The 990,236-nt window shown below is 38.8% G+C and overlaps 8 protein-coding genes, 1 non-coding gene and 3 pseudogenes across 101 annotated transcripts; 9 read left to right on the top strand and 3 right to left on the bottom strand.

The window, feature by feature from the left end:
* The first annotated feature begins 177,497 nt into the window (after nt 1-177,497).
* NAP1L1 (nucleosome assembly protein 1 like 1) lies at nt 177,498-213,176 on the top strand. 9 transcript variants are annotated; one of them, NM_001444674.1, is made up of 16 exons: nt 177,498-177,654; nt 186,187-186,223; nt 191,108-191,193; nt 192,598-192,700; nt 199,569-199,710; nt 200,303-200,383; nt 201,196-201,324; nt 202,333-202,404; nt 203,778-203,917; nt 204,359-204,504; nt 204,595-204,614; nt 206,342-206,464; nt 207,164-207,193; nt 207,706-207,756; nt 209,240-209,283; nt 209,999-213,176. In NM_001444674.1, the coding sequence occupies exons 2-15, from the start codon at nt 186,207-186,209 to the stop codon at nt 209,273-209,275; spliced, it is 1,176 nt and encodes a 391-aa protein (NP_001431603.1). In that variant the 5' UTR covers nt 177,498-177,654; nt 186,187-186,206; the 3' UTR covers nt 209,276-209,283; nt 209,999-213,176. The 9 variants fall into 9 exon arrangements, 5 of the variants coding, with proteins under 5 accessions (NP_001431603.1, NP_001231245.1, NP_001231246.1 ...); NM_001244316.2 differs by having other exon boundaries at nt 209,240-209,312; XR_014845295.1 differs by having other exon boundaries at nt 177,557-177,654; nt 207,430-207,756; nt 209,999-211,577.
* A 12,266-nt stretch (nt 213,177-225,442) lies between these two features.
* PHLDA1 (pleckstrin homology like domain family A member 1) lies at nt 225,443-227,463 on the top strand. Its single transcript, XM_021092050.2, has 2 exons — nt 225,443-226,641; nt 227,089-227,463. Exon 1 carries the CDS (start codon nt 225,449-225,451, stop codon nt 226,613-226,615), a length of 1,167 nt encoding a protein of 388 aa, XP_020947709.1. The 5' UTR covers nt 225,443-225,448; the 3' UTR covers nt 226,616-226,641; nt 227,089-227,463.
* On the top strand, nt 227,176-708,853 carry LOC146403340 (uncharacterized). Of its 22 annotated transcripts, XR_014845436.1 has the most exons (9): nt 231,710-231,868; nt 242,728-242,838; nt 243,452-243,534; nt 244,765-244,897; nt 246,264-246,350; nt 419,989-420,104; nt 424,567-424,734; nt 701,752-701,840; nt 706,898-708,853. XR_014845436.1 is itself a non-coding variant. In XM_085025113.1 (5 exons), exons 2-5 carry the CDS (start codon nt 231,851-231,853, stop codon nt 244,829-244,831), a joined length of 279 nt encoding a protein of 92 aa, XP_084881239.1. In that variant the 5' UTR covers nt 227,176-227,337; nt 231,768-231,850; the 3' UTR covers nt 244,832-249,749. The 22 variants fall into 22 exon arrangements, 5 of the variants coding, with proteins under 5 accessions (XP_084881239.1, XP_084881236.1, XP_084881235.1 ...); XR_014845428.1 differs by lacking the exons at nt 231,710-231,868; nt 419,989-420,104; nt 701,752-701,840; nt 706,898-708,853 and adding an exon at nt 227,176-227,337 and having other exon boundaries at nt 424,567-426,805; XR_014845435.1 differs by lacking the exons at nt 246,264-246,350; nt 419,989-420,104; nt 424,567-424,734; nt 701,752-701,840; nt 706,898-708,853 and adding exons at nt 227,176-227,337; nt 279,307-282,773 and having other exon boundaries at nt 231,768-231,868.
* LOC146403342 (small ubiquitin-related modifier 2 pseudogene) lies at nt 345,730-346,077 on the top strand (annotated as a pseudogene).
* On the top strand, nt 703,409-703,511 carry LOC146403341 (U6 spliceosomal RNA). The gene has a single exon (XR_014804726.1). It is a non-coding gene; the product is annotated as a U6 spliceosomal RNA (small nuclear RNA).
* A 10,624-nt stretch (nt 708,854-719,477) lies between the features above and the next one.
* On the top strand, nt 719,478-731,294 carry KRR1 (KRR1 small subunit processome component homolog). The gene is made up of 10 exons (XM_003126388.5): nt 719,478-719,558; nt 721,471-721,643; nt 722,999-723,133; nt 723,305-723,430; nt 723,518-723,601; nt 724,146-724,202; nt 725,291-725,461; nt 727,718-727,795; nt 727,897-727,990; nt 729,450-731,294. Exons 1-10 carry the CDS (start codon nt 719,492-719,494, stop codon nt 729,590-729,592), a joined length of 1,128 nt encoding a protein of 375 aa, XP_003126436.2. The 5' UTR covers nt 719,478-719,491; the 3' UTR covers nt 729,593-731,294.
* GLIPR1 (GLI pathogenesis related 1) lies at nt 727,301-783,288 on the bottom strand. 14 transcript variants are annotated; one of them, XM_021092047.2, is made up of 10 exons: nt 782,932-783,288; nt 782,554-782,691; nt 774,221-774,495; nt 760,157-760,244; nt 746,352-746,638; nt 745,026-745,271; nt 736,297-736,409; nt 734,013-734,098; nt 730,982-731,008; nt 727,301-730,882 (listed from the first exon to the last, which is right to left on the bottom strand). In XM_021092047.2, exons 5-10 carry the CDS (start codon nt 746,541-746,543, stop codon nt 730,737-730,739), a joined length of 810 nt encoding a protein of 269 aa, XP_020947706.2. In that variant the 5' UTR covers nt 746,544-746,638; nt 760,157-760,244; nt 774,221-774,495; nt 782,554-782,691; nt 782,932-783,288; the 3' UTR covers nt 727,301-730,736. The 14 variants fall into 14 exon arrangements, with proteins under 14 accessions (XP_020947706.2, XP_020947707.2, XP_005664057.2 ...); XM_021092048.2 differs by lacking the exon at nt 760,157-760,244; XM_005664000.4 differs by lacking the exon at nt 774,221-774,495.
* Nucleotides 783,289-803,297: 20,009 nt separating this feature from the next.
* Nucleotides 803,298-860,846, bottom strand: GLIPR1L2 (GLIPR1 like 2). Of its 3 annotated transcripts, XM_085025092.1 has the most exons (6): nt 860,608-860,834; nt 852,687-852,932; nt 850,209-850,312; nt 831,115-831,200; nt 805,761-805,787; nt 803,298-805,678 (listed from the first exon to the last, which is right to left on the bottom strand). In XM_085025092.1, exons 1-6 carry the CDS (start codon nt 860,824-860,826, stop codon nt 805,365-805,367), a joined length of 996 nt encoding a protein of 331 aa, XP_084881218.1. In that variant the 5' UTR covers nt 860,827-860,834; the 3' UTR covers nt 803,298-805,364. The 3 variants fall into 3 exon arrangements, with proteins under 3 accessions (XP_084881218.1, XP_020948782.2, XP_084881219.1); XM_021093123.2 differs by lacking the exons at nt 803,298-805,678; nt 805,761-805,787 and having other exon boundaries at nt 829,984-831,200; nt 860,608-860,846; XM_085025093.1 differs by lacking the exons at nt 803,298-805,678; nt 805,761-805,787; nt 860,608-860,834 and adding an exon at nt 860,065-860,272 and having other exon boundaries at nt 829,984-831,200.
* On the top strand, nt 833,131-835,540 carry LOC102164670 (large ribosomal subunit protein eL13 pseudogene; annotated as a pseudogene).
* A 15,788-nt stretch (nt 860,847-876,634) lies between the features above and the next one.
* GLIPR1L1 (GLIPR1 like 1) lies at nt 876,635-909,912 on the bottom strand. 2 transcript variants are annotated; one of them, XM_085025095.1, is made up of 6 exons: nt 909,597-909,912; nt 898,983-899,228; nt 894,204-894,304; nt 889,924-890,012; nt 876,940-876,966; nt 876,635-876,851 (listed from the first exon to the last, which is right to left on the bottom strand). In XM_085025095.1, the coding sequence occupies exons 1-6, from the start codon at nt 909,771-909,773 to the stop codon at nt 876,760-876,762; spliced, it is 732 nt and encodes a 243-aa protein (XP_084881221.1). In that variant the 5' UTR covers nt 909,774-909,912; the 3' UTR covers nt 876,635-876,759. The 2 variants fall into 2 exon arrangements, 1 of the variants encoding a protein (XP_084881221.1); XR_014845421.1 differs by lacking the exon at nt 894,204-894,304.
* Nucleotides 909,913-916,609: 6,697 nt separating this feature from the next.
* On the top strand, nt 916,610-964,416 carry CAPS2 (calcyphosine 2). Of its 48 annotated transcripts, none has more exons than XM_021092028.2 (17): nt 916,610-916,693; nt 920,881-921,001; nt 923,483-923,528; nt 925,364-925,409; nt 927,088-927,264; nt 931,205-931,327; nt 933,172-933,239; nt 936,592-936,711; nt 942,807-942,881; nt 944,554-944,649; nt 944,738-944,831; nt 949,232-949,350; nt 950,305-950,378; nt 951,940-952,094; nt 956,815-956,934; nt 959,205-959,301; nt 962,109-964,416. In XM_021092028.2, the coding sequence occupies exons 2-17, from the start codon at nt 920,974-920,976 to the stop codon at nt 962,282-962,284; spliced, it is 1,614 nt and encodes a 537-aa protein (XP_020947687.2). In that variant the 5' UTR covers nt 916,610-916,693; nt 920,881-920,973; the 3' UTR covers nt 962,285-964,416. The 48 variants fall into 48 exon arrangements, 37 of the variants coding, with proteins under 37 accessions (XP_020947687.2, XP_020947681.2, XP_084881211.1 ...); XM_021092022.2 differs by having other exon boundaries at nt 923,479-923,528; XM_085025085.1 differs by having other exon boundaries at nt 923,479-923,528; nt 931,205-931,338.
* Nucleotides 964,417-976,069: 11,653 nt separating this feature from the next.
* LOC110260581 (cyclin-G2 pseudogene) lies at nt 976,070-976,868 on the top strand (annotated as a pseudogene).
* Nucleotides 976,869-990,236: the final 13,368 nt, after the last annotated feature.

Below are 990,236 nucleotides of genomic sequence, written 5' to 3'. Positions count from 1 at the left end.
GAGATTTTAACGGGAATTCTCTCTGTATAGTCTGATCCTCTACACAGAATCTACAGACTGGTTTAAATAGAATTGAAATTTAAATAACTGAATTTGAGAAACTTCCTTCCAAATATGACTTATAAATTGTCGTCAAGCTAAAATTATTCTTCTATTTTCATATAGTCCCCTAACCCAATTCATCATCCAATACAACATCCATCTAAATTTTCACGTTTCCCTATTAATTTTAACTAGGGAAGTTTATCTAGCACATTAGGAAACCCTATCACAAGCCTTTGGCCTCCCCACCTTGAGATGCATGTGCATGAGTACTATCTCAGAAACTAGGGTTTCTGTAGGAGGAGGAAATAGGTTTATGATTTCAAAACTGGATAACACAGAACATTTGACTATGGACTTGTAGGTCCAATTAGGAAAGGTTGAAAATTATGATGAAAAAACTTAAAAACCAGCATATTTGTTATGTGGCCCCCATCTGCCTCTTGGACACATTGTACTTCTATTTGGATATTTCATCCTGGCTTTTTGCATCAAGAAGCAAGATGCACACTTTTGGTTTGGTAAGCAATCAAGAAATAACAATACTCATGATCTGGTGGGATTGCTTCTTGGAGGTTATGGTAAATTTATTTACTCCTTATTGGAGAAAAATATGGTCAAATAAGGCAGGTTGAACAGCTCACAAGCAAATGGAATATCAATCTTCTGAATATCTTCCCCTCTCATAACTGTGGGAGAGGTGGAGACAAGAGCTGAGAGTCAGTGATTGCAAAGTCAAAGACAAAGGAAGTTTCATTTCAGGCCCAGGTAATGGAGCACCAGGTAAAATTCTAGATCAAGGATCTGAACACTGAAAGGAGTTGCACGGGTCTACCCCATTAATTTTTCTTTCATCTTGGTCTGAAATGGCCCTCTAGGGTTTAAATACCAAAGCTGATATTGTACTATTAATGCACTCTCTAGTTCATATATACTAAGTTCATTCTCTCATTCATCATTCATGTATATACTAAGCATACACCAGTTGTCATCGTAGTGTCCCTAAGCCCTCTAGTCTATATGGTTGCTTTCATATTTACTATTTATACAAAAATGGCTTGAGTACCTATCATAACACTATGGAGACTTCAGTGCCTTTCCCAAGATTTCTGCAGACCCCAAGGGGCTTGATTGCTGTGCTTGTTTCTTACCCAGATTTCCTAGTCCTGCTGAACTCTCAATCCGCCTTATAGTCCACTTCCTACAGTTCTTGACCTTTCTCCATCCATTGTCGCCTTACAAGGGAAAACATATACTTTTTTCTCTGATTTCCCCACTGATGCAACAAGTTCGTGTGTAACAAATATTTACAGAAGTTTGAAACAACTTTTGAAATAGTTTTATTATGCCAGACAGTACAGCAAATAGTTTAAAATAAAGCATGCCTCCTCTTAAACCGCTTTGGAAGAAAATAGATGAAGTAAACGTGGCAAAAAGTTGATAGTCTAAAATTAGATGGATACATAGGGTTAATTTTTCCATTTTTGCTATTTTTTTATCTGTTATAAAGTTTTTATAATAAGAGTTTTTAAAAATAGGATGTTCCCGTTGTGGCTCAGCGGTAACAAACCCAACTAATATCCGTGAGGATGTGGGTTTGAACCCTGGCCTCACTCAGTGGGTTAAGGATCCTGCATTGCCATGAGCTATACTGCAGGTTGCAGGCATGGCTCAGATCTGGCATTGCTGAGGCTGTGGCATAGGCCAACAGCTGCAGCTCCAATTCAACCCCTAGCCTGGGAATTTCCATATGCTGCAGATGTGACCCTAAAAAACAGAAACAAAAAACCAAAAAACAAAACACTAGTCATGTTACTATGGAAGATGTTTTGCTGTCTGTGTTGGTTAGGATAAAGGCTGAGCTGCCATATCAGAGTCTCTAAAATACAGAAGCTGATGGTGCAACCTCACATAACAGATGATGCCTCACAGTCCTGCAGAGTTCTAAGTTCTTCTCGTTTCCCTGACTCCCCCTAGGTCTTGTCCTTGACTGCACAGTCAAAGCTGGGCTGCAGACAAGTCTGCATTACCACTCACAGAAGACAAAGAGTACAAATGTAGGGCAATCACATTCTTTCTAAGCATGGGAACAAAAGCTGCATATATAGGAATAGTCTAAATGTCCACTGATGGATGAATAGATAAAGAGAATGTGGTATAGACATACAATGGAATATTATTTATTTATTTTAATGATTTTTATTTTTTTCCATTATAGCTGGTTTACGTATTCTGTCAATTTTCTACTGTACAGCATAAAAAACAAACAAACAAACAAAAACAAAAGACAACTCACAGAATGAGAGAAAATAGTTTCAAATGATGCAACTGGGATATTGTTTAAAAAGAAGGAAATTCTACCATTTGCAACAAACAAATCCAGGTTCATTTGAATGAAACTGGAAGAGCTCATACTAAGTGAAATAAACCAGTCACAGAAAGAGTCAGGGCCTTGGAGGTCTCGTGGTGGCTCAGCAGTAACAAACCCAACAGGTTCGATCCCTGACCTTGCTCAGTGGGTTAAGGATCTGGCATTGCCATGAGCTGCAGCACAGGTAGGTCACAGATGCAGCTTGATGTGAATCTAGTGTTGCTATGGCTGTGGCTGTAGCAGGCAACTGCATATCCCATTCAACCTAGCCTGGAAACTTCCATATGCCACAAGTGCTGTCCTTTAAAAAAAAAAGGGGGGGTCAGGGTAATTAAGTTAAAATTAGGTCATTAAAGTAGGCCCTAACCCAATATTACCAGTGTATTTATAAGAAGAGAAAGTTAGGACAGACACACACAAAGGAAAGACCTGTGTTGACAGAGGAAGAAAACGGCCATCTATAAGCCAAAGAGATAGGCTTCACAAGGAACCATCCTGCTGGCACCTTGATCTTGAACTCCCAGCCTTTAGAACTGTATGAAATTTAATTTCTGTTGTTTAAGCCACCCAGTCTGTTTTTACTCTGTTACGCAGCCCTAGAAAACTAAACATTCCTCTTTTTAATGTAGGACAGTTTTATTCTCCACTGCTCTGAACCCACGAAATCTTCCTTTGGTAAATCCTTAACCTCATTAAGGCTCTCTGCTAAACAAAAGGTCATTCTTTCAGGATATCTGCCTATTAGTAGCACAGAGTACCCATAGAAACTGGGAAATTAGCCTTTCTTTAATAAGATCAAACTCTTTGGCACATCAGTCTCCTTAAGTTGAAAGGGACAGTATAAAAGCCTATTCTTCCTCCATGAGAAATACACTACCTCATAAGAATCTAAAAGCATGTACAGCCAGATTTCCTTCTGTTTGCTTGAAATGGCCATTTACCCCTTTCCACTACAGTCACATGCACTCATTCACCTATTCACTTAAGTTTAGTGAAAGCCTCCAGGGTATAGGCTCTATGTCTAATCTGTGGGGCCCAAATGAGGCAGACCAGCTCCAGCTCTCTTGGGGCTCACATGCCATTGCAGATACAGACATTAAAAGAGTAAACAGACCAATAAAATATAAATGGCTAATTATGATGGACTGTAATGAAAGACTCAGGTGCAATGACAGAGACTAAGGCAAGCAGGTTTAAACCAAGAAATGAGGTGCCATGTCTAGGTAAGCACAGGGAATATAGCAGTAGAGGAAAGCTCTGTTCATGAAGCTTATGGTCTGAGATTGGAAAGTGATTAAAAAGCCAAATAAATAAGTAAACATATAATGTGACAGACGATGGAGTGATGGTAAGTGCTATGAAGGAAGAAAAAAAGAATAATAGAAAGGAGTAAAGGGATAAAGAGAATTTGCTGTTTTGTCAGAGGGGGAGAGAGAAAGCTTTCTCTAATGAAATGACATTTGAATTTTTTATTTTTTAATCCGTTTTTTTTTTTAAGAAATTGGGAGATATGTTATTTCAGAGAGATTTGAAGGGAGCTATGCTGTCCCCGAGGAAGCACATTCAAAAGGCAGGGAGCAGCAAGTGCCAGGCCTGCCTGGACACTGCAAGGAGGTCAGGGGGCTGGAAAGTGGCAGGAAGTGATGTCAGAGGAGCCAGGAGTGGTTACATGCCCATGTGAACGGAGGTTGAGCATCTGGGTTTGATCAGGGAGATGACATGACACTGGAGGGTTAGGGGCAAAAGAAAATGTGATTTCACAAGGGTCATTCCAGCTGCTGTGTGAAAAAATGGTCTGTGAGGGGCAAGAATAGAGGCTGGGAGGGCAATTCAGAGGCTGATGCAATAATCCAGGGCAGAGATACTGGTGGATGGGTGTGAGGCTATTGCAGAGGTGGTGAAAAACCGTCAGTTTCCACACATATTTTGTTGGTGAAGCCAAAAGTACTTGCCAGAGGGATACGTGAAGGATGTGAGAGGGAGAGAGGGATTCATAATGACTTCAAGGTTTGACCTGAGCAACCAAAATGATGGAGTTACCATTAATGGAGCTGAACAAGGCTGTGGGTCTCGGCGCATTCTTCTATGTGGAATTCAGTGCTGCTCTGCTAATAAGGTGTCCTCATCTCTATCACAGCAAAAGAAAAAGGAACTAACATTTATTGAAGGTTTAATATTTACCAGCCACTCTGTCTGGTACTTTATTATGCATTATCTCATTTCTTCTCTACCAAAAAAAACCTACTAATTTTTTTTTTTAATTTAGAAAAAAAAGTGGGAGTAATGAAACTGAAACCAAGTGGGATTAAGAAATTCTCCCCACATCCACCAAGTTGAAAGTGGCCAAGCCTCTCCAAACTCAGGAGGTTGATTTGGCTCTTAGGTGTATATTCATCCTATTTTTGATAAAGGTCCATGGGACAGATGCTGGAAAAACAAACAGGACTGGGACTGAAAGGAACATTAGGGGAAATGGGGGAAAAATCTCAAGTAAATCAGAAAATTCTTTAAAATCAGTTCTTTTCAGGTTCAGTATCTGGTCTGAGGCACATTCTTTGCCCATCTCCACACTTCAGTTCTCTGTGCCTCCAGTGCCACAGCCCAGCCTCTCCCCTCCTACCCACAAATCATTCTGAGACATCCACAAAGGGACAGTCCCAGATATGGAGAGAGGCAGCTTTACTCCAAAGACACCACTGACTCTTCATCTCTAAACCCTTCCACTCCCCAATACCTCCACCTAATTCTTAATTCAGTCATCAGGTTAAACTTCAAGTTTAGAACTTGTCAACTGTAAAGTAGCTCCTCTTCCCCTATTTCCCATTTCTACCATGGCACTATGTTTTCCTCGTCAGTTGAGCTTGATGCTTAGAAGTCTTTTGTCTCACACCCTTGCAGGTCTAAGATCTACCTCCTCAGTGTCTTTCACAGCCTTCCCCATAATCGAAGGTCGTGGCCATTTGCTCTGCCACACCCTCCATGACCTCCTGGCTGGATTTCAGCAATAACCTCCTGTTTCCCATCTCATCTCAATTACTTTCTCCTCCTATCCATCCCATATCTCTCTGCCAGACTGATTTTTTCTAAAGCTTAGCTCTGATCATGTCACATATCTCCTTAAAAACTGTCAATAGAAGTTCCCTTTGTGGCTCAGTGGGTTAAGAACTCAACATAGTGTCTTTAAGAATGAGGGATCAATCCCTGGCCTTGCTCAGTGGGTTAAGGACCCAGTGTTGCCATGAGCAGTGGTGTAGTTTGCAGATGCGGCTCAGATCCCGCTTTGCTGTGGTTGTGGTGTAGGCTGGTGGCCATAGCTCTGATTAGACCTCTAGCCTGAGGACTTCCATATGCTGCAGGTGTGGCCCTGAAAAGAAGAGAAGAGAAGAGAAGAGAAGAGAAGAGAAGAGAAGAGAAAAGAAAAGAAAAGAAAAGAAAAGAAGGGAAGGGAAGGGAAGGGAAGGAAAGGGAAAGGAAGAGAAGAGAAGAGAAGAGAAAAGAAAAGAAAAGAAAAGAAAAGAAAAGAAAAGAAAAGAAAAGAAAAAAACTGTCAATGTTTCCCTGTTGTTGCCAAAATAAATACAAATCCTCAGATTCCCATTCAAGCCCCACCCAATTCCATTCCTCATCCCTGATCTCCCTATGTAGTGTCTTCTATGGCTAACTGCAGAAAAGTGCTTTTATTCACTGTTCCCCTGACTTTTCCATCTCCAGTCATTTGCTGACACTAGAATGCCTTCATCCCTCTGCTCCTGCTGCCATTGGAATCCTACATCATCCAAGGCTTATCTCAGTTCCTACCTCCTCCATAAAGTGATTTGCTGGTGAGCCTTTCCTTGAATGTTTTCTTCTTCTCAACCTCTTAACATATACCTCTCTTGTGGAATTTATCAAGACATTTATAGAGTGGTTTTTTTTTTTCTTATACTGTGGATATGAATTTACAACTCCAAATATTGATGGTCAATAAATGTCAATTCAAAGATCATATTATATCTGACTCTAAGTCCCAATACCTCCACATTAGTGAACTCAATCTTCTCCAGGGGTGAAAGAGAATTTAAGAAGCCTACATGGGAGTTCCTATTGTGTGGCTCAGAGGGTTAAGAACCCAACATAGGATGAGTGTTGGATCCCTGGCCTTGTTCAGTGGGTTAAAGAATCAGCGTTGCTGCAAGCCACAGCATAGGTCACAGTAGTGGCTCAGAACCTGCATTGCTGTGGCTGTGGTGTAGGCCGGCAGCTGCAGCTCAAATTCAATCCCTGGCCCAGGAACTTCCATATGCCTTGGGTGCAGCCCTAAAAAGAAAAAAAGAAGAAGCCTACAGGGTTTCCCACTGAGCCCATCGTTTTTTTTTCATTATCCAGGTCTTCTTTGTTTTTGAATGGAGCCCCCTGGCTGGGACATACCCTCTCTCATGGTCTGCTCTTGTCCTCTAAGCTCTGTCTGTATACAGTGCTGTTGGAAGGAGGCAGAGGCTCCTGCTACATATGGACCCAGCTGAATTCTGTTATTTTCCATTTGAGGGAAATTTTCCTCCTCTTTTGACCCTCAAAGATACTCCTTTTTTTCTGCCTCTCCTTAATGGATACCTAATATTTTCACAAGTCATACAATCTTTTATAAAAGAAAAAAGGAGAAATTGTCTTCCTCTATTTCTGCTTTCTTCCCTGAAACATGAACTTCCCTGAGGCAAAGGAGCAATCTTCTCAGCCTGGGCAAGGCTGCAAAGTCAGGGAGAACAAACAAGTTCTTGTCTCAATCAGGAATCCAGCCATACTTGTCCAAGTTTTCTGGTGACAGCAGTGGTCTTACTCATGTTTCTATCCTCTGTAGCCTATACATATTGAAAAGGTATCTATCTGGTTTGATAAATGGACAGCACAGCCACAGCAACATGGGATCTGAGCCACGTCTGCGACTCATGGCAACACCAGATCCTTAACCCACTGAACAAGGCCAGGGATTGAACCTGCAACCTCATGGTTCCTAGTCGGATTCATTAACCAATTCACCACGACAGGAGCTCCAGTGGTCTTACTCATGCTTCTATCCTCTGTAGCCTATACGTATTGCAAAGGTATCTATCTGGTTTAATAAATAGATAGGACTCAAGAGGATTCAATCTGGAAATGTCTATTTTTGTGTGTGTCTTATTTTTCTTCTATTACTCCCATCAAACATCCTGTTGATTCTCCTTTCTCACTGCAGCTACAACAATGCTCGATGCTTTAATCCACTGAATCAGGCTGGAGATGGAACCCAGCGACCAGAGCCGCTGCAGTCAGTCTTAACCCACTGCACCACAGTGGGCACTCCCTAGAACACTCTTATTTCAGTAATTAGGAAATCCAGACCAAGCTAATGTCAAACTTCTACTCTCATCTAATTCAAAGCTTCTTTCCTTCCCCCTACTCACACCTAACCTATGCTCAGAATCCTGGCTTGGGGGCAGTGGGGAGGGGACTGTGGTCTGTCTTTACTCCATGCTCTTATACTCCATGCTCCCCATCCCCAGGTTGGTATTGATTTCTCCACATTTAGAGCAAAGAGTGCAGGGGAGGAAGGATGATAGGAAAAGGGGCAAAATACTGTTTAACTAGTGTTGTTTATCTCTCTGGCTGTTGAATGCCTTCTCTCAAGAGAAAAAGCTCAAATGCTGTCTCGGTTTTGGTGAAGAACATTTGTGGGTTCTTTGAAGGACACTCCCCACGCTCACTTCCATAATTTTGTTCAGCTCTATTCCCTGATGCGTGTAATGCACCCGTTGGGTAATTCCCAGTCAGCTCTTCTCTCAGCTTCTTTTCCTAGCATCCACTTGGCCCTCTAGAAAACAACATGCAGTCTTGCCTCTCTTATCCCCCGCCCCCTCATTTCCACTGAAACCTGGAAGATCAAGCCACTGTCCTTGCCCTGACATCTGGGGCCTTCAGGGGAAGCCTTTGTCTTCATCAGGCACACACCCCAACTCCAGTGGTCACAGGTAGGTTCCCTGCTTGGTGGGAGAACTGGGGCACCTCAATTGAGCATCTAGCTGAGGGCCAGGTAGCTGTCCCTTTCCCTTTGTGGCAGACATCACACTGTTGGCTCTGAAAGGTTCTTTGCTTCCTTCACCTGACTGGAGGTAGAGGAACATTCCAGAGCCCCCCTTCCTAACTGACAGGTCTTTTCAAAGAAAGTATCTTTCCTCCACCAAACCCTTAGCCTTCTCCTAGACAAGCCGGAGGTGGGCAATAGGCCAAGGGGCACATCATCACATTTGGCCACTCTTAACAAATCCGGAATAGCTGTGTCCAACATCACTCTTTTTAGAACTTGTACCCCTTAGCTATTGTTCTCAGCTTTAGATTTCAGCTGAAATTCTGAAACAAAAGAAATACCTGTTGAGGAGTTCCTGTCGTGGCTCAGCAGAAACAAATCTGACTAGCATCCATGAGGACGTAGGTTCGATCCCTGGCCTTACTCAGTGGATTAAGGATCTGGTGTTGCTATGAACTGTGGTGTAGGTTGTAGACGAGGCTCAGATCACTTGTTGCTGTGGCTGTGGCATAGGCCAGTGGCTACAGCTCCAATTAGACCCCTGGCTTTGGACCCTCCATGTGTGCAACCCTAAAAAGATTAAAAGAAAAAAAAAAGAAAGAAATACCTGTTGAACTAAATAACCTTCAGACCCATTCATTTCTTTGGGCATATAAATGGGAACAATTAATAAAGAAAATGACTTGACAAAAAAAAGGAAATGGGCTTCATCCTTCTAAACACATTCTGAGCACCAGTTGGATTAGGCAGGGTGTCTGTCTCCCATCCAGTTAGGATTGAAAAAGAGGCCATTTAGGTGGCCTGCAGACTCTTCAATAGCCTTTCTATATCAATTACGGCAGAACTTTTCTTTATTATTTTAATTTACTGTGTAGAAAATGTTGGTATAAGTAATTACATTTCAACTGCTTGGGGAAAGTATTTTTTTAAATGCTTTCTAAAAGTTGCAGTGCTTACACAAAAATTAAGCTGCTTCTTAAATTTAATTACCAGTCAACTGTTTTCTTCCTTTCTGAATCTAGAAAAATGACAATTATATTCACTGATTTCCTACCCCTCCATGGAAAAAAAGTTACACAATGTTCTAGAAAAATGGTTTTCATTAGTGAAAATAATCTTTAGATTCAGACAAAGTCTTCCTTACCATCCAAAAGCAGCTTGTGGTCTTGGGGAGCCCATAAAAGGAGAGGGTCAGACCTCAGGTCACAGAAAAAAGTGGAGAGTTGGGGTGGGACCCAGAGATGGGCTCTGAAGGGGCCTGGAATTTTTTAACCTTGCGACCTGGAGGAAGTGCTTGTGTTTGCATTTGTAACATGTTTTTCTTTTAATCATTAAAAAAGAATCTTGACTTTATCTGAATTTCCCAGAGTGTGGCCCATGGACCATCTGTATCAGAATCAGCCAGAAAGCATGTTTAAATGCAGATGCCTGGGCCCTGGATAAGACTACAAATCAAAACAGCTTTAGGACCCTGGAATTTACATTTTCGATAAGACACCCACCTCTCAAATTTGAGACTCCCTGTAGGCTCTGCTCTGCCCGTTGACACAGACACTCTAAAGAGGTGTCAAACTCAAGGCTATTTCATCTTTTTAAATAAAACCACCAAAGCCCCCAATCTCAACTTCCTGTCCTTCCTGACAACCTGTCTTCCCAAAATATAGATATGCTTTGTCCCCTACTAGTCTGTGATTCTTTTTCCTTCATTTTCTTTTGTCTTCTACTTTCCTACTTCTTACTCATTGAGATACAGTTTTGTTTTTATTTTTGTTTCTGCTTTTTTTTATTTTTAGGGCTGCACCTGTGGCATACAGAAGTTCCCAGGCTAGGAGTCAAATCTGAATTGCGGCTCCCGGCCTTTGCCACAGCCACAACAACGCAGGCTCTGAGCTGCTCTGTGACCTACACCACAGCTCACAGCAACACTGGACCCTTGACCCACTGAGCGAGGCCAGGGATCGAACCTGAATCCTCATGGATACTGGTCAGATTCATTTCTGATGTGCTGCAACGGGAACTCCCTGAGATCATTGTTTTATTCAGTTAACCAGAGTCCTTAAATTTCCATTTGTAGGGAAATTTTGCAATTTGACTTTCATATCTTTCTCCAAATGAGTCGCACTGTGGCCAAGGTTGTTATAAGATGTACTACGCAACTCAGATATTTTCTCTACAAGATTTAAGAATTTTTTTGAATCCAAATCTGAGATATAATTTCCGAGTCTCGCAATGTCCTCTGGGAAACGTGGTCCCTTTATTTCTATGATTCCCTCCCTATCATCTGGTTAGGTAGACTTTCCTCTGCCTTCCTTCTTTCCTCAGTATAGCATTATCATGGAAGAGCAAAATTAGTGGGTAGCCTTCCCCAAGTGTGTATGGGGCCCTTGTCCATATAAAAAAATTGGAGCCTTCCCAAATCATCTTGTCAGCATCTTTCTGGTGGACCAATCTCATGTGACCCATGAAAGAAGTCTTTGCTCACCAAGCTGCCCGTCTGGTGAGAGCATTCCAGGATGTTCCTATAGACATGAGTAAGACTGCCCAGATGGCATTGGCTTTTTTTTTTTTTTTTCTTTTTTTGCTATTTCTTTGGGCCGCTCCTGCGGCATATGGAGGTTCCCAGGCTAGGGGTCTAATCGGAGCTGTAGCCACCGGCCTACACCAGAGCCACAGCAACGCGGGATCTGAGCCGCGTCCGCAGCCTACACCACAGCTCACGGCAACGCCGGATCCTTAACCCACTGAGCAAGGGCAGGGACCGAACCCGCAACCTCATCGTTCCTAGTCAGATTCATTAACCACTGCGCCATGACGGGAACTCCCCAGATGGCATTGTACTTCAGTCTTCACTAGCTGATACCCTGCAGGGCAAAGGAACCCAGAGACCCTAGACTGGGTATGGTCATCATTCTAATATTACAGTTTGCTCCTTCTATTCTAATGCTAGATACTAGAGAAATTATGTCTCTTCCCTTCCCTTCTCCTTTCTTCTTTCTGTTTCTGCCTTCATCTCTCACACACACTTGGTTTCTGTTGTTTTCCAGCAAGCTGCTTCAGTCAGTTGCAAACTTATTCACTCTTCTCTTTCACACACACCCTCACACTTATTTTGTGCTAGGTTTCATGAAGGGAGGAAAGACGGGAAAATGTGACAGAATTAAAACCGTACGAGCAGAGTTCCCTTCGTGACTCAGTGGTTAATGAACCTGACCTATATCCATGAGGACATGGGTTTGATCCTTGGACTTGCTCAGTGGGATAAGGATCTGGCATTGCCACGAGCTGTGTAGTGTAGGTCGCAGACGTGCCTGGGATACCACATTGCTGTGGCTGTGGTGTAGGCAGGCAGCTGCAGCTCTGATTCAACCCAAACCTGGGACTGTCCATAGCTGCCGGTACGGCCCTCAGAAGACAAAAGAGAACCCAAGGGTGTGAGCTAAGTGTAGTGAACTTGGGGAAACAGCCAGGCCTGTTTGTTCAGATTCTGCTTAGTGTCTTAGTGATAAGGATATTCCTTTCCTCTGGGTTTAAGGAGGGCACCTTTCATGTAGGGTTTTATGTCCTGCATTAGGGCAAAGTCAGAAAATCTATCTTGCAGTTTCCATATCTCAAATTCCTTCAGCTTAAAAATATTTGATATGTCAAGGTGTTATATGTTGGAGCAGTATATCCTGAACCCTGTCACAAGGAAAGAGGGAGTTTGTTAGGGCCTTACTTAGGCTGTGAAAGACAAAGCGAGAGTTTATGGTAATCAGAGCTTCCTTGATAGAGAATTATATAGAATTTATTTATTTTTGAAAAATTATTTTAAAAGAGGGCACTTAAATAAGAGGCAGTTGTTCCATCAGGAACTGTAGATGCTGATACAGGAGTCATGGTGGTGGGGGTGTTGCCAGTTGTGTGGGGTGAGTTGGAGGACAAGATCATTCTGGTTTTCTATAGAAAGACCCACAGAATGGGGTATGCAGATTACAATATTATGCAAAGACATAGTTCATCAGCTATATCATTCCATATAATAACCAAAACCATCTGGACACAATCCAGGTATTCCTGAACATGCACTCTTGGAGCAGAGACAATATTCATGAGTCTTCTAATGGCTGACCCTACTTAAGGTACAAGTGAAATTATTAACAGTGGAGAAGCATAGAGGAGTTCTCTAGTGGTTTAAGGATCTGGCATTGTCACTGCTATGATTCTGGTTACTATGTGGTGTGGGTTTGATCCCTGGCCTGAGAACTTCCGCAGCTGAAAAAGAAAAAGGAGGAGAGAAAGAAAAAGAGAGAGAGAGAAAGAAAGAAGGAAATAAAGAAAGAAAGGCAGGCATATATTACAGTTCCCAGAGAATATTTTCTTCTGAAGGGAATCTCTGATAGCACATCAGTTTCTGATATCAGAGGCATGGAATTATGCCTCTACAGAGTTGCAGGACTTTTGAGTTAGTAGATAGTGGAACACTTATCTCGTCCTCCGTGTGATGCTCTTACACTTTTTCATATTCTTTTCAGCAAAATATATCTGTATTATGAGGAAGTACCTTTCAGTTTTCCTGCTTTCCTTTTATTTACTTTTATAGTAACCCTCTGTACCAGATCTTTCTGACCCTATTTAGGAATGATTCTTTTTATCTTCAGTAAGCAAAAAAGTATCTTTGCCAGGGGAAGATATTCCAACAAAAGTGGGGTGCCCTAGTCTTGGACTCCTAAGTCAAAAGGCCAGGTTTCAGATCTCCCCTCCTTCAAATACAGTTTGTGAGAAAAGTACATTAATCTTATTTCCGGTATAGATAAGATGGGGAATATAATGGTTGATTTTATGTGTCAGCTTAATTGGGCCACAGGTGCTCAGATATTTGGCCAAACATTCTGAGAATTTCTGTGAGGAAGTTTTGGGTGAGATTAACATTTGAGTCAGTAGACTGAGTAAGGCAGACTGCCCTCGCTAATGTGGGTGGGCCTTGTCCAATCCGTTGAAGGCCTGAACAGAAAGAAAAAGCTGACGCTCTCCTGGGAGAGAGAATTCTTCGTGGCTGATGTCATTTGAGCTGAGACATTGGCTTTTTTCTGCCTTCAGAGTCCAACTGAAACACTAGATCTTCTTAGATCTCTAGTCTACTGGACATTGGATTATAATTACTCCACTGACTCCTCTGGGTCTCCAGCTTGCCAACTCACCTGCAGATCTTGAGGCTTTTCACCCTCTGTGATCACATGAGTCAGTTCCTTATCATATATATATATTAACATATGTATATAAAACAATTTACACTTTCATACCTCATTTTATTGTGCTTCACAGATAATGCATGTTTTACAAATTAAAGGTTTGTGGCAACACTGAGTCAAGCAAGTCTATCAGCACCATTTTTCCAACAGCATTCGCTCACTTCACTTCTCTGTGTCACATTTTGGTAATTAGCACATTTCAAACGTTTTCATTGCTATTATATTTATTATGTTGATCTATGATCAATGATCTTTAATGTTATGACCATGATTCTGAAGGCTCAGATGATGGTTAACATTTTTTAGCAATAAAGTATTTTTTTTTATTTTTTATTTTTTTGTCTTTTTGCCTTTTCTGGGGCTGCATATGGAAGTTCCTAGGCTAGGGGTCTAATTGGAGCTGTAGCAACCGGCCTATGCCAGAGCCACAGCAACGAGGAATCTGAGCTGCGTCTGCAACCTACACCACAGCTCACGGAAACGCCGGATTGTTAACCCACTGAGCAAAGCCAGGGACCAAACCTGCAACCTCATGGTTCCTAGTCGGATTCGTTAACCACTGCACCATGAAGAGAACTCCGTTAAAGTATTTTTAAATTAAGGTATGTACCTTGTTTGTTTAGACATAATGGTATTGCACACTTAATAGACTACAGTATAATGTAAACATAAATTTTGTATGCATTGGGAAACCAACAAATTTATGCATCTCACTTAATTGCAATATTTGCTTTATTTATTTAGTGGTCTGGAACCAATCCCCAATATCTCCAAGATGTACCTATATGTACATAAGTTTGACTGTTGGTCAGTTTCTCTGGAGAACACTAACAATGAGGATAATAATAATTGCCTTCTTAGGCTGCTGTGAGATTAAAATCCATTTATGGTACTTAGTGTACATAGTAGGTACTCTATAATTGTTAGTTAAAAAAAGCAGTCCCCTGATTTACACTCCTGATTTTAGCAAACAATTCCCACAAAAACCCAAGGCAAAAAAAAATCTAAGAAAAACTCCACTTATTATCCCAAGCAGAATTCTCTAGCTTACCCTGCAGGTGATCTAGTCTATCCTACCATAGTCACATGAGGAAACTCAAGAGCAAAGAGCTGAACGTCTTGCCCTAGGACTAAAACCTGGTGTATTCCTGGCTACAGTTCACTTCCTTTCAAAATAGAATCTCCTACCACCAGTACCCCAACTGACAGAATTAAGTATTTCTATTCCCTTTCTTCTGTTACTTGAATATATACCTACCCTGTGGCCATTGCATTTAATTTGCAGTTGTTCACTTGCATGTCCATCTTCCTATGACATTGTTACTTAAAGAGAAGGACCAGATCTTTTCTTCTTAGTTCCCCTTAGAGTCCAGCAAAATTCTCTGTATGTAGTAGGTTCTTGGTAGCCAAACAGAATGAATATGTGAATGAATGAGCAGTTTGAATTCTTTAGGTCTGTAGCACTGAATCAGGCTACCTGGAGTAACTCTTCTCTAGGTTCCACCTTTTCCTGACCCTGCAGACCTCAGGACAGCACACTGACTTTCACTGACAGAAGAGACAGACGTGCTCCAAAACAAAACCACCAAGACACACCACAGAATACTTGAGAATGTGTTCCTCTAAAATGTAAGTGGATCTTATCTGAGTTCTCTCTTATCAAGCCTCTCTATGACCTGTTCCTTTAGATAGACATAGAGGGGGGAAGAGAGAGAGAGAAGAAAAGTCAAAAGAAAGAGGAAAGTTATCTTTAATTCTGCTTCTGCTTTCACATTTTTACACACAGCAAGAACAATTAAAAACTGCCTGCGGAGCAAGAGGTCCTATTTCCTAGTGCATCAGAAAGAGGAACTGTGATTTAAAAATCAGGTATTAGTGGAGCTCAGAGAGCAAAAGAACCTTTTTGCTTATTCTAAATGTCTTGGGAGATTGCCTAGGATGGAGGAAAGATCCTGAGGGGATGTGCTGGCAAGAAATCTCATTCCATTCTTTGTTTATATCTGCTAGAGTAGTGATTTTTTTTTTTTTTTTAATCTGAGGGTCCGAGATCCTTCTAAGAATCTAACAAAAGGAACAGACTGTTTCTAGAAAATACGCATTGGTATATGAACACATGCATGACACACATGTGAAATGTAATTTTGTTTTGGGATTTTTTTTGTTTGTTTTTTTTTGCTTTTTTTAGGGCCATGCTGTGGCATATGGAGGTTCCCAGGCTAGAGGTCTAATCAGAGTTACAGCTGCCGGCCTATGCCACAGCCACAACAACGCCAGATCCGAGCCATGTCTGCCACAGCTCATGGCAACACCACATCCTTAACCCTCTGAGCGAGGTCAGGGATCAAACCCACAACCTCATGGTTCCCAGTTGAATTCGTTTCCTCTGTGCCACAACGGGAACTTCTGAAATGTAATTTTGAATTCAATGACCCCTAGAAGTAAGAATCAGTCTTCCACATGGGTGCACCCATTTATACTGACCCTCTTTCTGATGTCTTGCCGTTCTTCTTAGCCCTGGCCTGACTGGAACAACCTCAGGCCTATGTGACATAACAGCTGAGGAAAGCAGGAGCAAAAGAGGAATGACAGAAAATCTGTTCTTCTCATCCCAAGGTGAATTACTGAAAACAGTTTTCAATTGAAATATATTCTATCTGTGGATCACTTTCTGGATTATCATTAGGTCCATATTTCTGGTACCTTGTGAATTAACAGATTGTGAGCTTACATGGGGCCAGAAACCACTCATCTTGTTTCTCTGGGAAAATGTGTTTAATCTGTTCCAACCAAACAACCTCTGAATGAAGCTTTGGAACTTCTAAGTTGGATACTTAGTAAGTTGGGGACAAACTGTGCTCCATTTGTGAAGGTGGAAAAAATATCCTATTAGCCATGTAGTTAAGCCCAAAGACTTAAAAGGTTGCATATTATGGGAAAGCACTATTTTTGCTAAAAAAAATTCAAATATATACCCCACGACATCAGGACTCTGTGTTTTCAAGCCCTTCGTGTCCTCTGTGACCTAATGCATCACCTTCATGGTGTTGGTAAGGATAGGGAAGGCTGTACTCCTTCCAGCTAGTAAGAATTTTTACATAGACATAGATCTTTTTTAAAAATCTTTTTGCAAGGCTGAATAACCATCTATTTTAATGATCCGAAACCACCTAAGACTTTAGTACTTTGGATTCAATTTTGATGCATAGTGTTCTATAAAAGCACAAGCAAAAATGAATAATTCATGAATGATGTGGTACATTCATGATTTATTTACAGCCCAGAACTCATGGTAACTTAGAGAACATCAAACACCCTACACCCTGGCCTGCCATTTAAAGCAGCATTTAGAGAAACAAGGACAAGACAGAACACAGGAGATGTACTAGTAACTTTATATAAGACAATGGGTGAAGAGCCTAAATATTTGCTAAGAAATAAATTGAACAATGATGAAAATGAAACATGGCTTTGAGAAAAAAAATGATCAGAAGACTGACTCTTGATTCCAGCAGGGGACTTGTATATGTTATTATTTGTCACGGCCTTCTCTTTGTGCCTGTTCCTAATTAATTATTCATGGTATCTTGTGATTGTTTTCTGTCTTCCTGAGTATTCCTATTTCCTAATACAATTTTAAATTTTAAAATCTCTACGATGATCAGGAGAGGGACATAATTTTGTCAGTTTTCTAGCATACTTAGTAGTTCATTGTTTTGTAAACATGTGTTAAATATCACAGGTCCCTGACTCCTCTTACCAGCCGTGGTCATCATCCTTAGCCCACAGATCCTCGGCTAGGAGGCTGTTTGTGGCATGATTCCTTACTGGGTGGTGAGTTAACGTTATCACTCTACTGGTAATCAAACAAAGAGTTGGGGGTTGGGTAGGTGGGAATAAGGATGACAGATTGTCTTCTTTTGGTAAAATTATATTTTCCTCTACACAAAAAGTTATTAAATCAATTAATTGGGGAAATGGTTAATAAAAAATAAAAACCTATTTTTAAATCCTTCATGAATTTTCATAAACTGTAACTCCATGTGCCCTGGAGTCCTCAAGGTTAAAGAACTCTCTCCACCAGGACCCCAGGCTCAGGGGACTTCGTATGTTCCATGAGCCAGGGCAGGGATCAGACGGGAGGCCTAGCTACCCAGGCCTGGGCTGACCCTGTGGTCAGTTGAGGTGAATTCTCAGTGATGAGCAAGCTTTTGGTGAAACATGAGTGGTTGTGAGGGTTCATTTCTCTCGGAGTGAGCAAATTCTGCCTTCTCCACAAACCCTCCCCAGTTACAGTGTCTTTATTAAAGGCAATACCCCAACTTTAACAAATTCCCATTCTTGGGGTGGGTAGGGGGTGATTCTCACCATGTAGTGCCTCCTTCCACCTTTGTATAGATGGAATAGATGGAAGAAATCACTCTCCCTGGGAGAGACACTTTGGCAAGTGATCCTTAGCATGGATTTTTACCTTTTTCCTTCACTTCAAATATAACTAGTTCTTGTGGCTTGTTTGTATGGTTAGCTCAGGCTGCTATAAAAATTACCACAGACTAAGTGGCTTATAAATGACAACAGACATTTATTTCTCACCATTCTGGAGCCTGGGAAGCCCAAGATGGTGCTTCCAGCAGGTTCAGTGTTTCATGAGGGCACTTCTTCTTCCTTGCAAATGGTGGTCCTCATGTGGCGGAAAGAGAGATCATCTCTCTTGTGTCTCTTCTTATAAGAGCACTAATCCCATCCATGGGGGCTCCACCCACATGACCTTAATACCTCCCAAAGGCCCCACCTCCAATTACTACCATATGGAGGATTAAGGCTTCAGCATATACATGGGGAATGTGTGTGTGCAAACATTCAACCCATTCAGAACTTTGAAGAGACAAAAGACAGTCAGTGGGTTAAGGCCATGGGGGAATGGGGGTTCATGAGGTCCTGGCTCCCAGCTGCAATGCATTTGATCACCCTACACATTCCCTCTCAAACCTGCTGTGTTGTTAGCTGTGGTTGCCCTAGGGACCTAATAGTTTTAAAGCTTTGCAGGAGACATGTTAACCCACCTAGGAAATCAGAGCAGCCTTTAGGCTGACATGTGAAGCAGGACTCCTTTTTCATGTTCAGTTTTGCTGTTTCCAAGCCTATTTTTAGGGCACAATATCCACAGGGATGAGGTGTGATATCCACCACAACAGGGAGCAGGCTGAAGGCCTCTCAGAAGGGTCATAAATGAAGACAAAGTAGCTCCATTAAGTATGTTGTAAAATAAATTGTTCTTCTCCTACTTCCCCTCCCTTGGGTTTTTTAGTTAGTCTGTGTGATATTATTAGCATCTGTCTTACTTTCTCCTTTAGAACAAAGAATAAAGTCAGTTGCTTTAGGAGAAAGTACACATCTTGCCAAACAAAGAGGAAAATTGGGCTCTTTGGAATGTGCAGGCCCCAGTTAAGTAGGCAAAAGGGAAGAAGGCCCCATGTCACAGAATAGAATAGAATAGTTATAGAATAGAATAAATTTTTCATTGAGGAGATCTTGGACTCTGTATAGACACTATAGCATAAACATCTCCAACAAACCACACATAACCATATGTGAAATCCAATGGGCAGTCTATATTATGAATGCTTCTAGGGAGACTGAATCTAAATACACAACATTAACAAGGACCTATGTGCTTTCACAGTGGGGCCTGTGTTCAGTCCCTGGTCTGGGAACTGAGATCCCACATGAAGCTGCTACATGCCATGGCCAAAAAAAAAATAAACAAAAGACACTTATTAATAGACTGAATCCTGTGGACCAGCTGTGCTGTGAGCGAGTCTATCTAAAACACCAGGATCAGCAGAGCCTGATGGGAGAATTTCTAAGAAATCTGCTTTTACTAAGATGAGGTCTTCATATGAACCTCTCTCTAAAGCAAACCACCAGGATAAGAATCAGTCTCCTGCCATCACCGTGGTGACCTGTGGGGCAACTAAAATGGGTTGAGCCTAGAGCCTAGCAGCTTCTGAGGTAACCCAGAGTGTCGGCCAGAGGGAGACAGCTGTAATAGGCTGTTTATTTCAGAATACTCAAATTCCCCTGTAAGCCTGGGGGATTCAGCCAGGGCTTGACTTGATCAGACCTAAGTTGCACACAATGGCAAATAGATTTTAACGGACACATGAAGCCCTTCTGGCTTATAGTTTGTCTCTGGAGTGTTGTGTTGAGGAGGATCCTGAGGCAGAATCTAAGCTCAGCAGGAGAGAGGACCATGATCAGTGGCAATATTTACCATGGACCAGAAATGGAAGGATAATGGCCACCTGCCATACATGTACCATCTCTGAACTACACACTGACAGTGAAAGCTCTGGGCCTAGAGATGCAGGTTGGAATCTGGTCATGGAAAGCTTCGAATATCAGGCTGAAGAGTCTGGCCTTTATTTTTTGGAATTTTGTGGGTTTTTTTTTTTTTTTTTTTTCGGTCTTTTTGCCTTTTCTCTAGGGCTGCTCCCACGGTATATGGAGGTTCCCAGGCTAGGGGTCTAATCGGAGCTATTGCTGCCGGCCTACGCCTCAGCCACAGCAATGCAGAATCAGAGCCGTACCGGAGACCTACACCACAGCTACCGGCAATGCTGGATCCTTAACCCACTGAACAAGGCCAGGTATCGAACCTGCAACCTCACGGTTCCCAGTCGGATTCGTTAACCACTGAGCCACGATGGGAACTCCTGGAATTTTGTGGTTTGCTTGATCTGAACAGTAGTTCTAATGTGGAATTTAGATGTCTTTAACATGATTCATTCTCTATATTTGCCAGCAGGCCTCCACAGCTCCTTGTCATAAACGTTTAGTCACATCTTACACTTAGATCACTTAAAGGTATTTGAGTGTGCAGCCCTTTTGCAGGAACTAGAGAATCATTGACGGATTATGAGCTGAAAAATGACACACTCAGAACATATTTTAGGAAGATTATTCTTGCAAAGATATAAAAAATGGATAGGAGAGAGGAAGAGTAGAAGCTGCAATAGCAGTTAAGAAGCTCCTGAAACACTTCACATAAATTACACACACCTTAACTAGAGCAATGGGAATAAGAAAAGTGAGTTAAAAATGAAGAACAATGAGATCCTGCTGTATAGCATCAGGAACTATATCTAGTCAGTTATGATGGAGTATGATAATGTGAGGGAAAAAACAAAACGTATACATGTATGTGTGACTGGGTCACCTTGCCATACAGTAGAAAATTGACAGAACACTGTAAGCCAGCCATAATGGAAAAAAAATAAAAATCATGATTAAATTGAAAAAAAATTTTAAAGTATAAAAAAGAAGAGGGAGCTAAGAGATGTGCAGAAATAATATCAAGGAATAGATTGAGGGTAGAAGGTGGAAAGAAGAGAGACTTCAAAATAGAGACTTCCAAATAATGTTGAAATTTCAACCTTTGGGCCTGGGTAGAGACTGGTGATCCCATTAATAGATACAGAGAATTCAAATAGAGGAAAAAGTTTAGGCCGGGATGTGGGAAGGAAGGCATTAGTGGATGAATTTTTGAACCCAGTTATTTTGCTGATAATGCCGCTATTATATAGACTCACTCACAACCTAGAATTTTCCTGAGAAAACGTGTGAGTTGGATATGGTCTCTTGTCCTATCTTTTCTGAGTCTAATGGAGGGAGTCCAATTTGGACAGCTGGCTGGGGCTAAAGGTTTAGCCTGTGGCCATGAAATAGAGCCAAATTAACTGGGATGGAATCTGTGCCTTTGACCAGAGGAACAAAGGACTAACTGGTAATCAGCTTCAGCCATTTCTATTATAACATCTAATCAGGTATTGGCTTCCTGTCCTCAGCCTCTCGCCAGCTGGATGGTCATCTTGCCTTCCTGCCTGGCACGGCTATGGGTAGATGTCACACTGAACTAGTTTGCTGCCTCATCTCTCTTGGTCAATGTAGGATTGATGGGGTAAGCATGATATGGAGTGGGAGAATATGGCTAGGTCAACAACAAGTGTGGGTGTAGTCTTGTCGGTTGCCTACTATTGCACCCTGTTTGCCTGTTGAGTCTCTGAGCCCTGCCACATGTGGGGTTTGCTAATAATACTTGCTACACATCCCTTACCCAACATCTTGTCATTGATGCTTGATACCAAAACCCATTCTCATTTGTTGAGCACTGGTTCAGTTGTCAGTTAGCTTAGTGGCTTAGTATAAACTTTCTGTTGTTTTTCATGATTGTATAGACTGGCTGGGGCTCAGGTGAATGTCTTACAGGACCTTAACACACCTATAGATGAGGCTAGAACATCCAAGATGCTTCATTCATATATCTGGTTCCTTGGCAGGGATAGCTGGAAGTTGGACTCAGCTGGGTTACTGATGGCTGGGTCTCTTGTTCTCACAATATAGTCTCAGGCCGCTCCATTTTTCATATGGCCTGCTTACATGGTCTCTCCAACAGGAAGCTGAACATCTCACACAGTGCCCTAGGATTTGCAAATCACAAAAGCAGCAGCTTTTATATTCTTTGATGACCTAGGCTCAGAACAGGCACATTTCTGCCTTGTGGTGTTGGTTAAACTAAGTCGTACATCCAGCCTGCATTTAAAGTGGGAAGGGATTTCTTAAGGATATGAATATTGGGAGGTGCAATTCGCTGGGGAGTGATGGGGATGATATCTGATGACTTCACATCTCTCTCAGAATAAAATCCTCTGAGGACCTCTGTGAACTGCACCACACACCCTCTCACCTCAATTCCATCCTTCTTCCCTCCCTTACCCACTTCTCTCCATCTACACTGGCTCCCTTGCTTCCCCTCAGCCTGGGAGAAGTGGGGTAAAAGGAAACATACAGAGAGGTGGTGGTGGGAGCCTGAGTCTTGCCAGACAGGTAGGAATCCTTTAGGAAGATAATTAATTCCTTGGGTAAAGGAATCCCAAGAAAGGGTAGAGCATTTAAGAGCACTGAGGATTTTGAAAATTGCTAGTCATGTGGTTAGAATAGAGTAGCTATTGGGGTATTACAGAAGATGAGGCTAAAAAAGACAAGGAGGGGACAGATTATGAAGGAAATGACGTGCCAAGCCCAAAAATTTCAGTTTGGTTCCCTAGATATTGAAGTGTTGTAAGCAGGAAATACTTGATTGGATTTGTATTTTAAAAAGAGAACATTTCGGCAGTTTAGTTTGAAAGATGTATTAAAAGGTGTCGATATTTTAAAAACAACAACAGTAACAACAACAACAGACCAGAGAGATAAATTGGGAAATTATTACAAAATATCAAGCAAGACAGGGTGAGGGACTTTCCCCAGAATGTAAGTCTGTAGGCAAATTGCTCTTGGAGTTCCTGTCTATATGAAAATTAATTAATTAATTTGCTTTTTAGGGCTGCACGTGCAGCATATGGAGATCCAGGCTAGGGGTTGAATTGGAGCTACAGCTGCTGGCCTACACCACAGCTCACAGCAATGCCGGATTCCTAACCCACTGAGTGAGACCAGGGATCAAATCCTCATTCTCATGGATACTAGTTGGGTTTGTTTCCACTGCACTGCAATGGGAACTCCTTATATGAAAAATTTGATTTAAAATATATTACAAGGAGTTCCCATTGTGGCGCAGCGGAAACGAATCCAACTAGGAACCATGAGGTTGCGGGTTTGATTCCTGGCCTTGTTCAGTGGGTTGAGGATCTGGCGTTGCCGTGAGCTGTGGTGTAGGTCACAGACTCGGCTCCGATCCTGCGTTGCTGTGGCTGTGGCATAGGCCAGCAGCAATAGCTCCGATTAGACTGGGAACTTCCATATGCCACAGGTGCGGCGCTAAAAAGGCAAAAGACAAAAATAAATAAATTAAAAAAAATAAAATAAAATAAAATGTGTTACAAAATTCATGTACCCATGAAAGATGATTAACTGATGATTTAGAAAGTGGGTGGAATAGAGATATTTATAATTGTGTGCTATCCAATCAGTGAGTGAAATCTTTTTTTGTAGTATCCAGGCTCCATTTGTTCCATTCAGGTCCAGGAACTATCTCCTTATGCTCTTTCTTTTTAAATATGCTGTTCCCAGCTTAATATATATCTTCCACTACAAAAAAGAGGTTGTAAAACAGTTATTACTCAAATGTTACAGCTTTTCGCAAGCTATTTGTATAAAAACAACATAGATCTTTTTGATCCTGCAGTTCCTTAAAATCAGTTATTTCATGCTGTTTGCATCATACTTCTGATGGAGCATCATCCATCATGCTGCCTGTGATACTGGCTTCCAGTGATCCTCTCCAAGGTTGTTATTCTCTCAGAGATCATTATCATTGATGATGACCACCAATGCAAGTCTTGCCCAGGAAACTTGCCCAGTAATTCATTTTCTGCTCACGTTAAATTTATTGTTCAGAATTTTATACCTTAAATATGAAATAGCACATATTCCAACCATGCCTTCTCTTGAACTCTTAGGCCATAATCACTGCATTCCTAAAATGTCATCTCTTTTGATATTGAACACACTCTGGACTTCCATACCACCACCTACAATAAGGATGGAAGAGGAGCCCATGGACCTAGTGGAAAGAACACAGGTCCATTTACTCAGGGAATATCCATCCCTGTCTGGAAGGCCTTAAGATCTACCTGGGAGAACATAATGTCACCCTATCAATCAGAGGAAAGAAAGGACATTGATCTGAAGGCCTGTTGCTGTGATACAGCAATGATCTCAAAGGCCCTTGGAGGAGATGGGCCTGGTCACTCCTGAGGACTTGCTGATATGTGGTACATCACCTGCAAAAGGAGTAGGATGACTGCCCTGGGTGCCAGCAGCAAGGGTTAGAGGTAAGGGATTCTAGCTACCACTGTCAGTACACTTGGGTGCTTGAGATGAGAGATGGCACTGCAGTTGGAGCATGGAACTCAAGAGCCAGTTCACAGGCCCACACACAGCTCAAGTCCAAAGATGGGCAGTGGACTGTCAATTGTCCAGAATCCTGATTTTTTTCTCGTGAGTTTTGTTAGTGTCAGTAACCCCAAATCAGAATGTCACCAACTACTCTGGCAACCTGATCTTCAAGTGTCTTGTGAAGGAGATAACACATTTGCCAGTAGAAACAATCTGCCTATCAGGCTACATGCCTGGAACTGGGGCTTGGCCATGTGATCCCAGAAACACCCTATAGAAGCAAGTGCCAGAGTTTCTTGGGGCAACTGGTCAACCACTCATACCAGATCGAGTTTCAGAGAGCAGTCTAAAGAGAAGAAGCAGGGATCAGGAAAAACTTGCCGGCCAGAAGTGCCTTGTCTGAATGGCACTGCTGGACCCATCCAGTCCCAGGCATAGGAGGGGACTTAAGGATGGTGCTCAGAGTTTAAGGGGCACTGTATTGAAGAGCTGGGGGTTCATTTGAGAAACTCTTAGACGATGCTAAGGGAAATGATCCGTAATAATGATTTCCAAACTCTTCTTCCTCCTCCCCTTCTCTTGAACATACATATTTTTTCAAACAAATCTCACAAGGAACACCAATATATAATCAGATACCAGCCCAGATTATAGTGGTTGAAGTGGGTCATAAGGACTCAGAATTTAGCTAATGGCCCTAGAAACACCTCTGTCTCCCTTGATCCCCACCTAGGAAGAGGCTCCAAGGAATACAACTTGAAAACCATGCATCTAAAAATGTGGACACAGGCCATAGACATTACGGCTGAATTGCTGCTTACTCCACTGTTAGTATTCCAGCCATCGATTTGTGTTTCCCAGATGGCGTTTTCCAATCTGCTTTGGAAGTTTGTTGAACTTAAGCCACTTTATTTAACTTTTACAGTTTCCCTTTTTCCTCAGGAATCCAATTCAAATCTTTCTTAAAACTTGTAGTTCTCCCCTGCTCCCAACCGCCCTCCATGAGACAATAAAGAAATTTTAGAGAAAGGAGTTGATGTTATTTATAGATAATTTATAATGACCCCTCCCCCCAAAGGAAATACCGAAAGAGTCAAATAGTCTACCCAAATCCTTACAATCAAATGAATTGGAGTAAAACATGCCGGTGAGTATCCACAGCTGTGCTTCATTCTGTGTTAAGGACGGTGTCCCTGCAATTTCATTTAAGGTCCACTTGGGAATGATTTATTTTCACTGGAAAGGCGTGCAATACAATTTTTCCCCCCAAAATCCCTTTACCAAATGGCTCCAGGAGGGTTTCACATGTTGTCAGGAGAACAGTAAAGCTATTGTGCCTTAAACTGGAATGATTGACAGCAAGGGAGGCTAACCTCAGTGCCCTCGCACCACAGATAAAAGGGCTTCTTTGAAATTCTTGCCTTCCAGTTGACAGTCTTTTCATTATTTTTGGAAGCCTAACACTGGAAACCTTTTAAAGGAGCAAGACTTTGTGTAAGATAGCTGAAATAATACACATTCTACCTGTCTCCAAACTTCCAGAGGCTAAAGGCTGATGACCTACAAAAGTGCTTACTTCACTAAAGATGTAGAAACAAAACCCAAATGGGTTGTAATGATATCAGATCAAACCTGACCCATGAAGAAAATGGGGAACAACCTAGAGGAATCTCTGTTTTGGTGGCCTGTAAGCAAAAGCCTGGTTAGAAAACGGGTGGAAGTTTGCAGAAAGTAGGAGCCAGAACAGAGACAGGCTCATTCCACTGGTGGATGGAGTAAAGTTAATGAAAGAGGGACTGCCTTTTGATCACGTTTCTCTGAGAGCTTGCAGACTGAGCCCTGATGTTTTAGTCCCATGTCTTACCGATCCTTGAAAAAGTATCACAGGAGTTCCCGTTGTGGAGCAGCGGAAACAAATCTGACTAGGAACCAAGAGGTTGTGGATTCAATCCCTGGCCTCGCTCAGCAGGTTAAGGATTCAGCGTTGCCGTGAGCTGTGGTGTAGGTCGCAGGCACGGCTTGGATCTGGTGTTGCTGTGGCTCTGGCGTATGTTGGCAGCAACAGCTCTGATAGACCCTTAGCCTAGGAACCTCCATATGCAGTTGGTGTGGCCCTAAAAAGACAAAACAAACAAACAAACAAAAAAAGAGTACCACTATCAGAAAATTACACAAGCTGGCTCCTATTATCCTTTCACCTTGTCCATCAACAGTGCCACCTGCAAGGCGCCTTCCATGGGGAGGGACACATTACCATTTGATCATCCATTGGGGCACAGCTCAGCAGTCACCTCCTCTGAATTCTCCTTGTTCCTTTCATTCAGAATTAAGCTCTGCTACCACCACAAGCTTTATACCTTGGATCTATACATTATGCCTTGCATTTTATTACATTGTGCATTTTAATGAGGTAACCCCTGTAGGCATGGATCCTGTCTTATTTACACTTGATTCTCTGACAGCATCCACACTGCATTTGACCTTCCTGGATTTTCAACTCTTTGGACCTAACTGAAAATTCCACATGCTTGGCAGATTTAAAAACAAACATCTGTTTATTGGCCTTTGTGATGACACTTTTGAAGTACCTTCTATGCCTTTTCCTCACTTCTCTATTTAGTCACCTGGCTTTTTCATATTGATTTGTAGGGTTCTTTAGGTATTCTGGATAAGAATCCTTTGTACGTATTGTAAATATCTTCTCCCACTCTGTGACTTCCTTTTTCACTCTCTTAATGGTGTCTTTTTGGGGAAAAGAAATTCCTCATATTATGTAGTCAATTCATCATTCTATTTATAGCTAATGTGTCTTAAGCAATCTTTGCCTAGTTCCAAATCATAAGAGTAGTCTCCTAAGCTTTCTTCTAGCATTATTTTCCTTTTTATGTTTAGAAGTCAATCAAATGTGATCACCTTTTTCTAGACATAGGGGTAAATACCCGTGGCTCTGAAGGTCACCATTGCTCAACCTAGTTTTATTTACAAGTGCATAATAATGCCTTGTGTAAGTTCTCAAACATTTACCTCTAATACCTTAAAAGAGAATACTAGTCAAGTTGGTATAGTTTTCTATATTTATTTCACTAGGGCCCTTTGAACAGAGAGCTAGACTAAGAGAAGCAGAAAAGATGGCATGTCAACAAAAATCTTTGATGTTAAACAATGCCAAATTTAAATTCCAGTGCAATTGTTTAGCTGTTTGTCACCTTGGGTGAGTTACTTAATTACTTTCAGCCTTGATTACCTGATCTGGGAGATGGTGACATTAATAGCTAAGATATTGGAAAGTTTGCAGTGTGCCATACTCCATGCCAAATGCTTCACCTGTCTGATCTCATATAAGCTGCACAGCAACTCTGAGAGTTGTGTACAGTTAATATCATTTGGTGTCCTTCTTACAGATGAACAAAGAGCTACACAGCAAGTCAGTGGTGGATCCAGGATTTAAATCCAGGCAGGTTGACCTCAGGGCTCACATATGTAAACACCGGGCATACTCCCATACTAAAAATCAAAAGCCCTATTGTGACAATAAAATGAAATAAGCCATGTAAAGTGCTTAACTCAGTGTCTGGACCCTGTTAACTGCTTAATAAATATTAGAGTTTGTGAATACATTGATAATCAAAGAACTAATTTGTATTATCTCCATTCCCAGGAACTTTGAAAATTAGAGCTAGAATCCTCATCTGCTTCAAGAAATGACATAAAGATAGATATCTTTCAAGTTATAGCTAAAAAAAGTTATGATTGGGGTTGGAAATACTCATTGCCTAACCAGCATCATAACCTTAATGAATTGCTTTGTTCTCCTCCATTCTGTCCTTCCTTCCTTTATTCTGTCCCTTAGCAAATAATTATTGAGTATTTAGTATGTGCCAGCCCCATTCTAAGAGCCAGTACTATAGCAGCGAACACAACAGTCAAATTCTCTGCCCCATGAGCTTACATTCTGATTAGGGAAGATAGACAATAAATAAATAAATTGGTAGCCATATAACATTTAATAAGTGCTATGAATGTACATAATGCAGATTAATAGAGAGTGAAGAGGTAGGGGGCAAAAGGGATTTATGAAAAGAAAGTCCAGGGAAGTCTGTTTTCTTGAGGTAACATTTGAATACACACCAAAAAAAGTGAGGAGAAGAGCCATAAGGCTACTTGAGGACAGAATTGCAAGGCGGCCAGTGTACTTTGGAGTAGAGTGAGGCTGGCAGTAAATGAAAGCTGCGTTGGGCCAGGTAATGGAAGGCCTCAGGGCTTTGGTAAGGGAGGGTGTTAGTGAGAGGTAGTTTTATATAATGGTTGAGAACATAGTTTCTGTCAGCAAATTCTCTAAGTTCAAATGCTAGCTTTGCTATTTATATGACCTTGAACACTTTATGGCACCTGTTTGTGTCTCATCTATACAGTTTCCTCATCTGAAAAATGAGTTTAATAATATCAAATTAAGCATGAACAAAGTCTAGCAATTTTTTGGCATCTAGATAAAGAGCCGAAATTAAAGCATGTCTCTTTGAACTTGTAATTTGTGGAAAATAGTAAGACTTTAATTACATAAATACCAAAAATGGATTTTGTATTAATGCTATAGAGAGTGGTGTCTCAGTCTACCACCATGAGATAACTGACAAAAGAGTATAAGTGGTAGTATTTCGCTCATTGGTGATGGTAGTAATCATTAATTACAGTGGCTAATCAGTGATAGTATTTCAATCAACAAATGACTGCATATTACCAGTAAGTTTCCAGTGAGACTTGAGAATAGATGTGAACCTGAATGCCTGTCGGACTACACAGCAGAATGAACTTTCTCCTGGACTTATTCAGAGTCTTTCATCAAAGTGGCTCAAGTAATGTGTATGGAAATGAATCTAGGCCATAAGGATATAGCCCATACAGGAAGATAGAGTTGTTAGTGTTCTAATATGCAGTATAATTAGATTTCCAGTCTAGACTCTTCTGAAAACAACTCAAGCAGCCAAGTACATCAGGTCAAGATTTTAATTCAGAAAGTGGGATGAGAATAAATATCTTGTAGGGCTGTTCTTTCTTAATAAAGTGTGACCTCTACTACAGAGTATGTGTTGAGATCTGATATATATTTGGCAATGCATCTTCAGTGTCTTTGATTCACTTCCCAAAGTGAAGAGAGAAACACAAATGGGGAGGAATTTGGAATTTATTTGGATTCCTTGCTTCCAAATACAACATCTGCTGCATTTACTTCTCTTACTGCCTCAGCTGTTAGCCCAAGATTATTTTTTTTTTTCCTGCAGTGTGGTAAGTAAGCAAATGGCTTGAGCAGCAACCTCTATGCTAATTCTAGGGTAGAGCATGATTGTGCTTATGAGAAATCTTATTCTGTTTTCATTCGGTCAACCATAATTTTGTAAAACATCCACCATGCTGGCCATGAGAATCTCAGAGTTCTGCCATCACTGATACTTTTTCTCCTCCCTCAAGATCAAGATCAAGGGCAAGAAGAGTGACTGAGACAGGTGTCTTGAAGGTAGTCTTGTTGAAAAGGGTTTTAATTAGTCAGTTTGGGGGAAAATGTTCTGCTGACATTGATTTTTTGGGTGCTTTTCATCCTACAAGGCCAGTTAAGTCTATGGGATTAAACAGGTCAGAGAATAAAAATTAAGGGTACTATTGACCAGGAGATACTTATAGCTCCTCTCACTCCCCTGACACCCCCTCATTTCACCCCCAACAGGAAAGAGTTCGTCCATGATGTAGGCTCTGGATATCTTTTTCTTGATAGAACCAGAGCCTAAGACAAAAGGCCTAAGAGCTCAGACTAGTCTGGGCAAAATACATTTACCAGGTTGTCTGTACTCCACTCTAGGCCATGAGGCTATGCACTTGGGCTTGGGCTAGAGCCCAACTAAATATAGCATTTCACTCTAGAACAGAATTAAGTTATTTCACTCTAGATCAGAATTCAGGTATGCAATCTCTCCATCTCCCTGTATTCTTAACAGGTAGTATAGATTTGGTGAACCAAGAAAGCATATTCCCTGGGGACCAGCAATTGGGGGAGTAGAAGCATAGAGAATAAGGGAAACCTCTGTAGGATTTAATATTAGCAGAAAAAGGGATTCCTTTTGAATGCCAGCTTGGCCAGAACTTAACTTGCTGGACCAGCAAAGAACTGAAAGAGCCAAGGCCAGCTTATCAGCCAACTCTGCCCAGAGTCTGGATCTGGAAGCTCTGACTTCCACAGCTCTGGAAGCTCAGCCGAGGAAGTCAAGCCAGGAGGATGAAATCACTGTCGCCTTGTTAATGTCCCATATGTAACAAGAGTGGGTGGCAGGGAGAGTTCTCTTTCCAGAGAACACTCTGTCTTGTTGCTTAGTCAAACAAGGACAATACGTTTTAAAATGTGTGACATTTCTTTAGGAGGCAGGTATAGGTTCACGGTCTTTCCTCTGCCATTACAAAATCCAAAAAGCTCTGAAAACAAACCTTTTTTATAAGTGCAGGGACAAAACTCATTTGGTGGCAAAGACAGTTCTGATTAGTTGTGTCTAGGAGCTCTGAGCCATCACTATCGCATCTACTGTGTGCATTTTTGTTATTTTGAAATTTGGGTTTAATTTCACTTTTTGAAAGGTGTTGAAGCTGTCTGTGTAGGTAACAGGGAAGAGAAGAAAAGGAAGTACTTGTTGTAATCAGTAATATAGGAAGAAAAATTATTACAGGAGACAGAACATGGTGGTATCTATCTTAACGAAAAATAGAATATTGGAATCAAAACAATGCATGACTGGAAAGTGAATGGCATGTTGTCAAAAGTTTCCTATGCAGTGATGAGCAAGAACTAATTGCAAAGGTCGAACAAGGCATGTCATGACCATGTGTTCATAAAGTGGATTTGGCAGTGCCAAAGTGAACATGTACTTCTAATTAGTCGGTCATGAAGCAAGCTACTATAATATACTATAAAACTGAGCATTGAAATCAATATGAATATTCAGAAGGCTGCTGTATTAGTCAGGGTTCTCCAGAGAAACAAAAAAAAAATAGGATATTACTTTGTTGTCCATTTGAAATATATATATACATATGTATATATATATATATATGTGATTTATTTTAAGGAATTGGTTCACATGACTGTGTGGACTGACAATTCTAAAATCACCATTTTTTTTTCACTGAGGCCTTCAACTGCTTGGATGAAGCCCACAGACAATATTGAGGGTAATCTTAAAGTCAACTGGTTGTAGATATTAATCACATCTACAAAATACCTTCACAACAACATGTAGACTAGTGTTTGACCAAATACTAGTCAGACTTGGTTTGACCAATCCAAGCTGACACGTAAAATTTAACCGTCATAGCTGCCTACAGAGTTTAAGAGCATCGTAATGTAAAATATCTAAAAAATCTGTAATGAAAGCATTCCTACTGAGGTTGAAGCAACTAAAATTTTGGTAAATTTGTTAAAATAGTGTCTAATGTAAACCTAGCCCTGAAAATATTTATAATTTTGATAATAAAGCTTCATATAGGTACTAATGTTCCCCCTCACACCTGCTATAAAAGAAAAATCAAGAGTTCCTTTATGGCACAACAGGTTAAGGAGCTGGTGTTGTCAATACCATGTCTTGGGTTGCGGGTTTGATTGCTGGCCCAGGAACTTCTGCATACTGCAGGTGCAGCAAAAATAGGTAAATAAAATAAACAAAAGAGGAAAAGAAAAATTGGCTGAGGAGGGAACACCTACAGGTTTTGACAACACTAAATGCAGGTGGACTGTTGTTACGTATTCAGAACTGTAGGAACACACAAGATAAATTTGATAATGTTTGGGTGGGATAAATTAGGAATTAGGGACTAACATATACACACTACTATATAAACTAGATAATCACCAAGACCCACTGTATAGCACAGGGAATGCTACTCAATAGTCTTTAATAACCTATATGGGAAAATAATCTGAAAAATAATAGATTATATATTTGTATAACTGAATCACTTTTTATACACATGAAACTAACACAACATTGTAAATCAACTATACTCCAATATAAAATAAAAATTGATTTTAAAAAACTTAGTAGTGCCTGAGAAAAGCCTACATCAAGAAATTTATTTATTTATTTATTTTTGTTTGTTTGCCAGACTAGTCTGGGCAAAATACATTTACCAGGTTGTCTGTACTCCACTCTAGGCCATGAGGCTATGCACATGGGCTTGGGCTAGAACCCAACTAAATATAACATTTCACTCTAGAACAGAATTAAGTTATTTCACTCTAGATCAGAATTCAGGTATGCAATCTCTCCATCTCCCTGTATTCTTAACAGGTAGTATAGATTTGTTTGCCATTTCTTGGGCCGCTCCAGCGGCATATGGATGTTCCCAGGCTAGGGGTCGAATTGGAGCTGTAGCTGCCGGCCTACACCAAAGCCACAGCAACTTGGGATCCGAGCTGCATCTGCAACCTACACCATAGCTCACGGCAATGCCAGATCATTAACCCACTGAGCAAGGGCAGGGACCAAACCCGCAACCTCATGGTTCCTAGTTGGATTTGTTAACCACTGTGCCACAACAGGAACTCCAAGAAATTTAAAAGGTATATGCAATTTAATTGTACAATAGTATGAAATAAGAAAGTATATGTGATACCTTACTGAAGAATATTTATAGAGTAGAGAAATATTTTATGATGATTTAATAGCTACTTTGTACCAGCAATGTAGGCCCCTTTCAGGAAAACTGATGAAACTAAAATTATGTTACTCCTGGACCATGGCTTTGCATACCTTACTCTTAAACTTTTTGCACAATAAAAATGTATTTCTCTTCTTCTAAAGATTACATCAGTACTACAACCTTGGGACTGAAGAATTTTATACACTATGAAGGGCAAGTATAAACACTTTTTCTAAACTGTATGTTTGCTTCAGTGGTGTTTACTTCAACCTATTGTAGGCAAAGTTGAGATCCCCATATTATGGTGGTCTTAGGATTCCAAGATGCTGAAAGTGAAAAGCCTTTTAAAACATAGCCTCAGAATATAGCATCCCTTCCACCATGTTCTGTTGGTCAAAGCAAGTCTTTAAGTCCAACCAGAATTCAAGGGGGTGGAGAAAGAGATTCCACCATGTGATAGGAGGAGAAACAGTGTTACATTGTGAAAAGCCATTAGAGGAATTATGGTTGTATTTGCAAGCAATTTACCACAATGACCTCATTTCCAGGACTCCTCATTCCCTTATGTAGATCCAAGTTTCTATCTGCCACCACTTTTCTTCTTTCTGAAGAACTTCAAATTGTTTGTGGTTCAGCTCCTCTGGGGATAAATTCTCACAGACTTTCTCTAAAAGTGTCTTTATTTTGTCTTCTTTTCTTTTGAAGGATATTTTTACTGCTTATAAAATTCTAGGTTGACATTTTTTTCTTTAAAAATGTCATTTCATTACTGTCTGCCTAGCAGTTTCTGACAGGAGGTCTATAGTAATTCTTGTTACTCTCTTTTTGATGTATCCTTTTTTTTTCTGACTCCTTCTAAGATTTTCTCTTTATCATTTGTTTTCAGAAATTTGATTATGCTATGCCTTGGTGAGGTGCGTGTATCTATTCTGCTTGGGATTCATCAAGCTCCTTGGATTCTCATAGTACAGTAGAAAGGGTTCCCAGATGGCTCCCAAGATTCCTATCCCCTGGTGTAGACATCCCCTATAATCACCTTCTCTTCAGGTGTGAATCATGAGTATGATGGAATAGTCACTTCTATGATTAGATTACAAAACAGTTATCTTTAACAAGCAGAGATCATCTTTGGTTGGCCTGACCTAATCAGATAAGCCCTTAAAAGGAGAGGCTCAGTCCTGATGAGAGAAATTTGAAGTGTGAGAGGGATTCCATGCAAGGGGGATTTTCTGTTCCTGGCTTTGAAGATGGAGGGGGCCACATGGCAAAGATCTTCAAGCAGTCTGTAGAAGCTGAAAACTGTTCCTCACCAAAAGTCAGAAAGAAAATGGTGACTTCAGTCCTGTAATCTCAATGAACTGAATGCTTCCAACCTAAATGAGCTTGGAAGAAGATCATTCCCCAAGAGCTCCCAGCTTAGAATATACCCCAGTCAACCATCTTGAATGAGAGATGCTAAGCCAGCTAATCCATGCTTGGATTTCTGGCCTATAGAAATTGTGAGATAATAAATTGATAGTATTTGAAGCCTTGGAAAATTATTATACTGTGATAGAAAATTAATACACATAGATTTACAATTTTTATTTATTTTGGAAATTTGTATTACTATTTCTGTAAGTTCAATGGTATTCTCCTCTGTGCATCTAATCTTTTTTCAGCCCCATCCAGTGAATTTTTCATGTCTTTCTTTGCCCTCCTAATTATATTGATGATTTCTGTTAAATCCTTGAACAAATTGAAAAAAGCTACTTTAGTGTGCTATATGTTATTTCCCTTATCTCTGTCATTTCTAGATCTGTTTCTATTGATTCATTTTTTTTTCCTGGGTGTGAGTCCTATTCTCTGCTTCTTCAAATGTCTAGTAACTTTTAGTGGCTCTTGGAATATAAAATTGCTCATTTTATTTCATTGGACTTAGTCTTTAAAGAGTGTTTGATGTTGTTACTGCAGGCTTGATTATTTCAAGGCTTGAATGTTTCAAGGCTGATTTTTTAAAGCCTTGTTAGGTTGGATTTAAGAATAGTCCTTACTTCAGGGCTAGTTTAGTCTTTCTGCTAGTGTAAGGTCCTTTAGGGTGTCTACTGAATGCCCCGGATGTCCAATAAGGACTCTTCACTCTGAATGATCAGAACTGGAAAGTCTCCCAGCTCTGTGTTCATTCTGGGAATTGTTCAGCTTACAGCTCACTGGTCTTTCAACATATGAATTTTAGAGGGACACATTCAGTACATAGTATCTGCAGGCTCTGGTGTATTGTATAAAATATGGTACATGAATCCATAGCCTTTCTAAAAGTCTTTAAAATTCTAAATTATGAAACATCCAGCCGCAAAGGTTTCTGATAAGAGCTTGTTAACCTACCTGAAAATATCCTATGATTTCATTCCTTAAAAGAGTAGAGATTATAGAACTATTAATCAACAAAATAATAAAATTTTATGAAAATAAAAGGATATTTCATAGCTTTTTTCTCCCTCTGAGCTTCCTTCTTTCAAAAGAAGATTGGAGCTATTAGGATCTCAGTGAAAGGGAGAGCTAGACATCTCGTCTGTGTTTGCATTTCAGCCTCAGCCTACTCTGACTTCCTATAAAGTCAGGCACTTCCTCAGAGTCTCCACTGACTAGTCAGGAATAAGGCAGGCCAATAGGTTCCTGTCACGACCTTCTGGGTAGCACTCCTTTCTACTCTAGCTCTGCCACTTTCTAGTGGTGTGTTCCTGGGTGATCCTCATCTCCACAATGACGGTGCTTACCTCAAAGGCTACTTTGAGGACTCGATGTAATGATCCCTGAAAAGTACTGAGTTTAGCATTTAGTTTAGCACCTGCCACAGAGAAAGCTCTCAATGGATGTCTAGCTATTGCTACCACTGCTTCTGTTATTCCTATTAAATGTGGAAAAGAGGAGAAACTACTTTGATGGTTTCCATTAAGGTGAAAGTGGCTCTGAGAAGAAGGAACTCTCTCAACAAGTGTACCCCCTCTCCGCCCTCCCCCCGCCCCCCTCCCCGCAGCTGCTTGGCACCACCTGTGGACCTCTGCTTGTGCCTCTCAGAGGTCAATGAGCACTTTCTCCTTCCAGCTTCTCCTGCACCTGCAGAGCTCAAGGGACTTCACATTCACCAACTTCTAGGAAGGAAAGCAGGGGGATAAAGAACAACACTTGGCAGAGGTGGCTTTTTAGAACATTGCTTTTCTGATCATGATGATCCTTCTCTCCTTTCCTAGAGATGATGCCTAAAGAACCCCCAAATATTCACCACCTACCCCATCACCTGACCCCAAAATGACACCCCTTCCCTGTGCTCCTTCATTGTTTTCCTAAAGCTAAACCATTCACAAGGACTCCCTGAGTTAGTGTTCACCTTACAGAGTTTTAAGCTGGATTAAATAGAAGAGGCTGTAGTAGGGAAACACAATATTAAAATTAATTTCACTGGTTTCTTTTTGCTTGTTTTAATGTGGCTACTAGAAACTTTAAAATTATAGGATTTTAAATTATTGTGGCTCAACAGTAACAAACCTGAACAGTATCCATGAGGACGTGGTTTCAATCCCTGGCCCGCTTCAGTGGGTTAAGGATCCAGCGTTGCAGTGAGCTTTGGTGTAGGTCGCAGATGAGGATTGGATCTGGCATTGCTGTGGCTGTGACTGACAACTGCAGCTCTGATTCGACCCCTAGGGTGAGAACTTCCCTATGCCGAGGTTTCTGTCCTAAAAAGACTAAAAAAAAAAAAGTAGAAACTTTAAAATTACGTATGTGGGTCACACTCCATTTCAATTGGACAGAGATGCCTTAGATAATCTTAGTTTTTGTTTTTTGGGTTTTTTTTTTAATGAAATTTATATGCATAATTTAAAAATACTTATATTTAGAGGGTTGGGATGGAGAGTTTACCAACAACCTGCATGCTTTCCCCTAAGCCTCAAGTTCTCTTGTAAGTGGCTTAAATCACCTTTTCATTTACTGAAGACTAAAACTCAAATGTTTTTAAAGAGAACAAAAGAGGGTCAGAGAAAGGGAGAGGGTCCCTGTTGCCAGTGTCCCTGTCATATGCTGGAAAGTGAGTTGGCCAAATGTACTTATAGTTTGACATGTGAAATGATAGAAAATGAGCCACTCTTAATCTTAATGCCCTAATATCTCTTGTCTAATCTCTCTCCAGCCTCTGACTTCTGGGAGATTGGAGACTCTGGGCTGGGAAGACTTTAGCCTGGGAAGTTAAGTGGCCTTCAGCAAGCATTGCAATGGGGTCTGAGGAAACTGGCTCTTTAGAATAAACAGGTAAAGATAAAAACAGTTCAGTAGAGAGGAAGCATTTGCTCATACTCAGTGGCCAGCATGGTAGGAGCTAGCAGTCTCAGTCTGAGTCAGTGAGATCCAGAGAATGCCAGGTAGTGAGAAGGAACCTCCATATACAGAGAGCAAAGGGCAAGCAGATGACCACAACAGTCTTCTGATGGATGATAAACAGGCTCTCCCCTAAGACTTGTCCTCAGTGGCAAAGTTACAGTGTCAAAGTTATTCTCCTTGAAGCAGTGAATCTTCAGTTTTCTCTCTTGCTGTTCACATGTTGTCATTTTGCCATTAAGAAGTAAATGATGTGTAAAGCACAGACTACAGACAATCTCCTTGTCCTCCCCTGGATAACATGCAAATAACAACATCTAAAAATGTATCACTCACTCATTTCTACAGGTGCAATAATATTCTAAGTACTATACCAATGACATTTCGGGAGTTACTATTACTGTTTATGTTAAGGGTTTTTCCTAGATAAACTGTCTTACATACACTGGAACATTTTGGAGGTGGTGGAAAATTTAAATGTCTTGCTCTGAATATTGGTTCTGTGCTTTACCATTGATTTATCTAAGCACAACATAAATGTGGAGTCAGAAATCAAAAGAAAATTTCTAGAATATTTTAATTTACTGAAGAGACTATTGAAAAGTTATTATATTAAGATTTAAGACTATATTATTTCCCTGGCATCTGACTTACTCTCTCTTTCTTTAGTTTATATTACCTTAGGGTAAGAAAATTGTGGAGTTTTTTAATTAATTAATTAATTGATTTGTTTATTTATTTATTTTCCCATCGTAGCTGGTTTCCAGTATTCTGTCAGTTTTCTACTGTAAATTGTGGAGTCATTTTCCTGACACCAACCAATTTCAATTCTCTGACACCAACTCGGTGTCCAGCAATTTGATTCAATACTGACACTAACTCCCCAGAGTTAACACAGACCCCACAGGGTAAGGGCTCAGTCCCACAGACGGCTCCCACTTCAGATGTAGCTACAAACAAGGTCCCCAGGCCTCCCACACTTCTTCCTGGCAGGGTGCCAATTTGGAAATTCCCACAGTGCCAGCCCTCAGATTCAAGAATGACCTACAGAATTCAGGAAAGGGCTTTACTTACCATTACCGGTTTATTGTAAAAGGTAGAATTCAGGAACCTCCAAATAGAAGAGATGCACAAGGCAGGCTGTGGAGAGGGGGTGTGTGGTGCTTCTGTGCCCTCTCCTAGCACATCACTGTCCCAGCACCTTGATGTGTTCACCAACCAGGAAGTTCTCTAAATCTCATCATTTAGAGGTTTTACTTTTTTTTATGTAGGCATACTTGATTAAATCAATAGTCATTAGTGATTACATTCAATTTCCAGTTCCTTTCCCCTCCTGGAGGTAGGCGTGCAGGTGAGGCTAAATATTCTAACCCTCTAAGCACACAGATGTTTTTGGTGGCAGCCAGCCCCCATCCAGAAGCCATTAGGGCCCCTCCATGAGTCATCTCATTAGCATACAAATGACAGCAAATTCCGAGAGTTTTAGGAGCTCTGTGCCAGGAGTCAGGGACAAAGACCTGCTTTATTATATGAAAGTGATTGTGATAAGTAATATCAATCATTCATATTTGTTGAATGTCAGTGCTCTGAGAGCTACACAGGTATTTGCTCATTGCTGGGTGGTGGGTGCTGACAGGGGTAAAGGTGGGGAGAATGTGTAACCCTCAGAGATGCTGATATAGTATATAGAATGTGGGGCACAGGAATCAGTGTTTTTAACTAACACTCTGGGTGATCTAGTTCAGGTGGTCCACAGGTGGTCCACAGACCCTTTAAATGCAGCTTTGATACATTTCTACTTTAGTCCAGTGCTGCAATAAGAGCAAAAGGAGTGTTTGTATTCAGATTAAGAAACATCTAATTTACATTCTCTAAGGCTGGTATAGCTAATGTTTGCCAAAGATTTTATTCTAATGTAATTTGGTGTCATGAAACTCAATAGCACTTAGGCTAATGTGGTTTCTGTAACAGAGAGCAAAGAATTGCTTGAAAATCTCTAGTACCCCAAAGACTTCATCAAGAGTTACACATTAGCAACAGATCAAATAGTAAAAGTTCTCATTAATATTGACATTGGGGCTGGATAATTCTTTGTAGGGAACTATCTGTGCATTGTAGGATGTTTAGCAGCATCTCTGGCCTCTCCTTACTAGATGCCAGCAGCATTCACCCCTTCCCTCCCTCCAGATGTGAAAAACAAAAACGTCTCCAGATATTGCCAAATATTCTCTGAGGAGCAAAATCCACTCCAGTTTGAGAATCAGTGAAAAGTGTCCTGTGATAACCTCCCTCTTTTTGCTCCTCCCTCTTTAATTCAATGGGTTATTTATTTATTTATTTATCTTTTGTCTTTTTAGGTCACATCTGCGGCATATGGAAGTTCCCAGGCTATGGGTCGAATAGGAGCTGCAGCCACTGGCCTACACTACAGTCACAGCAATGCCAGATCTGAGCTGTGTCTGTGACCTACACCAAAGCTCATGGCAATGCCAGATCCTTAACCCACTGAGCCAGGCCAGGGATCGAACATATGTCCTCATGGATACTAGTCAGATTCAGATTCGTTTCCACTGAGCCATGATGGGAACTCCCTCAATGGTTTCATATTGTGGGGAAATGTTCAAGACAGCAAAGGTAAATGAGAATGAATGCTGGACCCTCCTCTGGCCCACCAGGTGCCTTCTGGATCTCAGTAAGAGTACCAGTGGGATGGGGCAGGGTGAGAAATCTTTGCTGGCTGCACTTTTGTCCCAGCATTTAATGAGATGGGGAAATGCAGACTGACTCATTCTCACTTGCTTTCACCACAACTGAAACACCCCAAATTGGATCTTTGAGAACATCTTCTTGTCAACGGGAACATTTCCATGAGGAGATGTTAGGCATTATGAATGCTCATGTGCTTCCACATATTCCAGAGAAGCAGAACCTGGGATTTCAGGGACCTCATGGGGGCTCTGAGGTGAGAGTAGTGACAGCCTAGGAGATGTTGCCAATGTTATTAAAAGTTTGCCTCAGGGTGTTGAGGTTGGTCCAAGCAGTTCTATCTTTGCAGGATAAATCCAAGTGGCCAGTCCACTTGGAGAGAGATAAATAACTGATCATCAATTTTTCTGTAGATTTAGGAACTTTATGTGTAACAAGAAGGGAAACAAAAAAATGAAATCCTCTCTTCACTTCTGCTGTCCAGAAAATTGAACCTGTCCTCTTAGAATCTATTTGGATGAATCAGTTTCCACAGGATGGTATAACTAAGAAAACATTTTTTAGTTTTTCAGTGTAAAATAAAAAGGCTCTTTCTGAAACTGTGGTCTTAAGGAACTATACAGGGACGCTCTTCCTCGACTGAGCCTGGGCACATATAGTTGGAGTAAGTGGTCTGTGATGAGGAGTAAGTGGTCCAGGATGAAGGCTACCAGAAAGACTTCTTCGCCAAGAGTTCCCAGTCATCCCACTCTTGTCTGAAATTATAAAAGCACTGAGAGTTTACAGCCATCCACACCTCTTTAAAAATTCAACATCCTTGGGAAAAGTAATAGTTAAGATGACATCAGTCATTCACACTTTAGTATGAATCCGTTTATTATCTGGCACAAAAATGAGGAATTAGCACAGACATTGAGACTTTAAGGGAGCTTTCTGAAGGAGATGGGAAAAGAAGGATTGTTTGGAAGAGACCAGATCATCTGGAAAGAAGACTCTCAGCAAAAATTAAGTGCTAACAATTTCTTTTTCTTTATTGTCTTTGATTTAAACTCTAAAACTAAAATATGCTAAATCGAACAATACAGAAGCATATAAAATAAAGATGTATAGTCTTCTCCCCCACACATGTGGTTCCACTAGCATGTGAATCAGTGTTAATGTTTGGTTTTGGGGTATCTGTTCATTGGGCTTATAGGGCATTTTTTCCATGTTTATATAAACTTACATATGCATGTATGGTATACATACAGGGTTTTTAAAGGTTTTTTTGAGGAAAAGTTGAATAGATTTTTATTAAAGTATAGTTTATTTACAATGTTGTGTTAGTTTTAAGTGTATAGCAAACTGATTCAAAGTGTACAAACACACACATATGTATTCTTTTTCAGATTCTTGTCCATTACTTTATAAGGTACTGAGTATAGTGTCCTGTGCTATGTGCTATGCAGTAGGTTCTTTTTTCTTTTTTTTTTTTCATTCTTTCTTTATTTAATTATTATTATTATTATTATTATTATTATTTTTTGGCTGCCCCCATGACATATGGAAGTTCCCAGGCCAGGAACTGAACCAACACCATAGCAGTGCCCTGAGCCCCTGCAGTGACAAGGCCAGATCCTTAACCCTCTACACCACAAGAGAACTTCTGTGTTATCTATTTTATATATAGTAGTATGTATATGTTAATCCCCAAACCCTAATTTATCATCTCTTCTTTGAGTTTTTTTAACAAAAACAAGATTATTCTTTATGCTTAGCAATTTACCATGAACATCTTTCCAAATGAATGCCTTTTTCTTATAAGGTATAATAGCTGCATATATCCTATGATATAGATGCATCATTTTTTTTTTTTTTTTTTTTTTTGTCTTTTGTCTTTTTAGGGCCACACCCTCAGGCTAGGGGTCTAATCAGAGCTGTAGCTGCTGGCCTACGTCACAGCAACTCGGGATCTGATTAGACCCCTGGCCTGGGACATTTCCGAGATCCGAGCCTATCCGAACCAGATCCGAGCCGCGTCTGCGACCTACACCGCAGCTCACAGCAACACCAGATCCTTAATCCACTGAGCTAGGCCAGGGATAGAACCCGCAACCTCATGGTTCCTAGTTGGATTCGTTTCTGCTGCGCCACGACAAGAACTCCAGAAAAGTTTTTCTTTCTTTTTTTTTTTTTTTCTTGGGTTGCTCCCGAAGCATATGGAGGTTCCCAGGCTAGGGGTCGAATTGGAGCTGTAGCCACTAGCCTATGCCAGAGCACAGCAACACAGGACCCGAGCCACGTCTGCAACCTACACCACAGCTCACAGCAACACCAGATCCTTAACCCACTGAGCAAGGCCAGGGATTGAATCCACAACCTCATGGTTCCTAGTCGGATTTGTTAACCACTGAGCCACGACGGGAACTCCCAGGAAAGTTTTTCTCAATGGTCTGAAAGTTTGGACAGTTTATCCACCACAAAGAGATACAAAACAAAAATAATTAAGATTAAGCAAGTCTGTGACCTTAAATTTTAAAATCAAGGGCTGACCCAATTTTTATGTGGTATTGATATCAAGGATGGAAATGTGCAGTGCAAGAGACATGAGTGGGTGTGCAGACACACGATCCAGTCCTGTCTCCCTGTCTGACACTCTTCTCTTGAAAGTACCCTATCCGTTCATAAATGGGCTTCAACAGCCTAGCAGGTCCAGGAGTTCCCATCGTGGCTCAGTGGAAACTGACTATTTCTGACTAGTATCCATGAGTATGCACGTACCATCCCTGGCCTAGCTCAGTGGGTTAATGATCCATTGCTCTGAGCTGTGGGGTAGGTTGCCGACTTGGATCTGGCTTGCTGTGGCTGTGGTGCAGGCCAGTGACTACAGCTCCAATTTGACCCTTAGCCTGGAAACTTCCGTATGCCATGGGAGCAGCCCTAAAAAGACAAAAAAAAAAAAAAAAAAAAAAAAAAAAAAACCGCCCCAGCAGGTTCAAGACTGGTGGCCTTGAGGTGGTCACTCTAGGAAACTCCCTTGGGTGCAATTAATACCTTACTCAGTCCCTCCCTTCCTCCTTTCCTTCCTTCCTCCCTATTGAAATACAGTTGACACAAAATATTGTGTAAGTTTATAGTGTACAACTACATTGAGATTTGCTACATTCATATATTGCAATTTGATTACCTTAGCATAGCTAATGCCTCCATAGTTACATAATTAACATAATACAGTAAGAACATTTAAGATCTAGTCTCTTAACAACTTTGAAATATATAATACAGTATTGCTGACTCAAATAAAATGCTGCTAGATCTCAAGAATTCATTCATTTTCTAATTGCAAATTTGTCCCCTTAAACAACATCTCACCATTTCCCCCAGTCTCAGACCCTGGTAACCTCCCTTCTACTCTCTGTTTCTATGAATTTGGCTCTTTAAAATTCCATATATAGGAATTCTCTGGTGGTACAGTAGGTTAAGGATCTGGTTTTGTTGCTGCTGTGTCTCAGTAGCGGCTGTGGCTCAGTCACTGCTGTGGCATGGTTTGATTCCTGGCCGGGAATCTGTATGTTGTGGGCAAGGCAAAAAAATAAGATTCTATGTGTAAGTAATATCATACAGTATTTGTCTTTTAATTACCTTACTTAGCATAATGCCAACAAGGTCAATCCATGTTGTTTAAAATGACAGAATTTCCTTTTTTGTCATAGCTGAATAATATATATATATTTAATATATATATATATATACCACATCTTCATCCATTCATCCGTTGACAAACTCTTAGGTTGTTTCCATATCTTGCTTATTGTGAATAACGCTGCAAATTTGCATGAAGTACAAATATCTTTCAATATCCTGTTTTTATTTCCTTTGAATATATACCCAAAAGTGTGATTGCTGGATCATATGGTAGTTCTATGAGGAGCCTCAATACTGCCTTTCAAGTGGCTGAATGAATTCACATTTCCCATCAGTAGTGCCCAAAGTTTTCATTTTCTCCATATCCTTTTTAATTGCTTACCTTCTTGACAGTAGCCATTCTGACAGCTCTAAAGTGATATCTCATTGCAGTTATGATCTGCATTTCCATGATGATTAGTAATGTTGGGTATCCTTCTATGTACCTGTTAGCCATTTAGATGTTGTCTTCAACATCAATTTTTCTGCCCATTTTAAATCAAATTCTTTAGTTGTTACTAAGTTGTGTTAGTTCTTTATATATTTTGAATATTAATCCCTTATCAGATATACGTTTTGCATATCTTTTCTCCTACTGTTTAGATTGTCTTTTCATTTTGTTGATTTTTTTCCTTTGCTGTGTGGAAGCTTTTTAGTTGAGTGTAGTTCCACTTGATTTTTGCTTTTGTTGCCTGTGCTTTTGGTGTTAGGGAGTTTCTTCAATATATATTTAGAGGTGTTCCTATTGTGGCTCAGTGGACTAAGAACCTGACTAGTATCCATGAGGATGTGGGTTTGATCCCTAGCCTCGATCACTAGCCTTGCTCAGTGGGTTGAAGATCCGGTTAAAGTGGGTTACATTGCCACAAGCTGCAGTGTAGGTTGAATAAGCAGCTTGGATCTGGCATAGCTGTGGCTGTGCTGTAGACTGGCAGCTGCAGCTCTGATTCAACCCCTAGCTTGGGAACTTCCATATGCCTCAGGTATGGCCCTAAAAATAGAAAAAAAAAAGAAAAAAGAAAAAAATATACATACATTTAGAAAACTTCTCATCTCATCCACTTTGTCAGAATTACCGCCTTAAGGTAAGTTATCTTCAACATTATCCAGTTGCAGAACTCACAAATTGAAGCCACTCTCTAAACATCTACTGAGAGGAAACGGGGGTGGGGAGGCACAGGGGACAATGAGGAGACCACTAAGCTGAATATTACCTATAGACCCCAAGTTCTGGGGAAGACATCTTTGCATCTCCCTGGCCTATTGCCTTGCCATCCTTAAAACTTTCTTCCATGTTATTTGTAAATAACAAAAATGGATCAGGTATCTTTTTTTCTTTGTTCCCATAGCTCACTATTTCAGAATTTATCACATTCTAAGGTTTTTTTTTAATTGAAGTATAATGATTTACAACGTTGTATTAGTTTATGGTGTACAGCAAAACGATCGGTTTCATATATATATTCATATAATATATATACATATTGCATATATATTCATTTTCAGATTCTTTTCCATTATAGGTTATTATAAAACATTGAGCATAGCTCTCTGTGCTACATGGTAGGTCCTTGTTGGTTATCTATTTTATAGATAGAGTGTATATATTAATCCCATACTCCTAATTTATCTCTCCCCCTCTATTTCTCCTTTAATAACCATAAGTTTTCTATATCTGTGGATCTATTTATGTTTTATATAGAAGTTCATTTGCATCTTTTTTTAGATTCCACATATAATCAATATCATGTGATGTTTATTTTTCCCTATCTGGCTTGTTTCACACTATGATAACCTATGTCCATCTATGTTGCTGCAAGTGACATTATCTCATTTTTTATGGCTGAGTAATATTCTACTGTATAAATATAACACATTTTCTTTATTCATTCATTTGTCGATGGATATTTAGGTTGCTTCATTGTCTTGGCTATTGTAAATATTGTAAATTTAAATGAAAGTATTTATGAAGCCACATTCCAATTGATACTAAGACTCTGTAGGCCTTTAATCCTCCCATTCAAAGCCAAATTTACTATATACATTCTCACTGAAGCAGGGGCAGTGTGATTCTGCCCCAAAGTATATGCCAGTCTTTAGCTACTAGACAAATAATTTTCAAACTACATAGCTGGACAATTCTATTTCCCCATGAAACTCAAGTAGGATGTCCCACTCAAGGTTGGAAATCCCATACATATTTCTATCCCAGTGTTGTAACAGAATGCACACAGGTCAGTCTCAGCCTACTAGATTACTAATTTCTAGGACTCAGGGACTCTGTTTTATTCATCTTTCTACTTTTAGCTCCCAGTAGAGTGCTTGGCACATAGTAGGCACTCAACAAATATTTGTCAAATAGTCGTTCAATTTTTTTTTTTTACTTTTTAGGGCTTCACCCCCAGCATATGGAGGTTCCCAGGCTAGGGGTCCAATTGGAGCTACAGCTGCTGGCCTACACCACAGCCACAGCAACATCAGATCCCAGCCGCGTTTGGGATCCACACCACAGCCCACGGCAATGCCAGATCCTTAACCTACTGAGCAAGGCCAGGAATCGAACCCGAAACCTCATGGTTCCTAGTCTGATTTATTTCCACTGAGCAGGATGGAAACTCCAAAATAGTTTTTAAATTTAAAAATGAAACAGAAGGAAACCAATATTTATTGAGCACCACTGTTGGGCTAAGTGCTTTGCAGCACTTTTTGTGTTATTTGGTATGTGTTAGTTTTCTATATTGTGTGTGGCTCCAGGAATTATACTAGGACTAATGAAGTCTATAGGAATATACATTAACTTCAATATTAAGAACTTTCTATTGTTCATAGCTGACTAAAGATGGAATTGGCTGCCTCTGGGATGTTGAATTCCCTAGGAATATATGTGGATTCAAGATGTTATGAGGACCCAAGCATCAGGTGGGGTGGAGGCTGTCAGCTACATCAGGCTCACACACTCAGGTGCCTATGGAGGCCAAGCAAAAAGAAGGAGGCAAGTGTAAGAAGGACCTCGCTTCTCCCTTACATCCAAGATAAATTGCTACAGCATTGTGACAAACACTGGTGGGCTTTTGGCCCCTAAATTGGAGATATAATAGGGAGTAATGAGTTCTGTTCATATTCCTTCTAAAGAGCACAATCAGGAGTTCCCATAGTGGCTCAGTGGTTAATGAACCCAACCTACCATGAGGTTGCAGGTTCGATCCCTGGCCTCGCTCCTTGGGTTAAGGATCTGGCATTGCCGCGAGCTATGGTGTCGGTCGCAGATGTGGATTGGATCCTGCGGTGCTGTGGCTCTGGCATAGGCTGGCAGCTACAGCTCCAATTGAACCCCTAACCTGGGAACCTCCATATGTCGTGAGTGAGGCCCTAGAAAAGACAAAAAAAAAAAAAAAAAGAGCACAATCAATTGTGATTCAGCACCAATCCTTTCCATAAAGAAATTTGGGTCCTATATTGAAAGATTCTTTTCTATTATGAGAGAAGCTGGGAATTCTCATTTGTATGACTTTCCGATTCTGATATGTGCTACCAAATTCCATTGGGAAAACAATCAGACAAAACCCACTGTGGGACACACAGCATGTCTGCACATTTGACCCATGGTTATTTTATTATCTCTACAACTAATAATGTTCAAGATAACTTTAAAGCTGAGATTCTTGAAATATTTGCCTTGTAGAATGGTTATAGTCCAATGTTTGGTTATAAATGATAAATCCTAATATTTAATGACAGTTCACAGTAAAACTAGAATGCTAAATTCACAATCTCTCTAGCTTTAACTTTTACACTCAGGGATTAATTTGTGCTGGCCCTATTTTATTTCACTGCTTTTTTGTCATCATCATCATTGCATCAGAGGCTTATCCGATTATTTTATGTAACTTCATCAACCATGACATTGATTGATAACACTGGGACTGAGACAGGCAGGTAATCTTATCATGACTTGAGCAGAGAGCTCAGCTCCCAGGGAGCACAGGCTGACTCCAATGAATTAAAACCTTGTCCAAATTGATGCACACTTTGGCGGTGATGTTTTGACAGTCTCAGTTTTGAATTATCTTTCCAGATGTTCTCTCAGCAAAATTAGAGAAACCCCATTTCCAGTGAAAGTCCTTTGACCATAAGGTAAAAAATGACTTAGAATAGAAGCTTTTACCCTTCTACAAAAACTGACTTTCTTCCCTTCTTGATTTGGTCTGATGGAAGCTATTATCTGGAATTCAAGAAAAGCAGTACAGAAACCATAAATGTCTTCTCCTGGGATGATAGATTACTGATCACCGTGTCGTAGAAGATTATAATTGTTGCTTTCTAGGAAATGACCTGCAGTGGCTTAGATCAGCTCTGCTCTGGGCAATAAGAAAAAAACAAGGTCCATTCCTTCCTTTTCTTTCTTAATGTCTTAGTCCATTCAGGCATCTCTAAGAAAACACCATAAACAAGATGGCTTAAAAATAACAACATTTGTTTCTCACAGTTCTGGAGACTGTGTAGTCTTAAGATTAAGGCATTGGCATATTCATTGTCTGCTGAGAGCTCATGGTAACCTCACATGGAAGGGACAAGGTAGCTCTCTGGGGTCTTTTTTTAAAACAGCACTAGTCCCAGTAATATGGGCTCAGCCCTCATGACCCACCTCTCAAAGGCCTCACCAAATACCATCACCTTCAAGAGTTAGGTTTTCAATGTAAGGAATTTAGAGGGGATACAAATATTCAGACCATAGCCCTTGGGCTTTTGTTTGTTTGTTTTTGGCTGCACCCATAGTACCAAAAGTTCCCAGGCCAGGGCTCGAACCCAAGCCACAGCAGCGACAATGCCAGACCCTTAACCCGCTGAGCCAGCAGGGAAGTCCCTGACAATAGCACTTGAGTTAAGCTCCTTTTTTTTTTTTTTTTTTTTTTTTTGCTTTTTAGGGGGCCACCTGTGGCATATGGCTAGGGGTTGAATCAGCTGCAGGTGCCAGCCTACACAACAGTAAGCAACAAGCCACAGTAATGCAAGATCCAAGCCGCATCTGCAACCTATACCACAGGTCGAGACAACACTGGATCCTTAACCTACTGAGTAAGGTCAGGGATCAAACCTGCATCCTCATGGATACTAGTCGGGTTCATACCCTGCTAAGCCATAGCAGGAAATCCCAAGCTGCTGCTTCTTCTTCTTCTTCTTCTTTTTTTTTAATCTTTTGTTTTTTGTCATTTTGAGGGCTGCACCCGAAGCATGTGGGGGTTCCCAGGCTAGAGGTCTGCTGGCCTACGCCACAGCCACAGCAACACCAGATCTGAGCTGGTCTGTGACCTACACCACAGCTAACAGCAATGCCAGATCCTTAACCCACTGAGCAAGGCAGGGGATTGAACCTGCAACCTCATGATTCCTTGTTCGGTTTGTTAACCACTGAGCCACAATGGGAACTCCCCCAAGCTTCTTTTTTTATTCCAACTGAATGGTCCTATTTGCCATACTTACAATTTTGACATAATCCTAAAGGAGGGGTATCAAGGAGCTGCTTGGCCAACTTCTAACATTGTAAGACTTAGAGGTATCTTCTCCAGAAAAAAAGGAAACCCTGAGGTTCCATGTGGTCCATTCTCTTCACCAGGAAACAGTTAAGGGTAAACCTATGGTGATGAATAGAGTGAATTTTCCAGGACCATGCCTACTGCTTATATCTTTCCTAATAGCACTCAAAGTAAGCAGTGTTGGGAAACAATTCTCTTGGAGTCTTTCCATCTCTGCAGGTATTGAAAGTTAGATACTGACTGCCCTTTGCTCCAAACTATCTTATCATATTTGTTTTTATAGTAAATGGCCTTGGAAGATATAATCTTTGCTTCCAAAGCAAACATCTAACTTTCTTATAACTTTGGAAAATAGAGGTAATGTCTCCTTCCAGATCGAAGAATGTGGTTGGTGCTCATTATAAAAAATTTGGATTGGAGTTCCCGATGTGGTGCAGTGGGTTAAGAACCTGACTGCAGGAGTTCCCATTGTGGCTCAGTGGGTTATGAACATGGCTAGTATCCATGTAGGATGCAGGATCGATCCCTGGCCTTGCTGTTGTGTAGGTTGCTCATTGCTGTTGTGTGGCTGTGGCATAGAGTGGCAGCTGAAGCTCTGATTAGACCCCTAGCCTGAGAGCTTCCATGTGTCACAGGTGCAGCTCTAAAAAGGGGGGAAAAAAAAGAACCCAACTGCAGTGGCTTGGGTCACTTGGAGGCTTGGGTTCTATCCCTGGCTTGGTCCAGTGGGTTAAAGGATCCAGCATTGCCACAGCTGTGGCATAGATCACAGCTGCAGCTCAGATTCAGTCCCTGGCCCAGGAACTTCCATATGCTGAGGGACAGCCATAAAAAAAAAAAAAATAAATAAATAAATAAAATAAAAATTAGAAATTTAAAAAATTTGGATCACCTAGTCTCAAGGTTTATCTCCTATAATAAAATCTACTTGGTGCGCAAGTCCTTTATGTTGCTCTGTGGGAACTGGAATTTAGGGAATTAGTAAAAACAAAAACAAAACTCATATCCTGGCTACTGCTATTGTTGTAAATAATAAACAGGTCTTTGTGGCTGATCCAGAAAACTTGTGTCTTCTAGTATCCACAAGACTGTATTGGGCTAGTTATTTTGTAAATAAAGTTTCAGACACTTAATTCTTGACTAGTCAGTGATTAAGTTTTCAAGAATCTTAGATCAGTTGGCAAAGAAGAGGTTCCCAAAGTGGCTGGATGATAGATCCTGATTCTCAAGGAGTAAATGGGTTGTTGCTGGGTAGTAGAGTAGAGAGAACTGTGTCTGGAACCTCCGGGGGCAGGGGGATGAGAATTTGTTCAATAGAACAAGTTAATGGAAAACAGTAGCAACCAAATAAGGAAAGAACAATTCAGGAGTCAGAGTTTTGACAGTAAGTGTTTGGACCATTTCACTAGGTAAAACTATGGAACAAAGAGTGGAATAAGGAATTTGTGGATATCAAATATGGATCTTAAGCAAGTACAGAAATAAAGACCATGGAAGTTCTGCATATTTTCTTCCTAGCTAATTTCTTTTTTTCATTTCCTCTCCTTTCCCATTCTTGGTTAATTTTAAAATTTAGTTTTTATGTTATCCAGCATCAGTATCCAAAGATGGATACTGTGATCATTTGCCATAAATGGATATCATGACTCGTGGAACTTGGCATTTTTATATTTGGGAGGAGAGTGTTACAGCATCTTCATTTGTACAAGGGATAGTTGCATATTGTCAGGCAGAAGCATAAAGAAGCACATGCTGAGATGCGGATGTTCAAGTATGTAGAGTGTGTGCACATGTTGAGTGAGGAGGTAGAGCTTGCTGTGAATGCTAACTAGTCAAAGGGATAGATGGCGCTGGTAATTGAGCTATCACTGAGCTCCAAACCCACCCTTCTTTACCAGCTGGCTTCCCTTTGGGTTCTGCCAAAGGAAGATAATAGAAAAAGGCAGGAAGAGGGGAAAGGGAATTTCTTCTTTCTGTTTCTTTGAAACAGCACTTGGTCCCATCAGGGACAGTTGTTTACAATCCCCAGCTTCTTTCTGGCACACTTAAAACCAATCACATTTTACTGCTTTTGAGGTGTCAGCACCGGCCGGGCAGCAGCCCTCACTGACCACTTCTCCAAACTTCCATATTCTAGTGACCCCAACTTTCCTCTTGTTTTCCCCAGACATAGGTGTGGGAGCTGTTTCTAGCACTTCTTATCTCTGTGTCACCTCACTGATCTTTTGTGCTTTCCTCTCTCCAACACTGTGTAACCAATTTCTTACATTAACTTCTCTCTGTTGAAGTATTTTGTGCAATTTATGTTTTTTTGACTGGACCCTGACACAACTGACTTTAAGACATATTCATTCTCTCTCTCTACTTTTTTTTAGGGCCGCATCTGCGGCATATGGAGGTTCCCAGGCTGGGGGTGGAATCGGAGTTGTAGCCGCCGGCCTACACCACAGCCACAGTAATGCGGGATCCGAGTCACGTCTTCGACCTACACCACAGCTCACGGCAACCCCAGATCCTTAACCCACTGAGCAAGGCCAGGGATCGAACCCACATCCTCATGGATACTAGTCGGGTTCATTAACCACTGAGCCATGGTGGGAACTCCCCATTCTCTATATTTCTACCAGAAAATTGTATTATAGATAAATATTTGTGACAATTAAAGCTATCAGTTTGACTTTTAAATTTCACTTGAGACAAGTCCAATAGAGGAGAGACATTAAAATTATGAACAAATGTGTATTTTGAGATAACATGAATTCCAGTGATGATCCTGTTTCCTTTTTGTCATTGTGTTTCAAGTGTTTCTTATAAGTGGCATTTAGGGCAGTTTTATTTTTTTGAGCTGAATCTTCTGACTTTAATGGGCAAATTTAGTCTATTCACAATCAGCATACAAACTGATATACTTGATTTTAATTCTTCCATTTTGCTCTAATTTTTTTTCCTTTAATTACTTCCTTTTCCTATATTTCCAGGCTTGGTCATCCTAATTTTCATCTCTATTACCCTGAGTAATCAAAAGTTAACTATATAACTATAGCAGAGTGTTTTCTTTTTTCCCCTCCTCCCTCCCTTCTTCCCTCCCTCTCTCTTCTTCTTTCTATTTCTTTCTCTCTCCCTCCCTCTGTCCCTCTTCCTTTCTTTCTTTCTTTCCTTCTTTCTTTCTTTCTTCCTCCCTTCCTTCTTTCCTTAGAAAGACCAGAGTTTTAAAATGATATTTTTCTGATGGCCATGATCTCATTCATATAGTTCTGACAGGGAATCTTTTAGGGACACTAGACTGGCAGAATAGATTCAGAAGATGTCATCCTGGGTGCTGTAGACTCCACAGTGGTGAGATGGCTTTGGCTATTGCTGAGGCTCAGGGTAGCCCATCCCAAAATAGACTTTGAGGTATATTGATTATTTTGAATTAAAGTTACGTAAGAAACAGCTGATGACCCTCCCCCTTTTGTCTCCCTGAAATCAGGACATAAATCCCTCATGTGAAAAGCACATTCCCTGCATCTGGAGGTAGGATACCCTTATAGACAGAGACAGGGAATTGGGTTTGAAAAGTGTATATAAACAAAACTTGTTGCCTTTTTAAAAAAATATTGTGATTTTTTTTTTCTTTTGGCTTATATTCCCACCAACAATGTAGGTGTGTTCCCTTTTCCCCACACCCTCTCCAGCAGTTATTGGCAGACTTTTTTTTTTTTTTTTTTTTTTTTTAGTGCCGCACCCACGGCATATGGAGGTTCCCAGGCTAGGGGTCCAATTGGAGCTACAGCTGCCAGCCTACACCACAGCCACAGCAATGTCTGTGACCTACGCCACAGCTCACAGCAACCCTGGATCCTTAACCTACTGAGAGAGGCCAGGGATAGAACCTGTGTCCTCATGGATATTAGTCAGATTTGTTTCACTGAGCCTTGACTCGAACTACCCTCACTATAGTTTGGAATTTGAATTTCTCTAATAATTACTGATGTTGCAAATCTTGTTATGTGCTTTTTGGCCATCTTGTCTCTTTAATTTACCTCCCAAGCCCAAACTCTGTTCAGAGTCTTTACTGAGCACCCAAAGCCTAAGTGTCCTTGTCTTGTCAATTCCTTACCATTGTATTGTTTCGTTGTCTAAAAAGGATAAAATTTGTCTGCTTTGGCCATTTCTTAGGTCTCATTTCTATGAGACCTCCCTGCACACGAATTAAAATTTGTTTCTTTTCTCTTGTTAATCTCTCTTGTCAATTTTATTATTAATCCCTGTTACAAGGGCCCAAGAGGGGCAGAGGAGAAATTTCCCCCACCCCAACTCCACCCCATACACCTAACATAAAGACAAGTATATTAAAAGAAAGAATCTCCAAATCAGAAAATTTCTATGAGTTCCCTGATGGTTCAGCAGGTTAAGGATCTAGCATTATCCCTGTTGTGGCTTGGGTTCAACCTCTGACCCAGCACCTTCTTCATGGCCATAAAAGAGAAAAATCTGCTATAAAAATACCTTATTAACTGAATTGATATGAGAGTTGTTCATGCCTTTATGCACTGGTTTGCTTTTTCCTCTCTCAAGAAAGCACAGTTCACACTGGCAAACTTCTCTTCATCCTTTAAGAAGAAGCTCAAGGGTCTTTCTGTAAACTTTCCCTGACCATCCTTTCCAAACTTTCTTCCTTCTTAGTTTCCCATTCCCCGCCTTCTGCATGCCTCCATTACAGCCCCTATACAATTGCCTTGCAGTTATGGTCCTCTGCTCTAGGCAGCACGCTGTTTGAAGGCAGAAACTGGTTAATTTACCTTATCTCCAGTACTGAGCATCAGTGTTTAATAAATACATGTTGAGTGAATGATTGTTTCACCAATGGAAACTGGTTTATTTACAGCAGCATAGTTCTGGCATCTCTTCCATTTTTGCTTTTTTAAAGCAAGAGGAAAAAGCAGTTTCAGAGTTAATGTTGGCTCTAATAAACATAAAGAGTTGCTTCACTAGTCCTAGCAATGTACTCCCCTCATATTTTGAGAATTTGAGGCTTTCTATACCCATGTGCCTCTCTGCTCCTCAAAGGTTATTTGGCAGGTTTCTACGTGGATACGGATGACTAAACATACGAAGGCAATTTCAGCCTTCTTGCTCAAGGGAGCAGACATTGGGCACAAGCCTCACTGTAATCCCCATGGGCTAAATTCATTTCCAATGAGATTTCCTTAGGAATAATCCATTTTGAGGTAGTTTTGAAACCGTACTGAGATTTAAACCCATGGGCTAGGACTCAGACTTGGCCAAAGCCCAGACTGGGAATTGAACCTGTTGCAGGAAGGGGGTCCAGGGTCTAAGAATGGGCTCTTGTCTAACACTCAGAAATGAATCATCCACGGAGACACACATGCTGTCAAAGCAAAAGACTTTATTGGGAAGGGGCGCCAGGCAGAAAGCAGCAGGGCAAGGGAATCCAGAAGAACTGCTCTGCCATACAGTCTCTTGTTTTACTGGAATGGCTTTAGTTTCCAGGTTGTCCCTGGCCAATTGTCTTCCTTGGCCCGTACTAGGTCTGGATCAGGGCCCTTCTTGGTGGCGGATGCACCTCTCAGCCAAGATGGATTCCTCCCAAGGATCCTGGGAGGTTTGCGGTCCCCTCCCTCCTACCGGCCCCTCCCAAATCCTTCCAGTTTGTCACGAGGGCAGCACCAAGTTTCTTATCAGGACCTCCTGATGTGAGTCAACTCATGCAGAGCAGCTTTTGTGGTGCTTGGCCAAGGTGGGCAGTTTCAGTCAATGGCACCCTAATAAACGCACTGGTTTTGTTTTGTCTTGTTTTGTCTTTTTGCCTTTTCTAGGGCCGCTCTCTCAGCATATGGAGGTTCCCAGGCTAGGGGTCTAATCAGAGCTACCACCATCGGCCTACGCCACAGCCTCAGCAACGCGGGATCTGAGCCGCATCTTTGACCTACACCACAGCTCATGGCAATGTTGGATCCTTAACCCACTGAGCAAGGCCAGGGATGGAACCCACAACCTCATGGTTCTTAGTCGGATTCATTAACTACTGAGTCACAACAGGAACTCCCGCACTGTTTTTTTAAATTAAAATCACACACCTGCTCCCAGGATTTACTGAAGTTCAGGTAGCCCACATCTCAGAAGGTGACAGGTGAGAGGGCTCTGAAGTATGGGGTGATGAGTTTTGGGGCTTTTGTCTTTTTCAGCCCCCTCCTCAGCATATAGAAGTTCCTGGGCATGAGATCATACCCCAGCTGGAGCTGTGACATGACCTATGCTACAGCTGTAGCAACACAAGAGCCATAACCAGCTGAGCCAGGCCAGGGCTCAAACCAGTGCCTCCACAGAGACAAGCTGGATCATTAACCCACTGTGCCCCAGCGGGAACTCCGGGGTGGCGAGTTTTTAATGGGAAATTTCATAGGCTAATGAGTGGGAGAATTATTCCAGCTATTTCCAGGAAGGGACAGGGATTTCTAGTAAAAATTTTTTGGCCTTATCTGGTTGGCTGGAGAACTGTCCTGGTGCCTGTGGGCTTCTCATTTAGCTAATGCGTTACAGTGAGTGTGTAATGAAGGTCAGGGTCCACTGCAAGTCGAATCATCCACCATCTTGGACCTAGTAGGTTCTAAACAGTTGTCATATCCTCAAGAACTACATCATTCTTTTAAGAATCGTATGCTGCCTCCATCCCTCCTGTTTCAGTCTGCAGCTTTTTTTTTTTTAGAGATGCCCTCTTGAACCCCAGTCTTTTAACCTAAAGTCATCTTTTTAAACCTCTCTTTTCCCAGGTTAAGGCCTTTATTCAGCATGATAGAGGCTGAGGTTTTCCCAACTCTGACGGACATTCAACTTGATTATAAGTTCAGTCAATACCTAAAATCAATGCCAAAAAAGGTAAAGTCAGAAGGTTTGAAATATAAATCCATTAAGGCCTGACATTCTGGAAATTTTAGTGAATAGCACACTCTCTGCTCCAATTATAAAAATAACACTATGAGTTTAAACTAAAATGAGTAACTTGGATCTCCTTTGTAAGAAATTCGTCATTTTAAAAATGCAGAGAAACCATTAGGAAGGAATTTCCATAAATTCAAGGTCTCCTCATTACAAGAGTGAAGATAGTTTATTTTCATTTTCTTATCTGTCACAGAGGGAAGCAATAGGCAGGAAATATTCCCCAAACTGGCCAAGCATATCTCTCATATTGCCTGTGTCTGAGCGTTCCTACTGCATCTTACCCAGTCCATTCCCACCACCACAAATGCTCTCTTTCCTCTTAGTCCAGGCACTTAAATCTCATCTCTCTCGCTCTCTCTTTTTTTTAACGGCACCCTCAGCATGTGGAAGTTCCTGGCCAGGTATCAAACCCCATCCACAGCAGTGACCCAAGCTGCTGCAGTGACAACTCCAGATCCTTAGCCCACTGTGCCACAAGAGAATTCCTTATCTTATTTTTTATACAAGACCAAGCTGAAGCCCTGCATTCTGGACCAAGATAATTGTTTTCTAGTAATATTATAACTTCAAAATCCTATTCGCCCATTTTAGAATCAACTAAAAACCCCTAGATCTTTTTAATGTGAACTGCTCTCAAGTCACCTCAGAATATACCACTTTGGTATAGTGATTATTTTGAGCTATAAGTACTTAAAAAAGTAAATTTAAGAAGAGGGTTTCTCTGAATTCCCCTTATCTGCTTAAAGACAGAACTCCAAAAGGGACTCAGTTGTCACAGATTTCCCCTCCCCAGGAGTTTTATCAACCAGGGAAGATTGACTGTTACCACAGACAATGTTAGAAGTCAACACCACACCCAAACTTTGTCACCAACTATCATACCTCCTGTCTATTCTTCCAAGGACCCATTTATCTTTCCTAAAAGTCATTCTCCCCTCAGAGGCCAACACTCCTCTTCCCCTTTCTCTATTAAAATGGTATTTAAGCCTGAATTCTAAGCCACTCATTTTTTCCCGGGTATGAAGTATACATATTAAAAACTTCTTTGGTTTTTCTCTTATTAGTCTATCTAATAATATCCAGGGGTCTCAGCTAAAAACTTCTCCCCTATAATAGTTAGAATGATACGTGGAACAAATAGGATACAAAATTGTTTTTCCTAAATCATCTTAGATTCATCTAGAAAAGTGAGAGAACATTTGCCAAAATTTTAAAAATTGAGAGAATAAGTTCACTGAAAATGTATTTCCCTTCACCTAGATTCAATACTGCCCCATACTTTGGAGATCTCTTTGTTCCTCCAGCCTTGCTCCTCCCCAAGAGATGAGGGGTGTTCTAGGCTAAGAGGTCCACCCAAATGAAGCTCATCTCCTACCCCCAACCCCTCCCTATGCCTCAGGTATCCTAGACCCTGCAATTCCTGCTACATTCATCTATGTTGGGGGATCTGAATTCCTGAGGTTAGATCACACCCACTGTATTACCCCTTGGCCCAAAAGTGGCCAAGAAACAGTTGGTTTGGGAAATGAGGGCTATGAGTGTGGATGTGTAGGGAAGGAAAAAATAATATATCTCTACCTTTCTAAGTTCTTGGCTACAACCCCCATAACTGAAGACAGATCAAGAAGAGAGAGAAAAATAAGACAGAAGTTTATTAATATGTATACTTCATGTATACATGTGAGATACCCAGGGGAAAATGATAATTCAAAGCTTTAGTTAGAATTTGAATTTATACAGTATCTTAGCAAAGGAACAATATATTTTTATGGAAGTGATGAGACAATGGAAAAGGACCTTGAGTCTTTAGGGGCAGCAAATAGTGGGAAGGCAAATATATAGGAAACTAAAGGTAGATAAAACTGGTTAGTAAGGTCTGTTATATATAGTCCTCTGGTGTCATCTCCAGGTATATAGGATCTAAAGTTATATCTAGTGATTAACTTCTGTTCTTCCTGGGAGAGGGGAGAGGAGGGACACCTTTGAAAATTTATGTTCTGCTTTTAGGCAAATAGAGGAAGGGTAGGGAGCTTTTCTTGTATCGCCTTCTTCTCAGTTGCCTTCAGTTCAAAGTAATCTTTATGCCAAAGTGGCATATTTTGCCACTTCACAGATGGTCCTTGAATGCATCAACTAAGGTGTCACACATACATATGCATAAGGTCCCTTATGGTGCAAGGTGGACCCTTGGGGAGGGGGGACAGAGGCAAAGAGAGGGGACTGGTTGCAGGCCAGGACACTAGGGTCTGGCTCTACTTCCCTTACCATGTTCTAGTACAAAACTTGTAGGTGTTAGTGAAGTCTAAATTTGAACTTGGCTTCTTGGTCATTATGGAGATATATTGGTAAAGCAAAAGAGAGAACATATTTTATTACTTTGAGAATTTGCCTTAAAACTTTAAATATTTGGGCACATGGTATAGGAGTCTTCCTCTGCATCCAGGCCTTGCAGGGATAGAAACAGATCAGCATAAATATACCCATTATCAACATTTTGGCACAATCACTTCCCATCCTCCATCCTTCCCTCCTTCCTTCCTTCCTCCCTCCCTCTGTCACTCCTTCTCTCCTTTCTTCCTTCCTTTCCATCTGTCTTTTTCTTTTTTTTTTCTTTTTTCTTTTTTTTGCTTTCTATGGCCAAAAGTGTGGCATATGGAAGTTCCCAGGCTAGGGGTTGAAACTCCACCCTCAGATCATGCTAAGCACCTCCATTTTGAATATGCATAAATAGGTAACCCATATGCACCAACACAGAACACCTGTTCCCCTACCTCTGATCACCTTTCCCCATGCCTAGGACCACCCTGCTTATCCCCAAAATATCCCAACCCCTTCCCTCAGGGAGGCAGATCTGAGACTTGTTCTTCCACCTCCTCTCTTGGCTGCCTTGTGAATAAACTCTTTCTTTGCCACAAACTTCATCATCTCAGCATTTGGCTTGCTTCATATCAGGCAAAGGGACCTGGTCTGGTAACACACTTGAAAGTATGTTGTAGACATTACGACACTTCATCTCTAAACACTTCACCATGTGTTTTCTAAGAACAAGGACATTATCCTATATAACCATAATATTATATCACATGAAAGATGTTTAATGTTGATAAAATTATCTAATACATAGCCTATATTCAAAGTTTCTACATTGTCTTAAAAATGCTCTATTGATAAAACTATAAATGTAATAAAATTCATTTAGTAATTAAAATAAAATAAAATAAATTATAAAGAAAAAACAAAACAAAACAAAAGCTCTATTGAGGCATTATACATACCTTTTAATTCCATTTGTCTAGCTGTTCTTTTTTGTTGTAGTTTATAAAAGTGTGAGTTCATGATGGATTGGGAAAAGCAAAATTGGTTCTTCTCCTCAGATGGTTTGAGAAGCACTGTCCTGAAAAAGGTGTTTGACAGGCGTATGTGTATAACACAGGTGAAGGTGTCATGTTGGAGGGGAAGACATTTTCCTCTACCTTTCTAGGTTTTTCTGGCTGGTATAAGAATTAAATTAACATAAGATAGATTAACGGAAGAAAATCAAAGTTTAGCAACATATACTTGAGAGAGACCCAGGAAAACTGAGTAACTCCCTGAAATGGCTAAAGCCCTCACCTTAAATACCATCCTCAGCTAAAGGCAAAAGAGGATGTTCGGCAAGAGAAGAGTCAGTTACCAGGAAGTTATCAGGAAAAGCAAAGTGAACAAGAATGATTACCTTTTCCTTTTTGATAAGAGTGTTTCTAGAGCTTTACTCTTCCAGGTACAAAGAAGGAGACACACTTGTTACAGCAGGCAGATAGCCAAGTATGAGCAGATAAGGGGGGCATGGGGCCAGGTGGCAGGAAACCACGCAAACCCTGGTCCACTGGCAAACAAATAAAAGCAGGAACCTCTAGGCTGACAGGAAACCACAAATTTGGGGGTAGATAGTGCCCTGGAGGCAGACAAAGGTGAAAAAGGTCACCAATCTCCAGCATCCAGATGTAACCTGTTGCCCATTATGCCCTTATAATACAATTAGCTATGCAGATAAGAAATACCCATCATGCACTGGTGCTGTGATACTTCCTATCGTAGCTTAATAAGAAAAAAAATCTTTCCTCCCTTTGGGAAGGTGGAGCTGGAATGAAAATGAAGGAATATGACCCCAGACCCCTCCTTCCCAGAGAACATTCCACCCATGCAATTGGATGTCCCTTACAACAAGAGTGCTGGAAAACCTCAGGACAGCTACTCGCCTCTCTGCCTGCCTCTCTTTAAGAGGTGTATTTCTCACCTAAATAAACCCTCACTTTTCTTTCTCAATTTCCATCTCTTTTCTGAATTTCTTCTGGGAGGAGGCAATATCTTTCCTTTGGGAAAACACAAAGGGAGATGTATCTTACAAATGTAAATGTTTCTTATAAAAGGGCCACTTCTACTTGGTTTCCTTCCCACATCTGCTATTTCTCAGAAAATAACCATCTTAAAACAGTATGCCAAAGAGATATATTAACAAATTCTGTTCCCCTACAAAGGAAAAAAGTGAAAGAGAAATTCAGCAGTCTTTTTTGTTTTTGGTTTTTTCCTAACCTAGGATCCAATCAAGAATCACCCTGTTCACTGAAAACAAATGCACCACATAAAAGCTGGGAATTATGTTTTTATTTGGCAGAATTTCTGAGGAAGCCAGCTTCTCAGCTCTGAGGTCTGCTCTGAAGAGATAAGGATATATAGGATTTTTGCAACAAAAACCACGTAGTGAGAATATCAAAAGATGACTGTTAATTAAAGAAAATGAGGGGGGAGTTCCCGTCGTGGCGCAGTGGTTAACAAATCTGACTAGGAACTATGAAGTTGCCCGTTCGATCCCTGGCCTTTCTCAGTGGGTTAAGGATCCGGCGTTGCCGTGAGCTGTAGTGTAGGTCGCAGATGTGGCTCAGATTCCTCGTTGCTGTGGCTCTGGCGTAGGCCGGCTACAGCTCTGATTGGACCCCTAGCCTGGGAACCTCCATATGCTATGGGAGCGGCCATAGAAAAGGCAAAAAGCCAACAAAAAAAAAAAAAAAAGAGAGAGAGAGAGAGAGAGAAAATGAGGGGGTTTCCATCTTGCCTCAGTGGTAACTGGACTAGTATCTATGAGCATGCGCATTTGATCCCTGGCTTCACTCAGTGGGTTAAGGATCCAGCTTTGCCATGAGCTGCAGTATAGGTTGAAGACTCGGCTCAGATCTGGTGTTGCTGTGGCTGTGATGTAGGTCGGCTTAGACCTCTACCCTGGGAACTTCCATATGCTGTGGATACGACCCTAAAAAGACAAAGAAAGAAAGACAGACCGACTTCTCAAGTTAATGAATTCAGTGCTTTCCTTTGTATGGCAAGATGCAGGAGTCTGGACTCATTGAAATCATTCCTTTGATATGCACCTTAGCTATCTGGGGCCAGTATCCTGTTTTTCTCCATCCTGAATCCCCTCAGGGTGCACAGTTCTTAGGCGGCTGTAGCTGAGGGCTTGATGGACTTAACATCCTTTGTTTACTGGTATGGCAGGCGACATTCCGCAACTCATAACATTTGTTTTTCATGTTGTATAGTAATAAAGTTATGAAAGCACCAGGAAAGCCTTCCTGTTAAATAGAGGTTGAATTAGATTGCTCGGTGTAATTGGTGGAAATGTTAAAACACTAAACACATTTTTCTGGAAATAGAATGCACAGTCTTCAGAATTTTAAGAGAGTAAGGGGAGAATAAATGCAAAAAGCCTTCAAGCTTTAATTTCAGTTTTTTCCAAGGCCGTTATTCCTTAACGATATGCACCTGCATTTCCTTCTGTAGGCTTCTGCTATGATTTTATATTTATCCTAAAATTTAGAAGGAATAAAGGCAATGTCAGATGAGGAATGCTTAAAATAAATAAAACTTTAAGCCAGTTGTGCTCATATGTTTTTAATAAACAAATTTGCACTTTGCATATTTACAAGTCCTTGCACTGTTAAACACCGGTTTCCTCAACTCTTTTTTGGGCATTCTTCTTTTTTTTTTTTTTTTTTTTTTTTTTTAATTTTATGGCTGCACCCACAGCATTTGGAAGTTCCCGGGCCAGAGACTGACTCCAAGCCACTGCTGCCACCTACACCACAGCTTTAGCAATGCCAGATTCTTTACCTGATGCACCACAGTGGGAACTCCTGGGCATACTTCTTTTTCCATGTCTTCATGTGCAGCAGTAAAACATCGATGTTTGTGAAATGAAGTCATTTACTGACAGCTCATTCTTTTTTGTGGCGTCAAACAGTAATATTATAAGTATCTACCCTACAAAATTTCACTCAAAAATAAAAACGTTCTTAAGAAATATAAGCAGATAGTGTAAGGCATCACCAGGTTACCAAACTCAGGTTTGGCTGCTCACAGTTTGAAAGCCAGTACTCAAAAGACAACCGGAGTTCGAGGTGGCTCAGTAGGTTAAGGATCCAGCATTGTCACCACTATGGCTTAGGTCACTGCTGTTGCATACATTTGATTCTTGGCCTGGGAACTGCCCTATGCTGTGGGGTGCCTCCCCCCAAAAAAAAGGAGAAGAGGTGTTGGCTGCAAAGGAAAGTTTGCTTTATTGCGAAGGCCAGCAACCTGGGAAGAAGGTGGACTCACATCTAAGAAATAATTCTTAAGATTCTGATTGATCATGAGAATTTTTAAAGGGAGAAAGTGGAAGTTAATCACAGTTAATCATTTGGGAAGGGGGTCAGAGTCTGTTATCTTCCACTGTAAGCACTTGCTTCTGATTGGTTGGTGGTGAGGAAGCAAGATCCAGAACACCTGTACTCAGCCTGAAGTTACCATCCTCCACCGGGGCAGTTGGGGCCTTAGTTCTTGGAGAAAATCTCAAAGATACCGTCATGTATGCCCCTTGAGGAGAAAACAGGACCCTGATTTATCACTGCACTATTGTTTCCTGATTGCTCCTCCTTTGCCTCTGCATTACCTCACTTCTAATTAGCAGCTGTTTGAATCTGCCCTTTGATATTCAGGGAAGGCCTAGGAGACTGAAGCCTCTTCCCTACAAAGAAATGGAGTGGGTTGAGGTGGGGGGCACAGAAAGAATTTGTACCCAGAAGGGCTTCACAAGGTCCTGCTTAGTTTCACCCAGAGAAAAAGAACCAGGCATTGTTTTCTTGACAGAAGAGAAGCCATTTATGGCCTAAACCATTCTGTGGCCTTGCCACAGTGCTCACCCTTGAACAGGTCTTAGTATTTTGCAGAAACAAATGAAAAGCAGTCAACTAATAATACTTCAGCTTTAAAACAGACTCCTAGCTCCTCCTTAAGAGATATACAGAATAATCTGGCAATAATCTGATACATATCTTTAAATTCTACAGAAACTAAGGCCCGCTATCCAGGTGGAGAATGATAAGTACATACTGAAACCCCAAACTGGTCAGAACCTAAGGAATGAGGATGTTGGCCTTTTCTGACCTTTTCTGACTTTGATCAACTAAAGCTTGAACTCTGGCAATGTTTGTTTTGATTCTATGCTAATTCTTTTCTCAAGTTCCTTCAGGAATATGCATACACCCCCCCAATCCCTTTCATGGATACACATGTACCCTTAGCTTAAAACTTCCCTGATTCTGCTATTTTGTTGCAGGTAGAGGGACCCCTTCCAGGGCCTTGAATGGGCTCTTGTGTAACACTCAGGAATGAATTGTCTGAGGAGACACGTGCTCTCAAAGCAAGAGACTTTATTGGAAAGGGGCACTGGGTGGAGTGCAGCAGGGTAAGAGAACCCAGGAGAGCTGCTCTGTCATGTGGCTCTGGTTTTATGGGAGTGTGGTTAGTTTCTGGGTTGTCTCTGGCCAGTCATCTTCTTTTTTTTTTGTCTTTTTTTGTCTTTTTAGGACCACACCCTTAACATAGGGGTGGAATCCAAGCTACAGTTGCTGGCCTACACCATGGCCTCAGCAACACCAGGCTGAGCCTTGTCTATGACCTCCACCACAGCTCATGGCAATGCCGGATCTTTAACCCACTGAGCAAGGCCAGGGATTGAACTTGAAACCTAGCTGGATTTGTTTCCACTGTGCCAGGAACTCTTTTTTTTTAAATGATTTTTATGTTTTCCATTATAGTTGATTTACAGTGTTCTGTCAATTTCTACTGTGCAGCAAAGTGACCTAGTCATATATATATATATATATATATATATATTCTTTTTCTTGCACTGAGAACTGTATCTAGTCACTTATGATGGAGCATGATAATGTAAGAAAAAAGAATGTATACGTGTGTGTGAATGGGTCACCTTGCTATATAGTAGAAAATTGGCAGAACACTGTAAACCATTATAATGGAAAAAATAAAATCATTATTAAACATATATAAATATATTCTTTTTCTCACATTATCCTCAATCATGTTCCACCACAAATAACCGGATATAGTTCCCTATGCTATACAGCATGGCCGGTAGTCTTGATGGGTCCGTACCAGGTTTATCTCACGGTCCTTTCTAGTGGTACATATACCTCAGCCAAGTTGGATTCCTGTGCCAAAGATTCTGTAAAGTTGGTTGTATCCTTACTCCTACTGGCCCTTCCCAAATCCTCCTGGTTAGTGTCCAGAGCAGTACCATGTTCCTTATCCTGGCCTCCTGCTCTGAGACAACTCATGCAAGCGGCTATTATCATGTCTGGCTAACATGGGGCGGTTTCAGTCCATGGCCCCCTAACAGTTTGCTTTAGGAAAGATCTCTGATGTTCTCCTTACTTGCTGCAAGTAATAAATCCTTCCTGGAGTTCCCTCTGGAGTATCGTGGGTTAATCATCTGGTGTTGCTGGAGCTGTGGTATAGGTTGCATCTGCAGCTCAGATTTGATCCCTGACCTGGGAATGTCCAGCTACCATGGATGTGGCCAAAAAAAAAAAAAAAATGATTTGCTTTATTTTAAAGGTATAAGTAATTGAGGATCCAAAATATAATGTTGTCTATGTAGTATGATGTGTATGTAGAGAAATAATAAATGCCTGTGTAGATGGCAGTGCACTACATAGATGAATCTCAATGATATTAAAATGTGGGCCTTGGGCAGTTACCAGACAGCAAAGTACTTGTTACCATTTGTTGAAATAAATTTCTAGACCCAAGATGGAGTCTTTCCCGCCTTGGATACCACATCAAATCAAAACTTAGATGACTGTCATGTCCTTATAAACACTCTCTTAATCAGAAACTCAGAATATCCAAAACTTAGATAACTTTCATAATCAGAAACTCAAAATATCCAGTCAGCCAACTCCAATCCAGCCAACACTGGGATTTAGACAAATTTCCTTATTCCTTCTCACCCTAAACAAGGTTAACTGTGTAGCTCCAGCCAATCAGATATTTTCTAATTTTCTCTTCCTTGTTCTCTATTCCTTATCTTCTAAAAGCATTCTGTCTTTCACCCTATTTTGCAGTTCTCTGAGTGGAGACTGCTTCATGAAATGTTAGGTAAATGTACTTTGTATTACCTAAACTGTCTTCTTTAATCACTTTTAAGCACAGTCCATAAGGAAATAAATATTGCATTTAGAGTGAGCATTTAGAAACTTTTAAAGCAACATGTCATATATGTTGGATCTAAGAATAGAAAACGTGCCTTGTATTTTATGTGTCTTCTTATTCCATTTAATTAGGTATTATTTTTGTTGTGGTTTATAAAAAGTATGAGTTCATGATGACTTGGGAAAAGAAAAATTGATTCTTCATCTCAGCTGGTTTGAGAAACACTGTCCTGAAAGTGGTGTTTGGCAGGAGTATGGGGTGTTTGTGCATGTGTGCATGCATGTGTGTGTGTGCGTGTGCGTGTGCATGTGGGTGAGAGAGAGAGAGAGTGTGTGTGCATAAGAGTAAAGGGAAAGAGAAGTGAAGCAGAAAATCATTAGTTCAAATAAAGTATTATTGTAAAAGAGGACTTATTTTTAACAATAAAAAAACCAGGCATTTTTCTTACTATTTCCCAAAATGATGCAAATGAAGGGGTTTGGAACAAGTCCTCTCAAAATATGCCACGTTTGACATGAGGATTAATTTGAGCTGAGAGCAATAAAGACCTAGCAGACTCAGGAAAAACTCTTTTTTTTTTCCCTTAACTGCCTAAAAGGAATATGAATTTCTCCATTTGTGGGGGTGGGGAGGGAGGGATCTGCCATCATAAAGGAAATTTACTTGGAAAAGGGCCTGCACAGGAGCTACTACCTAAGAAACATCTCTGCATAACAGCACAACCTTTGTTTACCAAACATCTCCTCTCACCTTCCTGTGAATTGCTTTCCTGTCCTTTGAAGCCCAGACTCTTATCCCTCTCCTGGCTCAGGATGCCAAGCTTTAATTGCCTGGCTGCCTTTTGAGCTTCAAATCTTTGTAGGGCCCTTATATATATATATATATATATATATTTAATTAAATTTATTTTTCTCCTGTTACTCTGTCTTATGTCATTTTATTTATTAGACCAGAAACTAAAAATTTCCTCCTTTACACAAATTCATAAACCAGCAAGTGGGTTAGCTAATATGTCATTATTTGAAACCATTTTTAGGAAATAAGTGAAACAACAAAAGATGTGGCAGGTCACAGCACTTTTGGGGACAGCATAGATTTTTTGGTATTTTTCTCTATATATTTTATTATTTTTCCTTTCCACTCACTTTTCCCTTATAGCATTTGTTATGGTCTGTGTGCACCAGTCAGAAAGAATTTTCTGGATTCAAAGCAAGGTGAAGAAAAGACAAGTTTAGTGAGTCAAGAGATGCTGTTAACATAGTGGGCTGACTTCCTGATAATCAGGGAGAGCTGACCCTGGGTGCATGGTCATGTCTCTTTTTATAGCCCAGGGAGGGGAGAGGCTGAGATACACCTGCTGACCTGCTGATTGGTTGGGGAAAGAGGGATCTTAGGATATACTTGCTGTTTGGTTGACAGAGTATAAGGCCCTATAGGGGTGAGGTGAGGAGTGAGCCACATATTTTTCCTAGTAGGGAAGGAGTAGGCCAGGTTACTCAAGGTGAGGGAAAGGGCATTATAATTAGATGGGTGGGGTGATGATAAGGGTCTGGTAGTTCTTGTCCTGGCCAGAGACTTTGAATTCAGTCTCCTTGTGAGGGCCTTGAAGTACAACAGCATTCACACTATTCAGAAATGGATTCCTATATTACTAATGTAGGGAAAGGAAAAATAATTTTCCTCCTAGCCTTCTAACTATTTAGCTGGGAACCATGTAACAAAAGACAAATGAATAAGAGAAAAACAAAGAGGGGAGTTCCTGTTGTGGTGTAGTATCCATGAGGATGCGGATTCAATCCCTGGCCTTGCTCAGTGGGTTAAGTATCTGGCATTGCTGTGGCTGTAGTATAGACTGGCAGCTACAGCTCTGATTCAACCCCTAGCCTGGGAACTCCTGTAGGCCTGGAGTGATGCCCTAAAAAACCAAAAAAAAAAAAAAAAAGAGAGAGAGAGAGATTGAAGTTGACTAACATGTATACCTCATGTATATATGGGAGATGCCCAGCGAAAAATGAGTTAACTCATAGATTTTTGTGGAGGGAGGTGGGGAGCCACACCCAAGGCATGAGATCAAACCTGCATCACATCAGTGACCTGAGCCACAGCAGTGACAGTGCTGGGTCCTTGACCTGCTGAGCCACCAGGGAACTCCAGAGGTGGTTTAGAATTCAGGCTTAAATGCCATCTTCAGCTAAAGACAACAGTGAAAGGTGTGAAAGAAATCAGTAATGAGGAAAATTGTGGTAAGACTTGTTATGCAGATTTATGTTGGTGCCTTCTCCATGGATAAGAGTTTCTTGTGATTTAGTCATTTTCTCTTCCTAGTACAGAGAGGGAGATGAGATACAAATGAAGATCTTCTTACAAATGAAGATCTCCTTATAAATGAAACTTTCCCTTATAAAAAGTTAATTTCTTTTGTGTTTTCAGGGCTGCTTCTGTATCTGCTACTTCTCAAAATAATCCTTTTGCCAAAGCAGGATATTTTGTGGTGGCATGCTCTGTCCCCCTTCACTACTCAGAGTTGGTATTCACATTCACTTTACCTTTGCCTCAAATTCCCCCATCAGGATGAGTGTGAACACCTACCTCAAATGTTCTTTATTGGTCCATTTCTTGAACTCCTCCAAAAAGGCCTTTTTCTTTCATTACCTTTGCTCTTTCTTCCTGCCTCACAGCAGTTCCCGAAACCCCATTTTCTCTGAAAGACTTCCTCGCGTTAACACCATCCCACTCAGACCACCCCCTTAGATGAGGTAAATGTTTATATATACTTGGTATGATTTAAAATTTCATTCAATAGCTTGAAATTGTTCTCAAGCCATGCCCCCTGCCAAATACCCACTTCTGCAACACAGTTCCTTTGGATTCTAAATTCCTGCATAATTGGAGTAGCTACTTTTGTTCTAGAGCTGCACTGCCCAAGTAGCCATTTAAGTTCAACTATTTAAATGTCAAATTAACATTAAATTATAATAAGTTAAATTAACATAAAATAAAATATTCAGTTCCTGAGTTGCATTAGCCAAATTTCAAGAGCTCAGCGGCCACAGCAACAATGGCTAGTTGCTGTCATACTGGCCACTGTATATATAGAATATTTCTGTGATTGAAGAATGTTCTTTTGGACAGTAGTATTTCCTATAGCACTTATCATGCTGTTTACAGAAGACAGTAAAAAATGAATATGTAACAAAAATTAGAGAACACATAGTATTACTGCTACAGGAGTGGGGACCCTTTCCAGGGCCTGAGAATGAGAATGGGCTCTTGTCTAACACTTGCAAATGAATTGTCTGAGAAGACATACATGCTGTCAAAGCAAGAGACTTTATCTGCTTGGTGGAGTGCAGCAGGGTAAGGGAACCCAGGAGAACTGTTCGCCGTGTGGCTTACAGTCTCTGGTTTTATGGGAATGGGGTTAGTTTCCAGGTTGTCTCTGGCCAGTCATCTGGCTTGGTCTGTACTTGGTCTGGCCCAGGGTCCTTCTTGGTGGCACACGCACCTCTCAGCCAAGATGGATTCTTGCATCGAGGATCCTAGAAATTTGGTCATCTCCTCTCTCTTATTGAAGTCGAAAACACCTCTAACTCGAACCCAGCCAAAACCCAGCCTGGGACTTGAACCTATGATTTTTTAAATTAGAATCACTCACCTGGTGTCTGGACTTACTGAAGCTCAGGTTCTTTGTGTCTCATCTCAGAAGGAATTCAGTGAGAGACAAAGTGGTAGGAAAGAAATAGATTTATTAAGATACGATTCTTGTAAGAGATACAAGTAGGCAGGCAAGGAAGCTCTGCCCTGAGGATTAAGTGGGATACATTTCTATAATCCAAGGCAAGTGGGGAGGGGGAAAAACTGCCCTTTTCCTCATTCTTCAAGTAAATGTCAGACTTACATCATTAGCTCCTCCTTTCTACTGGTGTGAGAGTATTTGACCCTGTGAGGTCAAACTAGGATTGTCATGATGCTTATTCACATTAACAGAAGGGTGGTAACACATGCTAAAATACATTGAATCATCTCAGGTTTCTGTATAATGAGGGTCTCCTACTTTGGAAATGTTATTTTTCCCTTAAATTCCTCCCCTTGGTCCTAAGGATCATTATCTTGCTGAACTTGAATGCAGGCCTCATTTTATCTTTCGCTTAATAACCTGAGGCATTATCTTGTGCTTTTACTTATGGTTTCATAGTTAAGCAAGGCTGCCTTATTCCGTGATTTTTTTTTTTTTTTTTTTTTGGCTTTTTAGAGCCACGCCTGCGTCATATGGAGTTTCCCAGGCGAGGGGTGGAAACAGAGCTACAGCTGCCAGCCTGCACCACAGCCACAGCAATGTGGGATCCGAGCTGCATCTGTGACCTATACCACAGTTTACAGCAGCATTGGATCCCCACCCTCTTGCAAGGCCAGGGATCGAACCCACCTCCTCATGGATACTAGTTGGATTCTTTCTGCTGCTCCACAACGGGAACTCCATTCCATGATGTTCTGATGGCTTTCTTGAGTGATTATTAACTTACAGTGATCTCCCAAAGTTCCCTAGGTTTCACTCTCTGTCTGGGTCTACTGGGACTTCTACAACTACCTGTGTAACTATCTGCTTTGTCCCTATCATTACTGGCCCCTCCCATGCTCTCTGGGTTAGTCTTATTAGGGACTCCTGTTGTGAGACAACACATGCAAGTGGCTATTTTTGTGCCTGGCCAAGGTGGGCACTTTCAGTCAACGGTGCCCTAACATTACTAATAAGAGTACTACTAGTAAGATCAAGAAAAGCCACATTTATGGAGTTCCCATTGTGGCTTAGCAGGTTAAGAACCTGACATAGTGTCCATGAGGATGCGGGTTTGATCCCTGGCCTTGCTCAGTGGGTTATGGATCCGGTGTTGCTGTGAGCTGTGGTTTAAGCCACAGATGCAGCTCTGATTTGACCTGTAGCAAGGAACTTCCATATGCTGCAGGGGCAGCCCCGAAAAACAAAAAGAAAAGTTACATTTATGATGTAGCATTAAAAAATTCAAGGGTTGAAATGGAGAGAGCCATTGAGAGGCCTTTTAAAAAGCTCACACCAATAATACAAATAGAGTGCCCGCCCTACCTATTTTCACAGTTGTGTGTGTGTGAGAGAGAGAAAGAGTCTTGTGAGAACAAAAATGAGAACCTCCATGAATTACAAAGCCTTAGACAAGTGCAAGGTATTGTTAGCAAAAATCATAACAACATAAACAACAATTTCACTGTTATTTCTGGTTTTGAGACAAGAAGAGATGGGATAGTGATTTGAAATTGTTTGAGATGCACTGGACCCTTTCCTGAATTATTTTTTCTCACTATATTTTCACAGAGAGTTGGCAGATTGCATCTCAACAGGGGAGCTGAGTACAAAGGAAACACGGAAGGTGGCTGCTTTCAGGAGCACCAACATGTACCACGGAACAAAAGTTTGAGACTTGCAACTGGCTGAGCTTGTGGACAGGGTCCTTCTTCATCTGGTGAGCAGCATCCTTGGGTTCCGAACCTCATTTCTAGTTAGGAAACTAGTGGTCTCAGGCAGAGAGGCCGCAGACTCTCCAGGGCCTCTATCCCTTGGGACTCCTGCTTGACAGCTGCCTTCCTACTCTCCAGCACAGACATCAGACTGCCACTGGTTTTTCTTTATTCCTTCCCTGAGGCATATGGAAGTTCTCAGGCCAGGGACTGAATCTAAGCCATAGCTGTGGCCTATGCCACAGCTGCATCAATGCCAGATCCTTAGCCATTGCACCAGGCAGGGGATTGAAACTGCCTTGCCACAGAGACCACACTTGCTACACTGCAGGAGGATTTCCTATTACTTTTTCTTTTAAACTGAGTGCAGGAATTACAAAATAACAGCTTCTGGAGGACAAACAAAATGATTTTACTCAATAGAATGTAAGGAACATTTATAGGAAAATGTTGATTTTTCATGTATAAGTGGATAAAAACATAATGAATTATCTTTATTAGTGTAACTGTAAGCAGTATAAAAGATTCTCAGAATTGAAAGAAGCATTACAAATCATTTTACCCAAAGATGAGGAAATCCCTGCCCAGAAGCAGTCCCCAGCCTTTGCTACACAAGTACACCTATGTCAGTCAGTGAGTGTCCTAGCAGGAAAAAGATGGCACACTCCACCAGTGATGATTGCCAAAACTGTGGGCAGGCTTCATGGAAACCAGTGAGGAATAGTACAGTGCTTCCAAACCAGCAAAATCAGGGGGCCCCTACCTTCCCTGTGCCTGAGGGGGCAACAGAGGCCATGGTTCTTGGAACTCTGAGAAAAGAGTTGTCTGGGGCTCCTATAACAAAAATACCATAGATGTTGGGGAGGGGTGCTAAACAACAGACATTTGCTTCCCCAAGTTCTGGATGCCAGCAAGTCCAAGATCAAGGTGCAGGCACATTGAGAGCTTACTCCCTGGCTTGCAGACTTCTCACTGTGTCCTCACATGGCAGAGAGAGAGGAGGCTCTGGTCTCTTCTTGGAAAGAAGCTAATCCTATCAAGGGTGCTCCACCCTCATGACCTCATCAAAATATACTTTACTCCCTGAAGGCCCCACTTCCAATACTATCACTTTGGGGGTTATGGCTTCAACATATGAATTTAGGGGGGGGGGACAAATATTTAGTCCTTTTAAAATAGCAGCATATGGGGAGTGCTGCCTGATAGGAGTTATTGCCTTCAGTAGAGGGATGAAGACAATCTCTGGCAGTGTGACATAAAGGGAGCCAGGGAAATAAGGAGCCCAATCTCATTTTCCACAGCTCTCCTCTTGGCCAAACCCACCAAGAAGAGGGAGGGTAAGGTGGCTAGTTGATCTGGTTCATGTCATCAGCCTCTCTTACTGTAGAGCAAGGAGGGTGAGGATCTAGAGGCAAATAAAAAATATACAGTCAGCCTCTGACTGTTTATTTTTCCAGAATGACTAAATGTATAAGGCTTTTCATGTAGTGACTACAATGCTATAGAAACTTAATAAATGCTAGTGTGCTGGGTATAAAATTTATAGTCCCAGACTTATTACTCAGTTGTGTACTCACACATATTCAGGTTTTCAAAAAAATGCTTAAAAACTGAGTTTGGATCTATAGCCTCCAATTTCATTTTCTTTTTCTTTTTTGTCTTTTTAGGGCTGCAATCTTGCACTTTTTTGCCTTTAGGGGAACTTTATTTTTATTTATTTATTTATTTATTTATTTTGTCTTTTTGCCTTTTCTAGGGCTGCTTCCACGGCAGATAGAAGTTCCCAGGCTAGGGGTCTAATCCGAGCTGTAGCCACCGGCCTACACCAGAGCCACAGCAACGCAGGATCTGAGCTGCGTCTGCAACACAGCTCGCGGCAACGCCGGATCCCCATCCCACTGAGCAAGGCCAGGGATCGAACCTGCAACCTCATGGTTCCTAGTTGGATTCGTTAACCACTGTGCCACGATGGGAACTCCTTGCCTTTAGGGGAACTTTAGATGGAAGTTTCCAGGCTAGGGGTTGAATCAGAGCTGTAGCTGCTGGCCTATACCACAGCCACAGCAATGCCAGATCCGAGCTTTGTCTGTGACCTACACCATAGCTCATGGCAATGCCGATCCTTAACCCACTGAGCAGGGCCAGGGATCAACCCACGTCCTCGTGAATACTAGTCCAGTGCATTAACTGCTGAGCCATGCTTTGCCCCTAATTTCTGTTTAGCAGGTTGCAGAAAACATAGTCTTATGAAATCATAACCCAGACTTGTTTGAAAAATTCATTTTCTTTAGGTAAATTGCCATATTCAGGGTTTTCTTTTCCTCTTTCTTCTTCATTTCTTCCATTCTCCCCAGGCCTGATCTAAATTTCTAGGAGGGTCTTATAAATGATCCAGGTATTGATAGTGTATGGCTCACTGACATCCTACGCCTTTTTGTGCTGTTATTATCTGTTCTTCGATTCTGTGGTTTATGCTACGTACTTATGCTCTAAGTCTTCCAGGCTTTATCCTTAATACAGGCACACGTTGAAGAATTGTAGGTTTGGGTCCAGACCATCACAATAAAGCAAATATTGCAATAAAGTTCATAGTCCAAAACCCACACAGTCTTTTTGGTATCCCAGGGCATAGAAGAGTTATGTTTACACTATGCTATAGCTTCTTAAGTGTGCAATGACAAGAAGTCTAAACAATGTGCATACCTTAATTAAAAAATTTTTATTTTGATTGTGCCCATGGCATGTGGAAGCTCCTGGGCCAGGGATCAAACCCAGGCTGTGCAGTGACTATGCCAGATCCTTAACCAACTGCACCACAAGGGAACTCCTATACCTTGATTTTAAAATACTTCATTGCTTAAAAAAAGCTAATCATTATCTGAAGAACGAGTCAGTCTTTTTGTAATATTAACATCAAAGATCACTGATCACAGATCATCAAAACAAATACTACAGTAATAAAAAAGTTTGAAATGTTGTGAAAATTACCAAAATGTGATACTGAGACATGAAGTGAGCAAATCCTATTGGAAAAATGGTACCCAACAGACCTGCTTGATGCAGGGTTGTCACAAACTTTCAATTTGTAAAAATCACAATATCTGCAAAGTAAAACAAAATGAGGTATGTCTGTACTTACAGTAAAGCTTTAGAATTAATAATAAACAAAACCAAATATCTTTCAGCCTCACTTGCCATCTTAACTAGATAATCATATGCAGTGAATTTTCTGTGCAACCACACTCAGCAGTCTCCATAACATGGCATTAAAGTGTGTTATTAAGAGAAAGATGTTATAGAATTTGATCTGAAGCAATTAAATATCAGAGGTAATATTTAAGAAAGGCAGTCACCTATGATCCTATTTAATTATAAAAATGATTTTTGGGGTGCTTCTTATTTATTATGGAGTGAATAAGACTGACCACCCTATAACCACACATCAGTGGTGTTTGACTTGCCTTGTCAGTAAAGTCTTTAATTTTCATTGATGTGTAAGTTTGAAGCTTGGCTTTCCATTGAGTTTCTACTTCCAGGTAATAAATCTTTGTTCAGGCTCACTGATGTGAAAATGGGAGTAAGTTTGCTGATGGAATCTCTGGGGTTTAGTTTGGTAAGATGGCTCGAGGAGACAGAAGAATAAAACTAACTATAATTTGACTTTTTAATGTATTATGGAAGGACATTTGCACAGCTCCAAATGCTCTGAATGCTGGAATTTTGACGTTTTGAATTAAGATTAATATGGTCTGCAGGTTGTGCCAATATCCAAACTGGGAAGGTACAGTGCCAATTCTAGGCTCGAAGGTCATCACCCACATCCAACTAATGACCAAAGAATGTGGAACCATGGCAATCTAGAGGTTTTAGTTAACCAACCTCAGCCCTTTGTGGTTTGGCTCTTTGTAGTTATCTCTGAACAGGTGAGAGCCTAAAGTTTAATTCCTTTGTCATTGTTACCATGTGTGCACCAAAAAGAAAAATAAGAATAATGAACGTTCTGCACTCCATATATACAGCTAGAGAGACCGGTAGTAATTACTACAAGATCCTAACTTTCTCAGAGCTTTTTTAAATTAAATAAAAGACCAAGTATTTACATGTATCTTTATTGCTGGACACAGTGTATTCTCAATGTATTACTATTGTTACCTCTTTTTTTTTTTTTTTTTGGTCTTTTTTGCCATTTCTTGGGCCACCTCTGTGGCATATGGAGGTTCCCAGGCTAGGGGTCTAATCGGAGCTGTAGCCTCTGGCCTATGCCAGAGCCACAGCAACTCAGGATCCGAGCCTCGTCTGTAATCTACACCACAGCTCATGGCAACGCCGGATCCTTAACCGACTGAGCAACCTCAGGGACCGAACCCGCAACCTCATGGTTCCTAGTCGGATTCGTTAACCACTGAGCCACTACGGGAACTCCTATTGTTACCTCTTGAGGGGTAGTGTTTGAGTGTTCGTTGAGTGAGTAACAAAAGAAGAATCAATATAAATGGTAGATTATAAGAGCATCACTTATTTGGTGCTTTCTCTGTGCCAGGCTCTGGGATAAGCACTTTTCATATATTAATTAATTCTCCCAGTAACCCTATGATGTAGTTACTCTTCCTATCATTTCCATTTTACTGATAACGAAACTGAGGCAGAGTTTATTTATTCGACTAATATTTATTGAATGTCGATTCTGTATCTGATACTGGCTTAAGAATTAGGAATAGGAGTTCCTGCTGTGGCACAATGGGATCGGTGATTTCTCTGGAGTGCTGGGACACAGGTTCAATCCCTGGCACTGTGGATTAAGGATCTTGTGCTGCTGCAGCATAGGTGGAAACTGTGGCTCCCTCTCAATCCCTGGCCTGGAAACTCCATATGCTGTGGGGCAACCAAAAAAAAAAAAAGGAAAAAAGAAAAAGAAAAAAAATTACTTGGAGTTCTCATTGCAGCTCAGCAGATTAAGAATACAACATAGTCTCCATAAGGATGTGAGTTCAATCCCTATCCTCACTCGGTGCATCAAGGATCTAGTGTTGCTGTAGCGGTGGTGTAGGCTGGTAGTTGCAACTCAGATTCTACCCCTAGCCTGGAAACTTCCATATGCCACAGGTGCAGCCTTAAAGAAAGGAAAGAAGGAAGGAAAAAAGGAAGGAAGGAAGAGGTAAGTGAACCAAAAAAAGTAAAGTTTTAAAGAAGGAAAGCGTTGGGAATTCCCTGGTGGTCTAGTGGTTAAGGACTCAGTGCTTTCACCACTGTGGCCTGGGTTTGATCCTATTTTTTGAACTGAGATCCCACATCAAGCTGCTGCATACCATGGCCAAAAAGAAGGCGGGTGGTGATGGTAAGCCCCTGGGAAAAGATCATGCCACAAAGAGTAAATTCCAAGTGCAAAAGCCTGGGATGTAGCAGACAAAGAAGGGAGGCCCCTGTGGGTAGAGTGAAGCAAGTATATATAGGTGAAATAGAAGAGGTCAGAAAAATAGCCGTATCTCGTGATCTTTGCAGGCATTAACTTTTTTGGAGCTGAGAAGCCTTTGGAAGGTTTTGAGCAGAGAAATTATATGATCTGACTTGTGTTGTAAAAATATCATCTGGATGTTATATTAAGAATAGCCTGTGTGTGGGCAGGCAGTGGATGGGGCACTGGTAGGTTAGGGCAGGGAACAGAGAGATGAGTTAGGAGGCTATTATAATAGTCTGAGGATTCTGGAGAATATTAATAATAACCTGGAGAGTGATGAGAGTGGGTTGCACCAGTGTAGTTGCACTGGAGGTGTTGAGAATCATCACATTATGAGAACATTTTGAAGATGGAGTCTCTAGGATTTGCTAATAGGTTGGATATGATTTAGAGAAGAGTAAGAATTATTCCAGACTTTTCGGCCTGACTTACTAGAAGTGCAAGTTTGGCATTGACTAAAGTTGGGGAAGGCTTATAGAGGAGCAGGAATGCTAAGATCATGAGTTCGGTTTTGATGTGTTAGATTTGGTAAGACAGGACAGGACAGTGGCTCTCCAAAGGAGCCATCCAGATCTTAATCCCCTGGATCCTGTGAATATGGCTACATGGCAAAGAGGAATTAAGGTAGCAGGTGCAATTAAGTTTGCTAACTAGCTGACTTTGAGCTAGTATGATCCAGGTGGACGCAATGTAATCACAAGTCTTTAAATGCGGAAGGGGGAGACAGAGGATTCAGTGTCAGAGTGATGCAATGTGAAGAGGGTTTGACTGGCCATTATTGGCTTTGAAATGGCAGTGGCCGCAAGCAAAGGAATGCAAGCAGTCTCTAAAAGCTGGAAAATAATGAATTCTCCTCTATAGCCTCTAGAAGGAAATGCTACCTTGCTGACACCTTGCCTTTAGATAAATGAGACCTATTTTGGACTTTTGACCTCCAAAAATGTAAGGTAATAAATTTGTATTGTTTTAAGCCACTAGGTTTGGGGTAATTTATTGCAGCAACAATAGAAAAATGTAACATCCAAGTGGAGGTTTCTGGTAGACAGCTGGATATAAATGTCTGGATTTGGGGTAGAGGTAGAGGATGGAGCTATCATCATAAACTTAAAACTAGCATGATACTTAAAACTAGGAGACCTGATGGGATTGAGTCAGTACAGACAGAGAAAAGGAGAGAAGAGGGAAGGGGAGAGTTGGGGAGGAGAGGGAAAATGCAAAGCCTGAGCTCAAAGGCACTGTGACATTAAGAGATCAGGAACAGGGAGTTCCTGTTGTAGCTCAGCAGAAACCTATCTGACTAGCATCCATGAGGATGCAGGTTCAATCCCTGGCTTCGTTCAGTGGGTTAAGGATCAGGCGTTGCCATGAGCTGTGGTGTAGGTCGCAGACACAGTGGCTCAGGTCTGGTGTTGCTGTGACTATGATGCAGGCTAGCAGCTGTAGCTCTGATTCCACCCCTAGCCTGGGAACCTCCATATCCTGCAGGTGTGGCCCTAAAAAGAAAAAAAAAAAAAAAAAAAAAGAGAGAGAGAGATCAGGAACATGATGGAAGTTCCCCTTGTGGCTCAGTGGTAACAAACCTGATAGTATCCATGAGGATGTGGGTTCCATCCCTGGCCTTGCTCAATGCGTTAAGGATCCCAAGTTGCCGTGGCTGCAGTATAAGCAGGAAGCTGTAGCTCCAATTGGACCCCTAGCTTAGGAACTTCCATATGCCTTGGGTGTGGCACTAAACATTATATAAAACAAAGGAGATCCAGAAGAAGCTAGTGAGGTCAGAGGACAACCAGGTGGGTGTGCTCCCTGGAAGCTGGTGAAGGAAATGTTTCAAGGAGAAGGGGTGATGAAACACATCAAATGCTGCTGATAGGTCCACTAAGATGGGGGTGAGGAATGGCCCATTGGATTGAGCAATGTAAAGGTTACTGGTGACCTTGACAAGATTAGAGTGATGTGGGCTAAAACCTTTTGGAGTAGATTTTAGCAAGAACAGGAAGAATGGAGTTGAAGACAGTGAGTATGGATTTCTTTTTGAGTTTTGTTGTAAAAATGCATAGAGGGGAGTTCCCATTGTAGCTCAGCAGGTTGAGAACTGACTAGTATCCATAAGGATTCGGGTTCTATCCCGAGCATTGTTCAGTGGGTTAAAGGATCTAATGTTGCCATGAGCTGTGGTGTAGGTCATAGATGTGGCTTGGATCTGGCATTGTGGTGGCTGTGATTGCTGCAGGCCAGCAGCTGCAGTTCCAATTCAACTTCTAGCCTGGGAAGTTCCATATGCCCCGGGTGTGGTCCTGAAAAAAAGAAAAAAGGGGAAAAAAAAAAGCGGAGAGTGAGATAGGTGGAAAAAAAGTGGACTTTTGGGGTATGAGTGTAAGCAATAATAACGTTTGTACATTAATGAGAAGGATCCAGCAGAGGGGATCAGAGAGGTTAGGTCACTGGCTGAAGGTTATATGACTGTGTAGAGCAGAGATGAACTCTCTTAGCTGAGGTCATGCTAGAGAAACCCACTCCTAACCCAGGAGCTGACCACACACTCATGAGTGAGCCCATCTAAATAATGCTTGCTTTTGGAGTCCTTTTATGGCGCAGTGGGTAAAGGGTCTGGCATGGTTGCTGCTGTGGTGTGGGTTCAATCCCTACCCTGGGAACTTCATATACTACAGGCACAGCCAAAAAAAATGCTTGCTGTTTTAATCTACTAAGTTTATGGGTGGCTGTTATGTAAAAAACAAACAAAAACAAAGGCTGGTATTGGGTCAAATTAGTTAAAAGTGTTTGGGGAACCAGTGACCACCTAAGTACAGGATCGTACTAATATATGCAAGGGGCATTATTAGTTTCATTATAATGAGATCATAAGAGACCTTTTGCTCTTGTAGATCTTCCAGATACAATAATGTATAGCTTATGCTAAATTTCTAGTTTCGTTTTTCACCAAAAAAATAATAAAACAGGAATGCAATCACCTTCAGCAACTTATTTACATCATGAAAATTGATATATCTTTCTCTCAATAGGTGGCAAAATAAGAATAAATAACATTCTAAGTGCTTGTCTAGACAACATCAAATAAGTGCTTTTTCTTATCCTAATATGCCAGAATTTAAATTTTCTACACTTTGCTTTCATTTCTTTTGTAAAAACATGATGGAATAGTTTACAATTCAAATATATTTTATTTGGGAGTTCCTGCTGTGGGACAATGGGTTAAGAACCTGACTACAGCTAGATTTACTACTGGCAGTCAAGCTAGGTCCATGTTACCTTAATGTGTTTACTTTTTTTATTGAAGTATAGTTGTACAATATTATACTAGTTTGAGGTATACAGCATAGTGATTCAGTATTTTTACAGTTTATATACCATTAAAAGTTATTACAAAATAATGGCTATAATTCCCTGTGATGTACGATATATCCTTGTTGCTTATCTATTTTATAGATAATAGTTTGTATCTCTTAATCTCATACCCCTCATTTGCCCCTCTCCTTTCTCTTTCCCTTTGGTAACCACTAGTGTGTTTTCTCTATCTGTGAATCTATTTCTGTTTTACAGATATACTCATTTGTTACATTTTTAAGAGTCTACATATAAGTGATATCATAGAGCATTCATCTTTATATGACTTCTTTAAGCATAATATTCTTTAGGTCCATCTATGTTGCTGCAAATGGCAGAATTTCATTTTTTTTAAGGTTGAGCAATATTCCATTTTTTGTATGTGTGTGTATGTACACACACACCCACATCTTCTTTATCCCCTCACCTATCAATGGACATTTAGGTTGTTTCCATGTCTTGACTATTGTGAATAGTGCTATAGTCATAACAAAGGAGTGCATATATCTCTTGGAATTAGTTTTGTCTAGATATATGCCCAGGAGTGGGATTGCTGAGTCATGTGGCACCTCTATTTTTAGTTTTTTGAGGTTCTATGCTGTTCTCCATAGTGGGTGCACCAATTTATTGCCACCAACAGTGTATCAGGATTTCCTTTTCTCCACATCCTCACCAATATTTGTTATTTGCAGACTTTTTGATGATAACCATTCTGATAGGTGTGAGTGATATTTCATTGTTGTTTCAGTTTGCAGTCTCTAATAAATAGTGATGTTGAATATCTTTTCATGTGCCTGTTAGCCATCTGTATGTCTTCTGAAAAATGTCAAGTATTCTGCCCATTTTTTGATTAGATTGTTTAATTTTTCTGACATTGAGTTATATGAAATGTTTATATATTTTGAATATTAACCCCTAATCAGTCATTATCATTTGCAATTGTTTTCTTCCATTCTGTAGTTTGTCTTTTCATTTTGTTGATGGTTTCTTTTGCTGTGCAAAAGCCTTTAAGTTTAATTAGAGCCCATTAGTTTATTTTTTGTTTTACCCCTTTTGCCTTAGGAGACATATTCAAAAAAATATTGCTATGATTTACAACAAAGAGTGTTCTGCCTATGTTCTTTTCTAGGAGTTTCATGGTTTCAGATCTCATAAATAGATCTTCAATCCATCTGAGTTTATATTTGTATATATTGTGTGGTAATGCTCCAATCTTATTACTGTTTTACATATAGCTGTCCAGTTTTCCCAGCACCACTTGTTGAAAAGACTGTCTTTTCTCCATTGTATATTCTTGCCTCCTTTGTCATAGATTAATTGACTATGGGTGTAGGAATTTATTTCTGAGCTCTGTATTCTATTCCATTGAACTATGTGTCTGTTTTGTGCCAGTACCATACTCTTTTAACTACTGTTGTTTACATTTTAATGTTTGTATAACACAGTTTTGTTATATGCAGACTTGGAGTATATACATGGAAGAGATAAGTAATAACCAGAGTAGGTGCAGTTAAAGACCTCTAATTTCATCCTTCCTTAGGGTGCTTAAAAAATGCTAAATGATGACTATTGTCTCAATTACCTGCATCACATGTCAGGAAATGAGTTTTTTATTTTATTTTATTTTTTAATGATTTTTATTTTTTCCATTATAGCTGGTTTACAGTGTTCTGTCAATTTTCTAATGTACAGCAAGGTGACCCAGTTACACATACATGCATACATTCTTTTTTCTCACATTATCACGCTCCGTCATAAGTGACTAGATATAGTTTCCAGCACTAGACAGCAAGATCTCATTGCTTATCCATTCCAAAGGCAATAGTTTGCAGCTATTAACCCCAAATTCCCAAAGGAAATGAGCTTTTTAAAAGAGTTGACATCAGGCCCAAACTCTGCATGGCATCATAAAAGCTGGGTTCTTCCCACAGATAGGGAATGAAGAAAGTTCTTCTTCCAGCTTTATGGTTGTTATTATTATTATTATTATTGGTCTTTTTGTCTTTTTTAGGGCCACACCTGTGGCATATGGAGGTTCCTAGGCTAGGGGTCTAATCAGAGCTGTAGCCACTGGCCTACCCCAGAGCCACAGCAACGTGGGATCTGAGCCATGTCTTCGACCTACACCACAGCTCACGGCAACACTGGATCCTTAACTCACTGATCAAGGCCAGGAACTGAACCTGAGTCCTCACGAATGCTAGTCAGGTTCATTAACTGCTAAGCCATGATGGAAACTCCCCAGTTTTGTGGTTATTGTATTTCATCAGTCAAATGTTTGTGTCCAGGAACCAAATCACGCATTTTTACAGGAAGTTATGTATAAGACCACATTCTTGGTGTTATCTCCTTGAGAAAGATTTTTGGGTGGAATAGCCCTTTGGATGATTTCTACAAACCCATCTACTACTGAAACTCCCAAGGCTTTTTTCTCTGACTGCCCTGCTTATCCCGGCTGCTAACTCTCTGTGATTCAGGTCTGTATTGAATGGGCCTCGTTCTCGTCTTCCATTTGTTCCCCTGCCCCAGGGCTAGCTCTCCTAGGGAGCAGCCAGTTAAAGGGAGAGGTTGGAGCAAGATATTAACATTGCAGCTTAATTTTTTCTACCTAGTACATAGAAGAGTATAACACAAGAAGATACATAATAAATGTTTTTGGATGAAAGCAGTCTGCTGTTAGCACAGTTTCCAGGCTCAGAATAGAATGGGGTTGTTTTTGCTTTTCATAGATAATACTGAATTTAGGCATTTATTTTAAAAAGTTCTTTAGCATTATGAAGTATTCCAAAGGCAAAAATAAGCTCTGATAGATGCAAAGGATCTGAGCACATTGTAGTGAAAAGGAAATGGGGTTTGGAACTAGAGATTTATTTATCCATCCATTCACTTAACAGATATTTATGGAGAGTGTTCATGTAATAGTGAACAAAACTGACAAAAAAATCCTACCATATTAGAACTTGGATTTTAGTAATATGCCATGTGTCAAAAATGAAGTGAGGAAGGCGTGAGAGACAACTGCAAGTGGCGGTGCATTTTCAATAGGAGGGTTAGGGAAGGCTTCACTGAGAAGGTGATATTTGAACCTGTGAAATACGTGGTGGAGGTGAGGGAGGGAGGCACATGGATAAGAGGGCAGAGTGTTCAGGCAGAGGGAACAACTAGGACAAAAGTCCCGAAGTGGCCACAGTAGCAAGCCAATATGGCTAGAGAGGAGACTTGAGTGCAAATCTATTCCCACTTAGTAAGCCACCCAACCTCCCTAAACTTCAGCTCCCTTCTCTGAAAAAGCAGAAATGAAAATGCCTAGGAGTTTCTGTTGTGTCTCAGTGGAAACGAATCTGACTAGCATCCATGAGGACATAGGTTCAATCCCTGGCCTTGCTGAGTGAGTTAAGGATCTGGCATTGCTGTGAGCTGCGGTGTAGGTCACAGACATGGCTTGAATCCTGCATTGCTGTGGCTGTGGCATAGGCCAGTGGCTACAGCTTTGATTCAACCCCTAGCCTGGGAACCTTCATATGCTGCGGATAGAGCCCTAAAAAGACCAAAAAAAACAAAACAAAAACAAAAACAAAAACAAAAACAAAACCCTAGATGGCTTGCTGGGCTGTAGCAAAGACCAAATGAAATAGTAAAGGGAAAGAACCAGCACAATGTCGGGTAGCCAAATAAGAGCTTTAAAATAAGAGCTTTAACTAAAATGTAAAGGAGGTTTCATAGCACCGTCACTGCTTCTGTCTTCTTCCTGGGAAATGACATTATATTGTAGGTTTCTCATGAGAAGTAAAGGGTGGCAGAATACAGCATCCCAAAATATGCCTTTTTGGCATAAGGATTATTTTGAGAAAAAGCATACAGACAAGCTCTGAAAACACAGAAGTTACTCTTTTATGAGGAAAATTTACACTTATGAGGAAACACCCATTTGTAAGGTTTTTCTCCCTCTCCAAACTGGAAGAGAAAAATGTCTAAGTCACGAAAACTCATCAGTGTGGAAAGCATCAGTTTAAATCTGCATAGCAAACCTTACATTTTTTACTATACTTTTCCTTGTCATCTCCCCATAAAGGCCTCCTCCACACCATTTTTTTTTTTTTTTTTTTTTTTTTGTCTTAAGCTGAAGAGGTTTTTTTGGTTTTGTTTTTGTTTTTTGCTTTTTGCTTTTTAGGGCCACACCTGCAGCATATGAAGGTTTCCAGGCTAGGGATCAAATCAGAGCTGCAGGCACTGGCCTACGCCTCAGCCACAGCAACGTGGGATCCGAGCCTTGTCTTTATCCTACACCACAGCTCATGGCAAAACCAGAGCCTTAACCCACTAAGCGAGGCCAGGGATGAAACCCACATCCTCATGGATCATTGTCAGGTTTGTTAACCACTGAGCCATGAAGAGAACTCCCGAAGAGGGTTTTTAAGCCGGAATTTTAAACCACCTCTGAGAGTTACTAATTTTTTCTTGGGTATCTCCAATGTGTACTCAAAGTACATATGTTAATAAACTTCTGTGTGTTTTTCTCTTGTTAATCTGTCTTTTGCTACAATGTTCCAAGGAGAAAACTTAGAAGAGTAAAGAGAAAATTATTTTTCTCCCCTATGGGAGTAAACGCAATAATACATGTAAAGTACTTAGACCAGAGCCTGACACACAGTAGATGCATAACCTATGGCAGTTCTCATTATCAGACGCTTCAATAAAGCATTTGTTAGTATTGACATACATAAAATTGGGAGAGCTACACCGAACCACAAACCAACAGGGCTAGGAGTGCGGGGAGCCAAAAAAAATGCAGGAACTCAAAGAAGGGACCTTGCCTGACGGCAGAAAAACCCAAAGGCAGGTTCCTAACCAAGGAAGGGAGCTCACCTGAACAGTGCAAGCCGAAGGTGGGCTTCTGGTCAGGATAGAAGCCTGTTTGTACAGTGAAAAACTGAGGGCAGGCTGAGGCCTGCCTGTACGGTGCAATCCGAGGGCAGGCCTCAGGTCACACGGATTGGGGCTTTCATGGGAAAACAATTTCCATGTTTGCACTGGAAAGCATGGATTGTTTCTCAGGTGACCTGGTCTTTCCTGTTGTTTTATTTGTTATTCAGTTTTCCTCAGTCTTTCCTGATTATTTGCTTATTATTCTTATTTCCCATTCTTATTTTCCTGTGGTGATTTGTGATTTAACAAAATTACAACAATAATATAATAAGAATTTCAACCTAAAGGACTTTCCCCTATTTAAATCCAACTTAATTAAAACATAGTGTTTATCTGCTAACTAGTTATACAGTAAACTTTAGAGTTAAGATTTTAATGAGGTTTATAGAAGTTACACACATATTATTCATGATCAAAAGAAACCCAGCTGTGAGTTTTGTCCTTGATTTTAGAAACTTTTAGTTGATTTGTATTTTCTCATACTGTTTCCCTGCCAAGGACACTTTGAAGATAGACACTAGTCTGAAGATGAGATTTTTTGTGTCTGTAACTTCTTCAGCTTTTGGAAATTGGCTGGCCACGAGATGGTTTGTGCTGGGTCTCCTCTTTCCCACATGATATGCTGTGCCTGTTTGTCCTTGAATTGTACTTACTAAATTTAGTTAGGCTGAAGATTTTAAAACATGACATATTGCTACTGTATACCATGTGATCAAAAAACAAAGCCTAATAGTTAACCAATGTACTTTTAACACTATGATGTAATCTGTAGTGAAAAACTGTCTATATAATCAACCACTTATGCCAATAAAATTTGAGCAGTCCAGTGCCCTGAAAGAAGGGACAAAGAGGCTGTCTCCGTGTACATACGCCGACGCCATTTATCTCCTTCAGGGAAAGTGCACTCCTTGGCCACCGGAGCTGGACTCCGGCATAGGAGGAAAACAGGAACTAGGTCCAGGGCCCAAAGGAACTAGGAAATATAAGAGCAATGCATCTGGCAGTCAGGGCAAAGTGAGGATCAAGTCCATCAAGGTTTTAACTCAAAGCCAGAGCAGGTGTGGTGCATATTATGATTTATTTGAAGGGGCTGGAGAGAGAGCAGAGCAGAGGCAAAAACTGGGTAAATTTAAGGCTTCTATATATGGAATGAAATATACCTAAAAGGTATCATAAAGTTGAGCAAGCAGAATCATCATAAGCAGACTTGGCCAGAGTTCCCACTGTGGCACAGTGGAAATGAATCAAACTAGTATCCATGAGGATACAGGTTTGATCCCTGGCCTTGATCAGTGGGTGGGGGATCCAGAGTTGCTATGACTATGGAGTAGGCCGGCAGCTGCAGCTCTGATTTGGCGTCTAGCCTGGGAACTTCCATATGCTGGGGGTGTGGCCCTAAAAACAAACAAACAAAAAAAAACAAAAAAAAAAAGGCAGACTTGGCCATAAATGGGTGTAACTTGTCAAAGGAAACAGGCTAGGATGGAGCAGAGAGAGATTAATGCAGTATATCAAGATACCCACATATGTGGAAGCCTATAACTGTTAGGTGGGAGTACAGTGGAGAACATTTGGATAAGGATAAAAGTAGAGAGAAAGCAAAAATTACATAGTTGTGGGAGGATACTAAAGACAGTTTCATAAGAAGTAGGAAATAGAAGTTGTATTTCAGAATCAGACAGCAAATGCTGGCCAGGCTATCCAGAAAATTGCTAGATTCTAGGTTTGATTAAGAACAATGCATCAAATAAATCCTTAAATGTCAAAGTATTGTGGTAGTTAACTTAATGGACCATAAAGGTGGATAGATTTAATTTCAGATGTATTGTGTGACATTTGGTAACTTAACCTCTATTAGCCTTGATTTTCTAGCATGTAAAATAAAAATAATAAAATTCTTTTGAGGGCAATGGATGAGAAGTCTTTTGAAAATGGTTAAACATTTTCCTAGAATTTCCTGTTCCCACTAATATGTGACAAAGGGGATTTCTATTTTGGATTTAATTTGATCAACAATGAAGAAGCTATGAGCTGAGTTGGGAACTTGAGAAGAAGGGGAAGAAAACAGTTACCTACCTACATGGAGTCCTGCATAGAGGAGAACTCAAGGCATGAAGCTGGGATCAGGTCATTTCTTTCCATTCCTTCAAGAGTTTCCCAAAGCACAACTTGACAAGAACTTTGTTTTTCCTCTTTCAACTGGACCACCCAGATGGCCACACATTTCGCATTTCTTTCAAGTGTTCCTTTTCCTTTGTCTTTCTGTGATATTTTTCTGCAAACATTAATTATTTTTCCCCTAAGTAGTTTTGAAAATGCCAAAGTCAGAGTCAGTAGTACTCAACCTCTCTCTTTTCTGTCCTTTGTCTTGTCACTTATTGTACAAAATTTATTGTTTCTTTTCTAAAATGCCATGTAAGCACAAGTTTTAACCTCTCCTTTGAGTTACTCACTTCTGAGTGCTCCCCTGTGTATGCATGATACGTATGTTAAGAAACTTCTGTTTGGAGTTCCCGTTGTGGCTCAGTGGTTAACGAATCCAACCAGGAACCATGAGGTTGCGGGTTCGGTCCCTGCCCTTGCTCAGTGGGTTAACGATCCGGCGTTGCCGTGAGCTGTGGTGTAGGTTGCAGACATGGCTCGGATCCCGTGTTGCTGTGGCTCTGGTGTAGGCCGGTGGCTACAGCTCCGATTTGACCCCTAGCCTGGGAACCTCCAAATGCCATGGGAGCGGCCCAAGAAAATGGCAAAAAGACAAAAAAAAAAGAAAAAAGAAACTTCTGTTTTTCTCTTGTTAATCTGTTTTTTGTCAGACAAAGGGCTTCCTGCTCAGGTGAAGATAATGAAGGAGGATAGAAGGAAAGAGAATTTTTTCCTCCTCTGTAATAGCTATTCAGTGACACAGCATTCTGAAAAGCATAAGCTGCCAGGCTTTTCAGGACTTAGGTCCTGGGTAGGCACAGCATCACCACTACCACATTCTTGTGGTTAAAGCAGTTCCAGGGCAAGACCAAATTTGAGACTGTGGAAAATAAATACCACTTCCTGGTGTGAGGAGTGACAAAGATTGGGTGGTCATTTTAAATCTGCCATACTCACACTGAAATACTCTAGCCCTTCAGGTAGACCTGGAAGCACTCTGATTGGGGCTGGTAGTTAGGAAGATATCTGTCCTAGTTGTAGCCTATTAGCTCTCATCCCAAACTGCCAGATTCTTCTCAGTTGCTTCTGGTCACTTTATTACCAAATCTTCCCAAACAGGCCCATGGCTGTACCTTCCTTCTCTAAGGTAGCACTGTCACAAGGGTGGCAATGCGGACCCAAGAGAGGGGAAGTCAGACATTGACACACCCATTCCTCCAGTTTTCAGCCTCCACTCCTGAAACCGAAAACACCTCTAACTCGAACCCAGTCTGAACCCAAATTGGAACTTGAACACCCAGTGTTTTAATTAGAATCACTCACCTGTGTCTGGACTGAGGCTCAGGTTCTTTGTGTCTCAGCGCAGAAGGAATTTAGTGAAAGACAAAATGATAGGCAAGAAATAGATTTACTGGAAGTTCCCACTGTGGCTCAGAGGTAACAAGCCTGACTAAATATCTATGAGGATTCAGGTTCAGTTCCTGGCCTTGATCAGTGGGTTAAGGATCCAGCGTTGTTGTGTGCTGTGGTGTAGGTCACAGATGTGGCTTGGATCCCGCATTGCTGTGGCTGTGGTGTAAGCCAGCAGCTGCAGCTCTAATTCGACCCCTAGCCTAGAACTTACATATGCCATGGGCATGGCCCTAAAAAACAAACAAACAAAAAGATTTATTAAGATAGCATGCTTGTGAGAGATGTAATTGGGCGGTTGAGAAGGCTCTGCCCCGGGGATTAAGTGGGCTTCGTTCTTATAATCCAAGGAAAGTGGGAGGGGGAAAAGATTGACTTTTTCCTCATTCTTCAAGTGGGCATCAGGCCTACATCATTAGCTCCTCCTACCTACTGGATAGGACACAATGTGACCCTGTGAGGTCAAACTAGGACTGTCATAGTGCTTATTAACATTAACAGAAGGGAGGTAACATATGCTAAAATATGTTGAGTCATCTCAGGTTTCTGTGTAATGAGGGTCTCCTACTTTGGAAATGTCATCTTTCCATTACGTTCCTGCCCTTGGTCCTAAGGATCATTATCTTGCTTAACTTGAATGCAGGCCTCATTTTATCTTTCACCTAATGACCTGAGGCATATCTTGTGCTTTTATTTATGGTTTTATTTTACTTTTTATTTTTCTTGATTTTTAGACATGGCCTTTCTGCTCTGCCAGAGCTGTCTACTGGCCTTGAGGAGTATAAGGGTTGTAGCAGTAGGAAGGCAAAGAAGGAAGGGAAACCAATATTCAATTTAGGGCCATATCTACAGCATATGGAGGTTCCCAGGCTAGGAGTCTAATTGAAGTTGTAGCTGCCAGCCTACGCCATGGCCACAGCAATACCAGATCTGATCCACATCTGCAGGCTACACCGCAGCTCACAGCAAGGCTGGATTCTTAACTCACTGAGCGAGGACAGATATTGAACCCATGTCTTCATGGATCCTAGTCAGAATCTTTTCCCATAGTGCCACAACAAGAACTCCCTTATGGTTTTATTTTTATTTTTATTATTTTTTTTTTATTTATGGTTTTATAATTAAGCAAGCCTGCCTCATTCCGTGACATTCTGATGGCTTTCTTGAGCGAGTATGAACTTACAGTGGTCTTCCAAATTTCCCTAGGTTTCCCTCTCTATCTATGGTCCCCTACTGGAAATTCTACAGTTACCTCTTAACTATGCTACTTTATCCCTGTCATTCCCACAGGGACTGCCCAGAAGCAGCCATCTGCCTCCCCCAGGCTCATTCTCCTGCCAGCTTGTTGAAGATTGTCCTAACTCTCCAGTTTCCTTTCATTTCCTCTCTTACACACATTTTACTTTTTATGTCTCTCCAGAGGAGGCCAGAAGCCATTTTCCATTAGGAAAATCTTCTTACCCCAGAGAGAAGCATGTTGACTTTTTCATATTGAACTTTATCCCAGCCTCCCCACACCAGAGTACTGACCCCGGACCTTGTCTTTCACACCTAAAAGCCTATTAATGTGTAACATGGAAGTATGAGGAATTGATTTTATGCTTCTTCTTATTAATATAATAACTTTTCTCTTTCATGATTTTTAGACGTGGCCTTTCTGCTCTGCCAGAGCTGTCTACCGGCCTTGAGGAGTATAAGGGTTGTAGCAGTAGGAAGGCAAAGAAGGAGGGGAAACCAATATTCAGCTTGACTTCCAGAGCTGTCTGAAACAAAATAATGGTTAGGATCTTTGTCAAGAGAGGAAATGATTTCTAAATTCCATAGGCCATCATTAACATATCAAGAGCAGAGTCCAGTGGGCTAAAATGAAAGTATTGTTCCAAGCAGAGAGAACTGAGGGTGAGAAAGATACCTGCTTCAAAGAAGTAAGAGAACTGAGAGGTGATGACATGGGAAGTCCACCTCCTGACCTGGAGGAATTATGGTAAGAAGAAGGGAGATAAATGTTATGGAACAGGTGATGAAAGGAAGCTGTGAGACACTTGTGTCCTCTCCAGGCTGAAGTCCTAGAGGAGGGAGGTCATCAAATGAGTAAGAAAGAGCAGATAGGAAAAGGGATTTTGTCCTTGGCTTATTTAGAACTCTGGATGGAAACTGCCATGCAGGATGGTACTCACTTCCCTGAGGGTGGATGCTATGGGATGCCCAAGGGTTTTGCAGGACAGGGAGATGTGCAAAGAGACAGCTGAGATAGAGAACTTGACTCCTTGGGGTCTGTATATGGCTTATGAGGAATCTGGAAGTCCTCAAATGCCCTCAGGGAGCTGCTGAATGTAGATAAGAGTCAGGCTGTAGAACTTGCCACAAGATGTCACATGTGGGGTTGAGGCAAAGAAACCCTGAGGCTGGTAACTCAAGTGGGATGGGGAACAATTCAAGGTGACTAGACTTCCAGTGGCTGTACAATAAGTAGCAGAGGGGTGAGGTGCCAAGGGTGACCTTAACCAAGCTAAGAGAAAAGACAAAGATGAGTTCCTTGGTTGCAGACATTAGTAGCCACCACCTGCAGGATGCACAGAAGGACCAGACTCACTCCCATCTTAGTGGGTACCAACCAGCCAGCACACACCCAAGGATAGGACTGGATGGCCTGAATGGAGACAGCACACAGACAGGCACCACACCAGCTTTGGTCCCATCTCCCCAGTGCCAAAAAGATCCTCCACACGGAGAGCCATGTTAGGGAAAAAGAGAAAGAAGCAATCCACCTCTGATAGGGAGTTAAACTTAATAGAATGTTTAGTCCTCACAGGATATTTTCAGTCAAATGTAGCATAATGTGCTCTCCCCACCCCCAGACTGGCTGCTGCCCAGTAGGACGGGAGCTCATGATGATTAGGTCAGTGACAGAAGTTACCTGGTCTTTGTCCAGTTGAGTTTTAGTTGTTCAGTTTGCAACTTCATTCCTTGTATATTTCTCAATAAATGACTAGGTTTCCTACCGAGATGAATGCTGCAGCTCCCCCAGGATGCAGACGCAAAAATAGCTGTAATTAATTTTTAAAGCAAGTATTTCTTCCCACTTCATCAGAAACCATCATCCTTTCTAAACTCCTGGTTTCTCATGTTTTATTTACATAAACGGAGAAGTGAGAAAACACAAAACTCAGATCACAAAGCAATTTCTGGACCTTACCCTCTGAAGAACTCAACTTCCAGTAGCTCCAGCCACCTTTCCATGTGGTTTGCTGCTTGTCTGGAGGGAGCTGTCAGAAGCTCTGGGTGTGGAATGGCCTGGGTGTGTTGGGAGCCACATCCCAGCTGACCTAATTCTGTGATCTTTTCTCAATTCCCATCTGTCTCAGCCTCAGATAACTGTCCCTCTGAATTACCAAAATAAAATAAAATTCCTCTTCTTAGTTTGAGATAACGCTGGAATTTTTCAAAAGTTATTTTTAGTTAGAAACTAAGGGATAATTTTAAAAAAGCTGCTAAAATATAAAAACCAAGGATTTTGTGGATTATAGATTTATTATAGTAAATGGGGGAGGGAGGATGCCCAGGCAAAGATGGTCTCAGGTACACAGCTTTCAGGGCATTCAGCCATGGCTTCCTTCTCCTCTACATCCTGCCAGGGGACTCTTGTCCCAGATTCAGAAATACTTCTTGTGATTCTCTTCTTCCTTTAAGCAATGGTTTTCACTTGGGGTGAGGGGTGGGGGGTGGGTCAATTTTAGTCCCCAGGGGACATTTGGCAATGTCTGGAGACACTTGGTTGTCACAACTTAGGGAGGGTGAGCTCTTGCCATCTAGTGGGTGGAGGCCAGGAAAGCTGTTAAACATCCTACAATGCACAGGACAGTCCCCCACAACAAAGAATTAGCCTGCCCAAAATGTCGATTTTGCTGAGGTTGAGAGAACTGCTTTAAAGAGAGACATGTAGAACAACTCCATTTCAAGAGTTATATTCTGTATCACAGTCAGCTGCTGTGATCAAAGGCTAGTTGTCATTGGGAAAGAAACAAAATCACAATTCTATATTAATCAATCATTCAATCCATTCATGTATCAAAAAAAATTGCTTTTTTTGAACCATTATTGAAAGTACACTCGCTGTAGAGATTAAAGTTAAGGAAGGTATTTGTTTTAGATAAGGTAAGAAATGCATATAAAAACTGGTAAATTAATTTAGTATTACCCTTTAAATAATTTTTTTTTTTTTGTCTTTTGTCTTTTGTCTTTTCAAGGCCGCACCCATGGCATATGGAGGTTCCCAGGCTAAGGGTCTAATTGGAGCCACAGCTGCCGGCCTATACCACAGCCACTGCAAACCAGATCCTTAACCCACTGAGCAAGGCCAGGGATCGAAACCACAACCTCATGGTTCCTAGTTGGATTTATTTCAGCTGTGCCATGATGGGAACTCCTAAATAAATTTTATTTAATCTATTTTATTCATAGCCTGGGTCATAGATCATGATAATAGAACCACATTTTTTTTTTTTTTGGTCTTTTTTTTTTTTCTTAGGGCTGCACCTGTTGCATATGGAGTTTCCCAGGCTAGGGGTCACATCAGAGCTACAGCTACCAGCCTACACCACAGCCACAGAAATGCAGGATCCTAGCTATGTCTGTGACCTACACCACAGCTCATGGCAATGCCGGATCCTTAACCCACTGAGCGAGGCCAGGGGTAGAACCTGCACCCTCATGGACACTAGGTAGGTTCCTTAACCACTGAGCCATGATGGAAACTCCTCAAAAAACTGTTTTGATATCTACTGTGTGCATGGCATTGCTAAGCAATGAATAAGACAGCTTCCTCCTTTGCAGAACTTATGGGCAAATGCAAAAGAGAGTCATTAAATTAAACATAAAATTGTACAAACATTATTGTAATTGTGACGGTTCCATAAACAAAAAATATGGGCAGATAGAAGCATACATTTTCTGAAGGGGAAACTAGTTTTTTTTGTTTGTTTTTTAAATCAATAAAACATTGTTATATTTTCTAAAAATTAAAAAATTCAATGGAAAAAATCTTAATGTTTTATTCTCTTGAATTTTCATCATGACTATTTTCCAGGACAGTCTCCTTAGTCTTCCTTGGTTTTCTGAAGGAGCACCATGGCTCTCCTTGTTTTCAAAATGTCCATTTAAATCTCTTTTTCAAAACATAATAGCTTTTTGAAGCTTGTTTGCTGCTAACAGAAGCCCTACTTTCCTTGTGAATACCAAGGTGATTCTGGGAAGGGCTGAGGTTGGAGGGCAACCTTTGGTTATTAATCTAAGAGCTGTGACTAACGTGATAGCCTCCAGTTTCCAGCTGGTGGTCAGTTCTCTTGCCTGTGCAATGGTACTCAGTAAGCAACAAGACCTGTATTTCCCAATGTGAGTCTACTGGGAACTCACAATAGTCTATGGTCTTTTCCCAGGGGTATTGACCTGAAAAGTCTTCCCCAAGGAAAAGAATAGTTGAGACCTGAAGGATGAATTAGATAAAATTGAGGGAGGTGTAGGGAAGCATTCCAAGAATGTGAAGGTCTCTAGGAGTAGCTTGGCATATCAAAGCAATCTTAATCACAGAAGAAGTACTCACTATGATCTCTTCCTTCCTTGTGGTTCAGAGAGGTCAAAAGCTCACTTTTACCCTTGATCCTGGCCCTGTAGTCCTACTTAGGGGGAAGGGAGTGGTGGCAGAATTTTTTTAACAGTGACTCACTGATGATAAGCCCATCCAGCTATCTTGCAAATTTATGACAACAAAAGTATGACAAATGCATATAAAAACAAAGCAGTGGATTTTCTCTACTGAGAATTCAGAAGGCTACAATAAAGCCAGTGTAGACCCGGCTGAGGGCCACACCAGGGCAGGCTCATTTCCTTTTTGAGATCAAAAGATTCCATGGAGAAGCTGAAGGAAGACTAAGGAATTCTCTCCTGAAAAAGACACAGAGACATATATATCCAAACGTGTACATGCAGTTCATGGGGTTTCCAATTCTAAATCTCTTCCATCTCAAGTTAACACAGCTGCTCTCAAACTATAACAATGGATATGAACACGCTCGTAGTGGGAAGTATTGTGTCCTGTCCTGGTTGTAATGAGTTTGAGGTGCGTGTGGCAGGATATTCAGGTGGAAATGTCCCAGGAGGAGTTTAAAATGCTTCCTGGTTTTGTATGATTTTCTAAGTATGTTTAAATTGAGAGGAAGTGGGTGGGTATGTATCAGTACAATGGGCCCCATCCGAAGAGTGCAGATTCTCCTCTGTCCATATTTAGAAATATTTTTTTCTTAGAAAAATGTTCTTTGTAGAAAATTTTCCTGGGATTCTGACTATTTAAAATACGATCCACCCTTTGCTTTTTTATTTATTTACTTATTTTTGCTTTTAGGGCCCTACCTGAGGCATATGGAAGTTCCTAGGTGAGGGGTCGAATCTTAGCTACAGTTGCTGGCCTACATCACAGCCACAGCAACGCCAGATCTGAGCCGCATCTGTGACCTATGCTGCAACTCATGGCAATGCTGGATCCTTAACCCACTGATTGAGGCTGGGGATCAAACCTGCATCCTCATGGATACCAGTGGGGTTCATTTCCACTGAGCCACAAAGGGAACTCCAGACCCTTTGCATTTTTAAGGACCTTTCCTCCTGTGGCACAGTGGGTTAAGGATCTGGTACTGCTGCAGCTGTGGTATAGATCACAGCTTCAGCTTAGATTCAGTCCCTGGCCTGGGAACTTCCATATGCCCCAGGCGTGGCCATTTAAAAAAATAAAGAAAAAAAGTTATTTTCATAATCACTCTCTACTGCAGACCCTGATTAAAGAAAAGGCCAGCCTTGTGGATGTCTGAGGAGATACTTTATGAGGAGGGGCTGAAACGTTAAATGTGGTTGAAAGAAATGCTGGATAAATCTTCTGCTCCCCACCCCATCACCCTGTTCAAGGAGCTAGCTAAACTGCCCTCAGAGGAAGCTGAGTCTACGAGTTGCCCTGCTGTTTTTTGTTGTTGGGTATAAAGTCTGGGGGCTGTAAAGTGCTGAAACATGGGACTATTACCTTATACAGCCTTTGGCTTTATAGGGCCCAAAAGGCTCTTTGCAAAATGATTAAGGATTTTGAGATAAGGACATCATCCTGGGTTATCTGCATGGATCCTGAAGGCCATCACATAGATCCTTACAAGAGGGAGGCAGAGTAGATCTGATGTGTAGAAGAGGGGAAGACGCAGGCCATGTGACTACAAAGGCAGGGGTTGCAGTGATGTGACCACAAGTCAAGGAACACTGGCAGCCACCAGAGCTGAGAGAGTCATGGAACAGGTTCTCCCCTAGAACCTCTGAAGGGAGCACAGCCCTAGCAACATCTTGATTTCTGCCCAGTGATATTCATTTCAGACTTCTGGCCTTTTGAACCAGAAGAGGAGGAATTCCTGTTTTACATCTCCAAGTTTGTGGTAGTTTGTTACAGCAGCCATGGAGTATAACTAGGGGCTAAACTAGTCAGTAGAAGAGGGGACAATGTGGTACAGATCTCAGGCTATTTGTCTCAGGTTTTTCATGAAGGTTTCTGGTTTCCCTTCCATTTTCAACTCCAAATATTTCTTTCTGAATCCAAGTAAACATTCTCTCACCTTGACACTTGTAAATTTCCACTGTCCTATACAGACTGAGTAACTAATGTTGGTTTATTAGTACAAAATTCTGTTTGGTGGAGTTCCCATTGTGGCATAGCGGAAAAGAATCGGACTAGGAACCATGAGGTTGCAGGTTTGATCCCTGGCCTTGCTCAGAGGGTTAAGGACCTGGCGTTGCTGTGAGCTGTGGTGTAGGTTGCAGACATGGCTCAGATCTGGCATTGCTGTGGCTGCGGCATAGGCCTGAAGCTACAGCTTGGATTAGACCCCTAGCCTGGGAACCTCCATATGCTGTGGGTGCAGCCCTAAAATGAAAAAAAAAAAAATTCTGTTTGGTTTGTTTTGCCTCCTTCCACCTCAGCTTATATTTCCTGCCTGCAAATAATCATTTATTGTTTTGGAAGGATCAGTCTCTCTCTGTCTCTCTCCCCTTCCCTCTCCCCTCCTATTGTGCTTGATCTTAAAATAAAAGTTACATACAGTAAACAGCCTCTTCTTTCTTTTCTTGTGATTTCCTTCATTTGGCAGTGCGGAGCTGTGAGGCTTCTTGTCCCCAATGGTTTGAAGCCACCCACGCACTCTGAAAGCACAGTCTCCAGCAGCTGACAACACAGCACAATCAAATGACGGTGACAAATGCCTCCATCGTTAGTTTCACAAATCCACTATGATAATGGGTCCATAGGATATAAGAGAAAAGGGAAAATTATATTCCATGACTGAAATTTTTAAAATTGAAAAGTGGGAAATAAATTGGGCCAGATGATTATTTTCAAATAACCAGTGGTGAAAGTGGGAGCTAAAAGCAAATCTCTGTCAGAGAATCTGGGGAATCAAAACAAGCCACCTGAAGTCTTTTTTGCATGAAAACCTCCTAGTGCTTCTGGGAGAAATGGTATAGAGAGGACTCTAGGAGAACAGCCAAAAGATGGGGCACCAGGATTTCAGGTGAGAGCATCATAAAGCAGGGGTCGGTAAACAATGGCATAGGCCAAATCTGGCCCACCATCTACTTTTGTGAATAAAGTTTTATTGGAACACATTTATGTCCCTTCATTTACATACTGTCTATGGCTACTTTTGCACTGCAATGGCAGAGCTGAGTAGCTATGACAGGACTGCAGGGCACATAAAGCCTGAAATATTTACTATTTTGCCCTTTTCAGAAAAAAATAATGCCAACCCCTGTTAAATGAAATTGCGGCAGCAGTTCTGGGTGTAGAAAGTAAGCTCTAAGAAGGAGAACTAACAGGTGTATTTGTTTCTTAGAGCTGCTATAATAAATTATTACAAACACTTAAACAATAGAAATTTGTCCCTTCAGGAGCCCCAAAGTCCAATATCAAGGTGTAGGCTAGGCTGGTTCTTCTGGAGTTTCTGAAGGAAAACGGATTCTGTGTCTCTCTCCTAGCTTCTGGTGGCTGCCAGCGGTCCTTGTCATTCCTTGGCTTGTAGGCATGTGATTTCAGTCTCTGCCTTCAGCTTTACATGGTCTTCTCCCTATGTCTCTCTGTGTTTTCCCCATTTCTATCTCTTATGAGGACACATCATTGAATTTAGGGCCCACCCTTAATCCAGGATGACCTCATCTTGAGGTCCATAATTACATCTGCAAATACCTTTTTCCCAGATAAAGTTGCATTCCCAGATACAGTGGGTTAGGGCTTAGACATAACATTTGTTGGGGAGTAGAGACACACATTCAATTTACTGCACCACCAAAAATATGTCAGCCACATTGGAGGAAAAGGAGGCAGCTTGAGGGTCTTGAAGATGGCTGTGAATATCATCTTCCCACTCTTGAATGTGGTCTTAGGAGAAATGATTAACTAAATATTCTATTAATTTTGACAAAATATATTTACTTTTTAAGGAACATATTGAATCCATAGACAACCCTGAACTTTCACCTTATAATTTGGTTTTTACTGTCTTTCCTTACTCACTTCTGTGCCACTCAGTTTTACAGTCTACATATGGAAAATGTGGAGAATTCAATCTATTGTGGCCCTAAAAGTAGCAAAATGAACAAAGGACAGACACTAAGAAGAGGAGAAGCAGCTTAGGACTGGGAAAACTGGCTCCTGCCACCTCCACTGTTGAGAAGTGTTACCTTGGGAAGTTGTAGGATAGTAGCAGAAAGCGAGTCCAATAAGTCAGTTCAAGTCTGCAGGATTCTCTTTTGTCAGAGAGGGTTGTTGGTTTTTTTTGGTTTTTGTTTTGTTTTGTTTTGTTTTTGCTTTTTAGGGCTGCACCCACAGCATGTGGAGGTTCCCAGGCTAGGGGTCAAATTAGAACTGTAGCTGCTGGCCTACGCCACCGCCACAGCAACTTGGGATCTGAGCCACATCTGGGATCTATGCCACGGTTAAAGGCAACGCTGGATCCTTAACCCACTGAGCGAGGCCAGGGATCGAACATGCATCCTCATGGATACTAGTTGGGTTCGTTAACCACTGAGCCACAGTGGGAACTCCTGTTTTTTTTTTTAATCTGTGACTTGAAAACAAGGACATATGACTGCACTCTGTGAGTCTCATCTTGTCCTTTGTTTTATTCTCTTTACCAGATTTCAAGCTAACATTTAGCAGACAAAACTTGGGGGTGGGGAAGGAATGCAGCCCATATTTCTGCTACGATTCCTTCTTTTTACCCCCTTCAAAATATGTACCACCCTGACCAGAATTCACAAGGGGTTGGAAAGAGGGTGGTGAAATCCAGAGTCAGATTGGTATTCTTTTGAGAAACATCTGAGTAGAAGTGACAGTTTTCTCTCAGGGATTGTCCTTGACTGGCACTAAAACCAAGCTGGAGAGAAAGAATCAGGGAAATCAGGACTCCTCTCCCAAGAATGGGAAATGACAGTACCTTGAGGATGTACCTGGGGAGCTCCAGGGCAGGAGGAAGGGGACAGTCTCAGTAGGTGCCAAACTAGGAATGCCCTGTGCTAATGTTTTTCTACTTGAAGTACCTAGAATCACCTCCTTTTTCCTGTGTGAACTTTGTCTATTAATCTCCAGGAGCTGGGACAAATCAAGGATCCACAATCTCTTGAAATTTTTAGATGTTTTCTAAGGATTTATACCCTTGTCACCTCGATTTCTTTGTTCTTTGCTTGCTTGTGGCAAAGTTTCCTGCATTCATTAAATGTGATTTGTGGTTTCTAAGCTGCGCAAGCCTAGTTAAAAAGACATCCATAATGATGTCTTAAAAAAACCAACAAAAAGCAAAAACAAGGAATTCCCATGTTAGTGCAGTGGAAATGATTCCGAATAGTATCTGTGGAGATCCAGGTTTGATCCCTGGGGTTGCTCAGTAGGTCAGGGACCCGGCATCTGCTGTGAGCTATGGTATAGTTCACAGATGCAGTTCGGATCCAGAGTTGGTATACCGGTGGTGTAGGCTGGCAGCTGTAGTTCCCATTCGACCCCTAGCCTGGGAACTTCCATTTGGCCTGGGTGCGGTCCTAAAAAGCAAAAGAAACAAACAAATCAACAAATTCTTCTCTGAAAGCACTGGAGAGGAGATACCATTTTAGAGTTTCTGGCTGGGGCTGACATTGACAGATATAAAAGGAGAAAAGCATACAAACTTTATTTACATGTAAATGGGAGCCCTCACAAGAAAAACTAAGACCCAAACAAGTGACTAGGTCTAAATGTTTACATATTAGGCTGAGCAAAGAATAACAATTGTGGAAAAGTTACTAAAATATGAGAAATTTACCGTAGTAGAAATTAAGCATTTCCCTGGTGGCTCAGTTGGTTAAGGATCTGGTGTTGTCACTGCTACGTCTCAAGTTTGATCCCTGGCCCAGTAACTTCTTCATGCCTTTGGCATGGCCAAAAAGAAGAAGAAAAAGAAAGAAAGAAAATAAATTTAAACTGAGAGTTTTAAAAATGTTTATTAAATCACTTTAAAACAACAATGAGAAAGCCATTACATATTAACATCAATGCACTTTTATGCAAGATAACTATATATTTCAAAACTTTTTTTTTTGCTTTTTAGGGCCCCACCTGCTGCATATGGAAGTTTCCAGGCTAGGGGTTGAATCAGAGCTACAGCACAGCTACAGCAACGCCAGATCTGAGCCGCGTCTGCAACCTACACCACAGCTCACTGCAACACCAGATCCTTAACCCACTGAGCAAGGCTGGGGATCCAACCTGCAACCTCATGGTTACTAGTCGGATTTGTTTCTGCTGAGCCACGATGGGAACTCCAAAACTTTTTAAAACGAAGGAAAGAAAGTCCTGCTAACAAGCCAGAGAAGCAGAGTTATGTGCTTCTAACATTATCAACCTCAATGGGCTCCTGTCAGCCCTACTCTCTTCTCCAAACAGAGGAAACATAAATGAATATTTTAATTAATTCTATTCATGGCCTTTTCCACCAGTCAGAAACACAGGGTCTTACTTACCTAAAGCTAGAGGAAGCTTCATCAATTTCCAAATAAATAAGCAAAAATATTTGAGGAGAATTAAAGGGTTATTTTAACCAGGTCTGTTTGCGGAGTTTTCTCTCAGCCTTGACACCATCTCTGCTGATAAGAGTGTTTTTTCCTGCTGGCACACGGAGGGCATCTTTCACATGGAGATTTTATCTCTTGCTTTTAGGGGAAAAAAAAGGAAGGTCAGGTTTTGGCATCTGCTGTTTTTCAAGTGCCTTTAGCTCAGAATAATTACTATGCCAAAGCAGCATATTTTGGGGTGGCATGTCCTTAACTCCTTCAGTACCACTTATTGCTCCTCTCAAATTTCTTTCGTCAAAGTTCAGTGCATTGTAATTCACAGGCTGATGAACAGGCTTGGGAGTCAAAGAGACCTGGGTTTAGATTTCAGTTCCACCACTTGTAAGCGAAGTCGTCATAGTTGGCACAAGGACAACGTAGAGGTTTGGAGCACCAACCCCCATGGGGCTGAAAATTCAAATATAACTTTGCAGTCAGGTCTCTACATCCATGGTTCCTCATCCTTGGATTCAATCAACCTCTGATTGTTTGGTGCTGTAGTACCCATTTATTGGAAAGAAAAAAAATCAGTATATAAGTGGACCTGTGCATTTCAAAACCTATATTTTTCAAGGATCATTTGTAGCAGTTTTCTTTTAACTGAGCCTCTTTTTTTTTTTTTTTTTTTTTGTCTTTTGTCTTTTTGAGGGCCGCACCCAAGGCATAGGGAGGTTCCCAGGCTAGGGGTCTAATCAGAGCTGTAGCTGCTGGCCTACGCCACAGCCACAGCAACACCAGATCCGAGCCGAGTCTGCGACCTACACCGTGACCTACACCACAGCTCACGGCAACGCCAGATCCTTAACCCACTGAGCAAGGTCAGGGATCGAATCTGCAACCTCATGATTCGTTTCCTCTGCGCCATGACGGGAACTCCGAGCCTCTTTTCTTTTAACATGTAACATGGGGATAAAAACATACCTACTGTGCAGAAAGGTGTCAGAGCAGGCCTGGGGCTACTATCCTCAGAAAGGCTTGATTGTAGGATTGGCTCTTGGCTAGTGTCAGGTAATATGGATTTGGGGAGGGTTCCCATCATTTCCTAAATGATAATAATGGTTCACTGGGCTTAAATTGTTTGTAAAACAACGTGGTTTATGCTGAACACTTCTTTTCCTTTTGGAAACCTGGAATTTTGGTACATGATTGCCAGAGAGTGCCTATGTGACCATCCCTGGTAAAAATCCTGGGCACTGAGTCTCTAATGACCTTCCCTGGTGGACACCCTACTTCTGTGTTGTCACTAGTAGCTGGAATAATTAAGCACATCCCGTGTGATTTAGGACTCTTAGAAGCTTGCACCTGGTTTTCTCCAGACTCTGCTCCATGTGCCTTTTCTCTTTGCTGATTTTGCTTTGTATCCTTTTCCTGTAATAAATCTTAGCCTTAAGTAAGAATGTATCCTGGGTCCTGAGTGTCCTCCTAGTGATCTTTGAAACAGAGTGGTGGGGAGAGGGACGGTTTTTTTTTTTTTTTTTTTTTTTTTGTCTTTTTGCCATTTCTTGGGCCGCTCCCATGGCACATGGAGGTTCCCAGGCCAGGGGTCCAACCTGAGCCGCAGCTGCCAGCCTACACCAGAGCCACAGCAAAGCAGGATCCGAGCTACATCTGCGACCTACACCACAGCTCACGGCAACGCTGGATCCCCAACCCACTGAGCAAGGCCAGGGATCGAACCTGCAACCTCATAGTTCCTAGTCGGATTCGTTAATCACTGCGCCACAACGGGAACTCCGAGAGGGACAGTTTTAAGGATTCCTGTCTCAGTCTCTTATGGCTGCTGTAACAAAATACCACAGATTAGGTTGTTTATCAACAACAGAAATTTATTTCTTGCAGCTCTAGAGTTGAGAAGTCAAAGATCAAGCTTGCTGCAGAGTGACCTTCTGAAGTCCCTCTTGCTGGTTCATGGCTAGTACCTTATTTGTCCTCACATCGTGGAAGGGGCAAGGGATCTCTGTAGGTCTTTTTTTTTTTAATTTAAACTCAATAAATTTTATTATATTTATAGTTGTACAGTAATCATCACAATTTTATAGCATTTCCATCCCAACCCCCCAGCTCATCCCTCCCTCCTCAACCTGTCTCCTTTAGTAACTATTGAGTTTTTCAACAGATATCTGTGAGTCAGTATCTGTTCTGAAAAGAAGCTTATGGTATCCTTTTCTTAGATTCCACATGTAAGTGATAGCATGTTTGTGTTTCACTGTCTGACTAACTTCACTTAGTATGACAATTTCTGCGTCCATCCATGTTGCTGCAAATGCCATTATTTCATTCCTTTTTATGGCTGAGTAATACTCCATTGTATATATGTACCACAACTTCTTTATTCATTTTTCTGTCGATGGACATTTAGGTTGCTTCCATGTCTTGCCTATTGTGTATAGTGCTGCAGTGAACAATGGAGTATATGTATCTTTTTGAGTCATAGTTTTCTCTGGCTAGATGCCTGGGAGTAGGATTGCTGGATGAAATGGTAATTCTATTTTTAGTTTTTTGAGGAATCTCCATACTGTTTTCCAATAGTGGTTTCACCAATTTACATGCCGACCAACGGTGTAAGAGGTTACCTTGTCTCCACACCCTCTCCAGCATTTATTGTTTGCAGACTTCTTGTTGATGGCCATTCTGGCTGTTGTAAGGTGGTACCTCATAGTAGTTTTGATTTGCATTTCTCTAATAATTAGTGATGTTGAACATCTTTTCATGTGTTTTTTTTTTTGCCATCTGTATGTCTTCTTAGGAGAATTGTCTGTTTAGATTTTCTGCCCACTTTTTGACTGGGTTCTGTAGGTCTTATCTAGAGCAATAATCCCATTCATGGGAGTTCCTTCATTATGTAAGCACTTTCCAAAGGCCCCGTGTACTAATACTATCACCTTTAGGATTTCATTTTAGCAAACCCTCAGGAAAGCTCCTCCCTGGGTTCCTATTTCCCTTCTTCTTTCTCTCTTTAGCTCTCTGTTCTTCATCAGAAAGTTCTAGGACCCACCTGGGGGGAGGGGCAGGCAGCCAAATTGGTCAGGTCAGAATTCTCTTGGGCACATGAGGAAAAGGAAATGACAGGGAAACTCCAGATGGGAATTGTTTTTGTTCTGACACACAGCTGAATTAGTGTTGTTCATTTCAAAGTAGTCACCTTTAGAGTCTCCACCCTTTATTATCAATGCTCCAAACATTTTAGGATATTTATTTTTGTAACTAGCTTACAAACCACTGTAAAAAAAATCCACTGCATTCTTTTGTGGTGATACTCCATGGAATACAGCTCCCACCAGGCACCCCTGCAACTTTTAGGACTTACCTCTTTAATTGTCACAGCCCCCCATTGTTCTGAGCTGAGAGAGGACTGGCTTAGAGCCTCTCAGAAGCCACTAGGGCCTAGGGAGGCCTGGCCTTGACATAGTAGGTATAGGAGAAGGTAAAAGAGGAAGAAAGAAAATGAAATGTATATATAGAAGAGCAAAACAACATGAGTAAAAAGGAGAAGGCAAAATAGAAGAGAGGAAGGAATTTAAAAAATGAGATACTTTTGAAAGCAGAGGAACAGTTTATGACTCAGATTCTCCAGCCTCTGAATGTAGTTAAGTCTGTTACTCTGGTTTAGAGCTGGTTCTCAGACACCTGGTGAAAGGGGTGGGGTTGAGGTGGGGGATGTGGGAGGGTATGACGAGAGGATGCTCAGAGACACTAGTTTGGGGTTTTATTATCCACTAAGAAGTTTCTCTCTTGGTGATTAAACTTTGCTCAAAGAAAGTAGAGCTATGAAGCAAACTACCAATCTATCAATAAAGAAATCAACGTGTCCTTTATTTTCAAAGTTCTGAAGCCATTATCTATGGTGTGGCAGTTGACTACAATACAATTAATGGTCATATCACACATGGTGGATTAAGGGATGAATGAGTGAACTAAGTGGGTGGACAGGCCTTACTGAAAATGCAGTTTGATTAATAGAAGGAAAGGCTGGGGAATAACAGCAACCAAAAAACCAAAAGGAAATGACATTTTTTTAAAAAAAAGAGGGAGAAAAATTGATGTAAAGAACTTTAAAAATACTTTATAGTTTGTAAACAATATACATAATGATATACAAGGGAAAAACAAATCTGGGCTCCTTTCCTACCCGACCCCACTTCTAAATTTCACTGATGGAATAGGCAAAAATCACTCCTACATGTGGCTGGTGTGTGTGTGTGTGTGTATAAAAACTATTTAAATTACCTGAGTTATTATCTATAGATCTGGTAAATTTGCCTCCAGAGTGTAAAATAAGTTAGATGACTAATAATGGACCTAGAAATTACTATTGAATAATTTTTACCTTTAGCTTAGTAAAAGTCTTTAAAACAAAAACTTAAAGGGAACCTGTATAAAATCTTGTTGGAATTTTTGTCATCTTTCTTTTTCCATAACTGACATCCAGAAACAAACTACTTGAGGAATTAATCTGAATGTTTTGTCATCCTGCACATTATTATTTTATTTTTATAAGACAGCTTTTGCTATTGAATTAGGGATGTTGAAGTCCTTAAGAAAAATCAAGAGATTATTATTATTAACAAATGTGTCTTATTATTCTATTCAACATTTTAATGTAGGAAATTTGTTTTAATTGACTAGTTTGAAAGCAGGTTCACTTGGCAAAAACTGATTTTATAGAAAAGTAGAAATCAGTGATGTACTCTAATGATAATTAAAAAAATATTTTTCTCAGGTATTTTATTTATGTATGTATGTAGGTAGGTAGGTAGGTAGGTATTTGCTTTTTAGTGCCACACCTGTGGCATATGGAAGTTCTCAGGCCAGGGGTCTAATAAGAGCTAGAGCTGATGGCCTATGCCATAGCCACAGCAGGATCCAAGCTGCATCTGTGACCTACAGCTCAGGGCAACGCCGGATCCCTGACCCACTGAGTGACACAAGGAATCAAACCCACATCCCCACGGATACCAGTTGGATTAGTTTTCCTTGAGCCATGATGGGAACTCCCAGGCAGTTCTTTTATTAATCAATTGGATATCTTAGGCACACAAAAGATTGCAAAAGGCATACATTAAAATGTTTATCTTTGGCTTTCATTTCATAGCATGAAAATTCCTACTAAAACTTTCATAGGAGTATAAAATTTTGATACCCTTGTTATCACTTTGCTACTTGGTTTGTTATGATGATCAAAAGTAGTTGACAACCCTCACAGCATGCTAGAATTATCTGGGGAATTTTTTTAAAAATCCTGATGCTGGGAGTTCCTGTCGTGGCTCAGTGGTTAACGAATCAGACTAGGAACCATGAGGTTGCGGGTTCAATCCCTGGCCTTGCTCAGCGGGCTAAGGATTCGGCGTTGCCGTGAACTGTGGTGTAGGTTGCAGACGCGGCTCGGATCGCACGTTGCTGTGGCTCTGGCATAGGCCGGCGGCTATGGCTCTGATTCGACCCCTAGCCTGGGAACCTCTATATGCCATGAGAGCAGCCCAAGAAATGGCAAAAAGACAAAAATAAAATAAAATAAAAATCCTGATACCCAGGCAGCAGCCCAGACCAATAAATCATAATCCCTTGGTGGGACATGGGATGTTGTTAAAGCTTCCAGGTGGTTGCAGTGGTCCATCAACGCTTTGATCCCTGATTTAAGTAGTCCCTAATCAAGCTTGTCTTTAATCATCACTTCTGCTCCAATTATTCTCTCCTCAGCACTGAGAGCACATAGCAAACTGTATCTTTGCACATTAGATAGGTCTCTGTTTCATTGTTTTTACAACTTCAGTACCTGGTAGGTGCTCAATAATGTAGTGACTGAATGAACATGCCTATTTCCAACCAAGGCCATGGAGGAAAGCTGCCACCATTTTCAAGATAGCAGATTCCTCTCGAGCCTATAGAGACAATGTGACTCATTCAGTTACATTACATGGCTCTGAGTCACCTGGCACTTGGCCAGTCAAAAGTTTCAGAACCTGATGTTTCAGATTCTTATCCAATGGACATTTTTATCCCGGGAGTGGGGCCTGAGGATGCAGCTGACTGAATCAGTTCAGGGTTTCTCTTCAGGAAGCGGTGGGAAGCTGCTGCTGCTCCCTGCTTATGTAACCATACGATATATAAGCATGACCCATGGAGTGTGATCCAAACATTATTTTCATCTCCCTCCAGCACTTTAAACTCAATTTAGTGGGAAAAATTTCTCTTGTCTGCTGATTAAAGTCTTACATCACTCAGTGTTATTTACTGAGAGTTATAAAACAGTCTCATTTTAGAAACTTAATATATTCAGTCTCACATAATAATCAAAAATCCAAACCCGAAGTCAGGGTTAAACTATCTCCCTGTCTCCCATCTCAGCCTGCTTCACAGCCCTGGGATGGGGAAGGAGTTGGTGGGCCTTCTGTTTTCTCCCTTCTCCCAGCTCCGATGTGCTACCTATTTCTATGGCTGGGATCAAAGGTGGGAAAGTGCAGAAAAAGGGAAAATGACTTTGTTGCTTGGCTGAACCTGGCCTTGGTTAAAGCTGGAATTCCTGGATGGGATGGGCAGATGGTCGCAATAAATTCTCTCCTTGTGGGGGCTTTTTGGGTTCTTCAGTGGTTTTTTGTTGAGTTCATTGTTGTGGTTCCCTGGAGTGATTGATTTCTGTTCTTGTGGCCATCTGTGACACCGAGGGAGAACATGTCCAGCTAGAGACTTGCTTTAGTCTGATCCCAGAGGGAAAACACTGCAGACAAACTGCATCACAAAGACAGTCGCATCTTGAGGCAAGGAGTTCATCTTATATCTTCTTGCTGGTTGGGCTAAGGTTTGCTGGGGTGATCTGGGTGGGGGGTTTGTAGCCTACAGGTATTGGCTGGCTGAGGGCAATTTTCCAGAGAAGGGGACAGCTGAATATAGTTTTGGGTGGGGAAGGGGTGGGCTAGTTGGTCAAGGGGATCTGGTGGGGCATTAGCAACATCCATTATACCTATCCCACTCCCTGTCTCTAAACATACTTTTTCTCCTTAGTCTCATCTTGATCTCTTTGGAGCAGTTCAAGGACTATGGAACAGATTCTCAGAGACATTTCCTTTTAATGAGGTGAGGGAGTATCTATCTCACTCACTTTGGGATCTTACATCTTTTATTTTGCCCGTTGATTTAAACAGAGGGAGGAAGAGTTCCATTCTAAGATCCTTTGGCTCTGGGGAGTGTTCAGGTGTTTCTTTTACACCAGTGACCACAGAGCCTAATGGCTAATCTCACAGGTCAGGGACCTGAATGGCGAGTGAACTCTGAGTCAGGTCTAGTGGCTTCCTTGGTGGCTTTGATGGACCTGTGCTCTTCATGCTCTCCCCTCAACAGACCCCACTTGATTTCACTTTTTTTTTTTTTAGTCTTTTTTATGAAGTTCCCAGGCTAGGGGTTGAATTGAAACTGTAGCTGCTAGCCTGTGCTACAGCTCATGGCAACGCCGGCTCCTTAACCCACTGAGCAAGGCCGAGGATTAAACCCACGTCCTCATGGATACTAGTCAGGTTCATTAGTACTGAGCCACAACAGGAACTCCAGCAACAGACCCCAGTTGAGACACTGCCCGTGAGATAGGACAAACTCTTGGCTTTCTCATTTAAAAAAAAAGCATGCACATTAAGCAAACTGAATTAACAAGCCACAAAGAATGACTTTTCAAGTATCCATGATCAAGCTGGGGCTAGAAGAGCTTTTTGGAAATCTTACATTCAGGATGCAGCATTCATGATCTGTGAGAGAGCAGAGAGCTCTTCTAGCCCCAGCTTCTAGCCTCAGCTTGATCATGGAGATGATGTGGGACAGCAGGGAGCTGTGTAAGAGCAGAGAGGAGAGGCAGTGCCCTGGCACAGCAGCAACCTGGTACCCACATCCTGAAGAGACCCAGGGGTGGGGAGCCCACATTCAGAGAAGCCACAGAAGGGCTGGAGTTGATGAGGGGTGAAGAGGAACCCAGGAAGCTGACAGAATCCTCTGGTTTCCCATGTCTATTTCCTCCTTTTCCTCCCCTGTTAGGCAATTTCCTGATTCGTACTGAAAAGATAGAAAATAGTCCATGACTCTTTCCTTTTCAGAGTTCTCTCTTCACAGATTCAGCAGGATGTAGGAGCTGGAAGGAAACCTAGGCTTTATCTAGAAAAGCTTCCTTCTCTCACAAATGAGGAACTGTGGCTCAGAGAGGTTATTATGAAGCACTTGTAGACTGGTAACTCACAGGCCAAACTTGGCTTGCCCAGTCTTGTTTGGAATATGCATTCCTTGTAAAGATTAAAAAGCCCAGAGACTCTTCTCTCTCGCCCTCTCTGTCTCTCTCTCTCTCTGTCTCTCTCTCTGTCTATCTCTCTGTCTCTGTCTCTGTCTCTGTCTCTGTCTCTCTCTCTCTCACACACACACACACACACACACACACACACACAGACTTTTTGGAAAACTGGAGACCCAGCCACAAGATGCTTGTAGTCTAGCATGGCAATAACCACACAGTCTAGTGTACCGTGCCCCATACCCAGCAAGTTTAATCTACCTTACTTGCCTGATCCCTGTAGGTAACTGAGTTTATGGCTTCTCAGTGACAGTGTTTATCCAGAGTCACACAGCTAATGGCAGACTTGGGTAGGGGCCAGGTCAAAGCTGAAACTCAGTAGGCACTGGCAGGAAAAGTATAGACGGGCCAGGACCTACAAGTGCCTCGGACCTACAAGTGCCCCCTGGTCTGGATGTGATATTGGCTGTTGAGTCAATGAGCATTCATCCACAATGGCAAAACCAGCTCTGGTGAGTGTGATGAAGAAATAGGAGGAGGGTGGTAGTCCAGACGGGTCAGCCAGACCTGGAGGTTCAGGAAATTGAAGAGGACACAATGACACAGAGTCTTGTGGAAAAACCACTGGTTGACACTGGGAAAAATTTGGCAATGAATTAGCAAGGCCCCAGCCACAGGGCAGGCAGTCCCAGTTTGGAGGAATGGTCAGAACAAGCCAGAACTCAATCTTGTAAGAAGAGCTGTAAGATCAGAAGAGATCTCGGGTTAGATGAATAACCCAAGGACTCAGTTACATGGATAGAGATGGAATGGGAGGTCAAAGCCAAGCTTGGAGGTGGCTGGCTTTTTTCAGAGCCAGGAGGGCTCTGTGAGTTCCTCCTCACTGTGGTCCTAGAGCCTGCAGTGGGGGCCGAAGGGATTAATTAGCTGAGACCTCAGCATGGAGAAAGGAATGGCTTAGGATCAAGCAATCAAGCCAGGGACCCTTCCTGGTCAGACTCCTTGGCCAGACACCGCGCCCCCCCCCCCCGCCCCGCCACAATTTCTCATTTGCCTTCAAACCCAACGTTGCCATAATTAAAGGACTGACTTTGCCTTGAATCTTCACTATGACTCTTTTCATATTTATAAATACCAATGCTGGAACAAAACAAAGGGAGAATTCTGAGAATTCTTCAGCTTGGCAGCAGGTGGAAAAATGAGCCTACGATGCTGTCAGGTAGCATGTGAAGCAACAATGGCGGCTGTCAGCTGCTCTTTCAGTGGGCATTAAGTTTGATGAAATAACCCAATTGTACAAAAGGGGAAAAAATAAGTGACAGTTAAGGAGACAGATGATAAAAAGACTTGTTCCTGCACCTACAGATAAAAAGTTTTACTGAAATACCTTTAAAGGTGACCTTGCTAGATAATTGTGCCTCACCATGAAGTAACTCTAGTTTCTAGGGCATGTTTCTTTATGTTAAATTGTAGAAAGGAAAAACTTAATCTAGGCAAAAAATAAATTCCAGTAAGGTCAGCCAGGCTAAATACATAATCATTACCAATATTTTCTGGGTCCCTGCTCAGGGCTAGGTGCCACACTAGCTGCTTTATGTCCCCTTTAATTCTCACAACAAGCCTAAGAGGTAAGCACTATTTGTATCTCTTTGCATATGAGCCTTAGAAAAGTGAAGTAAGTTACTTAAGTACACAGCACAGAAGAGAAATAGAGTAAGATTCAGAGCAGCTCAGCCTGTCCCAGAGGCAAAGTGTGGAAGTCCTCTCCTGTGGCACAAGCCCTGATGTGGCCATGTGCCAGCTGACTGCCCAGCCTCTCTTTCTCTCTGTCCTCCTTAGCAAGAGAACCCCATATTTGTTCAGGATGGCAAAACCAAACAAGTCCCATCCAGCAGTACAGTTGAAATGCTGCATTGATGGCCCCAATGAATGACTTCCCATGTGCTTGTGCCCTTTGTAATGAGACTTGTATTAATACCCATGAGGTCCATCTAACTTCTCTTCCTCTTTTGGACCAGCCTGGTCCTCACTCCCCTCTGTTCCCTCTAGGACTTGGCTGATGAAGGCACTGGCCATGCCTGACCTTTCCCCACTTGCTCCACAGCCCTCTCTTTGGGTTTATTGCAGAACCAGAAACACAGAGTATGGCTCCTGGAGCTTTAATTATCTGTCTCAGCCCCCAAGGCATACCTGAATTTGGAGAATCTCACAAGGAAACCCAGGAGCACCTCCTGCCTAGGCTAAGGAGGTCTTATCTTTGAGAGGTTTAAGTCCTGTTTGCAATCATTTTATATCTTATTTATTTAGTGGAGTAAATGTTTTATTCTATATATGAGCAATCTGGGTATAATGTTAACTCTATTAGCATAATATAGCTAACATTTAGCCAGCGCTTATTAGGTGCTGTTCTAAGCCCTTTATGTGGACTCTGGCATTTATTTGATTATTCAGTTACTTGCTTATTAAGAAATTGTTATATAGAATATATTTTTTATGTAAACTATATTTCATTTATATGCACATGTGTATAAAAGTATATATTATACAAAGCTGAAATTTCCAGCTGATCCTTTAAAGCACTATTGAATCCATAAATGAAACCAATGTGCTAGTTTCAATTTGAGTTCCTGTGAATAAAGAGTCATTTGATAAAGCCAAATGAATAGAGTCATTTTGAATAAAGCCAAAGAGAATATTTTATGCTGGGCAACTTTGAAATAGGTGAACTGGGGTGTCTTCCCAGTCTTATCATCCCTCTCTGTGTCTCAGCATTCTCCTCTGGTACCCGCCTCCCCACCACACCCAGTGTTTTCCTGTGGCCCAAACCAGGCAGTCAGATACTCCATAGGGTTTAGCAAACACCTCCCGTGTACCTTGTGATTCAAAATTTGCCTTGCTTAGGGTAGGAACTTCAAATATCTCTTCAGAGGAGTCTAATGTCTAATGAGGGGCTTGGCAAGAGATGCAGAGAAGTCTAAGCAGTTGGGAGTCAGGGGGCATATTATCCTGAAATGAGCATCCTATAGGGAATCAGCTCAGGAGATGGCTTCTTCTGCCTCCCCCTTGGCCTCCCTGCTGACCACAGCTCTTCCCTGTCTCCTCCTGAGTCCCAGAGTCTCTAAATCCCTCACTTTTCTAAGGCACAGTTTCTATAGTAGTATCATTGTAAACTTAGGAGATAGGAAGCTGTAATTGTTCTTCTCATTTACAACTTAGTTCATCTGATATGTAGTGAAAAAGCATGAAATGCCTTAAACATTTGTAAGGTTTGACCCAGCAATTCCACATTCAGGAGTTTGTCTTTAAGCAGTAAGTGAATAAGCACAGAAGAATTTTTGTCAAAGCACTTTTTAAAATATGGGAAATAGGCAACAACCTAATTTAAAAATTAGATTTGAAATAAACAGTCATAACATAACAACTTTAAAAACAAAGACTGAATTTCCTTACTTTAATTCTGACATTTTCTGTGACCACTCTGTTTTTCATTTGTATTTAAATTTTAAATAGTGATAAAGAGTGCAAAATGCAAGATGTGATATTTTTGTTCATTACGTGCAAATTTTAGCTCATGCATGAAATAGTTTACTGATTTTATTTTAGCATTCTCCTCAGTGTTTTTCAAAACAACTTTTTATTGAAGAATAGATGATTTACAAGGTTGTGTAATAATTTACTGATTTTAAAGAAGTATTTTTAAAACTGGAATTTATTCTTTTTAGAAAACCATTGTTTATTTTAAACCTAAAGAAAAAAAACAGGAAAAGAATTAACATTCCAGATTATTACATAACTACTACTAAAAATAATGTTGTTTTCTACAACAAGAGGGTGCTAAAAAACTGATCTGCTCCAGGTGTTAAGAACCTTCGGTGTGCCATTGGTGGGAGAAAAACTTAATAAGAAGCCAAGTGTTAAACTAAGATTTCCCTGAGACTTGTAAAAATTGTTGGTGGGAAAGCAGTTTGCCTCTGCATGTGTTAATTCTTCAGGAAAAGAATGCCAGGGCATGTGGATACGTAATGATAAACTCTTTCCTCCACGTGGACAATTTGTCACCAGTAGCCAGCTGTGGCTTCCATCTACCATCATAGAGGAGTTCCCGTTGTGTCACAGCAGAAACAAATCCAATTAGTTACCATGAGGTTGCAGGTTTGATCCCCGGTCTTGCTCAGTGGGTTAAGGATCCAGCGTTGCCATGAGCTGTGGTGTAGGTCACAGATATGGGTTGGATCCCAAGTTGCTGTGGTCGTGGTATAGGCTGGCAGCTGTAGCTCTGATTTAACCCCTAACCTGGGACCCTCCATATGCCATAGTTGTGGCCCTAAAAAGCAAAAATAAATAAATTAATACATAAATAAATAATACCGTCATGGAAGGTAGCAGAATTCATGAGCAATTTTCAAAACTCTCAGAAGTAACCAATGCTTCAGAAGTTGGGTTGTTAATTTATGGACAGCAAAAGCATTGAGGGAGACATCTAACATCTACCTTATCAATGAGCAAATAGGACTATAGGACTATAAGCAAACTACTGAGGTGGTAATATGGCATCCTGAAAGAGCACAGATTTTGGAGAAGACTTGGACTTTGGTTGTGGCCCTACTAAAAGGATTTGCTGTTTATTCATTCAAAATATTTGTTGATACTCTACTGCATAGGATCTGGGAGTACAATGATATACAAGATAGATATGGCCCCTGCCGCAAAGAACAGGAACTCCCATCCACTAGAAGAAAAGTAAACAGACAAATGGATGAAACACTTTTTTGTCATTTTATAAGTACCTGAAGGAAACAAATGGCTTCCGTTTGCTCCTAGATAAACACCAAAATTCTTAACATGATCCCCACCATCCTCTCTACTGCATATAACACTTCTCCCTTGCTAGGTCAATCTGCTCCAGCCACAGCCTTCTTTTAGTTCCTCAAAGGCAGTAAAGTCTTCCTGTTAGAGTGCCTTGACATATTTTGGCTACCTCTACCCTGACTTCCTAATTTCTAATATATCCTTCATATCTCAGGACAAACATATTGGAAGAAAAGACTTCCCTGATGTCCATCTATTTCCACATTCACTCCACATCTCGCATTCCCAATGTACATACAATTGATGGCTGCTAGTTCGTATATCCCCATAGCACTCCGGGGTTTTTCTTCAGAATGCTGTAATTATTGATTCTCCTGCGTAGTCATTTGTTTAATATCTGCTTTTTCTCCTACCACCATCTCCTGCTGCTAGACCATGAGCTTCATGGAGGCTAAGCTTTTCTCTATTTGACTCACACCATTGACTTCCAAGGTTGGTACAGTAAATATTTGTAGAATGAATGAATGGAGGTAGGCATAGCTGAATAGGTAACCAAAGTAAAAAAACCTGCCACCAGGGATGGGCCTCAAGAGAATTCTTATGTAAGAAAAGCCTTGCTGTCCAAAGAACTTCCTCATTCCTACTTTCCCTTGACTGGCTGGCCAGCTTGTTGTTTTGAGTTTTGTTGTTATGAGTTCCCTTTTTTGTTATCTTCTTCTATGTCTTAAATTACACTTACCTTAATTTTTTCTTCTTTTTATCATTTTTCTTTAGCTCCAATTTAATTGTATAGCTTTCCATTTCAAAGCTTTCATTTCTCAGTTCACTAGCCCTCTGTCTTTTCAAAAATTATAAATATTTTATTCTATTTTTATTATTTCTTAATGTTAATTTGGAATCTTTGGCTCTAGTCTTAACTCCCTTTTTTGTCTTGCTGCTTTTGATTTTTCCCATATCCCATTTTAAAATAGCTGTCATTCTCCCATACTTTATTATTAATTTGTTAACTTGCTTATTTTAAATTTAATTGACAGATTTAAGCATTATTTTAAATTTAATTGACAGCCTCTCTTATTTGGTGTTTTAGCCCATTAGCTCTCACATCCCTCCTCCTCTCCCTCCCTCTTCTTTACCTCACCACTCCCCTTATGCCCAGCTCCCCACTCCCACTTTCCACTTGTGTTTGCAGTGACCAGAAAGCTGGAAGCCAGAGGAACATAAACAGTGGAGAAAGTTTGCTTTCTCAACATAAAAGTGTGAAAGCTCTTTTTTTCTTACCAGTTTTCCCTGCATCAGCCTCTTAAGCCTCCTTCATCAAGTTATTCCTCAGACCTATAAGGATGATCCTTCAGAGAACCTCATTGCAAAAGATTTGGTGAATTCAGTCAGTTTTCTTCAGGAGAATAGGCCCCATTCTGTATTTATATTTTATTTTCTGGAACAGTGTTGATTATTAATATCCCTTGCCAACTGGGCCTTAGATGAGGGATTTGGGGAAAGCAGTGCCAGCTCCTTGCCCAGAAGGAGATCCTTGAAGGGACCTTCCAGGCCTGATCCTGGTGAGATGCTGACAGGCCTCTTGTTAATACAGGATGTTCCAGAGTAATCTGTGGCCAGTGTCTTGGCACTACTTTAAACCAGCTGTAGTCATCATTCTTCCAAGGATGTTTCCCTTCCCTTCTTGGCAGGTGAGAAGAGGGTTTTTCAGGCAGTGACTGGCCTTAACCCTATTTCTTGTCCTGAAGGCTAGTAGAAACTGAAGAGTATGGGAGTTCCGTTGTGGCTCGACTGTAACCTGACTAGTAACCATGAAGATGCAGGTTCTATCCCTGGCCTCGCTCAGTGGGCTAAGGATCTGGCATTGCCATGAGCTGCAGTCACAGACACAGCTCAGATCTGGCATTGCTGTGGATGTGGCATAGGACGGCAGCTACAGCTCTGATTTGACCACTAGCCTGGGAACTTCCATATACTGTGGGTGCAGCCCTAAAAAGCAAAAAATAAAACAGCAAAAAAAAAAAAAAATAATAATAATAATAATAATAAACAAACAAAAACAAGACAAAGCAAAATTAATGAGCACCTTTTTTCTCCTCAGGGATATCGCATCTATTTGCTCTTATTCTTAAGAATGCTCGAATATTTGAATGCTCGTCATTCTTAAGATTCTTCCTTTAAAAAACACTCTTTGACCATCTCACCAGCTAGCCCCATTCCAGCACCATTGGGTGATCATAACTGCAAATTCACCTTAGTTTCATCACCTGTAAAATGAGGATAATAACATCTCTTGAGGAGTGTAAGATACATTTATATGAAGCGGTTGGTATGTGTATATATACCAGTATTTGGCATGTATGAGAGGTGGTTAATAAAAGTAGCTATTTTTATTGGATTTATCCTCATTTTTCCTTTTAGAAATAGATATGATTCATCAGATCCATAGAACTGTAGTTTCTGGCACAAGAAAATGTGTTCAACACACACAGATCTAGAATCTTCCCAGGAGGCCAAACCCTTTCTCATGTTTAAAATAATTTTGGTGGGAGTTCCTGTCATGGCTCAACGGTTAACAAACCTGACTAGCATCCATGAGAACACGGGTTTGATTCCATCCCTGGCCTCACTCAGTGGGTTAAGGATATGGCATTGCCGTGAGCTATGGTGTAGGTTGCAGACATGGCTTGGATCCTGAGTTGCTATGGCTGTGGTGTAGGCCAGTGGCTATAGCTCTGATTCAACCCCTAGTCTGGGAACCTCCCTCTGTATGCTGCGGGTGCAGCCCTAAAAAGACTAAAATAAAATAAAATAAAATAAAACAAAATAATTTGGATGGGGGGAAGCTAGTCCTGTGTTTTTTTTATTATTTGAATTTTAATTCCAGTTTGAATTTGAATTCCATTTTGTCTTTCACTTCCCACTGCTTAAGCCTAGCAGTGGTATGGTGGTGTCTTCTGGCTCTGAGGCAACCCTGATATTATGGTGGGTCTTGGATAAATAAGTTATTCCCTATATTTTGAGCATGTTTATGTATGCAAAATAGCCACTATCTGATTCATCCCAGAGGATACCCTCAGTTTTTTCCTCAACCTAAAACCAGCTTGGGCTTTGCACATACACACATGCACACAAAGGTACATATTGGATTATTATGTTTATGAAAACCTTCCAAAACAGGGAGAAATATGACCTGATATTAGAAGTATACATAATGATTACATTTGTGAGGGAGGGTAATAACTAGAAAGGAATCCAAGAGGGGCTTCTAGGGCTCTAGGATCACTGTTTTTTGATCCAGGTGTTGGTTACATGGGTGCCTTTGTTTTATAAAAACTCATCAAGCTGTATACTTGATCTGTGTGTGAACTTTTCTATATATATGGCAACTGTAATACAAACTTGACTAAGAAAACACACAGTCCAATGAGCACGGTCATGGTGAGTGGTTGCCCTGTGGTCTAAGGAATGGAGAGAATCAAAATATGTCTAGACATACACATTGACAGCAAAACAAAATACAAAGGGAGTTCCTATTGTGGCTCACTCTGATCTTGTTCAAGATCAGATAGTATCCATGATAACATGGGTTCAATCTCTGACCTTGCTCAGTGGGTTAGGGATCCGGAGTTGCTGCAAGCTGTGGTGTAGGTCGCAGATGTAGCTCAGATCCTTTGTTGCTGTGGTTGTGGTGTAGGTGAGCAGCTGTACATCCAGTTTGACCCCTAGCCTGGGAACTTCCATATGCCACGGGTGCAGCCCTAATAAGAAAACACACACACACACACACACACACACACACACACACACACACACACAAAGATATTCACTAAATATCAACAGAGGTTATCACTGGATCGGGAATAAGTTCCATCTCTCCTTCTCTTTTTTTTTTTTTTTTTTTTTTTTTTAAGCGCTTTCCAAATCCTCTTCAAGGAATCTGTATTAGTCTTGCCATCTGGCCCAATGGGATGAGCATAATCCTAGAAGACATAGTTTTATCCTTAAGGCACTGGATCAGACAGTCTAGAGTCATCTCAGACTTCCTCGTTGCAAGAAGTGTGGATTTCTTTTCAGGTCTCTACAGCCCTTCCAGGATAGTTAGGTAGATAGTTCAGAGTTAACTGCATTTGGAGTTATATCCCTTTGGAGGATTGTAGGGAATAAATAGATACTAACCTCCAAAGAAGTAGTATAGGAAAATCAGGAAAGCCTTCCTGAGGGAGATGACATTTGATCTAGGTGTCAAGGGATGAGAGGAATTGGGGAGATGTAGTGGGAAGAAGAGGCTGAAGGACAGGAGGGTCACAGTAGACCAAGGGGATAGCACATGCAAGGCATGGAAAAGAAGGAAATATTCATGAGCCAGGAAGAAGCTTGACATCATTTGGGAAGAATGGAGGGAAAGGAGGCTTGGAAAGGAATCAACACCTCAACATTTGTGACTTCTGATCTATACACTGTGTTTGTAGATACAGTTGTTAACAAATGCCAAGCGTGCACTGCATCAGACTATGAAAATGCACAATTCAAGTCTTAAAATTTTAAATTGTTTTTAAAAATATGTTTTACAGCAACAGCTTAATAAAAAAAAGTTCTTGTGCCTATATTAGCATTTATATTGGAAGCCCTGAAGTAATCAGCTGGAATAAAACCAATCTTGGTAAAACACCCTCAAACTTAAATTATTTAAGTTGATCAAAATCCAAGCATGGATATAGCAGCTGTTGTGTCAACTGCAGAGGACCCTCAAAACCTCTTCCCCTGGAATTATAGAATAACTTAGTACCAACATAAGCATCCTCACATGAAATGAATATTCAAAGAGATGATGTTACATTGAGGGATATTGATATTGTAAGGATGCCTATTATTATGATAAATAGCTGCAGACACAGTGTCTGTAGCCTGTCCTGGAACAGCTCTCTGGTTTGCCAAAAAACCACTTAAAAATGTTTAAATGCACTCTCTGTGCTAATGGAACAGACTTCAGTGTTTTCCAAAGAGAAGAGAGGAGGTTCAGAGAGAGGATGGCTCTTGCTTCACTTCCAATGCTTCCCCATCAATATAACCCAGTGGGAAAAGGGAGCATGTTCCCTGGGCAGCACCAAGCAAGGAGGGGAGATGCAGACTACCATCCAGTCTTCATTCTTACATCTAAATTACACCATGACAGTGTAGGCCATGAGGCATGTGTTCAAACACATCAGCATGCGATTGGCTCTGGAGATGGACTCAGCAATATAGAGAGTGGTTGTGTCTGGTTGGTTACCACAGCCCCCAGCCTGACCACTGGCTGGTGTGAATACTGAGGCCACTGGAGATGCTGCAATGGAACAGGCAGTCTCTGCTTTTACATTCAGTTCCTGTCAAGAAAGTTGCAGAATGAATCACCTTGGGGCAGATTCCTGACTGCCTAAAAGCTATAAATTGAATGGTACAACACTTTGTTGCTTTCACTGCCTCTGACATTTGCAGAAACAGCTGAGTAATCAGACAAAAGGCAGTGAAAAGGGGAAAATGGAAGAGAATTCATATTGAACATCAGCTCTGTGCCAGGCATAGACTGGGCGTCTTCACATGTGCTGTGGAGGTAGCATGGTGCTGGTTCTGATTCTGCATCTACTTCTTGCTGGCTGTGTGAACTTGAACAAGCCCCCCCCTAGTCTCTGGGAACCTCAGTTTTACCTTATAAGGCTGTGCAGGAAGGAAAAGAGAATCCATGTTCAAGGCACACTGTCAGTGTTCTGAAAAAGTAAGCATTTTTTGTCTCATTACTATTGTTATCATTTTATCCCCATATCAGTATGGTTACCCATTTTACAGATGTAGACATTAAGGCTTGGAGAGATAAAAGGCTTATCCAGGGAATATAACCTTGGTACTGTGATACCAACCCAATTTCACAACTTACCACCATCTACTCCTTTAGACCTAACAGCTTTTATGGTCTGTTTTGAATAACCAGATTACAGAAATGAGAAGCAGCAAAAATGGTGTGGTATATCAGTCAGGGTTCTCCAGATAAAAAGAGCCAACATATTTCCCTCCCTCTCTCCCTCTTTCTCTCACTCTCTCCTATTAAGATCTTAAGAAATTGGTTCATATAGGTGTAGGGGCTGGCAAGCCTGAAATCTTCAGAGTGGGCAGGCTGGAGACCAGAGGTAGAGTTGATGTTGCAGTCGTTGAGTCCAAAGGCAGCCTGGAGGTAGAATTCATTCTTTCTTTGGCAACCTCAGCCTTTAATCTCTTCAGGCCTTCAACTGATTGGATAAGGCTCACCCACATAGTAGAGGGTGATCTGCTTTACTCAACTGATTTAAATGGTAATCTCATCTAAAAAATACCTTCATATCTAAATATAAACTAGTGTTTAACCAAATATCTGAGTACTGTGATCTAACCAGGTTGGCACATAAAATCAACTGTTACAGGTAGAGAACAGGGATCTCTGGCAAATAGGAAGCCCAAACCAAAATATTTGAACTGAACACTCTCTTAAATTGACTTTAGCTATCAGCCTACTTAGGTTTTTACTGGGTTTTGTTTTCTTTTTCTTTTTTTTTTTTTTTTTAAGATATGTAAAATCCATACAAACATTTATTCTGTCCCTATCTTGGGGTCTGAGAAAGGGGGTCTGGGAAATGGGTTTTGTTTTCTTCTTCCTTCCTTCTTTTCCCTTTTCTCTCTCTCTCTCTCTTTCTTTCATTGGCCACACCCAGGGCATATGGAAGTTCCCAGGCCAGGGTTTGAATCTGAGCAGCAGCTGCAACTTAGGCCACAATTGTGGCAATGCTGGAACCCTTAACCCACTGTGCTGGGCTAGGGAGCAAACCTCACAGCAACCTGAGCTACTGAAGTTGGATTCTTAACCCAGTGCGCAAGAATGGGAACTCCTTGTTTCTAATTTCTTAGAACCCACATCCCTCTTAGGCATTTTTGACTAGTCAGATGGACTAAGACTATTAAAAACCAAATCAATACCATAGTGAGAAATGTAGCCTGTGAGTTTTTAGCAGCAAAGATAAAAACAGAGCTTTGGGAAGTGAAGTCCTATTGTCCAAATGACTATTTTACCTAACCCAAGCTCCAGGGTAAGCTATTATTTTTAAAATAAAGAAACAGCTTTATATTCCTCCCCTCTGTTTCCTGTCGCTAAGCTGTGGAACTTATTCATAGCAAGAACAGAGTTATTTTATTTTTATTTATTTATTGTCTTTTCTAGGGCCACATTCGTGGCATATGGAGGTTCCCAGGCTAGGGGTCTAATCAGAGCTATAGCCACTGGCCTACACCACAGCAATGCCAAATCTGAGCCGCGTCTGCAACCTACACCACAGCTCACAGCAACGCTGAATCCTTAACCCACTGAGTGAGTCGAGGGATGGAAAGAGCAACCTCATGGTTCCACGATAGGAGCTCCAGATCTTTATTTCTTTCTTTTCTTTTTTTTTTTTTAATGTGCATTTTTTCTATTACTCATTGAATTTCTTACATTTCTTTACATTTATAGTTGTACAGTGATCATCACAATCCAGTTTTATAGGATTTCCATCCCACAACCCCAGCACATCCCCCCATCCCCCCAAGCTGTCTCCTTTGGAAACCAAAAGTTTTTTTAAAGTCTGTGAGTCAGTATCTGTTCTGCAAAGAAGTTCATTCTGTCCTTTTTTCAGGTTCCACATGTCAGTGAAAGCATTTGATGTTGGTGTCTCATTGTGTGACTGATTTCACTTAGCATGATAATTTCTAGGTCCATCCATGTTGCTAAAAATGCCATTATTTCTTTCCTTTTAATGGCTGAGTCATATTCCATTGAGTCATATTCCATGTACCACTTCTTCTTGATCCACTCCTCTGTTGATGGACATTCAGGTTGTTTCCATGTCTTGGCTATTGAAAATAGTGCTGCAATGAACACTGGAGTACATGTGTCTTTGGGAGTCATAGTTTTCTCTGGATAGACGCCCAGGAGTGGGATTGCTGGATCAAATGGTAGTTCTATGTTTAGTTTTCTGAGGCATCTCCATACTGTTTTCCACAGTGGGTGCACCAATTTACAATCCCACCAACAGTGGAACAGGGTTCCTTTTTCTCCACATCCTCTCCAGTACTTACTGTTTGTAGATTTTTTTGATGCTGGCCATTCTGGCTGGTGTAAGGTGGTACTTCATAGTGGTTTTGATTTGTCTTTCTCTAATAATGAGTGATGTTGAACATCTTTTCATGGGCTTTTTGGCCATCTGTATGTCTTCTTTGGAGAACTGTCTGTTTATATCTTCTGCCCATTTTTGGATGGGGTTGTTTGTTTTTTTTTTTTTTTTTTTGTATTGAGCAGTAGGAGGTGTTTATAAATTTTGGAGATGAATCCCTTGTCAGTTAATTCATTTGCAAAGATTTTCTCCCATTCTGTGGGTTGTCTTTTCATTTTGTTTGGGGTTTCCTTTGCTGTGCAGACACTTTTACATTCGATTAGGTCCCATTTGTTTATTTTTGTTTTTACTGTCATTACTCTAAGGGTGGATCTGAGAAGATGTTGCTGTCGTTTTATGTCAGAGAGGGTTTGGCCTATGTTTTCCTCTAAGGGTTTTATAGTATCTGGTCTTATATCTCGGTCTTTAATCCATTTGGAGTTTCTTTTTGTGTATGGTGTTAGGGAGTGTTCTAATTTCATTCTTCTACATGTGGCTGTCCAGTTTTCCCAGCACCACTTATTGAACAGGCTGTCTTTTCTCCATTGTATATTCTTGCCTCCTTTGTCATAGACTAGTTGGCTGTAGGTGTGTGGGTTTAATTCTGGACTTTCCATCCTGTTCCACTGATCTCTATTTCTGTCTTTGTGCCAGTACCATACAGTTTTGATGTTTGTTGCTTTGTAGTATAAGGAGGGAATTCAGGGAGGCTGATTCCTCTAGCTCCATTTTTCTTTTTCAGGATGTCTTTAGCTCTTCTGGGTCTTTTGTGCTCCCAAACAAACTTGAAAATATTCTGTTCGAGTGGTGTGAAAAATGTCCTTGGTAATTTGACAGGGATTGCGTTGACTCTGTAGATTGCCTTGGGTAGTACAGTCATTTTGATAATATTGACTCTTCCAATCCAAGAGCATGGTATGTCTTTCCATCTATTTGTGTCATCTTTGATTTCTTTCATCAGTGTCTTATAGTTTTCAGAGTACAGGTCTTTTGTCTCTTTAGGTAGGTTTACTCCTAGGTATTTGATTCTTTTGGATGCGATGGGAAATGGGATTGCTTCCCTCATTTCTCTTTCTGATCTTTCATTGTTAGTGTATAGCAATGCCATCAGTTTCTGTGTGTTAATTTTGTATCCTGCAACTTTGCCAAATTCATGGATCAGCTCTAACCGTTTTCTGGTAGAGTCCTTAGGATTCTCTAGGTATAGTATCGTGTCATCTACACATAGTGATAGTTTTACTTCTTCCTTTCCAGTTTGGATTCCTTTTATCTCTTTTACTTCTCTGATTGCTATGGCTAGGACTTCCGAAACTATGTTGAATAGTAGTGGCGAGAGCAGACATCCTTGTCTTGTTCCTGATCTCAGAGGGAATTCTTTCAGCTTTTCACCATTGAGAATGAAATGTGGGTTAGTCATATATGGCCTTTATTGTGTTGAGGTAGGTTTCCTCTATACCCACTTTCTGAAGGGTTTTTATCAGAAATGGGTGTTGGATTTTGTCAAAGGCTTTTTCTGCATCTATTGAGACAGATCTTTGTTTCATACAGCATAATTTAGTTCTTACTAAATTGCCAGCCCAGGTGGTGATCAAAGCAGTAAGATTCCTTAATATGCCTCTTTGAAGGGTAATAGACCACAGACTCAATATAATTTTAAAATTCTATATAAATTTAAAATGATTGGAGGGAGTTCCCATTGCAGCTCAGCAGAAATGAATCCCACTAGTATCCATGAGGATGTAGATTTGATCCCTGGCCTTGCTCAGTGGGTTAAGGATCCAGCGTTGCCATGAGCTGTGGTTTAGGCCACCGATGCAGCTCAGATCCCACATTACTGTGGTTGTGGTGTAGGCTGGCTGCTGTAATTGTGATCAACCCTTAGCCTGGGAACTTCCATATGCAGTGGGTGCAGCTCTAAAAAAAAAAAAAAAAAAAAAGGGATTTGATATATGGGACAATTTAAGTAACACAAAGAAAGAAAGTTATTGGTCCTTACTACCTTTAGCCATAAAATAAGAAGCTATTAAAATAGGAAAAGTATTTTAAAAGTTCCTAATCTAACTTTCTGCCTCAATATCTATTTCACAGATGAGGAAACAGAGGCCCAGAGTTTAATCCAGTTAAGATGTGCAATAACTGGGCCTGAATCTGAACACAAATCTCCCAACACCAGCCCATTACCCCATAATTCTTTCCAATTCTCATCTACAACTGGAGACATAATCTGACATAACTTGGATGTTTTATGTAATCATGAAAGAAACTAGAAACCATTGCACACACCAGAGACATGTTAAGTCTAAACAGCGTTTTGCCTACCTTATAACCTAGCTATGTCCAATTTACTGATAGAATACTCTGAGCTTACACCACAGTGCTCATCCCACATTGAGCATCACAGAACAGTCTCTCCCCATGACCTAAGCCTTCAGATGGCCCACTTTTGGCTTTTAGTGCCAATTCCTGTTAGCTGGAGGCAAATGATCTACAGGCCTAGCAAAGAAAGGGTCCATTTGGCAACTATTCATCCTTGTCAGATTTGAAGCTGTTCTGTGAAGGCATTTTAATTAGGCAGTGGGAGAGCTGCCACATTTAGAAGCAGCTTCTAAATGGGAAGCAGTGAATTTCAGGACCAACTGAAGTTCTTGGTGCTTGTGTTGTTTACCGTTTAAAAGACAACCCCAGTGATTTATTCTCCAGTATGCCTTTCATAAGTACTCCAGGCTTTGGAAGATTTCACATGGCTCATTCCTGAGTTCTTATTGCACTTCTGCATGGTTTACAGACAGAATGCAGGCCCTTTGATCATGGTTTAATTAACTCAAGCTATGTACCATACAAATGGTGACTGTTTTAATTATTACCTTTAGTTCTTCCTAAAGTGTTGAGATGATTCATTTTAGTGGAGCTTTTATAATGCCTGAATAGTAAATGGTTTTTGTACAATCAAAGCAATAAACCGTTCTATATTAGCTATCTGCTTGCTTATAAAAAGCTGAGCAGTAACACAGTTATTGAGCATCATTATCTCTATTTTACAATGAAGAAACTCAGCTCATGAAAAACAGGGTAAGAACTTGAAGCCAGAACCTAGATCACATCATAGCAGTTGTTCAAATGACGGACAACAATTTTCATCTTTTGATCTGTGTCAACACTTTGACAATATTTACATTATCACGTGAATGGGCATCTATTAAAGGAAGTTAGTTGGGGAGTTCCTGCTGTGGTTTAGGACCTGACATAATGTCTGTGAGGATGCAGGTTCTATTCCTGGCCTTGCTTGGTGGCTTAAGTATCCAGTGTTGCTGTGGCTGCAGTGTAGGTCACAGATGTGGCTTAGATTTGACCTCTAGCCTGGGAATGTCCATACACTGCAGGTGTGGCCATTGGAAAAAAAAAAAAAAGGTTGGGATTGAGAGTTCCCTGGTAGTCTTGATCCATGTAACTGTAAATTCCCTTTCAAGGCTATGTTTTTCCATTTATTTCTCTCTCCTAGGCTTTTTCAAAACTGGGGGATATGGAAAATTCAGGCAATACTCTGTTATTTGCCTGTCACTCAAACTTTGCTTTGTCTTAGAAAACACCAAGCAAAGCTGAAATTTATTGCATTTCAGAAAAGGAAATTTTTCTTCTGTCCCCATCAGGGGCCTGTACCAAGCAGGCTATTTAGAAAAGTGGGGAGTATTTCCTAAAACCCATAATCCACAAAACATGTTCATGGGTGAGGAGGGGATGGGGAGAAAAGGTCTTAGTACAACCTGATTGTCCCTCATTCTAAACAAGGAAACTGAAAAATAGGGCCAAGTTGCACTGACATCCAGACTAATTAGAGTTACCATTCTCCTCAGACTAAAGGATTCCCAGACATTGTCACATGGAGCATGGGCTCACTTTGTGACAGTTGCCCAGAGTTTTGTCTCACTTTCTGTCTCTTATCCAGGGATTGGGTCTTGGCTAAATGTCCTTTCTTCCAGTCACCAAGTTTGCCTCTTCACAAAATCATGCACACATATATGCATTTTTCTTGAGGTGACATTGATTTATAACACTATATGTCTCACATGTCCAATATTATACTTCTGTATACCCTACAATGTGCTGCCCACCAAAAATTTAGTTTCCATTCATCCCCATATAGCTTGCTCTTTACTCTTTTCACCCTACCTCCCATCTCACCCCCTCTGGTAACCACTACTCTGTTCTCTGTATCTGTTTTCATTTGACTTGGTTTGGACCTTGAGGGTATAATGCTAAGCAAAATAAGTCAAACAAAGACAAATACTTTATGATTTCACTCATATATGGAATTTTAAAAACTGATGAACAAGGGAATTCCCATTGTGGCTCAGTGGAAACAAATCTGACTAGTATCCATGAGAATGTGGGTTTGATTCCTGGCCTCACTCAGTGGGTTAAGGATCTGGCATTGCCATGAGCTGTGGTGTAGGTCGCAGACATGGCTGAGATCTGTGACATAGGCTGGCAGCTGCAAGTCCCATCTGACCCCTGGTCTGGGGACTTCCATATGCCTCGGGTGTGATCCTAAAAAGCAAAAAATTTTTTAAAAATTAAAAAAACTAAAAAATGATAAACGAAAACAAGACAAAACAAAATAAATGAGCACATTTTTTCTCCTCAGGGATGTCACATCTATTTGTTCTCATGAGAAGGAAGGGTGACTGTCACCTTTTAGCCCGTGGTGGCATTACGGAAGGATAAAGGCTCACTTGACCATCTTGAGGAGCCTGCTCTGATAGAGCTCAGGGAGCCTTTCCTCAGCTACCCATAATCACCACACTGCCATCCCTGTGAGACTGCTCTGCATGGCAGCTGGTTCTACAGGTAACTGAAAACTAAAATGGTGAAAAAAAGTAGGGGTTTGTATTGCTGAATGAGATTTTTTTGGATTTTCCTGACTTGCAAAATCTGTCTTCCATCAGGACATACAGCTAAAACAAAATATAAACTCCAGCCATTAAACCATATGGCAGATGCCTTATCTACTTTTTCCATGTTGAGCTCTTCACAAACTAGGCACTCGTAGTAGATTGCAAAAAATGGCCACCATTTTTCCCCACCCCTGGAGGCACAGCCCTTCAGTGTGAATTTGAAGTTCCTCCCAATAAGAAGGGAGTGTGTTTCACCACACCTTGAGTCTGGGCTTGGATATGTAACTTGATTTGGACAATGAGAGTAACAAATATGAAGCAGGCAGAGACTAGCACATTAGGCCTTGTTATCTTTTATAAGATCCAAGCTGCGTCTGCAATCTACAAACACAGGTCACGGCAATGCTGGATCCTTAATCCACTGAGTGAGACCAGGGATCGAACCTGTATCCTCATGGATACTAGTCAGATTCATTTCCACTGAGCCACAAGAGGAATTCCAGCCTTGTTATCTTTTACCATGGTTGGAACCCTGAGGTCACCAAGCTGGCCTGATAAAAATGAGAGAGTACAATGAGGACATTTGAGCTCAGCTGGGTTGCAGACAAAAAAAAAAAAAAAAATCATAATAATAAATAAATAAGTGCTTGTTTTTTTCAATCAGGTAAGCTGCAGCAAGAGCTAAATGATGTAGCACCTAACAAATAATTACTAATTCAGAAGTCTAATGAGAGTATGAGAATGAAAAGATAATTATGTATTTTTTTCTTTTTTCTTTTTTTTTTTTTTTTTGTCTTTTTGTCTTTTTAGGGCCACACTCACAGCATATGGAGGTTCTCAGGCTAGGGGTCTAATGGAGCTATAGCTGCTGGCTAAGCCACAGCCACAGCAATGCCAGATCTGAGCCGAGTCTGTGACCTACACCACAGCTCATGGCAACACCAGATCTGTAACCCACTGAGTGAGGCCAGGGATCGAATCAGCAATGTCATGGTTCCCAGTCGGATTCTTTTCCGCTGCGCCACTTACAGGAGCTCCTAATATATATTTAGAACAAGACAAAGAGAAAATTGCTAAGTGGAACAGAAACTGGGAGACATGAGCAAATAGGCTGATTTTTCTCCGTCCCTGAATTAAATTTTTTTTTTTAAATAAAAAAGCAGCAGAGGAGTTCCAGCAGGTTATGAATCTTACTAGTACCCATGAGGATGTGGGTTCGATCCCCAGTCTTGCTCAGTGTGTTAAGGATCCAGTGTTGCCGCAAGCTGCAGTGTAGGTTGGTTGCAGATGTGGCTTGGATCCTGTGTTGCTGTGGCTGAAGTGTAGGCAGGCAGCTACAGCTTGGTTTCAACCCCTGGCCCGGAATTTCCATGTGCGGCAGGAGCAGTCCTAAAAAGAAATAAAAGAAAACGCGGTAGAAAAAAATGTGTATCCCAACTTTTGATTCACCTTCCATTCTGACCTACTCTCTTATAGGTCATGATGAGTTCATGCTGAGCCTCTGCCAAACAAAAAATACTGACCCACTGCCTCCCACTTCCCCATGCCAGTGTGAAAACTAATACACTCTGTGCAGAAAGAATCCAGTGCCCCTTGGACAACATAGGAAGGACAAAGCATTATTGCGGACACAGAAGCGTATCAATGGTCTCTGCATTAATATATAGCTAGAAAGAAACCTTTTTAGGAAAGGGATATGCTGGGTCTGCAGCCACAGAGAGAAGCTGGAAAAAGTTGTGGGTGGCTGCAGGAAGTCTGCAGAGCAGTATGAGTGTGCAAATTTCAAACATGCTCCTATTTTTAATGTTGGCTAAGCAATATCTATACTTTAGTCTGTTTAAGGAGTATACCTTCTCAGGAAATGGTGAGGATATAAACCTAGGTATAGAGTTTGCATTCCAAATTGCAAACTATGGTTTTTTAAGAAAAAAAAAATGTTTTTCTGCTCAAATTAGATTTTAGTGTTCATTGTCCCTCTAGTGTGTCCCAGTGGATCCCCAAATCTTTGATTGTCAGAGTTCCTAAAGTCTTTTCAAAAACTAAAAGACCTTGGTCTTACTCCTTCTCTGCTTCTTCCTTCTGAAAGTTTCCTGGCTGATGTGTGTGTTGTTCCTCTGTGCTCCCACAGTTTCCCTGGCCAGGGTATCCTGTTCTGAAAATTTACTCTATTTTATTTCATTTATTTATTTATTGTCTTTTTTTTTTTTTTTTTTTTTTTGGGTCACACACAAAACATACGGAAGTTTCCAGGCTAGGGGTCGAATTGGAGGTACAGCTGCCGGCCAATGCCATATCCCCAGTAGTGCAGGATCCAAGCCACACCACAGCTCACGGCAACACTGGATCCTTAACTCACTGAGTGAGGCCAGGGATTGAACCTGTATCCTTATGGATACTAGTTAGTTTGTTACTGCTGAGCCATGATGGGAACTCCCCAAATTTGCTCTATTTTAGAAGTTGATATTATACACCACATGGCTGCAGATAAAAGTTCATCCATTTCTTAATTGGCTTTAGCAGTCCTAACTGAAGTATTTTGGCCTCTACCAGACTTAGGCAGGGAAAAAGAGTGTTAGGTATGGGACTGTCTTCAAACGTACCAACATGTCCCTGTGAAATCACTATTTTTATTATTTCCATCTTAAAGATGAGTAAAATAAAAATCAATAGCTAAATTCCTTGTCCAAGGCCACTTGAGTCATACTTACCCTGAGTCTTGAGCAATGCATTGATTCCTTTTTTTTTGGTCTTTTTAGGGCTGTACACAAGGCATATGGAGGTTCCCAGGCTATGGGTCTAATAGGAGCTGTAGCTGACAGCCTATGCCACAGCCACAGCAATGGGGGATCCAAGATGTGTCTGTGACCTATACTACAGCTCACGGCAACGTCGGATCCTTAACCCACTGAGTGAGACCAGGAATCTAACCCATGTCCTCATGGATGCTAGTCGGGTTTGTTACCCGCAGAGCCACAATGGGACTCCAATCTGTTGATTCTTAACAATATACTTGAAAAAAGATTACATTGGACTTAATAATGTATCCATATTGACTCATTAACTGTAACAAATACACCACATTAATGTTAGACGGTAATAATAGGAGAAACTGGGTGCAGGGTATATGGAAGTTCTCTCTATCATCACAATTTTTGGAAAAATCTGAAACTGTTCAGGTATTCCTGTTGTGGCTCAGTGCAAAGAAACCTAACTAGTATCCGTGAAGATACAGGTTGTATCCCTGGCCTTGCTCAGTGGGTTAAGTTTCTGGCATTGCCATGAGCTGTAAATTGCAGATGTGGCTTGGATCCTGCATTGCTGTGGCTGTGTCTTAGGCTGGCAGCTGTGGCTCTATTTTGACCCATAGCCTGTGAACTTCCATATATTGCAGGTGTGGCCCTAAAAAGCAAAAAATAAAACAAAACAAAACAAAACAAAAACCTGTTCAAAAAATAAGGTTAATTTTTTAAAAGATTATGAAATGAATGGCATCATAAGAAAGGATACTGTTTCTGTTTTTCTGGCTGCTAAATAAGAACGATAAAACTTCTAGTTTGAGTGTATCTTGATTGCCTAACTTCCAGGTCTGGCAGAGTGCAGCAGTTAAGAAAGCTCTAGAAGCAGACTTTGATTTGAATCACAGCTCTGTGACTTGCTGCTGGTTACTTAACCTCTCTGAGTTTCAGCTTCCTCAAATAATAGGGACCAATACCTGACGAATGAGATGGCTATATGAGTCAAATAATATATTAGTGGCTGTTTTAATAATAGTGCTTAAAATAAGGAGTGCCTAGAACAAGGCTTGGCGTAGACTAAGCACCTCATCCTCTGCTTCCCCATTGCCATTCTTCTTCTTTTTTTAAATTTATTTTTTCTTTCTTTTTTTAATTAATTTTTTTATTACTCAAATGAATTTATCACATCTGTAGTTGTATAATGATCATAACAATCTGATTTCACAGGATTTCCATCCCACAGCCCATCCCCATTGCCATTCTAAGTGTACCTGGTGTGGAGCTAAGAGTCAGCTTTTTAAATACTCCTGAGGTGATTTTAATGGTTTGGGAACCATTCATGAAGGTGACCTCACCTGTAGGTGCAGTACTTCACCTGACTTCCTGGACTATCAGAAATAGCCTCACTGATTGGATTTCAAAGCTCACTTCCCCCTTGAGGCTTTTCTCCCGAGTTCCTTTGTGTGGTCCTCGTCTGGCACTGTTTCCTTTACAAACCAGGGATGCTGGCTAATCCTGAGATCAAAGCAAGAGTCTGCTTACTTTCTTATTTACCTCTCTGTTCTCTTTCAACTCTGGTTCCTGAAGAATTCCAAAGAGTGAGGAATTCTTTCCAATGTACTAGAATTACATCCTTGCCACATATCTAATTTCATTATTATAATCATATAACCATTAATTCCTAGTGAATGCATGGAGAACCATACCATCAGAAAACAATAATAGATGTTCTAAATACACCAGTTTTCTCCTGCCTTGAATTATGCCAACATCGTGTGGCTTTTCCTGGCTGTGAGGTGCTTAAGAGTCTATCATTTCATAGCAACTTCCACTGAAATGACTACATACCTGTTATCTTTTCTTGCTGATAGCTTTTTTTTTTTTTTTTTAAGTAAGCCTTGCAAGAATATATGGAGATACAAGGAGTGAAGGCAAGAAGGGGTTAAAACAGGAAGCAATGTATGGTTCAAGGAAAAAGAATTCTTTTAGCTGCCTCTAAAAATATTTAAGATTTGTTTGGAAAGACACTTTAAAAAAAATCTTCCTGGAGTTCCCGTCGTGGCGCAGTGGTTAACGAATCCGACTAGGAACCATGAGGTTGCGGGTTTGGTCCCTGCCCTTGCTCAGTGGGTTAAGGATCCGGCGTTGCCATGAGCTGTGGTGTAGGTTGCAGACGCGGCTCGGATCCCGCGTTGCTGTGGCTCTGGCGTAGGCCGGTGGCTACAGCTCCGATTAGACCCCTAGCCTGGGAATCTCCATATGCCGCGGAAGCGGCCCAAGAAATAGCAAAAAAAAGACAAAAAAAAAAAGAAAATCTTCCTACTAGAGTAGTATAAGTAGAAATAAATACAAAGGTAAAACAAAACAGGAGATGCTGAGAAACTTCAAAAAAATTCATTATGCAGTGGACATAGTTAGCTATGTATTGATGGTATATTGATGCACTTTCTCTTTAAGAGAAGATTAATTATCATAAAATAGATGTCTAGGTAATGCCATTATAAAGTGCCTTCTACCACATTGTGGATCAAACTCTATTCTTTAGGTACTTGTGGTACATAAAGCTTTTTTGCATCATTGCTGTCCTTATTCTCAGGACATTCGGGGGTTTTGTGAATGTCTACACAGCATCCATGTCCTATTTTGCTTGTGGTAACATTCTAATTCTCTTAGAGAGCCACTCCCTCCCACGTGTGATGGTTGAGACACCTCACCTGCTGCAGGGGTGGCAGGTGTCCTAGGCTTAGCCAATCAGAGTATTGCTCTATTCTAGCCCATGGGTTGGTTCCATGGTGGGTACATGATTCATTCAGAAGCAGTGAGACTCAAATTTGGGACTTTCAAGAGAATCCTAAGGAGAAGGTTTCTATCTTCTCAATGAAAATCCAAGCCTGACAGTAACTACTACATGGAGAGGTCAGCCTGATGCCAAATCCAGCAGAAGACAGTGGAGCTGAGAGAGATTCTTTTTATTTATTTATTGCTTTTTAGGGCCGCACTTGCCGAACATGCAAGTTCCCAGGCTAGGGGTTGAATCAGAACTGCCAGTCTACACCACAGCCACAACAACGTAGGATCCGAGCAAAGACTGCAACCTACGCCATAGCTCACGGCAACGCTAGATCCTTAACCCACTGAGCAAGGCCAGGTATCGAACCTGCATCCTCGTAGATACTAGTCAGATTTGTTTCCACTGTGCCACGACAGGAACTCCAAGAAAGAAATTCTTGATAATTTTATGTCATGGCCCTCACATTTTCACTTACTTGGACAAATTCCCTTTTCTATTTAAGACTGTTTAAGTCGAAGGCTTTTGTCACATGCAACCAGAAGAGTCCTGACTAATCTAGAGTGTGACAATAATGATATGTCTATAATGTAACATTTTTAAGAAAAAAGTATTTCTTTTTTTGATAGTGTGAACATCTTTGAAAAGAACTCTTCCAATGTCACAGAATTGGATCAAAGAATATTTCACATTTAGGCTAATAATAATGATGTCTATTATTGAACCCCTGCCATGCTCCAGACACATTCTTAAGGCTGAGCTTAGAGTCTTTGATTCCATCTTTACAACAAGTATCTCCATGTTGTGGATGAGGAAACTGAGGCTAAGAGCTGGCATTTGAACCCCAGTCTGTTTCAGTTCAAAGTCCATGTCCTCATTTGGTTATAGTGATGATTGTTGTATACCTATAAATGTAACAAAATTCATTAAGTAATAAAAAAAATTAAAAAAACAAAATAAAACAAAGTCCATGTCTTCAATTACCTCTCCTCTTGGATATTTTCAGATTAGAAGCATACTTAGTTTAGATATCAGTTTAAGAGTAACTTTCTTTTTTTAATTAAAGTATAGTTGATTTACAATGTTGTACCAATTTCTGCTGTACAGCAAACTGACCCAGTTATACATGTATATACATTCTTTTCTCATATTATCTTCTATCATGTTCTATCCCAAGAGACCAGATATAGGTCCCTGAGCTATACAGTAGGACCTTATTGCTTATCTATTCTAAATGTAATGGTTTGCAGAGTTTCCGTTGTGGCTCAGTGGTAACAAACTAGTATCCATGAGGGTGTGGGTTTGATCCCTAGCCTTGCTCAGTGGGTTAAGGATCTGGTGTTGCCATGAGCTGCAGTGTAGGTTTCAGATGCACCTCAGATTCTGCTTTACTATGGCTGTGGTGTAGGCTGGCAGCTGCAGCTCCGATTTGACTCCTAGCCTGGGAACTTCCATATGCGGCTCTAAAAAAAGCCAAAAAAAAAAAAGTGATAGTTTGCATCTACTAACCCCAAACTTCCTGTCCATTCCACTCCCTCCCCCAAGAGTAACATTTTAAATACATGGGTCATGCATTCTAAAACTTAAGCAGAGATATCCAAAATGATTTTTCTTCTCTGTGAATATTAATATCAATGTTCTCAAATAAGCTCAGTTCTCAGCCCACCCAACTCCAGTTCCTGTCTGTACTACTGACTTCTCAGAGTTGCTCACCCCACTTGTGGGCACACACCCCTCCCCCTCCCTCTCCGCTCAACCAGGCACTGGGCACCCTCATTCAGGCTTGTTGTATAGCAAGATATTACAGCGCATGAATTTTAGCTACTATAATTCTTTAATTTTTTCAACCTGGGAAGTGCTCATGCGTCATCTTGCCTTAGGCTGGTCCTTATCAGCAATCTGGGACCTTTCTCTTATCTCTCCTCAAGTCCCAAGGCTCCCAAGCCTTCTGTCCCTTAGGCTGTGCTGAGAACTATCTCAATATTGGAATAAGCAATGCAGTTTAGACCTCCTATATCCATCTTTCCCATTCGGATTAACTCAGGATCCTACCAAAAAAAATCCATATTTTCTTTTTATTTTATTTTAAATTTTTTAAAAAATTTTCTCCATTTTTTTAAATACTTCTACAGGGTTTCTACCCTTATACAGAGATCAAGAAGAAACTTGATTATTTTTTATTAAAAAAAAAGCTATCTTATTTTTTATTTTTTTTAGGGGAGCCTTTTTTTTTTTTTTTTTTTTTTTTTTTTTGGTCTTTTGTCATTTTAGGGCCTCACTCTCAGCATATGGAGGTTCCCAGGCTAGGGGTCTAATTGGAACTGTAGCCACTGGCCACAGCCACAGCCACAGCAATGCCAGATCCTTAACCCATTCAGCAAGGCCAGGGATCGAACCTGCAACCTCATGGTTCCCAGTTGGATTTGTTTCCGCTGCACCACAATGGGAACTCCCTATCTTATTTTACAATTGCAATTGTGTAAAGGTAAGTAATAGAGTTTCCTTCCATTTTTCTTAGTACATGTTGTGATCTAGAACATACAGTAAGAAGTGAATAAATGTTTGCTCATGTAGTGTCCCACTGAACAACCAACCTCCTTTTTCCTTCTGATATGGTTAAATAGACCTAACTTCTCTGGAAATTGCTCTCTGGGGTATATTGCTTGGAGGATAGCTACATTGAGTTCAACATTATAACATATTTCAAGTTCCAAGAGATTTAAGCTTAGTGTCCCAAGGAATACTGTGAACTTGAGCCAACCCAAACATGAGAACCCCATAGACCAAAGGATAAGCTCAGCCTCATCTTGACAAGGCAGGTGCAGGCCATGCTTCTTTGTTTCCACCCTCTCTGAACACATGATTGGATAATGGGTGATGCCTGGGCATTCATATTTTGTAAAGCTTCCTTCGAAAATATCCTGATTATCACTGATTTTTTCAAACAGCATTTTAGGGGTTCAAAATGTTGATAAAGCGTGGTATACAAGGGCCTTGATTTCTCTATGTTGGAACTGGACACGCTTTAGTGTCTTCTATCTGTTCAGTCAGGCATTCTAAGAAGGAACTTGAATTTGACTGCTTAATGCTTTGAGATCATTTTTAGAGATGATTATTAATAATTCATAAATGAGAAAACTTTACCAGATAAAAGAAATTCAATATTTTTGTTTGCCACTTACCTTTAAATGTTATCAGTGCCTTTAAATTGCTTGCCTACCATGAATCACTTTGAACGATTGTTTTAAATGATTAATGGCAGCCCAGTAGCCATGTGACGAGCGATTGATGGATGTACCCCTGCCCCACGTCAGACCTCCTTTGGAGGATTATGATTGATATAGAATAACTCTTTTAACAAACCATACTAGTGTGTTGGCTTGGGGATGTGTACCCTTGCATTTAACATCCTTTTTTTCTTTAATTTAGATTATTGTATCTGAAGATGGGAGAAAGAATGATGTTAGCCTACAGCTTCTTTGTGATGGTGATGGAAATTCAGAAAGAACAAGGTGTTTTTCTCTGCTGTTGATGGCAAAGTCCCTTGCCTCAGAATCTGAAGGAATGACAAATGAAGGTATTCTCTCCCTCCCCTCTGAGATTTGCAAATCAGAAGTGACATTCCTTTCCTGGAGTGTGATGCTCTGGTAAATGTGATTTTACACTTTCTGAAAGCTATGGATTCTTGATCCAATAGTGTATTTGGGGAGGTCAGAATTGTCTGGAGGAAATTTTTCAAATACGTATATGTACACACACCCCTACACATTCATACTCCACACCTACCTTTTAATATGCAAAGCTGAGTTAGAGGATAAATTTTTTTTTTTTTTTTTTAGTAGAATGGAACATTTTTATTTAGGAGACATTAGTATTTCCAGCTCTGGAAAAACTTTTTCACAACTTAGGTATATTTTTCTATTTGCTTATTGTTATATTTCTCATGGATTTGGGAAATTCTTTTTTTTTTTTTTTTGTTTTCCCACTGTACAGCAAGGGGATCAAGTTATCCAGTTATCCTTACATGTATACATTTGATTTTAAAAATGACCATGTAGACAACATTACTTTGGAAAGTTCGTGGAAGGTAGATAGTGATTATTAGTTTCTCTGCCTCTGTTTTGTGATTAGCATGAATCTTAGAAAAGGCAAAGGAGGAGTCAGGTTAGACTTGCTGTGGGCAAGAGTTTAAGTGAAAAAGAAAAATATTGACTGTTATATTATCTTTATTTTCAGTCTGCTGCTCCTGCATAAGTATGGTGCATCCTTTCATCAGCATCACTGAAGATGCATATTAACTCATGACATTGCTTTTTTGAACCATTATTGAAAGTATACTCACTGTAGAGATTAAAGTTAAGGAAGACATTTGTTTTAGATAAGGTAAGAAATACATATAAAAACTGGTAAATTAATTTAGTATTACCCTTTAAATAAATTTTATTTAATCTCTCCATTTTATTCTTAGCCTGGGTCATAAATCGTGATAATAGAACCACATTTGGGGGGGTCTTTTTTATTTTAGGGCTGCACCTGTGGCATTTGGAAGCTCCCAGACTAGGGGTCTAATCAGAGCTACAGCTGCCAGCCTACACCACAGCCACAGCAACACAGGATCCAAGCTGCATCTGGAACCTATACCACAGCTCATGGCAATGCCAGATCCTTCCCATTGAGCAGGGCCAGGGACTGAACCCTCACCCTCATGGATACTAGTTGGGTTCGTTACCACTAAGTCACGATGGACCCTTCCTAGAACCACACTTTAAAACACTTAAATGATTAATTCCTTGCCAAAGGAAAATTAGCTCAAAATTAAGCATAACCTGTACTAATTTATTTTTAAAAAGCCAATAGCCTACAAAGGTGTAATTTTTAGCAAAATTACATTTTAAGAATATATTCAGCTTGAAATATTGTTTCAGAATCAACTGGGTTGAATTTATAAAATAAGATTTATATCATCTTGAATTTCAAATTAATACTATGAAAGTACAAACCCAAGGAACTTCTGCATAGTAGCACAACAGCTGCATGATACTGATTTTAAATACTATGTATGAAACCAGACAAGTCTATTTGAGGAATTTGGTGGGTGGGCCACAGATCAAAGGGTAGCCATATTAAATAATACTACCCTTTGCTCAGTTTGAAAATTAGACATTTTTTTGTAAAACTGCTTGTCACTGATATCTCTGCTCATAAGAATTAGTCATTTATGCTTCAGATCCCTCCTAATACAGCTTTGAACTCCACCTGAGGGATATCAAGTCTCAGCAACTTTTAGTCCAAGACACTATGTTCAAAAATGCCAACTAAACTAAAAGTATATTTGCATATTAAATCTCCCTGTATTCATGAAGCCACATAAAGTTACCTAGAGTGTACTTACCCAGACACAAATGTAATGGTGACACACTTCTTAGAAACCTCTCAGGAAAGTCCATGATCTGCCCCACTCCTTCCTATATGCATCTTATTCAACTTCTCCTTTTCCCAACATACCATGTTTAATTTATGCCTCTGCCATAATTTTACTACTTTTATTTATTTATTTTTTCTTTTTTCTTTTTTTGCCCTGGATACACTTCTCTTTCTCGACATGATAAGCTATTTTTTATTCTTTAAAACATGGCTCGGCATTCCCGTTGTGGCTCAGCGGAAACAAATCTGACTAGCATCCAGGAGATGCAGGTTTGATCCCTGGCATCACTCAGTGAATTAAGGATCCAACATTGCTGTGAGATATGGTGTAGATGCAGCTCAGATCCCGTGTGGCTGTGGCATAGGCCATTGGCTACAGCTCTGATTTGACCCCTAGCCCGGGAACCTCCATATGCTATATGATTAGTTGTACTGTATCACTTTCTGTAGGAAAAGTAGAAAAATAGTCTTGTTTTGGCATGTTTTTCTTCATCTAACCACATCCTTCCAGTGCCCTTCCAGAGCATGTACTTATTGTGAGAGATTTCTGGCTTTGTGACTTTTTAATGGTGTTGATAAATTAGGATAATGGGCAAGTAGATTAGTTCTGGAAGTTCTTTCTACAGCAGAAAGTCTAGCCGTAGCTTACCTACACACAGAAGTGATGAGACTTGTAAAAATGTATCCTAAACAGCTTGTATTTCCAATTGTACGTTCCTTACTCAAGTCCCCCAAATACCTGTGGCCACTGCAATAAACCAATTAGACATAAAAGAAAGTGTGACAAGAGAACTTGGGATGGAAAGAGAAAATGGTCTTAGCTATGTATGGTGGAAATATCTAACTTTTACAAATTTTACACAATCCATTTGACCATGTGAATACATCAGTAGGGCCACTCCCATTGCCTTGGAAAGGGCCTATTCAGGATAAGAGCCCCAAGACTAAAATCTGCCTCTTACCTAATGCAAATGAAAGAGAAAAGTCACTTATTCCCCTATCCTCAAATGGAAATGAGAATAACAAAGGCTCCTAGCAAAGAATATAGTCAGAACTAAAAGGTGCATTTTGTAGGAGTTCCCGTCGTGGCTCAGTGGTTAACGAATCCGACTAGGAACCATGAGGTCGCGGGTTCGATCCCTGTCCTTGCTCACTGGGTTAAGGATCCGGCGTTGCTGTGAGCTGTGGTGTAGGTTGCAGACATGGCTCAGATCCCACGTTGCTGTGGCTCTGGTGTAGGCCGGTGGCTACAGCTCCGATTGGACCCCTAGCCTGGGAACCTCCATATGCCGTGGGAGCAGCCCAAGAAATGGCAAAAAGACACACACACACACACACACACAAAGAAAGAAAAAAGTGCATTTTGTATTATTAAGAAAATAGGCCTGTCTAATTCCCAGTAGATGTGAAGAGGAAGGGGTAGGTAATGGAAACAACACTGCTTTGCACAAAAACAATTTCCAAGACTTAGGGATTCTGAAGAGGAAGATCACTTGTAAATTAGGAAATGGCTGGAAAAATATTTTCTCTTTCCTATATTTAACCTGAAAGCACGTTGTATTTGCTCCTCAAAGTATCTTCAGTTAAAAAAAAAAAAAAAAATGGGAGTTGTGACTAGTATCCATTAGGATACATGTTCCATTCCTGGCTCTGCTCAGTGGGTTGAGGATCCAGCATTGCTGTAAGATGTAGATCGCAGATGTGCCTGGGATCTGGTGTTGTTGTGGCTGTGATATAGGCCAGCGGCTACCTCTCTCATTCAACCCCTAGCCTGGGAACCTCCTTATGCTGAGGGTATGGAGCTTTTTTTAAAGGTAAGGGGAGATTCACACAGGGAAACTTAGAAAGAAGAAAGATGAAAATCTGAAGATGAAAGGAGCAATTTAGGATTTCCTGCTGTGCTGTAATTGGATTGGAGCCCTGGGATGCAAGTTTGATCCCTGGCCTGGCACAGTGGGTTAAGGATCGGGCGTAGGCTGCAGATGTAGTGTAGGCCAAAAGTGCGGCTCATGTCTGATCCCTGACCTGGGAACTCCATATGCCACTGGGTGGCCAAAAAAGAAAAAAAAAAAAAAAAAAAAAGAGCAATTTAGAAGGGTGGGAAAATCCAAACAGGATCATGTGAATATTTAAAATGATCCCATTGGAGTTCCCATTGTGACTCGAGAAATGAATCTGACTAGTATCCATGAGGATGCAGGTTCAATCCCTGGCCTCACTCAGTGGGTTAAGGATCTGGTGCTGCCCTGAGCTGTGGTATAAGTTGCAGACAAGGCTTGGATCTGGTATTGCTGTGGCTGTGACATAAGCCAGTGGCTACAGTTCTGATTTAATCTCTAGCCTGCACCATATGCCATGGGTGCAGCCCTAAAAAGACAAAAACAAACAAAAAAACCCATCCTTTCCTTTGGGACTTTTTAAGAGCCATTTTAAGTCCACGGCTTCAAGTATCCCCCTCCTAGTGTGTAATCCTCTTCAGTTAACATGTGTGAAGGAAACCATGGAAATCCATTGTCTTATATAGTGGTGCTGAGGATGCTATATGTACAGGGCAACGAAGGAGGAAGGTAGACCTAACCCATCTGCAGATTCACTAGCATCTGCAGAGGAAGAAAAGCATCCAAGGGAAGAACCACGCCCAGAGTGCTGGGTTTGACCAGCAGGAAGGTGAGTAGTACCCACAGCAAATCTGAGAGCACTGGGGAGGACAATTCTTCTGATTTTGTTTTGTTTTGTTTTGTTTGTTTTTTAGGGCCGCACCTGCAGCATATGGAGGTTCCCAGGCTGCGAGTCCAGTTGGAGCTACATCTGCCAGCCTACATCACAGCCACAGCAACTCGGGCTCTGAGCCACATCTGCGACCTACACCACAGCTCGCAGCAACACCAGATCCTTAACCCACTGAGCGAGGCCAAGGATCTAACCCCTCAACCTCATGGTTCCTAGTCAGATTTGTTTCCACTGTGCCCCAACAGGAACTCCGTGATTTTTTTTTCTTTTTCTTTTTTTTTTTTTTTTTTTTTTAAGTTCATTGCAAGGATGCCACATTGAAAGGCTTGAAATCCCAGTTCCTGGCACAAAGAAAGTATCTAAAAAATTTAGCCATCCTTGCCATTTGTATTATTTTTTAAAAAATCTGCTTCCCTGCTACTTATGGCTCAGGATAGACATTATACATTGGCAGCTGAAAAGCTACAACTGGTCCTTTTGTTGGAAAATTTATTAGTCTGTCCCATTTCCCATAGACCATACTCTTCCCTGTTGCTTTACATCTGAATGGTACCCTTTTTGTATATCACCTTTAGAGGCTATTGAACCTTGACCTCTATTAGGCTAAACAACTAATGGAAAGGAAAGAAAAAGTTACACTGAGACTGGATTCTGATATATTTTGAAAGAGAAGTAAGTGTTTACAGGACTTGAGGGTAGGGAATACTCCAAAGGGGGAACAGCCTGTGAGAAAGCTTTGTTTAGAAGGAATGTGGGAGTTGGTTTGTAGAGGTGAGAAGGAGCAGAAAGTGAAGAGTGGGAGTGAGAAGAGAGTCTGGGAATCCCAATGCTGGCTGTGTGATCTTAGCTGATCAAGTGCCCTCTCCAAATCTCATTTTTCTTATATGCAAAACTGTTACTGTAACTGTTATAATCATACAGCCAGAATCAAATGAGATACACACGTGGAAGTTCCCAGGCTAGGGGTTGAATCAGAGCTGTAGCCACCAGCCTACACCACAACCATAGCAACTCAGGATCAGAGCTGTGTCTGCGACCTACACCACCGCTCATGGCAATGCTGGATCCTTAACCCGCTGAGCGAGGCCAGGGATCGAACCTTCATCCTCAGGTTCCTAGTCCAATCTGTTTCTGGTGCGCCACAGTGAGAACGCCTAAATTTTTAATTTATCTGTACTTTCTTATTTTTCTAAATGCGTATGTATCATCTAATTTTTATTAGTACAGGAAATTTTTTATATTTTTATTTTTTCTATTAAATAGCTGATTTACAGAGTTCCTGTCCTGGCTCAGCATTGCTGTGAGCTGTGGTGTAGGTCGAAGACATGGCTTGGATCCTGAGTTGCTGTGGCTGTGTTGAAGGCTGACAGCTACAGCTCTGATTCAACCCCTAGCCTGCAAACCTCCATGTGCCATGAGTATGGCCCTAAAAAGAGGGGGAAAAAAAAGTTGATTTACAATGTTCTGTCAATTTCTGCTGTACACAAAGTGACCCAGTCAAACATATATATATACATTCGTTTTCTCACTTTTTTCTCCTTCATGTATCACAAGTGACTAGATATAGTTCCCTGTGCTATACAGCAGGATCTCATTGCTTATCCACTCTAAATGCAATAGTTTGCCGTACAAGAAATTTTTAAAAGATGAAGATTTTAATTGAAAAGATGACTTTAAAAAATAGATGAGGAACTCCCTGGTGGTGCAGCAGGTTAAGGATCTGATATTGCCACTGCTCTGGCATGGATTTGATCACTGGCCTGGGAACTTCTGCATGCCTTAGGTGTGGCCAAGAAAAGAAAAAAATAGACATACAAATTGGCCATCACCAAGGTATTGGAAAAATGTATAGAAGTAAAATTTTTCTTACTTTTGGAAAAATATTAAAGAAAAGATCTTGGGTTTTAAAAATTGATACAGAAAAAAATTTTGCAAAGAAAAGGACAGTTAGGAGTTCCCATGTGGTACAGTGGGTTAAGGATCCCACATTTTCACTGCAGCAGCTTGGGTCACGCTGTGGAGCAGCTTCAGTCCCTGGCCTGGGAACTTCCATATGCTGCAAGTGCAGCCAAAAAAAAAAAAAAGGACAATTAGATACAATTGGATATAACTATATCAACCGAAGAGGCATTTAAAAGCCTGTTTATGAAAATAATTATGTCTTTAAATCATTTATATTTGTAAATATTTCTTTTTAAATGTTTGCAACTTATAAGGAAATGGCTACAGATGGTAAATTTATGAATTAACACACACAAATTCACAAATTAAAAATAGAAGTGATTGTGGACTCCAGGTTCATATATATGTATTTTAAGATCAAATACCATATTATCTCACATGTAGAATCTAAAGAGCATATGAAATGAACAAACTTAACAAAACAAACAGACTCATGGACACAGAGAATAAACTAATGGTTGCCAGATGGAGGGGAGTGAGGGAATGGGCAAAATAGGTGAAGGGGATTAAGGAGTATAAACTTCCAGGTAGAAAATAAAAAAGTCACAGGGATATAATGTAGAGCATAGGGAATATAGTCAATTACATTATTATAACTTTGCGTGGTGACTGATGATAAGTAGACTTATTGTGATGCACATCCATATATTTCATAAAAAGTGTTATCCTAACTTTTAGCATTATCCTGTCTTTCAGTCAATGTAGTTATTAAAGAGAGAACACAGGAATTATTACTCAGAGATGAGTAATTGTTCAGGGAAATGAATCTCTCTGAAGGAATGTTTAGAAGGCAATTGCTTAGGATGAGAATTTTAAGTTGCTGAAAGTCCACTGGCCAGGCATTGTTTCATTTCACCATGTGATTACCTTTAATCCATGATACAACACATTTTTTAGAATAAGCATCCATTCTAAGATGCAGTGTACAGCATTAACTACTGCACTTGCTCATCAAGGAGGAAAAAAATATCTTCTACTCCTTTTTTTTTTTTTTTTTTTAAGGGCCGCACTCTCGGCCTATGGAGATTCCCAGACTAGGGGTTGAATCAGAGCTGTAGCTGCTGGCCTACGCCACAGCAACGTGGGATCCAAATCCCGTCTGCAACCTACACCACAGCTCACAGCAACCCCGGATCCTTAACCCACTGAGCGAGGCCAGGGATCGAATTGAGCAACCTCATGGTTCCTAGTCGGATTCGTTAACCACTGACCCACGATGGGAACTCAAGGAGGAAAAAAATGTGAAGTCCAAGAGAAGCTCTTGGATCCAGGGAGAGATGACTCAGTCAGGTAAAAAGATGGTTAACAATATCTGTGGCCGGAGTTCCCATTGTGGTGCAGCGGAAATGAATCTGACTGGTATCCATGAGGTTGCAGTTTTGATCCCTGGCCTCGATCAGTGGTCAGGGATCTGACATTGCCGTGAGCTGTGGTGTAGGTCGCAGACATGCCTTGGATCCCACATTGCTGTGGCTGTAGCATAGGTGGACATCTGCCGCTCCCATTCGACCCCTAGCCTGGGAACCTATGCTGCAGGTTCAGCCCTAAAAAGAAAAAGAACTAAAAACAAAAAACAATGTCTGTGGTATCATCTGAGCCAGAAATGAGTGGACCAGGTAGTTAAGACTCCAGAAAGAAGGATCTGGAAGTGGATTTTATGTATGACATGGGCTTGACTTGGGCCTTGAAGGAAGAATTGTCACAAGGTCACAGATTAAGAGGGGAAAATTTTTGAAGCCATAACCAGCAAGAGTAAAATTAACTGTAGACTGCATTGGGAAGGCTGAGTTGTAAGTGCAAGAACTCTTTGTAATAGCAAATCCAATCATACAAGTTGGTAACTCTATGATCACAGTTATGACCATGTAAAAATATTAGACCACGATTCAGAAGACTTTAATCTGACCCAGCCTGGGGTTTTAGATAAACTTCTTTCTCCTTTCTATATTTTATGTAAGTTCTTTGCACACATATATATCCTGTTGCTCTGAGTTTTGGTCAGGAATGCCCAGAACTGGCCTGCAGACCAGTCACACTTTGGCACAGTGCCCCCAGAACACACAAGAAAGTTCTATGGTGGGATATTTAAATTTTCTGCCTTTTATGTTTGCAAATATAATATGTTGGACTACAAATATAGCCTCTGTTGGTGTGCATACAAAATTATCCAGCAATTTGAATACTCCCTGCCTATAGTTTGTTGTCTTTGGGCTAGGTGGGGGGCTGGGGATGGGGGGTGAGTGTTGCATGAGGAAAGAGTTTGGTTGCTTTTCTCATATATCTGCAAGGGAAGGAAAGGGACTATTAATTGAGCACATGTTATTTATTCTCCACAATTGCCTCGAGAGGTTTGTGTTTCTTTTCTTTTTTTTTTTTTTTTTTTTTTTTTTTGTCTTTTTGCTATTTCTTGGGCCGCTCCCACGGCATATGGAGGTTCCCAGGCTAGGGGTCCAATCGGAGCTGTAGCCACCAGCCTATGCCAGAGCCACAGCAACGCGGGATCCGAGCCATGTCTGCAACCTATACCACAGCTCACGGCAACGCCGGATCCTTAACCCAGTGAGCAAGGCCAGGGATCGAACCCGCGACCTCATGGTTCCTAGTCGGACTCGTTAACCACTGCGCCACAACGGGAACTCCCAGGTTTGTGTTTCTCATCCCAGCATTTTGTAGTTGAGGATCATGAAGTTCAGAGAAAGTCAGTATATCACTTAAGGTTCCCCAGGGCAGTGCTAGAGTTGCTGTAAAAACCAGTGCTCTTTTTAAAATTTATTTTATTTTTTATTTTTGTTGCTTTTTTTAAGGCCATACTCAGGGCATATAGAAGTTCCCAAGCTAGGCATCAAATAAGAGCTGCATCCCTTGGCCTATGCCACAGTCACAGCAACATGGGATCCAAACATCTGTGACCTACACTGCAGCTCATGGCAAGGCCCAATCCTTATCCCACTGAGAGAGGCCAAGTGGATACTAGTCATGGATACTAGTCAGGTTTGTTTCTGCTGAGCCACAGTGGGAACTCCCAACCAGTGCTCTTCTCTAAGCTAAAAGCTCAGTTTCAGAAACTGTTATACCTAAATACCATAGTAGTAAGCACTTTAATTTAATACACTTTTAAAATGTAAAGTGTTTATTTAGAAAGAAAACTATACTACCACTATAAATGGAATCTAGTATCAATAGTCATGAATAGAAGGTATAAAAATCTCCATGGCTCATACTGAACCTATTTATTTCCACCTCATTGTGATTTTAAAATTTCTTTCTGTCTTTGGTGGAGGTCTTGGTCACCCTCTACCTCCCACCCAGCTCAGTCCTTCTCTCTGAGAACTGAAGGCTACATATAGAATATTAATGTGAAGGCCATACATCTACAATCTTGGGCTGAGAGGCCTCCCAGGTCCACCTCCAGGGCTGTAATACTCATCTTTTTGTGTATAGCCGACAAGTATGCATACTTCAGGAAACTGAAACAAACTGCTTCCTATCCTTTCCTTCTAAGAAAAAATACTAAACCCAAATACTGCTGAGGAATCAAAATATAAATAAAAACTGCAGGTCTAAGACATACAAATTGCCCCAGTCATTCAGTAATGGCTTTGGAAAAACACAAAGGGCTAATGTATCCTTTTTAGTAGATAACATTTCTCTTCTAAAGCTCTCCTTGGTGACATTTATTTATTTTTAGAGTTCTGTGGCTAGCAAACTAGGCTGAGACATGATTGATCTCTTCTTTTATGTGCTCTTTAGTGTTGAAGTCAATTGTTACCATTGAATCAATTCTGTCATGAACCAAACTGGTAGTTATGGCCACTAACACAAATGGGCTAGTGGTGCCTTGGGCTTTTAGTTTGTAAGCAGTTATCATCACTCTCTTGTTCATTCAAATTCTGAGAGGGAAAATTCTTTGTAGCTGTAGTGAGTGAATTTTCCTAGGAACATAAATAGTAAATATTGATTCTCTGAAAACTTCTTTGAGTGATAACTTTTTTTTTGGGGGGGGGGCGTCTTTCGTCTCTTTATGGCTGTACCCACGGCACATGGAGGTTCCCAGTGTAGGGATTTTTTTTTTTTTTGTCTTTTTGTCTTTTTGCCATTTCTTGAGCTGCTCCCACGGCATATGGAGGTTCCCAGGCTAGGGGTCTAATCGGAGCTGTAGCTGCCAGCTTATGCCAGAGCCACAGCAATGCGGGATCTGAGCCGCGTCTGCAACCTACACCACAGCTCACGGCAACGCCGGATCGTTAACCCACTGAGCAAGGGCAGGGATCGAACCCGCAACCTCATGGTTCCTAGTCGGATTCGTTAACCACTGCGCCACGACGGGAAGTCCCCAGTGTAGAGATTGAATTAGAGCTGTATTGCTGGCCTACACCACAACCATAGCAACATGGGATCTGAGGTGTGTCTGCAACCTGCACCACAGCTCACAGCAGTGCTGTGTCTTTAACCCACTGAGCAAGGCCAGGGGGATCGAACCTGCATCCTTATGGATACTAGTCGGGTTTGTTAACCACTGAGCCACGACGGAAACTCCAAGTGATGACATTTTGGTTGCTTGGTATAGTCAATTCCATTTAGATATGCAGGCCCCTAATTCCTGTTCTCTGTGTAACTATGTGCCCTTATTAAAGTATTTGTATCCCACAGGACTCTACCCTTCAGGAGAGCTACCTTTCCAAGTTTCTGTCACTTTGCATAGCATTTTTTCTTTGTTTTCCTTATGTGGAATCTTGTTAGATTAAACAAAAAGATTTTTGGGGAGTTCCCTGGTGGCTCGGTGGGTTAGGGTCTGGCATTCTCACTGCTGTAGCAGGGTTTGATCCCCAGTCCCAGAAGTTCTGCATGCTGCTGGCCTAGTTAAAAAAAAAAAAAATGATCCTTTGCAATTGAAAAAAACTAAACAAAAGCAGGAAAGAAGGGAGAACAAGACTCTAAGTAAAATAAACCTCCAACATACAGGGAGCCCTCAACCTACATATGTAATCCATTCCCAAAGTCTAGACATTGATTGTTTGGAAAACAAATCTCTTTCCCTCAACCTCCCTGGGTTTTCTGGCTAGAGCCCCGAACATTAGACCAATTAACAAGAGGAGAACTTGCAAATATATTTAATATAAGTTTTGCATGACATGGTAACCTCCATAAGGAAACGAAGACCTAGAGGGAGTTCCCATCATAGCGCAGTGGAAACGAATCCGACGAGGAACTATGAGGTTTCCAGTTCCATCCCTAGCCTTGCTCAGTGGGTTAAGGATCCAGCATTGCCGTGAGCATCTACAGCTCCAATTAGACCCCTAGCCTGGGAACCTCCATATACCTCGAGTGCAGCCCTAAAAAAGACAAGGGGGAAAAAAAGGAAATGAAGAGACCTAGAGAAACAGTTAATCTGAGTGGGGTTTTTTGTTTTGTTTTTTGTTTTTTTCTTTTCAAAGCTGCGCTTGTGGCATATGGCAGTTCCTGGGCTAGGGGTTGAATCTGATCTGCATCTGCCGGCCTACGCCACAGCCACAGCAATGCCAGACCCGAGCCACATCTGCGACCTATGATGCAGCTTGTGGCAACACCAGATCCTTAGCCCACTGAGCAAAGCCAGGGATTGAACCCATATCCTCACGGACACTGTGTTGGGTTCTTAACCCAGTGAGCCACAACAAGAACTCCTAATCTGAGTGTTTTTAAACTAGGTCTAAATGAAGAGTGGAAAGTCATGGGAAAATGTGATAGGACAAAAGGGTGTGAGCTAAGGGTAGGAAACTGGGGAAACAGCAAGGCCTGTTCACTTGTATTCCTCTGTCCATCTCAGAGATAGGGATACTGTTTTCCTCTGGGTGTAGGAAGGGTACCTCTCACAGGAGGGTCTGTGACCTGCTTCAGAGGAAGGTCAGAGAGTTCTTCCTGTACCTGCTGTTTCTCAAGTTTTTCAGCTTAAAATATTCAAAATGCCAAGGTGCCATTCTGGGGGGTAGCATGTTCTAAACCTCACCAATGCTGAACACTTTTTTGCCTAAACAATGCTTCATTGAGGACTTACTGTCCTCAAAACATCTTTTCCATTGAAACAATAGAGTAAGTACTGTTTGGGTTCCAGGACCAGCTCACTGAGGCCTTTTCACCTAACAGAGAATGAAACTGTACCATGAATTGTGCAAGTCAGATCTCTGAGCCCTGGCAACAGCAGGCCATGTGATAAGAAGGGAGGATGGGGGAGAAGGAGAAAGAATGGCACTTTCTGCTGTAGGAACTGACTAGCCCTAGGACCAATGATTAGGAAATACCTATTATTCTCATATTATTAGGGGCCAGGCACTGTTCTTAATGCTTTATGTAAAATAATTCATTTAAACAGATATGTTTTGGTTTGTACTGTCACCCACTTTCCTTCTGCACCCCTTCTCTGCTCTGCAAACACCTCTCTCCACATGACCAGGGCACAGGTGGTTGTCCTGTGCTCTCTGCTCTGGCTCCTGACCTGGCCAGATGGACACTGCAAGGTGCTCCATGCTCTAAAATCCTCTCTCCTCTAACTCCTGCTCATCAAAATGACCAGTAGTTCAGTGCAGCTGATCTTAGGTGCTAAGAAGAAACTTTGCAGAGATGCTTTTATTTGCAAAGAGGGTACCTCACAAATCAAATGCATTTCTGTTTGTATTTCAGGCAGGTGGGTCTGGCAGTGAGGAGCAGACTGTATAGATACCAGGTTACTGAGTGGAAGGGTTGGCCCTTCTGAGGAGACAGTTTGTAGAGGCCACACCTCAGAGTTGTTTTTATAGCATCTTTCCTTCTGAACATGAGAAAAGCACAGAGGAAAAGTACCAGTAAAGATAAATTAGCATGCACAGCTTCTCTTAAATTCTATACAACATACCAAGGCAGAGGCAGCGAAGGCAATGCTGTGAAAAAAAATGGACGTCTTCTTTGGGTTCAGGTTTTCTATTGTTAATGTGCTAACACCTGTGTCTGGAGTTCATTAGCTGACCCATGTGAAAATTAATTTATGCTTATCCTTTTCAGGCAAGCTCTAAGCAGAAAAGAGAGTCTTAAAATTAACTTTGAGAACTCTGAGCCCATAATGATATTTTTTACATCTCAATTCTTGATGATGATGGCTGACTAAAGCCTTCAAAGGCAGGAGATGCTGGTTTTCCTTAGTCATCTTTTGGGTATAACTTTCTGAAGTAAGAATTAATTATTTCACAGAGGCATGATCTTTTCTTGCTTCTAAGGCATGATGTTTGCTTCTAAACAGAAGGTTAAGACCCTATTTGTCTTCTCCAAATTAATAATGCAGAGGTTAAAAACAATGACATCGGGAGTTCCCGTCGTGGCGCAGTGGTTAACGAATCTGACTAGGAACCATGAGGTTGCGGGTTCCATCCCTGGCCTTGCTCACTGGGTTAAGGATCCGGCGTTGCCGTGAGCTGTGGTGTAGGTCACAGACGCGGCTCAGATCCTGCGTTGCTGTGGCTCTGGCATAGGCTGGCAGCTACAGCTCCGATTAGACCCCTAGCTGGGAACCTCCATATGCCGAGGGAGTGGCCCAAGAAATGGCAAAAAGACAAAAACAAAACAACAACAACAACAACAACAACAAAAAACAATGACATCGTTTCAACTCAATTTCCATTTTTATTATAGTAAAACTGTTTTATATATTTTCCAGAGGAAATTTTAAAACTGCAGTTCTCCTGCGCCATGACGGGAACTCTGAGCCTCTTTTCTTTTAACATGTAACATAGGGATAAAAACATACCTACTGTTTGGAGTTCTGGTCATGGCACAGTGGAAATGAATCTGATTAGGAACTATGAGGTTGCAGGTTTGATCCCTGGCCTTGCTCAGTGGGTTAAGGATCCAGCATTGCCGTGAGCTGTGGTGTAGATTGCAGACACAGCTCTGATCCCGCGTTGCTGTGGCTCTGGTGTAGGCCATGGCTATGGCTCTGATTAGACCCCTAACCCGGGAATCTCCATATGCCACGGGAGCAGCCCTAGAAAAGGCAAAAAGACCAAAAAATAAATAAATAAATAAAACACTAAGCATGTGATGGAAGAGCATTGTGATAGTTCAGCAATGAATCTGGCCAAGTTTCTTGACAGTTAAGACCCAAATGGAAGAGTTCCTGTAGTGGCTCAGTGGTAACCAACCTGACTATTATCCATGAGGATGTGGGTTAGATCCCTGGCCTTGTTCAGTGGGTTAACGATCCGGTGTTGCCGTGAGCTGTGGTGTAGGTTGAAGACGTTTCTGTGGCTGTGGTGTAGGTGGCAGCTCTGATTCAACGCTTAGCCTGGGAACTTCCATATACCCTAAAAAGACAAAACAACAACAACAACAACAACAAAGACCCAAGTGAAAACATATTGGGCTTTTGTTCTATCTGAAAATAACATGCACATGAAGTTCAGTTTTTCTTTAAACTGAACTCAAAGACACCAAGTGACAGAAATGACCACATCTGTGGTTTTACAGAGCAACCAAATGCTATTGTAATGAATTATTTTATGGATGCTCCCTAAAAATTTACATTACATATTTTTCTTTTGACTGTGCCCATACTAGTCAGAAGTTCCAGGTCAGGTATTGAACCCATACCACAGCAGTGACAATGCTTCATCCTTAACCTGCTGAGCTGTGAGAGAACTCCCAAAATGTTTTTGGTGATAACAGATTACACAGCCCAGTTACACTGATATCAGTTAATCAAGACGGAGTATAGTTTGGAGTGTAATTGCTCAGACTTTGCAGTCAGAAGGATCTGTGTGTGCAGGCTGGTTGTACCCCTACAAGTTTTGTTGTTTGGCTGATATACTCCCTCTGAGCCTTGGTTTCCATATTGTAAAATGTAACATGAATCCCACTCATAAATTTGTTGTGTGAATTAGATAACTTGTGTAATCCTTCTGACAACAAGTAAATGCTCAATAAATGAGAGCAATATGATTACCTAACAATACTGAAGCAAAACCAAATGAATCTAAAATAATGAACAGTGGTCATAATAAAACAATTTCTTCCACTCTCAAGTATTAGAAAGTGACATATCTCAATTCTTGAGTGAATTTTTCTAGTAAGTGTGGGAAATGAAGATATTTTATGTGGTTGGCTAAAGCGAGAGTCATATTTTTGGTACCAAGTAATGGGGAGCAAATTTGTTTTGCGAGAAAGAAAAGATCCCAAGCTTGGTATTCTGAACCAGACAGAATTTCCACTCCATTGATAAGAGGTGTAGATGGCAAGGGTGGTAAATATAATCAAACTCTTTCATCAAAAATTTAATTAAGTACTTGATTGCGGTCCCCAAATTATTTACCACATGGAAAACAAGGGCAGCAGAACATTATGCCCTCCAGGACTGCAGATGAGTCAGGCAAAAGTGGCACCTCCCAAGCTGCTAAATGAGCTTAGGTACCTTTGGGGTCTGCCTAACAGTGCTGTTAAAATGTTGCAAGCTGACTATGGATACAACTCTTTGTGCTCAGGGATAAAATTCACTGAGAACTTTGACAACTGCCAATTGGTCTGATGGTTTCTCAGGATGACATTTTCTGCATGAAAGAGAGGAATGTCAACAACATAGAGGAGTCCTCACCTCCCTGCTATTTTCTAGAGCAGGAAAGCATTTATTCTAATCACCTGTTTTAGGTGGGTTTTTTTGTTGTTGTTGTTGTTGTTTGTTTTTTTTTTTTTTTTTTGTCATGCCCACAGAATGTGAAATTCCTAGGCCAGTAACCAAACCGGAGCCAAAGCAGTGACAATGCTGAGTCCTTAACCCACTGAGCCATCAGGGAACTCCTCCAATCACCTTAATCATCAAAATAAATTGGATCTGTGACATAGCTCTTATTTCTAGCTGTAGTCCCAAGATGATGGTATAAAGCATTATAGTGATAATATAAGAGTAAATGTTTATGAAACTTGTAAACAGATTACGGAGGAAAGCTGCATAGTTCAAAACTAATTGATCTACAATTTAGGGGTGAGCACAGATCATACCTTGATTCCATTTAGGCTATTCCTGTGTGGTTCATTAAATAGTTAAGCCATTTTATTTCCCATCCTGCATTTGGGAGAGGAAAGAGAAAGTTATGATGTCTACAGATTTTTCTAGGGTGTTTTCTTCAGATATAAATAATTGTTTGGATCATCTAGAGTTATGCTGTGTAGTGTAGTAGTCACCAGCCACATGTGGCTATCTAATTAGGAGCTCCCATTTGGGTCAGCAGGTTAAGACCTGATAGAGTATCTGAGAAGATGTGGATTCGATTCCTGGCCTTGCTCGGTGGGTTAAGGATCTAGTGTTGCAGTCTGCAATGTAGGTCAAAGATGTGCCTGGGATCTGGCATTGCCATGGCTTTGGCATAAGCCATCAGCTGCAGCTCCAATTCAACCCCTAGCCTGGGACTTCCATATGCTGTAGGTGTGGCTGTAAAAAGAAAAAAATGAAAAAATTTTAAAAATTAAATCAAATAAAGTGAAAATATCAGTTCCACGATCACTGAAACCACACTTCAAGTGCTCAAGAGCGAAAATGTGGCTAGGGACTACCATATAGAACACAGCAGATACCGAATGCTTCAATCATCGCAGAAAGTTTTATTGAACAGTACTGTCCTGGAATGATTAAAATTACAGGCTGCCAATTTGGTTCCTAGAACCTTATGAAATACCAAGATCAGGGAGTTAGTGTCATGGCTCAGTGGTTAATGAACCTGACTAGTGTCCATGGGGACTTGGGTTCAATCCCTGGCCTTGCTCAGTGGGTTAAGGATCCAGCATTGCTGTAAGCTGTGGTGTAGGTCGAAGATGCGGCTCGGATCTGGTGTTGCTGCGTTGTAGGCTGCAGATGGGGCTCTGATCCTGTGTTGCTGTGGCTGTGGTGTAGGCTGGCAGCTGCAGCTCTGATTTGACCCCTAGCCTGGGAATGCTCCTGCAGCACTAAAAAGACAAAAGACAAAAAAAGATCATTCTAAGGTGGCAGAGTTGAGGGAAGAAATTTGTCCAACCATCTGTGGAAATGTATGCTTTTGTCACTCCTCTTATAAACGTCATGCCCTAAGTTATTCTGTCCTAACAGCTGAGAAGGATTTCACATTCCAACAATAAGGCTGTGTTACCAAGTTGCTACTAAGCACGGGTTTTCTTATTAAATCTACACGATAGTTCTGGGGGGAAGGTATTGTTATTTTCACAATGCAAATGGAGAAAGTAAAGTTCAGAGTGATGAATTTACTTTTCCCAAATCATGCAGCTGTTAAGAGGACCAAAGGAATTTAAACACTCTACTGTCTAATTACAAAGCCCTATTCACCACACTCTCCAGTTTCTCTATCAAGGAAGATTGTAACAGTGCTTCCTATATATGAGCCCCTTTAGATCTTTAGATTCTTTTTTTTTTTTTTTTTGCTAGGAGTCTAATCAGAGCTACAGCTGCCGGCCTGCACCACAGCCACAGCAACACAGGATCTGGGCTGTGTCTGCAACCTACACTACAGCTCACGGCAACACCAGATCTTTTAACCACTGAGCAAGGCCAGGGATCGAACCTGCATCCTCATGGATGCTAGTCAGATTCATTGACAGATAAGCCACGACGAGAACTTTAGTATAACATTTCTATGTCTCAGTTTCCTTATCTGGAAAATGGGAATGGTAACAGTAGTTACTTCAGAAGGTTGTGAAAGTGGGGTAGGCATCTGTGAAATCTTTGGAACAGTTACTCCACTGGTAAGAGCTCAGTAACTATTTGCTGTTATTGTCTAATTCAGTGTTGTATATATTTTTAAAGAAGATTGAGAAAGAGCTTTTGGTAGTTTCAATTGCTAATTATTTATAGGTCTGAAAAACTCTTTTTAAACAGCATGTTTTTCAAGATATGAAACAAAAAGATTGGAGGATCAGCCCACCCCTAAAAGTTGGCTAACTGCGGCCCAGTCTACTGAGGGATTAGTAGCAGCTTCACCAAAAAGCCTGAGAACAACAGCAAAAAATCTTCAGAGTGTAGGAGGTTTATCCAAAGGGTTTTTCACTTACCCGCCTCCTCTTCCTCCTCCTCCCTCTCCTCCCCTCCCCCTCCTCCTCCCCTTCCCCTTCCTCTCCCCCTCCTACTGTAAGAACTGGACGCAGGATTGGGAGCTTTCATGGAAAGAATATTCTCAGAAAGGGGCCATATAAAGATTGTCATCAAATGCAGCCCTTACTCAGGGTTATTCATTTTGAAATCCTGAATCTCAGAAGACTCTGAGAGAGCCGTTCTCACTGGCTCCGGGGAGGTAGGATTCAGAGTTCATAACTGCAGAAAACCTGATGAGTTTTCTAAGGCAATATTTTTCATGAACTGGGGCAGAAAAACAGAATGTCAAAGCTGAGTAGCCCTTTACCATCTGGGACAGAGGACTCTGAGTTTTATGCCTAGAAAGAAGGTTGGAAAAAACTGCGCCTGCTAGCACAAAGTTGTAACATTGATGGCCACACACACTCCACACGCTCCACGTACACAGGCAGTAGCAACAGTCCCAGCCCCAGAGAAGAGGGTTCTGAACCATTTAACTAGAAATAGGAAGCAAATCATGTTCCAATGGCAGGAAAACAAACACACACACACAAAACCCCCCAAAACACACACAACAAAATAAATATCCAGGCCTCTTCCTTTCCTTCTCCTTAGAAGTATTATAGTTGTGACCATCTGGAGTCAATTACATTGTCCAACTTTTAGAGTAATTCTGGGCAAAGGGGATGGTGGTGGATTTCAGGCCTGCGGTAGAAATGGAATAGCCCCTCACAGTAGGCTAGCAGAGGAGAGAGAGGACTTCAGAAAGTGGGAATCTTTTGGCAAATCTAAAGCAGCATTTCAGGAGTTCCCCTGGTGACTCAGTGGAAATGAACCTGACTAGGATTCATGAGGATGCAGATTCTATCCCTGGCCTCACTCAGTGGTTTAGGTATCCAGCATTGCCATGAGCTGTGGTATAGGTCGCAGACTCAGCTTGGATCCCTCATTGCTGTGGCTGTGGTGTAGGCCAGGAGCTACAGCTCTGATGGGACCCCCTAGCCTTGGAACCTCCATATGCCATGGGTGCAGCCCTAAAAAGCAAAACAAACAGACAAACAAACAAACAAACAAAAAAAAAGAAAAGCAAAAAGCAGCCTTTCATTTTCAAGTAGGGCTCATTCTCATCATGCCATCCCTTCTGTATACCTAGGTGTTATAGGCAGGAGAATGGGAAGGCAGGATCAAAAGCATGAGCCAAAAGCAAAAGAATGATTTGTTATTACACAGCCTCGCTCTATTAGGTCAGAATCTAGGAACAAAAAACAAATTATATTTCCTTCTTATTGCTCTTCCAGTTTTCTCCAAAACTCCTATTATTTAGAAAAATTAAGATCATTTATACATCTTTCTCTCTAAATTGACCAGTATTTTGTTTATAAAAGAAAACAAGGAGTTCCCGTCTTGGCGCAGTGGAAGTGAATCCAACTAGGAACTCTGAGGTTGCAGGTTCTATCCTTGGCCTTGCTCAACGGGTTAAGGATCCGGCGTTGCTGTGAGCTGTGGTGTAGATTGCAGATGCAGCTTGGATCTGGTGTTGCTGTGGCTCTGGCATAGGCCAGCAGCAACAGCTCTGATTAGACCCCTAGCCTGGGAACCTCCATATGCTGCAGGCACGACCCTAAAAAAAAAAAAAGACAAAAAAAAAAAAGAAAGAAAAGAAAAGATAACAATAAGAAGCTTCTATATGCTTGACAGGTGCCAGGCACTTCAACATGATTTCATCTTATCTTTACAAACCTCAAGTAGAATTGCTAGAGTGGTAGTACCAGGATTACAAACCTACATTTCTCCACCCTTTAACCAGGACGCTGTTCTGTCCTGTGTAGTGTGTGATTAGCAAAGAGTACAATTCACCCATCACCCCACTACCAGACATAGAACAGAAACTTTATTTTTGAAGGTTTTCCTTTTGTGCTGTTTGTCAGCATGAGGTCCCACCTTATCATTTCCAGTTCAAACAGGACACACACACACACACACACACACACACACACCCTGATGTTGGTCTCCACCTAAAATTCTTTGAAAGGGTAGAGCTGTCCTTACACAAATGCCTGCCTGCAGAAGGATGAATGCGGATTGGGGACCCAGTCTCACATTTTCTATTTTCTTCACTTTATTTTCCCCAACATCCCAGTGAAGCCTATATAATTGTTTCAGGCTTTCCATGAAGCTGGGGTTACTAATAGTAATGATAAGGTTCATGGGAAAATAATTTTCAGCTGAATGTTAATTACAACTTTTCCCATAGTTTAGACCATAGAGTGGCAAAACTTTTCTCTAAACGGCCGTATAGTAAATAAGTTCAAGCTTTGAATTGTTTGTCTCTTTTGCAGCAGTGTAACTCTGCCATTATGGGGAAAACAGCCATATGTGATATGCAAACAAATATACTTGTTTCTGTCCCAATAAAACTTTTTTTTTTGGTCTTTTTTTTGTCTTTTTGTCTTTTCAGGGCCGCACCTGAGGCATATGGAGGTTCCCAGTCTAGGGATCTAATCGGAGCTGTTGCTGCCAGACTACACCAGAGCCACAGCAACACCAGATCCGAGTCACGTCTGTGATCTACACCACAGCTCACGGCAACGCTGCATCCTTAACCCACTGAGCGAGGCCAGGGACCAAACCTGCAACCTCATAGTTCCTAGTCAGATTCATTTCCACTTTGCCACGACCGGAACTCCTGTTCCAACAAAACTTTATTTACAAAAATAGGCATAGGGCTGGGTTTGAGCTTTGGGTTAAAGTTTGCTGATCCCTAGTCTTGTCCAGTGCTGTCGACAGAAATGTAATACAAGTCAACAAATGTGATTTTAATGTTTTAAGTAGCCACATTTAAAAAAATGTAAAAAGAAATGGGTGAAATTAATTTTAGTAATATATTTAACCCAATATATCCAAATATTTTCATTTCAACATGAAATTAACATTAAAGGTTATCCGATTTCCTGCTCTGGCACAGTGGGTTAAGAATCCGACTGCAGTGGCTCAGGTCAATGGGGAGGCATGGGTTCGATCCCCAGCCCAGCACAGTGGGTTAAAGGAACCGACATTGCTGCAGCTGTGACGTGGGAACTTCCACATGCTGCAGGTACAGCCATAAAAAAAAAAAAAAAGAAAAGAAAAAGAAAGAAAAATAAATTGTTAATGAAATATCTCAAATTTTTTCTTTGTTCTGTCTTTGGAATTTGAGGTGTATTTTATAATTACAGCATCTTATTTCAGACCAGCCACGTTTCAGTGCTTAATAGCTACATGTGGGCAGTGGCTACTGCATTGAACAAGAGCATTCTAGGTTCTTGGCAGGTATCTCTAGGTCCTCATCTCCTTTTCTTCTTAGGTCTATCCATCTGCTTACTCATCCTCTACCCCCAGGGCCTGTACCAGGATCCTTTCTCTTTCCCCTGAGTCTGAGTTATTCAGTACAGAACAGCATTCAGGGATGCTGTTAATGGTGACTTTCATCACTCCAAGTCCCATGGAACAGTGCGTATGTAGGTGGGTGGGATGGCATTGGTGGCTATCTGTCTTAGTTCATTTAGGTTTGATAGAAAAAATATACCATATATTGTATGGCTTAAACAACAAACATTTCTTTCTTACAGTTCTGGAGAGACTGAGTCCAAGATAAGGGGTCTACAGATTTGGCGTTTGCTGAGAACAAGCTTCCCCATTCAGGGACTGCCATCTTCTTGCTGTGTCCTCACTTGGCACAGGAGTCCAGGGAGCCTCTGGGGGTCTCTTTCATAAGGGCACTAATCCCACTGGTGAGGGCTCCATTCTTCATGACCTGCTCACCCCCAAAGGCCTTCACTACCAAATACCATCAAATTGGGGTTAGATGTCAATGCATGGATTTCAGGAGGACACAAACATTGTCTATGGTGGTGTCCCAGGAGAATCACCCAGCAATGCAAGTTCTGAAGGGCAGCCAAAGTATGTGTACATACTCCAGTGTGACACCTTTTGAGGTTTCTCCACCAGAATGAGTTTTGGACTCTATTTTTTTGTCCAGCAACCTATATAGTAATGATTAGATCTGGAGTCTTTTCTCTCTCTTCTCCCTCTCTCTGTCTCTTTTTCTCTCTCTGTCTTGGTCTCACTGTGTCTCTCTGTCTCTCTCTTTCTCTCTCTCTCACACAGACACACACACATACACTCACACACACAAATAATGCTGGGTCCCCACTCCAAACACACAAGAGAAGGGAAAATATTAGTTCTTTTTTGTTGTTTTGCTTTTTTAGGGCTACACCGCAGCCTATGGAAGTTCCCACCCAGGCTAGGGGTTGAGTCGGAGCTGCAGCTTCTGGTTACACCGCAACCACGGCAACATGGGATGTGAGCTCTATCTGTGACCTAAACCACATCTCATGGCAACGCTGGATCCTTAACCCACTGAGGAAGGCCAGGGATCAAACCCACGTCCACAGGGTTACTAGTTGGGTTCTTTATCACTGAGCCACAATAGGAACTCTGGAATTATTAGTTCTTGAAGCTTATACCATCTAGTAAGTTTGCAAGGCAGAAAGGAACACATTTTTCCCTTTATTGTCCCATAATTTGCAAATCTGCCTCATTTACATTGGAATAAATGTTTCTCAATAGCTTAAAGTAGTATTTGTTCCTTTCCTTCATCCATCGACCTCCTGGTTTTGTTTTATCTGCCTAGGCCTGTCAGAAATAAATTGACATATCACTGAGCCACTTACTTCTTGTGATCATATTCCTAGTTACACAAAGACACGTGTGAAAGCTTTAAGCCCAGCTGAATTCTTTTAGTGGCTTGGATGAGACCAAATCGCTGTAACATTGACCCAACATGACAGCAGCTTGAAGAGCATGGAGCTTATTTCTCTTTCATGTAACCATTAGGAAGAGGGTGGTCCTGGTCAGCCAGGCAGGTGTTAGGTTTCTCCATCTCCCCATGGGGTGTGTCCTCATCGCGCTGCTGAAGACCCTTAGCCACCAAACTAGGCTTTATAGCTAGAAAGTCGATGAGAATATGGAGAGGGCAATCCAAGGTCTTAAAACCCAAGCTTAAAAGCAGCACATGCCGTTTCTGTTCCTGTTCTACTGGCAAGAACTCGGTAGCACAGCCACACCTCATTGCACAGGAGGCTGAGGAATTTAGTCTAGGAAGGCAGCCATGTACCCAGGAAGGAAAGAAGATTGGATTTTAGTGGGTCAAGTCTCCACTAAGGGGTACTCTTCCTGGGCAGACTGGGCTGTGAAAGTGGAAATCATTCTTCTAATTTCAACTTCATTATCTTATATAATGATTGTTACAGTCCTATGGGATGAAAATTATTTCCATTTTACAAATAAGAAAATTGAGACATTGGGTTATGTAACTTTCATAGAATATTATTCCTTGTTAAGTACACTTTTTCTTTTATATTCATTTGGGATATATCCTCAACTAGATCATAAAATCGTGTCCTCAGTGTTACCAAATTCAACATCTAAACATAGCAATTGCTTAATAAAACTTTATAAGTGAATGACTGAATTAAGTATTAACATATATTTATGTGCTGATTATTGAAACTAAGAGAAGCAGACTTCTTGCCACATAGGTAAATTATTTTGATTAAAAAAGAATGTTTTAAAATTCATATACTCAAGACAACGATTAAGGGTGTTAAAGATGGCTGCTAATTTCCTCTCCAATGCTGAGTCATGGACTCATGTTTATTTAATTAGTTTATTTAATCCAGCATTAAAAAAATTAGTTGGAGTTCCCTGGTGGCTCAGCAGGTTAAGGATCTGGCCTTGTCACTGCTGTGGCCTGTGTTCAACCCTGTACCCAGAATTTCCACATGTGTGTTGCCAAAGCTTGGCCTCTGTCCACTGGTGCTGAATAGAAAAGCAGAGGCATACAATCTTCCAAGACAAAACCAAGATGAAATAGAAAAGATAAATGGATCAATCCCAAGAACTGAAATTGAAACTGTGATTAAAAAACTTCCAACAAACAAAAGTCCAGGACCAGATGGCTTCACAGGCAAGTTCTATCAAACATTTAGAGAAGAGCTAACACCTCTCCTTCTGAAACTATTCCAAAAAATTGCAGAGGAAGGGATACTCCCAAACTCATTTTATGAGGCCACCATCACCCTGATACCAAAACCAGACAAAGATACCACAAAAAAAGAAAACTACAGGCCAATTTCACTGATGAACATCAATGCAAAATCCTCAACAAAATAAAAGCAAACTGCATCCAACAATACATTAAAAGGATTGTACATCATGATCAAGTGGGATTTATCCCAGGGATGCAAGTGTTCTTTAATATCCGCAAATCCATCAGTGTGATACACCACAGTAACAAACTGAAGAGTAAAAAACCATATGATCCTCTCAATAGACATGGAAAAAGCCTTTGACAAAATCTAACACCCATTTCTGATAAAAACTCTTCAGAAAGTGGGTATAGAGGAAACCTACCTCAACACAATAAAGGCCATATATGACTAACCCACATTTCATTCTCAATGGTGAAAAGCTGAAAGAATTCCCTCTGAGATCAGGAACAAGACAAGGATGTCTGCTCTCGCCACTACTATTCAACATAGTTTCGGAAGTCCTAGCCACAGCAATCAGAGAAGTAAAAGAGATAAAAGGAATCCAAACTGGAAAGGAAGAAGTAAAACTATCACTATGTGTAGATGACACGATACTATACCTAGAGAATCCTAAGGACTCTACCAGAAAACGGTTAGAGCTGATCCATGAATTTGGCAAAGTTGCAGGATACAAAATTAACACACAGAAACTGATGGCATTGCTATACACTAACAATGAAAGATCAGAAAGAGAAATGAGGGAAGCAATCCCATTTCCCATCGCATCCAAAAGAATCAAATACCTAGGAGTAAACCTACCTAAAGAGACAAAAGACCTGTACTCTGAAAACTATAAGACACTGATGAAAGAAATCAAAGATGACACAAATAGATGGAAAGACATACCATGCTCTTGGATTGGAAGAGTCAATATTATCAAAATGACTGTACTACCCAAGGCAATCTACAGAGTCAATGCAATCCCTGTCAAATTACCAAGGACATTTTTCACACCACTCGAACAGAATATTTTCAAGTTTGTTTGGGAGCACAAAAGACCCAGAAGAGCTAAAGACATCCTGAAAAAGAAAAATGGAGCTAGAGGAATCAGCCTCCCTGAATTCCCTCCTTATACTACAAAGCAACAAACATCAAAACTGTATGGTACTGGCACAAAGACAGAAATAGAGATCAGTGGAACAGGATGGAAAGTCCAGAATTAAACCCACACACCTACAGCCAACTAGTCTATGACAAAGGAGGCAAGAATATACAATGGAGAAAAGACAGCCTGTTCAATAAGTGGTGCTGGGAAAACTGGACAGCCACATGTAGAAGAATGAAATTAGAACACTCCCTAACACCATACACAAAAAGAAACTCCAAATGGATTAAAGACCGAGATATAAGACCAGATACTATAAAACCCTTAGAGGAAAACATAGGCCAAACCCTCTCTGACATAAAACGACAGCAACATCTTCTCAGATCCACCCTTAGAGTAATGACAGTAAAAACAAAAATAAACAAATGGGACCTAATCGAATGTAAAAGTGTCTGCACAGCAAAGGAAACCCCAAACAAAATGAAAAGACAACCCACAGAATGGGAGAAAATCTTTGCAAATGAATTAACTGACAAGGGATTCATCTCCAAAATTTATAAACACCTCCTGCGATCAATACCATAAAAACAAACAACCCCATCCAAAAATGGGCAGAAGAGTCTAAACAGACAGTTCTCCAAAGAAGACACAGATGGCCAAAAAGCCCATGAAAAGATTTTCAACATCACTCATTATTAGACAAAGGCAAATCAAAACCATCAAAACCACCTTACACCAGCCAGAATGGTCATCATCAAGAAGACTACAAACAATAAATGCTAGAGAGGGTGTGGAGAAAAAGGAATCCTATTCCACTGTTGGTGGGACTGTAAATTGGTGCACCCACTGTGGAAAACAGCATGGAGATTCCTCAGAAAACTAAAAATAGAACTACCATTTGATCCCACTCCTGGGTATCTATCCAGAGAAAACCATGACTCCCAAAGACACATGTACTCCGATGTTCATTGCAGCAGTATTTTCAATAGCCAAGACACGGAAACAACCTGAATGTCCATCAACAGAGGAGTGGATCAAGAAGAAGTGGTACATATACACAATGGAATATGACTCAGCCATTAAAAGGAAAGAAATAACGGCATATTTAGCAATATGGATGGACCTAGAAATTATCATGCTAAGTGAAATCAGTCACACAATGAGACACCAACATCAAATGCTTTCACTGACATGTGGAACCTGAAAAAAGGACAGAATGAATTTCTTTGCAGAACAGATACTGACTCACAGACTTTGAAAAACTTATGGTCTCCAAAGGAGACAGTTTGGGGGGATGGGGGGATGTGCTGGGGTTGTGGGATGGAAATCCTATAAAATTGGATGATCATTGTACAACTACAAATGTAATAAATTCACTAAAAAAAAAGAAAGAAAGAAACGCAGAGTCAGAGTTTTGGGTGAAGGAGAATAAAATAGCTTTTATTGCTTTGCCAGGCCAAGTAGGTCACTAACGCCCTAACAGCTGTGCCCTCCTTTGGGAGAGAATAGGAGGTGGTCTTTTAGTTTTGGAGTGGAAAATAGGACCACAGACAAGGATCAGGGTAGATGCAAGCTTTCATTCTTCTTCAGAGTTGGTGTTTAGTGGACCCAGGACTGTTTCTGGTGGTTCTCCTTTCTCCACTGCAGTTGGATCCTTAACCCTTTGCACCACAGTAGGAACTCCTGGTGCTAATTTTTGATACAAGAAAGTCTAACCCAGTTGGGTTATGGGACTTTATTTTTTATTAGATTTTTTTAGGGCTGCACCTGTGGCATATGGAATGTCCCAGGCTAGGGGTGGAATTGGAGCCACAGCCACCAGCCTGCACCACAGCAATGCCAGATTTGAGTCACATCTTTGACCTATGCCACTGCTTGTAGCAACACAGGATCCTTAACCCACTGAGTGAGGCCAGAGATTGAACCCACATCCTCACAGATACTAGTTGGGTTCTTATGCCTCTGAGTCACAATGGGAACTCCATCCAGTTGGGCTTTAAATAATTATTCTTTGAATTTGTAATATTTCTTCTAACTGAGATCTGGGAATCAGACCCAGAGACACCCAAGGGAATCAGTACATCAACTGACTCTCCCTCTTCTGCCAACTCTTTATTTTTTATTTTTTGGCCACACCCATAGCACACAGAAGTTCCTGGGCCAGGGATTGAATCCAAGCTGCAACTGCAACCTACGTACGCTACAGCTGTGACACCAGATCCTTTAACCCACTGTGCCAGGCTGGGAATCAAACCCTCATCTCCACAGAGACCTGAGCCACTATAGTCAGATTATTATTATTTTTTTCCTGCTTTTTACCTGAAGCATATGGAAGTTCCCAAGCTAGGGGTTGAATTGGACCTATAGTGGCCAGCCTACACCACAACCACAGCAACATAGGATCCATCTGCGACCTATACCACAGCTCATAGCAACACCGGATCCTTAACCCACTGGGCTGTGCCAGGGATTGAACCCACGTCTTTATGGATGTTAGGTTCATTTCCGCTGCGCCACGATGGGAACTCCCTGCTGTCAAATTCTTAATCTGCTGCACCATGGTGGGAACTCCCTGCCAACACTTTAAATGCTAGCATTCCTGGTCCTCTTATTTTCTTATTACCTCTTCTGTGGGCATCCTCATCTATACTCCTTGCATTGAAGATTCTAAATCTGTTCTTGCTACTCAAGTTATCCACTTGAACTGTGTGTACATTCAGAATTCTGTTTGAAGCATCACAACTAGCTTACATGCAGCATGTCCAGAACTGAGCTTATTTTGTGTACTCCTTTTCCCAATATTGGAAGATTTCGTAAAAGACAGCTTCTCTTGAAAAATTGGAAAATCTAATAGTACTGAGGCTGTGTGATGAGAGCTGGCTGGAGCTGGGGATAGCTGCTCCCTTTAAATAAGGCCAGTGGTCTCCTGTTGTTCACAGTCCCAACCTCTCTCTTTGTCCTCCACCTAGCTGGCTTCGCAAAATATGGTCTTGGCCACACAACTGTAGATGTATGAGTTTGTGACCATGATCTAGACCGAACTACACTTGAGTTAAGAGAACCAAATAGCATCAGTCTTTTCCATTCAGGCTGGAATTACCTGATTTTATTGAATCCTGATTCTGCCAGTTACTAAGCTAACGGCAAATTTGCATCGCTTACTTAACCTCTCTGTATTTTAGTGACCTCATTTATAAAATAGTGATAGTAATAGTAGCTCCCTCACAGGGTGGTTGTGAGAGTTAAATGAGATAAAACATATAGGCAACTTAGAATAATGCCCAGGAATTCCCATCGTGGCTCAGCTGAAACGAATCTGACCAGCATGCATGAGGACTCAGTTTCCATACTGGCCTTGGTCAGTGGGTTAAGGAACTAGCATTGCCATGAGCTGTGGTGTAGGTTGCAGATGTTGCTTGGATCCCTCACTGCTATGGCTGTGGTGTAGGCTGGCAGCTGTCGCTCAGCTTTGACCCCCTAGCCTGGGAAACTCTCTCTGTATATATATATGCCACTGGTGCGGCCCTAAAAAAATAACAATACCCAGCACATGGTAAACTATAGTGTTTGCTGCTCAGCCCTGTTTTTGTTTTTTTGTTTGTTTGTTTGTTTGTTTTTGTTTTTGTTTTTCCTTCTCTCTCTCTCTTTTTTTTTTTTTTTTTAAATGGCCCCACCTGCAGCATATGGAAGTTCCCAGGCTAAGGGTCAGATAGGAGCTGCAGCTGTAGGCCTATGCCACAGCCACAGCAACAAGGATCCAAGCTGACCTATGACGCAGCTTGGGGCAATGCCAGATCCTTACTCCTCTGAGAGAGGCCAGGGATTGAATCCTCATCCTCATGGACACCATGCCAGGTTCATAACCTGATGAGCCACAATGGGAACTCCTGTACCATATTTTTCAAAACAATTTGTAAAAGAGATGGCTTCATAAAATTTTGAAAGATTGATTTAAATTGATTTAAATCAAATTTAAACCTTTGACTGTGTGAAACTATGTAAGTGCATTTTTTATTACTAAAAAATCACATTTCTAGAGTTAAATTAGAGATTCAGCTTGACAACTGAAAGTAGGTCCGAAGTGATAGGCCCAAATTCAATTAACAAACATTTGATACCAATACATTTCATGCCTTGATGAGGGTTTTTCTGTATACAAAACGTGTGCACAGCCAAAGACGGAAGTTATTGTTTGAATGGTTTTGTATTCCACACTGTATTTCCTGTGAGTCCTTGAACAACTAGACCCAAGCTTCTTCCATATGGCTATTCTCTTGCCAGGAGTGCTGTCCTGCTTTTATCACACAGTAGGTTCTTACTTCTTCTTCAAGATTTGTTTTCCGTGTCACTTCTGTGTTCTCTTTTCTGATACTCTTTTCTCTGACATTGAATCACTACTGTTTACATGCCTGTTTCTCTTAGAGTGAATTCTTTGAATTCTAAGATATCATACATTTCACTAGAAAGGATGATGACTGATACAGGCTTTGGTGCCAGGCTGCCTAGATTCAAATCCTGCCTCTGACATGTATGGGGCTGTATGGCCTAGGGACAGGTCCTGCATCTCTTGGAATGTCAGTTTCATCATCCACAGTAACTCATAGCATTCTTGTGAGGATTAAATGAGCTAATGTTTGTAAAATTCTGTAGAACAATGTCTGGAACATGGAAGACATTTGATAAATGTTAGTCATTATTATTGTTGTTGCTGTTGATTTTTCTTTCTTTTTTTTTTTTTTTTTTGTCTTTTTGTCTTTTTGCTATTTCTTTGGGCCGCTCCCTCGGCATATGGAGGTTCCCAGGCTAGGGGTCGAATCAGTGCTGTAGCCACCAGCCTACACCAGAGCCACAGCAACGCGGGATCCGAGCCGCGTCTGCAACCTACACCACAGCTCACGACAACGCCGGATCGTTAACCCACTGAGCAAGGGCAGGGACCAAACCCGCAACCTCATGGTTCCTAGTCGGATTCGTTAACCACTGCGCCACGACGGGAACTCCTGATTTTTCTTTCTATATTTTATCTCTAGTTTCCTCCTATTGTTCAAATTTCCTCTGCTACAAGGGATACAAATCTGATTTTACTGCTCTTTACTTCTGCTAGCTTTAAGAAATAACCTTCCAAACTATGAACCACAACTTGGTCCTGCAGATGCAGAATATTGAGGAATGAAAGATATTGAATGTCTAGTATTGGCAAAAGGTGCAGAGCCACATTCCACTCCTTCATTGCTGTTGTTTAACTTATCCTGTAACTCCTCCCTGCTCCCCGACAATACCTTTCTATGTTAATAAATTGATTCCCTTTCATTTCTGTACTCCACTTTCATTCCCTTCTATCCCTATTATAATGTGGTTAGTACATATATGTTTGCATTTAATTAATGCAGTGTACTAATTAAATGGAGATGCTAATTCCTGCCCCATCACATCAGGGACTACTTGATATTAACATGACTGATAACTGATGATGTTAACCTTGATCATCTTAGTTAAAATACTGTTTGCCCGGTGTCTCCACTATGAAGTTAACATTTTTCCCTTTCCATACTCTTCTTTGGAGGGGAGTCCCATTAAGTTCAGTCCACAACTAAGGGAGAGGGGTGGTGAGAGAAACATTCTCTGAAATTCTTCTATAAGGAAGATTTGTCACCTTTCCACTATGTATGTATGCATGTATTCAATAATTTTGTATCATTATGGATTTGTGGAGATTTATTTTATTCTTTGGTGTATAATACAATACTATCATTATTTTGCTGCAGAAAAGTGTTTCAGCTTTGGCCATTGGGCCCTCTTTCAGATTGGCTCCTGTCCTTTTTTTTTAATTTTAATTTTTATCTTTATTTATTTATTTATTTATTTTTGTCTTTTGTCTTTATAGGGCAGTGCCTGCAGCATATAGAGGTTCCCAGGCTAGGGGTCTAATTGGAGCTGCAGCCACTGGCCTATGCCAGTGGCTCCTGTCTTTTCGACATGCTTCCATCACTTTTATTTTATCTTTTTTCAGACTTCCTTTCTTTCTGGCATTATAACATGCTCAAGACTCATCTTGTATTTTTCCTTCCCCAGTTCTAGGATCAGCCATTTCTCCTTTTCTTGGAAAATGGTATTTAGAAATCAAAATCTGTGTGCTGGTTTTCCTTATTGCTACTGCCATGTCACTGCTTCTAGGCCCAATCAATGGATAGAGCTAGGAAATATATGTATACATACAAACCTATGTATACAAACAACTCTATCTATCTATCTCTATCATCTATCTATAAACATGAATTTCTATTGATATTTTGGCCCTAATCCAGCACCACAGGTCTCATTTTAGCCTTCTTGCCTTGCTTGCTTATGAAATTTTCTCTGATAATGAGAGACCCAGCTCCCATTATCTACAGTTATTTATTTATTTATTGGAGCCTAGAATTATGAGCTAAATTGTGTTCTCCCAAGGCTCATATGTGTAGTCCTAGCCTCCAGTACCTCATAATGTGACCTTTGGATATAGTCTTTACAGAGGTAAGAGATAAGCAAGTTAAAATGAGATCATTAGCCTGAGCCCTAATCCAGTATGACTAGTGTCCTTAAAAATAGGGAAAGTTTGGTCACAGACACATACCTAGATGAAAGAAGATGTAAAGACACAGGGAGAAGATGAACATCTATAAGCCAGAGAGGAAGGCTGGACAAGACCTTCCTTCATAGCTCTTAGCAGGGACCGATTCTGAGAATACCTTGATTTCCAACTGTAAGTATCCAGAAATATCAGCTATAAATTTCTGTTGCTTAAGCCACCCAGTTTGGTACTTTGTTATGGCAGCCCTAGAAAACTAATATAGATTTCCTAGTGCACAGGTATATTCGTTTTTAAATTCCTAATACCACTATGAGAAACAGATTTACCAAAGTTTATGTAACACTCTTTTTGCCTTAGGCTTATAATATCTAGTCAAAAAATTGTTTTCCAAAATCAGTTCCTTTTCTATCTGCCTCTTCAATGAAGTTATATATTTGTAATAAAGTTAATTTGTCACAGCCTACATTCCATCCCGGGATTCCTCATCATCCTGGTTGATTTTTTAAAAATTTGAATACAGCAAATGTACTTTGACAAATGTATAAAGCCTATAGTTATCCACTAAATGTAGAGCATAGAAGTGTCCCTGCCCTTAAAAATCCCCTCCCTCTATAGTGCCTTCAGAGATAACCTTTGACCCCGCCTGAATCTCTGGCAACCACTGATGTTTTTCCATCCCTATAATTTTGCCTTTGCCACATGTCATGTAAGTGGAATTATATAACATACAGCCTTTTGAATCTGGCTTCTTTCACTTAGCAAAAATACATTCGAGATTCGGCCATGCTCTTGAGTGAATTAGTAGCTTGTTCCTTTTTATTTTTGAGCAGTATTCCATTGTACCACTATTTGTCCATTCGCTTATGGAAAAACATCTTTTGTTGCTTCTGGTTTTGGGCAGTTAGGAATGAAGTTGCTATAAATACTCACCTCTAAGTGTGTGTGCATGTGTACATGCAAGCAAACAAGGCTCTCAATTCACTGGGGCAAATACCCAGGTATGAGATTGATGGGATTTATGGTAAGCATATATTTAACTTTATAGTAAGTTGTTAAACTGACTTCATGACAGAGTTCCCTTCGTGGCTTGGTGGTTAACGAACCCGACTAGGATCCATGATGATGAGGGTTCAATCCCTGGCCTCACTCAGTGGGTTAAGGATCCTGCATTGCTGTGAACTGTGGTGTAGGTTGCAGACGCTCCTTGGATCCTGCGTTGCTGTGGCTGTTGCTGTGGCAGTGGCTGTGGCGTAGACCTGTGGCTACAGTTCCAATTCGACTCCTAGCCTGGGAACTTCCATATGCCACAGGTGTGGCCTTAAAATAGCAAAAACAAAAATAAAAACAACAACATCAAAAAAACCCAAAACAAACAAACAAAAAAAAGTGACTTAATGACTATACTATCCTTCATTCATACCAGGAACGAATGTGTTCTATTGTTCCACAGCTATACCAGCATTTTATACCATCAGTTTTTTTTTTTAATTTGAACAATTCTAATAGGTGTATAACAATATTAAATTGTGGTTTTGGAGTTCTCTTGTGGGTTAAGGATCTGGGGTTGTCACTGCAGTGTCTTGGATCACTGCTGTGGAGCAGATTCAATTTCTGGCCCAGGAATTCCACATACCATGCAGGGCAGCCCACCCAAAATTGTCGTTTTATTTTGCATTTTACAGATTTATCCCCTTTGGTCACATTACATTCCATGTCCTGCTGCATAATTCTCTATGATGTACATTTCACCATCAATTATCCCAATAACAGACACTTCCATTGTCTCCAAATAATAACATGAAATATATTGTCTTTCTTCATTATGATCTCAGAGATTTCAATATTTCTTCACTTTCTTTTCATCATCAAGTTATTTCTTGCATCAGGGAAAATAATGTCCAAATATTCAAACAATATTCACATCATATCCAAACATCTTGCATAGATGAGATTGTCACATTTTCTCACATAGACTCTATGATAAATGTAGAATTGATGCAATTGTCTTCAAAAAAAGGATGATTTAATAAAGTATTATGACCTCTAGTTTGTTTTCAGTGACTTCTTTACTTTCTCTCTCCTTCTTTTGCTTTCTTTCTTGCTTCTTTCCTTCCATTTCATCTCTTAAAAAAATATTTATTGAAGGCTCTGCCTGCAGTATAGCAGTCATTGTTCAAGCCAGGGGTATATACAAAACAAGGACCCAGCCCTGTAGCAGCTGACAATCTTGTGTAGTGTATGTTGAGGGAGAAGAAAACATGAGAACATACATACAGACATATAGGAAAGAACTGTCTGAAAACAAGCAGGAGTGTGCAGCCAGACCTGCCTTGGTGAATTAGGGAAAGTTCCCCAGAGGAGATAAAAATTTGAATTAGATGTTGAAGAATTAGTAGAAGGGGAGAGCAGAGGACATAAAAACATGTTGGGGGGTCTGGTAAATAGTTCAAAATCATAAAGTATGGGGTTTGTGAAAGTGGGTAGTGAGAGGTATGGCTAGAAAAATAGGATGGATTCTAATTGGGATGGGCTTTGTAGGTCTTCTTTTGTCATGTAGACATCAAAGAGCCTTTTATTACAAAGTAGGTGTTTTTTTGTTTGTTCGTTTTGTGTCTTGTGTCTTTTGTCCTTTTAGGGCCACACCTGCAGCATATGGAGGTTCCCAGGCTAGGGGTCTAATCCGAGCTATTGCTGCTGACCTACAACAGAGCCTCAGCAATGCCAGATCTGAGCCGCGTCTGCAACCTACACCACAGCTCGTGGCAATGCCAGATCCCCAACCCAACTGAGTGAGGCCAGGGATTGAACCCACGTCGTTATGGATACTATTAGGATTCGTTTCTGCTGTGCTACAACAGGAACTCCATAGACTTGTATTTTAGAGCCAAAACTTTGGCATGTAGACCAGCGAGGGATGAGATTGGTAATAGGGAAAGCCAATTGCAAGGCTAATACAAATAGTTCAGGTGGAAATGTTGAACAAAGGAATAGCCTGTGTTCTCCCTAAGTCATCTATTTGTGAGAAACAAGAAAAAAAAAAGTAAAACCTTTATTGGGCATGTAAGTTAGAAAAGAAAGAAAACAACTTTAAAAGGGAGACTTGTGTTGACAGAACTTTTCTATATCTTGCCTGTGTTAAGATTGTATAGAACTAAACACACAAACCCACACAAGTGGATCATAGTAAAACTGGAGAAATCTGAATAAGATTGTTATTACCATTGTGGTAAACTGGGTGAAGTTTACCCAGATCTCTGTGTTATTTTGTAAAATTGTGTGCAAATCTGTAATCATTTCAATACAAATTTCAGTTAAAAATGAAAGTAAAACTAGGATTTCCCTTGTGGTGCAGTGAATTAAGGATCTGTCATTGTTGCTGCTGTGGCTCAGGTTGCTGTGTGGCATGGGTTTGATCCCTGGCCTGGGAACTTCCACATCCTGTTGGTGCAGCAAATTTTTTTTTTTTTTTTTGCTTTTTTGCTTTTTAGGGATGCACTCTTGGCATATGGAGGTTCCCAGGCTAGGGGTTGAATCGGAACTGCTGTTGCTGGCCTACACCATAGCTGAAGCAACGCCAGATCCAAGCCACATCTGTGACCTACACCACAACTCACAGCAATACCAGATCCTTAACCCACTGACCAAGGCCAGAGATTGAACCTACATCCTCATGGATGTTAGTCAGATTTGTTTCTGCTGAGCCATGATGGGAACTCCAAAGTTAAAATATTTTCAAATCAAAAAATCTGTTAATTCTCTTTTGGATATAGAGGGAGAGATTTAAGGCAACTCGTCTACAATTCCTCACTGGAATTTTGATTGATTTTATGTATTAATTTGGAAAAAATGGGGGAAAAAACCCAACCAGATTCAAAACTAAGATTGAGTATTTAAATGTATTGTGTTTGGATGATCATTATTCTTGGTGCCATTAGATATTTTACTTACTGATTAATTGTGAGGGGAGAAAATAAACATTTATCGGGTACTTAAATGTAATCAGTGCTCTGGGGTCTTACATACAACTCTCTATATCATGCTGATGAAGAGGCAAATTTTATTAGAATTATTAATGTACATTCTGAAGGGGGAAGCCTAACAGTGTGTAAGTACTTTTGCAAGATCGCAATGTTAAGACAAAGCTAAATATGTCTAACCTTCAAGCTATGTATTTTCCTACTACTTAGGGAAGTTACAGACACAAGCATATTTAAGATAGCATCTCTATCACTGACTTGTATGGTTGATTTCTACAGTGTCAGTGCCCAATATTTAGAATGTGGAATATAGTACTTTTGTGGTTACCAGTGTGGGTTATTTCAGCTCAGGAAAATTTGTTTTCAAATTTGTGAGAAGATAGCTTTGATAAAATATTTTGCATCAGTTCCCATTGTGGCTCAGGGTGTTAATAGCCTGATATAGTATTCATGAGGATATAGTTTCGATCTCTGGCCTCTCTCAGTGGGTTAGGGATCCAGAGTTGCTGCAAGCTGTGGTGTAAGATGTAGATCTGGCATTGCTGTAGTTTGTGGCATAGGCCTGCAGATGCAGTTCTGATTCAACTCCTAGCCTGGGAATTTTGATATGCCACAGAATCGGTCATAAAAAGAAAAAAATATTGGAGTTCCTGTTGTGGCTCAGCAGAAACGAATCCATGAGGACACTGGTTCAATTCCTGGCCTCCCTTGCTCAGTGGGCTAAGGATCTGATTTTGCTGTGAGCTCTGGTGTAGGTTGTAGACGTGGCTTGGATCCTGTGTTGCTTTGGCTGTGGTGTAGGCCAGCGGCTACAGCTCTAATTTGACACTTAGCCTGGGAAACTCCATATGCCTCAGGTGTGGCCCCAAAAAGACAAATTTTTTTGTTTTTTTTTTGCAAAGAATAGAGTCAGATATGAGTAGACTTCATCATTAAAACAAAACTAAAAACAAAACCTCAGTAAGGGGTTTAACTTATTTTTTTTTTTTTTTTTTTTTCCCTTTAGGGCCACACCCTTGGCATATGGAGTTTGCCAGGCTAGAGGTCTAATCCGAGCTACAGTTGCTGGCCTACACCACAGCCACAGCAACACAGGATCCAAGCCACATCTGTGACCTACACCACAGCTCACAGCAACGCCAGATCTTTAACTTACTGAGCGAGGCCAGGGATCAAACCTAAAACCTCATGGTTCCTAGTTGGATTCATTTCTGCTGCACCACAATGGGAACTCCCAAAATTTAACTTTCATTTAGTGTTTACTATCTGTCAGGTAGCATGTTAAGCAACTTACATGCTGTTTGTTTATTTATTTATTTTGGTCATGCCCATGGTATGTGGAAGCCAGGATGGAACCCTTACAACAGTAGCTACACAAGCCACTACAGTGACAATGTCAGCTCCTTAACCCGCTATGCAGGGGAACTCCTTACATGCTGCTTAAAATTTTACAATAGAATAAGGATGAAACAAAGCCACGATTTTTTTTTTTTTCAGAGCTACACTTCTAAACCACTGGACTACAGTGCTATAAACATCTACCAAATAAAAATAATGGGGATGAAGAAAAAAGGATGTTAATGAAAACTTTAGCTTGGTCCAAGATCTGTGACTATGTTGTGTGATTAGACCCTAAGAGGGTCTAAGCCATGTGAAAAGCTCAATGGTATCTTCAGGTCAGTTACCTTCTACCCTCCCCCCCTTTTTTTCATTTTATTTTCTCTACAGTTCTTTTACTTATTAACATCTAAAATTATTTCAGGAGTTCCCGTCGTGGTGCAGTGGTTAACGAATCCGACTAGGAACCATGAGCTTGAGGGTTCGATCCCCGGCCTTGTTCAGTGGGTTAATGATCCGGCATTGCCGTGAGCTGTGGTGTAGGTTGCAGACGCGGCTCGGATCCCACTTTGCTGTGGCTCTGGCGTAGACTGGTGGCTACAGCTGTGATTCGACCCCTAGCCTGGGAACCTCCATATGCCGTGAGAGCGGCCCTAGAAAAGGCAAAAAAGACAAAAAAAAAAAAAAAAAATTAAAAATAAATACATAAAATTATTTCATTGCTTGTCTATCACTTACCCCACCTCACCAGAATGGAAGTTCAATTAAATGAAGAAACTTATCTTTCTTGTTCAATGCGGTATTTCCAGTGTCTCAAGTTGTTTCTAACATATAAATATTTGTTGAATTAATGCACAAATGATTGCTTTTCCCTAGGCTAAATAGTAGAGATTTAGATTTACAAATTGTGGTTCAAAAGATCACATTAAAAGGCAAGCATTATTAGCAATGTATTAGTGTTTCATTTCTTCTATTGGCTAGGATAACTGAACGAAAGGGAGGAAAAAGTTGGAGAAGAGGAAAAAGAGAGAATATAAACTGGTAATGATAAGTAAGCCCTTAAATATGGGGGTGGGGGTGTCAGAAATTAGGAGCCTTAAGTCAATGCCTGAAATTGGGGTTCCCTAGAGTGGGATAGAAACCATGATGCCATCTAACTTCTCAATTTGGTCTTAGTGATTCAAAACTCAAACGTTTATGAAAAGGAGGTCAAAGTTATTTAGCTTTGATTAGATTGCAGCGCTTTTGAGGCCTCCATTGAAATTTTTGCCAAGCGTACTGACATACTCTATATTGGTCTACCTAGTTTGTGTATTGTAGCTTCTTTATGAGGAGTCATTACTGATGTTATTAGAGTTCTTAGTCTTACATCATTGTCGAGTAGGATGTATATGAAGAAAGTTGAGAAAAAAAAAAGGATCACATGAAGAATCAAAACAAATAGATAGGAGTTCCCGTCGTGGCGCAGTGGTTAATGAATCCGACTAGGAACCATGAGGTTGCGGGTTCGGTCCCTGCCCTTGCTCAGTGGGTTAACGATCCGGCATTGCCGTGAGCTGTGGTGTAGGTTGCAGACGCGGCTCGGATCCCGCGTTGCTATGGCTCTGGCGTAGGCCGGTGGCTACAGCTCCGATTCAACCCCTAGCCTGGGAACCTCCATATGCCGCGGGAGCGGCCCAAGAAATAGCAACAACAACAACAAAAAAGACAAAAGACAAAAAAAAACCCAAAATCAAATAGATAAACTGAGGCATCTGTAGCACAGAGTAGGAAGGGCAACTAATTTCAATGAGGTTAGGGAGCACCTAGGAAAAGAACTGTATCTTCTAAAATGGAATAGAGGTAATTGCTAACTGTGAGGATTATAATAGATGACTGTAGGCAGTCTGAAGTTTCAAGGAATACAACAGAGAAGAGTTCTCAGACTTCTTAATCTCAGGACTCCTTTACCTTCTTAAAAATGATGGACCCCAAAGAACTTTTATGTGCAGTATAGATACTTATATTCTCATCTTCAAAATTAAAATTAAGAAATTATGATATGGTACATATATATAATGGAATACTACTCAGCCATAAAAAGAACAAATAATGCCATTCACAATAATATGAATGCAACTAAAGATTCTCATATTGAATGAAGCAGGTCAGAAAGACAAATACCATGTGGTATCACCTGTACTTGGAATCTATAATATGACACAGATGAATCTGTCTACAAAACAAATTAACTCATGGACAAGGAGAATGGATTTGTGATTGCTGAGGGAGAGGGAGAGGGGTTGGGGTAGGAATGAAGTGCGAGGTTGGGGTTAGGCACATGTAAGCTATTATACATGGAGGGGATAATCAACAAGGTCCCACTGTATAGCACAGAGGACTATAGTCAATTTCCTATGATAAACCATAATGGAAAAGGAACATTGAAAAAAGTGTGTGTGTATATATATATAAAACTGAATATATATATATAAAACATATACACACATATATATAAAAAACTGAATCACCCGGCTGTACAGCAGAAATTAACACAATACTGTAAATCAATACCTCAAAAAATTAAGAAATTTTAAGAGTATTCATTATGTCATTTTAAACAACAAACTGATTAAATATTAACATAAACAATCTTTTATATGAAAAGTAACTACTTTTCTAAACAAAAAAATGAGTAGAATGGCATTGTTTGGCTTTCGCAAATCTCTTTAATGTCTAGTTGAACAGCAGACGACTAGATTCTAATATTTGCTTCTTTTTTCAACGTTTCCATATCACATGTCATGTAGCCTCTGGAAAACTCCAGTGTACACTTATGAGAGAACGCGAGTGCCAAGTGAAGTTAACATTTTAGTATTATTGTGGAAATACCTTTGACTTCCCCTTTGAAAGAGTCTGGAAACCCTAGGACCACACTTCGAGAACCACTGTTTTAAGAGTTAATATTAGTCTATCCAGCTTCAGCTGAAAAATAGCCATGAGGTTTCAGAGGCCTTGAGGATTTACATTGGATTTATTTTTTCAAAAAGATGAAACAGCAGCGTCCTTATTACAAAGCATCCAGACAATACACAAATATGCCCTTTTCATCCATCAAAAGAACTTAAAGCAGAAATGAGGTATTGCAAGTCTGGTAAAAGGATGAAGAGAGATACGCATGCGAACATCCTTGGAAGCCATGGAGACCCACTGAGTTAGAGGCAAAACCGGCAGCAGACGCCACTGAGGTGGTCAGGAGGAAAGAAATGTTGTTCCAAGGGTTAAAAATGGAAATGGTTACCGGGGACCCGGGAATTGCAGGAATTAGGCCGGGACAGGGATGGGAACTTCGGCGTGCTCACAGTCAGGATGCGGCAGGCTGGACCTGCTAGCTAGTCCCCGCCCTCGCCCTTCCGGGTACCATGCCATGGGGGGCGAGGTGGGCCGAGGACTAGGCGTGCAGAAGAGGGACTTTCCCAGGAACTAAAGGGGTTGAAAGTTCCTTTCCAGCAAAGCAGGGCGAAAAGAGACTGCTGGAGGCGTGTAGGGGGCGGAGGCGGGAACTGGAGGAACCCAAGCCTAGCGCAGAGGGTTTGTTTGGAGGTTGCCTTAGGGGAGAAGGACGGTTCTGTTGCTAGGCAACTCACCCTGGGCCCGCCTCCCGCTCGCGTTGCTAGGAGACAGCGAGGCCAGGGGGAGGGCGGCGGAGCGGGTCCTACGTGGTGACGCTAATTGTATATGAGCGCAAGCGGCGGGCTCTTGGGTCTTTTTTAGCGCCATCTGCTCACGGCGCCGCCTCCCGCCGCCGCCCTGAGTCACTGCCTGCGCAGCTCCGGCCGCCTGGCTCCCCGTGCTAGCCATCGGTAACGGACGAGGGCCCGAAAGGGAAGGGGGAACGTAGAACCGGCCGGGTGGACTTTGCGGAGGGAAGGGGTGGAGGGACGAGGGATCGCGATCCAGGGCCGCTAGCCGCCTGGGGCCTCCTGGGGTGTCTTGTGAGGCCAGAGCCTGAGCCGTCCGCGGATCTTCGACCCCACAGCGGGAGAGGGCCCGCGGCATCGGTCGGCGATATTTTCGGGACCACATCGGGAGAGGCGCGGAAGTCGAGCGGACTGGGAGGGTTGGGGTGGGGGAGTCGTGCTGATCTGTGTGGAGGATCCCTGAGCTCCACCGGCTTCCCCGCGCGGGTGAGTGCGAGGCCGCGGCGACGCCCGGGGCCCTGGAGGAGGCGGCGGCCGCCCCGCCAGGGACCGGGAGGAGCCTCGGGCACGGGCCGGGCCCTTGTGTGTAGCCCACCGCTGTCTCCACGCCCCCGCTTACGCAAAAATAATCCCCGGAGGGAGGCCGCTGGGGGATGGAAAGAGCTGCAGAGGCTGCGAATTCCGATGGGAGGGAGGGGCTGTGAGGGGACCAGGCCCCGGGGCGGGGAGGCGGCGGGGCTCCTGGGCTCCACGCCCACTGGAGGCGGCAACGGGCCGGGGAGGGGAAAACCCCCGGCGGGTTCCCTCGACACGTGGCCGTGGCCGTGGCCTGGCCAGATTGGAAACCTCTTTCTGGTTGTCCATAAAGTTGTGGAGATGGTGGGATGTAAAAATGAATAGTGAGCCAATAAGTCCACCTCTTGGGTTTCAGACTCTTTCTTACTTCCCTTTGGTCTTAACCTTTATTGGTAGCAAAGTGTGAATGTTACCTGATGGATGAGGCTGGGCCTGGACTGCTACGATTTTAAAGAATTAATAAAGAATTAATGCATGTAAAGCGCTTACGTTAGCTGTTATTGACAAAAGATTCTTTTGTATATCTCAAGTACAAGTTAGAATTTGAACCAGGGTTTTTTATTTGAGGAGTTGATCCTAATCAGTCTAATCCTGAGCATTTCTAAATGGAAGTAAAAAACTTGGCCTTCAAAGTTTTTAATTCTTCTAGGACTTCTGTTGCTTTCCTACAAATTAGTTCATTTATTGAAGTTCCCATTATAAGAGTGTTTTTAAGGTGAGTAGGATTATGGTGGAGGCTGGAATGAGGTGTTAGTATAAATGTTGAGCCATGTTTGTAGCCTGCTGCCTTGTCAGTGCCCCCTCTTTGACCTCAAAAAAGGAGGCAGGGGAGGAAGGCGGGGGAATAAGTTCCTATAGGGCAGGGCTGGGTTTTTGGAGTATGAGAAGAAAGTGCAGGACACAGGACGTCTTCAAGGGGCCCCAGTTTTTTTCTCTGATTACTTAATTCTGTAAGGACTGCACTTGAAAGCTTGTAACTTAACACTGCTTGCCTGATTTCAGGAGAGCTGAACTGCAAAACGAAATTGGCCATTTATGAAAATAGGTAGCATCGAAAATACATTTTCAAATCACCTTTTAGGTCCTATTTTTTTGTTGGCTTTAATTAATACTACTTACATAATTTTACTTAGGAAGTAATATATCTAACCTTTTATTGAATAAAGGGGAAAACCGTATATTTAGAATAAATTCTTTAAAGCTGACTGACAGGAGGTAAATGAGGTTTACAGTGATTTTTCTGGGACTGAAGCCTCACACTTGTTTCAGAGTTGTTTGAATTCACATTAATGGCCCAAATCTACAATGTGCTGTTTACTTTTATTTTTGCCACACTCACAGCATATGGAAGTTCCTGGGTCAGGGATCAAATCTGTTTCACAGCAGTGACAATTCCAGGTCCTTAACCCATTGTGCCACCAGGGAACTCCCTAGTTATTCTCTTTATTTTTGTGCAGTGAGTAGCAGCTTGATGTGAGATCTCAGTTCCTAGACCCAGGGATTGAACCCAGGCCTTGGGGGTGAAAGTGCTAAGTCCTAACTACTACACCACCAGGGAACTCCTAAAATGTGCCGTTTATTTTTTTCTTTTCCTTTCTTTTTTGCTTGTTATGGCCGCATTCATGGCATATGAAGTTCCCGGGTTAGGGGTTGAATCAGAGCTGGAGCTGCTGGCCTATGCCACAGCAACAGCAACGAAGGATCCAAGCTGCATCTGGAACCTACACTGCAGCACACATGGCAATGCCAGATCCTTAACCCACTGAGCAAGGCCAGGGATCGAACCCACATCATCATGGATACTAGTCAGGTTCGTTACCGCTGAACCACAATGGGAGCTCCTATGCCATTTACTTGACTAGTCCTTTTATACCAGCTTGAAAATTTTTATGAAGGTTCTTATCTGTTGCAAAGTACCTACCTACTTTTGACATTAGATCTATTGACAGGGAAAATTATTAAGCTAATGCTAAATGACACATGATGATCCTTGTCCTCTAGAGAATAAAAACAAAAACACAATCTAACACATATCAGAACTAATTTATTCAACCTGCCCATATTGCCTCCAGATGACTGGTTCTAAACCCCCCAAAATGTATTCAATACATTGTCCTTTTGTAGGAAAAGAGGCTAAAAATGCTTGACTTCAAGTTGTGAAGATGTTAAAATACTGCTTTGCTCCTTTTCTGCTTGAATAGAATTTGAAATTTGAAAGCAGGAATGAATCTGGTCAGTTCAGAAAACTAATAATCTATCCATCCTTAAGTCTAATCAAACCTGTAATTACTTTTGTTATTAGTTGATTCTTTGAAGAAATACGTGTCTATTTGGACACATACCTTCTTGAGCCAGACAGGCACTTTATATCTGTTGTGGTGAGTGCTCTGAAGGAAAAGAAAGTGGGGCAAGTGGGAGATGGAGTAGTGTGTGTGTGTGTGTGTGTGTGTGTGTGTGTGTGTGTGTATAAACCATCTATACAGGAAGGGGTTTGATTAAATGGTAGTATATTAAGTCCCTCTTCATTCTAATTTCATTTGAATAAATTCTCTCCTTTGGGGGCAGAGTAGGGGTTAGGAGGTAAGCAGTGTTGCTTTCATTCATTCTTGTAAGAAAGTTGCTAAGTATTGACTTCAGACCATGGGGTCACATTACTGGGCTTGCTAGTGGCTTCTAGTCTTCTGGTTACCAACTCTCCCTTTTACTGCTTCATAGTTTGATATATTTTTACTTGTTCAGAAGTTTTGTGCTTTTTGATATTTATTGGACAAGGGGGCTATAATTTTGAAGAGTTTATTAACTACTTTGCATTTTCTAAGGTAAAGGGTACAGAAACAGCACCGTAGGCATAAAATAATAGTTAGCACTTAATGCGTGGTTAATTCAGGCAATATTTTAAATTCTACATATATTACATACATAACTCATTTAATGTTCCTAGAGATAGACAGTATCAACATTTTATTTAATAAAGAAACTGAGATATAGAGCAGTTAAGAACTTATCCAAGGTTACATAACTGAGCAATGATGATTTATAATAAGGATTTTATATTGATATAAAGGGAGTTCCCTTATTTAAGCTGTTATGCTATGTATTTGCTTGAAATTTAAAAGTACTCTTGCTTGGTTTCCCTGTGCTTCAAGGAAAAGCTACAGCCCTTAAAATCATGACGTTTTATTCCAACATATGTCTAATATGTGAATAAATTGTTTCAGTTTGTTAACGCTGAGTGAATTTTCACTAAATATTAGTCCAGGTTTTGTTTCTCTTCTGTTGGGTCAGATGATGCTTTAAATAATGAAATCCCTAGGACAGAAGATAGTGTTCTCAAATAGTTCTTTTGGCTTGAGACTCTTAATACAAGTCATTTCTAAGTTGACTTTTGGTATCTCTGAAGTGAAAAAGTGAGTATAAAGAATGAGATGTACTAATTGTGAGGTTGTGTTAGAGTCAAGTAAAGTCATGAGCCTCTGGACCACTGAAATTATTAATAGAATAGCAGTGTCCCAAATAAAGATTTGTTTAAAATGCATTTGGGGAGTTCCTGTCGTGGCTCAGTGGTTAACGAATCCGACTAGGAACCATGAGGTTGCGGGTTCGACCCCTGGCCTTGCTCAGTGGGTTAATGATCTGGTGTTGCCGTGAGCTGTAGGTCACAGACGTGGCTTGAATCCCGCGTTGCTGTGGCTCTGGTGTAGGCCGGTGGCTACAGCTCCGATTTGACCCCTAGCCTGGGAACCTCCGTATGCCGAGGGAACGGCCCAAGAAATGGCAATAAATAAATAAATAAATAAATAAATATTAAATAAAATGCATTTGGAATGAGATATGATGTCTGAGATAAAGGGAAGTCTTATCCTTGGGATATTATTACTGGGTACCTTGAACTCTTTTACTTTAAAACATTTGTAGATTTTAATGATTGGCTGTTTCACCATGAAGTAGTTATTTTCTGTAAAGGAATATAACTAGGTTACTGTATAGTGTATGCGGCAGTAGGCTGATAGCCGAGGTGCCTTGGCTTTTGTAATAATGGACTGGGCATAGGTAGTGGAAGTCAGATTTTAATTCTGTTTTTTCGCTTTGTTGCAGAGCAAGTTGCTTAATATTTTTATCTGCAGATAAGAGGAAAGCATTTAATAGTCTTTTATAGAATAGGCTCTGTAAGTGCTAGCTTTCTTTCCTTCTCATTGAAAGTAAGAAGAACTTACTCAAAATCAGGTTTACTGGAATGGTAGGTTACTGGATAGCACATGTCTGGACATCTAGCTATTACAAGACCACAAAATAATCAGATGATGGTCTGATTAAATCACTCCCCCCCTTTTTTTTTTTCCAGTGGAGGATTTTCTTCCTGTTCAAGTTCTTAGGTTAAGATTTGCCTTCATTTATGTTGTCATGAACCATGTCTTTCCACTGAGATCTTGTAAAACCTGCATCGGGTAGTGAGTTGAACATTTTATTTCAAATTTTTAATCTCTAGAAATGTTTTTCCTCAAAGTCTTTTTTTCCCAATGTAAATACAGCGATACCATCTTTTGATTAAAGATTGTATTTTACTTTGAAATTCTTGCTATTCTTATGTTATAGATGTGTTTCTTCTATGTGGGAAATATTTGAATTTTCTCAAATCTAATCTGATAGTTTTAAAAGAGCTTTTAGTTGGTTTACGTTTAGGTGTAAATCTGATTTGTGTGTGTGAGCTTTATGTTTGTCCAACTTGTTTTTTCTTGTAGGTTGATGTAAAATATGTATATTTTATCTGATTTTTCTTCTACTTTGGAAGTTCCATCCTGAAATTTTGGAGTTATCCTAGAAATTACAACATGCTTAATTAAGAACATTAGAATAATCCATTTCCCCCTTATCTTCACCACTGACTTAATGTTATGGTAGTTTAAATTTCACACACAAGCCAGTGGTGATATTATTTCTTTTAAAAATATTTATTTAGTTCTATGCTGATATTCATATTCTTATTGCTCCTCATTTATTGTATCTTTATCCTTTTTTTTTTTTTAAATGGCTGCACTTGCAGCACATGGAGTTCCTGGGCCAGGAATTGAATCTGAGCTGTAGCTGTGGCAACACTAGATCCATTAACGCACTACCCTGGGCTGGGGATCGAACCTGCACCTCTATGTGGACTCGAACCACTGCAGTCAGATCCTTAACCCACTGTGCCATGGTGGAAACTCTGTATCTTTATTTAGACTTTCCATTTGGGATCACTTGCCTTCTGCCTGAGACTATTCTTACAGAATTTATTAACGAGAGTGCTGGAGATATTTTTGCCTGGAAGTATTTGTTTCATCTTCATTCTTAAAGAAAGTTTTGGTTGGCTCTAATATTCTAAGATCCTTATTTTCAACCCATTCTGTTGTCTGTTGGTGTCTTATATTGAAGAGAAAACAGCTATTAGTCTTTTGTGCCTTTGAAGTTAATCTAAGTCTGTGTGCTTTTGAGGTCCTGTCTCTATTGTCTTGCTTTTCACTGGGATATCTGTGTGGGTTTTTTATTCATCCTGATTGGGATTTGTAGGGCTGTGTTCCATTAGTTCTGGGAATTTTTTTTTTTCTTGGCTGCACCTGCAGCATGCTGAAGTTCCTGGGTCAGGGATCAAACCTGTGCCACAGCAGCACCTGAGCTGCTGCAGTGACAATGCCAGATCCCACTGAACCACAACGGAACTCCAAATTCTTAGCTATTAATTTCTTCAGATATTCTGCCCATTCGTTCCTCTACTTCTAGAACTTGTATTAAGTCTTTTATTACACTTTTGTATCCTAAAACATCCTTTCAGTATTTTTCACCCTTTAGTCTCTGCCATACTTGGGAAGCTTGCTTCCAACTCAATTCTCTCTCTAGCTGTGTATGGCCTATTGTTAAACTGACCCATTTAGTTTGATTTCTGCTATTTTTATTTCTTTAAGTTCTGTTTAGTTCTTTTCCAGATTTGCTTAATCACCTTTAATAAATGACTGGTTCTTGTAGATAATGCTGCAGACACTATAATTTCAAACTTAAAAAGCATGTTTTTTTTTTTTTTCCTATGTTTACAGTTATGTTTGTGGTCTTTTCGACAACATTTAAGTCTTTGATAGGATAGGTTTCTGTTGTGTTCTTTTCTGTTGCCCCTGTTGTTCTTAAAAATATGAATTATTTAAGGTCTAGGATGAAGGCACCTTTCATTTACATTTGGATATGCTGGTGCCTAGAAACCCTGTCAAAGACTCCTTTAACTCATAGCTTAAGGTTTAGGGGGCAACACTGATGAGGTAAATTTGGGCTTTTGTTCAGGAGAACTTGTTTATTATCTCTGAGAACATAGCACTTTAGAGGTTCCTGCTTAATTTGGGAAGTTTGCTATAAAGATTCCCTATCTTGGATAAGTCCAGGGCTTTGGTTTCACCTCACAGTAGTTTAAATTTGAAATTGGCAGTTGCCCTCAGTTGCCTTAAGTGGCTTCCTTCCACTTAACCCTTTTGCTTCCTGTTTTGCCTTCATTTGGGGGTAATTTGTTCCTATCTTATTAGCATTGTCTGGGCTTTTAAGATCTGAACAAATATTTTACTCCGTACTTTTAATTATTTTTCATTGGTAGAGTTGGTCTGCATGATCTAGTTTGTCACTAGAAGGAATGGAAATTCTTCAGCTCATGGAAAGTAATTTTGTGTCTGATAAATAAAATTCTTTTTGACATTACCTAATGTTGACTGCAGTAAAAAAAATTAATGTAGGTGTTAACCTCAGATGTGTTTCTCTATGTGATCTGATTGAGACCACCTGCCTGAGAAGCTGGATTTCTTGTTTGTAATGCAGATTTTTGGGTCTACTCTCAGGACTGTTGGTTTTGGAGTGTAGGTATGGGAATCGCTTCTTTATATATATATATGTATATATATAAAAACGCACTTCTCAGCTGTGGAGGCAGAATAACTTAGGGCATGACATTTACAAGAGGAGTGACAAAAGCATACAATTCCACAGATTGTTGGACAAATTTCTTCCCTCAACTCTGCCACCTTAGAATGGAATCATGGGGTTTTTTGGTTTGTTTGTTTTTGTCTTTTGTCTTTTGTCTTTTTTCCCAGGCTAGGGGTCGAATCAGAGCTGCAGCTACCAGCCTACACCACAGCCACAGCAACACCAGATCCAAGCGATTCTGTGACCTACACCCTAGCTCATGGCAACGCTGGATTCATAACCCACTGAGTGAGGCAAGGGATCAAACCTGAATCCTCAAGGTTACTCGTTGGGTTCATTACCGCTGAGCCATGACAGGAACTCTCTAACAAGAATTATTAAACTCAAGAGATATTATTAGAGGGAGCATAATGAGTACAGCATGTGGCAGATTTTTGCTTTTTATCATGAATTTGATAAATGAATACTGTTAAAAATCAAGTGGTTGATCCCTGGCTCAGAAACTTTCCACGTGCCTTCGGCATGGCAAAAAAAAAAAAAAAAAAAATCAAGTGGGTTTTCCCTGTGAGGTACTAAGTAGCCCAAAAATTTAAACAAAAATTGACCATTTTATGGTTGTTAAAGGAATTTGAATAAAGACTCTGTATTTCTTTACTGTGCTTTTAGCATAAGTCATGTTCTTTTACACAGTGCTTTGTGAAAAATCCTTGTCTGATTCTTTTTTGCTTTTTAGGGCCGCATCTGTGGCATACCGAAGTTCCCAGACTAGGGTTCAAATTGGAGCTACAGGTGCTGGTCTACACCATAGCCACAGCAATGCAAGCTCTGATCCACATCAGTATCCATGAGGATGCGGGTTTGATCTCTGGCCTCCCTCAGTGGGTTGGGGATCCTCATGGATATTAGTTGGATTTGATTCTGCTGGGCCACAGTGGGAACTCTTCCCTAATAGATTCTTAAAGCCACGTACTAACTTGTTTTAAACAGCATCCTCTGAAAATTTGCTTCAGTGGCTAGTGTGAAAGTCTGTTATGTTTGATGATTTTTCTTGCCTTTTTTAATGGGATTATATATTTTTTTTCTTGGAATAGTTTTTAATGTGGTATTGATTTAAAGGGTTTCAACTTAAATGTTTTTATTGTTTTTTTAAAAACATATACTTCTTAACATTGATATTTCTCTCCATAGAGACTTGGCATTCGTACAACATGGCAGACATCGACAAGTAAGTGGCAAATAATTGGTTCGTTTTTCAGAGATTTAGCATCACTTTGTACTGTGTGATGTAGTTAATAGCAGTACTAATTATGTATTATGAAAAGGTGTGATAATGACTAATGTTTAGTACCTACTATTTTAAAAGTTGGATACAGTGTATCCAAGACAAAATATAGTATACATAATCACTGTCATAAATATAGTAAACCATTTGTCAGTATTTATTCTTAGGAAAGTGCTGAGCACAATAATGAGTCATAAATATTTGGGGAATTTTACAATTTCTCAAAGATTTTACTACTTGCCTTGTAAAGTATCATACATACAAGATAAAACATATGTACAATGTATGTAGAGTTTAAAAAAATAACAGGAGACTTGTGTACAAGCTTTTAAAAATGGAACATTACTGCTAGAAGCCATGTGTGCCCCTTCTCAGTTGCATCCTCCATTCCTCTACAGAGGTGTCAGTACACTCTGGGCTTTTGTCTAATTCACTTCTTTGTTTTTCTTTAGAGTTTACCTCCTACTTATTCTTAATCAGTGCTTAGTTTTGAACAGTGGTCACAAACTTAGCTGTGTTAAGGGAAAAAAAGCAATGTTATCAATATTAGTTGAAGGATGTAAGGTAGGAAAATAAAAAGCAAAAGAGACTGTCTGGATCATGGTCTGACTTCAGCTTTCCTTGGGGGGGGCGCTGGGGCTGCCTTCTTTTTTTTTTTTTTTGGCCATGCTGGTGGCATGTGGAAGTTCCCAGGCCAGGGATTGAACATTAGACCTGTGCCATAGCAGTGACGGTGCCAGATCCTTAACCTGCTGGGCTACCAGGGAACTCCTGCTTTCCTGAGTCTTTATAAGGGCATATTTTGGAGAAGTCACTGGGCAAGGTCGTGCATCCTGGGAACACTGGTTTATTGAAGTTGGCATCTGGCAGGGCCTAGTGTGGATGGATGTCTTGCAGAAGTGTGGTCAGGGAGAATGGGATAAGCTATCCTATTTGTTGGTGTTTGTAATTTCACAGTAGCCTGCCAACTCAGAGGAGTAGGTGAAAGAGACACATCAGGGTGGAGGGGTTAAGATGCGCTATCCCAAGCTGTTGTGGGCAGCAGAACATGGAGGTGGGAGGGCAGGAAACTTTATCACAAGGGCAACACATTTAAGTACTAGTAAGAATCTGGCTATCCCTCCCATGCATACTTTCTTCAGCATAAAGGGTGGCAGCAGGTGTTTTAGTGGTAATGGCTCACAGAGTGATTGTGTCCTGAATCACGCTGCTCCAGTGTGGATCTCTTAACCTTGGTTACACAGTTGTCGTTGTGGATTAATTTTATTATCTTCCTGGGGTTTCCTTTTGTTTATTCTCTTTGTGTTTGCTGTTTGCTATATCCTATGTTGTTTTCTTTCTTTCTTTCTTTCTTCCTTTCTTTCTTTCTTTCTTTCTTTCTTTCTTTCTTTCTTTCTTTCGATTCTTTGGTTTAGTACTTTCTTGGAAGAGTACAAAGGGGGTAAATTATTTTGAGATGCCATGACTAAAAATGACTTTTTTACCCTTGTGCTTGCTAGTTTGGGTGTAGAATTGTAGTTTGGGAATAATTTTTCTTCAGAATTTTGAAGGCATTTCTCTTCTAGTGTTGCTGTGTTGAAGTTCAAAGTTATAATTCTTGATCATTTGTAAGTGACACTTTTATTAAAAAAACATCTATTTCTGGAAGCTCTTCTGCCTTCAGAGTTCAGAAATTTTTACATTGGAGGGTCTTTTTTTTGTATCTCTTCTGTTAGGCGTAGGGTGGTGTATCCTTTCAGTCTGACAACTTGATAGCTCTAGGGAATATTCTTGACTTTGTTGATTGTCTTATTCCCGATTTCTGTTTCCAGAGCTTCTGTTATGTTATGTTGGACTGGTTCTTCTAATTACCTTTTGTCATAGTTTCCATCTTTGTCTCTTTGCTCTTCTTTTTGGGCAAAGCTGAAGAAACTTTTACCTTTCAACTCCTGTACTGCATTTCTAAATCTCTATTATTTTAGCTTTGAAGCATTCCTTTGCTCTCTGTTCCTATTTTTATAGCATCTTTTTCTTATTTCATCAATTGTAATATCTTTTCTCTCTCTGTTCTTTCCCTTGTATAGTCTGGTCTTAAATTTTTCTTTCCTCTATTTTGGACTCAATGTAGGAGGCTTTCTTCAACTAGGAGGTAATACTTAGTTGTCTGCTCATTAGGATTGGTTGGGGAGGAATACATAGTTGAATGGCCTTTTTTTTTTTTTTTTTTCCTAAGTTAATGGAGGATTTCAGTGTTGGAGGGATGGGCTTGTCAATTTAGAATTTACTGTGGGCTCATCAGGGTGGGCATTTGTTGTGAGAATCCCCAGTGTCAAGAATGGTATTTTCTGAGCTGGTCAGATACCCCAGTAAAGAGTGTTTGGATAAAGATCTGGGTTCCAGTGTTTTGGGAGTTAACTTGGGAAAAGGCAGCTAGGGAGGGTGTCTGCCTTTAGCTTTCTAGTGTGTACACTGTCCTGTGGTCCTCAAATCTAAGGCCTCATTTTCCTTTCCAGAGAAGAAATTGTTAACACTTCTGCTAGAATGAGGGGAGAGAATCTAAGGATTTAACTGTTGATCAATTTTTGTTTGGTCCTCCATATTTTATCCACCTTCATCCCAAGCCCTTAGTTGTAGAACTGTCCTTTTTAAGATTCTGTGTTTTAGGCTGGTTCTGAGCTTTACCAATGCTAACTTACATTTCACTTCTCAGTGAAATTGCTGCTCTTGTTTCCTTGTCCTTCAGTGTTTATTTAAAAACCCCTTTATCATACATTTATGGGGATTTTGGAAGAATTAAGATCAGATGGAGTATATGCAGCCTGCCTTCTAGCCCTCATTTTGTCTTGAACTTAAAAGAATAAATGGGTTGTGAAAGTGTGATTCTGCTCTACTCCTCCTACTGCATTATTTACTATTGGAACAAGGGTAGAAGAGGAAGATCCTTGTTCTTTAAAGCAGGAGTCAGCAAACTTTATCTGTAAAGGACCTGATCATAAGCATTTGAGGCATTTTGGACAATGTGGTCTCTGTTCAGCCCTGCTATTGTAGTCTTAAAGAAGCCGTAGACAGTAAATAAATTAATGCGGCTATGTCCCAATAAACCTTTATCTACAAAAATAGTTATGAGCTGTATTTGGCCAGGTGACATAGTTTGTAGAATCCTGTTTTAAAGCTTTAAGTTTTTTTTTTTGTTTTGTTTTGTTTTTGTCTTTTGTCCTTTTAGGGCTGCACTCTTGGCATATGGAGGTTCCCAGGCTAGGGGTCTAATTGGAGCTGCAGCTGCCGGCCTATGCCAGAGACACAGCAACATGGGATCCGAGCTGAGTCTGCAACCTACATCACAGCTCACAGCAATGCCGGATCCTTAACCCACTGAGCAAGGCCAGGGATCCAACCCGCAACCTCATGGACACTAGTCAGATTTGTTAAGCACTGGGCCATGATGGGAACTCCAAAACTTTAAGATTTAGATGTTCAACAAATGATTGAAGTGATACTGGAGGAAGAGCTATTCCATATTACCTTTAGTTATAGACCCTTAATTCTTAAGTGTATTTACCCTTTTTCGTGATTTTTTTTAAAAATGATTTTTATTTTTTCCATTGTAGTTGGTTTGCAGTGTTCTGAGAGTTTTCTACAGCAGAGTGACCCAGTCACTCACACACACACACATTTATACTAAGTAAAAGATATTGCCAACATAATCTGCATTGTTTCTGATGTGAAGGCTGGTTGTTTTTTTTCCTTAGTTGAGAGAAACAAATTTTTCTACCGGATACAGTTGACCTTTTCTGTACTTGTTCCTTTGTGAAAATTAGATAGTTTTTGTTCCTAAATGAAAAGTAATTTTTCAAATATTGTTTCTAGATATGAAAGGAACTAATTTTCTAAACCAAATATTAAAATGTAAAATTACACAAGGAATTAAATGATGATCTATATATTGACTTAGATATACTAATTTCCCATTTTAATGTGATTGAAATCCAGTGTTCAAAAACTAGATTTTTAAGATGAAGGGGGAGGAATATTATTACCTTTTACCTTCTCTTTCAATGGTGCCGTCCTCTTGTCTTTACTCTAAGCATGAAGTTGAGTCAGGTTTTCTTCAGTCTTCTTTCCCATCTCCACTGTGAAATGAAGAAAAAGGTAGAAAGTCCAAAGATAGTAAGTACAGGCTGATAAGAGTTGTTTAACAGGATCCCTCAGTTTTTTCAGGTACCTTTATTTATTCTTAGCTGGTGATTTACATTCTAGGATGCCTCTGGTCCAACATGGCTGCTGAAGCGCTAGCCATCATATCCCTGTTAAGGCCTCTAGCTGTTTACTATCCCATTAAAGAGGCTATATGTGTGTGTGTGTGTGTGTGTGTGTGTGTATAAGTTCTACACTACTACTTTTTTATCTCACTGCCAAAATACAGTTCTATAGCCACATCTAGCTAAAAGGTAGGCTGGGATATGTAGACTTTTTAGTTTGGTGTGTTACTATCTCATATAAAATCAGAATGCTGTTACTAGAAAGACTGAAATCAATAGATAGTAGGTGGAAAACACATACTTCCTGACATTACATTCTCGGAGTCAAAATCTCTCAAACCACATATTTAAAACTTGAAATATAAACTTTATATTTGACCATATGCTTTTAAATGAAATCTTAAGTACTTCCAGTTTGTACTTGTTTTACATAAGAAGATAGAAGGAAAACTGAATTACCTTTTGGATTTCTTATTTCATATTTTTGAAAGAGTCATATTAACCTAGAAAATGAAGTTTTTCTGTAATTTTTTTTTTTTTTTTTGTAATTGGTGCATTTGAACCTTGGTGTAATACTATGATATTATAGCAAAGAACAGTCTGAACTTGATCAAGATTTGGATGATGTTGAAGAAGTAGAAGAAGAAGAAACTGGTGAAGAAACAAAAATCAAAGGTATTATTTTAAATTTCTTCAGGAGCCAGTGATAGCTGACACATGTCTTGTAGAGAGTAGTAATAAATGCTGTTCTCATTTTGGATACTTGTCTACTTTACCAACTGGCCTATACCTGCAGGAACAGTTTTATGTGTGAATGTATGTTTGGGGTGGGGAGGGTGAGGGAGGGAAGAAAAAAAGGAGGGGAAGAGAGAGATGGAGTGGTAGTAAGGAATGAAGGTGTGGATACAGTGACCCATCAGAAGTCACTGTGTATGTACCCTCTACTGCTGGAGTGACATGGCATCATTTGTTAACAACTGCCTGTGAGTTTTGTCTGAATTTAGAAATGTTACATGTAGGGGTTGTTTTTAGTGGTGCTTCTTCTAAACAAACAACACTTAGACTTGAAAATATGTGCTGTGTATGTCAGTCTTTTTTAATCCATTCCAACCAATCAAAAAGACACATTAAATGTAGACAGAACCATTCAAAATTTTCTTTAGCAAATTATTTTTAAAGGGGGCATTAACGGTGATGGGGAATCAATGCTGCTTTAGGGTACCTTGTAGATTGGGGCCAAGATTATCAAGGTACTGGATGACTTAACTTCTGATTTTTAAGCCAGAATGAGGTTAATTGTGGAAAGAATACTGAACTTGCACCTTCAGCTTTCATCTTGCAGTGTTTTCTTAGAAGATACAGGACTGTATCTTTAGTCACCAATATTGATATTTCTAAAAGCATGTAGGTCGTCACAACTATGCATCGTCCAATAGTCAAATTACCATTAGAAGTAAATTAGCCTTTAAAAATATAATTGGGGAAATTAATGACAGTTTTTGTAATGCCTGTGTTGTTGAGGAAGATAAGATAGCAGAATAATTTCTAGCTTATTTTTGGATTGAGGATAATTTTTAGATGCCAGTAATAACCAAATTTTGTTTGGCTTTAGTTATACCCTTTGACAATCTCAACTTTTCTATTCAGATACAAGTACATTATACAAAGAAACATTCAGGTCGTTTTGTTTGACCATCTTTCTCCCAGGCTAGAAACTGTCACTGTATTTGCAGTTTTCTTATATGTGTTGTCTGCCTTCAAAGGGTTATCAAGGATCATAGATAGGCATCTGGATGAAGCCTTAAGCTTCCCAAAACACAAGGTGGGTAAAACACAAGATAGTGGGAAGAGAGGATATTGTTCATTGTAGTTACGAGAAACGGTGTGCATTAAAACATCATTAGAAATCTGAACTTTTCCTGTTTGGATTCCTAGAGTGAATTTTCTTTAGCTGGTTGCCTCTGTACTCATACCAGTGATTTGTGGGATAGTCAGGAAAACTTCATGATTGGGTTGTCCTATTGAAATAGCATAATACATTTTCATAAAATCCTTCTTTTGATGCCCTTTTTTTTAAAGCGCGTCAGCTGACTGTTCAGATGATGCAAAATCCTCAGATTCTTGCAGCCCTTCAAGAAAGACTTGATGGTCTGGTAGAAACACCAACAGGATACATTGAAAGGTACAAGTTCTTTTTCATAGTCCTTATTTATCTTTCTATAATCAACATTGCAGGTGTATCTGTTTTTAAGGCCATCTAGGACTATGTATGTCACAGTTGAAAGCAAATGTTCATTAGTATCTAGGACTATTGGGAGTTTAAAATTTTGCTAAGTAGCAATTCGGAGCTGGTCTTAAAGTTTGTTTTGGTTCATTTCTGTAGGAATTAATACTGATCTTAATCATTTCTGAGATTTGCTTAGAGATTTGTTAGAAATGCACAGAATTGGAAGAAACACAGAGTTCTTATTTCATTGGTGATATAAATCATTAGTAATAGCCCAAATATCTTATTCTGCTTATAATTTTTTATGCAACTTTATGATTTTAAGATCTATCCACATTGCTCTCTATATGTATCTCTATAGTCAGTAGTTTTCTAGCTTCTGTGTGTTGCTTGGTTTTCTGTGATGTGTCCATCATGCTTTATTATATGCCTTTCCTTTGACGGACACATGGATTGTGTCCAGACTCCATCCACACAAACTCCATTGTAATGGTCGTTCTTGTTCATGTCCTCTTAAGAAACCATAAGGACTTCTTTGGGATGTGTCCTTAGCAGTAGATTTGAAAGTTATGGGGTATGCACATCTTAAGTACTTTGAGGTGCTTTCTGCAATAATTGTGTTGAGTATGTGAAGGATGCTTTACCCTTGTGTCCTTGCCAATAATTGGCATCATTCAGCTTTATATTTTTTCTATCTTTACCAGTCTAAGATATGCAGGCTCGTTTTGTTTTATTTATACTTTCTGATTTCTAATGAGTTTAGAGCTTCTTTTCATGATGATTGTAAGCCTTTTAGATTGCTTATTTGTACCCATTTGTCCATTCACATTTTGGGGTTTGCTGTCTTTTTCTTGTTTTGTAGGAGTTCTTAGTATTCTAGGTTTTAATCCCTTATAGTTTTAGACTTTGTAAATAATCTCTTGGGTCATTTCTATTTGTCTATAGTGCCCTCCATTAAACAAATCCTTAATTTTTAAGTAGTTAAATTTTTCGACCTATAGTTTGTTCTTTTGAAGATGTCAGTCCTAGTTCCTTCTACATTTCCTATTGACTAGTTTTACCTTGCACCTTTAGATCTTTAATCCCTATAGAGATCACCTTTGTGTTTTGTATTAAATAGGCCTCCAGTTCCCGTTTCTTTCCTTCTTTTTTGATGAGCTAGATGCATTCTTTCCCCATTTATTTGCGTTAACACATTTATTACATACCAGATTCTTCATGAACACCTTTGTCACTTAGCAGCACTCTTCTTTGGTCTTTTTGTCTTTTCTCTTTTTGTCATTGACCTACTTAATAGCTTTACATAATATGTCAATATCTGGTGGAGTGAGTTGCTTTCTCCTACTGCCTCTCACCCACCATGGAACACACTCTTAAGGTTGACCTTACCATCTGTAGCCCTGTGTCCCACATATGGTTGAGAGTAAGTTTATCAGAGTTCACTTGAAAAAAATAAAATACTAACAAAAAACCCCCAAACCTAAAATTTTGATAGGAATTCCAATTTTTTTGGCATTAAATTGTCTCATTTGTATCTTTGTGTTTATTCAGATCATATTCTGTGTCTTTTCTTACAAAGATTTCTTCTTGAATAATTCTTCTGTATTTCTGTTGCTGTTGTGAATAGTATTTTTTTACTGTATTTTCTGGTTGGCTGTTTTTGATAAAGGAGTGCTATTTATTATTATTATTTCTTTTTTAGGGCTGCATATGGAGCTTCCCAGGCTAGCAGTCTGATTGGCGGTACGGCTGCCAGCCTATGCCACAGCCACAGTAACGCCAGATCCGAGCTGCGAGTTGTGACTACAACTCATGGCAATGTCAGGTCCTTAACCCACTAGTAAGGCCATGAATCGAACCTGCAACCTCATGGTTCCTAGTCAGATTTGTTTCTGCTGCGCCATAATGGGAACTCCTGATTATTATTTTTTTAAGTTGATCTTCTGTCCAAAAACCTTGCCATACTTATTATATATAGTAATTTGTAACTTTTTTTTCCTCCCATAGTCCAAAGGATCTTATCTACAAATAAGGGCAGTTTTATATCTCTACTCCTGCACACCGCATGTTTATTTTTCTTTCTAATACTGACCAGGATTTTGGTACTATGTTAAGCATTAGCATTAAAAGTGGGCATCTTTGTCTCATTTCTTATCTTAACCAGGAATGAATATATAATTTTTTATTAATTTGGTATCTGATTTTTATGATCTTTTTTCCTTTATCAATAGTCTTGACTTTTTTTCACTGAATCTATTAAGTGTATATTTTAAATACATACTTTTTAAAATCTTTGGAAATGTGTGTTGAGTAGTTTTATTTAGGGACCTTATTCATTAGTGAGAAGAACTTGTGTGTGCATATACATGTTTGTGTGTGTTTATATATGTATGTGCAATAAAAAAAAACTTCAGGGATAATAACTCTATCCTCCGGTGTTAGAGTCGAGATTTCAACTGCCTAGAAGTGAACAGAGCTGCATTTACTTTTTCCTGTTTTCTGGACCAAATTGTATAAGATAGAAAATCCTTGAACAATTGGTAGAACTCCTCAAAGAATTGACTTGGGCTTTTGGGATTTGGGGACTAGAGGTCCTGGGGAATTTGTCTTTTTTCTTTAAACATACTAATTGACCTCTTCAAGTTTTCTTGTGCCAATTGTGGAGTTTTATATTTTCCTAAAAATGTATGCATTTTATCTGGGTTTTAGATAGATTGGTGTATAATTCATATTTTTAAAAATCTGATTTTTCCCTTTCATATTCTGTATTTTACATCTTCATTACTTTTGCCTGTTGTCTCAATCTTTTTTTTGTCTCAAATGTTTTTAGAGCAGCCCTTGATTTTCCATTTGCATATTTTTTTTGTTATTGTTGCTCTTTTTTCTGACTTTAGTGTTACTTTATTTGGGTTCAGTCTGTTCCTCTTTCCACTTTCTTAATTGAATGCTTAGTTTATTTAATTAAAAAATTAATCTATATGTTTTGTGGCCAAAATACTCTGTTTTTCTAAATTTTATATGAATGTTAAGTGTGAAGATCTAGATGCTGAAATCAGTAGCTCAGGCAAATTAATTTGTATTTCAGATTTTCTTTATCTCTACTTAATGGTTAACTGCTTAATCTAACAGTTTCTGGGAAGGATCTTCATTATCTTTCTCTTGTATGTCAGTTGTGGATTGTATCATAAATTCTGTTTTGTCTCATACTTAGTTGTTCCAGCTTTCTTTTGGTTTTTATTTATCTGGCATGACTTTCCATCCTTGCATCTTAAACTAGTATGATTGTTTGCTTCTTTATTAGTAATTTCAAACCCTTTACATGTCTTAGAAGTGGTGTTGTTTTTGAACCTAATTGCTGTTCTCTTTTCTTATTTTTTTATTTATGGTACTTTTTTCTCCTTTTTCTGTTTTCCATTGAGTAGATCAAGTTGTCTTCTGCTAGTTTCAAAGTTAATGCCTTCTGTTTTTTGTTATTATGGTAAAGTGGCTCATTACCTAATACCTAATTTTATTTATCTCCACTGGTCTCTTAAATTTACCAATAATATACTTCCTCTGGGCCTCTTTTTTTTTTCCCATCAAGGCAACAGTAAAATTTACCAAGATTATTTTTGACTCACCTATACCTTATATGGCATTTCCTGGATTTTTTTTTTTTTTTACTTCCTCAAAATTATTTTTCATCAATTTAGTGATCTGTGGCATACTTCCTGAAGCCTCAAATACCTAATACAATTTTTATTTTGCCTTCATATCTGAAATAGTTTGACTAAAAAATCTAAGTTTAAAGTTCTTAAGTATCTTAAAAAGTCAGTTAATTTTTTTCTTGTATACAGTGTTCTCTGTGAAGCCTCATGTCACTCTGACTCCTTTTCCTTTGCAGGTTACTTGCTTTTTCATTGAATATCTCTAGAATTTTCTTTTATCTTTGATAGTCATGAATCTCACTAATAGGTCTATTGGTTTGAGCAAAGATTTTTATATTGCTTTAACTCTGAAAAACTTACCATCCATATTTCTTCAGATATCCATTTCTCTTCTCTTTTTCAGCTATTGTTACATTTGTCATCTGTGTCTCCATATCTCATAGCTTTTCTTTTTTTTTTTGATCTTTTTACCTTTCCTAGGGCTGCTCCTCTGGCATATGGAGGTTCCCAGGCTAGGGGTTGAAGTGGAGCTGTTGCTGCTGGCCCGCACCTGAGCCACAGCACTGTAGGATCCAAGCCTCATCTGCGACCTACACCACAGCTCACAGCAACACCGGATTCTTAACCCACTGAGCAAGGCCAGGGATTGAACCCGTAACCTCATGGTTCCTAGTTGGATTCGTTAACCACTGCACCATGACGGGAACTCCTCTCATAGCTTTTATATCTGTCTTTTCTTCTGCCTTTCTGGAGAGCTTTTCAACCTCATGGATTTTTCTCTTCAGTTGAAGCTATCTTCTATCCTGTTTATCCTATTTGTTGGTAATTTTAGTTACTGTATTTTTCATACTTAATAATATTCCCACCTTGTTTTAGATTTCTTGGTCTCGTTTCATAGTATCCCTTTAGTACTTTCCTTCATCTCTTTAAATTTATTTACATGCCTGTTGAAATTTCTTAGTTTTTCTAATAATGCTTCAGATGTTAAATATTAGTACTCCTCAAGTGCCCAGTTATTTTGGCCTTATAGTTCAGGCACACTGGGTGACATTAGTTACTCCCATAATGAGTATTGAGGGAAGAGTGAAAATTAGACTTTGGTTTCTGACAGTCTAAGGGCATTTAAAGAGAAAGGACATGGGAGAGCTCCAGTCACTTGTGACTTACAGTTGACTGACAGTTCCAGGCAGTTTTCTTGGCTTTTAGGGAGGAGGCATTTTGGTTGTAATCCATTGTTCCTGGATTGGAGTGAGTAGAAGAGTGAGTGCTCACTGGCTCTGAGGCAGTCCAGCTTTTATCAACTCCTCATGTTATCCTGAGAACACTGGCACTGGGCTCTGTGAAGGGTGAAGGTGACAGGCAGTGAGTGTTGAAGTCTGCAGGTTTTCTTGCAGAAAGCTTTCTTCCAACTCGTCCTCACCCTGGTTACCCCCTACCGCATTTCTGCCTTGCTCACTCTGCTTGTACCAATTAAAGACAGCCTTAGCCCTCAGTTTTAATCAGAAGCCGCTCATGGGGTTGTGAATGTGAAATAATAGTTGTTTCCTTCTTGGTTCTAAAGTGTCTAAAGCATTGTGGGTTTTTTGTTTTGTTTTGTTTTGTTTTTTTAGATGTGGAGTTGGGGGAGGCTGATTGACCAAGCTCGTTGATCACCTTGACAGAACATTTTACTTTTAATTATGAGAAATAAAAGTTGATATTTTAGGGTTTTTTGTTTCATTTTGTTTTGTTTGTTTACTTCTGATACCTTAACTAAAATAGCGGTTAAATAAGAGAATTATTTAATTTACAATAATCTATCTGGTAGGAAGTTCTAACCTGGATTTAGGATCTGTTGTACAGTTTCTCTGAATTTAGAGATCTTGAGTGTGAAATACTTTCTGGGTGGTAGAGGGATTTATAAGTTTAATTATTTTTTAAGGGGCTCATAAACTAGGTGTGTATAACCTGAGTAACCATGGTGAATTGTATATGAATTATATCTCAGTAAAGTTGTTATTTGAAAAATCCACATCCTTTATAAAACATTACATATTTATTTAATGTAGTTTCAAATTCCAAATTAAACACATAGACTAAAATAGAAAATAGTGATGTTGGATACCATTCCTTTTCCTTAATAGGAAAAGATACACAGTTGACCCCTAGAACAACAAAGGAGTTAATCTGCATATAAGTTCTAGTCAGCCCTTGTATCTTCACTTCCTCTGCATCCATGGATTCAACCAACCAAAGACTGTGCAGTACTGTATATTTATTATTGAAAAATATCTGCATATAGGTGAACTTATGTAGTCCAAACCTGTGTTGTTCAAGGGTCACCTATACATATTTTAAAAATTAATTCAGGGGGTTCCCGCTGTGGCACAAAGGGATTGGCAGTCTCTGGAGCATGGGACACAAGCTCAATTCCTGGCCCAGCACAGTATATTAAAAATCCAGCATAGGTTGCAACTATAGCTCATATCTGATCCCTGGCCTGAGAACTCCATATGCAATGGAGGTGGCTAAAAAAGAAAAAAAAATTTTTTTAATTTAGTTTGTCATTGTTATTCTTAGAGTTAGGATAATTAGTCTGTGACTTTTTAACTATACTGCATTTTACACCTAAGATGCCAGCACTGACAAGTCCAGTGCTAAACTTGATTACAGTGAAAGATTTAGGGTTGGTGATAGGATTTACAATTTCTTTTTTCTTTTTTTGTTTTTTAGGGCCATACCTGTGGCATATGGAAGTTCCCAGGCTAGGGGTCGAATTGGAGCTGCAACTGCCAGCCTACACAAGCCATAGCAGCACTGGATCCAAACTGCATCTGTGACCTACACCATAGTTCATGGCAATGCTAGTTCTTTAAACCCACTGAGTGAGGCCAGGGATTGAACTCTCATCCTCATGGATCCTAGGTGGGTTTGTTTCTGCTGAGCTACAGAAGAAGTTCAATGATTTGTAATTTCTTACCAATTTATTGTACTTGGTTTAATTTCCACCTTTGAAACATTTTATGGTCAGGACAGGTCTGTGTATCTATATCTCTTGAATTTTAATAACTTTGAATTTCCTTTTGCTTCAAATAGGAAACCTATCACTCACTAACTTTTATGTTTCAGTGTGATAAAAGAAATGTGACTTGTGTTTTACTGTGATGCTGTATAACTGGTGCTTTCTAACCTTTCAGCTTGCCTAGGGTAGTAAAAAGACGAGTGAATGCTCTCAAAAACCTTCAAGTTAAATGTGCACAGATAGAAGCCAAATTCTATGAGGAAGTTCATGATCTTGAACGAAAATATGCTGTTCTCTATCAGCCTCTATTTGATAAGGTAATGCTTTCTCATACTTTATCTAAAATTTAAGAAGATACGGTGTTCCTGCTGTGGTACAGCAGGTTAAATATCCAGGTTAAATATCCAGTGTTGAAGTAGCTATGGTGTAGGCCAGCAGCTGCAGTTTGGATAGCGATTCTTGGCCTGGGAACTTCCATATGCCATAGGTGCAGCCAAAAAAAATTCAAGAATATAATAAAGCTTTGTAAATGTAAACAAACTTTTTTCATTACATCTCTCAACAAAATGACTATTAGAGGTATTTAGAAGGACTGTCAGTAACAGCAGTTCAAGTTGTGGTATACATTAATTAAATCTATAAGCATTCTTAGAGTTCCCACCATGGTGCAGTGGGTTGGGGCGGCTTGGGTCACTGCCGAGGCGCAGGTTCAATCTCCAGCCTGGCTTAGTGGGATAAAGGATCTAGCATTGTTTCAGCTGTGACTCAGATTCAGTCCCTGGCCTGGGAACTTATATATGCTGTGGGTGTGGCCTTAAAAAAAAAAAAATGAACATTTTGAATGAGAAATGGCTAGTTTTAGCTTGTATGCCAGTGTTTTTATGCAGTTTTTTTTTCTAATGATTTTAGCGATTTGAGATCATTAATGCCATTTATGAACCTACGGAAGAAGAATGTGAATGGAAACCAGATGAGGAAGATGAAATTTCGGTTGGTACTAACTTTAATTTAGTGTGTTTTTATATCTTGGAAATATTTTCTTTATTGTAAGATGGTTAGTGAGTGCAGATGAGCCACTGTTAAGCTTACCACCATCTATGCCCAAATTCCCTTTTTCCTTGCATTTTTATAGTAAAGTTCACAGGCATATAAACTCTGCCTTTGAACTTCATAATGACATACCAGAGGATCATTCCCATCTGTCAAGTGGAAACAGAGGCTTCTAAGTGACCTACCCAAAACTTAGAGATGGCAGAACTGTGACACAGATCCAGTGCTCTGTTATATATGGCCTGTTTCTCCAGCATTGATATTTTAATGCTGTTTTTTTAAGAGAATAGAATATTTAAGAACACCGAGGGAGTGAGGCAGTGGACAAGTCTTATATTTCATTTGCTTTTCCTGTTTACTCTGCTTAAGTCTTTTTTTTTTTTTCCCCATGAAGCTAAAACTTTTCCCTATAGCTCATGGTCCTAGTGACTTTCTTTTTGGAGTATGATGGTAGAAGTATTTATATAGAAGTAAGGTTTAGGGTGTTCCCTTGTGATGTAGTGGGTTAAGGATCCAGTGTTGTCACCGCAATGCTCGGGTCACTTCTGTGGCATGCTAAGGAGTAAAGTTTGGTATGGATAATAGCAGTGTTTACACAATTAGACTCAACTTCTTTGGCTAAAAGTTAAAATTAGTTATTAAGGGTTTGTTGGTTTCTGAACTTTATCAATGCCTGTATGTTAAGGGCATGTAAAAAATCTTTCAAGATGTCTAATCTAGGTATTCATTACTGAATGCTCTATTTTATTAAGGAGGAGCTAAAAGAAAAGGCGAAGATTGAAGATGAGAAAAAAGATGAAGAAAAAGAAGACCCCAAGGGAATTCCTGAATTTTGGTTGACTGTTTTTAAGAATGTTGACTTGCTCAGTGATATGGTTCAGGTAATTCTACTCATAAAAACACAAGTTTACCTCGAAGGGTAAAACCTTTGAAATTTAAATGGCTGTGATGACTAGTCTCTTTATCGTAGACATTTATAGAATGATTGCTTTCTTCTGAAAGAACTCTTACTGGTAGAAGGAAAATTGCAGCTTTGATTAATGTAACCAGATAAATTATAATTCCATTTTCAAAAATTAGATAATGAAACAGTCCCTTTGGTAATTGCTTATTATTGTCTGATGCTTTCTCATACAGCCTGTGCCTTCTATATGGAGTATGGAGGGAAGTGTTTCATTTGTCCTACCCCAGAGACTTTTAGTCTGAAACAGCTATTCCAAGGGACATTTGCATTTTAAAAGAATACTGTAAACATCTTTAACTCTTGAACAGTTGTCACTTTCTCTGGGAAACCAACACTGATGTCACCTTCTGGGAAAATTTGCTTCTCTAATCTGAAGTAATCAGTATTACTATCTGCATTGTAATACTTATTGCCTTGTGTTGTGATTGTAGGAAGGTAATCTCAAGGAAGAGAAACTATCTCAAAATGATAACTGTTTATTACATTTTTTCTTTAGCAAAGTAGGAAAGGAACATGAAGTAGCTGGGAAAGGCAGCAATTATGATTGGGAAACATTTTAAAGCAAACATCTAAATTTTACTTAGACTTAGTTTTGAACTTTTCAGGCTTTCAGTCTGTAATGATGTAGTTCTCTGTTGAGTCACCTTTTTTATAGCTGATAGAGGTAGAAGTAGGTAGAACTAAGTAAACTAGCTTCGGTATAAGGCACAACCTGGAGAGTAAGTCTTAGGGTTCGTAATTGTACACAAAACTTAACGTGAAATGTCTCAGCTAAGACTTACTGTACTTATAATAACAATATTATAATATATATTATGTATATTATAATGACAATATTATAGCAATAATATTCTATTCTAAAAACAGAACACTAGGCTTTAAATGCCATTTATATACTCATTTTAATTTTTTTGTTCATTTGAAGGAACATGATGAACCTATTCTGAAGCACTTGAAGGATATTAAAGTGAAATTCTCAGATGCTGGTCAGCCTATGGTAAAAAGAATTTTGAAATATTTTCAATTTCATAGCATTAGATGTTTATAGATAAGATAAATGGAACTTTCTAAAGAGAGGTGACATTCAAGGGTTAGACATGGGATTGAGAAGAAATCAAAACTGATACTTGATACTTTTATGGTGGGGGGCATGCCTGCAGCATATGGAAGTTCCCAGGCTAGGGGTTGAATCAGAGCTGCAGCTTCTGGCCTGTACCACAGCCACAGCAATGCCAGATTCAAGCTGAGCTCCGTCTGTGACCTATACCACAGTTCACAGCAATACCAGATCCTTAACCCAGTGATCAAGGATGGGGATCGAACCTGCATCTTCATGGATGGTAATTGGTTTCGTTTCTGCTGAGCCCACAAGGGGAACTCCCTGATGATTGATACTTTTAATTATTGGTAGGAAAGAAATGTTTGGATGTCGATAATTGTGATGCAATGTTTATTCCTTTTCCTCCCTCTGAACATAAACTATTTTTGAAATATAGTCAGTGTTTTATCATGGATTAAAAATGTGTTAAAGATAATAGCAAAAGAACTTGAATAAGAAAATACTCGGAGTTCCCGTCGTAGCACAGTGGTTAACGAATCTGACTAGGAACCATGAGGTTGCGGGTTCAATCCCTGCCCTTACTCAGTGGGTTAACGATCCGGCGTTGCCGTGAGTTGTGGTGTAGGGTGCAGACGCGGTTCAGATCCCACGTTGCTGTGGCTTTGGTGTAGGCCGGTGGCTACAGCTCCGATTCGACCCCTAGCCTGGGAACCTCCATATGCCGTGGGAGCGGCCCAAGAAATGGCAAAAAGACAAAAAAGAAAAAAAAAAAAGAAAAGAAAATACTTATTATGTACTAAAAGGCATGTGTCTAGGAATTAAATAAAATAGAAGATGTTAGAGGGCTCCCAGTTCTCCATTATGAAAGATTAACTAATAGCTTCTCCCCAAAACTGTCAATATTATGTAAAGCATGAGTAAAGATTCTATAGCCTGTAGATTCTTATGCTACCTATGATCAAGTTGAGCTTTTTCTCTGTCAAGCTCAGATTCTAGTCTGAGATTTAAAGTCTTCTCTAGAGATGGAGGGAGGAAGGGGGGTCTTGGTCAGTTTTTTAAACTGTACCTAAAATATTTCATAAATGTGTTACTAAATTGCAGCATAAGCTGAATTAATTTTCACATTATTTTGTGCCACATTTTGCTTTTAACACAATTTGGGATTATTTTTTTCCTTTCTCAGAGTAGGAAAAACATTTTTATCGCTTAAAGTTATGTTTATAAAAATCACAGATTAAGCTTTACTTACTAATGCATTGAAATTTATCATATAGGAATTTAATTACTATTTATGCTTTTTTTCTTTTAAGAGTTTTGTCTTAGAATTTCACTTTGAACCCAATGAATATTTCACAAACGAAGTGTTGACAAAGACATATAGGATGAGGTCAGAACCTGATGATTCTGATCCCTTTTCTTTTGATGGACCAGAAATTATGGGTTGTACAGGGTAAGTTTAATTTTACTACTTTAACAGAATATTGTATCTTTTTAATTTTACTTATGATTTGTGATATTTGGTATTTTCTAGTGTAACTGCTTGTTACACACATACGTACAAGTTTATCTCCAAACATTTCAGTACAATGTTTTCTGAGAAGAGCTTATGCAGTTTTCTAGAATTCTCTATAGACTATTACAGATATTTTCCCAAAGGAGTGCATGCTTAAATTTACTATTTTGAGTTTGTGTTAATTGTAAATATGTTTATTGAAAAAAATTTGTTTAGAAATAACAGTTATCTTCTTTGTACTGCTATAGAAAGCATTTAAATCAATTTTCCCCTCTAAAATTTGAAATTAAATATTTGATTAGAACAATTTCAGCTCTCCTAGCAATTGAAAGTAATGTGTTAATTGTGATAGGTAATTTTTCCCTTTTGTTTTGGCAGGTGCCAGATAGATTGGAAAAAAGGGAAGAATGTCACTTTGAAAACCATTAAGAAGAAGCAGAAACACAAGGGACGCGGAACTGTTCGTACTGTGACCAAAACAGTTTCCAATGACTCTTTCTTTAATTTTTTTGCCCCTCCTGAAGGTAAATAGTATTTTATTTTGGGTATTTATGGTTGTTTGATTAAAAGCTTTAAGTTTTTATTCATTCGAATTTCTCTTCTCTGTTTTGCAGTTCCTGAGAGTGGAGATCTGGTAAGCTGGATTGTTACTTATTTGTTGTATTGTTTACTACATATGCAGTCAAAAGACTGGTTCTTAAGTGTTGGGGAGTGGGATAGTTGCCACTAGCACTTTGTTGTGAGGCTTGTAGTGCATGGAGGAAGGACTTTACGTGTCTGAAAATTTATTCCATTAAAAAAATTCTGGAGTTCCCATCATGGCACAGTGGTTAACAAATCCAACTAGGAACCGTGAGGTTGCGGGTTCAATCCCTGCCCTTGCTCAGTGTGTTAAGGATCCAGCGTTGCCGTGAGCTGTGGTGTAGGTTGCAGACGCCACTCAGATCCCGTGTTGCTGTGGCTCTGGCTAGGGTAGTGGCTACAGCTCCAATTAGACCCCTAGCCTGGGAACCTCCATATGCCGAGGGAGCAGCCCTAGAAATGGCAAAAAGACAAAAAAAAAAAAAAAATTGTGTGTCCACTGAGAAATGATGAAAGGCTAAAGATTTTCCTTTGTCTTCAGACTGGCAAATACTTTGTCAGGGATTCAAATGTTCAGTCAGTTTTCAAAATAGTTTTCTTCCTTGTTGAAACTATAATATATTAAGTCATTTATTTATACAGTACTATACTAAACTCTAGCCACATTCTGGTTAGGATTCTTTTTGTGGTTATTATTCCAGGGGAAATTTGGTTTTTTTATATGTGCTTGGCAAATAGCTTAGAATAAGGAACAACCTTAAAGAAGAAAGCTACACAGGCAGGGTAGGCTAGATATGTTTTGAATTTGGTTTAAGTCTTTCACCAAATAATGATGATAGTAGCAAAACAGTCTTGAACAGTTATAGATAAAATACCCCTGCCTGTGATTAGACCTCTTTCCTTCAAAGTCTGTTCCTCTCACTGTTTTATTGTTATTAGAGTGGATTATGTTGATGAATCAGAATACACATTCAGAAATTCACAGAATATTTACTCATTGTTTAGTATTACAGAACTTAAATGAGATAATTTTAATTTTTTTTTTTTTTTCCTTTTTCTGCTGCATCTGTGGTGTATGGAGGTTCCTGGGCCAGAGATCAAGTCCAGGCTGCGGCTGTGACTTAAGCCACAGCTGTGGCAACTCTGGATCATTAACCCGCTGTGTCACAGTGGGAATGCTGAGATAATTTTAATTTTGAATAGTGTTAGCAGCATTTCTGGACTGTACTTTGCCATTAAATAGAAATCCTAGGCTGACTTAACCTTTATCAGTAGGACTACATCTCACTTGGCATTACATAGCTGCTTGGATCTTGTCTTTGAGGAACTGTGAAGTGATCCTGTGTTCTTTTTTTATGTCATGTATGCATGATGTTGTTTATAAAAGCCTGAGATTCTTTCTTATTGTTCCATTTGGTGTTTTCAATAATGATTTTAAAAAGAAAATTAGTCATAAAACAAAGTTGTTTTTGTATCTTTTAAGCTAGAAAAAACTAAATGTTAACCAGTTCTAGCTTTTATTTCACACAATTTCTCGAGTAAGTACACTGGCCTGCTAACTTATTTTCTTCATGTCAAAAGCCTATAAGCCTTGGGTATATGTAGATGACATTTGGTCATGAACATGTAAGCTAATTTTAAAAATTTAAAGTTAAAAATGAAGTTGGAAATTTCTGCATGTTATTTAAACCCAACAGTCCCACATATACCAAATTAAATAACTAAGTTGGGTTTTGTGTTGTTTTTACGTGTGTGTAAGCTTTTATTTTTCTTTAACAGGATGATGATGCTGAAGCCATCCTTGCTGCAGACTTTGAAATTGGTCACTTTTTACGTGAGCGTATAATCCCTAGATCAGTGTTATACTTTACCGGAGAAGCTATTGAAGATGATGATGATGATGTAAGTGAGTCTGAGTCATGCAGTGAAGTCATTTTGGTGAGGGTATGATAGTCAGTGTAGGTGAGAGTTTTAATGAATGGATGCAGTTTTTATAAAGATACAATAATTCAAAATTAGGCTGATTACATAACTTTCCTGAATTGTCTTAAAGAGGCCCTCCTAGGATTTGGGGGTTCATTTATTATAGTTTTTGTTTTCCTCCTAGTAGGAAGGCTACTCTGAAATAGTAAAACTTTACTATGTTGGGTTAGTGTTGTAAATCCAGTACATGTCTTTGACCAAACAAAACAACCTAGGACATTTTTCAGATAAAAATCTTCATTAGGAAGCATGGAATCTTTATTCATAGGAATAGTAAGTAACAATTAAGGTAAAAATTAGGCTGCTGTCAAATGTTTTGAATATTTTTGTTGTTAAATGGCCATCATTCAAATAGGCTTCAGGTCTTTTATGTGTGATGTGTTCCACAAAGTACAGGCAAGAAGTATTACCGACATAGTTATCTGATCACACTTTATTGAAGATTATACTGAGTTCTTAAAATTGGTAGGTTTAGATAATGGCACTGAGCTTAGTGATTCCTACAGGTATTGTCCTTGTTTTAATTTATTATCAGTCACCTTAGGGATGATAGCTAAATGCAGCTTTCAGATGTTTGTTAGCGTCATTCAAATGTCATTCTTTTTTTCCCTTTTTTAGTATGATGAAGAAGGTGAAGAAGCGGATGAGGTAATGTTTACCAAATGAGCAAATAATTCTCTGTTTAACACATTGAGAAGCAAATTGAGTGATATGTATTCCTTTGCTATAATCATTAATTCTGTGATACGGGATAAAAACATTTTTGAAAAAAAAATATGATTTTAGAATTCTACAGCCAAAAACAATGTATGTATGAGGTTTCAATAAATAAATTGCACAACTCAGAACTTTTTTTTATTTCAAATAATTCTGTTCTGCTGCAGGGTTATCAGCTCTTTGAAGAAGTCAAAAGCTGCAGTAAACTTTTTCAACGTTGGCTGCAGTAAATCTTTTCAATAAAACCTGTCTGGATGTCTCAAGTTGTGTTGGGAAATTTTTCATATTAGAAGCTTTCAAATTAAATTGCATTGTCTCCAAACTCTGTAATCATGAAAATCTGTTGACTTATAGAGTAACTTGTATTAAATTCTCCCTACATTATGAGCCATTTCTTCCTACTATGTACCTACTTCATGGATGCATTTTGAACTTTAATATAGGAAGGGGAAGAAGAAGGAGATGAGGAAAATGATCCAGACTATGACCCAAAGGTGAGCAAATTAGTGCTGTTTTCTATTAAATTTAAGGCAGGTTAAATATGAGTTGGTGATTCTGAATATAAAGTTAAATATAAAATTTATTTTTGTCTGTTAAAAGTCTTTAATAAATCTCTCCTCACTGGCATTTCAACAGTACATGTAATTTCAGTGCACCTTTCCTAAGAAACTTTTATTTTGGATTCTGACAAATTTTTCAGAGCTTCAGGCTAAATAACCCTAGGATTCTATTTTAATGACACATTATCTTGGACACTTTCTTTTGTAAAAAAAAAAAAAGGGGTTTTTTAAGAGGAATTTTTAATTAGATATTGTGTTCTTAGGTTGTTTTCTCCCCAAAGGAAAGCTTATAAACAAAGTTTAGTTTATAAATCATCTGAATGCCAGCATGCTCAGGGATAGGGAAGCAGAGTTCCTGTTGTGGCTCAACAGAAATAAATCCGAGTAGTATCCATGAGGTCGCAGGTTCGATCCCTGGCCTTGCTCATTGGGTTAAGGATCCAGCGTTGCTGTGGCTGTTGGTGTAGGCCAGCCACTACAGCTCCAATTAGACCCCTACCCTGGGAACCTCCAAATGCCACGAGTGTGGCCCTAAAAAAATACACACACAGACACAAAAAAAGGAATGGGGAGCAATATTATTGTTAGGGTTTCCCAATCACCTTTATTCTCCATATCTGAAAAGTCCCAGTCTCTTAATCCTGGGAAGTTGTCACGTCAGGGTTAGGAAAGGCCTTTATCTCCCACAAAATTCCTTTAGTATGTTACGTGGCTTTATCTGAAACTTCTGGTTTCTCTTTAACATATTCATTCATTTGCTTATGCTGTAAAATATCCAGAAGATACCTAGTAAGCAGATAAGAGAAGGTAGTTAAAAAATCAAATATCCTAACAGGTATGAATTGGCCTTAACTGCTAAATTAGGAGTGGAATTTTTTTTTTGTCTTTTTAGGGCCATACATGTGGCATATGGGAATTGCTGGGCTAGGGGTCAAATTAGAGCTGCAGCTGGAGCCTACATCACAGCCAAAGCAATGCTGGATCCTTAACCCACTGAGTGAGTCTAGGGATCGAACCTTCATCCTCATGGATACTAGTTGGGTTTGTTACCACTGAGCCACAGTGGGAACTCCCAGTATTTTTGAATAACTGATCTATTAAAAGGCAAAAATATTTGGTAATAGGACAACATATATTGCTTGGCTATTTTATTTGGGGATTATGGCTTAATGTGTAATGTGTTTGATTTTATGGAATTCGTTTTACAGTGTAAAATTTCAGGGAGTTTCATTTTAGCATTTTCCTGACTTGGTAATGGTTGAATTTATAATTTACAATCATTCCTATATCATTTCTTTAATTTGCCAGAAATTTTGACATAACAGTGAGATAATGTGATAATTAAGATAATTATTATTGAAAAATTAACTGAAGCAGGTAGAAACAGATAGATTGACTTCTTGTTTTCCTTTAACAGAAGGATCAAAACCCAGCAGAGTGCAAGCAGCAGTGAAGCAGGATGTATGTGGCCTTGAGGATAAACCTGCACTGTAATAGCCTAAACACAACTATTATTTACTTACAGCCTTATGTTTTTGTAGATTGAGAAGTTTTTTTTTTTTTTTTTAAAGGAAAGGAACTGATATTTTAAAAGACCAATTTGTTCTACTTAGCATTTTAACTAATTTTTCTGCCAGATATATTGAACGCACAAATTCTCTCATGCATGTTCATTCATTGCTACATAGTTTGGTTCTTCTTGGAGTAAGTAGACATGTAATTACTAGATTACAGTTATGAACATGAACAGAACTGTGAAATGAAACATACTTTTTTGTTTGCTGATTTCTTTCCTGAAGAACCAAAGTATTTTTTTCAGCTGATGGTTGAATGGGTTTAAGTTTGCTTGCACTAGCCAGTGCCTTTCATTGCTTTGTTACAGAAATAGAGTGACTTATACCAAGATAATTAATCATTTAAGAAACAAACCTTGTCAAAACAAGTATATGGTTAAGAATTTCCAGTAAGACCACACCTGATAACTTAGATTGTTAATCAGTTTTTGTATTTCAGGTGAGATAGCTACTATAAAAGACACCTTATTAACTCATAGTATGGTTATTGGTTACCACAGGGAAGTGAATAAAACTTAGTATTTTCTGAAGTAAAGCCTCATTATTTTAACTGTACTTTTAAATTTAACTTCTATTAACTAAGAATCTTTTCTTTGTGGTAGGGTCTACCTTCTGCTTCCCTGGAAAGGATGAATTTACATCATTTGACAAGCCTATTTCAAGTTTTTTGTTTGTTTGTTTGCTTGTTTTTGTTTTTACAGCCTAAAATAAAAATGTCAAATATAATTTTAGTTCTCAGAAGATAATGTCTTAATTTTGTACTAATTCAGGTAGCACAGGCCTAGCTTGAATTAAGTTATGTACCCAGTTTGCCATATTATTGAAGAAAAAGGTTTCCAACTTTGAAAGAGGTACTACATCTACTAATAAAGTGTGAAAAAAAAAGAGAGAATCTTAAATGATTTAATGTTTTTAATAAAAATTAAAAAGGTTAAATTTCATTTCCTTTGGTTATAACCATAGAGAAGGTCCCAGGCCTTCTACAATGAATTTCTAAATCTTAGAGCTTAAAGTACGAATATGTCATTTACTTACCCATGCCTTTTACTTTACTATGTATTAAAATGGGTAGTACTGTTTACTTAACTACCTCACACATGTGTTAAGGCATATTAAGTTAAATTTTATGAAATGTTTCTCAATTTCATTAAAAGCTCAAAAATTTGGACTTATTTTTACCACAAGTATGTGATATTCAGCATTTTATTTATGCCAAGGTTTGATAATTAAACTGGAAAACAAAGGTTACATACCTTTATTCTGGATCTGCTCCAGCAACACTTGCAGATCTTTGTGTAGCTCCTATTTCAGTAGAAGTGGATTCATGAACAACAACTGTTTCACAGAAGTCCAAGGATTTTCTTTCCAGCTATTTTAATTATGACCATATTAAATACTACAGACATTATGGGACTAAGACCATTTTTAGCAGAGGGAAATGCCATTAATTAGAGCTATAGAGCCACATTTAAAATACCTCAGGCTAATTACTGTTACTTTTGGGGATGAACTTTTGACTGTGAGGGTGGACTAACAATTGTAGTTTTAGGAAGACCTAGAGTTCCTGCTCTTAATGAAATTACATTGGGTTAATTTTTAGAGGTATACAGCTTAAGGTCTTGGAATATAAAAGTATATAGTACTATCCATTTTTTTATTTGTATAGTACTATCCATTCCTCTCCTGAGATTTTAACTTACTACTGGAAATCCTTAACCAATTGCAGTAGTTTGTAGGGAAAAAATGTCATGAGAATATCTCTTTTTCCTCTTTACTTTCAAAATGATTTTGGTTGTTTTGATTAGACATTCTTGCTGGTTTTTGTTTTTGTACCCATAGCTCATCTGAACACAGCTTTTTATGAACTTAAAAATTTTAATCTAAAGATAGAATCCCATTTTTGATGAACTTTAAAAAAGTAGCAGAATCACTACTTTCCCCCCAACCCCATTCCTTTAGGAAATAGCTATTGCCAAAGTGAAGAGGTAGATATTGTTTCATCTTGTTGTAAAAGGGGGAATGGTTTGCAGAGGAGTCATTTCTTAATAAAGTTGGAGTTTCAAGGGATATCAGTGTTCATCTTTGCCATCTCTTTAGTTTCAAAATGGTTCTATTCCATTCTAAAAATCTGAACTGTGTAATTTGAAATCCTTAATAAAATTTGCATTTAATTTTATAAAATGTACTGGTGATATTTCGGGTTTTTTTTTTTTAAACAATATATATACTTTTTTTTGAAGAGTGGAGAGATGTTTTGAGTAGAATATTCTATCCTTGGCCATGATGGCCTGTAAATTTGTGTATTAAGAGCAACCTCCGCAAACCTGCTAAATAGTTTGTTATTGAAAGATTTAGAAAGGAAGGAATTCTACAGTTCTACAGATTATACTGAGTAAACCACAGATTTTTTGAGACTCTTTGAATTTTGTCTTTACATTTTCAGTTTATGGTTTTCTCTAGCCCAAGCAGTGACTACCAAGAAGTTCTCTCATTTTTTCTCTCTCGAAATGGTAAAATCCCATATGATCCAGTTATAAAGTAATACTTTGAAAATTTTTTACTGTCTTTTTATTATTATTCAAATATGCTAATAAGACAGCAACAGTTCTATAAATTGATTGGTTTTTAATAGATCTCAGAGTTCTTTTATCTTGTCCACTGAAGCACTACTAGTGTTTATATGATATAAAAATGTCTTAATTGTATGGATTGGCTTACAGAGTAGTACTTTAAAAAATGGGATTCTACCTCTTTCCTTTTTAACTCATTTAGTAACATGTAAACCTGAAAAGGAGACATTAGCTTTGATAGAAATATTTTCATCTCTGAACAGGTTAATGGTATTGATTGGTGTATGATAAGGCCCTTAAGACAATGGAATTGACTTGTTTATATTACTGCTGCTTGTGAGACAGTATGAATCTGGGTTATCTGAGTTGTAGGCCATTCCCATTATTGAGAATAAAAATAAAGCTTGAATTTATTGTTTGTGAAAACCTCATCATACCATGCAGAAATATTAAACTTTAATATTTAAATATTCTTTGAATGCTTGGTTTTAGGGCTTGGTTTAGAATTTGAGTCCATTTTTAACGGGTTAGTCTTATAAAAAATTTTAGCCTTTATATTTTTTACTATTTAAATCTAGCCAAATGTTATTTTAGATGTACAGAATTAATGGGTAGTTTAGAAAAAGCATATGTTCTTTATAGGAACCTTAGGAAAGAGAAATATATGCTAATGTAGTTTTTAATCTTCTGCACTGTATATATACTTGGTAATTGTGAAATGGATTTTGTTTTGAAGACACATATTTATAATTTAGGTGATTTACTACTTAAAGCACCCAGTCTCTAATAGCTGAAAAGTAAATGTAAATGATGGTGAAATTAACTGAGATTAACTTATTGATATATATAGTGGTGATTTTGTATACTGGTTTAAAAATCTGGATATTTATGGATAAAAACCAGGTTCTTAGACTGATTAATAAGGATTACTTACTGATTTCAGAGAAATGGAAACATTGACTGGAGTGTGGAATTTATTTAAGGATAAATGTTTATCAAGTAGAAAACAATGTATTCAGTTAATTACATTTTCAAAAAGTACAATATTCTGTATCTTGTGTTTCTTCCATTTGACATTATACTGTACATCTAGGTTTTTAAGTTAAAAAAATTAAGGTATTGACTAATTTTCCTAAGTATAAAATAAGTGAGTAATGGAGCATAACAATTTAGAAATAATAAATTGCCAGGAGGAAATAAGTTGTTAATTCAGTTACTTAATTTTCATATTGAAAGTTGAGAGTTTATAACTTTCGTAGAGCTCTTATTTTGAGTCTTATCTTGAAACTCAGGAGAAAATGTTACTTAAAAACAGTACCTTTTAGTTCCTGTGTGATTTTTTTCGTTGGGTTTTAATGAGAAGTCTGTCTTTATTGGCCAGCAGGCTACTTCAGGGAAATGAAGCGGGAGGAGTGGGTGGCGCCACCTTGGGCTTGAAGGTGCTTCACAGGGCTAGTAGGTGATTGAGAACTCAATTTAGTGGCAGATTATCTCAGGCTTGATTTACACCTGCTAGAAGTCCTACCGTTGCGGCTGCCCACCATGTTTTTCCCATCACAGGCCCAGGTGTGTGGCTATTGCCGTAGGCTTCTCTGGGCGGCACCGTCTCTGCTTGGCCTCTCGCAGGCGCTTCAGCAATGAGTGCCGCTTCGCCCGCCTCCCACAGACGGCGCTGCTTCGTACAGCTGCGTCCGCTGTTAATAGGACACGTCCTGCAGCTCTGGTCCAGGTCCAGGCCGAGGTAGGTGAACTTGAAGAACGTCCGCTGCTTCCGTACCACTTCCGCTGTCTTGTGGGGTGTTACTTTTTTTTTTTTTTTTCAAGGCTAGTTCTTCAGGTATTTTAAAAAGAAAGAACCGGGGGTGAGTGATGAAAAATGCCAAGTGCTGGAAGTTGACAGAACTCATCAAAACAATGTTATTCATAGTTTTTCATCCACTATGAAGCTAGGCAATTGTGGCTCAAGTTTTTCATGAAGTGATTTCTTACAACACTCAAACCTTGTGTGAGAGCTTTTAGCTGGGATTTCATGGAAGAGTGGGAATTTGTATAGTGAGGGATGGAGCTGCTCAACAGAGCAGTTCAGGTGAAGGTCATTAAGTGGGATGGCCCATTCAAGGCAGTGAAAGAATGGAAGGCTTAGCTGTAGAAGTCCTTTTAAAGGGTTTAAGACACTGAGCACCTAGTTATAGAGTATTTCACGTGATGATGATCTTTCCATAAAGATAATTTCAAAAAGTCAAATTCTAGGCTTTTTGCAGGGGAGCAGTCCTTATTGATTGCAAATTTTCTCTATTTTAGTTGAAAAATTCCTGTATATTCTTTGCTCAAATCACCATTTACTGATTTTGCTGCATAATTCTATAGTCATGCATATATCTTTTTTTCTAAGCTACTTTACAAAGTTGAAGGCATTGTGCTGCTTTTTTTTTTTTTTTTTTTTTTTTTTGTCTTTTTAGGGCCTTGCTGGTGGCATATGAGGGTCCCAGGGGTTGAATCTGAGCTGTAGCCCCTGGCCTACGCCACAGCACAGCAATGCCAGATCCAAGCCACTTCTGCAACCTACACCACAGTTCACGGCAAGGCGGGATCCTTAACCCATTGATCAAGGCCAGGGATGGAACATGTGTCAACGTCAATTTGTTCAGCTCAAACAAATTTTCCGGGCTTCTTAGTCTGCTTTGTCCCAGCTCTGAAACTGGCTATTTCCCCAAGGATCCCTGGTTCCCTTTAATGGGAAGCGGTACTTAGATAAGTCCACATGATGGGTTTGCATTTTTCTAGGTTGTTTGTATTTCTAGGCCTTTTCATGTGATAGATTTAGGAAATACATTAAGAACTAAGTACAGGAGTTCCCCGTTGTGGTTCAGAGGAAATGAACCTGACTAGTATCTGAAGATGTGTGTTTGATCCCTGGACTCGCTCAGTGGGCTTTTTTAACTAACTTCAAGAACATTAGATTAGTAGTAGCTCATCCAGTTGGGTGTTATAGGTGAGGTTGCACTATAGGAATAAAAAAAATCATGAATAAAAGTGGAAAAGATTTTGTACTAAAAACCTCATGGAGCCCTCAACAAATTACCATAACCATCTTGTAATGACTATATTGATAAAACGTTAGTAGAATGGTTAAACATAAGCGTTGGAGTTCATCTTCCACCTGTTCATTCAGCCTCATTGTTTTGATGTCTTGTGAGATGGTGGTGAGCAGAAACCAGGGAACACATTAGTTCTTGGAGTGGTTAGAGAGTACTCAGAACCTGATGTATGTACAATATGAGCAGTTAATGAACATGCTTCCTAAACATAAGAAAACCAAGAATTTGTGATTGGGAATCACCTTTTGTAATTGATTTTGGCAGTTAAGGGTTTTTCTTTTTTTGTTTGTTTTGTTTTTGCTTTTGGTTCTAAAGGCAAAATGGCTCTTGGCTTAGAAGTATCCCTACTTGGTGTATGAAAGAACCCTGAGACTAAGACTGGATAATAAATATAAACCCATGCCCCTATTTTGAAGGGTTTTGATATTTGTTAAGAAAAATAGAATGATAATTTGTTACCCTTACCTAAAGTCAAGTTTTTTTTTTCTTTTTTACAAAATCTCATTTAAAAAATGCATGTTTATTTTCTTTTGTTAAATCCAGAGAAATCATCTAGGATAAAACTAAGTGAAATCTGATTATATTTAGATAGCTCATGCTCCAAAACACCCAAGTTGTCATTACTCAGCCCATCCATTTCCATCCCCAACATTTATTTACCTGGATCCTTGCACATTATTGGACAGTCTAGGAATGGAGAGAGAGACAAACGTGTCAGTCTTTAGACCACTTGTGATTTTAGACAAATGGCTTGGAGTGTGGACCTAGAACCTTTAGAGCAACTTGGACATCAACAACACCTGTCTAGCCTGCAATTGGACTCTTTCAATCATGCCTGGCTGTCTTTTCTTTCACTTCCTTCTTTCCACCGGGTCTTTCATGCATATATCTTACTAGCTCAACATAGGTTCTTTTTCTTTAAATTAATACCTGCTTTCTTTGATTCTTCAGTTCTGATCTGGTTTTGCCAGTTCAAGAAGTACTTTAGGAATACTCATTCATTACTGTATTCCCTTAACTTCCAGTGCTAGTCCAGGAAGGTGGTAGGTATACAACAAGTTTTTGTAGGTGTCACATTTCTACTTGCTGAGCTGCTTATATTGAGAAAACCAGTAAAACAACAAAGCTGGATTATATTATGTAAACTCAGTGGGACCATCAGAATGTGGAGAGTTGTATTGGTGACTTGCAGTTACCTAGTACTGCATAACAAAACCATTCCCAAAACTTGAAATATCAACAAGATTTATTTTACTGACTGTGCTTAGATAGTTCATTTCTGCACTACTGAGCCTCACTGGAAGCAGCTTTAAAGAATAGGGACTAGAATCATCTGAATGCTCTTCATGCACCGGTGTTCTATGCTGGATAAGGCTTCAGGTGAGATATGTCCAGAACTTTACCCAGACTTCACAGAGTGGTGGCTGGAGTCCAAGAGTTGGGCCAAGTTTTATCCTTTTAGGACTTGCCCTGGGAAGTCATCACTTCTGTATTCTGTTGGTTTAATGGGAGAGCACTCTACATCTTCCTGGAGGAATAAGATTTGAGGAAGGTGAGAAGAACTGATATCTTTTAAGGGCTGCAATTTATATATGGAAATTTAGTTTCAGTGGGACTTTGCATTATAAATTTTAATCATCATTTTTAAAAATTCAACCATTTAAGATAATAGAAATAGGAGTTCCCATTGTGGCTCAGAGGAAACGAATCTGACTAGTATCCATGAGGATGCAGTTTTGATCCCTGGCCTCCCTCAGTGGGATCTGGCATTGCTGTGTGCTGTTGTGTAGGTCAAGCCAAGGCTTGGACCTGGGGTTGCTATGGCTGTGGGGTAGGCCAGCAGCTATAGCTCCGATTTGACCCCTAGCCTGGGAACCTCCATATGCGGTGCTTGTGGCCCTAAAAAGACTGGGAGAAAAAAAAAAGATAATGGAAAGAATACTTTATTCTTAGAGTTATTTGAGGATGGTAATTCTATATGTAAGGATAGAAGTTAAATAACAGGAGTTGCTGTGTAGCTCAGCGGATTAAGACCCCAACATTGGTGTCCATGAGAATGTGGGTTTGATCCCTGGCCTGCCTCAATGGGTTAAGGATCCAGTGTTGCTGCAAGCTGTAGCATAGGTTGCAGCTGTGGCTGCAGATCTGGCATTCCTGTGGCGTAGGCCAGCAGCTGCAGCTCTCATTAAACCCCTAGCCCAGAAACAACAATATGCTGCAAGTACAGCCCTAAAAAGAAAAAAAAAAGTTAACTGCTGCACATTTGATGTCAACTTTTTTGGCCTCTGCCTGTACTCCCCCCTGTTCCAGCTTTATGCTCTGCTTTGCTGTCCATGCCAGATGGTTTCCATCTTTAAAATTGCTTTATTGTCTGAAGTGGCTGTTGCCACTCTTAGCTATCAAGGCAAAAGACTCCTGGCATCCAGCCATCTTTAGAGATGAACCTATGATTTGTGCTTAAAGCATCAAAGGGAGGCTGGTAAATATAATAGACCTGGGCATCTAAGGCTGAAGCTAAGATTGTTACGAATTGGAAGATCAGAGGCTGGGAAGACAGCCACATCAGCCTTACAGGCTTAAGAGCTTCAGGTTGAGAAAAGGGATGGAGGATATCCTGGAACAACGTGAGGCAAACAGCTGGACTTTAGAAATAGGTAAACTGGTTTCAGAAAGCTAACTTACAGATACAGCCCGAAGGATGAGTTCTAACTGGAGTCTTAACCCATGGTCCAGGGCCTTTTGCTTTATCTTACATATCTTAACTGCATGCACGAGTGAGGTCGAGACAGTAACTTAAGCAGAAGCGTAAATGGAATCTCATTAGAAACAAAAATGGCTGAATGTTATAATTTCTGACTGTTAAAGGACAGTGATTATTAGTTTGTAGTCATGAGTTGTATGGTGATTTTGATTTTGTCTCTAACTTGGGGATTTTCTTTTCCTAATTTAGGTTTAGAGGCAGTGTGGAAGCTTGCCATAAAAAGGCTTCCCCAGTTCTGTCTTTGATAAAAAGCCTTCTTCCACCTTTCTGGACCCGGCTACCCTACAGAATTTTTTAAATTCCATTTCTTTTGCTCTTTGGTTTTCTTGTCAGTTACCCTGTGACACACCCATCGTGCTCCAATCCTTGTTATACAAACCTGAGTTCCACTTCTAAAGTAACCTTGCCATTTCCTGCAGCCCCCAAGCAAGTTTATACCATTTGTTTCCCTTCGTTTTAACTTTTGGAAAGAATTATCTACACTCCCTACTTTTATTTTTTCCTCTAATGCCGAAAAAAGGCCTTTGCTCTTTCACTGATTTACTCACTTAAAAAATATATCATGGAGATCCCGTCGTGGCGCAGTGGTTAACGAATCCGACTAGGAACCATGAGGTTGCGGGTTCGGTCCCTGCCCTTGCTCAGTGGGTTAAGGATCCGGCGTTGCCGTGAGCTGTGGTGTAGGTTGCAGACGCGGCTCGGATCCCGCGTTGCTGTGGCTCTGGCCCGTGAGCTGTGGTGTAGGTTGCAGACGCGGCTCGGATCCCGCGTTGCTGTGGCTCTGGCGTAGGCCGGTGGCTACAGCTCCGATTCGACCCCTAGCCTGGGAACCTTCATATGCCACGGGAGCGGCCCAAAAAAATAGCAAAAAGGCAAAAACAAACAAACAAAAAAAATTGCCAAAAAAAAAATATATCAATAATGATCAAACCGAAGTCTGTTCTTTCAGACTATGTGCTATGTTGTGATTGAAGACTGGAAGAGGGAGTTGCCCCTGTAATCCAGTCCCTGAAGTGAAGAGATTTGCCCACTGGCTATCCATCAGAAACTCCAGTTGCAAACAACAGGAGCATTATTCCTAGTTTGAGTAGAAGTGGATTTAGGCTAAAAGGTGCTTGTGGGCTCTTAATGGAGGGCAGAGGCTGAGATGCTGATCTGCTAGGGCAGTGCTCAAAGTTCAGGGCTTCCACTGTCACTGTGAGAATGCCTGGTGTTTCTCTGCTGCCACCCTTGATGATGACTCAGAAGTCAGTGTCAATATAATATTGCTTGCTTGCATACAGTGTCTCATGTTCTGAATTTAGTGCTTTTAATGTACCACCAGATTCTCCTGAACCCAGTTAACTTGCTGACCATTTTTAGCAAAATGTCTTTAGTGTGCCTCCCCTGTTTTGAAGGTCAGTGTATTTTCAGACAGAACTGACATTTAGCCTTCAGTTTAAGCACTCAGTTAGCAATCAGCAATCAGCATCATTACTAACATTACTAACATCATTACTAGGTACTAACATTACTAGGTACTAACATTACTAGATACTAACATTACTAACATCATTACTAGGTACAATGATGAAAACACTTAACTCCTGATCCATTTGGAAGTAGTGCAATATGATTTGGAATTACTCAGCCAAAAGAAAGCTAAGAGGTGGAATTTAAGGTGGACTTTGAAAAATGAAAGGTTACAGAGGTCTTGGAAAAGCTAAGACGGCACAAGTAGGTAAGTGATAGAGCTCACTTAGGGTTGAGCAGAAGGAAAGTCTAAATTGTAAAGGCAAGTCGAGCTTTATTATTCTGTGGAGGGTTTTCCATGCCAGATTAAGGAGTTAGAATATGCAGTAGGAGGAGACTGAAATTTTTCTGTCACATTTTAGGAATAGAAGTAGCAAGGCAGTGTGTTGGGTGGTATGGACTCAAGTGGTTGGACTGTTACAAAAGTGTGAATGACAGAAAAGAGAACATAAATTAGGCTATTGGCAGAATAGAAAGGACAGACAGCTGATTGGCAGTGCTTGATCTAGGGTTGTATTAACAGTTTTTTAAACATTTCGATAGAGCACCTAAGACCCTTTACTATTCTGAATTGCTCTAAGCTGTGTTATACAAATTGATCACTAGGAGGCACAGTTGATCAACATAAGGTGAAAAGGAAGGCAGCTAAAAGGACACATGTGAAACCTGGATAGTTCTGTATTCAGTTCAAGAGAGTTAACTTTTTCAACTAGGCATTTTGGAAATAAGCTCTTTAAAAAAGTATTTTTACTAAGTAGTATTTTAGGAAATGAAGAGTTGAATGGTGAAGAACATTGCAGTCTGGATGGACCTTTATGCACTGTTGAGGGTGACCTGACTTGTATTTTCATGGATTATTGGGCTTTTAACTGTTTCTTTTAGATATTTGAACTTTATCCAAATCTTTCAAGATGGTCTTTTTTCATGAGTTCCTACTGTATATTGCAAATTATGATGTTTATAGGTTAAGCAATTTATAATCTTATAATCAAGTCGTAAATGAAAGTGAACACAATAACTTTCTAAATTCTGTTAAATGTCTTTAAGCCAGTGTTGATTAATGGACTTCTAAGCAAATATCTGACTAACTGCCAACTAAGAGAAACTGCTAGCAATTCAGTTCCATGTGTAGTTTCTTATTTTTTAAAAAATTACTCTTACAAGCAAGCAATGGGATGATACTTAAATACCTATTGTATGTTGCTCAGAAAAAGAAAGGTTTATAGCACTTATTTTACATAGCATTTATAAAATATAATAGCGTTTAAAGTTCAGAGAGGTCTAACATATATAGTAGTTAATCCATTTTTTAAAGTATACCAAATATAAATAATAAGACAAGTTTCAGAAGTTTTTTTTTTTATGAAGTCCTGTTATAGTTTGAAAAAAATTTAAAGTAGGATGCATGATGAAAAATCTGTTAAAAGTATTCAAAGACATTTGATTTTTTTTTTTTTTAATGACAGATTCAGGCTTTTGAGTCCATTTAAAATTTCTACATATGTTAGGCTCCTACTCTGTGCTAGGAAATTTATTAGGTGTTTGGGATACAACAAAACAGTGATCTTTGCCATCTTAAAAGAGCTTGCATTCTACAAGAGTGGAAACAGAAATATAAGCAAAAGGCATTATAAATTATTCGGTATGTTAGGAGGTAATACATGCTATGGGAAAAGTTAAGGGAAATTGGATGGTTGCAATTTTAGACTGATTAGCAAAGGTCTCATTGAGCAAAGACTTGAAGAAAGTGATTGAGATGACAAAGAGATTGTAATATAGATGGTAAGACAACAAGGATAGAGTCGAGGCAAAGCCCTTGCAGTAATTCAGGGGAGAGATGAGGTGATTTGGATCAGGGCGGTAATGAAGGAAGTTGAGAGAAATGGACAGAATATAGATATAGTTTGAAGACATAACTGATGGGATTTCTTGACTCAACTGGCAAGTGAGTAAAGGATTATTGTAAGGTAGGCGTCCTTCTAAACATTTGTAGTTCTGGGGCAAGAGTACAATGGAGACACCAATGATTAAATATTTTAAAGCCTTGTGAAATGAAAATGCACCCAACACTACTCTCTTGACAAATAAATCTTCATAAGTGCCTGGAACAGGTTTGATTTCAGATCCTTAAAAGTCCTATGCCAGAAACTTCTTGTGAGAAAGCTGATCCTTTGCCCATGTCTCACCTTCCTTCTCTTCCCATCCTTGCCTCTGAATTAAATGGCAAGAGGCCTTCTGCACATTTGTGTGGACATCCTAGCCTATATGTTCAAAATCAGTGGTGATATAACACACTTTGAAATAGCCAAAATTATTTAGGCAGGGTATTTGGAATCCTGAATAACTGAAATGTAGTCTAGAAAGAGTATGAGTTCCAGATAGACACGTAGTATTGGTTCTTCTAAAGCTCGTGGCCTCCACAGGCTTGTTTTTGGTTTTTGGTTTTTAGTTTTGGCTGCACCCATGGTATTTGTAAGTTCCCGAACTAGGGATGCAACTGCACCACTGCAGTGACAATGCTGGGTCCTTAACCAGGAAACCTCTCTCTCTCTCTCTCTCTTTTTTTTTTTTTTTTTTTTTTTTTGCTTTTTAGGGCTGAATCTGCAGCATATGGGAGGTCCCAGGCTAAGGGTTGAATTGGAGCTGCAGCTGCCAGCCTACACCACAGCCACAGCAACATAGGATCAGGAGCTGCATCTGTGACCTACACCACAACTCACAGTAGTGCCTGATCCTTAACCCACTGAACTAGGCCAGGGATGGAACCTGCATCCTCATGGATACCAGTTGGACCCGTAACCCCATCAGCCATAACGGGAACTCCCTTGGCTTGTTTTAAGAGCAGTACCACTCCAAGAATTTTGGTTTTGGCCTGAGCAGCTGTACAGATAAAATTGCTACCAACTGAGAGGCTGCAGGTAGGTAGAACAGGTCAGGGTGAGGAGGTAAATTTGGGAGTGCATATATTTGAGTTCTCTGTCAGATACCCAAATAGTACTGTAGGGAAAGGGTAAAGGAGACAATTCAATTTACAGTAACAAGTGACCTGGAATATATAACAACTGAAGGCTGTTTTTTTTACTGCAGCCGTTCTAACCATGATCTTTGCCTCCAGATCCTTACTGAACCACTTCTATCTAGGAATTTGTTTCAACCAATCTTATATAAGCCTATGGACTCCATCCTATTGGCATGCTTTCTTTAAATTTTTTATTTAAGCAAAAGTTCTATGAACCCTGTTTTCTATGAAAAACCCCTCAGATTTTCTCCTCTAGTGAACTACTCAGCAGTATATGTGCCCTTGCCTGGCATGTTAATATTATTATTTTTTAACTTTGGTGGTCTTTGTTTTATTCTTTGACAACAAGCAGTTGGATAAATTTGGGAGTCTTGGGCATATAGCTGTTATTGAAAAGGATAAGACTGGATGCAATCAAGGATAAGACTGGATGCGATCAACAAAGGAGTGAGTGTAGATAAGAAGAGAACCAAGGACTCAAAGATTAAAAGGTTGAGAAGAGGAGGAACCTGTAGAGGAGAGAGACTGACCAGGAAAGTGGAAGGAAAACTAGGTGATACCTTGAAGTCAGTGAAGAACTGTATCCAAGAGATGATCAGCCATGTCAGATGCTCCCAACAGACATCTTTATCTGGCAGGCCCTACCTAATAGGCTTTCCAGACTTTTTTCCAAAGCAATGATTTGTTAGTGAATTTTCTAAACTTTAGTAATTTTTAAGTGACGTTTGTAGGTTTTCAGTATATACAACTGAAGTTGTGGGGTTTTTTTAGGGAAACAGTTATTTCCTGCAATTTGCTTTCTGTGGATTTATTTGTCTTTAAAAAATGGTAGTGTGGTCATTTTTGTGAGTTGGTGGTGACTGGTGAAATTGAGAACAAAATTGTCATCAATCTACAAGATTCCTGCGCTGAGATCTCTAATAATCAATTCCATTATGGTCTGGGAAGGCAAATTGTACACTGAGCCATTTATAAAGTCACTAAGTCCTGAAATACCCAACTGGATATTCTGAGTTTTAAAGTCTAGTTATAAAAAAATAAGTGCTCTTGAAAATCGTGCTGGTTGTTCAGACAGTGTGAAGTAATTTAGATAGAATGCACTTGTTACATCCTGATAAACTGCAGAAGGTGAGCAAACACCAAACCGTGTGTATCTCTTAAGAAAATGGCTTGGACTTCCAGAATACATCATATTTTTACCCACTCAAGCTTGTATTGTATCATTTTCCCATATGAAATGTTTTTCCAACTACACCTGCCCTGAGAGACTCTGAATTACCCATTTAAAAGAAGTATCCTTTCTAAATGAGCTGAAGAATTGCATTCTGTTAAAAAGAGGAACAGCTGGTCATGTAGAAATTCTCAGGAATGCTCACTTGTCCTATAAAGGTAGAGAAAAAACTGAGATGTTAGGTGTAGGGTTGGTCATTGGTGTATAGATTTTTTTTTTAAATGTGGACTTACTAGAAATTAAAATTACATAATTTTAATAATTGCTATTCTCTTAAAAGAGTGCTAATTCATTAACAATGTGAAGGCCCTGAGAACCTGCTAAGTACAATTTAGGTCTCAGGATTGTGCTTGAATTGTCCCATTTGCTGGAAAGTTGTTCTTTAGATTAAAATTCAGGACCTTCCTGTGTTTAAAAGTTACCCTTTGTTCTTGATTACCTTGGGATTAACTTCGAATTTCTTAAGCACGACACACAAAGAATTTGACTCTTGCTCAGCTCTGCAAGCTCATCTGTCTCCCTTTTGAATTCTTTGTTCCAGCCAGATGAAACTACAGATGAGCCAAGCTTTCCCTTTGTCCTTGTGCTCAAGGAGCAGCCTTTCCTCTTACCTGGGCCACTCTGACTTGTCCACCCCGATTTCTTTTTTATTGGTTTGTTTTTGGCATTTTTTTCTTTATTATGTTAAAACACTATCCCCAACACTTAGAACAGGGTCATGAACAAATAAGTGTTCAATAAGTACTTATCAAACACTACCTATCTGAGGTATGTTTAAGACATTTGTTCCTATTTATTTTTTAATTTGTGTAGTTCTTCATATTTTTAAGATCGTTACCTAGTTGGGGTTCTCTGTGTACTTAATACATTTCCCCAAGAGCTTTGGTCTCAGTTTATGCTCTTTATTCTGCTATGTTTCCCAGAATTTATAGAAATTGTTTAAACGGAGTAGAAGGGAGCTAGGGGCGAGTGCAGCATTTCCTTCCCCACATTACTGGTAAATGAGGTCACAAGTGATCTAAACCGTTGGGCGTTTGCAAAGAGGGGCCCGCAGGGCCAACCTGCAGGTTTTGGAGGGCTCGACCGCCTTGAAATATGCGGGTCATTTCCTGGGTTTGTAAGACGAGTTACAAATTCACATTCAAATATGTGTGAGATACTGTAGGCTGTACGGATGGGTTAAGAAGGAATTTAGAGAGCTTGCGAACGGGTGAAGAGAGGCTCCTGCCTGAGCTCCTGGCCCGAGTAAAGGAAGGTGAGGTCTCAAGTGGGTCTCTTTCCCCTACCTCTTCCAAACGGGACAGACGGTAGCGCTATTGCCTCAAGTATCGCCACTCAGCTCCAAGAAGGGCTAGTTAGTGACCGTAAGCGAATGAGCGTGAAGACACCCTGTCCTCACTGCCTTTGTGCGCTGAGATTTTTACGGAAGGGGGGCACTCTTTCTCGGCTCGCGAGCCTCACCCTCAGCCTCCCAACTCGCCTGGGCCAGGACGCGGGCTCTACGGGATCTTGGAGCCCAGCGCGAATCCCCAGGGCTGGTTCCCAAGGGCAGAGGATTGGCATACTAGACAGTGTCTGGTAGTTGTACCCACCCTCGTAGTCCCAACATTTTCTGAAGCTGTTAGCAGAGCGCCCCACCGGGAGGAGAGGAGGGAGGGCTGGGGATGGCCTCTTAGCACCCTCTGCGCGTCGGCATTCTTCGCCGGGCGGCTGTGGCCCCAGGCGGAGGAGAGGAGTTTCCGGGGCTCAGGGCCCTGCAGCGATCCCGGCCAAGGAGCGCGGAAGCCAGTGGGCGGCGAGAGGCGGAGCGAGGGATGCGGGGGGGCGTGGACGCGGCCGGCTTTGGAAAGGCCCCAAGTTAATGAGGCGTACGCCGGCGGCAGAGCGCCTTTCAGAGCTGGGCTTTCCCCCGCGGCGCGGGCGCCAGGAGCCGCCTTTTCCGCTGGGTGTCACTCGGGGGTGGGGGGGATGGTCCATTCAAAAGCGCCGCGAGGGGGCCCGGCCAGTGCCCTTCAGTGAGCGCTTGCAGGAGGAAGGCAGAGGCCCGGCGGCTCGCAGCTCTGGGACCTTGTGGCGCATCAGGACGCGGCTACCTTGCTGCCCCGACCCCGAGCCGCCGCCGCCACAGCCTCTCTGCTTCCTGCGCGTTAGCCTCTTTTGCGCGCTCCGGGCGGGTGGCCGCGGGAGCCGCTGGGGCGAGGACGGCGCGCGGCTGCTGCTGCTGCCCCCGGCCAGGGCAGCTGGAAGTAGAGAGGCCGAGCCGATCGGCGGCTCGCCCTATGCCGGGAGGATGTTGGAAAGCAGCGGCTGCAAGGCGCTGAAGGAGGGTGTGTTGGAAAAGCGCAGCGACGGGTTGCTGCAGCTCTGGAAGAAAAAGTGCTGCATTCTCACCGAGGAGGGGCTGCTGCTCATCCCGCCCAAGCAGCTGCAACACCAGCAGCAGCAGCAGCAGCAGCAACAACCCGGTCAGGGGTCGGTTGAGCCGTCCCAATCCGGGGGCCCCGCTGTGGCCAGCCTTGAGCCGCCAGTCAAGCTCAAGGAATTGCACTTTTCCAACATGAAGACCGTGGACTGCGTAGAGCGCAAGGGCAAGTATATGTACTTCACTGTGGTGATGGCTGAGGGCAAGGAGATCGACTTTCGGTGCCCGCAAGACCAGGGGTGGAACGCCGAAATCACGCTGCAGATGGTGCAGTACAAGAATCGACAGGCCATCCTGGCGGTCAAGTCCACGCGGCAGAAGCAGCAGCACCTGGTCCAGCAGCAGCCCCCGCAGCCGCAGCTTCAACCCCAAGCCCAACCCCAGCCTCAGCCCCAGCCTCAGCCCCAGTCCCAAGCCCAGCCACAGCTCCAACCCAGGCCCCAGCCACAACCCAAGCCTCAGCCGCAGCAGATCCACCCTCATCCGCATCCGCACCCGCACCCGTATCCGCATCCACACTCGCATCCGCATCCACACGCACACCAACAACCGCTTTCGCAGCCGCACGGTCACCGGCTTCTCCGCAGCACCTCCAACTCTGCCTGAAGAGGGCAGCACCTGGGCCAGACAAGGTGAGGTTCTGGCAACTTGGGTACTAAGGACCCTTCGGAGGGGTGGGTCTGGGGAGTTGAGGGTGTTAGGAGTAGGAAACCTGTTCACAGGTTTGGCTCTTGAGTGGAAAAATGAGAAATCAATCCAGCTTTCTGTGAGGTGGAAAGAAGGGAAGCAAGCTGGAGCCAGGAGAGGAGAGGGCAGAGAGGGGAGGGTGGCGGGATTCCGGCCAGGCAGAGACTTCGGGATCGCCTCCCGCCCACGCTGACACGCATGTTCTGTGGTGTGCACCCAGCGTCGCTGCTGACTCTCTCCTTGTCACCAGCACCACTGGACTGTGTCTCAGCACTCAAGGGAGCGATCCCGATGTCTTTCTGAGCGTGCTTTGTCCGCCGGCCAGGCCTGAAGAGAACTGGGTCTTGGAGGAGTCTGAGCCACTCACTTAAATCCGTGTCATTTCTTTTCAGGTTTTGAGGACTTGAGGAAGTGGGACAAGCACCTTTCTATTGTCTTCACTTGGATCGAAAGCAAAACAGTCTCCCAGTCCGCAGCAGATCAAGTAGTTTGGACATAACCCGACTGATAACTTGTGATTTCACTTAGTTTTCTGCATACTCTTCATCACAATGCAAGAAATGATCTCGAGTCCAGAAGGCTTTATTTATGAACCTTTGAAAAGGATCTTCCAGTATGATGGACCTTCTAGGAGCGATGATGTACTGTAATTTTATTTTAATGTATTTTGATTTATGATTATTTATTAGGTTTTTTTTTAAAATGCTTGTTCTAAGACATTTCTGAATGTAGGCCATTTTTCAAAAAAGAAACTTTATTTTCAAAAACCTGCTCCCTAGTAAGTTCTAATCTTGGGAAAGAAGAAAGTAAAAGGGTGGTGGAGGGGACACGTTGAGAGTCCATTATTCCTAGGGCATTTTCAGAAGGTCTGACACTTCATTGTTATACCAGGTAGTTGAAATTAAACTCTCTGATGTTACTTTTTTTTTTTTTTGGGAAGTTTTTTTTTTTTCTTCGACATATATTTTGTGTAGAATAGAAATTTAAAGAAGCTAAATGTTCAGAATTGTATAATTATAAAATCTACTTGTTTTTCTAAAAGGAATCAGTAGTAATGTCTAATTCAAAATATTTAAACCATAACCCCAACTGATGGCAGGATGATCATATCCTGAAAATATGAGAGAGCTGGGTTTGCTATAGGAAAAGCCTTGCTTAGATCATCTATACGTGAAGGTTTTAATAAGGAGTTTTCTATGATTTCTGAGTATGAATGCATTAGATGTTTCATTTCAAAAAACATAGTGGGGAAAAATAATTATTTCACTTGATGGAGAGCACATTTGTGTTCTTATCCACAGTAGAGATTACCCTTCTCTAAGAGCTTTGCACACTTACATGAATCACATTTTTTGGCCTTTTTCCTTTGTTCTAAAAGCATATTCTAATATCTCATAGTTTGAAATACAGTTTGTAAATATTTCAAAGGACTAGTCATAGCTTTTTGTTTGCATTCTGAGAATAATGTTGATCAGAGACACCAACTGTTTTGCTTTTTATTGCTCTGTGAGAAATCCGAGGGTTATATGTTTTGTTGTTAGGTTAGCTAAACTCAGAAATTGAAAAAGGAAGGACTGGATAAACACTGGATTTGCAGTAAGAAAACAACCCCAGTCTTGTTTTAGCAGCAGCTTGTTCAAGATTCTGAGGGAGGAGCGTGTTGGGGGGATGGAAGAAGAGGATGTGCTTTTAAAGGTAGAACAAACCCTCTTCTGTGTTAAATCAAAAGGATGGTCAAAATCCACAAGGGCAGATGCTACTTAAGTTTAAAAAGAGCCATAGATGCTCCCAAATTCTCTTGGGGAAAATCACTTCCTATCTGCATGGCTTTACTAACAGGTCTCTGTATTCCATTATCTTTTTCACAAAGTCTTGATCAGTATTTTTCCAGCTACCAAATTGGAGTGGTCAGTATTAAGCCGCTGCTAAGTTCTATAGGTGAGAAATAGCAATAGAATTTCATAAAATGAATAAATATCTTTATTCTCCTCCATCTAAAAAGCAGTTTCAAGGTCAAATTATTTCTCAGTGCAATATGTAAATGATGAAGATTTGAGATCATAATGCTAATCCAGAAAGTGCCAGGGGGAAATACAATTCAAGCAAATGGCAAGCAAAACTTAAGTGGATTCCCACTTCAAGAGGCTAAGTTGCAGTTGTGAAAAAATCCATACATAATAGGAGGCTCAGAGAGCAGATCTCAAGAGTTCTTAAGTCAAGCTGGGTTTGACTTCTTTGAAACTACTGCTGTTATGTTTTAATAATGCCTCATTGTACTATCGTTTTAATACATGCAGATCCTCTAACCCCAATTAAACCACAGCCTTTTTTCCAGGTTAGGATTGTTCTTTCAAATTCTTATTCAATTAAAAAAAGTAAAATCCAGACCAAATACTTTAAAAGTTAAGATTCATGTAGGTTTTTAAGGCATTTGTATCTTGTTAGCTTACTTATAGGCTAGGTAGGGTTGTCAAAACAAACAAACAAACAAAAAAAACCTCAGGCTCCCTCCTGACTGCTAGAATTTTTTCTTTCCTGCAGTAGTTGTGGTTCTTAACATGCCCACCAGAATCATGGCTCCTTGTCTTATTTTTACACAGCTCTTAGTCCTTGCTCTGCTGTGACATTTATATTGAGTTGACTCTCTTAGTGATTCTCTAGTCTGAACCCCTCTTAGTGTTTAACTGTGAAACCTCAGAAATTAGGAGAGGAGTAGGATGATTTTTGTTGCGTAACACTTACTATGGCTTAATAATTTTTCCAAATAAACAACAACAACAAATGAGCATGCTTAACAATACTCAACAAAAGAAAATACAAATGCAAATTATTTAATGTGTTGGTGGCTCTATTTTATCTGCAAGAGAACGATGCAAACCACCTAGGAGATTATGAGGCCGGACAAATCACCTTCATGGAGAAAGGTAAAGATACTTCTTTCATCCCACAAAAAGGAAGAAGGATAGGACAGGTCCACTAGAAAACCCACCCCTTAAACAAACATAAAATGTAAAAGATTGGAAAATTTAAAGGAATGTCCTATCTGGAAACTGGACTTTTTGTCTTTGAAATTGTGTTGGCATCAAGCCTCATACACAGTGATCTCAATAACTATTTGTTGGGACAAATGAATGAAAGAAGGAAAAAATATGTAACCCCAGCACCCAGAAGGTAGTTTCTCTTGCTTCACACAGTGCTTCTTTTACTTGCTCTCATGCCGGTCCCTGAGAATGACTAGCACTGATATGAAACCCCTTGGATATACTTTCTTAGTGGAAGTCCACATAGATCTGCGTATGCCCTACAGGGAGTGCTGAGGTCAGAGTAAATGGCTATAAAGGGCCCTTTCAAAATGAACATTTCCCTCCTAGAGGAAGGTTGATTCTCTCATCATGGAGAAATCAAACTAATTTTATAATTTCACTTCACATATTTTTCCAGTGGAGGTTAAAAAAAAAAAACAAAAAAAAAACAAAGCCCAATTTGTTGCTTAAAAAAGTTCCTCTAACACTGTTATGAAGTCTGGTTTAAGTTAAAAAGCTTGTTTTAACTTTTTTTGCTGTCATATACCAAACACTATTTCTCTTAAAGACTTCTTCATTTTAAATCTGCCACTATACGAGTTTGTTGCCAGTGTGTGAGTTTCTAACACATCCCATTTTTCCTGTTCCCAAGGAAGGTGACTTGGCTTTAGCTTGGCTCCAAGTGTTTACAGTGTCCTGTTCCATGGTAGGTTTAGAAGAGGGATCTAAGACTTGAATGAAACTGAAGCGATCTCATAGAAAATAAAAATTGTAGGATGAGGATGGGCCTATAAATATGTGAGTTTCAGATTTTTTTGTAAATATCAAACTAATTGGTTTTTGCTTTACCAATAAAATGGTCTTAGCAGAATAAAATTTAAATTTGGGAATTATAGAGCTCAATATTAAACTTAGCCATGATTCAAGAGAAATGCACTTCTTTACCTAAGATGCATTAATTGTAGAATTGTATTGGTTGGGTTTTTAAGAACTATTTTCCAAATTCTTGACATGGTTTAAAGGGTGCAGTGCTGAATAGCCAATCTCGATTTACATGAGATTGGATGGCAAAGTGATCTGTGACTTTGTGGGCGGGACATCTGCCAAATGGAGTACACAGGATCCAACAGGATTTCTTAGACGAGATTGGGCGAGTTCAGGGTGGTATGTCCTAGACCAACAGGGTTTCTTAGAAAGGGCATTATTGTCCAGTGACGGAAGCAGAAGGACCCTGGACCTTTAGAAGCAGCTACATAAAAGCTGCATAAAAACTCTTACCTGGGGATTTCCTGCTGTGGTGCAGTTGGTTAAGGATCTGGCATTGTCAAAGCTATGGCATAGGTCCCAGCTGTGGCTCAGATTTGACCTTGGGCCAGGAACTTCCATATGTTTCAGGTGGGGCCAAAAAAGAAAAGGAAAGGAAACAAAACAAAAAAAATCTTAACCTGTTTTGAAGCTGGCCTGCTGGTGATCGGCTGGGTGGTGGGGAAGCAGATTTTAACAACAGGTGATCCTTCCAGATCACTATATTTATTTTGAGAAGAAAGAAAAAACTATTCTGTTACATTCCCCATCAGCCTTCTGCTTAAAATTTCAGAGTAATGCACAAGCCAGCTTTGAAAAGCAAGCATCGCCATGTATCATATGCTTTACAAACTATCTCTTTTGTGAGCTTAATGAAGTGGTCATAATTTGTGTAAACATGTCTCTGAAATGATTTTGGAGAGATGTGATTTATTTTTCTTATTTTTAAAATGCATTCCATTTCAAATAAAGTATCTGTTGAGATGACCGGCCTGTGGACCTTTTGAAGGTCTTACTCATCTGGCATATACACTGTATTCCTATGGGAGGAAAGAGCTAAAGGGCTTGGCCATTGTAAAGGCCATGACCATTCTGGGGAGAGGGAGCATTTATGGAGATTTTAAAATCGTTTTAAAAAGTACGTGGACACTTCGAATATAGGATATAAAACTTCACTCAGATTTGTTGGTGATATAATTATTGTGTTTAGAATGCTAATGCATTTGCGTTGACTCTTTCCATAGTGCCCAGAGAATACGAAATGATCCCTAGTGAATGAGCTTGGAGGCAGTTCCCTCTTGGGTCCCAGAGAGATTTGAGTCCTCTCATGTCCCTCCTGAAGAAGGTAAAGCCTTGACTCTGAGAGAGTCATCTTTTAAATAGGTGTATAAAGCTTCCCGTGTTGTATAGAGAGCAGAAAACAGACTTGATTCTTTAATGGAAAGTAGCATAACTTATGGTCTTGATTGGCATCTAAAAGTCTTTAAATCTCAAAAAGACTTTAAAATAGGAAATTTGAAGCCCATTTTTATCTCTTAGCATAGTCTTACATTGAGAGATTTATTATGCTACTGTTTTTATTTTGTTTGTTTTAAAGAAGAAATTAAATCTGAGAAGACAAATCACTGCCACTGTGAATTAACTTCAGGGGTACATGTGAAATAAATGTATGAAGTAGGTGGTAAAGCAGGGTTGGTAAGAGCCAGGATTTGTGAGTCATATACAAGGGTTCAAGTCTCATGTCCACCACTTAAATGCTCTGTAGATCTTGAATTACTTAACCTCTTGGAAACTCAATTTCCTTCTCTGCAAAAGGGAGTTAATAAAGGTCTCTGCTTTCTGGTTATTGAGAAGGTTTAATAAGTTAGTGCTTAGGTTTAATAAGTTAGTACCTAGCATTGCTATGAAGGGAAGCTTCTTGCTTTTTAGGCAAATAAGCAGGTTTGGGGATCATTATAACCATATAAATAAATAATATATGGTGTTTTAAAGATATGAATTTTATTACCTGAGACCTCAGCACTTCTTTTAAATGAGAACGGTATGATGACAACACCTTTGTTTTCAACTTTAACAAAAAGAAAAAAGCCATTATGTATAGTACTGCTATTTTCATTTGCTTATCACTTTCCAGTCTTGGTTCACATGTGTATGTATTTTAAGTGAGTCACAATGAAACAATCAAAATATTCATGTGTGTCTGTAGAGGCTTCTGTGGTACCCCACCTACATTGCCACCTCAGGACAGAGAGGGTACTTGGTTCCCAGGTATGAGACTGTTGGCATCTGTCATGCTGTCAATGAGTCCTTTCCCTGGAATCGTCCTCTGCCTTGTATCAGGGAGCCATCTCATCCTAGGACACTTCCCTCCTGTGGGGAGTGGGTAAAGACTAGGACTGGTGGTCTTCAGTCAGGACAAATGGAAAGGGGCATTTCAGCTCCCCTGCTCCCTGTAGAAGTGGCTGAGGCCTATCTCAACAAAGAGTTGGCTTTGTAGTTCAACTCTCCCTCGGCTCAACCTTGTTCCCCTTGCTTATTCACAGGTGAGGTACCTAAGAATCCTCTCCCCTCCCCTCAAAACCTCATATTGTCAAATCTCAGAGTCTTGGAAACTGTTTCTCAGGGAATCTTGTCTGTGACTCTGTGTGTGTGTGTGTGTGTGTGTGTGTGTGTGTGTGAATGAATATATATATTTCCACCCCCATGTTTGTGTAGGAAGGCTGGTGGTATTGGAAAGGGAGCACAATGATTAAGCTTATGCTTTAGAGTAGTTACTCTCAACCTGGAGTGATTTTTCTCCCCCAGGAGACATTTGACAATGTGTGGAAACATTTTTAGTTTTCACAAATGGTGGTAGAGGGCAGGGATGCTTTTAAGTATCCTACAGTGCACAGGACAGTCCTCTACAACAAAGAATTGTCCAGCCTCAAATGTCAATAGTGCCAAGGTTGAGAAAATCTGCTGTAGAGTTAAAAAGTCTGGATCTCATTAGCTGAGTTCCCTTGGGCAAGAGATTTAATTTATTTTAGCCTCAGGTTTTTTTTTCATTTTTTTTTATTACTCATGAATGTAGTACATTTATAGTTGTACAATGATCATCACAGCATTTCCATCCCAAACCCCCAGCGCATCCCCCCACCCCCCACAACCTGTCTCCTTTGGAAACCATAAGTTTTTCAAAGTTTGCAAGTCCATATCTGTTCTGCAAAGAAGTTCATTTTGTCCTTTTTTCAGGTTCTACATGTCAGTGATAGCATTTGATGTTGGTGTCTCATTGTGTGACTGATTTCACTTAGCATGATAATTTCTAGGTCCATCCATGTTGCTAAAAATGCCATTATTTCTTTCCTTTTAATGGCTGAGTCATATTCCATTGTATATATACCACATCTTCTTGGTCCACTCCTCTGTCGATGGACATTTAGGTTGTTTCCATGTCTTGGCTATTGAAAATAGTGCTGCAATGAACATCGGAGTACATGTGTCTTTGCGAGTCATGATTCTGGATAGATGCCCAGGAGTGAGATTGCTGAATCAAATAGTAGTTCTATTTTTAGTTTTCTGAGGCATCTCCATACTGTTTTCCACAGTGGGTGCACCAATTTACAGTCCCACAAACAGTGGAATAGGATTCCTTTTTCTCCACACCCTCTCTAGCATTTATTGTTTGTAGTCTTCTTGATGATGACCATTCTGGCTGGTGTAAGGTGGTTTTGATGGTTTTGATTTGCCTTTGTCTAATAATGAGTGATGTTGAAAATCTTTTCATGGGCTTTTTGGCCATCTGTATGTCTTCTTTGGAGAACTGTCTGTTTAGACTCTTCTGCCCATTTTTGGATGGGGTTGTTTGTTTTTATGGTATTGATCGCAGGAGGTGTTTATAAATTTTGGAGATGAATCCCTTGTCAGTTGATTCATTTGCAAAGATTTTCTCCCATTCTGTGGGTTGTCTTTTCATTTTGTTTGGGGTTTCCTTTGCTGTGCAGACACTTTTACATTCGATTAGGTCCCATTTGTTTATTTTTGTTTTTACTGTCATTACTCTAAGGGTGGATCTGAGAAGATGTTGCTGTCGTTTTATGTCAGAGAGGGTTTGGCCTATGTTTTCCTCTAAGGGTTTTATAGTATCTGGTCTTATATCTCGGTCTTTAATCCATTTGGAGTTTCTTTTTGTGTATGGTGTTAGGGAGTGTTCTAATTTCATTCTTCTACATGTGGCTGTCCAGTTTTCCCAGCACCACTTATTGAACAGGCTGTCTTTTCTCCATTGTATATTCTTGCCTCCTTTGTCATAGACTAGTTGGCTGTAGGTGTGTGGGTTTAATTCTGGACTTTCCATCCTGTTCCACTGATCTCTATTTCTGTCTTTGTGCCAGTACCATACAGTTTTGATGTTTGTTGCTTTGTAGTATAAGGAGGGAATTCAGGGAGGCTGATTCCTCTAGCTCCATTTTTCTTTTTCAGGATGTCTTTAGCTCTTCTGGGTCTTTTGTGCTCCCAAACAAACTTGAAAATATTCTGTTCGAGTGGTGTGAAAAATGTCCTTGGTAATTTGACAGGGATTGCATTGACTCTGTAGATTGCCTTGGGTAGTACAGTCATTTTGATAATATTGACTCTTCCAATCCAAGAGCATGGTATGTCTTTCCATCTATTTGTGTCATCTTTGATTTCTTTCATCAGTGTCTTATAGTTTTCAGAGTACAGGTCTTTTGTCTCTTTAGGTAGGTTTACTCCTAGGTATTTGATTCTTTTGGATGCGATGGGAAATGGGGTTGCTTCCCTCATTTCTAGCCTCAGTTTTCATGTGTAAAATGCAGACAGTGATTGTACCTGTTTCATAGTTATGAACCCAAAATTAGATAGTTTACATGATGAGCTGTCACTGTTCCTGTCACAACACAAAGTAAGCAGTAAATCCATGGAAGCTCTCACCCTCATTATTATTATTTAAAGTGGTAGTTTTAGAGTTCCTACCATGGCGCAGTGGGTTAAGAATCTGACTGCAGAGGCTGAGGTTGCTGTGGAGGCATGGGTTTGATCCTAGCCTAGTGCAGTGGGTTAAAAGGATCCAGCATTGTCATGGCTGTGCTGTAGGTCGCCAGTGCATCTCAGACCCACTCCCCAGCCCAGGAATTTCCATATGCCATGAGTGTGGCCATATAAGAAAAAAAAATGTGGTAATTTTTTGGGGGGCTTATACCCATGGCATGCAGAAGTTCCCAGTCCAAGGGCTGAACCAGAACCACAGCACTAACCTGAGCCATGCAGTGACAACACCAGATCCTTAATCACTAAGCCACCAGGGAACCTAAAATGGTAATTTTAATGACAGTATAATATCCCATTGAGTTGATGTATTATTTCATTCATTTGCCTGTTGTCATCTATTGTTTGTTTTCATGCTGCTATCAACACTCCTGCAGTACATATCTTCATGCATACATCATATCGAAAAGAGCATGGACTTCAATTCTAGTTCTTTTTTTAAATTTAATTTATTTTTTATTAAAAATTTTTTTAATGATTTTTATTTTTTCCATGGATTCTAGTTCTAACTCTGCTTAGTCTTATGACACTAGGCAGCTCGCTTAATCTCTGAGTCCTAGTCTACTCATTTGTAAGTAGAAATAATAGCCCTGCCCTCAAGGAGCTATTATGGATGTACAATGAAGTGGCAATGAAATCCACATGATTTCAAGTGCACCATTTACATACTTTACTCACAGAGAAGCATTACGTAAATGAAAACATTGTTATTTTCTGGGTGCCATTTTAAGAGGGATTAGATATTACATCTGTGTACTTATTATACCTGTATATCTATATATGGACATAGAAAACATATGTGTATTCCAATTCCAATAATTTGGATTTAAGAAATAGAGTGTTGGAATTTCTGTATGGCTTAGCAGGTTAAGAATCCAACTGGTGGAGTTTCTGTCGTGGCTCAGTGGTTAACGAATCTGACTAGGAACCATGAGGTTGCAGGTTCCATCCCTGGCCTTGCTTAGTGGGTTAGGGATCTGGAGTTGCTGTGAGCTGTGGTGTAGGTTGCAGACTCAGCTCGGATCCAGCGTTGCTGTGACTCTGGTATAGGCTGGCAGCTATAGCTCCGATTAGACCCCTAGCCTGGGAACCTCCATATGCCGTAGAAGTGGCCCTAGAAATGGCAAAAAAGACAAAAAAAAAAAAAAAATCCAGCTGGTATCCGTAAGGATGCAGGTTTGATCCCTGGCCTTGCTCAGTGGATTAAGGATCCAATGTTGCTGTGAGCTGTGGCGTAGGTCGCAGATACAGCTTGGATCCTGTGTTACTGTGGCTGTGGCATAGGCAGGCAGGACAGTTCCAATTTGACCCCAAGCCTGGGAACTTCCAAATGCTGTAGGTGTGGCCCTTAAAAGACAAAAAGAAAAGAGAAGTTATCAAAACTAGAAAAATAGCATCAGGTAATCCCTCATTTTTTGTAGTACTTGAGCCAAATTTATATTTATATTCAAATGGAAGGAATCAAATGAATATAACATTGCAACTGTCTGGAATTATTGACACAGAAGAACCTGAGTAATAAACTCACTGGCCATATAAATCCATTTAGTGAGGTGTTCTTCCTTTCTTTGTTTTGTTCCAAAGACCTAGTTGGAAACCTTCACAACAGAGAAAGGCAATGAGTGCCATGATGTGTGTGCCCTACCCCTGGCCACATTTCCCTGCAAAGTGAGTCAGGTTATCAAAGATGGCATAGGTTGGGGCGGGATGTCTTTGGAGATTTAGATGATCTCAGGAGGGCTGTTGATGGAGGCAAGTCTCCCTAGTCTGAGGGTTATTTTAAATCTGGTTTTATTTTTGGAGTTCCTATTGTGGTGCAGTGGAAACAAACCCGACTAGGACCATGAGGTTGCAGGTTCAATCCCTGGCATCTCTCAGTGGGTTAAGGATCCAGCGTTGCCGTGAGCTGTGGTGTAGGTCGCAGACTCGGCTTAGATCTGGCATTGCTGTGGCTCTGGCGTCAGCCGGCAGCAACAGCTTTGATTAGATCCCTAGCCGGGGATCCTCCATGTGCCGCAAGTGCGGCCGTAAAAAGACGAAAAAAAAAAAAAAGACCTAAATCTGATTTTATTTTGAAGGGATTGCTAGGACCCAAGGACAAAGAGGATGACTTTGATACCCTTTGATGAGATGCTCTGAGGTGGGGTCCATGTGGAAGTGACTTGCTCCCTGCCAGGGTGTTCACCTGATGCATTGGATGATTAGTTAATGCCAGAAATGAAAACTTGAAGAAGTAGTCAATGTGGTTACATTGCATACCCTCAATGCCAGAAGTCATTTTTAACAGAGCAAGGAAACCCCTCCACAGTCCTTTAAGACCAGACATCCTGGGCTTTCGAAGCAACTGATAAAGGAGTATTCAGCTACCTTACAGAAACAGGAAATGACTCTTGAGGATTTTAAAAGTTTTAATTATGTCACTGTCCTCCACTGGCTTTCTCTTGAAGCTGATAGTTCATACAGTTCAGTTCCTACTGAAGCTGTCGGTTTAGTTATTTTGCAAGTATTTTGAACTTTGCTGTAGCAAATTCTCCTGAGTGGTGTGGCTTACTCTGTCAAGACTGACTCATCACCTCCAAAGAGCAGACCAGCTTTGTGAATCATCACAGTCAAAGAGGCCAAACTTGCAACAGTTGGAGGCATATTCTCTTTCTAGTTTCTAGCTGCTGGAGAGATGTTCACTTCTACAAATCTTGTCTGCAGTTTTTAAACACATACCTGCCTTTAATGAGCCTTCCAAGTAAATCCCAGTATGCATAACATTTGTGTGTGTGTATGTGTATATATATAATGTATACATATATATGCACACATTTATCATTTGTGTATGTACATCTGTGTGTATATATATGTGTGTGTGTGTGTGTGTGTGTGTGTGTGTGTATACACACACACTTTTCTTCCTGGTAACTTTAATGTTCCATGAAGGTGGACTGGGCAGTTTTTTTGGTTGTGGAACTAGACATCTGAAGGATTTGAAATGGCACTGAGCACAGCTGGCTTCCTCAAAGCTTTGAGCACCCTGCTTTGAGGGCCAGCTCCACCCTACCTAAACCTCTATTACAAAGCTTTGGTTTGTGGTAGTGTCAGATCCCCTGTGTAATTTCCTGTTGCCATGATTCAACACCGCCACTGGACAGAATGACTCTGGTCTCCATGGGAGAACAACTCAGTAATTTTTCTTGCTTCTGACAGCAAAGGAGACTCTAAAGGTAGGTAACAGTGTATGAGTTGTGTTTGCAGGCACGAGAGTGAATCTGATCCTCGCCACAATGTACTGGCTCTCTATAGGATAATTGTAATTATTGCCTGGGGTTCTAATCAACATCCATGTAGCCTATAAATAGTGCCCTGTAGCTGCTGGAAGATCTGAGCCGCATGGCTGTCTCAACAGCATGTGGACCCTGCTGTGTATTTGCTTTCTATACAATCAGAGACCATAATACCTCTTCTCTACCTGAATGGTGAGTTGAAATCAGAGCTGAAAGTAGAATTTTTGGAGTTCAAACAAAGTCTCATTCATCCCTCCCCTTTCCGCAGAGGAAAACAATGAAGCTAGGAAGGCCAGTGACCTACCCCTGGTTGTACAGCCAATTAAAGTCAAAGACAGGATTTTAACTCAAATCTAGCTCCCTCGATCCTTAATTAATGCTCTTTCCACTGTGACTCTCCTTTGTAAGGCTTGGAAGATAATTTATATAAATTCAAAATGTCATTCTTGCAAATCATCCCTTGAAGTATTTAAACATCACATCTCTCCCCTCCCCCCCCCCAAAACCCATACATTTTTACTTAAAATTTTTCTGTTTTTGGCCACACTCATGGCATGTAGAAATTCTCCAGCCAGGGATCAAACCTATATCGTAGTTGTGACCTGTGCCATAGCTGTGGCAATGCTGGATCCTTAACCTGCTGAGCCACAAGGGAACCTAAAAATTTTACTTATAGAAACTGTCTTAAGGCATTTATAGACATTGAAAACAAACTATTTAATTCTGCTGTTTTAAAAGGTGACTTATGGGAGTTCACACTGGCTCAGTGGTAATGAACCCGACTAGTATTCATGAGAATGCAGGTTCGATCCCTGGCCCTGCTCAGTGGGTTAAGGATCTGGTGTTGCTGTGAGCTGTGATCTCAGGATCACAGACGTGGCTTGGATCCTGAGTTGTTGTGGTGAAGTTAGGCATCTGCAGCTCCCATTGGACCCCTAGCTTGGAAACCTCCATATGCTATGGGTACAGCCTTAAAAAATAAAAAAAATAAGAAAATAAATATATAAAAAGTGATTTGTGACTGAGATTTTCCAGGTATAATCCATGTGGGTTAATATAAACCTTAAGCAAGAAGAAAATTCATGAAAGAAGGAAGATGTATATTTTGAAATGGACATATATAAAAATAGGGTTGTTAGAATATATTCTTCTTCAAAAATTTATTGGAAATCATTCATTTAGAAACTGGGTTAAAAAGCTGCTTGGGGTTTATCACCTGACTCCTAAACTATTCACAGAATGTTTCCAGCTGAAAAATGTTGAAGCTGAAAAATGTTGAAGTGATTTCAATGTTTATATATAGGTTACTTGACTGACTAAATTTTCTAGCCTCTCCTGTGTAGGAGAAATATTCCCCAGAAAAGGTTTGTGGAGGGTAATCAATCCATAGGCATGTATGAAATGCTAATAGGTGGGGAGTAAAGCCTGTTGATGCCCTTCCAGAGATGAATTAGGTGAATGTAATTCACATAGCCCTAAATTGAATGACCTACCCAGGACACAAAATATCCCAAACCAGACAGTTTGGAGAAGATTTCAGAATATGTAACTGTTAATGAGGGGAGCAAAAAGGAGAGGGATCCCTAATAAGTATATGTGCTCTAGCATCCTGTAAACCAGTTTTTAATGCAAAATTATGTGCCCCGGATGACACCATTATTTCCTCTTACATAAAATGACCTTTTACAGGGCTTCATTCAGAGCCCTTGGCTCCGGAGTCAGAGCATGTGTCACAAGGCCCGCGGGTTGCCTGCTTGTTCTTATGCAAGTGATGACTGGGAGGGCTTGATAGGGAGTGATTCTGACAGCCTGTGTCTGACAGCAGATTGTCAGCATTCCTGACCCGGGCAATCCGAGAGCCTGGGAAAACACTTTGATTTCAATGTGGCTTTCAAAAACAATAACCACTGGAAGCAAATGACTGAAAAATAGGTCCACAGAGCAGCTTTTGTGGGATTCGCTGGTTCTTGGTGCCCCTAAACACATTCTTGACGATGTTGGTGTCATAATCAGGGTACTCTTTTATTGCTGTGCATTTAACTTGACATATAAAATCAAAATTCTTCCAACGTATTGCATATTGCACAGAAATTGAAATATAGAACAGGGATGAAAGACAAAAGAGTGTGAATTCAAAATATGGAAAGAATCAGGTCTGAAATGGAAGAGAGTGAGCTATAAAGGTGGGCAAGGGGATTCCACCCTCCTGATGGACAAGGCAGGGGGATCCAGGCCTGGGAAGTGAAGAGATCTTGCAAGAAAATGGAGGAGAAGGAAAGGTATTTTTCTTTCTATTTTATTTTATTGTCTTTTTAGGGCCACACCCGAGGCATATGGAGATTCCCAAGCTAGGGGTCAGTTCGGAACTACAGCTGCCAGTCTACACCACAGCCACAGAAATGCCAGATCCGAGCTGTCTCTGTGACCTACACCACAGCTCATGGCAACGCCAGATCTTTAGCGAGGCCAGGAATTGAACCTGTGTCTTCAAGGATACTCGTCAGATTTGTTTCTGCTGAGCCATGACAGGAACTCCTCTATTTTATTTTTTAAATATAAGTATAGTTGATTTACAATGTTGGTCCAATTTCTGCTGTACAGCAAAGTAGGAAGGAATTTTTCTAGAGACTTCAATTCATGCTTTCCCCAAGTACCAGGGAGTTTCCTGTTCTCTCAGGATGTAAAGTTCCTAGGAACCTTTAAGGCTGTGGTTTGTTTCTAACAAGTGATTAGAAATGGAAATTATTTAAGAGCAAAAGGGGAGTGGAGAATTAAGCTTTTTTTCTCTCTTCTGAAGACTTTCTTTCTCCTCTAAATGAATCTCTGTAAAGGGAAATTAACAGAATAAAGTGAAACCTCTGTGAGTTTTCTATAAGCTCAAATCTCTTAAGAAACATTTTCTCTCATTTGACTTGAGTTGGAAAAGCTAACATTCATTCGACTATTTCCTCCTAGATCCTAACCCTGAAATACAGAGTGTAAGGTATATAGGTAATCATAACCTCTTCCACAGGATTGATAATTAACAATTACTTCAGGCAAGGTACATCAGGGGCTTCGCCTAGTGCCAAGTTCATAGCAAGTGCTCCAGAGAAGATAGCTACAATAATAATAGTGAGCCAGCTATTAGAATGCGTTGGGGCATGGAAGATAGTTTTTTGGTCCAGAGTCCAGAGTTTCCATGTATTCTTCACTTTTTTTTTTTGTAAAAAAAAAAAAAAGAAAGAAGATAATGTTTTATTAATAATACACCTTAAGAGGACTGGTTGCTAATTCAAATATAAATAAAATGGTACATACTTTAAAATAAGAGTTAGTAAATACAGACACCTATGTAAACATTGAAACTATTTCTTTAGGTTTTATCAATTGTTAATAAGCCTGATTTCACTCAGCAGATCTAACTGTAAAATAAACTTAAAACTACTTTTTCTGTAAGTAGATGATGCTTAAAAAAAACTATGTCCAGGGCACGGTGGCAGGCCTACAGGGATACAAATAAGAGTAAAATGTAAGGTTTGCTTTCTAGGAACTTAGATCTGAAGTATGGGGAAGATAAGACATAATTCTATTGATGGTGTAGTACTAATCATAGTACTTCATGGAGTATTAGTAATAGTAGTGGTAGCAACTAACATTTTTTGAAAACTTAGTAAATGCCAGGTTTTATACCACATGTTTTATGCGGATTATTTTATTTACTTATTATAAAGTTTAGCATTAGGTTTAACTGTTATAACAGATAATTCCAAATAAGTGTATTACAATAAAAACTTTACTTCTCTTTTATGTAAAAGAAGTCCAGAGGTGGGTAGTCCAGAGCTGGTAGGGTGGTGACTTTTTGGGCCCAGGCTCCTTTCATCTTTTTCTTCCCTTTCTACAGGGCTTATATCCTCACGATCCAAGACGGCACCTGGAGTTCCAGACCCTGTATCTGAATTCTAAACTGGGAAGAGGAAGAATTGGGAGGAGAGCAAAAGGGAACACTTTCCAGGTAAGTAATTCTTTTTAGAGAAATTTTGGAACGCCTATGTGATGACTTCCATTTACAGCTCATCCAAAGTTGCAAGGAAGACCAGAAATGTATTCCTTCAGCTGGCACACTGCCATTCCAGATAAAATAGGGTTCTCTTAGCAAAGAAGAGGAGAATGGTCGCCTGGAAGGAAACTAGCAGTCTCTGCCATAGTTCTTTTTACCTTCCATTAGTAGATGAGAAATTGAGGGTTAAGAGTTGAAGAAACTTGCCAGCAAATGATGGGTACAGGATTGCCCTCCAGCAATTTAACTCCACTGCCTTTAGGTTTGACCCCCATGCAAACAATGCCTGAGTGCTGGCATGGAAGCCTCTCATAGTGATGGGAAGATGCTTAGAAACATCAGCTTAGAGTCTTTTATGTATTCGCATGGTTTTTACTAAGGTCTTAACATTTTCCTTTCAAATATGGTACTGTTGTAATTACGCTCAGTGGGTCCTTCCTTTCTTCTTGCCTTCCTGCCTTTCTTTCTCCCTTTTTCAGTTGGTTTTTTCTTACATTTGAACAATTTAAATAGAGCACAACTAATTTTTAAAACAGAAATATGTAGGAATTCTCCTGTGTCACAGCAGGTTAAGGATCCAGAGTTGTTACTGCGGTGGCTTGGATCGCTGCTGTGTCGAGGATTTGGTCCCTGGCCTGGGAACTTCCACAGGTATGGCCTAAAAACCCAAAATAAAACAAAAACAAACAAACAAAGCCCAGAAATATGTATTTGCTTTCCATGCCTTCATGTCAGAGTCATATTGACATCGGAGAGAGAAAAGAATGATCTAAGGTTCTCAGAGGAATTTGGAGCACTGAAGCTGGTCTCCATCAGGGATGCTTTGTGCTTTTACAGCAGCCAGCCCTTTTAGAGCCCTCATACCCATCACCATTTATAGATTCTATGACAAGATCCAAATCAGGGAAATAGGAGAAGAAGTGAATGCTTTTTATTCATACTCATAGGAGGGAGCACCTTAGTATTTATTTCTACCCCAAGAGCTTCTGATTCTTTAGGGTATTCCTTCAAGGGTCAGCAAGGAGTAGTAGAAAGAATCCTGGACTCTAGACTTGGCTTTGCTGCTAACAAGCTGTGAGAGCCTCTCTGGACTTCCATTTCCTCATCTTTTAAGTAAAGATATGTCTTCAATTGCTCCCTTTCAACTGTAATATTTTACAATTATTAGTAATTTCTAACCTCCATTGCCTTCTTTGGAAAGAGTTCAGATTTTGCATTTGGAGGACATGGGTTCAACTCTTAGCCCATCATAAGCTGTATGACTTGGCACAAGTCACCTCACATTTTTGCACTTCAGCTTCCTCACCTGTAAACTGGGAATAATGAAATCTGTGCCATAGAGCTATCATGAGGATTGAGATAAATTAGATGCATGAAAGCACAGTAGCAGATAATCACTAAATGTGATAAGTATGTCTTTAACCATTCCTAGCTCTTCCTTTTTATTGCTTCACACTTAATATCTACTTTATACCAGAATAAGGGAGAGGAAGAGACAGAGTTTTTATGCCCTGTCTGCACTGGGAGAGATGAGAAAGGAAGGTTTTTACAGTTTATACCCCAAGATCAAAAAATGGTGTCTTCAGTTTACCTGGTGATTTTAGATTCAACACCAAAGACCTCTGTCCCTGCCGGGAAGCCTGCATCTATTCAGACAAAACATCTCTAAGAGGTTGTCTAGATGCTAAGGGGCATTCCCACCTCCCGACCTCTTCATTTCAATCCACTGGAGCCACAGATGGCAAAAATCTCCCTCACCTCACAAAGCCATCTGTTTTTATTCTCTGCTTTCCCGTCCTCCTTCCTTTAGGAAAAAGAAGAAAACTTCAGCAGGGCAGGCTACTTCACGGGGTTTTGTTTTTGTTTTTGTCATTTTGACAGCTCAATATGCCTTCAACTCAAACTCCTCCAGCTCCTATCCAATGAAAAACCAGTGGTGCAAGTGTGATCTACTGAACAAAGTGATGACAGATGCTAAATGATCCAACACCTGATTACTTGCTAAGCTTGGAAGGTATTCTCACATGATCTAGAATTATTTTCTACACCATGGCCTGAAATGAAAATGGTGCTTCTGAAAGACTTGAGGTAGGCAGGAAATGTATTTAAGCTGATCCTCTAATAGCTTGAACACACTAATGAGCTGTGTTTTACTGCAATAATGTCACCAGGGAGAATAACAATTGAGGAAATGATACACATTGAACAATAATAGTGATTATTTTCCAAGCATGTACTTTATGACAGGTTCTTTATCATAACGGTGCCATGAGATAGGTATTATCTCACTTTTACTGATAAGAAAACAGAAGCTGACGGAAGTTAAATTAAGTCCCCTAAACAGTTATGTGGGTCTGGGAGACTTCAGAGGCCCTGCTCCTTCCGCAACTTCCAGAGTTAGAGGAAGGGGGAGTGTAAGCGAGGCTGGGCTTACCTTTCTTTGGAAAAAGGGGGCTGACAGAGGGCAGCTGCCTGGCCCGTGTGACTTTCCAGAGGAGAATGCCTTGTCACAGGCCATCCCACAGCTTGTAGATTCTCTCCCTAGACCACCCTGAAAAGCAGTCTATGTGCTTTGAAGGTATCATTTTATTTATGGAATGATGAGGTTATGGATCAAGGGGAAAAAACATAAAGACTGGTTTCATTTAGCATTTATTCAAGAAAAATACACGCCTTTATAAGGAAAGGAATGGAGACTTGTCTTCCAACTCCAGCAACAAGCGTCATTTCCTGGGGAATTAGTGAGAACATCTTGTCATCCCAGAGGCCCCCCACCTTGCCAAGGCTCAACCCTGGACCTTTTCTGAGGAAAACACATGAATCACCAAGAATGGAGAGGTGGGTGGAGGACTGTCCAGCCAGTGGGGGGAGGACACCTGCACAGAACCCAAGCAGAAAGGAGCTAAAATCAAGGCAGGGGAATGAGGTCTCAAGAGCTGGTCTACTCACCACTCAGCTTTCACCTAGTTCTTACCGTCTTTTGATTTTATTAGATTTTTTTGGCAGTAATTTATCAGTCTCTTCTGGCTCTCTTGCTTCTCCCTTTTTAAGAAACTCTGCATCCTGAGGGTCTTTATGGCATCATGGGAGTGATGCTGTCCTGTAGCCCCTCCTCTGGTGCTCACTGCATGCCACCCATGAGTGCAATGACACCATAATGAAGATTTGAATGCTCTGGTGGCAATGATGTCACTTTGAGGCCCCTGAAGGCAGTTTCTTCCAGCTCCTTTCTCATTCCTGGGCATTACTGGGTTCAGACCTAATCCCCAGGGCCCAGGGAAGGTGAAGGCAGTGCTGCTAGCCAGATAGCAGGGGTGCTGAGGCTTAGTGTGGGAGCACAGACCCATCTTCTCATAGCTTTGTGTCTCCTTTGCCTTTAGAGACTCTACAGAGCTTTGGGTCAGAGCTGCCTCTCAGACTGCAGGCTGAAGGCTTAGGAAAGGCTTGGAATCCAGGTTGCTCCTCAGGTATGAGAATCACCTGCTTGTCATAAAGGACTCCCCTCCCCCAACCTTCCATTGGGAGGAGGTATGGAAAAAGCGGAGCTGACAGAGGGCAGCTGCCTGTCCCGTGTGACTTTCCAGAGGAGAATGCCTTGTCACAGGCCATCCCACAGCTTGTAGATTCTCTCCCCAGACCACCCACATTGTCCTAGGAGGGAGAGTTTTCTAAGGTATGTAGAAGTTATCAAAAGGGTGGAGAAGTAAGAAGCAAGACAGACTTTGCCAGGAAGGAAAAAGTGGAGAGATTTTGAGTGCAGAGGCAAACCCCAGCTCTCATAGAGAAGATTAAGGGAGAATAGCCTAGAAGCGGAATGAGGAAATGTTCACATTTTTACCTGGTTCTACCCATGCTTTCTAGAGTAGGTGATGGTGTTGCCCACCAGTGAGCAGCTTTCCGAGAGCTGTGTTTCTGTACCCCAACCCCACCCCTAACTTGGTCAGCCAGCAGCCTCATCTCTCCCTTGACATGTGGACAGTCCATCTACAATGTGGACAGGGACCTTCATCTCTGACTTCTTTCCACAGTCTGTGCAACACCCCACCCCCCACCCCCGTGTGATGCCGCACCACTAGCTCTCAGTGCAAGTCTGACCGGTCACTTAACATGAGGGAGCTCAGGGCACTTTGCAGAAGGAGGCTTCTCCTATGGAATGCCTGGGGCCTGAGTCCAGGAATGGAGCAGCTCCAGTTCCCCTGGTGGTGAGCATGTAGGTCAGTGTGGGATAGCACATCACCGGCAGAGGAAAGAAGTTGGCTATGGAAATGAGGTTCAATGGAGAATCAGAGTCACAGATGGCTGAGAAAAGGCTTTGGCCTGCTGGGGAACTGCAGGTGGGGGTCAGCACGGGTGGCAGAAAGGAGAAAGTTGTTCCGATCTAGTCCTCCTGAGTGCCATGGTACTGTTACCAAATCTGAACATCCCCAGAGTCCCCGACTGTGGAGGTAACTTTGGCTTGGGTGACAGTGGTGTTTGGCTTGGCCCCCCACCCACTCACCTTTTCCTCCTTGCCTCCTTTCGCAGAAGGTCTAGAAAGCTCATTGGATGCTTGGTGTCGACCATTCAGGCAAATCTATGACCAACAAGACTCTGTTGCAGCCATTTCAGTTTGTCCCAGTGGACGCTAGGGCCTTTTGAGATCCTGGAGTTGAGTCATTCACTGAGAAAGGCTTCCCTGGGCTGGGGCTGGATGTCATTTGAGATCCCAGTATGTGTAATATTCAGGTGTCTTTGTAGGTTCCCCAACAGGCCCTGCCCTGAGCTGCCTTCCCCCTGAGCGATCTGTGACTATCATCTTTCTTACCTCCTTCTCTGCTCCTCCAGGAAATCAGGGCCACCTTTGCCTCCCTTCTTCGCTCAGGAGGCTTAGTCCTGGTCTCCCAAATATCTGACTGTCATGACTAAAGACCCTTTGCTGTTTCTTCTGGGAGGTTTAAGGGTTCTTGAAAAAGATGGAAGAATCCTGGTAGCCTGTCCCATTTCTCAGAGTTTCTGAAATAAGCATACAGATTAATATCCTACAGTGACATATAATTTAAAAAGTAAGCAGCAAAATACTTTAAGGAGTTCCCCTTGTGGCTCAATGGTTAACGAGTCTGACTGGCATCCATGAGGATGCAGGTTTGATCACTGGCCTTGCTAGTGGGTTAAGTATCTGGCACTGCTGTGGCTGTGGTGTAGGCCAGCAGTTACAGCTCCGATTCAACCCCTAGCCTGGGAACCTCCATGTGCTGCGGGTGCAGCCCTAAAAAAAAAAAAACTTCTTTCAAGAGTGACATGTAGCGACCAGGCCAGACTTGTGTTTTTAAGCAAAAAACCTTTTAGTGAGATCTCATAGGCCCTGAGCTATTTTTAAGGCTGAGTGCTGGGAATCCTTTTGACTAACACAAGGCAGAGTCCCTCTGGGCACATTGGACCACCCCCAGAGTTACAAAGTGGATTGCAGAGGCATTCCAAAGAGAGGCTGGGAAAAACCTGACAGGAAGTATTCCCAGAACACGCTACTCCCAAAGTCCCTGTTGGCTAATGATTCGGGCATAACTGTAAACAAAGCAGAACTTCAAAGAAGATCAGTCTACACACAGCAAACAGAAAAATGCCCTCCTGGCTTTTGCAACACCTAGCACCCCTTATGCCAGGGCAACCCAACTTTAACCAAGCAAATGATTGTGTCCTATTGCCCAAGGCCTTGTCTAAACCCCACCTCCGGCCTCCCAAACACCCCTCACTAGTGTGATCCATCTCTCCACCAGATTTCCCTGGGGCTGGAAAGAAGAGAGGAGGCAAACATGAGGAAAAAGAATGGAGGCCAAGACGCTGGATCACTGGATCCCCTCTGATGTCCACCCAGGGCAGAATCTGGTGGCCACGATCCAGTCTCACAGAGCAAGGCATGCATGGGCTTTGGAATTAGACAGTCCTAGAACTAATACTTAGCTCTACCCCTCAGTAGATTTGATATAGTACTGAAACTGTTTTCTCATCTGTAAAATGAGAGTGATCATTCCTGATTCATGGTTAGGTCCTATTTCAGTTTTGTTGTTTTGGTTTGGTTTTTCAGCCGTGGTGAGCAGTGACTTGATGTGGGATCTCAGTTCCCAGACCAGGGATTGAACCTAGGTTGCAGCAGTGAAAGCGCCAAGTCCTAACCACTAGAGCACCAGGGAACTCCCCAGATAGGCCCTATTTTAATATAAATGTACAAAAATGAATATATTTTAGTGCCTGGCACATAGGAGATAGATGCTACTATTTTATATTACCATTTCTAATACTTCTGTAAGTACTATAAAATAGCAGCTGGTTAGTGAGTGCTTACCATATGCTGGATATTGGGTTAAATTTAAAATTACTGTGAATACATACATTTTGTGGTCACCACATCTATGATAAAGCTTTTTTTTTTTTTTAAAAAAAAAGCCCCAATAATTCTTAACACAGTGAAGTGCCACTATCTATCAATTTAGTTAAATAAGAATATTTCCAGGGAAGGGAGGTCTGAATAGATGGACATTTCTGTTTGCACTTGCTTACCTGAAATTTATTCATTATATTTCACGAGCAATCTGTACTTGAGCCAAGAAACAATATCGTATTTCAGCAGGTGTTAATCCTGTTTCCAAACCTTTATATGGATATTAAGAATTGAGACAGTTGGTGCCATGGACTAGATTAAAAGCCTAGGGGTTAAAAGGTAAAGAAACAAAGCAAAACAGAACAAACACTACTTTCATGTAAACATTCAAGTAATTAAAACCCAATTATTAGTATCAACTGTTTAGATTATTTTACTATCTGATGTAATCTTTCTTGACTCTGCATCCACGTAGATACAATTCTTTTATGGTACCTTACATTAAACAAAATATCGGGGCATTTTAACAAGCAGAAAGGAGGAGTTCCTATTGTGGCTTGATGGTAACGAATCCTACCAATAGTATCCATGAGGATATGGGTTCAGTCCCTGGCCTTGTTCATTTGGTTAAGGATCCAGCGTTGCCTTGAGCTACAGTGTAATTTGCAGACACTGCTTGGATCCAGTGTTGCTGTGGCTGTGGCCTAGCTGCAGTTCAGATTCGACCCCTAGCCTGGTAACTTCCATATGCCACAGGTGTAGCCCTAAAAAGAAAAAAAAGAGAAAGAAGGGAAGAAGGAGAGAGGGAGGGAGGTAAGGAAAGAAGGAAGGGAGGAAGAAAGAAACAGAGAGGTCAAGAAACTTGCCTGAATCACATAGTGCCACAATCAGGATTCAAACCAGGGTTTTTCCCACATTCACTCTGCTCTCCCAGATAATCGGCACATTCAGAATAACTGGTGCATCATCAGTAAAACATTTACTTTGTTGTTAGATTTCATGGATTTTAGTCCCAGCTTCCCTGTTGTATGACTATGGGCAGTTCAATGCCTCGAAGATTCAGTTTCTCATCTGTAAAACAAGACAACAGGAATTCTCTTGTGGTGCAGTGGGTTAAGGGTCCAGTGTTGTCACTGTCATGGCTTGGGTTGCTGTTGTGGCATGGGTTTGATCCCTGGCCCAGGAACTTCCATATGCCTGGGCATAGCCAAAAAATTGGATAACAATAAATAATAATAATAATAACACCACCTACCTCAAAAAGATGTTGGGAGAATACAAGAATGTGTACATAAAACCTAGCATTTAGCAATGGCTTAAAACCTACTGCCTGTCACTCTTGTATTGTTATTTATGTGGACCATCATTAGTGTGATTGTGAAGGCTACCACAACATCTCTGTTAATTACACTGGTTTTTCACAACATCTTGTTAGAGACTCCACTACCAGAGGTGAGGATAAGAGAGAAGGTAGCAGAATTTAATTTAAGATGAAGGAAGTAAGGACTAGGAAAATTTTCACTTTTTAACTGCAGGAAAAACACAGAATCTATACCTGAGTGTCTTGAGTAACAGGAGAGCTGGAGCTAACTTGAGGCTCAGGGAGATGCAGAAAAAAGCCCTCTCCCGCCCCTATCAGGGAGGGCAGGAGATGGGAGAGTTCTTCATCTGGCTGCCTCTGAAAGAATTTAGTGACAAGGACTGGTGGCTCTTGTCACCACTTACCCTGAGCAGTGGTATCTTGTAGTTATTCCAGAGTTAGTCCTTAGGAAACTATGTATGTGGTTTGGTGGTATGTGTGAGATGTATGTGTGTGTGCACGTATGTGTGTGCATGTGTGTGTTTGAGAGTACATGAGAGTCAGAAAACCACTGTTGTGTGGTTCTAGTCTATCATGTCTTTCCCCTTTTACTTAGTCATTTTTCATATATTAATTGAATACAGATTGAACACATATTATTCAATATTTCATTGTGTTGCTTATTCAACAAACATTTATTGACTCTTTCCTACTGGCCAGGAACTTTGAGAAGGTCTGTGCTAACAACCTGAGTGAATAAAAACTGAATGAACTCACTGACAAATAAGCAAATAAAGGTCCCTGGAAGGGTCTGATAGAGACCTGTTGGAAGACTACATGGAATTGAGGTTAGGGCAAACCGTGGATTTTGCCCCCAAATCAGAGATAAATAAACACCTTATAAAATACAAGTGTTTTTGAAGTATTGGGTTGAAATGCATTTGGTTACTGTGTACTCAATCAATGTGACTGAAAATCTAGGACACGGGGTGGGGCTGTAGGTGGAGAGTGACGACTGTAGGAGATGAGGTGCAAGTGTAGAAAAGAGACTTGCGTAGCAGACAGACCTCCCATTGGTGCCTTGTACTAAATCTGTCTGTCCTTAGAAGGGGAGCTATTGGGTGACATTTTTATCCTGCCTGGCTACAATATCCTTTTGTGTTGCTGGCAGTGAATTTCTTTCAAATTAAAAGAAAAAACCCACACAATTTACTATAAAGTAGTTACTAAAGGATTTATTAATCAACCCACCACTCTATTAATCCATTGCCCAAGGAAGCCCCTTGACTCAATCACAGCCATCCTCATAAGGAGAAGGCTGAAAGAAGCCTCAGATCCTCTCAGGAAAAATGTGAATCAGAAGGGATTTGCACAGATTGGAGAAATTCAAGCTTGTTATTTAGTTTGCCGAAAAGCAGTATTGAGTCTAATGAAAGATGGAGAGATAGATTAACCCGCTGAATAATTAGCTCTGACAGTAAAGTGTAAATAAAGCCTTGCCTCTAGCCTCTTTAGTTCTCAAGATACCAGGCTGATTTCCTGAGTTCTAGACTCTGGGGGGAAAAGGCAGAGTGAGAGGACACAGGCTTCAGAAGTTCCTGGGTGCCAAGCACAGTGTCTCCAATTTGATGGCAGTGTGTCCTTGAATCTACTTTGGTTTTCTCAGTCTCAGACTTCTCACCTGCAAAATGGGGGAAGGTAATACCTACTTCAGGGAGCTAGTTGATGGACGAACCAAATGAGATCTTTGTGATCCTGAGCAAGTTATTTAGATACTTTATCCCTCAGTTGATCTATCTATGAAAAATAGATAATGTGGATAATAGTAGTTAACGTCTGTCTAAGAGTGTTCAGAGAATTAAGTTAATATGCATAATATACATAAAGTGCTTAGAAGAGTTACTGGCACACATTAAACATTGTATTAGTTATTACTATTGTATGAAGAATTTACCAGGAACTCAAATGGTAGTTCTTATTTTATTATTCTTTCTTTGATCCAAAGTATATTATTTCTTTCAAGCACTGATTTATTTCATCATGCACTTCTCTAAGTAGATTAGCTGGGAGTGTTACCTTAAACCATGGTCACAAAAAGACCTAAGTGTATCAATACAACAAAATGAAATTGTATTGTAACAGTCCAGGATGCTTCCAGATTGAAGATGGGGCTCAGCTTTACCAAGTCATTGAGAGTTCTGGCATCTCTGACACTTAACTTTCAAGGTTCCCCTGGGAGTATCATCCAAGTCAACTGGAAGAGAAAAAGTGCAAGAAAGAATATGTATAAAAGCTTTTATGGAGTTCCTGTTGTGGCTCAGAAGATTAAGAACCCAACATAGTGTCCATGAGGATGCAAGTTTGATCCCTGGACTTGCTCAGTGGGTTAAGGATCCATCGTTGCTTTGCCACAGCAGTATAGGTTACAGATGTGTCCAGATCTGTTGTTGGTATGGCTGTGGCATAGGCCACAGCTCTGATTTGACCCCTGGGCCAGAAACTTTCACATGCCACACATGCACCGAAACAAGGAAAAAAAAAAAAGCTTTTTGTGGGCTAGGTCTTGAAGTGGAGCACATCATTTCCACCCATCTTTTGTTGGCTGGTTCTCCATTGCATGGCCACACCTAGCTGCAAGGGAGTCTGGGAAAGTGGTCTACCTGTGTCCAGGGGGATGAGGAGACCATGAAGTTGAAAGAAGAGCTGGCAGCCTCTTCCATACCAGCTCAGACTCAACAGTGAGTTTGCTGACTTCATGATCAACTACAGACTCTTCCACCTGGCTCCATAACCACTATTGCCCTTGAACCTCAGGGCATAGCCCAACACAAATCCTTTTTATATCTTTAGCCCAGCCTCCTTGCTGCCAAATACAGTTGTCCTTGTCACAGACTCAGGTTCTTCCCTACCAGACTCTTCATATATTTGCTTCAGGTTCAAATTCAACTGGTTCTGCTGTCTGCCAAGCACTTTTACACTTGGAACCCTATGCAGTGAGCATTGTTATATCCATTTTATGAGTGAGGAATCTGAATTCAGAGAGATGAAGTCATAATTTCCCACTGCTCTTCTCCTTCTGAAGTGATTAGATTCTTTACCAAATCAATTGGTACTCAATCCTCCCTGATTTCATAAGAACACATCTTGCTTCCCCAATCAAAGTGGAATTGAGCTTTATCACTTAGGTGTTAGCCTTCATTCAGGCCAAATCCAAGATTGTTCAGACCCTGAGTACCTTCTTTTTCTTCCCCTTGGTGCATGTTGACATACTGTGTCTTAAAGCATCATTTATGTGCTTTGCCCAAATCTTTCCCAGCTCCTCTCCCTTAGTCCTCCCGTTATATGGTACATTAGTTTTGCTCTTGTAAAATGAACCTTAAGCAGAAATTCCCAGCTGTGATTTTCTTCTCCAACTTCCCGTGTTTGACATGAGGTGTGCAGACTGCAAATGCTAGCCCCTTGACTGCTGAAAGGTACTTGCTATCGCCCCTTTGTGATCCTGTTAGCTGCTGAAAGATTCCACGTCCTCAAGCCAGAGGCTCAAGAAAGAAAACCAGCTGGGATTCTTATGTCACTGACCCCAGGTGACTGGTCAAGAGCAAAGAAATGGCTGTAGTGCATTTGATTGCATTTGTTATGCTTTATCCTCCAGGGATTGGATTTTACTATGATTATTTAAGCATATTTGTAATAAAATAAACACTTAGAAATGTGAGTGGGATCATGTTGCACTGGGGTTCTCTTTGGCTCTCTCTCTCTCACAGCTGCAAGTGTTGCCTCCTACATGTTATTAATTTAGAGGTAATCAGGTTTGCATCTGCAGCTGTGCAGCATATGTTTTTGTAAAACAGTCATGGCCACAGGCACCAGAACAATTAAGACTGGAAAAAATGCCAGGATTTTTTTTTTTCCCTCTTCTGATGATCTGATAATATTTTTCATTTATTTCTTGGTTTTGTATGGTTTTATCATTAGAGAACAGCAAACATTTTTTGAGCACCTACTATATATCTGAGATAGTTGCTTTTCATAAATGTTATCCCATCTAGATATACCATCTTGGTTCTTTAAAATGGTTCTAATTTTATTAGTGGAAAGAGAGGCTTAGGTCTGAAATGCTGCATGGCGGGAGGCAGTAATAAAAGTCAGACAGGCAGGATACATCTAACTCTATAGATGTTACATCCAGGAAAATGCTGATTAGATGTTGCCAGTTGGAAGTTGTTATTTCTTTTTCCAAGTACAATTGTGTTTGAAATCCTTCCGAGGTTACTTTGATAGAGAAGCCCATATTGCTGTAATCTGATTTCTGGCATGAACACAAAAACTGTCTTAACTTTTTTTATAATCTTGTAGAACTGAACAGGTGATAGATTTCTTAGAAATAGATTTTGGCTGGATTATGGTGTAGAGATGATAGATAAACCAGGAACAAGGCTTGCATCCTCAACGACAGGATGCTCTTTTGGTGTCTTAAGTACCCCTGTTTTTTAACTCAGTCACTGCAACCTGTTTGTTCTCTTGCATTTAGTAAGATTATCAATACAATTAAAATTCACTTGAAGATTCATCTAGCTAAATTAACCACCAGAGGAAAATGTACTTATTTGGTAAATATGCAATTTAATTCCATTTTAAAAAACATTTTTATGGAGTTCCCATCATGGCTCAGCAGAAATGAATCTGACTAGCATCCATGAGGACACAGGTTCTATCCTTGACCTCACTCAGGATCCGGTGTTCTCATGAGCTGTGGTGTAGGTTGCAGATGAGGCATGGATCCTGCATTCCTAAGGCTGTGGTGTAGGCCAGCAGCTACAGCTCCAGTTCAGCCCCTAGCCTGGGAACCTCCATATGCTGTGAGTGCAGCCCTAAAAAAGAGAGACATTTTTATTAGCTATTTTTTAGCTTTCTGAACATTAGTAAGCATGCTGAAATGCTGAAAGATGACCAAGCTCAGGGTCGGCAGGGTACAGTGCTTGAAGAAATCCTGCCACCATCTGTTCTTTCACTGACTTGGTGTCTATGGCTGCTTCTATGTTAGGGTGATAGAGACAGATCCAGTCATCCCATCCCTTGGCATCTGCAGAGACTGATTCCAGGATCCATGGATACCCAAAGCCATGGATGCCCAAGTATTATAGTTGGCCCTCCATATCTTGGATGCCACATCCTCAGATTCATCTGACCACAGAACTTGTAATACTGTAGTATGTATTTATTGAAAAAAAAATCCATGTATAAGTGGACTGGGAAGTTTAAACCCATGTTGTTCAAAGGTCAGCTGTATTTGCAGAGTTGAATAGCTCTGAGGGATAGGGCTAGCATCATGGGCAAGCAACTTGAACAGCTGTAGAGAGTCCCAGGTAGAAGTGTTGGTTCTTGGTTGAATATTCTGCTATAGCCATCTTAAAGCTATTAATAATTTTTGAACAAGGGACTCTGCATTTTCATTTTCCCCTGTGCCCCACAAGTCATGCAGCTGGTTCAAGAGATAGAGACTGTGTGGCTCCAAAAGCCCTCTTTACAGAAAAAGTTTGCCAGTCTCTGAGTTAGCTGGTCATGTTTTCTTATATTTGTAATTATTTAAATCACTTAATGTGTATAAGAACTATACTGGAGAGTATGTTTAAAATAGGAAGAGCTGGGCCCAGACTCAGAGATTCTGGTTCTACAGAGGTCTCCCTATGGCCCAGATATCTATGTTTAAAAAAAGCCTAATGCTGGTTCTGTTGTGGCTGCTCCTTGGGCCACACCTGGAGATAACCTGGTGGGCCTTTTCTACAATGTGTTTGGGCTTTCTCATTAGATAAAGGTTTACTGATTCACCTGCCACTAAACTTTCCCTTTTCCAATCCATTCTTTATACTGTGGTTAAGTTAATCTCCCCCAGATACTGCTTTCAATATCTTACCACCTTGCTCAAGATCTTTTAATAGTTATCTGAGCCTGTAAAATAAGCACTCTAACTCATCTGTTTGGCATTCAAGAGCCTCCCACATTGACTTCCCCAAAGCCTCTTTCCAGATGTCTCTCTCCCGAGTCCTATCTGGAAGCAGCAAATGACAGAGTCAAAAGAAAATTCCAGTTTTCCCATTTGAGTTTTACTACTTACCAACTGTATACTCAGTTAGGGTCCTCAGAATCTTTACCTTGAAAATGGAGACAATAACTTGATGTGAAGCACTAAGAAGGACACAACAGCAAATGCAACACCATTTCTCTAGCACACTTGCCGAGTTTCTTATAAATTAACCTACATTTAACATAAAATATGGCATTCCCACTCCCAGATATTTACACAAGAGAAATGATGGCGTATGTCCACAAAAGAACCTATATGTGAATGTTTTCTAAACACCTTTATTCAAAATCAGCCCCAAAGTGGACACAACCCAGATGTCTATCCACTAATGAATAGATAAACAAATTGGAGCATGCTCATGCTACTTAAAAAAGAATGGACCACCAATCCATGCAACAACATGGATGAATCCCAAATGTGTTACGTTAACAGAAGCCAGACTCAAAAGGTATCTTATATGATTCCTTTAATGCAACTCTTGGGGAAAGCAAAACTATAGTGACAGACCAGGATCAGGGAGATTAGCTATAAATTTTGTAGCATAACAATCTCTCTCTCTCTTTCTCTCTCTCTATATATATACATATATATATACACATATATACATATATATATATATATATATATATATATATATATATATATATCTTTGTCTTTTTGCCTTTTCTAGGGCCGCTCCCGAGGCACATGGAGGTTCCCAGGCTAGGGGTACAATCAGAGCTGTAGCCGCCAACCTACACCATAGCCACAGCAACTCCGGATCCGAGCAGCATCTGTGACCTACACCACAGCTCATGGCAATGCCAGATTCTTAACCCACTGAGTGAGGCCAGGGATTGAACCCACAACCTCATGGTTCCTAGTCAGATTCGTTAACTGCTGAGTCATGATGGGAACTCCACAATCTCTATGCAACTTGCCACGATTGTTCAAGTTCATAGAAATGTATATTTAATAAAGTCAATTTTTACTGTATAGTTTGATTGACCTAACTTTAAAAATGTGTTAGCCATTTAATACTTCAAATAATTGGCCACTCAATTTACACTGTTGCTCTCAGAAATAGCTGGATTAAGCAGGAGAACCTAATATGTAAGTAGATCTTGGTTTTCCCTGGACAGTCCAAATCAATGCTTGTTTTCCAGTGACCCAATTGGTGAACCATTCGTCTCAGACAATAGAGACTTGGTGGATGACAGATTGTGTAGTCATGTTAGGGTTAGGTGATGTTCTCATGGTGCTTTAGATAAACTCCTGAGATACCAGGCCATTAAGCAAAGTGTTTGAGTATATTAGACCAGTGCTCACCTTTCTTCTAAGGAAAAGTATAAATTAGAGCACATTCTCAGTCTATGGCTTAGTCTGACTGATAAAATATGTGGCACAGACTTTGGAGTCCAGTAGCTTTAGGACTAAAAACTAGGGCAATTCCCAAGGAAGTGGGCGTGTGTATTTAATCTAAATAACCTCATTTTAATACCTGACTTGCAGAGGTGTTGTAAAGGAAAAATGACTTAGTAAATTGGTGCAAATTCAATGCTCATCGGTTGCTATGATCACTGTTGTCACTTGTTGTCACGATCATCCTTCCCTGTGAGTAAAGAGAACTTTTCCATTTATGATGAGCTGCCTCACCACACTGAGGACAAATAGATTATGCCATGGAAACACACACAGTTTCCATTCACTTCAGTCCTATGTGCTTTGGCCTTTGCTGCCTCTTTTCTTGCCCAAGAAGTGGTCTTGTTGAAGACTTGGTCCTCACTTAAAACTGGGTCCCTCCCTGCAGAATTGCTGGTATTTCTAAGGACCTCCTGTCTCCCTGGCTGTCCATTTGCTGGTTGTTTGTCTGGTGTTTTCAAGACAGGGTGAAATCCATTTAAATCATTTCAGAAATGCAGCACACTCAAGATGTAAGACAGCCAGAAACATGCTTCACCTGTGCCCTCGCTTGGTCACTCTGTGTGTGATCAGATCACTAGTTAGATATCCAAGTTAGTGAGTCAGGATATTCAAAAGAAAGTGTGAAATTCAAATATGATTCATTTGAACCTATAGAGAGATTGTTGATTAATGTTTTATTAAGAGTCCACAATGTGAGCCACCATAATCCCCAGGCAATAAAACAAATAAGTATTTTCTTTGGAGCAATAAATGAGTGCTGTGTTAAGGTATAGATAGGGAATAAAAAGAAATATAAATCTAGAACCAGAGTTGAAGGAGTTTACACTGTAGCTGGGATGACAAAATGAAAACACACAAATCAAGGGAATAATAATACAGTATAGAATTAAGTGTTACATGTCATGGAAAGCCCAGTAGTAATAATATAATAACAATAACAATAATAATAATAATTGTCAGTTAAAGGAGCGAGACAATATAATTGAGAAGTGGTCAGGACAGCTGTTTAAAACCTCCCCTTTATATGACTTAAGTGTTTTTTTACAGGTGGGTTAAGAAATTAAGTTCCATCACCAACTGAAATTTCAGTTAACATCCTAGTCCTGTACTGAAGCTGAGCAACGGCAGTCAGTGTAGCTAGGATTTAAAATAAAATGCAGTTGGTTGGCAGATGCCAGATTGATCAGAGTGGGAGACACTGATGCAAGGAAATAGAATACTTTCCAAGTTTTCCAAAGGTCTATGTGTGAATTTTAATTGTAAGGTACTATGAAAACTTCCAATTTTGTTGTCGTTTTAATAAATTATGGGAATTCTACTTTGCTGTGAGGGAGATGAGAAGCAGAGGTTGTGAAGAAGAAGCTTCAAAGGGCAAATGAAGCCTTTCCTTTGATAGTTTGTCTTGGATAAAGTTGTTTTCTAATGAAAAAAAAAAAAAAAAGGAGGAGGAGGAGGAAGAGGAGAAGAAGAAAAAACCCAAAGACCAAAGAAAACTGCCTGCAAGAGTATATGCTACAGGAGTGTTTGATGCTGACACACCCTGAGCCCCTTCAAGCCCAACGTTTGGTATGTACTACGAGAGAACCAAAGTTCTCAAAAAGGCTCAGGATCAGTGGTAAAGTTTTGCTTTTACCATCTAGAGTGAAATTAAATAGTGACTGAAAACAGCAAAATGTCAATGTGTAAATCCTACACTTATATTTCTTTTTTTTTTTTTTTTGTCTTTTTAGGGCCACACCTGTGGCATATGGAATTTCCCAGGCTAGGGGTTGAATTGGAGCTGCAGCTACTGGCCTCTGTCACAGGCACAGTAATGCCAGATCCAAGCCAAGTCTGCAACCTACACCACAGCTCAAGGCAACGCCGTATCCTTAACCCACTGAGGGAGGCCAGGGATCGAACCCGCATCCTCATGGATACTAGTTGTATTTGATACCACTGAGCCACTATGGGAACTCCTTATATTTCTTTATATTTTGCTATACTTTAAAAATATATATGTATGCTGGTGGGAAAGTAAAATGATACCACCACTGTGGAAAATAGTATCATAATTCCTTAAACAGGATTATCATATGACCCAGGAGTTCCACTTCTGGGTGTATACATGGAAGAATTGAAAGCAGGGACTTGAATAGATACACTCATGTTCATAGCAACATCATTTATAGCAGAAAAAGGTGGAAACAACCCAAATGTTCACTGATGGATAGTGAATAAATAAAATATGGTATATATATATATGATGGAATCTTATTCATCCTTAAGAAGGAAGGAGATTCTGCTGCATGCTACAATATGGATGAACCTTAACGACATTATGCTAAGTGAAAAAAACCAGTACACCGAAGGACAAATATTGTATGATTCCACTTATACGAGATCTTTAGAATAGTCAAATTCATAAGACAGAAAGTAGAATGGGAGGAATGGGGAGTTATTGATTAATGGGTAGTTTCTGTTTAGGAAGACAAAGAAGTTCTGGAGTTGGCGGTAATGGTTGCACAATAATGTGATTGTACTTAATGCCCCAGAACTGTACTCTAAGAAATGCTTAAAATGGTAAATTTTATGTTTTGTGTATCTTAGCAGAATAAAAACCCCCAGACATTTCACATAAAAAAATACATGCATATGCAATGATTTTTTTCCTTGAGTTAATAGCTCCTTTCCTCATAATGCATAGCTGAGAATAAAAAGTGTTTTGTCCAATTCAGTCAAGCATTCCTGTGGGAATCCTAGTTAATTAGATTACAATGCCAAGCCAGGCGATGGTTACTATGATGGGGGATAAAGGAGCCTTGGGAATTTTGCAAACTCAGACCTAGAATTGATAAGGTATAGAGTGCAGTACCTTTATTGGTATTTGTTTATGGGTTCACTTGTGCATTGAGGATATTCCAGGTGCGTGGAAAACATTAAGTAGAGGCATATGGGCTGGAATAAGTATGAGGTGGGGGAGGGGAAGTGAAGGGGGTTAGAGGGTTGATAGAAGGGGCAGTAAAGAAACCATCCTGATTGGAGGGACGATTATATAAAAGCCACTGGTGAGTCAAAAGTGTGTGTTGTGTGAGGTTAGGCTACAGACTGAGTTCAGGTTTGGGTATAATTAATAGGCATCTGTGGCAATTTCTTATTCTGGTTTTTGGGTGCAGCATATATCAAAATAGAAGTCCTTTCCAATGGTGAGATTGCATTCTTCTGAAAAGAGGGAAAGAAATGCCCTTCAGCCTTCAGAATACTTCATTCCTTTTTTAAGGGCTCTGCTACGTGCCAAGATTCTTTAAAATGCACAGCCTCCGTGCATGGAAAAATGAAGCCATTGCAAAGAAGGCAAATTATATTTGCACAGCGCACAATGACTGCACTCCAGTAATCTTAGTAAATGACAAAACTGATAACTGGGTTCTTGAAATCCATTCCTGTGACAAACTCAATGCCATTTCTGGTTATCTGATTTGCTTTCTTTAAAGACTGAAAGGAAGGTCATGATGCATTGACTTGTGGCATAAATATAAATGTTTCCTTCACTTTTTTCTTCTGACATCATCTACGAGTTGGAGAACATGGAGGCTTTTTGTTTGATTTGGAGAAGGCAGCATATTTACCAATGGCTGAAGGGCGATTAGGAAATAATGTAACTTCAAAGAGCATATGAAGAGAGGCCTAGATAAAGATTGCCTGGATCTCTTCTAGATATTATGGGAAGTTGACTTAGGTTAAATTTGAACAAGTCCTGTTGGATAGGTCATTGAAAGTAAAGAATAAGCTTGAGTGTTCTGGGTGTTGTAAAAACATTGTCGACAATAGTCATCCCTTGCACTGTGTAAGAGGCTGACTGTTGTTAGGATCTTGTGATGAAATTTTGAATCCCAGTATTTGAAAAATGCTTGCTCCTACTTCATAGGTGTTTTTGAAACATTTTTCAAATGCTGCAGTTAAAGGTAGAGTGAATCATTTGAGTGTAATCAATAAATATTACTAACAGAGCGAAAAAAGGTCTTCAAACAAGCGTCTACAGGGACAGGCTATATGTTGGTGAAAACTGGTATTAATTTTCTGGGATTACTGAGAGCCAGGCTCAATCAGATTTCTTCTTTTCGGCGAATAAAAAGCGACCATGAATTAGAATAGTGCAGAAAGGACCAAAGTATAGTTTCCAATTCCAATAAAAATATTTAAAGGTTAGGAAGTGCTCAGCATGTGTCATCTGTCCTGAAGCCTAAATTTTAGTACAGCTAATGGTATTTTGCCAAAAAGTAAAGACCAGAAGAGAAAAATCTTCAGTTTAATTTTTAGGCTGCTATGTTGGTAAAGACCTACCATTTCCAACATGGTAGCTACATATACCCACATGGGGCTATTGAGCCCTTGATGTGTGCCAGGTCTGCACTGAAAAGTGCTATGCATATAAAATATACACTGGAGTCTACATTTTTTAGTACAATAAAGGAGGATATTTTATTGATGATTTTTGAAATATTGATTTCATTGAAATATTTTTGTTATATTGGGTGAATGCTAAGTAAATCATTAAAATTAATATCAACCGTTCACTTTTTGTTTGTTTGTTTGTTTGTTTTTGGCTGTGTCCGTGGCATATTGAAGTTCCCAGGCCAGGGATCCAACCCACAGCAGTATAGTTACAGCGCCAGCTCCTTAACCTACTGTGCTGCAAGAGAACTACCTTGGTTTACTTTTTAATACATTTACTAGGAAGCTCAAATTACAGAAGGCGCTTGCATTATAGTTCCATTGGATAGCCCTGGTATGGATGGTACTGTATTGACTATAAGCAGTGTATAACATTGGTGCATTGATGCATTTCATTCTGCCAGTGTAGACATGATAAATTGAAACTCAGTTACAAAATAGGAATCAGGCTTTTTAACCCCTATATTATCATTTTAATAAATGAACTCTTTTATCTTACAGAGGATTAAAAACTACCCAATGTGGCAGTTATGCTTCATCCAGTTTATTCTGCATTTGTTTAATGATTTTTTTTCAGTGTGCTGTCATCATGATAACTTCCTATTCTTTGGAAGAATTAGATCAGATGATTAAATCCCCTTCTGAGCATTTAGAAGGGAGCAGCCAAAGAAAGCTGATTTGAATACAGGGAATAAACAGTAATTAAACTGTAAATGTTGATTTTCTTTTTAAGTCCACTGGCTATTTGGTGTGAATAAAGAGCACATTGTCGTTCTTCTTTCTGCTGCCACAGTTATGGCACATGAGCATCTGAGAATCGTTGAAAGGCTGTGTTAAATTGGGGAGTTTCCCAGGGCTACTGAACTGAAACTGCCTTTGTTTATATTAAAGCCTGTATAATTTTTTCCCCCCTCAAACAGTACACATTGATTTTAGATAAAATCTGAGAGCTTTTTTTTTTTCTTTCTCCTCTTCAAACTCCTCTACTTCACTATAGTCTGGAGAGGAGCTCTGAAAACCTGGAAACATGGCTTCTCACCCCAAACCAAAAAAAGTTTATTTCACTGTGCATTTTTGGGAAACTTTAAAAAATTTTAAAAACCTTGGCTGTTTTTTGGACACACCTGGGGGATTTTTTAAAACTCCCGGGGTCCAAGCTACACCCTGATCAGTTATATTGGACACTCTGAGATAGGATCTGGGGATCTGTTAAATAATTGTTAACACTCCTCAAATACCTCAAGTTATTCCAGAGTGTAGGGAGGCTGCAAAACACTGCTGCCTTAACAGCCTACGGTAAACACCTGTGTTCACCAGCTTTTTCCAGAAGGACTCTGGGAGCCTGGCCTGAAGAATGTAAGTTTCTAAGTGGTTTTTTTCCTCCAGTTGAAAATTAGAGAGGCTGTACTTTGTTCACCCTGAAGCACATAGCAATGCATACTTTTCTTATGCTCTAAAATAAACACTGAAGAGACTTTGATGATTATAAAACTGTTACACATTCCATAATTAATTTGGCTCACTTTATTCAGAGCTATTGGTCTCTTAAAACCACACACACAACACACACACATATACACACACAATGTCAGGCTTTATCCATCACAAATATATTTTCACAGGTTATCACAGTATTCACAGTTTCTGCTGGTTTCTAAAGAGGACATTTTTAACAGAGTGAGCATGACAGGAATTATACTAAATTATTTTGGGTTGGGTTGGGTATTACTGTCTTTGCAAAAGTAATTATTATGACGGAAACCACATTTTTCTATTGTCAAACTCTTTGATTCTCTCAGTATTGGTTCTACTGCTTTTGAAAGACATTTGTGTGGTGAAGGTATTTTGCAAACTGTGGAGCACTAAGCAAGGTAAGTGAATGTAAGCATTCTGTATGTTTTATGAAGTTTAGCATATTCATATTTAAAATCAATATTAAACGAGGCAATTCCTGTTGTGGGGAGCCATGAAAAATGATTTATTCTGGGGTTGCTCACTTGGGAGTGAGGTGAGCTTCTTTTAGGTATTTCAAAATGGATGGGGTGTAGAGTATAAAAATCCTTGAGTCAGTGGCAGTTTGGCGTGGGCCATTTTATTATCCACAGCTTTGAGAGTTTTCATTCATTTGTTCATTCATTCATTCACTCAGTAAATATTCAGTGATGGTCTACTAGGTGTCAGGTAATATTCTAGGTGCTAGCAATGAACAAAGCAGAACAAAAACAAACCAACCCTGCCATCATGGAGTTTATGTTTTAGTTGGCTGAGACCAACAATGCATAAGCATATTCTAGAGAAAATGAAAGAGAAGACAGGGGATAGGAAGAGCCAGATTATAATTTTTCATGTGACTAGTGCCAGTCTCCCCAAGGTGATATTTGAGCAAAAAATTGCAGTAGGTGTGGGAGTGAGTCACACAAATACGAGAGGAAGGGTATCCAGGCAACAAGGACAAGGACTACAAAGGGCTCGAGGTGGAAGCACACCTGGGCTTCCCAAAGAAAATATGGGAAATATGAATTTCACATAAATAATGCAGAATTTTAAAATACAAATATGTGCCATGAAATGGAGGGGCATGCTTCTACTAAAAAAATAGTGTCCTGTATGTTTATTTCCTAAATCTGGCAACTTAACACTACCTCATATATTCAAAAGAGTGAAAGGAGGCCAATGTTTGGAGGGGAGTGAGGAAAAGGGAAAGTAGAAATAGACCAAGTAAGAGAGGCTCTGGGGCCAGAATGTGTGGGGCTTTGTTGGCCACTGTAGGACTTTACCTTTTACTCCAACTGAGACTGGACATCCTTGCATCTTTGGAAGGTCTGAGCACAGAGATGCAATGACCTTTCTTAAAGTTTAAAAGAACCAGTTGGCCTGCAGTGTTACATGGGGGCAGAAAGGGGCAGAGGCACAGAGGTCAGTTTGGAGGCTATTGCAAAAATCTAGGTGTGAGGTTGTAGAGGTGGTGAGAATCTGGGTCTATTCTGGTGGGAAACCAACAGTGTCTGCAGAGGGACTGCATGTGGGGTACAAGGAAAAGAGAAGGGACTGAGTTAAATGAAAAGGGGAGACTTCAGGTGGAGTAGGAGGGGAGGATCATGAGTTTTTTTTTTTTGTCTTTTCTAGGGCCACACCTGCGGCATATGGAGGTTCCCAGGCTAGGGGTCTAATTGGAGCTGTAGCCACCGGCCTACTCCAGAGCCATAGCAATGTGGGATCCAAGCTGTGTCTGTTACCTACACCACAGTTCATGGCAACGCTGGATCCTTAACCTACTGGGCAAGGCCAGGGATCGAACCTGCAACCTCATGGTTCCTAGTCCGATTGTTAACCACTGAGCCACGATGGGAACTCCAAGTTTTTTTGTTTTTTTTTTTGTTTTTTTTTTTGTTTTTTTTTTTTTGCCACACTTTTTTTGGCCTACGAAATTTCCAGGGCCAGAGATCAAATCTGAGTTGCAGCTATGACCCACACCACAGCTGGTGGCAACTGCTATATCCTTAACCCACTGTGCCACAGCGGGAACTTCCATGAGCTCATTTTTGATGAGCTCTGTTGGCTATGTCTATTAGTTTTCCGAGTGGAAATGTCAGGTCAGCAGTTAGACATGCCTTTCAAATAGCAAAGTCTGGAATGGTACCCTTTCACCTCAGTGAGAAAGGGAAATGAAAGCAAGGGTAAGGAATGGGTGAGAAGGCTGCTCAGAAGAAATAGATGTTCTTTGCTATGCTTTGGGGGACTTTACTGAGGAGTGCGGTTGTCCTAGGGAGCTGATAACTAGGGGCAGCTGCCAGTGTATGGCAGTCTCCTGAATGCCAGGGGAAGATAGGCCAGTGGAGCTCTCGGATGGCAGATGCAGAAGCTGAGCTGGATGTCAGGTCTCCATGCTTTGAGCTGCCAAGGTCCAGTTGATGGGGTGAATGCCACCACCACCTCAGGCTCCTGCAGCCTGGCCAGGTCAGCCCCTCCTGCCACGTCCCCTCAGAACAGAGTAGTTGTGAGAAAAATGTATGGGAGTTACTCTCCCTGTAGATTACCTCATAAGAAAAAAATCTCCATGGATCTTGTAGTCTCTGCGTTTTTTTTTCTTTTTGTCTTCTTAGGGCTGTACCCCTGGTATATGAAGGTTCCCAGGCTAAGGGTTGAATAGGAGCTGTAGCTGCTGGTCTACACCACAGCCACAGCAATGCCAGATCCTAGCCGTGTCTGCGACCTACACCAGAGCTCACAGCACCCGATCCTTACCCCCCTGAGTGGGGCCAGGGATCAAACCTGCATCCACATGGATACTAGTCAGATTCATTTCCGCTGATCCATGACAAGAACTTCTCTCTCAATTTTATTTCATGTTTATTGTTGTTATTATTATTCACAGCCATTGTCCTCAGTCCAGTGCTCTGGGATGACTGAGGCTCTCCCTACCTTCAACTCACACAGCACAGTTCCATTTGGGCTCCAGGAGCCCTGTCCTTCCTTCAGGGTTGTAAGAAGGCCCTGATTCTTCCTGTCAGAGCTGAGGCGGCCAGCAGATGTTATCATTTCATCTCTCCCACCCACTAAAACTTGGCTCCTCCTCAAGGCACTTTTGCGTTTTCCCACAGTTTCCTTCTTGAATCTTTTTTCTCTCAGTCACTGTGCTTTCTCCTCCCATTCTCTGTAGATTCTGTGAGAACTTGGCAGTTTTCTCTTTGGCTCATTTTGTTACTTTCCCTCCACCCTCTCCCGCTCCCCGATTTCATTTCTCATGGCTTGTTATATACTGCAATTTGGTTTGCATTTTTTGTTTTGACTCTCATCAATAAGGCTCAGAATGGAGCCTTTTGTTTTCAACCTTCCTTATGTTACTTGTGGATTTTTCAGTTTCCTTCAGAAATCAATTATAAGTCCCTCATGAGGAGACTTCATTTGGGCAAGTTTTGGTGATTCTCCCCATGCCAAGTCTGTGATGGGGCTGCCAGCTGGGATAAAATATATAACAATTGTTGTTAATATTTTCTTTCAAGATTATCAAACTACACTCCAAAGTTTCCCACCGGCTTTACATGGGGAAGAAATTATTTGATCCAGAGATCTGGGTGTAGGAGATCTACATGGTTCAAGTCACTTGGTTAATGTTGTTTAATGACTCGGGCTTAACTAGAACTCAGACTCTAGTTCCACATGGTTCTTGGGCTCCCTTTGTTTGACCCTCTCTTTCTGCCAATTAGCCGGCTTTGAATTCAAAAGCCTTTTTCTTTGACGCCAGTGATTGTCGGTTATCTTAGCAAATTCCCCCTCTAGAGCTTAGAGAAGGGGCGAATTCTCAGTCTGTAGCCACTGGTGTCCTCTTTCAGGTCCGTGGGAATGTGATATGGGTGAACTTTTCTTGGAAGGAAGTGCCTCAGTAATCACTAAGGCCACTGTGGATGGGTCCTAAAGAGACTTTTCCTACAGCAAAATCTGTTCTGTAGCCAATATTTTTGTGGTCAATTTTTATTGTTCTGCATAGGCCATCCTGTCTTTGGCATCTACAGTTTTCAAACTGGTTAACTATAAAAAGAATGTGGACTCCCTCCCTCCTTCCTTCCTCTTCGCTCTCACTTCCTTCCTCCCTCCCTTCCTTCCCTTCTTCCTTCCTTCCCTTTCTCTTTGTGCCAGACACTGTGCTAGACTTTTTACATAGAAGATGCATTTAGTTCTCACAACCCATTTTATAGATGGAGACTGATCCATACAGAGATAACTAACTTGCCTGAGTTAGAGCTGGTTAGCATGGGAAACCAGAGTTTGAACCAGATCTGTCTGACTCTAAAACCATTGTTCGTAAGGACCAAACTTCTGATACAATTTGGGGTCTACACCAGATCAGAAGAGGATCAAGACAATTTCTTTTTTTCTTCCAAAGGTTTTAGTTTCCTTAGAATATTTCCAACTATTGTGATACTCATTTGAAATCCAAAACTTGGGTTGTCCTTGTAATATTCTTTCTCTAGTCCCAAAGTCAGAACCCTGATTAGCCACAAGAAATCCTAAACCTCTAAGCTGCTAATTAAACAAAAATATTGTTTTGAACATAATGAGTTCCTAAATCAGAAACCAACTGTATTGTACATCAGCAATAGACTAAATAGCTACTAAATGCCAAGCTATGGGGAACAGGTACTCATTAAAGACAGACTGTCTAATTCTTCCATGATTGCTACACAGTGATTTTTATCATCTTAACACATATGCCAGATGTGAGGACATTGTTGAAATGTCAGCTCCGGTTAAACATGGAGGTAGAAGGTGAGAGAGTCATTTGTCTTCTCTTTACTGTTGCTCCCAGCAGAAGGTCAGTAGATGAATTCCAAATGAGAAGCTGAACTTACTTGGCCCCTTTCAACGTGTGCTTGATGAGGTGTTTCTGATGGGGTTTTTATTGGTTAAGCTTGAAAGATCATCTTTTCAGAAAGGTCAAATTCTCCATTATCAAGGAATAGGGAAATCAGGCTAGAAACTGCTATGACTTCTGCTGCCAGTTTTCTTCCTTTCTCATTTCTTACACATAAGCAAGAAATATAAAAGGCATACAGGTAACAGGTGGGATGTCCACATGGAAATAAGACTATATTATGTTTCCCTTCTTCTGCCTGCTATGATTATACACCTGAATGTAAGGAAAAGTTGAGCAAAATTAATGGGGCCAGGAATACAATTCACTTTTTTCTTCTTCTACCCCAGCTGCCTAGGATCCTTAGTGTGATGGTAAAGAGCTCAGATTCTGTAGTTGACAAGCTCTGGGCTTAAATCCTGGCTATTTCCCTACTTGATTTTGGGCAAGTGACACAATTTCTAAATTTGGAGTTTCCCATTTATAAAGTAGGGATGAAAATAGAACCTGTTATAATATGGTTACTATGAAGATTAAAAGGATTAATATCCCCAGACATTAATCCTTTAGCATGGGAAGTATTGACTAGATAGGTGGTAGCCATTTTAAAAATGTATTATTATTATCACAGAAAAAATACGTATTCATTAGTTGAAGATACTGTTGGAAATAGGGATAGGAGCTCGTAAAGGTTTGCATCTACTAAACCCTAATGCCCTGTCCATCCAATTCCCTCCCTCTTGGCAACCACAAGTCTGTCTCCATGTCTGTGAGTCTGTTTCTGTTCTGTAGATAGGTTCATTTGTGCCCTATTTTAGATTCCACATATAAGTGATATCATATAGTATTTGTGTTTCTCTTTCTAACTTACTTGACTTAGTATGAGAATCTCTAGAATGAATAAGAAATGAGGTCCTGCTATATAGCACAGGGAACTATATCCAATCACTTGTGGTAGAACAGGATGGAATATAACATGAGAAAAAAATGTATATATGTATAATTGGGCCACTTTGCAGTACAGCAGAAATTGACAGAACACTGTAAATCAACTATACTTTAATTTAAAAACATGGAAAGAAAAGTTCATAAAGAGAGTGGGAAGATAATACTGGGACACCCTGATACCAATTGTATGTAAATCACTTAGCAGTATGCAGAGTAGTGTTTTCAAAATCCTGTGCTCTGAGACAAGACTGAATCACTTCTATTTCCATCAGTAAATGCTGAAGGCAGTAACAGGATGTGGACCCAGAGGTCCTGCCTGTCTACCTAGAAATGACTAATCTCCTTTCTCTAATTTAATAAAGGAGGATAACATTGGAGTGGGTAAGAAGAGAGAATATGAAAGTGAGGAAAGTGGCTAGAATGGGAGGTGGGGATGGAAGGAAGAGGAAAGGTTCTAGACCCCAATCAGTTCCTGAGCTGTGACTGGAACATCATTTGCTATCCCATGTCCTCTATCAACTTGAGTTACCAAGCACAAATCAGAGCTCTGCATTAAGCTGTGTGACATACAAGTGCCTAATTCCCACCCTCCCAACTAGCCAGGGAAGGGGTTTCTTAGCCTAGTTCATCCAGAAGGCAAGGGCTTGGGTAATGTGGCGGGGGGGGGGGGGGTGTTGGTTGGTTTTTTTGTTTTGCCAAACCCACAGACAGCATGCAGAAGTTCTTAGGCCAGGAACTGAACCTGCACCATGGCAGTGACCCTAGCCACAGCAGTCACAACACCAGATCCTTAACCTGCTGAGCCACAGGGAAATCCTTGGGTGATGTCTTTTGAGGGCTGGTATATTCTTTTATAATAAGGAAATATAGAAATATATATTTCTATATATATATTATTTCTTAATATAGAAATATAGAAAGCTTTTGTAGGCCCATATGGGGGAGAGACCACCATTAGAAAGCTCACCCTGGCATGGAGGGAAATGCCTTTGAACTCTACATCCCAGCAGGATGAGCAGAGAACTGGGAGATCAGCTCACCTCCATGGACTATCCCCACATGAAGTTGTATTCAGTAATATAGGCAATTAAAGAGTTTCCTTCTTTTCCCCTAGGTTTCCTTCTTCTACTCTGTGCATGTTTTTGGATGAACTATATTTAGCTTTTAGGTGAATGTTTTGAAGGCATCCTGATTTTGTTGAAAACTGAAATCATCCCCCTGGAGTACTGGGTTGTATTAGGACAGCCTCTGCCAATCTTTGTAAACCCTTTGCTTTTCTGAATACAGACATTGGACTCACATCTTCTTAAATGTAAATGATTCCATCAAATTCATTCCAACTTTCGTACATGTATGAGTTTGGTCTACTTCTAAGCAAGCCAAGCAAATTCTTCAAATTCCAAACCCAGTTACTGATGGAAGGAGTTCCTATGATTGCCTAAAACAGCAGGATTCTGCCAAATTGTCCTCAATGCCAGTTCAACAGCTAGGGTTTTTTGGTATCATAAAATCAGTGCTTATCCTGATTCTCACCCCCTGAGCTGTGTTATCCAGACCTCTGCCAATAGATCTGCATCATTGTTGTGTGCCTTGTTTGACTGCCCTGTCTCCAGCTCTGTTGAGACTGTCTGTGGGTGGCTTCCCTGTGCCGGGATGACAAGGGCAAAGGTCAGAAGCTTCCATGATTCATTTCCTTTTTGCTGCACGCAGTGGATGGTTTTCTGGGTGAGTCACTCAGATGCCAAACACAGGAGGGATTTTCTTCACAGAGAGGCCCTGAGGCTCTGCTATGCCCTGAACTGGAAGAACTGAGTTCTTAATATCTTTTTAAAAATTTTTGTATTTATCTCGATGATTTCATAACCCCCTTTGTATCCCCTGTCTTTGTGTCTGATGACTGCTTTGTGAACACTGCCAAACCTTTGTAGAACTTTCTGGTATCTTGTGGAGCCCCATTGAATTCTGACTCGAATAATTGGACTCTTAAATATATACTCCCAACACACTCCAGTACTAAAAAAAATCTCTGGTATGCCATCTATACTGGAGCTTTAACAGTAGTCTACTCATGGCTCCTCAAAAATCCACCCTCTTTTTCTCCCAGAATAACAATCTATGGAAGGAACCTAGATATCAACAGAGAAAGATGTTTAAATAACTAGAGCTAAGCTCTGCAGTAAAGTGTTTTTTCCTCAATAAAGGGAGGGTTATTATTTTCTTTCCTTTTTTAACCTTTTGAAAATTATGAAATAGAATATACAAATAGAAAACATAAATATATAGCATAATGTATACTTACAAAGTGAACACCCCTCAATCAAGAAAGGGAACATTGCCAGCCCAGATACCCCTCCTTTGTTGACCTTCTAGACCACACCCCCTCCCTCCCTCCTAGAAGTAACCACTATCCTAACTTTGGTGATGATCACTTCCTTGCTTTTCTGACCACCTCTGGTTGCAAGGTTATTATTTTCTAAAACAGTATCGCTTCTATCTTCTACTGGTGGCACAATATCTTTCATTTGTATTAAGCAATGACCACAGGATGACATTGGGCTGGAGTTATGTATATGCACTGTTTTCTTCCTCACCCCCAAATTCCAAAGAACTGCTTATCTATGTTTTCTGTGTCATGAACTAACAACATTCCTGGTACGACACATGTTTAAAATAATGACAGAGAAGAGGTAAAATAAGCACGAAACTTTCTGCGGCCTACCTCTTGCATTCTGGGTTTTCTGAGCTGCAAGTAGAGTGGTGGATGATAGGAACCCTCCTCTCCTTCCTATGACATCCTCATTCTTTAATTTCCCTGGGAAGTAGCCCAGAAAGTTCTAAAATATGTAGAACCTGGGCATGAAAAGTACCTATTTACTTGTTCTTGGACTACTCATCCCCCTCACCTTTGCCTCCAACTGTGAGAACAGTCATGTCATTTCAATTATATCATCACACTATTCATTGCAACTCACCCCAGGGATTCTTTGACCTTCTTTGGTCTGATACATTCTCTACTGAGCTAGGAATAAAGATATATGGGAATAGGACTTAAAGCCTCATTCTTCACATTTTTGTTACCTCATCTTCCTCTACTTCCTTGACTGGCTCAGGCAACCGTTGGCAACCACGTTTTAAAGTGCTTCCATTTCTATGAAAATGAAAAGCTTGGATTTATTAGTAGTAATGGATTCAAGATCCTAGGCATTTTTCTTCTTAAGAGCCTGGCTTAGACTTGGGAACCTACAAGATAACAGGCCTCAGATTTTGGTAGCTCCATTAGGGTTGGAGGGAGGATGGTCAGTCTTTGAAGCTCTCTTTTGATTCAAGGCCACATTCTGTGTTTCCTGCCAGCACAGGTCTGGTGATCTCTGTGACCTCGTGCCCAGAGCTTGTAGATAGCTTTATAAGCTTAATGGGAGAAAAGTCAATTATAAGACATCAAAGGTGATGTGGGTGGGATTGCCCTGGAAACACCCACTGGACTATAATGCTGCTCACTGTGGAATACCATTTGGTGAAATGCCTCTCCATCCTGGGCTTTATCCAAGATGTGGTCACTGAATCCCCACAAGGCCTTTATGTTCCCCACTGTGGTCCTCATAGCCAGAGTTTCCCCATGAGTAGGTTAGATACTTGTGTAAAACAGTTTGGTTAGTGGAGGAGCAGGTATTGGAAAAACAAACAAGACAGGGATTTAATTTTGGAGTAAGTCTGGAGGTGGTATTAACGGAGGAAGTTAAAGTTATTTTCAGAGGTGCTTGTGAATTGTCCAGATCCATGTCCTTAACCTTGGGATGGGGTAGCATCTGAGTCACACTAAATGCGGAACCTGAACAGGGCTCCGAGCCTGTCACAGGGGCCAGGATCTTGGGCAGGTGGCTTTCATTCACCACATGAGTTTTGGGGCCCAGTGTTAAAGGTCCCAAAACCTTTTTATTTTATTTTTTTTTCAGAGGAGGAAGTTGGAGAGAAACAGAGGTGGCAGCTCCCACGTTAACATACCTCTTGGACTTTTTCACCCGTGTGAGATGAGGAACCCTTTTTCATCCTCTCCCTGACCCAGGCTCTGCTCTCCAACTCCTCCAAAGCGATTCATTGTTATCCTCTTACAAAATGCTTTCCCACCTTTTCTAATATGTAGTTTGAATGATTTGTTTATTCTTGATTTGCTCATTTGATCAACACAGTTTTTGAGCTCACACAAATTGCCAGGCACTGCCTCAGACCCTAGGGATGCACAAGTGAATGACACAGATGAACAACACCATTTATTTACTTTTAAAATTTTTTCATTTTTTTTCAATGAAATTTTTTACTTATTTATTTTTTGTGGCCACACCCACGATATATGGAAGTTCCTGGGCCAGGGATTGACTCTGAGCTGCAGCTGCAAACTTTGCCACAGCTGTGGCCATACTGGATCCTTTAACTCACTGTCCCAGGCCTGGGAATGAACCCATACCTCTGTAGGAACCTGAGCCACTGCAGTTGGATTCTTAACCTATTGTGCCACAGTGGAAACTCTTCAATGAACTTGTAACACACAATGGTGCAATTATAAATGCTATGAAAAAGTTGCTTATGTCAGTTATCATAGGAATGTTAGGAAATAATGCCATACACCCAGATCAGTGTCACACACCAGGGAAATAATAAGGATTTTGCCAAGAGATGGAGCCTGAGCCTGACAAGGAAATAGCGCATGTGTCATTTTCCTTGTTATCTTCCATGCTCTTTCTATATTGGCAGCAAAGTCTTGGATTTTGTTTCTGTGAATTTTTGTGGATTTTGTTTGTGATTTTCAATTTGTGATGTCATTGTAGGAGCATTGTTATCATTTTCATTTTACAGATGAGAAAACAAATTAGAGAAGCCAAGTCGATGGTTCCCTTACTAGTGATAAAAACTAGATTACATCGAACAATAAAATAAGTAATAACAGCATTGGATCAAAACTCAGAATAGGATTAATATCCATGAGCCATGCTATCAGTAAATAATTGAATAAATAAATAAATTGAGGAGAAGGAACAGTTAGTTAATTACAGAAGAATTCCAGTTAGTAACTGTAGAAGGGATGAAGGAAACGGAAGATCACAATTAGAACACCACAGTAATCATTGTTGCAAATATCAGCGCATGAAAGTTTGAGGACCAACAATGTTTGCAGCTTCCCAAAGTATCTCTCTCAAGGTATTTACTAATTTAAAAAGGAAGAATGGTAACTTTACTATTAATAATGTTAATAGTAATCCAGTAGATACCACCCCAACTAAGTGAACAAGTTTACCACCATCATAAGATATAGTGATGTCTTGTACCCTTGATATGATGCACTAGAAGGAAACTTTGCTTTTGTGGTATTCTTGCTAAATATCAGTTTCATATCATATAACATCTCATACAATATCAATTTCATCATAAGAAAATCTCTGACAAAAACAAATTAAGCAACATTCTACAGTTATCTACCACTGCTCTCACAAGTGTCAAGGTCATGAAAGTCAAGGAAAGTTTGAGTAGCTTTCACAGTTTGCAGGAGACTAAGGGGACATTGCTCAATGCAATGTGGAATCCTGGAAAAGAAAGAGGATGTCAGTGGAAACACTGGTGGAAACCAATAAGTATAGTGTCATTTTAATTTCTTTATTTTGATAATAGTGTTATGGTCACACAAAATGTTAACATTAGGAGAAACTGGGTAAAGGATATACTCAGTTTCTGGAAATTCTCTGGATCATTTTTGCAACTTTTTGGTAGTCTAAAATTATTTCTAAATTGAAAGTTAGGAAGTAGATTATAGAGTAGATTGCTAGATCCCATCTCAGACTTACTAAATTGGACATTTTCAGGTTGTATGACTCAGAAATCTCTAGTGGAGAACCCCTGTGTACAAAGCCATACATAGAGGAAGTGGTAGGACCTGTATTTGAACCCAGGTCTGCCTGATTTCAAAGCTTCTGCTCTTTACAGACTTGAAGTCAATGGAGATTCAGATTGAAAATATAATTGGTATTAAGATAAAAACGCTCAGTGCAAATACTGTGTTTTTATATCCTGTTCTTTTGAATATATAGCCATACATGCATTTAATGAACGGAATAGATCGAAAACTAAATCATTCTTCCTGACATAGGCAGCATATTTATCCCAACCAAATGCTGTATGTGCAAGTTATAATGCCAACGTCTGCTCCATTGTTGGTAGAGAGGAACTCACAACTATGATTGTAAAAGTCACTTTTGTAAAATATAGTCAAATCATAAGATTTTAATGATACACACACACACACACACACACACACACACACACACACTCACACATGCATTTTGGACTATGTAAAAAGAGCTAAATCAAAATGTGATTACCCAAGAGTGGTAAAAAGTTGATGGCTATTTTAATATGTCTTCTCTCCTATTGGGCACAGCTCATCTCTCAGATTACTTCAGGGTCTGGCACGTAGAAGTTCCTAGCAGACTGGAATTACCCACACTGGGATGGGGGATTGGTTGCCAAAGAGATGTGGTGAGAAGTTGTCAAAAGGGTCTGTGTCTTCTTCCTTGTCACTAAATTTATACCCTGCACTGTATTAGTCCCTAGAGATATAAAGATGACTACGGCAGAGTCCCAGCCTTTAAGGAACTCCTGGCTTGGTTTGGGTGAGGAACATATAGTAGATGCATGGGTCAGACTGGGGAATGGGCAAATGAAGGCAAAAAGAAGGAAAACATTGCTACTGGGGGAACAAAAATGGTGTCACTATTTTCACACAGTAGAATGTTAATATAATTTATCCCGGTCTGATGGCTCTTTTCTTAGAAGTTGGATTTGAACCCCTCCTTTGTGAATAGTGGTCCTCCTCTCTGCCACGGGTGGGGCCATGGTCTGGGAAGGAGAGGATGAGATTTGGAGAGAGCCTTTTGCTCTGCACAATGTAGCGGCAGGAATTGGGGACTGTCACTAATAACTCAAAGGCAGCTGGAAACACACAGGCATGTGGCAGCAGGGGGCGGGGGGCAGCCCATGCCCTACATTTTCCCATATGTATTAGAGAAACAAGGACCTTGGAAGGGGTGGGGTGGCAGACACTTGGGCACCTTTGGAATTAGAGAAGTGGGGTACTAACACTGTAAGTTGGCGGAGTCAAGTGCTGATTATGGTGGGACCACAGAAGAGAGGATCTGCCACTTTGACGGGGCGGGGGTGGGGGCCAGGGGCCTGTAAACTTCACAGAGTACATGATATGTGCGGTGAATCCTAAAATAGGAGTAGGAGTTCATTAAATGTCTGAAAGAAAAGAGTTTTCCAGAAAAGGGGCTTATATACATCAGTGGGTTCTAGTCCCACCCCCAGTACCCTTTGAGCTTTTCTTTGCGTGAGCTATTCTATCTGCACAGGGCTCCTGCCAAAATACAACCAAGTTCCCTGGGAGGGTATTATGATCTTGTAGCAGCAGTTTCAGAGGAACATGCCAAGTGAGTTTTGTTAAAGGAAGAGAAAAAAACAAAACAAAACAGGGCATTCAGCTCTGGGAGGTCAAATCCCATCCATACTTTACCCTCATCTGGGGGTTAAGTGGAGGTCCTGGGTACCAGGAGGGAAACTGAAGAATAGTGGTGCTTGGTAGGGGAAGAGTAAAGTGTGTTTGTTGAGGGGGACAGGGTCCAAAACAGACTCTGAAGATGAACATTACCTCCTGAGCCATGCTGGTTTTGACAAAACTGCTTGGCCCTAGTTTAGATGGCAGATGACTAATAATTTGACCATTCCAAACCATGACTGTGTTTGAAATGAACAACATGCAGAACAAACATATGATAGTAATAATAAATTTGCTTGTAGTCATTGGGAACTCATTGGGTACTTTATATGCAATTTCTCATTTCAAACTTCTTGCAAACTGGTGAAACAGATACTATCATTAGCATCTCTATGTTTCAGGGGAAGGAACACAAAAAAAGTGAACTGACTTGGTAGTGGTCATAGAGCCTATAGCAACAGATCCTGGATCTCAGTCCAGGCTTTTAACTGCTGGCCATGCTGTCTTTCTGCTGCTGGAAGATTCAAGCCAAGATTTGAGCATTATCTTAGTGATTGCATAAGCACTAAAGGTCTTGTGTGAGTTTGTTTTGGGTGAGACATTTCTTTACTATGATGGGTTGTCCTGTACAGTAGCACCTACAAGTCCTCCTCACCAACTACCCCCTGACCATGAACCATGAACCATACCTATCCACACCCACTGCCCCGTGCTCCACAGGCTGAGAGCCATGGTGGGCTCATGAAGCAGAACCTGAGCCAAACAAACCTGGAAATCGACCCCAGGCAAGAGCTTGGGGCAAAAGCTTGTGACGCTGGGCAAGTTTATAAGTTCTCCAAGAATCAGTTCCTCTCATCTGGATAGTGAGATTTGTTCTCCAGATCTCATAGGATTGTGGTGAGGAGCCAGCAGTGCTTCAGAGTAAAGTAGAATTTTGTGCAAAGTAAAAAGACTAATAAAAGTCGCTGTTCAAGGAACTCAGAGTTTAGCAAAGTGAGTGAAGCCTTCAACTGACCCTTGTGCACAATGAAATGATGTAGAGTTTTGCTGTGTGTGATCTGTGGCCAAGAATATCACCATCAAATATAGACTCTTAGGCCATTTCAGCCCTACTGATTAAGAATATGTATCATGACAGGATCTCCAGGCCATTTGGATGTACGGAGTTTTTTTTTTTTTTTTTTTTAATTTGTCTTTTATTGACGTATAGTTGATGTACAATATTTTTTGGGGGGTGGGGGGTGGCTTGGCCATGCCTGCAGCATGTGGAAGTTCCCGGGCTAGGGACTGAACTTGTGGCACAGCAATGACCTGAGCCATGGCAGTAACAATGCCAGATCCTTAACTGCTAGGCCACCAGGGAATTCCAACGTACAATATATGGATGCACATAAATTTTGACAATCTCTGGTTGTAGAGCACTCGGGAGGAAACAACTAAGTCTGTTTGTTGCAGTAGCTGAGGCCATCTTCTTCCAGAAAAGGGAACACTAGACTTTGAAAAAACAAGCTTTTAAGAAAGCTTAAGAGGGAGTTCCCATTGTGGCGCAGCAGAAGCGAATCTGACTAGGAACCATGAGGTTGCGGGTTCAATCCCTGGCCTTGCTCAGTGGGTTAAGGATCTGGCGTTGCCGTGAGCTGTGGTGTAGGTTGCAGCTGCGGCTCGGATCTGGTGTTGCTGTGGCTGTGGCATAGGTTGGCGGCAATAGCTCTGATTAGACCCCTAGTCTGGGAACCGCTACCAGTGCGGCCCTAAAAAAACAAAAAAGAAAGCTCAAGAGAAAAAAGTATGAGTCTGCTAGGTAGGAGCATAGAGTTTCTGTTCTTGGAATTATTTCTTAGTTTGAGACATTTCAGCTCCATAAATGGTGAACATAAAAAAAAAAAAATCAGGAAACAGGAAGGTCTTTGAGTATCCAGGTTTATGTCTGATAATAGTTTTAATTTAGTTGAACAAACATTATTGGACACAAATTACTGATTGTTATTCCATATGTGTGTTCCAGGAATGAAGGGTGAACAAAACAGGTGTGTCCTTTCCCTGAGTTCTGAACCCAGAAGAGCTCAGGTTGGAGTTCTGGGAAAACTATACACCAGCTGTCTAAAGGTGGGACGTTTTTATGCCTCTCCATTCCTCAGTTTCCACATCTGTAAATGGGATCATAGTGGTACCCATCTCATTGGCTTTGTGTGAAACTTGCATGAGTAATACACTTAGAGCACTGAGAATAGGAACAGGCACATAGAGAAGTTTATCGGGCACTTTCTATAATTAGTTGTTAGTGTGGGCAGATTAATTGGAAATTTTGGAATAGGTTAAACATTTCTGAAGGCTTTTCAAGATTCCCTGGATGGCCAAATTACTTGTGTTGCTTGCTACTTGACTGCAGAGAGAGCATTAAACAAGAGGGTAGATAATATTTAATATTCACCATGGTACCTAGTTATGAGCCTGTCGAAAGATTTTTCCTCTTTAGCAGTTTAGTCCTGGCTCATTCCTTGCTAATTGTGTGACCATGAGCCAGTTACTTAACTCCCTGGGCCTCAGTTTCCTCATATGTATAAAGATGATAATCATTGTACCTGCACATAAGGTTGTTATCAGGATTAAATGAATTCCTCTACGTAAAGGGCTTAGAACACTGCCTGACCCATATTAAGAGATTGATAACTCTTAGCAGTTATCTTCATCCTCATACTTCTTCTTTTTATAATTTCCCTTAGTTTAAAGAGCTGTCTGAAAATTAGGCCCCATATAGGGCATCACTCACATGTCAAGTCAGGCCTGGTTCTGACAGTATAGTATCTTTTATGCTCCAACCCTCAGTTGTTCCTCCCCTCTGGCTCGATAGGACCTTGGCTTGGTTGGCTATTAGGCTACATAGAGTCCTCTGTGCCCACTCCTGCCATGTGAGCAAAAAGGAAAATGGTGTGTAACTCCTCAAAATAGTCTGTTAAGAATTCCCTTGCCATCACCACCCTCCAAACTCTGCCATACACAGTCTTCTTCCACTTCGTGAATTTGGACATACGTCTAAAATTTTTACATCCTTAGCATTGACAATGTCTTTAAAGGGAACAGATAGACTGAGTGCATCTACAAAGATGTAGACCTACCCTTGAAAATACGGCAGCTGTTCTGAAACTGCCTATCAGACCAGTCTCATACTTTCTCTCCTGCTAGGTTGGGTATTCCATTGTCTTACCCTTTTCGTTCCCCTTTCGTTGCTACACAATGTACTATTTCACTAGGAGAAAATAGAACACCTGCTGTAAATCTTTGAGGATTTTGTTCTGTGTTTTCTTGTAAAGCCAAACCAGAAATCCCCAGTGGTGAAACCAGCTGTGTCTCATAGTTAAACACAAACTATAAAGTATCAGGGGAAAGAAAAAGTGACTTAGCCAATGAAAACTGTACATAGGGGGGCCAGAATCTGTTTTCAAGATTTATGAGCTGAAAGCAAGTTACGCTTTAATGAGTATTAAATGAAACCCATCTTATTTGAGGAAGACAGGCTGTATTTTTTTACAGACGTGTACATGGAATGCCTCTTTTCTGAAACTTGAGTTGTCTCCTCAAAATGATATCCATGTCAGCACATGATAATAAATCTTATTTTTTTTAAATTGTAGTTGATTTATAATGTTCTGTCAATTACTGCTGTCATACATATGTATACATTCCTTTTTGCATAGTATCTTCTTCTTCTTCTTCTTTCTTTTTTTTTGTCTTTTGAGGGCCACACCCACGGCATACGGAGGTTCCCAGGCTAGGGGTTGAATTGGAGCTGTAGCTGCCGGCCTACGCCACAGCCACAGCGACACCAGATCCGAACCATGTCTGCGACCTGCACCATGGCTCACATGGCAACACTGGATCCTTAACCCACTGAACAAGGTCAGGGATCGAACCTGCAACTTCATGGTTCCTAGTCAGACTCATTTCCGCTGTGCCACGACGGGAACTCCATAAATCTTTTGAAAACTAGTAAATATATGACGATTTGGTAGTATAGAAATTATATATTTTTTCCCCAAAATATGTCAGATTTTTATCTACAGGGATATGATATGAGTGAAGGGTGGGAAAAGAAAGCAGGGTCTTACATTTCAACTACTTTACTCTTGGTTTTCAGGGACTCGTGATTTTGGAAATAAGGCCCAAATTTGAACAGGGTGTTAGACATGGGCAATGTCTGTCTCCAGCACTTTCAGTACTTTTTTCCTATGTTCCCAATTCTCCTTCAGTCCTGGCTGCCACAAGGAAATCCACCCCCTCTTTCTTACAGCTCCTACCACCAAATGTCACCAGAAACAGATTGACTCTTAGTGTGACCATGACCTTTTAGAAGAGCATTTGCATTTGAAATGTTCTCACTGAGTATAGAAAGAAAGGCTGGTACTTTGGGAGCATGGAAGGCATTAACAGTATTTTGTGGAGGAGTTTCCCATCTCAGGGCATCTGTCAGATCATATTCTCCATTCCGAGCAACAAGCAGCGCAGAGGCCCCAGAGAAGGAGGTGGTAGAGTTAGCTTCTCTGTGGTTCTAAATCACAGCAAATACTAACTTGGAGCCTACCTGTCTGGACCAGCTGTGTATGGACGAGACAGATACAGAAACAATGCCAGAAGTGCGGCCAAGCCGGCTTGACAAGGAAGTGGACTGTAGCATCTGTTAGAAATGCCTTCCCCCAGGCAGGATAGAACTGGGTGCTGGAAAAAGGAGTGTGGGGGACTGTGTATGGAAGACACAGGCCTCTGTGAGAGTCCAGTTGAGTAGGACTGGAATTTAGAGATCTCAGCCTTCTAGGGTGGCACTTCCAGAAGAACAGTCTGAATTTTCCAGAACTATGTAGAAGTAGGGCAATAATTTGGTGCATGAGGCTATAGCCTCCAGTTGAGTCAGCTTATGTGTCTTTTTCCAGGTTAGGACATACATACTATATTTCGTTGGGATGACTGGTGTCTAATTTGGGAGACGATGCATTTAGTGGTTAAGAAAGAGAATTTGGGGGTTCTCTTTTGGTGCAGTGGGTTAAGGATCCAGTCTTGTCACTCCAGTGGGCTGGGGTGGCTGCTGTGGCGTGTGTTTGATCCTAGGCCTAGGAACCTCCACATGCTGTGGGTGCAGCCAAAAAAAAAGGAACAGAGCTTGCTGTGAGATGAAAGACAAAAATCCCTCTAGGGCAAGAGTGGCACCCATCCTGTTTGTTCTGTTTATTGATGTACCAATACCTGGCTCTGTTCCTGGCAGAGTATATACTCAGTAATTCCTTGTTGAATGTTGAGGGAGTGAATAGATGGGTGTATGAATGAATGAACCAACCTGTTTGAAATCCCAGAGCTGCTGTATTTTACCTTTATGGTCCTGGGCAGGCTACCCAAGCTCTCTGAGTCTCAATGTTCTTTTTTGCAAAATTGGAAAAAATAATACTTACTTTACATTTGGAAGAAATAAAACAATCTAATGTATCTATAGCCTTAGCACATTGCTTCAATAAAGATTCATTATCATCACAGTAGGAGCAGCAGTATTAACATTAATTGCTCCCGTGCTTACAGTGTGGGCTTGTTTGTCATTGCGGGAGGTAGTAAAATAAGGGATATAGATTCTTGTAGCAGCCACTGAGGGGGTCGACAGTGGGGAGTCGACCACAGAGGTCCTGGAGGAACACCCCACAGAGGTGTTTTAAGAGGTTTAGATGAGAGACCGTACATGCTTTGGCCTTGGCAAATGTAGAAAGGCTGGGGATGGGGCATGTCTTAGAAAAATTGGGTCAGTTTGAACAGGAAATTGGCCTTTGGGAAGTCACAGACGTGTTTGGCCTCAAAGCTCAGGCCATTTCTACCATCCTGTGCCACATATGCCTACCTATATGAAGAGAGTGTGTGCACACGTGCATATAAGAGTATTAAAGACTGGGGAAGGCATTGCCTGGATGGCAATAGAGAAAGAAATTCATGGGGGTGGGGGGAGGTAATGGGAGAAAGGGAGGGTGTGTTTATTAAAGTGAATTCCTGCTCTTTTTCCATCCTGGCTGGCGCCAGCCTCGCCCATGGCCTTGCCTATGGGAAGCATGGCTGATATGTTGACACACTGGGTTTTCTCACTCTGATGTGTACTCATTCTTCTGGTGGAAAGCGATGTTTGCTGTCATGTGATCTTATCCTGTGTTTGGAGCCAGTTTTCACAGCCAGTACCATTTACAAATCATTTGCTAAAAGGGAATATATAAAATGCATGAAGGGAGAATCAATAGAGAAAGTGGACGCCACCAATGTATCTTTTTCAGCCACAGTAAATCAGGTGTTGGGCTGGGCATTTAACATACATTATGTCTAATTTTCACAATGCCTCTCTCCACTGTATAGATGGGAAAACTGAGACTTAGATGGGTGAATTTGGTTGGTGTGTTGTGAAGTCAGGATTCAAACTTGTGGGTCTTCTTGAATTCCAAACCAGTGCTTTTTTCAGCCGTCTGTATTCATGGGCGGATTCAAAGCCCAGCCAGCCCCGCCCTCCTTTTGTCTTCTTCCCCCCATAGTGACATGGATGGCTAGTTCAGTGATGGGATTGGCTATTGATGGAAAATATTCACTTGCTGCTCCAGGAACCATGGCTGAGTCTCAACTCATTAAGAGCAGTGAACGTGGAGTTCTTAATCTGTGCCGCTCACATCCACGATCACATTTAATCCTCACCACAAGCCCATGAGCTAAGCACTCCATGGGCAGAGGGCTGGGTTTAGCACAATGCCTTCCCAATGCGCTGCCAGGCTTCGCCTGGGTGCGGTCCCCTCCGCTGGCTTCCAGGACGGATATAGTAAGAAAATTACACTCTGGTTACTTACTGGGTTCACAGCATTCTCCGCCAGACCACAGACAGCTGGTGTAGGCTCTTTCCTCCCCCAGAAACAAGTGAGTTATGAGTGCAGATGCAGTTCATTGCCAGTCAATGAGACCCACAAGCTGGGTGGGACAGTGGTTTTGGTGGAGGCACATCCCACCTTATTACCTCCGCCCCTGCCGAAGCAGAGAGAACATTAGCTCATATTTGTTGAGCCGTTGCTAAGTGCCAGGCCCTGTTCTAATTGTTGGACATGAATTTGCTAATTTAACCTTCACACCAACTCTCTGAGGGTGGAAGTGAGACAGAAAGGTCAGGGCCACTTGCCCAATGTCTCACAGGAAGCAAATGGAAGCCTTTGGATTCAAACGCAAGGCTATTTGTTTTTAGAGGCCACATGCCCAAAAAGGAAGTCTAGAGTTGATAATCTCACCCAGACTGTAACTTCTTTGAGGAGTATTGGTGTTTTGGGCCCTTTTATAACCCCCATATGTACATAGTAGGGACACCGTAATTCCTGTTGCTCAGTGGGGCTGTGGAAGGGTGGTAGCCTCAAAGGACTGGCAATGGCATGGAGCATAATGTATATGCTAAGTGCTTCTTAACAGACTTGGGTTGGGGCCAGGGTTATCTTCCTGTTCTAGATCTGACCTCCATGTGCTCCCTTTGGCCAGTTGGCTACACTTATTAGGGTTTTCCCACCTACTTTCCCGACAGAGCTTAAGGCCTTAGCATTCTGCTCATATTTCACTTTTTTGTTGTTTTAAACAAAAAACACTTTTATTTTATTTTATTTTTTACATTTTAAAAAATTAAAGTATGGTTGATTGACAATGTTGTGCAAATTTCTGCAATTCAGCAAAGTGACTCAGTCATACATGTATAGACATTCTTCTTATATTATCTTCCAACATTTCACTATTAACTAAGCCTCTCACCTGTGTGAATAAGGTTGAATTTCTACACAGAGCCTTTTCCAGTCAAACTTCCATACTTGCTGCTTTCTGAGCTGTGATCTGACCTGGGTGGAGGAGGTGTTATTTTTCAGGCAAGGCCAGGGCTTTAAATTGTTCATTCATCCCTGGGCCCTGCGCTCTCCCATTGGTTCAGCTGTCAGTTGGCTGCACTTCATTAGCAGGACCCTGAGCTGGTTCTTGGGAGTTTCCTGTCGGCCAGCTGCTGCGGCCGCCCGCCAGGTTGGCAGGTACCAGGTGTGGCCAGCAAACATACCTGCCTCAGAGGCCATTGCCCTTTGAAGTGCCGCAAGAATGTCACACTTCAAAGAAAGCTCCCTGCAGCTGTCACCTGGCTATCTAGTGGAGGTCAGAGAGTTAATATGCAACCACAAAACCCAGGCCTCCCACCTCCAACCTACACCTGGGAAGCTGAAACACGTTTTCCTCTGGTGCAGAGGATTTGAAAGTATTGTTCCTGATTTATCTCAGCATTGTTCCTGATTTATCTCAGCCAGAGCTCTGTGCCCTGTGTCTTTAGATAAAGATCCATTGTACATAACCATCCGACAATAAAATAAGTAAATGAGTTGCATTTTTCTTTTCTGAATAGGAATTATTTAGTAATGGAGTAGGTATTTGCAATTACTATTAGCAGGAATTTAATTATGGGACTAATTTGTGAAAAAAATCAGCGAGGCTTTGTACAAATGTGGCACCTTTTATCTGAGGATCACAATGCATTATATGCAAATTATTGAACTCTCCTGTGCCTGATATGCACTCAATTACTGCTTTAAAATTTCCTTGGGCAGCCAGCACTCTGGGGCTAGGGTGGGAGGCCAAAGTTTATTTATAAATTTCAGTAAGATGGATGTAGATTAGATCTAAAAATGGACTTCCTGGTCATGATGTTATTAAATGAGGGACTGAATTACTGTGTCAGTTTTTAAAGACTTTCATGATGAGGTCTTCCTGCCACTTTGAAGGAGCACTTCTCACCACCAAACCATCATCTTCCTGCAGTAGAGCAAGCCGAGTATTCAGACTTAAACACAAGCAGTAAACTATCAAGAGAAAGAAAAAGAGAATCGGGAGTAAGTGATCTAGGAAAACCCAAATTCTGGATGATATTTCTTTAAGACTCTGGACTCTAGGAAGACCAGGGCAGCAGTAAGCTGTTGGTGCCTCAATTAACATCATAAAGAACAAATTTTTCACATGCCTTTGATGCTGTTTCTATTCACAATTTCAGACTTCAGCTCCCTTCCCTCCCACCCTCACCTACATATTCCAGTAAAGGTTATATGCTTCGTGTGTCTAAAAGGCAGGAGAGACAGCTGTCTGTACACATGTGCTTGGAGGTGGAGTTTCATTTCAGATACCTGTCTAGTGCCAACTGATCCATCAGCCCCAATGTCCTAATATTCCTTCCACAGTTGGCTTTTATGGGCTTCAAGTTTCTTTCACCTGTTCCTCCTTGGGCAGGGAGAGGAAAGATTTTGCAACACAGCAGGTTTCTTGCAAACTGTCCTCAATGTCTTGGATGGTGAAAACTTACTCACCTTTCGCTGTCTTTCCCCTGATCTTCAGGGAAAGCTTATTAGAACCACCAAAATTTCTGTAGCTTTGGTGCTAAACTATGCAGTTAGTTTTCTTCCACCCTTAGGAGTCACTGCTGGACTCACATCCAGCTGCAGTACAGTGAATGGAAAGTCAGAGGAGCTAATACAAGGATTTCTGAAATTGGTTGCTTAGTTCAAAATCTGGCCCTACCATGTACCAGGCATCTGCCTCAGTTTTCTCATCTGTCACATGGGGAAGTACACATCCCTACCTTATCAAAAAATGTGAGGGTTTGCATGTAAAACACTTAATAAGCACATAGTAAGCACTAAAGAATATGCTGGTAATACTAATTGTTACTGTTAATTAATCAGATTCAAAAAAATATAAGGGTGGGTCTTCTGGGGGATGAGTTGGGCTTATATCTCTTCCTAGGTCCAGAACACCTTCAATTATTATGTGTTTCTCAAATTGTTGGCTGGATCTTATTAATGTTTTATGAAATCAGTTTACCTGGGTCTCAACTAGGCTAAGGAAAAAGGAGAAATGGCAGTGCCTATGGCAAATATTAAGGGTGGTATTGTTTTACAAAACTTTTGTTTCTATGGTATATGTTGTATATTGTATATTGTATATTGTATATTTACTTATATACTTACATATGCATATTAACATACTCCAAGAAGTTATCTTGAATCACAATGTAAAATATCTTATTTCAATGGCATTTAAAAAAAATGAAAAACATGAGACTAAAAATACAAGCTGAAAGGAATTGCTTGTTGCAACTCTGAGACTCCTCTCCATCACTGATTATACACTGAACTCTTTCAAAATCTATGTTTTTTTCTTTTCCTTTTTAGGGCCGCTACTGTGGCATAAGGATGTTCCCAGCTTATGGGTCGAATAGGAGCTGCACCACAGCCTACCTGACAGACACAGTAACACAGGATCCAAGCTGCATCTATGACCTACACCACAGCTCACAGCAATGCAAATCCTTAACCCACTGAGCAAGGCCAGGGATTGAACCCACATCCTCATGGATACTAGTTGGTTTCTTAACCTCCTGAGCCAAAATAGGAGCTCCATCAAAATATATATATATTTGGAATATGGTTAGGAAAAGTCATAAATGCAGCCAACAGAGGAAGAAAGAAATCATTTAAATGAGTTACAGGGCAGGAATTCACATAGTGGCTCAGTGGTAACCAACCCGACCAGTATCCATGAAGATGCCGGTTTGATCCCTGGACTCCGCTCAGTGGGTTAAGGATCTAGCGTTGCTGCAAGCTGGTATGTAGGTAGCAGATGTGGCTTGGATCCTTTGTTGCTGTGGCTGTGGTGTAGGCTGGCAGCTGCAGCTTGGATTCTACCCTTAGCCCAGGAACTTCCATGTGCCAAGGATGCAGCCCTAAAATGAAAAAAAAGAAGATAAATGACTTACAGAGCAAGGTGTCTATAATATGTAAATTATTAAAACTCTGCAAAGTAGATACATCAAAGGGTTAATATCCTTACTGTATAAAGAACACTTACAAAGCATATAAATAGTTAATTCATAAAACAGATGAATAGCAAACACACATATAAAAATATTTTCAGGGGAGTTTCCGTTGTGGCTCAGTGGTTAACGAATCTGACTAGGAACCATGAGGTTTCGAGTTCCATCCCTGCCCTTGCTCAGTGGGTTAAGGATCCAGCACTGCTGTGGGCTGTGGTGTAGCTTGCAGATGAGGCTTGGATCCCGCGTTGCTGTGGCTCTGGTGTAGGCCGGTGGCTACAGCTCCGATTGGACCCCTAGCCTGGGAACCTCCATATGCCACAGGAGCGGCCCAAGAAATGGCAAAAAGGCAAAAAAAAAAAAAATTTTCAGGGAGTTCCCTTGTGGTACAGTGGGTTAAGGATCCGGTGTTGTCACTGTGGCAGTTTGGGTTACTGCTGTAGCATAGGTTTGATACCTGACCCAGAAACTTCCACATGTGGCAGGCAAGGCAAAAAGATAAAAAAATAAAAATGAAAAATATATATCTTCAGCTTCATTAGTAATAGAGGAATCCAGAGGAAAACTGAAATTATTTTTTCACACATCAAATTAACAATTTTGTTTTATGATAATACCCAATGTAGAGAATGTTATAGGGTATTAAATAGCTCCATGCAAGACTAGTGAGAAAAAAGATGGGTTCACCTTTTCTGAGGAGCAGTCTGGTAATTTGGTTGCAAAAGTTATTCATAAGAATGTATATACCCTTTGAATCAACAATTCTGCTTGAAAGAATTTGTCCTGCGGTTATAAAAAAGGCAAGTAAATGAACTTTAGCAGTCAGATGTTCATTGCAGGAATGTTAAGGTGAAAAATTTGAAGGTCATATTTTTTTCAAAAAAAGACGATTGATAAAATTTATTTTGGTGCATTGATACAATGGAATAAGAGATAGTCATTAAAAATGATGTTGTATGGAGTTCCCATTGTGGCTCAATGGAAATGAACACAACTAGTATCCATGAGTATTCAATCTCTGGCCTGACTCAGTGGGTTAAGGATCCAGTGTTGCCATGAGCTGTGGTGTGGATCTCAGATGCAGATTGGATCCCAAATTGCTGTGGCTGTGGTGTAGGCTGGCAGCTGCAGCTCTGTTTCAACCCCTAGCCTGGGAACCTCCATATGCTGCAGGTGCTGCACTAAAATAAAACAAAATAATACAAAAAAAAAAATGAAGTTGGGGTGGTTCCTGGGACAATTCCCCTTTGTGGGGGCCTGGTGCCCACAAGCAAATCCCACCTTGAAAGGAAGCTTACTTTTTTTGGGTGCTAGACATCTTTTAAATTGTTTAAAGATTTAGACCTTAAGTTTTGCAACTTTGCCAAAGTACAGCTAATTGAATTTAGGCATAAGTGCTAAATTGAATAATAAGAATATGATTGGCTTTTAGTAACATATAATGTAGAAGAAATTGTAGGTTACTTATGCGTCGGCCAAGTAGCCCATACCCGCCCTACTCTTCTCTCCCTGAGAGCCCTGACTACACCCAGATAGAGCTTGGCCTTCCTCCCAGGTGAAACCTGATGCAAGGGTCAAGCATTCCAGACTGTGTGTTGTTGTTACACCCACTGATTGAACTGCTGTCCCTCCTCTGCCTGGGCCAGGTGGACTCAGTGCTATGAACCAGGCTGGAGGTACTTCCAGCCACCAGGATGCTGCCTACCTGCGAGCACCCTTTCGTCTCTGGGAACTGTGGTGGGGGCAGGGCTTACTCTCTCCTGGACAGCAGCCCAGGGGTGGGATGGCCTGGGACTCCATTCACTTTTCCTTTTTCTCTTCCTCATATCTGTTGAGTATAACTCATAGAATTTTTAAAAAATGTGTTTACTCCTGCTTTTGAAATGAGGAAATCTGTCTTTACTCAGACAGTAACATGGAAATATGGCTAACAATGGAAGTGAAAAAAGCAGCCATCATACAATATTATATACATTTTAGTATTACTTTGGGAAAAATAGAATGTACTTATGGATTCATACACATTGAAAATAGATTGAAAAGGAGAATATATAGCCCATAAAGTAAGCAGGAGTTTTTTTTTTTTTTTTTTTCTGATTAGTAGAATTCAAGTGATTTCTTCTTTCAGTTTATCTCCGTTTCGTAGTTTTTCTTTAATAAGTGCATATTTAATAAGGAAGACAAAAGGTTTTTGTCATTGCTATTGTCCTGTTCACTGCTGCCCAGGTCCTAGGATGATATCTAGTGCACAGTAGCCTTTCAATATATATATTTTTTTAAATTTTTAAATGTTATGGCTGTACCCATGGTATGTGGAAGTTCTGGGGCCAGGGACTGAATCCAAGCTACAGCTGGGACCTATGCCACAGGTGTAGCAATGCTGGATCCTTTAACCCACTGCATCGGGTTGGGTATTGAACCTGCACCTTCGGAGCAACCTGAGCCACTGTAGTTGGATTCTTAACCCACAGCACCATAGGGGGAACTCCTCAATAAATATCTGTTTGGTGAATGAATGAGTGAATGTTGAAGGTCATTGCTTCCATGAGGAAGAGAAAGCAGTAAAAAAAGACTTTTTGTTTTGTTTTTTGTTTTTTTTTAAAATTTTTATCTTTAAAAAAATTTTCATTATAGTTGATTTATAATTTTCTGTCAATTTCTGCTGTACAGCAAAGTGACCCAGTCATACATATATATATATACACATTCTTTTTCTCATATTGTCTTCCATCATGTTCCATCACATATGATTGGATATAGTTCCCTGTTCTATACAGCATCATCTTATTGTTTACCCACTCTAAATGCAAAAGTTTGCATCTACTAACCCCCAAATCCCAGTCCATTCTGCTCCCTTCCCCTCCCCCTCAGCAACCACAAGTCTGTTCTCTATGTTCCTGAGTTTCTCTTCTGTAGATGGGTTTATTTGTGCCATACTTTAGTTTTCATGTGTAAGTGATATCATATGATATTTGGCTTTCTCTTTCTGACTTTCTTCACCTAGTATGAGAGTCTCTAGTTCCATCCATGTTGCTGCAAATGGCATTATTTTGTTCTATTTTATGGCTAAGTACTATTCCATTGTGTATATATACTACATCTTCTTAATCCATTCATCTGTCAATGGACATTTAGGTTGTTTCCATGTCTCATCTATTGTGAATAGTACTGCAATGAACATACAGGTGCATGTATCTTTTTTTTTCTTTTCCTTTTTGTTTTTTAGGGGTACACCTGCAGCATATGTAAGTTCCCAGGCTAGGGATCAAATCAGAGCTATGGCTGATGGCCTATGCCATAGCCACAGCAATGCATTATTCAAGCTGTGTCTGTGACCTACATCACAGTTCACTGCAACACCGGATCCTTAACCTACTGAGTGAGGCCAGGGATCAAATCCACATCCTATAGATAAGAGTCGGACTCATTTCCACTGTAACACAACTGGAACTCCCATGTACCTTTTTGAATGAAATTTTGTCCAGATATATGCCCAAGAGTGGGATTGCTGGTAGTTCTACGTTTAGTTTTCTGAAGTGCCTCCATACTGTTTTCCAAAATGGCTGTACCAATTTACATTTCCACCAGCAATATAGGAGGGTTTCTTTTTCTCCACACCCTGTCTAGCATTTGTTATTTGTAGACTTTGTATCATTTATAAATTTGTATCATTTATAAATGATAGCTATTCTGACTGGTGTGAGGTGGTACCTCATTGTAGTTTTGATTTGCATTTCTCTAATAATTAGTGATGTTGAGCATTTTTTCATGTGCCTTTTGACCATTTGTATGTCTTCTTTGGTGAAATCTCTGTTTAGTTCTTCCGCTTATTTTTCTGTTGAGTGTTTTTTTGTGTGTGTGTTTTTTTGTTTGTTTTTTGCTATTGAGTTGTTTGTATATTTTGGAGATTAAGTTCTCGTCAGTTGCATAGATTGCAATTATTTTCTCCCATTCCATAGGTTGTTTTTTTGGTGTTTTTAATCATTTCCTTTGCTATGCAAAAGCTTCTAAGCTTGATTAGGTCCCATTTGTTTATTTTTGTCTTTATTTCTATTGCCTTGGGAGACTGACCAAAGAAAATATTTGTACAATTGATGTCAGAGGATGTTTTGCCTATGTTCTTTTCTAGGAGTTTTATGGTATCCTATCTTATGTTTAAGTCTTTAAGCCATATTGAGTTTATTTTTGTGCATGGTGTGAGGGTGTGTTGTTGTTTTGCTGATTTACATCCAGCTGTCCAGTTTTCCCAGAACCGCTTATGGAAGAGAATGTCTTTTCCCCATTTTATATTCTTGCCTCCTTTGTTGAAGATTAATTGACTATAGGTGTCTTGGTTTGTTTCTGGGTTCTCAGTTCTGTTCCATTGGTCTGTATATCTGTTTTGGTACCAGTACCACCCTGTCTTGATTACTGTAGCTTTGTAATATTTTCTGAAATTTGGGAGAGTTATGCCTCCTGCTTGGTTTTTGTTCCTCAGGATTGCTTTGGCAATTCTGGGTCTTTTATGGTTCTATACAAATTTTTGGATTGTTCTAGTTCTGTGAAAAATGTCATGGGTAATTTGATAGGAATTGCATTGAATCTGTAGATTGCTTTGGGTAGCATGGCCATTTTAACAATATTAATTCTTCCAATTCAGGAGCATGGAATATATTTCCATTTCTTTGTATTCTCTTTAATTTCCTTGATTAATGTTTTATAGTTCTCAGCATATAAGTCTTTCACCTCCTTCATCAGGTTTATTCCTAAGTATTTAATTCTTTTTGGTGTAATTTCATTTATTTATTTGTCTTTTTAGGACTGCACCAGCAGCATATGGAATTTCTGTTGGCTAGGGGATGAATCAGAGCTGCAGCTGTTGGCTTACACCCAGCCACAGCAACATGGGATTCGAGCTGCATCTGTGACCTACACCACAGTTCATGGCCCTGCTTAACCCACTGAGCGGGGCCATGGATTGAACCCACATCCTCCTGGATACTACTCAGATTTGTTACTGCTGAGCCCTTGGGTGCAATTTTGAAAGGTATTGTATTTTTATATTCCTTTTCTGATATTTTATTGTTAGTATACAGAAATGCCACCAATTTCTGAATGTTAATCTTGTATCCTGCTACTTTGCTGAATTTGTTGATCAGTAGTTTTCATGTGGAGTCCTTTGGGTTTTCTATATATAGTATCATGTCATCTGCATAGAGTGACAATTTTACCTCTTCTCTTCCAATTTGGATACATTTTATTTCTTTTGTTTGCCTGATTGCTGTGGCTAGGACTTCCAATATTATGTTGAATAAAAGTGGTGAGAGTGAGCATCGTTATCTTGTTCCAGATTTTAGCGGAAAGGCTTTCAGCTTTTCTCTCTTTTCTCAGCTTTTCTCTGTTGGCTGTGAGTTTGTTATAAGTAGCTTTTATTTTGTTATGTTCCCTCCATACCCACTTTGATAAGAGTTTTATCATGAATGGGTGTTGGATTTTGTCAAATGCTTTTTCTGCATCTATCGATATGATCATGTGTTTTTAAACTTTTGTTAATGCGGTGTATGATGTTGATTGATTTGTGTATGTTGAACCCTCCTTGTGAACTTGGGATGAATCCCACTTGGTCATGGTGTATAATCTTTTTTATGTGTTGTTGGATTCAGTTGGCTAAAATTTTGTTGATAATTTCTGCATCTATATTCATCAAAGATATTGGCCTATAATTTTCTTTTTTGGTAGCATCTTTGTCTGGTTTTGGTATGAGGGTGATGGTGGCTGCATAGAATGTCTTTAGGAGTGTTCCTTCTTCAATCTTTTGGAAAAGTTTAAGAAAGATGGGTATAAGTTCTTTGTATGTTTGGTAGAATTCACCTGTGAAGCCATCTGGTCCTGGACTTTTGTTTGTAATGAGTATTTTTATTATGTATTCAATTTCATTTCTAGTGATGGGCCTATTCAAATGACCTATTTCTTCTTGATTCAGTTTTGGTGGGTTGTATAGCTCTAGGAAGTTGTTCATCTCCTCTAGGCTGTCAAATTTGTTAGCATATAATTTTTCATGGTATTCTATTTTTTTATATTTCTGCAGTATCCATTGTAATTTCTCCTTTTTCATTTCTTATTTTTTTCATTTGGGTTCTTTCTTCTTCTTGGTGAGTTTTGATTTCTTCCTATGTTTGAATCTCTATTTTATTGATTTCCTCTCTGATCTTTATGATTTCCTTCCTTTTGCTGACTTTAGATTTTGTTTGTTCTTTTTTTTTCTAATTCTTTTAGGTGGTAGATTCAGTTGTTGATTTGAGATTTTTCTTCTTTTTTTGAGGAAGGCCTGTATTGCTATGAACTTCCCTCTAAGAACTGCTTTTGTGGCATCCCATAGATTTTGAATGGTTGTATTTTCTTTTTTTTTTTTTCTTTTCCCCCACTTTTTAGGGCCTCACTCATGGCATATGGAGATTCCCAGGTGAGGGGTCGAATTGGAGCTGTAGCTGCTGGCCTACACCGCAGCCACAGCAATTCTGGATCCAAGCCTCATCTGAGACCTACACCACAGCTCATGGCAAAACCAGATCCTTAACTCGCTGAGCAAGGCCAGGTATCAAACCTGAAGCCTCATGGTTCCTAGTTGGATTTATTTTCCCTGAGCCATGATGGGAACTCCAGAATGGTTGTATTTTCATTGTCATTTTTCTCTAGGTATTTTCTCATTTCCTTTTTAATTTCCTTGTTGACCCATTGGGCTTTTTTTTAGTAGCATGTTGTTTAGTCTCCATGTAGTCAGTTTTTTTTCCTCATTTCTTTTGCTGTGGTTGATTTCTAGTTTGATGCCATCATGGTCAGAGAAGATGCTTGAGATAATTTCTATACTCTTAAATTTGTTGAGGTTAGTTTTGTGCCCCAGGATGTGGTCAATTCTTGAGAATGTTCCATGTGCACTTGAAAAGAATATATAATCTGGGTTTTTTGGATGTAATGTCCTGAAAATATCAATTAAGTCTAACTGTTCTATTGTGTCATTTAGAATCTCTGTTGCCTTATTGATTTTCTGTTTAGAGGATCTGTCCACTGATGTGTGTGGGGTGTTAAAGTCTCCGGATATTATTATATTCCCATCAATTTCTCCTTTTATGTCTGTTAGTATTGGTTATACGTATTTGGGTGCTCCTATATTTGGGGCATATATATTGATGAGTATATCCTCTTATTGAATTGATCCTTTTATCATTAAATAAGGTTCTTTGTCTTTCTTTATGGCCTTTGTTTTAAAGTCTGTCTTGCTTGGTACGAGTATTGAAACTCCCACTTTCCTGTCTTTTCCATTCACATGAAATATTTTTTTCCATCCCCTCACTTTCAATTTATGTGTCCTTCACCCTGAGGTGAGTCTCTTGTAGGCAGCATATTGTAGGTTCTTGTTTTCATATCCAGTCTGCCATTCTATGTCTTTGATTGGAGCTTTCAGTCCATTGACATTTAAGGTAATTATTGATAAATATGTATTTATTGCCATTTTATTTTATTGCCATTTTAAACCTTGTTTTCCAGTTGATTCTATGCATCTCCTTTCTTCCTTTCTTTTCTTTTTCTTTTTTTTTTTTTTGGTTGGATGATATCTTTTTATTTTATGCTTGTGTCCTCTTCTTTTTAGTTCCTGTGAATGCATTGTCTGGTGTTGATTTGTGGTTATCCTCTTTCAATTATGTTAACCCTTTGCTGTATCTGCTTGCTTTAGCCTGATAGTCATATAGACTCAAACACATTCTAAAAAAAAAGAGTCTAGATTTTCTTACTTTCCTTCCCCACATTTTATTTATTTTTTTTTAGGGCTGCACCTACAGCATATGGAGTCCCCAGGCTAGGGGTTGAATTTGAGTTGTAGTCACCAGCCTGCACCACAGCCATAGCAATGCAGGATCTGAGCCACATCTGCAACCTACTCCACAGCTCACAGCAATGCCAGATCCCCCACCCACTGAGCGAAGGCCAGTTGGATTTGTTTCCACTGCACCACAATGGAAACTCCCCATTTTATAATTTTGATGTCCTTTAAAAAAGACTTTTGATTCACTATTCCCATCAAATTCTTCCAATAATCTTGGCTTGTCAGGTTCAAGGTTAGAGCTTTGAGGTATATGTTAAAAAGCACAGTTAATGTCTTTTTCAAAATCACTCATGGTTTTGAGCCCCCTGCTGTGTGCTCTCTTTCCTCCAGTACAGATTGTTTCTGTCTGTTCACCCAAGGGGCTGACCATACCACATCAGCCTTTCCTAAGGGTTAAGTACCATGCATGTGACCAAAAACTTGGTCCTTCTTGTTCAGCCTGAGTCTGGCCAGAAGAGAGAGAAAGAACAATCTCTTCCTAGACTATAGCTATCTATGTATTCAGTGCCCTTAGATACAAGGGGAGGGGGAGGGGGAGGCAGGAGGGATTGGGGGGGGGTAGGGGAGGAGGTGGGACTCACCCACCATTCATCCTCCAAGAAAGCTGAATAGCCCTTCATACGTTCTGTGTACTTTGAGGTGAACTTCTGTCCTTACTGTTGAGCCTGTGATGGGAGTCAAGTGCAAAGAAAGAATTACATCTGGTTTTATTCAATTTATATAATTAATTCTGAACAGTCATTGGGTTCCAGATTTTAAGCATGGCCTGGATTTGTCAATTGAATTAAAAGAGAGGAAAGGGATTGATGGTTGCAGGATCCTTGTTCCCTGTCCTTCTTCACCGGGTTGTTCTGAAGAATAATTTAGCTGAGGTACCAGGTGCAGAGTTAGGAATGAAGTTCTTGATGAGTAAATGGAAGTTCCTTTGTCCTCTGCCCTCTGTCCCTTTACATCCTCTACAGTGCAGGCTTTCCTTTGGAGGTTGTGGTAGCTAATTATTTCAAGCTGGTGTGGGAATTTAGCCCCAGAGATTGACTGGTTGATCAAAATTTGGATTGTTGTGACCCAAAGAAGCATGGCTCTATGCCTCATTAAATGGCATTTTGTCTTTCTCTCTCCTTCAGGCTACTCTTCTATTCATATGCCTCTCCGAGGTTGCCACTGATGAATCTGAGGTTTTCAAAGTACCGTGCAGTTTGTGGGAACTGAATAAATTTCTTCAAGATCTAACATAGAAATAAGTCTGGGTCCAAGACCCAAAGAAGTCACTGGGAACCCAATCAGAGCTGGGCAGCAAGCCCAGACCCAGGCTAATGAGACGTTTACATTCTAGGCCTTTTCTTTCAATTTGGTCTTCATGGGACCCATGTATGCAGAAGCCCAGGCAGAGACCAGTGCTTCCACTCGTGCCCTGGTTCCTGAGGCAGGAGCATTATTAAAACACCCCAAACCCAACACATTCAGCAAATAACAAATCCTCAGCCCCAAGCAATTACTTGTTTTGCTCCTTTGTTTTTTGCAATTACTTGTTTTTCATTTAAATCCTCTTCTGAGCCTTTGCATCTTTTACCTTTGTTCAGTCTATTTACTACTAGCGTCTAACTTTTTACTCTGAGAGGAGGTGAAAATAAACAAAGGAAATGTAATCTTGTTTGTTTCAATATCTGTAGGAGTACTTTATCCTTAGTTCGAGATCTGTTGGAATTTTAGGAAAGCATTTTAATCTATTGGGTTCAGGAAAACTGAAAAGGGGAAAAAAAAAAAAAAGAATTTAGAGTTGGAAAGTCCGGCCTAGGAGGACCTTAAAGGGATGGTGATCATTTGTTTGGAGAATAGTATTGACATTTCAGTAAAAACAGAGTGATTACTAAGAAAGGTAGTTGGCTGGCCAACATAGAAAGGACAAGAGGGTGAGGACTTATGTTCACTTAAATGAAGTATTTTTCTCTTAGGTGAAAGTTGTTGGATATTAGTGTGGCAGAATGTGGTATTTCTTCTAAAAATAGGAAAGTAATTTGTATAATATGTGCTAGTGTGTGGAGGGGAGAACCAGATGGCTTTGCCAGGAAACTTTCAGGTCTTTACAGGATAGGGAGAGATAAAAGGGAGGCAAACATAATGTTTCATGAATGGAGAATCATTTTTTTAAATCAGGGGTGAGAGGAAGCAAATTGAAATTTCATTTCCAAAAATTTTTGTATTCCCAGATTTTGGAATTATTTTTCTTTTCTTTCTTCTGTCTTTTTTCTTTTTTTCCAGCCTCACCGATAGCATGCAGAATTTCCCAGAGCAGGGATCAAACCTGAGCCACAGAAATAACCAGAGCTACACCAGGGAGCACCAGAAATTACTTTGCAATAATGGCTCTTAATAATGTAATATTAGAATCTCACTTTTATTTGTTTTCAGCACGATTTCAGAGGTGGCAAGGAAAATAATCCCATTCTTGGAAATAAGGGAAAAAGTGGAGAACAATTTCCCATCAAGGTCATATTGGGGGAATGTTTAAAAGCCCACCAAGGATTATGTAATTAACCAAGAAAAGTTTCCTTTTGTTTGACACACTGTTTGCTACCAGCAATGCCTAGACTCTGTGGGGTTATATGTTAATTTGTAGATTTATGTCTGGTAGGAAAGATAACTTCAAAGATCACCCAATTGGACATTAACCAGTTTTGTATTTAATGTAGCAATTTTGTTCAGACATTCTCTTTTATAAATTTCTATAAATACCCAGGTCTCCAGATGCCCTGGGAACCACCACAACTATTCTGCTGGCTCCCCCATCAATGAGTTGAATTTGAGTTAACATGTGTTCAATCTATTTTTGTATGAGTTATATTTTAACTATTTAAAAATTATTCTTTGACAGTGGAATTTGATCTCTTACTGTTTACTAAGATCTCTCATAACTTCTCTTCTGCTCTTTGATGAATGCTGAATGGAGTCATGATTTTACTAACATTTATTTTGGTGGAGGCTTTATGTGTAATGCCACCTGTATTCTTCAAAACATTTGTAAGCCACCAACGAAACTGTTTCCTGATGTAAATCAGTGTGCAAAATCTGTCCTTGTTCTTAAAGGAAGTTAGAGTGAATGAGCTTTCATCACAGCAACCTAGGAATTTTATCTAAATGGGAAAAAAATCAGGGTTTAATGTATTTCAATACTGATTGACAAAGAGCAGATCTTGTTATACGTACGGTTTTTGCTGGCTTTTGTGTTAAAAGTTTTATCTACCCATCTAAATGGTTTGTAGAATAAAAGACTAAATTGGTTTGAAAGAAAAATAAGTTCCTTAATAAGAAAATAATCTGAACCATAGACAGTTGAATTCCTTCAGAATTGTTTGTTTGTTGCCTGAATTAATTTGCCCCCTTGTCTTTAAATAATGAGTCACTTGAATTTAGCTACTTTTTGGTGTGATACAGTTGCATCTTTGAAATTTAGGGGATGCAGAATGACCTCAAATAATCTTAGCTGCTTATACAGAAAAACAGACGTGAGAAACTGCCAGTTTGAATGCAGTAGAAGCACATACCTGGGACCTTAGCCATTCTCTTTCTCTTCCATTCAGATAGGTAAACTGGCCCCACTCAGTGGGTTAACAATCCGGCATTGCCATGTGGCATAGGTCACAGATGCAGCTCAGATCCCACCTTGCTGTGGCTGTAGTGTAGGCTGGCAGTGTAGGCTGGCAGTGTAGGCTGTAGTGTAGGCTCTGATTAGACCTCTAGCCTGGGAACAGCTCCGTGTGCTGTGGGTGCTGCCCTAGAAAGACAAAAGACAAAAGACAAAAAAAAAAAAAAAAAAAAAAAAGTACCTGGTAACCCCAGAAAGGAAATAAATACATTTGTACTTGTTTTAAGAAACTGTCTGGAAGCTAGAAATAAAGCTCATGACAAATGTGCTTTGGATGTTTATCTTAATGTTTCAGTATTTAAAATCAGAACAGGAGTTCCCGTCGTGGCGCAGTGGTTAACGAATCCGACTAGGAACCATGAGGTTGCGGGTTCGGTCCCTGCCCTTGCTCAGTGGGTTAACGATCCGGCGTTGCCGTGAGCTGTGGTGTAGGTTGCAGATGCGGCTCGGATCCCGCGTTGCTGTGGCTCTGGCGTAGGCCGGTGGCTACAGCTCCGATTAAACCCCTAGCCTGGGAACCTCCATATGCCGCGGGAGCAGCCCAAGAAATAGCAACAACAACAACAACAACAACGAAATAAATAAATAAATAAATAAATAAAATCAGAACAATTTTTATAAACAGAGAAATATTTTTCTTTAGAAAACTCATTTGTAGTTAAATTTTTGCTTAGGAGTTCACATAAATGGACTGCCAAGGAAGTTTTTTCTTATTGAAGGCAATGAATAATGACTGGAAATAACAAGTGGGTTGTGTTTTATTTATTTGTTTATTTGTTTATTAAATTAAAGTACAGTTGATTTACAATGTTTTGCCAATTTTCAGCAAAGTGACCTGGACATCCATATATATATATATGTATATATATATATATACACACACACACACGCGTTCCCTTTCTTATCCTCCATTGGGGTCTATCCCAAGAGGTTGGATATAGTTCCCTGTGCTATACAGTCAGAACTCATTGTGGGTTGTGTTTATTTAGAAAGTAGTATTCATCACTTTTGCTCTCTAATCTATGTTGTGTATATGGAGTGGTCTTTGTCTGAAGTTGGGGCAAGCATTATACCCCTCATTGTATTGGTTCCTTTAGCAACTTATTTCCAATGGAGTATCAACCAATATTTGACAGAAGAGGGGATGTATATATTAAAAATCTAAGCGCAAGCAGGAAATTCTTTACTACGGTGATTGACAAATTAAGAGTTGGTTAAAAAATAAAAAGATAGAATTGGGATAAAATTTTTTGAACACAATTTTACTAACCAATACGGCAATTAATGGTATTTTTAAGGCCGACATGCCTGGTATTAGTTTTCAGGCATCTAAATGATAACAATTTTAAATGGATAATCAGATTTACAAAACTATTTTAAACAGTTGTCAAATCTCCCTAAACATAAAGAAGTTTACTATTTGTTTCCTTTTTGACTAGTAAGCAATTATAAATAAGTATAATGAAATATCTTTGGCCTTAATAAAATGTCTTCAAATTTTAAAAAATTGGGGTTTGAAATTGTTGAATCCAGTTTCTAGAATCACTCCTACCCCCTAGGCTATTAGTGTTTTCTTGGTCTTTAGAATATAGGCTTTATAAAACCAATTGATAATGGTTTTTCTGCCTGCCTTTAGAGCTGCTTATCTCTAAAGAAAGTTCTGCAGGAGTTATTTAATGTTAGCTGAGAGGTATGGTTATCTTAAACATGCAATGTTTACATAGTTCTTTGCTGAGGCTTCTCATCCAGCATTCATCTATTTGGGAAAAATAGACATGATGATCTGAGAGCTATTGACTTTTTAGACTCAGAGAGTTGGTCAGGTTTTTTGGTTTTGTTTTGTTTTGACAACCTAATATTTGAAAAAAAAATTTTTTAATGCAATATATATTCCTAGCTGAATATACAGAAAAGAATAAAGACTCATAAAAGCTTGCAGTTCATTCACAAGGCTAGATTCTACCACCAGCCAAAGAGGCCCTATTTCTCTTTTGTTCAGCAATATCGAGGAGATTTCTACTACTTGCAGGCAAAACTAAGCTGCTAAGTACACTTAAAACCTTTCCTGGAGTTCCCATGGTGGTGCAGTGGTTAACGAATCTGACTAGGAACCATGAGGTTGCAGTTCAGTCCCTAGCCTTGCTCAGTGGGTTAGGGATCTGGCGTTGGCGCAAGCTGTGGTGTAGGTTGAAGATGTGGCTCGGCTCCTGCATTGCTGTGGCCCTGGTGTAGGCCGGCAGCTGCAGCTCCTATTTGACCCCTAGCCTGGGAACCTCCATATGCTGCAGGAGAGGGCCTAGAAAAGGCAAAAAGACCAAAAAAAAACTTTTCTTCCAATTATGTTTTCTAATTAATAAAATGACACTAAGTTCTAAATAGAAAAATAACAAGGAGTTCTCTGATGGCTCAGCGAGTTAAAAACCTGGTGTCGTCACTGCTATGGCACAGGTTTGATCCCTGACTCCAGAGCTTCTTTATGCCGTGACATAGCCAAAAAAAAAAAAAAAAAAAAAAAAAAAGACTTAATTAAACGAAAGAAAAATAATGACAGAGATAAATTATAGTTTTCATTCCTTTAGACATTTCAGCATTTTGTTCATGTTATGACATATGGCCCACAACTGGTACCTTTAAAAAAAAATCAGCTTGGCTCAGTTTTCCTGTGGTAGGTGGATAAATCCTCAACTTAAAGCACTTTTTACTAGAGAAAAAAAAAAAAACTTTTTTTTTACTTAAAATTTTTTTTCATGTTGATTTACAATGTTCTGTCAATTTATTTTTTTTTTTATTTTTATTTTTTTTTGTTGTTGTTGCTATTTCTTGGGCCGCTCCCGCGGCATATGGAGGTTCCCAGGCTAGGGGTTGAATCGGAGCTGTAGCCACCGGCCTACGCCAGAGCCACAGCAACGCGGGATCCGAGCCGCATCTGCAACCTACACCACAGCTCACGGCAACGCCGGATCGTTAACCCACTGAGCAAGGGCAGGGACCGAACCCGCAACCTCATGGTTCCTAGTCGGATTCGTTAACCACTGCGCCACGACGGGAACTCCTGTTCTGTCAATTTAACCTTTTTAAAAATAACATTTTCTTTTCTTTTTTTTTTTTAGGGCTGCACGTGCTCGTATGTTCCTGGGCTAGGGGTTGAATTGGAGCTGTAGCTACAGGCTTATGCCACAGCCACAACAATGCTGGATCCAAGGCACATCTGCTACCTGCACCAGAGCTTGTAGCAATGCTGGATCCCTAACCCACTAAGTGAGACCAGGGATTGAACCCTCATCTTCAGGGATGCTACGCTGGGTTCTTAACTCCTACAACATTTGCTTGAAGTCTTTTTTTTTTTTTTTTTTTTTTTTGCCACCTCCTTGGCATACGGAAGTTCCTGGACCAGGGATTGAACCCAAGCTGCAGCTGCATGAGCCATCCATTCTCTTTGCTTGCCCCAGCAGTAAGCTTTTCTCTGCTCCAAACTCTGATATTTTGGTTTATTTGGCCTCACAGGGCATTGTGCAGGGAATTTGGTTTGATAACACTTGGATATTATGTCCTCTGAGAAAATCCCCTTCCCTCTTTGAACTCCCATAGGAACCTGTTCTCCTACCCCACAACGACAGCACTGAGCATGCTGCATTGGAACCAACAATCTCTTCCATCCAACCCCAGATGCCTGAGAACAGAGAAACTCTCTATTTTGCCTATTATTGTAACCTTGGTACCTAGCACAGTGCTTAGTACATAGTAGGTGCTCAATAAAATTTTGTTGTATTATGTATTAAGACCTCTTGGGTGCTGGTGGCTCTTGTTAGCTTTGCATGTTAGTTAATGTGGACACTGGAGGAATTGGGTGAATCTAAGGCTTTTTGGGACATATTTTCATGTGCAGGGTTTCCAGGAAGGATGAGTTGGGGCTCTGGAATTCCAAGGCAATGGGGATGTGCTTCAGTTTCTACTCACTTTGCTTCAATCCTCAAATTGAATCTTTAACCCTAAAGAAAATGAATCATCCCTGATAAATATATTGCAGGGGTGGAACAAGACCTATAGTAGGCATTGAGATGGGAAAGAGGCCAGTGCCTTTCCTGTTTACTTTTGTGCCATCATAGAACACAATAATATTTGTTTTTCAGTTGGTAGGTCAAGGCCCTGTGCAGAGCCCTCATCTATATATGAATGGGTGGCTGTTTCCTATTCCTTTTTCTGGTATTAGGCTACTCTGAGACTTCCTCCAGAGGTTTATGAGTATCTTCCCTGTAGTGGACAGCTGGGAGGTTAAACTTCTTTCTGGAGGAGATAAACCTTCCCTGAGTCATTCAAAGGCTTCTTGTTATTCAGATTCCTTTCTAAGTGTCAGGTTAACCGGCTGGACCTGTGGCCTCTCTTCTATCATCTCATCTGCCTCTTGATCTTTCTTGTTCATTTGTCTCTGCAGAATGAGGATAGTAACTGGTCAGGCTGTGTGTACAGCATATGCAAAATGATGTTGCTGTTTTGTCCAAGGAGGAGCCCTTTACCTTCTTGCTACTTGAATGAGAAGAAAAGGTCTATTAAGAAGGTTTGTGCTGGGTAATGATTATGTGACTCTATCTCTTTTAATTCCTGCTTTAAAAAGGAAGTGACTCATAGATAAACTGGACTTGAAAGAATGTCTGGCTTATGCAAAGCTCTTATTTACATACTAGCCTCTTTCATTCACAGGGAAATAGGGACTCAAGGACTTTGCGGCAGGAGTTCCTCCCTTTTTACTTCTGTTCTTTGATAGACTGTGGCCTAAATGATCTCTGGAAGGTTTTTTTTTTTTTTTTTTTTCTCTGCCCTTAGCAGGCCCCCCCCACCCACATCACCAGCTTTCCCCTTCTCTCTTGAAAATAGATATTGCATGAATGTAAGAGCACAGACCAGAGAGATGCTATCAAATGTTTTCTGTCTTACATTCCTAACTCCTCAAAGTCTCAGGCCCTTTACCACTAGTAGCTGACATCTGTCTAGATGGTGCTTCATTTACTCCTTGCCTATTCCTTCCCAGGGTTTAGTAAAGTAGTTTTGAGTACAGTTTAGAAGCATGTGCTTTAGAGTCAGCTATACTTGGCCTGGTTTGTCTCCTATTACCTGGTAGTCTTAGAAAAGTCATTTAACCTCTTAGCCTGTTTTCTCACCTGTAAGTAGGAATCATAGTAATACTTAGATTACAGGACTGCTTTGATGGTGACATGAGAATTTATGTAAAGCACATGACCTAGTATCTGGCCAGTGGTAAACTCATTCAGTATTCGAGATGATCGTTGGTAAGCATTTTATTTGTAAGCTGATTTAGCCTTCCATTCTTTTTTCATTTTAGGTTTCTTTTTTATTTTTATTTATTTATAATTTTTTAATGGCTGCAAATGGGAATTCCCAGGCCAGGGACTGAATCTGAACTGCAGCTATGGCAATGCCAGATCTTTTAACCTACTGCGCCAGGCCAAGCATCAAACCTATAATACCACAGCAACTTGAGCCATTGCAGTCAGGTTCTTCACCTATTGGGCACAGTGAGAACTCCTAGATTTATTTTTAAAATGTCTTTTCTTTCTTTCTTTTCTTTTTCTTTTTTTTTTTTTTTTTTTTTTTTTTGTCTTTTTGCTATCTCTTGGGCCGCTCCCGCGGCATATGGAGGTTCCCAGGCTAGGGGTCGAATAGGACTGCTGCTGCTGGCCTACACCAGAGCTACAGCAATGCCAGATCTGAGATGTGTCTGTGACCTACACCACAGCTCAGGACAACACTGGATCCTTAACCCACTGAGCAAGGCCAGGAATCAAACCCGCAACCTCATGGTTCCTAATCGGATTCATTTCTGCCACACTGCGATGGGAGCTCCCTTCTAAATCATATTTATTTATTTATTTATTGTCTTTTTAGGGCCATGCCTGAAGCATATGAAAGTTCCCAGGCTAGGGGTCCATTCAGAGCTATAACTGCCAGCCTACGCCACACCCACGGCAACACAGGTTCTGAGCCGCGTCTGTAACCTTTGCAACGCCAGATCATCAACCCATTGAGTGAGGCCAGGTATCAAACCTTAATCCTCATGGATACTAGTCAGATTCTTTTCTGCTAAGCCACAACTGGAACTCACCATTTCTTCAATTTAAACCACTATTTTACTTCTCACTATTTGTGAATAAATCAATCAATAATAATTGAATGGCGCTGGTTTGTGATTCCAATTATAAGTACCATCCATATCTCAAAAATTCTAATTTGTTTCTGAGCTTGCAGGGCAGGCAGATCAGTTGCAGGATGAGGTGTTTATACTACTTGATTACAAAGTTAAAGGGGTTCCTAAAGGCCAGATTCTTTGCCCTGCCCACTGGCTTCTGAACCGGAGATGACCTCAGGCTGGTGTGATCCAGAGTAACTTCCACTTAAGCCTGGTCCCAGTTACACAGCAGCCGGGCGGGGCCCTAGACAAACAATCCTTTCTTGTTTTCCCCTCCATTAAAATATCCCTTTGTACACTCATAGACAGTTATTAACTTAGCCATAGCACATATATTAGTTCAGGTAAAAATTACTAAAACAGGAGTGAACTCCTTTGAGTTTTCCTTATAGGTTCCCATTTTTATACCTTTAATATTTCTTTTGCTCTATGAATCCTGCTTTGGTGCACATTCATTCATCTGTTTTCTCCACCCCTTTCTCCCGCTCCCAACTAACCAGCTAACCAGTGGCGAATAGAATTGTGAAGGCTTTAAGTTAAAGAGTTAATGACATAGTCCTTCTATCCATGCATTCAACAACTATTTGGGGGCATCTTCTCTGGGTGAGGCACTGTCCTTTATGTTGAGTGTATATTAATTTTTTTTTTTTTTTAAAGAGAGACATAGTCTTGTCTTTATAGAACTTATAACAGTCTCATCTTTCTGGGAGGTTTTAGAGTTCTTCTAGGATCCATCAGCACCCAACCTCCCAATTTCATAACTGTCTTAGTTCTGTTTGCCTTTCACCTCCATCCCACTTCAGCCATCCTTTTACATAGGCACTTCATAGGCATTTACAATTACACTTGACCTTGTCATCGTCCAGAGCTGAAATCTGAAACTCCATAGACTGGATTGCTAACCACAGGCTCCCAGTTCTTCAGCTTTTTCACCTCCATTTTTCCAGCCATGCATTTTCTTTAAGACCTCCAGTTCCTTTTTGTTCCTACTATATCAGTCACTTCCATATTTTCATATCCTTCCTATCCTGCCTAGATTGGATGATGGCTTAATGCTTCACTTTTTCTCTAGTCAGTACCATCATATCCTTTACACCTTCTTCTGCCATCACATCTTTCAAGATCCTTACCCTGTACCAATGCGCCTTCTTCACTTTTATATCAAGCCTCTAATATCTGCTAGGAAAAAAAAAAGACTGAACTTTGTCATAACACATTGTGTTCAACTTTAGTCAGGCTTAAACAATTGCTGCATAGTAATCTTCCTATATGTCTTTGGTTATTCTTTTTCATTCCCTATGATTGCCTTATTTTTCTTCTGGCTTTACACACACACACACACACACACACACACACACACACACTTGGTATATATATATATTTGGTTTTAAAAATTATATTATGGAAAATTTCAGAAATCATGTTCTAAACCTCCACCTATCTATTACTGAGCTCATAACCAGTCTTTTTTCATGTATGGTCTCTATCCCACCCCTAAATTATTTTAAACCAAATCCTTGACATCATATTATTTCATCTGTGGATACTCTATGCAATCTAAAAGAAACGAACACTTAAAAAAACCCACAGTAACAGTATCTCAATAAAATCGTTAATAGTCACTTTCTAATACCACTAGCCACACAGGCAGTTTTCATATTTCCTTGCAGCCTTTGGACTTTTTAAAAAAATTTTTTTGAATCAGGATCTAAATAAAGTCAGTATCTTGTCTGGTAAGTCTCTTTTAATGTAAATTTCTTCCTCATTTTCTCTCTCTCTCTCTTTTTTTTTTTTGCAATATACATCTGTAGTTTTTCTTTGAAGAAACCAGGTCCTATGATTGCTTTTGAAAGCATTGCCATATTACTATGACCTCTTTCATTCCTGTCGGCTGATCAGGATTTATAGAAAGAGCCTCTTAACTAGCTTCCTTAGTTACCCATGATCTTATTAACATTTGCTTCCACCATTCCCTCCTGTGCTAGCCTCTGAGGAGAGCTTCCCTTCTCCTTCCTATCTAAGGTTAAGTCTCCTATCAGTGCCCTTGGTCCCTCTCCATCAGGCTCTTAGGGAATGCCCTCCATTTTTTTATCCTCCCTCTCCTGGATATTTAGCCTCTCCCCTGACTCTTTTGCTCTCAGAATATAAACATTGAAGGGCTCTCTCAAGTGTACAAACCAACCAACCAAATAACACACACACATCCCCCAAAACTTCTCTTGGTCTTGTGTATATTTGGATTTTGGTCCCATCTCACATTGTTTTTATTTTATTTTAATTACTCAATGAATTTTATTATGTTTATATATTGTACAACAATCATCACAACTGCCAGTTTTATAGCATTTCCATCCCAAACCCCCAGAGCATCCCCCTGTTTTTATTTGATTATTATTGTTATTACTTGTCTTTTTAGGGCTGCACCTGTGGCATATGGAAGTCCCCAGCCTAGGGGTCGAATTGGAGCTGCAGCTGCCTGCCCACAGAAATGCCAGATACAAGCTGCATCTGTGCCGTACACCACAGCTCATGGCAATGCTGGATCCTTAACCCACTGAGCAAGGCCAGGGATCGAATTTGCGTCCTCATGGATACCAGTTGGGTTCATTACCATTGAGCCACAATGGGAACTCCTCACATTATTTTTAAAACTAAACTTCTGAAAAAAAAACCCTGCATTTATTTTTTTCCATACTTTCAACTTCCATTTACTCCCTAACCCACTGCCTGGCTTTAGTTCCTATCACTCCTCAAAAAGTGCTATATTCTCCAAGGGTACTAAAACCTCCTGGCTAAATGGTCTGAGTATGTCATTTGATGTCTCTAGCATTTCCCAGGGTTGGCCACTCCATGCTTCTTGAAACATTCTTCAGCTTCCATGAATTGTTTTCTCTTGATTTTCCTTCTGCTTCTCTGATTGCAACTTTTCAATTCTTCCGAAGGTTTTTCTTCTTTATCTGCCCTTAAATTTAAGCCTTTCATGAGTTCTGTATACTTTCTCCAGTTGATCTCATCTATTCCTATGAATTTAACCATCATCCTTATGAGGACTCCCAAATAGATATCTCTGACTCTGAAATCTCTCTCCTATGTCCTGGATCTGTGTAACTAATTATTATTGGACAGACACTTTGATCTCCATTAGACAATTCAGACTCAATTTAGCTTAATTCATCCATTATTTTCCCATTTAAACTTCTACTTTCTGCATTGTCTCGCTTTGAGAATAGTATGACCTGGGTGCTTAAGCCAGAAATTTGGTAATTACCTTTGACACCTTCTTCCTCCCTGCTCTTTCCTCCTATTTCTAACAGATCCTCAACTGATATTAATATTAATGACACACTTCTCATGTTCTCTGAAGCTCCTCACATTTTACTTAGATTACTTCAATAGCCATGAGTCATTCTGCCTCCTGTCTAGGACAGTCCAATCCACTTCCCACACTGCTGCCTGAGTAATCATATGAAATCCTTCAATGGCTTTCCATTCCTCCAAGAAGAGAAGGAAGCTTGGTAACACAGTGTATAAAGTCCGGTGTGGCTTGCTTAGGTCTTCACCCCTTCAGCCTCCTCTTCTGTCTTTTCCCCTCTAATACCCTAGACTCCACCTGTTTGTGTTTCCAAGATGGGCCCATTTTCTCACCTCTAGGCCTGCTCCCCATCCTGCCATGCTGATTTAAACGCCCCTTCTGCTCTCTGTTTAACTCAACATTTGTGCCTCAGGTCAGGGGTCATTTCTTCTGGGAAGTCTTCTCTGACCTGTATCCGAGGTTAGAAACTCTTCTTATCTGCCTGCCTTGAGAAATCCCTCCAGAGAGGCTCATAGCTCCATCCCAAACATCCTCCTTCACCTACTCATCTGGCCAATGCTCCCACACGTAGCTCCCTAAGTCATGAGCCAGCCTGGCTGAAAAAGATCTCCTCCTCATTTTGCAGATAAAGACTTGCTCAGTCATAAAAAAGGACAAAATAGTGCCACTTGCAGAAACATGGATGCAACTAGAGATTCTCATATTAAGTGAAGTAAGTCAGAAAGAGAAAGACAAATACCATGTATCACTTATATGTAGGATCTAAAATATGAAACAAATGAACCTATCTACAGAACAGAAACATACTCACAGACATGGAGACAGATTTGTGGTTGCCCAGGAGGTGGGGGGAGGGAATAGGATGAACAGGGAGTTTGGGTTTAGTAGATGCAAACTATTGCATTTAGAGTGGATAAGCAATGAGGTCCTACTGTACAGCACAGGAAACTATATCCAATCTCTAGGGATAGACCATGATAGAAGATAATATGAGAAAAAGAATATATGTATATGTGTGGTTGGGTCACTGCTGTACAGCGGAAATTAGCACAACATTGTAAATCAACTATACTTTAACAAAAAAAAAGACTTTTCTGTTTGCAACTTGCTGTCCTTAAGAAGGGAAGTTTTGAACAATTCAAAAACCATTTACCAAGGACCTACCATGGGCAGAGGTCTGTGTTAGACATTTTCAGGGTATAAAGAGGGAAACCCTTTCCTCAGGTTGTTTAGTGAGGGAGAGGAGATGAAATATCCACATTAAAAAAAAGAATACAGCCAATAAAGAGGTTCAGCTACAATGTTGTGAGACTTCAGAAGAGGGTGTGATAAAGGGCTCTGAGGTCACAAGGGGGCCAAGGAAAGCCCTGTTGGGGGCTAATGTTTAAGCTGAGCCTTGAAAGTGGATGGATCAGGTAAGCTGAGCCTTGAAAGTGGAGGAAGAGCATTTGGGGCAGAGGGGCCTGTGAGAGGAAAGGCAGAGGCTAATTTGAATTTTAAACTAGAGCATAATTTGCTAAGTGCCTGAGAGTTAGCAAGACTTTTCATGCTCCTCCACTCCCCCTTTCCCCTTTCCTTTTAAATTACAAAAACTGTAGAATCTGATCATGGATCTTCTGCAATTTGGAAAATATCTATATAGAATAGATATATTATCCTGTATCATCATGTTACTTTGGTTATCTGCTTTTTCCTAAAGTTCAGAAAGGCAGAAACTTGGTAACATTGATTTATTTATTCAATAAAGAGTTATTGATCTTTGCTAAGAGCTGGGTGTAATGGCATTTGCAAAGATAAAACAATCACTACTTCCAAGAAATCCCAGTGTTCTGAATGTGGTAAGAGGTTATCAGGTGGTTAGAAAACAATAAGGTAGTAAATACTGTGACACAGGTATGAGAAAGTTGCTATAGGAACTAAACCAACTCAGGAGCCCCTGTCTCTGGTGGGTAGGAGGAACCAAAGAAGATATGAGGAAGTTCCCATGTGGCACAAATGGTTAAGGATCCAGTGTTGCTGCAGCTGTGGTACAGGTTTGATCCCTGGCCCAGGATCCACATGCTATGGGTGCAGCCAAAAAAAAAAAAAAGATGAAATTTGTCAAGAATGCAAGGGTGGAAAAGTGTCCCAGAGAGAGCCACAGTTTATGAGAAGGGAAATGGGAAGTGAAAGATGGGAGCAGGGTGGGCAGCTTTTTGTACTTCTACAGATTTACAAAAGGGCTTTGGTCATATTTCTTCCCTGATGTATATGGTAAAAAAGAAGAGAAATAGATTAAGTAAGAAGAGAAAAAGAATAAGGCAGAGTAGAAAGGAGAGGGCAGATCTGACTCTGCAATTCATGTGCTATGCAACTGAGGAAAGTTGCCTAATATCTCTGGGCATCTACCTGTGGGGACGCCAGCCCAGTGATCTTTAAAGGCTCACCCCAGCTTTAGTGATCTGGAACCCTGATTTCCATGACTCTGATGACAAAGCTGGACATACATCTATACATACATATGGACATACATATATCATATTGATGGATCAGGATCTTTGGCTCCTTATTTGCTGAGAAACAATGAAACCTGTTTACTATTTCTCCCCCATGACTGAGCAGTGTTAAGCTTTTACCCATCAGCAGTGGTTGATTTTCCTTGGAGGGAGGGAAGCATCAAAATTTTTTTTTTTTTTAATTCTGACACCTTTCCTTGCTGCAATATCAGTACTGCCCCTGAACTACATAATAGGGTGATAAGAACTGAAATTACTCATTGACTTTATCATGGGGCTATTTTGAAAACATTATCTCATGTTCTTTTCCTAGAATATCATCAAGTCTCTACAACATCAGTTCCTTAAAAGAACATGTCCTTTTTTTTTTTTTTTTTCCAACTGAAGCCAAAATATCTTCCTGAATTGTGTCTTCAGTACTGCTAACTTCCTTTCCTGATACTGTGGCCAAAAGCATAGCCCTGAGCAAACTCTTTGCCCCAGCAGAATCTGATAGTGTTGGCCAAATTTGAAATTAGCTGTTTTTTTTTTTTTTTTCCAGTAACTTGTTTATCTTTACTCTTTATGTAGGTTATCTGCACTGTAGATTACTTATGGCATCTTTCTTTTTTTTTTTTTTTTGCTATTTTAGGGGGCTGCGCCTGTGGCATATGGAAGTTCCCAGGCTAGGGGTCGAATTGGAGCTGCACCTGCTGGCCTATACCATAGCCACAGCAACACAGGATCTGACCGTAGTCTGCAACCAATACCACAGCTCATGGCAACACCGGATCTCTGACCCGCTGAGTGAGGCCAGGGATCAAATCTTTATCCTCATGGATACTAGTTGGATTTGTTCTGCTAGGCCACAATGGGAACTCCTACTTATGGCATATTTCAAATCCTGGCCTCAACTTCTACCATCATTCCCTGTGGTTTTGTCATTTCTTTCCTCATCACTGCTCTCCAGCCAGTCACCCTGTTTTCAGGCAAAGAGAACAAATTAATCCTAATGTGAGATCAAGCAGCATTTCACAGCTGAATTCACCATAAATTGATATTTTACATATTCTCAAAGGTAGAAAAAGAGCTTTCATGTTATCTGAGAGTTTAGTTTGACTTGTTTCCATTAGTGTGAGAAATTGTTGTCTAATTCTAAAACACTTCTCTTGTCTGACTTTGAATCCTTATTCATGAGATCAGATGAAGTGAGCATTCATCAGTGTTTCTCTGGAAGGATGCTTTTAAAACTTCCTCATGAGCTCCAGTTTTCTTTGCCTTTTTTGATTTATTGATTGATTCGTGCATTCACTTTTCCAAAAACATTTAATTCATTTTTTTATATTGCTCTCTAAACTACTTACATATAAAGCTAATTTTAGGCAGCATCCTTAAATAAGGTTAAAGCAGTATTAGTTAAGGGAGAAGAGAGTCAGCCTTGTTTTATGATAGCCAAAGGCAGGGACACACAAGGTAAGATAATTTGAAGCTTCTGGGAAGCCCAAGGGCTTGATGGCTTAGATTTCAGTTCTTAGAACTTGTTTCAGCAATAGTCTGGCCTCTCCTACAGGAGTCATAAACATTAGAATAGGCAATACCTTCAGCCAGATGCCCTGGAAAAAAGTTTGTTAAAATGGAAGAAAAACAAGTTAGCTCTATCACATACATTGGTATGACTCCCAGGACTGAGTCCTTTAGGTCTGCTAATTACTTTTTGGGTGAATAAATGCATATGAGGAAACACAGGTAAAGATTTTGCTGGAGCATCATTAGGCAGTGAGCAGAATTCCATGCAAAGCGGATTGAAACTGAGACCAGATAACTAAGGAATTGACATAAAGGATCACTTAGGATGCCGCTACACAGAGAATTTAGCAATAAATAGTTCTGCCAACTCTTGACCTTTTCAGCTGTAGCCTTTAAGATTTTGCAAGTTCTTTAATATAACACTTTTTTTCTTTAAAAAATATCTTTGTATATCAAGCAGTGCATTTAAAGCTTATATAAGGATAATGCCTTGGAAGTAGCATTTCTCTGTTATTTTTCAGATCGTCCTTCTGGATAGAAGAATAATGTAATGAAAGTTGGATGAATGCAGAGATTTTTATTGAATACCACCTTATTTTATATAGTTTTTAATATTTGATGACTCGTGTCTGCTAATTTAGGAGGAAAAAGTACTCTTTGAAACCTTCTTTTGCGTAGGTTATTTTACTTGCTATTTTCTGGATCTGGAGGGTACAGAAATGATGTATAAAATAGTAAATGTTAATGCTTTTAGTTGCGCAGGAACTAGATGTCCTCCTGGTCTTTAGCCAGCCCCTCAGAAAACCTGCTATTCTCTTGAACAGTAACTCCAGGGCTGGTAGATGAGTGAGGTATTCAGTGAATGTGTCAAGAGTATGGGAAGGACCAAGGTAGAAAGTCAGCTAGAAGCTGACAGTGCTAGTTACAGAAAAGAGGACTTTGAAAAAGAGTGAGAATGAATGGATAAAAATGGTTGACTCTAGGTGGGAGGTTGGTGGATGATGAACCAAAAAGTGTGGCCACTCTGAGGCTGAGGATCAAATTAAGCAAAGAACAAACATGTACTCTGACCAGGGGCTGGGCCGTCTGCATGGTGAGTGAGGCCATTCCATTTACTGGGTGTGCATTCATGGAGCACAGGTGTGTGTGTGTGTGTGTGTGTGTGTGTGTGGTGTGTAGGTGGCTGGAAATTGAGTTAGACTAGAGGTAGACTAGATTAGACTCTATCCCATCATCTGCTCTATCCTTAGCTCCAGCCAATTGTTGCCATGTCAACCCATGGCAACAATTGGCTGCAGCTAAGGATAGAGCACAATGGGATCCATGGCATCTTGGGAGCATTGGGACATAGGTTCAATCCCCGGCCTGTCACAACACTAAGGATCTTGTGTTGCTGCATGGGGTGTAGGTCACAGCTATAGCTCAGATCTGATCACTGGCCCAGGATCTCCACATGCTGCAGGGGAGCCAAAAAAAGAAAAAGAAAAAGAAATGGGAAATCTGATATCTTAGAGGGAATAATCAAATGTAACACTGCATTATGAAAAAATTTTTTAAGATTTATTTATTTTTTGGCTGTACCCATGGCATATGGAAGTTCCCAGGCTAGGGACTGAACCTATGCCTCAGCAGTGAACTGATCCATGGCAGTGACAATGCTGGATCCTTAACCCACTGCACCACAAGAGAACTCCAAAAAAAAAAAAAAAAAGAAAAAAAAGAAAAAAAATTACTTGAGCCAATCTGACCATGTCTATGGGCTGATAGGATCCTCTGGGGACCAGCTGGCCATCTTTATTCTTTTTTTTTTTTTTTGTCTTTTGTCCTTTTTTTTAGGGCCACACCTGAGGCATATGGAGGTTCCCAGGTTAGGGGTCTAATTGGAACTATTGTTGCCGGCCTATGCTGGAGCCATAGCAATGCCAGATCCAAGCCACTGTGACCTATACCACAGCTCATGGCAATGCCAGATCCTTAACCCACTGAGCAAGGCCAGGGATTGAACCCACGACCTTATGGTTCCTAGTTGGATTCGTTTCCACTGGGCCACGACAGGAACTCCTGGTCATCTTTATTCTAAGCCGACTTCAGAATTACATGCTACCTGTTGAGACTTGTGCTACTTATTATGGGTAATCTCAATACCTCCATCTAAAGAGTGGCTTTAAGAAGATTTAGTCCATAGAGTTGTTTAATTCAAAGAATTTATGATATCCTTCAGTGGGAAGTATGTTGCCTCCTATCTCTGAGAGCCCCTGCACTATTAATAGTCCCTACTCATGGGAACATCTTAGAGTCATGTCCTAAATTATGATTTTGGAAGTCTAAAAGGATCCCTAAAGGAATTCCCTGGTGACTCAGTGGGTTGAGGATCCGGCATTTTTGTCACTGCTGTGGCATGGGTTCTATCCCTGGTCTAGGAACTTCTGCATGCTGTGGGCACAGCCAAAAAAAAAGTGATCCTCCTGGTCAAAGGAAGATCTTATAGAGGCTTTATTAGCTACAGTGAGTGTATGTGTGTGTATGTTGGGGGGGCAGTTGAGAGGGAGAAGAGCTGGGGGAAAGAATCCTGGAAAGTAATCACAGACCTCAAGAGCAGTCCGTGCTGTTAACAGTTGCTTTAGTGGCTGAATGGAGTTTCCTCTCCTGATTGTGAGCCTCCCAAGTTTTACTAGCTGATTACTAGATTTAAAGATCTCCTTAAGGATCGTGGAGTTGGGTTAGAAAGAAACAGGTGAGTCAGGAGTTCCCGTCGTGGCGCAGTGGTTAACGAATCCGACTAGGAACCATGAGGTTGCGGGTTCCATCCCTGCCCTTGCTCAGTGGGTTAAGGATCCGGCGTTGCCGTGAGCTGTGGTGTAGGTTGCAGACGCGGCTCGGATCCTGCGTTGCTGTGGCTCTGGTGTAGGCCGGTGGCTACGGCTCCGATTAGACCCCTAGCCTGGGAATCTCCACATGCCGTGGGAGCGGCCCAAGAAATAGCAACAACAACAACAAAAGACAAAAAGAAAAAAAAAAAAAAAAGAAAGAAACAGGTGAGTCAAACATCCTAGAGATCAAATGGTAGTACCCTTCTTTTATGGAAACATGGATGTCACTTGTAACTTTTCTTTATCATCTAGCTAATTTCCACTACAGAGAATGTTTTTACTTCTGGGGAAGTGGCTTCATTTTGACCCTGAGCTGAAGGTTTTAATGAGCTTCTAACACACACACACACACACACACACACACACGTATATATATTCCCCCCCCCCATCTAGCTTGCTGACATAAAGGAATTCTGAATGTGATCTTGTGTAAATTCAGGTTCCTGCTGGGAGAAGAAAATTCAATAAAATGGGCCCTGGTGATAAAGTTTTATCTGCGTGATCGAAATGGATATGAGCGCAAACACTTATCTTAGGCTCATCTCAAGCACTTTTCTCATGATCGGCTTGAAAACCTTGCCTGCCTGGTGCTGAGAGTGTGCTGACATGTAAGTTGGCAACAGAAACCGAGCAGGCAATCAGCTGAAGTGAGATCTTCAAGAGCATCAAGATGTCATTAAGAGAAAATTGGAAGGCCTTTGAATTAAATGGAGAGAGGTTGAGTTCACTTTATTGTTAATTCTTTAGAAAATATTTGTAGTCTTTGCTTGCCATCTTTGCTAAATTATTGTTTTCCTGGCTGCCTTCTCACTCTCCCCAGCCCTCCCTCAGACATTGTAGAGTAGTTTTGGAAAAGACTGATGTTAGCTGCGGGTGTTTTTGGATTGATTGAGAGAAGAGACAGAAACTGAGCCAATGGGGTGGAGTGATCTACAAAATGATTTAAGAAGTAGGAAATGCATAGGGCCTATTTTAGACAAAATGGTAATGGTTGGGTGGCCTCGACCTTTACTGATTATTCTTTCTCACTTCTAGAAAGGCATTGAAGATGCATTTTATACTTTAGTATGAATTACATTAGTTTCACTTTGCATTTTAAAAAAGAAATAGCTAAGACTCCAAATATTTTTTGTCCCATGTGGCCTTGAAGGACCATTGTAAAGATACAAGAAAAAATTTTTCTGGGTTTAATCGAATTATCATCTGATTAGATCTTAGCTTTAGTATTTTCCCTCCTCTGCCTTCATTCATTTGTTTGTCTGTTCATGCCTTTTCCTTCCTTTTCTTCTGCTCCTCCTTATTCCTTTCCTCTCCATTCCCTCCCTCCTTTCCTTCTTTCCTATCAAGAGAGGAAATGCAGAAGTTCCCTGGTGGCCTAGTGGTTAACTGGTTTTGTCATTGCTCTGGCATGGATTCCATCCCTGGCCCAGAACTTCCACATGCAATGAGTAGTGTGGCAAAAAAAAAAAAAAAAAAGAGAGAGAGAGACAGAAAGAGGAAATGGAAAGAGAAAGGTGGGGCTGGGAAATGTGCTTTTATAAATGCTTTATTCCTGCCAGGATATGAAATAAGTTACAATTCATCAATAAGAATATTTAGACTCTTGAATATAAACAACTTCCTTTCTCTGCCTTTTGTCAGAGGAGTAACTAGTGCTTGGCCAGAGAAATTTCATGGTGCTTCAGGCTGGACCTCCATCCTAGGGGTCCCTCCTCGCTGCCTGTGAAAGGCAAAGGGAGGAGAGCTCAAGCCTCCCTGAAGTGCCCTGTGTGATGCTGGGCACTCCTGAGCATCCTCTGCGAGCAGAGAGGCAGCCCCGGCCTGGGTGCTTCCTTCCGCTCCCAGCTGTGTGTGGTGTGTCTGTGTGAGATGGTGAATATACAGATAGCAAAAGGTCCTGTTGCTTCTCTCTCTTATCTCCCCCACCATGAGCCTCCTGTAGGACCTGGTCCATGGGAGAAACTCAGAATCTTTTGGTTGAGCAAAGCATTATAAGGCAAATTTTGCAGTGTTTTGGAGCCATTTTCTCAATCTCTCTGAAAGTTTTCATTTGGTACTTTCTAATTTTTACTTTTTTTTTTTTTTTTTTGTCTTTTTCTTTTTTTGGCCGCACTCAAGGCATATGGAAGTTCCTGGGCCATGGATTGAATCTGAGCTGCAGCTGCGACCTACTTAACCACAGCTGCTTAACCCACGGTGCCACAGCAGAGGGCTCCAGTTTGTACTATTTAAAAAAAAATCCTCCCCATCCCTTACGAATTCTTTTATCCTAAAAACATAACAATGCATTTCTGATAATATATGGCTATTTATACTTATAGACAGAGGGCATCAGATATTAGAGAAGTAGAAAGGAGAGTTTTAACAGCTTTGAATGTAATTTAAAGCAGGATTTAAAAAAATGCTAGGCTTAACCCAGTAGTGGGTCATCAGTTCAGTATGGTTGAGTTTCAACTTGTAGCAACATTTTCTGAAAAAGGAAAAATTGAAAAGAAAATAGCCAGGGTGAGCTCTGTTTCATGAAACTTCTGTTTCAGGCACACACCTGTGTGAGGGCGTGACCTGGGTGTGATGTAAGTGTGTTTCTTACAGTGGGTCCCTGAAATTTGAACCTATTGATTTAAGGCATTCATGCTTACTTGGTTCAATTTAAAGTAGTAAACGTTGTCTAAGATCTTTTATCATTCGGTTGACCACTGAGCTTACATTTCCAGAGAAACTATTGCACCTGACCAGAAGTAAAACCTTGATTACAGAGATAAGTCATTTAAATATCTACTTGTACCAGCTGTACTAACACTCAGCCAGTGGCTTAGGCAATCAGCTCCCTACTGCTCCAAATTAGCTATTAGTGGATTACATTTTGTAAAAAGATCATCTGCTTATTAAAAAAAAAAAAAAAATCTTTGTGGAGTTCCCTTTGTGGTTCAGTGTGTTAAGAACCTGACACAGTGTCTGTAAGGATGGGGGTTCAATCCCTGGCCTTGCTCAGTGGATTAAGGGTCTTGCATTGTGTCAGTGGCATAGGCCTCAGATACAGCTCTGATTCTACCCCAGCCTGGTAACTTCCATATGCTGCAGGCGCAGCTGTAGAAGGAAAAAAAAAAATCCTTTTGTAGTAATGTTGGGAAGGTGTGAGAACATACTAAAATGGTCGTCAGTGGAGTTGAAAGGTTGTTTTTTTTTTGTTTTTTACTTACCCTAGAGAGGACTGGAACAAACACTTTTATCTGAATCAGGGGATTCAGTTTCATTGGATACATGTGGTCAAAGGCAGAACAGAATTTAAGAGTACAAGAGTAAACCTGGCAGAAGAGAATTTAAGAATAAAAGAATGAACCTCCCAGTGACATCCTCTGTTCCTTTCACAGCCACTTGGCTGACTCGTTTGCCGTCATGATGGGTGACCCCTGACATGCTTATCTGGTCAGCCAGTTATCTGAACAGAGTCTGTCCACAGCTCCTAGGTCTGGAGTGAGGTTGTGTCATAGGAAATGCATGCCTGGCTGGTGTTCACAGCTAGAGAAGGCAGCAGAGGTGTGCCTGGCTAGGCTTGCTTCTGAGGAACCATCCAGCCCTGGGATGGTTGGAAAGGCTATAAGGTACCACACAGGGCTGCCCCTTTTGGATGTGCGGGATGCAGGCCTGAGCTGCTCTTCAGTCTGACAAAGATGGAAGGTTCCCCTCCCACCCCCTTTAGGCAACCTGTCCTGTATTGTTCAGGGCAAGGCACAAAGAAACCAATTGATTTATAGAATCCTTTTAAGGAAAATAAAAGAAGACACAAAAAACCCCTCACAAAACCTAGGGTCTGTGTTTCCATCTGAACCTGGTTTTTGTCTTTCCTGGAAATAATGCTTCTTGGATGGATTCACAGCTTTGGAAATTCCTCATGTTGTGGAAGTGCTCGTATTTATTTATTTATTTATTTATTTTTGCTTTTTAGGGCTGCACCCACGGCATATGGAAGTTCCAGGCTAGGGGTCGAATCAGAGCTATAGCCGCTGGCCTTATGCTACAGCTACAGCTACAGCTACTTGGGATCAAGCAGCATCTGAGACCTACATCATAGCTCATGGCAGGGCTCGTCTTTAGACAGGCCAGTGGGTATTACTTTTTAGTCTGTCCAAGAACTAACTCACTTTTCCCTCTCAGACAATATAATGTTCCCTAGACTGAGGAATCGGCAGATGGCTCAGGACAATATATTGTTCCATTTAGAAACTGACCTTTTAATTTCGTCCTTGTTCTCCCACCCCCTTCTGTTATTTGAGAGGTCAGGGAGGGACAGAGCCCTGCAGGAGGAAGGCTGTGATTTGCTGGTAATCTCCCCCACCTCCAACAAGCCACAGGGCATCACCCGTTGCTGCATCTGGACCCCTTGAATATGCTGTCTGCCAGTTGAACTCTTTTTTAAGTGCCGATCTGAAAAGAAGAAAAAAAGTAAGCTGACATCTCATAATGAGAGGAATTCACCTCAAGCGTGGACATCAGAGACAAGGCTTTGATGGAAAAATGCCTCCTGTCTTCTTTCCCCGGGAATCCCAGCCTTTATTCCAGGACCTTTGAACTCATTGTTACTGAACAATGGTTGGTGAGAAAATGGGAAAAGGAGGCACATTAAATCTGTGGATGGGCCCATAGTACTTTTCATTCAGTGGAGAAAAGTGGACACTCTTGAGGGCACAGGGATTGGGTCACTTAGGTTTCAATTGTTAAGTTGCTGGAATATCTAGGCCTCTTGTTCTCTTTTCACCCTGTTATTTGGTCATTAACCCAACTGCCCAGGGATTGAGTGCTGGAAGGATGAAGGGATAAAACTAAAACAAGGGCCGGCCAAAATGGGTGAAGGTGGTCAAAATGTACAAACCCCCAAGCATAAGATAGAGGAATCCTGGGGATATAATGTGCAACCTGGTGATTAGAAAAAAAAAAAAAAAGAAAGAAATGGAGTTCCCATTGTGGCCCAGTGGGTTAAGAACCTGACTAGTGTCCATGAGGATGTGGGTTCTACCCCTGGCCTCCCTCAGTGGGTTAAGTATCTGGCATTGCTGGAAGCTGCAGTGTAGTTCCCAGATGTGGTGTGGATCTGGTGTTGCTGGGGCTGTGGTGTAGGCTGGCAGCTGCAGCTCTGATTGGACCCCTAGCCTGGAACTTCCATATGCTGCACATGTGGCCCTAAAAAAAAGAGAAAGAAAAAGAAAAAAGGAATCCCAAACCTAAATGCGCATTTCCATTAGAGAATAGACAAATCCTGATTCTACTTGATAAAGAGTTTAGCTCAGTCTTTGGCACTCAGGTAGTTCAGGAGGGCATCGCCTTAGTCTGTTCTCTCCTTTGCAGCGACAGACTTCTAGTCATCTGATTTTGCAGGGTGTTTGCCTCGTTAAGCAGTTCCTGACTCCAGTTACTGAGGCTAACTGAAAGTTAATTGGATGTCTGCTCATTATATTGCTTACTTCCTAGGCTAAAAGTAAGAGCAGTGCTCACACGTCAAACTTCGGTCAGGAAGTAGTGTATGATTCAAAGTGTGAGGAAGGCTTTCTCCCATTATCTTTTCCCAGGCACCTGAAATTAGAATTATTCATTTGGGCTAAAATTTAGCTTTAGTTTTCTGAGGGAAAGGTAATGACATTCATATTTTAAAACATTTTTCTACATTTTTGAAATGGATATGCATTGCAAGTGATGAATATATTAGAGTGTTTTTTTTGCCCAGCCATATTTAATTTATAATGCATTTTCAGTGGTTGGGACTTGGAATGCTATAAATACGGTATATTAAGCAGCTATTATATCTAAGTATATAATATCTCAGTATGAATTATATCAGAATTTTTGTTTCTGTAAAGTTACCTGAGAAAAATGCTTTGTGGAATTAAGGATGCTAATATATTTTTTTTTGTTATTGATTTTTAAAAGTTTTATCGAAGTATAGTTTTTTTCTTGAAAATAATTCTTTTTAAAATTTATTTTTATTATTTTTAAATTTTTTGCCTTTTAGTTCCACACCTATGGAAGTTCCCAGGCTAGGGGACAAATAGGAGTTGCAGCTGCTGGCCTACGCCACAGTCACAGCAGTGATCCTTAATCCACTGAGCAAGGCCAGGGATTGAACCCACATCCTCATGGATACTAGTCAGGTTTGTAACCCGCTGAACCACAACAGGAACCCCTAAGAATTTTTTTTTTTAAAGTTTTATTGAAGTATAGTTGATTTACAAGGTTATTATAATTTCTGCTGTACAACAAAGTGGTTTAGTTATACATGTACACACATCCAATCTCTTTCAGATTCTTTTCCCTCACAGATCATCATAGAATATTGGGTGGAGTTCTCTGTGCTATACAGCATGTCCCTGTTGGCCAATCATTCCATATACCTCTGTGTATATGCCAGTCTCAAACCCCTAGTCCATCCCTCCTCATTCCCCAACCTGTCACCTTTGGTAAACACAAGGTTTTCAGAGTCTATGACTCTGTTTCTACTCTACAAATAAGTTCACTTTTATCCTTTTTTAGATTCCACATGTAAGTGATATATTTTGATTTTGCCTTTCACTAACTTCACTTAGTATGATAATTTCTAGGTCCATCCATGTTGCTACAAATGGAATTATTTCATTGTTTTTATATGGTTGAGTAATATTCCGTTGTATATATGCACCATATCTTCTTTATCCATTTCTTTGTCAATGGACATTTCAGTTGCTTCCATGTCTTGGCTATTGTAAAGAGTACTGCAGTGAACATTGGGGTGCTCTTTTCAAATTATGGTTTTCTCCAGATAGATGCCCAGGAGTGGGATTTCTAGATCATATGGTAGTTCTATTTTTAGGTTTTTTTTTTTTTTTGTCTTTTTTTTGGGCAGTACCCATGGCATGTGGAAGTTCCCAGGCTAAAGGTCCAATTGGAGATGTAGCTGCTGGCCTATGTCACAGTCACAGCAACACATGATCCGAGTCATGACTGTTACCTACACCCCAGCTCACATCAATGCTGGATCCTTAACCCACTGAGCGAGGCCACGGGTTGAACCCATGTCCTCATGTCCTCAAGTCTCTAACCACTGAGCCACAATGAGAACTCCTATTTTTAGTTTTTTAGGAATGCTAATATATTTCTTAAATAAATATCTATTGAGCACCTTGCAATGTTCTAGGCTCTGCTTTTATTGACATGATCTCACTTGATCTTTAAGACAATCCTATCAGGCAGGGATTATCTTTTATTATTACTCTTATTATTATAGAATTTTGGCTCAAATAATTTGAGTGAATTTCATTTATTTATGTAACAAGTATTTATTGAGAATTACTAAGTATTCAGGCATCCTTTTTAGTCCTAAGGATTTAGAGATGAAAAGATAGGTACGTCTCTGATCTCTGGAAGCTGTGATAAACAAGCAAACCAATAAATGAGATAATTTCAAATATTAAGTGCTATGAGGAAAATAAAATGCATTGCATCTGGGAATCACCGATTGTGTGTGTGTGTGTGTGTGTGTCGGCGGGGGGGTCACCATTATATAGGTGGAGGGAACAGCAGGTGTAAAGCAATAAGGATTTGCTTAAGGCTTGGTGACCTTTCAAGGTCACCCAATGAGTAAGGACCTCTGCGTTTTAATCCATTTCTGGGATAGGAAGCCACAGTGGCATGCATGAAAATTTTGCTTCTTTAAGGTGAAGCCCTGAGAGTTATTGGAGCATGTTGAAATGATTTTTGCAGAACTGGAATGGTGCCAGGACACCTGGGCTGCGAGGTCCACCCCCTCTTCTCAGAGCATTAGGGACTTCAGAGGAAGTATTTGTTTTCATCATTTCTGGAAATGGGATTGTCCTTTGATGTTTTCTCATTCTGTTTGCCTGACGACCATACCAGAACCAGACTTTTTTCAAGGCCTCTCCTGCCTAATGAACTAGAGGCTTTGGAAAAATCTGCCAAATAATAGAAATATTTCTCTTTCAGCTTAACTGCTGACCCAGACTAGTCAGAGAAACAGCCTTTCAAAGGATAAATCTATGAAATTCCATTTCTGGGGGCAAGCGCCTTGATTTGCATTGAGCATTGTTGTAAATGTCAACTGTCCAGCCCCCACTGCCAGCTTGAATGGCCATCAGTGTTTATCCTCCCAAGAAAATTGCACCAACTTATTCAGCCCATAGTTGGAGGTTGTGAGGCTGTACTGTTTCTTGTTAATCACAATTGTGCCCCTCTTATCTGTCCTTCTTCCTTTTTCTCCTATGAGCCACTTCCAAATTTTCCAAAGTCATGATGAAATACTGACTTCAGTCAGCTGGGCTGTTGGTTTTCCTGGGCTGCTCTGCTGAGCCACATCCCCGGGACCCATCCTGTGGAAGCCTGGGAGGATGGCAAAATGTGAGCTGGTGGGAGGATATGAGCTGGTTGAAGACTGTGAACAAAGGAACAAGCTGCAGCAGCTTCTTCCTTCCCTTGACACTGGAAGTAGATGTGAAGAGCCCAAGGCAGAGAAGGATTCCAAATAAAAAAACACCAGAATATAGGAAGTTCCCACTGTGGCTCAGCAGTAATAAGCCCAACTAGTATCCATGAGGATGCAGGTTCTATTCCTGGCCTTGCTCAGTGGGTTAAGGATCCGGTGTTGCTGTGAGCTGTGGTGTAGGCCGCAGAGGTGGCTCGGATCTGGTGTAGGCCTGCAGCTGTAGCTCTGATTCTACCCCTAGCCGGGAAACTAGGCCACAATCGCAGCCCTAAAAAAACCCAACAATGCCCCCCTCAAAAAAACCCTCCCAGAATATAATGTGCTCTCTTGTTTACCACTGTATCTCTAAGACCTAGAACGTGGCAGATGTTGAATAAACACTTATGAATGACTCTCATGGCAAGTTGTCTTCACAAGCTTACCCATACCCTCCCTGGCCTCTTCTGTCCCTTTCTCACTGACTGCTGCTGGGCTTTGGCCAGTTGTTTGCTCTTGAGGAAGAGATTGAGACTAGAAAGGTGGGGGTGGTGGGGAGGGCCGGTCCTATTGGCAGGCTTGATTGGCTGCTGTGATCGTGACTCTTTCCAGCTGCAGAGCACTTGTGTGTGATAAATGATACAGAAACATGACCCGGGCAGCCAACTGGCCCCTCACCAGTTCTTTGTAAATATCAGCCAGAGGTAGCTCTGGGCTCTGGCCAGGCTAGAGACAACCAGAGCCAATCTTGCAGGTTCCTTGTCCTCACAGGGGTCTCATCATACTGCTGCAGCTCTTGTCTCAGCTCCAGATACTGGTTGAGGAATTATTGGTAATTTTTCTTCAGAGAATCAATGAAGGCAATGCCATTCTGCCACTTCTCTCTGCCTGGCTCTGCTTGCTTTGGCAGGGAATGGCTTTGTGATCTTCTCTCCTGCACTCTCATCTCTTTGATTCCAAACTATCTCTCCTGCTGGTTACTTGTTCTTAGAGGGATAAAACCCAAGCATGGCTTTGATGGAAGTGACAGGAGGATGTGTTAGGTCACTTGAGGGGTCTGTGTCTTGAAATTTATTTTATTGGTGCTTCCAAGTTGCATGACACTGAGCCAGTCTGGGAAGGAGCATGATAGAAATGACATCTTTAGTCCAATGATTAAGGGGCTACGGTGCTGTGTTTTGTGTTTTTTGAGATTCAGATATTTTTACTCTTTAGCACTTCAGAATTGGGGAGGTTTCTTCCTTCCTTCCTTCCTTCCCTCCCTCCTTCCTTCTCTCTCTCTCTCTTTCTTTCTTGTCTTTTTAGGGCCATGCCCTCAACATGTGGAGGTTCTCAGGCTAGAGGTCAAGTCAGAGGTATAGCTGCTGGCTTATGCCACAGCCACAGCAATGTGGGATCCTTAAATCACTGAGTGAGGCAAGGGATTGAATCCACATCCTCATGGATGCTAGTTGTGTTCATTAACCACTGAGCCACGATGGGAACTCTGGGAGGTATCTTTCTTATAATGTATGTTACACATTAATTGGCAATGTTTCTTTTTTCTTCTTTTTCAGTGGTGGATAAAATAATGGTGTCTCTCACAACAGATGAAATCTTAGACTTGATAAAATAAAGCAGTAATTCTGCCCAGAAATGTCTTACTGTTTTTTTCTTTTTTGGCGACACTTGTGGCATATGGACATTCCTGGGCCAGGGATCGAACCTGAGCTGCAGCTGCAACTATGCCCCAGCTGTGGCAATGCCAGATCCTTAACCCTTTGCACTGGGCAGGGGATCGAACCAGCAATACCACAGAGACAAGCCAGATAATTAACCCACTGTGCCACATTGAAAACTCTGTCTCAATTTTTTTTTTCAAATAAGACTTTACTTTTTTAAAAGCAGCTTTAGGTTCACAGCAAAATTGAGGGGAAGGTACAGAGATTCCCTCTGTACTCTTTTCCTCCACACATGCATAGCCTCCCTTGTTATCAACATCACTCAGCAAAATGGAACTTTTTTTTTTTTTAACCAAGGATGTACCTACACTGACACATCATAATCACTCAAAGTCCGTAGTTTACCTTAGGATTCACTTTTGGTGTTATACACTCTATGGGTTTAAATACATGTATAAGGACTTATAGTCATCAATATAATATCATATGGAGTAATTTTACTACCTTATTCATCATCCCCACTCCCCACCCTGCCCTAGGAGCAACCACTGATTGTTTTTATTTTCTCTGTAGTTATGCCTTTTTCAGAATGTCATTTAATTGGAATCATACAGCATATTGCCTCTTCAGATTGCCTTCTTTCACTTAGTAATATGCATTTAAGTTTCCTTCATGTCTTTTCATAGCTTGATAGCTCATTTCTTCTTAGCACTGAATAAAATTCTATTGTCTGGATTTATTACAGTTTAGCCACTCACCTACAGAAAGGACATCTGGTTGCATCCAGATCTGCTTTAGCAATTATGAATAAAGCTGCTATAAACATCCATGGGCAGGCTTTTGTGTGGACATAAATCTCCACCTCCTTTGGGTAAATACCTAGGAGCATGACTGCTATATCATCTGGTAAAAGCATGATTTTGTAAAAGAAAAAACAAAAAACAAAAATGCCAGACCAACTTCCAAAGTGGCTGTACCCTTTTGCATGCCACAAGCAATGACTGAGAGTTCCTTTTGTCCAACATGCTCACCAGCATTTGGTGTCATCCCTGTTCTGGATTTTGGGCATTCTGAAGCTGGGGAGTGGTACCTCACTATTGTTTTATTTGGCTTTTCCCTGACAAGTGATGTGGAGCATCTTTCCATATGTTTATTTGCTATCTGTATACTTCTTTGATGTCTGTTAAGGTCTTTGGTCTATGTTTGAAGCATGTTGCTCATTTTCTTATTGTTGAGTTTTAAGAGTTCTCTGTATATTTCAATAATACTCCTTTATCACTTATCTCTTGCAGTGAGGCGCAGTGAGTCTGGTTAATATCTCAGACTGAGGGTATGTTCTAGTGACTTGTGAAAACGTGTCATGCTAGATCAAATGAGCAAAATAATCCTATAATGTGAGTGTAAAGAAGAGTAAATAGTTATTGAGCACAGAGTGCTGTGCGCTCTGCTATCTGCTGATTATAGGTTGAATTGTATCTTCCCTCAAAATGTTAAACCTCTAGACCTTAGTACTGATAGATATGACCTTATGTGGAAATAGAATCTTTGCAGATGATCAAGTTAAGATGAGGTCATTGGAGTGGGCTGCAATCCAATGGAAATTTGGACACAGGTACCAACACACCCACAGGGAGAAGGCCATTGAAGGTGAAGGTCGAGACTAGGGTGCTATCTACAAGTCAAGGAACCCCAGTGATGGCCAGGAAACCACTAGAAGTTAGGAGAGAGGCCTGCTGCAGACTCTCCCTCATGGCTCCCAGGGAGAACCAATCCAGCCAATGCCTTGGACTCCTAGGTTCTAGAACTATGAAACAATACATTTCTGTTGTTTTAGCTACCCAGTTGGTGGTACTTTGCTATGGTAGCCTAGGAAATTAATACATCGCTATGGATACGTTGAGTCATTGATCATCATAGTCGTCTAGTTCCTTTATTCTCAAGGTCCTAGAGCTAAAGCAGAGAACAAAATGAAAAAAATCCTGCTCCTGTGGGGCTTACATTCTAGTGAGAGAGGCCAGATGAAAAACAATTAAGTATGTCATATATTGGATGATGACACATGGAACAGAAAAGAGTTGGGCATGAAAAGGAGACAGAGAGTGGGTGTGGAGGAGGGCTGAGGGGGGTTACTGTATTATATAGGGGAGTCTGCAAATATTGTGTGGAAGGGGTCCTGAAGCTACCCAGCATCCATCAGGAAGGCAGACTCCTGGCACACTGTCCAAGCTAGTGTCTTTATAAGTCTAAGGTGACAGGAAGCTTAGACACATGGAAATACTTGCCCAAGCTTATATAGACAGCAAGTGGAGGAGTAGAGATTTGAACCCAGGAACTCTAACTGCAAGAGCTCACCCTCTCAATTATCACAAAGGCCTTTTTGTCACTCTTATCTGTATTGATTTCACTGTGATTTTATGTTCTCTTCAGTCAGATTCTAGTTCCAGAATTACTGCAGTTATGCAGGTCAAATATTTACTTGACCATCTTCCCAAAAGTAGTTTCCGATCATCTGGCATGAGTGTGAGGGGTGTATTCAAGTGATCTTAGTACCTTTAGAGTTGTTGATATCTTGAAAGACATTGAGAATATGCTGATTTAGCCTGTAGGTGATGCAACATGAAACAGACCAATGCAATATTAGTCAATAGGAGTACAATCCTAGACAAGCAGGATAAAAGACAAATTATACAAGGGTGAGAGTAGAACTTGGGAAACCAAAACTATAAAAATCATTACAGGATTGACTAGCCGCAGTCATTATTTTAAAAGAGCTGTGGGTCAGAGGTGATTATTATATGACTCAGCAACATCATGGTCCTATGGGACTAGAACTGAGATGAATGCAGTACTTCCTCTGTGCTCTGAGGACCTCAGACACTTACCAGTGTATCATAAATAACATTGCCTGCCCCCTCCCCCCGTAACTGGTAAAAGAGATTCAAGCATTAGTATTTTAGTTTAACCAATAAAATTGGAAAAGTTGAAAAATAAGAATGTTAGTCATTGTCTGAAAAAAAAAAAAGGGACATTTCACACACTCCTGATGGGATTCTGAAGGATACCACTCTTCTACAGGACTATTTGGTGACATGTATTAAAAGACTTCAACTGTGAATATTCTTGGAGCAATTCTAATTTAAGGATTTTTTTCACCCTAAAGAAATTATTGAAACTGGATGAAAAGAGAGTTCCCTTCATGGCTCAGTGGTTAATGAACCTGACTAGGATCCATGAGGATGTGGATTCAATCCCTGGCCTTGCTCAGTGGGTTAAGGATCCAGCATTGCCCTGAGCTGTGGTGTAGGCCAGCAGCTGTAGCTCTGATTTGACCCCTAGCCTGGGAACTTCCATATGCCGTGGATGCATCTCCCCCAAAAAAAAGCAAAAAAAAAAAAAAAAAAGAAAAAGATTTTAGTTATAAATGCTTTCTGGCTGTCAATATAATTTTTAATAGCAAGATTAGTTTGTATGGTGTAACATTATATGACCATTAAAAATCCTATTGCTAAATGAGAATTTTTAATTGTTTTTAGGTCGTACACCATTTGGGGAATATGAGGAAAGCTGCCACTCCCTTTTTGGAAAGAAAGCACATATGCACCTCCATAAAAATTTTTATATAATTTTCCAGAATTCATGAAGCCCATGCACAGACTTGGGTTGAAGATTACAATTCTATAGTGAAGAGTAATAATTGAGGATATGGGAAAACAGTCCAAAAGGCACATATGTGCTTTGGCATAGGAGATTACAAAAAGATATATATCAAAACAGCTTTGAGAAATATGATGTTGCAGTTTTAAAAAAATTTCTTCTTTGGGCTTTTCAGTATTTCTCTAATTTACCACCATATTCTCTAATTAACCATATTAAATTGAAATAATTAAAACACATTATTTCAATATGATTTTTAAAAGTTATTTTATTATGGGGTAAAAAAAAAAAATACTTAGAGAAGTCCCCAGGAATATACCAAAAATGAAAAATGGGAAGTTCCCATCTTGGCTCGGTGGTAATGAGCCCGACTAATATCCATGAGGATGCAGGTTCAATCACTGGCCTCCATCAGTGGGTTAAGGATCTGGCATTGCCCTGAGTTGTGGTGTAGGTCACAGACATGGCTTGGATCTGTCGTTGCTGTGGCTGTGGCGTAGGCTGGCAGCTGCAGCTCTGATTCGACCCCTAGCCTGGAAACTTCCACATGCTGCATGTGTGCCCTAAAAAGAAAAAAAAAATTAGAAAAAGTAAAGTGCAGGAGTTCCCGTCGTGGCGCAGTGGTTAACGAATACGACTAGGAACCATGAGGTTGCGGGTTCGGTCCCTGCCCCTTGCTCAGTGGATTAAGATCCGGAGTTGCCCTGAGCTGTGGTGTAGGTTGCAGACACGGCTCGGATCCCGCGTTGCTGTGGCTCTGGTGTAGGCCGGCGGCTATAAGCTCCGATTCAACCCCTAGCCTGGGAACCTCCATATGCCGCGGGAGCAGCCCAAGAAATAGCAACAACAACAACAACAACAACAACAAAAAGACAAAAGACAAAAAAAAAAAAAAAAAAAAAAAAAAGAAAAGAAAAAGTAAAGTGCAAAGGAATAAGAATAATATCATGTTGCCCATGGCAATAGGCACTTCCCAGAGGAGGGCACAAAGCAGTTCTCTGACCTCATGGAACATTCAAGGGAAATAGCTTTAATTTAAACCAAAGGTTATGCTTGGGCAGAAAAAAGAATTTCTTTTCTGTCGTGTGTAAAATACTTAGATGGGTCACTCAAGGACAAGGTGAAACTTCTGTCCATGGAAATACAAAAGGTGTAGCAAAAAATTATCGATCTGGTTGTTTAAGCAGCCGTCTCCCTGAAGTCATGGAATGGAATCAGGTGGTTCATCTAGCGGCCTTCTGTTCAATCAGTTTCTATTTTTGAAATAGTATGCTGGTACACAGAGGAAGCAGCACTGCCAGTACTCGGCAATTTGCTCCATCCCTGCATAGTGACGCCCCTTCTCTCACACCCATCAGCTGGTGGGGGTGGGTGATGAGTGCTGCTTCTCTAATAAGGTGACTCGGATATCCTATTAATAAATGTTGGCTACAAGGGAAATTGGTGATCTAATTTCAACAAAGCTGAATTCATTTTTTGTGGCTCCGTCTGATGCACATCACTCAAATGAAGTATGGTGTAAAAAGTCTGGTCAAGTAAAATTATTCTTCATGCTCATGATTATTAATGGTCATGATTTCTCGGGAGGAAAGCATTCTATTTATCAGGCAGATTGAGTCCTCTGGAGACTTGCTGAATCTGTAGTGGAATTTCTCTAATCTACTCTGCAGGCTTGGCAATCCTTTGACCTTGGTATTTCTTATTTCTTATCGTACTTACATTCTTTTTATGACCTTGAAGTGTTGCTGCTAAAAACATATTCCTTAGGATAATGCAGATTCTATGACAGAATGCATCCTTGAATATCATTATAGTACACACACACACACACACACACACACACACGCGCGCGCATACAGAAACATGTATACACACAAACTACATGTATAAATGTAGAAATATGCAATATAGTGTCATGGTTAAGAGCATGAGCTCTGTAGACAAAGTTTCTGAGTTGAGTTCCTAATACCCCTATAGCTTTGTGAACTTGGGCTATTTATTTATTTATTTATTGTCTTTTTGAGGGCCACATCTGCAGCATATGGAAGTTCCCAGACTCGGGGTATAATCAGAGTTGTAGCCACTAGCCTACGCCACAGCCACAGCAATGCCAGATCCAAGCCATGTCTGCAACCTAAACCACAGCTCATGGCAATACCAGATCCTTAATCCACTGAGCAAGGCCAGGGATTGAACCTGCAACCTCATGGTTCCTAGTAGGATTGGCTTCTGCTGCGCCATGACGGGAACTCCTTGGCAATTTATTTAACCTTGATAAAATTTAGTTTATCAAAATGGGGATAATAATGGTTACCTTTCTGATAGGGTAGTTATGAACATTGAGTGCATTAATACACATACAATGATTATAAGATTGCCTGTACTACAGTGCATGCTTGCTAGTAGTAGCAACAGTTTCTGAGTATCAGAAGGTTTGAGAGAGACTGATTTATTATTTCTTCCAGCTCCAGATCATGGAAGTCTTGCTTGTTCCTAAGGCCACAGGAACCAGGATCTCCTTTGGCTGTTTTACCTTTTCTAGCACTAGCTTCTCTAGGGCAGATGCTCCCAGTTGCCCCTATTGGTGCTAGGTCATTATGAGGGCAGGATTACTCAGGGGGATCATGAGGTAGATAGAGCTCTCCAAGCTTGGGCACCCATGGGAGTGGAGTCCTGTTAGTTATTCCTAAGTTAACCTACTAGCCAAAGCTACCTGTGGAAGAGGGTCCATCTTAGTCCCTTGTATTTTTACTGGTCTTCCAGCCTGAGTACCACAGACTGTCTTGAGCGTATTGAGTGTCTCCCCTGGTCCATAGCTTCATAGTCCAGTTGATTATTTCTTTATGTATTCTATGCCCTCCAATAGGATACCTGAATCCTTCTTGGGATTCTTGTTTCTGGGGATCCCAGATTTTGACTTTTCTGGATGAGCCAGATGAACTGATTATATTGAGATGTTGGCAAAGACAGCACACTTTGGATGGGTACATCTTCCTTAACTCAGAGGTAATCATGGATGGGTACATCTTCCTTCATACAGAGGTAAAATTTCTAAAGTTGTATGTAAACCAAAATTCTGTAACTTGCTGAAACAGTTTTGTTCTTTTTCTTTTTGGTAAAAATTCTGCCATATTATCAAATAATGCATCAAATAAACACAGGTAATAACATCCTCTATTGTATAAAGCACTATAAGAGATCTTGAGAGGAAGTTATCAAAGAAGCATAAATTATATTTGTCTCCACAGAGTCTGTGTTTTAACAGAGAGTCATGGAAAAAGACATATATATGTACTTTTTTTTTTTTTTTTAACTGCATATGACCCTGTTTGATTGCTCTGTAGTTGTGGGGAGTAGAAATAGTCCCCACTGAAATCTACTATTAGAACTTCAGAGGTAAATATGAAGGATTTTTTTTTTTTTTTTTTGCTTTTTAGGGCTGTGCTCACAGCATATGGAAGTTGATTTGGAGCTGCAGCTGCTGGCCTACACCACAGCCACGGCAACTTGGGATCCGAGCCAAGTCTGCCACCTACACTACAGTTCACAGCGACACCAGATCCTTAACCCACTGAGCGAGGCCAGGGATCACACCCCCATCCTCATGGATACTAGTTGGATTCATTTCTACTGAGCCATGACAGGAACATCCTGAAATATTTTTAACATTTTGATTTCTTAAACATTGCATATTCTGGATTTACTTCTTGTTATTTCATTCTGTTCAGTTAAAGTGATTTAGTAAATCCACAAACAGTGCAACTAAATTACTTAACCTTCCACAACATTTTATATAAATCAAATAACAACAATAAACCTTTGCTGGACTTCAAGTTCTGATATTTGGTTCTGAAAATGGAGTATTTTGGGCTTGAGCCCTTTTGGTTTCAGAGGCTTCTCAAAAGTGTCATTTAGGAAGAGAGGCCAGAGTAGGTGGGGTCCCATGAGGTGAGGACAATGCCTTACTATTCCTACAGGCACCTTGCCTTTGGCAGAGTTCTTTTGTGGTGCATTGTGACCTCTGTACCATGATTGTTGGCCTGGCAGCTTTTCCTTCTGTCAGAGAGGACCAAGAACAAAGTTTGAGTGATTGTTTATCCTTGGCTCCTGAATCCCCCTCTTGGCTTCCCACAGCTGCTCCATTGTCCTCTGCGGTTAGCTTCTCCACCTGGGATGCTTAGAAAACTGGATAGTCCAGGGATGGAGCGAGTCATTATTGAATGTCTGCTTCCTTGTCAAAGGAAGGCTCTGGACAGTCTCTGTTCTTTTTTCTTTTAAAGGAAATTAGAGGACATTGCTGGGCTTTGTGTCATGAGGTAGGTCTGGCCTGTAGCATCCTAGTTGTCTCATATGAGAAGTGGAGAATTCATTGTTCATCATTTTTGTGTCTCTGGACTGAAAGTTCTTTAGCTGGTTTTGTCCTTGAGCTAGAAAAGTAAATGTTACCCATGAGACTCAAAGGAATTTTCCTGCTTAGGATTTAATAGTGCAAATAATAACTTTAATACCCTACAGAAAGAACACTTTGATGGCTGAAAGAAAACCTTTTGGGCCAACCTGATCCCTGAAGTTAGACGAGGAGAGGAGATGGGGTAGGTCAAGTGTTTTTAATCTCTCCAGATGAGAGTTGCAGTTTTGCAAACTATCTTATGGTTCATAAACTGCTCTAAACATTTTAGAAAACTTTGCGGAAAACATTCTCTGATTGGCTTCAGAGTCATCTTGAAATACTTTCCATTAATTAGATATAATGGATTGTCTGATGGATTCTTTTTGGCCTGGCAGAGGTAATTAGTCATGAACAAAGGTACTTGGCCATTTTTTATTATACAAGTATGAGAATTACGCTTTTACTTTTTTTTTTTATAGTTGCCATTTGATGAAACAAAAGAATTTACTCAAGTGAACATTGGATTTTTTTTTTTCCTTTCAGAATCCCTATTTAAAATAAGAACACCTTCCTTTGCAGTCTGTCCCCCTTCCAACTCCCCAGCACTCACTGGCTGTAAGAGCCTGACAAATCACTCACACTAAGTATGTTTTTTCAGCTATAAAAGATATTAATAATACTCTCAAAATAAATTGAAATAGTATCATGATTGCTTTAATAAATAATGCTATGTTATGTTGTCTATAAAAAGTAATGACACTTGGAGCTCCTGCTGTGGTGCAGTGGGTTGAGAATCTGACTGCAGTGGCTTGGGTCCCTGTGGAAGTGCAGGTTCCACCCCTGGCCTGGTGCAGGGGGTTAAAGGATCTGGTGTTGCTGCAGCTGTGATGTGGGTCACAGCTGTACCTTGGATTTGATCCCTGGTCCAGGAGCTTCCGTGTGCTATGAGCGCGACCATTAAGGAAAAAAAGAGAGAGAGAGAGAGAGGGAAAGAGAGAGAGGGAGAGAGAGGCTTGCCAGAGGCTGGAATAAGCAGTGTTTTTCAAATACTGGTTTGCAACCCATTACTAGGTCCTGAAATCAACTTGCTGGGTTGAGATGAGTAGTTAAAAAAAGAAGTGAAATAGAATAGGATAGAAAACATGCGCATGCTCACAGGTAGTAAGGTAATAAGTGTTGTTTCACAGAAGGTTGTGAAGTATGCATAAAGTTGTGATGTTTAATATATTTTTTACTGAGGGTCAAGGACACTGATGTTTGAGAGCTGCTGGAGAAGGTGTGCCTTACACAATGGAAGCAGCATCAATTTTTGAGCAATTTTATCCACTAAAATTTTTCTTAAAACTTTTCTAGCTGCCTTCCTCTGAGTTTGTATTGAAGACGAAACAGTCTTTTGAAGTCTTAGACCCACAGAATCTTCTTATCTATCTCGCTATCTCTCTATCTATTTACTGCTTTTTAGGGATACACCTGTGGCATATGGAAGTTCCCAGGCTAGGGGTCAAATCGGAGCTGCAGAAGCTGGCCTATGCCACAGCCACAGCAATGCCCAAAATCCTTAACCGACTGAGCCAGGCCAGGGATCGAACCTGCATCCTCATGGTACTACTCAGACTCATAACCTGCTGAACTATAACGGAAACTCCTAGACTGACAGAATCTTAATCAGAGGCATTAAATAACAATTTTGAAAGCACAGTATTTTCTCTCTTTGAGCAGACACTGTTACCCACATAATTGCCAACTACCTGTATCTCTTCCCTGTTGTTGCTACCTCTGGAGCTCTCACAAAAAACTCAGGGAATACAGGCCCTATCTTCAGTTCCAGGGATAAATCCTGACAGGTCTAAGCCTACCATAATGGTTTCATTTCCCTTGATGGTAATTAGTATGGATATAATTCCGGCCTACAAGATGTGAAGGCCACTTCTGAGAATGGTTTCCTTGCTGATAAAAACAGGTCACAAGAAAAGGTTTCACCTTCTCCTTCTTCCACTAGATGTGTCATTTAATAATGCCTGGATCTGTGATAGACATTTTTTCTCTCTAGAGGAAACTCCTGAGGACATCTCAGTGACTGGCAGAGCTGAAAGAAGGAAATAACCAGTTCTTTGATAATGGTATTGAGTCCTAAATTTCACCCATCCTGAAGCTCTTCTGCCTCTACCTCTGGCTTCTTTCTGAGTAAAGAACATATTTTTGTGGTTTAAGACATTTTATGACAGGGTTTTCTGTTGTTTGCAGCTCTAAGTATAATTGCTAATATATCCAGAATAACATCTTGATAATGTTCCTGAGAAATGTAACCCATGTCACTGCATATCCTTAGACTATATTGAGCTGTACCACATGGTTGTGTCCAATTGGAGAGCCAGATGTGAGTCAGAAGGTTCTATATCATCTTCTTCTAAATCATCATGCCTCACGCTCATTGGAGTCACCTCCCTAGAGAAGCTGTTTGTGTAAGTGTATGAAGAAAAGTGATTCTTAATGCCTTGTGTAGTTTGTGTTTTGTGAGACAATTTTACACCTATTTTTATTGAGGATTCATTAATTAAAAATTATTTATGGAACACTGACAAGTGCCAGAGTGTTATGTATTGGTGATACAGTGGTAAGTATGATCAACAGAGTTCATCTTTACTGTGAGCCTAAAATCAAGTTATTCTCAGTAACTTTGTAAAGTATGGCAGCTATTGCTAAATTTATTGTGTATTTAGTCATGAATTGACCATGTTTCAATATTCTGCTGTGGACTGTGCAAAAGAATGCAGTGGTAAGCAAAACAGACCCAACTCTTATCTACTCCACTTGGAGTTTAAAATCAAGCTCTTCATAATCATCTTACAAGATAGTAAATATTATTCCTTCACTCACTGAACAAATAACTATAAACACTTTATTTTAAACATTTTTTATTTTTTATTTTTTTGGTTTTTAGGGCCATACTCCCATGGCATATGGAGGTTTCCAGGCTAGGGGTCGAATGGAACCTACACCACAGCCACAGCAATGCAGGATCCAGGCTGCATCTGAGACCTACACCTCAGCTCACAGCAATGCTGGATCCTTAACCCACTGAGTGAGGTCAGGGATGGAACCTGCATCCTCATGGTTTCTAGTCAGATTCGTTTCTGCTGAGCCATGATGGGAACTCCTAAAACACTTTGTATGTGCTAAGTACAGATGAGAAAACTGAAGCCAGAGAGATGAAATGACTTAATCAACACAATAAGTTTTCATTGAGAAAGTATGATCTAGAACAAAGGAATCTTCTGTGATTCAAGTGATTTTCTCAACGTGATCACATTGTCATTTAAAAAAAAACAACAAAAAACTTATCAATTTAATACATTTTTAAAAATCAGGACTTGAAGTGATATTAAGGGTCTATGGGGGTATAAATTGGTTTGGTCTTTCTGGAAGGCAATCTGACACTATGTACAAAAGTTTCAGGAGTTCCCGTCGTGGCTCAGTGGTTAATGAATCCAACTAGGAACCATGAGGTTTTGGGTTTGATCCCTGGCCTTGCTCAGTGGGTCAAGGATCACGGCGTTGCCATGAGCTGTGGTGTAGGTTGCAGACGCAGCTCGATCCCTCGTTGCTGTGGCTCTGGTGTAGGCCGGCAGCTACAGCTCCAATTAGACCCCTAGCCTGGGAACCTCCATATGCCGCAGGAGCGGCCCAAGAAATGGCAAAAAGACAAAAAAAAAAAAAAAAAAAAAAAAATTTTAAAGTGCATACACCACACTTCGACTCTCAGAATTTCATAAGGAAATTGCAATACAAATATACAATTATATATATGCATTTATGTTCACTGTGGCCTTACTTATCATGTAAAACATTGACAGTAACATAACCAATATAGAGATAAGTTAATAAATTTTAAGACAAGTAGTCTCAACTCCTGTGATCACATTCTTTTTAAATTTTTTTAAAGTGTGGTTTATTTATAATGTTGTCAATTTCTGCTGTACAGAAGAGTGACCCAGTCATACATATATATATACCTTCCTTTTCTCATACTATCTTCTATCAAGTTCTATCACAAGAGATTTTATATAGTTCCCTGTGCCATACAGCAGGAACATTGTCTTTTAAATGATGTGAAGGACAGTGAAAATGACTTCCGAAGCACACCTTGCTAAGTTTGTAAAAAAATCAGCATCCACACTGTTCTCTCAAACAAACATATCCTTTCTTTTCTCATATAAAGTGAAGCTGGAAAATTTCTCTGAACTTTAAATGTAACATTTACTTTTATATCCCAGGGTACAAAACTAGCCCAAATATAGCCCAAATAGCTCAAAAGGCTGGAGCGCCATCAAAATGTAAGTTTTGAATGAATAAATAGGATGATTAGGGTGCTTAGAGAAAAGCAAAAATTCGAGAATTTATGGAGAGAACATAGGTCAATGCCTTTATAGCTATTCACTTCAAGTAGATGTATCTATATGACATTTCCACAGAGTCCATGTATCTTATCTGTGCTGTTGGAGTTCCTGTGATTGTCTTGTTGTTTGTACATTCTCTTCAAACCTCTCTATAGATTCCTCACTTTTTCTAAATTCATTCTTGACCTTACTCAATTGATCCAAAATCATTGACTCAGGATCTCCTTCAGAAGGACAAGAAAGGATGCTTTAAGGCCATCAAATATATAGCTCTTAATGCTTAAGGGACTATAAGTTTCTAAATATAGTAGTCCTCCTTATCTGCGGTTTACTTTCTGCCATTTCAGTTACTGTGTTCAGTCATGGTCTAAAAATATTAAATGGAAAATTCCAGAAAGAAGCAATTCATAAGTTTTAAATTGCAGTGCCATACCGAGTAGTGTGATGAAATCTCACACCATCCCTCTCTGTTCCGCCCAGGATGCCCAATCGATGACATTATCTGCTCCTGACATCTAACCATCAATGATCCAGGATCATCCAAAGCAGAAACTCTCCCTTCTGACATGTTGTCCAAAGATCAATAGTAGCCTAAAGCTCTGTTAGAGTGCCTGTGTCATTAATCTCACTTCATTACCTCATGCAGGCATTTTATCATCTCACATCATCACAAAAAGAAGGAGTACAGTAAAATAAGATAGAGATATAGAGAGTCCATATTCATGTAACTTTTAGTACAGTATGTGGTTGTAATTGTTCTTATTTATTTATTTATTTTTAGGGCCATATCCGCGGCATATGAAGTTCCCAGGCTAGGGGTTGAATCAGAGCTGCAGCTGCTGGCCTATGCCACAGCCACAGCAACACAGGATCTGAGCCCTGTCTGTGACCTACAGCACAGCTCTTGGCCACCCCGATCCCCAATCCACTGAGTGAGGCCAGGGATCATACTCACATCTTCATGGATACTATTCGAATTAGTTTCCGCTGTGCCACAATGAGAACTCCTAATTGTTCTATTTTATTGTTAGCTATTGTTAACCTCTTACCGCACCTAATTTAAACTTCAATCTCTTACACTGTTGAGACAAATGTTATAAACTTTATCATAGGTATGTATTTATAGGAAAGAATACAGATAAATAGGATGTTACTATCCATGCTTTCAGACATCCACTGGGGTTCATGGAACATGTCCTCCGTGGGTAAGAGAGAATGACTATAGCATAAATGCTCATAAGTTGGAAACAGAGTTGTAAAACACCACTCTCTGAAATATTAACAAGCATTAAGATAATATGACTTTAGTCATCTAGTGGAAATATTACTTGGAAATAGCATTCCTTAAGAGAAGAAGAACAATGATGTTGACTAAAAATATTGACTACATCGAAGAAAGAATGAAGCTGGGAAAAGAGGTAGAGGATTTGTGGGAATATGGAAAAAGAAGGTCACCTTTGTACCCTGAAATGAGTTGTCCCAGGAAATAACAGTGGCCCCAGGAGGTCCTGCCTGTCTCATTGGCCCATGGGTTGGAGGTGGCTTGGGGAATGAGTGAGCCCTTAGGAGAGAGTTGACAGGGAGGCTTCCTGTCAGATGCCGGTTTCTCTTGGAGTCATTTTTCCTGCTCAGAACACATACAGGATTTTGTCCCTCCATCCTGCCTTAGAATGTAGCTACAAATTGAGTGAATGGACTTCCTGGACTCATTTATTTTTTCTTTTTTTCTTTTTTTTTCTTTAGGGTCATACCCATGGCATATGGAGGTTCCCAGGCTAATAAGAGCTGTAGCCGCCCGCCTATGCCAGAGCCACAGCAATGCCAGATCCAAGCCACATCTGTGACCTACACCACAGCTCATGGCAATGCCAGATCCTTAACCCACTGAGCGAGGCCAAGGATTGAACCTGCAACCTCATGTTTCCTAGTCAGATTCGTTTCTGCCGTGCCACGACGGGAACTCCCTTGGACTCTTTTAGTTTGTACTCTAAAAGGATTGGTTCATTCTTAGTTCTATTCATGCATTTACATCTCCAAACATAACTCCTGGACAGGTAGAGAGTCAATGTATGTTCTTGAACTTTTAATCAATGAAATGGAACATGGGTGTGAGTGTGAATATAACTCAAGTATAGAGGTAAAGAGTTGAAATGCATCACTCTATTTTTATTGCCTTTAACTTCCTTAGTAGTTGTTGCTTCCATTGTGTTTTTTGGCACCTTTCAATTTAGCAAATAACCAAATAGTGCCAAACTAGTTTCCTAATGGAGTGAGAGAAAGGTGAAAGCAACAGGTTAATGACAAAACAATCATCAAAGGAAATGTCATTAATGGAAACTCACTCTGGTCCATGTGTCTTGCTTGGGGAGGAGCTTATGTGGGCAGACTAGGCAGCAGGAAGGGGTTTTATTATTTTTGTTTGAGTTAATTTATTGTTCTTTTCATTAAAGTTATCATAGATTTCTTGGTTGTGTCCCTGGTCAAATATAAGCCAGAGTATAAATATACATTTCAGTTTGTACCTAGTTAGAAATATGCCTGTTTTCATAGAATATAAAATCAATATCAAAGTCACATATAATTTTCTGGTCAAAAACAGTGGCACCAGTGTATTATTACATAGCTGAGTTCTCAACTAGTTGTGTGGAAACAAAGGGTATGGCCTCTGGAACCAGAATGCCTGAGCTTGAATCTCAGCTCCGCCCCTAACTAGCTCTGTGATAAATCGCTTAACCTCTCTGTGTCTAGTTTCCTCTTGTTTAAGTTTTATATCTTTTTATTTTTTATTTATTTTTTGTCCTTTTGCCTTTTCAAGGGCCGCTTCCCATGGCATATGGAGGTTCCCAGGCTAGGGGTCCAATCGGAGCTGTAGCCACTGGCCTACGCCAGAGCCACAGCAACGTGGGATCCGAGCCGCGTCTGCAACCTACACCACAGCTCACGGCAACGCCGGATCATTAACCCACTGAGCAAGGGCAGGGACCGAACCCGCAACCTCATGGTTCCTAGTCGGATTCGTTAACCACTGCGCCACGACGGGAACTCCTAAGTTTTATATCTTGTATCTCTTTGGTCAGTGTTTCCTGTAAGTTATTCATCTTTGCCTCTAGTTTATTTCCAATGTCTTGCATCATCTTCAGCATTAACAGTCTAAAGTCTGTTTCCTGGAGGCTGAGAGTCTCCTCATCACTTAGCTGATTTTCTGGAGTTTTTCCTTTTACCCTCATCTGAGTTATAGTTCTCTGTCTTTCCATTTTTATAGGTTTTTGGTGTGGTGACTTTTTACAGATTCAAGAGTTGTAGCCTCTTACCTCTGCCCCCCTTGTGGCTGAAGTCTATATGGGGGCTTGCTGTAGGCTTCCTGATGGGAGGGGCTGATGCCTGCCCACTGGTGGGTGGAGCAGATTCTAATCTCCCTGGTGGGTGGGGCTTAGTCTCTGGATGGGATTAGAGGCATCTGTGTGCCTGAGGGGTCTTTAGGTAGCCTGCTTACTGAGGGGCAGGGCTGTGATCCCACCTGGATTATTGTTTGCCCTGGAGCTTCTCAGAGATGACTGATGGATGGGGCCAGGTTTTCCAAAAATGGCCACCTCCAGAGAAAGGCAGCTGCTGTATATTCCTGAGAGCTTTGCCTTCAGTGTCCTTCCCTCACAACAAGCCACATTCACCCCTGTTTTCCCAGAATGACTTCCAAGAACTACAGTCAGGTTTGACCCAGATTCCTATGGAGACCTTGCTCTGCCCTGGGATCCAGTGCACGTGAAAGTCCGTGTGCACCTTTTAAGAATGGGGTCTCTGTTTCCCCCAGTGCTGTGGAGCTCCTGCGCACAAGCCCCACTGACCTTTCAATGCCAGATGCTCCAGGGGCTCTTTCTCCCAGTTCCAGATCCCAGCACGTGAGGGTTTGATGTGGAGCTCAGAACTCTCACTCCTGTAGGTGAGTCTCTGTGAACCAGTTAGTTTTCAGTCTGTGGAGCCTCCCACCCGGGAGTTATGGGGTTGTTTATATTGAGAAATCGCCCCTCCTTCCTCTTGATGTGTCCTCTTTTTCTTCTGGAGTAGGGTATCTTTTTTAAGGTTTCTGGTCCATTCTGGTGGAGATTGCTCAGCTTTTAGTTGTGAATTTTGTTGTTTTTAGGAGAGAAGTTGAGCTCCAGTCCTTCTATTCTGCCATCTTAATCCTCTCTCCTAGATGGGGTGTTTTAAAATAAAACACAACATGCTTCACTCAGGCATTTGATGGAGAAACTCTGGGGGCTGAGGTTGGGGCTTGGCTTTTGTGAGGCCCCATCTTCCTCTGTAGAAGGTCCCACTCCAGGGGAAGATGCTGCCCAGTTCTTAGTTTCCTAATATATAAATTGGAAATGATAATAGTGCTGCATTATAGGGTCATTGTGAGGATTTAATGAGTTCATATGTGTTAGGTTGTTAGAAGAGTGCCTGATACTTAATAAATGTTGGATATTATTGTTAATAATCAAATATTACTAATAATATCAATGTCAAGATTTAATAAAATATTAATTCTAGCATGTTAAAAATTTAGAATCCCTACATAGTGTAATATTTCAAGAAAGTGTGCAATGATAACTTTTACAAATTGTCATGCTTTTAAATAAACTTAAATTTTATTAATATCATTTATACCTACATTTGAAATAGCAATACTGAATATTTGTGAATATTCATGGATATATCTGTGTCCCCTGAGGCATCCATAGTATGAGCAGCCCTCAGTTTGGGAAACACTGGCTTCTTAAACTTAAATGCTTACTCTATATATTAGTCATAGAAATTAGTACAGATCCTTTCTCGAAAGAAATTTCATTGACTCTGAAAGAAAATAGGCTGCAGTTAAGAATCGAATACACTTAAATATTTAAAAATAACCACAGAACTGGTATAGTATCTCCCTTAGGCTAGTGGGGTTCACTCCATGTGACCAGGGATCTCAAATCTGACAGAAAGAAGTGAAGAGAGAAGCAGGGGCAATTTTGTGAATGGAGGTAGAGAGCAGAGTGGTTAAAAGCCCATGGCAATCCTTTGAGGAAGGTGGTAATAATGTCCTCTTTCACAGATAAGAAAACAGAGCAGGTTCAGCCACTGGCTGGAAGTCTTTGAATAAGAGCTGAGATTCAAATCTAAGACTGGTTGATGCTGGAGCACCGTACTTTTAGGCTATAGTTCTTCCAAAAATGACTCTCATTTTAAGATACCCTGAGGGTTGTGTAGAGTTTTTTGTTTTTTTGTTTTTTGATAGATTTTTATTTTGCTTAATCCCCAGAACACACCAAATAGATGTAATGCTGATAGAGACAAGAAAAGAATAAATATAGCTATTTGTCATGGCAGCCAGCAGTGAGGAAAGGCCTGAGATCTTCCATGAAGTTCCTTACAAGCCAGAGACTAAAATCTAGGTTCCTTAGCTGGTCAGTAAAGATTGGGCCTCAAGAATAAGTCTGTTTAAATGCCTGTGGGCAGGGGGATCAAAAAGGCAGGATGGAGCTAAGTCTCCACTGCAAAGGTAGTGGTGATGATGCAGTGGTAAGAAAGAGGCCATTCTCAGTGATAGGTTATCTTTCAAAGGAGGGAGTAATGGTGGATAAGGAAAGACCCTATCAAGGTCGAGGAATGCATGTCTAAAGGATTACAGAGAAGGGGAAGAAAGCAGTCTCCACAAGACACAAGGAAAGTCAGGAGGCAGAGGCTGATAGCCCTGGGGAGAACTGTGATGTAGGGAGGAGTTGGGGAGGAGGGTGGCCCATTAGGGTCCATTCTTTAGCTGCTTTCTGCTCTGGGGTGGTATTTGGATGTCTGGTCTTAGGCCATTACTCTCTATTTCCGTCTTATAATTGGCAGCTGGCTGAGGATTTCTCTCTCTTCTGCTATTCTTTGCTCTCCCCTGACTGTTTCAGGGTTTTCTTGCTTTGAGGATTCCAGTGGTCACTGTCCTTTCACCTTATTTTGTCGAATGTTATTTCTGTGAATGAGATTTGCTAAGCCTCTTCGCTTTGTCTCCAGTCCCCAGGCTGGACTCCTGATGACCCTGTTAAGAAGCAACAATAAGGGAAGATGAACGGTTATTCATTGAGCATCTACTATATGTAAGGCCCTCATAAAACCGTGATCAATGTAACATAGTCCTTAAGGAGGTGATGTTCCTTTATGGAGGTGACCTTTTAAGAGGAGAAAACACAATTACAAAAATGTACATAATACAGTGTAAGAATATACCATGAAGAATAAGCACAATGCTGACTGTGAACTGCCTATAATTCCATCTTAGAGGAATTATACCTGCCTAAGAGGTCAGTGTATGTCACTACCTGGCAGCAGGGTAGGGGTCAGAACAGAAGGATGGAGATTGAGGGGATGAGTCAAGACGGTGAAGTGACACCACCTCTTCTGTGAACAGAGGAGTGTGCTGGTCCAGAGTTGGCCTTTAAGTCTCCCTGAGCAGCCCATTAGCTTTATGCAAGTGCAGAAGAAACACAAGTTACAACATATGAGATAATTATGCTTTCCCCTTGTAACAAGAGCATTTCTTGATGCCATCTCCTATTCTTCCTCTCCTTATTTAGGTTAAAATTGGGGGGTGGAGTTAGTCTGTAAAACTTTTTTGAAGGTGGTTTAAGAAGAAACTGGATGAAAACCTGTCTGGACACTAGTTTGATTATTTTGATGAGATGATTGTTCTTAGCCCCCAGTCATGATGCTCAAGGAAGCATCTGAGAATAATGAACAGTGGGGATGGAGGAGACACTCACCACAGGGCCCATCTGCTCCGAAGTATTGCCTGGAGTGCCTGGACCCTCCCCACCCCAGGAATAGTTGAGAAAAAGATGCTTTTGCAAACAGGAGGACCCAAAACTTGGCACCAACCTTTGGAAATTCAGGTTAACTGATGCCAAGCGGTAAAGATGAGAATGCTTCAGGATAAGAACTTGCTAAATAATGGAGAGAATCATATTACCTTTGGGAAACCTGTCAAGATATCATATATTAGAGTATTTCCATGCATTGCAAGGTTAAAGGAGGGATGTTAAAATACTGTGCAGCTTCTGCTGCTGCTCCTGGTGCTGCTTGTGTCTTTGTTCAGTGCAGACCTTGTACCTCTTTTGCTGAGGAGACTCCGGCACTCGCCATGGCCGGCAAAAAGCCCAAGGAAGGAGTCAAGACTGAGAACAATGATCATATTAATTTGAAGGTTGTGGGGGCAGGATGGTTCTGTGGTGCAGTTTAACATTAAAAGGCATACACCACTTAGTAAACTAATGAAAGCCTGTTGTGAATGACAGGGTTTGTCAATGAGGCAGATCAGATTCTGATTTGACGGGCAGCCAATCAATGAAACAGACACACCTGCACAGTTGGAAATGGAGGCTGAAGATACAATTGATGTGTTCCAGCAGCAGACAGGAGGTGACTACTAAAAAGGGAACCTGATACTTTACTCCAGAATTCTGTTCCTTGAGAACAAGAAGACATTCTCAATTAGAAAACTGCAATTTGGTTCTATCACATCCTGACTACTATAGTATAGTTTTCTCTATTCTTTCCTTTTCTCCTTCCCCATTCCTTTATTGTGCATTAACTAGTGTATGTGCATACGCATATTACATTTTTTTTAACTAAATGGCCAATGGTTTGTTTTGATTGACATCAAATAGAGATGGGATGGGGAAAAATACTGGTTTTGTGAAAATACCCCCTTTCTCCACTAATGGTATGCTCATTCATTACTTTATAGTCCAGTAAGTTATTTTGCTCTCACTGTTTAACAAAAAAAAAAAAAAAAAAAAAAAAAGAACACTGTAAAAATCCTTGTATATCTTTTTCAATTGGAGAATTTTAATGTTTTTCATGTATCATTATAAAACCAAGGACAATTTTATAACTTTTTTGTACATAGCTGTTACATGTAAGGCAATCTGTCTTTAAGTAGGGATAAATTACTCTTAAAAAAATGAATCCTAGATATTTTTCCCTTTAAGTCAAGTGTCTTGTTGTTTAAAGAAACTTCTTGTTTACAAATAAAATACTGTGCAGATATATTCCTGTTTAGAGAAGGATGCTGATATGAAAAATTACCAAACATCAGCAGAAAAGACATAGCATAGAGTTGCTCTTGTGGCTCAGTGGGTTGAAAACCTAACATAGTGTTCATGAGGGTGTGGGTTTGATCCCTGGCCTCGATCATTGGGTTAAGGATCCTGCGTTGCCTCAAGCGGCAGTGTAGGTCACACATGCAGCTTGGATCCGGATCTGGCGTTGCCCTGGCTGTAGCGTAGGCCTGAAACTGCAGCTCCCATTCATCCCTTAGCCTAGGAATGTCCATATGCTGCAGGTTCATCCATAAAAAGAAAAAAGAAAGAAAAAAGATATAGTTAAGAAGATGTTGGGTTTTCTTTTCCTTTAGCTATTCTTTTTCTTTTCTGGAAGAGAGAACTTCAAATAGAAACAGGATTTCTTGAAATGGGAACTTGCTAAAGTCTCTGTACTCCCCAAGGAAGAGAGTTGACTCAAGATCCAGAAATAGCAGAGAAAGGAAAGTGGCTTCAGAAAGCCCTTGGCCCACTTTTATATGGATGGGAGCATTGCTTCTGGGCTGTCTTAGTAAGAGAAGCTATATAAAATATGAATCAGCAAAGATACAACCAGCTGGAACTGTTTCTTTGCTTGTTTGCCTAAACGGAACTAGAAGAAATTGCAATTTAAAATTTTTGGTTGGTGGAGTTCCCAGAGTTGTGAAAGGTGTCATTTCAAGTCAATAGATACTTTTTGAGTATCTTGTCCTCTGTTGGCGCTGTGGAGGTACACTGAAACTCAAAGATAGGACTTGCATTTTTTGGCCAGAGCTGGGATCTGATTTGTGAGTGGGATGAAAATGTGTTGGGATTTTTGAATAAATAAAAAAATACACCCTCTGAGACAGCATGATCATAATATTATTCACAGATAATTGATAACTGATCTGACTTTTTGAGAATCCAGAACTTGCTTCGTAGCAGACAACATATCTAAAGCTCTCAAACTCAATCTCTGAGATGTTATGTAGTTTTCTCCCTACTGTTTCTCTAGTAGTGACTGGAATTTAAGGATGGGGTAAGGAAGGGGGTGAACTCAAAGCCATGTTTTAGGAAGAGAAGCCATTTGCAGATTGAGATATCTTTTTGCTGAATATCTGGCTTGTAATTGAGAGTAATTAATCCAAAGCGAAATTGGTGGATTTCACAGATGTATTTATTCCTCTATAATTAAAAGATCAATCGCTTACGTTTCTTTAAAGATTATTCTACAATGTGAATAAACCATTCTCCGAAATGATAGCTTCTCTCTTCTGAAAGCGTTCGTCTCTTCCACAGCTGACTAAAAGGGCTGCTCATGGTCTTTCTCAGCTACTTATAAGGAATAAAAAGCAAACCAGTGCTACAGAAAGAGATGAATAAAGATTCCTTTGTTCCTGATCACGTGCTGAAGAGAGAACACCACTGCCCTTGAGGCACTCTCTTGAGTGGGTTCAGGATCTTCCCCCTTCCTGTAGCGGGTCCCTGCCTTCTCTATCAGCACCGCATGAAAAAGCCGTTCTGTTCCCTTGGTGGCCATGCCCCCACCATCAGAGCCGCCACTGCCACCTCCATCCCCGCTTTCCCAGACAACAGAGAGGTTCTGCCAATAGCACAGTATGTTTATGTATTCCATCTTCTCAGTGGAAACTGTTTCCAAGAAAGTAACAGGAATTACATGACCTTAGAAATTTCAAAAAATGGAAATATATTTAAAACACAATTTGGCTGCATTTATAGGAATGGAAACAGGGTCTGTTGGTGGAGGTTGAGAAGGAATGGATCAGCATATTTGTCAGGGAGGGGAGGAAGCAGAGGAAGAGAGATCCTTGTATCTTCTCTCTTTGTGAAGCACCATGTGACTTTAGTTTGCACATCACGTCAGAGTCACTTGCCCAATCATTGTGATATGTTTGTTCTGATTTCCTAAGCTTTATGAATTTCCTAGAATATTAGGGTCTCTGGTCTTTGTAATCTTAAGATTCTGATTTCTGTCATTTCTCACTCTTAAAAATCTTTACTATCAATTTCCAGGGGGACCCTTTATGATTTTTGGTATGCTGATGATTTATTATTGTTTGTAGCCTTGACCACTATGCAGAGCCTTGCATATGCTAAATGCTCAGTAAATGTTTCCCAAAGAAATGAGTGAATAGAAAAATGAAGAGGTCAAAATATTAAACTGTTGAAAGAAAATCTGATGAGCAAGGCTTTCTCCTTAGGAATATTCTGGCCTTGATATTAGCCTCAAATATTACTCATCTGAAAAGGGGCTTATTTCCCTTGGGCTCTTACTGAGCTGGACCCCTGGAACATAAACTTTTGGAAACCATTCAGTAAAATGGCCATTGGGGGTAAGATTAGGAGAAAGATGGCCAGAGTAAATTTGGCCCTATTTTTCCTCAGGAAAATCTTTGGCTGTTTAACTGCCTACCTGGGATTTACTAGGCTGGTAGTGTATCTTTGAATATAAAGAAGAAAATAAAGGGAAACACTGAAAGTCTAGTTTAAGCTACTGAATAATGTGCTTCTTTTCCTGTGAAAGACTCCAATCTATCCTCCTGTATGAGTGGGACCAGCTTGATGGGGAAGGTGGTGAATACCAAGTCAGCCCTCAGAGTTGTGTATGTGCTAGGATGGGGCTCACTTACACCTGTCTCCTCCTCCTAGTATCGATGGGGATGGATGGTTGAGCAGCAATATCATTCTCCCCTCCAAAGTCATAACCAGGAGAGGGGTCGGTATAGGTTTTCTAGGGCTTCTATAACAAAGTTATACAGACTGAGTGGATTAAACAACAAAAAAATTTGTTTTCTCACAGTCATAAAAGCTAGAAGTCAAGATGGTGGCAGGGTTGGTGTCTTCTGAGGCTCTCTCCTTGGCATATAGATGGCCATCTTCTCCCTGTGTCTTTACATGGTCTTCCCTCTGTGTGTATCTGTGTCCAAATTTCCTCTTCTTGTTCTTTTTTTTTTTTTTTTTTTTGTCTTTTTATATCCACACCTGCAGCCTATGGAAGTTCCTAGGCTAGGGGTCAAATTGGAACTGTAACCACCTGTGTACACAGCAGCTGCAGCAACACTGCATCCTTAACCCACGGAGTGAGGCCAGGGAGTGAACCCAGGTCCTCATGGATATTAATCAGGTTCATTACCTCTGAGCCACAATGGGAACTCCCCAAATTTCCTCTCCTTATAAGTATACCAGTCATATTGAATAGGACCCACCCTAATGACCTCATTTAACCTTATTTATCCTTTTAAATACCCTATCTTGAAATGGAGGGGGGGCTAGAGTTTCAATATAAGAATTTTGGGGGGATATAATTCAGTTTATAACAGGGCAATAGCAGCTAGATCCTTGTTCCTCCATTGGTTAGAAGTTATTTTACCTCTGGAGGAAAACAAAGCTATGAAAATGCAGAACAGTTTACTACTAATTATAAGCAAAAGTAACCAGGAAATGTTGGAGATGTTGAAATAAAGCTGACCAGAGGCAATAATATAGCTGAGTGTTTATTAATTAAAAAAAAAAAACCCAAAGCAACCACATTTCCCTACATTGGGATGAAAAAGAGATGCCTAGCATGTAGGAAGAACAAGGGAATTTTCCACTCAAACGGTAAAAATCAAGCTTCCATCTTACTGTGCCACTTAAGGCTTTTAAGAAATGAGAAATCTGAAGGGTGATGGAAATCATAAAAGTATAGGAAGCAAACTATGGAGAAAATATGAGAAGAATCAAAATTGTTTAGTTCAATGAAAGTTGAGAGATGAAAGAAGAAGCTTCCATGATTTTTGAAATGGTGGGTGTCAGCTTGGGCTGCTGTAACAAATGGTCCTAGACAGGGTGGCTTGAATTAGTCAGGTTCATTACCGCTGAGCCACAATGGGCGCCTGGAGGCTGAGTAGACCAAGATCTGGTGGACAGATCTGGTGTCTGGTGAAGACCTGCTTCCTGGTTTTCAGATGGTTATTGTCTCCTTGTATCCTTACAGGGGAAGGAGGAGAGGGAAAGGGGGGGAGGGAGAGAGAAAAGAAGGGAAGGGGAGAGAGAGGGAGAACACTCCTTTGTCTTGTCTTTTAAGGGTACTGATCCCATTTATGAGGGTTCCACCATCATGACCTAATTACCTGTTAAATGTCCCACCTCTTAATACCATCATCACATTAATGGTTAGGATTTCAACAAATGAGTTTGGGGGTGGGGACATTTATACATTAAATTCCTAGCAACAGAGTTATACTAGGGGTTACTGGGTAGTGTGGGCAAAGAGTCCATTTTCACTGATGTCAAAAGTTCCTCTTAAGGTGTTCCCACAATGATGCACCAGGACCAGCAGCATGACTACAGTGCCAGGAGGGAAGTTCGATCCCAGGCTGGAACAGTGGGTTAAAGGATCCATGTTGCTGCAGCTGTGATATAGGGTGCAGCTGTGATGTAGGATGCAACTGTAGCTCAGATCTGATCCCTGGCCCAGGAGCTCCATAGGCTGTGGGATGGCCAAAAAAGGGGGAAAAAAAGAACAGGAAATCATTGACTATTAGGGCTGAAAGAGACCTGTGATCTTTGACCAATTTCTGCCTTTTCGAGGACCTTACAGAGGTTTAGATTCCAAGGTCACTCTGCTTGTATGCAAAGTTGCTATTGCACGCCTCATTTTTGCTCTTTTGCTACTTAAATGATCTTAGGCAAGTTACTCAAACACATCACGTTACATACAGCTAGGGTAGTATATGCATTACAGGAGGTGTAATGAGAATTTAATGATTTAAAATATGAGTCCTCTGTGATTGAAAATGTATAAGTCCCATGAGGCTCAAAAATCCTAGCTTTTTAAAAAGGTAATTAAAGTGAAAATGTGACCATGTGGCACTTAATTTAACATCCTTTTTGTGGAGCCAGAACTCAAGGGAAAAATCTGTGATTTGACTGCTCAGAGCACCCCATGAAATTGTGCTTTTATTGCAGCTATCTAATTTTCTAGCATGGAACAGAAACCATAGGGTTATTTATTGTAAAACACCTCCTTTTGTTTCCTATTTCTTTTCCTTCCTAGATAGCTTTGTTTTCCCATTTTGAGATAGTTTAATGGTAAGAAAAAAACCTACATTTTTTTCAAGCAGAAGTCCAGTATTTAAGTGCTAGAAACTTTTATGCCATAAAACATTGCCTGTTTTAATAATTCATCTTGTCTTTCTTCTCCTCCTCAAATCTTATTGAATGGCAGGATTGTGCACTATGATCTACTGGATCTTAAAAATATAAAGAACTTTTATTGGTATGGAATTTGACAATATATAAAAACGTACTTATCCAATTAAACTTTTGAATCATAAATTTAAAAGTAAGTTTAATAACTTAGATGTAAGAGATGTTTTTGAAAGATGTATACTGAATTCATTCAGTATTTGCTAAGATTTGATAGTGGTTCAAATTTTCCCACCTTAGAAAATATAGAATAAATCAAATTAAATCTTTAAGAATGGTACCCTGATTTTGGCAAAGCATAGTCTGTTTAACACACATATAACATGTTTAAAAAAAAAGTCCTTCTTGAGAGTTCCTGTTGTGGTGCAGTGGAAATGAATCTGACTAGCTTCCATGAGGATGAAGTTTCGATCCCTAGCCTAGTTCAGTGGGTTAAGGATCCAGTGATGCTGTGAGCTGTGGCGTAAGTTGCAGATTCAGTTCAGATCTGGTGTTGCTGTGGTGTGGGCTGGCAGCTGCAGCTCCAATTCAACCCCTGGGAACTTCCATATGTCCTAGGTACAGCCCTAAAAAGCGAAAAAAAAAAAATCCTTCTTAGCATCTAGGAGTTTATTTTTCATTTGTAAGTGGTTAGATTCTGAAGATTTCATCTTTTTTTCTTTCAACCGGAAGGTGACTATACCTTCTTAGCATCTTTAGTTACTTAATGAGGAAGATGGTGCTTCATTTTTCTATCGAGGAAGTAGAGCATCTGAAATTCTGAGCTTGGTGTTCACTGAGTTGTTGCTTCCTGAATTTGGAGATGAGTGAGTGTGAGGTTAAGTCAGAGTTTACTTTTTAAAAAATTCTGTCTTCTGGGAGTTCCTGTTGTGGCTCAGTGGAAACAAACCTGACTGGTATCCATGAGAATGTGGGTTTGATCCCTGGCTTCACTCAGTGGGTAAAGGATCTGGTGTTGCGTTGCTGTGAGCTGTGGTGTAGGTCACAGACAAGGCTCAGATTCTAAGTTGCTGTGGCTGTGGTGCAGGCCAGCAACTGCAGCTCTGGTTCAACCCCTAGCCTGGGAACTTCCGCATGCTGTGGGTGTGGCCCTTAAAAAAAAAAAAAATCTATCCTCTCATTTGCATAATGAGGTTCCCACAGCATATGGAAGTTCCCAGGTTAGGGGTCGAATCAGATCCACAGCTACCGGCCTGCACCACAGCCACAGCCACTTGGGATCTGAGCTGTGTCTGTGACCTACACCACAGCTCACAAAAACGCCAGGTCCTTAACTCACTGAGTGAGGCCAGGGATCCTAGTCTGGTTCATTAACCGCTGAGCCACGAAGGGAACTTCTCATCAGGCATCTTATCACAAAAACCTGCTGGTTGGCCTGGGAGAGAAGAGAAAGAGGATGGTGACTGAAATTTGTGCAGCAGGAAAGTGGGGTTAAGACTCAAACAATGAGCTCCCTTAGCTTCTTGGCAAGTTTCCTTTAAAGGCAAGGAATTCAGCCAGAGAAATCTGAGAAACCTGGACTGCCTTCTAGGATAATGGTTTACCATCTTTGAGAGTAACTCTCCACATTGTGGCAACCCAGAAGATGTTGGTCCCATTTTTTTTTTTTTTGCAATAGAGGGAGAAAAACCAGGAGAGAGAGGCTACCCTTTTGAAAGCCTTAAAAGAATCATACTCTTGATGGTAGAGGGGTCTCTTCCACCCTAGGGATGTTCATTTGTTTATTCATTCATTCATTCATTCATTCACACATGAAGCTATATGGCAGTACTGAGATGCTAGAAAGCTTAGCAGAACAGAACTTCAGCCCTCATAGAGCTTGCATTCTGATATGGGAGGTAGAAAATCAATGTGTATCACATGGAAGAAGGATTACAGATCAAGAGGGAGCACAAGGAAGGGCTAGGAAGCGTGGTAGTGGGCAGTGGGTGGAATTGTGTAATCTTGGAGCTCAAGGCAGACATCTCTATAAGGTGACTTGAAGCAGTGTGGGAATGAGCTACACAGACACATAGGGAAGGGCATTGCGGGGAGTGAGACCAGGTATGCACTTGATGTATGCAAGGGGCCATAAGCAATCCAGGTCTGCTGAATCATAATGTCTGTGGGTGGTGATGGTGTAGGAGATGATAAAAGATAGGTGGAGCTGTGGAGCAGATTATGGAGGATTTTGTAGATTCTTGAAAGGAATTCTGCTTTGACTCTGAGATGGGAAGCCATTTGAGAATTTTGATGAGAAGATGACATTCATGAACTAAATATGACTTTTAAAAGGACCATTCTGATGACAGAGTGAGAGAATAAACTCTAGAGGGCTTAGAGTGGAAGTAGGAAGCCCAGCTGGGAGATAATTGCAATAATCCAACATGACTTGATGGCAGCTTAGACCTGGGTAGAAATGGTGTGGGTGGGAGAAGTGGGGGAGTTTGGATCCCTCTGATAATAGAGTAAAAAGATAATTCGATGGGTTGGATGACTGGTGGGAGAGGAAGAGAGGAGGCAAGAATGGCTATAAAGTTTGGGACCTGCCATTGTTGAGGTAGGGAAACTGGGAAGAACAGGATTGGATTGGTTTTAGAAAACATAGTCTGATATGACTGTTAGATACCTAAGTGGTGATGCTGACAAGACAGTTATGGAGGGAGAAGTTGAAGCCAGAAATCTTAATTTGGGAGTTGTCAGTAGATAGGTGGACTTTAAAGGCAAGGGCAGTGATGAGAGGAACAACAGGGCATTTGGCAATGGCAAGGAAGTAGCAGCTTGGCGCAGGACCAAAAACTGCTATGGATTAAGGCTTTTGACAGCAGGTGAGGGGAACACAGTCAGTAGCTGCAGAAGAAAAATGATGATGACTGTCAAGGAGACCAGGTGACCTTGAGAAGGGAAGGCAAGCTGGTCAGTTTGGGAGAGTAGGGGGCCAAGGACACAGCTTGGTGAAGGCACATATCCAAAGATCCTTTTTGTTGAAATTGTGATTTTTATCCAAAACACATTCCTGTTTTGCCAGGCAGGTGTGGCTTGGTGGAAGTAATAGGTACATCTTCCCAGGCCTTAAATTACAAAGCTCCTCGAGTTTTGGATAATTAGCTTCAAGTCTTCTATTTCCAGATTGATTGTAAATTTCTTAAGAGAAAAATACCATGTTCTCATTTGTTTTTATAATCTACATGGAGGTTAGATGCTTAGAACATAAGACTCTATATGTAGGTGTTCACCAAATATTCGTCGAATGAATTAATTAGAAAATTCTCGAAAGTTTCAGAAATCTTCTAAAGATGCTTGGACAAAGCACAATCATCATGAGGCTTAGCTGTGCTGGACTCTCCTGAGCAAATATCCTGCTCTGTTGGGGAATGCCCTGAGCATTTGCATCTAGAATTGTGAGACTCATGAAAGCAATTACTCTGGGGGTGGTTTCTTAGGTAGGACCTTTATAAGACTAAAATGATTAGTTGTTTGGCTGCTTGTTTAAAAGTATTTGTCCCAAGTAAAAGTTCTGCTGTGTTATTGGCAGAATGACTCAAAAAATATATGCTTAAATTGAGATTTCCAAGTAGGCTCTTGTAAAAACAGGCAATTACTTGCTCAAGGCAGTTAATTGCACACACAGATGGGTGCTTGTGTTACCAATTACTCATTTGCACTTGTGATTACCATTTGCATTAATTCATGAAATCTGAGGAAATTCTTAGGTACTAAGAAAGGTTTCAGGCATTTAAAAAACATATTAGTACCATAAGAGGGGGTAGGAGGGGGGGAAGCTAAATATAAAACCCTATTCCCTATGGCTATATTTAAAGAACAGTTTTTGAAGCTCAAGGTGGCTGGAAGTAAGATGTTTCCTTGACTATGTTGCCTCAATTGTTTCCATTGACTCTATCAGCTTAAAAAAAAGTGGGTGGGTGGGGAAGAAATGGAAACAGTCTTTCAGTAATTTTCATTTTATTTTGTTCTTGTAGCTTTCTGCTAATGGCAGTCTCTGTCAAACTGTTTCTGCTTTGATGGGTTTTGGTTTGCAAGAAATATGCACTCAACTTAAAATTCTTTGAAATACTTTGAAATCATAGATCTGGGGGAAAATTGTGTAAATATCCCATATCCTCCATGGTTGTGGTGAAATGTCAAGGAGACTTGCTGTCTGAGGTGGTTATCATGGCAACCCAGTGCTGTGATAAGTGGACAGTGAATATAAGCAGAAAATGAAAGGTGTTCCCCTCTCCAGCAAAATATGAGCATGAGCTTTAAGAAAGTTTTTTTCACAATAATTACTGCATATTCCGCTGTGAATAGCCCAAAATGAATGCTTTGTAAGGTAAAATATCCTACTCCAAGATGTTCTCATGTGATACATCAATTTTGAGTACTGAAAAGAGAATTAACTTGTCAAACTCTCTACCCTGTGGAATCTGCAAAGAACTTTTACTGAAAAGTTTCTCCAGGTATATTGCAGGACTTATTTTTTGTTTTTCTTTTTTCTGGTAGTTGAGTCTATTATCCAAAACATTTTGGGTGAAAGAAGACAGGGAGTAAACACACCCCAAGGAAGCAGTTTAATTAGTGGGACAATGGGTTGAAAGACTAGAATGTCCCTTTGGCTTAAGAGAACTGCTCAGGGGACTCACAGATAGAACAAACTAGTGGTTACCTCAGGGTGGGGGGAAGAGGGAGGGGTAAGGAATTAAGAAGTACAAACTATTAGGTATAAAAAACAAGGATACATTGTACACCATGGGGAATTAGTTATATATATATATATATATGTATACACACACACACCCAATATCTTATAATAACTATTAAATGAAGTATTGCTACCAAACACAAGTTCTTGTGTTTGAGGCACAGTGAGGCCAAGCAAACTGAAACATCAGAGTTTGGAGCAGAGCAGGGTTAATTGCAGGGCTGTGCAAGGAAAACAGGTGACTCATGGGCCCCAAACCCTGAACTCCCCAAAGGATTTCAGCAAGGCATTTTTAAAGGCCAAGTGAGCGAGGGGCATCCCAGGGTTATATGATCAGCTCAGGCACAATTCTCTGATTGGTTGATGTTGGGTAAGAGGGTTACCTTACCAATCCTTAGGCACCAGAAGATCTGGAGGCTATGTGCTCGTAATCATCAGATAGTTAATCTCTTCCATTTGGTGGTAGTTTTTAGCATCTGGAAAACTCGGGTAATAGGTATGAGATACTATTATCTGGGTTCTTCAGAGAGCTATAGCAAGGGACATGGGGGAGGGGTCTGTCCTGGAAAGATCCCATATGGTCCTACTTGATACAGTATACCCTTTAAAAATTGCAAATTACTATATTGTACAGTTGTAACTTATACTGTACATTAACTGTACTTCAATTAAAAAAAACCAGAAAAATAAAAAGAGTACTGCTTAGGGGGATGTGGGGTTGAAGAGTAAGGGTAATCAACTTGGAACCTCTCTGAGAATTCTAGCATAATCCTTGATTTGGAGGATCTCCAGTGATGATTAGGCTGGTTCTTGGAGTCTCTTATTGCACTCCACTCTCACATACTCCTCCTGACCTGAGGAAATCTAACTCTACGGAGCACAGTATCAGGATAGGCAAAGCAATGCTGAAGTGAAAAACAAGCCCCAAATCTCAGCAGCCTAAAGCAACAAAGGTTTACTTCTCTTTTGTCTATATGGCACATTTTCATTGTGTGTTCATCAGAGTTACTCTGGGACCCAGACAGATGAAGTGGTCTCCATCACTAATGCTTCTGGTCACTGTGTCAGAGGGATAAGAGAAGTCTCAAAGGTCTTGCATTGTCAACTAAATGCTCCTTCTTGGAAGTAATTTTTTTCTCTTCGTTAACAAGTTATTGACCGTTACTAGTCACACAGCTCCACACACCATAAGGGAGCCAGAAAAGGCAATCCTATCCTGTGTCTGGGCAATAGAGTGAAACAGAGATATTAGGCAAACAGTACTAACAACTCTCCCAAGTGACTTTAGATTTAAATGGACCTCATAGGCTGTTCTTTAATTGGTTCCAGGAGCCACAGAAATCTGTAGCCAGACCGGTGTCCACATACTACCTTCTTTTTAGATGATTTTTTTTTTTTTTTAACCACATACTCTCCTATGAGGATGACTATGCTATGGTACTGAATGCTACATGGTGCACATTTTTTTAAAACTCTCATAAAGATGATGGGTTTTAAATATCTACAGGATCATTCCTTAGGAATTTTTGAGACATTGGGAAGAAATCCAATTGTATTTATTTGTGGTTGTATATAAGATTATCAGAATTCTAAAGCACTGCATTAAAGCATTCAAAATTATCTGAACTTGAATATCCACAGTTTCTTTTTGGCAGGAGGCATCTATCTTTTCACACTCTATCCTAGTTTTGAGGCATTTGGGCTTTGTGTTTTGGGAAATGTCAAGAGATCAAAAATTGTGCTGAATCTGAAAACTCAGAGAAAAACTGTGTTCTCAATTTGTTAGCCAAACCAGCTCACAAAATGGAAAAATTAAGGGGAAAACAGATGAGAAGAAAAGGAAGGATAGATCGTTTATAGTGTCTTGATTTTTAGAAAACTGGCTTCTAGCCTTTACATCAATGTTTATTAAACAAGGTAGATGAATAATGATATAAAAAAAGATTTGTGTGACTTGCATTATTGATCTCTGGTTCCTTCTCTTTCTCTCTCCTTTTTTTTTTTTTTTTTTGGTCTTTCATTAGCGCCCCCCCCCCCCCGCCCCCGCGCGTGCCCCACATATAGAAATCCCCAGGCTAGGGGTCGAATCAGAGATGTAACTGCTGGCCTACACCACAGCCAATGCGATGCCAGATCCAAGCCTACTCTGCAACCTACACCAAAGGTCATGGCAACACCAGATCCTTAACTCACTGAGCAAGGCCAGGGATCGAACCCATGTCCTTTTTTTTTTTTTTTTTTTTTTTTGTCTTTTTGTTGATGCTATTTCTTGGGCTGCTCCTGCGGCATATGGAGGTTCCCAGGCTAGGGGTTGAATCAGAGCTGTAGCCACCGGCCTACGCCAGAGCCACAGCAACGCGGGACCCGAGCCGCGTCTGCAACCTACACCACAGCTCACGGCAACGCCGGATCGTTAACCCACTGAGCAAGGGCAGGGACCGAACCCGCAACCTCATGGTTCCTAGTCAGATTCGTTAACCACTGCGCCACGACGGGAACTCCCGAACCCATGTCCTCATGGATACTAGTCAGGTTCGTTAACTGCTGAGCTATGAAGGGAACGCCCTCTGATTCCTTCTCAAAGAGGACCTAGTGATAATACTAACTGGTATGTCAAAGGTAATATAGTCCTTTTTATTTCTTGTAGTCTGGTCTAAGAGATTATCTTCTTGCCTAATGGTCTTTATTCCTAAATTTTAGTCTTTGCTCAAGTATTTCTCAAAGTGCATTTTGAATGCTGGGTTTCTATCAATTAACATCAGTGAAAGCCTTTACTTTCTTTCTGTGTGAACTGCATATTCTGCGTATTGATATACAATGTTGTTCCTTGTTTTCTCACTTTGAACTCTTATTTCTGTCTCTACTTCCGCTGCTGCTTGCTCTTTGGAATTCATAGTCTATGTTCTTTGGGACCATTTTTCTTTTCTATGCCTATGGTTATGGGTGGTAGGTATTTAGACTCTGTTTCTGGAAAGAGTCACTTCCCACCTGAATTGGATGCTGCAGTCTGGTTACTTATTTTCATAAATCCAAGATACTTTCCTGTCTGGAGACAATGGTTTCAAACGAGATTAATTGCTTGTTGACTGGTTTGTGTTAAAACAGCATTCTTGAATTTGTTGTCTGTTTTCATTTCTGCCTCTGCTACTTGATAGCTATACCACATGGAAGGAATTATCCAGATTTCTTTTTCAAAATCTGCAAAATTTGGTTCCAGGAACCACAGAACTGTCATCTGTAGACACACTGGTATCCCTGTACTACCTCCTTTTTAGGTGATTTTTCTTTCACCACATACTCTCTGGGTAGGACGACTATACTATGGTACTTAATATACGTGGTGCATATATATATATGTGTAATATATGTGTATATTATATAATATAGAGTATAAAACATTCATACTATATATTATATATGTATATTGCATATATAATATATGTGTGCATATATTACAGAATACATATATGTATTTTATATATATATTTTTTTTCTCCCTTTTTTGGCTGTCCTGCAGCATATAGAATTCTCAGGCCAGGGATCAGATCTTTTTTTCTTTTTTTAATATATAATGATTTTTATTTTTTTCCATTATAGCTGGTTTACAGTGTTCCATTAATTTTCTACTGTGCAGCATGGTGACCCAGTTACACATACATGCATACATTCTTTTTTCTCACATTTTGCTCCATCATAAGTGACCATAGTTCCCAGTGCTACACAGCAGGATCTCATTGCTAATCCATTCCAAAGGCAATAGTCTGCATCTATTAACCCCAATAACCCCATCCACCCCTCTCTCTTCCCTTCCCTCTTGGCAACCACAAGTCTATTCTCCAAGTCCATGAGTTTCTTTTCTATGGAAAGGTTCATTTGTGCCATATATTAGATTCCAGATATAAGTGATATCATATGGTGTTCGTCTTTGTCTTTCTGACTTACTTTACTCAGTATGAGATTCTCTAGTTCCATCCATGTTGCTGCAAATGGCATTATATCATTCTTTTTTGTGGCTGAGTAGTATTCCATTGTGTATATCTATACCACATCTTCCTAATCCAATCATCTGTGGATGGACAATTGGGTTGTTTCCATGTCCTGGCTATTGTGAGTAGTGCTACAATGAACATGCAGGTGCATGTGTCTCTTTTAAGTAGAGTTTTGTCCGAATATATGCCCAAGAGTGGGATTGTGGGGTCACATGGAAGTTCTACGTATAGATTTCTAAGGTATCTCCAAACTGTTTTCCATAGTGGCTGTACCAGTTTACATTCCCACCAACAGTGCAGGAGGGTTCCCTTTTCTCAACACCCCCTCCAGCATGTGTTATTTGTGGACCTATTAATGATGGCCATTCATGTGAGGTGGTATCTCATGGTGGTTTTGATTTGCATTATTCTAATAATCAGTGATGTTGACCATTGTTTCATGTGTTTTTTGGCCATCTGTATATCTTCCTTGGAGAAATGTCTACTCAGGTCTTTTGCCCATTTTTCCCTTGGGTTGTTGGCTTTTTTGCTGTTGAGTTGTATAAGCTGTTTGTATATTAGGGATCAGATCTTAATCACAGTTGCTACTTATGCCACAGCTGGGGTAATGCTGGATTCTTTAACCTACTCTGTGGCCTGGGAATGGAACCTGCATCCCAAAGCTCCAGAGATGCCACGAATCTTGTTGTGACACAGTGGGAACTCTTTTTTTCCTTTTAAAACTCTCATGAGGATGATAGGAACTTAAAACTGAAAATGGGCCCTGTCAACTTTGCCCATGCTAATAAGTAACCCACGTGGCGTTGTGCATAATGAATGTTTAGTAAATTCATGTTTTTGATGGTGAAGGTAATTACACTGACAAAAATCATCATGCATGAACCAGTTGCCTATTTTGTATGTGGTCTTCTTTAATAAACACAGGCACTATAGGAAACTGAAGCTATGTATCATCAGAGAGAAGAACTGTAGAATCATGGAAAGTGAGAATTGGGTAAGACAGATTTTTTTTCAAACTTAAAAAGCTGTGGAACCCTTTCTCCAAGGAAAATCAAATGTGGGAATCTAATTTATAGACAGGTAAGAGTTGACTTGTGGTTAAAGTATGGTGGTGGGATTGGGGTTCCAGAGACCTGCGTTTTCTTCTCCAGTCTCTACACCCCAAAGTTTCATGGTGCACAATTTGAAAACCTCTGATGCTTGGCCCCCTTTCTATAGACAGAAAACCTGAGCCTGGGGAAGGACTGCGGCTTGCCTAGGACTGTGGCAGAGCCAGTACCATACCAAGGTCCTCTCATTTGCCTGCTTTTGCCTTTTTCCATTAAGATGTGTCTCTTAGCAGTTGGAGAGTGTTTTGTATAAATAAGAAGGGAACAGACCCTTTGCATTATTATTATTGCTACTGAAAGAAAAACGTGTGAAAAGAATCTTTTGAAATCATTAAATGAAGGTTTTGTACCAAAAGTTATCTCCATCCTGAAAAGGAAGAAAGTGGATTTCAGCTAAGGCCCTGTAAAAGCAAAAAGAGAGAGCTTTTTGTGCAATTAGCCTCAACTCTCCCCCTCTCCCAGCAGTTATGGGTATGTCTTTCTTCTGACTGTGAGTGACCCAGTGTGAAATTGAGCAAGAATTTGTCAGAGCAAGTCAGTGGAGATTTCTTGCTCAGAGAAGGCTTATCTCAATTCTTGGGGGTGGAGTTGTGGGGTGGGGGGAGGAAAATTTTAAAATACAGAGGAAAACAACCACCATCCCCATTGTTGTCATATTGAAACAGGAAACCCTAATCTGTTCAAGCATTTCAGCAATTCCCAGACTAGAGCAAATAATGTGTATTCCAATTTAAGCAGAAATCAATAGTTGTCTGCTGTGATTGAACTATACACTAGAGAACTGTTCTGTAATTATATTCAGGGCAGGCATCAAGGACAAATACCCTGCGTTTTGAGTAGGTGTGAGACAGGAAAAAATTACCAGCCCCGTCAGAGAAGATTAAAAAAATAAAAATATTCACAAAGCTTTTCTTTCAGAACGGTGGGTTTAATTACATATTCCTCATCTAACAAATAACAGTTCTCTGATCCTTGCTAAAATCATTGCACTTAAAAAATACATGTCTGGGGGAAACAATACTGTAAAATGGTTTTATCCACATCTCTGTGGATTTCCAGTTGTTTTACCTGCTCCTAGTTAGGATTGGATGTTTTTTCTGTTTCTTAAAATTGATAAAATGTGGGAACCAGATTTAAAATCATCACTGTTTTCTCTTCCTTCTATTATAATAATTTAAAGAGGAAAAATAAAGTCTGTAATTCTGACATTGCAAATTAGGCCTCTGCCTTAAAGTGTTAAATTTCATGTCACAGTTTCCTAGGAATGTTCTGAGGCCTCTAATTTATGATTGGACTGGGAATCTTTCCCTTTTGGTGCTGTCTGATAGAAAAACTGATTCTGCTTTTGTCCAACAATGAGTCAGGCACATAGTAGGTCAATTCTAATAATACAAAAGTGGATTAGATATAGTCCCTGCTTTTGAGAAACTTGGTCTACTGAATGATTTGGGTAAAAATTCACCCCTCAATTCTTAGCTCAAATTGTGTTCTTTATATACAGATAGGCTGCCCTACTCCCTCCTTCTCTGGTAGTCACAGAATTCTCTTTTCTGTCCTTGCCATTGGTGAGAATTTCTCTACCACTCTCCATGTTCTCCATTCCTCCCACTGCAGACCCTCTAAAGTACAGTGAACCTCACTAGGTGGGGGGGAGGCTGGGTTCTCCACTTACTCTGCCCAGCAAGTTGAGCAATGTAAGGAATGTGTTCATACAGGTGTTGAGTTTTAAAATGAGAATGTCAAGTACACTAGGGCCTAGTTTTTTTATTAAAAAAATTTTTTTTAATGGCCACATCCATGGCATATGGAAGTTTCTGGACCAGGGACTGAATCCAAGCCACAGCCATGACCTACACTGTAGTTACAGTAATGCCGGATCCCTTAACCCACTGCATATGGATTCTTAACCCACTGTACTACAGTGGGAACACTGGGCCTAGGTTTTTTTTTTTGTTTTTTTTTTTGGCTGCACCCACGCATGTGAAAATTCCCAGGCCAGGGATCAAACCCGAGCCACAGCAGTGACAATGCTGAATACAGGGAACTCAAGGGCCTAGCTCTCTGACCTACACAAAGAAGGTGTAGTGAAGACTGTTTTCTATGGGAAAGGAATTCAACAGAAGATGAACAAGGGCAGTTTAACTTTTCTGGTTTGCTCTTTTCAGAGTTGGGTTTAATTTTCACCAGTCTGTAAACAGAGGTTGAAATCCAGCTGAGTGTGGCTAGAAGCTGTTTTGTTTGGCTCACAGCATATGGTGGTGGTGGTTTTTAATTTGAGTTAGAAGCTTTTTTTTTTTTTTTTTTTTTTTTTTTTTTTTTTTTTTTTTAAATCATTGAGGGATTTCTCAAAAGTCTGGCTTTTCTTGAAAATCAGAAGGTCTGATCGTCTGGCATTGCAAAAGTCAGCTGGTTGCAGCTGCCTGATGGAAGGACCATTTTTTTCCATTTTGCAGCTAGGGCCCAGGTGATTTGCATTGCCTTCATGATACCTGAGGGCTTTTCAGAGTCATTCTTTGTGGGTGGTGGTGTGGCTTCCATTCTAGTCAATAGTCAATGGGGAAATTTGGTTGGTCCTGGAACCGACCTCTTCTGAGAAGTGTTCACTGGCCCATAGCATGTATGGTTCTGCTTGGGTGCTCATATTTCTTTGTAAAGCTGCTACGGTTTGTTCTCCCTAACAGAGCCTCAGAGCCATTGAGAGGGATCGCATATAAGCCAAAGCACCCTCATCTTCCCACCCAATGCCCCTTGGTCTCAGCTTCTTTTCTATTCTCATGGTCTGAAATGTCCACTAGAAAAAGAATATTATGCTTGGCAAGATGGGAGTTTAAAAGTGGAAGAATTGTCCTTTTACAATAGCAAGGATAACTGGAAGATTTTTTTTGACATTTTTTTCAGGCAACTCCTATTTACTGAGCCTTTACTTGGTGCTAGACTCTGAAGATGGAACAGCGAATAAAAGGGATAAAAATATCTGCGTCCTCCTACCTGCTGTGTTTTCAAAGAGTCATATGATAAACATTGTGTTAGATTATATAATTATAGTGAGGGATTGTGTATAGTGTTGAAGAGGGTAGGAGATTAAGGTAGAAAAGTAGAAAAAGTGTATTGGGAGTGGGGAGTTGCAATCTTGGATGAAGTTTTCAGGGAAGGTCATATTCAGAAAGTACTGTGTGGGTAAGACTGGAAAACAGTGAAGGAATGTGCCAGGCAGATATCTGGGCAAAGAGGATGCAGACAGCATTCAAAGTACAAAGTCCCGACGAAGGAGCAGGTCTGGTGGTTGGAAGACTAGAAGGTTCATGAAGGTCTTTATAATGTACTTATTGTCTGAATGGGGGCTTTTTCTCTGAGAAGTTGCATGGCTGTGGCAATGGTTAAGTAGAGGAAGATGTCTTCTAACTTAAGTGGTTCATTGGTGTCACTCTGGCTGCTGTGCTGGATGGAGAGTGAAGGGGTAAGAGTGGGGGAAGTGAAATCAGGCGTTGCTGCAATGATTCAGATGAGGGATGAGAATAAGTAGGACCAGGGTAGGGCATATTTGGGGATATATTTCGAGAGTAGTGCTGACAAGATTTGTGGGCAGATTGAATGTGAAGGGTAAGAAGAAAGAAACCAAGAGGACCTCAAGGTTTTGACCCAAGCAGTGAAGAAAACGGGATTGCCATTAACTTAGCTGGGAAAGACTGTAGGAAGAACAGAGTAAGGAAGGGTGAATATTAGTAGGAGTTTGGGGATATGTTAAATGCGAGATATGTATTAGGCATCTGATTAGATGCTGAGAAGGCAGTAAATGATGGCTGCTTCCATTATGCTGCAACTTCAAGTCTGTGCCTTACAAATGTGCTATAGAAAATCTAAATAATAATTAAGTGTAATTTTATTCTCATGCAATTAAGGAAAGATATGGTAAAAGAAAAAAAAGGTCTTTTCAACATTCAGTTACCTTGAAAGGAGGCCAATTTTAATAACCTTCAATTTAACGTTAGATTCCTCTATTATTAATGCAAGATTTAAAAAATCATCATAAAAACTAAATAGTCATTAGAAATCACCTTGGGCTGAGAGCTGGGAGAATAAGTTTTTACTTCAATAGACCTAAAATAAATATTTCATGCTGATAATAGAGACACATAGAAAGTCAGTGGGAAATATGCATGACTCACAAGGGAGGCATCGAGGGTTTTTTAATCAAATTGAGACCTTCTATAATAAAAGTTCTTTGAATTTTCATATGACTTTTTTGAAGTCAAAGGGTTTCCTAGAAATAATCTCATTAAGCTCTAATGAGACTAGCCAGGAAACATAATATTATTTCTAATTTATAGATCTGGCTTTGGAGGAAGACAAGCTGCACAATGGGGTCAGTATATTCTTGGCGACTCAATGGCTGAACAAGTTTTGGAGCCTGCATTTGTTTCCTTTCACATCAGTTATTTTCCAGCTTAACTAAATTGTTTTCTTTGTTTTCTTTTCTACATAAACAAACAAACAAATCCTGTTTTGCCCTCCTCAATAGCTTATACCATTTCAGCTCTAAGGAGTCATGTGCAAAAAGGTTTTTCAGGATAAAGGAAAGATTTCAGCTCTAAGGAGTCATGTGCAAAAAGGTTTTTCAGGATAAAGGAAAGATTATAGCTTAGTTTTCAGTCTCTGGGTTTCAAGATGTGGACAGACTTGGGAGTTCCCATTATGACTCAGCAGGTTACTAACTTGACTAGTATCCATGAGGATGTGGGTTTGATCCCTGGCCTCACTTAGTGGGTTAAGGATCCAGTGTTGTCATGAGCTATGGTGTAGGTTGCAGGCGTAGCTCAGATCCTGAGTTGCTGTGGCTGTGGTGTAGGCCAGCAGCTGCAACTCCAATTTGACCCTTATCTGAGAACTTCCATATGCCACAGGTGCAGCCCTACAAAGAAAAAAAAAATGTGGACCGACTCATATATGCTCCCCTCAAACTGTGAAGCTGTTTGTGAAGGATGGTTCTTTCCTGCAAAAGTTCAAATAACCAAAGTGAACCCATCCCTTCTGTCAAATTGTAGCAAGATGTGTCATATCATCGAGTGTGGCCAGAGATAGGATTTGTTTGTACTCAATTTCCAGTATTTCCTTTAGAGATTAGGCGCATCTAAACATGAGAGAGTCATTCAACAAACATTTGTTGAGCATTTGCTAAATAGATAACTCCAATCAGACAATGGGCTTTGATAGAAGGAAGCCCAGTGTATTCTAAGAGTATATCAGGATTCTTTAGTTAGAATTTAGTGGAGAATGTGAATATAAATAATGCCTGTGCCATATCCTTCTATTTCCATGACCCCAGAAATAAGACACCTTCCCTGCTAGCCCCAGTTAGAACAACCCAAGGCAAGGATTCTTATTGGCTAAGCTTGGGTCAATCTCCACTCTTTGGACCAACTACTGTCCTCAGGACCATGGATTATTATAATATTTTGGATCTAGGTAATGTGGCTGGAGGGTAAAACATCATGATTGCAGACACTGTAGACTCATATAGAATGAGTATTGGGAAAGGAGCCATTTCTCATGGGAGAGAGGGGTGAAGTGAAGATATTAAGGGTAGAGATACTGAGAGAGGGAGCCACAGCAATAGGTGTTAGTTAATAAGTGACCAGAGGCAGGACACTGAAGAGAGGAGTCAGGTGTCAGGTGTCAGGGGTGGTTTCCTGCAGGAAGCATTGCCTGACCTGAGTCATTTAAAAAATGTGAGCTAAGTATGAAGAAAGAGTAGGCATTCTCCAGGTGTTTATGTGTATTTGCAGACATAGGAGAGGTTAGGGTGGTCCAGGAAGAGGGAGCTGGGAATATACAGGTACAAAGGTGGAAAAAAAGAAAATGACCTAGGGGTGTATACTCAGGAGACTGGTGGAGGTTGAGGTGGGAGATGAAAGGTATATACAGAAAAGAGGCTGGAGGATGGACTCCCCAGCAAGTGAGAGAAGATTCCCCATCAGAGAATGAGAATGAGTGGTCAGTCACAGAGGAGGAGGAACCAGAGAATGTATTCTCAATATTTCACATTTTGTAGGGGCATCATCAGCATGTATGGTTTTCTGATTTTTCTCCAGCAGTGCAGAACAGCCTGGCTCTAAATGTGGGGAAGTAGGTAGCCCATGTGATAGATCCACCATTTGGGTTTGGCCAGGTAAACATGGCTGATTGTAGGCAAGGGAGCTGAGGATAGTGACAAGAGATGCTGCGTGATGGACCTGAAGTTTTGGCAGGTAGGCCAGGAAGTGAGTACAGAAAGGGCTTAATTAAAAGAAGTTGGTCAAGGTAGGAGGTCTTGATGTGACTCAAGAGAGGGCTGTGGTGGGTGTAAAGGACTCAGCGAGCTAAAGAAATGGGAAGTTGTAGTCAGAATGGAGTGCTGAATTTCAGGTCAAGAGATAAGGTCTAATGGTGTGATCATGGATCATGAGCGTGAGTGACAGAAATGCACGGGATGTATACTAGTTGGAGTTCTCCAGAAAAACAGAACCAATAGAATGTATATATCTTGGATATTGTATGTATCCCATACTCCATTTTTATATGTCTGTCTCTGTTCCTCCAAAGACATTTTGTAAGGAATTGGCTCATGTGATTATGGAAGTGGGCAAGTTCCAAGATCTGCAGAGTGAGTCAGCAAGCTGGAGACTCAGGAAAACTGATGGCTTAGTTTCATCTAAGTCCAATGGCATGAAAACCAGGAGAACCCCTGGTATAGTTCTAGTCCTAAGGCTGGTAAGCTTGAGGTCCAGGAAAAGCCAGTGTTTCAGTTCAACTATGAAGGTGGGAGAATTCTCTTCTGTAAAGTCCCCCTCTTAAGAGGATCAGTATTTTTGCTCTGTTTAGTCCTTCAGTTGATTGGATGATGCCCATCCACATTAGGGAAGGCCATCTGCTTTACTCTGTATACTGTTTTAAATATCAATCTCATTCAACAACAGCCTCACAGAAACACCCAGAATAATGTTTGACCAAATATCTGGGCACTCTCTGGCCCAGTCAAGTTGACGCATAAAATTAACTGTCATAGAAAGTGATCCATTTACCCCAAATCCTCTGTACTTGCTCTGGTCTGTCTGGTCTTGACTTTCTGGCTTCAGGTTCCCATTTCAGTTCTTGCCTTTGACCATGGATCCCCCCCCACCCCAAAGCTGAGTATGCTCATTAGAACTTTGATGGGAAGTTTTTGTGAGATCTAGGAGCTGGGACTGAGTTTTTGACCTTGCTGTACACAAAGATTGATTGCTGGGAGCATCCTGTTATTAAGAGAGCTATGACTGCAACTGTCTAATCTGTGTTCAATACACAATTCCTGTGGAAAAAATTGATTTCTTAGAGTATTTGTGGACCAAAGAAGATATTGCAGGTGTCTTACTATGTGCCACCCTTTAGGTGAGCTTGAATGGAACAGATAACAAGTGCTGGCTATATCCAGCTATGAACGAATTGCCCTCACTGCAGGCTGAGGATTGTTGGAACACAAGTTCACCTCAAGGGACAACCAGTGGAGAGATTATGATTTGGCATCTTGTTTCCTGAGCAGAGCAGTATTAATGGAAATAACAGCAATTCTAATAAGCTGGCGGCTTCTGGAGAGCGAATGAAGCATAAGGAAAAGACCTGCTTTTGTTGAGTGATTTTTGTTATTCCCAAATGTAACATTATTATAATAAGTAAGCCATCCCTTTTAGCTCATAAGGTATTAAAAAGTGTACCTCAGAGTGCCTGTTGTGGCTCAGCGGAAAGGAATCTGACTAGTATCCATGAGGATGAGGGTTTAATCCCTGGCCTTGCTTAGTGGGTTGGGGATCTGGCATTGCCATGAGCTGTGGTGTATGATGCAGACACGGCTCGGATCCCGAGTTGCTGTGGCTGTGATGTATACCAGCGACTGCAGCTCCGATTCAACCCCTAGCCTGGGAACTTGCATATGCCTCAGGTGTGGCCCTAAATAAAAAGCAAAAAAAAAAAAAAAAAAAAAAAAAAAATTCTCTGAGCCTCCAAGGTCTGGTGTTATAGAAGCAACCCATAACAGAAAGTCTGAAAAATTGAACAGCTTCTTTGGAATAGCCCTTGGGAGAGGCAAATAATATTATCATTCTGCACTCTCATTACTTTCCTCATTGTGTTCCAGATCAGTTGTACTCCCACCCATACCTTCCACATGGGACAGTATCCTCTGTTTGAACTTCAGAGAACGGAAAGTCCTACCTGCATTCCATACTGCATTAATTCCAAAAGAACCTAATGCCAAAAGAAACTTCAAAGGTGTTCACATTTCTCTGTTTATTAAATAGCTGTTAAATGATTGGCTTGGATTTTTACCTTTTCATGTGTTTGGGATTGAATCTAGACCCCGTCTTTTACATAATGTGCAATCTTGGGAAAGCCATTTAACTTCTATGGATATCAGTTTCCTTATCTATAAAAGTGTGATAGTAGGATCTACCTTCTGTGTTACCATGGGGATTCAATAAGATATTCTATATACAGCTGACCCTTGAAACACTCTGGGGTTTGAGATGCTGACCCATGACACAGCCAAAATCTGCCTACTGCCATCTCTGCCTCAAAAACAAAGGAACTGATAAGTGATCCAAGGGCAGGAAGCTGAAATGGCTTGGATAGAATCAGGGCTCCAATGTTACCTAGAGTCCACATATTGAGCTCTCTAATTGAATACAAACTTTTCCACATAGTTCAAGGGTCAACTGTAGTTACTACAATGCTTGGCAAGCAGCAACTGCTCAATAGACATTAATTCTAATTTTTATTTGTTATTCTGTACCTCAAATTCTTTCAAATTGTTTTTATAGGTATATAGCTGATCTGTGTGTATTGATTCACTAACAAAAGGATGTTTACCTAACTATGACTCATGCTTTATTTACTATAGGTGACTTTTTAATATATTTTTAAAAATTTTTTCCCGCTGTACAGCATGGGGTCAAGTTATTCTTACATATATACATTTTTCTCCCCACCCTTTGTTCTGTTGCAATATGAGTATCTAGACATTGTTTTCAATGCTACTCAGCAGGATCTCCTTGTAAATCTATTCTAAGTTGTATCTGATAACCCCAAGCTCCTGATCCCTCCCATTCCTTCCATCTCCCATTGGGCAGCCACAAGTCTATTCTCCAAGCCCATGAGTTTCTTTTTTGTGGAGATGTTCATTTGTGCTGGATATTAGATTCCAGTTATAAGTGATATTATATGGTATTTGTCTTTGTCTTTCTGGCTCATTTCACTCAGTATGAGATTCTCTAGTTCCATCCATGTTGCTGCAAATGGCATTATTTTGTTCTTTTTTATGGCTGAGTAGTATTCCATTGTGTATATCTACACCACATCTTCCTAATCCAATCATCTGTGGATGGACAATTGGGTTGTTTCCATGTCCTGGCTATTGTGAGTAGTGCTACAATGAACATGCGGGTGCATGTGTCTCTTTTAAGTAGAGTTGTGTCTGGGTATATACCCAAGAGTGGGATTGTGGGATCATATGGTAGTTCTATGTATAGATTTCTAAGGTATCTCCAAACTGTTTTCCATAGTGGCTGTACCAGTTTACATTGCCACCAACAGTGCAGGAGGGTTCCCTTTTCTCCACACCCCCTCCAGTATGTGTTATTTATGGACTTATTAATGGTGGCCATTCTGACTGGTGTGAAGTGGTATCTCATGGTAGTTTTGATGTGCATTTCTCTAATAATCAGTGATGTTGAGCATTGTTTCCAGTGCTTGTTTGCCATTTGTATATCATCCTTGGAGAAATGTCTATTCAGGTCTTTTGCCCATTTTTCCATTGATTGACTGATTGGCTTTTTTGTTATGGAATTGTATAAGTTGCTTATATATTCTAGAGATTAAGCTCTTGTCTGTTGCATCATTTGACACTATTTTCTCCCATTCTGTAAGTTGTCTTTTTGTTTTCTTTTGGGTTTCCTTTGCTGTGCAAAATCTTGTCAGTTTGATTAGGTCGCATGGGTTTGTTTTTGCTTTTATTTCTGTTGCTTTGGGAGACTGACTTGAGAAACTATTCATGATGTTGATGTCAGAGAATGTTTTGCCTATGTTCTCTTCTAGGAGTTTGATGGTGTCCTGTCTTATATTTAAGTCTTTAAGCCATTCTGAGTTTATTTTTGTGCATGGTGTGAGGGTGTGTTCTAGCTTCATTGATTTGCGTGTAGCTGTCCAGGTTTCCCAGCAATGCTTGTTGAATAGACTTTCTTTTTCCCATTTTATGTTCTTGCCTCCCTTGTCAACGATTAATTGACCATAGGTGTCTGGGTTTATTTCTGGGTTCTCTATTCTGTTCCATTGGTCTGTCTGTCTGTTTTGATACCAGTGCCACACTGTTTTGATGACTATGGCTTTGTAATATTTCTTGAAGTCTGGGAGAGTTATGCCTCCCGCTTGGTTTTTGTTTCTCAGGATTGCTTTGGAAATTCTGGGTCTTTTGTGGTTCCATATAAATTTTTGGATTGTTTGCTCTAGCTCTCTGAAAAATGTCGTGGGTAATTTGATAGGCATTGCATTGAATCTGTAGATTGCTTTGGATAGTATGGCCATTTTTACAATATTGATTTTTCCTATACATGAACATGGAATATCTTTTCATCTTCTTTGATTTCTTTGATTGAAGTTTTATAGTTCTCAGCACATAAGTCCTTTACCTCCTTGGTCAGGTGTATTCCCAGGTATTTGATTTTTTGAGGGGCAATTTTAAAAGGTATTGTATTTTTGTATTTCTTTTCTAATATTTCTTGCTGGTATACAGAAATGTGATTGACTTCTGAATGTTAATCTTATATCCTGCAACTTTGCTGAATTAATCAGTTCAAGGAGTTTTTGGGTTGAGTCCTTAGGGTTTTCTATGTATAGTATCATGTTGTCTGCATATAGTGACAGTTTTATCTCTTCTCTTCCTATATTGATGCCTTTTATTTCTTTTGTTTGTCTAATTGCTGTGGCTAGGGCTTCCAAAACTATGTTGAATAGCAGTGGTGAGAGTGGGCATCCCTGTCTTGTTCCAGATTTGAGTGAGAAGGCTTTCAGTTTTTCTCCATTGAGTATTATATTTGCTATGAGTTTGTCATAAATGGCTTTGATTATGTTCAGGAATGTTCCCTCTATACCCACTTTGGTGAGGGTCTTGATCATGAATGGATGTTGGACTTTGTCAAATGCTTTTTCTGCGTCTATTGAGATGATCATATGATTTTTGACTTTTCTTTTGTTAATGACGTTGATTGATTTGCATATGTTGAACCATCCTTGTGAACCTGGGATGAACCCTACCTGGTCATGGTGTATAAATTTTTTGACATGTTATTGGATTCGGTTGGCTAAGATTTTGTTGAGAATTTTTGTGTCTATATTCATCAAAGATATTGGCCAATAGTTTTCTTTTTGGTGGTGTCTTTGTCTGGTTTTGGAATTAGGGTGGATGGTGGCATCATAGAATGTCTTTGGGAGTGTTCCTTCTTCGACCTTTTGAAAAAGTTTAAGGAGGATGGGCACCAATTCCTCTTTATATGTTTGATAGAATTCACCTGTGAAGCCATCTGGTCCTGGAGTTTTATTTGTAGGGAGTGTTTTTATGACTTCTTCAATTTCATTTCTAGTGATCGGTCTGTTCAGTTGGTCTGTTTCTGCTTGATTCAGTTTTGGCAGGCTGTAAGATTCTAGAAAATTGTCCATTTCTTCCAGATTGTCAAACTTGTTGGCATATAGTTGTTCATAGTATTCTCTTATGGTTTTTTGTATTTCTGCAGTATCTGTTGTGATTTCTCCTTTTTCATTTATAATTTTGTTTATTTGAGTTCTTTCTCTCCTCTTTTTAGTGAGTCTGGCCAGGGGTTTTTCAATTTTGTTTACCTTTTCAAAGAACCAGCTCTTAGTTTTATTAATTTTCTCTATTATTTTTTGAATCTCTAATTTATTGATTTCTTCTTTGATCTTTATAATTTCCTTCCTTCTGCTGGCTTTAGGTCTTTTTTGTTCTTCTTTTTCTAATTCCTTTAGGTGGAGGGTTAAGTTGTAAATTTGGGATCTTTCTTCTTTTTTGAGAAAGGCCTGTATCACTATAAATTTCCCTCTGAGCACTGCTTTCACAGCATTCCATAGATTTTGAGAGATTGTGTCATCATTATCATTTGTTTCAAGGTAGTTTTTAATTTCCTTTTTGATTTCCTCATTGACCCATTGGTTTTTTAGTAGCATGTTGTTTAGTCTCCATGGAGTAGGTTTTTTCTCTTTCTTTTCCCATGGTTGATTTCTAATTTCATGGCATTGTGGTCAGAGAAGATACTTGAGATAATTTCTATGCTCCTAAATTTGTTGAGGTTAGCTTTGTGTCCCAACATGTGGTCGATTCTTGAGAATGTTCCATGTGCACTTGAGAAGAATGTGTATTCTGCTTTTTTTGGATGTAGTGTCCTGAAGAAATCAATTAAGTCTAACTTTTCTATTGTTTCCTTTAGGATCTCTGTTGCTTTATTGGTTTTCTGTCTAGAGGATCTGTCCATTGGTGTGAGGGGGGTATTAAAGTCTCCTACTATGATTGTATTCCCATCAATTTCTCCCTTTATGTCTGTAAATATTTGTTGTATGTATCTGGGTACTCCTGTATTTGGAGCATATATGTTGACGATGGTAACATCCTCCCCTTGGATGGATCTCTTAATCATTAAATAGTGTCCTTCTTTGTCTGTCTTTATGTCTTTTGTTTTAAAGTCTATTTCATCTGATATGAGTATTGCAATTCCTGCTTTCCTGTCATGTCTATTGGCATGAAATATTTTTTCCCACCCCTTCACTTTCAATCTATATGTATCCTTTGTCCTAAGGTGAGTTTCGTGTAGGCAGCATATTGAAGGTTTTTGCCTTTTTATCCACTTAGCAACTCTGTGTCTTTTGATTGGAGCTTTCAGTCCATTGAAATTTAAGGTGATAATTGATAGATGATTATTTATTGCCGTTTTGAACCTCATATTCCAGTTGATTCTATGGTTCTCCATTCTTCCTTTCTTTTTTGGGTTGGATGGTCTCTGGTTATTATCTGCTTAGGTGTTTTTTTTTTTTTTTTTTTTTTTCATTTTTTGCGAATGCAATGTTTGGTTTTGATTTGTGGTTGCCCTGTTTTTTTAAGTATGCTAACCCCTTCCTATAATTGTGTGTTTTAGCCTGATGGTCCTGTAGGTTCAAACACTTCATTACTATATTAAAATTAAGAAAACAAACAAACAAAAGGGTCTATTTATTTCCTAACATCCCTTGCCCACATTTTATGATTTTGATGACTCTTTTTTTTTCTTTTTAATTTTATTTTGTTTGAAACATGTTCATGATTAAATCTGTATGCTGGCTTGTTTGAGTGACTGCTCACTGGTTGTGGTTTCCTCAATCCTAGTTCTTCCTCTTCTTTTTTTTTTTTTTTCTTTTCCCTCCCTTTCTTTCCTTCCTTTCTTTTTGGTTTAGAGAAGCCCTTTCAGTATTTCTTTTCTGGGTTTTGTATTGCTGTATTCTTTTTAGCTTTTGTTTGTTGGAAAAAATTTTATTTCTCCTTCTATTTTAAATGATGACTTTTTTATATTTAAAATTGGACATAAGAAAATCTTTCTTTTTATAGCCTGCCTGAATACCAAAATTGTGCTTGATTGGGTGCATTTAAGGGGAGTGAAGTGAAGGAAGGAATATTTGGGTGGTAAATCTCAATTCCAAAAACCCATTTCAAACTTTGAACTGTCCAGGAAACCAGTGATTACATTTCTGACACTGATGACTTTTTGCTCCTGACTCATCTCAGGTGATGCCATAAGGAAACCATGGCTTTGGTAAATGGACGTATAATTTGTTTCTTGGATTTAATAGTGTATGAGTTGGAATTCTCTGAGTATTAATCTCCCTAACAAGGACAATTTGTGGCACAAATTATTTAGTCTATATACAATTTGGAAACTTGGGAATGTTTAGATATTCAGTATTTCACAAGCCAGTCTATTGAGAATGTCTGCCATATCCTCTGATTTGGTTCAAATAACATACAAGCTTATGCAACTCTTGTAGAAGGTACTGAACAAAGCAATGAATCACATGGCTTGGTCAGTTCTGCCTTAGGTTGTTCAGTTTTTTGTTTTTTTTTTCTTTCTTTCTGGCAGTGCCTGTTGCATGTGGAAGTTCCCAGGCCAGGTATTGTACCTGCGCTACAGCAGTGACACAAGATGCTGCGGTGACAACACTGGATCCTTAAACTGTTGCACCACAAGAGAACTCCTATTCAGTCATTCTTCCAACATGTGTACTCCACACAAATAAATGTGGTACCCTTTCTGTTTTCTGGGGGCTCCATGGCAGATAGTACTTTCATCAGAAAAATATGGTGGCTACAGCAGGAAACAACCATTTATCCATCAATTCAATAAATATTAATGAAGTGTTTATGGGAGCTAGGCACCAAGCTAGGTATTAGCGATTCAACAATGGTAATACAGATGCTTTCTGTCCTCCTAGGCCTGTTAAAACTCATGGTTAGATATAAAGAATTAAATACAAATTTATAGTACCTTGTGATAGATGCAAGATAAGGGAACTATTTATAGCCTATTGTGACACATGTGATACAAGGAAAGAAGTTAAGAGTAATCAAAATTAAATGCACAGTTCAGAAGTGATTTTTTTCTCTTTTCTTTCCCCCCCCCCTTTTTTTCTTTCTTCTTGACACTTGAAAGATTGGACATCGTGAGCAGATACAGTGCAATTCAAAAGAGGTCACAGGGGAGGATTGTACCTTTAGAAGTTTCTCTGATTATATGAGTTTGTACAAAAGCAATTAAGAGTACAGATAGAAATAGTGATAGTAATATAGCTGATGTCTTATGTGGAAGAAAACCTGTATGTTAGGCAATAACTTCAACTTGAGTAATTGTAGACACAAAAAGCTAAGAGTTTTTTATGATGAGCATATTAGCACTGACAGCAGAAAATAGCCCAAAACGACCTACTGGATATATAGACCATGATGAAAGAAGATGCAGAGTAAGACTCAGGTGAGGACAGGGCCTTTCCTCTAAGTGGTCCTCATTAAGGGCTTCACCAGTGTCCTAGAGGGCATTTATACTTGCAATTAGTTGCTTTATCATAATTTATATAATATAAATATTTGTATATATTTGTGCTTAAGATAACCATAAAATTTTAGGGAGTTCCTGTTGTGGTGCAGTGGAAATGAATCTGACTAATATTAGTGAGGATGCAGGTTGTATCCCTGACCTCATTCAGTGGGTTGGGGATCTTGTGTTGCTGCAATGTGGTGTAGTGTAGGTCACAGACATGGCTCAGGCCTCTGAGCTGCTATGGCTGTGGCACATGTCGGCAGCTGCAGCTCTGGATTTGACCCCTAGCTTAGGAACCTCCATATGCCAAAGGTATGGCCCTAAAAAGCAAAAAAATAAAAAAAGATAGCTATAAAATTTTATGTAGTTCCTTTCATCATCGAAAGTTATATTTCCTTAAACAACATCTCATTTTCTTCATCAGGTTCTAAGCTGCAATTTTTTGCTTTACTTGTTGGGAAGTACTTGAATCAGATGGAAATAACCAACTCTATTGTCCTAGTCCCCCAAGCAAGTAGCTGAGTAAAAAGCCCTCTCTTGTTTTTGGTACTTGGCCCTAAACACTGAGGGTATCTGCAATGTCTGAAGTTCCCAAGTCTCCTTTTACATCAGAAATACCTGGGGAGCTTTAAAAAAATAGAGGTAATTGGAGTTCCCACTGTGGTGCAGTGTGTTAAGAATCTGACTGCAGCATCTCAGATTGCTGTAGAGGTGTGGGTTCGATCCCTGGTCTGGCACAGTAGATTAAAGGATCTGACATTGCTGCAGTTGTGGCACAGGTCACAGCTGTAGCTTGGATTTGGTCCCTGGCCCTGGAACTTCCATATGGTGCAGGTGTGGCCATAAGAAAGTGAAACAGAGAGAGAGAACCTGTCCCAGTACAGGAGATTCTGATTTAGGAGGTCTGAGATAGATAGCTGGGAATGTTTTTTTGTTTTATTTTGTTTTGGTCTTTTTAGGGCCTCACCTACAGCATATGGAAGTTCTCACACTAGGAGTTAAATCGGAGTTGCAGCTACTGGCCTACACCATAGCTCACTACAACACCGGATCCTTAACCCACTGAGTGAGGCCAGGGATCTAACACGCATTCTCATGGATACTGGTCAGGTTCATTACTGCTGTGCCATTACAGGAACCCCAGGAATGTATTTTTGAAAAGACTTCTCAGGTGATTCTGACGTACCAAGTCTGCCATGGGTTGCCGTTTCCGAAGCATTTTACCATGTTAGTGATAGATTTTTCATTTATTTCCATTTTCAGATGGATCACGCATATTAAAATTTAGACATAGATTTACATCAATGGCAATTTAAAATTCTTATTCCTTTTGTGTTCTGATCTTCATTTCTTTCATCTCTTCCACATTTTTCACTGAATCCTAAAATGTGTAAATATATCGTGATCACCTTGTCTAAACTCTGCTTTGAGAGAAGAGAGGATAAATAAATAAACCTTTTAGAGAAATCCCTTACTTATTTAGCTCAATGAATTTTCCTGGAAGAATCTCAGAATCAGGTAACAATTCACAAGTAGAACTGCTTTTACGATAAATGCAATGCAGTTAAAAAAAGTTGTAGGGCAGCACTTGACAGTCTGCTGAAATCAACACATTGTGCAACTGGCTTTTTCAAACCTGGCTTCTTGCTCTGGTTAAACTCTTTCAGTGTGTTCCTCCCTATCTCATGGTTCACGACTCAGCTTCTATGACCTGGCAAACTTCTCACTGTGGCCTTTTGATCATTTGGTGATGGCTTTCCTTCCAGGGTTGGGGCTCGTCTGAGTCATATCCTGCCAACTTGGATTTAGCCTACAGTCTCCTGGTCCTCTCCTGGCCCCCAGGTACCTAGGCCTCTTCCTGAGGCAAATGGTCTTTTGGAGTCACAGTCCCCCAAAAGACTTTTTTTTTCCAGTGCTTTACCAGCTTCATAGCAAAATAAATCTCCCTTATGTTCAGCTGAAATCTCTTTTGGCATAACATTACCATTATCTCCTTATCTGGTCTTGTGAGGATCAAAATCCTCATAGGACCTAATTTCTGTTCCTTTAATATTCTCTCTTACTCATCTCTAAGCTTTCATGCTTTTTTCTTATATGAATTAATAAGTATAAAGCACTTTGAACAGTGCCTGATACAGAGTAAACATATGTAGGTGTTATTCCTATTATTATTTTTGCTTTTTAGGTCCTCACCTGTGGCATATGGGAGTTCCCAGGCTAGGGGTCCAATTGGAGCTACAGCTGCTGGCCTACACCACAGCCACAGCAATACAGGATCTGAGCCATGTCTGTGACCTGACCTACACCACAGCTCACAGCAACCCTGATCCTTAACCACTGAGTGAGGCCAGGGATCGAACCTGCATCCTCATGGATACTAGTTAGTTTTGTTACTGCTGAGCCACAACAGGAACTCCCAGGAACTCCTCTATTCTTCTTCTTCTTTATTTATTTATTTATTTATTTATTTTTTGCGCCTCCTTCTAATGGTACGTGGACAGAGGCAGACTTCTTTCTCCAATAAGTAAGTGATTGGAGAAAGAAGGACGGGGGTATGAATAAGGATCAGAGTAAGAAGGACAGGGCTATGATTTTTGTCACGTTCCTTGAAGTTCACTACACTCTGACTTCTGCTCTCTTCCTTCATATTCCCCAACTTTCAGCCTCACATCACTCAGCTAAATTGCTAACTTTAAATTTGTTTTCAAGGACAAGGACCTCCATGTTTGGGGTTTTGGTTTTTATTTTTTTCTCTTTTATTTGTCACTGATGAGTACTTTTCCCTCTTGTTAAATTATGTATGTTTTGGCAATAATTTGTGATAAGAGGCATACAGATGTAGTTTCTATTTTCATTTTCTATAAAAATTTCTTAGTGCCATAATTTGTTTATGATAGGAAGTTATGGTCAAATAAACTCTTATATACATTTACATTGCCCAGAAGCATTGTTTATAGAACAGCAGACATTTTCAGTTTCATTACCTGTAGGTCTTTTTTCAGTTTGAGGTAAAAATCTTCCTTCCTAAAATTCATCACATAAATAAAATGTAATCAGTGAAGTTTCTTTGAAATAATTTTTGACATGTGATATGGAACATTTTATGTTGGCAAGAGCCCGCTTACTCTAAGCCTTGGTTTGCCTATGAAGACAGAGGGCCTGCTGTAATTTTGGCAAGTGTCAAGGTAAGGACCAGAGGTTATTTGGTTGATAAAGTCTGATGAATCTGGGACTTGAAATAAAGATATGTAGATTAGATATCTACATATCTTAAACTTTTTAAACTTAAAATGAATGGATTATGTTTTCCAACTTTTCTTTGCTATGAGTTCATTGTTTGGAGTTCCATGTCCTCATTCTTATATAAACCACTCTTGTCATGCATCATTAACCACATCCAGTTTCAATTTCTTTAAAATGGAGCAAGATCTCAAAAACACTTGTAAACTGACTGTAGTCTCTGTCTAGACTAGTGTGTTCATATATTTTTCTTCCTATCTTTGATGGTTGCCTTACCCACACCTATGTGGAGAGAAATTTCTAAGGTGACTCATTTTTGAGTGTTCTGAGACATTCAACTAAGTTTTTCCAGAAACCTTTTCTTTTTACATTTCTATTTTATCAGTTTACTTAATATTAGCTACAATTACATAATTCTGATAAATACAATGGGCATAGCATGTCTGGGAATAAAGACAAGTGCTTCTTTATTATTAAACTGTGGTTGCAGAAGTGCAGGGGTTGCTGGAAAACAGTCTGTGCTTGGCCATTGGTCAGTGGGTTTAAAGAAGAACAGAGATTATTTGGTGTAACCACATGTCCTGGTTTGTGCCTATTGTCCTGGCTTAACTATTAAGAGCACCCTTTTCATTCTTCCAGAGGTCCCGGTTATAAGTTACATGGTCATCTCTAGCGTTGGTTAACCCAGTTTGTCTGGTTAAGTGGAGGTAAAAGTTGATTATGAGAGCTTCTACTGAATTTGGTTGAAGTTTCATCATAGCTGACTTGACTATGCCCGTAGATCTTTGCCAACTGGTTAGGAGAATTGGCGTTACCAAAAAGGTGGAGTTCTTGATTTAGAATGGGAATGGGGTTGGAGACACTAAGCAGTCCAGATGGCTGCTGAATCTGTGCTGAGGGCTTTCCAGTAATGCTGCTACGGTGGGTCTTTGCTTGCTGCTTGTAGGACAGCTCATCCAGGCAGGCAAGAATTAGAAGCAGGTGATGATTACAAACATCAAAGATGGCTTTCATCGACATGGGGATGGAAAGTACACCAATTTTCTCTGTGGGTGTGTGTTTTAAGCATTGGTAAACGTGGTTAACTGAAAATGTTATTAAATGCCTCTCTTTTTATTCTCTGGCAGTGTTTCTGGGGCTGGATCTCCCTAGCCTCCTCCATTTCCCCATCTTTGTGGTTGCCTTTTTGCTTTCTTCCTTCCTCAGTCTCTCTTTCTCTTGTTTTGCTCCCAACACCACCTCTTCCTTATCTGGTTCAGGATCCTAGAAAGGATGCTCATCGGCAGTGTGTTTTATCCTGTGGAGAGCCAAGCCCACTCCACCCAACAGGCTGATTCCAGGGGACCACTGCCCAGTACCTCCCTGTCTTCAGTCTCCCCTCCTTTTACACATTTTTTTTGGTCACGTGGACCTCTATGCTGGTTTCTATGTCTGCAGGACAACTCCAAAGCTCCAGTCCTCAGAATGGATTAAGCCATTGGAGTTGGCTCTGGACTCTGGCATCTGGACGATCTGACCCTCAGCTATATAATCTGTGTGGTCTGTAACTGAGTGTGGAGTGTGGCTGGGGGCAGGGGGTCATTGTAGAAACATTCATGGGGCCTGATTCTGCTACTGCTTTAATGCTTCTTAACACTTTGACTCAGTTTCAGATCAGCTGATAATTGGGTATTTGCTGTATACTAGTTCAGTGCTAGTTACTTTTATAAATACTATCATATTTGATCCTCATAACAATCCTTTGAGATAATATTACACACATACATACAGATGCATGCACACACATTATTTTTAAACAAATGAAGACATAAAGATCAGAAGGTGTAAAGAAATGTGCTCCTGGTCACCCAGATGCAACTGCAGACCTCTATTTGAACCCGATGCTTTTGAGCATTTTCTTCCCAGTAGACCTTAAGTTTCCTCTTCTGTAAAAGGTTGTTCAGAGAAAATTGCTATTTTTACACCATAATTAAAGAGATAAATGCTATGGTTTTCAGACTTTCAAAATAAAATAATAAAACCTCTTTTTTTTCATTTTGCTTTTTAGGGCTACATCTGCAGCGCATGGAGGTACCCAGACTAGAGGTCCATTTGAAGCTGTAGCTGCCAGGCTATGCCACAGGCACAGCAATGCCGGATCTGTGGTGTACGTCTGCGACCTACACCACAGTTCACAGCAATGCCGGATCCTTAACCCACTGAGTGAGGCCAGGGATCAAACCTGAGTCCTCATGGGTGCTAGTCAGATTTGTTTCTGCTGAGCCACTTAAATAAAGCTATTATTTAAGTGAAGTCTTATAAGGGAGCTCAATGTATAAAACAGCTGAAGTATAGAGTGAGTCTAAGCAGGTGGCAGATGTCTGTGGTCATCTCCATTACTTCCCTTTCTGCTATCTCTGTAGCCCCTCAAAGCCAAATGAGGAGAACAGCCCAACCGCAGTGGATTAATGTAATTGTGCACATGTATCCATTTAATTCAGACCCTGAAATGACATGCAGTGGGAGATCACCTTCCTTCCCCTGGCAGCCAGCACTGAGTTCCCTCTCTGGAAGCAATGAGACTGCACTTCCCTGTTCACCTCCTGGTCATTCCTTATCTGTGTATGAGCAAATGCATGTCTATGCTTTTTTTTTTTTTTTAAATACTTTCGGTGAACAGATTGATCTAATTTGCACTTATGATCTTTTTCACTTTCCCAATCATCCTCTGGAATCTCAAAGGCCAAAACAACATTTTGGTAACAACTATGACAAGTGATGGCTGTGCAATAGGATGATCAACCAACCCTGTTTGCCTGGGACTGAGGAATTTCCTGGGACACTAAGGTTTCAGTGCTAAAACTGCAACTGTCCCAGGAAAACTGGACCAAGTTGGCCGGGAAGCCATGAGGTCACAAAGAGTGGCCCTCAGGGCCAGTCTCCAGGGTACTCCAAAACCACTACTCCTATGACCTGGCCATTTGGTTCCTGGTCTCTGTGATAAGGTGAACTGCAGATAGTTTGAGACTAGTTAACACTGCTCCTTTATTCCTGGCCCTGAATTACATCTGAAAATAAGTGACCAAGAAAGCCATTTCGAGGAGTTTAAAAAGGAACCCTTTTTTTTTTTTTTTTCTTTCCTTTTCATTTTATGGTGGCATATGCAAGTTCCCAGGGTAGGGAGCTAGGGGTTGAATTGGAGCAGCAGCTGCCAGCCACAGCCACAGCCACAGCCATGCTGGATCCCAGCCACGTCTGTGACTTATATAGATCCTTCACCCACTGAGCAAGGTCAGAGATCGAACTGAAATCCTCATGGACACTCTTAGGTTCTTAACACACTGAGCCACAGCAGGAACTCCTGTTTGTTGTTGTTGTTTGTTTTTTTGCTTTTTAGGACTGAACCTGTGGCATATGGAAGTTCCCAGGCTAGGGATGGAATTGGAGCTACAGCTATAGGGCACCGCCACAGCAACGTTGGATCCAAGCCACGTCTGCAACCTATAGTTACATGGCAACAGCAGATCCCCCACCCACGGATCAAGGCCAGGGATCGAACCCACATCCTCATGAATACTAGTCAGATTTGTTTTTGCTGTGCCACAACAGGAACACCCTCAAGCTATCTTTAAGGTCAATTAATAGCTAGAGCTATTTTTAAAGTTACCTAATAGAGAAGTGTTTTTTAAACTTTTATTTTTTATGGATTTCATTTATCCTTTACATTTTTCTTTATTGGGCATAAATAAAAGTTTGCTAAAACAAACAAACCAACAAACAACCCCCCACCTCTCGTTAGTGCAAAGTATAGTAAGCTGTATTAACTGGCAGTGTGATTAAATTAAAAACAAAAGGCTTCTGAATTGCTTAGGGACTACAAGACATTGGAAAAGTCCCTAAAACTCAGCCTAACAGGATTAGCATATTTCCAAGTGTTTGGCAAATTGCATTTGCTTGATATGTATTAGTTTCTTTTCTCCCTGACATGGTCATTTCTGCTTAATCAGATTTTTCTCTTTAGTAGAAAGTTATCAGTATGTAAAAAGTAAGGTATGCATACTATTAAAAATGCACCAAACAGGCATACAAGCATGAGGGAACTTTATGGGTGATGGAAATATTCTGTATTTTTATCTGGATAATGGTAACATAAGGGTTTGCCAGGGTATATACTTATATATTTTATTGCATGTAAATTAATATTCCATTTTAAAAAGTACTCCAAACATAATGTTTGTATTGATCTACATGATTCTTTTAAAGCAGGAAAGGTGTCGTAATAATAGAAATTCATTGATACTTTATTCTTAGTAGGGCAGAAATATCATTATTTAGAGGGTTTAGTAATTAAAATATTTGCTAATCCTGATATTATAATTCATACTAATATGTATGTATAGATAGATAGATATACACATATTTATGTTTAACATTTATAGAGTAATGAATTCTACTGTATTCCATGTGCAATGGGGAGAAATGATGCTCATTCAAGGTCTAAATCCATTGCATTTTGTATTCTCCATGGAATATACGGTAAAATATTGCTTTTCTGCATCATGTTTTTTTGGCTCTCCTGGGGTCCTCAGCTAACCAAACTTTTGCAACAGTTTAGTTATTATCCAATATTTGGATTTGAGGAAGGTGGCCAGTCTGCACTCTGTGGAACAATGGCTGATAAATGATTTTGGAAAAAAGCTTTGGGTACTGGAACTATGCAGAACTCACTAACAGATCCCTGTGGCAACACTTAGTACAAAGCAATTGGTTTAAAAAAGAAAAACACTGGCATTTTGCAATTAATTTTTACATTGCACCATTTATTATACTCTCTTGCTCTCTTTGTGGCATCCTGTATTTAGGGAAATAATGTTATCTATTTCCAGAAAGGGTTTGGATAACAACTTCTTGGAAACCCTTCCCACGCATTTGTATTTTGGTAGCTCTCCATTATTTCCCACTCAGACAGACTGACCACAGGGACACAGGGAGACTCTCTGGCTCTGGAATGCACCAGCCTCCTACTTTCACATGCCAGAGACACACATGGGATCATCTAGAAAACGAAGGAGGAGTCACGATATGGAAAGGCAGCTAAAGATAGCATTTAGCTCAATGGAGGGAAAATGTAACCATCACCACCTGGTATCACAGGGAGAGGGGGAGGTTCAATCAAGCTGCCTGGGATCATCTCATGGTGGTTCCTGTGAACAGTGTCCAGTTCTCTGGTTGGTGGTGACAGGTGATCTCCAGATGGTGTTGGGCAGCAAGCCCAAGGAGCAGTCACTGTATGTTGGAAGAGAAGAGTGGAAGCTCTGGGGAGGCAAGGATGTCTCTAAGAAAATATAAAACAGAGAGGTGTGTTCAATCTATTAAAAGTAGATGATATTTTTTTCTTTTGGGGTAGAATTTGCAGATGAATTAGAGATTACTGAAAAACTAAGTGAGGGGATAAAACGATGACTAATTCTAAGAAAAACACAAAGTTTATAAGAAAATATAGAAAACATGATGCAGCTGAGAATAAATATTACATAATAATGATAATATCCCAATTACTGATTTAACTGAAAAAACTATATGGGGAAATGAGTGTAAAGGCAAGTGTGTGTGTGTGTGTGTGCGCGTGCACTTGTGCGTGCATGGATGTTGAATTAGATGAAAGCTAATTTCTGATTTTCAGTGGTATGGTGTCCATAGATGATAGCTAACTTGAAAAATGAAGAACTGCCATGTAAGCATACTATTGAGAAATATGGAGGTAGGAAAGAATTGTAAGAATTGAAAGCAACTGCTCTCAGGTAATAGGGCATAAGGGTGTAAGTTTGATCACTGAAATTAAGTTAAAGGGAGTTCCCCTTGTGGCGCAGTGGAAACGAATCCAACTAGGAACCATGAGGTTTCGGTTCGATCCCTGGCCTTGCTAATTGGATTAAGGATCCGGCGTTGCTGTGGCTGTGGTGTAGGCTAGCAGCAACAGCTTCAATTAGACTCCTAGCCTGGGAACCTCCATATGCTGCAGATGCGGGCCTATAAAGACAAAAGACAAAAAAAAAAAAAAAAAGAAATTAAGTTAAAAATAATCCCCATATTTGTCTTAAATCATTTCAGCTAATTCACCTTTTAAAATTAAAGCCTTTCCTGAACATGTTAAGGTAAGCGGAGAAGCAGTGCAGCTACCAAGCAAGAATTTTCACTAAAAGTGGAAAACAGATCCCAGAGTTCCTATATCTTTAATGAAAGCCATTGGTGTAGAGGCATCTGAAAATGGACTCTAGTAAGAATAGGAAGCACTGGGAAGTGACTTTTGCAACAGGTTACTTTTCTTCTGGAGGCTGTTCAAAATTTAATATCCAAAAAAGTATCTCACCAAATCCTGAGAGCTGGAGAATATAGTCCTAGTGCAACATAGTTGCCAAAACATTTACTCTATGGATTTGATCCTACCTTTAAACTACTCTCTTCCCGCCCCCGATTGTGGAGTGAACTGTAGTGGATTATAATTCCACATATTTTCCCAAATTCTGGATTGTTTCAAGACCCAACCCCATCTATGCTGTGGTTTCTTTGGCCAATGTAGAATCATGCCTGCTCCCTTCTGTGATTGCCTTCCATCATAGGGCTAGAAACCTGGGAACTACATTTGCAGAATTCTTTGCCCTAGGGTCTCAGTTATATTCTGTCACTGGGAGGCACTTGGGAGAGATCTGGAGGCAGAGGTGATCCATATTGTTCCTGTAGCTGGTGGAGGTTAGATGTAAAGGATTTATTGGATATGAGATTTTACAGCAACCTCCACATAACACCCTGGGGATTATCTGTTGTGGTTTCACATGCAGCCGTAATCACTTGTGGGAGGTAGGTGGGATTCAAGCAGCTTGACTCAGAAAGCAAGGACAAACTTAAGAGCTAGGGGTGTTTCTATCTAAACTTTAGATTCACAAAGACCTAGATTCAAATCCTGACCCCTCCTTTTTAAAACTGCATAACCCTGAAATAGTTTTTTGTTTTTTTTTTTTTTAATCTTGATTTGTTTTCAACTGTAGAATATGGATAACACCGTTTATCTCATAGATGATGAGGAATAAATATATGTAAAAATGCCCAGCAGAAGACCTGTCCCTGGAGTAAGTAGTCAATAAATGGCAGCTATTGTTATTTTTATCCTCTATTTGCCACCTGCCATTATTGTTATTTATGCTATAGCTGCTATGCAATCACCAGGCAAGAGACCTATGTGCAGGGTGTTTCCCAGGATAGCTCACCCACTCCTGCTTCCATAAGCTTCTCCTTTTACATAAAGCTAGAATGTCCACATTTTTCCTTCTCCCTGCCTCAGTGCATTAGCCTGAACCTAGCAGATACCCAGACCTGTCTGTGTGTAGGAAACCAGGACGGATCAAGTCATCTGTGAACTTGACAGGTGCATTTTGCTTTTTTTTTCCCCTGGTTTTTTCTTCCAATAACCCCAGGAATGTGGTGGCCCCTACCTTTTTCTCCTTGTGATGAGCTAACATTTGATTGACATCCTTGGCTGTGCTGCTTTTGGGGGGCCAATCACTCCCTCCTACTATTCTGAGGTCTCCATGCTTGACCTAGACTCATTCTTACAATTTGAGGGCTTTAACAACAAATCTAGTTGCAAGGCGGAACCCTCTCTAGGCAAAGTTATGGAATTCCCAACTTGGAGAATTTCTTCCCAACCCCCTTTTTATATGTGAAACACCAGATGTTCCAGCTGATGAGCCCTATAAGTGATTTTTCCCCTCATTGATTTAAAAAATTGTACCCTTTTGCTATACTGCACATGATCAAGCACTTTAAAATATATAATTAATTAAAGTGTTTACTGAAACTGACAAGCAGGCAAAATAAATGCAAATGAAGTAGGAAATCTATAGAAATAGCCTGAGAACAGCCAACTCTGTATGGGCTGTCTGAACCCAGAACTCTAAGAAACAGAGGTCTTTACATACTGGGGAGGTAGCCAGTCCAGACATGGAAGTCACCACACTTAGTGTGCAGTTTCCATTTCCTGCTTATAAGTACAAATTCCTAAAAGAAATTTCTAGCCTCTCTCAAGAAATGTGGACAAAACAGAAAAAAAAAAAAAAAAAAAAGAATTTTTAGAGTTAAATTTGCCCTATCATGATCTGTTCCATTTTCCCCACCATTTTTCTCTTTCTTTCTTTCTTTCTTGCTTTCTTGCTTTGTCTTTTCAGGCACAAGAAGTTCCAGGCCAGGAATCGAATCTGAGCTGTAGCTGTAGGCCTATGCCATAGCCACAGCAAGGCAGGATCCTTAACCCACTGAGCGAGGCCAGGGATCGAACCTGAATCCTCATGGACGCCAATAGGTTTCGTCGCTGCTGAGCCACAACAGGAACTCCCTCCCCCACCATTTCCAATTTCTTCTCTCTCTTCTACTTTTCCAAAAGGCTCACAGGAGACAGGTCCTAGGGAAAGGAAAGATGCTATGGGAGAACAGGGCATGGTACAAGTCTCTTTGTCCTTTATCAGAGACCTTAGCACTAGGATGATGGCCTGTGATGTTATGATAAACAGGGTCTGCTTTTTTTCCACCTAGCAGTTTGATTTACCTTTATTAAAAGTTATGTTTTTTTTCTATAATGAAAAGTATAAAATGTCCCTTACTTGAAAAGTCAAGATTTCAGCATGAAACTTAAATTAAAACCCCAAATAATCAAGCAGATACTTCTTTTCCCTCTTGTGATAAGAGGCAAAAAAGGGACAGAATGAAGGAAGAAGATAAGTGTAGGGTTGTTGTGCTGTGTTGATCAAATTCGTCTCTTTGACAGTTCACTTTAGCTATTAATTTTGGATGTGGTTTGCAGCTCTGCAGTAATTAACCATTGTTCCCAGATCTTCTGTGACTTTAAAAACCTCCCATGATCCTCAGGCAGGGCATCAAAACAGCAGACTGGGATAAGAGGGGATGTCTCCTTCTTCTTCTTCTTTTTTTTTTTTTTTGTCAGGGACAGAAGTTGTGAGGGAGGCACACTATAGTCCCTGGGCCAAATCTAGCCTGCCACCTGTTTTTGTAGATAAAGTTTTATTGGAACCCAGCCATGTCTATTTGTTTACATATGGCTCCTTTTCTGCAACAATGGCAAGTTGCATAGTTATGACAAAGATCATCTGACGCACAAAGCCAAACACATTTCCTATCTGACCCTTTACAGAAAAAGTTTTCCAATCTCTGGTCCAGGATGAAGTGTTGTTATAGCTAGAGTCCCATGGATGAGTGTGGATGATTGTGGCAGACTGGGTGAAATGAAGCCAAGAGCTAAATTTGACTCTTGAAGTGCTTTACAACATTACATTTACAACATTTCATTAGTAACTGCAAACAGCTTGGGACTGTTGTATTCTTGGTTTCATGCAGATAAAATCATTCAGTTATTTAATCACTCATGGCTTAAGCAAATGTTTACATATGCATGGGTTTGATGAAGAGTGGGCTTCTAATATTGTTGAAATGAATGAATTACCCTTGCTAGCACCTAGATAGCAAGCGAATGAATCTGAAAATTGAGCTTTTTCCCTCTGGGATGCGATGGAAATATTTTAAGAAGGCTTGATGGATGAAGCACCGTTAAGATTTGCCTAATTAGGCAAATTTACATTATAAAATAAAAATACTCTTTTTAAAAACATCTTCCTGCCCATGTCTGTCCAGTTCTTCCCTTAAGGATAGACATGATAAAATAGTGAATAGGTGAAGGATCTGGTGCCAGACACATTTAGGTTTGAATTCTGTCTCTGTCATTGCTAACTGTGTGACCTTGGGCAAATCACTTTACCTCTCTTAACCTTCTCATGTATGTTTCCTTACTTTTAAGGTGGGAATGATAATACTGCCTACCTCAGGAGGTAGTTAGGAGGATTGATTGAAATGTGGCAGGCCAAGACTTAGCCGACTTGCCACTACTATAATTACGGCCCCCTCTCAGAAAACTCAACCAACTCTACTAGAATCTTAATTTCTTATGCTTGTTTCTCAAAATCCCCCCCTCCCCAACCCATTAATTTGCCTGAGATGTCAAAGACAGAGCTGTTCAGCGGTGTCATTTGAAAACCCTCCTCTGATTAGGGGAAGATGTGATCTCTACGGAAACGAGAGCCCGGGTGGCAGGCAGTACCCTGCAATTATTTGAGCTAGCTCTCATATCCTGGCAGTCAGTCTTTCTGGGAGAGAACTGTGTGAATCACAGAGGGAATGGGACCATCTCTGTGTTACTGAACCATGACCAGTGGCTTGCTAATTACAAGAATGGGCTCTATCTTTGTTCAATACAAGTTTTTACCTGTTTAATTGTTCTTCTGACTCGGACCTGTCTTTATTTCCTGCATCTGGAAAAATCTCTGACAAGAGGAGTTATTAAGCTGCTCTCTTAGTTGGCATGAGGTTAATTCCATCAGACTTGGGATATTTTGCTGTAACTGTTCATGTGTGAGGCTGTGCCCACTGGTTCTTTTGCATCTGTGCTTCCATCATCTTCAAGTCTTTCTTGGGTTCCATTTTATTACCCTCTTTTACTAAAAGCACAGATGTTAGGATTCAAAAGAGCTTAGCCAGGTGGATCTGAATCATTGCTCTTGGTGGAGAAAACTCCCCAGCAGGCTCTTGGGTGGTAGTGGATTCACCATCCATCTATCCTTCAATCCATTCATCTCCTATGAAATTGTGAAATAAGATTGAATTTGACTTTTGATTTTACCTAAAATTCTCCTGTTAGCTATTCTCATCTCCTCTTTCAACCTCTTTTCTTATCTATTAAATGGGAATAAAAAAGATTAATTGAATTATCTTTGTCTCTGTGGACTCATTTCTCACCTCCACCCACCCTTCCCACAGTCTCTTTCACACCATACACACATATTAGGATAAAGTGAAGTACTCTGCAGTCCTTCGATCATTGCAGGTTTGCTGTTAAGTTCATGTCAGGTGGCATATATGAAAACACTTACTACATGTCTGGTATAGCACAGGTGTTTCTTGGATCCCTGTAATCTAAATTCTAAGTCCTGCTATATGTCATAGACATGGAATCGTGTTTTAGAACACCGTGGTTGAGTCCTAGCTCTGTCATTTAACAGCTGTGGCACTTGGAACCCATTATTTCATTTACTTCCCTAAACTTCAGTTTTTCATTAATAACATGAGGAAAACTGTGTTACATTATTAGGGAGGCCAAATGAAAATATATGAAAAGTGCTTTTTAAACTGGAAAGAATGATGCAAATGTATGGCATTATATTGACAGATGTGACAATTGCAGCAGCTTTCAATTGAAAATGATAATAAAAAGTTAAATTTGGAGTTCCCATTGTGGCACAGTGGTTAGCGAATCTGACTAGGAACCATGAGGTTGCTGGTTCAATCCCTGGCCTTGCTAGTGGCTTAAGGATCCAGCATTGCTGTGAGCTGTGGTGTAGGTTGCAGACGCGGCTTGGATTCCGCATGGCTGTGGCTCTGGCGTAGGCTGATAGCTGTAGCTCCGATTAGACCCCTAGCCTGGAAACCTCCATATGCTGCAGAAGCGGCCCTAGAAAAGGCAAAAAGACCAAAAAAAAAAAAAAAAAAGTTACATTTAATGATCTTTTTGGGGCTTTAATTCAGCTTTGCTCAGTGGCCCTGGTGAATGTATACGTTCACCTAAGTATTAATCAAAGAGGTGTGCTCTTGACCTTGCTTCATCATCAAAGCAAATACACATAGGAGCCTATCACATCTGTCAAAGGCACTCCCTGCTTTCAGACTTCCTCTGGGAGAAGTGGGTGTGGCAGCCACAGCAGGTAAGAATAAGAGCCAGTCTTCCCCCACCTCCACCCCCCTGGGGCGAAGTGATGATGATGAGAAGGGAAGACAGGGCAGCAGTTTAACCCAGAGGAGAGAGGTTATTTAAGTGCCTGACCTGGCCAGTCTTTCCTTGTTGCCTCAATTTAAAAAGGGTTAATTACTCAAATTACCCAGCTGTTTGCCCTAAGTCTCTGATTCACTTTGCAGTGGGTGGGCGGGGGAGGAGGTGGGTGGTCTGCTGCCTGGACTCCTCTTCCTCCTCCAATCCAGGGAAATTGGAAGGCAGTGTGAGTCATGTAAGAGACATTTGCTCTCTCTGGGGCTTGCTTTCCCTGAGCATAGGAGAGACACTTCAGTGTCATGAACCCTGTAGAAAATAAATGAATCAATGTCATCCTCAGCTAATGCATTGCACTGATTTGACCAAAATGAGGCCATGGTTTGGAGGCCTGAGGTCAGCACAGGACTTGACAGAGAGAGAAGAGAAGACAGACAACTCTTATCTTAGAGGATGTAGTATAGTAACAAGAGTACCTGTCTGGGCAGGCTATGTGTCTTAGAAGTAAGAAGACTCTCTTGAAGGTAGGTACCTTGTAATTTTGGCAAGGTCAAGCTTTGTGTGGGGCCAGTGAAACAGCTGAGTGTCATGGATTCATACAAGAAATGGGGCGGAAAAAAAAAAAGTCACTCTGGATATCAGTTTCAAAGATACAGTAGATGGCAGGGAAAAGCATCTAGGACATTTTAAGATACTGTTGAGGGTACTTTACATACGTAATTTTACTTAATCCCCATAGAAATATTATGAGAAAAGTTGTGGATGAATGAACAGATTCTGAGGAGCCTAAAACTATTAGCTTAAATGGTGAAGGTTGATTTGGTTTCAAAGTCCATGTTCTTTCTTTGGTTTCCTGGACAGAAAGTCAAGTGAAATCATGTCCCCTCTGGGTAGGGCTTTGGTCCCTCTAAATCCATGGGACTTCACCACCACTGCAGCTTCGGTTGTGGTGAGAAGTTTGTTATCCTTAATCCAAAGCACCTCGGTAGCAAATGGTCCTGCTCACTGATATTCTAGTTCTTTTCCTACCACATAGGTTTGTACTGACCCACTCTAGAAGATAGCCATGGCCAGGTGACCTATTTTGAGCATGAGTGAAAGTGACTTATGTTGCTTCTAGGTAGAAGTGTGTAAGAGCCGGTGAGAAATTCACCCTGTTTTCTTCTAATTGCCACAGAAACTGTTAACCCTCAAGTTGGTAAATTATCTGAGACTAGGGAGGAAATGTAGAGTGGAACTCCTGTTCATATAGTGTAAGAAATAATAAAATGTAATTGTTAAAAACCCCTAAGATTTTAGGATTTTTTTTTTCTTTCTTTCTTTTTTTTTTTTTACTGCAGCATATCCTAACCTATCCTGACTGATTCAAATGGGAAATAATTTTCCCATCATTCATGATTTCAAAAGGTGTGTTCTTGTGGAAGAGAAAGAATGGAGAAATGGGCTGACTAGAGTAAGAAAAACATGTGAAAATTAAGTTATCGCTTTCGTTTGTATTTGTAATCCGTGAACACATTTTAATTGTGTGGATTTATTTAACACATTAACACACTTAACACATTTAACACACTTAACATTTTAAGTGGTGGATAATTTCTGGAGAACAGAGATAATAACTATTAGTTTGCGTGGGCTGCCATAACAAAGTATCATAGTCTGGGTAGCTTAAACAGCAGAAATTTATTTTCTTAATGTTCTGGAGGTTAGTAGTCCAAGATCAAGCTGTCGGCAGGGTTGGTTTCTTCTGAAGACGTTCCTCTTTGTTTGTAGACAGCCGTCTTCACATTGTCTCCCCTCTGCACATGTCTTTGTCTTAATGTCCTTTTTATAAGGACCCTAGTTAGATGAGGGCCCATCCCTATGATGGGCATTTAACCTTAAACGCTTCTTTAAAGAACATGTAAATGTAATCAATCCAAATGTAATCAGATCCTAAGGTACTGGGGTTTAGGACTTCAACATATGGATCTAGAGGGGGAACAATTCAGACCATAACAACTACGGAATGGTACATGCTACATAATATATATTCAAAGAATGTCTTGGATGCCTTTTGCCTCCACCAAACATTTCCTATACATTTCTCTCTGTCAGGAATGAATTGGAGGCTCTGGCCAGCTGCCCTTAACAGGCTATACTTCAGAGCAACTGCAGTGTCTCATTGATTTTCAATGATCTCTTAACTCCATACCAAAATGATCCTGGATGGGAAAGAACTCTAAAGGAATTGTGAGGAGGGTGTTCCTCTTCCCATTTTAATAGCCAAGGAAACTAGAACTCAGAGATGTTAAGTGACTTATCCTAGGTCACACAGCCAGTTTATGTCTGTGTATTCTGAGCATCTGGGATTGTCTTTCCATTAGGTCAGTGCTGATGCGCCTTACAATAATAGAGCCTAAGCTTTAAATTAACGACAGTGTGTGAGAAGTTCTCAGAGAAGATTTGCAGTATGAGCAAAGAGATCATTCACTTGAGTGTAGTGACATGAGCAAAGGTAGAATCAGAAAGGGTACAGGGCCTCCTTATTTTTAGCCAACGTCTGTCCACTCGATGATCTGTAAGATGGTACATATGAGGATTCTCACTGAGTTTTCCTGTTCAGGTTGGGCTGACAGTGTGCCTCTAGAAAGTTCAGGAAATAATGAGATCTTAGATGTGTCATTGATTTATTTGCTGGCTCATTGGGAAAGCCATAATGAGTATTCATCAACCACTTTATATTTGTAAGATCGTTTGCCATCCTTTTGATTGGATTTTTCTCTAGCAAACTAGTTCATAGTGGTCACTGAAAGTTACTCAGCTCACCAAGGACATTTTAAAGACAAAAGATGTAAAATAAATTCGCTCAGGGTGACTAAGAGCAAGAGCCAGGATTAGAAATTGGAAACTTCAGAGACCTCCTCCGTTTCTGTCTCCAGGGTCGGCTTTTTCTACAAACAGGCTTCTGGGAAACAGAATGATGAGGGGATTCCATGAGGAGCATGGCATTTTCTATAACCATTTATTAAAAATGCAAGTCATCAGATTAGAAGAAAGGCATACCAGCGAAGCGGGGAGGCCCACACTCCGGGCCAGGGTTTCAGAGCAAGGGTCCTGGACTTGGTTCCCTGTAACATAAGCGTATTGATGACCATGAAAGGATTCAGCATCTTGAATGAGACAGCTGCTTGTACAGAGGCGTTTTTTATTAGCTGACAAGTTAGCCAGGAACAAAGCATGTTTGTAGGAAGTAAATCGTTGCCAGTTTTAATCTGAGCTTTTCATTCAGCTGTGGCCAGAGACAATTGAATTTTTAAATGTTCCGAGTGAAGTTCCTCGTTTCAGATTTTGGTCAGAATGAGGCCCGGGATTTAGTTTGGCTTAGGTGCTCCATTTTCAAAATGTCACTGAAATCAATGAAAACAAAAGCAATGCTCGCTGTTTTCATTTTCTGCTGATCATAACTTTTCCAGGGGACAGGGTCTGGACAAACAAAGCTGCCTCCATGAAGGATGTTTATATTTTTTGTTCCAAGACTAAGCTTAAAGAGGGGTGATAAACAGTTGACATGTTATAATGCAAAAATGATTTAAAGTCCACACTGAGATGAGAATAAGCTCAGGTCCTGGGGGTGGGGAACGCATTGGGGTCTTTGGGGAGTTGGCAGAAATTGCTATGAGTCACCCTGATGTGAGTAAAGAATTGCCTCTGATCTAGCTTCTTTGGGAGGGATGTTTTTCTCAAGAGAAATTTCCAGATAACTGAAAAAAATTTTAAAAAAGCACTTTTGTTGAAATTATTTAACAATGTGGCTCAATGATAACGAACCTGACTAGTATCCATGAGGATGTAGATTTGATCCCTGGCCTCGCTCAGTGGGTTAAGGATCCAGGATTGCCCTGAGCTGTGCTGTAGGTTGCGTACGTGGTTCTGGCATTGCTGTGGCTGGGGTGTTGGCTGGAAGCTGCAGCTCTAATTCGACCCCTAGCCTGGGAACTTCCATATGCTGCAGGTGCAGCCCTAAAAAAGACAAAACAAAACAAAAAATAATGTATTATACACTAACTTGCCTAATCAGCCAGAGTGGAGACCATAACAGGCCCTGTTCTTGGTGATTCAGCCTACTAATGGCCTCCAGCCACTCTACTGTGGGGCTCCTGAGCTGTTTATCACTTCCCCAAGTCACTGGGGACCTGAAGATTGGCTTGATGGTTAGGTATCCCTGGAAATTTGTATTTTTCTCCCAGACCATGAATGGAATTTTCATTAGCATCTTAAAATAAAGGCAGTATCTGAGAATACCCAATTCCTAGTATGGGGGAAGGGTAACTATTTACTAAGCCAATTAAATTAGCATTTCAATAAGTCAACCAGATTGGTTTGACCAGCAGTATCTTCTCATTAGATAGTTGATCCTGGACCTCAGTTTCCTGTTACCTGATGTTTTTCACTTTTTGTCTCATGTAGCAGGGGCCTTAAAAACTACTGCTGTGTGTGAATAATGTCTACTTATTATAAGACGGCTCAATTCAGGACAACTCAGATTCTAACAAATCGAACGTTGCTGCTTTTCAGTTTATGCATTGAATAATTATTTGTCTCTTTAAAATTGTCTTCAAATTTCATGCCATCTCCTTTGGGATTCTACATTCTGAAGAATGAACCTTCCACCTCCTTAGGGATTTTACCCACCCTTCCTGAGCACACAGGCAATAACCCCAGTGGCTGAGTCATTCTCTGGTGATGCTGGGATCTGGTCAGCCTGTGGTCTACCTGACCTTACTTTTCTTAACACTTCAGTAAAGAGAGTGAATACTTATTTCCATCTGTAGTTTTTGGAGGGGAAAAATTCACTTTTTAGCTAAATACCACTAAGCAAACTTTCCTCCCCTAGAAAAAAAAATAACTTTAATTCATGGTCTTTCTAGCAATTCTACTTTTAATTTTTTTTTGCTTTTTTTTTTTTTTTTTTTTAAAGGCTTCACTTGCAGTATGTGAAAGTTCCTAGGCCAGAATCCAAGCCATAGATATAACCTATGCCACAACTGTGTCAACTCCACTATTCTGGGCTGGGGATTGAATCTGAACCTCAGTAGTAACCCAAGCTGCTGCAGTTGGACCCTTAACTTACTGTGTCACAGTGGGAAGTCCTCTACTTTTGATCTTGTGGCACATAATACAAAATAATACCAATATTTTTGACTTATTTCAAACTATTTTTTTCCCGATAGTTAATCCTTTTGGCAATTTTTTATTGATTCTACTGGTAGATTGTGGTATCTAGTTTGTGTTGTGTTCTGATTCTCTTCTATTTGTTGGATTTTTGGGTAAGGAATTCCTGGATGAGAGAAAGAATATCTTCATAATTTTAATTGATTTTGTTTGTTATAGCTTTTTTAAATCAAAGGACTTTAACCTAAAGGTGTGGTAGGCTGAACACAAACCCCAATCCTTTGAACCAGTAAATTTTACTTTACATGGAAAAAGAATCTTTTTAGATGTGAATAAGTTAAGGGTTTTGAGATGGGGAAGTTACCCTGGATTAGTTGGGTGGACTTTAAATCAGTGACAGGTGTTTTTATAGAGTGAGGTGAAGGAGATTTGACACAGAAGAGAAGGTATTCTTGCCTAAAAAAAAAGAAAAGAAAAAAAAGAAGAGAAGATAATATGACAATAGCAACAGAGCTTGGATTATGTGGTCGCAAGCCAAGGACTGCTGACAGTCACCAGAAGCCTTAAGGGGCAAGAAACAAATTCTCCCCTGGAGTCTCCAGAGGGAGCACGACCCTTTTTGACACCTTGGTTTTAGCCCAGGGATATTGATTTCAGACTTCTGGCCACCACAGCTAAGAAAGAGAACATTGTGGTTGTTTTAAGTCACCAAGTTTGTGGTAATTTGTTACAGGCCATAGGAAACCAATGCAAAGGGTAAATGAACTACTCTTAAGTTTGGTTTGGAAAGATGCAGTCATTTGCAATGCATTCTTAAAATGTACTGAGTTCTATGTTGTACCACATAGAAGGCAGAGGAAAATATGTAGTTGTTTCCTTCAAGAGCTTTGTGGCCTAGCTGGGGAGAGGAGGTGGCAGTCACAAAACAAGAGCAGGTGCTACAGGGAAGTGTCATTAAATGCTACACTACTTTTACAGGCTCATAAGAGCTGATGAGGTTCAGAGGAGAGGTTGATGAATCAATCAGTAAAATAGAGGAAAGGTTTCCCAGGAGAGGAAGGATGGGGAGAATTTGCAGTCAGAGAGCAAGAAGGTGGGCATTCCTGTAGAGGAGAGTTGGAATGAGGCAGAAGTGGAACCACACCTTTGATAAGCACTGTGAGGCCAGGGACCACGATCACATCATTCACTATTGATCCTCACCACCTACTATAGGGCCTGCACAGAAAAGGTACTCTTTAGAAATTTGGTAAATAAACAGATGATATCTTTATGAGGTAGCACTGGTCTAGGGCAGCTGGCCTGTAAGAACAAAGGACACACTTGGGGAAAAATTAGTTTGGGTTTGTAGGATGGGGTCAATCCCAAATAGCCTTGGAAGCCAGGAGAAAAAGTCAAAGTATCAGAGTACTGACATAGTAAAGAAAAATTATTCCTTTAGAGGGTCTGGAAAGGCATTTCTTTCTTTTTTTTTTCTTTTTTCTTTTTTTTAAGTAAGAAAGAAAATTAAAAATCGTCTCCAGATCTCCTGTCTCCCTGTGACACCTGAACCTGATTTGATAATCTCTTCACCTGTTTGCATTGTCTTAGTTTCAGTGGAGATAGTGAAAAAAGTAGAGATATTGATGGACTTTTCAGAATCCAGTGCCAGCCACCTACCAGATAATTGTGTCCCACACATCATGACTTCTAAATGCTAGAGACTCTGTGGCTCTATCTCACTCCCGCTCTCCTTTCCTGAGCTGAGCTGGACAACAAATGCTGGCACTTGTGCCAGGACAGTTGGACAAATGCTGGCTGGTTTATTTTTGTGGTACACGGAAGCCATTAACCAGCTTCCAAATGATAAGAAAGTTAGGGACTCTGAATGCCAAATCAGAGTAGAAGGGGGTTTCCATTCTTTTGAAAGGCAGGGTGCTAGCTGCCTGTTTTGACAGTGTTCTCTTTCCACAGTGACAGTCCCTATTGTCATATCACAGACAACAGGAACTCTTGTTTTCAAGAATGGAATTATTTGGGTTGCTAGTAGGGCCTCTTTTACATCCGTCTCCCATTGGAATGGCCTCTTTATTAAATAAGATGAAGATAGAATGGATCATACAGCTATCACTTCCAGTGAATCAATTAATTCTTAATTATACTTTTTCTTTCTCTGATGATTATTTATCAAAATCAAGGATACTAAAATCCAACAAAATTATTGTTTTACTGCCCTACATGCAACTTCATAACTCTTGCTATTGATTGTTACACTATCTTCCTGTCAGCCAGTAATAAGGCTTACTTTTTCAAAATCCGAAAACAAACACATTCTTTCTCAATTTCTCTAACCTGTCATATAACCATTGTACTTTTCTCATTTTGTCATTACCAAACTTCATGAAAGCATGGGATTCAGAAGGTCTTAGACCATTAGGCAGTGAGCTGGCTTCTGCCTGCCAACGTGTTTTGCTGGCTCATACCATGTCCTTCCCCTGACCCCCACCCCCCAACATTTAAAAATTGGGAGATTGGCATGAAAATTTGTATTCCTCTTTCTCTTAACACTTTGGGGAACTGGCAACACCAGGTCCATATTTGCACATGACAAAGGTCTCTTAGAATTGAATTTACGTTTCTGTCTTTAGACAGGGTATGCCTTCTCTAGTTAACCACAGACCCTACCTCTCCCTGTTGTCTTCAACTCTGAGATGAAATGTTGGTTACCATTTACCATTGCCTTGCTGTCTTGTTTTCCTTAGATACAGAAATATTTATCTGTACTAATGCTTCTGTCAGATATGGGAAGTAGAAGGTAGATCCGGAAGGCTGCATAAGCTTCTTGTACTCAGCCTTTTTTACTTTTGTGTATAATCTGCCTGGCTTCTTTAGTGTCTGGGTTTTACAACCCCTGACCTGTATCACCCTTTGTCAGTCAACTCTTTATTAGGTGGCTCTTTCTTTTTACCTACTCTCACCCATCTTAACAGTCACTTCTCTCTTGTAGATCAGATGGCTTTTTGTTGGTTCTCTTTTTCAATGCCCTGTCTGAACTACCCTTTCCCCTCACTTTTTGCTTTATCCTCAGGTGCCTTTCTCATTGTCTTCATTAATACTACCTGAAGTCCCCTGAGTCATCTTCTTAGCTCCAACAATGTTTCTTTCCCTTTTTCCCATTTATTTATTTATTTTTAAAATTGAAGTATGATTGATTTACAGTGTTGTGTTAGTTTCAGGTATACAGCAGTGATTCAGTTATATATATATGTATATATACACACACACACGTATACATATATTCTTTTTCAGCTTCTTTTCTCTTATGAGTTATTATAAAATATTGAGTATAGTAGGTCCTTGTTGGTTATATATTTTATACGTAGTAGTGTGTATATGTTAATCCCAAAAGCCAGCTTTATCCCTCCCACCTCCCTTTCCCCTTTGGTAACCATAGGTTTGTTTTTGATGTCCCTGGATCTATTTCTGTTTTGCATATAAGTTCATGTGTATCATTTTTCAAGTTTCTATATTCAAGTGGTATCATATGATACTCGTCGTTGTCTGTTTTCCTTCATTTAGTATGATAATCTCTAGATCCATCCATGTTGCTGAAAATGGCATTGTTTCATTCTTTTTTATAGCTGAGTAATATTCCATTGTATAACTACCACATCTTCTCTATCCATTCATATGTCAGTAGACATTAGCATTGCTCCCATGTCTTGCCTATTGTAAATGCAATGAACATTAGAGTGCACATATCTTTTCAAATTGTGCTTTTTTCCCAGTATATGCCCAGGAGTTGGATTGCAGTATCATATGGTAGCTCTATTTTCAGTTTTTTAAGGAAACTCTATGCTGTTTTCCATAGTGGTTGTACTAATTTACACTCCTACCAACAATGTAGGAGGGTTCCCTTTTCTCCATACCCTCTCCAGGATTTATTGTTTGTAGACTCTTTGAAGATGGCCATTCTGACCAGTGTGAGGTAATACCTCACTGTAGTTTTAACTTGCATTTCTCTTATGATTAGTGATGTTGAACATCTTTTCATGTGTCTTTTGGCCATCTGAACACAGCATATGGAAGTTTCCAGGCCAGGGATCAAATCTGAACTGCAGCTGCAACTTACGCCTCAGTTGCAGCAACATCAAATCCTTAACCCTCTGTGCCACAGTAGGAACTCCGTAAACACTTGTTTCTTAATGTAACTTCTAATATCCTTTTATTTTTATATACTTGGTCTGGGTGATTTCCTTCATGTCATGGTTTTGATGATTTCCTCTATGTGGATAACTCCCAGTTCTCTCCTTTCCTCTGACCTTCTTTCTGAGTTCTCATCCTGTAGAGCAGCTCCATGGAGAGGGGGGATCCTGACGGTTCCCGAATCTCCTACCCATACACCTACCATATTTATTTATTTCATTGCTTCTTTCTCTGAATGACATGATTGTCTTTCCAGTTTCTCAGGTACATGACATTATTCCATATCTGATCAGTCTCTGTGTTTGTTCTTTCTTTTCTCTCCCAAAGTCACTGTCCTTTTAAGTCCCTGTTACCTCTTTTTAAAAAGTATTGGTTTCATTATTTTAATCTTTCTCTCCTTCAATCTATTATATGTACTACTGCTTGACTAACCTTAAAAATTCATTCACTGACTGACATTAATTCATACAGTGACTATTTATTTATTTATTTTACAGTGATTACTTAATGCAAGTAAAATGCGCTTTTTTTTTTCTTCCTTAAAAGGTCATGTGTTGCTCTGTACTGCTAACAGAGTTAAGGTCAGGCTACTTACTCTGGATTGGGAGCCCTTTGCTCTCTGCCCCCAGCCTCTCTTCCTGGCTTCATTCCCTGCTACTCCCAGGTACAAATCTTTGCTCCTTGAGTTAGTGTCTGGGGGCACAGAAGCATAAAGCCCTAGAGTCTGCCTTGATTAAATCTCGGCTCTGCCACTTGATGGCTGTGAGACCTTGAGCAAGTCACTTAATTTCTAAGCCTCATTTTCTTTATTTGCTTAAAAATAGGGGTATTTGAAGATGTAAAATAAAATAATAATCCATGCAGTTCAATGCCAGGTGATAATAACAGCACAAGAAAAGTTAGATATCAAGATCCAGCCAAATTGCAGTTTGCCATACATTCTCATGTTATTTTTTCATCCTGGAAAACCTGCCTCTAACTCTCTCTGCTTATCTAAATCCTAGTCACCTTTAGGGCCCAAGTCAGAGATAGTATGTCCTCCTGTGAAGGCTCTTCTGATCCCAATAGATAGAAATATTCTTTTCTTGCATCCTTAGTAGGGACATTAGGCTAGGGGTCAATTCAGAGCTGCAGCTGCCAGCCTATACCACAGCCACAGCAATACTAGATCAGAGGCACATCTGCAACCTATGTGGCAGTTTATGGAAACCCTGGATCCTTAATGCACTGCACTGAATCCTCATGGATACTAGTTGGGTTCATTGCCACAGAGCCACAATGGGAACTCCAACATTAACACTTTATAATTTGCAGGATCATATTTATATCCCAGTCTCATCTAACCTACAAGACAGTAAGCTCTTGGATTCCTGGGATCTTAATTATGTCTTTGTTGCCCATGTCACCCGAGGTACTTTGTGCAAAAGAGATGCTCAATAACTATTTGCCAAATGAATAAACATTCATCTGAGTGGGTTTTCCTTACACTTTTCTATTTTTATTTATTCAAAAACATGAAGTATCAGTCATTAGATGTGAGAAGTGTAGCATATGTTGCAGTTAATAGTTTCCTTCTTACTCCTATGCTATATGTGAAGCACAGGTGTCTTTTGAGAAACTTAGGTATCTATTGATTTATTCAAAATGTATACCCCACCTTCTTTTAAAAGGATTTGAAACAGCATGCACATTAAACCTAATGTGAAATAGGACAATTATGGCTAAAAAGAGAACAGAGACCATCTCAAAGAAACAGGAAGCAGATGTTACCAGGCACCTGGGATGAGTTAATTACTATACTTGGTAACTAGATTTGGCTCTGAGTTTCTTGGCAGCTAAAGCTGAAAGGAAACACATTGGGTTATTCATTCAGCAAACATTTGTCGAATATCTTTGATAAATGGTGCACTGTGCTAACGGTGGACATGCTAAAATGAATAAGCCTGGGTCCCTGGTTCTAGTACATCCCTTGGCCTTGAATTAAGTGATTGGAAGTAGACACAAGGGGCAACAGGGCTTTTGGAAAAGGGCACCAATGATGTTTGTAAGGGGGAGAGTCAGGAGCAGCTCCCGGAAGGGAAGGGGAGAGGCTTTCACCAGATGGTTCACGGGGGTGATGCCTTCTTGGTATAACAGAGCATATGGGGGGATTGTGAGGCCTCCAAGGACATGCTTGCTGAGTGAATCAGAGGCTGCAGGAGAGGCGGAAGGTGAGGTGGGAGAAGTTGGTAGAAGCCAGAACAGGCTGGATTTCACATGTGATGTGAAAGAGTTTGAATGCAATTTTCTTGGCCACTGTTTGCCAATGTGACTGCATATGGGAATCACAGGGGAGCTTTGAGAACCTATGCATATGGACTTACTGAAGCCAATTCTCCTAAGGTGAAGCCTGAGATTCTGTATTTTTATAGTGCTCCTTAGCTGACTTTCCCCAGCCTTGACACTGTCACTGCATCAGGTTTGTGAATCACCATGGTGCAGGGGAGAAAGAATACTTGAGAGATGTGGATTTTTAAAAACTACTATGGTGTGGAAAAGGCAGGGTAAACAAGGGTGGACATGAGATTGGAAGAAAGAACCAGATGTGGGTTCACCTTGCTCTGATAGTATGAGTGCTCATCACAATGTCTGGCATGCAGTGGAACTCAAAAAGTGTAGCTGTTAAACATAAAAGCTGATTTTACTTACTGTGGTGTGAGATTTCTGGGCCATAGCGTGTGGCTGAATTTGGACGCTTGAGCAGGAATGATATAGTTGAAAGATCTATGGAGTCAAGTAGTTCCAGGTGCAGATTTCAGTTTCATCCCAGGGTAGTTGTTTTAAATTCCTCAGAGTTTCAGTTTTCTTGCCTAAGAGTTGGGGATAATCATCCAAGGCGTCTGTGTGGATTTGCAGTAACACCTGAAGTGTGGGGCAGCGGAAACTAGTCCTCTTTCTCCTTCTCATTACATTCCTTAAAAACAGTCAAGGATGCTTTCTCTATCTCATTGATTCTGTTCTGGTTGTTTGCTGCTGTGTAATAGATCACACCAACCTTAGAAGTATAAAACAGCCATTTTATTCCGTCCATAGAGTCTGTGGGTCAGGAATTCAGACAGAGCAGAGTAATAATGACTTTGTCTCTGCCCTGCAATGTCTGGGGCCTCGGCTGGGAAGACAGGAACGACTGGGAATGGCTGGAAGGACTGGGAACTTGAACTATCTAGATGTTCTTCACTCACGTGTCTGGTGTCCAGGCAGGGATGACTTGAAGGCTGGGTTCTGGCAGGACTGTCAGCTCTAGAACCTGCTTATAGCCCCTACAGGTAGCTTGGGGTTCCGCACAGCATGGAGGCTTCAGATCCTTTAGACACTTTTTCCCCGCTTTTTAGGGCCGCACCTGAGACATATGGAAGCTCCTGGACTAGGGGTGGAATCAGAGCTGCAGCTTCAGACCTATGCCATAGCCACAGCAATGCAGGATCCTAGCTGCGTCTGTGACCTACGCCACAGCTCGCAGCAATGCCGGATCCTTACCCCACTGAGCAAGGTCAGGGGTTGAACCTGTATCCTCATGGACACTATGTCGGGTTCTTAACTCACTGAGCCGGGAACTCCTCTTTTAGAATACTTACAAGGTGGGACGGGGCTTCAAGAATAAGTGAGCCTACAAATAAGGTATATGCTACCTGGCCTTTTATAATCTGGACTCCCAAATCATCTACCATCATTTTTTCATACTCTATTAGTTGAAGCAAAACAAGCCCACCCATCTTCAAGGTGACAGCACATAGACCTTACCTCTCAACAGAAGAAATATTTAAGACTCTGCTGCCATGTTTTAAAAGCACTATCCATTTATCTTAACTTTTTAAAATTTATTTTTAAATTTTTTTATTTTAAAGGCTGCAGCTGCAGCATATAGAAGTTCCTAGGGTAGGGGTCCAATTAGAGCTGCAACTGTCAGCATATATTATAGCCACAGCAACGCCAGATCCAAGCTGCATCTGTGACCTACACTGCAGTTCATGGCAATGACGGATCCTTAACCCACTGAGCAGGGTCAGGGATCAAGCTCGCAACCTCATGGATACTAGTCAGGTTGGTTACACTGTGCCATAATAGGAACTCCCTACTGTGAGTTTTTTTTTTTTTTTTTTTTTTTAAGTGCACCTAATTTTCAATGCTTATGTAATTGTCCTTGTAAATAAGAAGAGTATGATTCTTTCTTGATTGTGTTCTCTGTTGTTATACTGCTGTCCTCCCAAAGTAGTTGGCCTAGCTCACGCTTATTTTTCTACTTTTCTCATGTATATTTAATTCAAGCCCATCTTTATGTTGTACTAGGCATATTTACAAACTCTTAAACTCCTTCTGGGATCCTCTCCTATGAAGAGAATGTTAAACATGTTTTAAAAAGAACAAACTCACAGTTCCACGGTGGTTCAGTGGGTTAAGGATCTGGCATCATCCTCACTGCTATGGCTTGGGTTGGATTCCTGGCCTGGGAACTTCCAAATGTCATGGGCATAGGCAAAAACAACCCCACCTTCACCCCCAAACCCCAAAAACCTCACTAAAGGGAAAGTAAATGAATGGGACCCTTTCTTGGGTTGGGCAGGGACCATCAGTTTCCCCAAGTGCTGGAGAGAGAGATGTTGAGATAAAATGGGAAGATCATTGTGCCTACTTAGAGCTCATCACAGAAGAGTGATGCATAGTTAATGACCTTTTGTGACAACCTTATTCTTACTATCTAGTGGCACCATATGTGCCCTGCAGTGACAGATGGTCCCAATCTGCTGTTGCCAGATAATGGCTTATTTAGAGGCTTGGGGTGACTATGTGACAAGTCCAGGCTTGGCCAGCTGTTTCCCCTGCAACTAAAGCGTGGTCTGGTTGAATGAGTGCAGACAACAGAGTTTAAAAGACATGCTTCTACTGCATGGAGGTATCCATAATTTCTCTGGCAAGAGAACTGGTTAATGTATTTCTTCAAACACAGGTACAGCATTCTTCTCCCACACCCTCCCCAAAAAAGAACAGGTCTATGGGCCAAAGCACCTAGATTTTAATCTCATGCCACTGTTAACTGGGCTGTGTAACCATGGATACATCACATAAATTCTCTGAGGTCCTATTTTCTAAAATGGATCTGAGTTAGATCATCTTTGAGATCTTCTAAACTTTTGCTTTTTTGAATCTTTGAAACCAAATTGTGGCCATAAGCTCTCTGCTGAGCCCATATGAATATCACTTTTTTAAAACAATCACAGTGGCCCTAGGTGGCCATTAGCATTATTATTCATCATTTCAAAGATGGGAAAACTAAGTAACAGAGAGCCAAGTCATTTGCCTCCAGTCAAATGACTGAGATAAGGCAAAGCTAGAATTTGTCCCGGCCCAAGTCCTTTATCTCTGTACTGGACTGCACATCTGTGTGAGGTGAAAAAGTAGGCCAGGCAAGATAGAACCAAGATGGAAACAAATCAACAAATGGATTTTGTGGCATCTCTTTCCTCTCCTTGCATATTATTGTCAGTATTTTTTTTTTTTTTTTTTTTAGAGCTCTACCTGCTGCATATGGAAGTTCCCAGGCTAGGGGTCCCATCGGAGCTGCAGCTGCCGACCTACACCAGACCGACCACAGCCGCACCAGATCCAGGCTGTGTCTGTAATCTATACCACAGCTCATGGTAATGCCAGATCCTTAACCCACTGAGCAGGGCCAGGGATTGAACCCACATCCTTATGGATACTAGTTGGGTTTGTACCCCACTGAGCCACAACAGGAATACCAGTATTCCTATATTTGTGATAACTTGGGGTATGAGCCTTAATCCATTTCAGGACCCCACCATCTAGGTACTTGCTTCCCCTGTGGCACCAAGAAAGTCCTGAGGAACCAGACTGTTGGGGTTCCCATGTTGTGTGTTTAGAAGTGCCCCATTCATGTGCGACACTGGGGGCACCTAGGTATGGGGTAGGGCTGAGGATGAGAGAATGCCTTTTCCTGGAAAAAAAGCAAAAAATCCACAGTATGCTTGCTGTTAATATATCTTTGTGTGCTTAATTCACATGTACGGATTTGTCATTTCTTAAGTCCACTTTATTGTAGTTCACATTTCTGAAACCTCTCATTATATTAACCTCGTGTTTCCTGGTCATACGAATTTTGAGAGAGTGATTCCTTTCTGTGAAGAATGACCTCATTCTCCTCATAGAAAAATTACTTTGGCATTTGAGCAAATAAGAATTAAATGGAAACCCAAGCTGTTTCTCTGATTGTGGTAAGCTTCTCTGCTTAGGAGTTGTCTTGCTGTGGACACTGAGTTATATTTTTTTTCTTTAAGCTCAGGTTTATTTTAAGAATATAATATAAATATTGTTTAAATAAGCCCTTCCCCACCAATTCCAGGATAAAAGCCTTGGTCATCATGCTGTGGAAAGAAGGCTAGATATTTAGCTGACTTTGAAGTTAGAGAATAGACTCTTTACTAAACTTTAGTCAGATCAATTTTTATGTATTTATTTATTTATTTTTACGGCTGCATTTGAGGCATATGGAAGTTCTCGGGTCAGGGATTGAATCTGAGCCACAGCTGTGACTGACCTAAGTAACAGCTATGGCAACACTGGATTCTTTAACCTACTAGTTGGGCTGAGGATTGAATTAGTGCCTCTGCAATAATCTGAGCCTCTGCAGTTGGATTCTTAACTCTTTGCTCCACAGTAGGAACTCCAGATCAGCTCGATTTTTAACTGGGATTTTTTTTTTTTTTTCAAGAGGCTTTTTTTTTTTTTTTTAAGACACTTTGTGGGTACTGCCAAGTATAGCCACTGGTGGGTCCTGGAAAGAAGGAGGTATTACAGCTCCTGTAAGATGCTGCCAAGCCTTTTGTGTATTAGTTGTTCATTTTACCTTGGTCATTTGTCCTCTCCTCTGGCATTATTAGGTTTAGTCCCCCCTGTGTCTGGCATGGGGAGGATAGCACCCTTCTTAGAGGGCTGTGGAGAGGAATGGTGATATTTGATTGGTCACAAAATCTTTAGTACTGTGGTCAAAAAAAGCCAGTCCTGGGGCGTGTAGGTAATAACAGAAGATGATCTGAATTAGAAAAGAGAAAACTGGGTCCACAAGGCAAGGCTGGTACCTCCAATTCATGAGGTTTGAGGGAAGCTGGACTAGAATGAGATGTATTAAATCGACATTTTAAATTTAGAAAATGATTTTCTGTGGACATCAGCTAGCACAGTCAGCTGTATAGATTAGTGAAGTACATCATGGCTTGTGTCTCACACCTGGAGTTCATAGCAGTCCAGTGATTACATTATAGATCAGTTACATTGGCAGATCCGGCCAGGTCAATAAAGATACTATACCACATGCACTGCCTGTGGAATATTCTGTTCAGGTTGGTGCTCTCGGCCCTTCCATCCTGACATTCGGGTTTCTCAATTTCAAACACTCTTGACTTGGGGGTCAATAAATTGTCCATTGTGGAGGAGGCTGCTCTGTGCATTATGGAATGTTAAGCAGCCTCCTTGGCCTCTGACAACTAGATGCCAGTTGCATCCTCCAATACGACAACAAAAAATGTCTCTTGATGTTGCCACATGTCCCCTGGGTGACTAAATTGCCATCCTCCCTAATTGGGAACCACTGTATCAGATTTATATTGGATTAAAAGATTATATAGGATTATAGATGCATATAGGATTAAAAATGTATGTGAGTCTATACATATACCTATGTACACACAGGCACACACATAAACATACCCTTCTTTCTTTTTCTAAGGCATGGAATTAATAGCAATCTGTTACATATAACAAACTTTGAATACATGGATAATAATAACTTTTTAAAAAATGTTAATGTAGTTTAGTTTATTTAGTGTTGTGTTAGTTTCAGGTGTATAGCAAAGTGAATCAGTTATACATACATATGTATATATTTACACACGCATATACATACATGTATATGTATATTCATTCTTTTTCATATTCTTTTCCCACATAAGTTATTACAGAATATTGGGGAGTGTTCCCTGTGCTCTACAGGAGGTCCTTGTTGAATATCTATTTTATATATAGTGGTGTGTATATGTTAATCCCAAACTCCTAATGTTTCCCCTTTGGTAACCATAAGTTTGATTTTGATATCCATGGGTCTATTCCTGTTTTTTAAATAAGTTCATTTGTATCTTTTTTTTTTTTTTTTGGCTTTTGTCTTTTGAGAGCTGCACCTGCGGCACATGGAAGTTTCCAGGCTGGGGGTCTAATCAGAGCTGTGGCCACCGGCCTACACCACAGCCACAGCAACCCCAGATCTGAGCTGCCTCTGTGACCTACACCACAGCTCTTGGCAACTCTGGATCCTTAACCCACTGAGCGAGGCCAGGGATTGAACCTGCAACCTCATGGTTCCTAGTCAGATTCGTTTCTGGTGCGCCACATATAAGTGATATCATATGATATTTGTCTTTCTCTGTCTGACTTACCTCACTTAGTATGATAATCTCTAGGTCCATCCATTTTGCTGCAAATGGCATTATTTCATTCTTTTACATGGCTGAGTATTATTCCATTGTATATATATGTACTACATCTTCTTCATCCATTCCTCTGTTGATGGACATTTAGGTTGCTTCTGTGTCTTGGCTATTGCAAATAGTGCTGCAATGAACACTGGGGTGCATGTATCTTTTCAAATTATGGTTTTCTTAAGCAATAATTCATTTAATAAAGTTATGCTACCTCCTCTCCACTTGAAAAGCTGATTCATCTCAAAGAGTAATGTGAAACCAGGAATGATCTATGGAAGATTATAATTAGAGCTGAAGAGAGGTTGTTAAACCAGACCAGCAAGGCCTTCTTCTATTGAGGTAATTCATGGAGTGAAATCTGAGGAAACAACATAAACACTTGGTTCTACCAAGGCATTCCTATGGCACTTAGAAGAATCATTGCCGAATTTTTGGAAAACCTAGAGATACATTTAATGGATTGCACTATTTAATTTTAATTTAATTTAATTTAATTTAATTTTCCTTCAGGTAAAATCACTACTTGTTTTTGAATTAGTTGGGGAAGACAGCACAGCAAAAAGAGCCCTAAGGGAAGCTTCTGGCACAAGTGAAAGAGGAAGTATTTAAAGCTTGGGGCAAGTCGTCAAAATCATAGAACCCAAAGATGGGAAAAGACTTTAGGAGCCCAATGGCCTTTGTCCCCCATCTTTGATGCAATAGTTCACATCAGGGTCATGGGGACTATGTATGTATTGACAAACCCATGGCCACTTATCTGCCCTCTTCTTACACTGAAGCACTTGACACAATTGACTGTGTCCTCCTCAAAATACGATCTTGTTTAGGGCTCCTTATAATCATAGGCAAAGAGACCTTCCATTCGCCTCTTTTTCAGGCTCTCCTCTACAAGCCTGTGAATATTGGAGTTTCCCAGAACTGTTTCTTTTCTTTCTTCTCTCTTGAACTCATTTTACCAGGTCTGACATATGTATTCCTAGCTCCACATTCTTCCTTAAGTCTAATTCATATGTTCATTTGTCCTCTTGACATTCCTCTTGGTTACCTGATGGGCACCTCAAATTTTATATGGCCCCAAACTGGGTGGTCCCCCCACACTCCAGTCCACACCTCTCAAGTCTTCCCATGGTGGTCAGTAGCTCCATTCATTATTCAGACTGCTCAATTAGGATTCACCTTTAATTTCTCTTTTCCTCACACTCACACCTAATCTGTCAGAATCTCACATCTGTACCACCTCTTATAACTTGAATCATATCACTTTGAATCAACTCTATGCTTCAAGCTCTGATCCAAGATACCAGTTGATCTTGCCTTCACTCTGCCCACCTTCAATCAATGCTTTTCACACCACCAAGAGTTTCCTGGTCAAACCCGTCAATGCCTTCCCATTATACCAATAATAAATTTGAAACTCTTCACCTTGTCCCCAAGTCTTATAAGATCCAGTTCCTGGCTCCCTCTCTGGACTTATCACTCTGCATTACCTCTCATTCCTGTCTCTCTAGCCAAGGTTGGCCTTTTTTTCACTCCTTGAATAGACACCAAACACATGCTCATCTTAAGACTAAATATTTCCTTCTGCCTGGATTGCTCTTCCCCAGATTTTCATACTGCTGCCAACTTTTCATGCAGATCTCACCTAAGGGCCCCTCCTTATCATAAAACCCATTCCTTTTCCTCATAGTCCTTACCAGTATCATAAACCATTTCGTTTGCTTCCATACTTATTGTCCATTTCTCCATCACAAAAAGGGAGGCTCCTGGAGAGGCTCCATCTGTTTTCCCACTGCCTGGCAAATAGCAGGTGTTTAATAAATACATGTGCATTGCCTGGCTCACATTTCACCATGTGGTGAGATGCAGCCACACTCTGACTATAGGCTCAGCCATTAATGGGAAGTAGCAAAGGGGAAGTTGGCTGGTTCGGAAAAGATTTCTTCATATGTCTCATGGCTTGTAGACAGGGAGACAATTGCCTGAATCTTTGTTGTCCTTTTAGAAACTTTGCCTTTAACATTTGAGGGCAAGAGATATCCCCTAAGTTGGGCTGACATTGAATAGAGTTTTCAAGCATCTGTATACCTTGCCCTAAGATTTTTCATTTCATTATTTCCAGTTAGTGTAAGTGGAAGAGTAAATCTAGGTTTCCAGAACAGACCCACTGTACCCCCATTTTTACATAGAAAACCCCCCAACTCAAATTGTGTTTCCAATCATCACATTCCTACAGATGGACAGGAAGGTCATTCCAGGCCCTAGAAAGTCAGGTCTTTGAAGAGATGCTTCCAGCTTCCCTCAGCCTCTTTATTCACCCTCACCAGAGCAGGACTTAGCTAATTGATCAGCTTGAGAAGAAGAACTGAGCATGCTCAGCCCAGCTGCTGCATGTCTCTCTTACCTCATCTATCTGTCCACTGAAAGGTGCAGTCTCATCTGCTGTCTGCCACCAGGTAAGCTGTCTGCTCTGGCATGGCCTGTGGATAGTGAATGATGCCAGTGACTAAGGGAATATAAGGCTGTTTAATGGGGCAGCACATAAGGAGTCAAACACCCCCTTTGGTCCCACTATATCAGTCAAGTTGTGCATTGTGATCTTTACAGGCAGGCTTGTGTCTGTCTCTCTGTTGATTCTGAGCTTGCACAGAGCAGAATATTGTCATTTTTCCCCTCTTAAATTCTAAGTAAAAGGACCAATTTCAGTCTCAAAAACTTGAATTTGAATGGTGTTATAATAGATTATAATACAATGTAAAAAAAGAATATATATATATATATATGTATGTATAATTGGGTCACTTTTCTATACAGCAGAAATTGACAACATTGTAAATCAACTATAATAAAAAAATTTTTCAAATAGATGGTGAATATAAAAGTTTTTCTGCATCCTGACAGCCATAACTTTTAACCATTGGAAAGTTCCAATTTCCAGATCATTTTGTAAAATGACGACTGATATTCCATGAAGGTGCAGAATGTTGGTGAAAATATCATACTTTTTGAAATCAATAGGATATGATACCCATTCTCAGCTTAACCCCTTACAAATAGCTTTGGATAATTCACTCAATAGCTTAATGCTTGTTTTTCTCATTTGACAAGTTAACCTAACAGCATCTACACTTCCCAGGGCTGGTGGAAGGTTTAAATGAGATTTTGTACATAAACAGCTTCCGGAGTGCCTGGCCCTGAGTTCTTGCTCTATAGAGCCTAGTTCCTATCTATCTTCCCCATGCCCCATGGCTGGAAGTTAGCCACGGTGTTAGGTCTTGCATGTTCTTTCTGAGCCTGGATGTCTCATCTGTGAAATGGTGATAACATTATTAACTACTTCCTATGGTTGTTGATGTACATAAAATGCTTACCTGGCAAGTGGTAAGCACTTGATAAATGGTGTCTGTTATTACACTTATCATTTGATTCAGGAAAAAGCCATTATATTTATGTTGACTTCGCATAGAATAAAATGACCATTCTCATATTCTTTCAATATTGATGCCAGAGATGTGCCTAAAAGGGCATACATATTTGAGCCCCAATTCTAGATAACATGAGAGAGGAAAATCCTTAAATTTTATTGATGAAAGTTTGAAAGAGGATGTCCTTGTGGCACAGCAGGTCAAGGATCTGTGGCACAGGTTTGATCCCTGGCTGGCCCCATAGGCATGGTAAAAAAATAAAATAAAAAAGAAAGATTGAAAGAAATATGTTATCTGATTTCTTCTTGCCCTCACCCTTCCTCTTTCTTTTATTACTCAAGGCAGGTAATATTAAAATGTAGGGTTTCTGATATCTTACCCAAAACAGTTATTCTGTGTTTCTGATGTATCTGAGAGAGTTAATCTCAGTGTGTTGTTTTTTTTTTGTTTTGTTTTGTTTTTTCTGACCTTTGGGATCTACTTGACCCTTGCTAAATTCTTTTCATCCATGGACAGTGACATGTTTAATTGCAACATGAAAACACCTGGGAGTCTTAGAGAATCCTAACTCAGGAGGGTTGTTCTTTGAAGGTGACTTGATCCGCAGGAGCAAGCTTGGTCCACAGGCTGGGTGGCTTTTCAGGGCTTCTCTTCTCTGAGGTCCTGAAGCTACTCTAGACCTTTATGAAATGAAGCTTCTTGTCAATCGTATTCACATATTTATCATTGTATTTCTTTCTTTTTTTTTTTTTCAAATTGCCTTAATAAAGCAGATATTCAGGTATTGGAGATGTATGTATATGCTCTAGAAGAAATTCCAGGGAATTTTACTGATTTCATGTTGTTTAATAGCCAAGGAATGAAAAGACAGACTCAAATAAGAATACTGAAAAAAAAGAAGACTAGGATTGCCTTGTTATGCTTTTTCTGGAAATAGGGATTCAGAAAAGTCAGTGGCCTAGAGTGAACTAAGCTCAGTGTTTTATCTTACTTCCTACTTGATAAAAGTTCACATCTCCAAAGCCCAGCTTGGAGAACAGGGCTCAATCGGAATTTAGAAAATCTACAATGTGAGTTGGTATGCCAACTATATCACATTTCTCCTCTTTGGAGAGAAAATGCTGGGCTGCCAATAGCAAAAGTATTTAGCGTGAGTGGGGCCAAAAGAGAGAGCACTTGAGGAGAAAGTTGAAGACTGAACTATGCATTGATAGAGAGGACTATTTAACCTTCTCTCAGGCCCCTAATTTAAATCCTCTTCTTTATTTCCTGGGCTTGCCTGATGATACCCTTGATATGAAATACAAAAAACTGGATTGCATACATGAATGTGGTTAAGAAATATGTTTGCCCAATAAAAGCATTTATATTTTCATCACTGCATATTTTAACCCATTATTTTAAATTTTAATATCAAATGTTGCTCTTTTTACTTATATAATTTTCAATATTGTTAACAAAACTAAAGCCGCACCAGAGGCAATAAAGTTTGATTTACAAAAAAATTAGGTATTTTGGCAATTATTGTGCAGTTTGTCAGCTACTGGAATAGCAGAAAAATGCCTGTCTTATTTTATTGTATGCCATATCACATTGTTTACACTGACTGACAGTGAACTTATAAAATATATGATACTTTTAGGTGTGAGGCTTAATGAAATTTTATTTTTATCTTTTGCTTTTTAGGGCTGCACCCGTGCCATATGTAATTTCTTAGGCTAGGGGTCAAATTGGAGCTAAAGCTGTGGCCTACACCAGAGCCACATCGACTTGGGATTGGAGCCACATCTGCAACCTATATCACAGCTCATGGCAACGCCAGATCCCCAACCCACTGAGCAAGGCCAGGGATCAAACTCATATCCTCATGGACACTAATTGGATTTGTTTCTGTTGTGCCACAACAGGAACTCCTGAAATTTTATTTTTATTATTATTATGATTGCTGTCAATGACATTTACTAATTTCTTTCAATTTCCAATGAATAATCATTGTTTTTGCTTATTCAAAGATATTTAACCATATGCTCCAAATATGCTGAAACTAAGTTCTGCAAATAACTAAAGTCAGTGAAAATAGAGATCAGTAAAAATATCTTACAAATCAGGAACTAGATGTATCTTCTATAGGATTAAAACACTTGAACTTTGTAACTTAAGATTTGTTTTGGGAATTCCCGTCATGGCTCACTGGAAACAAATCTGACTAGCATCCATGAGGACTCAGGTTAGATCCCTGGTCTTGCTCAGTGGGTTAAGGATCCGGTATTACCATGAGCTGTGGTGTAGGTCCCAGACGCGGCTTGGATCTGGCCTTGCTGTGGCTGTGATGTAGGTTGGCAGATTCAGCTCTGATTCAACTCCTAGTCTGGGAACTTCCATATGCCGAGTGTGCCCCCCCCCCAAAGATTTATTTTAGAATTTAGCTCATAATTTGCACATTGAAAATTTATCTTAAGTTAATTGCCTCATGGCAGCAGAGAGACTAATTTTTTAAAAATTTTGATTTAAGTATAGTTGATTTACAGTGCTGTGTTAATTTCTGCTGTATAGCAAAGTGATTCAGTTATATACATATATATATAGAATGTGGTTCCCTATGCTCTAGAGTAGGACTTTGTTGTTAAGACTGCTTTATTTTAAACCCGTCTATTTAGTGGGAGGAGCAAGAATGTGTGGGCATAAAAACTCTCATATATAAGATAGGTACCTTAGATGAGGCAAAATATGCATTCTTATTAAAAACTCAAACTTCAGCTTTGGAATTAGACAAGCTTCATTTCAAGTTCAGCACTACCACTTACTGTGTTGAAATATACAAGTTATTTGATCTCCCTCAACTTCAGATTCTTCTATAAAAATGAACATAAAACTCCTCATATGGCTTTTATAGGAATAAAATGCTTAACAGACTGCTTAATAATGATAATAATGAAATAACTAATAGCTTTTTTGATGTTATTTTGGATGAAGAGATTTAAGTATTTGAAGGAACAGCAAAAATCTCATGAATCAATTCAAAGATTACTATATGTTATAAAGAAAGATTATGTCTTCAACAAAGGAAAATTTTGCTCTGCTTATAGTGTCTGCAGATTTTTCTAAAGCCAGAAATATAATCAAAAATTTGTATTTTTGTATAAATAAAATGTATTTGTATCTGTAAACACATTGTATTTGTCAGGTCATAACAGGATAAGCTGTTAGACTTTTCTCTATTTTTATTTATGAGAATAACTAAAAATAAAAAGGTTAATATTTAGGGAAGTTAACTCTATTTTCCTGGTTTTTCCTTTTCCTTTTAAGTTTGGTATTTAAAGAAAGTCATTCAAAGGCAGGATGAGTTGGTAACTGTAAAACTGTCATAACCACAGAAATTGCAAAATATTCATTGTATCTGTTTATAGAAAATGTGTGATATCAGTCCATTTGGAATGAGAGAGTAAAAATAGCAGCAGTAAATTAAACACATGGTAGCTAAAACAAAAAACAATATTTCTTTTTTTAAAAACAAAAGAAAAATTGCCTTTCATTTTCTTTGGTTTTGGTATAAATGAAGGCAGCTATGCTCACCACTATACTACCAATGCTACTGGTTTTGGTATTATGATAATGCTGGCTTCATGGAACAAATTAGGAAGTATTCCTTTCTTTTCAATTTTCTGGAAGGTGTTGTGTAGAATTAGTATTATTTCTTTCTTATGTGTGTGGAAGAATTCACCAGAGAAGCTATTAGGGCCTGGAGCTTTCTTGGTGGGAAGGTTTTGAACAATAAATTCAACTTCTTTTAGTAGGTATATGGCTATACAGGTTATCTATTTTTAAGTTAGCTTTGGTCGGTTTTATCATCAAGGAATTTTTCCATTTCATTTATATTGTCAAAATTATGGGTATAAATTTCTTGGTAACATACTAATTTTGAAAAAAATCTGTAGAACTGATAATGGTGTCACATCTCTTATTCCTGAGATTAGCAATTTATGTCTTCTCATTGTTGATGTTGCTGATGTTCTATTTCTTTTCCTTCTCCTTCTTTAGTCTGTATAGATGTTCATCAATTTCATCGTTCTTCTCAAGAGCCTTTTTAAAATTTCATTGATTTTCTTTGTTTTCTCTTTTCTATTTAATTGATTTCCCCCTGATCTTTATCATTTCCTTTCTTCTAGTTATTTTGGGTATATATTTCACTTCTTTAGTTTCTTAAGGTTGAAGCTAAAGTTTGTTTGTTTTTTTTTTCCTTTTCTTGGGCCACTCCCATGGCATATGGAGTTTCCCAGGCTAGGGATCTAATTGGAGCTGTAGCCACCGGCCTACGCCAGGGCCACAGCAACATGGGATCCGAGCCATGTCTGCAACCTACACCACAGCTCACGGCAACGCCAGATTCTTAACCCACTGAGCAAGGGCAGGGATCAAACCTGCAACCTCATGGTTCCTAGTCGAATTCGTTAACCACTGCGCCACGACAGGAACTCCGGAAGTTAAAGTTTTTGAGTCGAGATTTTCTCTTCTAATGTAAAAGATTAATGACGTAGATTCCCTCCAAGGTAAGGTTTTGGTACAATTCCACAAATGTTGATATGCTGTGTTTTCATTTTCATTTAGTTCAAAACACTTTATAATTTCTTTTTCAGTTTTTTCCTTGACAAACATGTTGTAGAAAAGGATAGGAGGATGTGAGTTAGAGGATTAGTTCGAGATAAAAGTTTGAGATACTGTCTTTGGAATGGGTAGAAAGGAGGCAAGAGAAGATGCTGATGAAGATACAGTTGTGTGAGTGGAAGGAGGAGAGGCACTGGAAGGTGAAGTAATCCCTACCTGATCCTTCTGTGTCCTTGGTGAAGACAGAGGTAAGAGAATCTGCTGGGAGTAAGAGTTTAGGTCACTGACTATGGTAAAGAGTTGAAGCAATTTTTGTGGAGAGTGGTAGTGAGAGAGAACTATGAGCATATAGAAAAATAGTGAAGCAATAGCTAAGGATGGAGAGTTCCCATTGTGGCTCAGTGGTTAACAAATCCGACTAGGAACCATGAAGGTTGTGGGTTCGATCCCTGGGCTTGCTCAGTGGGTTAAGGATCCAGTGTTGCCATGAACTGTGGTGTAGATTATAGATGTGGCTCAGATCCCACGTTGCTGTGGCTCTGGTGGAAGCCAGTGGCTACAGATCTGATTAGACCCCCAGCCTGGGAACCTCCATATGCCATGGGAGCGACCCTAGAAAAAGGCAAAAAGGAAAAGAGACAGAAGAAAAAAATATTAGCTAAGGATGAAGACCATGGATCTGTAGAAGGATGCTGTCCAGTTTTTCTTCTGCTTTGCCTGGATGCCTGAGTATAGGTTCAAACTCAGGACTTTAGAGAAAGCACAATAGAGTGACCAAATTGAAGTTATTGATAAGAAAATGTTTGAAGAGTTTATTTAGGCTGAAAAAGGAAGGGAAGTAAGGACAGAAAGGAACTGATTGATGAGAGAAAATGGTGCATGGGGAAGTGGGTCAAAGGACTCACTTTTTTTTTTTTTTTTAATGGAGTTGAAAAACAAGTTTAAAGGAATTGACAGAGAGCAGGAAGTTTAAGTAGGTTGTGTGGTCAGGCTGTGGGATATTAGAGATTAAGTTTTCATCAGTGAAGCAATTCTGTGGGTCAAGTTTCAGGGTGTGGTTATATATGCAGGTGATAGAAGTAGAGTAGAATTGAAGGTTATTGGATTGAGAAGGCCTAGAAGTTGTGAGGAAAGGCATTTATGGGTCCTGCACATAGATTGCAAAACCACCACAGGTGATGGTAAAGCTAGAGGTGGAGAGGAGAGTGTGAATCAGAGGCTGTTTCATGTTTGAGGATGAATGTGAGGGGGTTGGTTAATGACAATAAGAAAAAGGCATTTAGGACTGTGTGTTAGAAGACACAAGCCTGCAAAGATTGTTGGTTCATCTCCAAGCCTCATATCAAATGACGCTTGGGAGACCAAAAGCCATCCCTAATGAGAGCTGTAGAAGAGGAGAATGTCCAGGGAGAGGTCCAGGTTTGAGTTCAGCAAAGATGTGGTGAAAGATTCCCTTTTGGAGGGTGAAAACACACTGGACTTTGACAATGAGGAAATGGGGTTCTAGAGGAGACAGCAGAAAAATTGAGGAGTGAACAGGAGATGTGTGTATTTGGTGATCCCTGATCCAAATATTTAGTTTGGCTTTGGTCTAAAGGGTTAAGGGAAGGATAGATGATTTTGGGACAGTGGTTGAAGGTGTCAGGGATGTGAGTCATGGTGTTGTTCAGGGACCTCAAGTTTCCAGAGGGAATCGTGATGGGAGGTTGCTTTGATGTTGAAACTAATGTTCCAAATGATACCAGAAACAATTTATGAACTTGCCTACTTAACACCTCTTTCAGCTTAGGGGAACTATAATAGTATTCCATGTCAAATATCCATGTATAAAGTATTTTTACTTCCTGATGACTGAGTTGTCTTTAGAGATTGTTCCCACGCTTCCTACAAAAGCAAGGACAGTCCACATGGCCCGTTATAAGGCCTGTGTAGAAAGCATTGATTCAGGGAAATGTGAGCAATCAAAGGGCTCTCTCTGAACTCCTTTGGCAACTGCCTGTGGAAGCCCTGTGTCTCATGGTTGTGCATCTTTCTGTCCCATTATCCATCTTTCTACCAAACTATCTGCCAAAGTCACTCTTGGATGAGAGGTCACGATATTGAGTATATGAGGGGTGGTTTTTATTTCTTCCTTCCTTTGAGTTGATCATTAGAAACATTTTCTTTCTTCACTGATGATACTTATCTGAATTGAGTTTATTGTTTTCCAGAAGGGTGAAGATTTCAAATTATATACCTATGATTCTCATCTCTTCTCATGTAAGTGAAAATAAGCAGATGCAGTGGCAATCCCAGGGTTGTTGATTACCTGCCAGGAAGATCTCAGGTCAGTTGCTTTGCCTGCTTTTGCTTCAATCTCCTCTTCAGTGAGACACAGTTAATAACACAGGATGTATCCTCTATAGTTGATGTGATCTCTATAGTTGATGTGCATGAAATTTTTGGTCCAGAGCCTGGTATATAGCAAGTATTTAACAAATGGTGTCTGTTGCTTTTATCCATAACATCATGCCAGAATCATACAGAGGTTTAACACAAGTAAACTCACTGCATCTTCACAACAAGTTTGTGAAATGACTATTAATGTGACAGTTGATAGATGAGGGAATTGAAGTTCAGTGTGACTGTCAATGTCAAAGGTGAAAGCCTAGTAAGTTGCAGAGCTCAGATGTGACTTCAGTTCTGTTTTATTCTAAATCCAGTGTTCCTCCAAGTACTCTTAGATCGTCCTAGGAAAATTATTTTGAATTCGAGGAAGAACATTTCAAAACGTTCTATTGTTTCCATGGCTTATTGTCATTCCTACTCTCAGGTAATTTTTGGGGGTCAGTTTTAAGACTCTTTTGGAAGAACTGTGAGCTCTTTTCATCTTACTCGGTTTTCAGGGATACGGATATATATATATATATATATATATATATATATATATATATATAGAGAGAGAGAGAGAGAGAGAGAGAGAGAGAGATATGAAATCTAATTTCCTAGATAAGAAGAATCTTACTCAGAGCAGTTGGGTGGTTTCTCACGGAGAGCTCAGCAATTAGGCTCAAATTAGATCATCAAAGCTGAGCTGAGGGAAACTGTAGTTGATTTGAAATATCAAGGGTAGAGTAGGAACACTAAAAGTCAGAAATATCATACAATCACATTTTTCCTGATCCAAGCACATCAGAATTCATTTAGTTAGCAGTGAACAGAGGCAGCCCACTGGGTTCCTTAATTATAACATCAGAGCACTCTATAAAAACATGAGAGGAATGCCATTTCTGGCAATTTATAAATCATGTGATTTCACTTCCCCTCAGGGGTGGACATTTTAATGCAGACCAGGGTAGGGTTTTGCTGGACATGCAAACTCCCTCCATTTGCTTCATCCTCAAACATGACAAGCTTCACAATGCCTGGGGGTGACTTTTAATAATCTGAAGTCCTTCAGTATTTAGCACTTTTTCCCATCCCAACCCTGAAGTATTGCTATGTCTCTAACATTACCCTGTGGAGACACAGCTCTGAACTGCAGTTTTAGACATCTTGGAGAACATGGATTTCCACCCCTTTGCAATATAAATGAATAAACCAGAGCCTCAAGAAATTTACAGACTTTTTGATACTACATGGCCAAATAATAGATTAAAATTGTAGCCCATCATCTTGATGAGGCAAACCAGTGTCATGAAACAGGGCAGACTTTGGAGACAGAGACATGACAATTTGTTTTTTTTTTTTTTGGATGTGGGGAGGAGAAATTAACTTTTTTCAGCTTCCTTGTCCTGTCTGTAATGTGCCTTAGTATCTGCCTGGTGGGGTGACTGGATAACTGAATAAAGTCATGAGCTTAACGGAATGTCTGGTATGTGTGCTGTATTAATTAAATCATAGGTTTTACAAATCTGCCTTTGAATTCTACATTATCGTATTTAAAATAAAAGATATGTTTGTTTCACTTTCTTTGTATTTCCAGCTGAACTCATTGCCCTTTGCTCACCAACACAACCAAACAAGTTTTGGAATCACTCTAGATTACAGTCATAAGCATTTGCAGCTCCTTGCACAGTAAATTTAGATAGGCTGGAGAGAGCTTTGCTCTCATCGTCTTGTCTGCCTCATAAGGATGCTCTTTCCTTCAGTTTGCACCTTACTCACCCCTGCCCTACTTTATTCTTTTATGCCATGCTTAAGAGATTGATGCACTAAACTTTGTGCCTCATTCTCCTCTGAGTTTCCTGTTCCCACCAGTATTCCTGTCCATCTCTCACCTCAGCATCTTTGGCTGGAGCCATAATTTGATTGCGTTGCAACCTGTGTTTCTCTCCAGTCTCAGCGAGGTCTAGCTGGAATGTTACTGATTAGCTCTAGCCAATCCTAGTCATCCCAAATGTACCCTCAGGTGCCCACAAATTTTTCTACATCTCTTCCAGGTTCAGGTAGAACTAGGTATCTAGTAATGTATAATGCTAGAGGGATGTGGAATTTCATGATCACAATTGGCCTATAGACTGCCATAAGAAGTTCTCTGTTCTGTGCAAGGATGTAAAGGGGCCAGGCTCCTTTCTATCTAGATCATCTGGGCACCTGACACTCATTTATGATCTAGGGATTGATGTCCAGGGGGAATCTCTTGAAATCATTTCAGACAATTTGGCTGGGATCTGCTCCTGTTCCTATATTCTCAGTCCTAGACATAAGTAGACATAGAGTAAGGGTTAACATGGGGTCTTGCCTCTCTTAGCAGCTGGCTTTAACAGAGAATCCAGACCACCCACATCTGGTGATTGACATTCACTGTACCTTTATGGGGTGGTTATAGGGCACATAGCTTGACTCCCAAAATGAGATCATCTCTTAATCCCACATGTGGTTTCAACTTGAAGGAATGAACTGATTTGGTGCCCTTCCCACTCACTCTTTTGGACTTGATCTTAGGCAGTCAGCTGCTGAAGTTTGAAAAGAAAGATTATTTTCATACTATCAGTTTGGAGATTTGACAACAATTTTATAAGACCACAAGCATCCAATATAAAAAGCTTCCATGGTTTGGGCTCAAAATATATATACAAGGCATTAAATGCCATAAACCATTAAAAACTACCTACTTTGCTTGTATGAAAAAAATAAAAATGTTTACATTTAAAAATTTTTCTTTCATTCAAAATGGCCATCATTTGAATGAGTCCCATAGTGGGGGGTTATTGGAAGTTGAAAATACCTACTTTGCTGAATTTAAAAAAGTCAATAAGAAAATGTACCTTGCTCTTCAACCACTAATGTTAATCTCCAGGCATATTTGAGAAGTAGCAACATGAAACTGCTCTCTTAGCTTTCACTGATTCTAGCTTTTGGGCTGAATCACTTGAATCCTAACGATTAGGGTTGCTTATCACTGCAGGAGACTCTTGTCTTTTCCCATCTTGCTCTCTCTTGTTAGGATTGTGGGGAAGACTGGTGCTGCTTTGCTGAAATGCCAATGAGGTGATATCTTACAAAAATGATCATGGCAGATATAAGACTGATTAGTAAAAGGGCAGAGTTAGTTTTTTTTTGTTTGTTTTTTTTTGTTGTTTTTTTTTTAACCACTGCAATTCTTTAGTGCTGGTCTCCCCTCCCCCTCTCCCTTCTTCTCCTTCTCCTTCTTCTTCTTTTCCAGTTTTGGGGAGTATTGAGACTATCTTTGTCTTGGGTAGCCAGGAAGGCAGTAAGATGCAGCTTTTCTACAGGGTGGCCAAAAACATAAGGGTAAAAGACCAGCTGTGTCTTTTCCTTGTTTTGATTGGTTTACAATTACTCCAGATTCATGAGCACATTGTTCAAACTTGCTTTTCCAAAGCCCCATTAATGTTTGGTATTGGTTCATCTCCTCCTTCCAAACATGACCTCACCCCCATGTTCTGCCCAGTGGTTAGCAACTCTAAAGCATATTCTTTTCTCAATCCAAGAGAATCAGGATGGAAGATTGCTGAGTTGATGCTTGTTTAGGAGCTTTTGAAAGTGAATCATTAGAGTGTGCGGATTTGGAGTGGATGACTGGCCGAGTAATTATCTAGTGTCAGAACTCAGATCTTTGCATGGAATTCAAGCCCAGGCCCTGGCACAAAAGCCTGTCATTTGGGAGTGATCAAAATGATGTCGCCTTGTTCCCTTTTCTTAATCCCTTGGAATGTCTCTCACTCCAGCTACCCTTCCCTGTTATTCCAAAAGTGATTTGAGGGTAAGATTGAAAGCCATTAGCTGAGGACTGACTACAGAGCTGGGGTCTGAACGCCCATCTTTATTCTCTTTTCTCTCAAATGACAAGAAAATTGAGCTTGTTAGCCCCGAGGTTAAGTGATTTGTCCAAATGGCCCCATGAGTCACTTTCAGACCATGAACTATAAGTTCTATCTCAACACAAGTCTGTAAAGATTGAGCGTCGTTTTTTTTTGTTTGTTTGTTTTTTAAGGAGTGTTACCTTTAGTTTTATGATGTCTTTTTTTTTTTTTTTTTTCATTTTTAGCAGATGCCACAGTTAATTGAGTCCTTGGTGAGTTCAAGCTGTTACCCCTGCTAGGCTGGTGGCAGTGCATTGTGGGCAATAACTTTCTTGTCTAGTCTCAGAGAACAAAACCAGGGCATTTCTCTCAAATGTTATGACAAAGAAGAGAGGAGAGCAATAAATACATACTTTATCTGGAAGTGAGTTTAGCTGAGGAAGGGAAAAATCAATAGAAGGAAAATTGCCGGGGAAACTGGTAATTTACCCTGTGATTTGAGTTTTCTTGCTTTATTTATGTATGGTTGTACTTTTTCAGGTATGCCAGAGGGAAATGAAAATAAGCAAAAGAAATCCCTCTTACCTGAAGGATAAGAACAGAGGACCAAGGCCAAACATTTTTCTTTCTTCATCTCCCAATCACGAGGGGAGTGCTGGATACCTTAGTTTGAAGAATAGTCACTAATGCTTCTCTAACACTTTTTAGGTAAGTGTGCTAAATGCTTTACATGTCTCATAATCCTCTCTGCATTCCCGTGAGGAAAATGGATTAATATCTCCATTTTGAAGACACCAAAGCTAAGGTTAATAGAAGTGAAATTGACCAAGGTATCATGGCCAAGGAAATGCTAAGCTTCAAACTCATTTTGCCCGATTCCAGCCTCTGTGCTTTTAAGAGCATCCAATGCTGTCTACAGCATCCTTGGCAAAGGATGTCAGTCCTGTGCTCCTTCGGAGTCCAGTGCCCTTCCAGTGACTGTAAGGGGACAAGTTAGCTCTGGGTTAGCAAGGAGACAGGGGCATGCCCCTGTAATTGGTCATTCACCAGGCCAGTCTGCTTTTACTAGGGTGTAGGAAACTTACATTTTTCTCCCAATGCTTTTTGCACAGGGTTGAAGAAAAATTAGCATAACTAAGAGTATAGTAGAGAACATTTTAGCATTTGAATACCAGTCAGTTGATCAGTAAGTATCTCCTAATATCACATTCTTCTTACTATTGCATAAGGTGCATGGAGTTGGAGTGGTGTTTCAATGGCAAATCTAGGCCCTTGACAAAGGACTGCTAATCTCCATAAGATGACATGAGACTATTAAGTATCCAGAGTCATATGATTAAATACTAAGTGCTTTGATTGTGAGCATTAAGGGTGCTCAGGGAAGGGGATGGTTTGTGTGTGTCTTTTTTTTTAATCTATTTTTTAAAGTTTTAGTGAAGTATAGTTGATTTACAATGTGGTGATTATGTGCAGGCCTTTAATATGCTATTTTGAAGAATGTAGATCTGTGATGTCTTAGCAAATTGAAGGAATTTAGACAACATAAGGAAATGAGGCACTGAAGAGAAAAGTTCTTGTGATTATTTATTACAAGCTGATTATAACCCCAGTGGTGAACAAGGTATGAGAGGAGGGGACTGCTGGGCACATCAGGGCCGGCTTTTACTGCCTCTAACAACTTGTGCTGAATCATTATCTTCATGTCACTATCAGGAAGATGGATGGAGTGCATAATATTTAGTTTTATGTGTTGTCTGCCAAATGTTTTTTTATTAGAGTATAGTTGATTTACAATGTCATCAATTTCTGCTGTACAGCAAACTGACCTAGACATACATATATTCTTTTTATCATACTATCTTCCATCATGTTCTATCCCAAGAGATTGGATAGAGTCCCCTGTGCTGTACAGTAGGACCTCATTGCTTATCCATTCTAAATGTATAGTTTGCATCTAGTTTGATTTCTTAGAAAGGAATGTCTGGTGTGTTAAGCCACTGTGTTATCATGCACCAATTTTATTAACTGACACTTCTGATACAAAATATGGGTTTCTTTTTTCTCATACCAACTAATTCTCCACTGTTTGGATACTAACAGGTATACAATTCAATTCATTTCTGACACAAACTCCCCAGAGTTAGCACATACCCCGCAGGTTAAGGACTCAGTCCCACAAGACTATTCTCATTTCAGATGCTAATCTCAAGTCTCAGACCTCCTGTACTTTTGAGCAAATGACTATAAATTGGGGGGGGGTCTCGGGTTGATAATTTGCTGTAATGTCTCACAGCACTCAGGGAAACAGTTTACTTACTATTACAAATGAACAGCTAGAGAAAGAGGTTTGTAGGGTGAAGTCTGGAAGAATCCTTAGCACTGGAGCTTCTGTTCCTGTGGAGTTGGGGTGCACCACCCATCTGGCATATGGGAGTGTTCACTGACTCAGAAGCACCCAAACCCTGTCATTTGGGAAGTCTTATGGAGACCCCACAATGATAATTAAATCATTGGCCACGGGCGATTGAACTTGGTCTCTAGACCCTCTTCCCTCTCCAGAGGTCCGGTGTGGGACTGGAAGTTCCAAGCTCCTCAAGACTTGGTCTTTCCGGGAGTTCTCACTGTGATGCATCTTGGGAGCACTGGGACACAGGTTTGATCCCCAGCTCGGCACAGTGGGTTAAGGATCCAGTGTTGCCCACAGCTGTGGCTCAGATCTGATTCCTGGCATGGGAACTCCATATGTCACGAGTCGCCAAAAAAGAAAAAAAGAAAAAAAGATTTGGCCTTTCTGGTAGCTAGTCTCCATTCTGAAGATATTAGGAACCCCTCAGCCAAGATTCATCTTATTGGTATACCAAAGGCACCCAGCATTCAGGGAATTCCAACGGTTTTAGAAGCTCTGTGTCAGGAACCAGGAGCAGAGACCAAATATTATAATAGAAGATGCTTATATCACCCTCATCACTCAGGAAATTCCAAGGATTTTAAAAGTTCTGTGTGTCAGGAACTTGGGAAAAAAAAACCCAAATATATATTTCATATTATATCACAATATCACCATTATCAAGGCAGTTAACTAAGTTTTCTTGAACAAAACACAAATACAGATTATATCTGTGGAAAGGTCAGGCAGGAGTCTGCTTGTTCAACAAGGTCATGTAAGTCTGTGGCAACCTCCCCCTTGGTTGAGGTGACAAATAAGGGGTTCCAGGAATCTCTTAGTGAAGCTCTACTCAGACAGGCTAATTCTTCTCGCATCAGTGTGCTTGTACTGCATTTTATGCATAACAGCTTCTTATCTTCTAAGCGAACATTCCAAGAGACAAGGTAAAATTGCCATACCTTTTATTACCTAGCCTTAGAAGTCACACAGCATCTCTTTCATGGTAGTATAGTGATCAAGGCAGCTAAAGGTCAGCATAGGTTCCATGGGAAAAAGACAGTCTATTCAGCAAGAATTGCTGGGAAACCTGGATAGCCATATATAAATCAATGAAACTAGAACACACCCTCACACCATGCACGAAAATAAACTCAGAATGGCTGAAAGACCTAAATATAAGACAAAACACTATCAAACTCCTGGAAGAGAATACAGGCAAAACATTCTCTGACATCAACCTTATGAATGTTTTCTCAGGTCGGTCTCCCAAAGCAACAGAAATAAAAGCAAAAATAAACCCATGGGACCTAATCAAACTGACAAGCTTTTGCACAGCAGAGGAAACCAAAAAGGAAACAAAAAGACAACTTACAGAATGGGAGAAAATAGTTTCAAATGATCTGTTTGAATGGACAAGGGCTTAATTTCTAGACTATACAAGCAACTTATACAACTCAACAGCAAAAAAACCAACAACCCAATGGAAAGATGGGCAAAAGACCTGAATAGACATTTCTCCAAGGAAGATATACAGATGGCCAGCAAGCATATGAAAAAATGCTCAACATCCCTGATTATTAGAGAAATGCAAATCAAAACTACCATAAGATACCACCTCACACCAGTCAGAATGGCCATCATGAATAAATCCACAAATAACACGTGCTGGAGGGGGTGTGGAGAAAAGGGAACCCTCCTGCACTGTTGGTGGCAATGTAAGCTGGTACGACCACTATGGAGAACAGTATGGAGGTACCTTAGAAGTCTATATATAGAACTAGCATATGACCCAGCAATCCCACTCTTGGGCATATATCCAGACACAACTCTTCTTAAAAAAGACACATGCACCCGCATGTTCACTGTAGCACTATTCACAATAGCCAAGACATGGAATCAACCCAAATGTCCATTGACAGATGATTGGATTGGGAAGATGTGGTGTAGATATACACAATGGAATACTACTCAGCCATAAAAAGAACAAAATTATGCCATTTGCAGCAACATGGATGGAACTAGAGACTCTGATACTGAGTGAAGTAAGTCAGAAAGAGAAAGGCAAATACCATATGATACCACTTATATCTGGAATCTAATATACAGCACAAATGAACCTTTCCATAGAAAAGAAACTCATGGACTTGGAGAATAGACTTTTGGTTGCCAAGGGGGAGGGGGAGGGAGTGGGAGGGATTGGGAGCTTGGGGTTAACAGATGCAAACTATTGCTTTTGGAATGGATTAACAATGAGATCCTGCTGTGTAGCACTGAGAACTATGTCTAGATACTTAAAACAGCATGGCAATGGAAGAAAAAATTATATATACATGTATGTGTAAATGGGTCCCCATGCTGTACAGTGGGAAAAAAAAAGTGTGTTAGGGGAAATAACAATAAAAAATAAATAAATAAAAAGAAAGCGCTAAAAAAAACAAACAAAAAAGCAAAAGAAAAATACATCTATTGATGGAGAATTTTAACGTTACATTTTAAGAAGAGCATATTGGATAGAAAATATATCCACTTGGCCATATTTAGAAAATGCAGTCTACTCTGATATGGAAAGCATGTAACCACAGAAAGTGTTCACAGACATTAGCTATGATTAAATAAATGTCTTCATAAGAGTGAATCAGTACATCATCCTTTGGCTAGAACTTTATACTGTAATTAAATAATTCTTTACTTGTTTTCAGTTTGAACTTCAGTTTCAGTTTGAACTTCTCTTGTTTGTATCTACCTCCTATCTGCGTGGATCCTTTGATAGTGAAGAATTTTTAAATTTTATTTTTATTTTGAAATCAATGCAAACTTAAAGGACGTCTTAGAAATGATACAAAGAACTAATTCACCCATCTGGATTTACCTATTCTAACACTTTGCCTCCATTCACTTCTACTTGCTTTCTCTGTGTGTGTGTCTACCTTTCTTTCTCTACTATTTTAGTTTCAGACATCACATCCCTTTATCCCTTACAGACCCATAGTACCATCATCAAATTCAGGAACTTTAACATTGATACAATGCTGCTATTTAGTATATAGACCATATTCAAATTTCAGCAATTGTCTTAATAATGTTTTTAAAGCAGTTTATTTTCTGTCTAAATTAGGATCCAACTCAGGATCCCGGATTGCATTTTAATCTCCTTTAATTGAAACAGTTCCTCAGCTTTGTCTTTTATAACATAGTATTTTTGAAGGCTATAGGCCACATGTTTGGGTAGAAAGCTTCTTCCATCCTATTTGTTTGAATTAACAGATTCTTAATTTTGTTACAGAACTGTCAGTTCCCATATTTCACATTGTCCCAGATTTAGCCATTGGGTTCCCTTAAAGCTGGCTCCTGGAATTCCCGTCATAGCTCAGCAGTAATGAACCTGACTAGCATCCGTGAGGACGTGGATTCAATCCCAGGCCTTGCTCAGTGGGTTAAGGATCCAATGTCGCTGTGAGCTATGGTGTAGTTTGCAGATGCAGCTTGGATCCCTAGTTGATGTGGCTATGGTATAGGCCAGCAGCTGCGGCTCTGATTCAACCCCTAGCCTGAGAACTTTCATATGCCATAGGTGTGGCCCTAAAAAGACCAAAAAAAAAAAGAAAGATAAAACCTGGCTCCTGAGTCTTCTTGGTATATCTCCTGTATTAGTCCGTTTGGACCACCATTATAAAATACTATAGACTAGATGGTTAAACAGCAAAAATTTATTTCTCACAGTTCTGGAGGCTGAGAAGTCCAGGATCAAGGTGCCAGCCAATTTGGTTCCTGGTGAGATCTTTCTTCTTGGCTTGCGGATGGCCACCTTCTCTCCGAATTCTCACTTAGTGGAAAGAGAACTCTACTATCTCTTCTTATCAGGTCACCAGCCCTAATCTTTATCAAATAAATGCTCATAGGCCCTATCTTCAAATAAAATTACATTGGGGATTAGAACTTTAACATGATATAAAAAAAATTTTTTTTAGGGCTGAACCCTCGGCATATGGAAGTTCCCAGGCTAAGGGTTGAATCAGATCTGTAGCTGCCAGCCTATACACCACAGCCACTGCAACTTGGGATCCAAGCTGCATCTGCAACCTACACTATAGCCCAGGGCTCCTTAACCACTGAGTGAAGCCAGGGATCTAACCAACTTCCTCATGGATGCTTGTTGGATTGTTTCCTCTGCATCACAATAGGAACTCCCAACACAATTTTTGAGGGGACACATTCAGTCCATGACACTTCCGGTTTTTTTTTTTTTTTTTTTTTTTTAGCACTTCCTTACTTTCTTTTAAGTATAACAAAATATTCTAGATCCTTCTTTTATTTCTTTGCTCCAGCCCTCCTTACTCTAAGCTCTGGTTCATTTTAGCAAGGAATGATACTTAGAAACAAGATCTACAAGGAAGCATTTGTGTAGTTCATCTAATGTTGAAGATATTTAGGTAGAAACTAGTTAAATAGCTAATCCATGAAAGGATTAGAAAATTTTCCTTGAATTAAAACGTGTAAAGACATTAGAGTACTTCTTGACCCTTGTCTAAAATGTTCTATATATGGGGTTCCCATTGTGGCTCAGAGGAAATGAATCTGACTAGCATCCATGAGGACACAGTTCTATCCCTGGCTTCGCTCCCTCAGCTGTCCTGAGCTGTGGTGTAGGTCACAGACACGGCTTGGATCTAGCATTGCTATCTATGGCTGTGGCGTAGGCTGGCAGCTACAGCTCTGATTGGACCCCTAGCCTGTGAACCTCCGTATGCAATGGGTGCAGCCCTAAAATAAAAAAAGACAAAAAAAAATAATAAAGTGTTCTGTATAAAATTGGCATTTCCTGGTGGCTCAGTGGGTTAAAGATCCAACAATGTCACTGCAGTGGCTCCGGTCACTGCTTTGGTATGTGTTCGATCCCTGGCCCAGGAACATCCCTATAACATGGGTATAGCCAAAATTTTTTTTTAAAAGTTCTATATTCAGGGAACTATATCTAGTCACTTATGATGGAGCATGATAATGTGAGAAAGAGAATGTATACATGTATGTGTGACTGGGTCACCTTGCTGTATGGTAGAACACTGTAAACCACCTATAATGGAAAAAATAAAAATCATTAAAAAAGTTCTATATTCAATGTTATTTTAAATCCAGTAATTGCAAAGCAATAGTATGAGAGCCGTATGCCTAGGCTTAATGGAAGTGAGGATCTATCAAACACTGAGTCAAGGGAGTAGAGAAATCAAGAGATAAAAAGAGGTGAGGAAGCCAGAAAAAGGGACAGCACTTGTGGGGTACCCCCTTTTCAGAAAACTGGTCAGATAGCCTCATTTTGAAATAGTGACTGTTTGTACCATCTGGACCTAACCAATCAGAAAGCTCAGTTGATAGTCCAAAGCTAATAGGATCTTAGAGACCATTTGTAGTTTTTGACTCAAGCTCCATTTCAAAGATCCAGCCCTTATGCATAGATCAATTTCCCTGCCTTGCTCTGAACTTGGATATCTTTGCCCATCAAAAATCTTTAGATTACTTAGCTTGCAGATTATTGAGAAAGAAAGACATGGATAGGGTGGGGGTGGGGGAGGGCAGAAGGAGCCCTGGCCCTGGTACTTAGCTTGCAGATTATTGAGAAAGAAAGACATGGATAGGGTGGGGGTGGGGGAGGGCAGAAGGAGCCCTGGCCCTGGTACTTACTAATTATACATCTTTTGATGAGTAATTGACTTACTGTGTAAACCTAAGTCTCTTCTCCTTTCTGGTCCTCGGTATCCTTAAATGTAGAATGAGAGGCTGAGGCTAAATTAGCTCTCAGTTCTTTTCTAGCTTTCAAGTTCTATGAAAACTTCCCTGCCTAAAATCTTTCAAGTGTGAATTAAACTCACAGATCATGATATATTACCAGAGGAGCTGGGTGCATTATAGAATTAAAGTCTTCAGAGCCCCAGCAAGCCTGCTTTTTGGAGCATGCTTTCTTTTTACAGCTGTGAGGAGAGGAATCAGCACCCTAGCTATAACTTCATATGACTAATGGTAACCATGGCGACCACTAAATATTCCTTCTAGACCTTGCATCTGCACAGCTCACTGAAGCAGAGAAAATAAACGTTGCTGCTTTGAAAAATGATAAAAATAATCTGAACCCAGTGACAGGCTTGGAAAGAAAGGAAGGATCTCACATCTGAAGGTCAAGCCATTTCATCTCATTATCTCTCAGGCCTTTGTTTAATCTCAGGAGGTATCTGATGCCAACTGAATGGGTAGGTCACAAGCCTGAGGGAGTTAGCATGAGACTTCTGAGGCACTTAACTAATTTTTAAAGAAACTGCTGGGATTCTGACAATATTTGCTAGGCTGGTGTGATGACCCTTATATTGAAAGGCAAAAGGCAAACATTGGAACACTAAAAGAGGACCCCTGGGCTTCCAGTTGTTCTTGATATCAGGTCATCTTAGTGGTTTAAGGACAGAGTGACTAGAAACCTGGCCAAGGTCAGGTCACTTCAGAGAACAGGAGAACTAGGCCTCATGAAGCCTGTAAATTTTTAGACAAAGAGAATGGTTAATAGGGCAACATCAACTTGGTAAAACTTGGGGGCAATCACCAGGAAGACTAATTCTTATGGTGCAGCCCAGGAGAGTCACCTAGGAAATGCAAATGCGTGGGTCAGTGGAGAGGGAGTGGGGTCTGTGAGAAGCGGGAGAGCGCATGTCCTGGCTCAAGAGGACAGCCTCTGGATCTGGGAGACTGCAGATCCAGAGCTCCCATTTTTCAAGAGAGTCTGTAAGTCTGGACTTTTAAAAATATGAAACTACAAAAAAAAAAATAAAATAAAAATAAAAATAAAAATATGAAACTTCTTAATTATGTAGTGTTGACATGGCATGTGCTGCCATTTTGCATCCTTTGAAATTATAGTTACCTTTTGAGAACAAAAATAGGCAATGCCAGAGGTATGGGATTCTGTATAATGACCTGCAGAATGACCATGAACACTGAAAATTCAGTCAAGTTGGCCTGAGTCTGTAATGTTAGGGAGGAACAACTGCGTGTGATGATCTTAGATGTAGTTGGTATTTCCGTAATGACATTATGCTTGATTTGAAGAAAAAATGTCAGTTTTGATAGATGATCTGCATGGTAGGTTTAAAAGGGGTCCAGTATGGAGTTCCCATCGTGGCGCAGTGGTTAATGAATCCGACTAGGAACCATGAGATTGCAGGTTTGGTCCCTGCCCTTGCTCAGTGGGTTAACGATCCGGCGTTGCTGTGAGCTGTGGTGTAGGTTGCAGACATGACTCGGATCCCGTGTTGCTGTGGCTCTGGCGTAGGCCGGTGGCTACAGCTCCAATTCGACCCCTAGCCTGGGAACCTCCATATGCTGTGGGAGCGGCCCAAGAAATAGCAAAAAAGACAAAAAAAAAAAAAAAAAAAAAAAAAAAAAGCGTCCAGTCTGTCTCCAGTACCAGAGACTGGGAGCACCTTTACAAGTGGCTAGTGAGTCTTCCTGAAGCCATTTCCCACAGCTCCCCTCCCCCCACTATTTTCACCTGAATTTCAGTAGAGACACAAGCACAATGAACCCAGCCCTGAACCAGTCCTATGCTTAAACTACTCTGGGGTCCGCACATAAGTCATAAACACCTGACTAGGGTGGAGAATGAGGAGACAGACAGAGCAAGTAGACAGTCTCTGAGAGAGAAGAGATGCCAACACACATAAAATTGACCACCATCCTATCCACTGTGTGATTCCACTGGGGACCAGTCTGTGTATTGCCTAATAAAACTTGGTACCTGGGCTTCAATAGGGAGCAGTGGGTCATTCTATTCTTTCGAAAAGCAGAATTAGTTTCCAGATTACAGAATTATTATTATAGGAATATTTGAAAACTGGGAAAAAAAAGAAATTGTAATCATATCATGAAACAGAGATTAAGAGATAACTCACAGAAAAAAAGGGACCAGCCAGTAAAACATTGTCTTGTGGGAAATCACTCTGATGCAGTGGTAGCCTCTAAGTACCATCCATACAGGTTATCATGAAGTTATGGAACAGAAGGCTCACAGAAAAAATTAATATACTGGAATCACGGAGTTCATTGACTCAGTGTAAAACACAGAGTAAGAAACAATCAGAAGAAACAATACACTCAGGGCAGGTGCATGTGGGCAGAAAGATCACACCATCTGAATCCTGTGCTACATTGTGTTTTTACATTCTGAGTCTTCCTTCCTGGCCATATGGGTATGAGGACTAGAATTGAAGGGAAGCAAGGACATTCAAGTAGATGGAAGATGCTTGGAACTAGCACAGAGGTCCTATCTGGGAGAGATGCGAGGGCAGGTATACTGAACACAGCTGCAGTTCTCTGATTAATCTGATGAGCACTTGTATATTTGATGTACATTTTCTGGGCAGAGGATATGGGGGCCAAAATGGAATCACAATGGGTGTCACCAGTTTGTGGATGATTTGGGAATGACATACCCATCAGTCTAGAAGTGACGTTTGTGCCTTACTAATACTTGAAGTTTACTTATGCAGCTTTTGAGCCATTGACACATGGTGGTGCTAGTGGTGAGTGTCCTGTCCAGATTTTGGAGATGCCCCAACCCTTTACCTGACAGGAAATGACAGATGGAAACATAGTCACTGCTGCCTTTCTGTGAAGAGAGTGTGATGCTTTTTCCTGAAATTTGGAATGGGCTTATATAGAAAAATAACCAGGATCAGAAAGGGTCTGATATGAGTTTCCCTTTAAAAGGTAAACCAGCACCATTTTCATAGGGACCTTTAGGTCTGTGAATGCCCCAGACCTGCAAACAAGAGTATCCACAGTGCATCTTAACTTTTATGGAGTAAGATGTGTGGAGGATGGAAGTGGAGGGGAGACCAGTATTTAAAGGGAAGGTGGAGAAAAGGGGAATGCATGAAGGAAATGGAGCAGGAAGAGTCCAAGAACTTGAAGGACCAAGAGATGATGCTTTCGCAGAAACCAGGGTATTCCATAAATCCTGTTGAAGTTAAAGGGGCTGGTTGTGAACTAAAGACAAGAATGTCTTGGTGAGTACACTGATTTAGAACCATCTAGAAGGGAAAGAGGAGAGAGCCAAAAAGAGGCAGATTCAGCCATGCAGTGTAGAAGGTAAGGGAGAGACTGCTTAATCCTGAGTGTTTCGTACTGAGCAGGGGGAAGAGTGCTGGCAGTGTCAGGAAATCAAAGTGCCATTTTGGGTTCCTCTTCTTGAAATCACATCACTCCACAGTGGAGTTTGTGACATCCCGCTACCTGCCCCTTTCTTTCATTCTGCACTTCTAAGGGGTTTGCCTATGTGCACATTCTTTTTCAGATGTCTAATTCTGACTCAGAAAATTGCTGGTTTCAACTCTTTTGCCAGATGGCTGAGGAAAGAGCAATTGACTGTTAGTGCTAAATGCCTGTGTCAGAGCCCAAAGCAGCCGATTCCAATTAACATAAAAAGCAGAACAGATCTCCTAACGTGCAAGTGTAAAACGATGGGATGATGAAACTTAATCCTGGCTGAGAAAGGAAAACACAGCTTCTTCTCTCCTCTCAGAGTCTGGCCACACCACTGGGTTGAGAGGGGAATGGATTTAGAATGAATGAGAGGAGACTACAGATGAGAAACCCCAGAACAAGCCCCCTTGGTTCTTTTCTGTTCAGCAGGATGGGAGGGTCCTCAAAATCTCGTGTCTGACATCTTTGCTTTATTTGTTTGGGTGGCTGGAGCACAGGATTGTTATTTTCAACAACAACTTCCTGTCTTCACAAATGAAACTTGTTTCATGGAAGTGAGTGGTACTAATCTTTAAGTTTATGATATAGATAAAGAGCTCTTGACTGTATTGTTCACATTTTCTTTAAAAAATGTATCCTTTCGAGGATCAATTTAGAGAAGCCCAAATAAAAATGAAATAAAAAGATCTAAATTGAAATATTTTGTATCCACCCCATTTCCCATTTCCATCTACTCTCTTTCTTTCTGCCCTTAATAACTAGTCATTTTATTATTCTCTTGCTCATATTTCCAGTATTTCTTTATGCCTACGAAAGCATATGTATTTATGTGTATTTATATATATGTGCATTATTTTCCCCATAAAAATGGCATATTATGTAAACTGTGTTGTGTCTTATTTTTGTTACTAAATAATATATTTGGAGATCTTTCCATATTAATACAGAGAGCTTCTTCTTTTTTTTAATTTTACTTCTACATCATATTCCACTGTATGGCTCTACCATTGTTCATTTAACCAGACCCTACTTTTGGACACTTCGATTGCTTCTAGTTTTTTTGCTATACCATACAGTTCTCAGTGGATAGTCTTGTATGTATATCCTGTGATATACGTATAAGAGTAACTATAGGAGAAAGTCTCACAAGCAGTGTTGTAGCTCAAATGCCTCTGTAATTTGGATAGATACTGCCAGGTGTCCTTCCATGGAGTTTAACCATTTTGCATCCTCTCTGGTACAGTATGAAGTGTGCTTATTCCCTGCAGCTTAAGTAACTGTTGCCAAAATTCTGCTTTTGTTTGTTTTTGTTTGTTTTGATTCATTTTTACTAGTTAACAGGTAATGAAATGGTAGTGCAAGGTAGTTTTAATTGGTCTTTCTCTTCTTATTCTTTCTTCAGATTCTTATTTTTCTTTGTTTTTGTATCTCTCAGAGAAGGATTATGGCATAATGATGCAGAGAAAAATTTTCCAGGTCCTTCGTTCTTGAGCTGTAGGACATCATAAGTGTCTGGGCTCTCTGCTGTGTCTTTGTATGTTGGTTTATTACTTCATGTTTTCTTGATAGTTAGTAATTATAATAACCAAAATTTATTGAGTATTTACTATATACCAGGCATGATCCTAAGAACTCTATGTATTAACTCATTTACTCTCCCAAACAAACAAAAAACATTGTTATGAAAGATGTATAATCTCTGTACTCAGATGTGGAAACTGAGGCACAGAAAGGTTAGTAACATGCCCAAGGTCACAAAGACATCTGTCCTAGGGTGAACAACTGCCCCATTTTTTTCCAGGGACCATACCGGTTTAGCACTGCAAGTCCCATGTCTAGAAACCCCTCATTCCTGGTACAGTTAGTCACCATCATCTGGCCCAAGTCTTTGCTTATTACTATTAAACTCCTCTTAAGACCATAGGGGTCTGTGTGCTTGTAACTAGAGGAATGGGGGAGGTGATGTTCCCATAGCATCATGTGTGAGATTTAACTTGCAGGTTCTTAGTTTTATTCAACCTGCCTGCTTCCAAGGAAACAGAAAAAAAGAGAGTGGGGCTGTTCCCTCGAATCCAGTAGCAGCAGAAATGGCCATAAGGAGAGGGCAGTGAATTCAACTACTGTCATGAAAAACCCAAGTGGAGATTTAGTAAAAAAAATAATCATCTTGTCAGTGTGGCAAGTGAAAAATGTTCATGTATTATCTCAATTACTTCTCAGAGGAGCCCTGTGAGATGGGTATTAATATCACTCCCTTTACAGAAGAGAGGTTAAAAAAATCCTGGAAGCAAGGTTGATTAACACTTAAGCTGTCTGCCTGCAATGCTCATGCTTTAAGCATTATTTTTACACATATCTGATTTCTAACTGGACCCTGAATGACTGTCAGCAGGAAAGACTCTCAGACAAGGAAAGTCGGAATCTTTGGGCTTGGCTGCAAGAGATACTGGCTAGTGCTTGAATAGAGTAAACAACTCAGCGATTAGAGAAATGCCTGTGAGGGAGTTCCCGTTGTGGCTCAGTTCCTGTTGTGGTAATGAATCCGACTAGTATCCATGAGGACTTGGGTTCAATCCCTGGCCTTGCTCAGTGAGTTAATGATCTGGTGTTGCTATGAGCTGTGGTGTAGGTCACAGACGTGGTTCAGATCCCTCATTGCTCTGGCTGTGGTGTAGGCTGGCGGCTACAGCTCAGATTCAACTCCTAGCCTGGGAACTTCCATATGCCATGGGTGTGGCCCTAAAAAGACATGCCTACGAGGATCTCTGGCAGCTCTGGGGAATATCTGTAAACGTGATGATGCCGGGAAGAACAGCCAGAAAGTTCTGCTCCCTTTCTGTCACCTGGAGCCCTGTGAAACTGAGTATGTCTCACTTCATCTCTTTGGATTTAGGCACCTTCAGGATAAAATGGAGATAAATGTTTCTTACTTGCCTTAGAGATCATCTTTTGAACACCCTTGTAGTTCTAAAATTCATGACAATCCATATAGCCCTGATTTCTAACGCTACATTATCCTTGAGGAAAATCGAGGCCTCATTATAGAAAAATTTATAGCAAGTGCATTGTGTATATAAATTGGTGTAACTCAAAGATGAATTTGGTCACAGTCCTGTGGCAGACAGACTTTCTAAAATGCCCCCTCAAAGATGCCTCATCTTGTCCTCAGCCTGGTGAATGTGACAAGATTTCTCTGATTGTGTTATGGTATATTGCACAATTGATATTAAAATCAGGAAAGTGTCCTGGATTATCTGGTAGGCCCATTGTGGTCACATGAGCCCTTACAAGCAAAGAGCTTTCTCTGGCTGCTGGCAGATGAGGCCAAAGAAGGAGAAAGGGTAATGGGAGAGATTTGAAACATAAGGGGCATTGTTGGCTTCAAGGATGGAAGGATACTTGTGCCAAGGAATGTGGGCAGCTGAGAACAGTTCCTGGCTGACAGCTGGTAAGGGACTCAGACTTCAGTTCTACAAGTGCAAGGAAATGAATTCAGCCAATAGCCTGAAAGAAAAAGTAAATTCTTCCCTGGAGCCACCAGTTATCCTCTTAGACTGAACAGATTTTGATTTCAGTCTCTCCCCAAACTGCACTCAGAGAACCAGTGAAGCCCCCTTGGATTTCTAACCTGTGAAACTGTGAGATAATAAATGGAGGATGTTTTAAGTTGCTAAATTTGTGGTATTTTGTCGTATATTAGCAGATAACCAATATACATCCCCCATCCATATTTCCTAGAATCCTCATTTTCTGGCTCATTCCTCTCTGGCCCTTTGTGTGCATCCTAGACTTAGGAAATATTCCCAACATCTCTTCTCTCTTCATTTCCAGAAGCTGCATAACATTGGGAGTTTCCTATCATAATGTCCTTTCTAATCAAACTCCTGGAAGAAAACTTGCTTATTGCTGGTGGTCACATTTCTATCCCTCACACTAGCATTGTTCCAGGCCATGGTTTTGCTTCCTGAGCAGATCCTTGGTACCACGCCTCTTCTGCTCTCTCATGCTATTGGCTTAAGCCAACTTCTTCCAGCTCCTTCTTAATTAAATCAAAGGAAACCTTCTCTTGAACCTTAAGGCACTTTTATCTCTGTTCTGACAGCCCAGTCTATTTGTCCTGATTTCTCCCCATGCAGATGTGTAAAGTTAGAGCCCAGCATGACCTGGGCTTACTTATGGGGTATCCCACTTATGTGCTGTCTTAACACCTGACCATGTTGCATTTTAGTGTCTTTGACTCTTTACTACTTGTCTCTTCTACTGTGTTATAAAGGCATAAGGATACCTGTGTGTCTTGGTCATTGTTGAAACGTCCATGTGGCCTGATATATAGTGAGTACACAACCCAAATTTGAATGAAAAGGAGCTATTGGAGTTCCCGTCATGGTGCAGTGGTTAACGAATCCGACTAGGAACCATGAGGTTGCAGGTTCGGTCCCTGCCCTTGCTCAGTGGGTTGACGATCCGGCGTTGCCGTGAGCTGTGGTGCAGGTTGCAGACATGGCTCGGATCCCGCGTTGCTGTGGCTCTGGTGTAGGTTGGTGGCTACGGCTCTGATTAGACCCCTAGCCTGGGAACCTCCATATGCTGCGGGAGCGGCCCAAGAAATAGCAAAAAGACCAAAAAAAAAAAAAAAAAAAAAGGAGCTATTAACCCATTTCCAACATGGTAGTTAGGCAGCATTTTCCATGGATACTTTTTTGGTATGTGGATTATGGCAGAGACTTTTAATGACTTTTCTTAAAAAAAAAAAAAATCCAAAACATTGCCATCAAGGAAAACCATTGGCTGAAATGTTAAAATAGCTCTGACTACCTCTTTAGCAAGCAGAGAATTTTATGATGTTTTGATCCATTAATATTTTCCTCAAAGCACTTCAGGAAGCACAATAATAGCTAAAACCAACTAAAAATCAACCTGCTGTACTAGCATAACTATATAATTTTTTTTGGGAGCAGCCATTCTTAACAGTTTCTATTTTCTTCAAAGCAATGAATTCAGCTATATTTTCTGGTTCTGAATAACCCCCAGTTTTTTGACTCCATTTTTAAGTTTCAAAAACATTTTAAAAATATCTGTATTAGATGAAAGGAGAATATAGGAGTCATGAAAAACCCAGATCCTTTTTTGTTGACCTAGTGTTGCTGGGAAGACATGTGGACAGAGTTGAAGCAATAGAAGTGGAGTCCGAAGTGACATGAGACTAAGGTTAGAACTGGAATAACTGCTGTGAGCAGTCAAAATTATACCAGATGCTGGAGTTGAAAGAGTGAAGTAGAAATGGGGAAAGAAATATCAAGGTCAATAGCTAAAAATAGAGCAGGATTAAGACTCAGAATGGTATATTGGGCTTGCTATGTATTGCAAGATGTGAGTATTTTGTCGGTCTGGACAAGAGTTTATTAGCTATGTCCTTAGGAAGTTCAAGTCCTAAACATTTATTAGATGGTACTAAAGCACCCTCTGTGTGTATTTGTGTGTTTATGGAGAGTTTAGACAATTCATGGCAAAGTATCCATACAAGATGGAGCTGATTGGGAAATCATTTTTGAATCAAAAAACAAATCGTGCATGGATACATGTTGAGTCCTTTGTATAGTAAGTTTTACTGCTTTTATATAAACAAATTACTCTTTACAAACTTGGTGGCTGGGAGAAAGAATGTTCTTTGTATGAAGTATTATTTTAGCTGTGAAAAACAGAAAAAGTCCTTAGTAAAACTAGCAATGTAACCCTTGGGTCCAATTCATGAAAATGTGTACCACAGCAACATAGCCCTCTCTAGCTGTTAATCTGCATCCAGCACCTGCTCAGTCAGTGTTTCAGAGTATTCTGTTACCCATCCCAGTAGGATTTTACAGTGCTTTCAGAGCTGACGTTGGAAAATGCTTGAGGTTATCTCTGTAAATAATAAAGTCCCCATCCTGTAGGTTGCACCTCAGTATGTGCTATGTCTGGTTGGAAAATTTATTGTCTTTACAGAACTTTCTTCTCTCCTTTTGGGTTTCCTCCCATGCTAAATCCAGCTCATTTCTCATAAAACATAAATTGGAAGAAAGTGAGTTTAGCTTTACTGCTAAAATTGGTGCCTTGGTGGGTAAACTTCACCAAAGTTATTGATCAGATAAAATTGTTATATGGACCTCAAAAGAATTTAAATTCCATTAGGATCACAATAGCCAAGACGTGGAAACAACCTAAATGTCCATTTACAGATGAATGAATTAAGAAGATGTGGTATATATACACAATGGAATATTGCTCAGCCATAAAAAAGAACAAAATAATGCCATTTGCAGCAAGCATGGATGGAACTAGACTCTCATACTAAGAGATGTAAGTCATAAACAGAAAGAAAAATACCATGTGATATTACTTAAATCTTGAATCTAATCTACAGCACAAATGAACCTTTCCACAAAAAGAAAATCATGGACATGGAGAACAGACTTGCAGTTGCCAAGCGGGAGGGGGAGGGTGTGGGATGGACTGGGAATTTGGGGCTAATAGATGCAAACTATTGCCTTTGGACTGGATAAGCAATGAGTTGCTATATAGCAACTGCTATATAGCACCGGGAACTATGTCTAGTCACTTATGATGGAGCAGGATCATGTGAGAAAAAGAATGTGACTGGGTCACCTTGCTGTATAGTAGAAAATTGACAGAACACTGTAAACCAGCTATAATGGAAAAAAAATCATTAAAAAGGAAAAAATAAACAAATTCTCTTAGGAGCCTGTATCTTGAATGTTTTAATTAGAACTTTGAATTTTCTTAGGCCCTAGGAATAGGTTTAGAAAGTAAAACATTGGTCTTTTTCTCCATTCAGGGACTGTTTTTTTATTTGGGCAAAAAAGTTGTTCTTCAGTCTTTTTTTTTTTTTAAGGGCTGCACCTGTGGCATATGGAGGTTTCCAGGCTAGGGGGTTGAATGAGAGCTACAGCTGCTGGTCTGAACCATAGCCACATAGTATCTGAGTCATGTCTGTGACCTATACTACAGCTCATACAATGCTAGATCCTTAACCCACTGAGCGAGGCCAGGGATTGAACCTGCATCCTCATGGAGGCTAGTCAGAGTCATCTCTATTGAGCCATGATGGGAACTCCAGTTCTTCAGTCTTTTAAAATCATGTAGTCGTGCTTCAATTACAGTAAAAGCTTCACTGGCTTTAATTATTGATGGAGGTGGTGATGGTGATGTAATCTCATGAGACCAGGCGGCCTTAACTGGTTTCAAGTTTGGCTCCTCATTCCTATTCATCCCAGCATGACTTTCTCCTGGTACTTTACATGTTATCCAGGTCTTGGATCATTAAAGAGAAATGCACATTAAAAAAAAATCTCCCCAGAAAGTGTAAAGTATCTTCATTCATAAAGCAACTATTGTTCTTAGTGATCCTGGGACACCATAGTTTATCTGATCAGACATTTTCACTGGAAACAAGTTTGTGAGATGTAATTAGTGTCTACATAGTTGGAAATTGAAAGAATTGTTAGACAATCTTGCTTGATTTTGGGTTATGATCAACTGTAATATGTAAAACGTAACCACTTCCAGGTCTGATCTTCTAAAAGGAATACACAGGGAGTATCATTCATTTCTTCTTTCTTTTACTGATTTATTTAGTCAATAAATATTAATTCAATATCCACCATTTGCCAGATGGTGTGGCTAGATGCTGAAAATACGTCAGTAAAGAAAAAAAACTCTCATGACACTTCTATTTTAATCAGAAATACAGATGGTAATTATATAAAGCAAGAGATAAATACTATTGGAGTTCCCGCTATGGTACAATGGGATCTGCCATGTTTCTGGAGCGCTGGGATACAGGTTCAATCCTTGGCCTGGCACAGTGGGTTAAGGATCTCAATTTGCCACAGCTGCAGTGTAGCTTGAAACTATGGCTTGGATCTGATCCCTGGCCTGGGAACACCATATGCCATGGGGAATCCAAAAGAAAAAAAAGGTAGGTATTCTTAAGATAAAAAAGAGTATACTGTAGAGGAGAGGGTTAGTCAGTAAAGTAATATGAATCCCTAAGAAGATGGAGAGTAATATATCTATAACAGCCATAATAAAACAAAGCACAGTAGTATTTTATATGGCTAGTGACCATCTGGTAACTGCTACTTACTGCAATGACTTTCTTTTTCTTGAGCTTTTGATTTTGATTTTTTTTCTTTTTTTTTTAGGTTTCCTGTTTTATAAAATATTAAGGTGAGGGGGCGAGGAGATCCAATTGCAGAACTTTTGATCTAATATTTATCTTAGAGTTGATCTAATCTAATTTCCTTCACTTTGTAGGTGATGAAATTGAGGCTTAGAGAAGTTACCTGACTTAATCTGAGTTTCACAGCTAGTTACAGCTAATTATCAGTACCTAGTGCTCACCCATATGGATTTTCAATGAGTGGTGCATCTCTGGGTGTTTAATTTATAAAACCCCAAATCTGGATTTTCATGGTCTTGCCCATGATCAACCTTGAGATAACCCAAGTTCTCAGGTTCCAGGGGTCACCTTCTATTTAACACCTAATAACAATTTATAAGCCTCATTTCCACTCCCAAACTGGCAAGAAGTCTAGCCGTTAATGGGCACTCATGGGCTTCCTCTCTGCCTGGCTTAATGTTCTAAGCTTTTCTGTGGGTGGACTCGGGAAGTTTCACAACTGCTTCTTCAGGCTTCTGGAAATCCTCTCAGTGTGGGCACAGTTGATTTTCTAAACACTTCTAAAACCAGGCTGTCTAGTTTATAAAACTTTACCAGTGGTTTGGGGATAACAGAAGAGAATTACTCTGTAGAAAAGGAACAGTAACATGAATGCTATCTCCCACTAGAATTCATTGGTCAAGCACTCAGGAGAGGTCCCTTCGAGTTCCTGTTGTGGCTCCATAGGAACCATGAGGTTTCAGGTTTGATTCCTGGCCTCACTCAGTGGGTTAAGGATCCGCAGTTGCTGTGAGCTGTGGTGTAGGTTGCAGACAAGGCTTGGATCTGGTGTTGCTGTGGCTCTGGCATAGGCTGGTGGCTACAGATCTGATTAGACCCCTAGCTGGGAACCTTCACATGCCATGGGTGTGGCCCTAAAAAAGACAAAAAAAAAAAAAAAAAAGATGTCCTTTACTCTTTCAACCTTCCTCTAAGCCTAGTCCTGCCACCCTATTGCAGGATCCAGTTTAACACTTCATGGCCTTTGACAATATCCTTCCTCCCTGGAGCCCAGGTCTTTAGGTTTTTTTTTTTTTTTTTTTTTTTTTTTAGGGCCACACCCATGGCATATGGAAGTTCCTAGGCTAGGGGTTGAATCAGAGGTTTAGCCACTGGCCTATGCCACAGCCACAGCAATGAAGGATCCCAGCCACATCTGCAACCTACACTAAGCTCACGGCAACACTGGATCCTTAACCCACTGAGCGAGGCCAGGGATTGAACCCGCAACCTCACAGATGCTAGTCATATTCACTCTACTGAGCCCCAGTGAAAACTCCAGGCCATTAGGTTTTCACTGACTCTAGCAAGTTAAGAATTCCGTTCTTCTCCCAGGGAGGCGTTCCAGTCCACACTGATGATGACTTTGACAAAATCATACAGAGCAGCTTAGTTTTCATGGTCTCACACTTTCCATTCCAGATTTGAATTTGGGCTTTCTTTTTACATAATCAAAATGCTGTAAGTAAGAATTTTTTCCCAAGACAAAAGAGTAACCCTCCCCACTATGCCTCCACTTCCAGCTAAATTTTGAAAATACAAAACAAACAGGAAAAACCTATTGGCAGCTTTGAAATAACTATCTCACTTAAGAGCCAGCTATCAAAATTTCAGTCTTATTGGATTAAGTTTCAAATGGTTTCCTCCATGATTTGTAGAAATTCTCCACTCTTTCTTGGCTAGTTGCCTTCCACCACCATCTTCAGAGCTTGTTTCAAAACCTAACTTTTTCAGAAGCCTGGTTGGCTTTATGTCCTTCTAATCAACACTTTATTCAGTTTATGTGATACCCTTTGGCCATATTTCAGCATTTGTACATGTGTATTCTCTTCCCAATGAGAATGAACATAAACACTTTAAAGATACTTTGTTTTCAGAACCCCTCACTCCCTGTTTGACAACAATGCCAGTTTAGTACTCAACAAAGATAACCTAATCTTGTCAGACTGAAATCTATTGTTTACCCTCCCAAACACTGCCAAAGGCCTTGGACTTACTGCATTGCTCTATCTTGATAATGTCTTTCATTTCACTATCTTACTGAATTTGCCCCAAGTTCTGCTTGTCATGTGCATATGGGCATGCCATCCTAGTGAAATTCCTGTTCGAGAGCATTTTTTAATTTCATTTTACATGAGAACTTAAGTTTCATACTATGATGTTCTATTGCATAACCCAATGGGAAAATAGTATGTTGAGTTGCCAGAGACTGAACTGAAGCCAGGGTGTCACATCGGCATTGCTCTATCTCAGAAGGGGATGCTGGTAATCTTAACTGGGCAGAGGGAACTGTAATTAGAGCCTGAAAATCTGGTGGAGGGGAGAATATGAGCAAAGAGAACTACTAATGGGTCTTCTTGAGAGCAGGAAGAGAAATTGAGAAGCCTGGGCCACTGTGGCCTGAAAACACTCAGGCCCAAGTGTGGCCTGAAAACATACAACAATGAGAAGGAGGTGGGAAGATAGCATCAAGGAGTGAGAACTAAATTTTGCAGGTCCACACTGAGATGTAGAAGTAGCTGAACTCGGTATCTGTGTTAGTTAAATGTTTAGGTCAATAAAATAAAACAGTTAACATGTAATAAATGTCATTGCCCACCCCTGTGCCAAGCCCCACCCCATTTTATTTTAATATTTAGTATAATGCGAAAATTCAGGGAAGTTTGATTTTCTGGTGTTTGAATTCAGAAATATGTTCAAAAGTATTATTTGATAGTTTGGTTACTTGTTTATTTTTTCCTTATAGAAAGGAAATATATCTCTGACTGAGATTAAACAAAATTAATTCATGATAGAAATCTAAAACCTACACATCTGCAATTTTTTTTGTTGTCGTTTTTTTGTTTGTTTTTTTGGTTGAACCCATGGCATACAGAACTTCCCTAGGGATCGAACCTACACCACAGCAGTGCCAACACCACATCCTTAATCCACTGAGCCCCAGGGAACTCCCTGAAATGGTTTTAATATTAAGCAAGCTACTTCTCTGGGTGCCAAACATGTACGCCTTTGATGAAATTGACATACAGCTAACAGAAGCCAGAGTGGACCTATTTAGAACCAAATATCTTAGGTTACAACACCACCTCTACTCTTAATTAACTTGCTGATCTGAGCGAGTTACTTAGCCTCTTCAAGTCTCGTTTTCCCATCTGTTAAATGAGGCTGGGAATAATAGTATTTTATCTTGTAGAGATGTTGAGAGTTTAAAATAAGTCAATATGTGTAAAGTTTGGCATACAGTGCCAAAGTAGTGTTAGCTGTTATTAGGACTATATTCCTAAAGTCTACTTTTGTAGTGAATTCATGTTTAAGGTAGTTGAAGGTGAAGATTTCATTGTTAATCAGTTTTATACATATTAAAAGTTGAGTTTTCTTTTTCTTCTTCCGAAGACTGTGTATGTGACCTACATATATATATGCACATGCATGTGTATTTGTGCCTGTGTATATAGTGGTTTTAAGTGTGTGTTTGTTTATTTCCATAATACTCGATAATGTATTGAATTTTCTTTTTCAGTAATTCTGAAAATATTCTATGTATGGGCAAGTTCTTTCTCATCTTAATCACCAGGGATGGATGGAATGTAGTTCATATATGGGAGCAATTTCAGTGAAGATGTGAGCCCACAGAGTTCCCTGTGTATTACAGCCAAAGGAACAGTTTAATTTTCTCTTTGTTTCAAACACATCTCAGGCCGTAGTGGGAATATCACTGTAAAATAAAGGGGCTCTTGCAATTCAGCACCTCCTACACAGAGCTAATTAAATAGAATGAGAGGCAAGGAGCAGACAAGAATCAAGCTCATAAATATTACATATTTTTATTAGTAACATACAAATGATCTTAATTAAACCTGCATTTTCCATGAGTAATAATCTCACACACCGTTTGTTCCCTTATCCAGAAGCTCAGCAGGGGGTGGAAGTGTCTTGGAATTTTAACATGAAGAGACTCCCTCTTGATTGAACAGACTTCTTTATTCTCTGTTTTACAGACTTTCAGAAAAACTGTAGTTTTTCCCCAGTTTCTAGGACTTAAGTGACTAAATGACTCACTTTTCCTCCGAGCTTAAGATGAGCCTGGGATCCTTGAGATAAGTCTTGCCATTTAAAAAAGATTTCAAACCAAGCCCATCTAATCCACAAAGGTCTAGGTTAGGTCTCCTTACGTCATCTATTCTCATTGCCCCCTGCCTTGTACTCACTCACATCTGTGATTATATGTTTTCCTGTGATTATTTTTTAAAAGTCTGTCTCCCTCTCTAGCTAGAAGCTCCTGAGATCAGGGATCTATCTTGTTCACATTCCATTTCCAGTGCTAAGCTTGCCTCTGATCTATGGCTGGTTCTTTGTGATTTGGGGTGTGTGTGTATGTGTGTGTGTGTGTGTGTGTGTGTGTATGTTGGGGGGAAGCTAAAGCCAGGGATTTTCTAACTGCTTCTTCTTTTTCAAATTGCAAAATAATTTGCATACAATGCAATTTACACTTTAAAGAGTATACTTTCACATGTTTTGACATATATATGGAGTCATGTACTTTTACCATAATCGAGATAAAGAGCAGTTATATCACTCCCCAAAGTTCCCTCCTTACCCCTTTGCAATCAATCCCCTGCTTCGCTTTCAGCCCCAGCTCCTGGCAACCACCAATCTGTTTTCTGTTTCTCTAGTGTTGCTTTTTCTAGAATATCATATAAATGGCCTCATACAGTGGGTAGTCTTTTGTGTCTGGCTTCTTTCATTTAGTATAATGCTTTTGAAATCCATCCATGTTGTTTTGTATATTAGTAATTTGTTTCTTTTTAAAACTGAGAAGAAATAGAGTAGATTCCTAATAATTGTTTGTTGAATATATAAAAAGAAATACAGACCTAAAAGAACATCTACTAATGGATTAATTGAGAAAATGTAAACATCTTTATCCATAAATATTTGCTCATTGCCTGGATAGTATGTTGATTATCCTTTGATGGTATAATTATAAATTTTAATATCAGGTCTTGTTTTTATCATCAGATTTTTTTAAAGGAGTGGTTTTCTAGGAGAATTGGGTTATTTAAGTACTACCTTTATAGTGGAAATGAAGTCATTCTTTGTTTCTGTGATACCTGGTTGTTAGCATCTGGATTATCCTATGAAAATTCACTGGAGACCTTGACATAAATTTGAGAGGAGGCTGATATTTTCAGCATAGATTATCCTCACTGGCACAGTGGGCACTCCACTTCTCAAGGAATAACTTCATGTTTCTGCTAAAATGGTGTGAAAAATGACCTTATTTGGATATTAAAAAGGAGAATTTGAAATACATCACTTGCAGAGTTCCTGTTGTGGCTTAGCGGTTTAAGAACCCAGCTAGCGTCTGTGAGGATGTAGATTTGATCCTTGGCCTTGCTCAGTGGGTTAAGGATCCAGCATTCACAGACGTGACTCAGATCTGGTGTTGCTATGGCTGTGGTGTAGGCCAGCAGCTGCAGATCCCATTTGACCACTAGTCTGGGAACTTCCACATACCACAGATGTGGCTGTAAAAAGGAAAAAAAAAAGAAAGAAAGAAAGAAAGAAAGAAAGAAAGAAAGAAAGGAAGAAAGAAAGGAAGGAAGGAAGGAAGGAAGGAAGGAAGGAAGGAAGGAAGGAAGAAAGAAAGATATCACTTGCTCAACCTTAGCCTTAGAGAAATAAAAATAAACATTGGATGCTTCCTAAAAGTTTTATCTTGGGTCCTTGAAGAATACTTTCCTCAGTGTTTACTCAGACCTCAGTAAGGAGGACTTTGATATTTTTGAAGAGTGCTAACATGAAGTTACTGAGATGAAAGGAAATTCAGGTCTGTCTTTTCTGTGATAACAAAATATCAAGGAGAGACAAACTATACAAGAAAATAAGACTAGATTAAGAATGAGATGTGGAATCTATGTATTAGCCAAGTAATTTCACCTCTTGTGACAGTGGTATTTGCTGATATTATCGGGATAAGTAATTAAATCCTATCTCTCGGGTTGCTTTTTTTTTTTTAATTTTCAAATGTTACTGCAAATGCAACTAGCAATTACATTCTCTTTGGATTTCTGGTTGTTTTCCTAGAGACAGTCCTGTATGATATTTGAACATAATTGCCCTCTCCCCTAATTTATCAGGGGAGATCACTATGGGGAAATTCTTCATTTCCTCCTTTGCAATAAATATCTCCATAAGCACACAGGAATCTTGCTTAAAAAAAAAAAGGAAGAAGGAGTCCTTAGCTTTTAACTCAAAAAGTACATATGACAATGTACAAGATAGTTTGTAGAATTCTTCGCATTTACTATGGAAAATTAGCAAATGCACAGCAGTTTTCCTAATACCTTTCTTATTGACTTACTGACCAGGCATTGTGCTAAGAGTGTGGACCTGTATTATCTCATTTAACTTTACAACCCTTCTCTAAGGTAGGTAAAGTATTGGCCATATTTGATAGAGCAGGAAACTGGGATTTCATTTTCTTGTTGGCTTTGTGTCTGGTTGTTCTAGTTGTAGCTGTATTGTGAGTCTGTTGGATTTCAAAGCTACTCCAGAGCTGTGGAAGGTGGAATAGGAGTAGGGCAAGTTAAAACACTACAAATCTTGCTATTCTTATCAAGATCCAGTCTTTTGTTGTTGTTGAATAAATACTCTCCAGATTGTTGTAAGCCTTTGGCTAATTTCAAGAATTCTGAAAAAGTTAACTTTGAAAAAATTTTCCCCTGTTTTCACTAGGACAGATTTTAGGGGTTCTTATTTTACCATTCCAACTGATATCCTAGGGAGTGAAAATTTTTAGCATGAAAGGTGATGGCTTATCTGAGTCATGCCTTTGTAAAAAAAATCTCTCATCAATATAGCACAAATACAGCAATACAGGTGTTCCCACTGTGGCTCAGCAGGTTAAGAACCTGAATAGTGTCTGTGAGGATGCGGGTTCGATTTCTGGCCTCACCATGGGTTAAGGATCTGGCTTTTCCACAAGCTGTGGAATAGGTTGCAGATGTGGCTCAGATCTGGTGGTGCTGTGACTGCAGCTATAGCTCCTATTTGACCACTAGTCTGGGAAATTCCATATGCTGCAGGTGCGGCCCTAAAATGAAAAAAGAATTTAAAAAAAATACATTTTGAACAAGGCTGAATTTATCAAAATATAATTGAGGACATTCTCCATCAAAATCACCCAGTAATTCATTAAAGATGTGAATTATTGAACCACCTCAGCCCTATTTTTTTTTTTAATTTTATTTTCCCACTGTACAGCAAGGGGATCAAGTTATCCTTACATGTATACATTACATTTACATTTTCCCCCCCACCCTTTGTTCTGTTGCAACATGAGTATCTAGACATAGTTCTCAATGCTACTCAGCAGGATCTCCTTATAAATCTATTCTAAATTGTGTCTGATAATCCCAAGCTCCTGATCCCTCCCAATCCCTCCCTCTCCCATCAGGCAGCCACAAGTCTGTTTTCCAAGTCCATGATTTTCTTTTCTGTGGAGATGTTCATTTGTGCTGGATATTAGATTCCAGTTATAAATGATATCATATGGTATTTGTCTTTGTCTTTCTGACGCATTTCACTCAGTATGAGATTCTCTAGTTCCATCCATGTTGCTGCAAATGGCATTATATCATTCTTTTTTATGGCTAAGTAGTATTCCATTGTGTATATCTATACCACATCTTCCTAATCCAATCATCTGTGGATGGACAATTGGGTTGATTCCATGTCCTGGCTATTGTGAATAGTGCTGCAATGAACATGTGGGTGTATGTGTCTCTTTTAAGTAGAGTTGTGTCTGGATATATGCCCAAGAGTGGGATTGCGAGGTCACATGGAAGTTCTACGTATAGATTTCTAAGGTATCTCCAAACTGTTTTCCATAGTGGCTGTACCAGTTTACATTCCCACCAACAAGGCAGGAGGGTTCCCTTTTCTCCACAACCACTCCAGCACTTGTTATTTGTGGATTTATTAATGATCAACCCTATTTTTTTTGGTCTTTTTTTGCCTTTTCTAGGGCTGTTCCTGCGGCATATGGAGGTTCCCAAGCTAGGGGTTTAATTGGAGCTGTAGCCACCAGCCTACGCCAGAGCCATAGCAGCGTGGGATCCTAGCCGCGTCTGCCACCTACACCACAGCTCACAGCAATGCTGGATCCTTTAGCCACTAGCAAGGCCAGGGATTGAACCGGCAACTTCATGGTTCCTAGTCAGATTCGTTAACCACTGTGCCACGACAGGAACTCTACCACCTCAATCCTATTAAACAAACTTCTTTAGAGAACCCTTGAACCTTATATTTACAAACTCCCAGGTGACTGAGTATACATACAAACTAAAATTTTAAAACTCACTTCCATATGATATTCTACAATTGACATAATTTAGTGCTTACATACTAGATATTGGGCCGGAAGATTGATTTCGAGCATCTTAAATTCCAGTGACAGGAATTTTGGAGGACAAGCACTTTCCTTCAGGTTTACATTTGTCAATGATTTTCAACATTGCCTCTACATAAGTATATCATGAAAATACCTAAGAGTTGGGTTATTAAGTACCTAACATCTGCTAGGAGCTTAAGAGCTTTCACTATATCATTTAATCCTCAAAGGTCTGGCTTTTTATCCCTATTTTAAGGGTGAAGAATCTGTCCAGGGTCATGTGGCTAACAAATGGAAGAATTGGGATTTAAAAGAAGTATCTGTGACCCTAAATCGCATGCTTTTTCTGCTTTATTTTCCTGGTTCTCTTAAGCTACAACCCTATTACGCATTTCTCACTTGAACATAATGATTATTTTGCCAATAAGTTCCCAACACTTAATCATTTCATTTCCTTTGTAAAAACTTCAGGACATTAAATGTCTTTCTTATCTCTTTGGAATGCAGTCCAACATGTCTTTGTCTGAAAGTTATAGAATAATTGGCAAATAAAGAGACTTGCATAGCGTAGGCATGAAATGTGGTATGTGTGAGCAAGGAGGTAAGATGATTTGGCACTTCTGTGTGGGCTGAGGGCTGAATTTCACAGCGGCTCTAAAATGAAGGTAAAAGAGAAGAACTGAGGCCCTAAAGCTAACCAAAGCAAATTAGTTCAAAGGAAAGGAAATGACTTTCCAGATTAATAGAGATGAGCTGGCATGCGCATGCTGAAAACCCTCATATTTTTCAGTGACTCTATGTCATTTTCTCAAGGCTGTGGGCAACGGGTGTATAGCTTAAAGCATGATTTCAGACGAACAAATTTTCTCAATGAGCTGGCCAGCATTTCCTGATGCCATGGTATTTTCTCAGAATTCTGGATCTGGTTCATCACTTGTCAAAAAGAGAGAACATGGCACAGAGGGGTGCCCTGTAGCCCCACAGGGGACCTAGAAAATTGGCTGACCTGACTTTTAGAACTGGCAGCTTATTTTTGATCTCACTCTTTCTGTGTTTGTGCATAATTCCTCAGGTCATTTATGTAGCACAGAGGACTCTAGCTGGGTTGAATTAATTTTGTATTCTGAATTTTATCAGATTGGTTCATGTATGGTCTATAATTTTCAGTTAAATATTCATTTTCAGATGAGACTAGACTCAGACCTCTTGGAGAACAGGGACTGTTTCTCATTCAGCCTTGTACTCTCAAAACCTAACACAGTACTCTTGCACTTAGTAGGCACTCGGGGTCTTTGAGGAATGAATGAAGAGTTGCAAGCTACCAGAAAGAAACAGATCAGTAAATTATGTTTGTCTCACCTGTTCTCAACATGTGGATTTATTTGAAAGTAGATTAAAAATAATAAGATTAAATAGATTAAAAATAATTCAGTAAATATAAGGACAAAGAATAACAATAAAATAAAAATCCACTTGTCCACCTAGTGTAAGAAAAAAGTATTGTAATTAACTTTGAAGTCTTCAAACTTTTTTTTTTTTCTTCACTGTATGCCCCACCTCCAGGGGTGATTATGGTCCTAAACTTCTAGTTTTCACTCAGTCTGATGCTTTTACATTGGAAATAAGTATGCCTGGAAGTTCCCGTCATGGCTTTTTGGAAATAAGTCTGACTAAGTGTCCATGCAGACGCAGGTTCAATCCCTGGCCTCGCTCAGTGTGTTAAGGATCTGGCATTGCCCTGAGCTGTGGTGTAGGTGGCAGATGTGGCTTGATCCCATGTTGCTGTGGCTGTGATGTAGACTGGCAGCTACAGCTCCGATTCGACTCCTAGCCTGGGAACCTCCATATGCCATGGGTGTGGCCCTAAAAAGACAAACAAACAAACAAAAAGAAGTAGGTGTTTCTGTTGTCATTATTAAAACGTTGTTCTTTTTATTATAGAAAAGATAATATTAATTTTGGCTTAAAGCACCAGTAATCCTTATTGATGGGATAAATTTCCATAAGGGGATGTGATGTAAAGGTCAAACAGTCTCGTCCACTCAAAATATATTCAGATCTTAATAAGAATTTTCATAGTCTTTCCTCAAAGGAATAAATAATATGGGAAGGTCAGGTTCCTATGTGGAATGAGAGAAGGAGAGATTTTTGGCAGGGGGCTGTTTTTAGTGTCCTTGTATATCCCCACTGGGTCTCTCACCTGTGCCTGCTGTTGACAGGCCTCTTCAGTGGCTGAGGTCGCGTTGCCGCAGAAAAGCTCAGTCCTGTGTGTGGAGAAACACGGCCACAGTTCCTGTCATTTAAATTTCTACTCCTTGTGGATTCACTGATTATAACAGCATCTTTACCACCTTGTAGATTTAAAAGGCACGAGCCATGTTAAAAGCCAGGCTTGAGCAATCAAAGCTTTTTTCCTCCAGAAGAAGATGAAAAAAGTGATTTATAGTTTGTTTACAGCAAAAAGTTGGTGTGAGGCCACAGGAGAGAAAGGTCTGTCTTCTAAGAACCTGATTGACTTCTCTGGGGACTTTCTAGAAGAAGGAAGATTTACTTTTGTTTTTCTTTCCTATGGGGCTGGATTTTCTACTTTTTCACAGCTCTTTTTCTCTGAGGAAGCCAAGGTTTTTTGTTTTTCGTTTTTTGTTTTTTTCCTTATCAAGGGGGAGCAAAGGTACTCTTTGAAATACCCTCAAAAGTGAACCTGAACCTGTCTGTTTTGTTTGCCATTGAATGAACATGTTTCAATTTTCCAATACCTTGATATTGGAGATGGTGTGTCAGTGTTCTGGTATTATATTGACCTCATTTGTACATTTGCCTTATTCACAAAGCCCATGTAATACATCTCTGAACACTTACTATGTGCTAGCTGTGGGAAGCAAGCAATGTATAGAACAGATGTAGCCTCTGCCTTCAAGCAGTTTCTAGTCTATTGTGAGAGGCATACATTAATTCCAGTTCAATAAATGCCATGAAAAAAAAAGTGTACTTCATTTTGCTCAGTGTTATGGAGATGAACCTTCTTTCCACCTGCTTCTTCATTTCGTTGTAGAGGGACATCGGTTAATGTGGTGCTCCTGACTTCTTTGACCTGGGCTTATCTGGCTTAGTCCTTCTCTCCTTTCTGCTTTTGGGATAAGTCTGTCTGCTCTGAGCCTCTGCCTCCCAGTGGGAGGTGGGGTAAGTTTGGAGCCTTCCAGATTTCCAGCACTGCTATGACTGCTCATGTCTGTCTAAGTCTGCAGTTTAGATTAAGCGACCCAGTGCTGCTGTGTTCCTCTCTTACCTTCTCCAACCCAGCCTGATAGTATTATGCTATTATGCATAAATAAATAGCATAGAGATTCTTGTTATGGCTCAGCAGTAATGAACCTAGTTGGTATCCATGAGGATGTGGGTTCGATCCCTGGCCTTGCTCAGTGGGTTAAGGATCCAGCGTTGCCATGAGCAGTGGTGTAGGTCGCAGATGCAGCTCGGATCCTGCGTTGCTGTGACTGTGGTGTAGGCTGGCAGCTGTTCGACTCCTACCTAGCTGAGAACTTCCATATGCCCCAGGTGTGGCCCCCCAAAAACCACAAAATATTTATATGGCATAAATAGTATTACGTTAATACTTGGTTCTCCTCTGCTTAGCTCCATTGTCTAGAAATTAATTCAGAATTTGAGTGGGAGAGAAGATGCTATAATTGGTTTCTTCAAACCTTAATACTAAGTACCAAACTTGATGCTTATACTAGAATGTCTATAATGATAAAGACTAATTTCTGGACCAGGGGTTTGAAAGTTCTGCCTCCAGAGAAAGAAGGATTGGCATGAGCTGGCAGGGCTGAATTCCTCCTCTCTTAGCAATGCCTTCAGTAAGGGCAGATTTGCATGGGTCTATCTTGTATGTTAAGCTTCCACAGAAAAATTCTGAGGTTAGAAGGAATTTATGAGCTGGTGCCTTATGCATACAGCTTTCAAATACTTTTAGACCACAATCCACAGTCTGTATAATTACAATTTGATATTATACATACTCATATATGTGAAATACATGTACAAATGGACCTTATCATCTCCATTCCATTCCACTCCATTCCATTCTATTCTCCTCCACTCGAATCCAATCCATTCAATTTCTTTCCATTTTATACTGTTAGAAAGAAAAGATTGGTTAAAATGTACTAAATTGATTCCACCACACTCGTAACAAGAATTTTGAAAAATTCTGTATCAGGTCACATTCATTTTACCAGAAGGATGTACTCTGACCTCTTGTCTGCCAATGACCTAACCTCCTGATGGCACCTCTTTTGTCTTGTATGTTTAAAGCTTCATATATTATTTGTCTTTTCAATGCATATAAATTCAGGTTAAACTTACTATGAAGTTATGGTCCCTTCTGAGAAAGTATTTTTTTCACCATTGTTATTATTGCTGAGACTTTTAACGATACCAAAATGATGTATTCCATTCCAAATCTGGCAAACATTATTAAATATTTCTCTCGGAATTCATTATTACTATTCGCCTTTTATTGTTTTGTTTTATTTAATGGGGGTAATTTTCCATCAAATCACAGTAGCAAACAAAGCTGACAAAAATTCTCAAGTTCACAGAATTTATTCTTGACTGGAGTGTTTCTTTTACATAAAAATCTTCATAAGATGCCTATTTTAGACTGAATTATTTATGAGACCTTATTCATCACCACCACCTCTCCATTCTTGACAATTTGACATTTCCAGAAAATGGCAGTGTGATGGGGATGAGGAGGACAGTATCATTTTTGTGCTTGAGCTAGTGCCTGGACAGGTCGGGTCTGGGTGAGGGTGATAAAGGGAGCTGGGTGTCTCAAGGATGTTGGGTCTAAGAAGAGAGAGGCGTCCAGAGGGATGTAAAATGCTCTGAAAGGGAGATAAGAGGGCACCAGAGCAAACAGGGCCTCCCTGATGTAGCATCACACCAGCCCTGTCTTCCAGTCTATGAAGCTGCCTTCAAGGTTTTAAACATTGGAAGTCAACCCATTACTTAACATTTGTTGCCATGATTGTACATCTTGTTAAGAGAACATCTGATGGGAGTCAAGTGGTTTATTCCCAGATGAGGGAGGAGGAATGAGCTTGCCCAGCACAGCATGGCCTTTCTAGATGCCAGGCTGAGTCCTCTTTCCTGCCTCCCTCCAGTCACTGCTTGTTTGCTTTAAATGGGCGGAGAAATAGGCAAACACAGGTGCTCTCTGCATTGGCAGCAAGGCCTCTCCTCCAGATTCAGCCTCTCTCTGGATGGCACTGGCTGGTAACCACAAGAATGAAGATCTAATCAAGTGAATTCTGGCCCTCTGCCTACCACTAACTGGTTTTTTTCAGCTTTCCCATTGTTGATGATAAAATACAGGTAAGCCTTCAGTTGCTTGCCTGCTGCTTCCCAAACCAGCATTTGCTACAGGCTCTCTGACTTGCCATTTCGAGGTGTCATGGAAAGAACACTTGCCCACAATCAGCACACCTGGCTTCTTGTCCAGGTTTTGCCTCCAAGGTACTGTGCATGTCTCTTAACTTCCCTGTGCCTTCTTTGAAGTGGAGTTCCTAACACAACCCCTAATGCTGACTGAGCTTTGCACTGCTTATCACAGGGATTTATCAAGGTAGAAAGCTGAAAATGCATACATAAAATTCAAGGCTCTATCTTAAATTCCTAAAGAGTTAAAGAATGTCCTGGAGCAGGTAAGGAGTGGAGAGAAGCAGTTAGGCTGCAAGGATAGATTTCTGGAAACTGGGGGCGAGAGAAAGAGAGAGAGATCCTGTCTTAAGAAGTTGACCAGGCCTCAGAAGGGAAGTATTGGCAAGCAGTGTGGGCACCCTTAGGAGGCTTTATTTATAAGACTCCTGTTTCCCAAGTCACCTGAGATTTCCAGCCTCAGCAAAGAAGCAGCAGAGCCTGGAACAACTGGTGACTCAGCTACACCCAGTGTGGGCTCAAGTCTGACAACCTGAGGTGTTCCCCACCTCAGAGAGAGGTAAGACCTCAGGGCTTTCTACCCTCATAGGAAGGAGCCCCAAGAAGGCCTAGGGCTTTATGTCTTAAAGTCCAATAGGAATGGGACTTGGAGTCTAAATTAAACTGAGAAGAAAAATAGCAAACACATAATTTTTTACATATCCATGTGAAGGGACTCTTCATGCTCTTATCTGTGTCACTGTATTTACCAAACAAAATCTCTCAGAGAACCCTTTATTTGCATTCTGTACACAAGGAACTTCTCCATCAAACACCTTGCAAGGACCCTGGAGCTCCAGGCCAGGCAAGGTTGGCCTCAGTACTCTGTGGGCCAGGACTGGAGCAAAATGCAAGATGAGCAGTTCGAGGTTTGGAGTCCTGCCCACGGGTGGGTGAGCAGCCTGGGCAGGCCCAGGCAGGGCTCTGAAGGCCTGTCACTGAGGAATCACCCCCTGCAGGCAGCGTCGGGGTAACAGTCAGCAGTACTTAATTAGCCAGGGCTCCTGGCACACCAGCCAAAGCCATTAGGGACTGAAAGGTTCTCAGAGCTTCCTCAGCCCCAAGTTCGTGTCTACTTTCCTACCTAAGGCCAGCAAACTTCCCTTCTCTAATAGAGAGACAGGAACCTGGAAGACTTCCGGGCCAACATTTCACTCCCGCTGTCCGGCTTTCATGAAATGGAGACTTTGCCTTGGCTCCTCGACGCTGTTCTCCTTCCGCATTATACAGTTTCCAGTCAGTCATGGAAAGAGGACCATGCCTAGAAATAACCACCAAAAAAAAAAAAAAAAAAAGTGCCTAAAAAGAACCACAAAGTTCAGTGGTGTGCATCTGTAGCTAACAGAGAGAGTTTGTGCTTCTGGAAACAGCTGTGGCACGCTTGCCAGAAGGGCCCTTCAAGTCACGTTATTCTTAGTGTCTCTCAGGGCAGCCTTTGCAAAGGCAAGTTCTCCTGGCCTGCAAGTTATTGAGGTCAGCCAAGGATAGCAGCTTTACAGAAAATAGAAAGCAGAAGAAGAAAATGTGTTTTTAGTGCATTTTCTCCTGCTTTTTTGTTGCCCCCTTCTTTTCCTGCATCCTTCCTCAGTCTCTTCAGAAGCCTCCCTCCTCCACCCCCAGATTAGCCAGGTTGCTTCTGTGCCTGTGCTCCCCAGATGCCCAGAGACTTCCATGGTTCCCTGAGCTGGCCTTTCCTAATTCCCCTTGTCTGGGATTTCATTGTGTCATCATCAAAACTGACACATCTGTCCTTCAGTGAAGGTAGCTAATCTGATAATGAACTCACAACAAAGTACAAAGGAGGATGATTTAAAATGACTTGTACAACAACAGAGTATGGAACCTTGTTTCAAATTGTGGTTAAAAAAACACATTTCAGACAATTTGACCCTCAACTGCATTTACATGTATAGTTTGGTACAGCTAAATATATTCACATTGTTTTATTCTTTCATTTATATATTTGATCAGTGTTTATTAACTTCCCATGTGTGCCAGAACTTGTGATAGGTGCTGGCAGAAATCTGTCCTTATGTGGCTCATTGTCTGGGGTAATTCTCCATCCATCAGAGTAGGAAGTAGACTTCTTCTTGGTGAAGTAGTACATTGAACTGAATAATATAATTATTTCTTATTCTTAACATGGAGATAAGAGGAACTACCTTATAGGGTTATTGTGAAATTGAGGTGTGACAATCATGTAAAGTGTTAGAACTTAATTGCATGGCATGTAAAAGAAGCTCAATAAACTTTAGCAAAAGTAAATTAGAAAAAAACCCATAGAAATCTATAGTTGTAGGACACTCTACCATTTGTCTAGCAATCCAACCTCCTCAATTTAAGGTTGGAGAATCTGACTTGAAGCAAGGTTAAGTAGCTTACTCAAGGTTGCAGTTTTTTTTTTTTTTTACATTCTAGGAATGTCATTTTTTTTTTATTTTATTTTCCCACTGTACAGCAAGGGGATCAAGTTATCCTTACATGTATACATTACATTTACATTTTTCCCCCCACCCTTTGTTCTGTTGCAACATGAGTATCTAGACATAGTTCTCAATGCTACTCAGCAGGATCTCCTTGTAAATCTATTCTAGGTTGTGTCTGATAAGCCCAAGCTCCCGATCCCTCCCACTCCCTCCCCCTCCCATCAGGCAACCACAAGGTTGCAGTTTTATTGTTAGCAGGAGAAACAGTGCAATCCAAGGTCTCTTGATTTCTACTCACTGAAATTTTCACTCAAGTAGCTGCCTGAAAAGTTGTGGGTGGGAGAGAACGGTATAACAGTTCTAAGCATGTAGCAGATGCTCAATAAATGCCTATGGCATCAATATTGAACAAAATCATTACCTCAAGGAAAAACTCTGACTTAAGAGCTTTCAAAAGCTTAATGACACATGGTTGGATATTTTTATTCTAGTTGAGCATGGTCTGATTCCTTAAAGATATGTTGGCTGGTGGTTTATGTATGGGTTGATTTGCTTGGGTTGAGTCCATGGAAAACACATGCCATGAAAACAACCCCACCATTGTTTATTGATCAGGTGTGGGCTCCTACCTGCTTACCAGGCACTGGCCACAAGACATGTTCACTCTGGCAGCAGTTTCCAACTTTACTAAAGGCATCCTCCTGGTTATGGAGATTTGCAAAGCTGAGGAAAAGTCTCCTTCCTTTTCTTTTCTTTTTTTTTTTTTTTTTTTGCCTTTTCTAGGGCTGCACCCTTGGCATATGGAAGTTCCCAGGCTAGGGGTCTAATCGGAACTGTAGCTGCGAAGCTTACTCCAGAGCCACAGCAGCACAGGATCCAAACCGCATCTGCAACCTACACCACAACTCATAGCAATGCCAGATCCTTAACTCGCTGAGCAAGGCCAGGGTTCTCATGGTTCCTAATCGGATTCGTTAACCACTGAGCCATGATGGGAACTCCAAGTCTCTCTTATTTTCAAACTAATCTATTTCATCTCTGAAAAAATTTAGGAGGTATAAACAAGTGGTAAGTTATCAATCCATTCCTGTAGACAGCTTCCAAGAAGAGCCTGAGGTAGATCATGTGAGCACCTAAACCTTTAGAGCCCCATGAACCACACAATGTTTTAATCCACTATTTAGGGAACAAAGGAGCAATAAGCTGCTGCTTTGAGGAAAATAACTTTGCTTCCTGGAAGGGCATTAATTTCTGTTTGTGCTTGCTTCTCACACATTTGAGATCATGAAAGGATCTTGAAGTACTCTGTGGTTTTTTTTTTTTGTTGTTGTTCGAGATCAGCTGCAGTTACTACCTTAAAAGCTGCACACCTCTTTCAAGGCTTTAGTCACAGACTTGAAGGAAAGTGTGAACTCACCAGCTAAGTAGCCTGTGGGCCTTAGATGAGGCAATTTAGGAAGAGAAAAAGAGAAGAAGGAACAAGACAAGTATAGTGGAATCAGGGTCAATATCAATTATATTTGGAAGAGGATCCATCTGATTAATGATAATTTTAATTCTTGAATTTCAAGGATATGCCTCCTAGTACTTCTTCTGCAACTGTGAGCATACTTACACTGTTTAGAGCAGTGACAGTATAGTGCAGGGCAGTGATTTCTCGTGGGTAGTACCATGGTGGGGAATGTGATTTGACCTACATTTAGTAGTCTCTGGCTATACTTTTGATTGTTACAACCCAGGGGTAGGGTGGGGATGTGTGGTGCTATTGGTATCTAGTGAGTAGAGGCCAGGGATGCTGTTAAACATCTTATAGTACACAGGACAGCCCCCCCATAACAAAGAATTATCCTACCTAATATATCAGTAGTGCCAAGATTGAGAAACCCTACTATAGGAGAGAAATTTCATTCATGGAGCTAGACTGAATGAATTTGACTTGACTTTGCACAAATTGCTTGACTTCTGTCCCTCAATTCCCTACCTATAAAATGAAATAATAGTAATATTTTCCTGATAAGATTTGTATATGGATTAAATGAATGTATTCATATTATATATAGTTCCCAGAACAGTGAACATCATGTAAATATTTGTTGTTATTTTTGTGCAAAAAAGCTCATAGTAAATTTAAGAACCAACAGAACAATTGAATCTCTGCATGAGTACGTTTTCGAAGGGAACTTCATTAAAAACCACCTTATAAGGCAATGATCAATACAGACTGACTAATTTGATGCAATGCATAAGATACTGGATGGAATCTGAGGGATAATGAACTGTGTGACAGTGTCATTACTCTGCTAGTTTCCTAAAGCCGGTTTGGTGCTATGGTATTGAAATGGAAAAGAGGTCAGTGCACATCCTAGGACATCACATAGGCTGGGGTGATGTCTGAGTCTAGTTAGTAATCATGCTTTCAATATTCTTAAAAGCTCAAAGATGCATGGATTCCCTAAGTGGTTGTGGAATGAGAGGAGGGACAAGGAAAGACTAGTGGGTATATAACTGAAAATTAACCACTCACTTGGCAGGGCTACTGGTGTCCATAAGAAGTGGAGGTACTTGACCTTTAAGAACAAAGATAAAACTCCAAAAGGCCAAAGTCTGATGAAAGACCTTGAAAAGGTGGTGGTATTTGTGGACAGAGCCAATGCATTATCATATGACTTACTTATTCTTCTATTAATTGCGGTATTGAAGATGCCAAAAAGAGAATATTTAAGTACATACAACAAATTATAGGTGTTCAGCAGGGAGAAGAGGCCTAAATTGGCTGAACTGACCTGTCTGAGTACTCTGCCCAGAATTACATTTAATCTAATGGTTTTGATTTGCATGAGAGTCTGAAAATATCTCTACTAAGCTTGGTTAAATAGTCCTTGACCTTGAGGCTCTTGTTTTATGCTCTAGATAATTTCAGCAGCCTGGGGACCCACTCTGGCTTTTCCCTATTCTAGATTCTTTCTCTCAGAATGAAACTTTTAATTAAGAATATATTTAACATGAGGGGCTGTAGGCAATTTCACAAAGCCTCGGGAGAACAACTTTAAAGTCACAGTTCCAGGCCAGTTTGTAATAAGTGCCCATCTACTTTCAGTATTTGTGAACCTGGCAAAAGATATTTATAGCAACGCTAAGATCCTCCAAGGCTCCATGAGATGTGTTTTTATGGTATATACTCATTTCTAAGCTCAAAGGGCTGAATTTCAGTGTTCTGGAATAGACTCTTACCAGTAAAATGGAGGAAGTCACAGAAAAAAAAGTTAAGGGTAATAGCGCCCCTTTTTGAATACCTAGTATAAGCATAATCAGCCACAGTGCAAGGTATTTTAGATATTAAAAATGTATTTGTAAAACTCTGCCCATTTCGTAGACAGTAAAGCTAAATTCAAAGAAGTCAGGTAAGGGAGTTCCTTGGTGGCCAAGCAGTTAAGGATTGGGTATTGTCACTGCTGTGGCTTGGGTTTGATCCCTGGCCAGAGAATATTTGCGTGTTATGAGGAAAAAAAAAAAAAAAAAAGACAGTAGGTAATTTGCTTAAGATCATAGATCTGATAAGTTATGATGCCAGGATTTGGACATAGGTCTGTATCTCCCTATGCCTTTTCTGCTTTATTTAGTTATCTCTAAAGTAATGCACATATAAAAATCCAGCTCCCAGGCACTATTAGCATCCTATGAGTCTGAATGGTGAGGGGATTTGAGGTGGGTCATGTCTGGAACTGGGGACCTGTTCATCTGGAATTAAGCAAACACTTGTGTCCTCTTTTGATATTTTAAAATATGGGCACCCCAAGTTTTGAGCAATGATCACTATGGCCTTGTCACTTAACATAATGCAGATACCACCAGAGGGACACAGAAAAAACAATGTGCCTGCACATATCCTGTCAATCCTACCTCCAAAATATATGCAGAGCCTGACTCTTTCTTCCCTTCTCCCAAACTGACACCTGCGTTCAAGACCACATCATACTACAGCTTCCTGGCTTGTTTTTTTATTCCTCTTCTCATGCCCCAATAGCAGCTGGCCTGATCCTTTAAAAAGGTCAGTCTGATTATGTCACTCTTTGCTCAACATCCTTCAATGGCCCCGAATTCATTCAGAATAAAATCCAAACAAATTTGCATCCCCTGCAGTTTCCAGTGTTCACACTTCCTAACTTACAAACCCTTCTCTGCCCTAGATTCTTTGTCCTTGCTATACTTTGTAATGCTTAAAAAACTCTTTCTGCAGCCTTCTCTCATTTAGGTGCCAGTCCAAATACATACTGTGGAGAAGACTTTCTTCCTGACCAACCTAAATAAAAGTATCTCATCCCAACCCCCATCTACCTGTCAGGCATATGACTCTCCTTCATGACACCTTTGTTTTTTTTTTTTTTTAAGAGCAATTATTACCAGTTTGCATTTCCTCCTTTATATATGTGTTTATCATCTATCTCCATCCTCTTAGAAGTTAAAGATTTTGTTCTCATCACTGCTGTATCCCCTGAGTCTAGAAATGGTGCCTGGGTCATAGTAAGCACTTAATAAATACCCACTTATATTGAAAGGAATGCTGGTTTGGGAGTTGTGAGACCTGTATTTCATCTGGGCTCCACTATTGGCTTACGGATGTGTTAGACAGGTCAACCTTCTTCGGTCTCAGTTTGTTTCTTCCTCCATAGATTAGATCAAATGACCTCTGTGCCCAGTCTAATTCTAAAACACTAATTCTGATTCTGATAGCACCCCTGACTCACTCCACAAGCAATGGAATGGAGTTCCCTGACTCTTTTCTTTGTAGACCCCAAATGGATCTCTCTCTCTCTCTCTTTTTTTTTTTTTTTGGGCTTTTTAGGGTTGCATTTGCGGCACATAGAAGTTCCCAGGTTAGGAGCTGTGGCTACTGGCCTTCACCATAGCCACAGCAATGCAAGATCCGAACCACATCTGCAACCTACACCACAGCCCATGGCAACGCTGGATCCTTAATCCACTGAGCGAGGCCAGGGATCAAACCCTCATCCTCATGGTTACTAGTCGGGTTCATTACTGCTGAGCCACAAAGGGAATTCCATATTCTCATTTTAATAAATGAAAAATTCTGCTAGCCTTGATTATCTTTACTGACAAGAAGTGTGTTTTCAATGATGTTGATAATGGACTTTTTGGTGCCCTAAAGTGAGTTTTATACGCAGAAAAAACTAATTCAATTATACTTTGGTCATAGAAATTAATATTCAATTTAATAAAGTTATAAATAAAGAATATAGTTCTGTTAAACTTTCTTTGAATAATATTTGGTCTCATTAAAATTTAGTCATTTAAACACCTAAACACCTTTAAACATTTTAAATTGCATTTTAGAGATTTTAACTCTAAAAAGACTTTAGCTGGCTGTTAAAGTTTTCTATATACTTAAATACTTTTTATAAATCTAAAAAATACATTTATAGATATTGCGAACTTGAGTTTACTTAAAAGTTCTAATACTGTACGTAAACTTAGAAAGATTTCACAAATCTAAATCAATGTCTCGAGTATATATTTTAAATTGCAATAAACAGGCTGACCTGTTTATTCTAATAAGATAAATTTTATGAACCAGAGGAACAAATAATTCCAGTTATGCACAACTTTCTTCACACAATAATGTTCTTTTGTTTTGCTGCACGATTTTGTACTTAAGTTTAAATCTCCCTGAGAATAAATATATTGATCAGCACTAAGGAAATGATTACATCATGCCCCTCCTTCCCCATTTTGAGATATAAGTGTGTGTATTTGTGTGGGTGTGAGTTTAAGCTGAATTGTGATAATCGGTAGCACACATTAGGCATTCACACTCCAAGCGTTGTCAGTTCACATGTGGTCAAGAATATCTAATTCCACAGGGAGCTTCTGCAAAAGTTTCAGCTACCTTTATCTCTGATCAATACCAGACATTTTGTCTAATTCACATTATAGAAATATTTGACATAGTGGCTTGGTAGCATAATAGATAGAAATATGCATTCATATGAGGCATTAGAGCTATTACAAAGAGCTGTTTAGCTGTGGGTTGGCTAAAACATTTGAGATGGTCTTTACCTTCGGTGAAGAGCATACAAATCTTACCAGCTTACCTCTAAATGTATCTGCATGTGTGGTAGAATTTGTTTGGGTCTTGCCTTCTTAATAGCATAGTGGTGATATTGTGGGTAAGTAGCTCCTGCTATTTACTAAGAAGGACCTAATGATTGTTTTTAACCAGTTTGGCTTAAGCCACCTGGAAACATCTTTCCATGTAATTTTGTTATTAGCTTTTTGTTGCATAGTAAGAAAGGATTCGTTTTGGCAACCCTGATGGAACCCTATTAGAGTTGTTAGGTCAATGAATTCATAAATGCAGGGAAGGTGGTGGTTTCATAGGATCTTTCATTTTCTACTAAGGAGAATCTACAATTCCCACATTATTTGATTAGATGTTGTAATTCTTCACCTTTTAACTATGTAAATGTCTTTTGCACTGAATTTTAAAGATCACTGAACTTTATGGAATCCTGTGTTTTATGTTAAATATTCCTATTCATAGAATCATATCATATGACTCTGCTTATTAAAATAATATTGAATAAATGTTATTTATTTATTCTCTCTCTCTCCCCTTCTTGGTAACTATTCAAGTCAAAACTCTCAAAAATCATTCTGCTGAAGTAGGAGAAGTGAACTGTGTGTCAAATCCTCAACCAAGCTAGCTATGGAGGGAAATACCATTTATACCAAGTAATGGTGGATTACTGGTTCTTATATTCCAGGGAAATGTTTCAGAAGTGTAGGTTTCCTCATAGGGCACATGCCACATGCCCAAATGTCAACTGGAGTAGTGTTGCTGGAACTCAGCCTTTGCAAACCTGTGCCAAATAGAAATGTGAAGACGGTTTGGGGTGAAGGAGAAAAAAATAGCTTTATTGTTTGCCAGGCAAAGGATAGTCACAACAGGCTAATGCCTCAAAAACGTATGCCCCCTTAGGAGAGATTGGGTGATTGGGTGATAGTTTTGGCAGTGAAGAATAGGGCTGCAGATAAGGATCAGGGTAGAGGCAAGTTTGCACTGTTTTCAGAGCTGGTGTTCAATAGTCTGGTGGTCCTCTTGGAATAAATAATGTTTCATTAATATCTTCCATTTGTTGGGGGGTTTAGTTCTGTAGAAGAAAGCAAAGATATTGTTATCTATATTCCTTGAGGAGGAACCAGGACCCTGCCCCAAATCTGCACTATTGTTTCTTGATTTCTCCTCTCTGGTCTCTTCATCCCCTATCTTCACTGATTAGCAACTATTTGAACCAGGCTTTGGAAATTGGGAAGATCATGGAGGCTGAATTTTATTACCTAAGCACAAGAAATGGGGGACACAGAAAGGTTTGTATGCCTAGGAGCCCACAGGGCCTTGCTTGGTTTTGGCAGTTTTCTCTGTTTATTTAAAAAAAAAAAAAAAAAAAAAAAAAGGAGGAGCATGTGGACAGAAGGGGTAAGAGGAAGGATGTTGAGTGTGAAAATAGGAGATAAAATTGCTTCCACTAGTATTTTTCTATCTAGATTCTAGACAAAATAAATTTAGCAAGAATGAGGGAGGAGAGCTGTCATAAGTAAACTATTTCAAATTTTACTCTCAAGGATTCATTTAAAAGAGATTTTCTCTATAGACCCATGTTCTGACAGATTTTTCTCCACCAAACGAATGGTATTTATTACTTAATAACTTATTTCCCCACTTTTATTAATCTGTGTCTGATTGTTAGAAATTCTGATTAACATATGCTAAGTTGACTTGATCCTTTTAGCTAAAGCAGAGAAAATTGAGAGGCTACATAGGGATGTTTTAATTAGCTTTATCACAAATGAGTTGTCTCTAATCACCTAGTATTTGAAAAGAAATATAAATTTCCAGGCGTTATGCTCAACACTCTGAAATATAATCTCTTGGGTTGGGACATAGGAATTGTCATTTTTTTTTTTTTTTAAGACTGCACCTGTGGCATATGAAAGTTCCCAGCCTATGCCACAGCAACACGTCAGAACAGCTTGTAGCAATGCCAGATTCTTAACCCGCTGAGCAAGGACAGGGATCGAAGCTGCATCCTCACAGAGACTAGTTGGATTTTTAACCCTTTGAGCCACAACAGGAACTCTGGATTTGTTGTTTTTAATAAGCACTATCCTTATTCTTCAGGTGGTTCAGATCTCATTATTCCTTGAACCACACTTTGAGAAGCACTGTGCTAAAAATTTTAAAATATTGAACAAAGCTTCCAGACCTCACCCTGAACTGAATTCACAAATCTGGGGACTTCAGGTCAGGAACCTCTGAAAGGGTGGATAATTGCAAACCCAATTCAGCTGTTCAGCCTTAGGCACTACTTCCATTGAAGCTGAAGAAGCTATGACTAAGTTGACCTTTTGTCATATCTCTTTTCCTCCCTGTTTATTTAAGTTACCATCTTAACTGGCTCTTGAAGTCAAAGGTGCTTTTGTTCTCTGCATGAATGGTTTGATTCACATCACACCAATATATCTTCAAAGAAGAAAAGTCTCTTACCTTTGGCTAATCTCTCCCTTCCCCTGCAAATGCCACAAACCAGCTAAAGGATTTTTAAAGTTTTTCTGTTTTAAGTAAATTCAGAGTCTTTAGGATAATGCTTTTTTTTTTCCCTTCCTCCTGGGAAGAAATAAGGCCAAGAGAAATAACACCCACTTAGAGCATTTTTTAGCAAAGGTGATTTCCTCCACATAATATTGTATTTAAGGCAGTGTGATTCACAAACTAGGAGCTGAAAATACACTGCTTACTGGGGCCACCTCCAGAGTGTCTGAATCAGGAGGCAGGAGGCATGGAAGAAGGGAGATTGTATTTTGAGTCAATGATTAGCCAGGTCTCTGAATCAACATTTTAATGAATGAACTCCAACAGATCACTTGCCCAACATTGAATGACCAAGAAGTAATAAATTCTGACCGGGAGGATTCTGTTCTTTCTACCACCTCCTGCTGCTGGAAATAAAGAGGACAGGAATGAAACAAAGGCAGTCTGAGCTCCTTGCCATTTGCTGGACCTCACATTCCTTCATGTACTTCCCTCCCTCTACCCTTTCTGTTCATTCCATGTTTCAGCAGCACTAAATTGCATGTGGCACTCAACCATGAATGCCTGTTTTTGTCTTCTTGCTTTTGTACATGTTCTTTCAGCCTGGAATTCTTGTGCCCAAATCCCTTCTCCACACTGAACTTCAAGACTCCATTGAAATATCACCTTCTTGTGATGCCTCCCTTAACACCTCAGGCTGAATAAACCCCTCCCTTCTCTGTACCCAGTGAGATCTTTATACATTCTAGTGTTATGGTACTGAGAAACCAGTGTACATTCTATTGCCTGTAATTTATTTAAATGTTTCCTCATAGGCAGAGTAATATGTATATGAGTAACTTAGTAATGATCTCTACATCCTAGGGCTAGTTTGATGAATTATCCTAATCAGGAACCAGCTCAAGAAGTAGCAACAACCAGATTTGAATAACAGATACTTTCATTTTTTGAGCCTGCTCATTTAGGGAACTTTGAGCAAAAATTACAAGTACTAGCTGTCAGTGATGCCACCACTTCAGGTGAAATGCATTTTATTAAATTTGGAATGGATGGGCAATGGCGCCCTACTGTATAGCTCAGAGAACTGTGTGATTGGGTCACTTTGCTGTATAACAGATACTGAGGAAGCATTGCAAATCAACTGTACTTTAATAAAAAGAAAAGAAATGCATTTTAAATAAATTTGTAAATATATTAACTATAATGCCAGTACATATGCTTTCATTACTGGATGAGGGCTTGTGTGCCCATGGGACATGCAGAAAGCAAACTCTTGACAGTGAATATTTGCTGCAAAGTAAGGGTTTAATTGCAGGATGCCAAGTGAGGAGGATGGGTAGGTCATGTGCTCAAAAGAGACAAACTCCTTCATGGCTTTCAGACAAGTGTTTTTAAAGAGTGTTAGGGGAGAGGGTTGTAGGATGTGTGATAACCTCATGGACCTTCTTTCAATTGGTTGGTGGTGAGGTAATAAGGTGATGTTTCAGGAATCTCAACCATCAGGTTCCAACCAGCCTGGGATCTACGTGCTTGTGGTCAGCATATAGCCACCACTTTCTCCTTGGGTTGGGGTCTTAGTTCCTACAGAATAACTCAAAGATACACATCAGATTGTTATCGATATCCCTGCAGGAGGAACTCAGAGGCCTCTGACTCTTGTCCTGATCATTAACTACTTGAGCCAGCTCTTTGGAACTCAGGGCAAGTCTAGGAGACTAAAGCTTTTTTTCCCCTACAAACAAGAAACGGGGAACACAGAGGGGCTTTTAAACTTGGGAAGACACCATAGGATTCTGCTTGGTTTCAGTATAGCCCCCTCCCCCCCCCCCACTTTTCTTTGATACTTCTCCCTCCTGAGGAGAACAGGGGAAGGATAAGATAGGGAACCAAGTTTTGCATAGAGAGATTAATCAGACTTGGCATGGGAACTCATTTTAGGGGACTGGATTTCACTTTACGGATTTTTTTTATATCTCACCCCCTGGCCCCTGACAACCCCCTCAACCCCAGCCCCCACTATACAGTTGATTTATCATCCCATTTTGTATAGTCTGAACAAAGGCAGCATTAAGAATAGCTGCTGGGAAGGCAAGATATACTCATTTGCAAACAGCGGTGTTCATTTTTCAACCCTGTCAAGAAAATTCATCTAAAGAAATGATAAGCCTAAAGAGTTTTTCCATTATCCATTTGTCATTAGAAGTATTCCATGCAATGAATAGGCATTACAGGTTGTTAAGCATCTCCTGGAACATTTCTCATTAAAATTTGCTGGAAAGATGATTGAACGTTATTTAAGTAGAACTTACATGCAATAAATAGCACATTGGCCGACTGCTGAGAAAATTGATGAAAAGGATAATGTTCCGTTTTGGATTCTAAACAAAAAGCAATCAATTAGTAAGACCAGTTTGAATAATGTGAAAGAAAGTGTCTAGGAACTCTCCTGCTGAAAGACTGGACCTCAGGCTGAAATAACTGCTTTTGCATTAAAAAGATCTATAGCTTAATGTGAACACAGCGCAAAAGGGTATTATGAACAGAATCCATTTCTGGACCCACATCCCTTCCCAGAGTTTGCTTTCTCTTGAGCCCACTTTCTTTTCTCTACCTCCTCTTTATTATGGGCTGCATTTCAATATGCTTCTGAATTCATATCCACATTTGGGCCAATTTAAAGATGTCCTCCCTGGCAACAATTTAAAGTGATTTAAAGAAGAAATATTTGACTTTTGTTAATGTGGTATATGACATTGATTGATTTATGTATGTTGAACCATCCTTGTAGATGCCGAAAAAGCATTTGACAAAGTCCAACATCCTTTCATGATAAAAACTCTTACCAAAGTGGGTAAAGAGGAAAAATTCCTTAACATAATCAAAGCCATTTATGACAAATCCATAGCAAATATAATACTCAATGGAGAAAAACTGAAAGCCTTCCCACTAAAATCTGGAATAAGACAAGGATGCCCACTCTCACCACTGTTATTCAACATAGTACTGGAAGTCCTAGCCACAGCAATCAGGCAAACAAAAGAAATAAAAGGCATCCAAACAGGAAGAAAAGAGGTAAAACTGTCACTGTATGCAGATGACATGATACTATATATAGAAAACCCTAAGGACTCAACCCCAAAACTACTTGAACTGGTCAACAAATTCAGCAAAGTAGCAGAATATAAGATTTATATTCAGAAATCAGTCACATTTCTGTGTGCTAACAATGAAATATTAGAAAAGGAATACGGAAATACAATACCTTTTAAAATTGCACCTCACAAAATCTGGGAATACACCTGACCAAGGAGGTAAAGGATTTATATGCTGAGAACTATAAAACATTAATCAAGAAAATTAAAGAAGATGCAAAGAAATGGAAAGATATTCCATGTTCCTGGGTTGGAAAAATTAATATTGTAAAAATGGCCATACTACCCAAAGCAATCTACAGATTCAATGCAATCCCTATCAAATTACCCATTACATTTTTCACAGAACTAGAACACACAATCTAAAAATTTATATGGAGCCACAAAATACCCAGAGTTGCCAGAGCAATTCTGAAGAACAAAAACCAAGCAGCAGGCATCTCTCGCCTAGACTTCAGGCAATATTACAAAGCCACAGTCATCAAGACAGTGTGGTACTGGTACCAAAATAGACAGACAGATGAATGGAACAGAATAGAGAACCCAGAAATAAACCCAGACACTTATGGTCAATTAATCTTTGACAGAGGAGGCAAGAACATAAAATGAGAAAAAGACAGTCTTTCCAGCAAGTACTGCTGGGAAACCTGGACAGCTGCATGCAAACCAATGAAACTAGAACACACCCTCACACCATGCACGAAAATAAACTCAGAATGGCTGAAAGACTTAAATATAAGACAAGACACTATCAAACTCCTGGAAGAGAATACAGGCAAAACATTCTCTGACATCAACCTTATGAATGTTTTCTCAGGTCAGTCTCCCAAAGCAACAGAAATAAAAGCAAAAACAAACCCATGGGACCTAATCAAACTGACAAGCTTTTGCACAGCAGAGGAAACCAAAAAGGAAACAAAAAGACAACTTACAGAATGGGAGAAAAGAGTTTCAAATGATCTGTTTGAACGGACAAGGGCTTAATTTCTAGACTATACAAGCAACTTATACAACTCAACAGCAAAAAAACCAACAACCCAGTGGAAAGATGGGCAAAAGACCTGAATAGACATTTCTCCAAGGAAGATATACAGATGGCCAGCAAGCATATGAAAAAATGCTCAACATCCCTGATTATTAGAGAAATGCAAATCAAAACTACCATAAGATACCACCTCACACCAGTCAGAATGGCCATCATGAATAAATCCACAAATAACACGTGCTGGAGGGGGTGTGGAGAAAAGGGAACCCTCCTGCACTGTTGGTGGCAATGTAAGCTGGTACGACCACTATGGAGAACAGTATGGAGGTACCTTAGAAATCTATATATAGAACTAGCATATGACCCAGCAATCCCACTCTTGGGCATATATCCAGACACAACTCTTCTTAAAAAAGACACATGCACCCGCATGTTCACTGTAGCACTATTCACAATAGCCAAGACATGGAATCAACCCAAATGTCCATTGACAGATGATTGGATTGGGAAGATGTGGTGTAGATATACACAATGGAATACTACTCAGCCATAAAAAGAACAAAATTATGCCATTTGCAGCAACATGGATGGAACTAGAGACTCTGATACTGAGTGAAGTAAGTCAGAAAGAGAAAGGCAAATACCATATGATACCACTTATATCTGGAATCTAATATACAGCACAAATGAACCTTTCCATAGAAAAGAAACTCATGAACTTGGAGAAGAGAATTGTGGTTGTCAAGGAGGAAGGAGAGGGACTGGGAGCTTGGGGTAAATAGATGCAGAATGTTGCCTTCGGGATGGATTAGCAATGGGATCCTGCTGTGGAGCACTGGGAACTCTGTCTAGTCAATTATGATGGAACATGTAATGTGAGAAAAAAGAATGTATACACGTAGTGTAAATGACAGCAATAATAAAGAAGAAACATTCACAGGAAGCTCAGAGGGTATTATTGACTTTGGGAGCTAGCCCTCCAATGCCACAGTGTGGGACTGTCAGTAGGACTCTGCCTTTTGCTGATAGTAGGGAGGAGTGAGCTTTGGTGATTTACATCAGAAGTTGGCAATTTTTTTTTTCCTGTAAAGGTCCAAAGAGTAATTATTTTAGTATCTGTGGGCCATATGGATTCTGTCACAAGTCAACTCTGCCATAAATAAATAGCCTGAATGCAGCCATAGACAATATGGAAATAAATGAGCATGGTTGTATTCCAATAAAATTGTATTTACAAAAATAGGCAGCTGGCCCCTGCTTTAAATCAAGGGACCAAAATCATGGCTAGACAAGACCCACACAGAAGAGTCTTTGATTGTGCATACATACTTACAAAAAAATAACTAAAATTATCTCATGGATGATGATTTCTAATGTCATATTATTTGTATATTATCTTTGCATCAAATATTGACTGGTCAGTATTGGACTTGACGCTCCCTCAATTTTTCTTTTTGTGCCTTTCTCTCTAGTTCTTCTGTGTTTCCATCATTGCTTACTAAACTTTAATATTGAATCAAATTAGATAGGTCCCCCTAGGAAACAGACCCTTTGGAATGTGTTTGTGAACCATTGTATGTTGTGTCAAAGCCAAGAAGATAGACAGATTTCATTTCTAGATAGTTTAATGGATATCAGGCATTTGTACCATCCGCATATCATGGTTTTCTCCCTTTTCCCTAAGCCCTGGGGTCTTTTATACCGGGGCAACCAGAAATGTTAGAAAGGAAGTCAAACAGGAAAATAATAAAGCATCTTCAAACACATTGACCCTGAGGGATGTCAGGTAGAAAAGTGACATCCACTGGTAACGTCATAGTAGTTCTCTTAACTGACTTCAATGAGCAGATTTCTCCCTGCATTATGGTACTCTCCACTGTGTAAAAGAGAATACCTGCTTTTCATACCACATAGAATAGTTGCTCTACCTTCTTGTACATTACAGTCATCTGACAAGCTTTGAAAAACTCTGTTTCCAAGGCCCCACTCCAAACCAAATGCAAAATTGTCAAGGGTAGGATTCAAGTGATTCTAATGTGCCACCAAAGCAGAGGACCTGTTTCCAGCTGCTCAAAATTTGGTCTGTGGCCAGCAGCAGCAACGCCTACCTCAGGAAACGTAGAATTTACAGACATAGCCCAGGCCAGCTAAAGCAGAATTTGCATGTTAACAGGATGTCTAGGTTATTCTTATGCACATTAAAGTCAGAAGCCCTGCCCTGGTAGGTCCTTGCTCCTTTGTCACCATCTGGGGAATAGCATGCACACCAAGGGGCAGTTGTGTTTTTTCTTAAATCTGCTGATCCAGCTGTAATCATATAAACATTACATAAGTGATGATTTACGACTGCACAAAGAGAGTTGATTTCATGAAAACATAATGAGTATTTTTCCAGACAATAGAAGTGAGTATAAGACTGCCTTTCTAATGAGGTTTCAGATGAATTGTAAACATTGGGGGCAGGTTGAATTATAAAATTCTAGATTGATTGTGCAGTCATCTTGCTGCATAATGGTTTTTAAATTATTGGGCCAGATTAAAAAACAACAACAACCAACAACTAAGAGGGTACATTCTAGACCCCTGAGTTTTGGATGTGGTTCATGCAAGAAGGATTATTTGAAACTCCAATCACTGGCAGATACAGTGGAAAGAAAGTCAAAGAAAAGACCCTCCATATAGATCAATGCAGGCAAACAAATATTTTAAGTTAAAAAAATTCAAAATATGTACTTTTTAATGATGTCCCATTGTAATTGTTTTTTTGATTAATGTACTAATTACTACTCTTCTGGATAACACTGTATAAGAAAGCATCTACTGTTAACATTCAACTGATGAATCACCTGGCTTGTTTATTTCCTCTCCTCATGGTCCAGCTGGTTTCACTCCATCGGGGTGGTTTCTGGACTTTTCGGTTTTAATAACAAGGAAAACCTCAGAAGTATTTTTGAAAATTCACATAAAGTTTCCTATTAATTATTAGATCCATTAAGGAGGAAAAAACAGCCCTATCATATATTAGCCATGATTTCAGGAAAGAAAGGACTTAAAAAAGTTAGAAGGACATAGTTTTGGGATGAAAGAGGAACTCTCAAATGGCATAGAATTAGCTTTATGGAAATGAATTGATTTTTTAATAATTTGTCTCATTTTACTATGAAGTAACAAACCACAAAGCTCTTCTGACAATCATTTGGGAACTACTGTTTTATGTGCTGCTAGGAAATGAGAAGCACAGGATTGCTGAAGTTGACTTTTCACCAGGGTTCTATCCTGATGCCCCCTCCTGACAGTGTTAAATGTGTTCTCCTTTGTGTCATGGGTACTAACATCACTCTATAGTAGCTCTTAGTTATCCATCTTCACCCCTGGATTATGAAGTGGGTCATCCTCATTATGTATCTCTTACATATAACACGGTACCTGATGTACAGTAGCAAGTCAATGCATGTTTGTTGGATAAATGAATATAGTAGGTCTGTTTCATGTTTATTTATGTCAAAGGGAAAATGGAACTCATTGCAAGAAATACACTATTTGGCCCCTCCAAGATTCTGGTAGAATATTTTTGCTGAATTGCCAATAATGTGGTAATATATGCCAATAATTAAGCACTGTAGAATTGGCCATAGTTGGTTGCATTTTTTTGATTACTTCTCCATTGTGAATAATCCATTTACTGTAGTATATTCAATTAATATTGATTTTTCAGACTGAGAGAATTTCAGGATAATAAAAACATATTAACTGTTTTTATTACATTGTATATTCACTAAATAGTAGCTTTTATAGCAAAACTCTGTTTTTTATTACTGTGACAAAAGGAAATTCTATTACATTGGTACCAATCAATCTAAGAGACAAATAATTGCAAGTGTACTGAGATTTTCCTTTTGCAGAATTAATAAAGGAAACAAGAGTCATGAAGAAATAAAAGTGCTTTATCTTTTGCAAATAAGATACTAAAAGACTAATTAATATCTCAAGTTGAATCTTGGAAAAACAGTTAGCCTCTGTATTTGACATTATGTTGCTGTCTTTTGTCTTTAAATATCAATAACTATGTGTCAATAATTCCTGTTCATTATAATTAATCACAATGCCCTTATACTGCTGTTCTACTTATAAATTTGAATTTTAGGTACCACATACCTGGGATTCTTTATCTTTTAAGAAGTAGGAAAATATACTCAGAACTAGTATTCTAATTACCTTTATATTCGTCTTCTTAGAGTCCAATAAGAATGTAATTTGGATCATTTATTAGTCTTTTTATCTTATTGATAATACTATTAACCTATTATCTAATATGCTGTCCTTCTTATGTGAAAATTACCCTTCTGGATTGTTGTGAATCAAATGTAAGAGCTAAAATGTTTTTCTTTTCTTTGTAAACATTTTTTTTTTTTTTTTGCTATTTCTTTGGACCGCTCCAACGGCATATGGAGGTTCCCAGGCTAGGGGTCGAATCGGAGCTGTAGCCACCGGCCTACACCAAGAGCCACAGCAACGTGGGATCCGAGCCACGTCTGCAACCTACACCACAGCTCACGGCAACGCCAGATCGTTAACCTACTGAGCAAGGGCAGGGACCGAACCCGCAACCTCATGGTTCCCAGTTGGATTCGTTAACCACTGTGCCATGATGGGAACTCCTGTAAACATTTTTTAAATTAAAGTATAGTTAACTTAAAATGTGCCAATTTCCACTGAATAGAAAGTGACCCGGTCATACATATATACATTCCCTTTCTTATATTATCTTCCATTATGGTCTATCCCAAGAGACTGGATATACTCCCCTGTGCTATACAGTAGGACCTCATTGCTTATCCATTCTAAATGTAATAGTTTGCACCTACTGACCCCAAATTTTCGGTCCATCCCACTAAAATGCTTTTCTTCTGCTGGTGTGCTATCTACCCACAGTCTCTGGCTAGATTCCTTTGTGACCCTTAGAATAAGTATGGCTGCCAAGTGAGTGGTGCAGCTATGGGTGAAGCAAGACTAGCCAATTGGTCTTTGTGGGGGTGGAATCCTGGACTGGCCTATTTGGCACCATGATTTGACCCTTCTGGCTGATGCCTCAGTTAGATCACTAGTATGGCTTTGGTTTTACTAATACTTGGTTTCACTAGTATTATTCAAAGGAATAATAGGAACTTTCCCATATGAAAATACCTAATGATGAACTTCTTGTCTCCCTTTTATTTGAAATTCGAAAGTATTTTGACTCGGCACTTGCTTTTACTGCTTTATAACTATCTTTATTTAGATTAGAAAAATAATTCTGAAAATGCAAGGACAGAGTTTTTGTTCTCTCCCTCTTAAGACCTTTATGGATCATGTCTTCCCATGCAGAAAATCAGGCTCCTTCACACATAGAAAATGTGGGGCAAATGGGGACATTCTTTCTGCTGTAGTCGAAGCATTAATTATGAAAATATGACTTGGCAAATCAAGCTGCCATGATGTGAGATGACCGGCTGAGTAAGGATTAGCTGTTTTGCAACATTAGTGAAACCAGAGGTATCCACCATGGAAATTAAAGTGTCTGGTCCATTGGGGAGGGGCTAATGAGCTGGAGATAGACATCCAGGCCCAGGAGTGGTTGATGCATAAAGGACATTTGGAGTTATAGATGCTAAAAAAAAAAAAAAAAAAAAAAAAAGATTTTGTGTATTGAAATCTTATAATGATCTAATTCAAGCTTATTGCAACTTTATTCCCCCTGAAGGGAAAAAGTATTTTGTTTTTTCATTTATTTCATCTTTGGGATAACTGAGAGTCTGCAGGGTCGAGGACTCTGCATGTGAGAGGAAAGTTACATCACCTACTTGCATCATTCATTTATGAAGCAAGTGCCAGACATTGTGCTCAGCACTCAGGAGATGAAATAAAAGAGGAAACACCTGCTCCCATGGAGCTCACTCCTCTGCTCTGCAGTGAGTGTGGAGGGCTATGATAGACTGCAAACAGATATACAAATAAGTAAAAAATAAGATCTATAATTATAGGCTGTGACTAGTCCTGAGAAAGAAATAGAAACCAGTGGAGGGATTGGAGCTCTGTGTTGACATTAATGCAAACCTTTCTGGATACTGAGCACCCTGATCAGGATCTGAGGTCCCCAGTGCTGCCTCCAAGAAACTGGAAAACAGCATCACCTTGCTCATCCAGTTGCTACAGCTCAGAGAGACATTCAGAAGGCAAGCTGAACTTTCAAAATGTTCTTCCCTTGTCATCTACTTAAAGAAGCAAATTTGAATTTTCTAAGCCATTCACTATCTCTTGAAGCTTTTCCCAATAGTTATTTCAAATGGCCCAAGGGTAAAGTTTCTGTCAATGTTCTTACTACAGCCGTAATGATGCTCGACGGTCACCTTAACAACTTCATGTACTACAAAGTTTAATGGGAAATGTGCCACTTTGGTGAAACAAAGAAACCTGAAAATGGGATGTAGAAAATTACACTGTTACTACAGTGATGGCATCTCTTTGGCAGTTGAGGAAATCATTTAATAAAGTTATAAAACCCTAGTAAATGTTGGACAGCTTTATGGAAATGTAGTAACCAATGTCATATATCAAAAACACTAAAACTCATTTTGCATTTATGGCACACAGCAAAATTATAATGCAGATGAGGACTAAATTACCTAGAAAAGTTAAACACATAGTTAAGCATGAGATATGTCAGCCAGAGTCTCTGTGGTTTTTCTGGCAATATGTTCCAGTTAAAGGCAATTGTGAGGAGAAACAGCTGCCTTTCTCCAAGCCTGTGTATACTTGGGGGCCTTTTCTGAGTCAGTAAGGTAGAACAGAAACCATCTCCATTTGCTTGCAGATAATCAGGGAAGATATCAGGGGAAATGAGCAAATCTGTGTCCTTGGTTATAAATTTAACAAGGTAAATGCTGATAACATTGTTATCCTGGTACCACTACTGCTCAGCCTTATCCAAAGTGTAATTGTGTTCAGTGTTGCATGCATGTCCTATAATTTAGAGGTAACCACTGATTTTATTCACAATATGTAGCTATTATTTGGTCTTTTTCTAGACACCATTATAAGAAGCTGAGTTTGAAGGTGTTTTGAATAAATGTGTCCTGGGATATAAAAGTTTTTCACTTTGTAGCGAGCATTTTATCCTATAAAGAAGCAGGTTTCTCCTCAGCAGCTGGTTTAGATTTCCTACAGCAGGAAACTGAAAGAGAGAAGTTCTTCCTAGGCCCCAAAGAGGAGGCATTTCCAGCTTGGAAACTGAAGGTGCATGTACATATTTTTTCCTATACAATTCAACCAATTTCTGTGGCATAATCAGGAGAAGATACACCACTTATTCATAGGATGGCTGAACAACCAAGTGAAACAGTCCAGCAAGTATCCCATTCTCAAAATGCAAAACCACAGAACTCACTGATGGTTTTCACTGAGTCAGCCATTGGACTAAAGTAAAGTCATTCGTCTAAGCATTCTGTGTAGTCAAACCTTGGGCATGAGCTTTAATTTTTCATGATTCATCCTCCTAGGTTTGGAACAAGTATCTCACAAGTTGGCTTTGAAGGTTTCCACATTCTATTTCTTTGGTTCCTAAGCTTGAGGAAGTCTCAGGTACTTTGGCTTTAATTTCTCATTATGGTTCTCATACATTCTCTGGTTTCTCCTCTTTCCTGTTCTTCAGGGATATGGTTCAGTGCATGTTCCTAGCCTTCTGTAAACCCTCTTGGATTCTCTACTTGTTTAAAGGAATCAATTGCATGGAAGAATTGAGAGCAGGGTTCTTGAAGAGCATTCTGTGGCAAAATCATTGGTTTGGCAGGGGATGAATAAAGGCAAAGGACTCTAATAAAATTACTTGTAAAATGTTCTGGGAAAGTGTTTCACCTTCTATTAGAACGTAAAATTTGAGGTGAGAGGTGGGGCTCGATGAGGCTGCATAGAGTGAGAATGGGAGCAGGGATAGAGCATGCTTTCCATGCTAGGCATGAAATGTTTTATGTGGATCATCTCATTTGATCATTTTAACTATAAAAATTGAGATATAACTGGTATATAACACTGCATTAATTTTAGGTGTACAGCATTATTATTTGATATATGTATATAATGTTTATAATAATAAATTAACATCCATCACCACGTGTAGTTACAATTTTTTTTTCTTGTGACAAGGACTTTTAAGATCTCTCTTAGCAACTTTTAAATATGCAATACAATATTGCTACCCAGAGTCAACATAGTCACTGTGCTATGTATTACACCCCCAGGACTTGTTTGTCTTATGACTGGAAGTTTGTACCTTTTGACCACCTTCGTCCCATTTAATTTTTACCAGCTTTAAGCTAAGTATCATTATTACCTGTATTTTTAGGAAACAAATGACATAAAGGAAATAAGTAACTTGCTCAAGGTCACTTAACAGCTGAGTGGTAGGTCTAGGATTCAAACTCAAGTTTCTTTGAATCTAAGTTCTGTGCTGTTAACCATTATAACATATTAAGGTAAATGGAGTCACAGATGCGGCTCAGATCCCACATTGCTGTGGCTGTGGTGTAGGCCGGCAGCTGCAGTTCTGATTCAACCCCTAGTCTGGGAAATTCCATATGCCACAGGTGTGGCCCTGAAAAGCAAAAAAAAAATTGACAGTCAGACCAGCTCAAAACCAAGTTAGAAAAGCAAAAATGAACAGGGAGTCTGGGGCAATAAAGCTTTGAATCAGAGGCTGGAATGTAGGTGTAAATCAAGACAGAGCTAATGTTAAGGAAAAAAAATTGATTTGACTTGAGTATTGCAAAACCAGAATTCTGGCTAATATAAAGTTTAGTTTACTACTGTTGGGTCAGGATTAGTACCTTAAAGAGCCTTGACTAAATGAAAGGAGAGAGAGGATAGAAGGAAGTTATATATGATATATTTTTAATTGTAAAAATTTTAAAACATTCAATGTAATTTTAAAAAAAAAGAGACAGAAAAATAAAATGTACCATAACTCCCACTTAGAAAAAAACCACAGTTAACATTTTAGTATATTTCCTTCCAGTTTTTTTTCTCCTCTAGGTAAAAGATTTACATACTTTTATGGAGATGTGCTAAAAAATATATACAGTTTAGTATCCAGCTTATTGCAGGTTTTTATCTGATGTTCTATCACTTCTGTAGTTATTTACTTTTTCCCTTTTAAACTTGAGAAGAATAGCATTTAAAAATTTATTAGCTGTCATTCTCCAATGTTTATTTATTTTTCCTCTCCAGTTTATGGCTCTTTCCTCATAGATACCCCCGAGGTGGAATTTGTGGGTTAAAAGTTAAAGACCAGTTTTGATCCTTGACACACATGCCAGATTGTTTTCACTTCCTCTAGTGGTGTTTGAGGGTACCCTTTTCACCACATTATCCTCGGCATAAAAATGAAAGACAAAAATAAAATGTGGGCAGAAAACAGCATTGTATTGTTTGAAAAATTGCATGTCTTTGATTCCCAGTAAGCCAGATATTTTCCCATTAAGATGAGTAGTCATTTGTATATCCTCTTTTTGTGGGGTTTTTCTCTAGCCCATCCTTTTCCCATTCATCTTTGGAGATCCTGCTCCCTTTCTTGTTGCAAAATATGTATTGTATCTATGGAAAACATATGTAACGTTTAAAGAATAATTATGCAGTGAGCTCCCATACAACTATGGCTCAAGTTAAAAATGGCTTGTAAAGACTCCAAGACCACATGCCCCTTTGACCATCACCTTCTTCTCCCCCTTGTCCTATGCACCCTAATCCTTGGTAAACATGATCCTGACTTTGATTAACCATTCCCTTGCTTTTCTTAATATTTCTATGTGGACACTCATGAACAATTGATTTCACTTGTGCCTGTTTTTGAAATTTACATAAGTGGAATCCTACTCTGAGCTCTTGTGATTGGCTTGTTTTGTTCAGCATTTTGTTTGTGGGATTCAGTCATGTTGCTGCATGGCACTGAGGTGGATCACAGTAGTATTATTTGTTATCTCACATACAATAGAAAGTTTCTTCCTATCACATTTGAGGCATATATATTTTCCCAATTTTAAAAAGATTCTTTGTAATTTTGACTATATTTCAACATCAGACATTTTGGAGAGGTAAGTTTATGTAGTAAAATACATTGATCTTTTCCTATATGATGACTTTCATTCTTTTGAAACTTAGATGGTCCTTTCCCTTCACGATGTTGATAAATATTTGTTCTTATTTTAGCCCTTTCATGTTTGAATTTTTTTTTGAAAGAAAAACAAACTTTAATGCTTTAACCCCTATGTCTTTATTTTGGTTTATGTTCTGATTTGATATCTAGATTGACTTTTCCTCCAAATGGGTAAACTGCTTATTGAATAATCCTTTTTAACATCAATTTGTGATGCTTTCTCTGTGTAGTGGGGATGAGGCAGAGTTGGATTTATGGGTGAAAAAGCAAGCATGTCCAAGTATAGTGTTGGTCAGAAATGGAATGATTTAGTGTCCAAGGAAGTTAAGGGGGGCTTCTTAGAGGAGGTGATAATTGGGGATTGTTTTATAGGACCAATAGGAGCCTATAAAAAGAATGGAGGAGGGGAAGGAAGGTGGGTGAACATTTCAGGCAGAGGAAACTGACAGTGCAAAGTAGTTTGTGATCATAAGCTTGAGCAACCCTGGAATCAGACAAACTTAGTTCTTCAACTTATGAGCTCTATGATCTCCTGCAACTTACTTAAACTTCCTCTGCCTTAGTTTATTCATCTATAAAATGAGGATAAATAGAGTCTACAGCATAAGAGTATTCTAAGCAATTATCCAATAATATATGTAAAGTACCTAGCACAGTACTCAGAATATCCTGAACACTCAATCAGCATTTGCTGCTAATATTATTTAAATATTAGATACACTCTAGCCTTCCTGCTTGCTACTAGGTTTGAGGGCACATGTCAGATGATCAGCATATATTTACTGAGTAAATGAACAGAAACTTGAAACATCATGGTATCTTCAGAAATACGGAAGTAGTTTGGTGTTGCTTGAATAAAATTTGTGAGGAAGTAAGTGGCGTGGGGGCCGCGTAAAATAGGAGTGACTTAGAACACCATTCCAGGGGGCTTGCTGTTTATCTTGTGGGCAATACAGAGGCGCTGGATGGTTGGTTTTAAGTAGAAGAGTAAAGGGGCATAATCTAGAGAAAACAATGGCTTTAGGGTCATAGAGACTGGATGGAGACTTTCAAGACCCACATCCACTGCCTGCTACAAAACTCTAGAAAGAAGGGGTTTTTACTTATCTTTTCTTAGAAACAGTTAAAGATGGAGACACTGCATCCTTGTATAAATGACTCCAGCCTTCAGTAGACCTTATCAGGTAGGGTCTTAAGGAGGCTGTTCTTTATCTCTAAGGCAATTCCCTGGGAATTTCTGGGGCAAAGTTTGCTAGCTGCCCCCTAATATCCATTTCTCCTCTTCTTTGGTTACAGAAACCACAGTTTTTAGTGGGACATTTGGCTATCTGGAAACAGGACTACAATTTCTGGTTTCCCTTTTGATCTGCTATGACCATGTGACTGGCCAATGGAATGTTAGCTGAGGTGTTATGTGCAGTTTCTAAGATCTATTCCTAAAGGGAAGTTGCATGCCTTCTTCTTTGCACTATCTTTTTTTCTGCTGAGAGAGCGTAGACATGATGTCTGGAGCTTAAGCAGCCATGTTGGAAACTAAAGTGTAAGCCAGACACTGCTTTGTAGCCATGGTTTGTCTTCTTCCAGACTCTGTTTATGTGAGAAATACACTTCCGTCACTTATTTTGTCATTTCTGTCATTTGCAGCTGACCTAATTTTAACAGATACTGATTCATACCTGTGTGCTTGGAATTAGCTAAGAAATGCAGGATTTCCCTCTTTCTGTATATATTTTAAAAAAATTATTCTCAAAAGTAGGCAAGAATTATTAAATTTCCCCTCTACCTTTGGTGTTAAATTTTGCAAATCACATTTTTTATGCTTTTTATTTTTATTTAATTTTTTAATTTTAAAACTTTATTATTTTTAATTTTATTGTTTTTAATTATTTTTATTATGTTTTTATTTTTTATAAGCTTTTCAACCCAGATTGCTTTTTTTCTGATTTGCAGTGTTTTCTTCCTTTCTTTCTGATTTCTCACCTATGAATTTCTCTTTTTTTAATTTTTAAAAATTCAACTATAGTTGAACAGTGTTTTCTTTTGGCTTCCTGAAATGTTTCAGTGTTCTTTCCTTGGGTATTCCCCAGGATAGGAATGATTTTGTGGAGAATGGAGAATTGCCAGGTATCACCCTCAATGTAGATTAATTTTATTTCAGTGTGGCATTGGTATCTTTCAGTTATTTCTCAAGTAAGCATTATAATTGTTAAGAAAATAAGGCTATATTTTCCCATGGCTAATTTGTTCACTTCAGGCTTGTGTGCATTCAAAGTCAGTAAATCATATCCTGGCCTGGAGAATCACCCCAAACCTGGTTCCTTGTTTATACAAGAAACAGAGCATAATCATAACAACATTGTTGTGAGGACTGGGGAGAAGATGGTAACGGCTAGATGGGAAATAGCTAGAGCTCTGATTATTAGCTCTGGGTCTCTAACACAATAAAGTGATTTTTAAGGCAATGTATATAAACGGATGCTTTATTGTTCTGAGCAACAAATAACTATGTGTTCACCTCAGTAGGAATTGTAATCCAGAAGGCTTGGGAAATAAATATCAAATGGCAAATGAATAATAGCTCAGAGAGGTAGCCATTCGTTGTTTCTCAGGGAATGTGAGAGGAATCTCAGAGTCTGTTAAAATGGACTACCTAGGTGAGTGAGTAAGAATGTTGTTCTTTGCTTGCTGATTTTCTACTTTTTTTTTTTTTGGATTGTTTATTTGGTTTATATGCCCACTAGACAAGACTATTTTTTTTTTTTAAAGCAGCAGAGTAAATACCATGTTCACATCAATGGACAAGTAAAAAGAAGAGTCCCCTGGTGGCTCAGTAGGTTAAGGATCTGGTATTGCCACTGCTATGGCAAAGGTTCGATTCCCGGCATGGGACATTCTGTATGTTGCAGGTGCCGCCAAAAAAACAAAAAACAAAAACAAAAACAAAAAACCGCAAAAACTGACAAGTGAAAAGAAATGGAAGAGTCGGAGTGGTATAGCTGTAAGAACATAGACTTTGGATTAAGAAACGTCTGACCCAAAGCTCACTTTTGCAACTTACAAGCTACTTGACCTTAAGCAATTTGATGTCTCTTAGTTTCTTCCTCTATAAAATGGGAAAAGGTATATTCTCCCCAGTGTTTTTCTGAATAATGTATCTTTATTTCAGGGTGATGAAAATTGTCTAAAGAATATGAGTAACCTACCAAGCAACTGGCTACTGATCAGATGGCGCCTAGAGCAGAGTAAACACTCTCCAGCTGTTGAAAAAAGGAGTGAAAAATATATGTACATATCTGTGTACATTCTATTCCTTTTCTCATAGACTTCAGACCCCACAAAAAAGATGTGGTGGACTGAGTGGCCATGTTGGAAAGGAAAGAGTTTCGGGACAGACTGAGGGATTGGGTGTGAGGCAAGAAGGTTGTGTGTGTGTGTGTGTGTGTGTGTGTGTGTGTGTGTGTGTGTGTGTGTGTAAAAAGCCCAAGCTCATCAAAGACTTCTGGTTTGCTTTGGCATTTTCTCATATAAGGAAATGTAAACAGAGGGCTCTGTTTGGGTAATGACTTTTAAGAGTTATCCGCCTATTTCAGGTATCAGGTGGTTTATAGTTTTGACACTGGCTCTCTCCCAGCGAGAGATATAAACCCTCTCAGGTGCAACACTATAGCCCTTAGATTTCTATACATGATTCTGAGCCAGGACAAACAAACCAGGGGAATTAAATGGGGCCAACAGGTTAAACATGAGATGGTCTCCTTCATGGAAATAAAATGTGGGGAGATCCCTCTCTCCCAAATCAATGGAATGATGTTTCCCCCACCCCATTTCACCCTCACGTGAGACTTTGAATGAATTGCTTCAAAAGGTTACTTTTACGTAAAACCTATATTAAGGTGATTCCCTTGATTGCACATCTGCTAAATTCAGTGTCTGCAAACCACAAACTCCAGGTATTCAGGATGTTTAAAGCATACATATTTCACTGAGATGCAAATTGACTGGAATTCATAGCATTGTTTAGCACCTTCCAATAAGTTTTATTAGGTATCTTTGATTATATGTGTAACCATTTTCCCCTCTTCTGTCTTCCTTTCTATGCTCTGCCTAAGAAAGAAAACATTATTTAATGGCAAAGTGCTGTATACATGTCAGAATAATAATATGCTGATTTACTTAGCCGCCCAAATGAACCTATAACTCGGTCCTAAACACAAAAGGCACTTGGCAGAAAGGTCTTTAGAATCAAACCTTTTTTTTTTTTCCTACTTTTTAAACTTTATCTGGGCAGACAAGCTCACTAAGAACAAGTCCTTCATCTGCTTTGAAACTTGGTTTTTTGGGTTTTCACTGCACCAAATTGGACTATCTCACCTCTGATTTTATACCATTTCTAATTTCACTGCATCTGTAGCCCAGCTCAGAAGTCAAAATTCTCAAGTGTGAGGTTGCCATCCTGCCTGAGCTGTGGATGACAGTGTGTCTAAGAAGGAAATAACTTTGACTTATTTTTATGGCTTTCCATGATAAAGTTCATTTGCTGTTTTAGTCACTGAAAAAAAAAAAAACATTTAATATATCCATGTGCTCTCTACTGTGGGCTCTCATGGCTCAGGGAACGTAGGTTATTTTCTTAATTTATTATTTTTCATAATTAAAATACAAAAATATTGCAGAGAAAACAGATGGAAAAGTAAAGTTTTGTTTTGTTTTGTTTTGTTTTTGTTAAATGTCTTGGCCACAGCTGTGGCATATAGAATTCCTGGGCCAGGGATCAAATCTGAGCCACAATTGCGATCTATGCCATAGCTGTGACAATACCAGATCCTTAACCCACTGTACCATAGCTGGAACTCCTGAGAAGGTAAAATTTTAATGAATCTCCTGGAGCAGAGACCCTAGATGTTTGATTTAAACATTGATTGAATCATTGAGTTGTGATTCAATAGCCATGAATAATATTCAATCATTCATTCAAAAGGACTGAATTATGACTCAACCGTCTTTTACAAATTAGTCAGGACCCACCAGATACAGCTTCAGTTTTCGAAGCCTTCTGAACACACTAAATTCAAAATTTGTGGTCCATTTTTAATTGGCCCATGTGTGGATCTCATACAGGAGCTGTAATGTAAAATGAAATAGCTGTTTCTCTAAAACACTCTTGCAGAAATTACTCGTGCAGTAATGCATCTGAAAGACATGTTCTTCCCACTTCTCAGGAGACCACCACCATGTCATTTGAGGGGTCAGTGTGCTGGCGGCTGCCCCAGAAGGTGAGTGCAGGGCCTATAAAGCTAGTGGAGAAAGGAACTTGTGGATTGTCCTTCTTGATGGGGGTGGAGGTGGCAGTCAGGGAGACTTTGTGGGATCAGTGTGTGTGCAAGGACCAGTGGAAGTTGTGTCTATCATTACTGTGACCATAGATTGGTGGAGTGCTGGGAAATTTAGGTTATATATAAAACTAGAAATTAGAAAGGGAAGCAAACAAAATAATGAAAGAGTAAAAAGTGAAACTGTCTTGGGAGTTTTCTGGTGCAACGGGTTAAGGATCTGGCATTGTCACTGCAGTGGCTTGGATTGCTGCTGTGGCAGTTTTCACCCCTGACCCTGGGGAACTTCCAAATGTGGAGAGCATGGCCAAATAAACAAAAACAGAAGTGGAACTATCTCCTATCCAGAACTTTTGTTCCTGCTCCAATCAAATGTTGTCAACTGCCCTTGAAACATGGCCATCTGGGTACTTCATAGGAACCTAAATTTACCATGTCACAAATCAAATTCATTGTTTCTCCTCTTCCTCTCAAGGCATCCCAAGTTGTTTTCGCTCTTTATTTCTGTAAATGGCATTTCTATTCTTAAAGACATCCAAATTTGAAAATGAGTCCCTTTCTTTCATTCCTCATATCCAATCAGTTGATGAATCTCATAGATATTACCTCTGAAATCTTATTTACATGAATCTTTCTCATCCCATTACCATAGCACTGCTAGCGATGAAGCCTTCTTTTTTCACTTGCTTGCCCATTGTAAATACTTTCCTGATTTGTCTCTGCCTTGTATTCCTTGGCTCTTCTATCCATTTTGTATACCAGTGTACACAACCCCTGTCATGTTACTCTCCCACCTGACATTTAGGGAGGTCTCATTCAGTGAATTAAAACACAGACTCTTTACATTACAAAACCCACAAACATAGACTTCAATCTGCTTTTTAATCTCCAGTTACCACTGCTGACAACCCCTAGTCCAGTTATACCTTGACTATGCCCTAGACTCTTCTGAGTTATTTTTCATAATTTCATTTATGCTTTGAAGATCCACTTCCAATACCATCTCATTCCTGAAATCTCTTCCACCCCCATAAGCTCAACCAGATATGAGCCTTCTGACTCCTAGTTTATCTTGATATTACATTGTGTATCCCTACTAGCACTATTACGATTTGTATACATGTCTTTGCTAATATGTTGTACATCTGTGATGCTCCTGGCATATGCACTTGATTTACATTATCTCATTCAAATGTTCAGATTTTGGAGTTCCTGTTGTGGCCCAGTGGGTTAAGAACCTGACATAGTGTCTGTGAGGATATGGGTTCAAATCCCTGCTCTTGCTCAGTGGGTAAAGGATCTGGAGTTGTTGCAAGCTGCAGTGTAGGCTGCAGCTGCAGCTTGGATCTGGTGTTGCCATGGCTGTGATGTAGGCCAGCAGCTGCAGCTTGGATTTGATCCCTAGCCTGGGAACTTCCATATGCCATAGGTGTGGCTATAAAAAGAAAAAAAAAAAGTTCAGATTTCACATCAATTCTATGAACTACATAGAATCTCTATCTAATAAGTAAGGAACCTAAGTTTGAATAACTTGCTCAAGGACAAGTGCTAGATTCAAATCCAGACTCAATTTCACATCAAACTCATGTTTTCTCTATTCTCTCTATGTGTGGTTAGGGGTTCTCTTTTACCTATATTTGTACCTCCTGTAATTCCTAAAACAATGGGAGTGAGTTATATGTAGTAGACATGGAAGGATGTAGGTTGAGAGCTGCCAGCAGTTATTTTTACCATGTGAAGACTGATTGAAGCCAAGAACTTCAGTGAACCACAAAATGGAGAGATCAAGTGTTGGTGACAGTACTTGAGTACCTGCATCAACTGGATTCAGTCTTGGAACTGCTAGTAGATCCATGGCTGGTAGATTTCAGTTGGAACTGGATTTTCTGTTTAGTAATTGAAAGTCACTAAAATGATAGAGCAGGAGAATGTAGTTGGCCTTGATTTCAGCATGGTATTGGCAACATTTATTAAATAGGCTTTTGAAGTTCCTGTTGAGGCTCAGCAGAAGCAAATCTGACTGGCATCCATGAGGAAGCAAGTTTGATTCCTGGCCTCGCTCAGTGGGTTAAAGATCTGGCGTTGCCATGAGCTGTGATGTAGGTTGCCGACGTGGCTCAGAACCCATGTTACTGTGTCTGTGGTGTAGGCCAGTGGCTACAGCTCTTCAACCCCTAGCCTGGGAATCTCCATATGCCATGGTGCAGCCCTAAAAAGATAATAAAATAAAATAAAATAAAATAAATTAGGCTCATGAGCAAGAGGATGGATTAGAGTTGTCCAATATATAGCACTTGATGTATCTTTATGAAGGTACATAAGACTGGAAAAATTCCATATTGTTATTTCATACATTTTATAGGTGGAGAAAATATAAATGAACAACTGTGAACTCTTCCATATCTTCAAGATAATGTTAATATGCTGGAGATGCAAAGTCAAGATAAGTGGAAAGCAGTCTCCAGCATGATTGTGGGTGGTGTAAAGGAAAAAAAAGTGGGAGTGTCCGTGTCAAAGCTGTAAGTCAGAGGTGACAGCATCTATCTGAGACCAGAGAGGCAAGGCTAAGGGCAGACAGCCAAGGCCAATAAATACCCAGAGGCAGTGTTAGCATTAAAACCACTCAGATGTGGGTTCAAGTCCCTTTTCAGTGAGTAACTGTTTGACCTAAGGAAAATTACTTTCATCTCAGATCTTTTGTTTCTCCACTGTAAAAATTGAAATAATAGTACTTCCAGCTGGGTTATTTTGAAGAATAACCTCTGTGAAAGCAGTAGGCACATAGGTATTCAATGCATATAATATGTTTTGAAGTATACTATTTACTAGGAATTGGGTAATAATTTATTAGGAACAAGATGGGAAGACCAAGGACCTGCAAGGCAGAGGAGTAGAAAGAGTCATGAGGAGAAATGAGTGCTTTTGGACAGTATGGTCTTTCTCATCCAGGAATGATCTATCCCCTACATCATCTTAAATGCTCTGCTTCACACCTCATAGAAGGAAGAAACAAGGGGATACAATCACACTTACCAAAGAAAAATGTGAAGTTCCACATTAAAAATTTATTCATATGACTATAGTACAGATCATATATGTTAATTTTGTTCAGTGTTAGCTTTTCTTTCTTTCTTTATATGGCCACACCTGAGACAAGGTACACCATAGCCACAGCAAAGCTGGATCTGAGCCACATCTGCGACCTACCCCACAGATCATGGCAAACCTGGATCTTTAACCCACTGAATGAGGCCAGGGATTGAACCTACATCCTCATGGATACCATGTTGGGTTCCTAACCCATTGAGCCACAATGGGAACTCCTCAGTGTTAGCTTGATTACACTCCACAAAGTGATGCAGCTTCTCTTTTTTTCTCATTTTTAAAAGTTTTATTGTAGTATATGCAGCTTCTAAACCTTGTCATCCCATAGGTATGACAAAGTAGCATAGAATTTGATCAAGAGGCAGTTGAGCTGAAAACAATTTGAGCAACAGCACCTTGGTTTTGTCATAATGATGTGGTTGAAACTGGTATTTCCTAGTCACAGATTTTTGGAACACTGGTCGTTTTCATGCTTCATTTCAGCCAATTAATACTACTCTGCCTTGATTTTTATAGTTAAAAGTTGGAAACATCTCAATGTTAATATTTGAATTCTTTATAGGTTTTAAATACTTATTTTTTCTCATTGTAAAAAATGCAAACTCATTACAGAAAAGTTGGAAAATACAGAGAAGCAAAAGATGAACAAACCCCATAAAAGCACCATCCATAGGTAACCACTATTATTATCTTGACTTACATCACACTAGGTCCTTTCCTCTGCATGACGTCATTTGGCTAAGAAAGGGGAGCTACAAAGTAGTGAACTCTAAATTACCAAAAATTTTTAAGTAGAAGTGTGGAAGTCTGTCAGAGATCCATTTGTCATAGAAGGAGTTATTGTATGGGAAGAGGGCTGAATTTTACAGTGTCTAAATTTTTTTCTACTTTAGGATTCTAGGAGAGAAATACAATAAAATGTCATTAGATTGGTCTCTTGTGTATTGCTCATTTATATTGCATTTGTAGGATTCAGCTGAAAAAGAACTTCTGGAAATTCCAGCTCTGATTTATAAGCCATTCTGCTGTTTTCTAAAGTATTGGCTCCAATGCCTATATTTGATTTCTGTGCTTGAGTAAACCCACCCGCATGCCAGACTGAACCCCAGTGTGTTTGACATTTTCCCTTTTGAACTGCATCCAGCATAATGTAACTTACTGGAAAAAATTTACACAGTATGACTCAGCCAGGCATGCAAGCCTTTTTTTTTTTTTTTTTTTTTTTTTCCCCTGTGGAATTCATTATTTTCTTTTCTCAAAATGAAAATGGATCACATTATTTAAGATAAACAAATCCGAAAATGTTTCCAGTAACATCTTTTTATGCACTGGCTGCTGAAGATTAACTAAAAGTTCTTGGCTGAGATCTTGCTTCCTACCTAAATGTTTCAGTTTCATTGAAATAGAATTTAACTTTTCAAATGTTCTAATTGGAAACAGAAAATGAATCCCCATTTCCCAAGGGGAGAAGCCATGGTTTCCTTAAAATGTTCCTAAATTATCCAACATAGTGCTAGACACACAGTATACATTTAGCACTCTCTAAATCCAACCATGTAAGGTAGAATTCCTACTTATGGAAAGTCATGTAAGCTACATGACCTAATAAGATCTGGGTTCTCTTTCCTTTACTTTCACTCATTTTCTGATAAATTCCAGGAAAACTTCCCAAATGAGCACAAGTATTATCAACCCTCATCATTGGAAATCCACTATTTTTCAGCAGTTGTATTTTTGATATGATTTTAAAATTTAGATGGACTTTTACTACATGAACTTACACATTTAAGACTTTTAGGTGGGAGGTTTTGGCAACTAGGCAAGCACTTCTGTAAGCTATTGACTGCTATCATAATGTTGGGTGTATAAAAGGAAGGGATGACAGGACTATAAAGCTTGAAATAGAAACTGATAAGTGAAGAAGTAAGCTACAGAATATTTGATCAGTAAATAATAACTGTATCTGAAGGTACTGAGTGTTCACTTTTGCATGTGTTGGATTCTTGGTGAGGTGGTTTATATTCACTAATTTTTATAGCAACCCTATATATAAGCATTATCATCTCCATTTCACAAATAAATAAACTGAGGTTCAGAAAAGTGAAAGGTTTTATAACTGTTGGCAGAGCTGATATTTATGGTTTGTTCCATAGTAAAACTTTCTTCCTGCTACATCATATTGTCTCAGAAGTGGCATAAAAATAACCAGGAAAAGACAAAGAGAGGTGAAATACATTAAATGTAAGTAAAATATATTCCTTTTTTATTTGAATGGATTTATTTGAACTTACATATGAAATTCATGACAGCAAAAAAGGAATTGAGTTGAATAGGTGATATGGAGCTCAGCTAGGACTGAAAAAGCACTTCCTGCCTTGGTGAATAACAAAGTGCTTGGGCTGAACATGGTAGTGTCCTGTCTGATTCTCTCTCTCTAATTCCCATAGCTGGCCAGCTGTTTTCCTCCATAAAAATCTCTAGAATATGCTTGACTATGCTTTGATAGGGTCTTCAACATTGCACGCAGATATGGTGACATCGTGAGAATAACAAAATGGTACCTTTGTTAGCAAGATGTCTGGCTGATAAATAAGAAAGGGCTCCCTTCCCACACACTGGGTAACCCACCATACTTGGCCAGCAGACCACAGTCTGATTTTCTGCAACCCCTTGACTCTTGGAAAAATGTTTCATGCAGGGAATAGCTGCATGACCCTATCTGCATGGCCATATGTTGTGGCCTTAGCCTTGTTCTTCTCCACCTCCATTATCTTCCTCATGGCTTAAGTCACCACCATTTCTTCCTGGCAGTGTTCTCTTAAATTCTTCTCTTTACCTCCAGTCTTCCTCTCCTCCAGTGCTTTCTTCACACAACAATTAATTTGCTTTTGGAAATACAACTATGATCACAACACCCCACCAACAACACACTGTTCTTTACCTGACTCTGTGGGCTTTCTCCTTTCTTTTCTTACTGTTGAGACGTGGTTCAGATCATCAGTGTCAAAAAATGAGACACATGAACATGGGAAGATCTCGACAAGGCTCTTTACTTCTGCAGAAGGGCATGGGTGCTCAAAAAGCACATGCAAAGAAGAAAAGACCCTCCCTGTTTATCCCTAATGCAGGTAATGTACCTGTCCCTTTCCCATTGGTCAGATCAGGGTGTACATTCCTCTAGGTTGGCTAATTTGAAACAAATTGTTACTGGGGGAAGAGGGAAAGAGGAGGGAGAGTCGCAGGAAGGCGTTTCAGCTGAAACCAGAGCAAAATGGAGTAACCAAGATTTCCTTTGATAGAAAAGATATTACATTACTTACCACAATTCCCTCCTTTCATTTTTTATCAAATATTCTTTTCTTCAAACTCTTTGAGCATGGTTTGTCTCTCATGCTCTATTGTGTCCATCAGGAGAATATTGGCTTGGTGGGGAGGGGGGCCCAGTTGCTTTGTTAGGGCAGTTTCTGTTAATTTTTGAATAAGTCTCCTGGCACAAGGAATTACACAACATGCAACTAAGACATGGATACTATCTACAGCAATTTGAGGGATACAGATTGAAGCTATTAGTCCCTTTCATTTTTTTAATTTTAAAACCAATTTTCTAAAAGGTCTGTGAAGGGGTCATTGATACCAGAATTCTCTGAAAGATCATCTGCTAAGGCCGTTAATCTGTGTAGGGCCTTGGTGATGGTTCTGTCTGGGGTGGTGTTGTTGGGAATGAATGTACAGCACTGGCTATCAATCATTACACAGACTCCACCCTTTTCTGCCAGCGTCATGTCTAAAGCAAGTCTGTTTTCTCATGCCATATGACTAGTTGGCCCTAGCTGTTCAGCTATTTCTTTAATGGCATCTCTGGTGTAATTAATGAATCTTTGTTGATTGTAAAAAATGTAGTTTATCCAATCAACATTTTTGTTTATGGTTGATCACAAAAAGAGAGCAGGTTCAAACCCAGCAGCTACCTGATTTCTTGTCTTAAATTTGTTTGGAGAGTTCCCGTTGTGGAGCAGTGGTTAATGAATCCGACTAGGAACCATGAGGTTGTGGGTTCGATCCCTGGCCTTGCTCAGCAGGTTAACTATCCTGCATTGCCATGAGCTGTGGTGTAGGTTGCAGATGTGGCTTAGATCCTGCGTTGCTGTGGCTCTGGCGTAGGCTGGCAGCTACAGCTCTTATTAGACCCCTAGCCTGGGAAACTCCATATGCCACGGGAGCGGCCCAAGAAATGGCAAAAAGACAAAAAAAAAAAAATTTGTTTGGAACACCTGTTGAGTCAATACAGACCTGGGGGTCAAAGTGCCACCATCCCTGGTAATGTCTTATTTTCTCAGGATTGGCTGTGTTTGATATTGGGGCCTAAATGCCAGGGTGAAATGAATGGCCAATTGCAACAAAGTATAGGTGTCACTTTGATTTTCTGGAGGGATGCCCATTAGTGGACTCCCACAATACCACCAGACATCTCGGGGCACTTGGAACAGGGATTTATTGTGGGGGTGATGTAGGACCGGCTTTGGCTGCACCTGGTCAAGTTGCCTAAGAAAGTTGCCTTTGCTTCTTGTCATTTTAGACTTGAGGAGAAGTTGACATTTTCATTTGGCTGCTGAACAGTTTTTGGGGGCTGACCCACAGAACTTTTGACCTCAGGGAATAGTAGTGACAGAGTCTAACTGGACTCATTATTTCAAGCCATTTTGTCGTGGAAGAGGGCCATCACACAGTCGAGACCCTATGGGTCTGACAACCATCCCAGAGGAAAGGAACCACTTGGGCCTCTGGTCTCCCTGTGGCACAAGCATAATAGCTGCCTTTGTGTAGTGTGTCCACAGAATATTTTATCCATTTCAAACAGGCATTTGTGTCCTCATATCCTGTTTTTATACTTGCAGTCAGCCTTCCTCCAAAGGTGAGTTTTCTGTTTCCTTAAGTTAATAGGGCAGTGGCAGCTACCAACTGTATGTACTCAGCCATCCTCTGGTGACAGAGTTCAGGAGGCAGAAAAGGAAGGCCACCAGCTGGTGGCTTTCTCCATGTTTCTATGTGAGGACCCCCTAGAGCGATCCCAGGGCCCATGCTTACAAATAAATGAAAAGGTTTTTCAAAAGGATGGTAGAGCCAGAAGAGGGGCACCTGTCAGTGCCTCTCTTAAATCCCTAAATTGTTGTACCTCCTCCTGGCTCCATAGTTAGGTATCAGGGTCTTCCTCTAGAAGCTTGGAAATAGTCCTTTTATATTATGTCCTTTTTAGTACACATGGTCCCCTTGTTGCAGGTTTTGGGGCATCTGATTTTTATCCAAAAATAGATTGCTGAGATAAACTTTAGAAATAAGCTTAGAATGTTCTTTTAGAAGCTCAGTTAAACTTTGCATCAATATAACATAATAGCAAAGAACTACTAGGGAGTAAGTCTTAGTGATACTGACCATAAGTAAAAGAACGAGATTAACAGATTTAGCAAGTTTTCATTGAAACATCTCTTTCTCTCTAAAATTACTTTCATTTTTATCAAATATTAGTCAAACCAAGACTAATTTATTTGCCAATTAAGTCTGGTGTCAGCAACCTTGGCCTGATGACTTACATGAATAAAATTGATCATATAGATTTATTTTTTAATTGGCTTTGTTGGAACTTTATGAGGAATCTTAGACTAAGCTTTTAAAAGGCACCTCAGGGCTAGGAAAGTCATGTGAATGGTTTGTCTTAAAGATTTTTATCTTAAAAATCTTGGTGAATTCCTTCCCTTTTAAAAACCCAGATCCTTGAGTTTTTTACAGGCTACATACAAGGTGGCCTTCCTAATTATCTGATAAAGTTTCTGAAAACCTGAGTTTCCATTCTCTGAAGAATCAGGGAGAGAAGAGAGAAATGTTTCAGTTCTGCTTACAAAGGTATAATTTACCAAATTGCTTGTTGGGAAGATTTTCTTTATACCTGGAAAACGCAGATGAAAAGTCAGTATTATTTTAAATAGAGACCATAAAATTATAACCATATCCACCAGTTCACACAGTCCAATGTAACCAATCCCTTTTGTTCAACTGTTTATGAAATCATCAATTTCCCTTTTAGAATTTTTTTTTTTTTTAATTTCTTACTCAGCTCATCATTAAGGTCTGGAAGTCAGAAACTTTTATTTAAAAAAAAAGTTCTTTCTGGAGTTCCCGTCGTGGCGTAGTGGTTAACGAATCCGACTAGGAACCATGAGGTTGCGGGTTCGGTCCCTGCCCTTGCTCAGTGGGTTAAGGATCTGGCGTTATCGTGAGCTGTGGTGTAGGTTGCAGACGCGGCTCGGATCCCGTGTTGCTGTGGCTCTGGCGTAGGCCGGCAGCTACAGCTCCAATTCGACCCCTAGCCTGGGAACCTCCATATGCCGCAGGAGTGGCCCAAGAAATGGCAAAAAAAGAAAAAAAAAAAGTTCTTTCTATAGATCTTCTAGAAAAGGAAACATTTTTGCAAAGGTATCAGAGTAAAGCCATTGACTAACAGGGACAAAAGACTTAAGGCACATTTTAAATCTGATTGCAATGCAAATTAACAATGAAACTTGGTAACTGTTGTGACATAGCAATTTGAAATAACTAGAAAAAAAAAAGAATTATAACATAGTACCAGCATATATCCAAATTTCAGAAACTGTAAAAATTCTGGAATATCTATATTAAAAACATCTATTTATCCATATAATCTGAGGTTTATCACTCATTTGATAATACTCTCTACGTATTTTAACATTCCAAATAATTCTAGTAAATTTAACTTTTTTTCTTTTTTGAATGCCTCAAGGATCCTGTGAAGCATTTTAAAGTTAGTTGTTAAAAGCACTTTAATTAGAATTTGATAGTGTTTATAAATAAATCTTTTTTTTAATTTGGTCAGATAGAATCATAGGTCGCTGTGGATAATATTTCATTCTTAACCAAAGTTACAAGAGATCTCAAAAGCAAATACAACAGATCACTTAAAACAACATTATATAATCTGTTATCAAAGTAGCATTCCAAGGAAACTTTGTTTTCTTAACAAAGAAAAGCCAAGTTCAAATTTTGTACCAGCTTATTTTAAAATTAATTTACTCAATTAAACTTATTTTAAGCTGAGTTCTGACAATGTATAACCCTTCTCTCAATGTCTACTTCCAACAAACCTTCCAGCATTTTCTGTATCCATTAGTTTGTCCCCCATTTTCCATTTAAAACAACATGGTAGAAAACAGGCTTACTCTTCTTTTCCCTTGATAAAATAGAATTCCATTCCTTATTCCTTCTCACATATACCTTTTATATATTAGTAAATTCTCTAATAGTTTATCTTTCCAATCCCTTATTTTATATATGCGTCTTATTTATTTATTTTTACTTATTATTTTGTCTTTTGAGTTCCTCATTCATGACACATGGATGTTCCCAGGCTAGGGGTCCAAGGAGAGCTGCAGCTGCCAGCCTACACACAGCAACAACAATGCAGGATCTGAGCTATGTCTGCAATTAACACCACAGCTCCCAGATCCTTAAACCACTGAGCAAGGCCAGGGATTGAACCTGCAACCTCATGGTTACTACTTGGGTCTGTTAACCACTGAGGCATGATGGGAACTCCTGACATTGTTTTAACTCTTCACTAAGTCTGGAATAAGGCCCTGCCATATCCTTTGGTTTTGTTGAGGCTGTGGGCTTTGATCCCCTGAGCCAGGGCAGCATGCTTGTGCCTGTGGCCTAATCCTCCTTTTCTGACTCTGAGCAACAGTAGTGTGCTTGTGCCAGCACAGGGCTCTGCACCCCTCCCCTCCTGTGTTAAGTATGTGAGCAGCAGCAGTGCCCTTGCACTTGCATTGTGGGCTCTGTGCCCCTTCCATACTCCCCCAGCAGCAACAGCAGTGGTGGCTGTGGCTGGAGTGGGGGCCAGCACCATTTTGGGGATTCTAAGGTGGCAGCAGTGAGCCAAGGGGGTCCCATGGAGGGGAGGAGGTCCCAGAATGTTCTTGGGTTTCCTCCTCATTTCCCTTTTGGTCCTGTGCTCTGAAGGGAATTAAGACCACCAGTCCCCGCTGCCAATGGAGAGCATAATAAGTTTCCTCTGGAGACCCCAGTGACTTGTCCTGGACAAACTGAATAAACAGCTGACAGACCCAATCCTCGTCTGATCCAAACTTTGGCCAGAAGACAGATGGGGCAAGAATAGGTGTCTGTGTCCAGATAAAACAACAATATTTAATCATTCTTCCCTTCTTTTTGTCCTTCATCAATGGATTGTCACCCCCATACTTTAATATCAATCCCAGAGGACAGTCTGGAGGAATTTGGTCCCCTTCCCCATTCAGTCCTCCAAGTGGAGGTACAGGTCAGGAAGACTTACTTCCCATTTCCCAGGATCGTGTTCTGATCCTCTGATTTCACCCAAAATCACTGGTCTCACCTGAGACCTTCATTGTCCAGGATCATGTTCTGATTCCCTAATTTCACCCCAAAATTGCTGGTCTCCCCCAAGATGTTTTGAAGGGTGTGCTCTGATTTTACGATTTCACCTCAAACTGCCGGTATCACCTGAGACCCTTTGAGGCTTAATGACCCCATCCCGACCACCAATGAGGTACACAATCACACCTGTGATATTTCCTACCTTGGTCCATTAACAGAGTTGCCATGTCATCACATGATTTCCCACATTGTCAAGAACCCTCCATGGGTTTGAAGTTCACAGGTGCAGACTTCTCAATTTAGGGCCACCACAACAGGCTGTGGGATGCATCTCTCATCCTCAAGAATCTGTGTTCCAGTGGACCCCAAATCCTGGATGAGACCCCAGATCTGTTGGGGAGATGGCTCGGATCATCATTGTTGAAAACCGAGACACATGAACACGGGGAGACCTCGACAAGGCTCTTTACTTCTGCAGAAGGGCATGGGTGCTCAAAAAGCACATGCAAAGAAAAGACCCTCCCTATTTATCCCTAGTGCAGGTGATGTACCTGTCCCCTTCCCATTGGTCAAGTCAGGGTGTACATTCTTCTAGGTTGGCTAATTTGAAACAAATTGTTACTGGGAGAAGAGGGAAAGAGGAGGGGGTCCCAAAAAGGCATTTCAGCCAAAACCAGAGCAAAATGAAGTAACCAAGATTTCCTTTGATAGAAAAGACATTATGTTACTTTCTACATTACCACTCCCCTTGTGGTACCCTCTTTCCATTCAGATGGATCACACTGCCTCATCTCTGATATCTCTGTACCTTGAACACCCTTTTTACTCCTAATCTTGGACCCTTGATCTGGCAGATTCTCCTTGTCTTCAGAGCTCAGCTCAGGCATCATCTCTGGGAGGGCTCTCTGACCCCATCACCCTGAGCTGAGTGTCCTCTGGTATCACACAGAAACTTTACTCACTCTCAACTGTAGCATTTAATGTGCTGTGTTGCAGTTTTCTGCCTTTGCTTCTGTCTTTTCCACAAGGCAATCAACTTCTCCAGGACAGGAGTAATAGCTTATTCACCCTGGTAGCTGAGAGACCCACTATAGTGCTTGGCTCTGCTGTTAGCTGGTGGCATAATTTCCTATTGGATGAATGGAAAATCATTTAGTTAGCTGTTCTTGAAACTGTGAATACAAGGATGGGAGATGAAGAGTGAAAATCAATCACTTTCTGGCTTTACGATGTTCAATGTTTCTGTGACAACTTCTCTGGAAGGTCCTTGGTCCATGAACTTCCCCTTCTTTCTCATTCTGGAATGGAATTGGAATTCAAACTATTTTCTTACACCTGCTTCTTTAGTGGTATAGAATGACTCTAAAGGAATGTATCAATTAAGCAAAGAGCAAAATACTAGAAATAGCTCTGACAGTGTTATTTCAAAAGGATTTGCATTTGGAAAATGAATGAAATCTGAACTGATCTTTTTAATGACTCATAGCACAATGTGACTGGTGGAAGGCCTGCAGGTGGGTGTTGTTATTTAAAACACTGAATTTTGGAACTTTGAGACATTCCCTTCAGGGGAAGAATTACTGCCCACAGCAAGAGTTTTGGGTCCCTGTGGTGATTCATTTAGCTCTTCTGAGTGAGGAGATTGTTTTTTTTGTTTTTTGTTTGTTTGTTTTTTTACTTATTTCACTTTAGGAATATGGACCTAAGTAGAAACAATCTATTCAAATCCTTCATGATTCTCTCTTCATATCTGAACCCCCAGGATAATCCTCCTGCTCTCGTCATGTTTAAAACCTACTCTTTATCCATCTAGGGGAAAAAAATCAGCAGCCAAGAAACTGAATGAAAGTAACTGAATCTTGTCCTTATTCTCCGAAGACTATACCATCAACATAACCCATGGGATGATAGAAGGGTATTAGCACCTGTTATGGCTACACAGGATAGAAAGCAATTTGTTCAGGTCTTTCTTTTTTCTTTCATATCTCATAACTTTCAGTGCTTTTTGTTTTTTATCATGTGTGTTTTCCTTCTAGAGCAAGGCTCAACAGTCTTTTTCTGCGAAGGGCCAAATAGTAAATATTTTAGGGTTTGCTGGCTATAACAGTCTCTGTTGTAGCTACTCGGCTCTGCCATCCTAGTGCAAAAGCAGCCCTAGACAATATGTACATGAATGGGCATAAACTGAATAAAACTCTGTATTTATGGACCCTGAAATTTGAACTTCGTGTTATTTTCCTGTGTTGTGAAATATTCTTCTTCTTTTAATTTTTCCTTAATCATTTAGAAATGTGAAAAAAAAAATCCTTAATTCACAGGCCATACACAAACAGGTGGTGAGCTGGATTAGATTTGTGGGCTGTAATTTGTTGGTCCCTATAATAGAATGTCTACTGGGGATGACTGAATCAGATTTGTGTTTTCAGCCAATGTGTCTGAAATTCAAATATGCATATGAATCATCTGGGGGTTCTGTTAAAATGCAGATTCTGTTGTGAGAGCCTGAATTTCCAACCAGCTCCCAGGTGATACCATGGCAGCAAGTGTTGATCTGTGGACCACACTTCGAGTGCCAAGACTTTCAAAGATCCCAGGTTGGATCCATGCATGGAAGAGAGTCCAGATCAGAGAATTGCTAGGTGAGGGTGAAGGGGAGATCTGTCATCATCAGTTAGGAGTCTTTTGGGAGGTTGGCTTGGCAGGAAGTGAGAGGTGGGAGGGAGGGAGAAATTGAAAATGACTCCAAGGTTTTGTTGATTGGTAATGCCTATAGTAGAGATCCCAGTGACCCTTACAAAACTAGGAACAGAGTAGTGCTAAATAAGTTTTCGTTGAATAAATAGAAAGGTGGGGACAGGAGCAAATTGGGTTGGGAGGGGATGGAAGAGGGGAAGATAGTGACTTCAATCTGGGGTAGTTTGAGTTTGGTTTTGCAGAAACCCAGAGAAAGTAGAAAAAGCAGGTGATGTTTTGAAGGCAAAATGCTATGTCACTCCTGTTAGCCTGGGAATGTGTTGTTCTCCATTAGCTGAGAGCTAGATCTGGACCAATAACACCTCTGGCCAGGAGTTCCTGCCATGCCTCAGTGGAAACCAATCTGACTAGTATCCATGAGGATGCAGGTTTAATCCCCCACCTCGCTAAGTGGGTTAAGGATCCAGCGTTGCCATGAACTGTGATGTAGGTCACAGATGCAGCTCAGATCTGCTGTGACTGTTGTGTAGGCCAGTGGCTACAGCTCCCATTTGACCCCTAGCCTGGGAACTTCCATGTGGGTGCCGCCCTAAAAAGCAGAAACAAAACAAAACAAAAACAAAAACCACCACTGGCCACAAAGAATATCAACAGCACTGAAAAGCATCATCTTTTCTTAATAAACAAAAATGAGCTGGAAGCATTTGTCACTTTGCAAAGGTTCTCTTATAAATGTTTAGCTTTATTCTTGTTTTATAGCTTTTATTATAAAAACCTATTGAGGAGTCTGAATTTGCTTGTGGTCATTTAAAGTTCTGGCCTAAGAATCAACTTAGTGTGAAAATTATACCATAAGGTCTGTTGTCTCAGGTTTTTCCCTCTCTGATATATAATTTAGTTTGTTCTACTAAAGACATAAAATTTTTCATACATTGAAGGAATTGGTTCTTTCCATGATAGCATGTAGTGCTTTCTCAACTGAACAAGTTTCCTTTCCTGTTTTTTTTTTTTTTTCTTTTTAGGACCATACCTGCAGCATATTGAAGTTCCCAGGCTAGGGGTTGAATCAGAGCTGCAGCTGCAGGCCTATGCCACAGTCACAGCAATGCTGGATCCTTAACCCACTGAGCAAGGCCACAGATAAAACCTGCATTCTGTGGATACTAGTCAGTTCTTAACCCACTGAACCACAATGGGAACTTCTGTTGGCTGTTTTAAAAACCCACTTTTACCTTCGTAAACTCTGATGAAAAAGGATTTACCTGAATTTTCTGATCATCTGTTTGTCATTGGTCAATATAACAAAAACAAAACAAAACCTCAAACATACCCAGTGATGTTTAATTAACAGCCTCCTAAGTCTGTCTCTAGTCTCTCCTTGTCTCAATCCATTTTACATTTAATTAATATTTGTAAAGCATACCCTCATTCCTATTACCTCCTTGTTCAATAAACTTACTCTCTATGGTCTACAAGGGAGGTCTAGACTCTTCAGTCTCCTTTTCAATATGCACCACCATCTGATTTCCATATTTGTTTCTACAAGATTTCCTGTTACTCACTTTCATGTACCCCACCCAATGACCCAATCAAACTCACTGCTTCCTCACAGATCCTGCCCTTTCTTGCCTCTGGGCTATTACGTATGCTGTTTTCCCCACCCATCACAACACATCTCTGAACCCTGTGGTCCTTGAGGCCTAGATTAGACTTGCCACTTTCCCTTCTCCATGAAGACTTTCTGATTTCTAACTTGGAAATATTATTTTCTCTCTCTCTATTTTTTTAATTTCCAAGGCTCTTTATTTGTGTAGCAAGGTAGAGCAGACAGGATACAGGTTTCTAGAATATAAGATCAACCAGAACTTAGTCCATTTTATTCATTCATTCACTTGGCCTAGGCAAGTGCCTGGAACACAAGAAGTGCTGAAGAATTATTTACTGAATGATTGAACGAAGAAATGAATGAATGATTGAGTGAATAAATAAAGGTATGTGTTTACTTAAATTCAGTGGTATCATCACATACAGATGACTGGGACAAAGCAGGTATTCAATATGTTAGCTTCCTTTTCCTTAATTCTCCTTTTTTATTTGAAGTCAGTCATAAATTTCAAATATATCTATTCCTGCAGTGCCTGGGACCTAGTGGGAGAAGGAAGAGAAGTAAATCTATTCAGCATCTACTGTTTCTCAGGGACTATACTGGGTGCCTTATATTCACTTTGATTTTAATTGTCCACAAGAATTCTATAAGGTATATTGTGTTATTCTTTCCGTTTTATAGGTGGAGAAGCTAAAGCTCAGAGAATCTCGTCCAAGGTCATAGATCTAATAAGTGGGCAGGGATGAATTTTAAAGCCAAGTCTTTCTGACTCCAAAACCCATGCCCTTACCATCCATTTAAACCCATATGGGTTATTAGCTAGTAAACTACAAGGCAGGATGCAAAGCCATGTTTACCTGACTTGAAAAATCCATTCTTGCTACTGTACCGTGATGCCTCTTGCTATGTCATTAGATAACAAGTGCTTGATGAATGAATTTAAATTAATTAATTTTAAAATAAATGAATGGGAGTTCCCATCGTGGCACAGTGGTTAACGAATGCGACTAGGAACCATGAGGTTGCGTGTTCAGTCCCTGCCCTTGCTCAATGGGTTAACAATCCATCCTTGCCTTGAGCTGTGGTGTAGGGTGCAGACGCGGTTCTGATCCAGTGTTGCTGTGGCTCTGGCGTAGGCCGGTGGCTATGGCTCCGATTAGACCCCTAGCCTGGGAACATCCATATGCCGCCGTAGCGGCCCAAGAAATGGCAAAAAGACAAAAAAATAAATAAATAAACAAATAAAATAAAATAAATGAATGAATTACCAATGGAAGAAAACTAATGAACTGCAGAACTAACGGACTCAGAATAAACCACTTTCCCACTAGAGTATCATGAGGTTGGAATCATGCCAACTGGCACAGAAAAAACAATTGCTTTTGCTCAAAGAACAAGATTACCTGCATAATAGAAATAAGCCCCAATTGACAAATAGCCCCATGCTGCCATGGTGGGAGTTGAGAAATTTTTCCATCATCACTGAAACCTGCACACTTAATTACAGCACCTGCCATGCTGTTTTGGAGTCTCTAGTCTAGTCAAGCCTGAAAAAGCAGTAGCTAAACCTTCTTGTTTTGAGCTGTCATCTGTAGCAGATCCCAGACCGTGGTAATGTCAGCTCTGGTGGAAAGTTTGAAATTCAAAACCCTCTTTGACCTACTGCTCAAACTATTCACATGACAAAATTAACCAAGTTAGGGGAAAAGGAACTTTCAGATGAGAAATATTCAAGTTATTCATATGCTGTCAGTGTGAATTATCAAACCATGAAAGATAAATAACAAAGTGACTCTTCCATCCAAATGTATCTTCTGAAATCTTGAAGGCTGTATCCTACTAAGTCAGTGTGTGACCTTGGAAGGTTGCTATTTTTTTTTGGTCCTTTGTCTTTTCCAGGGCCACACCCATAGCAGATGGTAGTGCCCAGGCTAGAGGTCCAATCGGAGCTGTTGCTGCCAGTCTACACCACAGCCACAACAATGCCAGATCTGAGCCGCATCTGTGACCTACACCACAGGTCACAGCAACGCCAGATCCTTAACCCACTTAGCGAGGCAAGGGACCAACCCACAACCTCATGGTTTCTAGTTGGATTTGTTTCTGCTGTGCCACAATGGGAACTCTGTAAGGTTGCTTAACTTAAGCCTCAACTGTCAAACAGGGACAAGAATGAATGTCTTATCAGTTGGTTTCAAGGATTAAATTTTTTTCAGAAAAGCATATGTAGCATTTAGTACCAAATTCAAAAAAGATTTTAGTTAGTAATAGTATTAGTAATTACTAGCAATGTCATGTGACATTGACCAGTACTTTCAGCACAGTTGGGAATTTCTCCTGTAGTGACACTGACTGAAAGCTGAACCACATGACTTGAAATTAATTGGACTATTGAGAAGGCTAGGATGTATATTTTATTAGCAGGAACTAATGTCCTGAGAATCTCTCAGATACTTGTGTGAGACCTCAGAGTCTCTTTCAAGAACTTATAACACACTGTCTATGAGTTATGGTTGACTTTGATCTGATTTGTATAGGAATAAATTCTGATTCTTATCAATATAATACAAAAAGCTACCTTTTATCAGACACTGGGCATGTATGTATTATCTCATTTCTTACAACGTATTTGCAGGGTAAGGATTATTGTTCTTAGTTGCAGGTGTACAACTTGGATTTAAATGGGTTTGTATAATTTATTGCCTACCATCATAAACAGCAAGTGGCTGAGCTGTGATTTAAGCCTAGATGTGCCTGAGTCTAAAGTGTGTGTTATTTCCATTGAACTATACAGCTGTGGCATTCTCAAACACATGGTCACCATCCAACATCCTTGTCTCAAGGATAGGTACTTTGGGGTGTACCATTGTAAATCCCTCTGCTAGGGGGTGGCAGGACAAGAATGAACAAAACTTGATTCCTTAAGGATGTAATAATAGTTCAGAAGAAATGACAAATGAATAGATAGGACTTACACAGAATGAAAAGGGCCTGATTGATGTGTAATTGGGAGGGACTGGATTAGGTAAGACATTGGAGGAGGTGATGTCTTAGCTGAGTTATGAAGAATGAGTAGACATGAGTCAAGTGATAGGTGGGGCAGAGGTGGGTGAAAGAGATGTCCCAGGGAAAAGGTACAGCAAGGAAGGGCTGTAGGGAGAGAAACAGAGGCACATTTGGGGACCTGCAAGCAGTTCAGTGTGTCTGGAGTGTAGAGAGAGAGGGACAGAGTGGAGAATGAGAAGATTTGGTGCAAAGTTAAAGAAGTTGGTCTTGATCACAATGGATGTTTATACAGATTAAGGAGGGACTGAGTTTAGGGAATAAGAGAGGGACAGGGAGCTGTAGAGAAGTAGAAGTCAGGGAGGCCAGGCTGGTTGAAAAAGCAAAAGAGGCTGCAGAAGGCTGATAATTTGAAACCCTGGTTCAGAAGAGACTGGGCACACACCTTGCCAGATTTCTCTTTGTCCCATGTGTCACATCCTGGTCGGCAGTGGAAATGAAATTGTAGAATTATGAAAGGGACATTGTTCACTGGGTTATTTTATTTATCTCTCTATCCAGTCTGAACCAAGGACATATGAGAAAAGTTTCTGAACCCCATTTATTCAGAATCTCCTCCACATATTGTCTTAAGAATCTGTCTTTTTTAGAAACTGTAGAGTTTTACCCACTTCAGCAACATATATACTAAAATTCAGACTATGGAGCTAAGACAAGGTAAATTCCTCTCAGTATGAGTGAGGTTGAAACAGCTGAGTCACCTAAGATTCAGAGGTAGGCAACTAGGACGCCTCTGTGTTATCCAGAGCATCTTGACAAGACAAGAGCTGAATGAAGAATCATTTTTTCCTTCAAAGGCATTTGCTGTTTATTTGGTGAGAACAATTCACCAGAATTCACTAGAACCTTAAGAAGAGCAATGAATTTTTTGTTATATATGGAGGGGACTTATTTGGTGCTGCCATATCTTCTAGGACAGCAAGGGACAGCTTCACAAAAGGGTGTCTTTTGCTAATAAAAGCAAAATACAACACACCAAAAGATCCCCAAATGATAAGCTAAAGAGAATGTTGTGGATCCAACTTGTGTTTTTACTCCTTGTAACTTATTGTTGATATTGTGTTACTTTTTAATTCCTGTGTAGAAATTTGAAACCGGGCTGATTTAGTTATGCTTGTTGTACTTGTATAGATAACACATTTTGCCCTGTGCAATTTTGAGGACTTTCTATATCAACTCATTTAATTCTTTTATAATCCTATTAGGCAGGTAGCATTGTTATCATCACCTACAGGTTGCAAATGAAGAAAATGATGCCGAATAACATACCTGTAGTAAAGCATCTATATAGTAGAGTTGGATTTTTGACCCAGGAAGTCTGGATCCCAGAGTCTATGCTTGAAACCTAGAGTTCCTAAGTTTTATGTCAAGTAGGAACACTAGGAAAGTATGTTAAAATGCAGAATCTTGGGCTGCATTCTTGGAGATTCCAATTGAATATATCCACGAGAGGCCCAGGTACTTGCATATGATGTGGGTGCTCTTCAGACCATACTTATAGAAACACTAATCTCAATCAAACTTCAGCCTATCTCTTGTTACTGCTGTTGAAACTCTTCTTCTCTCCCCATGTTTCCTGCTATCCCATTATACTGTTCAGTGCAAAGAAAATAATGACATTTTGAAGATTATCAACCTATCCATCTATCCATTCATCCATCTGCCCATCTATAAATTTATCTACCTATATATCTTCCAGTATTGGTTCTGTCTACATACATAAATCAGTTTATATATGAAACTAGTTTAAAATCAAGTTTTAAAAATTCTGTATGAGTCCAAGTCTCTCTTTGGACTAAATTTTTAACTATTTGTTTCTATGCCTCTTAGTTTCATTCAGAAATAAACTGGCAATAGCTCCAAGAAGAGAAAATCCTCTGTACTTTTTTTTACTGGATCCTTTCATGATCAAAAGGCATCATTCTTTCATAGTTCCAGTACTGGTCATTTTATAATGGCTTTTTAATGCACATCACTATTGAGAATATGATCTGACCTATGACATCTTTCCATTAATTCAGGAATGTCTCATGTTCCTTCTGAGTTGTACTCCACTTCTATTAACTCTCTGCCATAAATTTTACACAATTGTGATAAAAAGGTGTGCTGTTAGAGTAGTGTGAATATGGAAGTCAATGCAAAAACGATCAGCTGAAAAGCACTATTTGGAATCTCATTTTCTATCTGAAATAAATGATATATTATCTGTTTCTCAGTCTTACCTTTATCTAAATGTGTATACTCAGAAGGCACATGTTTTTAGGTTAAAACTAAAATTCACATCCACTTGATCAAAAAAAAATGTAAAAAAAAATTTTTAATCAGAAAATTGTCACCAGTTGCAATCAAGTCCTCTAAATTGATAAAAGTCCTAGATAGTCTTGTCCTCTCCTTTAAGGTTGATGCCCTTAGGTCTATAATAGAAGGCTGCTTTCCTAGAGCAATTCCTCCCCACCTCGTTAACTGAGTAAGAGAAATGATGTGCAAGACAAAAGGTTTGGCTTGGAAAAAAAAAAAAAAAAATGGGAGAAAGACATGAGGTTAGCTGGAGACTAGAGCAAAAGCTCATTAGCAAGGGCAGGTGGGGCTCAGAGTTCTCAGTGCACCAAAGGAAGCAGCAATTAGATAGTTGAAAGGAAAGGGAGGAGCTTTAAATGAGTGAATGAAGTGTGAATTCCTTTTATTCTCCAGTGGACTCACAATCCCATGTTGTAATCAGTCTCTTCTCAGAAGCAGCTCTTTTCTGATTTCCTTTCTCTATGTGACCCTGTTTCAGAAAGTTCTACACTTCTGCGTCTAAACATTATGGAAGGACTGCTCACTTTTCCCCATTTTCCAACTGAAGCTTTGTATTGTCTGGGGAGCCCAGGGGGATATAACCTAATTCATAAGCTTTCCCATAAGGATACAATTATTATTACTATTTTTTGTTATTCCTCATCATATTGAGGATATGTAGTAGAAATAAACAATTTTCAAAAAGAAATAATTGACTTCTCTTTCTGGCCAATTTGGGGAAATTGGGGCAAAGTTTACCCTCCACCCTGAAACAATTAAAAAAAATAAAAACAGCAAAAATATATGCAACAAAGGTTATTAAGACATTGGAGACCAAGAAAATTAAGGAAAGTGATGCTGAGAGATGGGGCTCAAACAAGGTAAGTTCTAAAATTACTCCAATTACTGCTCTAAAAGAATTTTCAAGTTGCTGTGTAGGTAGGGGGAATCCAGGTTGGGCTGATTGACCCCATGAGTTGAAAAGACAGAACTAACAAGCTAGAGAGACAAAGGCCTCTGCCCAGAGTTCTGGAGAAGAGAAACTGCAGAGGAGGGAAGCTCTGAAACATACTGAGCTTTATATTTTAAACAGAGTATGATGATTGTGTGTGTGTCAGAAAACTACTCTTGGCTGTGGTAAGAACTTCCAAGAAAGATGAGAAGGAAACTTCCAGGAGCTCACATAGGACTGGAATAGTACCTGTTCCCATCAGCCAGATTGGAAAACATAATTCACAGCACATTGGATAGAGTACTCAGAAAGATTTTGCCTCTGTAGTGGGGAATAATTAACCTGAGACTAAGTGCTGCTCTAGTCTTCCTAATAAACTTCAAAAACAAAACTTAAAAAAGTACCAAACTGTTTCCAAGTAATATAACTGTCTCAGAACAAAATTCAAAGATATTTATAAGAATGCAAAAATATCCAGCACACACCATGATAAATTCAAAATGTCTGGCATCTCTATTAAGATGTTACCAAGCAGGCAAAGAAGTGGGAAGATTTGACCCACAATGAGGACACCAAACCAGAATTGGCCCAGGTATTAGAATTAGTAGACAAGGGCTTTGAAACAGTTATTTTAACTGTATTTCATAGTCTAAGAGCTAGAGGAAATATGTTAAGTAGAGATCTGGAAGATTAAAAAGGCCCAGACTCAATTTGCAGAGATGAAAACTACAGTGTCTCAGATGAAAAACACACTGTGGGATTAGCAGTAGATTAGACATGGTGAAAGAAAAGATGAGTGAACTAGAAGACATTGTAATAGAAAGCATCCAAAATGAAAGACAAAAAGGAATCATAAGTAAATAAAGTATCAGTATACTATGAAACAAATTCAAGAAGCTGAAAATATGTAGCATTCACTTATTAGAATAGTTAAAATTAAAAAGAATGAGTATATGGAATGTTGGCATCTTCTTCAAAAACTATATGATCCAATCATTCCACTCCTAGGTATTTGCCCAAGAAAATGAAGCCATGTGTTTACACAAAGACTTGTTCATAAAATTCTTAGAAGCTTTAATCTGTAATAGCCCAAACTGGAAACAACCCAAATGTCTATCAACAGAATGAATGATAAATTGATCCATTTTATAGTATACTCTAAAATAAACACTACTTATCAATAAGAAGGAAATAAACCAGACCAAAAAAAAAAAAAAAAAAAGACTGCATACTGCATGATTCCATTTATTTAAAATTCTAGAAAATACAAAGTAATCCATAGTGATAAGAAGCAGATCAGTGATTGCCTGAATTCAGGGCAAAAATGAGGGTGGCAAGTAAGAGTGATAGTGAAGGATTAAAGAGGGGCAGAGGAAACTTTGGGGGTAATAGATATGCTTATTTTCTTGGTTGTATTGATGAATTTGGAGTATATTATATATATAAATTTAATAAATTATACACTTAAAATATGTGCCACTTATTACATGTCAGTTATACATGTAATAAAGCTGTTGTTAAAAATTACTTTTTCCAAACTATGAACAATGTACCTTATATAGAAAAACTCTAGAATCACTTAAAAATAAGATAAAATTGGAAATGATTTTTTCCTCAAGAGTTGGTAAGAGAGGTCTTTCCCCCTGACACCTATGGTCAATTAATCTTTGACAAAGGAGGCAAGAACATAAAATGAGAAAAAGACAGTCTATTCAGCAAGAATTGCTGGGAAACCTGGATAGCCATATATAAATCAATGAAACTAGAACACACCCTCACTGCATGCACAGAAATAAACTCAGAATGGCTGAAAGACTTAAATATAAGACAAGACACTATCAAACTCCTGGAAGAGAATACAGGCAAAACACTCTCTGACGTCAACCTTATGAATGTTTTCTCAGGTCAGTCTCCCAAAGCAACAGAAATAAAAGCAAAAACAAACCCATGGGACCTAATCAAACTGACAAGCTTTTGCACAGCAGAGGAAACCAAAAAGGAAACAAAAAGACAACTTACAGAATGGGAGAAAAGAGTTTCAAATGATCTGTTTGAACGGACAAGGGCTTAATTTCTAGACTATACAAGCAACTTATACAACTCAACAGCAAAAAAACCAACAACCCAGTGGAAAGATGGGCAAAAGACCTGAATAGACATTTCTCCAAGGAAGATATACAAATGGCAAATAAGCACTGGAAAAAATGCTCAACATCCCTGATTATTAGAGAAATGCAAATCAAAACTACCATGAGATACCACCTCACACCAGTCAGAATGGCCATCATGAATAAATCCACAAATAACACGTGCTGGAGGGGGTGTGGAGAAAAGGGAACCCTCCTGCACTGTTGGTGGCAATGTAAGCTGGTACGACCACTATGGAGAACAGTATGGAGGTACCTTAGAAGTCTATATATAGAACTAGCATATGACCCAGCAATCCCACTCTTGGGCATATATCCAGACACAACTCTTCTTAAAAAAGACACATGCACCCGCATGTTCACTGTAGCACTATTCACTATAGCCAAGACATGGAATCAACCCAAATATCCATTGACAGATGATTGGATTGGGAAGATGTGGTGTAGATATACACAATGGAATACTACTCAGCCATAAAAAAGAACAAAATTATGCCATTTGCAGCAACATGGATGGAACTAGAGACTCTGATACTGAGTGAAGTAAGTCAGAAAGAGAAAGACAAATACCATATGATACCACTTATATCTGGAATCTAATATACAGCACAAATGAACCTTTCCATAGAAAAGAAACTCATGGACTTGGAGGATAAACTTGTGGTTGCCTGGGCGGAGGGAGAGAGAGTGGGAGAGATTGGGAGTTTGGGGTTAACAGGTGCAAACTATTACTTTTGGAATGGATTAACAATGAGATCCTATTGTGTAGCACTGAGAACTATGTATAGATACTTACAATGGAGCATGACAATGGGAGGAAAAATTGTGTATACATGTATGTGTAAATGGGTCCCCATGCTGTACAGTGGGAAAAAAAATGTGTTGGAGAAATAGCAATAAAAAAATTTTAAAAAGACAGGTCTTTCCTTCAAATAGAAACCCATTGTCTGGATCCTAGACCTTGGAGAGCTGAGAAAGGGCCAGAGGTATGGTCTCTAGGCTATGCCAGCTTCAGCTGCCCACTGGGTCAGTATTCAGGAGACAATCTCAGAACCATCTTGGAGGGAATGTTCAAGGGGTGCAGAACTGAGCAAATGTGCCAGAAGTGGGGAGACAAGAACAGAATAGAAAAGAAATGGAAAGGATTGTGATCCTGAGAGGCACATCAGTTAGGAAGCCACATGGGAAGGGCTAAAATAGTCTAAAGCTCAGTGACAGGAAACCAAGGAGCCAAATGAGATTAAACAGAAGTGAAAAGAGGCAAATGCAGGTACAGGCCAAAATGGGAGCTTCTGGTGAGTCACCACTTTGGACTTCTTCTGATCAGTGTTTAATGAGTTTCCCAGGTGTGAGGCAAAGCCTAGAAGCAAAATAAATGCACTTACTCAACTGTTGTAAGATATTACATAATTAATAGAAGTAATTTTCTTGTATAGGCTATGTCAATCCAGGTTGAAACCCTTGATGAATGTGATGGGAAAGAAAAAGAATCTCAAATTTGTTTACTTAAACATCAGTGGAAGAAGTTACTCAGAAAGTATGTTTTCAAGACTACCACAGGGTTCCATTAAGGAATTTTCCATTGGTCTGGGCTATGAAACAGAAGAGTTTTTAGTCTATATATGCCAGCTATCCCTTGGAACAGGTATGAAGTTAGGTGTGATAGAGATTTTATTTGTAATGCTTTATATTTGCATAGCATTTTAGAATTCATAAAATTCTTTCACATATGTTTCATCTTGTTCAGGTAGGGATCCCTTTTTTTATTAGAGTGATTAATTACTGCACTGATAAAGATTAAAGTTATTAATATATACCAAGTAAGTTGTGAAGTTAATTTCAGGATAGACAAACTGACAAGATTTATTGTGGGCCCTTAGCTAGATATAGAATTCATCAAAACAGAACTTTTAGTAAGAACTTTAGAAATAATTGAACCTTTATTGTCCAATACAGCAACCACCAGCCCCATCTTTGTTTTAAATTGAAAATGATTAAAATTAAATTAAAAATTCATTCCTTAGTCATAGTACCCAGATTTCACGTGCTGTTCAATATGGCTAGTGGTTACCATATTGGATAGCACATATATAAAATATTTCCTTCTTTGCATAAAGTTCTATTAGACAGTGCTGATCTAGACAAATTCCCTCCCATTTTCAGTGGTTGAAAACACATTTGTTAAATTGAGTTTAATTTCATGGTTGAGGAATTTGAGGCCCAGAGAAGTTAAATGATTTACCTGAAGTCACACAAGAAGAGTGTGAAAATGAACCCAAATCTCCTGACTTTTGTGCATATGATCATTTCAGCACCTCACACCACCAAACTTTAACTTGTATGCCTGCTCTTGAATGAGAGAGAGTTGGATAGTACAAACTGGCAGGAAATCAAACAACCATTTATTTTTTAATTTTTATTCTTCACTTATATTTGAAGTTAGGCAGAGCTGAAGTCCAGAAATTTTACTTCAAATTAAACAATGATGTCACACTATAAAGACATGATCTGAAGGAACTTGAGAGCTTTCTAATTTCTCTACTCTGTCCCTTTATACTAGTTCCCAGACAATCCACTCTACTCCATGCTGGGACCAGTTAGTTCTTAAGTTAATGGCAAAATAGGTAGAGCTGCCCCCTTTTAAAACAGGGGCACTAGGTGGTAAGGGGTCCAAATTCTCAAAGGTTGCTCAACAGGGCTTTGAAAATTAAAGGGAGCCCAGGTGAGATGTGGGAGATGCATGCAATTACAATTAAGAAGATGCAACCTTTCAACTGATGAATTCTTGATGAGACAGCAAAGTGAGTCATTCAACAGTAGGCTGTCAATGAAGTTAAGACCCAGATTTTCCTTGGATCAACTGCAATGCCCATAATTTAACCACCCAAAGAAACCATGGATGGACACTTGGTAAACCCTTGGACCTGTTTTTCTTATAGGCCTATAGCCCTTATTTTTCTGAAAACAGGTAGAAAAAGGAGTAGATGCATATGGAAAAGTTGCTGGTGAAATTCAAGAGCACTTTTTTTAAAAAAACAACAACTGTCATTTATGTAGGGTCCTTTTGGAAGGTCAATGCTTTATAGCCCCTCTGTTGGCCTTAGAGAAAAATGATCACTTCCACAATTGAGTTTTGGTAAAAGTTGTTTTTCCTGGATCACTATTAAATTTCATCCAGGTTTTGGCAGGAATTGCCTTCCTGGACTCTGCTGGAGTGCTGGCTGACATGTTGCATCTTCTGCAGAGCAACAACTGTTCTATCAAATTCTGGGAGAGCAGCCTATTTTCATTACCAGACACTAGAGGATACGTGACATGTCATTAACCTTCAAAACTGGCTCTGCACAAGAGTATTGTCAACAGATGGTGACTCTGATTCTCTCTCTTCTCCCTATGTTTCTCCTCCCTCCCCAGGATATCTTCTGGTACAGAATATGCTTCAGATTCAAAGGGAAATTTGTGTGTGTGTGTGTGTGTGTGTGTGTGTGTGTGTGTGTGAAACAGGCATTGTGGAATGTGGAACAAGGACTGGATCAAGGTTTCTTATAGGTATCATTGATGATTATAGAAATCAAATGGCAGAATAAACCATTGATACTTTTCACATACAAAGATAGGCCAACAGCAATGGAATGAATATCCATACTGAGCAGCAGGCTGTTGAGTGTCAGGGAAAGATGGCTGAAGCACTGGATGGAAGAGCTGAAACCAGCCTTAGACTTGGGTAGTACCGGGTCTAGCCAGTATTGGTTACATTTGGGTCTAGCCATTTAACTTTCAGAGCTCTCATTTTGCCTTTTCCATTTTTATCCATAGAAATCAATAGTAATTAGGGCATTAATTATTAACCAACCTCAAAAATATCCTTGTCAAGAGAAAGTTTATTGATTCATTCAGCAAGCATGTGTAAGGGTGTTTATGATATACTGAGCTCTATGCCAGGCTCTAGGGATAAAGCAAGAAGGAAACCAAAGTGCTTGTCTGGAGGAGGAAGACCAGTAAACAGAGGGCTATAATGTAGCTCTGATAACTTCCCATGGAAATAACAGATGAGGAAGGCAGAGGTGTACAATCAGTGCCACGATGGTACCATAGAGTACAGTTCCAGAGGGCATTAAAAAACATGTGGTAAATTGTCACATCTTCCCAAAGCATCAGTTTTATTTGGTTGGAAATTTAAACTGCTCACATTAAAAGGTAGGTTAAAAAGGAGAAATAAACTTTCAAACAAATTTCTTTCATCTAGCACAGTTATTTGTTCCTTCTCAATTCTCCCAATGAAGACTTTTAGGGAAAAAATCTGAGATCATGGAGACATGATTATCAGCTATTATCACTGAATCCCTAATAGGCCCATTAGTGCCACTTTGCCCTCAGGGGTTAGAGGTATCCAGCATCACACTTTTTATATACACATAACACTAACGTGCATTTAAACAGTGCATTCAATGGATTTTGCACCTCACAGTAAACCAGGGTGCCATACCCATGTTAGAGATGAGGAAAGTGAAGTTCTAGAGGATTAATTTAAGATTAATTCATTTCAGTGTCTTTTTCCAAGTCACAGAGCTGTCAAGTAACAGAACCAGACTCCATCTTGGGTTTTCTGACACCAAATCCATTATTCTCTCCATTAAATCATACTGTGTCTCTTTGCAATAATTAAAAACAAGAAAGACTAAATCAAGGAGGTGTAGCCTTTTTGTGGCTCATCCTTTTTCTTGCTATCTCATTGTGAATGGAGGGTAAAATTGAGGAGTAGGTAGATCTTGGGTGATGCGGGACAGGAGGGTCCTGAGAGGCTAGGTGAAACAGAGTGCTCTGCTTAACATTTGGGAACCCTTAGGAAAAATGGCATGGAGAGTAATGAAGGGGAACTTGGTTAAGTAGAGAGTGTAGTAGTGACAATTTGGGGATCTATCATGAAATACTGCAAGATGTGTTGCTAGATTTTGGTTCACTGGTTAGGTGACCTTGATACATACTCTGGTCCTTGTTCTCCATTGATGCCTCATGACTTTGGGCTTGATGTTTTGACTTTTCCATTCATCAAAACTGAAGTACAGTACTATATAAAGTAGCTAACATTGCTGAAATTTTGGATGGATGTAAATCAGGAAAATGTTTAAGATTATCCCTCTTAAATTAGGTCATCTGAAAGTATCAAGCACCATGTTGACACCTATTGAAAAACAAATGAGGCTAAGACAATCCTTGGCAATGCTAAATTTCTGAATTGCTTATATATATTTCACATGTACCTCTGTTATCAGATACAAACAAGGCCTTTGCTTATAAGAATTACAGATTTGATTAAAGTCATAAACTCTTATGATTTAAGATTTAAAATTTAAATGTCTGAGACCAAGAAGTGACAAACTAAAGGAAGGCACAGTTTGCCTGCCAATGACTGTTGGCAGGAAATGAGATGACTCATCCTGAACATGTGCTTTCCTTGCCTGAGACAATGGAGCATGATGAAAATGTTCAACTTATTGAATATCGTTGGACATTTCTGTCATTCAGTTTGTGGGAGACTGTTGAAATGCAACCACAGACTAATAAGAATGCCAGGATGACCCAGTGATTTTGAGAAAACTGAAGATAAATGTTAGGAAAGAGACATGGTCTGTTTCAAAATAATCAACAGCTATGCTGTGGACTAAAAGAGACTATGTGAGACGGACCCCAGGGGGGAGGCAGAGGTGGAGAAATTCCAGAATTTAGGAAAGAAAAGTAATATTGCCAAAGAAGGCAAGACCCATTGTCAAAAGAAAGGAGATTGCATTAGTTGCTGGGGAGAAGTAAATAAATGTCTTTTGGTTACAGGAGAATGGGGACATTTGTGAAGGTCTTCCTAATGGGACCCCTATAGGATACCATCTCTTGTCTGGTATCTCATCTTGTAAAACATCTGACAAAGAGAGGGAAAAAGATATTAACTGGGTTTAACCTCCATATACTGCCCTGGAGTTACTAAGAAACTTAGAAGGACTTGGAGTCCTATGTGGGGACAGGGTGGTGTATGGGTGTAGCTTCCACTCCATATTGCTGCAAATCTAAAACTGCTCTAAAAAATTAGGTCTATTAAAAAAAAAGACCTTGGAGTTGTTGACAAAGCGTGTGATCAAGGCAAGCCTGGTTTGGCCAGAGGGCATTAATTGATTTATTCCTAACTGGTTCTGTAACCTGAGGTAAATTTTCCTTTCTGGGCCTGTGTTTCTGTATCTATTTATGAGAAGGTCCCCTAGATTATCCTCAAGGTCTGTTCCAGCTGGAAAATGCTGTGATTCATGTGCAGAGAAATATTTGTGTACATACAACAGTCTCAGAGGGAGGCACAGTTTTGCCAACAGATAAATACCTTGAGTTCTTTTGCCATTTCCCTGGGGAAATCTATACTCTGTTATTATAGGTTTGCAATAACAGGTGTGCTGTTGGGGGTGGGGTACGAACTGAAGGACATCATTATTGTGAGTCGGGAAAGCGGGTAGAGGCAAAGAGGATTAGTCAGGAAGTTTGTGCTGGGGATCAGTTTTCACTGTAACCTTAGCCCTACTGTCCACAGGGAGATCTGAGATTTGCATTTTTCTCATTGGATTTGCAGCAGTGCAGAAAAACGTTTGTTTCTGCTGGGGCCCTCTTTACAAAAAAGAGTGTTGCATAGTCCAGAATTGTCAAAGAGAAACTCAAGAGGCGGGTAATCGGAGTCTTCTGGTTTGTTCTGAGGTGGAGTGGACATCCTCCCCCAGTCTATAGGCATGGGGTCAGATGATGCCCTGGAAGGCAAACCTGCCTTTTCCTGTATACCTCTCTAATAATGCCACAGTAGATGCTGCACGAAAATGATGCAGTATAAAATAACGCTAAAGCAAAAGGAGCCTTTGTAAACAAATCCTTGCAGCGATCTTGGATGGTCTCTAAATATTCCCCCAGATTCATTCATTCAAACATTAGAGCATCTGTTTTGGAGCCAGAGAGTTTTTCATTTGGAATCATGACACTCTGCAGGCAGCTACATGGAAGAAAGTCTTTTATCTCAGCTTTCAAAAAGCTCTATTAGGCAACCCCTTTTTCTTCTTTTCCAAACAAACCCCTGATTATTTGGGAGGAGGCAGGTTCTTGACAAGTACTCTTCCCAAAGGTACTGCATTGTAATTCAACCCCCTTAAACTTGACCAGCTTGTGCCATTATCAGATCGGAAGGGAGGAGCACTTCTGCCTGAAGCTCTGGCCACAAGGTCAAAGTGAAGAGCAGAGACTTGCTGCAGCCTCTCTGCAGGTTCTCACCTCCCAATGGCTCATTTCAATTTTTCTGTGAGAGACCTATCAGTGCAAGAAACAGATGTTGGTTTCTTGACTCAAAACTCCACGTTTTCAGAATATATGAATATTGGTATTTATGCTGCATTTATCTCCCAGTTCCAGGGGTAGTCTTGATTTCAGATTATTTTTCTTGGTCTTTGAAACTGAAAATGTGCTTTTTTATATCTGTGGTTCTCAAAATCCAGTGTATATTAGAATCATCTGAGAGTGCTTATTAAAAATGAAGATGCATGTGCCCTTTGCCCAGAGTTTCTGATTCAAAATATGTGAGATAGGGCCAGACATTTTTATTTGATGCTTAGATCTTTTTATTGAGTTGCCACGTACCCAGAGTACTCTTACCTTAAGTTCATAGTGAATTTTTTAAAGGCTTTTTTTAGAGCAGTGTTAGGTTTACAACAAAATTGAGAGGGGATGAATAGATTTACCTTCGTCCTCCTTCCCTAACACATGCATAGCTTTCCCCATTATCAACATCATTCACGTAAATGGTACATGTTTTACCAAGGATGAACTCTCACTGACACATGGTAATCACCCAAAGTTTATAGTTTACCTCAGGGTTCACTCTTTGTGTTGTACATTCTATGGGTTTAGACAAATGTATAATGACACATATCCACCATCTAAATATCATTCAGAGTTGTTTCACTGCCCTTAAAATCCTCTGTGCTCTGCCTATTGATCTCTCCAACCACCCCCCCCCAATCTTTTCGTTATCTCCATAGTTTTACATTGTCCAGAATGTCAGATAGTTGGAATCATGGAAATGCAAATCAAAACAACAAGGAGAAGTTCCCATTGTGGTTCAGTGGGAATGAACTGCATCCATGAGGATGTGGGTTCAATCCCTGGCCTCACTCAGTGGGTTGGGGATCCAACGTTGCCGTGACCTGTGTGTAGGTTGCAGTCTTGGCCTACACCACAGATTTTCAGATTGGCTTCTTTCAATTAGTAATACACATTTAAGACTCCGTCATGTCTACATGGCTTGATAGCTCATTTCTTTTTAGCTCTAAATAATATTCCATTGTCTGGGTGTGGCAGTGTCTTCATCCATTCACTTAATGAAGGACATCTTTGTTGCTTCCAAATTTTGGCAACTATGAATAAAGCTACTATAAACATCCATGTGCAGGTTTTTGTGTAAATGTAAGTTTTTAATACCTTTGGATTAATACCAACATTCTTGATTGCTAGAGCATATGGTAAAACTGTTTTTTTTTTTTTAAAGGAACTTCCAAACTGTCTTCCAAAGTGGCTACATTATTTTGTATTACTACCAGCAATGAATAAGAGTTCCTGTTGCTTCAGATCTTTACCAGAATTTAGTGTGGTCTGTATTCTAGATTTTGACCATTCTGATTGGTATGTAGTAATATCTTGGTTTTGTTTTGTTTTTTTTTTTTGTTGTTTTTTTTGTCTTTTTATGTTGGCACCCCATAGCATATGGAGGTTCCCAGGCTAGGGGGTCCAATTGGAGATGCAGCTGCTGACCTACACCACACACAGAGCAATACGGTATCCAAGCCGTGTCTGCGACCTATACTACAGCTTATGCAATGCCAGGTCCTTATTCCACTGAGTGAGTCCAGGGATCAAACCCACATCCTCATAGATACTAGTCATTTCCAATGCGCCACAATAGGAATATCACATTACTGTTTTGATTTGCATTTCCCTGATGACAAATGATGTGGAGCATTTATTCATATACTTATTTGCCATCTGTTTGTCATCTTTGATGAAATGTCTGTTAAGATCTTTGGCTCATTTTTTAATTGGACTTTTCTTTCTTTACTATTGAGTTTCTAGAGTTCCTTATATATTTTGGATAATAGTCCTTTATAAGATGTGACTTTTGCAAATCTTTTCTCTCAGTCTGTGGCTTGTCTTCTAACCCCTTTGATACTGTTTTTTGCAGAGCAAAAGTTTTTAATTTTAATGAAGTCCAGCTTATCAATTATTTCTTTCATGGATCTTGTCTTTGATGTTGTATCTAAAAAGGTATCACCACACCTGGGGCAGTTTCCATTCATGAGTCTGCTCCAGTAAGCTGTAACTCCCTTTCCTTTCCTACCTGATTCTCCAGTCTTGAGGGTAGCAGTTTGCCCTGTGTCTTCCCCTCCCTTAGGGATCCAAGAAGAGTTGTTGATTTTCAGTCTGTTCGGTTTTTTGCTTGTTGTTAGGATGGGGATGCAAATTCCAAGCTCCTTACATGGAGAATTGGGAACCAGAAGTCTAGTTCAGTAAGTTTTTACATATGTACACATCTGTGTATACACAGCCACCTCCCAAATAAAGCCATGGAATGTTCCAACACCCCAGAGAGTTTGCTCATGCCCCTTCCCAGGCCAACTTTACCCCACCCTACCCTGAGATAACCACCATTTTAATGATTCCAAGAGTCTGCAATTTAACCAGCAGTTCAAGTGATTTGGATCTATGTGCCTTTCTTTATCTTTTGAAAATTAAGTGGACTTAGTACAATGGTCACGAAAAACTCACCTGTAGTTCTGAGGCTGAAAATAGCAGAAATAATCACATAATAGATAAACTTAACACTCCTTATCAAAATAACCTCTGGAGATTTAGGAAAGGTTCAAATCTAGAGGAGACTGCCCCACAGAGAATTATGCCTAGAATGTGCCTGGTGAAAAGAGGACTGATGGGAAAGTAACACTAGGGTGGTGTCTTATGAAAACAATCTTGAAAGTAGAAGTTTTAATGTCTGTCAAGTGCTGCTGTCTATGTGGTGGGTATTTTGATTCCATAAATCTTATTTCTTTAGCCAGAAACAGTACTAGTTAATATTATCTGAGCATTTTAATTCTTACAACAACCCTGTTAAGATAAAGTTTTCCCAGAAAACCAATATCGATACTTTGGTTAGGAATATAAAAATGCTGAACATTTATTGATGGTTTCCTATGCATCAAATGTTGTGACTAATGCTTTATTTATTTTTTAATTTTATTTTATTGGTATATAGTTGACTTACAATGTTGTATTAGTTTCATATATACAGCAAAGTCAATCAGTCATACATAGAAATATATCCATTCTTTTTTCCCATATAGGTTATAATTATTGTGCCTAATGCTTTAAATGGATTGTCTTTTTTCTTTATTTTCATATTCAGAAGAGAGTAATAAGGACAAGTGAGCTTTCTGAAAGTCACTAGTAGGTGGTAGATGAGCTTTGGATCCAACCCTAGTTGTACCCATATCCTAATCCAGCTTCTGTGCTGGACTGTTTCTCTAGAGAAAAGTAGTCCATTAATTTCTTAACTTAGTGGAACTCTGATGTCTACAGATTACACAGTTTACTTGTTTTTAAGTCTTTTGATGGATAATTTGGAGGTCTGAGTTTTTATGCCCATCAGAAGGCATAAAAGACTACTAGGAGATAACTTCCAACATAGGTTCATAAATGGGCATTCTGGTTTATACTTCAGAATTTGTGAGTTTGGTCAGTGTGTAAATGGGCCCTAAGGGGCTGAATGGTTCTGTGTACAATGATTAAAAGTAAGTTTCACACACTGGAACCCTGAGGAGACTAGCTGACCCAGGGTAATTTCACTGTAGTATTATCAGAAAACTCAGTTTCCATTGCTTAATTATCTCCCCCCATGCTTAATTCTCTCCAGCCCCACAACAGTTTTAATACTAAAGGATTTATATACTTAATTTTTCCTACCTTACTTGAAAATCCCCAAGAAGGAATATAGATTCAAGAGAAAAACATATTCTTTCTTTGCTTTTGTCATTAAGACATACATATAATAATGGTGAATATTAATATTTAAAGGTCTGGTGCCACTGTTTTCTTGGCTGTAGTATAAAACGTAGTAAAAAGGGAAAAAAAATCACCTCAAGGATTCTTAGGCAGGCCTAATTTATTTTATTATTTATTTATTTATTTATTTATTTTTAATTAAAGTATAGTTGATTTACAGTGTTGTGCCAATTTCTGCTGTACAGCATAGTGACCCAGTCATATATATGTGTGTGTACATTCTTTTTCTTATACTGTATTCCATCATGTTCTATTCCAAGAGATTGGATATAGTTCCCTGTGCTGTACAGTAGGCCTAATTTCTTTTAGAAACAAGAGGTACAGGTGCCATAATTTCCATTCATGAATAATTCTAATTCCTTTCTTTTAAGCAAAATCCAAGTGTGTTCTTATAAATGGCCGACCCACACCAGTCTCTTTTGCTTTGAAATCACATTTCAGCTCAGAGCACACTTGGTCCTCTATCTATGGGATCTGGCATTCATCAGTATAAAGGGCAGTTTGATCTCATTGTCAGTAATAATTCTATAGCATCAGACTACTATTTCTTATGGATCTCTCCAGGTTAAGGTAAATGAACTCTTGTGGCCTGTGAAGCAGTGTAACAGGGGCTTAGGAGCTCCCATATCTATTTAGAATTTACTGAGCCATCTAGCTATCATTTTTTATCTGTTTTTGATCACTCTCTGTCCCCTAGTATTTGGTATATAATAAGTACTCAATAAATATTTATTGAATGAATTGGGAGATGGGATTAAGATGGCAAAATAGAAGGACTGGAGCTCAACTTCTCTCCTAAAACAACAAAATTTACAACTAAGTGCTGAACAATCTTCAACCAAATGGACCAGAAACTTTCAAAAAGATATCCTACTCCAGAAGACAAAGAGGAGGCCATATCAAGAGGTAGGAGGGGGGATTACGTGATATAAGCAACCCCATACTTCCTGGGTGGGAAGCCCCACAGACTGGAAACTAACTGGTTCACAAAGACTCACCTACAGGAGTGAGAGTTCTGAGCCCCACATCAAACTACCACATGTGGGGATCTGGCACTGGGAGAAAGAGCCCCTGGAGCATCTGGCATTGAAGGTCAGTGGGGCTTGTGCGCAGGAGCTCCACAGGACTGGGGAAAATGGAGACCCCATTCTTAAAAGGCGCGCACAGACTTTCACGTGCACTGGGTCCCAGGGCAAAGCAAAGTTTCCATAGGAATCTGGGTCAAACCTGACTGCAGTTCTTGGAGGACCTCCTGGGAAAAAGCCTTTGACAAAATCCGACACCAATTTCTGATAAAAACCCTTCAGAAAGTGGGCATAGAGGGAACCTACCTCAACATAATAAAGGCCGTATATGACAAACCCACAGCTAACATCATTCTCAAGGGTGAAAAGCTGAAAGAATTCCCACTGAGATCAGGATGTCTGCTCTCACCACTACTGTTCAACGTGGTTTTGGAAGTCCTAGCCAATCAGAGAAGTAAAAGAAATAAAAGGAATCCAAATTGGAAAGGAAGAAGTAAAACTATCACTACTTGTAGGTGACATGATACTACACCTAGAGAATCCTAAAGATGCTACCAGAAAACTGTTAGAGCTCATTCATGAATTTGGCAAAGTCACAGAATACAAAATTAATATACAGAAATTGACTGCATTTCTATATACTAACAATGAAAGATCAGAAAGAGAAATTAGGGGAGCAATCCCGTTTCCCATTGCATCCAAAAGAATCAAATACCAAGGAGTAAACCTACCTAAAGAGACAAAAGACCTGTAATCTGAAAACTATAAGACACCGATGAAAGAAATCAAAGATGACACAAATAAATGGAAAGACATACCATCCTCTTGGATTGGAAGAGTTAATATTATCAACATGACTCTACTACCCAAGGCAATCTACAGATTCAATGCAATTCCTATCAAATTACCAAAGTCATTTTTCACAGAACTCGAACAAAATATTTTAAAGTTTGTTTGGAAGCACAAAAGATGCAGAAGAGCCAAAGACATCCTGAAAAAGGAAAATGGAGTTGGAGGAATTGCTCCCTGACTTCAGACTATACTACAAAGCAACTGTCATCAAAAACCGTATGGTACTGGCACAAAGACAGAAATATAGATCAGTGGAACAGGATAGAAAGCCCAGCATTAAACCCACACACCTACAGCCAGCTAATCTATGACAAAGGAGGCAAGAATATACAATGGAGAAGAGACAGCCCCTTCAATAAGTGGTGCTGGGAAACCCGGACAGCCACATGTAGAAGAATGAAATTAGAACACTCCCTAACACCATACACAAAAAGAAACTCCAAATGGATTAAAGACCTAGATATAAGACCAGATACTATAAAACCCTTAGAGGAAAACATAGGCCAAACACTCTCTGACATAAAATGACAGCAACATCTCAGATCCACCTCTTAGATTATTGACAATAAAAACAAAAATAAACAAATGGGACCTAATCAAATGTAAAAGTGTCTGAACAGAAAAGGAAACCCTAAACAACACGAAAAGACAACCCACAGAATGGGAGAAACTATTTTCAAATGAATCAACTGACAAGGGATTGATCTCCAAAATTTATAAACACCTCCTACCGCTCAATACCAAAAAAACAAACAACCCCATCCAAAAGTGGGCAGAAGATCTAAACAGACAATTCTCCAACGAAGACATACAGATGGCCAAAACATACAAGAAAAGATGTTCGACATCACTCATTCTTAGAGAAATGCAAATCCAAACCACTCTGAGGTACACCAGCCAGAATGGCCATCATCCAAAAGTCTACAAACAGTCAGTGCTGGAGAGGGTGTGGAGAAAAAGGAACCCTAGTACACTGTAGGTGGGAATGTAAATTGGTACCACCACTGTGGAAAACAGTATGGAGATTCCTCAGAAACCTAAACATAGAACTACCATTTGATCAAGCAACCCCACTCTTGGGCATCTATCCAGAGAAAACCATGACTTGCAAAGACACATGTATTCCAATGTTCATTGCAGCACTGTTTTCAATAGCCAAGCCATGGAAACAACCTAAAAGTCCATTGACAGAGGAGTGGATCCAGAAGATGTGGTACATATACACAATGGAATATGACTCAGCCATTAAAGGGAACAAAATACCGGCATTTTTAGCAACATGGATGGACCTAGAAATTATCATGCTGAGTGAAGTCAGTCAGGCAAAGAGACACCAACATCAAATGCTTTCACTGACATGTGGGATCTGAAAAAAGGATGGAATGAACTTCTTTGCAGAACAGATACTGACTGACTCAAAGACTTTGAAAAACTTACGGTTTCTAAAGGAGATAGTTTGGGGGGTGTGGGGATGCTCTGGGGTCGTGGGATAGAAATCCTTTAAAATTGGATTGTGATGATCATTGTACAATTATAAATGTAATAAATTCTTTGAGTAATTAAAAAAAAGAATGAATTGATCCATCCATCCATCCATCATTCATCCATCCATTCATCCACCTGTCCATCCATCCATCCTTCAATATTTACCACCCCTCCTCAGCTAAGGAACATGCATCTTTAGGTGCATAGAAGGAAAAAAATATTTATTGTTTTCCTCTAAGATGATTAGTAAACAGCTCCCCTGCTCTATCATTTCACACACTTATAACAAGTACTGAAGAGTATCATATGACTTCACTTTTTTCTTTATTTAACCATCCTGCTCCCCCCCACCCAATAAATTGTTATTCTTCTGATATAGATTTTTTTTTCAGGGCTGCCCCTGCAGCATATGGAAGTTCCCAGGCTAGGGGTCAAATCACTGCTACAGCTGCCAGCCTATGCCACAGCCTATCCACAACAACATGGGATCCAAGCTTTGTCTGCTGCAACTTGCAGCAACACCGGATCTTTAACCTACTGAGCAAGCCCAGGGATTGGATCCACATCTTCATGGATACTAGTTGGGTTCATTACCACTGAGCCACGTAGGAACTCCTTGATGCAGATCGTTTAAGTGACTACGTATTTGCTAAATAGAAGTTTGGTAAACTTACTCAGTTTACTAAAAGTACAAGTTTTTTCTTTTAGTTCCAGCCTTCAACCATGGAAATACCAACTTACCTGTTATTGTTCAATAATCAGTGGAGTATTTTTACTCCTGAAATGAGTTTGGTTTACTAATAGGATAGATAAGGCATGAACAGAGGAATTAATACTTAAAAGGCCATATTTCCATTGAATGGATATTTAGGTCTGTTGGGATAAAGGAAAGATGGGGAGATAATGGCAGGGAGGATTTTGGCAGGTGCTACCTGGCTCTCCCTGCCTGCTGAGTAGTGATGGTGGTGATCCTATCCCTTCTCTACCATGTGCTGCCATCAGGTCGTAAGCAAATAGAGGTAGATGGCTGGCTATGTCTGGGTCTCCAAGTGTCACTTTTGATCATTAACTGTTTCAACACTTACACCTAACTTCAGCCCTATCACTTCCTGTCTGGTTGTATTCTTGAACACAGGAGCTCCAGGATACCATTTGAATACATGCCAACTTGTGTTGTTGAATCCTGCACAGATCTGGAAAATGAACATATTCTCAGATATACTCAATGACTCTTCTTTGAGCAAACTGGAGGTGCCCCAGGCTAGACAAGGGGGATGGGAGTTCAGTAACTCCAACCCCTGACTGGTTGTCATTGAAGCCACTGTTGCCACAGAAACGTGGAAATGCTAAAATCCCAAGTTTTATTTGCAAATCCCAAGAGCTTTTCCTTTACTGCTGGTAGAAATAATTATCCCTATAGCTCAAAGACACATTCTTAAGGAATCTTGCTGCCATCGATAGTCAAACTCCTCGCAATGCCAGATCTTCATGGGTCATTCAAGTTAATTAATATTGAATGGTAAAAGCTGCTTAAAATTCAGGGCTTCGTGTATTGGCAGGATTTCATTTTATCATTACTCTGGGGTTAGGTTGGTTTATTAACATGCCTTGGGAGGTGTCATTCACAGTGATGAAGTGAATGCAACCCACTGGAAGATAGGAACATTATTACCACAGGATGTTATTTTAGCTTGCCAATAAACATAGCCTCAGCTTCACTTTACCAACTTTTTGGGAATTCTGCAGATAAAGCATCTCCTATGGATAAGACCAGGTCTTATCCTTTGGACTTAAGATTCAGGCATTTGTGGAAGGGAACACTGGGCCAGGCCTACAGTCATAAGTCATATTCACAGACCACAGTGCATGGTTAAGAGCTCAGATGTCACAATAAGACTGCCCAGGGCTCTAACCTGGTACTGCATTTAAAACAGCTGTGTGGGAGTTCCCGTTGTTGTGAAGCAGAAACAAATCTGACCAGTATCCATGAAGATGAGGGTTCAATCCCTGCCCTTGCTCAGTGGATCAGGGATCCAGCATTGCTGTGAGCTGTGGTGTAGGTTGCAGACTCACCTTGGATCCCACATTGCTGTGGTTGTGGTGTAGGCTGACAGCTGTAGTTCCAATTCGACCCCTAGCCCGGGGACTTCCATCTGCTGAGGGTGTGGCCCAAAAAGCAAAAAATAAAGTAAAATAGCTGTATGACCTTGGATAAATGCCTTAATTGCTCTGAACCTCTGTCAGGGGAATGAGAGCATTTATTTCATAGGATTGGTAAAGAAAAATGTAAGGGTCAAACTGGCTTTATGAAGTGAATCAGGGAGCATCCATTTAGGAAATAGAAAAGAGCTTTGCTGAGCTGTGGAAAAGGAAAGGTTTGTGGAAAGGGGGAGGAAATAGGAAATTATTAGCAAAGAATGCATTGTTTCTGGCAAGGTTGACCTCCTAAGGAGAACAGTAGGGCCTATGGGGCTGAATATCTTATTAATGCAGGTGATTTGAGGTTGACTGGTTAAAGGTTACATCCCTGGGGGGCTGAGAGTGCAATTAGGTTAGGTATTAAGCACAGATAACTCCATTTTGGGTCTTCTTTTTTTAAACATGACTAAATGAGATAATGCATTTTTCATGCTGACCATGGTACCTGGAATTCAGGAAGCACTCAATCAGTATTAGCCATTATATTATTGTTGTTCATTGGGGAAAAAAGTTTGAAAGGGAGAAATAGGCTAGAGAAAAGAAGGAAATGGGAGGAATTTTGAGGAATACAAACTATTCATATATTTATTCACTCTTTAATCAATATTTATTGAGCAATCATTACATGCCATGCTCTGTTCCATGCATTTAGAACATAGTAGTGGAAAAAATTAATATTTCTGCTTTTGTGGAGCTTCCAGTCTATTGGGGAGGCACTAATATAGAGTAAACACAATAACAATAAAATATATGGTATGTTCGAGGGTGATATGTGTCATAAAATAGGAAAAAAATTGAAGTACAGTAAGAGGAATCAGGAGCTCTGAGCGAACGAGAGTGGGGCTAGCTTAAATCTAGGATTCTGCTCATAACCATAGCGGGGTAACCCTGCCATTCAGACTGTGAGCTTTTAATGTGATTGGATTTGTTTCAACCAAGAACACCAGACAAAAAACAAACATTGAAAATTAACTACGTGCCCACACTCTCCTAAAAGCATCACATGCAATATTTTAAAAAATACTTAAAAAATCTTTTAAATAGTATTTAATATACTTAAAAAAATACTTTTATTTTATTTTTTTATTTTTAGGGCTGTACCCCCACATATGGAGGTTCCCAGGCTAGTGGTCGAATTGGAGCTGCAGCTGGCAGCCTACACCACAGCCACAGCAATGCCAGATCTGAGCCGCATCTTTGACCTACATCACAGCTCACGGAAGCGCTGGATCCTTAACCCACTGAGTGAGGCCAGGGATCGAACCTGAGTCCTCATGGATACCAGTCAGATTCATTTCTGCTGAGCCACAATGGGAGCCCCTTACAATGCTTTTTAAAATAAGTTTTAAAAATCCCGGAGTTCCCATTGTGGCTCAGTGGAGGTGAACCCAACTAGTATCCAAGAGGATGCAGGTTTGATCCTTGGCCTTACTCAGTGGGTTGGGGATCCAGTGTTGCTGTCAGCTGTGGTGTGAGTCGCAAATGGTTCAGTTCCCGCATTGCTGTGGCTGTGGAATAGGCTGACATGTATGCTGCCACATATGCTGTACCTGTGGACCTAAAAAGCGAAAAAGCAAAAACAACCACAACAACAACAAACTCAACAGGCAGACATTATTACCTCCATTTTACAGAAGAGGGACCTGAGGAATAGAGAATAAGGATGACATAGTTTGTCAGTATCAGAGCCATGATTCCAGTGCCAGCATTCTGTGCAGCTACAGGCTATACCACACCCACAGGACATAATTTCAGGCTGCTAGGGCAACTCTGCCTTTCCAAATAACAAAATCAGCCTCAAATCCAATCATATCCAGATTCCCTCCCCCTGTTTTTAAGTATAAATATTTTAAGGTAAATATGTTTGAGTATAAATACTCTTGAGTATAAATACTTTTAAGTATAAATACTTTTAAGGTAAAATACTCATATATCATATGAATATCATCAATCAGATATTCATATGATGATTGCTTTATTTTAGTCATCCATTGACCAGAGAAAACACAGAATGATTAAAAGGGACTACGAATTCAGTAAGTCAGGAGTTCCTATTGTGACGCAGCAGAAATGAATCTGACTAGTATCAATGAGGATGTGGTTCAATCTTGCTTAGCGGGTCAGGGATCCTACATTGCTATGAGCTGTGGTATAAGTCACAGATGAGACTCAGTTCCCCTGTTGCTGTGGCTGTGGTGTAGGCCAGCAGCTACACCTCCAGTTCGACCCCTAGCCTGGGAAATTCCACATAACACAGATGTGGCTCTAAAAGCCAAAAAACAAACAAACAAAAAAAACTCATTTGTGTTATTATTTATCTCCACAGTCCCTATGTAGTTTTTTGTTTGTAGTTTTTTTATTCAGAGACTACATATATACTCTGCTTGGTGTACTTGTACATAAGGACATAAGGATTTGGGAACTCTTCAGTGAATCAACAGTTCCCCAGGGGTTTATGGTAAGGTGTTTAAAATACTTTTAGTTAGATTTTTGTGGTTGGCTTTGATTATGGATGACAGAGTCGAATAGGGCGGGAAAGGAAGACTTTTTCTTTTATATCTGTTTTCTTAAATGGACTCTTATGAGTTTCTCTAAACAAGGGGTCCTAAATGAGAATTCTCTGACTTGAAGCTGCATAAGCCAAGAGGCCTTCCTATTGGCAAACTGTAAGAAATATATAGTATATGGAGTGAAGGACTGATTCTAAGCAAGACTGATCTGAGATTGTATCCTCAGCCACGTAACAGCTGGATCACCTCTCTGAGCCTGGGATTCTTTTTCTATGAAAAAGGAGTCACATCACGTCATCATCTTCAGGACTGTGATGAGAAGTAAATGAGATAGTACAAGTAAAATACTCATCACAATACCTAGCACACATGCAACATTCAATGAGTATTTTCAGTTATATTAATGAACAAAAATGCCATGGATGTTCCTAGCAGTTGTATGAGATGGACTTGCAGAATAAACAGAGATGATCAAAGTGAATAGCTAGTGGGTTTTGGTTATGACTTTTGCATTTGACACAGCAAGACCTCAGGCAACTAGTGATCAGATCTCTTTTCACCCTCAAGCATTCTGAATAGAAAAAGCGATAGAGTAATTTGTGGTAGGGAGGAAAGCAATTTTAAACAAGTAGCATGAAAATAGAGCAGATGAACCAAAGGCCAATGTGTCTTGATCAGTCTGTTTTCTGACTAGAAGGAAGAGAAGGTAAAGCTAACTAGTGATGTCTGTCTGCAGAGAAGTCAAGGAAAACAGGAGACAGAAGGAAAAGAAAGAAGGAGAGGGGAAAAGAAACACAGGTTCCTTCTGTTACCTGCAGGTAGAGGATTGTTATGAAATCTTTTATAAGCCAAAATGGTGTGAATCAAAAAAACAATTACTTAGGACACATCTTGCTAACAGATGCACAGAATAAATTGAGATAAAGTGCTGATGCTCACAGATCCACTTCAAAACTATGGCCACTTGATGCTGAGATGCTGGGTATAGGTCCCCGGGGAAGGAGCTTATTGGTGCCTCTCTCCCTGCACCGTCTCTCTAACAGCGCTCTGCAAAACAAACACTGAACTGCTATTTTTGCTTTTCAGGTTTTTTTGTTTGTTTGTTTTTTGTTTTTTGTTTTTTGTTTGTAAAGGGAAGACCCTCTTCAGCTTTCCTTTGTTTCTACTGTAGGTCTTTTGTTAAAGTGAGTTGGTGTAAAGCAAATTTTTGAAAAACAGGGATACCTGTAGTAAGGAATAGAAGCTGTGGCCCTGATAGTGGGTCAGAGGCAGCTGGGTGACAGGTGGGAAGCATCTGATCTGGCATAGGTTAGGGGAGAATGGAGCCAGCGATGAAGACAGAGATGGCAGAACTGTGCTCCTGTTCGGCTGATGTTTTATCAACTCTTAAAGGGACAAGCACTGGGCATTTTCCATTTCTTGGGTTAGATAGTATCTGGAGATGATAGCATAAAACACCATTGTAATAATTATCATCAGTGTTTATTATGTGCCAGGCATGTTTTTCATATCTCGTAAAATAGATTATCCTTATTTTATAGATGCAGAAATAAAAGCTTAAAGAGGTTAAAGCTATTCAGCAAAGAAGTAACAAAGACTCTAGAGTCTTCTGCATACTTCTTCAGTCATAGCTCTTAGATTAAAAACAAGCAAAAAACGCTACTCTTTTTTCTGTTTGCCAATTAAACAACCAACTTTTTAAAACAAAGTAAAAAAGATAGGTATCAAATGCTACAAATCTGGCATTTGATAATTTTCAGTTAATTATGAATGACATTTGTTTAACATTTAGGCAATTTGAAAAGGGGTTATTGTGTATTAGCGGCATTAGCAGCAAAGCTAATTTTTTCTAAGCCCCTGGAACCATGAGTCAAGGTAAACAAAGGTGCCTTGGTTAGAAAAGGGCACCAAAAAAGCCTTTGAAAAATAGTTCAACTTGACGTTGGCTTATTGTATCCTTGGGAACTTTCCCAGTTCCAAGGTGAGGCTATTGAGACAGGAAGTACAGATGACAGTACAGATTATGGGGTTCCAGTTAAATCCTCATATGGAAAGCCTGAAAATGTAAGGGAAGTTAGCCATGAACTCTAAAGATAAATTAAGCACAAGTTAGAATTCAATTTTGACTTGATATCTAGTCTTTCCTATTAATCCTTTATAGAAAGTAAATGGCACAAATAATAAATGTATTTCCTCCGACTATTACCTAGCAAGTTATCTTGTGCAAACTTTAAAAAAGCCCTGAGATAGTGATACCATATTAATTAATTCTTGCCAAACTCTATTGATGTTAAAAGATAAAGCCATTTGCCTATTACCTGGTTAGTTGATGACATTTATCTACATAGACAATCAGCATTTTGGAAAGCTGGTCTTTTGTCACACAATGCAAAGAACCATGATATGAGGGGGAAATGATGCATGTGAAGGACAAATAGATGAGTTATAAAATCCAACTTTTATCTCCCCTTTGTTTCAGTTTTAGTTTTCAGGTCCTACTCTTAGCATTGGCTTCTGTTTTTGTTGACCAGACAAAAGAAACTGGGGAGCTTAGTGGAAAATCATAGTCAAGAAAGGAGATCATTAAAAAAATAGAGGTAGGAAGTACTTACCTCTAGTCAGACCAGCTTGGGTTTTCCTTCTGAGCACAGCATATACCAGCCATCCCCCAAACTCATTTCAAAGTGACTCTCAGGACATTAGGTTTTGCCGAGAATACTTTTCTTATTCCCCATTGGAATAAAGTATGTCTGCGATAGCAGAAGCAGAGTCCCTTTCTCCCTCCACGTGGCTAGAAGAGCAAGACTTTTTTCATAAGCAGACAATTCCTCTCTTGTGGTCAGTTTGATTCAATTAGCAATGGGGCTAACTTCAATTTCCACATTCCAGAAGAAGGGGTTGCCCTTTTCACACTGAGGCAACAGACCGTGATCCTGACTAGCTTGATCATTTCCTTGTGATTAAAGTGAGGGTTCAGACAGTGATCCTTGAAGAAGGAGGGTGTGCCCACATACACAAATACACTTGTCCAACTGACCTCTGGCCAGAAAACATCTTAGCCATATTTTCTAATATTTAGCAGATGTAGATGTGCCAAGCACTAAAGCAGGGTGTGTTTCTTTAATAAGTAGGTGACTAATTCACTGGACTCAATGTCTCATGTCCACAGACATATTTCCCATGTACTTTGGGACATATTTAGGCATTGCTAGTCAAAACTATTGGCAATTGGAGACTCATTTGGTGCCTTCTTTCCTTCCTTTATACACGAGCTCATTCTTGTAGATATATATAAAACTGATGACTCTGTTTCCAGTATTACTAGATATTGTTGTTTGGATAGCAACTCAGGGTAGGGAAAGATAGCCAGAACATTAAATACACCCATAATATAGTAGTAGGCGAGCCAGAGACAGGAAGTTAGGATGTGCTGTTCCTGCCAGCATTTGGATATTTCACTAGATAACCAAGCCTTTTGAAGAAAGTAGAGATCAACTCTTGGCTGCCAACAGGCATGGGCAAATGTATGTATTAAGATGGAAAGGCAAAAAACAAGGGCCACGTCTTCAGGTTATAGGACCTAAGGGCTAAAACAACTCTGACTCCCAGAGCAGGTAACTAATACTTCTTTTTAGAAAACTGGCCTCACATGCACTGGGTGTGAAAAAGTACCCAGACTGTCCTAGGCCCCCGCTGCCCACTGCCAGGAAGTCTAAGCAAAGGAGCCAATTGTCTTTCTCGGGGACCAGCCTTTTTTTAGGGCAGAAGAATGAGTCAGTATAATCACAATCACCTGGAAATAAAGTGCACACAGAGCTGCTTTTGTTCTCCAAGTGAAATCTTCCAAGGAGGATCCATTACTTTCCTAACTCTCCTCCCTAAAAGAAAAACATTTTTATGTAATATTTGCTGTACTGTTTTGTTGTAATTTTCTTTAAAAAGTCACTTGTAATTTTTACAAATATATAAAAATAAAGGCTAGTATCTCACTCTACTCTCTGTTCTCTGATGACACTTGTTTATCTCTTGACCTCTTTTCATTAAACAGTGTAAGAGCTGAACAGAGAACAGAAACTTCCAATCTAATAGAGGTTCTCTTGGACTTAAAACCTCAACTCTTTTTCTTTCTTTTTTTTTTTTAAGTACTTTTCTGAAGTTGCTTATCATTAAAAAATGTGGTCTGAATTAGGAGTATGAGATTAACAGATACAAACTACTAAACAAAATAGGTAAGCAGTAAGGATTCCCAGGAGTTCCCGTTGTGGCGCAGTGGTTAATGAATCCGACTAGGAACCATGAGGTTGCGGGTTCGATCCCTGGCCTTGCTCAGTGGGTTAAGGACCATGCATTGCCATGAGCTGTGGTGAAGGTTGCAGACGCGGCTCGGATCCTGCATTGCTGTGGCTCTGGCGTAGGCCAGTGGCTACGGCTCTGATTCGACCCCTAGCCTGGGAACCTCCATATGCTGCAGAAGCCACCCTAGAAAAGACAAAAAAACAAAAACAAAAACAAAACAAGGATTCCCTATATAGCACAGGAAATTGCATTCAATATCTTCTAATAACCTATAATGAAATATAATCAAAAAAATAACTGAATCACTATGCTATACACTTGAAGCTATACTTCAAATTTAAAAAAAAATTGTGACTTCCCAAATGGCCCACAGCATAACTATGTGGCATTGTCACTGTTAAGGCTCTGGTTCAAATCCAGGCCCCAGGACATGCTGCAAGTGTGGCCAAAAAAAAAAAAAAAAAAAAAAAAAAAAATTTTTTTTTTTTGGTCTGAACTCCTACAAGTTTTGAAAAAATGAGTGATCTCTTTTAGTGCTACTGTAAATATGAAGGTTCAATGGCTCAGTTCACCTGTTGTGTATCTCCAGCTGAATCAAGTTCATGGCCCAGGAAACTATGTACCCCCAGAGACACAGCAGGGGAGCAGGAATCCCTGCAGAAGTAGCACCAAGGAGTGAGTCTTCTGCAGAGGCTATGCCAGTTCTATTACACATCCTAGAGCTTTTCATCTGATAGTCTCCACAGAATAAGCTCATGATGTTTGTTCCTCTGCTCAATATGAAAGTTTCTCTTTTGGTTATGATAAGAAACTAGTGGCTCTGACCCACTGGCTATGGAACATGTGCTCCAGCCTTATTTTTCTGGCTGTGTTAACAGCGTACTGACTTCTACTCTCTCCCCAGTCCTACTTGTGACCAACAGGGTGAGTATCTGAGCTGAGCACGTAGGGGGAAATTTGCAGTTTTGCTTTAGAACAGAGAAAAGTTGGGCCGTCTAAAGTCCTAGCCCTGACCTCAGCTGTACTGTGCTCCTGTCCTTTGAAATAACTTGCAGTGATTTCAATGTTAATTTGGTCCTAATTCTGGGATGGTTCCAACTCAGCTAGTCCAGGCTGCAGAAATACAGAATAATGAATGTTCTGAAATATGGTATTTTCTTTAACATAATGAGCTCAGTCTTATTCAGCATAAAGACCCCAAATTTCCCCCTGACTTTGTTCTGGTCATCTCTCTTTATCCCTGCTTTTAAAAGGATATGTAACTGTTATGTTGTTGCATGGGAAGAACCTGGGACTCTAAAGTTAGAAAAACCTAAATTTGGGTTTCAGCTTTGCCACATGTTAGCTGTGAGATAGCAGGCAAACTTTTCGACCCCTTTAAGTCCCTGTTTACTCACTTGTAAAATTGGAACAGATAGTGTGATATGGAGAAGGGACTGCTCGCTTTAGAAGCGTAGGAAATGAGTTTAAGTCCTAGTTAGCCTCTTGGAGCCTAAGAAAGTGTTGGTATTCACTTCATATGGTCATAATGAGAATTGAGCACTGTCTCTGCCTTGAGAGTGTGTAAGGGTTAAAGGGAGTCAAGCGTGTTAAAGTTTCTAGAACTATGCCTGTAGTACAGCAAGGACTACATGAGATCAATTTCCTTGTTCATTATATGGGCAGCCTTGTAGAGGTCAAAACCTTCTTTGATTTTTGGGAGCTAAAGACCCTGTCCATATTGTCAGTAAGCATTTTTTGAACTGGAAGCCCATAACAGGTCCTGATACATTTCTCTCCTTGCAAGATTTTTCCAATGTCTTAATCTGTGTGGGCCACTATAACAAAATGCCTTAGCCTGGGTGGCTTTTGAAAAACAGCAATGCATTTCTCAGTTCTGGAGGCTGGCGAGTCCAAGATCAAGGTGCTGGCATATTCGGTGTCTTGTGAAAGCCCACTTCTGGTTCACAGTTGGTCCTTTCGGGGCAGAAAAAGCAAGGTGATTCTTCTCTAAGGTCATAAAGTCCATTCATGAGGGCTCCACTCTCATAATCTAATCACCCTAAAGCCCTCCACCTCCTTTTTTTTTTTTTTTTTTTTTTGCACATGGAATTTCCCAGGCTAGGGGTTGAATCAGAGCTGCAACGGCCGGCCGGCCTACACCAGTTCACCAATTTATGTATATTTAGTGATTTTCTTTTTGTTTGTTTTGCCTTAAGCTGATGAATCACTGAGATGCTGTACAAGGAATTATAGGGAACTCAACAAATTCACTTTAGTATTTAAAAGGCTTATTGGGTGGAGAGGGATGGAGGGGTGATAAGGACCAGCCAGCCAATAAGGCAAGGAAAGAAGCAAGAGAGTGTGATGTTCCAGATCTGAATGAAGAAAGTGTTTCAGAAAGGAGGGAGTGACCAGCTATGCCAAATGGGGTTTGTCGGTCAAGTAGCATGAAGATTAAGAACGGGGTGCAGCCTCGGCGACATAAGTATTAGAGCCCATGATAAGCGCAATTGTTTGTGTTCGGGCCAGAGACTGGTTGCAGTGGATTTAAGAGAGAATGGGAGAAGAGGATGTTGATTATAGACAGTTCTTTGCCATCCTTATATTTGTGCTGCTGTACTCAATGTAAGATCGTTTATAAAATCATCATGTCTGTAGACATCCTATTAGTGATATAGAATCAGTGCATCTCTAATCTCAAGCTGTTCTGATCATTGCTTTACCAAGAACACACCGGCTCAAGCCAACCTATGGAAGCTAAGGGCTTCCATGAGGGCTTCTAAGGTTTCTCCCCAGTGAGCATTATGTTTCCCAGCACTTCAGGCCAGGTGGTCCCTAGGACTGCTTTTGTTTCTTCTATGCTTGTGAATGTGAGGCATGGTTTTTACAAAATTATGTAGGTGTGTGTTATTAGGATCCAACAGAGCAAGGCAACGGCTAAGGGACTTGGCACAGTCACAGCTGGAAGAGAAGCCTTATCCGGGATGGGTATTTCTACCCTCAGACCATCATATTATGCTAGATTAGGCCAGATGGAAGTGGATATTCTGAGGGGCTATACCTCAAAATAGCCTTGCTTGCTTCCTTGCTTCCCACATAGGAAATCTACATTAGAGGGTTTTTTTTTTTTTTTTTTTTTTTTGCTTTGCTTTTTAGGGCCACATTCTCTCAGCATATGGAAGTTCCCAGGCCAGGGGTCGAATTGGAGCTACAGCTGCTGGCCTATGCCACAGCAATAGCAATGAGAGATCCAAGCCAACCCCACAGCTCACAGAAATGTTGTATTCCTGACCCACTGAGTGAGGCCAGGGATCGAACCCAAATCCTCATGGATATTAGTTAGATTCATTTCCTCTGCAACATGACAGGAACTCCCAGAGGAACCTTTTTTTTTTTTTTAACCTTTCCTAGGGCCACTCCCATGGCATATGGAGTTCCCAGGCTAGGGGTCTAATCAGAGCTGTAGCCACCAGTCTACACCAGAGCCACAGCAACGCGGGATCTGAGCCGTGCCTGCGACCTACACCACAGGTCACGGCAACGCTGGGCTGAGCAAGGCCAGGGATCGAACCCCCAACCTCATGGTTCCTAGTCAGATTCATTAACCACTGCGCCACAATAGGAACTCCCCAGAGGGACCTTTTAAGGTGTATGCTTATATACTTACCCAGGAGGTAACTCCACTTCCATTATTCTGCTAGGAAAATTCTTTCTTCAATTTTCTGGAAAACACTATTGAGGAGGCTGTCATTGTTGAAAAAGAACATATTTCCACATCCATACTGTACCTGCTGATGCATAATATTCTAACCATTTCTTTCTCTCTACTGTCTCTCTTTTTTTTTTTTTTTTTTTTTTTTTAAGATCAGCTTTTCTAAATACAGTTCACGGCATTCTGTTTTATGTCATCGTAACCCTGACTGCTATGTGAAAGTGGGTCCTGCAGTGTAGGAAGGCTGATTATAATCAACAGATAAATCTGTTTTCTGGAAACTGTGCATTCCACAGCAGCCCCAGCATATATGATTCTTAAATCATCTCTTTGTTTTTTCCCCAAACAGAAGGCAGTCAAGTCAACCAGTTTATTCTTCTAGTATGGCAAGAGAACTCCCATGCATTTTCCAGTCTTTTCTTTCTTATTTTTTTTTCTTTTTCTTTTTTTTAGCTGCTGTTGTAAAGTTTAATGTACTTTGGGATGTGTCATCTCTTATTTCTTAAGGGTCAACTATGCTGAGAGAGAGAAGGTCAACCTAAATAGTTCTCACATTTCATTTCGGGAAATTCCAGCCCCAGCTCAGCTTATTCTGTGCATGTCCACCTATCCAGATCCGCCCTCTGTTGTTGCAGCTGTTGCCGAGTACAGAGCCCATTTATTCCCCATCAGCTGGAGCTTCCTGTCAGTGTTACCCAGATGCTTTTCCCTATTCCTACCCAATTATGATTTTTACAAATTTATCAAACATTTTGAACTTCACTGGCCTTTTGGAATGTATACCTCTACGGTCTACTTTTCAAAACTCAGATGAGATCCCAGCAGCAAATTATCAGAGACATCAGTTGTCTTACATAGTTCACCTCCACCATTTTGTAGGTGCTTCCATGCAGAATGAGCAAAGGAGTGAGGAGGGAGAATGAACACATGGAAAGTTTCTTTCACTGTACCTCCCTCTCCCCAGCCATGCTGCAAAGGTGGAGACCTAGGCAATCTTAGGACTGAAGGAGAGCTCAGAGTCAGAGCCTTGACCTCAGTTTCCTTGTTCTAAGATAAGAATAATTTTAATGACTTGCCCAAGGTCATCTGGCTAATGATGCTGTTATCCTCTTGTAATATTTGATAATATGATCTTGGAAAAAGAATCTCAAGGTGATAAACAAGGAGTTCCTTTTTACAAAGAAATTTTTGTTCTTTTTATTATCTATCTTGGGGGGCATGGAACATTGTGATTGTTGGTGATAGTTTCAATATGGTCTGTTCTTTCTGACTTGTCAAAAGTCTGCTTTTTGATTAGATAGAAGTATATATTTATATCATATCTGTATAAACACACATACACATGTGGGTGTGCTTTGCTTCTATTAATAGTTCCTTTGTCTTCAGAGAGTGGAGGCAAAGGTATCTGAATTTGTGCAAAATGAAAATATCAAAATAGTAAAATAAACTGGTTCAGTATATGTTATATGAAACATTCACATTGTGATGAGTCATGTCTGATATAAGCTGAAAGAATGTGAAATGGTATACATGAATCTCCTTTTTTCATAAAAGTTAGAGCAAAAATACAATGTTTTAAAATAAAGGAGAATGTTATTAAAATATTTAGGCCTCGCCTCTTTTTCTTTCACCTAAAAAAATGCAGTGTTCTCCTTAATCCTCTTGATTTTTAATTCTATGATTTTTAAAATGCTAGTTTCTCGGCACAGTAATCACATCATTTTTGTTTTCATCCTCTTTTAGAGACATGGGGTCACTGAGCAGATTTGGACCAGCATTCATCAGCTGCATCTTTCACTTGCTGGCTAATACTGGCTCTAAGGAAGGAGACTTGTACTTTGCTGGCATTTTCCTCAGCTCCCTACAGCAAGTTAATCAATTTACTTTTTAGTAGTTAATAATGGACACTCTGGAGCCAGACTGCATGGGTTGGAATCCAGGCTCTACCTCTTTGTTAGCTAGGCAGTCTTGGCCTAGTTATACGAACTATCCTAGCCTCATTTTTAAATCTGTGGATAATATTATAACACTCCTCATCCAGGATATTTGGGAAGGTCCATTGAGATAATCCATGTGAAGTGATTATTCCCTGGCCCAAGGTAAGAGCTTGATAAAGAATTATTATGACTATAGATGAAGTTATATATTCTTAATCTTGAGAGAGATGGAGGTCAGATTACCTAGATTTTCTAAAAGGTACATCTGAATGGAACTGTAGGCCTCAACTGGCATCCCATGCAGGTGTTCAGAGCTATTCTAGGGACCCGTCAGTCATGGACTTGTTATTCTCTCTGCTCTCTTGACTTTCAAAGGATTAAGAGGAAGGCCCATTGTTAACCACTGAAGGATAGCCATTGGCCAGGGTACATCTGACCATGCGCCTCTTATGGAACAAAAAAAATCATTCTTTATTCATGTTGTAACTTCCTCTCCAGGAAGTAAAACAATGCAGTAGACAACAACCTTCTGTCTAAGGTGAGTTCAGGCTAGATAAACAGATAAATAGACAGAGCTGTGCCCAGTTTTCTTTCTTCCTTTCTCCCATTCTTACAAAGATATAATAACATTGTTGGTCTAAAGTTCCTCTTTCCCAGGGTGAATGCCCTGTGTATACATTTAAAATTCACTCATGCCACTTCTCAGTAAACCATCCCCCATCCCCCAAGGTGACAACTCATTATTTGTTCCATTTTGTATTCACTTTCTAGAACATCATATTTATTAAATCATGAAATATGTAGTATTCTCTTTTTTTGTCTATTTATTTCTTATTTTATTGTATTTTATTTTTTTTTAGGGCCACACCCATGCCATATGGAGATTCCCAGGCTAGGGGTTGAATTGGAGCTGTAACTGCCAGCCTACACCACAGCCACAGCAATGAGGGATCTGAGCCATGTCTGCAACCTACACCACAGCTCAGAGCAACGCTGGATCCTTAACCCACTGAGCGAGGCCAGGGATTAAACCTGTGTCCTCATGAAAAATAGTCGGGTTTGTTAACGGCTGAGCCACGATGGGAACTCTTGTAGTGTTCTTTTGTGTCCATCCTTTTTCAGAATATTGGGGGAGTTTGGTGGCATGTCTTATGCTGAAATGCCAAGTTTATAAGTTACAGCATATCTTTCTTTCCTTCTGTCCTCAAATGCCATTGCTCGGTAGAAACACAACTATTGGAAGGCAGAAATATGAGTTCTCAAAATAAATTCTCCAAGAGACAAAATTATATACATTTTAGTCATCTGTGATTGAAATATATTGTTGTATATTATTCAGGTAGCTTTGGGATTTTAAACTTCAGTGAAATTGTCTAAGAATCAAATGGCCACGGGGGTCCATCTTTGTACTTAAAAGTGGGCATAGAGAGTGCCCGCTAATCCAGCAAACCTGGGAAGTGGGAGGAATGGTGTACCCTGGTACCTCTATAGGCCAGTTAAGTTGTTGAGTTGTTTGCTTACCAAGGATTAGTTATTTGAATTTGATTTGATTCCCAAGTGTATGTATGCCAGATATGCTATTAATTTTACTTACATACTTTAAAACTTATATAAATTGGTAAAATGTGAATGCAAAAAGAAAGAGGCTTATTGATTTTATGGCAACTAAATTTTTGTAATATGGAAAGGCACAATACATTTAAGTGGCTAAAAACCCTATCCAATTAAGTATGGATGAGACCATTATTAAAAGGAAAAACTATATGAAGGAAAAATCAAAACAATCTAGAATTCTGCACAATGATGTGTCTTTGTCTCAAGGCCAAACAACTAGAACTATGTGGGGCAGTTTATGTAACAAAGACAAAGCAAAATCAGAGGACCCATGATCAAAGGGAAAGGCACAGTATTACATCAGGAAAATTGGTGAATTTATGTTCATCTCTATATGTGTTATTTTTAAGCTTTTTGTTGCAGAAAAAATTAAACATATACAAAGTCAACACAATAACACAATAAACCTCTGCATACTCATCATGCAGCTTCAATAATTACCAATGTTCTGCCTTTCCTGTATTATCCAGTCTACCACCTACTTCTTCCAATTAAGTTAGTCCCATTATTTTTCCTTTGTTCCTCTTTTTTTTTTTTTTTTGAGGTAAACTTTATATGCTTTGAAATGCACAGATCTTAGCTGTGCAATTTTGACAAGTAGATAGACTTTGGTACACACCCTCACCACACTATAGAACATGCCTACCTCCCCACAAATTTCCCTCATGCCCCTACCCAGGGAATCCACACATGGGACCACTTCTATGATTATTTTTTTATTTTAGTTTAGTTCTCTAGAACTTTATATAAATGAAATCATATAGTGTATACTGTTTTATGCCTGGCTTTCTTTGGCTCAGTGTCATGTCTGTGAAATTCACTCCGTGGTGTTCTGAAACCAGCTCAAACCAGTTGTGAGAGCCAACTGCATGCATCTATTCCCAATTCTGCAATCACTGAAGTCATCTTGAAATAAGAATATTGAAGTGGGAATATTTACATCATGGAAATTGGCAAATATTACAAATTAGGGCTTTCGCCACCCTGAAGAGTCAGTTGTCAGCACATCACTGGATTCACTCATGTGGTCAGGCACTTGGGTAAAATAATCCTTTATATTGCAGACTGGGTTTGCTTTTTTTGTTTGTTTTTTTTTTGGGGGGGGGGTGCTTTTGTCTTTTTAGGACCGCATCTATGGCATAGGGAGGTTCCCAGGCTAGGGGATGAGTTGGAGCCATAGCTGCTGGTCTACATCACAGCCACAGCCATGTGGGATCCAAGGTACGTCCGTGACCTACAACACAGCTCACAGCAATGCCAGATCCTTAACCCACTGAGCAAGGCCCAGAATCAAACCTGTGTCCTATGGATACTAGTCAGGTTTGTTAACCACTGAGCCACAATGGGAACTCCTTTTTTTTTTTTTTTTTTTTTCAGATTAGTATTTCTTTATATAGATACACCACAAATCATTTATCAGTTTATTGTGTAGATATATTGCACATTATGTTGATGCATATTTGTATTATCTCCAGTTTGGGGCTATTGTGAATAAAGTGGCTATGAATGTTCTTGTATAAATCTTTCTGTCGACATGTTTTAAAATTTATTTTGGATAAATACCTAGGAGTGGAATTGCATATAATTTTAACTGCACATTAAATGTTCTGGGTATGGAGCCATCTTTATTTAAATAATTTTTATATTAATGAACTTTAAATTGACTGATCCACTGACCCAGACCAGATCACATTGGGTAAGACTACAAAGGTTTTTATTTATATGTTTATTTCAAATATTTAAAAAAATATAAAATAAAGTGCACATGCAGAGATAGAATAAAATGCAAAACAGACAAAAACGTACAATACAATGAATTATTACAAAGTTATCTGTATAACCACCGCCTAAGTCAAGAAATAGAGCATTGCCAGCATCTCAAAAGTTCCCCTATCTCCCTTTTAGTTATTACCTCCTTTATCTCTCCTTCACAAAGATTATCATTACTTGACTTTGTAGTGTCATTTCCCTGCTTTTCTTTAGAGTTTTGTCACCTACATATGTATTTCTAAATGTTATAGTTTAATAATGACTGCTTTCAAATGGAATCATGTATTTTTACATGGCTGATATCTTTTGCTAAAAATACATATATTTGTGAGATATTTATGAGTTTTCCTAAGGCTGTTTCATGTAACAATTTCTTAGTTTTAATTGCTTTATACTATGTTGTATGAGTATTCTTATTTTTTTTTCCTAATGTCATAAACATTTGGGACTTCTTAGTTTGGGGAAATTATAAATAATGCTACCATGAACTTCATGTACAAGTAAGTTCATAGCAGCTTTATTTGAGCTGCTATAACAGATTACCATAGATCAGATGTCTTGAACACAAACATTTATTTCTCATAATTCTGGAGGCTGGGAAGCGCAAGATCAAGGTGCTGGCAGATCCATTGTCTGGTGAGAGCTCATTTCCAGGCTTGCTAATGGCCATCTTCTTGCTTATCCTCACAGGGCTGATAGCAGAGAGAGGAAGCAAGTTGTATCATGTCTCTTCTTATAAAGGGCATTAATCTCATCATGAGGACTCTATGCTTAGGACCTTATTTTCTCCCAAAGGGCCTGCCTCCTAACACCATTCCATCTGGGTTAGGATTTCAACATATGAATTTTTGGAGAAAACAAATATATAGGCCATAGCAGGTGTGCGCATCTTCATCTTTGGTACATGATACCAAAATGTCTTCCAAATATATTACTCATGCTCTCATGTGGAAGGCATGAGAATTCTCATTTTTCCATATCTTCTTTTTCTTTCCTCTTAGTTTTAGTCTTTATGGATATATCGTTGTCAGTCAGCAAAATTGTTCCCCTTCATCTCTTGTAGTGTTTTTGCCTTAAAATCTACTTACTTGGCCATTAAGATGGCTTTTTTTTTTTTTTTTTTTTTTTGGTTAATGTTTGCAAATTCTTTCTTTTTCATCCTTTAATTTTTTTTCTGCATCTCTCTTGTACATAGCATATAACATTAAAAAATTCCGTGCAATAAGCCACCCTTAATGGGAACTTTTAACACTTTAATGTAATTTCTGATCTAGTTGGGTTTAAATCTGCCATTATATCATGTAGTTTCTATTTTTCCTGACTGCCCCATTATTTCTTTTTTTTTTTCTTTTGGGTTGATACTTTAATTTTTTTTTTCCATTTCCCTTATCCATTAACTTAGAATTTACATACTCTTTTTTATTATCCTAGTGATAGGAACATGTATTCTTAATTTATCAAAATCCAATGCTAATTGTCACTTTTAACGTATTTCCAGAAAGTGAAATAATCTTAGAGCATTTTAATGCCACTTGCCATTCCAACTAAATGCTACCTGTGCTGTTAGTTCTATTATTTATATAATCAATATTCAAATGTATTTACTCATAAATTTACCATTTTGTTTGCTATTTCTCCTAATTCTTTTTTTCAATCTTTCATCTGGTTTCATTTTTTTTCCGTTTAAAGAATTCCCGTGGATATTTCTTTTAATATTGGTCTGTTGGTAATGAATTCTCTCAGTTCTTATCCAAAAATGTTTCTATTTCACTTTTTTTTTTTGTCCTTTTTTTAGGGCTGTACTTCGGCATATGGAGGTTCCCAGGTAGGGGTCTAATTGGAGCTGTAGCCACCGGCCTATGCCAGAGCCACAGCAACTCAGGATCTGAGCTGCGTCTGCAACCTACACCACAGCTCACAGCAACGCGGGATCCTTAACCTGCTGAGCGACGCCAGGGATCGAACCCGAACCTCATGGTTCCTAGTCATATTTGTTTCCACTGCGCCATGTTGGGAACTCCCTATTTCACTTTTGTTAGAATTATAAATCAGCACTTATTTTCTTTCAGCACATTAAATATATCATTACCTCTGGCTTCCATTGGGTTTTGCTTATTTTTTTTGGTTTTGTTTTTTTTGTTTTGGCTTTGGTTTTGGTTTTTGTTGTGATGTAAACTATCAGTTTAATTATTATTCCTTTTGACGTAATTTTTTTCTCTGCTGTTTTGAAGGTGATCTGTTTGATCTTGACCATAATCAGTTTTACTAAGATGTGCTTAAACATAAGTTTCTTTTTATTTAAGCATCTTGTATTTGTAGGGCTTCTTGAACTGTGTCTTAGAATAGTCAAGTTTGGAATATTCTCAACCAGCATTCAGATACTACTTCTGACCCATATTCTCCCCCCTCCTTATCTGGGACTATGTTTTATAACTAGTTTAGACCTTCTCACTCTATTCTCCATGCCTCTTAACATTGCTTTTGTGTTTTTTTTCTTTTTGTGCTTTCTAAATTGTGTCTTCTGATTTATATATATCTTCACTAATTCTCCCTTCATTGCTTCTAGTGTTAAAACCACCTTTGTGTTCTTAATTTTATTAAGTGTATTTTTGATATCTCGAAATGCTGTGTTTTTAAGAATGTACTATGTCATTTTTCATAGTTTCCAGCTATACTGAAATTCTCAGTTGTATCTTTATAGCCTTAATAGTAGCAAGCATAGTTATTTTAAAGTCTGTGTTTGATGGCAGCAACATCTGCAGCCCCTGTAGGTATTTTACTTTATTTTATTTTATTTATATATTTTTTTGTCTTTTTGCCTTTTCTAGGGCCACTCCCATGGCATATGAAGGTTCCCATGCTAGGGGTCTAATTGGAGCTGTAGCCACCGGCCTATGCTAGAGCCACAGCAACGAGGGATCTGAGCTGCCTATGCGACCTATACCACAGCTCACGGCAATGCTGGATCCTTAACCCACTGATCGAGGCCAGGGATCAAACCCACAACCTTATGGTTCCTAGTTGGATTCGTTAACCACTGCGCCATGACGGGAACTCCCCCCATAGGTCTTTGAACTGCCAGTTGTTTATACCAGTTCTCCTTTATTTTCTCTTGTACTTTCATGTGTGTGAATGTTTTTGATTTGAACAGAGACATTCGACTTAAAAACTGTAGAAATTGAGACCTGGTATAATATCTTTCTCTACATAGTATTTACTTTTGCTTCAACCATGACCTCTGGGCACTAACAATCTGAGATCACATTCATTTAATTTCTGGGATTGAGAGAACTAAAAGCTTGGCTGTAGTTCCAATGAGGGACCACATCTGGTTCACTTTTACTCCTAGAGTACAATTCTTCAGAGTCCTAATTCAAACTGCGTGGTATACATCAGTACCTCCCTGTACTCCCAAGCAGGTTCTAGAATCCAGCTCTTGTCTTCTTATTCCTAGAATATTGTTAAAAGCACAGACTCAAGGTCCCTTGTCATCCCCAGAAGAAAAGTGAGCCTACTTTCTACTGTGCACCTCTTGATCTCTCTCTTCTTCTGGATCATGGCCCGCTAATTACTGTCTTGTAGAGTCTCTGATGCATTGAAATGAATGCTTGTTTACATTTTGTACAAGACTGTTTGAATTAGGGACTCAGTCATTACTGCACATCAAAGTCCAGAGCTCTTTTAGCATCCAACTCTGTGTTACCTACATACAATTGAAGAAACACATGCTCTTGAAAAGTTCTCAGTGTGTTTAGGAATATAAGGTGTGTGATGCAGATTTAAGGCAAGAATGCTTATGGACCACCTCTAAAGTTTAAAGGAAGTGGAGTAGAGGTGGACTGGAGTCCACCCTTGGTTCTGGTTTTTATGTATGACTGTGATCTTCTCCTTTCATTCCACATTCTGTATTTGTCTGGTCTCATTCACTAGTCATAGCTTTAACCTTACTGCTAAATAAACAGTCTGACAACTTCATCCCTTGTGAGCATAACAGGTTTAGCGCTCACTGTCTGTTTATTTATTACCACAAAATTCTTACAGGTACCTCAAGTGCAATGTCTTTAAACCTATACCCATTCTAGATTTTCCCCCCATGCAGTGGTAAGATATTATTTTTCTTATCTATATAAGAAACTTTATTTTCTTGATTAAGAAACTCTATTATAAAAATGTTATTAAAGTAAATCTACTATGCTTCATTAAAATAAATTTTTAAAAATTTAAAATGTAAACACTTTATTAAAAAAACTTTATTTATAAACTTTGTTAAACCTAGCTAGGTCTGATTGCTTTTTAGTTTTCCAAAGCCACTCTGAATGATCATAGCCTTAAAGTGCTGAATATTTCCATAAACTGTTTTACTTAAAAACTGGATAAGAAATGCTAAATGATACTAAGGCATACTTCATGTTAAAATGTTATTTAGTTTTAACCATATACAAGTGCTTTGGATTAGTTTTTTGTATTACACAGGATTGTGGTAGAAATTTAGTAATTTTTCTCTCACTGGTAGGCTAAAATTTATTAAAATATTAACAATTATGGAAATAATCTTAACAATAAATGATTACTCTTCTATTTTATGAAGTACCTATTTGTGAAAAGTTCTGTTTTTTGAGGAATTTTAACAACATAGATAAATATCCTTTATTGTAATACTAGGGGAAAAAGGACAAAAATCTATATTTGCTATAATTGTATCCCTTTGTGTATGTTCATTGAAGAGTAAAAGAAAATACATCAAACTATTAGCATTGATTTTCTCTGTATGGTAGAAATAATAGAAATAAAAATATTTATCTTTACTTTTTTTAATTTTCTAAAAATGAACATATTCTAATTAATTTTAAAATTAGAGTAATAATACAAGTCTATTATAAAAATAATACATAAGTGCATAATATAAAAAGTGATAGTCTTGGAGTTCCCATTGTGGCTCAGCAGAAACGGATCTGACTAGCATCCATGAGGACGCAGTTTTGTTCCTTGGCCTCTCTCAGTGGGTTAAGGATCTGGCATTGCTGGTGAGCTGTGGTGTAGGTCGCAGATGCAGCCTGTCTTGCTGTGGCTGTGGTGTAGGCCAGCGGCTATAGTTCCGACTTGACCTTTAACCTAGGAATCGCCATATGCCACAGGAGCTGCCATAAAAAGACAAAAAATGAAAAAAAGTGATAGTCTTTCATTCTCTTTCCTTTTTCCCCCCTCAATCTTGCTTTCTTGAAGTAACTAATATCATAATTTGATGTATATTCTTTCAGGCCTTTTTCTCTGCCCTAGTAGATCTGCGTATGTTGTGTGTGTTTGTGTGTACATTTATATTTCTCAGAGAAGATCTTGAAGTTTACTTGAAAGTGAAGATATATGTTTCTCTTTTGCATTCAGAGATTAATCGAGAAAACTATAAAATCCTTGGCACTATTATTTCACTAGGACATTTTTGTAAAGAAAGAAAAAAACTGAGCGGTAGGCCTAAAGAGCAGATAATTCTGTAGTGAAATTCATTGATTGTATACTAATGGATTCCAAGGTACCATCCAAAAATTGGATGTTGAGCAAAATGGATTTAAACTATAGGATGAGCTCCAGTATTCGATCAACTAATCAGTTCATGAATATTAGAATTAAAATATCAAATATCAAAGTACATCATATGTGTTAAGGTACTTACTATGTGTCAGACATTTGTTCAGTTATATTTATGCATGTGTGTTTTGATTAGGAAAACATGTTAAAATGTGCATTATGTGCTGACAGTGAAGATTAAATCTTGTTCTTGGTGGGGGGGGGGGGGTTGTAACCCATTGGAGCTCAATGGTAATCCATTGGATGATGTAGGACTGTAGAGACCTGACCTGTGAGTTAAGCCTCCAGAAGACTGGATTTGAAGATAAGAGAGAATGAAGACTGAAATACATAGGTTGTGTGTGAATTATGTTATATTGGATTTCGCTTAAACGGTATAACTCTCAATGAAGTCTATGAGATAATATCAGTTAGGGGATTCTTCATGAGTACAACTTCTCAGTTTCTTCTGGTTCTCACAAGAAAGCCATTCTTGATCTTTGGCTACTATCTTTAGTTTCATGAGGGAGGTCATGCTGCAAAGTTGAAGGAAATGCCAAACAGGATTTTGTTCAGCTTTTTGGGCCCAGTCATGTTGCTCTAAAATTAAAGAATGGAATACTACTCAGCCATAAAAAAGAACAAAATAATCCCATTTGCAGCAACATGGATGGAACTAGAGACTCTCATACTAAGTGAAATTAGTCAGAAAGAAAAAGACAAAACCATATGATATCACTTATATCTGGAATCTACTATATGCACAAATGAACCTTTCTACAGAAAAGAAAATCATGGACATGGAGAACAGACTTATTGCCAAGGGGGAGGGGGAGGGAGTGGGATGGATTGGGAGCTTGGGGTTAATAGATGCAAACTATTGCCTTTGGAATGTATAAGCAATAAGATCTTGCTGTAAAGAACTGGGAAATATATCTAGTCACTTAAAATGGAGCATAATAATGTGAGAAAAAAGAATGTACACATGTATGTGTAAATAGGTCAACTTGCTGTATAGCAGAAAATTGACAAAATGCTATAAACCAGCTATCATGGAAAAAATAAAAATCATTATAAAATAAAAAAATAAAGAATAATTATTTAAATTGTTGAAACATTGCTTTTGACAAATCTTGTCACTTAGATCTAATATTCAAATTTTACTTTTTTTTTTTTTGGCCATATCACCAGTGCATATTTTGTCTTTGATCTCCAGTTATATGCTGGTGACTAGGTAACACATGGGCACATAGTCATTACACTATCTTTTTTTTCCTTTTCCATTACAGTTTATTATAGGATATCGAATACAGTTCCCTGTGCTATACAGTAGGACCTTGTTGTTTATCTATTCTATATGCGATAGTTTGCCTCTACTAACTCTAAACTCCCATTCTATCCCTCCTTTCCACTTCCCCTGTGGCAACTGCACGTCTGTTCTCTTTGTGAGTCTGTTTCTGTATCATAAATTAGTTCATTTGTATTATTTTTTGAGATTCCTCATATAAATGATATCATATGATATTTGTCTTTCTCTGACTTTATTTAGTATCATAATCTCTAGGTCAATCCATGTTGCTGCAAATGGCACTATTTCATTCTTTTCTATGGCCATGTAATGTTCTGTTGGTATATATACCACATTTTCTTTATTTAGTCATCTGACAATGGTCATTTAGGCTGCTTCCATGTCTTGGCCATTGTAAATAGTATTGCTATGAATATTGGTGTGCATATATCTTTTAAAACTATAGTTTTGTCCAAATATATGCCTAGGAGCAGAATTGCTGGATAGGATGGTACATTTATTTTTAGCTTTCTGAGGAAACTTTGTACTGTTCTCCATAGTGGCTGCACCAATTTACATTCCCACCAATAGTCATTAAGCTATCTCTGATATGCCATGTCAAAAGTCCTTAAAGTGTGATAAACTGGACCATGCTCCACCTCAGAGGATAAACTCTATCTTGAACTGAAGTCTTCTACTTATTTTCTTTATACTAGTCTATTCGGCATAGCTCAGATTTGGAAATGTGCTGAGGAGACCATATTCTGTGGATTGTCTAGGAAGGGAAAGAGATAGATTTTGACACCCTTCTCTGGATAGCATTTCAAATTAGACTCTAAATCCCAGGAGTAAAAGACATGGGGCAAGTCCTTGCTTGCCTGGATTGAGGATGGTATTGCTCTAGTTCTGCCTTCATTAATCCCAATCTAAGTTCTAAGACGGGGGGGTCTTTGCATAACAGTCTTAAAATAGCTTTGCCTAAAGCATGGAGCCATAGACATGCAGTGATTCAAAGCAAGACGTAAAAATATGATACATCATCAAAAGATATACTAAAATACTGGGTTTGTGATATTCACTTCCTTACTGTATTAGAGAGTTATTGATGTGTTGGATTTGACCTGTTTGGACTGAATGTTTATGTTCCTGCCAATTTATATGTTGAAGCCCTGACCCCCAATGTGATATTTAAAGGTGGAGTATTTTGGAGGTAATTAGATTTAGATGAGGTCATAAGGGTAGGACCCCCATGATCTCTCTCTCTCTCCATCTTTCTGTTTCTGTCTCTCTCTATATCTGTCTATCTCTCTCCATCTCTCATATGGTAATTCAGCAAGCAATCAGAAATTTGCAAGTCAGAAAGAGGGCCCTCACCAAGAACCATAACTGCTGGCACAATCTTGGACTTCCCAGCCTCCAAAATGGTGAGAAATAAATTCCTGTTGATTAAGCCATCCAGTCCATGGTATTTTATTATAATAGCCCAAACTAAGATATTTGTGTTGTCAGAGTTTGTCAGGCCAAAGAATGTATGTGTGAGAGTCAGAGTACATTCATTTGAAGTCTTGTTTAAGAGGTTTCCTTGAGGGGAGAGGAGACCTCAGCAGAAAGAAACTGGGTCATAAAACATAAAAGGCTGCAGAAGAAGTCCAACTACATATGGACCAATTACATACTGGAGGACCCCGACAGTGTGACCATGCTAAAGAACTCTCAAAAGGGCAGGCAAGAGTCAGGTGTGTACATCTGCCCAGTCAGAGGTCCTAACACTAGGATGTCCTAACTGTTCCAGCCAACTCAAAACTTGCCAGCTCCTCTGACTTCTTCTACCTCCTCCTGCCCAAAGTCTAGAATCTGGAGTTCAAGTGGCAAGTTGGGGAGGAGAGAAATCCTAGTTAAGTAAAGAGAGAAAAAGAAGCTGATTACATTTTCTTTTCCTCATCCCAGACTATCCCACCTGACGTAAACATAAGCAGTACAAAGATGAAAGCTTCAGCTTTAAAGCATGTTTTCCTATTGTGGGAGACAGGGTGTTCTTATTGCTAAACTGAAGGTGTGCTTTATTCTTTAAAGTAACCAGAGAAATGTTTGCAGTGATGCTAAGTGATTAACAACAAACTCTCCAAGGGGATCGAGGTGGGTTCTGTGGTTTGTAGGGTTTGCCCACCATGACTGATTTTAAGCATGATATCACTCAATGCATAGTTAGGAAGAAATATGTGCTTTTGACTCTGGCAAGTCACCATGAGCAGATTTAGTGCATCACTGGCAGTGTCATCAGAGAATGACCTGAAAAATCCTATCATCTGCCAAATTTTCATCCAGGGTCAGGGAAGACCTAGCCCCAAGCATTAATATAAAGACAGTGGAAGAACAAAATAAAATTGTCTTCTAAATTCTCTCAAACCACACTTGCTTAACATAATAGCCACGCACTTGAAAAAAAAAAGAATTGTTTTATTGGAGTGTCTTAAGAATATATTCTGAGCATGATGATTTTACAGTAGGGTAGGTCAAGAGGCAGTAAGGAGTGTTTTCTCTTCTCTATCTTCTGGAAAGATCCAGTGTGGACAAAATTAGCCTCAGTCTGACTTGAAATGGGGGGGACATGATGCACTGGAGTTGTTCATGGCCTTGGTTTGGCCAGTGCTCAATGATTCTGCGATTTTTCCAGCAGCCATCACCATAGTTTTGGGAACAGGGCTAGCAGAGTGGCAGAGAATAATGGTATCTATGAAGCTAATATTAAGTGTATTAAAATAATCTCTGGGGACTTCTGGAATTTGTTTGGAGGGATTTTAAGGAATGCTGTACATTTTTTAACATAAATACTATGATGCTGATGATGACAATGATGACCTTGATATGCATTGGGAAATTTGGCTTTTCTTGTCTGTCTTTTATATCTAGCTCTGCATTTCTACTTGGAATGTCTTTTTAAAAGTTTATTATTAATTTTAGCAAAGTGACAATTATTTACACATTTTTATCCTTGGGACCTATAACATTCATTGAATGTCTGATGGAGGTGATGGTGATGATCAAACCAAACAACAGGAGGGTAGGCTTCTTTGCAGGTTGGAAACACAGACGGCTTGTCCTCTTTTGGAAGTTTGCATGATATTCAAAAGTGACATTTTTTTCACCTCTCATAGACAATAAACTATAATTTGCATTATAAACTTCCTGTAACATGACTTCCTAAGGGATGGACCATCTTGACCTTTTAATTATTAATGTTTTTTCTCAAATTAAAATTCTATTCTTAATCCCTGCTAACTGGCAATTTTCTGATAGATTGAGTTTTCATTATTCCTTATTTCATTCATTGCAACTTGTGTAATAATAGAGTCTTCAGAACAGCACTTTACCAACTGCAAAGGTTATCAAATGCTAATGAGAACTTTTAAATGGCTTGTTAACTCACTCACTACAAGGCTTTCTAAAGTTCCATATTTCCTTTATTACATCCTTATTTTTCTACACATTCTTTTTTAAAAAGTCTTCTTAGAGATAATGTTAAATATTCTTGGGGAAAATTAACATATTAGATGGTCTTCTATGTGTCATCACGTTCACATGGTCTTATTTATTCTTTTCAACAAAACCTGGAAGTCTTCCTTTTCCTCTCCAGCAAAAGGAAACAAGGACAAAAGAATGTTAAGTGATGTGCTCATTGTGAGGCAAGAATTTGAGGTCAAGCTTTCTATCTTAAAATCTGTGTTCTTCATTCTAGAGAACACAGGGGGCTATGTTAAATGTTTACTGTAAAGATAAAATAAATGGAAAAAAAGTGGCTGCTAAATAACAATGGAACAGAGTTCCCAACATGGCTCAGTGCTTAACGAATCCAACTACGACCCATGAGGTTGTGGGTTCGACCCCTGGCCTTGCTCAGTGGTTTGGGGATCCAGCATTGCCATGAGCTGTGGTGTAGGTTGCAGATGTATGTTACAGATGTGGCTTGGATCCCGTGTTGCTGTGGCGTAGGCCTGCGGCTACAGCTCTGATTAGACCCCTAGCCTGGGAACCTTCATATGTCGAGGGTGCAACCCTAGAAAAGACAAAAATAAATAACAATGGAAGGACTTTCCCTATCAGATGCCCTCAATGGCTTTCCTCTTCTTACTTCACTTTTCTTCATTATTCTATTCATTTCTTGCTTTTACTCCTTTAATCTGATACAACTTCTCTCTCTCTCTGTCTTTTTTTTTATCTTTTTCTTTTCCAATTTGCTGACCAATATCCAGGAGTTATGTCAGAATCATCCAATTATCCACATAAATGATGTGTATCCATATTTAACTACTACCATTCTATCTCCACTGGACTTTATACAATTTGAATTTAAGATAATGAAAATAACACTTTCGAATGGTTTTTTCATTAACTGGTATGGACCATATCACCTCCGTGGAGTACAAATATAATAATGCCTCGTTTTTCCAATTAATTGCTCAAGATGCCGCTTCTGCCCTTCAGAGGAATAGCCTATGCCTCCATTGCACTCCTCCCTGAAATTGTCAAAGGATGCTGAGGGAGTTCCCATCGTGGCGCAGTGGTTAACGAATCCGACTAGGAACCATGAGGTTGCGGGTTCGGTCCCTGCCCTTGCTCAGTGGGTTAACGATCCGGGGTTGCCGCGAGCTGTGGTGTAGGTTGCAGATGCAGCTGTGATCCCGCGTTGCTGTGGCTCTGGCGTAGGCTGGCAGCTATAGCTCCGATTCGACCCCTAGCCTGGGAACCTCCATATGCTGCAGGAGCGGCCCAAAGAAATAGCAAAAAGACAAAAAAAAAAAAAAAAAAAAAAAAAAAAAAGGATGCTGAGGTTTCCTGACTTCTCAGGGGATGAGCCTGTTTGTAAATGGAAGGCAGAATGAGAACTAAAGTCTAACCTGGCCACTAAAGGCTACTGCATCTGCCTCTGTCTCAGTGTTACTGACATCAAAAGCATTTACACCACTTGGATAGATTCTTGCCCACTGCTGTGGGCTGGCACTACTTCCCAGGATCTTGGATCTTCCACATTTGGGCACCAAGATTACAATGCTTTCAGTGCATTCTTTCAGGCTCGGCTCTTGCTACTAAGTGGACCATTTATGTCAGAGGAGTGGGTGGGGATGAGCTTGCTGACTCAATTGTCTGTTTTGTTAGAATCTACCTTCTGCATAAGCCTCCAGATGAGGAACTGTCCAGGTCATGAGTCTAGACTGTCCCTTCTCACCTCTGATGCCTTTGGTGATCATTCCTGCCACTGAGGTTGATAGAAGAGTTTCTATGAATAAATGTAGTTAAAAAACTTAGAATATTATTGACAATAAAAATTGTTTTTCATTATTTTTTTTAAAAGGCTAGTTTTTTCATATTAATTGTTAGAATTTTACCAGGTGCTTTAAAAAATTAGGTTCACTCTTTGGAGCTAGATCGTGGATTTGCCCATAACTGTCATCAATCACCCAAAAAACAGGTATAATTTAGGGTTGTAAATATTTCCTCTAGCTTAGCTGTGATAACTTTGTCATGTCTTATAGCCTATTTATGTGTAGGACCCTCATTTGTGAAATGAAGGGGTTAGATTCAAATTGCACAATCTGGAGCTCCCACTGTGGCACAATGAGATTGGTGGCATCTCTGTAGCACTGGGATGCAGATTCAATTCCTAGCTTGTCACAGTAGGTTAAGAAGGATCCACTGTAGCTCAGATCTGATCTATCTCTGGCTTGGGAACTCCATACACTGAGGGGTGGCCAGAAAAAAGAAAAAAAGAAAGAAAAGAGGAAAATAAATTCATATTAAAATAAAATAGCACAATCTACCTTAGGTATACATATTTTGTCTCATAAATTCCTTCTATAACAATATATAATTTCACTAAACTCCTGAGGTTTTAAAAAACCATTTCATCTTACATTTACATAATAAGTAAATAATTATAGCTTTAGGAAATTAATGTTGTTACAGATTATAATCTTAGCAATATAACTCAATGTCCTGGTTTCTTCGGGATAGCCCTGGATTTTATGTATTATCCTGGTGATTATTAGTAGCAGCCATCTTTCTCAAAATTTTCCAATTGTATGGAAAATTCTATGATTACCTTAATTATTTGGTTGTTTAAATATAATCTTAATGAGTTATATAAATATACTTTTAAACTTTTTCTAATTTAACAAGTGACACCAGCTATTCGATTTTCTTAAATTAATTATGTAACTAAACACATTATTAAGGGAGCAGAAATGTAAAATGATAGCTGTCATGTTTAGTTGAATGTTAAAATGAAGATATAAACTTAACTATATTTGGCAACATCAACAAAACTGCTTATTTTATATGATTAAACTCCCTACATTTTGCTCTTAAAAACATGAAATGTTTTATTTATGTAATCATGTTTTTGTTCCTAAAAGATGAATTGAGAGAAAGGATTTGTTATTTGCCAGCCTTTGTTCTCAAATAAGACATTTTGTTGTGGATAATCTTTAATCTCATTTTAAAAAATCCTCCATATTATTGGTAAAATGTTTTCTTTTTAAAACTGATTTTTGTGTAACTAGAGATACCGTGATGTGTTGCATAGATATTTTGGTCAGTTAACAACTTGTACACTTGGAAGAGAAAATCTTAAAGGAATGTATAGAATTACCTTTTTTATGTTCCTTGTGAATTTGTGTTTCAACATCAGTCTCCTTTGGCTGCCTGTATTTAACCAATGATATGCCACAGATACAAATTAAACATTGAATAAGAACAAAAACTACTGAAAACTGTGCAGTGGTCAAAGCTACCTGTGGATGGCATTTAAAAGTTTTTTGTGTGTGTTAAAGTATAGTTGATTTACAGTGTTATGTTAATTTCTGCTGTACAGCAGAGTGACTCAGTTATACATACACACACATTCTTTTTCATTATGGCTTATCATAGGATACTTAATAGAGTTCCCTGTTCTATACAATAGGACCTTGTTGTTTGTCCATTCTGTATACTCTCTCTAGTTGGTATCTGCTAATCCCAATCTCCCAATCCTTTCCTCCCCCAATCCTTTTTCCCCTTGGTAACTACAAGTCAGTTCTCTATGTCTGTAAGTTTGTTTCTGTTTCATATGTTCATTCATGTTGGATTTTGGATTCCACATATAAGTAATATCATATGGTATTTGTCTTTCTCTTTCTGACTTAGTTTGCTTAGTATGATAATCTCTAGGTACATCTATGTCACTGCATATGGCATTACTTCAGTCTTTTTTTATGGTTGAGTAATATTCCATTGTGTATCTATACCCCATCTTCATTATATGGATGGTATTCTGATAGTGATGCATGGAATGAGGTCTGGGTTGAACCACTATGTTTACACACTTAACATTCTCTACAAGGCATCAGGCTTCTTCTCACTGCTTGGTGGTTGTACAAGAACAAGATGAAGGCCTTCATGGCAGGGGCAAACACAACCACAGGCTCAGATGCTGCTTCCTCTGGAATCTACCCACAGCTGGAATTTGCTGCTATACTACCTCTGTGAGAGCACTATTCTGTGGGCAGAGCTTTCTTCCACCATGCTTGCTGTTGCTGTTGCCATTGGCCTTAGGAAAAGAGACTACTCTACTCTTTAGAACATGCATTCTCACTATTCTATGCCTTAGTTTCCCTCAATTAAAAAAAAAAAAAAGACCAGGAAGTATCTTTCATTATTCTAGGATTTTTAAGATGTTCAGAATTTTAATGATTAGGTTTGAGGATAAAGGAAGGGAAGTACAACCTATGCAGAACATTTTAAAATGACTGCCTCTAATCAGGCTCCCTGACTTCAGACTATACTACAAAGCAACAGTCATCAAAACCGCATTGTACTGGTACAAAGACAAATATAGATCAGTGGAACAGGATAGAAAGCCCAGCATTAAACCCACACACCTACAGCCAACTAATCTATGAAAAAGGAGGCAAGAATATACAATGGAGAAGAGACAGCCCCTTCAATAAGTGGTGCTGGGAAACCTGGACAGCCACATGTAGAAGAATGAAATTAGAACACTCCCTAACACCATACACAAAAAGAAACTCCAAATGGATTAAAGACCTAGATATAAGACCAGATACTATAAAACTCTTAGAGGAAAACATAGGCCAAACACTCTCTGACATAAAATGATAGCAACATCTCAGATCCACCTCTTAGATTATTGACAATAAAAACAAAAATAAACAAATGGGACCTAATCAAACGTAAAAGTGTCTGCACAGCAAAGGAAACCCTAAACAACACGAAAAGACAACCCACAGAATGGGAGAAACTATTTGCAAATGAATCAACTGACAAAGGATTGATCTCCAAAATTTATAAACACCTCCTACCGCTCAATACCAAAAAAACAAACAACCCCATCCAAAAATGGGCAGAAGATCTAAACAGACAATTCTCCAACGAAGACATACAGATGGCCAAAACATACAAGAAAAGATGTTCGACATCACTCATTCTTAGAGAAATGCAAATCAAAACCACTCTGAGGTACCACCTTACACCAGCCAGAATGGCCATCATCCGAAAGTCTACAAACAGTCAGTGCTGGAGAGGGTGTGGAGAAAAAGGAACCCTAGTACACTGTAGGTGGGAATGTAAATTGGTACCACCACTGTGGAAAACAGTATGGAGATTCCTCAGAAACCTAAACATAGAACTACCATTTGATCCAGCAACCCCACTCTTGGGCATCTATCCAGAGAAAACCATGACTTGCAAAGACACATGTACTCCACTGTTCATTGCAGCACTGTTTTCAATAGCCAAGCCATGGAAACAACCTAAAAGTCCATTGACAGAGGAGTGGATCCAGAAGATGTGGTACATATACACAATGGAATATTACTCAGCCATTAAAGGGAACAAAATACCGGCATTTTTAGCAACATGGATGGACCTAGAAATTATCATGCTGAGTGAAGTCAGTCAGACAATGAGACACCAACATCAAATGCTTTCACTGACATGTAGAATCTGAAAAAAGGACAAACTGAACTTCTTTGCAGAGCAGATACTGACTCAAAGACTTTGAAAAACTTACGGTTTCCAAAGGAGACAGTTTTGGTGGTGGGAGGATGCACTGAGGGTTTGGGATGGAAGTGCTGTCAAATTTGGTTGTGATGATTGTTGTACACCTATAAATGTAATAAAGTTCATTAAGTAAATGAAATAAAATAAATTAAATGACTGCCTCTGATCCACATCCTTCTTGGACTTTCTTATTTGAGCAAGTTCTTGCTTCACTCCTAGTAGCTAGGGCCAGCTCAGCCCTTTCCTATCCACTAGAATTGCTATTACAGTGTTCAGCATTACTGTTCACTAAGATAAGTCCCCCATCTAGAAAATGGAAATGTTTCCTCTCTCCACAGGGACTGTGATCTATCTCCAAAGCCCTCTTGTCTCATTTCAGGATTGACCTCTTCTTGGTATAATTGACAGTGGGAACATCAATTCCTCCACCCCTGGGAAACGTCACTCAGCCCATTGCAGTGTATTAATACCCTAAGGCTATATTCAGTACATTCATTTCCCAATGTCAGAGTGATATCATAAATAATACCATTTGAGGATGCTAAAACATTAGTCCAGATGGGACTTGTTCAAACTCATTTTGGTTTCTTTTTAGTTTCTCTTCGTCAGAGAGTCAAACTATACTGGGATATAGTTTTACCCATGAAATCTTTAATAATACTCAGAACATGAGTTAATTCCCCCCCCCCAAACACTGTAGTTTTTTTCCCTTTGTTATATTGCCCCAAATCATTCTGGCTATCAAAAATTTTAAAATAAGCAAAACAAAACAAAAAACTCACACCTCTTTTCATGTTGTTTTGTAGTATAATGTGAATTTGGTTAAAATCAAGCAGAACTTACGTTCATAATCTTCAAAGTAGGAAGACCTTTTCCAAGGAATGTGTGTTCTGATAGATTTTTAGGAAACGACGCTCCAGTGGAAAGCATAGGATCCACTCCATTTTCCTCCTGACACTTAACTTCCTTCTACAGTGTTCCTGCCAACATGAGCTCTCAGACCAGCTGTGCTACTCAAGGCTGTTGTTCTGTGGTTACAGAGACTCTCCAGGGGTCACAGAGGAAATGTGTGAGCTCACGAGAAGAGGATAGACTTATGGACATATATGCAAGGAGAAATTTTAAATCTGTTACACCAACAAACTCAGGCTCAGTCACTTCTTTGTTAATGAAGAGAATGCACATCTCTGTCAAGTTTCCTTTTCAGAAAGCAGAGGTCAAAATAATGAATCCAATGGAAGAGGGCCCTGTGTCAAGAAATGTGGATAAACAGGGCTGAAGGAGAAGAAAAATAAGTTGGACTTAGGAAAAAGATTTGAGAGAAGTGGCCTAGGTGGGGGCAGGGACAGGGATGGGCAGAGTGAGAGAATGAGAGTGATATGATTCAGCCGGACTCGCCCTGAGCATGTCATCTTCAGGCTAATGGGTTTCAAGGGAGTGTGCAATGCTAGGGGTGCCTGCATTTGCCTGATTATGTCTTAAATATTTCAATAGAGAATAAATCTTCCATCACAGGAGATAAATAATGTAAAATCAAAGTGTAGAATTGAAGCCACTGAGTTGTGTCCTATTAGTCAAACTGTGCAGCTATTTTTAGGGCTCTATTATCTCTCACCTGGATTATAGGAAAAATCTCCTAACCCCTAACTGGCTGAGTGATTTTTTTTTTCTGAAACTCATATCTATTCATGTCTGCCCTAACTAAACTCTTTCATTCTCCTCCAGTTGCCCTTAAGATTGAGTTCAAGCCTTTGACACTCAAAGAGCTGTGGTCCCAGCGTCCCAATCCAATCCCACCTGTTACCGTGATTTTCTCTGCTCTTTTGTCCACCATCTCTTTTTTAGTACTTTGCACAGGAAGCCTTTTGTTCCCATTCCTTTACACCCATTGCCCCTTCAAACAAGCTTTCCCCCTATTGCCATCCTGTTCAATTATAGGCTTCAGCTTATAGTAGTTTTCTCCAGGAGATTTTTTGTTGACATCCCCATGAGGAGTTAGAGGCAGCCTACTCAGAAGGGTTCTCATCACAGCCCTTGACAGACTGTATTGTACAAGCTCTTCTATTGTTTACATCTTCCACTAGGTTAGAGTTTCTTGGCATGTCTTGCACATGTTGCATCCCCTACACCTTGCATGGTGCTATCATGGAATAGATGCTCAATAAATAGCTGTAAATGGATGATCAGATGAACAGATGAATGACTGACTGACTGACTGAATGAATGAATGAAGCTTTTCCTTTTCTGATAAGAGAAAGGGATGAAGAGAATTGTTGGAAAAATTGCGGTGGCTGAAGATGAATGGAACTGCCTTTTCCTTGCTTGAATCACTATACATTTCTTATGCACAAAAAAAATTAAGTTGTTGGTTGGTTGATTGCTTTTAAATCTTGCCACCTGTAAAAACTTGCCACTGTGTGCTCATTGCTTCTGGGTTTTTGGTTTGTTTGATTGTTTTCTATCATGGCTTTCTTTACTAGGAATTTGTTATAGGAGTATATTATTCCCAGGTATCACTGAATAGAATTTAGTGTCATAAGTATTTGTACTTGGTCATATTCAGTGGGCACAGTCATTTAATCTCCAGTATAGATATTACATGAATGTTAAAAGTTTTAAGTATTTCTATTTACCTGGGAAATCCAAGCCAGTAGAAAGAACATAGGACCAGAAAGCTGGAGGCTTAGAGTTTGAGTTGTTTGAATTATTACCTATGCAGATAATATTAGTATACTAAACTTTCTATATCTAATTGTATTTAAGTAAATGCATCATCTTTGAAGTGCACTGGTGCCTCTTCTGACATCTTACATCATGTGACAATACAACGAAATGATGTATATGACCATACTATAAGCTACTCTACAAAATATGCATGCTAAGAAGTATGATATGAAAGGTCATTGTCCAGAGGTTAAGAGACCTGTAGCTAACACTACTTTTACTATTCATTATCCACTTTTTTCTCTACTTCTCCCTTATCAAACAAAATACAGCATAAAATAAGAAAGTTAAGGAGAATATTATTTTAAGATTCCTTTTAGCCCTTAGTATTCAATAATTCTAAGAAACTTGAAATAATTATTTTATATATAATCTCATTGATTCCTATTGCTTTTTTATCCATTCTTCCATTTCATGGGTTGCTGTAGTTCAATGGCTGTTGCAGGCAGTGTTGTCTTTCATTATTTTTCCATCTCAGTTATGTTCTGAATGTTCCAGATGTGCATCTTCTACTTTGATATATCTATACATTTCCTTAGAATGGAATGTTTAGAATCTACCCAGGAACCAGTACCTGCTAAAAGCTCTTTGTGTTCCCCTCCACAGCTATCCAAGATGGCTTCAGTAATTGGTTTCTGGAAGCCCAGCAGGGGTTATGTTACCTGACACATTTTTCCTGTTTCTTGGCCTTTAAATTGATGTTCAGAACACATATTCCCCAGTACTCAACCTAAAGGAAATGCAGTTCTCTGTTCCCTTGCTAATGCTAAACCAAAAAGGCCAGTTCCAATTAAATAGTCTAGGAGATACTAATTGAATGGTGAATATTAGCACCTTTCAAAGCAGTTTGTGGCTTTCTATTCTTGTGCAATACAAGAGACAGATGCCTGACAAGACAAAAAAGAGTTTAGAAAATAGAGATGAAACAGGATTTCTTTTCAGGAAAAAAAAAATCAATTCATTCTAGTACCTGCTTAGTTTCACTGCTGCATTTGAACCTCCAAGGAGAGAAATGTGTAGCAGCTTATCCACAATTGTACTTTCCATCATTAGTTTATTAAATGGGTTCTTTGTGCGTGTGTGAAATTTTCATTCAGACCATTAATCACTATTTGGAATATTTGTTCTTGGTTTCCTACAAATTGATAAGCATAGCCACAGGGAAATCTATGTGGAAATTCTATTTTCCAATGGTTTGGCAGTTTCTCTTTAATTAGTCCTTGGGGTATCTCAGGTTTCACTAATCTGTGTTTAACTAGATGGGAAAATTCTGGCAGCAGCAGGAACCTTCTTCTGTCCCATAAATCAGAGAAAATCATCACTCAGGCACTCAGGTAAATCTTTTTTAAAAAAACATGCAAAAAGATTCTTACTTCAGAGCTGGGTATGAGCCGTACAGTATGATTCAAACATAGGAACAAAAGATGCTATTAGGAGATATTAGTTGCCTCCTGTGGATTTGTTCTTACTTGTTGCTTTGCCACTGCTATTACAGGCAAGAACAAGGGAAGAAATGATGTTCTGAGCTGATGAAAACAGATGCCAGGAGCAATTATGACCAAGTTGTGGTTAGAGAAAAAAACTGAGAAACAATTTGACAAAGTTTCCAGAAAGGTTTTTGCAAGCTACACAAAACCAGGAACAATATAGCAGGCTGCAGGAGGATTCAGTGGTAAAAGTGACACTCCTCAGACAGACTTAAGTATTTACAAAGAGCTGCAAGGTTAAAAGGCTCTGAACTTTTATAAGAACAATTCCCTACAAAGAGGCTGTATAGCCTCAGGGTTAAGATGTCGTATCTGGCTAATATCAGATCTTGGGCAAGTTACTTGACTTTTGCCCCCCAATTTTCTTGGTGTTAAAATGGGGTAATAGTAAACTCTTTTTGTTGTTTTAAAAGCAGAATTAGATAATGCTCATCAGACACATAGTAAGTATTTAATAGTATATATGTCGATAAATGGTGTCTATTATTGCTGTTGTTACCAACTAGTTGTATCTTGAGGTAGACTCCATAGATCTAGAGCATTTGATCACAGATTGAGCATATCCAAATACTGCATAGTCCCTTATAGCCTGGAAGAGGCTCAGAAATTGCATTTTGCAAAGAATTTAAGAATTGTAGATTATACTTTCCAAAATGGCCATAACATTATTTCCCATCCAATTTGCTCTTTGACAATGTGACCTTGCCACTCCTCCCAAGGATGGGGTCTATGTTTTCTCGCCTTGATTCTGAATGGGTTTTGTGAGAGTTTTACTCCAAATAGAGTGTGGAGGAAGGGGCACTATGTAACTTCAGAGTCTAGATCAGGAACAGCAATATAGCTTTCACATGGTTGGCCAGAATGCTAATGATGGGAACCCTGCCTCCCCTGAGGCTGCCATACTGTGAAGGACCCAAGCCACATGAAGAAGCCACAGATAGGTACTCTGGTTGGCAGGCCTAATCTTTGAGTTATTCCCACCCAGACACCAGACATGCGACTGAACAAGTCTTCAAATGATTCTAGTCCCCAGTCATTGAGTCACTGCCAGCCTCAGAGACTGGCAGCTGAGACCTTCAACACCATGGAGCATGGAAAAGCCAGCCTCCCTGTGCTCTTTCCAAATTCCTGACCAAGAGAATCTTTGGACAAAATAAAATGGTTATTTGAGCCACTAGGTTTTGTTATAACTGGGATAGAAATTTATCCTAGTTTGGCCAATTCCACCATTAGTGGATTTTCCAACTCTTTTCCATCAACTAATCATCATTTATTATGTCCCTCTTTATACAAGACATCATGCTGGAATATGAATAAACCAACAGAGGCAACTAGAAAATAAACACAAGGAGGAAATCCCTTGTAGTGCAGTGGGTTAAGAATCTGGCTTTGTTACTGCATTGTCTTGGATGGCTGCTATGGTATGGGTTTGATGCCTGGCCTGAGAAGTTCCACCTGCCAAAGGAGCAACCAAAAAATAAGAAAAAGAAAATAAATATAAGGATAAAGAGCACTATAGGAATCATATGCTAAGAGGTACATAGCATAGGATAATTCAAACATGGCCATAGTGTAAATTCAAAAGACTAAGGCTTCATCTTGGGCTGAGCAATCTTGGAAGGCTTAATGGTAAAGAAGGGAGTTTCACAGGGCCTTGAATTATAGGTGGGAATTAAATAAATAGAAAAGAGAGAAGAGAAAATTTCTAACAACAATGTGAAAAAAATAAGATTTTGGAAAAAAAAATGGAGTGTATGCACTGCATCTTAATCTGTTAGAACAGTTTTTGTCTTATTTGAAAAATAATATTTACAATGAGAAGTGCTTTTAGATATGTTCCTCATTCTAAATTTACTTAGTACATTATATAGGTCGAGTTAACTAGAAATATTTTAGTGATGTCTTAGTTGGGCTAATTTCCACAAGGTTGGTAAGCGAACTCTGCCTCCTATAAAAACATAAATTACAACTTACTAGAACACACTGAATTTTCTATGTACTACAATGAATATATCTTATAACTGATATATAGGCTCACAGTTACATATTAATAGTCCTCAGAACTGTTAAATCAAATCACATAATCTAATAGAACAGCTCTTTGCTCTTTTTAGGACACATATTTAAATAGAACTTGAAATTTTGATGACAAAACATAGAATAGATGTAGATGTAACTTAAATTTTATGGTAATAATATACAAATATCCACTAAACACCCTCATTTTTTTTTAAGCAAAAAGGAATGGCTAACCTAGGCCTTTGCATTCCTAGGACTACTGTGACAACTTCTCAGTAAGTTCTATTGAGATGTATGGACTCTATGTTAACTATAATTTTAAATGTTAGACTTTTAGGTTTTCCAGAGTCTCTGTCTGAACATAATTAGTAGCCAGAGTGCATCACTTTGTAAATAGCAAATTCCCTTGCTGAATAGCTCCATTTCCTTCTTGCTCTTGCTGATACTGGGGCCACCGAGTCTCTATTTTTTTCCCAAATGGCTTGTTCATTTTGGTCTATTTTTTAATATTTCCCCTGAATTGTTCCATCTTAAAATTAAATTATAGTATAATTTTTAGTTCTATAAACTTAGTTCATTTCAATTTCTGCTGTGTAGCAAAGTGACTCAGTTATACATTTATGTAAATTCTTAAAAAATTTTTTTTCTATTCATATAGACTGGATATATAGTTCCCTGTACCATACAGTAGGACCTCATTACTTATCCATTCTAAGTTTAATAGTTCGCACCTACTAACTCCAAATTCCCAGTCCATTCCACTCCCTCCCCCTCCACCTTGGCAACCATATGTCTTATCTCTATGTCTGTGAGTCTGTTTCTGTTCTGTAGATAAGTTCATTTGTGCCATATTTTAGATTCCACATATAAGTGACATCATATGGTATTTGTCTTTCCCTTTTTGATTTACTTCACTTAGTATGAGAATCTCTAGTTGCATCCATGTTGCTGCAAATGGCATTATTTTGTCCTTTCTTACGACTGAGTAGTATTCCATTGTGTGTATGTACCACATCTTAATGAATTCATCTGTTGATGGACATTTAGGTTGTTTCCATGTCTTGGCTCTTGTGAATAGTGCTATCATCACCTCGTCTCTCTTTAAATTCTTCCTTATGATCTTGGGTCTGTGCTATGGAATAGAGCAGAGTAACATGAGTCCTTTTTCTAGATGACAAGCATTCACTTGCTTGAAGACAGCACCCATACAAGCTCTACGCTTTTCCTTTTCTTGGCTAATAACCCCATGTTCTCTGATATGAATCTTTATAGACCCTTATTCATTCTGACTATCATCTTCTGAATCAGTTTCAGAACACCTTTCTTTTAAAATATTGCCCAGAACAATTATAATGTTCTAGCTGATGAGAGAAATACCTTCATTTTCAGACAGTAAATTTTTAGTCTGATCTCAGTCTAACTACTGGGAGGTGAGGATTTATTTTTTAATGCTGAAGAAAGTGTTTTATGACAATTAATGTTTTGGTATAAAAGCAGTCTTCAACTAGAATTCTGTGAGAACCTCGCCATATTTATAGGAATTTTTAATACAAAATAATCTTTTTTGAAACTTCAGCATCATCTCAGATTTTAGGTAGATTTAGTTGGATTTAGTTGGGAGACTTTTTTTTTTTTTTTTTTTTTCTCAAATGAATCACCTAGCTCCTCCTTAATCTGGTGCTTTCTCCTTTAGGTAACCTAGAGTCTATTTCATGGTTCATGATACATGATATACCGTCTCTGCCAATAGAATGACAGGCCAAGATGTGCCTGGAGGATCAATTTTGACTATTTTAATGTTATGCCACAAGCTACATTTGTTCATTTAAATTTTAAGTTAAATTATGTAACTAGAATCAAATTAAATTAAGAATTCAGTTCAACAATTGCACTAATCACACCTAAGTGCTCACACCTAATATTCATGTGTGGCTGGTGACTACTGTGTTGGACAGCACAACTACAGAGCATTTCTTTCATTGCAGAAAATTCTGTCGAACAGTGCTGCCTTTGAACTTTATTCACACCCCTTAGATAAAAACATAGACTATGTGAGAATTTTTTTTCTTTTTATGGCTGCACCTGTGGAAGTATGTGGAAGTTCTCAGGCTAGGGTCAAAGCACATGGCAATACCAGATCCGAGCTGCATCTTCGACCTATGCTTCAGCTTCTGGCAACACCAGATCCTTAATGCACTGAGTGAAGCCAGGGATCCAACTTGCATCCTCATGGACACTATGTTGGGTTCTTAATCTGCTGAGAACTCCTAGAATTTCTTAATATAAAAATGGAAAGTAGGAGTTCCCATCGTGGCGCAGTGGTTAACGAATCCGACTAGGAACCATGAGGTTGCGGGTTCGATCCCTGCCCTAGCTTAGTGGGTTAATGATCCGGCGTTGCCGTGAGCTGTGATGTAGGTCGCAGATGCGGCCCAGATCCTGCGTTGCTGTGGCTCTGGCGTAGGCCAGCAGCCACAGCTCCAATTCGACCCCTAGCCTGGGAACCTCCATATGCCGCGGGAGCGGCCCAAGAAATGGCAAAAAAGACAAAAAAAAAAAAAAAAAAGGAAAGTAATATGATAAAATGGATCTGGACATAGACATTTCAAACAGTAACTATTTTGTTATTTTATATAATATCTAGTCCAACATTTTATAAGAGAATCCTAGTAATTAAGAATTGAGGCTTTGGAGACAAGCCGTCTGAGTTCAGGTCCTGCTGTCTCCATTTTCTATCTGTGTGACCTTGGGCAAGTTACTTAATCATGGACCTAGTTTCCTTAACTGTAAAACAAATTTAATGAGTTTCTTAAAATGATTGTTAAGGTCAAATGAGATAATGATTGTAAAAACACTTAGCACAATGTCTAACACTTATAAAATATCAACAAAAACATAAGGCACCATTGTTATTATTATTTATAGAAATGTAATTTTTAGCCCCAAACTACAAATCAAAGAATGTGCACATAAACAAGATGTAACACTTTATTAAATGAATTAAATTTGATAGGAAGCAAGTGGAAAGCGACTTCATTCTTCCCATTCCTATCTCTTTAATCACATTCTGGTTAAAATTGAAGCAGACTCCCTAGCTTTTCATGTCATGTAGGCATTGTTCCCAGGGAATTAAACAGTCTGATGGAGTTTGACACATAAGCTTTAATTTCTCTTCTCATTTATCCCATCTCAGTACTGGCTAAAACTCTTAAATGGAAAGGTAGGCTTGGGTGGTGTCTTTTCCCCTTCTTCCAATTTCTGGTATTCCTTCCTCATTCACCAGGATGCCTTGGGATACTCTGGGATGGAGGGGTAGGTGGGTGGGAAAAACAGCCCCTGACAAGGTCTGCCCTAGGTCTCAACTCTCTGTTATCTCTGACGTGGCAGATGTGCCAATACTGGCCCATGGTGCAATTTTATGAGTAATTAGGATGCCCTACAGCTATGGCTTGTCCATCTGCAGGTCCCTGACTCGGTGACATACCCAAGAATCAGTCATTTACAGTTTCCTCCACAGCCTCTGATTCCCCGTGGCTCCTCAGATTCTCTCCTCAGGATGCAGGATGTGTCACTGCATCCTTCCAGGTGAGCTTTATATCCAGAGTTCATAGAAAGACGATTAAAGCTCACCTTCCTTTGACAGAATCTGTCTTTGGTCTTCAGAGTACATCCACTTTGTCCCATCATTGATGAGAGAACAATTAAGTTCTTCCATTTTAGTCTTCTTTTCTCACCCTGCTCTCAGGGGAATCAAGAGTTCATGTTTAACTTTTTCTCAGGTACAAGTCATTTACAGCAGCCCATGTCACCTAACTTCCAGGAAATACCAGGATAGCTTTTCCGGTGTGGCCCTGATGCCTCCACCTTTAGCTTGGTTGGTGGGCAGGAGATCTTCCTTCTTCTGCACTTTTATGTGTGTTGGGTGAAAGGGATGCATAGGCCTCTAAAAATACTCTGAGCAAATCTTCACCATCCACATTCTTTTAGTGAAGGTCATGAGCCTAACCTCCACCTTTGTGTGTGTTGGGGGCTCACATGTCACATTTTCCAGTGTCTTAGCTCCAAATTATCTCTACTCAACTTGTTCTGGTCTAATTATACACAGCATTTGGGCCCTTGCTAAAATTCTATGATGATAGGAAAATTAATTTAATATTCTGTTCTAATTGTACTCATGCAGGTATAAGACTGATTCTTAAGCAAAGTAGAAAGCCATCAGTTTTCAGGTATTCAGAAATCATCACTTAGTGCCCAGGAGACAGCTGCTAACTGGAACTTCAGTGTAGTTAGACAAGGAGAAAGAGCCAAAGGGTGTGTTTCAAGAGGATCAAACTCTTGATCACAAACGCTGTAGTCCATGGAAGTCTGCAGGATTTCTTGCTGAACTGAAGACCTTTTCTTCTTTATGGCTTTTTTTTTTTTTTTTTAAATGACAACCTGTTTTTTTAAAGGAGCTGCCCCTGAATTCTAGCTTTTCATTGTCAAATTTGTCTGGACATTCTTCTCTGTTTCATGGCTCACAATGGGTAGTAAAAGAAATGTTGACCTAGTGACAAAAAAACACACACAAAAAAATGACCTGTTCTAGTCCTTGTCCACAACACAGCTTTTGAATGTAGTAGTTCTGTGAGACTTTGCTCTTTCCCTGTCTGTGAAAGGGGTAGCAAGCTCCACTGTCCTTGATTAACTATTTTCCCATTTCCCAGAGATTCAGCCTGGGAGCTAGGTGACCTGCCAAATTAATGATAATTCTGTTCATAATTAAAAGGACATCATATATCAAAAACAAAACCATGACATAATATATCATAGCCTATATAACATAACATTTATAATGTATATTTATAATATAAAAATAATATTTAAAAGTACACAGTGACAGCGTTAGTAGTGATAGTAATATTAAGCCAGAAATATCTTTACACAAAATGAATAAACAATGATAGTAATCTCCACTGATTTGGATAAAATGATTATAGTAACCAAATTAATAAAAATCAGTGCTAGCTTCTACTTACAGTATAGTTATATTACTTTTCTGTAAACTATTTTGTGGTATTAGGAAATAGTTTGCCCTTTTAAATAGATAACCATTTGCCTTGCAATCTTTTACTTATTTTGTTTAAAAATGCCAACATTATTTCATAAGGAATCAAGGTATATTTCAACCTAATTTTCAAATTATTTAGTTAAATCCAGGAATATTTTTCTGTACTTGATACTTATCATGGGGTTTAAATGCACTTAAAACCATCTCATTAATGCTTAAGAAAATGAGATTGGATTTTTATCCATGCCTATTTGGCGGGAGTGGGTAGAGGTTCAGCTAAACTCGATGACTGTGCACGGTTATGAACGATTATGGAGACTATGCACTTCTACCTCCTTCCCCTCCCTGTGGCTGAACTTCATCAGAGGGCACTTATGCCCCATGAGATCCTGTGCCAGAGCCCTAGGATTTCATCACTGAAGAGTCAAATCTTAAACTAAATCCTATGAAACCAGATGCAGCCTACTGGAGCAATAACTGGTTGTTGCGTGTCTTCTCTGTAGGGATTCCTGCTGACTTTGTATGTCATCACCTTTGGGGGCTTTCCTGACCGAAGGTATCATTTGTACAGAGTCATGTCAAGGCTTGGCAGCCATGGACATTCAGAAGCAACTAACTGGTTCCAGACTCTTGACTAATTGTATGTAATGGATCATTATGCAATCTGCAACCCAACCTAGGGGGTACATTTGAGCTTTTGAAATGAAAATTAGCTACGTAGGTTTTCTAGAGAGAAAATTTAAGACTTACTGGCATGTCAGATACAAATCTGCTTGCTGAATATGCTGATGCCCATTGTGTTTTCTTGGCATTTGTCTCCTGTGTTTCTTCTGACGTGCAAACCAAGCAGTAAAAGATAATGTTTATCTCAATCTTTTACATCCTTAGGAGTGCAAGCCTGCAATTACAAGGTTTTGACATTTGGGTAAAAGTAAATGCTACAGCAGAAATTCTATGTTAAAGATCTAAATATTTAATATTCTGGCTGTGTTTTCCATGCTTGAGTGAGACTGTGTGAAGATATTACATTATTTTAAAAAATATTCATATAATAATGTAAATTTTTAAAATTCTTCTTCCAGGCTATTAATTTCTCATATATTTAACAGAGTCCTTCTAAGAGTAGGACTTTTCAATGCCTATCTTCTATTGCTAAGAGAGGCAGAATTGCCTAGTAATTAAGAAAGTAACTCCAGAATTCTCCACTTGGGTTTGGATCTTGGCTTTCCCACTTAGTAATGATGCGATATCATCACTAAAATGAGGAAATGATAGCATTCATCTGCTAGAGTTCATTGATTCTACAAATACCTATTGAACATCATCTACATGCCAGAAAATTTTCTAACCACTCAGAATACAAAAGTTAGCAATACCACAGGGTTATTGCCTTTCTGGAATTTACAGTCTTATATAGAAATGTTGTCTCCTGATGACCACTCAGTTTTATCCTAAATTTAGTAGTGTGTTTAGATTTGCTTAATTGTTTAGGCTTTGGTCATCCATAACAGATTAAAGTTCTTAGAGTGAATGAACATGAATGTACTAATTTATTATGCAATGGCTTGGGTGAAATAAGGTATAAAAATTTAAAACAAACTTCCAGCTCTAAAATAAGCAAGTCACAGGGATGAAATGTACACAAAAGGAATACAGTCAATATTACTGTAACTTTGTACGGTGACGGGTAGTAACTGGACTTGAGGTGATTTTTTTTATAATGTGTAAAAATATCAAGTCACAGTGTTGTACACCTGAAACTAATATAATATTGTATGCTGAGTATAACTTTTTAGAAAAGATTACTTATGTCTACATCTAAAGGTCTAGTGGGATGTCAGCTAAAGAATAAATATGAGTGTATAAACTAAAAACGAACAAACAAACCCAATATACTCCTGAGCCGTGTTACATGTTTGGTTTGAGTTTTCTCAGTTTGCAAACTCTTTGTTTCATGTGTGAATAACAAACTACTACTAATTATTAAAACAGAAGAGGGAGTTCCCGTCATTGTGCAGTGACTAACGAATCCAACTAGGAACCATGAAGTTGCGGGTTCAATCCCTGGCCTTGCTAGTGGGTTAAGGATCCGGCATTGCCGTGACCTGTGGTGTAGGTTGAAGCTGTCTTGGATCCCGCATTGCTGTGGCTCTGGTGTAGGCCAGTGACTACAGCTCCAATTAAATCCCTAGCCTGGGAACCTCCATATGCCTCAGGAGCAGCCCTGGAAAAGGCAAAAAGACTAAATAAATATATATATATGTATATAAAAGAAGAAGAAGAAAAGATAGAAAGTGAGATTGGGGATAGAAAATGAATGCTATGGGTAGAATAGTAAATAAAATATAAAGAGGGACTTGCATGAGTAAATTATGAGTAAGTTTTCAACGTAATAACAGAGAAATTAGGAGGAAAGAATTTGAGAAATTTGAGGTCTAAATTATCATGGCATAAGTGAAAACAAATATTCTTTTGACCTTGACAGACTGAAATTAATAGAGAATTGCAGTAGTCAAGATCACAGAATGTCTCGAAGTATATCTTTTTATTTTAAGCAGTACATTTAGAAACAAAAGAATAGAAATATATGTTTAAAGAAGGAAAAGATTATCAAAGCTAAGCTTTGAAATCAGCAGATTAAGTTGGAAATCAGCTGATTAAGTTGGAAAAATTAAAGAATATTAATGATTTATTAAAAATTCATATAACACTTTTAGTAGTATTATATTTAACATTCAGAAAATTTCTTTCTGCTTCTTTCCCAAGCCTGGTCTACCAAATAAGTTAAATGATATAAAGCTGATCCCTAAAACCATTCAGACATTGTATCATGTTATTAAGTACATGCAAAATTTAAAATATGGGGGTATAAAGCATAATTTTAAAAATCAAATTATAGGCTTTAAAGGAACTTATTATTTTAAAAATTTCAATATATTTTAAAGTAATTTTAAGAGAATCAAGGAACTTACTATTTAAGCATACCCTAATGTGAATTCTATTAGAAATTTAAAATAATTTAAAGTGAATAAATTTATGGTTTATATACTGAATATTTAGAGGAGTAAACCACTAAGTTCTTTCGAACAGTAATTGGAAGATTATGAATACACTAAATTGCAAATACTATACTTGAAGGGCTTTTCTTTTCCAGAAGAACTCTGCCTCTGTTGCTTCTGTGCAACTGTTTTGATGGGGATAGAGCCATGCAATTTCAAGCCCGCAGGGGATTCAGACCTCCTCCCCCTCCCTCTGCTCTTCCTCCTTTTTTCCCTCCCCCTCCCCCTCCTCCCTTGCACAAACAGGCAGCCCTGGCTAATTACACAGCCTTTGTAGAAGGAAAAAGCTGCAGCCTCCCAGATATCAATTACAAACTCTCGTTAGGACTGTGGCCTCTGCTGAACCCCATTAATTTTCCAGGCTGCTTAAACACCATCTTTCAAAAAAAAAAAAAATCAAATTGTGACACTGAACGGTAAACTCTTCTTAGCTGGGAAAGTATAGGGATGGCAATGTGGTCATTGGACAATTGCTGTTATAGGATTATGAGTGCTACAAGGCAAAACTGAGAGAGACAAGTTCAGAACTGATACTTTGAGGGTCTAGGAATACTTGGTTATGTGTTATTTGGAGCATTTAAATAGACATTGGCATATAAATTTCGAGGATTGCAAGAAATTTTACTCTTGGGGAGCAAGGTGGTTAGTGTGTTATCTTCAAAAATAATATATGAAAAGAGTTCCCTTTGTGGCTCAGCTATTAACACACCTGACTAGGATCCATGAGGATGCGGGTTTGATCCCTGGCCTTGCTCAGTGGGTTAAGGATCTGGCATTGCTGTGAGCTGTGGTATAGGTCACAGATATGGCTCAGATCCCTTGTTGCTATGGCTGTAGGGTAGGCCAGTGGCTGTAGCTCCTATTTGACCCCTAGCTTAGGAACTTCCATATGCTGCAGGTGTGGCCCTAAAAAGCAAAATAGTAGTAATAATAATAATATATGAAAGACTCTAAAATGAGCCATATCCTTGTGAAATACCTTGGGAACCTCTTCAAAGAATTTTGTAGCTAGCAGAGATTATGTAGAGAGAGCCTCGAGATTAATTTCAAAAGGTTCTGTGATGGATTTTTGAAATGATTGCATGCTGGTAAATGTACAAGTGAAAACTGGCTGTTCGGGCACTATTTCAGCTACCTTCAATTAAATTACAAGCAAAAGCTGTGTACAAAGTAGACACAAATACATATTTTGCAACCATGTGGACTATTTTCAAATCCTGATAAATAAATGAGAATTCTTAAAGTAAGTGACATTGGGGAGTGGGGTGGGGTAGTTGAAAAAGTTTTTCTATACTGGAAACAAATGAAAAAACAAAATGACCAAAAAACCTCACCCAGTAAAAATGTATACAGCACTTTATAGATGGTGTTAATTTCTCCACCTGTAAAGTCGCATCACAAAATGTAGTGAGCCATTCACTTCAGAGAGCCTCAATGGATGAATAATCTTGAATGAACTGGGACGTGATAGAATATAAGGAAGTTTTTACTTTTGGCCCAATATTTGAAAGTGTTAGCTGTGGAATGAGGAAGATTTCATAAAGGATATTAGGCCTTTATTGTTCTTGGCAATAGAATTTGAACAAATGTGCCAAAAATGTACCAATTTTTAGCCCTTCACCCAGTGTTCAAGGAACTTCATAATATGGTCCCAGCCTCCTCCTCCAATGCTGTTTGCATGCATGTCTCCTATAGCCTGAATGGGTCCTACTCTGTAGCCAAGAGGAATGGTTTATTGTCTGTTGTACATACCCCATAATCCTCACCTCCATGTATTTGCTTATATGCAGTCTGTTGCCTTTCTCTGGATGCCCATTCTGTTCTGTAAGATCCAGCTCAAGTGCTCCTCCACCAGGAGTCCTTGATCGATCTTCCAGCTACTCCTGTTGGATTAGCACTTTCCCCTTATTTTGGGTTATTTGAGAGCACACCTGACCTACCTCCACTAGGTTTCTTGAGGGTAGGATCGCTCTCTGATTCATCTTTCTAAGCTTTATAGGAACTATAAGATTAATTGCATAAGAGACTCCTCATAAATATATATTCAATGAATGCTTGAATTAAAAGTCCATTACAAAAGCGATTTTGGGAAAAATAACCAATGTTTTTTCTTGGCCTTTACTGTATAACAAATTACCACAAAGCTTAGCAGCTTAAAGCAACATGCATTTACTATTTCTCAGTTTCCATGGGTCAGAAATTCTGGCATGGCTTAGCTGGGACCTCTGAGCAAGGGTATAGTTTCACAAGGCTGGAATTAGAGTGTCAGTAAGGACTGATGCCTCATATGAAGGTTTGACTGGGGAATATTGTCAGACTGAGACCCTCAGGCCCCAGCTGTCTACTGGCTAGAGACTCTTCTTTGTTGCCACATGGGCTTCTCCAACACCAAAACCTGTTTCATGGAAGCATGGAAGCTAACAAGGCAATAGAGAGAAACTTCTATCAAGACAGAAGTCACAATCTTATGTGACCTAATTACAAAAGTGACATCCAATCACCCTGTCATATTCTATTGGCTAGAAGTAAGTCTTTGGTCCCATTCACATTCAAGTGGAAAGGATTACACAGTGGCCCAAATACCAGGAGGCAGGGGATCTCAGAGTCATCTTAAAAGCTGTCTACCACAGTTACTGAAAATTTTTTGTACCCGGTGCACTTTAAGAGTTCTTTGTCCTCCTCATGCTATAGCTTGCCTTACATCAGACTTCTGAGTTTACAAAGCTTGTCAACTCTTTGAGATTCAGATCAAATACTACCATCTTACTAAGGTCTTCTTTGATTCCTCTTTCATTATAAACCCATAATACTTGGTATCCCCTTTCATGTCTCACATTTTATTCTGAATTCACCAGGATAAATATGGTAAGTCTGACTTTGCATAACACAATTATTTTCCTATAGACAAGGCAGAAAACATAAAACATCTAGATCAGAAGACTTATTTTCTAAAGGCTATCTTTCTTTCAGGCAAATAGTACTATAACTTGAGGGAAAAGTTAATACATAATGGGAGATAAGTTTCAGAGGACCCATTAGAGCTGAGTGAATATTGTCATGCATCTTACAAAATTTAGGATTAAAAGTAATAACCCAGAAGAGACATCTAACACATTACCTGGCATACAGGGGGAGTTCAATCAATGGTTGGTGCCTTCCTTTTCGCTTTTTTACTTTTCTTCCCCCACCCCACCCTGTGGTATTTCCCCTGCCAACACACATATTATTTGAAAATGCAGCTTAAATTATAATACTGGGATTTGTTGAGTTATTTATTGAATCATTAAAGAAGTTTTCAATTACTGACCATATTCTAGCACCTGGCAATATTTTACACATCATGGATACATAAATGAACAAATGGGGAAAAAATATCCTTTTTTTTTTTTGCAGTGGAGCTTGAGTTTTAGTATAGAGAGACACATTAACCAATTACAGGAGATGGTGATAAGAACGATGAAGAAAATAAAGTAGAAAAGGAGATTAAATAATGAGGTGGATACTATTTTATACAGGATGAAAGAGTAACATTTAAGTAAAAAGCTGAAGGAAGTGAGGGATTAAACTATGTGAATAGTTGGTGTAACAGAGTTCCAAGAGTCAGGAAGAGCAATTAGGAAAACCTTATAGTAGGAGCATGATTGATGCTGGAGGACAGAAAGGAAGCCAGCAGAGCTAGATTAGAATAAGCCAGGGGAAAATGATAAGAGATAAAGTTAGCTAGGTAGCTTAGAGTAAAGAGTTAGGTAGTGGAGCAGGTCACGTATAATCTTGTAGCTAACAGTTAAGACTATGGCTTTTAGTGTCAATAAGATAAGGAGTCATTAGAGTGTTCTCAGTGGAACAATAAAGTCTGACAATTATTTCTAAAGGATTTCTCTAGCTGTCATATAATGTATAGAATTTAGGGCACAAGAATAGGAGGAAGACCAGTAAGCAAGTAAGCTCTTTCAACACCCCCAGTGAAAGATGATGAAAGTTTAAAGTAGAACCAACAGGATTTTCTGATTGATTGGATATGGGCTCTAAGAAGAAAGAAGTAATAAAAGTTGACCTTAGAGTTTTGGCCAGATGACCAGAAGTTTTGGCCAGATGATCATTGTCTGAGATGGAGAAGACTTTGGGAGGAACTGGTTTAGCAAAAGGGAGAATCAATAGTTTAGTCTTGGAGACGCTAAGGTTGAGGTGTCCACTTAACATTTAAAATGAGATTTCCAATGGGATGTTAGCTTTGTGGAGTTCAGAAGGGAGGTCATGTTCTGCAGATATAGATTTGGGAGTCATCAGCCTGTGGATGGTATCTAAGGGGTCAAGCAAGGCCTAGATGGACAGAGAAGGGAAGAGGTTCAGTCCTAGGCTCAGTCCTGTAGCTACCCAGTACCAAGAAGACTTGGTTCATCTGGAATGGCATGTCCTATTTCATCGATTCTTTGGCAGAGCTGCAAGCTCTTGGTTTTCCAGAGGAGTGGGACTTACTGCCTACTCAGTTTGCAGGTACTTTCTCCAAGGAGAGTGGAATCAAAGCTTGATGAGAAAGATCCTCAGGTAAAAACCTCAGTAGAGGGGACCAGTAAAGTGGAATGATGCTGGGTTGCTGTAAGGTTTGTGTAAAGATCATCTTCAGGGGTTGGGGGCCTTTATAAGTTGGCTGAAGTGGAAACGACTCTCCATCAGCCTCTTAGGAAGAAAGGGGTCATCTTCCCAGTTGAACCCCTCCATCTACATTTGATTCTGGCAGCATTCCAGAGAACTAAAATTTTCTGACAATAAAAAGTTAAAATTTAGTCATAAAACTTAAAATAAAAAATAAGATTGGACAGTTCAGGAAAATTAAATGAAATTGGAAACTAAGTCAAATAATGGACCCCTTCTCTGCAATATTTTCTCACCCCACAAATAAAGGGACATGAATGGAAGGAGAAGACAGCAAGCAAACCATGAGCTAAGAACAACTAAGATAAAATAAAATTTAAAGCTAAAGTCCAGATAGAAAAAAAGAAAAACCCAAACAAGCTAAAGTGATTTAAAAAAGAAAATAAACAATGATTTCAAAGCCCAAGAGGTTAGCTGAATTCAATAAGCAGTAGCGGAAGTTCCAAAGATCAACCTCAGAGTCCCTTAAGCTACAGCTGAAAAGCCTGCAACACATTTCTCCTTTCATGGCCTGACCTTTGCAGGCCGTTGCCCGCTGGGCGTAGGGGCCCTGACTTTTCTCCCCATACCTCTTTTCTCTAATTCCTGGCAACTTTTCCCTTAGCTTCTGTAGCTCTTGGTCTCCTTGCTTCACAAGAATGTATATCTGGTAGCCATCTCTTTCCATTGTGGCTCTACCCTCTGGCTGTAACTAATGATGCAGAGATGATCATCTGACTGTAGTTGGATCCTTTAGAGTCTCTTTCCTAGAAATCTGGGTTTGCGCCTGAGACCCACTCATTTAAGTTTAACTTCTTTAATAATAATAGTAATAGTAATAATAAACATATTTGTTGAAGGTTTATATGCTAGACATTGATCTTAAATATGTTTTCTCTATTAAATTTCTTTTTCTAAAAAAATAGAGGTACAGTTGATTTACAGTGTTGCACTAGCTTCTGCTGTACAGCAAAGTGATTATACATATGTATATATTTTAAAAATATTTTTTCCATCATGGTTTAACCCAGGATACTGAATAAGTTCCTGTGTGCTATACAGTAGGACCTTGTTATTCATCCATTCTCTATATAATAGTTTGCATCTGCTAACTCCAAACTCCGAATCTATCCCTCGCCTACAAATTTCCCTCTTGGCACTGGTTAAATTTCTTGATAACCTTATGAAGTAAGTGCTTTTATGGAAGAAACTATGGTCAGAGAGGTTATGTGATTTGCCCAGTGTCACACAGCCTAAATGGCAGAGTTAGGATTTAGACTCACTTCTGTCTGACCCTGGAGCCCTCAATCTTAACTTTCATGCAGCACAGTCTCTTTCAAACAGAGGAGATGGAAATTCAGGGACTGTGGGAAGGCTATCTTTTGACCAGGTGAACAGAGAGCAAAGAATGAACTGATGCTAAAATGCACATAGGGGCCAACATCAGATAAGATACTAGTGAGCTTCTGATTTGAGTCTTGGCTCTATTCTACAACCACATGTCATGAGCCACCCCTGCTTCCCTGAAATAAATGTTCCTTTGGGGGGATTAATTCAATTGAATTTCTGGGGCTTACAACCAAGATTTTTAACTGATATTAGTATCATTTCTTGTTGTGAGCAAAGGAGAACCTCAGAGTTCCAGGCTTCCATGTTTGCCATGCTTCTCTTGATTGCTAAGAAAAAGTGGTCTCTCCTCTTTGACTAACAGCCCCCTTTCTCTGTCACCCTTTTCCCAAACTGAGTACAAAGATAATTAATAGGCCTCGTGTATGTGTGCACATATGCGTGTGCTCCAAAAGCACTTCAGATATTTTGCAAATGTTGGATCTTAATAAAACGCTTGTTTAGGTAAATTGATATGATAATGTTCATGTATTTCCTTATATAAATGTGCTTTCTTCTTAAAATATATACTTGGTAATGATTAAAAGCCTACCTTCCCAGAATCAAAAAGTCGTATATTACATGATTCCACGTATATGAAATATATAAAGCAGGTAAAACTTTAGAGACAGAACAGACTGGTAGTTTACAAGGACTGAGGAGAGGGAGGAAATGGTGAATGTATGAAATTCCCTGAATTGTTCACTTTGTAATGGTTAATTTTATGTTATGTGAATTTTGACCCAATTGTTTTAAAAAGCCAACAAGTCATACTAAGTTCTAGAAGGAAAAAAAAAAAAAAAAAGCCAAATCTATCTTCCATTCAGATGGTAACAATTTGAGCCTGAGGTCATTGTGTTGAGACCTCTAGATCAGTTCTGGGCCTGGAGGCAGCTGACTTGTTGTAATACATTTTCATCATCTGAAATAGATGAGTCAGAACTTTCACTTTTTCCTTTCCCACCTAATGAACTAATTGAGTTGTGTTGCTTGATTAGGCAATAGGAAGTATGAAGTGGAGACCCCATAGAACTTCTCAAGACATGATGTGATACATTTATGAAGACTAGAGAGCTTGGCACCACAAGATTACTCTGTTTCCTTCCCACAAAATAATCTATGGGAATTATAACCAAGAGTTGAAGAGAGTGGGACTGTTCTCCAGGCTTCTTGAATGTGTCTCACATGATGTCTTGAGAAGTTCTGTTGGGTGTCCACTTTATACTTCCTGTTGCCTAATTGAGCAATACAACTCATTTGGTTCTCTAGGTGGGAAAGGATAAAGTACATGTTTTTGCTACAACTGTAAATAATCTGAGATATAAAAGGGGAGGTAGGTAGACCACAGGGGAGGATCAGATAGTGTCCTCAGTGCTTGAAAAGGGTAATCTTTCTTTTCTTTCTTGCTTTTTTTTTTTTTTTTTTTTTTGCTTTTTTTATGACCAAGCCCGCTGCATAGGAAAGTTCCCAGGCTAGGGATCACGTTGGAGCTACAGCTGTCGGCCTACACCACAGCCACAAGCAACATAGGATTTGAGCTGCATCTGCAACCTATACCACAGCTCATGTTAACACCAGATCCCTAATCCACTGAGCAAGGCCAGGGATCGGACCCGTAACCTCATGGATACTAGTCAGGTTCGTTACCACAAGCCACCACAGCAACTTCCAAAAAGGGTACTTTTTCTTTTCCCCTCTGAGGATAAAGGCAGTGTGAAAGATTGGCCTAGAACTTGAACAACAGTGAAGAACACCTTTATCATCAACGTTAATGCTGCTGACTGCTTAATGTCATCTTATGTGTATAACAGAGATGTTACTGAAAACCCTGCCTGTGACTGCCTGTATCTTAAAGTTCAACTTTATACCCATTAAGTTATAAAAGGAATCATCTATTACTTTTTGATCCTGGCAGGGAAAGAGAACCTTCCCTGATTTTTAGATCAGCATTCTCCTAAAGTTATTCCTTTATCAGTGTTCTTGGAAATTTGTTATTCACAGAGATCGGGTGGCTTCTAATTCTTGGTCAAGTTCATGTTTTTTTCTTTTTTTAATTTATTTTTTTAATTGAAGTATGGTGGATTTTGAATGTTATGTTAATTTCCTCTGTATAGCAAAGTGACTCAATTATATAAATATATACATTCTTTTTTTTTTTCTTTCCCATAATGGTTTATCACAGGATATTGACTCTAGTAACCTGTGCTATATAGTAGTACCTTGTTATTTATCCATTCTATATGTAGTAGTTTGCATATACTAACCCCAAACTCCCAATCCATCCCTCTCCTACCCAGCTTCCCCCTTGGTAACCACAAATCTATTCTCTATGTCTGTGAGTCTGTCTGTTTCACAGATAGGTTCATTTGTGTCATATTTTAGATTCCACATGTAAGTGATATCTTATGGTATTTGTCTCTTTCTGACTTATTTCACTTAGTTTGATAATTTCTAGTGGTATCAATGTTGCTGTAAATGGCGTTGTTTTGTTCTTTTTATGGCTGAGTAGTATTCCATTGTGTATATGTACCACATCTTAATCCATTCATCTGTTGTTGAACATTTAAGTTGTTTCCATGTCTTGGCTATTGTGAATAGTGCTGCTATGAACATAAGAGTGCACGTATCTTTTTGAATTATAGTTTTATCTGGATTTATGCCCAGAAGTGGGATTGCTGGATCATATCATAATTCTATTTTTAGTTTTCTGAGGATCCTACATACTGTTCTCCCTAGCAGCTGTACCAATTTACATTCCCACTAACAGTGTGAGAGGTTTCTCTTTTTTCCACATCCTCTCCAGCATTTGTTATTTTGTAGCCTTTTTTTTTTCTTTTTTTTTGCTGCTCCCATGGCATATGGAGGTTCCCAGGCTAGGGGTCTAATTGGAGCTGTAGCCACCAGCCTACACCACAGCCACAGCAACACAGGATCTGAGCCACGTCTGCAACCTACACCACAGCTCATTGCAACGCCGAATCCTTAACCCACTGAGTGAGGCCAGGGATTGAACCCGCAACCTTATGGTTCCTAGTTGGATTCGTTATCCACTGAGCCATGACGGGAACTCCTTCGTAGACTTTTTAATGATGTTGGTCAAGTCCATATTTACCAAAGTAATCAAGATGAACCACAGATTTTCAGAACAAGAAATTGTGCAGTTTCTCCTTTTTAGGGAAGGATCTAGAAAATGAGATTCAGAGAGAGTCAACAGGCTTTTGCTAGGGCAGAAGAAATAGTGGGGAGAAACATCTCCTACTTGATGCTGCAAGGTCCCCATTAGATGATGAAGTCCAGCCTTTGGGTCTCCTGGGTTTAAACTTTTTGTGTGTCTTATAACTGGGAGGAAATGAAGATATTAGTGGGACCTAATGTCCTTTTTGCTTCTTAAAAAGAAAAAATAAGCACTGTCTTATATTAACACAATTCTGTAATATATTTGGTGGGTCATAGGGCCATGGAACTTTCAAATCCCAGAGTTCTCCCTGCCCAACCCTTTCTCTGACACATAATTTCTTGAATGTCATTTGTTCTAAGAGGTTGTCTGGCCTCTGCTTCCATATTTAAAATGATAGGAAACACAACTTATTGAAGCAACACATTTCACTTGTATGTGCTTTTACCTATATGTTCTTCTCTTGTAAATACAAAGTTGGGATCACAGCATATATGCATATATTTTATAGTCTTCTTTTTGCAATTGACATGCCATAGACACTTTTCATATTGATACAAAACCTCCATTATGGCAATTATAAATGGCTTCATATAGTGTATAATTTCCCTAGTCAAAATGTAAATGGAGTTCACATTGTGGCTTAGCTAACAAACCCGACTAGTATCAGTGAGGATGTGGGTTCAATTCCTGAAGGATCTAGCATTGCCATGAGCTGCAGAGTAGGTCGCAGACATGGCTTGGATCTTGTATAGCTGTGGCTGTGGTGTAGGCCAGCAGCTGCAGCTCTAGTTCAACGCTTAGGCTGGGAACTTCCATATGCTGTGGGTGTGGTCCTAAAGAAAAAAGGGTGGGGGATGTATATAACCATGCTTTAACTTTTTTTCATTTTTAAAAATAGAATTAAATCTATTTTGGTTTGCACAGTTTGGTTATTAGACCATAACGAGATCAAGATTTAACTTGCATTTCCTGGCTCTAACTGTATCTTCTAGAATGACATTGGAGAAATCTAATCCCTCTTCCATGAGACAGTTTTCAGTGCTTAAAAAAAAAAAAAAAAAACTATCATGTTCCTCTTAAAAATTGTCTTTTCCAAAGTAAACATCCTCAGCAATTTCAATCGTTCCTCACAAGTTGTGGTTTCCAGACCCTTCACAAGATTGTTTGTTCTCCTCTGGATAAGCTCCAATTTGTCAATGTCCTCTATAAAGCATGGTGCCAGAATTAATTGCCATAATAACAATAACCATAATAATAATAACCACCATTTATTAAGTTGCACAGTGTTCCAGGAACTAGGCTAAAAGCTTAGCTCATTTAATCCTCACAAAACCCTCTAATGTATGTGTTATTATCCTTATTTTTTTAAATAAGGAAACCAGTTTTAGTATGTTAAGTAATATGTCCAAGGTCACACAAATAGAAAGTACAGAGCTAAGATTAAAATATGCTCTGTGTTCTGAACAACTTTATAATGCTCCAGAATTTTCCAACCTTGTAAAATTTAGGACCTAGATTTTAAGCTTTTGTGAGAACGTCTTAAGACTTCATTATCTTGTTTGCTGATTTCATGTTTATGAAAAGTGTGACAGAGCTCAGTTCTCCCAGGACAGGCTTAAAAACACTAATTCATTCATTTGTCAAATACTTATTGAGTGTCTACTTCCCACCAAGCCCTGTTTCAGAAGGTGACAATCTAGAGCTAAACAAGGTAGACAAAGATCCTATATTCACAAGGCTGACATTCCTTTGGGGGAGACAGACATTCTATAAGTAAACAAAGATGGTGTTGGGTGGTATAAAGAAAAGACAGAGTAATGTGCTAGAGAGTAATTGCATTGGGGTCTGAGGGAAAGACAAGATGAGACTTGGCTATCAGAGGAGGCTTTTTGGTGACAAGCAGCCTTAGACCTGAATGATGAGAAGGAACCAGACAAATAAGGACCTGAGGATCTGCAGGAAGAACATTCAGGCTTAAGAAATGGCAAGGGCAAAGGTCCTGGAAACAGAAGAAGCTTAGTGAGTTCCTGAAACACAAAATGACCTATGTGGCTAAAAGCAGTGTGAACGATGGAAGAGTGGAAGGGGATAACTATAACTTCAGACACACAGGCAAGGCTAGATCACATAGGGTCTTTAGGCCTGCAAAGGATTTGGGGTTGTTGGTTCTTTTTTTCCCCCAAGTGTAATGGGAACCCCATGTTGAGTTTTATGAAAAGCAGCCTCATCTAATTAATCTTTTAAAAGGATGACATCACTGCTGTGTAAAGAACAGATTTTAGGAGGCAAAAATGAAAGCAAAGCAATGAGTTAGAAAGCCGGCGATTCCACTGTCCTGGTAAGAAACACTTGTGGTTCAGATCAGGTGGTAGCTGGCCCAAAGGTGACTTAGATCACTGGAGGGAAATGGATGAGTTCAGGAAAATGGAAGAGGAGTGGACAAAAATTTCTGGTAAATCAAGTGTGGTAAGAGATAGAAATTGGTTTAACTCTTGGATTTGGGGGCTGATGGGAATGTTGTACATACTTGTTACATATACAGGTATATACAGGTATGTACATAGACCTCTATACACATTATACAGGCCGTTTACATATATTAACTAATTACTAATTACAAATATTAATTGCCAGAGTCCTATGAGGTAGCAGGTATTTCCTGAAACTATTTCTGACAAAGAACCTGAGATTTAGAGAGGTTAAACAACTTGATTCTGGTCATGTAGGTAGTAAATTGGGAAGCCAAGATTTGCACCCAGGTGTGCCAGGCATCAAAAGCAGTGCGCTTTCTCCTATGCGACAGCGCCACCCCCGGAGCGCTGATGGAGACTGCAGCTTGCCTGCGCGGTGAGAGAGAAAGAATTCCGCAGCTGAACACGGAGTCACATGTGAGGACATGTTCTGTTATCAAAGGACACATGTTGCCAGGCCTCCCTTTGGTTCCTTGAAGGGCTATTTTCCATTTTTGGAATCTTCTGTCTTGGAGATGTGAGCACGTGGGGTGGAGTCAGAAGTACATGAAATGATTAAGCAGATGGAGAAAATGACTTCCGAGAAATGACGAAAAGATTGCAGCTCTGCTCAGTGATGACTAAAGAGCCCATCAGTCTGTAAATATTTCATTGGTGGAAACTCAGGAAGAGAGGATTTTTCTTTTTTTCCAGAAAGTAGAGCAGAATTGTATGAAGGGACAGGAAAAGTGTAGAATCCCTAAATCTGATCTTAACTTTATGACGTTAGTAGCTTATAATGACTCTGTGTCTAAACATTCTCATCTTAAAGGAATGAGCTAAGATTGAGGTCATTTCTCCAGAAAGGCATCAAAATCCACAGAAAATACTTCTTCCTTTTATTGATTGATTGATAAATATTTATTAGCCCTCTACTTTACAAGAAGAGGATTTGGGGTATAGTATAGGTGTCCATTTCACATATTTTAAATTTACAGTGAAACTTTTTTTTTTTTTAATGAGACAGCTATTATGACAATTCCTCCACAGTAATCGTCTGTCTGCCATCAGAATTTATTCCTACACTGAAGCATATTAACTATCGTCATGTGCCAGAGTCTTAAAGGAGTCAGCAGAGGAAGGGTAATGCTGGTACCAAGGATCTCTATTGTCTGAATCATGCTACGCTCTAAAGAATGGGGAGGCTTAAGTTTCAAACACAGGCTGGAGATTTCCTTGCATTTGCCACAATGTACGTTTGTCTGCACATTTGTTAGTGAAATGAGAGAACACGGCTGCTTGATAACAGAAACAACTGTCCAATACACTGCATACATTATCTCCCCAAGTACAGTATGAAAATTATATCCATCAGGCTGCGAAGTCAGAGAACCTCAGTTTATCAGCTACTTCTGGGCTATATGCAAAAGCTAAAGCCACTGAGGGAAAGGCTTCTTGAAAAACACAACTGTCCTTTTCAGATATTTTTGAAATCTCATATTCTTTTTCTGATGTTTTTGGCCCTCTGCTCTTGCATGGTTGGGAGGCCATCCTGAGGCCCGAAGGTTAAAGAGGAATCCAAGTGGATGTGCCGTCTTAATGGACTTTGAATGTGCTCCAGAATGCCACTTTTTCAGTGTTGCTTTTACAAGTTACACCTGAAAAAAATGGGCCTGAGTCCAGTAGGAAGGACATAATATTTTCCTGAATATGCAAAAAAGGAGTGGGGTGTAGTCTCTATTCCTGTGGGCTCTGGGCAGCCTAGTGGGTAAATGAGCATTTATTTCCTGTATACCATCTTTGAGTTGAAAATGAGTCACATACTCATGAAAAGACTGGTAGTATCTTCTTTTGTCTAGCTCTGTATCCTTTTGTGGTACTCAATTTGTCTTAATGGGAATCTTGATTGTTTCTCTTTTGAGACAAGTTATTAGAATTTATTTTTAATCTGGAACAGGATTCATTTAAATATATTGTCCTTGATGTATAACTTGATTCACAAGCAGTATATAAAATTACAGGAATTTTCTGTGAAAGAAAATCTCTTAGGTTCATATAATCATCTAGAAGCATAGCTTGGTTCCCAGGTGTTTTGACTAGTTTACTTTGAAAATTATAGTCAGTATAATGATTGTTGACTGTCTGCTCAGTACCAGCCACTGTGCTGTGTTTTTTATAGACTATTTCTAGTCCGTACAACATATCAAAATGCAGGTAACAATAGCCCCTTCTTATAGCAAAGGAATATAAGGGTCAGAGAGATGAAGTAACTTGCCAAAAGTCACAAAGCTGGTTGTTGATTGTATTTGGCTTTGTACCACTTCTGTTCATTCTGTTCCCTTATGACACTCTGCCTCTTTGAAAAAGTCATTTGATGACAAGTTTGCCCCCAATTCTTATTAGAAAAAGGAAGGTCATAATGTAGAAGATTAACAATAATATCCCTCCCGCATTTTTATATTTTGTAGATCAGAAACCATTTCTGTTTTTTCCCAGTTATACAAAGAGACTCTTTTGGGTACTTGGAATAATCTCCATGATTTAGGGGACCTTAATATTAGTCCTGTTTTATCCAGCTCTTGCTGGTTTTGGCCTTGAATCTCCCAGGCCCCATAAGTCTGAGAGTATTCTAGGGTATACATCCCTGTGTAATTGGAGAGCATGGGGATCAGCATATGGATCTGATTCTGATGTAGGCTTGCAGGAGAATTTTCAGACTCCTGGAAGAAGGGGAAGTAACACCAGAACAATAAACTTAATGGAGGAAATAAAAGGAATTTATCAAAAGGAAAACATCTGAAAAGTGTCAGCAGAGTCTGTGGTCCCTAACATTACTGCTGGACTGTCTGCAATTGTAAACCATTATTTCAGAAAAAGCTACTGAGTGGCCAGCATGTTAGGGGCAGGAATGAAGAGTTACACAGTTTCTGGTATTAAGGGCAGTTCAGACACCTTTCCCTCATTTCCTCTTGAAAATCAGAGGAGGACATGCTTCTGAGGTATTTACCGTTTAAGTTCCAGACTTTTGCTATGTATTCATTTAGACTTTCTTTTTGTTCTATTAGCTCTAGTTCTATGTACATACAATAGCGGAGCCACTGAGGGTATGGGGCAAACACCTGTTTGTGGCATTGTGGGAGAGCAACATCTCCAGTCCGAGGGTATCACACGACTCTGATTTGACTGGTTTCTTACATACGTTGACTTAGATTCTAGACATTTTTCTTAACTGATCTACAGAATATCTAACAGCACCCCCCACCACCACCGCCAAGTCACATCTGAACAGTCAAGACAAATTTACCAAAGAAGGCTGTTCATGGCCATGTGATAATCTATGCCTGATGTGTGGATTAACTAGCAGTTTAGTTTATGTTGATCTCCCCTGCATTTCTTCAGATGCAAACTGGAGTGAACTTCCTATTACCCATTTTCTATTTTTACAACTTGGCATTACTTCTTCTAGCTCCCATATCTGATCGGGAGGAGATGCCAGGCTGGCACAGCAGCTGATGCAATGGCCAGAGCCTCTGCTCACCAGGAAACGATGAATTCCTTTCCATAACTGTCAGATAGGGAAAGGGCAGGGTCATGCTGGGCAGGTCCTAGCTCATTCCTCCCCAGCTGGCCCTGCCTTCCTTGCCAATAACAAAGCCTCTTCCCTTCCTCATTTGCCACATTTACATCTCCTTCAGAGGCACTTCTGCTGAAAGACACCTGTGTCACTTTCATTGGCTACTCCAGCCCTCTCTGAGTTTTTATTTCTCTAGTTTCAGTGGCCTGTTTTGCCAGGTTCCCCTTTCAAAGGACACGTTGAAGTTTGTCTCAATTATAATGCATTCGGTCACCAATATCAGAAAACACAGTTCAAACTGGCTTTAGCCATAAAAAAGAGTTATGGGCTCACAAAACTGGGAATCAGTCTGAAAGTATGTAGGTATCAGGATTGGTCTGATCCAGGCATACATACACATAATGAACCAAGGATCTGGTGTCTTTACTTTTCTCTAACATTCGATAGAATCAGCTTCATGTTAAGGCTGCTGGGCTATTGTGGTCCCAATATGGGTTCTGACAACACCCAGGTCTATATACTTCCACTCCCAAGGAATAAATTACTCTTTACTCCAAAGTTCCAGCAAACCCTCTTTGCTGTCTTGCTGGCACAGACATGTATATGGGACCAGGCAGTAGGAATGATCTGATTTTCATAGGCCCTAAAAAATATTCTATCCTTAGAATTATTATTGTTATTTTTTGGCCTCACCTTGGCATGCGGAAGCTCCTGAGCCATAAGTTGAACCTTAGCCACAGCAATAACCTGAGCCATAACAATGACAACACTGAGTTCCTGGGATACTAGGTAACTCCTATTCTTAGAATTAGAATTGGAGTCAGCATCTCCAAAGCTCATGGGCTGCCCGCCCCCATGACAAAAATATGGGTAAAAAAGGGCTGGCTGTTGAAGAGGCAGCCATTTCATCAGTGGAATGCAATCATTTTCTTACCTTTGTCTGTAAGTTCAAAACTTCATTTCTAGGATTAATTTTAGCCCTGTCTGGATATATAAGATTTGTCTTTATATTATTTGTGTCTATTTGAAAGTGGTTGATTTCTGTGGCACATACTGATTCTCATACTAACATCTGCTTCCTGATGAAGCTCATGTCTCATCTGCTTATCTTAATTTCTTAGACTTTTCCACGATGGAATTCTGATTACCTACTACCTGGATCTCCTGAAGATCATGGGGACAGAGTTTAAAACACAAGATTCACTCCTTGATTTAAAGAGAGAAGATTTTTTACAAGCCACTCTTTTCTAGGAATGGTTAGAAATTGGGAATGCATTCCAAGTTACAGTGGGCTGACAGAGATACTGAAGCCAGCCCATATTGGCTCATGAAAGCTAATTATTATATTTCCAAGAACTGTGTGAACTAGTAGTGAAACATAGTCATTAAAAATTAAAGTGGAGTTCCCATTATGGTGCAGTGGAAGTGAATATGACTAGGAACCATGAGGTTGAGGGTTCGATCCCTGGCCTTGCTCAGTGGGTTAAGGATCTGGCGTTGCTGTGAGCTGTGGCATAGGTCACAGACACAGCTTGGATCTGATGCTGCTGTGGCTGTGGCGTAGGCCGGCAGCTGTAGTTCTGATTCCACCCCTATGGGAACCTCCATATGACATAGGTGTGGCCCTAAGAAGAAAAAAAAATTAAAGTAAATTTACAATTTAAATAAATGTTGTTTTCATTTTTAGTTTTATTGAAGTATAGTTGATTTCCAATGTTGTGATAATTTCTGCTATACAACAAAATGATTCAGTTACACACACATCCCTTCTTTTTCAGATTCTTTTCTAATACAGGTTATCACAGAATATTGGGTAGAGTTCCCTGGTCCCTATTGGCCAGTTGTTCTGTATAACACAGTGTTAAATAAATAAATAGCTAAATAAATAATTAAATTTATACTTCAGTAATATTTAAAATAAAGTTGTCTTTGCTGTTGGCCTAAGAGTTAAGGATTTGGTATTGTCACTGCTTGGCTCAGGTTACTGTCATGGCTCAGGTTCGATCCCTGTCCTAGGAACTTACGGGTATGGCCATAAATAAATGAAGTTAATGAACACTCCAAATCATCACTTCCTAATTATTTTACTATTATATATGCTCTTGAAGCTATTTCCATCTATTGTTCACATAAGTATTGTGTGTACTACACTGTATTATCTATATATGTGTGTGTGTGTGTGTGTGTACTATATCATATTAGACAATAAATAGTGTGCAACTTGCATCTCTCCCCAGTGCTGCATTCAGTGATGTAATGTTGGCTTACTGTTGGCTTAAAATTGGCCAATATGGGAATATTTATGCCATAGCAATGGGAAAACCCTATAAATTTGGAATTTTTAAATTATTAAACCTTTGCCAGCTCACCACTGTATGGTTTTCTTTTGTTGTTGTTATTTTTTGTTTTTTTAGGGCTGAACCCATGGCATATGGAAGTTCCCAGGCTAGGGGTCAAATCGGAGCTGTAGCTGCTAGCCTGCACCACAGCTCACAGCAACACTGGATCCTTCACCCATAGAATGAGGCCAGGGATGGAACCCACATCTTCATGGATGCTCATCAGGTTCGTAACCACTGAGCCACAGCAGGAACTCCTGGATGGTTTTCAAAATACAAAACAAGAATGAGAACTGCATTGCTAGCAGGGTAAGAGTTTATAATGGCATAAGTTGCATGAAGAATTGAGCTCACAGTAAACTAGTTGATGGTTCTTAGGAATGACTATCTCTTTCTTTGCCTTGTTAATAAGAGTGTCTTTAACATTGGATGATCTTTAAGGATGGACTCAGGGCGATTGTTAGGAGTATGAAGTAATATTACACTGTGAGATTAGTATAGCTATAGGAAGAGATAAAACCCTAGGCGATATGGGATAGAATGATGTTGCTGTCTGACTCCTGTGTGACAAGTGGGTACCATGCTCCAGCCCACGCTCTGGTCCTGGTACCACATTCACTGCCTCAGGTGTTTCCTCATCTGCTTCCACCTCTCTCTCCTCTTTTCCTCTTTGACTTCCCACACTTTCCACTTTCTACACTTGCTAGAAATAGCCTATGCCTTGATGTTCAAAGGCCACTGAGGTACCACCCTGGCTGTGACATTTGTCTTAACTTACCTTCCCAAGAGCTGTCCTCTGTTACCATCAAGGTTGCTGCTATATCCCATGCCACCAAGGTTGATCTCTGACATTCCTGACACCGTGCCTCCCGTTCATCTCTGATACTTCCTTTTCTCTGCCTCATTTTTCTTGTTATTTCTGTCTTTGTTTTGGCACAAAATAAAACAACTTTGAGTTGCTTATTGTCACTATCCTTCTGCTTGGTAATTCATTCATTTGAAAACTATTTACTAACCTCCTACCTTATGCAGAGCACATGGACTTGATACATATTCATATTGAAAGAGTACTTTGTGCAAAGTTCTAGAAAAAAATTACAAATCTAGAGATGTAGGAGCAGTAGAAAAAAAAAGAGAAAAGAGGTCACATCTCACAGGAGATGGGAAGGGGAAGACACAAAAAGTCAAGAATAACCCCCACCTTTACTTTGTAGTTTTGGAAATTTTCTGGGTGCTTGGCAATGTTGACAGACAGGTGAAATTCTAATTCATATAATGCTTTATATGTCCCTGATTATTTCCTAAATTTCTTCCCTCTCTAACTGCATTATATCATAATTTCATTAAGACAGAAGTATTTTTAACCACCCAAAACTGTCTCGCTCCTAATGGACACACGGGTACTTAAAAGTGGCTTGTGGATCAAAAAGTTTGCAACAAATCTCTATTACAGGAAAGAATGAATAATTAACCTCCATATTCTGACTTGATTTGAAGATTATAGAGCCTCTATTGGGGAAAAAGCTAACTATACGTAAAGAGTCATAGCAATTCACAAGTGAAAAATATCTTGAGTTATTTGGTCTAATGATTTGCAAATCTGGCTATTTGTCAGAATCAAATGAGGGTAGATTGTGGCAGGGTAACTTTAGAAGAAGTTTCCTGACCTTCACTCCAGACTGAATGAGAATCTGTGTGCTTTGCCATAGTTGCTGCTGAGCTATCAGGTTTGGAACACACAAATGAAATTTGACTTCTTCTAGAGACTGAAAACCCTAATTTCTCCTCCTGAGGAGTGTGATAGTAACACTTTTGCACATATCAGATTTACTGTTGGATGTCCTTAAGTCTCCAACATTTGTGAACCATCCTTGCTCTCAGTGGCCAAGTGAAATGACTTGAACTCACTCTCACATCTCAGAGAGTGCCTAAGGGAACACTGGTGCTTGCCTGAATCTTTTTGTACTGGAGCCTTTTCTCCAAACTCTCCAGACACTAACTGTCCTTCAACTTGCAATGCTGCCCTCCTTTCTTCCCAACTCTGCCTGATGATGCTAACAAAAAACCATGGGGATGGACGTTTGTTAAAGTTTGGAGATATTTATCCAGCAAGTATGTATTGATAATCATTCTGTGCCAGGTCAGGCACTGAGAAGAGAATGGAACCTCCCTACAATCAAAAATAGCAAAATAAATAAATATGATCCCCAGTTTATGAAGTGTACAGGCATTTGGGTGAGACAGATGTTATTAATCCAATGGGCATAAAAATGTACATAATAGGGAGCTCCTGTCATGGCTCAATAGAAACTAATTCAACTTGTATTATAAGGATGTGGATTTGATCCCTGACTTCCCTTAGTGGGTCAGGGATCTGGCATTGCCATGAGTTGTGGTATAGGTCACAGATGAGGCTTGGATCCCATGTTGCTGTGGCTGTGGCATAGGCCAACAGCTATAGCTCCTATTTTATCCCTAGCCTGGGAACTTCCATATTCCATGGATGTGGCCTTAAAAAGCAAAAAAAAAAAAAAAAAGTATATAACATAGCTAAAGCAGATAGAGGAGTATCCTGAATCCTGAAATGTTATAAAGGAGAGGAATAGAGTGCAATAAAAATAACAAGGAAGGAGTTCCCATCGTGGCACAGCAGAAACAAATTTGACTAGGAACCATGAGGTTGCCGATTCAATCCCTGGCCTTGATCAGTGGTTTAAAGATCCAGTGTTGCTGTGAGCTGTGGTGTAGGTCACAGACTCAGCTCAGATCCTGCATTGCTGTGGCTGTGGTGTAGGCTGCAGCTGTAGCTCCGATTAGACCCCCAGCCTGGGAACTTCCATATGCCGCCAGTGTGACCCTAAAAAAGACAAAAAAAAAAAAAAAAGAATAACAAGGAAGACTTGACCAGTTTGAAGACTTAAAAATGGTTTCCCTGAAGAAGCAATAATGAAGCTGAAAATTATTTAAGGTTATTGCATGTGTCAGGGCTCTGTGGCAGGGATGGTGGCTACTAAAAAAGAGACTTAAGTTATATCCTAGAGAGCAAGTAGGGATGTTGTACACATGAGGCTGCTGGAAGGATAAGCCTACAATAGAGGCAAAGAATCCAGGAGAGGCTCCAGGAAACCTGAGATAGAGTTGCTGCACAGGAGACAGATTTGCTGCACAGGAGCCACAGGGAGACAGAATTCAAAAAAAAGCAGCTGATCAAATACATCGAAAGCTGGCGGGTCAAATAAAATGAGGTCTTCCAAATACCTACTGGATTTAGGATTGTAAGGTCATTGACAACCTACACATCTAGAGCAGTTCTGACGGTGTGGAGGGGATAAAAGTTGGACTGGAGTAGGCTATGGGATGAGTGAGTAGGATTAATTACGAAGGAGAATGGAAAAGTAAAGGGAGAGTTGAGGGTATTTTTTAAAAGAATTGTGGTAATATATATAACAAAAAATTTACCATCTTAACCAATTTTAAGTTCTATAGCATCGAGCATATTCATATTGTTGTGTAACTATCAGTCCTGTCTATTTTTAAGAATTTTTTTATTTTCTCAAACTGGAACTCTGTACCCATTAAACAATAACTCCCCCCCACCCTCTTCCTCTAGCCCCTGACCATCATTCTATTTTCTGTCTCTATGAATTTGACTGTTTGAGATACATCAATATCTGTCCTTTTGTGTCTGGCTTATTTCACTTGGTATGATTGTCTTCAAGTTTCATCCATGTTATAGCGTGTGTCAGAATGTCCTTCCTTCTTAAAGCTGAATAATATTCCATTGTATATCTATACTACATTTTGTTTATCCATTCATCCATCAGTGGATGCATGAGTTGCTTCTACCTTTTAGCTACTGTGAATAATGCTGCTTTGAACATGGACTTGTGTACAAGTATCTGTTTGAGTCCTGGATTTCAATTCTTTTGGGTAGATATTTAGAAGAGGAATTGCAGTTGAATGGTAATTCTACATTTAATTTATTGAGGAGCCACCGTGTTGTTTTCCATGGCAGCTGCACCATTTTGCATTCCCATCAGCCATGTGCAAGCATTCCAATTTATCCACAGCCTCCCACCGCTTGTTATTTTTGGCATGAAGTGATATCTCATTGCGGTTTTGATTTTCATTTTCTGAATGATTACTAATGTTGAGAATCTTTTATATGCTTATTGAGAATTTGTATATCTTGTTGGACAAATGCCTATTCAAGTTTTTTGCCCATTTTTTAAACAGGCTATTCTTCCAGTATTGAGTTTTAGGAGCTCTCTGTATATTCTGGTTATGAATCACTTATCAGATATATGATTTGCAAATATTTTCTCCCATCCTACAGGTTACCTTCATCTGTCACTTGCTTCCTTTGATGTGCAGAAGTTTTTAAGTTTGATGTAGTCTTACTTATCTATTTTTGCCTTTGTTGCCTGTGCTTTTGGTTCCATATCCAAGAAATCATTACCAAATCCAATGTCATTAGGCTTTTCTCCAGTGTTTTATTCTAAAAGTCTCATAGTTTTAGCTCTTATATTTAGGACTTTGATCCATTTTTTAGTTATTTTTTGGTATAGTGTAAGGTAAGTTGAAGAAAGAATGATGAGCTCATATCTAAAAGTTCATTGTAAAGATTCAGATGGGAGGCATTGAATACACTAAAAGGAGAGATAGTAAATATGGTGAAGTCTGTTTGATGGCAGAGCAGATGGAGGCATTGGCCTTAGAGAGCAAGTGGGATACATTCTTGATTGTAAAGTAGTGAAAGGGATGATCTTGGGAGTAGAGAAGCAGTTGTTTCACAACATGATCCAGCACACAACTTACTTTGGGATGAAACATCTGTCCTAGAATTAACCAGACACTGCTGCCATAAGGAATTTCTTACTAGCCAAATTTCTTTCTACTTCCTACCTATTGTATGTTGTTCATAAACACTGCAGTCCCTTCTCTTTTTTTTTTTTTCCTCTATTCTCTTCCCCCCCCCATCTCTCTCCCTCCTCCTCTTCTGTTCTTTCTTCCCCTCTCCCCAATTCTCAGACTACTAATTCCTTTTCTTCCAGGCTTCCCAATGAAATTCAAATGCCTCAAAGTGCAGATTGCAGAAAAACATAACACCTTCTGCGACTAGCCCCCAGTCATCTAGATGCTATCCAGCAAGCCCAACCTTTTTTCATCAAAAGATGCATAAAATTCCAAGATCGTTTTTATCTGAGCAGGGATGGACCATGCCTATTTCCAAAAGGCAGAAACCTCTTCAGTTCTTTTAGTTTAATACAATTTATCTTTCCCAATATTCCCACCTTACAGAGTTGCTGTAGCAAGAAGACAAATACCTAAAATGAGTGACATATCACTTCCAGTTTTTAGTGATCCTCTCTTAAATTACCCTAAAACAACCAGAAAAAAAGATAATGAGAAGCATAAACTTCATTTTTAATAAAACTAAGAGACAGGTGTAACCCTAAACCACAATATTAAAAAGCATGAGGCAGATAGAAGTGTGATGACATAGTGTCGATTCACTTTCATCATCTGTGTTCAAGTAAGTAAAGACCTCACAGTTCCTTTATAAGCTATACAGTATCAGCAAAACTGAAGGGCCCATTCAAATGGTTTTTCCAAAACAAGAGTAGGTCTGCCTAAATATAAAACCAAAGTTTATCTCTTAAGAGCTAGAAAGTCTCCTGCTTGTCTAGGGTTAATCTCAAAAAAGCAAGGACTCCATTTTCTCTACGTACATTGGATAATACCTGCTGTAGAAAGAGTAATCCATGGTTCTAACCCATTCTTTGGTTTATCTCTTCCTGTGGGAATGGAGGGATTTCTGTCATCAAATACGGCATCCACAGACCTTTAAATAGTACATGTTTACCTTTTTGTTTAAGTAAAACAGAATTCAAAGAAAGCATGGCTTCAGGAGTTCCTGCTCTGGTACAGTGGGTTAATAATCTGACTGCAGTGGCCTGGGTAGCTGCAGAGGCACAGGTTCCATCCCAGGCCAGTGCAATGGATTAAAGGATCAGTGTTGCTGCAGCTGTGGCTTTGGTTGCAGCTTCGGCTTGAATTCAGTCACTGGCCTGGGAACTGCCATATGCCATGGGTACGGCCACAAGAAAAAAAAAAAAAGTGGAGTTCCCGTCGTGACACAGTGGTTAACGAATCCGACTAGGAACCACGAGGTTGTGGGTTCGATTCCTGGCCTTGCTCAGTGGGTTAACAATCTGGCATTGCCATCAACTGTGGTATAGGTCGCAGACGCAGCTCAGATTCTGTGTTGCTGTGGCTCTCTGGTGTAGCCTGACGGCTACCGCTCCGATTAGACCCTTGGCCTGGGAACCTCCATATGCTGTGGGAGCGGCCCTAGAAAAGGCAAAAAGACCAAAAAGTAAAGTAAAATAAAAAATAAAAAATTACTTAAAAAAAAGAAGAAAGCATGGCTTTAAAAACTCCTAAATTCTGCCTTACTTTTTCCTTACCGGTGCCATTAGCCATTGCATCAAGCCCAGGTATGTATTTTGTGGGGGCTTCTCACTGCCCATACCACAGTGGCAGAAGTGCCAAGTTGGCTTAGTCGATAGGACTTCTGGGAATTGTCTTTACTAAAGGAATTTAATTGGTCTTCCCCTGGGTGGTACAAGGTGGTACAAGTCAGGGTACAAGTCAGGTGGTACAAGTCAGGGTAAGATGTAGGTACTCCTACATAATGAATATGTAGGTACTCCTACATAATGAATACAGCCACATAAAATGACAAGTGTTTCTAGCCCTCATCCTTCAACCTAGTACTTTCCACAGAAAAGATAAACAGTTTGGCCAGATACTCAGAACAGGGAGAGCCACAGAGTCAGCTCTTCTTTTGCTCTGTTCTTATATTAATAGTAATAAAAGAAGTTGAAGCTGAGAAATAGTTTTCCTTCACAGAATTCCCTCCTGTGCAATAAACATTTAAGTGAAATCCTTTCTGATTTGTACCAAGCCTCTCTGACTACCCTGAGAGGGAGTTCCACATGAGATCATTGCAGAATATTTGATAACTAGCTGTGCTGTGGTTTGCACATATGCGGTGCATATCCAAGAAAGAAAATTTAGCCTTTGCACTCTGGGAGTTAACTGGCCTAATTATTCTATTCAGACCTTCCAACATGAGAATACAATTTAGTTCTCTCTCAGCCCCACTCATAGTTCATGGAACAAATGAGAAGAGAGGAGATTGCAGGAAAGAAGCCAAACAAATTGCACTGAGGTGTAAACTTCAACCACTGCTCTGGACTAATTAAGGGATAAGGCTGATTATAAAACATGAAAATTCTGACTAAGGAATATTTTAAAAGAAATGTAACCTGACTCGCAAATATGAATAATTACCATCAATCGTGGTTAGAAAATAAGCAGAGGTCTTTCCAGGCCTCCTGGGAGGAACAGGAAAGACTTTCTCAATCAGCACATTTCTTGCAGAAGCCATTGCTGAAGTACTTGTGCAATATTGCACTTTTACATGGATAAATCTCCTCTCTCCAAAATCAATAATACCAACACAGCCTCTCATCCTGGCACCCAGAAGTTGGCTTCTTCATTCCATTCATTTGTTCATTCATTGAGCTGAGAAAAATTTTTGAGAACCTTGTATGTGTCAGACACTCTTCTTGGCAATGAGGATTCAGCCCTGAATAAAAAAAAGAAAAAAAAATCCCATCATTTGTGGAGCTTTGGAGAAACAGGCAATAGACAAGTAAAAAATTAAAATGTATAGTTTGCCAGATGTGTTGAGTGATTGAACAGGACAAGAGAAAGAAATTGAGTAAGAAGGGTAAGGAGAGAGCAGGGGTGAAGTTTTCAGTATGGTGGTCAGAAAAGGCCTCTGAGATAGTGTTTTTGGAACAAAGACCTGCAGGTGGTCAGGAAGCAAGTCATGTGTACATCTGGGAAATTACTATTTCAAGCAGAGGGAGGAGCCAGTGCAATGGTCCTGAGGCACGAGCACATTGGACCAGTGCCAAGAACAGCTAGAACACTGGTATGGATTTTTAATAAGGGAGAGGGTAATAGATTAGATGAGAGATGACATGGTGGATATGGGAATGAGGCTAGGGTTCGGGTGGCACAGAGCCCACTAGGTGATGCTAAAAACTCCATTGCTATCTTGGACCAGGAGGTGTATCCTGGAAGAAGTGGAGTTTTGGATTTTTGTAATTCGAAAATTATACTTTTGGTCAGAATCTCTGGTCATAGGGTAGTTCAGTGTGCCTAACTACCCGGATAGGTAGGTAACTCCTCAAATAATAACCATTTAAACAGCAGGTAGTAAGAATTGCCCTGGATATTTAGAGTTGTAAATCTCACTCCCAGGTAAAATTACTAGTCAAAAGTTCCCTAAGTTAACTGAGACTGCAGGGAGTTTCTGAGAGGTATCTTCTAACTATGGGACTATTTAGGGTTAGTATAAATATGTTTAAAGGAATCAGAACTGTAGTATTTATATCGTAATGTAGGAACTTGTGCAGAGTTTGAATTTTATATGTTTGAGGAAATATGAAACCTTAGAATGACAATCTTATAATTTCAGTTTCAAATGTATAATTGAATAATAGATTTGGGTGGATATTACTGAGGGTATACACAGTACTTGAATAATTAAAAGGACTCAGGACTTCCTGTCGTGGCTCAGTGGTTAACGAATCTGACTAGGAACCATGAGATTGTGGGTTCGATCCCTGGCCTTGCTCAGTGGGTTAAGGATCTGGCGTTGCCATGAACTGTGGCATAGGTCGCAGAAGTGGCTCAGATCCCGCATTGCTCTAGCTGTGGTGTAGGCCTGGTGGCTACAGCTCTGATTAGACCCCTGCCCTGGGGACCTCCATATGCTGTGGATGTGGCCCTAGAAAAGACAAAACAAAAAGATAAATAAAAGGATTCAGTTTTTTTCATAGTCATAAAGTCAATTTGATTTATCTAAATTTCTAAAGTATTTGAAAGGGTTTTTAAATCAGACATTTTTAACTTGAAAGAAAATAGAATCTGTTAAATTTATAAATAAAATTTACAATATTTGAAGGTGTTTAGGTTACCAAGGTTATAGATGGGAACCAACCAGCATTATTCCAGCCTCCTAATAAGTGGTTGTAAATTTGCTGGGTTTTTTTTTGTTTTTTTTTTTTTTTTTTGCTGGGTGTTTTAATAGAATAATAAGCTAACTATAAAAGCTTGAAAATTCATTTTCAGCATTTGTAACTTTAGTAAAAAGAATTAATGAAAAGTCCTGAATAATCTTTTCTGTACTGGGAAGTGCCCTTAAATGTACCAGAATGCTCACATTTATCAGCACTTATTTACCGTATGGTTTCTAGAACTATATTTTTTGCATCTTTTTACTGCTCATTTTCCCACCCACATCTTCATTTGCAGCATTGTATTTTAATGAAATTACAATTGGGTGCGGGGGAAGACTTCTTATAGGATCTTGACAAAACTCTAGGCTGTGCCTTGGAGGGGTGTGTAGCAGGATGAGAACATTTGATGGCTTTCCTTTGCTATTAATTATTCTGGAATACTGGAATGGAGCCCAGGCAGAATTAATTTACAAGATTATAAGTTATGCACATCTCTTTTGGAACATGACTTTTACATTATGCACCCTATTTCCTAAAATTTTTCATTTTATATCAAGAAATGTTTATTGTGTGACAAAGAACGGTGTGCTTCAGCTGTGTTGGCTAATGAGATCGCCATTAAAGGATGATATTGATTCCCCTGAATTAATTGAATAACTATGGAGCACCATGGTAGGGAGGGAAAGGGTTCTTAAATAGTCTTGAAAATTACATTATAATCTATATCTTGAATTTCTGGCTTTGATACCTTTTAAAATAAAGATACTATGTGTGATACATCATTTAGTTTGCATCTTTTCGGCTCCATAACCAGGCTTAGGTCAAATTTCAGAGCTTTTAGGACCTGACTTTAAGCATGGGAATAGGCTCCTAGAGTTTTTTTGTTTGTTTGTTTATACATATTTATTTATTTCCAAATACATTAAGCAAGAGGAAAAAATTGTGAAAATCTAAAGAGATGAATTTAACTACTTCTTGAAAATCTACGAATTTGTCATATTCATCTTCTTATATTTTGCTGTAGTTCCTTCTGATTTTTGATTTGGTTTTGTGTATATGCATGTATTTCCTAATAGAAGTACATGTTTTTATTCATATTTGTGGAGGAAGTGACAGCAAATGGAAAAGCCTACCTTAATGCATTCCAGTGAAATAGATCTCAAGGGAACCACTTATATTGTAATTATCGAATACTGTCAAGAACTTCTGAGAGTTTTGTTTTTTTTTTTGAAAAAAAATGTTTTCTGGGAGTTCTCATTGTGGCTTAGTAGTAGCAAACACAACTAACTAGTATCCATGAGGATACAGGTTCAATCCCTGGCCTCACTCAGTGGGTTAAGGATCCAGCACTGCTGTGAGCTGTGCTGTGAGATGTGGCTCAGATCCCACATTGCTGTGGCTGTGGTGTAGGCCGGCAGCTGCAGCTTCAATTCAACCCCTAGCCTGGGAACTTCCATATGCCGCAGGTGTGGCCCTAAAAAGCAAAATAAATAAATAAATAAATAAAAATAAAAAAGAAGAAGAAGAAAAAAAAGCAAAGAAAAGAAAAGAAAAAATGTTTGCAAAAACTAAATGCTTTCTGCAATTGGAGACAAAAACATTGGACTTTCATAAATTTTGATCTAGGTTTTTTTCGGGAGAGATTTACTTGGGGGGGAAGGGCATTTCTTCATCAAAAAGCCCTCCTTACTCTGTCCCTGACCCCAGCTTCCTCTCCTAGCCCAGAATGTTGTTCTCTGTTTTATATTTCCATGGAAATTTGTGCTTGTGTCACCTAGTGAAATATTTATGTATATTTCTTATTTCTCCATTGTGTTGGATGATCCTTGAAGTCAAGATCTGTTTAAGCATATAACACAATAAAAATTATCAACAAGGGAGCAAATAATTAAGAGGACAAATGGCAGGGATGGGAGAGTAGGAATGAGAGAGGGTTCTACTTTGGGCAAAGTATGAGATGTTCCCAGAAACTCCAGGGTGCCTGAATACAGCAAACGACCAAGAGTAATGAAAACTCCCCCAAATCTCTTCTTCCAACAGTTAAGAATTTTGTGAGCAGTAGAAGAAAAGATCAAAGATCCTATTGATTTAAATGCAACACAATCCCAAAACTAGACAGCTGGGGAATTATCTTGGAATACCCCCAGAGAGATTTTTGTTTCTGTTGTGGGATTCTCAGGGCCTTGTGCATACCTGGTTTATAGTAGGTGCTCAATTCATATTACTGATTGAATGTTGAACTCAACATCTCTATGTGGGACATTCTCTGCTTTGCATGGGCTTTGTTTTTATTCCTTGGAGTAGATGTTTTCAGATGATTCCCTCCTTCATGTGTTGTATATTCTGGCTTCATAATAAATATTAGGTGATGATTCACTGTTACTTACCATCTGTTCAAGAAATTTGTACAAATAATACTGCAGTTGCTTAACAAGGGAAATTTTCACTTGACATTTTTAAGAGGCATTTCATGTTTACATCTGTGTTGGTAGTCCTAAGAGTTAGAAGTAGAGCAAGAACTTATTATTATTAGATAAAGTGAGTGATAATCAAGAGCCCATGTGGTGAATTTCTGGATGTTAATTTTATATTATCTTTCTTTTTGATAGCTACGCATAATCTAACATTTGGCTTCATGATTCTCCTTCCTGTGCATTAGCAAATATTTTAGTGCTAGGAGGCAGGGGGAAAATAAGTGATGCAGGCAAGTTGATTAAAGGTCGATATACTCAAGAGAGAATCTTTAGGGTACCAGACAATTCAGGGGAGTATGGACTCTCTGAAAGCACTTCTGGAGCTTCCTTTAATTTGAGACAAATAGGTTCACTTGACCTTCTTTACCGGCTCTGACTGTATCAGCTACTCTGATCTCTTGGCCAAAATAGTTCAGTGGGAAAAGAGGGTAGTAACAAGGGCAGTGAAAGTGATACAGAAGGGGGAGATTGTGGCAGAGAGTGAGGACTAGAGACTGGGTTCCATGGAGCTAGGAGGAGAGATAGGGAGAATAAACATGACCATCTAATCATGTTTGCCCTCAGCTGTATAATTACAAGAATTAACATCAGCACTAATGGTCAACTCTTTATTTACCCACTGTTGGTCTTCTGTGATGACCTCAAACCCTCCACTTGGAGGGTGCAGATTAGGCTGTTGAGATTAGGGTAGAGCCAGACTGATTACAAAGAATTTGTGTCAGAGGGTTTTCCAAAGTCAAACGCAAGTGATTTTGGAATTTTCTTTTGCTTTATTAAATTTGTCTCATTTTCTTAAGTATAGTGAATTAAATATTGGCTCCATGTTCTTATAATAATAGTGAATAGTTTACCTACTATTGTTGCTTTGACTTTTCTCATTCACAATCTCCCTAATACTTAAAGCTGAGTCTTGCTTACTTTTTTTTTATAGCAACTGCTGGAATATGGCATTTGGTAGTCCACTGTGAACTTTCAAATAATACCATGATAAAAATCTGTTAAAGGAGATGTTTGACTTCACTAACATTCATTCTGTTTTCATACATAACCTTTCATATACATTTATTTTGAATATAGTATTTCATGGCTTAAAAAGTTGAAAAGCCCCACATATAGATGACTGGAATTGCTTGAATAACAATGTGCTGAACCTATTTACTTGAGTTGTTCAATAATCTATCATCATTCTCTGGTATTCTAATAACTAGAGGAATAAAATTGGATGCATATTGCTTTATGGGTTAGATTTTATTCTGAGTACTTGGGCACTGTGCTTTCTTTTCAAAATGTTCATAATTATTTTTGTGTGCAGGTTTACAATAGCGTGCCTAGAAGAGCTTTTCTTCCTAGATCCTTTTGGTGACGATTTGTATATACTGTAAAAAGGTCACTATAGCTGTCTTAATGGTTATATCAGTTGGAATGTTTTAGGTTGCAAATGGTAATAACTGGCCTAGGGGATTTATTGATTCACATTCCTAAACAGGCCAGATGTAAAGCTAGTTTTTGCATAAATTCAGGGCTTCAAATGACTTCAGTGCTCCATCTCTCAGATCAATGGCCCCATTCTCTGATGTGTCCGTCTCTAATAAGATGGTTTTTGAAGGTGTCAGGGGTTTATTCTAGCTTTCTCAACAACTCTAGTAGAAAAAGAGTATTTGCCCCTGGTTAGGAGCAAATGCCAGTTCTAATTCTCACTGGTCCTGAATATGATTATCTCTGAGGCAGCAAGAAGGAAAATATTCAAACAAGAAACAAGTGAAATTAATTGTATTAATACAGTTGACTCTGGAACAACACTGGTTTAAACTGTACAGGTCCACTTATACAGGGAATTTTGTTTTCTTTTAAGAACAGTACTACAGGGTGTGAGGTTGGTTGAACCCATGGATGAGGAACTTCAGATTTGGGGGGCCGATGTGGGACTGATTATCACTATGTTTTGCTATCCATGGCAGGTCCTGGAACAAATCCAGGATTCTGAGGAAGGACTATATGTGGATTTTCTCCTGCACAGCAGGAGGAGGTACCCCTAATCCCTTAGTTGTGCAAGGGTCAACTATATATTTTATTTAACTAATATATAAAAATAATGTAATTTCAGCACATAATTGATATAAAACTTATTAAGGAGGGGTTTTTTAATTTTGTTTTTTTTTTTCTTTTGCTCTGTACCAAGTCGTTAAACTCTGATGTATCTCTATACTTAGAGCCCATTGTAATTTTTTCCACCCAACTTCTGAGTGTTCCATACCTACACATTGCCAATGGCAACATGTAGTTGCTAGTCTTGGAGAGATTATCCTAAAGAACAAATATATAGATATTGATACATCACAGATGTAGTCATCTTTAGCATGTCTTGTTTAGGAACAAAGGTCATGTAAAGTATTCTCTTCTCCAAAGAAGTCATTAAATAGCAAGTTGACATTTTTTCAGGCCCAAGAGTTAGAGGTGGTGGGGGAGAGGGTAACAGATTTTCCCATAGGTCTCCCATAACATCACTCTGGACTTGGTTCATACTATTTTTGTTCTGTTTTATCTTGTTTTGTCTTGAGCTTTAACTCTTTTATATTAAAACCACTTACTTGTGTTCTTTTTTTTAATGAGACAGACTGATCTGATTTTAACCTGTATAAAATATGAACTCTATCTTTTCAAGACTTACACTCTCATTTTCTAGATGTCTTTAAAGAAGCTACTAAAGGAGAAGAAAAAGAACATGTCTCTATCCAATGTCTTAGCTATTGTAGATAGTGCTGCAATGAACATTGTTATATGTATATTTTTGAATCATGGTTTTCTCCAGATATATGTCCAGGAGTGGGATTGCTAGATCATATAGTTTTTCTGAATTTAGTTTTTTAAGGAACCTCTATACTGTTCTCCATGGTGGTTGCACCAGCTTATTTTCCCACTAACGGGGTAGGAGGATTCCCATTTTTCCCTACCCTCGCCAGTGTTTATTGTTTGTAGACTTTTTGATGATGGCCATTCTGACTGGCATGAGGTGATACCTCACTGAAGATTTGATTTGCATTTCTCTAATAAATAATGATGTTGAACATCTTTTCATGTGCTTTTTGGCCATCTATCTGTCTTCTCTGGAGAAATGTCTATTTATATAGTCTGACCATTTTTTAATTGGGTTGCTTGTTTTTTTGATATAAAGCTGTATGAGATATTTGTATATTTTGGAGGTTAATTCCTTGGCAGTTTCTTCATTTGCAAAGATTTTCTCCCATTCTGTGGATTGTCTTTTCATTTTGTTAATGGTTTCCTTTGCTGTGCAAAAGCTTTTAAGTTTAATTAGGTCCAATTTGTTTATTTTTATTTTCACTACTCTAGGAGACTGATCAAAAATATATTGCTCCTATTTATGTCAAGGTGTGTTCTGCCTATGTTTTCCTCCAGGAGTTTTATAGTATCCAGCCCAACATTTCGAGGCTATTTTTGTGTGTGGTGTTAGAGAATGTTCTAATTTCATTCTTTTACATGTAGCTGTCCAGTTTTCCCAGCACCACATATTGAAAAGAATGACTTTTCCCCATTGTATATTCTTGCCTTTGTTGTAGATTAATTGATCATATGTGTGTGTGTTTGTTTCTGGGCTTTATATCTGGTTCTATTGATCTATAGGTCTGTTTTTGTGACAGTACCATACTGTTTTGATGACTGTAGCTTGGTGGTATAGTCTCAAACCAGCGAGCCTGATTCCTCCAGCTGCTTTTTTTCTTTCTTAAGGTTGCTTTGGCTATTCAGGATCTTTGTGTTTCCATACAAATTAAAAAAAATTCATTCTAGTGTATAAAGAAGTGTATATAGTGGTGCATATATACAGTAGAATATTACTCAGCCATAAAAAAGCATGAAATAATGCCATTTGCAGCAACATGGGTGGGCCTAGAAATTATCATACTTAGTGAAGTCAGACAGAAAAAGACAAATATCATAATAGATCACTAATACACAGACACTCATAGAAATGATAGAATAGAACTTACAAAACAGAAAAAGAGTCAGAGATTTTGAACCAAATTTATGTTTACCAAAGAGGAAAACATGGCAGGGGAGAGATAAATAAGGGGGTTGGGATTGATATATACACACTTCTATATATAAGATATACAGGTAACAAGGACCTACCATATAGCACAGGTAAGTTTACTCAACACTGTGTAATAACCTATACAAGAAAAGAATCTGAAAAGGAATGGATATATGTATATGCAGAACTGATTTACTTTGCTCTACACATGAAATTAATACAATTTTGTAAATCAACTATATTCCAATAAAATTTTTTAAAAAAGAACATACCTCTTACTCTTCTAGGAAAGCTTTTCTTTTTAATCTCAGATAGGCTGTATAAAAACATGTGATTTGATACATTTATATCATTCAGAAAGTTGATTAGGGAATTCCTGTCGTGGCTCAGTGGAAATGAATCAGACTACCATCCATGAGGACGCAGGTTCAATCCCTGACCTCAATCAGTGGTTTAGGGATCCGGTGTTGCTGTGAGCTGTGGTATAAACTGCAGATGTGCTGGAGACCAGCTCCAGCAGCCAGGGATTGCTCACCCTGTTGGGGATGGATGGTGTCGGCGGATGCACACAGAGACAGCCTCTTTGTTCTTTCTTTCAGGGCGCTGAGCTGCTCAAATTTTATTGGCATAGGTGATTATTTATACAGTTTAGTTGTAGATTACATCATAGTTTCCAGATTTCATGGTACAAAAGATATACATTATGTTCTAAAAATTTTTTAACAACCAAAATTAATGGGCACAAAACATCATGTGTAAATGGATACAAAACATTATGTGGAAAAAACGTCATGTGAAAATAAGGAGATTCAGTACAAAGCATCTTGTGGTACTACCTATTATTATGTTAAGTTAATCATTAACAGCCAGAAGGTCACAGACATAAGAATCTGACATTAAAAAGGTTCATTTTTAGATTAAAACCTAGGGTAAAAACTTCAAAGTATTATGGCATGGGGACAGAATAAGAAATTATTTTTATTTCTAAATCAACCAATTTATTAAAACTTAAAAGCTTCCCAGGAAATTAAAAACAAGATTTATTATTATTATTTTTTTACCATGAATAATGCATATCTAACATATTTTGACCTATTGTGTACTCCAAAATACCTAACTCTAAGACCTATTGTTACTTATAACAAACTAATGAATATAATTTCTTATTTTAACTAAATTAGATTTGAATGGGGGGAATTCTACCAGGGTGAAACTCTTGTTGTTCTATCATTGCTGCGCTTTATTGAGTCACAAATCAATATAGGAAAATAAAAATAACAAACAAATAACAGGAAAGACTGAATTATCCAAGAAATAGTTTCCATTCTTGCGCTGCTAAGCAGCCCCTTCGTTTTGTTGTTTTTAGGTCAGCAGATGAGCCTTATTGTCTTCTAGGGCCTCTGCTTGGAATTGCGCCATATAGGCAGGCATTTCCTTGCTCAGAAACCTGCCCTTGGAATTGCACCATTCAGACAGGTCTTTATCCCAATCAGGAGCTAGCCCTCGGAATTGTACCATTCAGGCAAGCAGAATGGTACTCCCTTCCTTGGCTCCTTGTATCTTCTCGGCACAGACGCAGCTCAGATCCGGCATTGCTGTGACTGTAGTGTAGGCCAGCTGCTACAGCTCCCGTTCAACCCCTGTACCTGGGGACCTCCATATGCCGCAGGTGCGGCCCTAAAAAGACAGACAGACAGACAGACAGACAGACAGAAAGAAAGTTGATTAGCCTCCTTATTATTTTGTTCAATTTCCCTCCTTTTCTTATGTCTTTCCTTCAAGGTAAATATTTTCATTGTGGGTTTTCTAAGATCAAATTTAACTGTAACTTTTACCGTAATAATAAACTCTTAGATAGAATATTGAGGTGATACATTCTAAAACAAAAACCTATTGTCTAAAATGTTTTCCTTTTTATTTCTAAATCTCAGTTCATACCAGAAAGTAACCTTTTAAAAACAACTAAACAGCATTTAACAGTAGTTAAATGAAAATAAAAATTAACTTTTCTACACTAATTTTGACTTTTGAAAATACTTAACAAGATTATTAATAATTTACCTTTCCAGTGTTGATGTATGATACATGCCTATCATTTGTAGCTGCCTGTGTCAGTTTCTTATCTGCATAACAAATGGCCACAAAGCTAGTAGTTAAGAACAACATCCATTTATCTTCTCATAATTTATCCACTGGAAGTCTTGGCAGAATGTAGCTGGCTTCTCTGCTCAGGGTCTCACAAGGCTGAAATTAAAGTGTCCCCACCTCGTCTAAGGCTTAGGGCCCTCTTCCAAGTTAATATGGTCATTGACAGAATTCACTTCCTCGTACTTCTCAAATTCATGGACCCTATGTCTTTAACACTAGCAGAAAAATCCCTCTTGGGCTGTAAACCACCTCTCAGAAAGGTCATGTTCCTTTTTTAAGTGTTCACCCAGTCAGGTCAGGCCCACCAAGGATAATCACTCGCAGTCCACTATTTAGGCTTCTTATTTACATCACAAATCCCTTTGCTGAACAACTAATCATGGGTATAAGGTCAGGGAGTGGAGATCACAATAGACATCTTAGGATTCTGTCTGCCAAACTTCCCACATGCCTCGAATGCCTTCTCTCTATTTGATAATTCTCCACATGGTGAACTCCATATTCCCAGGGCAGTTTACAAAAACCCTGCATTCTCAGACTCCCCTGTGGCTTAGTTGTAGTCATTTGACCTTGGTATTAGGAGTCAGATGCCTGTAAGTCGAACTTGGAGATGAGCTGTAGGAAGAAGCTGGTTGGGGATGGCTCATTCATTTTGCTAATGTGGGGGTGGAGTGACCATGGTGACTTCCTGCTCAGGCCAGTTTAATGGTATGGTTCAAGGGATCCTTTCTAGAGGCTAGTCGTAAGCCTGTTTTTTTCCTGCCCACCCAATAACTATCTGACCTATCTAATGAATTTATTGGATAGAATCTATTAGCTCTCAATAAATTCATTTTCTACCTGTACTAGCTACAGTAGATCATGTTGCTTACAACTAACAACCCCAATCGATACAACTCCTAATACTCTCTGTGTATACCCTATGACTCTGGAAGAAATAATGTCTTTCTAACATGGTGAGATTCCACTATGGTGTTTTTCCCTGTTGAAAAAAAGTCTCTGATTTACTGGAGAAGTATTTTATGTCTATCACTTCTTTACTATTACTTTATTTATGTTTTCTGGAACATAATGACTTATAAGAGACCTATAAGTTTTTATAAAACCAACATGAACATAACTATGCATTATATGCATCACTTAAACTCATCTAGATATCCCTACATTTCATGTCATTTCCCTTTCCTCAAACACATTAATAACCTTAAGATATACAAATAAATCATTATTAGTCAATTTTGTGATGTATTCTCCAGATATTAAAAAATCATCCATCAAACTGACTACAGTTTGCCTGGAAATGTTCCTCCCATTGAAGTATTTGCATTTGTTTAATGTTGGGAGGCCACCAGATAGTCATCTATGACGAATTCTTGCGTAAAATTTTTCTTTACAGTTTTCAAAATTCTAGATAAATCACATTTTTACCACACTCATAGTTTTTCTGTTCAGGTTTCTGGTGTATGATTAATTACATTCTAAATTCCAGGAGAAAGGTATGAATAACTGCAGAGTGTCTTGTAAACAATTTTAGATTAGGCCAAAATGTTGCATTTTCTTTCATGTACTTTTAATTACATGATTAGAATATACTGGTTCACTTTATGTCTAACATAATAATTATATACATATATAACATAATAACATAATAATTATATATATATATATTGTCTTTTTAGGGGCTCACCTGCAGCATATGGAAGTTCAACCCCGGCTAGGGGTTGAATCAGAGCTATAGCTGCTTGCCTGTGCCATAGTCACAGTGATGCCAGATCTGAGCCATGTCTGCAATCTACATCACAGCTCACGGCAACGCTGGATCCTTAACCCACTGAGCAAGGCCAGGAATCGTATCTGCGTCCTCATGGAAACTAGTCAGATTCATTTCCACTGAGCCATGATGGGAAGTCTCATAATGTTTTTAATCAATGTCATATGATCAAACTTCATTTTTATGGAAAGCATCCTATTCCTAATAATAATCTTATCGTTGTACACAATCACACAGATACATACAAAAGACACATTCATTATTAAATATTTTGCATCCAAAAGAATTTCAATTTGTTACTCAATTCTTATTCAAATCATTCAGTAAATGATAAATATTTTTGCAGCTTGGCCTCAATATAAAGTGAAAAATAATTTTCAATTTTTTTTAAAAATTCAGATGTAGTGTTCTTTCTTTCATAGCCCCAAACTCACACTTCTGTTCATACCAGATTTTCAACCTTGTGTTGTTGTCAAGGACCTGAGAGACAGTATTCACATTGGTTACCTTGTTGAGGCTGTTTTCTTATCTAAAGTGAGGCGGTAGATTCTATGATTCTTAAATTCACCCCTAGGTGGCTATTATGTATCTGAAATAATATTCATAGTATTATTAAAGACATCATGCTCATGATGCTATCATTTATCATTATCATTCTTGCAATGTAATGTTTACTGAGAGTCTATGCTATTGTACTCTTTTTTTTCTTCTGTTCCATTTTATACTCTGAGAATAGTTTAGCTGGTAGATTTTTTTTTTTATTAAAGTGCTTTTTTTGTGGAGTTGTGTGGAAGTAATTATCAAGAGATCTTAGGGTTAATAACAATTGTTTCATGAAATTACTGTATTTACTTATTTTTAAATTTTTTAATTTTTATTGAAATATAGTTGATTTGCAATGTTGTGTTAGTTTGCGGTATACAGTAAAGTGATTCAGTTATATATATATGTGTATACTACATATACATGCATATATATGAATATGCATATATATTCTTTTTTTATATTTTCTTCCACTGTCGGTTATTACAAGATATTGAGTATAGTTCTCTGTGCAATACAGTAGGTCCTTCTTGGTTATCTATTTTATATATCTATTTTATAGTGTGTATATTTTAATCCTAATCTCCTAATTTATCCCTCTCTTTCCCTCCCCTTTGGTAACTATACATTTGTTTTCTATGTCTGTGAGTCCATTTCTATTTTGTAAATAAGTTCATTTATATCCTTTTTTCTTTAAGATTCTACGTATAAGCAATATCATATGATATTTGTCTTTGGCTTACTTCACTTAGAATGATATCTCTAGGTCATCCATGTTGCTGCGATTGGCATTATTTCATTCTTTTTATGGTTGAGTAATATTCCTTGTGTATATATATCACAATTTTTTATACGTGCCCTTATAAAAAAAGGCCCCAGAGAGATCCTTTGTCCCTTCTGCCGTGTGAGGACACTGTGAGAAGACAGCCATCTATGAACCAGGAAGAAGACTTTTACCAGAAAGTGAATATACCAGCACCTTGATCTTGGACTTCCCAGCCACCGGAACCATGAGAAGTAAATGTCTGCAGTAAGCCACCTGGTCTGATGTACTTTGTTATAGCAACACTAATGGACTGAGACAGACATCATCTTACTCATCAGAACTTGTGGAACATACACCCGAGTTCTTTAACACAGCAAAATTACAGATTTTTCTATACCCCAGTACAGCTGAGGCCTCCCTGAGAACTGCTTCCTGGTCAGCAGGGACAGAGAGAGGCTCATGACACTCAGGAGGGAGAAGCAGCTCATCCTGTGGTCCTAAGTGAGGAAATCTTAAAAGGGCCATTTGAAAAGGATATTGATAGACTGAATTATGAAAGGATTACATTGTGTATCCTGTGAAACATGAAGGGGATGTTTGGTTGATTTAATTTCCTTTCTTGATCTACTGAAAAGCAGCACTATCTTATGGAAGGGCTTACTGTTCTTATCAATGTCTAGTGCCCAGAATGCCAATGACTGGTGCTCAAGCAATAATTTGTTTATTTTTACATGTGTCAGGCACTGCTGTAAGGACACCTTCTTATAACAGCCCTATTCAGACAGTTCAGTTATCCTGATTTTAAGGATGAGAAAATAGCCTAAGAAACCTTCAGATTCAAACTGAGATCTTTGTGATTATTTTTTATATATATTTATATTTTTTTTCTTTGCCCATTATTTTAATCATTCTATTAAATTGCATTTGGGGGACCTGTTAATTAGCCTATGATAATATCCCCACAGATAATAGAACATCATAGCTGACATTCAAAAGCAAAATCTAAGAATTCCCATCGTGGTGCAGTGGAAATGAATCTGACTAGGAACCATGAGATTGTGGGTTCAATCTCTGGCCTTGCTCAGTGGGTTAAGGATCTGGCGTTGCCGTGAGCTGTAGTGTAAGTTGCAGACATGGCTCGAATCTGGCATTGCAGTGGCTGTGGCATAGGCCAGCAACTACAGTCCTGATTAGACCCCTAGCCTGGGAACCTCCATATGCCGTGGGTACAGCCCTAAAAACACAAAAAAGACAAAAAAATAAAAACAAAAGAAAAATCTGGCATATAGATGGACATTGCACAATCATTGGCATTGAAGTAGCAATTGAAGGTAAGGGAGTTGAGTAACATCAATGGGCAGTGACTTTCAAATCTTTTGATGATAATTAGAAATAGATTTTTTTAATAGTGACCCACTACACCTTCCCACATGCACAAAGATGTGTGTGAGACTCCTATAATAACATTTATCCTTATTAAATGTAATATTTGTTCTCATTTTTTGTTATTTGCTTCAGTGCAATTCTATTTCATTTAAAAATGCTCCCCAGGAGTTCCCGTCGTGGCGCAGTGGTTAACGAATCCGACTAGGAACCATGAGGTTGTGGGTTCGGTCCCTGCCCTTGCTCCGTGGGTTAATGATCTGGCGTTGCCATGAGCTGTGGTGTAGGTTGCAGACGCGGCTCAGATCCCACATTGCTGTGGCTCTGGCATAGGCCAGTGGCTACAGCTCCAATTCGACCCCTAGCCTGGGAACCTCCATATGCCGCGAGAGAGGCCCAAAGAAATAGCAAAAAAAAGACAATAAATAAATAAATAAATAAAAATGCTCCCCATAGGGGGGAGGGAAGGGAGCCAAGGGATGGATGTCTTGTCATTTTTTTTTCTTTGAATAATTGTCACTTTTCAAGGCAAAATAATGAAAATAATAATAATAATAAATGCTCCTTGTAATCCATTGGGCTGATTCCATGACCTAATAATGGGTTGTGCTCCGTAGTTCGGAAGCTACTTACTGCATTTGGTAATTCATAGTGAAGAAGTCACCAACTGGCCACTCACTGACCATCTCTTCCATGGATTTGTGTTCTCTTTGGCTGGCTATTTCTGGCAGGCAAATGTGTTACGCTTGAGCAAAATTTTAAATATTGGGAGATTTTGTATTAAAAGTCTAGATTTTCAGATTCTTTTGAGAAATGAAAAAAAAATTGCTAGTAGTCAGTTTACCTATTGGCAGACATTGACTGAAGCTGAGAAATAGCTGCTTTCTGGTTCCTTGTAGACTCAGCAGCCCCCATTAGCTCCCTGACACTGAGGATCAGGTGCCATTTAAGACTGTGCCTGTGATGTGTTTTCTTTGTCTTTGTATAAGAGAAAAGGTAGTTTTTTACTGTATCAAAAAGTAAGAGAGCATTATTTGTCTTGCATATGACATGCTTCATTTATGCTATGTTCAGAGCCCTGTACACACTTGGGTTTGTGATCCTCTGTACTATAGAGTGTTAAAGGCAGAGCACCAAGGATGCAAGCCTAGAAAATACCCACAAGAAAAGAAAGAGGACAAAGAGCCCTAGAAAGATATTAAAAGGAATAACCAGATTGTTTGGAGCAAACCAATAAGAATAGGATGTTAAAGGGAGTTCCCGTTGTGGCACAGAGGAAATGAATCTGACTAGTATCTATGAGGATGCGGGTTTGATCCCTAGCCTCGCTCAGTGGTTAAGGATCTGACATTGCAGTGAGCTGTGGTGTAGGTTGCAGATGTGGCTCAGATCTGGCATTGCTATGGCTGTGGATTAGGCCGGCAGGCATTTTAGCTCCAATTGGATCCCTAGTCTGGGAACTTCCATATGCCACGGTGAGACCCTAAAAAGTGGGAAAAAAAAAAAGAATAGAATGTTAAGGATATCAGAGGTCAAAATCATCCAATTCAGGGTATAAGGTCTTTTTAAAGTCAAAAGCATTAGTGCATTTAATTGGCAGATATTGCCAAAGGTCTGCACATCTGCTCTCTTTTGGTGATTCATCTCAGCACCTGATCCTCACCCTCGGAAAGAAATACAAATAAAGGATTTCAGAGAGAGGACCTGCCTTGACAGGTCGGGATTTAGAGGATGAGGATGGTAAATGCAATAGCCAGGTATTTATTTTAGTAGTGGTAGAGCTGCATTTTGCATTGAACAAGATCGTGGCTCCCACACATGTCTTGCTATTTAGAGTAAGCTTCGTGGAAGCCTTGTCTCATGTGAATTGGAGCTGAACACACCAGCATAACTGTAGCTATCCATTGGAATATCTCATGTCGCCTCCCACTAAAATGCCTGGCACAATTATAAGGTCATGATAACATTCTTATTAAGCTTTGAGCCTGTCCTAGTGGTGGTTTTCACACACCGCTGGGGTACATATCAGAGTTGAAGTCTTCAGAATAAGGCTTTGAGAAGATTCAGAACACACAAGGAAGTCATTTGCAATCTGCATTAACCGAGGGCACTCCCTACAGTGTCTGGATTAATAGAGCACGTGAAAAAAACAAAATTGGAGATCTTACATTTCTATTGCATCATGAAACAATGTCCCTTGGAAATTAACAGCTGATTATTCAGTAGACAATTGGAAGGAGGGAAACAAAACAAGTTCTGCTGTAATTTTCAAAAGAAGTATTAAATTCTTACCCCCAAACAAAAATAATTTTTAAAAGGGTTTCTACCTTACCACAAATCTTTTTGTTTAATAGTAAAGGAAGAAGGAGAAACAAAAAGAAAAGACAGACTATTCTTGCCTAAATGTCATTCTTGGAAGCAGAGGAGTGTTTACTTTTCTTTTGTTCTTTCAAATCCCAGGGGAGAAATGCAGGCTGGAGCTTCTCTTTGCCTTTTCATCTGCTGGGAAACAGCACACAAAGGCAAAGCCTCTCCTTGCAGGGCAGAGACATTTGTGTTTTCTTTTTGTCTATTCCCTGTTGAGCTGAGCCTTTAAAAAAATCTGCCTACTGTGATTTTCTTGTATTGCAAGCACCATGACTTGTGTTTATTCTTTATAGATCACGTTTTCCATGTTTTACCATGTTAGTAAGTTAAAATGAATGCATATTTTAACATGTTTACAAGTGGCAAGTCTATATATCTTTGATTATGAATAAAGGCAGAGCTGCTAAAATACCGTAAGGGTAATTATGCCTAGAATTAATATATGTAAAATACTCCAGGTGTTATATAGCCAGCTATAACATGAACTAATCAAGCTTTCAAGACCTAAGATTTTTACAGTGACTAAAATAATGCATACAGGTATTAAATGTTATAAAGAGAATTTCATTCTCTGCAGAGGTATTGTCTAGTACAAGACAAAATGATCAACATTATTAGAAGGCAAAAATGACTTATTAGTACTTATTAGTCTAGGAAGGGTCACTTTCTTACCCCAAACTCTTTAAATCAATACTGTCTCCCCTGGGGAGGGAGACCATGAGCATGGCTCGTTTAGCTAAAAACCTCTCCGTATGAAGCATGAAGCCAAGAGGGAAAGAAGGGGCTCTTCAGGGGATCTGTTAGATCTGGTAGAGATCTAGTAAAGATGCATGTACTCAGACAAGTTGGCAGGAGAAAACAGAATGAGAAAATGATGGGCAGGCAGGTTCAGAGGATAAAGCAAACAATAAACAAGTGGTAGCTCTTGTAATGAGGATAGAAAATGGCCACCAGTCCATTTCTGCTACTTATATAACAATAATATTGATACTTTACATGTATTGTGTATATCTTTTATTCTTTGAGGCCTACTTGGGTATTGTCCTGTGTGGTCCCCAGAAAAACCTGGTAAAGTAGTAATAGAAGGCTATTATAACTTTATTAATATCTTCATTTTTGTAATTAAAGAAACCAAGGTTTAGAGACCTGTCCATCATCTCTCAGGGAGATTGTGTAACATCTGGAACTAGAGTCTAGTACAGCATCTGGAACTAGAGTCTAAATCTTCTACTGTTATTGTGATGGGTGCTCACAACAGGAAAGCACATGGTTATGCCCTCTTGGCCTTATAGTAGAGGTATATCTGTTCATCAGCCTTCAAATTTCCCTATCAACACGTGAGATCAGTAAGGTTTCATAGGGCTCTTTGTATTTTATAGGGTTAATTATAACCAATCTTGAAATTGTGATCAACTTTTCATAATCATTCATTGACTCAGTCACTATTTATTACAAGAGGAAATAGAAGATATTTAACTGTATAATTATTGAATAAATTGAAATATCTGCCTTGGGCATAGTAAGATCAGTATATTTCCGGATTGACTAATCATAATATATAAAAAGCAATGCTTTGCTTTTCACATGTCATAATTTTATAATAAGATCCACCTTGTATTACAAAAGCTCCAAAGACCAGAAACTTTTTTTTTTTCTCATAATTTAACCTTAACTAGGACTATAGACATGTGGCTAAGATCATTGCTGCAAGGAAATGTAAGCATGGAGAAAAAAGGGAGTAAAGAAACTTGGCCAGGTGTTCCCACTGTGGTGCAGCAGCTTAAGGATCTGGTGTCATTTCTGCAGCTGCTCACATTGTTGCTGAGGTGTGGGTTCAATCCCCAGCCTGTGGTAGTAGGTTAAAAATCTGACATTGCCGAAACTATGGTGTAGGTTGCAGCCATGGCTCAGCTTCAATCCCTAGCCTGGGAACTTCCATATGCCACAAGTGTGGTCAAAGAAAAAAAAAAAAGAAAGAAACTGGGGCAGTGGGAGTTCAGTTTGATGGTAAGAGAACATAGCCAGCACCCAGCAGCCTCCATGGCGGGGGCAGCAGTGGTAGGGTGCCACATGAGCCTGTCTCAGAGGATGAGGACAGTATTGTTCTAGTCAGACTGTTTCTTGATGTCATTTGTAGTTGCAGTTCTGATCCTCTTGCCTTGGTTTCTGCCTATTTACTAAGTCTAGTCCTTCAGCTAACCTGACTATTCTCTGAATATATATATATCTATATATCTATATATATATCTTCCTATTTGTATATATCATTAATATATGCACATATATATTTTATATATACATAAATTTATTTGTATTTATTTGTTCATGTAACAAATATCTTTGAACTGAGTAATATGTACTAGTTACTGTCTTGGATGTTAAGAATACAGCAGTGAATATGATCAACAAGGTACCTACTTTTATGGAGACCAAATTTTAGTGAGTAATAAAAGGCAACAAACAAGAAAATAAACATATGAATAAAATAATGTCAGCTAGTGATAAGTGCTACAGAAGAAAACAAAGAAAACTAAGCAGGCCTAATGAAAAGCAGCCAGGGAGCAGGGCTGTTCCACTTTGGATTGAGCAGTTAGACGATCTCTCTGAAAAGATGATATTTGAGCTGAGACCTGAGTGCAAAAAAAAGAAGACAATCATGGAAAAGTCCAAGGGCAGAACTTTCCAAGAGGAGGAAACAGCAGAAGCAAGGATTCCAAGGTTAGAATGCACTTGGTGTGAACAACAGTGAAAAGAACAATATGTGTCCAGCCTAGGGAAGAAGGGGTGTGTTGGGGGGTGGGGGAAGGAGGGCAGTATGAGGTTAGACAGAGGACAGAGCTTGTAGAGCCTTGTATAAGCCATGGTAAGGGGCTCCGGTTATATTCCAAGTACAATCAGCCATCGTTTAAGGGTTTTAGGTAAGGAAGTGAGAGAAAAGGATTCACATTTTTAAAAGATGATTTTGACGCTCTGTGAAAACTGGATCATATAGCAAGATAAGGGTAGAAACTCCTGCTGGGCACCTATTGCAGGAGTCCAGGTGAGTTAGGATGGACATGAAGGATTTCTCTTTCAGGACCTCTAAGTTGTACCAGATGGAAAATTTTGGTAGAGACAAAGTGAAGAAAGTGTATGCCTTGAGCTGCTTATCTTACACCTCTGGAAAACAGTTTATATTAATCAAGGCGCCTGGAGCCAGGGCCAACAAGTAAATGCTTGGATAAACACTTCCATTTCCAAGCAATTGAGAAGGTCAAGGCTGTTTCTTTGTTTAATTTTTGTGTAATTTTCCATTCCATTCAGCTGAAAAGAGCAGGCAGGCAAACATCACTGCTCAATTCTTTGGCTTTGTGATAGAAAGAAATAGAACATAATGCCCCCCAAACCAAAAGTCATTTTCCTCACACTGAGATGTTTCCTTGGTTAATTCATGGTTTGATGACAGAATGTTTGCTTGAGGTTGTAAATATATAGGCCAGTCAAAATCATTGTACAAACTGTTGTCTTAATCTGGAATATTTATGTACAAACCTATAATACTGTTTTGTATGTAGTTAAATAAGTCAGATAGTTTAGAAACATGGTACCTGGTGTACCATCAAGTTCTCTATCAACTCAGTAAAATCAGTTTAAAAATTATCAACAGCAAATATTGATTACAAATCACTATTTATTGACTCTATTAATACTTTCTGAACCTATTCATAATCTTAAATAAAATAACATGTAAGAACAGTTTATGAAGTAATTCAACCAAAAAAAAAGTTTTTTTCCCTTCAAAAAATATGGAACTTTTTTCTCCTTTTAGAAATTCCTGATAGAGAAGAAAATGCATAAGTAGGGTATTATCTAATTAATAAATTGACTCACTTTAATCATCTCCATGTACTACTGGTTTGACTTCTAAATGAAATTAGTAAGATGAGTCAAATAACTGTCAATTCAACTAACATATTTTTCAGTCTTCTTTAAATGAATTATGTCGTCCTTTAATTAACTCTGTCTGAAGGAAATATATTTTTGTATTCAGCTGTGCCAAATGTCATTTTAAATTTACCTTACATGGACAGGGTCTTGTGGAACCAAGATTTAATTGGTTATGGTGGAAATACCGGCACCATGAACTTGATCTTAGGCAAATGATCAAAACTAAGAAATCAAAAGATAAGATCCAGATATTAGTAAGGGTACAGAATCTAAATTTATGGAAAACCTACTCTGGAGTAGACTTCATGAGAGGAACATAAATATGTAGACTCATGTATTTCAGACAAGGAATAGTTTGTAGCTTATAGATAAGGAAGCTCTAAATATGACACATCTAAAGTGTGACCGAACCACAATTAAAATCTGTGTCTATCCAGCTCCACATATTTTTGTGCTTTCTTCTTGTTAATTCTCCTGTAATGTTTCCTTAAGTTGCTAAGTCTAAGTTTTTCCATTAATTTTACTCACCCCATTCATTAAAGCCTTTCACACACTAAATAAGTTCATTTGATCCCTTAAAAAACATTTGCTTTTCTTCTGATTGTGAGAGTTGATGTATAGGTGCAGAAAACTTGGGAACCACATAGGAATTTAAAAAAAATAAATATCGCGTATTTAGCAACATAAAAATAACCTCTGTAAATGTTTTGATATCTTCAATGTCTTTCTCTTCAGTATTTTTCTTTTTAAGCTGAGATTATGTTTCACCTCCAGTTTTGTATTCTGTTGTGTTTCTACATTATTGTATCTTTTTTCTCTTTCACTAACATTCTTTAAAAATGTATGATTTGTGGAGTTCCCGTTGTGGCGCAGTGGTTAACGAATCCGACTAGGAACCATGAGGTTGCGGGTTTGGTCCTTGCCCTTGCTCAGCGGGCAATTTGCCACGTGCTGTGGTGTAGGTCGCAGACGCAGCTCGGATCCCACGTTGCTGTGGCTCTGGTGTAGGCCAGTGGCTACAGCTCCCATTCGACCCCTAGCCTGGGAACCTCCATATGCCGCTTGAGCGGCCCAAGAAATAGCAAAAAGACAAAAAATAAATAAACAAAATAAAAATGTATGATTTGTATGGTGCAAGCCACTTTTTGGAATGGATATACTAGAAACTATTTAATCATTCTTTCATGTATGAATATTATAATTTTAATAAATGTTCCCTCTTTTTAGTCATATTTTAATAAATATACTCTTTGCCCACATTTTAGATTATTTGCTAGAATTACATTCCTATAAGTAGAATCACTGTATTAAAAATACACATTTTTAAAAGGTTTTTGATACATCTTGTCAAATTTTGCTGGTTGCTCTCCATAAAAGTTGTAACAATTTGTTCTTTTACCACTGTTCAACATCCTACATCCACAAAAAATTGCAAATTTGAGAACAAAAATGGCATTTAATTATGGTTTTAATTTGAATTTCAGCTTACTAGTTCTTGGATCTTTTTTCAATATATTCATTTGTTCTTTGCATGTCTTCTGCAACTTGGCCTCCCATGCTCTTTGGCTTTTTTCCTACTAATTTGAGTTGGAGAATGTTTGTTCCCTCTTTATTTTCTTGAAAGCTTTTATAAGATTGAAATGATCTGGTTTTTGAATGTTTGCTAGAACTCACATGAATCCATTTCAGCTGATTTATGTTTTGTGGATAGATTTTGAAATGTTTATTCAACTTGTTAAATAGCTAGAACACAGAAGATATTTTTTTTTGAGTTAGGCTAAGTTATGTTTTCCTAGGAATATATTAATTTCATCTAAGGTTCAGGTTTACATTTTATTGACACAATAAATTGATTTCATCTAAGGTTTATATTTTATTGGCACAAAGTTGATTTTTAAGATTTCTTTGGAGGTGTTCCCTTATGGTGCTATGTGTTAAGGAAACAAGATCACTCCAGTGGCTCCAGGCACTGCTGTGAAAAAAAAAAAAAAAAAGACTTCTTTGGAGATTACATAATTTTCATTAGAATTTTTTATAGCAAACATTAGTTTTTTGGTGATGGTTTTGTTTAAGATAGTTAAGCTTACCAATCTTTTTTTCTTTTGAAAATATAAAAATAAAAGTTACTCTAATCAGGTTTAAATTTTTCTTTTGTGGCTTTTTTTTTTTTGTCTTTTTTTTTTAGGGCCCCACCCACGGCATATGGGTCAAATCGGAGCTGTAGCTGTTGGCCTACACCACAGCCACAGCCACACAGGATCTGAGCCACATCTATGACCTACACAAAAAGCTCACAGCAACACTGGATCCTTAACCCACTGAGCAAGGCCAGGGATCAAACCTAGGACCTCATGGATGCTAGTCAGATTTGTTTCCACTGGGCTACAACAGGAAGTCCTTCTTTTTTTTTCTCTTTACCATGCCTGTGACATGTGGAAGTTCCTGGGCAAGGGCTCCAACCTGTGCTACAGCTGTGACCTGAGCTGCTGCAGTGACAGTGCCAGATCCTTAATCTGCTACTGCACCACAAGAGAAATCCTGATTTGTTTTTGTTTTTCTTTCTTTTTTTAAAAATATAATATATATTTTATAAATCTGTTGTGGAATTTGAGGGAAAGGCCTGCCCCATGCATTGATAGAGTACACCAGAGGTAGAAGACTTTCCCATCTGGGTTGGTTCAATAGAGCTGCTACAGATTTGGAGACTTAAACAATAGACTTTTTTTTTTTCTTTCTTTCTTTCTTTTAATCCTAGTTCTGGATGCTGTGGTCCAAAATCTAGGTGTCAGCAGGTTTGATTTCTTCTGAGGTCTCCTGTTTGCAGATACAGCCCTCCTCTTGCCTCTGCACAAGGTCATCTCTCTTTGTTCATGCACCTGTGGTGTATCTGTGTATGTCTTAATTTCTTCTTCTCACAGAGACACCCGCCCTAATTGTCCCATTTTAACTTAATCACCCCTTTAAAGTCTCTATCTCCAAACACAGTCACTTCTGAGGTACTAGAGTTACGGCATCAACATTTGAATAGAAGAGGCAAAACAGAGCCCATAACACCGTTTTTGAGGCACCTGGTCCTAAGGACTTATGGACTCTCAGCATGGAGCCCTCTCAGAAGAAGCTCCCATGGAGGCTAGAAATTTAGGCCTTAAATGGCAATATATATATATATATATATATATATATATATTCAACATTATTATACTATTAAAAACCTTTGTTATCTGTACTACTCCATCAAAAATGGACTGATAAGAGAATGAAGTTTCTTGCTACGGTTATCTGTTGGTTTCTGTGTGAATTTCTAATAGTTTCATTTATTTCTAATAGGAGGATGCTATGTGGATTACCTCTCAAAAGTCTGTGATGACTCATTTCAGTTAAGTGGTAAGGATGTTGTGAAATGCAAAGATTTACCATTTAATTCAACAATGATATACCACTAGAAGAAATTCCCTCTGGACTTGGACCCATGGTCTTCTCATATCTTTACTCATCTCTGGTCTTGCCAGTTTTAAACTCTCATTGCATTTTTTTAATAGGAATTTTAGTGGGTATCTTGTAGGCATAGTCAAGCATGTCTGGCCTTCTTTGTTTAACCATGAAAGTTAAACAAAGGTGTTTGTTTAACTAACACCTATGAAAGTGATCAATGTCATCTGGATATACACCAATGACTTTTTCTACCTTGCTTCCCATCAACATATTATCCTCCAGTGTTATTGTAACTACTGTCTCCATTTTTCCCCAACTCAGAGGATTGCTAAACCTAAACTCTACCTATGTTCCTTTTGCTGTTCCCTCCCACTGTTCTTCACTGTAGGGTTTAGATTTTCAAGGAGGTGCCAGTGAACATTCTTTTGGGGGACAGAGAAAAATACTGGAATACTAATTATGTTTATTTGCATGTCACATTAAATTGGTTTTCTTGATGTTATATAATTATGTTCTATGATAGTCTATAATGTATAATTACATAGTACAAGTATAATTTACCAATAAATAAATACCGCGTAAATGGTTTACTGAATGAGCAGAAGTCATCAGGGTGTGCCATAGATCTGATAATTTATGTACAGGAATTTTATCAGCAAATGATCTCAGGATCAACACCTGTGGGTTGAAGGGAATAGGATGGCACCATGGTTCTCTCCTGGGGAAGATTTTTGCACCTTAGGATATGTTTTGCAGCATCCTAGGAAATATATAGGCATCTAGGGTAGAGGCTAAAGCTGCTGCTAGATATTTTCCAATGCACACAGGGTAGCCCTCAGAACAAAGAATTGTGCAGTTCAAGATGTCAGTAGTACTGAATTTAAGAAATGCTGAGGTAGAAGTTGGGTGGCAGTCACAGTCAAGGCTTTGGTCCATACACTCGGGAGCTCTGAATTGGGGAGGGTCTTTCAAAACGTCCTGTGGGAATCAGTTGCTGGTTGCCTCCAGGAAGGGGGCAAGACCTCAGGAATGGCATGTTTTTGAAAGCTATATAAATGCCTGCAGTAGGTATTCTTTTGTGCATGGCTTCTTTTGCCTAACATTATATCTGTGATGTTCATGTTATTATTGCTTATAGATGTGGGCAATTCCTTTTTTTGCTGTGTTCTATTTCTGTGACATGATTATATAACATATGATTTATCCATTCTACCATAGATGAATATTTGAGATGTTTCTAATTTTTGCCCATTGCAAATAATGCTGCTGTGAACCTTCTTATATACATTTCTGGCTACATATGTGCCTGTGTTTCTATTGGGTATTTATCTAGGAGTAGAAGTGTTTAGACATCGGTCTTGCATATATTCAGCTTTAGCAGATAATGGAAAATGGTCTTCCAAAGTGATTACCAATTTATACTCTCACCAGAAGTGCATGAGTGTTCCCATTGTTTCATGTCCTTGTGAACACCTGATCTTATCAATCTTTTTAATATTACCATTTTAAGAGGTTAGTATCATACCACAATGTGATATGAATTTCATTTTCTTGATTACTGATGAAGTCATTGTGTGTTTTTGAGTTATTTGGGTATCTTACTTTGAGAAAACCTGTTTAAGTATCTTGCCTATTTTCCTGTGCTATTTTTTTTTCTTACTGATTATGAGTTCTTCATTATTCTGGCTACAACCCCTTTTATTAGATGTTTTGCAAGTATTTTCTCTCATTTTTATGTGCTTAAGGTCTTTTGATGAAAAGTTATTAATTTTAAGGTAATTCAAATTTGTCATTTCTTTCTATATGGTTAGTATTATTTCCCATCTAAGAAACAGCCTAAAAAAATTGAGATGCAAAATCAGAGTTATGAAATAAGAGAGTCACAAGGATGAAATGTACAGTGTAGGTAATATAATCAATAATAATGTAATATCTTTGTATAACGACAGATGGTAACTAGACTTATTGTGATATCATTTTGTAATTTATAGACACATTGAGTCACTATGTTGTGTACCAGGAACTAATATAGTGTTGAAGGGCAATTATACTTCAAACGCACTCACAGGGAAAAAAAGAGATCAGATTTGTTGTTGTCAGAGGCAGGGGCTTGGGGGAGGGGAAGTTGGGTGATGGTGGCCAAAATGTACAAAACTTCAGTTGTAAGATAAAGAAGCACTAGGAATGTAACATACATTATTATAATTAACACTGCTGAATGTTATATATGGGTGTTGTTAAGAAAGTAAATCCCATGAGTTCCCATCACAAGGAAAATATTTTTCTTTTTCTTTTCTTTTGTATCTATGTGGTAATCATTTCATGACATAGGTAAGTCAAATCATTACATTGTATACCTTGAACTTATACAGTGTGGAATAAAATTGATGACAATGGGAGTGCTGTATGTCAATTATATCTCAATAAAATTAGAAGAAAAATTAATTAATTTTTAAAAAGAAATTAATATCCTAGCCCATGAAAGCATTCTCCTCTATTATTCTCTAGAAACTTTATTGTTCTGTCTGTCATATTTAGATCTACATTCTACTTGGAATTGATTTTGGTGTATGGTAGGAAGCAGATGGGATTCTGTTTTGCTTCCAAATAGATGTCCAATTTCATCAGAATCATTTATTCAAAATATTGAATTTTCTTTACTGTTCTCCATACCTAATTGTTGAGTACCATGTCCATAAGTGCAAGGATCTTTTTCATTTTCATTGGTATATTTGTCCATTTTTTCCCTTTATTTCTTTAGCTTTTATAAGTCTTGATGTCTAGTACAGCAAATCATCCAATCTTGTTTTTTTTCCTCAAGAGTGTATTGAGGAAGTGATACTGAGTGATAGCTTTGGACCATGGCCATTTTCAGTAAAATTTTAGAATCAGCCTGTCATGTTTCACAAAAGGGCCTATTGGTGTCTTGACTGGAGAAAGCAGGTATCTTTGTAATGTTGAGACTTGCAGTAATGCATAATGTGTATCTCTCATTTGTACCGTTTTTAATTTATCTCAATATTTTATAATTTTCTGTAAAGAAGTCTTGTGATCTCATTCCAAGGGGAATAGTTATTTTTCATTTTTTCAAATGTTATAATTAAAATTTTTATTTTTGTAACTTTTTATTGCTGGTACACATAAATGTGATTAATTTTTGAATAGTGACCTTCTAGTCAGCAAACTTGTTAAATTTACTTATTCATTCTAAATGATTTATAAATATTTTGGATTTTTTATGTATACAGTCATATCTCAAATGGTCAAATTTTATTTTATTTTATTTATTTATTTATTTATTTTTATTTTTTATTTTTTTATTTTTTTATTTTTTTGTCCTTTCTAGGGCCGCACCCGCGGTATATGGAGGTTCCCAGGCTAGGAGTCTAATCAGAGCTGTAGCCGCTGGCCTAGGCCACAGCCACAGCAACACGGCATCCGAGCCGCGTCTGCAATCTACACCACAGTTCTCAGCAATGCCAGATCCTTAACCAAATGGGCAAGGCCAGTTATCGAACCCGAAACCTCATGGTTCCTAGTCAGATTCGTTAACCACTGAGCCACGACGGGAACTCCTTATTTTTTTAATCTAACACCCATGCCTTTTATTACTTTTGATTTAAATTTTTTTTGTGTTAATTAAACTCATGAGGGCATCCAGAACATGTGGAATAAAATCGATGACAATGGGAGCCATTTATCTTATGCTCTTTCTCAAAAGGAAAGCTCTGAAATAGTCACTGTTAAGTAGATGTTGCTATAGATTGTGTATGGGTGTGTCTGTGTAACATTTCAGTTTAAGAAAGTTCCTTTCTATTCCTAGTTTTCTAAGAGTTTTATAATGACAGATTTTGCATTTTAAAAATGTTTTCCTGGAGTTCCCCTCATGGCACAGCAGAAACAAATATGACTAGTATCCATGAGGATTTGGGGTCCAGTTCGATCCCTGGCTTCACTCAGTGAGTCAGGGATCTGATGTTGCTGTGACCTGTGTTGCTGTGAGCTGTGGTGTAGGTCGCAGATGTGACTCAGATCCTGAGTTGCTGTGACTGTGGTGTAGGCTGACAGCTGCAGCTCCAATTTGACCCCTAGCCTGGGAATTTCTATATGCTGTGGGTGAGGCCCTAAAAAGCAAAAAAAAAAAAGTTTTCCTTCAACTTTTGAATCGAATTGCTTTATTTTTCTTATTCTGTTAATTGAACATTGTATATATTAACTTTTAGAAGTTTTCAATGTTTTAAACATACAGAGAAAGTGGAAAATGTTACCTTGAACTACCACTTAACATTTTGCTGACTTACTTTACTAGATCCATCTATTATCCATCCATAAAGCTATCTCATTTATCTATTAATTTCTAAGTAACTTTCAGATACTTTCAGATTCAGAAACTTCCTCCTAAAGACTTAAGTTTGCATATCAATAACTAGAATTTGAGGCTTTTCCTACAGTTTTCTTCGGTTCAACATACAGTTAAATGTACTAATCTTAAATATATTTTTAAAGAGCTTTGAAAATGTATTCATCTGAATAATTCAAAACCTTATCAAGATGTAAAACATTAACATAACCTCAAAAAGTTGCTTCATGTGCCTGCACTATCAATCTCTGCCTTTGTACTTCCAGAAGGAACACCTCTGTTTTTTTCCCACAATAAATAAGTTTTAAATCTTTTAGAACTTCATGAAGTTGCATACTATGAATTCTCTTGCCTAAAGTTTCTTTCTTTCAGCATAATTTTGAAATATATACACACTATTGTTTATGCTTTTATCAGTAGTTTTTATTGCTTTTCATTGTTGAGTATTAGCACTTGAACAGGTTACATTATGTTTTTCCTTTCTTCTTTTGATTGACACCTGGGCTGTTTCTAGTTTTGCAGCATTATGAATGCAGATATGAACATTCTTATACAAGTCCTTATGTAGACAATACTTTTCATTTCTTTGGGGGTAGATACCTAAGAGTGATGTTGCTAGGTTATAGCATAGGTACATGTTTATGTTATAAGAACTGCCAGATTGTTTTCAATGGTATACCACCTACATTCCCCCTAATCTTGAGTTGTTTCACATCCTCATTGACATTTGGTGTTGTCAGTTTAAAAAATTTTTGCTGTTGGTGGTCATGTAATGAAATCTCATTGTGGCTTTAATTTGCATTTTTCTAAAGAATAATTAAGAGCATTTTCATTTATTTATTGACCATTCATATATCTTGTTTTATGAATTGTCTATCCAAAATTTTGACCATTTTTCTGATGGAGTTGTATGTCTTCTTATTACTAGGCCACTCTTTTTATATACTTCAGATACTACTTTTACTAGTTTTGCAAATACTTTTGCCCAGTTCATAGGTTGCCTATTCATTTCTTTTTTTATACTTTTAAAAATTAAAGCATAGTTGATTTACAATGTTGTGCCAATTTCTGCTGTATAGCATAGTGACCCAATCATACCTATATTTACATTCTTTTTCTCATGTCATCCCCATCATTTTCTATCACAAGAGATTGGACCTAGTTCCCTGTGGTATACAGTAGGACCTCATTGCCTATCCATTCTAAATATAATAGTTTGCATCTACTAACCCCAAACTCCCAGTCTGTCCCACTCCTTCCCCCATCCCCCTTGGCAACCACAAATCTGTCCCCCACATCTGTGAGTCTGTTTCATTTGTGCCATATTTTGGATTCCACATTAAGTGGTATCATACGGTATTTGTCTTTCTCTTTTTAACCTACTTCACTTAGTGTGAGAATCTCTAGTTGCATCCATGTTGCTGCAAATGACATTACTTCATTCTTTTTTTTTTTTTCTTTTTCTTTTTTGGCCACCCTGTGGCATATAGAGTTCCCAGGCCAGGGATCAGATCTGAGTCACAGTTTTGACCTAAGCTGCAGCTGTGGCAAAGCAGGATCCTTAACACACTGTGCTAGGTCAGGGATAGAACCTGTATCCCAGCGATCCCAAGATGCTGCTGATCCCCTTGCACCACAGCGGGAACTCCTATTTCATTCTTTTTTTTATGGCTGAGTATTATCCCATAGTGTATATGTACCACCTCTTCTTAATCCATTTGTCTGTTGATGGACATTTAGATTTTTTCCAACTCGTGGCTATTGTGAATAGTGCTGCTATGAACATAACATGTGCATGTATCTTTTTGAATTGTAGTTTTGTCCAGATATATGCCCAGGAGCGGAATTCCTGGATCATAGGGTAGTTCTATATTTAGTTTTCTGAGGAACCTCTGTAATGTTTTCCTAGTGGTTATACCAGTTTACATTCCCACCAACAGTGTAGGAGGGTCTTCTTTCTCCATCCCTCTCCAGCATTTGTTATTTGTAGACTTATTAATGATGGCCATTCTGACTGGTGCGAAGTGGTATCTCATAGTAGTTTTGGTTTGCATTTCTCTAATAATTAGTGATGTTGAGCATTTTTCCATGTTCCTACTGGCCATTCAAATGTCTTCTTGGGAAAAATGCCTATTAGGTCTTCTGCCTGTTTTTTGATTGGATTGTTAGTTTTTTTGCTGTTGAGTTGTATGAGTTGTTTGTGTCTTGTCATATTTATCATTTCTTAATAGTATATGTGTGTATATATATTTTTTGTCTTTTTAGTGCTGCAACCATGGCACATGCAGGTTCCCAGGCCAGGGGTCGAATCAGAGCTGTCGCCACCAGCCTACGCCAGAGTCACAGCAATGGCAGATCCGAGCTGCATCTGTGACTTTTACCACAGCTCGTGGCAACACTGGATCCTCAACCCACTGAGCAAGGCCAGGGATCGAACCCGCAACCTCATGGTTCCTAGTCGGTTTCGTTAACCACTGCGCCACGACGGGAACTCCCAATAGTAACTTTTGATAAGAAGTTTTCGGCATAGTATAATTTATCACTTTTATTCAGTCAATATTGCATTCCATGGCTTAATAGTAATCTCTTTTCTTCTAAAAGCTTTATGATTTAGGTTTTACACTTAGGTTTATGATATGCCTCAAATTAATATTTGGGTGTGGCATGAAATGGGAATGATGTTCAGTATTTTCCATATGGATATCCAGTTGTTCCAGCACCACTTGGTGAAAAATATTTCATCACCCACTGGGTTTCTTTAATGTTTAATATAATTATTGATATGATTGGATTTAGGCCTACCATTTTATTTTCTGTTTTCTGTGTGTCCCCTCTGTTTTCCTTAACTTATTTGAATATTTTTTAGACTTCTCTTTTAATTTACTTATTGACTTTTTGGGTATAGCTCTTTGCATTAATTTTTGTTGGTTGTTGTAGGAGTTAAAATATACATTTAACTTTTCACAGCATCGTTATAAAGTAAATATTATAACTCTTCACATTACATTATAATTTGGTAATAATGTATATTTCCATTTATCCCCACTCCACTCAATCCTTTATGCTATGGTTTTCCTTTGTTTTATATATATCTATATCTATATATCTCATAAGACAATGCTTTAATTTTTGGATATACAGCCATATGTATATTAAATAAATTAAAAGAAAAAATTTTTTATATTTACCTACATATTTACCTAATGGCAACTCAGTTACTAAGTTTTATCAAATCTTTCTTTATAAGTGTATTTTATATCACATTATTTATCTCTTTATTCTATTGTTCTATTTGTCTATACAATACCTCATGAATAGATGATGCCACCCAACTAATCACTTTTCCTCCAGACTCCACGTTCTCAAATCTTCTCTCCCAAACATTGTAATGAGAAATGGGGTGGTAATGAGCAGTCCTGGAGCTCTTCTTGAAGGTAGAAATGAATCAACATGTAAAACCTCGCTCAGTGAATCGCCTCACAGTACAGCCTATCTTAGATAATTTTACATTCCGTGCATTGCTTTGTATTCAGCCTTGCACAAAGAAAGCACTCAATGAATATTTATTAGATTGTTGGATGAACAAAGAAACTCCTTTTTCCTTAACCACAATGAAGGAGAACCTGTGTTACTGAAAAGAAGTTGTCACTCAAAACCAATAAGGACAACTAACAAGAGATACCATTATATTATTGCTTCTTGGTGAAAATAAAAAAGCAACAAAGAAACAAATTGATTTCATTTTGTACATAAGATAAAAAATGATTCTAGCCTGTTAAGAGAATCCTGCTGGGAAGTGAATGAAAACTTATAAATCTTCCAGAAATCTAACATACATCACTTCAGTATCATGTCATGTCCTGTCATATCAGTCAGTCACAAGGCAGTTTAATTTCAGAATCAAGAAAGCCAAAAGTTGATTTTTTTTAAGGATATTAAATGATCACCTAGCATTATCATCACACAGTGTCAGCTTATGAGTTAAACAGCACCTATTTTATTTTCTAGAAGATGAAAACTGAGATGCTAGTCTTTTTTTTTTTTTATTATTATTCCTTGTTTTCTTTTTGTGGAAGCAGGTACATCCTATGCTTATTCAGCTAAATAAACTGCTGAATTTATAAACTGAGAGGCAACTCCTCGAAATGACAGATAGGAAGGGAGTGGATCTCAGATGAACCCAACAGCTGGATTTCTACAACTGTGACCTGTTAAGAAAGATGAGTTATGGGGAACTAAAGAGAAAAAGAGGACAATTTAATTAAAACTGGCTCAGGATGGAAATCTTAATGAATTGCAGTCCAGGGGCAGAGTAAATCCTGAGACCCCCAAATCTTAAGGGAACCGTCAATAAAAAGATGCAATTATCTGAATGGGTTGCTCACTGAGACTCAACTTGTTTTCCACACCGCCACGTGTTGTTTCCCAGGGCATAATGATTTGGCAGGAAAATAACCTGGGAAGAGTGTGCTGAAAATAGCTACTTTATAATTACATTGCTACTTTCTGTAAATCTGATAATGAGGTAATATCTGATATGCAAAAATTAATCATGCATTCAGAGAGTTCTATATTAAATGTCACATGAATGAAATTTCCACTCAGTAGATACAACCTAGTCATGAAAACCTCTGGGAAACTGAGTTCAAAAAAAAAACAATATGGATAAAAGAAATCAGATTTGCCTTCAAGTCTGTAACGCCATTCTCATTAGATCAGAGGGAAATTTTTCAATCTATGGAAAGGACACAGGCTCATGCTGCCCCTACAGTATTCTGAATGGATTTGAAGGGTGGCTAGAGGCAGGCTGGGTGATCCTTTGGGAAGTCTTGCAGGAGTCCAGTATGTTAATATGGTTGTTAATTAAAAACTCCTGGGTTAGTTTGCTACTGCTTCTGTAACAAATCGCCACAAACTAAGTATTATGATAAAAGATTATTATTTTACAATTCTAGAGGTCAGATATCTAAAATAAATCCACAGGACAGCCTTTCCTCTGGGGGTATTAGGGGAAAACCCATTTTCTTGCCTTTTCCAGTCTTTCCAAGTTGTTTACATTCCTTGATTGGTGTTCCCTTCTTCTATCTTCAAAGCCAGTGGCACAATATCTTCTTTCCTCTCTGACCTCTGCTTCCATCCTCACATATCTCTGACTCTGACCCTCCCTCCCTCTTATAAGAACCAAAACATCCTTACCTTAATCATAACTGCAAGGTTTCTTTTGCCAGATAAGGTATCAGATTCACAGATATCATATTTGCAAGTTCTGGAGACAGAATGTGAATATCTTTGAGGGATCATTATTCACCTTCTATCCTCCCAAAACGGCAAAATGATTTGAAGTAAAAATTGGCAACCTTTAGGTACTAAAGTGCAGACTTATCGTATTTTCCATTTCCTGAATATTGTGATAGCTACAGCCATTGAGTTGCGTCACAGAAAAATCTTACAGAGTGGTTTCAATAAGGTAAGGAGTTTATCTGTCCCAGACAACAGAAGTTCAGACATAGGCAGTCCATGGTTTCTCATCTTCTTCTCCTGTTCTATCATCCTTAGAGGGGACAGGGACCCTCCTCCCAGCTTTCCACGCAGGAAAAAGAAAAGCAGAAGGAGCAGCACTAACAGACTTTCACTTGTGACCTTTTCATTAGAGCCAAATAGCAAGAACACCCCCCCACCCCGCTTGCCCTTTAAGGGAGGCTGGGAAGATGAGTTTTCACCTTTTGTACTCTGCATAGGAGGAAAGTAAACATGAAGGGGGTTGAGTCAGCAACCTGAGTATTATCCACAATAACCAAGGTGAAATCTAAGCTTCTAAGTTCCCCCCACCTTACCAATCAGTGACTGGATAGAACCAGCTGTTTTGTGTTGTTTAAATATGTCCCCCCTGCTCACCCAATTTTCCACCAGAGTCTCCAATAGGTAACTAAAAGTAACCAGTGTGTTTACACATGTCCCTAAACCACATATTTTTAAATGAAGTTATTTAAACAGACCCAAATGATACCGTTGATTGTAGTTTTCTTCCAAGCAAATTAGCTGATTTAAGGGAAAAAAATAAGTGATTGAATCAGCAGGTTATCTCCATGGTCTGTGAGAAGACCCTCTTGTAGCACACGCTACTTTTTACTTCCCCTCCCCCATCACAATGGCTGGGGATGCTGGGTGGCCACTCTGTCCAATATGTTCATGGCTCCTGTCCACAGTTGATAGGTTGGGTCAAAATAACCCATTCTCCTCTCTGGACCCCATTCTTTAGCCAGAGTTGATTCATTTAAGAATGGATAGCTGATGAAAACTAGGCAGTCTTGCATCAGAATTTTATAATTGGAACTACAAGAGAAAGAGGAGCAGTCTCTTCCTGGGTGACTGAATTATAAAATAAATCAGAGAGCTGTTGATCGCCATGCTTCATATGTTGCCTGAAGGGCAGAGGAAGCTAGTCCTCAGAGGAAAGAGCAGACAAAACAGACAAAGCCTGGTTCTAGATCATTCTCAGAACCCAGCCACATTCCCATGCTTCATGTGGTTACTGGCCTTTAGTCATTGTGAGAATACTGGGGTTAATTCACTGTAGTGTTCTATTATTTATAACCAGATATAATGCTATAAAATGTAGAATTATTACTGGTCCATGAAAAATTATGTCTGTAAAAGGAGTACTTATGCTACAACAAAAGAAACTACTTTGATTGATTAAAAGGCAGAATTATAACTGTAATCAAACTGTAATCTTATTGCTTCACTAATTCCTCATAAATTATACAGTCTAGCAAAAGATGATAAAGTATTTGAAATGGCAATAAGATTCAAAACACGTGCATAATAAAATCTGGATGAGCGCCATACATCAAAAAGGAAACGTAGTATATTACAGAAATGGAACAAGTGTTAACTTCAGACTTTATTTCCAACCTATGGGATGGACTAGAGGGGACTTTAGTGTAAAGAAGATTTATCGTCATGAAAAGGCTTCATTTGGGATTTGCTAATTACGGAAATTAAGAAAGTGCCATATGTCCATTTCTCAGAGGAAACCATCTCTTAATATTTGAGATGACAATAACTTTATCAATCTTACTTTTTTTTTTTTTTAGGGCTGCACCCACGTCATGTGGAGGTTCCCAGGCTAGGGGTCGAATCAGAGCTACAGCTGCCGGCCTATACCACAACCATAGCAACACCAGATCTGAGCCGCGTCTGCGACTGACACCACAGTTCATGGCAATGCCAGATCCTTAACCCTCTGAGCAAGGCCAGGGATCGAACCCTCAACCTTATGGTTACTAGTTGGATTGATTTGCACTGTGCCACAACGGGAATTCGTATCAATCTTATTTTTAATACTAGTTTTAACAGTTCAGAAGCCAATTACATTTCATTTAAAATATAGCTATAAAATAAGGCACTAAGACCCGGGTCTGCTGTGGTGAAAGAGTGTACTACATTACATATTACATTGCTCATTCAGAAAGTTTTTCCATAAAACTGCAAGCAGAGCCATCTCAAACATCTTGTTAATGAGCCTTATTCTGCCTCCTCTGGGAATGCAGATGGGGTTTGGCTTCCAGTTCTTCTGGAGGCAAATGAGGAAATGGGACTGACGAGGTTATAAATCCAGATGAAACCCTCACATGAAGAGATTCTCATTTGTGCCATCTGTTCAGGCTGAGCTGGAGATGAAATATAAGGTGTCATTGACACAGTCCCTGGAGGACTGTCACCAAATAATCTTCCTTCTCTTTTGTCTTCAATGCATTACAAGCTGCTGTAGTTCCTTTCTGCTCTGTTCATCTTCCTGTCATCGCCTTAGATTGCTCCTTCACTGACACAGCTGATCAGCCTTTGCCTTGAGATCTGCTTCTCTGACATGGAACTTGCTGGGCACACTTTCAGAATTTTGTCTGTCTTATCAGATGCCTGTTTCCCCTCCCCTATCTGCTAAATGTGAATATTTAGAAAACTTTTATCCTTAGCCACGTCTTCCTTAATCCTTGTACATTCTCCCTGGAAGAACACATCTACTCCTTCGATGTCCACTAACATCTTCAGGCAAATTCCCAAATCTTCTCCTGGGTTTTATTTCTAATCCTTTATGTGCCAGCTGGACATTCCCAAGTGGATTGGCCCTTCAAACTCAATAAATTGCAGACCTCACACATCTTTGAATTCTCAAAATATTTATCCTCCTAACTTCGCTTGTGCTATTCATGGCATGGCTGTATTCAGTCTCCCAGGCTTTAAAAATGGACGTGCCATTTATTTTGCCTTCTCCTTCCCTTTCTGTTTTAAAAGTTGACAAGATCTGTCTGGTCTCAGCAATTTTGTCCCCATTTGTTCCTGCCTTTTTATTCCATTGTTTACTGCTGTTAGCTTCCATTTAGACTATGGTGGAAGTTGGGGGATGTTTATTGCCACCATGGAAGTCAAAGCTGAGGTTTCACCTTGATTTTTCAAGGCTCTCAATTCCACAACTCAGCCACTGAAAGTGCACCAAGGCTTTTCAGGTCTAAGAAATAACCTCAGGAGTCTTTGAACTTGGCAAAATCCCATGCTTACTTTGTTATAACATCTCAGAGGTCAACTCAATGGGAAAACAGAAAGGATTTCTTGGTGTGCTGATATTCTTCAAGGCAGAGGTTCTGCTGCTTTCTTATAATCTGGCCATATCAAAATAAATGTTTTTCAATGTAAAGAGGGAACTTTTAATGAAACTGAGATATCAGTTACTTGATAGCCTTCAGAGGTGTCCCATTAGCATCTTTTTAGTTTGAGATGTTAATTTTAGCTCTCCCGTCTGCCTATGTTTTCTAATAACAATATCAGAGAGCTTTGATGGGCAAATAATGATCCTTGAGTAACTCAAGGTAAGGAAACTTCTGCTTTTCCCCCTGCCTCTCTGCTTTGTATTCTCTGCATAGAGTAAGAACTCATCAGATGGTTTCTAACCTACCAAATAAAATAAGTACCAGCACATATTATGTATATAAACAGTCAATTTTGGAATATATTCTACAGTTATTCACGTGGAACATGCTCTTCTGAAATCAGAGCCAAAAAATTTTCTGGTATTAACTCTGTTCAAAGACTTAATCCTGTAGTTTTCGGTCAGATAAACCTGTTTTTGCATCTTCTGACTGTTCTCTGCTTTGTCTGGGAAAAGGAGGTGAAACCTTAATTACTGTTAGTTTATGCTTTTCTTAAATTTGGAAAAAGTATATCTAAGAAGATCCTAATTATTTCTGTACACTAGTATGTGTGATATTAAAAAAAAACCTCCATTAATTCAGAAATTGTACTATTTCTTTTATACAGTAGTAAAATTTCTTGTTTTTAAAAAACTTCTATGTGAGACATAATTCCCTTGTTCAGATCAATCTGCCCAATTGTTTTATTGTTTATTTTTAAAATTTTATTTTCCTTTTTTTATTACTCAAATGAATTTGTCACATCTGTAGTTGTATAATGATCATAACAATCTGATTTCACAGGATTTCCATCCCACAGCCCAAGCACATCCCCCCACCCCCCAAAACTGTCTTCTCTGGAGACCGTAAGTTTTTTAATGTCTATGAGTCAGCAAATGTTCTGCAAAGAAGTTCCGGCTGTCCTTTTTTCAGATTCCACATGTCAGTGAAAGCATTTGATGTTGGTGTCTCATTGTATGGCTGACTTCACTCAGCATGATAATTTCTAGGTCCATCCATGTTGCTAAAAATGCCGGTATTTCATTCTTTTTAATGGCTGAGTAATATTCCATTGTGTATATGTAACACATCTTCTGGATCCACTCCTCTGTTGATGGACATTTAGGTTGTTTCCATGTCTTGGCTATTGTAAATAGTGCTGCAATGAACATTGGAATACATGTGTCTTTGCGAGTTGTGGTTTTCTCTGGACAGATGCCCAGGAGTGGGATTGCTGGATCAAATGGTAGTTCTATGTTTAGTTTTCTAAGGAATCTCCATACTGCTTTCCACAGTGGTTGCACCAATTTACAATCCCACCAACAGTGTACTAGGGTTCCTTTTTCTCCACATCCTCTCCAGCACTTACTGTTTGTAGACTTTTGGATGATAGCCATTCTGGCTGGTGTAAGGTGGTACCTCAGAGTGGTTTTAATTTGCATTTCTCTAATAATGAGTGATGTTGAACATCTTTTCATGTGTTTTTTGGCCATCTGGATGTCTTCTTTGGAGAACTGTCTGTTTAGATCTTCTGCCCATTTTTGGATGGGGTTGTTTGTTTTTTTGGTATTGAGCGGTAGGAGGTGTTTGTAAATTTTGGAGATTAATCCCTTGTCAGTTGATTCATTTGCAAAGATTTTCTCCCATTCTGTGGGTTGTCTTTTTGTTTTGTTTAGGGTTTCCTTTGCTGTGCAGAAACTTTTACGTTTGATTAGGTCCCATTTGTTTATTTTTGTTTTTATTGTCATTAATCTAAGAAATGAATCTGAGATGTTGCTGTCATTTTATGTCAGAGAGTGTTTGGCCTATGTTTTCCTCTAAGAGTTTTATAGTGTCTGGTCTTATATCTAGGTCTTTAATCCATTTGGAGTTTCTTTTTGTGTGTGGTGTTAGGGAGTGTTCTAATTTCATTCTTCTACATGTGGCTGTCTGGGTTTCGCAGCACCACTTATTGAAGGGGCTGTCTCTTCTCCATTGTATATTTTTGCCTCCTTTGTCATAGATTAGTTGGCTGTAGGTGTGTGGGTTGGGCTTTCTTTCCTGTTCCACTGATCTATATTTCTGTCTTTGTGCCAGTACCATACGTTTTTTGATGACTGTTGCTTTGTAGTATAGTCTGAGGTCTGGGAGCCTGATTCCTCCAACTCCATTTTTCTTTTTCAGGATGACTTTGGCTATTCTGGGTCTTTTGTGCTTCCAAACAAACTTTAAAATATTCTGTTCGAGTGGTGTGAAAAATGTCCTTGGTAATTTGATAGGGATTGCATTGAATCTGTAGATTGCCTTGGGTAGTAGAGTCATGTTGATAGTATTAACTCTTCCAATCCAAGAGGATGGTATGTCTTTCCATCTATTTGTGTCATCTTTGATTTCTTTCATCAGTGTCTTATAGTTTTCAGAGTACAGGTCTTTTGTCTCTTTAGGTAGGTTACTCCTAGGTATTTGATTCTTTTGGCTGCAATGGGAAACGGGATTGCTTCCCTAATTTCTCTTTCTGATCTTTCATTGTTAGTGTATAGAAATGCTGTCAATTTCTGTGTATTAATTTTGTATCCTGCAACTTTGCCAAATTTGTGGATGAGCTCTAACAGTTTTCTGGTAGAGTCTTTAGGATTTTCTAGGTATAGTATCATGTCATCTGCAAATAGGGATAGTTTTACTTCTTCCTTTCCAATTTGGATTCCTTTTATTTCTTTTACTTCTCTGATTGGCTAAGACTTCCAAAACTGTGTTGAAGAGTAATGGCGAGAGCGGACATCCTTGTCTTGTTCCTGATCTCAGCAGGAATTCTTTCAGCTTTACACCCTTGAGAATGATGTTCGCTGTGGGTTTGTCATATATGGCCCAGTTGTTTTAATATTCTTGAAAAGTATACTAATTAGCAATGTAAAAGACTTAAAATTTTAATTATAGGAATTGCTTTTTTATTGTAAAATACCTTTTGTCATACTCAGTTGCTTCTAAAATCTGTATGTATCTTATAATAAATGAAAAACGAAATTTTCCTGCCACCAAAGGGAACCAAAGTGGATAAATAGTTGTCAATGACTAGACACAGACAAATTTGACATGTATACAAGCTGTTGATCATTCAACTGTCAACTCAAGAGCTTTGCATTAGTAACATCAGACTCTTGAATTTTAAGTTAATCTCCAACCCCTAAGTGTCATTTAAAATTTCTTGTAAAAGTGATACTATTAGGAGTCTTGAAATAAAAATTACTTTATATGCAGAAGATCATCTGTTTTGCTCCCGAGTGATATATTGAAAGTCAGTTAAAAGTGCCAAGAATTGAGGAATAGTTAGGGAATTTTCTAATACAGCCAAGGTTGGTGTAACCAACATAAGCATCATGAAAGTCTAGCACCATGGCATTCAACATTCATCTGTTGAAAGGTCCCAGCTGGCTTATAAAACAAGTGATTCAACTCCCAGTGGTACATCATTGATTTACAAAAGAAAAACTACAAATTTAACCAAATAGAAATTTCAGATGGATTGCTGGTACTGTCAGGATGTCTTCTGTGATCCTGATCAAGCCTATGGAAAACAGTGTATCATTATGATGGGTACACATGACTGCTGAGGTCCAAGAGTGATTTAGGAATGTCTTTATATTCCAAAATGGAAGAAGGCTCAGACCAGTCTTTCTCAATGTGTGTTGGCGGACTACAGGCATCAGAATTCACTGAGGTGCTTGTCTAAAATTGATTGTATCCATAGGCTCTACCGGTCATCCTCAAAATAATTATATGAATGGTAGGGACAGAAATATGCATTTTATCAGGCTCCCATGATGATTCTGATGTACCTTACCATCCTTAGACTCACAGTTTGAGTATAATCCTGAGAAATAGAATGGAATGCAAAAAAATGCAGCATTTGTGGTTAATTAAGAAAAAAAGACTTGTGAACATTTAATATAAAGTTTCTTGGAGTTCCCGTCGTGGCGCAGTGGTTAACAAATCTGACTAGGAACCATGAGGTTGCAGGTTTGATCCCTGGCCTTGCTCAGGATCTGGCATTGCCATGAGCTGTGGTATAGGTCGCAGACGCAGCTCAGATCTGGCGTTGCTGTGGCTCTGGCGTAGGCAGGCGGCTACGGCTCTGATTGGACCCCTAGCCTGGGAACCTCCATATGCTGCGGATGCGGCCCTAAAAAAAAAGACAAATGAATAAATAAATAAATAATGCTTGTAAAAAAAAAAAAAAGTTTCTTTAAGTAAAAAGCCTTTTTTTAAGAAGAATGCTCTAATGGTGACTCCTACAACCAATGGTATTTTATAAAGAAAGAATTAAGATATTTTAATAAAAGTGAACTTATATGTCATATATAAAGAAGATGCATTTGAATTGTTTTATGAATGTTCTTCATAGAACTCTGTGGTCATAATCTACATATACCCTCTAAGCTGTCACTCTTTTCACCAAGGTATGAGGTTCAAGATGCAGCCTGTAGTTAGGACTAGAAAAACTCAATTTGTTTCTTCAAGGAAGTGGTCCACCTCACCTATGTTGAGGCAAAATATCTAAATATTGTTTAGAGAAAAAGTCTTATAGTGAAGTCAAGAATAACAAAGTTGTAAATCACCTAGTTACATGCCTGGAAGACACTCTCAACCAGGATGGTTTTAACCCCCAGGAGACATTTTTGATTATGACACTGTCATGGGGAAGAAGAGAGAGAGTGGCAGCTTGAAATGCTGCTAAACATCCTTCAATGCACAAGGCAGACCCCACAAAAAAAGAACCTACCCAACCCACAGTATCAGGAGTGCTAAGATTGAAAACTCTGCTCCAGAGATAATCTGCTACCTCCAGTTTCTTAGGCTCATTCTGGACTCAGAAAAGAAAAACCAGGATGAAATACCTATTTGTCTTCAACAACAAAACTGTTATTTTTAAATATGGCAGAGAAGAACCAGAGTTCTGACACTCCTACCTTAAACATTTTCTTCCCTCATAAAACGCAAAGATATTCTCAGATTGCCAGTGATATTTATAAATGACAAAGTGTAATTAAGAAAACCGAGATTCACTAAGGAAAATGAGATGGGAGACAGAAGAGATAATAAAGGGGGAAAGAATGATGAAATGACAAGATAAGAGGAAATGGAAACCCAGGAAAGAAAGAGCAACAATTAGAATCAGAATAAAGGTGTAAATAGTACTTTGCTTATCCCAAAGAACTTGTGTCCTGAGGGCTCAAAATAGAAATGAAAACAATATAGAGCACAGCAACTGTCATATTCTATATTGTCTATTTAAATCCTGACAATAGCACTATACAATGGATACCTAGTTGCAAGATAAGAAAAACCAGCATGTAGGCAATTGGATTTGGCCAACTAGATTCTGTGATTTCTGCCAAAGAATCTGAATCTAAAGGGAGGGATGCAAAGATGAAAGGAAATGAATGATTATTTTTGGAAGCAAAGGTGGTAGAGTGAATTGGGAATCCTGTGGCCAGCAGCCATTGACGAGAGAGGCAGCAGCATGGATCAAGTTAGCAGTGCCCAGCTCTGTCAGGGCCTTGGTTCTGTTCTCTGCCAGCTGGACACTTGTTTCCAATCAGCTTTTTAAAGCTGTTTCTTCAGAGCATTTTCATTGGGTAAATAACATCCTCAAGTCCTTCCAGTCATCTTAAGTCACCCAGGTCAGTGTAGGTGGTTTACAAGCAAGAAGCCTGACTGGTTCAGTGCTGAAAGGGAAAGATTGGGAGCTTTCTAGAGTTATTTAGATAGGAAACAAGAAATGGCATTTGAAATAAAAATAAAGAACTCAGACAAATAAACAGAAAAACAAAAACAACAACAAAAGAACTTTATTTCACCACCCCCTTTTCAAAGACTTGGTCCTCTGGCCATGCAGTGATGTTTTCATTCAAGCGAGAACAAATGGCATTTCTGCTGGGAGTGGGGGTGGAGGTAGCTCGGGGGACCAGGATCTCTACAGAAGCCGAGATGGTTACTCTTCACTGGCACTCAATGGATTTACTTTTCCTTAAAGTAAATTTGAAATCTATGAACTCTGTCTCTCAAAACTTTATGTTACTGACCTTGGCATGTTCTCCCCCAATTCTTCTCCTCACCTTCTGATCTCAGCCTAAATGTACCTTCCTCAGAGATGCCTTCTCTAACCATCTATAAATGTTCTCATCTCTTAGCATAAGCTCCTTTTTATTTTCTTGGTAGTGCTTACTATCTCCAGATCTTTTTGATTATTTGTTGGTCGACATATTTATCTCCCCTACCCTACATTCCTATATGATCTTTTATGCCTTATTTCTAACTATATCTGCCATGCCTAGAAGAGCTCTGGCATGGAGTGAACATTTTTTGGATGGATGAATCAGTGGATGAAGTCTATTACTAGCCTTTCATATATGCTCTGAACTTTCAAAATAATGGAAACTCATGTGTTTCGGTGTTTTTGCCATGTGGAGATTAATGTCATGTGGATATGACTTATTTAGTTAGTTAGATAAGAATCCCAAATATTCTAAAAGCAGTTTTAAAATTTTAAAGTGATATCAAATCTTACTATCTATAATTTCTCTTTTATAAGTATCAAGGCCCTTTTGAAAGAAGTTGAATTTTTTTAGAAAACCTAGTATTTGATATAGGTCCCCCCTTCTCACAAAACCTATTTTAATTTGAGATAACAAAGTATTCTTATGGAAGCAATTCCAAAATTGTTTACTGAGCCCACAGAGGTATCAGTTACTGTGTCACTGGAGAATTAGTAATGAACAAGGTAAATAGTCTTTGCCCTTTGCGTAGAAACTATTCAAAACATATATGATAAGTGTGATGACAGATCTGTCCAGAGTTGCACAGGTAGTGCCTACCCTCGGCTGGGCCTGGAGGGTGAGTTATGGGCAGTAAAACTTAAGCTGAAATCTGCAAGGGAATTAGCCGAGCAGGGAGGCATGAGGCAAAGGCATTAGCAGGTATGAAAAGGATTCCCATGAAGTGTTCTCATGAAAAAGTGAGGCCAGAGGGATACACACTCACCACACCACGTAAGATCAGTGCATGGGTTCTGGGCCACTGGGGTCAGAAGCAGCCTGTTTTGTCTAGCTAAATTCCTCTCACCATCATTCCATCATGTATGTGTCTAAATCCTTTTTATCAATGCACAGCTGAAGCATCATCTCTTCTTGCTGTTCAAGGTGGAAAAACTCCTATTATCCATCATTTTATTTACAGGCTGCACAGAGGGCTACATAGGCACCATGCAACTTAACCAACCACATGTGTGGCAGCTCGGCTTATGTATATATGTGGATATGAACACACCACATATTTCCCACTAGTCTTTTTTTTTTTTTTCTTTTTGCCTTTTTAAGGCCTCACCTGTAGTATATGGAGGTTCCCAGACTCCCAGTCGAATTGGAGCTGTTGCTGCTGGCCTACACCATAGCCATAGCAACACAAGATCTCAGCCATGTCTGCGACCTACACCATAGCTCATGGCAATGCCAGATCCTTAACCCACTGAGCAGGGCCAGGGATCGAACCCATGTCCTCATGGATACTAGTTGGGTTTGTGACAGCTCAGCCACAGCATGAACTCCCCCACTAATCTTTGTGCAACTTAAGGACTCACTTATCATTGGCTCTATATATATATTTCCTTTTATGACGGAAACACTTTACTAGGTTAATAATTTAATTGTATTAGTATGAATTTGGAGTGTCAGTGATTTATTAGATCAGTGAAAAAAATAAGAAAAGCTACATATGTTTTGGAAAACGGGTGAGAACTTGTTAAAAGTGTATTGTTAATAGTGTCTGAATGTGGTGGGAGTGAGGGCTGACTCAGTCATGTGCCACAAAGCTCAGTTCATTCAGCCATTTTCTTTTTAAAATTTCAGAGTTTGCTTTATGTCATCTTGTGACATTATGATTTCAAAGGAGTCACAAGAACCCAACATGGTGAAGCTACTATTGAGTTTATTATTTTTGGTAATTCCTCAAGTGTGTCATCTCCTCTTATGAAGATATTGTTCCAGCAATGCATTGTTAAAACATGAAATTATCAATACCATTTACATGGAGACATTCTATATCACGGGAGATGCTCCATCTTTTTTTTTCTTGCCTTGTCTTTGCTTTCTTTTAATAGCGTAGCAGTCATTTGAACTGTACATCTGTTAACCAGAAGGCCAACCTGACCTCAGCCCTTAACAGCTTTCTTGATGGCTGTATTGAAAAACCTCCCCCTCTCACCACCATCTGGTGTCATTACCTCTGAAATCTTTTTAGGCAATCTGAGCTCAGGATTGTGGGTATGTGTTGAAATATATTCTCAAGGGATTTTTTTCATTGAAATTATGTTTAGTTACTCAGAAAAGTTTAATAGATATCCCCCTCCTTATTCTATTAAATGTTAGTGAGAGGGTCGGTGTTATAATTGTCAGGGAAGATGTCTACACACCATTCAACTTCTCTTGCATGGCTTTTTCACACACATACAGTTTGCTTTTTGAAAAAACAAACGGCTTCTCCATTCATCTATCTTGGTGGATTTGAGAGGCTCCAGGAAATACTTCCCTGAATGATACCATGTTTGTGTGGGTAATTCTCTCTCCTGGTTAATCTTTGAGTTTGCATCATGGAAGGCGATGGTTAAAATACAAGAGGAGTCTAGGAGCACCATCATGTTAAGCTCTGAGACCCTCAGTTCAGTAAGGGGCACATGGCCCAGCCTATGGAAAGCAGTGCAGTTTATTACTGAATGAAAGAAGGGAGAGGATATGAATGTTGCCAGATGGTCTCAGTGAAAGCCCTGGACATACAATTAAAATGTGTAGAAAAACATACATATGGCCTTGGAACCTTGAAAATCATCTACACTATATTTTGCAATGTACAGTAGACTATATATCATTTATCAACTAAAAATTGTTTCCCAAGGAGATAAAAATCAACAAATTTCTTTTCCTACTGACTCAATACTTTATCTGCTGAATTCATAGAGAGATGAGCTACTCAGGTTGCAATAAATCCTCTTCATTTCAGCAGTTGCACCCAAATTGAAACAGAATATTGCAGAGGAGCTAGCTGTCTTTCCTGGAGTGGGTTTGGATGAGGGAGAAACTGAAGAATTATCGAGATGTGCTCCTACCTTGAGGAGAGTAAATATTTCATCCAAGGAACAACATCTTGAGTAAAGGACAAAATCATTCAGATTGGGTTATGGACTGATGGAAGGCTTAAGTACATACATAAATATTGAGATAATGTTTGACTAAAAACTTTCTTTGTTTTTGTTTTTGTTTTTTAGAGCCACATCTGCAGCATATGGAAGTTCCCAGGCTAGGGGTCAAATCTATAGCTGCCGGCCATAGCCATAGCAATGCCAGATCCAAGCCATGTCTGTGACCTACACCCAGCTCAGGGCAACTCTGGATCCTTAACCTACTGAGCAAGGCCAGGAATCAAACCTACATCCTTATGGATACTAGTGGAGTTCGCTACTGCTGAGGACAGGAACAGGAGTTCCACAACAGGAACTCCATTTTTTTTTTTTTTTTCTTTTTCAGCCACACCCATGGCATATGGACATTCTCAAGCCAGGGATGATTACAAGGCACAGCTGTGACTTAACCACAGCTATGGCAACCCACTGTGCCACAGCAGGAACTCCAATACTTGACTAGATTTGAAGCTGTAAAGAGAATTGCTGTATTTTCTGTGTCTGGCCACAAGCAGTGTTTTATAAGATTTCTCAGAATAAGTCCAAATCAGAACATTATGAGGGAATTCTCAATAGAAAAGTTCTCTGGGTACATTCAGCATTTCAAAAGGAAATGTTTTAGGGCTTTGAACCTCTAAGTTGTCTATGATGAAGGAATATTTTTTCTGGTGACAACCTACCTAACTATTAGTTCCTTCTTTTGAAATATTTTAAAAGAAAGTTTACCCAATAAATGTTTTTGTAAGTGTCTATAATGCACCAGATGCTCTTATAGATGCTAGATATGGAAATATACATATATCAGAAAAAAAGAGGCAAAGGGAAAACAGAGATGTTAAACTAGGTGAGAATTTAAAATGAAAGATTTTATATTTAAGGTTTCTTGATAAAGCTACCCAACTGCCTTATATTTTACAAGAATTTTTTTTTTTTTAAAAAAGGAGGTAACACTATCCTGAATTGTGCATTGATAAAAGAGAGCTACTTGGCACCATTGTGTGGTTCTGCCCTGCCTTGCTGGTAGAGAAGATTGATATGAACTGGGATCTATGTCTCGCCAGACTGTTCTGCCCAGAGATGGCTGTTCTGAAATGCCAGTAAGACTAACAATAAACAGCAAATTGGCCCTAGAACAAGTGGCACAGGCTCAGAGAATGAGTGTGAAAGCCCCTCCTTGTGAAAATGTCTATCCCCATGTCAAATAGCATGTCAAAGAGTAATAACAATACAATTTGCTTAATCAGGAAATTGAATTAAAAAACTGTTTCGTGGGCAGAAACCTCTGCTATCAACCATCCAGATCCCTAGGCATTTGGCCTCCATGAAATGTAGATAAAACTGTGTATCCACCCCCCTGGTTGTCTGCAGCCCTGCACATCTAGGGGGTGAAGAAGTTTACAGAGTCTCCCAAAAAGAGGTGACACTGCCTAGTAGGCAAGGCAGAAGGAGAGAATTCTATGCTGAGGGCTGCAAGAACCAAAAGATGAAAGTGACTGACTTCACACATTTAGCTGGGTTTGGCCTTGAATTCATTCTGAATACCCTTCCATCACTGAACCCCTCAAGGAAATTCTAAATGTGTAGATGCAACAAACTGTTGAGTTTGGCTACTAACCCAGCGGGGAGCAGTGGTTGGAAAAATAACTTGGTACCTGAGCAGAAGGGCTCTGCATGGCTTGTCCAGTGATTCGGACCACTTTCATTTAATTCACTCAATGCATATTTATGGAGCATCCCTGTGTGTTAGGAGTTGTTCTAGGCAGTAAGAATTCAGGGGTAAGCAAGATGGTGAAGGCCTGATCTTCTGTTTTACTGGAGGTGAGTAGGGATGAAAGATCAACACGAAAGCAAGAAAATAACAGGTGGGGAAAAGTGCTATGTAGAAAATGCAATGGACAGTGAAAGAGAGGACAGCATGGATGGAGCTGCCCTTGGGTAGTCCAGGAAGACCTCTCTAAGGCTGAGACTAGGCTAACAAGAAGGAATTATCCATGAGAAGGTCCTAGAGAATAAATGTCCAGGGAGAGGGAACAGGTTTTCAGGTGGGAATCAGTTGTATGGATGGAAAGTAGTGATGGAGGGAAGAGCAGTAGGAGGTGATGAGGTCAAGCAAGGTGAGTTGGGGATGGGGTCGGGGGGAGTCAGCATCAGCTCATAGAGTGCTCTCTAGGTCATGGTAAAGAGGTTCCTATTTCTCTAAGTACAATGGAAGGTAATTTTTTTTTTTTTTTTTTTTTTTTTTGTCTTTTTTAGGGCCACACCCACGGCATATGGAGGTTCCCAGGCTAGAGGTCAAATCGGAGCTACAGCTTCTGGCCTACACCACAGCCACAACAATGCCAGATCAGAGCCACGTCTGTGACCTACACCAAGCTCACAGCAACGCCTGATCCTTAAACCACTGAGTGAGGCCAGGGATAGAACCCACAACCTCATGGTTCCTAGTTGGATTTTTTCCACTGTGCCATGATGGGAACTCTGGTAAAAAAAAAAAAATGGTATAATTGGAGATGCATTGAAGTGTGGAATAGACAGTTTTGGTTTTTTTTTTTTTTTTTTTTGGTCTTTTTGCCATTTCTTGGCCCTCTCCCGCCACATATGGAGGTTCCCAGGCTAGGTGTCTAATCGGAGCTATAGCCGCCGGCCTATGCCAGAGCCACAGCAACGCGGGATCCGAGCCGCGTCTGCAACCTACACCACAGCTCACAGCAATGCCGTATCGTTAACCCACTGAGCAAGGGCAGAGATCGAACCTGAAACCTCATGGTTCCTGGTCGGATTTGTTAACCACTGCACCATGACGGGAACTCCTGGAATAGACAGTTTTTTAAGAAGTCTATGCCATTGCTCTTTTATGTGAAAAATGGATTGGGGGTGGGCAAGGCTAGAAAAGTGGACTGGGGGTGGGCAAGGGAGATCAATTTCAGTCATTAACAAGAAGGTTATTCCAAAGCTGAGTGACGGGTGCTGGCACCTGGGACGAGGAAGGTAACTGAGGAAGTAAAATAGACAGATTTTAAGTATATTTTGAAGTCCGATCTGATAGGACTTGGTCCTGAATGATAAGAGGGAGAGAGGAATCAAGAATGACTGCTAGGTTCTAGTTGAATGGGGTAAAAAATAGAGAAAACTGGGGATGAGCAGATTTTAAGGGGAGACTGGAGTTCCAAGGGATGGGGAGAAATTTATTTAAATTTGATTTATCTTTTCTTTTTGAGCAGGAAAATGGCATGATCAGGGTGACACTTTAGGGAGACAACAGGTATCTATGAAATTGTGTATGAAAGGATTAGGATCTAAGATCTTAGTTCAACATTATTACCTCAGCCATGTAACAGTATACGTAAAGGTTAAAAGTTACTTAAGTTCTCTTTGGAGTATTTTTATTCCCAACTGTTTATTAAAGCTTCCAAACTTTACCAAAAATTAAACTACAAGCTGTGAATACCAAGATAGATGAGACATATTCCCTAGAGAAAGAGTTTGCACTATACCTGCAGTCACAGCGAGGGCACATATAATTCTAATATTGAGTTTTGATTTTCACCACTGTGTTTTTGGTGCAAAACCACAGTGTTATGGAAATTCCAAAACTGGGGTGATTATCCCTGCCTGGGTGGTTGCAGTGGGCTGGGAAAGTTGTTTGGTATAGTTCTTAGTCTTAGGCTTTAGGTAGGAGAAGAGGTATTTGGTCCTTGTTACAAAGTCTCTGCGTGATAATTAGATGTGGCCTGTATGCTCCCCACATTGTTTGCATACATTTAAATTTTCCCCATCTTCTTTCCCATGGTGGCTGATGGCTTTAAAAATTGTTTTTAGGTCTTCAGCTATTATTATAGGGAAATATTGTTAAGAAATAAGCAACAGATGATACCCTCTCAGGCATAGGGATGTTGAGCCACTTTATGCACAGAGGGAATACTCTGAATAAGGCCATAGGACGCAGTGAGAAACTGAGAGAATCGGATGTGGAACATACTTCAGGCAAAGCCAACTTCATTTCTTCCTGTGACTCACCAATTTGCATTTTCGAAGACCCAAGGCTCTGCCATCAAAGATCCTAAATTATTCATGTCTCCCAGGGTCTAGCATAGTAATGAAGGAAGTGACACTCAAGAAGATTTGCTCTTTGTTTCTTTGAGTTGGCAGGGCCTATTTGTTGTCTGCTGCTATTGTTTTTGTTTAATTGTGCCACTGAAGCTGAGACAATTTGATGGAAAGCAAAAATTGGAGGTGGAGTGGGGAATAGCAATCCATCTTTGGCTTTTCCTATATTGAGAACAGCTGTTGAGTAGCTTCCGCTACTTTTCAACCCTTCAAATTGATACCCCTTTTGATGGCAATAGATTCCTTGGGGCACAATCAAAAGCTGGCAGATGTCGACTCCTCTTGGATAGATGAGAAGAAGAGAGAAGGAAGACCCGAAGGGAGCATCTTCCAGGCAGAAGAGCTGCTCTGCACAATGGCAATGAGGTGCCCGTGGGCCATATATCATCTTGCCAGTGGAAAAATATGTTTTCGATGGAATTATTCCTACCTAATCCAGAGAGAAACTGCATATTTTTATTATTCACTGTCCAATTCCATTTTCCACTGATTATATTTATTCTTCACCCCACCCAAGAAAACCTTTATTTTCTGCTTAAATAGAAACCATAGATGGGCTGAGAGTGGAAGTGCTCTCCTGAAGAAAGAATGCAGCAAAGAGAACCTGTACTGTCATATTGTCTTGCTGGTCATCGTGTCCCTGCTTTTATAAGTGACCCTGTACTCTTTTATCTTTTCCTCCCTGTTCTTCATTTTAGCACACGGAAATCAGCATAATTTGTTTTTCCTTTCTTACCAGTTTTTTTTAAAAAGCACATCTTTAAAACTCCTAAAATATGTATAAGGATTCCTTGTTTAATGGAGGAAAATTAGAAATACAGACAAATGCTAATTGTGCAACACTATTGAACACACGGATCAGAGTGTCTCTGTGTGGTATGCAGCTACCACTGTACAGAATTGCATAGAGATTATGTTTTCCTTGTACACTGCAGTCAACATAAAATGTAATGTAAATATATTAAAGTCTCAGTAAGATTGCACAATGAGGAATTCTTGTTGTGGCTGAGTGGGATAAGGACCCAAAGTTGTCTCTGTGAGGATGAGGGTTTGATCCCTGGCCTGGCCCAGTGGGTTAAGAATCTGGTCCTGCGACAAGATGTGGTATAGGTCACAGATTTGGTTCAGATCTGGTGTTGCTGTGTCTGTGACATCAGCCTCACCTGCAGCTCCAATTCGACTCCTACCCTGGGAACTTCCATGTCATTGGAGTGGCCATGAAAAGAAAAGAAAAGAAAAGAAAATTGCACAATTATTTTTTCATTTAGTCAAATAAAAGACAAGCTTTTTTCAAAAAAGGAAATAAAGATATGCAAAGATGAATAGAATTGCTTGTAATGTCACTTTTTAAAATAACATGAATATATTATAAATCAATTTCTTGCCCTTTCCAACATGCACAGAGAAGCATGGATTTGTACATGCTCATCTATGAAGTGTTTTTGTCTCTTAGCAATACATAAGTTAATGTTTTTAAGTGTAATTATAACATCTTAAGACAAATTTATAAATGTAAATTTGAGCTTTTCTCCAAAACTCTCCAAATAATTCAGTTTCCTGGGGTATCATATGTGGACTCTAAAAACAATCTTCTCGGCTGTTTTTCTCTCTCTGAAGTACCAAGCTCTTTTCTCCTCCATTGCTTTTACTTAGTGCTATTAAGAGCACAGCTATGGGAGTTCCCTTCGTGGCTCAGAGATTAATGAACCCGGCTAGGATCCATGAGGTGGAGTGGGGAATAGCAATCCATCTTTGGCTTTTCCTATATTGAGAACGGGTTTGATCCCTGGCCTTACTCATTGGGTTAAGGATCCGGTGTTGCTGAGAGCTGTGGTGTAAGTCGCAGATGTGGTTCAGATCCTGCATTTCTGTGGCTGTTGTGCAGGCCGGCAGCTGTAGCCTATTTGACCCCTAGACTGGGAACTTCCATATGCCATAGGTGCAGCCCTAAAAAGCAAAAAAAAAAAAAAAAAAAAAAAAAAAAAACCACAGGTAAAACTAAGTTCTCCTCCCCTCCTGCTTCCCAGAGATGCTGGTGGTGGCATTTAATGTCTGAGAAAAAGATCTCAGTGCTTGATGGCTAAGATACAGCTGTCTGCTTTAAATGCCATTCCCTACCCATATAAATGTAACTGAAACTATGTTGATTGTTGTTCTCAATGTATCTTGATATCTTTTTTTCAAAGCCTCCCTCCCCCCTAGTATTCAGGCACTCCTCTGTTCATTCATTCAATAATTATGGGAGCTGGGTAATAGGGAGACTGGAAATGAAACAGACATGATCCCTGGCCTCACAGAGCCTCTGGTCAAGTAGAAGGAACAGATGTTAAGCTGGTAAACTTGCCAACAAACACAAAATTTTATTACAAAGAAGACTGCAGATGCTGTGCAAGAGAATGATAGAGGAACACGGTTTTTGTTGGAGACTCAAGAAAGCTGCTTTCAGGAAGAGAGTCAATGGCTGCTGAGAGAATGATAAACTGAATACCCAGCACCGTCTTTTCCCAGAAGCATCTTCAGCCTGATGCTCTGGTCCATTTTCCTGAAAGTCACCTTCCTATTCAAGCTTCTCATAATAGAATGCGCTCTTCCTCCAATACTCCTCTGTCTGTGGATATAAGGATTCTGCCAGGCTATTCCCCAGATCTCTAAATATACATAGTTTCAAATCTATCCACTTACATGCTTTCCTATACAATCTTGGTTAGAAGAAGCTTCCCAATAAAGAAGATCTAGTTATCCAATCTAGATAATTTATATAATTGAAGTGAGTCCTTGACGAAATATCTATTAGAGTGCTAAGACTAGTCAGTGGTATTCTGTGGTACGAGGATCATATAATAGCTTTCACAGTTGTAGAAGAATAATGCATTGGAAGAAAAGAGGTTTTATTATTTTTCCTCAAACAGGTTTGCTTTTGTCCTTTGAATAATAGAGCTTTCACATGAGGGATACAGGAAGACTGAGAGAGGGCTGGAGTGAGAGAGAGGAGAGAGGAAATGAGAAACGGAGAGAGAATTAAATGGTTATAGTATTTTAAGTACCAAGGTTCTTAGCGCTCCTCAGCATCCCGTGGTTTAATGACCTAATATGAATGAGATACAGTTACACCCCAGTACATTTCATTTATAGAGCCAGGAAAATGGCTCACATTTTTGAACTATTTCATTCTTCTTTAATGGCATTTCTCTGGGCTCTCCTTCTCCATGCACAGACTGGTGACAGGGCTGATAATAGATAATTGGTTGTTTCATAGGGGAAGTTTATGGTAACTTTGGCCTCATAAAGCCTTCCCCACGCATAGGAGTCATTTATGAAAATATATGAAGAAATTATAGATCTGCTATGTCTTAGGGGATTGGCAGCTGGAAGCATGGCATTTTAAGCAGCTCGTGGACTTCTGAGCATATTTCTGTGTGGAAATAAAAAGATATTCATACATATGTAGCTCTGCGAGCCGTCAGCGGGGATTTTGTGAATTAGAGCCGAGCTCAAGAAGGTGATAAAAATTAAAGGATATTTCTCTGCTCATTACTAAATCTGGGATTGCTTTTCAACCTGCCACTTTATTATCTTAAATTATCAACTTATCTAAAACTATAGGAATATTTTGTGTCAAACTGCTTGAGTTTTGATTCCCTTTTTTTCAAGAGATATTTCTTATGGTTTAAGATGCTTGACAAGTCACCTTGTTATATCACTGAATTCTGCTGTGTTGTTGAATTTTTCATATGTTTTTCTAGACTTGCTCCTGTGGTGGTTATTGAAGTGAGAAGTCAGGAAGGGGGGTGGGGGGGCGGGTGGCAAGAAAAGGTGTAAATGCATATGCTGACCTTGAAGAAGTCCTTCAGCTCTGGGCGCTGTCAGGCGGAGATGCTGTGAGGGCTTGTATCCCTTCCACTGGGCAAGATGTCAGAGATCTTCTTACTTCAAGGACACTCCCATATAATATCTATACCATCTCTCCCATATAACATGCTATAACATCTCTCTCTTCCCCTATAGAAAATATAACTGCCTATATTTAGGGTAACAATTCTGTAGCTGGTCAGTCTTTCAGCAATAAGAGAGATGATGGCAAGACTTCCATCTCAGGGTCTGTAAAACCTTGTTAAAAAGATTATTCATAGCTCAAGTAAAAATTTGTCTTTCATTAAAAAAAAAAAAATCCTCTGGTTGTTCAATCAGTTGGTATTGTAGAAACCTGGAACCTCTTTATGAAATGCAGTACGCCTAAACAGACTTACAATTTACCATTTTATTGATATAATTACAGGTGTATTTCATCAAAAAGAATAATAGCTATCTCATGGATTGATCATTTATTCTGTACCACACACTATGCTCAGTGCCTGCTATGTGACCTTAATGTGTAAAATAACCTTTTGAGTAAGGATGTTGTTATTCTCGTATTACAGATGGAGAAGCTGAGGTTTAGGAAGATGCAATAACACATTTGGTTTTATATGGCTAGAAAGTGGCAGGGCCAGAATGCAAACTGTGATCTGGGTTCTAATTACTAATTTCAACCTCATAGAACTAACATTAAATGACAGATTTGGGGAAACCACTCAGTTGTCTCCAAGAAGAAGAAGTTTTTGAAGTAAGACAGTGAATGAAAGTTCATGTGCCCAATGCACAGTGAAGACAAAAAAAAAAAAAAAAAAAAAGGCATTGTTTCTCTGCTTGGAGCAGAGAAAAATTTATTGCAGGGCTAAGCAAGGAGAATAGGTGGCTCATGCTCAAAAAACACTAGACTCCCCAAAGAGAAGTTTTCATGGGCGAAATTTGGAGTGAGGAATGCAAGGTGTGTGACTTTCTTCTGACTGGTTGGTAGTGAGGTAACAAGGCGGTGTTCTAGGAATCTTGCCCTCAGCTGGAAGTTACCATCCTCCACCTGGGTGGGGGTCTTAGTTCCCGCAGAAAATCTCAAAGATACTGTCAAGTATGTCCCTTGAGGAGGAACCAGGACCCTGCTTTATCATTGCACTATTTTCTCTTGACTGCTCCTCCTTTGTTTCTGCATTCCCTCCCCTCCCTAATTAGTAACTATTTGAATCTGTCTTTTGGAATTCAGGGAAGGTCTAGGAGGCTGAAGCCATTTTCCTGCAAATAAGAAATGGAGGACACAAAAAGGATTTGTACCTATGAGGGCTCCACAGGGTCTAGCTCAGTTTCAAGAATATTCTAGAATTTTCTTTCTGAAGCATTAAGGGAAAATATTCATGCTCACTAATTTTGTGCCTGATTTGTATAGTTTAAGATAGGTACAGTATGCATGTTTTGCCAGTTCTGTAACAAGCACAAATATCAGGATTCTTAAACTGGAAGAATAAACCAGCTTGGGATGATGAAGAATCCAGGTCACTTTAAAAATACCTCAGTGCTTTTTAGCTATTTTTAAGTGAAGATATTTTTTGTTCTGATATAATGATGTAAGTAGAACATATTCAATGGCCATAAGAGCTAAAAAGCCTCTCAATGCTTCCAGGAGTAAGCTTTCATTATTACTCCTATTTTATAAACTAAAGGACAGTCATATTGAGGTATGTCAGCACTAATTGTAAAATAACAGTGAACATTTATTGAGTACTTTAATATGTGCCAGGTACTCATTTAATTCTCACAATAGCTCTGTGGAGTAAATACTCCATGCTACAGATGATAAAACTGAGGCAGAGTTACAGAACTTTCTCAAGGTCATACAAAGTATCAGAGCCAGAACAGAAGCCAAGCAGCCATGTCTAGAATCTGTGCTCTGGGTTACTCTGTGGCATGGCCTTTCCTTCTACACATGCTACTAGATTTACATCTTAACCATACTATACATTGCCATTATGTTTAAATAATGTATTACATTTATCTTCTGGAGTTGCTTTCCATGCTAATCAAAATTCATAACCCTGGCTTAAATGTATTTAATTTTCCAATCAGTTCAGTTGCATTTTTGATTTTTATTTCTTTCAGAACAAAATTATCATGATGTTATTCACTGATTAATTTATTCAGTCTATAGATAGTCATTCAGCACATTCTGCAATGTATTATCTGTAATCTACTTTGCTGGATATTTGGGGGAGTCACAAAGTCTCAAGAACTCACAACTTAAGGGAGGGGTCAGTGTGATGACCCTCAAACTCAAGTTAGACAACAGACTTGACCACAGTTCAGGATAATTTATATATATATAAAAATCAGGATAGAGATCAGGAAAGATTCATGAAGGAAATGGAATTGAGATGGAATTAAGGCTGTCCTGAAGAATGAATATTTGCTTTCAAGATGTTAACTTCAGAAGAGACCTTAGAGATATTGTCCCTAATTCTCTCATTTTAAAGGAGAGAACACAAAGAATTTAGAAAGGTTAATTGACTTCCCAAGGTCACACTCTCCCATCTGTAACTCCTTCTTCAGTTCCAAATCTGAATGTTTGGTTAGTACTATTTTTTGCTTTTCTTAGTACTATTTTTACAAATAGTTTTGACAGATTGTCTTGAATTCAGTATTAGTTACCTTGTTCACATCTTAAATACTCTCAGGAGGCAAATAAAATAAAATGGACCTTTAGTAATTAGTACAAACCATTAAGGAAAAGTAATGCTGACTACGCAAACCTGAAGTAGAGTCTGACAGATTTAGTGCCAAGTCAGGCTTGGAAGGGAAGAAAAAATAGCAGATGGAGTTTTATGCTGGTAATGACAGCAGGTGGGAAACAGGTAATAGCAAACAGATGGGCACCATAATATAGGAAGACCACCAGCATCACATTTTCCACTGCTTTGTTCCCCCATAGTAGTAAGATTCAATAGATATAATTCATTGCAAATGTCTTATTGAGCACAATCTCTTATAGGTATAATGCTGAGTATCCTAAGAGGAAAGTATAAAGATAAGGCTGTTGCTGTACTCAAGCTCTGTACTGAGGCTTAAGTGGGAAACATAAAGCAAGTCCAAAATATAGGAATATAATGGAAAAAGGGAGACATACATGCTAAAAGAAAAATATAAATGGAGAAGGTGGCACTCAAGATGAGTCTAGTCTATGGGGGCCAGAATACAAAAGGAAATGTTCAAGATGAATAGGAGCTCAGAGGATTTGCTTAATTTCCAATGGCACATAGAGTTATAGATAAGCAAATACAAATCATGGGGAGCTATTCAGTAGGGTGGTAGTGGCTCCTAATCATCACTGTGTGGCTGAGAGCTGAAAAACAAATCTTTTGAACCTCTCTCTCCTTCCATTTCTTCATTTCTAAAATGAGCTAGTTTCTACAATCACTTCCAAGTTTAGGAGTAAGTAATCTCTAATGTCGAATCTTCTTAAATGTCTCAGATTAATGTTCCCCAAAGTATAGGACATGATGTGCTACCAGTGGACTGTAGATTTCAAGTGGTATACAGGTAATATTATGTTAATTGTTATATAATTTTTTAGAGTTTCCTTCTATTTAAAGCAAGTGATACTGATTTCCATTTTTTTCTATTAGACTGTTTTCTTTAAAATTTCCGTTTAAAAAAAAATAAAATAAAATTTCCGTTTAAGAGAAAAATATGTACCAAGTTGTAGAAATGATTGTTGTGCAAACGATTTCTCTCCAAAAGAGAAGATAATCCCAAAGGTTAAGTTCCGATTGTCATGCAGTATATTAATAGTTTCGAATCTAATTTAGCCAATCATATTCCAACATTCTATCTTTTGCTGACATTGATGTTTCATATCTTTCTTTGCACCATCTTCGTCACCTTGCTGATTGCCTCATTGATAAGATAAATCAATCTTTCCCATGCTCACTATGTATTTATATTGTTACATTTGCAGCTTTTCGAAAATGATGATTTAGCATACAGTATATCAGTTAGGGTTTAAGCAAAACTATATGTACTTTTATTTATACATGTTTATTGATTATAATATTGATGCCAGAAAGATGTTACCAGAATATGGTTCTTGTTCATGGAGCCAAAGAATGAACTTGGTGAACATACAGGCAGCAAGCAAGCAAAGTCTTTATTATAGGAAAGCAAACAGCTCCCAGGACAGCTGGGAGGCAGAAGAAAAGTCCCCCTCTCTATTGTCCTATAGGGTTTTTTATCCCTTAAAGATGGGTGTACCATTGCGGGGTCCAGAAAGATGTGATTTTCTCCCATTGGCCTTGCCCAGTTACCTATATCAGTCCTTGTCCAATATGGGTCTTAGAGGTGGAAATGTCCCATAAGTTTTATGGTTTCTTTGCTCTTCTCTTCCTTAGACTGAGAGTCACCATTTCTCTCATTCTGTTTCTATTAGTTGAGGAATGGGTTAGTGATTAATGTCCATCTGGACATAAAACAGATACTCTCCCTATAGTAAACAAGACCAGTGGGGATGATACTCTCTGGAGCCCTTAAGTCACAGGTATTAATCAATGGCCATATTAAAGAATGCATTGAAGCCCATGCTCCTACACTGACTACCTGAGTTATTATCCTGCCTCAATATTATAGAATTAATTATAAGGATTTAACCTTATTGTGCTGTGGGAGCTGGTTAAAAAGTCTAAGTAAGGATGTACAGTTGTTTCTGTCTGGTGCTGTTGCCTGAATCCACAGGCAGTTGAGAAAAGAAGATAGATGTGAAGTAGAGCAAGTAAAGACAGGTTGGCTTAAGGAGAAGATGGTGCTTGACATAATGGAGTTAATACGCATCTGGTCCAGGAGTCAGGGAGGCTGATCCAGCAGAAGGATCTGGCAGGGACTCAGCTGCTGTTCCAGGCCAACAAAGTGAACCTGCAGATCAGTAATAACATTCTTAGTTCAAACAATTCTTGGTGCCATGCACCCACCTTTCAAGTATTAAAAAAAAAAAAAGCAAAAACCAAGATGGCCACTGCTCTTCTTCCACTTTCTTAATCTCATGCAAAGTATCTATTGAGGCCTCACTATCTGATCAGAGAAGGGGATTCTGGAAAACATAGTTCCAAGGTAGCCAAGCTGATACAATACAGACCTGTCATACACTATCATAAAATTTGGAGGGATGGGAGTTCACAGACAGCTGCAAACCCAATGGTCAGTAGCCTAGAGGCTATAAAACCCCTGGGTTATTACAAATCTCTTGCCTAGTTGTACATGATAATAGGAGAGGTATAAAGGACTCAATTAAAAAAACACTGCCATCCAAACTTAGACTTATCAGTGTCAAAGACTTTTAATCACTGAAACAATCCATCATATTTTTTGCCTTTCTGATTTTCTCTCTACTGCACAGCAAGAATTTTAAGAAGGTTGTTAGTCTTCTCTAGGTACTAAGTCACATTCTTGAATTTTTTTTTCAACCATAAGCTTATACGCATTAATACAGATTTATTATAAAGGCCACGAACTTAGTTATAATTAGTTATATAAAATGCATATTTATTCCTTTGACATCTAATGTTTCAGATATTTTTAAGCAATAGAATTGTTGAAGATGTGACTATTTATTTTGGATCTTTAAATTTCTTGAATACTGGGTGCCCCTTTATTCTTACCCTAGCATCTTGGCTTTAAGTCAGTAGGAAACATTTTAATTAGGTTGTCTCTTGATCTTTTGAACAATTTTCAACTCCATAGAAAAGAAGCAGCCCCTGCCCATCTGCTCACTGCCACAGTGGAAAGGCACTCTATTACAGAGCTAGTTAATAACAGCAAGATATTGGGGATTTTTATGCAGTGCTGCTTTATTGCTATGGGAACTTGGATAACTCTCCTTTCCAAGAATTGTTTTCACAAAGAAATTGCTTCATGAGATTTTACTAGGCATTTCCATTGCCATTGTCAGATGGTTCTGAAAATCTCACATCTAAAAATGGAATATGATGATACAAGTTTACATGTCCATAAATCAAAACAAAAAGAAATCTTTATCCCATTTTCAAATTTTTACCTGAGATTTTCACACTTCCTGGTATAGAAACATTATGATAGGGGTGAAAAATAGTAACTGATGGAAATATGATGTCAGGGCAAAAGGTTATTTTAGTTTTTTAAAAACTTTATTCATTCAAAGACTATTACCATTGGAAAATAATTTTTATAACAGAGATATTTCAAAAGCAAACAAGAGGGTCTCAATTATGGTCTTATGATCTAAATGGAAAGTTTCTTACATGTATCTCATCTGTAAATTATATTCATAATCTCTTAGTTTTCACATAAGATGACCAAATTTTAGTTATTAGTCATGTGAACTTGGGCATTGCAAAGCACCCCACAATAGGCAATACTCAACAAAAACAAAAACAACAAACAAAACTTGCTGAATGAGAAAGAGAGGAACAATCAGATTAATATACACATTTATAATGCTATATTTGTGTAGCAGCCCCACAACTTCAAAATCGGTTAACCTGTGGACTCCCTGAGCACCTTCCCTAAACTGAGACAAAGCCTTGTTCCTGCTGCAACCCAACACCAATGTTGGTGCTGAGAGAGGCAATGCCAATTGTCCCTGCAGCTACCCCACAGCATTCCACAAATGATCTGGAGTCTAGGAATTCTGGTCACTCCTCAGGAGACTTCAGTAAGAATGGAAAACCAATACCATATTGTTGCCATTGCTGCTGAAACTCAGCCTTTGTCTGTCACTGTCTAATAGAAACACAGAGACAGAGTTTGAGGTGATGGAGAAAAAGATAGCTTTATTGCTTTGCCAGGCAAAGGAGGCCAAAGCAGGCTGATGCCTTAAAGACTGTGCCCCCCCTTGGGAGAGATTATAAGGTGGTTTTATAGTTTTGGGAGTGGAAAATAGGGCCACAGATAAGGATCAGGGTAGAGGCAACCTTGCATTGTTTCTCAAAGCTGGTGTTTAGTGACCCTAGGACTGGTTCTGGGGGTCCTCCTCCTTTCTGGAATGAAGAAGGCTTCATCGTAGTGGTTCTGCAGAAGGGCTCAAAGATGTTATTACTTGGCTCCCTTGAGGAGGAACCAGGAACCTCAAGGCTGCACTATTGTCTCTTGATTGCCCCTCCCTGGTCGCTATATCCCCTCCCTTCCTTGATTAGCAACTGCCCTTTGGAACTCAAAGAAGGTCGTGGATGCTGAAACGTATCCCCTAAAAACAAGAAAAGGAGGACACAGAAAGGCTTGTGTGCTCAGGAGCCCCACAGGGCCCTAGCTCAGTTATACCATGACCACCTCTCTGGGGCCTGCTCTTTCCTGCCTCACACTGAAGAACTATAAATACCTATATTGAGTACCACCCAGGCCCCTCATTTTGAAAGCCCATGAAATGTCTGCTAATCCAATCTTTTGTTTTCTCTTATTAAGGGAATTTTCCCCAATATACTTAAGCCTCCATAATTCCTCTCAGGTTTCTGCTTTACCTCGCCCTGAAATGTCCTCAGGCGTCATGATAATCTAAGACTTCTATACACACCTGCCTGGCAAATGCAGACAGAATCAGGGCTATAAAAAGTGGGAAGGAGGCACCCTTTGCTTTCACATCTTCCACCACATCTTACTTGCAAGCTGTGAATACTCACTCTTAATTGAATATATATGTTTAAAAACATATATCTGATAATGCCCTTCCCCATCTTTAAGTGATTACCATTCCTCCAAGCTAAAGGCCCAACCTAACATGGGCTCCAGGCTCTGCATGCTCTGGTCCCAGCCTCGCCTGGCCTGGGTCCCTTTGGTCTCCCTGCTCCCCTGCCATCCATTCAATTTCTATCCATGCTCCACCATCCATCCATCCACACTGGCACACTAGCCATCTTCCATTTCTAGGAAGGGGTGGTGCTCACTCCTGCCAGGAGCAGAGTCTTTGAACATACTTCTCTCTCTCTTTTTTTTTTTTAATTGTGGTAAAATACACATAACCTACAATTCATCCTTTTAGCCACTTTACTATTTTATTTTATTATTTTATTTTATTTTATTTTTATTTGTGTTTTTAGGGCCACACCTCTGGCATATGGAAGTTCTCAGGCTAGGGGTCTGTGACCTACACCACAGCTCTCAACAATACCGAATTTTCAACCCGCTGGCAGGAAAGCAAGGAGATTAAAGTGACCCAGGCAAGGCTAGGCTGGGACCAGAGCATGAAAAGCCTGGAGATCACATTAGGCTTTGGCCTTTATCTTGGAGGAATGGTAATCACTCAAAGCAAGGCCAGGGATCAAACCCGGGTCCTCATGGATATTAATTGGGTTCATTACTGCTGAGCCAGGACCGGGACTCTATTTTAACCATTTTATTTTATTTTATTTTGTTTTTTTAATTTTTTTTCTATATGATTTTTTAAATTGTTTTTCATTATAGCTGGTTTACAGTGTTCTGTCAATTTTCTACTGTATAGCACGGTGACCCAGTTACACATACATGTATATATTCTTTTTTCTCACATTATCATGTTCTATCATAAGTAGATATAGTTCCCAGTATTTAGCCATTTTAAAGCAGACAACCCAGTGACATTTTGGTGAATTCATAATACCATGTAACCATCACCATAATCAAGTTCCAGAACATTTTCATCACCCCAAAAGGAAACCCCATAACAATTAAATAATTGTTAGACTTGGGCTACTGAGGCAGAATACTAACTCAGGTAGTCAGTATAGGAGCATGGGCTTCAAGGCATTCTTTGATAAGGCCATTGATTAACATTTGTGGCTTAAGGGCTCCAGGGAATAACATCCCCACAGGCCTTGTTTACTATAGGGAGGGTACCTACGCTCAGATGGACATTAATCCCTAATCCTCTGTGACTCAGTTTAACGGAAGAAAAGGGAAAAGAAACTATGAGACTTAAGAGACATTTCCACCCCTAACACCCTACTGGACAAGGACTGATATAGGTAATTGAACAAGGCCAATGGGAGAAAACCACATCTTTCTAGACCCCACGTTGGTATCCCCCCCATCTTTAAGGAATAAAAACCCTTATAGGACAGTAGAGAAAGGGGGCTCTTCTCCCCCATCCCAGCAACCCTGGGAGTTACTTGCTTTCCTTTAATAAAGACTTTGCTTGCTTGCTGCCTGTGTGTTGGTGGAGTTCATTCTTCTGACTGCCGTGAACAAGAACCTGGATTCCAGTATCATCTTTCCAGTATCACTACCACTTATCTGATCTCTATCTCTACGGATTGGCCTATTGGGAATATTTCATGTAAATGGAATCACACATTATATGGCCTTGTGTGTCTTTCTCTTGGCATAAAGTTTTCAAGCTTCTTCTACGTAGGGTCCTTTCTTCTTTATAGTTGAATACTATTCCTTTAATTTTTTCCCTTTTTGGTTGCCCCATTGCACATGGAGTTTCCAGGGCAGGGATCAGATCTGAGCCAAGTTGCAGCCTGCACTGCTGCTGCAGCAACACTGGATCCTTTAACCCACAGTGCCAGTCTGGAGATGGAACCTGCATCCTGGCACTGCAGACATACTGCTGATCTTGCACCACAGTGGGAATTCCAAACATACAGTTATTTTGCCCAGAATGATTTTCCACTCTTTTCTTCACCTAGTTGTCTCCTGTTCTGCCTTCAGCAGTCAGCGCAGTGATCATTTCCTCAGGGAACGGACACCAAGACTCCAACTTCGATGAGGTCCTATGTGCTTTTAGGCCCAGCTTTCTTTTCTGCAATTAAACACTGCTTTAGGGGCTATTTGATTAATGGCCACCCTCTTAGCTAGAACCTAAGATTAATGAGACAAGGAATCATATCTGTATTAGTTGCTTTCATTCCATATTATATCCGTAGCATCTGTTATAGGGCCTGGTGTATAAATAAACCTTTGTGAAATAAATGTAGTGAAATTATTTCCCACTAAAAAGTAAATAATTGGCAGCTGCTTAGTGTTTTTTCATTCCCAATGGCTTTTTGAATCGCAATAGAAGCAGCATTGTGTGGAGAAACTCCAGGGGGGAATTTCCCTGGCAGGGCTTAAGGGGCAGAGTTGTCCTAGGGGAGGGGCTTCTTCCTGCTGCTTGGATTGCAACACCCAGTGCCTGCTCCACCTGTAAGCCCAGCTCTCTGAGTCACTATTCCCTTCATGCAAAAGCTGTCCTGCTTCCATTTCATCTGAACCAAAAAAAAACAGCCACATTTTGTTCCATGAACATCCTTATCTCATCTCTAGAAAAATAGTGATCTGCTATAAGTAATTATCTCTCATCCTTCCGCTCCAATATTTATAGCACAAGCCTGATTGAAATTTGATGGGTTTCTGTGATGTCTACAACTGAAGGATGCTTTTCTCTGTAACTGTTGTACGTGTTGGAATGTCACCTTCATTAACTCAATGGCACTGTCTCTTCCCATTCTTTTCTTGATATTTGTAATGGGTATCAGAGTAGTATTTCCTCTTTCATGTCCTTACTTTACCTCAGACACAATCCATACCCTTTGTGCAAGTGTTTGCAGTCTACACAATGCTGTCCTGTCTTTGAGTAATAAGTCTGGAAAACTGCCATTCATTATCTTTTTGAAGTGATGGCAAATTCTTCCCTAGTATTTACAGACAGATGACAATTAAATTGGGGCCCTGATACTATAAGAGTACAATTTAACAAATTTTCTCAATGGCAACATTTTAATTTAATTTTTTTATAATTACTCATGAGAAAATTTTCTACAGAATGATAGTTTTATGCTACAAATGAGCTGCATGAAATTTTTCTCAACAAGGCATCAGATTTTGGGACAGTTGGGCCAAATTAACTATTTTCATGTAGAATCACTAGAAATTTAGTTTCTGTTTATTATATAATGGATTATATCAATCTATAGAAAACTTTTTACTGTTGTCCTAGATACATCTAAAACCCTCAAATTGTTTCTTTCTCACAAGGTACAGGTAGAGGGCTACATTTGAATAAAGTTAATGGCTATTCTTTGAAGGATGAATGGCTAAGCACAAATCTATTTCAAGAAATCTAAAAAATAGTCAAAATGAGTCCCTGACTTCAAGGATTATCAATAGTCTAAGCAATTGTTCTAATGTAATCAATTAAAAAGAAATTAGTGCCATAGAGGCATTGGGGAAAAAAGAGCACCAGAGGCAAACATTAGCAATTTAGATCTAAATATTTAAGGATGACTGAGAACTTGGTCTTGTAAATCAATACCAGTTGATTAGGGAGTTCCCATCGTGGCTCAGTGGAAATGAACCCAACTAGTACCATGAGGATGCATGTTTGATTATTGGCCTTCCTCAGTGGGTTAAGGATCTGGTGTTGCCTTGAACTGTGGTGTAAGTAGGCCAGCAGCTGCAGCTCTGATTGGACCCCTAGCCCAGGAACTCCCATATGCTGCAGGTGTGGCCCTAAAAAAAAAAAAAAAAAAAGACTACAAATAGGCACATACAGTTGGTCATTGGATATCCTCTCCTATTTAGACTTAGGAAAATTAGGGGCTTTTTGGTGTCTATGGTACTGTAGTCTGGATGAGTGTGTAGATCAGCCTCAGAGCATAGATTTTTTTTTTTTTCATCAGAAATCTCCTGAGACTCTGAGCATGTGGAAAAAAAAAATGCAGGAAAACAAGGACAGCCACCTCCCTACGTTCCTGTGCCAGAATATGGCTTTTGAATGAGCGCATGTTATCTCATATCCTGGTTTCTTTTAAGATCCGGCCTGTCTAGTTCTATTCCCTGAGTAACCAATTACCAGATCAACATGAGCAACAGCCTCCTAAGACATCTGTCTTCCAGGCTTTGGCCACACACTCTGGTTTTTCAGCCCACTCTTAGTATATAACCCCATGACAGGGAAAGAATCACTCATTTCCCTCCACTGTAATAGTATAACCCATGAAAAGATTTATTTAAAGTTATACATCAGAAACTTTCCTTTACTCAAAGTGCCCTTTCATAAGGGCACTTTTTTTTTCTTGAAGGTGGGGTATTTTTTAATGTTGATGTTGGACGTCAACAGACAAGTGAAGTCTGTGGCTTTTAATAATTACAAAGGATTTCAGCATAGACCAGTGGGCACTTTCCTAGCTAACTCTGCCTCAGAGAAAACTGTCTCCAGCCAAATGACCAGTTTAGAGGTCAGTGTAAATGCTGACATTATTAAGCAATAGCTGTTGAAGACAGACATTTAGTTGCAATGGAAGGCTGTTGGAGGGGAAAAAATGTTCATGCACTGTTCCTCCACCTCTTCCCAGAACAAGTTTCTCTGGCTTTCTCCTTTTGTAGACTGAGGTTTTATTGACTCACATTGGCTGGGGAGGGAAAAATTGGGATTTTTCCATGTCAACACCCCCTCAGAATTGGGGGGGGGGTTAAATTCCATAATTGGGGCTCTAAGGAACTTGCAAGGAAGAGCCCCAGACTCTCTCACCGATTTAATGGCTTCCTGAGCTGCTAGACATGGGCCTCATTACAGCCTGGAGTCTCCCTGGAGGCCACGCAGGTGCCTTTTTTAAGTTCCACTGGACAGTGAGGAAGTGCTGTCCAGGGTACACCTGCAGGAGAGCACAGGCTGCTCCACCGAGCAACCCAGACACACACAGTTATTTCCACAAACAAAAGCAGCTTAGCACATGTGCTGAATCAAACCATGAAATCGTTGACTATATGTACTGGATACAGGGATGGGACATGCCATTCCTGCATTCTTGACAATGATTCTTAGTTCATGGATCATAACTGATCTTTCATTCACACCCTCAAGAGGTCTCTAGGACCTCATTGTTACTTTATACCACTGCTATTTTGATCTCTAGTTTCAGTACTTCCCCATTTCTGTATGGAGTGATTCCATGTAGGGAGCACATGTGTTTGTGTGTGTGTGTGCATGTGTGTGTGTGTTTGGTGTGCATGTATGTTTATGAGCATGTATGTGTGTGTATGGATGGTATACATATATTCATGTTTTCATGGATCTCCAAACTGACCTGAACATTATTTCCTCTCTAACCTTTCTATCTTCTTGTGTTCAGGTCTCCATTTAGACATCATCATTCACCCATTTGCTTGCCTTCATTCCCATTCTCTTTCAATCCCTTTCTTGAGCAAGCACCTTGTTCACTCCCCAAGGCAATATCACATTGCCCACTTCATTTCTTTCACAGCATTCATCACGTATTTATACAATTAAGTTGATTTCTTGTTTACTTGTTTTTGTCTGTCTCGTCCACAAGCATATAGGCTTAAGAAGGCAGGGGTCTTTCTGTGTTGTTCCCTGCTGAAAATCTGGAACATGCTAGCCAGTTGATAAATGTGTATTAAATAAAAGATTAAATCAATAATTATCCCATTGAGTCTATCTCTGTAATATCTTGCAAGTCACTTTGTTCATCCCCAGTCAGAGCCAGTATAAAGCTTCAGAATGGCAGATGCAGAAGCCTCCAAGCTGCTTTCTGACCCTTCTCTGAATCGTTATCTATGTTGTAGCCTGGGGTCTTTCTGAACTGCATATTGGCTCCTGTCATTGGTCTGTTTAACTCCTTAAGCTGTTCCCATTACACTGTGCTTTGCAACCTTTGCAAGGGTCCCCTGATGGCAGAGGAGAAAGTGGGACTAGAGATACCTCAAATTACCCATCACAAGTACAAAATATCTCAGGAATCTCATGATTTATCTTACAAATGTAGGCAGATTTTGCATTCTACTTGTTTAGTAACAAATATTTTAAATTACTCACCACTAAGTAGAATCAGTGCTCCAGGAAGACATTTCTTGTTTATTCTGTGGTTTTGGGATATGGGCCATACCAAGATATCAAAGTCTTGTGAAACACAAAGGCAGATGAAGGGCAGCTAAATTAATTTGGTGGACAAGGCCTTTCAAAACCTGATCTCCTCTCTCTTCTTACCTCTTGCCACCCTCTCGCACCCACTTTCTCTAGCCCAACTCATCTCAATGCCACCCTCAGGTCCAAGGCTTGGTTTGGTCTTGGTCCCCCTTCTCAGTTCTCCCTCAGCACCTTATTGCATCTTCAGTCAGTACATTATTGGTCCTTAGTGTTTATTTTTGTGTCTGGAACACAAACCTATAAACCCTTAAGGAAAGGAGATGCTCCTTATTGTAACCCAAACCTTGCACAATGCCTAGTATATCTAAGGCACCCAATAAACATCTAAGGAATGAATGGGTGAATGAGTGAATGGACTATGAATTGTTTCCAGCAAATGCTCCTTTAAAGCAGTCAAGACCCTTATATCTGAGAATAAGTGATACTCAATTTCGGCCTCCACACGCTCTCCCCATTTTTTACCCCTTTCTTTCCAATACAGATAGATGAAAAGATTGGTTCATTTCAGGTTGATTTTATTTCCCAAGGACTGAAAACTGCTATACTGCCTGGACTGATCCACTGATCCAAATTTACTGAGAGACATATACATTTCAAAGAACGTCCCTCTCCCTTGAGGATTTGAAGGGATTTTTGAAAGCACAAAGACTCCCTAGCTTGAAGCAGCAACTAAAGAATAGATTTTTGATTTTTGTGATCTTAGATTGTAGCTAGGGATCAGATGTAATCTTCCAGGGCTTCAGAGGGTGTTGAACCCATGTTTAAGAAGTCATTCAACCTGGCTGTTCCATTGTTATAGAGAATCATAACTTGTCAACTCACTGTGTCATTTACTGCATGTTGTCATTGAGACTGTAGTCTGAACCGCTGCACTTTACTTGAATGATTTGATGAACTAACTCTAGGGTTCAATGTTAAAAAAAGAAAGAAAGAAAAAGGCAACACTTGGCCAGTGGGACCCCTTTGCCTTCAAAGTCTCTTTGAATTGTTTTGGCTAAAACCAAGTATCATCTGCATTTTATGGAATTTTCAATCCTGCATGATAGATGCTCAAGGGGAAAGTTCTGCAGGTGCAGTCTTTTTAAGAAGGGAAGTGGTTTGCTCTTATTAAAAAGTCTGAGTGGGGACCAGAGGGAGAACAGGGAGGAACAGGAAGAAGCAGAAAGGGATCTGGCTTGAAGTCCAACCCATCCCTAGGTGCCCAATACACACAGCAGTTGGCTGAGAATTGATGGCCAGCAGCTGTGAGTCCATCCTCTGAGAGCTCACAGTCCCTGACCAACACTGGCTCTAATACACGATTAAACACCACTTGGCCAACTAGATAAATACTCAGCCATCAAAATAGGTTTCTTTATAGGTTGAAATAAAAGTGCAAGCAAATAAAGTAAGAGGGCTCCACTCCTCCCAGTGCAGTATAGAATGCAAATTGATACACTTTCTTTATAAATGGATTTTTATAAATGGGTTCTTTATAAATTGTTAAACGATGGATTTTTCCTAAACTACTCTATTGCCATGGGCTTAGAAAGTGTCCTCTTTTTTTATGCGGAAACTATGATTTGGGGGTGTTTAGCACATAGGATTCATTATTTAGAGTGTTTGCTAATTTTGCTACAGTGTTCCCGGTCAGTACAGATTAAAAAGGAAGATTGTGTATTTTATTAATTAATGATAATAAATTATTAACAGTCTCTGGTTTGGTAAAGGCTGAAGCAGCTTATTTGGTGAATGTTGCACAGGCTGATTTGCAATCACTTCCTCTTGAGATTGACAGAAGCAGTTGCCATGGGGGTCACAGACATTGCTTCAACTGCCACCACCCCATTTCCCAAACAGAAGGGACACAGTAGAGCCTACCCACCCTGTTTGAGTGTCTCCCCAGGAATAGCCAGAGCATCTTTGTTTTTCTGTTACATTTAAGTTATGATTTTTTTTTTAATCCTATGGCTGAAAAACTTTAGAAAACTACTCAATAAAAAGCTGGATGAATAGATAGGCAGATGGTATACATAGAATGCTGTAGTTTTACATTAAAAAAGCACAGCTTCTGGCCATAAGGCTTTGAGAACTTAAATCCTTTCTCCTTCACCAAATACCCAAATATATTTAAAATATTCCTTTCTAGTAAAAAATTAAATAAAAGAATTAATAATAAAATAATAATGTCTCCCCAAATCCATTATCTGCCTAGTCCTCTATATTAGGAGTTATGACTAACTTACTAAATTTACGTGGGTTATCTTAGATGAATTAATCCGAAAACCTTTGTTTGCATCCATACAAGTGACTTTCGCTAATTTATTTTATGGAGGAAGCCAAAGCCTGTGACTATGCCATATAAATTCATAGAAATTAAATGCCACTGAGTTCAAACTTGATGTGGTCTTTTTTAAGACGGAGGTTATTGACTGACCCCTACCACTGAAAATCCATTTCTCAAGCACTCTGACTGACAGGCAAGCAAACAGGAGAGCTAAGAGCCAGCTGTGCGTTTAGCAACAGTGCTCTAAACCCAGGGAAGGTGGACGAAATCAAATACTCATTTCTCTCTTTCTGATAAGACGATAACCCTCTGCTTTCAATTGCAGCTTTTATGTTTTAAATCACTGTAAGATGAAGTTCTCATAACAGCCAACATCTCCAGACTCCCAATTATTGACAGGGTTTTAAGGAATCAAATTCAATCACCAGGAGTAGACTCTGAGGTCATGTCTCTCTCATACCTCTGTGTCCCCCAGGTCATCCACAATCCTTCCAGGACCACTCTGGAGGTGAGGTGATATTCTTTATTTATAATAGTTCTAGCAAATGTTATACATAATTGCTTCCTTTAATTTTAATTGGCAGTTTACATAGACACATACTTCTAAACTTTGTATTATCTCTTTTAAAATGCAGAGACACTTTCTAGGAAATATTTCAATTTATAAATATTACATGCTTTATGTAATCCTTATCCTTTATTGATTTCCTATTCATCCCCTAAGCTTTCCTTTATTCTGAATTTCTTCCTTCCTCCCTTCCTTTTTCTTCTTAGCTGAACAATCAAATGACTCTCCTGCTATTTTACATTTTTGCTGATAAGCAGTTTCTGCAATTAACAACCTTATCTTTCTTTGTGTGAGAAAAACAAATTTAATGCATTTTAATAACGAAGTTGGAAGGACAAGGAGACATTTTATTGCCATGTTGATTTTGATAAGACTAGAAATAACCTGAGGGACTGGTGACTGAACATAATTATGAATGTTTGTAACCCTTGCTTTTTGTTACTCTTGGTATTGGTACTTCAGATATATTTCTGAATAGCTAGTTATCTAATATAGAATTCATTAGCAAGCAAATCTCACTGAACGACTTAATGGTCTTAAAGTCACTTTATATTTGATTCGAATCTTGTGTTCATGGTTCTCAGCTGACCAGCCCACAGGGTTGAGAATCAGAAGACATGGTTCTAGCTCTTCTAAAAATTTGCTCTTGACTCAGGGAAAACAGTCCGATTGTTCTTTCCATTTCTGTAAATCAGGAGTGTGTCTGTGTGCATGCATATGTGTCTCAAAGATCTCAAATTACTTCCAGATCTACCATTGTACAACTGCAGCTATTTCATTTGAAAAGAAAAAAAAAGTGCTTATTTTAAAAAAAAAATCTGCTTTAAGGCTTTTAAAGTTAAAAATCCTTTGAAATGGGAATAATTGGGTCTCCATTTGTCTGGGGCTGTATGTTTATACACCCAAAATGATGGCTGAATGAAACCTACTCCTTTGAAATCAGTGAGGTCTTTGAGATGACAATGGGTCCTGAACAGAAAGAGGTATAGAAGGGCTGTAGAGTGGCTTCTACCCCTTATTTCCCATTCATCCACAAACTGTATTCTGGAACATGGGCGTACCTGTAATTTCATTCTACAAAGAGGAAAACTGTTGGTGTTGCACAGAGTGGCTCATCATCTTGGACAGGGTCATGTAGAGTCACACAGGGAGGGGTGAATAAGAAACTTCATCTTCCAGACTATGCTGATTTTTGTTACAAATCTTGCTTTGGGTGTCCCTGGGACTGTTCCCTTCAAGCCAACAGCAGAAAATGAGAGCGATCACATTTCAGATAGGGTTGCCCACCAACTAGAGAAGCAGATGGTTCATTGGGTGTTCAGAATAACTTTTCCATTGGGCTGTAAGCTATCAGAGGCAAGGAGTCCTTCTTTACTGAATTAAGTGAATTAAGGTGGAAGGGCAATTCCTGTTGTGGGTCAGTATCCATAAGCCACATATTCCCCAACCATTGTGGCTCCGTATCTATGAGTCACATATTTCCACATATTGTCTGACTAGTATCCATGGGGATTCAGTACCTAGCCTTGCTCAGTGGGTCAGGGATCCAGCATTGCTGTGAGCTGTGTGTAGGTTGCAGATACAGCTTAGATCTGGAGTTGCTGTGGTTGTGGCATAGGCTGGAAGCTGTAGCTCCAATTAGACCCCTAGCCTGTGAATTTACATATGCTGCAGGTGTGGCCCTAAAAAAAAAAAAGCAAAAAAAAAAAAAGATAGAAGTAGTACCCTCCATTCCCCCATCCTCACATCTGACCTCTTTCCACTCCCACTGTATCTCTCATCTTCTGCAAGTGATGTTTTTTGAGTGTATTCATTTATCCTTCAGGGCAGGGGAAAGACTTATGATTTTCATAATCTCCTATGGTACCCAGCACTGCTCCACGCTCTCCAATATTTTCCAGTTTTGTGACTCTGCAGGCTCTCAGTAATTACTTGCGGATTGACGAATCATCTGGGCTGATGAGGAAAATGAGACATTTTAGATTTGGAACCCTTGGATAAACTTCATCCTCAGCCTCTCTATGTATTCCCCAGCTCCTCCATCCCCACTAGCCTGTTTTGAAAAGTATAGTTAATCCCTCAAGGTTCCAGTTATCCTTGCTAAAGTAGAGGTCAAGACCCAAAGACTGTGGGCTTTAATTATGGTTTAAGGAAACAATGCTTCCACTTCGGCAGCCTATCTATTTAGTGATACTCTCAGTGGAAGATTCAAGCAGGTAACCAAAAGGCGGTTGTCGGCAAAGTTCTATAGTTTTAAATTCATCTTTCAATACCAACTACACCCCTTTCGGCACACGTCCCTTCTTCAAAAGGCAAGACCTAACCGTTACGTAAATTATATATTTTTCAGCTTGTATTTTGTACCATACACCATGTGTGACTGTTATACTGATGAAAGGGGAAAAAAAAAGAAAAGATTTATTGAAATGAATTATTCACTCCAGTAAATTATAATGATAATCAAGCCAGAGCAACAGAGATGATTTTTCTGAGCATTTGGTCACAGCTTCAATTAATTCCTCTCTTTAAGAGTTTATTGTAAAAGGATTTCACCTACATTTATGACTGTCTTCTTTCATGTATTCTTTGACAATTCTGAATATTAAATTTTAACCAGCATTTCTCATGCTCAGCAAGTTAGGACAGCATCATTTATTTCTGCATCATGTTAAAGCAAATATATATCTTCCCTTTTCTCCAAAGAAATAAATGTGCTCTGCACGTGGGTTAGGGGAAGTAACAAGGAGGGGATTGTTCCCTCCTGGGGACAACCTAACCTCAGAGGTAAGGACTGTAAGTCTTTCAAGCACTGCCCTCTAGTGGGGAAAATAAATATTAACGCTTTTAGAACTGGCTTGCAAACTGCCTTCCACTAAACCACCCTGGATTTTCCTGGGAGAAATGGACACGTTCACCCACGTTAGTTAAAGTAACCCTAAGTAAGAAAAGTTCTGACAACACGGGTATGTTTATCTGTACCAACTCATTGAAACCACTGAATGAATGAAAAAAGAAGGCTTGGAGTTCAGCATAGAACCCCTGAGCATCATGGTAAAAGGCAAAACAATGAGAAGAGTACAGTGCCTGTATTTTTTAAAATCATTACTTTAGGGAGTTCCCATCATGGCTCAGTGGTTAATGAACCCCACTAATATCCATGAGGACACAGGTTCGATCCCCGGCCTTGCTCAGTGGGTTAAGGATCTGGTGCCATGAGCTGTGGTGTAGGTCTCAGACATGGCTCAGATCTGGCATTGCGGTGGCTGTGGTATAAGCCAGCAGCTGTAGCTCTGAATTGACCCCTATCCTGGGAACCTCCATATGCCAAAGGTATGGCCCTAAAAAGACAAAAGGAAAAGAAAAATCATTACTTTAGTGGAAGGACAGTTGTGTTGACAAACTTGCTACTCTGAAGTTAATTGCTGTGGGGAAGAAACATGTCAATTGCTTTGACTCCATCTGCGACTTAAGTCTCACTGGCTGTCTAGTGGGATAGCTCAGAATCTGTCTTTATAAACTTTTCTCTGGGGTCCAGTAATTAGTCACATTTTCCAGGTTGTTACTTCTTAATTTTATTTGGTGTACTGACTGAAACTATGAAATTATGAGTGAATATTCAACAGAGTCTATCAGGTTCAAATCTGGGGGCATAGGAATCAGACAGACCTGTATTAACCACTTATTGGTTAGTTGACCTTTTAACATCTCAGTTTCCTCACCTGGGATTCATAATAGTGCCTTCCTCAAAGCATTTGATCATGAAACCATGAGATGATGCTTGAAAATTACTTAACACAGTGCCTGGCCCTTCACAAATACTAAACAAACATTAGATATTCTTTTACACATCTTTGGTAACTTTTTTAACATGGCTTTTAGAGAATTCTTTATCCCCTTACTAAGCTCCAAACCAGTCTCCCAATAGAGCATGTAGGAGACTGTTTGAAAGTCATTACAGAGCTTACTTTTTACCAGTTCCCATCTCTGCTCGGTGTGCATGCTCTGCTGGACTCATGCTTCTTCCTCTCCATTGAATTTTTATGTTTGACACCTCCTTAGGGGACAATTCCATATCAGGTGTCATTTCACATCAAGAAGCCAAATTTTGTGATTTCCTATATACACTCAAGAGCATGAATGCAGCCAAGCTGACTGTTCCCGCTGTCAGTTCCCAAAATAGTGTTCCAATCTTCACATCCAAAGTAACAGAAATCACAGGCTTGTAAAGAGGTACTCCTGGGAAGCTAAGTTTGGGAGAGAATCTGTGAAATAGTCATACTTTTCATTGCCTCATAGAGTATGTCTAGTGCCCTTCAAAGTTATAAAATAATTTTCACCACATCTTCACCAAAAATGACTTAATCTTTCCATAGAGCAGGCCAAATGCCTGGCTGATAATATTTTCTGCAGGAGTCAGTGCTTCCGCATAGCCGAGCCCTGGATACTGTCCTCACCTCTGCTCTTCTCTGAAAAATGCCCTTGAGTCTTCATTCCTGCTCAGTGTCCTGTGAAAGATGCTAAGGCCTCCACCACCTGATCCCAGGGTTTCATTACCACCTGACTCTGATGACTCTTCCTCATTTTCCCCTTGTAAACAAAGTTCAGATTTCCCTTGGGGTGGAGAAGGAATAATGGTTGAGGTTAGAAGAGGGGTCAACAGAAGATTCATCAACAGAAGAATCCAATTACTTTTCTGGAGTAGCAAAACCAGTGTGAATTCTCCAAAGACAGGTATACTGCCTTCTGCACAAGGTGGGGAAAATCCCAAATGAAAAACAAAAGGAATGCGACAAACTACTTCCAAATCTGGTTCTCAAAACTAAACTTACAGCACTATTTAGAGAGATGTCACATCATACCATTGTACTTATTAGAGCTCCTGAGTGCCAAAGAGAGTAGAAAAATGGAAAACTAAAAGGGCTTCCCAAGACAAGCATGCCTTGGAGATACTGTGGCTTGGGTTCCAAACCACCGTGATAAAGTAAACGCCACTAACAGCAAATCACATGAATGTTTTGGTTCCCTGGTGTATGTAAAAAATATGTTTGCTTCACATGAATGTTTCGGTTCCCTGGTGTATGTAAAAAATATGTTTGCTTCACATGAATGTTTTGGTTCCCTGGTGTATGTAAAAAATATGTTTGCTTTATAGCGTAGTCTATTAAGTGTGTAATAGCATTATATCTAAAAAATATACATACTTTAATTAAAAATACTTATTGCTTGAGGTCCTGCTGTACAGCATAAGGAACTGTATCAAATCACTTGTGATAGAACATGATAGAAGATAATGAGGAGCTCGAGTCGTGGCACAGCGGAAATGAATCCGACTAGGAACCATGAGGTTTCGGGTTTGATCCCTGGCCTCGCTCAGTGGGTTAAGGATCTGGCTTTGCCGTGAGCTGTGGTGTAGGTTACAGATGCGGCTCAAATCTGGCATTGCTGTGGCTCTGGCATAGGCTGGCAGCAATAGCTCAGATTGGACCCCTAGCCTAGGAAACTCCATATGCTGCCAGTGTGGCCCTATAAAGACAAAAGACAAAAAAAAAAAAAAAAAAGAAGATAATGAGAAAAAGAATGTGTGTATATACATATATATGTATAACTGGGTCACTTAGCTGTACAGTGGAAATTGACAAAACATTGTAAATCAACTATACTTTAATAAAAAATTTTAGGAGTTCCCGTCGTGGCACAGTGGTTAACGAATCCGACTAGGAACCATGAGGTTGTGGGTTCGATCCCTGCCCTTGCTCAGTGGGTTAATGATCCAGCGTTGTCATGAGCTGTGGTGTAGGTTGCAGACACGGCTCAGATCCCACGTTGTTGTGGCTCTGGCGTAGGCTGGCAGCTACAGCTCCAATTAGACCCCTAGCCTGGGAACCTCCATGTGCCGCGGGAGCGGCCGGAGAAATGGCAAAAAGACAAAAAAAAAAAAAAAATTTTAAAAATACGTTATTTCTAGAGTCCCCATCATGGCACAGTGGAAATGAATCCAACTAGTAACCATGAGGTTGCATGTTTGATCCCTGGCCTTGCTCAGTGGGTTAAAGATATGGTGTTGCCTTGAGCTGTGGTGTAGGGTAGCAGATGCAGCTCAGATGTGATGTTGTGGCTGTGGCATAGGCTGGAGCTGGAGCTCCAATTTGACCCCTAGCCTGGGAACCTCCATATGCCAAGAATAGGGCCTTACAAAGCAAAAAAAAAAAAAAAACAAAAACAAAAACAAAAACAAAAAACCACAAACCCTATTGCCACAAAATGCTAGCCATTATCTGAGCCTTCAATGTTTCTACTGGCAGAAGATTTGAAATATTTTGACAATTATCAAAATGTAACACAGAGCAAGGAAGATATGAAAAATGTATACCTTCCCCCCAGTTTTTCTGTGAACCCTAAGCTGCTCTTAAAAATAATCTTAATAATAATTATAAAAATGTGACACAGAGACACAAAGTAAGCAAATGCCCTTGGAAAAATGACACTAATAGATGTACTTGATACAGGGTTACCGCAAATCTTCAATTGTAAAAAATGTGGTATCTGCAAAACACAATGAAGCAAAGGGCAGTGAAACAAGGTGTGCCTGACTCAGCTAATTCTTGTGAACAAACTAAGGACTTCATGTCTTTCAGCTGAGATTCGGCTCATTCACGGACACTGAACTCATACAGCCTTATGTGTTTCTATTTTTAAAACAAAGTGAAAATAATCCCTTACTTCAGGCTTTCCTGAAGCAAATTGTTGGACTAGTTTAGACTGTTCTCCAGAAAGTAATTTCTCTCCTTGGACATCACAGGCAGGACTATTATAGCACAAAAATCCACTTTAACTCACATATTTGGTATTATTTTCTGTACAGTAACAGTAGTTATGAAGATTAACAAAGAATAGTTTTAAAGAATCAAAGTGAGTCCTTCGTTAGAACTCTCTAAAAAGGCAAATAATAATAGTGGTGATTTTGATGCTATTTTTTCAGAGGATGACAAATTATTAACAGAAGAATGACTTCCTTCCTAGTTATTTTTAAATCAGTGTATTTCATCAGCATTGTTATCCTCACACTGACAGTTTATAATTAATTGTACATGCCCCAGGTATTTTCTCACAGATATACTGGGGGCTGGAAATAAAGATGTTTTTGTTGGAATGGGTCACCAGGAGGAAGAATTCCCCTTTAGGATATTTCTTGAACATAGATGAAGGAATGATGAGTCGTGTTTAATTATTTAAGGATGAAAATCACCCAAATGTCATTCAATGCTTTTGGTCTTTGGGGGAAATATTGGATATGAAAGATAGCAAATACCTGAGCACATCATAAAGCCCAAAGCTCAACAACTAATCCTCTGCCTCATGAGCCTCCATCATCTCCCTGATGAGAACATGGAGAGAGAAGGCAATAAACCACAAATTTTATGATGACATTTTTGTGATGGAGGCCAGCCCTCATATTAGATCACATCCTGCCTGAAAGAAAGAGGGATTCAGGTGTACAGAGTCCGGCTGCAGGTGAAACCAGATATATATGACATTGCTATTTCAGCTCTGTTTTCCAGTATCCTCTGACACTGGCCTTTTTATCATAAAAGGAGTATAGGATGTCACTAAATTTAGAGGGCTCCTGTGATACATTTCTTCAACTTCTTCTGAGGCTGCATGAAACTGGCTTCAAGACACTTTTAGGGATTTCCCTGGTGGTTCAGTGGGCTAAGGATCTGAATTGTCACTGCAACAACTCAGGTTGCTGCTGTGGCAGGTTCAATCCCTGCCCTGGAAACTTCCATATGTTGTAGGTGCAGCCAAAAAAAAAAAAAGAAAGAAAGATGGAGTTCCTGTAGTAGCGCGGTGTAATGAATCTGACTAAGAACCACGAGGTTGTGGGTTCCATCCCTGGCTTTGCTCAGTGGGTTATCGATCCGGCGTTGCCTTGAGCTGTGGTGTAGGTTGCAGACATGGCTCTGATCCCACATTGCTGTGGCTCTGGCGTAGGCTGGTGGCTACAGCTCCAATTCGATCCCTAGTCTGGGAACCTCTATATGCTGGGAGTGGCCCAAGAAATAGCAAAAAGAAAAAAGAAACACTTTCAGTGGTCATGTTAGGTTTCAAAGAGCTATTATTAAGAAGTGTAGCTGAAAATAAATCTTGCAGAAGTGAAGAAGGACACATAATTTAGGGGGAAGCTCCCTATATAGGAACACTATTCGTTTAGTCAGCAAAACTGCTTGAGTGCTGACTGTGTGCCAGTTACTATCCTATGTTCTGGAGATAACATAGTGAATAAGAAAAAAACTAATATCCCTGCCCTCCAAGTCTTTCTGGTACAGTACTTTTGCTATTATTGCTTAATGATGATAAGTACTCCTTCCCCTTTTATGTCATTTCCATGCTATGTTATCAAGCTGTATTTGTATTATATAGGGATGTGTTTGGCTGCAAGTAAGAAAACTGGACCAAAAATGGTTTAAAAAAATAGGGTTCTCTTTCACATTTGACAAGAATTCTGGCTATAGATTGTCTGGGGGCTTATGCAGCAGCTCAAACATATCATGGGGGATTTAGGCTCTCTCTGTCTTACAAATCCACCATGCTTAGCATGATTCTTGTTTCTCATAGTTTCAGAATGATTGCTGCAGCTCTTGCCATTATGTGTGTGCTCGCAGCAGGAAGAAGGGGAGACAGGTGTGAAGCCAGCTATGTCTATGCTTTCTTTAAAGAGGATTTCCTATTTTGGTTCAGTGGTGTAAGAATCCAACGTAGTGTCCATGAGGATGCAGGTTCAATCCCTGGCCTCACTCAGTGGGTTAACAATCAAAGTTACCACAGTTTAGTTGCAGACACAACTTGAATTTGGCATTGCTGTAGCTGTGGGTTTAGTCTGCAGCTGCAGCTTCAATTCACCTCCTAGCCTGGAAATGTCCATATCCTGCGGCCTTAAAAAAAAAAGAGAGAGAGAATAAAATACAAAAACTGTATTCTCATACTTAAAATTGTGTCATTGACCAGAATTGTGTCACATGACTACCCATATCTACAGGAGAGGCTGAAAAATTAATTATGTGGTATTTATAGCCTTGATAGTGAAGGCAATAAAGAAATAATAGGATTGGGAATGAGTGTTAAGTCAGCTAACCCATAGTGTAGATCACAGTATTGATTACAAAAGCAAAACAAAACAAAAGAGAATTCAGCAACATTTAAACATAAAACTAGTTGATTTTTGCATCTGGTAATTTTCTAAATGACTAACTAAATGCATGCATGTTTTATCAAAATACTTAATGCCCTGTATATAGGAGAATGAATAAATCAACAAATAAATGAATGAATGAATGACCTGGTAAAATTGACACGTGCAAAAGATCTTCTAAAACTCTACATGGACAACTGCTTTGACCATTTGACTCTTTCAATTGCTTATTTCAGTGAAAATTATTAATATGACTGAGTATAATGTTCATTGACAAGGCATGCTTTTTTTCTCTTTATCAAATTTATTTTAGCCATTATAAAAGCCATACATGTCCATCATAGAAAATCTGAAAAGTAAAGTAGACGTAGAAAAGAAAATGACCAGAGTTCCTGCCGCGGCTCAGTGGTTAGCGAACCCCACTAGCATCTATGAGGATGTGGATTCAATCCCTGGCCTTGCTCAGTGGGTTGGGGATCCAGTGTTGCCGAGAGCTGTGGTGTAGGTCACAGATGTGGCTCAGATGTCATGTTGCTGTGGCTCTGATGTAGGCCAGTAGCTACAGTTCCAATTGGACCCCTAGCCTGTGAGCCTCCATGTGCCACAGATATGGCCCTAAAAGACAAAAAAAGACAAAAGAAAAGAAAATTACCTAACATTTCAACGTCCCCCCCATATTAACTTAATTTTTTATTACACTTTCTTCTAGTCTACTTGCTGTGCATTTAAGTTGAATATATATATATATATATATATATATATATACACACACACATATATATATATAAAATCTGTTTCAGATTCTTTTCCATTATGGATTATTGCAAGATATTGAGTATAGCTCCCTGTGCTATACAGTAGGCCCTTGTTTTTATCTATTTTGTATGTAGTAGTGTGTAAAGTTAGCAGGCTTTTGAAAATTCCACTCAACAATCATTTATCAACAAATGGTTATAAGCCAAGGAAGGACTGTACCAGGCTAGGGAGATGCAAAGAAAAATAAGATAAGATTCCTACAGTGAAGGAGCAAAAAGTCAAGTAGGAGGAAAAAATAAGCACAAGGGTTTCATAGGGTCCCAAATTGGGGCACCTAACTGCCTGGGAGAGTGAGAGAAGTTCTCATGAAGAGTTGTGTATGTGCTTTTTCATGGCAAGTGGAGAGGAGGATGAAAGGAAAAGGAAGAGGAGAGAAGAGAGAGATGGAGGCTTTTTCAGGCAAAGGTAAAGGCATGTGAAAGTTGCAAAGCCCTATGAGTACCCATTAAATAAGGCAGCTATTTTGGTGTGTCTGTGTGTCCTAGTAAAAACTTAATGGATGTTGGAATCAAATATACCTGAGTTGGAATCCCAATTCAGAATGTCTCACAAGCAAGAATGTTCCTGAATGTTTCAGTATTGTCATCCCTAAAGTAGGAATAAAAATACCTCCATGATAGGAAATTTGGAGGATGAAGTATAATGATATATGCACAACAAGGGCTACAGTGTTTGAGGCAAAGTATCATTGTATCTGTGGTGGTGGTTCTCACGGCCAACACATTACCAAGGCTCGATCATCATCTCGTGAGACTAATGGCAGCCAAGGAAGGAGAGGCCAGCAGGTGTAGGTCAGGAAGGACACACAGCACAGTGGGGAAAAGTTCCTCACACATCTCTGGTCACATGGCTTTGCACTATGCTGCTGCTGTTCTTTCCATCAGGAAGGGAAGTCTTTTTTCCAACCTTTCAAATCTAGGCTGGTCTGGTGACTTATTTTAACCAATAGGATGTGGAAGAAGGACTGTGTGATGATCCAAGGCCCAGGAAGCACTTCCAGCTTCCAGTTTCACTCTCTAGCTGCCTCACAAGAGGATCCAGCCAGCCCACTGGAGAGTCCCTGTAGTATAGAACTGAGGCCCCCCAGCTGACATCCCTAGGTGGCTGTCATCTGGGGCCAGCCAGTCTCTAGCTGATCTGCCATCTGACCACAAAACATATGCGTGAGCCCTGCAAATACAACAGGGATACCCAGAATTGTGAGGAAATAAATGGTTGTTGTTTTAAGTCACTGAGTTTTGGGGTAGTTCATTCTGTGGCAATAGATAACTGAAAGAGAAGCCTAAGAACTTAAATTTGTCCCAGGAGAGGATGAGAAATTTTGAGATTTTTTTTCTTGGCTACGCCCAAGGCATATGGAAGTTCCCAAACCAGGGATTGAATCCAAGCCACAGCTGCAACCTACATCACAGCTGTGGCAATGCTGGATCCTTAACCCACTGTGCTGGGCCAGAGATTGAACCTGTGTCTCTGCAGTGATCCCAGCCACTGCAGAAACAACACTGGATCCTTAACCCGGTGCACCAGAGCAGGAACTCCCAAAAGGTTTTTAAATGAGGTAGTGACCTCAACAGAGTTTTATTTTACCAATTTCACCCCCATGCGGGCATACAGGATGTGCTGAATAGGGTCCTATTGAAAGCAGATGGAGAAGATAGGAGATGCTAGGAGCCCAAAGGCAACACCTTATGAGGATTTGTAAGAAAACAGGAGAAGAGTAGATATATAGTGACCTTGGTGGCCTGCCGCCTCAGAAAAGTTTAATGCTCTGCAAAATCCTTCTTGAAATTCTTAATAATTTTTTAACAAAAGCCTGTGTTTTTACTGTGTGCTGGACCCTGCAAATTATGTAGCTGGTCCTGAAGAAGGAAGAAACAAAAACATCTCCAGGCTCTGGATGTCAGGAAGAACAAATCTGACACAGGGTATTCGTGGTGGTGGCAGCTTTGAGTTGTCTGAGGCCTGAGTCAGTATCCAAGCGAACCTCTGAGTCTCGCAGAAGGAGCCAAGCTTTGATGACTCTTGCAGCTAAGATGAATGACAGTTCCACACAATAGAGACACCACAAATAAGAAAAGCATCTCTAATCTCCCTGCTAAAAACCACCTGAGTGGCCTTGAATGAGTCAACCTTCTCTAGCCTACTCATTCATGAAACAAGCTGATAATTCTGTCCCTACCCAGCTCACAGGAGTGTGACAATTAAACGGACATGTGAATGAAGCACTTTAAATTCCCACTGAGGAATGCATTCAACTAAACAGAAGTACTAAAAATAATTCAAGGGACAACAATAATCCTCATGGCAGTGTCCTCAACCCAGGTCCTTCAGAGGTGGCTCCATATGCTTTAGAATACTCAGAATCAAAATGCCTCATACTTTTCTGAGTGATCAGGAGACTGTGGTAAATAGATAAGCATTTGATCAGGCTGGATCTGTGTTTATATGGTGTAATCATTTTTTGTTTATTTCCATTGTCCTATAGTTTACCTTTTCTGCATCCATTAATTGACTCATCCAAAATTTATTGAACACACTTTATCATGTATTATGCATAATGCTAGGTGCTAGGAGAGAAGAACCAGTAAGCGTTTCTGCCCTTAAAATGCACACACTGTGTAAACTGGAGATTGACAAACACACACCAAAAAATGCTAATGTTAGAACAGTCGTAAACAATAAATGCTAGTGGGACACACAGAAAGAAATCATTTATAGTGGTTAGAGGAGAGAATGAGGCTTCCCTGAGGAAGTAATGTTGAATAGCTAAGAATTAATTTTGGTGTGTTAAGAAATAAAGTCATTCTAGAGTGAATTTTCAAGGTTGGAAAATAAGTTCAAAACTTGAAAATAATCTCACACTCATAACACCATGTATGTATAGGCATCATTTTTTTTTAAGCCACCATATTATTTTTTATTTTCTAACAAGCCAACCTGGGTTTCTTATGTGTTTCCTCATGATTAGATACTTAGTTGCTGTGTGACCTTGGCAATTCACCCAAACATCAATGAATCTTCTGAGCTTCAGTTTCTTCTAAAAATGAAAGATTTAGAAATAGATAATGTATAAGATGGCTTTGAGATAAAAAATCAAACAGACTGATTTTGAAATGAATATATCAGGACACGCTTGTGAGATGTTAATAATTTCAATATGACCACTCTGAGAGATGGTACTTATATTCCAATGGTGATAGCATTGTCCAAAATATTTTTGCAGCTAAACCTTGGAAGTGACTTAATGCTTTGAGGACTTTAGTGGGAACACACCTAAGAAATAAAAGGAAATTTCTCCCTAGGATAAGAAATCCTTTCGAAGGTAGGAAATCACAGGGAAGTTCAAATGCTGAGGTTACGTGAAATTGTTGCTATGAAGCATAATACAAATATGTTCCTTAAGAATGAACATGATTTTGTATCTGAGCCTGAAGTCATTCAGAGTATGTTAAGTAAATAGAGCAATAAATGAGCAATGATTTTTTAGGCTAACTTTTCTTCGGTTTATATGTAGCTTCTGGAACTCAGTGAGGTGACTTTTTAGAAAGTACAATGACTTCCTTGCTTTCTGAAACACTACTAGTTTAAAAACAATTGTAGGGAGTTCCTATTATGGCTCAGCAGGTTAAGAACCTGACACAGTGTCTGTAAGGATGTGGGTTTGATCCCTGGCCTCGCTCAGTGGGTTAAGGATCCAGCATTGCCACAAGTTACAGTATAGGTCAAAGATGTGGCTTGGATCAGGTGTTGCTGTGGCTGTGGCCTAGGCTGGTAGCTGTAGCTCTGATTCAACCCCTGGCCTGGGAACTTCCATATGCTGTGGTGTGGCCATAAAATTAAAGCAAAAACAAAAACAGACAATTGTGGTATTAATATTAGAGTCATGTCTTATCAAGCGTGTTTTATAGATGATTTTTTTAAAAGGAAAAATGATGGCGATTAGTGTTGTAACTCATTTTTACAAAGGAGTGAACTACTCCCAAAATACCTCATGAGACATTTGTATGGACTTTACCATTCAAAAAGTGCTTGGCATAAATCCTCTCATTTGAGCCTAAGAGCCACACTGTGAGGTATATTTTAATTTTATTCTCAGTTTACAAATGAGGAAATTGAAGATTATCTGTAAAATGATACCAGGCCAGTTGTTAACCTTCTTGAGCCTTAAATTAGCCACAGGGCAGAGTTTCAGTCCCACAAATCCTGAGTCTAAAGTTCTCCGGTGCTCACACACATATTTAGACCACTAGACATCTTCATTTCCCTGATGAGTTTACTGAAGTTATGTCAAGCTTGTCTGGATGTCTGGAGTTGTCTGAACAGCCGCATTTCCTCGCCCCCTCAAGTTGCTAGTGATCTGGGTTCATGACAAGTTTTAACTCTTTGGAAAAGGGGCTGTTTCCTATCCTAAGCTTCCACCTGGTGGCCATGTGGCCTATATGACTTATGGACCCTTTGCACTGGGGGGGTTGGGGGAGGTGCTGTCTACAGCGAGCTTTAGAAACAGAGCTATGACTTGCCCTTCAAGTTTGCAAAGCTCTAACCTTGAAACAAGTTGCCTGTAGTTGGTGCTCACAGCTCATGCTAAAAAAGCCACGGAGGTGGGGCTCCTCGTGGACTCCTGGGCCCCAGCTGCCCTTCACCCACCTCTCTTGTCTTCCTTTCCACTCTTATCCTCTTCCTCCTTTTGTCACACACTCTAAGTGTCCACAGATGTCAAGTGTAGAAAAACACATGCAGTGTTAATGCTTTAGTGCTGGCACAAAATTACTTCCTGAAGATGATACGGCCCCTGACAGAGTTGTTTTGTAGGCTGCTCATCTATATTTGTCACTGCCCCGTGCCGATTCTTGATTCAAATAGCCTGACGACTTTTGAGCTGGCCCGTTGCCACCCAGGGTATCAGTCAACCGGCCATGTAGCTGTATCAAGTGCGGCTGTTAAGAGCAGGAATCCTGGCCAGGAATTTCTAAACCGCTGTCTGTGAAGAGATTCTATGCATTTTGGCTGGGGAAAACTTCCAAAAATAAAAACTAGATACTGTGGCCATTTGTTTGGACTTTGCAGAGGAGTCCTTAGTCACTGTGGGCAGGGACAGGAAGGCAGACAAGACAGAATGAAATTAAATCTAATTAATCACTCTGCCAGGCAGACAAGAACTGAGCCCACTCTTCCCAGAACAATGGCTGGAAATCTAGGAAATGGAAGGGAGAAAAAAGCATGTAGCCTTAGCAACTTGTATTTATTATTTCCTTGGAAATTGGAAAGCCCAGATGAACATACCTGCGGGGAAAATAAACTGTACAATCTGAGGAATGTGTGCACTCTTAGAATTTAGGTGGAAGAGGGTCAGAGTGAAGTTTGATTCCATCTTTGTAATTTACTTCCCACACCTGATGTTTGCTCATTGAGACCTTCCTGATGGAGGAATAAGTCCACTGTCCTTTAAAGTTGGAGCTCTGAGTGGCATTCAGAGTGTAAGCCTTTGAAGGTTGTAAGGTCTCTTACTAGGACCTCAGAGGTGGTATATACTCTTTTACCACTAGGGGCATTTGAGTCAAACAAAATTGGGGTTAACCCCTGCTTTCTTACCTGGAAAGTTGTTTTTCATCTCTATGCCTGTTCCCCCATCTGTCAAAAAGTAATAATAGTAATACAACTTTATAAGATGTTTGTGAGGAATAAGTAAAAAATTAGACACACAGAGCTGTCTGGTATTTAATAATTTCCCAATAAATATTCATGAATACCTAACTGACCCATCATACACATGACTCACATAGGCGATGAGTTTTTATCTTTGCTTAAATATTCTTGCACTTCTGATACCTGTTTTCTTTTTCCTGTTCTTCCATGATGTGCTGAAAGGCAGCTTGCAAGAGCCAGTTGTTAAATTTTTATGAATTTGAGGTCTGATTGGTTTTTGGAGGGCTTTTTTGGGGTTTGGGGTTGGTTTGTTTGTCCTTTTAGGGCCACACCCTTGGCATATGGAAGTTCCCAGGTTAGGGGTTGAATTGGAGCTACAGCTGCCAGCCTACACCACAGCCACAGCAATGCAGGATTGGACCTATGTTTGTGCCCTACATCACAGCCCACAGAAATACCGGATCCTTAACCCACTGCGTGAGGCCAGGGATCGAAACAGTGTCCTCATGGACACTAGTCAGGTTCGTTAAGCACTGAGCCATGATGAAAACCCTGGGATCTTATTGTTAAATACTGCCAATATTAAAAAAATAATAGATGATAGGGAGGTCTACTCAATGTTCTTTAATAATCTATATGGGAAAGTAGACTAGATATATGTATATGTATAACTGATTTCTTTGCTGTAAACCTAAAGCTAATACAGCATTGTAAATCAACTCTACCCCAATAAAATTTTTTAAAAAGATGAAAAGGCACACGTTGTTAAATAAATAATTATTAAAACCAAGTTGATAAATACCTTAAACACATCACTCCCTAATTATTTCACTGAATTTTACTATTATTTCTACCCTTGTGGTTGTTTATGGCTTTTTTATCTGTGTGGTAAAATAAATACCATAACATAAGATAGTGTGTTATCTCTGTGCATCCTTTCCTCCTGGTGTTCAGTGACATGCCTCTAGTGGCTTGAAAACTGCCAAGTAAATTGAAAACCGACATCCCTCTAGTGGCTTCTGTAGGTCACTGCCCTACAGAAATGATCACTTTTGCTCAAGGAGCCAAATTATTAAACATTTACAATAATTTGATCTACTTTAATTGTACATATGGAAAATTAGATTAATTTTATTTAAGAACATATAGAAGTAATTCTGATAAACTTTTTATGTTTCGTAGAATCCAACTCTTAAGAGTGATCATGTTATATACCCTAGCATAATTTTTTATGAAGTAAAAAAAGCAACAAAGAACAAAATTTCCGTTTTTAGTGAAAACACGATTTCTATAAAACATGACACTTAATAAACTTTTAAATAGGTATTCACGGATCAAACTTTTTAATTCCTTACTCATTATTTTTCCAGTATCTGTAAATTTACCTATTCTTGAATTGAGGGAATTACTAAAAATCCTAAAATTACTCCTGTTAGTCTCCAAGTATGTGGCAATGTTTCTGAGTAAAAATATTAATATGTAACAGTACATCAATGTTGCTTTCTTTTTAAAATAAAAACTACCCAGCTCAGTGCCTGGCATAGATTAAAAATGGAGTGAAATAGAGGAAAGAGAGAGAGATTTTCATTTGGAAGACTTGGGGTCAAGTCCTGCTCATCACTTATGTGCTGTGCCCTTGGGCCAGCAATCAGTTAGCCATCTGTAAGGTCAGCCTCATATGGGCAATGTATGCTTCCATATCACTGGGTCTTGTGAGGGTTGTATGAGGGACTCTGGCATACAGTAGATTCTTTATCATAGGTTAATTTATTGTGGTATCTTATTAACATTTATTGATTATATCAGTTCAGGTCAACTGATTATTAAAGAACCTCAGTGTATGCAAGGGAAGAAATTCAGAAGACCAACTTTCTTTGGAGTAATTCACTGCCTTAGTTTTGTCTGAATAAAACAATGTGTCTCCTAATTCAATGATCTCATATCTCGAAGTGACTTTTTTTCTCTTTAGCAACTGCACACTGCCCACAAAAACAAGTTTTAGACTCTTTTCTTCATGTCCTCTTTGCCTGACCTTCAAAGTGCTCCAAAATCCCTCTCCACTCTCCTTTTTCTTATCTACTCTGGTGATCCAACCAAAGGCTGCACTCCAGCCCAACCTCGCCCTTAGAATTCTTTGATTCAGCCACATTCTTGATTTTCGCTTTTCTCCACCCAAAATATCATCCTTTCCACTTTTGCATGTAGGAAAATAATGGTAATCTTTTCAATCACCACCATTCTTCCTTTTTTCAATACTTCTGGGTGATCTAGTTTTAGCATCAGGGTTCACTCTTGATTCCCCCCCACCATTTAAATCCCCAAAGTCCTTAGTAACAGCACGTCTCACTGGTGTCTCGGTCTTTCAGCCAATTGATGCAAATATACTAATCTCATCATCCAGAGGATAAACTCTGTTAGTCTAGATTTTATGCCACTCTCTCCTCCTCATCTAGTGCTTAGCACTAGGCCAAGCAAACAAGGTATACCCAGTAAATCTTGGGATCTCTATGTGTCTGGTGTCCAGTTTGTATTTTTCCTCCCAAACTATCTTTCTCCTTCCTTTACCTATTTATAGATTTGAGAAGAAAACAGCAGTCTGGGAGTCCAGTAGTCCAGAAATATATAATTTTTATTTAATATAAAACAAGGAGGAGTTCGCATCATGATGCAGCAGAAACGAATCTGACTAGGAACCATAACGTTAAGGGTCCTTGGCCTTGATCAATGGGATAAGGATCCGTCATTGCCATGAACTCTGGTGTAGGTCACAGATTCGGCTCGGATCTGACATTGCTGTGGCAAAGAACCTCTGGGTTATTAACTAAATTAAAATAATATAAGGTCACTAAATAGTTCATGAAAGAACATGAATCAAGATATTTGAGCAAAAGATAATTTTTACTTATACAGGGTTCAGAAAGAATGAGTTATATGAAAAACAAATCTAAGACCAAGATTGTTAAATCAATTTGTAATTTTATGTCGATTTCAATTGACTGCCTCTAACTGATTGGGCATATCTTTATTCAGAAACTTCTTGAAATTGAGGCTTTCATTTTCATTTGAATGAATAAAGGGATATATCCATAGTAAACAGGAAAATTTAAATTTCAGATTTTTTTTCCTATTTGATTCCTCATAATAAATTATAGGGTACTGGGGTAGACTTGTTGAGAGCTAATTAACGATCATCAGTTTATATTTGATTACATTTATTCTTTTTGTATAGCTGACTTATTTTTCAGGCCCCACAGTTACTGTTTAATTTAGGCTGCTAGGAATTTTTCCCCTTATAGCTAATCTTCTCACCCACAATCCAAAGAGCAAGAAGGAAAAGTCAAAAGAAAGGAAAACAGAAGAATGATTTGCAATTTTTTTTTTTCTATCTGAACTCTCTCTCTCTTTTTTTTTTCTTTTTTCCCTCCACTTTATCTCTACTAAGCCATTAAGATAATCCTTACGGAAGTGCTATGAATACCCTTTTTAAAGTGTGGCTTGCATTTCCTGAAGCAATGCAGTTAAAGGATAAAATGTAATAGAGCTAAAGCCGACACAAGTCATGCAGGACCAAGTCGGTTTAAAAGAAAATAAACATGTAAAGATACTGGAAAAAAAAACAGACCTTTAATGTTATACCACACTAATGTGATAACAGGAGATGTGCGGCCTTATGAATCAACCACATCCCACTGCTCCATGTATTACCGTTTGCATGCGACTTGGTGAATCAAGACATACGTCACATTTATACAGGTTTATCCAAGCCAAAAAAACAGTGGGAAGAGAGTGTGGGAAACAGGGAATTTGGTATAATCAAAATTCAGCTGGCTTCCCCCATATACATTTTTTTTTCATAGCAGATTGAGAGGGCATCTTTAATTGATAATCCCCTGGTGTTTATGGAATTAGAGCAGAGATAACCACTTGTACTTGTAGACTTTAATTATTCTGCCCTGATCTGATCAGGAAATCCGGAGCATGTTGTTTTATCAACATAAGGATTACACAGCAGCCAGTAAATCGTCTCAACGGGGAGGTCCAGCGAAATGTAATGGAAAAAATTAATTCTGTTTTTATCGTTTCTGCTTGTTAAGTTGCCATCTCAAAGCCCCAGACTTGTATGTTTTGCTTTGTACTAAAATTGTCAGATTGCTTCAAACAAGTCAGTTATTCTAAGCATATAAATGAAATAACAAAAGCATCCCATTGTTACAAATTCTCCCTCTGTCTCATCCCTCTTAATTTTGTTTTTCCATTTTCATCTTAAAACAAAAATCAGATGCCCTTCTTTATAAATTGCACTGGCTTCATTCCTATTTTCTGCCAGTTCTTATCTTTTTTTTTTTTTTTTGTCTTTTTTGCCATTTCTTGGGCCACTCCCGTGGCATATGGAGAGTCCCAGGTTAGGGGTCGAATCTGAGCTGTAGCTGCCAGCCTACGCCAGAGCCACAGCAAGGCGGGATCTGAGCTGCGTCTGCCACCTACACCACAGCTCGCAGCAACACCGGATCCTTAATCCACTGAGCAAGGCCAGGGATCAAATCTGCATCCTCATGGTTCCTAGTCGGATTCGTTAACCACTGAGCCACGACGGGAACTCCCAGTTCTAATCTATTTAAAATGAAGTTTCTGACCCATTTAGAAGTAAATTTGGCTTTTTGACTATTTCTCTGCCTGCCATACATTTAGTATAGCCAGTCAGATGAAGGCACTCAATAATGTTTTAGAAGAAAATCAGAACAGAAAGAACCCTTTAAAGTCATCGAGCCCTTTATGTTACTTGTAAATAGACAATGAAGTAAATTCCTTAAAATAAAGACAGGTAAAGAGAAAGCCTCCTGACTATAAATTTAGTCAAAATATTGCAACTGACCACCTCAGAGCTTGAGCAAGTTCTTTGTGAAGGTGAAAGAGCAGTTATAAGAAATCTCTGCTTCATGGAGTTCCCACGTGGCTCTGTAGGTTAAGGATTCAGAGTTGTTGCTGTTGTGTTGTGGGTTGGATCCCTGGCCTGGGAACTTCCACATGCTGTAGGCTCAGCAAGCAACAAAAACAAAACAAAAAAAAAGAAAAAAGAAAAAGAACAATCAAAAAGTCTGTGCTTCAGACCCAGGTGATTCCATTCTCTGTCTCCAGCTTCTGGCTTGCTCTCCTCCATCTTTCTCTACAATAGTCTGCTTCCTTTTGTTTAAAAAAGGATGGCTCCTACCATAAAAAGCATCATACTTAAATACAAAGGAAAGGAAAGTTACCTTAAAATATCCTTCATTGTTTTCTGTTTTGACTAGAAGGAACATGTAAGTTAGGGGGAAAAAAATGCTTTATTCATTTCCAGTGTTTGTTTTCTTTTTAAATTCAATCAGTTCATCAAGTAAGAAAAAAATTAATGTCTGAGACATTTGGAAACTACAAGGGATTTTGACCTCTGGTATCTCATTAAATTCCATAAGTAATGGTTTCTAGTAAGTGGAAGCTGGGGACATGTTTAGAAAGTAGTATACCAAAGGAGCATGTGCCATTTATGGGTAGCTTGATCTGCTTATGGGAACACAGTTTCAGTTCAGCTTTTTCCTGCCATCTCCCCTGACAGCAGGACCATAAACTCTGTTAGAATCTACTTTCTTTATATTTTTGCTTGTTTTGTACATTTTTCTCGAAGAAAACATTTTTTCCTTCCCTTATTAAATCATGCTAACAGATCCGTTTTGCTCCACATGAGTATAAATACCAAGGCAACACTGCTCTGAGCAGCAGGCACTATGGTGGATCCCCTTCAAGTGAGTCATGTTTCCTCTCTGAACGCATGTCTTAAATTTGCTAAATTCCTTTTCGTGATGTGTGTCATCGGTTTAAGCAACTTCCGTTGGTTTCATTGAATTCTCATCTGACTTCTGTTTTTCACTAACTGGAAGAGAGAGTCTTAACAAGACACAGAAACACTGGCAACTTTGTACACAAAACAAATAAGCAAACAAACAAAAAGCTGTGATTAGGCCCTGACTCAGTGGTGTTTTGATTCACGAACAGGGTTGCTAACATCTCTAGGAACATGATCTCAAGAAACACCGTAACTATTGCATCAAATTCATTCTTGTATACACTCTTTAGCTCCTCCAAATACCCCTTCCTGTTTTGTTTTTCCTAGTTTTGTTTAATGTGGTCTAAGATGTTCTTATAGTTTTAAGGCAATAGATTAGGAAATTTGTAGAGATGTTTGAGCCTTATGACGATGGAGATACTTCTGAGGTCAAAAGCATTTTTTTTACCTATTTAAAGAAACAAAAGTCCTTTAAACAATGATTCTTCAGACCCGAAGTGTGGTTCTTTTGAAAACTTTTCAATTAAGGATTTCTTTACCAGTTCCTACATATCATGTGGGTAATAATAAAACATCCCTTACCTAGTGAACAGTTGTTATTATTGGTTAAGCTGATGGAAATAAGAGAGAATTATGGCCAGCTGCAAAACATTCAATGAGTGGTGAGAGAAAATAACAGCTGGTATTCCACTTGCTATAAATATTTTTAATTAAAATTTGCCTCCTTGTTTTCAGTTTGGGTTAATAGCAGGGGTATTTAGTTAGTTACTGTACAGGTAAAGGGATGTCTTTCTCTTTGAGAATAGCTTTTTAACTTCTCTGTTAACAATAACTATGAGCAATAATGGTCTTATCCTACTGGACGATAAGAAAATGAGCTTCATGACAAAACTCTAATTCTTTTCTAATTCCGTACCCAAGAATTTCAAGGTTTTAGGTATTTACTTTTAATGCTTGTATTTCCAGATAATGAGTTTTTGTTGTCCATCAGGAGTTCTTACAAAAAGTGAGGATAGTGAAGAGATATGTATCTTAGAAATGCCTAAATGGGCCTGGGTTAGAAGTGTGTGTGTGTGCATGGGTGTGAGGATGGTGAATAGATGTATCTCAGAAATACCTAAATGGGACCCAAGTTAGAAGTATGTTCATGTGCGTGTGCGCACTCACGCACACACACACACACACACACACACACAATTTCCTCACTAAAATTCTGCCTTTTTCTCTTAGAGGACTTTTCTCCCACTCTTCATCTCATCACCCACTTGCTATCAAACATTGATGCTTTCTAGAATTTAGTTTCCCAGGTCATTTCTACTCTGCCTGCCCTCCTCAGACAGTTTTCATTTCTTTGTGGTATTAACCATGGCCTGTTTATTCATGATGCAAAACCCCCATTCTCTATCCCTGCCTTTTCTCTTATGCACTCAGGATATGTATCTTGAGTCCACTATGTACTTAATTGTCATTAGTTTCCCCACGTTGCTTCTCCTTCTGTCTTCTGGTACCAGTTAATGGTACCACTACCTACAGCATCACTGCAGCCAATAGCCTTGAGGTTACATGTGATTTCTCCTGTGCCCTCACATTTTCTTAACTATATCCTATCAGTCTCCAAGTTCTGATGATTTTACTTCTTAATATGTATCAGTTGTTTCCTCCATCTTCATCTTCATAGCTACATCCCTTTATCTTGACTGGGTGCATTATTGCCTAAAATGTTGCAGTAGCCTCTTAACTGGTCTCCTTCTTCTGAGATTTGACTCCTCAAATTTGTCACCTACCTAAAATGAAATTCGGCCATTTCACTTCCATGCTTAAACTTTTTCAGTGGCTTTCCTGCATCTCCAGTATACAGTGTGGAATTTTTCGCATGGAATTCAAGGTCATTCTCCATGACCTGGCCCCAGCCTATCTTTTCTACCACTCCCTACTTCGTACTCCAGGTTGAGTGAAACTGAACTGTTTGAGTCCTTCATTCATCAGGCTTCAAAAATGTAACTTAAACATGATATTACGATGAAGTTGTCCACAGAATCACCCTCTTCCTCTAAGATCCTATGACCCTTTATCCTGTATCTCTTGCGTAATGCCTATCAAAAAATATTATCATTTGTTTACATGTTTCTATCTATGATTGGGCCATTGTTTGATAGAGAAAAATGTCATTTTTTTCAAGTGTATCAACAGTAACTGACACATAGATAGTTACATATTTTATGATATAAAAAGAAGACATTTAAACAAAAATAGGTCAGTCTTTTTAGGAGTCTCTACATTAAATAGACAGTTGTGGGAATCAGAAAAATTTTAAAACACCCATTATTTTTATTTTAATGAAATAGACACTTTATTAGTGAAAGCAGGAGAAGATCTTGTTTGTTATTTACAAATAATATTCAACCCAAATCATTTATTCTCCTGGAAATAATGACATGTTGGAAGAATTCCTTATTGGCTTACTTAATTTACCTCCAGGGACCTAAGACTTATCTTTCAAATATCTTCATAAGATGTATAGTTCATATTGTAGGATCAATATATATATTATTACAATATAAATAACGTAACACATTTATTTTTTTAATGTTTTTTATTTTTTGCTTTTTAGGGCCATACCTGGGCAACACATGGAGGTTCCCAGGCTAGGGGTTTAATCAAAGCTACAGATGCTGGCCTACACCACAGCCACAACAACATCAGATCCAAGCCGCATCTACAACCTACACCACAGCTCACGGCAACACTGGATCCTTAACTCACTGAGCCAGGGCAGGGATCAAACCCACCACCACATGGTTCCTCGTCAGATTCATTACCACTGCACCACGATGGGAGCTCCCTAACACATTTATTTATAAGTAAACTTTATTTGAGCTTTTTTAAAGCTGAGAACTAGATTTAGAGATAAATCTATACGTCTGGGAAGTCATTAATAAACACGTAGTTGAGAATCTGTTTGTGTATATAAGTTGTCTTAGCACTATGGGAAAACTTCAAAAAGTTTCACAAACAGGAATGTTCTATAGAGTCAAAGTTTCTCTGTCTTTAAAAAGTTCTGTCAGTAATGCAGACCAACCTAGTGTGGAAAGTTAAAAATAAATGGAATACAACCTAATATACAACCTACAGACAAGGCTGTGCACACACACTAGTAACTAGTTTTGTTTATTTATTTATTCTGCTGTGCCCACAGCATGTGAAAATTCCTGGGCCTGGGATCAAACCTGCACCACTGCAGTGACCCAAGCCACAGCAGTGACAATGCCAGATCCTTAACCTGTTGTACCAAAAAGGAACTCCCTGATTTTTTTTTAATTGAAAGGGACACTCTAAATCATCAAAAGAGAAAACTTACAGCCAATGTGACAGTCTTGTGTCCAGACATTTTAGAAGATCCTAGTTGGCAGTTAGGATTATTAATGTCCATTTTAGGACCATAAATTTGGTCTTTTGTCGTGTACTGGGATATTGTAACTGAAAATGCCTTGACATATACATGGAACATTGGAAAGGCTGCTAGATGAGTGACAGAAAAGTTTATCTTGGCCTAAAGCTGAGTGGGGAAAAAAGCTGTATTGGAAAAACTAAGCCTGTGTCAGACACAGACATGGAATCCAAATATATTTATGACTATCTTTGTGTAGGATTCTGTGGTTGAAAAATAATAATGATGTGATCCTTGGCCAATGAACACCTTAAGATAACTGGTAGAAACATATATAAAACTACTTTGTGCTAACAATTCAAAAAGAGAATGCTCAGGACTCCAGGGTAGCAAAAAAAATTCCTTAATTGAAAATGAGTTCACAGGAATTCCTGTTGTGGCCAAACAGAAACAAATCTGACTAGGAACCATGAGGTTACAGGTTCGATCCCTGGCCTCGCTTAGTGAGTTAAGGATCTGGCATTGCTGTGAGCTGTGATGTAGGTCACAGATGTGGTGGCATGGACCCTTCATTGCTGTGGCTGTGGCATAGGCTGGCAACTGTAGCTCCGATTTGACCCCTAGCCTAGAAACCTCCATGTCTGGTGGGTGTGGCCCTAAAAAAAAAAGCAAAAATAAATAAATAAAAAAAATTTTAAAAGAGAAAAAAGAAAATGAGTTCACAACAGGAAAAAACTACTAGCTATTCAAGAACCATTGGTTATGAGAAAAAGTCAGTAGATACAACCATTAGGTGGATTAATGTTTTGTAAGAACTCGAGCTATTAGAGCAATCTGAAAAAGACTATAAAATAAATGTTTAATAAGAGATAAAAGAAGGGCTAGAAACCAAAAACAAAAAATGACACATTTAAAAGGGAGAAGACAAATATGAAAAAGAACTAAATAAAACTTTTAAGAATGATACAACTAAAAAGGGAAATAGTGAATTGGAAGATACTTCCAAGGAAATGGTTTAGAATGAAGAACAGACACACATAGAGATACCAAATATCAAAGAGTAGTTAAAATAAATGGAGTACAGAATGACAATCACACAACTCTAATAGGATTCCAGAATGAGAGAAAAGCAACAGTGGGTAAGAGATAATATTTAAGGAGAAAACAGATGAAGATGCTCAATATTAGTGAAAATATTAGTTTACAGACTAAAAACACGCAGGTCCTAAGTAGAATAAAGAAAAAAATCCTCTGCTGTATAGCACAGGGAACTAAATTCAATATCCTGAGATAATCATAATGGAAAAGAATATAAATAATGTGTTTGTGTATATATATATATATATATATATATATATATATATATATATATACATACACAAGTCACTTTACAGGAGAAATTGTAAATCAATTCTACTTCAATTAAAAAATAAAATGAAGGAACTCTATAGTTTACCAATTTTGTACTTTTTAAGGTTTTTTTGGGCTGTTCTAGTTTTTCTACATATCTCAGTGAATTATAGAATGAGTATGTTAATTTAAAAATAAAAGCCTGCTAGGGTTTTGATAAAGATTGCACTGAATCTGTGTAGATAAATTTTGGGAGAATTGACCTCAATGATACTGAGTTTTATGATCACTGAACAACTTATATCTCTCTATTCATCTAATTCTTCTAAAATTTCTCTCAGAGTGGTATACACTTTCACATATTTTGTCAGATATAGACCTAAGTATTTCATAGGTTTTTATTTAAGAAGGTATTAAAATTGTTTTGTTTCTCTTAAAACTGTTCATTACTGCTATATGCAAATACAAGTGGTTTTTTTTTAAGATGTTTATTTTGTGTCCCCCAACCTTGCTAAACTTGATTATTTGTACTGTGAGCTTTTTTAATTTCATAGATTCCATTGGATTTCTGCATTCTTCCTGAATGCCTTTTATTTCTTGGTTTTTGCCCTGGCTAAAGACCTCCAGTACAATGTTGAGTAGAAGTGATGAGAACTGATATTCTTGTTTTGTTCCTGATATTAAGGGGAAAACATTCAGTCTTTTACCATTAAAAATAATTTAGCTGTATGTTTTCTTTTTTTTTTTTAATTTCCCCAATACATTGTTATTTTTTTTCTACTTTACAGCATGGTAACCCAGTTACACATACATGTATACATTCTTTTTTCTCACATTATCATGCTCCATTATAAGTGACTAGACATAGTTCCCAGTGCTATACAGCAGGAAGCTGTATGTTTTCATAAATGCCCTTTTACAAGTTAAGGAAGTTTCCTTCTATTTGTAGATTGCTGCAAGGTTTTATTAGGATTGCATGTTGGATTTTGTTAAATGCATTTTCTGTTTGTTGAGATGATCATGTTTCTTTTTTAGTTTAATATAATAAAGTCCACATTGATTTGATTTTTAAAAATAAAATAAAATGAAGGAAAAAAAATGTATGTATAAGTACATTGTAGTAAAACTACAAAATTCCAAAGACAAAAAGAAAAATTTTATTCTTTCTTTTTTTTTTTTTTTTGCTATTTCTTTGGGCTGCTCCCGCGGCACATGGAGGTTCCCAGGGTAGGGGTCGAATCAGAGCTGTAGCCACCGGCCTACGCCAGAACAGCAACGCGGGATCCGAGCCGCATCTGTGACCTACACCACAGCTCACGGCAACGCCGGATGGTTAACCCACTGAGCAAGGGCAGGGATCGAACCCGCAACCTCATGGTTCCTAGTCGGATTCGTTAACCACTGTGCCACAACGGGAACTCCCAAAAAGAAGAATTTTAAAGCAATAAGAAGTACAGATTACCTTCAGAGGAACAATTAGATTGACAGCCATATTGCTACCAGCAATAATAAAGACAGAAAGACTATTTTAAAATATCCATAAAATGCTGAAATACGTAAATCTAGAATTCTATACTCAAGAGAATTTCTCTGAGAGTAGGATAAACTAAAGGCATTATCTGAAGAAACCTGTGAGGAGGGGTTTAGCACTTATACACTGACACTGAAAGAATTACTCAAAGGTATATTTCAGGGAGAAAGGAATTGAATCTATAGTGTAAGAGTGGCAGTAGTGAGCAAAGAAATAGTAGGCATGTAATTAGATCTAAATAGGTAACGGCTTTAAAATAAATATATATGTATGGGGTATGTGTTATATTTGTATAATTGGAGGATATTTGAAAACTGTTTGTGATACCTCTATTTCAATGTTATTTTGGATGTTCAAGCCAGCATGGTAAGAAAAAGAAATAAAGGGTTAAAGATTGGAAATAAACAAAACTACCATTATACAGATATGGCCTCATTGATTATGTAAAAATCCCATGAGAATCTACAAATTAATAGACTTCAATAGTGTCCTGAATGCTTGCTACATATAATATTAATATATAAAATTAATTATGTCCCTAATTATCTACTATACCAAAAATGTAAATTTAAAATATGTCTTTTAAAATGAGAACACAATGACTAGATATCTAGGAATACCTTTTAGGATATGTGGAAATGTATGGAATGTTATGGAAAGACATTAAAGAAGATCTAAATAAGTGAGAAGATTATACCATGCTTATGTATATAAAATTCACTACATAAAGATGTCAGTTCCTACCAGTTAATTTTAAATTCACTGCAGTCACAATAAAATCTCCTTATGTGTGTTTGTATCGATGTGTGTGTGTGTATGTAACTAGAGAACTGATTTAAAACATTTAATTAACTAACAAAGGGACAAGAATAGCCCACATAATTTTTTAAAAGTATTAGGATGCAGAGGATCTCACTACTAGATGTTACATATATAACAGTATGTGCATGGTTAGTACAGGCATAGATAGCTAAGTAAACCAATGAAGCCCATATATGGAAATTTGATCCATGACAGAGGAGGCATTGCAAAGCCACAGGAAAGGACAGTTTAATCAATAGTCTTGGGACAAATGGGTTTCCATTTGGAAACAATATAATTTGATTCCCATTTTATACCACACAGAAAAATCAGTTCAAGATGAATTAAGACCAAAATGTAAAAATAAACCCTGAAAGCTACAAGGGAAAAAAATGAGAATAATCTATGATCATATTTTGTGAACAAGAGAAAACTTTTAAACAGGACACAAAAATTGCAAATCATAAGGGAAAGTGTTGCAAACTAGATTATATTAAAATCATAATGTCTATTCATCTAAGGATACCACAAAAAGGTGAAAAGTTATATACTGAGAGAAGTTGTTTCCAACACAACGTAATACTACTTTTTGACTATCTGATTGGTAAAATGTTGATGAGGATTTATAGTGAGTAAAAGAGCATGTTGTAAAATATGTTCAGTATAATCCTTATGTAAATTAAAATTGCACAAAAAAATATTGTGTGATATTATGGGTATATTCAAATGTTTTAAAAGTGTAAAGATATGCCCGGGAAAGATATCTGCCAACCCTCAGTGATAATCACTGGGGGCAAAGGATTAGGAATTCTGAAAATAAATAAGACAAAATTTATTCTCAGTAGTGGGTACTAGGTGACAATGTTATTTTTTTCTGTACTTTTCTATGTGTCTAAAATATTTTATCATTAAACAAAATTTAAACATACATTGACTTTTAAATAAGTGAATTGTATATATACACTTGTGTGTGTATATTTGATTAGTCAGAAAATATTTAAAAACATATATGGAGTTCCTTGGTGGCTAGTAATTAAGGACTCAGCATTGTCACTGCTGTGACTCAGTTCACTGTGTTGATGTGGGTTCGATCTCTGGTCCAGAAACTTCCCCCAGCGCTGTGGGTGTGGCCAACCCCCCCAAGAAAAACAATGTGTGATAGTTCTATTCAACATTATATTGTTTTTTTTAGAAACAGTAGAAAAATTATTCTTGCGAAAGGGTCTCATGCCTTCATCTGGACATAGTACGTACATTAGTCAAGTATTAAATCTGTATTTGTTAAAAAGGTTTGATCACTAAAAATATGAGAAAATTGTGTTTTCAGCCCATGTGCACACCTGTATCCCTGTGTGATGCTCTCTCTGAAGATGAAGAGGGTATGGACGATGGTCTGAATGGAACTGAAAATTGGAGGTAGGTAAATCTAGTCTCCTAATAAACTAAATTTCTGAAAATGTCAGAGGGCACAGAAATAATTTATTAGCAAATTCAGCATGCAGCAGAGAGTCATGGATGGCTGAGTTGAATTTGTGTTTGGAGAGACTTCAGTTTACATTTTTCTTTTAAATGAAGATGCAGAAAAAGGCATGAAGGACAGAGCTATTTCAGTATTTTGGTCTCTCCTTCTGTCATGCCCCACTGCCTCTTGTTGGGCAGTGAGGCTCCAGACTTGCATGCTTGCTAAAAAGGTGTCTGGCTGCTAAGCGTTGATGGGCTTTTCCTATTCACTCCCCATAAACCAGACGTAGGACTTTCTTTCTCTGGGGCGTGGCTGAACCATCGAAAAGGTGCTTCTGGCAAAGCTGGTTAAAGACGTGATCTGGCTGAATAAAAATTGTGGCTGTGGTGTTTCTCTGCCATTTGGCACAAGTCTCTTGGGCCCTGCCAGATCCCCTTCTCTACAGCCCTTGTCTCTCTCACAGCACCTGGCCCAGAAAACCTCCAGCCCCTCTGGGTTCCTGTATCCCCCATCTGTGTTTACTTCTGGGATAGCCCTTGCCACTTGGAACATAGCCTGCGGCTTGGGGTTCCATGTTTATGCATCTGAGACTCCTTTGGGACCAGAACTCCATCTTTAAAAATATGCAGGTGACTTGCTCATTGCAGACCTAGGACGTTTGTGGGAAATATATCTGTTGAATGGGTACAATAAAAAAAATTATAGGATCACATATAAAAATGCCTTTATTCCAATTTAGTGTTCCTGGAATACAAACATGTGTGTGTGTACGTCTGAAAAATTTTCGAAACTGCTTTTTAAATATATTAATGTCTCTGTTACATCTTTCCTAAGTTGATGTAGCATTCTACATTACTTTTAAAAAATATTCTAAATTCTGACAAAGTTTTGTTATTTAAGGGTAAATGTCAGTTTTGAAATTAGCTAAGAGGCACATAGAATTCATTTCAATCAAAACATAGCAAAACCATTCCATGGGATCTCTCAAATCTGCCAAAATTATATTTAAAATATGTGAGTTTCTCCCTAGCCTTGGAGACAAAATATTTATAGAGACTGCCTACACCAGGGAGTTCCCACTGTGGCTCAGCAGTAACCAACCCGACTAGTATCCATGAAGATACACATTTTATCCCTGGTTTCGCTCAGTCGATTAAGGATCTGGCATTGACATGAGCTGTGGTGTAGGTCACCAGAAGGGCTCAGATCTGACATTACTGTGGCTGTGGCCATAGGCTGTAGCTCCAATTCAACCCCTCCCTAGCCTGGGAACTTCCATATGCCACGGGTATGGCCCTAAAAAGCGATATATATTAAATAAATAATGTCTACTCCAATCTAGGCCTCCTTAACTCTGGACCCCTTAACTATCTTGTTAGAGCTGTGACTATTTGGTGTTATTTTTTTAACTCATAAAAAATCAAATTAATGCAACAGAATACCTAAGAATGTGTCCCATGTCAACAAAGTGGCAGACATCAGCTTTTTCTCTAACCTGAAGTTCAAAAAATTGGTATTTAGTGCTCGCTTCAGCAGCATATACTAAAAGTGGAACGATACAGAGAAGATTAGCATGGCCCCTGTGCAAGGATGACACGCAAATTCGTGAAGCGTTCCATATTATTAATAAAAAATAAAATAAAATAAACCCCTCCAATTAGAACATTAAAAAGAAACATGATAAATAAATAACAAAATTAAAACATTAAAAAAATTGGTATTTAGTATCTTCAGGAATTTCTTTATTCTTCCTGCTCTGCAGTGACAGAATCTGAAATCATAATTTTACGGTCATTAGGGAGTTCCTGTCGTGGCTCAGTGGTTAATGAATCTGACTAGGAACCATGAGGTTACAGGTTCGATCCCTGGCCTTGCTTCAGTGGGTTAAGGATCTTGTGTTGCCGTGAGCTGTGGTGTAGGTCACAGACGCAGCTCGGATCCTGCCTTGCTGTGGCTCTGGCGTAGGCTGGCAGCTACGGCACCGATTCGACCCCTAGCCTGGGAACTTCCATATGCCACAGGAGCGGCCCTAGAAATGGCAAAAAGACAAAAAAATTTTTTTAAAAATTTTATGGTCGCATTTTTCAGGAGTTTTTGGCTAACTCCATCATGCTGACAGTAATCAGAGGCTCAACTGAAATCATTCTCTTATCAGTTTATATTTTCAGTGATAAGTTTGTTCATGATCAGTGAATGCCAATCAACTATAGTCTCAAAATTCCAAAGAAGTCCCAATGTTGACAATATAATTTTTCCTTATTTTTGTTTGAACTTATGTTTATCTAAAAGTGTTAACCTATTGGTAGAAAAGTGCATAGGCTCTATGTGTGGTATCAGCAGAAGCCCAAAAATAGCTTATTGAGAGTTGATGAAATTTGTTTCTTGTTCTGTGTTTCTGCTCTTCCATGCTTGGGGATGTTAGATTTTAATGAATAATTCAACGGCTTAGAGTTAATTCCCACACCCCCACTATCCCACTTGAACAAACCAAACAACACTAATAAGTAATAACAAAGAGGACCCAGACAAGCTGAGGTCTTTTCATAATGCTAATAACACTGTATCTAAAAACTTAGAAATTAGCACATGGAGACATCAGGGACTTGATGCTTTAATGATAGGTCTTGTATTTGCCCTTCAGGAATGTAATGTGATAAAAAGTTACCCATGGGAATTCATAGAATTCATTCAATTGGTTATTTAAAAAATGTTTACTCTACACCTACTATGTGCCAAACACTATGTTTGACACAGGGCAAAAATATTTCTTGCCTCTAAGAAACTCCACTGTCTTCAATGAGTCTAGTGAGCTCACATTTCATTTATTAAAAATATTACTGATGAGAGTTCTCTGGTGGCTCAGCAGGTTAAGGATCCAACATTTTCACTGTTGTGGCTCAGGTCATTGCTGTGGTATGGGTTCCATCCCTGGTCTAGGAACTTCCACATGCCATGGGTCCACCCCCCAAAAAAAATATTACTGATGACCTCTTGCTCACAAAGACTGACACACTTTAAACACAATAAAAGAAATTTTATGTCAACCTAAAATGAAATATAGACAAACCCTCAATGTAAATCTTCTATCATGACAATTATAATAATGAATAACACTTGGAAATTCACCTGTGTACAATATGCCATTAACAGTTTATGCCAGCATAACAAAGTGATATGGACTGGGTGGCTTATAAACAACAGGAATTTATGTTTTGCAGTTCTGAAAGCTGGAAGACCAAGAACAGGGTAACATCATTGGCAGAGTTCTGGTGAGGACCCTCTTCCAGGTTGCAGACGACCACCTTCTTGTTGTACCCTCACCTGACGGAAAGAGGGTTGAGAGAGCTTTCTGGGGTCCCTTTTATGAGGGCACTAATCCTGCTCATGAGGGCTCCACCCTCATGACCTACTTACCTGCCAAAGCCCCACTTCCTAGTACCAGTGTATTTGAGAGTAGGATTTCAACACATGAATTTTGGAGGGACATAAACATTCAGTTTACTGCACACCATATATGGTCTTAGGAGGTAATTGCTATTATTACTCCTTTATACAAATGGGGGCACAGAGCATTACTGAAGTTCCATTGCTTGTCCAACAAGAATTTAAGCAAGGATTTGAGCCAAGTAGTATGACTCTAGAGCCTAGAGTAGAGATATTTTCAAAACACTTTTGGTTGAATAAGGTATAATGAACTTCTAATATTCTTTAAATTTTTAAATATCTGAGAAATACCTTCTCCAGAATGGGAACTTGTATTTAATATGCCCCATAATATGTAGCTTGGGATAGCCTTCCATTTTTAAAAACACGTATTTTCAAGCTCAGACTCTGTCCCTACAAATGGAGCGCAGCCCCTGTCATTGAATTCAGAGTAGTTACAAATTTAGGCTTCTCAAAATTAAGTTATTCACATCTTTTTGTTGAGATAAGTTGGTGCTGGTAGCTTTGTTTCTATTTGATTCAAATATTCTAATATTTATTGATTGAAATCTCATATTTAAAGATAAAGTGCTATGAAAAAACCAAAATGATTTTATACCACCCAAACACATAAAAGCAAGTTCTAATCAATTTTAGGCTCCTGCTAAGTACACCAAGCCCACTGTATGAGCCCTCTGTATATGATCAACATTATTTATAGATATTAATAAATTGGGATGATATTCATCTGTTAAAAACAAGAACCCAATAAATATTTAAAATATAAGGTTTAGTGTAGACTCTCCAAGTCTAAGGCAGCATGTCTGAATTATCATCAAAGAACTAACTTCATTCTCTTTCTGCTCCATCAACCTTAGTAATGACTTTTATCCTCATGATTTCAGGATGGCTGCTATAATTTCATCTATCACAGACATGTTTCAAGCAGTAAGAATGGGGAAAAGCAAAGCAACAAAAAGCCTGCTTAGTCCCCAGGGACTTCCATCTAAAAGTCAGAATTGAGCTACATAGCCAAAAGGCTGGGAGTTGAACATATTTGTTTTTTAACTTCAATAGTGGGAAAAACAAGAGAGAAGGGTTGGAAAAAATATTAGAAGAGCTATAAGATTGACGACAGAAGTCATTTGCAGATTTACCTCAGAAACTATGGAAAACATGGGGATGTTTCTACATCTCTCTTCGTGTGTGTGACTCATCACTTATTTTGATAATGAAAGGTCTAAGATAATTTGGGTTCTTGCTAATTTACTTGGTTACTTCAGGGAGAAAACATTAGGGTGCTTCCTTTTGAGGTGGCACTTTTAGGGCATGTGACTGCTCACAATGACCAAAAAAGAGTAGGATCCTAGCTTGGTACACACACAGAGAGGGGGGCCCTTGGGAAACAGAAAGTAAGACCATATGGGTACCACAGGGACTTTATTCCCAGAACAATGTCCACAAGGGTTTATTGAGCATCTCAGGATTCTGAATTGGACCTTCACAGCTGCCGTTCTAGAGATGAACAAAGACATAATAACTATAATCTGTACCTAGTCTCCAAGAAGTTCTCAAATTATCCTTTCAGAGGAAGACCTTGACTATGCCACTGGGATTGAAGAGATGGAAGTAGAATTCCATCTTATTACTGGAAGGAACCTTCAGAATTCATGTTGTCCAAGCCCTCTTACTTCATCTGAGGAAACTGAATTCCAAGAAATTATTTGCACTGGGATAGGCAGGTAAGGGTCTTTTTGTTGTTCTTTTCTATTCTACCAGCTAGATGAAGTGGGAACACTCCAGTGTGTTGCCACGGCACTGTGAGCTTCCCATTCACAACACTTAACTGAAAATACCTGATTAGCGTCTTTCACATCTACACTGTAAACTTTCATGCAGCTACAGACTATGCAGTATTTTTCTAGGGTCCGGTACAACTTTGGGGATAAAGTAGACACGACATATTTTTACAGAGTGAGCAAATGGAAGACTAGATGGTCTGAAAGATGCTGAGCAACACCTGGTAGAGGTTATAATCAAGATCAAGGCACTTGCAGATTCAGTGTCTGATGAGAGCTGACTTTCTGGTTCACAGATGGTTGTCTTTTTTCTGTCTTCACTTGGCAGAGGCAGGCAGAGGCTTTTCCCTGGCCTCTCTCTTTGGGAAGGGTACAAATCCCATTGGTTAGACCCAATCATCTCCCAAAGGCCTCACTTCCAATACCATCAACTTGGGGGTAAGGATTCGTATATAAATTGGGGTGGTGGGGGGGACAGAAATATTCAGATGGTAGCAGTTATATCCACCTTTCCCAGGTTTTATCTAAAGGAAAATAATTTCTTTGGGGAAGAGCTACGTTTAGTTAGCTTCAACCACATACAACCTTTGCATTAATTGTTTTATGTATATGTAGTATCTGCATGTGTGTAATTTTTATCACAGCCAATCATGTAAAATAATACATTTCCTACTTTACAGTTGAGAAAATGGAAATGTAGAAAAATTAAGTAACTTGACCAAGGTCACGCTGCTGGTAAGTTGCAGAACTAGGATTCAGATACAGACACTGGTCTCTTTATCCAATAGCTGGTCATTTAATTATTTGTTACGCACGTGCTATGGAAGGGATAGTGTGTAAAAGGCTGAAGAAGCAAAGAAAGTTAAGTTAGAGCCCCTGCTTTCAAAGTCACTGCTAATTTTAGAAGAATATAAAAGTGGCTGAGGGCAAACTCAGGATAGCACAGAGAGCCATGATATGGATGAAAGAAGAGTGGTTTTTCCACTTGAATTCTCTTTTGAAAAATACCCTTTCTTTAGAAGAAAATCAGTAAATTAAGCCTTTCAGAAAATTAAGATTGTAAAATATATAGCTCTTTGTTTCTTTCCTAATTATTTTCTCTGAGCACAGAAGTGGCCATGGCTCAGAGACTGTGTTCATAGACAAGCCCCTGGCCAGCACAGCACCTCTTCCTCCAGTGCTAGCACATCCTACCTTCACCTCCTGCAACATCCTGAAGTAGGAGGAAAACCTTTCTTTTCCTTATCCTATCCTTAACATCTGTTTCCATGTTAGCATGAAGTCCAAAATGCGAAGTTCCTGAATTGTGAATATATGCTATTAAGTTGCAGATAATTAAACTGTATTACAAGTTCCAGGGGAACTCTTTCTTTCTCCCTCTTTCTCTCCTTCTTTCTTTTCTTCCTTCCTTCCATCTGTCCTTCCTCCCTCCCTCTTCCTTCCTTCCTTCTTTCTTTCTCCTTTCTTTCTTTCTTTCTTTCTTTCATTCGTTGCTTCCTTCTTTCTTTCCTTCCTTCTTTCTTTTCGTTTATTGCGGATACATGAGGAAGGTATGCTCACAGAGACTATAATAATTCTATCACATCCCCCCTCTCTCTATTGCATTATCATTAGCTGAAATTTCATTGTATATGTTTGTCTTCTCCAATTAGGCTGTAAGCACTATATGTGTCTTATTTACCACTATGTACTCTATGCCCAGAATTGTGTCAAATGTACAGTAGACAATAAATTTATTCAACAAATATCTATTGAGTCTGAATGAATGTTAAAGGAAGCAATAAATGCTCTGTTTTAATAAGAACTTTTATGAGGCTAAAAACTGTATCCTCTAAAAAGGAATTAGCACCCCCCCACACCTATTTTACCAAAATGTGACTTTTTCTCATTTCATTTCTCTGACAGAATATTCAATTTCCTTTAGAAAAGAGAGAGTGACAAGGGATATAGGGTCCTATTCTAAATGGTCACAGGTGTTTCAAATATATATCAATGAGTAACAAACATCCTGAGAACATAACGTCTTCACAATACTAAATATTTATTAACTCTCCTGTTTCTGGATTCTGGGTTAGATACTTCTTTTGCTCTGTGTGGCGTCTACTGGAGCTGAAGTGTTTAAGCTTGATTCTTCACTCCTCATGTCCGTAACATCAGCTGTGATGACTACATCTGAGAGCTAGGCGGCACGTCTCTGTCTCTGTCCCTCGACTTGGCTAGATTTGGCTTCCTCCTAGTGATGTGGTTGCAGGGTGGCTGAACTTCTTATACTGCAGCCCTCTTCCAAGGAGAGAGGAAGCAGAAGCTGCCAGTCAGTCCTCTTGAAGGCTTGACCTGGAATTAGCAGAGTCATAGCCACAGCAACCTACTGGTCTAAGTCACAGGCCAGTGGAGAGTCAAGGGAGAGAAGTAGACTCAGTCTCTTGTGAGCAATGGCTTGCATATCCAAGGAGGGAGGGCATCAATGGTGGCTGTCCTTGGAGACTGCCTATCATAATATGGGTGGTATTGCTTGGGGTGGCCTGCCTGCCTTTGGGTTGTTGTGGCTGTGTGCCAGTATGCACCAGGCAGGGATGATGATCAAAGCAGTGTGTGAGTTGGGCAGACATTGCACCCTCCTGGCTCCTAACTTGAGGCTACTGACAAATGGACGTTACTTCATTGCTCTGGTGTGGCAACAGCTCCAGCCAAGTCCAGCCAGACACCTGCCTGTCCATCCTAAAGTATGACTAATTACCATTAAACTCATTCTTCAGCTTTATTAAGCACCTGTCTTCTGCAAAATCAAGTGAGATTCATAGACTTCCTCATTAATCATCACAGCATCCCTGTTGAGAGTTTCAAGGAGGTAGGTGTGTTCTCATTTTGATAATAAAGGAGGTGCAACGAAATGAAGCTCTAGGAAAGTTAACCAAGATCACACAGCTGGACAGATAGAATGAAGAGAAGTGGGGGGGTGGCAGTGGGAGAAGGAGAGAGAGGGAGACTGATCTCAGAGAACAAGGAAAGGTGAATCATCAAATGACTTTTCCTTTTCTCTTCTAGTGCTATATGGCAACTGCCTAGGTATCTTAAAATACTAAAAGATTTCCAGAAGCAACATGCTTCTGGTGTAATCAAAGACTGAGTTGTCCCCCTCAGAAGTGGCTCATAATAGACACCCAGTAAATGGGAGTGTTTGCTGAAAGTTTTTTTTTTGTTTTTTTGTTTTTTGTTTTTTTTTGGTCTTGGGATATTAAAGTTAGTTGAACTAGGACTAAAAAAAGTTCTCTTTTGGAAGTTCCCATCATGGCTCAGCAGTAAGGACGCTGACTAGTATCCAGGACTACACAGTTCTGATCTTTGGCCTCCCTCAGTGCCCATGTCTCTGTCTCTGCCATGAGCTGTGGTGTAGTTCGCAGACATGGCTCGGATCTGTGTTGCTGTAGTTGTGGAGTAGGCCGGCAGCTACAGCTCTGATTCGACCCCTAGCCTGGGAACTTCCATATGCCACAGGTGTGGCCCTAAAAAGCAAAAAAAAAAAAAAAAGTCTTCTTTATTTATTTTATACCTAGCGATTTTTTTGGGGGGGGGGTCTTTTTGCCATTTCTTGGGCTGCTCCCATGGCATATGGAGGTTCCCAGGATAGGGGTCTAATCGGAGCTGTAGTCACCAGCCAACGCCAGAGCCACAGCAACTTGGGATCTGAGCCACATCTGCAACCTACACCACAGCTCACAGCAACGCCGGATCCTTAACCCACTGTGCAAGGCCAGGGATCGAGCCTGCAACCTCGTGGCTCCTAGTCAGAGTCGTTAACCACTGAGCCATGATGGGAACTCCATATACGTAGCGATTTTTGAAAAACAACGGAATTAAGTTACCTGGTCTGCATGTTATTAGATGCATCTGAGTTTATACATTTTGACCTAAGTCTGCATGACCTCAAACTAGTCAGTTAGTATTTCTAGGTGTTAGAATCCTCATCTGTAACCTGATAGAACTGGACCAGATGGGCTCTAAGATTTTTCTGCCTCTCAGTGTCTGTGGTTCCCTGGCTAGAGAAAGCCATCATTTGTGACTATTGTGCCCTCTAGTGGCAAAAATCAAGGAAAACTATTTCTCCTGAGAAAAAGTACAAGTCCACACCCCATCAAAACCTGATAAATATTTTGACAAATGCTTAGCCTTGCTTCAATATTGTTCTAGTTCATCTATGTAGAAACACTCCCAAAATTAGCAGCTTTAAACCGCAAATATTTTTACAGTTTTGGAGGGTCAGGAATCTGCCAGAAGCTTAGGTGGGTGCTTTGGGCTCAGGGTCTCTTAGGAGGCTGCAGTCACCTGAAAGCTTGCCTAGATGCCTATGGCAGGAAGCTTTAGTTCCCCACCCTATGGACCTTGCCACAGGGCTGCTGAAGACATGGCAACTGGTTTCCCCCAGGCAGAGTGCAAGAAAGAGAGAGATGCAATGTCCTTTGCCAACTAATTTCAAAAATTATATGCCATGGGTGAATTACTAGAATTATATAGCTTCAACATAAGAAGACCTCAAAAAAGCTATTCCACTAAGGAGTAAGTAACCATCGTGGCTCAACGGAAATGAATCTGACTAGTATCCATGAGGACGCAGGTTCAACCCCTGACCTCGATCAGTGGATTAAAGATCAGATGTTGCTGTGAGCTGTGGTGTAGGTCACAGACAAGGCTCAGATCCCAAGTTGCTATGGCTGTGGTGTAGGCCGGCAGCTACAGCTCCAATTCAACCCCTAGCCTGGGAACCTGTATGTGCCATGGGTGCAGCCCTAAAAAGACAAAAATCCAAGTTGTACAGGTACATATTACTTTATATGCATATGACTACTATAAAATACTTATGTAATAAATATATACAAATTTTTAATGTATAAATGTCATATATAAAATACTTAAAGCCTATTTTATCTTGATTAAATATTGTGTGTGTGTGTGTAGTAGTAGTAGTAGTAGCAGTAGTAGCCATAGAAACAAAAATAGCCATGGAAGGAGTTCCCTGGTGGTGCAACAGGTTAAGGGTCTGGTGTTGTTACTGCAGTGGCTAGAGTTTTTGTTGTGGCAGGGTTCAATCCCTGGCCCTGGAACTTCCACATGCTTTAACTGGCAATATTTTATGTCTTAAGTTTAATTATGACTATACACATTTGTTACAGTAGTCTGTTTGCTTTTTTGTAAGTCTGGAATAGTTTCTAAAAAATTAAATCATATAGTTATTGCCTCTAGAAAACAGAAATGGAAGTGTGAAAAGAGGTGACTTCATTTTGCATTTATTAAGATTTTATTATACAAGCATTTATGTAAATCTGGAGCAAAAATGTCAAAATACTAACATTTATTAATTATAGGCAGAGGGGTCCGGATGACAGTTGCATTGTTCCTTGAATGTTCCTTTTTTATACTTTTTTTCAAAACTAAAAGAAAAAAATACAGCCATTTTCTTTGGGGAAATATGCTACATGGGCAAATAATCTTTATAAAGGAAGGTTATACCAAGTCACCACAATTACAGCAGATCATCTTTTTGGTATTACCACATTTGCCTGTAGAAATAGAAATCAACTTATTAGACAATTCAATGCTTTTCTCTTTTTTTTAAGGGCCGCACCTGTGGCATATGGAAGTTCCCAGGCTAGTGGTTGAATTGGAGCTTCACAGCTCACAGCAACGCTGGATCCTTAACCCACTGAGTGGGGTCAGGAATTGAACCTGTGTCCTCATGGATAATAGTCAGGTTCGTTACTCCTGAGCTACAATGGGAACTCCCCAATCAGTGTATTTTTAAAACCTCTCAGAAAATATCGAGAGTTATTATCCTCCCCTACAATAAAATTTTAGCAAATAATTCCTCCATCTATCTTTTGATTGGATCTCATCATTCTTTAAGCGCACCGCTTTTGTCAGAAATGGTGGCATGGTAATGAGGGATGATGATGGTAAAGCCTGAAATTTTATTAACACCATTAGGTAACTTACTTTCTGTACTGCAGTCCACACTGTGTGTTTGCCCCTCTGGCCAGCATCCATTCCCCTTCTTTAGGCAGCTGCTCTCAATTTCCCCTTAGAGATCATTCCCTCCCGTTCCCAGCCCACGTGGTTTATGATCCATCTCCGGCTCCAGCTTGGGATCTGGGACTGGTCATTGAGAGTGTTCCTGGGACTTTCTATGAAGTTGTTAGATAGAAACTCCTCTTCAGTTGAGAATTTAATTCTCAGTCTGCTGGTAGATATTGTTGCTTTAGAATGAAAACAACAGAGAAAAAGGGGGGTGTGTGTGGATATCTCGAGATTGTAATACTGAGAAAGAGCATGAACTGATTGCTGTTCCCTAATATTGTTGAGGTCCTAGATCCAGTTCCCAGGTATGCAGGATAATAAATCCTCTTTTATATTTGTTACTTTAATTTTTATGACCTGCAGTCAACAGAATCTTGAGAAGTATACCCATATGCAGTTACTGAAGCATCCTAAAATTCTAACTGTGAAAGGCATGTGCCTGTTTAACATAAAGGAATCCAGCCCCCTTGCCTCTCCTGGGGAGCTCCAAGATCAGGGGCCTCCAGTGCTCATGAGGTCAGATCCAGGCTTCTGAGATGCTCCTGCCATGCTGTTTTAAGGCAAGGGTCCTTAACCTGACAACGTGATCATCCAGGGGATTTTTGAAGAATGTGGCAGGTGTGTGACCATCTTATCAAACTGTGAGTAAAATGATAGTGTACTCAAACGTATGTGCTCTTCTGGGGGAAGGGTCCATAGATTTCATCACATTAGTAAAGAGACTGGTAAAACAAAAGAAATTATATCTTTGCTAAATAATTATAGGCAAAGAATAATGTTAGAGTTTCCAGTTCTCTAAGCATGTCACGTAGCAAGACATTTTTATTTGTTTGTTTTAATTTCCTGGCTGCAGCTGAGGCATATGGAAGTTCCTAGGCCAGGGACTGAATCTGAATGAGGGCTGTGGCAACAGTTAAAACCCATTGTGCCATGCCTGGGATGGAACCCACGCCTCCTCATCAACCTGAGTGGCTGCAGTCAGATTCTTAACCTATTGCACTGAGGTGGGAACTCCTAGACTTTTTTTTTTTTTTTTTTTTTTTTTTGGTCTTTTTAGGACAGCACCCATGGCACATGGAGGTCCCAGACTAGGGGTTGAATTGTAGCTACAGCTGCAGGCCTACACTACAGCCACAGCAACTTGGGAGCCGAGCTGCGTCTGTGACCTACACTATAGCTCACCATAATGCAGATCCTTAACCCACTGAGTGAGGCCAGGGATCCAGCCCTGCTCCTCATGGATACTAGTCAGGTTCATTACCACTGAGCCATGACAGGGAAACCTAAACTTTTTAATTGGAGAATTTGAAATAATGAAGAAGCAATGTCAGCATCATATTAACAACATGAAATGACTTATTTAAATAAAAACCCATTAAATGTTTAAAATACTTCATTTAAAAGTTCATCACGGGCCATCTGTGGTTACTACTATCTGAAGGATGCGAGAGGCATTTAGACTTAAGAAATGACTAGAAATTGCTTCCTGGAAAAGTTCAAATATCCCCCCAATGTCATGTAAACAAATAAAAGACTGTAGTTTGCTTGTTCTATCTGCATAAAATAATAATTCTCTGTAGTATCAATACATTTCACATGCCGCTGATTAGATCTTGAATATTCATACATGCATGCATTGAAAAGCCTTCTGTTGCTTTGGTGGAATCTAATATCATGAAATGAGTTCCAGCTTTCCTTTAGGGAGAAGAACATTATAATGAAATTAAATCAAAAGCTGTTGGTTTATCAACAAGAACAATAAGGAAGAGAAAGAGCAGGAAACAGTAGGAGAGGCTAGATTAGATTCCCAATGAAATATTAATGTTCTGTGAGTCTGGGGCTTGGAGAGACTAATATTCAAGCAATAATGAGTGTAGTTAGACCCCAAGCATTCATTGTATGTACAAGTCCCTTTGTCTGTTGGGGTGATAAGACAACAGAATTCCAGAAGGACAGAGGCTGAGTTAAGGGAAATTGAGCAGGATTGTATAATGAGGATCTCAGCATAAGGAACAGCCATCTGGAAACTGGCTTTTGATACCAGGCAAGCTCTGCCCTAGGTAGGTAAGAGTGAAAAAAAAATGTGGTTTTCATTTCATGACTGATTAGAAGGATGAAACTTCTGGCTGGCCCTTTGAGGGAGAATCACCAAAATTAGGAACACCTGTAGACCCAAGTTTCTCAACCTTAGAGCTATTGACATCTGGGCTTATATAATTCTTCCTTGTCAGGGCTGCAAAATCCTTGGACCTGCCGAACTTAAATATGGAGTAGGGTCACCCCTCCATATGATTCTGATGTTGGCCAAAGAAACAGTAATCTAACTAAACTCTTTCATTTCACAATTGAAGAAACAGAGGTTAAATGCCTACTCAAGATTCAACAGCTGGTTAGCAGCCCCATAGTACACCACAGCTCCTTATCCAGAGGGTCTGCTAAGCACAGAATTGTAGGAAGAACACCTGCACCCTGACCCATGAAACATCTTGCTGCATAACAGAAAACAGTCCAAGACTGGCTGAATATGTTCCTCAAATTTTGTCTCTCTCAGGATTCCCAGGTTTCCTAGGCTTTTGTGCAGAATACTTTGCTTTTACTAACATTATTTTTCTAAAGATAGGTTAATAAGGAGTCCCTGTTGTGGCGAAGAGGAAATGAATCCATCTAGTATCAGCAAGGATGCAGGTTCTATCCCTGGCGTTGCTCAGTGGGTTAAGGATCCAGGGTTGCCATGAGCTGTGCTGCAGGTCACAAACATGGCTCAGATCTTGTGTGGCTGTGGTGTCGTAGGCCCGCAGCAGCAGCTCAGATTTGATCCCTAGCTTGGGAACCTCCACATGCCTTGAGTGTGGCCCTAAAAAGTGGAAAAAAAAAAAGTTAATACCATGATTAATTTATAGTTAGTCTGCTTTATTGTGTTTTTCTTTTCAACTGTTATCACTAGATCACGTTTAATATGCCTTCACTTGGGAGTTCCCATCGTGGCGCAGTGGTTAACGAATCCGACTAGGAACCATGAGGATCCTGCGTTGCTGTGGCTCTGGTGTAGGCTGGCGGCCACAGCTCCGATAAGACCCCTAGCCTGGGAACCTCCATATGCCGCCGGAGCGGCCCAAGAAATAGCAAAAAGACAAAAAAAAAATAAAATAAAATAAAACATTAAAAAAAATAATACTATGCCTTCACTTGGAGTTAAAGGAGGTTTATTTTTAGAGCCACAGGTATTATTGCTGTTATTAATGTTAATAGATTTTTTTTTTTTTTTTTTAGCTGAGCTCAGGCCAGGGATCAAACCCAAGCCACAGCAGTGACACCATCAAATTCTAACCACTCAGCTACCGGGGAACTCCAATAGATAAATATTGATTTAAGATTTTAAACCTGTCTCTGAGGTTGACTGGAATAGAAAGCTGCTTATGTGTGTTAGAAAATACTCTTTGTTTTTGAAAAACCCTGTCTTGATTGCTTATTTTTTAAAAAATTAGCAAAACCCCCATGATAGATTACTATTGGAAAATATTTTTATCTCTGATAAATGAGTGTAGAAATGTTAAATGGAAAATAAATCACATTTATTAGCCTTATTTTTTAAAATAAGAGGTAAATGCACAACCCTGACATTGATATCACATCCTGACTTCTCTGGGTTAATTTTGTGTGAATTAAGGTCTCTAACTCCAAAGGAGAGTTATGAGGCCAATTTGCCTTTCTTGGAAAAATAAGTAAGCAGTGTGAGAGCTGGTAGAAGACATCATTTATAGGGAGGTGGCTGCATGTGGGTCCAGATTGCTTTAAGAGGCCAAGGAGGAAAGAAGTCAGACCCAATATGGGCTGTCTGCCAGAGAAGACTTTTCCAGCCTGATCTGTGCCAAGGAACTCTAAGAACAGCAATTTTTCTCGCCCCTTTTGGTGTTATTTTTGCAATTTCTGGAAATAACTTTGTAGATCTGAGTACATATTTATATTCAGATTTCCAAGGAAGTTAAAAAAAATGACGTAAATTGTGACTGATTTACAATGGCATTGCTATTTAAATTTCCATCCTTTGAACTTTCATTTGAAATGTCTCTACATAGTGAACATTTTGGTGACCATTTTTTCATAGACTTCCTTATCCATGCATGTGTGCACACACACATACAGACAGTTTTACATAAATAGATTTATATGCCTGCTGTGTTATTACGGACATCTTTTTTTTTTTTTTTTTTTTTTTTTTTTTTTTTACCTACTTCCTTCTTTTATTCTTATTCTTCTTTTTTTTTTTTTAGTCTTTTTAAGGCTGTATCCATGGCATATGGAAATTCCCAGGTGAGGGGTTGAATTAGAGCTACAGCTGCTAGCCTACGCCACAGCCACAGCAACAACAGATCTGAACTGCATCTGCAACCCACACCACAGCTCATGGCAACGCCAGATCCTTAACCCACTGAGCAAGGCCAGGTATCGAATCTGAATCCTCATGGCTACTAGTCAGATTCATTACCACTGAGCCACACAGGAATTTCCCTTATTCTTTTCTAATTGCCTTCATTCCTAAGGTAGTCAGCCTTGAAAACTTAATGTGTATCCATCCAAATCTTTGTTCATTGTACAATCACATACACACAAACACATTATTATGTCCAGAACATAGAACAGAACCAAGTATTTTTAAAAATGCCTGAAACATTATAGATGCTCTATGAAAATTTGTTGAATGATTTGCTTCATAAAAATGGGATGTTATCTATACATACATGTAATTATTATAAAGGTCTAATAATTACATATATATAATTAACCTATCTTTCTGTATCTGGCTTTTTATTACTCAATGCCTCTAGGTAATATTCCCATATAGATTTAATTAATTCTTATTAATGCTTGTATAATATCTCACAGTTATGAAGCCAAAACCAATTTATTTAACTATATCCTTAATTGAAAGTTAAGATGATTTTACTTTTTCGCCATTATAGAGAAATAATACCTAACAACTTTTGAATGTGTACCACATACAAAATATTTTTTGGTAAGCTTTTCATATGTGTAAAGTCACTGAATTCCTCTTATTCTCTCTATTGCAGGAAACTCTTCTTTGCAGAGTAAGTAAGAAATTTGCTGAAGGCTGTATAGCCAGTAGTTGGCAAACTAGTCAGTTTGGCTTCACAGTACCTTTCACGGAACTGTTTTATACAAGTACTTCATAAAGGAAAGTCTTTTACAGAAGATATGCGAAGATGAATTTGGGATAAACATTTCCTGTTTCACTAATACAAGGAATTCAACTATCAATTTCCCTATTTGTGTTGCAGAAAATTTTTAAATGGCAATCATCAAAAGAAGTCTTACCTTTAGCTTAAGAATTTTTAGTTTCCTAGAAGTGTAAAAATGTATAGCTCTGGTGAGCCTGGCATCTTTTTTTTTTTTTTTTTTTCCCCCTAGTCTTTTCTAGGGCTGCACCAGGGGCGTATGGAGGTTCCCAGGCTAGGGGTTTAATCAGAGCTGTAGCCACCGGCCTATGCTAGGGCCACAGCAACCGGGATCCGAGCTGTCTACAACCCACACCGCAGCTCACTGCAACCTGGGATCCTCAACGCACTGAGTGAGGCCAGGGTTGGATTCCTTAACCACTGAGCCACGATGGGAACTCCAGCCCCACATCTTGACGCCAGCTATGTGCAATGTTAAAATAGACAGGAGTTAGTCATTTGAGGAAATCTTAGACTAGGTGAAAACTTCAGAAGCATCGCTTAGTTTCCATCCCTGCGGCTTAGAAAGAGAAACAGCACGACCTTAGAAAGTAACCATCAGAAACAGTGACTTGGAAAAACTAATTAAAACAAAAAACAAAAACAAACAAAAAAGCAATCTTAGAGTTTTAACTCTGCTTTTGTTTCAAGGATTAGAAATAATGCAAATAAAGTGCCCAACACAAGGTAGTCTCAAATGGTAACTATTACTGTCATTTCTTAACTTCAAGGACCTTGTATTCTCACGTCTACCACCTCTCCACGCCTAACACATATTTGATTGTCATATAAATAGTTATAGAAGGATGAGTGATATCAGTGATATTTAGGTTGCACTCTGCCTAAAGCCTGGAGTCCCGAGTTCCGGGTTACACCCTGAGGCTACGAGAAAACCGTGGATAAAACCCTCTCTGACTCGCCCACACTGTTAAACTACAATTCCCAGCATGCAGTGCACACATGGAGACTGCGCAGATCTCCTCTTTTGCGTTCTGCGGAACTCATTTTGAGTACGGGGATTTTAGCTGGTAGGACTTAAGAAAGGACTCGCTTCCAGGTATCGCCGGAAGCAGTTTGAAGATGGCGTCCTCCCAGCAGAATGCTCCGGCTGCAGTTCGTCGTCAGAAGCCGAAGCCAGAGAATCGAGGTGAGGTTGTGTGAGGACAAAAGCCCGGGATTTGTGGGTTTTTTGTCTTTCACTGGCTAGAAACGTGTAACTCCGCCTTCAGTCTGTTCTTTGAAGTTGAATACCGGTAATTGCTCCCAGTTGGGATTGTTGGCAGACTTTCTGGAAGACCAGTAAGGTGCCGGCAACGTGTTCCTAACTAATTGCTTTTGCTAGAAGTCTCCAAAGTAGAGATATTGCAGAATGCGTTTTTTTTTTTTTTTTTTTTTTGTAAGAGGGTGTGAAAATAGGAGTATTAAGTACGAAATTGAGGAGGGAGTTTGGACTCTTAACACTCGCAGCGTTGGCTGGAAGTCGTTGACAGAATGAGGGATGGGATGAGGCAGGGGTAGGAGGTCATTTTGTTTTGCTTTGTTTTTATTTTTTTCTTTTTTACTACTGCACGTGCGTCTATGGCATTCCCCGGCTAGGGGTTGAATCCGAGCTGTAGCTGTCGGCCTACACAGCAGTCTGGGCAACACCTGATTCCTTTACCCACTGAATGGGGCCAGGGATTGAACACGCATCCCCACGGACACTATGTTGGGCTAACCTACTATGTTAGGGTAACCTCCTGAGCCACAAGGGCAACTCTGGGAGATCTTTTTGTAAAGTGAACAAGTGATAGAGTGATAATGAAGGACTGAGACAGACGTAGTGATGGAAGGTAGCTGCCATTGTCCTTAGCACTAGTTTGTCAGCTAGGAAAGACACTTTGTAAAGCTTATCATTATTTTTGTTTGTCAGGTTGCTAAAGCATTTGCCAACACAGCTCCTGACTGCATAATTTTTAAACTTTTCTCTTGCTTTGTAGTTTTGTTTTTCTATTTTCTTCAGTATGAATAGAAGAAATATATCTTCTATTCCTTTCTCTCTATTCCAGAGAAATAGCCTGCTCAACTAGTCTTATTGGTTAAAAACTTTGAACTCTCATTCCTTTGGCATTAAGGAAATACTAAAGGTGTTTTGTTGTTGCTGTCTTAAGTAAGTAAAGTATATAGCAAAGGGGATAGTACGTGTACAGTTTACAGAATAAAACCAACAAGTGAAACAAAACAGACCATAAAGTAAAATAGAGCATTACCTTACCCTCAAAATCCCCTGCTTACAACTCTCAGATATCTCTTTAGGGACCCAAAGTAACCATTGTGAATCATGTCAATTATTCTGTTCCCTTTCTTTATAATCTTCACTACTTATGCACAGGATGTTTTAATTTTGCCTGTTTTTGAATTTTATGTGAATGAAAAGGGAACATAGGTATTCTTTTGTGTTTTCCTTCTTAGGCTTTACTTTGTTTTTATTATTCACTTGAACTTTGAACTGAATATCTTTTATAAAATGGGAATAATACTGATTCATTTCTTAGTTGTCATGAAGGTATACAGAAATAAGGCACATGAAAGCTCTTTGGAAAACCTAAAACCCCACAGTAGTGAATATTAACTGAAAGTGTACACCAGGATCAGCTTTGAAAAGTTTTATGTACACATACACATGAAAATATTTTTACATCAAGGCTCCACTTCAGTTAGGTCTGAAGGTTACTTATGTTTAAAATACTAATATAAACAAAATGGAATTTGGATCTTGAACTCTAAGATAGTGTAGTGAAATACAAGTTTCTTGAGTATCCACTCTCTGTCAGGCATATGCCAGTGAGTGTGGCTCAAAGGAGGAACTTAGTCTTATGAGGCAGCTGGAACATGTGTGGATAATTTTAATCAATTTAATATTGACGATTATAACAGAGGCATGTTCTTTAATAATATAAAAGGCAGGGGAAAAGGAAATGCAAGGAGAGTATTGGGAAGCTTGTGAATGTATGCATACAAGTGTTCAGAAAATATCCAAAAGAAGTTAATCTGATGTGTAGATTTTTCGCTCTTTGTAGATGAATCAGAACTCCTCACTGTTCCCGATGGTTGGAAGGAGCCAGCTTTTTCCAAAGAGGACAATCCCAGAGGACTCTTGGAGGAGAGCAGTTTTGCAACTTTGTTCCCAAAATACAGAGAGGCTTACTTGAAAGAGTGCTGGCCATTGGTACAGAAAGCCTTGAATGAACATGTATGCATATTTTATATCTTTGAGATTTTGCTTTTGCTTATAGTTTTACTTTTAAGTAAGTGACTATGTGCTGATGGATTTTTTTTTTAAGGTGTTGGCATATGATTAATATGGTTCCTTTGGTATTTTAAACAAAGTAAGTTTTATCCTTATAGTTCATTCGTTTGTAATTTTGTAATAAATTACTTTGAAAAATTCACATGCTTTTAAATGTTTAGGGGCTTCACAGACTGCCTGAAACTCACCTGCGAACTCCAAATTTCGGAATGCCTATTCTGCTATGGTAGTTGCCATGAACAGTTTGAGGCTAAGGCATGTTCCTGGCATGGCTTGGCTTTTTGTTGTAAATGAAAGATGTGGTATGGCCACATTTTCCCTATTCGTTGTTGCTGCTATACCCCTAGAGCAGTGTGTTTGTTTTTATTTTATTTTCTAACTAGATTGGGACCTTGTAGTGAACCAGTAAGTCAGTTTAGTGCATGTAATGAGCCTTAAAAAAATATGTCAATGTATCACAGGTGTAAAGATAAGTATTACTTTATGAAACTTTTGGGGTGTGTGTTTGTATACATACACTAGGTTGTGATAGAAAATGTTTTTTGAGGTTTGGAACTGCTCTGCAGTCATATGTGCCCACTGGATATGAGAGTGGCTCAGTTAACAGTATGCTATGTTTTACAAATGCCTGCATCTGCGATTAGACTCAATTTTTTTTTTTGTAAATGCATACACACTTATGTTTCATTGTTTATTGTCCACTATATTGAAATATTCTCAAATTATGCTCACAAATTAGAAAATAGCATTTTTATTTGCTTTATTGAAATCTGGTTCTTCCTTTTGAAAGTTAATACATATTTTCCCTAATTATTGCCTTTATTTTTAAACCTATGCCAATTCGTTTTTACTTTGTATTTAGCTAATACAAAGCAGCTGGAAAAAAGTTTTAAGGGGAAAATCCATTCTCACTCTAGGGAGCAGATAATGGATTAGAGCTGGGTCCAGCCAGGGTAGGGAAATTATAAAGCTTTACATTATTACCTTATGTCTTGAACATGGCCTCATTTTGATTGACGTATTTTTTTAACTAGAAATCTTTATTCTAATAAGTATAAATTATTGTAAAGCCAACTGTAAATGCTTTCAATTGCCTGAGTTTCCTATATTCTTTGAAGTATGAAAGTAATAAAGTATTAGTTGTTTATATTAACTACCCAGCTTCTTCAAGCACAGTTAATAGATTTTGAGAGAGAGCACAGAATGGCACAGAAACTCATAGTTTGGTTAGGATAGGCTCTGTAATTATCTAAATCTGAATTCATTTTTAGACAATGGCTTGTTTGCTCTTTTTGTAGCATGTTAATGCAACTTTGGACCTGATTGAGGGAAGCATGACTGTCTGTACAACAAAGAAGACTTTTGATCCATACATCATCATTAGGGCCAGAGACCTAATAAAACTCTTAGCAAGGAGTGTTTCATTTGAACAGGTAAATTTAGAATTACAGAGACTTTGCTTTATTTGCATCAGTATTAAAAACAATATATAGCACTGTGCTGTTCCCTGCATAGTTTTCATTTTGTGCTTAAATTTCTTGGCTTGGAAAAGAAATATATTTGTAAAGAATGTTGATGGAGTATTTTCTTGATTCTCCCAAAAGGCAGTACGAATTCTTCAGGATGATGTTGCATGTGACATCATTAAAATAGGTTCTTTAGTAAGAAACAAAGAAAGATTTGTAAAAAGAAGACAACGGCTTATTGGTCCCAAAGGATCTACATTGAAGGTACTTTTTATTAGTGAAAAAGTATATCTTCCTGTATCAGTAGTTTTTCAGTGTATTGAACTTCAACTTACTGCTCTTTCGATATAGGCATTGGAACTCTTAACAAATTGTTACATTATGGTTCAGGGAAACACGGTTTCAGCCATTGGACCTTTTAGTGGCTTAAAAGAGGTGAGAACTGTTTACTCTCTTCAGTTAATTTTCAGCTGAGAACAGATAAAATAATATGGCTATAATATTAATAGTTCATTGGATAATTACTGTTTTATAATTACTTTTTAAGAATGTGCTTTGATTTCCCATTAGTAAATTATTCATGTAATTTGAGGGAATAATCTTTCCTGGACTCTAGCATCATGCCAACCTTTTGTAACTATAGAGGAATCCATTCCTGAATTAAAGGGTCTGCATATCATCACTCCTTCCACTACAGATTTTAAGTTGGCATTTAAGATATCAGTCTGCAGCAAACATAAGAAACGTAGTATAATTACATGAGCTTCAGTGATTGGAGAATTGAACAGATCTTGGGATTTGTAGAAACTATACAGCCAGTAGAAGTCAGGCTCAGAAAACTTCAAGATAATTTTGTTTGAATTTTTATGTAATGTTAATTTAGTGTTTTTATGACCATTTTCATTAGCTTGATAAAATGTTAAGAGAAAATCTTTAGAGGTACTGTTTCTATTAACTCATTTTTCTTTGCAAATTTCAGGTTCGAAAAGTAGTCCTAGACACTATGAAGAATATTCATCCAATTTATAACATTAAAGTGAGTGTTCACTATATGTTACTCTATAACAGTAAAAAAGTTGTTTAGCTGCAGAAACCTTTCTTGAAGTTAGTCTTTTATGAAAGCCTGATACACAAAACAGATAAAGAAATGCTATTTGGAGTAAATTAGAGGTCGAGTTCTGACCACTCAGTTCTATCCCAGTCCTGTAATTGCTTTCTTGGAAACTTGGGTTTCTGGTGGAATACAGTTTGAAAACTATTGAAGGGGGCATGTTAATGCATTGATATAGTACTAATATAGTTCATAGAATTTGTTGTAGATGTCGCCAATCCAGTTTTCTTAGGTTATGAGCCCACGTACTATATTTAAAGATGCGATCTTTCAGAATTCTGCCTTTTTTTAAAAGTAAAGTCTGGAATTGTTCAGATTGGATTAAAACTTTTTTTTTAACACTCAAATTATAGGCTCATTGAGAGAGATCTGTTATACATGCCTGTATGTACAATAATCACGATCATTCTTGGAAATGTAACCATGGTATAATGAGCTATTTTATGATGGATATTTGTTAACTAGTCCTTAAATTTGATCAAGTTAAAAAGTCACTCTTAGATTGGGGTGAAAGAACTATTTTGAGTTATGCTGTGTCTATAAAATTCAAAAGGAGTGAAGGAAATGTGAAAATACTGATTTTGTTGATCACGGGAAACTGCCTTCTTTCCCTGTGGTATTTCAGGTGCTACTGAAAATTTCCTGCTTATAGGAAACATCACTAAGACCTCTGTTTATTAATAACAATAATTCAACTTCGTAATAAAGTTGAACTTTACAGGTTTTAATGAAATAATGGTTGAAAAGTTCTTAGTCTTATTTTCATCTCAATTTATTTTAATGATTGTGTTTCTTAATCTAAATTTATAATGGTTTTCTGATGCTTGGTTAATTATGCCTGTTTAAGATTACATATTTTTTTATAGGATTATTTTAATCTTTACCAAAGAGACTAAGAACTGTTCCTTTTAATTTTGTTGTTTATAGTAACTATTTATAATGTCTTAGTTTGAGAAAACATATCTTTTAAAATGAAAAATGTTTACTTTGTTCATATATTGCCTTGACCCCAGACCTTAATGATTAAACGAGAACTGGCAAAAGATTCGGAGTTAAGATCACAGAGTTGGGAGAGATTTTTGCCTCAGTTCAAGCACAAAAATGTGAATAAACGCAAAGAACCAAAGAAAAAGACTACTAAGAAAGAGTATACACCATTCCCACCACCACAGCCAGAAAGTCAGGTCGGTATTGAATTTGTTTACATGAGGGGAAACCATTTTAATCTGCTTTGTCAGAAACTTTTAGGGTATTTAGGTGGAATTTCTGTGTATGTTTGGGAGTGTAGAGAGACAGGAAACTGAAGATAAGTGTTTTTTTTTTTTTTTTAATTGACATATATTGTTTACAATGTGCTCATTTCTACTGTACAGCGAAGTTATTCAGATATATCTATATATTTATACACTATATTTTTCATTATGATTCATCACAGGATATTAAATATAGTTCCCTGTGCTATACATTAGGACCTTGCTGTTTCTTAAATAGGCTTAATTTGAATGAACTGTTTATGGGTGGGGAATGGAGGCTTCTATTGTGAGTGTAGTCTGGATCAAGGTGGTTGGTGTCAGTTGTGTATCAGTAGCCACTGTAAATGTTCCATGGATAAAAAAGTTCAATGATTTAGTCCACAGTGTTTTCGCATCATTCATGTGACCATGTGCTGTATGATTGCTCTTGTTTTGAAATCTTAAATTCTATTACCCAATCCTTTTTCTAATATATGAATGTCTCTCATTTTGTTAGCTGTCTTCTGGCACCATTTCCTTTCTAAAATTTCCTTTCCTGTCTTGCTCATTACTCTTCTTTCATACTCCCTTTCCTTATATCACACTTGCCCAACAGAACTCTAAGACTTGGATCAGTCCTAGAACTTGACTTTTTACCTTTAATGTGGCCGCTAAACATAGCTGGAGAGAAGTCCTATCTTTGGACTGTGTCCCTTACAAATTCAGGAGTTCCCATGTGGTGCAGTGGGTTAAGAATACAGTGTTATCGCTGCAGTGGCTTAGATTGCTGCTGTGGTGTGGGTTCAGTTCCTAGCCTGAGAACTTATACATGTAACCACCTCAGCCAAAAAAAACATTTCCAGCCTCAGGTTTTCAGTCTTGTCCAGCAGCTCTCTTCATCCTCTTAATTCTTTAGGCATCCTCCCACTCCTAACATTGCCTTTTATTTTCCTGAAATATTTGAGATCTCCAGGGAAGAACTCTTTCAACTTCCTCTTTTCTCACATTTTTTCCCCCCTCATCTGCATCAGTCCTTTCTTTACCTCTTCTTTGAATTGTCTTCATCTGTCTTCTGAGGGGGATTGTTTCTTTATTCTCTCCCTTGGCAGTATGTTAAAGTCTTCCCTTTCTACTAGTTCTTTGTGCTCAGCATGTAAACCCATCCCTATCTTGTCTTCCCCACAGCCCTGTGTTTGTAGATTTTCAGGGAAGATTTGATGAAAGGTCAAAGATAAAAAAGGAATGGTCATCACAGTAAAAAAACAATGGCAATGTTGGATCATGAGGTCTGCTCTGGAAAAGGAAGAAAGTGAAGCCAAAAGCAAACTTATTTGGGGGAGAGTAGAGTGATCCAGTTTCTAAACCACATGCTTCCATAACACCTGATAGATTTCATATGGTCCTGGCCTGTACTTAGTAGTTACCTTTCTCTTGTCTGACCATAAGCTGCTTGAATCAGTGATGTCTCATTTGACTTATTTGCTGTGTAATTATGGACAGCTTATTTAACCTGTCCATGCCTCAGTTTCTCCATATAATGGGGATAATACCTACCGCAAAGAATTGTTAATGAGGATTGAGTTAGTAAATTGTAGAGAACTTGTAAAGAGTTTAGAACAACATTGCCTTAGATATACTAATGCTCTGTATTAGACCAATTATATGTTAACTGTATATGGAGTGAATGAGCTATTGCTTTCTCTAATTAGTATTTAATTAGTTGCCACATCCTGGCAGTTACTGCTTTTCATTTTGTATGCCGAAATCTCTATTTCAGGCTTTTATCTCTTCTTTCTTCTTCTGTACCTTTTATAAAATGCTGCTTTGCTCTTTTCACTTCAGGAACCTTCAGTCATTTCTAAATCACATCCCCACCTCCTTTACCTGTCATCCAAGTTTCTTCAAGCTTTCCCAAAACAATCTTTCCAGTTTCCTCTCACACGTTTCTGAATCATTGCCCTTCTACCCTATCTGAAGCCGTCTATTGTGAACTTCATGAACGCATCACCTACTTTCCCTCACACATGCTTTGAGGAATGTAATCCCCCTAAGCTTGAAGTACATTTCCTTCTTTTAGTGTTGCTACCTTACAAAGTAATCAGAGTTTTGACTCTACTGTCTTTTCTTCAAGGTCACTGTGACTTTTTTAGGAATTCTCATCTACATTATTTCTGATATAATTGTATGTATTTATACTGCTTTCAACAGATTGATAAAGAATTGGCTAGTGGTGAATACTTTTTGAAGGCAAGTCAAAAGAAGAGACAGAAAATGGAAGCAATAAAGGTAATTATAATAATAAGCAATAATTGCAAAAGTTCAGAGAAACTTGAATTCTTTAGCCATATAATGTTTTACTAACGTAGTTTTTTTTATTAATGATGTAGGCTAAACAAGCTGAAGCTCTTAGTAAGAGACAAGAGGAAAGAAACAAAGCTTTTATTCCACCTAAAGAGAAACCAGTTGTGAAACCTAAGGAAGGTAATGCTCGTTTTCCAGCTCTTGGTTGATGTAAAAGTCTGTTTATAGGAAAAGTGAACCCATAGTGAATTTGTCTGACTCTCTTTGAGTGGTAAGAAATAACCATGTCATTAATTCTCAGCATTTCATTAATCACAAACCCTAGGGACAAGAGGTGACTGAGGTCATTTATTGTTTAGTAGCGGCTAGTGCCTATTTAATAGTATCCCAAATTGGCAGTCCCTTCCTGACTTCTGATTATGGGGAGGAAGGACTAAAGATATGAACCAGAGCAGTGAACCTGCTGTAAAAAGTAAAACTATAAGATCCCTGAGCTCTGCTATCATGCCTCTCAAAAAGAGCTTACCAAAAGTAGTGCTTTTGTTTACTTGTGTGACCTCTGGCTTTAAATTTTGATTCTTGTATTGTTAACATGGATTTCTCATCCCCTTAGGTTAAAAGAGCAGGAAGATCTTTCTTATTCAGGGACAACTAAAAGTGACACTCAGATAAAACACTTTTAGTGCCTTTTCTTCTCATTCCCTAGCCTCATTTTGATCTCTCATCTCCTCTTTTGCATTTTCTTTTCCACTAGTAACATTTGTGCTCTTCTGTCAGGTAATTCTCCAAAGTGGTCAGTGGCTCAGAGAGGGTAGGGAGGTCACCAGTAGCATTGCACCAAAGCCAGATGTAAATTACTAAAATATTAGTGTTATGTCAGTGTTAACAGCTTTAAAAATACTGTATCCTACTCTTTAGATGATTGTTTATATAAAAGTTAAAAACATAAGCATTGTAATTTCTAGTTTGTACAGTCTTTCAGTTATGTACTTTGAAGGTATTCAGTAGCTAGTTTAATCTCAGTTTATTACTGATTAGAAGTGTAGCTGTTCTACTGGTAGTGGAGGATTAGGCTTTTAAATTTTATCTCAGTTGCTGGGTCATTTGTATGATGTCATTTTATTTTGTGATTCTTTTATGTCCTGAATACTATTCTTTAAATGCTAAGGTCTATTAGGACCTCCAGATGCTCTCAGATTATTACCAAAATCTTACTAAATGAAATGCTACTATTAATTGAACTAATATTTGGAAAACTATTTAAGCTTTTAATATGGTATTAGATGAAGTAGATTTTGACCTATAGTTTCATGATTAGCTAAAACTACTGAAGCCAGAAGAGTTAAATATATTTAAATTATTTCAATGGGCAAGAAATGGGAAAGTTTACTTCCCATTTACTTTAATGGGAAAGTTGGCGTATTAAGGAAAAAGTTCCAATATATGGGAAAGAAAATAATCTCAGTTTAAGAGGAAAATGTAATTTTAATATAGTTGCATTGAGTAATTGTTCATATAAATTATGCCATTTTGAAATTTCTAACTTTCAGCAGATGTTTTGTAGTTTTATAACATGACCTTTCAATTACAGCAGTACTCTGATATTAAATCTTGTTACATGTATTTTTAACTTATTTAGCTTCTACTGAAACTAAAATTGATGTGGCCACCATCAAGGAAAAGGTTAAGAAAGCAAAGAGTAAGAAACTGGGAGCTCTTACAGCTGAAGAAGTTAAGCTTAAAATGGAAGCAGATGAAAAGAAAAAGAAGAAAAAAAAGTAGCAAAGACCAAAGGCCGAAACTCCTGAACTAGAATGTATTAAGCTATCTCCTTTTGTAAAGGATTTTGAGATACTAGGGCATTAGTTGCCCTGTGAAAGGTAATACACTGATCACATTTTTCTGAGTTTGTTTTGTTCTTGATATAAAGTGTTTACATAAACAGCTATTCTTTATAAATTACTGCATTCTCCATAATTTTTTTGAAAAATTTTATACAAGAAAGTGGTATAAATGTGTTTATATGCATTGCAGCTAGTCTGTTCCAGGCAGGTTTTGCCTAAGAATGATTTTAGGAGTAATTCTATATAGGTTGTATTTTGGGAATATGGCTATTGTAATTACCCATCCAGTCCAGGTGTCTGATGCCAGACATTGGATTTGATAAATAATTTGGTTTTGTGGAAGATAATTTTTCAGTGCTTTAATGATAACACATAAACGTTTAGGCTTATTCCTTTCTAAAATGTTTTTCTTTTTGCCCACACCCATAGCATAGGGAAGTTCCTGGGCCAGGGATTGAATCCAAGCTGCAGCAACACTGGATCTTGCTGGGCAGAGGAATTTCAGCAACCTAAAACTGCTGTAGTCAGATGGTTAACTCACTGTACCACAGTTGAAACTCCCCTGTCTATAATCTCATAATCCAAAAAAGCAAGGCTTCTTAAATTTTATTCCTTAATTACTATTCCGTTCTGAATCTGAGGAAGTTGTAAACCAGAAAGTCATAAAATTGCAGGAGAGAAGGGAAAACCAGATATTTAGAGTTGAAGCAGCATGCAACAGATTATAGAAATGTTTTGTTAATAAGGTCCAGTGCAGTTACTTATACTCACCTACCTATCTCAAGATTGACTTTACATATTTAGAAGCTGAAGCACACCAGGGTTTGAAATCACAGCAGTGGCAGCCTAAAAACAATGCTTTTTTATACAGAGTGGGAAATAACAAAGACGAGTTTATCATACAGTGTGGGAAGTAATAAAGATGAGTTTACCGTACAGTGTTATTAAATTGAAGTTTCTTTTGAGTAAGGGTTTGCTGCAACAGTGTAAACAATATATGTTTTCTCAAAGTTTTAAAATAGAAATACACCCACTTATTAAAAAAAAAGCTGTACATGAGGGTTTTTTTTTCCTTGATTGTATTATTTGAGAACTAAATGAGGGTATTTAACCAAAATGGTAATTATAACACTCAGTAATAGGATTGGTGGACTAACAATGAGAAAAAGAGATAGGTATCTATTACGTGGAAGTATCAGCCAGTCTGGAAACACAACAGAATAGTAACCTGTGAAACAAACATAAAATAGCCTCTTAAATATTGTTCTTCGTGATGCAGAAACATTGCTTACATAAATCTTGAACAACTTAAGATTTATATACATACGTGTGACTTTGTCTCGTTTTGGGTTGGCTGTAAAGTCAGAGAAGAAAGACAAAAATTAAAAGAATAGGTAGTGGCAAGGCTTTTATTTTAAAAGCCCAGTCTCTTGACTTTTTGGTTTTATTACAGTAATTTTCAAAGGTTAAAGATTTTTTTGCACTTATTGTATTAACTTGATTTTTTTAATCAACTTTTTATATAAACCATATATATGTATACACACACACACCACTACTGTAAGTGGAAACTCATTTTATGTACCGTATCTGGCAGATAAAATAATTAAAAATAAAACATTAGAATTAAAAATAATAAATGTGAATGATTTATTAAAATGTTTCTGAAAATGTTTCTTCCTGAGAAGAATGACTGTTTATAATCAGTGAGCAATAAAGAGACCACGGCCTCGCCTCTGTTCCAGTATGTCATTAATTTATGATAGCCAAATACCTTATTGATAAAGTCCTGAGTACTCTCCCCTTCCACTGAGCTTTGTTAAGATTTTGATATTCAGAGCACTAGGAAGACAATTCCACATTTGCCATAGCCTTCTGGATACTTTTTAAACTAAACAGTCAGACACCTTTCCTACAGCAGTTCCACATCAGCTGTTGGACTCCTGTAGTGGAATGGAATCCATCAACGAGCCGACCCCCTGGATGCTTGTGGACATCCTTGGGCATCATACCTGTGACTGGCCTTGTCTACAGTGAACTGCCATGTAGCTTCTATTCTTCAACTTTTCTCAGCAGTTATAGCCATGAAATCAAGGTATGATGTCCTGGTTACATTTTTTTCTTACGTATATATTTTTTATGTTAAATATTCAACTTCTGAATATTGCCAGAAATATACGTCCGTCCATGCACTAGCTAACAGCAGCTTATATACCATTAGTATACCCAGCACGTTTTACAAAACTGTCCTGATTTGGCCTCTTGATATTTGTCGAACCTACCTGCAGTATCTAGACTACCAAACAGGGATTCTTTTTTCCTTCTAGTGTTTGCCATAATTTGTCAAAGATGGAATCTGTTATAAAAGCCTTTAACTCTTGCCCCCATGCAAATTAGCATGTCTTTGTCTTTCTTAAGAACCCAGCGGCTTTTCATTATTGGAGTATAGCTTTAATTTTCTGAATTTTATCCCACAAGATTAGAGACCCTTTCAAGCTATATCTCTAAGATCAAAAGCTAAAAACTCCAGCAGTTGTCTTACTACCATTATCCTAGTGTTACTAATTACCTAGATTTTTAAAGAGAATTTTTCTTAGGAAATAGTCAAATTAGGGCTTAATTGCCAGCAGACTTAGGCCCTTTGGTTACAAAGGTGAATTTAGGCATGATTCAGCCTGTTGAGAATCCAGAGTCTAGTGGGAATGACAGCTAACCAGTGGCAACAATTAAAGTACTCTACGTAATTTAATTGTATCAGTTTTCATCACTGATTTTAAAGAAACATGAGAATTGTTCATGAGTAAACACTATCCCCTAAAGTTTGGGCATAAAGAAGATACCAAAATACCAGGAGTAAACCCAAGATTTGGAATTACAGGAAGGATGAATTTGAGTATAATAGATAATGTTTACTGAGTGCTACTGTATGTGAGGCACCTTGAAGAGGTGTCACCATCTACATTTTATTGTTGAAGTAAGTTCGGACACTTGCCCAAGGTAACAGCGGGTAGAACTAGAAATTGAACTCATATTGTTTCTGAAATCTGTGGCTTTAACTCCAACTGCCTAACTTGGGGTGGGGGGACATGTTTTGTAGTGTTGTAGAAACATGAAAAGTTCAGTTAATGTATAGATGCTCTGAGAAGGAATTTGTAGTACTGCGGGTGCACGTTACTGAGCTCGCTAAACAAAACCAATATGAGGGAAACAAAGAATCATTAAACTGACCAGAAAGCTGGTCTCAAAAATATTGCTAAAGCTGAAGTTAAAATGAGAATTCAGTGTTTATAAATGAGGAAGAAGGGAACACTCAGTTTAAAACAATTTTATAATTTTAGACCTGGAAGGGACCTTGGAAAATGCAATGGAACACTTTTGCCAAAAAATAAGCAGTTAAACTTGGTTCACTTCACCCTCCCTCTGCCTAGCACCCCACCCCTGCCCTGCAGCACTGGGGGTTCAGGTGGTACGCATGAGGACACCGAGGTACCTGTAGGATTTGAACAACTGTAATGGCTTGATTGAGGGTTTTTCCCTTCCTCACACTGTGGCAAAAATTTAACACATAACTGAGATGGAAAGGCATGTATTTGGGACAAGAACCATAAATAGACTCTTGGCCAACTGTATATTAATATTTCAAAATTATGTAAAATATCCTTGGCAAGTTAGCTTCATTGGCCATCAACAGTTTCTCATTAAATGCTGTCTTACTAGTGAAAAGTGCCACCTTGCAGCTTTATTTCACTTATTTTATTCTACAGATGAAAATGCAAGTCTTGGAGTTTCAGTCGTGGTTCAGTGGTTAATGAACCTGACCAGCATTCATGAGGACACAGGTTCAATCTCTGGCCTCGTTGGGTTAAGGATCTGGCATTGCCGTGAGCTGTGGTGTAAGTTGCAGCTGTGGCTTCGATCCAGAGTTGCTATGGCTGTGGCGCTGCCTGGGAGCCTCCATATGCCGCAGGTGCAGCCCTAAAAAGACAAAAGACAGAAAATGCCAGTCTTGAGTGCTTTGAACAGATCCTGTCACAAAATTCGGAAATCTTTTGGATAACTTTGCTATACAAAATTTTGATCTTGCTAAAATTAGCAAATGCTTGGGTCTGCAGTTTTCAACACCAGTCGTTTATTTTTCTGATTGGTGCTAAGTGAAAAGAGTACTGTTTGCTTCTTTAAACTTCTCTTGAACATACATTCATTCCTATGACAGTAAGCCATTGGTTTGGTTGCTACCTGATGCCACTTTCCCTGAAAATAGCAATTGAGATAAAACAAATATTTGCCTTCTTAGCTCTGTAGAAAGTTACAAGAGTTTTGGACATAATGTATTATTGGTAGATTGTTTCTTTACTCACTGCAGAGATTATCCAAACAGGTGTCATCACTGGGGCAGGCACTACAGGTGGATCCTTTCTTATATGGCCAGGTTGGGAAATTTCCTCTATGAGGAAAAGAAAGTTGTCTGTTAGTAGATTTTTTGGTTTCAGTTTGTTTTTTCACTTGTAATTTATTATGATTATGAGTCCTTGGCTGAATCCTAGATGGAAGTCCACAGCTTCAGAGGGTTGGTAAGAGAAGTGGAGAGAGGAAAGCAGAAACGGAAGCCTGCTAATATTTGTAGAGCTCATTCTCTAAGTGCCTGTGTCTCTGAACCGGTGTCTTAATCATCTCATTTAGTTCTTAAGATAACACGGGGAGGAGTTTATTTTTACTTCTGTTTTCACAGGTAAGTGAACTAAAGCTCTAAAAGGCTAAGTTGCCAAAAATCACAATGCACACATGTCAGAGTCAGAACAAAATCTAGAGTTGTCCGATTTCAGAGCACTGCTCCTTCTACTTACTGTCTGGCCTATGTAATCACTGTCATCCAAAATGCTGTCCCCTTGATCGCCTGCAATCCTTTCTCTACACTCCATGCCCAGTGACCTCCAAATTTGAAGCATTTTCTCTCATTTTCCGACTTAAAAGTCAGAGCTGTTCCCTTCTGGACACCTGATTTTAGTCCCCTCACTCCCAACCATGCTAAAACCATGAAACACCTCTTCTGAACATTGCTTCAGGGAATGAGGGAGAGGTTTCTTATACCAAGGATTCAAGAACCCTGAAGATTGGTAAAATCCCAACAAAATTCTGAATTATGAATTCAGGGCAATAAATTGTTATAGTATGACAAAGAAAAATTGTTATGACAAAGTTTGTTTCAAATACAACAAGCTAGTATATATCAATATGAAAATCACTCCAGTAGAAAAATGGGCACACCATATGATTCACAAAAGAATAAATGTAAGTAGGCAATCAGGTGACAAATTATAATCACTAACTTGCAAAAATAAGAAAGCATACAGTATCATTCTCTATCAAATGAGAAAATATTGAAAAATTATCTCCAGTCATGATGAATTGTTGTTTTGTTCATACCCATAGCATGTGAAAGTTCCCAAGGCCAGGGACTGAACCCAGGCCACAGCAGTGACAATACCAGGTCCTTAACCACTAGGCCACCAGGGAACTCCGGGGAAGTATAGATTTATATATAAAATGGTGGAGGACATTTAGCAATATGTAATTTTTTTTTTTTTTTTTGGCTGCACCTTAACCCACCATACCACACAGGAACTTCCAGCAGTATGTAATATTAAAACGTTAAAAACGTAAAAATAATCACACCTTTACCTATTAGTACCATTTATAGGAATTGTAGGGAAACAGTATGACCAAAGATTTATATGCAAGATTGTGCATCATACATGAGAAGAAAATACAGGGAATGATCTGAATTCAATAGGGTGAGCTGTTGTGTTACCATCAAGAACACAGGCTCTGTAGCCAGAAAGTCCAGGTTACAGTCCAGCTATATAACATTCACTAACATGGGAGCCTGGGGAGCACAGGCACCCAGTCAGGGCCTCAGTTGTCATATCTGTAAAACAGGGATAATAATAGAACCTATACCACAGACTTTTTATGAAGATTAGTTTTATATATGTGAAGCACTTAGAACAGTCCTTGCACATAACAAACATCTGCTTTTAATTATTGTAATCACGTTTAAAGTTTTAATGACATGGAATAATGCTTATGTATACTTTTAAGTAAAAAACAGAAAACCTGCATTTCCAATACAATCTCAGTTTTCTAAATATGTGTGTGATGCATAAGCATACATATATAAGTTTAAAGGAAGTTGGGGGAGGGATGTTATGTGCCTTCCCATTTTCCAAAGGGAGAAAAATAATGTCTGTTACAAAAAAAAAAAAAACTGTCAAATAATTTATACAAATTGAGGAATTCAAAGTGAGTTTGTTTTGTTTTGAAATGTTTTAATAAGTCATTAAGTACAATGAAACATTAATCTTCCCATCTTGTGTTATCATATCCAAGTAATCTATCTCCCTGAAAACATTTTAGTCTTGCTACTCTTAAAAATGTTTGTGTGTATTTATGTAGTGTTATAAAGGTGCACATACAGATATACTCAAACACTCCTACAAAGAAAAATGTGCCAGAATGTAAATGGAGTAGATCTCTGGGCAGAGCAATTAATGGTAACATTAATTTTATTTTCTATAATGAAGGTAAGTGCTTCTAAAATAGATTTTTTTTTTTTCCCCAGAAAGAGGTAATTTGGGCACTTACGCTGGTCCATAGTTGCATATAAAATGTGCTCCATTGCGAAGAGTGTCAAAGCCAGCCACTCGGGGACAAAACTGTACTGCACAGCCAACCTTATAACTCTCTGCCCACACAACCTGAAAAAAAATACAGAGTGTTAAGAAGAGAGAAATAATAAAATGAAACATTTGAGTATGACTAGGCCTTCATAAAGATGATGATGGGGTATATATATATTACTCTAGTTAGGTGGAGTGGTTACCACCAGAGTTGTAGGTGCTCAGAATTCAGCTGGAAACTAGTTTGTGTGTGTGTGTGTGTGTGTGTGTGTGAGAGAGAGAGAGAGCGAGAGAGCGAGAGAGTGAGTGAGAGAGAGAGAGCAAGAGAGTGAGAGAGAGGGAAAAATAAACAGTAACTAAGATGTTTTTTGACAGTGCAATGAAGAAATCAACCAGTAACAGGATAGAGTGAGTGCTGGGGAGGGAGGGGGCTGCTTTCAAGGGGGGAGGGGGGGGAAGTGAGGTTGGGGAGGGGCTCAGGAAGTGGTGGGGAGGGCAGGGCTGGGGCCTTTGGTCCTCCTCCCCTCCTTGTGTGACAGTTTGGGAGGAGCTGGGAAGGCAGGTGAAAGTCTCCCAAGGAGAAGTTGTGCTCTCCTTTGGCTAAGGATAGCCCTCAGTGCTCCCTGGTCAAAGGGAGGGTATTTCCTTCCCACCACATACTTTAGAATTCCCTGCAGGGAACTCCAGGTAACCAAGTGAATTAGGCCTCTATCTTGCGGAGAACACCTAGTTTTATAGCCATTCATTCTCAGGTTTGATCCTTGTACTTTAACTTCCCAATCATTTTCGTATTTATTTAAAAAAACTTCTTAGTTTCTCAGACATAGAGAGCAGACTTGTAGCTGCCAGTGGAGAGGGGGAAGGGAGTGGGATGGACAGGGAGTCTGGGGTTAGTAGATGCATTAGTAGATCCATTTGTACAAAACAGGGAACTATCTCCAATCTCTTGGGTTAGAACATGATTGAAGATAACATGAAAAAAAAAAAGGAGTTCCTATCATGGCACAGTAGAAGAGAATCTGACTAGGAACCATGAGGTTACGGGTTCGATCCCCAGCCTCGCTCAGTGGGTTAATAAGGATCCTGCGTTGCTGTGGCTGTGGTGTAGGCCAGCAGCTGTAGCTCCAATTTGACCCCTAGTCTGGGAACCTGCCAGTGTGGCCCTAAAAAGCAAAAACTAAAAACAACAAAAAAAAGATACATACGTATGACTGGGTCAACCTACTATACAGAAGAAATTGAAGGAACACTGCGAATCAACTATACTTTAATAAAAAAAATAAAAAATATATAAACAGACAAACTGCCACTTCTGAAGGGGCTAGAGAGAAAAGCAGGGTATCATGTGTGCCCCCTGCAAACACCACCACCAAAAGGGTGGGCAAACCACCTAAGCCAGCCCTATCGCTTGACCCCTGGACCCACCCCTACCTTCACCCCAATTAAGAGGGTCAAGTGAGCACTCATGAGAGGTAGGTGAGCACTCATGAGAGGTGAGTGAGCAAGGGAACCTGTTGGTTGTTTTCAACCATGGCCCCACTAAAGCCTTGCCTGGGGGAAAAAAAAAATTCTTAGTTTCTATTCACTGTTTCTCAAAGCGACATTCCTCTGGGGTGCTTAGTTTAAAATTCAGATTTCTGGGCCCATGGCAGTCGTACTTACTGCATGAGAATCATTGGAATTTTTGTTGAAATCTGCATTTTTTAAAAATTGAGGTATAACTGACATATAAAATTATATTAGTATTAGGTGTACAACATAATGATTCACTATTTGTATATATTATAAAACAATCACCACAATGTCTGGTTAACAACCATCACTACATATAATTTTTTTTTTTTTTTTTTTGCTTGGGATGAGGACTAAGATTTACTCTTAGCAACTTTCAAATACACAATAGAATATTATTAGCTACAGTCACCATGCTGTACATTACATCCCCAGGATGTATCTATCTTACAGCTGCAAGTTTGAACCTTTTGACCACATTCACCTCTTTCACCTTCGCCCCACCCCTTGCAACCACCAATCTGTCTCCTAAGAGTTTATTTTATTTTGGGGGTTCTGCCTGTAAATGAGATCATACAGTATTTGTCTCTGATTTATTTCATGTAGCAGAATACTCTCTAGATCTATCCATGTTGCTGCAAATGACAGGATTTCCTTAAGGAAGATGTATGTTTGTACACACACACACACACATACACACACGAGAATACTATTTAGCTAAAAAAATTTAAAAATGAAATCTGTATTTTAGCATGTTTTCCTCAGGTGTTTTTTATGTTTTTAATTTTTTTGGGGGGAGGGTCTTTTTGTCTTTTTAGGGCTGTACCCTCAGCATATGGAGGTTCCCAGGCTAGGAGTCTAATGGGACTAATTGGAGCTACAGCTGCCGGCCTACGCCACAGCCACGCCAGATCCAAGTCACATCTGCAACCTACACCACAGCTCACGGCAATGCCGGATCCTTAACCCACTGAGCGAGGCCAGGGATTGAACCTGTGTCATCTTGGATTCCAGTCAGGTTCACTAACCGCTAAGCCATGACGGGAACTCCTTAGGCGATTCTTACGCATGCTTACTGGCATGCGTTGTGTGTACTATCACCAGAGTCAATCATTTGGGGTAGGGGGGCAGAGGGTGGGGTCTTTGAGCATTTTCTTCCTGTGTTGTACCTTGAATATCCTTAATCTTTGGGTTCCTCCTACATACGCCTTTAATGCTTTATACTATTTCTTTTATTCTCTTTTCTTTTACATTTCTGGTTTCTTTTGTGCAAAGATTGTGCAAATGTTAGCTACTGTTCATTTTGGTTTTAGTTGGCCTCTCTTTTTAAATTTAGGTTGCAATTAATATAAAGTCCATCCTTTTTGAGTGCATAGTTCTATGAGTTTTGACAAAAGCATATAGTTATGCAGCCGATGCCATATTCAAGATCTAGAATATTTCCCCTAAAGTTCTCTTGTGCCCCTTTATGGTCAGCTCCTATCCCTGTCCCCAGATCCTGTAATCACTAATCTATTTTCTCTCTTTGTAGTTTTGCTTTTTCCAAAACATTATATAAGCGGGATCAGTTTAAATGTAGCTTTTTTAAATTGCCTTTTTTTCGCCATGGCATATGGAGGTTCCCAGGCTAGGGATCGAATCAAAGTTACAGATGCTGGCCTATGCCACAGCAACACCAGATCTGAACAGCATCCTCGATCTAAACCATGTTACCTCATGGCAATGCCGGATCCTTAACCCACTGAGCGAGGCCAGGGATTGAACCCACAGCCTCATGGTTCCTAGTCAGGTTCGTTTCTGCTGCACCACTATGGAAACTCCTCAAATTGCCTTCTTTCATTAAGCATAAGCATTTGAGATTCATTATATGTTGTTGAATTCATTAGTAGTCACTCTTTTTTTTTTTTTTTTTTTTCTTTTTTAGGGCTACACCCATGGCATACAGAAGTTCCTGGGCTAGGGCTAGAATAAGAGCTGCAGCTGCCATCCTACACCACAGCAACCACAGATCCAAGCCATATCTATGACTTCACTACAGCTTGCGGCAACACCAGATCCTTAACCCACTGAGTGAGGGCAGGGATTGAACCCGCATACTTATGGATCCTAGTCATGTTCTTAACCCTACAAGCCACAAAGGGAACTCCAGTAGTCACTCCTTTTTATTGCTAAGTAATATTTATTGCATGGATGTATCACAGTTTATTTATCCATTCAAATTGGTCTCTTTTTAAAAGCTTCATGGGCATTGGAGTCCCAGGTTCAACTTTGTGGGGTCTGGGGCTACAAAGACCAAGTTCATTCTCCAGCTTAATCACTCGCTGAGTGATTTTGGCCTAGCTTCCTCATCTATTAAATGAAGATAACAACACCTACTCCATAGGCTTATTTTGACATTTTAAATGGGCTAATAAGTGCCTAGACCAGCTTCTGGAACATAGCAAGCTCCAAGCAAATGTTCATGGTTTATTCTCTTATGACTAATTTTATTCTCATTTAAAACTTCTGAAAGTATTTTTTTTTTAAATCAGGCAGATTCCTGTTGCATGTTTTTATTTCTTTTAATATAATAAACAAAACAATAACAAAACAATAAGAGCTGCTCATTACTGAGTTTACTTAGTGCAAGGGTAGTGTTAAGTACATTCCATGCAACATGTTTAACCTCATAACAAATCAATAAATAGATATTGCCTCAATCTTTATTTTTTTACTTTTTAGGGTTGCACCCACGTTATACAGAGGTTCCCAGGCTAGGAGTCTAATCAGACCTACAGCTGCAGGCCTAAGCCATAGCCACAGCAATGCCAGGTCCAAGCTGCATCTGTGACCTACACCACAGCTCATGGCAATGCAGGACCTTTAACCCACTGAGCAAGACAAGAGAGAATCCACGACCTCATCGTGTCTAGTCGGATTGTTTCTGCTGTGCCACAACAGGAACTCCATGCCTCAATTTTTAGAACCTAATTCTACTGACCACAAAGACTTGAGCAAAGTCCATGCCCTAAGCAAGATGCTTCCACAGTGCTTTTCTTTTTAGCAGAATCAGGAATGACTCTCTAGAGTAACAACAACATTGCATCTGGGGAACCCAATCCATTGGGGGCAACCGTTTCTCTCCCTTGTAGCTAACAAGCCCTTCCAAACATTTTTCCCCTTTTAATTCTGAGTACAAGTTCACCTGGCTCAAAATCAGTAATATATAACACTGCAACATATACAAAACTGGCTAGACAAACTTTAAAACATGTCACACTTGCATTGGTTCTTCAAGGGTGTAAAAATAAAAATGTCAAATGGCGGAGAGTATGGGGGCGGGTGTGGAGGTGGAAATAAAACCAAAAAATGAGGTCAATAGTGCCATCTAGTGGGCATTCTCAGCACTATCAGACCTAAGCTGCTGCCCGCACAGGTATTTAAGTCAAACTATTCCCACTCTTAACAAAGCTGAACTTGCAACAACAAAGTACCTAATTTGAACAATCTTCTCTATTGATATACCATCATTCTTCCACAATGCAAATATATTTCTAGTGAAGATAGAAGTAAAGTATTGAGTTAACATGTCAAGAAATACCACACTTTCTCATAAGGTAACAATGCATCTGAATCTATTGTCTTTACTCTGTACAGCCATTGCTCACTGGCCAAAATCTGGAAATAGTTTGTTTTTTATTAACAGAAAATTAAAATAAATGGAAAGTTATGAATACTCACTTGAGGGAATTTCCAGTGCGAATTTAAAATGACAAGTGAGTAATCTTGACTCTCCCAGCAAAATTTCTTGCAAGGATGAAAGCAGGAACTCATTCACCAGACTGTCAGAGCCTTCTTCCAATATAATTGGTGCAAAAACAGCTCATGGAAGAGCTCTAATTTTTGTTCAAATCCTACTGTATACTAGCACTTTACTAGATAATTTAGTCCTTGCAACATATCTTCTACCTGAATGCCAAATCTTCCCCTGACTAGTTAGCTAAATGACACTGGGAAAACAACTCTTGACCCCTCTGAGCCTGTTTATTCATCTATGGATAATAGCATTTCAGAGGTGTGTGGTGAGAATTGAATGAGATCTTAAATGCAGAGATCTAAGTACCACATTCACTTAAAAATTGTTACTTGTGCTTCAACTTCCCACCCAGACCAAGGGGGTCCCTGGACATCCTTTCTATCATCTCCTACCTGAATACGAGGTACTGGATTTTTAGAAAACCTTTTCTTTTTCTTTTTTTCTTCCTTTCCTTCTTTCTTTTTTTTTTCTTTTTGCCTTTTCTAGGGCCACTTCCCGTGGCATATGGAGATTCCCAGGCCAGGGGTTGAATTGGAGCTGTAGCCGATGGTCTACGCCAGAGCCACAGCAACTCAGGATCCGAGCCATGTCTGCAACCCACACCACAGCTCACAGCAACGCCAGATCCTTAACCCACTGAGCAAGGGCAGGGATAGAACCCGCAACCTCATGGTTCCTAGTCGGATTCGTTAATCACTGCGCCACTAAGGGAACTCCCCTTTTTTTTCTTTCTTCTTTTTTTTTTTCTTTGCCATGCCCTTGGGCCAGGGATTGAATCTGAGCCACAGCTATGGCAACACTGGATCCTTTTAACTCATTGCACTAGGCTGGGGATCAAATCTGTGCCTCTCCATCTACCAGAGCTGCTGCAGTTGGATTCTTGACCCACTGTGACACAGTAGGAAACTCCCAGGAAATCTTTTCCTATGGCCCAGATATTATACATCCTTTTCTCCCCCATAGATGCAAGAGGAAATTTTACAGGTAAGCTCAGTTAATTTGGGGAGGGCCGTGTCTGAAATCTCAGGCCTTTATGACATAAAATCCAGCTTCCTCCTCTTGTTTGACCCCCTGGAACGAAGGTCTCAACTTGTGGGATTTAGGAGTCTATTGTCAATTTAACAGTCTTTGGATGGCTATGTATTCGGCCTGCCAAGCTTCTTGCCACTCTTCTGAAATTCACCGATACACTTTGTTCATCTTCTACAACTTGTTCATTTTGCCTAGAGTTCTCTTTCCTTTCCTTTTCATTTGACAAGAACCAACCCATTTACCTCCTGCCATATGAATGACTCCTGTGTCTCTATACCTCCCTTTGGCCAGGCAAGTTGCTCTGTCCCTTTTGCTCACATGGAATCCTGTCATTTTTTTCTGAACTGTATCAGCCACCCACTATTACTCTATCCACTTACACATAGGTCTCTTCCAAAAGAAAGTCAGCTCCTAAGGGTCAGAGGCCATTCCTCCTTCCCTGCCCCACTCCTCATTTCGCCTCCCTTCCACTCATCTGCAACCAGACCCCCCAATAAAATGGGGACTCAGACTCTGGTTTTTAGGAGTCTGGACTAAAACTTATGACTTGTGCCTTATTAAAGTGCCTGTTATGGGGAGAAGCTTCAACACGGATAGGGTCAGCACCTTTAACTGATGTGATTTCCAGAGATTTAAACACCCCAATACGTAATGGCTCCAGATGCAATCTGGATTTAGCTTTCTTGCCCTTTAGGGTTTGTGGGGATCCAACAGAATCTGTTTTAAATTTGTAAACATGAGAGTTCCCATTGTGGCTCAGGGGAAATGAACCTGACCAGTATCCATGAGGATGCAGATTTGATCCTTGGCCTTGATCCAGCATTGCCATGAGCTGTGGTGTAGGTTGCAGACTTTGCTTGGATCCTGAGTTACTCTGGCTGTAGTGTAGGTTGGCAGCTGCAGCTTCAATTCAATCCCTAGCCTGGGAACTTCTATGTGCCATAGGTGTGGCCCTAAAAAGCAAAAAACAAAAAACAAAACCAAAAAAACAACACTGTAAACATTAATAAAAATTGATGGTTTATTGGACAAGTCTAAGGGAGACCTTATTTATATTTCTAAGAAAGAGACCAAAGTCACTGATGATTTGATAGCCCCTCCTTGATTATAGCAACTTGGAGACGAAAATTTCACTGAATCAATCCTTTCCCTCTCAACAGTTCCTATTAACTGTGCCAAGCATGCTTCATGTGTAATAACACTGGTGAGATAAGAGGCTTTGCAAGGCTGAAGGATATTGAGGATTTTTCTACCAATGTTTTGCTCTTTAGTAAATACCTAATATTCCAAGTTAACTGTATTGTCAGAAACGTTTTCCCTCAGACCTCATTGCAGCAAATGTTTGTCCATCATAACTGGTCAAACATAACTACCTTTAGTTTTGGTTTGACAAGGACCACCAGGAAAGAGGAGTAAATCAAAACGTGGCCAGGCCAGGGAGGCAGCATGTTAGGATTACAGAAGATGCTTCCTAGGGATTTGTTTCCACCATGTTGCAAATGTGAGTTAGGATTAGGAAGTTGAATTAAAAAAAAAAATCTCAGAGGCTCTAAATGTGGCCATTGGGACCAAGACCATAGATTTGGCACAAGATGGTTTACGTAGGTTTACATGTTGCCTCTCCATTGGTGCTGGGACTGTGGGGTTTTTCCTTCTTGTGTGGCACATTGTAGGTTCTCAGTCCTAAAAGACTAGGAGGATAGGGGAGCATCAGTTCTCATTAAAGAATCTGGCTTGTTTCTTCCAGTTTTTCTCCCAGAACAACTGCCTCACATTTCCTAGAAGATTCAAACCTGGAAATACATCGATTCACCTAAAATATCCTTTGATGGCTCACAAATGGAACAAACTACCCTGGGAAGGTGGGTGTTACCAGAATGATCCAAAGGCTGTTCAGATTGGTGGGCCTCACATTTTACCTATGTCCACATCACTGCACTCTGCAAGTACTATCTTCTCTGGTATTACAGTGTATTATTTCTTTCATTCATTCATTCATTCAGTCAGTCAGTCTTTTTAGGGCTGCACCCAGAGATACAGAGATACAGCTGCTGGCCTACACCACAGCCACAGCAACACAGGATCCAAGCCTTTTCTGCGACCTACACCACAGCTCACAGCAATGCTGGATCCTTAACCCACTGAGCAAGGCCAGGGATCGAACCTGCATCCTCATGGATACTAGTTGGGTTCATTACCACTGAGCCACGACAGGAACTCCACTTATTTTTAAAGCCTCTAACCCCTACTCTCTGATATTTATAGGGACATAAGCTTACACCAGAAACACCAGATTTCGGTTTTCTCCTCACCTTGAAATGATGGTTTTCAGAGACTATACAGCAGGTACTTACCTGAGTGTAATGGCCACAAACCCTGGCACACCTCTGAGTCTTGAAGTCATAGTATTCAACTTCGTTGTACCAGTCTGTGACAGCTGAAGTCACAGAAAAGATGGATAGAGACCCAGTCCAGAGGTTTTCTCCCAGTGAAGTGAAATTCGGGTGTAGCCTGTAGGGTGGCTTCAGCTGTTTGTTATGTGCAAACTGGCAACTGCTTGCCCATGACCTTGCAATTTTGGCTAGTTCTGGGTCCCAAGTCTGCAAAAATAAATATGAAACAGTAAGAATGGAACCTGTTAACCAACAATGTAACTGGAGTGAGCCAAGTGGGAATGTGGATGAGACATGAGGTGCAATGTCCAGAAGAGAGAAGGAACAGCCCAGGTAAGTTCTATATGGAGGATCATATCACAGTCTTCAGGTTTTGACTAGGGTTAGTGGGAAATACAATGACCTAGTTTTGAGGCACTTAGAATCAAAGTGAGTGACACAGACCCACATTTCATGGAAGGCCCATTTTATGTACCTATTTTCTGAAATTTAATAACTAAAGTAGCTCCTATAACTAAAAATAGCACAGAAAGTTTAAAAACCAGCTCAAGGAGTTCCTGTTGTGGCACAGTGGGTTAAGAAACTGACATGAGATCTTTGAGGATGTGGGTTTGACCCTTGGCCTGCTCAGTGGGTTAAGGGATCCGGCATTGCCATAAGCCTCGGTGTAGGTCAGACACAACTCAGATCTAGCATTGCTGTTGTTTTGGCGCAGGCTTTGGTTACAGCTCCACTTTGACCCCTAGCCCCCTTTGCTGCAGGTGCAGCTGTTAAAAAAAGAAAGAAAGAAAAAAAAAAAAAAAAAAACAGCTCGAAGCTACAGAGCTAGGATTCAGACCCAAGTCTGACTTAACTGAAATCCCCTAGAGACTGTGCTGCCTTCCTGAGTCAATTGTCTTATCAGCAACCAAAGAAAAGAAAAGAAAAGAAAAGAAAGGAAAAGAAAAGAAAAAAATTTAGAGACAAAGAAAAACCAAAAAAAAAAAAAAAAAAAAAAAAAAACAAACCTCACAAGAATTAGCAGGCAAACAAGAGACATAAATTACATCAAAGACCCAAAGAGAGGAAGCAGCCAAAAAGAGAAACAAAACATACTTGCTGGGCTTGCTTGTAGCAAGGGTTGAGGAGGCAGGGCAAAAGTGGGTTTTTTGATCACAGATGAATTGATGGCACATTTCAATCAGTAAGAAAAATCATTGAGGATTACCAAGGATTCGCCTCCAAAAAATCAATCCCCCTTAGTTGTTTTGGACTGACTTCTGCCTCAGGGATGGATGCCTTTCTTACCATGTACAGCATATCACTAGCCGTTGGGTTCACTTCTGATCGGAGCTTGTTGTGAATTCGAACACAGTCTTTGATGAAATCCTCATTTTTGATATCTGGTAGAGAATTTTCTGGAGAGGAAGAGCTGGAGACTAAAGAGACCATCCAGGCTGTCACAGCCAGTGTGACTCGCATGCTCAGGCTGCTTGGCATGGAGCTCCCGGCCGCTGGAATCCAGAGACACTGCGGGTGCCAAGGGGGTGCGTGCCTCTCAGTTTCACAAAGCACGGTCTGTACAGTATTCAGCTCTAAGACAGAAAGCAGAACTAGAGGTCACTGCAAGTTTGAAGAAGGGTTTATCCATGTATGGTTTGCAGCTCCTTTTGTGCTCTTAACCCTGTCTTTTCGGGAGTTCTCAGTGACACAGCACCTACATGGATTTCTAGGAGGCTTCGTCAGACTTTGAGTTGGGGGGATGTTTCCAAAGGAAATTCTGGAATCTCCAAGAATAACAGTCTCAGTTTTTACAGAGGCTCTGGTGGTTAACTAAAAACATCTCTCTTACTTCAGTAAAGTTCTTGCAAAATACTTCTCAAAAACATTTTTTTTGGAGTCATATCAGCACACTGTGGTTGAAGTATCTGGTTAACATCATCCTTCGACCTAGAATTCACTCACAATGGTGAATGTGATGGGGTTGAGTCAGTTTTGTCCACCCCCTCTCTGCCCAATGAAAAAACAGCTATGTAAATTTTTAGGGACAGCTGACTACTGCTGCCAATGGACTCCTAATTTTGCAGCCTTTGCTAAACCTGTGTATGCTCTTCTCTCAAGATATCAGCCCAGAGTCTATCTCCTGGCCTTTGGAGGCATTCTTCTCCTTTGAAGCTTTAATAATTAGCTTTGTCCACCCTCCAGGTTCTTGGCTTACCTTATTTTGACAAACTGTTTCGTCTATACTTCCATGAAAATAGTGGGAATGCTGCAGGCATTCTAGGACAATCTTTTGCTTCTCAGATATGTTCTATAGTATATTCCTCAAGCCAATTAGACCCTAAGGCATCAGGTATGCCCTGTGCTTATGTGCAGCAGCTGCAGCTCCCACCTTGATTGACAAAGCCCAGTATGTGTATGGCAGGCTCCCCTACTCATCTCTGTGTTTCTCCATACTATGCCAGCTTTTTTTTTTTTTTTTGGTCTTTTTTAGGGCTGCACCCACGGCATATGGAAGTTCCCAGGCTAGGGGGCTGTTCAGAGCCATAGCTGCTGGCCATGGTCACAGAAACTCAGGATCTGAGCCACACCCGTGACTTACACCACAGCTCACAGCAACGCCAGATCCTTAACCTACTGAACAAGACCAGGGATCCAACCCACGTCTTCATGGATACTAGCTGGGTTCATAACTGTTGAGCCATGACAGGAACTCCTGTTAGCTACTTTTTTAAGTTCATAGGATATTGCACCTCTCTACATGGTGACAGGCCACTTATGAGCTGGCTCTTTTCATCATCTTATATTAACACTTTGAATGCAGCTACTTACCAGCCCTCCCTGCTGGAGAGTCCCGCTCTCTCCCACATGACTGCCTTGCAACCGTAGAAATGGTCTCAAAGCCATAAGAGGCTCTCTCAGACACTCCTTTAGATAACCCAGATTTACCCTTTGTGATTCTCCCATCAATGAGATTTCCTGGGAAACTTAACAACTGTTTAGGGCATCATTTCCCCTCCTGAGCCTCATTATTTGCCCATGGTAAAATCAGTCCCAGCTGCTGAACTCATATCCCTTATGAGAGCTTGCACCTTAGCAGGACAAACTGCTAGTATTTACAGATTTCAGATATGCCCTTGGAATCTGCCATGCTATTGGCTCAATCTGGAAATCCTATGGATTTTTAACTTCCATAGGTACTCTTTTATTGCTAATGGGTCTATAATTGCTGCATTATAAGATATTCACCTCCCTTCTAAAACTGCTATTGTTCATTATTAAGACCACACCAAGGAGATATTCTATGTTTGGGAAATGTCAGGATTAACAGAAGTACTAAATATGTAGCTCAAAAGGGATATCCCTTTCCCTTTCTCTACCCAATTTTATTTTATTTTATTGCTTTTTAGGACCACACTTTCAGCATGTTCCCAGGCTAGGGTTCTAATCAGAGCTATAGCTGCCAGCATATACTACAGCCACAGCAGCAATGCCAGATCTGAGACACATCTGCAACCTATATCACAGCTCATGGCGATGCTGGATCCCGAGGACAGGATGGAACCTGCAACCTCAGGATACCAGTTGGTTTTGTTACTGCTGAGCCACAGAGGGAATACCTCTACCCAATTTTAAAACTTATTTTTATTCTTTAGTGATATTATCAACTATTAAGCAAATCCCCCATAATCTGAAAAAGACAAATGAATGCAAGAGAGTACCATACCATTACTAGTTGGATACAGTGGGCCAATGGACTTCCTGTATCCCCTTTCCTTTAACTTTTTGGCTTATATCCCATTAAATGGGACATATATGCAGATGAGGAAAAGTTAAGGAACTACAAGATAATTGGTTTTCCCAGGTATCTGTAACATTTCTGACCAAATTATTTCCCAGTGTACTACTTGTGAATCTCAAACTTTTGGGAGAAATCAATTTACCCCTAGCCTCCAAGGCCCACATTACCCTTTGTGGCACTACATGTGAATTTTATACATGTCCTCCCTTGCTTTAGGCTATTCTCACTGTTTGGTTGTCATTTGCACGTTTAGCAGATGGACTGAATCTATAAGACTAGATGTGCTAATGCCACAACAGTGGTAAAGACATTAATAACTGAGGTTATTCCTCCCTCTGGAATTTCTTTATGGATTTAATCAGAGCAAGAAACTCATTTTACAACATAGATAAACCACTTGCTTGCAGAAATTCTGGTGTTTTCATTAAAATTTCATACCCCATGTCATCCTCAATCATCAAGGCAAGTAGAACATAAAAATCTAGACACAAAAATGTTTTAGGAAAGATCTGTCAAGAAATTGGACTTAAGTGGCCAGAATCTTTGTCCTTGGTCACTTACAAAGATATGGAATGCTCCAAATAGGAGACATGTACTGACCCCTTTTGAAATGGACACACAATGTGTATTGGCATCTTTAACTCTTCCATTCCTGAATTAAGTGGACATTGTGAGAACTTAAGTGAACAATCAATTGATATGACTAGTCAGATACAAGAACAAGTACTAATACAAGATAAAAACATCATTAATGCCTTCAGGAAGCTCCCAGGAGTAAGAACTGTGCATTAGTAGTGACAAATACACCAGAGTTGAAGATCTAGGTAGAGGAAAGCACAGGGGGCTACAGATTCAGGTGAAGATGCTTAACCCATTCTGGCAAGAGTAGAGATGGCCTCCTACACATAGCAGTGAGGTCTTCAATGAGCTGGATAGTTGTTGATCAAATGGAAAAAGAGTGGTGAGGTGAAGAATATTGCAGGGATAGGAACTGGATATCGAGCTGTGAATCTGGCAACATGATGTTAAGGCAAGAGTAGAGAAAGAGCTGCTTTGTGGCATCTCTATAGACATGGTCTTCAAGTACTGCTTGTGTCTGGTAGGAAACATGGCACCTGGTCTCATGGAACTGAGAATCCAAATGGTGTTTTTATGCCAATCAGGAAGAGCTGTAAGAGTCAGATTAAGGAGAACTTCTAGATTCTGCCAGTTATTTGGATTTTAACACAAGGCTGATGGGAAGTTAGAGGACAGAATTTTTAGCTCTAAGGCTAGAGGTGGGGTATGATCTGATTCTAGAAAATGCCAATGTTTTAGAAAATCCAGACATGGAGAATGGGACAGTAGAGTGTCACTCTAAGACCTTACTTCAGATATGTACCTCCCCCTCCACAGGGGACAGACACCAGAAGGAAGAAAATTACAATCCAGCAGCCTGTGGAACCAAGTCCACAAATACAGATTAGAACCTACCTTGGGTCCAGATGGTCCCTGGCCACTGGGCGACAAGAGGGGAGTGTACTGCTGAGATACATACGACATACCCTACACGGGGCCACTTCTATAAGGTCAAGAAACAATGAATTTTCTACAAAAAAATAAAAATAAAAATTTATACAAAATGAGACAGCAGAGGAATATTTCCAGATGAAGGAATAAGATAAAACTCCAGAAGAACAAGTAAGTGACATGGAAATAGGAATATATCCAATAAAGTATTCATTAGTAATGATTATAAAGATGATCCAAGAACTCAGGAAAAGAATGGATGTACTAAGCAAGAAATTACAATAATTTTTTTAACAAAGAGTTAGAAAATATAAAGAACAGCAAAATGGAGTTGAAGACTATAGTAACTGAAATGAAAAGCACAGTAGAAGGAATCAGTAGCAGAATAAATTAAGCAAAAGCATGAATAAGTGAACTGGAAGACAGAGTGGTGGAAATCACTGCTTAACAGAAGAAAAATTATGAAAAGAAACAAAGATAGTTTAAGAGACCTCTGGGAAAACATCAAATGCACAAACATTCTCATTATAGAAGTCTTATAAGGAGAAAAAAGAGAAGGGACCTGAGAGAATCTTTGAACAGATAATTGCTGAAAACTTCCCTAATGTCGGAAAGGAAAACTGTCACTCAAGTCCAGGAAGTGCAGAGTCCCAAGGAGGATTAACCCAAGGAAAAGTAAACTGAAACAAACTGTAATCAAACTGACAAAAATTAAAGGTAAAGAGAAGATATTAAAGAAAACAAGGGAAAAGAAAGAAATAACCTACAAAGCAATCCCCATATGGTTATTAGCTGATTTTTTTTTTCAGCAGAATCTCTGCAGATCAGAGGGGAATCACATGATATATTTAAGGAGATGAAAAGGAAAAAACTACAACAAAGAATACCTAGCAATTCCATCATTAAGCAAAGGATAAAATAATTCAGCACCACAAAACCAGCTTTACAACAAATCCCAAAGGAACTTAACCTAGGTGTAAAAGAAAAGGCCAACATCTAGAAATAAGAAAATTAGGAAAAGGAAACCTCACCAGTAAAGGACAGTATTTAATGATAAAAAGATCAATTCAAGGGAGTTCCCATCATAGCTGAGCAGAGAAGCATTCGACTAGTATACATAAGGATGTGGGTTCGATCCCTGGCCTAGCTCAGTGGTTAGGGATCTGGCATTTCTGTGAGGTGTGGCATAGGTCGCAGATGTGGCTTGGATCCCGCATTGCTGTGCCTGTGGCATAGGCCGGAAGCTTTGGCTCTGATTGGACTCCTAGCCTGGGAACTTCCACATGCCATGGGTGTGGCCCTAAAAGGAAAAAAAAAAAGGATAAATTCAAGAAGAGGATATTACACTAATCAACACATAATCCCCTATATAGGAGACCCCAAATGCAGAATACATATACTAACAGACATAAAAGGAGAAATTGATGGGAATAAAATAATAGGAGACTTTAAAACCTCACTTGTATCAATGGACAGATTTTCTAGCCAGAAAATCAATTAAGTCAACAGAGAGCCTAAATGATACAATAGAAGAGTTAAGCTTAATTGATATTTTCAGGACATTACATCCAAAAAACCAGAATGAACATTCTTTCAAGTGCACATGGAACATTACCCAGGAATGACTGCATACTGGGGTGCAAAGCTAACCTCAACAAATTTAAGAGTATAGAAATTATTTCAGACATCTTCTCTGACCACAATGGCATGAAACTAGAAATCAACCACAAGAAAAGAAATGAGAAAAAAGTGACTACATGGAAACTAAACAACATGCTACTAAAAAACCAATGTGTCAATGAGGAAATTAAAAAATATCTCAAAAAAAAACACAAAAACAAACAAACAAACAACAATATCTCAAGACAAATGACAATGAAAACACAATTCAAAATCTATGGGATGCCACAAAAGCAGTTCTTAGAAAGAAGTTCATAGTGGTACAGGCTTTTCTCAAAAAATAAGAAAAATCTCAAATAAATAAACTAATATACCACATAAAAAATTAGAAAAGCAAGAACAATTAAAACCTAAAGTCAGCAGAAGGAAGAAAATAACAAAGATGAGAGGAAATCAATAAAATAGAGATTTAAAAAAATAGGAAAAAATCATTAAAACCAAGAGCTGGTTCTTTGAAAGGGAAAAAAATTGATAAACCTATAACCAGACTCACCAAAAATAAAAGAGAGAACTCAAATAAAATAAGAAATGAAAAAGGATAAATATTAACTTGTAGAGCAGAAATTAAAAAAAAAGAATACTATGAACAATTACATGCCAACGACTTTGACAACCTAGAAGAAATGGAAAAATTTCTAGAAAAATACAGGCACTAAAACCGAATAAAGAAATAGATCATCTGAACAGAATGATCACTAGAAATGAAACTGAATATATAGTAATAATAGTAATAATAACTCCCTACAAATAAAGACCAGGACCAGATGGCTTCATAGGCAAATTCTACCAAATATACAGAGAACTTATACAAATCATTCTTAAACTCTTCCAAAAGACTGGAGAAGGAACACTCCCAAGGGCATTCTATGAAGCCACCATCACCCTAACACCAAAGCCAGACAAAGATACTACTGAAAAAGAAAACTGTAAGCCAATATATTTGATGAATATAAATGCAAAAAATCTCAACAAAATTTTAGCCAACCAAATCAAAAAACACATTTAATAAAATCATACACCATGACCTAGTGGGCTTCATTCCAGGTTCACAAAGATGGTTCAACATATGCAAGTCAATCAACATCATACACCACATTAAAAAAGAAAAGTCAAAAACCACATGATCATCTCAATAGATACAGAAACAGCATTTGACAAAGTCCAACATACACTCACGATAAAAACTCTTACCAAAGTGGGCATAGAGGGAACATACCTTAACATAATAAAAGCAATTCATGAAAAACCCACAGCCAGTATAATATTCAATGGAGAAAAGCTGAGAGCCTTCCCACTAAGATCTGGAACAAGACATGAATGCCCACGCTCACCACTTTTATTTAGGAGTATTAGAAGTCCTAGTCGCAGCAATCAGACAAACAAAAGAAATAAAAGGTATCCAAACTGGAAGAGAAGATGTAAAATTGTCACTGTATAGATGACATGATACTATATATAGAAAACCCCAAGGACTCCACACAAAAACTATTTGAACTGATAACAAATTCAGCAAAGTAGCAGGATACAAGACTAACATTCAGAAATCAGTCACATTTCTTTATGCTAAAAATGAAATATTAGAAAAGGAATACAGGAGTTCCCATCATGGCTCAGTGGTTAATGAATCCAACAAGGAACCATGAGGTTGTGGGTTCAATCCTTGACCTTGCTCAGTGGGTTAAGGATCTGGCGTTGCCATGAGCTGTGGTGTAGGTCACAGACGCAGCTTGGATCTGGCGTTGCCGTGGGCCAGAGGCTACAGCTCCGATTATATCCCTAGCTTGGGAACTTCCATGTGCTGCGGGTGTGGTCCTAGAAAAGCCAAAAAGACAAAAAGAAAAGGAACACAAAAAATACCTTTTAAAATTGCACCCCCAAAAATTAAATACTTAGGAATAAACCTGACCAGGAAGGTGAAATACTTATATACTAAGAACTATAAAACATTAATCAAGGAAATTAAAAATGATATAAAGAAATGGAAAGATATTCCATGCTCCTGGGTTGGAAAAATTAATATCGTAAAAATGGCCATATTACCCAAAGCAATCTACAGATTCAATGCAATCCCTATCAAATGACCCATGACATTTTTCACAGAGCTAGAACAAACAATCCAAAAATTTATATGGACCCATATAAGACCCAGAATTGCCAAAGCAATCCTGGAGGAAAAAAACCAAGTAGTATGCATAACCCAGACCTCAGGCAATATTACAAAGCCACAGTAATCAAGACAGTCTGGTACTGGTACCAAAACAGACAGACAGACCAATGGAACAGAAGAGAGAACCCAGAAATAAACCCAGACACTTATGGTCAACTAATCTTTGACAAAGAAGGCAAGAACATAAAATGGGAAAAAGTCATTTCAGCAAGTACTGCTGGGAAACCTGGACAGCTGCATACAAAGCAATGAAGCTAGAACACACCCTCACACCATGCACGAAAATAAACTCAAAATGACTTAAAGACTTAAACATAAGATACCATCAAACTCCTAGAAGAGAAGATAGGCAAAACATTCTCTGACATCAACCTTTCAAATGTTTTCTTAAGTCAGTCTCCCAAGGCAACAGAAATTAAAGCAAAAATAAAACAATTGGACCTAATCAAACTAACAAACTTTTGCATAGCAAAGGAAACCATAAACAAAAAACAACATTTGGAATGGAAGAAAATAGTTTCAAAAGATTCAACTGGCAAGGGCTTAATCTCTAAAATTTACAAACGAATTGCACAACTCAACAGCAAAAAACCCAACAGTCCAACTGAAAAATGAGCAAAAGACCTGAACAGACATTTCTCAAAAAAAAAAAAAAAAATATATATATATATATATATACACAGATGGCCAACAAGCACATGAAAAAATGCTCATCACCTCTAATTATTAGAAAAAGGCAAATCAAAACTACCATAAGATACCGGCTCACACCAGTCAGAATGGCCATCATTCATAAATCCACAAATAACAAATGCTGGAGAAGGTGTGGAGAAAAGGGAACCCTCCTATACTGTTGGTAAGAATGTCAATTGGCACAACCACTGTGAAGAACAGTATGGAGGTACCTCAGAAAACTAACTATAGAACTACCATATGACCCAGAAATCCCATTCTTGGGCATATATCCAGACAAAACTTTCCTTGAAAAAGACACATTCACCCATAGGTTCATTTCAGTACTATGCACAATAGCCAAGGCACAAAAACAATCTAAATGCCCATTGACAGATGAATGGATTAAAAAGATGTGGTATATATACAACATGGAATACTACTCAGGCATAAAAAAGAACAAAATAATGCCATTTGCAGCAACATGGATGGAACTAGAGACTCTCATACTGAGTGAAGTAAGTCAGAAAGAGAAAGACAAATATATGATATCACTTATATCTGAAATCTAATACACAGCACAAATAAATCTTTCCACAGAAAATAAACTCATGGACTTGGAGAATAGACTCGTGGTTGCCAAGGGGGAGGGGGAGGAAGTGGTGTGGACTGGGAATCTGGGGTTAATGGATGCAAACTATTGCCTTTGGAATGGATAGGTGGTAAGATCCTGCTGTATAGCTCTGGGAACTATATCTAGTCAATTATGATGGAGCATGATGGAGGATAATGTGAGAAAAAAGAATATATATATGTGTGACCGGGTCACTTTGCTGTACAGTAGAAAATTGACAGAACACTGTAAACCACCTACAATGGAAAAAATAAAAATCATTTAAAAAGTAAATAAATAAGAGAAAAATAATTTGACAAAATTTAACCTCCATTCAAGATAAAAATTCTTACCAAAGTGGGTAGAGAGGGTACATAACATAATAAAAGCAATGTATGACAAACCCACAGCCAATATAATATTCAACAGAGAAAAGCTGAAAGCTTTCCCACTAAAATCTGGAACAGGGGTTCCCATCATGGCACAGCAGAAACGAATCTGACCAGGAACCATGAAGTTGCGGGTTTGATCCCTGGCCTCGCTCAGTGGGTTAAGGATCTGGGTTTGCCATGAGCTGTGGTGTAGGTCACAGAGGCAGCTCAGATCTGGCATTGCTGTGACTGTGATGTTGGCCAGCAGCTGTTGTTCCAATTGAATCCCTTGCCTGGGAACCTCCATACGTCACAGGCATGGCCCTAAAAAGCAACAATAATAATAACAATGATAAAATAAATAAAATCTGGAACAAGAAAAGGATGCTCACTTTACACTTTATTCTACATAGTAGTGGAAGTCCTAGCCACAACAATCAAAAGAAATAAAAGGTATCCAAACTGGAAGAGAAGAGGTAAAATTGTCACTCTGTGCAGATAACATGATACTATATATAGAAAACCCTAATTCTCCACACAAAAATTACTTGATATGATCAACAAATTCAGCAAAGTAGCAGGATACAAGATTAACATTCGGAAGTTGGTTTCATTTCTATATACTAATGAAATATTAGAAAAGGAATATAAAAAAAACACCTTTTAAAATTGCACCACCAAAATAAAATACCTAGGAATAAACTTGACCAAGAAGGTAAAAGACTTATACAGTGAGAACTATAAAACATTAATGAAGGAAATTAAAGAGGAGTCAAAGAAATGAAAAAGATAGCCCATGCTCCTGGATTGGAAGTATTAATATTGTTAAAGTAGCCATACTACCACAGCAATCTACAGATTTAATGCAATCTCCATCAAATTACCCATGATGTTTTTCAGAGCTAGAAAAAAAAAATCCAAAAATTTATATGGAACCACAAAGCCCATAACTGCCAAAGCAATCCTCAGGGGGAAAAAAAAATCAAAGCAAGAGACATAACTCTCCCAGACTTCAGACAATGTTATAAAGCTATAGTAATCAAGACAGTGTGGTACTGGCACAAAAACAGACATATGGATCAAAGGAATAGAATAGAGAACCCAGAAACAAACTCAGACACCTACAGTCAATTAATCTTTGACAAAGGTGGAAAGAATATTAAATTGGGAAAAGTACCTTCACCAAATGCTGCTGGAAAAACTGGACAGACACATGTAAATCAGTGAAACTAGAACACATCTTCACAGCATGCACAAAAATAAACTCAAAATGGCTTAAAGATTTAAACGTAAGACAAGACACCATCAAACTCCTAGAAGAGAACATAGGCAAAACATTCTCTGACATCAACCATACAAATGTTTTCTTAGGTCAGTCTCCCAAGGCAACAGAAATTGAAACAAAGATAAACCAATGGGACCTAATCAAACTGACAAGCTTTTGCACAGCAAAGGAAAGCTTAAAAAAAAAACAAAAAGACAACCTAAAGAATGGGAGAAAATGATGCCACGCCCACAGCAATGCAAGATCTACACCACAGCTCATGGCAATGCTAAATCCTTAACCCACTGAGGGAGGCCAGGGTCAAACTGGCATCCTCATGGATACTAGTCAGGTTCATTACCACTGAGCCATGATGGGAACTCTCAACTATATTTTATTAAAAAAAAAAAAAAAGAATCTGGCATTTTCACTGCAGCAACTTGAGTTACTTCTGTAATGTAGGTGTTGATTCCCTGGTCTAGGAACTTCCATATGCTGCAGGCATGGCAAACAACAACAACAACAACAACAAACAACAACAGTTCCCTGGTCTAGGAACTTCCATATGCTGCAGGCATGGCAAACAACAACAAAAACAACAACAAAAAACAAAAAACAAAAAACCACAAACAGGTGAAAATATATACTGTGTCTTATCAAGTGATTTTACTACCCAAGGCTGTCTACAGATTCAAAGCAATCCCTATCATATTACCAATGGCTTTTTTCAAACAAAAAAAATTAATATTTGTATGGAAATTCAAAAGACCTTGAAAACCAAAGCAATCTTGATAAAGAAAAATGGAGCTGGAGGAATACTCTCCCTGACTTCAGACTATATTTCAAAGCTACAGTAATCAAAACAGTATGGTACTGGCACAAAAACAGAAATATAGATCAACGCTACAAGAGGAAAGAAAGCCCAGAAATAAACCTATACACCTGTGGTCAGTCTATGACTCAGAAAGCAAGTATATACAATAGAGAAAAGACAGTTTCTTTAATAAATGGTGCTAGGAAAATTGGACAGCTACTTGTAAAAGAATGAGATTAGAACATTCTAACACCACACACAAGAACAACCTCAAAATGGATTAAAGACCTAAATTTAACACCAGATACTATAAAACTCCTAGAGGAAGACATAGGAAGAATACTCTCTGATATAAATCATAGCAGTATCTCCTAGATTAATAGAAGTAAAAACAAAAACTAACAAATGGGACCTAACTAAACTTAAAAGTTTTTGCATAGCAAAAGAAGCCATAAACAAAATGAAAAACAACCTAAAAATGTGAGAAAATATTTGCACAGGATGTAACTGATAGGGAATTAAATCTTCAAAATATACAAATAGCTCATGCATCTCAATACCAAAAAAAAAAAAAAAAGGTCAGAGGGTCTAAATAGATATTTCTCCATAGAAGACATACAGATGGCCAAAAAACACATGAAAATATTCTAAACACTGCTAATTATTAGAGAAAAGCAAATCAAAACTATAATGAGGCATAATCTTACACTGGTCAGAAAGGCTTTTATCAAAAACCTACAAATAATAAATGCTGGAAAGGAGGTGGTGGAAAAGGGACTTTCCTATACTGTTGGTGGGAACATAGCTGGTGCAGTCACTATGGAAAACAACGTGGAGATTCCTCAGAAAACTAAATATAGAAATACTGTATGATTCAGCAATCCCACTCTTGGCCATTTTTCCCAGCAAAACTATAATTTGAAAAGACATATACACCTCAGTGTTCACTGCAGCACAATTTACAATAGCCAAGACATGGAAGCAATCTTAAGGTCCATCAACAGATGAAGAGATAAGGAGAACATGGTATATTTATACAATGGAATATTATTCAGTCATAAAAAGAAATAATGCCATTTGCAGCTATGTGCATGGATATGGAGATTATCACACTAAGCAAAGTAAGCCAGATAGAGAAAGACAAATATCATATGATATAGTTTACATGTAGAATATTTTTAAAAATATGCAAATGAACTTATATACAAAACAGAAATGGACCCACAGACACAGAATACAAATTTATGGTTACTAAAGGGGAAAGGGGGGAGGGATAAATTAGGAGGTTGGGATTGGCATACACACACTACTATACACAAAATAGATAACCAATAAGGACCTACTGTATAGCACAGGGAACTATACTCAATATTTTGTAATAACTTATAAGGGAAAAATTATTATGTATATATGTATAACTGAATCATTTTGCTGTATACCTGAAATAAATATTGTAAATTAAATATACTTCAATAAAATAATACATTTCCCCCCAAATGCCCATAACTTTCCTTTATGAAATAAATTTTTCAAGTTGAAAATTAAAAAAAAAAGATATAGAGAATGCAATGGGGTGGGGGAGATAGTAATACCTAATGGAAATTCCTAAAATGTAAAGAAACATTAAGGTGGAATTACTGTTGCCATACATATGTACAAAAAATAACCTCCCAAAGTACTCATCTATAATTTCAATTGAGTCCAGACTGTCTAATTTATACCAGCATTCTTTTCCATTATAGTGACTTAGGATAAGCATCTTCTTGTGTGGGGCTCAGGGGTAACCTTTTGTTCAACATAGGGACAATCAACAGTGAGACCCTCCTCCAGCTTAAGGTGGTAACCAGGCCTGAAGCTTGCTTTGCATCTTGTTCTGGGTCTCTGTGAGTTAAGATTTCTGTGTTTTGAACATAAGGACAAGATGAGAACTTGCAGGGAAGGAAATTCAGTGACTTTTTGTGGTTGCTTGAGCAAACCTTGTATACATATGACTCTCAATAATAAACAATACTATATTGGTAATGAAATAAAAAAATCACATTACTCTAACTTCCAGAAATAATAAGCAAAATGGAAAGTCTTCTGCTACTGAGACCATTTTTACATTATTATGCAGAGCAATTCAGCTCCTCAGAACTACAACACTCAATTAAGTTTCCACATATTACATTTCCACAGCAAAAACCAGAAGCGTTTTTCTCAGAATAACAGAAATTTTTACCTTAAGCAAATGCAAGCCTCTACTTTTCAGAAGGCTCAAAACTTTACTGAGTCTTTCCTCTTCATCATTGTCTCTTTAAAAAGTATGTCTGTTAAGAAAGAGATTTATTTTCAGTGATTATCTCTGAATTGTGGTATTTTAATTTTTTAAATTTTAAATTATTTTCTCTATTTAAATTTTTACAATAAGCATAAACTTTTATGACTGAAACTGTGCACAAGCCCCTGTGTCCATGTGTTTTGAAGTAAAAGGCTTTAGCTTCCTAGGCCTTCCCTCAGTCTCAAAAGGGTGATTCAAGAGTTAATGATTAGGAAATTTTGATACAGCTAAAAACTAGTTAAAACAACCTCCATGTAATGCCATTTCTTGGCCCACTAACTTACACTAACCAGCTTTTCACAAATGATTTCCTTCCTTAATTGCTTTAATCATTAATAAAAATTAATGATTACCTTCTAGTTAGAATTATATTGGATGCCTAGTCTTTTTCTTTCCTTTGAAACACTTCCTAACAGCCCCTTCCTTTTGTGAGCAATCTTCACTGTAGAGAGAAGGTCAGGGTGCAATAACCCCAGAGACCACCAAAAACTGTCACTGGACCCCTTGACTCTGGCCTTGATGACTTTGAATGACTCTGGAGGGGGAAACATGCAGGCAACAAAATCCTTATCAACAGTCTTATTTTTTTTTTTCAAGCTAAACATATAAAACCCCTCATTATTCCCTCTCAAGGGAGGGCACAGTTTTTCTTTTACGGTTTTTTTGGGGTTTTTTTGTTTTTTTTGGGGGGGGCACCCATGACATATGGCAGTTCCCAGGCTAGGCGTCGAATCAGAGCTACAGCTGCCAACCTACACCACAGCCACAGCAATGCAGGATCCGAGCCATGTCTGCTACCTTTACCACAGCACATGGTAATGCTGGATCCTTAACCCACTAAGCAACGCCAGGGATTGAACCTGCATTTTCATGGATGCTAGTCAGATTCGTTTCTGCTGAACCACAATGGGAACTTTGGGAAGGCACAGTTTTGAGAGCCTTAGTCTGCTGTGGCCTCCCTTGCCTGGCAAAGCAATAAAGCTGTTCTTTCTGCTTCACCCAAAACTCTTGCCTTCAAGACTTAATTGGTGTCAATGTAAGAGGCCAGGTTTTGGCTACAAAATTTGGGGGTTCTTCTGGGATCTGACTCAGGGGCAGACAGGCCTCCCTTCAAGGGCCCCCTGGCTTGATCAGAAGCTCTAAAGTCTTCCTTGATCCCATCCAGCCTCTTTCAGGAGAGCAGAAGGTTGGAAGATTCCTTAGGAGGCAGATGGACAGGGATTCTTGATGCAGAGCCATGCCCCAGTCATACCTGGCCTGCCCTCCTGGCAGTGGGGTGGGAATAGAGGGTGGGAGAGAGACTGCCCTAGCAGCTACCAAGGCCACCTTGGCCTTGAGGACATCCTTCTCTTCCTCTCACCCACACCAGCTTGAATTTCCTACTCCAAGGAATTATTTGGAGGAAGGAAAAAATAGTGCGTAGGATGTCACAACACCTCAGCCAGCATTTGGGTAAGTTCCCAGTGCACTTCAAGGCCCCTTGGACCTGTCTGTCAGAGGAACTTTGGGATCCCATCTGGGGATCTTCTGTTTCAGAAATCCCATTTGTAAGGTGCCATTTGGACTAAGGTCACAGGCTGAGTAGACTTGGAAGCCAATCTAAGTTTTGTGCTGTCTGGTTCTGTTTTTCTGGTTTGAGGCTTCCATTTGCTGGGCAGAACTCTGATTTGTTTTCAGTCCACACATGAGTGCTTTTCTTCAATCAAATATGGGAAACACCTCTTCATTTCCAACTGATAACCCCCTAGGGAAAATTTTAGCAGACTAGTCAACCTATAGTTATATAACTGTAAATAAGAAAAAATTGATTTTAAACTGTTTAGCTGAAGTATTCTTTAGATTCCAGAGAAACTTGGTTGAGACAAAAATCTTTGAAATTCCAAAACCGGTTCTTTATACATATTCAGTTAGAGAAAGCTGGCTTGATGAATTTTTTTTTTTTTTTCAGATTTCTGACCCTGAGAGAACAAATACATGCCCAGGAGAAAGCATGCAGTTAACTCTTATCATGTCCTTAATATACAAACACTGCCCATTTTGCCTGAAGCTTCATCCTTGAGTTGTTTAGTACAACTTCAAACAGGGGTGTTGGAGTGGGGAGAAGGAAGGGAGAAGAGGCTTTTAAATTCAAGTCAGTAAATTTAACCTATTCCAACTGCTATTTTTGGTTTTACATTTGCCAGTTGAATTGCCATGACACATGCAGTCATGATTCACTATCTTTCCATTTGCAAGGTGTTTATTGCTAAAAAGAATAACTTTTATCTGAAAAAGTTGAGAAAATTATTGAATGTTGTCACCCTTTTGATTTTCTCCTGCAGGAATCAGATTTTGTTCTTTGTATGTTTGCATTTGTCTTGTATGTACATGTAATGTGCCAGCTATGGAAAACTCAAATTTGTCTCCTGAATGCAACCCCTTGAGGTGCAGTCTCCAGAATTGGATCACTTTCAGTAACAGACCAATGCAATGAAATGTAAAAAGATTATTTTCCTTTGTAATATAACCTGGCCATAATACTCCCTATATCAAATTTTAAGATAAAGCTATGAGCTGTCTGATATATGCATGTCTAGCATGAATATTTGTCTTTGGTATAAATAAGTTCTATTTACTTGGTTTAAGAAAAGTAAATAAATCAAACAATTCTAAATACAAGAGAAGCTAAGATAATAAATATCAAGTTCACATGATCTGGGAAGTATTCAATGTTATTATCTAGTATTAAAGTTTGTTGTTTATTAATACAGAACCATTAATATTAATACCTTTGGGTACCAAGTTTACTGAAATTCTATAAGCTAATACTGTATCTATTACAACATTTGTCAGCAAAGAAACTTACTTGATGTGATATTGTCAAAAATAGAGAAAAATGAGATAACAGCTCTTAAATGAACACTTAAAAACAATTATTTTAGATGTCTACTTATATAGTTTTTCCAGATTATTGATGACTTAAAAGTTTAGAGTTTTACTAAATTAAGTGATGAAGACTCATTAAAGGTCTAGTCATTTTTAAGATAAAATACTGGACATTGATTGATGAACAAATGTGAACTTACCTACTTTTGTTTTCTTGTGAGAGGGAAACTAAAGATGTTTGGGTTTATTAAATACACTATCACATTAAAGAGAAATTGTGCTTTGGGAAAATATTTTTAAAGGTTATGGAATATGTTTTTAAGTTTGCCAATCAGAGAAAGCTAATATGACACAGTTCACAACTGCTTGCTTTTTGGTTTTCATTAGAGGTTAAAGTCTTTTAAGGGTTAAAAAGCATAATATGTAATTAAAGCTATTAAAGTATTAAGGGAAACATTCCCATGTGAGAAGCAAATAAAATATATGTTTTTGGTGATAGAAAGTATAAATATTAGAACTTGATTTTTTTTTCCCCTGTCAAGAGAAGAATGACTTCTTGGAATGCTGCCTTTGGTAACAAATTATTTGAATTTCTTTGTCTTTAAATGATTCATATGTGCCTTTAAAACCCTTTGTTACTTTGGTTAAGTGTTTTGCATGAGTTTTTGCCTGGCCTCTTACTGACCTTTAATCTGTTTTTCAGGTATAGAGAAGCTCTTCCCTTAAGCTATTTATGATTTACAACAACTTGGTAATTTATACCAGTGGGTAAAATTAAAATATCTTTCTTTTCCCTCTGCCTTGTCCCTCCAGAAATTAGAGACCCTTGGGTTGTGAGGAGCTTTATCAGGTAAATAAAAGATGGCCTCCTGACATGTAAGGAATCTCAAAATATTTTGGGAACCTCTAGAAGAGAAAAATCTACCTAGGCAAAAATCTGATGGCAGGTCTTTGGTATGGTATGGTATTGGTAAGAAAGTCTGGGCCATGAGAGGACTTTTGGGGATTTAACCTGAGACTCCTTAAGAATTACACCAGAGTAATGTGGAAAACCCTATATGGTCAATGGGTCAAACTTATTCTGGAAATGAATTAGTCTTTGTTTAACTGTTTAATGGAGATAATTTTTTAAAAATTATGTTTCAATAGGTATTAAATTCTAGTTCTGTTCATTGATGTCTATATTTATGAAAGTCATTGTGTTAGCCACACTTTGCCCTGATGTTCTGGAAGAAAAATTATCTAGTGGAGTTATTGCAAAGTGTAATTACTTAAGATTACTTAAGATTCCTGCTTTAAGTCTATGGCTAAAAGCACATGTACAATACTTGTGTGAAGATTGGGTATAAATGATAAATGAATGGCCTATAAAGCATTTCCCCATCAACATACTTCTGAGCTTGTTCATGATATCTGATTAGTTTCCCCCACAACATGGAGAACTAGGAAAAAACAAAAATAAAAAGAAGAGGCCTAGCACCAAGGGACATGAATGGACACAGAGTAGGCAACAGGACCACCCTGTCAATGTTGGAAAAATGTTTTGAACATCAGTGCTTTCTATGGAAAGATTTACAAATTGAAAGGGGAAAATGAGAGAAGAAATTTTCATATACTGAGGTATGGGGAAAGTCATTCTGACTTATATATGATTGAATTTGAACTTTAACCAAAACAGCCTGTTTGTAACCTATTAAACAGGTTGTACATCTGCTTTGGCCATTAAGAAAAAAAAAAGGGACATATATAATGGCCAATAGCTCCTATTATGTATAATTAATAGCCCTGGTAAAGTTAAAACCTAAATATAAACTATTTCAAAAGGCTAATTGGTTACTGAATATATGTAAAAAGGAAATAGTCCAAAATTTTCTTCCTGGTTGCCATTTAAAATAAGAGGACTCTTGTAGACTACTACAAAGGTATATTTTGATCATTATCCTCATTGTAATATGTCTAATAATTTTCAAATGATTGTCTAGGTGCTATGATTAAGCAAAGAGGGACATATTATTTTCTTCATATAAAATGTTGATGCTAAGCTTGGAACTCATTCCCTCAGAGTTGGGGAAATTAAAACAGAAATGGAGCTAAAACAGAGTTCCTCTGCTAAGTTTATGATTAATCTCTCAGTCTAAAACTTGATTCCCTTTCTTGTTCCACACCTGTTCTCAAGATTGAGTAGTATCAAAATAAAGCAGGGATTGAAACTGTGAACAAGCCTCTGTAGCCTTGTGTTTCTGAAGTAAAATGTTTCTCTGACCTCCTAGTCTTTCCCTCAGTCTCAAAAGGTTGACGCAAGAGTTAATGATTAGGAAATAGTGATACAGCTAAAAACTAGTTAAAACAGTCTCCATGATGTTATGCCCTGCTTTGTCCCACTAACTTACTCTAACCAGCTTTTCACAAATGATTTCTTCCTTTCTTAATTGCTTTCTTTTACTAATTATATTATATGCCACAGTGAGAACTAGAAACTTCATCTGAACTGCTCAGGCAGTAATTTTTCCGTTCAGTGCCAGTGACGTCATCTGCCACATAGCCCCCTTTCCGTCACCCAAAATATGATGAGCCTTTCATTTTGTACAGCTCCTCTGAGCTTCTTGCTACTTGCCAGATAAAGCCAATTAGATAGTCACAGTTGAATTTTTGTTACTTAACAGATTTGCTGGCAGTGACAGTGACCTCCAAAGCAATCTTCTGATGGCACTTAGGGACAAAGAGAAACACAGGTGTGGTACCCCATAAAACCTTTGAGTTCACTGTCTTTCTCATTATTTTCAAGGGACATTGGTAAGTTCCTTGACTCTAAGCTCCACTGTCTTTGCATGAAGCTCACAATCTAATTGGCTTTCATCAATTTCCTATTTGGTTGGAAACGCTAAGCTTGGTTTTGTCCCCTGACTTTTGGAAACTCAACCTCTGTCCACTGGTGCTAAATATAAACATGAAGATGCTTGAGAGAAATAGAAAAAAAAAAAAAAAGCTTTTATTGCTTTGCCAGGCAAAGAAGGCCACAGGAGGCTAATTCCTTGCAGATTGTTCCCCTTGGAACTCAGGGAAGGCCATGGAGGCTGAATGAAGCCCATTTCCTAAAAAACAAGAAATGTAGGACACAGAAAGTCTTTTGTGCTGGGAGCCCCACAGGGCCCTGCTCAGTTTCATCCCCTCCTTTTCTCTGATACTCCTCCATCTTGAGAACAGGTGTTGGACAAAAAGGGAATAAATATTTTAGATAGATGTGTTAAATCAAACTCATTAGGGGAACTTGGTTTTTTTATTTTAAAACTTTTTTTAATATAGTTGATTTACAATGTTGTCAATTTCTGCTGTACAGCAAAGTGACCCACACATATACAATATTGTCAATTTCTGCTGTACAGCAAAGTTTTACACACATATTCTTTTTCTCATAATATCTTCTATAATGTTCCATCACAAGTGGCTGTATATAGTTCCCTATGCTATACAGCAGGACCTCATTGCTTATCCACTCCAAATGAATGCAATGGTTTGCATCTACTAACCCCAAACTCCCAGTCCATTCCATTCCCTTCCCATCCCCCTTGGCGACCACAAGCCTGGTACCTACTTTTATTTATTTTTTGTTTTTAGGGCTGCACCCATGGCATATGCAAGTTCCCAGGCTAGGGGGTCAAATCAGAGCTGCGGCTGCCAGCCTACACCACAGCAACTCAGGATCCAAGCCATGTCTGTGACCTACACCACTGCAACTCAGGATCCAAGCCATGTCTGTGACCTACACCACTGCTCCAGCAACACTGGATCCTTAACCCACTAAGCAAGGCCAGGGATCAAACCCGATCCTAACAGATACTAGTCAGATTTGTTTCTGTTGCACCCACAACAGGAGATCCTGTTGGTTTTAAATCCTCACTTCTGTTTTCTTTGCCCAAGTCTTCCAGGAACTGGTCGATGACCATTCTGGCTACTTCCTGCTGAAATGGGGTGTAGTCCTGATGGAGGAGGCCGATGTGCCCCTGGGCTGAGAACAGCTGGGACTTGTTAAGCTGAGTAAATTGGGCCTTGCTTCTCTTTGACACTTCAAAGAGAAAGATAATGGCAGGAGCTCAGCTCTACTGGAGTGAAAAAAAAGAAAAAAGAAAAAAGAAAAGGTGACCACATCAATCATTCCTGGGGTCAAGAAGACCTCCCCAATTATACATGCACAGAAAGACTCCTAGGAGTCAAGAAGGGAGGGGGTGCCAGGCCTTAATAAGTCTGATAATCATCCCATAACCATTTGCTCTGGAAACCATCTTTGCCAAAATATGTGCATGCATATCAGGGAGGGTCCTGTGTCTGGTCAGGTATGATAAGTAAAACAAGATAAGTGGCCAAAGGGGAAAAAAAAAAGACTGGGAATAAATGTCCTATATGAGTGGTTTAATTCCTGAGCAGAGACTAAAGATCTCACTTCAAGCCATCAATCACTGCTCTCTCTCCAAGATGAGTCCTGACTCAATTTGGGGAGTGAACACTGAACTAGAAATATTCCTGAAGCTCCAGTTGTGGCCCAGTAGTTAACTAATCTGACTGGTATCCACGAGGACACAGGTTCAATCCCCGGCCTTTCAGTGGATGGGGGATCCAGCATTGCCATGAGCTGTGGTGTAGGTCACAGATGAGGCTCAGATCCTGCATTGCTGTTGCTGTGGTGTAGCCTAGCAGCTACAGCTCTGAGTGGACCCCTGGATTGGGAACCTCCATATGCCTGTGGGTGTACCCCAAAAAGACAAAAGACAAAAAAAGAAAGAAAGAAAAAAAAAAAAGAATATTCCTGAGTTCAAAGACCTGGATCCAAGTCTTGTATGATTAAGATCTTAATCCCTTGAGCATTTTGGTTGGACAGACCCAGTCAGAAGTAGGAGGAATGACAACTAGAATTTTAATAGACAAAATAGCTCTCATTCTGTGAGAAATTCAGGAGAATAAGTCTGAAACCCAGTCTGGAACTGGCACTATGGGGAGACCGGTAGCAGTTGTCTAATTGTACCTAAGTAGGTTTTAACTTCTGATGCAGCATTAATGTACACATAACAAGAGCTACTGGCCATTACATATACATATTCTTCCTGTTACTATATGATCTAAAGCAATTTTGTTGTCTAAAAATTGAATAGGTACAAGAGGATATCTTGAAACCATAAGGTTGCAGCTACCAGCTGCTAGCAGACATTGCTTTGAGAATTGCTGGTGGCATCCCAAGTCTAACACGGCTCAGAAAACCCAAGCTCCCAGCAACACAAGAACTTATTCATTATGTTTCTAATACCACTTAGTGTTACCTTGTATGCCTGAACCATAGCTATTCTATTTCAATTTGTAATAGTGTTTTTCCTAAATGACAAAGGCAGATATCACTGTTAATGATTTTAGTGCTTTTCTAGATATGAAGATCCAGGAATTGGGGCTCATAAAAATCCTTACCTCAAAATATCAAATTATCTGTAGGCCTGTTGTGCCAGTATATTTTTTTTCTGAGCACAGAGTGCCATCTTTCCCGATTCCACCCTGAACTCTTTTCAAGATGTTCTCAAGGTCAGTAGCTATAATCCTTGTAGAGGTACATGGCAAGTACCATTTTTTAGTTCACAGGGCCCTTCATGCTTTGAGGAATATTTCATGGCCATTTTGTCCCATGGTGCTAGGAATACTCATTCCTAGGTCTGGCAAAGACTTCACTGATGGGCCACTCAGTGTGTTATTACTGGACTAGGCCTTATTAACAGGGGCCATAAGTCTGTGGATCCCCCTGTCTCTTGTGGCCCAGGAAAATACTCCCTCTTGCTACTTCTTCGCATAACTAGAGTTACACTATTGTAGTCATTGATCTCATATGGAACTGTATATCATCCACTTTATCAGAGGATCAGTCACATATTTGATAATGTGAGAAATAGCTCTGTAAAACAGGCAATAAAAAAGAAATACAGCTAGCAGTTTTAGTACTGTCATAAGTTAAGAATTTGTTGAGAACTTTCATTAGGTACAGTCCAGTATATCCCCAGGTCATCTAGCTCAGTCTGCTTTGTACCAATCTTTGTCTTTAATCAAAAATTACATATATATATATATATATATATATATATATAAAACATTTCATGACTAGATATAGGAGGCATTGTTCATAAAACATTCAGCCTGATTTCCTAGTGTTAGTCGGCTGGTATCCCTAATATGGTTTAACTGTTCCTAACATAAGGGAGCCCTTAAATTTAAAGTACCATAGCCTGCTGTTAAATCTCCTGGCTATAGATCATGGAGCATCTGTTTTTCATCCAAAGATAGATTACTGAGTTAAGCTTCAGAAACAAACTTAGTGTTTTTTTAACAATTCAACAACATAAGAGCAACAACATAACAGCAAGCAACTACTTGGGAAATGAGTCTTTGTGAATACAGACCTCAATTAACAGAATTAACAGAAGAACAGATGTCCATTGAAATATCCCTTTCTTCCTAAAATTACTCTCATTTTTATCCAATATAGCCAAAATAAAACTCATTTATTTGCAAATTAAGCCTGGTCTCCAAAAAAATTTGGCCCAGTGATTTATATAAATATAATTGGTCATATAGACTTTTCTAAAAATTGGTTTTGCTAGGACTTTCAAAAGGCATCTCAGACTGAGCTTTTAATGGCTTCTCAGGGCCAGGAAAGTCATGCCAAGGGCTGGTGAGAGATTTTTGCCTTACAGACTTAGGTCAATTTCTCCATTATCAAGGTCTCCAAAATACTTTGAGATTCCTTCAGGCCAGCAGCAAGGTGGCCTTCCTGGTTTATCTAATAAACCTGCTGGGAACTTAAGTTTCCAATCTCTGGAGGGATCAGGTAGAGAGAAAAGAGAAATTTTTCAATTCTGCTTATAAAAGTGTAATTTACCAAATTGCTGTGCATCATAATTTAATTTGAAAGGAAGAATTTCTTTATACCTAGAAAACACAGATTAAAACCAATAGTATTTCAGAGAGAAACCATAAAAAGTTATAACCATATTCACCAGTTCACTCAGTACAATGTAAATAATCTTTCTCTTTAGGCATATGGAGGTTCCCAGGCTAGGTGTTAAGTCAGAGCTGTAGCTGCCAGCCTACACCACAGCCACAGCAACATGGGATCCAAGCTGTGTCTGTGACCCACATCACAAGGCCAGATCCTTTACCCACTGAGGGAGGCCAGGGGTCGAACCCATGTCCTCATAGATACTAGAACCTGACATGACAGAAACTTCATCTTAGTTGTTGTTGCAGTTGTTAACAGTTTATAAATTCATCAGATTTCCCATTAGAATTCTCTAATTTCTTACGCAGTTCAACATTATGATCTGAAAGTCAAACTTATTTTTCAAAAAATGGGCAGAAGACCTAAATAAACTCAGTAGGCACATGGAAGAATGCCCAACATCACTAATTATTAGAGAATTGCAAATCAAAACTACCATGAGTCACCACCTCACACCAGTCTGAATGGCTATCATTAATGAGCCTACAAACAACAATAAAAAGTGTGAAGAAAAGGGAATTCTCCTACACTGTTAGTGGGAATGTCAATTGGTACAACCACTATGGAAAACAGTATGGAGGTTCCTCAGAAAATTAGATATAGAACTACCATATGATCCAGAAATTCCACTCCTGGGCATGTATCTGGACAAAACTACCACTCAAAAGATACATACATCCCTATGTTCACTGCAGCACTATTTGCAATATCCAAAAAAATGGAAACAACTTAAATATCCATCGACAGATGAGTGGATTAAGTAGTACACAACAGGGTACTACTTAACCATAAAAAAGAATGAAATAATGCCATTTGCAGCAACATGGATCCAGCTAGACAGTCTCATGCTAAGTGAAGTAAATCAGAAAGATAAAGACAAATATGGTATCATTTATATGTAGAATCTAAAACATGGCACAGGAGTTCCTGCCGTGGTGCAGCAGAAATGAATCCAACTAGGAACCATGAGGTTATGGGTTCAATCCCTGACCTCACTCAGTAGGTTAAAGATCCAGCATTGACATGAGCTGTGCTATAGGTCACAAACATGGCTCAGATCCGGCATTGCTGTGGCTATGGTGTAGGCCGGCAGTTATAATTCTGATTGGACCCCTAGCCTGAGAACCTCCATATGCCACAGATGCAGCCCTAAAAAGACAAAAGACACACACATAAAAAGCAAAATATGGCACAAGTGAACCTATTTCCGGAACAGAAACAGACTCACAGACATGGAGACAGACTTGTGCTTGCCAAGGGGGGAGGAGGATGTACAGGGAGTTTGGGGTTAGTAGATGCAAACTACTACATTTAGAATGGATTGGCAATGAGGTCCTAGTGTACAACACAGGGATATAAGACTATGTCCAGTCTCTTGGGATAGAACATGATTGGGGATGATGTGAGAAAAAAAGAATATATATATTATGTGTGTGTATACATATGTATATGAATGGGTCACTTTGCTGTACAGCAGTAATTGGCACAATGTAAATCAACTGTAATAAAAAAAGTTAAAAAATCCTTTTTATTGACCTTCTTGAAGAGAAAGCACTTTTACAAAGGCATCAGAGTAAAACCTCTGTCTATAATGACAAAAAACTTAAGGCATGTTTAAAATCTGATTACAATGCGATTTGACATGGAAACTTAGTTACTGCTGTGACATATTACACTAAGATTGGTAACTAGAATTATGACTGATAAACATTTTGCCAGGACATATCAGCTTTTTAAAAATTCCATATAATTTTTAGGAGTCCCCTAAACATCTAAATTGTGGCTTGGAAGGTTAAGGACCTGATTTTTGTCTCTGCGAGGATGCGGGTTCAATCCCTGGACTCATTCAGTGGGTTAAGGATCCAGCATTGCCACAAGCTGCAGCACTAATTTGACCCCTGGCCGGGGAACTTCCATACGCTGTACGTGCAACCATAAAAAGAAAAAAAAAAGATCCCATATAATTTTTAGAATATTTGCATTAATAACACTTATCTATACAGTTTAACCTAAGAAGGCTTGTTTCTCATTTGAAAATGCTTTCCATGTAATTTAACATACCAAATAATCTTGGTTAACTTAGTATTTCTCTGAGATGCTTCAGAGTTTCCCTGGAACATTCCAAGTTAGTTGGAAGTCAAAAAAACTTTTTTTTTTTTTTTTTTTTGTTGTTGTTGTTGTTGCTATTTCTTGGGCCGCTCCCGCAGCATATGGAGGTTCCCAGGCTAGGGGTTGAATCGGAGCTGTAGCCACCGGCCTACGCCAGAGCCACAGCAACTCGGGATCCGAGCCGCGTCTGCAACCTACACCACAGCTCACGGCAACGCCGGATCATTCACCCACTGAGCAAGGGCAGGGATCGAACCCGCAACCTCATGGTTCCTAGTCGGATTCGTTAACCACTGCGCCACGACGGGAACTCCCAAAAAAACTTTTAACTGAAATTTGCTATTTGAGAAGTTTGTCAAAGGGCTTTAAAACACTCAGGCAAATAATAGGTCACTGTGAAATAAGCCCTTCTCTTTAACCAAATTTATGGCAGATCTCAAAAGCAAATTTAGATCACTTAAAGGCAAAGAACTTCACACAATCTGCAGTTCAGCATTAACTTGTCTTAACAGATAATTCCAAGTTTAAGTTTTGCACCAGTTTACTATTAATTTATTCAATTAAATTTATTCTAAACATAGTCCCAGCCATGCACAAAATCTTCTCTCAGTGTCCAGTTCCCACCAACCTTCCATCACTTTCTGTATCCATTATTATTTTGCCCCATATTTTTTTAAATTCAGAAGCAGCCACCTCTAGGACAAAAATCACTCTTTTCCCTTAAGAAAATGCAATGCCATTCCTGACATTCCTCATCCCTTCTTTACTGAAAACACACATCCTAGTTTCCTTAAGCAACCAAGAACTACTATATAAGTAATTTCTAAAAACAGGTTTTCTTATAGAGAACATCTCAGGGTGGCACTGAATAATTAATAGTCCCAAATATCTTTAGTTTCTCTGTAAAGTGAAGCCCATGTCCAGTAATTAATATTTCAGTATATTACCCTATCTGGAAATGACCTAGTTATTCCATAATCTTCCATCATTCAACATAGTTTAAATTTTGTGCAACTCTAAATTTTCACATTACCAGATATCTGGAGAGATTATTTTAAAAGTAGATATTCCTAAAACAATTTTCCCCAAATTGTTCCTAAAGAGTTCACACAAAAGCTTGTCTCATTTACATTTAAGTTTCTTATAAAAATGTTATCATACCAAGTTATTTTCTTGCTGATAAATTGCAACAGATACAGCAACATCTTATTTTACTTCTATTAAAAGCTAAGTACAATAAAGATTTATACTTAATCTTGATGACTCTAAAGACATATCTCTATCACTTAAATCAACAAACCTAATATCAGGTATTAATTTAATACTGAATATTTCCCAGTTCACATGAACCTAAAATTAATTCTGGCCAGTAACCTTCTGTTTTTGAGAATTTCTATAAGTGCTTAATTTCAATTGTTTAAGCCAATTAACTAGAGATCATTTACAAATTAATTTTGATAATATCAAAGGTAAAAAGAAAATATATACAAACATACAACCAGATCTCATTATCTTCATTTTCTTTTAATTTTTTAAAATTTTGTTATTTCCCCAATACAATTTTTTTTCTACTGTACAGCATGGTGACCCAGTTACACATATATGTATACTTTTTTTTCCTCACATTATCATGCTATCTTCATTTTCTAAGCTTAATTATGGATCTGATATCAAACATAAAATCCACTATTATAAATAACAGTTGGAATAAGTTTTCTTGGTCATTGGGCTCATAGCTATCATATGGAACTGGAGAAGTTCTTCCCATATTGAATCAAATGAAACATTCACGCACAAAACTGAAAGCAAAAGCATAATCGTTGCCAGCCAAAAGGAAGCTACAAACCAACTCAAATTGGCTTCCAAGTGCCACTAAGCCCAGGACCTGAGTCCGAGTGGTGCCCTTTGAGAATTCTCAAATGGATCAGATCCAAGGGGCCTCAGAGTGCTCTTGGGGGACTTACCCAGATACTGGTAGAGGTGTCACAACGGCCCAGATGCTATTTTTGTTCTTCCCCAAAATCATTTCTCAGAGTAAGAGGTTTGGGCTGGCGTGGGCACAAAGAGATAAAGATGTCCTCAAGGCCTTGGAGCTGCTGGGCAGTTTCTCTCTAGTCCTCTGTTCCTATCCTGGAGCTCCAACTACTGAGACGACTGGCTGGGTGTGACCTGGGCATGGCCCAATGGCAGGATCTCTGATGATCTGGCCTCTTGAGTCATCCTCCAACCCTCTGCTCTCCTGAAAGAGGTTTGCATAGAGAGAAACCCCAAACCGTCTTATGAAGTCCAGGGGCCACACACGGCCAGCTGCCAGTCAGTTGATCCCAAACGAGCCCCCAAAGTTTGTTGCCAAAACTTGGCCTCTGTCCACTGGTGCTGAATAGAAACTTTGAAACAGAGTTTTGGGTAAAAGAAAAAAAATATCTTTTCTTTCTTTGCCAGGCAAAGGGGGCCAGAGCAGATAATGCCTTACAGACAGTGCCCCTTGGAACTCAGAGAAGGCCATGGAGGCTGAATGAGGCCATTTTTCTAAAAACAAGAAATGGGGACACAGACTTTTGAGCCCCACAAGGCCCTTCTCAGTTTCAAGATCTTCAGATTCCTAGTTGTACCAGCCAAACTCTGCTGAGTCCAACCTAAAAACTGGACTGAGGAGTTCCCATCATGGCTCAGTGGTTGACGAACTTGACTAGTACCCATGAGGATGCAGGATCGATCCCTGGCCTCTCTCAGCAGGTTAAGGATCCTGTGTTGCCTTGATCTGTGGCATAGGTCACAGATGCAGCTCAGATCCTGTGTTGCTAGAATTGTGGTGTAGGCCAGCAGCTATAGCTCCGATTTGACACCTAACCTGGGAACCTCCATATGCCATGGGTTCGGCCCTAAAAAGACAAGGGGAGAAATGTAGAAGTTAAAAAAAGCTGCAAAAACCATTGGATATGCATTGAGCTGTTACAGCACTTGCCACCTAACCAAGAGATTTCTATGTTAGCCTAAGTTGGTCACAAGATGTGTTAGATTGACACTAAGTTACCTGCCATCCTCAAGGAAATTTCTCTGCAATGAGGTACACAGTTAAATATCACACATTTTCCAACCTAGCAGCACATCCCTTTTTAGGAATTAGTTTGGCTCTGAGAGATCCAAAGAAAGGCTTAATAAAAACAAGACTCCTTAAAATCTAAAGAGTTAATCACCCTACCTTATGGCACAACTTACCTATTGTATACCTAAGAACTATTGCTGCAGAAGCTACAAGTATTTTTTTTTAAGGCAAAGTTTTATTAAAAACATCTATAATTTTGTGATCTTGAGAACTTGACTTAGTAACCATGAGGTTGTCAGTCCCAAAATGTGGCTGGAGAGAGATGAGGGTTAATTTCCATTTTTGAGCCAAGGTCCAACAAAGCTGCTGCCAGCTCTCAGGGGAATTAAAACCTGTATTACAATGGCCATTATGCAGAACATTTAAGTCAGATAAGATCATTTAAAAAGTGTGCTTAAGGAGTTCTCTTCATGGCTCAGAGGTTAACCAACCCAAATGGTATCCATGAGGTTGAGGGTCGGATCCCTAGCCTTGCTCAGTGGGTTAAGGATCCAGCATTGCTGTGAGCTGTGGTGTAGGTCACAGATGCAGCTCAGATTTGGCATTGCTGTGCCTGTGGCATAGGCTGGCAGCTACAGCTTGGATTCAACCCCTAGCCTGGGAATCTCCATATGCTGTGGACGCAGCCCTAAAATAGCAAAAATAAATAAAAAGTGTACTTGAAAGTAAGGGCTCCTAAATTAAGCAAACAGAATAGGATGCCTATTTTAAGTAGCATAAGACAACTCCAAAAGCGCCCCCTCCAAATTCCAAAATAGCTTCATTAAAAATTGTTATAGAAGACAAATGAAAATTTAAAGACATGAGATCATAAACAAAGTTGACCAAACCATTATCCTTACAGCTACAACAGCTTCAAGGCCAGGCACTTAAAAATCATACCTGGGTCCCACTGATGCTGCATTTTCCTAGGGGTCCATCATTAAAATACTGACCCCATAGATTGTTTTAGTTGTATTAACTGGGACACTGGAAAAGAGATTGTCCTTCAAGGCCCTATGCAAATTTGTCAAAATCAATTTGAATGCCCTGATATCCACTCCTAAAAGTATAGCCCCATGTAGCCATCTCCCTGCCCAGAACTGATAGGACTTCAAGAGTTTCCCTGGGAAAGTGCTATGCTCTTAAACAGCCAAGGGAGGCTAAAATTAAAGTTAAAAACTAGAACCTGGAGAGGGAATTCCTGGAAAAACTAGCAGATTCCAGTGAAGGATGAGAATTCTTAGCAAGTTCTCCAGAACCTGTTTGTAATGCCCAGCTGAGAGAGAAAAATAAAATTTCACATTGTCCCTTTCTAAATCTAGACCTATTAGTTACTGATTCTTCCTCTCTCACTAACTACTAACTACTCAGTAACTAACTACCAACTACTCAGTAACTAACTTCCTGCCTTCTCTGATTTTTCATCTTAAGTGCTTGGCTTAGCTTTCTGTCTGCCTGGGACACACAGGCTATTGGTTCTTTCTTTGGTTATCTTTGGGAGTGACTCTGGGAGTGACTCCAGATCTTGGGAATGTAGTAACCTTTGCACCCTCTCTGAGGATACCTTTTGGGTCCATGGAGTTACTTAATACTGCCAGAAATATTTACTCTTTGTTCCAGCTAAAACATGGCAAGATAGTTGAAGGGGTTTAATAACTTTATGATCAGAAATTTGGCTGAATTGGAAACTGATATTCAGAGCTTGATAGGAATTTTTTTTTAAAGCTTCCACCCTAAGCTAAAGTGAAACTATGTTCCCAGAGAGAAAGATAAACTTTCCAAAACCCTTGTAAAATAATTTATGGGTGGATCAACCTCTGGTGTCATTTAAATTACAACCTAATTCCCTAAGAAATTGAGAACAACTGTACTTAAAATTCTTTGTAAAACTAGAAATGCAGCTCTAGGAGTTCCTGTTGTGGTTCAGCAAGTTATGAACCTGACATAGTGTCCCTGAGGATGCAGATTCAAACTCTGGCCTTGCTCAGTGAGTTAAGGATCCTACATTGCCACAAGTTGTGGTGTAGGTCACAGATGCAGCTTGGATCTAGTGTTGCTGTGGCGTAGATATAGGCTGGCAGCTGCAGCTCCAATTTGACCCCTGGCTCAGGAAATTCCATATGTTGTAAGTGCAGCTGTAAAAATAATAATAATAATAATTGCAGCTCTAAAGGCAGTTCAGAGGCAGTTCAAAGTTATTCCTTTTACCAATCAGAAAACCTCCCTATCTCAAAAGGTTTGTAAATATTAGCCTTGAGACACCAAAGTCTTTCTGGGAGGAACTTGCATTCCTTCCCTGTGCTTGGAGATATGAATGTTTTATAAACTTAAAGGAGAGACTTATTAGAACAAAATAGGGGCAATGCAGTTAGAAATGGGCAAGTTAAAAAAAATTTAATGAGTTCTCTGGTGGTGTAGCAGGTTAAGGATCCAGTGTCACTACTATGGTTTGGGTCACTGCTGTGGCATGGGTTCAATCCTTGTCCCAGGAAACTTCTGCATGCTGTGTCCAAAAAAATCTTAAAGTGTTTCTCCACAGATATTAGTGAAAGGATTTAGCCATCTGAGCAAATAAACATATTCAATCTACCAGAAAAAAACTTACAAAAAGTTGAATCTAACTAGTGAGCTTTACCTTATTATACCTGTCTCATAGCTGAAAATTTAGAACAGGACTATATAAGGACATCTGTGTGTTCATGTTGTGTTTATACACATAGCAGATGTGTGATAAACCTAACTCTGGACAGTATTGCTATGATTTGTTCAAGAGTTCTATTTAATTGTCTTAAAAACAAGTAAACACTAGCAAATTCTTTAAATTCATGTGGTCTAGGATTATGTTGTGTTTATACAGGTATATAGATTACATTGTGTTTATACATGTGTATAAGTGTTTTGGAAATTGTGAAATCCCTAAAAAAACTGATGATCCCTGGTATAATATTATGTCATAATTCCAATTATCTATTGGGCTGCACCCTCGGACCTGCTGGGCCTGTACTAGCCCAGCCTCAGGATCAAAGAAAAAACATAAGCTTTTACTTCTCCCCACATGACAGGCTGATAATCGAGAGAGGAGTTGTTGGGGCAAGGAATAGTGCCTTTATTCAGAAAGACCAAGAAGATGGTAGACTCATGTTCCAAAGAACGATCTTGCCAGAGTTAAGAACTCAGGCTTCTTTTATACTAAAGGGGGAGGGAGTACAGTTAAGCTTTTCCTGGTTTCGGTCAGCCTCCAGAGGAGAGGTGTTAATTTCTTCCTTCCCGCAGTCATTAAAAGATGGTCAGGATGTTTCCTGAGAGCTAACCAAAAGTATTTTAGCTTAATGCTCATTACCTAAGAGGCAGGGTTCCCAGCCATGAGTCATTATGTGTAATAGGCTTACAGGCAACTTACAGGCAACATACTTTTAGTGATTAACCTGAAATAAAATACAAAGCTTCTTCCCTGTTACAATTCTCCACTGTCAATGTCCATTTCATAACCTTGTGGGAAAAGGGATGAAGACAGTTCTGGTTATTTCCTGCTGAATGGTGTTGATGAATATTCCTGATAATCTTTAGTCAGTTCTTTATCTACAGCTATTTGAACCTGATGAAACCCCATAGCACTTTTGTTTTCTAATTTGTAATTGAATTTGGGGTTTTGGTTCCAGTTCCCTATATATATAGGAAATTCTTGTGCTATTTACTTGGGCAAAATTAAGCAAATTGGTTGACCCTTCTCCAGCTACAATGAAATTACCATCTATCCCAGCTGGATAGGCAGAACTGTTAGAGGTAAACTCATTAACAGAGGTTAGTATATTGCCTAAGTTTTAACATAACTGGCAACTGCTAGGTCTTTTAGAATATTTATAAATTCTCCTGCCCAGGCAGACACCTGAAGAGCCTACCATACAATACTTCAAAGGGGTTTAATTTAAGCCTGTTTCTGGGGGCCATTGATCTGTAGTAGGGCAGCTGGCAAGTCCTTACCCCAAGTTAATTAGTCTCTTGGCACGTTAGAGAAGTTTTCTTTTTAATGTAGGATTCATTATCTTGGTTTTTACTATTGATCGTGGTCTCCAGGATGAGTGTAATTTCAAGGCCTTAATCCAAATCAGGGGATAATTTCCCTAAGGAGGACTTTAACCATTTCAGAGATTCTCTCTTCAGATAGGACAGGTTTTCTTTCACCCATCTGAAAAGGTGTACACAAACACTAGCAGGTTTTCTGACATTTCCTGCAGCTCAAGTTGTTTCAGTAGCGTCTATTTTCCAGTCCTGGGTGGGGCAGGTTCCCCTGTGTTGAGCCATCTCCAGAGGTCTGATAGCAGTCTTTGGGTTATTTTTAGATTCTGATATCAAGCTATTTAACTTCATGGTGAGGTCTATCAGAAAGTTAATCAGCTCATTCCCCACTGTCAATTTTAGCCATGTTCCTGTGGGGAATTAGGCACCTCAAATCCAAGGGAGATCCTGGGCCTATTCATTCCTGAGTGTTCTTCTCTTTCTACCATATGAGAGGCTCAGTCTTTTATTGTTTTCCTCTTATGTTTCAGCCTTGGGCAATCTGTGTTTCAATGTTCTTCCTCCTTATGAGGTAGGAGATAGATGGTCCCCTGGGCTGAGAACAGCTGGGACTTGTTAGTCTGAGTAGATTGGGCCTTTCTTCTCTTTGACACCTCAAGGAGAAAGTTATTTGCAGGACCTGAGTCCTTCAGGAGTAGAAAGATGACCACTTCAATCACTCCTGGGGTCAAAGAGAGCTCCCAAATTACACATGCTTAGTAAGACCCCCAGGGGTCAAGGGAGAGGGAGCCAGGCCATAATATGTCCTGATACCATCCCCTGATACCTTTTGCTCTGGAACCCATCTTTGCCAAAAGATGCACATACATACTGAGGAGGAGGAGGATCCTGTGTCCACTCAAGTGTGAGAAATAAAAGAAGATAATTGGCCAAAGGTAAACAAAGGCCCAGAAGAACTGCCACGTATGAACAAGTTAAATCATCTCTCTGGTGTGCTCCTCACTGAAGGCGACCCCTGCACTTGCACTCCTTTTTTAGGGTGTGTATTTCTTCTTTGCTTCTGACTTAAATAAACTACTTCTTTGTATCTTTTCCCACATGTTGTACTGTGACTCTAACAATAAACTTTATACCTGTTTTTCACAACCTTTGACTCTTTGCAACAGTCTTGCTTTCAACAGGGGGCAGGAATCAGGGCAATTCTACTTTCAGCCTCTAGCTGGCCTAGAGGTTAGGATTCCTAGACTTTCATCCAGGCTGCCCAGGTTCATTCCTGAGCAGAGAATTAAGATCTTGCTCCAAGCCGTCACTCACTACTGTATCTCTGAGATCACTTACAGTCAACAACACACTGTTCCTTCCCCAGAAGTGCTTACCTCTCTTTAGGTTACTCACATTCCTGAGTCCAATACTGCTGCCAAAAAGAGTGGCATTCTTGGGAGTTCCCGTTGTGGCTCAGTGGTTAACAAATCTGACTAGGAACCATGAGGTTTCAGGTTCAATCCCTGGCCTTGCTCAGTGGGTTAAGGATCTGGCACTGCTGAGAGCTGTGGTGTACTTCGCAGATGCGGCCCAGATCCCAAGTTGCTGTGGCTCTGATGTAGGCCGATGGCTACAGCTCTGATTAGACCCCTAGCCTGGGAACCTCCATATGCTGCGGGAGAGGCTCTAGAAAAGGAAAAAAAAAAAAAAAAAGGTGGCATTCTATATCTTCTTTCTTTTGCTGTACTTCCCTGTTGAACACTTTAAAAGCAACCTCTACCAGTGTATAAGTCTTTAGCCAACGTGGACCACCTACTTTTTGCAAGTTTCTCCTGATATCAGAGGCCCTTTTCCCAAGACAAAGTCAAATTTACCATTCTAAGATTTTCAGAGGTGTTGGGAGCTGTATTAACATGTTACCTATAGGCCTGATAAGTCCTGTCCAAAAATTGAGGGTTTTTTGTTGTTGTTGTTTGCTTGCTTGCTTTGTTTTTTCCTGAGTCTCTTAAATTTTGTTCAAACTCTTGCTTTTGTTCTCCTTTTCAAAGCCCTGTCAACATGCTATAAGTAGTGTTCTAGAAAGAACATTCTTCCCTCACTGGGGTCCCAATTTAGCTCAGCTCTGGGCACTGCCAAACAGGCTTCAGGTTTAGAGGAGCCTCCCCTATAAGTGGAGAGTTGAAATCTTTCCAATTAAATAAGTCTGAGAAACCCAGCTGGCCATTCTCATTTAGCCCCTGATATGAGATAATAGCCATGGAAATTGCCCTGCTCTGGAAATGGCTTCTGGCTCAAATTATGTGCCCTGTCTGGTTTTAGATGGTTATAGCCAGGCCAATGTCCTGTGCTCCAGAAAATGACATGCAATTTTCTAGTTAATCCTTACAAGGAGGGGGAAGTCCTGAGCTCATCTAGAGGAGTTAAATTTTGAAGCAACATAACCTTACTTTCATTCTACTCCTTTTATTTTCCCTGATGTAATAGCACAAATACTTGTAAAATATCATTCTTCTCCATTTTTTCACAAGGTAGCTATAAACTCATTCCAAAGTCATGGTAAATAGCAATTGATAAGCTCTAACCATTAAAAGGATGCCTTTTTGCTTTGGTATCAACCAACCAGGATTACAATGCAATTGCAATGAAATTTTTGTCTGTCACAGCAGTAATGATTTATGATAATTACTAAGATTATGACTGATATTATTTACCAAGATAGGGTTAGTTTCATTTGGTAAGTTCCAAATTATATGGAAGTTCCATATAATTTCCAGAATGTGTGTGTACATTAATATTTACTCATATGATACACTCTAAGAAGTTTTATCACTGTTTATTCAACAGTGCTTCCCATGTAATTTAATATATGAAATAAGCCTAATTAATTTTTCTAAGATGGAGAAAATAATTTGAGGTATTGCAGGGACTCTTTGGAAAACCTCAAAAAAGTTAGCTGGAGTTCAAATGGACTTCATTTAGAATTTGATTTGGGGGAAGTTTGTCAAAAATATTAAAAAGTTTTGGCCAGTAATAAGTTTGGTCTTGGAGTTTTACATATGCCAAGGATATGTAAGACCATAAATGATGTAATTAACATAGCAAGGGTAGTAGTACATGGTGCAGGGTCTCAAGATAACCCTGTCTGAACCCCTGGTGGGGATCCTAACAAGTTCTGTGGCCACACATTGTTAAATTATATCTTCCACTCACCCGTGGACTCATAGCTGTAGTCACATCACTTATCCAAAATGCACCTCAGAGGACTTTCTTTAGGGATAGTTGAAACATTTCCCCATTCCCCAGAAGACAGAAATTCAAGACAAAACACAGAAGTATGCAAACGCTAGCCTGCAAAGAAACACACAAACCAATTCACAAATTTGGTAAAAGTTCAATAGCTCTTTTCTTTCTCCGACAGTTTATCCCACTCAAATACACTACAAACTGCTTATTCTGGAGAGAAATCCCCAGAGAAGAGATGCAATATTTCATCACTCCAGCAGAGAACCCCAACTCAAATGGCTTATTCTGGAGAAAAAGCACAGACAGGAAATAAAGGTCCTGGCTGTATATACTGGAGTGACTTACCCTACTGCATGGAGCCTCAAACGTGGATTCCTTGCTCCAATTGCCAAGTGCTGGGCAGCTTGTGCCACCTTGGGGAATTTTGAAGTAAAGATCCTCAGGACAAGATGTCCCAGCAGCTTTTAGGTCCTTGCCCCCAAATTCTTCAATCAGAGCCGGCAAACCATGAGTGGTAACGCTCCCAGCTGGCTGCGACAAAATTTGCTGTAAAGTCCAAACTCCCCATGACAAGCTGATAAATCAAAGGACTAGTTGCTGGGGCAAAGAATAGCAACTTTACTTGGAAAGCCAGTAGACCAAAAAGCTAGCGTCCCAAACAAACACTGTTATCCGAGTCAGAACTCAGGCTTCTTTTATACTAAAAGGGGCGGGCGTAAAGTCAAGCATTTCCTGGTTCAGGTGGAGGTGTTGTGTTGTTTCTTCTGGCAGTTATCCACAGGTGGGCCTGGTCAAGACGTTTCCTGAGAGTGAAGCAAAGGTATTTTAACTTAATCTTCATTACTTGGAAGGGAGGGTTCCCAGGGATGGGCCTTAATGTATAATTTAGGCTTACAGGCAAGTCCTTTCAGTGATTAACTTGAAATAGAATACAGAGCTTATTACTCCCTTAATACAGAGTCAATGATAGGGACATCAGTGATTTAATGGGCAGAGGAGGGGATGGATCTTAAATATCTGAAGCAAAGTCCTGGAGCGACACCCCAGGGTGTGTGGCAGATGGCAGTCAGGACAGGGCAATAATCTTTGCTACAGAGTGGGAGGTGGGGGCATGGTTGGGAGGTGGGAGTAGGGAAAATTACCAGATATAGAAGGGAATTGAAGTCAGGTTGGCTCATCTGTTACCAGGGAAACTAGCAGAGGCGCGTGCCCAGCACCGTCCCTTTGATAAGCTATCCTAGGGGAGATGTTCTAATCTTCAGAACAGTCACTAGCTGGGGCCTGCTGATAAGGATCTATGACTAAGAGGAAAGGTCAGTCCTGCAGTAGGGAGTAGGTGAAGCAGGAACTGGTTAAGTAGGTGAAACAGTAATTGAGAACAAGAGAAAAACCGTCTTGAGTGATCTGCTCATACATTTTCATAAAACATTGTGTCAGAAATAAATACATCTCCTTGAAAATTCCATTTATAATGCACTCTCATCAGATCTTAAATAATGGACATTTTTTAAAAGTCTTTTATGTACAGTTACTGTTTAACTCAATGCTTTTGCAAAAGTGTTTCTGCAAAAATATTTCACCTTCAGAGAAATTCATGGAAAACACTTTTGACAAGTAGAAATTTCTGATAACTTTAAAATCATCCAACTGAAATTAGGTAAAAATTTCCAAAACTAATAAAAAAAATTTGATTCAATCAGAATGAGTATAATTACATGGGACTGAATAAAATGATGGGCATTATTATAATTTTTATGACATTATTTTTTATTTTATTTTATTTCTTTTTAGGGCCATACCCATGGCACATGGAGGTTCCCAGGCTTGGGATCTAATTGGAGCTACAGCTGCCTGCCTATACCACAGTCACAGCAGTGCCAGATCTGAGCGACATCTGCAACCTACTCCACAGCTCACAGCAATGCTGGATCCTTAACCCGCTGAGTGAGGTCAGGGATCGAACCCAAAACCTCAGGTTCCTAGTCAGATTCATTCCCACTGTGCCATGAAGGGAACTCCCGTGACTTTTTTGTTTTAGGCATTGCTAGTTTCCTTATGTTTTGCTTTTCCAAACCTAAGGAAACTTCTCTGTGTCTTGCAGCATTTTGGTAAAGTATACCCTTGTAAACAAAGATGAACCATTCACTTTTCCTCCATGATTCCTCTAGAATTTAGAAACCTTTAAGTATTGTTTTCATGGCAATATAGTTGGTTATTTGCATAAAATCATTAAGAATCTATTCTCTTTGTAATAGACACAATTGAAAATTTTGGCTATATTACCAAGGGATTGACTGGATGGTCATATTTGAGAGAGGTATGCATAGACTCAGATATGACCGGACAGTTTTAAGGAACTAAGGTTGACTGTATGGAGACAATAAAAGAAAAATCAACCTAGTACCTTGTTTTGAAGGAGAAAATGTCCTAAGATTGAAATAGAGTTTTAACTAAAGAACAACACCCCTTGGCTAAGAAGGCAGCTGCAAGCCTTTCCAGCTATGCTCATCACTATACCACCCTTCTTGTAATAATGTAACAACTGTGCGCCCTATAATCCAAGCCAGCAGCCCTGTTAATCATGTACCCAACATTGCTTTTCAGTTCTGCTTCTGTAACCTTGCCCACTCAGTTTCTTAGGGAGGAACACTGTCTGCTTGGGGATGGGGGGAGGTCCAGGATGCTTACATGGGAAAATCAAGACCTTGTAGTGTATAAAAGTTACTGAGAAGAAAGACCTGATGCTCAGACTCTGGAGGTGATTCCTCTGAGCCCACACCGGTGCTGAATAAACCTTGCTTTTCCATATCTCCGAGAGCTGTTTGTCTCCTTCCACTCACCCCTGTTGTGATGACTATGCAAGTTCCAGCCAATAGAACCTAACCACCCCACCCATGCTTCTGTAAATTTGCTTCTGCATCAGCAATCCTGCTTGTACCCAGTCAGCAATCTTAATCCTGCCTATACTTACTCTTGTCTGTTCCGCCGAGCTTGGACCCAGAAGAGCTAGCCCATAAAAGTCTTGCAAAACCTTTCCTTGGGGCTCAGACTCTGGAGAGTGATCGCCTCTGGGCCCGCCGGCAGCATAATAAACCTGAGTTCTCCAACTCTCCGAGTGCTCACTTCGTTTCTCTTGGTTTCTTGTTGGAGCTGATACACAGTGGCCATGAAGCTGCTGTGCAGCGGCCATAACAGTTTCAGCAAAGTAGTCTTAAAAAAGAGCTTATATAGTCAATATAGATTATCAGGCCAAGTTTAATGCAAACAAATTCATTTTACTAAGATTATTTTTGATTAAAAAATGGAGATGATTGTTCCTTTCTCTATGTCAATTGTCTTTAAGGTTTTGTATGTATCTGTAAACTGGACTGGATCCTGAATTCTAGTTTCTTCAAATATCTGGACCCTACAAACTAACGTTTCAAATTTTTCTTACCCTTATGATTTAGAATCACTTAAGAACAAAGATTGCCCTTGAATCTCCTTGAAAGGGACTATACCAGGTCCTCCTCACTACCCAGAAGGCAGCCAAACTTCACAGTGCTTGAGCCAAAGAAGACTCCACCTGACATCTGGTCCTGTACAAATGCTGGAGATGTTCAGATCAAATTGACTAGGAAGAGATAGCTGACATCAATGCAGACTGCTTCCTCCTGAGGCACCAGAGTTGCCTTCCTCAAGCAGAGCCTACCATATAAAGATAAATCAGTTACACACACCTAACAGGCTCTTGCCCACAATTGCCTGCTGTAAAACCACAAAGTTTGCAAAATCATCCTGCAATAAACCCTTTCTTTGCTGCAAACACCTGCTGTCTGGTGCCCGATGCTGGGTTAAAAATCTCCACCCATGATCTTTCTTCCCATATCAGTACATTACAATTCAGTCTTCTAAATTCTCAGGCCAAAATCTAGGAATCCTTTTGATTTTTTTTTCTTCTCTCACTGCTCATATGCAATCCATTGGCAAATTGATTGACTCTCCCTTTGAAATACATCCAGAGTTCAACCACTTCTCACCACTTCCCCTTCTACCAACCTGTCTTCACCTCTCTCCTGGATTATTGCAACAACTTCCTAAGTAGTCTGCTTGCTTCCTCCCCTCCCCCCTACATTATGCTCTTCTCCCAGCAGTTAGAATCATCCATGTACAGTTAAGTCAGTTATAGCCTCTTCTGATCACTTGGAGATTAGCAACATGAAAAAAACAGTCTGCATTGTTTCCATTTTTGCTGGGTGAGTAGCAACAGACAGGTACAGCTTCTGCAGGTTGCAGTTTAATAGCAGCTTTCTAGAATTCCTAACAGCCAGCAGTTGTATAAAAGACGCTGCTGGCATTTGTAACACAGCACAGCACTGGTGATGGTTTTCAGATCTGGGCTTGCTCTAGGAAGCTTAGTCTGGGGACTTGTTGGGCATCTAAATATAACTTGTGTGGTATTGGCATTGGTGGTATAGTGGTGAGCACAGCTGTCTTCCTAAATATAATCTGTGTTTACAGGTAGGAATATAAGAGATAATGTAGCCAATATAATCTTACAGCACTGACATTATCCAGTGTTTACACTATTCAGCTAGCTACACATTTTAGCCCAATTAATTTCTCATTTCTAAGAAGGAAACTATTTTGAACTTGCCCCCTCTAAGGAAATGGTAGTTTCAACAGCAATTTTACCATTTCCTTTGAATGTTTTTTGTTGTAGTTGTTGTTTCAGTTTCCTTGTTAAAGCATCTTCTAGAGCATGTTTTGTCATCTGTGGTTCTGGGACAACTACATTATGTTTTTATTACAGGCCTTATAGGGTTATTTGATTTATTAAATTATGCATATATATATTTAATATAAACAATTTTAATATAAAATTTAAGAAATAAATTTTTTTTGATATTTAAAAATTTTATTTAACAAATTTTAATGATTTTTTGAGTAAATTTTTTCCTGCAAAATAAAGAGAAATTATCCTTTCTTCCTGTCAGCTCTATCAACTCTAACTTCATACTGTTCGCTCTTTTTTTTTTTTTTTTTTTTTTTTTTTTTTGGTCTTCTTAGGGCTGTACCTGTAGTATATGGAGTTTTCCAGATCAGGGGTTAAATCAGAGCTGTAGCTGCAGGCCTAAACCACAGCCACAGCAATGCCAGATCCAAGTCATGTCGGTAACCTACACCAGAGCTCATGGCAATACCAGATCCTTAACCCACAGAGCAAGGCCAGGGATCAAACCTGTGTCCTCATGGATACTAGTCAGATTTGTTTATGCTAAGCCATAATGGAAACTCCCTGTTCATTCTTAGATGATTAATCAAGGGGTGGGGATGACAAGCAGCCTCCCACCTCAAGATACAAGGTATATATTTGAAGTTTTTCATCTGGTGGTGAGTAGGTCTGTAGGAGCCAGACCAGTTTTCCTGGGTCCATAGGCACCTTTTTTGGAGTTCTCTGGTGGCCTAGTGGTTAAGGATCCAGTGTTGTCACTGCTGTGGATTGGGTCTCTGCTGTAACATGGATTCAATCCTTGGCCCAGGAATTTCTATATGCTATGGGCCTCTGTAAATGGTGAAAACACCAAACATCTGTTTATAAGTGGTGATTACTATAACATTAATAATAATAAGAAGAAGAATCTTATTAGTGTAGGGATTAACAAATTGGCCACAAGCTCCTCATATTTATTCTAGTCTTCTTACTCCATCCCTAGCAGGAATAATAAACTTCATTAATCATATTCCATTGCACTAGCTGGGCCACGTTATTTGGAAAGGATCATTCAAAGAAAAAAAAATTATAATAAACATGAATGTGAACTCTCCTCTATTTTTCTTCCATACTTGGGGACCTTTCCTTCTGGAGTTTGTACCACTTTCACCTTTATTCACATGGGATAGGCCTGGGATATACATGTGCTAAATTCTTTTGCTTCTGTTTCCTCTGATAACTGGCAGGTATGGCTTTCAGTTCTACTCAGTGGTAAATCTTGACATCCATGGATAGGTGCACAGGTTTGGGTGGGTGAGTACACAGGCCATAGCTGAATGTAACTTAACCAAGCTTTGGTTCTTTAGTGGCAGTTTGGGGTCAAAGTCCTGACTAACAGTAGAATATTACTTTGGTTTCCATAATTCTCACACAGCTAGGGAGTGTGTGTCAGGGAGAAGGAGCGGAGTGAGATGGCTGTGATATTCCTAGGTCTCTGGGTTAACAGCATCTTTGTTAGATTAGGGGTCTCCAGAGAAATAGAATGAATAGGACATATATAGATATATAGAAAGGGATCTGAGGGGTAATCTTACATGATTACAGAGAACGATAAGGCTCATGATTTGCCATCTGCAAGCTGGAGACCCAAGAAAGCTGGTGGTGCAGTCTTAGCTCAAGCCTGAAGGCCTGAGCTGCAGGAGTACTGGTGTCTGAGGGAGAAGATGAATGTCCCAGCTCATGCAGAAAGAAAGAATTTTCCTTTCCTCCACCTTTTTGTTCAATTGGAGCCCTGAGCAAACTGGATAATGTTCACGCACATTGTTGAGGGGATCTTCTTTACTCAGTCTACTGATACAAATGCTGATATCTTCTGGACATACCCTCACAGACACACCCAGAAATAATGTTTTACCTGCTACTGGAGCATCTCGTAGTTCAGTCAAGTTGATACATAAAATTAACCATCACATCAGTGTAATCCATTTCTTACTACAAACCTAACTAGATAGATCAATGGAATAAAAGCCCAAAAGTAAATGCAAATATTTATAAGAATTTAATATATCGTCAGCATTTTACCAAATTATATTTTCTTGAAAACAGAGCAGATATGTAACTGCCTGACGCTAAGAAGGGTGAAAAACTCTTCATATTTTACACACATATTAGAGATTCCTAATTCATATTTAGTCTGTCAAAGCCTGTGGGAATTCCTGTAGTGTATAGTAAAGAAATCAGTTTAACTTTGTTTACTTTAGTATTTTCAAGTGCTGAAATTTAAAATTTAAAATAGTTTTTGGCCAGAATTGCAGTGCAATTTTTTTGGCCTGGTATGTGTCCAAACAAATCTGGGCATTAGATGATTATTCAAAAAGTAGTTTCAAGACAATCAGGTATCCAAAAAAATTATACACCATGACCAGGTTGGGTTCATCCCAGGTTCACAAGGATGGTTCACATTAACAAAAAAAAGTCAAAACTCATATGATCATCTCAATAGATGCACAAAAAGCATTTGACAAAGTTCAACATCCATTCATGATCAAGACCCTCGCCAAAGTGGGTAGAGAGGGAACATTCCTGAATATAATTAAAGCCATTTATGATAAACCCACAGCAAATATAATACTCAATGGGGAAAAACTGAAAGCCTTCTCACTCAAATCTGGAACAAGACAAGGATGCCCACTCTCACCACTGCTCTTCAACATCGTTTTGGAAGTCTTAGCCACAGCAATCAGACAAACAAGAGAAATAAAAGGCATCCAAATAGGAAGAGAAGAGATCAAACTGTCACTGTATGCAGATGACATGATACTATACATAGAAAACACTAAGGACTCAACCCCAAAACGCCTTGATCTGATTAATAAATTCAGCAAAGTGGCAGGATATAAGATTAACATTCAGAAGTCAGTCGCATTTCTGTATACCAGCAATGAAATATTAGAAAAGGAATACAAAAATACAATACCTTTTAAAATTGCACCCCCCAAAATCAAATACCTCGGAATACACCTGACCAAAGAGGTAAAGGACCTATATGCCGAGAACTATAAAACTTTAATCAAAGAAATCAAAGAAGATGTAAAGGAATGGAAAGATATTCCATGTTCCTGGATTGGAAAAATCAATACTGTAAAAATGGCCATACTCCCCAAAGCAATCTACAGATTCAATGCAATCCCTATCAAATGACCCATGACATTTTCCACAGAACTAGAACACACAATCCCACAATTTATATGGAACCACAAAAGACCCAGAATCGCCAAAGCAATCCTGAGAAACAAAAACCAAGCAGGAGGCATCACTCTCCCAGACTTCAAGCAATATTACAAAGCCACAGTCATCAAAACAGTGTGGTACTGGTATCAAAACAGATAGATGGACCAATGGAACAGAATAGAGAACCCAGAAATAAACCCTGACACCTATGGTCAATTAATCTTTGACAAGGGAGGCAAGAACATAAAATGGGAAAAAGAAAGTCTATTCAGTAAGCATTGCTGGGAAACCTGGACAGCTGCATGCAAAGCAATGAAATTAGAACACACCCTCACACCATGCACAAAAATAAACTCCAAATGGCTGAAAGACTTAAATATACGACAGGACACCATCAAACTCCTAGAAGAAAACATAGGCAAAACACTCTCTGACATCAACATCATGAATATTTTCTCAGGTCAGTCTCCCAAAGCAATAGAAATTAGAGCAAACATAAACCCATGGGACCTCATCAAACTGAAAAGCTTTTGCACAGCAAAGGAAACCAAAAAGAAAACAAAAAAGACTACTTACAGAGTGGGAGAAAATCATTTCAAATGATGCAACGGACAAGGGCTTCATCTCTAGAATATATAAGCAACTTATACAACTCAACAGCAAAAAAGGCAATCAATCAATGGAATAATGGGCAAAAGACCTGAATAGACATTTCTCCAAAGAAGATATACAGATGGCCAGCAAACACATGAAAAAATGCTCAACATCGCTGATTATAAGAGAAATGCAAATCAAAACTACCATGAGATACCACCTCCCACCAGTCAGAATGGCCATCATTAATAAATCCACAAATAACAAGTGCTGGAGGGGCTGTAGAGAAAAGGGAACCCTCCTGCACTGTTGGTGGGAATGTCAACTGGTACAGCCACTATGGAGAACAGTTTGGAGATACCTTAGAAATCTATACATAGAACTTCCATATGACCCTGCAATCCCACTCTTGGGCATCTATCCGGACAAAACTCTACTTAAAAGAGACACATGCACCCGCCTGTTCATTGCAGCACTATTCACAATAGCCAAGACATGGAAACAATCCAAATGTCCATCGACAGATGATTGGATTCGGAAGAAGTGGTATATATACACAATGGAATACTACTCAGCCATAAAAAAGAATGATATAATACCATTTATGGCAACATGGGTGGAACTAGAGACTCTCATACTGAGTGAAATGAGTCAGAAAGACAAAGGCAAATACCATATGATATCTCTTATAATTGGAATCTAATATACAGCACAACCAAATCTTTCCACAGAAAACAAAATCATGGACCTGGAGAATAGACTTGTGGCCCCCTTGGGGGAAAGGGAGGGCGTGGGAGGGATTGGGAACTTGGGGTTATCAGATACAACTTGGAATGGATTTACAATGACATTCTGCTGAGTAGCATTGAGAACTATGTCTAGATACTCAGATTGCAACAGAACAAAGGGTGGGAAAAAAAATGTATACATGTAAGTGTATCTTGGCCCCCATGCTGTACAGTGGAAAAATAAATAAATAAATTTTTAAAAAGACTAGATATATTGGTTTGTGTTAGCTTTGGTAGTTTTAGTTTCCTGAGATTGGTGTGCATGTGGCTGTCAATTAGGTATCAATAGGCTCATTTCCAGAAACCATGGAAGTTCCCTGGGCCAGGGATTGAACCCATGCCACAGCAGTGACAATGCTGGATCCTTAACCTTCTAGGCCATGAGGAAACTCCTGAAATTGCTTTTTTTTTTCCCCCTGGGATTGCCCAGTTTGTGAATAGCTAAAGACATTTATATTTCAGTCAGCAGACAGATCCCAAGGTTACATCACTTTTTCCCCATGGGAGCAACAAGTTATAATTAGGCTTTCTCTGGTATTGACAGTTTTTTTGGTCTTGCCTTTGTGATTGAAGCTTTGACAAAGACAAAAAAAGGGCTAAAAGACAAGGTTATCCACAAGTACAGGCCCAAACTTAGATATTATCATATCGGGGAATGGCATTTTTTAACACAAGTAGTATTAGAAAGGAAGGACCAGGAAATACAACATTGAAGTAATCCTCTCAACAACTCATATCAACCACAAAGCAGCAGAAAAAAAAATTAAAGTAGGCATTTTAAGCAATTACTAGACAAAATAGGTGGAGTGATAGAGCATTAAGTAATGTTTCATATTAAAAGAATATATTTCAACTCACATTGAAGGATGATAAAGGGACATCACCAGTGAAATTGTTTCTAAGAGATGGAGTTGGCAATGAGAGAGATAGAGATGAAAGATGTAACTTATGTCAAAATTACCCAGGTAATTTTTTAGATAATTGTTGTTTCAGTCATTATTTTAAGCATAGAGATTCAATTATATGTCTCCAAGATAGATAAAATTCCAGTAATCTGTGACTTGTTATACAAATATGACTGCTAGAATTTCATTAATAAGAGTGATGGGCTGGATCGGCTCTGTCTCTCAAACTAAGGCAGATTTGGTGCTTGAAGGGTCTCCCTACCCAGAGGAAGGGAAAATTCATGGACAGCTTGAATGTAGGTTGGAATGAATAGGGGGAGAATTTGGTCATGCCATATTTGCTGCTCACTGTCTGGAATATTTCTCAAGTATGTCTCCTCTGATAGGGCAAAGGAAAGGTGCAGATGGAGAAAAAGATAAATGATGGCAGAATCATGCAACCCTATACGGGCATTTTAAAGAAGAGCAGATACAAGAGAAAGTGCTCTAAGCATTCTTACTCTGTATTGTGTGCACCCCTTAAGGAAGAATCTTGAGAGAAGACTCTAGCACTGATCTGATCACTCTGAGCCTATTGCTATGGACTTGGGCAAAAAGTATCCCTGTATGGGCAATAATGAGTGAACATGGTGAATGTAGCCAATCTCTAGTGGGATAGTCATAATTTGGAAATAGAAGTGGGAATAATAGTTTATTTAATCAGTGTTGAATTTTTTCCACAAGAACTCAGAGGAAAATTTACTTGACAAAATAGCCAGCCAGCCCATGAATAGAAAGGCAAAGCAGATACCATGTTTTAGAACCCATAAAGGTATTGAAATGGATGCAAAATTCCTAACAACAATGGAAAGGATTTGAGATGGCCTTACCTTGTATAAATGAATACATTTCACGCATAAAGCAGAATAACATGGCTTTTGTAAATGATTTCTAAATCTTATATGAAAAATATAGTCTTGGCACAACACAGTGCAATGGTAATTGGATAAGAAGCCATGATCCAGAATGAAAAACAAAACTGATTTTTTATGAATTAGAGATATAATAAAGAGAAAGCTGTAAAATGGAAGTCCATGAAGAGTTTCTGTTCCTGGATCTCAGTCAGGGGTGAGAGCTGCAGAAGCTTTGTGAACAGACAATCTAAACTCAGAAAGCTTTGAGACAGAAGGGTTATGGACAACTCATCCCTTTAGATAGTTAGAAGAACTATTGGTTATACTAGGGATTAGGGGATCAAATGTCCATAGTTAGACAATGTCTGGGGATTCTGAGATCACAATTTAAGGGAGAATAAAGCCTGACCCATTTGGGGTCAATAGTGACATGGCAGGCCATTAGTGAACCTTGCAAAGTTAGGTATATCCCAAGAGAATGGTTCTCAGGCTCATCCTATTTTCCCACTGGTCAATCTAGGCTTACTGCCTGATAATAACCCTATTGGGATCCAAGATTCAAGTTATCAGGTGTTCTGGTCTCATATTAATAAAACATATCTAAATGCTTAATGCCTGCAAAAAGCTCTTACTGTGTGAATTCTCTCTCCCTTCATCCTTTCATTGGATATTTGTGTTTTTTTCTAACGCATTATACAAACAACAGTAACTATTGATTTCCCTGCTCAAAAGGAGATTCCCCACTACTTGAGGCCAGTTTTAATTTGATGGGGACATGGGAGAAAGTTCTTCCTCCATGCCCCATCTCCACATAAGTCCCATAAAATAGGGGATAACAAAATCCAGGACTGTTCATTGGTAAGTTTTCTAAAAGTGACCAATTGATAGGAGAGGAGAACAGGGACAAATGGTGAAGGTATTTGATTTGCTTCACTACATGATCTTTTGGAAAATGTTAACAATTTACATTCCTGTGACCAGCGGATGAGAGTGCTTCCACCTCTTGTACAATGTAGAATGCTATCATTGCTTTTACTCTCTGTAAATGTGAATAATTACAGATGCTATCTTCACATTTAAAAAAAATTTTGTTATACTTGATTTACAACATTCTGTCAATTTCTGCTGTAGAGCAAAGTGACCCAGAAATACATGTATATATATTATTTTTCTCATCTTATCTTCTGTCATGTTCTATGACAAGTGATTAGATATAGTTCCCTGTGTTATACAGTAGGACCTCATTGCTTATCCATTCTAAATGTAATAGTTTGCATCTACTAACCCCAAACTCTCAGTCCATCTCACTCCCTGCTCTTCCCCCTTGGCAACCACAAATCTGTTCTCCATGTCTGTGAGTCTGTTTCTGTTCTGTTCATCTGTGTCATATTTCAGATTCCACATATAAGTGATATCATAGGATATTTGTCTTTCTGACTTACTTCACTTACTATGGTAATCTCTAGTTCCATCCATTTTGCTGCAAATGGCATTATTTTTTCTTTTTTATGGTTGAGTAGTATTCCATTGTGTATATGTATTTAACTTTTTTTTTTTTTTTTTTTTTTACTATTAATGAGATAAGACTTTTTTTGGCCATTTCAATTCTTCTATTGTATGCCTGTACTTCTTTGCCCATTCCTCAGTTGGAGTTTTCATCCTTTTCTTATTGATAAATAAGAATACATATATTTAAGAATGATAACCATTACATATCATAAGGGTTGCAATATCTGTCCCCAGTTTGTCACTTGCTTTTATTATCTGTCTATGATGCTGTTGAAAATCTCTGTGTAGCACAAAAAATGGCTGTCATGCCTGTAGCCTTATATCTCACAAAGGAGGGACATTCTGCTTTACCAGCCTCAGCTCGAAACTCAGGAAGTACTCTGATTGGCTTAGTTGGGATTACGCTGTCATTCCTAAACTAATCACCATGCCCAGAGAATGCAGAGAAAGACCATTCAAGACTCTGACTGGCTCAATCTAGCGTCTGTGCCCATTCCAGTACATGGAGATGGGGGAACACCATGAGAGACAGCCAAGCCACAGCTACACAGAGGTAGTGAAGGAAAATGACTACACAGAAACCAGAAACACCATAGTTGCCACAGTTAATTTCAGCAATGTGCCACTGCAGTTTTTCTCAAATTGATACCTGAATGTCTTTTTTTTTTTTCTTTTTTCTTTTTTTTTTTTTTTTCTTTTCCCACTGTACAGCAAGGGGGTCAGGTTATCCTTACATGTATACATTGCAATTACAGTTTTTACCCCACCCATTCTTCTGTTGCAACATGAGTATCTAGACATAGTTCTCAATGCTATTCAGCAGGATCTCCTTGTAAATCAATTCTAAGTTGTGTCTGATAAGCCCAAGCTCCCGATCCCTCCCACTCCCTCCCCCTCCCATCAGGCAGCCACAAGTCTCTTCTCCAAGTCCATGATTTTCTTTTCTGAGGAGATGTTCATTTGTGCTGGATATTAGATTCCAGTTATAAGTGATATCATATGGTATTTGTCTGTCTTTCTGGCTCATTTCACTCAGGATGAGATTCTCTAGTTCCATCCATGTTGCTGCAAATGGCATTATGTCATCCTTTTTTATGTCTGAGTAGTATTCCATTGTGTATATATACCACTTCTTCCGAATCCAATCATCTGTCGATGGACATTTGGATTGTTTCCATGTCTTGGCTATTGTGAATAGTGCTGCAATGAACAGGCGGGTGCATGTGTCTCTTTTAAGTAGAGTTTTGTCCGGATAGATGCCCAAGAGTGGGATTGCAGGGTCATATGGAAGTTCTATGTATAGATTTCTAAGGTATCTCCAAACTGTTCTCCATAGTGGCTGTACCAGTTGACATTCCCACCAACAGTGCAGGAGGGTTCCCTTTTCTCTACAGCCCCTCCAGCACTTGTTATTTGTGGATTTATTAATGATGGCCATTCTGACTGGTGGGAGGTGGTATCTCATGGTAGTTTTGATTTGCATTTCTCTTATAATCAGCGATGTTGAGCATTTTTTCATGTGTTTGCTGGCCATCTGTATATCTTCTTTGGAGAAATGTCTATTCAGGTCTTTTGCCCATTATTCCATTGATTGATTGCCTTTTTTGCTGTTGAGTTGTATAAGTTGCTTATATATTCTAGAGATGAAGCCCTTGTCCGTTGCATCATTTGAAATGATTTTCTCCCACTCTGTAAGTAGTCTTTTTTGTTTTCTTTTTGGTTTCCTTTGCTGTGCAAAAGCTTTTCAGTTTGATGAGGTCCCATGGGTTTATGTTTGCTCTAATTTCTATTGCTTTGGGAGACTGACCTGAGAAAATATTCATGATGTTGATGTCAGAGAGTGTTTTGCCTATGTTTTCTTCTAGGAGTTTGATGGTGTCCTGTCGTATATTTAAGTCTTTCAGCCATTTGGAGTTTATTTTTGTGCATGGTGTGAGGGTGTGTTCTAATTTCATTGCTTTGCATGCAGCTGTCCAGGTTTCCCAGCAATGCTTACTGAATAGACTTTCTTTTTCCCATTTTATGTTCTTGCCTCCCTTGTCAAAGATTAATTGACCATAGGTGTCAGGGTTTATTTCTGGGTTCTCTATTCTGTTCCATTGGTCCATCTATCTGTTTTGATACCAGTACCACACTGTTTTGATGACTGTGGCTTTGTAATATTGCTTGAAGTCTGGGAGAGTGATGCCTCCTGCTTGGTTTTTGTTTCTCAGGATTGCTTTGGCGATTCTGGGTCTTTTGTGGTTCCATATAAATTGTGGGATTGTGTGTTCTAGTTCTGTGGAAAATGTCATGGGTCATTTGATAGGGATTGCATTGAATCTGTAGATTGCTTTGGGGAGTATGGCCATTTTTACAGTATTGATTTTTCCAATCCAGGAACATGGAATATCTTTCCATTCCTTTACATCTTCTTTGATTTCTTTGATTAAAGTTTTATAGTTCTCGGCATATAGGTCCTTTACCTCTTTGGTCAGGTGTATTCCGAGGTATTTGATTTTGGGGGGTGCAATTTTAAAAGGTATTGTATTTTTGTATTCCTTTTCTAATATTTCATTGCTGGTATACAGAAATGCGACTGACTTCTGAATGTTAATCTTATATTCTGCTACTTTGCTGAATTTATTAATCAGTTCAGGTAGTTCTTGGGTTGAGTCCTTAGTGTTTTCTATGTATAGTATCATGTCATCTGCATACAGTGACAGTTTTACCTCTTCTCTTCCTATTTGGATGCCTTTTATTTCTCTTGTTTGTCTGATTGCTGTGGCTAAGACTTCCAAAACTATGTTGAAGAGCAGTGGTGAGAGTGGGCATCCTTGTCTTGTTCCAGATTTTGGAGGGAAAGCTTTCAATTTTTCCCTATTATTATATTTGCTGTGGGTTTGCTATAAATGGCTTTGATTATGTTCAGGAATGTTCCCTCTCTACCCACTTTGGCGAGAGTCTTGATCATGAATGGATGTTGGACTTCATCAAATGCTTTTTGTGCATCTATTTAGATGATCATATGGTTTTTGACTTTTCTTTTGTTAATATGGTGTATCACGTTGATTGATTTGCGTATGTTGAACCATCCTTGTGAACCTGGGATGAACCCTACCTGGTCATGGTGTATGATTTTTTTGATATGTTGTTGGATTCGGTTGGCTAAGATTTTGTTGAGAATTTTTGCGTCTATATTCATCAAAGATATTGGCCAATAGTTTTCTTTTTGGTGGTGTCTTTGTCTGGTTTTGGAATTAGGGTGATGGCGGCCTCATAGAATGTCTTTGGGAGTATTCCTTTTTCTTCAACCTTTTGAAAAAGTTTAAGGAGGATGGGCACCAGATCCTCTTTATATGTTTGGTAGAATTCGCCTGTGAAGCCATCTGGTCCTGGACTTTTATTTGTAGGGAGTGTTTTTATGATGTATTGAGTTTCATTTCTAGTGATCGGTCTGTTCAGTTGGTCTGTTTCTTCTTGATTCAGTTTTGGCAGGCTGTAAGATTCTAGAAAGTTGTCCATTTCTTCCAGATTGTCAAATTTGTAGGCATATAGTTGTTCATAGTATTCTCTTATGGTTTTTTGTATTTCTGCAGTATCCATTGTAATTCTCCTTTTTCATTTCTAATTTTGTTTATTTGGGTTCTCTCTCTCTTCTTAGTGAGTCTAGCCAGGGGTGTGTCAATTTTGCTTACCTTTTCAAAGAACCAGCTCTTGGTTTTATTAATTTTCTCTATTGTTTTTTGAATCTCTATTTTATTGATTTCCTCTTTGATCTTTATAATTTCCTTCCTTCTCCTGACATTAGGGTTTTTTTGTTCTTTATCTAATTCATTTAGGGGGTGGGTTTGGTTTTCAACTTGAGATTTTTCTTCATTTTTGAGGAAGGCCTGTACCGCTATGAGTTTCCCTCTGAGCACTGCTTTTGTGGTCCCATAGATTTTGAGAGGTTGTTTCTTCATCATAATTTGTTTCAAGGTATTTTTTAATTTCCTTCTTCATTTCTTCATTGACCCATTGATTTTTTAGTAGCATGTTGTTTGGTCTCCATGTTGTAGGTTTTTTCTCATTTCTTTTCCTGTGGTTGATTTCTAGTTTCATGGCATTGTGGTCAGAGAAGATTCTTGAAATAATTTCTATGCTTCTAAGCTTGTTGAGATTAGCTTTGTGCCCCAGTATGTGATCAATTCTTGAGAACGTTCCATGCACACTTGAGAAGAATGTGTATTCTGATTTTTTTGGATCTAGTGTCCTGAAGATGTCAATTAGGTCTAACTTTTCTATTATTTCCTTTAGGATCTCTGTTGCTTTATTGGTTTTCTGTCTAGAGGATCTGTCCACTGACGTGAGTGGGGTGTTAAAGTCTCCTACTATGATTGTATTCCCATCAATTTCTCCCTTTATGTCTGTTAATATTTGTGGTATGTATCTGGGTGCTCCTGTATTTGGGGCAGATATGTTGATGATAGTAACATCCTCTCCTTGGATGGATCCCTTAATCATTCAATAGTGTCCTTCTTTGTCTTTCTTCATGGCTTTTGTTTTAAAGATTATTTCATCTGATATGAATATGCAACTCCTGCTTTCCTGTCATGTCTATTGGCATGAAATATTTTTTTCCTACCCCTTCACTATCAATCTATATGTGTCCTTTGTCCTAAGGTGAGTTTCTTGTAGGTAGCAGATTGAAGGTTTTTGCTTTTTTATCCACTCGGCCACTCTGTGTCTTTTGATTGGAGCATTCAGTCCATTGACAACAAATATATCTTGTCTTCATCATGAGCAGATTCCTCCTGTAAATGTAACTGATGGGCAATGACACTACTGCATCTTTCTCTCCTCTCACTTTTGATATAAGGTCCTTGCCCTAAGATGTGTGTTATATTGTAGCTTGAGACAATGACCCGGGAATCCAGGAAATCTCTGTTACTTATCCACACAGGACCAGAGCACATGAATAAACTAGAAGAGCAGGTAACTTAGACCTTCATTTCATTTAGCACAATTACTCTAAAACCCTATCTCAGGTCATACCTATGACTATACTTGGGCGGGGTGGGGGGAGGAAGTCCTATACCTCTAAATGAAGGTAATGAAAAAGAGGACAAATTTTAGCTAATCAATTGGCTAGCTTGACATGTACGGGCAAACTGCAAATGCACAGTGGTTGCATTACAGCCGTACTAAGGGGTGGCCTTGAAAGACAGTCTTCAAGGTAGAGTTTTGAATGGTTCACCTAGTTACCCTCTTTGTGTAGAAGCATGAGTGTCCTGAGATGAGAAAATGGATACATGGACAGTAGAAAATGCCAGACTAGAGGTTAGGAGTTTAGAAGGGAAATGATTGAAAGATCAGAAATAGAGGGTCTGTGGCAGAGGAATGTGACTGGAGATGGGGGAGTGGAGTGGGAATGGTGTGTGAGAAAATTTTACGTATTAATGTACACCAGAAGCAATGAACAACCAAGTAGACAAGTAGACAGCTGACATTAGCCAGGCTTTGTACTTGGTCCACCCAGAATTAGCATTATGGGCAGATGAATAAAATGCATAGATACCACACATAGGTCCAGATGCACAGACTTTAACTTATCAGTGCTGATCTGAGTATCTCTGTACATATAATCTACCAACAATGGAGATGAATGCTGTGTCCCAGAAATGGCAACATAGTTTGAGGAGACCAATTGGTACTTGGTGGCAAATTGACTACACTGGATTCCTTCCATTCTGGAAAAGCAAGTGGTTCATTCTCATTGGAACATACACCCATTCTGACATTTTCCCCTGGGTATGGGTATGACATTCCTTTCCCTGAAGTCTTTTTTTTTTTTTTAATAATGGTTTTTATTTTTTCCATTATAGCTGGTTTACAGTGTTCTGTCAATTTTCTACTGTACAATTTGACCCAGTCATACATACATGTATACATTCTTTTTTCTCACATTGTCATGCTCCATCATAAGTAACTAGATATAGTTCCCATGCTATACAGCAGTACCTCATTGATTACCCATTCCAAAGGCAATAGTTTGCATCTATTAACCCCAACCCATCTTACTCCCTCCCCCTCCCCTTGTCAACCAGAAGTCTGCTCTCCATGTGCATGATTTTCTTTTCTGTGGAAAGGTTCATTTGTGCCATATATTAGAATCCAGATATGTGATGTCATATGATATTTGTCTTTCTCTTTCTGACTTACTTTACTTAGTACAGTAATCTCTAGTTCTATCCACTTTGCTACAAATGGCATTATTTTGTTCTTTTTTATGGCTGAGTACACCACATCCTCTTACACCACATCTTCTTAATCCAATCATCTGTTGATGGACATTTAGGTTGTTTCCATGTCTTGGCTATTGTGAATAGTACTGCAATGAACATGTGGGTGCATGTGTCTTTTTCAAGGAAAGTTTTGTCTGGATATATGCCTAAGAGTGGAATTGCTGGGTCATATGGTAGTTCTATGTATAGTTTTCTAAGGTACTTCCATACTGTTTTTCATAGGGGTTGTACCAATTTACATTCCTATCAACAGTGCAGGAGGGTTCCCTTCTCTCCACACCCTCTCCAGCATCTCCAGCATTTTTTATTTGTGGACTTATTAATGATGGCCATTCTGACTGATGTGAGGTGGTACCTCATAGTAGTTTTGTCCCTGGAGTCTTAGCAAATACCACCATGTGTGAATTTCCTAAGTGCCTGATCCACAGGAATAGAAAACCACATAATCTAGCACCTCATCAGAAGTCTCAGTTCACAATGAAGGATTTTCAGAATGGGGACCCTTCCTATGAAATCCATTGATTGAGACATCACACCGTGTAAAAACTTCCTGGATAATCTTTTGAAAGTGCAGCTAACATGCTAGGTTAGAGATAATATTCTGCAAAGATTTGTTGCCAATAGCAGGACTACGTGGGACTAGGAATCAAGGGGTGGAAACTCAGTGGCCCTATTATCATCATCTCCAAGGACCCACTGAATGATTTTGTGCTCTGCAAGTTTTGGGCTCATTTAAACTCTAAGACCCTAGCCCCCTACTGCTGACCAACCTGGTTTCCCAGCAACATGATGTTGAATAATGTAGAAGATGTTCATGGCTATGGAAAATAATTTCAGGTCCTACTACCTCTAGAGTCCCTGAGCCCCATGACTCTAGTTTCTTCCCAATTGCTGTGTGTCTTCCTTGCAAACATCCTATATGCATTCCTGCTCTTCCCCAGACTTCCTTTTTATGGTGTCTATTACCACACAGCACTGTAGCTCATTGCTATGGGAAACTGAGGAACCTATAGCAAACCCAACAATCTTCACCTTTATTTGATTTCAAGGAATAACATACTTTATCTTTGACCATTTAAGTGGAGGACTCAAGATAGCATGAATCACTAACATTTTGTAAATATTTATTGATTAAGTGAACTGATTCTTTGACCTTCTTTCAAACCTTTAGATAAATTACCAGCAAATAGAAAACCAAGACAGTATCACAATATCATCTCTGTCCCCTTTATTATCCCAAAGTTTTCCCTGCAGAGATTTATCCATATTGGATATGGAGACTGTGTCATTTCCATTGGCTGCTCATCCATTACCCCAGCTTCTCCATACTAGAATATCCTGATTAAAGTACATTCTTGAATTCAGTGCCATGGAAACAGAATAAGGATAATTATCCCAGACATCTCTTGGATTCATGCTAATAATCACTTGAGCTAGCTGTTAAGGAGTCAAACTGTTACTTGTGTAGTAAAAGTAAAAATAAGCATTCTAACCACATAGGGTGTATGATTCTGGAAGAGATAGAGAAGATATTGAAAACAAAGACTTGGGAAATAAAACTGTTCCTCTGACCACATGATAATATGAAGAACATCTATAATTAAGTTATTCATGCTATTTCAGCATAATGAAAATTTTTATTAAAATAACTTCATAGTAAGAATGTCCTTCAATTGAATCAGTTAAGAGAAATTGAACTCAAAATAACCTAAGAAAAGAGGAAAACTTACTGGATGGAAATAGTAATATTCTGAAAAAACAAAATAAAACAGTTCATGAGATGTTGAAATGAAATTAGGCATCAAAGAAAAGTCTTTCACTGCTTCTCTCTCTGTATGGATTTCATTCTTTATTTCCATTCAGTGTGCTACACAGCCCCAGAGCTTCACACATTAAAATGTTAGCCACCAAGAAGAACCTGCCTAGAGTGTCTGTCTGGATCCCCAAACTAAAAACTATACTTGGGCTCAGCTGTGGCCAGTGAATCATCCCCGTCTAGAGAGACAGAATCACAAAAACAAAATGACATTATTGACATTTTGCACCAGATAATTCTTTGTTGTGTGAGCTGTCCTGTGCATTGTAGGATGTTTAGCAGCATTTCTGACCTTTACCCACTAGATACCAGCAGCACCTTCCTGGTTGTGACAATCAAAAATGTTTCCAGACATTGCTAAATGTCATCAGTGGAAAGGTGGCAAAGTTGCTCCCAGTTAAGAATCACTGGCCAATACCAATAATATTCCATTAAGTCACAGGAGAATATGTTGAGAGTAGATGCAGAAGAGTAGAAGTTTGATATACAGATACATATCAAGTCTGTCACAGTGGGAATAGAACGTGGTATCACAAGGAATTTATACTTATAAATATATCAGAATGTTCAGAAATTAATTTGTTCTCAGTCATAGGTTGAACCACTTTGCAAACTCAATTTTCTCAACTTAAAAATGGAAGCAATGCCAAATCCACAAATTGGCTTTGAGTATTAAATAATTATGTGAAAGCACTTTGGAAGCTATGAGGTGGTACACATATAATAATAATAGTAAATAAAATTTCTGTAGATAATCAGCCCTTTTCTCTACCCAAAGCTTTTTCTGAGGAGACTGGATAGAAAAAAATCTGACTTCACAGAGATTACATATGTGTATATACATATATAAGTATATAAATAAAATATAAGCTCTTAAAAAAAACAAAGCTAGTGAAAACTAACAAAAAACATGAAACTCTCAAATACAAAGGGATAATGCATTGCTTTTTTTGTATTCTCATCTTGTCCTATTTAAGAACAGGATTTTAATATAATGTAATTAATAGACATGAAGTTTATACCATTTAATGCATTTTGCTTATTTTTTTCCCCACACTCATAGCACATGGAAGTTTCTGGGCCAGAGACTGAATCTGAGCCACAGCTGTGATCTACGCCACAGCTGCAGCAACACCAGATCCTTTAACCCACTGTGGGATGGAACCCACACTGGTGCTGGGACAATGCCAGATCCTTAACCTGCTGCACCACAGTGGGAACTCCCTAAGTTAGGTATTTTTACTTAGTTCACTTATTAGTATTACAAGTGGTAAGTAGTTCATTTATATTACTAATTTATGAACTTTTACTATATTGAAGAACCATAAATAACTATTAATACTTATTAAAATTTTGACATTGTTTAGCCCTTGGTGTCAACAAGTTATGTAGCCTAGTAAAGAATTACAGCAAGGCTTTAATGAAATATTCAACATGAAATAGAAATAATAAATATATCTCCTAACAGAATATACAAATGCCACTTAAACTTTCTGAACACATATACTGAAAAGATAAACAATGGTATTATAAGACTTAGCACATGGAAAATATCATCACCATCATTACTATGACCAATAACAGCTCTGATAGAAAGAATAAAACAACAAAATCAAGTTATCAAATGGTTGTCCTGAACTTGGAATTGTCCTAAACACCTTACATATATAATCTTATTTAATATTTGAGAAATTCATTTAAAAATATTTAAAACACAGAAATAGAAATGTATTTAGAAAATGAAAATTTCATCTTTTATCACGATGATACAGTGAAATCTTAATATTAATTAGACTGCTCAAATATTTTTTAGTATTTCTAACATCACAGATCACATCTTTAATTGTTCTTAATGTCCAAGAACTTGTCTTACAGTACTTATTATAAAATACATGTTTTCTGTTTGTTTTTCAAATTTAAATTTGTGAACACATGTGGGAAAGAGAAGAGAATAAGAGATATTGCGATAGTGGTTTGTGCATATTTTTTCTTGTTAAAGCTCAATGGGGTTTTTTTCAATGTTTTTTTTTTTATTTTTTTGCCTTTTTTTGTATTACACTTTTTTCTATAATAGTGGTAAATCTTACACCTCCTCCTCCTCTTCTTCCTTTTCCTCTTCCCCACCCTCCTCTTCCTGTTCTTCCTCCTCTCCCTCTCCCTCCTCCTCTTCCTCTTCCTCCTCTTCCTCCTCTTTCTCCTCCTCTACATCTTCCTTTACACCAGGGGTAAACACCATTTCTTCTTCCGATAATATATTTGGAAAATGAGACTGTATTATCAAGACAACTGTGACACTTAATGAAAAACACATAATTCTCAGAAACAAAATTAATATGCACAGTGGATCACACACAATTGGCCGTGGCACTTCCCATCTTGGATACCAAAATCGGTAATCTGTAAATAAAGAAGCAATTGAAAGCTGAACTTCTCATAAAGTAGTTAAATCATTTAAGAAATAAAGGACAACAATACATACATATGGCTTGGTCACGATCGGCATTACCTAGAAAGAAAAAGAAAGTTCATAAAGAATTACATAAAATTTCTCCCTTCTCTAGAATATGAGATAATTTTCCCAACAATAATAATGTCATCCCCCTATTTTTCAGATACCACCACCTCATCTTTGATATGCCCCCTTCAACCAGTAGCCAGTTGTAAAATACAATATATTTTCTTTCCGTGAAAGTTGGCCTGGTCTGCTAGAGAGAGCATGGAACTATAGGAGAAAGGAGATATGGGTTCTAGTACTAATTCTGTTTTTATCCTGTCAACTTATATATAAGCCATTTCACTCTTACTTTTGAAGACTGTTCCAGCTTTAATATTCTAGCATCCTATAACATCTCTTCTGTTTTTTAATTGAAATATAGAACATCTATTATTTTTATCTCTCTTCTCCTCCCTCCTCCAAGATCATTCCAAATTAATCTTCTGAATTTGCTCACTTTCCTTATTTAATTATTATTTTCAGAAGCTTTCAGTTGCTCTTCATTTCCTATAGAGTCTGGTATTGCCTGTTTTTACTATCTAGCCTAATGCTGTCATAATACTTTTCAGGAAAAAAATTTCCTTTCCTTTGCTCACCTGGATTCCACTAGGAAGGAGAGTGGGAGGATAAATGAGGTCTCACACACAGAGAGCCCACTGTCAACCAGGGCTTTGTTTTGCAATGATGCTACCCTTGGAGGAAAATTTAGAAATTACCCTTCAGGCACCTTGCAGATGAAATGAACATCTGTTGGATCTTTAAGACTATTTTAGCCTTTTGTGCTTGGTACTATTACTTCATATTTTGTAAAATAATTTTTATTTATTTATTTTTTAGGGCCACTCAGAAGGCATATGGAAGTTCCCCGGCTAGGGGCCGAATCAGCTGCAGCTGCCAGCCTACAACACACGCACAGCTTGGGGCCTACACCACAGCCACAGCTTGTGGCAACACCTGATCCTTAATCCGCTAAGCAAGAACAGGGATCCAACCCACATCCTCATGGATACTGGTTGGGCTCTTAACCATCTGAGGCACAACGGTATCTCCAATAATTTCTGTTTTAGAACTCCTTTAAAGAAAATCTTTAATTGTGTAATCTGCAATTTCTCTGCTTCATTCTATGTAAGTTTTGATTGCTTAGTAGGAGCAGTAATGCAATTAGTATGTTGCTTCTTTGCATCTTCAGTTCTCATCACTAATTTTCATTGATTACATTTTTCTTTTACTTTTGCACTTGACTAAACATTTAAATACACTTACATCTCTATTGTTTGATTTATCAGCTTTAAATTATAACTTTTGCCCCTGGCTGTAAAAGACGAAATGAAGCACATTTTTTTTTTCTACCTCTCTCTTCTCCTCCCAAGTTTTATTAATTATATCATTTGTATATTGTTAGAATTTATTATATGTACATTTTGTTTTGTAATATGCAACCTTTGTTTTGGTCTTTGTCTATCAGTTAATATTCAATGTTTAAAGATAGTTCTTTTAGTGCAGCTTTTTGCTTTTCCATTAATCTTTTGGTGAAAGTTATCCTCTAGTAGTTTTTTGAGGAAGTGCTGAGAATTATATACTACAAGTTACTGCATGTTTTACAATATTTGTCTATTGATTTTGCATGAATAATAAGTTTGGTTGTATGTACATTCTTGGTTGACACTTGTATTAAGGACAATGCAGGTATTGTTCCACCGCCCCTTAGCATTTACTGTTATTGTAGAGAAGATTGAGGCCAGTGTGATTTTTTCTCCTCAGCTCAGGATGTCATTGCCAATGTGGCATTACTACCACACCACTGTAAAGTTGATTTTATATTTAAAGCTGAAACTGGAAACTATCTTTCTGTGAATTTCTTTCTCTGTACAGCTTTAGGTTAGAGTTTGCCAAAAACATAACTGCTGATGAAATTTGGACTATTTAAGAGAAGTAGAGACCATTATTCTTCAGAGGTGTTTGCTGGCCAGAGACCTCAATGGATTCATGGTGGTTTCTTGGTAGAATGGGAGGCCATCTGCTTTGTTGCAGAACACTGAGACAGGCAGTGGGAGATTTCTCAAATACTCTTGAGAATTGCAGAAATTTCCTAATGAGCTTTTGGTACTATTTTGGTACTCCAGGCTAGGAGGTCTTCAGTCTGCTTCCTGACCATTTGAATATACTTTCTCTGCCTTTTTTTTGTAGCAACTTCTCTGATCTTCACTACCCTAGAGTTTAGAGTATTCGCATAGAGACATATTTCCTACTCTAAACACTGTATTGTCAGAATACTTAGAGTGGCTGTTTTTCTGACTCAATTCAGACTGTTAAACTCTCTAATAGGAGTTCCTGTCATGGTGCAGTGGAAATGAATCTGACTAGTATCCATGAGGACGCAGGTTCCATCCCTGGCCTTGCTCCATGGGTTAAGGATCTGGCATTCGCGAGCTGTGGTGTTGGTTGCCAACACAGCTCAGATCTGGTGTTGTTGTGGCTGTGGCCTAGGCTAACGACTGCAGCTCCAATTGGGCCCCTAGCCTGGGAACCTTCATATGCAGCAGGTGCAGCCCTAAAAGGACAACAAACAAACAAAAAAACCCTCTCTAATAAGTGATTTTACATTTTTGCTTAGATGACTAAAGGATTCTTTATTTTCTTCTAACTCACTAGATGATACCTAGATGGTGACTACTTTATGTCACTTTTTCCTGGCACATAGTATACATTATTTTTCTTTACAAGGTTGTTTTTGTTTTACTTTAAATTGAGTATAATTGACATAAAACATATTAGTTTTAGGTGTGCAACATAATGATTTGGTATCTGTATATTTGTGACATGATCACCACAATAAGGCTAGTTTACATCTATCATTACACACAGTTGCAAATAATTTTTTTCCCGTGGTGAGAACTTTAAGATTTACTATCTTAGCAACTTTTAAATATGCAATATAGCATTATTAACTACAGGCAACATGCTGTAACTTACATCCCTATGACATTTATTTTATAACTGGAAGTAAAAATTTGTACTTTTGATCCCCTTCATCCATTTCATCCACTGCTTGCCCCCACGTCTAGCAATCACCAATATGTTCTATCTATGAGCTTGGTTCTTTTGTTTGTTTTTAATTCCACATACAAGTGAGTCCTTAAATTATTTGTCTTTCCATGACTTATTTCACTTAGCATACTACCCTTAAGGTCTACCCATGTTGTCACAAATGGCAAAATTTCCTTCTTTTTCATGGCTGGATAATATTGCATTGTGTGTATATACATTTTCTTTATCTATTCATCCACAAATGGATACTTAGGGTGTTTCCATATCTTGGCTATTATAAATAATGCTGCAGTAGACATGGGGTGAATACATCTTTTCAAGTTAGTGTTTTCATTTTCTTTGGATAAATATCCAGAAGTGGAATAACTGGACCATATGTTAGTTGTATTTTTAATTTCTGAGGAATTCCCATACTATTTTCCAGAATGGCTACCCCAATTTACATTCCATATTATGCACACTCAAGAATTTCTGTTTCTTGGAGTTCCTGTCATGGCTCAGGGGTTAATGATTCCGACTAGGAACCATGAGGTTGTGGGATCGATCCCTGGCCTTGGTCAGTGGGTTAAGGATCCAGCGTTGCTGTGAACTGTGGTGTAGGTTGCAGACAAGGCTTGGATCTGGAGTTGCTGTGGCTCTGGTTTAGGCCAGTGGCCACAGCTCTGATTAGACCCCTAGCCTGGGAACCTCCACGTGCCACAAGAGTGGCCTAGAAAAGGCAAAAAGACAAAAAAAAAAAAAAAAAAAAGAATTTCTGTTTCTAAGTTTTTTAATTATTTTTTTATTTTTTCTTTTCTTTTCAGCTCACAGCAACCTCAGATTCTCAACCTGCTGAGCAAGGCCAGGGATTAAATCCTCCTCCTCATGGATCCTAGTTGGGTTCCTTACCGTTGAGCCACAAGGGGAACTCCCTTAAATTATTTCTTTAAATATCTATATATATCTTTATTTTCTGTTCTATTACTTGTTCTGTTCTTCAGGGCCTCTAATTCTTCACGTGTTGAATCTGATTATAAATACATCTTTATAATTTTTCTTTAATCTTTTAAATTCTTTGCTTGCATTTTTCAGATATGACCTCCATATCCCTTACAGTGTTTTCCAGCATTTTTAATTCCTTTTGCTATGTTTAATGTGATACTCACTTCCATAATGGCTTTAACTTTTTCCTTCATGTTTATGCTATGCTCTACCAGTGGGTTTTTTTCCTTAATTACTCAATGAATTTATTACATTTATAGTTGTACAATGATCACCACAATCCAATTTTATAGGATTTTCAACCCACAACCCCAGAGCATCCTCCCACCCCCCAAACTGTCTCCTTTGGAGACCATTAAGTTTTCAAAGTCTGTAAGTAGTATCTGTTCTGCAAAGAAGTTCATTCTGTCCTTTTTTCAGGTTCCACATGTCAGTGAAAGCGTTTGATGTTGGTGTCTCATTGTATGGCAGACTTCACTTAGCATGATAATTTCTAGGTCCATCCATGTTACTAAAAATGCTGGTATTTAGTTCCTTTTAATGGTTGAGTATTATTCCATTGTGTATATGTACAACATCTTCTTGATCCACTCCTCTGTCAATGGATTTTTAGGTTGTTTCCATGTCTTGGCTATTGAAAATAGTGCTGCAATGAACATCAGAGTAAATGTGTCTTTGCGAGTCATGGTTTTCTCTGGATAGATGCCCAGGAGTGGGACTGCTGGGTCAAATAGTAGTTCTATTTTTAGTTTTCTAAGGAATCACCATACTGTTTTCCACAGTGGTTGCACCAATTTACAAATCCCACCAACAGTGGAAAAGGGTTCCTTTTTCTCCACACCCTCTCCAGCACTTATTGTTCGTAGACTTTTGGATGATGGTTATTCTGGCTGGTGTAAGATGGTACCTCATAGTGGTTTTGATTTGCATTTCTCTAATAATGAGTGATGTTGAGCATCTTTTCATGTGTTTTTTGGCCATCTGTATGTCTTCTCTGGATACCTGTCTGTTTAGATCTTCTGCCCATTTTTGGATGGGGTTGTTTGTTTTTTTGGTATGGGGCTGCAGAAGGTGTTTAGAAATTTTGTGGATGAATCCCTTGTCAATTGATTCATTTGCAAATACTTTCTCCCATCCTGTGGGTTTTCTTTTTGTTTTGTTTAGGGTTTCCTTTGCTGTGCAGAAACTTTTAAGTTTGATTAGGTCCCATTTGTTTATTTTTGCTTATACTGTCATTACTCTACAAGGTGGATCTGAGAAGATGTTGCTGTCATTTATGTCAGAGAGGGTTTGGCCTATGTTTTCCTCTAAGAGTTTTACAGTGTCTGGTCTTATATCAAGGTCTTTAATCCATTTGGAGTTTCTTTTTGTGTATGGTGTTAGGGAGTGTTCTAATTTCATTCTACATGTGGCTGTCCAGTTTTCCCAGCACCACTTATTGAACAAGCTATACTTTCTCCATTGTATATTCTTGCCTCCTTTGTCATAGATTAGTTGGCTGTAGGTACGTGGGTTTAATGCTGGGCTTTCTATCCTGTTGCACTGATCTATATTTCTGTCTTTGTGCCAGTACCATATGGTTTTGATGATTGTTGCTTTGTAGTATAGTCTGAGGTCAAGGGAGCCTGATTCCTCTAGCTCTGTTTTTCTTTTTCAGGATGTCTTTGGCTATTCTGGGTCTTTTGTGCTTCCAAACAAACTTGAAAATATTTTCTTCGAGTTCTGTGAAAAATGTCCTTGTGAATTTGATAGGGATTGCATTGAATATGTAGATTGCCTTAGGTAGTATAGTCATTTTGATAATATTAACTCTTCCAATCTAAGAGCATGTTATGTCTTTCCATATATTTGTGTCATCTTTGATTTCTTTCATCAGTGTCTTATAGTTTTCAGAGTACAGGTCTTTTGTCTCTCTAGCTAGATTTACTCCTGGGTATTTGATTCTTTTGGATGCAATGGTAAAAGGGATTACTCCCCAAATTTCCTTTCTGATCTTTCACTGTTAGTGTATTGAAATGCCATCAGTTTCTGTGTATTACTTTTGTATCCTGTGACTTTGCCAAATTCGTGGATGAGCTCTAACAGTTTTCTGTTAGAGTCTTTAGGATTCTCTAGGTATAGTATCATGTCATCTACACATAGTGATAGTTTTACTTCTCCCTTTCTGATTTGGATTCCTTTTATCTCTTTTACTTCTCTGATTGCTGTGGCTAGGACTTCCAAAACTATGTTGAATAGTAGTGGTGAGAGCGGACAGCCTTGTCTTGTTCCTGATCTCAGAGGGAATTCTTTCAGCTTTTCTCCACTGAGAATGATGTTATCTGTGGTTTTGTAATATATGGCCTTTATTATGCTGAGGTAGGTTCCCACTATGCCCACATTCTGAAGGGTTTTTATCAGAAATGGGTGTTGGATTTTGTCAAAGGCTTTTTCTGCATCTATTGAGAGGATCATATGGTTTTTATTCTTCAGTTTGTTAATGTGGTGTATCACATTGATGGATTTGCAGATATTGAAGAACCCTTGCATCCCTGGGATAAGTCCCACTTGATCATGATGTACAATCCTTTTAATGTATTGTTGGATGCGGTTTGCTAGCATTTTGTTGAGGATTTTTGCATCGATGTTCATCAGTGAAATTGGCCTGTGGTTTTCTTCTTTTGTGATATCTTTGTCTGGTTTTGGTATCAGGGTGATGGTGGCCTCATAGAATGAGTTTGACAGTTATCCTTTTCTCTGAAATTTTTCGAAATAGTTTCAGAAGGAGAGGTGTTAGCTCTTCTCTAAATGTTTGATAGAATTTGCCTGTGAAGCCATCTGGTCCTGGACTTTTGTTTGTTGGAAGTTTTTTAATCACAGTTTCAATTTCAGTTCTTGTGATTGGTCCATTTATCTTTTCTATTTCATCTTGGTTTAGTCTTGGAAGATTGTACTTTTCTAAGAATTTGTCCATTTCTTCTAGGTTTTCCATTTTATTGGTATATAGTTGCATATAGTAGTTTCTTATGATCCTTTGTCGTTTTGAGATGTCCATTGTTACTTCTCCTCTTTCATTTCTAATCTTATTGATTTGATTCCTCTCTCTTTTTTGTTTTATAAGTCTGGCTAAGGGTTTATCAATTTTGTTGATCTTTTCAAAGAACCAGCTTTTTGTTTCATTGATCTTTTCTATGGTTTTCTTTGTTTCTATTTCATTGATTTCTGCTCTGATCTTTATGGTTTCTTTCCTTCTACTAACTTTAGATCTCGTCTGTTCTTCTCTCTCGAGCTGCTTTAGATGTAAAGTTAGCTTGTTTCTTTGAGCTTTTTCTTGTTTCCTGAGGTGGGCTGGTGTTGCCATAAACTTTCCTCTTAGAACAGCTTTTGCTGCATCCCACAGTTTTTGGAGTGTCCTATCTTTTGTGTCATTTGCTTCTAGGTATGTTTTAATTTCCTCTTTGATTTCTTCAGTGATCCACTGGTTGTTTAGTAGCATGTTGTTTAGTCTCCACGTGTTTCTGTTTTTTGCAGTTTTTTTTCTTGTTGTTGATTTCCAGTTGTAGAGCATTGTGGTCGGAAAAGATGCTTGATATGACTTCAGTTTTCTTAAAGTTACTGAGGTTGGATTTGTAGCCCAGGATGTAATCAATCTTAGAGAATGTTCCATGTACACTTGAGAAGAATGTGTATTCTGTTGCTTTTGGATGGAATGTCATATAAATATCTATTAAGTCCATCTGGTTTAATGCTTAATTCAGGGCCTGTGTTTCCTTATTGATTTTCAGTCTGGTTGATCTGTCCATTGCTGTAAGTGGGGTGTTAAAGTCCCCCACTATGATTGTGTTATTGTTGATTTGTCCTTTTAAGTTGTTAGCAGTTGCCTTATATATTGTGGTGAGCCTAGGTTGGGTGCATAGATATTTAAAATTGTTATATATTCTTCTTGGATTGATCCTTTGATCATTAGGTAGTGACCTTCCTTGTCCCTTAAAATATTCTTCATTTTAAAGTCTATTTTGTCTGAGTATTGCTACTCCAGCTTTCTTTTGATTCCCATTTGCGTGGAATATTTTCTTCCATCTTCTCTCTTTCAATTTGTATGTGTCCCTAGAAGTGAAGTTGGTCTCTTGAAGACAGCATATATATGGGTCTTGTTTTTGTATCCATTCAGCCAGTCTATGTCTTTTGGTTGGGGCGCTTAGTCCATTAACATTTAAGGTAATTATTGATATGTATGTTCTTATTGCCATTTTATTCATTGCTTTGGATTTGTGTTTGTTGCTCTTTTATCTTCCCTTCTCGTTCTTTCCTCTTGTGGTTTGATGACTCTCTTTAGTGTGTATTTGAGTTGATTTTTCTTATTTGTTTGTGTATCAATTGTAGATTTTTGGTTTGCAGTTATTCTGAAGTTTTGATATAAGATTCTATATATATATATATATATATATATATATGAGATTGTTTTAAGTTGTTGGTCTCTTAATTGCAAGTGCATATCCAGTGTCCTGTATTTGTACCCACCTCTTCTCATGACATTTTTTGGTATTTTTGTTTCCTATTGTGGCCTTTTCTTTTCTGCCTAGGGAAGTTCATTTAGTATTTGTTGTAGGGCTGGCTTAGTGTTGCTGAATTCTCTTAGCTTTTGCTTCTCTGTGAAGCTTTTGATTTCTCCTTCAAATATGAATGAGAGCCTTGCTGGGTAAAGTAATCTTGGTTGGAGGTTTTTTCCCTCTCATCACGTTAAGTATATCATGCCACTCCCTTCTGGCCTGCAGAGTTTCTGCTGAAAAATCTGCCAATAACCTTATCAGGGTTCCCTCGTATGTTATTTGTTTCTTTCCCCTAGCTGCTTTTGATATTCTCTCTTTGTCTTTAATTTTGGTCAGTTTGATTAATATGTATCTCGGGGTATTCCTCCTTGGGTTTATTTTATATGGTACTCATTATGCTTCCTGGATTTGAGGGAGTGGTTCCTTTTCCATGTTAGGAAAGGTTTCAGCTATTATCTCTTGGAATATTTTTTCTGTCCCCTTCTCTCTTCTCCTTCTGGCACCCCTATAATACAGATGTTGGTAAGTTTAACATTTTCCCAGAGTTCTCTGAGACTCTCTTCATTTGTTTTCAATCTTTTTTCTCTTTTCTGTTCCATATCTGTAATTTCCACTAATCTGTCCTCCACCTAACTTATTCATTCTTTTGCCTCCTATATTCTTCTGTTGGATGCTTCTAATGAATTTTTTCAGTTATTGTATTTTGTATCTCTTCTTGTTTAAGTTTTATATCTTGTATCTCTTTGCTCAGTGTTTCCTGTAAGTTATCCATCTTTGCCTCCAGTTTATTTCCAGTGTCTTGCATCATCTTAAGTATCAACAGCCTAAAGTCTTTTTACTGGAGGCTGAGAATCTCCTGATCACTTAGCTGATTTTCTGGGGGATTTTCTTTATCCCTCATCTGAGTTATAATTCTCTGTATTTTTGTTAAAAAGCTTTTGATGTGGTGACCTTTTTACAGATAATAGAGTTGTAGTTTCTCTTACTTCTGGTGTCTGCCCCCCTTGTGGGTGAAGTTGGTAGGGGGCTTGCTGTAGACTTCCTGATGGGAGGGACTAAGGCCTGCCCACTGGTAGGCAGAGCTGATTCCTATCCCTCTGGTTTGTGGGGCTTTGTCTCTGGATGGGATTAAAGGTGGCTGTATGCCTGGAGGGTCTTAGACAGCCTGTTTACTGATGGGAAGGGCTGTGATCCCACCTGGGTTGTTGTTTGGCCTGGGGCTTCTCAGCACTGATGGGTGGGGCCAGATTTTCCCAAAATGGCCACCTCTAGAGAAAGGCATGCTGCTGAATATTCCCGAGAGCTTTGCTTCCAATGCCCTTCCCTCACAATAAGCCACATTCACCACTGTTTTCCCAGGAGGTCCTCCAAGAATTGCAGTCAGGTTTGACCCAGATTCCTATGGAGACTTTGCTTTGCCCTGGGACCCAATGCACGTGAAAGTCTGTGTGTGCCTTTTAAGAATGGGGTCCTGCACACAAGCCCCACTGGCCTTCAATGCCAGATGCTCCAGGGGCTCTTTCTCCCAGTGCCAGATCCCTACACGTGGTAGTTTGATGTGGGGCTCAGAACTCTCACTCCTGTAGGTGAGTCTCTGGGAACCAGTTAGTTTCCAGTCGGTGGGGCTTCCCATCTGGGAGGTATGGGGTTGTTTATATTGTGTAATTACCCATCCTACCTCTTGACGTGGCCTCCTCTTTGTCTTCTGGAGTAGGATATCTTTTTGAAGGTTTTGGGTCCAATTGGTTGAAGATTGCTCAGGCTTTAGTTGTGAATTTTGTTGTTTTTAGGAGAGAAGTTGAGCTCCAGTCCTTTATTCCACCATCTTAATCCCATCTCCCACTCTACCAGTGGTTTTATCTTGTTATTTTGCCTTGATCTTTGTCTTTGCTTTTATCTCTTATTTTAAGTCACTTTATTAAGATTTTTTGAAGATGGTATATGATAGCTTCAAATATCATTTTGAAAACAGATATCATTTTTCTGTCTGTTCCATGGCAGTGTATTTTGTTGATCTATGGCAGTATTATTTTCCCATGTTTATTTGTTTTTCTTTTTCTTAGGGTCTTTTTTGTATATCATGTACCAGTCTTTTTTCAGTATCACTTATTTTCTATGCTGTGTAACAAATTACCACAAACTTAGGGCAACACACACTTATTATCTCATTTCTGTTGATCCACTATCTTTGAGTTCAAAGACTCCTTCTTTTGTCATCTCTGTTTTGCTATTGCATCCTCCTAGTGAGTTCTTTTTGAGTTTTCTTTTTTGGTGAGACAAAGAAGTAGAAAACCTAGCCATGCTATGCCTAGACTCCTAATAAACAGAAATGATCCAATCTGAAAGAGAGAATGAAGATTTTTTTTTCAATGAAGAGAGTCTCAGGAAAACTGTGAGACAACAAAAAGTCTAACAGTCATGTCATCAGTGTGCCAGATGGAGAAGACAGTGCAGTGTTAAAAAAAAATGAAAATAATGGCTGAAAATTTCTCAAGTTTGGAAAAAAGATATAAACCTACAGATTCAAGAAGCTGAGCATACATCAAATAGAATAAACCAAATGAAAACCATGCTTAGACACATTATAATAAAAATGCTGAAAATTAAAGACAAAAAAAAAGGAAATATAATTTTGGAAAAAGGCAGAGGAAAATAACATTACCTATAAGGCAAGAAAGAGTTGGAGGACAGAGATTTCTTATCAGAAACCATAGAGGCCAGAAGGGAGTGGTTGCTACAATATTTCTGAAGTGCCAAAAGGAGAGAACTGTTGAGAAAGAATTCTATATCAAGCAAAAATAACCTTTAGAAATGAAACAGAAATAAAGACATTTTCAAATGAAGGAATCCTGTGGGAGTTTGTAGCCAGAAAACCAGCTATAAAAGACTCCCTAAAGTAAATTGTTCATATGAAGGGTAAATGGTATCAGAAGAAAACCTGAACAATCAGAAATGAGGGGAGAGCCACAAAATGGTAAAAATAATAGAAAATCTGTGTCAATATAATAGACTATTCCTCTTCTTAATTATTTAAAATATATTTTAGTGTTGAAAACAAAAAGTATAACATTGATGGCATTTTCAATGTATATATATTTAATATGTAAAATAACTATAGGGAAAGGTAAAGGTATTTATATAGTGGTAAGGTTGCTACATTCCAACTGAAGTGATAAAATACTGATTCTAAATAAACTGTGAAAATATGCATGTTCTCATCTCTAGGACAACAACTTAAAAATTATACAAAGAGATATGTTGAAACCACAATAGACAAATTAAATGAACCATTGAACAATGTTTAAATAACTCAAAAGAAGAGATATAAAGGGAAACAGCAATAAAAAAACAGAGGGGAAAAAACAGAAAACAAGTAAAATGATGGACCTAAATCTAAGCATAGTAATAATTTTATTAAATGTAAGTTGTCTGAATACACCAATTAAAGCAAAGATTGTCAGAATGGATTAAAAAATATGACCCAACTACATGCTACCTATAAGAAATATAGGTAGTTTAAAAATAAACAAATGAACAAAAAGCTGAAGGGCCTATAAATAGACTTCAGTATAAATAAAATTACCAGAGATAAAGAGGGACATTACCTATTTTTTTCTTAAGAGTTTTATTGAGATATAATTGACATACAATGCTGTATAAGTTTAAGGTGTACTGCATAACAATTAGATTTATACACATTCATTGAAATGATTATCACAATACATTTAGTGGAATATCTATAATCTCACATAGATATAAAATATTTTTTTCCCTGTGATCAGCACTCTTAGGATTTACTTTGTTAATAACTTTCAGATGTAGCAAACAGCAGTGTTAATTATATTTACCATGTTGTACATCACATCCCTAGTACTTATTTATCTTATAACTGGAAGTTTGTACCTTTTGACTACCTTCACCTAATGGCCCAAGAGATACATTACTTATTGATAAATGGTCAATTCAACAAGAGAAAGTATAATAATTCTAATTGCATATGTGCATATAACAACAGAGTTTTAATACACATAAAAAATACCTGGCTGAACTAAAAGAGATAATATCAAAATCTACAATTATATCCAGAAATGTCAACATCCTTTTCTCAAAACTTGATAGAACAAATAGAAAATGATTAGAGATATAGAAGGACAACATCATAAACCAATAGAATTGAACTGACATTTATGGAACATTATACCCAACAATAGCAGAATCACACTCTTTTTAAAGTACCCACTATATATATATATCAACACAGAATATATCTTAGGCTAAAAAAACTCAGAAATTTAAAAGAGCAGAAACCCATATAGAGACAAAAATGGAATCAAACTAGAAACCAGTAACAGAAAGACAACCAAAAAGTTTTAAAATACCATTTATAACAGCTCCAAAAAATGAAATACTTAGATAACTCTAACAAAACATGCATGAATATATATTCTGAAAACCATAAAACATTGCTAAAAGAACTAAAAATATTTCTCTCCCAAAATGGAGAAACAAATTGTGTTATGGGTTGGCGGACTCAGTATAGTCATTGTTCATTCAGACTGATCTATAGGGTTAATCCAATTTCTACCAAAACCCCAGAAAGACTTTTTCTTTTCCTTTTTGGCCATGCCTAAGGCATGCAGAAGTTCCTAGGCAAGGGATCTAACTTGCACCAGAGCAGTTACAACAGATCCTTAATCCACTGAGCCATCAGGGAACTCCTCAGAAAGACTTTTTATGGACATAGACAAGCTTATTCTAAAAAAATTATATGGTGAGTTCCTGCTGTGGTGCATCAGGTTAAGGATCTGACATTGTCTCTATAGTGGCACAGATTCAATATCCAGCCCAGTACAGTGGGTTAAGGATCCAGTGTTGCTGCAGCTGTGGCACAGGTAGTAGCTGCAGCTTGGATACAGTCTCTGGCCTGAGAACTTCCATATGCTGTGCATGTAGCCATTAAAAAAACAAAAATTGGAGTTCCTGTTGTGGCTCAGGGGTAACAAACCCAACTAGTATACACAAGGATGCAAGTATGATCTGTGGCCTTGCTCAGTGGGTTAAGTATTCAATGTTGCCATGAGAGTGGCCTAGGCTAATAGCTGCAGCTCTGATTAGACCCCTAGCCTGGGAACTTCCATATGCAGCATATGTGGGCCTAAAAAGCAAACAAACAAACAAACAAAACTTATATGGAAGGACCAGGCACTAGAACAGTATGGATTGGTAGAAAGATAGACAAATAATAGAATAGAATAGAGAAGATGAAATAGACCCACACGAATATGCTCAACTGATTTTTGCCAAAGTACAAAAGTAGTTCAATGGTAAAATGTAGCTTTTTCCACAAATGGTGCTATAATACTTGGTCTTGCACATGCAATCAATCAATCAATAAAAGAACTTCAGGATAAACTTTGCATTTTATTAAAATTTAACTTAAAATTGATCATAAATCTAAATGTAAAACTGTATGAGTTTTAGAAGAAAATATAGGAGAAAATCTTTGAACTCAGGGTATTGGAGAGTTCCCAGGTATGAAAACAAAAGAATCCAATAAAGGAAAAAAATTGATAGTTGGACTTGATTATAACTTTGTTTCATGAAAGACACTGTTAAGAGAATGAAAAGATAAGCTATAGACTGTGAGAAAATATTTTCAAATATAGATTGGAGGCAAGATGGTGGAAGAGAAGGGGGGACACGCTCACCCTCTCCCACAAACACAACAAAAAAACCACATCTACATGTTAAGCGACTTGCACAGAACAGCAACTAAACACTGGCAGAAGAACTTAAAACCTCCAAAATGGGAAGAATCTCATGATATAACTGGGTAAAACAGGAGAAAATAGGAGAGTGAGAGAAGAATCAAGATCTGATGGGTGCTTCTGAAAGGGAACTGTGAAGGAGAAAGGGAACCCACACCCTGGAAAGTCACCTAATCGAGGGAAAGACCAACAGAGTCAGAGGGATCTCCAGACGCTGAGAAGAGCACAGCAGTAGGTCTGAGAGCTGAAAAGCAGAGTGAGAGCTGAACAGATCATCTGAACTACTGGCACAATCACCAAAAACCGAGATGCTCGGGTGGGAACTGGGCACCAAGACCTCAGCTCCGGAGATTAGTCCCTGGGAGCAGGCTAGGGTTGGTGGTGTGGAGACAGCCTGAGGGATTAGGAAGCCCTGTGTAGCAGGTGGAGGGAGCAATACACTAAGGGCTGGTGAGTGGAAAGCCACAACAGAGGGAACCTGGGAGACGATATGGACCCTCAGGAGAGACAAGGTGCCAGTGTTGGGGAGGGGAGAGGAGGCGGGGTGGGCTGCCATAGAATACTCCTTGCACACCAGCAAGAGTGCTTGCCCACCAGCTAGCAGAGAGCAGTGCTTCCCAGTGCATCCCCTCTCCACTGCCCCCGTGCACGCCTGACCTGAGGCTGCCTGCCATCCTGGAGGGCTGGCCTCACCACTCATGGAAAGCAAACCACCTCCAGGGCTTTTACCAGCCTGGCCTTCCTGCCTTCTGGAGGGGCTACACTCCCATGGAGCAGCTGCCCAGCATTCCCTGCCCCCTGGAAGAGCTCTATGGCCCAAAAGCACCAGGGCAAGACCTGCCTAGCCACAGAAAGTCTGCCTTCATTGCGTTGTGGTCCTGCCAGTTCTGTCTGCAATGGGGAAGTGCTTCTTTGCCTCCAAGCAACCCAGCAAGCCCCGCCTGCCCTCAAAAGGCACTGCACTTCTGCAGAGCAGCTGCCTAGCACTGCCCACCCCCTGGAAGAGCTCTGCAGCCCAGAAGTGCTGGGGCAAGCCCTTCCCAGCTACAGGAAGTCTGCCTCCATTGAGATGCCCACCTTCCAGTCCCACCTGCCCTCGGGAAGTCCTCTTTTGCTTCAGAGAGACCCTGTCAGTCCTGCCCACCCTTGGGAGATGCCCCACTGCCTCAAAAACCAGCCAACACTTCCAGCCCTTGGGAAACACTCCACAGCAGTGCCAGGGCAAAACCTGCCTGGCCACAGGGAGTGCAATTCCACCATGAAAAAGAAAATAACAAGCAAGATGAAGACGCTCAGAAACCATTCCCAGTTAAACCAACAGGAGAATTCACCTAAAGCAGTCAACAATGAAACAGAGCTCTGCAGTCTGACAAACCTGGAGTTCAAAAGAGAAACAGTGAAAATACTGAAGGAATTAAGAGAAGATATGAACAGTAATGCAGATACCCTCAGAAAGGAACTAGAAAATATAAGGAGGAGCCAAGAAAAACTAGAAAATTCATTTAAAGAGATACAAACTGAACTAAGGGCAGTAAAAACCAGAATGAATAATGCAGAAGAACGAATCAGTGATGTGGAAGATAGAATAATGGAAATCACCCAAACAGGACAGCAGACAGAAAACCAAATGAAAACCAATGAAAGAAATATAAGATACCTATGGGATAATATAAGGCAGACCAATCTATGCATAATAGGAATTCCAGAAGGAGAAGAAAAAGATAAGGGGATTGAAAATATATTTGAAGAAATTATCATTGGAAACTTCCCAAATCTAAAGGATACTGAGTTCAAGATACAGGAAGCACAGAGAGCGCCAAACAAGTTGAACCCAAATAGACCTACACCAAGTTACATTATAATAAAAATGGCAAAAATTGATAAAGAGAAGATCCTAAAGGCAGCAAGAGAAAAGCAAAGTGTCAATTATAAGGGGACCTCCATAAGGCTATCAGCTGATTTCTCTACAGAAACTCTACAGGAAAGAAGGGAATGGCAAGAGATATTTAAAGAGATGAAAGGGAAAAATATGCAACCTAGAATACTCTATCCAGGAAGAATATCATTTAAAATAGAAGGGGAAATAAAAATTTTTTCCAACAAACAAAAGCTAAAAGAATACAGCAATATAAAACCCATTCTAAAAGAAATATTGGAAGGGCTTCTATAAATAAAAAAAAAAAAAAGAGAGATGAAGAAGTAAGATGGAGGAAACCACAATCAGAGAGCAATCACTCAAATAAGCCAGCATACAGATCTAATCATGAAGATGTTTAAAAAAAATTAAAAAGAAAAAATGAGACATCAAAATCATAAAATGTGGGCAAGGGAAGTAAAGGAAATAATTAGACACTTTTTTTTAATTTTCTTTTTTTAACATTTTATTATGGTAATGAAGTGTGTGAACCTGAAGGACTACCAGGCAACAACACGCAATTATAGGAAAGGGTTGACATACTTAAAAAACAGGGCAAGCACAAATGAAAACCAAATATTACATTCCCAAAAAATGAAAAGAAAAATACTGAAGCAGAAAATAATTGGCGACCATCCAACCAAAAACAGAAAGGAAGAATGGAGAATCATAGAGTCAACTGGAAAACGAGGTTTAAAATGGCAATAAATAAACATCTATCAATTATCACCTTAAATTTCAATGGACTGAATGCTCTGATCAAAAGACACAGAGTGGCCAATTGGATAAAAAGGCAAAAACCTTCAATCTGCTGCCTACAAGAAACTCACCTTAGGACAAAGGACACATATAGATTGATAGTGAAGGGGTAGGAAAAAAATATTTCATGCCAATAGACATGACAGGAAAGCAGGAGTTGCAATACTCACATCAGACAAAAGTGACTTTAAAACAAAAGACATAAAGAAGGACAAAGAAGGACACTATTGAATGATTAAGGGATCCATTGAAGAAGAGGATATTACTATCATCAACATATCTGCCCCAAATACAGGAGCACCCAGATACATACCACAAATATTAACAGACATAAAGGGAGAAATTGATGGGAATACAGTCATAGTAGGAGACTTTAACACCCCACTCACGTCAGTGGACAGATCCTCTAGACAGAAAACCAATAAAGCAACAGAGATCCTAAAGGAAATAATAGAAAAGTTAGACCTAATTGACATCTTCAGGACACTACATCCAAAAAAATCAGAATACACATTCTTCTCAAGTGTGCATGGAACATTCTCAAGAATTGATCACATACTGGGGCACAAAGCTAACCTCAACAAGCTTAGAAGCATAAAAATTATTTCAAGAATCTTCTCTGACCACAATGCCATGAAACTAGAAATCAACCATGGGAAAAGAAATGAGAAAAAACCTACTACATGGAGACCAAACAACATGCTACTAAAAAAGCAATGGGTGAATGAGGAAATCAAGAAGGAAATTAAAAAATATCTTGAAACAAATGATAAAGAAGACACAACCTCTCAAAATCTATGGGACGCCACAAAAGCAGTGCTCAGAGGGAAACTCATAGCGGTACAGGCCTTCCTCAAAAATGAAGAAAAATCTCAAGTTGAAAACCAAACCCACCCCCTAAATGAATTAGATAAGGAACAAAAAAACCCTAATGTCAGGAGAAGGAAGGAAATTATAAAGATCAAAGAGGAAATCAATAAAATAGAGATTCAAAAAACAATAGAGAATATTAATAAAACCAAGAGCTGGTTCTTTGAAAAGGTAAGCAAAATTGACAAACCCCTGGCTAGACTCACTAAGAAGAGAGAGAGAACCCAAATAAACAAAATTAGAAATGAAAAAGGAGAATTCACAATGCATACGGATACTGCAGAAATACAAAAAAAACATAAGAGAATACCATGAACAACTATGTGCCTACAAATTTGACAATCTGGAAGAAATGGATGACTTTCTAGAATCTTACAGCCTGCCAAAACTGAATCAAGAAGAAACAGACCAAATGAACAGACCGATCACTAGAAATGAAACTCAATACATCATAAAAACACTCCCTACAAATAAAAGTCCAGGACCAGATGGCTTTACAGGCGAATTCTACCAAACATACAAAGGGGATCTGGTGCCCATCCTCCTTAAACCTAAGGTTTAGGAAGAAGGTCCACTCCCAAAGACATTCTATGAGGCCACCATCACCCTAATTCCAAAACCAGACAAATATACCACCAAAAAAGGAAACTATTGGCCAATATCTTTGATGAATATAGATGCAAAAATTATCAACAAAATTCTAGCCAATCGAATCCAACAACATATCAAAAAGATCACACACCTTGACCAGGTAGGGTTCATCCCAGGTTCATAAGGATTGTTCAACATACACAAATCAATCAACGTCATACACCACATTAACAAAAGAAAAGTCAAAAATCATATGATCATCTCAATAGATGCACAAAAAGCATTTGACAAAGTCCAACATCGATTTATGATAAAACTCTTGCCAAAGTGGGTATAGAGGGAAGATTCCTGAACATAATCAAAGCCATTTATGACAAACTCACAGCAACTATAATAATGGGGAAAAATTGAAAGCTTTCCCTCCAAAATCTGGAACAAGACAGGGATGCCCACTCTCACCACTGTTATTCGACATAGTTTTGGAAGTCGTAGCCACAGCAATTAGACAAACAAAATAAATAAAAGGCATCCAAATAGGAAGAGAAGAGATAAAACTGTCACTGTATGCAGATGACATTATACTATACCTAGAAAACTCTAAGGACTCAACCCAAGAACTACCTGAACTGATCAACAAATTTGGCAAAGTAGCAGGATATAAGATTAACATTCAGAAATCAGTCACATTTCTGTATACCAGCAATGAAATATTAGAAAAGGAATACAAAAATACAACACCTTTTAAAATTGCACCTCCAAAAATCAAATACCTGGGAATACACCTGACCAAGGAGGTAAAGGACTTATATGCCGAGAACTATAAAACTTAAAGAAATTAAAGAAGACGTAAAGAAATGGAAAGATATTCCATGTTCCTGGATTGGAAAAATCAATACTGTAAAAATGGCCATACTACCCAAAGCAATCTACAGATTCAATGCAATCCCTATCAAATGACCCATGACATTTTCCACAGAACTAGAACACATAATCCCACAATTTATATGGAACAACAAAAGACCCAGAATTGCCAAAGCAATCCTGAGAAACAAAAACTAAGCAGGAGGCATAACTCTCCCAGACTTCAAGCAATATTACAATGCCACAGTCATCAAAACAGTGTGGTACTGGTATCAAAACAGACAGACGGACCAATAGAACAGAATAGAGAACCCAGAAATAAACCCTGACACCTATGGTCAATTAATCTTTGACAAGGGAGGCAAGAACATAAAATGGGAAAAAGAAAGTCTATTCAGTAAGCATTGCTGGGAAACCTGGACAGCTGCATGCAAAGCAATGAAACTAGAACACACCCTCACACCATGCACAAAAATAAACTCCAAATGGCTGAAAGACTTAAATATAAGACAAAACACCATCAAACTCCTAGAAGAGAACATCGGCAAAACACTCTCTGACATCAACATCATGAATATTTTCTTAGGCCAGTCTCCCAAAGCAACAGAAATAAGAGCAAACATAAACCCATGGGACCTCATCAAACTGAAAAGCTTTTGCACAGCAAAGGAAACCAAAAAGAAAACAAAAAGACAACTTCCAGAATGGGAGAAAATAGTTTCAAATGATCTATTTGAATGGACAAGGGCTTAATCTCTACACTATACAAGCAACTTATACAACTCAACAGCAAAAAAGGCAATCAATCAATGGAAAAATGGGCAAAAGACCTGAACAGACATTTCTCCAAGGAAGATATACAGATGGCCAACAAACACATGAAAAAATGCTCAACATCGCTGATTATAAGAGAAATGCAAATCAAAACTACCATGAGATACCACCTCCCACCAGTCAGAATGGCCATCATTAAGAAGTCCACAAATAACAAGGGCTAGAGGGGTTGTGGTGAAAAGGGAACCCTTCTGCACTGCTGGTGGGAATATAAACTGGTACAGCCACTATGGAGAACAGTTTGGAGATACCTTAGAAATCTATACATAGACCTTCCATATGACCCTGCAATCCCACTCTTGCACATATATACGGAGAAAACTTTCCTTAAAAAAGACACATGCACCAGATGTTCATTGCAGCACTAGTCACAATAGCCAAGACATGGAAACAACCCAAATATCCATCGACAGACGACTGGTTTAGGAAGATGTGGTACATATACAGAATGGAATACTATTCAGCCATAGAAAAGAACAAAATGATGCCATTTGCAGCAACATGGATGGAACTAGAGACTCTCATACTGAGTGAAGTATGTCAGAAAGAGAAAGACAAATACCATATGATATCACTTATAATTGGAATCTAATATACAGCACAAACGAATCTTTCCACAGAAAAGAAAATCATAGACTTGGAGAACAGACTTGTGGCTGCCTGGGAGGAGAGGTAGTGAGTGGGAGGCATCGGGAGCTTGGGGTTATGGGACGCAAACTATTGCTCTTGGAATGGATTTACCATAAGATCCTGCTGTGTAGCATTGAGAACTGTGTCTAGATACTTACATCATAACACAACAATGGGAGGAAAAACTATGTATACATGTATGTGTAACTTGGTCCCCATGCTGTACAGTGCAAAATAAATAAATTTTCAAATATATACTAATCAAAAGGTTTACACCTAAAGTATGTAAAGAACTCTCAAAACCCAAAATAAACAATCCAATTTAAAAAAGGGAAAAGGATGTGAACAGACATTTCATCAGAGAGGACATGATGAAGGCAAACAGAACATGAAAAGATGTTCCAAATGGGTAGCCATTAGGAAAATGCAAATTAAAACCAAGATGAGATACTACAATCCACCAATTAGAATGACTGAAATAAAAATACTGACAATACCAAATGCTCAAGAGAGAACAAATCAACTGGAATGCCCATACATTGCTAGTGGAAATGAGAAATGGTATAGCCATTTTCTGGAAACACATCTGTCATGTACCTACAATGTCTCACACACATTTACCATATGATCCAGTAATTTTACTTCTGGGTATTTACCCTAGAGAAATAAAAACTTAACCACACAAAAACCTGTACACAACACAAATGTTTGTAAGTACTTTGTTCACAATTGCCAAGAAATGGAAACAATCCAGATGTCCTTTAATGAGTGAATGGATCAACAAACTGTGGTACATCATGTAATGGAATATTACTCAGCAGAGAAAGAACTATTAACATATACAATAACTTGGATGAATCCCAAAGGATCATGTGAACAAAGGAAGGAAGCCAGTCTTCAAAGATTACAAACCATGTGATTCCATTTATATGACATTCTCAAAAAGACAAACTAGAATGGTGAAGAACACCTTGGAGGTTGCCAGAATTAGAAATGGAAGGAAGGTGTGACTATTAAAGGATAACACAAGGGAGTAAGTTTTTGGCATGATGGAGCTATTCTGTATCTTAGTGGAATGGTGATATTTTGAATCTATTAATCTAAAAATTAATAGAATTTTGAATAAATAAAACATTTAAACAATAGTTTTATACTTTATGATATTACTTATTTTAAATGCCAATCTTCCCAGCTAGACTCTAAGTTCAAAGAGGATAGAAAGTACTTCTCTCTCCTTAGCATTTTATTTCCTGTGCATGGTGCAATGTCTGGCACACAGTTACCATTGAATAAATGTTTGTTGGTTAGCTAAATAAAAGGTTTTTATTTGTATTTTAATGCAGAATTAAGAGAAACTTTTAATGGAATCTACCGGTAAGATGCTATTTTTAAAGTGGAAATTTCTCAACCAAGCCTTTTAACAGTCATATTATTCTAGATATTTCTATTACTTCACTTTCCACTCACTTTCAACCCATAGAAATCTGGCTGCTACCCTGCTATTCCTCTGAAACTTCTTTCAGGTTCCTAATGATGATTTTCATATTGCCAATTCAATGAATGGGTACACTAGGGTACCCTCTTCTCCTTCTCCTTATTTTTCCCCTAGGATTCTATTCTTGGTGTACTATTCTTCTTTCTTTGTACTTGGATGAGTTGTATCTGAGTGAGTCCTTCCTTTTTCACATTTTTAGTCTAAACTATATATTAATGATTATGAAACACAGCCCTGATCTGTACCTTAAGTTTATTGGTCTTACCTGCTCAAATGTTAAATAGGTATTTAAAGTTAATAGTGACCAAAACTGAACCCATCATCTATTTTCCATAGCTTCCTTTCTTCATATAATTCACATCTCAATGACTTGCTGCATTATCACCCAAACTGCAAAACTGACATTTATATTGGACTCTTCCTTTTTTTCGTTATTATGTCAATTAGTGTAGAACACTTGCTAATTTTGCTCCACAAATATTAATCAAAATCCTCTTCATCTTAATTTCTCTTACAAATACTCTAATATGAACCTCATCTCTCCCATGGACTATAACAAAAAACTTCAAACTGATTTACTTTCCTTAGATTCTGCTCTCTTTTTTTTTTTTTTTGAGAATTTTTAAAATATCAAAAAGAAATTTGAACGTACAAAAAAGTTGCAATGTAGTACAAATAACCTTTATTTTGAACCTTTTTTTTCTTTTTTTTTTTGGCCATTTCTTGGGCTGCTTCCACGGCATATGGAGGTTCCCAGGCTAGGGGTCAAATTGGAGCTGTAGCCACCGGCCTATGCCAGAGCCAGAGCAATGCAGGATCCGAGCCGCATCTGTAAACTACACCACAGCTCACGGCAATGCTGGATCCTTAACCCACTGAGCAAGGCCAGGGATCAAACCCGCAACCTCTTGGTTTCTAGCTGAATTCGTTAACCACTGAGCCACGAAGGGAACTCCGTATTTTGAGCCATTTTAATGCAAGTTGCCAATCTGATACCTTATTATCCCAGGGTACTTAGTATTTTCCATAAACAAGGGCAATCTTTTACATAACCATAGTACAACCATCAAAATTAGGACAAGTAACATTGCTACTACCATCTAATCTTTAACTCTCAGTTTTTGCCAATTGTGCTAAATAGTGTCCTTTATAGCAAAAGAACTATGTTTAGAATCATGCATTACATTTTGTTTTCATATCTCTATTTTCATCAGTCTGGGACAGTTCTTCATTCTTTATTTGACATTCAGGATCTTGACAAAGACAACAAAGTCAGTTATTTTGTGGAAAAATCCTCAAATTTTTAAACAAATCTGTAATTTTGATTTAGTTGATGCTTCTTTGTGGTTGGATTAGGTTATGCATCTTTGGATGGAACAGTAGAGAAGTGATGCTCTGCTTTTCTCACTGCATTCTCTCAGGTGATTCAGGGTTTTGGTTTTAATATTTCCCACTACTGGTGATGTTCACTCTGATCATTTTATTAGGGTTTTGTCCCAGGTTGCTCTATTGTGAAGTTACTCTTTTCCCTTAGTAATTAAGTAATTACTTTGGAACTATACAAATATACTGTTCCTCATCAAACTTTTAATTCATTCATGTATTAAATTACATCAGTATGAATCATAACTTCCTGTTTTATCTACTGAGTTATAAATGACTACTATTATTACTTTGGCCCAGATTTTACCAGTAAGAGCTCTTCAAGATGGCTTCTCTGTCCTTGTGTGTCTTTTATGTTACATGTCCCCATTACTTTTTGAGCACTTCCTTGCTTGCAGGTATAAAAAGATGTTCTGTGTTTTTATTCCCAGGGTTTGTTTCCCTTTAGTGCAGACTAGAATTTAGAAACCAACATCTGGGGGCTAGTTGTGCTCACTGAACACTCTTCCAAGGCCATTTCAGAGCCAAGGAAAATATGTATGTATGTTAATATATACATATTTATTGAAAACTGTAAGTTCTAATAACTCTATTTCCAAATCATCAACACAAGATTCATGCTTGTTTTCTTCCTTTACATATTTGTACTCCATTCTCCCATGGTGAGAAAACTGGTTGCATTATCATTAACCTACTTATTTGATCAACTTCCCAGTATGCTTCTAATCTCCACTGCTTCTTCTCCCTCCCACCATAGGTGCCCTCCACTTCCTGCTTGGGCTCTGACACTCCACATCAGGGTGGTAAGGTTGCCAGTTTAGCAAATAAAAATACAGGATACCTAGTTATATTCAAATTTCAGAAAACAATAAATACTTTTTTTTAGTGTAAGTATAGCCATACAACATTTGGGATATGCTTACACTAAAAATATTTTTTTGTTTTCCTGAAATTCAAATTTAACCCTGCACTTAATCTGGCAACCTACAGGCTGATTCTCCATCTAGGACACCCCCCCCCACCACCACATTCAGACTCTGAAATCTAGCTTTGGGCCTCTCAAATGTGTGGATTCTCCTCTTACTGGGGCTCTGACTCCTCTCATGCCAAGAGTGACATTTATTCCCTACCACATTCCTCTAAGCATCATATACTTTAGATAGAGTTATACTTTTGGATTACATGCTCTCATATTTGGAAAAACTAAAAGAAAAATTTAACAAAACATTTTCTACTTTTATCTTTGAATGTCTCGGAGGGAAAAAAACCCCTAAAATAAAGGGCTATTAAATGCTTGCTACTTTACTTCCTTTCTCTATGAATGTTTTGGAATATCATATCCTTTAGATGAATCATTCTTAAATAGGCTGCTATTTTAGAAATTAACCATGAAACTTTTTCAGGGTATAACTATTAACTCTCATTCCTTTGTTCAGATATTCTCATATGCCCTCAGGGGTAGAAATAGGGATATGAGATGGCAGAAAATGCTGTGCAGTTTAGAAAAATCTAAAGATGATACTATTTGATACCACTTTCAATAATATAACAATACCATTCTGATCAAAGAACAATATTAACATGATAATGAAAGACTAGAGTTCACCACATCATTTTCTTGTAATCCAATGCATTATGGATTTTTTTCATGTTTCAGTTATTTTCTTTATCTTACTGCAAAGAAAATCTGTGCATCTGTCATAGTCGTCACACTGAGAACACATTACTCCTTGTGTATAAGGCCTTCTCCATAGAGCTCCTCTACAAAAAAAGCAGAAAACATTGAGAAACCTATCAAATTTTATGTTATTTAAATAATACGGTTATCAATTTTAATTTACAAAGGTGATTTAGTTTAAAAAAATGGACTCAAGGAAGTGCTTGAATCAGAGATGCAATCTTCCTCCTCATTTTTTCCTCCAGAAAATAGTCTCTTCTGAAACAAATTCCCATGACTTTTAAACAAAGTATTATAATTTAAATATGAGCAAGTTTTAAAGCTTCTTTCATTTTAGCACACAGCAAAATTTTCCTTTAAAAATGGATGTTATAGAATGTTTTATAATTAATTGCTTTCTGGTTGGCACAAATGTATAAAAAGTTACATAGAGATGATAGTTTTCCGAAAAACTTGCAAAATCCTGAAATGCCTATTGTCTCAAAGACTCAGCAGCATGGATTATCCTGAGGTCTACATGAAAATTACATAAACATATAAAAGAGCAAGTAAATGTATATGGGATTTTACAAAGTTGACTTAATCCATTTCAGAGCACAGAGGAAAAGTGAAAAAAAAAATCATTATATCACCTTTCCAAAGCTAAGCTAGTAAAAGAGGTCCCAAAATAGATACAAATTGAGATGCTTATTTTAAATATCTAGAATAAGAAAGATAGAGAACATAGAGAAAAGACATTTTTTTGAGAGAGGAGAGGGACATTAATTGTGGTTATTTAAACAAGGTTGCTTATTTACTGAGTATATAGCAGCCAGCTATAAAAACAAACATTAGACATTTAACTCCACGGTTAGGCCACTCTGGGCTATCTAGAAGAATAGTCAAAACCTTAGAAATACATATTTAAAAACATGAATATCAAATTTCTGCATATCTTATCACAAGTTTTTCATGATACCCACCCAACAAGGTATCTGATATTCTTGAATGGCAAGCTTTCAAGTCCATCAAGAATATGCAAAGATATATTATTTGCGGATCATATATCATTCTCTTATTGCACAAATGAATTTTGTTTAGCTCGCAGCCAGAATACTAGCCATCAAAAAAGTCAAGAATTCATCCAATCACCTTTACTTTTACCCCAGTCCACTTTTACTGCCCTAACCCTTTATCACTGAAACAGATACCTATAACACAAAAGCAGAGCTTATCCTGTCCTAAGGCCCCGGGTTGGAGGATCTCTGTTGTACCTCTGCAAAAAGCTACTCACTGCAAAGACTGCCTTTAAACCTGGAGCACAGGCCAATCACCCTGTGACAATAATGTCTGATAATTGCAGGGCAAATTAACTTAAAGGCAAATAAATAAACAAATAAGTTCATCAATTAACCAAAATAAATAAATCACACCATGCTAGAATAAAAATGGGCTCTTTTTTACAAAGATATTAATTTTATATAACTATTTATATTAGGTAGTCAGAAATGCAAAGCTAATACTCTCTCTTGTTAACCTTCCTCTTGTTCTGAATTTCTAAAAAGTTTAACCCCAAAGCAACTTGAACCTGAATCTATAGTACAATTCACAACTGCAACTAGAATTACTAGGCTGGATAAGGAGGAACTAGCAGATGAGTATCTATAACTAGCAAAAGTCCATTGAAATTTCATAGCTATCCTGGCAGTAGCTGAAGAAATAGATGATATTCTTTGTCTTTAGGCATTTGCTTTTTCCAAGAAGCTGCCCAGTGGTTGGCTGAGACCAAGTCAAGACTCTGAACATTGTCCTCTGGAACTTTTCTTAGACTCATATCTGGCCATATCTTTAGTATACTGCCACCTACAGGACATGTGTCCAGACCCTAGATAAGAACAGGTTGCCTGGGTGGCCTAATGGAGGCCTAACAGATAAACTATTCCCATGCCCAACCCAAAGTCCATTAGAAGACTATTATTCAAATTTTATAACAGATCTACACTGTTCCAGAATTAGAACATAATTCTAGTGGTTATGGGAAACTTCACTGCCTGCCACTTTGTCCATAAAGGAGGTAATCCAGCCCCGTGGATTGACTGTCTAGCAATTACAGTTTCCAAGTAGGTTCTTCTCTTCAAAGTTCTTCATGTGCAGACTTACATTGTCTGTATATTGTCCACAGAACAAGAAAAATGGCCAGAGTACACCAAACAAGTGTTGATTTTTCCTTATTATATAAGTGGAATAACTAGGCCACCTATACTCCCTTCACTTTTACTAATACAAGTATCATTGAGAAATACCACCATGCCCGTTGCTGGTTCATATCTGGACATTTATAGGTTTCCCAAGTAGACCTAAAGAATCTATCCCAATAAGCTGGAGAAAAATACAATGCAATAGCAGCAACAAAAATTATCTTTTAGAGAGTCTATCTGGCTCTCCTTTTGGTTCATAAAATACATTTGTCTTTGCCACAAACTCCATGACTACTTCCTAGACCTACTCAAACTATCCCTATATGTGCAAAGCTGCTTCACTTTATACCACTTTCTGTGAAAATCAGTTGGTCACACCTCCCTCCCTCACTTTCAAATCTTGCACCTAAAGGACTAGGGACCACAGTTAAAACCAATAAAGACCCTTTTGAGGCCGATATTATTTAGCTGCACCATCACTAATCTTCCCCAAGATACCTTCTTCCTTCTGATCATGCCTCCTTATTCACTTTGGTATCTGGCTCACCATTTTCCTTTTTAGTCAAAATTGAGTCATTGTCTACAAATCTGGGACCTAGATGATTATAATATGCTTATGGATAATTCATCCAATAACTTGGTCTCCATGTTATTGGATGTCTTCACCATCACAAAACTTCCTAATGTTCCATAATGGTCACTTTTGTAGCCACATTCTGGATCTCATTATCTCCTAAAATGTCTCTACTTCTGAACTCACAAAATTATACATTCCACTCCTTGACTGAAACCTCCTGTACTTCCAGGTTGCTAACTCATTTACTGCTGTCATACACGTCATTAATTTCACTGGTTCCACAAGACTACTTTCTCTCCTAGTTTTTCTCTATCTATTATGTTTTCTCATCTTGATCTGGCTTGGGTCCATTGCTTTGCATATTCTCTAGTTGAAACCCTGAAACTCTCTTGCACTATTTTCCTTTACATCCACAGGACAAAACCTCAGTGCTGGAAAAGAAATAAGGGAATCTTACTGTCTACATTGCTCCATGCCTGCTTCAGGGATGCTGGGTGCTGCTGGAGGAAAATCATTAAACTGTATAGAGAATATATCTATCATTCTTGGTTCAGCTTCCTCTCTTATATTTTCCATAATAACTATTTCAAATCTTCTCAGTCCTCAAAATTCCAACTTCACCATCTCCCTCTTTATTCTCAGGACCTGGTCTACTCTACTTCACAGAGAAACATAACAGTCCTTAGATTGGAACTTGAGAAGTTTTCTGTCACTAAATATGACAAATATACCTACCCCCTCTTTCCCTCCTTTTTAATACAACTGAAGAAGAGCGCCTCATTCTTTCTAAGGTTAATCTCTTTTAAACCCTTCTGTATTCTCAGGGACTTATATCTTTACATATACTCTGCTTATCTTCTTTATAAAGAACTACTTTTATTCTGTATTAGATCCTTCATGTTAATATTTAAATATTTTCACATCTGTCCTATTTTAAAAACAAAATAAATTAAAACAACAGCTTCTTTCCATGGTCATGTGCTCTTAGAGGAGGCCCATGTGCTGCAACCCTGGTGCCCAGCCAGAATGGCATGATCCTAAAGCCCCATTTCCACAAGGAGTGGCAGCGGCAGGTGGCCAAATGGTTCAACCACCTGGTGTATAAGATCCAAAGGCACAAGGCCCAGCAGGCCAAGGCATGCCGCATAGTCCCATGGTCCAGAGGCCCATCTCCGGCCCGCTGCTGCCGGTGGTGAGATGCCCCATGGTGAGGCACCACGTGAAGGTGTGCTCCGGCAGGGGCTTCAGCCTGGAGGTGCTGAAGGTGGTTGGCATTCATAAGAAAGTGGCCCAGACCATTCAGATCTCAGTGGATCCCAGGAGGTCGAACAAGTGCATGGAACCCCTGCAGGCCTATGTGCAGCAACTCAAGGAGTACCTCTCTAAGCTCATTCTCTTCCCCAGGAAGTCCTCCGCCCCAAAGAGATGCTGAAGAGCTCAAAAGTGGCCATCCAACTGACCAGACCAGTCATGCCCATAGGGAATGTCTACAAGAGAGAGAAAGCAAGAGTCATCACGAAGGGGAAGAACTTCAAGGCCTTTGCGAGTCTCTGCATGGCCCATGCCAATCAATTCCTGACTCTTTGGCATCTGGGCAAAAAGGGCCAAGGAAGCTGCAGAACACACATTGAAAAGAAAAAATAAAGTGCTGTTGGCATCTTGTGACTGAAAACAAAAACAAAGCAACAACAACAAAACAGTCCTCGATTCATTCCAACCTGGTTATCAGTTTCCTCTACTCCACAGAAATGGCTTTTTCTTGATCAATGAACTTCTCTTCAAATCTGCTATTTTTAGGTCCTGACTTTGCTTGACCTCTTAGAATGTGACATTTTGGAAATTTTCTTCCTTTGAAACTACTCTTTCCCCCATGCCTTCATTGAAACCATACTCCACTGCTTTTTTCTTCTACCTGTCTAGCCACTCTTCTTAGGTCACCTCTCCCACTTTATCTTCCACTAACTGGTCTTTAATGTTAGCAGGCATTCCACAGGTCCTCTTCTCTTCTCATTCCATATTCCCTTGCTAAGCAGTCTAATCAATTCCTATGATTGAAATTACCCTATGTAGTCTGGCACTCTAAATATTTGTTCTATGTCATTGGTAACTCATGAGTTTTTGAGCTACATAACCACCTGCTTACTAAACATTCTAAAGTGAGTGTTACACAGCCAACTCAAATTCATTATGTTCAAAATGGAACTCACAATCTTCCCTCACTAAAAGTTTAGTGTTCCCCTTTGCATTTAATGCCAATACCATTCATGCCTGATCATAAATTTGAGAACCTTCCTTGACTATTTCCCCTCTCATTACTTAATGACCTACAAAACCTATTATTTACCTTCTGAAAATGTCTTAAATACTTCTCCAATCTCAACCCAGACATCCCTTGTTGATGTAGAAGAAATATATATATACTACAATACACACACACACACACACACACACACACACACACGTATATATATATTGTAAGTAGGAGGAAGCAGAAAAGGGCACTTTTAAAGGGGAAAAATGTCTCCATCCTCCACTTTCCATCTGTCTCCCCAGAGATAACTTCTGTTAATAGCTTCTTAGGATTCCTTCCAGAAAAGAGTTTTGCACAAAAATTCTCATAACTTATATACTTGTGATAAAGAGGCTAGCTATCAATCCAAATACCTCTTGAAATATTACAGAAGTATTTCATCTTGGCACATTAATGTCTAGTCTCAGTACATTTCCCAACCTCCCTTGCAACTTACACATGGCCATGAGATTAACTTTACATAAAAAATTTATATATATATATATATATATATATATATATATATATATATATATATCTCCAATGGGATGGCAGTAGCAGTGATGTGCACCACTTTCCATCTGGTACTCATGCTGCCAACATGTCTCCTTTTCCTTATTATGAGCTTGAGCTAGCTGATGTCTGTGACCTGGATTTGATCATACAGACAAGGACAATGCCCCGGGAGATGGTGAAGAAACAAAATGGTGGAGTTCCCTCATCACTCAGCAGGTTAAGGATCCAGCATTTTCACTGCTGTTACAGCTATGGCACAGGTACCATCCCTAGCTCAGAAACTTCCACAAGCTGCAGGTGTGGAAAACCAAAGGAAAGCAAAGCAAACAAAAGAGCAACCTGGATCTTTGAATGACTAATGGAGCAGAGTTACCCACTAAACTAAAATTTCCCACTTTTATCTTATTGAGTCACTGTATTTTCTGGTAATGGTAGCTGTTAAAACAAAAAGATCTAATCTCACTTATTATTGTTCTTCATTTTACTTTTTTATCTAATGAGACCTTTCCATATTGATACATAAAGATACCCATTTTTTCAATGGTTACACAATAATGTACAGGAAATTAATTGCTTAATCCCAATGGAGTCATTGTTTTTTTAATTCCAGTTTCATGCTATTAAAACATGCTATAATATATATCATTGTATGTATATCTTGGCCAACTTTCATGAGGATAATAATAAGGTAAAATCCTAATAAGGAGGTTATAAGAGAAAAAGGTAAGTATATTTTAAATTTTGTTATACTTTCAGGTCCAGAAAGACTTTACAAATTTATTGTCTCATCACAAGTGCAAGCTCTTCTGTATTCTTAAATGGTCATTTATTTTGTTTTTACCTGAATTACTTCAATTATGAGTGAAACTGAATGTCTTTTTGCATGATTAATAACCATTTTCTTTTCTTTCCAGTAAATGATCTCTTCATATTTCTGCATACTTTCTCTTGGGTTGTTTCTTTTTTTTCCAATTTGTATGAATTCTTTGTAAATTAAGGGACTACCTCTGCCATATATTCCACAAATACATTTTCTCAGTATATTATTTTTTCTTTGGCTATATCTACAGTATCTCTTTAGCCATTAATTAGTCTTAAATTTTTATAAAATCAAATACACATTTTTTGTATTTTTAAGTTCTGTTTGGTAAGGCCCCAGACTGTTCATAACATCTCTATGTTTTGGCTATGCCCAACTGCAGCTCTGTCTTCTTAGCACTGTGTAGCTTCTGAAATCTCTATTCAGGGCTTCAATCTGCAAATAACTGTTATTATTTAGTCCTTCCAAAATCTTGCTTTGAGGTGGTGCAGTTTAGGAGTTGGCCAAAAACTTGCAGAGAATTTTCACACAGAGTTTGGGGTGGATGGGGTCCTTCTTTGCAGCCCCCACCTCTTTGGGATCTTGTCCTAAATCCTAGACACCTTAACATTAATCACTACTGATATCTCCTCTGCCCATCTCTGCTTGGATTCTGTTTTTCTGGCTATGGTCTCTAGAACACTCAGATAAAACCAAAGCAAATATTAGGTTTCCATTGAGTTCTTTCCTATGTGCAAGGATCATAGCCTTGCACTGGTTGTTTTCTAATGCCTAAAAATAGTTATTTTATGTTTTGTCCAGTCTTTAGAGTTATTTTAAGCAGGAAGGCTAATTCTTATAGCAGCTTACATAATGTGGAGAAGCAAAGTGGATCAAATATTTAAAAGTTACAACAATTGCTAAAAGAAAATGTAAGATAGTAACATTTTGGGGAAAGCTTGTGTCTAAGTATGACACAAAGCTCAAACCCATGAAAAATGTATGATGCTTTTTTTTTTTATACCATATAACAAAGTAATTCTATTTGGCAAAAATAAAATGCATTATGGATAACATCGAACTGACACATTTGTAAATTACACTGCATGAAAGAGCTAATTTTTCTTGTTACATAAATCACTCCTATAAGTGAAAAAAAAGTCCAACAACTTAAGAGAGAAACAGTTTATACAGAGGAACAGTCAGGTCTCAGCATATGAAATCCAAATTTTCTGAAATATACAAAAATATGCTTAAACTCATGAAAAATAGAATATGAAAATTAAATATATACTTAACTCATGGTAGAAAACAGCAAAATATTTGAAAATATATTCTCAAAGGAGTTGAAAAACCTTTCTTATATGTTTAAAAAAATTGTTACAGGAAAACAAGTGACTATGATGAATACATATTGAGTAATACCTTTGCAAATTAAAAGTACACATGCTCCTTGGCTTAGTGTTTCTATATACTATGTATTTATATTACAGCCACTAACTCATGTGAGAATTGCATGTCTAACTGGATAATTACTGACTGAAATAAAATTAATAATATATCTGAAACATCCATCAGGAGAGTATTTCAAATTAATTTTTATATATCCATTTAAAAAAACACTGTGAAAGCCTTAAAAAGAATTTGGAAACTATTCATGTACTCATGGAAAGAATTCTAATGCATATTTTTTTTTTTTTTTTTTTTTTTTGGCTGTGCCTATGGCATGCAGGGAAGTTCCCAGGCCAGGGATGGAAGTTGCATCACAGTCATGACCCAAGCCACAGCAGTGCCAATGCTGGATCCTTAACTGTTAGGCCACATGGGAACTCCAGTTCATATCATTAAGTAAAAAAAATTAAAGACCACCGCAGTAAATGTAGTATGCTCCTGTTGCAATTACGGAAATGTACACAGGAGTGCACATACATGCACGCACACACATACACACACACACACATACACACACAAAGATATACATTTCCATATGCAGAGAACACATCTTTTAGGATAAAATTTTGAGGAGGGTAACTGAAAGACAAGGATGGGAACATTATCTTCTCCTTGGATAGAATTTTCCATCACAAACATGTATCAAATACTGAACATGATTTATTAAATGACCTTAAATTACAATCCATAGAAGCCAATAAGAAAGAGACTATGTCACTCAAGATCCTAAGGTCTAGTAAAAATTGTAATCAGAGGAAAACATATAACTTTAAACATCTTCAATATTAAGTAGGATTAAAGATAAACTGAATGTTGTATATCCTATTAAAAACAGCAACACAACAATAGCTTCCCCCCCCAAAAAAAAAAATACTTGGAAGATTAAATGTCTCAAAATAATGAAAGAGAAATAAAGAATGAATGAGAAAGGATAAATAAATCCAAAAATCTTTTCTTTTGAAAGACCAATAAAATAGATTAAGCCCCTCATGAGCAAAGAAGGAAGAAAAATATTCACTATTAAGAATATCTCTACATTTTCTCTCATTATAGTTATCTTTTCTTTTTCCAGATAGAAGTTTCTCTTTCAATTCTTACCCCATTCCTCATATGTTCTAATATATTCTATCACTCCCTATTTTCTTTTTCTGTTTTTGTCTTTTTAGGGCCAAACCTGCAGCATATTGAAGATTCCAGGCTAGGGGTCAAATCGGAGCTACAGCTGCCAGCCACAGCCACAGCAACATGGGTTCTGAGCCACATCAGTGACCTACATCATAGTTCACAGCGACTCTGAATCCTTAACCCACTGAGCAAGGCCAGGGATCAAACCTGCATCCTCATGGATACCAGTAGGGTTCATTTCTGCTTAACCACAATGGGAATTCTTAACACTCTCTATTTATGATGGCTTTCTTTAGCTTATAAAGATGCATTAGAAATCAGTTATATTTTTTAAAAAAACCTTCACTAAACTCTACACATTTACCACATTTCTTTTTCTTTGTTACCAGATATCTATATAGAATATTCTAAATTGGCATAACTATTTTTCAAACTGTAAGTCATAAGCCATTAATAGGTCATTAAATCAAATTTAGTGCTTCATAATCAATGTTTTAAAATGTGAGACAGACTAGAAATCTGCACTTAACTGAATGAAACACCATTTCATGTTTTTATTTCATCATTCACAGTAAGGATACACATTGTTTTGAAATCTCTTTCAGTAATGTACTTTGTTTCATAATTCTAATATGTATATATTTTCACATTTTGGTATTTCTGAAATTGAGATCTATCTTAACATTGATGGAATCTTAAAATCGCAGGTGGCCAGGCAGAGAGGTGATAGGGTTATCACTGCACATCATGATCTTGTCAGAACTCTTTTTTTCAGGTTTTTATTTTTTCTACTATGTTGAGTTACATTGTTCTGTCAATTTCTGCTATATAGCAAAGTGACACGGTCATACATATATATATATACACACACAGACACACACACATTCTTTTTCTTACATTATCCTCCATCATGTTCCATCACAGGTGACTAGATACAGTTCCCTGTGCTATATAGCAGGATCTCATTGCTTATCCATTCCAATGCAATAGTTTGCATCTACTAACCCCAAATTCCCAGCATAACTTTTCATATTGTCATCATTCCAAATAGGTTATATGCATAGTTTGCATTTTATGTTATTTAAATTGCTATTTGAAATGTCTAAAATGATCATAATATATGATTGAATCATAAATTATTATGCATGCATAAAAGTGTGAAAAAAGAGCAAACTCATGTATAATAAAAAGAGACTGATGAGAAAATAAGTCCACAAATAAACCCACACACCTATGGTAAATTGATCTATGACAAAGGAGGCAAGAATATACAATGGAGAAAAGACAGTCTGTTCAATAAATGATGCTGGGAAAATTGGACAGCTACATGTAAAATAATGAAATTAGAACACTCTCTAATACCACAAAAAATAAACTCAAAATGGATTAAAGACTTAAATGTAAGGCCAGATACTATAAACCTCTTAGAGAACACTCTTTGACATAAATTGCAGCAATGTCTTTTTGGATCCACTTTCTAGAGTAGTGAAAATAAAAACAAAAATAAAAAAATGGGATCTAATTAAAATCTTTTACATAGCAAAGGTAACCACAAACAAAATGAAAGCAACCTACAGAATGGAGGAAAATATTTGCAAAAGAGCGACTGACAAAAGATTAATCTCTAAAATATACAAAGAGCTTATGCAGCTTGATATAAAAAAAATAAAAAAAAGGGCAGATGTCTAAATTGACATTTCTCCAAAGAAGACAGACAGATGGCCAAAAAGCACATGAAAAGATGTTCAGCATTACTAATTATTAGAGAACTGCAAATCAAAACCACAATGAGGTTTCACCTCACACCAGTCAGTATGGCTATCATCAAAAAAAGTCTACAAACAATAAATGCTGGAGATGGTGTGGAGAAAAGGGAACCCTCCTACACTGATGGTGGGAATGTTATTAGCACAATTACTATGGAGAGCAGTATAGAGGTTCATTAAAAAACTAAAATAAAACTATCATTTGTTTAAAGTTCCCGTCGTGGCTCAGTGACTAACATCCATGAGGATGCAGGTTTGATCCCTGGCTTCACTCAGTGGATTAAGGATCCGGTGTTGCCGTGAGTTACGGCGTAGGCTGCAGACTCGGCTCGGATCTGATGTTGCTGTGGCTGTGCACAGGCCAGTGGCTACAGCTCCAATTGGACCCCTAGCATGGGAACCTCCATATGCTATGGGTGCAGCCCTAAAAAGACAAAAAAAAAGAGGAAAGAAAAAAACATTGTATGATCCAGCAATCCCACTGCTGGGCATATATCTGGAGAAGATCATAATTCAAAAAGATACATGCACTATTTCAGTAATGTTCATTGCAGCATTATTTATAATGCCCTTAATGGAAGCAACCTTAATGTCCATCATGGAAACAAACTTAATGTCTATCAACAGAGGAATGAATAAAGAAGATGTGGTACATATATACAATGGAATATTACTCATCCATAAAAAAGAATGAAATAATGCCATTTGCAGCAACTTGGATGGACCTAGAAATTATCATACTGAGTAAGTCAGACAGAGAAAGAAGTAAATCAGACAGAGAAAGGCAAATATCATATTATAGCACTTATATGTGGAAGCTAGTTAAAAATGATAGAAATGAATTTATTTTCAAAACAGAAAGACTCACAGAAACAAACTTATGGTTACCGAAGGGGAAACATGGGGGGAAGGGATAAATTAGGAGTTTGGGACTAACATACACACACTACTATATACAAAATAGGTAATCAACAAGGACCCACTACAGCACAGGGAACTCTACTCAATATTCTGTAATAACCTATATGGAAAAGAATTTGAAAAGGATTGGATATATGTATGTGTATAACTCAATTACTATTTAAAATACAGATATTGTGTTTATTTGGTTAACATTGTATGGGTGTAGGTTTTTTTTTAAATTTCTTTTCCAACAGTCTACAAGTGTTTTCAGGATAGAAAACATGTAAAAATGTAGAATTCTATTGCACAGTTATTGTTTAAATGTACCTACGGCAAACTTACATTTAATTAAGTAAAATATCTTGTGGATACCTGCAGATGCAACAGGTCTAAAAATAAACAAATTGGAGTTCCTATTGTGGCACAATAGAAATGAATTTGACTAGTATCCATGAGGATGTGGGTTCAATCCCTGGCCTCGCTCAATGGGTTAATCCGGAGTTGCTGTGGGCTGTGGTGAAGGTTGCAGACGTGGCTTGGATCTTGCCTATTTAGCCCCTGGACTAGGACCCTCCATATGCTGCATGGGTGTGGCCCTAAAAAGCAAGAAACAAACACTTTTTCCTCCACCCTATGTCTTTTCCTAGTTCAGTTAATAAAATTACCTATCACTTAAGCTTAAATTCTTATGCTCATTTTTATTGCACCCTCTTCAAAATCTAAATTCAAAGCTAATCTGATTAATACTGTTTCATTTACTTTGTTTTATTTTGCTTAGAAATGTATCAGTCTTTATCTTTGTAAAATAATCACCAGAAAATGATGTACGTAAATATTGTTTCAATTTACTTTTTCTGATACAACATAAGCTATCTTAATCTTTTTATGGGTATCTACAGATTCTTTTCTATTCTTTATTATTTTTGTTCTATTTATTCTCTTCTTTAGGAACACTAATTTATACGCTTATTTGCCCTACACAGTTCCTTTCTTTTTTCATATATATTTTTACTTCTATTCTTCATCTTTGTGTTCTAAAAGAAATATTCAAGACTGTCATTGACTCATATTTTCTCTATTGCTGAATTTGTTAAGTTTTTTTATTCTGTATTAGCTTCCTATGGCTACTTTAACAAACTGACACAAACTGGGTGGTTTAAAACAAGAGAAATCTATTTTGTTCTGAAGGCCTGAAGTCCAAAATCTTGGCATTGGCAGGATTGTGCTCTCTTTAAAGGCTCAGAGAGAGAATTCCGTGACTCGTCCAGCTTCTGGTGGCTCCAGGAGTCCCTTGGTTTGTGAATGTATCACTCCAATGTCTTCCTCCATGGTGACATTGCCTCTTTCTCTTCTGAGTGTCTAGTACTGAATCTCCCTCCCTTCTCTCTTATGAGGATGTAAATAATTGCCTTTAGGTCCCACCAGAATAATCTGAGTTCCTCCTCTCAAGATCTTTATCTTAAACACACCTTTTGCCAGGTAGGTTAAAATTCACAGGTTCTGGAAATTAGGACCTGGATACATCGTTTGGAGGGGAGGCAGCCACCATTTAGCCCACTACACATTCTGATTTTCAATTTGGCTTTCTTATTTTCATTTCTCCTAAAATATTTCATAATATTATGATAAGCTGATTTTTTTAAACCAGTAATTCTTAAGAAAGATAGCTAAGACTGTCTATTTTGAGTACACATCAAACAAAACTTGGACTGGGTTGACTACTATAGATTCTTCACAGGTAGCCTGTTAATATTTGTATCAAAGAAAAAATGGTTGATGGAAATTTCAAGACAAAGAAGCCTATGGGAAAGGTAGGTGGAAAGAAAAGTAACACTAACAATTGATAACTTCATCTCATCACTATAGTCATGGGATCCCCTGCATTTGCTATTGTTATTAAGGTCACCAAATGTCTTCATCTTATCAAATGGAAATGTGATCTTTCCTTCCATACTTTTTTAAAAACCATTCTTTCAGGAGCATCTCATATAGTTAACCACTTTGGGCATTTTGATTCATGTTCTTCACTTGGCTTCCAAGTATCCTTATCATCACTGTTTTGATTTCCTTCTTATCTTGTTAACCTCTTCATTCTTCTTTGTTAGCTCCTTTGCCTGGTAGTGCTCTAGGACTTGGTCCTCAGATTAAGTCTACATACTCACTCTTTTTATTTATTTATTTATTTATTTATTTATTTATTTTAACTTAATTTTATTTTATTTTATTTTACCATTGTACAGCAAGGGGATCAAGTTATCCTTACATGTATACATTACAATTACATTTTTTCCCCCACCCTTTGTTCTATTGCAGCATGAGTATCTAGACAAAGTTCTCAATGCTACTCAGCAGGATCTCCTTGTAAATCTATTCTAAGTTGTGTCTGATAAGCCCAAACTCCTGATCCCTCCCACTCCCTCCCTCTTCCATCAGGCAGCCACAAGTCTTTTCTCCAAGTCCATGATTTTCTTTTCTGAGGAGATGTTCATTTGTGCTGGATATTAGATTCCAATTATAAGAGATATCATATGGTATTTGTCTTTGTCTTTCTGACTTATTTCACTAAGTATGAGAGTCTCTAGTTCCATCCATGCTGCTGCAAATGGCATTATGTCGTTCTTTTTTATGTCTGAGTAGTATTCCATTGTGTATATATACCACATCTTCCTAATCCAATCATCTGTTGATGGACATTTAGGTTGTTTCCATGTCTTGGCTATTGTGAATAGTGCTACAATGAACAGGCAGGTGCATGTGTCTCTTTTAAGTAGAGTTTTGTCCAGATAGATGCCCAAGAGTGGGATTGCGGGGTCATATGGAAGGTCTATGTATAGATTTCTAAGGTATCTCCAAACTGTTCTCCTTAGTGGCTGTACCAGTTTATATTCCCACCAACAGTGCAGGAGGGTTCCCTTTTCTCCACAACCCCTCCAGCCCTTGTTATTTGTGGATTTATTAATGATGGCCATTCTGACTGGTGGGAGGTGGTATCTCATGGTATTTTTGATTTGCATTTCTCTTATAATCAGCGATGTTGAGCATTTTTTCATGTGTTTGCTGGCCATCTGTATATCTTCTTTGGAGAAATGTCTATTCAGGTCTTTTGCCCATTTTTCCGTTGATTGATTGGTTTTTTTGCTGTTGGGTTGTATAAGTTGCTTATATATTCTAGAGATGAAGCCCTTGTCCGTTGCATCATTTGAAATGATTTTCTCCCACTCTGTAAGTGGTCTTTTTGTTTTCTTTTTTTTTCTTTTGGGTTTCCTTTGCTGTGCAAAAGCTTGTCAGTTTGATTAGGTCCCATTGGTTTATGTTTGCTCTTATTTCTGTTGCTTTGGGAGACTGGCCTAAGAAAATATTCATGATGTTGATGTCAGAGAGTGTTTTGCCGATGTTCTCTTCTAGGAGTTTGATGGTGTCCTGTCGTATATTTAAGTCTTTCAGCCATTTGGAGTTTATTTTTGTGCATGGTGTGAGGGTGTGTTCTAGTTTCATTGCTTTGCATGCAGCTGTCCAGGTTTCCCAGCAATGCTTACTGAATAGACTTTCTTTTTCCCATTTTATGTTCTTGCCTCCCTTGTCAAAGATTAATTGACCATAGGTGTCAGGGTTTATTTCTGGGTTCTCTATTCTGTTCTATTGGTCCGTCTGTCTGTTTTGATACCAGTACCACACTGTTTTGATGACTGTGGCATTGTAATATTGCTTGAAGTCTGGGAGAGTTATGCCCCCTGCTTGGTTTTTGTTCCTCAGGATTGCTTTGGCGATTCTGGGTCTTTTGTGGTTCCATATAAATTGTGGGATTGTGTGTTCTAGTTCTGTGAAAAATGTCATGGGTCATTTGATAGCGATTGCATTGAATCTGTAGATTGCTTTGGGGAGTATGGCCATTTTTACAATATTGATTTTTCCAATCCAGGAACATGGAATATCTTTCCATTTCTTTACATCTTCTTTGATGTCTTTGATTAAAGTTTTATACTTCTCGGCATATAAGTCCTTTACCTCCTTGGTCAGGTGTATTCCCAGGTATTTGATTTTTGGAGGTGCAATTTTAAAAGGTATCGTATATACTCACTCTTTCATAAAGTGATCTCATTCAAGACTATGATTCATTTCTACATCAGGGCCTTTTATAGAAGCAGTTTCCACTACTTCAAAATCTCTCCCAGACTTTCACATGGCCAGTTCCTACTCATGCATGATTCATCTATATTCCCCACTTTATATTTCTATAATGTGTCCCAATGTAAATCGTATCTTCTGATCTTCTTCCTTATCTTAGTTTTTAGTATCATTAGCCATCCAGTTTTTCAGACTAAAGGCAAAAATATCACCCTAGGTTATTCTATTTCTCTTACCCCTATAGACAAATCCAATAACTGATATTTTTAGCTCCACCTTCATAATTTATGCAGAAACTGACTTTTCACCACAATTTCCATGAATTCTAAAAGGGACCACAACATCTCTCACCCCTAGTATTCCTGCCTTGCATAATTCTGAGGACAGTGAATATAATGGACTTGCATGATTAAGTTATGTTATTTGGACAGCTGACCTTAAAATAGGGGAATTATCTAGGTGGCCTGACCCAATCACCTGGCCACTCTAAAAGCAGAGAGTTTTCTCTGGCAGGTCACAGAAGAGAAGTCAGAGATTTGAATTGTGAGAAGGGCCTGATGTGCCCTTGTGGATGTGAAGATGGTGGGAGTTGTGTGTTAGGGAATATGGGAAGCCTCTAGAAGCTGACAGCAACACCTGGTTAAAGGCCAGCAAGAAAGTTGGGAACCGAGTCCCATAACCATATGGAACTGGATTCTGCTGACAACCTGAATGAGCTTAAAAGCAGATTCTTCCAGAGTTCCTGTAGTGGTGCAGTGGTTAATGAATCCGACTAGAAACCATGAGGTTGCAGGTTCGATCCTTGGCCTCTCTCAGTGTGTTAAGGATCCGGCATTGCCATGAGCTGTGGTATCAGGTTGCAGACGTGGCTCGGATCCTGCATTGCTGTGGCTGTGGTGTAGGCCGGCAGCTACAGCTCCGATTAGACCCCTACCCTGGGAACCTCCATATGCAGTGGGAGCGGCCCTAGAAAAGGCAAAAAGACCAAAAAAAAAAAAAAAAAAAAAAGCAGATTCATAGTCTCCAGATAAGAACCCAGTCAACACCTTGGTTTTTGGCCTTTGAGACCCTGACCTATACTGTGCCTGGATTTATAACCTATAGAACTTCTGGCTGCTGTTTTAAGTCACTAAGATTGTTGTAATTTATTTTGCAACAATAGAAAACAAATCCATATGCTAAAATCCTAATCCAAAATACCAGTAGATATCCTGTAGTTCAGAAAAAAAATCTCCCAATTGTGCTTGGTTCCTCTTTGTACCTTTATTTTCCTATACCCCAGTATCATCACAATAGCAAGAGCAATCTTTTACTGTTTTCTTTTCAAAACATAGATGATATCATGCTACTTATTTGCTTAATACTTTCCAGTGGCTTTGCCATTATGTAGAATAAATCCCCAAATCCTTAAACTGGCCTCACGTATTCTATTTGGTTTAGCTGTGATTTAACTCTACCTCAACTCCTACCTCCCACAATTATTCATTTTTCAAACATGCTAAATTCATTCCAAGCTCAGAGATTTTATATGTGCTCTCATTTTTACCTGAAATACTCTTAGTTGTCTCCTTTTCTTTAGGCTTTCAGCTCAAATACCACCTCCTTTTGGAACTATCCTATCCATATTCTATGCTAGTTATTCCCTATTTGCCTATTGTGCTTTGTTTTTATGGTATATTTTGATATCTAATTAAATATGTGTTCAGTTATTTGTGTTCACTTATTTGTTTGTCTCTCTTCCAAGACTATAAACTAAGTATGGTCGGTCTTTTTTTTTGGTCTTGTTCGTAGACAGAGCCTTGTGCACAGTTGCTGAGTGCATAAAGGAAGACTAAACCCCAAAGGAACCTCTTCCTTCCCGCCCAGTGCTCTGTTTGAATTTTCAGTACCGATCAGTAATTTTCAAAATTTCTCCATGTAACATGTATCATCCCAGTGCTTCCAGTCTGCAGGAATAAAAGGAGCCTAAAAATTTAGCAATTATTCTACATTCCACACTTGTTTTGCATGCCTATGTTCAAAGTCAGGAAAGCTTCAGTTTAGGAAGGGGCTTTCTAAATCTAATTCAACTTGCATCATAATTCTGCTGTTTTCCCTATCTAGGGGAACACAATCATTCAATTAGTAATCAATGGTTTGGTTTTTTTTTTTTTTTACCTTCTCTTTTTGGTTTAACCCCAGAAGCATTTTATTTTTAAGAAATTCCTTCTTGGAGTTCCCGTTGTGGCGCAGTGGTTAACAAATCCGACCAGGAACCATGACGTTGTGGGTTCGATCCCTGGCCTTGCTCAGTGTTTTAAGGATCCAGCGTTGCCATGAGCTGTGGTGTATCTGGTCGCAGACGCGGCTTGGTTCCAGCGTTGCTGTGGCTGTGGTGTAGGTTGCTGTGGCTGTGGTGTAGGCCGGCAGCTACAGCTCCGATTAGACCCCTAGCCTGGGAACCTCCATGGGCAGTGGAAGCGGCCCTAGAAAAGGCAAAAAGACCAAAAAAAAAAAAAAGAAAAAAAGAAAAAAAAGAAATTCCTTCTCAATCCTAGCACATAGTCAATTTTCTTGGCATGATGATTAGGATATTTTTTTACTTTAGACATTTTAACAATATTATGTATAGTATCACATTGACCTGAAAGAAAACTTGAGACTTTCCAATAAAGTTCTCCGGAGATGGAAGCTAATTTGGAAGCTTAACATTTTTTTTTTTTTTTTTGCCTTTTGTCCTTTTTAGGGCCACACCCATGGGCATCTGTTGGTTCCCAGGCTAGGGTCTAATCCTAGCTGTAGCCGCCAGCCTACGCCAGGACAACACCAGATCCCAGCCATGTCTGTGACCTGCACCACAGCTCACGGCAACGCTGGATCCTTAACCCACTGAGCAAGGCCAGGGATCAAAACCTTCAACTTCATGGTTCCTAGTCGGATTCGTTAACCACTGAGCTACGACGAGAACCCCTCAAACTGACAAACTCTTGAAACAACTTTTACAATATACATTTCAACACAGCTAACCTTATTTTCTTTTGACTTTTTAAAAATAAATATGGAATTAAACTACTTTGGAAAATAATTTAGGTCATGTTAATTAGGCTAGATACTGTGAAATAATTAGTATTAAATTCTTTTGTTAAAATTCCTTTGGGAAGTAATATTTGGCAATCCATATGTAAAAATTGGTATGCCTAAATTATGACTTATTTTATTATGGAATTTAAAAATATTTTAATATAAAGTCTTTACTATCTTATATTTAATTCTTTTATAGTTTGCAAAGACATTTAGAAGAATATGTTGAAATTAGGAAAGCTTAACCTTGAAAAATGCCCAATTTATTTTCATGTTCTTTAAAAAATTTAAAGTAACTTACCCTGGTGCATAGTTGCATATGAAAATTGCTGCATGACTAATATGTCCAATTCTTGAACATGGAGTAACAGCACAACCCACTTTGTAAGACTTGTCCCAAACAAGCTAAAATAAAATTGTCAAAGAAAACATAATATTTAATTCAAAACATCTACTCAGTCATATCATAAATAAGAGTATGTTCAATTCACATAGATCCTTTAACCAGGGAATTCAAAGAATATGAACTATTCTTCATTTGGATGGATGTAGAGAATTATAATGAACTTAGGGAACCACTTTCAAAACTGTATTTAGAGAAACGCTTTAATAGATTCTAACAATACTGTTTTCTTAAGATAAAGAGTTTGGAAAAACTGATTCAGAATAGCATTTTAGAGCCAAAGGAAGGCACATCTTCTGAATCAATTTTCAACATTTCGTTGAATCTGAGAGTTCTAGGTTATGAGCAGAGGAGAAAAGGAAAACAAGAGGAGAAAAGGTTTGGGAAGAATGGAAGTTGTGAACAGAAAGGAGAAAAAGAGGGGACAGTAAAATTACATATGGAAAGGAAAAGCCCATGCAAGGGTAGACAGTAATTAAATGTTGTCAGTATTTTTTATTTTCTTTTGTTGAGGTAATTTCATTATTAAAATTAAATGGAGTCTGGGCCTTTCATTTAAAAAATGAGTAGAAAAGCTGGTTCCTATAAAATAATTTCTTGCACAACAGGTCTTGGAATAAAAATGTGAGAATAATTAAAAATATTCCAGAAATTCCCCAAATGGCTTTAATATTTCTAATACTTTCAAGTGAACAGAAAATACTATTTTGTGGAAGAGGAAGGAACCATTTGTTTTCCTTTTCCATATAGCCCAATCCTTAGCAATTTTAAAAGTGTGATTCCAAAAGAAATAGAACGATGCATTAAAAGAACAGGTAATAGACTGTCTGCAACAGCTGAAGTTAAGTCAAATACAGGAAATGAAAATGTCTAGGAGACTGGAAAAAATATATAGGAGTAAGTCGGGGGTAGACTTATTTAGTTTACTCAGAGTAATGAAATCATATTAAAGAGTCCAGCTTTGATGTAAGACAATAAAGAATCACTAACTTTCCAGAAGAAGAAAGAATTGATAAAAATTTTTTTAATTCTTTTCTCACATAGATTATCACAGAATCTGAGATAGAATGGTATTTGTGTCTATATAACTGGGTCACTTTGTTGTACAGCAGAAATTATCACTATACTTCAAGTAAAAAAAAAGAAATACAAGGTGAGACTCAGTTAAAAAAATTTTTTTTGAAACATAATTCATTTGATTGAACAGAAAGATATGACTTCAACATGAAAAAAATTCCATGATTTTAACTTCTACATCAGAGTCTACTTACTGAAAAATGATCATCTTTTATTATTTATTTATTTATTTATTTATTTTTAATTTATTTTTTTAGAGCTGCACCTGCGGCATATGGAAGTTCCCACGCTAGGGGTCAAATCCAAGATCCAGCTGCTGGCCTACACCACAACTCGTGGCAATGCCGGATCCTTAACCCACTGTGTAAGCCCGAGGATCAAACTCGCATCCTCATGGTTCCTAGTCAGGTTCGTTAATCACTGAGCCATGAAAGGAACTCCCAATCATCTTTTAAATAAGCTTGAAAGTTAATTAAATAATTTCTTGATTCCTGGAGTTCCCGTTGTGGCACAGTGATTGACAAATCCTGTAGGTCGCAGACGTGGCTCGGATCCCACGTTGCCGTGGCTCCAATTAGACCCCTAGCCTGGGAACTCCAAATGCCGCGGGAGAGGCCCCAGAAAAGGTAAAAAAAAACAAAAAAACAAAAAACAACTTGATTCCTGATACAAATATTTATTGAAGACCTAAATGATGTCATGTTATTGTGAGAATACATGGATGAGAAGACAAGGTCCCTGCCCTTACTGTACTGGCATATATATAAATAGATGATTATAAAACGTGATAAGGTAAATAATAAATGTACATATAGGAAATAAAAAGCAGTTTGGTGTTCCTGGAGTAAAAAGTATAGGGTGAATTGTTAGACATGAGGTGGTCAGTAATACCATGTATTTGCATTTAAACTATTTTAATCATTTATATAGTAGTATGTGTAGTGATCTGTGCAAAAAAAATTAAATCTTTTACTTATGTTTATAATCAATAAGTTAAAACTAATTTTTGTTTGTTGGCTTCTTACTTCCTTTTCCAGTGTGCGTTATTTTAGAAGGCACTTTTCATCTTTGGGTATGGAAATTAGATTTACTATATTTAAAGTAATGTTTTAACTACATGGTTCAAATAATAGAAGTTATGAACATTTACAAGACCTAAGGCTGATTACAATTTTGATTCTATCAGAAGTAATAATCTTACCATTTGTGTTTATTTATAAAATTGAAACATAATCAACAAAAACTTAGTAGTAAAGCAATTAAGGAGTCTACTGAATTAATAATATAAAAATCAGATACCTGTAGATAATTAGAACAGTTATCAGAGCAATGGTTCCTTTCAAAGTTGTACTCTTGCTTCTGTGCAAACCAACTTCTGATAGCAATACTTGCAGTAAATTCATTTTCAGGGCCGACCCATATATTTTCACCAATACCATTAAAACGAGGATGGGCCATTTTCAGTTCTTCTAAATGAGTATTACGGGCAAACACACATTTTTTCCCCCATGCTCTAGCAGTCCGTGACAAAGCTACATCCCAAGTCTGGAAAAAAAACGCAAAAAGCAAAGAAACAAATTAATAATAATGAGGGTTTCTTTGTGCTCTAAATTATTTTCCTTGAGTTCTCATAATTAGATTTAAGGAAAACAATTCTTATTTTGTGCTTACAAGTCTGGTTTGTGGAATTTATATGGAAGGAAAAGGATTTTGAGATATTTATAAATGAAACAACTATTTCCTGCAACAAAGGCCTAGGCATATATTTGTAATTCAAAAAATAGGATTGTTATATGATGCAAATGATTATATACTTTTACTTTATTTTATTTTCACTTATTTATATATATTTTTTTCTACTGTATAGCATGGTGACCCAGTTACACACACATGTATACATTCTTTTTCCTCACATTATGTGCTCCATCATAAGTGACTAGACAGAGTTCCCAGTGCTACACAGCAGGATCCTATTGCTAATCCATCCTGAAGGCAACATTCTGCATCTATAATACTTTTATATGTAGTCTGTTCAGAACTGTAAAATACTCTTACATGTAGTCTATTCAGAAAATGTGTATTTTTAATCTCCAGCCTTTTATACATAATAATACTATAATTTAAAATATTTATCTAAGAACTATTTATTGAGCACTGATTATACACAAATTATTGTATTGTGAGGAATGAAATATGAAGTCAACATAAATTTTGCCCTTCATTTGCTTATTGTTGTTAGGAGAACAACTTGGGATAATACAATATGCGTATGTATATACATGTGTGCATATATATATGTATGTGTATATACACATGTGCACACACATGCACATACAATTTTAACACATAGTGATAGTTGGTAAATGCTATAAAAGAGGTATATATAAAGTTTCATGGATGTTCCCAGAAATGTGAGAAAACATCACAAGATGCTGCTCCCTTCCATTTTCTGGAAACATCCAGAAACATATCCTATTATCATATTTAGAGGCTCATTAAGTTCATTGTTTAGTTAAGGATGAGAAAAAAAATAGAGATAGAAAAGTCAACAAAATAGTTGTAAAACCAAACATGCTAAAATATATACATTGTGGTATATCTGAAAGTAAATATTTCTGAAAAACAATACTAAGACTTCCTTAAGAGTTGGTTAATTTCATAGATTATACATAAATACAATACAGAAAATATATTATAGAAAATGAGTCAGGCTTTTAGCATATCCCCTCCCTTTCCATACTATTTCTCTCCCCAAAGGTAATCATTGTTAAAAAAATTTTTATGTATACATTTCTCTACCTCTATACACACACACGTTCAAATATAAATTATTAACCCTAACCCTAACACTAGATGAGTATTTAGTGATTTTTGTCCTTGCAGTGTTTTAATCATATTACACACATTATTGGCCTCCCACCTGCAATTTTCACTTAGAGAGATTGTTTCATATTAGTACGACTAAATCTACTTAATTTTTACAAACTCTTCATAGTATCCCATAGTATGGATGGCTACTAGTATGTAATAAAGGTTACTACTCCACAATTAATGGCCTTTCAGATCTTTCCTACCTGCAAACAATGCTACCTGGATCATATTTCTACTGCTTAATTTTGCATACTATTTATCAACACATGCTTACTATGCACCAGTCACTACTCTAAGTGGGTTTTTTTTTCCTTCCATTTTTATTGATGTATAATTGACACACAACACTGTGTAAGTTTAAGGTGTACAGCATAACACATCGTGAAATGATAACTATAATATTTTAGTGAACATCCATTATCTCAGATAGAAATAAGAAAAAAAAATATGAGCTCGCAGGATTTACTCTCTTAACAATTTCAGATGTAAAATAAAGCAGTTAATTATATTAATCACGCTGTACATTATAGTCCTAGTATTTATTTATCTTATAACTGGAAGTTTCTAGAAGTTTGTACCTTTTTACCACCTTCATCTAATTTTCCCTTCCAATTCCCCCACCTCTGGTAACCACAAATCTTATCTCTTTTTCTATGAGTTTGGTGTTTTGTGAGGGGTTTTTTGGAAGGATAATTGAGTACAACACTATGTTAGTTCCTAGTGAACAACACAGTGGTTCAATATTTTCACACATTACTAAATGTTCAGCACAAGTTTAATTACCATCACCATACAAACGTATAACATTATTATTGACTGTATTTCCCATGCTATACATTTCATCCCTTGAAGCACTTATTTTGTAACTGGAAGTTTGTACCTCTTAACTTTCCTCACAATTTCACTCATCCCTCCATCTTCTCACCTCTGGTAATCTCCAGTCTGTTATCTTTATGACTCTGTTTCCATTTAGTCATGTTTGCTTTGTTTTTTAGATTCCACATATATTTGTATACTTATAAGTATACTTATATTCCACATATTAGAATGAGTATATTTCCATATATAAGTGGTATTTTTCTTTGTGTGACTTTTTTCACTTAGCATAATACCTTACAGTGTCATTCATGTTGTTGCAAATAGCAAGATTTAATTCTTTCTTATGGCTGAGTAATATTCCATTGTATATATACCGTATCTTCTCTATCCATTCATCTATTGATGGGCACCTAGGTTGCTTTCATATCTTGGCTATTGTGAATAATGCTGCAGTGAACATGGGTGTGCAGATATCTTTTTGAATGAGTGGGGTTTTTTCCCCTTTGGAAAACTACCCAGAAGTGAAATTGCTGGACTGTATGGAAGTTCTATTTTTAATTTTTTGAGGAACCTTCACACAATCTTCCGTAGTGGCTGCACCAATATACACTGCACCAACAGTGCACAAAGATTCCCTTTTCTACACATCCTAACACTAATCTCTTGTCTTTTTGATGACAGACAGTCTGACAGATATGAGGTGATGTCTCATTATAGTTTTGATTTGCATTGCCTTGATGATTAGTTAGTGATGTTCAGCATCTTTTCATGTGTCTTTTGGCCACCTATATGTCTTTGGAAAAATGTCTACTGAAGATCGCTGCCCATTTTTAAACTAGGTTTTTTTTTTAATGTTTATTCTAAGTGTTATTTATGCATTATTTAACTTAATGTCCACAATAACCCTATGAGGTATGCATTATTATTACTGCTTCTGTTTCAAAAAGGAGATAACTAAAACACAAAGTTGAGGAATTTACTTATAGCCACTTAGAGCATGTAAATTGTGGAGCTGGGATTTAAACCCAGGAAGTCTCTCAATTCCCAAGCTCATAAGCATTTTACTTTATTGCTTTCCATGACTGTGTGCAAATAAGTTACGATAGTTACAAATTCCTTTGCTCAACCCTGAATAAAATTACAGCTGAAAACAGAGGCTAAAGGTTTTTTTTTCAATTATATAATACAGTGTTATCAAGTAGAGTCACCAAGTTTTACATTAGATCTTCATATCTTATTAATTTTATAGCTAAAAGTTTGTACCTTTTTACCAAACTCTTCCTACTTCCCTTAATCCCTAACCCATGGCAACCATATGTCTATACTCTGTTTCTATGAGTGCCACTTTTTTTTCAGATTCCATATATAATTGATACCATGCAATATTTGTCTTTCTCTGTCTGGCTTATTTCACTTAGCATTATGCCTTCAAGTTCCATCCAAGTTGTTTCAAATGGCAGGATTTCCTTCTTTCTCTTGGCTGAACAATATTCCATTGCATATATACATACCACCTCTTTTTTGTTCATTCATCTATTGATGGACACTTAGGTGTTTCCATATCTTGGCTATTATGAGTACTGCTGCAATGAACATAAGAGTGCAGGTATCTCTATGATAATCCCATTGTCATTTCCTTTGGATATACACCTAGGATTGGAATTGCTGGATTACACGTTGGTTCTTTTTAATTTTTTGAGGAGCCTCCATACCACTTTCCATAGTGGTGGCAGCAATATATATTTCCACCAACAAAGCAAAAAGGATCATTTTTCTCCACATCCTCACCAACATTTGTGATCTTCTGCCTTTTTCAATGAGCGATATTCTAACAGGTGTGAAATGATATCTTATTGTGGTTTTAATTTTAATTTTCCAGATGATTTAGTTATGTTGATCACCCTTTAATGTAACTATTAGCTAAAATTATAAAATTCTCAGATGAAACAAAGAGGGAAAGCTTCATGACATTGGATTTGGCAATGATTTCTTACATATGTCACCAAAAGCACAGGCAAAAAGATAAAAAATTGATAGACAAGACTTCATTAAAATTAAAAATTTTGTGTATCAAAGGATATTGTTAACAGAATGAAAAGGCAATCTATAGAAAGGGAGAAAACATCTGAAAATCATGTATTTGATGAGAGATTTTATTCAGAATATATAAAGAATTCCTTCAACTAAACTAACAAAAATACCCTAACACCACCAAAAAATGAGCAAAAGACTTTTACGGATATTTCTACAAAGAAGATGTACAAATAGCGAATAAGCACTTGAAAAGATACTCACCATAACTAATCATTAAGTAAATACAAATCAAAACCAAAATGACATCCACCTCAGAGCCATTAAGATAGTTACATGTATTTTTTAAAAAACAAACAAACCAGAAAACAACAAGTCTGGCAACGATGTGGAGAAATAGAAACCCTGTGCATTGTTGGTGGGAATGTGAAATACGCAGCCACTATGGGAAACAGAATGGCGGTTCTTCAAAAAATTAAATACAGAATTTCTACAAGGTTTGGTAATTCCAGTTTTGGTTATATACCCAGTAGAGGTGAAAGCAGGGAACCGAACAGATATTATTCACATACCTATGTCCACAGCAGCATTATACACATAAGGATGGAAAATTCTGACACATGCTACAACATAGATGACCTTTGAAGACATTATGCTAAGTGAAATAAAGCAGTCACTTTACTGAATCATAATCAAATACTTGTGATTCTTATATGAAATATCTGGAGTAGTCAAATTTATGAGGCAAAGTAGAATGATAGTTGCCAGCAGGAAGAAAGGAATGGGGAATTAGTGTTTAATGAGAGCAGAGTTTCAAGTGGGGAGGATGAAAATGTTCTGGAGAGGAATGGTGGTGACAATTGCCAAACAATATGAATGTATTTAGTGCCACAGAATTGTACTTAAAGGTGGTTAAAATGGCACACTTTATGTTATGTATATTTTACAATAAAAATTTTGAATTTAAAAACAAGGTATAACAAAAATACTAGATGACAACAACAGCATGGACATGGACAGGAGACATTCAAAATTTATGTGTTGTAATATCTTTTTAACATTTGGAAGGCAGTTATAGATGTTGATTAACTTTCGACTTTGTCAAGTATACATATTAAAATGTTAATTAAGCATAACCAATAAAAAAGTATGATTTCTAAGCCTATCAAAGTCATATAATATAAATCATACTATTATATTATAATAGACTATACTACTTATAGTTATTATTTACATCCTAGTAAAATCCATGAGAAAAATACACACCAACTTTTAGAAAGAAGAGGATAAAATTTAGGGTGGAGTTTTAAACTCCCCAAAGCATTGTTCCTTCAAAAATGTTTACATATTAAGATATATATTGTGGGGGAACAATCTTATCCTCTACACTTCATGTTTGAAGTAAATGTTTTAGGGATTAGGAATACAAAATCTATAAAAAGTTGTATTCAAATGTATTTTGTTCTTTTTTATGGCCAAGTAGTATTCCATTGTGTATATACCACATCTTCCTGATCCAATCATCTACCAGTGGACATTTGGGTTGATTCCATGTCTTGGCTATTGTGAATAGTGCTGCAATGAACATGCGGGTGTATTTTTTAAGTAGAGTTTTGTCCAGATATATGCCCAAGAGTGGGATTGCTGGGTCATACCTTTCCACAGAAAAGAAAATCATGGGCTTAGAGAATAGACTTGTGGTTGCCAAGGGGGAAGGGGAGGGAGTGGGAAGGACTGGGAGCTTGGGGTAAATAGATGCAGAATATTGCCTTTGGGATGGATGAGCACTGGGATCCTGCTGTGTAGCACTGGGAACTCTGTCTATTCACTTATGATGGAACACATAATGTGAGAAAAAAGAATGTATACATGTATGTGTAACTGGGTCACCATGCTGTACAGTAGAAAAAAATATATATAAGTAAATGATTAAAAAAAGTATTTTGTGTTTATTCACTATCAAAAGGAAGGTTAATTTTCAAACTTGGATGAAACAATCGCAGAGGATGGGACATATATAGCTATAACTCTCAAATATCTTCAAATTCTAGTTACATTCTGAAGATAAAAGATGACTTGGATAAAACTATCTTTAGCAAATACTAGTATATGTTTATAAGAAAACATATAAACAGAAGAGGAAACTTACTGACAATACAAAAGGTAAAGAATGTGAACAAGAAAGAACAAAATACATCCAATCAAAATGACATTTTAAAATTAACATTAAAGCAAAGTACCTTTTCATAATTTATTAATTTAGCAAGTGATTGAAAATGCCCAAGCCAGTCAGATGTGGTGAAAACAGAATACTTCTACACAGCTGATATTTGCCTAATTTGGCAGTTCTTTAGAATAGCAATTGCTATATCATATAAACTAAAAAAAAAAATCACATTATTAATTTCTTTATCACATTTCTGGAAATTTTCCTAAGGAACTAATTCAGAAGGAGGAAAAGTCTTACATCTGGGAAGACAGTCTTTGCATTATTTACAATGTAAAACTGGAAGCTCCTAAAGGCCTGATATTTGCTAAACAAATTTTGCAATCATTTTTAATGACAATCATGAAGACTCCATAACAAAGAGGGAACAGTTGATGAGACTGAAAAGAAATAGGAGGAAAAATGGGAAAGAAGCCTGAACAATGTAAAGGAATGCAAAACCAGGGCTGAGTCCAAGATGAGGTGAATGAGAATCTAGAAGCAAAATTTAGGGCGGCTACCCAAAAACTCAATAATCAAGGTAAAAATATCACTAAAAGGCAAAATTAGTTGATACTATCCATGACAAAAATTCAAAATGTAAATAAGAAGAGAATCGGACCTTTCACTTGCATTATCCTGAGAGTGCCTCACTAGCCTCTCCCAAATTCAAACTCCTTTGTTTAAATGGATAGTTTTCATCAATATTTTTGCATTGATTTTTTTTTTTTTTTCTTTTTATGGCCGCACCTTGCAGCACATGAAAGTTCCCGCGGTTGTAGGCTGATAGGAGATGCAGCTAGAGGCTCAGCCACAGCCAGGGCAACACCGGATCCGAACCCCCATTTGTCGAACTACGCCTAAGGATCCTTAAGCTACTGAGCAAGGCTAGAGAGCAAACCCGCATTCTCAGGGACACTGTGTCGAGTTCTTAACCCCCAAGCCACAACAGAAACGCCTGCATTTTAAATAAAAACAAAACAAAATAAACAAAGAAACACTGCATTAAATTATCATTTTCTCATATTGAAGCACCCTTAAATTTTGCACCTCAGGTGAGTACCTCTATCCACCCTAATCCCGACCCTGTGCAAAATCTTGGTAATAACTCTGTTGGAGTGATAGTTCTTATTTCTTGAATGCATAACTTTACGTGCATTTTAAAACCCAAACTAGAAGAGAGGTTCTCCGATTCTTTAAGCCTTGGAGCAGTGGCCTAGACTTTCTGAGGCAGAGCGGGTAGTGTCCTGACTAGGGCTGTGAGGGGTTTGGGCAACCACCTTCGGGCCTCACCATGAAGCGCAAGTTAGCCCCTCGGGGCAAGACGTTGGCCCGGAGTTCATTGTGGAGATTCACATACTCATTGATGAACGTTACGTCCTCTTCGTGTGGCAAACCGGAACCCAATAGTAGTAGCCACAACTCACAAAGCCACATCTTCCAAAGGCCCACTGGTGTCAAGGGAAGCCATTGGGCATACCACTCTCGGGCTAATGGCCTTGAGGTCTCCATGGTTAGCCGGCTGCGGACAGAACACTGCGCATGCGTCGGCCTGCCCCGGTGACCTGCCAATCTATGGGTGGGTCAGGCAAGCCGCGCCCCGCTTCCCCCGGACAGTGGAGAAAAACTTGAGTGGCAGCCAGAACTGCAAAGGCTTGAGTTAAATATGAGTGCAGGCTTTTCACTAAACTAATGTAGTTAAATATCCAGAGTCAGCTTTTCACACTGGTTGATATGTCCTCATTTATTAATGAGTCAACTGTACAGTAAATGCCAGTTGCTGAATAATTAACCTGAGGAACCCTGTAATTCTTCTGTGATACCAATGAACATTCAATTACAAAATCCTTACCTGTTGGGTTGGGAATTTAAGACAGGACACTCCCTTTATTTTTCTCATGAACAAAAGTATATCCTCTTTTAGGCGGACTTCCTCACTGAGGTTTTCTCTCAGTGGTTTAATGATCTTTTGTGGAAAACCACAGGATAAATGGACGAGTGGAAAACTCAGTTGTAGAGGGTAGACTAGGGATCATCAAATTCTCATAAAAATATTTTCATTTTACTCTCATCAGCACGTATAGACCGCGAGTGCCTGGAATATCAATATTCAATATTTATCTTCTCTAACAAATTTTACGGTAAGTAAGAACTCATTTTTTGTTTTCATTTCTTTCAGACAAAATGGCAAGTGTCCTAGCAGATTTTGACCTGGTTTCCTTTCAAATATTTTGCTCAAGAAAACTTCCTTTGAAAATTAAGTTCTAACCACAAAATAGAAACATGTTTGCATGTTACATGTTGTGGTTGATAGCATTAAGGAGACATTCAGTCATTGACACAGGAGCAGAGTTTTGCTACAAAGAAAGCATTGCAACTGGTTGACTGAAAATATCTAAAGACCGATGTTTTAAAAATTATCTATGGTATACTCAATTGAAAGCAGTAGACCTAACACGCTGGTTTCATTTCTGTCTGAATTCTTTTTTTTTTTTTTTTTTTTTTGTATTTTGCCTCATATGGAGGTTCCCAGGCTAGGGGTCTAATTGGAGCTGTAGCCACTGGCCTACGCCAGAGCCACAGCAACGCCAGATCCGAGCCGCATCTTCGACCTACAACCACAGCTCATGGCAATGCCAGATCCTTAACCCACTGAGTAAGGCCAGAGATCGAACCCGCAACCTCATGGTTCCTAGTCAGATTCTTTAACCACTGCACCACAACGGGAACTCATTCCACCTGAATTTTTTTGATAAATGTTTATTACCAGGCGATGTGTTAGGTGGATAAGAAATCATTGACAAGAAACAGACCTTGCTTCCAAGTAGCTTGTAGTTTGGAGAACTAGCAAATCAGTGATTTTTGCTAGCTTTTTTTTTTTTTTTTTTACTATGGGATATATTAAATTGCTATTGTAGCATGTATGGGGCAACTAACATCCTTTTTGAGGATCTGGTAAGCCTGGCTGGGGAATGTGAAATCAAGAAAGTGAAGTGAAGTACATAGGTGAAAGTGCATTCTAAATAAAAGAAAAAGAATATAATAATACAGGAGATCTGAAAAGGCTGTGTTTTAGTAAGACCAGATTGTATTGTGAGGATGAAGGGGGGCAAGTGTAGAAAGATGGAATTCCTTTATTTTCTTGGTACTATTGTTAGACTATGAAAATTGCTATATTAAAGCACAAGATAAATAGAATAATGCAATCTTAGATTAAGGAGAAATTTTAGATACATTGGCTAGTCCCAATGCATTAGACACATTCTCTGACATATGTTTCATAGATGATCATCATAGCTACCACTTAAATAATTACGTTAGCAGGGAAGTCACCATCTCTTAGCCCATTCCATTGCTGGACATCTTACTCATTAATTTAATGAGTATTTCTTTAGGACCTCTATGTGTCAGAGCCCATGCTGGGTGCCAGAGCTATGAGTTTCTCAACAAACTAGATTTGTAGTCTATCCACATGAAGCTTTTAGTTAAAAATGATACTGTAATTCCCATTGTGGCTTAGTGGTAATGAACCCGACTAGTATCCATGAGGGCGTGGGTTCGACCCCTGGCCTTTGCTCAGTGGGTCAAGGATCCGGCGTTGCTGTGAGCTGTGGTGTAGGTCGCAGATGCAGCTTGGATCCCATGTTGCTGTGGCTGTGGGATAGGCCAGCAGCTACAGCTCTGATTCTACCCCTAGTCTGGGAACTTCCAAATGCTGTGGATGGGGCCCTAAAAAGACAGAAAAAAAAAAAAAAGATAAGACAAATCATCAATAATTATAATACAGAGTAATAAATCCTACTTAAAAAAATTTTTTTTTAGTGAGGACAGGGAAAAGTTCTGTATCCTCATGGATACTAGTCAGGTTCATTTCCAGTGAGCCACAAAGGGACCTCTGCTATTTTAAAATTTACTTTAAAAATTCTTACTCTGTATCAGAAGCTATGTTATTTGTTTATTATTTTCTATTGTAAAATTTACATAACATAAAATTTACCGTTTTAATTATTTTTTTCGTGTAAAATTCAGTGACAGTTACATTCGCAGTGTTGATTCCAGAACTATCGAATGCCATTTTCAATGTTTGGAAAAATATCAACGCATTTAAATCATAAAAACCTTGAGAAACAGATATTTGTATTATCGCCATTTTACAGATGGAAAGCTGAGAAAAAGAAAGTAATTTGTTTAAAGTCACTCAGTCATTAATGGTAGAGCTAGTTTTCAAACCCAGGTGACTAGCGTGGGAGGGCAGAGGTAGGATACATGAAGATACTTAATGTGGTTTGCCTAGAAAGAGGCTAGCTTTGCTGAGGATGTTTTGCAAATATTCCACCTTTAAGATCTGTCAGTATATATATGTGGTTGTGCCCATGGCATGTGGGAGTTCCCAGACCAAAGATTGTTGCAAGACATGTTTTTATAATATTTTCTTAGCCTCTTTGCTGAAAACTCCATCTTGTCCTTCCTTACTTTGTCCGTCTTCCTGCTTGAGAAACAGTCATAGTGATGGTAAATGACTTAAGCTTAAGAACAAAGACCTAAGGGCATGGGTTATTCGCGGGGTCAGCTGAATGAGGACATAGTACCTTGGTCTAGGCACACCAGACCTGTGCAGATTGGCACTCCATTTGCACAAGCATGATATGTCCTCTAAAGAATAAGAGAAAGAGGACCCTCATGGCCAAGTGGTTTATGAGTGGTCGTTAACAGAATATGCATTAGAAAAGAGAACCAAGGTGCAAACCTAGGCACACAGGGTTGCCACAAATAGGCATGCCCTTTGTGGAAGCACAGTGAGGATTCTCTGAAATGCTATGCATAGAGAGCTAACTCAAATGCTAATGATTCTTAAATGCCTAAAGTTTAAAGTTTAACCATCTACCAGCTAAGTGACTTTTAAAATAATAAAAGAACTTAGAAAAAAAAAAAAAAAACACCCTATATTCTGCACCTACAACTCCCCTTTTCACTTGACATAATCCTCAAGAACACAATAAAAGCAGTGTGGTTTCTTGAGGCAGGGCTCTTGGTCCCTGAGACATTAAGTCCCCCAGTTCCCACCTTTACTTAAGATAAATGTCTCTGTGTCTTGTTTTATGTTAACTTTTTTTCCTTAAGTTCCATAGCACCTGTTCTTCAGCCCCATCCTGCTGAGCTGGTCTCGGCAAAAGATCAAGTTCATGCCACAGCAGTAACCAGAACCATAGCACGACAATGCCAGATCCTTAACCCACAAAGCCACCAGGGAACTCCTAAAATATTTTTTCTCAAAAACTTTAAAGATGCGTAAAACACTTGAGAATTAATTAATCACTGTTGAACATATCTATTAAATCACAGATTATACATCAGTACCAAAAATGTATTAGTTTTCTCACATATTTTTTTGGTAGCTTGTGACTTTTTTTTTTTTTTTTTTTTTGGTCTTTCTGTCTTTTCTGGGGCTGCACTCGCGGCATGTGGAGGTTCCCAGGCTAGGGGTCTAATCAGAACTGTAGCCACTGGCCTACACCAGAGCCACAGCAACGCCAGATCCGAGCCGTGTCTGCAACCTACACCACAGCTCATGGCAATGCCGGATCCTGAGCAAAGCCAGGGATCGAACCTGCAACCTCATGGTTCCTAGTCGGATTTGTTAACCACTGAGCCATGACGAGAACTCCTATAGCTTGTGACTTTTTAAAAAAGTCTAAACTTTCAGCTAGGCCTCAAAGAATTTCTTAATTTTGAAAGGGACAAAATAATTTACACACTAAGTTTCTTGAAGGCATTGGAATTATTTGAGGATATTAACAGAATCACTTTTTTAAAATAAGCAATGTGAAAATTAAATGTCACGTTATCTGCTGCTAATGTACCTTTTGAATACCGGTTTACTTTTCTGTTGTGTTTAAAAGAGATACTGCTTTCTCTTAAAAAATAAGGGCAATTTTAGTAAATAGACTTTAAGTGTCTTTGTTTTCTCAGATGATTTTGGACTTCCTTAAGTTTTCAGTTTCTGTACATTGTGCTTGAAATTTTAAGGAAATAATACTTTAATCCTATACTCTGATTTTGATAAAAGCTAGCAGGCTTAAAAATACATTTTTTAAGGAAAATGATCATGAAATACGACTAATGATACTGATGGGTGTTATTTTGTTCTCTGTATAGATGTTATTGGGAAGATATATTACTTTTACATTACTTTTACTTTACTGATTCTTTTTCCTACTTTTTTTTTAACTTTTCTGTCAGTCCTCATTTGGTTGACCTTTCCCATAATTCAGAAATACAAATTATGATAATGGTGCAAGAGAAAACCAAAATGATGCTGCAAATAGAATACATTATTCAAGAGTGGAAAGGTGGATTTTATTAAAATGTAAATAAAGGACAACTGAGAAAGAGACTTGCTAGGTAAGTATCAAAGAATTAAAATCAGGAGTTCCCGTCGTGGCGCAGTGGTTAACGAATCCGACTAGGATCCATGAGGTTGCAGTTTCAATCCCTGCCCTTGCTCAGTGGGTTAACGATCAAGTGTTGCCATGAGCTGTGGTGTAGGTTGCAGACGCGGCTGGGATCCTGCGTTGCTGTGGCTCTGGTGGAGGCTGGCGGCCACAGCTCCGATTGGACCCCTAGCCTGGGAACCTCCATATGCCGCAGGAGCGGCCCAAGAAATGGCAAAAAGACAAAAATAAATAAAAATAAATAAATAAATAAGTAAATAAATAAAATCACTGATATACCGTTAGAGCACATTTAAGAATCAATTAAAATTTTAAAGAAGATGAGCAGCACCTTTAGAGAAATGAATGGAAATGAACAGGCAATTGACCACCAAGAAAAAAAAAAAAAAAAAAAGAGCCAAAACTAGGTAATGGAAATGTGGAAATATTCATACTGCCCATACTGCATCTCTTCTTTTTACATATTGAGGTGATAGATTGTATGCAACCAGATTCCTGCATCAATTTGAGTTTCAGGAACTAAACTACAGTTTGCCTCTATCTAAAAGTCAAAGTCATAAAATTGAGTATAAATCTGGAAATTATTTATATAGAGTTTTGACTCTTAAATTTACTCCTGTATTCTGGAGCTTAATATTTACTTGGCATGGTTGTATATATGCAACAAGTCCTAGGAATTCTCCCACCAAAGAGAGAATTTTCCCACACTATCTGAATAAATCTCAAAATATATGTTTATAAATTAGAATGTTGCTTATGAAAATATTTAAATCTACTGATAGTTTGAGAAATGAAAATTAATGGCATCTACTGGGGTTCCCATTGTGGCTCAGTGGTTAACGAATCTGACTAGGAACCATGAGGTTGCGGGTTTGATCCCTGGCCTTGCTCAGTGGGTTAAGGATCTGGTGTTGCCATGAGCTGTGGTGTAGGTGGCAGACGCTCTGGTGTAGGCCAGTGGCTACAGCTCTGATTAGACCCCAAGCCTGGGAACCTCCATATGCCATGGGAATCGGCCCTAGAAAAGGCAAAAAGACAAAAAAAAAAAAAAAAAAAGAGCATCTACCTCACGGATTTATTGAGAGAATTATATAAATTATTAAATATGAAGCACTAAGTACTTGGCACGATGTAAACATTACTTTGTATTAGTTATTACTATTATTAAATTAATACTCAACAAATACTAATTTTCACTTATTATATGATCAAGGACTAAAATACATTTTTAACACAGCATTTTACCAGACACAGTATGCATTCTTAATTCATATTATAGAGTTATTATTATGATAATTGGTGAGGTCTCAATAGCTACAATGAGAAGTGCAATGTAGGCAACTCCTGGTAGTTCCTGGTAGTTTTTGACTAAGGGGCATTGTCAAGTGAATGGAACTTTCCTGAGGAAAAATGGGAATTTCCCACTAGTGATGATTATGGGATTTGTTTCTTTTGCTGCACTGTGTGAATTCAGGTAGATTTTATTACAGGTTATCTTACCTAGTTTAACTAAGCCAACCACCACAAAATGATCTTAATGTCTTGCAAAAATAGCTAAAAGGATATTGCAGATTAGTTATAGCTGAAAAGACACAAGTACATACAAACAATACTGATTCTTGTCTTCCTGACATAAACATCCTTTTGCAGTTATTTTTAAATTTATTTCTATGTCATCTTTTTCAGGTTTAGTTTTTGTGTATTTTAATATATATATATCACTCTATTATAGAAACACACATGGTACATGTAATTAAGTGGTACATACATATTTTTGGTTCAAGCTTAGGGTAGTTTGGTTTGTTAGGGAATGTCCTGGGTTTATCATGTTTTCTTCTGTCCTAAAACCCCTGTCAGGCAAACCAGGAATGTTGGTCATGCTACAATATTTATTTACTGATAGGGATACATAATAATTAAAAAAAAAAACCTATGGAGATTACCCTTTAAACCATCTTTTCACCACCTGTCAAGGGGTAAGAATGGGATACACCAAGCCCAATTTAGACAATTTGTGGAAACATCAAGCCTAGCCAAGTAGGACAATAGGATCCCTAGAAAAATGCACTGTTCAAATCCTAGGTTAACACCCCTCAGTAATTTAAAAAGGCCAATTCCACAGTTGTTTTCTAGTGATTCCAAACTCAGTGAAATAGGAAGGTTACTCACGGTCACTATTATAAGCAAGATCTGCTCAGAGTAAAAGAACTAAAGTGATGCCAGACCCCCTAAGATGTCATAGAAAGAGCCCATGGTTATGATCACAAAGAAAAGACATTTCCTTGGTCCAGAATTTTCTCTTCTTGCTTATGAGGGGAAACACCATTGGTAGGGCAGAGGCACTCCACCTGCTCAGCCTCTGCTCACAGCTTCAGAGTAGGTAGAAAACTCTGCGTATAGAGATACCATTATCTGAGAACTGCCACTACTTATAAATTCCTGTAGCAGTGCTAATGTAATACTCTCTGACAAATATTTATTCCAAATCAGAAGGTGTAATTCTGTAAAAATTCATTTCTTAATGTGGCCTGTAGAATTTCAGTTCATCTAACCTAAGAAAACTTATATGCTCTTGGATGAGTAAGGAGTCTGAAGACGTAATGGAGTAATCTATCAAAAATCAGAAGAAATTTTAGTTATTAATAAAAAAAGTTTATTTAAAAATCCATGAAAACAGTACAACAACAAATAATGGGTAGAAAAGTATGCTATATACATATCAGTTTACCTTAATTTATTTCAAACTGCAAGTTAAGAAGTAGTTAATTATGGACTCAAATTTTAACAATACAGTAGTTAAGCAAACAGCAATGGTTTATTTTACTAAAAAAGATAATGACTCTGTGTACATTATACTGAATAGTAGTGTGATGTTAATTTTATGTCAATGTGGCTAGATATGGTAGTTGATGTTTGTTCAAACACTAGTCTGGATATTGCTATAACGGTATTATTTAGTTGTGATTAACATTTTTTTTTTGGTCTTTTTTATGTCTTTTCAGGGCTGTACCCATGGCATATGGAGGTTCCCAGGCTAGGGGTCAAATTGAAGCTACAGCTGCTGGCCTACACCACAGCCACAGCAATGCAGGATCCGAGCTGCATCTGCAACCTACACCACAGGTCATAGCAATGCCAGATCCCTAACCCACTGACCAAAGCCAGGGATAGAACCGGCAATCTCATGGTTCCTAGTTGGATTCCTTTCTGCTGCACCACGATGGGAACTCCATGATTAATATTTATAGTCAGTTGACTTTAAGGGAAGCAGATTACCCTCTACAGAGTGGATGGGCTGCATTCAATCAGTTGAAGGCCTTATGAGTAGAGAGGAATTCCTGAAGAAGGAATTCTGCCTTTAGACTCCACACAGGTATTCTGCCTGATTTCCCAGACTTTAGACTCAAGACTGCAGCAGCAATTTTTGACACTCCATCTTGTCAGCTTTTCCTACAGACACCACAAACATGGAAGCCAATTCCTTAAAATATCTTCTTTCTTGTAGTTCCCAATGTGGTACAGTGAGTTAAGAATCCACCTGCAGCAACTCAAGTTGTGTGGAGTTGTGGATCCCTGCCTCACTGCAGTGGGCTTAAAAGACCCAATGTTGCCACAGCTGCAGCTTAGGTTACAGCTGCAGCTTGGATTCGATCCCTGGTCCAAGAACTTATATTTGCCACAGATGCAGCTATCACAAAAAAAAAAAAAAATAGTCCCTTCTTTTTCTTCATCCTTGCCCCCCCACCTCCTTACCTTCTGGTTCTGTTTCTCTGGAAAACCTTAAGTAATACAAGGAGATTTGAAATATAAAATCACTTGGCTTCTCTTTTAACAACAGCATAAATCACTCCGTTATGTGGAAATTCCTAGGTATTTGGCAATATGTACAGACTCTCAACCACGTTAAGAATACATTTAAAAATGACTTTTAGAAATTTTTTTTTTTTTTTGTCTTTTTATCTTTTCTGGGGCCATACCCATGGCATATGGAGGTTCCCAGCCTAGGGGTCTAATCAGACCTGTAGCCACCCGCCTAGGCCAGAGCCACAGCAATGCCAGATCTGAGCCGAGTCTGTGACCTACACCACAGCCCTCGGCAACACCAGATCCTTAACCCCCTGAACAAGGCCAGGGATCAAACCGGCAACCTCATGTTCCCAGGCCAGGGATCAAACCGGCAACCTCATGTTCCTCGTCGGATTCGTTAACCACTGAGCCACAACAGGAACTCCAAAAATGATTTTTAATATTTATAGCTGAGGGAAGTTGGTGGTTGCTTTAGTTGAGAAGAAAAAGATCTAAACAGTTTAGTCCATAGGAGTCAACAATTTAACATAAGTGATTAAAAAACCAAATTACTTGAATAATTATTTATTTATTTGTCTTCAGACAAAAGAAACGCCAGAATTCACCAGTTCCTTGGTTTGTAGAGATGTTTTTTAACTATACTACAGATAATTTTTATAGGGTTTTAGAAGGTATATTTGCCTCATTATATTATACAGGGCACATTAGAAACAAAATCTTCTAAAAGAGATGAAAATCTCTTAATCCTAAAGGGGTGTGATTTTGATTTTCAGAACACATATATACCTTTCAAAAATTTAAAATTTAATTTATTTCCCTTTTTGAGTTTTAATCTTTTCTCATCCATTTCCCAAATTATTGAGTATGTCTGTAATATAACACTATATGCTGTCTGAAACTTTCCTTAATACCATTTTGTTTCTGAATAATGTTGATGGAATTCTTTTTTTTTTTTAATAAGGTAAAACAAAGTGAGCCTGTCTTTAGACATTATTTTGAGCCCTTAAATTTTTTTGCAACTGAAACTTTTGGCTTTAGTTCAATTGTATTCTCTCTCTCTCTCTTTTTTTTTTTTTTTTTTTTTTTTTTTTTTTTTGTCTTTTTGCCATTTCTTGGGCTGCTCCCTCGGCATATGGAGGTTCTCAGGCTAGGGTGCAATCGGAGCTGTAGCCGCCGGCCTATACCACAGCCACAGCAACGCGGGATCCGAGCTGTGTCTGTGATCCACAGCTCACAGCAATGCCAGATCCTTAACCCACTGAGCAAGGCCAGGGATTGAACCTGCAACCTCATGGTTCCTAGTCGGATTCGTTAACCACTGAGCCATGACAGGAACTCCAGTTCAATTGTATTCTTATATATATATATATATTTTTTTTTCCACTGTACAGCATGGGGACCAAGTTACACATACATGTATACATAATTTTTCCTCCTATTGTTGCGTTGCGATGTAAGTATCTAGACATAGGTCTAGGTGCAACACAGCAGGATCTCATTGTAAATCCATTCCAAGAACAATAGTTTGCATCCCTTAACCCAAGCGCCCAATCCCTCGCACGCCATCCCTCTCCCCTCGGGGGAGGCACAAGTCTATTCTCCAAGTCTATGATTTTCTTTTCTGTAGAAAGGTTCTTTTGCAATGTATATTAGATTCCAGTTATAAGTGATATCATTTAGTATTTGTATTTTTCCTTCTGACTTATTTCACTCAGTATGAGAGTCTCTAGTTCCATACATGTTGCTGCAAAGGGCATTATTTTATTCTTTTTTATGGCTGAGTAGTATTCCATTGTGTATATATACCACATTTTCCTAATCCAATTTCTGGTGATGGACATTTGGGTTGTTTCCATGTCCTGGCTATTGTGAATACTAGTGCAATGAACATGCAGATGCATGTGTCTTTTTTAAGGAAAGTTTTGTCCGGATATATGCCAAAGAGTGGGAGTGCTGGTCATATGGTAGTAATTTTTTTTTTTTTTTTGCCTTTTCTAGGGCTGCTCCCACGGCATATGGAGGTTCCCAGGCTAGGGGTCTAATCGGAGCTGCAGCTACCAGCCTACGCCAGAGCAACAGCAATGCGGGATCCAAGCCGTGTCTTCGACCTACACCACAGCTCATAGCAATGCTGGATCCTTAACCCAATGAGCAAGGCTAGGGATTGAACCCAACATCATGGTTCCTAGTCGGATTTATTACCCACTGTGCCATGACGGGAACTTCTCCTATGGTAGTTCTATGTACAGATTTCTAAGGTATCTCCAAACTGTTCTCTATAGTGGCTGTACCAGTTTACATTCCCACCAACAGTGCAGGAGGGTTCCCTTTTCTCCACACCCCCTCCAGCCCTTGTTATTTGTGGACTTCTTAATGATGGCCATTCTGACTGGTGGGAGGTGGTATCTCATGGTAGTTTTGATTTGCATTTCTTTAATAACCAGTGATGTTGAGCATTTTTTCATGTGCTTGTTGGCCATCTGTATATCTTCCTTGGAGAAATGTCTATTCAGGTCTTTTGCCCATTTTTCCATTGATTGATTGGCTTTTTTGCTGTTGGGTTGTATAAGTTGTTTATATATTCTAGATATTAAGCCCTTGTCCGCTGCATCATTTGAAACTATTTTCTCCCATTCTGTAAGTGATCTTTTTGTTTTCTTTTGGGTTTCCTTTGCTGTGCAAAAGCTTGTCAGTTTGATTAGGTCCCATTGGTTTATTTTGGCACTTATTTCTGTTGCTTCAGGAGAATGACCTGAGAAAACATTTGAAAGGTTGATGTCAGAGGGTGTTTTGCCTATGTTCTCTTCTAGGAGTTTGACATTTTCTATTCTGTTCCATTGTTATGTCTGTCTCTTTTGACACCAGTACCACACTGTTTTGATGACTGTGGCATTGTAATATTGCTTGAAGTCTGGGAGAGTTATGCCTCCTTCTTGGTTTTTGTTTCTCAGGATTGCTTTGGCAATTCTGGGTCTTTTGTGGTTCCATATAAATTGTGGGATTGTGTGTTCTAGTTCTGTGGAAAATGTCATGGGTCATTTGATAGGGATTGCATTGAATCTGTAGATTGCTTTGGGTAGTATGGCCATTTTTACAGTATTGATTTTTCCAATCCATGAATGTGGAATATCTTTCCATTTCATTACATCTTCTTTAATTTCCTTGATTAAAGTTTTATAGTTCTCGGCATATAAGTCCTTTACCTCCTTGGTCAGGTGTATTCCCAGGTATTTGATTTTTGGGGGTGCAATTTTGAAAGGTATTTTTTTTTTGTATTCCTTTTCTATTATTTCATTGTTAGCATACAGAAATGCGACTGATTCTGCTACTTTGCTGAATTAATCAGTTCAAGTAGTTTTTGGGTTGAGTCCTTAGGGTTTTCTATGTATAGTATAATGTCATCTGCATACAGTGACAGTTTTATCTCTTCTCTTCCTATTTGGATGCCTTTTATTTATTTTGTTTGTCTAATTGCTGTGGCTAGGACTTCCTGTACTATGTCGAATAACAGTGGTGAGCATGGGCATCCCTGTCTTGTTCCAGATTTTAGTGAGAAGGATTTCAGTTTTTCTCCGTTGAGTATTATATTTGCTGTGGGTTTGTCATAAATGGCTTTGATTATGTTCAGGTATGTTCTCTCTATACCTACTTTGGTAAGCATTTTTATCATGAATGGATGTTGGACCTTGTCAAATGCTTTTTCTGCTTCTATTGAGATGATCATATGATTTTTGACTTTTCTTTTATTAAAGTGGTGTATGACATTAGTTGATTTGTGTATGTTGAACCATCCTTATGAACCTGGGATGAACCCTACCCGGTCATGGTGTGTGATTTTTTGGATATGTTGTTGGATTCGGTTGGCTAAGATTTTGTTGAGAATTTTTGTGTCTATATTCATCAAAGATATTGGCCAATAGTTTTCTTTTTTGGTGGCATCTTTGTCTGGTTTTGGAATTAGGGTGATGGTGGCCTCATAGAATGTCTTTGGGAGTATTCCTTCTTCTTCAACCTTTTGAAAAGGTTTAAGGAGGATGGGCACCAGAGCCCCTTTTGTATGTTTGGTAGAATTCACCTGTGAAGCCATCTGGTCCTGGACTTTTATTTGTAGGGAGTGTTTTTATGATGTGTTGAGTTTCATTTCTAGTGATCGGTCTGTTCAGTTGGTCTGTTTCTTCTTGATTCAGTTTTGGCAGGCTGTAAGATTCTAGAAAGTTGTCCATTTCTTCCAGATTGTCAAATTTGTAGGCATATAGTTGTTCATAGTATTCTCTTATGGTTTTTTGTATTTCTGCAGTATCCATTGTGAATTCTCCTTTTTCATTTCTAATTTTGGTTATTTGAGTTCTTTCTCTCCTCTTCCTAGTGAGTCTAGCCAGGGGTTTGTCAATTTTGCTTACCTTTTCAAAGAACCAGCTCTTGGTTTTATTAATTTTCTCTATTGTTTTTTGAATCTCTATTTTATTGATTTCCTCTTTGATCTTTATAATTTCCTTCCTTCTGCTGGCTTTAGGTCTTTTTTGTTCTTCTTTTTCTAATTTGTTTAGGTGGAGGGTTAAGTTGTCAATTTGGGATCTTTCTTCTTTTTTGAGGAAGGCCTGTATCGCTATGAGTTTCCCTCTGAGCACTGCTTTTGTGGCGTCCCATAGATTTTGAGAGGTTGTGTCTTCTTTATCATTTGTTTCAAGATATTTTTTAATTTCCTTCTTGATTTCCTCATTCACCCATTGGTTTTTCAGTAGCATGTTGTTTGGTCTCCATGTAGTAGGTTTTTTCTCATTTCTTTTCCCATGGTTGATTTCTAGTTTCATGGCATTGTGGTCAGAGAAGATACTTGAAATAATTTCTATGCTTCTAAATTTGTTGAGGTTAGCTTTGTGTCCCAATATGTGGTTGATTCTTGAGAATGTTCCATGCACACTTGAGAAGAATGTGTATTCTGATTTTTTTGGATGTAGTGTCCTGAAGATGTCAATTAGGTCTAACTTTTCTATTATTTCCTTTAGGATCTCTGTTGCTTTATTGGTTTTCTGTCTAGAGGATCTGTCCACTGACGTGAGTGGGGTGTTAAAGTCTCCTACTATGATTGTATTCCCATCAATTTCTCCCTTTATGTCTGTTAATATTTGTGGTATGTATCTGGGTGCTCCTGTATTTGGGGCAGATATGTTGATGATAGTAACATCCTCTCCTTGGATGGATCCCTTAATCATTCAATAGCGTCCTTCTTTGTCTTTCTTTATGTCTTTTGTTTTAAAGTCACTTTTGTCTGATGTGAGTATTGCAACTCCTGCTTTCCTGTCATGTCTATTGGCATGAAATATCTTTTCCCACCCCTTCACTTTCAATCTATATGTGTCCTTTGTCCTAAGGTGAGTTTCCTGTAGGCAGCAGATTGAAAGTTTTTCCTTTTTTATCCAATTCCTGTGGACAGGCAGAGCATGCTCTGGCGTTTCTGGGCTGTGGAGCTCTTCCAGAGGGTGGGTGGTTCTGGGCAGCTGCTCCACGGAGTGCAGAGCCTCCTGAGGGCAGGAGCAGCTAGCCGGGCTTCTGGAAGTGAAAGGAACACTTCTCCAGGGTAGAGAGAACTGGCACAACTGCCCTGTGATAGAGGTAGACTTCCTGTGGCCAGGCAGGTCTTGCGCTAGCGCTTCTGGGCTGCAGATCTCTTCCAGGGGGCAGGCAGTGCCGGGCAGCTGCTCCACAGGAGTGCAGCATGTCCTGAGGGTGGGAGCGGCTAGCAGGGCTGCTGGGAGATAAAGGAGCACTTCCCTAGGGCAGCCAGAACTGGCAGGACTGCCCCCAATGGAGGCAGACTTCCCTTGGCCAGGCAGAACTTGCTCTGGCGTTTCTGGGCCCTGGAGCTCTTCCAGGGGGCTGGTGGTGCTGGGTGCTGCTCTGCAGGGGTGTAGCCCCTCCAGAGGGTGCACAGGCCAGGGCAGGGAAAGCCTCTGGGGTGGTTGGCTTCCTGCGAGTGGTGAGGCCAGCCCTCCGGGATGGCAGGCGGCCTCAGGTCAGGTGCGCATGATGGGTGGGTGGGGGGGGATGCACTGGGAGGCACTGCTCTCTGCTAGATGGCAGGGAAGTGTGCTCGCTGGGGTGCAAGGAGTATTCTGGGCTGCCTGCCCCTCCTCCTCCTCTCCCCTCCCCAACACTGGCACCTTGTGTCTCCTGTGGTTCCAGCTCTTCTCCCAGGTTCCCTCTGTTGGGGCTTTCCAATCCCCAGCCCTATATTAGCATATTGCTCCCTCCACCCACAACGCACCTCTTGCTAGTCTCCCAGGCTGTCTCCACACTGCCAACCTGACCAACAGGTTTCTTAGTCCCCCAGGTTGTCTCTGCACCACCAACCCTAGCCTGCTCCCAGGGACTAATCTCCAGAGCTGAGGTCTTGGTGCCCAGCTCCCACCCGAGCATCTCGGTTTTTGGTGATTGTGCCAGTAGTTCAGATGATCTGTTCGACCCACACTCTGCTTTTCAGCTCTTAGACCTACTGCTGCACTCTTCTCGGCATCTGGAGATCCCTCAGACTCAGTTGATCTTTCCCTCGATTAGGTGACTTTCCAGGGTGTGGGTTCCCTTTCTCCTTCACAGTTCCCTTTTGGGAGCACCCGTTGGTCCCGAGTCCCCTTCTCTCACTCTCCTCTTTTCTCTTGTTTTACCCAGTTATGTCATGAGATTCTTGCCATTATTGGAGGTTTAAGTTCTTCTGCCAGCGTTTAGTTGCTGTTCTGTGTGAGTCGTTTAACATGAAGATTTTTTTTTGCCATGTTTGTGGGAGAGGGCGAGCACATCCCCTTATTCTTCGCCATCTTGCCTTCCTCTCGCTGATGGAATTCTTAAAGGAAACTACTGGCATATAAGGAAAATATCCAATATCTGAAATGTTTAATTCTTTAAGTCTACTGTAACTAAAATGACAATCTAGAATATTAGAAAAAGGACTATATTGCTACATGTAAAAAATTTTTAAATCACTTTAAGTTTTTTTTATACTGCTACCTTTTTTCTATATGACAGAACATCTTTTTGAATTAAAAACAGACATTAACTTTAGATAATAGGTAAGAATTTAGAAGTTTTAATAATTAAACAGATGTTAGTTACATTTACTGATTTAGTTACATTTAGATGTTTAGTTACTTTGTTGCCATATCTGAGAATTTCACTTTTATTTAAATGACAATTAAAATATTCTCAGAAGAACAGAAATTAGGTACAGTCGACTACATGCTGCCAGCTGAGGTGCTATCCCTTCTGGATTCCAATTTGGATATGCTGTCAATAAAATGCAATAGTTAAGAGCTGAATTAAGTTTCAAGGAGAGGAAGTAATTGAATCAATACTGAAATATTTTGGTACGTACATTGAAGTTTATCAAGGTCTTTATTTTCTAAAATAGAAAAAAATATAAAATTAAAATCATTCACTTGCTTTTCTGGCTTTTTAAATAAGATAATCAACTTAGGAAACTTAGCTTAATTTTTTAATTTAAGAAAATTAAATCTTTCTCAGCCAATCCCAAATTTGCTTAAAAATCTGTATGATGCCCCCTTCCGCAATGTCACGTCAACAAATATTTCTAGAATATCTCTCATACTGAAGGCACAAGTGTCTGAAATAGACAAAACTATGTACAGCAGTTAACTTTATTTTTGGCACTCTGCCATAGACCTTAAAGTCTCCTACCCCACACCCCCAAAATAATAATTCCTTCATATTGTGCCTGGGTACCAGGATTCTGCAGTTTGTTAAGAATTTAGTTCATTTATATTTATTCATTTACTTATTTTTGAGTGTTTACTATGTATCAAACATGAATCTAGGCTTTGGATATAATGGTTATCAGGAAAAAATAAAGTTATTTTCCTTACAGAAGAGTAAGAGGAGAAAATCTGTCGTTAATTTTAAAATTGAATAAATAAATAAAAGTGAATAAAAAGTATCATTTCAAAGAGTGATTATTGTGAAGAAAAAAAAGGTCAAATGATAGAAAATAATGAGGAATTTAGCTCTGATAATAGCTAAAATTTATGAGAACCTATGTTATTTGAGTCCCAAATCACTCTGTATAGTTTATTATACTTAATTCTCTTCTTAATCTCCTGAGTTAAGCCATCTGATTCCAGGCCTATACATTTAACCATTATGCTATATCTCCTGCCCCTCAAAAAGAAAGTAAAAAAGATAAAATTTGGCTTTCTATAGAAATTTATCAGTAAAAGTTAAAAGTCATAGGATTTAAATAAGCAGAATATATCAGATATAGCAGAGATTAAAATGTAAGAGAATGTCATTAAAACTTGGATCAAACAAAAATTTGCGAATTCCTTCCTCCAAACCTGATATCACATAACACTTAAGGAAATTAACTCAGTAATTAAACATCTACAAAAACACACACCAGAACGAAATTACAGAAAATTGCTCCCAAACATTCAAAAAATAAATAATAAATAATTTTGGTTACATAAATTGCAACCAAAATATTAACAGAAGTAATGTTCCCAAATTTCAGTATCTATTATACAACCTTGAAGTCAAAATCATATGAGGAGAAAGGAAGAAGGAAAATTACAGGCCAATCATTATTCTGAAATTAAGTGTAAAAATTATAAGTAAAATGTTAAGAAGAATCTAGCCATCTATGAAACTTGATGACAAAATTGGATTTATCACAGGAGTGAAAAAATAGTTTAAAATTGGATTACTGAGCTATCACTTAACTCCCAATACCTATATGAAAATATAAATCTCACTGGTTAAATTGTATTCATTAAATATATAAATAAATACAGCTTTTTTACATCAAAAGTAGTTCAAAAAAAGTTTAAAAAATAAGAGAAACAATACACAAAATGGAAACAGAAAGTAGAATATGTAAAAGGCAGATTATAAATTTTTTTAAAAAACACCATATAATATGCTTACATCTTGGCATTACCTTGAAAATGTTAATGGGCCAATTTTATAAAAAAATTATCTTTACTCAAAAAGAAATTTAAAGCACAGGTAATTTTTTTATATTTTATTTTTTCCCACTGTACAGCATGGGGGCCAAGATACACTTACATGTATACATTTTTTTTTCCCACCCTTTGTTCTGTTGCAATCTGAGTATCTAGACATAGTTCTCAATGCTACTCAGCAGGATGTCATTGTAAATCCATTCCAAGTTGTACCTGATAACCCCAAGTTCCTGATCCCTCCCACTCCCTCCCTTTCCCCCCAGGTGGCCACAAGTCTATTCTCCAGGTCCATGATTTTCTTTTCTATGGAAAGATTTGTTTGTGCTGTATATTAGATTCCAATTATAAGAGATATCATATGGTATTTGTCTTTGTCTTTCTGACTTATTTCACTAAGTATGAGAGTCTCTAGTTCCACCCATGTTGCCATAAATGGTAATATGTCGTTCTTTTTTATGGCGGAGTAGTATTCCATTGTGTATATATACCACTTCTTCCGAATCCAATCATCTGTTGATGGACATTTAGGTTGTTTCCGTGTCCTGGCTATTGTGAATAGTGCTGCAGTGAACAGGCAGGTGCATGTGTCTCTTTTAAGTAGAGTTTTGTCCAGATATATGCCCAAGAGTGGGATTGCGGGGTCATATGGAAGTTCTATGTATAGATTTCTAAGGTATCTCCAAACTGTTCTCTATAGTGGCTGTACCAGTTTACATTCCCACCAACAGTGCAGGAGGGTTCCCTTTTCTCCACACCCCCTCCAGCCCTTGTTATTTGTGGACTTCTTAATGATGGCCATTCTGACTGGTGGGAGGTGGTATCTCATGGTAGTTTTGATTTGCATTTCTTTAATAACCAGTGATGTTGAGCATTTTTTCATGTGCTTGTTGGCCATCTGTATATCTTCCTTGGAGAAATGTCTATTCAGGTCTTTTGCCCATTTTTCCATTGATTGATTGGCTTTTTTGCTGTTGGGTTGTATAAGTTGTTTATATATTCTAGATATTAAGCCCTTGTCCGCTGCATCATTTGAAACTATTTTCTCCCATTCTGTAAGTGATCTTTTTGTTTTCTTTTGGGTTTCCTTTGCTGTGCAAAAGCTTGTCAGTTTGATTAGGTCCCATTGGTTTATTTTGGCACTTATTTCTGTTGCTTCAGGAGAATGACCTGAGAAAACATTTGAAAGGTTGATGTCAGAGGGTGTTTTGCCTATGTTCTCTTCTAGGAGTTTGACATTTTCTATTCTGTTCCATTGTTATGTCTGTCTCTTTTGACACCAGTACCACACTGTTTTGATGACTGTGGCATTGTAATATTGCTTGAAGTCTGGGAGAGTTATGCCTCCTTCTTGGTTTTTGTTTCTCAGGATTGCTTTGGCAATTCTGGGTCTTTTGTGGTTCCATATAAATTGTGGGATTGTGTGTTCTAGTTCTGTGGAAAATGTCATGGGTCATTTGATAGGGATTGCATTGAATCTGTAGATTGCTTTGGGTAGTATGGCCATTTTTACAGTATTGATTTTTCCAATCCATGAATGTGGAATATCTTTCCATTTCATTACATCTTCTTTAATTTCCTTGATTAAAGTTTTATAGTTCTCGGCATATAAGTCCTTTACCTCCTTGGTCAGGTGTATTCCCAGGTATTTGATTTTTGGGGGTGCAATTTTGAAAGGTATTTTTTTTTTGTATTCCTTTTCTATTATTTCATTGTTAGCATACAGAAATGCGACTGATTCTGCTACTTTGCTGAATTAATCAGTTCAAGTAGTTTTTGGGTTGAGTCCTTAGGGTTTTCTATGTATAGTATAATGTCATCTGCATACAGTGACAGTTTTATCTCTTCTCTTCCTATTTGGATGCCTTTTATTTATTTTGTTTGTCTAATTGCTGTGGCTAGGACTTCCTGTACTATGTCGAATAACAGTGGTGAGCATGGGCATCCCTGTCTTGTTCCAGATTTTAGTGAGAAGGATTTCAGTTTTTCTCCGTTGAGTATTATATTTGCTGTGGGTTTGTCATAAATGGCTTTGATTATGTTCAGGTATGTTCTCTCTATACCTACTTTGGTAAGCATTTTTATCATGAATGGATGTTGGACCTTGTCAAATGCTTTTTCTGCTTCTATTGAGATGATCATATGATTTTTGACTTTTCTTTTATTAAAGTGGTGTATGACATTAGTTGATTTGTGTATGTTGAACCATCCTTATGAACCTGGGATGAACCCTACCCGGTCATGGTGTGTGATTTTTTGGATATGTTGTTGGATTCGGTTGGCTAAGATTTTGTTGAGAATTTTTGTGTCTATATTCATCAAAGATATTGGCCAATAGTTTTCTTTTTTGGTGGCATCTTTGTCTGGTTTTGGAATTAGGGTGATGGTGGCCTCATAGAATGTCTTTGGGAGTATTCCTTCTTCTTCAACCTTTTGAAAAGGTTTAAGGAGGATGGGCACCAGAGCCCCTTTTGTATGTTTGGTAGAATTCACCTGTGAAGCCATCTGGTCCTGGACTTTTATTTGTAGGGAGTGTTTTTATGATGTGTTGAGTTTCATTTCTAGTGATCGGTCTGTTCAGTTGGTCTGTTTCTTCTTGATTCAGTTTTGGCAGGCTGTAAGATTCTAGAAAGTTGTCCATTTCTTCCAGATTGTCAAATTTGTAGGCATATAGTTGTTCATAGTATTCTCTTATGGTTTTTTGTATTTCTGCAGTATCCATTGTGAATTCTCCTTTTTCATTTCTAATTTTGGTTATTTGAGTTCTTTCTCTCCTCTTCCTAGTGAGTCTAGCCAGGGGTTTGTCAATTTTGCTTACCTTTTCAAAGAACCAGCTCTTGGTTTTATTAATTTTCTCTATTGTTTTTTGAATCTCTATTTTATTGATTTCCTCTTTGATCTTTATAATTTCCTTCCTTCTGCTGGCTTTAGGTCTTTTTTGTTCTTCTTTTTCTAATTTGTTTAGGTGGAGGGTTAAGTTGTCAATTTGGGATCTTTCTTCTTTTTTGAGGAAGGCCTGTATCGCTATGAGTTTCCCTCTGAGCACTGCTTTTGTGGCGTCCCATAGATTTTGAGAGGTTGTGTCTTCTTTATCATTTGTTTCAAGATATTTTTTAATTTCCTTCTTGATTTCCTCATTCACCCATTGGTTTTTCAGTAGCATGTTGTTTGGTCTCCATGTAGTAGGTTTTTTCTCATTTCTTTTCCCATGGTTGATTTCTAGTTTCATGGCATTGTGGTCAGAGAAGATACTTGAAATAATTTCTATGCTTCTAAATTTGTTGAGGTTAGCTTTGTGTCCCAATATGTGGTTGATTCTTGAGAATGTTCCATGCACACTTGAGAAGAATGTGTATTCTGATTTTTTTGGATGTAGTGTCCTGAAGATGTCAATTAGGTCTAACTTTTCTATTATTTCCTTTAGGATCTCTGTTGCTTTATTGGTTTTCTGTCTAGAGGATCTGTCCACTGACGTGAGTGGGGTGTTAAAGTCTCCTACTATGATTGTATTCCCATCAATTTCTCCCTTTATGTCTGTTAATATTTGTGGTATGTATCTGGGTGCTCCTGTATTTGGGGCAGATATGTTGATGATAGTAACATCCTCTCCTTGGATGGATCCCTTAATCATTCAATAGCGTCCTTCTTTGTCTTTCTTTATGTCTTTTGTTTTAAAGTCACTTTTGTCTGATGTGAGTATTGCAACTCCTGCTTTCCTGTCATGTCTATTGGCATGAAATATCTTTTCCCACCCCTTCACTTTCAATCTATATGTGTCCTTTGTCCTAAGGTGAGTTTCTTGTAGGCAGCAAATGAAGGTTTTTGCCTTTTTATGCACTGAGCTACTCTGTGTCTTTTGATCGGAGCATTTAGTCCATTGAAATTTAAGGTGATTATTGATAGATTATTATTTATTGTCATTTTCAACCTCATGTTCCAGTTGATTTTATGGTTCTTCATTCTTCCTTTCTGTTTTTGGTTGGATGGTCTTCGGTTATTTTCTGCTTGAGTGTTTTTGTTTTTTTTTTTCATTTTTTGTGAATGCAATGTTTGGTTTTGGATTGTGGTTGCCCTATTTCTTAAGTATGCTATCCCTTTGCTATAATTGTGTGTTTTCGCCTGATGGTCCTGTAGGTTCAAACATTTCATTACTATACTGAAATTAAGTAGAGAAACAAACAAAGTGTCTATTTATTTCCTTACTTCCCTTGCCCACATTTTATGATTTTGATGACTCTTTTTTTTCTTTTAAATTTTATTTTGTTTAAAACCTGTTCATGATTAATTCTGGATGCTGGCTTATTCGAGTGACTGCTCTCTGATTGTGGTTTCCTCAATCCTCATTCTTCCCCCCCCTTTTTTTTTGTTCCTCCCTTTCTTTCCTTCCTTTCTTTTTGGTTTAGAGAAGCCCTTTCAATATTTCTTTTAGCCTGGGTTTTGTATTGGTGTATTCTTTTAGCTTTGGTGTTGGAAAAAGTTTTTATTTCTCCTTCTATTTTAAATGATATTCTTGCTGGATAGAGTACTCTACGTTGAATATTTTTTCCTTTTAGCACTTTAAATATCTCTTGCCATTCCCTCCTGGACTGTAGAGTTTCTGTAGAGAAATCAGCTGATAACCTTATGGGGGTTCCCTTATAGGTAACATTCTGCTTTTCTCTTGCTGCCTTTAGGACCCTCTCTTTGTCACTAACTTTTGCCATTTTTATTATAATGTGTCTTGATGTGGGTCTATTTGAGTTCAACTTGTTTGGGGCACTCTGTATCTTGAACTCAGTATCCTTTAGATTTGGGAATTTTCCAATGATAATTTCTTCAAATATATTTTTTATTATAATGTGTCTTGATGTGGGTCTATTTGGGTTCAACTTGTTTGGGGCACTCCTGTATCTTGAACTCAGTATCCTTTAGATTTGGGAAGTTTCCAGTGATAAGTTCTTCAAATATATTTTCCATCCCCTAATCTTTTTCTACTCCTCCTGAAATTCCTATTATGTGTAGATTGGCCTGCTTTATATTATCCCGTAGGTCTCTTATGTTTTTTCATTTGGTCTTCTGTCTGCTGTCCTGATTGGGTGATTTTCATTATTCTATCTTCCACATCACTGATTCGTTCTTCTGCATTATTCATTCTGGTTTTTACTGCCCTTAGTTCAGTTTGTATCTCTTTAAATGAATTTTCTAGTTTTTCTTGGCTCCTCCTTATATTTTCTAGTTCCTTTCTGAGGGTATCTGCATTACTGTTCATACCTTTTCTTAAATCCTTCAGTATTTTCACTATTTCTCTTTTGAACTCCAGGTCTGTCAGACTGCAGAGATCTGTTTCATTGTTGACTGCTTTAGGTGAGTTCTCCTGTTGGTTTAACTGGGGGTGGTTTCTCAGCTTCTTCATCTTGCTTGTTTTCTTTTTCCTGGTGGAGTTGTACTCTCCATGGCCAGGCAGTGTTTGCCTTGGCACTGCTGTGGAATGTTTCCTGAGGGCTGGCATTGTTGGTCAGTCTTCTTTGAGGCAGCATGGCTTTTCCAGTGGGTGGGCAGGGCTGCTAGGGTCTCTCTGAAGCAAAGGAGGACTTCCTGAGGGCAGACAGGACTGAGAAGTCTGCACCACGATGGAAGCAGGTTTTGTTCAGCTGGGCAGAGCTTGCTCTGGTGTTTTTGGGCTATGGGGCTCTTTCAGGGGGATGGTGGTGCTGGGCAGCTGTTCTGTGGAAGTGCAGCACCCCCAGGGCTGGAGCAGCTAGCTCCACTGAGAACCCAAGAGGCTCTTCCCCAGGGCAGCCCGACTTGGAAGGACTGCCTGAGAATGTAGGCAGATTTTTCACGGCCTGGCCAAGGTTGTTCTAGGTTTTCTAGGCTGCAGGCCTTTTCCCAGGGGCTGGTGGTGTTTGGTGTTGCTCTGCGGTGGTGTAGCCCCTCCAGAAGGCAAGCAGGTCAGGGCAGGGAAAGCCCCTGTGGTGGTAGGCTTCCAGCAATTGTTGAGGTCAGCCCTCTGGGATGGCAGGCAGCCCCAGGTCCAGCATGTGCAAGTGTGAGGGGTAGGGGGTGGAGGGATGCACTGGGAAGCACAGCCTTCTGATAGCTGGCAGGCCAGTGAGCTTGCTTTGGCATGGAGTGTATTCTTTGGTGGCCCACCCCTTCTTCTCTCCCCTTCCCAACACTGGCGCCTTCTCTCCTGCAGATCCAGCTCTTCTCCCAGGTTCCGTTTGATGTGGCTTTCCACTTCCCCGCCCTTAGTGTATTGCTCCCCCCACCCTGCAACGCTCTGCTTTCTAGTCTCCCAGGCAGTCTCTGCCCCTTCAAACCTGACAGACTGGTTCCTAGACCCCCCCCAAGCAGTCTCTGCCCTGCCCTCCCTAGCCCCTCCAGGGGACTAACCTCCAGAACCAAGGTCTCAGTGCCCAGCCCCCACCCAAGCATCTCAATTTTTGGTGACTGTGCCAGTATTTCAGATGATCTGTTTGGTTCTCGCTCTGCTTTTCAGAACTCCGACTTACTGCTGCACTCTTCTCTGCATTTGAAGATTCCTCTGATTCAGTTGATCTTTCCCTCAATTAGGTGACTTTCCAGGGTGTGGGATCCCTTTCTCCTCCACAGTTTCCTTTCGGCAGCGCCCGTCCAGTTCGGATTCACCTTCTCTCACTCTCCTCTTTTCTCTTGTTTTACCCAGTTATGTGACGAGATTCTTGCCATTATTGGAGTTTAGGTTCTTCTGCCAGTGATTGATTGCTGTTCTGTGTGAGTTGTTTAGCCTGTAGATGTGTTTTTTTTGTTGTTGTGTTTGTGGGAGAGGGCGAGCGTGTCCCCCTACTCTTCTGCCATCTTGCCTCCATCACAAGTAATTTTTTAAAAGTTTCAAAATATTATCCCCATGACAGTTTCCAAAAAGACAAAATAAAGGAAAAAACATCCTTTGATATAGCTTACAGCATTAAGCCATTAAAAGAAAAAAATGGGATCATTTCAAGAGATGCAGACCAAAAAAATTCTGATAAGATTAAACATTCATTCAAGATAAAGCTCACAGCAAAATAAGGAAAAGAGAAAACTTCCATAACCTGCCAATGAGGAGTTATTAAAAAAGCAGATATGTATAATGTTGAAACATTGTCTTTAGAGTCGGGAATAAGAGAAGGATGCTACTACTATAGCTCATGTTCAGCATTGCACTAGAGAATTCACTGACTATTAATAAAATAAATGACATATAAAGACTAGAAAAGAGAACAAAAACTTGCATTTTTTACAGATAGCATGATTGTCACTATAAAAAATCCAAGAGAATCAAAATATTAGAAATAATAAGGGAATTCAGAAAGATTCTGAGATAGCAATGTAATTTGAGATTCAAGACCTCTACTGAGAAAACTTCAAAACTTAAAAGATGTTTTAAAAGATCCAAATAAGCAATCTGTATTAATAGAAATAGCCAATGCTGTAGAAATATTATCTTCCCAAATTTATCTATAAATTCAATGAAATTCTAACCAAAATTTCAAGATCTTCTATGGAATTGATAAGCTTATCCTAACATTAATTTGCAAGGGCAAAGGGCCAAGAATAGTCAACTAATTTCTGAACAATTTGGAAAAGGAACAAGTTGGGGGAATACCTTCTACCAAGTATCAATGCTTATTATAGCCTTGGTAGCTTAGCTTGTGTGGTGCAGTCTTGAAGACCCACTGTTTAAAGCTCCAGGATGGAATAGTTTGTGCCAGAAAAAGCTCTCATCAAACATAACTAGAAAACCCAAATAAAATATAACAAAAACAATGTTTAAGAGCATCAGAGATTTGCAAAAGCAACAAAGACTGGAGGGTCCAGATTTCAGAGCAGGAGATACAGAAAGAGGTGGGCTGATGGGATGAAAGCTGCTCTTTCCTTGGGCCCATTTTTTGATTCTAGGCCCAATTCTAGGCTGAAAAACCAGGCTGTGTTCAGGAAGAGGCCACTTTTAGGGAAATGGAGACACCAGGAGAGATTTGGTTGGCTTTTCAGAGCTAGAGATAAAATTAAAGAATTGAATAGTTCAAGATCCAGGTGGGAGATGGAGGTGGAGGAAATGAGCCCAAGAAAGGCCTATTTTGTCCTAAAGCTATTTGTTTAATTTTACAGCTGTGAGGAGCAGGAGGCTAAAATCCTGGACTGAAAGTCTTTAGAAATGAAAGCAGATTTTTCAGTAATTTCTGTGTGCTAAAGCAATAAGGATTGGAGTTCAGAATCCACTAGGTAAGGGCAGCAATGAACACACCAGTATCCCAGTGGAAAGCCTTAGAAGTCTATACTCTTGCAACAAAGCAGAGGTAGACCACATCTTAGGTAAATTCTAACCCAGCCTTGACTAAATTGTGTTTGGATTATGGTGAAACACCTTGCTTCCATCTCTTCAGCAGAGGAAAAAGTAGAAGTCTACATTTTTGTCTCACATAAGTTGTTAGGTGTTTAATAAAAACTTATTAGGCACAACAAATGTTTCCTTGATCTACTGCTGTGGAACATACGTCCAAAACATAATGGCTAAAAACAGTAACAATTTATTATTATTTCTCACAACTGCAAGATTACCTGGGTTGGCTGGTTCTACTAGGCCAGTTCCCTACAATATCTATGTTATCAAGGTACAAGGACATGGTTGCATTTAGCTGGAGCTCAGTTGGAATTTAAACAGAGAGATGATCTCTCTTCTTACAGAGCCTTTTTTCTTTTTAAGGGCCTGCAGTATATGGAAATTCCCAGGCTAGGGGTGGAATTAGAGCTGTAGCCTGTAGAATTGGACCTGTAGTCTGTAAAATCAGAGTTGCCAGCCTATACCATAGCCACAGCAATGCAAGTTCCAGGCCATGTCTGTGATCTACGCCACAGGTCATGGCAACACTGGTTGCCACTGAGGGAGGCCAGGGATCAAACCCACAGTCCTCATGGATACTAGTTGGTTTGTTACTGCTGAACCATGTGAGGAACTCCTTCCAGGGCCTTTTCAATGTGACCTCTTCAGTAGGAAAGCATGGATTTCTTGATATGCTGGAAAGCTTTCAACAGAGCAAAAGCCAAAGCTGCCAGGTCTCTTAAAGGCTGGGCCCAGAACTGGCACAACATCAAGTTTTTATTCAAGAGGAGAAAAACTTGTCTGGACTTCTTGATGGGAGGAGTGTCGTGCATGGAGAGGAGGAAGGAACTGGTGGTGGTCATCTTTATGGATAATTCCCCAGGCCAAGAAACAGAGCGTGTTACCAAAACTGAAAGAAAAAACAATCTTGAAACTAGAAGCAGGCTCATGGGTGATCTGGATGTTGGAGATTTTAAAAAGGAGTTGGAGTATTTGAGGGTGGTGATGATGGAGCTTACTGTGTCAAACTAAAAATCTGGTAAGAGAAAGAGAGATAAGAGCCAGATCACACTTGGACTTGTTGGCCTCATGGCACAGAGTCAGATTTTCCTTTAGTTGCAATAAAAAGGAAATGAGAAATTTTTAGAGAAGTGATTTGATCTGATTTTCTTTGTGTAAAACTCCTTGGGATAGAGTGGGAGGAGAAGTGGGGAGTCTGCACTAGTTCAGGCAAGAAAGGGCAGTGGTTTGGATACTGGGCAGGAAGGGGAAGAGAAAAAAAAAAAGTGTGTCATTGTTTTCTTTATATCCCTTTGACTAGAAAACAGTAGTATGCAAATAAGAGGTACACAGTAAATTTAATTTTTAGAACACTTGGATGAAGTCTGATATTAGAGAGACCATACATCCATTCATTCTTTAACTGAAGTATGACATGAATAAGGAAACATGAATACCTCATATTTGGAAAGTTTGATGAGCTATTTATTACAAAGTGATAGAACCGAGCACCCAGATTAGCATAGCATAAGTCCAGGAAGTCCTTCAAGTTAGTCTAATTACTAACTCCTCTTTCCTTTCCAAAGTTAACCATTATCCTGACTCCAAACCTAGATTATTTTGTCTGTTTTTTTGGACTTTATTAAATGGAATCATTTAATATGCATTATTCTTTTGTGGCACCACATCTTTAACAATTTTCAAATTATCTCCTCTCTTCAACCCCCTTCACTCTGTCCTCAATCAAGAATTTATACTTGGATTTGACCCCTAGCCTGGGAACCTCCATATTCCATGGGAGTGGCCCAAGAAATAGCAAAAAGACAAAAAAAAAAAAAAAAAAAAGAATTTATACTTGGGAGTTCCCGTCATGGCGCAGTGGTTAACGAATCCGACTAGGAACCATGAGGTTGCGGGTTCGGTCCCTGCCCTTGCTCAGTGGGTTAATGATCTGGTGTTGCCGTGAGCTGTGGTGTAGGTCGCAGTCGCGGCTCGGATCCCACGTTGCTGTGGCTCTGGCGTAGGCCAGTGGCTACAGCTCCAATTCGACCCCTAGCCTGGGAACCTCCATATGCCGCGGAAGCAGCCCAAGAAATAGCAAAAAGACAAAAAAAAGACGAAAAAAAAAAAGAATTTATACTTGTCCTTGAAGTTCCCGTGTGGTGCAGTGGGTCAAGGATTGGGCATTGCCACAACAGTGGTTTAGGTTGCTGCTGTGGTGAAGGTTTGATCCCTGGCTGGGAAATTCCATGGGCAAAATATATATATATATATACTTATCCTTAAAAAGTAAGTTGTACACAGAATTCCTCTTGTGGATCAGTGGTAATGAGCCTGACTAGTATCTATGAGGATAGGGGTTCAATCCCTGGCCTCACTCAGTGAGTTAAGGATCTGGCAATGCCATGACCTGTGGTGTAGTTCAAAGACATGGCTTGGATCTGCTGTTACTATGGCTGTGGTATAGGCCTGCAGCTGCAGCTCTGAGTCAACCCCTAGCCTGGGAACTTCCATATGCTTCAGGGTGGCCCTAAAAAGACAAAAGAAAAAAAATTTAACTTTGTACTGAGTGCTCATCTGCTTTGAGAATCAAAAATTAATACTTTTACTTAAAAAGTCTTTGTCCTGAGACCCAAAAGCTGATGATGGAAGAAAAACATTTTAGTTTTAAATCACAATTAATTTGGACATTGATTAATGTATTATTTCTGAGCAAGACAATATCTTTACAATTAATAAAAAGAGGTGAAAGGGAAGAAAATGCAAATAAGAAAAATATGTCAGCCAGTAGTTACTTTGAGTGTAAGCAGCAAATGGAATCAGTTATGCCTTGCTCTTTCCTGTCCTTTAGCCTGAGAGGGAAAATAATCAGTGAAGAAAGGAGGGATCATTTGGATTTAAATATGATTATTTATGACAAATCACCATATAGCAGCCAATCAAATTTTGTCTATAAAATTCTCTATAAAATTTAGATGTCAAATTTTAAAATATAATGAATTTTTGGAAACTCTACTTTCCAAATAAAATGCCATGATTATTTTGTTTCCTTTTTGCTTACGGCAGAGTTTCTTTGTGCAAATTTCTCCTTCTTCACACATAGAGCAGGATGATCCGTTAGCATAAGGATGCATATTTGGATAATTTCCCCTGTAAAAAATAAACAGCAATTAGCCAAATAGCTATTAATTCCTCTAAAATTGTGCATGCATTAATGCAAGTTTTTTTGGTCCTTAATCATAAATATTGAAAAGGAAACATAACAACAACTTAGGTCCCAATTTTATGCTTATTTCTATTTCTTCCTTTTTTACAAAAGAAAATTAAACTATTAATTATTAAGTTATTCTTTATAGGATGTCTCTAATCCTAGTGGCAGTTGGAGAATATTCTCTAGAACACAAATTAGATGCGAACCAATGCGTGTGATAGCCACAGTTTTTGTTGTAAATACAATTATCTGTTGATTTTGTAAATGGAATGAGGACATTTAAATTACAAATGGAAACATATGTTTTTGGTTTAATTTATATGTACAATTCTCTAGTTATTACCTAGCTCTATTTGGTGATATACCAAAAATAATTGGCAGCTCTTATGCCTGATTTTCAATAATACAGGCTGATATATGTCAACAAACCTCTTTTTTCCCCATCTCTCTATCTATGGAAGACTTAAAAAAGTGCTGTTTACCTATAGTACACAAAGAAAAACATTAATAACATGAGTTATATTCCAGTAAATAATATCCAACTATTTATTCATTCATCTGTTGATGGATATTTGGGTTGTTCTAGTTTTGGGATATTACTAGTAAAGTTACTATGCACTTCTGAGCATTCATAAATGTCTTTATATGGACATACATTTCTTGGATACACACCTGGCAGTGGAATGAATAGATCATATGGTAGGTGCATATTTAATTTTTTACGAAACTGCCATAATGCTTTTACCAGGTGGTTGTAACACTATATTCCCACCAGCAGTGTGTGAGAATGGCTAATCTTTAGACATTCTTATTGTTACATAGTATATTCATTATGGCTTTAATTGTATTTCCCTAATGATTCATGATTTTGAGTGTTTTTTTCATGTGCTTACTTGCCATTTTGTTAATCTTTTGTCCATTTTTCTAATTGAGTTTAAATTTTTCTGAGTATTGAATTTTGAGAGTTCTTCCTATATTCTTGGTATAAGGTCTTTATTTGATATATGTTTTGCAAAGACTTTCTGCTAGTCTGTGGCTTGTCTTTTCATTTACTTACCAGTATCTTTGAATAGCAGTCATTTTTAGTTTTAATGAAATCCAGTTTATCAACTTGTTCTTTTATGGATCATGCTTTTGGTGTGGCAGCTAAAAAATCTTTGACTAGCTGAAGGTCACAAGTTTTCATCTATGTTTTCTTTAGGAAGTATTTTATTTTTAGGTTTACATTTAGGTCTGTGATCCACTTTGAGTTAATTTTTATAGGTTGTATGTTGTATAGATCCAAGTTAATTTTTGTTTTTTATATGTGTATGATAAATAGTTTTAGTACCACTTATTGAAAAATCTTTTTTTCCACTGAATTGCCTTTGTGCATTTGTGAAAAATCAGTTGAATGTATGCGGTCAACCATATGTGGGTTTATTTCTGGACTATGTATTCTATTCCACTTATTTATGTCTCGCTTTATATCAATATCACCCTGGCATGATTATTCTAGTTTAATAATTCTTAAAACAATCATGTTAGGCAGTTAAAATTTGTTTTTTTATTCAAAGTTGTTTGGACTATTCTAAGTCCTTTGCATTTCCTTATGAATTTTATTATATGTATTGTCAATTACTACAATAAAAGCCTGATGGAGTTTTTATTGGGATTGTGTTGGGTCAATTCAGTGAAAATTACATCTTAACAATGTTGAGTTTTTTAACCCTTTAACAAGATATATCACTCTAATTATTTGTGTCTTTTTAAATTTCTCTCATGACTATTACGTAGTTTCAGCGTATTGATCTTTCATGTCTTCTGCATGATGTATTCCTGGATAATTTATATTTTTTTGGTGCTGTTATAAATGTTATTGTTATTTTAATCAATTTATGATTGTTCATTGCTGGTATATGGACATGTAATTAAGTTTTTATATTGAACTTGTATCCTGAAAAATTGCTAAATTTACTTGTTAGTTCTAGGACAGTTCTCATAGACTCCATTGGGTTTTCTATATAGACCTACAGACCAGCAATCAATGAAGTATGATTCATAGGTCATATCTGGCCTGTGGTCTAATTTTGTGCAGTCTGTGAACAGAGAATTAAAAAAAAAAAGACACTTTAAGGGGTTATTTAAAACAAAAACAAAGATGAATATTTAGCAGAATGTGTCATACAAAGCCTAATAAATATTTACTGTCTAATATAGTGAAATATAGTTTATGATACTTTACAGAAAAATTTTTTACTACTGGTATCATGTTATGTACACACTTTTCATATACATACTTTATTAGGTTTAAGGAGTTTGCTTGTTGAGTTCCCTCTTGGTGCAGCAGGTTAAGTCTGGCATTGTCACTGCAGGCACTTGGGTCACTACTATGGCATAAGTTCGATTCCTGGCCTAGGAACTTCTACATACCACGGGTGCAGCCAAAAAAATGTTTGACTTTTTCTCACTCTATTGAGATGATCATATAATCTTTATTTTTAGATTGATTAATATGGTTAGTAATATTGGTTTTAGAATGTTAAACCAGTTCTAAATTACTCTTTATTGGAGGATGGGATTAAGATGGCAGAATAGAAGGACTGGAGCTCAACTTCTCTCCTAAAAACAACAAAATTCACAACTAAAGTCTGAGCAATCATCAACCAAATGGACCGGAAACCTTAAAAAAGATACCCTACTCCAGAAGACAAAGAGGAGGCCACATCAAGAGCCATTCTAGTCAATGTCAAGAAGTATTTCCTGATGGATTTTATTTGCATTTTCCAAATGACATATGATGCTGGGGTTTTTTTGTTTGCTTTTGTGTTTGTTTGTTTGTTTTATTGTCCATACCCATAGCATGTGGAAGTTTTTGGGCCAAGGAGTGTACCTGTCCACAGTAGGAGTCCAAACTGTTGCAGTGACAATACCATATCCTTAACCTCTTTACTACAAAGGAATTCCCAAGCATTTTTATGCACTTATTGGACATTTCTACATCTCTTTTAGAAAAACTATTTATTTAAACATTTTGACAAATTTTAGATTATTTACCATTTTATCATTGAGTTTTGAGAGGTTTATATATTGAATGCAATACCCTTATCAGATATATGATATTCAAATATTTTCTCCCATTTTGTAGATTGTCTTTTTACTTCCTAGATGTCATTCTTTAAAAATAAAAACTTTAATTTTCATAAAGTCTAAAAAAAATAAAAAAATTACTCTGTTGACAGAACTGTATATTTAGTCTTTGCCTATGTTTTTTAATTTTCTGCATTTTTAAATTCTTGTTTGTTAAAGAGTGGGATTATTAGCTGATTTAATCTCTTCCTTTGTACAGATCTATTGGGATTAGAATTCCAGAATTTCACTTTTAGAGACTCTCATTAGGCTTTTGTTATATACCAATTAGATATGCAATTGCCAGCAAGGCAGTCAAACACTTATGGTATTTTTTCTTAGAAGAATGTGCTTTCACCATCATCTCAATCATTTATTCATTCCAGCTTTATTATATTATGTTACATTATATTATATTATATTATTATTATATTATATTATATTATATTATATTATAGAAGCATCTGCCAACCTGTTTTGTGTTCCAGTATTTAGATATTTCTATGGCACAATGTATTTTATATTATCTATTTTTTACTTAACAAATGATCCCCATCATTCTCAATCTTAAATGACAGGCATAATTTTTCACACATTCTCCTACCACTTTTATTTCATATATTTCTTTTTTTTTCTTTTTGGCTTTGTAGTGCCACACCCACAGCATATGGAGGTTCCCAGGCTAGGCGTCAAATCGGAGCTACAGCTGCTGGCCTACCTCACAGCCACAGAAATGCAGGATCTGAGCTGTGTCTACAACCTTCACCACAGCTCATGAGAATGGCCTGATCCTTAACCCACTGAGTGAGGCCAGGGATCAAACCCGAAATCTCATGATTCCTAGTCGGATTTGTTTCTACTGTGCCACAACGGGAACTCCTCATCTATTTATTTTGATTAGCATTATACATATCCATTTATCAAAAATATGCTTGTCTCTAATGTATAAGATTTTATTTTTGGAAACAATCCTTAACATACATATTTCAATTTAAAATATTTTTAATAGCAAAATAACTTACGCAGGCCCATAGTCACATACAAATATTGCAGTGTTAGGTCCCCCAAGGTTAGGACAGATTGCAACTGCACAACCAATTTTATATGAATTGGCCCAAACTACCTATAAGGAAAAGAATTTTAAAATGAAATATGCAAAACAACCCTATACAAAAAAAATGCATTATAGGAACAGGTATAATTTTTATCATGCTATTAAAAAAAGAATAAACCTAAATATTTATTGATTATTTTTTCTTAATTTCTAATATTTAGTTTAAAACATTATTTTGTTAAGGCTACATTCATGAGGACTACCTAAGTAGTTTTTCCTCACTGATCATTCTCATAAATCAAAAGGAGACTCTAATATGTAGCCAAAATCATAATTTCTTCTAGATGATTTATGAGATATATTTTTATTTTCTCCATGGGTATGTCATACAGGAGCATTAAAACCAGGTTGTAGGAGTTCCCTTTATGGCTCAGCAGGTTAAGAACCCAACTAGTACCCATGAGGATGCTAGTTCTATCCCTGGCCTCACTCAGTGGTTTAAGGATCCACAAGCTGCAGCTCAGATCTTGGGCTGTTGTGGCTGTGGCATAGGCCTGCATCTGAAGCTCGGATTTGACTCCTAGCCTGGGTATTCCATATGCCATAGGTGTGGTCATAAAAAGAGAAAAAAAAAAACAAAAACAGATTATAAATGAAAACAATAATTAACTTTTATTTATTTTTCTCAGAAAAATTCTCCTAAATTTATGCTAACATTTTAAATTTTGTGATCTTAACTATATTCTTACCTTTGTCAAATCCCAAGAGACAGATAGGGATGGAAATGAAGAACATACTGAGTTTATTGCAAATATAAAAAAAAATGCTTACCATAGGGATTGTTTATCTTTATTTTTGTTTACTTGGAAAAAATAGTAAAGTTATTCAAAAGGAAGAAGACTCTTATGGAAAATTAGCAATTGGGAGAGAGATGAAGAAGTTAAGAACAGAACTATTCCTTTGTAACAGTGATAGACTGGAATTTTTCTCTATTTCCCAATGAACAAAGGGAAAAATACTGATTTACTCCATTTGAAAAACAAAATAATCCAAAGAAAATTGATTTTAACAACAAATGAATTTTCTGTACTTGTGTATTTTACAATTCAATTAAGAAAACATACCAACATATTTTATAAACCAATGTATTTGTCATTATTTCCCAGGGCTGGGTGTAGCTGGAATCAACAGTTATGCAAAATATATTTTAATGGCTCTTTAGTTGCCTGAGAGGCAACAAAATACAATAAAAAGCACAGTGAATCAAGAATAGATGAGTTTTGCTTCTAACCATGTATGTGGCTTTGCAGAGTGACAGATCAATTCTGGTTAGTTTCCCACCTAATAAAATGAGATTAAACTAAATCCTTGAAAGCTTCTTTTCCTTTGAATGTTTTAGAATTAATAAACTATTAATTTATTAGTAGTTACAAGTACTATATTGTAAACATATATATTCTCAAGTACATATATTCTCAATCATGTTTAAAATTTTGATTTATAAATAACTGATTACACCATGAAATTTTATTTGCTTAATATATTTAAATTGTGATTCTTTTTTGGCTTTGAGAATGGTAAAAAAAAATACTATGTATAGGTTTGAATGTACTGCTTTCATTAAAGGGACTAGATGTAACATTAATATGAACATTGGCTGTAACTTCTACATGACTATCTGCAAACAGTAAATGCAAGAACTTTTTAGGTCATTTTGTTTAGAAAATTAAGCAAGATAAAGTTGTTGAACCAAAAGAAAGAATGCACCTTAATTACCTAAGCGTATGTATAAATTAGACGAGGAGTGAGCTCTTGCTTCTGATGTGGCATACTAAGGGAGAAGGGGTGTTTTGGAACAGGTTCCTGCTTCCTTGCAACAAAAGAGGAGACAAAGATTATATAAAGGCTGCGACTCAGCCTCGACACCATATTAGGGATATAGTAGTTCACCCCTTATTTGCCAGTTCCTTTTCTGAGGTTTCAGTTACCTACAGTCAATTGAAATCCAAAAATATTAAATGGAAAATCCCAGAAGTAAACAATTTATGTCTTAAATTGTGTGCCTTTCTGAGTGGTGGTATGAAATCTCATAGTGTTCCACTCCATCCCACCTGGGATCCCCAACCACTGATATCATCTGCTCCTGCCATCCAGCCACTGACATAGTCATGGCTCATTGATCCAGAATCACCTGAGGCAGTGATCCTCCTTCAGTGGTCACCTAACTGCTACATCACAGTGCCTATGTTTATTCGCCTCCCTACATGATAGGCATTTTATCATTTCACATCATCACAAGAAGAAGAAAGATGAGTTCAGTATAATAAGATATTTTGAGACAGGGTGAGGGGGGAGACTATATTCAGGTAATGTTTATTAAACTTTAAATATTTTTTCTATTTTATTAATAGGTATTGCTATTAATTTTTACTGTGCCTAATTTATAAATTAAGCTTCATCATAGGTATATATGTATAGGAAAAAAAATAGTATATATAGGGTTTGCTACTATCTGAAGTTTTAGGCATTCACTATATCCCTTGTAGATAGGGGGGACTACTGTACTGAATTCTGCTTATTATCAGACGCTTGACATTTGATTCTATTCTGTCAATTTTGCCAGTAGAGACCAAACCAAATGTCTATTCTGAAAAGTATCTGCAAACTTACAGCATTCTGTTAATGGACAAAGAATGATTAGAAGGGGAGCATGGAAAATGTTAATTTCTTTGTTCAGTACACCTCCGATAAAAAACGATTTGCTTTAGGACATTACATGTTAATTCAGCTTGTGCAGATGAATAAGTTTAGAGAATAAAGTCAGCTCTTTCTGTTGCTTAAATGAACTTCCCTAAGAGCTCAGTGCCATGTCGAAGATTAATTTAGTGAAAAAGTGACTTCCACATTTCACCAAACCTCCTACCCCAAACAACAAGTAGAATTGGAAAAAATGATAGGAAATAGTGTTTTTCAAGATACTGGCCATCAGACAACAATGGATCATGCCCCCTGAGAGTTGGAGAGAAAAGATGCTAGCTATGCAATTGTCTCAGCTTTTTGTACTGAGAGTTTCCAGGCTGTGGTTAGGTATGGGATGGCACAGAAACCAGGAGAAGCTTGAATTCGCAAAGTTGAGAGTCAGAGCAGAGAGTCCGGGGAAAGCAAGGAGGCAGAAGCTTAGAAAGCATAATACTGGAGAGGTGAAAATCTCATAGTGACACAACTGTGGAGGTCTGTAGAGGGTCCTCATTATCAGTGCAGCAGAGCACTAATCAGAGCATGCATGCAAAAAAACTACCCAAGGCCTCGGAAAGAAACACCTATAAAACCTAGAGGAAAGAATATACAGGGCCAGGAATAGGAACAGTAGGCCTGTTCCCACTAGCCAGACTGAAAAATTTAATAATTTCTGGGGCATTGGGTAGACTGTGCAGAAGAATATTACATACTGGTGAGAGAATTAGCCCTAGACTAAACATTGCTTTAATTCCATCTAACATATTTTAAAGCAGGAACCAAAATGGTCAAACGAATTCCAGATAACCATATCCCAGAAGGCAGTTAAGAATATTTATAGGTATATAAAAAAATCCAGTATCCAGCAGGGCAAGAATTTACAAAGTTGGGAATATAATAAAATTTACCCAATATGAATGGAAGAAGGAAAATTTAACCAATAATGAAAAAGAAAATTAAATCACTGTGGGAAAACTTCAAGTGGACTTCTGCATGGGTAACTGGGCTCTGGAAAGAGAGAGACAAATATTTCCAAGAAACAATGGCTAACATTTTTCCAAATTTCTTTTCTTTTCTTTTTCTTTTCCTTTACTTTCCTATTCTTTTTTTTTTTCTTTTTAATTTTATTTACAGCTGCACCTGTTGGCATATGGAAGTTCCTGGGCTAGGGGTTGAATGGAAGCTGTAGCTGCCAGAGGCCTATGCCACAGCCACAGCAACACTAGATCCTTAACCCACTGAGTGAGGCCAGATATCAAACTGCATCCTCATGGACACTATGTTGGGTTCTTAATCCACTGAGGCACAATGGGGACACCCATTTTTCCAAAATTGATTTAAGCTATAGACCTACAATTCCAGAAGCTCAGTGAACTGCAGCACAAAAAACATGAAGAAACTGCAGTACATTGTTATGAAATTGCTCAAGACCTGCAATACAGGAAAAAATTTAAAGGCAGTCAGAGAAAAAAGACCCATTACATATAGAAGAATAAATTAAAGGATTGCATTAGATTTCTTGTTGTTGCACTATTGTGCAAGCAAAATGAGAGTGAAGTAAGATTTTTAAAGTCAAAAAAAAACCCCTCAATACACAGAGTTCTATTCCTGGTCAAAACATCTTCCAAATGAAGGTGGGTTTTCCAGATACTCAAAAGAAATTCTTTTTTTTTTTTTTTGTCTTTTTGCCATTTCTTGGGCCGCTCGCATGGCATGTGGAAGTTCCCAGGCTAGGGGTCGAATCAGAGCTGTAGCCACCGGCCTATGCCAGAGCCACAGCAACTTGGGATCCGAGCCGTATCTGCGACCTACACCACAGCTCACAGCAACGCCGGATTGTTAACCCGCTGAGCAAGGGGGAGGGATCGAACCCGCAACCTTGTGGTTCCTAGTCGGATTCGTTAACCACAGCGCCATGATGGGAACTCCTCAAAAGAAATTCTAAAGAGAATGCTAAAAAATTGTCTTATAATTGACATAAGAACTAATCAGTAAAATATCAAATATTTACCTGTGTATAATGGCCACAAACTTTGGAACATGATAGACTATTAAAATCATAAAATTGACTTTCGTTATACCAGGCTTCAACTGCACATCTTGGTGTAAAGATGCGTAGTGGCCCTAACCAGATATTTTCTCCAACGTACTGAAAAGTTGGATGGCATTGAAGTGACTTTGGTAAACAGGGGTTGTGTCCAAATAAGCACTTGTTCGCCCATGCTTTAGCAGTCTTCGCTAAAGCTTCATCCCAACTCTGAAAGATAAAAATAATTTAAGATGAATTGTGCATATTTGTCCAGATTAAAGTTATTCTAAGGATTGTAATCAATTAAATTTTATTTAAATCAATTATTTTAATAATATATAGCTTTTACGTGGTATTTATTATGTGCATAGTTATTTCTTTTTAGTTCAGCTTCAGAAGCAGTTACTTAGTACTCACTATGCAGCAGTTCATTTTTATATTTTTAGTACCTAGCAGATGGACTGGTACTGTAGAGATACTCAACAAATACATTGGAATGTGATTTATATATGTCAGAGTCCACAGTCTATTAATTCAGAAGGTTATGAAAATATATGATTAGTGAAGGATAAGAACCTGTTTATAATTAAAAAGGGAAAAAGCTTCTTAGCACACTAAGAATAGAATTTTGTTAATTCGATTAAGAGCAGCTACAAAAGAAAACCAAAGCCTTACAATAAACATTAATAGATAATGGTAAAATAGTGAAAGCTTCCCCCTAAGATTGAGAATGAAACAAAATGTCTCATTATTTCTGCTTAAAATTGTTCTGGAGGTTAGATAGTATAATAAAATGTGAGGTATAAATATATAAGATAGAACATATAATATGTATAATGATTGGAATCTCTCATTATTCACTGACATTACTGGGTTCATAGAAAATTGAAATGGGTACCCAAACAAAACTATAAGAAATACGTGAAATTATCCAAGTTGTCTTGATTGGAATCTCTCATTATTCACTGACATTACTGGGTTCATAAAAAATTCAAATGAATACCCAAACAAAACTATAAGAAATAGGTGAAATTAGCAAAGTTGTCCTGATTCCAGGAATAGATAAAAAACTATTTCCATATACACTCTAGAAACCAATGGCTTCAAAAATATCAAATATATATAATTAAATCTAATAAATGATATAAAAACTATCTCTATACTGAAAACTACAAAACATCACTAAGAGAAATTTTAGAAGACTTAAATAAATAATGAAGTATTAAATGTTCATAGCCTGGAAAATTCCTTTTTGTAAAAAAAAATTGGTCTTGATTTTAATACATTTCTAATGAAAATCTATGTAGGTTTTTCAGGGGGGTGAAAATTGATTATAAACTTTATATGGAAAGTCAAAGAACCAACAATAGCTAAGACAAACTTTATAAAAGTAAAACAGATCTATTCAACCATATATTAAGGTACCATAAAGCTATAGTAAGATATTGCACTATTGGAAGGAGGATAGACAAATAGCCTGATGGAACAAAAAACAGCGTCCAGAAGCAACTTTTGACAAAAGTGACAATATCTTCATATGAGGTATTATTGGCAAGGTGATTTAAAAAGTATTTTCATTTTAAACTAATTGTAGATTCATAAGAGGTTACCAAAATAGTACCCAGAGAACCTGTGTAAATACCTTACAGTTTCTCCATTGGTAATGTTTTATGTAAATATAGCACAGTGCCAAAATCAAGAAATTGACATTGGTACAATCAACAGACTTTAAGATTTCAATAGTTTTGCATGCATTCATTTATGTGTATGTGTGTGTGTGTATGTAGTTTCATGCAATTTTACCATATTAAAGTAACACCCCCACAATTAAGATACATAACTCTTCCATCGCTTAATGATCCCTCATGTTAACCCTTTAATATTCCTCCACCCTATTCCTAATTCCAGGCAATCACTAGTATGTTTTCCATCTCTATAATTTTGTCATCTCAAAAATGTTATAAAATAGAACCCTGCAGTATGTAACCATTTTGAGGTTGGCTTTTTTCACTCAGCATAATTCCCTTGAGATCCATCCACATTGTTTCATGTGTCAGTCATTTATTCTTCTTTATTACTGAGTAGTATTCCATGGCATGAGGAACCATAATTCATTTAATCTTCACCTTTTGATGGAAATGTAGACATTTGGACTATCACAAGTAAAGCTGCTATGAACATGTGTGAGCAGGTTTTTGTGTAACAATAAATTTTCCTCTTTAGGAGTTCCCACTGTGGCTCAACAGTAACGAACCTGACAAGTATCCATGAGTATGTGGGTTCAATCCATAGCCTCCCTCAGTGTGTTAAGGATCTGCTGTTGCTGTGAGCTGTGGTGTAGGTCACAGAAAAGGCTCGGATCTGCTATCGCTGCTGCTTTGCACCTTCATTAATTTCTCCTCCTCATTGTTTTCTTCCTTCTGTATGTTTTTTTTTACTTTCTTTTCTTGTTCTTTAGGTGAAACTTAGATTATCCATTTAAGAGTTTTCCTTTTTTCTAATGTGACCATTTAGTGCTGTACATTTCTTCTCAGCACTGCCTTAGCCACATTGCATTGGCGTGTATGTGTGTATGTATATGTGTATATATATATATGAAATATATGTATTAGTATTTATATATCTATATAGATATATTTATCTGTATTTAAATTTTCTTGAGACTTCCTCTTTGACTCATGGCTTATTTAGAAGTGTGTTTAATCTCTAAATGTTTACAAATTTTTTTTTATTATCCTCGTGCTATAGATTTCTGGATTGATTTCATTGTGTGTTCTGAGAATATACTGCATATAATTTCAATTCTTCTGAATTTGTTGAGTTTTTAATTATGGTTCAGGATAATATGGTCAATCTTGGTTAATGTTTCATAAGCACTTGATAAGAATGTGTATTCTCTAGTTGTTGAGTGGAGTGTTCTCTAAATGTCGATTAAATTCTAGTTTGTTAATGGTATTGTTCTTCTTTGTCCTTGCTGATTTTGTCTGATTGTTGAAAGAGAGGGTTGAAATCTCCAAATGTAATTGAGGACTTTTGTATTTCCTTTTTCAGTTAGTTCAGCTTTCCTTCCTGTATGTTAAAAGTCTGTTGTTTGAAACATACACATTTTTATAACAATTTATTTGTGAGGGATTGATCATTTTATCATTATTTAAGGTCATTTTCTGTCTCCAGTAATTTCTTTGCTCTGAAATCTACTTTATCTGAATTAATAAGGCCACTTCTACTTTCTTTTGATTAATGTTTTCACGACATGTCTTTCTCCACCCTTTTATTTTCAACATTCCTGTATCATATTTGAAGTGAATTTCTTGGTTATAGCACATTATTAGTTCATGTTTGTTTGTTTTCAATCCACTCAACCCATCTATTTTTTAATTTACGATTTTAGACTATTTATAATTAATATCCTTATTGAGAGTTCAAGCATAAATCTATCATTTTATTGTTTATTTTTTATTTGATCCACCTTTCATTTCTGTTTTACTTTTCCTGACTTCCTGTGAATTACTTGAGCATTATTTAGAACTCCATTTTATCTATAGTGTGTTTAAGTAGGTATCTTTATATAGATGTTTTAGAGGTTGCTATAGTTGTATATAATATATACAACTTATCACAAACTACTAGTGTTAGGCTTTACCTGATTGAATGAAGTGTAGAACTGTTACTTCCATTTAGGTCCTTTCACTCATTCCATCACTAATATCATTGACTTAAATATTTCTTCTATATTAAGAACCATATCAGGCAATGTTATAAGTTTGCTTTAATTGTCAAATATAACTTAGAAAACATAAGAACAATCTGTTATATTTACTCATGGTTTTACTCTTTGTCTTGTGTTTTCTTCACTCTTGATTTGCAGGAGTCCTTGTTTTACCATTGTCTTACTATTTGAAGATGTTTCTTTAGCTACTCTTTTAGAATAGGTCTGATTATGACAAATCATCTTAGCTTTCTTGAATTTGAGGATGTTCTAATTTTATCTTCATTCCTAAAGTATATTTTCTCTGTGTGGTATTATTGACTTTTTTTTTTTTTTTTTGACATTGAAACTGAATTTGAAAAAGTTGCAGAATTCCCACTGTGGCTCAGCAGGTTATGAACTTGACTAGTATCCATGAGGATGTGGGTTCAATCCCTGGCCTCACTCACTGAGTTAAGGATCTGGCATTGCTATGAGCTGTGGCATAGGCCGGCAGCTGCAGCTTTGATTCTACCCCTAGTCTTGGAATTTCCATATGCCACAAGTGCAGCCCTAAAAAAAACAAACAAACAAACAAACAAACAAACAAACAAAAAAACAAAAAAAAAACAAAACAGGAAATGTTGTGCCACTTCCTTGATATCCATATATTTGGATGAGAAACTTGACAAATTGAAATTCTCCTATTGGTAATATAATGTTTCTTTCCAAATGCTTCTAAGCTTTTTCTTTGTTCTAGGGTCTCTGGTTGATTATGATGTATTGTGGCATGAATTTCTTTGGGCTTATCATATTTAGCCTTTACTCAGATTTATTATGTTTTTACCCAAATTTTGGAAGTTCTCAGCCACTATTTCTTAGAATATTTTTTCTACTCCTCTCCATCTTTCTCCATCCTACTGGGACTTTAATGACATGAATATTAGATATTTTATTACTGTCTCTTAGATCCTTGATGTTATGTTCATTTTTTTTTTCCCAGTCCATTTTCTCTCTGTTGCGCAGATTGGGTAATTCCTACTGTTCTATTTTTAAATTCACTATTTTTTTCCTTTGCCAAATTCATTTGGCTACTCAGCACATCCATTTAGTTTTTAGTTTTGGTCATTCTATTTTTCATTTGTAAAATTTCCATTTGAATCTATAACTTCCATTTCCTTCCTGAGAATTTTTTTCACTTATTTTAAGCATTTTTTGTAATCAATCCTTGCAGCATTTTTGTGACTACTTTAAAATCCTTATCAGATGATCCTAACGTCTGTGTCATTTGGGTGTTGGCATCTATTGTCTTCTCTCATTCACACTGAAATTTTCCTGGTTCTTAGTGTATGTGGGTTTTTTTATTGTATCCTTGACATTTTGAATTTTTTAGTATGAGAGTCTATATCCTAGTCAATCCTCTTATTTTAGCAGGTCCTCACTGACACTACTCCAATGAGGAAGTTCTATACATCACAAGTTGGTGGGCAAAAGTCAGGGCTTCCCACTCATTCTTATTAACCCTGCTGTGGGAAGGGTTATCTTGTTATCACTAGAAGGAGACAGACATCCAGGCTTCCCCTTTGCTTCTGCTGATGGCATCCCACGTGGAGAAAATGAGGTACCTTGTTATCACTAGGTGGGAATGAAAGTCTAAGCTCCCTACTTGATCTCTTCTGACACCTCAGTAGAGGAAAGGGTATCTATTGCCTTGGGATGAAGCTGGAAGTCCTAATTCCCCACATGGCCTCCACTGGTACCACTGAGGGGTTGTTGTGAGGGCCCTCTCATTACTGCTGGGTGGTACTGAAAGTCTAGGCTCCATGCTTGGCCTTCTCTGACATCACCCTGGCTGGAAGGGGGTGGCAAACTCATTACTGTCTGGTGGGGCTGGAACTTTCCCCGTTCAGCGTCTTCTGACACAACACTGGTGGAGAGGAGGTAGGAAGGGTCAAGTGTCAAGTTACTATCATAGTCTAAGCCTTCCACTTGGCCTTTGCTGAAAAACATAAGAGGGTTGTCGTTTTTTTCCCCTTGTTTGTCCAGAGTAGGATGGTTACTGTTGAAAAAAACCAACGACAACAACAAAAAAACCAAAATTGCCCTAGAAGGCTGCCCCTTTCCGTGTTCTCTGACAAGACTGCAGATTTTTCTTGAGGCTTTTGTTTTCTTCATCCATTGGCATTTCTGGATTTTAGACTTCTTTAGTTCCTAGTCCAGGAAATACGTGAGTTAAAAAGAAAATCCAGGGAACTCACCTTGTGTCATTCTTTGAATTTTGGAGTCTTTAGTGGAACTGTCTGCTTTCTTTTCTCCAACTTTAAGTCTTCTTATATTTGTTTTATATAGAATATCCAAGGTTTATAGCTATACTTAATGGGAGGAATATGGCAGATGGATCTGCTTCATCTTATTGGGAAAGTGATTTTTTAAAAAGTTGTTTTCTCATTATATTTCCCATTCCTATCTTTATGACTCCAAAAGAAGGCATTCCCAATAGGTAGATAGCCTCCCTTAGTTCCTTGACTCAAGAAATTTGGCAGAAACTTAAATAAAAATAAAAGCTGCTACCATAATAAATTCTGCTACCACAATCATAGCCTTGAGCCTACAGAAAGCTCTCAGGGGAATGGTAGGCCATTGGACTAGGAAGGTCAGATATCTAATATGGTTCTCCCAGGCTTCATCAAAATTTCTGTGGCATAGGACTACCATGGAGACTGAATGTTTTCAGACCTGGAAGGCAAATGTCAGTGGCATCTCACTGGTGACTAGTTTGAAAGGATAATTATGATTATTGACTTGATTCCTAAAGATGTTTTCTTTATCTCTTCGAGTAAAGACTCCAGGTTTTTTTTTTTTGTGTTTTTTTTTTTTTTTTTTTTTGTGTGTGTGTGTGTGTGTGTGTATGTGTAATAATGGAAGAAGATGAGTCCAAAAATGTTAAAGATAACATTTTTAACTCCCTTGTTAATGTAAGGACTAAAAATTACAATGATGTTGATTTAATGGAAATAAATACATGTCATTACATTTCTATTTTAGGATGTAGATTTAAATCCGTACCATTAATGTCATTGGTTAATTTCCTGTATTTTTTTCACATTTTAATCACTAATTTTCCTTCAAGCTGCAAACATTTTTGTATCAAAAATTTTGTTTTCAGTATCCAAGAGCGACTTCAGCAGTTTCCAGAGAATAGTTCATAATTTACTCTTTTGAAAAATGAAGAGACTGAGTGATGAGTTTTCGTATACCACCCTCCACCAAAAATTATATGAGCCTGAAACAGGTAAAATACCACAAAGACAAAATTTCCAATTTTTTTCTCACAGTTACTGTAAGACAGATATAATTCCAGAACTAAACCAAGAAATCAACAATAGTAAAAAAAATTTTCAAGCCACTTTTTTTCACTTCATATAATATTAGCTATAGCTTTTATGCAATTCATTTCTTTTTCAAGATATCTCTGCTTATCTATAGACTCTAGAAAACTTTACCTCCCTGTAAGTCTAGGAGAATCCTAGTCTTTTGCCTGGATCATTGGGAGATTTCTCTGCTTTAAAAGGAAAAATTATTATCTTAAATCTAGAATATATTTTATTTAATTAATTAATTTGTTTATTTGTCTTTTTAGGGCCGCATCTGCAGCATATGGAGGTTCCCAGGCTAGAGGTTGAATCAGAGTTGTAGCTGCTGGCCTACACTACAGCCACAGCAATGCCAGATCAGAGTTACACCACAGCTCACAGCAACCCACTGAGAGAAGCCAGGGATCGAACCCACATCCTCATGGATGCTAGTCAGATTTGTTTCCATTGAGCCACAGTGGGAACTCCTAGTATATATTTTAAAAGAAAAAATATTAATTAAGTGTAGTTATAAAATAGAGTAGCTTGTACCATGTCATCCCCTATCCAGAGTATGGTACAAAATAAAATTATTCTGTCATTCTAATTAAGACATAGTCTTACTATCCAAATGGAAGACACTATGGCTTTGAAAGAGTAAGAATTAACATGCTAGGAATTATATTTATTCAAAGCATGTATTTCAAGCCAGTTCAAACATGCATAATATGTACAAATTATAATTCCCTAGACATATATATAAAAGCATATATTTGCATTTTAGAATTCCCAAGGACTCTATAATTATAGATCATTTGTTTTGATTGGACAATGTAATTAAAATTTTTTTCTAGAAAATAATTTAATGACCTCTTATATTTGGCAGTGCTTTCACCTAAAACAATTGCTAATAAGTCTCTGGCCCTAAGTGAATATTTTTATTAAGCAATATTCTGCTCTAACCTGTAAATGGAAGAATTCGACCTTTAAATTTTTTTTTAAATGAATCTTTTTAAAAAGCCCAATCACCTGTCTTATGCCTAGTAACTAATAATTCCAGTACAGTCTAGAAGCTCTTCCAATCATAAGTCCTCAATTATGAATCACATCTATATTAACAAGCTCCTCAGGGCAAGGAGGAAGAAAAAAAGCCTACTAAGGAATTCTTCAAAATATAAACACAAAGATATTTATAATAGTTTTATCTGATAGAGAATTCCCACACTGTTTTTAAAGGCTATGATCCAATAATCAAGATGATTCTGCCTGTGCTGTGGAAAGAAATATTATGTTGTGCATAGAGCTGAGGGTAGGAGGATGTTGGGATGTGTCAGTAAACTACCAAAGAATTTATGCTATACACAGAAAAGATAAAAAGAATGATGTTCAGCAATAAAATATAGTATAGTAGTTGCTATTCAAAAATTCCTCAAAGGACTATACAAAATGATGCAAATGACAAAAATAGTACTTTAAAAATGGATTTGTTTAGATATAATTGATATAGAAAAACCATATATTAGATGTGTACAATTTGATGAGTTGGGGCACATGCAAACACTCATAATACCATGACCACAATCAACCTAACAGACATAATCAACACCTCCCAGTGGTTCCTTCTATCCCTTTGTGCTTTGTTTTTATGGTAAGAACACTTAACAAATAAGATACACCTTCTTCACACATTTTGAAGTGCACCATACTGTATTGTTTACAGTAGTCACTAACCATGCTATATGGTAGATCTCTAGAATTATTCATCTAAAATAACTGAAACTTTATACCCTTTGAATATCAGTTCCCCAATTTTTCCACCTCCCAGCCCCTGGCAACCGCTATTAACATTCTCTACTTCCATGAGTTTGACTATTTTAGAAACCTCTAATAAGTAGAATCATGCAGTATTTGTCCTTCTGTGACTGCCACATTTCAGTTAGCATAATGTCCTGCAAATTCTTCCATGTTGTCACAAATGGCAAGATTTCCTTATTTTTTAAGGGTGAATAATATTCCATTGTATGTATCCAATTATCTGTAGATGTACTCCTGAGTTGTTTTTTTATCTTGGATATTGTGAATAGTGCTGCAACAAACATGGAAGTGCAGCAGATATCTCTTCCAAGAGCTTGGTTTTTCAGTTTTTTTTTTTTTTTTGGATAGATACCAAGAAGCAGGATTTCTGGATCATATGGTAGTTCTAGTCTTTAATTTCTTGAGAACCTTCCTACTGTTTTCCATAGCTTCAGCACAGTTTTACATTTGTACTAACAGTGTACCGTTATTCCAATTTCTCCACAACCTCACCAAAAGTTACCCAAAAAGTTACTGTAGTTACTTCCAGTATAACAAACATTTGCAATTAAGATGAGCACTCTGAATATAAAAGTCATTACATCAACAAAAAATGGGACTAAGAAGACAGCAAAAGAATGTGAAGCCTCCTACTTTACAATAGCAAGAGGATGAGTAGACACCCTCTTATTCTTCACATTACTAAAACAATTATTGGAGTTCCCATTGTGGCTCAGTGGTTAATGAACTCAACTACTACCCATGAGGATGTGGGTTCTATATCTGGCTCTGCTCAGTGGGTTAAGGATCCTGTGTTCCCATGAGCTGTGTTGCAGACCCGGCTTGAATCCTGCCTTGCCTTGGCTGTGGTGTAGGCTGGCAGCTACAGCTCCGATTCGACCCCTAGCCTGGGAACTTCCATGCCACCAGTGCGATCCTAAAATAAATAAATAAATAAATAAATAAATAAGTAAATAAATAAAGCAATTATCCAATGAATGATTTTGGGAGTTCTTGTTGCCTGTCAATGAGCTAGCTGAGGTTGGGGACATCCCTTTGTCACAGCCAGAAGGGCTGAATCCTAACTCATTTTCTCTACAACCTATGTAAGTATGAACTTAAAATTTGTTTTGTTAAGCCACTTAGATTTCAGGGTTTGTTTCACACCAGAGCCAAGGGAAGCCTCTTATAAAACATTACTGGAAGTGAGGTGCAGCCATAATAAAAATCTAAACTCATACCACTGAGACCTAAGTAGGAAGAATCCCTGCTCTGGGTCCCATCTTTATAAGAAACCACTTATTACACACACACACAGAGTCTTCATTATAAAACAAAAGATTCTCATAAAGATTTCAGAATTGCTCTGAACCAGTGATTGCTGTGTGGTTCCCATTCTTCCACTTTCTGAATGTAAGTATTTTTTTATAGCTGTTTTGTCTCTGTGCTACCATTGCCTATTGTTTATATGGAGGACAGACAGTCACTAAGCCAAGAGTATCCATGACGACCACCCCTTCCTTTGTGCCCTCAAACCTGCACAAAAGGGAGCTAAGTCCAGGCAAGGAATAGCTTCCAGTTATCCATTCGCATCCATCCACTCCTTCACGACCTTGGAGAGACAGCTCAGCCAGATGTGATTTTTAGCCGCATGTTGAAAAGCCCCAGACTGAATTCACATGAATGAAGCCACGAAATTTATCGCTCAGATACCTTAGAATGAATCAGAGAAATAAGGTCCTAGCCCGAGTTCCTCCTCACCATGTGTTTCATGTTGGCTGCGGTGGGCCAGACTTTACCACGCATTTCATTGTGCGCTTTGACGGCCTGGTCTATAAATGTTGGATCTGTGATGGAGGGGACTTTGGGAGACGACTTACTGGCTACCAGACAGAGACCTAATGTCCAAAAACAACTCAATTTCTTCTTCAGAATCATGGCGGGACGCGAGAATGCCCTGAATGTACGGACCAGTAACGGCCAGGTCAATCAAGCTTTCCGAGCTCCTGCGGACCACGCTCTTCCACTGGCTCCAGTTTCCTGCACCCGCTCGAGCCCAGCACGGGGGATGCGTGGGAGGTTGGGCTCCAAGCAGCCAGGCCGACAGGGTGCGGAATTAGCCCAGTGCACAGCCCTGGGTTGCAGGAGAAAGTCTTGAGTCTCTTAACTGTCCAAGGTGCTTTCAGTGGATCCAATCTGAAATTACTGCAGAGGGAATCTAGATTGTATTCCGGGTTGCAGTATTCAGGGAGCACAAGTATGTAAAAGAGCAACACGTATTAGATAGTGATAATGGGCCCGGGCCTGTGCAAAGCCCTATAGAGCAGCTGTTTAACAGACTCAGCTTCCTTGTATGGCTTTTTTTTTTTTTTTTTAAATTGCTTTAAATAAATTGCAGCCTCATATTGTGTGTTTCCTCAGAGGCTGGTAATAAAGCAAGAATAGGCATTCTGTATACTCCATGATGTAGAGATTCTTAATACCTTTAATTACTTAACATTTAATTATTTAATATTCTGCTTCTGTTTTTCTCAGTTGAAGAGAATGAATGCCTGGAAAGATATAGACATGTGGACAAGTGGACAAAATCTTTCCTTCTGGATACTTAAATTTGGAACAGATCTTCCTTTTGGTGACTAGTAAACTTCAGATAAAGGACAGCTGGGACATTAAAGACTAGAACAGAGTGCATTTGATTGCGTATTTTACCTACATTGAGATATGAATCAACTTCATTTGGCTTAATGTTTTAAATCCATTATGTTACATTGTTATTCAATAATAAACCAGCATTTTTTCCTGTGACATTAAATGATATTTTTCAGTATTTCTGTGTTTCAAATAAATGTCGTTATTTGATTATTTGAGGTTGTTTACAATTCTGTTTAAGTGAACACGTATTTTCATTTACTGATATTCTAATCAATTCTAGTACTCAGTTAAACTTGCCACTAAAAGAAAAAAAAAATCTTTGCTACTAGTGACTTTTTCCTCTCCCCCCCCCGTCATTTTTTTTTTTTAATAGAAAGCAGAAAATTAAATTATAAAATGGGGGGAAATACAAGGATCCTAATGGACGTTCTACTGAGCAGTAGAAAAAAATATTTCCGGTCTACTATCTGTCAATAGGGAATTGCAATATGTGTGACTTGAGAATTATTTACATAGTCAAAATTGAGTTTCTGATAGCCCTCACCTCAATTTTGATTCTCCTACAATCTTCCCTATTTTAGTTAATGGCACCTCCATTTTTTGGACTGTTCAGTCCCCAAAGTTTGGAGGCATTTGGTCCTCTGGTAAATTCTATTGGTTTGTCTTTATATTTTCAGAACTTGACCACCGATCACCATTAGGAATGGGACCTCTTTGACTTCATGGATAATTACAATGACTTCGTAGTGGATCTTCCTACTCTCACTCTTAATCTCTTACAGTCTTTTCCCAAGATAGCAGTCAGAGTGATCTTAGATGGTCTTTAGTATATTTATGTATTTTGAGTGTCTACAAATGTCCAGGCATTTGTCTTGGTGCTTGATGTTATAACTGTAAAAAATAAAACAAAGCGATCTGCCTTCCTGGAATTCTAGTGAAGGGAGACAGACAATAAATGGTAAACATAATAAAGTTCTGTAGTATAATAAAATGGTGATACTGTTCATGGAAAAAATAAATTAGGAGTTTGAGAACACTGGGGTAAGTGTGGACATAACAATGGCACATTGTGATTTTAATTAGAGTGAAATTGACAGTGTGGATGTCTTTGAGAAGGTGCCCTTTGAGAAAATGCTTGAAGAGGATGCAAGAGGGAAGCATGTGAATACTGGAGGAAGTGTGTTCAAAGAAGAAGTTTAAGTCAAGGTGGAATTATAATATAGGCAAAAATCGTGTGGAAGGTGAGAGAGCTTAGCGATTATAGTTGAACTATTTTAAATGGATTGTAATGTGGGAGAAGAGCAGAGATAATGAGTAACTTTTGACATTAAGTGACGCACAGGTTAAAAATTTAGGAATAAAAATTGAAAGAAAAAAGAATACCAAACGAGCAGAGGAAAAATGGCAGAAGATGAATATTTAGTCAACCCAAGAGAAGTCAAGAAATCAGAAGGAATTTTTACTTTTTCCTTTCTTCGTGTCTGTATTTAAGTTTATTCGTGTTCTTTGAATTACAATTTAGGTGCAACTCATAAGGTTTGAGAGTGTACTGCTTTTATTGCTATTCAATTACAAATAATTCATAATTTCTACTATGACTTATTCTTTCACCTATTAATTGCTTTTTTAAAAATTTTATGGATGGGTGGTTCCATTCATGGCTCAGCTGTTAACAAACCCGGCTAGAATCCACGATGATGCAGGTTCGATGCCTGGCCTCCACTCAATGGGTTAAGGATCTGGCATTGTGGAGAGCTGTGGTGTAAGTTGCAGACATGGCTCGGATCCCGTGTTGCTGTGGCGTAGGCCGGCAACTATACCTCTGATTAGACCCCTATCCTGGGAACTTCCATATGCCATGGGTGTGGCCCTAAAGAGCAAAAAAAAAATTTCCAGATTTTTATTTTTTAGTTCCCGCCTTTTAAGTTAAATTAAATTTCATTACATTTGTGGTTAGAGAATATGAACTATGTGCTATAAAGCCTTTTTTGTTGGAACTCAGATGAAGAGAATAAAGACTCAAGAAGTATCCACATATACATCCCAGAACTTGTGTCTAACAGAGATGCTATTTCTGGTGAGTTAGGTGGTAAGACTTTTTAAAAGATATTCTCATATAATTACTTATCCCTATGGAAAAATGTAAGATTTAATCTCTTCATTACACAAAATTAAATTCCAGATTAAGAATTAAATGTGAAAAAAGCCTCTACAGGAAAATAGAGTATTTCTGAGTATCTCTTGGACCTCATACTATTGCTTCTATGTATATTTACCTTCATATTCAAATATTTACATAATCCAGAGTGCGTCTGTTTTTGTTTTTGTTTTTGTTTTTGTCTCTTGTAGGGCCTCACTCATGGCATATGGAGGTTCCCAGGCTAGGGGTCTAATTGGAGCTGTAGCCACCGGCCTACACCACAGCACAGCAACACAGGATCCAAGCCACGTCTTCGACCTACACCACAGCTCAAGGCAATGCTGGATCCTTAACCCATGAGCAAGGCTATGGATCAAACCTGCAACCTCATGGTTCCTAGTTGGATTCATTAACCACTGAGCCACAACGGGAACTCCCAGAGTGATTCTGTTAAATGTAAATCAGGTCATGACACTTCACTGCTCAAAACCTTCCAATTGATGGCTTCCCAAAGCAAAACTAAATCCTCACATTAGCCTTCAAAGTCCTAAACAATACAGCCCACATCTGATCTCATCGCCTACTTCTCTCCCCTTCCTATTCTCTCTTTAAGAAACTCTAGCTCCTGGAAAAAGCTAGGGGGCTCTTGCCTCAGGACATTTGTTCTTGTTTCATTTGCCTAAATTATTTTCCCCAGAAAGATACATGGCTCATTTATAACTTCTATTAAGTATTTGCTCAAATTATATCTTTTCAAAATAACTGACAGTGGTATTTTATATTACCCATTCTATACTTATCACTTCCTATTGGCTTTTTCTGCTTTATATTTCTTTATAACTCTTACCCTCATATTTTTTGATGTAATTTACTTATTTATATTGCTATCACATTTCCTTTCGATTTAATGTAAGCCCCATGAGGCAGGGATTGATTATTAATATTTTTTACTGCTGTATTCCCAGCACTCAACAGAGGAGTTCAATATTTGATGAACAAATTAATAAATGAACCTTTTAAGACCCCAATTATGTTAGTTCCTTTATGAAATTCTCCAATTAACGGGAATGTCCTCTCATTAAAGGACTTCAACTTCCTATAGCTTATTACTTTATTTCTCTTTTCCTTTGTATTAGGGTTGTCTAGAGAAACAACCAATAGAATATATATCCTGACCTGCTCTTTACACACACACACACACACACACACACACAGATTTTTTTTTTTTTTTTTTGTCTTTTTGCTATTTCTTGGGCCGCTCTCACGGCATATGGGAGGTTCCCAGGCTAGGGGTCTAATTGGAGCTGTAGCCACCGGCCTACGCCAGAGCCACAGCAGCGCGGGATCCGAGCCGCGTCTGCAACCTACACCACAGCTCACGGCAATGCCGGATCGTTAACCCACTGAGCAAGGACAGGGATCGAACACGCAACCTCATGGTTCCTAGTCGGATTCGTTAACCACTGCGCCACGATGGGAACTCCCAGTTTTTTTTTTTTTTTTTTTTTTTTTTTTTAAATGGCTTACACAGTTATGGGGGCTGGCAAGCTCCAAATCTATAGGGCAAGCCAACAGGCTGAAGATTCAGATAAGAGTTGATGTTACAGTTTTCAGTCTGTAGGCGAGAAACTCAAGCAGAATTTCTGTATTGGACTCTAGAGGCAGAGTTCCTTCTTCTGTGCTTTTAAGGCCTTCAGCTGACTGGATGAGGCCCACCCACACTATGAGTGAATAACCTGCTGTAGTCAAAGTCTATTGATTCAAGTGTTAATCACATCTAAAAACCATCCTCATGAAACATCTAGACTGGTGTTTGATCAAACAACTGGTTGTCACTATCTAGCTAAGCTGACACATAAAATTAACCATGGTACCCTCTTACTCTTCCAAACACTGTATCTGTCTATCTTATGACTTTATTCTTCTTTCTCCCTCATCTACTTCATTCAGTCAATTTACAAATCTTGTTAGCTCTACTTTTAAAACAATCTTGAATCCAAACATTTCTTCCCATTCTGTGGACAGCCAATACCCTGGTTAGAGTCAACATCTCCTCTTATTGGAATAGAGGCAGAGGTATCCTTCTACTGGGTTTCCCTGTACCCATTCTTGCTTCATTACAATTTATTTTCCATAGAAACGCCAGATTGTTCCTTTTAAAACCTAAGCCACCATCTGTTCAAAAACCCCCTAATGACTTCCTGTCACACTTATAAAATTCAAAGTCCTAGACAAGGCTCACAAGGCACTACCTAGTTTGACCATGGCTAATCCCTGGCCCCTATCTGACATTCTCCTCTGGCTCATTCTGCTTGAGCCACATCCATCAGCTTGACAAGGATGCCATCTCCTCAGGCCTTTTGCACTTGCTTTTCCCTTCGCCTGCAGAATTCCCCTCAGTGAAACCATACCAGATCATAACAACATCTCCTACTGTCAGTATCTATCCCATTAACCTCTAATATTTTCTTCATTGTATTAACTGCTACCTGACATCATTTACTATTTAAGGTTTGTCACCTCTATTAGATTGTAACCTTCACTAAAAGAGTGGCTTTGTTTGCTTCACTGCTATATCCATAGCACCTAGAGTAGATACTGAATGCTTACACCCTCACAAAATAGCTGTTGAATGAATTATGAAGAAATGAGCAGTCTTTAATTTTCTAAAAATGTCGTATGTAATTGTAAGCTTATTTAGAAACTATGTATCTTATTTGTCACATATATACTAGGGGCTTACTAAGTATTTTATACTCAATAATTTAAAAGGCAATACTGGATAAGCTTATATACTTTTTCTAACATTGGATATAATTGCAGATTGTAGGTATTCAGTGGATGTTTGTTGGGCTTCAAATGCAATTTATTTTGGATCTAAAAATGGTAGAGGTTAACATATGGCTAATTTAGCTTTATTTTATGTATAGACAAATTAATTGGCAGTAATAAGAAAAGAGCTTTTGTAATAAATTATTTTGAAAATTGGCAAAAAGTGCAATTTATATAATCAACACATAATCCACGATTATTGCTTCTATACTAGATGTTTTCTATATACAGAAATACTGAAGCAATTTAGGTGTACTAAGCCTACATGTCAAGACAAGAATATGTGTTAACGTTATTTTCTTGAATATTATTTGTGGAACCAGAAAGGTTAGTAAGGCATTAGAATTTTTAAGCTTTTTAATTACTTTTTAAAAGTTGAAGTTTTCTGGTTCATTTTTGCTTCAGTTTATTTTTCTTTTCTCTCTATGTGGGTGTTACGGGTGGATGAATTTTATGGATTATAGGGTACAGAGATGAAATTAAAGTGATTACTTTACACTCACTGAGAAGATTCATTTTATGCTTTGAAAAAATATAGCAGATTAGAAAAACAACTTCATTTTGTGGGAAGAGAACTGGATTAGGTTTCAAAATATCTTAGTCTAACTTGGGTATCTGACACCTTGATGTGTAATTCAGGAAACTTACAACATATTAAAGTAGAATGGAACCTTAGAAATATCTTAAACCAAACCCTTCCTTTTACTGATGAGGGGTTGATGCCAGAAGACATTGTGTGCGGAGCAAAGAATAAAAGAAGTTTCTTGATTCTCAAGCCTGTTCCCTTTCCCTTATATCAATATTTTAATTTGTAATTATATATATGCATATATGTAATTATATAGGTGATCATATACATATATGTTCACATACCGAAACTAATATCTTTATCTCTGGCTCTTTAATAATACATTGCAGTCTGTTTAAATAATTGCAAGCTCTTTGAGAGCGGACCATATGCTTAAAGCTCTTTCCTTCTCAAAACATCAGTCTGGGAGCTGAACACCTGGTATATGCCCCATAAAATACGTTAATTAGAATTCACTTCATTGGAGAATTGCACACTAACCGCCTTGGATCTGGGTCGAGCTTTGGCCCCACCTTCTAACTCCGGACATGCGCAGATAAGTGAGTCCCGTCCAGCTCCGGCAGAGGTTTAGAGGCGTAGCGGGGCTGGTCTTCTGAAACGCTTGGCAGGCCAGGAACTTAAAAGAGTTCATGCCTTGCACTTTCCGTGAGTACCTCCGCTGGGCGGGAGCTCCTGCAGTGAGCAGGCAGGGGAGGAGGGGGAAAGGCAGACGCAGTTGGAGAGGTGCGGTGAAAGGAGCCAGGGACTCAGGTGAAGACCTTCTTTTCCCTGAAAGTGAGAAAGGGCTCAGAGGCCCTGCGTGGAGACGCCGGTTGCTTAGCAACCGGCAGACGCTGGTCTGGGCTGGCTTGAGCCGTAGCGGGAACTGTTCCTTAGCGTGTCCTGTCTGAAGCTCTCTCAGAGGGTTCTTTCGGGGGAATTGCGTCAATTTATGCCTTTTCCAGCCCTTCCATCCCGGATTTAGTTTTTACTCAGATTGTTGGGTTAATTCAGGTTAGCTGCCGCTTGTCCTGGTCCATGAATCCCAGGTAGGAAGAGGGTGGAGCATACCTTCTGGTACATTGCAGAAGCTCTTCAGTATAATGTCATTTTGGGGCAGAGTGATGTGGGGGCAATTACTCTGCTTTGTTTGAAATTAGTAATGACCCCAGGTTCTCTTCAGACACCTGGTTCTCTTATCACCAGGACTCCAAGGTAGACTTGGTCTCCACCTGTGTGGAGTAAATTGTATTTACACACCTCTTTTCCTCTTTATTTGATTATGGCTTGATTTGATCAGTTTATTCTTTGCTTTCCACTGTGTTCGGATTTGGTATAAGCAACATTATAGCCACTAATACTACTGATCAAGAGAGAAGTGATGGTGATTGGAGTTGGAAATAATCATCTTTAAAAAATGAGAAAAGTGGGAGGTGAATTCTTTTTGGTAGCAGAAAAGATAATATGGCAGGATGTGGGTTTATTAGCCAACAGTATTTATTACATGCTGAAAATAACATCCATGATTCCGCAGCAGTTTGGGTGGAGACATAATCCATCAAAAGCCTCTTCCTACCTCCTGCTATCCCCCATCCCCAACATACCCCAACTGGCTATTCAGTGCTTTTGGACAAAGACAAGCCTTGGCAACCAAAGACAAGCCTTGGCAACCAAAGACAAGCCTTGGCAACCAAAGACAAGCCTTGGCAACCCTTGCATTACAAAGATTGGCTCACAAGCCCTTTATTTGAAATTCTGAGGCTTTTCCTACCAAGTTTAGGTTTCTGGTGTTCTTTAGTCTCTTCAGCTAATTCCCTTCTTCTGATTATTTCCTGTACCAGCAAGGATGTAGTACTAGAAAGTGGTCTGGAACCTGTATGACTTCAAACTTTGCAGTAACTAGCAAGTAATTTGGCTAAGTAAAATTCACTTTTCTGAGTTTGAAAGTCAAAAGGTTGAGATGTTTAATTTCTGAAGTTTTGTCCAAATCTGAAGATTCTCTGAAATAGGATGTCATTGGCCTGACTTCCCTAATTCTATAAATCCTGGAGTGCTCCATATATGATGCATTGCCCTTTTCATACTTTTGTTATATCTGAATGAAATGTTTGTATGCTAGTGATTGTAGTTTTGAAATAACTCATATCTGAATTGACTGAATTCACTTGTTTAACAAAAATTTAAATGCCTACCATTTTCTAGGTTTTCTTCTAAGTGCTGAGTTACAGGGTGAAGAAAACCAGTAGTAATCTTTACTTTTTTGAGGATGGTATAGTATAGGTAGATTTTTTTTTTTATGGTATAGTGGTGAAGAATAATAGCTACCATTCATGCTTTAAACACCTTATCTTTGTTTGAAGACAGTTTTATAGATGGGCCTTATGATCATGTCGTAACTAAGTGCAAAGAAGTGAAACTAAAGATATGTTTAAGATGTATTCAGGTATTTGATTATGCATTAATTTATTTATTGATTAAATATTTATTAAACATCTGCTATGTTAAGGACATGAGATACCAACCTTCCTGGTCCTGACAGTTTATTAGGGAGATGAAAAGAGTAATTACAGTGAAGAGTTATGACTGTCATGCCTGGGGAAGTAAGGAACGAGGAGGACATGGACGTTTGAGAATATAAATGTTATTGTTATTTTTGTTTTTTAATTAATTAATTAATTAATTAATTTTTGTCTTTTGTTGTTGTTGCTATTTCCTGGGCCGCTCCCGCGGCATATGGAGGTTCCCAGGCTAGGGGTCGAATTGGAGCTGTAGCCACCAGCCTACGCCAGAGCCACAGCAACTCGGGATCCGAGCCGCGTCTGCAACCTACACCACAGCTCACGGCAATGCCGGATCGTCAATCCACTGAGCAAGGGCAGGGACCGAACCCGCAACCTCATGGTTCCTAGTCGGATTCGTTAACCACTGCGCCACGACGGGAACTCCTATTGTTTTCATTATTTTTAAATAAGTTATCAGGACAAAGTGGCCTATAGTGATTCGAAATGGCTCTTAACGTTCCCTAAGGTGTAAATAATGGCGAGGCTGATGTTTGGAGAAAATTTTTCAGCTGATTGCTTAGCATCTGTGTCTCAACTTGGGTTCCTTGGCCACTAATTATCCTGGCAAATATAACAGCTCTTGTGAAGTAACTAAGTCTTTCTGAATTTACTCTTACAGAATTCCAGGCTTAGGGCAAGGGATTTTTAGGGGAGAGGGCTCTGGAGTGAGTGTTGCTTGGGAAGGGAGTCTTATCACCAAAGGAGTACTAGCATTGACTTCCCAGGAAGGGAGGTGTTTACCTCTATCTTCAAAATGGACATTCTTTACTTCTGAAAAATGTACCTCTTTCTTTAATGATTAAAGAAAAGCAAAAATGAACGTTTGATAGGTCACAAGACCAGCTGGTCTGGTTAGCATGAAGTTCAGGCCAAATAAGCCAGAACGAGTTTTTTATACCTCAACATATGAAATTTTCTTCCATCATGGGGTGAAGGGAACCATACGGATAAATCAGTAAGGAATTGGGCCATCTTTCAGATGAGAGGATTTCATTGGGCATGAAATGAAATTACATTTGAATAATAATAAGGATAAGTGTGTTGTACTGATGGTTAACTATGTTCCATATGATACAGTAGGATGAGAAAAGTGCTAACATTAAACTCATATTGTGTATTAGAAATATTGGCTTGGAAAGATTAAGTTCTTTCCTAAGTTTACATTATGAGATGGTGTCAAAAAAAATAAAGATTTTATTGTTAGTCTGTCTGACTGAAGCTGGCACTGTGCCATACCACCTTTCCTTAAAAAAATTACCATGAACATAAATTCAAGTCTAATAATAGAAAAAGGAAGTATGAATGGATCATTAAACAAAAATGTGTCCTTGGTAATATAAGGTTGAAGTCTATAGTGAAATATACACAATTTGGATGATCAAACTATTCACCTGATTTTTGTTTTGGACATATTTGCAAGTTGTTTATTTTCTGCATTCTCTTGAAAGCATTTTTACCTATCATCTCTTAATTACTAATTGAACTATTCACTGTGTTTTATTCTTTGTATTATAGATGAAGATTGTTTGCTAAAAAATACTGTCATTGACCTACTCTGACAAAATCAACTCATTAAGGTTTAGGAAAAAAGTAAAGAAAATAAACGTATATCACTTAGTGGTAGATAAGTGGTACGTACACACATTAGTTTTCTACTACCCCTGTAAAAACCTACCACCAAATGGTGGTTTAAAGCAACATAAACACATTATTTTACAGTTATGGAGGCCAGAAATAAAAGATGAGCCTTACAGGGCTAAAATCAAGATGTCAGCAGGGCTGGTTCCTTCTGGAGGCTCCAGGGGAGAATGGGGTCCTTGCCTCTTGAAGCTCCTAGAAACTACAGGTGACCTCTCCCTCCATTTCCAAAGCTGGCTGCTTGACATCTTAGCTCCTGTATGACCTGTGCTTTCATCCTCTTTCTCACTCTGATCATCCTGCCTCCTTTTTATAGGGACTTTTCATGAGGTAATTAATTGGGGCCACCAGATATTCCAGGATAATCAATGCATGTTAAAATCCTTAACTTAATCATATCTGAAAAGTCCTTTCTGCCATTTAAGGCAACATATTCATAGGATCTAGTGATTAGGACAGGGACATCTCTGAGGGAGCCGTAAATACCCCGTAAATGTTACCCTGTGTAATATACTTGCCCCCTAAAACACTGATTTTGATGAAAGACACAAATGTGAGATTAACCATCTGATTTTTTTCCATGTACGATTACCATGTAATTTGTATGGCTTATTTAAAATTAGAGTAAGAATTATCATTTCATATCTGTTTTAGCTTTTTCAAAGTATACTGCATGATAAATACATGAACTTGAATGGATTTAGAGGTTAAAGGAGTTGCTGCTTCTCCTGTAAGTCAAACTCAACCATGTTCTGGAAGAAAGAACCCACTACAAGTATGTATGCTATATAATCTTCCTCTTGTAGGATGATTCATTACATAATTTTCTGACTCCTTTCTTTGTGTTTTATGACTACTTATAGTCCCAAATATTTAGGATCAATATTTCCTAGATTTGAATAATTGAACCATCAAACTGAAGATAACCGTACCTTGAAAATCATTACTTGAATCAATTTTGTTTTCTAAAATTGAGCTTATTATTGTTTCCTCATTAGTATTTAAAATACTATCTGTGTAAGTTTGCAGGAAATATAAAATAAATAGAAAGAGGAAGAAAATATCAATATACATTTTGTGTTGGCTAGGTAGAAAGTATCTGGGCTTCTCTTAACTAGGACTTTCAACCTTTGTGATATCACTGTTGTGTATATCATGAAATGCAAGTTTAAGCTACTTTGTCCCTGAAGCCACCATGAAATTGGGTAAATATAAAATTTAGTTTAGAAATATGTATTTCCTTTCTGTTCTTACTATTGTATATATTGAATGCATACTGCTTATCAGTGAACATGATAAATATTTTGATAATTTATATCACTTCATTCTTACAGCAAGCCTTTGAGGTAGGTAATAATAGCCTGCTTTTAGACATGGAACTGAACTTCCTAGAGGTTAACTGACTCGCCAGGATTTTGAACTTTAGTTCAGGATCTGTGCTCTTTACTCTGTGTTCAGCCATCTCCCTTATGCTTGAGTTAGTGTTTTGGGTTTTTTTTATGGTTCACAATATTATGGGTTAAATCTGAATTGTTTGATAATTTGAATCAAAGAAGACTTTCTTAGGGGAGGCTATGCATGTGTGAGATCAAGGAGTATATGGGAAATATATATATAGTATATATATGTATGAAATTTCTTCCACTCAATTTTGCTGTGAACCTAAAACTGTTTTAAAAAATAAAGTGTATTTTTTTAAAAGATAGGATACAAAATTATCTACATTTTAAAATAAAGGGCCAAATAATAAATATTTTGGTTTCATGGGCCATGTCGTCTCTGTCGCATCCACTCTGCTTTGCTATTTTAGTGAGAACACATAGACAATTTATAAATAAATGAGCATAGCTGTGTTCCCATACAGCCTTTATCTACAAAAACAGAGCTGGGCCATTCTTTGCTGACCACTGGCCTAGGGATTTAGAAACTATAATTTATCTTATTCTGGATTGGCTAGCAAGTTTTGTTGGAATTGGGCAAGAAAGGTTAACTGCTATTTTAAAATATTTATGCCTATGACTTCATTATTAAATAGCCTATTTAATAAACTTTAATAAATGTATTAAAACACTTTCTGGGGAATAACAATGATTATGTTTATGATGACTATGAAATCTATAGCTGTATTCTCTTTAGATTTTCTTCCTAAAGTTAGATGATAGTATAATGTTTCCCAAATATAATTAAGAAAATCTTTGATGGGTGATGGAAGTGTGCTGCTTTTTTAGCCTATGTTTTATATAGAGAGATATACAATTATATTTTAAATTTATTATGTTAAAATTAATTATGATTAATATATATGTTTTTATTTTATTATATATCAAATATATTTCTATTTATATGATCATCTTGTGATTTTATATTTCTTCATCTTAACTATTCAGATAGTATTTAAAATGATGCCATATTAAAATTGATACTGAGCTGAATTTGTTTTCTTTTATGGTCAGAGTGATGAAGTCTAGTCGTAAATATAATTTAAGTATCACAAAAATAACCTATTAGGTGACATTTCAGAAGTAAGCTATAAATGCTAATGGGTGAAATATTTTCTGCTTTTATTAACTTGAACTTTCCTGAAGACTCATATATATTTCTTATGCCATGGTGGCTGAGCTTATTGTAATTTTTAAGTCTTTGCAGTTTTTTGGCAAGAAGATTGAACATTTACCAACATACACCTGTATATATCTGTCACTTTCTTAAGTCCCATGCTGGGGGCTGTCTTCCCATTACCTTAGGATAAGGCCCAAGTTCTTTAACTTGTACTCTAATGTTACAGCTCTGGCCACCACGTCCTCACTCTGGATTTCAGCCCTTTCCTACTGCCAACTCTTGCCTGTGGGCCTGTGCAGCACAAGTTGTTTGCCTGGGCTGGAGCAATTTTCTCCCTTCTCTCTCCATCTGGCTAACTCCTACTCATCCCTCAGAGCTCCATTTAAAGGTTCCTTTTTTATTTCCGAAAAGACCACCTCAATTCTCTAGACTAGGTTAGTATGCAGCTGCTCTGTCTCAGCACGTATTTTCCACATTGTTTGTTTGCATGAATGTCTTCCCCGGGTAGGTACAGTCCTATGCAGGTTATTATCCTACCTCTGTGTCTCAAGCACAGGAGGGACTTACTAAATATTTCTTACATAAAGTTGACTGAGGAAAATTATAATTAGCCTTGTTGCATTGACTCATTACCTTTTAAAGTATAAATAAATGATATATGCATACTGATTCTATTTTTTTTTTAAATTAAAGCAAGGATGGACCTCCAAATCATGGGCAATGGAGAATCCTTGCCTACCTGTGTAAGTAACATTTCTTCACATTTGAGATGTTTAATGGGTAAAATATTTATAACATATTGACACAAAAAGTAAGAAAATTATATATAGAGTATGATTATGAAACACAGAAAAGTTTATATGCATGTGGATGGCCTGAAAATTACTGTGTCAGAATTAAACTAGCTCTTGTGATAGGATGGTAGAATTAAGGTAATACTTAACTCTTGTGTTTTTTTTTTTTTTTTTTTGTCTTTTTGCCATTTCTTGGGCCACTCTGGCAGCATATGGAAGTTCCCAGGCTAGGGGTCTAATCGGAGCTGAAGCCGCTGGCCTACACCAGGGCCACAGTAACGCTGGATCCGAGCCACGTCTGCCACCTACACCACAGCTCATGGCAACGCCAGATCGTTAACCCACTGAGCAAGGGCAGGGATCGAACCTGCAACCTCATGGTTCCTAGTCGGATTCGTTAACCACTGCGCCACGATGGGAACTCCCTACTCTTGTTATTTAATTTTAGTTAATATTATTTTTATAATTTTCTGACAGTTAAAATATTGTTTTATTTAGAAAATTAAGAGCTTTTATTAAAGAAATATATAAAATCTTGTGTTTTATAACTGGGATAGTCAAAATGAATTTAATGGGAGGTGTATCTGTACTTTAATCTTATCTTGAGGAATGTGACAATTTTCTCAATCTTACTAAATGATTTTATTTTTGGTCTAAAATCCATTGATTGTTACATATTTTATTTTTAAAAAAAACTGAAAGAATATTATTTTCATATTATTTCAAGTAGGTCAGACTGTAGGACTTCTTGAAAAATAGAAATTAAAGTTATGTATTAGGTTGAACTATAGAAAATTGACATTTTTACAGATTAAAAATGGGCAAATATCAGCAATTTCATGTGGTTTCACAAAATGGATGCTTGTATGCTCATCCAAAGAATAGAGCAAGTTGCAAGTGCATATACAAGGTATTGAGTATATGGTGACAATCAGTTGTGTGCTGGAAAAAGTATAACAACTGTTTTTCTAAAAGTATACTATAAATTTATTATAAATTTTACTTGTTAATCATAATAAATCAAATATATTTAAATATAATCAAATATATTTAAATATAATCAAATATATTTAAATATTTAAATAACTAAATATAATTAAATATATTATAAATTTTACATGAGAATATCAATCAACATGAATAATGGTTGATATTTTCATTTACTGTAGAGTGACATGAGTGATTTCTTTGTGGAATCAAGTAATAGTTTTGACTATTGGAAAAATATTTCCTCAGTTTTTTGTTACCATTTGATAGTTACAGACAGGATGTACTTTTAAGTTTAATATGCATTATTAATGTTTTCTCTACCACTTGTGTCAGCTTCATAAATCAACAGAATAATGTATCAAGTTCCAATTCATAGCATTTGCCCATTTCTGTCTAAATAATCTCACTGTGGCTGATTTCAGGCTGTCACTGAACAGAGTGGGAAGGAGATCCACCACAATATTACCACTCAGGATAGCTATAAATAATTTCCAGAACACAAGTAATAGTGAAGTATAGTAAAGCCATTAAGAAATTATGGCTTTTGAGTATTTATTATCTTTGTTTTTAATATAATTTATTTCATCAAAAGTTTATACAATTTATTTTTGATAATTCTGTGTTAATAACCAGCTCAAAAATTTACTGAACATTTAACAAAAGCCTGTCATAGCTGTAGGAGCCAGCATACTATTAGCTTCAGGTACCTGTTTATATAGGATGTAGCTTATATGATTTGCAGCTATTAAAGTCTCATTTAAAAATTTATAGGATGCATAGATTATTTCTTTCAGGGTTCCACGACTTGATTTGGGAAGCCTTGTTGACTCTGATGAAGAGGTAATTTTTACTTGTTATTTAATATAATAAACATTTGAACACAGTATTACAGATAGCGTGTGATCAGTGTCACTTAATTTTATTTTTATGATGATTTTTCATATATTCCACTTAGTATAGTGCATATTCATTTTAACCCACCAAATTCATCTTCTGCTTTTGGTTGTGTCCCACCATGTCAAATACCATATACTCAGCATCATCTAAATGACCTGGTTGGAGTTCCCATTGTGGTGCAGTGGAAACGAATCTGACTAGTATCCCCATGAGGGTTTGGGTTTGATCTCTGCCCCACTCAGTGGGTCCAGGATCCGGTGTTGTCATGAGCTATGGTGTAGGTTGCAGACACGGCTTGGATCTGTTGCTGCTGTGGCTGTGGTATAGGCCGGCAGCTATAGCTCTGATTCGACCCCTAGCCTAGGAACTTCCATGTGACATGAGTGCAGCCCTAAAAAACAGAAAGCAAAAAGCAAAATAAATAAATAAATAAATAAATAAATAAATAAATTACCTGGTTTGTATTTATTTATTTACCAACTTTCAGAATTATAGTGTGCATCTATCACTGTATTTAACCCAGAAATTTCACTATGTTTAGTCTACGTTGTTAGCTGAAGTATTATATATATTAACATCCCAAACAATACTATTGATGAAATAATTTTACTTTGTTTTATATTTTTGTTTCACATAAGAATAGTATTTTTAAAATGTCTTATAAAATCAGTAACGTATTGATTTATATACTAATAGAGAGTTCTGGTATTTGAAAATTAGGGCAGAAAATCTAGATTGGATCTTGCTAGCTTAACAATATAAAACTGGTCTCTTGGAAATTGACTTATACTTTAGGCTACTAGGATACTAGGGACTAAGTAACTAACTATAGTATTCTGTGAGTAGGGCTTGCTTTTCTGTCTTTGTTAGTCTTTTTCCATTCATGTTCTTCTCAGTCTCATTTTGGATTAAATTATATGACTAGTACCCTAATTGGTATCATGCTGTGGTTTTCACCCTGAAGCCTTGCCCCATCCTTCTCCTCTGGGTGTAGACTTGGAGTGTAGACTTTCTAAGCATTGTACTGGCATTACACTCCCTTTGGAACAGCTGTTCCTCTCTGGGACAATACATATTTGCCTACTATTCCTTTTAAGTTTCTCTTATTCACTGGTTCTCTTACTGCTCATCCCAAGGAAATGTGGCAGGGAACCAAATAACACCAGAAGGTAGAATTTTAAGTATTTTTGAAATGGCAACAGAGCTTCTCAGTATGAGTGATTTCCAGTTCCCATGGCTGTTCTGGAAATATGATGGGTTATGGAGTTTTTCTGAGGCAGGAATAAAAAGCCTACTCCTAAGAAGAAAGAAAAGTCATTTTTTTTTTTTTCTTCTCCTCTACAGTTTAGAACAAGCACTGATCTCCAGCTGGGAAATAAGACACAGACTTAGAGTCTGAGGCCAGGCCCATTCTGAGTAGCCCTGTGTGCTCTGATTGTTCAATGCTGCTATTCCAGCTAAATGTTTTAAGTATGACCTCTCTTTAGAAAAGAGATTATAGTGGTCAGTTTCTTAGGTATTAATGTAAAGATAAAATGTAAGCCAGTTAATGTTAATGAGGAAAATTAATATAACTTTGATATTTTCTGGCATATAGTATAGTTTTTCTTTTTACCTCTAGGAGCAGGACATACTACCTGAGGATTTGCCAGTGCCAACAGGAAAATATAAACTAAAAAATCAGCAATATAAAACTGAAATGAAAGAGGAATATAAGCAGTATAGTAAGAGAAATGCAGAAAAGACTAAGTCAAACATCACACATCAACAGAATGTAAGAAACAAAATAGATGGCAAGGTAATATAGAGGCTTTATAAAATTGTAATAAAATTTAAAGAAAACAGTACCCATATTATGGAAACATCTTTATGTCTGATATGTTTTGCTGTTATTCATGATAAAGTATAATATTTAATATTTATTTCTGTGTGCCAAAGGCTATTTTAAGTATTTTACTTACATTAACAAGTTTATTCTGCATAACAACCCTAATTGGTTATTATCACCATTTTCAGATGTGAAAACTCTAGTCATCTGACCTAATCATCTTTATTAATAATTTTTCACATTCCTTGGGTTGGAAATAAGATAGTATTATATAACTGTTTTTGGTGTAACTGTTTTGAACTTTGTTGGTCTCACAAGCTAAACTTTAAAGTTGAAAAGTAGTTTCAGACTTAAAAGTGACCCTGTTTTATTCTAAAACTGTCATCATTCTATGATTGTCTTCTATCTCATTTTGGGTAATAATTTAGTATCACAAATTGCTGAAATTGTTATACTTTCATTTAATATTATACTAATTAGGTGTAGGTTCACCAATAGCAAATATAAGAGCAAATTAAATGTAGTACATTGAATGGCTTTCCACAAGCATACCGGAAAAGTCAATCTTGAATTTTAGAAAGAAAGCTTGAAAACATAGTTTATGATACTACTGACCATTAAGAAGAGAGCACTCTTGATACAATTCTTTATCACTTACTTTTTAATGAGAACAGTTTATTTTCACCGACATTTTATGGTTGTATTTGTTTAGCATTTTCCTGTAGGTTAAAAAAAAAAAGGATAAATTATAAGTAGGTATGGCATATCAGCTATTTTTTTCTAATCCATGTAGGAATTATCTAGAACTAACTAAATCACATGGTGTTTAGCTCAAAGAGTAAAAAAAATTATGGGATTATTTGGTCTTTTATTTTAAAACAAATTTCCCAGATCCAAATAGATGCACATAAATATAATATTCTAATGTCTGTCATAATATATAGAATAATTTCAAAACTGTTTAGCATCTAGCCATTATTTGTAGGATCTATCATGTGATATTTAGATCACTGTAATAATGTTAGAAAAATAGAAAGAACAAAGGTTTCTATAAGTGCATGCTTTATTTGCCACATAAAAATAGTTTTAAAGTAAACATTTGATGACCTTGAACTGAACACAAGTCCAAATGAGGACACTTGCTTAACTTTTGGTTTAAGAGAGGACAGTATTGTTTGCAAATCTTCCTATATGATTGGTAAATAGTTACATAGTATGAATTAAGGGTTTTATAAATAAAAGCCAATATTTGCATATTTTCTTCTAGAGAAGATCCAATTTTATTTCTTTGATTTTTTAACCTACATTTAACCTACATGTTAAAAGTTTAAAATTTTTTGATAGTCTTGCAAAAAAGCCCTAGTTCCTATATATTCCATATATAATAATCTTGTACTTAAGGGGTTTAAGCAATTTATCTGATATATATATATATACACACACACACACACACCCCATTATTAGAACCAAAACTGCTATGTAAGTGTGCTGTTAGTAAATCCTATTATAATTACATGAATTAACACTAATAGTAGTCTCTGGAAATAGAAGAGGCCCCAGAAATATAAGCCTCTCTTTAAAGGAGGGAGCCCACATGTAAACTGATTCTCTTTGTTGAAAAAGAAGAGCTAAAGTTAGATATATTTAGAATCCAAGATAGTAACTAAAGGCCATAGCTACTAACTAATCAGGCTGATTCATCAGTCAATTGATAATGTCAAACAGTAAAATAAAAGTTCCATTCTGCTTGATTCTAAAGGCAAATGTCTTGTGTTGAACTTTCCTTACATTTAGTATGGTGGTGAATCTCTTATTGTCAAATTGTTTTACTACCTAAAATGTAAACTTTGTGTGTGTGTATACACACACACACACACACACACACACACATATTTTATTGAGGAGGCTATCACAGTATATCGCAGGAAAGAGATGAAGATTCTTGCTTGGACCCAGGTGGTTGCAGAAGGCTTGGATAAGAAGTGGTCATAATAAATCAGTTTCTAGATAGATTCTGAAGGTAGGGCTGAGAATATTTGGTGATGGATTGATTGTAGGATTCAGAGAAAGGAAAGCTGAAAAATGACTCTTAGGGCTTTTGAGCTGAGCAACTGGAAGGGTGAACTTGTCATTAACTGGAGTGGAAAAGACCACAGTGAAGTCTGATTTGGGGAGATGAAATGTGAATTACCAAGTGGAAATGTCACTGTTTCCCTTTTGTACAAGATTACAAACAAGCTGAAACAAAATAAAATGCTTTGGAAAGTTTTTCCAGCCTACACATAATGCAGAGCTTGGCTTATAGTAAAACATATGTGTTAACCTTTTATAGTTACCGTATATAATGCTAAACATCTTTTTGGTGACTGTTAAATCACTATTTAGGAAAAAGAGATATTAGTGGGTAAATAAAATTGTAAGATATACTCATAAATTTATTTCCCAATAGTATAGAAACAAGATTTATTATTCATTCATTGAATAAATATTAAGTGCTCACTATATGTGCTTCTGTTCTGGTACCAAGCATGCTGCAATAAAAGACAGACAAGATTCCTGCCCTCAGGGAACTTATAGCAGGAGAGGTGGACAACAAATCCTAAGCAAATGTATAATAAAGTTTCATGTAGCAATTCAAGGTCTTCAGAAGAGAATAGTATGAAGGAGTGTAACCTTTCAAGGAAGACCTAGAGCAAAAACAAGCCCTATGGGGGAAACTCTTGAAATCTATTAAGTTTTTGACAAGTTGCTGTCCTATTTTTTGTTAAGGTCATGTAAGCACATCTTATAGTCAGAGAAAAATGTAGTGTTTATCTCTTTAGAATCCTTGTTAAAAGTTCAGGAATATCAGAAGTAAAACCAGTAAATCATTGAAACAGTTATTACTAAAAGTCAGTTGTGCACACAACAAAAAGACAGTTTGTAAAGTGGGAGCACTCAAATCAAATGTGTTATAAGACTCAGGGATAAATTGTTATAAAGCAGATGATGGAGTGAGGAGGGAGTGACTGTTTATTCTTCACATTGATTGGTTATATCAGAATTTTTTTAAATGATAGGGGATTGACTCGTGGTTACCTCATATCAATTTTGGGGAATAGTTTTAAGTTTTGCTTATGATTTCCAGGAAGCAGGAAGTGATCCTAGTCAAGTTAGGCTCACTTGTCTTGCAAAATAAGCTAAATTAAGCTTTGCTTGTATGACTAAACTGGTATTGTCTGCTCAAGGAATTTTCAATACTGGTCTTTGTGTTTGATTTTAACAGTCTGAAAGGATACACCCTTTCTATTAGTACATGTGAATTTAATTTTATAAAGAAGTGAGAAGCCCACATTTATTAACTTTACATTCTCAAATGGACAATTATATTAGTTGTTCCTTTTAATCTAATGCTTACTGTATGTCAGTACTTTTATAAGTGTTGGACATGTATCATCTCATTTAATCATTTTTTGTGTGTGAAGTAAATACTAATATTAATTCCTATTCTATCTATGAGTAAATGGAGGTATAGAGAGGTCATCTAGCTAGAAAGTGGGAGAGAGAAATTCAAACAGACTGTCTCATTGTCAGAGCTTGTGCTCCTAGTCTTACGTATACAGCAATAATTTTATCCTTTATTTTATTTCATTTTACTTTTTTTGTTTGTTTTTTAGGGTCACACCCATGGCATATGGAGGTTTCCAGGCTAGGAGTCAACTCGGAGGTGTGGCTGCTGGCCTACACCACAGCTCACACAACGCCGGATCCTTAACCCACTGCACGAGGCCAGGGATCTAACCTGTGTCCTCATGGATGCTAGTCAGATTCATTTCCGCTGAGTCATGACAGGAACTCCTATCCTTTATTTTATTAAAAACAAATATTCTAAGTATATGTATGAGGGTTCACTTGTTGCTTTCATGTATAGTGTATACAAGATGCAGAAGCCATTGTGGATGATCTTACAACTCTGGACAGGAAAGCCCTCCTACAGCACGGTTATGCAGACAACCCTTATACTGCACAACGGACTACAAGAAAATCTGACGCCGTATGTTACTGGTATTTCTACTTATTTGATAAGCCGTTAAGATAATTTGCCCTTCGAGATTTTACAGACTTAAAATTGAATAAATAATTGCAACTGAATTTGGATTGAGGTGATACATTAATATGCAAATTGAGTGTTCGCTCTTACCATGGATTGACATTTGTTTGGTATGTTAAATACGGGAAAATCATTTTGCATCTTTGGGAGTTTGTAAAAATTAAGTTTATGTTGTTCAAAATGTTAAAGGCCAGTATTTATGACTGTGGGCTTCTCTGGCATCACCCCTTCCCCCACAAAGATGTAGCCAGATTTTTTTTTTTTTTTGAAAGTCATTAGATATAGAACTAGAGAAATTCAGGCCAACTAAGAAAAAGGGCAGGGATAAAGTAATTTTTCTTTAGGAAAAGGGAAGCAAAGCTCTAGGCTCTCAGTATTAACTTTATAAGTGTTGGACATCAATTGAGATTGTCTAATAAGTATTGGCTTAGATCAGTTCTTGTATATATAAATGATTATAACACTTCTATAGCGTCCTGGGGCAAGCAGACCAAGCTGCATGGAGTTGGAGTCTACTGGTTACCTAGACACCCTGCCCCCGGTGATTAATATCTTAGGCACACCTATCATAAATTGATGGAATATCAGTATGTATTGGCTCAAACATTGAAAAAATTCTGCCTTAATTGGCCTAAATAATAATAAATCAATATGGATTTAGCTAGTTACATTATCACTATCTTTGAGGAGAAATTAAAAATAGATTTTATTTGGAGTCATCCAATATAAGTACATTCTGAATTGAGAGCAATGTGTGATCAATCTCTGAACCAGTTGGACTGATTTTCTGTGGCTGTTCCAAGTTGGTAATTATGTTCTTTTACTAAAATCACATACACATTATTTTCTATGCCTATTATTATTTAGGTATTTATGCTTAATAAAATAAGAAGTATTACCAGGATTATCCTAAAAAACAAAACAAAACAAAACCCTACTTTATAGGGCAAAGCTTTGTCCCAGATAAGGCTTATTTGGATATATTCCTTTAGTTTTACTTGAATGGACGTTACAAATATTCAAGGCCCGTTGGGTTCTATTCTTGGTGTAATCCAAAGCCAGCTGGGTGTTAGTGGATTTCTTTTCCTTACAATTACTTTCTTAGTGGCATCACATCTGAATTCACCATAAAGCACATTTTACTCCATTGTGGTAGCACTCATTTATCAGTTTTTGAAAGGAAAAGTTTATGTGAGTAAACTTTGAATGCATCTGAAATTAGTACCAATGTATTTTTAAAATATGTAGGTGGAAATGTAGTTAGTTTTTAACTAAATGAACAAAAGAAATGAACCTATGGTTTTTAGGTCCATCTCTTCTATTTTGTCATTTTTTAGTGTTAGCTCCTTTGTCTTTATGTGACTTCTGCTTCTAATCTGCTTTCTGTTTACACAGGCCACTAAATCAATGTGGGTGGCTTGAGGGTGTTTCTAACCTTTCTTCCAAAGTATAAGCCACCATAAATGTCAACACCCAAGGTGGGCTTTCTGCATGGTCTCTATATTCATTAATCTCACCTCTTTCGCTTGCTTCTGGGTTTTACATCCATCATCTGGCTGATATGGAAATCTCCAATGATTCCTACCAAAATTTAAGTGCATTACTTTTTAGGAAATAAATGTATTTTTAGGTTAAAAAGTTGGACTTTAGATTTATTTATTATGGATACAGTAATCTATATTTAAGAAAGAAATTGGAATTGTTTACTTTATGTTTTAGGACTCTTGCATTAACTATATAACATTGTTCTTCTTTATGGACAATGACATTTTATTTTCTCTTCTCAGGAAGTTGTGGCTGCAGAGAAGAAGAAACAGACTGTTGCAGAGCAAGTGATGCTAGACCACTTATCCAGGTAAGAGAGTAAATCATAATAGAAATCCATTCAGAAATTATTCATCAAATTTCTTTTTTAATACATGATACCCATATCTTTGGTCAGTCAACAAGTGGTGAGCTCAGAGATTTACAGACTTTCTCTGTTCACTGCACTTGCAGTGTTTTCGTAATTTTTTTCACCAGACTCCTTGGCTGATAGATCTAGCCAGCAGTTCTATTTATTATCTTTGTCTAAACATCTTAGTAAACATTTACTTCTCAACAAACTAGTGGTCATCAGAAAAAATCATACACATAGATCGAAAGAAAATATATTTTAATTTCATTCTGAAATAGGTGTAGTTACTTACTAATGAGATGTATGCATTTCTTGGGTGCTGCACAATCTCTCAAACCTTAGAATGCGTAGGATGCTGCCACCCTCACTTTCTATTCCACATGGCACTTGCTTTTAATCACAGCAATTATAGAAAGGACAGCTTTGCAAAGACGTAATGTCATTGAAGGAGTGTAGCATATTTTGTTGAAACTGTGAATTATCTTGAGCTAGTACTTTCTGTGATAGCCAACAAACATGAAGTGTCACCATTTCCCTCAAAAATTAAAAATATCCCTGGTGTCCCTTTGAGTTCCCTGTGACACCCCAGTTTGACTTAGTGCATGGTTTGAGAGCTATGGGACTGTTAAGAATTTTAAAATCTAAAATTTCACAACCCTTGGAAAACTATATGAAGTTTTGATACCTACTGTGCTCAATTTTGTGAATACGTATATATTGTTGGATTTCAGAGGAAGCTGGAATAGTCTCAAAAGTCTTCAAGAAAGAAGTAAGACTTAAAAAAAATTGTTTAGTTAAGTGGCAGAGAGAAAGAATGATAGTCTGCATGCATGTCTTTTGGTTAATTCTTTGAAACAATTAATTTTCCTTATAGTCTTCAATGTATTTCCTTCTTTTATCTCATGGACTCTATGTTTTCCTCTACCTGCCAAATGCCACTACAGTGTTTCTTCATAAGATAACAAATGAGGAATTCCTGCCATGATGCAGCGAAAACAACCATGAGGTTGCAGGTTCAAATCCCTGGCCTCGCTCATTGGGTTAAGGATCTGGAATTGCCATGAGCTGTGCTGTAAGCTGCAGAGGTGGCTTGGATCTGGCGTTGCTGTGGCTGTGGTGTAGGCTGGCAGCTGTAGCTCTGATTGGACCCCTAGCCTGGAAACCTCCACATGCTAAGGGTACAGCCCTAAAGAGAAAAAGAAAAAAAAAAAAAAAAAGATAGCGAGTGACATCCGTATTGCTGGACTAATGGTGATTTCTTAACTCTCAATTACATTACCCATCAGCAACATCTGTCTGGATTGAAGACTTTGTTCTCTTTGAAATGCTTTTCTTTTTCCCACTTGGCTTTCTGGCTTCCCACTCTTGGCTTGTTTTTCCTCCTACATCCCTGTTTTCGGCCACTTGTCCTGCTTCCTCTTTGTCTCTCCAGTCTTTATAGGTGGAAAAACATCAGGGCTCAATTATTGGACTTGTAAACATTAACTTCCTAAGTGATCTCCTCTGGTACCACATCTTTAATAACCGTCTACATGCTGATGTTTCTCTAATTCAAGATCCCAAAGTAAAATTTTTCCAAACTGGGTTCCTGCAAATTGTTTTCCTTCCTTTCCCTCATGACGAAATCCTCTTTAATTTTCTTGTAGGGCAACCCCATTCTTCGAATAATTCAGGGGCCTAAAATCTTGGTGATGCCTTAAATCCCTCTCCTTCACTCAAATCCTATACCCACTTTGTCAGCAAACACTCTCAGGTTTCCCATCAAAATAAATTTATTCCTTCTGCTGCTACCATCTCTGTTCATCTTCTGTTTCTGGATTATTTCAACCACTTTTTAACTGGACTCATTGTATCTGCATTCACCCTAATTGGTCTCTTCTCAACCCAGCAGCCAGAGTAAGTCCACTGAAGGGCAAGCCAGATCAAACCCTCCAGTAATTTCCCATCTCAATCAGTTTAAAATCTATAAGACCTATGTATTAATTATATATAACCACAAACCTGGTAGCTTAAAACAGCAATCATTAATTACAGTTCATGTATCTTTAGGTCAGCTGCCCAGGCGAGGCCTGGCTGAATGGTTCTAACTTTTTGCTTACTTTGGCTTGTTATATATGAGCAAAAGCAATGGGCTTAATTCTGAGTTTAAGCCTTAAGAAATATCATGTGTTTCCATTTGCCTTTTTGTGCCTCTGCTATCTTTGTAATTAGAACATAGATTGGTCAACCCACTGGTCTCAAGAAGAAAGTACTTCTACAAATGCAGCTGGGACACTTAGCCAAGGTTAACCTAGATGAGCAGATCCCCAACCAGCCCACACTTGGCAAGAGTTCAACTGAGATCAGCAGAGCCATCTAACTATATATAACTTGCCAAAGGAAGTTAAACAGCTAAGGTTAAAGCCAAAGGGTAGGAAAATACACTATATTTATATGGAGGCTAAGGCAAGGATATGGATCAGAATTGCTGAAAAGTTGGAGCCAAGAATACAGTCTCTTCAAGCCCTAGGTGATTTGCCCACTGTTAGATCCTGAATGCCTCTTCCACTTTTTCCCCTGTTGTTTACCCGGCTCCACCATCTGGCTTCCTCTTTGTTCTGTAACATACCAGGTTCACTTCTGTCTCAGGTGCTTTGCATTTATTTTCCGCTCTGCTTGGAATGCATTTTCCCTGGAAATCCATACCACTGCTTACTTATTTTGCTTCTTGTCTTTATTCACAGGTCACCAGCACAGTATCTTTTTGTTTAAAGAATAGTAAGAGGAAGACTTAAAGGTCTGAGTTCTCTCAAAAATTTCAGTTTATTTTTAGGTAACACTTGTAGAAAAAGAGACAGGAATATTCAATTTTTTATGGCCAGTGTTTTTTTTTTTTTTTTTTTTTTTTGTCTTTTTGCCTTTTCTTGGGCCGCTCCCGTGGCACATGGAGGTTCCCAGGATAGGGGTTGAATCGGAGCTGTAGCCACTGGCCTATGCCAGAGCCACAGCAACACGGGATCTGAGCCACGTCTGTGACCCACACCACAGCTCACGACAATGCTGGATCCTTAACCCACTGAGCAAGGCCAGGAATCGAACCCGCAACCTCATGGTTCCCAGTTAGATTCGTTAATCACTGCACCACGACGGGAACTCCTGGCCAGTGTTTTTTAATTATTAAATTTATTAATTCAATATCTGAAAAATATATAATTCTACCAGTAGCATAAATTGGCATTTGTCTTTGAGTTTTCCAATTGCTTATAAATATATGAATGCTAGAGAAATGCATTATAACATTTAATTGTCAGATTTTGTATATTCCTAATAGGGCTGTAATCAGTGATCCAGAGCAAAATTTAACCACTGAGAAACAAGAAATTGCTCATATCCTTCCAGATTCAAAGATGGCACCTATTCGATTTAGGAAAAGAACACTACATGAAACAAAGTAAGAAGATTTTACTTATATTAAACTGAGGACGTAATATGTTATAAATGTATTTTTAAATGTACTTTTGAGTCTAACTGAAAAGATTTTCTGCATGTTTTTTCTTTTTTCTATATAAATGGAGGTGGAATATTTGGAGTTCAGTTAAGATACTGGAGTAAATTTTGCCCTCCAGATCTTCTACTTATAATTTAAAAATGAAAACAAGAATCTTAGGTGATAATATATGTGAAAATACCTAATATAGTAATTGAGACATTTATTTGTGCACAATATATACTGGCTGAATTTCACTGACATAATATATTCAAAATTAGTATAGTTTAAAAGTTCTTATTTTTGCCTTTTAAACCTCCTAAAATCTTTGGTTCGATATGGACTTTTACAGTCCACTAGTACAGTCCAATGAAATTTTTCAGCGACTTCACTGACAGTTAACATCTAGCCTCAGACTTAATAGAATAAAAACCCACCAGTTGCTGTAGCAGTTTTTTATATTTTTAGACTTCTGTAATTGTTAGACAGTTCTTTCTTATAACTCTATTTTTTCGTTTCTTATTTTTTGGAAGCCTTTTTTTTCATACCTTTAAATATTTGAAGGTATCATGTATTAATTTCCTATTGATAATTTCCTATTGCAAATGATCACAAACAGGTGTTTTATTTTAAAACAAGGCAAATTTATTCTCTTACAGTTCTAGAGGGAGGTCAGAAGCCTAAATCAAGGTGTTGCCAGGGCTGCATTCCTTCTGGAGGCCTCAGGGAAGAATTCATTTCTTTGCCTTTATTCCTTGGCTTTGTTTTGTTTTGTTTTAGCCCACATGCACTCATGCATCACATGGAGGTTCCCAGGCCAGGGGTGGAATTGGCGATATAGCCGCTAGCCTATACCACAGCCATAGCAACGCAGGATCCAAGCTTCATCTTTGACCTACACCACAACTCTTGGCAACACTGGATCCTTAACCCATTGAGCGAGGCCAGGAATTGAATCCACAATTTCATGGTTCCTAGTTGGCTTCATTTCTGATGTGCCATGATGGAAACTCCTTCCTTGGTTTTTTAAGGCTATCAGTGGCTGGTCAAGTCTTTTCTAGATCACTCGAATGCTCCTCTTCTATAGTTCTATATCCTTCTGCTTTTCTCTTATAAAGACACTTGCAATTGCATAGAACCTACCTGGATAGTCCTGGTTATTCTCCTCATCTCCAGACCCTTAACTTAATCATATTTGCAAAGCCCCTCTTATGTGAATTCACTAATTATAGGTTCTGAGGATTAGGATATAAATCTCTTTGGAAGGCCATCATTCAGCTACAATATATCTAAACTTCCCTTTCTTAAAGTAAACTTTTGTTGAAATAAAACATTCATTCACGAAGTGTACATGTAAATGTACAGCATAGGAGTTTTCACAAGCTGAACAATAATTTGTGTACCAAGTTCCTAGACCAAGAAATAGAATGTTACCCCAGAACCATCCCCTCCCCTGCCCCATGTGTTGCCTCCCAGTCACTCTCCACTTCCCCTACCCTCTCTGTCCTGAAGTCCTATAGTCATAACTGCCTGGTTATAAACTGATATGAAATCACAGAATTTGGACTCTGTGTCTGGCTCTTTTGCTCAATATTATGTTTGAGTTTTATCCGTGTTACTATTTGTAGTTGTCCTTTATACTCATTGCTGTACTGCATTTCATTGTATAAATATACCACAGTTTATTTATTCACACCTGTTGGTGGACATTTGGCAATTTATGAAGAGTGTTGCCATGAACTTTTGTGCACGCCTTTTGGTGAACATATGTATTCGTTTCTGCTCAGTACTCACTTAGGAGTGGAATCGCTGGCCCATTTAGTTTGCATATGTTCAGCTTTGAAAAATACTGCCAAATAGTTTTCCAAAGTGGCTGCTGCAATTAAAACACACACCAGTAGCAGCAAGAGGGTGCTAGTGGCACCATATCTTTGCCAATGCTGGGAACTGTCTATATTTTTCATTTTACTTCTTCCCATGGGTATGTATTGGTGCTTTTCACTTACATTTCACTGGGGAGTAATGACATTGATCACTTTTGCACATGTGTATCAGTCATCTGGAAATCCTCCTATAGGAAATTTCCCTTCAAATCTATTGGGTTATCTTTTTCATCTTGATTTGTGGAACTTATTTATATATTCCAGTTATGAGTCCTTTTTCAGCTTTATTTGCTGGAAATATCTTTTTCTACCCTGTGGCCATCTTTTCATTCCCTTGATCATGTTTTTTGATGAACAAAAGTTTCTAAATTTATTGTAGACCAGTTTGCCAGTCTTTCCATTTATTGTTAGTGTCCTTCGTGTCTTCTTTACAAAATCTCTCCCTACCACCAAGTCATTATCCTTCTAACTTGTAACACCACTGTCATATATAAAGTTGTTGTACGTGCATGTTTTTTTTTATTACTCAAATGAATTTATCACATCTGTAGTTGTATAATGATCATAACAATCTGATTTCACAGAATTTCCATCCCACAGTCCAAGCACATCCCCCCACCCCCCAAACTGTCTCCTCCGGAGACCATAAGTTTTTCAATGTCTATGAGTCAGCATCTGTTCTGCAAAGAAGTTCATTCTGTCCTTTTTTCAGATTGCACATGTCAGTGAAAGCATTTGATTTTAGTGTCTCATTGTATGGCTGACTTCACTTAGCATGATAGTTTCTAGGTCCATCCATGTTGCTAAAAATGCTGGTATTTCGTTCTTTTTGATGGCTGAGTAACATTCCATTGTGTATATGTACCACATCTTCTTGATCCACTCCTCTGTCGATGGACATTTAGGTTGTTTCCATGTCTTGGCTATTGTAAATAGTGCTGCAATGAACATTGGAGTACACGTGTTTTGCGAGTCGTGGTTTTCTCTGGATAGATGCCCAGGAGTGGGACTGCTGGGTCAAATGGGAGTTCTATTTTGAGTTTTCTAAGGAATCTCCATACCACTTTCCACAGTGGTTGCACCAATTTATAATCCCACCAACAGTGTACTATGGTTCCTTTTTCTCCAAACCCTCTCCAGCACTTATTCTTTGTAGACTTTTGGATGATGGCCATTCTGGCTGGTGTAAGGTGGTACCTCATCATGGTTTTGATTTGCATTTCTCTAATAATGAGTGACGCTGAACATCTTTTCATGTGTTTCTCGGCCATCTGTATGTCTTTTTTGGAGAACTGTCTGTTTAGATCTTCTGCCCATTTTTGGATGGGGTTGTTTGTTTTTTTGGTATGAAGCTGCAGAAGTTGTTTATAAATTTTGGAGATTAATCCCTTGTCAGTCGATTCATTTGCAAAGATTTTCTCCCATTCTGTGAGTTGTCTTTTCATGTTGTTTAGGGTTTCCTTAGCTGTGCAGAAACTTTGGAGTTTGAGTAGGTCCCATTTGTTTATTTTTCTTTTTATTGTCAATACTCTGATAGGTGGATCTGAGAAGATGTTGCTGTCGTTTATGTCAGAGAGTGTTTGGCCTATGTTTTCCTCTAGGAGTTTGAAAGTGTCTGGTCTTATATCTAGGTCTTTAATCCATTTGGAGTTTCTTTTTGTGTATGGTGTTAGGGAGTGTTCTAATTTCATTCTTTTCCATATGGCTGTCCAGTTTTCCCAGCACCACTTATTGAACAAGCTGTCCTTTCTCCATTGTATAGTCTTGCTTCCTTTGTCATAGATTAGTTGGCTGTAAGTGCATGGGTTTAATGCTGGGCTTTCTATCCTGTTCCACTGATCTATATGTCTGTCTTTGTGCCAGTACCATGCAGTTTTGACGACTGTTGCTTTGTAGTATAGTCTGAAGTCTGGGAGCCTGATTCCTCCAGCTCCATTTTTCTTTTTCAGGATGTCTTTGGCTATTCTGGGGCATGGTTTGTTTCTAGGCTTTTTTCAGTCTCATCTACTTGAGATACATCCCTGCACCAATATTATCCTGTCTTAATTAGTCTTCTTATGTATTAAATACCTGAAACTTGTTTAGCTTTAATAGCATCTTGTCATTCTTGGCCCTTTCGCCTTCAGTGAAAATTTTAGATTTAGCTAGTCTAGTTCTGTGAAAAATCCTAGGGGGTATTGATTAGAATGATTGAATTTATGGACTTCACTTCCCTTCCTCCCTATTGCCAGAGAAGGAGGGGTGAGAAGCAGGAATTGGCATGTGTCGTGCAACCCTCCCCCTCTCTCTGCCTTGGGAGCTGTCTGCAGAAGTGCATTAAGTTTTAGAGGGTACCTCCCCAGTGGGAACGAGAGGGTTAGTCTGTTTAATTCTAGTGTTAAGGACTTAGCTTGTGGTTGCTGCATTTCTAAGCCATGGCTTTCAGCAGCTCTATCAATAGTAATATTCCTGTGTGGATCTTCATCTGTGTGGATCCTTATTCCTCTACTGGAGAACTTGGAGAAGTATTTGTGCTACTCATTGGATACCCAAAACCCCAACATGGAACTTTCCATTTTATAATATAAATGCCTCTTTAATTCTTTTATCTTTCCAAGAAGACTGTAGACTGCTTGAAGCTATTACTTCATTCTGAATTCTGTCTACTTTTTTTTTTTTTGCCATGCACATGGCATGTGGAAGTTCCCAGGCTGGGAACTAAACCTGAGCCACAGCAATGACAACACTGGTTTCTTAACTGCTAGGCCAATGGGGAACTCCCTGAGTTCTATTTACTTTAGAGAAGCAACATAATGTAATGGTTGAGCAATTTTTTTTTTTTGGTTCTGCCATGTGCTGTGTAAATGTAAAATTTAATTATAGAATGGGAATAATAGTACTTCCTTCATAGAGTTATTATAACCATTAAATGAACCAATACACATTAAAATTATTTTCACACAGACTAGTATCTACAAAGTTCTTAATAAATAGTACTTATTATTATTATTGCTTTTATTTTCTTAGCACTTAGAATTATTTCAGGCTCATAGTGGGCATTCAATAAACACATTACTACTAATGGATTGAACTGAGTTGAGATGACCAAGCTTTCATGGTTCCACTCTGTGTCTGCAAACTCTCATTTGGTTTACAGGTTCTTGTTTGCTGTATCCTGCTTACCTTTCATAGACAACTAGATTTTATAGAGATATAACTTTTCAAGATCTCAGTAAGCTACACACTTACTGTTTACATTATTGCTATTTCATTATATCTGCAGTTTTATGGGAGTATCATAAAATTACTTAGAAAGGGAATTAAGAGCTATCACTGAATCTTCAGATCTCTTAGTAAAAAGGAGATTTGTTGGTAGTAGGGTGTCAAAGTGTGTGTCATTGGATTTTGCTTCATATTCTTAAAGAGAACTCCAGGACTGGCAGTCTTTGTGAGATGGTTCAATGCTATCTAACGGCCATAAAGATTAAATAACTGATTGGAGGCCTCACAGTGGGAACTGTGGCCAAGACTAGAGTCTCGTCCAGGACTCTCCCTCTCTAGTCTGTTTTGGCAAAGAATGCTTTCAGAGACCCATAACTGAAAACCTGACTGATAGGGGCTTAAACAAGTCAGGATTTATTTTCCTTATTCAACCAGCTGCTTGGAGGTAGGCAGTAGTTGGTGTCAGCTCCGTGGCCAGGGAGGTGCAGCTCTGGGCAAGCTTCTCTGGGATCTTGTTGGCCTCTCCAACACTGTGGCCTGCTGGCTATAGTGGCTCCTACCTTCACATTCCTGCCACGTCCAGGGCCAGGAACTCTTCCCAAGCCACTGTCTCATCAGGACAAAAGAAAGCAAATTCTGTGGTGCGGGAGAGGCAAAGGAGAAGTGGGTTAGAAATGGGTAGTCCTGCAATAGTTCTAGGCACAAATGTGCTGTCTCTGTTCTGTACTGGCTTTTGTAGCAGTCTGGTACTATACATTCTAACATAAAAGCCATTCATGTGTTATGTCCCATAGCTCAGGATTATTTTTCTTCTGTGCTACAACTAGCAATCTGGGAAAAAAGAGGTTTATATCTTCATCTTTATCTAATATGTGCACTTCAAGATATTAACATAACTTTTGGAGGTGCTTTTATCATTTACATCCAATAGAGATAAATTAGAAATAATTATTGACTGTTTGTATTTCTCCACAGAATAAGAACCCAGTCTACCTTAACTGAAAATATGCTTTCTCATAAAGTACAATTTGATGGTAGAATCATATCAAGGTAATTGTGATTTTATTAAGCTTTTTAATCCTGTGATTATTAAAAGGTATTTTCCTTTCAAATAGAAATAACAATAATGGAATTAGTTAAATTTGTCACATTTAAGTGAAAAATATGAATTTAGCACAAACATCTTTAGGTAATATATATTAATCTGTGACAAAAATTATGGGACATGTGAATCTAAAAGAAAAGCATTTAAATTAGAAGTTATTGGAGTTCCCATTGTGGTGCAGCAGAGATGAATCTGACTAGTATCTATGAAGATGTAGGTTCTATCCCTGGCCTCTCTCAGTAGGATGGGGATCCGGCATTGCTATGAGCTCTGGTGTAGGTTGCAGACATGGCTTGGATCCCACATTGCTGTGGCTGTGGCATAGGCCAGCAGCTTTTGAAAATTTGACCCCTAGCCTGGGAACTTCCATATGCTGTGGGTATGGCCCTAAAAAGCCTTAAAAAAAAAAAAAAAAGTTATTTAAAATGTGATTTTAAAATGTCTTTCAGGAGTTCCCGTCATGGCACAGTGGTTAATGAATCCGACTAGGAATCATGAAGTTGCAGGTTTGATCCCTGGCCTTGCTCAGTGGGTTAAGGATCCAGCATTGCCGTGAGCTGTGGTGTAGGTTGCAGACGCAGCTCGGATCCCGCGGTGCTGTGGCTCTGGCTTAGGACGGCGGCTACAGCTCCAATTAGACCCTTAGCCTGGGAACCTCCATGTGCCGTGAGAGCAGCCCAAGAAATGGCAAAAAGACGAAAAGAAAAAAAAATATATCTTTCAAAAAGAAATTTAAAAGTGATTTTTTTAAGGATATATATTACTGCTAGAGGTATTCTAAACTATTTAAAAATTAACCTTTATGTAAGCTACTTTTGTTAGTTTTATTTTAATAATTTAAATTAATAGTATATTATTGGTAGATGTAGTAAAGTGACAAGGAAGATGATTCTTAAAACTGTTATCTCAGTCTTATAAAAACTTCTAGTAATACATAATGCTACTTGATGCTCCTTATGCATATTAAAGGTAAATTATCATATTGTTCAGTGATTTTAAATTTTCCATGTCCAAGATAATAAATGTATATCTATCCTGGGGTGGCTTTATGCAAACTCAACATTTTTGTAAATGTCTTTCACTTTATCTTAAAAATCTATGCCAAATTAGTAATCCACATTGTAATTTTTCCATATTCCTATCTGTATAAGATAAAGCTCTTTTCTCCATCCAAATATGACTTAAGTTGACACTTAAGCAAGCTCTGTCATGTTTTCCCTGTGGTTTCCCATAACTCTTGCCCAATGCCACACATTTGAGCGAGTCACACAATTCCTTTTTTTTCTTTTTACAGCTGCACTTACAGCATATGGTAGTTCTGAGCTAGGGGTTGAATCAGAGCTGCATCTGCAGGCCTACACCACAGACAGGCATGGCAACGCCAGATCTGAGCCTCACCTGCGACCTATGCTGCAGCTAGCAGCAGTGCCAGGTCATTAACCCACTGAGCAAAGCCAGGGATTGAACCACATCCTCACAGAGACAATGTCAGGTCCTTAACCCAGTGAGCCACAATGGGAACTCTATGCAATCCCTCTCTGACATACACAATCTGTTTATTATTAAGTATTAAAAGTGTTCTATTTAAAAATCTTTGATATTTTTCTGTCTTACTAGAAATGGACATGATGCCTGCAGAGAGCTGGTTGGGTTCTTTTTCACTCATGACCAGTCCCTTACAATTTATGAGTATCGGCAATTTGGGAAAAATAGGTATGCCATCAAACATTGTTAAAATTCTCAAGATGATTACTTCCCAGAGAAGCTGAATAACTTCACATTTTTGTTATTTAACTCCTAGAACAAATGTGCTTCCTTTTATTCAGAAGAGCATTTATTGTCATCAGCATGGACGAAGAAAAGGAAAACAATACCAACTTGGTGATTTTTATATTGTAAGTTGAGTGTATATGTGTGTATGTTATACTAACTGGTATTGGATTTTTTTTTCTTTTTTTTTCTTTTTTTTTTATTTTCCCACTGTACAGCAAGGGGGTCAGGTTATCCTTACATGTATACATTACAATTACATTTTTTCCCCCACCCTTTCTTCTGTTGCAACATGAGTATCTAGACAAAGTTCTCAATGCTATTCAGCAGGATCTCCTTGTAAATCTATTCTAAGTTGTGTCTGATAAGCCCAAGCTCCCCATCCCTCCCACTCCCTCCCCCTCCCATCAGGCAGCCACAAGTCTCTTCTCCAAGTCCATGATTTTCTTTTCTGAGGAGATGTTCATTTGTGCTGGATATTAGATTCCAGTTATAAGTGATATCATATGGTATTTGTCTTTGTCTTTCTGGCTCATTTCACTCAGGATGAGATTCGCTAGTTCCATCCATGTTGCTGCAAATGGCATTATGTCATCCTTTTTTATGGCTGAGTAGTATTCCATTGTGTATATATACCACTTCTTCCGAATCCAATCATCTGTCGATGGACATTTAGGTTGTTTCCATGTCCTGGCTATCGTGAATAGTGCTGCAATGAACATGCGGGTGCACGTGTCTCTTTTAAGTAGAGTTTTGTCCGGATAGATGCCCAAGAGTGGGATTGCGGGGTCATATGGAAGTTCTATGTATAGATTTCTAAGGTATCTCCAAACTGTTCTCCATGGTGGCTGTACCAGTTTACATTCCCACTAACAGTGCAGGAGGGTTCCCTTTTCTCCACAGCCCCTCCAGCACTTGTTATTTGTGGATTTATTAATGATGGCCATTCTGACTGGTGTGAGGTGGTATCTCATGGTAGTTTTGATTTACATTTCTCTTATAATCAGCGATGTTGAGCATTTTTTCATGTGTTTGTTGGCCATCTGTATATCTTCTTTGGAGAACAGTCTATTCAGGTCTTTTGCCCATTTTTCCATTGATTGATTGGTTTTTTTGCTGTTGGGTTGTATAAGTTGTTTATATATTCTAGAGATTAAGCCCTTGTCAGTTACATCATTTGAAACTATTTTCTCCCATTCTGTAAGTTGTCTTTTTGTTTTCTTTTTGGTTTCCTTTGCTGTGCAAAAGCTTTTCAGTTTGATGAGGTCCCATGGGTTTATTTTTGCTCTAATTTCTATTGCTTTGGGCGACTGACCTGAGAAAATATTCATGATGTTGATGTCAGAGAGTGTTTTGCCTATGTTTTCTTCTAGGAGTTTGATGGTGTCCTGCTATATATTTATTATTGGTATTGGATTTTGAGGGCTCCTGTGGGACTGGAGGGGCAGAGTTTCTAGTTTCCACTTTATTTTCTCTCCTCCTTCCTGAGTAGGGGCCTTTGTGTGAATGGCTCATGGTTGATGTTTCCCCATGAAGTTCTGAATCTAAGCATAGCACTTATTCCTGTAGCCTTCCGCCAATGCTCAATTCTGCAATATAAGCCCTGGAAAGCTTGTGTCTTGGTACTTTTAAAGGCCCTGTGAGGCTGTACCTCTGGGTAAGTGGCTACTTTATTAGTACCATGAATAATTCTCCAGCTAATGTAGGCCTATTTCCTGAAGATGCACATTTTTCTCCACACAGAGCGAGAAGGCCTTGGCTTCTGGAGCTGTCACATAGCTCTTAGTTACCTTGTCTTCCCTATGATTTCCCTACCTTGCACACTCCTGGCATATGGCATTATTACAAGGATTCCCTAGTGTGGGTGGATCATAGGTAATATTAGAGTTTGAATAGTGCCCTTAAATTTTAAATTATTACATTCATGTCATCTCATGATCAAAATGTAGCACTATCCACAGGGATCATTCATGTAACAAGTAGATACTCATAGGCTAGGCATTGGAAATGGAACCGTAACTTAAAAATATTCCCTGCTTTTGTGGGAATTGCAGTCTAATGGGAAACAGTCAAATAGGAGGAGCAACAACCTAGTTTTGTGGAGTCAAATGAGGCTTCATGGTGAAAGTGTCATTGCCTTGACCTAGGAAAGTACCATCTGACCTTGACCTAGGTAGGCTGGGAGAGGTAGAGAGCAGAGGATATAGGGAAAGGCTTCTAAATGGAGGAGACAGTTCGTACAAAGAATCAAAGCATGAAAGAGCATGGCCTTTTTTTTGAGAACTGAAAGTAGTTTAGGCTTGTTGAATTCTACTTCAAGGTGAGAGTCGGCAAGAGACAAATCAGAGCTTATTAAGAACAGCCTTTTGTTAAAGAGTTATCTCATATTTTGGGGAGTCATTCATGGGTGGAATGAAGGGTGGTGGCGTTATCAGATTTGTGATTTAGAAAGATTTCTCTGGTTGCAGTGTGGGGAATGGACTGAAGATTAGTACAAAGGACCAGATTGGATTGAATGACCTTAATCTAGGTGGGGGGTTGCAGCAGTGTGAATTAGGCAAGTGATTGCTGTGAAGCTAATTAGGAAAAAATTCTTCAGGCAGTAGAGTCACTAAGATGTAGTGACTAGATGGATGAGGAGTTGAGGGGTGAAGAAAAACTTTACCCCTTAAACTTGGACATAGTACACTATACATACTATGTATGTATTTGTATATGTGTGTGTGTGTGTGTGTGTGTGTATCCCTCAAGTCTGCTTCTAGAGAAAATCAGCTTCATCTCACATTTTACAACCTGCAGAATTTGAATGCCTATCTCAGATAGATGAAAGTTATCTCTAGGTCTGAGCTGCTGTCTCCAATAATTTATGATTTATTCTCAATATCCCTCTTCCATATTATTTGAGCCAGATGTGAAACTCTTGTTTTATTATGATTTCTAAGAAAGAGAAAGAGAAAGGAGAGAGGGAAGGAAGGAAAGAAGGAAGAAATAGAAAGAAAAAAAAGAGAAAGCTACACACAGACCTTATATATGACACCTTTAGTGTGTGGCAGATGTTTTGAAGGGGATATAGAGGGAAGTTTATATAGGTGCAGCATAAGCAACTTACAATTATTAGACATTTTTTTTTCTTTTTAGGGCCGCCCCTGTGGCATTTAGAGGTTCCCAAGCTAAGGGTGGAATTGGAGATATAGCTGCTGGCCTAGGCCACAGCCACAGCAATGCCAGTTCCAAGCCACGTCTGCAGCCTACACCACAGCTCAGTGCAACGCAGGATCCTTAACCCACTGAGTGAGGCCAGGGATTGAACCTGCATCCTCATGGATGCTAGTCAGATTTGTTTCTGCTAAGCTCGATGGGAACTCTGTATTGGACATTCTCATTCTTAAAAATGCATCCTTTCAATAAATCCCATGATAAAGGCCCACCTCTTGATTTTCTGACTCCTGCCACCTCTTGTGCCTACCCACAATTTCTGTTTCTTTGTGCTGAAATATTCAACCTTATGCCTCTTTTTTGGGGGGAGTATGGTCTCTTCTGCCTTCCTGATGTTGCTCTGGAACTTATCTTTTCCTTTCTATGTGCCCCATAAGTCTTTTCCTAAATACTCACTAAAATAAATTTTAGTGCCTACTGTTAAGATAATAGTCATATAAGCATGCCCTTGTGTCCATAGACACACATACGTAAAACTTCACCCACTTCACTTGTACACATACATATTCTTCGGATGCACTGACAGACCTCATAGATGCACAGTTATGCACATATGCTTATATGCATAACTCTGCTACACATAACACAGTCTCTTTAATTGCCTACATGATTTTGAGAGAATTTATATACATTTCAAAGAATGGAGCAAATACTTATAGTTACAAGTTTTCTAAAGTAAATGCTCTTGGAAAAAAGAGAAGAGAGAAATTTCTTATTTTCAAGAGAGAGAATTAAACTTATTTTAAATTTGTGTTCATCCCTATTTGACCATATTTATTTGAGCAACTCAGAAATTAAAATAATAATTTTCTAAGTTTGGATTAAAAATTTTTTATGGGAATTTTTTCATCAAATCTTTGATGCTCTAATTAGGTTAAAATTAGTTTTACATTTATGTGATATTTGCCATCAAAAGAGCAGGTGAAAGAAGGTGATAAATCTATCATAGTTCATCAATTTGCAGCACATCTTTCTGTGGATCAATAACTCTATTTCTGTATTTAGGCTGACATAATTTCTATTGAAATAACCTGTCCTTTCTCCTGATTCTTATAAAAACTGGAGTTCTTGTATTTTTCACATGAACTGTTAATTCTAAGATTGTTAATTGAGAGATCAATTGGGAAATTAGTTCTGTTATTTTCCTATATTATTAGCTGAAGCCTGGGTAGTTTCTAAATATTCTCTTAATATACTTTTTATTGGTATAAAAGTATACCACATCAGATATAATCAAAATTGAATATTAGTTGTATTTTACTTCTTACATATTTCTAGCTTTAAATAATCCATTCGTTAATTTCTTTAGGGTGCTAACTTGACATTTTTGAGTTCTGAACATCCCAGGCTTCCAGAAAGCATAAAAGAAAACACAGTGCTTACACTTCGAATCACGAATATTGATCGGGGAGCTTCAGATTCTCTCAAGTAAGTCAAACATCCATTTGTCATTTTGGAGGTAAGCGAAAACATTATTTTTTACTATCCTAAAATGATATTCTATGTTGAAGCATTTTGAATATTTGTATTTATAAAAAACAGAGCATAGCTATATATGTGTATTTTATGTGTTATATCTTATACTCAAATATATGCCATATGTGGGAACAGTTGCAATCAAGTAAAGATTTAAAAAGTACCATTTTAAGTTCGTTGAAGTACTTTATTAATTTGCCTGTGCTGTAACACTTTTTTATTTTATTAAATGCTACCAAACCAATAGGTTTTAAAAGAGATACAATAAAATATTGAAACATCTTTTTCCACATGCTTATAATATTTACTGATTGATAATGTATATATAAAATGAAAAAAATAATGCTGTGAATGGAAAGCTTTTAAATGAATTTGAGGTTTTTTTTTCAATCGCAGAAAAAACATATATGCTATTTTTGCAAGTGTTTTTTTGGTGCTAAATATAATCAAGATGATAACAATTGGTATACTAACTGTGCCTTAGAGACCATTTCCCATAAATTGGCTATAATTTATAGGAAGTCTGTATTTCTTTGTCATTTACCGTATTGCCAATATTAATGTATTTTTTTACTTTTTAAAATAACATTTTTACATCTTATACATTTAAAGGTAAAACTGCTTTTAAGTTCAGTAGTTTTAATTAAGTATTTTAAAAGAACATTGAAGTAACTACAAAGCAATGTAATGTTTAAAGGTAATTCTTGGAAGGTTTTGAGGATTTCAGTTCTTGATTTAGCATATTTAATTCTCCCAGGGATTAAAGCAGCAAGCAAAGGTGGACTTGATTAAGCACCCTTCCAACTTGAGGGTTTCTTTCAGTCTAGAGTAGGGAAGAGCTTAGAGTTTCTGTACTCAAGATTACAAAACAATGTATATTTATCACTGCAAACATGTCAATTGCAGAACTGATTCTGTGGAACATGATGATATAAACAATCAAGAAGCCAATGATAGGCTGGTTTTCAAGGCCATTCAAGGTATTACTATACTCTCAGGTAGTTTTAATTTTCAACCAATTTCTTTGTTAAGTAGTACAGCAGTATTTTGCAGATATTTCTTCATTTTATGACATGATTTATATTTCTTATTTGCTTTCCCATCTTTTATAAGTTTATACACACATACATATATACATGTTTAAAAATATTTTTAGGATTTCCCCTATTTTAATGATCCCATCTAACTGAATAACTAGTATTCTATCATTTATGAATTTAAGAATTTTAGAAAGTACCAGATAGTACTGGTTTTATTCATGAAATGAATAGAAGTGGTTTTTTGCCATATAGTACTTATCTTAGGCTTCAGATGATCTTTTAAAGAGATTTCTGACAGCCTAGTGTAAAAAAAAAATGCTAGACTGGAAGCCAGATTTCATGTTTGGATCCTGCCATTCAGTAGACATATGACTTTATGTAAATCTCCTGCACCTCTTTGTCTAAAATGCGGCTAATGACCTCTTTTATTACTTTCAGAGTTGTTTTAGGTAATAAGTGAAATACATGTTGGCTTTGAACACCAGAACGTTTTACAGATTTGTTTCTAGAGTCCACTTTTGCAATCACTACAGTCTACAAGGCTCATGTAGACAGTTCCTCTGTTGAATCTCATAGTCAAGAAGGGAGGAAGGCATTAAACACGTAATCTCAGACATCGACATATAATTTATGAATTTTGATAAATCCTGATGATAGGGGTAAGAGGACTAAAAACAGGCTTAAAAGTTTTCCGGGATTGATATTTGAGCTCTCAATATTCCTGATGCCATTTTCAGCAAATCATTTTCTCTGTTCTGTCATGATCAATATACTTGTCACTAGTGTATCTAGGGACATTTGCCCTTTCTTCTCATGTATTATATTTAATAACTGCTTTAGTAAAGTTGCCTATATTTTCTTAAGTAAAGATGGCACAAACTGCATTAAATGAAATCTGTCCACAAAGAGAATGCTGGGACCTTAGAATATAACTTCTCATTAATTCCTAGAAGAAAGGGCTACTTTAAATGTGTAATATTGAATAGCACACCAAAGTCTTAATACTTTTTAATATATAGGTTACAATTTGAACATTTCAAAAAATTTTAGAAATTCTGAGCTGATAATTTTTGTGTGACTTGTCTGGCATCAATTTTCAGTTGTTAATTGTAAAGAAAGAGAAAAGATATTAAAGACGTAGGATCTTTAGATGAAGAGAAAGCCTGGAAAATACAAATGAAGATTTTATTTGTAGCATGTAGGTTATTTTCATGCTACAGAGAAAATGAACCATTATTTTCTTACATTTCAAATAGTAACATTTTCACCACACAGTGGTGCTATAGTTCTGGTATATTTACATGTGATTTTATATATAACCTCTTTTACTAAAAACTCTGTTTTTCAAAGCCTATTATCAGTCGTATATATGATCTGGTTGCATATTCACATCCTTTAAATCAGTTATATCAACTTTAATTTTCTTATCAGAAAGACAATTGCAATTTGATACATGTGTGCATAGGAGCAATTCATTTCCACTTCCTTTCTTTCTAAACAGATGTGCTAAAAGAACAGCTACGGAAAAGAGGTGTTCGTATTTTGACCGGTTTGGGAAAATACCTTCAACAATTGGACAAGAAAAGAAATGGGCTTTTAGAGAAGGCAGATTTTAAGCAAGCTCTGGAAGTATTTCACTTAGAAGTGTCTGAAAACGTATGTACCACAGATAATTCTCTGCAGTGAATGACACAGTACTCTTAAGTGGTCTTACTTTTCTACTGAAATTTTAGGAGTTCATTTATTTCCTTCTCTGTGTCTCAATATTTAGATTCAGCCCTCAGGCCAGTCCTAGTGATTTCTTTTTTTTTTTGGTATAATACTATTTTAACTTAAACACTTAAACTTTTAACTTAAACTTTAACACTTAAACTTTCACTGACAGTGCTAAATTCTAGAGTTTTACGGGTGTAATGTGAAACAGTATTACATGTTAATGAAATTTAAGGGGTAGTATAACTGTACCCCTGTACACAACTATGAGAACAAGCCCTGCAAGGCTAAAAGCTCAGGATTCAACAGAGGTCCTTGGTTGCTGACATAATCCCCCTTTGACCTCAAACAAGACACACCAAGCAGTTTTGTCCATTTACGAAAACCACTAACTCAGGACCAACAGTAGCAGGATTAGAAAGAACCTATTCAAGATTGTGGGGACCAGTCTGAAATGAGCTAGGTTAGCTGTTGCAGCTCAAGTCCAGGATTGGTAGAATGATTCATGGATTCTAAAACTGCTGGTTTCCAAAGTTCCCAAGATGCTTTACCCAGAGTCTCGTGATTTCTTAAATGTCAGTATTCACCCTTCCCTCATATGCTGACTACAAGCCTAATAAGCAGGCATTGTTCTAAACTCTGAGAAGACATACGCTGTAGTCTTAAAGTCTTCATAAGGAAAGAAAGATATAAATGATTACAGAACAATCTAGTACTTTTTCTGAGCTGCCACAATACTTCTCTTTTTGGTTGATTGGCTAAATTTTTATGATTGGATTCAGGAATATAGAACTAAAGTAATTATATGACTTCTAGCATAAGGGAGAACCTATATTATGAAAGTATGAGTAAGTTTTCCCATTTTCCCATTTTCAAAATAATAGTCCCTCTTTCTTTCTTTCTTTCTCTTTCTTTCTTTCTTTCTTTCTTTCTTTCTTTCTTTCTTTCTCTTTCTTTCTTTCTTTCTTTCTTTTTCTTTCTTTCTTTCTTCCTTCCTTCCTTCCTTCTTTTCTTCTGTCTGTCTTTCTTTCTCTCTCTTTCTCTCTCTCACTTTCTCTCCCTCTCTCCCTTTCTCCCTTTCCCCCTCTCTCTCTCTCTCTTTTTCTTTCTTTCTTTCTTCTCTGTAATATCACCTCAGACTGCCCAGGCAATGAGAAGCAGAAACATAAGAACATAAAAGTCACCAACCTGGGTCTAATTCTAGTACTAGTTTAGGGGAAGGCAAAGTATTTGCACTGATTTGAAATTTAAACAAAATGATATGCCCTCTAAATAGCCTAATTTATATAGAGATACTATCAAATAAATTTACCTTATTTTTTTCAACTGAATTATCATTTTCCATTCTGCACCATATTTTATAAAGAGTTATCTAAATTTGTTACTCCTTTTGGTAAATCATTCATTCTTAAAAATAGTTTCTTTTAAGCTTCAAGCAGTATCTTTTAATTCTAGTATTCCATGAGTTGGGTGAGCAAATTCATCTTCTATCCATGTTACTTATGATTGTAAAGGTTAAGCTCATTTGCACTCTTAAAAGTTTATTAAATAGACCTTAAAATCTGTTTATCTACAGGGCATTGCAACAGACAAAAAAACATTTATGGGTTATTGAAAACTGCGAGGAGACAAGACATCTTAAGTTTTTATTATTAACAATTTAATTAAAAAAATTAGGAGGAAATGGAGTAGAATATTTTGGGGGTATCCATTATTTGTCAGTCAATTTGCTGTTTTTTTAAATTTACATTCTCATTTAAGGTTAACAACTTGACTGAAACATTGAAAATACATTTATCTGAGTTTTGTTTTTGTTTTTTTTTTTAGGGACACACCTACAGCATATGAAGGTTCCCAGGCTAGGGCTGTAATCGGAGCTACAGCTGCCAGCCTATGCCACAGCCATGCCATATCCAAGCTGCGTCTGCAACCTACACTGCAGTTCATGGCAATGCCAGATTCTTAACCAACTGAGCGAGGGCAGGAATCAAACCTGCAACCTCATGGTTCCTAGTTGGATTCATTTTCACTGTGCCATGATGGGAACTCCCATTTATTTGAGTTTAAGAAAAGCTCTTGCTGTGAATATTCTATTCTATTCTATTCTAATATTCAATTCTGTACTATTTTTCTATTTCTATTTGGTAGTGTATTTCCCCCCCAAAAAAAGATGGCAATGGTAAAATGAATAAATTGGTATAAGGAATTTATTCAAAACATCCGTTTTCAGTGTAAATTATGGAATATTTGTTACAGTCATTAAAATCTCATTTCAAATGTGAAGCAGAAATAAAGTTAGTAGTCTTAATGCTGTTGGAGGCATTCCAGTATGTTAAATGACTTCTTATTTGTCACAGATATAATACATCAATAATAATTAACTGGTCAAATTCAAATAAATGGTAGGTGTTTTTAAAGAAAAGAATTAAACTTAAAAAGCTAAATTTCATCAACAAATTCAGAAAACTAGCAGGATGTAAGATTAACATTCAGAAATCAGTTGCATTTCTCTGTACTAACAATGAAATATTAGAAAAGGAATACAAAAATACAAAACCTTTTAAAATTGCACCCCCAAAAATCAAATACCTGGGAATACACCTGGCCAAAGAAGTAAAATACTTAGATGCCAAGAACTATAAAACATTAATCAAGGAAATTAAAGAAGATGTAAAGAAATGGAAAGCTATTCCATGCTCCTGGGTTGGAAAAATTAATATTGGAAAAATGGCCATACCACCCAAAGCATTCTACAGATTCAGTGCAATCCTTATCAAATTACCCATGACATTTTTCACAGAACTAGAACACACAATCCAAAAATTTATATGAAACCACAAAAGACCCAGAACTGCCAAAGTAATTCTGAGGAACAAAAACCAAGCAGGAGGCATCTCTCTCCCAGACTTCAGGTGATATTACAAAGCCACAGTCATCAAGACAATGTGGTGCTGGTACCAAAACAGACAGACAGACCAATGGAACAGAATAGAGAATGCAGAAATAAACTCAGACACCTATGGTCAATTAATCTTTGACAAAGGAGGCAAGAACATAAAATGGGAAAAAGACAGTCTTTTCAGCAAGTATTGCTTGGAAACCTGGACAGCTGCATGCAAATAAATGAAACTAGAACACAGCCTCACACCATGCACGAAAATAAACTCAAAATGGCTTAAAGAATTAAACATAAGACAAGACACCATCAAACTCCTAGAAGAGAATACAGGCAAAACATTTTCTGACATCAACCTTACAGATGTGCTCTGAGGTCAGTCTCCCAAAGCAACAGAAATAAAAGCAAAAACAAACCCATGGGACCTAATCAAACTGACAAGCTTTTGCACAGCAGAGGAAACCAAAAAGAAAAAGACACCTTACAGAATGAGAGAAAATAGTTTCAAATGATGCAACTGACAAGGGCTTAATCTCTAGAATATATAAACAACTTATACAGCTCAACAGCAAAAAAGCCAACAACCCGATGGAAAAATGGGCAAAAAGCCTGAATAGACATTTCTCCAAGGAAGATATACAGATGGCCAACAAGCACATGAAAAAAATGTTCAACATCTCTGATTATTAGAGAAATGCAAATCAAAACTACCACCTCACTCCAGTCAGAATGGCCATCATTAATAAGTTCACAAACAACAAATGCTGGAGGGGGTGTGGAGAAAAGGGAACCCTCCTTCACTGTTGGTGGGAATGTAAGCTGATACAACCACTATGGAGAACAGTTTGGAGATACCTTAGAAAACTATACATAGAACTACCATATGGCCCAGCATTCCCACTCTTGGGCATATATCCAGACAGAACTTTCCTTAAAAAGACACATGCACCTGCATGTTCATTGCAGCTCTATTCATAATAGCCAAGACATGGAAACAACCTAAATGTCCATCGACAGATGATTGGATTCGGAAGAAGTGGTATATATACACAATGGAATACTACTCAGCCATAAAAAAGAACAAAATAATGCCATTTGCAGAAACCTGGATGGAACTAGAGACTCTCATGCTGAGAGAGGTTAAGTTAGAAAGAGAAAGACAAATATCATATAATATCACTTATATCTGGAATCTAATGTATGGCACAAAGGAACCTTTCCATAGAAAAGAAACTCATGGACTTGGAGAACAGACTTGTGGTTGCCAAGGGGGAAGGGGAGGGAGTGGGAGGGATCGGGAGCTTGGGGTTAATAGATGTTGACTGATGCCTTTGGGATGGATGAGCAATGGGATCCTGCTGTGTAGCACTGGGAACTATGTCTAGCCACTTATGATGGAACATGTAATATGAAAAAAAAGAATGTATACATGTATGTGTAACTGGGTCACCATGCTGTACAGTAGAAAAAAAATTGTATTGGGGAAGTTACAATAAAAGAAATTAAAAAAACAAAGCTAAATTTGTGATTTATTGCCACCCTTAAGTGGTTCTTAACTTTATGGAACTGTCCAACACAGAGTTCCCCTAAATATGCTTTCTTAGTGACTTTGATTGGATTTCTATGTAACTTTTTCAGTTTTCTTATTAAGTCCACTACCTAGTCTAGGGTTACAAAAGATATAACAAAATATTGTTATGATGATTATCTTTGTGACCATACATAACTTAAAGGTGTAGCAATGGTCTCTGTGTGATTTTTTTCTAGGATTTTGAGTCTTTGTGGCTAATTCTAAATGGTAATGGTGATGGCAAGGTTGATTATGGAGAATTCAGGCGTGCTGTTGTTGGTGAAATGAATGAATACAGGAAATCATTTGTTCGAAAGGTAAATTTGTTAGTCTTTTAAATAGTTACTTTTAATAGATTGTTGGGTTTATTCTTTTGAACTAAAAGAATTATCATTGAAAATGTTTTAGGAGGAGTTCCCGTCGTGGCGCAGTGGTTAGCGAATCCGACTAGGAACCATGAGGTTGCGGGTTTGGTCCCTGCCCTTGCTCAGTGGGTTAACGATCCGGCGTTGCCGTGAGCTGTGGTGTAGGTGGCAGACGTGGTTCGGATCCTGCGTTGCTGTGGCTCTGGTGTAGGCTGGGGGCTACAGCTCCGATTCGACCCCTAGCCTGGGAACCTCCATATGCCGCGGGAGCGGCCCAAAGAAATAGCAAAAAGACAAAAAAAAAAAAAAAAAGAAGAAGAAAATGTTTTAAATTCATTTACTTCTAAGGTATTTTGGGTTTAGTAAAACATAAACACAGATCAGCCCAAGATAAAGCACAATAAGTTATGCATATATTTTAGGAAAATATTATAAAAGGAAAATAAAATCTCAAATTAAAAGTCAGTTCACAAATTACTAATTCCATAAATTGGTAGCTCCATTTAGCTGTATATCTATATCTGTTATTAAGTATTTCCAAGCCTCAGTTTCTTACATCACAGAGCTGCTCTAAGGATTGAATGGTGTAATACATGTGAAATTAATAGCATTATAGCTGTTGTAGGTCAAGGCTCAATTAGGAGGATAACTAAAAGATGCTTCTCTGCTTTTAAATATGAGTGCTAAATGTTTAAATGAAGATTAAAACGATCATGTTAAATTGTAATTGAAAACAGGAGCCCTGCTTTTGTAAGAAGCAAGAACATGTTATTTAGGTTCTGGTTGCCATCTTTAGCACATACTTTTAAGCAATGTGGTTTTTTTCCCCTCTTGTATATAGATCTCATATGAGAAGAATATTTACCTAATATTGAAATGAAACTATTGTGTATTTAGTATCAACAACTACATCAGGTAAAAATCTCAAAATAGAAAATATCAGAATCTTTATTTTCACTGGCCAAAATACAAAATAAAAACCTTGTGGTAAACAACTTACCTCATAATGTGTATAAATTTGCACTTATTTGTACTTTACATGTCCTGCTGATAGATGTATCAGGAGTAGAAACTGGGTGGTTGTCTCTTTCATAAGTCTTGGAACTGGGACTAGAGGACAAAGGCAGACTTCTAAAGTACTGCCCTAGTTTGCTAGGGCTACCATAACAAATACTACAGACTGGATGACTTACACAACAGAAATGTATTGTCTCACAATTCTGGAGACTAAAAGTCCAAGATCAAGGTGTCAGCAGGTTTGGTTTCTCCTGAGGCTATTCTCCTTGGCTTGTAATTGGTCCTGTGTGCTTGCATGGTCGTATCTCGGTCTCTGTTGTCTGTGTTCTTATCCCTTCTTATGAGGACTCTAGTGGTATTGCATTAGGGCCCATGCTAATGATTTCATTGTAACTTAATTTCCCCTTTAAAGGCTCTATCTCCAAAGACAGTCACACTCTGGGGTACTAGGGGGAGGGTAAGCGCTTCAACATGTGAATTTGGGGGAGGACACAATTCAGCCCATAACAGGTACCATGTATCTGCAGTATTACTGTGAATAAACAAACATGATTTTAGTTTTGACTTTTCTGCAAATGTGGGATGTTGCTTTGGGTTAGTTGGATGCTTCTATGAACCCACTCCTCTTTCCAATAAAATATATTTTGTGATACTCAGAATTGCATTGAATTAGAGGAATAGTATAAAAAGTAGCATTTCAAAAGATAGTGTTAAACTTAAGAAAATAGAGTAACAAAACCCATTTAAAAATTATTTCTCCATCTCACTGATTTCAATGATGGATTATTTACAGTTTCACTTTCTAAATCAGAATAATCCCTTAGCCATTTATCAGTTTCACGTGAATCCTAAAGGTGGCAATTTCCCTTAGCCATTTATCAGTTTCACGTGAATCCTAAAGGTGATATTTACCTGAGAGGTCTTTTACCCAAGTCCTCAGTGTACAGAAGAGAAAAGCCAGAGCAACAGAGGTTAAGTTGCTTTCTCAAGGCCAGGGTGCTAAAAAGTGGTAGAACTGATACTTAAGTGCAGTTTACCTAATATCTTATTCCAATACCTTTCTCCCTATGTTCATGATGTTTCCTTCCTATACCAGTTTAGTACTTTAAACTGTCTTGTTTGAGCTCAAAAATAACTTACTTCAGAATAGAAAATTAAGTTCTAATAATTTCATAGAAAAGAATAACATTTCTCTCTTTATTTAGGCCTTTATGAAATTGGATTTTAACAAAACAGGTACTGTGTCTATTACAGACATAAGAAAATGTTATTGTGCAAAGAAGCATCCTCAAGTAATTTCAGGTAATCATTATGAGTTAAAATTCATTATATTTCTAAGATGCTAGTTAATAAAAGTATTATCTTTAATTAGCATGAGCTTGAGGCCATTAAGACAGGAAAGAAACAATTATTTTTTAAACCAGGAACGTGAGAGCTATTTGACCTTCTTTTAAAAATCTTAGGTCTGTTATCTATACTTATTTTTTCTTTGATGTTTATAATTGAGATTTAACTTTTATTTCCTGAGGAGATAATGACTAATTTGAGTTTGAACAGAGCAGATTTAGAAAACAGATGATTACGTATGCACGTTCTCTGAGTTAGTTTTTCTGTATCTGCTTATGCTTGAGGATTTATGGCAGAATAAGGGGATATCCTTTTTCTGGGGATAGCTATGCATATAATGAAAATCATATGTCTATCAAAATTTGAGGATATAGAAAATAGCTCCAAGTAATTCTAGAGATTCAGTACTTACTATACTTCTTCTGACTTTAATTTTTACATAATTAAATTAATAAATATAAATAAATATGAGTAAATATAAATAAAATTTTATTATTATAAAGAAACCATTTGGCCATAGTAACTCCTCTCTTTCCATTTCCCTCTATAGAGGCAACAATTATTATCATTTTACTTTATATATATATATATATATATATATAGTTTTTACTGTATAAATTTTCATAGCTGTGTATATCGTATAAATAGATAATATCTTTTGAAGATTTTTTTTGACATGAAAATTACATTAACCATATTGCTATGTAGTATGCTTTTTACCCTTAACAACATGTTTTGGTGTTTTTTCCATCTTTTTTTGTCTTTTTGTCTTTTCTAGGGCTGCACCCACGGCATATGGAGGTTCCCAGGCTAGGGCTCCAATTGGAGTCCAGGCTACACCAGAGCCATAGCAACATGGGGATCCAAGCTGCGTCTGCCACCTACACCACAGATCAGGGCAATGCCAGATCCTTAACCCATCAAGCGAGGCCAGGGATTGAACCCGCAACCTCATGGTTACTAGTTGGGAACTCCGTTTTTTTCCATCTTAATCAACATTGAGGCATCTTATTTTTATCTGCTGCCTATTATTCTTTTAAAAAGCAAAATTACTGCAATTTACCTAGTTAGTCTCCTGTTGGTAGACTTTTAATTTCTAATTATTGATGTGCAAGCATTGAAGCAGTGACTATGCTTATTTGTGACTCCTTAATCCTATTTTCTGCTGTTTCCTTGGGGTTATATTAAGACCTATAATATCCACCTTTCATGTTTTAATTGCTCCTTCCAAATCTCATTATAAGATGGCTACTCCAGATTTTATTGCTGTTAATTAGAGATTAATTCCCACCACCACCTCACCAAAACCCTAGATTTTTCCCAATCTGATAGGCCCCAAATTTTTTTATTTGCATTTCCTTTGTTACTAGGGAGGTTAAGCATATTTTTGTATATTTATTGACCATTTGTAATTTATATTTTGTGAAGTTTCTAATTCATAATTTGATTTTATATTGTTAAATACTATATAATACTATTACTCTAGAATTTTTCTTTTTAGAAAAAAGAACATATAGTCACTTTGGTTTTTAATTGATCCTTATAAATGGTTATTACTTTTAATTGTGGAGTGAAAAATTAACAGAATTATGATGATTAAAGCTACTCATCACTGGCTTCTCAATTTCCAGTCATCTATTTCAGGTCAAATAGTTTAACTTCCTTATCAATGATTTTAAATGAATTATGGTTGCTATAAGGGAATTTGTAATATTATTTAATTGTATTTAGTATGTCTTTCCCTTTAAATCCATGTGATTTTTCTGCCTTTTCCCCTTTAACTGGTCACATTAAATGCAGGAACAAGATAGTTTACTTATTTCAATATTAGGTGATTTCAACACTGTGAATTTTTTTTTCCTCTTTGTCTTCTCCCCTCTAAAATCTTAATTAAGTTGCTTCAGTAGCTTTAGTTTTGTTATGTGTCATTGAGTCCTTGGTAAGTATTTTGTTTTTGTGTTGTCAGATAAGCCTTTGTTAGTTTAAAAAATTCTATACTTTTTGCATTAACATTAAGGAAGATAAGCTAGCAATCTAAACAATCTAAAAAGAGGAAAAACTGTTACCTGTTAAAACAAATTTTAAAAAGGATGAATCAGATATTTTATGTTCTCTTTAAATAACAAGCTAAGGAATTATAATCCTTTTACATATGTAATTCTCAATAACATCTTCCTGTAGGTTAAAATTAATCATATTTAAAATAACCCACCAGTAGAAATAGCCTACTTAATTTCAGAGATTCAAATAGAATAATTTAATCAAGTGAAAATTCTTTCAGCGAAGATTTTCATAGGCCTCTGAATCCTGTGTTTGCAGTAATATTTTCTAGCTGCAGTAATGAGTAACTGCTTCATAAAGTAACTGCTGCCTTTCACACATTGCGCTACTGTGTTAACAGCCTATAAATCACTGAGATTATTTACCTTTTTTCTTCTTTCCTCATTTCTAATGGGAATGAAAACAAGGTCTCTAAAACATTAACAAATGCATGAATATCTATGGTAGTAACTATTATTTTGCCTATACATACAGATACACCCTATCAGAGGCTTAAAAGATTCCTCAAATGTGTATTAAAATCCTCACAAGTAAATTCTAGTTTATGCACGAAAATGTTTAAATAAATTGGGGGATAGCTTGACATAAGATTTCAAATTGCTGAAAAAGTTTCATAAGATGAATTAAGTATTTTTTTATCATCATCAGCCATTTTATTGGACTTTTAAGTACATTGTTTCATAGTCAGTACTGTTTTACAGGACATTCCACAGAGGAAGAAATCAAATCATCTTTTCTAGAAACATTAAAAGATGCCTGCATCAAGTCCGATGAAGTGTCATATGGTGAATTTGAAGATTACTATGAAGGTCTAAGTATAGGGATAATAGATGATGAAGATTTTGTTAACATCTTACGTACCCCATGGGGGATTTAGTTTTTTAAAATGAGTATATCATCAGCACTAAGCATTGTAAAGGAGAGATGAATTGAATGTAAAGTCTAGAATATACTATTCTAGAGTTCTTGTTGTTCGTTGTTATTCATGTTGAGCTTGGAAAGAGAAATATTCAGAAGGATAGACGTAAGGGGACATATATTTATACACATGTATGAGTGCTTGTCTATTTATAAAGATCTGTCTTTTTGATATATTGCTTATTTGAATACATTTAGAGGTCAGTCTTTTTATCAGCATTCAAAAAAAAAGTAATATCTGTATCAAATGATGAGAGCAGCTATACACTAACCAAGTTTCCTGTCCTTTGATTTTTTTGCTACCCATTCCCTGCAAAATAATTGCCACCATTCTCAACTTGATGAATTAGACGTGGGCTCAAAGCCTATGAGACTGAAATAGTTCAACTTTTTCAAACATCTGAAAGTATCAAAGCAATTAAAGAATATGCAAAAGAAAACTTCCATGCAGCATGATTATAGATGTTTTCTGTAACATAAATATTTAGAATGATGGAAGTTTATCCTTAAAATGCTTATTTAAACACTGACTTGGCGTGCGAATTCTTGTCTTCTAAATTATATGCTATTGTTTTTTCAATAGATCACAATGTCTACTTGTTCTTTTATTCTGTTTTTAACCGCAACTCTTATTATCTGCACAGAATTATTATTTAACTAGAAACAATATAGAATGGGAAGGGAAATGTTTTCTTAAAATATTAAAGTCTCAAAAAGTATGTTATCACTTATATGGATTAATTGATAATTATTTTAACCAAAATGTAAAAATTAATTAGTGTTCTAAAATTAATGTATGCTATTCTAAATAACTTTTTTCTTATACTAAACTGAAACATTTTCTTCTAAATAGATATTACTGAACAGTTAGATGTGTCGTAATCATTCTTTCTAAATTTTCCTGTATTCCTCACTTCTCCTTGGAAATAACAAAGAGAAGAAAGAAACTTTATAGAATTGCTTTTCAAGTTCATAATTTTAAATTTTATATATTAAGATAACAAATTAGAAAAAATGGTATTAAGCAAAATAAGAAGTTGTTCAAAAATGAAAATACATACTCCGTAGAATATGAAGTTTGGCTTATAACTTCATCCACCCATACCCTTGGCAACATTGTCAGAAATGTGATGTGCATGAACCCCATAAATTCAAAGTGGTACTTTTTCAAGATTCAAGGAGGTACTAAAACTTTCTACTGAAATATCAGAAACAAAGCATGTACAAACAGTTTAGTGCTATTTTCACTAGCTGAATTCTTTAGAAAATTTTTTTCAATTAGGTTATTGTAATTAAAACAATATGCTGGAAGATGTTTTGACAGAAAGAGGTTTATAACACTATTTCTGAGTCCATTAATTTTTTGGAAAAATTTATCCAACTATAATCATCTTAAACCCTAGAAATTGTTTTTATGTTGAAATGACTTAATTCTGTGGTTGTTCAATATGCATGTGATATTTTTCATTGATAATTTTATATTTCCTTTCTTCTTTTCTGCTTTTTAGGGCCACACCCATGGCATATGGAAGTTCCCAGGCTAGGGGTCAAATCATAGTTACAGCTGCCGGCCTACACCACAGCCACAGCAATGTGGGATCTAAACCACATCTACAACCCACACCACAGCTCAGGGCAATGTTGGATCTTTAACCCACTGAGCAAGGCCAGGGATAGAACCTGCATCCTCATGGATACTAGTCGGATTCATTTCAGCTGAGCCACGATGGGAACTCCCTTTATTTAGTTCTTAAGTCTATACTAAGTACTGTTATGACATTTTTTCCTGTGAATATAATCAGAAAATGTATAGGCTATCACATTGTAGAAAAAAGAGGGGGAGATTCTTCTGGGATTTAACATTTTAATATGATAGCATATTCTTAAAGCTCCACTCTCAATATAAATATTTATATGTGATTATTTGTAGGAATTTTCTCTATTTAGGCGATATAACTTTTTTGTAGTTAATTTATTATTTTACTCTGTTTCCATGTAAAGCTAGAAGCTAAAATATTCAATGTTATTTGACATATTTTGTTAAATTATAAATGGTGGCACAATAAATCATTCTGCTTTTGTCTCATGGTACACCTCACTGCACACCTCACTGCATTCTTCTTTGACTTGGTTATAGTAAAATCTATTATTTAGTATTCAATATAATAGAAGAGTATTTAATAGAAGTTACATTTTCAAATATCCACAATATAATAATTGACTTCTGAAATTCTACTCTTAATAGTCATCACGTTCTAAAGGTCTCTTGATAAGCTTTAAAATATTGTTATATATTGTAATGGCATTACATGAAGTTTATAGTTAAGCATATTTCATTGTTCTCTGGAACTTTAAAAGGTAGTTACCTGTTTGATACAGAATTGTTTCCCAGTTAACCATACTGTATTGAATTCTATATATTGATTTTACTGATTCTATTCTTAGAAGTAAAGTTTTAAAGAATTTTCAGGGAAAATTTATATTTTATTAGGAAGGGATATTTAGGAATTTTAGCAATATTTTAATTAGGAAAGAATATACATTTTATGATGGAGCAGCTGTAGTATAGATAAAAGTATATACATCCCTGTTTTAAATTTTATAGTATAGGAATGCTTCAGGTCCCCTTCTAGAAGATTAAACTCAAAGCCTCTGGCAAGACAAAATTATCAGAAGCTTATCATTGCCCCACAGGTCTCACTGTAATGCCTCTTTCCCCACCTTGAGCAACCAGGCCTGCTCCTTCACACCCCCTACTGGGAAAGGTCTCTGGCCCACTCCTCACCCTGCCTCTAAAGGGGCAATGAGAACACAAGCAGACCCAACATCAGGGAACTCTGTGGGAAACTTCCCTATAGTCTATTCCCCATGTAAATGAAGTATCTTGCCCAAGACCAATCAGAAGATCAAATGTGCCCCATACAGAGACCAATCAACACTCAGCCCTTATGCACACACAGTGGGCCAGGTTGAGGGAAAAATGAGGCCCCCACTCTGGTCTGCAGCAGGTGGCTATAAGGAAAACCTGATTGTAAAGCGGGACCAGTCCCTACCTGGGGCGGCCTGCTCTCCTTTTGAGAGTGTATTTTCGCTTTAACAAACTTGCTTGTAACACTACCCTCTGGGTAACTGTGGTCTCCAAGGCAACCCTGACACTGTGGCACCAGCAGACCAGATGATGCCCTTTTAAAGCCTGGACAAGAGCTGTAACTTCTGAGGTGTCACCTCTGAGCTGTGACTTCTGAGCTGTAGCACTGCTCCAGAGCTGTGACACTTCCCAGCTGTAATTAACATAACTAATGTTCCAACTAAAAGAGCTTATCTACACCTTTAACGCCCTTGCAATTTCAATTCTTTGCTGCGTGCAGGGACAGGGACCGAGGAAACAAAGCAATGCTACCCTAACAGAAACACCTGTGCTTAATGAAAACCAGTGATTCTGCACAAGGAGAATCACTTAGAATAATTCACAATTTTGATGCAGCCACAAAACACATCTTAGTTTATTAATTTCTTGGATTTCCAGTCAATCTAAATTGTCAGTTACTTCAGGAGAGAATTATGTAAAATAAGCTCTGTTTACTGCAGACTATTTAATATGCATTTGTGAGGTTATAGTTTATAGTGCTTGCAAAATAAAATATGCACTGTGATAAATTTTAATCACTACTAGGTTGACCAGCAAGAACAAACATCTACAGTGAAAATGCTTAAAGAAATAGAAAGAACCTAGCCTATATAACAGAAGACAACCAAGAGAAGAGAAAAAGAATCCAGTGGATTGACAGGATGCATTAGTAACTGATAAGAGAAGCTACTATCATATCCTCCCACTTTTATTTTATGGTTATACAGATTTCTAAGGGCAACTTATTTATTGGATGTCTTCTAATAGTAAAGAATAAATGCCCCATATTGGAGCCACTGTTTGTCTGATCATTACTTGGCTCATTCAGTCACTGACACCGATTGTGTAGCACTATTCATCCACTTGCTTAAGGCTCAGAGACATTCTAATTTTTTCTCACTCTCTGTATATCCACTAAGTCTTGAGTATGAGTCCTTGGGTTTCTTTCTTTTGAATCTGTACCCCCTAATCAACTCTGCCTCTTTCCAAATCCTATTTCAAACCTTCCTACACATTGCTGTTGGAATGATCTCTCTAAAATGGACATTTCTTCCATAATTAAAATCCTTCCATGGTATCCCACATCTTTCAGAAAAGTTCAAATTCCTTACCTTAATATGTAAACCTAAATGATCTGGTCTCTGTAAGTTCATCTCCTTCCATCAGCTCACTCTCCATGATCCCCCAGCCCTTCTGAACTACTTACAGTTTTTGAAATGGATTGTGAGGTTTCAACTTTCTCTACCTTCAGAATTGTTCTGCTACTTTTGTCCACAATTATTTCTTCCACTTGGAAATAATTCATATTTGTGCTCTAATACCACCTCAAGAACCATCTCTTTTAGAAAGCTAAATCAGACAAATTTCTTGAGTCTGATGGAGCTTCCCTTTTTTGGGATCCCATCAGTAGTCTAGGTGTGCCCTTAATCCAGCATTTATCACTTTATACTATAGCAATTATATTGCTCAAGTTTTTCCCACTAGATTGCAAGCTCCTTGAGGATAAGAACCATATCTTATTTAACGCTATGATCCTAGTGTCTAGCACAGTGTTTGACCTGTGGTAGGTGTTAAATCAAAATTTGTAGACAGGATACACATGTGGTTTACTGAGTAGCAATTGTTATTGTTCTTGCATTTGAACACTTTTGCATTAAAACACTTTAACAAAGACTATGTAAATAGTATGAATGTGTAATTTAGTGCAAACTTCAATTATAGGGGCAATAAATTTCCCTAATAAATGCTGCGCAGACTGCACTTTATCACTGCTCAGGGGCTACTATATTCACTTCAGTTAGCTAGCACTCTGTCAATCTCATATGCCTAGATAATTAGCTTCCTAAACATCATGGGCTTTATCCATGAAAATGGCATCTTGTTAGAGTCTTAAGTGGTCCTGTGTTCTACCTATGGATTAGAAGCCTTCTGGCTGACCAATTGTAAGAATACTGTAACCAGATCCCTCTGCTAGAGTGTTTCTGCTGCTTCCCCTGGTGAGCCTTTCTGGCATAGCGTTGGTTGGAGTTCCCTAAAGGACGAACTGCTGGGATTTCACTGAGTTTACAGAAAAAGCTCTGCGTCCCCTTGGTAGGGTGTGCTTGTTTGATAAACATCCTTATGCATGGCAGAATTTACTCTGAAATTAATTTTGTTATAACTGGGTAGTGAGATTAAGAGGAATAGCTCATTCTCACTACCTCAAAGATTTTTAGGGAGGGTGGGGAAGTCACAGTTAACCACCATAAAGAACCTATTATGTGTGTACCACTAAATTAGCTACTCCTAAATTTGTCACAGTTGCAATTCTTGTCAGACACAGCAGGCATCACAGACCTAAACGTGGCATGGCATGATGGCTAAAGTAATAGAGTTAACAATTCCAAAGCCTAGTTCAAGATTGCTATAATACAAGCACAAAATAGGCAAAGCAGAGCATGGAAGGGCTGCTTATATCATCCCAGGGGAATAATAATAACTCACCATTCTGAAAACTTTCAATTTATTAAAGTATTATTGAGATGGCAATTATAGTTTTCTATTTTATTAAGCTGAAACAGCAAAGATTTTGGAGATTTGATCACAGATTTTAGAAATGTATTAGCGGATACACATTTTCAGATTTCTCTATTTAATAACCTGTGTAAGCTGATTTGTATAGTTTTTGGCTATCCAAGAAAAGGAAAGTTATTCGAAAGGATTTGAATAAAAAACTACCTCTCTGGTGACAAATTTTATGCAAGGAGAAAACAATCAAGGTCCCTGTTGTGCTTTGAGTATTCTTTTTATCAAGTCACAATGGGATTTTTGAGCCCTGGCTGAATGAGTTTAGATATAAATGGAATGATTCCTTAAGTTGCCTTGTGAAGCAGTGGGTTAAGGACCTGGCGTTGCTGCAACTTTGGCGTGGGTTGGATCCCTGGCCCAGGAATTTCCACATGCCATGGGTATGGCCAAAAAAAGAAAAAAAAAGAGAGAAGATTCTTCACCTTTGCAACTGTATGCTGAGTTTCCTGCAATTTTCAGATGATGAAAAAGCCAATGTGAAACCACTGACCACAATTCAAGAAAATCATTATGTGTCACTTATCAAAGTTGCACAATTATCCAGTAGTTGAAGAACTTATAGAATGTTTGTCAAAGAAAACTAGTTTGGGGGAAGTATTCAGATGGCCACTACATCAAGGAAAAGTATGTACTGATAGTAATATTTTAATAGAAATGATGTGGAAAGAGCACAAGCTTTGAAGTCACTACTGCTTTCAAACTTCAGCTCTGCTAGAAATTAGCTGTATGGCTTTGGGAAGCTACTTAGACTGAGTCTCTACTTCATCTAAGGTTGAAATGAGGATTGAATATGGATATAGAAATGAATATACTTAAAGATGTAAAATAAATATGTATCTAGATACAGTATTTAGCACAATCTAGCATACATGTAACTCAGTACATATTTATTTTGTTTTCTTTCTTGAAATAAAGTAATCATAAGTTTTCCCTGTTTTTGTCCTGATTATTCCCAAATGGCAATCATACACACTATTCTTTTAAAGAGATACATATTATGGGTAGAAATAATTTGCATGTCGCCATTTCCTCCTGTAACTAATAAACTTCTCATTAGTGTCAATTCTCTTCCTTCATCAGACACTATGAAGGAAATTCAAAATCTTGTATTAAGGCTATGAATTCTTTAGTGATTAGTAACAATTTGCTATTGAAATTAATTGAAATACATATGGAAGACTAATTTTATACCTACAGACACTTTAGGCAACCTTATAATATCTTTGGTGTGTATATTAAGACAATCAGTTGCCTAGAATCCTGTAAGAGATTGTTTTCCAAAGATGGATGCAACAGTATCTCTTCTCATATAGTCTTCTTACATAATGAATTTGGCTTGACATCAAGCACTCTGGTCTTTTCCTCTTTGCTTGGTTCTGGGTACCTTGTTACTTGTTTGTAACAATGGATTAAGGCTGCAATGATGCTGTGTTATTTCTGACTAGGCAAGCAAAAGCCACATAGTTTCTGCCATGTTTGTTCACACCACAAGGTAAGAAGCCATGGAGGTAAGAAGTCAGACTATGTCAGACTGACAAACTGCAGGGACTACAAGTAGGCGCTCTGATCAATAGTCAGATCTGCACTCCCAGCTGATACTAGTATCAATTATCTGCCAGGTGAGAGAATGATTTTGGGTTGATTTCAGCCTCAGCCAACATCTCACTTTATTTGCTTGAAAGACCCCAAATGAGAACCACCCAAAAAACCCTTACCTTTTCATATTCTTTTTTTAAAAATTTCAGATTTATTGAGGTATAATTGATCCATAATTTTATGAGCAAAATAAAATGACTGCTTTAGCCTGCTAAGTTTTGGGATTATTTCTTATACAAAATAGTAAGTTAAACACATCCTTAATTAGATTTTGATAAAGCAAGGATATTAAAAACATTTTGTCAAATATTCGGGATTTAATTAATATGGCACATAGTTTTTAAAATTCCCCTTCAAGACATTAAAAGAAAAAAGGCACAATAAGTCTATATGATCTCAGTTGTATGGTAGAAAGTGATCTGATGGAATGTGTGACACAGAATCCAAAAAGTCATACTTTATTAAAAACAAACTAAATTGAATCATAACGTAAAATCAAAACCTTGCAGAACATATATTTTAGTACTGTAGCAGTTGCTCTTTATATTATATTAGTTCTGGCAATTAGGGCATTTATTTATAATGGTTTTAGATTAAGTATAATTTTCTCACTGAAAAAATTTATTTCCTCTAACAGTTTCATTAATGAGTCAAATAAATATGGCAAGATAATGTGCAGAGTGGTAATTTATGTTTTGTTTTTATTCCTATGAGATATAGAAAAGAATAAAAAAGATCTCTCCAGTCCTATTCCAAGAAGACAAGTAAGCTTTTGTTTTTATTATCCCAAGGTCTGAAGCAGAAATGCCAAGAACTCAACTCAGAATTTGAATTTCACCTGTCTTGAGTGGTGTGTGTGTGTTGGAGGGAATTTAAATAGATTATAATGGATATAGGCCCACCTGGATAGAAAAAGAGTTTCTACTGAGAGAAGGGTTTTCTTCTGGTAAAAAGTAGAATCAAGGATACTTTCTGTCCTCAAGAAGGGTTTTGGGTCCTGGAGACTGCTGATCCAGAAGTCAGTGATTATAAGTGTGACAAGTGATTGACAGCATAGACAGATACACTCTAGATGAAATAATATTCTAGGTGAATGAGTGTATGTGTCCGTGTGTGCAGGTCTATGCATGTGTCATGAAAGTGGGGGAAGAGACAGGATGATATGTAAGCAAGTTTAAATGGAGCGCCTTAAGGCAATGAAGGCTGAAAGGCAGAGGGAGGGTAAGAATTTGATGCATTTCCTATTTATGTTTTTCTTTTATGTTTCAGTATCATTCAGATGGTAACTGCTCTATTTCTGGGATTTCTTACAAAAAATTTAAAACCCAATTTCAGGTTTCATCTGTAATGCCAGAAATATTATTTTTTTAATTGTTATTCCCTCAATACAATTTTTTTCTACTGTACAGCATAGTGATCCATTTACACATACCTGTACACATTCTATTTTCTCACATTATCATGCTCCATCATAAGTTACTAGACATAGTTTCCAGTGCTGCACAGCAGGATCTCATTGCTAATCCATTCCAAAGGCAATAGTTTGCATCTATTAACCCCAAGATCCCAATCCAACCTACTCCCTCCCCCTCCCCCTTGGTAATGCCAGAAATATTAATGCTCCTTTTTATACCCTTCATAGCATTCTCTTTATCCTTTGTATCACTTTGCCACTAGTATTTGTCTAAATCAATTATTATCTTCCTTGAGAGGATAGCTGTCATTTTCAAATGTTCATCACTATATTCTCATTGTCTAGTGCAGTTCTTCACTTTGTATCTGGCACATAATTACAAAATAAATAAATTGTCCACTGACGTCATACGTAAATTGTATCTTCCTGAACATTCCCAATATTTTAAAATATCATATATTTTATGTTTTTTAAAATATTGTCTATCCTGCCATATTCTTTATGATTTCTATATGAAGAATTAACATTTATTTATTGATTGATTGATTTTCAGGGTGGGGGGGCTGCACCTACAGCATATGGAGGTTCCCAGGCTAGGTGTCAAATCGGAGCTGCAGCTGCCAGTCTACACTATAAGCCACAGCAACATGGGATCTGAGCCACGTCTGGAACTTACACCACAGCTCAAGGCAATGATGGATCCTTAACCCACTGAGTGAGGCCGGGGATTGAATCCTCATCCTCATGGATACTAGTCAGATTCGTCACTGCTGAGCCAGGACGGGAACTTCTGTAACTGATGTTTTTTAAAGTTGACTTTGCTCCAAAAATTACTGAAGTTATTTAAATTGCATACCAACTCCTCCTTCTGAATATTTGTTTTTTTTACCCTTTTAAATGATTATTTTTTATCCTTTCCTCTTTGTTATTTGTGATATACTAAAGTGAGTGGTTTTTGAGACATCCAAAGATGTTATTTTGAGTTTTCCTGTAATCTTTTAGTTATTGATGTTCTAAGTATCATACTCTACTGTTTTCTGAAGAAAAATATATGAGTGGAAAAGATGTTGGAAACTGACTTGTCTTCACATAGCCACCATGCAGTAGGGACAATTTGAGAGTACAGTCTTAGATCACCTGCTTTCTCTTTCAGACTTTTGGAGATGTCAATCTGCTATATCTGGTGGTCTGAAGCACTCTTAAGCCTGGTTTTCTGGTAGCAATCTATTCACTTTCCTTCTGCTTTTGAGGTTTGGAGAATTCTTTTCTCTTCCTTGAAATTTAAGGCTTTTATTAGGACATAGTCCAGTATTGATTTTAGCTTGTTCATTTAATACCAGACATATTTTCTAATTTTTTCTATTTCTCACCTCTGTTATTTTAAATTTCAGAATGTTTATATTATAATCTTGATGACCAATTTTGCTCTATTATTCAAATTTAATATCCATATCTGTATTTCTTGTATAAAATGTTAGCTGTTCTCCATATTTTTCTTGACTATCTTCTATTTTATAAATGGCATGTTGATAGGTCATTATATTCTTTTCCTGGATTGAAGTTCTTTCTTCCTCAGTGGAGTCAGATTAGTATTTCCCATTTTTCCTCCATTACCCTGCAAGCTCCCCTGTCCCTTCCCCAGGTTAGGATCTATCAATTGCATCTCCTAAGCCAGCTTTTCCTCAGAACTCAGAAGTTATTTTTTAGAAAAATGGAACAAAAATATGTGTTTGTGTGTATGTATGTACACATTTACTTTTTACAATAAATGGATTATTTTCTAATTAAAGTATTATTTTCCAATGAAATCACTGAGTTCTAGTTTCTTCATTAAGAGTCTCACTGGTGTTTCTTATGTTTGGCTAATTCTGAAGCTATAGATAAACCCTAATCTTAATTGAAAGTATTTAGCTTAATTGCTTTTTACCCTTAAGTAAGAGCATGGTTCTTCTCTTTTGTTATTTCCTCCAAATATATATTCAGTACATACTATATGTCAGGCACTGTGCCAGGTACTGAGAGTCTACAAACACAAACCACAGTTACTACAGTTATGTGACTGTTCGTCTTATGTGGGCAACAGGTATAGTCTATAAATATAAGTCAGAGCACAGTAAAATATAAGGAACTATGGCAGGCCCAGCAATGTGATGGTGGTGGCTAATCCGAGAAAAATGCTTTTAGGAACTGAAGTTAGAGATGCTTTTTAAAGGGCAAGGAGGATTTAGTGAATTCCAGGGATGGAGATGGGGGAAGTGTGGAGGGGAAAGTCATTCTGGACAGGGCCATTGTGAGCAAATGCACAGATATGAGGACCGGCATAGTAGGTACACTGTGTGTATGTGTGTGTGTGTGTGCATGCACATGAGTGTGTGTATGTTTGTGCTCCTGTGAAGTTCAGTTTTGCTAGAATTTGACTAGTCCAACAAGGAGTGGCAGAAGCCCAGAGGGGACTGGTAAGGGCAGGTCCTGGAGAACCTTGTATGCCATAAAAATGGACTTGGATTTTATGCTGGAGGTGAGTGGTTCTTAATCTTCTGATAATATTCCCCTTTGAAAATTTGTTAACAGCACTGGTACCCCTACAGAACAGTGGGGAGAGACTTACACATGTTCATATATAAAAGGCTTCCACTCAAGACAGTTCATATCTTCTGTTCCAAATGCAAGCAAATGGCAAAATATTAAATGAAATTTACTGACAATAAAAAGTTATTTTGTGTGTGGATTTAAAATTAAGAATAAAGTTAAAACTAAAAATTTACTGTTGTATAGATTGTGAAAGGTGATGTGATTGGTTGGGGGTACTGTTAAATTTTGCTAAAACTCATAGTTTTCTATACCTGTCAAAATTTTAGCAGAAGTCATCATAAAAGAATAAAAATGCAATCTACAGCTTTAAGATCATCAGAGAAAAAAAGGAAAAATAAAACTATCAAATGGAAAATAAGTAGTGAATGAATTGAAGAAAAACTTTGGATAAACAGAAATGACAAAATAGGATTGTAATAAAATCCTAATATATTAGTAAACATAATAAATAAAATCGGGTTAATTTTACCAGACACATTTTATCATATTAAATAGAATAAAAATGTTAGCACCCAAATTCAATAAAAATAAAACCACCTAAAATAAAACCACACAGAAATGGATGAGGAAATAGATAGCTAAAAGATAGATGATATATCATTCAAAAAATAACTGAAAGAAAGTTGATCTAGCCAAACTAATATCAGACAAAACAGAACTTAAGGCAAAAAGCATTTATGAGAATAAAGCAAGAGTACTACTTAAGAATAATAAAAAGAGAAAAGGGAAGGAGATTAAAAACTAGAGGTACTAATGGAGTAGTAGGTAGCTTGGGATAAGATGAGGTTAAGGGTTCACATGAGGAACTTCAAGATTCTTTGGGGAAAGAGTGCAAATGGTTGAGAATGGGCATAACCTAATTGTTGGCAGTCCTCTCCTATGGTTAGAAAAATTGAGGTGGAGATGGGGGCATGCATTTTCAATTAGGTCCAGTGGCAATCCAAATAAAGCTCACCGTGAAGCCTCCCCAGGTTACTGTGGGAGTCTTGAAAGTTGTATTTCATATACTCCAAAGACCCATTCTATCAGTGACATTAAAGGTGCTTATGGTTGACTGTTGAAGGATAAGTTCCTAATCTTAGAACTGGATCAGCTCTCCACTGTCAGGACCATGTGGTTCACAGGTTTCCTTATGGGTTTGCTGAGAGTGAAAATAGGAATGGTACCCACACAATAAGGAAGAGGAGGCTGATAAACTCAAGGTTTACTGCACTTATTTTGACAAAACTATGAAACATCCACCAAGATCATTCCTGTCAGTAGAGGTTCATGTACTAAAGATATTCTCTTCTATCAAAGAGGGTTTCCTATTTTCTAGTCCACACCCCCTTTTTCTTGCCATAGAGTACCTGGTTGTCAGTGGTCCATACCTTTCTACAGAAGGAAGCCATGGAAAGACATTAAGGGGCTGGTGGGCACATATTAAGGTGGCAAAAGAATGTTGGGTCAGATTTAGATCTGGGGGGAAACTGAATGCCTATTCCTTATAATGACTGCTAGGTATTTACTCAATAGCTGGTACAAGCGTTAGATAGGACTTCTCCTACAAATGTTAACAAGCATAGGGGTGGGGCTAAAGTCAGCTATTGGGCAGATTTCAGGCATCAGGGTAAATCCAGATTGGCTTTTCTCATTTGCTACATTGTTTCAATCCATATGACAGATGGTAGTGTCCTGGACTAAAATGATGTCACTGGATTAGGATGATAGCAGCTAGGGAGTTCAAATTCTGATCATATTTTGAAAGTGAAGCCAAAAAAGATATCCTGATACAAAAACGATATATGCCCCCCCCAGACCATATATATAAGTATGCCTATAATGTTGTCTGATGTTTTAGAAATACCAAAATTTAACTAAAACTAATTTAGAAATACCATAAATTTGATGATTAACCATCCTTGTCCATCAGCTCTCCTTCTAAAAACAGAAGGTATAAGAAAAAATAATCTGCTTATGAAACAAAAATAGGATTTTTTGAAAAAAGAAAAATCAAAGAACAATTTGTAACTTTAGAACTTAAAGAGATGATGAATAGGAACAGGTTTGCTTCAGCTTCTGCTGATGGCATGGCATCGCCCCAGAGCAGCTGGGAGATCAGAGTTTTCAGAAGGAGGTGCTACCAGTAGAAGGGTGGGCCGGGACAGTGGCCCGAAGCTGGGTTAACAGACTGAGGAGGAGATAGATGGCAGAGGCAGTGGAGGCCTGGAGGCTTGTTGTGGGCACTGTCGAGAGGGTGGGTCCCTGACCAAGGAAAGAGTCCATTGGCTTCCTCTGTTCTCAGCCTTCTCTGGCCAGATGCTGCATTTCCCACCTAGTGAAGGATTTGGGGCCATAGGTCTTGGCAGTCCAGTGCTCTGAGCTGTTGAAACTCTACCTGGAATAAGAACAGCAGTTCCAACCAGTGCAGCCATTATGCACTGAAGACAGAGACATGTCAAGATTTAATGGATTTAACCAACTTTTTTTTTTTTTATTTTCAAACTTGCACATAAACTTTTATCCCAGTTGTTAATATTTTGGACAGATCCTTGGCTTTTATGAAGCCTAAAATCTGCTTTGCATTGGAGTCTGTTGTTTTTGCTGGCTGCCGTAATAGTTGAAGAAGAATGCAACATTTCATTTACTCATGAAATAATTTGGACTAGTCAATGTAAACGCATTGCATCTGACAGAAAATGAAGGGAGAAAATAATTGTGGAAAAAATTCAGAGCTATGAAAGAGAACATACTGCTGTATTAAACTTTTTTTTTGCTTACATAAGACTAATATACTTCATATTTCAGAAAGGAAAGAAATATTGTCTTGATAAACTGGAAGCTTAGCTGAAAGCTTGCAATTTTCTACTAGTCTTTTCAAAAGCAAAGCCATCTGTATTAGCTTTGTACCTTCTCAATCTCTAAGTAGAAAAGTAGTTCATTAAATTATCACAAATTCTCCTCCTTGTTATAAAGCACTCAAAAATTAATGATACTGAGTTCTTTTACTGGAGGGAAGTATTTTATAAATGACTAGCTGAATATTGTGTCTTGAATACTACAAGAAGTTGGCTTGGATTGTTTCTAGGTGCAGAGCCCAGACCCTCCAAGGTAGCAACTATGGTGTTCCTGAGGTGTGAGCCAGAGGATCTCTGTCTTGATGAAAGTGAAAGTGAAGACTCAGAAGATGTTAGTTTTAGAGAATGAAGTCTCAGCAGCTCCCTCTCCATCTCAGTGATCCAAGATGCATTGTCTTTTTCAACTTGAAAGTGACACTGTGTGTTCTAATTGTACTGTGTCAGAATTTAAAGTGTACATATAGTTTATAAGCAGTAATTGTGGAATAGATAGTTTTTGATCCAGCCCCCATCTAGGCAGGAGTACAAAGACTGGAATACCTGTTGTCTACAATTATTCTGATCAGATCTGGTCAATTTTCATATCTGAAGCTACCAAATGGGGTATGGCCTCTCAAGCAAATGAAAATAATTTAAATATTGGCACTTTGTTTTTCTTTGAATAAAAATAATTTTTAGTTACTTTTCCATATGGAAAATAGATTTTGTGGGTAAGGATGTAGAGAGATAAAGAGAGAAACTTTTTTCCTTGATAAAGTATAAAGTAGGAGACTGACATCTGTTGAGAATAAGAGTAGAGTTTGAGTGATGATGAGGTTTGAGAGGAGTGGTGCAAGTTCTGAAAGGGTTTTGAGGGAAAAAGTGGAGGGAACCAATCAAAGACAAGTAAAAGTACTAAGGTTGATGATGTGGTCCTAGCCAAGGCTGAAAACCATGAATTTACAGTAGTGCAAAATCAAAGAATTAGAGGATTTTTATCTAGTACTCTCAAATAACAAAATGTGGAAACAAAAAGGTTGACTGTCACTGTTTCAGGATATGGGTTTTGCAGGTTGCTGATGATGTTGAACTTCAGATGAACAACCTTGAGGTCCAAGCTCAGTGAAAAAAGGAAGGTAGCCTAGGATGGAACTGATAAATCCAAGGAAACTGGGGAATCGAGGGATGGAGGGTTTGTCAACATTAATGTGCAGATCTGGTGGGAAGGATAGTACAAGAGAGGTGAAAAAACAGAAATTTGTTTACAAAGTATGGAATATGAAACTTTGAAGTTTCTGAGTGAACTATGAAAAGTATGTTCTTGGGAGGAGGGCTATAGTGCAGAGGAGAAAATGGTAATTTGAAAGAGGTTTAGAGAATTCGAAATTAGGATGTCGGCTTTTGTCTACGCAAGCACTGAAATCTCCTAGAATTACGGCAGAAAAAGACTTTGAGCCAGGTCTGAAAGTTTACCTCCATTGAAATGAGCTTAACAAGGATGATGTAATATAAATACCCTTAAATTAGGACAAGCTTTCACAGGCAGATGGAAGAGTAAAGAATTAGGCATCAGGGGAATGTCACCTCCACTATCAATATATACACTTTCTTGTGGATTTGTGGAAAATAGCTTTCAGTAGAGAGGCTTATGGGAGTACTAGAAGTCATAATTAATCAAGGTCTGTTCTTTCTGTAGCATCAATTTCCATGCTTGGTAAACAATTTTATACATCTCGGTTTAATACAAACTCAGATACATTTTGAAATAGGATTCTAAATTTATGTACATATTAATAATAAAACAGCAAATGTCAAGGAAAATTTACACTTATGGAAGGCTGCTTTGGGCTAGTCTTCTCTTTCCTTTCCAAGACTCTCTTTGCCCTGTCATCTGTGAGGAAAAACTTAAAAATTATCTAGTAAGTAAGGGGAGGGGAAGAAGTCTTGAAAGAAAAGGACACAGGGGAGTTCATTATCCATAGAAAGGAGTCTTGCACAGCAATGGATAAAGTGGGGGCTGGGTTGTTCAATAGAGAGAAAGGTCAGGAAGAGAAATCTGAAAACAGTAGAGGTGCCCAGGAGAAGAAAAGAGGAGAAAGTGTGGGATATCGCAATTTTTCAGTTCCTAGTCAGATTCGTTTCTGCTGCGCCACGACGAGAACTCAGATATTTTCCATTCTAACTTTTGCACAAGTCATTTTTGTGTGAGAAGTACTGTATTCTGCTTATCTTAGGAACATGGTAAGGACTATATGTGAGTAGATTTCAGCCAGTTTTAAGAGTGCTGATAATTCAGGGCTTTTTCATGGTGTTTGAAGCAATGATGAGTCATTAGTTTTGGTCTCTTCATCATAACTATGTATCTTATAATTAATTGAAATAGTGACAAGATGATTTACTTTAACTCTTCTGTCAGGTCAGAGATAACCAGAAAAGACCCCCCAAACACGATTTTACTTTTTAAACAATGTGATTTCCATAATGCTTGCCTCTTCAACCTCTTTAGGACAGTAAATACAGGCAAACTGCTGAACAAGTTTCTTAGCAAATATACTTTTTTTTTTTTTTTTTTTTTTTTTTTTGCTTTTAGGGCCAAACTTGAGGCACATAGAAGTTCTCAGGCTAGGAGTTGAATCTAACCAGGAGCTGCCAGCCTACACCACAGCCAGATCCCAGCCACAGCAATGCCAGATCCCAGCAGCATCTGCTACCACAGCTCATGGCAACATGGGGCCTTAATTCACTGAGTGAGGCCAGGGATGGAACCTTGTCCTCATGGATATTAGTTGGGTTTGTAACCTGTTGAGCCACAATGAGAACTCCCTGCTTACAGTGACTTAATCCTGGTTCTTTTTGGAACTATTTGGTTTTATCAACAATTACAGCAGCACTGGTATTTTTTCCTCCATAGGGGTTATTTGTTCCTCATGAAAGATCTCTAAACATGTATCAGAGTAAAGACATAACCCTTAAAGCTCTTTTCCTCTGTTGCCAAAAAGATTCTGTTATTTTGAAATTATGAAGCATTTTTCAACTAGAAAGCTTTGTGAAGAAATACTTCTTTCCTCAAATGTTATTGGATATTGAATTATAGTCCTTGTTTTCCCGTCAGTGAAAGTGATCACACTATCTTCACATAAACAAATTTCATGATTTATTAATAATCATATGGCTAGAAATGATGAAATAAACTTTTTTTTTACAAGAAATTCTGGACTTTAAAGAAGTATATATTTGATCTAACCTGAAAGAGCTACAGTCATTTCCAGAAGGACTGAAGGCAAGCCAGGTGAAAAATCTGGGGAGTTTAAAGAAATTGCTATAGAGAATTTTTCTAAAAAGGCAGGCAGTGGCTTCAGGAAAAGAGACTTGCTATAGGTACTGGGTACAGGCAGGAAATAAAAAAAAAATTGCCAATTTCTGTTTTTGAGGATATCAGGATGAGACTTAATCTGGAATTACTGAGTTTAAATGTAGCAAGGAAGGACAGAGAAATACCTGGAGCCATTATCAGTGGTTTGCTAACCTAAGCAGGTAATAACAAAGTAATGCTAACCCTAGGACACATTTTTTTTTAATTTTATTTTTAAGAGATATTGCTCTCACCTAGGTACAATAAAGCTTCAGCTGACATCTCTTAAACAAAATCCAAAATTATTCAATCATTTAAGCATCAACTGATTTACTGAATTTTTAAAAAGACTTAAAATTGTCCTAGAAAATTTCACAACTGTTTTGAGGGGAAGTAGGGATTTGTGGTGGACACTTAAAGATAATGTGACTTAGAAAACTTGAAAATGTGTGACATAAGGACTAGGGTGAAGAAAGGTAGTAGCTAAAAACAAAACAATGGAAGGCATATTATAAATATTAGGAAAATATTTGAATGATAGAATATCATTGTTTGGATTTTCATCTTAACAGTCACAGAAAAAAATGATACATTCTCAAATAGGAAAGTAGCACCAGTTTAGGAATCTTTTGTTTTGTTTTGTTTTTTATTTGTTTATTTATTTATTTCTTATCAAGTAGTCTTAATTGTAATCAATTGTTATTTCCCCAATACATTTTTTTCCTTTTTTTTTCTACTGTACAGCATGGTGACCCAGTTACACATACATGTATACATTCTTTTTTCTCATATTATCATGCTTCATCAAGTGACTAGACATAGTTCCCAGTGTTAAACAACAGAATCTTTATCAATGAAGTCTTGTTGGATTGAAGGATTATTTGGACAATAGTGTGATGGTGGTGGTAATTGAAATTACCTAAATATTAAGTGACCCTCCCTTGCAGGGCAAGTTTTGTGATTATGGGAAAGGAAAGAAGGGATAAATGTGAGAGGCTGTGGTTGCAGCTTTTTTGCATTTAAACTTAGCTGTTTCCACCATTGGATTCTGATAGATCTTGTCTATGTGATGGTGATTATGTCTCCCAGTGTCTATCCAGCCTGAGGAGGCTTCTTGGGTGAAACCTCAACCTAAGAGAAGAGGGAGTCAATGACACAATCTGTAGGTATTAAAACCCAAACCAGGCATTTGTCATCCTTGGGAAATAGTGAGGCTGAGTACATATTTTTGCCAGTTAGATTTATCTCCTCTATGGATCTATATTTTAAAGTTAAAACTCTGTGTTTTTGCTTTTGTTTTTGTATTTTAAAGGCTGTAAGATGGGAATATTCTGCTGTGTTATCTGTTATTAGAACATAACACAAAAAGTAGGAAGAAGCCTTTGCCTCAGTTCAAAGATTTGATGCTCCTGGGATTTGAGTGCCCCTGCTACAGAAATGATGGGTGAGGCTGGAAACAATGATCCACCAGGCTACATTGCTAGCTAGGAGACATGCTTGTATTTAATGAAAAAGGTGAAGGAAGAAAAGAGGGGTCATGGTACAGGTGGCATGTTAAAACATGACTTGGTTTAAGTACATGCAAAGTGGGGCTTCTAGAATGCTTGGAAAAAAAAGGAATTTGCAGGGGATTGGTCCTAAAGTATGAAATAAGGGGAAAAATTAATTAAAAAAAGGAGGGAGGAGGTGATCCTTCTCTTATTATTTATTTATTTATTTATTTATTTATTTATCTTTTTGTCTTTTGAGGGCCGCACCCATGGCATATGGAGGTTCCCAGGCTAGGAGTCTAATCAGAGCTGTAGCCACCAGCCTATGCCAGAGCCACAGCAGTGAGGGATCTGAGCCGCATCTGCAACCTACACCACAGCTTTCGGCAACGTTGGATCCTTAACCCACTGAGCGAGGCCAGGGATCCAACCCACAACCTCATGCTTCCTAGTTAGATTTGTTTCCACTGCGCCATGATGGGAACTCCTCCAGGAGGAGGTGATCTTTGAACTGACTGGGATTAGATAATGTGATATGTGGAATAATGGCTCCACGAAGATGTCCAAGTCCTAATCCCCAGAACCTGTGTTTGTGACACGGTGATGGGGAAATTAAGGTTGAGGTTGAATAAAGATTGTTAATCAGCTAATGCAGGAAATTCTGTCTTATCTAGGTGGGCTCAGCATAATCACAAGGGTCATCAAGGGAGAAGAAGATAGAAAAAAGAGAACCAGAGAAATGAAAGCATAAAAAAAGATTCAGCTAGTCATTGCAGGCTTTGAAGATGGAAAGGGGCTATAAGCCAAGGAATGTGAGCAAACTTTAGAAGAAGGAAAAGGCAAAAAAACCCTGAATTCTTCCTTAGAAGCCTCAGTAAGGAAGGCAGTGCCACTGACGACACCTTGACTTTAGCCCATTTCAGACTTCTGTCCTCCAAAACTATATGCTAATAAATTGAAGCTATTTTAAGCCACTAAGCTCATAATAATTGGTTACAATGGCAATAGGAAGTTAATTCCGATGTGAATTTTATGGCAATTGATGTGATTCATCAGAGAAAGAGAAGAGCAAAACAAATACGTGAATCTTCTTTTTCTTCTTTTTTTAAATTTAGTGGTCAATTGGGATCACAGTGCATCCAGAAAAGCCAAACATAGTTGGCAATGGGAGATGTTTTAGGATAGAAGACAATGAGATTCAACTGATTTATGTTGAGCTATGAGAATGCTATTAAAGCATAAATACCCAGATGAAAAAAACAGATTTGGATTTGGAAATTAAAATATAGAGAAGCTATGAGAATAGAGGACTAACTCTATAGAGTGGTTTAGGCACACACAAAAAAAATTGCCTTTCAGAGATTTTCAGATTTAGATGTAGATTAAAATTGTGAAAAATTAAATATAGAACAATTGGAGAAGTGGAAGGAGACAATAAAGGACAGCGATAAGTTTTAATAGAGTTTGTGGTGTGTAACTGGAGTTTGGTAAACATCTGTTGAATGGATTAAAGAGAAATATCTTAGAAACTAGATAAAGGCTGAGACCGAGGTGGTTAAAAGGGGCCTTTCTAGTCAAGAGTGGTGAAACTGCTTGTATGCAGTATCGTAGGCTTTGAAACTGACTAGTTTATTATAGATTCCAAAAACACAGACTGAAGTTTATGTCCTGAAAAGTATCATCTAATAAAGAATGTGAGTACTCATTTCATTCTGGTCTTGCCCATATGGAATGTTATAGTTTGAAGCAGACTTCAAGAACGTCCAACTAAATTGAGCTAGATTCCTTAGTACATTACCAGTCAATATATAATAATTTTTATTTTGTATTTTTATACCCTTAATCTCCCAGCATGATCCCATTCCATTATGCTTCCCTCCTTTTTGTGCTTAATTTATGTTCTGCCAATTCATAGCTTCCATAAATTTCTGTATTATGTGTCAAGGTAAAGATGTAGTATGGCTTCATAGAATGCACATATAAATGTATGTATGGATTACCTGTCTCACATAAGTATCAGATTCATATATAACGTGTTGCACTATGTTTCTTACTTTTTTCTTTCAACCCTTAGAGAACTGTATCAAAAAATATATTGTCCTTTTCTAGTACCCACTTAGATTATCTAGTCTTCTATTGCCCTATATCTAGAATGCTTCCAATGTTTTACTATTAATGTATTTCAGTGACCAGTTTTAGTCATGCCTATTTGTGTCCCTGAGCAAGAGTTTCTCTAGAACTGACTTTTGATTCTAAGATATGTACGTACCCTTATTTAGGTAACTGATACATTTTATTTCAAAAATGAATGCCACTATCACATTCAAAAATAGGGCATCAGAATTCTTGCTTCCATGCATCTGCAACAATAGATAATATTTGAATTTTTGCAAATATAATGAATATTCAGTGTATATCATTTTTACTTTTACTTGCACTTCTGTGATTACTGCTGAAGTTGTTTTTATGTATTTAATGGTGGTTGTGTGTATAAATTACCTATTCATATCCTTTCTCTCAATTCTTTGTGGTTTCATTTCTTTTTTCAGTCATTTTTTAAAAAAAATTGAAGTATAATTGATTTACAATATTATGTTTGTTTCAGATGTATAGCAAAGTGATTCACTTAGACATAAAAATATATAGTTTTCATATTATTTTCCATTATAAGTTATTACTGGTTTCCTTATTTCTCGATAATTTATAAGACTTCCTTGATAGGTCTAGATTTTAATCCTTTTGATAATTTTGGATGTTGCAAATACCTTCTTTTTTTTTTATTTTCCCACTGTACGCAAGGGGATCAAGTTATCCTTACATGTATACATTACAATTACATTTTCCCCCCACCCTTTCTTCTGTTGCAACATGAGTATCTAGACAAAGTTCTCAATGCTATTCAGCAGGATCTCCTTGTAAATCTATTCTAAGTTGTGTCTGATAAGTCCCAGTTCCCGATCCCTCTCACTCCCTCCCCCTCCCATCAGGCAGTCACAAGTCTTTTCTCCAAGTCCAAGATTTTCTTTTCTGAGGAGATGTTCATTTGTGCTGGATATTAGATTCCAGTTATAAGCGATACCATATGGTATTGCAAATACCTTCTTTATGCTAACTTCATCTGAGAGGCCCTCGTTTGAGGAAATCTTTACTTTTGATATGATATTATACATGGTTTTTCTCTTACATTATTAATATCTTTTAGGCTTCTTTAAAAATCATTCTCCGTAGAGAAATAAAAGATGTTAGAACACACTTTCCACTAATCCTGTTATTCTTTTTACAATATGTCTTCAATCCATGGCTTATTTCTGTGACGTGAATTTCAACATGATTCACAAAATCCATAATTTATCCTCTATACACTACTTCTGTCTTTTATCTTTTTACATCTAATGTTGCTGTTTGGAAACCTCAGGTCGAGATTCAAATTTAACATTACCATTTCATTCTAGAAATGTTGAGGATTTCTCTTTCTGTTTAAAGTTTTTGTTGTTGTTGTTTTGCTTTTTAGGGCTGCATCTGTGGAATATGGAAGTTCCATAGCTAGGAATCAAATCAGAGCTGCAGCTACAAGCCTATGCCAGATCTGAGTCGCATCTTCAACCCAGCCACTAGCCTGTGTCAACATTGGATCCTTAACCCACCAAGCAAAGCCAGGGATAGAACCCGCATCCTCAAGGATACAAGTCAGGTTCTTAATCCACTGAGCCACAATGGGAACTCCATCTGTTCAATGTTTTAAAACATTTCTGTACTGTTTATAAATATATATGTATATATATACATATATATTTACATTTTCGGTCTGTTCTTAACTCTATGATGCTTCTCAACTGATGGCAGTATCTTTCTTTAGTTAAGAAAATTTCATGGCTATTATGTATAAATACATAATTTATACATAAAATTTATACATTAAATTTTCTTCTTCCACTTCTTATTTATCTTTCTCTTTCTGGGATTTCTATCAGTGGAAATTGATATTTTGACCTTTAGTTTTTGCATCCTGTAATACAATTTTTATAGAGTTAGGATAAGGGTTTGTACAAGTATAAAAAAGTCTATATTATTCATTAAAAAACCCATGTAATATATAACAATATCATTAAAAATAATTTATTGATGGACATTTAGGTTTCCAATTTTCATTACCACAACAAACAAATAATTCAACTATGTACATTTTGATGCTAATTTGTGAATCTTTCTCTTGAATTGTTTCTTAGAAGTTGAACTGCTGAGTCAATAGAAATGTACAATTTTATTTTGATAGACTGTCAACTTGTTTTCCAGAATGGTTTCTTCAATTTATACTACCAGTAAAAGTGTACAAAAGTACTATTTCTTGTACACTTGCCAAGGCTTAATATTATCACTGTAATTCTTGTCAAACTTATGAAAAACAATTCTTTTAATCTGCATTTTTCTCATAACTAGTCAGCTTGAACATCTTGCACATATTTTATGCAGATGTTTGTAACTATCTTTTATGACTTGTCTGCCTATATCCTGCCCATTATTTTAATTTTTTTTTTTTTTTAAGATTGACTTTAGGAACTCTGTATCTCTGTGTATCCGTGTATATTCCAAATAGTAATTCTTTGTCAGCAACATAAAGTACAAAATTTTTCCTCAGAACTTTGCTGAAATTTTAATTTTACGATTTATTTTGTTTAAGGCAGGCTTTAGTTTGTATGAAACAAAACCTTAGTTTTGTTTTTTTTTCAGTCTTTTCCTTTGGCGTTTGTGTTTTACTTAGAAAATATCCCTACCATATTGCATTTTCTTCTACAACTTTGGTCATATTATTTAACCTGGAATTTACATAGGCATACATACTCTATTTTCTCCAATATGTGAACCCAATTGTTCAAATACTAGTAATCAGATAGTCCACATTTTCAATTTTACTTGAAATGCTGATTTCACCAATAATGAAACTAAAATACATACATAGATCTCTTTATGAGTTCTCTTTGTAATATAGTTTAACTTCCATTACTTATGTCTTCCTTCATTAATTTAAAAAGTTACAGCTATATTTTTCATAGCAGTCAATATATTCTTTTAATGACTTTAGATTTTGGTTAATTTCTTTGGTCATTGGTGGAGATAATATTTTAACATAGATTTATTTATTTGTTCCTCTACTGCTTATGATACATATCTCCCTTTTCCATCTCTTTCAAGTCTTCAGTAATATTTTATAGTTTATTTTTATTCTCCACTCTGGGTTTTTTCAGTTTTTCATCATCATACTTAGTTATTTGTATTTTCAAATTTTCTGATTCTTCTTCGGAAACATTTAATAATTAAAAGAAAATCTTTAAAATATTTATTATTTATTAGATGAAAATGTTTACAGTGTATTTTTTATAATTTATAATTTCAGTGAATTACCTATTTTATTTATGCTTGCTTTTCTTTTTTGATTAAATTTATTATCACATTTCTTATTTTACTATATTGCCTCAAAGAATCTGCTCTGATATAAATCAACTCTGTTATTTTAAGTCAACGAACTTATTTATAATTTTTGTGTTCACTTTTTATTATTCTTTGTTATGGGTTATTTTATAGTGATTTTAGAACAGGAGATAAATATGTTTTTAATTTATTAAAGTTTCAAAAGCTCTGAAACTCATACTTCTGTTACAGCTTTGGTTGCCTCCTATGTGATTTGATATGTGTTTTATTGCTAAATCTTTAAGATATATTCCTCTTTTAAGATTACATAAATGTATAAGTATTTTAATATTACTGAATTTAAACGTGGACTATTTAAACTAAAAAAGCATTAGTTTGTTCATTCACTGACCATTTGAGGGTCTATCATATGAAAAGTACTGAAATAGGAAATTGTAAGATATTTATAATAACTGAACACGTTTGAGAGGTAAAAAATTACATCTTTCTGTGATTTTCAATCACATTTTTCCAATTACTAAAGGTTTTACTATTTTCATGTATTATTTGTAAAAATAAATGTTTTTATTGTTTTTTCCTTAATTTTCTATTAGAGTATCTTATTTTCCCTCTTGATTTCCCAAATTTCCCTAGATAGTTAAGATTCTGATCCTTTGTTTTGTAGGTGGAAATTATTCTTTTCGTTTTTTCTTTTTCACTATTTCTTCTTAGAGCAGATAATTTTCGTAATTTTTAAAATTGAGCTATTATTTACCTACAGTGAAATGCATACTATAGATGAACTGGCAAATATATAAATCCACATGACCAACATTCTAATCATTTCATAGTTTAATTATATCAGCTGAGAAAGTCCATTTTTACTCCCTTCCAGTTGACTGCCTCTTCCCTGTTTCCTGCTGATCACCACTGTTCTGATTCCTATCATAATAGCTTGGTTTTCTGTGTTTTAGAAATGAATGTGACTAGAGTTATAATATACCTATTCTGATTCTGTCTACTCCGAATGATATTTGACTATCCATTCAACATGGTATTTATGAAATTTTTCCATGTTTTTGTGTGCATCAGCAATTTGTTCTCTATCCTTACTAGACAGTATTTTATTGAATAAATATACCAGAATTTGATTATCCATTTGGATTTTTTTTTAGCTGTGTCCATGACATGTGGAAGTTCCTGGGCTAGGGATTGAACCTGCACCTCAGCAGAGGCAACAGTCACTAGGCCACGAGGGAACTCCTCCATTTGGTTACCACAATTAATAGGCTCTGATAATTTTTTTGTTAAAGTATTTTAGGAGACATATTGGAATTTATTTTTTTTAATGTAGAGAGAATTTTAATCAATTTTAACCAACCCAGAAATTGCAGAGATGAAGGGATTAGCAGACAAAGACATTTCACCAGCAATTTTGGTTATGATCCATATGGACAGGAAGGCAGAGAAAAATTTGATCGTGAAAAAGAGAAAATTGGAAGATACAAAGATTTAAACTGAACCCTTTGAGATTAAAAAATACAATATCTGAGATGAGAAATAAAGTGGATCATAAAATACACTAAATGTCTATTCCCTTCCCTTTTCACCCAGATTCATACATTGGACAGTGATTAAGTTACAAGAGTGAAGTCCTTGTAAAAGAGGATTAGTGCCCTTAAAAAAGAGACCCCAGAGAGCTTCTTTGAGCCTCTACCGTTATTACGGCCATCAATGAACCAGGAAGTGGGTCCTTACTAGACATCAGATCTGCTAGTGTCTTGATCTTGGACTTAAAACTATGAGAAATAAATATCTGTTTTTTAAGGCAATTGTTTATGCTATTTTTATTATATAGCAGCCTGAACATACTAAGACAGATAACATTTATATTAAATCAGACACAGCAGAAAAAAAGATCAGTGAAGTTGAACACAGAGCCACTGGAATTATACAAATTATGCATAGACACAAAAAAAGATGAAAAAATAAATAGCATCAACAGCTTATGGGATAATATCAGGTAGTCTAACATACATACAACTTGGGCACAAAAGGAGAGAAGAGAGAGATGGAATAAAACAAAAAAATGAAGTAATAACTGACAATTTTCCAAGTTTAAGACATACTACATACCTACAGACCCAAGAATTTCAGCAAACTCCAAGCAGTGTAAACCTTTATGAAAGCTATACTAAGGCCTATCTTAATCAAATTGCTGAAAACCAGTGGTAAAGAGAAAAATCACAAAAGCAGCCAGAGGAAATCAAGTCAGAGGACTTCACTGTGGTAAAATTGAGTTGGATGTAACATTTGTGATTGGTAGAACTGACCTAATGCTTTAAACATAGATTATAAAAAAAATATAAACTATTAATCTGAATTTTTAAGCCCTGCATCATTATTATCTCATAAAACTATAAGTTACGAGGGGAATATAAGAGCAGTGAAAAATATGCATCAACAAGGAAATCTGAAAAAAAAAAATTTGGTTCTAGTTTCAAAGATCTGAGAATGTACAGGCAATAAAAGAAGTGAGAATGTATTAGGAGGCCATGTTATCCCATAATTCACTGCCTATAAGACCATAGCCTATCTTAGAAAGAAATGAAGGAGTGGTTACCACTACCTAATTTTGAATGGCAAGAGCTAGATAAAAGTGTGGGTTGCAGAGCAGTTGGTAAGAAGAAGAACTTGATCCTAATTAAACACACCATCAGAAATTTTCTGGATGCCAGAGTTTATGCAAGAGAGGGAACCTGCTGTACAGATTATCCTCATATTACACTTTTAACTAAATCAGGGAGACAGCTGAGGCTAGTTCCCAGTGAGAGCTGTCAAGTCAGTGAGAATAATTTTATGAAAAGGGCTGAGACTACTCCATGATTACAGAAGAGAAACTCTTTAGGGAAGAAGAGAAAAATCCATGCTCTGATTGTAGCCAAACATAATGTTCTTGATCCTGAACCCTCCAAAGTAAAATTATAATCATCCTAGGTTTTTTTCTTCTTCCTTTTATGAGTTGCATAGCAACTTATTCAATTTCTTACAGTTCATGTCAATCTCAACATTATTCAAACATAAGCTTCCCTCTCAAAGGTTAAGTAAACCAAAAAGTTAGCCAATACATTGAAAACTATACACTTGAAATTGAGACTAGTCTGAGGAAGTCAAACAAATGCCCATCTATAAAATAAACTTACTTATAAGAAAATAGAAAATCTTAGAAAAAATCTATATATGTATTAAAGTTTAAGAAAACTAGATTAGGGACTCACTAAAGATGCAAAAAATTTATTTATAGATTAAAATTATGACTGCTGCATTTTGAAAATGAATAAAGAAAAAAAAACCTGTGTATTGGATTGTACAGAATACTGATGATATAGTAGTATGTTTATCTTCCTAAATTAAATAGAAAAGAATATAATGATAAATAGAACAGATATTATCTGAAAACACAAATGACTAAATTTATCCTGCCAATTCTTTTCTATGGGTATGCCAAAGCCAGATGCCTTAAGATAAGGTATCTGTGTTTCATTATGTT

Source organism: Sus scrofa, chromosome 5 (genome assembly GCF_054392235.1).
Source record: "Sus scrofa isolate SSC_HxYL_T2T_F1_AM1 chromosome 5, Sscrofa_HxYL_maternal_Yorkshire_Landrace_v2.0, whole genome shotgun sequence".
Lineage (NCBI taxonomy): Eukaryota > Metazoa > Chordata > Mammalia > Artiodactyla > Suidae > Sus > Sus scrofa.
Note: the sequence above shows the minus strand (reverse complement) of the source record. Positions and strands in the feature narration are given on the sequence as shown.

Bases quoted from the DNA above. Each gene is read 5' to 3' on its own strand.
- GLIPR1L1 (XM_085025095.1), bottom strand. From the start codon at position 909,773: ATGATTCTGAAGAAGAAATTGAGTTGTTTTTGGACATTAGGTCTCTGT. The intron at 894,305-898,982 runs GTAAATATTTGA...TTTTCCTTATAG, and splicing joins TTTGTGGCCATTATACACAG to GTAGTTTGGGCCAATTCATA. The intron at 890,013-894,203 runs GTAAGTTATTTT...TATTTTTTACAG, and splicing joins GTATGTGACTATGGGCCTGC to GGGAAATTATCCAAATATGC.
- KRR1 (XM_003126388.5), top strand. From the start codon at position 719,492: ATGGCGTCCTCCCAGCAGAATGCTCCGGCTGCAGTTCGTCGTCAGAAG. The intron at 719,559-721,470 runs GTGAGGTTGTGT...CGCTCTTTGTAG, and splicing joins GCCGAAGCCAGAGAATCGAG to ATGAATCAGAACTCCTCACT. The intron at 723,602-724,145 runs GTGAGAACTGTT...TGCAAATTTCAG, and splicing joins CTTTTAGTGGCTTAAAAGAG to GTTCGAAAAGTAGTCCTAGA.
- NAP1L1 (NM_001444674.1), top strand. The intron at 192,701-199,568 runs GTACAAGTTCTT...CTAACCTTTCAG, and splicing joins CCAACAGGATACATTGAAAG to CTTGCCTAGGGTAGTAAAAA. The intron at 206,465-207,163 runs GTAAGTGAGTCT...TCCCTTTTTTAG, and splicing joins TTGAAGATGATGATGATGAT to TATGATGAAGAAGGTGAAGA.
- GLIPR1 (XM_005663997.4), bottom strand. From the start codon at position 746,543: ATGCCAAGCAGCCTGAGCATGCGAGTCACACTGGCTGTGACAGCCTGG. The intron at 745,272-746,351 runs GTAAGAAAGGCA...TTATTTTTGCAG, and splicing joins CTAGTGATATGCTGTACATG to ACTTGGGACCCAGAACTAGC. The intron at 734,099-736,296 runs GTAAGTGCCCAA...TTTTCCTCATAG, and splicing joins ATATGCAACTATGGACCAGC to AGGAAATTTCCCAACCTGGC.
- PHLDA1 (XM_021092050.2), top strand. From the start codon at position 225,449: ATGAGGCGTACGCCGGCGGCAGAGCGCCTTTCAGAGCTGGGCTTTCCC.
- GLIPR1L2 (XM_085025092.1), bottom strand. From the start codon at position 860,826: ATGGAGACCTCAAGGCCATTAGCCCGAGAGTGGTATGCCCAATGGCTT. The intron at 852,933-860,607 runs GTGAGGCCCGAA...TTTTTTTTCCAG, and splicing joins GGGCTAACTTGCGCTTCATG to ACTTGGGATGTAGCTTTGTC. The intron at 831,201-850,208 runs GTAAGTTACTTT...CTTTTTTTGTAG, and splicing joins ATATGCAACTATGCACCAGG to AGGAGCTCTATGGAGAAGGC.
- LOC146403340 (XM_085025108.1), top strand. From the start codon at position 227,248: ATGCAAGAAATGATCTCGAGTCCAGAAGGCTTTATTTATGAACCTTTG. The intron at 227,338-242,727 runs GTACTGTAATTT...CCCTTTCTACAG, and splicing joins GACCTTCTAGGAGCGATGAT to GGCTTATATCCTCACGATCC. The intron at 243,535-244,764 runs GTATGGCCTAAA...TCATTTTGACAG, and splicing joins TGGCCTGGGAACTTCCACAG to CTCAATATGCCTTCAACTCA.
- CAPS2 (XM_021092022.2), top strand. From the start codon at position 920,921: ATGGATTTAGAGGTTAAAGGAGTTGCTGCTTCTCCTGTAAGTCAAACT. The intron at 931,328-933,171 runs GTATGTTACTGG...TTCTCTTCTCAG, and splicing joins CTACAAGAAAATCTGACGCC to GAAGTTGTGGCTGCAGAGAA. The intron at 952,095-956,814 runs GTATGTACCACA...ATTTTTTTCTAG, and splicing joins ACTTAGAAGTGTCTGAAAAC to GATTTTGAGTCTTTGTGGCT.